We start from the raw sequence: 1,153,433 nt of genomic DNA, 5'->3' as shown, positions 1-1,153,433 counted from the left end.
GACCAAGGATATGTATGCAGGATATATATAGAATTCACACAACTAAATAAGAAAACAATCCAATAAAAATCACAGAATATTTGAACAACAAAGAACTATGAATGGCAAAAACAAGCACATTATATGTCACCTGACATCACTAGTCACTAGGAACTTGCAAATTAAAACCACAGTGAGATGCTGTTCTCTAATTTGGTGGCTAAAATTAACATACTAAGTCCCAAGAGGATATGAGCAACTGGAGATCACAGAGCTGTTGGCCTTTGCTGGTGGGAATTCAAAGTGGTACACCCTCTTTGGAAAACAGTTTAGCAGTTTATTATAACATTACACATACACTTATATAATCCAAATATTCCACTGCTGGGTGTTTATCCAAGAGACATGAAAACATATGTCAACAGGACTTGGTAGACAAATGTTCATAGCAGCTTGGTGCATAATTGCTGAACACTAGAAACAACCCAAATTATCAACTGGTGAATGGATAAATTGTGATAAAATGCTATTCAATAATAAAAATAATTATGGTATATGCAATAATATGCAGGAATATTTTACTTATTATGCTAAAATAACCCTGAACACAAAAGATACACTCTGTATTCTATAGACTGAATGTTTATGTTCCCCCTCAAATTTATATGTTGAAACCTAAATCTGAATGTGATGGTATTTAAAAGTGAGGCCCTGGGGAGGGGATTAGGTCCTGAGGGTAGAAACCTCATGAATATGATTAGTGCTCTTATAAAAGGACTCCTTTGCCCCTTCTACCATGTGAAGACACAGCAAAAAGATGGCCATCCGTGAACCAGGAAGTGGGCTCTCACCAGACATAGAATCTGCCAGTGTTTTGATCTAAGACTTCATAGTCTCCAAAACTGAGAAATAAATTTGTTTATAAGCCACCTGGTCTATGGTGTTTTGTTATAACAGCCTGAACAGACTGAGATACTACATGATTTCAAGTAAGTAATATCCTGGAAAGGCCAGGCCATAGGAATAGAAATCACATCAGTGTTGGGCTACTGATGGGAGTAGTGATAGACTGCAAAGGAGAATGAGTGAACTTTTTGGAGTGATGGTAATATTCTATATTTTGATTATAGTGAACCACACTCTCTTGATTTCTACAAATGTAAATACAACATATGGTAGATATAAAACATACAGAGTAAGACATGACAACAATAGCACTAAGGATAAGAATTTGGGAGTCAATGGAATTATACTTTTCGGAAGTTCTCACATTGCGATCTATTCGAAGGTTATGTAACTCTAAATGTTTGTCGTCAAACCCTATACCCAAAAAACATGAGTGAATTTTACTTTATGTAAATTATACCTCAATAAGCCTGACACTTAAAAAACTTAAAAAAAAATCCTTTGAAGGTATATACCTGCCATATACACAGAAATGCAAATTTGTGTATATGTGTTTATATATAACTTCTGCTAAAGTGTTTTTCTATTTATTACCTTGACATTGGCTTCTGGCCTCTCTTGTTTATGATGAAAATTAATTTTTTTCCTCAAATTATCTCCCAATATGTAATATGTATGTGAGTTGTTTCCCTCCTTTTGAGATTTTTTCTCCTTAACTTCATTTTTCAATAGTCTGACAATGATGTTCCCAGGTATTGCTGTTACAAATCACACAAAAATGCAGTGGCTTAAAGCAGGTTATTTGTCACCAGGCTGTGAGTTGAATGCATATTTTTTTTCTGCTAGTTGCACCTAAATTCACACATGTAGTTGTATTCAGGAGGTAAGTTGGTTGGAAGCTAAGCTCATCTGGGACAGCTGAGATGGTTGCATCACTCTCTCCACATGGTATTTTATTCCAGGCTCTTTGTGTCATGGAAGTCTCTATGTAGAATCCAAGAGGGCCAAAGTAATAACCTCAGTGTCTCTTTAGGTCTATTCTCACATTAAGGCTCAGCCTTAAAATAAAGACTAATATAACTACTGCTGCACTTCTTTTTAGTTAAAGCAAGAAGCAAAACCAACTTAAATTTAAGAGGTATAGAAATAGGTCTGCATCTATGTAAGAGAAGAGTGGCAAAGTGACATCACAAAGAGGTGTAATTAGATAACTCTTTACAAGTAGTGTTCAATCTGCTTTTCAGCTATCCAATGAGGGTTTATTTCAGATATTTTAAGCTCTAGAATTATAATCTTTCAGTTTCAATTTCTCTGCCAAATTACTCTTTTCACATATTACATTCATATTTTCTTATAAATCCTTTAATATATTTGAAATCATTGGCGCAGAAATCTTTGGCTGCTAATTCCAATGACTGAGACATCTGTAGGTCAGTTTCTACTGAGTGTTTTGCCTTGATTATGGGTCACATTTTCCTACTTTCCATGTCTCATAACTTCTTATTACATATTAGATATTTTACATTGCAGACTGATAATTTTTTTGTTTTGTTTCTAGAGAGTGAAGGTCTTTATTCATGAAGTGGTTAGGGTGGGGGCTAATTATTTAGATTTTTCCTATGGCCCATTTGAGCTGAAGAAAGCAGTAACTTTAATTAGATTGGATTAATCTCTGCCTAACCTCCTGTACCACCACTGCCTCTTTGATGTGGTCAGTAGGAAAGATTGGGCTGTAGTATTGGGTATTGTTTATTGTTACCTTTATATTAAAATCTAGCAAGGTCCTAAAATCCAGGCTCTATAAGAATGTGTAGGATTGTGCAGTTTTTTCCTGCTTTGTAGCCCTTCATCCACTGCTGCTTCTGGGGTGGGGAGGATTATTTGGTCAAGTAATTTTTCATTTTGGGCTCTATTAGATTCCAATCTGTACTGCCAACCTATAGTGCCATCCAAGCTTTAATTATTCCTGCAAAATCTACCCAGGCTAAAGCAGGCTTATTTCCTCATTGTTCCTACCTTTACCAGATGCCTTCCCCCAAGTATGGAAGCTGCTGCTGGTCTCTGCTCACTTAAAAATTCATCTTTTCTTTCTAGAATTCAGCTCATTAGCATTTCTTTGCTTTTACAGCTCTTTGTAGCCCTATAGAAAAATATAACTTATTTGATCTGGGTTTATCTTGTTACCACAGGAAAGAGGTTTGTTCTTCTCCTTCTCTATCATAATTGGATGTGAAACTCAATATTGGTTGAGGGGTTTTGACATGACCTTATGAGTAGAAATAGCTATTAAACTCCAGAGGTATTTATATCCTGGAGGTTCTCTAGTTGCAATGTTAGTGGTTACTGAATTTCTTTTAATTCCTGTAGTTTTATGCTATAGCATGTTTGGGTGAAGTTAGCAAGGAGTTGTTTTTGCTGCAATAAAGATTATTCTTTTATGTGGCCTGTGGGCATCAAAAACATAATTTTAGAAAGTCAAAATGGAGAAAAAGGAAAGTAGAAATTGGGAATACTTACAGCTAAATGGCAAAGGAACTAATACTATTTTTTAGTAAAATTTCCAGGCTTATAAATTTAGAAGAATTTAGCTACAGCTATGTATTATATTATGCAAAGTGGTCCTCAAAATATTCAGATTTCTTGCCCTCATCAGTGGGCGGTAACTCTGGAAGATTTTCTTACCTAGTAAGTAAGAATAGTCTTTATTTGCCCACCTGACACAAGCAGTTGGCTGAAGGCTCCCATAATCACCCATGGTGGCTGTGGGAGTGAGGTGCAGATGGAAAAGGATAGAATGCATTGAGAAGGAGGCAGCACTGGGCACCATGGAGTCTGTATGACAAGATGAACATCATTGTCAAAGTTGTCTTTGGAACTAGGTCCTGGAATAAATGTTTCTAGAACGTGCAGAGATAGTATTTTCAGGAAACGTAACAACCCCAGTTCTAATGTTGGCTTTTGGAGATGTGTTGGCCTGTGTACTACCCGAAAAATGAGCCCAGGTATGTCGATATATACTCCTCCCCTAAAGAGCATGCCTACTTGCCCTTTCCACATATTGGCTATTGATTTTCATTTTCATTTTTTAAAAAATGAAATTGAGACCTCAGTGATGTTAGCAATTCCCACATCTGCTGCCCCAGCACCACCACAACCCCCAATGGTTGTCAGTAGAAAAGCTTGTGAGGTCCTGGTTCAGGGAGGCCCTCTTCTGAGTTTCTTCCTATTTCTGCCTCTCTTCAGTAGCAATATCAGTTTCACCTTTGGGCCAGGGCTAGATACTCTCTTCTTTCTCCCTCCTCCTTGTCACCCTTTAAAAGGAAGTTTCTCTGTCTACCTGGTGGGTTATTGGCCTTTCATTATGTTAATCATGCTGATGGATACAAAGAGCTAAAGACTTGGAGTAAAGCAAGACATTTCAAGCAGGAGACAAAGGAAGGAATCCTAGAAGGCAGAAGGGGCCAATGAGTCAATGTTTTGGCAATGGTTTTGTCTTATATTGAGTGAGAGAACTTTGGGGGAAGCATTGCCATCAAGAGGAGAGTAAGAACGGCCAAAATGGACTAAAGCATCTTAAAGATTTTTACTATGTATTATGTGTAGGTAGTCACACCTCTCACTACAGATTTAAATTTATTTCCATTTTTAAAATTGTAGGAATCAAATTTTTCTTGTAATCAAAACCATGTCATCTGTGGCCTCAGCTATATTTGGGTTTTATTTTCAGTTGGTACTCTACCTTTGAGATATAGTCAATAAAAAATGACTTAGAATTTCCTTTCTGCCCTTTTCCTTAAAAGATAGGCCTCCTATACTCCTTTATGTATGGACAACTGAATTTCCTTTTTAGGAACTTAATCCCTTTATTTTGAAGCTTTGCTTCATTTGAAAATGCTGCCCTCACTGAACTTTAGTGTGAGCTATTTATATTTCAGGGGAAGGAATGTCTTTTATACTGGCGATGTAGAACAGAGTTTAAGGGATACCATAAATGGGGCTACACAATGCAGGAGAAAAGAGGAAATAAAAGGATGCCAGGAAAAAAGATAAGAAATGTTGCCAGTTTTGCAACTTTGCTAAGAGTGGGTTATATTGCCAACAGTGTAGATTCTGGCTTCAAGACCCTGAAGCTGAAGCCTCATTATGTTTTTATTTATCATTTTGTAAAGTTAGAAGGGCATGTTGGGACAAAAAGGAAGGGGGAGAGCAGGGAATGGTAGAACAGGGAAGGAAATTTTCCATGGGGACAAGTTTGACCTCTTATTTTGGGAGAGAAGAAAATGAACTTTTTGAGCCAATAATAACAAATAACAACAACAACTGCATGCGTAGTAATTACTGTAATTTGAGTATTTATGTGCCAGGCACTGTGCTAAGCACCATGCTTCCTGCCATAGCACTGAAATCTGACTGTTTAAAATGTATAAATATGTGTTTCCCTGCAGTGCTAGAGAATCTGAGTTAAAACGATAAGCCTCCTACCATTGCATTTCCTCGGCCTTTTTAAAGTTTATTTAAACTTGCTATGTTGTATGACTCTTTGTAAACTGCCTTAAACCTTTTTTTGGAACAAGACAAGATATAAATAAATAAAATAACCTATATACAAACTAGGAAAGTTACAGATGCGTGGATATTTCAGACTCTTGCTATTCTTTCTAGTTCCATTTCCCAGCTCTAACTGAAGCTCTCCTTCATAGCTCTTTGGACCACTTAGGGAGTAGAGGCTTTTGGTGTGGCCTTTAGGTCACTTTTCTCGCACTCACTCAGATCTTGAGTCACCAACAGCTGCCCTCCTCTGAAATGTACCTTTGGTTATTACTCATTACTTTTTGGTCTCTAATGTCTCTTTTTACTTCAGAATCCTACGATTCTCTGAGTCTCTCCTGCCATAGCTATTAATCCTTGGTGGGCAGCTTCTTTTAAATCCTATTAAAAGATACCTAGGAAGGTGACTTAGGCAAATGAGTATGAAAGGTAAAAATCAAAGCTTTAAGTCAAGAATACCTTCTTTTAATTCTCTATCCTGTCTTTTTCAAGGACTTCCTTAAATACTGTAATCTCCTTGGATTCCTATTTATGCTCATATGTTTTATAAAACACAGGACACATTCCCATTTGTTTTCACTTTTAAAATTAGTTGGTGGAAGGAGGCTGTGAGTCACCAGGAAGCAAGAACATTTCTCACGGGGGCACAAAATGTTAGCTATTATATAAATCGTAGATGCATAGAATATAGAAATAATTGAGCCAAATCTCTGTATTTTACAGGTAAGTAAACTGAGACTCATCACATTCAGGTGGCTCAAAGCTGCCAGACGCTTGGGACGTGCCTTTGCTGGGAGTGTCTCCCTTTTGCAGTCTGTGGCCTTAGGTGAGCCATCTCTTTTCACAGTCAGATCACCACAGGCAGCCTCCTGGAGCAGTTCGGGAGTCATAAAATTGGTGAGGAAAGAGGTTGTGATGTGATTTACAGTGAAGGTAAGTTCTGTAGAAGTACAAAACATCGTTATTGTGACTTGAGGTACTTGATAGCCCATATGACTGCTCACAAATGAAACCTAAAAATACTCCAGCATGTGGGATGTAACTTTGTAGGTGTCTGTGACTATAAACGCAGAACCAGAAATAGAACTGGGGGTACATGGTGTTGCTTAGCAATACAAGTGAAAATGGGATGAAAATGGAGTTCTTTAGCAGAGAAAAAGTTGTTTACTAGAAATAAAGACACACTGGGGGCTGGTTTTTTCAACTTTATCTATAGTCATGAAAATGAACTTTGTTCTGTGAATTTCTGGGCTTACTGCTGTCACTAGCAACATCAAAAGAAATGTTTTATCCTTTTAAATATTTTTTTCTGAGGGGGAATATTTGTAGATGGAGTTGGCCGTAGGCACTTTGGAGACGTTGAGGTTATTTCCTTTTTAATGGATTTAGCATCTAGTGCAAAACAGAACTAAGACATTAACACAAATGAGTAGGACTTTCAGTGGCTTGAGGAAACACATCTTAACATGAAGGAACATGAAGTTATAAAAATCTTTGTGCTGGTTATGTCAAAATGTTAGTTTGTCTCTTAATAATTTTGTATGGTAAACATTATCTTGCCAGTTTTACAGGTGAGAAAGTTGAGGCTGAGTGAAATTGGTTTCTCAAAGTCACATAGACTTAGGGTGGCAGAACTCCAGGGTTCTAACTCAGGTTTGTTTGTACAGAGTTTTGACTTTTTTCCACTCCAATAAATCACCCAAAGAGCAGCCTCCCAGGTGCTGGAGTCTGGGCATGGTGGCAGATGACTCTGTACTCACTGGGAAAGTGTCCTACAGAGAGTTGTTCTTGAGTTGAGTTTAAACTGCAGAGAAGAGGGGAGAAGATTTTTTAAAGACAAAAGTTGTGTTCTGAAAAGCTATTGTCTCAATGTCTTATTGAAAATGTTTATTGTTACTGATGTTTTCAAAAGTTAGCTAGACTGTAAGTACCTTGGGTGCAATGATCTCATTTTAAAGGTTTCATAATGCTTACAAAGTGTTACACTAGATGCTTAATGAATATTTGTTAATGTAACTTCAGCTGTCACTCAAAAATTTAGGGAAAAGATGAATAGAATAATTTGCAGTGACCAATCTTATAGTCAGGAAATGAGTTTAACATAGAGTAAAAGTGATAGGAATGGCCTTCCATGATCCAGTTTGATTTGATATGCCAGTTTTAAACAGGCTCAAGTTAAAAGTAAGAAGGAAAAATTTCAGGAAAGAACAAGGTATTCCACTGTGGAAGGGCATCCCTTTGACATGGAAGACAATAACCATTGACAAACCGTGAATGAAGTTGTTTATTCACTGGAAACTTGTTCAGGATTCTAACTTTCTATATGGGTTAGAGATGAATTGATTAAAACTTTGTTTATTCATGTAATAAATGACGCCTGAGTGTCAGGCACTTGAGCTATGGAAAAGAGTGAGATACACGCCCCCCTCAAGATACAGGTCTTATGAACAAGTAGACATAAAGAGTGTCAGGTGTTCAGATGGTTTTATAAGTGTATAGGACATAAAATTCCTTCGGATGTTCCAAAAAACCCTTGGACACCCTTGGTATTGGGCTGAGAGTCCTTTGAACTTGGCCATTGATAATTCTTCCTTTTCCTTGGAAAATTGGAACTGTTGTTCCTAAAGTGTGGATGTTAATGCTCTGAAAACTCCATGCCAGGAGAAAATGGAAATTTGTTGCTTTAAGGGAAAGGAACCAAAAGACGTTGTGTGGTGCCATATTTTAAAATGATCTAAAATGATTTTCTCTCTGCTTAGAAATTATATATACTTACTCTATTAGTGTTTCCAGTGCAAAATGGTGGTAAAAGGGAATTCCTCTCAGTGCCTTGCATGAGAAAACAAAACCTAAAATTAACTGTCATCTTTCTCTATTTTCTGCCCTGGAATAAGTAATCAAAAGAGATCAGAAAGCCTACCTCCTTTGAAATAGACACTAAATTGAACCCTTGAATATTGGCCTTGGGGACATTTTTCTTGTTTCTGCTGGTATACTGATTTTTTTTGATGAACTTGAATTATAAGAGATAAAATCGAGAGCTGGAATACAATTCTTACATGAATTTGAATCATAGGAGCCTTGAGAGGGAATATGGGTCATGCTGCGACAACTTGAACATCTAAAGGGCCTGAAGGTTGAACACCGGGAGAAACCGATCAAGACCAGATCCATAGGACTGGAAGTAGACTTAGAGAATTCTTTCTAGTTGTATTTTCTTGGGTAGTATGAGAGGTTTAATTGTACATACAAGAAATATATGTTGGTATTTACTATGTGTCAAAAAACGTATGAGGCATTGGGAAGATAGGACTAAACAAAGACCCCTGTGGTCTTTGTGGTGATGGAGCTTCTAGGAGCAAGGAATGAATATAATTAGGTTTCTAGAGGTAAATGTCGTTAAAACATAGCTTTTCAGAGTAAGTTTGTTCTCTTCTAACTTATTTGCATCTGAATAATTTAAGCTGATTCATCAGAGTTTGACAAGGGCACTGGGAATCTTGCAAGATAGAAGTTATTTCAGAATTCATCAGGCTTTAGCAAAGCATGGCTTCCTATGTAAGCATGATGAAAAAACAATGCAGTCAGCAAGGCAGTAATACAGAGAATTAAACCTTGAGACTCAATCAAGATTCTTTGTCTCAAGCAACTTCTCTTACAATGAGGAAAACAAGAGCAAATTTGAGGGAGAATGATTTCACCTAATCATCTATAGTTATATAATTAAAATTAATATGCATGATAAATCTCTACATGATTAGAAAGATTGAAGAGCTGTAAGTATTCAGAGTGTGAGTTGTTTTATTCTGGGTGGTTTTACATGACTGTTTTCCCCTCTTCAACTGCAAGCTCTTCAGGAGAAGGGTCCAAAAAAACAAGATGAAATAACGATTACAGTTTTTGCTGTGTAAACTATACATTAAAAACATGGGAAGACCATACGTTTTGTGATGTAAGACAGAAAAAAAAAAAACGCTCCAAAACCAGAAGGAAGATGAATCCTTTGTTTAGAGATACACATTAAATATATCCAATTAAGCTAAAATCAATCAGACCCTTCTAAATAACTATTTCAAAAGGAATTAGAGTTCCAGTGTATTTTGGCTAATGGAAAAAATGATTCTAACAAAACTAGTATGCAATTAATTTTAAAAAGCCAAAATATTTCTTACGTGATTTTGTGTGTATTTTGATAATGTTTATATTAAAAAAGATAAAGTTTAAAGCTTTCACTGATAAAACAGGATTTCAGTCACTCAAGTACAGACTTAAGGCTTGCAGAATCACACATTTAACTTTTATGATGTGTCATCTGCCATTTAGGACTGCTAACAGTTAATTATTACTGTATCACTAGATTTATTAGATGACTTTGTCTTAGTAGTCCCTTTTGTCCCCATAATCAAATTCAGAACATCTCATGGGACATCATCATAATATGTTGTCATGTCAGATTTTATTTACTATTTTGTGTGGCTTGAGGCCAAGTAACCAGTTACTGATTTTTCACGTGTAATATAAAACGTGTTTCTCCTCAATGGATATGGCACCTGCATAATGTGCTTGCCTGTCCCTTCTCCTTTTTTGTAAAGAATGTTATGAAATATCTTAAACCAGTCTACAGCATTCTCAGTTTCATCCTGTGTTTTCCTCTGACAAAGTCCATGATGAAAACACCAGAGAGAGATGGAACCAAACTAAATGGCCACCAGACTTGGTCATATTATTGTCACTTCTGGCAGCAGATGGGAACAAGCACATTTTGGGGCATTTGTTTTCATCTGCTGCCAGAAACAAGATTCGTTTTCTGAGGCCCTTGGTTTTCCAACTTACATTGTTGAATGAAAATGACTAATGTGAACTTTCCCATTGTAAGACGTGTATTTTTACTCATGAGATCCCATAGAAGTATCCTGCTTATTAGTTCATCTCCTCTCTCCATGATGTCTCTGAATTGCAACAGAGTTTAAAACATCAGTTTTCTGGACAATTTTTAACTGGAGCTCTTCATTGCCCCCAGTGGCTTTCATACAGTTCAGTACATCCTGATAGTTTTGGTGATTCATGAACTCTAGCTACTCCAACAGTTGGTGTTAGAAGAATTTCACAGCGCTGTTTGAATCCATTACCAGTATCTGAGCTTTTCAAATAGTTAATTTCCTTTGGATAACGTTGTACTTTCTTAGAATCACCATTTGTCTTATTAATAGCAGTTGGAAAAGAAATTAATTTGTTTCCTTTCCTGAACTGAGCTGCAGTGTGGCAAGATGGTTAAGAAAGTACTAGGCTTCAAACATGAAATTTATCCCTCCTTTTCACAAGAAGGCCTGAAAAAGCAACAAGAAATGGCTCTGCTGGGAGTGGTTCCATTGATTCTCCATTCCCTATATTGGTTGACCCTTTCATCTCTTACTATCTATAGCTCTCAGAATCTGTTTTCCAGCATCACTATTTGTTATCCTGACAGCCACATCACTTGCAGTGAAGAAGGCAAAGGCTAAAAATTCGTCTTTTCTCTCTACTTCGTTCAGGATTTTCTCCTGTGTTGCCATGACAGATACAGAGCTATGAAGCTCTGAAACTTCAATACTTTTCCTTGTTTTTGCTTTTTTTTTTTTTTTTTTAAAAGTAAAGGTTCACCAGTTACAGATTCAGAGCAAAACTTAAAACTGGCTCCACAAGTTTCTTTGTAAAATCAAACTCTCCTAGCCACTGGGCTTTCACTGTTACTGAAGGGGTACAGAAGATTCATTGTGCCATTTTCTTTCCCAATGAGATCAACAGAAATCCATGCAGAAATTCAGTTTTTAGTCTTAGCACTGCACTTAGAAATGCACTGCAGCTTCTCCTTTACTTGGGAGCATTGTTTTTATTTTATAGCTCATTAGAAATTTTTAGGTGTTTCAGTTCATCATTCTGATGTAAGGGATCACTCTCAAAATTCCCCTTTCATCAAGTGAGATGGTATCTGCTCTGCTCGTTGTGCTTAAAGCACTGCAGTGCATGTCTTTCTTGTTTGGGTGGCTTTTCAAAGTATCAGGTTTCCTTAAGGGGCCGAAAGCCAGGGGTTCATCCTGGAATGAATAATCATTAATCTTTATCCACTCAGCGTCCTTACCCACTCAGAGTAACACTCTGAGGGCTATTGTTTGGGGGTAATTTCCCTATTTTTCAAGTCAATTTTTACTATAAACTTTGAAACAGCAGGATTCAGTTTGGAGACCCTGTTTTAAGCGTTACGTATGGAATATTTTGTCTCTGTAGCCTCCAAATGGACAAAGTTTTGGCATTTTATGTGGAACCTTAGGATACTTTCCACAGACGGTCTTTGTTGACTCTCTTTGGTCTTAGCTCGGTATTGCTTTTGTCAGTTTTGCCAGCTTTGGTCTTAATCCTTGGCTCTCTATGGAAATCTTCCTTCAAAAATCAAAGCATTTATATCTTTTTTTCATGAAGCCCATATTTCAGGGTGGATATTTCACAAATACAGCAAAGTATACAACAATTAAGGAAGAAAATGCACAGAGCTTATACATCATGCTTATGGTTATAGGATTTGTTTGGGGACTCAGGTAGGAGAGCAAGGAAATGAGTAGGGAGGCCAGGTCATGATGCATTATTTAACGCTGTGTAATTTTCAGGCAGCATACTTTGATGGGGATGTTATTAGAAATAAATGTTGAGTTTCAGGTCACGGTGACTATAGGGTGCTTCAGGTTACAGCTGTAGGGCTATGGCTATTGGAGCAATTCCACACCATACCACCTGATTTACTGGGTAAAAGTCATCTCTTTTGTTCTTACATTTCCTTAAACAGATTCCCCTTCACAGAAGCCCATAATGAGATAGAGGCTTGCCATTTAAAATGTGCCTGAGGACCAGCAGCATCAGCATCACTTAGAAACCTATTAGAAAAGTATACTACAAGCCTTACTCCAGATGTACTCAAGCAGTATTTGTATGTAAATATTAAAGTCCAAACAGCACTGGTATAGAGCAAGCCATTGTATCTTCTGCAGGAATACTTATTAACAACAAAACATTGTTTCAGCTAGGATGAGAGCTTAATTTCCTATTTAGCAGCTGGAAGCATTTGAGGGGTTCCTTTTTTTTTTTTTTTTTTTAATGCCCTGTACCTTGAAATGACCTGATTCACAGGCTTAGGGCCAGGCCATGTCAGTGGACAATAGGGCAAACCCACCTGCAGGTGGCCTACTCAAGCCCCATCATGATACCTGCAGCATTTACAATCCTATGAAGGTTCTCCTTGGGTTAAAGTAGAGCATGGCTGAGATTGATGCTGTATAATTTCTCCTAAAAACTAACTGATCTGCCTATGTTAGGCATTTGATTTGTTTGGTTAAAATGTCTGGGGTAGCTTCACAAATGATTTCTGCTTGGGAGATGTCCCAAGATGGCAGTTAGTGTGGCACTGCAGTAGACTTTCTCTGCTGTTAAAGGGCCTGCAGGTCAGTCTCACACCAACCCCAAAGGCCCTAGAACTGCAGGGTCACCTGGGATCTGGCTCAAACTGGAGTCCTGATGGGTCCTGATTTGACAGCCACTCTTGTCAAGATGCAGGCTGTCTGGGGAAAGCTGGCTTGGAGATGAATAGACCTTCTTGAGCAGTAACTTTTTAAAGGAATCTTTCTTCTTGCCCACTAATAAGGAATAGCAGTCAGAATAGTAGCTTGCATGTCAGGTTTCTGGTTTAATGCTACATGTCCTAAGAAATTGACTAAGTCATGTGATCTCTCTGAATCTCTATCTTTTTCATTTAATGAAGAAGTGTAGCACTATTATTGTCTCAAGCTGTGAAATTCTGTGAGTCCAGCACGACTTCGGGATACTACATGGAGACTTCAAAATTTGAAGCTGTGCCCTTTACTTGAATTAAAATTTAAAAAAAGATCCTATCTTTCAAGTTGCTGGAGGCACAGCATAGATTTTCACATGGACTGTGTGAAATTGACCTGTGGAGGCCTTGTTTTACAAAGATATTTAGGGAGAGTCTGACTGATGCAAGTATGATACCAGGGAACTTTTGAAGTGTCAAAGAGTAAGCAAGGTATACAACAATTAAGAAAGAAAATGCACAAAAGATGGGAGAGAGCAGGGGATTAGGTACTGACCCTACTGCAATAGTCTTTTCAGAAATAATCTAAGGAATGGTGTTAAAAGGAGCTGAAACTTTTGGCAAAGGAGCATCTCTCTGGCATAATAGGAAAGCTGTCAAGAGTTGAATTGTCTTGTGTGACAGTAAGATAAAGGTTGCCTATTTCTAATGAAATCAGAATCTTTTCGGCCTCTGACCAATGTTCCCAAAGTGTCAAAACAATGCTAATTGCAGTCTCTGTGTTTAGGGAGCACCAGTCTTTGAGAAAAAATGTTCGAATAATCAATCTAGTTTAACTCTTTGTGGAGAAGGACTGGAGTAGGAAGGAAGAGAAGAGAACCATCTGTTAGTCTAGCTCCTCCCTGTATTATTCTACAACAAAATATCTGGTACAGAGAACACAGAGCCTGGAGGGAGAAAGCCCAATATATGAATGCTGGGTAGTGCTTATCAGAAGGAAAACCCAGTGTACTCTAGGATCAGAGTATCTTAGATTTGGCTTTAGAAAGTAATCATACTATAAACAGATTCAAATTCATTAGTAGGACATGCAAGTCAAAACAACAAGGATACGCTACTTTTTACCCATTGTGTAGGGCAAACATTAGAGTCATACGATCCCTATTGCCAGTGGTGGCATGGATACTCAGTAAATTTTGTGCAGCACAAGTGGTAGTGATGAATGGAGAAGTCATTCTGGAAAGCAGTCTGGTAGCAAGTCTTAACACACGACTGCAGCTGTGTTTTGGCTGGGGGAGGAGAGAGGTGAGGGGTTTTGTATGGACTGATAGCAAGTGGACTGTGTACTCGGGAGTCAAAGACTTAAGGAAAGAAGCAAAACATTGAATCAGTGGATTCAGGAAGCTATCTCTTTCAGCAAAATATTGGGAGACTCAGGTGACTCAAGGAGAAGGAGGAAACCATGGAGGGTGAACTAAGAAAACTACTGGAATCCAACCCAATGGAGCAGAGGCTTCACCTGATGGAACTATGTGGGCAATCCTTCCAATGGCCTCAGTTATAATGCTCCTTCCTCCAGTTGGTGACTTCATAACGTGACAAGCCACATGCATATGAAATATTAGAGAAGAGCACTAGCTAGCTCCATTTTTGGAGAAATTGCCTGCAGTGGACAAAGAGTAAGACCACAGGGGCTAAAAATAAAAAAAGCACTCTGAGCAAGCAAGCACAAATATTTCTTAGGTTTTGCAGTCCTAGTATCTCTTCAACTAAGATGGCTGCAGGCAGTGTACACAAAGCAAGTGTTGAAGAATTCACAGCACTTCACCTGTTACACTGTTAACACACTGTGTGGAAGGAAGGCCTTGGGGAATGGAGGAACTTTGTATCTTGAGTAGCTTGTATTGGGTCACCAGCAGAAGGCTACTGCTTTCATTATTATCTCTACCCTCTGCTATCATGAACTAGGGTTAGTTCACTCAAAGGGATCAGGATTGCTAGAAAGGGGAATCAAGAGCTCAATGACTTAATTATGAAAGTCATATACCCACAACACAAAAATTTTGGAATTTGGTAATTTGGAATTTTCAGAAAATAGCCATTTTTATCTCCCAAAGCTATAGCTATTGGGATTTCTTTCCATTCTATTTAATTTTTTTTCCCCTAAGAAAACATGGTGCTTTCTTTTACTTAACATTAAATCACCTGTGGCTGTTTTTCTAACGTTAATGGCACCAGTATAAATAGATGTACTTTATTCCACAGACTTGATTTTGACACCTAGAGCTGCTACTTTATAATGGTATGGTCTTGGGCAAGTAACTTGTATTCCCAGGACCTGGTTTTCTACACGTGCAAGATGAGAGAAGTGGAGTACAATAAAGCCTCCCTCTCAGCTAATGACCTGTCATAATGGTGATGAAGCTGAGACTAAAGATCTGGTTCTTTCATCTTCTTACATTGTGTCAATTCTGTATCAGTGAAAAAGATTTCAAAAGATGCTGAATTAAAAGGTTCCTCCAATTCAGAAGTTTCTTTAACTTTCTTGACAGGCTGTCCCCCCAGACTCTGGTTAGATTCTTTGCCAGGGAACTTTGGGCTTTCTAAAGCAGTCCATTGCTTCGCACAAGAGCTCAAATTGTGAGCATGTACTTTCTTGATTTGGATTGAAACTAGCCTCCATGTAACCTCTTTCCACTGGCCCTGGGTCTGCCCCCTGAAGCAGTACAGAGTTGGTCTAATTCATCTTCCACTCAATAGCACTTCACATATGTCTTCTCTTCTCTAGGAGAATACCCAATTTCCCTGGAATGATCTCTTAAAAACATATCTTCTGTATTTCTTGATTATACAGAATTTATTCTTTACATGCTTTCTGGTTTGTTCTTTATCCTCTAAAACTGTGATACTCAGCAAAGAACACAGTATGTGGTCTTGACCAGAACAAGGTATGTTGGAATAATCTTTCTTCATGTGTATATCACTATTAACCAGATCACATCAATGTTTTCAGCGGTCAGATTGTGCTGTTGACCTACACAAAGACTCCAGTCAAAACTTTCTTGGGTCTGTCTCTCTTCCTCTTAATACATAAACAGCTATACATACTTTTTTTTTTTAGCCAAATAAAGTTACACACATTACTGCTAAATTTCTTGCTGTTGGTTTTGGTCAGTGCTTCTTGCATAATGAGGGAGACTTTCTGAATCTGAATTCTGCTTCCAGCTGTGTCATCTGCAAATTAAATCTTCATGCCATCTGAACCTTCATCTAAATTACTTGAAAGTGGTAATCAAACAAAAACAGACACAGAGACCCACAGAACAGGATAGACAACCTGTTCCTTTCTTTGAGAATTCTTGGCTAAGTCACCAAAAGCAATTGCAACAAAAAACAAAAATTGACAAGTGGGACCTAATTAAACTAAAGAGTTTCTCCACAGCAAAATGAAACTATCAACAGAGTAAACAGAAAACCTACAGAATGGCAGACAATACCCTTAGAGCATGTGTCCAATAAAGGCCTAATATCCAGAATCAGCAAGGAACTTAAATCACCAATCAAAAAACAACTCCATTAAGAAAAAGGGCAAAGGACATAAACAGATACTTCTCAAAAAATGACATAGAAGCGGCCCAAAAAACATATGAAAAAATGTTCATTGCTAATCAGGGAAATGCAAATCAATACCACAATGAAGTAGCATCTCACACAGGTCATAATGGCTATTTGTAAACTTTTTTATTTTTATTTATTTTTTTATTATACATTAAGTTCTAGGGTACATGTGTGTAACATGCAAGTTTGTTACATATGTATACATGTGCTGTGTTGGTTTGCTGCACCCATTAACTCATCATTTACATTAGGTATTTCTCCTAATGCTATCCCTCCCCCATCCCCCACCCCACAACAGGCCCTGGTGTGTGATGTTCCCTGCCCTGTGTCCAAGAGTTCTCACTGTTCGATTCCTACTTATGAGTGAGAACATGCAGTGTTTGATTTTCTGTCTTTCCAATAGTTTGCTGAGAATAACGGTTTCCAACTTCATCCACGTTCCTACAAAGAACATGAACTCATGCTTTTTTATGGCTGCATAGTATTCCATGGTGTGTATGTGCCACATTTTCTTAATCCAGTCTCTCATTGATGGACATTTGGGTTGATTCCAAGTCTTTGCTATTTTGAATAGTACTGCAATAAACATATGTGTGCATGTGTCTTTATAGTAGCATGATTTATAATCCTTTGGGTATATACCCAGTAATGGGATTGCTGGGTCAAATGGTATTTCTAGTTCTAGATCCTTGAGGAATTGCCACACTGTCTTCCACAATGGTTGAACTAATTTACACTCCCACCAACAGTGTAAAAGTGTTCCTATTTCTCCACATCCTCTCCAGCACCTGTTGTTTCCTGACTTTTTAATGATTGCCATTCTAACTGGTGTGAGATGGTATCTCATTGTGGTTTTGATTTGCATTTATCTGGTGACCAGTGATGAGCATTTTTTCATGTGTCTGTTGGCTGCATAAATGTCATCTTTTGAAATGTGTCTGTTCATGTACTTTGCCCACTTTTTCATGGGGTTGTTTGATTTTTTCTTGTAAATTTGTTTGAGTTCTTTGTAGATTCTGGATATTAGCCCTTTGTCAGATGAGTAGATTGCAAAAATTTTTTCCCATTCTGTAGGTTGTGTGTTCACTCTGATGGTAGTTTCTTTTGCTGTGCAGAAGCTCTTTAGTTTAATTAGATCCCATTTGTCAATTTTGGCTTTTGTTGCCATTGCTTTTGGTGTTTTAGTCATGAAGTCCATGCCCATGCCTATGTCCTGAATGGTATTGCCTAGGTTTTCTGCTAGGGTTTTTATGGTTTTAGGTCTAACATTTAAGTCTTTAATCCATCTTGAATTAGTTTTTGTATAAGGTGTAAGGAAGGGATCCAGTTTCAGCTTCCTACATAGGACTGGCCAGTTTTCCCAGCACGATTTATTAAATAGGAAATCCTTTCCACATTTCTTGTTTTTGTCAGGTTTGTCAAATATCAGATGGTTGTAGATGTGTGGTGTTATTTCTGAGGCCTCTGTTCTGTTCCATTGGTCTGTATCTCTTTTTTGGTACAAGTACCATGCTGTTTTGGTTACTGTAGCATTGTAGTATAGTTTGAAGTCAGGTGGCGTGATGCCTCCAGCTTTGTTCTTTTTACTTAGCATTGTCTTGGCAATGTGTGCTGTTTTTTGGTTCCATATGAACTTTAAAGTAGTTTTTTCCAATTCTGTGAGGACAGTCATTGGTAGCTTGATGGGGATGGCATTGCATCTATAAATTACCTTGGGCAGTATGGCCATTTTCATGATACTGATTCTTCCTACCCATGAGCATGGAATGTTCTTCCATTTGTTTGTGTCCTCTTTTATTTTGTTGAGCAGTGGTTTGTAGTTCTCCTTGAAGAGGTCCTTCACATCCCTTCTAAGTTGGATTCCTAGGTATTTTATTCTCTTTGTAGCAATCGTGAATGGGAGTTCACTCATGATTTGGCTCTCTGTCTGTTACTGGTGTATAAGAATGGTTGTGATTTTTGCACATTGATTTTGCATCCTGAGACTTTGCTGAAGTTGCTTATCAGCTTAAGGAGATTTTGGGCTGAGACGATGGGGTTTTCTAAATATACAATCATGTCATCTGCAAACAGGGACAATTTGACTTCCTCTTTTCCTAGTTGAATACCCTTTATTTCTTTCTCCTGCCTGATTGCCCTGGCCAGAACTTCCAACATTATGTTGAATAGGAGTGGTGAGAGAGGGCATCCCTGTCTTGTGCCAGTTTTCAAAGAGAATGCTTCCAGTTTTTGCCCATTCAGTATGATATTGGCTTTGGGTTTGTCATAAATAGCTCTTATTATTTTGAGATATGTCTCATCAATACTTAATTTATTGAGAATTCTTAGCATGAAGGGCTGTTGAATTTTGTCAAAGGCCTTTTCTGCATCTATTGAGATAATCTTGTGGTTTTGTCTTTGGTTCTATTTATGTGATGGAATATGTTTATTGATTTGCGTATGTTGAACCAGCCTTGCATCCCAGGGATGAAGCCAACTTGATCTTGGTGGATAAGCTTTTTGATATGTTGCTGGATTTGGTTTGCCAGTATTTTATTAAGGATTTTTGCATCGAAGTTCATCAGGGATATTGGTCTAAAATTTTCTTTTTTTGTTGTGTCTCTGCCAGGCTTTGGTATCAGGATGATGCTGGCCTCATAAAATGAGTTAGGGAGGATTCCTTCTTTTTCTATTGATTAGAATAGTTTCATAAGGAATGGTACCAGCTCCTCTTTGTACCTCTGGTAGAATTCAGCTGTGAATCCATCTGGTCCTGGACTTTTTTTGGTTGGTAGGCTATTAATTATTGCCTCAATTTCAGAGCCTCTTATTGGTCTATTCAGCGATTCAACTTCTTCCCAGTTTAGTCTTGGCAGGGAGTATGTGTCCAGGAATTTATCCATTTCTTCTAGATTTTCTAGTTTATTAGCATAGAGGTGTTCATAGTATTCTCTGATGGTAGTTTGTATTTCTGTGGGATCAGTGGTGATATCCCCTTTATCATTTTTTTATTATTTCTATTTGATTTTTCTCTCTTTTATTCTTTATTAGTTTTGCTAGTAGTCTATCAATTTTGTTAATCTTTTCAAAAAACCAGCTCCTGGATTTATTGATGTTTTTTGAAGAGGTTTTTTTCGTGTCTCTATCTCCTTCAGTTCTGCTCTCATCTTAGTTATTTCTTGCCTTCTGCTAGCTTTTGAATATGTTTGCTCTTGCTTCTCTAGTTCTTTTAATTGTGATGTTAGGGTGTAGATTTTAGGTCTTTCCTTTTTCTTGTGGGCATTTAGTGCTATAAATTTCCCTCTACACACTGCTTTAAATGTGTCCCAGAGATCCTGGTACATTGTGTCTTTGTTCTCATTGGTTTCAAAGAACATCTTTATTTCTGCCCTCATTTCATTATTTACCCAGTAGTCATTCAGGAGCAGGCTTTTCAGCTTCCATGTAGTTGAGCAGTTTTGAGTGAGTTTCTTAATCCTGAGTTCTAACTTGATTGCACTGTGGTCTGAGAGACAGTTTGTTGTGATTTCTGTTCTTTTACATTTGCTGAGGAGTGCTTTACTTCCAACTATGTGGTCAATTTTGGAATAAGTGCCATGTGGTGCTGAGAAGAATGTATATTCTGTTGATTTGGGGTGGAGAGTTCTGTAGATGTCTATTAGGTCTGCATGGTGCATTGCTGAGTTCAAGTCATGGATATCCTTGTTAACCTTCTGTCTCGTTGATCTGTCTAATGTTGACAGTGGGGTGTTAAAGTCTCCTATTATTATTGTGTGGGAGTCTAAGTCTCTTTGTAGGTCTCTCAGGACTTGCTTTATGAATCTGGGTGTTCCTATATTGGGTGCATATATATTTAGGATAGTTAGCTCTTCTTGTTGAATTGATCCCTTTACCATTATGTAATGGCCTTCTTTGTCTCTTTTTATTTTTGTTCGTTTAAAGTCTGTTTTATCAGAGACTAGGATTGCAACCCTTGCCTTTTTTTGTTTTCCATTTGCTTGGTAGAGCTTCCTCCATCCCTTTATTTTGAGCCTATGTGTGTCTCTGCATGTGAGATGGGTCTCCTGAATTCAGCACACTGATGGGTCTTGACTCTTTATCCAATTTGCCAGTCTGTGTCTTTTAATTGGAGCATTTAGCCCATTTACATTTAAGGTTAATATTTTTATGTGTGAATTTGATCCTGTCATTATGATGTTAGCTAGTTATTTTGCTCGTTAGTTGATGCAGTTGCTTCCTAGCCTCAATGGTCTTTACAATTTGGCATGTTTTTGCAGTGGCTGGTACCCTGGTACTGGTTGTTCCTTTCCACGTTTAGTGCTTCCTTCAGGAACTCTTGTAAGGCAGGCCTGGTGGTGACAAAATCTCTCAGCATTCGCTTGCCTGTAAAGGATTTTATTTCTCCTTCACTTATGAAGATTAGTTTGGCTGGATATGAGATCCTGGGTTAAAAATTCTTTCCTTTAAGAATGTTGGATATTGGCCCCCACTCTCTTCTGGCTTGTAGGGTTTCTGCAGAGAGATCTGCTATTAATCTGATGGGCTTCCCTTTGTGGGTAATCTTACCTTTGTCTCTGGCTGCCCTTAACATTTTTTCCTTCATTTCAACCTTGGTGAATCTGACAATTAGGTGTCTTGGGGTTGGTCTTCTTGAGGAGTATCTTTGTGGTGAATTTGGATGTTGGCCTGCCTTGCTAGATTGGGGAAGTTCTCCTGGATAACATCCTGCAGAGTGTTTTCCAACTTGGTTCCATTCTCCCCGTCACTTTCAGGTACACCAATCAAACATAGATTTGGTCTTTTCACATAGTCGTATATTTCTTGGAGGCTTTGTTCATTTCTTTTTACTCTTTTTTCTCTAAGCTTCTCTTCTCACTTCATTTTGATCTTCCATCACTGATATTCTTTCTTCCAGTTGATCTAATCGGCTACTGAAGCTTGTGCGTCACGTAGTTCTTGTGCCATGGTTTTCAGCTCCATCAAGTCATTTAAGGTCTTCTCTACACTGATTATTCTTGTTAGCCATTCGTCTAATCTTTTTTTAAGGTTTTTAGCTTCTTTGCGATGGGTTCAAACATCCTCCTTTAGCTCTGAGAATTTTGTTATTACCGATCTTCTGAAGCCTACTTCTGTCAACTTGTCAAAGTCATTCTCTGTCCAGCTTTGTTCCATTGCTGGTGAGGAGCTGTGATCCTTTGGAGGAGAAGAGGTGCTCTGGTTTTTAGAATTTTCACCTTTCTGCTCTGGTTTCTCTCCATGTTTGTGGTTTTATCTACCTTTGGTCTTTTGGTACAGATGGGGTTTTGGTGTGGATGTCCTTTTTTGTTGATGTTGATGCTATTCCTTTCTGTTTGTTAGTTTTCCTTGTAACAGTCAGGTCCCTCAGCTGCAGGTCTGTTGGAGTTTGCTGGAGGTCCACTCCAGACCCTGTTTGCCTCGGTATCACCAGCGGAGGCTGCAGAACAGCAAATATTGCAGAACAGCAAATACTGCAGAACAGCAAATATTGCTGCCTGATTCTTCCTCTGGAAGCTTCATCTCAGAGGGGCACCTGGCTGTATGAGGTGTCAGTCAGCCCCTACTGGAAGGTGTCTCCCCGTTAGGCTACTCGGGAATCAGGGACCCACTTGAGGAGGCGGTCTGTCTGTTCTCAGATCTCAAACATCTTGCTGGGAGAACCACTGTTCTCTTCAGAGCTGTCAGACAGGGATGTTTAAGTCTGCAGAAGTTTCTGCTGCCTTTTGTTCAGCTATACCCTGCCCCCAGAGGTGGAATCTACAAAGGCAGGTGGGCCTCATGGAGCTGCAGTAGGCTCCATCCTGTTCGAGCTTCCTGGCGGCTTTGTTTGCCTACTCAAGCCTCAGCAATGGCGGATGCCTCTCCCCCAGCCAGGCTTGCCACCTCGCAGTTCAGTCTTGGACTAGCAGTGAGCAAGGCTCCATGGGCATAGGACCCCCTGAGCCAGGCATGGGATATAGTCTCCTGGTGTGCCATTTGCTAAGACAATTGGAAAAGCGCAGTGTTTAGGTGGCAGTATCCCAATTTTCCTGGTAGAGTCTGTCATGGCTTCCCTTGGCTAGGAAAGAGAAATCCCCTGACCCCTTGCACTTCCCTGCTGAGGTGATGCCCGACTGTGCTTCGGCTTGCCCTCTGTGGGCTACACCTACTTTCCAGCCAGTCCCATTGAGGTGAACCAGGTACCTCAGTTGGAAATGCAGAAATCACCCATCTTCTGCGTCGATCATGCTGGGAGCTGCAGACTGGAGCTGTTCATTCGGCCATCTTGGGAGAAATAATCATAATGGCTATTATTAAAGTCAGAACAAGTGCTCAAAGTACTGCAGAGAAAAAGGAACACTTTTATGCTGTTGGTGGTGATGTAAATTTAGTTCAGCCACTGGGGAAAGCAGTTTGGAGATTTCACAGAGAATTTAAAATGGAGCTACCATTGGCTGGGTACAGTGGCTCACACTTGTAATCCCAGCACTTGGGGAGGCCAAGGCAGGTGGATCACCTGATCACCTGAGGTCAGGAGTTCAAGACTAGCCTGACCAACATGGTGAAACCCCGTCTCTACCAAATAATTCAAAAATTAGCCAAGCATGATGGTGGGCACCTGTAATCCTAGCTACTTGGGATGCTGAGGCAGGAGAATCACTTGAAACCTGGGAGGTGGAGTTTTGCAGTGAGCCGAGATTGTGCCATTTGCACTCCAGCCTGGGTGACAGAGTGAGACTCCTTCTTAAATTTGAAAAAAAAAAAAAAAAAAAGCTTCCCTTTGACTCAGCAATCCCATTATTGGATATATGGATATATACCCAAAATAAAGTAAATTGTTCTACCAAAAAGACACATGCAGTCATATGTTCATTGTCATGCTATTCACAATAGCAAAGTCATGGAATCAACCTAGGTGCCTGCCAGTGGTTGACTGAATTAAGAAAATGTGGTACATATACATCATGGAATACTATGCAGCCGTAAACAATGAAGTCACATCCTTTGTAGCAATATGAGTGCGGCTGGAGGCCATCATCCTAAGTGAATTAATGCCAGAACAGAAAACTAAATACTGCATGTTCTCACTTGTAAGTGGCAGCTAAAAATGGAGTACACATTGACAAAAAGACGAGAACAGTTGACACTGGGGGAGTACTAGAGAGAGGAGGGAAGAAGGGGGGATTAGGTTGAAAAACTACCTATGGGGTACCACCTATGGGGTATGCTTACTACATGGGTGATGAGATCTTTCATACCCCAAACCCCAGCATCATACAATATATCATGTAACAACCTACACGTGTACTCCTTTAATCTAAAGTGAAAGAAAAAAAAAGAAAGAAAATGGTGACCAAGGCAGGACCCAAAGATAGAACCTTGTGATTCTTTGTTCATCAGAGGGGGAAATAACACCGAGAGGATTTCTTGGGTGGAATTTCCCTATTCAAAGTGGTTAAACAGTTTTGGCTAAAAGGGTGAATTTAAAGCCCGGGATCCTCCAGGCTGCTGATGGCTGCCTCCATGAAAAGACAATGCCATTTGATTAGAGGGGAAGAAAAGAAAATATAAAAAATAGAAACCAGGTCAAGCAAGCCTGGCTTTAAGAGTGGATAGTTTCTCTCACAGTCCGCCTAGGTCTGGGTGCTGATAATGTAGCAAATCAAAAGGAGAAACTTTTTTCCTAAAACATCAAGGGAAACACAAGCCAAGAAATGGATTAACTCTCTGAAGTTATCTAGAATTCCATGCTTAGTAGAAGCTGGACCTGAAAAGATACTCTTTCATAAGGTCGCTCAGATCTTTTTTGGAGGAGAATTAATTTTGCTCTTCTGAGCAGGATTTGCGAAACATTTCTGCAGAATTATTGTCTCTTGTGACAGAAAAAGACCTACAATAACTTATGGATGGTAGAGCTGTGATACCTCGGGATGAAAATCACCTTATCTGGAGTGTTTGAGAAGGGATTCACATTGATTGTATACAACCTGTTAATTTCCATATAATTCTATAGTAAGTTATAACTTTAGTTCTGCCTGCTGGAGAAATGAGGTCTTCATGTGGAGTAGAAACATGTGGGTGAATGTTTTATTCTGCGAAAAACTCACAAGAGCTGGGAGTATTAAAGGATATATGGATACTACCTCTAAAAGTCAGATGCATTTAGAATGCAACTTTCATGAGTGGATGTTTAGTTAGTCCCCTAATTTTGGAAGTAAAAATAAATGAAGGAATGTGTGTGTGTGTGTGTGTGCATGCGTGTGTGTGTATGCATGCGTGCATGTTGTTTTGAACAGTAAGTTCAGTGAGGATTGAGAACACTGTGTATTATCCTGTAGCCAGTTTTGGGGTAAATGAATCTTAACCTTTGAGAATGACAGTGTTGGAAAGGAGAGTAAAGCTGGCTGACCATCTGGGACTTTTATGGAACAACTAATGGGGATTCTTCTTATGAAGGAGTATCTGGGGATTTGGAAGTAATTAAACACATTTGAGATTATGTAACTTTAAAAAATGCCTTATAATGCCTACAGCCCTAGCTACTTGAGAGGCTAAGCAGGAGGATTGCTTGAGCTCAGGAGTTCAGGCTGCACTCCAGCCTGGGTGACAGATCCCATCTCTTAAGAAATTCCTTATACTTTATAGAATCTTAGATTTTAGAGAACATTTACTAAATATTTCATAAATGAGAGAATTTTGACCTAGACAGATAAAGAAACTTCATCAAGGTCATAATGCTGGCCAGTGGCAGAGCTTGGCTAGAGCCCAGGTCTTCCAGTGTCCAGGCTGGTCCTGTTCATTCCTACTGTACTGCACCATACCATTTTCAACTTCCTTCTCTCTGTTCCCTGCTTACAGTTCCCCTTCAGCCATAGCCACAGAAGAACAAAAATATAATGGAGTCTTACTTGCTAATGGGTGGTGTCTTACGTAGGCCTCAGCCCATGGTCCATCATCACTCCATTCTCCTCAACTCCCATTCTTGTCAGCCCTCATCCTGGGCCTCCACTTAGATGAGACTTGTCTTGAATGACTGGAAATGCAGTATAAAAGCTTTGAATTCTAAGGACTACCCACTTCCTTTCTTAAAATGTTGAGAAAAATTTCCTAGTTTTTGAAACATGTAGCTGCCTAGTCCTTGGAAAATGACCTCTGTAACACCACTGTAGTTGTGGGGGCAGAAATATGATAAAATTGAGGACTGTGGGTTATTCTAGAATGAATTCCCAAAGGGTGGCGGGCCGAGGGAGAATCATGCATATTTACTAATACTTGATTAACTTCATTGTACAACAGATTGATCACATAATAAGGCACCTCATGTGTTTTACATTTTTTTTTTCCCCAAATTAAATGAAGTCTCAGGGCTGCTTCTGCAGCCAGATAGTTTTTGACCTTCTGTCACTCAAACTTTGGGCTACATGATTGTCAGTGTATTTCAGGACTGGCTGTGTCAGTATACAAACACTAGAAAGGATGAGTATTTTGAAAAACGTTCTGCCATTGATGCTCATTAGTGAAGACTTAGTACACTTCACACTCCCTCACAGAGGGCCACTGTATAGTCAAGAAATGCAAGGACAGTTTTTGATGGTCAAATCAAACTCCTTCCTTTTGTAGAAGGGGAAAGCTATATCTACAAAAGAGTTAAATGGCCTCAAGGTTCACCCAGTTGTAACATATGCCAGAATTCCTTTCCTTTTTAAAGCTGAATAATACTTTATTGAATATGTGTACCACATTTTGTTTGTTCATCCGCCCCTCCCCCAGCCTCGCTGCTGCCTTGCAGTTTGATCTCAGACTGCTGTGCTAGCAATCAGTGAGACTCCATGGGCGTAGGACCCTCCGAGCCAGGTGCAGGATATAATCTCCTGGTGTGCCGGTTTTTAAGCCCGTTGGAAAAGTGCAGTATTAGGGTGGGAGTGACCCGATTTTCCAGGTGCCATCTGTCACCCCTTTCTTTGACTAGGAAAGGGAACTCCCTGACCCCTTGTGCTTCCCGAGTGAGGCAGTGCCTCGCCCTGCTTCGGCTCACACACGGTGCGCTGCACCCACTGTCCTGCACCCACTGTCTGGCACTCCCTAGTGAGATGAACCCGGTACCTCAGATGGAAATGCAGAAATCACCCATCTTCTGCGTCGCTCACGCTGGGAGCTGTAGACCGGAGCTCTTCCTATTCGGCCATTCTCTTTTAGTTATTTTAAAATGCACAACTTAAGTATTGACTATAGTCACACAATTGTGCTATCAAACACTAGATCCTATCCATTATATTGAACTATTTTTTTGTGCCCATTTACCATTCTCACTTTGCTCCCAAACCCCTACTACCCTTTCCAGCCTCTGGTAACAATCCTTCTACTTTTTATCTCCATGAGTTTAATGGTTTTAATTTTTAACTTCCATAAATAAGTGAGAAGATGCAAAGCTTGTCTTTCTGTGCCTGCCTTGCTTCACTTAACAGAATGATCTCCAGTTCCATCCATGTTTTTGCAAATGACAGGATCTCATTCTTTTTTATGACTCAATAGTACTCCACTGTGTATTTGTACCATATTTTCTTTATCCACTCATCTATTGATGGACACTTAGGTTATTTCCAAATCTTGGCAATTGTGAAGAATGCTGCAATGAATGTGGGAGTGCATATATCTCTTTGTTACACTGATTTCATTTCTTTTGCATATATACCCAGCAGTGGGATTGCTGGGTCACATGGTAGGTTTATTTTTAGTCTGTCCTTGAGAATGATCTGCGTGCTGAGGGGAAGAGTGTATATTCAGAAGCCATTGGATGAAATGTTGTAAATGTCTATTAGGTCCATTTGTTCTATAGTGCAGATTCAGTCAGATGTTTCTTTGTTGATTATCTGCCTAGATAACCTCTCCAATGCTGAAAGTGGGGTGTTGAAGTCCTCAACTGTTAATGTATTTGTGTCTAACTCTCTCTTAAGCTGTGATAGTCTTTGTGTCATATATCTGGGTGCTCCAGTGATGGGTATATATATATTTATGTATTTTATATTCTTTTGCTGAAATGACCCCTTTATCTATATATAATGACCTTCTTTGTCCCTTTTTATAGTTTTTGTTTTAAAATCTATGTTTTCTTATATATGTACTCTTGCTCTTTTGTGGTCTCCATTGGCATGGAATATCTTTTTCCATCCCTTTGTTTTCAGTCTATGTGTATCTTTATAGGTGAAGTGCGTTTTAGGCAACAGATCTTTGGATTTTATGTTTTTATCCATATTCAGCCACTGTGTCTTTTGATTGGAGAGTGTAGTTCGCTTACATTCAATGTTATTATTGATAAGTAAGTACTTACTCCTGCCATTTTCTTATTTGTTTTCTGGTTGCTCTGTGGTTTTCTCTTCCTGCTTTTCTTCCTTCTCAGCTTCCTTTTAGTGAAGGTGATTTTCTCTGGTGATATGATTTAATTTCTTGCTTTTTATTTTTTGTGTTTCTGTTGTATGTTTTTTGATTTGAGGTTGCCGTAAGGCTTGCAAATAATATCTTATAACCCATTATTTTAAACTTATGACAACTTAACACTGACTGCAAAAACAAGCAAAGAAAAAACTAATAACTCTACACTTTACTTCATTCCCCTGCTATTTAACTTTCTGTAGTTCCTATTTGTTTCTTACTGTACGCTATCTGTCTTGAAAAGGTGTAATTATTATTCTTGGTCAGTTCCTCTGTTAATCATTCCACTTAAGATATGAGTAGTTTACGTATCATAATTACAGTGTTATAATATTCTGAGTTTTCCTTATGTACTTGCTGTTACCAGCAGGTTTTGTGTCTTTAGATGAATTCTTATCGTTATTAATATCCTTTCCTTTCACACTGCAGAATTCGTTTTTGCATTTCTTTTAGGATAGGTCTGGTATTGATGAAATCCCTCAGCTTTTATTTATTATGAGAAAGTTTTTATTTCTCCTTTATGTTTGGAAGACATTTTCACCAGATAAGCTATTCAAGTATTTTGTTTTCCTTCAATGCTTTAAATAGGTCATGCCTCTCTCTCTAGGCCTATAAGATTTCCACTGAAAAGTCTGCTGCTAGATGTATTTGAGTGCCATTGTATGTTATTTGTTTCTTTTTTCTTGCTGCTTTTAGGATCCTTTCTTTATCCTTGACCTTTGAGAGTTTTACTATTAAATGCCTTGAGGTAACCTTCTTTGGGTTAAGTCTGTTTGGTGTTCTATAACCTTCTTGTACTTGAATATTAATATCTTTATCCAGGTTTGGGAAGATCTCTGTTATTATTTCTTTGAATAAACTTCCTACCCCTTTCTTTCTCTCTACCTCTCTTGTGAGGCCAATAACTCTTAGATTTGCCTTTCTGAGACTATTTTCTAGATCTTGTAGGCATGTTTCATTGTTTTTTATTCTTTTTTCTTTTGTTTCCTATGACTGTGTTTTCAAGTAGTTTGTCTCCAACCTCACTAGTTCTTTCTTCTGCTTGTTCAATTTTGCTCTTAAGAGACTGAATTCTTCAGTCTGTTAATTGCGTATTTCAGCTCTAGTATTTCTGCTTCTAATTATTTCTATCTTTTTGTTAAATTTGCCTGAGATTTTGAATTCCTTCTGTTATCTTGAATTTCTTTGAGTTTCCTCAGCACAGCTATTTCTGCGTTCAGCTAATTCTGTATCTGAAAGGTCACATGTGTCTGTCTCTCCAGGATTGGTCTCCTGGTGCCTTATTTAGTTCACTTGATGAGGTCATGTTTTCCTGGGTGGTGTTGATGCTAAAAGATGTTTGTCTCTAGGCATTGAAGTTTAGGTATTTATATTGGTCTTCACAGTCTGGGCTTATGTATACCCATCCTTTTTGGGAAGGCTTTCAAGATATTTGATGGGACTTGGGTGTTATGATGTATGTTTTTGGTCACTGAGGCCATATTTGCATTAGGGGGCACCTCAAGCCCAGTAACGCTGTGGCTTGTGGAGACTCATAGAGGTACCATATTGGTGGTCTTGAACAAGATCTGGAAGAATCTTTTGGGTTACCAGACAGAGACTCTTGTTCTCTTCCCTTACTTTCTCCCAAACAAATGGAGCCTCTTTCTCTGTGTTGAGTTGCTTGGAGCTGGGGCAGTTGTGACACAAGCACCCCTGTGGCCACCACCACTGGGACTGCACTGGGTGAGACCTGAAACCAGCACAGTAGTAGGTCATGCCCCATGCCCCAACCACTATCTGGCTACCGCCTATGTTCACTCAGGGCCCTAGTACTCTATAATCAGCAGGTGGCAAAACCAGCCAGGCTTGTGTCCTTCCATCAGGCTGGCAATATCCCCTCAGTCCTGAACAGATCCAGAGTTGCTGTCTGGGAGCCAGGGCCTAGAGTCAGAAACCTTAGATATCTACCTGGTGTTTTATTTGACTGTGACTCAGCTGGTGCCCAAGATACAAGACAAAGTCCTTTCCATTCTTTCTTCTCTTTTCCACAAGCAGGAGTCTCTCCCCATGGCCACCACTGCTCCAGGCCTGTGGGGAGTACTGCTAGGCTACCACTGCTGTTCACTCGAGGCCCAACAGCTCTTCAGTCAGTTTATGGTGAATGCTGCCAGGCAAGGACCCACCCTTCAGGGTAGTAGGCTCCCCTCTTGACTCAAGGCTGGTCCAGAAATACTCTCTAAGAGCCAACACCTGGAATTGGCATTCCTAATCACCTGATTTGTGCTCTACCTCACTGTGACCTAGGTGATATCTAAGCTGCAAGACAAAGGCCCCTTTACTCTTGCCTCTGCTTTTCTCAAGCAGAAGGAGCCTCTCATCACAGCCACCACAGCTGGGAATGTGCTGGGTCTCACCTGAATCCAGCAAGTCTCAGAGTCTCACCCAAGGCTCATGGCATTTACTACCTGGCTACCATTGCTGATTATTCCAGGACCCAGGGTTCTACAGTCAGCAGGTGATGAATCCTGCCAGTACTTGGTCCTTTCATTCAAGGAAGTAGGTTCCTTTCTGGCCCTGGGTGTGTCTAGAAATGTCATCTGGGAGCTAGGGCCTTGAATAAGTGCCTCACAACTCTGCCTGGTGCCCCATCCTACTGTGGCTGAGCTGGTATCCAAGTCGCAAGACAGTTCTCTTTACTTTTCCCTCTCCTCTCCTTAAGTGGAAGGAAGGAGTCTCTCTTGGAGCTGCAAGCTGTGCTGCTTGGGATTTGGGGAGGGCTGATGCAAGCACTCCCTTGGCTGACCTGGCTGGTGTCTCTCTGGGTCACTTGCCACCCACATCCACTGGTTCTGAGCCCAGTACAGCACCAGGACTTGCCTGGCAGTTGCAGTCTTTGTGGCTTAGATTGTCTTTCAAATTTAGAGCTTAGTCCATGGTAGCAAGGGTTTCTGGAGCTCAAATTTCAACTGCTGGGATCAACAATTCCCCTCTGGCTAGGACTGGCCTAGATGCTCCCTCTGTGGGTGTCAGCTGAGTTCTGTCTAGGTTTGCTCTCTGCTGTAACAGGACAGCGCTGAGGTCCAATGTGAAGTCCTGTCATCACTGTTCTCTCCTGCCCCAAAGTGCACAGGTTCTCTGTGCCACATGGACACTGCTGGGGGATTGAGGAGGGGTGGTGTTAGTAGTTCAAGACTTACTTTCCTACCATTTTCAGTGCCTCTTTCTGTGATACTAAGTTAAAACCAGGCACTGGTTGGTCAGTTGATTGTTTCCATTCTTACTTAGGTGCTTCTTTTTGTAGATAGTTGTTGAATTTGGTGTTGCTGTGGGAACGTTGATCAGTGGAGGCTTCTATTCAGCCATCTTGCTCTGCCCCCTCTGAAGCTGCTTTCTTAAAGTTCTCTTTCTGACACTGGCCTGACTTACTCTAGGCCAACTGGGCCTAGATCTCCAGGTCTGCAGTTCAGTTTTTCCTGCAATTTAAGATGTTTCTGGCCCTCTCCCTCCCTTTGGTTGTGTACACAGATTCTTGTATCCCATGTTTTCCTTTATTCTAAAATTATTTCTTTTTCTGGAATATGCCTTCAAGTAATTTTGTTAGAAAATGTGCATGGCAGATAACTTTGAGTTACTAAATTTCTGAATTTCTTCCACTCCTACTCCAATGACATTATAAAGAAAATTAGACTCTAGAGTGCCACTACTCACACTAGAGGCCTAATCTTTCCCAGATGATCTGTATGCTTTATTTTTTTTAAAAGAAAATGTCATCCTTTTTAGCCTAGGGATAAATACTATACTGCCAGCCCTTCCTTCCTTCCTTCCTTCCTTCCTTCCTTCCTTCCTTCCTTCCTTCCTTCCTTCCTTCCCTCCCTCCCTCCCTCCCTCCCTCCCTCCTTCCTTCCCTCCTTCCTTCCTTCCTTCCTTCCTTCCTTCCTTCCTTCCTTCCTTCCTTCCTTCCTTCTCCCTTCTCCTCCCTCCCTTCTCCTCCCTCTCTTCCTTTCTTTCTTTTCTTTCTTTCGACAGAGTCTTGCTCTATCACCCAGGCTGGAGTGCGGTGGTGCGATCACGGCTCACTGCAAGCTCCACCTCCCAGGCTCAAGCAGTTCTGCCTCAGCCTCCCAAGTAGCTGGGATTACAGGCGCGTGCCACCATGCCCGGCTAATTGTTTTGTATTTTTAGTAGAGATGGGGTTTCACCATGTTGGCCAGGCTGGTTTCAAACTCCTGACCTCAAGTGATCCGCCCGCCTCGGCCTCCCAAAGTGCTGGAATTACAGGCATGAGCTACTGCACCCAGCCACTGCCAGTCTTTCTTAAGTAACACTGCTATGTGCAATTGTTTTAATGGCTGTTTAACAGTCCATTATTTATTTAACTAAATGGTTAGTAGACATTGAGGGTTTTAAAAAAATACTTTTTCTTATAGAATATTTTTATCTTTATTTATTAAGAGCAAACACTGGCCAGGCGTGGTGGCTCACGCCTGTAATGCCAGCACTTTGGGAGGCCAGGGTGGGCGGATCACAAGGTCAGGAGTTTGAGACCAGCCTGGCCAATATAGTGAAACTCTGTCTGTACTAAAAATACAAAAGTTAACCGGGTGTGGTGGTGGGCTCCGGTAGTCCCAGCTACTTGGGAGGCTGAGGCAGGAGAATCACTTGAACCCAGGGTATGGAGGTTGCAGTGAGCCAAGATCGCACCACTGCACTCCAGCCTAGGTGTCAGAGTGAGACTCCATCTCAAAAAAAAACAAACAAACAAACAAACAAAAAAAAGCAAACTCTTAGAGATTTATGTATAAAATATAAAGTACTGGTCTATATACTTTACATGTATTAACTGCTTTATTCCTACAGTAACTTGAGGACATTGTTGTTGTTATGCCCATTTTTCAGATGAAGAAATTGAGGGATAGAGAGGTTAAATGACTTCAAGACGGTTTGTAAATGGCAAAGTTAGGACTGAACTCAAGCAGTTTAGCTCAAAAGTCCCTGCTCTTAACCCCTATGCTGTTATTTCCTTAGCATAAATTCCTGGAAGTGGAATTGAGGGGTCACAAAGAGTATCCCATTTTTATTTAAAAAAAAAGTACTCTTGGTGATGTTTTACTTAAGCACATAGAAAGTAGAACCACAGTGGTGATGTAATCTGAGGTTTTGAATTTGATAATGAAAAATCCAGAGACTGGCTTAAGGGTAGCTCAGAGGGATTCTAGGTGTTAAAGGACCCAGCTCTGAGAGTTGAAGGAATCCTATCCATTTAAAATTCTGTAGTGGAAAATTGCTTTCTCTGCTAGCAAAAGTCCATTTCATCATCTCTGCCTTGTAGGGAGCTTTATGTTGTCCTGTCTATTCCTTGGAGAGGGAGGAAAAAACAAACAGAATAAAAAATGAAGTTAACTATGGCCTTGCATTTGTACCACGCTGAAAATGGCATTTGGAGCATGTCATCTGAGCTCATGCTTGTAGATACCCCTTGAAAAGTAGAATCCATGGCTTCTGTGGTTTTTATTTTAAAAAGTGCTAATGTGTTTGAGGAAGTAGAACTCAAGGCAAGGGAAGAGATAGGAATGTATAAGAGCCAAAGGGCTGTCAAAACACACTGCTAGCAACCTGATGTTTGTACTGAGATCCTATGGTCATTAAAGAAAGTTATTGCTAAATAGCAACTGAATTTGCCTGTTTATGGAGGAGGAATGGAGAAAGTTTTGAATAATTATTATGTATTCATTTTCACAATTTCTGCTTCCAGACTTCTGCATGCCAAGAGTTGAAACTTTCAGAAGCTGATGCTGTAAAGAATGTGGAAATTACTTATTTATTTTTAAAGTCGGTAACAGCCAACTGGTAGCAGTAGAATATTATTAAGTTTGAAGGAAAAGGAAATAATCCATACAGTTTAGCAATGAACTAGCCACTGAGAGGGTTAGTGTTTAAAAATGTACAAATTAAGATTCTCTTTCTTTGAGATTAAGAAAGTGTATTTTCAAGGACGCGGTCATGAACTGGAATACAACCACCAGCCTCAATCTTTTCCTTAGTTGCTGAGTTTCACCTGAGTTGTAATTATCTGTATTGAATCGAGTTTTGTGTTTTTTGAGAAAATCTTTTCAGAATTGTGCATAGGAATGAAGAGAAGGAGAAATCAGCTGTTTATGAAGAATAGAAAGAGGAGGATGAACGTTAATTCTGCAGGGCAGACTTATCAAGGTGGTAATGCCGGTGAGATGGTCTATGGGAGTCTCAGTATTTTCTTCCTTTTAATGAACTATTTCCATTTCTACTTGTACACATAGTACAGTGTTCTCTGTAAAAAAAAAAATTTCTAATAGGATCATACTCCCCTAGGTGGTAAAATAAACGTCAGTACTTCCTTGGGATATTTAGAACCTAATAGCAAACTGTTAAGCTAAAAAATAGTTGAAGGCAAGAAAATTTTAGGGAAAAAAGTTGAGAGACTTGGCCTTCTAAATGCCAGGATTTGTTTATTTTAGTTTTATGAGACATTGTGGTATTGGTGTAAGTACATACAATTAGATCAATGAGATTAAATAAATCAATAAATATACCGGCACATATATGGAAACTTGATAAATAACAAATGGTTTTCAAAGGCATACACAGCAGACATAAGAATCAATTGAAGATCTAAATTTGGAAAACAGAATTTAGAATATAATAGGGGTTCAGCTTTATGACTTATAGAAGAGTGTCTTAACTAACACGAAGTATAATTTAGAGGGGAAACTATTGGATAACTTCAGGTACATTCAAATGAACAACTGCTTTTAATCTAAGGTACACAATAAAAATTAAAAGGTAAGCCACAAACTGAGAGATATGTAATGCATATAACTGATGAAACAATAGTATCCAGAGTATATTAAAGGGCTCTTATTATTAAGACTAACAATTCAGTATAAAAATGGGCAAAAGATATCAACAAGGAATTATCAGAAATGGACAACTGAATGGCCAATAGCCTCTGACAAAGACAGTCTTAACATTCCCCTCAGCCTGACTAAATTTTAGGCAGGCTTCTTCCTGATTCTAAGCCCCCCGACTTCCCTTTTCTTATAGCATTTACCTTGGAAAACTTCTAATTATAATTATTTCCTATGTCCCTTTGAGATACACATCTTTTAAAAAGCCTCTCATGAGTTTTACAGTCTAAGAATTTCTTTCCCAAGGACCTAGGAGCTATCCCTTTGAAATGTAATCATCAAGGAAGATCACCCTTATCTCCCAGTCTTTGTGGAAGGGTAGGCACCTGAATTTAGTGGGCACCAATTAGCAAACACAGGTGACTTAGTCACAGAGAAAAACATTTGCAAACTTGCGAATAACTCCATGTCTTGACACATCCCACTGATAGACCTCATTCCTAATGTTCTCTTTTCCATTAGCTCACCCAATGTTTAGAAATCATCTCTCTTCCAGTGGAAGTTGAGTTCAGACTGCATTTTGGTCTCTCTCCACTATTGGAATAGGCTTGAATAGAGTCTTTATTTTAACTTTCTCCATTCAAGTTTTGCTTCGACACCTCTGATCAGGAAAATACAAAATAAAGCTACACATGCATACAATTTAAAAGCCACCAGAATGGCAAATGTTATTAAGATTGGAGAACAATAGGAGCTCTTCTGCAATCCTGGTGCAAATATAAATTGGCATAATCTTTCTGGGGTACAATCTGGAAATCATAGAAGAGTTGAAGCTGTGCCTATCCTATCATGAAACTATATATCCCATTTCTAGATATATACCCTAGAGAAACTCACTCAGGGGTACAGGAGATATGTAGAGTAGTATTTATAGAAGCTATGTTTGTGATGACAAAAATTGGAAACAATCTAATTGTCCATAAGGGAGATAATGGATAACTAAATTATGGTGTACCCATAAAATAGTATACTATCGGGCAGTGAATAAAGCTTGTAAATATTAAGTTGACCAAAGAAATGAAGTTGCAGGAGAATATATATGGCATCATATCTTAAATACAGATTTTAAAAACATGCTAAATAATGTATTTGTACACATCATTTAGCTCCCACTTGTAAGTGAGAACATGAAGCATTTGATTGAGTTGTTTCACTTAAGAAAATGCCTTCCAGTTCCATCTATGTTGCTGCACAAAACATTTTATTATTTTTTTTATGGCTGAATGATATTCAAGTGTGTGTGTGTGTGTGTGTGTGTGTGTGTGTGTGTAACATTTTCTTTGTCCAGCTATCCATTGATGGACAATTAGGTTGATTCCATATGTAAACCAAAAAGTATCTGAGAGAGATCTAAATCAATTTAGAAGTTTATTTTGCTAAGGCTAAGGGTGCACCTGGGTGACAAGTCTGTGCCTTTATCCAAAGATGCTTTTGAGGGTTTCAATATTTAAAAGGGAAAAGCAGGCTGGAGGGGAAAGAGGGAGGATATAGTCATATTACCGAATTAATACCTTGCAAGAGAAAATGAGCAGGTACGGAAATAGTCAATCATGTTTTCAGCTTGTGCTCAGTAAATTGGCACTTTTCATAAGGTAAGGTGAACATAGAGTAGCCTCTATGGAGATTTTTAACCTTCCATCTGTAGCTATCTGCTTAGGAAGAATAGGAAAGGCAGCTTCTTGCATGATTCAGTTTTCAGCTTAATTTTTTTCCCTTTGGCATAGTGAACTGTGGTGCCAGGTTCATATTTGCCTTTCACACATATCTTTGCTAATGTGAATAGTGCCGCAATAAACATATGGGTACAAATATCTTTTTGATGTAATAATTTCTTCTCTTACTACCCAGTAGTGGGATTTCTGGATTGAAGGGGAATTCTAGTTTGGTTCTTTGAGAAATCTCCATAATGTTTTCCATAGAGGTGGTACTAATTTACATTTCCACCAGTGGTGTATAAGTGTCCCCTGTGGAACGATAGACATTGGAGACTTGGGCGGGTGGGTGAAGGATGAGAAATTATGTAATTATTCGGAAGATGTTTACATTAAAAACCCAGACTACACCACTATACAATATATTCATGTAACAAAACTGCACTTGTGCTTCTTAAATTTACACACAACAATCTTATATTTCCTAGAGATCCATACATATTACTGTGTATTTCTTTATATTCTTCTATATAATGAACATCCAATTCTGAGAGCAGTTGCCTCTAATGATAGAGGTGGAGAGAAGAGGGTCATGAATTAGCAAGGAACACATGGGGGATTTCATGTAGGTTGACCGTGTTTTACTTTATAAGCTGAGTAGTAGAAATACAGGGGTTATGATAGTCTTTATACATTTTATATGTCTAAAATATGATTACAAAGAGTGATTTTTGAGAAGAATTGGGCACTTCTATCTTATTGTTTCAACATCTGGGTGTCATTTCAGTTTTTTACCTTGTTCTTGAGGCAGAACACTCACAGAATTGTAAGTGGAATTCAGCCAATTTTGAGCTGACTTTTGGATGTAACTCAAATCTTACCTCTGCCTCTGGAACACAGTGTGACCTCTGAGTCACTTTCTGGACACTGAAGCTTCCTTCAGGGATAAATGGAAATGGCAGTTCTTGGCACACACATTTTGGGAATACTGTTTGGCACTCAGAGCCAATTGTGCTTATTCTACCTCAAAGGCAGGATAGTCAGAGACAATCACACCAGAGGTCCCAAGTAATTATGATTGAAATAAAAAAATAGAGCGAGACTTGGAATTGAAGATGAGTTCCTTCTAAGATTCTTACTCTTCTTCCAGCTCAATTTTCGTGATGAGGCACCACTTTTCCTACACATTTGGAAGTTCCCAGGAACACAGGTGGGCTCTGGCAGCATTTCTAATGGTAAAGGCTCTAAACAGGAATAAGAGGCCAAGTGGGGTTTTTGTGGTGAACTCCCTGAGTGAGGTTGGCTGATGGTAGGGGAATGCCACTGCTGCTTATTTTCTACTCACTGCTCAACTTCCAGGTGAACCATGCAGAGGGACTTCTACCTATTTTAGAAACCTGTCAGAGAATGCTATCAGAAACTAATGGTGAAACATACAATATGAAAATTAATAGAGACATACAGAAATTCTTGCATTTGTTTTAACAAATAAATGCTATAATAGAATTATAGATTTGTTGCTCAGTAGTTGTGAGAAAAAGGTCTGGGAGATTTTAGTTGATGAAAAAGCTCAAAGTAAGCTAAGAGGGTGATATCATCACCAAATAGTTTCATTCTGTTTTAGGCTGCATTAATAAAAGTATGATACATAAAATGGGAGAGGGTGATAGTCCCTGCTGTATTGTGAGATAGCAAGAAAACATCTAGAGTATTGTGTTTAGTTCCAGATAACACACTTTTGGTTGGATATTAATGAACTGGAGTCTCCAGAGCAGCATTTCAGAGCTGATCGATGAATTATTTGTATCCCAAATGAGATGTTAATAGGTATTCTGGGGAAAAACATGCCATTGTCACAAAAGACTACATACTAAAACTGCTTTCTATATACCCAAAATTAGCATATTGAGGAATCTGTCTAGTCCTATATTAGAAATCCATCTGACTTGATTATGCTACTGAAACATTTGACAAACAACTTTTTTTAAGAAGTATTTCAGATATGTATGAAGACCTTAGTACATTATAAGGCTCCTCATTTTAGGACAGCTAAATAAGTCCCTACAGCAAAGAAGCAATGTTTTGGAGTGCTCTGTAGTTAATCTTACCACTCTTTTTCTATTAAATTTGTATTACAGAATGTGTTTTTGATTGGCAAGAGAAATTAAAGAATGACTCACATTCTCTCTAGCCCACTCACAACCTCCCACTTATTTGAACAAAACAGCAGGCACTAAATAAGAGGAAAGATGCTTGTTTTGGGTTTTTGTGCATAGGCAGTAGGTACAGAAGGCACATGTAGAGGTAGCACTGAACACACTTATTCCTATACTTGGGCTCTGGGTCCCAAGGCAGAATACCCTTGATGAGAGGCAGCTGATGGTGCATGTGATGATAATGGGCCTTCTGGCACTATAACATGGACTATGCTATATCTCCAGTTTGGTTCATTGGTTGAAATGGGAGAAGTTGTAAAAAACCAGACTTGTTCTCAAAGATTGTCTGAGCAAGCGAGATGTGTCCTCTAGGAAATCCACCCTCTGATAGGCCCACTGATAAAAGAGCTAAAATTTAAGAGTGACAACATCTCGTTCTAGCAAGGAGGTGGAACAACTGCAATTCTCATAGATTATTGGTGGAAGTGCAAGATGGTACAGCTACCTAGAGAAACTTTGGTAGTTTTTTTTATAAAGTTAAACATAATTTTAACCAAATGGTTCAGCAGTTTCACTTCCAAAGGAATTTGCAACATATGTGCAGACAAAACTTACATGAAAATATTCTTAGTAGCTTTATTCACAATCCCTAATCCACTCCTATGTGCTTACCTAAGGGAAAGTGTGTCCACGCAAATACTTGTACATAATTGTTAATAGTAGCTTTACTTGTGATAGCCCCAAACTAGAAACAACAGAATTGTCATCAATGAGTGATTGACAAATTATTATATATCCACACAATGGAATATATCATTCAGCAATAAGAAAGAACATTGATTCATGCAACAACATAGATGAATATCAGAAGCATTTTGCTAAGTGAAAAAAGTCAGACATAAAAGCAATGTACTGTATGATTCCATTTATATGACAGACAACACATCAGTGGCTGTCAGAATCTGAGGATCAGGGGAGGGGGGACTAAGTATAAAGGGACATGAGGGAATACTTTTGGTGAAGGAAATGTTCTGTATCTTGATTGTGGTGATGGTTATGACTGTTCGTCAAAATTAATATACACTTTAAGAAAGGTGAGTTTTATTATATGTAAATTTTACCTTGAATCTTGGAGCAAAAATTAAGACATAGACAGAAAAATCCCAGAAAAGCACAAACAAAATGTGAGTGAAAATATTAACATCAAACAAACTGAAATTTAGTGTTAAATATATTAACAGGGTAATATTAACGAGCCATGTTTAGATGACCTGATGGTCATGGACTGTAAGTACCTGACAGTGTAGCAGGTGAATATATAAAATACGAGCTATTAGTTGTGTGTGAAAAACTTGATGAAATACAATTACAATGTGGGAGATTTTGCTATACTTCTTTCAGAATCAAATATAGTAAACAAAAAGGCAGAGAAATTGAATGCAGTCATCCCTGGGTATATGCAGAGTATTGATTCCAGGACCACCACATTTACCAAAATCCACACATATTCAAGTCCCACAATTGGTCCTTTAAAACCTGTGCATATGAAGAGTTGGCTGTCTGTAAAAATGAATTTTACTTCCTGTGAATACTGTATTTTCCTTTTGTGTTTGGATAAAAGAATCCGGATATAAGTGACCTGTGCAGTTCAAACCCACGTTGTTAAAGGGTCAACTGTAATACAAAACCTAATATGATATATATATATATCTTCTATATACAGAACTTGACAGTCCTTGAAAAGAGAATATACACTTTTTTTCTAAAAACATGGAATATTAAAAATTGACCATATACTTGGCCAAAAAGAAAACCGTAAGTGCTAAAATCATAAAACAAATTTTGGGGTTTTCCAACTTTTTCTATTATCTGGGTATATACATAAGTATATTTAAAAAATAGATTTGGTGTGACCAGAAATATGCATGAAATAATACTAGAGAAAACATATTGAGTAATAGCAGAGGGGATTATGATTCTGTTCTAGTTAAAAAGCAAAAAAATTTGATAAAGTGACAAATGAAAATGCAAATACTTGTGCAAGTAAGGAGAGGATGTAGAGGGACACATGCTAGATTATTATCATTGGTTATCTCAAAACATGAGGGTTTGTGGGGAGAGGATTAGCATTTTCATCATACATTTTCCTGATGTTTCATGTGTTACTATTCTGATTTATTGGAAATAACATTGAGTAAAAAAACCTTAAAAACAGTGAATGACATAATGGACATAAAGCTTTTGATGTTTTTGTTTATAGATTGTCTTCATTCTCAAGTCTTAATCCTTAATCCTTGGGGCATAAATCTTTTGATGTTTTTCTTCATAGATTGTTTTTCATTCTCAAGTCTTAATCTTTGGGTGACATTTGCAGTCCCTTCCTTGTCTCTTCTCATTCCCTACGAGCATTCTATAGATAGTAGAGGAGTATAAAGTAGCTCTTTCTTATAAGGGAATTAGGTATTCTTAACCATCCCTGATCCTGAAGTTTCAGGTCTATCCTTGTTTATAATATGTGCATGTGTATCTTCTACCATTAACTCATTTTAGAAATATTTGTGTGAATACTACATCCTAGCTACTGTGCTAGGCCCTGCAGTTACAGTCTGGAAATAAGCTAGGCCTAGTTCCCTCCCTTAAGGAAGTTATATTCTGGTGGATGTACCCAGAAGGGACAGGAATGTTTCCAAGCAGAGACATTCAAGTTAAGGCCTAAAAGGGAAACTAGGCTAACACCCTAGAAAATGTTCTGAAAATAAAACAAAACCAGTCATTTTAAACATTTTACAGAGTCTTTATGCTAAGAAAGACTAAGATTTTCCAACTTATGAACTTCTCTCTTACACTAACTGAAGCCCCATTCAACTTGATCAAAGAATTTTGTGCTTGGGTTTAATTGAGTGAAAATGAAGTTAACATATCATTGGCAACAAGTGGAAACCATAGTTATTCAACGTGAGCACTTAATTGCAGCTTGAAATGCCATGAGTTATTCATATAAGGTTTCTGCTACAGCTGAGTGGGAGGCAATACAGCATATGCAGTCTCTCTGGGACCCTCAGGACCCACAAAGGAAGTGACGGTTGCTTTATGAAATCTTCCTGTTCTTTTCAAATGCATTGCGCAGCAAAAATCTTATTCAGCGCTTTGTTAGACCTTCCTCTGTTTCAGCAGATGTCTATAGTCCTAAAATAAATTTTTTCCCTACTTAATGCTTCTATTAAAAGTCTCTTCTTTCTCAGCAAACTAACACAGGAACAGAAAACCAAGCATTGCATGTTCTCACTCATAAGTGGGAGTTGAACAATGAGAACACATGGACACCGGGAGAGGAACATCACACTCCAGGGCCTGTAGAGGGGTCGGGGGCTAGGGGAGGGATAGCATTAGGAGAAATACCTAATGTAGATGACAGGTTGATGGGTGCAGCAAACCACTATGGCACGTGTATACCTATGTAATAAACATGCACATTCTGCACATGTATCCCAGAACTTAAAGTGTAGTAATAAAAAGTCCCTTGTGGCCATACATAGTAGTAACCTCCATGTTACTAGAAACCCTTCAGAAGAATCTGGTTACAATATGCATATTTGGAGCATGTTGGAATATTAATCTCAAATATCTGAAGTTACTCTGCTATCCCAGAGGACTTGAGGAAATAATCATTTGGGGAGGAAGGCAAAACGTAGCCCAGGGAAAAGGAATTTGACACAGGTGAGTACTATGGGTGTTTTTTATATTAATTTTTAAGGAACCAACAACCACAATAAAATTAGAACAGTTTGCTTAAAAGCAGAGTATGCATTTAAGTATAGATAAGACCGGCTAGCTTAATAGATTGATTATCCAGTCACTTTGAGTTAGTTGTGTCTTTAGCCTGTACAGGAATGTGTATGTGTGTGTGTGTGTGTGTGTGTGTGTGTGTGTGTTAGTACGTCTGCCTGTTGATCTATCCTATGATGTAGTTGTGTTTTTATTTCTAGTTCTTCTATATAATCCAGCTTGACTTAAAAATTAGTGTTTTAATCAATGGCTTTAGGGGTAACAATGGTGTTTGGTTACATGGATGAATTATATAGTGGTAAAGTCTGGGCTTTTAGAGTACCCATCACCTGGATAGTGTACATTGTACTCAATAGGTATTTTTTCATCCCTCTCCCTCCCTCATCCCCAATTCTGAGTCTTCAGTGTCAACACATTATATCATTCTATGCTTTTGTGTACCCATAGCTTAGTTCACACCTATAAGTGAGCATGTGAGGTATTTGATTTCCACTTCCTGAGTTACTACAGTTAGGATAGTGACCTCCAGTTTAACCAAATGGGAAAGATCCAGGAAAATCATTCTGGCAATATGAAAAAAAAGTTCTATAGCACCCTGCAAAAAGGTTACACTAACTCTCCAGCAGTAGATCCAAACTAAAATGAAATCTTCAGAATACCAGATAAAGTATTCAGAATGTTGATTATTAATTGGTTCAGTGTTGTCCATAAGAAAGTAAAAAACCAACATAAAAAAAAATTCAGGATACGAATGAAAAATTTTCTAAAGAGATATATTTTAAAGAAAAACCAAACAGAACTTCCAGAAATGAAAGATGCATTTAGGGAATTACAAAATGTAGTAGAAAGTTTTAACAATAGATTAGACCAAATAGAAGAAAGAATTTCAGAGCTTGAAGACAAGCCTTTCAAATTAACCCAATCAGACAAAACTGGAGAAAAAATGAATAAATTTTCTAAGAAATATGAGATTATGTAAAATATCCAAAACTAAAAATCATAGGTACAGGAGGGAAGAAAAGCAGAAAGTTTGAAAACCCCATTTGAGGAAATAATTGAGGAAAACTTTGCTGGTCTTGCTAGAGATTTGGACATCCATTACAAGAAGCTCAAAGAACTCTTGGGAGATTCACTGCAAAAAGGACATTACCAAGGTATATAGGCATCAGGCTATCTAAAGTCTACATGAAGGAAAGAATTCTAAGAGCAGTGAGACAGAAGCATCATATAACTTGTAAAGGAAAACCTGTGTTACTAACAGCAGAATTCTCAGCAGAAACTTGACAAGCCAGAAGAAATTGAGGTCCTATCTTTAGACTCCTCAGACGGAATAACTGTCAGCCAAGTATTTTGTATACAGCAAAATTGTTTCATAAATGAAGGAGAAATAAAGTTTTTCCCAGATAAGCAAATGCTGAGGGAACTCATCACCAGTAGACCAGGCCTAGAAGAACTGATAAAAGATAAAGGTAGATAAATACCAGTATAAAAACTATCTAAACAAAAGGTCAGTAAACACCAGTACAAAAAGACTTGAAAGCATAAAACTCACAGGGCTTATGAAAACAATGACAAAATGAAGAAAACAATGCAACTAGGTAAAACATCACGACTGGAACAATGCCTCACATATCAATATCAACATTTAATATAAATGGTCTACATGTTCCACTTAAAAGATAGATTGGCAGAATGAATAAAAAATACAAAGCAAATATCTGCAGTTTTCACGTGACCCACCTAGCAGGTAAAAATTGTTATAGACCTAAAATAAAGGGGTGGAAAAAATACTGTACCCAAATGGAAACCAAAAGCAGGAGTAGCTATTACATGTGGTAAAACAGACTTAAGGCAACAACAATGAAAAAAAAAGACAAAAAAGGTGATTACATAATGATAAAGGCATTTATTAAACAAGATAAAACAATTCTATGGGTATTTTTAAAAAGAGGACAATGAGAGTCACATCTACTTGATGTAAGTAACTATTCAGAAAAACAGACATCTAGCTGCTTGATTATACAATCTGAAGATTTTTAGAGACCTGCATTTAAATCTTTCCCATTTCCTACCTGTGTTTTCTTATTTTGGTTATCTAGAAGTTTTAGATTTAAAAGAAAACATCAGTCAGGAAAAACTGTGAAAGACAAAAGAAAGATGAATGAGTGTCTTGGCTAACTCATCCATCTGGGTTCTTTCTGTCTTTCATTGCTTTGAGTTATGTTACAATTTTGAAAATTGTAGAAACCTAATAATACAAATGATTGGCTAGTGAAGCACACACTTACTGTGTCTAGTTAAACATTTATTGCTTGTGGATAGCCCATTTTGCATTTGTGAACTCATTTCAGAGTTCTTCTTCCCTATATATGTGTTGTCATTTTGAATTCCCATATCTTAAATGAACCCACATCTTACGGGCTTCCTTGTTAATTAATTAAATAAAATGTATAATGTGTGTTTATATGAAAGTCCTATTCTTTTCTAAAATAATCTTAGAAGAATGGTACAAGATTATGGAATAGAATTTTAGATATTGTCCCCCACCTCCCAGCAGAAACATCAACTTGAACCACTAGCTGTACATGAAAATAATTTCACAAGGGCTAAGATAATGAGATGAGAGATCACAGTACCTAGCTGAAAGAAGACGTGTAGTAAAATACATACTGTAGAGAGTAGGAAGGACAGTTTTATATTACCTACTGATAAGATTTGGATCTGTATTTCTACCAAATCTCATGTTGGATTGTAATGCCCACTGTTGGAGGTGTGGTCTGGTGGGTGGTGATTGGATCATGGGGGTGGGTTCCTCATGAATGGTTTAGCACCATCTTCCCTTGGTACTGTCCCCATCACAGTGAGTTCTCAAGACATCTGGTCATTTGAAAATGTGTAGCACCCTACCACTTCTCTCTCTCTTGCTCCTTCTCCTGCCATGCAATGAGACATCTTTGTCTCATTCCCCCTTTGCCTTCCACCATGATTAGAAGCTTCCTGAGATCTTCCTAGAAACACATGCTGTCATGTTTCCTGTGCAGCCTGCAGAACCATGAGTGAGTTAAACCTCTTTTCTTAAAAATTATTCAGTCTTAGGTACTTAATAGCAATGTGAGAATGGACTAATACACCTACCTCAGCCCTCCTCCAACTTCAGGCAGCAGTGTAGAGAAGAGATACTGCTCACTTGAGGAAAAGAGAAGGAAGTGAGACTTTGCCTTGGACCCAAACACTGGGCCCACCACAGTAAATTCCAGTACTGAGAAGGCCCTGATGGCACGATGGCTTATACCTGTGGACTGAGACTCTAGAGTTGCTTCAGTGCCAGGTAAGACCAGACAAACCCAAACTTCAGGCTTGTGTGGTAAACTTGATTTCTGGCCTTCACCACTGCCACGTTGGCTCTGAATGGCCCTCAGCAGCAGGCAGACATCAGTGTCCCTAGGCTTCTAATATGCCCTAGTGTTCCACTTGCCATAGTGGGACCCAGGCATCCTGGAAGGCTTAGACAAGCTGAAACTTCACTAGGCTTCTGGCATACCCAGCACTGAGCGTGCCATAGAACTTTCCCAGACAAAGCCAGTCTGTGAGGGTTGAGATAAGTATCTACTTCTTCAAGTTTACAGAGATCAGTGCATGACTACAAACATCAAGAATGTTCAGGGAAACATGCATCACCAAATGCACAAAGTAAGGTGCCAGTGACTGACCCTAAAGAAATGAAGATGGACTGCCTCACAAACAATTCCAAATAATTGTTTTAAAAAACCTCAGTGAATTTCAATAGAATAGAAAATCAATTCAAAAGGAGGAAAACAGCAAGTGTTCAGAATAAAAAATTTAAAAGGGAGACTGAAATAACAGAGAAAACCTGTAGTTGAATAAGAAAATGAACAAAATAAAAAATGTAATAAAGAACATCAGCAAAATTGATCAAGCAGAAGAAAGAATGTGAAAGATTATTTGAAAAGGAAGTAAAATATTGAAAAAGAAATAAACCTATCGGATTTATAGGAAAGCATCAAAACAGCAAATTTTTAAGTCATAATAGTTCAAGAAGAGAAAGGTAAACGAGTAGAAAGCTGATTTAATGAGGCGAGTGGATCGTGAGGTCAGGAGATTGAGACCATCCTGGATAACACAGTGAAACCCCATCTCTACTAAAAAAAAAAAAAAAAATCAGCTGGGTATGGTGACGGGCACCTGTAGTCCCAGCTACTTGGGAGGCTGAGGCAGGAGAATGGCGTGAACCTGGGAGGCAGAGTTGCAGTGAGCCAAGATGATGCCACTGTACTCCAGCCTGGGTGACAGAACAAGACTCCGTCCTAAAAAAAAAAAAAAAAAAAGAAACTTTTATAAACCTGGTGAAGGAGGGAATTATCCAGGAACAGAAAGGTCAAACTTCTCTAATCAGATTTAATCCAAATAAAACCTGTCCCAAGTCATATTATAATCAAATTGTCAAAGATCAGAGACAAAAAGATGATACTAAAAGCAACAAGAGAAAAGAAGCAAATACCATAAGGGAGTTCCAGTATGGCTAGCATCAGACTTGTCAACAGAAACCTTACAGGATAGGAGAGTGGGATAATGTGCATAAGTGCCAAAAGGGAAAAAAAAACTGTCAGTAAAGAATACTATACCCAGTAAAGTGGTTCTTCACAAGTGAATGAGATGTAAAGGCTTTCCCAAAGGAAAGCTGAAGTTTGTAACTAGAAAACCTGTCTTATAAGAAATGCTAACAGAACTTGTTCAAGTTGAAAGAAAAGGATGCTAATGAGTAATACAAAAACGTGTAAAAGTACACAATCAAACTCAGAATACCCTGATACTGTAATAATGGTGTATAAATCACATCTTTAGTCTGATGGTTAAAAGACAAAATTACTAAAGATAATAGTTACAATGATTTGTTAAGAAATATGCAATATAAAAGATATAAACTGTGACATCAAAAATTCAAAATGTGGGGAAAGGGGATCAGAATAACAGTGTCATTGTTATCAGAGTTGTCATCAACTTAAAATAACCTGTTATGATCACAAGATTTTTTTTGTAAACATCATGGTAACAATAAAGCAGAAACCTAGAGTAGAAACACAAAAAATAAAAACAATGGATTCTAAACATACCGCTAGAGAATATCAGTAGCCACAAAGGAAGATGGCAAGAGAGGAAGAAAGGAATGAAGATCTTCAAATGACTACAAAGTGAACAAAATGGCAGTAGTAAGTCATTCCTTATCAAAAATCATCCAGTGTGGTGGTTCACGCCTGCAATCCCAGCACTTTGGGAGGACAAGGCAGGTGGATTACCTGAGGTAAGGAGTTTGAGATCAGTCTGGCCAACATGGTGAAAACTCATTTCTACTAAAAATAGCAAAATGTGGTGGTGTGCGCCTGTAATCCCAGCTACTTGGAAGGCTGAGGGTGGGGGAGGATCGCTTGAACCTGGGAGGTGGAAGTTGCAGTGAGCCGAGATTGCGCCACCATACTCCAGGCTGGGTAAGAGAGAGAAACTCTGTCTCAAAACAAACAAACAAAAAACAAAATAAAAACCCTGAATATAAATGGGTTAAATTCTCCAATGAAAGATATAGAATAAATACATTTTTAAAAGATCCAACTGTATGCTGTCTATAAGAGGCTCACTTCACCTGTAAGAAAACACACAGACTGAAAGTGAAGGGATGGTAAAAGAAATTCATGCAAATGGAAACCAAAAGAGAGCAGGAGTAGTTATACTTACATCAGATAAGATGGATTTAAAGTCTAAAACTGTAAAAAGAGACAAAGATCATTATATAATGATAAAGGGGTCAATTCAGCAAGAGGATATAAGAATTCTAAATATATATGCAATCAGCATTCTATCCCATAAATATATAGGGCAAATATTAATAGACTTGAAGAGAGATAGACTGCAATACGATAATAACTGTAGACTTCAACAACCCACTTTCAGCAATAAACAGATCATCCAGACAGAAAACAAGGAAACATTGAACTTGAACTACATTCTAGACCAAATGGACCTAACAAACATGTACAGAACATTCCATTAAACCGCTGTGGAATTCATGTTCTTCTCAACTGCACATGGAAAAATCTCCAAGATCATGTGTTAGGCCACAAAGCAAGTGTTATCAAATTTAAGCGGACTAAAATTACATCAAGTATCTTTTCTGATGACAGCAGTATACAACTAGAAATTGGTAACAGGAGAAACTTTAGAAAATTCACAAATACATGGAAATTAAACAGTGTATTCCTGAACAATCAATGGGTCAATAATGAAATTTTAGAGAAATTTAAAGAAATTTTGAGACAAATTGATTCACAACTTAAAATTTGTGGGACACAGCAGAAGTAGTTCTAAGAACTGAGTTTATAGCAATAAGTGCTTGTGGAAGCTGGGGGAGGCCTGTAGCTGCCAGCTTTCCCCCACTTCCCTGGTGACTTGCATGATACAGCAGAGGCACCCATAATCCCCCACAAACTCCATGGGCTTGAGAACCATACCCCTGTCCTCCACAGCAGCTGCAGCTGCAGCAAGCCCCACCCAAGGAGAGTCTGAGCTCAGACATGCTGAACCATGCCTCCACTTGTTGGTCTTTCTCTACCCACCCTGGTAGCAGAAGACAAAAGACATACTCTCTTGGGAGCTCTAGGATGCCACCTACCACCTGATCCTCCCTGTACTACCAGAGCTGATGTGCTCTTGAAAGCACCAACTCCTGGCAGGAGGTCAACCAGCACAAAATTAGTGCAATAAAAAAAAAAAAGTACAACCAAGGACCCTCAGAGTCCATTTGACTACCCTGCCACCTCCACTGGAGCAGGCGCTGCTATCCATGGCTGAGAGACCTGAAGACAGTTCACATTAAATGACTCTGTGCAGACACCCCCCAGTACCAGCCTGGAGCCTGGTAGCTTCACTAGGTGCCTAGATCCAGAAAAGAAACAACAATCACTACAGTTGAGCTCTCAGAAAGCCACATCCCTGTGAAAAGAGGGAAAGCACTACATCAAGGGAGCACCCCATGGGACAAAAGAATATGAACAGCAGCCCTTGAACTTCAAATATTCCCTCTGACGTAGTCTATCCAAATGAGAAGGAACCAGAAAAACAAGTCTGGTATTATGAAAAAACAAGGTTCTTGAACACCCCCAGAAGGTCACACTAGCTCACCAGCAATGGATCCACACCAAGAAGAAATCTCTGAATTGCCAGAAAAAGAATTCAGATAATTAAGCTAATCAAGGAAGCACCAGAGAAAGTTGTAGTCCAACTTAATTAAATCAAAAAAGATACAAGATATGAAAGGAAAAAATCAAGTAGAATAGCACAAATAAAAAACAATCACAGCTTCTGGAAATAAAGGACACACTTACAGAAATGCAAAATGCCCTGGAAAGTCTCAGCAATAGAATCAAACAAGCAGAATAAAGAACTTCAGAACTTGAAGACAAGGTTTTTTGAATTAACCCAATGCAACAAAGACAAAAAAAAAAAAAAAAAAAAAAAGAACCAAGCCTCCAAGAAGTTTGGGATTATATTAAATGACCAAACCTAAGAATAATTGGTGTTCCTGAGGAAAAAAGAAATCTAAAATTTGGAAAACATATTTGAGGGAATAATTGAAGAAAAATTCCCCAGCCTTGGCTAGAGATCCAGAAAACCAAATACAAGAAGCTCAAAGAACACCCGGGAAATCCACTGCAGAATGATCATTGCCCAGGCAAATAGTCGTCAGATTATCTAAAGTCAAGATGAAGGAAATAATCTTAAGAGCTGTGAGGCAAAATTACCAGGTAATCTATAAAGTAAAACCTGCAAGATTAACAGCAGAAACCCTACAAGCTATTAGGGATTGGGGCCCTATCTTCAGCCTCCTTAAACAATTATCAGCCAAGAATTTTGTATCCAGCAAAACTAAGCTTCGTAAGTCAAGGAAAGATAGTCTTTTTTTTAGACAAACAAGTGCTGAGAGAATTTGCAACTACCAAGCCAGCACTACAAGACTGCTAAAGGAGCTCTAAATCTTGAAACAAATCCTTAAATACACAAAAATAGAACCTCCTTAAAGCATAAATCTCATAGGACCTATAAAACACACACACAGACAACCACCAAGGTATTCAGGCAACAAATAGCATGATTAATAGAATAGTACCTTACATCTCAATACTAATGTTGAATGTAAATGGCCTAAACGCTCCACTTAAAAGATACAGAATAACAGAATGGATAAGAATTCACCAACCAATTATCTGCTGTCTTCAAGGGACTCACCTGATACATAAAAGTCACATAAACTTAAGGTAAAGGGGTGGAAAAGATACTCCATACACATGGGCACCAGAAGTGAGCAGGAGTAGTGATTCTTATATCAGACAAGATGAACTTTAAAGCAACAGCACTTAAAGACAAAGAGGGACATTATGAAATGATAAAAGGACTAGCCAAACAGCAAAATAACATAATCCTAAATATATATGCACCTAACAATGGAGCTCCCAAATTTATAAAATAGTTGCTACTAAACTTAAGAAATGAGATAGCAACACAATAATAGTGGGAGACTTCAGTGCTTCACTGAAATAATTACACAGGACATCAAGACAGAAGGTCAACAGGGAAAAATGGATTTAAACTCTACCCTAGAACAAATGGACTTAACAGATGTTTATACAACTTTCTACCCAACAACTGCAGAACGTACATTCTATTCATCAGCACATGGAACATTCTCCAAGACAGACCATATTACAGGCCACAAAACAGGTCTCAGTAAATTTAAGAAAGTTGAAATTATATCAAGTACTCTCTCTGACCACAGTGGACTAAAATTGGAAATCAACTTCAAAAGGAAGACTCAAAACCATGCAAATACATGGAAATTAAATAACTCGCTCCTGAGTGATCACTGGGTCAACAAGGAAATCAAGATGGAAATTTTAAAAATCTTTGAACTGAATGATAATAGTGACACAATCTATCAAAACCTCTGGGATACAGCAAAGGCGGTGCTAAGAGGAAAGCTCATAGCATGAAATGCTTACATCAAAAAGTCTGAAAGAACAGAAATAGACTAAGATCACACCTCCAAGAACTAGAGAAACAAGAACAAACCAAACCCAAACCCAGCAGAAGAAAAATAATAAAGATCAGAGCAGAACTAAATGAAATTTAAAAAGACAACAAAAATACAAAAGATAAATGAAACAAGAAGCTGATTCTTTGAAAAGATAAATAAAATTGGTAGACCATTAGAGAGATTAAACAAGAAGAGAGAAAATCTAAATAAGCTCAATTAGAAACAAAATAGGAGATACTACAACTGATACCACAGAAATACAAAAGTTCATTCAAAGGTACTATGAACAACTTTCTGTGCATAAACTAGAAAACTTAGATAGATAAATTTCTATAAATATACAACCCTCCTAGATTAAACCAGGAAGAAATAGAAACTCTGAACAGACCAAAACAAGCATCAAGATTAAAATGGTAATAAAATTGCCAACAAAAAAGTCCAGGCAGGACCAGATGGATTAAGAGCTGAATTTTATTAGACATTCAAAGAAGAATTAGTACCAATCCTATTGACGCTATTCCACAAGATAAAGAGGGAATCCTCCCTAAATCATTCTATGAAGCCAGTATTATACTAATACTGATATCAGGAAGGGACGTTAAAAAAAATCTACACACTATATATATACACACACATATTTATATACACACATATATATATACACGCTATATATATACTTATATGCACATACTATATATACATACACACACACCATGGAATACTACTCACCCATAAAAAGGAACAAAATAATGGCATTCACAGCAACCTGGATGGAATTGCAGACAATTATTGTAAATGAAGTAACTCAGGAATGGAAAACCAAACATTGTATGTTCTTACTCATAGTGGGAGCTAAGCTATGAGGATGGAAAGGCATAAGAATGATACAGTTGACTTTGGGGACTCGAGGGAGGGGAGGTTGGGAGGGTGGTGAGGAGTAAAAGACTACAGTTGGGTACAGTGTACACTGCTCAGGTGATGGGTGAACCAAAATCTCAGAAACCACAACTAAATAACTGATTTAGGTAACCAAACACCACTTGTTCCCCCAAAACTTATGGAAACAACAAATGAATGTACTTCAACACAATAAAGGTCATATATGCAAACCTGTAGGTAACCTACCTAGGGGGAAAGTTGAAAGCTTTTTCTCTAAGATCAGGAATAAGTTAAGGGTACCCACTTTTACCACTTTTATTCAATATGGTATTGGAGGTCTTAGAACAATTAGGCAATAGAAAGAAATGAAAATGGCCGGGCGCGGTGGCTCACGCCTGTAATCCCAGCACTTTGGGAGGCCGAGGCGGGCGGATCACGAGGTCAGGAGATCGAGACCATCCTGGCTAACATGATGAAACCCCATCTCTACTAAAAATACAAAAAATTAGCCAGGCATGGTGGCAGGCGCCTGTAGTCCCAGCTACTCAGGAGGCTGAGGCAGGAGAATGGCGTGAACCTGGGTGGCAGAGCTTGCAGTGAGCCAAGTTCATGCCACTGCACTTCGGCCTGGGTGACAGAGCAAGACTCCGTCTTAAAAAAAAAAAAGTCATCTAAATCAGAAATGAAATTAAGTTATCCCTGTTTGCAAATGACATGATCTTAAATATAGACAACTCCAAAGCCCACATCAGAAAAATGATTAGATCTAAGAAACAAATCAGTAAACTTGCAGGATACCAAATTAATATACCAACGTCAATAGCATTTCTATACACTAACAGTGAATTACCTGAAAAAAAATCAATAAGACACTTCTATTTACAAACAGCTGTTATAGAAAACATTATGGAGTTTTTCAAGAAATCAAAATACAGCTATCTCATAATCTAGCAATTTCATGACTGGGTATATATTTAAAGAAAATGAAATCAGTATGTAGAAAACATATCTGCACTCCCATGTTTATTGCAGCATTATTCACAACAGTGGAGAGATGAAGTCCACCTGTATGTTCCTCAGTGGATGAGTGGATAAGGAAAATATGTTACATATACACGATGGAATTCCATTCAGCCATTAAAAAAAAAAATTCTTTCATTTGCGACCATGTAGATGAACTTGGAGGACATTATGTAAAATAAGCCAGACACAGAAAGGCAGATACTGCATGATCTCGTTCATACGTAGAATCTAAAAAGATTGATCTTATAGAAGTAAATAATAGAATGATGGTTACCAGGGGCTGGCGTGGTTTTGGAGATATTGGCCAAAGGATATAAAATGTCTGTTAAACAGGAGGAATAAGTTTAAGGGATGTATTGTACAGCATGGTGACTATTGTTTGTATTTTTGGAAAATGCTAAAAGTGAATGAAAAATGATAAGTATGTGAGGTAATGAATATGTTAACTAGCCAGGTTTCCTCATTTCATGGTGTAGCTATACTTTATCATGGTATATGGGATAAATAGTACAATTTGATATGTCAATGTAAAAATGAATTAAAAGATCCTTTAACACATTTATTGAAAAGATAAATGGTTATGTCCTAAAGCACATCCCAAATAATAATCTCCAAAATACTAATTCCACTAGGGGCTAAGAGAGATTGATTATGTTGGGATGGGGTGGCCAGTTCTATGATCAAGTATGTTTGGCAAATGCAGGATTAAACAAAACCTTTACTATAACATTTTTCAGTCTTAAATATGTCAAGGCTAAATATTGATCTCCAGGAGGAAATGCAGTTTGCTGAGTTTCACCAAATCACTTGGCCAAGGAGTGCTTTGGGAAAGGCATTTTGAGAAATTCTGCCCAAGGGGGAGTTGTTGAGAAGAATTTCCTGAGGGAGTGCTTAGGCCAGCTTGTCTCTGGTGGGGGAAGGTAGAGAAGGTACAAAATTGAAGGCAAGGAACTAAGAGAAAAATGTATAGGACCCAAAGAAACTTCACCTTTGTGAAATTTTGTCTAGGATTGGTCTTGATTTGTGATTGTCCCCAAATGATATGTCCAATTCTTTGATTTTGTGGTCAGAGAAATGTGTGTGCCCTTTAGCATGTAGCTTAATACTAGGGATATAGTAGAATACTGCTTTGGTTGTCCCTAGAGTATCCAGGACCACTGAAGCCATGCCCAAAGTTTGGATTAATTTTGGTTAGACCTGTACAGATTTTTTTTTTTTTTTTTTGAGATCAAGTCTCGCTCTTGTCCCCAGGCTGTAATGCAATGGTGCAATCTTGGCTCACTGCAACCTCCACCTCCTGGGTTCAAGCGATTCTCCTGCCTCAGCCTCCCGAGTAGCTGGGATTACAGGCACCTGCCACCACACCCGGCTAATTTTGTATTTTTAGTAGAGATGGGGTTTCACCATGTTGGCCAGGCTGATGTCAAACTCCTGACCTCAGGTGATCTGCCTGCCTTGGCCTCCTAAAGTGCTGGGATTACAGGCATGAGCCACCAACAGTTTGGTTGGGTATAGTTGTTTGGAAGTACAAGGAAGCCTGGTGTGGGTGGAGGAAGGGAAGAGTTGTATATTCTGTGATTTCTGAAGATCCAGAAGGTTCCTGGGTTCATTAGGTCATCATATATTTTTGATTGAATTTTTATACCTAGAATTCCTGGAACTGTGCTGGGGGCTAGGGATTAAGGGACATGAGCTCAGAGAGTACTATTTTCAAGAGCCTCCAAAGGGGCTTCCCTAGACTGTGATTACATGGACATGCGACGAGTCTTTATCACTTAGTAAATACAGACTAAGTCTTCCTGGTCGAATACAGAGTTGTACCTCTAAGGAGTTTTCAGCTTCCTGAGGTCTTTTCTGGCTCTGGAGTTGGGCCAACAGCACAGAAATCTAATTGTACAGCTGTAATATAGTATTCAATGGCAAATGATTTTTATTTCAATGCATTCAATGCATTCAATGCATTCCTGGTTCCAAAGATGTCCTGTGATAGGCAAATAATTATCCTCTCTACACTTTTAAGTATGTAAGTGGCGGGCCTGTGTATTGCTTTTGAAGTTCTATTGCTGTTTACAATCTTATATTATCCTAGAAAAAGTAATCTCAGAGCAGTGATTGATACTGTAATTTTAGCAGCAGTCTCTTCTAGAATTCATAGATTCTGTGAAGTTCTGGGTGCTGAGATTGGAGAGATAATACATAGAGGCTCTCAGAGAACTTCGGTGGGAGGTGGTGGTGATGGAAACAGCATCACAGAGTCTATGACATCTTGGTTGGATGAGGCTTGAAGAATCACCCTCCCTTTCTGCCCAGCTTCTGGATTTTCCCTTCAAATTCAGGTAGATACTCCACTACAGCCTCTCAGTATCTAAAACTTGTGGAGAAAGCATGAAATTTTAGACTGTGATTTATTTTCCGATGGTCATTTTTTTCTTGATTTTAAAATAACTTCTGTTTTTGTTCAATACATTTTGAATGAAAATGTATGTTAGTTAGTCCTCATGTTTATTTAAAATATTTTGGAGAATGCTGAAAAAGCACAAAGACATAAATCACTGAATTCCATCATGAAGAGGTAGACAATGTTAAAATTTGTATGTTCTTCTAGTCTTTAGCCTATGTGCATGAATTTTATAAATGTTTTTTAAAGCATAGTTCTATATCTTGAATTTTATATGATGATTTTTTTCCAGTTGAATTATGAACACTCATTATTGTTCAGAAGTATTTTTTCATGCTTAATAATATTTAATTTTGTTGATCTAGTACAATTTATTTGACCATTTCTCTAGTTTTGTTAGAATCACTTATAAGTCTTTGATTTTCTAAATCATAATCCAAGTCATGCCCTTTACATAGGGCTCTGATCAAATCCCTGATAATGGCCTAAGAATAAATTTCTTAATGTGGAATTACTATGTCAAAGTGCATGCATATCTTGCATCTTCTTGAAAGGTTGGACCACATTACAATCCCACCAGCGTGATATGAAAAAGCTTACTTTTACGAATACTGACATTTTGATGTCCTGGCTGTTAAGAATATGAGATCACAGTGCTGGGGAAACTTTGAGCTAGAAGGCAGAGAGGGCCTTTACAAGTTTGATGTCCTTTAATCCTTGGCATGTATGTATAGGGCATTTGACTGGAAGGCCCACCGATTTCCTAATGTCCTCCGTGGTCTGTCGCTGGCAGAAGCCAACTGATTAGGCAGGGAATCTAGGGAAAGAGATTGTGGACCAAGGGTTACTCTGCTTGGGGATGCCTACAACTGGGTACTCTCTGGACAAGTCCTGGAGATTTGGCTCATCACCTATCTGTTCTTTTGTTGCAGCTTGGGGCAGATCCCTACTGACAGGCACTCTGATATTCAGACTGGCTTCAGATCATCACTGTCATACTTGAGGTGAGCTAAGCCTTCAGGAAGGCAAGGAAAGATAAAGAACTCACACTCAGAAACCTAGCAAAATTAGCTAGTGGAATTAAGAGGGCTCGGGGCCATGGAAACACAATTTTCTGTGTTTCTGTGATTTTGGTTTTAAGATATGAGATTTGGGCCACACATTTATCACATCTTCTCTGATTCTCATGCTTTTGAAAATGAGATTTTTTTTAAAACTTGTTCCTCTATGCATTTAAGTATTGGTAATTGATGTCACTTTTGCGTTATATTTATTTAGTGCAAATGCCGAGGTAAGCATAAAACCTTGTGCAATATTGACTGGTTAGTCAGCAGAAACTCGTGAGAATCTTGTTTGGCAGATTTGATATAATGTGTTTTTCTACATTTTATTAGACTCTTTTTTATAGGCCACTGTTTTGACAAGCTACTGTTGCAAAGGTAATTTTCCAGGAAAATACACTTTATAGTTGGAATATTCCAGGTATAGGAATTTTTTTGTGCTTCTTCTTAAATATAAAATTTTAGGCTCAATTTCTTTAAAATATTATTTAAATTATGAGATTAATTTTATGTTTAGGAAATTTACCTGATCATTGTGTCTAAATACAGCTATAATTGGTTAATTCAGTACCTTACCAAATGATCCACTAAGAAATTACTGAATGTTTTGTAAATTCATCAAACTCAAAACCATCTCTCCCCAGACACAGCAAAAGCTTTTATTCTCTTTCTCCTCCTCTTCTTTCCTACCCCATCATGGTTCCATGCCTACTCCCCTAGAAAATCATGATTCTAGATCTATTTGATATAAAACATAAACCAAGAAGGACAAAACAGGTATTACTATAACATTTTTCTTAAATATACTTCAAATGTGCTTTTTTTAGTGAAATTGGAAATAAAAACATAAATTTGATTTTTTTTAATTTTTAAAATTATTTTAAATTTTGTGGGTACACAGTAGGTGTCTTTATGGAGCACATGAGATTCTTTGATATACACATGCAGTGTGAAATAAGCACATCATGAAAAATGGGGTATCCATTCCCTTAAGCAATTATCTGTTGAGTTGCAAACAATCCAGTTATGCTCTTTATTTTAAAATGTACAGTTATTAGTGACTATAGTCACCCTGCTATGCTATCAAATAGTAGGTCTTGTTCATTTTATTTTTTGTAACCATTAACCATCCCCACCACCCCCCGCTACTGTCCCAGTCTCCCATCACCCTTTTCAGCCTCTGGAACCATCTTTCTACTCTCTAAATCCATGAGTTAAATTGTTAGGATTTGTAGATCCCACAAATAAGTGAGAACATGTGATGTTTGTTTTTCTACAACTGGCTTATTTTATGTAACATGATGATATCCAGTTCATCCATATTGTTTCAAATGACTGGATCTTATTCTTTTTTACGGCTGAATAGTACTCTGTTTTGTAGCTGTACCACATTTTCTTTATCCATTCATCTGTTGATGGACACAGGTGACTTCCAAATCTATGCTATTATAAGCAGAGCTGCAACAAACATAGGAGTGCAGATATTTCCTTGATATATTGATTTCCTTTCTTTAGGCTATTTACCTAGGAGTGGGATTGCTGGATCATGTGGTAACTCAATTTTAGTTTTTTGAGGAACCTCCAAACTGTTCTCCATAGTGGTTGTACTAATTTCCATTCCCACCAACAAGTGTCCCCTTTTCTCTAAATCCATGCCAGTGTTTGTTATTGCCTATCTTTTGGATATAAGCCATTTTGAGTGGGGTGAGATGATACCTCATTGTATTTTTGATTTCTATGTCTCTGATGATCAATGACGTTGAGCACCTTTTCGTATGCCTGTTTGCCATTTGTACGTCTTCTTTTGAGAAATGTCTATTCAAATCTTTTGCCTATCTATTGATTGAATTATTAGATTTTTTTTCCCTATAGAGTTATTTGAGCTCTTTATGTATTCTGGTTATTAGTCCCTTATCAGATGGGTAGTTGCAAATATTTCCTCCCATCCTGTAAGGTTGTCTCTTCACTTTGTTGATTGTTTTCTTTGCTGTGGAGAAGCTTTTTAATTTGATATGATCCCATTTGCCTATTTTTGCTTTGGTTGCCTGTGCTTGTGGGGTATTACTGAAGAAATTTTTGCCCATACCAATGTCCTGGAGATTTTCCCCAATGTTTTGTTGTAGTAGTGTCATGGTTTGTGGTATTAGATTTGTCTTTAATCCATTTTTTATTTGATTTTTTATATGGCAAGAGATAGAAGTCAAGTTTTATTCTTCTGCATATGAATATCCAGTTTTCCCAGCCCCATTTACTGAAATCTGTTTTTTTCCCAGTGTATGTTGTTGGCACCTTTGTCAGAAATGAGTTCACCATAGGTGTGTGGATTTGTTTCCAGGTTCTCTATTATGTTCCATTGGTCTATGTGTTTGCTTTTATGCCAGCACCATGCTGTTTTGGTTACTATATAGCTCTATAGTAAAATTGGATGTCAGGTAATTTGATTCCTCCAGTTTTGTTCTTTTTGCTTAGGATAGCTTTGGATATTCTGGGTCTTTTGTGATTCCATATAAGGTTTAGGATGTTTTTCTATTTCTGTGAACAATGTGATTGTTATTTTATAGGAATGGCATTGACTCTGTAGATTGCTTTGGGTAATTTGCACATTTTAACAATATGGATTCTTCCAATGCATGAACATCGAATATTTTTCCATTTTTTGGTGTTCTCGTCAATTTATTTCATCAGTGTTTTATAGTTTTCATTATAAAGATCTTTCAATTTTTTGGTTAAGTTTATTACTAAGTATTTAATTTCATGTGTGGCTATTATAAATGGATTACTTTTAAAATTTCTTTTTCACATTGTTTACTGTTCACATATAGAAATGCTCCTGATTTCTATATGTTGATTTCTGTATCCTGCAACTTTACTGAATGCATTTATCAGCTTTAATAGTTTTCTTGTGGAGTCTTTAGGCTTTTCCAAATATAAGATGATATCATCAGCAAACAAGGATAATTTGACTTCTACCTTTCTAATTTGGATGCCCTTTATAATTTTGTCTTGTCTGATTGCTCCAGCTAGGACTTTTGGTACCATGTTGAATAACAGTAATGATAGCTGGCATCCTTGTTGTGTTCCAGATTTTAGAGGAAAGGCTTTCAGTTTTTCCCCTTCAATATAATACTAGCTGTGGATCTGTCGTATATGGCTTTTGTTATGTTGAAGTATGTTCCTTCTATATCCATTGTTTTGAAGATTTTCATCATGAAGGGATGTGAAATTTTATCAAATGCTTTTACAGCATCAATTACAAGGATCATGTGGTTTCTATCCTTCACTCTGTTGATTTGATGAATCACATTGATTGATTGGTGTACATTGAACAATTCTTACATCCCTAAGATAAATCCCACTTGGTCATGATGAATGATCTTTCTAATGCATTGTTAAATTCAGTTTGCTAGTATTTGGCTGAGGATTTTTGTATCAATATTTATCAGTGATATTGTCCTCTAGTTTTCTTTTTTTGATGGGCTTTTGTCTGGTTTTGGTATCAGAGTGATAGTGGCCTTGTAGAATGAGTTTGAAAGTATTCCCTACTCTATTTTTCAGAATAGTTTGAATAGGATTGTTATTAGTTCTCTGTTTGGTAGAATTCAGCAGCGAAGCCATCAGGTCCCAGGTTTTTATTTTTTATTTTTATTTTATTTTTTTACTTGGAGGCTTTTATTATGGCTTCAGTCTTGTTACCTGTTATTGGTCTGTTCTGCCCTGGATTTCTTCCTGTTCAACACTGGTAGGTTATATGTATCTAGGAATTTGTCCATTTCTTCTAGATTTTCCAGTGTATTGGCGTATAGTTGCTTATAGCAGCCACTAATGTTCCTTTGAGTTTCTGCAGTATCAGTTATAATGTATCCTTTTTCATCTCTGGCTTGATATATTTGGATCTTCTCTCTTTTTTTCTTAGTATGGCTAAAGGTTTGTGAATTTTGTTTAACTTTTCAAAAAGCAAAATTCTTATTTTATTAATCTTTTGTATTTTTAAAATTTCAATTTCATTTATTTCTGCTGTGCTCTACATTTCTTGTAATGATTTGGGTTTTGTTTGCTCTTGCTTTTCTAGTTCTTTAAGATGCATCATTATATTATTCATTTGAAGTTTTTCCCCTTCTTGGATGTAAGCAGTTATAGCTATAAACTTCCTCTTAGTGCTGCTTTTTCTGTATCCCAGAGGTTTTGGTATGTTGCATTTCCATTATTATTTTCAAGCAATTTTTCCTTTTCCTCCTTAATTTATTCATTGACCCACTGATAATTCAGAAGCATATTGTTTAGTATCCACGTGTTTGCATAGTTTCCAAATTGCTCCTGTCATTAATTTCTAGTTTTATTCTATTGTGATCAGAGAAGATGCTTGATATTTGTATTATTTCAATTTCTTGAATGTTTTAAAACTTGTTCTGTAACATAACATATGCTCTGTCATTGAGAATAATCCATGTGCTGAGAAAGAAATGTGTATTCTGCAGCTCTTGGATGAAATGTTCTCTAAATATCTGTTAGATGCATTTGGTCTATAATGCAGATTAAGTCTGACATTCCTTTGCTGATTTTCTGTCTGGAAGGTCTGTCCACTGCTGAAAGTGAGGTTTGACATATCCAGCTATTCTTGTATTGGGACCTATCTCTTTCTTTAGATGGAATAATATTTCCTTTATATATCAGGGTGCTTCCGTGTTGGGTGCATACATATTTAAAATTGTTACATTATCTTGCTTTATTGACCCCTTTGCCATTATATGGTGCCCTTCTTTGTCTCTTCTTACAGTTTTTGTCTTGAAATCTATTTTGTCTGATATATTATAGTGACTCCTGCTCCTTGGTTTCCATTGGCATGGAATATCTTTTTCTGTCTCTTTATTTTCAGCCTATATGTGTCTTTTTAGGTGAAATGTGTTTCTTGTAGGCAACAGATCAATGGGTCTTGATGTTTCATTCAGCCAGTCTATGTCTTTTGATTGGAGTGTTTAGTCCATTTACAGTCAATGTTGTTGTTGACAAGTAAGGTCTTACTCCTGCCATTTTGTTATTTCTTTTCTGGTTTTCTCTTCCTTCTTTATGTTGTTCCTGTCTTCCTCTAGTGAAGATATTTTTCTCTAATGGTATGTTTAGTTTCTTGCTTTTTATTTTTTGTATATCCATTTTATGCTTTTTGGTTTGGGGTTACTATGAGGCTTGCAAATACTATCTTATAACCCATTATTTTAAACTGATAATATTCAACACTATTTGCATAAACGAGTAAAAAGAAAACTAATAAAAACTCTATGCCTTAACTTCATCTTCCTGCTTTTTAACTTTTTATTTCTATTTATATGTTATTTGACTATGCATTGAAAAGTTGTAGTTATTTTTGATTGGCTTATTGTTCAGTCTTTCTACTTAGAATAAGAGTGTTTTGTATCTTTTTTGATACAAAAAGATTACACACTATTACCAGTGTGTTTTGTATCTTCAGATGATTTCTCATTCGTTAACATTCCTTTTTTTGAGATTGAAGTATTCCCTTGAGCATTTCTTGTTGGTCAGGTCTGGTATTAGTGAAATCCCTCAGCATTTGTTTGTCTTGGAAAGTCTTTATTTTGCATTCATGTTTGAAGGATATTTTTGCTGGATATACTATTGTAACACAGAAGTTATTTTTCCTTAGCACTTTGAATATATCATGTCACTCTCTTCTAGCCTGTGAGTTTTCAGCTGAAAAGTTTGCTGCCAGACATATTGCAGCTCCATTGTATGGTATTTGTTTCTTTTCTCTTGCTGCTTTTAGGATCTTTTCTTTATCCTTGACTTTTGGGAGTTTCATTATTAAATGCTTTGAGGTAGTCTTCTTTGGGTTAATTCTGCTTGGTGTTCTATAACCTTCTCGTACTTCGATATTGAAATCTTTCTGTAGGTTTAGGAAGTTCTGTTATTCTCCCTTGGAATGAACATTCTAACCCTATCTCTTTCTCTAACTCTTCTTCAAGGCAAATAACTCTTAAATTTGCCCTTTTAAGGCTATTTTCTAGATCTCATAGGTGTGTTTCATTGTTTTTTATTCTTTTCTCTTTTGTCTCCTCTGTGTTTTCAAATAGCTTCTCTTCAAGGTCACTAGTTCTTTCCTCTTGATCAATTCTGCTATTAATAGACTGATGCATTCTTCAGTATGTCAATTGTATTTTTCAGCTCTAGAATTTCTGCCTGATTCATTTCAATTATTTCAATCTCTGTTAAATTTATCTGATAAAATTCTGAATTTCTTCTCAGTCTTATCTTGAATTTCTTTGAGTTTCCTCAACACAGCTATTTTAAATTCTCTGTCTGAAATGTTACGTAGCTCTGTTTCTCCAGGATTGTTTCCCTGTTGCCTTATTTAGTTCATTTGATGAAGTCATGTTTTTGTTGATGGTGTTAATGCTAGTAGTTATTCTTCAGTGTCTGGACATCGGAGTTAGGTATCACTGTCTGGAGTTATTTGTACCTGTCCCTCTTGGAAAAGTTTTGCAGATATTTGAAAGGACTTGAGTGTTGTGATATAAGCTGATTGTGCTTTAGGGGCACCCTAGGCCCAGTAACACGGTGGTTCTTGCAGACTCATAGAGGTACAGCATTGATACTTTGGACCAGATCCTTGAGAATTCCCTGGGTTACCAGGCCCAGACTCTTGTTCTCTTCCCTTATTTCTCCCAAACTTACAGAGTCTCTCTCTTGTTCTGAGCCACTTAGAGCTGGAGACTGAGTGACACAAGCACCCCTGTGGCCACCACCACTATGACTGTACTGGGGTCAGACCTGAAGCCAGTGTAGTGCTGGGTCTCACCCAAGGCTGCTGTAATCACTCCCTGTCTATTGCCTATGTTTTGTCAAGGCCCTGGGCTCTACAATCAGCAGGTGGCAAAGCCAGCCAGGCCTTGTCCTTCCCTTCAGGGTGATGAGGTCCCCATTTTCTCAGGTAGGTCCAGTAGTGCTGTCTGGGAGTCAGGAACTAGAGTAAAAAACTGTAGAAGTCTACCTGGTGATCTATGATATTGCAGTTGAGCTGGAACTCAAACCACAAGACACAGTTTTTCCTGCTCTTCCCTCCTTTTTCCAAAGGCACAGGAGCCTTGCCCTATAGCTACTGCCACTGTGGGCCGCAAGGAGTATTTCCAGACTAACAACTATGTTCCCTTAAGGCTCAAAGTCTCTTAAGTCAGCTGGTGGTGAATGCTGTCTGGCCTGATCCATCATTCAGGGAAGTGGGCTCCCCTCTGACCCAGGGCAGGTCCAGAAATGCCATCTAAGAATCAAGTCCTGGAATCAGAGATCCCAAGAGCCCGACTGATTTTTGCATCTTATGAAGCAAGTTTATCTTTTTCTATTAAGTGTCTTTGGGTTGTCATTGGCAAGCCCAATTCTATGCATTTAAAATACTAGGTATTTTTTTCTGCAATTGTTCTGGGGCTGAAATACAGTATATACAATCAAATAAAATGCTAAATCATTAAAAAACCCTATATTTCCAAGTATGTATATGTTAAGTATAGTCGTTTAGGGAAAGGTTTAAGAAGGTACCTACTTCTCACTTAAAATAGCACCAGTTCTTCAAATTCTTGTGGTAGATTTTAGAGACTGGGCACTAATATCCCAAAGGGTTCCGCTAAAATAGAAGTTTTATAGGACTCTCTATGAACAGATACTTTTTGTGACAGATACTAGAAAATACATTTCCCCTGCCTTTATTGTAGTCCTAGTAGACAAAAAAATCATGAATCAACTTAGAAGTGGTTTTGCAGAAAAGATTAAGCTTTCATCCAATAATTAGAGGTATATAAATTCACTTTAAAGGAACTATTCCTCATACAAATAGGAATTGCATGTGGAAGAGAGTCGCATTTTTTTTCTTTTCTCTTATTTGGGGGACAGAGTTTTACTTTTGTTGCTCAGGCTAGAGTGCAATGGTGCGATCTCAGCTCACTGCAACCTCCGACTCCTGGGTTCAAGCCATTCTCCTGCTCAGCCTCCCGAGTAGCTGGAATTACAAGCATGCACCATCACGCCCAGCTAATTTTGCATTTTTGGTAGAGACGGGGTTTCTCCATGTTGGTCAGGCTGGTCTCAAACTTCCGACCTCAGGTGATCCGCCTGCCTTGGCCTCCCAAAGTGCTGGGGATTTCAGGTATGAGCCATAGTACCTGGCTGAGAGTTGCATTCTTATGAGGAATATTAGTGTATTTTATTCCCTAAAATCATGGTGTTAGAAATAATTATTACAGCTTACTATTTTGCTATTTCTTTAAGCTATACCTTGTTAAAAGGGGTTATAAGACCTTTCAATACATTATATGCAAAGTTGTTTATAGGTTAAGAACTAGGGTTATGAAAAGCATGTTTTCAAAATAACTGATCATTAAGTAGATAACTACAGAAATTGTTAGGTGAAGGCAAATAGCCTTTGAGATCAAGAATTATTGAGAGCCATATTCCAGTGCTGAGGAAGGTAGTGCTCTAAGTGAGTCTGTTTGTATGTTCCTTGTAAGAAGAACTTTTCTCTAGGTAAGTGTGATATTTGGCAAATTTCACGAAGCTCTGCTTTCTGTACCTGTCCATCTTTCTCTATTCCTGCCAGACAATGGATGGAAAGATGCAGAATCTCTTAGAACTCAAAACGCTGGAGGAAAACAACCAACCCAAAACTGTTGGAATGTTAAACTGTGGCTTCTCTAACATCATCTAAGGAAAAGCAGAGAAAATCTACTAAGTTATGGACGAACTATTCAGGACAGTTTTTCTTTTTCTTAGATTCAAAATAGGCCTAAAGCTCTGCATTTGTTCATGAAGATGTCTGAATAGAAGATACCCATTTAAGAAGTACAGTGCTAGAAAGAAATTCTATTTAGACTTGGAGGAAGAACTAAGAAAATATGTACGTATATTTTTTTGAGACACAGTTTCACTCTGTTGCTCTGGCTGGAGGGCAGTGGCATGATCATGGCTTGTTGCAGCTTTGACCTCCCATGCTCAAATGGTTCTACCACCTTAGCCTCTAGAGTAACTGGAACTATAGGCGTGGGTCACCAAGCCTGGCTAATTTTTTTTTTTTTTTTTTTTTTTTTTTTTTTTTTTATAGAGATGGGGTCTCGCTATGTTGCCTAGGCTTGTCTTGAACTCCTTGCCTGAAGTCCTCCCACCTCGGCCTCCCAAAGTGCTGAAATTACAGGTATGAGCCAGCATGCCCAGCCATTAAAGCTATTTTAAGTGTGCAGTGATTGATGGGCTCATTCAGAGCAGGAAGAATAATATTTCTGAAGTACTAGTTGTGCAAATGGAATAAGCTTGCACTGGGTATTAATCAGAATTCTTTTTGCAGAGGACAAAAAGTTCTTTAACTTAAGCACAAAGGGGACCACAACAGTTCATGTCATCAAACAGACGCCAATTTTTTTTTTATTTTAAATTTTTATTTTGCATGTGTATCAGCTTTGGAAGATCATGGGAAAATTCATGTTAACTGTGCAGGTAATCACACCTGACTTTCCTGATGTGAGGCCATGGATGAATAAATTGTTATGATGGATTTTTCCTCTGCCCAGCAGATTTCCTCCTTCTCCTCCCCATCCTTCTGGTAGCAGCAGAAAGATGCTTTCCTTTGAGGAATTGTCATCCCTGGTAAGTCCTTTGAATCACACTAAACCTATAACCCCCTCCTCTTTTAACCCATGAACTCATGCCTCATGCCTGTCTAACTAGAGTCCTTCGTGGGGCTTATCATGCTGAACTGGGAGGAATATTTCACTCTTTAGACTGTGAGGTCCTAGTGTGTGACTTCAGAGTGGTCAGCAGCTGTGTTTTCTGCCTGAGAGAAAGAGACCAGCACACAGATGCTGAGGAGGTGGTGGGAGGCATCAGGGGAGAAGGGCAGAAGAAGAAAGGGGGAAAGAGGGAGAGCCCTAATACATTGTGAGTCTTTGGATCCGACTGATCTTAAAGCCAACACTACTTAGGTTTTTAGGGTTTGATGACATGAGCGATTGTGGTCTCCTTTGTGCTTGAGTTACTTAAAATGACTTTTTGTCTTCTATAAAAAGAATTCTCATTAATACCCAGTGAGAGCTTACTCCATTTGCACCATTAGTGCTTTAGAATACCTACCAACTTTAATAGTCAAACAAATAAATGGCAAGATTTGAGAAAAAATACAAAAAATTCTTTTGGTGTTGGAAGATGAAAGTTACGCTTATTTCAGGCTAACTCAGCTCTTTCTTTTTTCTTTTTGAGATGGAGTCTTGCTCTGTCGCCCAGGCTGGAGTGCAGTGGCGCGATCTCGGCTCACTGCAAGCTCCGCCTCCCGGGTTCACGCCATTCTCCTGCCTCAGCCTCCCGAGTAGCTGGGACTACAGGCGCCCGCCACCACGCTTGGCTATTTTTTTGTGTGTGTTTTTTAGTAGAGACGGGGTTTCACCATGTTAGCCAAGATGGTCTCGATCTCCTGACCTCGTTGATCCACCCGCCTTGGCCTCCCAAAGTGCTGGGATTACAGACGTGAGCCACCGTGCCCGGCCAACTCAGCTCTTTCTATTAGCTCCTTCTTGTACATAGTTAGGTTTTGGGAAATGTGTTTTGACAAAGGTACATTTGAGTCCATGCAATAATAAGTCATATTTCTAAGTAAGTTGCTGGACTTGTTAGGAGTTGCTGGACTTGTTAGGTAAACAAGACGTCAATGAGTGACATATGTGCTTTCTAGTGTATGAAGAAACTTTTTAAAAAATTTATATGAGTTTAAGGGTACAAGTGTAGTTTTGTTACATGAATATCTTGCATAGCGGTGATGTCTGGGCTTTTAGTGTGATCATCACTCAAATAATATGCATTATACCCAGTAAGTAATTTCTCATCTCTTGCTCCCTACCCCCCTTCCAAGTCTCTAATGTCTGTCATTCCACACTCATTGCCCATGTCTACATATTATTTAGTTACCATGTATAATTGAGAATATGTAGCATTTGACTTTCTGTTTCTGAGTTATTTCACATAAGATAATGGCCTCTAGTTTCACCTATGTTGCTGTAAAAAACCCTGTGATTTCATTCTTTTTTAAGGCTTACTAGTGTTCTATTGTGTATATATAGCACAACAGATACTCATCCATTGATGGACTTTTAGATTGGTTCCAGCAAACATCTGATCTTTTTGACTTTTTAATAATAGCTATTCTGCGATTATTAGAAAGTCAAGAAGCAACAGAGCTGGCGAGGTTGCAGAGTGAGAATGTAAATTAGTTCAACTCTTCTGGAAGACAGAGTGGTGATCCCTCAAAGACCTAGAGGCAGAAATACCATTTGACCCAGCAATCTCATCACTGGGCATATACCCAAACGAATATAAATCATTCTCTTATGAAGACACATGCACGTGTATGTTCACTGCAGCACCATTTACAATAACAAAGACATGGAATCAACCCAAAAGCCCATCAGTGATGGACTGGTTAAAGAAACTGATACATATACACCATGGAATACTATGCAGATATCAAAAGTAATGAGCTGATGTCCTTTGCGTGGATGTGGTTGGGGCTGGAAGCTGTTATCCTCAGCAAACTAATGCAGGAACAGAAAACCAAGCACCACATTTCTCACTTACAAGTGGGAGGTGAACAATGAGAACATATGGACACATAGCAGGGAACAACACACACTGGGGCCTGTTATAGCTGGGAGGGAGAGCATCAGGAAGAATATCTAACGAATGCTGGGCTTGATACCTAGGTGATGGGTTGATCTGTGCAGCAAACCAATGTGGCACATGTTTACCTATGTAACAAACCTGCACATCCTGCGCATGTACTCTGGAACTTAAAAGTTGAAGAAAAACCGTTCTGATTGATGTAAGATGATATCTTATTATGGTTTTAGTTTACATTTCTCTGATTAATGATGTTGAGCATTTTTTTGTATGCTTATTGGCCATTTGTATGTCTTATTTTGAAAAATGCCTCTTCAAGTCTTTTATCTATTTTTAATGGGTTTTTAAATTATTGTTGAGCTGCTTGAGTTCCTTGTAAATTCTAGATATCAGTCCCCTTTTGGATGCATAGTTTGCAAATATTTTCTCCCATTCTGCAAGTTGTCTTTTCACTCTTTATTACTTCTTTTGCTGTGCAGAAGCTATTTGGTTTAATGAAATCCCGTTAGTCTGTTTTTGTTTTTGTTGCTTTTGCTTTTGAGGTCTTAGTTATAATCTTTTTGCCTAGCCCAGTAGAGGTCTTAGTTATAATCTTTTTGCCTAGCCCAGTATCCAGAAGAGTTCTCCCTAGGTTTTCTTCTAGTATTTTCATAGTTTCAGATCTTAAGTTTAAGGCTTTAATACATTTTGAGTTGAACATTTGTATATGTTCAGAGTTAGGGGTCCAGTTTCATTATTCTGCATATGGCAATACATTTTTTCAACACCATTTATTGAAAAGGGTGGCCTTTTCTCAGTGTAACCAGTACCATTTCTATACACTAATAACAGTCAAGCTGCAAACCAAATCAAGAAGGCAATATCATTTACAATAGCTACAAAAAATTACCTAGGAATATATTTAAGGAGGTGAAAATTCTCTACAAGGAAAACTACAAAACACTCATGAAAGAAACTGGAGATGATGCAAAGAAATGGAAAAATGTTTCATGCTCATGGATTGGATGAGTTAATATTGTGAAATGATCATAGTGCCCCAAACAATCTACAGATTCAATGCAATCTCTATCAAAATACAATGTCATTTGTCACAGAATTGGAAAAAAAATCCTAAAATTCACATGGAACAATAACAACAAAAAGAGCTCAAATAGCCAAAGCAATACTAAGCAAAAAAGAACAAAGCCTGAGGTACAAGATTACTTGACCTAAAATTATACTACACGGCTATAGTTACCAAAACAGCATGGTATTGGTTAAAAAAGGACACACAGATCAACTGATCAGAAAAGTAAACCTGGAAATAAAGCCAAATATCTACAGCTATTGATCTTTGACAAAGGAGGACAATTTATCTGAGAAAATAGACCAGGTATTTTAAACTTCTTGCTCTTGTTATTTTAGTCAGTGGCTTAAACAGCTGGCCAGGACAGCTCTGCTTCATCTCATTTCCTTTTATCCTTAGAAGTAAGAAGCGGTCTTGTTCTAGCAATATTTTGTCTAGAAGAAGGGGACAGATTAGATCAATGGTAGAAAACCTAGTCTTCAAAGGTAGTAATTGATGTCTGAAGGCTATTTCTAGTACTTCAAAAATCCTAATGCTAAGGCATAATGCTGTTAGTTTGTTAGAAAAAATACTCAAGAACATAAGACATATGAGGGAGATAATAAGTGAAATTTGGAGAAAAGTTCAGAAATTCTAGCCAGATGACCTTTCGTGACACATTCTTCCCAATTAAACTGACTTAATTAGAGCTAGGAAACACAGTGGGGTTTTTTAAGTAAAGTATTTCTTTTTTGGCCCAAAGTGTTACTTGTCAATGCTGATTTCCATAGGAATAATGAAATAGATTAATGAGAAAGCATTTTATCACATGAATTTATCTCTGTCTTCAAGACCATTCACGTAGGCATGCACATTGATTCATTTTTGTTTCTACCTACAGGATAATAATGGGCAGAATGGTGTGTTTCTCATTCCAGATTTACCAGTAGTCCTGTAGTCCTTCCCCTGGTAGCCTGAAGAATTTCATTCCTGCTGCCATTTATTCACATCTACTTAACAGAGTTGCTCTTTCTGCCTTTTTTTTTTTTTTTTTGATGGAGACTCGCTCTGTCACCCTGCCTGGAGTGCAGTGATGTGATCTCGGCTCACTGCAACCTCAGCCTCCTGGGTTCAAACAATTCTCTTGACTCAGCCTCCTAAGTAGCTGGGACTACAGGCACACACCACCACACCTGGCTAATTTCTTTCTGCCTTCTTCTGAAGGCTGACTTGGTAAGTTCTGCTCTGGGACATCACTTAACAAGCTGATGGACTGAGGATTGACAGTCTGTGTTGGTAATAATGGAGAAATGAGTTGGAAGAAGTTGGGTTTGTCATGTGGGAAGAAGAACAGACCAGAATTTGAAAATTCTCAGTATACTTGGAAGCATGATGGTTGGTGGGAAGTAGCCTTGAGAAGCATGGAAATTGTGTGGGTAGATGGTAGTCCAAGGGTAGGGATATTGATTGACAGTGAAACTGATTTGGATAATGAGGTTTGGTGAAATTGGGAATTGGGGAAAGTAGAAGGCCATTGAGTAGCTGGCACAGAATATGAAGAAAGATGAGATAGTAGAGATAGTTAGGCAGGGGTAGGTTTTTTTGTGTGGATGCTTAGGTTCATTTAATTCATCTTCTCACCTCTTGAATATTTCAAATTGAGAGGTTGAAATTATGAGTGCAGATTTTAACATTGCTTGGAAGTACCTGAATGATTTGGTTGCTAACTTCTATTTGACATGATAGGATTTGATTATATGTTTGGAACACACATTCAGTAGGGCAGATATTATAAAACATATGACTTGTATTTTTTAAATTCTTGATCTAATTGTTTTCAATTCCCATAGTACTGTTTTGTTTAATCATCTGCTACAAATTGTGATGTTTTCTGTCCAAAATACATCAGCAAGACACGGTCCTCTAGGAACTGCAGTAACTTCAATGGTGCTATGTAGAGAAGGCTGGTGGATCTATTCCAGTTAGGGATAATTTTATTTTTTATCTTTTGTTTTTATTTTAAGTTCTGGAATATATGTGCAGAACTTGCAGGTTTGTTATATAGGTATACATGTGCCATGGTGGTTTGCCGCACATGTCAACCCATCATCTAGGTTTTAAGCCCCACATGCATTAGATGTTTGTCATAACGCTATCCCTCCCCTTGCCCCCATCCTTTGACAGGCCCAGGTGTGTGATGTTCCCCTCCCTGTGTCCATGTGTTCTCATCGTTCAACTCCCACTTATGAGTGAGAACCTGCAGCATTTAGTTTTCTGTTCCTGTGTTAGTTTGCTGAGAAAGATGGCTTCCAGCTTCATCCATGTCTCTGCAAAGGACATGATCTCATTCTTTTTTATGGCTGCATAGTATTCCATGGTGTATATGTGGCACATTGTCTTTATCCAGTCTATCATTGATGGGCATTTGGGCTGGTTCCAAGTCTTTGCTATTGTAAATAGTATGGCGGTAAACATATGTGTGCATGTGTCTTTATAGTAGAATTATTTATAATCCTTTGGGTAATGGGATTGCTGGGTCAAATAGCATTTCTGGTTCTAGATCCTTGAGGAATCACCATACTGTCTTCCACAATGGTTGAACTAATTTATACTCCCACCAACTGTGTAAAAGCGTTCCTATTTCTCCACAGACTCGCCAGCATCTATTGTTTCCTGACTTTTTAAGTTCAGTTTGCTTCATATAAATCCTTTGTGGTATTCACACAGAAAAGACTTGCAAAGTGATGCAGGTGCATATGCTGTGTGTGTGTGTGTGTGTGAGAGGATGAATGTTAAACAGTTTAAGGAACTGAGTCTCATGTCTAGAAGGTGCAATTAGAAATAAGAATAGCGTACAGAGTACAGCAAAACAATCTGTACACTACAGTAGTTCAGGAGGGCTTAGAGCCAGATGTAACAAGAATATAAGCACTCCCTGATTTTCTAGGAGTTTGCACAAATATTAGGGAGGTCATGAGACTTTTTACTAATGTAAAAATGGAAGTTCTTGCTAGTCTTAGCTAGATTTTTAAGAGACCTGGTTACCTCAGGTGACATTGACATATGATTCAAGAATAACAATAGTTTATTATTATTATTATTATTATTATTATACTTTAAGTTTTAGGGTACATGTGCACAATGTGCAGAAGAATAACAATAGTTGTTTTTGAGAACTTACTACACACTGGGTGAAGTGCTTTACAAATATGTTATCCTATCATCTATGAGAAAAATACTGTTGATATCCAACATTACTGATGAAGAGATAAAACGTAGAGATGCTGTAATTTATTTAAGTTGCACAACTTGATAAGAGAATTCAGAAAGGAAATATTCTGGCAGATAGATCAAGAACAGTTGGTCAAAGCAATAGAGAGAGAAGGTTAAATGCAAACCTCCAATTCTTTTCTCAGGGACAAGGTCCATTGAGGGGGTATGACTTGACAAGCCAATTTTTCTTATTTTTTAATACATTCACATGAGAGTCCCAATGTTGCCATTATTTTATCTTACCTGCCTTGTCCCAAATGAAGCCATGCTAGTGAGGCTGATGGTGTAGTAGCTAAGAGTACAAACATCAGAATCAGAGAGCCCTAGATTTCAATCTTGGCTCTGTCACTTATAGGTGTGTAACCATGTCCCTTCTTGGCCTCAGTTGTCTCATCTAAAATAGAGGACATTTAATAACAAGATGGGCTGCTCTTGCTAAGACTAAGATAAGGAGTATGAAGAGTTTAGCACAGTGCCTAGTACATAGTCACCCCATAACTTACTATTATTACATCACCCCTACCACATTCCTACCCAACTAAAGGATAAAACGAATTGGGGAGAAAACACTTATGGATGACTTACTGTGAGTCAAGAATCCTTCTAGATATTTGTTCACTATCTTATTTGATACTCATGCAGCTATGGGCCCTATAAACCACATTTCACAGTAGAGAAAATTGCAGACCAAAAGAGGTAAAGTAACTTACCCAAAATGACTGGACTATGTGAAGTTAGCTATTAATCCAGTTTTTCAGGTGAGAAAACTAAAGCTGAGATAAAAACATTGTAGAGTGTTTATTTGCGCCAGAAGTTCTCTGACTCCAAAGCTTATCATATTCCATTACTACCTGCTAGTTTCCCTAGGCCATGTCCACTATCGTGGCACAGGTAAGTGAGCAGTTAAAGAGAACACTAGTGAAGAGGCTGAAATGGAGTCTATTTGCATGAGATATTCTGCATGAAAAATTTGTGTCTGAAGAAGCAAGAAATTCAAATAAGACTGCTTGGGAGATAAGCTGAATAAGGACAGTATTTTCTCTATTGTCTAGCCCAGGTTGGGTTCCCAGGGAGACCCATACTGGCTGTGAGAGTGAGGTTTTCAGTTGGAAAAGCACAACCCAGGATTGAGGAGATGGCCCTACTTGCTGTACTTGTGCAAGGAGTACAGGAATATTCAGGTGTAAAGATGACTGAAGAGAATACAGGTTTGTGGCTTTAGAATTTACCTACCTTAGCAGAGAATTCTCATTCTTCTAGAAGATATTGGCATTGTGGCCTTGGTGCTATATTCCTCTTCAGGGCTTTGTGAAAGGTGTATCTCAAGTGAAGAAGAGCAGAAACCTGGTGACATGGGAGGAAATCTTATTTACCAAACCACAGGGGACCAACTAGAGGTGGAATGCCCAAGTGTGTGAGAGAGCAGCTTGGATGGCATAATGGATATGGTGGTTGGTTCCTTGATGGCATCTCTACCATGCCTAATGTGGTTTGAAAATTGTGCTCAGCTGTAGTGGTGGGTTCAAATGACTTGAAAGTATTTTCATCCCTCTTGCTAATAACTGGTTTAGAACGGGACATGTGAAGTAATGAGATATGAGGAAAAGTTTACTGAGGCTTCTGGGAAGGTTTTCTTCTTCAGAGAGCCTCATAAGAAGTTGGTTTTTCTTCCATCATGTATAAATTAGGAACCAATGGCCCCAACTTAATGACTTACAATCACAAGGGAACCAGAATGAAGATGAAGCTGTGCATGATAGTGGAGAAATAGAAAGAATGTACATCTTGGGTGATGTGGATAAAACACATGATCAACCATTTCTAAATCTTGTTCTACTTATAGACTTCTCCTTTAATGAATTAGATGTTTAAAAATTGTATAAGCTAGTTTGAGTTGACCTTTTCCTTTTTTAGTTTCAGCTGAAAGCATCCATCCTGATTTGATTGGAGAATGGGTTTCAATGAAGATTTTATATTTTTTTTTTCAATTTACATGCCAGCTGACTTGTGTCAGCACATAGATCTAGGAGTAGAAAAAATTAGCTAAAATATTTCTATTAAATTAATAGAGGAGTTAAGTTTGGAAATGATTAAAAGATCTAAATTTGAGAGCAGTATGAAAGAAAAATGATACTGGAAATTAGATGTTGAGGAAAGGACAGTTGATCAAATTAATGTCTTGGTGAATTTTGAGTCTTGGTTATTCATCGAGGATGAGGGATGGGATTAGAGGATGGTAAATGTTTTAACAGCTGCTATTTGGAATGGAAAAGGAATTAATTAAAGATTAGTGCTGAGAAGCAAAGCATTGAGAATCCAGCTGAGTTTGGAGATCACAAATTTATAATGGAGCTAATCAGTTTGTTTATGAAGTTTTTTTTTTTTTTTTCCAGTAGGACTGTGTAGGAGAGAAATAGAAGCAGAGGAAAAGGACAGTGGGACTTCAAAGCTGGAGACTGGCAGAGAAGGTGGAGTGGAAGGGCCAGGGGCCAAGAAAATTGACAGTTATAAGTATAATAGTAATCATTACTTTTTATTAACAATAACTGATTCTTTGGCATTTTAACTTCCAACAAAATGTTTAAAAATTATCATATTTGATTGTTAGAATGATGTTGTGAAACAGATTGTTAATCCTAGTTTACTGATGATGAATTGGAAAGTCATGACATTTATGCATTCATTCCTTCAATCACTATTTTGTTTTCTCAACTTTAGAAAATGTGTGTTGTATGCCAGATTCTGCTCTACATACTAAAAGTTTAGAGGTGCAGAGCATAGAATCTGCCCCCAAAAATGCATTCTCTCTGGTGGGAACATAGACAAGGTAGTGCAAACATGTAATACAAGATAGATGAAGCCACAGATGGATCTTCTAGAAGCACAAAGACGGTGCCTTTACCCAAGATATGGAGTTAGACTAGTTTTCCTTGGGTGGGTAAGCATATGAGTGAGGTTTGACTGAACAGTTGGAGTTGGGAGGGTGAGGCAAGGGGTAGGCAAAAGTGAGCAGCAGGAGTAAAAGGTACATACATGTAAGAGAGCACAGTGCAAGAAGATAAACCTGGATTTAATACTGGAAATGTAGGTAGGAACTAGAACATAGTTACACTGAGTAATTTGAATTTTATTCTAAAGACAACTAGGTATCTCCAAAAGATTTTAAAGAGAAGAATGATATTTTTGGCAACAAAGTGAAAGATGAAATGTAGATATTATGCTTGAGATAGAGAAACCAAATAGGAGATCACTGGACTACTGTAAGAAGTGATGAGTGAGACTTAGAGGATGGGAGGATCTTGACAGTTACGTAAAAAGAAACCAAGGAGGAGGTGGAACAAGATGGCCAAAGACAAGCCTCTACCAATTGTCCACACACAATAAAAGCACCTTCATATGAACCAAAAACCAGGTGAGGAATCACAGCATCTGATTTTAACTTAATATCACTGAAAGAGGCACTGAAGAGGGTAGAAAAGACAGTCTTGACTTGCTGATGCCATCCATACCCTATACCTTGGCAGTGGCCAGGTGGCATGGAGAATGTGTGTGCTTAGGGGATGGAGAGCACAGTGATTCTGGGACTATGAATAGAAACAGTGCTGTGCTGTTACAGTGGAAAGCAATACCAAGCAGAACTTTGCTGGTACTCATGGAAGGAGTAATCATACCAGCCCTAGCCAGAGAGGAATAGCCCATCCCAGTGGTCAGAATCTGAGATCTGGCAGGCCATGCCACAGTGGACTAAAGTGCTCTATGGTTCTAAATAAACTTGAAAGGCCACAAGGGTGGCAGTTTCTGCACAAGTCCTGATACTGTTCTGGGTTGGAGCCAGTGGACTTGGGGAGCAAGTGACCTAGTGAGACACCAGGTGGGACAATCCAAGGAGCGCTTGCATCACACCTTCTCTAACCCTGGGCAGTGCAGTGCAGCACAGCGCAGTGCAGCTTACAGCTCTAAGGGAGGCTCCTTTCTTCCACATGAGAGGAGAGGGAAGAGTAAAGAAGACTTTGTCTTGCAAGATGGATACCAACTCAGACACTATAGGATAGGGCACCAGGCAGAATTCTAAGGCCTCCATTCCAGGACCTAGTTCTTGGACAACATGTCCAGACATAATTTAGGCCAGAAGAAAACTCACTGTCTTAAAGGGAAGGACCCAGTCCTGGCAGGATTCATCACCTGCTGACTGAAGAGCTCTTGGGCCCTGAGTAATTACCAGCAGTATTCAAGTAGTTCTTACTGTGGGCCGTGGGTAAAACTCAGATGTGCAGCCTTCAGGTGTAACCTAGCACATTGCCAGCTGTGGTGGCAAAGAAGAGGGACTCCTATTTGAGAATGACAAAGGGGACTTTGTCTTGCAGCTTAGGTACCAGCTTGGTTACAGTGAGGTAGAGCAAGAAGCAGCCTCTTGAGGTTTCTGATTCCAGGCCTTGAGTCTTGGATAGCATTTCTGGATGTACCCTGGGCCAAAGAGGAGCTCACTGCCCTGAAGGATGTGTCCCAGGCCTTGCAACATTCACCACAAGCTGAGTGAAGAGCCCTTGGGCCTTGAATGAATGTTGGCTGTAGCCAGGTGATACTTGCTGTGGGCCCGGGGCAGTGAAGGAGATGGGGAGAGACTCCTCTGCTTGTGGAAAGGGAAAGGAGGATTGGGAAGGACTTTATCTTGTGGTTTGGGTGTTAGCTCAGCTTCAGTAAAGCACCAGGTAGATTCTTAATGTTTCTGACTCTAGGCCCTGGCTCTGGAACAGCATTTCTGGACCTGCCCAAAACCAGGGGGAACTTGCTGCCTTGAACAGAAGAACAGAAGCCTAGTTGGCTTTGCCACTGCTGATTGTAGAGCCCTAGGTCTGTGAGAAAACATAGGCAGTAGGTAGGCAGTGAATACACCAGGCCTGGGGTGTGACTTAGCACCATTCTGGCTTCAGGTCTCACCCAGTGCAGTCCAGTGGTAGTGGCCATATGAGTGCTTGTGTCACCACTTTTGCAGGTCCAGGCATATCAGCACTTAGAGACTCCATTTGTTTGGGAGACAGTAAGGGAGGAGAAAAAAGAATTTCTGTGTGGTAATCCAGAGAACTCTTCTGGATTTTATTCAAGACTACCAAGACAGTACCTCTGTGAGTCTGCAAGAGGCATAGCATTACTGGGCTAGGGGTGTCCCCATTTAATGCAGATAAAGTGGAAGTGACCAAAAACTTAGATAACAACTCCCAAGTCCCTGAGAATACCTGGAAAACCTCCCCAAGAAGAGTAGGTATAAAGAAGCACAGACTGTGAAGACTAAAATAAATACTGAACTCTTGAATGCCACATCCACAAGCATCCACATCATCCAGAAAAACATGACCTCGCAAAATGAGATAAATAAGGCAGCAGGGACCAGTCTTAGATAGGTATATGTGCCCTTTCAGATAGATACTTTAAAATAGCTGTTTTGAGCAATGTCAATGAAATTCAAAATAACATAGAAGAAATTCAGAATCCCATCAGATAAACTTAACAAAGAGAATGAAATGAAAAGAATTAAGCAGAAATTCTGGAGCTGAAAAATATAATTGACATACTGAAGAATGCAACCGGAGTCTCTTAAAAGCAGAATTGATCAAGCAGAAGAAAGAATTAGTGAGCTTAAAGACAGGCTATTTGAAAATAGACAGAGGAGACAAATGAAAAAAGAATGAAGCATGCCTACAAAGATCTAAGCCTCAAAAGGGCAAATCTGAGTGACTAGCCTTAAAGAGGAGGTAGAGGAAGACATAAGCATAGAAAGTTTATTCAAAGCAATAATAACAGAACTTCCCAAACCTAGAGAGAGATATCAATATTCAGGTACAGGAAGATTATATAACACCAGGCAGACTTAACCCAAAGGTTACCTCAAAGCATCTAATAATCAAACTCCCAAAAGTCAAGGATAAAAAAAGAATTAAAAAAAACAGCCAGAGAAAACATACAATGGAGCTCCAATATGTCTGGCAGCAGACTTTTCAGTGGAAACCCTACATGTAGGCCAGGAGACACTGGCATGACATACATAAGGTACTGAGGAAAAAACCCTTTTCCTTGGAAGAGTATATCTGGAAAAAAATAAGGAGAAATAAAGACTTTCTCAGGCAAATCAAAGCTGAGGAATTTAATCAACACCAGACTTTTCCTACAAGAAAGGCTAATGGGAGTTCTTAACTGTCAATGAAAAGGATGTTACCAAGTAACAGCAAATCATCTAAAGGTACAAAACTCACTGGTATTGGTAAGTATATAGAAAAACATGAAATAGTATAAAACTGTAATTGTGGTTTGTAAGTTACTCATATCTTAAGTAGAAAGATTAAAAGACAGACTGATCAAACATAACTAAAACATGTTTTCAAGACATAGATAGTACACTAAGTTATAAATAGAAACAACAAAATGTTAAACAGGGAGACAAAGTTAAAGTGCAGAGTTTTTTTTATTAGTTTTCTCTTGGCTTGTTTGTTTATGCAATCCGTGTTACCCGTTTAAAATAATGAGTTACAAGACATTATTTGCCAGCCTCGTGGTACCATAAAATCTAAAAACATACAACAAATACACAAAAAATAAAAAGCAGAAATTGAATGTTATTATCAGGAAAATAACTTTCACTAAAAAGAAGACAGGAAGGAAGGAAAGAAGGTAACAACCACAGAGCAAACAGAAAACAAACAACAAAATGGCAGAAGTAAGTCCTTACTTACCAATAATAACATTAAATATAAATAGACTAAACTCTACCATCAAAAGAAATAGAATGGCTGAATGGATGAAAAAACAATACCCAGTGATCTGCTGCCTACATGAAACAAGCTTGACCTATAAAGACACACATAGACTAAAAATAAAGGAATGGAAAAACACATTCCATGCAAATGGAAACCACAAAAGAGCAGGAGTAGCAATATATATATATCACACAAAATAGATTTCAAAACAAGAAATATAAAAAGACACAGAGTGTTATTATATAATGAGAAAGGGGTCAATTCAGCAAGAGGGGATGACAATTGTAAATATGTTCACATTCAACACTGGAACACCCAGATATATAAAGCAAACATTGTTAAAGCTAAAGACAAGCAGACCCCAATACAGTAAAAGCTGAAGGTTTCAACACTCCAATTTCAGCATTGGATGGATCATCTAGACAGAAAATCAACAAAAAAATGAGACTTAATCTACACTATAGACCAAATGGACCTAAAAGATATTTACAGAACATTTCACTCAACAGCTACAGAATACACATTCTTTTCCAGACCATATGGATCATTCTCAAGGATAGGCATATATTAGGAAACACAACAAGTCTTAAAACATTCAAAAGCTATAAGTTTCTCCATCAAAAAAGAAGAAAAACTTCAAATAAACAACCTAATGATGCAGTTAAAGAACTAAAAAGTGAGAGCAAACCAAACCCAATGTTAGCTGAAGAAAAGAAATAATAAAGATTAGAGTAGAAATAAATGAAATTGAAATGAAGGAAACAATACAAAAGATCAATGAAACAAAAAGTTGTTTTTTGGAAGAGATAAAATTGACAAGCCTTTAATCAAGCTAACTAAAAAGACAAAATCATAGATGAAAAAGAAGACATTACAATCAATACTGCAGAAATTAAAGAATCAATAGAGGCTGGTCTGAGCAACTATATGCCAATTGGCATTTATGTCAATAAATGGGAAAACCTAGAAGAAACGGATAAATTCCTAGTCACATATAACCTACCTAGACTCAACCATAAAAAAAAACAAAACCTGAATAGACCAATAACAAATAACAAGATTGAAGTTGTAGTATAAGGTCTCCCAGCATAGAAAAGCCCGTGACCCAGTGTCTTCACTCCTGAATTTTACCAAATATTTAAAACATTCATAACAATCCTACTGAAACTATTCCAAAAAATAGAGGAGGAGGAATTACTGCCAAACTCATTCTATGAGGCCAGCATCACCCTGATACCAAAACCAGACAGATGCGTAAAAAATCCCAACAAAACTATGTGCCAATATCCCTGATGATCACTGATGCAAAAATCCTCAACAAAATACTAGCAAACCAAATTTAACAACACATTAAAAAGATTATTCATCATGACCAAGTACAATTTATCCCAGGGATGAAAGGATGGTTCAACATATGCAAATCAATCACTGTGATACATGATATCAACAGACTTAAGGATAAAAACCTTATGATCATTTCAATTGATGCTGAAAAAGCATTGATAAAATTCAACATCCTTTCATAATAAAAAATTGTCAAACTGAGTACACCTCGACACAATAAAAGCCCAGATACCTACAGCTAGTATCATACTGTGCCGGGTCCGACCTACAGACCCTGGCTGAATGTTGGATGACAGAATGCACTCAGACACAGGTATCTAGTGAAAGAGTGGGATAGGGGACCAGGCCGTTCACAGAAAGAGTTGTAGCAACCACAGCCCTGACTAGCTGGTATTGTGGGCATTTATTTTGTACACACTTAATGACAAAGGCTTGAGTCAACATTCTTTGTGGGTAAATAATATTGCCGATCCCCCCAGGTAAAGAGCAATCTTGTGCATGAATGATCAAAGGTCAGTTTTAGGACAACATGAGTAAGCAAGCTATTTAGCCTTCAGCCAAATTATCTTTCAAAGCTTTTGCAACCCCCCTGGCATTTCAAGAAGGTTTGCTTCTATTCCTGTAATTTCTCCCACCACCCTGAATGATCTCCCACATCTCCCCCTTTTCTGTTTTTTTGCATTAGGCCTTGTTGATTGAAGAGTACAGATGTGTGCAGCAACAGGCTTGTCAGGTGCAGCGGTTATAACTCGTACTCTGGCTTTGCATCCTAGAGTTAGTAAGTAACATAAAACAAACATGAGTATAATTAGCAACATTCTTTTCCAATTGAGGAGTGACCTCTAGGAGTGGGGGATCTATCCAAGAGAGATGTTTTTGCATATCCTTTCATATGGCTGTTGCTGAGGAACCCCACTGGGGGTATGTTAATTCCTCTTAGCCAAGCAGTCATGTTGTCAGTTGCTAGGAGGGGGTGTTTGCCTAAGTAACAGGGCTGAAAAAAGGTGGATTTAGAAGATGGGCTTAATAAAATGTAGGTACAGGTAGCAGGCAAAGTGAGCATAAAAAGGAACAAATTATCTGGAGTGAATGGTGTCTGTATCTGGAGCAGGATTTGCTCGGCCTTATGAGTTGTCTTCTTCAGCATCCCTCAGGTAATGTCCGGGGCTTGTGTCATCTGAGGAAGCCACATCGTCTGGGGCTATGGGTCCCGTAGGGTCATTTTCTTCATTTCTAGTACCAGGTTGGGTCCTAGCCACACCATGGTATGGTTTGATGCATCGTGCTAGAATCCAAAGAGGACCTGAGGGGGTGTGGACACAAGCATATTCTCTTTCCCATGTTAAGCATTCATTTGGACCACACCATACATTACTGTTTACATCTTTCCATGAAACTGTGGGTTTTATGTCTTGAAAGGTTTTAGGAAAGTACTTTTCTACAGCTAATTGAAATTTATCATCTACATTTTAAAAATTAAGGGTAAATAAGGCTTGTGCCAACAGTGTTGCAGGGTCTTTACTCATATTCCCCCTTTTTTGTTTTTTGAGCATATTTTTAAGAGTGGAATGGACACGTTCTATGGCCTGTCCTTGGGGGTTATACATGATGCCTGTGGAATGTTGGATGTTCCACTTGTGACAAAATTGTTGAAATTGTGAGCTGGCATAAGCTGGATCATTATCAGTTTTAATTTTTGTGGGCCACCCCATAAATGCAAAAGTTAAAAGAAGATGTTTAATGACATATCAGGTGGATTCTCCAGGCAAAGCATGGGTGCTGATTAAGTTAGAATTGGTATCAATGGATACATGTACATATCTAAGTTTTCCAAATTCAGGGATGTGAGTAACATCTGTTTGCCATAACTGATTAGGTTCCAGTCATCTAGGGTTAACACCTGTTGAAGGAGGGGATGTGCCTGTAAGCTGGCAATCTGGGCATTGCGGGATAATTTGTTTAGCTAGTCTCTGGGTAAGTTGAAATTGTTTAGATAAGTTTCTCCAGTTTTGGTGGAAAATTGATGTGATTGGGTGGCTTGGTCAAGCAGTGATGTCATAACCTGTAGGTCTGCTTGATCATTGCCATAAGCCAATGGGCCAGGCCGTGAGCTGTGGGCTTGAATATGTCTGATAAAAATAGGATGCGTATGTTGATCTAGCAAATGCTGAAGTCAGAGAAAAAGAGCACACAGGGTGGGCTCCAGAGTGGACTTAATGAGGGCTGTCTCAAGCTTCTGCAAAATATAAACAGAGTAAGCAGAGTCACTAACAATATTGATGGGCTGAGTGGAAAAAGTCTCCAGAGCCAATATTAAGGCTCCAACCTCAGCTCTTTGAATGTTAGTAAATCCAGAACCAGCGAGGAAATTATGTGGTCTCCACCAGACAGCCACTTTCCATGTTTATGCAAGCTATCAGTAAACAGTGTTAAAGCCGTCAGGTATGGGGGATTGAATTTTTTTTAGGCAAAACCACAGAAGTATGAGATAAGAACTGAAGCAGTTTGTCAGCAGGAAGGGCATGCTGTATATGACCTGTGTAATCAGAGAGTGCTATTTGCAGGTCCATAGATAAGGGCAATACTGCTTCAAATTGCCTTTTACTTAAAGGAATCCTGATGATATCAGGGTCATAACCTAGCAACTGATTGCATCTTCTGCAGCATGAATAGATGACTTTACTGACGAACTGGATATAGGGAGAGAGTGTCTTAGTCCCGGTATGTGAACAAAAATCCCATTCTAGAAAGCATAGCTCTGGGGCCGTCTGTCCTATTAACCCTGTAGGGGAGTGTTTGGTAGGAAAAATAAATAATTGAACTGAATACCATGGGTCAATGTGATCTAGTTGCCTTTGAGAGATAGTTTGTTCTATCTCTTCCATTTCCCTTTGTGTTGCAGGAGTTAGATATCTAGGAGAGTCTAGGGCTGTATTGCCCTTTAAGATAAAAAAGATGTTCCGTATCAGTAGTTATGCCCAAGGTGGGATGAAGCCAGTTAATATTGCCTAGTAATTTCTGATAATCATTTAAGGTGTGTAAGTTGCTAGTATTTAATTTAAACTTTTGAGCTCTTACTGACTGGGAAGTTAGTATGTATCCAAAATATTTCCAAGGAGAGGACATTTGTAGTTTTTCAGGTGCTATGATTAAACCTCTTAACTGTGTATTCTTCATGACAGAGGTATATAAACTTAAAAGCACTGGCCGCATTGGGGTTGCTAGTAAAATATCCATAAAATGAATAATCTTGCAATTAGGAATTTTTTTTTTTTTTTTTTTTTTTTTACTGGGGAGCAAAGCCTGATTTACATGATACTGACACATAGTAGGACTGTTAGGACTGTTCAGCATTCCTTGAGGAAGCACTTTCCAGTGAAATTGGCAAGCTGGCCTTTCATTATTGATAGCTGGTATTGTAAATGCAAACTTGTCTCTGTCTTGCTTTGCAAATGGAATAGTATAAAAGTAGTCTTTTAAGTCAATAATGATTATAGGCCAGTCTTGAGGAATCGCCGTAGGAGAGGGGAGCCCCTGGTGAAGGGGCCCCATAGGTTGCAAATTAGCATTAATAGCGTGTAAGTCATGCAAAAGTCTCCATTTACCAGACTTTTTGGGAATGACAAAAATGGGCAAATTCCCAGGGCTGTTTGACAGTTCTATACGGCCAACTTTTAATTGCTCCTCAACCAATTCATGGGCTCTTTGTAATTTCTCTCCCTTTAAAGGCCACTGTTCTACTCAAATAGGATTTTAAGAGAGCCACGTCAGGGGTAGGGGAGAAATAACAGTGGCCATTATCAGAAAGAGGTCTGCAGAGTGACCTCAATTAACCCTCTTGTAAATGGGCTAGTGGCTCCTTTTTCTCTAATGCCCCTTTTTATCTGTTTGCCTTGTTGATCTAGCATTACTGGACAGACTAAGAGCTCCCCTTCTAATGCCACTTGCCTAAGACAGGGTCCCATAGCTGTAGCCTATCCTTTCTCTTTTTTCTAATTTACTAGAAGAGGGGCCCAGGCAAAACCTCCATCTCCTCTTTGTGATTTTGGCCTGGTGATAGCAGGGCTGAGGGTTAAGGAGGCAGTAAGGTAGTTGACGGTTCTTCCTCCCTCCCCTTTTTAGGCTCTTCTGTGTATAACAGGATCAAAGCTGCCCTAATTTAAGCCCATTATGTTAAAGATGTTACTGGGACCCATTGCCCTTGCACGTGATGTTGTTTAAGAGTTCTCCTCACTTGTTCCCAGAGCTCTATGTCTAGCATACCTTCTTCCAGGAGCTATGGGTTATGGGATACAACAGTTTGGATTAGGTCCCTTAATTGAGCCTGTGAAAGCAAGCTCCACTAGCTTTAGCAGTTGTTTCAATACTTTTAAATACTGTTTATGCTGAGCTGATAACCATTGTCCCATGATGAAACCCTAGTCTGAACAATTCCCTTGAACTTGGAAATCCTGAGCAGGCACCAATGATTTGCTGATTACTGACTGCACAGTCTTCTTCACCTTTGTTTTTGAGGGTTCCATTGTGATTTGTTGCAGCATTCCTCTCATGGGGCACCACCTACCGGGTCTGACCCACAGACCCTGGCCAAACAACGGATGACAGAATGTACTCAGGCACAGGTATCCAGTGAAAGGGTGGGCTAGGGGACCAGGCCATTCACAGGAAGAGTTGTAGCAGCCACGGCCCTGACTAGCTGGTGCTATGGGCATTTATTTAGTACAGATTTAATGACAAAGGCTTGAGTCAACACTCTTTGTTGATAAATAATATTGCTGACCCCCCAAGTAGAGAGCAGTCCTGCACGTGAATGATCAAAGGTCAGTTTTAGGACAACACGAGTAAACAAGCTATTTAGGTAAACTCCTCTACATTTCTTTTTATCTACACCCTAAGCTCTCAGGCTCCTGAAAAGAGAATCTGGCTGCCTTCAGCCAAGTTATCTTTCAAAGATTTTGCAAAACCCCTTGGCCTTCCAAGAAGGTTTGCTTCTATTCCTATAATTTCTCCCACCACTCTGATCAATCTCCCACAGTACTGAATGGAGAAAAACTGAAAGCCTTTGCTCTATAATATAGAACATGACAAGGATGCGCACTTTGGACATTGTTAATCAACATAGTACTGGAAGTCCTAACTAGAGAAATCGGATGAGAAAGAAAGGGCATCCAAAATTCAAAAGATGTCAAATTACCTCTGTTTATAGGTGATATGATCTTATATTTGGAAAAACTTAAAGACTTCACCAAAAACCTCTTAGAACTGACAAATTCAGTAAAGTTGCAGCATACACAATCATACAAAAATCAATAGCATTTTTTTTTGGAATCTAATTTTTTTTTAATTATACTTTAAGTTCTAGGGTACATGTGCACAACATGCAGGTTTGTTACATATCTATACATGTGCCATGTTGGTGTGCTGCACCCATTAACTCATCATTTACATTAGGTATATCTCCTAATGCTATCCCTCCCCCCTCCCCACCCCACGACAGGCCCCAGTGTGTGATGTTCCCCTTCCTGTGTCCGTGTGTTCTCATTGTTCAGTTCCCACCTATGAGTAAGAACATGAGGTGTTTGGTTTTTTGTCCTTGCGATAGTTTGCTGAGAATGATGGTTTCCAGATTTATTCATGTCCCTACAAAGGACAAGAACTCATCCTTTTTTATGGCAATCAGTAGCATTTTTAAATGCCAATGCAAATAATCTGAGAAAGAAATTTAAAAAGTAATCTCATTTACAATAGCTAAAAATAAAATTAAATACCTAGGAATTAATAAAAAAAGTGAAAGATCTCTACAATAAAAACTATACAACACTAATAAAAAAATTTGAAGAATTCACTAATAAATGGGAAGATACTCTATGTTCATGAGTTTGGATAATCAATATTGTTAAAATGACTATACTATCCAAAGAAGTCTATATGTTTATTGCAATTCCTATTACAAAAACCCAATGACATTCTTCACAGAAATAGAAAAGACAAACTTTGCATGTTTTGACTTACTTGTGGGAGCTAAAAATTAAAACTATTGAACTCATGGAGACAGAGAGCAGAATGATGGTTACCAGAGGCTGAGAAGCGTAGTGGTGATAGGGGGTGGCAGGGGGAAGTGAGAATGGTTAGTGAGCACACAAAATTGTTAGAAAGAATTAATAAGATGTAATATTTGATAGCTCTACAGGGTGACTAGTGTCACTAATAATTCCATTGCACACTTAAAAATAACTAAAAGAGTATAAGTGGATTGTTTGTAACACAAAGGATAAATGCTTGAGGTGATGGATGTCCCATTTATCTTGATGTGATTATTATCCATTATATGCCTGTATCAAAATACCTCATGTATGCCGTACACACACATACACACACACACACACACACTATGTATCCATAAAAATTAAAAATAAAACAAATGAAATGACTAAATTTGATAACTGCATGTAGATAGTAAGAAAGGAGTTAGTATAACTCTAGAGTTAAGAGATGAATTGTAGTGCCAGTTACAGGTCAGATAATAGGAGGAATCTGGGGCTTATAATTAGTTGCAAGCTCCATCCCATGATACCACACTTGACACCTTGGAGGCATCATCATTGTGTGGTTGTCCCCAAACAAACTACATCAATAATTCAGAAATGGAAAGAAGAACCAACTCTTGTAAAGCCTAATATTATAAATGACCTATTAGTGTCAGTTATCCATCTGATCATGTGAGACTTTCAGTCTCTTGCAGATCTTCTTAGGACTTACGGGAATTCCTCTTAAAACAGCCTGTCATGTGTAATCCTATGGAGGACCTTCCTTGTGTTCTTGTTTTAGCATCGTGTTGACATCTGCTACCCTGAAATCCACTTAAAGGGATTTCAGTATTGCCTGAACTGGAACATAAGGACAACATTGCACAAACATAAGCACAAACATTGTTTATGCACAGAGTGCTTTTTCCCCTGTGTTCTCAGAGCTATTGAGGGGAATCTCCATCAAGATAACTGTTTTCTGTTCTGTTGCATTGCATGGTCTGGTTCCTGAGCAACATCCCAGCTACTGTGAGCAGCTCACATAGTCTTTCTTACTTTAATCCTAAACCATCTCCCGTTTGATGTTTGAAACCAGTGCTAAGGGCTAAATGGAGAGCAATTTCTTTTCCTGGTCTATCCTCATTTCCCACTCTCATCTAGATTTTCCAAATTAGAAAACAAACCCACACAGATAATTTAATAATACTATCTCACGCAGAGAGATTCCAGAGAGGTTTTTAAGGTTTCACTAGTTACACAAAAATGCAAGTCATGTTTGGCTCCACTTAGACATCCTGGTATATTTCACTTCCCTGTTTCATCTCCAGTACTTCCCCTTCATGATTCTACTCATCCACACTCTTCTGCCTTCTTCGGAATATACTTTTGTACTAAGAGCCATCCTGGAGGGGACATGACTTCTCCACTGTAGATTCTTATGGATGGGGGGACTGCCATGAAGTCTTTTGTTAGCAATCTCTTCCAAAGCCTCTGAGAATTATTCTGTAAAGATGGTCTTGCTGTCTTTGACACTTGGACCGCTGGTAAGAAGCTGCAGTTGGTTGTCTAGCATGCTTTTGTTTTTGTCTGTGTCCTCAGTAGTTTTGATATATTATTCTTAGCATGTCATACTGATTTGTAGCCCATAGAATATCAGTGCTGTGAGGAACTCCAGGGAGAACATCCTCGTCCACCCCTCCCCTCTACCCTCCATTAATTTATTGATAAGAGAATAGGGTCCTGGAGAGGGAAGTGACATATCCTTGAGGTCAAGATCAGGCTTGCCATCAACTTTCCTCATCCGAATAGCAGTGTAAATGCATGAGAATCAGATGAGGAAAATCAATTTGGATTCTCACAATAACACTGGGCAAGGCACTTGTGAACTCATTTCACAAGTAAGAAAACAGATTTAAATTGAAGTTCATACAATGAGTTAGTGATAAAGCCACTCTAGGCCCATATTTTTCATAATCATTCCCTCTGAAGCCTTGAGAAACTGTGATTTTAAATTAAACATGTAACCTGGGTTCCACACTATCCAAACACATATACAATATATAACCGCTTTTTTGACCAATATATTTCCTGATATTTGGAATGTTTTTGTGAATTTGTTGAATGAGAAATGAACTATTAATTTATTTTCAAGCCTCAAAAATGCCATTAGAGAAAAACCTTTATAAAAATCCATCAACTTGTCAGGAGGATATTTTTTTTTGACAGCTCACCTGTGTGTGCCAGATGAACTTTGAGGCTAGAGACGGTGAGAACATTTAAAGTGTATCATTTGTATTTTCTCCCCAAAGTTGGGACCTTTTCTCTGATTCAGTCTGGCTGTCTTCTGTGACAGGCTGATTGACATGCCTACTTATAAGTGAGAATTTTAATGTATTTTTTATCTTTGAGGGAAATTTAGATTTGCGCTTCATACTATGGGAACTTTCAGACACCTCCATCAACCTTCCATGTAGTTAAAAAATCTAACCAATAAAACTGTCCTGCAAATTTAACCTTCTGTAATGGGATGAAGAACACTGTGGCTTTATAGAAACACCAAGTTAAGACAAAACTGACTTCTCTTTCCTGTGTCAGTAGCTAGATGTGTGACCTTGGGCAAATTTGAGGCTTTCATGGCACCTGTTTTCTGTTCTTAAAAACTAGATAGTACCTGAGGTCTCTTAGAGATGTAGAACAATTAGTCTCTTAGCCTGTTTGAGGTGTTCATCTAACTTTAATCATTCATTTAGTGCATTGAGTATTAGGTATTATTGTAGTGAGGAGAGTTGTATGTTCATTTTGTCTAGTTAGGAACACGTTGCTGTAAAGAATAAATGAGGTAATGGATGTGAAAGCTCTCTGAAAAGCATAAATTCTAAAGTAAGTTATAGACATAATTCTTATTTAAGTACCGTAACTATTTTTTTTATATTTTTTCTAAGTAGCTAGCTGCTTAAGTATCAGATTCTTTCCAAGAAGATCTTACATAAGTTATTGTTTTTCCCTCTTTTGGAAAGACAAGGAGTAACAAGGCATCAATTTCTACATTAAGTCTATAGATCTCTGATTTTTTATTTTACAAAATGATTCAGATTCCAGAATGGACAGAAATGAATCGTACTTTCTACTTGTGCGCATAGTGTACTTTGTGTGGCAGGACTTAGCTGCTGTGGGTATAGTCACACTGAACAATGTGGGATTTCAAAAGGAAGACAGAGCAGTTGTCTTCTGGAGAAGCCCAGGGTATGTGCAAGAAGATAGGGGTTAATAAAACATATAATAGAAGAAACCATATAGATCGTCTGGTCAAGGATTCATAAAATCAAATGTCTTTCAGGTCCACTGGATTATGATAGTGAGTAAAGTGAGCTAGTGACAAGCTGTGATATACCAATGAGGGTAGCTGCAATTTACCTCCAGCTGACTGATGCCATGTTGGGAATGTGAAAGCAGTGTTGCTGGTATTTGAAGAAAAGCTGAAAAATATTGGGGATAAGCTATTCTAATTTATCTCCCTCCCTCCCTCCCTCCCTCCCTCCTTCCCTCCCTCCTTCCTTTTGTTGTTACAAGGTCTCCTTCTGTTGCCCAGGCTGGAGTGCAGTGATGTGATCACGGCTCACTGCAGCATTGACCTCCAGGGCTTATGTGATCCTCCCACCTCAGCCTCCCCAGTAGCTGGGACTATAGACATGCAAGGCAATGCTCAGCTAATTTTTGTATTTTGTTTTGTAGAGATAGGGTTTCACCATGTTGCCCAGGCTGGTCTTGAACTCCTGGGCTCAAGCAATCTGCCTACCTTGGCCTCCCAAAGTGCTGGGATTACAGGCATGAGCCACGGCGCCCAGCCAGCTTTTCTAATTGGTAAATGTGTTTCAAGTGAGGTCGAGATCTTGTTTATGACCTACTGATTTAAGGTATATTATCTAGATCAACTTTATTTTTTAACTTAAAATATTTTTTCCTCTTATCTATCAACTACTTATTGAGTACATGCTATATGTTTGGAACTTTGCCTAGATGTAGGGATACAAAGAAGAGTATAGCCCAGCTCTATGGGGTTAGTCATGTAAGCAGGTAAGAGTAATCATATAATACGATTACTATTATATTAATAGAGATTTTTCCAAAGTGAAGTGGGAGAACACGTGAATATAATCCACTCTATTAGGTATCCTACCCACTCACCACATAACTTTGGTTTACTTTGAAAAATATGTATCATTGCTATTGCCTACGCCAGTATCCATGAAAATGCACCAAGCCTCCTTAAAAACAAAGACACATTCCCGTTTCATCAGGCATAATTATTTTTTTTTAATAAAAATAACTTTCCTTCTGCTTGGGAAAAAATAACTTTAGCTATTGAAAAATAATACAAGAAATGGAACCCAGAGCACCAATTCTTCTAAACTTTGAGAAATAATTGTAGTAAATTCTTATAATTTTATGTTGTCTTTGCATTTATTGTGAATATAGATTTAAATTTCTCATTTCAGAAGCAGACCTTAGTCAACCTTGACTTGGTTTCCCATTTCCACCTTCTCCAGTTCACTAATGTAGTTGATCTAGATATCTGTCTTATACAATCACCTCCAGGTGGCCACTACTTTATGGGACAGCTAGATTCAACCTATTTGACTTACCTTGCTGACCCCATAACCTGCATAGACTGCACAGTTATGCTTCGGTGACCACTTCTCATTCACAGTGTGACTCAACAGAACTTGTGTCAGCCTGCTCTAAAGTCACTAATCACAACTCCCTGCTAGAAGCCTGCTTGGGTAATGCTCTGGACCCCTGTAATGGCTTTGGCACATAGGTCCCTCTCTCTCTTCCTCCCCACGTACTCATTGAATGTACATGCCCCAGATGGCTTCCTACTTCTTGTTGGTCCTATGCGGCATGGGGCCTTCTCTATGATCTATAAGTAATACATTGCTTTTCTTATTTCATGTGTCTTGTTGAGTTGCCTCCTCTGTGTTTCATGGGACTACCCCATCTAAACCTAACTTCTTTCCTGCTTGGGGCTCTCCTAGAGAGTGGCTATCTTAGTAGAGGTAAACCGGACACAGGTCAGACTAGAGCCACAAGGGTGTCTGCCAGTAGAAACGATTTTTCTGTGAGAAGGACAATTGAACGCTGGTCAGACACTTAGGTATTAGGCCATCTGCCATGATAAAGAAGTATCCTGTGAAAGACCCACTGTAATCACCATCACCAAATCCCTGACTCTCCATCAGGGAAGGGATAGAGTTAGTAGTTACTTTCTTGAAAAAGACCTCATGACCAAATTATAAAAAATACAAAAGGAATCAATCAAATCCTAACAGTTAATATTTGTAGCACGCTTTGTAGTTTACAAGGTGCTTTTATAAATGAGTCGGTTGGGCACGGTGGCTCACACCTGTAATCCCAGGGCTTTGGGAGGCTGAGGTGGGTGGATCACCTGAGGTCAGGAGTTCAAGGCCAGCCTGGCCAACATGGTGAAACCCCGTCTCTACTAAAAATACAAAAATTAGCTGGGCATGGTGGTAATCCCAGCTACTCGGGAGTCTGAGGTAGGAGAATCGCTTGAACCTGGGAGGCAGAGGTTGCAGTGAGCAGAGATCACGCCACTGCACTCCAGCCTGGGCGACAGAGCAAGACTCTGTCTCTAAAAAACAAACAAACAAACAGAAAGTAGTAACAAATAGTTTGTAGCTAATTGTAATTGTAAAGTGTCTGGAAGCTCTGTTAGCTGGGATGGTAGGTGGCCCCAGATGAAGATCATAGGGGTACTTGTGTCTGATGTTTAAAGGAATAGCGAGGAGATGTTTATATATTTTTCTTTATACAGCATGTGAAAACATACTATGTTTCTCAGCTTTTAGAGAGGATAGGAATAGAGGGGACCAAAAGAATCAGCCCCACAGGCTTTTTTTTTTTTTTTTCACTTGTTGATCCCAGAAGGGAAAACTATTCCAGACATGGAGTGGGCAGCACCCTTGCAGAGATAATGGCATTCTCTGAGGTTTGGGACGATCGACAGCAGAAGCCTGAGCCACTGTCATGGAGCTTACTGAGCAGAGGACATCCACTGTAAGGGAGCAGAAAAGTCCTGGCTGCTGTTTTAGGGTGACTGTTGCTGATAGATTGGCTTTTGTATATTAAACACCCTGAGGCACTTCCTGAAATATTGGGAACCAGGAAGGGGGAGATTTTTGGAACATGGATATCTTTCACAACCACATGAGCACAATGGTAGGAAATTTGGCTTGTAGCTGTTTATATCACCTTATTTGTGCAAATAAAAATGTAAAATGTGACCTAGGAACAGCTATATTATGTTGTTTCTAGAGTATCAGTTTTTGCTCACAGTGTTGCTGTGCCAATACAGCACACATAAAGTTTATTTATTTACAGTGAAAGACTACATGATTTACTGATTTTATACTTTTTCCATTCTAGATGCAAAAAGCAGAATCTTTCTATTATGTAGGGTTGTGAGAGAGTTCTCAACATTTTAGAGAAACAGCTTCCCTGAATTGCACAGATGCACTCGGATGCTACATTCTTAGATAAGGTATCAATAGATTCTTCAAAATCTCTTGGGAAAAGATCACAGGGCTGTGAACATTGATAGTACCAAGTTAGCACAATCCTCATATCACAAGATGCTGTGGGATCAGACCAGGGTTTTGCAGTTATGGTTGACATGGGAATTGTTGATAGGTGGTTGCTTGACAAAGATTTATGAAAGCGATTAAATGCTGGAACATTTACCTGGTAGGAACAGAATTATTTGAGGATGGTGCAAGTTAATTTTCCCATGGGAAAATGATGAAGTAAGAAAAATGCAGGTATCCTGAAACATATTCCTACCTCAGAGGCACTGCATTTGCTCTTCCATTTGCCTGCATTGCAGTCCATTGTTCTTAGCTCATATTTTTAAATTTATGTATATATTTCTTTTGTCTCCCCTGAACCCCTTTAAAATATGATTGTTTACTGACTGTAGACTTCGATTTTCTGTCTTGTTCATCACTGTATTCCTCTCATCAGATAGTGCCTGGTAAATAGTCAATGCCCAAAAATATCTGTTAGAAAATTATTAAATTTGACCCCATTTGTCAGTATTTTAGTAGAAAATTTGGCAGAAGAAAGTTTCATTTTATGTTACATTTCTTGTCTCTATTTTAAAAATCTTTTTATTTTGAACTAATTGTAAACCTCAGTAAAGTTACAACTATTCTGAGTTCCTATAAGCTTTAAAATATCTTTCTGTATGTTAACATCTTACATAAAGTATAATCATTGAAACCATCATATTAATATTCATGTAATACTGTTAACTAATATATGGACCTTCTTCACATTTTACTGATTTTCTTACTAATGCCATGGATTTGTTCAAGAACCAATCTAAAATTCCATATTACATTTAGTTATCGGGTCTCTTTAGTCCTGAGACTCCATATACACATTCTCAGTCTTGTCGTTTTTATTTTTGTGTGTGTGTGTGTGTGTGTTTCATAGCCTTGATTCACTTGAGGAATACTGATCATTTTAGAGACTGTTACCAAATTTGGGCTTTCTGATACCTTCTCATGATTAGATCAAGGATATGCATTTTTGACAAAAATACCACAAAAATGATATGACTACCTCCTCCATCTCTGTGGGTCATTTCATAGGGTCTGTGACATTGATCAGTCCCACTGCTGTGACGTCAACTTTGATCACCTAGTCAAGAAGGTGACTGCCAGGTTTCTTCATTGTAAACTTGCTATTTTATCCTATGTGGTTAATACGTTCTTATGGGAAAATTCTTGTTGATTATGTGAATGTACTGTTTCTCATCTCAGTTTTGTCCTCCAATTGGTGGCTCTTGCCTGCAATAACTATTACTGTGTTTGCCTGATGGTGATTTTATAATTCCACCATTCCTTCTAATTGGAATTCTTCTGTAATGAATCACTGTATCTTCTCTACCACTTTTATCTGTTCAATAATTTATTTATATTGGTATGGATTCATGGATATTTGTTCTGTGTGCTATGATACAAAGTTGCCGTTATTTTATTGCTCAAATTATCCCAGATTTTGCTATTAGGATCTTAAAATTGGTTCCTGTTTTCCATCAATGTTGCCTGTCAGTTTTGGGGCACTTCCTTACCCTCTGGCACCACAAGATATTTCAGGTTTATTTTGTATTTTCTTACTCTTAGATCTGGAAAAATCCAACAATTTTTCCAAGATTTCTGACTCTATTGAAAAACTGGTATTTATAACGCAAGATCTGGGTGATAGGTTTGCTTATGGCTTCTGAGGTAACATTCTTTTTAGGCCCTGTCAGCAGACAGAACTAGGAAATGTATGTATAAATAATAACACATGCACAAACATGTATCTATATTGATTTGTATGTTTATCCATAAGAAGATTGTTAGTATTTTTTGTTGTGGTAGTGTTAAGTTTATAAACTAACTTAGAAAGAACTTACATCCTTAAATTGTTGTCATCACTTCCAGTAACAGGCTAATTTCTTTCCATTTGTTCAACTCTATTTTTATGTATTTAACAATTATTCTCATAGATTTTTGTATATTAAGTATGCATATATTTTTTTATTTTTATATTTTATTTTTTGAGATGGAGTCTCACTCTGTTGCCCAGGCTGGAGTGCAGTGGCTCGATCTCATCTCACTGCAGGCTCTGCATCCCAGGTTCACACCATTCTCCTGCCTCAGCCTCCTGAGTAGCTGGGACTACAGGCGCCTGCCACCACGCCCAGCTTATTTTTTGTATTTTTAGTAGAGACGGGGTTTCACCATGTTAGCCAGGATGGTCTCGATCTCCTGAACTTGTGATCCGCCCACCTCGGCCTCCCAAAGTGCTGGGATTACAGGTGTGAGCCACCGTGCCCGGCCTAAATATGCACATTTATTAAGCATGTAGTCTTTGTCCCTATTGTAAGCAGCATTTTCTTTGTAATGACGTTTTCTGTTTATTGTTTGTATACATGAAGGTTAGGATGCTTTATTATTACAGGTGATTTTAGGTCCACTATATGTCCTTTTGCTAGCTTCTCTCTTCTGTATCCCTGGCAGGTTTTTTTAAGTCTGCCTTTGCTCACCACAAAGTTTGAAGGAAAGGCAAGAGTGGGTCAGGAACATCAGAAATTGTGTAGATAGTGTAGACCTGATTTTTCTATTTTCTAAGTGCTAGTTTGTAGTATCAGCATTCTGTCTTTAAATTATGCTCAGTGTATGTTTTTTGTGGAGATTTATTTCCCCTTTCTTGTTGTATATTGCTTTTGGAGAAAACGTGGAAAAACAGGTACCTAGACAGCTGTTATTTTCTTCAGCTACCTGGAAGTCCTAGGTTCAATTTTTAATTTTTTATTATTGTTATTGTTAATTAACAAATATACATTTATGGGGTACAGTGCACTGTTTTGATACATGCATACAATGTGGAATAATTAAATCAACCAAATTAGCATTCATCAATTTGATTACCTATGATTTCTTAGGGTCAGACATTTGATTTAGTACATTATTATTGAGTATAGCGACTGTTCTGTGCAATAGATTTCAAAACCTGTTCTTTCTGTCTGAAACTTTCTACGCTTTGATCAACAATTCCCTGTTCCCTCTTTTTTCAGCTCCTCTGACCTCTGGTAACCATCAGTCTACGCTACTTTTGTGACTTGAACGTTTTTAGATTCCACATGAAGGTGAAATCATGTGGTATCTGTCTTTCTGTGCCTGGCTTATTTCACTTAGCATAATGTCTTCCAGATTCATCTATGTTGTTGAAAATGGCAGGATTTCTCTCCTTTTAAAGGCTGTATTAATAGTATTCCCTTGCATGCATGTACCACATTTTGTTTATCCATTAATCCACTGAAGGACACTTGTGTTGATTCTGTATCTTGGCCATTGTGAATAATGCTACAATGAATGTGAGAGTACAGATATCTCTTTGACATATTAATTTCAGTTCCTTTGGATATATACCCAAAAGTGAGATTACAGGATCATATGGTGGTTCTATTTTTAGTTTTTCTAGGTGCCTCCATACCATTTTCCATACTGGTTATACTAATTTACATTCCCACCAAGAGTGTATGTGAGTTCCCTTTTTTCCACATCCTCATCAACACATTATCTTTTCGATGAAAGTTATTCTAACAGGTGTCAGGTGACTTCTCAGTGTAGTTTTAATTTGCATTTCCATGAGGATTATGAGCCTGAGCATTGTTTTATATACCTGTTGGCCACTTATATCTTTTGAGAAATGTCAGTTTAGGTCCTTTGCCCATTTTTAAATCAGGTAATTTATTTTCTTGCTAGTGAGTTGTTGAGTTCCTTCTATATTCTGGAGATTAGTCCCTTGTTGAATGAATAGTCTGAAAATATTTTCTCCCATTCTGTTGTATGGCCCTTCACTTTGTTGTTTCTTTTGCAGAGGATTTTGGTTTGATGCCATCCCTTTTATCTATTTTTGCTTTTGTTGCCTGTGCTTCTGAGGTCATGCCCAAAGTATCATTTCCCAGACCCATGTTGTGGACCTTTTCTTCCATGTTTTCTTCTAGTGGTTTTACAGTTTCAGGTACGATATTTAAAACTTTAATCTATTTTTAATTGATTTTTGAATATTGTGTAATATAAGGGTCCAGTTTCAGTCTTCTGCATGTAGATATCTACTTTTCCCAACATCATTTATTGAAGAGACTGTCCTTCCCCCATTTTGTATTCTTGGCATCTATGTCAAAAATCAATTGACTGTAAATGCATGGGTTTATTTGTGAGCTTTCTGTCCTGTTTGATTTGTTACTATCTTTGTGTTTGTACCAGACTCATGCTGTTTTGATTACAATCACCTTGTAAAATATGTTGAAATCCGTTATCATCATGCTTTCAGCTTTGTTCCTTTTTGCTCAAGATTGCTTTGGCTATTCAGAGTCTTATGTGGTTCTATAAGACTTTTGAAATTAAAAAAAAATTCTGAGGGTAATGCCATTAGAATTTTGATGGGAATTGTGTTGAATCTGTAGATCGCTTTGGCCAGTATGGACATTTTAACAATATTGATTCTTCCAATCCATGAAGAATATCTTTCCATGTATTTGTGTAATCTTCAATTTATTTGCTCAATATTTTATAGTTTTTAGTATAGAGATCTTTACCCTCCTGATTAAATTTTCTCCTGTGAATTTTCTGAGGCTTTTATAAATGAGATTTCCATTTTTTTTCTCCAGATAGTTTGTTGTTAGTGTATAGAAATGCTACTGATTTTTCTATGTTGATTTTGTATCTTAGTGACTTTATCAGTTCCAACAGGTTTTGTTTTGGCAGTCTTTAGAGTTTTCTGTATATAAAATCATGTTATCAGCAACTAGAGACAGTTCAACTACTTAGTTTCCAATTTGGATGCATTTTCTTTGCTTCTATTGCCTGATTGCTCTGAACAGGACTTCTAGTACTACGTTAAAAAGAAGAGATGCTACAGGGCATCCTTGTCTGGTTCCTGATCTTAGACAAAAGGCTCTCAACTTTTCACCTTTAAGAATGTTAGCCAGGAGTTGGTCATATGTGGCCTTTTATTGTGCTGAGGTACTTTCCCTCTATATCTAATCAACTGAGAGTTTCTGTCATGAAAAAGTTTGAATTTTGTCAAAGATTTTCCTCATCTATTGAGATGATCATAATTTTTATCCCTCATTTTGTGAGAGTGATGATCACATTTATAGATTTGAGTAGGTTGATCCATCCTTGTGTCCCAGAGATAAATGCCATTTGATTATGGTGTATGATCATTTTAATCTGTTGTTGAAATGTGTTGTTGAATTTGATTTGCTGGTACTTTGTTGAGGACTTTTGCATCTGTGTTAATCAGGGATATTTATCTGTAATTTTCCATTCTTTTAGTAGCCTCATCTGGCTTTGGTGTAAGGTAATGCTGGCCTCATACAATGAATTTGAAAGTATTTCCCTCTCTTCAATTTTTTGAAAGAGTTTGAGAATAATTAGTATTAGTTCTTATTTAAATATTTGTAGATTTTAGCAGTGAAGCCGTCTGGTCATAGTCTTTTCTTAATGGGAGTCTATATTACTGATTCAATTTTCTTACTCATTACTAGTCTGTTCGGATTTTCTATTTCTTTCTGTTTCAATCTTGGTAGGTTATTATATGTCTTAGGAATTTATCCATTTTTTTCTAGATTATCCAATTTGTTGGCATATAATTTTTCATAGGATTTTCTTGTCTTTATATTTTTGTGGTATCAATTGTAACGTTTCTTCTGTAATTTCTGATGTTATTTATGGGGAAGTTATAGGTGAATTTTTAATTTGTTAAAAGTTTTGAGTGTTTTTCTCAGCAACATTGTGGTTCTTTGTAACTTGTACTTGTCCTAAGTGTCTCTTTTACAAATTTATTTTTAGTTTTTAGGAACAGGGTCTCACTCTGTTGCCCAGGCTGGAGTGCAGTGGTGCAGTCATAGCTCATTGCAGCCTAAACCTCCTGGGCTCAAGCAATCCTCTTGCCTCAGCCTCCCAAAGTTTTGGGACTACAAGTGTGAGCCACCATTCCTAGATACTTTTTGTGTGTATCTCCTTTATTGCTTGCTTTTTCTCCTATATGTAGGTAGGATAAAATATAAATAGTATTCAGATTGTGATGTAAACTTAAATATTTAGAGGCTGACAAGGCAGTGAACAAAAAAAAAAAGGATCACAGAGTTGTGCGAGAATGAGAGGCTTGGAGAAAATTTAGAAGAGTCTGAAAATAAAAGTTTAGGGCAGGAGAAAAAAAGGCTTAAATGAGATTGATAGGGAAGAGGAGGAAAGCATGAAGGGGGAAGGGGATGCTGATTTACTGTGCCTCTCACCTGTCCTCCTTGGAGCTCAGTGTCCGGGGCTGGGTCCCCACCTGGTGTGGAGTTGCCTTCTCCCTGACTGTCACTCCCTTTACTCAGAGCTGAACCCTCTGCGTTCACTAAGATGAAGTCCTGCTAGATCTTTGCCTGTGACCTCTTAACCATCCCCATGGAGGAACAACCCTTTTTCTAATGGATCCTCTGCAAATCCCAGTTATTTACCTGTCTATATCTTTCTGTGGGCCTTTGTGGCTCTTCTAGGATGGGAAGTGCCTCCATCCTAGTCTCTGGAGTCCTCTCTTCCCTCTGCTGAATGTGTGTTGGTAGCTATGTGTCCATTTGCCTCTGCACCTGATGGTGCTTTCACCACTCATTCTAATATAGTCTATTTTTCTCTCAGTGTTATTTCTTACATAGTTTAATAATTAATTGATTTTTACAAGTGAACTGATTGTCAGTCTCTGTGCTAGTGGCTATAATGAATATAGAAAAATGTACAATTGATACAGATTTAGTATGAGATATAAAGCATACCTTTAAAAAATAGAGGGCAAAGCAGAAAGTACAAAAAAAACCTTAATATTTTTATTCCTCATTGACAAATAGCAATGTTACATCAATAATTCAGAGTGGCATCTTAGTACTAACTCTTGGTGCAAGTATCTTTCATACACTTTAAGTTAAATACCGTGTTATAATGTGTTGTGAAAATTAAAATGATAGAATTTCCTTTTGACATTGAGAATTTGAAGTTTATGGTTCTAGCCCATTGGTTACAACTCAGAAAATTAAGGCGCTTACCTGTAACCTCAGCTACTTGGGAGGCTGAAGCAGGAGGATCAGGGCTGCAGTGTACTATGGCTCTGATTGTAAATAGCCACTACACTCTAGCTTGGACAACATAGTGAGATCTTGTCTCAAAAAAAAAAAAATCCTGAGGAAAGTAGGAAAATTTTCTCTCATGAAATTTTTCAGTAAGACTGTCAGTAATACAATAGTGTTTGTGGGGCAAATAAACAAATGTTTTGTCAACATAGTATAGTCTTATGATACAGATGAGGAACCGAAAAAGCACCAGAAACAAATAAAACAAAATACAAACATGTAGCCCTTGTAAAAGATTTTCACTGCTATTACTAAAACATATAAAAGTCAGCATGATACATTAGAAAAGACCCTGGACTGGTCATAGCTCTTAGATTAATTTGGGTAAGTTACTTAGCCTTTCTGGGTCTCAGTTAACTTATTAAGGATGTATACTCTAGTGGTTCCAAAATACAGTCCAAGATTAATGTTATCTATGATAAAGTATTCATAGGTAGAGGTAAAAATATTAAGGACATTTGAAAAACATTTTCATTCTAAGGATTATTCTTTGATATTTTGTTGCTCTTTTGGGATTAAAAAGTGTGATAATAGTGATGGTTTTAAAGTCTTAGCTTAAACATGTTGACAACTCTATGCTAATGGCAAAAGTGTTTTTTTTCTTTTAAACCTCATACTGTTTTAATAAATTTTAAAAATTTTAGAAAACTCTAGATGTCAATAGGCTTTGCTTCAGCCTCTTTCTATGAGTATGAAATATTATGAAAGCAATGCTATGAGTAATATACCTACAATTCAAGCATTTTTTTTTCTATTTTAACACACAGAAATGCTAGCCAATCTAGTATAAATTTCTGGCAATACTTGCCAAAAGTCAGTGTAGGTGTAGCTGAGGTAATAACAGCTGTTGGAAATCTGAATTTCTCCATACCTACCCAATTCCCCAGTTACACAGGTCAATAAGCAGATAGAGTTAAAACCACATACCTTCAGAATACCTGGAAGACAGAGAACTTTAAAACTGGAAGTTACCCATAAGTACAAAAATAAACACTAATTACAGTAGAATCATATTTTAAGCTCCTGCCTCAGGTCTTTGTGGAAAGGTAAACTATCTGGAAACACTATATTGGAAAAGGAAGAGGATATTGATATAAAACCACTTCCAGAAAGAGAAAGTTCTGGGTGTTTATGCTGAAACATGACAATAATAAAAGAGAGTCCTGGGAAATCAGAACACTGACCCAGAGAAAGGATTGAAAAGTATATGTAGGGCTTAAGGAAGAAATCTTGGAAGGGAAATACTTCAGGAAGAGGATACAAATGAAGAGGAAATTGCCCTTTAGGAACTGAGCAGAAAAGAGAAAGGAATGGGAAATTTAGATTCCTTCAAGACAAAAGAAAACTAAAAATTTAAAGGACAAAAAATCGTTTTCCCTGATTCCTCAGAAAAGCGATGAATTAAGGAAACTGACACACAGATAGAAAAGGTAATTATTGAAATAGCCATGTGTAAGCCACCCCAAATGCCGGCCACGTCTATGCAATACAGAAATGCAAAGTCTTATCTATACAAAACTATCCTAGAAGAAAACAGAAAATGAGAATTAAAATTTATGGATTGATAAATTTCCTGAAAACCAACCTCTTAAACAGAAAAAAACGGTATCATAGAACTTCAAACCAAATTAAATATTCTCAAATAACAAATGTAAAATAGTCAAATCAGTGATCTAAAGAATAATAACTGGATAGAAATCAAGATAACAATTGATTGGACTCAGGCAAGAAACTGATATAGAAAAAAATATCAGAAATGTCTAAATTATAAGATGTCCAAGAGAGAATTGATTTAGATAAAAATTTAACAAGTGGCATTGAAGAAAGCTAGCAAAAACAGCCAACAAAATGAAAATGAGATAGAAATGTTTTAGAAAGTGGTTGAAATGGAAATCAGGAAAAGGATATTGAATAAATGTAGAATTGGAGTCTATGAGGCAGGAAAAACAATGGAATAATGAAATTATAAATCAAGAATACTTTTCAGAAATAACAGAAGGCATAACTTTACATATTTAATGGGTCTATAGGGAACCTTGGAAAATTTACCATGATCAATTGGCTCCAAGCATATCCTAGTATACCACTAGGCTTTAATGATTCAGAAAAAATTCTCAGTGCTTCCAGGAAAAAAGATCAAGTAACCTACAAAGCCAAGATTATTATACTGTTATTAGACTTCTCAGAAGCAATAGAGCAAAGGAATAATGGCAGCATTTTCAAGAAACACATTGGATGCTTGCTTCCTCCTCCAGGTTCTAGCCAGGAGGCTTCTTGCCCCATGCAAATTGTTACAAAGTTCAGCTAGAGAATTCCTTCTCCCTGTGGAGTTTTGCCCCCTGCTCCTCTGATCATCCTCCTGATGCATCCCTGTGGTGTCAGGCAGGAATGGCCTGCTTGGGTACCCAGTGAGCTCCCAGGGCCTTTCTGCTGCTTCCTCTACCCCTGTATTTCGCTCGGCTCTCCAAATTGACTCAGCTCCAGGTAAAGTCAGAAACTTCTCCCTCAAAGAGACATTGAGCTTCTCCAGTTGGGGGTATGTGTTAGGGAGAGGAGGGTCTCCCTTTCTCACTTCTGCAGTTGGGGCATACACAGTTTTTTGGGGAGTCTCCTGGGTCCTGCAGGAGCAGTCCACTGCCTTCAGAGGGTCTGTGGATCCTCTCGGGATTGCTGGTTTGTTCTTGCAGTCCATCTGGAGCTAAAATTCACAGTGCGAGCTGTCGGCCGCTGCTCTGTCTGCAGCTGCAATCTAGTCCTGCCTCCCGTCTGCCACGATCTCCTAATCCAGGTTTGTTTCCCCAATTTGTTTAGAATTTTTATCATCAAAGGATGTTGAATTTTATCCAATGCTTTTTCAGCATGTATTAAAATTCTATTGTTTTCATTTGTCTTCCTGTTAATGTGGTATTTCACATTTATTAGTTTGTGAATGTTACACCATTTTTGTGTCCCTGGGACGCGTCCAACTTGATCATAGTGAACTTTTTAATGTACTGTTGGATTTTGTTTTTTGTCTGGAGAATTTTTGTATCTGTTTTCATCAGGGGTATTGGCCTGTAGTTTTGTTTTGTTGTTGTTATATCCTTGTCTGGTTTTGGAATCAGGGTAATGCTGACCTTTTAAAATGAGTGCGAAAATATTCCCCCATTTCAATTTTCTGCAATAGTTTGAAGAGAGTTGGTGTTACTTTTTAAATGAATTCAACAGTGAAGCCATCAGATCCTAGGTTCTTCCTTGATGGGAAACTTTTTATGACTACTTCAGTCCTGTTACACATTATCGGTCAGTTCAGGTTTTCTATTTCTTCATTTCAGGCTTGGTGCATTGTATGTGTCCAGGAAGTTACCTGTTTCTTTTATTAGATTCGTGGGCATATAGTTATTGATAATAGTCTCTTGTGATCTTTTGAATTTCTCTGGTATCAGTTGTATTATCTTCTTTTTCATTTGATTTTATTTGAGTCTTCTTTCTTTTTTTCCTAGTATAGCTAAAAGGTTTGTTGACTTTAGATCTTTAAAAAAAAAACAACTCATGGGTTTGTTAATCTTTTATAATATTTTTAAAATCTCAATTTTGCTTATTTTTGGTCTGATATTATTTCTTTCTGCTATTTTGGATTTAGTTTGTCCTTGGTTTTTTAGTTCCTTGACATGCAATGTTAGATAGTTTATTTGATAGCTTTCTACTTTTTGATGTAGGCATTTATTGCTGTAATCTTCCCCTATAAGAACTGCTTTTGTTGTATCCCATAGGTTTGTGTATGTTATTTTCATTTGTCTCCAAGAATTTTTAAATTTCCTTTTTAATTTCTTCATGACCCATTTGTTGTTCAGGAGCATGTAGTTTAATTTCCATGAATTTGTAGTTTCCCATTTCCTTTTGATATTGATTTCTAATTTTATTCCATTGTAGTTATAAAATGTTCTTGATATAACCTTGACTTTTAAAAATTTGTGAAGACTTATGAACTAGCATGATCTTCTCTGGAAAATGTTCCGTGTGCTGTTGAGAAAACTGTATATTCTGTAGCTATTGGGTACAATGTTTTATAAATGTTAAGTCCGTTTGATTTAGAGTGCAGTTTAATGTTTCTTTGTTGATTTTCTCTTTGAATTATTTGTCTATTGCTGAAAGTGGAGTGTTGAAGTCCCCTACTATTATTGTATGATACTCGATCTTTCTCTTTAGGTCTGTTAATATTTACTTTATGTGATTGAGTGCCCCACTGTTTGGTGCATGCATATTTATAATTGTCATATCCTCTTGCTATGATGATCCTTCAATCAATATATGGTGGCCTTTTTGCCTTTTTTTAAAAAAAAAATACTTAAAGTCTATTTTATCTGATTATAGCTACTTTTTTGGTTTCCATTTACATGGAATATCTTTTTCCATCTTTTCACTTTCAGTCTGTGTGTTTCTTTATAGGTTAGGTGAGTTTCTTTTAGACAGTATATAATTGGGGCTTTTTCATCTCTTGTCCTACTTTTTGTCTTTCAAATAGATAATTTAATCCATTCACATTTAAGGTTATTTATAGGTAAGTGTTTAGTATTGCCATTTTGCTACTTGTTTTCTCGTTGTTTTGCAGATCCTTTTTTTTTCTTTTTTCTTCTCTTACTCTTAATTTATGGGTAAGTGATGTTTTTCTAGTAGTATGTTTTGATTCTGTGCTATTCATTTTTAGTGTATCTATTATAGGTTTTTGCTTTATGGTTAGTTACTATGAGACTTACAAAATATATCTTATGTTATTTTAAACTAATAACAACTCCACTTCAATTGCAAAGAAAAGTATAAAAAACAAACTCTACACTTTAACACAATTTCCTCCACTACTATTTGACTTTTTGATGTTTCAATTTACATCTTTTTGTATTTCCTATCTATTAACCAATTATTGTAGTTATTAGTGTCTTTAATAGTTTTGTCTTTTAGTCTTCCTAGTTACAGTATAAATGGTTTACCTACCATAATTATAATATTAGAGTATTCTGAATTTGTCTGTAGTCTTTTATACAGTGAGTTTTATACCTTCAGATATTTTCTCAATTCCCTGGTATTGTTTTTAGTAGTATTGACCCTGCCTTGTGTCTTTTTCAATGTGGTTTTCATCTCTGTAATGGTTTTAGTTTTCTTTCCCACATTAGTTTGAACTAAGCATGTGTTTTTTCTTTTGCTTTTGTCTTTGACATAGTTCCATAGCAGTTACTCATCTTTGTTGAGGTATTTTTAAGGAGGTACTTGCTTCAATATTTTTTAATTCAGTTGCTATCTTTGTTGATGATTTTTATTTTCTTGATAGCAATATTTTTGTTTTCTTCCTACAATTCACCTTTTATTTTAAATATAATTTAAGTTCTGGGATACATGTGCAGAACATGCAGGTTTGTTACATAGGTATACACGTGCCATGGTGGTTTGCTGCACCTATCAACCTGTCATCTAAATTAGGTATTTCTCCTAATGCTATCCCTCCCCTACTCCCCCAACCCCAAAACAGGCCCCTGTGTGTGATGTTCCCCTCCCTGTGTCCATGTGTTCTCATTGTTCAACTCCCACTTATGAGTGAGAACATGCGGTGTTTGGTTTTCTGTTCCTGTGTTAGTTTGCTGAGAATGATGATTTCCAGCTTCATCCATGTCCCTGCAAAGGATGTGAACTCATTATGTGAACTCATCCATGTCCCTGCAAAGGATGTGAACTATGGCTGCATAGTATTCCATGGTATATATGTGCCACATTTTCTTTATCCATTCTATCATTAATGGGCATTTGGGTTGGTTCCAAGTCTGTACTATTGTGAATAGTGCTGCAGTAAACATACGTGTGCATGTGTCTTTATAGTAGAATGATTTATTATCCTTTGGGTATACCCAGTAATGGGATTGCTGAATCAAATGGTATTTCTGGTTCTAGATCCTTGAGGAATTGCCACACTGTCTTCCACAATGGTTGAACTAATTTACACTGCCACCAACAGTGTAAACGCATTCCTATTTCTCTACAGCCTCTCCAGCATCTGTTGTTTCCCGACTTTTTAATGATTGCCATTCTAACTGGCATGAGATGGTATCTCATTGTGGTTTTGATTTGCATTTCTCTAATGACCTGTGATGATGAGCTTTTTTTCATATGTCTGTTGGCTGCATAATTGTCTTCTTTTGAGAAGGGTCTGTTCATATCCTTCACCCACTTTTTGATGGGGTTGTTTTTTTTTTTGTAAATTTGTTTAAGTTCCTTGTAGATTCTGCATATTAGCCCTTTGTCAGATGGATAGATTGCAAAAATTTTCTCCCATTCTGTCTGTTGCCTATTCACTCTGATGATAGTTTCTTTTGCTGTGCAGAAGCTCTTTAGTTTAATTAGATCCCATTTTCAATTTTGGCTTTTGTTGCCATTGCTTTTAGTGTTTTAGATATGAAGTCCTTGCCCATGCCTATGTCCTGAATGGTATTGTCTAGGTTTTCTTCCAGGGTTTTTATGGTTTTAGGTTTTACATTTAAGTCTTTAATCCATCTTGCGTTAATTTTTGTATAAGGTGTAAGGAAGGGCTCCAGTTTCTGTTTTGTGCGTATGGCTAGCCAGTTTTCCCAAAACCATTTATTAAATAGGAAATCCTTTCCCCATGGCTTGCTTTTGTCAGGTTTGTCAAAGATCAGATGGTTATAGATGTGTGGCATTATTTTTGAGGCCTCTTTTCTGTTTCATTGGTCTATGTATCTGTTTTGGTACCAGTACATGCTGTTTTATTTATTTATGTATTTATATATGTTTATTTTATTATTATTATTTTTGAGATGGAGTCTCACTCTGTTGCTCAGGCTGGAGTGCAGTGGTATGATCTCGGCTCACTGCAACCTCTGCCTCCCGAGTTCAAGCAATTCTCCTGCCTCGGCCTCCTGAGTAGCTGGGATTACAGGCACGCACCACCACGCCCAGCTAATTTTTGTATTTTTAGTAGAGATGGGGTTTCACCATGTTGGTCAGGCTGGTTTCAAACTCCTGACCTTGTGATCAGCCTGCCTTGGCCTCCCAAAGTGCTGGGATTACAGGTGTGAGACACCGCTCCTGGCTGGTACCAGTACATGCTGTTTTGGTTACTGTAGCCATGTAGTGTAGTTTGAAGTCAGGTAGCATAATGCCTCCAACTTTGTTCTTTTTGCTTAGGATTGTCTTGGCTATGTGGCTTTTTTTTGGTTCCACGTGAAATTTAAAGTAGTTTTTTTCTAATTCTGTGAAGAAAGTCAGTGGTAGCTTGATGGGAATAGCATTGAATCTATAAATTACTTTGGGCAGTATGGTCATTTTCATGATATTGATTCTTCCTATCCATGAGCATGGAATGTTCTTCCATTTGTTTGTGTCCTCTCTTATTTCCTTGAGCAGTGGTTTGTAGTTCTCCTTGAAGAGGTCCTTTACATCCCTTGAAAGTTGTATTGCTAGGTATTCTATTCTCTTTTTAGCAATTGTGAATGGGAGTTCCCTCATGATTTGGCTCTCCGTCTATTATTGGTGTATAGGAGTGCTTGTCATTTTTGCACATAGATTCTGTATCCTGAGACTTTGCTGAAGTTGCTTATCAGCTTAAGGAGATTATTGGCTGAGATGATGGGGTTTTATAAATGTAGAATCATGTCATCTGTAAACAGAGACAATTTGACTTCCTCTCTTCCTGTTTGAATACCATTTATTTCTTTCTCTTGTCTGATTGTCCTGGCCAGAACTTCAAATATTATGTTGAATAGGAGTGGTGAGAGAGGGCATCCTTGTGCTGGTTTTTGAAGGGAATGCTTCAGTTTTTGCCCATTCAGTTTTATATTGGCTGTGTGTTTGTCATAAATAGCTCTTATTATTTTGAGATACATTCCATCAATACCTAGTTTATTGAGAGATTTTAGCATGAAGGGTGTTGAATTTTATCAAAGGCCTTTTCTGCATCTATTGAGATAATCATGTGGTTTTTTTCATTGATTCTGTTTGTGTGGTGGATTATGTTTATTGATTTGTTTACTGATGATGTTTATGTTTGTGTGGTGATTATGTTTATTAAGTTGAACCAGCTTTGCATAGCAGGAATGAAGATGGCTTCATCATGCTGGATAAGCTTTTTGATGTGGTGCTGTATTTGATTTGCCAGTATTTTATTGAGGATTTTTGCATCGATGTTCATCAGGGATATTGGCATGAAATTTTCTTTTTTTATTGTGTCTTTGCCAGGTTTTGGTATCTGGATGATGCTGGCCTCATAAAATGAGTGAGGGAGGAGTCCTTCTTCTTCTGTTTTTGGAATAGTTTCAGAAGGAATGGCACCAGCTCCTCTTTGTACCTCTGGTAAAATTTAGCTGTGAATCCATCTGGTCCTGGGCTTTTTTTGGTTGGTAGGCTGTTAATTACTGCCTCAATTTCAGAACTTGTTATTGGCCTATTCAGGGATTCAACCTCTTCCTGGTTGAGTCTTGGGAGGGTGTATGTGTCCAGGAATTTGTCCATTTCTTCTAGATTTTCTAGTTTATTTGTAAAGAGGTGCTTATAGTATTCTCTAATGATAGTTTGTATTTCTGAGGGATCAGTGGTAATATCCCCTTTATCATTTTTTATTTTGTCTATTTGATTCTTCTGTCTTTTATTCTTTATTAGTCTGGCTAGCAGTCTATCTATTTTGTTAATCTTTTCAAAAAACCAGCTCCTGGATTCATTGATATTTTGAAGGTTTTTTCATGTCTCCATCTCCTTCAGTTCTGCTCTGATCTTAGTTATTTCTTGTTTTCTGCTAGCTTTTGAATTTGTTTGCTCTTGGTTCTCTAGTTCTTTTAATTGTGATGTTAAATCTTTCCTGCTTTCTCCTGTGGGCATTTAGTGCTATAAATTTCCCTTTAAACACTGCTTTAGCTGTGTCCCAGAGATTCTGGTATGCTGTGTCTTTGTTCTCATTGGTTTCGAAGAACTTACTTATTTCTCCTTTAATTTTGTTATGTACCCAGTAGTCATTCAGGAGCAGGTTGTTCACTTACCATATAGAGATGCGGTTTTGAGTGAGTTTCAATCCTGAGTTCTAATTTGATTGCACTGTGGTTTGAGAGACTATTTGTTAGGATTTCCATTCTTTTTCATTTGCTGAGGAGTGTTTTACTTCCAATTATGTGGTCAATTTTAGAATAAAGGAGATATACCTAATGCTAAATGACGAGTTAATGGGTGCAGCACACCAGCATGGCACATGTATACGTACGTAACTAACCTGCACATTGTGCACATGTACCCTAAAACTTAAAGTATGATAAAAACAAAACAAAACAAAACAAAAAGAATAAATGTGATGTGGTCAATTTTAGAATAAGTGTGATGTGGTGCTGAGAAGAATGTATATTCTTTTGATTTGGGGTGGAGAGTTCTGTAGATGTCTATCAGGTCCGCTTGGTCCAGAGCTGAGTTCCAGTCCTGAATATCCTTGTTAATTTTCTGTCTTGTTGATCTAACATTGACAGTGGGGTGTTTAAGTCTCCCACTATTGTTGTGTGGGAGTCTAAGTCTCTTTGTAGGTCTCTAAAAACTTGCTTTATGAATCTGGGTGCTCTTGTACTGGGTGCATATATATTTAGGAGAGTTAGCTCTTCTTGTTGCATTGGTCCCTTTACCATTATGTAATGCCCTTCTTTGTCTTTTTTCATCTTTGTTGGTTTAAAGTCTGTTTTATCAGAGAGTAGGATTGCAACCACTTCTTTTTTTGCTTTCCATTCACTTGGTAAATATTCTTTCATCCCTTTATTTTGAGCCTATGTGTGTCTTTGCACATGAGATTGGTCTCACTGAATACAGCACACCAATGGGTCTTGACTCTTTATCCAGTTTGCCAGTCTGTGTCTTTTAATTGGGGGCATTTAGCCTGTTTCCATTTAAGGTTAACATTGTTAAGTGTGAATTTGATCCTGTGATTATGATGTTTGCTGGTTATTTTTGCCCATTAGTTGATGCAGTTTCTTCATAGTGTTGATGTTCCTTAGAATTTGGTATGTTTTTGCAGTGGCTGGTACTGGTTTTTCCTTTCCATATTTAGTGCTTCCTTCAGGAGCTCTTGTAAGGCAGGCCTTTTGGTGACAAAATCTCTCAGCATTTGCTTGTCTGTAAAGGATTTTATTTCTCCTTCGCTTATGAAGCTTAATTTGGCTGGATATGACATTCTGGATTGAAAATTCTTTTCTTTAAGAGTGTTGAATATTGACTCCCATTCTCGTCTGGCTTGTAGGGTTTCTGCAGGGAGATCTGCTGTTAGTCTGATGGACTTCCCTTTGTGGGTAACCTGACCTTTCTCTCTGGCTGCCCTTAACATTTTTCCTTCATTTCAACCTTGGTGAATCTGACGATTAGGTGTCTTGAGGTTGCTCAAGGAGTATCTTTTTGGTAGTCTCTGTATTTTCTGAATTTGAATGTTGGCCTGTCTTGCTAGATTGGGGAAGTTCTCCTGGATAATATCCTGCAGAGTGTTTTCCAACTTGGTTCCGTTCTCCCTGTCACTTTCAGGTAAACCAATCAAATGTAAGTTTGGTCTTTTCACATAGTCCCATATTTCTTGGAGGCTTTGTTCATTCTTTTTCATTCTTTTTTCTCTAATCTTGTCTTCACACTTTATTTCGTTAAGTTGATCTTCAGTCTCTGATATCCTTTCTTCTACTTGATTGCTTTGGCTATTGATACTTGTGTATGCTTCAGGAAGTTCTTGTGCTGTGTTTTTCAGCTCCATCAGGTCATTTATATTCTTCTCTAAGCTGTTTATTGTTGTTAACAATTCCTTTAGCCCTTTTTCTAGGTTCATAGCTTCCTTGCATTGGGTTAGAACATGCTCCTTTAGCTTGGATGAGTTTGTTATTACCCATCTTCTGAAGCCTACTTCTGTCAATTCATCAAACTCCTTCTCCATCCAGTTTTGCTCTGTTGCTGACAAGGAGTTGTGATCCTTTGGAGGAGAAGACACGTTCTAGTTTTCAGAATTTCCAGCCTTTTTGTGCTGTTTTTTCCTTATCTTCATGGATTTATCTACCTTTGGTCTTTGATGTTGGTGACTTTAAGATGGGATTTCTGTGTGGACGTCCTTTTTGTTGATCTTGATGCTATTCCTTTCTGTTTGTTAGTTTTATTGCCAAAAGGCCCCTCTGCTGCAGGTCTGTTGGAGTTTGCTGGAGGTCCACTCCAGACCCTTTTTGCCTGGGTATCACCAGCAGAGGCTGCATAACAGCAAAGATTGCTGCCTATTCCTTCCTCTGGAAGCTTCCTCCCAGAGGGGCACCTGCCAGATGGCAGCCAGAGCTGCCTGTATGAGGTTTCTGTCGACCCCTGCTGGGAGATGTCTCCCAGTCAGGAGGCATGGGGGTCAGGGACCCACTTGAGGAGGCGTCTGTCCCTTAGCAGAGCTCGAGTGCTGTGCTGAGAGATCCGCTGCTGTCTTCAGATCTGGCAGGCAGGAATGTTTAAGTCTGTTGAAGCTGTGCCCACAGCCACGCCTTCCCCAGGGTGCTCTGTCCCAGGGAGATGGAAGTTTTATCTGTAGGTCACTGACTGGGGCTGCTGCCTTTCTTTCAGAGATGCGCTGCCCAGAGAGGAGGAATCTAGAGGGGCAGTCTGGCTACAGTGGCTTTGCTGAGCTTTGGTGTGGTCTGCCCAGTTTGAGTTTCCCCATGGCTTTGTTTACACTGTGAGGGGAGAACTGCCTACTCAAGCCTCCCTAATGGTGGACACCTCTTCCACCACCAAGCTTGAGTGTCGCAGGTCGACTTCAGACTGCTGTGCTGGCAGCGAGAATTTCAAGCCAGTAGATCTTAGCTTGCTGGGCTCCATGGGGGTGGGATCCGCTGAGCTAGACCACTTGGCTTCCTGGCTTCGGCCCCTTTTGCAGGGGAGTAAACAGTTCTGTCTGGCTGGCCTTCCAAATGCCACTGGGGTGTGAAAACAAAAAACAACTCTTGCAGCTAGCTCAGTGTCTGCTCAAACAGCCACAGAGTTTTGTGCTTAAAATCCAGGGCCCTGGTGATATAGGCACCTGAGGGAATCTCCTGGTCTGCAGGTTACGAAGACTGTGGGAAAAGTGTAATATTTGGATTGGAATGCACCATTTCTCACGGCACAGTCCCTCATGTCTTCCCTTGGCTGGGGGAGGGATTTCCCTGACCCCTTGTGCTGCCCACGTGAGGCGACTCCCCACCCTGCTTCGGCTTGCCTTCTGTGGGCTGCACCCACTGTCTAACCCGTCCCAGTGAGATGAGGTGGGTATCTCAGTTGGAAATGCAGAAATCACCCACCTTCTGAGTTGATCTCTCTAGGAGCTGTAGACCGGAGCTGTTCCTATTCAGCCGTCTTGCCCGCCACCTCCACCATTCATCTTTTGATTCTTTACCTTTAACGTTAAAAAAAAAAATAATAACATGCTTGTATAGTTCTGGGCCTGGTTTTGTTTTATTTGTCATTTTTGAATTTGGTGAGTTATTTCCAGACCATGTATTTGCAGGTGGTTCAGACTGGGAAAGAACCTGGGTTATATTTTATACTGGCCAAAAGTTTCCCATAATACACCAGTGTGTGTGAAAGGAGTTCTTTTGGCCTTTATTTCTCCCTAGTCATCAAGAATGGGAAGCTGTAAGGTCTGGCAAGTGTCTGTTTCCTTTTTTTTTTTAATCTCAATTCAGCCTTGCTTCTCTTTAGTGTTAAAGTTGATTTAGCGAAGGTTCTCTGCATACCTTCCCTATTGTTAAACTCCAGATATTGTTGGCTTTGCCTTTTTTGGTGTGCCGCCTATTTGAGGACATGAACTCTGCCAGCTTTGAGACTGTAGCCTGAGATGTCATCTCAGTATCTTTTTCCATGCTCGTTTGACCTTAGGTTTTTTGGAAGCTCATTCATACCTTTTGTTGTTTGATGTTGACTTGGTGTTGTATCATATTACCATTTGTGTTAGTTGAATTACTTGGTGTTTTGGAATTTCTGAAAGGAAATCTCTATTTTATAACTGGAAATCTGATTGCTTTTTAAAAAGTGACTTCCATTCAGGCACGATGGCTCATGCCTATTATCCCAGCACTTTGGGAGGCTGAGGCGGGCAGATCATGAGGTCAGGAGATTAAGACCATCCTGGCTAATACAGTGAAACCCCATCTCTACTAAAAATACAAAAAAATTAGCTAGGCATGGTGGCGGGTGCCTGTAGCCCCAGCTACTTGGGAGGCTGAGGCAGGAGTATGGCGTGAACCTGGGAGGTGGAGCTTGCAGTAAGCTGAGATCACACCAGTGCACTCCAGCCTGGGCAACAGAGTGAGACTCAGTCTCAAAAAAAAAAAAAAAGTGACTTCCATGATGTCTCAGATAAATTCTTAGAAAAAAGAGGATTCAATTTATAAAAATTTAGGATGTACTACATTTATTAACACCTCTGTTTAGTAAAACATACCTATTCCTTTTTATTAATATTATTTTAGATAGCTAATTCCAGGTAGAAAAGATCTCTATTACTTTTTAAGAGATACTTTATTTCCCAGTTAGCTGGAAAAGTGTGCTATTTACTTGAACACATGAACTGTACTTGGCAGGGAGTTCATGACTAACAGGCAAAAAATTTGATTGGCTTGAATATTTCACCACTATTGTTAGCTCAATATATTGAGTAACAAGGTTCTGTCAATTTTCCCTTAAATATTTTTATATATTTCTTATGCGTATCAAAATACAACTTGTGCTCCTAGTATTATTCTAAGTCTTGTAAATGCTACAAAGGAGTGAAGAATCTGGTTGTCACCTAGTTTGGGAATGGCATGTTTATGAAAAACACCTGTGAGGCTTATCGGATTCAGAAAGTATGGCCTGCAGAGAGATTCTTTAGGAGGCCTGACACATTCTCCCGATGCCAGGTTCTGACACTACAGAACTGGATGACTAGGTATTTGACCTGTGTATGAAATCTGGGGGCTCACCAGGAGGATAGTTTCAGATTCCCATACATATACTGAGTATTTATTAGATGCTTGGAATTTTTACATCAATAATCTTATTTCATCCATATGGTAACTATCAAGGTAAATGCTATTATTCCCACTTTAAAAATAAAGAAAGTGACTTTCAGAGAAGTCCTATGATCTTTGCAAAGTCACATGGGCCTGTTCCTGGCTGGGCTGGGATTGAACCCAAGTTTTTAGACTTCTACTTCAGTGTTCCTTCCACTCTCTCATCCACCTCCTGGGCAGCTGCCAGGTTTCTTGCTACAAGATTTTCCCACCAAATATACCCTCTTGACTTAGTCAGTTTCCATTAATTTTACATCAAGGTTTGACTTCCTGACTCTCATCTTTTATCTGACCCTCAATAATAGCAGAGACCTAAATACCATGCTAAAGTTAAGTGATTGAACCTTTCCAAAAGCAGATATATGGGGTCAGGAAATGACACCTTTCTTCTGTTCAATCTTGATGTGCCTGGGGTTGCCTAGATTATGGTTTTTTATTTCCTTGGGTCTCTTAATAGCTTAGAAATTGTGTACATGAACAAAGAAACTTTGAGGCACTATAGACATTTTTAGAAATAAAAGAAATGTGAGGCTTTCACATTTTGAACAGGTAACATGCAGGACCAAAGGCCTAACAACTCTGTAGAGGGTCAGATGAGATGAGTGTATGACTCTCAGTAATAAAGCCTAGGGAAGAAGACTCCATATAAGGGGGATGGGGAGGAGAAAGAACCATCTGCAAGTGAGATTTTGCTGTCAATATCCTCTAGTTCTAGAACTCAGAGTTAAGTTATTTTAATTGGATTTATAAGGAAGATTGCTTGTTTTTTTTAAAGAAATTTACTATTCCTTGATTATTATGTGACTTTTGACATTAAAGATTAGAGGCACAATGTGAAATGTATTGTGACAAGACCCAGCTTTTCCTCCTTCACATTCCTTCAGAGAAGTCACTGCCTGGCAATGTTTATCTTTATACAAATCACTATGCTTTGGGGAATATTGATGGGTATGTATGTGTGTGTGTGTGTGTGTGTGTGTGTGTGTGTGGTGGTTGTGGGCACAGAAAAGAAAAGCACATTGCTTTGGTGATAATAGTTCACTACACTCTGTTCATCCCAGGTGGTTCTATTTGGGTAGGAAAAGCCAAATTGTTCTACTGTTTCTTTACGAATAGAAATTCTAAGAGCTTGAAGGAGGCCTTTGCTGATTTTTGTTTGTTGCTGTTGAGATCAGAGTCACCAACAAGGGGACATGTTTATAAATATTAGGCCATGTTGTTTGTATAACCTCTCTAGGGTAAAGAAAGGAAGTTATGGCAGAAAACAGAACTTCAGGAGTCAACCTGACAATAACAAAGTTTTCTGGGCATCATGGATGACACTTAACAGTTTTAATCCTTCTGTTTAATGAGACACACTGTGTGTTTTGTTCACTGCTTTCCTTCTTCTCCAGAAAGCTCTTACCCTGGATTTTTTTAAAGGGTCACTAAACTTCCTTTAGGACATTATTTCTATGAGACCAGGGTCATCTTTTTTGTTGTTAAACTTTGAGGCATGCATTTACTTTCCCACATCACCAATCATGGCTTATTGTGTGTCAACTATCATAATTATGAGTGGCTAAATCATATATATCCTCAGGAAAACGTAGACCTCATGGAAAGAGTCTCATGCAGTGGAACTTAAAATGTGTTGTAGCTGGAGTATCAGGCATGAAGTGGGCATGGTGGGAGATAAGGCTGCAGAGATGGGTACAGGTTTCGAGCCACATGGTCTTTATCCTAGAAACAGTGAGAAGCCATTGAAGAGTTTTAGACAGGCAGAGGACAGGTAGGATTGAGGAAGTGGTGCTCTTAGTACAGATCTCTGTGTTAAGAAATCTGTTTTGTATAAACATTAAAACTCGGCACTCTGGAGACAGACTAGTTTTTGACCAGAGTGTGTGTAGGAGGATCAGTTAGAAGTTATTGCAGTAGAGCTTATACAGAACAGTTACAAAAATAGACAATAAAATAGGCCCCTAAGAAAGCTTCATTTAATTCTGGCTGGGTGCAGTGGCTCACACATGTAATCGTAGCACTTTGGGAGGCCGAGGCAGGTGGATCACAAGGTCAGGGGTTCGAGACCAGCCTGGCCAATATGGTGAAACCCCGTCTCTACTAAAAATACAAAAATTAGCCAGGCGTGGTGGCGGGTGCCTGTAGTCCCAGCTACTCATGAGGCTGAGGCCGGAGAATCGCTTGAACCCGGAAGGCAGAGGTTTCACTGAGCCAAGATCGCACCACTGCACTCTAGCTTGGGTGACAGAGCAAGACTCCGTCTCCAAAAAAAAAAAAAAAGCTTCATTTGATTTCATTGGATCTATATAATACAGAGGGTTTTGTGATTATAATGCAATAAAATGAGAAATCACTTTTCAAAGAGTTTAAGAAGCCCATATGTTTTAAAATAAAATTTTACAGAATAACCTTGAGTTTAAGGGGAAATAATGAATGGAAATGATTACTTAGAATTAATAATATTCATATAAACATTAATGATATTTAATATATGATAACATGAGCTAGTCATTCAATGTTATGTTAGAAGAAAGAAACAAAACAAACTGAAAGAAATAGGAAAGATAAAAATAAAGACTGGAAGAAATATGTGAATTAGAGAACAGGAATAACACTAAGCCAGAGAGAAGATTAAGATACCCAAAAGCGAATTCCTTGAAAGAATGAATATTATAGATAGACATCTGTCAAAATGGAACAAGAAAAAATTATGCAATGTAAACAAAAGAATTTGAAGGAAAAAGATAAAAATATCGTCAGAATTGCAATGATTTTGAAGAATTAAATAAAAGTGATAAACTCTAGAAAAACACATATTCTATAATATGTGCAAGAGAAAATATAGAACTTTGACCAATAAATACTGAAGAAATTAGATAGTCAGAACCTCCCACACCATAACACCCAGTCAGCATGGTTTTCTTTTTCTTTTGCTTTTTCTCTTTCTCTTTCTCTCTTTTTCTTTTCTTTTTTTTTTTTTTTGAGATGGAGTTTCACTCTTGTTGCCCAGGCTGAAGTGTAATGGTGCAATCTCAGCTCACTGCAACCTCTGCCTTCCAGGTTCAAGCAATTCTCCTGCCTCAGCCTCCCGAGTACCTGGGATTATAGGCACTTGCCACCAGGCCTGGCTAATTTTTTGTATTTTTAGTAGAGATGGAGTTTTGCCATGTTGGCCAGGCTGGTCTCGAACTCCAGGCCTCGGGTGATCGTCCACCTTGGCCTCCCAAAGTGCTGGAATTATAGGTGTGAGCCGCAGCGCCCAGGATGGTTTTCTAAATGACTTTTAGCATAGCTTCAAGGATCAGTCAATTGTTGGTTCATAAGGTTGCTCCAACATATGGAAAGAAAAAAAGCTACAAAGTCTATTCAAAATTCTGTGGAGAAATAATGGTCTATGAATGGCTAGGTGTAAAATATATATGTTGTTATCCACAGTTCCTGGCTCATAACTCCCATAGCCCTTGTTAGAATCTTTTATTATAATGTTGGAGTGCTTTAGGCCTCAGAAGCAGGGCTCAGAAAACAATCTGTCTCTCTGACCTTCTCCTGCCTCCTTTTCCTGCTCTTTTCTCTCCCCAAGGCAGGAATCTTCCCTCGCCTTTGTCTTGAAGCTGGCCGCAAAGAAATTGTCTGGCCTACCTTGTGTGCTTGTAAGATCCCCATTTCAGAAGAGGCTCTTTCCATACCTTCAAGGAAGGAATTGTGCACAGAGAGGTCAAGAAGAACCTGAACAGACAGGTCTTTTTGGGTTTCCCCACTGGTCTATTAATGTTTCATATCCTTTTTGTCCAGCCACATTTATACATGGTTGTCAATCATGCCTATCAAATGAAATCCATAGCTATAGAAAGCCCCAGAGGACAAGATCCTAAAAGCTTCCAGATAGTTGAACACCTGAGGTTCTTGGAGGGCGATCCTGGGGCGGGCATGGAAGTTCCACATCCCTTTTCATGTGCCTCACTCTATGCATGGCTTCATCTGTATTTTTTTGTGATATCCTTTATAATAATACATGTAGATAAATTTTCCTGAGTTTTGTGAGCCACTCTAGCAATTTAATTGAACCCAAAGTGGGGATTGTGGGAAGCCCAACTTGTACCCAGTTAGTCAGAATTTTCAGAGACCCAGACCTGTGACTGCTAGGAGGGAGGGGGCAGTCTTGTAACACTGAGCCTTCGCCCTGTGGTGTCTGAGGATATCTCCAGGTAGATAGTGTTAGAACTGGATTGAGTTGGAGGACACACAGCATGTGTCATCTGAAGAACTGATTGCTTGCTTGGTGTGTGGAGAGAAATCTTCATACATTTAGTCCCAGAAATCTTTTGTGTTGATTGTTGTGGCGTGAGAACAGAAGAAAAACATAAGTTGAGTTAATTTTTCCTTAACATACTAGGTAAATGATAAAAAAAGAAGAAAGAAGGTGTACTTGCTTTACCAGATATTAAGATGTATTACAAGGTCATGGTAGTAAAACGTATATGATATTGGGGCAAAAACAGGGAAATGCACCATTGAATTTGTAGAAAACTCCAAGACAGATGCATGTATACATGGTGACACTACAAATCTATCGGGGAAAGAACAGATCATTTAGTAGGTGATGTTTGGGAAAATGGGCTCCTAATATGGAAAACAACCAAGCTGACATCACATATAAGGGTAGACCCTAGGTGAATAAAATATCTGAATGTGAAAGCATCCTAAGCCGAAAATAGCTAGCACAAAGGAGGCTGGATGCAGATGGTGACTGAGTTTCCTTTATGAGCTGAGATATAACTGGTGAGGAAAATCTGAGATGAATACAAGAGGGGCTACCATTGAAGGCATGCATCTCAGGAAAAACCCTTACTTTAACAGCGAGTCTTTATGTGGTGGTGGGGGAACCAAGATCAATTACTTCTCATACTAAGACAAAGGACATGTACAGTAAAATGATTTTGAACCAAAGGCAAGAGGTCTAAGGGAAAATGCCAGCTTTTCCCTATATTGAGGTGGACAGGTTTTATGTAGCTTTTATAGCCAAAATATTTCCCAGAGTTTCAGAACCAGTGGCAAAATTAGAATTCGGTATTTAGTCCAGATGATGGCTTGTTCTTTTCAAGAGTGTGAGGCTTGTTCTTTTAAGAGTGAACTCAAGCAGACCTGAGTTCAAACCCTTGGCTCTGCCACTGAAGAGTAAGTAATGGGTTTGAACAATCTTTCTATGCTTTACCCTCTTTACCTATAACATGGGAATGGAAATAATTCCTTTCTCATTAAATTGTGTGAACAATACGTGAAATAACCCATGCAAAGTGTCTTGCTTTGCTTAGCATAGTGCCTAGCACACAGTAACTGCTTATTTCATACTAATTTTCCTATCTTTATTGAGGAATAATTGATATACAAAATCCTGCATATAATTCATGTATATAATTTGAGCTTGAACCGATGCCTATATTAATGTTATCATCACCATATTCAGGCAATAAACATATCCATTACCTTCAAGAGTTTCCTTGTGTCTTCCTCCCATTTTTTTTGTGGTGGTGAGAATACTTAACATGAGATCTACCCTTTTAACAAAATTTTAGATATGCAATACCTTATTGTTAACTGTAGGCACTATGTTGCACAGCAGATCACCGGAAATTACTCGTCTCATATAACTAACTTGATATACATTGAACAATACTCTATATCATCTTCTCCGCATTCCCTATGAATCACCATTTTATTGTCTACCTCTGTACTTTTGACTAATTTAGGTGCCTCATGTAAGAGGAATCATGTAGTGCTTGTCTTTCTATGACTGACTTATTTCACTTCTCTAATATTAGCTGTTACAGTAATCTCAACATTGAGAAACATGGAAATCGATTTTTCCAATTGTGGCCCTTTGAGTTGTTTCCTCATCTGCTAGTGACCAGTGACATGCCTTTGCTTAGTAGGAAGAGGAACCCAAAATAAGAGTTAATTTAAGAACAAAGCTTCTGTCCTTAGTGGGCTAAATTTTAGAATCCTTAAATTTTGACCTATTCCCTTATAAAGTAAGAAGGAAGAGAATATTTTGTATCTCATGTTTTCTTTCCCTGAAGGTTTCAGTTAAAAGTACTTCTACCAAGCAAAGCATAACTGCATTCTGAATAATGCATTATGCCTTTTTAGAGACAAGGAAGATGGAAAGGAACAAAAAGCATTTTTTCTCCTCCTCAAAATAGTTACTAGTCAGGTTGAAGGAATACCTATTTTTGACCTCAATTAATGTGTACTTTTCCCCTGTAGTATGTTTGGGAATGATTTTGTCTCAATCAGCCTTTTTATGTTTGTTCTTTTACAATTGGATAACTAGAACAATGTCACACCCTTATCCCCTAATTTTTTTTTTTTTTCTGCTAAGACTGTATGTACATTAAACCAGTGGATTCTTGGTCTTTATGTAAAATGGTTGTACCTCTGTTATGGGTTGAATTGTGTCCCCCCCAAAAATTTTTATGTTAAAGTCCTAACTCTTGCTACTTCGGAATGTGGCTTCATTTGGAGGTAGTCTTTACAAAAGTAATTAAGTTAAAATGATGTCATTAGAGTCTACTCTAGTCCTAATAAAAGGGAAATAGGGGGACACAGACATGCGTGCACACACACACACACACACACACACACACACACACACAGAGAGGGAGAATGCCATGTAAGATGAAGGCAGAGATTGGGGTAATGATTTTACAAGCCATGGAATGCCAGGGATCGCCAGCAAACCATCAGAAACTTGGGGAAAGGTACGAGATAGATCCTTCCCTCACAGCCCTTAGAAGGAACCAAACCTGCTGACACCTTGTCCTTGGACATGTAGCTTGAAGAACTGAGACAATAACTTTCTGCAGTTTAAGCTCCAGCCGGTTTGTGGTACTTTGTTGCAACAGTCGTAGCAAACAAGTGCAACCTGCATGAAGCCATCTGGGAAGTGGCATCTTAGCAGAAGTATCAGATTTGTTTTTCACATGCCAGCTCTGCCATGTAATAAGTTGTGCAACCTTAAGCAGCTTAACAGTTCTGAAAATCAGTTTCCTTACTTTGTTACTGGTCTAAAAAACAGTTATTCTTTGCACTCCTTGAGCTTTTACTTTACTAGAGTCTGAGAATGTTGGTATTTGCTTTGTCAGCTTCTCTATGGTCTGAGGAAGGCTTTCTTCCTTCTTAAAATGTGAAGCATGAAATAAAGGGAAACTCTTTGTCCTCACTGATATCGCAGAAGCAGTAAACCTAGTATGGTCATCCCTCACCTCAGACTTGTACTAATCAGGCCCGAATCTTTACATGTGTTAACCTATTTTATCCTCACACCGGTCCTAGGGTGACAGTACTATTCTTTGTCCATTATAAAACCAAGGAAGCTGAAGCATAAAGTGTTTTAAGTAAATTGCCCAAGGTTACATGTACTAAGTAGAAAAAGAATTTGAAAACATGCATACTGTCTTAAGAGCCTGTGCTTTAACTATTACATCAAAAATCTTTAAACCACTGTCAGTTGGGAATTCTTTTCTGCAGTGTTGAAGGGCTCGTAAAGGACAGACCTTCTTCTAACATGGGAACAAAACCCCTACTCAGATTTGTTGTGAGGATTTCATAAGATCATATGCTAAATGCGTGGCAAAGTACCTAGTGTATAGTAAGTGCTCAATAAATGTTTGTTCAGTTTGCCTCTGTCAAGGGAGCAAGAGAAGTCATGAAGACTGGAGAAACTCCTGCTGCTCCCCTCTCCCAGAACACAGAGCTCTCAGCCTGTGTTTAGGTGCTTTTGGGAGGAGGCAGCAGTTGGAGTGCTGATGTGGACAGCAACAGCTTCTGCTGTTTCAGTGTGGCCTGTGGGTCTCAGAAAAGTGGCTCGGCTGCTGGAGTCTCGACCTCACTCATAGATGGAGACAATCTGAACCACAAGGGGCAGAGGATAGAGAGGCAAAGGTGGCTGGAACATGACTTAGGAAATTGGCCTTTTTTTTTCCTGTGGTGTTGACCCCTAGAGCAGCCTGGAAACAAAGTGACCTGCAATGGCTTGAGAGGTTCTTCCTGGAAAGAAGCTATTAAAAGGAGCCTGAGGCAGAGACACCTGTCCTCATATCCTAGAGTCCGTTCCTCTTAGTGTTACTGACTTTCAGGGCACGCGTGTTGCTCACTTTCACAGTCAACGTGAAAGGGAATGCACAGACGAGCCTTGATCTTCACAGAACTTAGGAAATGTGAAGCCCTTTTCATGCGCACAGCTCTGCTCCCAGTGTGAGCTAGGATGTGAGAACAAAGCCACGTCTTGGGAAGACTGAAAGGAATATTATATCCAGAGACTGCCACTCCTTTGTGGTGAAAATCATGCTCAGAAGGAGTTACTAGTATTTTTTAACTATGTCCTGGCAACATGGAAATTATTCTGAAAAATGTTAGTCTATCTTTAAATTGTGTGTGTGTTTTTTTTGTTTGTTTGTTTTGTTTTGTTTTGTTTTTAAAGAAAGAGACAGGTACCTGGTGTAGCCCAGACTGGAGTGCAACGGTGTGATCATAGCTCCCTGCAGTCTCAAATTCCTGGCCTCAAGTGATCCTCTCACCTCAGCCTCCTGAGTAGCTAGGCACATGCCACCCTGCCTTGCTAATTTTCCAAGAGCCTTTGAAAGGAATTTGAATCATTTTTTGATGGGGATCTTTGACAACTTTATTATGTAGGTTATCTCAAATTATGTTTATGGGGAGTGATTCTCTATTCTTGTGTTTTTATTGAAATTTTAGTCCCTTCCCAATTTATATAGCTGAGCAAAGCAGGGTCTTGCCACCATTTCTAAAAATCGCAGCTTTTGCACCTTCCAATTTTGGAAAGTAAAGCCTTGCCAGTTTCAGAAGACATTCAGCTACATAACGTGTTTGATTTTTGTAGACTTTATTGAAGATTGGGAGAATCTCAGTAGTTCTTTGCATAATCTTGGTCCACAATCTTGCTCACTTTTCTGCCGTCTCTCTTCCATCACTCCCCATTTGTGTCATCTCCCAATCAGGAACAACTTTCTCTTTCTGTTGAAAAGAGTAGGTTTTGTTTTTGTCTTACATGACTCTGTAGTCCAGAGCCCAGCAGAAACCCATGACTTCTAGCAATTAACGTATCCTTATTGGAACAATGTACACATTTCCTCAACATATCTCTTCCTAAGAGAAGGAATTATAATAGTCACTCAAATACAAATTTAAAAATGTATCATCACACATACTTTCCTGCTTTTTCAGACAGTGTAAGCAGAATGCTAGTTGTTTTCTTTTGGATGTTAATGCTGACGGCAGTGCTGTCCTGTGCTGTAGTTCTCTCAGCACTTCCGGACTGTTAAATTTGTGGACCTATACAGAGCAGCCCCAGATTAATTCTAGTAATTTCTTTTCTATCCTCGGTCACTGATTTCTTTTACGTGTTTACACCCCTTCCTTCTAATTTTCTGCTTGTATTCTGTTGTGAAACAGAAAACCAAGTAACAAAAAAATATAGCAGGTTTCACTTGAACGGGTGCCAGATGCTGTGCTATATACTTTGTGTGCACTGACCCACAACAGTCCTTGAGAAAGGTGCTTGAATTTACATTTCATTCAGATGATAAAGAAGAAGGCAGAAAGAGTAAATAGCCTCTTCAAATAAAGTGGTACAATTAGTAAGTGAAAGATTCAAACTCAGCGGTGTCTGACTCTGGAACCCATGATCTTTATTACGTTGTTCTGCTCAAATTGTACATGAAATGAAGGTAATAGTTTTTCAGGAAGGGCTAGGTGATGTCTCTACAACTTAAATTTGTTTCACTTTGTGCAATTTGTGGCATTTATATTACTAGTGCAAAAGAATTTTTAGCTCTTATTTGCAGAATCTAAGTTTTGGGTTGTTGGGTGTTCCTCTAGGTTGAGGATCAGGGAGGACCTCCTTGAGAAAGTGGTACCTGTCATGACTTTGGGGCTGTGTTTACTTGACCTGAGCTATTTTTTATTCATTCATTTGCTCACTCACTCATTCACCATGAACTTACCAAGTGACAGACACTGCAATAGATGTGGGAGATTCAAAGATTTGTTTGACTTAGCTGTTGTCTTCAAAGATTTCCTTAGTGACTCTCTAACCCCGTCATATAATACTCTCTCTCATTCCTGCAGGATCAAGTAAGAGAGTGAAGGATGTGCTCAAGGAGAGGGGAAGAGTACAAATAGGACTTACCCAGGACTGGGGGTCTAAACAGAGTTTAAAAGGTTAAGTTTGACAGACAAGAGGAGCAAGACTTGAGTCAAGAATCTTGTTAGGCATCTAGGAAGACAAGGGCTGCTTGTAATTAAATTTAAGTGAAGAGGAGCTATAGAAAGTGTGATTTTATTTATTCACTCCTTCAGTCATTAGCTAGTCCCCATATTAGAGACCATAGATGCAGATTTCTTGTTCTTGAAAGGCTTATTGCTTTAGGGGCCATTCAAATTAGGGGTAAATCAATTTTTATATAAAACAATGAGTTAAAAACCATATTAGAGGAATAAATACAGAGTTGGGAGCAGAATATATCTGATTAGGGATCAGTCAAGACAGGCTTTGTAAATTACATTACACATGAGCTAGACTGTTGAACAGGAGTTAGTAAGGTACTGAGGAAACAAGAGAATCAATTAAATACCTTTTTATATCCAGTCAATGTGGAAAGAGTTTGCTTTTTAAGTTTTTTCTATAGTTTTTGGCAACAAATTTTAATTATAAAAGTAATATGACTGATCTGTCACTGTGAGAATTTCAGCAGGAATAAATAAAATGAACATTCATTTTTTAGAAACTGTCCCTCCTAGGCCCCTTCAATCTGAGTGTTTTTTTGCTTTTAGAAGAAGCCACTGTAATCAGTGTCATTGGTGTGTTTTCTATATTCATTTTAAAACATAGAAAAGCTGAGTTTTGTTGTATGTATTTAAATCCAAATAGGACCACTACATACTGTGTTTTTAACTCTGTGTTCTAGATCTGCTTTTTCATACTCCGTAGTATGACTACATAGAATGTGTATATTATCATTTATTTAACTATTCCCCTATATATATTTTTCTTTAGCCATTCAAAGAATACAGAAATTAAAGTCTCTTTGCAAATACATGCAAGCATATAGATACCAAGAAGTGGAATTTCTAGGTCAAAAAGAATATACATTAAAAATACCAATAGATACTGATAAATTGCTTTCTAAAGTGTTCCCATTTATATTTCCTCAAATAATGAGGATACTTATTTCTTAACACCTTTGTCAAACTTAGTATTATCAAGCTTTTGAATTTTGGTCAGACTGATGGACAAAACTAGGACCATTTTACTGATGTTACATTTGCCTAAATACTGTGATATTGAGCATAGTTTTACATGTTTATCATTTGAGCTGTTCTGTGAATTTCCTGTTCTCATTTTGCATTCATTTTTCTATTTGTTTATCTTTTAAAAACATTCATGGAGTTTTACAAATGCATTCCTGAGAAGCGGTTTTCTGTTATCTATGTTACACATGCTTTCACCCAGTCTATCACTTCTCTTTTAACTTCGTTTATAGTGAATTCCAAAATTTTCAATTTTGATGTCATAAAATACATCAATATTTTCCATTATTTGTGTTCTGGAATATGTTTAAGAGATCTTTACCTACCCCAATGTGTGTTTATTGACATGACCATATTCCTCATTCCACCAGTGGAGCTGGAGACTAATATGGATATTTCAACTCATTTTCAAAGCTGTAGAATTCCTATTAATACCTATTAGCACATATAAAATAGAATATGAGGGAATAGGACATAAAGAGAATTAACAATTATACATTATCCACCTGTTTCCAAGGACTAATTAAATGTCTTTCTATTAGTGAGTTGAATTAATGAATTGTCCTACTTTTAAAGAACTCTTCAGTAAAAAGGAGTTCCGGAGAGATGTACAAGCACTTAGCATTATTTTCAGATTTAGTGGCCGTGAGGTACCTTTTAGGTACTACATTTAACTGCTTGCTTTTCCTTTGTATAGTAGTCAATAAAGAGGATAAATTATTTCAAGGCTTTCTTTTTTCTTCTCTCTCTCTCTTTTTTAGACAGGGTCTCACTCTGTTACCGAGGCTGGAGTGCAGTAGTATGATCTCTGCTCACTGAAACTTCTGCCTCCCAGGCTGAAGTGATTCTTCTGCCTCAGCCTCCTAAGCAGCTGGGACTATAGGCACTCTCTACCACAGCTGGCTAATTTTTGTATTTTTTGTAGAGACAGGGTTTTTTCATGTTGCCCAGGCTGGTCTTAAACTCCTGAGCTTAAGTGATCTGCCTGCCTCAGCTTCCCAAAGTGCTGGGAACACAGGCATGAGCCACCACGCCCGGCCTTCTAGGTTTTCTAGGAGAGGTTTGGTTCACAACTTCAGGTGTCAATACTGGATTAGCTGTCAGCCCCTACTGAACGTTATCTAACCACAGGATGTAAAGTAAATTTCATTTTCCACCCCATATTCTCACTATGAATGGGAACAAAACCTAACTAGACTTGACTTAAAAATTTAAAAACCAAATTCAAAGGCTGAGTCATCCAAGAAATAGTGTTTATTTATTTCTAGGTACATAAAACAATCTTAAACTCCTAAAAATATAAGTTGTTTAGTAGTTGGTCTAAAACTGAGAAATTTGACTTCTCAGAGAGCTCAGTGAGAAGGAAGAAGTAACTAGCATACTATGATCTGGAGAAGATAAACATATCTGTTTCTAGCATAGCAACTTTGGCCCAAGACAATCCAGTGAATAGAAAACATACTTGGTCAGATGTTTTCATGAGGAAGGCCCAGTAGGTCTGTGAGCTCACCAGTGGCAGAAGTGTTGGTGGTGGTGTTGTGGACTGTCTTCCTGCTCGAGAAAAAACCAAACCTGTATTTTGGGTATGAGAATTAGCAGACATCTTTTGGGTGGCTTGCTGACAAATGTTAGTCTTAAGTTTCCAACCAAGGAAGCTAGAGTTTAGGGCTGGGTTTTGGTCCCAACAGAGGAGGTGAAGTGTTAACTGGACCACGAAGGCAGAGGACCATTTCTGTCAACTGAACTAATACATAGTTGTATTAGTTCATTTATTTATTAAATATTTGCTGAGCAACTGCTATATCTCAGGTACTACAAATACCAATGAATATAAGAGACAAACATCTCTATCCTTGTGCAGCTTGGATTCTATCAGGGGGAAGACAGCTGATAAAGCATAGACTGTGTTACGTGGTGCTGTTAAGAAAAATAGAGCTGAATGGAGATAGGAAATATCAAGGTGTAGAAGCTGCAGTTTTAAGAGTGGCTTGAGAGGGTGTCTCTGAGAATGTGGCCTTTGAGCAAATATCTGAAGGACGTGAGGAAGTGAGCCATGCATCAATCTAGAGAAAGGGGATGTATTAGTTTTCACTCTTATAAGGGATTGTCTGAGACTGGATATGAATAAAGGAAAGACATTTACTTTGGCTCACATTTCTGTAGGCTGCACAGGAAGTGTGGTGCCAGCATCTGCTTCTGCTGAGGCCCCAGGAAGCTTACGATCATGGTGGAAGGTGAAGCAGGAGCTGATGTGTCACATGGAAAGAGAGAGAGAGTGGGGACTTGGCAGGTTCTTTCAAACAACCAGATCACGTGTGAACTCATAGAGTGATAACTCACTCATTACTGCAAGGACAGCACCAAGCCATTCATGAGGGCTCTGCCCCTATGGCCCAAACACCTTCCACTAGGCCCACCTCCAACATTGGAGGTTACATTTCAACATGAGATTTGGAGAGGACAAAACATTCAACCCTATCAGAGGGTTTTCAGGAAGAGAGAAGTGTAAATGTTTCTGAGGTGGGAGAATACTTGGCATGTGTGCTAAGTGAGGGTTCAGCCAGTGAAGTACACATGCACTGAGATCAGTGACGAGGAATGTGTTCAGGTGATGAAGGGGGCTGGCTAAGCAAGTCAGAAATGTATGGGGCAGGCAGTCAGGAAGAAAATAGTATGAACAGGATTTAAGTACAAGGACACAGGACAAGGCTGTTGTCTACAGGTGGAATTTCTTCTTACTGGAGGAAGCCATAGCCCTGCTCTTAAATCCTATCTGTCTAATTTAGGCCACCAGATTATGCAGGATAATCTCTCTTACTTAAGGTCAAACAATTAGGAACTTCAATTACATGTGCAAAATACCTTCACAGCAACACCTAGAATAGAGTTTGAGTGAATAATCAGGGACTGTAGTCTCACCAGTTGGTATATTTTTAAAAAGCCATCGCAACATGTTCCAAGAATAGTAAGGAGCCAATAGGATTAGAGAGATGTGAGCATCTGGAAAAATAGATGAGTGAGAGATAACAGGAGCCGTTGGAAGGACATTGAAACTGACTCTGAGAAAGATGTGTGGCTGTTAGAGGGTTCTTAGCTTAGAGAGAGAGAGATCTGAAGCCTATTTTAAAGGATTACGCTGGCACTCCATGGAGGAATAGATGGAAGAGGGCAAGATGATGTTATAACTTGGAGACTACATCATGCTGGGCTTATTCATATATTACTATGTTCAGGGATACCAAGTCTTATTTCCAAGTCTCACTTGGCTATAATCCTGATTAAGAAGGTTTAATAGGCCAGGTGCAGTAGCTCACGCCTGTAATCCCAGCACTTTGGGAGGCCGAGGCAGGCGGATCACCTGAGGTCAGGAGTTCGAGACCAGCCTGACCAACATGTAGAAACATGTAGTAGAAACCCCGTCTCTACTAAAAATACAAAAATTAGCCAGGCATGATGGCACACGCCTGTAATCCCAGCTACTCAGGAGACTGAGGCAGGAGAATCGCTTGAACCCGGGAGGTGGAGGTTGCAGTGAGCAGAGATCGCGCCATTGCACTCCAGCCTGGGGACAAGAGCGAGACTTTATCTCAAAAAGAAAAAAAAAAAAAAAAAAAGAAGGTTTAATAAGGAAACACTGTGCATTTATTTACTAGGTTCCTAGAACTATGATAGGTGTCAGGAATGTAAAGGTGATCAAGGCAAAGCAATGTATAGTCTTTTGTTTCCTCAAAAGTGATGCAATTTACAGTGAGCTTCCCTCACTGTTCCACCATTGGGACCAAAATGTCATGTGATGTTAAGTTTTAACTATGTGTTGGGGCAGGTCCCAGGCCTTCTTGTACCTTGCCCACCACGTTTAGGCTCTTGAGATACATGGTACAGGGGACACTCCAGCCAAGGCATAGACTTTTTACCTTGATTTTCAGAATTCTTTATTATCCTTTTGGGTTAAGCTAGAGAGAAAAAACAAAAACATGACTAGAGTGAGATAATGAAAAATGGGGATGTACCAGCTGTTGTTTCTTGACCCTTAACACAATGCCTGTTCATTTTAGATTTTTTCCTCAATCACTGTGTTGTAATCCTGGGAACTGAATTTGCCAGGAGGGCAGAGAGACATACTTGGGTGATGTTTGGAAGTGAGGAGGGAAGAGAGGATCCTTCCTCTGCCTGTGGTGGAGGCAGGGTAGCAAGGGTACCAGCAATGATGGCAGCAGCTTCCTGGGCTCCATGACCCCGTGGTGTCTCCAGCTTTGGGGATGTAGACAGCTGTGCTTTAGCTGTAGCTTCCCACAGTTTTCTGATTTCTGGGTTGATCACCTTGCCTGTCTAATTTACACTTCCAAAAATGTAGTAATAACTTATTTCACTGCACTAATCCTGCTCTGTTTGAAATGTCTGACTGAGCCCTCACTGACTCACAGGTCTTCTCTACCTCTCTTTCTGCAGCCTGGGGAAGGCTTCAATCAGTTAGTTTCCTCCTTCTCCTCATCTGACCTCAACCCTGACTCCTCTTAACTCTCCAAAGATGAATGGTCTGCAACAGAAGACTTCTGACCAAAACGAAGGGAAAGGAAAGGATGTGAGGATGTCTAGATAGGTGTAGAGGGTGGTGGAAGAAATGTACTAAGAGACCCCAGCATGGGAGGGGGAAGGGGAAAAGAGATAGTCCCTTTAATTTCTTGTCATGTCTTAAACATTTTTTAATTCCCCAGTCTTACAGTTTTAGAAGTGAGTTAAATGAAGGATGTGAGAATAGTCTTCTTTATTTATGACTACCTTTTATTTCCCCTGAACTTTCACATACTCTAATAGAAGTGTGTTTTCATCACTCTTCAGTCTGAGTGTGTTCAGGTTTTCTTGGGAGAGGGTTGGGGATGCAATATTTCATTTATCCAACATCTTTGGTCTTATTTATATACATGACCTGATATAATTTTCACATGTATTAGGTTTTAATATGTTTTATATTTAATATACAGAAAACTCTATTAAAAGGAAAGGTTGTGTCAAAGTTTGAGAACTTGCTCGGATTCATGTAGGTAATCAAAGTGGACCTAAGATTTGAGCTCAGATCACCAGACTGTAATTCAGTTAACCCAGAGTTCCTTTGTTAGTATAAACAAATCTGGATTTGGAATCAGGGAGAGGAATGTAAGGTCGACAGTAAATTGAAAGAAGTTCTAGTATAGTTTCTGACTTTTTAAAGTCTGTTAAAAGAGTGTCATTAATAATGTCCCTAGGGATTGCTGGTGAGTCTTTTGACTAGAATTGAAATGGATGTTTAAAATTAATTTAAAAATAAAAATAAAGGATTAAAAACTACATTACTTTATTACTTAAATTTTGACTTCAACATCTCTTTCAGTCTACCCCATCCACGAAAGTTCTTTTCATAATCTTTTTTTGGTAGGAGAAGATGGTTAGAAATACTGAAGGAATTGTGGGAAAAATAGGGCTAGGCCGAAGTCATGAGTCAACTTATGAAAACAGTTATTATGGTTTTATATATTAATTAAAACAATTGGGACATAAGTCTAATTAAAAAGAAATAACAGGCCAGGCGTGGTGGCTCACGCCTGTAATCCCAGCACTTTGGAAGTCCGAGGCGGGTGGATCACGAGGTCAGGAGTTCAAGACCAGCCCGGCCACCATGGTGAAACACTGTCTCTACTAAAAATACAAAAAATTAGCTGAGCCTGGTGGTGCATGCCTGTAATCCTGGCTACTCGGGAGGCTGAGGTAGGAGAATCACTTGAACCCAGGAGGTGGAGGTTGCAGTGAGCCGAGATTGCACCATTGCACTCCAGCCTGGGTGATAAGGCGAGACTGTCTCAAAAACAAAAGAAGTAACAATATTGCTTCACACATCCTAATTTAGTGATAATGGTTAATGTGCAAGTCCTCCTATTCTTGCTTGCTTGCTTGCTAGAAGTTTTTTGGCTTTCAATAAGATGTTTATAAATTCATTTAGCTTTGCTGCAAATAATTTTGCAGCTTAGGTGTTTTCAAAGTATAGTCTATTCTTCTGCTTCATTATTCAAAGACTTTCTTATTGTGTGGTACAGTTGTTAATATCTGTCTCGTAGGTCCCACCCTGAACACAGAAACAGAGCATTTTTGATGTTTGAGATGGGGAAAGCTTTGAATATCACTTATGTCAATCTACTTGTTATAGATGAACAGTTAATTATCAAATTCTTTTGTAAAAATAAAAAATCTAAAATGCATTAAGCATGTATTCTACTTGCTATGTACCAGGCAGTGTTCTGAGTTCTTTACCTGTGTTAACTCATTTAATCTTCAGAGCAGCGCTTGGAGATAAATGCAATCATTGTCCCATTTTTGCAGACAAGAAAACAGGCACAAAAAAATTAAGTGGCTTATGCAAGGTCACACATCAGGAAGGAGCTCTCTGGAACTGTCTCTTAAGTGTTGCTCACATGACCTCTTTGTGTGTAGGTTATGCTGTCTCAGACCTGCTTGAGTCCAGGTTTCTTATTTCCTACTCTCCTGACAAAATAGGATGGTCATCAAGTTTGACCTTACCATCTCTTGGCTTTTTATGCTTCTCTTAAAGTTTCATTGCAAGAATTCTACTTTGGTTCTCTTTTCTGTTTCTGACTCCTAGTTTGTTGTCTGTCTGTCTGTGTCTCTTGCAGAATTGACTTTCAGATCCTATATACTATGTATGAGATGACATTTTATGAAAGTCTTAAAGATGAAACCTTTTTACTGAATAATTTGTTAAAAGAAATATTCAAAATTGAGCCCTCTTATCCTCAAAATACTTAATTTTTAAATAAACAGAAATGACTTTTCTGATTACAAAATAACATAATTGTATTGTAAAAATGCAGGGCATGCACGAAGATATAAAGAAGATCATTAAAATCGCCCCATATTCCTACCCCACAGTAGGAATATGTTAGTATCTAATGGCGGAGTCACGGGAAGTACTAACAATGACTGATGAGACAGCGTCCTTGAATGTACACTTCCAGCGATAAGGAAACTCTATCACAAGGTAGCCCACACACTATTTCAACAGCTTTAGTTGTTAGAATGCTCCTTTTGGAAGATAGATGGATATACTTGACATGCATGTATCCATTCTTTCTTTCTGCATCTTGGCGGATCATTGTGCTTTATCATTGAGCTTCTAGGCAGTTATTACCGAGCTTTGGAGATGGCATACAAAATGAAACCTCTTTTCCATCCCTGCTCCATGCTGACACTGAGGCATTAATATGTTTTAAGGACTTTCATTCAACTGTCTCCCGACATCTAAGAGTTCTGGGAAATCACCCCTGGGTGTGTAATGTGCTTTGTGCCTTTTTGTAAGAACAGAGTGGTGACTTTAGAAATTTTTTATAGTAAGACTCATCATCTAGATTTTTATCTTTTTTTTTTTTTTAGAACATTGAAAAGCAACAAATAAGACACTTTTGTAAGAGTAAGGGCTGTTTTATGTTCTAGTATGACTTGTTCAATGCTGAAACGGTACATACCTCTGTTACATGTGCTTCATATTTGTACATCAGGGGAAAGCCAGGCCCTAATCTGAAAGCCACAGGCAAGCCTTGCAAATATTGAGTTCTACACAGATGGAAATGCCCATTGTGATGAAACTGAATCCTCTGCTAAAGTAGGCAGTTGGTATGCCTAGCCCTTTGCTACATGTTTACTTTATTTGGAGAAGGAAATGAGGAATTATACATTCTGCCTTGCTCACAAAGGAAAAGTTAAAGAACAGCTGCTTCCTCATTGTGAATGTGCTGCCTTGGGGCATATCATCCCAAAAAGATACTTGCAGGAGCAAGGCCAAGAAGGGGAGGTGAAGTTCATGACCTGTATTACCTTTCTCTCATTCTCCATATCCACTCCAACAGCAACTCCAGTTAAGTCTACCTTTGAAATTTACGTTGAATCTGAGCACTTTTCACCATCTTGAGTCTGCTCATGGTCATATCTTGGTTCCTTGACTCACTAGCAGTGTAAATTTGGGAATGTTCTTTAATCTCACTGTGCCTTGCTTATCTATCAAATGGAGATAATAAAGTAGCAGTTACATAGGGTCATATGCACATTAAATTAGGGCAAGTAAAGTACTAAAAAAGTGGCTGGTATCTCCAAGTGTAAGTATTTTGGACACATCTTTTCAGGGTCTTACAAATGTGCATGTCTAGTATGAATTATAGAGAATCAGTGTTAAAAGGGACTTCAAGGATGAACTAGCCTAATGCCCTTGTTTACAAAGAAGCAACCTGAGGTGCAGGGAGGTGAAATATCTTTGAATTCACATAATAACTTTGGGTGGGTGAGTTTGGATTAGGATGAAAGCCTCTATGATGGATTAAGGACCCTGGTTGAGAACATGAGTCCCTGCATGTCTGAAGTATTCTGTGTTTCCCCAGTCTGAGATTTTGGCTTGTCCAACAAGCTTCCTGACCTTCAGTCACTGGTGAGGATTTTTCATGCATTGTTCAGCTCTGCACAGCTCATTAAGAGCCTTCTCCTGTCCCCTTAGCTATGAGATGCCTTCTAGGGCCCACTGGTACAATTTCCCATTTATATTAATAGAAAACCCCTGATCAGATGGACTTGATCTATACTTTGCACTCCACCCTGTGTGTTACTCCACTCTGTGTAATTACTTTGGTAAGACAAGTTCCCACTTTGTTATTATTCTGGTTCCTGCTAGGCACAGCACTTGGAGTCTCCCTACACCTTCAATCCTGGAGGATTCTGTCTGGTAGTGTGGTGGTTCTAGCCAACTTATTCCTAATTTGCAGGTAAGACTCAGGTGGTCTTAGAAGTATGCCCAGCACTGCATGATTTGCTGGTAGAGACAAAAGACCCGGGAAACTCTATCACAGCCTTTGAGCAGTTGTCTCACAACAAAGTTCCAACTTTTTACTATGGCTTGCAATGTCGTTTTTCAGGATCTGGATCTGACCTTAAAATCAACAAGTCATGGTGTTCCTGAATAAAGTATTCTCCCTCCATTTCCAATGCAACACCATAGATTACATTCTAGCTCTTCCCATTTACATATATGTAAATCCTTCCTTCAGCTATATGAAACTTGGTTCCCCTCAATGATTTTTAAAAATAAAGTTTTGATTTTGAAATAATTTTAGACACACATAAGTTACAAAGATAGTGCAGAGAGTTCCTGTACATCTCTCACCCAGTTTCCCCGAACATTATCATCTTGCAGAATCCTGGTACATTTGTCAGAAGTAAAATTAACTGTGATACATTATAATTACCTAAACTACAGACTTTACTCATACTTCACCAGTTTTTCCACTGATGTGCCTCTTCTGTTCCAAGATCCAATCGAGGATATTGCATGGCCCTCAATAGTTTTAGAGATACTATCCAAATAGTACTGGTTATGCAGTCCAGAGGTGACGTGAGGGCCTATTTTCAGTGCCCTTTGACATATAAAATGTCAAATCTATAGCTTTCATGAATAAAACTGAATTTTGATCTCAATTTTAAGTAGATGTTTATAGGGGTCAAGACAGTATAAGGAAAAGTCAGAGTGAGATATGTACTTTCTTTCCCATGAGTAATAAAATTTTAAGACTGTAATATTATTTCCCTCACAAGAACATGAACAATGTGAACAACGGCTTTATCATCACTGAGTGTTTGGTTGGGCACATTTTTATTGATTCAGTCCATGTTTTAAATTTCTAGACACAGAGAAAATGGGTTGGATAAGACAGGCAAGGGGAACTTGACTCCCATAGATTGTGGTTGCCCTTTTCCCAAAAATAAACCAGGCATGGTGCTGGAAATTTTTACACACATTATTTTAATTGTATAAAACTTGGTGAAGTTACATTTCTTATTTCTGGAGATAAGAAAATTTAACCATACAGAATTTTTAGACGTTTTTAAGGAGCACTGCCAGCGACCCTAGCAAGATGAATGACTAGAGTTACGTGGTGTTTGTCCCTCCCACAAAAGGGGACCAAAACAAAAAGTAACCGTATTTTGAACAGAGCAACTACAGAAGTGTGCTGGAGAGCAGCAAGGGCCTGGCAAAATCTCTGTCAGGTCAGAATCCTCCATTTATGTAAAGGTGCTATGTACATCTCTCAGTTCTCTAATGTAGAAGTTTACAGTCAAAGTGACTAAAAGCCATAACAGCTACAATTAGTGGCTAAGGAACACATAATATATAAGTAAGTATTAAGGCACAAAAATATAAATTGTAAGGGGTGGTGGTAAAATGTCTAGAGTATTTTGATATCACCAAAGTTAAGTTGCTACCAGCTTAAAATAGTTTATTATAACTACAATATTTTTTCTGTTAACCCCATGGTAATCAAAAAGAAAAGAAATTACAGTAGATGAACAAATGACAAACAAAGTTTAGCAACTCAGAAAACTACCAAACCACAGACGTAAAAGACAAAGGAGGAAAAAAGGAACAACGAACCTATAAAACGACCAGAAAATCCTTAACAAAATGACAGGAATAAGTTCTTCACTCTTGGAAATAACCTAGAATGTTGATGGATTAAATTACTCAGTTAAAATATATAGAGTGGCTGAATGGATTTTTTAAAAAACCAACTGTATGCTGCCTACAAGAGCCTCACTCCAGTGTTAAAGACAAACGTAGACTGAAAGTAAACAGATAGAAAATCACATTCTATGCAAATGGGAACCAGAAGTGAGCACTAGTGGCCAAACTTATAGCAGATAAAAATAGCTTTTAAGTTACAAACCGTAAAAAGAGACAAAGAAGATCATTATATAATGATAACGGTATCAATTCAACAGAAGGATATAACAGTTATATATGCGTTCAACTCTAGAGCACACATATATATAAAGCAAATAGGAGACCTATAGGAAGAGATAGTCTGCCATATAACAATAGAGGATTTCAGCGTACCACTTTCAACATCTAGTAGATCATCTGAAAAGCCAAAGAAATGTTGAACTTAAATTGTTCCATAAATGGGCCTAACAGAAGGTAACAGAACAGTCTGTCCAATGGCTAAATAATACATATTTTTTTAAACTGTACATGAGACTTTATCCAGGATATATCATATGTTAGACCACAAAACAAGGCTTAACAAATTTAAGAACACAGGGATCATATTAAACATCTTTTCCAACCACAATGGTATAAAACTGAAATCAACAAGGAAAACTTCAGAAACTTTGTACAAATACATGAAAATTAAACAACATGCTCCCAAACAATGAATCAAACAATTAGTCAATGAAGAAAGTAAAAGGAAAATTAAAACTTTCTTTGAGATAAATGAGAATGGAAGCATATTATACCAAAACCTATGAGACACAGCAAAAGCAGTTCTAAAGGAAATATTATGCAATAAAACCCTACATCAAAAAGAAAGATTTCTAATAAATGACCTAATGATATGCTTCAAGGAACTAAAAAACAAGCATAGACTAAACCCAAAATTGAGAGAAGGAAGAAAACCATGAAGCTTGGAACAGAAATAAGTGAAACAGAGACCAAAAATAAATAAATAAATAAAAAACAAAAAAGATTAACAAAAGAGTTGGCTCTTTAAAAAGATAAATAAAACTGACAAATATTTAAGAAAAAATGATAAAATCAGAGATGAAAAAAGAGACATTACAACTGATACCACAGAAACATAAGGAATCATTAGAGACTATTCTAAACAACTGTATGTCAAAAAATTGATAAATAGAAGAAACGGAAAAATTCCTGAACACATATGACTTACCAAGATTAAGTTATGAAAAAAAGGAATCTGAACATGTCAATCACAAGTGCAAAAATTCAGTCAGTAATAAAAAGTCTTTGATCAAAGAATAGCCCAGTACCTGATGGCTTCACTGCTGAATTCTACCAAACATTTCAAGAAGAACTAATACCAATTTTACTCAAACTATTCCAAAAAATTAAAGAGGAGGGAATACTTCCCAACTCATTTTACAAGTCCAGCATTACCCTGATTTCAAAACCAAGTAGGGATACGACACAAAAAGAAAACTGTGTATCAACACTATTGATAAACATAGATGTAAAAATTCTCAATAAGACAGACAAACAGAGAGCCAAATCATGAGTGAACTCCCATTCACAATTGCTTCAAAGAGAATAAAATACCTAGGAATCCAACTTACAAGGGATGTGAAGGACCTCTTCAAGGAGAACTACAAACCACTGCTCAAGGAAATAAAAGAGGATACAAACAAATGGAAGAACATTCCATGCTCATGGGTAGGAATAATCAATATCATGAAAATGGCCATCCTTCCCAAGGTAATTTACAGATTCAATGCCATCCCCATCAAGTTACCAATGACTTTCTTCACAGAATTGGAAAAAACTACTTTAAAGTTCATATGGAACCAAAAAAGAGCCCGCATCGCCAAGTCAATCCTAAGCCAGAAGAACAAAGCTGGAGGCATCACAGTACCTGACTTCAAACTATACTACAAGGCTACAGTAACCAAAACAGCATGGTACTGGTACCAAAACAGAGATATAGATCAATGGAACAGAACAGAGCCGTCAGAAATAATGCCACATATCTACAACTATCTGATCTTTGACAAACCTGACAAAAACAAGAAATGGGGAAAGGATTCCCTATTTAATAAATGGTGCTGGGAAAACTGGCTAGCCATATGCAGAAAGCTGAAACTGGATCCCTTCCTTACACCTTATACAAAAATCAATTCAAGATGGATTAAAGACTTAAATATTAGACCTAAAACCATAAAAACCCTAGAAGAAAACCTAGGCATTACCATTCAGGACATAGGCATGGGCAAGGACTTCATGTCTAAAACACCAAAAGCAATGGCAACAAAAGCCAAAATTGACAAATGGGATCTAATTAAACTAAAGAGCTTCTGCACAGCAAAGGAAACTACCATCAGAGTGAACAGGCAACCTACAAAATGGGAGAAAATTTTCGCAACCTACTCATCTGACAAAGGGCTAATATCCAGAATCTACAATGAACTCCAACAAATTTACAAGAAAAAAAAAACAACCCCATCAAAAAGTGGGCAAAGGACATGAACAGACACTTCTCAAAAGAAGACATTTATGCAGCCAAAAAACACATGAAAAAATGCTCATCATCACTGGCCATCAGAGAAATGCAAATCAAAACCACAATGAGATACCATCTCACACCAGTTAGAATGGCAATCATTAAAAAGTCAGGAAACAACAGGTACTGGAGAGGATGTGGAGAAATAGGAACACTTTTACACTGTTGGTGGGACTGTAAACTAGTTCAACCCTTGTGGAAGTCAGTGTGGCGATTCCTCAGGGATCTAGGACTAGAAATTCCATTTGACCCAGCCATCCCATTACTGGGTATATACCCAAAGGATTATAAATCATGCTGCTATAAAGACACATGCACACGTATGTTTATTGCAGCATTATTCACAATAGCAAAGACTTGGAACCAACCCAAATGTCCAACAATGATAGACTGGATTAAGAAAATGTGGCACATATACACCATGGAATACTAGGCAGCCATAAAAAATGATGAGTTCATGTCCTTTGTAGGGACATGGATGAAATTGGAAATCATCATTCTCAGTAAACTATCGCAAGAACAAAAAACCAAACACCGCATATTCTCACTCATAGGTGGGAATTGAACAATGAGAACACATGGACACAGGAAGGGGAACATCACACTTCGGGGACTGTTGTGGGGTGGGGGGAGCGGGGAGGGATAGCATTGGGAGATATACCTAATGCTAGATGACGAGTTGGTGGGTGCAGCGCACCAGCATGGCACATGTATACATAGGTAACTTACCTGCACGTTGCGCACATGTACCATAGAGCCTAAAGTATTATAATAATAATAATAATAATAAAAAAAAGAAAAAAAAATTCTCAATAAGACACTGACAGTCTAATAGCACATTGTAAAGATTATTCACTATGATGAAGTTGGATTCATCCCAGGGATGCAAGAATGGTTTAACATACACAAACTAATAAACGTGATATACCATGTTTATCAGGAAGAAAAACATCATGTGATTATTTCAACACATGCTGAAAAAACATTCAATACAGTTCAATATTCCTTCATCAAAAAGATTCAACATCGGTTGGAGATAGAAGTGATACGGGAGAGGGGGAGGGAAGTGCTGGTTAGAGAAGTGCGGGATCCCTAATGAGGGCTCCATTCTTGGCCTGCGCCTGTGGACCTAAATGAGGACAGGCATTTCTGTTTTCATGCCCCAAAAGTTGCCTTTTGGCCCACCATGCCCCCTATCCTGTACCCATAAAAATCCGAGACCCTAGCGGGCACAGACACAGGCAGCTGAATGTTGAGAGGAGCAGAAGAACACACTGACAGACACCAGCAGACACTGGCAGGTCAGTGACAGCGGAACAACGCTAACACTGAGGGGAATTCAGCTGGGGCCAGTTGGAGGAAAGTCCAGCTGCTGGGCGTCCTGACTCCAGGGGAAGACAACCTTTCCATTCCATCCCCCTTCTAGCTCCCCATCCAACTTGCTGAGAGCTACCTCCACCACTCAATAAAATCTTGCACTCATCCTCCAAGCCCATATGTGATCTGATTTTTTCCAGTACACTAGGGCAAGAACCCAGGATACAGAAAGCCCTCTGTCCTTGGGATAAGGCAGAGGGTCTAATTGAGGTGATTAACACTAGCCGTCTGCACATGGCAAAGCTGAAAGAGTGCACCATAACACATGCCAACTCGGGCTTCAGGAGCTGTAAATACCCCTACACCCTGCCTTGGGGTTGGAGCCCAGAAACGTTCCCCATGACCTCTGCAACTGCCTGTCTGCATGTCCCCCCTAGGGGTTTGAGAAGTGGGGCACTGAAGAAGAGAGCCACATCCCTGTTGAACACCCTGCAAGGGGAAAAGGGGGAACTTCTCTCATTTCAGAAGGAACATACTTAATAAAGGCCATATATGACAAAACCCACAACACCATACTCAATGGCAAAAAGTTGAAAGCTTTTCTTCTAAGATCTGTAATATGAGAATCATGTTCACTTTCACCACTTCTTTTCAATATAAAACTAGAAATACTTGCCAGAGCACTTAGGCAGGAGGAAAAAAAAGGCATCTAATTTGAAAACGAGAAAATCAAGTTGTCCCTGTTGGCAGATGATGTTATCATATACATGGAAAACCCTAATGATCCCACTGAAAACTAATTAACAAATTCAGTAAAGTTACAGTACACAAAATCAATATAGAAAAATCAGTAATATATATATACACACTAAGACTGAAATATCTAGTAGTCAAGACAAAAATTGTAGTTACTATAGGTACAAAAAGATAATAAACTTAACCAAGGAGGTGAAAAATCTCTACACTGAAAACTACAAAACTTTTATGAAATAAGTTGAAGAGGACACAAATAAATGGGAAGATAACTCATGTTTGTGGATTAGAAGAATTGATATTAAAAATGGCCATACTAACCAAAGTAATCTACAGATATAATTCCTTTCAAAATACCAATGACACTCTTCATAGAAATAAGAAAAAAATCCCAAAATTTTATAGAACCAGAAAAAACCTTGAATAGCCAAGGCAATTTTGAGCAAAGAGAAGAAAGATGGAGCCATTTATGCTACTTGACTTCAAAATATACCACAAAGCTATAGTAACCAAAGCAACATGGTACTGGCATAAAAACAGACTCATGGACCAATGGAACAGAATAGAGAGCTCAGAAATAAATCCACACTTTTATAGCTGACTGATTTTGAATAAGGATACCATGAACACACATTGGGAAAAAGATAGTCTCTTCAGTAAATGGTGCTGGGAAAATTGGATATCCACATGCAGAAAAATACTAGACATCATGGATGAGCCTGGAGGACATCATGTTAAATGAAATAAGCCAGGCACAGAAATTCAAATATGATATGATCTTACTCACATGAGTGATCTAAAAAAAATTATTACCTTACAAGCAGAGAGTAGGACAGTGGTTACTAGAGACTTGGGAGGGGAAAAAGACAAAGAAAGAATGAGAAGAGGTTAGCCAGTGGGTATACAGTTAAACTTAGATAGGAAGAATAAATTTTGGTGTCCAATTGCATAGTACAGTGACTATGGTTAATAGGAAAATACTGTATTATTGCATGTTACGCAGTAGCTAGAAAAAGGCTTTTGAAGATTCTCACCACAAAGAAATGATAAATGCGTGATGGATACACTAAGGACCCTGATTGGATCATTATACAATGCAGGCATGTACCAAAATATCAAATTGTACCTTGTACATATGTATAATTACACTGTGTCAATTAAAAAATAATTTTAAAAGTGTCTCAGGATTAAGGAGCAGGCCACTATCAGGGAGAGGAGGCATCAAACCCAGATTTCCCTCGTTCCAAAGTTGTGCCCTTCCCACAATGTCCCATGGCCGTTCTTCACCATAGAATTGATGATAATAGCATAATGCATATGTGAAAGTGCTTGTAACCTTTAGAGTGACAAAACATAGGGTTATAATGATTGCAAATGTTAATATTTTCTGAATTTGTTCTAAAACTCTTTAGATCCCAGCATGTATAAACTTACACATAGGTAAACCACAGTTTGGTGTCACACCTTGAAGAAGTTTTGAGCATATACCTTGTCCTAAGATATAAGCTTCATTGTCTTATGTGTTACCATAAAGAGGGGCTTCTATTTTAATATGTTGTAAATTTCTAGAAACATAAACTGCTGAAAATTGAAAATTGAATAACAGATAATATTATGATAGGTTTTCTGTTTACAGAATGCTAAAAATATAAGATGTCTACTTGTATTTTGAATTTTAGCTATCAAATTTGAGGATTATAATTTGCTTTTAATATCTGTAGTTCTTTTGCTAGTGAGTACACAATTAACTGCTTAAATTTGGTGAGGCTTCAGCTGAGGATAAAGAAGCTTGACTTCCAGCACATCTAGTGATTTACATGTTTATCCGATTTATGTAACATCTGTTACCTTAAAGAAGACATTTAACGTCTCTGGCCTCAAACTCATTTGTGAAGTGAGATTTGATAATACTACCTGTTGATAGAGTTGCTATGATGATTCAGTAGGATGTTTGTAGAGCTCATTGAACAGTGCTTGGCACATAGTAAGCTCTACATAAATTGTTCAATAAATCAGCAAGATGAGCTTCATTATAACACCAACTATAATACACCTTAATTGACTTCTTATAACATGTCATGCTTTACCTGCATACAGCAGAGGAAAGTTACTTGACTTAAGTTGCACCTACAGCCGGTGGTAGAGCTGGATTCACGTTAGGCTACCTGAATCTGAAGTATTCTCTCCCTCGCTCTCAGCTTTTCACTTTCCTAAGAAGAAGAAACAATTTAACATGCTTCTTCAACTTCCCTCCTCTCCACCTCAAACTATTTCTTTCATGCCACTCTCCTTTCTACCTCCAAGTGCCTTCTCTCTTTTCTCAGAGGTGCTGTATCCCCTTCACTTTCCAAAGTGAATTTTTTCACGTTGTAGGTAACTCCTTCCTCTGGGCTTTGCCCCATCTATATCCTTTTTTGATCTCCAGTCTTTCTTTTCACTTGCCCCTTCACCTCTTCCTCCATGTTTAGACTCTGCATCCTCACCGTTCTGCGTTCAGCATGGCATAGGAGTCAGAAGACCTATGTTCTCTTCCTAGATCTGCCCCTGGCTGTGTTCATTTAGACAAGTCACTCAACATTTTTCAGCTCAGTTTATTTAAAAAGTTGTAAGAAACTCTTAGGCCTTATTTCAAGGTCAGAACTCTGGGATAATAATTCTTCTGTCTTTGTTCCTCAAAGGTTTGGGAATAGGGGTACCTAGAATTACATTGGTCATGTTTCTCTTTGGACCACAGCCTCCCACCTTGGTGGAATCTCTTTCGACTGTCAGTTTCACTTTATCTAGAAGGTCTTCAAGTCACTGTCTCCAACAGCAAAAAACAACTCCACATTTCCAATTCATGTCTCATGTGGAATAATTTAACTTGTCTAAACCTCTCACATCTGAGCTACACCTAGAGGTGGTGGCTATTCATACCCAAGCAGTTCTCTTAATGTGGTTACCTGGATAAAGTGGTGGTTCTCTTTCTAAGAGTATTCTGTCATCTTCTTTTCCCAGCTGGTTTAAACTGCAACCAGCTTATCATTGACAACATTTTGTTCCTATGTATTTTGGGGATGCAAACTAGCATGACTTGGTGCTTCAGTGTTTACATTAGAATACAATTAAATTTTATAACACAGATAATAAAGAAGCATATTCTATTTTTTTTTCAAACTAGAATTTCCTGAGTGTATTTTTCCACCAAATCTTTTTTTGCAGTATGGTAGTGTTTTAATTATCGTTTTCCAGAAACAATGGTTAGTGAGAGACAGAGATTTTAAGTGATTTATTTTAAGGAATTGACTCGCACATTGCGATGGCTGGCAAGTACAAAATATGCCGAGTAGGCTAACAGGCTGAAGAACTAGGGAAGAGCTGGTGTTGCGGTTTGCATCCAAAGGCAGTCTGCTGGTGGAGTTCCTTTTTGCTTGGGGATATCAGTCTTTTTTCTGTTAAGGCCTTCAGTTGATTGGTTGAGGCTGAGTCACATCATGGACGGTAATCTGCTTTACTCAGAGTGTGTTGATTTAAATGTTTAAAATAATTTTTAAATGTTTAGACATTTAGGGAGTACAAGTACAGTTGTGTTACATGGATATATTGCATAGAGGCAATGTCTGGGCTTTTAGTGTACCTGTTGCCCAAATACTGTATGTTATATCCAATAGAAAATACCTTCACAGAAACATCTAGAATACTGTTCGACCAAATATCTGGATACTATGGCCTCACCAACTTGACACATAAAATTAACCATCACGGCTTATTAACCTAAAACCAGTAATTAATGAACAATATATTTTAGAAGTATAGGCCAAGGTCATATTAATGCTAGGCTAAGGGGACTCAGACTATTCTGTAGGTAAAGAAGAAGTCTAAGTTTTGAGCAGAGCTGTGACATGTACTTTGGGGAGATTATTTTGAAGGTAGCTGTATTTAAGAAGCATTTAAGCTGTATTTAAGACCAAGTAGGAAGAAAAAAAAATTCATTTTGATGATCTAGGCAAGATGTACTATAGGATAAGTAGGGAAGTGGTAGCAGAAGTGGGTGAAGTAGAGTGAATTTCAAAAACACTTTGTAAGTGTAACTAAGAGGATGGGTCAAATGACTGTTTTGGGGCTAGAGAAGGGAAAATTTAGTAATAATGCTAAGGCTTCAAGTCTTGGCACTGAGAGGATGGCAGTGACATTGGAAGAAAATAATATTGGAGGAAAAGTAGACTTCCTAGGTGCTGGTGGGACCTTATATCTGAATAAATAAACATTTTGGCTTCTTAATGGTTTGGTAACAGGCCAGGCGTGGTGGCTCACACCTGTAATCCCAGCACTTTCGGAGGCCAAAGAGAGCAGATCACTTGAGGTCAGGAGTTTGAGACCAGTCTGGCCAACATGGTAAAACCCTGTCTCTACTAAAAATATAAAAATTAGCCGGGCGTGGTGGTATATGCCTGTAATCCCAGCTACTCGGGAGGCTGAGGTAGGAGAATCACTGAAGCCCAGGAGTTGGAGATTTCAGTGAGCCGAGACGGCACCAGCGCACTCCAGCCTGGGCCACAGAGCAAGATTGCATCTCAAAAAAAAAAAAAAAAGGGTAGTAATATAGAAAGATAATTGAGATAATTGGCAACTGGGATTAATAACTTCAGGGGAATTTATGAGGAGAATAGCGCTATGCATATCACTTCATTGTTTTGTCAGGCCAAACTGTTTTTTTCTTTTCCTTAGAAATGAAGAATAGAACAGAAATTGACAAGAAAACCAAATGCTCCACAGCCACTAGCTCTTTGTTCAAAGGTGATGAATCCTGACTAGTGGACATTCATGAAACCAACCCAGACTCCTAGTTATGAGGTAGAGCTGCTGGATTCGTCACAGTAAACATTTCTGAGGCTGAGAGAATCAGGGTCGAAAGGCTTGTTAGGATTTGATAAAGAAAGCTGGTGGCCCATAGTAATAACCCTTCTATTTTTCTTTTCATTTCTTTCACCTTCATTTGTACTCATTCTTTTCTGCAGCGAGCAATTCCCTAAGCTCAGCTTAACCCTCTGGCTCCAACAAAGATGCTATTTTTATTTTCTATACTGTTCTAGGCCATTTTCAGTCATTTTACATTTGAAAAGTTATCTTTGACCTACTGAAAATCTTGCTAGTAAATTTGCTAAAAATAGCTGTACCAATCCTAGAGTTTTAAGATGAGGAGCAGAAAATTAATTAGTTGCATGAGCCTATTACTACCATTGAGCATAGATTGAAGGAAGTCATGAGAGCCCAACAAGTTAGAGACAGAAGGACCTTGTAGGTCACCTAGGCTATTACCCTCATGTCACAGATGAGGAGGCAGAGGCCGGGAGAAGGTAACAGATTGTATCTAAAGCAATGGCAGGGCTTAGAGGAGGAGGTGTGTTGTTTAACTTTCAGTCTGGGGATGTTTCACTGTACCATGATGACCTAAGCACTCTGCTAGAGCTGGGCGCTACAGAATATATGATAGAAGTCCAAGGCATGGTCTTTGCCCTCTTAAAATTTTACCTTTATACCCAAGATTTTAAAAAAAGTTTCCCTAACATTAAAAGAGGGATTGACCCTTGTAGTTCTTCACAAATTGAGAAAGCTTTAGGTTTGTTTTTGCCACATGATCTCAGTATATTTTTCCACCAGACTTAGAAAACACTGTGACCATTTTACAATTCTTTTTCTTATCAAACCCCTAGATTACAGTCAGAGATAGCAACTACTGCTACTTGGCTTGCAAAAATGAATTGCTTTATCATCTTTTTTTTTCCTAATGTGTCACAAAAATTCTAGCAAATCATTTGACCTCTATGCTGCACACGATCTATTTTGTTCTAAAGAGAATTGTGTCTGTTAGGCAATGGTTATTGACATCCTCTTATGGAAGTTGCTTCTGAATGGTGGCATAATTTTTGGCTCTGTGGGGTGTGTACAGTTCTTGATCTCTCTTGATGCTTGCTGTTGAGCTGGTGACTTGTCTATAGAATATAGGTAGTGAAATGTGTTTGTGGGTTGTGGCAAATCACTGTGACTGGTGATATGTATTTGACCTAGAAACACCCAAACAAATCCCAGTAGTTTATATGGGAAGAATGTACATTAAAACATTTTATTAGTTTAGGTTGGGATTTAAAATATGGGCTATTTTCATGTAAAAACATGTTGAAGTACTAACAATGAGATGGAGTAGTTTTGTTGACGAGTCTGCTTTGTACACATATGCATAAAAAGAATGCATAAAATGCTAAATTGGAAGGATATGGAATTATTGGGAAAGTGTGGCATTTGGAGCTCTAGGTTACTTAGGAAGCCAAGGGATAGCAGTGAGGAAGTAGCGAGATTTGATGCTGCCTAAGAAGGATAAAAAGCTAGGGCTTGGCAATGAAGGAGAAGCTCTGAGATGTCAAAGCACCGATTGAGTCAGCACGGAAGGCTTTGCACCTGGGGTTAGCAAGGCGAAGAGGAGCAAGCACAGGCTTATAGACCCGCAGAAAGCAGAGATCAAGGGAAGGGATCATTTAATATAGTACCTGTGGCTCTGCATGTGGGAAGTTTGGGCAAAGTATTGAGTGTACCAAGCTTACTGGAATACTAGGAGTTAGGTTTTGGGGTTTAAATTCTAGTTATACATAATTTTGTGACATAGAATTTATAATAAATGCTATTAATAGAAAAATTATACTTTTTCTGAGCTTCAGTAACCTCATTTGTAAAATGAGTCTAATGATGCTATTCAGAGTTGTTTTTGAATTAAATGAGATTATGTGAAAGCCCTTTGTGGCTAGCAACAGGCTATATGAATGAAAGACCCATTTGATTTATTGTAAATTAAAAGCGAATGATGGCTTTAGGTTACATGTGGCCATTCAATTCCAATAAGGCCATTATAAAATAATTGTAAACTTTATGTATTTTTATTACAAGGTGAGAAAGTAGCTATGAAAGGTTGGTTACTTGTTCACAGGTTTACCCAATCAGAGCATAGTTTCTAAATTTTGAAGAGAGCACTTTTAAAAATATTCATCTTACTCCTTAAAGCAAGAAGCCATAGGTACATAATGACAATTTAAAGGCAGAATTTATGTATTTCTTTAGTGCAGAAATCATCATTATGCCCCCAGCACATCAGTAGGATCTATCATCTATGCATTTTTTATGGACTCATTTGGGAAATGTCATGGTTTATCAGAGCCACATAAATCAGAGTTTGCTGGATTTAGTCCAATCTTTAAATATCACCTGGAGATGAGGGAATAATATTGAATCATTTTGTGTGTGAGAGATTAAATAAAAGCAATAAAAGCAGGTAGAGAAATCAACGAAAATTTGAGGAAAAAAATTACATGAGCTAGAAATAGATATCACTGGGTATAAGAAATTGCAAATTTTCTTAAAATATAGGTTCAAACTCAGCAGGCTTCATGCTTTCCTTTTATATGCTTTAAGTGATAACAGTGTTGAACTATTGCTTTTCATAATGTTTCCAGAGTTCCAGAATTCTCTCCATTTATGTGCAGTATCTTCCTTGCACAAACTCAAAACCTACTGTACCAGCCAGGATAGGGTAGGTTGTACTATAGTCATCAACAACCTCCAAAATACTCAGTCTTATAACAACAAAGGGTTATTTCTTTACTAATGTCATGGGTCCATCTTGACCTCACTATTGTTCCTATTCAGTGAGCAGGAAGCTCTCTTGACTGAAGGTTGGGTCTGGAGTTGCCTGAGCTTGGCAAGGCCTGAGCTTGGCAAGGACACTCCTGACAGGAGGAGGAAAATGGCAAATGAGATGAGCAAATATTGGCTACTAGAGAGGGCAGTGAAAATGAGGAAAGATTGCAATGTGCAGCCTTATTTTTTCCTAGGTTGATGGCCTTGTCAGGGTCTCAGGGAGGCAGCCAGATGGGGGAAAGGGAGAGGTCTCAGTGGTCGTTGCCCTGGTACATGGTCTGATAGAGCACCTCTGTTTGTAAATCTGCAGGTATTTCAACTGCAAAGGAAAGAGGGCCAAGGCAAACAGCACATAACCTTTCCACTTCTACTCAGGGTACAAACCAAGTCACATAGCAATCTCTGCATTTAAGGGGGCAGGGATGTAGAATTCTCCTGCAGTGTGAGGAATTGAATTGAGTAGTTATGAATAACACCCTGATTTGTCCTTCAAATATTGTCTCAGGTAGCACTGTAACCATGAAGCAGTCCCAGTGAAAAGTCAGGACACCTATAATATTTCTCCTCTTTTCATGATACAGTTTTCATCTTTTTTTTGTTATTTGTGAATGCTATGATCTGAATGTTTGTGTCACCTCCCAAATTTATATGTTGAAATTCTGACCCTCAAATGATGGTATTAGGAGAAGGGGCTTTGGGGAAGTGATTATGTCATGAAGGAAGAGACCTCATGATTGGGATTAGTGCTGTTTTCACACTGCTATAAAGAACTACCTAAGACTGGATAATTTATGAAGAAGAAGAGTTTAATTGACCCACAGTTTCACAGAGTTAACAGGAAGCATGACTGGGAGGCCTCAGGAAATGTACAGTTATGGTAGAAGGTGAAGGGGAAGCAAGCATGTCTTATGGTAGAGCAGGAGAGAGAGACAGCAAAGGGGGAAGTGCAACACACTTTTAAGCCATCAGATCTTGTGGATCTTGTGAGAACTCACTATCATGAGAACAGCAAGGGGGAAATCTGCCCCCATGATGCAGTCACCTCTCACCAGGCCCTTCTTCCAATTCGACATAAAATTTGGGTAGAGGCACTAACCTAAACCATATCATCCACCCCTGGCCCCTCCCAAATCTCATGTCATTCTCATATTTCAAAATCAATCATGCCTTTCCAACAATCTCCCAAAGTCTTAACTCATTCCAGAATTAATTCAAAAGTCCAAGTCCAAAGTCTCATTTGAGACAAGGCAAGTCCCTTCCACCTATTGGCCTGTAAAAGTGAAAACAAGTCAGTTACTTCCAGGGTACAATGGGGGTACAGGCATTGGGTAAATGCTTCTGTTACAAAAGAGATAAATTGGTCAAAACCTAAGGGGTTACAGACTCCATGCAAGTCTGAAACCCAGCAGGGCAGTCATTAAACCTTAAAGCTCCAAAATAATCTCCTTTGACTCCATGTCTCACATCCAGGGCATGCTGATGTAAGAGGTGGGCTCCCATAATATTGGGCAACTCCATCCCTGTGGTTTTGCAGGGTACAGCCCCTGCAGCTGGTTTCATGGGCTGGTGTTGAGTGTCTGTGGCTTTTCCAGGTGCATAGTGTAAATTGTCAGTGAATCTGGGGTCTGGAGGATGTTGGCCTGCCTCTCAAAGCTTCTCTAGGGAGTGCCCCAGTGGAGACTCTGTGTGGGGGCTCCAACCTCACATTTCCCCTCTACACTGACCTAGTAGAGGTTCTCCATGAGAGCTTCACCTCTGCAGCAGACTTCTGCCTGGAAATCCAGGCATTTCCATACATCCTCTGAAATCTAGGCTGAGGTTCCCAAACTTCAACTCTTACCTTTTACACACCTGCAGGCCAAACCCTACATGGAAACTGCCAAGTCTTTGGGCTTGCATTATTTGAAGTAATGGCCTGAACCATACCTTGGCTTCTTTTAGCCATGGCTGGAGCTGTAGCTGCTGGGATGCAGGGTGCCATGTCCCGAGGCTTTGCAGAGCCCACAAAACCATTTTTTTCCTCCTAGGCCTCTGGCCTGTGATGGGAACAGCTGCTGTGAAGCTCTCTGAAATGCCTTGGAGACATTTTCACCATTGTCTTGGCGACTAACATTTGGCTCTTCTTTATTTATGTAAATTTCTACAGTCGGTGGCTTGAATTTGTCCCCAGAAAATGCGTTTTTCTTTCCTACCTCATGGTCAGACTGCATATTTTTCATATTTTATGTTCTGCTTCTCTTTGAAACATAAGTTCCAATTTCAGACCATCTCTTTGTGAATGCATATGACTGTATGCTGTTAGGAGTTGCCAGGTCACATCTTAAATGCTTTGCTGCTTAGAAATTTCTTTCACCAGAAATTTCTTCCTAATCATCTCTCTCAAGTTCAAAGTTCCACAGATCCCTACAGAAGGGACATAATACCTCCAGTCTCTTTGCTAAAGCATAGCAAGACTGACATTTACCTTAGTTCCCAGTGAATTCCTCATCTCCATCTAAGACCTCCTCAGCCTAGATTTCGTTGTCCATCTCACTATCAGCATTTTGGTTAAAACCGTTCAACAAGTCTCTAGTAAGTTCCAAAATTTCCCACATCTTCTTATCTTCTTTTGAGCCCTCCAAACTGTTCAAACTTCCGCCCATTACCCAGTTCCAAAATCTTTTCCACATTTTCAGATATCTTTATAGCAGTACCCCATTCTCGGTACCAATTTTCTGTTTTAGTCCATTCTCACACTGCTTTCAAGAACTTAACTACCTGGGACTGGGTAATTTATGAAGAAAAGAGGTTTGACTCACAGTTCCACAGGGTTAACAGGAAGCATGACTGGGAGGACTTCAGGATACTTACAATTATGGTGGAAGGTGACAGGGAAGCAAGCATGTCTTACCATGTCACAGCAGGAGAGAGAGAGAGAGAAGGGCAAAGTGCCACACATTTTTAAAGCATCAGATTTTGTGAGAACTCACTCATTATCATGAGAAAGCAAGGGTGAAATCCACCCCCATGATCCAATCACCTCCCACTGGGCCCCTTTTACAATTTGACATGAGATTTGGGCAGGGACAGAAATCTAAACCATATCAGTGCCCTTATGAAAGAGACTTCAGAGAGACCCCTTATTCTTTCTTCCAGGTGGGGATACAAGGAAAAATTGGCAATTTCCAACCTGGAAGAGGGCCTTCACCATGCTGGTACCCTGATCTTAGACTTCCAGCCTCTAGAACTGTGAGAAAGAAATTTCTGTTTTTTTATAGCCATCTACTGTATGGTATTTTTTTTAATAGCAACCTGAATGGACCAAGATGGTGAGTGTCTCTTACTTCTGCTGATAGGTGATAGATGGGTGAACTTTTTTTGGGTACAGGTCATATCTTATTCATTGAGCTATCTCTAGTAATAAGCACTGTGCTTGGAGTACAGTAGTATTTAATCTTTTTAATGAATTAATGGGTCCAAATTTTGATGAATTAATCCTTTTAATGAATTGTGAATTAAAGACTCTTTTTTGTGCATCTCTAACCTAAAAAGGCATCTTAGGTCAGTCACCCCTAAGTATTCAGAATTGGGTAAGAGGGCAGTTGTCTTAATAGTAGAGGTGAAGCAGAATCTCATCTGCACCCTGTATTCTCTCCTCTCTATATTAAATGGAAACTAAGGAGTGGGTGAAAATACTGCAAAGGTTTATGAGTCACATGGGAGGAGACAAAATGTGCTGTACTTTATCATATCTTATTTGACTTTAGATTCTGCAGGATGCTAGGACTCCATAGTTACAACCAGTTAGGCACTGCTAATGACCATGGCTAGCAAGCAATCATTGATCAACCCAGGTCTGTGCAAATTAGGTCCTCCTCATCTGTTAGTATTTTCACAGTGGCTGCTACTTTGAGTTGTAATAATTTTTTTAATAGACTTTATTATTTTAGAACATTTTTTGGTTTATATAATGATTAAATGGAAAATGCAGAGAATTACCATGAAACCCTATGCCCTAGTCCTATTAATTTTTAACTTAGGCTTATTCATAGCTATTCAGTAAACAGGTTGGTCCCTTGGCAACAGGTTGGATCTGAGTTTGAGTCTTTTACTGGGCTAGTCAAGGCAAAATCTGGATAGGAGAAATACAAGGAAGTCTTTTTTTTAATTTTAATTTTTTTTTTTTAAAGCAAACATGGGCTGCTTGTGAGGCAATGGGAATGAGGAGGCAAAATGACTAAGGAGGGATAGAGGCAACTCCCAAGCAGAGGCTTGGGAAATTGCTCCACCTGTGTGAACAACCTTGGCAATGGGTTTAAAAAGGTGGAGATGTGGAGTTGGAGGTGGACTGGGGAGAAGGTTTAAGTAACTTCACGTTTTCTTTTTAAATTTTTGTGGGTACATAGTAGGTATATATGTATTTATGGTATACATGAGATATTTTAGTACAGGCATACATTGCATAATAATCACATCTACGTAAAGAGAGTATCCATCATGTCAAGCATCTATCTTTTCTGTTATAAACAATCGAATTATATTCTTCTAGTTATTTTTAAATGCATAATAAGTTATTGTTGAGGGTAGTCACCCGGTTGTGTTATTGAATACTAGATCTTGTTCATTCTACATAATTACATTTTTGTACCCATTAACCATCCTCATCCCCTCCCCCACCCACATACTACCCTTCTCAGTCCCTAGTAACTATCATTCTACTGTCTGTCTCCATGAGTTCAATTGTTTTAATTTTTAGCTCCCTCAAACAAGTGGGAACATGTGAAGTTTGTCTTTCTGTGCCTAGCTTATTTCAGAGTAGAAGTTTTTAAGCACACAATCCCAACTTACCCTTTCCCAGTTATCATATTTCTTCATCTTTGCCCTAATCCTTTCTCTCTACCTATCTTTCCTTTTTTTCCTAATTTTCCTCTTAGAAGCCAAAATCTCTGTTCACTACATGGATACACAAGTCGTATTTGTCATATCAAGACTTTTCCTCTGCTCTTGGGCAGCCCTTTCTGGATTCTCACACTATCAGCAGTGGCTAATACTGTCTCAAATGCAAAGTCCTCCTTGGAGCTGGAGGTGGTGCTTAAATAATACTAGTATGCATTTCTTTTGACTGAATGTGATTACATATGTAAAGGCTCAGAGTAGTTCATTAAAAATGGATTTAAATCATGCATCACAGAATAATCCCTTAAATATAATGTTTCTATAAACTCTTACATTCCATCAATAATACTTCCAGGTAATATATGTTCATATTTTGAAATAGTAATTTCATATTTTAAAGCACAGTACTTGATTTTTTTTTTTTTTTTTTTTTTTTTTTGAGACGCAGTCTCACTCTGTCACCCAGGCTGGAGTGCAGTGGCATGATCTTGGCTTACTGCAACCTCTGCCTCCTAGGTTCAAGCGATTCTCCTGCTTCAGCCTCCTGAGTAGCTGGGATTACAGGCATGTGCCACCATGCCCGGCTAATTTTTGTATTTTTAGCAGAGATGGGGTTTCACCATGTTGATCAGGCTGGTCTCGAACTCCTGACCTCGTGATCCACTCGACTTGGCCTCTCAAAGTGCTGGGATTAAAGGCATGAGCCACCGCACCCGGCCAGTGGTTTTTAATTATATACCAGCTCCTTAGAAGTCTATATTCAGTTCACTTAACACAGACAGAAGTATTTTCATATAGGCTGAGAGCATTTGAAATAACTTAAAAAGTAAAACAATTACAGATTTGACAATAGTATAAAATGGAACATAAAACAACAGAAGGCTAGGTCAAGACCAAAGATTTGTATCTTTGAATACAAATGTCTACAATATCTATTGAAAAAAAGTTGCTGTTTCATAGGGTGAGAAACTTCAAAAGACCATTCTGGAAGATCATGCATAGAATTAGTGAACACATGTTGTGGGCAGCTAGTTCACCATATGCCAAATGACAATATGAGTCTTAGCATGCTGCTACTGAATTTTTAATAGATTTATTTCCTTGGCTATTTGCCATTCTCTTGTAGTTTGATAGACATCAGAATGAAGGTAAAAAAATTCTCATGAAATGAACTATAGAGCTTTGAAGTAAGAGAAAGAGGCTTTTCCCCTTTGGTTTTCCCTTCAGTAAGTAGTTGAGACTGAGACAGTTGATCCAGGTCCATCTTGGTAACTTTCAAGGCAGAATTTCCAGCATTTTTATAAAACTTAAAAAAAGGGTGATCATTTAATTTGTTTTGATATATTTTAAGTTTTCAATTTGTAAGTGTTCATAGCCTCTAAAATTCTAATTTCAAGTGGACAATGATAAATCAGGAGAGGTAGCCTCAGAGCATTGAGTGCATGTGGATGTTGGGACAGATTACTCTAGCAGGGAATGAGGGAAAATACTGAGTGACTCTGTATGCAAGGCACCGTGCCATATGCTTTTCAGGTAGTATCTAATTTGCTCCTCATGTTAGCCTTTTGAGGTTTGTAATTGCCATTTCTATCTTAGAGAAGAGGAAGATGAGGTTGAATAAGATAAGGAACCATGTCAAACAATATGTAGATGACATCTAAGACTCAAGGGTTTTTCTGCCAGGACTCCAGAGCACATTCTCTTTTATTATATCTTGAACTCCCTGTGGTAAAGAGTTTCTGAGACCCCCCCCAAAAAAAAAGAAAGACAAAAAAATGAGCCAAGATTTTTTAGTTTTTAGGGTTTGTGGGAAATGAATCCTTGATCAGGAGGTTAAAATCCTCAGGCTTTGGTTTTAGTCATTCCTGAGTTACTCTTTCTGGGCCAGTGAATTACTGTTGGCTGTTTCAGAACTCATTTTGTACCCAACATTTTACTAGGATCTTAGAGAGACATCATAATGATATAGTACTTGGCAGTAGATCTCTAAAAAGTTTTCTTCTATATCTGAGAATTAGAATGTAACGGAAGGAAAATGGTCTATTACTTGGCTAAATTGTGTGGCATGAATTTGTACTTCCTCTTTCATGGGCTGTGAGGATACACAGTGAAGGAAATCGTACAGTGTTTATGCCTATGGGATTTTTAAATTTCTTATGGAATGCAGAAAGTACAACTACTATCATGTGGAGGTGAGATCATGATTATTTTGATATAGAAGGTGCAACAGGGAAATGTTAGTATAGACAACACTTTTTTTTCCTGATAAAAAGTACAGTAATAGATTAGAAAGGAAAGAGGTCAAAATGTGTTGAAGTCTTGTGGTGATAGCTTCGTGGAAATGGTATTTGAATTGCGTCTGGAAGGTTGGGTAGGATTCAACAAAAAGAAAGAGACTTTTCAGGTTTGGGGAACTGCATAAGCAGAGCCATAACCTGAATCAGTTATTTTACTCATAATTTCTATCTTATCCAATTCCAGCAGAAATTGAGGCAGAATTTTTAAAGTACCTATTAGTATAGCTTAAACTAATGTTAAAACAGTTAAATAATAGTGTGAAATGGGCCTTACATTTAGCTTCAAGTTTCCTGGCAGTGAAAGAATAGGAAACATGAGAATTTGTCTGATAAATGGAAATGTACTGAGTCTTCAGATGAGACATGATTTTGTCTCTTAATTTCCAATTTGGTATATAACAGACATTGAGCAGTAATCACAGACAATACGGTTTGTAGCAGTTTAGGAAGAACAGAACTCACTGTGTGGCTCTGTTTTCTTTTTTAAAAAGTCTAATTTAATTTTTAATTGAGTAATGTATATTTATAGGATACCATGTGATGTTATGATATATATGTATACATTGTGGAATGATTCAATCAAGCTATTTAATATATCTACCACCTCACATACTTATCATTTTTCTGTAGGAAGAAAATTCACAATCTCCTTTCCAAAGAGGCGCTGTTTTCTACTGACTCTTGAGTTCCTTTCCACTCAGCCAGGGGGTGGAGAAGGGAAAGTGAACTTGTAGTAGAGTTTTTGGGCCATGCTGAGTTTTACTTACATCTGCACACATATCATTGTTCAGGACTTGGTCAAGTAGCTATACCAAATGTCAGAGGTGTTTGAACCAAAGCAATCCCATCTTGAGTAAGGGCTGAGTAAAATAAGACTGAGATCTACTGGGCTGCATTCCCAGATAATTAAGGCATTCTAAGTCGCAGGGTGAGATTGGAGGTTGGCACAAGATACAGGTCATAAAGACCTTGCTGATAAAACAGGTTGTAGTAAAGAAGCCAGTTAAAACCCACCAAAATCAAGATGCTGACAAGAGTGACCTCTGGTCGTTCTCACTGCTACCCTCCTACCAATGCCATGACAGTTTACAAATGCCATGACAACATCAGGAAGTTACCCTATATGGTCTAAAAAGGGGAGGCATGAATAATCCACCCCTTGTTTAGCATATCATCAAGAAATAACCATAAAAATGGGCAACCAGTAGCCCAAGGGCTGCTCTGTCTATGGAGTAGCCATTCTTTATTCCTTTACTTTCTTAATAAACTTGCTTTCGCTTTACTCCATTGACTCACCCTGAATTCTTTTTTGAGTGAGATCCAAGAACCCTTTCTGGGGGTCTGGATCAGGACCCCTGTCCAGTAACACTAACTTCAAAGGACGTTTGGAAATGTAATATAGCTGTGAGCCTAGAAGGATGGGGAAAGAATTTGTGCATTTGAACTTCAGTGGTAGTCAGCATAAGGAAAATCCTTTTGACTGGTGTAGACATTTTGTGCTAGTGATTAATGTCAGATACTTTTAATGTCAGATATAGGGATAAAAATTACAAATCCTGATTCATTTTCCTTTCCCTGTGGAGAGCATTCTACTTCTTTCTGACTTGGAGCTGGGTCAAGGTCGGGGGATGAATGCTTTCATTAAGATTCAACTTGTTTTGTACAGTAGAAGACAGGGACAAGTTTGCATTTCAAGGGTTTGGGCTGGGGAAGATAATGCTAAAATGACAGTTCAGAAAAGAAATATTCTGAATGTCATATACCAGAACACTGCAGAACTAAAACGTTATCTGATAAATAAATGAAGGAGTCTTGGTCAATGGACCCCAATCCATCCAGTTACCTATTAGAAATCTCAGCATCATTACCAAATGCCCCTCTCCCTTTCACCCCAAGAAGAGGCTTGGCAAATAATAGATCCTCAAAATATTGTTATTAAAAAAAATAAATATATTTGTTTTCTAATAAAATACCTTTGTGACCAGAAAATAATCTGTATAATACTGACTCTTTGAAATTGCCTTGTGGTCTAGTACATGACCAGTATTTATAAATATTCTGTAGGTACTTATAAAGAAAGTATATTATCTAATTATTGATTATGATAAACTAATTGAAATAGTACCTGTATTGCTTAGATGTTTTATTTTCTTTCTAATATTTGTCAATTTGATCTTTCAGTTACGGAAAGATGTTAAATTTCCCACAATAAAGATATATTTGCCAATTTTATATACAGTTCTTGACCAAGATGGTCTTAGGGTTGCTCCTTCAGCTTGACTCAACTTTTAGGCAGGCTTTTTCCTGACTCTAGGTATGGGACCTCTTGAGCTCTTTTTTCTTAAAGCATTTACTTTGAGAAACTTCAAGTTGTAATTTTTTCCCCTGCTTCCTTGAGATGTAAATCCTTTTTAAAAGCTTCTTGCTAATTTTACAATCCAGGATATCTTTCTCAAGAACCTGGAAGTCATCCTTTACAAATGTAATCATCAAGGAAGACCACACCTCTATCTCCTAGTGTCCTTGGGAGAGTGTCACGCCCTTTATTTCAATGGAGTTGAGGTCAGACTGCATTGGGGTATGTCTCCTTGATTGCAGTAGTCTAGAATAAAGTCTTCTTCACTTGTTTAACTTTGTCCAGTACAATTTTTTGCTCTTGTGAAATTTGCAGTCTATCTAATTGTAGTTCCTTACAGGTTTTTGATTTTTCTCCTTGAATCCTTCTAAGATCTTTTCAGTACCACATTAAATTTTTGAATCAGATTTTTCTCTATTGTACATGTCATGTCAATTTCAATTGTGCATCCATGTGAAGAGAGGACTATGTTTACTAATTCTTAGGGGAGGTGGTTGTTGTTGTTAATTTCCATACAACATGTTAACAGAGATTAATAGATTTTCTTGTGAGTTGCCATTACTGCATGCAGGTGGATTTTTTTCTAGCCTACCTTTCCTTTTGATGATGTGGTTCCTTTTGGGGTTCAATTCTGGGTGTGGATCTCAAATTCAGTACCCTCCCCCAACACATGCACACACTTTGGTGAACTTACACCTACTTTCTTGTTTTCCCCTAAGCAGTTAATCTCTAAAGCTCTAGTTTCTAACATCAGCTGTTGTTCTGACAGAGCCTTGGTTTCTGAGATCACGTAACATTTTTATTTCAGCTCTCTGTTTTTCTTTCTTCGCTGTTTTTGTCTTTTAGTAATTTTTTTGAGGGTCTTGGCAATGCATTTAAAGTAGAGTTGATATAATCTGTCTTTTATCTAGGTGCTGAACACAGAAGCCCCAAAGTATAAAAAAGTGCATGAGTGAATGAAATCATAAATTTGATCCAATAGATTATAGGAATCTTGTGAATGATTCTCTATGGGGAATGTAGTATTTTGTATAGGACTATGTCCTGGAAAGGGGTTTATGAGATTTGGGGGGATTATAACAGTTGTAGTGATGACACTTTCCTTTGGTTAGAAAAGAAAGCATACTGGCTGAGGATGGAGTGAGGTACTTACTCTTTATAAGCCAGGAGAATGCATTGGTGGCATTCTCCCAGGGACAGCAGGGACGGTTGGTTCCATTGTCATTTATTAAACAAGTATGACCTTTATCTTTTTTATTGTATTTACATTAGACTCAATTTCAAAACTGTTCCTAATTTTTTGATGGTTTATGTGCTGTCAAAGCACAAAGGAGACTGCCAGGCCCTTAGGATGTTTTACCCAATTTCAGGCCCAAATAATTTTTGAGATGTGAAATGGGTCGGTTTAAAACCTCTCTTCTTTTTGGAGGGCAAGATAATGATAATCATTTTGCAGTTCTCAGGGTCACGACATAAGACTTAGGTAATCTTGTTGGTAAGTGGCCAACTGCACAGAAAGAATGAATTTCTTACAGTCTGTCTGCTGCCGTAGAAAATTATTGATCAACCAATGGAATTTCTATATATTTTTGTTGCCACCAGTCAAAACTGAATTATGGAAAATGAAATAATTTTGGATTCTTAAGTGTTACAAGGATCAAAGTATGAGGCACATAACTTAAAAAAGCAGCTCAACATTTTCTGATGGGTGTTTATGTGACAGAACCTTGAAATCTAATTGGACTTCTTTGGAATGAAAATACCAGGTAAGTAGCTAAAACAAGACAAAAAACAGTGTCACACGAGTTCACTTTGCAGAAAATTGGCAGCAGCAGGTATGGAATGTTAGCTCAGAGCACATACTGCCATGTCGCCTTGGCTGACTGCTTTCTACAACTTTGCAGAGACATCTCAGATTGAGGTTTTTTGGGGGTTTATATTTGAAGATAGAGCTTTTTCAAGGCCAGATTGGTAACAGATTGTGATTTAAAAATTACTAAATGCCTTTGGTACCTGGCAGCTACAAAAATTCATTTTGTTTTGAAAACTTGATGTTTGGTGGTGCCTATGAGTTTCCTACTCCTCAAGTCTAGATGCATGGTGTTTCCAGGACATCTATGAGAATGGGCTTTTTGCCATCAAGGGTGGTGGTAGAGAATGGGGTTGCAGGAAGGTTTGGGGGCTTATTCTAAAGCTGTGTTTGATTCATAAGTAGATTGTTTTAAGCATATTACAGGTCAATAAAAATGTTAAAATGCTTAGTACAGAATTGAGGAAATCCCAGTTATTTATATAAAATAATGTTATTTTTCACTTGGGAGTTTGGGGATATTGATGGAGATAATGAGGGGGTGACTTCCCCATAACTATTGCTGCTGACATAGGCTGATACGTATATTTAACATTTAAAAGGCCGCCTTTAGAGATTTTCTTTTAAATTTTATTAGGAAATATTGGTTTATCCCACTCTTTTCCATTTTCCTTTTTTGGCTCTTTTAATAGTGGAATTCTTTTAAAAAATATACAGATTTTGGGGACTAAAATAACTACGTTATAGTATAAATGTGCACAATTGTTTTCTACCATCTGCAGCTTTAATTTTTTTTTTACAATATTAGACAAGAAAGACTTGCAAGGGATCTTAAAGATCTCTGGGTCCAAACTCTGTGTTACCATAAAATAATGTGAACAGAAGTGATTGAGTTGGTCTCTAATTACCTCTTTACTGCCCAGTGCTCCTAATATGGATTCACTAATTCTTCTTTGGTGATAGAATCTGGATTGAAAATGCCCGATTACCTCTTGCTATTGATAAACACCTTAGGACACGTGGTCATGTGACAAAGCTCTAACCAATAAGCTGAAGTGCTGTGTAGTTCAGTAGTGTGTCCTTACCTGTGGTTTCACTTTCCTGTTTCAGTTACTTGTGGTCAACTGTGGTCCAAAAATATTAAGATAGTTTGAGAAAGAAAGATCACATTCACATAACTTTTAGTATAATACATTATTGTTATAATTGTTCTATTTTATTATTGTTTTATCTCTTACTGTACCTAATTTATAAATTAAACTTCATCAAAATGTATGTAGAGGCAAATGCACTTGAACTCCAAATACAGTGTATGTAGCATTCAGTACTACTGTGGTTTCAGGTATCCAGCAGGGGTTTTCGAACATACTCCTGTGAATAAGGGGGGACTATTGTACTTCCAATATGTTGTCTTAAGATGACCTTTATCCTAGTTTTCCATTTCGCTGCTGAAATATGATAGGACACTGAAATGATGGCTGAAGCACCAGCTTTCATTTTATACCATGAATACCAGAGCCACATCCCAGGGACTGAGCATGTAAAGGAAGCTGAGTCATGATGACAATGACTGTAAGACCTCTGTATTGACTCTACTGTGTCTCACTCTGGGCTTCCATCATAAGAGACAAAAACACTTGTAAATTGTTTAAACCATTGTCATTTTGGGTTTTCTGTCACATGAAACAGTGACTCACACATGAGTCATTTATAACATACTATATTTTATTCAGTCATTAGTTCAATATTAATCTCTTACTAGATATTGGGCTCTATTCTATGTGCTAGCAGTGCAGAGGTAAATAAGACATAGTATTTACCTTCAACAAGCTCGGAGACCAGCCGGGGAAACTGATACATCAAAAGACTATGAAACAGAGTTTCATTAGTAGAGGCATCTATAAGTGGTATGGTGGAGTAAAAGAGGAAGCAAGTAATTCTATTTTTTTTAGGTGAGAGGCAGGGTTCACAGAAAAGGAAGTACTTGAACTGGCTCTTGCAAGATTTGTAAGACTTTTCCAGTTAAGAATGGGGAGGTAGTTGGGGAAGGATGCAAATTTTAGTCAGAGAAAACTTGTAAAAAGACCTGAAGGCATGTCACAGAATAATACTTTAGGTGAGCTCTAAGTACTTTGGAATAGATAGAAATTAGAGTTACTGGAAGTGATAAGAGAGCATGTTATAGAGAGCCCAGATCATTCTGTATCTGGTGAACATATTTGTCATGTCTTGTTTTACTTCACTTTACTTCAGTTGTCCAGGGAGGAAAAAGGGTATCATCATGTCCTGAGCATCATACACTTTCATAAAGATTTGCTTTTTGGAAAACTTGTTACTTTTGATTAAAGCATTAAAATTTACTCAGCACATACTATATGCCAGAATTATGTAATACTTAATATGTGTAATCTCATTTAATGTAGCCCTTTTTGGAGGTAAATACCATTATCACACCCACATTAAAGATGGAGATATTAAGGCCTGGAAATAAAAAGTAGCTTGTCCAACATAACATATTTCACAAGTAAGAACACTGAGATTCAAGTTAAAGGCTCTCTGCATCTGGAAGCAAAGGTCTTACCCAAAAGATTTAATCCATTTGTCTGTCTATTCACTTAGCATCTCTCTATTAGTCATAACTCAATTTCAATAAAAGTTATCCTTTATTTGAATATCAGATGCCTTGAATATGGATGGTCCTTCTGACACATCGAAGTTATTACAAGGAATTAAAATATTTTGAAAGCAAATTTTATTACTCGTATGTTGACTATTGACATGACAAGTTAAGAAATATTGTTAGACCAAACTTGGCCATTTTAAAAACATGTTTATCTGTGTATCTATCTATATATCTACTGACCTATAACTATCTATGTGTCATCTATCTGATCACAGAAATGTGGACTGGAAGGGACTTTGGAAATCAATCTAGTACTTTCTCAAAGCTTTTGGAAAGCAATTATGTGTTTCAAGACAAACTCAGTTTCTGAATTCTTGGCTCCTTGGCAAATGGCTTGCCATTAACAAACACCTGAGGAGGATTTCTGAGGTACAGACATAATTTATTGATTTATTGATGAGGATAACTCAGAGCCATTTGGAATAGAAAGAAGCATTTATAATGTCGTAAATAATGCAGTCTCATGAAAATGCAAACTGAATGGTGATGATTATTCCAAGGAGTCAAGAGAGTTATTGCCCATAAAATGGTGTTTGGTTTCTTCAGGATACCTGACTCCTAAACATAATTAGAAAATTGTAAGTAGACAGGCTGACTCTAGAAAATATTAGGATCATCTTGCAAAGGAGGTGGTTCTATGATAAAAAAAGACATTTGAAACTATAAATCTGTTACGAAATCCTAGATTTGACCCCTCTACACTTGAACTCACATTATGACAAAATATTTAATGTTTTATTTCTAGTCTTTTCTGGTTATATTCTTGTGAACATTATAACTTCAAAAGGATTGTGACCTATTTGAGGGCATTGATTGCACCTTTGCTTTGTTCTGTTTGTCTTTGTTCTGTTTGTCTTATTTTTCCCTCATGGTTTCTAGAACCAAGCTAAATTTTAGTTAATTTTTTTAGTATAACTCCATAAAACATGAAACAGTCAAGCCTGTATACTGTACAGAAAAATTTACAGGAAGAGATTAAGAAAAATGATATTGTTTTGATTTAGTATTATTAATTTTTTAATGTATTCATTCCACAATTACATAAAGAATCTAGTATATAAAAGGAAGTGTGCTAGGCCCTGAAGTAGATGCAGATAGCCTCTTTTAAGGAAGCATGAGTTTTATAGCAGAAATAAAGGATGTACATCAAGATCTCTAATATCAGATAAAGAGGAGAAAGTACCATGATGGCTGATATGTTTCATGTTTGTCCCATATAAATCTCATGTTGCGATGTGATTCCCAATGTTGGAAGTGGGGCCTGGTGGGAGGTGATTGGGCTATGGAGGTGGATCCCTCATGAAGGGCTTAGCACCATCCCTTGAAGATAAGTAAGTTCTTGCTCTGAGTTCGTTTGAGTTCTGGTTGTTTAAAAGTATGTGGCACCTCCCTTCTCTCTCTTTTGCTCCTGCGCTAGCCATGTGAGACACCTGGTCCCTCTTGCTGGCACCACACTTCTTGTACTGTCTACAGAACTATAAGCCAATTAAACTACTTTTCCCTTTAAATTACCCAGCCTCAGATATTTCTATATAGCAATGCCAAAACAACCTAAGAGAATAGCCTATTTAGGGTGCTCAGATTGGGGTGTTTCAGTTTCAAAATAGTGGAATTGAAGTAGTTTCTGCCTCTGTCTCTTAAGATTATTCCAAAGCGACCAGCAAAATAGAAAACAAGAAAAATACTCAATGAAAATGGGCTGATATATATAATCTTGTATTATAATATGTCATGACAGAGATGAGGAAAGTCAAATGTAAATTCCTGTGGCTTGGTGTGATGGTGAATTCTACATGTCAACTTGACTGAGCGTGTTAGGTGTTTTTGCATTGCTATAGAGGAATATCTGAGACTGGGTAGTTTATATAAAGAAAAGAAGTTTAATTGGCTCATGGTTCTGCAAGCTTTATAGGAGGCATGGTGCTGGCATCTGCTGTGATAAGAATCAGTCTCTGCGTTACAAACAATCCAACTACACTCTTTAAGTTATTTTGAGGGGATGGATACCCCATTCTCCATGATGGGCTTATTTCGTATTGCATGCCTGTATCAAAACATCTCATGTACCCCATAAATATATACACCTACTATATATGCACAAAAATTGAAAAAAAACACAAAAAACCAAAGAACCAACCTTGCTAACATCACACTTCTCTTCTGCAGCTTTACCACCTCTCTTAGACTTCATAGAATTGAAGAGAGTTAGGGCCTTGCTCTGGACTTGGCTTTGGCTTGAAGAAATGTTGTGGCTGGTTTGATCTATCCAGGGCAGTAAAACTTTCTCCATATCAGCAGTGAGCCTGTTTCACTTTCTGATCATTTGTGTGTTTACTGGAGCGGCACTTTTAATTTCCTTCAAGAACTTTTTCTTTGTGTTCAAAACTTGACTGTTTGGCGAAGAGGTCCAGTTCTGGCCTCCTTCAGCTTTTAACATGCCTTCTTCAGTAAGCTCAATTGTTTTTAGCTTTTGATTCAAAGTGAGAGACATACCACTTTTCTTTTCACTTGAACACTTAGAGGTGTTTGTAGGGTTAGTAATTGGCCTAATTACAATATTGTTGTGTCTTGGGAAATAGGGAGGCTCAAGGAGAAAGAAAAAGATGAGGTACAACCAGTTGAATACATCACAGTTAGAATACACAGCATTTATTTATTGGGTAAGTTTGCTGTCTTATATAGGCAAGGTTCGTGGTGCCCCAAAGTAATTACAATTTTGTACGTCCAAGATCACTGATCACCCTAACAGATAAAATAAAAGTTTAAAATATTTCAAGAATTATTAAAATGTGACAGACATAAAATGAGCACCATGCTATCAGAAAAATGGTGCCAATAGACTTGTTTGACACAGGGTTGCCATGCCACAAATCTGCAATTTGTGGGGAAAAAAAGCACCAAAAAATGCAATTACCTGGGAAGCACAGTACGGTAAAGTACAAGAAAATTATGTAAGTTTTTGCACATGCATTGAAGCATCATGTTATACCTCATAAATATGTACTATTACTGTGTGTCAGTCATAAATTTAAACAAATACCAAAGTCAAATAATAGTAGTATGAAATCATTAAAGGAACTTATACAATTTGATATAGGCTTGAATGCCTATGAACAAAATAATGCACTGAATTTCTGTTCTTCTATTTAATTTCCATTTTAATAACTAAGTCAAATCATAAAAATAATTTTGCCTAAAAGAATTATTTGCTATGCTAATTAACACCTGAAATTATGATTAAACATTTACAAATTAAATGTCTCTCTGGGGAGCCTTACATCTGGGATACATCTCTTCTGTATACATCTGTTGCTATCTAAACATATTTCATTATTTAAATGCAAGATTTAAAAAACCCATTATGCTATTAAAGTTAGAAATATAGCATATGAAAAATCTGCTGATTTTTTAAAATGTATTTTAAATTGCTGGGCTAAAATATGTAACAACATAAATGTTTGACTAATTTTGCTGCCATAATACAGAAGTTTCAGTTTAACAGGGCTGCATGGATCTGAAAAAACAATTGCTCTAAAACTAGCAATGACAATAGGAAATTAATCAGAATAATTGCCACCATGTTAATATCTGGGTTAAGTGAGTTAACAGGCACAAAATATTTAGAATAGTACCAGGCACAAAGTAAGTATTTAATTATTTTTACTTGTTATTGTTATTACATAAATGTATCTTCCTTTTTTTTTTTTTTTTTTTTTTTTGAGACGGAGTCTTGCTCTGTCACCCAGGCTGGAGTGCAATGGAAGATCTCGGCTCACTACAATCTCCACCTCCCGGGTTCAAGTGATTCTCTTGCCTCAGCCTCCCGAGTAGCTGGGATTACAGGCACCCACCACCACACCTGGCTAGTTTTTGTATTTTTAGTAGAGATGGGGTTTTACTATGTTGGCCAGGCTGGTCTCAAACTCCTGACCTGAAGTGATCCACCCTCCCAGGCCTTCCAAAGTGCTGGTGTTACAGGCATGAGCCACTGTGCCCAGCAATATCTTCCTTTTATAGAATAGATTTTCCTTGAAACTGCAAACCTCAAAGATTTTCGATTTACAAGCAGAGGAACTGAGGAGATAATGTAGATAAATTATATGCAAACTCTCAAGTGGTATGTGTATATCAAATTTTTACTTTGGAGGCTAGAGATGCTGTAGTGTAGTAGAGGGAAATTTTATCTCTGGGGTCAGGTCAGGACAAGGGTTGGGTTAAAATAAAAATCTTTGGGGAAAATCGACTTTCTCCTTACTTGCATTGTTGGCAGAATTCATTTCTTTGTGGCTATAAGGCTGACACTGCATCTCCTTGCTGAGTTCCCAGCTGCTAGCAGCCACCTGTGTTCTTTGGCTCATGGTCGCCTTCCTCCATTTTCAAAGCTAGCATTGGCAGATTGAGTCCTTCTCAGAATTTCAATCTCTCCTCTTTCTTCTACCTCATCTCTCTGATTTACTGTTTTGCTTTTAAGGACTCATGTGATTAGATTGGACCCATCTAATAATAACCCTAAGTAATTTCCACATCTGAGGGTCCATAACCTCAATCACATCTGCAAAATTATTTCTGCCATAAGTAACATATTCACAAGTTTCTACAATTAGGAACTATTATTCTGTTAACCACAACTAGGTATTGTGCTAAGCGCTGTGCAAAATAATAGTATTAGTAATGATAATAATAATAGTAATAGTGGTAGCAAGCCCTGTGCTAAGTTTTCTACATGTAAATTTAATCATTAAACCAACCTAATGAGGTACGTAATGGTATGGGTCTTATTTTACAGATGAGAAAACCGAGGCACAAATGGACAAATAACTTGCCCAAAGTTACCACATCAATAAGCTAGGGTTTGAACCTAGGCAATCTGATCTTGGAGAGCAAAAATGTCCTGTCCCCAGTGAGTTTATAGTCCAATAGGTTTTGGGGAAAGGAGAAGTCATACAGATAAATGCATGTTTTAATTCTGGTAAATTTTAGGACGGAGTGGTGGTGTATGCTACTTAAAAAGCCTGAAGTTGCAAGATCTGACTTGTCTAGAGGAAGGTGAGGGCTTGGCTGTTGCCTGACTTGTGAAGAATGCATAGACATTAACTAGATAAAGTTGTGGGGCGGGGCATGTGCTTTCCAAGCAGAGGACTGAGTATCTACAAATGGCCTGTGGCAGTCCTGAGCTTAGCCAGAATGAACAGTCTGAAAGAAGGCTATCATGGCCAGATGACAGGAAGTAAAGGGGAGTTGAGTCCTAAAGGAGGCTGGAAAACGTGGGAGCCAGACCAGGCTGTGAAAGTTTTGTACTGTACTTACCTAAGAGCTGTGGGCAATATGTTAAGCCCTGGGTGACATGGTAAGATTGATGTTTCAAATCATAAGCCTGGCTCTAATGGAAAAAACAGACTGGAGTAAGGCAAGAGTGGAAGCCAGAGACCTGGTGGGAGAATGAGATATTGCGGTGGACTGAGGTTTGTTTATAGGGGCTTAGACTACAGGGGTGATGAGGTGTAATGGAGGTAAATAGAGATATTTCACATGTATTTAGGAGGTAAAAGTTTTTAAAATGATGCTGCATTAGATGTTGGTGTGAGAAGGTACTATATGTCCTTTTTCTTCTCCAACCTCTGGGATTAATTATAATGTCTTTGGTGTCTTGTGAAACCATGCTTCTTAATCTGGGGCTCCTGATCCTACTTATTTCTGTGGAGCTCCTGATTCATGAGGTTTTGCTTGAGGCTCTGGAATTTGGGAATTCAGAGCCATTTGTTTCATTTCATTTTTTTGAGGTACCTTGTTTGAACATTCTTACGTTCACGCACATTTGGGAAACGCTAATATAGACAGTGTGTAAGATAGTTAGTGATTCTTAATATTGGTTGCACATTAGAGATGCTTTAAAAAATATGTACGCCAGGGCCCTACCTGAAACGATTAAGTCAGAATCTCTGTGAGTTGGGCCTGGGCATTGGTGTTTTAACAGATGATTGTGATATGCAGCCAGTATGAAACTCTGAGTTAAATTATGATTCTGGAGAACATGTGGAAAAAAGAAACCTGGGGTAATAAAAAGATAGAAGCATGCCAGGCATACGGTAAAAATGATTTATAAAGCACAACATGGACAAATTATTCAAAATGAAATCAATAAAGTAGTAAAGGTACTGAATTAAGCTGCATCCACTGGGATATTTTCAACCTTTTCCAAATGACTGCATAAAATTATTCTTGCATCTTCCAGCAGAAGATTAAATAGTAGATATAGTACTTGATATACTTCTCTAAATCAGACATAAAGCAAATATATTAAATTGAGAGAACCTCTTCATAAAAGGAACCTAAGTTTTCAAATGAAGATAAGGTAACTTTGGACATTTAGCACGATCTGAGGTTATTTATAAAATAAACTAAGACAAAACCATCATGTCTGTACTTGTAAATTTTGTGTTTTCACTTCTCAATAAATTTTATATGAAAAGGCATTAATACTTGCTGTTTGTTATTGGATACTTATGTCCATTGTTGAGGAAGCTTTGCATTTAAAGCAAAGCATAAATAAGAATATAACTACCAAATGACTTCTGTAATAAGTAAGTTAAAAAATAGCAATGCCAGAGACCTAAAGGTTATTCTCATTCACTGGTGATGTAAAGAGAACAACCTAGTTAGATGACAATTTAAAATACCTCCCCAAACTTTAGAAATGCAAAGGTCTCCAGGGGGATTCCTGGCTTTATGTTTCTATCAGTCAATCAATTAATCTATCCATCTATCAAATAATCGAGTTATACTCAATATACAAAAACTGTATATTTAAAATTTACAATAATTGCATATATTTAAATCATAGAATGTAATGTCTTTACATATTTATAAACTTGCGAACCCTTTGTTACAAAGATAATGAACATATCCTTCACCTCCCAGAGTTTACTCATGCCTCTCTGTAATCCTTTGTTTCCACATTTGCTCATTCCCCACTCCTCATACATATAGAGTGTTCTCCTTTTTGTCTTGTTTTTTGTTTCATCCAGAAAAATTATTTTGAGATTTATTTTTGAGATCCATATTGTTACTTATACCAATAGTTCATTTCTTGTTGTTGCTTAATAGTAGTCCACCGTATATAATCACCTGTTTTTCTATATTTCTTGATGGATATTGAGGGCATTCCTAGTTTTTGGCTGTTACAAATAAAACTGCTATGAACATCAATATACAAGTCTTCGCATGGACATGTGCTTCTTTTCTTTCAGAACTTTGGAGTAAAATGGCTACATCAAGTGGTAAGTGTATGTTTGACTTCTTAGGAAACTGCCAAAATACTTCATGAAGTAGCTGTATCATTTTACATTCTCACCAATGTTTTCTCCAGAGACTAACCCTCCAAAGGCCTGCCTGGATGGATAAACCTGTCTGTAAATATTTCAGAATTTGGGCGAGGGAAGGGGACTGGATCTAGTACTCTCAGTAAATCCTGTTTCTAGCATGGCACCTCACCTCAACTGTTATTGTGCCTCCGTGACCTGGATTCTGACATACTTGGACTCAATTTCTACAGAGAATAAATTGATTATCTCTTGAGACATGGAAGAAAGAGGAAATTACTTGGTTGCATGGAGTCAGAGAAAGGCAGAGTCCAGTTGTTCTTTTACAGAATTCCAGGCAATGCTGCATTTTCAGTGTCATGATCCTTAACCCCCTTTAACTTCAGAAATACCCGGCATCTCCGACGTCTGAAATTTCCTAGGATTCTAAAAGATGAGTTAGCTTGTTTCTCATTGGAATCTTGCTTAGCATCTTCTTAGGCAACATCTTTTTCCTTTATGTGAAGTCAGCTATCACCTAGAAATTTTCCATCTTCCAAAAATTGGTTAACATCTCTTGCTCTATCACTTAATATAGTACTATATTTCTTTTATTGCTTACCTGACACTTTAGCAATGCTTGGAGAGGGAGCAGAAATAAATTTTTCCATCATAACTCTATTGTTACAGCACTTAAAAAGGAACCTAGAGACCCTAGAAGATATCAGAAGGAAAATGAAGGCAGGGCTGATAGTCAACCTGTATTGTTACAGCTATGCAAGGTAAAACAGCAAAACACTTTCATGTGTATTGGTTATTAGTGGCTACTCCAAGCCTCCTGCCCCTTCTGAGACCTCTGAATGTCTCCCATGATTTAGCAACTAATGAGGTAATGTCTGATATAATAGACGGGCTTCTAGGACCCTGCTCTGGCACTCACCTCTGTTCGTTTTGATTGGGTGGCATGCATTCTGATTGATCTGCAAGTTTTTCGATTGGTTGGCAGCTGGTTTTGACTGATCATATCCATAATATATGCTGTTAAATAATTTTGATATCACTCTTGAATAAAGGAACTCTAACCCATATCATCTGAGGAGGAATTGAATGAAATTGAGTATGAGGTTAAAGGAGAGCAGATTCAGGAAGGATATTTTAATTATTTTCAAATACAGTAGGACTTATTGACATGTTCGAGATAAACTACAGATTTAGATCTAGGGCAGATTTAATCTCAATATAAACATGAACCTTCCAAAGGTTCAACGTTTTCAAAATTCAAATGAGCAGTTTTATTTATTCCCTAACACTGGGAAGAATAATATATTTACAATTACATCTATCTACAATATGTTATATACAACATAAATACATGATTTTAAAATATAACATATTCTTTGTTTAGACTATAAAAGCAATGCAGGCTTTTATAACAGTGCATGCTGGAAAACTTAGCATAGGAAAATATGAATAAGAGGCTGGGCATGGTGGCTCATGCCTGTAATCCCAGCACTTTGGGAGGCTGGGGTGGGTGGATTACTTAAGCCCATGAGTTTGAGATCAGCCTGGGCAACATGGTGAAACCCTATCTCTACTAAGATCCAAAAAAAAAAAAAAAAAAAAAAAAAAGCCGGGCATGGCAGCATGTGCCTGTAGTCCTAGCTACTCAGGAGGCTGAGGCACAAGAATGGCTTGAGCCCGGGAGGTGGAGGTTGCAGTGAGCCAAGATCATGCCACTGCACTGTAGCCTGGGCAACAGAGTGAGACAGTCTCCCAAACAACAACTACAACAAAAAATGAAAAATAAGAAAAGTATGACTAAGAAAACAGAAAACTCTCATGTTACAACCCAGAGGTGATGATAATGTATTACCTCCACCCAATTGTTCTTCTAAGTAAAAGAAATAAATTTGTCCTTTGAGGTTTTCCTATCCTATGTATTTGACATTTGAGCCCTTATTTTGTTTTAATTTTTGATGCATAAAATTTTATTTGCTCTATAAACATCACAATAATATTTTATATCTTCTGTTTTGTATATAATTAAGAGCAAATAGTAGAGTGCATTTATAGTATACAGATCACAAATATGATAACCAGGAGCACTTTCTTGTTTTATTTTGAACTAATAGAACTATGGAAATAAAATATTTTAAATCAGAATTGATAGGACCTAGCAAGTAAAAATGTTAAATTTCCTATCAATGTTGAGAAACATGAGGTATTCATAGATGATGTTTAACTCTTTCTAACATGGGAGTGTTAGAAAACTAGTTAATTATTATACATCTTTATTTTATTAATTTTTCTTTTTTTATTACACTTTAAGTTCTGGGATACATGTGCAGATCATTATAATGCAGCCCTTATTTTAAATATCTACATTATAATAATTTCAGACCCCATCCTTTAGATCACAGGAGGAAGTCCATTTTTTTATCCAAGAAAATTCTGGAAATCCCTAAAAATGTATGTACACAATATGCATAACATGTACTGCAAATCAACCCATTGGCTGTATTTGGGAATTGTTTTATTGGATTGTATTCTGCTTTTGTTCTAAATCTCAGGAATTCTTAGATCACTTCACTAAATCCAGTGGCTTCTCTGGGTCATGCTATTCTTCTATCAGTTTACTTACAGGATGAGTATAAACCCCTCATTTAATTTCCCCAAATTATATTTCAGGCGAGGAAATGCTGTATCATAGAACTTGAGTAAATGCAGATACATAGAGAACAATAGAGGAAACATATTACACTGCTATTAGAAATAGTTTCTCTTAGTGTGTAGATACTAAGCAAACCAGAGAGTTCATGCCTAGCTCCTGGCAGGCTCCTGCTGAGTCAGGGACATCTTAGCTCCATCAGCAAGTAACCTCTGCCATCTAGTACCAGGTATACCAGGAGACAACCTTCCTGGGTGCCAGAAAGAAAAGCAGGTCTCCTCACCTCTTGTCCAAGGAAATCTTGCTTATTTAATGATCTCGTATGTTTGACAGTGGTAGTAGCCATTCCTTCATAAAAACCCATACCCCACCTACAATGATGTGGTTAGGCTTTCCTGACCCAAGAAACATATTCATGATAGTTGCCATACATTTCTATAGATTCAATGCCATCCCCATCAAGCTACCAATGACTTTCTTCACAGAATTGGAAAAAAACTACTTTAAAGTTCAAAAAAGAGCCTGCATCGCCAAGTCAATCCTAAGCCAAAAGAACAAAGCTGGAGGCATCACACTACCTGACTTCAAACTATACTACAAGGCTACAGTAACCAAAACAGCACATGGTACTGGTACAAAACAGAGCTATAGATCAATGGAACAGAACAGAGCCCTCAGAAATAACGCCTCAGATCTTTGACAAACCTGAGAAAAACAAGCAATGGGGAAAGGATTCCCTATTTAATAAATGGTGCTGGGAAAACTGGCTAGCCATATGGAGAAAGCTGAAACTGGATCCCTTCCTTACACCTTATACAAACATCAATTCAAGATGGATTAAAGACTTAAACGTTAGACCAAAAACCATAAAAACCCTAGAAGAAAACCCAGGCATTACCATTCAGGACATAGGCGTGGGCAAGGACTTCATGTCTGAAACACCAAAAGCAATGGCAACAAAAGCCAAAATTGACAAATGGGATCTAATTAAACTAAAGAGCTTCTGCACAGCAAAAGAAACTACCATCAGAGTGAACAGGCAACCTACAAAATGGGAGAAAATTTTCGCAACCTACTCATCTGACAAAGGGCTAATATCCAGAATCTACAATGAACTCCAACAAATTTACAAGAAAAAAACAAACAACCACATCAAAAAGAGGGCAAAGGACATGAACAGACACTTCTCAAAAGAAGACATTTATGCAGCCAAAAAACACATGAAAAAATGCTCACCATCACTGGCCATCAGAGAAATGCAAATCAAAACCACAATGAGATACCATCTCACACCAGTTAGAATGGCAATCATTAAAAAATCAGGAAACAACAGGTGCTGGAGAGGATGTGGAGAAATAGGAACACTTTTACACTGTTGGTGGGACTGTAAACTAGTTCAATCATGGTGGAAGTCAGTGTGGCGATTCCTCAGGGATCTAGAACTAGAAATACCATTTGACCCAGCCATCCCATTACTGGGTATATACCCAAAGGACTATAAATCATGCTGCTATAAAGACACATGCACACGTATGTTTATTGCGGCATTATTCACAATAGCAAAGACTTGGAACTATTTAATCTTAACTTCATATGTGATACCAACAGTTCAGACTATATTTGTTTATGTGGGGATGGGGGGAAGAGGATCTAACTTTCCAAAGGCAAGTGATCCTAAAAATAAGTATACTCAATTTACATTCACATACAGAATATATAATATTTTGGCCTGCAGTTTCTGCATTGAAAATTGTTGGGATTCCATAGTTTTCCAAAGTCAAGAGGTGTATACTTGCTTTATATTTGTGTAACTAAAGAATCTAGTCCTGTGATTTTTTTTTTCTAAAAAAGTCTGTTACAAATGTAAATTAAAGTTGTTTCCAAAGGAAAGAAAACTGCTAGTAATGTTATTTTTTCCTTTTTCTAAAAATAGCTTTATTGAGTTAGAATTCATATATCATGCAATTAATTCATTTAAAGTATACAGTAATAGCTTTTAGTATATTAAAAGATGTATACAACCATCACTACAGTCAACTTTAGTTTTCATCACCTCAAAAAGAAATTCCATGCCCTTTATTTGTACACCCCCATTGCCCCATCCCCCCCATCCCTAAGCAACCCCGATATACTCTCTGTCTCTATAGATTTTCCTATTCTGAACCTTTCAATAAAAATATTGTGTGGCAATGTATATTAGTCCATTCTCACACTACTATAAAGAACTGCCTAAAACTGGGTGACTTATAAAGGAAAGAGGTTTAATTGACCTGCAGTTTCACGTGGCTGGGGAGGCCTCAGGAAACTTAGAATCATGGTGGAAGGGGAAACAAACATGTGCTTCTTCACGTGATGGCAGGAAGGAGAAGTGCTAAGCAAAAGGGGGAAAAACCCCTTATAAAACCATCAGATCTCATGAGAACTCACTCACTGTCACTAGAACAGCATGATGGTAACCACCCCCATGATTAATTTGTCTCCCATCAAATGCCTCCTACCACACGTAGGAATTATGAGAACTACAGTTTAAGATGAGATTTGGGTGGGGACACAGCAAAAGCATATCACAACTTACGGTTTATTTGACTGGCTTCTTTCATTTGACATTATGTTTTCAAGGTTAAATAATTTTGTGGTGTGTATCAGTATTTTTTTATGGCTGAATAATCATTGTATGGCTACCACATTTTAAAATTCATAAGGTGGACATGTGGATTGTTTCCACCTTTTGGCTATTATTAGTAATGTTGCTATAGAAATTTATGTACAAGAGTTTGTGTGGTCATGCTTTTATTTCTTTTGGGTACATCCTAGCAGTGGAATTTCTGGGTCATATGTAAGTGGTAACATAAGTCTTATTTTTCTTAAAATTATGGTAAGTACTTTGGTACAAATTTTATACATATGGATATTTACATGTATGTGTATCTCACATGAGATATATACTATTTATAGTTAAAAGAGAGGAAAGGAAAGAAATAAAAAGCACTGATAAGCCTACCATTTTGTAAAATGCACTTTCAGCTCTTTTGTGTACATACCAATAAATACATACAAGTTTATGTCATAGTATTGATAGTTTTAGATGCTTCCTTTGATCCTTAGCATGATGATGGACATTGGATTCATTATTGCATCATACAACTGTATCATAACTTATTTAACCAATTTCCTATTACTGGACATTGTGGTTATTTTAAAACCTGGTATTATTTTAATATATAAAGTTGGTACATAATTTAGGTCCTTGGAATAAATTCCCGAGAGTGGGATTGATGGATCAAAGATTAACATATTGCTACATATTGCCAATTTGAATCACATCACTTTAAGGTCTTGTAAAACTAGTTTTTATAAGACTTGAGTGAGAAAACATGAAAGGGCATTATCTAAACCAAGGTAGTCCTCATTTAATTATTTGAGCAATTGTACTTGTTGGGAGAGAGTAGTACTATGATAGATATTTTAAAAAAAGAAAACTATGTGAAGCACCAAAGAGAAATGCCAAATAATGGGAGGCAAACAGATGTTCAACGCTGATAGTCTGACTCAAAGAATGGTAGAAACTAAATGGTAAGAGAAATGAGTGTGGAGTTGGCTATAGTAATCCTTTTCTAATCTTGGTTTTGTAATAAAACATCTGTGCTATATTTAATATAAGCCACATTTAATTGAGCACATGTGAACACAAAAGCATATAGCAACTGTTCTTTAGCAAATGATAGTGGCTCTGTGGGGTTGTCCACAGAGAAAATACGTCTATCCTTTCAGTTTATGAAGGAAATACAGTAAAAACTTACCCTTAGGCACCAAGTTAACTGGAAAGGAAGTCAAACAAAAAGTGACAAAAACTTTTTTTTTTTGGCAAAGATGTGTGAAACAAGAGAAAATGCTCATACAAAAGACAGTAACTTAACCAGGAAGCATTGCTTCAAGTCCTTTCAAAGAAGCAAAACCTAAAATTTGAAGAACATACCTTAGATCTCAATACTATTGCAATATTTCTTAAAGATCTGAAGAAGCTGATTCAGAAGAAGGGATATAGCAAAAACATTAAACTCTGTCAATATTTTGTTTTGAAAGTGGGTTGTCTTCACAACTTTTATTTGCATATCTATGTTTGTCTCACATATGTGAATGCGTATATTCAATGCCACTTTTATTGCTTACTTTTTCTTAACCACTATGCTATGAGAGCTTAAATTTATCAGACATGGCTTTCCTACCTTTGTCCGTTTTTAGAAATATAATTTCCTTGTTTGAAGGAGTCTGCAGTTGGAGAAGCCTTCCTAGAGACGGGAAGGACATAAGTTGATTTTTAAGGATGCATTTGCTTCCCTAGCCTGAAAATCAATACATGAAGCAAACCAAAGTTCTGTTCTCAGATTTGGAACACAGCACTTCTGGGACTTTTCTTAGCAGCCTCTATAAATACGTATAAGTTCACATTGCAGTGTCACATAGCAGGAAATTCTAGAAGTCAGTGGTCAGAAATAAGAGGAAGAGCCAGTTGCAGTGGCATGAGCCTGTAGTCCTAGCTACTCAGGAGGCTTGAGGTAGGAGAATGGCTTTAGCCCGGGAAGTCTGAGGCAAGCCTGAGAATTTGAGGCAATCCTGGACAATACAATGAGACCCCATCTCTTAAAAAAATAATAAATGAATAGAAATAAAAAGAGGAAAAGTGATCTGATGTAGCTGATCATTGAGAAGGTGCAGAATGCAGAGCCTCAAAGAGGAGATATTTTACTGTAGGCAAGTGACTCAAGGGATTTTCTGATCTGTCTTCTCTGTGTTCCTTGGCCAGCAAGCTCTATGGCATTCACCTGAAAGCCACCATATCATTGAGCAGTTATGGGTGAAGGGCATTCTGGTGGTCTTGGGGAACATGGCTATAATGGGGCATATGACCTTCCCCCAATTCATGCCAATTACTTCTCCTAAATCCATACTCTGTAGCTGGTACCACTTATATTGCTTCTTTACTAAGTGTCTACATTCATAAAGTTCCTATCATAAAGATAGGAATCTATTTTCTTTAGAAGATTACAGATTCACAAGGAACAAAACAATGTAAGTGTGATTAAAAAGTTCATATTCAAAAGGCAGTTACTGGTTATTTCTTTTCTCAGCTAAATGTAATGTTCACTTATCTTGATTTTTAAATTAGTAGTAGTAGTGAAGAGTAGGGATCCTTAACTCAGGTCTCAGTGTCTAATCCCTAAATTGAAGGTATTTAAACAGATTGTCAATAAAATTAATTTTAGCTGTAAATTTTGATGAGCTTCTGTGTTTTCTTAAAACAAGCACAGGATTCTTCTAGTCTTGGACTCTGATTAAAAATGTGCAATGGCTTCCAATTGCCATGGGTTTTAGACTAGCATTTAAATACATTTGACTGATTTGCCCCCAGTCTACTATTCTAGTTTGCTTCCTCGCATTCCTCACTACAAGTCCTCCACTGACTTGGTCAGTCTCCTAATTATACCACAAACGTAACTCGTTTTCTTCTCTTCCCATCCCGCGTGCTTTCTCTTCCTTCCTGTAACTTTCATTTTCTTATTCAAATACTACACAGTATTTTTATTCTAGGTACACATTAGTCTCTTCTTTGCTCTTTGGGAAGACTGGGACTCTGGAGTGAGAGGAATCTTTGATCTCTAGTAGCTTAGCCATTTTGGACCAGTAACTTACAATTTCTGTAGGCTTTAATTTCTTCATTTGAAAAGGATTCATAAAAGTACCTGGCTCATAAAGGTTTTGTGAGGTTACCTGGAAAGCACTTAATCTGTTGTTGGCACATAGTAGAAATTCAGTGGATGATGTTGAGAAAGATGATGAATATCGGCTTATATAATTGCATATTTGGTCTTTGTCAGGATAGATCTGCCTTATGTTTTCATTCATATCACTGTGAAAGATCTTCTTGAGTTAAAATTTTCTTCCTATACGGCAGTGTGTGATTTTTTTTTTTATTTCCAAAAGGCCCCTTCTACCTCTGTGAGGAAAATAAGCTAATCTCCATGAGAAAGAGATTAGCTCCTAGTGTTTGAGAGAAAGCAGCCAATTTCAGAACCACAGCTTCTCTGGCTGTCGGTCTTTAGCCGTGTTTTATTTCTCAGAGTTTTTAGTCCATTCCACTTTCTCGTCACTCCTCCCTGGCTCACAGTAGTAAACTGAAGCATACTTTATTGAAGTAAGAAGAAATAATTGTATTATGCTTCTTACCTGCAAGCACATGAGTTTTGGTGCCTTTCAGGAGGAATACATTAGATGGGCACCTGGTTGGCAATCAACCTACTCTACCTCATTGGATGACATTTGAATAATCACTCAAATCTGCAGTAACTAGAGAAGAGTATTTCAAATGAATTACTGAGTATTTACTTCATATTACAATTTAATGATTAGGCATACAGATAAATAAGGGAACATTTTCATGACATCCATACTATTGAATGCAGTGAACGTGTAGAACACATTTTGATTTCTAAAAATTGCTATAGTTACCGGTGAACAAAAACAATACATCTGAATGGGGAAAATTTAAATTCTTTTCCAGGTTCACGTTGTCTTGAGGCTTATTTTTAGAGATGCCTAGGACACTGAAATAATTGATGATTCATGACAGATTCTTATTTGACTTGGTAATTATGTCCACACAAATTATTCATAGGGTTTTAAAAAAATTTACCTGGACTACTAGAATATTTTCCCTGAAGATCTCTCAGTAGAATGGGGCAGAGATATTTATTTTTATTTTTTTGTTTATGTGGGTTCTATTTGTATTCACCATATTAACAATTAACATTGAGACATGTTTTAAAATATATGATTATCTTAAGTTACATGTTAATTTTTATGAAAAATAATTTTATTTTTCAATAATAAGTAATATTTTTTATTGTGTAAATTTAAGGTGTACAACATGTTTTCATGTATTTCTGCATGGTGAAGTGCTTACAACAGTTGAAATAATAATATATTATCTTCCATAGTTACCTTTCCTTTGTGCTTGTATGTGTGTGTGGGGGGTAAGAGTATCTAAAATTTATTGTTTTAATGAATTTTGAGTATATAAAGTGCAATATTATTAACTATAGTGCTCATGCTGTATGCTATTTCTCTACATGTATTCATCCTGTGTAAATGAAAAATTTGTACCCTTCGGCCTACAACTCCCATTTCCCCTGTGCCTTTCCCAACTACCATTCTACTCTGCCGCTTTGTGTTTATTATTATTTTTTTAAGATTCCACATATAAGTGAGGTCCTGTAGTATAGTATTTGTCTTTCTATATCTGGCTTATTTCAGTGAACATAGTATCATCTAGGTTCACCCATGTTGCTGAAAATGGCAGAATCTCCTCTTTTAAGACCAGATAGTATTCTGTTGTGTATGTATACCATGACTTCTTTATCCATTCCTCTATCAGTGGACACTTAGGTTGTTTCCCTATCTTGGCTATTGTGAATAATGCTACAATAGGCATGGGCATGCAGATACCTTTATGAGGTGGTGATTTCATTACGTTTGGGTATATATCCAGAAGAGGGATCACTAGGTCAATATGGTAGTTCTACATTGAATTTCTTTTAGGAAGCTCTGTGAAGTTTTCCAGGGGCTACACAAATCTGCATTCCTACCAACAGTCTACAAATGTTTCCTTTTCCCTACACCCTCACCACCACTTATCTCTTGTCTTTTTTATAATGAGCATCCCAGCAGATGTTAGATGATAAATCATTGTGGTTTTGATTTGCATTTCCCTGATGACTAGTGATGTTGAGCACCTTTTCATGTACTTGTTGGCCATTTGTATATCTTCTCTAGAAATAAGTCTATTCAGGTCCTTTACCTATTTTTTAATCAGGTTATTCTTTTGTTTTGCTATTAAGTTGTTTGAGTTCCTTGCATATTTTAGATATTAACCTCTTGAGAGAGACTATGGTTGGAACATATATTCTCCCAGTATTTAAGTTGTCTCTTCAGCCTCTTTAGCATTCTTTCATGGTAAAAACACTGTTGAGTGTTTTTACCATGAAAGAAGATTCCACTTTGTCAAATACATTTTCTGCATCTGTTGGGCAGATGGTTTTTGTCATTAATTCTGTTAATGTGGTTTATCACATTAATTGATATGCCTTTTTTTAAACCAACATTGCATACCAGGGATAAATCCAACTTGGTCATTATAATTTTTTTGATGTGTTCTTGAGTTCATTTTGCTGGTGTTGTCTTGATGATTTTTGCATCTATGTTCATCTGAGATATTGGCCTGTAGTTTTTTTTTATTGTGTCTGGCTTTGACGTAAGAATGATGCTGGCCTCAAACATGGCTTTGGAAGTATTCCCTCTAGTTCTAAACTTTAGAAGAGTGTAAGAAGAATTTGAGATATGTTCCATCAATATCTAGTTGATTGCATGTTTTTTTTTTTTTTTTTTTTTGTGATGGAGTCTCACTGTGTCACCCAGGCTGGAGTGCAGTGGCATGATCTCTGCTCACTGCAAGCTCTGCCTCCCGGGTTCACGCCATTCTCCTGCCTCAGCGTCCCAAGTAGCTGGGACTACAGGCGCCTGCCACCACGCCTGGCTAATTTTTTGTGTTTTTAGTAGAGACGGGGTTTCACCATGTTAGCCAGGATGGTCTCAATCTCCTGACCTCATGATCCGCCCGCCTTGGCCTCCCAAAGTGCTGGAATTACAGGCATGAGCCACCGTGCCCAGCCGAGTGTGTGTTTTTAACATGAAGGGATGTTAAATTTTATCAAAGGCCTTTTCTGCGTCTAGTGATATAATCATGTGGTTTTTGTCTTTGGTTCTGTTTATGTGATATATTACATTTATTGATTTGCATATGTTGAACCAGCCTTGCATCCCAGGGATGAAGCTGACTTGATTATGTGGATAAGCTTTTTGATGTGCTGCTGGATTTGGTTTGCCGGTATTTTATTGAGGATTTTCGCATCGATGTTCATCAGGGATAGTGGCCTGACATTTTCTTTTTTTGTTGTGTCTCTGCCAGGTTTTGGTATCAGGATGATGCTGCCCTCATAGAATGAGTTAGGGAGAAGTCCCACCTTTTCAATTGTTTGGAGCAGTTTCAGATTTGTACCTCTTTGTACTTCTGGTAGAATTGGGCTGTGAATCCATCTGGTCCTGGGCTTTTTTTGATTGGTAGGCTATTAGTTACTGTCTCAATTTCAGAAGTTGTTATTGGTCTATTCAGGGATTTGACTTCCTCCTGATTTAGTCTTGGGAGGGTGAATGTGTCCCAGAATGCATACATTTCTTCTAGATTTTCTAGTTTATTTGTACAAAGGTGATATAGTATTCTCTTAGTTTGTATTTCTGTGGGGTCAATGGTGATATCTCCTTTATCATTTTTTAATTGTGTCTGTTTTATTCTTCTCCCTTTACTCTTTATTAGTCTAGCTAGGGTCTACCTATTTCATTAATTTTTTCAAAAAACAGCTCCTGGATTCATAGATTTTTTTGAAGGGCTTTTTGTGTCTCTATCTCCTTCAATTCTTTTCTGATCTTAGTTATTTCTTGTCCCCTGCTAGCTTTTGGATTAGTTTGCTCTTGCCTCTCTAGCTCTTTTAATTGTGATGTTAGGGTATCAATTTGAGATCTTTCTAACTTTCTGATGTGAGCATTTAGTGCTATAAATTTCCTTCTCAACACTGCTTTAGCTGTATCCCAGAGATTCTGGTATGTTTTCTCTTTGTTCTCATTGGTTTCAAAGAACTTATGTATTTCTGTCTTAATTTCATCAGTTATCCAGGAGTCATTCAGGAACAGGTTGTTCAATTTCCATGAAATTGTGTGGTTTTGAGTGAGTTTCTTAATCCTGAGTTCTAATTTGATGGAACTGTGGTCTGAGAGACTGTTTGTTATGATTTCAGTTCTTTTGCATTAGCTGAGGAGTGTTTTACTTCCAATCATGTGGTCAATTTTAGAATAAGTGCCGTGTGGCACAGAGAAGAATGTATATTCTGTTGATTTGGGGTAGAGAGTTCTGTAGATGTCTACTAGGTCCATTTGATCCAGAGCTGAATATCCTTGTTAATTTTCTGTCTCATTGATCTAATACTGACAGTGGAGTGTTAAAGTCTCCCACTATTATTGTGTGGGAGTCTAAGTCTCTTTGTAGGTCTGTAAGAACTTGTTTTATGACTCTGGGTGCTCCTGTTTTGGGTGCATATATATTTAGAATACTTAGCTCTTTTTGTTGAATTGTTTCCCTTATCATTATGTAATTCCCTTCTTTGTCTTTTTTGATCTGTGTTTGTTTAAAGTATGTTTTGTTGGAAACTAGGATTGCAACCCCTGCTTTTTTTGCTTTCTGTTTGCTTGGTAAATTGTCCTCCATACCTTTATTTTGAGCCTGTGTGTGTCTTTGCATGTGAGATGGGTCTTTGCATGGAACATATCTCAAAATAATAAGAGCTATTTATGACAAACCCACAGCCAATATCATATTGAATGGGCAAAAGCTGGAAGCATTCCCTTTGGAAACCGGTACAAGACAAGGATGCTCTCTCTTACCACTCCTGTTCAACATAGTATTGGAAGTTCTGGCTAGGGCAATCAGGCAAGAGAAAGAAGTAAACGGTATTCAAATAGGAAGAGAGGAAATCAAGTTGTCTCTGTTTGCAGATGACATGATTTTATATTTATAAAATCCCATCATCTCATCCCCCAAACTTTTATGGATCTGATAAACAACTTCAGCAAAGTCTCAGGATACAAAATCAATGTGCAAAAATCACAAGCATTCCTTTCTACCAACAATAGGCAAGCAGAGAGCCAAATCATAAATGAACGCCCATTCACAATTGCTACAAAGAGAATACCTAGGAATATGGCTCACTAGGGATGTGAAGGACCTCTTCAAGGAGAACTACAAACCGCTGCTCAAGGAAGTAAGAGAGGACACAAACAAATGGAAAAACATTCCATCCTCATGGATAGAAAGAAACAATATCATGAAAATGGTCATACTGCCCAAAGTAATTTATAGATTCAATGGTATTCCCATCAAACTACAGTTGACATTCTTCACAGAATTAGAAAAAACTATTTTAAATTTTATATGGAATCAAAGAAGACCCTGTATAGCCAAGACAATCCTAAGCACAAAGAACAAAGCTGGAGGCATCGTGCTACCTGACTTCAAACTGTACGATAAGGCTACAGTAACCAAAACAGCCTGGTACTGGTACCAAAATAGCTGTATAGACTACTGGAGCAGAACAGAGGCCTCAGAAATAACACCACACATATACAACCATCTGATCTTTGACAAACCTGACAAAAACAAGCAATGGGGAAAGTATCTCCTAATCAGTAAATGGTTCCTACTTCAACTTTGTTTGTTAGTGGTTTGTTTTCTATTTCTTCTTGATTCAATCCCACTAGGTTGTGTGTTGCTAGGAATTTATGAATTTTCTCTAGGTTATCTAATTTGTTGGCATATGACTGTTTATAAGTCCCTTACGATCCTTTTCATTTCTGAGGCATCTGTTGTAATGTCTCCTCTCTAATTTGTGATTTCAGTTGTTTGAATCTTCTCTCTTCCTTAGTTGGTCTAGCTAAGGATTTTTTGTTTTTACTTATTTTTGCAAAAACCCACCTCTTTGTTTTATTGATATTTTTATTTTATTTTTTATATTTTTTATTTTATTGATATTTTCCCTACAGTTTCTCTATTCTCATTTGATTTGTGACCTAACATATGATCTATCCTGGAGAATGTTTCACGTGGGCTTGAGGAGAATATCCTGTGAATGTTCTACATATGTCTCTTAGCTTCATTTGATTGAAAGTATAGGTGGGAAAAATAAAGAAAATGTAGGTGAAGTCCAATATTTCCGTATTAATTTTCTCCTGGATCATCTTTCTGTTGCTGAAAGTGTGATATTGAAATCTCCTACAATTATTGTATTGCTGTCTGTCTCTCCTTTCAGATCTGTTAATATTTGCTTTACTCATGTAGGTGCTCTGATATCGGGTCCATATGTATTTATAATTGTTTATCCTTTTAATGAAGTGACCTCTTTATCATATAATATTTATTTTCTTTTTTTACAGTTTGAATGTAAAGGCTATTTTATCTGATAAGTATAGCTACTCCTGCTCTATTTTGGTTTCCATTTGTATGGGATATCTATTTCCATCATTTCATTTTCCGTCTGCTTGTTTCCTTACAAGTGAAATGAGTCTCTTGTAGGCAGCATGTAGTTGGGTCCTGTTTTAAATTCCTTTAGCTGCCCTGTATACTTTATTAATTTTAGGCCATTTACATTTAAAGTGGTTAGGTAAATATTTACTATAGATATTTTATTTATTGTTTTCTGGATATTTTGTAGATTCTTTATTCCTTTCTTTCCTTCTTGCAGTCTTTCTTTGTAATTATATAATTTTCTGTAGTAATATGCTTTGATTATTTTCTTTTTCTCTTTTGTGTATCTACTGTAGGTTTTTGCCTTGGGGTTGCCATGAGGCTAATGCTAAACATCTCATACCCAAGTTAACTTGACTCACAAGAAGAGGTGGGGATTTCTAAATGAAGCGTACAACTGGGCCTTCAGGTGTTCATGTTTTAGGAATCTTCAAAATTTATCAGATCTCTGGAGCTCTTGGTGCCACTGTAATGAGCTGAAGGGATTCATTTCCTGCCAAAGGTAGCTAAATAATTTCTCTTACAGAACCCAACAGTGACTCCGACATTCAATCATTTCTCTATTCATTCATTTACAAAACATACATTAAACAACTAGGTGTCAGACACTGCTGTATGGCTGAGTGATGCCAATATAAACAAAGCACATTTTCTCTAACTGCAGCAGTAGTATGGTGGTATAAAAGTTAAAATTATATTAGAAGCTTTCCAGAATCAAAACTGTGTGACCTTGGGCAAGTCCAAACCTCTCTGATATTAGTATCCTCAACTGTAAATTGGGATAATATCTGTCCCAAATAAATTGTCTTTAGATGATCAGATGTGCTCATGCACGTGGGAGTACTTTTTAATGAGCAATGCAAATGTAAGCAGATTTTTTTTTTGTTGTTTTGCTTTTTTTTTTTAAACATAGGCAACTGGCTAAATAGACTTAAAAGCATTCCTTCTCAAGTGTCCAACTTGGTAGAGAGCCATGGTGACCAGAATGTCAAAGGGTTGAACATGTCTTGGGTGTTTTAAAACTAGATTCTTCACTAGAACTGTTGCAAAAAAAAGCCCAATGACAATACTGAATTTAGATCTGTCAAAAAACAAGTGATAAAAAGTACATTTTTTCAAATTTTTAATGCTGTTATTAGAAACTTCTATTTTTCATAAATGAAACGTGGGTTTGCATCTTTATAACCATCCAACTTTTAAAATTATCCAGCATGTTCCTGAATTTAGCAGGTTTTAATTTCCAAGCTACTCTTTACTGCTCCATGTATTACAGCCTGGAAGCAAATAGGAAATCCATGAACAATGCATCTTATTTTCAGATACCCATTTGTTTACTGAGTAATTTGTTCTCTTGTTGGTAACATATTAAACTAATATATTTAAAAACACTTGTACAGCTTGGTAAATGGAGGATTATGAATATATCTGACCCCAGGGATATTCTTACAAATGTCCGGTAGTATAGGAAAAAATTTGCTGAGAGAAAAGTATGCTAGTATAATGTATCTGGTTATAATTTATTAAAACCTTCTTGCCTGGATTAATTATTGTGTGAATGAGTTTTAAAATGTCGCATAAGTAACGTGTCATGATGAGCCTGTATAATTAAAATGTGGTTTACCAGTTGCTTTTCTCAGATTATAAATTATTGACATTGTGATTGCATTAGTGCAACTGTGTTAATTTCTCTCATGTTTAATGTCTGCCCACAGGAACAGATTTCCTTATAATATTCATGAACCAAAAGATGGATGGTGAGTCTTCACTGCCATGGTTGATCTGATTTATAAAAAGCTAATATGGGTATAGGAATTCAATGTTATGTTCATTTTTCTCTTCTGTATTATAATCTAGTAAGTAAACAGATTGGAAGTCCCTTTTGGGGTCAGTGCTCACATAGAGTAGCAAAGCTGAAAATCAGTCATGCACTGAGATTAAAATGGAGTGGTTGGGAATGTGTAAGTTGGGGGAAGTATGTAAACAAAGAGATAGTGTTAAAGAGTAGAAAGACAGTCACATGAAAGCAATTCTGGAACAGGGTTTCAGGAAGACATGGCATTTGCATAGGTTGGGTCCTGCCACTTCCCAGGGTTAGTTGATCTCATGGTTATCATATCCATGCCTAACTCACTGGGTTACATTGTATATGTGGTTTTCGTTTATAAGAATTAAAGTATACATGTCCAACAGGTCTATGAAAAAAATCCTCAGCATCACTAATCATCAGGGAAATGCAAATCAAAACAATACTGAGATGTCATCTTTCCCACTTAGGATAACTATTATTAAAAAGACAATAAATGCTGGCAGGGATGCAGAGAAAAAGGAACTCTTATACATTGTAGATGGGAGTGTAATTTAGGAAAGCTATTAAGGTAAACAGTATAAAGATTTCTCAAACAACTAAAAACAGAGCTACCATTTGATCCAGAAGTCCCACTCCTGGGTATTTATCCAAAGGAAAGGGAATCAGTATATCAAAGGGAGACCTGCAACCCCATGTGTACTGCAGCACTGTTCACAATAGCTAGAATATCGAGTCAACCTGCATGTCCATCAACAGATGAATGGTAAAGAAAATATGGTATACATATATAAGGGAATTCCATTCAGCCATAAAAGAGAATAAAATCCTTTCATTTGCAGAACATGGATGAAAACTGGAGGCCGTATGGTAAGAGAAATAAGGCAGATACTGACAAATACCGCATGTTGTCGCTCATTTGTGGGAGCTAAAAATGCTGACCTCATGAAGGTAGAGTGAAGAATGATGGTTACTAGAGACTGGGATGGGTTTATGTGTGTGGGAGGGGATGAACAGAGGTTAGTGGTTGCAAACATATAGTTAGAAGAAATAAATACCAGTGTTTGATAGCACAGTAGGGTGATTATAATTAACAATATGTATTTCAAAATAGCTAGAAGAGAAGATTTGAAATGTTCCCAGCACAAAGAAATGATACATATTTGAGATGATGAATATCCTAAATATCTGATCAACAGCCTGATTTGATCATTACACACTCCATGCATGCATCAAAATATCACACGTATGCCATAAAAATATACAAATATTATGCATTGGTTAAAAATTTATAAAGAATTATGTATAATGACCAACATAAATGAACTAACAAAAATAAAAGATCGAGGAAAAGTAATCCTTTAAAGCATTCAGGAGAGTCAACCAGTGACTTCCTTCAACGAACAGGAATGGCCTTTTCCTCATGCCTTTTATAGTATCACATCTTGCTAAGCTAAGTGGAACTTTTGTATTTAAACGCAGACCTGGTTTGAACGATGCATTACCTTAAATGAAAGCCAAACACTTCATAGTGATTGGTTCAAATGCTGAAAGAAAAACCAGCAGTGATGCATTTTTGAGATACATATTTTTTTTTCTGATCTGCTGAGATTTGCAAGAGTATAATCATTGATATATATATATTTTTTTCACCTAATAGAATAATGTTAGAACCTAAACCAGGAGTAAGCTGTGACTCCATTGCATTATCCACTAAGAAGAAATAAGTTAGCTAGGGCAAGGAGTCTAAGTAAGGCAAATATTGGAAACTGCTGGATACTGCAGGACTAGGCAGTAGCTTCCTCGAGTCAGCAGATAGCTAATAAAGAGGCAGGCACATCCAGGGTGGTAAACACGTTTCAGAGATGAACAGCAATGGGTAGGAAAGCACAGCTACTGAGATTTCAGGCTTAAAAACAGATTCCAGAGATGAAGAGATGAGCAAAGAAAGGGAGAAGAAAACAAGAAAGAAAGGCTAGTAAATGATATTACAATCTGATCATAGTGTAGAAGTCACTTGATTTCTGATACATTGGATCAATTTCAGGTTATGTGCCAATTAAGTACAATAAACATTTTAGCCATTTCTTTGCTTTAAATACACAAATACTTGATTCCATAATCAAATTTTCTTTTTTTCTGTTTGTCTTAACATTTTTTGGCCATGTTAAACATGTATTTATATTGGAGGAATCAAAGATGTCTTATATATTTAAAAATCTTGTATAGTACAGCTCTTATTAGAGTATAAACACATTGATTGGAGAATTTTCTTTGTTGTTAGAAGACAGTAAGGAGGAAAAATACTGCAACACTATAGAAAAAACTTATGGCCCAAGTAAAATAGCAATATTAACTTTTTGCTGTTAGTCTGCCAAGGATACATAAAATTTGTTGTAGATTGTTTACCCTAGGAAACAGACTCAGATGGCAATGAGTGTGAAGGATGTTTCTTAGGGAGTGGACTTGGGTTCAGCACCTGGGGTATGGGGAAGGGAAAGGAATTAGGGTTGGGCCTAGGAAGAATTGAGGCTGTGATGCATCACAACAGGGACTCAGCTGACTCCAAAAGGATCTCTGAAGCTTGGGTAGCCCCTCAGGGTTGTTCCTCTTTGGGGAGAGGAGCTGGTCATTTATCCCCAGTACTTGGGTAGGAATTCACTGGGGAAGAGGGAAGCTCTTTCAGTGAGGTCATACCCAGCTTAGGGTATATATCCTTGAGTCTTTAGGGGAATAGAGCATAGAGATCTGGGCAGTGTAGCATTCGTGAAAATTCATCCATATTTCTGGGGCCATTTGTTTCATACAAGTTTTCAGGGTAGCTGCTTTAAGACTCTGGTGGGACTTTCTCTTTGGATAAACTTAAAAGGTTATAAGGGAAAAAGGTTATTAGGAGAAACTGCAACCCCAGCTGCTGCTGGGGACAGGGAGCTCTGGGCTAAACTCTCTGATCCATTCTGGAGCCCTTTACCTTTGTTCTTATAATGGTACAAGGACGCTAACTTTGTGAGTAATCCAGACCTTCCTTCCTGAGGGGACCAAGTTAATGTTTACTTTTCTTAGGCTGTGGCTGTGGCAATTATGGGTTTATTATTAAAATTAGATGATGGAATACTAACATATGCCAACCACCTTGGTGTTAAACTGATCGCCTACTTCTCTAATGTGTAACAGCAGCTTTCCTCCTGATGACTAGGTCATGTACCTTTTCCAGGATGGTGATTATCCCAAATCTTTTTTTTTTTTTTTTTCGGGCCCTGGACACAAGGTGCCCAAAGTGCGGAAGTGGCAGCTGTATCTTCTATCTAATGGGACTTTGCTATGTCTGCTGGTAGAAGAGTTCTCTAAACCTGTGGTGCCCAGAATTGTGGAAATGGGAAGCACACATTCCCGAAGTAGGTTACTGGGGGCGATAGTAAGAGAGGCCATGTGGCTTTCATGCCTTGATTCTGAGACCCATATATTTTTTCTTTGGGGGACAGTGCATCAAATAGTGGTCATTGATTTAGTATGGATTTTGTATATTGGAGAATGGTGCCCCAGGCTGGCAGGATATTGTCATTAGTGTGGGGCTTCAGCAGCACCTTCAATAAGTGATTCCCATATACTTTTAGGTCAGCAGTTTCTGAGTAGTAAAGTTAGTGGTAGAACGTGGATTTCATGGTCATGTGCCCACTGCCTTACTGAGTATGGTGTAAAGTAAGTTGCTTGTCTGACGTGAAAGTGTGTGAGGTTAATGCTAGTGGGCCAAATGCCCTGTAAACTGTTGGATAGTGGTATTTGTGGAAGCTATACTGGAAATGTGTAGTGGTATCTGTCAAAATAAGTGGTTAGTTGATCTCCGAGGGATGGTGCTATATCAGTGCTTATGGTTGATCTTTGTGGCATCGTGTGGAAGTGGCAGTGGCAGTGACGGTAGTAGCTAGATGATCCTTGTTGAGTGAGATTTTGACACTATTTGGTTCATGCATGCTTCATTTCTGCTATGATACCACAGTGCTTATCCTGAGTATATGGAAAACTTTTTTAAAAAGAGCTTAAGGTTTAAACCTCTCTTTTAATTGTAGCAAGACATAACCTTGAGAATTTTGTTCTACTCTCCTGCCTTAAGAACTCCTGTCCAAAATCCCCATGGGTGATGTGAACCATTCCAAGAAGACATAGTTTGCTTTTACCAGTTGTCTATTCACATGAAATTTCTACTTTTTTTAAACAAAGAATTTGGGCAAGTAAGCATTTTATTCTAAGAAAAGATTTAAAATCCAATATTAATTTAGAGTCAAATATGTCATCGGCCTGATAAAGTTTATATGTCTAGAATTTTTCTAAACCTTATTAGAAATTAATGTCCGTGCCACTCAGAGTTTGTGAACACTGCTCTGTGTACATATCATCTAATGGAAGAATGATAGGAAAAGCTCCCAGGAGCATATACATCTTAAACAGGGCTTGCCATTGTGTATCAAAGACTCTGTTAATGATGCAATTTCCCAGTACAAACAATACATGTTATTTGTCCTCAACTTTTCAATCTGAGTTTGCTCTACAGTAGAATTAGAATTTAAAACACTGTCGGCCAACTCGGTGAAGTTCAATTGTGAGTAGAATTTCTGCTTCTGAATTCTTAAAGTTTAAATAATGACCTGTGTGTTATAAGCTCCAGGAACTTCTTTGAAAATGTGTGGGCAAAACAACGTTCCTGTAATAGCTGTTGAAAGAATGCGGTCTTATTAAAGGGAATTAGAATAGGGAATGTAGATTTTAATTTGATTCACTTTGATTTAAAGCAAAATACAGTAAGAATTTGATAAATAAACTTATGAAGCCAAACTAATCAGAATCCTCAATTAACCTATTTTTTGCTGTTGTTGTTGTTGTTGCTATACTCATATTTCATGAGAAGGGGACAAACAGTGAAAACTAGTTCACACTCAAGATAGATCTCCCGCCAAAAATCACCTTCCAGGGATGCATGAGTCCTATACAGATTCAGTCCAATGTTCACATCCCATATTTACAATCCCTATACAGAGGTAATAATGTTTAAAATAATGACTCAGAGATACTACAAAATGTAAAATGATCAAAGGAGGATTCAGTAACATTCAGGAGACTGTGCCGTTTAGGAAAGAAAATTTGCTTATGTACTTAAAAAAAAAAAAAAAAACCTACACACACAACAGAATAGACTGACAAGTTTTCCAAAGTAACTCAGAGTTAATCAGATAATCAGTCTCCAAAGCATTCTACTCATCTGTGGTCTTACTCTGTTTGATTTAACCCATAGCTCACTTGGTGGCATCCATGTCTTCAGTAGTTTAGGCAATTTTTTCTTGAAGTCCTATGTCATGAGCAGTGCAGGGTTAGAGGTGTCCAGGTTCACACATGTGTATGTCTTTACACAGAGTCAGACTTCTGTTGATAACTATTTTAATCACAAAAGCCACGAGCTACACGGAGTTCCCAAGGAGACAATTCTCCTTAGTACTTCCCATTCACTCCATAGTCAGAGCCATGGCCACACAGGCTCAATCCACTCCACAAGTCAGTCTATATTATATACCATACATAATAGTATATTTAATCTGTATATAAATATTATAGGTTAAACATTACACAACAAACAAAAGTAACACTTAACATCAAGAGGAGAAAGAGATAGGAGAAAGGGTTAATGAGCAAGTCCCAGCGGGAGCAAAGAAGACAAAAGGATTCCCGGTCTGGTCCATTGGTCTCCAAATGGACTCTCCAAAGGAAGAGTCTTTGATGTGGCAGAGCCTTTAGAGGTAGATGCCAAGTGCTTATCATGGGTCACTGCAAGATTCAGTCAGTTAAGGCAGCTGTTTGGAGCTGCTGAAAGTCTGCTTTTTTTTTTTATAGTCATGGAGTCCTCTGGTGAGAAACTGTAGTGGAAGAGTGTGTTTGTTTATGTGCTTATCTGCTTGGACGTAGTCTTTATATTTTTATTTGTTAAGTAAAACATCTTATCCTTGTTGGCAAAGTGCCATATGAAATATAAAATGGAGTCTTTTTCTAAGACGGAGTTTAATGAAGGGGTGCTCTATACACCCCAATTTCATAGTTTTCGGGCATTTCTGGATTAACTTCCTCAAAGTTAACTCTTCTATTTCTGAGGGAGTTTTCAATTTCTGTTGCTACCTGGTTGCCAAATATTACTTCTTTCTAGGATTCATTAAAAAATTATAACCCATCAAATATATAAAGATTTTTGTGGGTTTGGATAGAAAAGTCATATCACACAACAAGCAGTCAGTGGCATTTTTCTTGGCCCAATATAATCTCCACCCTTCCTCTTGGGGCCATTCTTCCTCCAAAATGTTCTGGGCCTCTGGTCAAGTGTCTCTCCCCGCCGAATGCAGCCCCTAGGTCGTAGAAGGGAGTGATTCCTGAAGCTGATAATCATTTTAGCTATCTCTTGGTCTCCTCTCCCTGTGTCCCATTGAATTCTGATGAATAATATTCATATAACATTAAACTTTTATTTCATATAAAATTGTTCTAAATTGCCATCTGGTCTCCCAGTCCTTGAAGAATAAATAGCCCTTGATCTTGCAGTTCCAACAATCTTAATTCAGTTCAGCTGCCACATTTGATAGATGAGGAAACTAAAGCTCAGAGAAGGGAAGTGATTTACCAAAAAATATTGGTGCTATTTAGAAGCAGAGCTGAAGCCATAACTCTGGCCTTCTTCCTCTTAAGCCAATGCCCCTTCCTACTTGTGTCATTTTTTTGCTGCATTCCAGATTGGCGAGATTGTAATGATGAAAGATGACACAGTTGCTTATGCACCTTGTATTCTTGTCTATTATAACCATAAACCTGAATATGTTTCCCAAAATAGTTAATCATATAATAAAAGGAGATAATGTGGTTTCTTGTCCTGTAAATCTTGAAGAAACACCTCCTGTATCTTTTATTAATGTTGATATATTGTTTTTCAGGCTGTAAGGAATTCGTCTTAGTGTAATCATATATAAATACTGCCTGTTTGTCTCTCCTTACTAGTAGATGCTGACACAAGGTAATAATTGGTTACACTGCATTAGGAGAATAACAATTTATAACAATATTACTTGCCAATAAGCTTAATACTTTCTTTTCCTATTCAGTGGAGAAATTGTTTGGTTTTATGTCTACATAGATTTTTCTTTCCTAGCTAAGTTTATTTTAGTCATAAGGCAATCAGGTGGCATGAAAATATTAAAAACTACAGGAAACCAGCATCTAGCAAATAAATTTGAACACCATGTTCACCCTGAATAAACAAATGCCTTTAAAATTTTTCCAACTTTTAATAAAACTTTAAACTCAGAAAAGTTGAAAAAGAAGTGCCATAAAGACACATGTACCCTTTACCTAGATTCACAAATTAACATTTTCTGAGATTGGCTTTGTGTGTCTCTGTCTCTTTCCCTCTTCATACACACACTCATTCTCTCTCTCTCTTACACACATTCACATATACATGCACATACACACATTTTGGGGGAGCTCTGAACTGCTCTAAAGCAAGTTTCAGACATCAAGATCATCCAAAAATACTTAAGGTATTTTTCCTAAAATTAGCACATTCTTTTATATTACTACAATAACAATCACAAGACATTTGCTACTGATAATTAATACTATGTAGTATACAGTCTAAATTTAAATGTCTCTAATTGCTCTCAAATATTCTTTATATTAGGGATCATATATTGGATTTTTTATCATGTTTCTTATTTTCATCAGTCTACAATGTTGCTCACCCTCTGCCCTTTTTCCTCATCTTTTACAACCTTGACATTTTTGAAGAGTCCAGACTAATTGTCTCATAGAATGTTCAATCAAACTGGATTCACCTAACTCTTCCTTCTGGATTCGATTATGGATAAAATGTTTCAGCAAATACTACGTTTCCCATTGCATTACATCAGGAGTTTGTGATGTCACTTTGTCTCAATATTGGTGAAGCTAAGTTTGATCTTTTCATTTAAAATACAAGTTTCTTTATTATTATTATTATTATTATTATTATTGTTATTATTATTATTATTATACTTTAGGTTTTATGGTACATGTGCGCAATGTGCAGGTAAGTTACATATGTATACATGTGCCATGCTGGTACGCTGCACCCACTAACTCGTCATTTAGCATTAGGTATATCTCCTAATGCTATCCCTCCCCCCACCCCCGCACCCCACAACAGTCCCCGGAGTGTGATGTTCCCCTTCCTGTGTCCATGTGTTCTCATTGTTCAGTTCCCACCTATGAGTGAGAATATAGTGTTTGGTTTTTTGTTCTTGCGATAGTTTACTGAGAATGATGATTTCCAATTTCATCCATGTCTCTACAAAGGACATGAACTCATCATTTTTTATGGCTGCATAGTATTCCATGGTGTATATGTGCCACATTTTCTTAATCCAGTCTATCATTGTTGGACATTTGGGTTGGTTCCAAGTCTTTGCTATTGTGAATAATGCCGCAATAAACATACGTGTGCATGTGTCTTTATAGCAGCATGATTTATAGTCCTTTGGGTATATACCCAGTAATGGGATGGCTGGGTCGAATGGAATTTCTAGTTCTAGATCCCTGAGGAATCGCCACACTGACTTCCACAAGGGTTGAACTAGTTTACAGTCCCACCAACAGTGTAAAAGTGTTCCTATTTCTCCACATCCTCTCCAGCACCTGTTGTTTCCTGACTTTTTAATGATTGCCATTCTAACTGGTGTGAGATGGTATCTCATTGTGGTTTTGATTTGCATTTCTCTGATGGCCAGTGATGGTGAGCATTTTTTCATGTGTTTTTTGGCTGCATAAATGTCTTCTTTTGAGAAGTGTCTGTTCATGTCCTTCGTCCACTTTTTGATGGGGTTGTTTGTTTTTTTCTTGTAAATTTGTTGGAGTTCATTGTAGATTCTGGATATTAGCCCTTTGTCAGATGAGTAGGTTGCGAAAATTTTCTCCCATTTTGTAGGTTGCCTGTTCACTCTGATGGTTGTTTCTTTTGCTGTGCAGAAGCTCTTTAGTTTAATTAGATCCCATTTGTCAATTTTGGCTTTTGTGGCCATTGCTTTTGGTGTACTTAATAAACGTTTGATGGGTGATAGAGATTCATGAATGTCCTTTTTCTAACAATATGTTAGCTTATAGTGTTAGGAGTAATTGCTTGCCGGAATCTCATATTACCTTGGTGGTATTTGCAAAATGGTGATTTTAAATTTCAATCATTTTTCTAGATCAGGGGCCAGTAAATTTTTCCAGTAAAGAGCCACATTCTAAGTATTTTAGGCTTTGTGGGCTACATATGGTCTCAGTTACAGTTACATATTCTATTTTTTCTTTAGCCATGTAAAAAAATATTCTTAGCTCATGGACTGAAGGAAAACAGTCTGCAGCAGGAGTTGGGCCATGGATAGTAATTTGCCAAAGCTCTGTTCTATATCATAAAGAAGAGCTTTCCTTTTCCTTGTTAACACCTGTGTGTGGGTATGTGTGTGTGTGTGTGTGTAGTGCGTGTGTCAGAGAGAGATTGAGATTCTTTGATAACATTATTTCTTTTATAGAGTTGGTCTGTTTAAGCTTTTTTAAAATAAAATACTCTTTTGGATTTAACTTTGGTAAATAACACTGTCTTAGGAAAATTTCAATTTCATCTTCTATGCTTTCTGATGCAATAGCCACTAGCTGCTTGAAGCTATTCAAATTTAAATTAATTATAATTAAATAAAATAAAACATTCAGTTTCTCAGTCACATGAGCGGCATTTAAGTGTATAAGTATTCACTCAACACATATGGCTAGTGGCTACCTATTGGACAGTACAGATGTAGGATATTTTCATGATTTAGAAATTCTATTGGATAGTAATGAATGCAGATTTCAAATGTATTTGCATAGAGTAGTGCAAAATAGTCCGTTATAATTAGAGTTAAATTATTATTTTTTCTTGTCTTTTTTTTTTGCTTTTATGCTTATTTCCTTTCTTACTAATTTATTTTAATTTTTTCAAGGTACTAAAGTTCTTATTTATTATATCTACTATTTTTCTGTTTTTATCTCACATTTTCCTTTCCTTATGCTTTCTTTTGATTTACTTTTTCTTTATCAACTCTTTTTTTTAAACTTTTAGATTCAGAGGTATGTGTGCAGGTTTGTTACAAGGGTAAATTGTGTGTCACTGGGGATTGATGTACAGTTTATTTAGTTACCTCTGTGGTAAGCATAGTACCTGATAGGTAGTTTTTCAGTCTTGACCCTCCTCCTTCACTCCACCCTCAAGTAAGTCCCAGTGTCTGTTGTTCCCTTCTTTGTGTCCATGTGTACTCAATGTTTAGCTTCTACTTGTGAGAACATGTAGTATTTGGTTTTCTGTTCCTGCATTAGTTCATGTAAGATAATGGCTTTTACCTTCGTTGATGTTGCTGCAAAGAACATGATCTCATTCCTTTTTATGGCTACGTAGTATTTCATGGTGTATATGTACCACATTTTCTTTATTCAGTCTGCCATCAGTGGGAATTTAGGTTGGTTCCATGTCTTTGCTATTGGGAATAGTGCTGCAGTGAGCATACGTGTGCATGTGTCTTTATGGTAGAACAATTTATATTACTTTGGGTATATAGCCAATAATAGGATTGCTGGTTTTAATGGTAATTCTGCTTTGAGTTCTTTGAGAAGTTGCCAAACTGCTTTCCACAATCGATGAACTAATTCACATTCCCACTAGCAGTGTATAAGCATTCCCTTTTCTTTGTAACCTCACCAGCATGTTATTTTTTAATTTTTTGATAGTAGACATTCTGAGTGGTGTAAGATGGTATCACATTGTGGTTTTGATTTACATTTCTCTAATGATTAGTGATGTTGAACTTTTTTTCATATGCTTGTCAGCCATGTGTATGTCTTTTTTTAGAAGAGTGTCTTTTCATGTCCTTTGCCTACTTTTTAATGGCATTGTTTATTTTCTGACCTTAGACAGAAGCATAGTTTGTGAATATTTTTTCCCATTCTATAGGTTGTCTGTTTACTCTGTTGATAATTTGCTTTTTAAATTGATTTTTTAATTTAAAAAATTTCAAAATTTTTGTAGGCACATAAGGTATATATATTTATAGGGTACATGAGATGTTTTGATACAGACGTGTAATGTGAAATAAGCGCATCAAGGAGAATGGGGTATCCATCCCCTCAAGCGTTTATCCTTTGATTTACAAACAATCCACTATACTTCAAGTTATTTAAAAATACACAAGTTATTAATGACTATAGTCACCCTGTTGTGCTATAAAATAATAGGTCTTATTGATTCTTTCTAACTATTTTATTGTACCCGTTATCGATACCTACCTCTCCACTGCCCTTCCTGGCTTCTGGAAACCATCCTTCTACTCTCTATGTCTATTAGTTCAATTATTCTGAATTTTGAACCCCACAATTAAGTGAGAATGTGCACTGTCTTTCTGTTCCTGGCTTATATCACTTAACATAATGATCTCCAGTTTCATCCATGTTTGTGAAAATAACTGGATCTTGTTCTTTTTTAAAGATGAGTAGTACTCCATTGTGTATATGTACCACAGTTTCTTTATGCATTCATCTGTTGATAGACGCTTAAGTTGCTTCCAAATCTTAGCTATTATAAACAGTCCTGCAACAAACATAGAAGTATACATATCAATTTAATATCCTGTTTTTCTTTCTTTGGGGTATATACCCAGCAATGGGATTGCTGGATCATACAGTAGCTCAAATTTTAGTTTTTTGAATAACCTACAAACTGTTCTCCATAGAGATTGTCCCAATTTACATCCTCACCAATAGTGTACAGGATTTCCTTTTCTTCACATCCTCACCAGCACTTGTTATTGTCTGTCTTTTGGATATTAGCCATTTTGGCTGGGGTGAAATGATATCTTGTTAAAGTTTTGATTTCCATTTCTTCGAGGCTCATTGATGTTGAGCACCTTTTCATATGCCTGTTTGCCATTTGTATGTGTTCTTTTGAAAAATGTCTATTCAAATCTTTTGCTCATTTTTAATCAGATTATTATATTTTTTCCTATAGAGTTATTTGAGCTGCTTATATATTCTGGTTATTAATCCCTTGTCAGAGAGGTAGTTTGCAAATATTTTCCCCCATACTTTGGGTGGTCTCTTTCACTTTGTTGATTGTATCCTTTGCTGTGCAGAAGCTTTTTAACTTTGTATGATCCCATTTGTCCATTTTTGCTTTGGTTGCCTGTGCTTGTTGGGTATATTGCTCAAGAAATCTTTGCCCAGACTAAAGTCCTGGAGTTTCACCAATCTATTCTCTTATTAGTTTTATAAATTGAGGTCTTAGATTTAAGTCTTTAGTCCATTGTGATTTGATTTTTATGTATTGTCACAGAGAGGGGTCAAGCTTCATTCTTCTGCCTACAGATATCCAGGATTCCCAACACCATTTATTGAAGAGACTAGCTTTTCCCCAGTGTGTGTTCTTGGCACCTTTGTCAAAACTGAGTCACTGTGGGTGTGTGGGTTTGTTTCTGTTCTGTATTCTGTTCCATTAGTCTATGTGTCTGTTTTTATGCAAGTACCATGCTGTTTTGGTTACCTGTCAGGTAATATCATTCCTCCAGGTTTGTTCTTTTTTCTTAGGATGGCTTTTGCTATTCTGAGTTTTTTTGTGATACATTTCAATGATAGGATTTTTTTCATTTCTGTGAAGAATGTTGTTGGTATTTTGATAGGGCTTGCATTGAATCTGTAAATTGCCTTGGCTAGTATGCACATTTTAACAATATTGATTCTTCCAATCCATGAACATGGAATATTTTTCCATTTTTTTGTGTCCTGCTCAATTTATTTCATTAGTGTTTCATAGTTTTCATTTTAGAAATCTTTTACGTCTCTGTTAATTCCTAGATATTTAATTTTATGTGTGGCTATTGTAAATGGGATTACTTTTTAAATTTCTTTTTTGTATTGTTCACTGTTGGCATATAGAAATGCTACTGATTTGGATATGGTGATTTTGCATTCTGCAGCTTTACTGAATTTTTATCCGTTCTAATAGTTTTTTTTGTGAAGTCCTTTAAGTTTTTGCAAATGTGCTAAGATTGTATCATCTGCAAAGAAGGATAATTTGATTTCTGCCTTTCCAATTTCAATGCAGTTTATATCTTTCTCTCATCTGATTGCTCTAGCTAGGACTTCCAGTACAATGTTGAATAACAGTGGTGACAGTAGGCATCTTTGTTGCATTCCAGATCTTAGAAAAAGGCTTTCAGTTTTTTCCCCTTCAGTATGATACTGCTATGGCTCTGTCATATATGGCTTTTCTTATATTGAGGTATTTTCCTTCTCTACTCAGCTTTTGATGGTTTATTTTTAAATCATGAAGAGATGTTTAAATTTTATCAAATCCTTTTTCAGCATAAATTGAAATGATCCTATGGTTTTTATTCTTCATTTTGTTGATACGATGTATCACATTGATTGATTTGCATATGTTGAATCATCCTTGCAACCCAGGGATAAATCCCACTTGGTCATGATGAATGTTCTTTCCAATGTATTGCTGAATTCAGTTTGCTAGTATTTTGTTGAGAATTTTTGCAACAATATTCATCCGAGATTTTGGTCTGTAGTTTTCTTTTATTGGCGTGTCTTTGTCTGAATTTGGTATCATGGCAATACTGGCTTCGTAGATTGACTTTGGAAGTATTCCCTCCCCCTGTATTTTTTGAAATAGTTTGAGTGGGATTGGTATTACTTCTTATTTAACAGTTTGTGCAGTGAAGCCATGAAGTCCCTGGCTTTTCTTTACTGGGAGACTTTTTGTTACGGCTTAAATCTCGATATGTGTTACTGGTCTGTTCAGGTTTTGGATTTCTTCCTGGTTCAATCTTGATAGGTTGTATATATCCAGAAATTTGTCCATTTCTTGTAGATTTTACAATTTATTGACATACAGTTGCTCATAGTAGCTGCTAATTATCCTTTGAATTTCTGCAGTATCAGCTGTAATATCTCCTCTTTCATGTCTGATTTGATTTGTATCTTCTCTCTTTCTTTTTTACTCTGGCTACAGGCTTGTCAATTTAACTTCAAAAGACCAACTTCTTGTTTCATTCATCTTTTATGTTGTTTTTTCATTTAAATTTCATTTCTGCTCTGATCTCTGTTATTTCTTTTCTCCCTCTAATTTTGGAATTGGTTTGCTGTTGCTTTTTAAGTTCCTTAAGTTGCATTGTTAGGTTATTTATTTGAAGTGTTTCCTCTTGTTTATATAGGCACTTAGAGCTATCAACTTCCCTCTTAGTGCAGCTTTTGTTGTATCCCATAGGTTTTGGTATGTTGTGTTTCTATTATCGTTTGTTTCAATAAATGTTTCAATTTCCTTCTTAGTTTTTTCTGGCTCACTGGTCATTCAGGAGCATATAGTTTAATTCATTTATAGAGTTTCCAAAATTGCTCCTGTTATTTCTAGTTTCATTTATTGTGGTCAGAGAAGATGTTCCATATTATTTCAGATTTTTCGAATGTTTTAAGACTTGTTTTGTGACTTAACATATGGTCTTCTCTTGAGAATGATCCATGTACTTAGGAAAAAGAATGTGTATTCTGACGCTCTTGGGTGAAATGTTATGTAAATATCTATTAGATATATGTGGTCTATAGTGCAGATTATATCTGATATTTCTTTGCTGATGTTTTGTCTGCCAGATCTGTCCAATGCTGCAAGTGGGGTATTGAAGTCTCCAGCTATTATTGTATTGAAGCTTATTTCCCTCTTTGGCTATAATAATATTTTCTTTATATATCTGGGTGTTCCTCTGTTGGGTGCATATGTATTTAAAATTATTATAAATTCTTGCTCTATTGACCCCTTTATTATTATATAGTGCCCTTCTTTGTCTCTTCCTACAGTTTTTGTCTTGAAATCTATTTTGTCTAAGTATAGAAACTCCTGCTCCCTTTTAGTTTCCATTGGCATGGAATAACTTTTTCCATCCCTTTATTTTCAGTCTGTGTGTGTCCTTACAGGTGAAGTGTGTTTCTTGCAGGCAACAGCTAAATGGGTCTTTTTTTTTTTTCATGCAGTCAACCAGTCTGTCTTTTGATTGAAGACTTAACTCCATTTATTGTAATGTTGTTATTGATAAGTAAGGACTTACTCTTGCCATTTTGTTATTTGCTTTCTGTTTATTTTGGGGTTTTCTCTTCTTTGTTTCCTCTGTCTTCCTTTAGTGAAGGTGATTTTCACTAGTGATGTGCTTTAGTTTCTTGCTTTTTATTTTTTGTGTTTCCATTATACGTCTTTTTTGGTTTGAGGTTACCATGAGGCTTGCGGATACTATCTTGTAACCCATTATTTTAACCTGATAGCAACTTAACATTATTTGCATAAACCAACAAGTAAGCAAAAGGAACACTAATAACAGCTTTATGCCTTAAACTTTTTCCTCACTCTTTAACTTTTTGTTGTTTCTATTTATATCTTATTGTAGTGACTATGTCTGGAAATGTTGTAGTTTTTCAATGTACTTATTATTACTAGTGAGTTTTGTACCTTTAGGAGATTATTTATTGCTCATCAATATCCTTTTCTTTCTGACTGAAGTGCTCCCTTTAGTGTATCTTGTAGGATAGGTCTGATATTGATGAAATCCCTTAGCTTTTGTTTTTCTGGGAAAGTCTTCATTTCTCCTTTATGTTTGAAGGATATTTTTCACCAGATAGGCTATTCTAGGATAAAAGTTTTTGTTTTCCTTCAGCACTTTAAATATGTTATGTCATTCTCCCCTGGCCTGTAAAGTTTCCTCTGAAAAATCTACTGCCAGACGTATTCGAGCTCCGTTGTATGTTATTTGTTTCTGTTCACTTGCTGCTTTTAGGATCCTTTATCCTTGACCTTTGGGAGTTTGATTATTAAATGCCTTGAGGTAGTCTTCTTTGGGTTAAATGTGCTTGGTGTTCTGTAACCTTCTTGTTCTTAGATATTGATATGTTTCTGTAGGTTTAGGAAGTTCTCTATTATTATTCCTTTGAATAAACCTTCTATGCCCATCTCTTTTTCTACTTCCTCTTTAAGGCCAATGACTCTTAGATTTGCCGTTTTGAACCTACTTTCTAAATACTGCCGGCAGGCTTTGTTGTTTCCCATTCTTTTTTGTTTTGTCTCCTCTGTGTATTTTCTGTTTTTGTTAAACATTTTTAAATAGTTCAATATGTTTTTGGGGAACAGGTGGTGTTTGGTTACATGAATAATTTTGTTAGTGGTGATTGCTGAGATTTTAATGTACCCATCACCCAAGCAGTGTACACTGTACCCAATGTGTAGTCTTTTGTCCCTCACCCCTCTCTCACCCTTTCCTCTGAGTCTCCAAATGTCCATTGTATCATTCTTATGCCTTTGCATCCTCATAGCTTAGCTCCCACTTCTGAGTGAGAAATACAATGTTTGATTTTTCCATTCCTGAGTTACTTCACTTAGAATAATTATCTCCAATTCCATCCAGGTTGCTGTGATGCCATTATTTCATTCAATTTTATGTCTGAGTAGTATTCCATGGTGTGTGTGTTTGTGTGTGTGTGTGTGTGTGTGTGTGTGTGTTTGTATCACATTTTCCTTATCCACTCATTGATTGACGGGCATTTGGCCTGGTTCCATATTTTTGCAATTGCAAATTGTGCTGCTATAAACATGCATGTGCAAGTATCTTTTTCATATAATGATTTCTTTTCCTCTGGGTAGATACCCAGGAGTAGAATTGCTGCATCAGATGGTAGATTTAGTTCTTTAAGGATTCTCCACATTGTTTACCATAGTGGTTGTACTAGTTTACATTTCCATCCACAGTGTAACAGTGTTCCTTTTTCACCACTTCCATACCAACGTCTGTTATTTTTTGATTTTTTGATTATGGCTATTCTTGCAGGAGTGAGGTGGTATTACACTGTGGTTTTGATTTACATTCCGCTGATAATTAGTGATGTTGAGAATATTTTCATATGTTTGTTGGCCATTTGTATATTTTCCTTTGAGAATTGTCTATTGAAGTCTTTAGCCCACTTTTTGATGGGATTGTTTGCTTTGTTCTTGCTGATTTGTTTGAGTTCCTTGTAGATTCTGGATATTAGTCCTTTTTCAGATGTGTAGATTGTGAAGATTTTCTCCCACTCTGGGTTTACCATTTCCTCTGCTGATTATTTGTTTTGCTCTGCAGAAACTTTTTAGCTTAAGTTCCATCTGTTTATTTTCATTTTTGTTGTGTTTGCTTTCGGGTTCTTGGTCATGAAATCTTTGTCTAAGCCAATGTCTAAAAGATTTTTTTTTTTCAATGTTATCTTCTAGAATTTTTATGGTTTAAGGTCTTGGATTTAAGTCTTTGATCCATCTTGAGTTGATTTTTTATAGGGTGAGAGATGAGGATCCAGTTTCATTCTTCTAGATGCTGCCTGCCAATTTCCACAGCACCATTTGTTAAATAGGGTCTCTTTCTCCATTTGTGTTTTTGTTTGCTTTGTTGAAGATCAGTTGGCTGTGTTTGGATTTATTTCTGGGTTCTCTATTTTTTTCCTTTGGCCTATAAGTCTATTTTTATACCAGTACCATGCTGTTTTGGTGACTATAGCATTATAGTTTGAAGTCAAGTAATGTAATGTCTCCAGATTTGTTCTTTTTGTTTAGTCTTGCTTTGGCTATGCAGGCTGTCTTTTGGTTCCATATGAATTTAAGGATTTTTTTTTTTTTTTTTTTTTTAGTTTTGTGAACAATGATGGTGGTATTTTGGTGAGAATTGCATTTAATTTGTAGATTGTTTTTGACAGTATGGTCATTCTCACAATATTGGTTCTACTTATCCATGAGCATGGAATGTGTTCCATTTTTTTGTGTTGTCTATTATTTCTTTCAGCAACGTTTTGTGATTTTTACCGTACAGGTATTTCACCTCCTTGGTTAAGTATATTCCCGAGTATTTTATTTTATTTTTGCAGCTATTGTAAACGGGGTTGAGTTCTTGATTTGATGCTCAGCTTGGTCACTGTTGCTGTCTAGCAGGGCATTAATTTTGTGTTGGAAACTTTGCTGAATTCATTTCAAATTGTTTGTCTTTAAGCTCAAAAATTCCTTCTGCTTCATCTACTCTGCTATTAAGGAGTCTGATGCATTCTTCAGTGTGCCAGTTGCATTTTTCAGCTCCAGAATTTCTGCTTGATTCTTTTAAATTATTTCAATCTCTTTTTAAAATTTATCTAATAGAATTCCGAATTCCTTCTTTGTGTTTTCTTGAATTTCTTTGACTCTCTTCACAGCTATTTTAAGTTCTCTGCCTGAAAGGTCACATATCTCTGTTTCTCCAGGATTGGTTCCTGGTGCCTTATTTAGTTCGTTTTGTGAGTTCATGTTTTTGTGGATGGTGTTGATGCTAGTAGATGTTCTTCAGTGTCTGGGTTTTGAAGAGTTAGGCATTTATTGCAGTCTTCACTGTCTGGGCTTATTTGTAGCCATTCTTGTTGGGAAGGCTTTCTAGATATTTGAAAGGATTTGCGTGTTGTGCTCTCAATGTATTTACTTGAGTGGGCACCCCAAGTCCAGTAACACTGTGGTTCTTGCAGACTTGTAGAAGTACTGCTTTGACGGTCTTGGATGAGATCTGGGAGAATTCTCTGGATTACCAGACAAAGGCTCTTGTTCTCTTCCTTTACTTTCTCTCAAACATACAGAGTCTCGGTCTCTGTTTTGAGCCACCTAAAGCTGATGGTAGAGTAACACAAACACCACTGTGGCCACCACCGCTATGATTGTGCTGGGTCATAGACGAAAGCAACACGGTCCTTCCCTTTAGTGCGGCAAGTTTTCCTAGTCCTCATGTGTGTACAGAGGTGCTGTCCTGTAGCCAGGGACTAGCGTCAAAAACATTGGAAGTCTACCTGGTGTTGTATTGTATTGTGGTGAACTGGCACTTAAACCACAAGTCACAACCTTTCCTACTCTTCCCTCCCCTTTTCATAGGCAGAGGAGCCTTACTTTGTAGCCACTACCACCCCAATCCAGGAGGAGTAGTGCCAGACTTTAAGCCAATGTTCCCTCAGGGCCCAAGAGCTCTTTAGTTAGCAGGTGATGAATGCTGCCAGGACTGGATCCTTTCCTTCAAGGCAGCAGGTTCCCTTCTGGCCTAGGATGTATCTGGAAATGTCATCTCAGAGCTAAGGCCTAGACTGGTGGCCTCATGAGTCTAACTAGTGCCCTATCCTACTGTGACTGAGCTGTCATCCAAAATGTAGGCAAAGTCCTTTCCATTCTTTCCTCTCCTTAAATAGAAGGAAGGGGTCTCTTTTGGAGTCACAAGCTGTGCAGCCTGGGGTTAGGTAACGAGTGATGCCAGCACTTCCTTGGTTGTCCCAGCTGGCATCTCAGTATGTCAGTCCCCCTACAGTCCACTGTCCTGGGCCTAGTTCAGCACTATGACTCACCTAAGAGTCTCAGCCTTATTAGCTGGGTGCAGTGGCACATGCCTGTGGTTCTAGCTACTTGGGAGGCTGAGGAGGAAGGATTGCTTGATCCCAGAAGTGGAGGTTGCAGTGAGCCAAGATCTCACCACTGCACTCCAGCCTGGGTGATAGATGGAGACCCTATCTTAAAAAAAATAGATAAATAAAGAGTTGCAGTTCTTGTGGCCTAGACTGCTTTTCAAATTTACTTGGAGACACGGAATGCTGTAACTCTCCGTAGCAAAGTTTGTAGGTACTCTAGTTTGGACTGCTGGGATCAGCGATTCCCCTCTGTCTAGAGCTGCTTTAAATGCTCCCTTTGTGAATGAGCTTCAGATAAGATGAATCTAGTTTTCCTTTCTACTCTATCAGGACAGCGCTGAGTTCCGTGCTTCACAGTTGCTGTATTCTCCCTACCCTGGTGCCCAGAGATGTTCTCTGTGCCAAGCAGCTGCTTCTAGGAGTGGGTGAGGTGTGGTGTCAGCGATTCAGGACTGTATTTTCTGTTTCCTCAGTGCGTCTTTCAGCCCTATGAAGTTAAAATCAGGTACTATGAGTGCTCACCTGATTTTTGGTTCTTAAGAAAGTTTTATTTTTTTTTTGAAGTATTTATAGATGTTAACTTGGTGTCCTTGTAGAGAAGGGAGGCTCCTTGGAGGAGCCTTCTATCCTGCCTTTTGTTCTGCTGCTCTTCCACTAATCCCTTGATAGTTTCTTCTGCTGTGCAGAAGCTCCTTTGTTTATTTAGGTCCCATTTGTCAATTTTTGTCTTTGTTGCATTTGTTTTTGTCATCTTCATCATGAAATCTTTGCCAGGTTGTATGTCCAGGATAGGATTGCCTAAGTTGTCTTTCAGGATTTTTGTGCTTTTAGGTTTTACATTTAAGCTTTTAATCCATCTTAAGTTGGTTTTTGTATGTGGTGTAAGGTAGAGATCCAGTTTCAATCTTCTGCATATGGCTAGCCTATTATCCCAGCACCATTTATTGAATGAGAGTCCTTTCCCCATTGCTTGTTGTTGTTAGCTTTGTCAAAGATCAGATGGGTGTAGGTGTATGGTCTTATTTCTGGGCTCTGTTGTGTTTCATTGATCTATGTGTCTGTTTTTGTACTGTGCTCTTTTGGTTACTCTAGCCCTCTATTATAGTTTGAACTCAGGTAACATGGTGCCTCCAGTTTTTTTCTTTTTGCTAATATTGCCTTGCCTTTTCAGGCTCCTTTTTTAGTTCCTTGTGAATTTTTAAACAGTTTTTTTTTTCTTTCTAATTCTGTGAAGAATGTCATTGGTAGTTTGATAGGAATAACATTGAATCTATAAATTGCTTTGGGCAGTATATCTATTTTAACAATGTTGATTCTTTGTATCAGTGATCACGGAATGTTTTTCCACTTGTGTCATCTCTGATACCTTTGAGCAGTGGTTGTAATTCTCATTGTAGAGATCTTTCACCTCCTTAGCTGTATTCTTAAGTATTTTATTCTTTTCATGGTAGTTGTGAATAAGGTTACATTCCTGGTTTGGTTCTTGGCTTGGTTTTTGTTAGTGTATAGGAACGTTAGTGAGTTTTGTACATTGTTTTTGTATTCTGATGCTTCACCAAAGTTGTTTATCAGATCAAGGAGTTTTTGGGCAGAGACTATGGGGATTTTTTAGGTATGAAATCCTATCATTTGCAAACAGGGATGGTTTGACTTCCTCTCTTCCTTTCTGGATGTCTTTTATTTATTTCTTTTGCCTGATTTCTCTGGCCAGGACTTCTGATACTGTGTTGAATAGGAGGAGTGACAGAGGGCATCCTTGCCTTGTTTTGGTTTTCAAGGGGACTGCATCCAGCTTTTGCCCACTCACTATGTTGTGCCTATAGGGTTTTCACAGATGGGTCTTATTATTTTGAAGTATGTTTTCTCAATGCCTAGTTTGTTGAGGGTTTTCAGCATGAAGGGATGTTGCAATTTATCAAAAGCCTTTTCCCCATCTATTGAGATAATCAATTATTTTTTGTTTTTAGTTCTGTTTATGTGATGAATCCCAGTTACTGATTGGAATATGTTGAGCCAACCTTGCATTCTAGGGATAAAGTCTATTTGATCTTTATGGGTTAGTGTTTTGATGTCTTGTTGGATTCAGTCTACCAGTATTTTGTTAAGGATTTTAGCACTGACATTCATCAAATATTTTGACCTGAAGTTTTCTTTATTTGTGCGTCTCTGCCACGTTTTGGTATCAGGATGAAGCTGGCCTTATAAAGTGAGTTAGGGAGAAGTCCCTTTTCCTCAGTTTTTTGGAATAATTTCAGTAGCAAGGGTACTAGCTCTTTTTGTACATTTGGGAGATTTTGTCTGTGAACCCAGCTGGTCCTGGGCTTTTTCTGGTTGGCAGGCTTTTTATTACTGATTCAATTTTAGAACTCATTATTAGTCTGTTCATTTGGTTGTCTAAAATGGATCTTTTGTTTGTTTTTTATTTTTAATAAAAAATGAAATGGATCTTATTTCCCTTTCACTTAAGAATCTTAGTTGGGCTGGATACAAAATTCTTTGTTGGAAATTCTTTTTTTTAATAATACTGAATATAGAACCCCCATGTCTTCTGGCTTGTGGGGTTTCTACTGAAAGGTTTGCTGCTTGCCTGATACATTTCCCTGTGTAGATGACTTACTCCTTCTCTCTAGCTGCCTTCAACATTTTTTCTTTCATTTTGACCTTGGAGAATGTGATGAATATGTGTTTTGGGGATGGTCTTATGTAGTATTTTGGAGGGATTTTCAGCATTTTTTGAATTTGAATGTTGGCCTCTAACAAGGCTGGGGAAACTTTCATGAATGATATCCTGAGACATGTTTTTCAAGTTGCTTTCTTTATTGCCTTCTCTTTCAAGGATGCCACTGAGTCATAGGCTTGGTCTCTTTATATAATCCCATATTTCTCAGAGGTTTTGTTCATTCTTATTTATTGTTTTTTTTCATTTTTTTCTGACTGAGTTATCTCAGAACTGGTCTTGGAGCTCTGAGATTCTTTTCTCAGCTTAGTCTATTCTGTTGTTAATACTTGCAGTTTTATTGTGAAATTCTCAACCTGAGTTTTTGAAATCTGTAAGATCAGTTTGGTCCTTCTTAAAATAGCCATGTCATCTTTTATCTCCTGGATTGTTTTATTGTACTCCTTAGGATCCTTGGCTTGGGTTTTGACTTTCTCCTGAATCTAGATGATCTTCATTCCTATCCATATCTGAATTCTATTTTTGTCAATTCAGTCATTTCAGCCTGGTTAAGAACCATTGCTGGGGAACTAGTGCAGTTGTTTGGAGGTAAGAATACACTCCGGCTCTTTAAGTTGCCTAAATTCTTTTGCTAGTTTTATTTCATCATTGTGGGTTGATGTTCGTTTAATCTTTGAAGTTGCTGTCCTTTGGATTTTTTTTTTCTTTTATCTTTTTGATGTGCTTGGGGGTTTGATTGTGTTATAAGGTGGATTCAGTGCTGGAGGCACTCTGGTTGGGCATCCAAGGATGTACTGCAAATGCGCACAGTGAGGCTGAGGCCCTGGAAGAGGCCAGCTGACAAGGGGGCACTCAAGTCAGACTGCCCCCTTTTACAGGCAAGACCACTTTGCTCTGTTCAGGCCTAACAGTTCCTCTAAGGTTAAAGTCTCCAAAGGGCACATGGCGAGCCTTGGGGGATAGGCATCCCTGGTCATACTCCACTGAACACATTCCTGCACCAAACACTCTGGGCACTGCAGAGGCTGGAGTCCTACCCCTCCCTGCCCTTTAAGCAGCTCTCCCTGCCAGCTCAAGTGTCCATGGGTGTCACGGGATCTATTGCTGCCGTGATTCCTGAGGTCCATAGCAAGATTAGGTCATTCGTTGACTGTTCAATTCACCCCTTTGCCAGTAGTCATTGGGGGCCAGGAAGGAATCCTGGTGTGGAATAGCCCCAGGCAGGGTTCCCAGCTTCCTCTTCCTTCAGCCCAGCATCTGTGTTCTCCCTCTATTCTCCCTCTATTCTCAGTGTCTTCCCTCTGAATATCTGCTCAGACTGCACTAGTGTTTTTTTAATAATACTGAATAGTCCTTCTTAGTCCTTCCATGGCATATGTTCTTGCTGGCTGCATCTAGTCAGCCATCTCCATCTAGTCTGGGAACCATTTTTATTTTTTTTAAGACAGGGTCTCCTTCTCTCCCTGGGCTGGGGTCCAGTAGCCAGATCATAGTTGCCTGCAGCCTCAGCCTCGAATACCTGGGCTTGTGTAATTCTCCTGTCCCAGCCTCCTGAGTAGCAGGAACTATGGGCACACAATGCCACACTGGGCTATATATTTTATTTTATTTTATTGAGACAATGTCTCCTTATGTTGCCCAGTTTTGTCTCAAACTCCTAACTGGAAGCCATTGTCATGCATTGACCTTCCAAAGCACTGGGATTACAGGCATGATCAGGTGTACTTAGCTCTATTCTTTTGAGTTCAGAATTTAACTTTATAAAATTCTAGCTGGGAGTGGTGGCATGCGCCTGTAATCCCAGCTACTCAGGAGGCTGAGGCAGGAGAATCACTTGAACCCGGGAAGCAAAGGTTGCAGTTAGCCAAGATTGTGCTGCTGCACTCCATCCAGCCTGAGTGAGAGAGCGAGACTCCATCTCCAAAACACAAACAAAAAACAAAGGGAATATGTATATCAAATCATAACATTGCACACCTTGAAAATATACAATCTGTTTGCCAATTAAGTACTTTAAAATACATATTTTTCTTTCTAAGATTATATATTTGGTATATATATATATTAGATCTACCTTATTTCTTTTACATATTTATATTTTCTTTTTTTATTATACTTTAAGTTCTAGTGTACATGTGCACAACATGCAGGTTTGTTACATATGTATACATGTGCCATGTTGGTGTGCTGCACCCATCAACTCATCATTTACATTAGGTATATCTCCTAATGCTATCCCTCCCCACTCTCCCCACCCCACAACAGGCCCTGGTGTGTGATGTTCCCCACCCTGTGTCCAAGTGTTCTCACTGTTCAATTCCCACCTATGAGTGAGAACATGCGGTGTTTGGTTTTCTGTCCTTGCAATAGTTTGCTGAGAATGATGGTTTCCAGCTTCATCCCTGTCCCTACAAAGGGCATGAACTCATCCTTTTTTATGGCTGCATAGTAATCCATGGTATATATGTACCACATTTTCTTAATCTAGTATATCATTATTGATGGACATTTGGCTTGGTTCCAAGTCTTTGCTATTGTGAATAGTGCCACAATAAACATACGTGTGCATGTGTCTTTATAGCAGCATATTTATAATCCTTTGGGTATATACCCAGTAATGGGATGGCTGGGTCAAATGGTATTTCTAGTTCTAAATCCTTGAGGAATTGCCACACTGTCTTCCACAGTGGTTGAACTAGTTTACAGTCCCACCAACTGTGTAAAAGTGTTCCTATTTCTCCACAGCCTTTCCAGCACCTGTTGTTTCCTGACTTTTTAATGATTGCCATTCTAACTGGCGTGAGATGGTATCTCATTGTGGTTTTGATTTGCATTTCTCTGATGGCCAGTGATGATGAGCATTTTTTCATGTGTCTTTTGGCTGCATAAGTGTCTTCTTTTGAGAAGTGTCTGTTCATATCCTTCGCCCACTTGTTGATGGGGTTGTTTGCTTTTTCCTTGTAAATTTGTTTAAGTTCTTTGTAGATAATGGATATTAGCCCTTTGTCAGATGGGTAGATTGTAAAATTTTTCTCCCATTGTGTAGGTTGCCTGTTCACTCTGATGGTAGTTTCTTTTGCTGTGCAGAAGCTCTTTAGTTTAATTAGATCCCATTTGTCAATTTTGGCTTTTGTTGCCATTGCTTTTGGTGTTTTAGTCATGAAGTCATTGCCCATGCCTATGGCCTGAATGGTATGGACTAGGTTTTCTTCTAGGGTTTTTATGGTTTTAGGTCTAACATTTAAGTCTTTAATCCATCTTGAATTAATTTTTGTATAAGGTATAAGGAAGGGATCGAGTTTCAGCTTTCTACATATGGCTAGCCAGTTTTCCCAGCACCATTTATTAAATAGGGAATCCTTTCCCCATTTCTTGTTTTTGTCAGGTTTGTCAAAGATCAGATGGTTGTAGATATGTGGTATTATTTCTGAGGGCTCTGTTCTGTTCCATTGGTCTATATCTCTGTTTTGGTACCAGTACCATGCTTTTTTGGTTATTGTAGCCTTGTAGTATAGTCGGAAGTCATGTAGTGTGATGCCTCCAGCTTTGTTCTTTTTGTTTAGGATTGTCTTGGCGATGCGGGCTTTTTTTTTGGTTCCATGTGAACTTTAAAGTAGTTTTTTCCAATTCTGTGAAGAAAGTCATTGGTAGCTTGATGGGGATGGCATTGAATCTGTAAATTACCTTGGGCAGTATGGCCATTTTCACGATATTGATTCTTCCTATCCATGAGCATGGAATGTTTTTCCATTTGTTTGTGTCCTCTTTTGTTTCATTGAGCAGTGGTTTGTAGTTCTCCTTGAAGAGGTCCTTCACATCCCTTGTAAGTTGGATTCCTAGGTATTTGATTCTCTTTGAAGCAATTGTAAATGGGAGTTCACTCATGATTTGGTTCTCTGTTTGTCTGTTATTGGTGTATAGGAATGCTTGTGATTTTTTCACATTGATTTTGTATCCTGAGACTTTGCTGAAGTTGCTTATCAGCTTAAGGAGATTTTGGGCTGAGACGATTTGCTAAATATACAATCACGTCATCTGCAAACAGGGACAATTTGACTTCCTCTTTTCCTAATTGAATACCCTGTATTTCTTTCTCCTGGCTGATTTCCCTGGTCAGAACTTCCAAAACTATGTTGAATAGGAGTGGGGAGAGAGGGCATCCCTGTCTTGTGCCAGTTTTCAAAGGGAATGCTTCCAGTTTTTGCCCATTTGGTATGATATTGGCTGTGGGTTTGTCATAGATAGCTCTTATTATTTTGAGATACGTCCCATCAGTACCTAATTTACTGACAGTTTTTAGCATGAAGGGCTGTTGAATTCTGTCAAAGGCCTTTTCTGCATCTATTGAGATAATCATGTGGTTTTTGTCTTTGGTTCTGTTTATATGATGGATTATGTTTATTGATTTGTGTATGTTGAACCAGCCTTGCATCCCAGGGATGAAGCCCACTTGATCGTGGTGGATCCAGCTTTTTGATGTGCTGCTGGATTTGGTTTGCCAGTATTTTATTGAGGATTTTTGCAATGATGTTCATCAGGGATATTGGTCTAAAATTCCCATTTTTGTTGTGTCTCTGCCAGGCTTTGATATCAGGATGATGCTGGCCTCATAAAATGAGTTAGGGAGGATTCCCTCTTTTTCTATTGATTGAAATAGTTTCAGAAGGTATGGTATCAGCTCCTTTTTGTACTTCTGGTAGAATTTGGCTATGAATACGTCAGGTCCTGGGCTTTTTTTGGTTGGTAGGCTATTAATTATTGCCTCAATTTCAGACCCTGTTATTGGTCTATTCAGGGATTCAACTTCTTCCTGGTTTAGTCTTGGGAGGGTGTATGTATCCAGGAATTTATCCATTTCTTCTAGATTTTCTAGTTTATTTGCATAGAGGTGTTTATTGTATTCTCTGAAGGTAGTTTGTATTTCTGTGGGATCAGTGTTGATATCCCCTTTAACATTTTTTTATTGCATCTATTTGATTCTTCTCTCTTTTCTTCTTTATTAGTCTTGCTAGCGGTCTATCAATTTTGTTGATCTTTTCAAAAAACCAGCTCCTGGATTCATTGACATTTTGAACGTTTTTTTGTGTCTCTATCTCCTTCAGTTCTGCTTTGATCTGAGTTATTTCTTGTCTTCTGCTAGCTTTTGAATGTTTTTGCTCTTGCTTCTCTAGTTCTTTTAATTGTGATGTTAGGGTGTCAATTTTGGATCTTTCCTGCTTTCTCTTGTGGGCATTTAGTGCTATAAATTTCCCTCTACACACTGCTTTGAATGTGTCCCAGAGATTCTGGTATGTTGTGTCTTTGTTCTCATTGGTTTCAGAGAACATCTTCATGTCTGCCTTCGTTTTGTTATGTACCCAGTAGTCATTCAGGAGCAGGTTGTTCAGTTTCCATGTAGTTGAGCAGTTTTGAGTGAGTTTCTTAATCCTGAGTTCTAGTTTGATTGCACCGTGGTCTGAGAGACAGTTTGTTATGATTTCTGATCTTTTACGTTTGTTGAGAAGTGCTTTACTTCCAACTATGTGGTCAATTTTGGAATAAGTGCCATGTGGTGCTGAGAAGAATGTCTGTTCTGTTGATTTGGGGTGGAGAGTTCTGTAGATGTCTATTAGGTCCACTTGGTGCAGAGCTGAGTTCAAGTCCTGGATATCCTTGTTAACCTTCTGTCTCGTTGATCTGTCTAATGTTGACAGTAGGGTGTTAAAGTCTCCCGTTATTATTGTATGGGAGTCTAAGTCTCTTTGTAGGTCTCTAAGGACTTGCTTTATAAATCTGGGTGCTCCTACATTGGGTGCATATATATTTAGGGTAGTTAACTATTCTTGTTGAATTGATCCCTTTACCATTACGTAATGGCCTTCTTTGTGTCTTCTGATCTTTGTTGGTTCAAAGTCTGTTTTATCAGAGACTAGGATTGCAACCCCTGCTTTTTTTTTGTTTGTTTTCCATTTGCTTGGTAGATCTTCCTCTATCCCTTTATTTTGAGCCTATATGTGTCTCTGCATGTGAGATGCGTCTCCTGAATACAGCACACTGATGGGTCTTGACTCTTTATCCAATTTGCCAGTCTCTGTTTTTTAATTGGGGCATTTAGCCCATTTACATTTAAGGTTAATATTGTTATGTGTGTATTTGATCCTGTCATTATGATGTTAGCTGATTATTTTACTCATTAGTTGATGCAATTTATTCCTAGCATCGATGGTCTTTACAATTTGGCATGTTTTTGCAGTGGCTGGTACCGGTTTTTCCTTTCCATGTTTAGTGCTTCCTTCAGGAGCTCTTATAAGGCAGGTCTGGTGGTGACAGGATCTCTAAGCATTTGCTTGTCTGTAAAGGATTTTATTTCTCCTTTTACGAAGCTTAGTTTGACTGGATATGAAATTCTGGGTTGAAAATTCTTTTCTTTCAGAATGTTGAATATTGGCCCCCACTCTCTTCTGGCTTGTAGGGTTTCTGCCGAGAGATCCGCTGTTAGTCTGATGGGCTTCCCTTTGTGGGTAACCCCACCTTTCTCTGTGGCTGCCCTTAACATTTTTTTCCCTTCATTTCAACTTTGGTGAATCTCACAGTTATGTGTCTTGGAGTTGCTCTTCTTATGGAGTGCCTTTGTGGTGTTCTCTGTATTTCCTGAATTTAAATGTTGTCCTGCCTTGCTAGGTTGGGGAAGTTCTCCTGGATAATATCCTGCAGAGTGTTTTCCAACTTGGTTCCATTCTCCCCGTCACTTTCAGGTACACCAATCAGACGTAGATTTGGTGTTTTCACATAGTCTCATATTTCTTGGAGGCTTTGTTCATTTCTTTTTGTTCTTTTTTCTCTAAACTTCTCTTCTCACTTCATTTCATTCATTTGATTCTCAATCATTGATACCCTTTCTTCCACTTGATCGAATTGGCTACTGAAGCTTGTGCATTCATCACATAGTTCTTGTGCCATGGTTTTCAGCTCCATCAGATCATTTAAGGACTTCTCTATGCTGTTTAATCTAGTTAGCCATTCGTCTAATCTTTTTTCAAGGTTTTTAGCTTCTTTGCAATGGGTTCAAACATCCTCCTTTAGCTCAGAGAAGTCTGCTATTACTGATCATCTGAAGCTTTCTTATCTCAACTCGTCAAAGTCATTCTCTGTGCAGCTTTGTTCCATTGCTGGCAAGGAGTTGCGTTCCTTTGGAGGAGAAGAGGCGCTCTGATTTTTAGAATTTTCAGCTTTTCTGCTCTGGTTTCTCCCCTTCTTTGTGGTTTTATCTACCTTTGGTCTTTGATGATGGTGACATACAGATGGGGTTTTGGTGTGGATGTCCTTTCTGTTTGTTACTTTTCCTTCTAACAGTCAGGAACCTCAGCTACAAGTCTGTTGGAGTTTGCTGGAGGTCCACTTCAGTGTTTGCCTGGGTGTCACCAGCGGAGGCTGCAGAACAGCAAATATTGCAGAATGGCAAATGTTGCTGCCTGATCCTTCATCTAGAAGGTTCATCTCAGAGGGGCACCTGGCTGTATGAGGTGTCAGATGGCCCCTACTGGGAGATGTCTCCCAGTTAGGCTACTCAGGGGTCAGGGACCCACTTGAGGAGGCAGTCTGTCCATTCTCAGATCTCAAACTCCGTGCTGGGAGAACCACTACTCTCTTCAAAGCTGTCAGACCGGGACGTTTAAGTCTGCAGAAGTTTCTGCTGCCTTTTTTTCAGCTATGCCCTGCCCCAGAAGTGGAGTCTACAGAGGCAGGCAGGCCTCCTTGAGCTGCGGTGGGCTCCACCCAGTTCGAGCTTCCTGGCCACTTTGTTTACCTACTCAAGCCTCAGCAGTAGCAGACACCCCTCCCCCAGCCTCGCTGCAGCCTTGCTGGTCCATCTCAGACTGCTGTGCTAGCAGTGAATGAGGCTCCGTGGGCGTGGGACCTTTCCAGCCAGGCGTGGGATATAATCTTCTGGTGTGCTGTTTGCTAAGAACATTGGAAAAGTGCAATATTAGGGTGAGAGTGTCCAGATTTTCTAGGTACCGTCTGTCACAGCTTCCCTTGGCTAGGAAAGGGAATTCCCTGACCCCTTGCATTTCCCAGATAAGATGATGCCCTGCCCTGCTTCGGCTCACACTCGCATGGCCTGCACCCATTGTCTGACAAGCCCCAGTGAGATGAACCCGGTACCTCAGTTGGAAATGCAGAAATCACCCGTCTTCTGCGTCGCTCACGCTGGGAGCTGTAGACTGGAGCTGTAGACTGGAGCTGTTCTTATTCGGCCATCTTGGAACCCATTATTTATATTTTCTTTATTTTACCTGTGTAAGACTAAGAGTGGTGGTGTGTTATGAGTGTGTTTCTGTCAGTTTCTCTTTGCATGTTTGTCATTTCTGCTCTATGTATGCCTTTGCTGTGGGATTTTGGTGTATAGATTCATAAATGATACTTTTATTGTGAATTGTTCTTAGTATTACAAAGCACTCTTTTTTGTTTAAATTTTTTGGCATGAATTGTCCTGTGTGCCTGATATCAGTATTGCAAATACTGTTTTCTCAGTGTTTGCATTTGTTTCACATACATTTGTCCATGTATTGCCTTTTATTCATAATCTTTCTGTATAATTTTGTTTTAGGTGTATCTTCATGTCTTGCATACTGTGTAGACTTGTATTTTGCTTGAGAATCAATCTGAAAGTCTTAAAAAATAGGTGGGCTAAGCCCGTTTACAATTATTGTTATGGCTTGTTAAGTGTGGTCCCAGCTTTGTCATTTTTTAATGTTATGCTTCTCTTTGTATTAATTGATCATATATTTATTGTATTTTTTCCTCTATGAGATATGTGTTTTCCTCTTTTAAATTTCTTTTATTGTATTGGCAGATTTGAACATATTTGTTCTAGTTGTTACTTTTATACTCATTTTTTAAAAATGATACTTTCAGTATATGTTTTCTTATTTGAGCCTGATTTGGTTTTTTCAGTTTTTTCAGTTTTTCAGCTTCAAGGGAATATATTTTGATTCTGACATCACACATTTAGGGCAATCACTGTGCTTATTCCATGTTCCTTTTTCTCTTTCCCTTCTCTTCTCTTTTTAAAAATTGTGTTATCTCTACATTTTCAGAATATGTAACATTTGTATGTATTTAGGAACTTTAGGGACTCCGATAATTTGATGGATTGTTGTTTATCTACTTATTTGTCACTCTATAATTCTTTTTAAGAAATCATTTTCTTTGTTATAGTATTTTTGTTTCCTTGGGTTTTTTCATTTTTCAGTTCTCCTTAGTATATTTAAAGTTGTATCTATTCTCTTACATACATTGTAATTTAATTTAGCTTTCATTTCTGAGATAATTTTGAGTTTGTTTTCAGTTTGGTTTGAATTTAATTGACTCTCATTTCATAGCTTCCCTTTTTAATCCATTTATATTGAAAGATTTAAATATGTGGTTCAAAATCTTTTGACATATCTCCAAACAGTTGTTTAAAGGTAGATAATTCCAGTTGGGATATTGTAATGCAGCTTTTCTCTGCTTTGGGTTTATTTTAGGGGATTTTTATCAGCTAAAATGTTTTTAATTTTTTTCCCTTTAGTAGCCTTGTAGGGATGACTTTTGCCATTGTTACTTCTTTTGAATGTCTTATATTTTCCTGGACTACCAATAAAAGATTTTTCTGTCTGTTATTCTGAAGTTTTGGTTGTTTTCTAGATGTCTTAGTTAATAGCACCCTCTTCTTTGGGGGTGGTAAAATCTTTCATATATTTTTTTGGGGTGATGAGGAAAGAAATTCATAACATGTCTTCTGATTTTGCAATTCTCTTTTGTTTCTATATTTTCCACATTTCCACTGCTTGGTTTTTTTTTGGCGGAGGTTGGGGGATGAAGTCTTGCTCTGTTGCCCAGGCTGGAGTGCAATGGCACGATGTTGGCTCACTGCAACCTCCACCTCCCAGGTTCAAGTGATTTTCCTGCCTCAGCCTCCTGAGTAGCTGGGATTATAGGCACGTGCCATCATGCCCAGCTAATTTTTGTATTTTTAGTAGACATGGGGTTTCACCATGTTGGTCAGGCTGGTCTTGAACTCCTGACCTCATGGTCTGACCTCCTCAACCTCCCAAAGTGCTGAGGTTACAGGCTTGAGCCACTGTACCCGGCCCCACTGCTTACTTCTTTCCCTTCACAAGCCTTAATAATGCCCCTCTCCAAGATGCCATCATCAGCCCCACACATTTTTAATCCCCTTCTTTTTGATTTCTCAGGAGCTATGCTTTGATCTATGAAGTCTCAAACTTGGTCTTAGTGGCTTTCCCCATTCAATATTTGACTCCCTCTGACATAGGTTTTATCTGCACTCTACCATGGTTAGCTCTCCACTGTCTTCTCTCTTCTCTGTAGGGCACTACCTGATTATCTACTCTGGATTGGGGTCCGAAGCCGACTCTACTAATTTCATATATTTATTGCCTTTCTTACATATAAATTAAATTATACTATATTTTTAAAAATTATTTTACTTGTAATTGACTAATTGTATATTGATAGGGTACAATGTGATGTTTCCATACATGTATACATTGTGTAGTGATAAAATTAGAGTAATTACCACATCAAGCACCTCAAATATCTATCATTTCTTTGTTGTAGGAACATTCAAAATCCTCTCTTATAGTTATTTTAGGTATACAATGTTTTTTTGTTGACTATGGTCACCCTACTGTGCAATATGACACCAGAACTTTTCCTTGTACCTGTAACTTTCTATCTACTGACTAACCTCTGCCTAGCTCCCACTGCCCCCTACCCTCTCTAGTCTCTGGTAACTACAGTTGTATTCAGTTAATTCTATGAGGTTGAACTTTTTAGATTCCACATATGAGTGAGAATATGCAGTATTTGTCTTTCTCTGGCTTATTTCATGTAACGAAATGTCTGTAAGATTGATTCATGATTTTGCAAAGGACAGGATTTTGTTCTTTTTTTGTGGCTGAATATTATTCCATTGTGTATGTATACACCACATTTTCTTAATCCATCATCTGCCACTGGACACATGTTGATTCCATTCCTTGGTTATTGTGAATAGTGCTGTGACAGACATGGGAATGCAGATTATTTCTTTGAAATACTGATTTTTGTTTTCTTTGCATATATATATACAGTAGTGGGATCACTGGATCATATGATAGTTCTATTTTTAATTTTTTTGAGAGACCTCCATACTGTTTTCCATAATGGCTATCCTAATTTACATTCCAACCAACAGTGTGCAGGGGTTCCCTTTTCTACATATACTCATCAAGACCTACCTTTTGTCTTTTTGGTGACAGCGAAGATGTCACCAATAGATGAGACGTTATCATGGTCTTGATTTACCTTAACTTGATAATTAGTGTATTAGGATTCTCTAGAGGGACAGACATAATAGGATATATGTATATACGAAAGGGAGTTTTTTGAAAAGCATTGACTCACATGATCACAAGGTGAAGTCCCATATAGGCTGTCTGCAAGATGAGGAGCAAAGAAGCTAGTAGTGGCTCAGTCCGAGTCCCCAAACCTCAAAGTAGGGAAGATGATATTGCACCCTTCAGTCGGTGGCTGAAGGCCTGAGAGCCTCTGGCAAACCACTGGTGTAAGTCCTACACCCCAAAAGCTGAACAACTTGGAGTCTGATGTTTGAAGGTAGGAAGCATCCAGGGTAGGAGAAAGATGAAGGCTGGAAGACTCAGCAAGTCAGCTTCTTCCACCTTCTTCTGCCTGCTTTTACTAGCCATGCTGGCAGCGGATTGGATGGTGGGTCCATTGTGGATAGATGTGGACCCATCCACAATGCAGTTGGGCCTTTCTTTCCCAGTCCACTGACACAAATGTTAATCTCTTCTGGCAACACCCAGAGACAATACTTTGCATCCTTCAATCCAATTGAGTTGACGCTTAATATTAACCATCATAATTAGTGATAGTGACTTTTTTTATGTGTGTGTTGGACATTTGTCTGTCTTCTTTTGATAAATGTCTATTCAAGTCTTTTGCTCATTTTAAAATCAAATTTTTTTCATATTAAATTTCTTATATATTCTGAATGTTAACCCTTTGTTAGATGCATACTTTGCAAACATTTTCACCCATTCTGTAGAGTATGCCTTCACTCAGTGATTGCATCTTTTGTTGTGCATAAGGTTTTTAGTTTCATGTAATTCTGTTTTTCTATTCTTTGTTTTGTTGTTTGTGCTTTTAAGGTCTTATCAAAAAAATTCTTGCCCAGTCCAGAGTCATGAAACATTTGTGTTTTCTCCTAGTGTTTTGATAGCTTGGGATCTTATGTTTTAGTTTTTAATTCATCTTGAGATGATTTTTGTATGTTGTGACAGTTGATGATTTTTGTATATTGTGAGAGTTAAGAGTCTAGTTGCATTCTTCTGCCTGTGGATACTCAGTTTGCCAAGTACCCATTTCTTGAAGAGACGACCTTTTCCCCATAGTGTGTTCATGACACCTTTGTTGAAAATCGGTTGGCTTTAGATACGTGGTTTGTTTCTGGGCTCTCTATTTTGTTCTGTTGGTCTAAATATCTGTTTTAATGCCAATATCATGCTGGTTTGGTTATTACAGCTTTGTAGTACATTTTAAAGTAAGGTAATTTGATGCCTCCAGCTTTTCCCTCCCCTTTATCTGAGATTTCTCTAGCTTTGGGGATCTTTTGTGGTTCGATACAAATCTTAGAATGGGCTTTTCTGTTTCTGTAAAGATTGTTTCTGGCATTTTGTTACAGCTTTGATTCAATTGGTAGATTGCTTTTGGCGGTGTGGCCATTTTAACAATATTAATTCTTTCTGTGAGCATGAAAGGTCTCTTTATTTGCTTTCATTCTCTTCACTTTCTTTCATCAATGTTTTTATAGTTTGTAGACATCTTTCACTTCCTTGATTAAGTTTATCCCTAGGGTATTTTTTCTCTTTTAGCTATTGTAAATGGGATTGTCTTGATGATTTCTTCTTCAGCTAGTTTGTTGTCTATGTACAGAGACACTATTGAGTTTTTGTATGTTGATCTTGTATCCTGCAACTTTATTGAAATTGTTTATTAGTTCTATGAGTTTCTTTGGTAGAGTCTTTAGGTTTTTATATTATTAATACCTTGTCATCTACAAAAAGGGATAATTTGACTTTCTCTTTTCCAATTTGGATGCTTTGATTTCTTTTCCTTGCCTAATTCTCTGGCTAGAACTTCCACTACTATGTTAAATAAGAATGGTGGGCATGGACATCCTTGTTTTCTTCCAGTTTTTAAAGAAATAGCTTTCAGCTTTTCTTCATTCAGTATGATGTTAGCTGTGGGTTTGTCATATATAGCTTTTATCATTTTGAGGTTCTTTCCTTTTATGCCTAATCTCATCTCTTCTCTTCTCTTCTCTCTCTCTGTCTCCCTGACTTACTTTCCTTCCTTCCTGCCTGCCTTCCTTCCTTCCTTCCTTCCTTCCTTCCTTCCTTCCTTCCTTCCTTCCTTCCTTCCCTCCCTCCCTCCCTCCTTCCTTCCTTCCTGAAGAAATTATCATGAAGAGGTGTTAAATTTTGTCAAATGCTTTTTCTGCATCTATTGAGATGGTCATATGGTTTTTGCTGTTTATTGTTATTTTTGTTGTTTATTCTGCTGATGTGATATATCATGTTTACTGATTTGCAAATCTGGAACCATCCTTGCATTCCTGGGATAAATCTCATTTAATCATAAAGTATTTTTTAATGTATTATTGGATTCAGTTTGCTAGTATTTTATTGAAGATTTTTACATCTATATTTATCAGGGATATTGGCCTGTAGTTTTCTTTTGTTTCCTTGTGTCCTTGTCTGACTTCATTATCAGGGTTATACTTGCATCATAGAATGAGATAGGAAGAGTTCCCTCTACTTCCGTTTTCTAAAATAGTTTGAGAAGAATTAGTATTAGTTCTTCTTTTAAGATTCAGTAGAATTCCGCAGTGAAGCGATCCAGTCTTGGACTTTTCTTTTTTGGGAGATTTTTTATTACTGATTCAATCTTGTTAGTTGTTACTAGTCTGTTCAGGTTTTCTATTTCTTCTTGGTTCAGTCTTGGTAGGTTGTATGTGTCCAAGAATTTATCCATTTATTCTAGGTACTCAAATTTATTGGTCCATAATTGTCATAGTATTCTCTAATGATCCTTTGTATTTCTCTGGTTTTTATTATGATGTCTTCTTTTTTTATTTCTGATTTTATTTAGGTGGGTCTTTCCTCAAGTTTTTCAGTGTAGCTAATAATTTGTCACTTTTGCTTATCTTTTAAAAAACAACTTTTTGTTTCATTGATGTTTTGTATTGTTTAGTCCAAATTTTGTTTCATGCTGCTCCAATTTTTATTCTTTATTTCCTTCTAATTTTGGGTTCAGTTTGTTCTTGCTTTTCTAGTTCTTTGAGATTTATTGTTAAGTTGTTTATTTGAAATCTTTGTATTTTTTGATGTAGGCATTAATTACCATAAATTTGCCTGTTAATATTTTTTTTTCTGTGTCCCATAACTTTTGGCATATAGTGTCTATTTTAATTTGTTTAAGGTATTTCTAAATGTTATTATTAATTACTTCCTTCACCCACCATTCATTCAGGAACATATTTAATTTCAATGCATCTGTATTGTTTCAACTGTTCCTCTTGGTATTGATTTCTAGTTGTATTACATTGTGGTCAGATAAGATACTTGATATGATGTAGACTTTGTAAAACATTTTGAGAGTTATTTTGTGTCCAAACATATGGCCAGTCCTGAAGAATATTCCATGTGCAGGTGAGAAGAATGTGTATTCTGCAACTTTTGGGTGAAATGGTCTGTAAATATGTTAGGTCTATTTGATGTATAATGCAATTTAAATCTGATGTTTCCGTGTTGATTTTTTTTGTCTAGATGATCTGCCCAATGCTGAGAGTAGGATATTGAAGTCATTAACTGTTATTGTATTGGGAGTCTAATCTCTCCTTGTAGATCTAATAACATTTGTTTTACATATCTTGGTGTTCCAGTGTTGGGGACTTACATATTTATAATTGCCCTCCTGTCTCTGGGCCAATCCAATCCAGGTGGAGAGATGGGGCTACAGAGGATGAATGTCTGCATTGCCACCCTCCTGGGCTTCCAGTCACCACAGTCTTTTCTTGTGGGAGAGATGAGTTTCAAATATCTCTAGTCAGTCATCTTGCTAATTGTCATTCTGTGTATTGATTTTGTATTCTGCAATTTCACTTAGTTTCCTCATTCCAATAGCTTTAAAAAAAATTCTTTAGGGTTTCCTACAGGTAGGATCATGTTGTCTGCAAACAGACAATTTCACTTCCTCCTTTAGAATTTGGATGCTTCTTTTTACTTTTTTCTTGCCTAGCTGCTCTAGTTAGGACTTGCAGTACTATTATTTCAGTACTATATGGCAAAAACCTCAATTACTTTTTCACTTACCTACTTTGTTCAATAGAAGTGGTGAACATGGCATCTTTTTCTTTTTCCAGATGTTAGACAAAAAGCTGGAAGCTTTTCATGATCTCTTGTGTCTCAGTGGTATTAGTTGTAATGTCTTTGTTTTCATTTCAGATTTTACTTGTCATCTCTTTTCTTAGTCTTGCTAAAGATTTGTTGATTTTTTTTATCTTTTCAAAAAAACTAACTTTACATTTCATTGATATTTTGTATTTTTATTCTTTTCTATTTCTGTTGTCATCTTTATTATTATTTTCTACTAATTTTGAGTTTATTTTGTTCCTACTTTTCCAGTTACTTGAGGGTGCAATGTTAGGTTGTTTATTGGAGATCTTTCTACTCTTTTGATATATGCATTTATATAAACAGTGCTATGAGGTACATACTTCTCTCATGGTACTGCTTTTGCCGTATCTCATAGATTTTGGTATGTTGTGTTTCTGTTGTCATTTGTTTCAACAATTTTTAACTTCTCTTTTAATTTCCTCATTGACCCATTGGCTATTCAGTAGCCTGTTGTTGAAGTTCCATGTATTTGTAAAGTTTCAGAAGTTCCTCCTGTTACTGATTCCCGGTTTAATACTGTTATGATTAGAAAAGATACTTGATATGACCTCTATCTTCTTAAGTTTGTTAAGACATATTTTGTGGCCTAACATGATCTGTCCTGGAGAATGTTCCATGTGCATTGAGTAGAATGTATATTCTATAGCTGTTGGGTAGGATATTCTGTAAATGTTATGTCCATTTGGTCTAGAGTTCAGTTGAAGTCCAATGTGTCTTTTATGATTTTCTGTCTGCATAATCTGTCCATTGTTGAAAGTGGGATATTAAAGTCTTCTACTATTATTGTATTACATTGTATTTCTCCTTTTAGATCTAATAATATTTGCTTTATATATTTGCATACTCCAATTTTGGGTATGTACACATTTATAGTTGTTATATCCTCTTGCTTAGTAGATTCCTTTATCACTATGTAATAACCTTGTTTGTTCTTTTCATAGTTTTCTACTTAAAGTGTGTTTTATCTATTACAATCATAGCCACTCCTGCTCGCTTTTTATTTTTGCAACTCCTGCTCACTTTTTATTTTTGCTTAGAATGTATTCTCCATCTCTTTCCTTTCAAATTGGATGTGTTCTTACAGGTAAAATGAGTTTTGTGGGAGCATATAGTTGGATCTTGTGTTTTAATCTATTCTGCCATTTCATATCTTTTAATTGGAGAATTTAATTCATTTGCCTTCAAGATTGTTATTGATACGTAGGTACTTATTCCTTCTGTTTTGCTGATTCTGTTGTGGTTGTTTTGTAGATCCTTTGTTTTTTCTTTTGTTCTTGTTTACCTTTGTGGTCTGGTGATTTCTGTTTCCTTTTGATGCTAAGGTTTGATTTCATTCCCTTTCTATTTTGTGTATCTGCTGCATTTTTTTTTTTGAGGTTAATGTGTGGGTAATATACATAATCTTGTAGCTAAAATAGACTAATTTAGGCTGAGAAAAAATTATCTTTGGTTGTATAGAAACCCTCTAGACTTTCACCCACTTCTCACAATACATTACTTTTACCTTAATATACATCTTGGTATATTGTGGGTTCTTTTACAACTAATCGTAGCTGTAGTTATTTATGACCATATTGACTTTAACCTTCATAGTAGAGATTTGAATGATTATGAATTTACCTTTAGTAATGAATTTATACTTTGATGTGTTTTCATAATAGTAATTATTTTCATTTTGCTTCCAGTTGTATTCCTCCCTTAAGCATTTCTTTTAAGACTAGGAGTGATGAATTCCTTGTAGTATTGCTCATCTGGGAAGGACTTTTTTTCCCTCTCTTTTCTGGAGGACAGCTTTGCTGTGTATAGTATTTTTGGTTGGCAGTTTTTTTCCCTGTATAGCACTTGGAATATATCATGTCATTTTTTCTTTGCCTGCAGTGCATCAGCTGAGAAATCTGATAGTCTAATGGAGATTCCCATGTATGTGGCTTCACTCTTTTCTTTCTCTTGCTACTTATAGAATTCTCTCTTTGTGTTTTGTCAGTTTGGCTATTGATAAAGTTTGGGTGTTATCCCCTCTAAATTTCATGCTGAATTTGTAATCTACAGTCTTGGAGGTGGGGCTTGATGGGAGGTGATTGGATTATTGGGGCATAGCCCTCATGAATGGTTTAGTGACATCTCCTTAGTGGTGAGTGAACTCACATAAGATCTAGTTGTTTAAAAATGTGTGGTACCTTCCCCCTGTTTGCTCTCTCCCCATGTGAGATGCCTGCTCTCCCTTTGCCTTTAGCCTTGATAGTAAGCTTCCTGAGTCCTCATTAGAAGATGAGCAGATGCCGGTGCCGTGCTTTCTGTACAGGCTGCAGAACTGTGAACCAATAAAACCTCTTTTCTTTATAAATTAACCACCCTTGAATACTGCATTGTAGTGATTCAAGAGCAGTCTAACATAATTATAATGTTGCCAGGTGAGGAACTTTTGTTTTAATATATTTAGGGACTTTTGAGCTTCCTGGATTTGGATGTCTATCTCTCTCTCAAGACTTACAAAGTTTTCTGCTATTGTTTTGTTAAATAGTCTTTCTGTGCATTTCTTCACCTATTTTGCCTCTGGAGCTCCTCTAATAAATATTAAGCATATTAACCAAATATATTTGTAAATATATGTAAAGATATATTTACTTAATGATATCACATAAGTCCCTTTGGCTTACTTTTTCTTCTTATTTTTTCCTCCTTTGACATGGTTATTTCCAAAGACTTATCTTCAAGTTCAGAAATTCTTCCTTCTAGTCTGTTGTTGTAGCTCTCAATTCATCAGGTTCCAGGATTTTTGTTTGGTTCTTTTCACATTTTCTTTGTTAAATTCCTCATTTGTTAAATTCCTCATTTTGTGACGTTATTGAAGTGTTTATCTGTATGTTCTTGTAACTTGCCAAGTTTCCTTATGACTATGATTTTGAATTCCTTCTTTGGCATTTCATAAATTTCCTTTTCTTGCAAGGCTGTTATTAAATAATTATTATTTTTTTGGAAGTGTCGTATTTTCTTGTTTATTTTTGTGTTTCCTTTATCCTTACTTTGATATCTGTGCATTTGGTGGAATTGTCACTTCTTCCAATTTGATGGAATAGCTTTTGAAAGGAAAGACATCTTCTTGTAGCTGTTGTCCTAGGGTGTCATTGGGTAGTTTGTTAGCTTTGGTTCTGGAAGACTACATAATAGTGTAGTCTCCATGCAGATTCTTCCATTGAAATCCACATCAGCAATTTCTGCAGGTGCCTTAGTGGCCTAGACTGTGGGGATTTGTGGCAGTGGCAAAGCTTTCTGGGTGCTGCGTTGGTTTTCAGGCCAAAGAGTCACATATGCAAGGTATCCACTGGCTCTGGCATAGCCTGTCCAGTGGAGGGGCTCAGATGCTGGAGTTACGTACATCCCACTGGGCCCAAGCTTTCAATAGCTGGGAGTATGGTACTGTAGTCACATGTGTAAGCATGATAAAAATGACAGAGCCTCATGGATGGAGAGACAGGGTAGTCACTGGCCCTCAGAGAAAGGTACACTCTGGTTATTGGTTACAGTTCTAAGATGATGCTGTACTGTAGCAACTTGTGTCACTGGAAGTGAGGGGTGCACAATATGAGCTTGTATTTTGGAGCAATGTAGCCATGTGAACTCTAGGCAGCTCACCCAGCTGTGATCATGGTCTGTGAGGGCTGCAGGATTCTCCTGTATGTGACCTCTATGTAATGGAGCTGCTGGAGATCTTCTGCTTACCTTTTCCCCTGCAAATGAAAGTCCTTTCTGGTTCCCAGTCAATCTTGGTGGAGGTAATATAGTACCAGAAGCAGGGTGCTCTGCTCCCCTTTCTATGCTGCTATTCTGGGTGTCCATGCTTCACAGGGAATGCACACTTCCCTTGCGGTACTCCAGTTCTCTTTGTAGACACTATACTTTAATTTTAATTGTTTATTTATTGCTCTAGTCTTTGTTGTTGTTGTTATTGTTGTTAGGGGTATGAGTGCCAGGCATCTCTGGTCAGCCATCTTGTTGAAATCTCAAGTGTGTAAACTGTATTATATTCCTTGTCTCCAAATTTATTCTTTGGCATGTTTTAAAAGTAGTTTTATTTGCTCACTTTTTTTTCTCCATATGGTAGTTAGATTATGGGCAAAGAGATTAGATTTAGGAAGTTGCCATTATTCCATAGGAACCCTGGATTATTTTACATGACTTTGTTCACTGCATTTTCTCAAGATAATGTGTACAAAGCTGAGTACTCACTTGATGGAGGTGTAGTGATTGTCTTGATGTGTCTGAAGGGGGAAGATTGCAGTCACCCTAGGAGGAGAAAACTTAAGAAAAAATCTGTGGATCATTTAAATTACCACCTTACAAATGATTCACACAACTTTAGTGGCTGCATCTTTATTTTGGTTTACAAATCTCCTGATGCCAAGAGAAGATCAAATGACTTAACAGTTCAATGTTAGGAGTCCATGAGATTTGTTTCACTTTTAAATATGTTTACATTATTCAAGTTTGATAAGAACTGATATGGTGCAGATAGCAACAGCTTTTAACATTGGATAGAACTGAACTCAACTGCTCTGTCACTTTTTAACTTTGCAATTACATAACCTTTTGGGGTTCAATTTTCTTATATATAAAGTGGGAAAAACAATTTCAGCATCATAAGGTTGTAGTAAGGTTTAAAATAAAGGATAATATATGTGAAGTGATGGTAGGGTTTCCAAAATTGTAGCAGTTACTGTTAAATTTGTGATGTGCAGACAATCAAGGACTGATTTAATTAAGAATGACTACATTTTCAGAATTCCATTGTGATTTTTCAAATGGGCTTTCTCTCCACTTTCCACATTAACTCTTTCCTGCTGTCTTTTCACTCCTCACATTTATAGTCTTAGTTGCAAATACTCTTGCTCATACTTTAATGGAAAAATTCAAACCACAGGAAAAGAGCTCTCTTTTCCTTCTAATATCATATCTACAAAGCACGAGGATTCATACTCAGAGTTTTATTTTTTACAAGGGTGATGAGTTTTTGCTCTCATCAAAGACCATTCTCTCCAAATGGGATCTTTTGTACTTCACCCTGTGATACGGTTAGGCTTTGTGTCTCCACCCAAATATGATCTTGAATTATAATCCTTGTAATCCCCATGGTCCCCACATGTCAAGGGAGAGACAAGGTGGAAGTAATTGGAGTGGGGGCAGTTTCCTCCATGCTGTTCTCATAATAGTGAGTTATCACGAAATCTGATGATTTTATAAGGGGCTCTTCCCCCTTTGCTTGACACTTCTCCTTCCTGTTGCTTTGTGAAGAAGGTGCCTTGCTTCCCCTTTGCTTTTCACCATGATTGTAAGTTTCCTGAGGCCTCCTCAGCCATGCTGAACTGTCAGTCAATGAAACCTCTTATCCTTATAAATTATCCAATCTTGGGCAGTTCTTTACAGCAGTGTGAAAATGGACTAATAGACCCTGCCTTCGCAAGGGCCTCTTTTCTTTGGATATCCCTTCTTTTTTTTAGCATCATCAACCTTTTTCCCCATTGGATTATTCCTACCAGAACCCAAATAGACTCATTTCTTTTATGCCAGTTTTCTGTCTAGATAGTGATCTATTTATCGGCTCCCTTTTATTACTGAATCTTGCAAAAAGACATGTTGTCTTCACATCCTCATCTCTCACTCACTGTTTAATTAACTTCAGTATGATTTCATTCCCACTAATCCCTTGAACCTGTTCTTGCCTTATTAACATCAGTGACTCTCAGTTGCTGAGTGTGGACAGGTAAAATTTTATCCTTCTTTTGGATAATCTTTCCTTTTGGTTTCCAGGGCCCTTCACCAACTGGTTTTCCTTTTATTCTCTCACGTCACTTCTCAGCTTCTCCTGCTGGATCATCACTGTACCTGATGGCTACTCCCTTTAAAATTTTGTGTCTAGATGACTTTATTCATCTCAGTGGCATTATATACCATTTACTTGTTATTCTGATAACCTGCTATTCATGTTATTGGTGAAAGGGAGATCCCTAGTTCTAAGCAGTATGAGATGGCCAAATACATGACACCCAACACTGGATAGATGAGACTTACAGAAGTTTACTAGTTACACATATTCAGGATTTGGGAGAGGAGGATACCGCATACCATGCAGGTGACATGGGGGTTGTACTTGGGAATAGAGTTAATCCTCAGGGGCTGTGAGAGGCAGGCTTTGTAGTAACAGGGGTGTAGGGGGGTCCCAGGGTTCCCACTGAAAGATGTGATTGGCCTGTTTGAAGAATTCTGGTGCCGGGTGCAGTGGCTCATGCCTGTAATCCCAGCATTTTGGGAGGCCGAGGCGGGTGGATCATGAGGTCATGAGATCGAGACCAGCCTGACCAACATGGTGAAACCCTGTCTTTACTAAAAATAGAAAAATTAGCTGGGCGTGGTGGCATGTGCCTGTAATCCCAGCTACTCAGAGGCTGAGGCAGGAGAATTGCTTAAACCTGGGAAGCGGAGGTTGCAGTGAGCCGAGATCACGCCACTGCACTCCAGCCTGGTGACGGAGCGAGACTCCCTCTCAAAAAAAAAAAAAAAAAAGAATTCTGGCTTGCAGAAAAGTGAAACCACTTAGGTTAAGGACTGAGTGGGGTGCAGCTAGTACAGGTGGGGACTAGCTGGGTGTGGAGCAATTCTCGCAGGGTGTGGAGTGTATTTGGAGCCAGCAGGGGACATGACGGTTAGGCCTTTGAACCTAATCCTTTTTCAGGCTCAAAGATGTTAAGGCAGCAGTTAGAATTTTATGTCTTTCAATATGCATGTCTATTGTTCCAAAATGTGTGTCCTCATTACAAACCATTCCTCTGGGCTCCAACTTTATTTATTTCTTTATTTATTTTAGCCAACTGCATCCTTGACATTTTCCACTGAGATGTCTCACAAATAAGTTAACTTAACATGTCCCAGAGTTTTGATTCTCTTCATTCTTACTTGCCATGTTTCCCCCCAGTTTTTCTTATCTCAGTTGATAGAGTCATCATCTACTCAGCTGCACAAACTAGTAATATGGGAGTAATATTTGTTTCTCCCTTTCTTGATTTTCACAAACCATTGCATCAAGAACTCTATTAGCTTTTTATCTAATTCCTGTCACACAGTCATCTACTTTATATTTCCAACATCACCATTTTACCCAAGCTATCATCTTCTTTCCCTTTGACAGTTATAATAGCCTTCTAATGACTCTTTCCAGTTTTGCTCCCCTTTTTCCGGTCTGTTCTCACATGGCAGTTATAGTGAACTTTTATAAATATCAGTCAGTTTGTTGACTCTGGGCTCTATCTCTACCTCTCACAGAGCAGGCCCAACTTTCCTGGGTGAGAGTTAGGGCAGCGAGAGCAGTCTAAGCAATAAATGTTAAAATTGTCCTGATCAAAGACCAGCTTACAAAGAGAACATCATGATTCCATTTCTCAGTCTGAGGTCCCTTGCCAAAGATGGTATGTCATACCCAGACTCAAATTTACCCTTTCACTGAACTCACATTACTTCCTCATCCTAAAACCTCTTAGATGGAGCTAATAGATGGAGCATATATTTCTCTTCTTCTGATTACTGTTTATTCCATTTGTGTGCTTTATTGTTATTATATTATAGACATAAAGGGAAGGTTCCTTGTCTAGGGTAAGCTGCGGTGGTACCTGGGGGTCAAACTCAAGTGGACACTGGTCCATTTGGTCAAACTCCAATTGTGTTCTTAGCTCACCTCACCTTATTGTTCAAAAAAATGTGATTCTTCTGCAGTTTCTTCTTCCTTAGTTTGCCTGTTTCTCCACAAGGTTTTTGATAATGCATAGATTTCCTTCCCTCGATCCACAGATTTTTTGCCTATTCTATTTCTTTTGGTTAACTTTGATAGATTTCCTTCTTTCAGTCAATACTGCCCACTTAATACACATTATGCTATTCTACTGCTTGGAATTCTTTAAGGACTTGCCACTGTGCAGGAATACAATCTCAATTTTCTATTATGACATATGGTGGTTTGTAAGATACAGTCCCTGGATCAGTTTCCAGCCTCTTTCTTTTCTGTCCCTTCTTTGCTCATTATACTCTAACTGCCTGTCTATGCTTCAGTTCATTGAGGACATCAAGCTCTTTATCACCTTAAGATGTTAAAAATGTGGTGTTTGCTCTGTCAGGTCTTCTTTCTGTCATTCATTTCATATGATTCTTTCTTATTCCTCAGTATAGCCTTCCTAATTTATATGAGGGTTCTTTTTCCTCCCGCTATTGTTCTACCTCATAGCATCTTGCTCTCCTTCTTTAAAATATGTATGGAAGTTTATAACATGTATCTGTTATGCATTGATGATTGTTTTCTACCCTTACTAGGAATAGGGGCTATTACTTTGTTCATTGCTGTACACCCAGTATCTGGAGCTTCTTTGCACATTATAGGGCTCAAGAAATATTTATTGATTGAAGAAAGGAAGAATGAGTAAATGAAAGAACATAATTGAAGCATAGGAATTTATTTGTTGGTCAACTCTTCAGCAGTTGTTAAAATGTTCATTGTCAGGCCCCTTTACACTCTTGAAAGTGATTGAGGCCTCCAATAACTTGTAAAAAATACAGATTATATCTGTTACCATTTATCATATAAGAAGTTAAGAAACAATGATTAAAATCATATGTTGACATAAATTTTATGAAAATTTTTAAAACAAAAAATTTGGGAAGATTGCCATTTTTATGTTTTTGAGAATCTTCTAAATGACAACAGAAGAAAGCTGGATATTCTTTTCTGCTTCTGCATTGTCTGTTTTCATATCACATACCATGTAGCCTCTGGAAAATTCTGCCATACTCTCCTGAATGAATGCAAGTGAAAAAGGCTGATAACACCCTAGTGTTGTTATAAAAAACATCCCCTGAAAGGTGTCCCTCTGTTTTACTTGGAGAACTACTGGTTTAGATGATCATGCATTTGTTAAGTGGCAGTGGAGCATACTCTTCCTAGACAGGTCACTCAGAAATTTAGGTGAGAACTGGGGCAGTGTCAGATAGAGAGGTATAATGGTCAAGAGAACCAGATTCCAATCCAAGTTCTAAACACAGCATATACCATTACCTATGCATGTTTTTAAAACATCTATGGCCCTTGTTTCTCCCTCTGTAAAATGGGGTAATTGTACCTCTCAATTGCCTCTATGATGATGATACATGTGATATCATAGATATTAAGTAGCTGGAATAAAAGTTAGCAGAGGCAAACAAATGCAAGAGGTTACTTACCTTTCACCACCATTTATTTTCATAAGCCGTGCCTCACAAAAATTAATAGATGTAGGATTTTCTGTCTCTGAGGGTTCTTTCCTGGTGAATTTAGTTTATCATTATGCCATCAGGGCTAAAGGGAAAGTGTTGAACGATTGATCATTTTGTAGTGGTCTCTATTTTGGTTGGAAAGCATAGAACTAGGTGAGAGAACTCTTGCTATGATTATTTTTAGAAAACATTTTCCATGAGAATCAATTATTCATGTAATATAAAAAAAGTCAGTTGCAATCTATTTCATATTGACTCTCTATTCACTGAAAAAGAAGAGACTAAATGGCTGTTGCAGTAATTCAGCTGCCCTGCCAATAGCTCTGCAGCAGCAAGAATGTCTTTTCTAATAAGGTGTTCCCTATATGGAGTCAGAGATTAATGTCATGACTGTTCTTTTGTCTCATAGCCCTGTGACATTACTGTCCTGTTTTGCAAAGTCTCACTTCTGGCAGAACTGAGAGGCTCACACACTTATAAGGCACCAGATTTTGTAGTGAAAATGAGAGCTTTAATGTTTGGAAGTGTAAGAGTTATTGTTTCTTCATACATTTAATAGACTAAAAAAATAAAAACAACAGTTGTGCTGATAACCAACTCCTCAGAGTGGCAAGATTACAATAAGCTGGATGTATTTTTCCAAATTATTTGACTCTCATAACAGTTTCAGTAATTCCTGAAGTGGATAATAATTCTAAAGGTATTTATAACAGAGGAGGGGTGTTAGCTAGTACTACACCCCATTCCCATACACACATATACATACTCATACCCATCCCTGAACACATACCACCCCCACCCACACACCACCCATATAAGAGAGAAATATATAACCTAGAGTAATGGGTAGTTATTCTGCCCTTTCTCATGCTCTCAATAATTTGATGTTTTATCTCTCCTTACTATAGACTTTCTCAAACTTGAACGTGCATCAGAATCACTTGGAAGGATTATGAAAATATAGAATTGTTGACACCATCTGCAGACTTTGTAGTTCAAGGGTTTGAGGTGGGGTCGCAGAATTCACATTTCTTACAAATTCGTTGGTCGTTGGTCCAGGGACTATGCTTTGAGAAGTACTCACTACAGAAGCCTGATAGACAGACATCATGGTTTCTGATAGTGGTTTAGGCTCAGATATATCATGTTTAAATATTTACTCGCTGCATGACCTAGCACAGTTTTATCTCACTGTGTCTCATTTTTTTCCTCTGAAAAATGGAAATAACATATCGCAAGGCTATTGCATGTGTTACCAGGGATCAGCGGTTTAAGCACAGTGCACTGTGGTTTTGGACTGGAGAGTATTCTGTGGTTACTGTTCTTAAGAATTATCTTCAATTCAAGGTTGGGTTTTCTGAGTGTCTGAAATGTGAATATTATATGTTGATGATTAAACATTTATCTCCAGGCCCGGCGCGGTGGCTCATGACTGTAATCCCAGCACTTTGGGAGGCCGAGGTGGGTGGATCACAAGGTCAGGAGTTCAAGACCAGCCTGACAAAGATAGTGAAACCCTGTCTCTACTAATAATGCAGAAAAATTAGCTGGGTGTGGTGGCAGGTGCCTGTAATCCCAGCTACTCGGGAGGCTGAGGCAGATAATTGCTTGAACCTGGGAGGTGGAGGTTGTAGTGAGCCGAGATCATGCCACTGCACTCCAGCCTGGGTGACAGAGTGAGACACCATCTCAAAAAAAAAAAAAAAAAAATTACCTCCAAGATTTAGATACCCAGCTGACAGGTAGAAATAGACAGTGCAATGATTTATTTGCACCATTGCAAAATACCATTGCATAAATCAGACTGGCTTATTTTATTAACATCAGGGAAATAAATAGATGTTTTGGTTTCCAACAAAAATTGTAACTAATTGCATTAATTAATTAATAATATTAGCTTTCCACATATCCTACAATATTTTGGCTCAAACTCCATTATATATATTCCTTAGCATTTATCACACAGATCAGATTTTCTCTGTATATGTGTTTCAGAATATCTCACTAAATGTAGCATCTCATCTGCCTTTCACACTTCATCAGTATTAGTGAAGAAAGGATCCTGAGACTCGAAACACTTTTATAAAAACCCCCTTTCCCAGCACCATTTATTAAATAGGGAATCCTTTCCCCATTGCTTGTTTTTCTCAGGTTTGTCAAAGATCAGATAGTTGTAGATATGCGGTGTTATTTCTGAGGGCTCTGTTCTGTTCCATTGATCTATATCTCTGTTTTGGTACCAGTACCATGCTGTTTTGTTTACTGTAGACTCGTAGTATAGTTTGAAGTCAGGTAGCGTGATGCCTCCAGCTTTGTTCTTTTGGCTTAGGATTGACTTGGTGATGCGGGCTCTTTTTTGGTTCCATATGAACTTTAAAGTAGTTTTTTCCAATTCTGTGAAGAAAGTCTTTGGTAGCTTGATGGGGATGGCATTGAATCTATAAATTACCTTGGGCAGTATGGCCATTTTCACGATATTGATTCTTCCTACCCATGACCATGGAATGTTCTTCCATTTGTTTGTATCCTCTTTTATTTCATTGAGCAGTGGTTTGTAGTTCTTCTTGAAGAGGTCCTTCACGTCCCTTGTAAGTTGGATTCCTAAGTATTTTATTCTGTTTAAAGCAATTGTGAATGGGAGTTCACTCATGATTTGGCTCTCTGTTTCTCTGTTATTGGTGTATAAGAATGCTTGTGATTTTTGTACATTGGTTTTATATCCTGAGACTTTGCTGAAGTTGCTTATCAGCTTAAAGAGATTTTGGGCTGAGACAATGAGGTTTTCTAGATATACAGTCATGTCATCTGCAAACAGGGACAATTTGATTTCCTCTTTTCCTAACTGAATACTCTTTATTTCCTTCTCCTGCCTGATTGCCCTGGCCAGAACTTCCAACACTATGTTGAATAGAAGTGGTGAGAGAGGGCATCCCTGTCTTGTGCCAGTTTTCAAAGGGAATGCTTCCAGTTTTTGCCCATTCAGTATGATATTGGCTGTGGGTTTGTCATAGATAGCTCTTATTATTTTGAGATACGTCCCATCAATACCTAATTTATTGAGAGTTTTTAGCCATGAAGGGTTGTTGAATTTTGTCAAAGGCCTTTTCTGCATCTATTGAGATAATCATGTGGTTTTTGTCTTTGGTTCTGTTTATATGCTGGATTACATTTATTGAGTGGCATATATTGAACGAGCCTTGCATCTCAGGGATGAAGCCCACTTGATCATGGTGGATAAACTTTTTGATGTGCTACTGGATTTGGTTTGCCAGTATTTTATTGAGGATTTTTGCATCAATGTTCATCAAGGATATTGGTCTAAAATTCTCTTTTTCAGTTGTGTCTCTGCCCGGCTTTGGTATCAGGATGATGCTGGCCTCCTAAAATAAGTTAGGGAGGATTCCCTCTTTTTCTATTGATTGGAATAGTTTCAGAAGGAATGGTACCATTTCCTCCTTGTACTTCTGGTAGAATTCGGCTGTGAATCCACCTGGTCCTGGACTGTTTTTTGTTGGTAAGCTATTGATTATTGCCACAATTTCAGATCCTGTTATTGGTCTATTCAAAGATTCAACTTCTTCCTGGTTTAGTCTTGGGAGGGTGTATGTGTCGAGGAATTTATCCATTTCTTCTAGATTTTCTAGTTTATTTGCATAGAGGTGTTTGTAGTATTCTCTGATGGTAGTTTTTATTTCTGTGGGATCGTTGGTGATATCCCCTTTATCATTTTTTATTGCATCTATTTGATTCTTCTCTCTTTTTTTCTTTATTAGTCTTGTAGTGGTCTATCAATTTTGTTGATCCTTTCAAAAAACCAGCTCCTGGATTCATTAATTTTTTGAAGGGTTTTTTTGTCTCTATTTCCTTCAGTTCTGCTCTGATTTTGGTCATTTCTTGCCTTCTGCTAGCTTTTGAATGTGTTTGCTCTTGCTTTTCTAGTTCTTTTAATTGTGATGTTAGGGTGTCAATTTTGGATCTTTCCTGCTTTCTCTTGTGGGCATTTAGTGCTATAAATTTCCCTCTACACACTGCTTTGAATGTGTCCCAGCGATTCTGGTATGTTGTGTCTATGTTCTCGTTGGTTTCAAAGAACATCTTTATTTCTGCCTTCATTTCGTTATGTACCCAGTAGTCATTCAGGAGCAGGTTGTTCAGTTTCCATGTAGTTGAGCAGTTTTGAGTGAGTTTCTTAATCCTGAGTTCTAGTTTGATTGCACTGTGGTCTGAGAGACAGTTTGTTATAATTTCTGATCTTTTACATTTGCTGAGGAGAGCTTTACTTCCAAGTATGTGGTCAATTTTGGAATAGGTGTGGTGTGGTGCTGAAAAAAATGTCTATTCTGTTGATTTGGGGTGGAGAGTTCTGTAGATGTCCATTAGGTCTGTTTGGTGCAGAGTTGAGTTCGATTCCTGGGTATCCTTGTTAACTTTCTGTCTCGTTGATCTGTCTAATGTCGACAGTGGGATGTTAAAGTCTCCCATTATTATTGTGTGGGAGTCTAAGTCTCTTTGTAGGTCACTCAGGACTTGCTTTATGAATCTGGGTGCTCTTGTATTGGGTGCATATTTATTTAGCAAAACTGGCTAGCCATATGTAGAAAGCTGAAACTGGATCCCTTCCTTATACCTGATACAAAAATTAATTCAAGATGGATTAAAGACTTAAATGTTAGACCTAAAACCATAAAAACTCTAGAAGAAAACCTAGGTATTACCATTCAGGACATAGGCATGGGCAAGGACTTCATGTCTAAAACAGCAAAAGCAATGGCAACAAAAGCCAAAATTGACAAATGGGAGCTAATTAAACTAAAGAGCTTCTGCACAGCAAAAGAAACTACCATCAGAGTGAACAGGCAACCTACAAAATGGGAGAAAATTTTCGTAGCCTACTCATCTGACAAAGGTCTAATATCCAGAATCTACAATGAACTCCAACAAATTTACAAGAAAAAAACAAACAACCCCATCAAAAAGTGGGCGAAGGATATGAACAGACACTTCTCAAAAGAAGACATTTACGCAGCCAAAAACACATGAAGAAATGCTCATCATCACTGGCCATCAGAGAAATGCAAATCAAAACCACAATGAGATACCATCTCACACCAGTTAGAATGGCGATCATTAACAAGTCAGGAAACAACAGGTGCTGGAGAGGATGTGGAGAAATAGGAACACTTTTACACTGTTGGTGGGACTGTAAACTAGTTCAACCATTGTGGAAGTCAGTGTGGCGATTCCTCAGGGATCTAGAACTAGAAATACCATTTGACCCAGCCATCCCATTACTGGGTATATACCCAAAGGACTATAAGTCATGCTGCTATAAAGACACATGCACACGTATGTTTATTGCGGCATTATTCACAATAGCAAAGACTTGGAACCAACCCAAATGTTCAACAATGACAGACTGGATTAAGAAGATGTGGCACATATACACCATGGAATACTATGCAGCCATAAAAAATGATGAGTTCATGTCCTTTGTAGGGACATGGATGAAATTGGAAATCATCATTCTCAGTAAACTGTCGGAAGGACAAAAAACCAAACACCACATGTTCTCACTCATAGATGGGAATTGAACAATGAGAACACATGGACACAGGAAGGGGAACATCACACTCTGGGGACTGTTACAGGGTGGGGGGAGGGGGGAGGGATAGCATTAGGAGATATACCTAATGCTAAATGGGAGTTAATGGGTGCAGCACACCAGCATGGCACATGTATACATATGTAACTAACTTGCACATTGTGCACATGTACCCTAAAACTTAAAGTATAATAATAAAAAAAAAGTAAACATCATTTTGTTAATATCAAATATCCAATGTTCAAAATCTCATAAATGTCATGGTTGATTTTTATAGATATTTTATATGAATCAGGTTCAAAATAAAGACCACTTATTGCTAAAAAAAAAAAAAGACCCCCTTTCTCTTTTTACCAACAGATGCTGCATCCCTAATGTATCCTGCTTAAGGACCCAAGACTAATCCCATTTTCCACTTAATCTTTGATTTTGTCAGTTACTCTATGATCTCTAAGACTTCCAAGTCGTTCTTCATCATCCAGATTTATCCTTCACCCCATAAGGGTGTGGGACTCAGTGTCTGTTATCAGCAAAACTATGCATTCTTCACCTATTTGCCAAACATTCTTTAACCTTCTCACTCTATGAAACTTGACTCTCTCTAAGGAAATGGCTTCCCGGGAAGCCCTTTTAAGAGCTTTTTTTTTTTTTTTTTTTTTTTTTTTTCCTTCTGCACTCTTCTGCTACTGGGCCTGGAGATAAGCATATACTCTCTTGATACCTTTCAGACAATTCTCCTTAAAAATACCCAGCTTTAAGTTCAAGCTATTATATTGTGCCTTTTATTACTCTACCTTGTTGCAGGCATCTACAGATCCCCAGGTCTTTCTCTTGCATATTTTTTCAAACTCAGCACCTAGCACATCCTTTTTCTCAATACATAGACATATATGTAAAACATATGCATATAAAATATGTATGTGTATATATGTATGTGTGTTATATTATTTTTCACATATCTGCTACCTCATTTTTTTTACCTTCTCCCCTCCAGCGATTGTATTTTTTTTTACCCCACCTCAGGCACATATTTCTATGGTCATGACCAAGATGTTGGCATTGTCAATAATTACTCTTCCCCATAATCTTCGTTTTAAGCATTACACTCTCCAAAGACCACTCCCATTTTCCCAGCTTACTCCTTCTACTGCCCTGACACTAAGAATTCTTAAATCCTACCAGCATCCTGCGTTCCATTGCTTTTGCTACCATTACAATATTTCTCGCATACCATATGCTCTCACTTCCACTTTCATGTAAAGTCCATGCCCGATCATTATAATCACCCCCTTGGGCATACCTTCATGGGCCACTTTGTCTTTGCATTGACTTTTTCTGGAAAAATCTCACACCTGGCTAAGTCTAATTCTTTTTCTACTCCACAGAGTTAAAAAAAAAAAAAAGTTGACTGCTTTTGTATTTTTTTATATTGCATTTGCTCTGATTATTGGTGAAATGTCTGTACCTTTATTGAAGGCCAACCCCTTTGCTTTTACACTGCAGCCCATCCCCTCTTGAGGGTATGACTCTAGCAATTGTTCTGCTTCTCTTGCATCATCAATTTCTTACTCTTATTGGTTTACTCAAATAAGCTGTAATCATATACTGAAAATAAAACTTGCTCAACTTCACATTTATCTCTAGTTTGTTCCATTTCTTTTAGCTTCTTTCAGCAAAACTCCTGAAAATAATTACCTGTGCATGTTGTCTCAATATATATAGTTCTCTTTTCTCCATTCTTGCTTGAACTCACATCAGTCAGGCCTTATCTCTACCCCTCTATAGAAGTCTTAAGTTACGGTCATATTGTTAAGCACAGAGGTCAATTCCTAGTCCTTGTCGTACTTAATCTGTCATGATCACTTGTTCAATCTTTTATTTTTTTTTAACAGCCTCTGGGTTTCTTGTCTTAGTCCTTTTGGACTGCTATAACAAACTAGCAAAGACTGGGTGCCTTATAAACAACAAATTTATTTCTTACAATTCTAGGGGCTTAGAGGTTCGAGGTCTAGGTGCTGGCATATTTGGTGTCTGGAGAGGGCCCAGTTCCTCTGAGAGACAGCTGTCTTTTCATTGTAATGCCACATGGCAGAAGGGAAAAATGAGCTCTTTGTGGTCTCTTTTTGAAGAGCACTAGTATCATACGTGAGGGCTCTTCCCTCTTGACCTGATCACCTTCCAAAGTCTCCACCTCTAATACTATCACCTTGGCAGTTAGGATTTAAACATACAAATTTTGGGGGGCACAAATATTCAGACCATAGCACTGTTTCATTGGCAAGTAACTTTTGGTTTGCTTTTTCCTCATTTCTAAGATCTATGAATATTGGAATATTCTAAGGTTCAAGCATCAGACTTCTACTAGTTTTCACACTCACTCACTGGCTTACCTTATCTGATGTAAAGACTTTAACTACTACCAATGAACTGATGACTTCCAAATTTATATCTCTACCTTCACTCAGAATACAGACTTGTGTGTTTTATGACCTATTCAACTCTCCCTACAGATGTCTAATAGCTGTTAAAATGTATTATGTCTAAAAAGAAACCCAGCCATACTATTTCTAGTTTTGTTTTGCCTTGTCTTTTACATCTTGATAACTCATCTTTCCACTTGCATAAGCCAAACACTGTGAAGTCATCCATCATCTTCATGTAGTATTTATTGACCAATACTGTCAAGTCTACTTTGAAAAAACATCTAGAATATGACCACATGCCACAATTAGTATGCCAACACGCTAGTTCAAATGCTATCGTCTCTTACCTGGAATAATGCAATAGCCTTCTAACTGGTCTCGTGGCTTCCTTATGCCCCATGCTCTGCTATTTATTTTCAATGTGTTAGCCTGAGTGAGATTTTAACAAAGTCACGTTATGTCACTTCTCCACCTAAAATTTCCCAGTGGCTTCCTATGCGTCAAGTTAAAAGTCAAAATTTTTGTATTAACTAATAAAACCCTAAACATTATGGTTCCACTATATCTACTCTAACCTCATTTATAACACATGTTTTCTGGCTATTGTGTTGTTTCCCAAACCTACTAGGCATGCTACTAACTCAGGAATGTTGCACTTCCTTTTTCTCTGGCATCTAATGCCCTTCCCCCAGAAATCTGCATGGCATACATTCTCAGTCCTATCAGGTCTTTCATCTGATGTCATGCTATCATCCTGACAATAACCTAGTACCCTTCCTTGCCCACTCCTCCCCATCCTTACCATATTTTGTTTTTCTCCATAGCCATTGTCATCATCTGGTAAAATGTATTTTGTATTTACCAGTGTGTTTACTTACTGACTGCCTCTCTTAATCAGAGAGTACGTTAAGTTACATGAGTGGTAGAACTTTACTGTCCTTTGCACATAGTAGGCGCATGATAAATATTTGTCATATGATTTTAATTAACTTCACATTAACGCTGAAGATGACTTAGGTGCTAAGTTAAATAAACCACGTAAGCTATAACTAGTTTTTATTATTTATTTATTTTATTATTTATTTATTTTAATTTTACTTTAAGTTCTGGGATACAAGTGCAGAATGTGTAGGTTTGTTACTGTGAAGAGGGAAAGAGGACAGTTTTGAATCACTGATGCCACCTCTCTCCCAACTCTTGTCAGTGGCTGGGTGGCACAAAGAGAGAGCCTGTGCTCTTGGGAGAGGGAGAGCACAGCAATTGTGAGACACTAAATTGAACTCATTGCTGGCCCTTTGTCACAGGATCCTTAAGGTGTCACTTTTGCAGCCGGAAACCTCTGTAGCCGGTGGTGCCTTTGCCCGTTTTGCTTGGGCCCACTGGTCTGTTCCACCCACTTGGCCCAGTAGGTTGTGTTCTGCTCATGCTACCAGCCTGGATCCCATGCTTGCCAAGGGTGAGCCAGGTGTGGAGTGGTGAGGGGTGTGTGAGTGAGCACAGTGTCTAGCCACTGCTCACAGACAGGGTGCTGGCTGCATGCAATTCTGTGGCTGGACCATGCATACCATGAACAGCTTCCACTGCGGGCACCAGGGAATTTGGTGTTGCCCTTAAGAGAAGGTCACAAGTCTGCCTGGATTCACTACCTGCTGATTGTAGAGACTAAGGGCCTTGAGAGAACATAGGTGGCAGCTAGGGAGTGGTTCAGCCAGCCTTGGGCAAGACCCAATGCTGTACTGGCTTCAGTTCTGAACCAGCACAGTTTTGTGGCAGTGGCCAAAGGAATATTTATGTTAATCCACAGCTTCAGGCAGCTCAGAACAAAGACTCTGTTTGGGATAAAGTAAGGGAAGAGAACAAGAGTCCATGCCTGATAATCTATAGCATATTTTTCCAGATCTTATCCAAGACCATCAAGGGGATACCCCTAAGAGTCTGTAGGAACCACAGCATTACTGGACTTGAGGTGCCCCCTAGCGCAGATACTGCTTAGAATACAACATTCAAGTCCTCTTGAATATCTGGAAAGCCTTCCCAAGAAGGATGAATACAAAGAAGCCTAGACTGAGAAGACTACAATAAATATATAACTCTTTAATACCCAGACACAGACAAAAATCCACAAGCATCAAGACCATCCAGGAAAACATAACCTCACAAAATGAACTATATAAGTCACCAGGGACCAATTCTGGAAAAGCAGCGGTATGTAACCTTTCAGACAGATAATTCAAAATAGCTGTTTTGAGGAAACTCAAATAAATTTAAGATAACACAGAGAAGGAAATCGGAATTCTATGAGATACATTTAATAAAGAGGTTGAAATATTTAAAAAGAATCAAGCAGAAATTCCGGAGTTGAAAAATGCAATTGATATACTGAAGAATGCGTCAGAGTCTTTTAGTAGCAGAAATAATCCAGCAAAAGAAAGAATTAGTGAGCTTAACAGATTGTTTGATAATACACAGAGGAGACAAAAGAAAAAAGACTGAAAAACAATGCAACACACCTATGAGATCTAGAAAATAGACTCAATAGGGCAAAATAAGAGTTATTGAACTTAAAAAGAGGGTAGAGAGAGAGAGGCGGGTAGAAAGTTTATTAAAAGTGTAAATAACAGAGAACTTTCTAAACCTAGAAAAAGATATTCATATCCAAGTGCAAGAAGGTTATAGAATACCAAGCATATTTAACTAAAAAAGAAAGCTTCAAGGTATTTAATAATCAAACTTCCAAAGGTCAAGGATAAAGAAAGGATCCTAAAACCAGCAAGAGAGAAACAACAACAACAAATAACATGCAATAGAGCTCTAATATGTCTAGCAGCATACTGTTTAGTGGAAACCTGGTAGGCCAGGAGAGAGTGGCATGATATATATAAAGTGTTGAAAGAAAAAAACGTTAACCTCAAACAATATTTTGAACAAAAATATCCTTCAAACATGAAGAGTAAATACTTTCCTAGACATCTGAGGGATTTTATCAGCACCAGACCTGTTCTATAAGAAATACTAAGGGGAGTACTTCAATCAGAAAGACAAGGACGTAAATGAGCAATAAGAAATCATTTGAAGGTACAGAACTCACTGGTGTTAGTAAGAACATAGAAAACCACAGAATCTTATAACACTGTAACAGTGGTGTGTAAACTACTCTTATTTTAAATGGAAAGACTAAAAGATGAACCAATCAAAGATACTAACTACAACAACTTTTCAGGACATAGACAGTACAATGAGATATAAATAGAAACAACAAGTTAAAATGTAGGGTGACAAAGTTATGATGTAGAGTTTTTTTTTGGTTTTCTTTTTGTTTCTTTGTTTATGCAACCAGTGTTGACTTTCTATCAGCTTAAAATAATAGGTAATAGGTTATGAAATGGTTTTTGTAAGCCTCATGGTAACCTCAAATAAAAAACTACAATGGATACACAAAAAATAAAAAGCAGTAAATTAAATCACACCATTAGAGAAAATCACCTTCACTAAAAGATAAGAAAAAAGGAAAGAAAGAAGAGAAGAGCACAAAACAACCACAAAACAATTTTAAAAATGGCAGGAGTAAGTCCTTATTTATCAGTAGTAACATTGCATATAAATAGACTAAACTTACCAATCAAAAGAGAGAGTGGTTGAATGAATTAAAAAACTAGACCCAATGGTCTTTTGCCTACAAGAAACACACTCCACTTGGAAAGATACACATAAACTGAAAAGAGATGGAAAAAGATATTCCATGCCAATGGAAACCAAAAAAAAGCAGGAGTGGGTATATTTACATCAGACAAAATGGACTTCAAGACAAAAACTGTAAAAAGAGACGAACAAGGTTACTATTTAATGATAAAGGGGATAATTCAGTGAAATAATATAACAATTTGTAAATATGTATGCACCTAACCCTAGAGCACTAAGATATATATAGGAACTATTAGAGGTAAAGAGAGAGACCCCAATACATTAATAGCTGGAGACTTCACCCCACTTTCAGCATTGGACAGATCTTCCAGATAGAAAATCACCAAAGAGACATCAGAGTTAATCTGTACTATAGAACAAATGGATCTAATAAATATTTATAGAACATTTCAGCCAACAGCTGCCAAATACACATTTTTTCCTCTGCAGCACATGCTGCATCATTCTTAAGGATACATTATATGTTAGGTCACAAAACAAGTCTTAAAACTTTCAAAAAATGAAATATCAAGCATCTTCTCTGACCATAATGAAATAAAACTAGTAATCAATAGCAAGAGGAATTTTGGAAACTATACAAACACAATGAAATTAAGCAATATGCTCCTGAATGACCAGTGGGTCAATGAAGAAATTAAGAAGGAAATTGAAACATTTCTTCAAATAAAGGTTAATAGAAACACAACATACCAAAACATATGGGATACAGTGAAAGCAGTATGAAGAGGGACATTTATAGACATAAGTTCCTATATCAAATGATGCTGAAAAAGTATTTCATAAAATTCAATGTCCCTTCATGATTAAAAAAGCCCTTAAAAAGGGTATGGAAGGAACATACCTCAACATAATAAATGCCATAGATGACAGATTCACAGCTAGTATCATCCTTAATGTGGAAAAACAAAGCCTTTCCTCTAAGAGGGGAAACATGACAAGGATGCCCACTTTTACCACTGTTACTCAACATAGTACTGGAAGACCTAGCTACAGCAATCAGGCAAGAGAAAGAAATAAAGGGCATCCAAATTGAAAAGGAAGAAGTCAAATTATGCTTGTTTGCAGATGATATGATCGTATATTTGGAAAAACCCAACGACTCCACAGAAAGCTATTAGAGCTGACAAATTCAGTAAACTGGCAGGACACAAAATTAACATACAAAAACCAGTAATAGTTCTATATGCCACAGTGAATAATCTGAAAAAGAAGTCAAGAAACTAATCCCATTTATAATAGCTACAGATAAAATAAAATATCTAAGAGTTAATCAAAGAAGTGAAAGATCTCTACAATAGAAACTATAAAACATTGATGTAACAAATTGAAGAAGACACAAAAATATGGAAAGACACTCCATGATCATGCATTGAAAGATTCAATATTGTTGAAGTGTTCATACCACCCAAAGCAATATACAGATTCCATGCAATCTCTATCAAAATACCAATGACGTTCTTCACAGAAATAGAAAAAATAATTCTAAAATTTAGTTGCAACCACAAAAGACCCCAAATATCCAAAGGTATCCTAAACCAAAAGAACAAAACTGAAGGAATCACATTACCTGACTTTAAATTACACTACATAACTACAGTTACCAAAACGGCATGGTACTGGCATAGCAACAGACATATAGAACAGTGGAACAGAAGAGAGAACCCAGAGATAAATCTGTACATCTCAGAGAACTCATTTTGACAAAGGTGCCAAGAATGTACATTGGGGGAAAGGACAGTCTCTTCAATAGATGGTTTTGGGAAAACTGGATATCCACATGCAGAAGAACAAAACTAGACCCCTATCTCTTACCGTATACAAAAATCAAGTGGATTAAGGACTTAAATCTAAGATCTCAAACTATTGAAACTACTTAAAAGAAACTTTGTGGAAACTCTCCAGGGCATTGAATTGGGTAAAGATTTCTTAACTAATACCCCACAAGCACAAGCAGACAAACTTAAAAATGGACAAATGGTATAACATCAAGTTAAAAATCTTCTGCACAGAAAAGAAACAAAGTGAAGACAACCCACAGAATGGGATACAAATTTTTCAAACTATGCATCTGAAAAGATATTGATAACCTGAATGTATAGGAACAAATCTAATAATCTTATTAAATACTGGGGGAAACTGCCCCCAATATTTCAACATAGGTTCTTTATATTTTCCATAAGTGTTGGCTGGCTGAGAAATAAAGAGAGACAGCACAAAGAGAGGAATTTTACAGCTGGGCCGTCGGGGGTGACATCACATATCGGTAGGACCGTGATGCCCACCTGAGTTTCAGACAGGCAAGTTTTTATTAAGGGTTTCAAAAGGGGAGGGTGTGTAAGAACAGGGAGTAGGTACAAAGATCACATGCTTCAAAAGGCAGAAAGCAGAACTACTAGTAAGGGTCTAACAAAGATCATATGCAAAGGGCAAAAGCAGAACTACTGATAAGGGTCTATGTTCAGCGGTGCACATATTGTCTTGATAAACATCTTAAATAACAGAAAACAGGCTTTGAGAGCAGAGAATCGGTCTGACCACAGATACACGAAAAGGTGCTCAGCATCATTGATCATCAGAGAAAAGCAAACCAAAACCACAATGAGTTATCTGACCTCAGTTAAAATGGTTTTTATCCAAAAGTCAGACAATAACAAATGCTGATGAGGATGTATATAAAAGGGAAACCTAGTACGGTGTTTTTGGGAGTGTAAATTAGTACAGCCACTATAGAGAACAGTTTGGAGTTTCCTAAAAAAATTAAAGATAGAGCTACCATGTGATCCAGCAATCCCACCGCTGAATATATACCCAAAAGAAAGGAAATTGGTATATTGAAGAGATATCTGCACTCCCGTGTTTATTGCATCACTGTTCACAATAGCCAAGATTTGGGAGTAACTTATGTGTCCATCAACAGATGAATAGATAAAATGTGGTACATATACATATTAGAATACTATTCAGCCATAAAAAGAACAAGATCCTGTCATTGGCATCAACATGGTTGCAACTGGATGTCATTATGTTAAGTGAAATAAGCCAGGCACAGAAAGACAAACTTCACATGTTCTTACTTATAGGAACCGAAAATTAAAGCAATTGAACTCATGGAAATAGAGAGTAGAAGGATAGTTACTAGAGGCTGGGAAGGAAAATAGGGGGAGTTGGAGGGAAGTGGGAATGGTTAACGGGTGCAAAATAAATAGTTAGAATGAATAAGACCTAGTATTTGATAGCATAACAGGGTGGCTATAGTCAAAATAATTTTATTGTACATTTTATAGTAACTAAAAGAGTATAATTGGATTGTCCATAACATAAATCCAAATAACATAAATGTCCATAACATTTATCCAAAAGGGATAAATGCTTGGGGTGATGATATCCCCATTTATCGTGATATGATTACACATTGCTACCTGTATCACAAGATCTCATGTAATCTATAAATATATATACCTATTATGTACCCACAAAAATTAAAAACAATGAATTTAAAAAATAGCAAGTTTGCATATTAATAGCAGGTTCTTATTCTTCCTGTATTGGAGTGAAACACAATTCTAAATGACATTTCTAATACTTACAACCTATCTTCTGAATAGTAGATTCATAGTCTGTTGTTTTCTGCAGCATGCAGAATAAATGTTAAGAATTATGTAATTTCAATATAAAGTAGTGTAGATATTTGCTCTAGGAAGTGAAGATTAGAGATTGATTAGACATATTGGTCATTTGATAAATATGGTCCTGGTGGGGTCTAGAAGTCACTGATTTCACCAGAAAAGATCAGGTGAAAAAACAAACCATGGTTAAGATAGGTTAAGTGAAGGACAAAAATTAAACTGAAAGTAGCAATTCAGTGAATGCACTCAGCTGCAGACTAGGCACAACTGAAGAGAGAATTGGTGAAATAGAAAATAAAAGAAGAAAAAACCCCATGAATGTTTTAGTCCAGCAGTGCAAAATGCAGAAAAGAACATAAACATATAGTTAAAAGTTTTAACATGTGGAATTAAAGAATCAAGAAGAGAATCGAACAAAAGCAATACGTGAAGAAAAGATTACTAAGATTTTGGGAAAACGGAGGAAAGACATGAGATCACAGTTATGCCTGAAGCACATTATGTCAAAAGAAAACTTAGTTTCGATGCATCATAGTAACAATGCTAAAAAAGAAAAATCATTAATGTGGCAAGAAAAAGAAAAATAACTCCAAAGGAGCAGAAGGAAGAATGACGGTGGACCTTGGAAGAGATGGAAATGGTCATAAAATGGAATATCTTGAAATTATTGATCGGAAATAACTGCCAACCTACTATTCTATAGAATTTAATACTCAATTACAATATCTTCCAAAAATGAAAAGAAAGTAAATCTAATTTTATACAATAAGTGAGAGAAATTATTAGTAGAGCCACACCAAAGTATATGCTAATTTGTGTTGTTCGGGCAAAAGAAAACTGACAATAGATTACAGCTCCAAGCTGCAAGAAATAATAAAGAGAAATGAGAAAAATAAACCCATGGGTTAATCTAACTGAAAATTGGCTTAAAATAAGAAAAATATTATTTTAGATATTTAAAAATACATGAGAATAATGGCAAACAGAAAGGAATAGAGTTCAAGTATACTGAGAGCTTTGCATTGTTTAGGAAGGAGTAAATATAGTTCTTTATTTTTTAACCAGTAAAACTATAGTAAAAAGAATTGAGAAGTAACAAGCTAATGAAAGAAATGGTATAATAAAATGTGTTCAACCCGAAAGGAGTCATACAGAAATAAAGAATAGACAGGCCAAAAATAAAAACATATAGTAAGAAGATAGATTTAAATATAATTACTAATTTCATTAAAGGCAAAGGGAAAATAATTTTAAATAATTTCAAATATTTTCTATTGGTTTATGGGACCTATAACGCTAACAAGAGAAATATCTCTTTGTGTATATTTTATGCTTATATTTTAAATTGTTATAAAATGGTGTGTATTTAATACTTTATGTGTGAAATAAAGAATTCTTATATATAAACGCAAATATATGGAAATGTATAGTATTTGTACTCAGTATCTATGGAAGATTCTTCCATAAAATGTGTACCAGGATCTTTGAGAAGGGATTCTTGGAGATTATGGTTCTGGAGTGGGAGAGAAACATATTTTCATTATGTACTTATTTGCACTGCTTGATTTTGTTTCATCATATGCATGTATTTATTGTTAATTTTTTTTCAAATAAAAATTGTAGGGCTTGGGAGAATAGCGATACCTGTCTGATTCCAATATCTCCTAGACTTTACTCTAAAGTAACATAAAATAAAAAGATCACATAAAACTATTCATGACCCATACTTGCATTACCAGAAAACAGAGAACACCACATCTTTCTAATTACCTGTAAGAAGAGGGAAAGATATGTCAACAAATTTTTCATTATGCACTTGCCACTGCAAGCCTGTGATAAAAGTAAAGAGTGAGGGGAGGCTTAAAGATATCAACAAAAGAGTAGAGGGGAGCAGAGAACTTAGGAAAAAAAGACACAATCACCCCAAGAAAGAAAAAGTGCAGCAATAAAAGTCAAAACACAGAACATAGGTCACTTGTTCTGGCTACCTAAAAGGGACTTGCAAGTGTGTAGGACAGGAAGTATCAACTTTAAGGTGGCATTCTGGAGGGAAATTAGACATACGGAGGGGGAGGGGGAAGTATTTCTTGCAAAATAAAAGCAGTAATGCAAATGAAAGCAATATGAGTAGAAAGTTAAGAATACTACAGAAACAAAAAACGAAGTAAGACTTTCCAGTTCCTTTCCTTCCCCAACCTAACAGCAGTAGCTATAAAAGAGACTGCACAAAGAGACAAGAGCTAACAAAAGAGAATACTCTTGTATTTGAGCCATGTCCAAAAAAAAAAGCAAAAAGCAGACTATTGTAAAAAAAAAATTAGAAAATGCTAATAAAAGCTTCACTGCTGATTAAAAATCTCCCTTAAAAGACCTACCTTGAAGGGGGAGAAAACTGTAACATAATTCTCTACATATTAAGTATTGTTAAATGAGCTTTTGAGTATATACAAATAGATACCTTGAATTAAAAATACAAAAATTGAGGCAGGACATTGACCCCCATAGGAAGAAAGATAATGAGAGTTGATTGAATGCAGGAAACTAGTAGAGTAAAAAGACAAAAGTATTTAGGAAATGAAGGGTAAATTATGAGTGCCCAAAGGAAAGTTAAAAAAAAAATCAAAGGGAATAAAAATGAGACACAAAAATAAAAAGAGTCAGAGAACAAAGTAGTTGAATTAGAAAACAAAGGAGGTTTAACATATGTGTAACTGGTTTCCCTGATGATAGAAAAACCAAACAATGGAAAAACAATATTTAAAACTATAGTCCAAAAAAAAATTTACCAGAAATAAAATAACTTAAATCTCCAATTGAAAGTGGCCATCTGGTATTTTGGAAAATTGATCTAGAAAAATAAACTCCAAAAATCAACTCCAAAACAGTAAAAATACTTTAAACATAAAAATAAAGTAATCAGAATCTCCAGGTAAAAAGATGAGTAACACCTATAAAGGCACGAAAATTAAACTGGCATCAGACTACCCAAAAACTGCATATAATGTAAGGCAGCAGTCAAGTAGCTTTTCAAGAAACTTAAGGAAACCAAAAATAGCATATGTGAAAATTATAGGTGAACCAATAATTGTATAAACCAAATGGAATGACTACTAGAAAGAACAAATACAGGTTGTTATAGGGATAACCTCTAGTCACCCTTTAGTGATCTAACCTTTTGGTCATGACTGATTGAATGGGAAAGAAAGAATTTCAAGTTAGGTAGACTATTTAGAGCATGTGCTTGTTCTTAGAGCGTATGCTGGGATTTTTAAATTTTTATTTATTTATTTATTGCCGTCTTCCTCTATCCCCTCTCTTCTGCCTATCTCTCTACCCCCATTTCCCATCTTATTCATCTTCTTTTCCATCCTTCTCCATCTTTCTTCTGGGCCCCACCCTGTGCCTATGGGGCTGGCCCCTACAGACCTCCTAACTGGAATTTTCTTACCCTCTGGCTTGCAGATGGGTTTGGAGTACGGGAAACAGGTCTAGATGTTTCTTCCCTCATTGTCTTTCTGCCTTGTCACTCTGGTTGTTTCAATGGTCGTATTTATTTTTAGCTATAACCTTTGCTGGAAAACTGCTTCTCCCAAGTCTCCCTCTCCTGGCTCCCTCTCTTTGCTCCTTCAAGTCTAGGGTAATAAAGGCCTCTTTCTGTTGGTAGATCCTGGGTCTCTATATCCTTTATTGGTTCCTTAATTTTCGCCTAAATTGCTGTAAATACTCCCTTAATTAATTTCTGCTGAAAGTAACAGCTAAGTACACTTTCCGTTTTCTGTTGGGACCCTGACTAATACAAAGTGCTTCTCCATTAATTTGAAATTATTACTAGAACTAAAACGTGAGACTCAGTTTCAGATTTTATTTCTTAAATAGAGGATATTTCTTATGTGAAAATTTCTTAGTTGTTATGGAGCCACCATACACCATGTAAATGAACCTAGAAAGGAGAAAGCTTGTGTATAAAAGAAAGAAAAGCAGATATGCAGAGATAAGAGACAGAAGATGAAGATCAGAAGTTCTTACTGTTTCCAGGTGCTGACCGACTTCACGATCTTTGAGGGCCAGCTATATTCCTGCACTTGTCTAGTAAAACACATCAATATTATTGTCATAAACTAGCCTGCTTATTTTTCTTTTGAACACTTCAGGCTTGTTTTAGTTGTCACTAAATCTTTCTTTTGTGTTTGAATTTCTACTTGTTCTTCAAAAATTTTGAAAGCTCTATGGACATAGTTCTCAATGCTCTTCTATTAATAGTTTCATTTAGAATAAAAAAGTAAAATACTGTTTCTAGGAGGTTATATACAAACTTCTAATAGTATTTTTTTCTTTGGGTATAGAACTACAGCAGGATTTTTTTTTTGGTACCATCTCAATTTATTGAAAACCATCGCACAGTACCTGAAAATTAATATATTCATTTTGAAATGTATTCAGTTTATAAATCTATAACTACATGTAAACTATTTGTTCAATTTTGTTCACAGATGCGTATGGAAAGAAGTGATAATAGATATAATTTTATTTTATCCATTCAATTTAAAGATCAAAATGAGCAAATACGAGCAAAAAATGAATATATTTTACATTTCAAAATGAATAAAATATATACATTATCATGTTACGTTACTATATGGCATATAAAAATGCATATATTCCTCATTCAAAGTTTTCCCATGGCTTCAATATCTATGGGAATTTCTTATTGCTAATGCTGCATATTTTACAGCATTTTCTACCTAAATGGTCACCGTATCACAAGCCTCATGAATCCTGTCTTTATAAACGAGCCAAGAGAAGAAGTTTCATCTATCATAATTATAAAGAGAGAACTAAGCAAAAGCATTTTCAAAATTATGCACACTTACAGACTGTCATAATGGGTTGTTATAAATCTGCAAATGACTAGCTGGGAAAACTTCATGGAAGTTTGTGTGGTGGAGGGAGATACTCACTGCATTAAGTTAAGACAACTGGCGTCTCTTTAAGCATCTGTCATCAGCTCATGGGCTTTAGTTCTCCAAAAATGGATTCAGGAATAATGACTCTCTTAATGACTCCATATTATCTCGTCTTGGGACTCTTTGTTGTTAATAGATTTGTAAGTGCAGTAACGTGTAAAGTTCCTTGTAACCAAGTTGTAATTGTTACCATTCTGTTTACATTAGGATACAAAAACCATCAGAGAAGTGTTGTCCTATGTAAGCTGTTAACATATTTATACTGAGCTGTATCATATTCAAGGGCTTTTCATAAGTATAACTTAGGTATATTATATTTGATTCTCATAGAAGTTTCATAGGTATATTTTATTCGATTCTCATAGAAGGTCTGATAAGTTGTGCCACAGACATTATTCCCCCGACACACACATATTTTATTAATATGGTGAAACTGAGGATTAGAGGTTTTTAATACAATTACAGTAATAATTCTAATACATAGTGTTTTGGAGTATTAAGTTCTGGGCATCACAGTATGGTTAGTTGATTAATAGTTACGCAGTCATCCAGTGGTAATAGATGTGCAGAATCTACACTGTGCCATCGTGATTTTGGAATTTATACCTTTTATGTTTGTTAGATTTGTTCATCCCAAAAGAAAAAGATTCAGACTCATATTCTGAGTGTAACATGTTCTTCTTAATTCCTATTGGAGACACAGCAGCTATTTGTTTTATATTGGTGAAGAGTGTGAAGGGAAGACTGGAGAAATCAACATCAGAACATCAAATATATATTGGGGAGGGTGCTCCTTTTCTTGTGCTTAGTTAAGCTATGAAGAATATGGATTACCTGACAATCTGAGGACCCCAAGCCTTTTACCATCTTTACATACTTTCTGTGCTAACTTCTTTGATCATGAGAAAATAAATAATAGCCTAGTTCCTGGGAATAAGTGGTTATTTATTAACGTTTCAGGGGGATAAAAATAATAGATATGAAATCTTTGGGAGCCTCACAGTATTGAGAGACACAGCAAATGCAGTTTAAGATAAATAGACAAAGGCAATTTGTAATATCTCAAATTTGTTTCAGACATTATCATGTATACTGTAATTTCATATCCATATTACTACTTGATTATCGTAAGATCTCTAGTTGTAGGTACAGTTGAAATCATTCCTTTGGCGAAAATGAGGTACAGAGGGAATTAGTACTATAGAGGCAGTGATACTAATACTTGATATAAATGCTAATAACATTTAATGAAATAGAAGGACAAAGTAGGAAGGCAAACTGTGACAGCAGTGACTCTAGTGATCATTCCTGAGGAAGGACAAGGTACGAAGAAATAATACCCCGTTTATTTCTATAGATGAACAAGGGTCAAGATTCTCATTGCACACTCTGATAGGTAAAATATTTTGACTGTGTACTTCCATATTTCAATTTTAAGCACCAACTATGCAAATTTTTTCTCAACTTATATAGTAAATTTCCATCTTCTACTGTATCAATCAGTCACTTGTTCTCACAAAGTAATCAGAAAGTGCTGCCTTGTTGTAGTTTTTAACAAGTTGGTGCAGAACCCACTGAAATTCTGAAAGATATTGAAATAATGTTAGGGTATTCTCTTTCCAAATTTCTGAAGTGAGCATATGTGACAAAATTTTAAATAGGTAATATACTTAAATTGTTCTTGGAATCAAAATGACATGACTCTAGGAAAGTTTCCAAATATCAATTTCCAAAATGTTCTTGCTGAAGTATAACTTTATTTTTTAAGAAACTACTTCTCTCACTCACTGTTAAAAATATGACCTTTATCTTGAATGGATAAATTAAATATGTATATACATTTTAAAATCACTCAGGAGCATTTATCATAAAAATCATGAACCATTTGATTTATCTGTATAATAATTTATAACTAATATGAAAATTCTGCAGCTCTTTTAAGTGCTTTGCCATGAGCAAAATTTCACATATATAAGACTTTAATGATTTCTTCCTGTCTCATTAGGTATTTTAAATATTCTACACAGTATTTTGAAATTCTCATTTTTACACAGTTAATTAAATCATGATACCTTTTAACATTTAGTGCATTTCTTACTGTAGCCTTTTTTAAAATTTAAATTAAATATATTTTACAACTTTTGGTCTTATTCCTTCGGCATATTTGCATACTAATACGTAACGATGTATCTCTTTTTAATGATCTAAAAGTTCTGTTGTTCAGGTGAATCATTACATCATCTTCTATTGATAAATACTTGAATCGTTTCCACTTATTTCTCATTATTAACAATGCTATGGGTAATATCTTCATATGTATGTCTTTGTAAATATGTACACATGCACAAAACCATATTACAAAATTAAGCTTCCATAGAATACTGGCATATAGTAGATCCTAAATGAATATTTATTGAATTAAGGAAGTGCCTCTTGATCTTTTGAACCACATCTGAGGTCTGGAGGATCTGAAATATAACCTGAATTCCTGAAGAGGAACTCTAGAAAAACAGTATATCCCTGTTAGCATACCAGGATTAGGGGACAGAACCAAAATGTGTTTAAAATGAATATAGTCCAACAGTGTTGGGCACCAGTGATTTCTTAGTATCTTCACCACCAGGAACATCATTCTGAAATATTTTGCTTGACAAACAAATAATAATTACTTATATTTTTACTTTATTTAGGCACACTTTTAAGTCTTGAAAGCTATAACTTATAGTAAAACCAAATCCATAAAATGGGAATCTGTGTTTATCTGTGTTTAATCTACTTAACTTTAGAGAACACAAGATTCAGTCAAGGAGAATGCACATGTAGACTACCTCTTGAGAAAATATATTTATGCTTTTAGTGAAATATTCACATAAAGATAGCCCAGTACCAAGCCCTATGTACTAATCCTGATGTCACTGGGAATTGGATTTCCCCTGTGGGGAACTGATTGGAGCTGAACTTAAATCTCCAAGGTTCTGGCCTTACTCAGGCATCTAAAGATTTATTCTACAGATCTAATTAGGAGGGTTGAGCTATGGCTGTAAGCTTTTGCTGCAAATGTTTGATATGCAGTCAAAGAATATAATATTACCTTGGAGTAAATGAATAGATGAATAACTGAATGAATTTAAATGATGCCTGTCACTTAAAGATTCTAGTTAAAGTATAACTCCATCAGTAGTTACACTTGCAGGTTTTAAAAAATAAATACTTGTATTTTTTAAGTTACAGAATATATTTACTTTTGAGAATGTATGTGTGTGTGTATACTCTTTCATTTGGTGTTTCACTAAATAGTTCTTAATGTATTATTAAAATGGAATGTAGGCTGGGCATGGTGGCTCATGCTTGTAATCCCAGCACTTTGGGAAGCCAAGGTGGTGGATCACTTGAGGTTGGGGGTTTGAGAACAGCTTGACCAATATGGAGAAACTACATTTCCACTAAAAAAAAAAAAATACAAAATTAGCTGGGTGTGGTGGTGCATGCCTGTAATCCCACTGTAATCTCAGTTACTTGGGAGGCTGAGGCAGGAGAATTGCTTGAACCCGAGAGGCGGAGGTCACAGTGAGCTGAGATTGTGCCATTGCACTCCAGCCTGGGCAACAAGAGCGAAATTCCATCTCAAAAACAAACAAAGAAACAAACAGAATGTAGCAAATGTTTTAAAATAGGATATTAGAAATATGTTTTCATCCAACTATATTAAAAAACCTCCTATACTTATGTAATTCACTCCAGTGCTTGTTTCTTCAAAATTTTAGCAGTATATCTATGCATCCTCTGAAAGCATTGTCTGCTAAAGAAATGCATTTTGATCACTATATTGTATTCAGTGTGTTGTTTCAGCTATTTAGCTACTTTTACAACTTCAGGTGGAACAAGCACTGCTGGCAAAGCCAAGCCCCCTCATTTGGCTTGCACTCTGAAATAAGAAATCTCTAAAGAGGCTTCTTATCTTTTTGTAGCACTTTGTGAAATGTTGTTGTACCCTGGAGTGAGAATCACATGACTTGCTGTGATACTGTAGAGATTTGTGTTCAGGTTCTGGATAATTAATGTTTCAGTGTTAATCATGATGACTTCATACAATCGTTGGGTAATATCTCAAGGCACAGTGAATACTTAGGGCAAAGGTCACTCTTAAAAATAGTAGATGTAGATCTATATTTCAAATAATCTTGATATATCCAGGTTTTTGAAGCCTACTTCTTGTCAGATGTGATTAGATTATCACTTTTGTTTTAACTTGAAAGCTGACAAAGAGCTTGTACACTCTTACTCCTTTTAGTTTGGTCAAAAAAAAAAAAAGACAACAAACTGAATATTGAATCAGCCTTACATAGAATGAAATATGTTGCAATACATTGAAAACCAGCACAGCTAGGGTATCACTCCAACATACTTTGTGTGGGGGAGCTTCTCCTCCTCCTGTAGGTGACACAATGCTGGAAATGTGATATCCAACACGGAGACATGGGGTTGATCCATATGTTAAATGAAATATTCTGTGTCCTTTTTTATACAAGTATAACTTTAAAAATAGCTAACACAAAACCATGTTTTTCCTATTTATGTCCACCTACCCAGCATGAGTTTGATAATTCTAAAAAATTCTGGTAGCCTTTAGAATGTGAAACATCATGGCTATTTCCTAACAATAGCTATTTTTATTATCTGCTTGTTTCTTAGTTTTAATGGTAGCTACACTTCTGTGATGCTTAGGCTCCTAAAAGATTGAAAGCATACACAGTGAGGGTACCACTCTATTCCACCTCATGTGGGGGCGCTTCTCTTCCTCATTAGGTGGCACGATGCTGGGCATGTGATATATGACGCAGAAAAGAGGTGCTGATCCATAAGTTAAATAAAATATAGTTCCAGCAAAGTATGAAGTAGTTGCTTCTGCTTCTACCAAACAAGATTTTTTGTGTCCAGTATCCAGACAGCTGGTTTCTGAAATGAAGGCACTGGACCCACATATTCTCACTGCAAAGGACACTGCTACTGTGGCTGCTTCCACTGACTGGTATCATCACTGAGACTGCAACGGACTGATGGACTGATGAAAGGAGGGTGGTGTTATCTCCATGTCAGGCATCTTTCTTTGAGGACTATAGCAGTGCAGTGTCTGAACCAAAGTAAGTATTCAGGAAGTATTTATTGAGCACCTGAATAAATCTTATGGCAAGGTATGATGTTATAGGCTTTAAGAACCCTGCGCTTCTATTTGTAGATCTTACCAAAATTATAATTGGATTTATATGCAATTATTTATTTAATGGCAGCCACCTTGCTTCTCAAACCACTCCCCTCCCAAGTAAGCTGCTTGAGTTTAGAGACCAAAGTCTATGGTACAAGTAATGTTAATGCCCTTGACTCTAGATGTCGTGAAGATATTTTTATTGTGAAGATACGTATTTAGTTTTTACTTGTTCTTTTATTGAAGCCCCTCAAGGAGGAGTTAAGGGATGCTGGGCAAATGAATGATTATAGTGACAAATACGTAGGTGTGGTGACCAGGGGCATGGGCCTTTCAGACCTTCAATTAATGAGTGTAATTAAGTCCCCATCTGCTGCACCCTGAAATCCAAGTGTGTGTTTGCACTGAGGCCATGCTTCTTCCAGGACATTCCCTGTTACTGACTGAGGGAAGAAAGCTGACTCATTTCAGGGAAACACAGGACTGTTATTGGCCAATTTCCTGAAGGCTTTATTGAAGCTTTCTTAGACCATGTGGTGGTCTAGGATGCATCCAGCCAACTTTCTCTCTGTTTCTTCTTCACTCCAAATCATGATGGTCTGCTGACTCTCCAAGTCTTCTCTGGCTGCCTTCTCACTTCTTTTTCACACAGGTATTTTCCCTAACAAAACTGTCAGTGTTTAATCCCATCTTTGTGTTTATTTCTTGGAAGATCCTAATTAAAGTAGTAGTGTAGTTCAAATGTTCCTAACCCAAAGAAATGATAAATGCTTGAGGTGAGGGATATCATGGTTACCCTGATTTGTTCACTATACATTCTATGTCTGTATCAAAATATCACATGTACCCCATAAGTATATGCAACTGTTATATACCCATACTAATTAAAAACTTAAGAAAAAAAGTAGGGTAATCAATCTTTTTTTTTTTTTTGCACTAGTCTACTGCACCTCATCAAATGTGTGTTTCAGCTTTTGTTGTTTTAGGATGGGATATTTTCCCCCATGAGGTTCCTTGGTTCTTTATGTATACAAACCCCTGAAGTGCTTTTCTCAAAATTTCTCTGTACTTGCTTAGGCACCCCTACATCCATGGCCTTGATCTATACTAGGACTATAAATGTAAAAGCATGAACTTCTATAATTACTGTTAAGACCGTGAAAGAAGACAGGAGACAATTTGTCTTTTATCACTGTGATTCTAGAGGAGCAAGATATGCACAGACCTGTGTTAAATGCTGGATGACATATTAGAGCTGGAAGGTTTGAGAAATCATAGATTTAAACTTTTCCATAAATTCTTACTAGTAAAGATGGTGTGCTGTTTTGTAATGCTTTGCATTCTCACATTTGTTGCTGTGAGTAGACATAGGCATTTTGTAAGAAGAAAAGAACAAGACAAATGTGCTTTGTGAGCAGCACAGTGACAAAACATTAGTGGCCAAAATGAGAATATATGGGAGAGCCAAGGGCACCGTTAATATGATGGAAAAATACAAAGTACTCAAGATTAGTGAGGATAATTTTGCTCTCTGAAATTAGAACTGTGTGGAATAGCTTTCTAATTTATATCAATTACTGGCTTGTATTGGCCTATTAGAAGTATCTGCTAAAGTCACATAAATTGAATTTAAAAATAAAACTGTAGTGTAGCAAATTCCAGTTGTGTTGTTAAGGTAAAAAACTTAGTCAAGGAGTAGCCCAGAAAAACATCAGCAACAGAATTTAGGTGGACAACCAGCTTGTAAAAAATGTCTATCACTCACTGCCTAAAATCACACAGGTAACCTCATTTAATGAGACTGAGTAATCTGATGCACCATGAATATGACAAAGGACTCAGAGTTGCCCAAAATAAGACCAGTGACTTTCTTCGTATCATTTTTTTTTTAGTGTGCGTGTTTGAATACATATTCAACAGGTGGTGAAAATATTTGGACTCTTTTCAAGGGATGGTTGTTCACATAGAAGAGAAGTTGGAAGGATAACCTCTTCAGGCCCAGGAGAAAAGGACTGTGCTATTTTCTGAGCAGACATAACCTATTTGAGAGGATGAATCTGAAGGAGTTGAGCTGTACTCTCATTGCAAGAGCTGCATGTTGCTACAGTTATCACTAATCACTTCTTAGATTTAGAATGGAGCTCCACCAACTGATAAATACCATATAGTTGTTTGAGAAACCATTGCATCATGTCATGACTGATGTATTTTAGCAGGATGTGGGTACATAATAGGATGTGGTAATATCAAAAAACAAACAATCGAAGGGACCAGAAACTAAGACTTGTAAGAGGATATGATAATTGTGGAGCACTGATCTATTTTTCTGCTGGTATTGTTCTTTCCTGTTAGCCTATTGGGTTAATCTAGTTCCTTTTATAAATCTAGGCATACATTCTTCAAAGTCTGAATGAATGGTGTCAAGCTACCAGACTGTCTACAAGATGGAGCAAGTCAGTAGACATATGAGCTTTATGAAATATTTCCAAGTTTCTTATGACCAAATTTCTAAGAAAAATAATAATTTGCAAGTGAAAGCAATGTTGTGTTGAGTCTGGTATGTATCACTGTGGGCTAAGAAAAACGGAGCAATTGGCTACTTTTGCAGGTTCTAGTGATGGCAGTGGCTGTTATCATCACTCCGGCTGCAGCAGGGAGGTGCCCTGGGTGGGGCTACAGCTGTCCAAACTGCGCTGTGGATCTGAGCCTCCCTGTGCTCTTGGGGGGCACCGGGAGCAGGCAGGATCTCCCCTCCTGGGTGTAGCTGCAACCGCCCAACCCCTGGTTTCCGACCTGGTCCTCCCACTCCTCTCAGCAAGAAGGAGCTGGGGACAAGCAGGAACGCTTCCCCTTCTGAGTTGGCCCGGTGGGAGCTCTTGGAGTGCAGCTGTGGCTGCCTTCCCAGGCTCAGGACCTGGGCATCTCTGCAGCCTGCACCCTTGGGGGCCTGGGAAGGTCCCCTCACCCCCCCACAATCCCTGCATCCTTGGGGAATGTCTTCTCCTGCTACCTGGCCTCTTTTGGCTCCCATGCTGGCTCTGATCTTGGAGCAGGGTTGGGGCTGAGCCCCAGGGCCATGAATGGCAGCGGCAGGGAGAATAATTCCTGGGCAGAAGGGGGCGGGTCTCCAGTAAGGCCCCATTTTCAGGCCAGGCAGGGCCTGAAGTCTGGAAGCTAGGCTGCCAGTTCCTCAGACCAGAGTGGGAATTCCTGATGCCTCTTCCAGGCCCTCCCATGGCCACCCATGGACCAACTGGCACACACTTTATCCCCTCTGAGGTCCATAACGGCCCTGGACTCAGCCAGGGCAGGGCAGAGGACAGCCAGAGGACTAAGAGGGCAGAGAGACAATGAGACGATCAGCTGCAGAGAGAAGTACCCTCTGTGCTTAGAGCTGCAGAGACGACCTGCCGGCAGAGAGGAGCTACCCTTTCCGCTGAGAGCTTCAGAGACCTGCAGAAATGTCCAGAAGACCTGTCTGCAGAGAGGACCTATCCTCTCCAGGGCCTCCTCTTTGAAGACAGCTGAACACTCCACAGGATGACCTGCCTACAGAGAGGAGCTACCCACTCCTCTGAGCTGCTCTAACACTAAATCAAACTCTTCTTCTTCACCTTTCACTTGTCTGTGTACCTCATTCTTCCGCAGGACAAGAACTCGGGCAAAGGCACCATGGCCACAGAGGTTTCCGGCCGGAAAAATCGACACCCCAGAGATCCCGTAACACTAGGAGAGTCAAGAAGACGGTTTTCTTTCAGTGTGTGCCAGTGATCTGGAATGAATGATTGATTGTTTTTGCTAGTAAAAGTTGGAGAGAAAGAAAAAAAAGAAGAACAGAAAGGAAGAGAGAGAACAAAGCAAAGATAATGCAGAAGAAACTAAAACAAAGTAAAAGGAAAGAGGGCGGAGGAGGAAAAATCACATATTCCCTGTGAGCTTCATTGCCCTGCCTAGAGATTTTCCAAATATCTAAAAATTATTTTTGTGGATAATTTTTAGCATCTCTCATAATATAAATTAATTCCATGAATTTTTTTGTCTAATAAATATCCATGATAATTTAAGACATTAATTCTGTTAGGCTTTTGAAATATTCAGTATAGCTTGGGGATGAACTTTTCTACTCTTAGAAACTCGGGATAGAATTATGCCTAAACTCCTCTATCAATTTAGGGAAGTTAATCCTGTTAACTCTGGAACCATAGTGTAGGATTTAGCTTTGCTTAGGAGTTCCCTGGATCTGCCAGAGTAAGTTGCTGGCGTTTGGGTACCACCTCACTGTGTTGCTCACATGCATTTGTTAATTTGTTTAGTGCCAGGATCCTTCTGGTCCCCTTACATGAGGAGATCTGAAGCAACAAGTCTTCATTGCAGGCTTTGATTCCCTCAAAGCCTAACTATATTCTCTCTGGTTCCTACAAGTTCTGTTAGCATTCACTGTTGTGGAAGCAGGAATCAAATTGTTTAAAAATTTGTAGCTATGCCATTATATTTTAAGTAAATATTTTTGGTAAGCCAACAAAGGAAAATGGATATATGAAGCTTAAAATCACATTCTAAAGTTTTGTAGTCTTTGAAAAACATGATTTATTTTAATTTATGTAGTCTATTATTGTGCCTTTAAAATTATTCAACTATCAATCATCAGGTCCTGTGTAAAGTCAGTTTTGAGGTATAAATAGGATTCAATTGCATTTTATCATGGGTCCCCTCAAGTAAAAGAGAAATTTCCTGAAATATTTTCTTTTTCTGAAAAACTATGAACCCTCTTCTTACAGTTTATTTGATTTCCAAATGACCATTCCTTGACTACTTTTACCACAGGACAAAATAATCTTCTGTATTTTAAAAATCAGTAGTGCTTATAACTTTTTTTTATAGGAAGGAAGTTTTTTTTTCTTCTTATTTTAACATCAAATTGTTTCCTTAGCAAATGAAGCCTACATGACATTTGAATACAATAAAAAAATTGGCTTAAAATCCAGATACATCAAGTCCTCAAAAAACATCATTTTGTTCAACATAGTTTAGTTATATCACTGATGAGAAAAAAATAGATTCCTGGCTGGGGCCACATTCTCTGTGGATTTTGCATGTTCTCCTTATGTCTGCATAAGTTTTCTCTGAGTACTCTGGTTTCCTCCCATGTCCCAATGCTTGTGTGTGTTAGATGCATTGGTGTGTGTAAATGATGCCAGTCTGAGTGAGTGCAGGTGTGTGTGTGTGTGCCTTGTGAAGGGATGGTGGTCTGTCCAGAGTTGGTCCCTCCCTATCCCCTTGAGCTGCTGAGATAGGCTCCAGCCACCATGACCTTGACCTGGAATAATTGGATGAATAATTATCTTGAATTCATTAGTTCCTCTTAAATGTATGTTGATCTCACAGTTATTTCAGTGTTTAATATTAGAGGTGTTTAGAGTCTTTATTTAGAGGTTTGGTGATGTTTTTGTGATCAGAAATGTGGCATGGGAGCTTACTTGTTTATATCAATTAGCCTGTGGTAACATTGGTTTCATTATTTGTCGTTTGGCTTAAAGTCACAGTTTTCAAGTACCTATCGATGGTGTTAAGTAAGGACTCACTGTATTTTTTGAATATTTTGATTTTTTATATTAAAGGAAATATGTGTAATAAGAATAATTTTTAGGCTTTTCTGTAATGTTAATTTTCCTGTGATTGATTACCCTGAAATACAGAAGGATATTAGTCCAAGGTCTTTCAATAGCCATAATGATAAAATGTAAAAAGCATGAAATGTTTTAACACCAACCCTCTTTGGAACATTTTTTTAAAAATTAATTTCCAGCTCAGTAAACCTTCTTGATGGCAACACCAAATGTTTCATGTTAATCCAATGTATGATTCATTTCAGTTTTACTAATCTTGCCACATATAGTTCTAGAATAAAGCCAGATGCTGAAGAATTATTTTACAAATACAAACTTCTACAGATGGAAATTTAATGGAAATGTATGTGTATATTAGGTAGCAATTGGTTAATGATCACAAATCTTTATGATTGTATAAAGAAAAATGAGAAAATTCACATCACAAAAAAGCTCAACATAAACAAAAATAAAACTTTGAGCAGAAAAGATTAAGAAAAAAACACAGTTGCCTGCTGTTAGGTAAAATGAGTGTACCTGAACTCCAGATGCTGGCATGTATGTACCATTTAATTCAATTATTCCACAGACAGATGTCAAATTTGGCCTATCTTCTGATTCCATTATACATTAAATCATGGTAGATATAAGAAACATTCTATTTGGCTTAGAAAGAAAAATAAACCTCCTTAATCATCCTATGGAAAATCACAATTTAACAGCTCCTCCAGGCTTAGAATCATAGAATTTTAGGATTTCAAGAGAACCTGGAGATGATCTGGCTTGATCATTTTACATTTGAGGAAACCAGGGTTCAGAAGTCTGATGTGACTCTTCTGATTATGGTGACCTGGATTAAGGAGAATCTGGTTCTGACTCTCCTGACAAATATTGTTTGTATCCATTATAGATAAATAAGTGCCCTAGAGACACCTGAGCAACTGTCTCCCATCTTCAGGTATAAGGATGGCTATGCACACAAGCACCAAATTATAGTAATGATGGCCACCACTTATTGGGTGTCTTCTATATAGCATCCATTTGACGTATATTACTTATGATTCTAACGTCTTTGTGACCTGGTAATTGTTGTTATTCTTCTATTACTAATAAAGAAATTAAAGTTCGGAAGGGTAAATTACCTTTTTCAGATCCACACAAACAGCAAATAGCTGAAGCAAGGTATGGTATGACTGTTCCTGAAGGTCTCAGGAAAAGGAATTTGAAGGAAGGGAATGTACAAACTATCGGAACTGTAAGAATCTATATGATAGTAGAAAAGTTGATGGGGTGCTAGTGCACTTCTGTTGGTGACTGAGATTAACAGCAGTACCATACAGGAAGTCACTTGTTTTTAAAAGTTGGATTAAGTCTAAGTTTAGCACATGATATTTATTCTATATAATTAAAGATATGTAAAAATCAGAGTATACATATATAGCTTTAGAATTTTCTTTTGGCCAGTGAAAATTTAAAATCTAAAGAGTCTATTCACATTTCCAGCATTCCATTAGACTCTTTGTTTCATATACTTTATGTCTCTGATGAGATTTCTCATTTGTTATTGCATATTGCCTACCTTTTCTTCTAGATTATTCAAAATCTCAATCATAGATTTTTTTGTTGATCTGAAAGTTCTAACACCCAAGTCATCTCTGGCTCTAGTTCTTTTGACTGATTTTTCACTAAAGTGCTGTTTTTATTTTAGCCTTTTTGTGTTTCTGATACTTTTCAATTAGAGGCCAAACATTGTATAGAAGAATGGCAGAGACTGAGGTGAATAATATTTATGCCTGGAAATGGGCCACCCCTTCTTTAGGTCATGGATGTGGGAGTTGAGTCAATTTAGTAAGTAATTGAGCTGGGATATTTTGTTGTTATATTCAGTGCACCACAGCCTTCAAATGCTTACGGCAGTGGGCTACCTCTGCCTTGTGTTTCGTTTAGGAGTTGGGGTACCACAAAGTTTTTCTCAAAGTTCGTGCTGCATCTGCATATCTGGGCATAATGGGGGTCTCTCTCCACATTCCTACCCCTCCCTCAGCAGCAGACAACTTTTGCTACTATTCTTTCTGGCTGCTAGGGCAATAGGATTTTCTAACCCTCTCCTATGGCTTGTCTTTTGTGTCACAGAAAGGATGGCTCAGAGAATGGGCATATTTTATGTCTGTGCACCACGAAGTGGTTCTTTCTTGGATCTCCTTCTTTGAACCAAGTCTTTTTTTGAGAGTGCCTGGTGGGGCTTATGGAAAAGCACTTCTAAGTATGTAAGTGAACGTAGACATACCCTTGTGTCTGAGCTTCCAGGGATCCCAAACTGTCTGTCACATGAATCCACAGTCAGCCTTTAAGAATTAATTATTTTGCTGATTTCTTCTTTGTTTGTTTTTTTTTTTTTTTAAAGGCACTTACTTCTTTCTCCTGTGTTTTGTCAAAACTGAAACAGTTCAGGTGTCCTGTCTCCCTTTTGAAACTCAGTTCACATAATTGTTCAGAAACCTCAGCTCTCTGATAGGTTTAAGGAAAGTTATGATTTTGTAGATTTCCCAGCTTTTTCTTCTTGTTAGGATGACAGTCATACTTCCTGCTGCTTTATATTAGAGGCAGTAGAACCCCTCAGCCCACTCTTATTAAAAAGGTATAAGGATAATCATCTAACTGTTGTTATTCCTCGTTCTGCATATTTATATTACGATAGCCAAATAAACATTCTCAAATTGGGTAGTTACATTTTAGTCATTAAATACATTTCTTTATCATTTGAAAAAATATGAGTCAAGGGTTGTGAAGAGACTGCGTGTTATGATGAACATAGAAGCTTTTACTTGTAGCCAGAGGATACTATAAGGAAATGGTTTGCCACTAATTATCTAGTGACATTGGTAAGCTTACTTAACTACTTTCTGTAGTTCATTACTTTGTAATATAAAAAGCATCATTTTCATATTATTGTAAAGATCAAGAATATACTTTTTCATTCAAAAAATGAATTTGAGCATCTATAGTCAGTAATAAAGGTGTTAGTAATACAGGAGTGAACAAGGGAGAAGTTGTTCCTTGCCCTTACAAAGCATGCATTTTACTGGGAAGAGACAGATATAAACATGGAGAAAAATTAAGGTAACTTCAGGTAGTAAGTGCCTTGAAGAAAAAGTGGGGTAAGAATATAGAATTAATGAAGTCAGATGGGGATTGTTTTACAGTGTGTGGGCAGTAGGTTACTTTTGACTAGAAACTGAATGACTCCATCTTCCCCCGAAAAAAATCAGCTTTGAGAAGGCCAGGTAGAAGAGAAGAAGCATATTCTAGTTAAAGCAAACTTCAAGTGTGAGCCCTGAAGTGAAATAAGCTTGATGTATTTGAGCAACTGAAAAGTCAGTTTGGCTGCAGCATAGATGGCTAGAGAAAGAATGGAAGGGGCTAGTTTGGAAAGGGAGACAAGATGCAGATTATGTAGTGTTTGACGGGTGAAGTTAAAAAAAATTGTATGCATGACCCTAACCACAAGCCTGAGAAAAGGTAAGTATTCAAGAAGTGTTAATTATTTTATCGTTATCGTTTACTCCTCTCTGTGGATGTCAATATATCCTATCCCAAATAAATAAAAGTCAGGAAAAGGATGGTGATACACTGCTCTGGAATTGTAAGTTTAGGTAAGTAAATCTAAACTGGGAAGGCTAAGTAAAATTAAGAAATCTGGGAATTTTGTCTTCCAAACTGGTCTTAATATCACTATTCTTCTGTGTGTTGGATATAGCTAGAGTTCCAGACAAAATTTCAGATTGGTCAGAGTTTATGTTTTGAGGTCCTAATTCCGTTAATTACTATTTTCTTTCAAATGCTCTTCTATCCTACACCAAAGATATCAAATGTCTTTCATATAACCCCATGAAATCTCCCATTCTTATAGCCAATATATTAATTTGGAAGTAAGATAAAAATAAGAGGTAAATTACTGATAGGTTTTTATACTGTCAAACTCTAGGCCTTATAACCCATTCCTACAGATAACTGAATTTGAGCTAAATTAACTAAGATATGGTTATGTCATAGAAATAACCAGGTTCTTGTCATATGACCAGGAAAGATTAGGCTCACTGACACATAGAAGGCTGAGGAGCAGTATTTGTTGGGTGAAAAGGAAAAAGGAAAAATAACTCTCAGCCAAGTGAGAGAGAATCCTGCTAGCAGTTTGAATCCCAGTTTACCACACAGGAACAGGAGAGGCCAGGCTCCTCCCCTCTGCAAACAGTGAGAGCTTCCCGAGGTTCCACTCTGTCCTAGAGTGCTCAGGTGGTCATTATACAGAAACAGTTGGGAAAGGGCCAGCTTCATCCGGGACCAGCAGTCTGAGTTTTCAGCCTTCAGGCTTTTTTATGCTTGAAGGCAGGGTTTCACTGGGAACCCTTGGCTGCCTCCTTTCTCTATCAGTTATGACTGTTAACCGTGAGAAAAGATATTTTTGAGCAAAGGCATCTTGCAAACTCAAACTTGTCTTTCCGATCCTTGGTCTGTATGGTGGTTCTGGAAAAAAATACATTCAGCATTGTTTATTAACATGCAGTCACCCTATCTGCGCTTCCTTTATTCCTTTTAAAAAAATTTGTATTAAAACAACAAGCAGTTATCTTTTATTCTAGAGAGAAATGGGCTCAGCACAACACAAAGGTCTCATTTTCTTATGCTTCTGTTTTCTGCTTTAATGTAAAAAGCATACTAATATTTAAGAACAAAAACCTAGAATCTAGCCTGAAAGGTAACATAGGTATCATCTCGTACTTCCACTCTCCAAATCTTTTGCTCCTCTGTAGTCCTGCTGCAATCTCTCACCAAGATCATTGGCTTATCCTTGGCTGGACAAATTCTTCTGGCACAGAGAATGCAGAGAATATAGTGTCTCACGAAGTGGCCCGTTTAATCTTGGCTTATGTATTTTAAATTTCTTTACACACCTCTTATAATTCTGTCACTCCAACTTACTCATAAACAACGTATTTTGGATTCTAATGAAATCCATGATCCCCAAATGTTGATATTTTTCCTTCTATGTTTTTATCTTCCTCTTTTTGGTAATGTCTCTAACCTTCTTGATTTCTTCTCTGGTAACTTTTACATATTCATATCTGCATTTATGCTGATGAATATAAATTCATATTCATCTGCATTTATGCTGTTGCCAAGTTGCCAACATTGTAATTCCTGGGGTTTTATTTTTAGTAAAAGAATATATATATTTTTAATATTACTGATATGATCACCAGAGAAAGACGAGTTCATTTATTAAACCTTTTCTTTTGTTTGTTAATTCATTCAGTAGAAACTTATTCAGGCATTTATCTAGGTCCTGAGGGTATAATAGTGAACAAAAGGAACAAAAAGAAGTTTTGTAAGATGTGTAATAAAGAAGTTCTGACACCTCACTCTGTTCACCTATTTACTTTTTTATACCCCCTAACTACCAGGACCTCTGAGCATATATACATATGTAATTCCTTACATGTTAAGAGTGAGGAATTCTGGAAGTTCCATAACTTACGGAATTTTAATTATTGATATTATTATTATGATTGAGACAGGATTTCACTCTTTCACCCAGGCTGAAGTGCGGTGGTGCTATCTTGGCTCACTGCAAACTCTGCCTTCCAGTTTCAAGCAATTCTCCTACCTCAGACCCCTAAGTAGCTGGGATTACAGGTGCCCGCCACCACACCTGGCTAATTTTTGTATTTTTAGTAGAGACGGGGTTTCACCATGTTGGCCAGGCTGGTCTCGAACTCCTGACCTCGTGATCCGCCCACTTCGGCCTCCCAAAGTGCTGGGATTACAGGCGTGAGCCACTGCACCTGGCCTGATATATTGTTAATATCAATGAGATGAAAGTAAGAACCTCCCCATAAGCTGTTTATTATTGCTGAGAATTGGGTGCTTTTTTCCCCTTCCATAGTCTCAGCAGATTCATCTGTAATTGTTGTCTTCAGATTTTTAATGCTTTGGCATGCCACTTCCCCAATCTTTTCTCTTGAAGGTGTGCTCTCTTCTCATCTCATAAACTCAGAATTTTGTTCTGGTTAGGACTAGAATATTCAAAGTAAGATACTCCATGTGACATCCCTGCTGTGAACTCTCTTAAATTTCCTTCAGTTGCTAAGATCATTATAATCAATATGTATTTTATGAGTGTTAAAAAAAACCTCCTTCAAGATTTCTTTAATCCTTTGCTCTTTTTCTTTCTAAATCTTCAGGCTTCATCTGCAACCATGCCATCTTTTTCCCTTTTGTGTGTTGTCTAGTTTTATTTGAAAAGTGTTTCCTCATTAGACAGAAATCTTTCTACTAGTTTTTCAAAACTGGTGGGTAAAATATAGAGCAAGAACTACAATTGTTACCATCTCCTGCTTTTTGTAAAATGCTTTTTAATTATTTTTTAATTTTTATGGGCACATAGTAGGTATATATACTTATGAGGTACCTGCGATGTTTTTATACAGGCACTGAACTCCTCTGCACTGATTTTGCCCAAACTTCCTTTCTCCAGTTACAGATACACGATGAATCTTCTGGTCAAGGGTACTGTGTTTTTTGATAGGGCAATGAAAAGGGACCCTGTGGCTAAAAGCTGTCCCACAACTAGAGTATAAGAATAAAAAGGACACCAGGACGTATTCACATTTTCTTTCTTTTTTTTTTTTTTTTAAAGGTTCAACCACTTTTTATTGATTTGAAATTTAACATAATGAATTTGGGACCAACAAAGGTGTTTTAAAAGTAAAAAATAAATATTAGATCTCTGTCCCCAGTTTCTGGTACACAAATCCTAAAATTCTTGGACTTTCCTGAGGACTAAAACTATATTTGAAGCTATCTTTTATTTTATTTTATTATTATTATACTTAAAGTTTTAGGGTACATGTGCACAATGTGCAGGTTAGTTACATATGTATACATGTGCCATGCTGGTGTGCTGCACCCATTAACTCGTCATTTAGCATTAGGTATATCTCCTAATGCTATCCCTCCCCCCTCCCCCCACCTCACAACAGTCCCCAGAGTGTGATGTTCCCCTTCCTGTGTCCATGTGTTCTCATTGTTCAATTCCCACCTATGAGTGAGAACATGCGGTGTTTGGTTTTTTGTCCTTGCGATAGTTTACTGAGAATGATGATTTCCAATTTCATCCATGTCCCTACAAAGGACATGAACTCATCATTTTTTATGGCTGCATAGTATTCCAGGGTGTATATGTGCCACATTTTCTTAATCCAGTCTATCATTGTTGGACATTTGGATTGGTTCTAAGTCTTTGCTATTGTGAATAGTGCCGCTATAAACATACATGTGCATGTGTCTTTATAGCAGCATGATTTATAGTCCTTTGGGTATATACCCAGTAATGGGATGGCTGGGTCAAATGGTATTTCTAGTTCTAGATCCCTGAGGAATCGCCACACTGACTTCCACAGTGGTTGAACTAGTTTACAGTCCCACCAACAGTGTAGAAGTGTTCCTATTTCTCCACATCCTCTCCAGCACCTGTTGTTTCCTGACTTTTTAATGATCGCCATTCTAACTGGTGTGAGATGGTATCTCATTGTGGTTTTGATTTGCATTTCTCTGATGGCCAGTGATGATGAGCATTTCTTCATGTGTCTTTTGGCTGCATAAATGTCTTCTTTTGAGAAGTGTCTGTTCATATCCTTCGCCCACTTTTTGATGGGGTTGTTTGTTTTTTTCTTCTAAATTTGTTTGAGTTCATTGTAGATTCTGGATATTAGCTCTTTGTCAGATGAGTAGGCTGCGAAAATTTTCTCCCATTTTGTAGGTTGCCTGTTCACTCTGATGGTAGTTTCTTTTGCTGTGCAGAAGCTCTTTAGTTTAATTAGATCCCATTTGTCAATTTTGGCTTTTGTTGCCATTGCTTTTGGTGTTTTAGACATGAAGTCCTTGCCCATGCCTATGTCCTGAATGGTAATGCCTAGGTTTTCTTGTAGGGTTTTTATGGGTTTAGGTCTAACGTTTAAGTCTTTAATCCATCTTGAATTGATTTTTGTATAAGTTGTAAGGAAGGGATCCAGTTTCAGCTTTCTCCATATGGCTAGCCAGTTTTCCCAGCACCATTTATTAAATAGGGAATCCTTTCCCCATTGCTTGTTTTTCTCAGGTTTGTCAAAGATCAGATAGTTGTAGATATGCGGCATTATTTCTGAGGGCTCTGTTTGTATTCACATTTTCTATCAGTCAATGAATTTCCTATGAATATACTTCCCTTTCTATTTCATTTATTTTCTTTCTTTCTATCTCTCTTCTTCCCCTCCCCTTCCTTCTGTTTTTGATGGAGTCTTACCCTGTCGCCCAGGCTGGAATGCAGTGGCGTGATCTGGCTTACTGCAACCTCCGCCTCCTGGGTTCAAGCAATTCTTCTGCCTCAGCTTGCCAAGTAACTGGGCTTACAGGCATGCATCACCACGCCCAGATAATTTTTGTGTTTTTAGTAGTGACAGGGTTTCACCATGTTGGCCAGGCTGATCTCAAACCCCTGACCTCATGTGACCTGCCTGTCGCAAAGTGCTAGGATTACAGGCTTGAGCCACTGTGCCTGGCCTACTTCACTTATTTTCATTTTGTTTCTGCCACCAAGGACAACAAATAATCATTTTTGACTCATCCATCAGTTTTGCTTTTTCAATTCAGTTGTATTTAATTTTCACCGTTTTTGTTTTTTTTTTGTACTTTTGAATTTTGCCCTTCCATCTCTTACCTCATTTCTCTTTCAGACTCTGGACATCTTTTGATAACTTCCGGAAAAATATCCATTGCATAAGCAATGATTGGACTGGCCGGCACCTTCATTCATTATACATATTTACACTCTTCTAAATTTTGATAAGTTTTTCTGTAAAATGATCTGGGAACTCCATGAATTTCTATGGACTTCAAGAGGCTACTAGAGCAACTTGTTCATTTTCACTAATTTTTTTTTTCCCGCATCTAACCCAGGGATGGATAGGGATGCTAGTATCATATCAACAATCTTTCAGGCAAAGGTTATTTTACAAAATCTTGACTAGAAAACCATTGATTAGATTGACAGCTTTTAGATGTTTTCTTCATACTTCCCTCCTTTGTCATGTTCCATGATTTTTACTAAAGTTCAAGCAGTCAGCTATTTTTTTCCCTTTATGGCTCTTACCACTCTCCCCTTTCTAACTGTAAGGTTTTGGTAAGTACAGTGTTTCTGTTTTTCCAGTCATTTTCTGCTTTAACCACTATGACTCTGTTTGATGAGAATGGTCTAATCTGTCTTCTCTAATTTCCCCCTTTTGCTTATAATGTGTAATCTCTTATATGGATGGAGACTTGGAGTATCTATTCTGTACCATAAAACCTTGGGGTTTTCTTTTATAATGTACTTTTTTAGATGATTATTATTCATGGTTTAAATTTATCTAAAGTAATATAAATTTGTGCATTGGGTATACTACATCTTTTTGCAAAATTTCTCACTTTTTTGGAAAAAGTCATGACACGGCATGGTCAGAAAATAAGTATTTTTCTCAGTATTTTTTTTTTTCTGCCCATGCTTGCTGTAAGTACTACTGGGTCACTTTAGTTTTGAGTAAATACATTTGTTTATTTTTTTTTGAATTTATATAATTATTTGTATTATTTGGATCCCCATCAATTTCTTCTGATATTCCCCCCTGCCTTTTTTTTTTTTTGACTTTCCCCACTCGAACTTCAAGATTTTTTTGTACTAGATAGGAACATGTTATATCCTTAAATCATGTTATTTTTGGAGGAATTAGACACATAATCCACTACTAATCTAGGCATTTTATTTGTTGTTTATTTGTTGAAAATACAGTGTGTGTAAATTAAGAAGTACCATGGTAGCCTGGCTTTCTGTGGGCACCATGGTGAAGTCCCCCAAATGGTCCATTGTGTTTGCCAGTAGATATGTGGCACTGCTTATGTATTAGGATGACATGACATTTTAGGTAGAGAAGAGAAAAATCACTTGGCCTGTTTGTTTTCCCCATTTGGTGTGATTTTAGTTTTTTAAGGTCTTCTGTAATTCCTTTATTCTTTTTCCGCCTGTAGTGCCTCATATTCTAATATGCTGTTACTCAGTTGCCTCTGTCTTCCTGGAAGTTCTTGTATGAATCTTGGCAGCTGCAATGTCCTGTTTTTATGCTTTCAGATTTCTCTTTCCCTGAATACCCTGTCCACTTTCTTTCATTCCTACTTGATTTTTAAATCTGCTTTCTTGGGATATAATTTACGTACATTAAAATTCTCTAAGTGGGCAATTTGATGCATTTGGCACATATATACGGCTTTAAAACCATCACAGCAATCAAAAAGAAAAACATTTCTGTCACTCACAAATATAATAGCTGCCTTATACTGCTAATTGACCACGTAGTTTTCTCTAAAGGAAGTGGTTTCTTTTTCTTGTCCTCAAAGATCTTTTTTTTTTGTTTTTTTGTTTTTTTGAGATAGCGCAGGAGTGCAATGGCATGATCTTGGCTTACTGAAACCTCTGCCTCCTGGGTTCAAGTGACTCTTGTGCTTCAGCCTCCCAAGTAGCTGGGATTACAGGTGTGCGCAACCAGGCCCGGCTAATTTTGTATTTTTAGTAGAGATGGGGTTTTGCAATGTTGGCCAGGCTGGTCTCAAACTCCTGAGCTCAAGTGACCCCCTGGCTCATCCTCCCAAAGTGCTGGGATTACAGGCATGAGCCACCACACCCGGTCCTATCTTTTCTTTTTACTGAATAATTATCTTTGTAGTAAAATGATTTGTTTTACTTTTCCTTCTCTCGTCTCAGTACTGTAAGCCCATCACCATTTGTATTTCTTCCCATCTCTTTCTGAAGCACCCTCTTGAGATTTTCCTTTTGCACAGAGGACTATGCATTAACAGGAGCAAATTTTACCTGCTTCGTTATTCCTTTTCCCTCCTGTGTTCTGAATCCTGAACATGTGTGTCTTCTGCCTATTTTTATTATTTCGTGGTCTTTGGTAACCTGAACTGGCTAGTACTTTTCTAAAACACAAAATTATAGATGTTTTTCTCCTCCTTTTTCCCCCTTCCCTTTTCCTGCCAGAAGGAACAGTGTTGAGCTTGTTTTAAGAAGACTGTGATGTTTTTATTTATTACATATTCACTTTATTTCTAGATCCACAAAATGTGTTTTTTCTAATCCTTATCAGACCCTAACTGAAAAGCATCTGGCATTGATTAATCCCTCCTTCTCTTGCTCCAATTTTACTTCATCTTTGTATTCCTAGTTCCAAACCTGACAACTTTCACTTAAATTTTTATTACATAATGTTTTCAATATTTATACAGCAAGCTTTTTATTTTAAAGAGAATTAAAAAGAAATCTTGGGCTTTCTCTTCCTTTCCGTACAGTTCCCAAAATTTTATGCATGTTTACCGCAGATTCAATGCTTTGTCAAATGCTTTAATTCCTAAGTGTGTTTACGTGCTGTGCAAAAACTTTAGATATTGGAGGTAGACAGAAAGCAACTCAAATAATACCTATCCTGGCTTCTGATCATGAGGACTTGATATCTGTATTCCTCAAGGTTCAATTTCTTATTTTGTAAAATACAAATAAATACCTTTCAGGACATGGAAATAGTAAGAATTAGAGTGTAAGTAAAGGATTACTATAAAAATATATTTGAGATAACATATATAAAACACCTAAAACATCTGGCCCATGGACTGTATTCATGAAATAATCAGTGTTATTATTTCAGCAAATGAGAACTTTGAATAAACTCCAGTTAAAATAATGATTACATAATCTCTTGTACACAACTTTTTCCACTCCCAGAAATTTTATAGATTTTCTTCATCTGTGTGACACTGTTACCAGAAGTTCTAGGATTCTAGAAAACAAAACAGGCAAACCAGATCTTTGCTTCAGATTTTCTCCTTCATGGCCTCAATTGGCTTCAATTATTTTTTCCATTTTTGTCCTTAATGAGGTTGCCAGCTTTGTACCCTTTCTCGGTAGTTTCCATTTTCAAGTAACCCTGTTTCCTACCTTTCACACAGAGGGTGAAAGAGAATGGGGTGAAGAAAATAATATGAAGTCTTAGCACAGTCAGTCCTTACCAATTTATGTTTTTTTTCCTATTGTACTCTAAAATTTTCTCTTTTTAAAAAGTCGCAAAACTCTCAGACTCTAGCCTCCAAATCCTCCTGCTATCATTGACCACCTTGGTTTCTTTCCTGGTGAAATGTCCTGGTTTGAAAAACTCACATATAAGTGTTAATGTCTAATAAACAAGAAAATTAGTACACGCCCATTCTCCAAGTTGTTTGTAACTGGCAAATAACACTGGCAAGGATAAGTGAGTTTCAACTGACTCTTATTTCAGTCCTTTTTCTACCTGGCTGCCAGGTCTAATTAAGTGCTTCTCAAACCTGGCTACATAAGAAATACCTGGGGAGTTTTAAAATATTATCAAATGCCTGAGCCACACCATGGCTGGTTCTGAATCACTGAGGGTAGGGCCCAGGCATCTGTATATTTTAAAAGCCTTCCAGTTGATTCTAATGTATACCCAGGGTTCAGGAATATTGCAATAATTAGATATCTAGTTTCCAAGCTCGTTTTTATTTTAAAATTTAATTACAGTTGCCTTAGAATGAAGGAATTAATTTGCTAAATGTATTTTTTCCTAAGTGGATTTTTTTTTTTCCTTTAAGGAGACGGCAAAAAGTGCAGTTGTTCTGGGGTGAGAGTATAGAGGTCTACCTAACCAGAATTCCTCCAGCTCCATCTCAGAACTCGTAAGACCACTCACAGTACTGTTTGAAAACCCTTAGCTTAGGTGTACAGTGAATTCACTGGAGGAGCGTTTTTAACTGGGTCAACTGAGCAAGACCTAGATAACAGAGCTTCCTGGCCAATTGCCTCCAGTAGCCTACTCGAGTGCTGTAAAGATGTCACCATTTTCTATGTATGACACAATGTGAAAAATGTTGGGATGCACTGGTTGAAGAGGCCATGTTGGTCTCTGTCATTTGTACCATTTTTATGTCTGCTGTTTTCACCATTTTATCTCTGTTATTTTCTGTAGGCTACATATTTCACTGTACCAAATATTTCAGCAATTAATCATTCAGTGAATGATTTTCAGCATTTACAAAATGCAAGTTTATCCAATGGCTGCTTTTACATTGTTTTCTTTCGCTTTCATTTGAGTGTTTATACACAATACTCTGAGAAAAAGGGCATAGTTAAAAATTAACCCACAACTGGCTATAACAGCTGACACTCAACTAAGATACCATTTTTTAAAAGTCATCATTACTCAAGATTTCTCAGTAGACACTAGCCTTGTTTATATGCATGTTTTACAATAGAAGCCTTTATACCCAGAATGTAATAGATTTTTGCATCCAGCTTGCCACCTGCGTGCAGGAGATTCCCAGAAGACAGGCACATACTCTGGGTCGTTGATTCTCATCTCATTTTATACATAGAATGAATTGCTGTTGGGTGTAGTTTTGGGGTATGAGTGAATTTCAGCTGTCATCTCTAAGGCAGCTTACCTAGAATTAGAGCCTGCCATTTCAAATGCTGTTTGTCTTCATTAGTCTTCATTCTTGCCCCATTTGTCCTATTCAGTTAACGTGACCTCAATAGCTTAATGGTGCCGGTGTACTGTCAGGCAGGCTAAGACTGAATATAGAAATACCCTCTGGACACCGTCATCTGTAACTTTAAGCAATATTATATCTGTTTTTTGTTATCTTGTTGGTCTTGTTAATTTGGCTGTCTTATTATTTTCTTACCAAAACTGCTGCTGTCGTCTTTTTTTTAAGCCTAAGAAGCATGGGTGGTAGAGAACTGGCTGGACAGGCTTCTGAAATCTAAACCGGTCTGGAAATTTCTGTTTGATTCAACAACTGTCTTTTGGATAGTGGTTCTACTAGATTAAAAGTTCTGGCCGGGCAAGGTGGCTCAAGCCTGTAATCCCAGCACTTTGGGAGCCCGAGGAGGGCAGACCACAAGGTCAGGAGATTGATAACATCTTGGCTAGCACGGTGAAACCCGTCTCTACTAAAAAATACCAAAAATTAGCCAGGCGTGGTGGCGGGCGCCTGTAGTCCCAGCTACTCAGGAGGCTGAGGCAGGAGAATGGTGTGAACTCGGGAGGTGGAGCTTGCAGTGAACTGAGATCGCGCTACTGCACTCCAGCCTGGGTAACAGAGCGAGATTATGTCTCAAAAAAAAAAAAAAATGTTGAGGTCAGGGAGCACGTCTTAATTTTCATACTTCAACTCTAACACAGTGCTTAATATGTGGTAGACCCTTCAGTAGGTAAAGTTTTATGATAAACGAATGAACTGGAGAATGGTCTGTAGAATACAAAACAAGTGCATGACAGGTTAAATGTCCTTAAGTATTATAAAAAGCTCTGCAGAGAAAATAAGCCTCTGTACTAGAAGCATTACATATATTGTCTATTTTAATGCTCTTAACATTGCTATAAAGCAGGCATTATTATCTTCATTTATAGATGGATAGCAAGGCTCGGAGAGGTGGAGAGAGACTCACACAAAGTCACTCAGTGGATTAGTGGAAGAACTATCTGTTTATTGTGAAATACAGTTCATACAGAAAAACAAGATCAGTATTTGATTTATTCCTTTAACTTTCAGAATTAATTTGTTGGCTTTCAATTAACTATTTTTAACTTTCAGATTAATTTGATGGCATTCTGGCAATCTCCAAAAAAAATTAATAGTTTTTTTTGTTCATCCCAAAAAGTATCACTTTGAATTCATGGGTTTTAACACTTATTTGACATTTTGATCAACTGTAGTCATTAACCATGTTGATTAATGTTTTCACTTTTGACTACTGTGTTTCTTTTTTTTTTTTTTGGAACCTTTTGACACTAGCCCAGTAAATACTTTTTGATACATATTTTCCTTACACAAAAATAAGTACCAGGTTCATTTTGTACATTTTCTGCACATGATCAGGAATTAGCGAATTTCTCCAAGGAGCCCTAGTTCTAGTGGATTGGTTTTGGACACCATCATCTAAGAAACGGTGATGTTCATTGCTACTGAGTTTTTAGTGCTTCCGGGTTATTTTAGTGAGCAGAACTAAAGAATACATTTAAAAAATACATGCATTTAATCATTAAAAAATATATTTATCTCCTTTTCCTTTATATTGGGTATCTTAGTTCTTTATAAAATTACCATATTTATCTTGTTCTGTATTTATATAATAATTGTAAAATAATAATACCAGTATTATTGCTAACAGTAAGACACATGATAAACATACCATAAACTGCTCTACACCTTATTTTTTTTACTTAATATGTGCCGAATAATCACTGCTTATCAGTATATGTAGATATTTCTCATTACTTTTTTCATAATTTACTTAGAACTATTTCAAACAGTATTAAAAACCTCTCATATTCCCTTACTCCTTCATACAGATGCCCTAATTGTTGGTGTTTCACCAAATAGCCTTCATCAACTCTCTTTTTTAATATAATGTATATTGTATGTGTGTATAATGTCTGTTTTATGATCATTATCATTTTTCTTTTCCTGAACTATTCCACCTACTCTTTCCTATTAGCACAATGTAATTATCCAAAGCAGGAAATCAACATTAATACAATACCACCATCCAACTCACAGACCTCATTTAAATCTCATTATCCCAACAAAGTATCTTTTTTCTATCTGATCCTGATTCAATCGAATATCATGCATAGATTTTAGTTATGTATCTCACATCTCCTTTAAACAGTTTCTCAGGCTGTCTCAGTTTTTCATGACTTGAAGATTTTGTAGAATAGAGGCCTCTCCATCTTTATGGTGTCCCTCAACCTGGGTTCCTCCATTGTTTCCTCATGACCATATTCAAGTGATACATTCTTGTCAGGAATATGATAAAAATCATGATGTTCCTCGCAGGTCAGAAAACCTACAGGCTAAACTTGATCACTTGGCCATGTGAATGCCTCCTCGTTATCTCCACAGTGATATCACCATTTTCCCACTGTAATTGATAGTATTTTTTGGGGAAATACTCCAGGGCTATGTCAATATCTGGTTCTTCATCAAATGACTGTCCTCTAGCCTTTGCATTTACTGATGATTCCTGACTGAATTAGCTACCACTATATTGATTCTGAATTTTGATTTTATATTTCTATCATTCATTTATTCATTCAGTTTTTTAGTTGTCTTTTTGCTTTAAAGAAGAGATATCCCTAGTCTTATTTATTTATATAGTATGGACTTATGGATCTCGTTTTCTCAACATGTTGTAATGCATTGTTATTATTTATTTTCATGATCAAATTGTAGATTTGGCCAGTAGGTACCCATTAAAGCTGACTTCACTGTCCTTTTTAAAATTAACACTATTATATTAATAGCATACATTTTTGAGTATAGAACCGAAAACATTTTTTAAATTTTTGACAAATTTTTGTATCTAACTACCACCACAGTTAAAATATGGAACAAATTCCATTGTCCTCAAAATTTACTCCTGTGCCTCATCTCTTGATCCTCACTCTCAGTCAACAAGTAGAAACCTGAAGGTATGTTTTATTAAAGAAAAAAAAAACACCTTGCTATCTTTGGAATATTTAAGCTGTTTATATTTAATATTATAATGGATATATAAAGTTCCCCTTTGTCTGCTTTTTTCCCTACTTTTGTATTTATTTTCAATTCATTTTCCCTTTTTTCTTCTGTTAGTTTGGTAATTACATATTTTCTTTTTTTCCTTTATTTTTTTTTCTTGAGACGGAGTCTCACTCCATCCCCCAGGCTGGAGTGCAATGGTGCAATCTCGGCTCACTGCAACCTCAGCCTCCCAGGTTCAAGTGATTCTCCTGCTTTAGCCTCCTGAGTAGCTGGGATTACAGGCGAGTGCTACCACTCCTGGCTAATTTTTTTTTTTTTTTTTTTGGTCTATTTAGCAGAGATGGGATTTCACCATGTTGGTCAGGCTGGTCTCATACTCCTGACCTCGTGATCTGCCCACGTCGGCCTCCCAAAGTGCTGGGATTACAGGCATGAGCCACCGCACCTGGCCTACATATATTTTCTCTATTCTGTCAGTGATTGCTGTGTATCATTGTTTCATTGAAGCCTAACATAAATTTAAAAATATAGTTATGTGTGGACAGTGGGAAGAATTTAGAATACTTAATTCCATTTACCATTGTCAAGTTATATCAGTGTTGCTAATTTTATTGTGTTTATTTTATTGTAGTTATATTTGTTGTCATCAAGTACAGTTCTCACTAGTTATCATTTTTGTTGTTTCTTGCAATTAATGTTTATCTTTTTTATTGTTCTTTCTTCTTGTATCTCTAAACTGCTATTTCATGTATTTTTTCTTATACTCAGTTCAGCCCCTTTTAATTCACATCTACTAGTGAAAATTTTAATTCAGATCTACTAGTGAAATATTCTCTCAGTTTTATTTATATGAAAATATTTTTAATTTTTTTATTTCTGAATTATATTTTTGCTAGTATAGAACCATAGGTCTCTAGTTATTTTTTACCCTATTTTTTATATTGACAAATTGTCTTGTAGTTTCCACTGTTTCTGTTGAAAGTCAATTGTCACTTCTAGTTTTTGGACAGAGTGACAAGTTCTTTCTCTTTCTCTCTCGCTGTGTGTCTTGCTGCCTTCCAGTAATCTTTGTTCTTGATTTTCTGCAGTTTTACTTTGATGTGTGTTTCCTTCTGTTTATTCTTATTGTTGTGTGTGATGCCTCTGGAATCTGTGGCTTTGTGCTTTTCATCAGTTTTGGAAAATTCGTAGCTAATATCTCTTCAAGTATTGCTTTTCTTTACTCTCTTTCTCTTTGGATTTACTCTAAATATTTTCTTACAATTTATATTCTGTTTAACATTTCTCTTGATTTGGTTTGGTTCTGTGTCCCCACCCAAGTCTCATGTTGAATTGTAATCCTGAGTGTTGGGGGAGAGACCTTGTGGGAGTGATTGGATCGTGGGGGTGGTTCCACCTTGCTGTTCTTGTGATTGTGAGTTCTCACAACATCTGGTTGCTTGAAAAGTGTGTAGCATTTCCCCCTTCACTCTGTCTCCTGATCCACCACAGTAAGATGTATATGCTTCCCTTCCGCCTTCTGCCATAATTGTAAGCTTCCTGAGGCTTCCTACCCATGCTTCCAGTACAGCCTGTGGATCCATGAGTCAATTAATCCTCTTTTCTTCATAAATTACTCAGTCTCAGGTAGTTCTTTATAGCAGTGTGAGAATGGACTAATACATTTCCCATCTCCAAAGTCCAATGAATTCAGTGTTTTACTTATTGTATCTTTTTAAACAGAATTTATATTTGATTTTTAAGTTTCTACAACTGCAATGAAATTCATATTACTTGAACATATTAATCCTGTTAAGGTTAAAATGTAAAAATTTTTAAATTTTCCATTGTAATTAAAAATTTTTAATTTAAAAATTTAAAAAATTATAAATTAAACAAATTAATTTTAAAATTTGAATCCTAACAAGATTAATATGTTCAAGTAATATGAATGCTTAAAGTTTTAAAATTTTAATCTTAACATCTTGATCTCCTTTGGATTGTATATTTTCTCTTTATTTTAGGTTAACTCATATGTTTCATAGGCTGACTTATTTTCTGCTATGTACTAAACATTGTTTAGAAAAAGCTATCAAACTATTTTGAGGCTCTGGATGATCTTATCGTAACATGGAGTCACTTTTGTTTCTTGCAGTCAGCTAAGCATGGAACACCATCATCCAGTCAGAAAACGAGATGATCCTAGATTATGAGGGTAGATACAGTTCCGCTTTACCCTTATTCCATTAATGTGTATCCATGGGGGATTTACCAGGTCTTACTCTTCTTCTTGGATCTTGAACCCAAATCTTTGTCCCCAAAGCCCAATGAATTCTTAAAAGTTAATATTATTTGAAATAGTAAATCATAATTTCATACATTTTGGAGTGCAATTTAATGTTTATACACACACACACACACATACACACATACACACACACACAGAGCCTGGAATGACTAAATCAAGCTAATAAACAAATCTGTCACCTCACTTATCATTTTTCATGGTGAGACATTTGAAATTTACTCTCAGCTATTTTGAAATATATAATAAATTATTATCTGTAGTCATCCTTCTGTGCAGTAGATCTAAAAAAACAATAGTTTCCTCCTGTGTAACTGAAACTTAGTGCCTCTTAACCACCACTTCCCCATTCCTTCCCTTTCTACCCCAAGCCTCTGGTAACCACTATTATACTCTCTGCTTCTATGAGTTAGACTTTTTTAGATTCTGCATGTGAGATCATGTGATACAAACCTCAAAACATAGGTAACAAAAGTTAAAATAGACAAGCGGGTTTGGATTAAGTTAAAATCATTCTACACAGTAAAGAAAATAACAGAGTTAAGAAATAATCTACAGAATGAGAGAAAATATTTGCAAACCATATATCTAATAAGATGTTAATATCCAAAATATATAACTAAATAGCTTAACTAAATAGCAAGAAAAACCAGTAACCCAATTTAAATACAGAAGTAAAAATATGACTATCCTATGATCCAGCAATCCCATGTCTGGGTATATAATGAAAAGTATTGAAATCAATATATCAAGGAGATACCTGCACTCCCTTGTTCGTTGCAGCATTATTCACAGCAGCCAAGATAGAGACTCAACCTAAGTGTGTACTAGTAGATGAATGGGTAAAGGAAATGTGGTAATTATACACAATGGAATACTATTCAGCTTTAAACGGGGGAATTATGTCATTTGGAACAGTATAGATGAATCTGAAGAATGTTAGCCTCTGTGAAGTAAGTCAATGATTCTGTATGTTCTGTCCTTAGACTCCAGTCTGTTGTTTCACAGACCACTGATGGCCTTGAGGGAAAAAAGTGCTGCAAATGCAGGGCTCACTTCTTTGTGATTACCTACTGATCTAGATATTGGCCCCACAATTCCTCACTGCTATTCTAATTAGCCTCCTAATGACATTATACATTATTTTGATGAAATGTACCTCCAGATTTCTAGCTGTTTTCAGCAAAATGTGTGGCCTAAAATAATACAGCTATTTCCAGAATTTAAACTCAGTATCTTTGCTTAAAAAGATGGCACTTTTTTTCTAAGTGTTCTCACCTAGTATATAGAAATGTGTTTTCATATTCATCTTTTATGAATCAACATGCTAAACTTAGTGATTTGAATAGTTTATATATTCTATTGTTGTCTCTTCATTGGTCATCATATAATTTTGTAAGTAAATATAGTGATATTTTCTGCCTTTTCTATGTATCTGCCTTATCTGTCTTTCTTTCAATTGTTTATACCATTTTAATTTTTAGTGTTTGCTCTAGAGTTTTATATATGTATACACATACACATGTCACTATTACTAATTTTTCAGTCTGCTTTCAAATAATATACTACTTCACATCTAGTATAAAAGCCTCACAAAAGCATACTTTTTTCTTTCCTCCCATCTTTTGTGCTATTTTTGTCCCAGTTTTACTTCTATGTATGTTTTAAACCTTACAATCTGTTTTCACTGCTTTCTGCTTTGGACAGTCAATTATATCATAAACATATTTCAAAATAATTTTAGACTTATAAAAAGTTGCAAAAGAGTATAGAGAGTTATGGAACAGTCTTTACAAAGCTTCCCTTAAGGTCAGCTTCCAAAAGGAACATGGCACGATGACCCAAATCAGAAGATGCATATTGATTCAATATTACTTTCTCATCTAAAGACTTCAGTTGGATTTTGCAAACTTTTTTGCTAACATAGTTTTTCAGATTCAGGAACTTATGCCAAATAACACATTTTATTTAGTTTTCATCTCTCCTTAATCTGCTCCAATCTGTGACATTTTTTAGTTTGTCTTTATTATGGTCTTGACACATTTGAGGGATACTGACCAGTTATTTTCTTGAATGTCCCACTAATTTGGGTATAGCCTATGATTTTTCATGATTACTTTGAAGTTATGTACATTTGGCAGGAATATTCCGGAATGATTTTATACCATTTGCAGTGTATCATATCAGAAGCTATATGTTATTAATATATGTTCTTAATGGTGATGTTATGTTTGATAGCTTAACATGTTGAAGTTAAAGAAAATTATTAGTTTTTTTGACTATAAATTTACTATTTTTCTTTTTAAATTAATAAATTAGTTTAATGTTAATTAAGTAGTTCAATTAATAAGTATATTTGAGACTATATAAGTATTCTGGTTCTCCTTATACTTTTGCCTGCTAATTTTCTTGTTAATAGACGACTCTTGCCTATGACAATTACCACTGTGGTATCTGCCTATTGGATATTTTCCATTTCTCTTTGCTTTATTCTTTCTACATTAATTGATTGGGATTCTAATGTAAGGAAGAGCTGTCTCTTGTTTCTTTCCTTTTCTTTTTATTCTTTCTCCAGTTATTTATATTAGATGGACTTATGGATAGATATTTATTCTGAGGCGTATCATTCACTATTATCACTGCCTATTTTTTTACTCAAATTGTCCCTGCTTTTGCCTGTGAGAAGTTCCTTCAAGTTTGACTCCTGTGTCCTTAAAGACTGTTTTAAAATCTTTTCATTGTGAATTATCTGTTTATGTCTTTTCTTCATCATTATTGGATTTTTAATGCTCTATTCATCACATTTTAGAAGTTCTTTACATATTAGGGATATTAGCCCTTTGCAGCACATGTTGTAAACATTTTCTCCCATTTCATCAGTGGCCTTTTGACTTGGTTTCTGGTATGTTTTTGCCATGACAACTTTGAAACAATTTCTATGTAGTCAAATTTTAAAATTTTCTCTTTTATTGCCTCTGGATTTTTAAGTCACAGTTTCAAAGCCTTTCCATATAAATAGATTATAGAAAAATTCACCCCCCCCTTTTTTTTTTTTTTACTACTTGTAAGTTTTCATTTTTACATTTAAATCCCTGATCTATTTCAAGTTTGTTTTTATGCGTGGTATAAACTGAGTCTAATTTTATATTTTTCCAAATACTAACAAGATTCCTAAGCATTATTTATTTAATTATTTAAAAAATTTATCTTTGTGAATTTGAGGTGACGCTTTTAATATATACTAAATTCACATATGTACCATTTGGAGTCTCTCTGTTTCTAGTCCACTAGTCTATTTGTCAACACATGTACCTGTACCATACCATTTTATTTACAGTGTTCATACTATGTTTTAATGTCTGGTGAGTTATTTCCCATCATGGTTTTCTTTAGTGTTTTCTTGGATTTTCTTGCATGTTTCTTTTTTTGTGTGTAAAGTTTAAAATCTATTTGCCTATATCCACACAATACATTATAGTTGTCTTATTTATAATGAATAAAATTTATGAGTAGTTATGTTCTTATAAGTAATTAAGTTAAAAATAATTACAAGTTAACCTATATTTTCCCTTAAAATATGATATTATCATGTTTTCTTCTGTTTGTGTGCTAAATTACATATATTGAGGTTCTGCATTTGTGTTATTAAATCCACTTGGAGAGGTGTTGAATGTGCTCTACGTGTAGGAAGAAGGCAGCAAGGTGATCTGAAAGCTGGGTGTGGGCAGAGAACTTTATACTACTCTCAAGATAACCATGAGGTCTTCCATATTTCCCAGCCTCCTTGCAATTAGTTCAAGCTCTTTAACTTGCTCTGTCAAATGCACATGGGTGGAAGTGTTATGTGCCTGGGCCAAGTATAATAATTTAAGAGTCGACGTGGGATCCTCTGTCTCTTTCTTTCCCTCTTGATCAGTGGAGAATATTGTACGTTCCAGAAAGTAAAATGGCAAGCCTACTTCAGCCTGGGTTCCTGGGTGATTGTGAAGAGCCAAGTTTTCTGCTGTCCTGCATTGGAGCTGTAGCATGAGGGGGAAATATACCTTTGATATCTGAAGTCACTGGGAATTAGGGATAACTTTTTAACACAACACAACCTATTTAATTGTGATGATAGGATAAGTCTCTATGATATGAGTTTCTGAAAATTTGTTGAAATTTGTGCTATGGTCAGTCTTCTATATATTTCTTATATGATTCAGAAGAATGTATATTCTCAAGTTTTTGAATGCTTGATTCTACTTGGGTCCATGACATATAGTTTATTCATTGTTGTAATAGTTTCATAGTTTGAAGTCTTAGATTTAAGCCTTTAATCCAATTTTATGTGATTTTTGTATATGGTAAGAGATAGGGATCTAGTTTAATTCTTCTGCATATGGATATTCAGTTTTTCCAGCATCGTTTTTTTTTTTTGAGACAGAGTCTCACTCTGTCGCCCAGGCTGGAGTGCAGTGGTGTCATCTCGGCTCACTGCAAGCTCCGCCTCCCGGGTTCACACCATTCTCCTGCCTCAGCCTTCTAAGTAGCTGGGACTGCAGGCACCTGCCAACACGCCCGGCTAATTTTTGTATTTTTAGTAGAGATGAGGTTTCACCGTGTTAACCAGGATGGTCTCGATCTCCTGACCTCGTGATCCGCCCGCCTCGGCCTCTCAAAGTGCTGGGATTACAGGCTTGAGCCACCGCGCCCAGCTTCCAGCATCATTTTTTGAAGGGAGTGTGTTACTCAAATTTTTCTACATTGATGCTGATTTTCCTTGTGCTTGACCTATAATTGACTGATAGAAGTATGTTAAAATCTCTTATTGTGCTGGTATTTTCATATAGTTACTATTGTCCTGTCTGATTTTCTTACTATGGTTAACCTATGTTATTAGTGGAATGCAACTTTATAATTATTATATTTGTTGAAACTATTATCATATAATTACCCTTTTTATTGCTAATGATACTTTTTCCTTTAACACGTATACAGTTTGATATTAAATAGGTTTCTCAGCTTTTTTTCCCATAGTATTTTACTGGTATGCCTTTATCAATACTTTTATCCCTTTGTGTGTTTTATTTTAGATGTATGGCTAGGTGATTTTTACAAATATGGTCTGATAATTACTGTTTTTAACTGAAAAATTTTATGTTTGTTGTGATTACATATTTATATTTGGATTATTTCCTACCAGATTCCAGGGAGTACTTTGAATTCAGGACAACTTTAAATTAACTTCCAAAGTCAGATACACAAGATAGAGAATAAAATGGTGATTATCATTGGTGAGGTGGGGTAGGAAATAGGGAGATGTAGTACAAATGACACAAAGTAGCAGATATGTAGGATGAACAATCTAGAGATCTAATGTATAACATAAGGAATATAGTTAATAGGATTGTACTGTATTTGGGATTTTTACTAAAAGAGTAGGATTTAGGTACTCCTGCCATGACAAAATGGTAACTATATGAGATGATGGATATATTAATTTGCTTGTCCTTAGTAACAATTTCATTCTGTATATGTATATTGAAACATCATGTTATATACCTTAAATATATACAATAAAAAGAGAATCCTAAAACTTAATTTATCAACCAAAGAACATTTATAAGATATAATAGTTTTTTGGACATTGTAGGTAATACGAATTCATCTAAACTTGCATGAGAATTTTCTTTCTGTAGCAAATTTTACTGGGAGCCTTTTTCTCTCTTCTACTCAGAGTCCCGCCTAAAAAACTGTTCTCTGATATCTTCCATTGTTGCAGTTTTTTTCCCCTGTCCTCGCTGCTACTGAGTGCATATCCCCTTGGAGTTTTGCATTTATAAAAATGTGTATATTCAAATCTTGAACAGACCTAAGGCTTCTTCTTTGTCCCCTGTGTAGTCATTAAAACTCAAGATCCTGAGTTACTGGTAGTATAAAAACTCCAGATTGGACTGCATCCCATTCACCTAAGGAATTACCTACTTGTATTCCCTGGAATGTCTCACAAGTATCTGAAATGGAATGTTTCTAAGATGGAGCCTTTGCTTTGTCCTCCCACAGTGGGTCTTCTCAGTCTTCCTGGACTCAACCCCAGTCAGTGACACCCTACCCTCAACCCATCCATTCAGTGCCTGGAGCTAGCAACTGAGAATTAACCTTTCCTTCCTTCGTTTCCATTTCTGCATGCAACCTATTGGCCAAGTGTCTTCATTTCCATTTCTGCATGCAACCTATTGGCCATGTGTATTAATTTTACGTCCAAATAGACCTTTAATAATATCCTCTTCATCACTCTGGACAGAAATCACCACCACTTTTTCCAGACTATTTCAATAGCCACCTCACTGGTCTTTCTGTCTAGAGCCCCTCAAGTCTGTCTGTTTCACACAGCCTGCACACAGAGAATTTTAAAAAGAAATTTGATCATATTACTCCCTTTTAGTGATTTCCCATCATATGTAAAAGCTAATTTCTCTATTATTTTCCATGTAGGCCTACGCTATCAGCCTCCTGTGTTTTCATATAAACCATACCGTTTATCCTTCAAACCCCTACAAACTACACTTTTCCCAGTGCTGTCTTGAGTACTCCACTCCCAGCTATGAAATAGAAAAATACTTCAAACAGCTATGCTAAGAAAACCATGTATTTTTCACATTTCAGCTTACATATCATATCGATAGAGATTTCTTCTCTGTCTTTCTTGTCTAAATTACATCTAGATCTCTCCCTCTGGCCTTGGTGTTCTTTTTCATCACATCCTGTTCGTTTTCTTTCTGTAAGACTCCTACAGTGCAATGGGAATCAGACTGTTTTGATTTAAACTTATTTTAGAAAGAGGGAATTCCATGAAGATTTTATAAGTCCAATAATATTTCTCACTTTTCAATTGAGTCTTTTTTTTCTTTTCTATGTTAACCCATATAAACAAAGGGTAAAAGAAGAAGATTCTTTTTCTTACAGTCTTTATTTTATTTGATCTTCCATGATTTATGACTTAAATAAATAGGACAAGCATCAAAAATCCCAACTAGCTTGTATTTTGTGTATCATATAACATATTGTTCTGTCCATACCTGTGTTCACAGAAGGCTGTAATTGGCTCTAGAAAAGTTCGGGTGGCCAGGGTATTATTTAGCAATTAATAGTCACTGCTGGGAAGCTTTTAGCAGATATATGCTCTTTCCCCCTCTATAATGCTTTGAGGATATAAAATCAAATACCATGTCCTTCGCCCACTTTTTGATGGGGTTGTTTGTTTTTTTCTTGTAAATTTGTTTGAGTTCATTGTAGATTCTGGATATTAGCCCTTTGTCAGATGAGTAGGTTGTGAAAATTTTCTCCCATTTTGTTGGTTGACTGTTCACTCTGATGGTAGTTTCTTTTGCTGTGCAGAAGCTCTTGAGTTTAATTAGATCCCATTTGTCAATTTTGGCTTTTGTTGCCATTGCTTTTGGTGTTTTAGACATGAAGTCCTTGCCCATGCCTATGTCCTGAATGGTAACGCCTAGGTTTTCTTCTAGGGTTTTTATGGTTTTAGGTCTAACGTTTAAGTCTTTAATCCATCTTGAATTGATTTTTGTATAAGGTGTAAGGAAGGGATCCAGTTATGCAGCCAAAAAATACATGAAAAAATGCTCACCATTGCTGGCCATCAGAGAAATGCAAATCAAAACTACAATGAGATACCATCTCACGCCAGTTAGAATGGCAATCATTAAAAAGTCAGGAAACAACAGGTGCTGGAGAGGATGTGGAGAAATAGGAACACTTTTACACTGTTGGTGGGACTGTAAACTAGTTCAACCCTTGTGGAAGTCAGTGTGGCGATTCCTCAGGGATCTAGAACTAGAAATTCCATTTGACCCAGCCATCCCATTACTGGGTATATACCCAAAGGGCTATAAATCATGCTGCTATAAAGACACATGCACACGTATGTTTATAGCGGCACTATTCACAATAGCAAAGACTTGGAACCAACCCAAATGTTCAACAATGATAGACTGGATTAAGAAAATGTGGCACATATACACCGTGGAATACTATGCAGCCATAAAAAATGATGAGTTCATGTCCTTCGTAGGGACATGGATGAAATTGGAAATCATCATTCTCAGTAAACTATCGCAAGAACAAAAAACCAAACACCGCATATTCTCACTCATAGGTGGGAATTGAACAATGAGAACACATGGACACAGGAAGGGGAACATCACACTCTGGGGACTGTTGTGGGGTGGGGGGAGGGGGGAGGGATAGCACTGGGAGATATACCTAATGCTAGATGACAAGTTAGTGGGTGCAGCGCACCAGCATGGCACATGTGTACATATGTAACTAACCTGCACATTGCACACATGTACCCTAAAACGTAAAGTATAATAATAATAAATAAATTTAAAAAAATCAATATTCTTAACTGCGATAAAAAGCCTTCAATTATAGATAAGAATATTTAATTCACATGCAAAATATCTGAGTGCTTTTTATGAACATTGTGTGAATTCTGGATACTACTGTTCAATGGGACCCTATGGACTCCCATTTTCTGTATTCTCAAAGTGTTATTATATAAGAAACAGACTCCCTCCTTGACTTCACTGGTAACAAATCATTTTAAATGATGGCTTATGGATATTTTAGAGTTTAAGTCTCAGCAAGGTTGTAAGACCATTAGAACTTAAAAGCTGAATATAGTAAGGATGCATATTAAATTCTCTCATTTTTTTACAAATGTAAATATGTTGTATGAATAAATATTCATTTATGTAAAGTTTGACGACAACAAGTAAAACACACAGATACGTTACAATCTAAAAAAAAAATAAAAAAATAAAATAAAATAAGATAAAATACCAAGGAGGAAATAAGCTAAGGGTCAAACTCAAAGGTTATTTTTGTTTTTATTTTAATGTTTAAAAAGGTTTAATTTTATGACTAGTCTGGGATAAGTAGTGAAATAGGCTATATTTCTATGATTAAATAGTATTTGGCACATAGTATGCATTGTACTGGTATTTATTAACATAACAAAAATATGATATAATATGAATATGATAGTTTGTATTGGTATTTATTATCAACATAACAAAATATGATATATGAATATAATGGTATTGCTAATATTATTTTCTACTCTTCTCTAACACTTTTTAATACTGTTCATTAGTTTTAAAAAAATTGTGGTTAAAATGTACCTAACATACAACTTTCCATTTTAACAATTTAAATGTACAGTTCAAGGGCACTAAGTACATTCTCCTTGTTGTGCATCCATCACCACCATCTATTGCTCATTATTTTTCTTTTTTCTTTTAACAGGTTTTTGGGGAATAGGTGGTGTTTTGTTACATGAATAAGTTCTTTAGTGGTGATTTCTGAGATTTTAGTGCACCCATCACCCAAGCAGTGTACACTGTACCCATCGTGTAGTCTTTTATCCCTGCCCCCCTCCCATTCTTTCCTCTGAGTCCCCAAAGTCCATTGTATCATTTTTATGCCTTTGTATCCTCATAGCTTAGCTCCCATTTCTGAGTGAGAACATGCAATGTTTGCTTTTCCATTACTGAGTTACTTCACTTACAATAATGGTCTCCAATTCCACTCAGGTTACTGTGAATGCCATTATTTTGTTCCTTTTTATGGCTGAGTAGTATTCTATGTTATATCTATATAATATAGAATAATATATAGATATAGATATAAATATCTCACATTTTCTTTATCCACTCATTGATTGGTGGGCATTTGGGCTAGTTCCATAATTTTGCAATTCTGAACTGTGCTGCTATAAACATGAGTGTTCAAGTGTCTTTTTCATATAATGGCTTCTTTAACTCAGGGTAGATCCCAGGAGTGGAATTCCTGGATCGAATGGTAGATCTACTTATAGTTATTTGTGGAATCTCCACACTGTTTTCCATAGTGGTTGTACTAGTTTACATTCCCACCAATGCTGGAAAAGTGTTCCCTTTTCACCACTTCCATGCTAACATCTATTTTTTGACTTTGTGATTATGGCTATTCTTGCAGAATTGAGGTGGTGTTGCATTGTGGGTTTTGATTTGCATTTCCCTGATCATTAGTGATGTTAAGCCTTTTTTCATATGTTTGTTGGCCATTTGTATATCTTCTTTTGAGAATTGTCTATTCATTGCCTTAGACTACATTTTGATGGAATTGGTTGTTTTATTTCTTGCTGATTTGTTTGCATTCCTTGTAGATTCTGGACATTAGTCCTTTGTCGGATGTATAGATTGTGAAGATTTTCTCCCACTCCGTGGGCTGCCTGTTGACTCTGCTGAATATTTCTTTTGATGTGCGGGAGCTTTTTGGTTTAATTAAGTCCCATCTATTTATATTTGTTTTTGTTACATTTGCTTTTGGGTTCTTGGTCATGAAGTCTTTGCCTAAGCCAAAGTCTAGAAGGGCTTTTCCAATGTTATCTTTTAGAATTTTTATGGTTTCAGGTCTTAGATTTAAGTCTTTGATCCATCTTGAGTCAATTTTTTTTCTTAAGATGAGAGATGAGTGTCCAGTTTTAGTCTTCTGCATGTGACTTGCCAATTATCCCAGCATTATTTGTTGAATAGGGTGTCCTTTCCCCACTTTATGTTTTTGTTTGCTTTGTTGAAAATCAGTTGATTGTAAGTATTTGACCTTACTTCTGGGTTCTGTATTCTGTTCCCTTGGTCTATATGCCTTTTTTTATACCAGTACCATGATATTTTGATGACTATGGCCTTATAGTGAAGTTTGAATTTGGGTAATGTAATGCCTCTAGATTTTTTGTTTCTGCTTAGTCTTGCTTTGACTATGTGGGCTCTTTTTTGGTTCCATATGAATGTTAGTATCTTTTTTTCTAGTTCTGTGAATAATGACAGTGCTATTTTCATAGGAATTGCTTTGAATTTGTAGATTGCTTTTGGTAGTGTGGTCATTTTCACAGTATTTATTCTACCCATTCATGAACATGGGATGCATTTCCATTTGTTTGTGTTATCTAATATTTATTTCAACAGCATTTTGTAGTTTTCCTTGTAGAGGTCTTTCACCTCTTTGGTTAAGTATACTTCTAAGTATTTAATTTTTTTGGCAGGTATGGTAAAAGAGGTTGAGTTCTTGATTTGATTCTCACCCTGTTTGCTGTTGGTGTGTAGCAGGGCTACAAAATTAATGTACATTGAAACTTTGCTGAATTCATTTACCAGCTCTAGGAGCTTTTTGGATGAGTCTTTAGAATTTTTTAGGTATACAATCATGTCATCAGCAAACATCAACAGTTTGGCTTCCTCTTTACTGATTTGGATGCCATTTCTTTCTCTTGTCTAATTGCTCTGGCTAGGACTTCCAGTACTATGTTGAATACAAGTAGTGAAAGTAGGCATCCTCATCTTGTTACCATTCTCAGGGGAAATGCTTTCAACTTTTTCCTGTTCAGTATGTTGTTGGCTGTGGGTTTGTCATAGATGGCTTTTATTACCTTAAACTATGTCCCTTCTATGCTGATTTTGCTGAGGGTTTTAATCATAAAGATATGCCGGATTTTGTCAAATGCTTTTTTTTTTTTACATGTGTAGAAATGATCTTGTGATTTTTGTTTTCACTTCTTTTTATGTGGTGTATCACTTTTATTGACTTGCAGATGTTAAACCATCCTTGCATTCCTGGTATGAAACCCACTTGATCGTGGTGGATTATCTTTTTGATACGCTGTTGGATTTAGCTAGGTCATATTTTGTTGAGGATTTTTGCATTTTTGTTCATCAGGCCTATTGGTCTGTAGTTTTCTTTTTTGGTTGTGTCCTGTCCTGGTTTTGGTATTAGGGTGATATTGGCTTCATAGAATGATTTAGGGAGGATTCCCTCTTTGTCTGTCTTTTGGAATAGTGTCAGTAGGATTTGTACCAAATCTTCTTTGAATGTCTGATAGAATTCAGCTGTGAATCTATCTGGTCCTGGAGTTTTTTTTTTTTGTTCACAAGTTTTAAATTACCATTTCAATCTCACTGCTGGTTATTGGTCTGTTTAGAGATTCTGAATCTTCCTGGTTTAATCTAGGAAGTTTTTATTTTTCCAGGAATTTATCCATCTCTTCTGGGTTTCCTAGTTTATACGTGTAAAGGTGTCCATAAGTCTTGAATGATATTTTGTATTTCTGTGGTATCAGTTGTAATATATCCCGTTTCATTTCTAATTGGGCTTATTTTGATCTTCTCTCTTTTCTTGGTTAATCTTGCTAATGGTCTATCAATTTTGCTTCTCTTTTCGAAGAATCAGCTTATTGTTTCATTTAACTTGTGTATTTTTTGTTTCAATTTCATTTATTTCTGCTCTGATCTTCATCATTTCTTTTCTTCTGCTGGGTTTGGGTTTGGACTGTTCTTGTTTCTCTAGTTCCTTGAGGTGTGACCTTAGATTGTCTATTTGTGCTCTTTCAGACTTTTTGATGTATGCATTTAATGCTGTGAACTGCCTCTCAGCACTGCTTTTGCTGTATCCCAGAGATTTTGATAGGTTGTGTCACTATTATCATTCAGTTCAAAGAATTTTTAAATTTCCATCTTCATTTCTTTGTTGACTGAAAGATCATTTAGGAGCAGGTTGTTTACTTTCCATGTATTGGCATGGTTTTGAGGCTTCATTTTGAAGTTGATTTCCAATTTTATTCCACTGTGGTCAGAGAGAGTACTTGATATAATTTCAATTTTCTTAAATTTGTTGAGACTCGTTTTGTGGCCTGTCATATGGTCTATCTTGGAGAATGTTCCATGTGCTGATGAATAGAATGCATATTCTTCAGTTGTTGGGCCGAATGTTCTGTAAATATCTGTTAAGTCCATTTGTTGTAGGGTATAGTTTAAGTCCATTGTTTCTTTGACTTTCTGTCTTGATGAATTGTCAAGCGCTGTCAGTGAAGTATTAAAGTCTCTTACTGTTATTGTGTTGCTGTCTATCTCATTTCCTAGGTTTAGTAGTAATTGTTTTATAAATTTGGGAGCTCCAGAGTCAGGTGTGTATATATTTAGGATTGTGATATTTTCTTGTTGGACTAGTCCTTTTAATCATTATATAATGTCTGTTTTTGTCTTTAACTGCTGTTGCTTTAAAGTTTGTTTTGTCTGATATAAGAATAGTTACTCCTGCTCACTTTTGGATTCTATTTGCCTGGGATATCTTTTTCCACCTGTTTACCTTAAGTTATGTCTGAGTCCTTATGTATCAAGTAAGTCTCTTGAAGACAGCAGATATTTGGAAGGTGAAATCTTATTTATTTTGCCACTCTGTATCATTTAGTTGGGACATTTAGGCAATTTACATTCACTATTAGTATTGAGATGTGAGGTACTATTCTACTCATCACGCTATTTGTAGCCTGAATATATATATATATTTTTTCCATTGTGTTATTGTTATATAGGTCCTGTGAGATTCATGCTTTAAGAAGGTTCTGTTTTGGTGTATGTTGAGGATTTGTCTCAAGATTTAGAGCTTCTTTTAGCATTTTTTGTAGAGCTGACTCGGTAGTGGTGAATTCGCTAAGCATTTGTCTGAAAAAGCCAGTATCTTTCCTTCATTTATGAAGGTTAGTTTTCCTGGCTACAAAATACTTGGCTGATTATTATTTGTTTAAATAGGCTAAAGATAGAGCCCCAATTCTTTCTGGCTTGTAGGGTTTCTGTTGAGAAATGTGCTGTTAACCTGATAGGTTTTCCTTTATAGGTTATCTGATGCTTTTGCCTGACATCTGCTAATATTTTTTCCTTCATCTTGACTTTAGATAACCTGATGACTATGTGCCTTGGTGATGATCTTTTGTGATGAATTAACCAGGTGTTCTTTCAGCTTCTTGTGTTTGGATGTCTAGATCTCTAGCAAGGCCAGGGAAGTTTTCCTTGATTATGCCTTCAAATGTGTTTTGCAAACTCTTAGATTTCTTTTCTTCCTGGGAACACAAACTATTCTTAGGTTTGGTGATTTAACATAATCCCAAACTTCCTGGAGGCTTTTTTAAAATTTGTTTTTTGTTTTTGAGATGGAGTCTTGCTCTATTGCCAGGCTGCAGTTTAGTGGCACGATCTTGGCTCACTGCAACCTCCAACTCCCTGGTTCAAGCAATCTCCTGCCCCAGCCTCCTGAGTAGGGGGGATTACAGGCATGCACCACCATGCCCAGCTAATTTTTGTATTTTTAGTAGAGATGGGGTTTCACCATATTGTCCAGGATAGTCTCGATCTCCTGACCTCATGATCCACCCGCCTTGGCCTCCCAATGTTTATTTTTTTAATTCCTTTTTTTCTTTGTCAGATTGGGTTAATTTGAAAGACTCGTCTTTGAGCACTGAAGTTCTTTCTTCTGCTTGTTCAATTCTATTGCAGAGACTTTCCAGTACGTTTTGAAATTCTCTAAGTGTGTCCTTCATTTCCAGAAGTTGTGATTGTTTTTTATTTATGCTATCTATTTCACTGTAGACTTTTCCATTCATATCCTGTATCTTTTTTTTAAAATTTCTTTAAGTTGTACTTCACCTTTCTCTGGTGCCTCCTTAATTGGCTTAATAGTCGACTTTCTGAATTCTTTTTCTGGCAATTCAGGTATTTCGTCTAGGTTTGGATCCATTGCTGGTGAGCTGGTGTGATCTTTTGGGGTATTATTGAACCTTGTTTTGTCATATTACCAGAATTGTTTTTCTGGTTCCTTCTCATTTGGGTAGACTATGCCAGAGGGATGATCGATCTGGGACTCAAGGGCTGCTGTTTAGATACTTTTGTCTCATGGGGTGCTTCCTTGATGTGGTGCTCTCCCCTTTCCCTTAGGGATGGGGATTCCTGATAGCTGAACTACAGTGATTGTTATTTCTGTCTTAATCTAGCCACCTAGTGGGGCCACCAGGCTCCAGGCTGATACTGGGCAGTGTCTGCAAGGATTCCTGTGATGTGATCCATCTTCAGGACTCTCAGGTATGGATACCAGCACCTGCTCTGGTGGAGGTAGAAGGAAAGTGAAGTGGACTCTGTGAGGGTCCTTGGTTGTATTTTTGTTAAATGTGTGCTGATTTTATGTTGGTTGGCCTCTGTCCAGAAGGTGACACTTTCAAGAGCACATTAGCTGTGGTATTATAGAAAGGTTCAGGTGGTGGGTGGGGCCATAGAGCTCCCAAGAGATTATCTTCCTTGTCTTTGGAGTTCCTTGGCTGTCCAGTGGAGACTGCAGTGGCAGTATGCCTCCTTCAAAGGGTCTGTGGATTCCCTTGACGTTTCTGGTATGTTCTTGTGGTAGTTCTCAGAGCGAAATTTTACATTGTGAGTCTCCATGCACTGCTCTGCCTGTCTGAGTGGGAGTTGCAAGTTAGTCCTGCCTACTATCTACCATTTTCCCCTACTCCCGAATTCAAAGTTTTTCTGAGTCCACTCCAATTTTATTTTAATACTTGAATTTTTAACTAGTATTTGGACTTTGTAGTATCAGGTCTTTGAAAGTTTAGGTTGTTGATATGTTTCAGTAACTTCTAATGGTAATATTTTTGATAAAATTGACTTTTAAAAATTCTTTAAAGTATAAATTAGGTAATAAACAATAATCCTTGTTTATATGCTCACATGTCAGTTAAACTATTTGGAAGTAAGTCAAGTTAGTGGCTTGTTAAGAATGATAGGGTAATGCAGGGAACTGTGTTCTACATGACAGTATTGCAATATATCTTTTATATTGTGTAGTAGTGGAAAGAGAATGTACTTTGAAATAATAACAAACTTACACTTGAACTTCATGTCTGTAATTTAATAGTCAAATGACCTTGGGAGACCTATGTGAAACATTATCTCTGCCTGTCAGATTTCTACAGATTTTCCTATTTTACTTTTTACTGAAAATAAGTACCATTGTAGTCCAGAATTAACAACACCCATAGTCATATACCTCAGAGTTAATAAACAGATTTGCATTATTCTTTTTATTGTTTAAATAACCCTACATACTCCTGTTTATTTGGAGAACTGGTTTTCAAATATATATCAACTCTATTAGATTTTCATTCATTTCCATAAATTATCTTTGGAGGAGATGTTATGGGAATCGGGGTAGCAAATTCAAATTTATATCAAACACATTCATTTTTATTAAAATTAATAATTATTTATTTTTACTTGGAAGCAAAAGAGCATGGTGCTTGATAGCTCAGACTTTGGAGTCAGACAGATCATGGCGTGAATCCTAGCTCTGTCATTTGTTCACCTGCATATTTGTTTAGGATAAAAGACTTGATCAAGTATGTGGGGGTAGACTAAGAGAGGTTAAGTTCTTGCCTGAAATGCCAAGTTATCACTGATAGCCTGGGAGAGAAAGTAAGATTTCTACTATCCCTTAGTTCATACTTTAAAAAAAAGGTAACATATTTATTATATGGTATCTGAGCTTTATATGTGATCACAAAGGTTAATCACAGACTCTTTCTGAAGACTCCCACTCTGGGCCTTAGAATAGTCCAATCCTGGTGACCTGGCACTGTTGCTGTCAGCCCTGGGTTCTGGAGTCCCTTCTGACCTATGTGTTTCTTGATCATTGGACACACAAAGAGCCTTGTGGGTGTTATGGTCCATATGCGGTGTATTTTACTTTATTGTGTGTCTTGAAGGAGACATTTCACATTACTGGCAGCTCTGGTGGCAACTAAGAGCTGGCCATGGAACATACTTTTGGAGAGATTCTAACCTATTCAAGAAGTTAATCAGTGGCAAGGACACTTGAAGGATGCTTTTGAAGGAGTTTCTGAAGCAATGGAAATTCGTCTTCCTTTTTGAATGTACTTTTTGTACATTTTAACTGGAATGATGGATTTGCCTTTCTCCTTTCCCTGCGACAACTCCACTTAGTAAGTACTACCACTGACATCTGCAGCCTTCTTCTAGCTCAGGGATTTTCTTAAAAGTACTGTTCCTCTAGGATATTCTTTTAACGTTCAAATATCACATGAAGGTACAAAATAACTTTTTATTATGTAAAAGATACTGTTCAGAAATTAATCTGATACTACATTCTTTTGGATATGTAGGACCATACCTGTATATACTATAGATTTACATGATCATAGTCATCAACAACTGTTTTATTATTTTGCTCACACATTAGGTCCTGAGATCCCTGAGGATATCAGAGCCAACTGATGGTGTCTGAATCTAGTAGAATTTCTTGTTATCATTATAAATAACTCTGCCTCTTATTTCAATTTGACCCCATTCTGCACACTATACTTGTTCTCCAAAGGTTAGATTAGTCACCCAAAAGCTGATTTTTCTTGAACTTTAGTACAAGTCATATCTTACTAAAAGAAAATGGACTGAGAGAAACATTCTTTGGCATCATCTTTCCACTAGCAAACCCCTGCTGTCCCTTCCTATCTAAGTGGTTGCTGACACCCATTGTGAGGCTGTACACTTCCCAAACTGGCAAAAGAAAACTCAAAGAGTTCTCCCCAAAAGGCACATGAAAAATTCAATTCCCACCTGTAAGCTCATGACTCTTAATGGAGCTCAGGAACCATAAAGGGTTCATAAGGCTTTGACCTCCAGAAAGAATAACAATATCTAATGTTTAGTTCATGTGTTACCACCTACGTACACAATTAAATTCCCCATACACAGCTAATCTGGACCTCTGCGGCAGTGAGATTGGTATTCTTTCAGGTGTTTTATTAGCTGAACAAATACCAGGGAAGGTAGGAATATGGGCATTGGAATCAGAAAAACCTGCATTCTGACTTTACTGGGCTCCACTGCTTACTGTATGAATGACTTTGGACAAGTGTATAACCTCTCTAAACCATAGAGTCTTTTTTTTTTCTTTCTTTCCTTTTTTTTATTATTATTATACTTTCTTAGGGTACATGTGCACAATGTGCAGGTTAGTTACATATGTATACATGTGCCATGCTGGTGTGCTGCACCCATTAACTCGCCATTTAGCATTAGGTATATCTCCTAATGCTATCCCTTCCCTCTCCCCCCACCCCACAACAGTCCCCAGAGTGTGATGTTCCCCTTCCTGTGTCCATGTGTTCTCATTGTTCAATTCCCACCTATGAGTGAGAACATGTGGCGTTTGGTTTTTTGTCCTTGCGATAGTTTACTGAGAATGATCATTTCCAATTTCATCCATGTCCCTGCAAAGGACATGAACTCATCATTTTTTATGGCTGCATAGTATTCCATGGTGTATATGTGCCACATTTTCTTAATCCAGTCTATCATTGTTGGACATTTGGGTTGGTTCCAAGTCTTTGCTATTGTGAATAGTGCCGCAATAAACATAAGTGTGCATGTGTCTTTATAGCATCGTGATTTATAGTCCTTTGGGTATATACCCAGTAATGGGATGGCTGGGTCAAATGGTATTTCTAGTTCTAGATCCCTGAGGAATCGCCACACTGACTTCCACAATGGTTGAACTAGTTTACAGTCCCACCAACAGTGTAAAAGTGTTCCTATTTCTCCACGTCTTCTCCAGCACCTGTTGTTTCCTGACTTTTTAATGATTGCCATATCAGACTAAGGATGATAGTGCTATTTATCTTATGTCATAAGAATGAATCATGTTAAATATCTAAAAGCTTAGCATGGTTTCTGGTGTATGGTAGGTATTCCCCACGCAGGAGCTATTATTATTAAGGAAAAAAAAAATCTCAGTTCTCTAAAACAGGTGTCCCAACCCCTGGGCAGCAGGCAGTTATTGGTCTGTGGCCTGTTAGGAACTGGGCCACACAGCAGGAGGTGAGTGGCAAATGAGCAAGCATTACTACCTGAGCTCCGCCTCCTGTCAGGTGAGCTGTGGCATTAGATTCTCATAGGAGTGCAAACCCTATTGTGAACTGCGCAGGCAAGGGATCTAGGTTGTGCATTCCTTATGAGAATATAACTAATGCCCAATGATCTGAGGTGAAAGTTTCATCCTGAACATATACCTACTGTTCCCCCCACCACCCCCACATAACACCCCCCACCTCCACCCCCACATAACACCCCCCACCTCCACCCCACCCCCACCCCATGGAAAAATTATCTTCCAGGAAACCCATCCATGGTGGCAAAGAGGTTGGGAACCGCTGCTCTAAAACATTTCTCAGGCTCTGGTGTACAGTAGCTTGCAAACTAATCAGAAACAATCTTATGACCCAACAAGTGATGGTCATAGCTATGGAAAGACATTTTCTAAGTCTCAAATATTTATTTTTTTCAAAAATTACTGAAGCCAATGGGAGTGGTAAAATATTAGAAATGGGATTTTTCCAAATATAGCTGGAGTTGACTCCTAGTGGTTAATTAATACCCTTCCATCTTAAAGCTAGAGTTGATGAGGACCTATTACTGGAAAAACTGTATTTATACCAGCTATAAATAAACCTCTTCTAATTGCACAATTGCCAAGTAGTTCTCAGAAAGCATTTTATTTGTCAGTAGACAGAATGAGTTGGACATAATACTAGACCAGTCAGTGGTTGGATAACCATGAAGAAAGTGCCAGGACAGACCCACAGACCATCTTGTGAGCTGGCAGCTTCCCGAGAATTCTTCATTTATAGCAGACCTAAAGCTACACTGAGGGCCAAGTGCCCCCTAGCACCTTCAATTACAGTTTCCTGATCCCTTGCAGAATAATTGAATATAGTTATTCAACAGTCTTTAAAAGGTAGGCCATCATTGTCTGGCATTTTTCTGTAGCAAATCCAGGGAGAGCTAATAGCTCCATGGACTGGAGTTAAGCAGCTTTTAAAGGAAGAGTAAATGTCAGTTAGGATTACATTTCAGAGCCCTGTGTCAATCAACCAGGCTTAACAGTACCTGAGAACAGACTCAGGCAGGAAAAATAGAAGTTGTTAATACTAGGTGAAAGAGAATATCTTTCGTTGTGGGTTCCGTGGTAGTGAAAAAGAAACATTCATTTACGTGGTCTCATTCAGCTCATTCACAGCTGGCAATTTCAACATAAGGATTAGAACTTGATGTGTAGAAATTCAGGACATGTTGTTTTTGCTGGATGCTCTCAATTTTCCTCTCCAGATTTACTCTCTACTTATATCTTGCTCTGTGTTCTAGAAGATTGTTCTCTATGGATTGTGTAAACCATGCTCCCTGTTTTGTCAGCTTTTGATTGGAATTGGCCAATGGGTGGGAGCATCAGAAGATTGGAGTATGGAAATAAAGAGAAGTTAGAGTGTTTCTCTGTTCTCTCTCCATTGGCCATTGGCTGTGTATGTTTGCCCAAGGCTGTAGCTCCTGTTGGATAGCTATTTTCAGGAACTTCCAGTGGTTTCCAATAACCATTTCCTCTACTTGCTTCCCATGTGACCTATGAATAAAAAAAGAAACACCACAATGAACTGATTACTCCAGAGAACAACCATGCATTTTTCTTTTAAGGTGAGAAATGATTTACCCTTCTAAGAAAAACAAAACCTCCTTGTAGCTTGATAGATGTTGCTAATTAATTGAGTTTACCCTAAAATTTAGTTTGAGTGTAACTTTTTTGCTGGGGGAGAAGAACTGAGTAGTAAAGAATAAGAGCATATTTTCATGAAGTAAACAGATACTGGCAACTTGAAATAAGTAGGTGGAATTCTTCCATAAGATTGCTATGGATATCAGAAACTAGGAATATAACTTTTATTTCTCATATCTTCCTGAAGCCTGAAATATTTTGGTTAGCATCCATGCCTCTCATCTGTAATCCAAGAATTTCTTGCATCTAATTATGTCACTCATAAGTTACCCTCTTACTTTCTGTAGGAAAACATTATTTTTCTATGAAATAATTATTTCTGTATTTATATTTTAAATATATTTCTTCATAAAACCATTCTTCATGTTTTTATTATAAAATGATGCTATTATTATAATTAAAAAATTAAAAAGTATATACATTTTTAAAATTATAGTTTTCCCCTTCTTCTTTTTCTTGATGATGTAATCACTGACGCTTTGCTGCATACTCTTTTCTGTGCCTATAGAAACATATAAATATGTACATATCTACCACATTTAAATTGTACCTATAGTGATGAGTAGGTTATCATATTTTATATAGTGTTCTGCAACTGGGGTTTCTGCTTAACATTGCGAAGTGAGAATCTTTCTAAGTATGTGTATATGTGTACACATGGCTTCAGAGTATTTTTTCAGTATGCATGAACCACAATTTACCACAATTGATGAACACAGTTCATGAACATTTGGCTTCTGTCTTCTCTTTTTTCTATTATAAACAATGCTTCTTTAAACATCTCTATGTTTATTTTATATACCTTTACTTTTCTCTGAGATAGAAATCTGGACAGTTGTAAGCATGACGCCAAACACCTTTAGTTGGTTTGCTCCAGGTCTTTCAGAAATCTCTATGCATAAAGGGATCACTATGGTTCTTTAAACAAACAAAAACAACAAATTCCTGGAACTTACCCATACTCTATGACTGTGAGATGGAATCATCTTTTTGATAAGCATCCTCAGTGACTTTAAAATAGATGTTCCTGGAACCATATTTTAGGAAACACTTAAATCTTAAATATCCTGGTAAGTTGCATAGCATTTTTGAGCTTTAATTACCTCATTTCTCCACATTAGAATGTAAGACCTCTGCTAGGCAAGTAGTTTTTGTCTGTTTAGTTCACTGATGTGTCCACAGAGCCTAGAAGCATGCCTGGTACATCAAAAACATACAATAAATGTTTGATCAATAAAGGAATACATAAACGAATGAGTGAATAAACCTGTAAAAGGAGCTTAGGATCGAGTTAAGGTTTCAATACAATACACATCTAACATTATAGTTTACTGCAGGCACTCAGTAACTATAAATTCTCTTCCTAGCCTCAAATTTTGAGTCAGCGTGGCACGCAAAATTCTAGTTACAATTCAATGGATTGTCTTATCTGAGACAATAATTATAATAAAACAAGCAAAATGAGCTTGCCAGTTCAATGGCACAAACATAATATGCTTTACTTTTTAACAGAAGGGTTTTAGAGATCTATTCACCTTGTGCCCTTTTTCTTACTGAAGAATCCATCAAAATGGGAGCATTAGCTTATTTTAATAGGTGTGTGAAAATGTAAGAAACATGTGACAGGGAACTATACTAATGCTACTGTCATCAATCAGGTGTGTGTGTGTATGTGTGTGTGTGTGTGTAAGCAGAGAGATATTGTGTAGAAGCAGAGGGATATTTATGAGGATGACAGGAGATATATTTAGTTTCTAGAAATATCTTTACTCAAAATTTAATAAGGACAAAACTGATTTTTCCAGATAAAATCATTTACATTATTTATCTATACAGATCCTAACTGACATTTTGTCCAGGCTGTCCAGACCTCTCTTACCCTTGTTTACTGTGGGAATACATTGATTTAAGAAGTGGACAAAGCTTTTCAAACTTAGGTTTATCGGATTATGACACAGAACTTCCATTTCTCATTAATATTAGCTTACTGTTTAATGAGACATTTAACTTCACGCTCTGGGCGCGTCTGTGAAACAGTCTAGTCATTCCATAAGTTGTGAATAAAATTATTTTGCTGAAAATTACTGAAATGATAAGTTCCCAAAATAGAAAGTTAAAATTTAGCTGTGAGAGCTTTAGAGACAAGGCAAACAGAATTTCACTGCACTAAATAAGCAGTATTGTATTGAAAGGAGTAAAAAATTCATAAGGCTGTGTGTTTGTTTTTTTTTTTTTTCAGGAGAGGTCAGGGTATTTAATATGATTTATCATAAAAAATAAATATAGTATTTCTAAAAGTGTCAGTTACTTCTTATGAGAAATTAGACAGAATTGACTTATTTTGCACATTAATGTTAATATCATGTCTTTTCAATGAGGTAAAGTGGAATATCATGGAACATCTTGGCTGGAGGCATACATTTAACTTAGTCATTCTAAGTAATTGAGGGGGTCTTCTAGGAAGGTGACATCTCAGGGAGCTTCCATCGTAACTTATAATTGGAAATGATTTCATAGAGCTGATAGTAATTTAATGTAACAATCTAAGAAGCAGAGAGCAGCATTTTTGCCCCAAGGAGACTATACCCCATTACCATATGTTTCATCTCAGAGATGAAAGTCAGACTGATGTAAAGAGAAGGTAAGTATCTTTCCCAAGGCACAAAGCTATTGAGAAGTACATCCATGACAAATAAAGTCATTGACATAAAATCTTTGAGGTCTCTGACCTCTGTTATATTTATAAATGAAACTGGCTACCAAATAGATAATCTTATATCATTTCTTGGGTGAAGAACGTTACAGTAGTCAACCGGATGTGGTTTCCTAGACGCTTTCCCAGGGGAATGGTGGACTCCTCTAGATTCCATCCGACTCTATGGAAGGTGATTGCTAGTTCCCACCATCAGGTCTGCTGTGTACGTTTATGGTAGCCAGCTTCCTTGACTGCATTTCCTCTTCTGAAACTCACTTTTAGCAAGCTGTCTGGATTGGCAACCCTCTTCTGCATTTATTTTAGACATTGAGTATTTTGTTCTTTGGCAGGAATTGTGACTGTGAGATGATGGTATGTGAGAAAGCCTGGTTTCTTTCTTTGGATGTTGCAATAAATTAGAAACATGCTATCAAAAGAGTGTGTCTTCTCTCATGAATGTCTTAGCTATTAGGGCTGGCTGGATAGTAAATTTGGGAGAAGCCACCACAAGATGGGCGTTCTTGCATCCGTGACAGGCAAGCCTTTCAACACTATTCCCATAGGCAGAGTGTCCCCTGGACCCTGATGCAGCTTCTTACAGTATTCTAACCCTACCCCGGTAACAACCATTATGGAATGTGCACATTTAGCTTCAACGTGGCTAGACCAGGTTGAGCCAAGTAGATGGGAACTTGATCTAGATAAATAGGATTTAGACCAACTGAGAGGCCTTCAGAGGCTGTTACCAGCTGAGACAGCACCTGGAACAAAGCCACAGAGATGAGACTGAGTATCATGAGTCATGGGTAGAGACAGAATACAATGAGGTGGCCTGGTTAAAGCAAAAAGTAGGTCTAAGGAAAGTAGGCTCATGACCAGGGTGAGCGCATATTTCTGCCAGCATTGTATTCTAGGCAAGGAATTTCAATATGGAGTTGTAGGTAGTCTCTCAAGATAGATTAGTAAAACAAAAACATAGGCTATATGGAGACCAGTGTAATACTAGTGCCATCTTCTAGGCTAGAGGCAGTGAGAAGGTAACTTGATAAAGCAATTTCAAAGCCATTATTATTAATATAGATAGCAAGAATGAGCAGTTTATATAACATATCACCAAAGTCATAATCAATAGGTATCATGTAGCTGATTGTAGTCCTCGGATCAGATTTTCCGGTCAATAAGATAGTTATTATAATTGGGGGATTAAAAACAAACATGATACATAACCTGTTATTGGGGACGTGGCCAGTCCATGGTGGATATATTATTATATGTATAGCAGGCCACAGAGAGAACAGCCTACATTGATCTTTGGTGGGGAACAAAAGGATGGAATAAAGACAAGTTTTTCTTTCTCTCCGAACTCACTCTTTTCACCTCTGTTGAGCTTCAGATGCCAGAAGCCTCCTTAGCTTTCATGCTTCTTATCCTGGTGAGAGTCTTTCTGAAGGATTGTAGGTCACACCCTTGGAATGAAAATGTTACTGCCTTGGCAGGTGTGGATTTGAGTGGGCTACAGTTGGTCACAAAACTATGGACATAATAAATAAAATTCTTGAAATGTATGACTTATATTAGAGTTCTATAAAACTGAATGCCAGATAGTCTTAAGATGTTTCTGAGAGAGAGGACATGAGTGAGGTCACTGCTGGATACTGTATTAAGATGAGGAAAAGTGCAAATCTCTGGGAACTTTTTTAGTTCAGTAGTCTGTGTGGCTGTATCCAATGGGACTTCTGGTTTGTTTGTGATGTGATGTTTGTTTATACATTCAATAAACTTTGAGAGTTTTTCCAAGCCCTCAGCATGCAGAAATAAAGGTTTAACGTGGGAAATACCAGAAGTAAATAGGTGCATGAGATAGGAAAGGGACATCTGTGTGTGAGGGTAGGGTGGAGAGATGTACTAACGTTTCCTACAAAATGACTTCTGGGTTTCAATAAAGGGAAGGCCAGTAGGAGCGTGCCAGCTGAGGAAAATGGCTGAAGACAAGGGCATTGTAGGTAAAAACAGAGCTTTAAGCCAATTTTTATTTGGATATTTTGTCTTGTGAGCTCAGAGAGATGTTTACAATAACATAAGTATGTTTGAAAAGCAATTCTCTCCCCCCAGACTTTAACTGAAAAATAAGTGAGTTGTGGCCCCAAGTGAAGGCTGACCATGGCAGAAACTGAGGGAGAAGGATTCCTTGAGATACTTAATTTGACAGGTGATGGGACTATGCCCTCCAGGAAATTAGAGGAATTGGTGAATCTATAGTGTCACTGGGTTCACTAATAATGACAGAAGATGTCTGAGAAGAAGAAAGGACTTAAACAGTACCTTCTGAGGATTTTAAAAATCATCCTGACTTTTTTTGTTTTTTCAAAGGAGACAGTGTTTATTTGGTGCCAATATGTGGAATTTCGGACTGATGGGTATAGCAGAGAGGCATGAAGACTGAAGCGGGGAGCTGGTCTTCCAGTGGGAAATACACACGATTCTATCTTCCAAATGAAGTGTCTCCACTGAGCAATCACAGAGTCCAGAAAAAAATATAGCTTTGATGAAAAGCGTCTCAGGATCTCAGATTATGTCTCTGGCATAATGTCAGATTTCAATGCAACTTCTCTTCTAAGTATTAATTGTACATGAAAATATCTCAGAGTCATATACTGACTGGCATTAAGAGTCATTATAAAGAAACAATAAAAACGGACTTAATGTTTTGAATATGAGTGAACAGGTGTGTTTTCATTTGTTCAGTGAATACATTAATTAACTGATGAAAAATTACTAGCTTTCTGTTAAAGTTTTGTTAGATTTTGTGCCGGGGCTTCACATGTATTTTTCTAATTCTCAAAACAAACTCATGAGGTATATATTATTAGACTCAATTTAAAAAAGTAGATATTGAAACTCAAGTAAAACAGTGCTCAAGGTCACATAGTTATTTAATGTTGAGTACAGATTGGGCTTAGGTCTGCTTGATGCCAAAGTTCTTCATTATTCTTACATCCTGCTATCTGTCAGTAAGAGGGCCTTCCCAAAACTTTAGGATGCCATGGACTCCTGAGGAATGTTGATACATGTTTCAGGAAACAACTGATGTAATACCTAGGATCTTAAAATAACTAAAATCAAACATCACCACAAAAAGAGAAAAATAGTAAAACCTAGCCTAACATAAACCTGCATTTCCTTGGACAAAGTAGGATATTTGATATGTTTTATCCAAGTAGTTTTAAAATACCAACCAAAAGTAATAGGGCTTTAATTTATCTAATTTCAGAAAAAAATAAAGTAGTTAAAACAATATTCCTACATAATACCCAAACAAGGGAGACATTTGTTTGAATCAATTAGTTTTCTTCACCAGGATGCATATAATTATTTAGCATTTTGAAAATACTTTTAGTAACTAACACCATGTTTAATAATAAGAGTTACAAATGCTAAAAATCCTTAAATTATGGACATGTAAGAAGACTATGCCAGCACCTTTGTGGAATGCTTGCTTTTTCTTTTCCTAAAATGAATGATAACTGATATAGTGCTAACCAGCACTTAAAAAACATTTATTGTGTATCTCAGATGGACACTTTTTATGGCAAGACCATATGTCAATTAGTAAGAAGGAAGAGGTCCAAAAAAGAAAAGCATAGGTCAAAATCAGCAAGAAAATCTCAGCTCAGGAGCAGGAGCTCCATGTGGGAAGAGAACAAGCCATTTGACTTTATATACAGTAGAAGGATTAGGATAAAGTAAGCAAGTTCCCTGCAAAGGGATTAAGTAAAATGGCATTTAAACTGTGAATATTGGACAGGATCTCAAGATCTAAGCACTCTGTCAAAGGTTTACAGGTTTTTCAATTCTGGAGGGAATACCTTTTCTTGTCTTTTTTTTTTTTCTTTGATTTTCTTTTTTTTCTTTCTCTTTTTCTTTCCCTTTTCCTCTTTCCTTTTCTTTCTTTTTTTTTAATGATAATGGATGAAAATGCACTCATGGGGCATGTGTAGAAACTGGAGGTCATGCTTAAGGATAATTGGAATTTTCTATTTCTAGCCTAGGACTGGGTTTACACATGTTTATTATACTGAGAAAATATGTTTTTGTAGACTTTTTCTGGTCACTTGTTTTCTGTGAATGCCTTGGCCATTGCAAAGGTCATTGCTCTCAAGGAATGAGTTAGTGTTATTGGATCAATTAAGATGCCTTACTTATATGGACAGTATCTAATCGTTCTGTGCATTTCAAGATTTAAAAAATTACACACCTTTAGAAATTAATAATACTGGTGTAGTAAATGCAAAAAAAAAAAAAGAGTAGTTAAAAGAAGGAAAAAATCCAGAACACTGTAATTGAAAGAAAGCATTTATTAATATTTTGGAATATTTATGTATTTATTCATTTATAATATCAATTATATATAGATATATCTATCTCTCCACATATATATTTATATCAGCATCTGCTTTGTGCCCAGTTCTGTATAAGAGTACAGTAATGAGAAAGGCAGTTATCCATTTCTTAGAGCATCTAGTGTGTATTCTGGGGGAGGGCGCGGGCAGATATAAGCCAAATAATCAGAAAGGTATATAATTGCCATTGTGATTTAGTGCTATAGATAAAAATATATGACAAAGGCTGGGCGTGGTAGCTCACACCTGTAATCCCAGCACTTTGTGAGGCTGAGGCGGGTATATCACCTAAGGTCAGGTGTTCGAGTCCAGCCTGGCCAACATGGTGAAACACTAAAAATACAAAAATTACCCAGGTATGGTGGTGGGTGCCTGTAATCCCAACTATTAGGGAGGCTTTGGCAGGAGAATCACTTGAACCCGGGAGGCAGAGGTAGCAGTGAGCTGAGATCACACCACTGCACTCCAGCCTGGGCGACAGAGCAATCCTCCATTTCAAAAAAACAAAACAAAACAAAAATATATGTATATATGAGACGAAATAAGACACTATAAGAGGACACTATATCATATCAGATAAATAGGACTCAAAGACAAATTCCTCAACAAGGAGGGTTTGGGATGGGATTTTAATGCTGAGTTGGAATTAAGAAATAGAAAAGTGTGGAGTAAAGAAGAGGGAGGAAAATAACTTCTAGGCAGAGAGAACAACGTATGCAAAGACTCTGAGGTGTGGCATGAGGAAGATGCATTTGATGAACATAAAGAATGTCAGAGAAACTGGAGTATAGAACATGATATATTGAAGACGTACGAGAGGCCGGGTTATATTATTAATTTTAGGTTATATTATTAATTTTGGTCTTTATCATAAAGACAATAGGAAGATATTATATTGTTTTAAGCAAGGTACTTGCATTATGAGATTTGCTTTTGAAAAAGTCGCACTTGGTTGCAAAACTGTAAAGGAGATTGGAAGAGAGGCCAAAGTGGATTTAAGTGGAAAGATTTAGAGGTATCGATGGTAGTACTGAAGAGCTATGACAGTTGTGTAGCCCTTGGTGGTAGTGGAGAGATTAAAAGGTGGGAAGATTTGAGAGATACCTAGAATCTTAAATTGGCAATACTTGATGATGGACTGGGTGTGGAAGGTGAGTGAAAGCATTCTAAGTTGACCTCTAAGTTGTTGAGTTGCTTAACTCAACAGAAGATAATTACTGTGGTAGGAAAGGATTAAGGTAGTAAAGTGTGAAGGGAAGCTCCTGAATTCACCATTGGCAATGCTCAATTTAGTACCTCAGAGTTTTCTGATGAAATGTCAGTAAGCAGTTGGGTGTGGACATTTAGGGTCCACAGAAGTGGTCTATGCTAGTAAAATATATTTGGGGGTGTGGGGATCAGACGGTAATTGAAGCTATAAGTATGGATGAAAATGCACTGCTGGGGTGTTGCTCCCTTCCTTCCCTTGCCTTCTCCCTTTCTCCTTTCCTTTCTCTTTCACCCTTCCTTCCTTTCTTCCCTCTTTCTTTCCCTCTTTTTTTTTAATTGTGTAAATTTAAGGGGTACAAGTGCAGTTTTATTAAATGGATATATTACGTCGTGGTAAAGTCTGGGCTTTTAGTGTAACCATCACCTTAAAAGTGTATATTGTACCCCTTAAGTAATTTCTCATCCTTGACACCCCCCCCCACCCTCCTGTTCTTCTGAATCTCCAGTGACTATTATTGCACATGCTATGTCCATGTGTACATATAATTTAGCACCCACTTATAAGTGAGAACCTGTGGTATTGGCTTTCTGTTTTCAGGTTGTTTCACTTAAGATAATGGCCCCTAGTTCCATCCATGTTGCTGCAAAAGATGTTATTTCATTTCTTTTAATGGCTGAATAGTATTCTATTGTGTGTGTGTGTGTGTGATTTTCTTTTTTCTGTGTCTTCGCCAGTGTCTGTTATTTTCTGTCTTTTTAGTAATAGCCATTCTGACTGGTGAAAGATACTATTTCTCCAGTGGTTTTAATTTGCATTCTTCTGATGATTAGTGATGTTGAGCATTTTTATATGCTTGCTGACCATTTGTATGTCTTCTTTTAAAAAATATCTATTCATGTCCATTGCCCACTTTTTAATGAAGTTACTTGTTTTTGTTTTTGTTGTTTGAGTTCCTTGTGAATTCTGGATATCAGTCCCCTGTCAGATGAATAGTTTATAAATATTCTCATATTCTGTATGTTGTCTGTTCACTCTGTTGATTATTATTTTTTTCTGTGCAGAAGCTTTTTAGTTAAATTTATTTATTTTTGTTGTTGTTACTTGTGCTTTTGAAGACTCAGCCATGAGTTCTATGCCTAGACTAATGTGCAGAATTCTCCCTTGGTTTTCTTCTAGTGTTTTTATAGTTTTAGGTAATATATCTTTCATTCTCTATTTTTTTTAGTCAATTCCTTACTTAAAGCGATGGTACCCAAATAATGTCTAATTAACTTGTGACCATATACAATTTAATTTTTTCCCATAGGTGTTTTGAAGACATTTCATGGTCACCTTCTCTCTTGTCAACAAGGCTAAAACCTCAAACACTAAAGCCTGGCTGTAGGACTAGGGCAATTAAGATCGCTGTATATATTTTTAAATGCTTTTGTCCTATGCATATACTGAAGTCCGATTACTTTACCTTTGGTGTAAAGAAAACAGCATATGTCAGTTAGGATTTGGTTCCATTTTGTATAACAGTGACTTGAGTGTACAAGGAATTATTTTTCTTCTTGTGAATTGAGTCTGGATAATGCTCTCTGGGGCCAGTATATTGGTTCCATAGCTATCAGGGTTCTAGGTTTAGAGCATGACTTAGCATATTAAGGTAGTTTCATGGATTAATATGGTCACTACAATTTCAGCCTCACATATGCATTTGTGGAAGCACATATAAAGCAGAGGAGAAAGGCATTTTCTACTCATAGCTACAAAGGAAGCTAAGAATTATCTTTTAACAGGGCACTTTTCTACCTGAAATAATCTCTGTTCTCCTTTCCTTTTAATGAGAAAGAAGGGAAAGAATGTGGGCAGGCAAATAGAACTCTCTGTCTGAACGTGTCGAATACATGGAGACTGGGTTTAATTCCAGGCCATGCGATTAATGGGGTTTGTTACCTTTACAAACCCCTCTGTAAAAATAAATAAATAAATAAATAACATAATAAATAAAAATAAACACTAAAGATAGTGTTCTGTAAGTGTTATACAATGCTATATATTGCTATTATTTCCATGGTGATTGACTCTGTGGGTACTTGAAAAATAGCTCAATTGTTATAAGTATTGAAAGATTACCTGAATTTCAAAATTATTGTTTTAGACTTTCTTGAAATTTTATCTTTTTGTATTGTTATATATTTTTTCTTTATCCATTGTTGTCCATCTATTGATGGACAATTAGGTTGATTCCAAATCTTCCCTATTTTAAACAGTGCTGCAACAAACATGGGAGTGCAGATATCTCTTTGAAATATTGACTTCCTTTTTTGGGGGTATATACCCAGCAGTGGGATTGCTGGATCATATGGTAGCTCAAGTTTTAGTTTTTTGAGGAAACTCCAAACTCTTGTCCATCATGGTTGTTCTAATTTACATTCCCTCTGTTAGTGTACAAGGGTTCCCATTTCTTCAGATCCTCACTAGCATTTGTTATTGCCTGTCTTTTGAATAGAAGCCATTTTAACTGGGGTGAGATAATATCTCCTTGTAGTTTTGATGTGTATTTCTCTGATGATCGGTGAATAATGCTAAGCACCTTTTCATATGCCTGTTTGCCATTTGTATGTCTTCTTTTGGGAAATGTCTATTCAAATCTCTTACCTGTCTTTTTATTCGATTATTAGATCTTTTCCTATAGAGTTGTTTGAGCTCCTTATGTATTTTGGTTATTAATCCCTTGCCAGATGGGTAGTTTGCAAATATTTTGTCCCATTCTGTGGGTTGTCTCTTGACTTTGTTGATTGTATCCTTTGCTGGGCAGAAGTGTATTTACATAATGTGATCCCATTTGTCCATTTTTGCTTTGTTGCATGTGCTTGTGGAATATTGTTCAAGAAGTCTTTGTCCAGAAGAACGTCCTAGAGTTTTCCTTTAGTAGTTTCATAGTTTGAGGTCTTAGGTTTAAGTATTTAATCCATTTTGCTTTGATTTTTGTATAGGGTGAGAGACAGGGGTCAAGTTTCATTCTTCTGCATATGGATATCCAGTTTTCCCAGCACCACTTATTGAAGAGACTGTCTTTTCCCTAGTGTATGTTCTTGGCATCTTCGTGAAAAATGAGTTCAGTGTAGATGTGTGAATTTGCTTCTGGGTTCTCTAGTCTGTTCCATTGGTCTATGTGTCTGTTTTTATGACAGTCCCATGCTGTTTGGGCTAGTATAATTGAAGTCAAGGAATATGATTCCTCTAAGTATGTTCTTTTTGCTTAGCGTAGGTTTGGCTATTGAGGATCTTTTGTGGTTCCATATACAATTTAGAACTTTTTTTTTTCTGTAAAACGTCATTGGTATTTTAATAGGGATTACATTGAATCTGTAGATGGCTTTGGGTAATATGGACATTTTAAGAATATTAATTTTTCCAATTAATGAACATGGAATATTTTTCCATTTTTTGGTGTCTTTGTTCAATTTCTTTCATCAGTGTTATGTAGTTTCCATTATAGGGATCTATTAGTTCTTTGGTTAATTCCTAGGTATTGAATTTTATGTGTGGCTATTATAAAATGAATTACTTTTTATTTTCTTTTGCAGATTCTTCACTGTTGGTATATAAGAATGCTACTGATTCTGTATATTGATTTTGTATCCTGCAGTTTTCCTGAATTTTTAAATCAGTCTTAATAGTTGTTTTTTTGTGGAGTTATTAGGTTTTTGCAAATATAAAATCATATCATCTGTAAACAAGGATAATTTGACTTCTGCCTTTCCAGTTTGGATGATCTTTATATCTTTCTTTTGCTGGACTGCTCTACCTAGGACTTCCATTACTATGTTGAATAACAGTGGTGACAGTGTGTGTCTTTGTTGTGTTCCAGATCTTAGAGAAAAGGCTTTCTGTTTTTTCTCCATTTGGTGTGATAATAGCTGTGGGTCTGTCATAGATGGCTTTCATTGTGTTGATGTATTTTGCTTCTGGCCCCAGTTTTTTGAGAATTCTTATAAAGAGATGTTGAACTTTATCAAATGTTTTATCAGCATCAATTTAAATAATATGTTTTTTATATTTCATCTTATTAATATGATGTATCACATTTATTGATTTGTATATGTTGAACCATCCTTGCATCTCAAGGATAAATCTCCTTGGACATGATGAATGATCTTTCTAATGTATTGTTTTTTGTGTTTTTTTGAGATAGGGTCTCGCTTTGTCACCCAGGCTGGAGTGCAGTGGCATGATCTCGGCTCACTGCAACTTCCACCTCCCGGGGTCAAGCAATCCTACCACCTCAACCCTACAAGTAGCTGAGTTGGGATCACAGGCATGTGTCACCACACCCGGCTAATTTTTGTACTTTTTGTGGAGATGGGTTTTTGCAGTGTTGCCCCAGCTGGTCTTGAACTCCTGAGCTCAAGTGATCCACCTACCCTGGCCTCCCTAAGTGCTGGGATTATAGGTTTGAGCCATGGCACCCAGCCTCTAATATATTGTTTTTTATTTTATTTTATTTTATTTTATTATACTTTAAGTTTTAGGGTACATGTGCACAATGTGCAGGTTAGTTACATATGTATACATGTGCCATGCTGGTGTGCTGCACCCATTAACTCGTCATTTAGCATTAGGTATATCTCCTAATGCTATCCCTCCCCAAACCCCCCACCCCACAACAGTCCCCAGAGTGTGATGTTCCCCTTCCTGTGTCCATGTGTTCTCATTGTTCAATTCCCACCTATGAGTGAGAACATGCGGTGTTTGGTTTTTTTGTCCTTGCGATAGTTTACTGAGAATGATGATTTCCAATTTCATTCATGTCCCTACAAAGGACATGAACTCATCATTTTTTATGGCTGCATAATATTCCATGGTGTATATGTGCCACATTTTCTTAATCCAGTCTATCATTGTTGGACATTTGGGTTGGTTCCAAGTCTTTGCTATTGTGAATAGTGCCGCTATAAACATACATGTGCATGTGTCTTTATAGCAGCATGATTTATAGTCCTTTGGGTATATACCCAGTAATGGGATGGCTGGGTCAAATGGTATTTCTAGTTCTAGATCCCTGAGGAATCGCCACACTGACTTCCACAGTGGTTGAACTAGTTTACAGTCCCACCAACAGTCTAAAAGTGTTCCTATTTCTCCAGATCCTCTCCAGCACCTGTTGTTTCCTGACTTTTTAATGATTGCCATTCTAACTGGTGCGAGATGGTATCTCACTGTGGTTTTGATTTGCATTTCTCTGATGGCCAGTGATGGTGAGCATTTTTTCATGTGTTTTTTGGCTGCATAAATGTCTTCTTTTGAGAAGTATCTGTTCATGTCCTTCACCCACTTTTTGATGGGGTTGTTTGTTTTTTTCTTGTAAATTTGTTTGGGTTCATTGTAGATTCTGGATATTAGCCCTTTGTCAGATGAGTAGGTTGCAAAAATTTTCTCCCATTTTGTAGGTTTCCTGTTCACTCTGATGGTAGTTTCTTTTGCTCTGCAGAAGCTCTTGAGTTTAATTAGCTCCCATTTGTCAATTTCGGCTTTTGTTGCCATTGCTTTTGGTGTTTTAGACGTGAAGTCCTTGCACATGCCTATGTCCTGAATGGTAATACCTAGGTTTTCTTCTAGGGTTTTTATGGTTTTAGGTCTAACATTTAAGTCTTTAATCCATCTTGTATTAATTTTGGTATAAGGTGTAAGGAAGAGATCCAGATTCAGCTTTCTCCATATGGCTAGCCAGTTTTCCCAGCACCATTTATTAAATAGGGAATCCTTTCCCCATTGCTTGTTTTTCTCAGGTTTGTCAAAGATCAGATAGTTGTAGATATGCGGCATTATTTCTGAGGGCTCTGTAGTGTTCCATTGATCTATCTCTCTGTTTTGGTACCAGTAGCATGCTGTTTTGGTTACTGTAGCCTTGTAGTATAGTTTGAAGTCAGGTAGCGTGATGCCTCCAGCTTTGTTCTTTTGGCTTAGGATTGACTTGGCGACGTGGGCTCTTTTTTGGTTCCATATGAACTTTAAAGTCGTTTTTTCCAATTCTGTGAAGAAAGTCATTGGTAACTTGATGGGGATGGCATTGAATCCGTAAATTATCTTGGGCAGTATGGCCATTTTCATGATATTGATTCTTCCTACCCATAAGCATGGAATGTTCTTCCATTTGTTTGTATCCCCTTTCATTTCATTGAGCAGTGGTTTGTAGTTCTCCTTAAAGAGGTCCTTCACGTCCCTTGTAAGTTGGATTCCTAGGTATTTTATTCTCTTTGAAGCAATTGTGAATGGGAGTTCACTCATGATTTGGCTCTCTGTTTGTCTGTTATTGGTGTATAAGAATGCTTGTGATTTTTGCACATTGATTTTGTAACCTTAGACTTTGCTGAAGTTGCTTATCAGTTTAAGGAGATTTTGGGCTGAGATAATGGGGTTTTCTAGATATACAATCATGTCATCTGCAAACAGGGACAATTTGACTTCCTCTTTTCCTAATTGAATACCCTTTATTTCCTTCTCCTGCCTTATTGCCCTGGCCAGAACTTCCAACACTATGTTGAATAGGAGTGGTGAGAGAGGGCATCCCTGTCTTGTGCCAGTTTTCAAAGGGAATGCTTCCAGTTTTTGCCCATTTAGTATGATATTGGCTGTGGGTTTGTCATAGATAGCTCTTATTATTTTGAGATACGTCCCATCAATACCTAATTTATTGAGAGTTTTTAGCGTGAGGGGTTGTTGAATTTTGTCAAAGGCCTTTTCTGCATCTATTGAGATAATCATGTGGTTTTTGTCTTTGGTTCTGTTTATATGCTGGATTACATTTATTGATTTGCATATATTGAACCAGCCTTGCATCTCAGGGATGAAGCCCACTTGATCATGGTGGATAAACTTTTTGATATGCTGCTGGATTCAGTTTGCCAGTATTTTATTGAGGATTTTTGCATCAATGTTCATCATTGCATCAAGGATATTGGTCTAAAATTCTCTTTTTTTGTTGTGTCTCTGCCCAGCTTTGGTATCAGGATGATGCTGGCCTCATAAAATAAGTTAGGGAGGATTCCCTCTTTTTGTATTGGTTGGAATAGTTTCAGAAGGAATAGTACCAGTTCCTCCTTGTACCTCTGGTAGAATTCGGCTGTGAATCCATCTGGTCCTGGACTCTTTTTGGTTGGTAAGCTATTGATTATTGCCACAATTTCAGATCCTGTTATTGGTCTATTCAGAGAGTCAACTTCTTCCTGGTTTAGTCTTGGGAGGGTGTACGTGTCGAGGAATTTATCCATTTCTTCTAGATTTTCTAGTTTATTTGCACAGAGGTGTTTGTAGTATTCTCTGATGGTAGTTTGTATTTCTGTGGGATTGTTGGTGATATCCCCTTTATCATTTTTTATTGTGTCTATTTGATTCTTCTCTCTTTCTTCTTTATTAGTCTTGCTAGTGGTCTATCAATTTTGTTGATCCGTTCAAAAAACCAGCTCCTGGATTCATTAATTTTTTGAAGGGTTTTTTGTGTCTCTATTTCCTTCAGTTCTGCTCTGATTTTAGTTATTTCTTGCCTTCTGCTAGCTTTTGAATGTGTTTGCTCTTGCTTTTCTAGTTCTTTTAATTGTGATGTTAGGGTGTCAGTTTTGGATCTTTCCTGCTTTCTCTTGTGGGCATTTAGTGCTATAAATTTCCCTCTACACACTGCTTTGAATGTGTCCCAGAGATTCTGATATGTTGTGTCCTTGTTCTTGTTGGCTTCAAAGAACATCTTTATTTCTGCCTTCATTTCGTTATGTACCCAGTAGTCATTCAGGAGCAGGTTGTTCAGTTTCCATGTAGTTGAGCGGTTTTGAGTGAGTTTCTTAATCCTGAGTTCTAGTTTGATTGCACTGTGGTCTGAGAGATAGTTTGTTATAATTTCTGATCTTTTACATTTGCTGAGGAGAGCTTTACTTCCAACTATGTGGTCAATTTTGGAATAGGTGTGGTGTGGTGCTGAAAAAAATGTATATTCTGTTGATTTGGGGTGGAGAGTTCTGTAGATGTCTATTAGGTCCGCTTGGTGCAGAGCTGAGTTCAATTCCTGGGTATTCTTAGCTTTCTATCTCGTTGATCTGTCTAATGTTGACAGTGGGGTGTTAAAGTCTCCCATTATTATTGTGTGGGAGTCTAAGTCTCTTTGTAGGTCACTCAGGACTTGCTTTATGAATCTGGGTGCTCCTGTATTGGGTGCATATTTATTTAGGATAGTTAGTTCTTCTTGTTGAATTGATCCCTTTACCATTATGTAATGGCCTTCTTTGTCTCTTTTGATCTTTGTTGGTTTAAAGTCTGTTTTATCAGAGACTAGGATTGCAACCCCTGCCTTTTTTTGTTTTCCGTTTGCTTGGTAGATCTTCCTCCATCCTTTTATTTTGAGCCTGTATGTGTCTCTGCATGTGAGATGGGTTTCCTGAATACAGCACACTGATGGGTCGTGACTCTTTATCCAATTTGCCAGTCTGTGTCTTTTAGTTGGAGCATTTAGTCCATTTACATTTAAAGTTAATATTGTTATGTGTGAATTTGATCCTGTCATTATGATGTTCGCGGTTATTTTGCTCGTTAGTTGATGCAGTTTCTTCCTAGCCTCAATGGTCTTTACAATTTGGCATGATTTTGCAGTGGCTGGTACCGGTTGTTCCTTTCCATGTTTAGTGCTTCCTTCAGGAGCTCTTTTAGGGCAGGCCTGGTGGTGACAAAATATCTCAGCATTTGCTTGTCTGTAAAATATTTTATTTGTCCTTCACTTATGAAGCTTAATTTGGCTGGATATGAAATTCTGGGTTGAAAATTCTTTTCTTTAAGGATGTTGAATATTGGCCCCCACTCTCTTCTGGCTTGTAGAGTTTCTGCCGAGACATCTGCTGTTAGTCTGATGGGCTTCCCTTTGTTGGTAACCCGACCTTTCTCTCTAGCTGCCCTTAACATTTTTTCCTTCATTTCAACTTTGGGGAATCTGACAATTATGTGTCTTGGAGTTGCTCTTCTCGAGGAATATCTTTGTGGCATTCTCTGTATTTCCTGAGTCTGAATGTTGGCCTGCCTTGCTAGATTGGGGAAGTTCTCCTGGATAATATCCTGCAGAGTGTTTTCTAGCTTGGTTCCATTCTCCCCATCACTTTCAGGTATAGCAGTCCGACGTAGATTTGGTCTTTCTACATAGTCCCATATTTCTTGGAGGCTTTGTTCGTTTCTTTTTATTCTTTTTTCTCTAAACTTCCCTTCTCCCTTTATTTCATTCATTTCATCTTCCATCACTGATTCCCCTTCTTCCATTTGATCGCATCGGCTCCTGAGGCTTCTGCATTCTTCACGTAGTTCTGGAGCCTTGGCTTTCAGCTCCATCAGCTCCTTTAAGCACTTCGCTGTATTGATTATTCTAGTTATACATTTTTCTAAATTTTTTTCAAAGTTTTCAACTTCTTTTTCTTTGGTTTGAATTTCCTCCTGTAGCTCGGGGTAGTTTGATCGTCTGAAGCCTTCTTCTCTCAACTCTTCAAAGTCATTCTCCATCCAGCTTTGTTCCGTTGCTGGTGAGGAGCTGCGTTCCTTTGGAGGAGGAGAGGTGCTCTGCTTTTTAGAGTTTCTAGTTTTTCTGCTCTGTTTTTCCCCATCTTTGTGGTTTTATCTACTTTTGGTCTTTGATGATGGTGATGTACAGATGGGTTTTTGGTGTGGATGTCCTTTCTGTTTGTTAGTTTTCCTTCTAATAGACAGGACCCTCAGCTGCAGGTCTGTTGGAGTTTGCTAGAGGCCCACTCCAGACGCTGTTTGCCTGGGTACCAGCAGCGGTGGCTGCAGAACAGCAGATTTTCGTGAACCGCGAATGCTGCTGTCTGATCGTTTCTCTGGAAGTTTTGTCTCAGAGGAGTACCCGGCCGTGTGAGGTGTCAGTCTGCCCCTACTGGGGGGTGCCTCCCAGTTAGGCTGCTCAGGGGTCAGGGGTCAGGGACCCACTTGAGGAGGCAGTCTGCCCGTTCTCAGATCTCCAGCTGCGTGCTGAGAGAACCACTGCTCTCTTCAAAGCTGTCAGACAGGGACATTTAAGTCTGCAGAGATTACTGCTGTCTTTTTGTTTGTCTGTGCCCTGCCCGCAGAGGTGGAGCCTGCAGAGGCAGGCAGGCAGGCCTCTTTGAGCTGTGGTGGGCTCCACCCAGTTCGAGCTTCCCAGCTGCTTTGTTTACCTAAGCAAGCCTGGGCAATGGCGGGCGCCCCTCCTCCAGCCTTGCTGCCACCTTGCAGTTTGATCTCAGACTGCTGTGCTAGCAATCAGTGAGACTCCGTGGGCGTAGGACCCTCCGAGCCAGGTGCGGGATATAATCTCCTGGTGCGCCATTTTTTAAGCCCGTTGGAAAAGCGCAGTATTGGGGTGGGAGTGACCCAATTTTCCAAGTGCCGTCTGTCACCCCTTTCTTTGACTAGGAAAGGGAACTCCCTGGCCCCTTGTGCTTCCCAAGTGAGGCGATGCCTCGCCCTGCTTCGGCTGGCGCACGGTGCGCTGCACCCACTGTCCTGTGCCCACTGTCTGGCACTCCCTAGTGAGATGAACCTGGTACCTCAGATGGAAATGTAGAAATCACCCGTCTTCTGTGTCGCTCATGCTGGGAGCTGTAGACTGGAGCTGTTCCTATTCGGCCATCTTGGCGCGATCCTTATGTATTGTTGAATTCAGTTTGCTAGTATTTTGTTGAGAATTTTTGCATCAATATTGTATCAGTATCCAATATTTGAGATATTGGACTGTAGAATTCTTTTTTTGATGTATCTTTTTCTGATTTTATTATTAGGGTAATATCGGCCTGGTAGAATGAGTTTGGAAGTATTCCCTCCTCCTCTATATTTTGGAATAGTTTGACTATGATTGATATTAGTTATTGTTTAAATGTTAGAATTCAGCAGTGAGGCCATCAGTTCGTGGGATTTTTTTCAGTGGGAGACTTTTTGTTACAGCTTTGATCTCATTAGGTATTGGTCTGATATATGGTTTGGATTTGTGTCAAATCTCATGTTGAATTGTAATTCCCATTGTTGGAGATGGGGCCTGGTGGGAGGTGATTGGATCATGGGGGTGGATTTCCGACTTGCTGTTCTCATGATAGAGTTCTCATGAGATCTGGATGTTTAAAATATGTAGCACCTCCCCCTTCTTTTTCTTCCTTCTGCTCCAGCCATGTAAAATATGCCTACTTCCTCTTCATCTTCCACCATGATGGTAATTTTCCTGAGGCCTCTGAAGCCATGCTCCCTGTACAGCTTGTGAAACAGTAAGCCATTTAAACTTCTTTTACTTAAAAATTGCCCAGTCTCAGGTATTTCTCTGTAGCAGTGTGAGAACAGACTAATATAGAAAATTGGTCCTGAGGAGTGCGGCATTGCTCTAAAGATACCTGAAAATGTGGATATGACTTTAGAAGTTGGTGATGAGCAGAGGTTGGAAGAGTGGAGGGTTCAAAAGAAGACAGGATGAGGGAAAATTTGGAACTTCCTAGAGGCTCGTTAAATTGTTTTAACCAAAGTGCTGGTAGTAACATGGATATTGAAGGCCAGGCTGAGGAGGTCTCAGATGGAAATGAGGAACTTATAGGGAACAGGAATAAATGTCACTCTTGCTATGCTTTAGCAAAGAGGCTAGCGACATTGTGCCCCTGCTCTAGGAAACTGTGACACTTTGGGCTTGAGAGAGATGATTTAGGGTTTCTGAAATAAGAAATTTCTAAGCAGCCAAGTATTCAAGATGTGGCCTGACTGCTTCTAAAAATCTATTCTTACACGCATGAGCAATGAAATGACTTGAAACTTGAACTTATATTTAAAAGGGAAGCAGAGCATACAAGTTTGAAAAATTAGTAGCCCCGCTATGTGGTAGAAAAGTCTATTTTCAGGGAAGCAATTCAAGCTGGCTGAAGAAATTTGCATAACTAAAAGGAAGGCAAATGCTAATAGCTGAAACAATGGGAAAAGGCCTTGGAGGCATTTCAGAGAACTCTGAGACAGCTGTGTCCATAACAGGCCTAGAGGCCTGGGAGGGAAGAATGGTTTCCTGGGCCATGCCCAGGGCCCTCTGCTCTGTGCAACCTCAGGACATAGTGCACTGCATTAAGGCCGTTACAGTTCCAGCCATGGCTAAAAGGGACACAGTACAGCTTGAGCTGCTGTTGCAGAGGTTACAAGCTGTAAATGTAAGCCTTGGAAGCTTCCACATAGTCCTAAGCCTGCAGGTGCACAGAGTGTAAGAGTTGAGGCTTGAGAGCCTCTGCTTACATTTCAGAGAACGTACGGAAAAGCCTCTATTTCCAGGCAGATGTCTGCTGCAGGAGAGGAGCCCTCCTGAAGAACCTCTACTCCGGCACTGCAGGGGGAAATGTGTGGTTGGAACCTCCCCCATACAGAGTCCCCACTAGGGCACTGCCTAGTGATGCCATGAGAAGAGGGCCACCATCCTCCAGACTCTGCAATGGTAGATCCACTGACAGCATGCACTGTGCAGGTGGAAAAGCCACAGGTACTCAACACAAGCCCCCGAAAGCAGCTGCGGGGGCTGTACCCTCCAAAGGCTCAGGGATGGAGCTGCCCAAGACCTTGGGAGCCCACTCATTGCACCAGTGTTGCCCTGGATGTGAGAGACATTGAGTCAAAAGAGATTAATTTGGAGCTTTAATGACTGCCTTGCTGTCTTTCAGACTTGCATGGGGCCTGTAGACCCTTTCTTTTGGCTGATTTCTCCCTTTTGAAATGAGAGCATTTACCCAATTCCTCTGCCCCATTGTATCTTGGAAGTAACTACCTTGTTTTTGATTTTACAGGCTCATAGGTGGAATAACTTGCCTTGTCTCAGATGCAACTTTGGACTATGGACTTTTGAGTTAATGCCGAAATGAGTTAAGATTTCAGGGGACTGTTGAAGGGATGATTGAGTACTTTGCAATGTGAGAAGGACATGAGATTTGAAAGGGGCCAGTGGCAAAATGATATGTTTTGGATTTGTGTCCCCACCCAAATGTCATGTTGAATTGTAATTCCCAATGTTAGAGGTGGGGTCTGGTGGGAGGTGAATGGATCATGGGGGCAGATTTCCCCCTTTGGTGCTATTCGCCTGCTAGAGTTCTCACAAGATCTGGTTATTTAAAAGTGTGCAGCACCTCCCCTTTTTCTCTCTTCTTCCTGCTGTGGCCATGTGAAGATGTGCCTGCTTCCTGTTTGTCTTCTACCACAATTGTATGTTTCCTGAGACCTCCCCAGTGATGCTCCCTGTACATCATGTGGAACCATGAGCCAATTAAACCTCTTTTCTTTATAAATTATCCATTCTGTGGTATTTCTGTATAGCAGTGCAAGAACAGACTAATGCATGATCTGTTCAGGTTTTGAATTTCTTCCTGGTTCAATCTTGGTAGGTTGCATATGTCTAGGAATTTGCTGATTTCATCTGCATTTTCCAATTTATTGGCATATAGTTGCTTATAATAGCCACTAATGATCATTTGAACTTCTGTAGTATCACTTGTAATGTTTCCCTTTTCATTTCTGATTTTATTTATTTGGATCTTGTTTCTTTTTTTCTTAGTCTGGCTAAAGACATGTTAATTTTGTTTCGCTTTTCAGAAAATCAACTTTTTGTTTCATTGATTTTTTTGTATTTTTTTTGTTTCATTTAAATTTCATTTCCTTCTTTTGTGTTGTTTTTGTTTTATTTAAATTTCATTTCTTTCTCCTCCGATATTATTTCTTTCCTTCTATTAATTTTGGGTTTGGTTTGCTCTTTTTTAGTTCTTGAAGATGCATTGTTAGATTGCTCATTTGAAGTTTTTACTCTTTTTTGATATAGGCACTTAGAGCTATAAACTGTTTTTGTTGTATCTCAGGTTTTAGTATGTTGTGTTTTCATTATCATTTGTTTTAAGAAATTTTTCAATTTCCTTAATTTCTCTGTTGACCCACTGGTCATTCAGGAGCATATTGTTTAATTTCTATGAATTTGTATAGTTTCTAAAATTCCTCTCATTATTAATTTCTAGTTTTATTTCATGTGGTCAGAGAAGATGTTGATATTATTTCCATTTATTGAATGTTTTAATACTTGTTTTGTGACCTAACTTATGGTCTGTTCTTGAGAATGATCCATATGCTATGGAAAAGAATGTATATTCTGCAGCTCTTGAATGAAATATTCTGTAAATATCTATAAGATTTATTTGATCTGTAGTGCAAATTACATTTAATGTTTCTTTGTTGATTTTCCATCTGGAAGAGCTGTCCAATGCTGAAAGTGGGGTGTTGAAGTCTCCAGCTACCATTGCACTGGGGCCTTTCTCTCTCTTTAGCTCTAATAATATATCCTTTATATATCTGGGTGCTCCTATATTGGGTGCATATATATTTAAAACTGTTATATCCTCTTGCTGTATTCACCTCTTTATCATTATATAGTGCCCTTCTTTGTCTCTTCCTACAGTGCCCTTCTTGTTGTCTTGAAAACTATTTTGTCTGAAATAAGTGTAGCAACTCCTTTTTTTCCCCATTGGCATGAAATAACATTTTCTATCCCTTTATTTTCAGTCTATGTGTCTTTATAGGTAAAGTGTGTTTCTTGTAGGCAACAGTTCAGTGGATCTTGTTTTTTCATCAATTCAGTTAATCTGTCTTTTGATTGAAGACATTAGTCTGCTTATACATAATGTTATTGATAAGTAGGGACTTACTTCTGCCATTTTGTTATTTGTTTTCTGGTTATTTTGGGGTTTTCTCTTCCTTCTTTCTTTCCTCCCTGTCTTCCTTTAGTTAAGGTGATTTTCTCTAGTGATGTGATTTACTTTCTTGCTGTTAATATTTTGTATATACATTGTATGTTTTTGTTTGTTTTAGGTTTCCATGAGGCTTGCAAATACTATCTTGTAACTCATTTTTTTAACTTGATAACACTATTTGAATAAAGCAACAAACAGGCAAAAGAAAAACTAATAAAAGCTTTACACCTTAACTTTACCCACAACTTTAAACTTTTTGTTGTTTCCATTTATATCTTATTGTACTATGTCTTGAAAAGTTGTCATAGTTATTATTTTTGATTGATTCATCATTTAGTCTTTCTACTTAACAGTAGTTTATACACCACAGTTACAGTATTATAATATTCTGTGTTATTCTGTATATTTACTATTACTAGTGGGTTTTGTACCTTCAGGTGATCATTTATTGCTTATCAATGCCCCTTTCTTTCTAATTGCAGTACTCCCTATAGTATATCCTGTAGGACAAGTCTGATATTAATGAAATCCCTCAGTTTTGTTTGTCTGGGAAAGTCTTTATTTTTCCTTCATGTTTGAAGGATTTTTTTGCTAGATATGCTATTCTAGGATGAAAGATTTTTTTCTTCAGCATTTTAAATATGTTATGTCATTCTCTCCTGGCCTGTAAAGTTTCCCCTGAAAATTCTGCTGCCAGACGTACTGGGGCTTCATTGTATGTTATTTGTTTCTTTTCTCTTGCTGCTTTTAGGATCCTTTCTTTATCCATGACCTTTGGGAGTTTGATTATTAAATGCCTTGAGGTAGTCTTCTTTGGGTTAAATCTGCTTGGTGTTCTATAACCTTCTTGTACTTGGACATTGATTGTATCTTTCTGTAGGTATGGGAAGTTCTCTGGTAATATCCCATTGAATAACTTTTCTCCCCATCTCTTTTTCTACCTTTTCTTTAAGGCCTATAACTCTTAGCTTTGCCCATTCGAGGCTATTTTCCTGACCCTGTAGGCATGGTTTTTGTTTATTATTCTTTTTCCTTTTTTTTTCTTCTCTGTGTATCTTCAAATAGCTTGTCTTCAAGCTCAGTAATTTTTTTCTCCTGCTTGATCAATTCTGCTTTAAAAGACTCTGAGGCGTGCTTCAGTATCTCAATTACATTTTTCAGCTCTAGAATTTTTGCTTCATTCTTTCTAAGTGCTTCAATTTTTTGTTAAATATATCTGATAGGATTCTGAATTCCTTCTATGTGTTATTTTGAATTTGAGTTTCCTCCAACATAGCATTTTGAATTCTCCCTTTGAAAGATCACATATCTCTTTTTCCCTAGGGCTAGTTCCTGGCGCCTTATTTACTTCATTTCCTGGATGGTGCTGATGCTGTCTGGTGTTCTTCGGTATCTGGGCATGTAAGAGTTAGGTACTTATTTTATTCTTCACTGTCTGGGCTTATTTGTAGCTGTCCTTCTTGGGAAGATTTTCCAGATATTTGAAAGAACTCGAGTGTTGTGGTCTAAGCTGTATATGCTTTAGGGGGCACCCCAAGCTCAGTAATTCTATGGTTCTTGCAGATATATAGTGGTACTGTCTTGACGGTCTTTGACCAGATTTAGGAGAATTCTCTGGATTACTAAGCACAGACTCTTATTCTTTTCCCTTAGTTTCTCCCAAACATACAGAGTCTCTCTCTATTCTGATCCATGTAAATCTGCGGGTGAAGTGACACAAGCACCCCTATGGACACCACTACTATGACTGTACTGGGCAGACCTGAAGCCAGAACATCACTGAGCCTTTCTCAAGGCCTGCCGTAACCACTTCCTGGCTACTGCCTATGTTCTCTGAAGGCCGTGGGACTCTATAATTGACAGGTGGCAAAGACAGCGAGGCCTGTGTCCTTACTTTCAGAATGGCAAGGTCCTCCTGGCCCTGGGTGGATCTGCAAGTGCCATCTGAGGTTCAGGGACTAGAGTAAAAAACCTTAGAAGTGTACCTGTACCCTATTGTAGTGCAGATAAGCTGGCACTCAAACCACAAGATGCAGTTCTTCCCAGTGTTCCTTCCCCTTTCAAAGGCATACATAGGAGCCTTACCCCTTACCACCTGCCACCTCAGGCTACAAGGAATACTGCCAGACTACTGCCACTGTTCCCTTAAGGCCCAAGGACTCTTAAGTCAGCTGTTAATGAATGTTGCCTGTCATGGCACTTACCCTTCACTGCAGTTCCCTCTGTTCCAGGGCAGGTCCAGAAATGCTGTTCAAGAATCAAGTCCTGGAATCAGAAACTCAAAGTACCCACTCAGTGCTCCACCCTCCTGTGGGTGTGCTGGTATCTAAGGTGCAAGATAAAGTCTCCTTTACTTTTACCTCTGCTTTTCTCAAATGGAAGAAATTTTGTTCTGTAGTTATCACAGCTAGTAATGTGCTGAGTCTCACCTGAAGCCAGCAAATCTCAGAGGCTCACCCAAGGCCCTTGATGTAGTACCTGGGTATCACTGCTGGTTATTCAGGGCCTAAGGGCCCTTCAGTCAGCAGGTGATGAGTGCTGCCAGGACTGGGTCTTGTTCTTTAAGGTAATGGGTTCCCTTCTGTCCCAGGATTTGCCTAGAAATGTCATCTGGGAGCTAGGGCCTGAATCGGGGGCCTCAGGACACTGACCGGTGCCCTATCCTGTTGTGGCTGAGCTGGTATCCAAGACGGCAAACAAAGTCTTCTCCACTCTTCCCTCTCCTCTTTTCAAGTGGAAGGAAGGGATTTATTTTGAAGCTGAAAGTGCAGTCTGGGGTTAGGGGAGGGGCAATACCAGCGTTTCCTTACCTACTTCAGCTGTTGTCTCAGTATGTCGCATTCCCCCTTAGTCCAGTGTCTCTGGGCTTGGTTCAACACTAGGACTCACCTATGAATTGCTGTCTTTGTGGTCTAGACTGCCTTTCAAGTTTCTTGGAGACACAGAGTGCTGTAGCCCTTGGTAACAAGGTTTGCAGAGACTAAAGTTCAATTTGTTGGGGTCGGTGATTCCCTTCTGGCTATGGCTGGTTTAAATACTCCCACCATGGGCAGGCTGAGTTTGTTTTTGTTTTTTTTTGTGTGTTCCAACAGGACAGCACTTACTGTATTTTATTTTAAATAAATTTAATTTTTTGACTCAGGTCTCACTCTGTCACCCAGGTTGGAGTGCAGTGGCATGATATCAGCTCACTGCATCCTCGGCCTTTCAGGCTCAAGCAATTCTCCCACCTCATCTTCCCTATAGCTGGGATCACAGGCACATGCTATCATGCCTGGCTAAACTTTTTTTGTTTGTATTTTTGGTAGAGATGGGGTTTCACCATGTTTCCCAGGCTAGTCTTGAACTCCTGAGCTCAAGCAATCTGCCTGCCTCGGCCTCCCAAATTGCTGGGATTACAGGCATGAGCCACCATGCCTTGCCAGTACTTAGTTTAGTGCCTCACAATTGCTACGTTCTCCCTCCCACAGGACCCAGAGACTCCACTGCTGCTGGGGATGGGGAAGGGATGGTGTCGGTAATTCAGGCCTTTTTTTCCTATCTTCTTAGTGCCTCTTTCATCAATATGAAGTTAAAACCAAGTACTGTGAGTGCTTACTTGATTTCTCGTTCTTATAATGGTGTTATTATTTTTTTCTTTGCTGTGTAGATGGTTAACTTGGTGTTCTTGTAGGAGGACCATTGGTGCTTTCTATTCCACCATCTTGCTCTGCCTCCCCACATACCAATTCTGACAGGTACTGTCTTTACTTTAATTCAGCTTCTAGTATTTTTAAATTTGTTATTATTCTTCCAATAGACAAAGGTTGTTGGTAAGACATTGACTTTCAAATATATATGATTTTCAGCTCTCATTTTTTATTCATACTTTATTGCATATGGTCAAAAAAAGACAGTGTGTTACTGATCTTTTGGAATATATTGAGTTTGCCTTTGTATTCTATTAGCTGTTTTTCTAAATGTTCTGCCTAAGCTCAAAAGCAATTCATATTCAGTGAATGTTGTGAAACAGCAAAGATGATAGCCTTCTCCTTCCTCTGGTTGCTCCATCTCGGGGGTACTGACCTGTTGCTGGCCCAAGTGTGCCTATAGGAGGTGGCTGGAGACCCTTGTTGGGAGGTCTCACCCAGTCAGGAGGAATGGGATCAGGGTCTTGCTTAAAGAAGCAGTCTGGCTGCTTTTTTGTAGAGTAGGTGTGCTGCATTGCGGGGGGACCCTTGTTTTTCTGGACCATTTGGAATGTCCAGTGCTGGCATGCTGGAATGGCTTAGTCTACCAAACCACAGAGATGGTGGTCACCCTTTCCCATGGGAGCTCTGTACCAGGGATAGATTAGAGCTCTGTCTGTATAACCCTGGCTGAAGTGGCTGAAGCCCCCACGGGGAGGTCCCGCCTCCCTGTGGAAACAGAATGGATTGGGATCCTGCTTAAAGATGTTGTCTGGCCATGATCTGGCAGGGAATTTGTACTGCATTGTGGGGGACCCTTCCTCATCTGGACCCTTCGGATTCTCCAGTGCTTGCAGGCTGGAATGGCTGAGTCTAACAAACCACTGAGATGGCAGCTGCCCCTACCCCAGGAACAAACTTCAGCTTGTTGCTGTTGACTGGCTGGAATTCCAAGCCAGTAGGTCTTAACTTGTGAGGTACCCTGGAAGTGGGGCCCATGGAATGATTTTGTTTGTTTCCTGGATTCAGCCCCTTTCCTAGGGCTATGTACAGATGGATCGGCCTGCCTTGCTGGGGATCTCAGGGCCAGAGTATGTAAAACTCCTGGCTCTCTGTGTGTGCCTAAGTGGCTGCTCTGCTGAGACTCCACACAGCCCTTCCAATAGACAAAAGTTATAGGTAAGATACTAACTTTGAAATACCAAAGTTGGCTGGGCACGGTGGCGCATGCCTGTAATTCCAGCACTTTGGGAGGCCAAGGCAGAAGGATCACCCGAGATCAGGAGTTTGAGACCAGCCTGACCAACATGGAGAAACCCTGTCTCTACTAAAAATACAAAATTAGCCGGGCCTGGTGGCGCATGCCTGTAATCCCAGCTACTCAGGAGCCTGAGGCGGGGGAGTTGCTTGAACCCAGGGGGCAGAGGTTGCGGTGAGCCGAGATCGCGCCATTGCACTCCAGCCTGGGCAACAAGAGCGACACTCCATCTCAAAAGAAAGAAAAAGAAAAGAAATACGAAAGTTATTGTGTATTGGACCCAAGGCTCTGGTAGTGTGGGCCCATGAGGGGATCTCCTGATCCGGGGGTTGCAAAGGTCCGTGGGAGAAGAACCCAGGCAGGGTTGCACAATCGCTCATTATTTGCCTTGTCTGGGGTGGGGTTCCTTTGGCTCTGTGCTGCCTCTGGGTGGGCCATTACCCCAGTCTGCTTTTCTTCATTCTCTATGGGTTGATTTGTTTGCCTAGTCAGTCCCAGTGCATGAACCTGTATATTACAGTTTTAGTTGCTGAATTCACTCATCACTCTCATTCCTCTTCCTGAGTGCCATCTTGAGTTCTTCCTCCTTAACATTGAATTTAAATTTATTACATTTAGTCTTTAAAGTTAAGTAACTGAAATATCATTTCTTCTAAATTCTTTTTTTAATCATGCTAAGTCTGAATGTAAGTTCTTAAATTTTACTAAAGTTTAGTTTGTTCAATTCATACTACAAAAAACTATTTTCATCAAGATTAAGGCCATTTAATTAAATTCTATCTCCACATTACAAATTGGTATGTTTGCAATTATCTGGGCCTGTTACAGTATTATGGTTTTTCATTTTTTTTTTAGTTCACAATTATGGTATACAACATGATGTTGAAGTGGCATCACTGTCTGGCATAAATACCCAGGGTTGATTGACTTGCACCAAGAAAATTAAGGACACAAACATACGTGAGTGGGTTAAGGAGTGGAAAGTTTAATAGGCGGAAGAAAGGAGAGAGGAGAGCAGCTCCTTGCAAAACAGAAAGAGGCATCCAAAAATGAGAAAAGTGGCAGACTGCAGCAGAATTTATAGGCAGGCTTGAGAAGGAGGTGTCTGATTTATGTAGGGCTCACAGATTGCTTCTATCAGGTGTGATGTTTGCAAAGCACATGGGGAAGGGTGGTTGCCCCACCCTAATCTTATTATGCAAATAGACTTTCCACTTGGCCAGCACCATCTTGTCTGCTTTTTACTGTACACATGGCTGGCAAAGAAGGGAAGATGGAGCCACCATTCTTAACATGCCTAATCCAAGGTAGTATTTTTCTGTTGGCACAACTGCTGGCATTTGCCTGTGCAAGCTTCCAGCTTGCTTGTCTGTGTCTGCAGCTCAATTTTACAGGTTGCTCTTTGTTAGAAAATGATTTTGGAACTGCTTTTTATTAAAAGAAAAACCTTATCAAGGACTTCCTTACACTCACTATCTGCTAAATAGTTTATTTTTCACTTCTATATCAGTGTTTTGGTATATATACATATATCATGGAATGAAAAAATCAAGCTATTTAACATACATAATAGCTCACATTCTTATTTTTTTGTGATGAAAACACTAAACATAATGTTTAAAGCAATTTTTAGTTATACAATATATTATTATTAACTGTAGTCACCAGGATGTATAATAGATCTCTTGAACTTATTCCTCCTATTTAAATGGAATGTTATTTCCTTTGGCCACTATCTTCTTTATCCCTCTATACCCCAGCCTCTGGTAATCACCATTTTATTCTCTGTTCTGTGAGTTCAACTTTTTCAGATTCCATGTAATTGGGATCATGCAGTATTTATCTTTTTGTTCCTAGGTTATTTCACTTAATATATAATTATCTCCAGGTTTACTTATGTTGTCACATATGACAACATTTTTAAGGCTTAGTAGTATTCCATTGTATATATATGCCAAGTTTTACCTTTTCATCCATTTGATGGACACTTTGGTGAATTCCATATCTTGGCTATTGTGACTAATGCTGCAGTGAACATGGGAGGGCAAATATATCTTCAGTATACTGACTTTATGTTCTTTGAGTATATACCCAGTAGTGGGAATACAGATTAGATGGCAGCTTTATTTTTATTTTTAGGAATCTCCATGCTGTTTTCCATAATGTCTGTAGTAATTTACATTCTCACTAACAGTGTCCAAGGTTTCCCTATCTCCACATCCTTCCCAATCCTATCTTTTTTGTTTTTTTGGTAATTGCCATTTTAACAGGTGTGAGGTGTTATCTCATTATGGTTTTGATTCACATTTCTCAAATGATTAGTGATGTTGAGCATTTAGAAATATCCTTGTTGGCCATGTATATGTCTTAGGCAAAGAGTCAATTCTAGTTCTTTCCCCATTTTTAAATTAGGTGGTTTTTTTATTGTTTGTTTTTGGTGTTGAGTTCCTCACATATTTTGGATATTAATTTCTAATCAGATATATGGTTTTAAAATATTTTCTCCTGTGCAGTCACTTTACTCTGTTGTTTCCTTTGATGTGTAGAAACTTTTGGTTTGATGTCATCACACTTGTCTAACTTTGCTCTTGTTTCTGGTGCTTTTGGGGTCCTATCCAAAAATTCGTTGCCTAGACAAGTGTCATGAAGATTTCTCACTACGTTTTATAGTTTCAGGTCTTACAGATAAATATTCGACCCATGTTGACTTGATTTTTGTATGTAGTGTGAGGTGAGGTTCTATTTTGTTTTCCATGTTGATTTCCAGTTTTCCCATCACCGTTCATTAAACAGATCTTACTTTCTCCATTGTGTGTTTTTGGCATCTTTACAGAAAATCAGTTGACTGCAAATGTGTGGATTAATTTCTGGGCTCCCTATTCTGTTCTCTCTTCTGTTGGATGGAATGATCCATATATGTCTGCTAGGTCTATTTGGTCTAATGTGTAATTCAAGTCCAGTGTTTCCTTGTTGACTTTCTGTCTGGATGATCTGTCCATAGTTCAAAGTGGGGTTTTGAATTTCCCTCCTTATTTTTTTATTTCATTCAATCTCTGCATCAGATATCTTAATATTTGTTTTATATATTAACTGTTCCAATGTTTGGTGCATATATGTTTATAATTGTTATATCTTCTCAATCAGTTGACCACTTTATCATGAATGAATAACCTTCTTTGTCTCATAGTCTTTTACTTAAGGTATTGTATTAGTCTGTTCTTACACTGCTAAAGAAGACATACCCAAGATAGGGTAATTTATGAAGAAAAAGAGGTTTAATGGACTCATAGTTCCACATGGCTGGGGAGGCCTCACAGATCTCATGAGACTTACTCACTGTCATGAGAATAGCACAGGAAAAATCTGCCCCCATCATTCAATTACCTCCCACTGGGTCCCTCCCACAACATGTGGGGATTACAGGAACTACAATTCAAGATGAGATGTGGGTGGGGACATAACCAAACCATATCAAGAATCTATTTTATCAGATGTAAATACAGCTACCCTAGCTTTCCTGTGGTTCCTGTTTGCATGAAATATCTTTTCCCACCGTTTTGCTTTCAATCTTTGTTTTCTTTAAGGTAAATTGGGTCTTTTAAAGGCAGCTATGCAACTATACAGTATAGGCAGGTCTTTCTATCCATGCAGGGACTCAGTGTTTTGATTAGAGAAATTAATCTACTTGTATTCATGGTAATTATTGATTGGTAAGAACTTACCACTGCCACTTTAAACATTGTTTTCTGGTTGTTTTGAAGATCCTTTTTTCCTTTCTTCTTTTATGGTTGTTTGTATGATTTGGTGATTTTTTTCTAGTGGTATGCTTTGATTCCTTATTTTATATATTTTGTGTGTCTGCCATAGGTTTTTGTTTTGTGGTTACCATGAGTCTTACATAGAACATCTTATAGTTATAAAATGCAATTTTAAGCTAGTAATTTTGATTAAATAAAAAACTATACTATTACTCCATATCCCCCTTCTCCCATATTTTTTTTTTGGTGTCACAATTTACATCTTGTATTGTTTTCCCTTAACAAATTATTGTAGCTATTAATATGTTTAATGGTTTTGCCTGTTAACCTTCATACTACAAATGTAAGTTTTCCCACATCACCATTATAGCATTATAGTAATCTGAATTTGTGTACTTACTTTTCTGGTGAGCTTTATGACATCCTATGAGTTTGTTACTTATTAGTATCATTTTATTTCATCATGAAGAATTCCCTTTAGCGTTTTATATAAGATATGTCTGGTGGTGAGGAACTCTCCCAACTTTTGTTTGTCTTGGAAAGTCTTTACCTCTTCTTCATTTCTAAGATGCAGTTTTCTGGATCAAGTATCCTTGGTTGGCATATTATTTTTCCTTAAGCACTTTGAATATATTATACCACTTTCTCCCAGTTTGTAAGGTGTCTACTAACAAGTCCACTGCTAGCTTTAGTGGAACTCCCTTAAATGATATGCTGCTTTTCTCTGTTTTCAGGACCCTCTTTTTCCTTTTGATTCTTGACAATTTCATTATAATTTGTCTTGGTGTAGTCTTATTTGAATAGAATCTGATTGGAGGCCTTTGACCTTCCCATACCTGCATATTTATATATTTCTCAAGATCTGGAAAATTTTCTTCTATTATTTCATTAAGTTTTTTGACCTTCTCCTTCCTAAATTCTCATGTTCAAAAATATGCTCTTTTGATGCTGTCTCATGAATCCTGTCAGCTTTCTTTATTTTGTATTCTTTTGCTGTCCTCTGACTGTATATTTTCAAATAACCTGTTTTTAAGTTCACAGATTCTTTCTTCTGCTTCATCCACTCTTCTGTTGATGTTGTGTATTGCATTTCTCATTGTATCTTTTATTTTTTAGCTGTGGACATTTTAAAAAATCAATCCAAGTGTGGTGGCATGTGCCTATAGTACCAGCTGCTTAAGAGGCTGAGGTGGGATGATAACTTGAGAACAGAAGGTCAAATCCAGCCTGAGCAGCATAGTAAGACTCTGTCTTTAAAGAAACAATAATAGGACACAGGAAGGGGAACATCACACTTTGGGGACTGTTGTGGGGTGGGGGGAGGGGGAGGGATAGCATTGGGAGATATACCTAATGCTAGATGATGAGTTAGTGGGTGCAGCGCACCAGCATGGCACATGTATACATATGTAACTAACCTGCACATTGAGCACATGTACCATAAAACCTAAAGTATAATAATAATAATAATAATAAAATAAACAATAATAATAATTTCAGTCTTTCTGTTAAATTTTTCATTTTGGTCGCGTATTTGATCTTAATGAATTGTTTCTCTGTATTCCTGAAGCTCAGTGATCTTCTCTAAAATAGTTATTTTGAACTATATGTCAGGCAGTTTGTGTGTCTCCATCTTATTAAGGTCAGCTGTGGGAAAATTCTTGCGTTCTTTTGGAGATATTTTTCCTTGTTCTTTTTTTTTTTTTCATGTTTCTTGTTGCCTTATGCTGATATTTGAATATTTGGTGGAGGAGTCACCTCTTTCAGACTTTATAGACTGATTTCCTGGTGGGAAAACTTTTTCCTACGGTAGAGTGCATGGGTGCTTGCTGGGTGAGGTGCAACAGTTCTGGCAGTAGCGAGGGTGCATCTTTATAGTTGCTGTGTGGCTCTGACAACTGAAGTTGATATCCCTAAATATTTACAAGATCCTCAGTGGCCTGAATGTTTGCATTGGCTGCAAGGGTTGTTGGAATCTTCAGTGGCAATGGCTGCTAAGATTCTCCTGATCTGTTTTTCTCTCTCTGGGGAAGTTGTGGCTAAGCGGATTCTTGTTGGCAGTGGGTCTGGCTTGTGGGCCTGCTCATGGTTGCAGTGGTACCTATGTCCAATGAGTGGCACCCGTGAAGCAGCCATGGAGCTGAGTGAGGCCTAAAGTATAGGCATGCATTGAAGGACTTCAGCTCAGAGATCCAGGTTGGAAATGGCACAGCTGTGTGGGGCACAATCACTTCTCCTACCATGTTGGCAATAGTATGTGACAAACAGGGTTTTTTGAAGCAGCCAGAGAGCCAAGAATGAGAGAATAGGTGTTTGCAGTTATACCGGTTCTGGGGTCAAGGTGGGGCCTACTTCTCTGTGGTAGCTTAGCTGAATCCTGGAACACAGACATGCACAGTGAGAACCTGGGTCCAGGCCCAGAGTGTGAACTAACTCACTATAAGGATGGCTGTGATGTCTGAGACATGGGTGGGTGTAGTTACATAGCCTGGGTCTGGATTGTGGACACTCACAGGAAAGCCGCTGCTTGCGCTTCAAGACACATGTAGGTTTGAGAAAATGGTAGCTCCTTTATCATAGTGGCTTAATAGTGAGGTTATGGGGAATGCAGCTGCATCTCTCTTTCTGTGATTCCCTGGAAGTAACTGGTTGGTTACCTCAGTGGCAAAACATTCTAGTGTCCTCTGTGGAGCAAGCCACTGGAAACCGTGATAGTTCCTGCTGCTGCATGGCTGATACTGGCAACCTCTGCTTTTTTTCTTTGTTCCTAGCCATCTTCTGGTGTCTCAGGTATGCTAATCTCACCAGTGATCCTTTCTATGTAGATATAATCTTTTTTTTTGCTTCATTGTGTTGCTGCAGATTCTTTAATAGGCCCTTGAGCCCTGCTAGGGCTATTTTGATTTGTAAATTGCTGTCTATATTTTTGGCAGGGAAGATGAAGGCTGGTATTTCCTACTCCAGTATCATGGTGATGTCACTTCTCAATCTAGCCATCTTTTTAGCTAGTGTGCCCCTCTACCTTGGTTTTCTAGTTTGTACTTGTATGATTATTGTAAAAAGCTTTAATTTAACCCTCTTACTTTAATCCTGTATCATCTGTAATTTATTGTCATATTTGTCACACTTGGAAAGTGTTCTCTCTTATTTTATGCTTTCTGATTTTTCTTGTCTCCTGTATTTCTATTCAATTTTCTATTGTTGTTTGGACTATTTTGTTGGTCTTTATTATTCTTCTACATTGATTTAGAGAAAGAAATCTTATTTTTAACTCCATAGGTGGTGAATTAAAGTTTTCCAAAAATGTTTATATACAGTCATTGATAAACACCCATAGCATGACTTTTGTTTCAAATTATGAGTTAAGAAATAGAGCACATTTATTTCTTATTTTTTGATCTGGTTCCCTAACTTTCCCTATACTTTATCAGTTCATTCTGGAGCAATGAATTCTTTCATTTAGAAATGCAATTTTTCAAGGTAAAACTATTTTCCAAACATGTTTTAATTATTACTTATGTTTACCTTATCAGCCTTTCTTCCATGAGCAGTTAGTTCTTTTATTCAGTTGTCCTTTGTGTTTTGTCTCATTGCTTAATAGTTAATTGCTACCGTTATTTGAGTGTTTATCAATTACTACTATTCTAAATATTATATGCATTATTTAATCTTTACAATACTTTTATAAGAATAGTATAGTAATCGTCATTGAACAGATGAGAAAAATTGTGGCTTAGAAGGGTTAAATAACTTGTACAATGTCTTGAAGCTATTCATGAAATCAAAACTTAGATCAGTCTGAATCTAAAGCCTCTACAGTAATGGCTCTGAGCTGGATTACTTTTGCCTACCACCCTAAGTGACACTTGGCAATGTCTGGAGACATTTTGGTTATGATAATTGAAGGACTTGGGATGTGCTCCTGGCATAAGGTGGGTAGAGTCCAGAGATGGTAACTGAACATCTTACAATGCACATGGCAGGCTTCCACAATAAAGGGTCATCTTGTCCCACATGTAATATTTTTTCTCATTATTTGTTTCTTTTTGCTGTCTTCATCATTACAATATGTACTATTTATTTCATCCAAAGTATATGTCGTTTTGACATTGGCTCTTCATTTAATACCTATTAGATTAATTGAATTGGTGTTTTAACACCTCCCAATAAAGAAGAAATATAGGCCCACACATTTCCACTGTTAAATTCTACCAAATATTTAAGAATGAATTAATACCATTTCATCACAATCTCTTTGACAGAGTAAAGAAGAAGAGAATTCCCCATACAATTTTGGAGGCCATATATAGTCTATATTCTGCATGATTTACAGACCATAAGAGGCACTATATATATATATATATATAAAATATATATGTATACATGTATATATGTGTGTATATATATGTATACACGTATATATGTGTGTATATATATGTATAAATATACAGTCTATATGGTATATCTTCCACAAAATGTTACACAATTGAATATATATATATATATATGAAGAGCAGATATTTTGACAAAGTAGGATTTACTAGTGAAATGTAAAGTTATTTCAACAATCAAAAATGAACCAAAGTAATTTACCACACAGACTACAGCAGAAAAATTGTCGTCCTAATTGATGAGAAAAAGCATTAGACAAAATTCAAAAATCATTTATGATAGAAACTTTTAAAGAGTAGGAGTAGGAGGCAACTTCCTTAAGCTAATAAAAGGCATGAATAAAACGTCCAGCTAACATATTTAGTGGTGACAGACTCAATAGATTCTCCCTAAGATTGAGAACAAAGCAAGTATATCTGTGCTCACCACTCCTATACAAAATCAGACTGGCAGCCTTAGCAAGTGCACTGAGGAAAGAAAAAGAAATAATATGTGTACAGAGTGGAAAGGAAGAAAAATAATTGCCTCTCTTTAATAATTGTCAATGTACAAAATCCCAAGGAATCAAAAAAAATGCTAAAACTAATAAAATGAGGTTAGTGAGGTTTCAGGATACCAAGTCAATATACAAAAATCTTTCTTTGTACAGGAACTGAACAATTGGACTTCGACTTTCATTCTCAAAGTAACATTTATACTCTTGTACACACACAGAAGAAATCCTTGGTAGGATTTGTATGCTGAAAACCATAAGACAGTAATAAAAGAAATCAATGAAGACTTAAATAAGTGGAGACATATACTGTGCCCATGAATTGAAAATTCAATATTGTTAAGACATCGGTTGTTTGTAAATTGGTGTATGGATTTAATAAGTTCTCAGTCAAAATCCCAGTAGGCTGTTAAATTTTTTTTTTTTTTTTTTGAGACAGAGTTTCGCTCTTGTTGCCCAGGCTGGAGTGCAATGGCGTGATCTCGTCTCACTGCAACCTCCATCTGCTGGGTTCAAGTGATTCTCCCGCCTCAGCCTCCCGGGTAGCTGGGATTACAGGCATGTGCCACCATGTCTGGCTAATTTTGTATTTTTAGTAGAGATAGATGGGGTTTCTCCATGTTGGTTAGGCTGGTCTTGAACTCCTGACCTCAGGTGATCTGCCTGCCTTGGCCTCCCACAGTGCTGGGACTACAGGCGTGAGCCACTGTGACTGGCTGGCTGTTAAAATTTTTATAGAGAGGGAGAAGCAGTAGAATATTTCACTGTTTTGAAGAGAAGAACATGGAGAACTCTTACTACCTGAGTTCAAGACAGTATAAAGCTATAGTAATTGTTACAGTGTCACACTGGTAATAACGTATAGAGTCAGAGCAATGGAACAGACTAGAGATGTCAGAAATGGACCCGCCCACATTTGGTCAATTGATTTATGATGAAGGTACAGAGGTAATTCAAAGGGGGAAGTGTAGTATTTTCAATGAATGGTGTGGTGCTGGAACAATTGGACATGCCTATGAAAATTAATTTCTAATTAATTACTCAATTGTAATTTAATAATCATAGATGAACCTTAACTCAAACTTTACACCCTCTGTTAACCTCAAAATGGTTCATAGGCCAAATTGTAATACCCCAAAGTATAAAATTTCCATATGAAAACATAGGAGAAAAAAATCTTTTTAACCTTGACAGAGGCAAGTAATTCTTACGATAGCAAAGCTATGATCTATAAAAGAGAAAAAATGACTTCATCAAATTCGACTTTATGGAAGTGAAAACCTTTTGTTTCCTCTGAAAGAGATTGTTATAAAAATGAAAAGACTAGCCAAAGACTGGGATGAAATAGTTGCACATTTCATATCTGACAAAGGGTTTGTATATGGAATAGAAAAATATGTCCCCAAACTCAACAATAAACAACTCATTAAATAAATGGGCAAAAGATTTGCAGATACTTCACTAAAGAAAATATATGGATGTCAAATAAGCACATACAGAGATACTCAATGTTATTAGTCCTCAGATGAATACAAATTAAAGCCATGTTGAGATGCTATTTTGTGTATATCAGAAGAAGAACTAAAATAAAGAACTGACGATACCCAGTGCTTGCAAAGATGCAGAGCAACTGAAACTCTCATGCATTTCTGCTGGAAATGTACAATTTTACAACTACTTTCAAAAAAGTTTGATAGTTCCTTATGAAGTTAAAGATATACTTATCATAAGACCTAGAAATCACACTCTAATAATCACCTAAGAAAAATAAAAACAGGTATACACAAAATCCTGTATGTGAATGTTTATAAAAACTTTGTTCATAATATTGCCAAACAATGTAAGTGTAGTAAGTGGCGAATGAAATCTTTTTTATGTTCTTACAGTGCAGTACTATTCAGCAATAAAAACTAGGTAATAATTGATACATGCCACAATGTAGATGAATCTCTGGTGCATTGTGCCAAGTGAAATAATACAGGCTCAAAAGAATATATACTGTATAGTTCTGTTTATATGACATTCTGGAATACACAAAACGTGAGGGACTAGAATGAACCAGTGCTGCAGAGGGTTGACGGTAGGAAAAGTGTTGGTCTATAAAGTAGTAACGTAGAATTTTGAGGCATGATGGAATTGTCCCATATCTTGACTGTTGTGATTAATACATGACTACGTATTTGTCATAACACAGAAATGTATGCCAAAAAAGATAATTTTAGTATATGCAAATTTAAAAATATATATTTTTTGAGACAGTGTCTCATTCTGTTGCCCAGGCTGGAGTGCAGTGATGCATCTTGGCTCACTGGAACCTCCGCTTCCCAGGCTCAAGTGATTCTCCTGCCTCAGCCTCTCAAGTAGCTGGGACTACCGTGACATGCCACCAGGCCCGACTCATTTTTGTATTTTTTTGGAGACATGGGGCTTTGCCACGTTGACTAGGCTGGTCTCGAACTTCTAAGCTCAAAGCAACCTGCCTGCCTCGGCCTCTCAATGTGCTGGGATTACAGGTGTGAGCCACTGTGCCTAGCCAAACTATGTTTTAAAATAGACAACTAAGCATTACTTTATTTTCATCGATTTGTATATACATTTTTAATAAATATGCTTATTGATGCCTGGAAGTCATTCATTACAAGAAGAAACATTATGTACTATTAAGGGAGAAAAAATCACCAATTAAACCGTAACATGCCAAAGGATTATACATGTATCCTGATTTCAAAGTTGTGATCTAGAACTAGAAATACCATTTGACCCAGCCATCCCATTACTGGGTATATACCCAAAGGACTATAAATCATGCTGCTATAAAGACACATGCGCACGTATGTTTGTTGCGGCACCATTCACAATAGCAAAGACTTGGAACCAACCCAAATGTCCAACAATGATAGACTGGATTAAGAAAATGTGGCACATATACACCACGGAATATTATGCAGCCATAAAAAATGATGAGTTCATGTCCTTTGTAGGGACATGGATGAAACTGGAAATCATCATTCTCAGTAAACTATCGCAAGGACAAAAAACCAAACACCACATGTTCTCACTCATAGATGGGAATTGAACAATGAGAACACATGGACACAGGAAGGGGAACATCACACTCTGGGGACTGTTGTGGGGTGGGGAGGAGGGGGGAGGGATAGCTTTAGGAGATATACCTAATGCTAAATGATGAGTTAATGGGTACAGCACACCAGCATGGCATATGTATACGTATGTAACTAACCTGCACATAGTACACATGTACCCTAAAAAAAAAAAAAAGTTGTCATGATGTGAAAAAACATGAGCACTTTTAAACATATGTTATTTAACATTCACAAATTGGAATTGATTCTCCTTCATATCACATATCTTAGTTTTTTATTCTAAAAATCACACTCCAGAAGCCTGAATCACAGAGATGAGTGATCAGTGGAGGCCTGGGGAGTCAAAAGAGCAAAGGGGCAGCTATTTCAAACAAAGGACTTGAGTATAAACACAGGTAACATCAGGGGAGGGCAGTCTCCTGCCTGTGTGCCCAAGAATTTTTCTAAGTAGGTGGAATTAGACATTCATTCAAGGATATTCCCTGAGTCATGTATAAGTATGATCATTTATTATTTGAGTATAAAGATTAAAGCTGCTATAGTAGTCCATAAAGGGGCTAGCTAATATAGTCATATCTTTATGTAATATAGAGAAATTAAAAGGAGAAAATCTTGTTTCATGCATTGTTTTTAAAAAAGACCAAATAAAAGACATTAAGCTAGAATTGTCATTTATAAATGTGCCTCATTTAAGATAAATTCAAGATATAAATTATCCTAGAAGTAGATAAATTAGAGCAGGTTGTAATGGGGACATCTGATTACTTATCTTAATGCATTCAAATTCCTTCGAATAGCAAATACTCCACTCTGGGTTTAAATACTTTGTGTTTGCTAAATTTGATTTATATGTGTATCTTTAAAGACCTGTAATGTGAGGTTTATCCATAGACGAGTAACAGAGCTTTGCCTTTGTGTGTTTTATCTGGAATAAGATGAATAAATTGCTACACACATTAGTGCAACACTCAATTGACAGAGATCACTGGGAACCTTAGAGTGAGTACTAATTTGGGTAAGTAAATATAACACGCTTTGTTCTGAAGACAACAGGAATACTTGTGCTTTGAGAGGAAAACAGTCTACAGAATTTATAATCATTTCAAAATTAGTACCTGTACTTTATGATAGTAATAAATAGACTTAATTCACCCTGCCACTATTAGCCTTTGATATATATTGTATACATTGTAAAAGACAGAATAATTGGATGCAATTAAACATGTCAGGGAAAAAATACCTTGCTCAATTTAAAGTGATCAATGCAAATCCTAACTGCCTTTTACTCAAATGTATCATGTATTATGACATTAATGTGCTCCTAAAGAGCTTAAGTCAATGTTCTGTAAAATATTTATAACATAAATCTAGAATGAATTTTTCAAGTAATTGATGAAAACTTTTATGTGAGATTTTAACCATGTTGCATGTTGAATTTTGTTCATGGGTCTAAACAGTATTTAGCAATATATAGGTAGATACATTAGTTCTGCCTTATTTTCCTCGTCATTACAATATATAGTGGTTTCCATGAACGCAACACCTGTGGAATGAATTTTAACATCTGAACTATTTTTTTTAACTTTTATTTTAGATTCAGGGGTTCATGTCCAGATTTATTATATAGGTAAATTGTGTGTCACGGGGTTTTGGTGTAGATTGTTTTGTCACCCAGGTAGTAAGCTTAGTACGTGATAGATACTTTTTCTTATCATCTTTTCTCTCCTCCTACCCTCAAGTAGGCCACAGTGTCTATTGTTGCCCCCTTAGTGACCATATGTCCTCATCGTTTAGCTTCCACTTGTAAATGATAACATGTAGTATTTGGTTTTCTATTCCTGTGTTAGTTTGCTTCAGATAATGGCCTCCAGCTCCATCCATGTCACTCTGAAGGACATGATCTCATTCTTTTTATGGCTGCATAGTATTCCATGGTGTATATATACCACATTTTCTTTATCTGGTCTACTGTTGATGGGCATTTAGGTTGGTTCCATGTGTTTGCTATTGTGAATAGTGCTGCAGTGGACATATACGTGCATATGTGTTTATGGTAGAACATTGGATATTCCATTGGCTATGTACTCAGTAATGGGATTGCTTAGTCGAATGGTAATTCTGTTTCTAGTTCTTTGAGGAATCACCACACTGCTTTCCACAATAGTTGAAGTAATTTACACTGCCACCAGCAGTGTATAAACATTTTTCTTCGCAACCTCGCTGGCATCTGTTATTTTTTGACTTTTAAATGATAGCCACTCTGACATCTAAACTTTTAATGAGATATTAGAACCAAATAATATGAAGACTATTACATATGGTGAAAAGAGCCTGGAGTTTTTATTCCTAAATAGTGAGATGATATTGCATAAATGAAATAAAAAGGCAGAAGATACAATACAATGCTGCATGTGCTCAATATACATCCATTTATTAAAGCATATGCCAGAGGATCGCATCACACTATGCATTTAGAGGAGTCATTAACAAAGCAATGGCCTAACAAACAGTTTAACATGAATTAGCCCACCTCACTGGTCTGTGATTTCATACTCACTCAGTAGCAGAATGGTTCTGACAGTCATGATACTAAGCACTTCTGTACTCACTTAACGTATTAGATCAGCTTGTTCACAAAGCACAATCATAACAGGCTCTTGTTTCTGCTTCTGTAAGTAGTCCACTAACAGTTATGACCATAAGTTATAATTACAAAGTACTGTTTTACAGCCATATATTTTGGCATAGACTCTAAAAAGTCAAATCATAAAAATACAGAAAATGCACATATTCATAAACTGTTTTATATTCAAAAACCAACTTAGCTACATTTTTAGGTACCAAGCTGTATTACATTGTTCTCCTACTGCATTGGATGCATTTGGGGCTTATAAATACAAATTACAGAATTTTAAGCAATTTATTCTGACTTAATTTTACTATTTTTTTCACTAAGTGGATGAAAACATGACTTCTCGCATCAGTACAATATATAGTAATGCTGCATTCAATACTAATCATTGAATATTTTTTAAAATAAAGCATTGAACTGATTATAGAGTCATAACTGTCAGAGGGAAGATATTAACAATATAGTTACTTACAGGTATTTTCAATAAACCTTCCATTCCATTTCTAAACCATTAATGACTTTTTAAAGAATGAAATATGGTAAAGCCAAGACATAACACTATATGACAAATGCATTAACTTACCATTTTTACAAATGTGATGTGACCTTGGCAGTTTTAGAGAACAAAGTTTTGTCAATATATATCAAACATTGTTAACAAACTCTAGCATTGCTTTATGTAAGTAAGTTTGCTTTAACAGCATTTCTTCACAGTGATATTTCAGAAAGGTCGGAAACTGGTCAGCAGAAAATATTTCCCACCTTTTCTATTTTAATTTGTATGCAAAAATCACAATATCTGTGACTATAAAATTACAAATGCTTTCTAGAAGTGACTGCATTTCTAGTTATGGTAGAAAAGGGTATTTGTAAGACATCTATAATGAGGTAAGTAAATAATATGGAAATTGAGTAATAAATGTTTTCTGATCTATGGTCAATATAATCTAATTTAACAAAGACAACTGATGGGCAAACTCAAAAGACTAGTTTTTAAAAATTATGTTTAATGAATGTGAAGTTGGTAAAGAAACAAAATAAACATTTTAAAAGGTGTTCTTGATATTTCACTTTACATCATAATTTTGGCACTTCATGGAACACTTATTTCCCAAAGACCAGAATTGGTATAAAAGTTCAGCAGGTTTTATACATACCTTGCAGACATCGTACATGAGTACTGGCAAACATTGAAATGTAGTGAAATAAACATTCCCATGTATTTGCACATGCATGCAGTAGTCAAACAATTATAGTTATGAATTTAGCTTGCAGTGTTTGTTTCAAGCATTCTCTTCAGTAGATCTTGTTTCAGATTTAAGTCTTACAAATTCTTTAGCCACATCATCACTGGTCCTCTGAGAGAGTATTCTAAGGATAGTCAAACCAGTTTCATCCATAGAGATATTTTTCAGAAGAGGATACCATGCTCCATAGCTTCCCTTTTCTGCTATGTTCTGTAGCTGAATGACTGTCATTCCGATAATTCGATCTTCTCTGGCAAAGCAGTAATCCTTAACTGAGAGATGAAGTTCATAAGCTCCTGGTCGATTTTCCTTTCCCAGAATGCTGTGTGGATTAAAAATACAAATTTTGAGCAAAAACTTTACTTCCACTAGGCATCATTATGGTTCTCAAATACTGCTGAAAATTGTATACATTGGATCTGATTATTATGTTGGCAAATAGGATATCAGTGTATTTTAACCCTTTAAATTTGGCTTAGAAAGTGAATTCTAAAATGACTTTCTCCTTATATAGAAAAGACAGAAAAAAATGGGAATTAAGATACTATGTTACACTTAATCAGTAGAGGCAGGGTCTCCTGATTGTGGGTGCGGTGGAGTTGGACAGGGGTTATGGGGGCTAGGCCAGGGTAATGGGTACCTCTTGGTAGAATTTCTATGACATTTCAATATCAGTTACTACTCTCACTTTACCTCCAAATCCTGAATAAGCTATTATAGCTAGGAGTTTTTTCTCAGGGGAATACACTGCACAGCCCATCAAGCACTATTCACAATATGCTAAATTGGATACAAATCTCCAGAGTAAATCAATTCCAGCAGAGCCTGGTGATTCAATGCCAATTCTTTCCTATGGTAACAGTTAGACCTGTCAAGTGTGTGGCCTCTCCTAACAACCACCTAACACAGCTTGTTAGTGTCAACATAATAAAGAAGACCAAGTGGTGATATGGTAGATACAGTCTTCCTCCACCCCTTATTTTTGTTCATTCTCATATTCTTGACTTTCTAATGAATGTACATCTAGCCCTCAGCAGTACCAGCTTCCAAATTCCTTCCTTTTACAGGTGATTTTTTTTTTTTCTGATGAAACATTTTGCAGAGTCAAACTTTGATTTCCAGGAAACATTGGTAACTAAACTTTGTATTTTAGGGAGAATCTGAAATAATGTGAAAGAAAATGGAAGTCTAGGGGATAAGAGTACAAGAGCAAAATATGATGGGAACCAGATCTCGTGAATTAAAAATGCTGCCTTTAAGTAGCTCACTGTGTTATATCTAACAAGAAACTTTAGTTGGGTCCAGGTTTTTGAGTAAGTGGGAGAAGTAGATAGTGAAATGTTGTAAGCTGGTTTATTAGCAGGGAATGTGATCTATTAGGACCCTTTCGATAGAGTAGGATACTTCAGTTTTAATACATGATAAGAGGGTGAAATATTCAGAGCAGAGTGCTGAAACGACTATAGGAAATCAGAACAAAAAACCTGTAAGAGACTGTTTTGGCGTGTAAATCCTTAGGGCTTTGTCCTAGGCCTCTTAACTTCTCTATGTATCCATTCCTAGGTTAGATTATTTATATTTATTGAATTAAATGACATCTCTTGAGAGTCTGACAGCCATCTCCAAATTAATAGATTTAAAACAATATTTTTATCATTTCTTCTTCCATCTTGGTAAATTACTTCTTCCATCTTGGTAAATTACTATCTTCCCAACTACTCATGCCAAAAACTTAGGGATCATCCATGATTTTATTCAGTGCAAGGTGTCACCCAGTTTCCCCCTGTGGATCCACCCTCCTTTTTGCTGTTTGCAATAGAAAACTCATCTGTTGGGACTATCTCAGTAGGGTTTCTTCTTGCTTCCAGTAGATTTTGGCCAAAAGGGAACCCCATCAAGAGGTCAGCAGTGAGGAGAGTGAGGTCAGAGTCTTTATTTCCCTGGCTCTTTGCCTGTGAGGCTGCCTCCAGTAGGCTGTTGCCCTCCATGGAATGTCACTGCTGCTTTCAAGGCAAGTATACATTCAAGTATACATTTCAAACTTGATGTATACTTGAAATGTATACATCAAACTGAAAAGAAATGAATAGTTCTTTCCATTAATAGTGTATTTCAATAGTACATTTCAAGCATACATCAAGTTTTCACTTTCCTAATTTTAGTAATGACTCTTTCTCTCCTCTTTTCAGGCATAAGCATGGTAATAGCCTGGTTACTATTAGCCCCAGGTCCCATGATTACTCAAATTTCTCTACTCTTAACCACTTTGTAAATCCCTTTGTAAGTAAGCTCATTTTGAATTACTCTAAATTGAGCATTCTCGGGAATTACTCTTTCATGTCCTACCTCCAGCCTATGGCAAGAATCTACTTTCCACACATGATACAGAATCTTCTCCATCTATCTCCCTACTAGGATCTGGTTAGTCACTAATAGCTATTGCCTGGACTATTGCAATAGCCTTCTAACTGATCTTTACATATTTGGTCTTACCGCCGTATAATTATTTCTGTACACAACAAACAAAATAAAGATGTAAATCACATTGTTCATCTCTTCATTTGAAAACCCTTCTGTGGACCACCTATTGAACTTAGAATTGAAAAGCCCTATGTGACACGGCATCTGTACCTTGGCCTCCTCTCCAAAGTAGTTAGATCTCACTCCTTTATCTATGATGTGCTGCTTCTTAAATATCCCAGACTTGCTCTTGCCTTAGAGTTCTTGTACTAGCTATTTCACTTTGTCTGAAATGTTCTGCTCTTCCATGCCTAGCTTTTTATTTGGACAGGTTTCAGTTTAAAAGTCACATGCTCAGAGAGGCTTCCCTGACCTCCCAGGCAAAGCAGCTAGTCATAGCACTTACCACATAGTTCTGCATATTGTATTTAATGCCATATGACAAATATTTTGTGACTTTATCATACATTCCTCATCTGTAGAAAGTAACTTACATGAGTGCACTGCAAAAGATTCATTCAGACACCTCCTATGATATATACACCTAATGACTATAACATTGACTGATACATGGCAGGCACTGAACAGATATTGAATGAATGGAAGGGAACTAAAAACAGAGCCTTCTTCATTTTCCTTAGCCCTTCCCACTCCAAAGCCCTCAGTAAGGTCAGCTGTACAGTAACTATTGCCTGGTGGAATAAGTAAGGTGGGTTTATGACTTACAACTGAAATGTTTCATTGTACTTTGGTGACCATGTGTTGCTTTTTGTTTTTGTGCCTTGTTTTCTCTTCTTGTCTCCAAGGTTGGGTCCCAGTATACAAACTTCCACAAAGGGGCGGAACATTGCTGTGGTCTGCCAGTTTAGGTCATTAATAGCAATCACTAAAAAAAGCAAAGGAAATATCACATTTTAGCAAACAGATGTGTAGAAATTTAGAGTGAAATTTTAAAAGTGATTTATGAAGCCAAAACTTAATAATAGTGCCCTAACTCCACTGACAAGACACTGTACTCCAAGACAATAGAATACAATTTTCTTTCCAGAAGGCACACCTGATGGAGCTTCAGCTTTCAGCTTTAGGCTGTGTGGCTTTGGTGAAAAGTTAGTTAGCTGCAATTAAAATGATATCTGTCACTAATGAAAAGTTAGCAGTCTCCTCCTCTTGGTAAAAACATGGTGTTGTTCATATTGAACATTAAGATATGCTCATCAGGAAATAGATAAAATCTATAAATTTACCAGTCAATGACAATATTTTGGATTGTATGCTTTCATGGCTAATTTTCTAATTCATTATATATTTCATCAACTGCTAATAATAATTAATTTGCTCTGTGGATATTTCATCCTATATTTAGCCAGTCACTTGTTAGATATTATAGCTGTTTTTAAATTTCAGTCATCCTAAAAAATTACTAAATGAACATTCTCATGTGTAAATACCTTCGCTCATCCTCAAGCGAAGTGTCTTATAATTAAAATCACTACTGCAAAATATTCATTAAACTTTCACATGTTGGCAATATTTTTCAAAAATATTTAAGGAAATTGACAGTATATACTACTGTATATAATCTGTTCTAAAATATAGCTATTTTACTTTTATGATGTAAGGATACAATATGTAATGTAATTCTGAAATATATTGGGCAGCCCTGGTTTTGCTCAAAGTGGGTATTGAAGTGACTAATATAAAAATAGAACGAGCGTATTGTGAACAAAATGCTAATCCTTTAATTTCATCTTTGAAATTACCCCTGCATTCAGGCTGTTTTTACAATGTAAAACCAACAAATCGAGCCACTCATTGTAAAGAACTCTAAGCCAGTTGTTGGAAATCATATAGAAAAAGCAGTAGGTTTTGTGAATAGTAAGAACATACTGACTTAATATTTAAAGTGCAAGTGTTCAATGAATATCATGGCACCAACCACAAAATAAATATCTGATAAAGGAAGTTTGGATATTTAATCAGTGTATTTTTATATTTTGAATAATGCCTGCTAAACATTAGTGCCATTGATATTTTTCTATTTTTAATCAAAAGTTTGGGTTTCATTAGGAAATTTTGTGCATGCCCTAAAATAATTATGCAGTTTTTTTAAATGCAAGAAAAGTTACATTGCTGATATCAGTACTGATGCAGAAGTTTAGAAGGCTGTTTTGATTTATCTAGACCAGAAGTATACCTTTTACAGTGACTTTATGATCGCCCGTTCCTGGGGTGGCAGTGATGTCCACATGAACAGATATCTGACCCACAGCATCTTTGGAGGAACGACCTGAAAATAAGCAGAGGTTTACTGGCCTGAGCTTTCAGACTCATTAATAATGGACAATTTCATTCTGTGCATAAGAAACATAAAATTTATTATTGGAAATGAATGTTCTTTCCATTAATAGTGCATAATAGGTGATGATAAATATTCACTTAAGTATGAAATGCAAGTTTGAAGCTTGGATGTAATAATTACCCCATTGAACTAAAATGTCATTGGGCCTGCAGAAATCCTAAGACATTCTGTTACTATTATGATAGTTTAAAGAACTAGGGTTGATTTACTAGCCACTTAATGAAGTTATATTCATTTCTTGCACACAAGGATGGACCATTGCTTTTCATTACTTTAAGAGCTTTTCCACAATGTGCCATACCAGAGCACTGGGAACAGAAAGGTAGCTTTGTTAGGGTCCCTGCCTTCGTGAAACTCATAGTTGGCCAGGGGAGACCCACATGCAAATATATTACAACAATTTATTTATAAGGTGTACCGATAGCATTTTAAAAAGTCAACTCTCTCCTGGAAAAGATTAGTCAGGGGTTAAACTTACTGTGTTGGAAAGGGCCTGTGATTTGGGTTCAGATAAACATGAATTCAAATCACAGTATGTCACCACTGATTCTATGATTCTATTTTCTTAAGCTTCTGTTTTCTTATTTGTAAAATGAGGATAACACCAACCTCTTACCATATTCACATTAACATATCTTTTATGAACATACAAATTTTCCCCAAACTGAAGCACATGCTCTAGCTATTTGTTACCAGGCCTTTATCTTTTCACCTAAAAATGTATCATGGAGGTCACTCCAGTTCAGTGTAGATAAAGCTGCCACTACAAAGTACATGTTCAACGACTACATGCTTGGAAAATAAAACATTAATGTTTGACATTTAATCCATTATATGAATATATAATTTAACCATATTTCAATTGTTTAATTCCTTGCTATTATAAACTGTAATGAATTATTATGCTACAAAAGTTTACAGTATAGTTTTTAAAGGCATAGTATTTTTGTCAAAGTTATGTGGAGTTTTAATTTCTACCATAGAGACTAACTTTTGCAATCTCATTTGCAATGTATTAGATTAATAAGGATCTTATTTTCATAAAAATGAAGGCTAATGCTGAAAGCCCAGAACAAAAGATTCTGAAAGACTTTCAGTTTCTATCTTGAGAGAATCATCAAGATTTGGGCCAAAACCTTTCAAGAGAACCTGCTGAGATGAGCCAGTTCACCACAAGGGCCTCTCTCCTTGGCACAGCCATTTGATGATAAAAGGACTGGAAGATAGAAAGTGGTCACTTGGAACATAAGAATTTTAGAACAACCCTTCACACTAACCAAATAGACAATGACCCCTCACCACTGAAAGTCACCACTGAAGTACAAACGGAGTCATCTTTTTTCTTTCCTTCCTCCCCCCCCCACACCAGGGAGACTACCACCAGGAGAAAGAAGTCATGAGAGGAGGTCATACCTTTATCTTTTACTCTTTGTACTACTGAAGGCATGATTATAGCCTGCTTTTGGGAGAGAGGTTTTTTTTTTTTTTTTTTTGAGACAGGGTCTTGCTCTGTTGCTCAAGCTGGAGTGCAGTGGTGCAATCATAGCTCACTCTAGGCTCGACTTGTAGGGCTCAGGTGATTCTCCCACCTCAGCTTCCCAAGCACCTGGGACTAGAAGTATGGACCACCACGCCTGGGCCTCCCAAAGTACTGGAATTATGGGTGTCAGCTGCCATGCCCGGCCGAGAATAGAGCCAAAGCTTTAATGTGAGCAGAATGAAACCTTAAGAAATGAGTAATTTTCTAGCAGCACGAGTAACTAATACAGTATGAACCTGGATTGGGAGATCCCAAAGTACTGCACCTGGCCATAACATTCTAAGTATGGCAATATGTGAGTTTTGGTGTCCTTAGTTATGAAGGAAGACTTATGCTGTTTTAAAACAAGTAGCATCTAAGGAAATGTGCCTAAAACCTTTTTAGGAAAAAACCTTTTTAGGAAGGGACTCTAAACGTATACAATGTAAGTAAGTTTTTCCTTTCTCAAATTGCTTGTCTGTGGTCTTCCATTTATACACCCTACCTGTGTGTGTGTTTTCTAATCAGATATTGAGGGTTGTATTGACGTCAAGGGCAGAGGATTTAAAAATCTTGCTTATGTACTCAGCAGTGCCTGAACACTTTTCTGAAACCTCCTGGGTGGAAACATTTACTAGACTCTCAAAATACACATTTCCTTTTCTAAGACAAAATTTACTCTTCAATTAGGTCATAGTCTTGAGAACTGGCTGTGTAAGGTAGTACAACCCTAAAGTGCAATGAGGAACATAAATTTTCTGACAATTGTGGGTTAGAAACAATGGGCTAGAAAGTATTGATTATCATTGCTCTTATTGCTTAATAGTCATGCTATTTAGAATTTTCACTTTGAAACTAACGATTCTGCTTTCATGGCCCTATGTTTATACCACTCTCTAGTACTCATGCTATAGCTAGTATCACAGTTAATTATGCAGATTTTTCTCCTTAACAGAATGCCTTTATTATTAATAATCCATACGTCTCATTCATACAATACAATGCTTTGATGTGCATTACATGGACAATTAACTATTTGTTGATTAAATAGGCTGACAGTAGTTGCTTCCACAGTTTAAACAACATTAGTGCCCCTCTGACCAGTTCAAATTTCAGTTACCATGGTATATTAAACGTGTGTAATTGCATGAAGGGCAAACTTCACAAGCTAATTCTGTAGTCCACTAATCACTATGTGGATAGCAGATACATATCATTAGTGACCAGTCGCTTCTTTCAGAGTAGGTGATTGGTCACTGTGTACCTGTTCACACACAGACAACAAAGTGTGGCCCCTTTGTTTTGCAGTTATAAACCCATGTGATTATTTTACGAACCTGGATAATCAAAAGATGGACTTGGACTTGGCCAGGAAAGATGAAAGTGCAGCAAAGAAAGGATAAGGGATAATGCTAGAGTGAAACATGCGTAGAGTGCAAATGAGTTAATCTAAGAAATTACTGACCCTTGGAATGTTGACACTACTGCCACTGGAGAGATTCTACATAAGCATCCAAGGAGATTAATGAAGTTGGGCTTATTGACATAAGTGAGGAGAAAGATACAGATATCTTAGCAAAATTTACATGGACGAAAGCTCACATTTAAGGAACTCTCAGATAGGTGATGACATAAAAAGCTGAAAGGATTACAATGTTGGTGGATTGTCATAGTCCTAAGTTTGGATCCATTTCCAAGGCATAGAAAAGCTGCTTGCCCATTACTATACCATGAGAAGAAAAAGGCAAACAGTGTTCAAACTACTCTTAAAAAGACTTTTACAATAAAACACATTAAACAAATATTTTTACTGTATTTTAAATTTCCCTGTACATTTATAATTGACAGTAAGAGGATTTTTCTTTCTTTAACTAAATGTTTTTAAAAGTCACAGTAGAATTTTAAGTTTTTCCATAAGTTATCAGGATTACTTTGCACAGTTTGTCTCCCATTATTTTCATAGTCCTGTATTACTGTGAAAAGAACTATGCATATACTTCCTTTGATTCATTTAATGCTTTGATACTGAAACTCTAAAAGCTTCTTAATTCAGTCACATATGTGTTATATTGTGCAATATATTTTACCTCACATTTGGAAGATTTGCCTTACTACGTCCTTGAATATGATGTGTACGGTGAAATTTGTCAGTTGTCTATCCTAGGGTAAAAATGAAATTGAACCAAAGCACTTTGAAGTTGAACACTTCAACTTCAAAAGATATTCAAAAGGATATCTCAATTGACTAGTTATTTGCCCAAAAAGGCAGCCTATATTTCCATTTCCTATGGATTTGAATATGGAAATAATCTAACATCATACTCTTTATTCAACAAAGTTTTAGTGAGCAATTCAGAAAAATTTAATGAGAGGCTATGCCTGTTATATAGTTTTGCTTATTCTAAATCCATAGGGATTAGACTACATGTGAAATCACCATCTGTGTGTCTACAACGTGCCCTTTGTCACTAACATTATTGGGTCATGAATACTTCAAGAATGAGTAGTGCCCTTGTGAGCTACTCATTCCAGGAAGCTCAAAGAGCTCATTGTCTGCTTTATTTGAACCTCCCTTCAGAAGAGCAGCTTTTGAGGATTAAAAATTCCTGCTTACTGTCGTTATAACATGGGATTAATAAGCACCTTACTGGAATCTCTCACCTACCATAATTTTAGTATGCTATGTGAGGGAATGAACAGTCTCACACATTTAATAATGACTACTCATATAATGCTTTTAATTGGTAATGACCTACATGAAACATGATATAGAAAACACATCACAGCTTCTCAAATGACCCCTATAGGTTAACCAATTACTTAAGTTTCTGACAAATTTGAATCTGGCCCCATGCACCTTTGCTGGGCCCCACAAAACAAGGAGGTAGATTATTTACGAAGGTCAACCACTCCGGCAATATCACAATTAAATATCAGGCTCATCTGCCCCATGGCTCCTCCATCTTCAGGTCCAGGACTCTGGATTGGAGTGACCTACCTCCACATTCAGTTCTGTAAGTCATTAGGCATCATCCAAGATGGTAGATGATGAATAAATGGACAATGACTTAAGCTTTTTCTCCTCTCTCATCCATTCCAGTGCTTTCTTCCCTGGTCTTTGCTCATTATTTCCATGTTATTTAATATATATTTGGAAGAATTCATGGCAGTGATAACAATAATGGCTATAATTTTTTATTACCTATGTATGCCAGGCATTGTGCTAAGTGCTTCAGGTATAAGATCTTGTAAGGTATCGTGTACATTTTACAGATGGTAAGACTGGGATTCAGATGTTAGTTGCCTGTTTAAGTCAATACAGAGCAAAGCTGAGATTTGACCTCAGATCTCTAACTTATAAGATATAGTATATACTGTGCTCTGATGCTCATTGAACAGTTTCTCCCCATATCCCTCCTCCCTGCCCCTCCACTTTTTTCTTTTTTACATCAAAGAGGAAAAAGCAAACTTTGACCTGGTTTAGTTTTAATGGCACTTAAAATATTGCTACACTAAAAGACAGGATATGAAACAAAAGATTAAAAAAATTACTTATATAGGACCTAGCTATCTTAAGATTTTCTAACATTTATTTTGCATTTTCACTTTACTAAACTCTACAGTCACTTAATGACGGGCATAAATTCTGAAAAATGTGTTAGGTGATTTCTTCATTGTGCGAACATCATCAAGTGTGCTTACACAAACCTGGGTGGTATAGCCTATGACACTTCTAAGTGGTAGGGTACTGTTTATTGTTCCTAGGCTACAAACCTTCACAGTATGTTACTGTACTGAATAGTGTAAGCAGTTGTAACACCTGTATTTGTGTATCTAAACATAGCTAAACATAGAGAAGTTATAGTATAAAACATAAAAAGAATATACCTATATTGGGCCCTTACCATGAATGGAGCTTGTGGGATTGGAAGTTGCCCTGGCTGAGTCAATGTGTGAGTGATGAGTGAATATGAAGGCCTAAGACATTATTGTACACCCTGTAGACTCTCTAAACACTTAGGCTACATTATAAAAGATTTTCTTCAATAATAAACTAAACCTTTCTGTAACCTTTTACTTTGTAAACTATTTTTTAATCTTTTCACTCTTTCGTAGTAACACATAGCTCAAGCTGTATAAAAACATCATCTTTCTTTATAACCTTATTCTGTAAAATTTTTTCATTTTAAAGATTTTTTTTTTTACTTAAAAGTTTTTGTTGTTGTTGTTGTTAAACTATTAGCCCAGGCCTACACAGGGTCAGAATCCTCAACATCATTTTTTAAAATTTTTAACTTGAGTCTTTTCTAACTGTACATAATTATATTGCTATACTTTTTATGACTGCCAGTACAGCAGGCTTATTTACACCATCATTATTACAAACATGTGTTGTGCTATGATGTTATGATGTTATTATAATCTTATGGGACCACTGTTGAAATGCAGTGTATCACTGACTGTAACGTTGGTATATGTCACAAACTCCGCAGCAATTACGTAGACATACTTAAATTAACTTTGTTTCCTAGGACTCCCTATTTTCATGGCTTTCTGGACTTTAAACTTACCGCTGATTGAAAAAGCTTATATCTGCTACTTTATATTAAATGAGTCTCCATGGCTACAGTTTGCTGAAGTGTGTTGCTGAGAAATTGATGAGAGGTTAGTAAGAAATCCATGAGGTAAGTCACTATGTTGGTTAATTATCTTTTATAATTGCCTTGGGAATTTAGGTAACTTTAAATATTTTAGGATTGAAACATATTTAGATGAAAAAATTTTAGGGCTAAAGGGAGACTTGGAAATCATTTGGTCCAGTCTTTTTGTTTTAGACATAAAGAAGTTGAGGCTTAGTATTTTGAACACGTTTCAATAAAGGGGACAATATTAGTGGTAGGTCTTATTTTTCAGTTCTGGATTCTTTCCGTTGACAAACTAGCTTGTCTTTTGGAATCCACACAATTGGTTAGATTGTCAAACAAGAGAATAACTTGGGCAGTAGGTAGCATGTGGATTTGGCCAGTCACTGTTACTTGTTTCCACCTGGAAACACACAGCAGTTGGGGGAAAATAAATAAAACAACTTTCAACCCCAACTAATGCCTGATAACTGTTTCAGATGTAGACAGTCATTATCTATTTAACTTGACCTATCAGCATCTCTGAAATCTATTCATGCACCACAATTACTAGCAAACATGACTATCGAGCAGAGAGAGGTAGAGGTATAAAAAGATTCTCCATATGGCAGTGTGTATTCCCACCAGGCATTATAAGCAGGAAGAGGCTAGGGAATAATACATCTTGAAGGATGAGAGCATCAGGATGTCGTCTTCTTGGTGATCACTAAATTAAATAAATGTAGTAATGGGAGCCAAGTTAGTTCAGATGAAGTCAGTCAGTCATGGGACTATGCATCCCCACAGCCCTGGCTTCAGACCACTGCGTCTGTCAGTAACCAAAGGAAGTTAAGAAGACAGACCCTCTTTTTGATAGCACAATAGGGTGACTATAGTCAATAACAACTTAATAGTACATTTTTAAATAACTTAAAGAGTATAACTGGATTGTAAGTAAAAGGATAAATGCTTGGGGAGATAGATATCCCCTTCCCCAGGATGTGCTTATTTCACATTGCATGCCTGTATCAAAATATCTCATGTACCTGTGAAAAATTTAAAAAGTGGCTAAGGTTAATCCAGTTCACATACACATTGAAAAATCTAAATACATCTCATTTGAGGATGAGTGAACATATAAAACCCAATAAAGGGCATCTGAAACAAAAATTCTATAGAACAAGAAAAAGACAGTATCTTCAGAACTCAGAGGAGAAAGCTTCTCTCTGTAAACAGTATTCCTAAATAAATCAGGATTTTAAAAAAATAGTCACTAAATGTACAACAGAATTTCTTGAGCTAAAAGTTTTAAATATTTAGAAGAATTCCATTTGAGAAAAATTAGAAAACTATAAACTACAGCAGCATATATCTGTATGAAAGGTTTACAGATAAAGGGCAAAATGTCTAAGTATATAATAAATATCCAAGAAGAAAAGGAAAAAGATTCTGGCAGCCCTGTATTTTTCCTCCTAAAATTCAGGAAAAAATTACACAATACCTAGTTATGAGGGAGACAGTATATGATCCTAGAATTTTAATCCAGCCAGTTTTTCCTCATGTGTAAATAAAAAGTAATTTTCAAAAATTCAAAAGCCCAGAAAAATTAATACATATTTTAGCCAATAGAGCCTAAGACCGGAGCTGTTGGGTTGTAGTGAGTGTTGGTATTGACTACCTGACTACCACACAAAAGTATTCTTTCTTGTAATATAACAGCTACAGAGGAAAGTTACTATATTTTCAGGGAAATTATAGATCCAAAAAGATTCAAAGAGATTCAAATTCTTTGAATAGATGCTTATAGAGTCTGAAATTTGCTTTGTGCCAGCTCAGAGATGCTCATGACAACCCTTTAATTACGAAAGTCTTGGGAGTTTGGGGATGTGGGTATTAGCAATGGCACAAGTTCTATGCAATATGGCGTTAAAGTAGAATAAGACACTAGCAATAACGAGAGAAAAATATTAAACCTAGAAAGAAAGCTTTTCAATTATAGCCAAAGTCTAAAAAAATAGGTCCACAGTTGACCTGAGGTATTGACACTATGTAAAGTTTCATAAAAGGAAAGAGAAGAACACGAACATTATTGTATCTGATTAAGAGTTAAAAAGGAAAGCAGTATGAAAATCAGCAACCTCTCTCCACCAAGTCCCTCTGGGGAACTACTTGTGCTATTAATTAAAGTAGCTGGGGCACCAGGAAATGGGGCTGGAGTTCTTACCCTGTTTTATTTTTCTTCAAGCACTTCTGATGTTGCAATGTATAATAGTTTCTCCCACCAAAATATAAGCTCCATAAGGGAAAGATCTTTGCCCTGGTCACAAATGCTTAATTACTACCTAAAACAGCTCCCAATACGTACTAGATAAATATTTGCCAAATACACAGTTACACAATTAGAGAAGTTAAGAATATTATTTAAAAGATAAATTGTAAATTAAACATGATAAACTGAGGTTATAAGCCTGGCATTTTATCATGATTTATATCTCTATTTTGATTTTTAGCTTTTTAAAATTAGCTTTTTAAAAAAGAAGATATTATAGAAATAGTTAAGGCCCCAAGAGTTCTCCTCTCTGGTCTCTTTCTCCATTATCATGAATTCAGAAACTATTACACTTGAAGGTCTTTATACTTGGTTTATGGATCCATAAATATTTATTCATTAATATTTAATAGGTTTTAGAAATATTAACAGTATTATGAGTATCATTGCACAGTTTTATTTCACTAGGTATTGTTTGTTTGAGGTTTATCCATGTTAAATGGACAGCATTGTAATTCACTTATTTTAAACTACTGTTTAGTATACCATTCATGAATATTTTATGATTCATGCATTCTCCTATTAATATTTAGTAAATAATAGCAACACAATTTTAATAGACTTTTTAAATATGTCAACTGTTGGGATTTTGATCATTGTATTTATAGATTAATTTGGAAATTGTAACCTTGATGTTTATGTCTTGCTCTGAATTTCAAAATCTTTTGGAGGTTTTATACATATTTTGCTACATTTGTATGTATGTTGTTTTATTATTTTAAATAGGATATTTTAATTTTATATACTAATTGCCTATTATGTAAAAAAGCTATTGATTTTGTAGTGAGTAAATCTTCTAATTGTTTTTATATAGATCTATTTATGCTTTCTATGTAGGTAATTATGTTGTCTGCTTCTAAAAATTTTAGAAGTCTCTTGTTCTTGAGTAGAGAGAAAAATAATAATCTCCTAATTTTATGTGAATATAATCTCTAAATAATAGTGACATGGAGAGCACAAAATTAGGACCCCACTGAATTAATTCATATAAGTATAAAAATTCTAAGTGAAATATTGACAAAATGCAAGCCTTTGACCAAATAAAGCTTATTAAAACTTATAGTAACAAGAAAAGATTGGTTTAAACTATTACCCTAATAAATATCTCAAAGTCTAATAAGGTATGATAAAATTCAATGCTCACTCCTATTCAAACCTTATTCATATTTGGAGGATAGCTTTAAAATGTGATTTTTCAAAAATATCCACTTCATTTGCAACAACAACACATGTAAGTCATTAAAACAACACATGTAAGTCATTAAAAATTGCCTTTTAAAGCAAACAAAATAAGACTGTGTGAAATTAGAGTAAATGAATGGAGTCAATGAGAAAGAGCATGATTATTCAATTAAATGTTCTAGGAGAAGTTTTTACTATTGGGGAAAAAGTTAAACTGGAATCATTTGATATCTGTACGTGGAAAATCTTTTGGAACTTGAAATCAAATCACAAACTTAAAAACAAAAAACATTTGTAAATCAATCTGTCAACTGGGAAAATGTTTTGTAACAGATGTTACAGATAGAAGGTTAATATCCCTCATGTATAAAGAAGTCATACAAATAAACTCTAAATGAAGAAAGAAATAGACAATTCACAAAAAGAAATTTAACTGGTTCATGTGGAAAATGTGTAACATTTAAATAAGGTATCTAGCACTGCTTATCACATTAGCATATATTTTAGCATATATTTTAAACAAATACAACCACCTAATGCTAGAGATTTTGTGAAAAATACAACTACTCGAGTCCACTATTGATGGGAAGAGAAATTAAAACAATGATTCCAGGTGGAAAACAACTTTGGTATTACATGCTTTCTGCATATTTGAGTTTAGTAATTTCGATTATGAAACTATTCAAAATATACGTGAAAGATGGTGTTTTATAAAATTCTGGTTGAAAACAAGAAATAAACTTCTTTGGTAATTGCTGAGTAAATCATTAAATGAGATATCCATATGATCAATGCAATATCCATGTGATCAGTGCAACAGTTGTAAACTTGACAGTTCACAGAGTTAATATCATGTAAAATACTTATGTTGCAAGGTCATGTAAATGGATACATAATTGTGTATAAGCCTGATGGAGCATTTAAAATAAGATTAAATTACAAAAACTATAATATCTTTATACTCTGTATTTTCTATTGTTTTCCAATTCCATGTTACTTTTTAAATAAAAATAAAATAAATGTAGTTGGAACATTTCAAAACGTGTATTAAGAGAGCTTGATTTAATACTGGCTAAAGCATAACAGTTATCAAGAAAGAGGGATTTATAACTTACAATCATAGGGGTTTCAAAGGAGTATATGCATATACTTTTCCAGAAGAGTTTAAAATAGTTGAATCTTTCAGGATTCTTAAAAGTTCCTCCAGAGATTATTATTTCAGAAATAAGAACTCAACCAACCTATGGATGGCCCTTCTCTTCTTTAGGTGTTATCTTAATAAGATTTCTTGAATGTACTGTCCATCTCTGCTTACTTTTCTCTTCAAGCATAATTCTGCTGAAAATTGGGAGTCTCCAGTGATCTTTTTTTTAGGCAGCTATATATGTTTTTTTCAGGTCCTTGGTATTTGCTATGTCTTTGGCCTGTATGTGGTTGATTACCTTCTTGCAGTTCTTTTCTCCTTGGCTTTCCTAACTATCTACTTCTCTGCATTACTTATTGTAGCTTTCTTTATTTCCTTTGTTTAGCTTTTTGTTATGTGCCATCCACTATTGTGAGCTCTTGGCTTTCCACTCTCCTTTCTCTATTCTCAAACTTTAATTGTTTTAATATTTGTACTGTTAGTCCCCACCTTGATCTTTCAATTGAACTCCATTTCTAATAGCCTAAGGAATATCCTTGCATATTTTCATTTTAGCAGAACCTCAAAGTTAATTTTTCATATTCTCAAAATACCTCCAAGTGCTTACCTTCCCCATTTTCAACCCTGGTAATATTATTTTCCTACTATTCAAGCTCAAATCATTAGCAATCCCATGGGATTTATCTTGTTTTTATTTAATTTATTGACCCTAACCAGTAACTAAATCATGTCCGTTGTTCTTTATATAGTTTTAGTCTTTATTTTATTTAATGCAGTAGGACTAAGTTTCCCAATATACCAATTGCACCCTGTTAACCCCTTTTAACCCAAGGGCCCTTGCTGATTTGAGTGGAAATTTTAAATTTAATCCTAAGCTTTAGAAATTGTTCTTCTATCAATTATAAACGAATTTACCTCTGATCACATTCAGCAATATCCCGTTTTACAATCCTTCCTTGCACATATGCAAATACTACTCCACTTCCAAGCTCTGCCACCTCCGCATAGCTTCCCCAATTGCTCCAACCAACGCTACTGATGGCCACTTGTAGCTACTGTATTCTCCTCATACCACCCATTTTGTCACTTAATATGCCACCTCATTGTGTATCCCTGTGATTTTCTACAGATCAAACCTATTACATCATGAAGTTATGCCAAGATTAAAAGTTTTAGTGCTAAATTTAAAAAAGTATAGTTGTCTAAAATTTTTAATACTTACTATTGGTCAAATTGATGGAATAACATACAAAAACAAAAACTGGTCATTGAAACACAAACTTTGGAGATGAAACCTAATAGTGATGCAGTGTATGTAAAAGGTACGTGATGGTCTCTGGGCCATACCGCCTGGGTTTGAATCCAGGCTTCGCTAAGTATCAGCTAGGTGACCTAGAGCAAGTTACTTAATCTCAAATCTTACATCTGTAAAATAGGAGTAATAGTTCTTACCTATTTCAATTGTTGTAAAGATTAAATGAATTACCACTTGAAAAGAACTTAAAATACCTGGCATATGTAAAGTCTAGTTGCTAGCTATTATTTTGGTGGTTGTTTATTAAAATATTATTCATCCATGTTTACCTAGCAATTTCTATAAACCTGTCTTACAGAAACACTTGCACAAAGACACGTATGACTAACATTTTTAGAGGTGGGTGGATCACTTGAGGTCAGGAGTTTGAGACCACCCTGGCCAACATCATGAAACCCTGCCTCTACTAAAAATACAAAAAATTAGCCAGGCATGGTGGTGTGTGCCTGTAATTCCAGCTACTTGGGAGGCGGAGACAGGAGAATTGCTTGAACCCGGAAGGTGGAGGCTGCAGTGAGTTGAGATCGCACCTCTGTGCTCCTGCCTGGGTGACAGAGCAAGACTCCATCTCAAAAAAAAAAAAAAAGCTAAAGACAACCAATATGTCTATAAGTAGTAAAATAGTGAGTACATCACCATATATCATATGACATACTGTGAATTCACACTAAACAGTGAAGGAACTCTTTTGTATATAAGATATGAAGATTTTAAAAAACTACAATATGCACTGATATGGTTTGGCTGTGTCCCCACCCAAATCTCATCTTGAATTGTGGTTCCCATAATCTCCCCATGTCATTGGAGGGACCTGGTAGGAAGTAATTGTATCATGGGGCACTTCCCCCATGCTGTTCTCATGACAGTGAGTGAGTTATCATGAGATCTCATGGTTTTATAAGGAGCTTTTTCCCCTTTGCTCGGCATTTCTCTTTCCTGCCACCATGTGAAGAAGCACAATTGCTTCCCTTTCTGCCATGATTGTAAGTTTCCTGAGGCCTCCCCAGCCATGCTGAACTGTGAGTCAATTAAACCTTTTTTCTTTAGAAATTACCCAGTCTTGAATATGTCTTTATTAGCAGCATGAGACTGGACAATTACATGCATATTACTCAATTTTAGGGGGGAAGAAAGAAGTATTATACATGTATGATTGAAGGTCTGGGAGAATAAACAATGCACACAGAGATGGTATTGGCTGAGTATATTAGCTTTGGTATCATACACTCTCATGTTATCTGAATTGTTTAAGAAACATCTAGCACTTAATTAAAATGTTTAAACATATAAAAAAGAACCAGAAAATTAGAGCAGGAAAATATAGATGACAAGTTCAGTTCATTGATTTAAAACCCTGTGGTTTCCCTGTCTGGAGAATATGTACATCACTGATGTGGCTCAGTCATTTTGACCAGGATGTTATCCACCCTGCCAAGCAGCTATCATGAACAAATTGCTGAATTTGTGCGCATGTGAGTGAGTAACTGAACAGTGTTGAGAGGAAAATTGGTAATGTGCATCAATGGGTAGATGGAGCAGTGTCCACAGTGATCCAATAATTGGTATCTGGGTGACAGCAGAAGACAGAACTGACTTCATTCCAGTCATCAATCAAGAATGCTCACCCAGCAGAATACTCAAGCAGCAGCAGTAAAAAGCCATTAAAAAATGAAAAGAAATCAGCTTAGTTATGGACAACAATGCAAACACATCTAAGAGATGACCACAATTAACAGCAGTAGTTCCCAGGGTTCAGAACATTTGGCTGAGAACTCATTTAATACCAGAGACTTCAGAAACATTAGCAGCTAATGTTGAAATAGTAAAATGTAACTCTCACCATCACTTTGAAGCAGCCACTCTGCAGGAAGCAGGCATACACAAATTTAACTATCCTACAGAAAAGGCAACAGGGCTTGGTAATGTACTGCTATGATCTTTTAAATCAATAATTGGTCTAATCTAACATAATTCAGCAAGGACAGTATAGCAAGATAAGGAACTGTAATGAACGGAATGAATAATATTTGTCAGAAGAGAAATAGAGAATATATATGGTTTCATTTCCCAGCAGATACAATAAACAGGGTGTAATGCAATAAACCCTCAGTGTTTCCTTTTCTTCCTTAGTGTATTTTGTTTTTTATCGTGACACAGTGCTGAATAAGAATCTGGAATCTGAAATATATAAAAAATATAGACTAAAAATAAACATGGTTTTTTCATTTGTTTGTTAACACATTAAACCTGCCACTTTGCTAGGTGTTGAGAAATATAAACAAAAAAGCAAAACTAAAAATGAGTGTATCACATCCTGTACCTTCAGAGAAGTGAATAGAATATATACGTAAATAACTCTACTGGAAGATATTTTTGTGATCTGAAAGATTTGCATTTGAATTCTGGCTGTACCACATACCTGTGCTCTGAGCAATCATTTTAGCATTCCTGAGATTCGTGTTTTATTATCTTTGGAAATAAAATAATCACATTCCCTTCACAAGATCATGAGGACAAAATGAGGTGACACTGGTTGAAATTACAGTCTAACACATATTTGGTGCTTATAAATGTTAATTACTTTATGTCCTTTTGATTTGAATAAGATGATCTATTTAATTTCTGTTAAATTAGTTTTAACTCATTTAATGTTTATAGTAAACTTAAATATAAGTGTTTTTTTTGGAAAAAGATCTGGAATACATAGACATGATTTCAGTTTTCTGACTTATCCCGTAATGTTATTATCTTCTAAAAATCTTGAACTTCATCTGTTTAGTGGAGAGAAACTGGCTTTTTGTTTTTTCAAATAAATGCAAGGAGAGCACATTCCTTTTGAGGAGACCTTAAGTTATGAAATAAACACACAAAAATAAAAACTACTGTTTGTCTGATATGGTTTGGCTCTATGTCCCCACCCAAATCTTATGTTGAATTGTAATCCCCAGTGTTGGGGGAGGGAACCGGTGGGAGGTGATTGGATCATGGGAGCAGATTTCCCGCTTGCTGTTCTTGTGATAGTGAATGGGTTCTCAAGAGATCTGCTTGTTAAAAGTGTGTAGCACCTCCCCCTTCCCTTTGTCTCTCCTGTCTGCCATGGAAAGATGCGCTTGCTTCCCCTCTGCCTTTTGCCATAATTCTAAGTTTCCTGAGGTCTCCCAGCCATGCTTCATGTACAGCCTGCATAATTCTGAGTCAATTAACCCTCTTTTCTCCATAAATTGCCTCGTGGTCTCAGGTAGTTCTTTATAGCAGTGTGAGAATGGACTAATACCTTGTCTGAGGCATTTAAAAAATAAAAAATAGATCTCAACTTCCAAAGACTATTCTCTACAAGAACAGTCACTCTAACAATTTCCTAAATTCAAACTGTGCTGAGGAACTCCCAGGTAGAAGATAGGATTAAAAATATTTTTTCTTTCTAAACAATGTATTGAACTGATTCTGAAAAAGGGCAAACAAGCATGGAGAAATAGAGATAAGAAACAGTGTTCTGAAGTTGAAACACAGGCTTCTGGTAATTTCCATGGCCTAGTGTATCCCTGTGATCTGTGGCTTGGTTCTCACTTGCAAACCGAGTCTCTCACATTCTTAAAATTCATTCTATTCTTCAACTATTTGGTATCATACATCTGTCACCACTAACCATTAGTTGCATTCATAACACAGGATTTGACATAGAACTAGATACCAACTCATTTAAGTCAAATTTATTACATAATTTTTTTAAAGTTTTAAAAAACTAAATTTAAGATATGAAGCTGATGTAAATGCCAATTTTTTTTCCCCAGAAAACCTTCCCTGATTTCTCCATAGGAAATAGTCTCTTTATAAACCATGACTGTGTATAATTCATTTAAAGCTTAGTATTTTCTATTTTGATTATAGTCATTTGCATACAAAATACATATATTTCCAATTTGGTAAACTGTAAGCTCTGTAAGGACAGAGTATGTGACACATTCATCCATGTAATTCCTATGGCTAATGCAGCACCTTCAACTCAATTTGGTCCCAGTAGAAATAGAGCACAGCAGAGGGTTTGACACCACAGGCTGTAGGGTCAGATGCCCAAGATTGAGATTTAGCTCCTAACTCAGCATGACTTTGAGCAGTTCCTTAATCTCTTGGACTCTTAGTTCCTCATTGGAAAAATGAAATGGTTTTTTCCTTTTAACGGTACTACGAGGATTGAACAATGTAAAGCACTTAGTTCACTGCACGCAAATCTTCAAACATTGGTGGTTAACATTATCTCTAATGCGTACTTGGTCTGAAACTCTGGGTTTGTATAATGCACTTGCATAGCTCAAGTTTCTTTCTTTTTAAAAATTAAGGCTAACTAAATGACAAATTGTTTGACTCCCTAGGTTCCCCTAAGAAACGCACAGATGATTCATAGGATCATCATGACTTTTGAAGTTATCTACTGATCAAATATGGAACACATGCATTCTTAAATTTGTTTTAAAATAAATTCCTTCAAGTCATAAATTTGTTTTGTGAAATCTTGCAAAACTTTGCAGTTTGTCATATCATATTCTGTCATTTTCAATAAGATTCCAAGTCTTAGGTCCTTGCTAGAAATCTGTGCTGAAAAGCAAACTATTGCTTCAACTTCAGAGAAATGTAATATAGACTCTAAGAAGACTTGTTACAATGACAAGTAATAGAATGATTGCTCACTAATTGTACTTTTCTTTTATACTTTAATAACAATAACAAACCAATAGCCAAAGACAGATTTGTTTTATTTTGCAAAGTCTTTCTCACCAGAAGTGGGAAACAGGAGTAGCCTAGCAATGTCATATAATGGTTTTACACACAGATGCCTTTGGTTTCTTAAAGAAGGCAGAGGCAGACAGTGCTCTGCCCAGGGTATAACACTCAGCTCTAGTTTATTTTCCCTGTTTGCGAAGACTTGTCATCCATAGTTGCAAGTAGCACTGGCCTAATGTCCATGAATGATGTTTATACTGAGAGAAAATGTTCATGAATTTTGCCTGTTATTAACGAGGAGGAGGAACAGCATATTGCTAGCGAAGCATTTAAGCAATCGAGTCATACAGGTTTGACCAGATCCTGCTGTCTTCTACCTGCATCCTGGTTGACCGAATCCTGGACTGATTCAGTCATCATCCATCAAACATTCACTGGGCACCTACATGTCAAGCATTAAAACTTGGTTAGGATGATTCCTGACCCTCTCTGTATACTGGAAACACCTGAGGAACTTTAAAACAAGGGTGGGCTCCATGCCAAGACAATTACATTAGAATTTTGGGAGTGGAGCTCCAGCAGCTACATTTTTAAAAACGGGGCTGTAGGTGGTTTTGATATGCAGCCAAGGTTAAGAACTACAAGTATGGGGGCTCCAAAGCAAGACAAAAAAGTATTTTTGAGAGCTTCTAAGCTTGTGGAAGGAGAAGTAAACAAAATCCAGTGGGATCTGTGCTATGATAGGAAACACAAGGGGCACTGGAAGCACGCAGGAGGAGCACCTCATTAAGACTGGGGATTGGCTCAGAGTGCTAGGCTTAAAAGCAGTTTCAGTGATTCTATATGGCACTGTGGCCCCTCTTAGAACTCAGCTGTCTGATCCAGCTAGGACTGATTAAACTGCCATTCAGACAAATTGGTTGCTGATTGTTTGACCCTCCCCTGGGGCCACTGTTTACCTGTTTGTGAGCTTCCCATTGATCACTTCTCCCTCCAGCTTTACTACCCAGCAGGTCTTGCTTCTGGTCTCAGGCAGTGAAAATCCTAACTCCAAGCTGGGAATAAACTCCCAGTGAGTTCCCCTGCTGATGCAGCATCCTTTGGAGATGAGGAAATTACCCATCTCAACACAGAACAGAGCTGTTTTTTTTCCCCAGTTGTACTTTATTTTTATTTTTTAAGTTGCAGGGTACATGTGCCGGAAGTGCAGATTTGTTAATTAGGTAGGTCTGGGTCCAGACCGTTTATTAGGTTTTAGACTCTACATTTTAAGCATGAGGAGAACTCCATTTTGTCTGATTTCTCATGCTCTCTATTATGATGGCATTCCTCTTCAATGCCCTGTCAGAGTAACAACATCTGAACAACTCAAAGTCCTCCAGAACACTGCTGGCACAGTATTGCCCTGTGCTGCACTGGAAAGAGGTGTTCAAGTGGGAATATTATCCCACCAGAAATAAAGAGGTCTTAGAGGAATTGCTGACTGTAGAGGTAACAAGACCAGTGGGGATTCTGGCCTCACAGGGGTGGCCTCTTATCTTTTGGAATCAATATTTAGAATTGGAGCTTTTACCAGAAGCAGGGAGTTCCCCAGGAAAGTTAGCCCCTTGAGGAGACAGGTACCAGTGATCCCCCAAAACTGCAACTGCCCCTCTCAAAATAAAGTGTTTACAATAAATTATGCACCTAAACTCAGAGGTGTTACAGCTATTGTTTTCTTTTTTTTCTTTCCTGGTTTAAGGAAAAAAGTAATTTCAAACTTTGTTGTGTTTCTTAATGGAAAAAGTGAAAGTAAACTACAGCTATTAGATGCACAACTAAATACACTTTAGTTCATCTCTGTGGTGGGAAATTATGCATTCTTTAACTCATACTTTTAGAAATTTTAGATGACATGTGTCAGTGTCATCAGGCCACATTGTGATATACACAATGCCAGGACATGGATGACAACAGAGACCAACCAGTCCACTGTAGGGTGAAGAAAAGGCCGACTCCATAAAGAGATGGGCATGAGTTCAGCTCTCCTGTCAACAAGCTGAGGGTGAAAGCGTCAGAGGCAGATCAAGGCCTGGAAAACCGTGTACCAGGCATGTGAAACTGGAGGATATCACGGGCTCTGAATAAGTGGGAAAGAACATTTAGATATTGGTAACAAACAGTGAGAAGGCTGCACTCAGTCAGGTAGAAAAAAAAAAAAAAAAGCCATGCTCAGGTGTAAGCTTTCAATAAAGTCTATCTAGACACAAGTTTTGTTTTTTGGAGTCTCCCTCTGTCTCCCAGACTGGAGTGCAGTGCTGCGACCTCAGCTCACTGCAATATCTGCCTCCCGTTTCAAGTGATTCTCCTGCCTCAGCCTCCCAAGTAGCTGGCATTCCAGGTACCTGCCACTACACCTGGCTAATTTTTGCATTTCTCTGTAGAGACAGGGGTTTCACCATGTTGCCCAGGATGGTCTCAAACTCCTGGCCTCAAGTGATCTGCCTGCCTTGGCCTCCTAAAGTGTTGGGATTACAGGCGTGAGCCACTGTGCCTGGCCAGTTCTTCATATTTTTCCTATCCACATGTGAATGGTTTCAGGGGTGGGAGTGCTTATAGATCCACACTGGAGTATTAAACAAGTGATTTTCTGTATATATCTAAGAATGAATGCAGTGCTACCAACAGTTCTGGCAGCAATTCAACTGTGGAATAATGAACAACCAGATAAGCATCTTTCACTATACAGGGTATATTCTTCAAAAGCTGCCAGTAAAGTGATTTGTGTCAAGTGTTTTTCTCATCAAGAATTAAGGAATCAATACCTTCAAAATGCAATCTATATGATTAAAAAAGAGTCATACTTCATAGAATTCTAGGAAGATGTGTGAGAGATGGCAGCCTAATTTTTTGATCCTCCCAAATCCACACAGAGACAAACAAAGCAACTACTTATTGAGGCCAGAAACCCGAGGAAAACATTTACCATGAGACAGGTGTTAAGGTAACTCCTTGAATCCCAAAACTGGATAATGCCGGAGGTGCCACAAATAGCTATGAGTTCTTTGTGTGACTGGTGTCTATGTGGAAGAGGCACATGGGAATGGAGGAAGGACTAAACAGATGCACCAGAGCCTCTGTGAAATCTCCCCACTGATCCTACCTATTATCTTGCCTCAAGGATGAAACCTGAGTCCAGTCTCCAGACAGAGGCCAACTTGCAGGAACACAGAAGGATATGTGGAATCACACTGTGTCCATCCAAAATCAGAAAAATCCAGGCTGTCAGAGACTCTACCATTGAAAAATGCTTGCTCTTAAAAAGATAACAAAGTACAGAAGAGATTTGTAAATGAAAGAGACTTTAAAAGACATGACATTTAAAAGAAAATGAGCAAGTGAAACTGATGTCCAAGGATCCAATCTTGGGCATGAAAAGCTATCAAGAAATGTAAAGAAGTGATTACAATGAAAAGTCACTTTGGAGGGAGGGTGGGGGCTGTGACTGATGAGATGTGTGGAGGAACTTCTGGGGTGACTGGCAAAGTTTTCTTTGATGACTTTTGTGGTCCTTACACTTGTTCTATGTGGCTCTTTGTTCTGTGCTGTATGTTACAATAAAGGTTAAAATATTTAAACAAAAGATCTAGTGATAATCTCAAAATAAAAAGAAAACTTAGAGGATCCTGTAAAATATGCTCATGCTTTTAAAATGAAAATAGAATATTTAATAGCATATAATCTACGGATCATCTCTAAATATTAAAATATTCTAGCTCCTTGATGTTAGAGATATGGTGGCCATTTAAGGCTATTTGTTTCTCACTTCCATGAAAGTAAGGAGGGCACAGGTGTGTGTGAGAGAGGATTTTCTTCCTATTCTTGTTCTCACTCTGTCCCACTGTCAGCCCGGTGAAACTAATCTATTGTTCTCCAAGAATTAGAAACAATTGTGTTAGTTACTCTGCGTAGTGTTAACAAGCTACTAGGGTAATTAAAGTGTTTCCGAAATAAAGTTATCCCCTTCTACCTCCAGGCTGCACAACTCCATGGAAACCACTACAGGTTTGCTTTCTTTGGATGCTTTCTTGGTCCTCAGAGGCCCTTGAGGAGCTCATTCCTTTTCAACAACTGCTAATTGATGAAGAAATAGTTGCCTGTTCAGTCTATGCCAGAATAAAATGGCCAAGGGAGGAGCTAGACAAGGGAGGGCAAGACAAGAGGACTGGGGAGCTGGCTGTGGGCTCACAGAGGGAGGGAAGTAAGAGGGGAGTGCAAGTCAATCCTCCTATTGTTTTCAGAGGGGGCAGTGGGTGGGAGAGACCGGAAATCACTACAGCAGATTGCAGAGACCAGGCCATGCTCTTCCCCAATACTTCCTTACCTTTGCTTGCTTCTACATTTCCACTTTGAGGAGAAACATGTTCTTAAGTGAATGGCAGTCACCCTAAGGATGGCACTTGGATGATTTTACTTCTTTCTTCCTGTTGCTAAATTTAGTGACAAAACTCCTTCGGAATGGGGAACAGGGAAAGGGAGATGGATGTCTGAACCACACAACCAGGCCCCCAAAGGGAAAAAGCATATGAATAAGGAACAGAGAAAGTCTTGTACTCTCTGTGATCATCAGAACTTGCATACTTTTTCCTGCTGACAGAGTCAAAGATAATTTTTATTAGACTATGCAAGACTCTGATGCAAGTAAGACAATTTCTACACCACTTTGCCCACACTTTGTGTCTGTCTTTTCTTCTGTGTATTGGTAACTATTCGGATCCTACCAAAGCTCCCTAACCTGTTCCCCTAGGGTCTTCTCAGTCCTACCATCAAGTGCTCTCCTTCTCCTCTAAACCACAGCACTTTCCTGTAATATTCTTGTAGGTCTGGCTTAGGTTTTAAGTCATTTTGTTTGTGGCCTCTTGCACCAGGAGATTATCTTCTCTTTGACATTAAAGACCCTATTACCCTCTGGATTCCCTGCGGCATCCCAAAGAGTTCCTGGTATATAGGTCACCAAAACATATTTGTTGCTTATTTAGCTTATTTTACTCATATTCATTGCATGCCATATTGAATGTTCTTTGGAACTAAAGAATTGTGAGAATGTAGGGGTTTACTCTAGCTTAACCCATTAGATCAAGCTTGTCCAACCCTCGAGCCACAGGCTGCATGTGGCACAGGACAGCTTTGAATGCAGCCTAACTCAAATTTGTAAACTTTCTTAAAACGATGTTTTTGCAATATTTTTTTGGCTCATCAGCTATCATTAGTGTTAGTGTATTTTATGTGTGACCTAAGACAATTCTTATTCTTCCAGTGTGGCCCAGGGAAGTCAAAAGATTGGACACCCATGCATTAGACTATAGATTACCTGAGAGTATGAGCTTACGTATCTAATACTGTATCATCCACATCTAGATTGGTGCTTGGTCCATGATGGACACTCAGTTAACATTAGTCCCATGAATGAATAAATGATCTATGTATGGGGTTTTCTTAAGATATGAAAGCTTTGTTTTCAAAGATAAAATATTTATTTTATATAAGAAAGAGATAAAAAACAAACACTGATTGGTAAGAATAATCCATAATTCAGACATGTTATTAATCAATAAATACCTGAAAAATAAGGTACCAAAAAAGTGAATTATAATGCGTATTCACATCTGACAATTATTGTGCATTTAGCAATAGGACAGTACCATAGGGACAAAGGAATCTAAAAGGCCCCCTATAATCTAACTTAATCTAGCTGAGCTCATCTTGTTCTCAAATTGGACCTTCTGCTCCAGCTTATCTGGCCTGCTCCCCTATACTCTGAATACAGCTTTCTCATTCCTACATCTTTGCCTTTGGTGACACCATTTTGTGTTCATGGAAAAATGCTCTCATCCCTAAATCATATGCCTCCATTAAAATCCCTTCCTAGATACCCCTTTCCTACACAGTGTTCCCTAGATAACACTATTCTTGAGGAATTTAGAGAGGTCTCACTTTGATAAGATCAAGGCACAGTCCAGGGCCTACCACATTCTCACACAAATATGTGCTACCATGAAATCACTCTCTCACTGTCCCATACTTATTTATTATGCCCTAGCAAATTAGATCATAAACTACTCTGGAGAGTAGGAATGGTGTTCATTATTCTCTCTGTTCCAAATTACCTGGTCATATAAGAGGTTAATAAATGGTCATATGCCTGCTATATTAGACCTAGGAAATTTCTTCCTAAAAAAACAAAAGTACTCAAAACAATTACTACAAAAGCAAGAGAAGAAGTTAATCTTTTCAATGCCTCTAACTTAAGTGCCTAGATAATTATCGTTCTCTTCAAGTTTACTTTCAATGGTTAGGAAGAGGTGCGAGAGAAAGAAGAGTGAGGAGACCATAACTATTTTATAAGTACTACTCAAGAAAAGAAGTAGATGTCCTTCATTTCCATAGAAGACAGAAACATAATAGGCTTCACACAGACCCAGAGAAAATTTGTCTATATGTGGGGAGGAATTTTTCACTGTACAACTAACCACTGAAGTAGGCTACTTAAAGGAAATTCCTAAAAACAGTATAGACAACCATGTGTTTCGGGTAGTTGGAACAATTTCACTACTAGAGGAACAATCCCTCTCTTGAGGCTCCTCCAGTGCCCTAGATCCATAATGAACAAATATCGTTGGAAAAACCTTACTTTTGGAAACTTGGATAGTCTTACTGGAGTGAAAGAAATAGTTCTTACCATTTTTATCCACGAATAGCATAAAAATATAACAATGATTGCAAGCAGATACTGAAGAAATAGAGATTACACTGCAGGCTTTTACAAGACACAAACTCAAAGCAAAAGAAAGCAAAAAGCCATCAAAGGCAGAAGAAATTGTTCAGGCTTTCTCTTTTCTTGATCTGTACTTCTGAAGCTGGCATAAACCCTCATGTTTATTAGAAAATGTCCTGAACGTGGAATCTTGAAGCAGGGATTTGTATTCTAGTCACCAATGTGATTATTTAACCTCTCTGAACCTCTGTTTTTCTTCATTGGTAAGATGGGAATGATAATATTTCTCTACCTATATATGTGTGACCAGATAATATCATGAATATGGATATATTTGCTAAAGTAAAATGAGCTATTATGAAATGTATGATTATTATGAGATATTAGGTGGGGAAAAGTAGAATATGATTAGAATAGTATTTTACTATATTATTTTACCACAGCACAATTGATTTTTCATTTAATATTTGTTGAGCACCAGATGCCAAGGTTACAGAAATAAACAAAACAAATGATCCTACTGTTATTGAAGGAAAACAAACATCAAATACTTGAGTATTTGTGCCTCAGTACAACACAGCTAACATTTTCTGAGTGTCTGCTAAATGACAAGTGCATGAATGTTTTTATATAAACTCTCAGAGCTTAATCTTTTTGCTTCAAGTATTTTCTGACATGAAAACAGCCAATTTTTCTTTTAAAAAGAGGGAAAATTTAGAATGCTTAGTAAAACTTATAACATCAAATTAATAGAAATTGACTCCATTTTTACAACTTAAACTTTACAGTGCTTGAACTAAATCAATATAAATTGAATTCTTTTAGGAAACCTTAACACATGCCAGTGCTGCTTCCTTCAGGTTGATTCAACAGAACTTTATTCCACCCAGATCCTATGTGCTGTGCCTGGATGTGCCTCTGGAGAGCATCAAACTGTCTCTGTATACGGACAGGTTTTCACTCAATTTTTTAAATCCCAAAGCAGTGTCATGGAATTTTAGAATTAAAAAAGGACCTTTAGGCTGGGCACGGTGGCTCATGCTGGTAATCCCAGCACTTTGGGAGGCCGAGGCAGGCAGACTGCCTGAGGTCAGCAGTTGGAGGCCAGTCTGGCCAACATGGTGAAACCCTGTGTCTACTAAAAATATACAAAAACTAGCTGGGCATGGTGGCATGCACCTGTAATCCCAGCTACGCAGGAGGCTGAGGCAGGGGAATTGCTTGAACTAGGGAGGTGAAGGTTGCAGTGAGCCAAGATGGCATTCCAGCGTGGGCGACAGAGTGAGACTCCATCTCAAAAACAAAACAAAATAAAGGACCTTAGAGGTTAAAATCTTCCACTCATTGTAGGAGTCTTCTACAATATGCCTGGGAAGTTTTTACCAGTCTTAAAGTTTGACTAGTTTCTATCATGTAAACATCCAAAATAGGCATCATATTCCTTTGCTAGGTAGCTCCAATGATTATTTTGTTCATAAAATATTAAGACAAAGTTTGTATCCCTGGAATACATTTAATGCCTCAATTTTGAAAAAGTTATTACTGTGCTCCATGAATATTAGGTATAACTGGAAAATTGTTTATATTATTAGCTGGATATGATGTATTTTTAGACACGCAATAAAAATTGTACATAATGTGATTTCTTTAACACCTGAAATCATCATTAATGTTAGTAGTCTTCTCTGATCTCTGACACCATGTGTTAATACATTATTTACTAATTCATTTACTCAAATATTTTAAGTTCTTAGTATGTGTTGTGTAGGTTACCAGTCTATGAAAAAGATCAAAATTTAATTCTTATGTAATTATTATGTTTTACACAGCAGGGACTCTCTTGCCCCTTCTGCAGTGTCTCAGGGATGATTCTCCCTGCTCAACATTCTTCCCTCTCCTTCCATGTCTTACCCCAGACGTATCTGGAGTTCATAAGCAGAGGACCACAGACCCTGGGCTAAGTAAAATAAATCCCTTACATGCACAGAAACTTTGGCCTGCAGGTTCAGTGGAATATCTTCCTACTAGAGGACCCTGGATTCCAAAGGTGTTAAGCTATCTCCTAACGTACATGGTAGGATCCTTCACTGGCACGCTGCTATTGCCCTTGGCTCTTACCTTCCTGAGCAGTGGTCCCTAACCCCCAGGCTGTGGACTGATACTGGTCTGTGGCCTCTTAGGAACTGGGCTGCACAGCAGGAGATAAGCGGCAGGCAAGTGAGCATTACCACCTGAGCTCCACCTCCTGTCACATCAGCCAGCATTAGATTCTCACAGGAACATGAACCCTATTGTGAATTGTGCATTTGAGGGATCTAGGTTGTGCACTCCTTATGAGAATCTAACTAATGCCTGATGATCTGAGAACAGTTTCATCCCAAAACCATCCCAACTGGTTTTGGGATGAAACTGCCCAAGACGAAACCAGTCTCTGGTGCCAAAAAGATTGGGGACAGCTCTTCCTGAGGATGGGACTTCCCAGTTGTATTAGTCCATTTTGTATTGCTGTAAAGGGATACCTGAGACTGGGTAACTTGTTAAGAAAAGAGGTTTATTTGGCTCACAGTTCTGCAGGCTATACAATCATGGCACTACTATCTGCTCAGCTACTGGTGAGACCTCTGGGAGCTTTTATTCATGGTAGAAGGCAAAGGGGAAGTAGCTGTGTCACATTGCACAAGAAGAGGGAGGTCCCATGCTCTTAACCAGCTCTGATGTGAACTAATAGAGCAATAAATCACTCATTTCCATGGGGAGGGCAGCAAACTATTCATGAGAGATCTGCCCCCATAACCCAAACACCTCCCACTAGACACCACCTCCAACACTGGGGGATCACGTGTCAACATGTGAGTTGGAAAAGACAAAACATTCAAATGATATCCCCAGTCCTCCTGCCTGTGCAATGCCTCCCATCATGGTCATATTTGACCCTGGTGGTGCTCTCATTTGGCCTCTTGAGTTATTGTTGTACGTGTGTGTGCATGTGCATATCAGAGGGTAACTCCTCAAAGCAAGCTTGGGACTTACAGTCATTTCAATTTGCATCATGGCTATACTATTTATATTCCAATTCCTAGATGAAAATCCCACAAAACTAAAAACAACAAAGCTGGCCTCCATAGTCACCTTCCTTGTGGGAAATTAGTTATCTAAAATTCACAGGGAGGCATGTTTGACATGTGATATAGAAAATATTCTTTTTAATGTAGCACTTTCGGTAGAAAAAACACCCACAGTTGGGATAAGCATATTTATATGCCATGAAAAAAATATAGCTTTCTGATAAATATAACCTCTGAGATGGAACTTAACACATTTCTGGTTTGAACCTTCAGATTCAGTAGCTCAAACCCTGTCCAATTCAACTTGACTCAGTCAGGCCGGGTTTTGGACCAAAAATACCAATAAGCCCAAGCAGACAACCAAAACTCCTATTGAAGACTTTTTTTTTTTTTCAAATTCTTAAAGGCATTTTCATATGTAATATTTCTTATGCTCTGAAGAAATATGTTATCTACTTCATGTAATCATTGAAGAGATTGAGTAGCTAGTATAATGAATGGAAAATTACTTTTCAATTATTTGGCTACATTTCTATAAAAGATCAAGTCTAATTCACTGGAAAATTGAATCTGTCCAGATAAGCCAAAGAATTAAACAAATAGAAGCTGTCCAAGAATTTTGAATTCTGAGAAACTTTTATGCAATTGCATCACTAAAACCACTCTTAGCACAAGTGGTAGGGAATGTATTTCCAATGTAGTTTAGTGGCAAAATAAGATCTGAACACAATTGCCTTAAATAACTTAAACAAAATAATCACAAATTTCATAATTGAGAATCTACTTATGGATCAAGACAAATGAGAGGCAGGACTAGATTGCAGCCCCACACAGAGCAGCCTGTGGAGGCTTGCATTGTGAATTTTAGCTCCAGATGAACTGCAAGAACAAACCAGCAATCCTGAGAGGATCCACAGAACCCCTGAAGGAAGGCAGCTGCTCCTGCAGGGACTGGGCGACACCCCAAATACTTTCAGTGCCGCATCTGCGGGAGTGGAAAAAGGAGACCCTCCTTTGTGGGAAAGAGAGTTTCTGGGGTGCCAGTTGAGTTGGTCTTCCCTGTGTGAGACACCCATGGGAAGCCATTGGTGGCCTCTGAGGAGAAAAATCTCCTTATTGCCTTCATGTCCTTAGGCCCCGAGAACATAACGGCATTCAACAGGTTGCTCAGGGAGATAACACTCCCTTGAAGCAGTGGAGTATAATCAAACATCTTGGCTCCTCCTGAAACCCACTCCCACCTGTGTCAGTCCCGGTAAGTTAAAAATCTTAAGTAGTTTAGACACATGCCTTTGCTCAAGGAAATTCACAGAAACCACCACTGCTATACATCTTATCGAATGACTCACGAATTCTCCTTCACTGATTAATCCTTTTCCTCATCCCTTCCTCCTCCTCCCATCTGCCCTAAGAACAAAGAGCTTGTAAACCAATAAATTGGGCAAAGCCCAAGAGCTCTGGGCCGTCAGCAAGCCTCTGATGCTCTGGTCCCCTGGACCCGCCTTTTTTTTTTTTTTTTTTTTTTTTTTTTTTTTTTTTTACTAACTTATTCTGTCTGTAACTCCTTTGTCTCTGCTGGACTCGGGGTACCCACTGGGTGGTGTGGGGCTGGTTTCCCCAACATCCTTTCCTGAACACACATCCCTACTGGGGAAGCTGAACCTGACAGATGGAAAGCCTCAGGCAAGTTTTCAAGCCCAACTCGCCTTCTGCCTAGAAACAGACTTGGGGATGTTGCAGGGGGCATGGTGGAAGTGAGACTGGCCCTTCAGTTTGTGTGGCAGCTGGGTGAGGCCTGTGACTGTCAACTTTCCCCCACTTCCCTGACAACCTGCATGACTCAGCAGAGGCAGCTATAATCCTCCTAGGTATACAACTTTAGTGACCTGGGACTCTCATCCCCACCCCCGACAGCAGCCACAGCAAGACCTGCCCAAGGAGAGTCTTGAGCTCAGACACACCTAACCCTGCCTCTACCTGATGGTCCTTCCCTACCCACCCTGGTAGTGGAAGCCAAAGGGAGTACAATCTTGGGAGTTTTAAGGCATCGCCCACCAATGGTCCTTCTCTACACTACTAGAGCTGATGCTTTCTGGAAAGCGCCACCTCCTGGCAGGAGGTCAACCCGCACAAAAAAAGAGCTTTAAACCACCAAAGCTAAGAGCCCTCATGGAGTCCATTGCACCCTCTGCCACCTCCACTGGAACTGGCACTGGTATCCATGGCTGAGAGACCCATAGATGGTTCACATCACAAGACTCTGTGCAGACAACCCCCAGTACCAGCCCAGAACCGGGTAGACTCACTGGGTGGCTAGACCCAGAAGAGAGACAACAATCCCTGCAGTTTGGCTCACAGGAAGCCACATCCACAGGAAAACGGGGAGAGTACTACATCAAGGGAACACCCTGTGGGACAAAAAATCAGAACAGCCTTCAGCCCTAGACCTTCCCTCTGATAGAGCCTATCCCAGTGAGAAGGAACCAGAAAACCAACCCTGGTAATATGACAAAACAAGACTGGTCAACATGCCCCCCAAATCGCCTAGTTCACCAGCAATGGATCTAAACCAAGAAGAAATCCCTGATTCACCTGAAAAAGAATTCAGGAGGTTAGTTAAGCTACTCAGGGAGGGACCAGAGAAAGGCAAAGCCTGGTGCAAGGAAATCCAAAAAATGATACAAGAAGTGAAGGGAAAAATACTAAAGGAAATAGACATCTTAAAGAAAAAACAATAAGAAATTCAGGAAACTTTAGACACACTTTTAGAAGCATGAAATGCTCTGAAAAGTCTCAGCAACAGAACTGAACAAGTAGAAGAAAGAAATTCAGAGCTCAAAGATAAGGTCTTTGAATAAACCCAATCCAACAAAGACAAAGACAAAAGAATAAGAAAATAAGAAAATATGAACAAAGCCTGGGATTATGTTAAATGACCAAACCTAAAAATAATTGGTGTTCTTGAGGAATAATTCAATTCTAGAAGCTTGGAAAACATTTTTGGGGAAATAATCGAGGAAAACTTCTCTGGCCTTGATAGAAACCTAGACATGCAAATACAAGAAGCACAAAGAACACCTAGGAAATTCATCACAAGAATATCTTTGCCTAGGCACATGGCCATCAAGTTATCCAATGTTAAGACAAAGGAAAGAATCTTAAGAGCTGTGAGAGAGAAGCACCAGGTAACCTATAAAAGAAAACCTATCAGATTAACAGGAAATTTATCAACAGAAACCCTACAAGCTAAAAGGGATTGGGCCCTTATCTTCAGCCTCCTCAAATAAAACAATTATTAGCCAAGAATTTTGAATCCAGTGAAACCAAGCATCATATATGAAGGAGAGATACAGTCATTTTCAGACAAACAAATGCTGAGAGAATTCACCATTACCAAGCCATCACTACAAGAACTGCTAAAAGGAACTCTAACTCTTGAAACAAATCCTGGAAACACATCAAAACCAAATCTCTTTAAAGCATAAATCACACAAGACCTATACAACAAAAATACAAGTAAAAAAAAGCAAAAACAAAAAATAAAGTACACAGGCAACAAAGAGCACGATGAACGCAATAGTACCTCACATTTCAATACTAACATTAAATGTAAATGGCCTAAATGCTAAATTTAAAAGATGCAGAACCACAGGATGGATAAGATCTCACAAACCAACTATCTGCTGCCTTCAGGAGGCTCACCTAACACATAAGGGCTCACATAAACTTAAAGGGGTAGAAAAAGGCATTTCATGCAAAAGGACACCAAAAGCAAGCAGGGGTAGTTATTCTTATATCAGACAAAACAAACTTTAAAGCAACAGCGGTTGAAAGAGACAAAGAGGGACAGTATAGAATGGTAAAAGGCCTTGTCCAACAGGAAAATATCACAATCCTAAACACATATACAGCTAACACTGGAGCTCCCAATTTTATAAAACAATTACTAATTGACCTAGGAAATGAGGTAGACAGCAACATAATAATTGTGGGGGACTTCAGTACTCCACTGACAGCACTAGACAGGTCATCAAGACAGAAAGTCGACAAAGAAACAATGGATTTAAACTATACCTTGGAACTAATGGACTTAACAGATATATACAGAAGATTTCATCCAACAACCACAGAATACACGTTCTATTCAGCAGTGCATGGAACTTTCTCCAAGATAGACCATATGATAGGCCATAAAATGAGCCTCAATACATTTAATAAAATTGAAATTATATCAAGCACTCTCTCAGACCACAGTGGAATAAAACTGGAACTAAACTCCAAAAGGAACTTTCAAAACCACACAAATACATGGAAATTAAATAACCTGCTCCTGAATAAGCATTGGGTCAAAAATGAAATTGAGATAAAAATTAAAAAATTCATCAAACTCAATGACAATAATTATACAACCTATCAAAACCTCTGGGATACGGCTAAGGTGGTGTTAACAGGAAAGTTCATAGCCCTAAACACCTGTAACAAAAACACTGAAAGAGCACACACAGACAATCTAAGGTCAGGCATCAAGGAACTAAGAAACAAGAACAAACCAAACCCAAACCCAGCAGAAGAAAGGAAATTACCAACATCAGAGCAGTACTAAATGTAAGTGAAACAAATAGACAAACAAAAATACAAAAGATAAATGAAACAAAAAGCTGGTTATTTGGAAAGATAAATAAAATTGATGGACTGTTAGCAAGATTAACCAAGAAAAAGAGAGAAAATCCAAATAACCTCACTGAGATATGAAATAGGAAATATTACAACTGATACGACTGAAATACAAAAGATCATTCAAGGCTACTATGAACAACTTTATGTACATAAACTAGAAAATCTAGAAGAGATGGATAAATTTCTGGAAAAATACAACCCTCCTAGCTTAAATCAGGAAGAATTAGATACCCTAAACAGGCTAATAACAAGTAGTGAGATTGAAATGGTAATTAGAAAGTTACCAACAAAAAAAGTCCAGGACCAGATGGATTCACAGCAGAATTCTACTAGACATTCAATGAAGAATTGGTACCAATCCTTTTGACACTATTCCACAAGACAGAGAAAGAAGGAACCCTCCTTAATTCATTCTGTGAAGCCAGCATCACCCTAATACCAAAACCAGGAAAGGACACAAAAAAGAAAACTACAGACAGATATCCTTGATGAATATACATGCTAAAATCCTTAACAAAATACTTGCTAACCGAATCCAACAACCTATCAAAAAGATAATCCACCATGATCCAAGTGGGTTTCATACCAGGGATGCAGGGATAGTGTAACATACACAAGTCAAAAAATGCGATACATGACACAAACAGAATTAAAGACAAAAATCACATGATCATCTCAATAGATGCAGAAAAAGCATTCAACAAAATCCAGCATCCCTTTGTGATTAAAACCCTCACAAAATTGGTATACAAGGGAAATACCTTAATGTAATAAAAGCCATCTATGACAAAACCACAGCCAGCATAATTCTGAATGGGGAAAAGTTGGAAGTATTCCCTCTGAGAACTAGAACAAGACAGGGATGGCCACTCTCAGCACTCCTCTTCAACACAGTATTGGAAATCCTAGCCAGAGTAATCAGACAAGAGAAAGAAATAAAGGGCATCCAAATAGGTAAAGAGGAAGTCAACCTGTCCTTGTTTGCTGACGATATGATCGTCTACCTTGAAAACCCTAAGGACTCCTCCAGAAAGCTCATACAACTGGTAAAGGAATTCAGCAAAGTTTGTGGACACAAGATTAATGCACACAAATCGGTAGCTCTTCTATACACCAACAGTAACAAAATGGAGACTCAAATCAAGAACTCAACCCCTTTTACAATTGCTGCAAACAAACAAACCCTTAGGAATATAGCTAACAAAAGAGTCAGAAGACTTCTGCAAGGAAAACTACATAACACTGGTGAAAGAAAACATAGATGACACAAACAAATGGAAACACATCCCATGCTCCTGGATGTTAGAATCAATTTTGTGAAAATGAGCATACTGCCAAAAGCAATCTACAACTACAATGCAGTTCCCATGAAAATACCACCATCATTCTTCAGAGCTAGAAAAAAGAATCCTAAAATTCATATGGAACTAAACAAGAGCCCACATAGCCAAAGCAAGATTAAGCAAAAAGAACAAATCTGGAGGCATCCCACTTCCTGATTTTAAACTATACTATAAGGCCATAGTCACCAAAACAGAGTGGTACTGGTATAAAAATAGGCACGTAGACCAATGGAACAGAATAGAGAACCCAGAAATAAACCCAAATACTTACAGCCAATTGATCTTCAACAAAGCAAACAAAAACATAAAGTGGGAAAAGGACACCCTTTGCAACAAATGGTGCTGGGATAATTGGCTAGCCACATGTAGGAGAATGAAACTGGATCCTCATCTCTCATCTTATACAAAAATCAACTCAAGATGGATTAACGACTTAAACCTAAGACCTGAAACTATAAAAATTCTAGATGATAACATTGGAAAAACCCTCCTAGACATTGGCTTAGACAGGGATTTCATGACTAAAAACTCAAAAGCAATTGCAATAAAAACAAAGATAAATAGCTGGGACCTAACTAAAATAAAGAGCTTTTGCATGGGAAAAAGAACAGTCAGCAAACAGTCAATCCACAGAGTGGGAGAAAATGTTCACAATCTATACTTCTGACAAAGGACTAATATCCAGAATCTACAACAAACTCAAATCAGTAAGAAAAAAACAATCTGATCAAAAAGTGGGCTAAGGACATAAATAGACAGTTCTCAAAAGAAGATATACAAATGGCTGGCTGGGCGCAGTGGCTCATGCCTGTGATCCCAGAACTTTGGGAGGCTGAGGCAGGTGGATTGCTAGGTCAGGAGTTCAAGACGAGCCTGGTCACCATGGTGAAACCCTGTCTCTACTAAAAATACAAAAATTAGCTGGGCATGGTGGCATGCGCCTGTAATCCCAGCTACTCGGGAGGCTGAGGCAGGAGAATCACTTGAATCCAGGAGGCGGAGGCTGCAGTGAGCCGAGATTGTGCCAGTGCACTCCAGCCTGGGTGACAGAGTGAGAGTCAGTCTCAAAAAAAAAAAAAAAAAAAAAAAGAAAGAAGAAGAAAAAGAAATACAAATGCCTAACAAGCATATGACAAAATGCTCAACATTACTAATGATCAAGGAAATGCAAATCAAAACCACAATGTGATACCACCTTACTCCTGCAAGAATGGCCATAATCAAATAATAAAAAAATAGTAGATGTTGGTGTCGTTGTGGTAATCAGGGAACACTTCTACACTGCTGGTGGGAATGTAAACTAGTACAGCTGCTATGGAAAATAGTGTGGAGATTCCTTAAAGAACTAAAAGTAGAACTGCCATTTGATCCAGCAATCTCACTATTGGGTATCTACCCAGAGGAAAATAAGTCATTATTTGAAAAAGATACTTGCACATGCATGTTTATAGCAACTCAATTCACAATTGCAAAACTGTGGAACCAACCCAAATGCCCATCAATCAACGAGTGGATAAAGAAACTGGTGTATATACAATGGAATACTACTGAGCCATAAAAAGGAATGAATTAACAGCATTTGCAATGACTTAGATGAGATTGGTGACTATTATTCTAAGTGAAGCAACTCAGGAATGGAAAATCAAACATTGTATGTTCTCAATGATACGTGGGAGTTAAGCTATAAGGATACAAATGCATAAGGATGATACAATGGACTTTGGGAACTTGGGAGGAAGAGGGGAAGGGGGTAGGGATAAAAGACAACAAATATGGTGCAGTGTATACTCCTTGGGTGATGGGTGCACCAGGATCTCACATATCACTAAAGAATTTACTCATGTAACGAAATACCACCTGTACACCAATAACTTATGGAAAAAAAAAGAATTTACCATGAAGTATTTGTTATGCACTAGGCATTGTTCTAGGAGGTTTACATATATTGATTTATTTAATCTTCTCACCAACCACACTTAGGGGTCACTATTGTCAACCTCATTTTACAGATGAGGGAATGAGACATAGATAAGTTAAATTACTTAATGTTACACGTAGTAAGTGGCAGAGCCGAAATTTAAAGTAATTAATAATGTGACCATATTTAAAGGGAAAGTTCAATTTACTTGAGGAAATAAATTTAAAATGTATCAGCATTTCCTTTGCATTTCAGCAGATAATGCGTTGTGCCCCAATGCTATCAATGAACCATATGGGAAGCTAGGTGAGGCAGAAGCCAAGGTTAACAAAGAGCTTCACCATGCAACCAGCAGTCTGCTGGTCAGGGGAAGGGTGTCCTACCCATTCTCTATCATCTTATCTAGGACTCTCCAATCTACCTTGTGATTATGCCTAATACAGAACACCATACAAAACCCATCTTCCTGAGACTAAAATGATTCACCCATGCATTGCGCCCAGGGCCAATGTTAGTCTCATCTGAAACTTGGCATAACAAATGCACAGTGAATAACTATCTCTTATTTCTTAAAAATATGACTCAATTAGTCATTAAAATGTATCTAACTTCAAATATTTTATTATTGAACATGTCAGTATCTTACAGGAAGAGGTCTACCTTTTATTTGACTGAATAAAGTAAAAAGATGTTTGCTGTTTGTGTAGAGAGGGGATGCACAGGGTAGAGAATCAGAGAGTTGGCTGGGCATGGGGAGGTGGGTGGAGGCTCAGTCTCACCTGGCTTTCACTTGCCTTCCTCCAAGTCTGATTGCCAGAGGGGAGGAGCAGTGCAACATCTGCCTCAAGTGATGAAAATCCACTCTACCAACAGAATGACCATGCATTAGAAGAGTGGAGTACTGAGGTCCTGAAGGCTGGTCCCAAACTCCTTAGTTGTGAGTTTACTATCTATACGTGGAAGTTATAAGACTACATTATCTTTTAAACTATCATATCTCTATTTTGTCCAGACTGTCTTTGAGTTATTTTGAGTGAGTTCTATTATATGAATTAGTTGGTGGTTGTTTTTAAAAACTGGGAAGACATGCAGATAACTGTTTCCTTACAATAGACTCTGAGTGCATATGAAGAAGCTTCAGGCCATATAAATGTTTCACGGGTTTTGTGAACTGTCCCGGTAAGAGGAGAATTCTGTCATTTCACCTCATAAGTATTTGTGTAAAATCAACATGACACAACAGTTTGAAATTGAAATCTAAGTTGAAACCTAATAATTTCATAAAATTCTGTCATTTCACCTTATAAGTATCTGCGTAAAATCAACATGACACAACAGTTTGAAATTGAAATCTAAGTTGAAACCTAATTAATAATTTCATAAAATCTACGGTGGTAGTAAGTGATGGAAGGAAAAACATTATCTGGGTAGTTTTCAGCCATATTGGTATGTAAAATGAATCTAGGGGTGATTAAATGTTGAGTATGTGAATAAATGAATTAATGTATAAGTGGAATTTGATAAATTATTGATTGATGGCCTAACAGTCTGTACAGTTTAGTTAGATCATCGATTATCTGTATGATCCTGCTTCCATAAATTTACTTTTCCAGCTCTTTCCTTTCCAAATTATCAGGAATGCACAATTTACTCCCTGGTTAACCAGGAGCTGGCTGGTTTCTTCTCATCCTTAAGTGAAGGGCCTTCACTCATCACTGTTTATTTCCTTGATTATTACTTGCAACTTGCATTACTTGCATCCCCATGATGACAAGGACTTAGCCTGGCTTGTTATTCCTGTAAGGGCAAATGCCAACTAAAAATAAGAAGCTCAACTCTTTGTTATGGACTGAATTGTGTCTCCCCTAAATTTGTTTGTGAAAGCCCCACCCTCCAATGTGACTGTATTGGAAGAAAGGGCCTTTAAAAAGTTAACTAAGGTTAGATGAGGTGACAAGGATGGGGCTCCAATATGATAGAACTGGTGTCCTTTTAAGAGGAGGAAGAGACACCAGAGATCTCTTTCCCTGTGCACGGGGAAAAGGCCATGAGAACAGAATGAAAAGGTAACTGTCTGCAAGATAGGAAGAGCAATCTCACCAAAAACCAAGCCCACTGGCACCTTCGTCTTGGGCTTTCAGCCTCGAGAACTGTGAGGGAATAAATATCTGTTGTTTAAGTTACCCAATCTGTAGTATTTTGTTAAGAAGCCTATAAGGAATATACGACTAATATGTTCTCCGTGTTAAAAATAAGGAAAGAAACATCCTTTTCTTAGGGTATTTACTTTAGAAAGCTTGTACCTCTTTGTTATTTTGAAATGTATATAAAAATTTTTAAAAGCTAACTTAGTCTCTCGCTAGTTTTAAGAACCAAGGATACAGTTCTCAAAGACCGGGGAATCATCACTTTGAAAATTATCAAGGAAGATAACACCTCTATTTATCAGGTTCTGTAGGAGGCTAGGAGGGTAATTTCAGCAGGTATCTTATTCCAAGTTGCAAGACAACCTCCTTTTATAAAGATATGAGAAATTTATTTTTTGCTTTGGATAAAGCCAATTGTCTAACACAGACGGTTACCCCAATTACTAAGGGAATTTAGGATGAAAGTTGTTTGACAAATGGTGCTGTAAAGTCCCCTTGAGGACAAGTTATTGTTTACCTTGAGAATTTGTATATAAAAGGTTATATCTGCTTGTTATATTAAAAGGTGAGATTTTTTTCTGTCTTTGCAATTTCTTAGCTCATTTCCTGAGACGTGCATCTCACTCTGGTTTAATGCTTATTCAATAAAACTGTGTTCTTTCTCTTCTACCTTTGTGGAGAAGTTTTCTGGGTTAGGAGGAGATTATGTTTTCATTTATATTTCTCTAACACTTCCCAGTCCCAGTGAGAATATACGCAATATATAAGCATCTGTTAAATTAATACCTACATCTCCCCATCTGTATTAGTCCATTTTGCACTGCTATAAAGGAATACCTGAGGCTGGGTAATTTATAAAGAAAAGAGGGTTATTTGACTCATAGTTGTGCAGACTGCCCAAGAAGCACAGCAACAGCATCTGCTTCTTTTGAGGCCTAAGGAAGATTACAATCATGGCAGAAAGCAAAGGGGGAGCTGGCACTTAACATGGTGAGAGAGGAAGCAAGAAAGACACGGGGGCAGTATCACACTCTTTAACAACCAGATCTCAGTGAATGAATAGAGCAAGAACTCAGCCATTACCATGAGGAGGGCACCAAGCCATTCATGAAGGATCTGCCCCATGACCCAAACACCTGCCAACAGGCCCTACCTCCAACACTGGGGATCACATTTCAACATGAGATTTGGAGGGGCCAAATATTCAAACTATATCACCATCTCTGTTACTACTGCATCCACACAAATAATGAGAGGTTCTATTAGACTTCATTACCTCTTAATTCTGCTGCCCATATCAGATAACCAATGGTAGGCTGGTGATGGGGAATTAAAAGTATAGGCCAAAATTGGTTTTACTCAAATGGCCATAGCATCACTTTAAATGTTTGGAAAAATTAGGTTTCTGTGGTTAGTGGGCTGATTAGTGGAAAATGCCCTGTGCTTACAGTTGGAAGAATTTGGATTTGAATCCAGTTCCACCACTTACTCTCTATATAAGTCTCACCAGTCACCTAATTTCACCCTGAAGCCCGGTCTCATCTGAAAATGTTTCATTTACCTTATAGGGTCACTGAGAAGACCAGATGAAATATTACAGGTGTGCTTTGCACAATGAACATTTGTACCATAATGTTGTCTTAGTGAATACTAAGAATGCCTGTCATCTAAATGGACTGTAACACTTACCAGCTAGTTTCCAAATTGGCTTACTCCTAAAGGAAAGAAAAACTGACTTTTTGCATTTCCAGTTCATCTGTCTATTCTTTTACTCTTTTGAATTTCTTCATAAGTACTTTCACTGCCTTTCAACAACATTTTCTTTAACAATGTAGGACACGGTGCTCACAGTTTTGCACGTTTAATTTGCTCTGCATTGGAGGTTATGGTTACAAAGGGGGATGCTCTATCAAGTTACCTTGCCTTTTCTGCTAAAGAATTCGAGGTATTTATAAACTGAGGGAATAAAATGACTTCAAGTGGAAGATGAAATGAAATGAGGCATAACTGCATACTACAAGATAGCAATGCAATTTAGAGCTAGAATAAGTCTAGTGTGTTCTAAATCATAAACACATTTTACAGTATAAATATATATTGTCAGTAAACAACCAAGCTTTCTGTTGCGATTTATATATTTAGATTCCTAATTTGGTCTTCAGGTCTCTCTTTGGAGGGAGCCAGAAACCAGCCAATCTCCACGAGAGCCCTGGCCAGGGGGAAGGGTAGGTTCTAGGGTGTCAGTCAGGTGAGGCACAAGGAGGAGGTGAAACCAAAACGCAGGAACAGAAGAAATCTCTTACTTACACATCCCAGAGAGGTCCAGGGAGCGGCAGGAGCCCGAGGGGAAGTCTGGAGGCCATGGGGAGCCAGAGAGCAGAGGGAGGGCCTGGAGCTTTGTCCTGAGGCTTTCCCGTGGGGGTGTGGCTTAGGCTGATTTAAGAGAACATGTAGGAAGCAGGACTTATTTACAGGACTCTGGTGTTGGCCATTAGGTTTGATCGTGGTCAGCAGCTGTGTGATGTGTGGGTTCTGGGTCAGTTCAATGAAGAGCAAATGGGCCGCATTACAAACAACCACTCAGGGAGGGGAAGTGTTACCCAGACCAGAGGTGATACAGTGAGACTGGGCTTCAGACAACTTAGGTCAGGCCTGAAAATGGATGCTGAGGCAGCAACTATTAACCACATTTATGGCAGTTTCCAACAAAACCTGGCTTTTAAATCATTTCTATTATACGTGAAGAAAAACTGAACTGAAAATAATTGGAAATAACCCCTTTGGTTTGCCCTAATAAGCAGGAATCAAATTTCTAGGTTCTTCTATTATATGTAAAATGGCAATGTCATTTAAATGAAAGCTAAGATATGAGAAAAAATCAAGGGAAATATGTAGCCCTTTACCTCAGTGTGAAAGTGTTTTTGTTTCATAAAGGCCTTTTTAAGCTTTAGTTTCAGGTTTATCTTGTTATTTTAGTGCAGTCTACATGGAAATATTCTTTTGAGGCTGTAAAACACATGCTCTCATTTGGAAAAAAAAATTTTTTTTCATTGACTCTATATGTTCCTATTCTGATTTTTTAGGTTTCTTTTATCTAGAGGTTTATATTGCTAAAGAAACTGCCTACGGTTATAGTTTGCAGCCAACAAGTTACCCTGAATTAGCTACAGGTGGCTCTCATGATAGGAATGGCGTGGCGTGAGGCTTAACAATGGTTCTCAAATTGTGGTTCCTAAACCAGCACCATCAGTTGTGCCTGAGAGCTTATTATAAATGCAAATTCTCAGACCCCACCCAGACCCACTGAATAAGAAACTCTGAGTGTAACCGAGCAATCTGTGGTCAAACAAGCCCGACAGGTGATACTGAACTGCATTAGAGAACCGTCAGTTTACTGTTGCAGAAACCCCCTTAGGGTTTCAGTAGCACATTGCTTAAGTAATATAAATGGCCAACATTTATATTACTTATAAATGGTAGCACATTACTTAAGTAATATAAATGGTCAACATTTTAAAATTCTTTTAGCTGGTACTGAAAACCATTATCCTGTTTAACAAGGAGTCAGGCTAACAGTAGTGGTGGTTGTCATAATTCACAGTTTTGGCTAGTTGGCCCAGTTCATAGGTACACTGATTTACCCAGGGGACTCACAGTGACTTGCAAACATGTCTCTTCTGCAGAGCTCAGACTGAGAGGCATTTTGAGGGGCTAACCAGCAAAAATGTGTAAATGTCATTGATATTTACTCTGCCCTCATCTTCACCCTCATTCTGGGCCTTTGCTTTCCTTGAAATAGTGGCTTTCTCTATAACTTCGTTTATCTTCTCTCACTGTGCGCCCTTCCTCAGAACTTGCAAAGGCTCCACAGGATTCAAGAATCACCTCCTGAATTTAGTTGCAGAACTGACTGCTCCCTTAACTATATCTCATATCTTAGTAGACATAGTCACTTAGATGTCCTCCTGTTACTATCAGCACAAATAAATAAAACTGAATTTGTGCCTCAAATCAGCTCCCTGTCTAAGCTTCCACACTTTCGTCAGTGGTAGGTTGCACAGATCTACAAGTTACCTAATTCCCCTTTCTCCTTTGCTTGCTTGACCCTGGCATGACCTGTAGATTTTAATATTTATCATCTTCATCCCTTTTCTCCATTCCTGCTATTACTATACTTAGAATGTGAATACCTGAACTATGAAACTGTTTTCCAAAAGGCCTTCTTCTCTCCCGTCCTCATTCCCTCCCTTTCTCCCTCCTTCCCTTTCTCTTAATTCCTTCCTTCTTTCCTTCTCTCCTCGTTTCCTTCCTCCCCTTTCTCCCACAAACTGATGGCAAAATAAATGGTTTACACTAACCTGTATGACCTCCTCTCCTTCTAGGTCTCCCACTGACTAAGACGAGCCTCCACGTTCTTGAGCCTCAAAATTCTCCAAGTTCTGATGACAATCTACTTTTTTCATCTCACCTCCATTCACTTCCCCTATTGACTCTTTAGTGGTTCTCAAACTCAAAAACACCAAAAAGGCTGATTAAAAGAGATATTTGAGCCCAACTCCTAGAGTTTCTGACTCAGTAGTTTCAGGGTAAAGCCCAAGATTTAGCACTTCTGAAAAGTTTCCATGTGCTATAGATAGAATGTTGGTATCTCCCCCAAATTCATAAGTTGAAGTCCTAATCCCCAGTGTGGCTATATTTAGAGATGGGGCCTCTGAGGAAATAACTAAGGTTAAATGAGGTAATAGGGTGGGGCCCTGGCCTGATGGGATTAGTGTCTTTATAAAATGAGACACCAGAGAACTTAGGATCTCTCTCTCAGCCATGTGAAGACACAGCAAGAAGAAGGCTGTCTGCAAGCCAGGAGGAGAGCCCTCATCAGAAACGGAATTGGCGGCACATTGATCTTGGACTTCCCAGCCTTCAGAACTGGAAAATAAGTTTATGTGTTTAAGCCACTCAGTCTTTGTATTTTGTTATGACAGCCTGAGCAGGTAATCCTGAGGCTGCTGTTCTGGGACTATACTTTGAGAACACCTTTCTACTCCACTCTGATTGGTCTCCTTGTTGACTTGATTTCTGTGTCTTTCTGACATGCCTACTTTTCTCCTTTCTTTACTTGAGCCCCACATCTTCTTGAAAACCCACTTGGAACCATACATCTTCCCTGAAGGCTCCCAACTCTCCCATCACAGTCATCTCTCCCCTTCTGAAAGCCTCTACTTTTTATCTTTAGATTCATCTGGCATCTAGCATAAACTACCCTGGATGATTTTTTTTTCTCTTCATACAGTTGTTTTATCTTATCATAAGCTTCTTGGAGCAAAGAATCTATCCCTGGTGTCACATACCTAGCACAGTGCTTTGTGCACAGCACAGGTTCAATAAATATATGTTTATGATTATTTGACAACCATGGACTGTATGGAGAAGGGGTTCTTAGAAACTGCAGGTGTGAATCAGTCAGGTGTCACAGATCTCTCAGTCACTCCGAGAGCGTCTTAGGAATGTGGAGGTACAGCTCACAGAGGAACACGTGATTACTGGCTTACTTGCTTAGGGAGCTGCATCCTGAGGGGTCTCTCTTAATGTTTTGTAAACGAAAGAGGCACCTCTGAGACAGAGTACATCTAATGATGATGATGATGCCATAAGAATGATGAACATTTATGGGGATTTCTATGTGCAAAGTGTTTCACGGGTATTATCACTTGTAGTTCTCCCAGCAACTCCACATGGTATGAATTATTATGCTTTCCATTTTCACAGATGACAAAATTGAGGCTTAGAGAGGATAAGTGACTTATCCCAGGTCTTGCAGCCAGGCAGAACCAGAGCACATGCTTGGGCCATGCCTGCATAGCTCTCCATTCACCTGTTTTTGCATTTCTTGCCTTTCTTCCATAAATAAGCAGAGAGTTTTTACACCAGAGGTTTGTGGCTTCCAACCTTTAAAGATTTAGGTTTACTATTTTTATGCCATTTAACATGGTTCATATTCCTTATTCTAAGATAGATTAAACACGTAATAACAAGGCTTAACTTCCAGTGCCAAAGGATAACTGTAGGAGAAAATGTCCCATCTTCTTTCAGAAATCAGCTGTGAAGGACACGTGCAGGTTGTGAGGCAGTAGTCTGCAGTTTCCAATTAACGCCACTGACCCCATTGGTCACCAAACCTGTTCTCAGTGAACAAAAACAGGCGTGGTGGCTCAGTGGGTCCAGAGAAATTGTATTGCATTTTGCTTTCTTGACTCAGTGATTTGAAGAGTATTTTTCTGACATGTCAGCATTTCCATAAGATTCCCAAACAACTTATTCTAACCTCTGTTTTACTTTCTAACCAGACCTAAAACAAAACAAACAGCAGTAACAAAAATATTAAAAAGTATCATAGCTACCCATAATAAAAAGGTATTACACAATTTTCAAAATACCTGCTTTATCATTAACTCAGCACTTAATTTTAATCGATGCATTATACAATAACATGTGGGTCCCACTCCAGGCGATTGTGCTACTCACAAAGCAATTATAAGATTCTTTAAATCCTAAAGTTTTTTTCTTTTTTTCTTTTTTGAGACAGAGTCTTGCTCTGTTGTCCAGGCTGGAGTGCAGTGGCATGATCTCGGCTCACTGCAACCTCTGCCTTCCAGGTTCAAGCCATTCTTCTGCCTTAGCATCCCAAGTAGCTGGGACTACAGGTGCGTGCCACCATGCCTGGCTAATTTTTTTGTATTTTTAGTAGAGACAAGGTTTCACAGTGTTAACTGGAAGGTTTCAATCTCCTGACCTCGTGATCTGCCTGCCTCGGCCTCCTAAAGTGCTGGGATTACAGGCAAGAGCCACCATGCCCGGCCAAGAGAAAGTTTAATTGGGCTGTTTATTCCAGCTCAGATTTAAATCCAAGGCCTTAAAAGGCTTCAAAATCTACCACTTTGAATAAACTGCACCTTGGCAATCAATTAAACTAATTTACTTTGCATAAGAAAGTGTATTTTTTATATTTTTAAATAAAATTATAATTCAAAAATAAATATCTAGACATTTTGGGATAATTTGAAAGTATAGAAAACCATAAGCAGGCAGAAAAAAAAAATCAACCACACTTTCATCACACAGAAGTAATTGTTGCTTTATTTTGGAATCCTGTAGAAGAAATTTTAGATCCTAACTTTTATTAACTTGAGATTTATTTCACTAACACTTGCCTATTTTACTGCCAAACTACATCTTGAGTCTGCCCATATTTCTTTGTCACTATTCCACCATCCAAGCCCCATGCCTTGTCTCACCTGGATTTTTATTGGAGCCTGGAACTTGTCTGTCTGCTCCTGTCTTGTCTCCCTTCAGTCTATTACCCATGTTGCACTCTTGCTTAAATCACTTCAGTGACATCCATTGCTCTTGTGTGAGATGACTGTCACTTAAGGGCACCCAGGAGCCCTTTGGAATATTACACCAATAATCTGAATATCTCTGTCTGACTTTATTTTTTGTTTTTTAATTTTTATTTATTTTTTTGAGACGGATTTTCACTCTTTTCCCCCAGGCTGGAGTGCAATGGCGTGATCTCGGCTCACTGCAACCTCCACCTCCTGGGTTCAAGTGATTCTCCTGTCTCAGCCTCCCGAGTAGCTGGGACTTCAGGCATGTAGTCCCAGCTTCACCATGCCCGGCTAATTCTTGTATTTTTAGTAAAGACAGAGTTTCACCATGCTGGCCAGGCTGGTCTCAAACTGCTGACCTCAAGCGATCTGTTCACCTTGGTCTCCCAAAGTGCTAGGATTACGTGCTGGCCCTCTGTCTGACTTTAGAGGGTTGTTCTGAGACTCAAGTGACAAAAATACATGAAGGTGCTTATAAATGGTAGTAAGCTGCAGTGTGAGTGGTTATTACTTTATATGTAAACTTTATATGTAACTTTAGATGTAAACAAATGTCAAGTGCTTTTGTTTCCTTTGAAAATATATGTATGTTACCTTCATAATTATTTAAACCAATCTTAGTATTTGAGAGGCAAGTAACAGGGAACACTTGAAGTCAGGAAACAGGGATTCTAATTACTGATATTTAGCATAACCTTGGAATGAGATCTGGCTCTCACCAAATTGAGAAATAAAGAAATGCATCATATACACAGTTGTTGATTAAAAATGTGAGTGCTATAAAAAATGTAATCTTTCAAGTATTCGTGACAAAAAATAAATGAAGAAACGCTAGAAGTATACCTATTCTGAGCTAAAAATATGTACATTTTAGTCTGCCAGTACATTAAAAGTGATAATTTCCCCATGGCATCACATGCAATAAACATGTGCTTACTCTATGCTGTGAGAACTCCTAAATTTTACAAGTGACTTTACAAATGATTCCCAATTGTCTTAATCTGATTTCAGATTTCCAGAAAAGATAAAATGCTGGGCCAAATAAACTGTATTCTGAGAAAGTGGGATTTGGGATTTTGATGTCCTGCCCAGACTACAATGGAAATATTTCTGTGGAAAGGTCTTTTGTTCATTCTGGACAAAGGAGTCATCAAAATTTGATGTTTTCTCTCACTCCAAAGAGCATTATTCTGATGCTTGAAATGCTTATTTCAACATGTTAATCTTTGACACAAATGAAGGAGTTGCCATGGAAGATGACCTGGCAAAACTCTAAAGATGTTTCAAGTATCAGAGTATAAATAGTGAACAGATGGAAACTAGAATTTGAGGAATTTTAGGATGGTTTGAGAAGAGACTTTTTACGAGGATTTCGCTGGGCTCTAGGGAAATGACAAGGGAAAGTGGAACTGCTAACTGCCCTCATCTGTAAACCATGAGGGGAGGAAGGAGTTACTGGAACCTGGAAAGACAGAGTTTTCTAGGAAAGACATTGAGAAGCTTACAGTCAAAGGACAGAGCCAGGCTGAGAGGACCTTGTCCAGAGGGAGCCTGGAGAAGGAATATCTGAACGTACTCTTCCCTTTTAGGAGGGGCTCCCTGCTGTCTGAACTTGGGAAACAGGGAGTAAGCCTGCCCAAGACTGTGACCCACACAGCTCAGCCTCCTGCGGAGTGGGGGAAAGTAGATTAGGAGGGGCAAATGGAGATATTCGGCATACATTTTCATGGTAATTTACCTAGCACAAAGCCTGGCATATGACAAATGCTCCTAAAACTAAGTCGCGTGAAAGGATAAATGGATCTTTCAGTAACCTAAAGTGTGCACAGTGGCATACTTCATTTTTTCCTGGTTGGTTTTTGAGTTTCATGTAACAGACTGAATAAAACATCATGATTTCAAGAGTTTGCTAAAAAAAAAAAAGTAGTCTTTTTCTCTCTTTCTAATTTTATATGCCCCTTTGTATTTCTCCAATGGCACTTACTATCTTTTATCTTGTATGATAATTAGTGAATAGTATCAGTTGTAAAATTACAAGCTTTTTTCTAAGGATGCACACACACTCATACACACTTTGGATGTTCCAGTGTCTAGAACAGGACCACAAACATAGTTGCTACAATAAAAGTCTGTAATCACATACATTCAAATATGAGAACTATGTTATATTACACAATTTGAGATTTTCTGCATTGAATTTAATAGCATTCATTTGTTCTACAACTCACTAAGCACCTGCTTTGCATCCAGTACTGTACTGGGCACTTAGATTTCAAAGATGAGTATGCAAACTGCCTGTCCTACTAGGGCTTACATTGTAAGAAGAGAGGATTGCCAATTATCAATCATGAAATGACTCACTGTGCTAGGGAACTGTCACAAGATGAATCCGTGTGCTGGTGGGGTACAAGAGTGGAGAAGAGTGAGACAGGGAGGACAGAGCAATGCAGCAATATCCTACATGCGCACAGTAGACTCCAGGCTATATTAGAAAGAGTGTCCTGGAAGCAGGATGTATTTTCTTACATTTAGCTTGGATTTCTACAACGTCAGTTCCTCTGTTTATTACTTAAAAGGTGTCCTGGCTACTGAGCCTACCCAGTAATTGCAGCCAGAATGAAGTGAAACTGGGGAGCAGAGGAAGAAGTTAGAAGTTTGCGGAGGGGGTTTATTGCCAACATGAAAACCAAGTATCAGCTTAAAGATCATCTCCTGAACAGAAGAGAGATTCAATGATACTAACATGTAGAGTATGGAGAAGGAAGTACACCCAATTATTTAAAGGTAGGGAGAAGAAAGCATGGGCTGTGGGAAGGAATAATGATAGACTGATTTCTTTCTGATGAAAACGAGTGTGAGACAGTGGGACGGGCATTGTCTCTGTCACTTACCTACTTGACCAACTACCTTAGCAAGTTTTATAAATCTATTTGTGAGTAAAATCTTTACACACCATGTCTTAATCTGAGAAGTGTGGAGAATGTTACTGGTCTTGCAGGATTTGAGGGAGGAATAGCACAGAGGTAGACAACTTGGTTAGTGCACAAGATGTCTGCTTATCATCACTGTAACCTTATTTAATATTTGCCATTTCTACTTTTGGAGTCAACATCCTTAGAATCATATCACAGTACCCGTCTTATTAAAGGTATTTGTGCGTAGCTCTTTGACTGCACTGAAGACCCTCATCCACCTTGGTGAAGTGAATGTCATCAGAAAGACTGCAATGTTTGAAGAGCCATATTTCACAGATTCTCCTCAGTTTTACACTTAGGACTCTAGAGAAATGCTAACCTCTTGTCTTAGAAGGAAATTCTACCTTCTGGATAGGATTCCAGATCTCTGATTATCTCTGACAAGCTTAGCCAATATGAGAAATAACTTCTATGTTTTAAAATCAGTATTAAGTTGAAAATGGCCAAGCATAGGAACTGAGGACATTTCTCAGCATTTTTTTCCAGAGGTGGCTATCCAGTTGAAATTTCAGCAGTGGCCCTTGGCCAAAAAGCTCATTTTTTTTTTTTTAAATTGAGAACAGTTTTTCTGCCAATGAAATATTAAGTTCTTCTGTATTACTGATAAGAAAATGGTTCACTCTTTCCACAATGAACCATTTCAGAAAAGGGTTTATTTTCTACTTCTGGGCATATATTCTATAGTTTGAGGAATATAATTAGAGATAATGCTTTCATTAGGTGATATGATCCCAAATAACTATGTGTGAGATGCTTCCAAATTTTACTCCTGACAATAAAAGTGTGCTTGGATATATAATCTAATATTTAAACTTTTCACCCTATATTCTGGATACAAGGTGGGCAGATCACCTGAGGTCAGGAGTTCGAGGCCAGCCTGGCCAACATGGTGAAACCCTGTCTCTACTAAAATTACAAAAATTAGCTGGGTGTGGTGGCGGGCACCTGTAATCCCAGGTATTCAGGAGGCTGAGGCAGGAGAATCACTCAAACCCAAGAGGTAGAAGTTGCAGTGAGTCGAGATTATGCCATTGCACTCAAGCTTGGGTGACAGAGACAGACTCCATCTTAAAATAAATAAATAAATGAATAACTAAATGACATATTTCTTCCACTTAAATTATAAAAATGACCAATAAAAAGAAGAATGGGCAATCTCTACATAACATTAATGCAATATACTAGGCGTACTGAAGTATATTAATAGATTCCAGAATGGGAATCAGTAGCTATCTGCTTTCCATCTCAAATTAAAATACATTATACTCTACTTCAGCAGGATACAGATAATTAAAATGATCAAAATGATCTAATCTAAATGTTAAGAAACTCAAAATAAGCAGAGACTCAAAGACTTCACTCATTAAAAATGAAAAAAGAGGACAGATCATAAAGTACAAACACTTCAGCTCTTGTATTTTAATTCACATAGGCATTAACTATTAATGTTTTTATGGGACAGTTAAAACTTCTATATAAAATATCACTTTTCTGTGTAAAGCTTTTGTGATTCAGGTCACTCAAGCTGCAATAAAACTCAGAGAAGGAAACAGAGGATGGCTCAGCAATTAATCATTCTGTGCCTTATTTCAAATTGTGTTATTCATTGAAAAACTGTATTTAATATGTTCAAGTTTTATTCATTTTTCACTGTCTGCTCCTGCATGAAATATTCAAAGAGCCCTTGGTATAATGAAATAGTTGTTAGAAAAAAACCTTTTTTTTATTAACATTGTAATCAAGATGCAAGAAATGAATTTTCTACCAGCTTCTAAAACTGTAAGTAATGCATTCTTGAGAAAAAACAGCAATAAAGAGTATAATATTTCAAACTAACTATCAATTTTAAACCACTGAGTCAAATTTTGGAGAAATAATGTGTCATGATTCCAACATATATTAAAATTTCTGCTAATGTTACATTAAACCTACCACAGTATTTCTACATATTTTAATGGTGCAAGGAAATTTAAGATACTTTTAATAATATCTATTGATTAAAATAAGGGGTGATGTGGTGAATTTTGTTTTAAAAAAATTATGTTTTTTTGCCAGTAAAAATATACTGTGGACATACTTGCTATATTGGGATTTTAAAATAAGAGTGCAAGTACATACTTTCCTGGACAGTTTCTTTATCCAGAATACATTTCTTCTTCCACCTTCTCATGACCCAATATACTCACCTACCTCTCTGCCTTTTCTGTCTCCTCAGACCAAAATTTCACTTCTCACTTTTCAGCCTGTATTAGAGAAGGGTGTCCTAGACTGAGCACTATTGCTATTTAGAGCCAGATGAATTTTTATTACAGGAAGGCTGTCCTGTGCACTGTAGGATGTTTAGCAGCATCCCTGGCCTCTACACTAGATGCCAGTAACATGACCACCACTCCAGGATGTGACAACCGAAGCTCTGCAGATATTGCCATATGTCTCCTGAGGGAGAAAACCACCCCTACTTGAGAAGCACTGTATTAGAGCAACTTGCATACATAACATCATATTCACCTTTGAACATATTTCTCATTGTATGAAACAGCTCAGAGGTGACACTCATTAAATGTTGGTTAAATGGATGCAGAATAAGATGGTGTTTTAGTATGGCAGTACATTTCTAGAATAATAAACGTGTGACCCATATATATTAAATTCTCAGTTCCACTTAAAAACTTAAGAATACTTCTACATCCATCTTGGATTTGTTTATTTTTCATGTTTGGAACAGAGAGAGAAGACTGTTTTTCCAATATGATAGATCACATTTCAATTATGTGGCTCATAAATTTCTTATGGGATTCAATTCCTTGTAGAGTATTTTTTTCTTTTTGTCTAACTACTACAGAAAGATGACATCCAAATCTCTTCCAAAAGAGAATAATGAAGGAGGAAAGGAGTACAAAAATAGGAGAGAAAAGAGCAAGAAAGAGGTGAAGAAGGAAAAAAGAATAAATGAGCAAGATACAAGGGGCATTTCCATACTTATAAACCCATTTATGAAAATGTTGAATTTAATTAAACATATTTTTAAAGGAAACTATGTCTTAAAACCTGAAAATAATGAAAAAATCTATTATAAGTTATTGACTTTTTCCTTATATTAAATGCTATAGTTACTTTTCTAACACAAGCAAGGGAGAGAAACAGAAAAAAGAGAAGGAGATGAGAAAGGAAAAGAAGAAAATGGAGTAAGGGGAAATTATATGAGAATAAGAAAAGTAAAACACAAATGCCTTTAAAAGTGCCCTTAGATTTCTAAAGGATCACAAGACTTTTTATACAACACACATTTTGATTAAATAACACTTAAATAATGATTCAATTCAGTTTGAAACAGTAATTTCTCCCACAGAGCATGAATTAAAAATTAAAGAGACAGGCCGGGCACAGTAGCTCACACCTGTAATCCCAGCAGTTTGGGAGGCTGAGGTGGGTAGATCACCTGGGGTCAGGAGTTCAAGACCAGCCTGACCAACATGGTGAAACCCATCGCTACTAAAAAAAAATACAAAAATGCTGGGCATGGTGGCGTGCACCTGTAATCCCGCTACCCAGGAGGCTGAGGCAGGAGAATCGCTGGAACCTGGGAGGCAGAGGCTGCAGTGAGCCGAGATCGTGCCATTGCACTCTAGCCTGGGTGACAGAGCAAGACTCTACCTCAAAAAAAAAAAAAATTAAAGAGACAAAAAAATCACTTTGAGTTTTAGGATCATAAGGTAAATGATTATGCTTATTATTTGGAAAAAAATACAAGTTTTTTTGTATTAAAAATACAATTGTATATATTTTTTGTATTAAAAGATAATACTCATTTAAAAGTTGTATTTCATTAATTAGTTCTGTATTTCTAAATTAAGAACACATGAGAGAAAAAGCCCAAGTAATGGGGAAACATTCATTCAAGGTAGTGAGCCTTTTTACTTGTTGTCAAGGAGAGGTGTACATAGAGGTCAGGGCACAGAGTCCAGATATGTGTTGAACCAGGATCTGGTGCACTGCTTTTTAGCCATGTGACCTTAGGTTTGGGTTCTCCCATAAGTAAACCTGAGACAAGCATCAAAAGGTAAGTGGTCTTCCTGGGGAGGGATCCCAGGAAACACTGGGAAAGGAGCCAGGAGGTGAGAAAAGAAAAAAGTAAGTAAGCTAAAAAAAAAAGTAAGTAAGTAAAAAGTAAGTATGTGTGTGTCAAGCCAGCCTTCTGAGGGAAACAGGATCCCATCTCATGGGGAAACTCTGGAGTGCTGTGTATGTAGAATACACATCAGAGTTGTCACAAATGAGGAAGATAGAGATTTTCTCTTCTTCCTTTCTAACCCACCAACTTCCTGTATTTCACTGGTAGGGGTATGCTCCCTCAGGCATTAACCCTCTGGCACTCCAGCTGGTCCTGCATAGGACTGAGCCTATGCCTGTGGCTCCTCAGGCAGAGTGGCAGGTGTTTGTAGTAAGCAGTGTCAGCTATTACTACTTTATATTTGATTGATACTATAACACCAGTATGATCTTTCTAAATCATATAACAAAATCTAAGTTAAAATAACAAAAATGAAATACAATGACTATTCATGGGTATTTGGTATTGTGCTAAGTGCTAGACAATTATTTGGATAATTGCAACAATATTTACACCATGATATGGTTTGGCTGTGTCCCCACCCAAATCTCATCTTGAATTGTAGCTCCCATAATTCCCACACGTCACAGGAGGGACCCAGTGACAGGTAATTGAGTCACAGGGGTGGGTTTTTCCTGTGTTGTTATCATGCTAGTGAATAAGTCTCATGAGATCTGATGGTTTTATAAAGGGCAGTTCCCCTGCACACACTCTCTTGCCTGCCACCATGTAAGACATGCCTTTGCCCGTCCTTTGTCTTCTGCCATGATTGTGAGGCCTCCCCAGCCATGCTGAACTGTGAGTCCATTAAACCTCTTTCCTTTATAAATTACCCACTCTTGGGTATGTCTTTATTAGCAGCATGAGAATGGACTAATATGCACTGGAAACTGAGACTTCATTTGGTCAGTTTTGACTCCATGCCACCAGAATAAAACAGGTACAGGATAATGGATCCTACTATTGATTGGAAATGATCATCTGCAGGAAGAGTACCAATGGAATACAAAGAGTGGAACCCAGATGCCTCTATTTCAGCATGTCCAGTGTCAAATGTTCAAAGAATTGTATAGCACTTTATATAAATAAGACCCCAATAATTAAACTTTTCTATATTTCTCTGTCACTTAAGGGATCTTGGAAGCTGAGTTTCCTTTGGCGCCAAAGAGAACATGGACTGGACAGAAGAATTTGGAAGTCATAAGTACAAACTATAACTTTAGGATCTGTTACAGAAATAAGTATTGTATCTTCTACTATATTTTCATTTTTATGGTTTTATAAATAATTCTAAAATGTAGCTAATTTTCATTTATCTCTCTTGCCCATCACAATTTTCCAAAGGGTGTAGTGTTGGCTAACTTTATTATTCAGTCTATGGTCATGAATATTGAGATGGGATTGTGATACAATCATAAAAAGAGAGGGAATGAATATTACTCAGAAATCCTAGATTCACTAACTGAGAAGACTTTAGCTTGCCTCCATTTTTTATTGAACATGGTCATGTTACAGCAAGCCATAGCATTGTCCCTCCCCTAATGTGGAAGTATAAATGCTTACGTACAGGTAGAGAAGAGAATTTTAGAGAAATGGCAGGGTGGAGAAAGTGGGTAGTAGTGGAGAAGTCTCCATTACCACCAACAATTTGAAAAAAATGTATGAGTTTTCTATAGCTCAAGTGAACATCACAAGAGGAAGTTGGGCTTTAGCTTACTTGCTGGAATCCCATTCCAGAGGGCTAGCCACAAGGAATGGATTTTCAAGCAGCAAGGATCTATGGCATATGCTGCAGTAGGCAGTCACAGGAGACACTGACAGGAATCGATCTGAAATAGACTTCACTCCTCAAGGAAATGTACAGATAGGAGGGTCCCCAGAAACACACATGAGAGACCAGTGTTTGGATGCCACCATATAGGAAGCACTGAGGACCTCTTCTTCTTCCCCTTTAGTTTCCATTCCCCAAAACACTGAGGAATAGAGGGACCTATAAGTGGATGGGGAAGGAGAATAAGTGGCACATCAGGCTCCCTTTTATACACTAAGTCCTTTGGGCCTGAGTATGTCTGGTGAGGGCAGCTGGGCGAGGGTGGAGGGAGGAGGGCTGGAGGAGGTGGAAATAGGTTTCCACAAGGCATACTTACAGGTAGTTATTGGAGAAAATTAAAAACCATTTCATATCTATATCCTACCAATTTCAGTTATCTGAAAAGAATTGAATACTCAGAAAAAAACAGAAAATGAGGGAGTAGGAAATAAACTAAGAGTAAAACCAATTATATTACCAGTGAGTTATTAGAATTAAGAATCCTCTCCTCTTCCCATATGTTTTTAATGTTTTCATATAATACATGTAATAAAAAGATAATTATGCCAAATTCCATATACCATAGTTGATTATACACACACACACACACACACACACACAAACATACATAGATGTATGCACACACACACTCACACAGTCAGCCCTTGATATCCATGGGTTCTGCATCCATAGATTCAACCAATTGTGGATGGAAAATATTTTTAAAAATTGCATTTGTACTGAACAGGTACAGGCTTTTTTTCTTGTTATTATTCCATAAACAATACTGTATAACAATCATTTACATTTTTTCATATTCTACATACTCTAGAGATGATTTAAAATATATGGGAGGATGTGCATATGTTATATGCAACTCCTATACCTTTTTATATCTGGGACTTGAGCATCCATAAATTTTGTTATCCATGGGATGTCCTGGAACCAATTACCCATGGATACCGAGGGATGACTGTCTGTATATGTATATGTGTGTGTGTTGGGGGCGGGGGGTGTACATATAAATGTAAACCAATAAAGATGAAGCAAAAGTTTTATATACTCATTTTTTTCTTGGAGTAAAGCTACAACACTATTTATTTGATATATTAGAATTGTATTCATATTTATAAAGTTTAGTAAACCTTGAGGGAGCATGAGCATGCATTCAGGAGTAATGTTTTGAATATTTCTGCATCTCTTGACAATCTCTCATGAGCTCAACTTTTCCCTTTCTGGAAATATCCCACAATATAACCTGGGATATATGAAAAGGGATAATTGTAGTTTTTAATTGGACAGTATCAAAAAGCACAAAGTATTATAGGCAGACAACTTACCTAGCACCTTTAGCTTTATCTTTGATATAGGTAGAAAAATTAATGTATCCAAGAGGAAACAATGATGAATCCAGGGTATTTTCATCACAGTTAAAAACTTATCTGTATGTTCCCTTTTCCAAGGATCTTTCATGAATGAAGTTAGTGTCCTCTTACTTACTTTTATTATTTCTGTAGTATAACTTATTAGGTTGTGAAGTTTGAGCATACATTTGGCTCTTTTGACTCATATTGACATTTTCAATAATCTCTTAGAAATGCCAGATCTTAAATGCATATAATCACCAAAATATAATAAATCACAAAGCAACTTGAAAGAAAAATTTTTGAACGGTAATATCCTAGAAGCTTATGAGGTGGAAACTTTGACACATGAAACATATCTGAGTTTCAAATAAAATACCAAGCCTGCCTTTCGGCCTGTTTCAAAGAAATCTTGTAATTTTTTTCATATGAAATGAGCATAAAATGAGATTTCCCTTATGGAAACCCCAGAGCACAGATTTTACATTTGAAGTTAGATTTAGGGAATTATTATCATTTTTTGGAAGATACCAAGACCAGAAATCCACTGAGTCTTTTATACTGAATTGAAGAAAATATCATGGTCATAAATATTAAAAAGTAGATTTTACTTAAAGTAGTTTTATGGAAGTTAAAATCACCAACAAGTCAGCCATTCCATAGGGCTTTAGTATGAAATATATCTTAGTGTTATTAAAATTATTTATAAAATTATAATTCATGAACACTAAAAAAAATTGGTATTCTCTATTAACCGTAAATCTCCATTTTTAGTGATACTTCAATTCACAACAGCAAAAAATTATTGGGACTATGTATAATAATTCTGATGTTAAATTTTAGTTTAGTATTCAGTTTACCTTATTCTCAGGTCCTATGTGTTACTTACTCTGTGAGGTTTGAGTATCTATGAATTTCTTTATCAAGGCATCAGTAGTTTGGGTATAAAGACTGAGAGCATATCTCAGAGACTGAAGATCTGGGCTTTTCTCCAAGAAATTCTTTTTCAGGCCATTTCCTCCTGCATGAAAGTATTGCTACAAAGAAAAAAAATAAGCAGAGGCATTTAGAGAGAAGTATTGGAGGAAAGAAATTTATTACTCTAATAGAGAAGCTCAAATGGAATAATACAATTTGATCAATGCAAGATACAAAAAAATGGTTCCATCATTTTCCCATTGCTAAGTTATTAACATCTAATTCAGGTCCCTAGACATCTCTGAAATGACACTCAATGTCACAGACCTCATATCCCAGAAGGCCTAAGCCTTTTTCTCTTATGCAAAATTTTAAACAAATGAGATCATGCTGATGTAGCAGTCAGAATCCTTATAGAATAACAGGTTTAGGTAACAATTATCAACCTGGTTATTGACTTCTGTTTCTTGAATATGAGAAAAATACCAAGGGTTGTCAACATTTCATAGGGAAGGTAGCTTCCAGCCACATATTTTCCAGATACCAGTTTGAGATTCTAGGTCAGGCGTCTGCCACTCCATCTGCCCCATCCTCTAATCACACAGTGGTGCAGATATAGGCCAACCTGACGAAGCAGAGTGGTCCTTGGAAATCCAACACCCCTTAAACTTTGTGTCTGATAAATATAATAAAACTTTTTTTTGTTATTTTTGTTCAACCAAACTCAAAATTTTCCAATATTTATAAATAAGATAATAGAGAAGATATATGGTAATTGACAATAAATATGGTCACTGAGGGATGTTAGCATTTTTCATACTACAAGTGTTATGCACAGACAGACATCTCTTGGAAATGCAGACTGTCTAGAGATATATGATAGAACTAAGGATATTTTTTTCTACCTGTTTATAAATGATAATAGATTTATAATATTCTATTAAGGTTAGATAAATGGTTCTCTTTCTCTCTTCCTGTACCAACAATGCTAGAGGAAACAAAGCACTCACTAGTAACTGTAGCTCACTGTGATCTATAATTAGCACAGAACGAAATATGTCGAAGAAGCTCAAGAAATTATTCAGAGACGCTCTCCTAAATGGGTATGTGTCATTCTTCTTTCCCACTCCTTAAGAATTTCTCAGGCAAGACATTTCAATGAGCTGAAAAATCATAGTTTTCTCAGTTTTTTTTTCCCTATTCAAGGGGAGATGCAGAAAAAATTTATGGGTATTAGCAAGCATCTGGTTGTACTTTCAGAGAGTATACTGTAGAGGAGATTCAGGGTGTAGGCCAGAGAAATTAGGCAATTGGGATTTAAACTTAAGAAAGACTGGTACAATTACAGATACCCTCCCCAGGCAGAAAGAAACCTATGGTCCTTTGAAATTCCATTTACCGATTCTAGCTATGTGCTCTGTGAAAACACAGGCTTTGGCAAAAACTACATATGCTATGAAAAGGAGGCACAGAAAAAATGTCTTCTCTTTAGGAAAAGACAAAACATAATTTTTAAATTGTTCTACACCTGGATCTTATAAAGACTGTGAAAACATTTTCACATGCAGAAAGTATTTAGAGGACTATTAGTCCAGAACTGTTTCAGGTGTCTTAATGGATAAAAAAAATGACAATTCCTTTCTTTGAGAAACACAGTATTTAAGGATGGAAAAAAGATTTCATGGACGTATTGAGGGGGATACATGTAAATGTATTTAGATTGGTCTTGACTCTGTATCACCTAGAAGGATGGTGGGGTCCTCTCTGGAGGACTGTTTACATAATGAATCAAGGAGCCATCCAAAGAAATAACTGTGCCTGACAGTAAAGAGCAATGCTAGAAACTGAGCCAAGAGTAGGAGGGGAACTCTGGAAAGGAAGGCACTTTCTCTCTTAATATTTCTCAGGTAAGCCTCAGTCTTATCAAACCTGAGCAAAAGTGCTAGATGATTATAATAAAAGAGGACGAGGAGGAGCAGGAAGAGGAGGAGGAAGAGAGGGAAGGAAGACCAAAACTGATAAAATGAAAATTTGCCACTTCTGGGGAAAAAGGAGCAGAAAAGATTAGTGGGTATTCTGTCTATGATACACATTTGGGTTATTTTCACTTTTCATTGTCCTTGGGCTACTTTAAAACTCTATAAATTGTAGAAAATTAATAATAATAGTATAGATGATTTTTGTCCCTAGTAATACAAATTAATTATTTTGGGTGGAATAAAACTGAGTATTGCTTTGCGGATAAATCTGTCTTGCCTCTATTCCAGCTTTTCTTATTGCTTGTATGCGTTTGGTTTCTGGAATTCTCCTTTGAGACAGTAGTAACATCTTACCTGGTTCTCTCACTAATTGATGAATAACATTTTGACACATTTTATAACTGCATGAATATCACAATTATACTCTCTTTTAAAAACTGTTCTTTAACAGTGTATATAAAGTAGTATGAGTGACAGCATGTATAAGGATGACCACAGGATTTACTGTCTAATTTGTAAGACTGCACTGTGGATTCTTCAGTCACCTTAATACTTGACAGCATCTGTGGTAGTGTCTGCTGTGCCACCTGTTTTCTCCCTCTTTTCTTTAATAAATATTTATTAAATCTGTATCATGAGCCAGACCTTGTGCTGGATGCTAACATTATAAAGCAAAAGAGACACAGTGGTTGCTCCAAAAGGGATTATGATCTAGTAGGAAATGTAACCAACATTTAAAGAAATGACTTCAACAATACGTTGCAGGTGTTAGAAAAATGATTTCAAAATACAGATAATGGGGGAGGCATGCAATTCTGTTATCTAAGGAGCCAGCAAAGGCTTCCAAAGAAGTGACATCTTTGGTGGTAATGAGTTTTTAAGTACTGTTATTTTTAACTTTAGCAGCCAGTAGGTAATTCACCCTCATGAACTAGAGAAAGAGGACAATCCCACCAAGGAACCAAGAGAAACCCTGGTAGTCTCAGCACTATTTAAGGAGAACTAAAGTGTTTGTAGTTCTCCAAGTATAATTTAGACATAGTTTTAAAAATACTGTTTTCTACTGTTATTCGATACTCATCACTAAACTTGTGCTGCCTCTAGGTAGTAGAGGGCCTATGGAAGTTAAGAGATGACATTGCACTCCTAAAAATTCCCAATGCTTATTAACATGGTAGAGGCTCTGAGGCATACTGTGGTAAAGAGATCTGTGTAATCCTTTATTAATATACCTTGTTGCTAAAATTATTAGGCCATAGGACACCTATATCACTGGGCTAATACTTTTGGGAATACAAGTGTTCCATGAAATATGATTTGGGAAACCCAAGAACAGAAGAATGTCACCGAACTTCATATAATTGAGATACTGTTGAGGGCCTAGAAAGCTTCATAGGAGAAGGTAAAAAGAGTTAAGCTATGAAAGCATAAACTATGTATTTGTGCTTGAATCTTTTAAAATAGTTTTATAGAAAGGCATGTTTTTAATACTAAGGCATTATTTTGTAGGACTCTGGGACTTTGGGGACTAATCAGGAAATGAAATCATAAATAAGGTATGTGCTTGTACATGAGGAAAACCCAAGGGTCCCTATAGTTTTAGGTTACGATACTCAACTGACTTCCTCTTTTTTAGCCATAGAGTTTTACTTGTTATTCCATTAAAGTCTCTAGCAGGATATTTACTGAACAGAAGTTTTTTAAGGGCAGAAACTAATGTCTTTGTCTTTTGAGTGCATTTTTCAATATGAAATGTCCCGAGACAGAAACCCAGGACAGAGGGTAGCTATGTCAGAAGAGAAAACAAATTGCCAGGTGGTAAGAATGAAAATATCCCATTCAATGGACACAGACAAATAACATATACCATAGGCTCCTCACTCTAACAGTGAAGAAGGTGATTTCTATGGTTATGCAAATGCAAACTTGATGAGAATTCTACTTTATGAAAACCTTTCACACAGTGTTCAAAACCTGGAATGACAGCATCTAAGAGCACCAGTCTGGTTATCTTACTGGCACAGATAATCAGGAGAAAGGGGGCTGCAGTTACTACATGGACCTTGGCATTCAGAGATTTTACATTCAGATTTGACTCTATGCCCATGACTCTGAAGGAATTGGAGAGTAGAATCTGCATTTTGCTGAGGCTTGGGTTTGAAGGATATAAATGTGAGGGTGATGTATAGAAGTAAATGTCTTAATTATTAGACAAAACCCACTATCCATAGCTCAGTGCAGTATAGTTGATTTCTACTCATTATAATGGGCATTTTGTTGGGGGATAACATGCTAGAAAGGCATTTGTAAATGTGGGGTTTAAAGCCCAGTATAATGAAAACATTAAATATGTGAAAAGTGCATTATTTTCCATTGATTCTAAACCAAAGACCAAGACTTGGTTTCTTATAATTCCTCTATGGACTGCAGCATAATCTAAAAAACTTCAGTTTGATCTGTTCAGATGTTTTACTTAGACTTGCCTAAAGCAGCAGGAAAAAATGGACAAAAAACAGTTAGGACAGGTCATTTCCTCCTTATTGAAGAAAAGATTTGTAACCTCTCTGTTGAAGGACTATGGAGGAGTTGGTCATTTAGTGCAAAGAAGGATAAAGACATTAGCTGGATGACATTCTCTCTTTCTCTCTATCATGGCTGATATTTTTGCTATGGACTTAAAAAAACAAAGGCAGAAAGCATGTTTGACAGATATGCAGTTGAGCTGAAGCTTAAAGTTGTTACATTGGATGACAAAATTTGGCTTTAGAAGGGTCCCAGTAGTCTGGAATGCTGGGTCAACATTTCCAGAATGAGATGGCAAAGAGGAAAGTAAAAAGCCAGAATTCATAATAAATATTAATATTCATGTTTACCACAAAGTACAGAATAGGGGTGATGTGGCTGAACAACAGAAAATTTTAAAAAGTCATAAAGATTTATTTGCTTTCAAGTTCAACATGATTTAATAAGTGAGAAGGCTGCTATTAAAGCAAGTGAAATCTGATCATGCATCAACATAGGTAGACAGGTCAAGTATAAGGGTTTGGTAAGGCAGGAACATTCTTCATTGGTTAGAACACATCTGGTATATTAAGTTCATTCTTGGGCTTCATCATTTATAAGAAATATGAAAAGTGGAGGCCTTTTAAAAATAGATGACCAGAATTTCATAAGGTCTACAAGGCATGTTATTCAATAAACAGCTTCAGATGATATAGGATGGCATGATAGTTTTCTTCAATATCTGAAAGTCTATCACACAGAAAAGGAAACAATAATTTTATAGTAGTTCCAAAGAACAGAAGGAGCACCAACACATAGCAGGAGAACAGATTTTTCTTTGACACATTCATCAAAAATTTCCAATATTAATGCATCTTAAAAATCAAAACTTCCACTTGTAAGTTAGTGAGGTCCCGTCACTGACTGCTATTAAGTGGTGGCCAGAAGACCATGTGCGGACAACATTGTAGATGACGTGGCAAGAGTGGGAGATGCTCAGTCATGTTTCCAATTCTGAGAGTCTAGAATCCTCTTAACCTCTTTGATTCTCTGATCCTTATAATATGCTAGAAAATATAATTCTTCATCTGTCCCCTATACAGTCATACTTTTGCATAGGTTATTTAACCTCTTAGGCTATCAGTTAATTCATTTATAGAATGGTAGCAGAAATATCCATTCTACCTTTGGTGTTGTCAAATTGTAATTACTCTAACTGGAAGAGCTTTGTGAATGCTGGAGTTCTTTCCAATTGTAAGAAATATATTTAATTGGCAGAATAACGTAGAACTCAACATAGAACTCAGCATTGTGTTTTAAGCATCAGCCCCTATCTCAAGCAGGTTCTTAAATATTTATTTCTATGTTCCTGCCATCGTATCTAACTCCAACATGGCACTAGGAAAATAGCTTTCCTGGCTGTCTCCAATTTTTCTTGGTGGAACCATGCTTTCTCAGTCGCTGGGGCTGAAATCTCTGAGGCATTTTAGGCTCCTTTTCCTTTTTGCCCCATATTCAGTTGCCAGTTCCAACAACTCTCCCTGGCTTGTGTCACTCATATCCATCTTTCCCTTTGTCCTCCTAAAGCCACCACCTTGCTGATAGCTCTCATCATCTTATGAACTAAATAACTGGAACTCAAATCTCTGGCTACAGTCTTGAACTATGCAATCTAATTTGTGCATTTCCTTAAGATTCCTATTGGTGAAATGACTTTAGCATAACATTTTCAAAATCTCTTTTGGGATTTTGAGTGAATCTTCTTTTATGAAATATACTGAGGGCACAAAAGGACCTCTGTATTTTCAACCTAAACATTTCCCATCAACCTCATTTTACACTGCTTTATTATGCAAACACCTAGTTAAGTCCAGGCCAGTCCACAGAGTAGTCTACTCACTGCCTCCAAGCCTTCTTGTCTTGTGCCTTTCCCTGGTGAAATTCCTTTTTCCGGTTGATGTTCATGTCATGAGTCTTCCTCCAAAAAAACTTTCTATCCAGCGTGTAAACTCCCATCTGTCCTTCAAGACCATTGCAGCTTTTCCTGATCTCTTGAGTCCGTACTGGTTGATCATATTCTCTAAAACTTCATGATTTTTTTAATCTGTTTCCCTCAGTTAGTATTTGGATCACCTGTTCCATCTCTTACACTGTTATAAGTTAACATGTATCATTATTTTGTTTTCAATGTACCTCTCTCAGCTTTTAATCTGGACTAGAAACTCCCGGAAAGGAACAGCACTGCTTCTCAAAGGGAAGTCTCAGGCGTTAAAGAATCTAACCAGGGCTGTGCTCTTATAGGGAAAAAGTGCTGGGCCCAGGAATCCAAAAGGCCAGAGAACAAAGCCTTAAGGATTTGAACTATTGCTTGGGTGAAAGAGTCAGATTTAATAGTTAGCTCCTTTGAGAGGGAATTAAGGGTTTATTGGGAAAGGAGGAAAAAAGAAACACACTGGTTGCAGTAGAGTATGTGGGGTCTTGGGCTTAAGAGTAGAAAGAGAAGCCTCCAAAATGAACCAGTCATCAGGCAATATAAGTGACAACTTAATATTTATGAAGCGTTTTCTATATGCCTGCTTTAATTGCTTTGTATGTGATGACTCATGTAATTTTCTTTCAATAATCTTTTAAGTAGTAGTATTATTTCCATAGGAGAGGAGAATAATTTGCACATTGGTGTCTTTCTCTCTCTCTTAATCACCTCCTATCCTGATATTATGCTTGTTAGTGGCATAATTTCCCATGTAGTTTCCAGTATTTTATTTACTTTTGTAATTCATAGCCACCTTCTGACATTTGTAAAGGCTTCCACCCTAGATACATTAATATGTTGGTCTTGCAAATGTCAGGATGTATGATAAGGAGCACTATTATCACCTCGGGGGTAGGAAGGAGCTATATACGAAGTATCATTTTCTTTATCTTGAAAAATAACTAGATTTTTTTTTCTTCATGACTTTTCAGAAAATAAAGCACTTGAGACCTAGTTGTGATTTGAGAGGCAAATAAATAAATAAATAAATAGTACTGCTAAATTAAAAAAAAAAATCAGGAAAAATATTGCCTGCATGCTTGGCAAGCTATTTTTTTTATAATCCCTATAAAACTCTCTGAATTCTTCTAACTCTTCAAACTTTTCGAGATTGAAGATCTTGCACAATATATTTTTACTGACTCATGGGAACATGCTATTGTTTCTTTAGAAGATTATAAGAAGAATTCCCTTTTTTTGTTAAATATAGTATTTTGGTAGCAATTTTCCATCATTACTTTGTTCTTTCCAACACCTGTATCATATTTTCGGCAAATCCAGGCAGACAGCTCATTTTGCAAACTTAGATATAATCATAACCCACCTTAACTTTATAATTTTAGAGGTTAGCCACTAAAGTTTTCTTTTTTTAGAAATTATTTGACAGATATTTTAAAAAATTATTTTCTACCACAACTGGAGTCCTCTTTTACACAACATATCAGAATATGCTCTTCCTGCCCATAAAATATTTCAGTGTTTCTCTTTTGCTGACAAACTAAAGTTGAGATTCTTTACTTTGATGTTTAAGCCGCAGCATTCTGGCTCCAATCCAATGTTCCTCTTTCATTCCCTGTGATACTCAGCCAGTCATGATCGGTTCTTCTGCACTAGACTGTTTAAAGTTTTCATGCCGGCCAATGCCTTCTCTTCCGTCACTCATGCTGTGTTTTCTATAGGCCTGCAATGCCTTTCTCCCATTGTTTTTTCCCTCTTTATCCTCTACATCCCCAAATGTCCTTCTCTGGGAAGCTTTTCCCTGGACATTCAGAGAAAATTCATCACCCTCGCTGCCCTCCCCCATCCTTTGTCCACAATTATTTTACTGACTGTAGATGTTTTTGTTCCCAAGTCAAAGGCAAGTGCTCTCATCTTTAACCACCTCCTCATTGCTCACCATATTTTCTACCTATAGTAAGCTCTCAAATAATGATATTTGAATTGAAATCCTCTAAACTAGGTAGGTTATTTTGTTCTTCTCATGAGTAGCTGGATTTTAACCAAGGCAAAAGCTATACTTGTAATGGTGAAAAGAAGATGCTGAGAAAAAGCTCTTGGAATCACCCCATGGACAATGGAGACAGCAGGATAGGGTAGAACCTCTGCGAGGGTAAGAAACACAGAGGAATAAAATGTGGTTCATCACCATGTTCTTCTGTTTGCCTGGAGTCCTGAACATAAGAAATGGTATTATCTAGGATTAAATAAGAAAGTAATAAGTTCCAAAGCTATATTTGAATTTATAGTTAAATTCCTTTCCTTATACCAAGAAATGCAGATTTCTAGAGGGTCCTGATTCACATGTTTATTATTTTTAGAGAAACCTCAGTATTACCACTGCATGAAGCCAAATATATTTGCAACGTATAATGTAGTGTCATGTTCAGGCCCATATAACAGGGGTTCTGGGGGAATTTAAAACAGTGGGAAAAATTAAATCATTTAGCATTTTTTTCAGGTCAAAGTGTAACTGCTATTTCTCTTTGAAAGAAATCTACATTTAGGGGAATCTCATGTCAGTCCTGAGTCTTCCTGAGATATGGGGTTGAAACTCAAAGTCCAGCTAGAACTCCTTTAAAGTTTCCCTATTGGCCTCCCTATTAGTTTGCACATACAGATTAGGTGACTGATTATCTGTCTCATAGCTGCCACCTTTCTACTTTTACTTTCAAACATTGTCGATTTGGTTGCTTTGCCAGGTAAATGGAATGTCTCAAAGCCCAACCATCCTACCTGCAGCAGATGATCATAATTTTTGTTACTTCTGCCATATTTGACACTCTTGACTTATAATAGAAGCTACACGTGACTGGTGTTATAAAATAGTTCCAGTCCAATTAGAGTTTTAATATTTAGAAAATTTAATATTTTCATCAATATTGTATAGAGGCTGAAAGGTTTTACATTATTTTAAAATAATTAGAAAGGAATCTAAGTAATTGACACAGTATTTTAATATAGCAAGAAGTAATCTCTTTGAAGAAGTATCCCTTTTAGCCTGCTACATTTTACTTAAACTTTGTACATACTTATTGAAAAAATGTGACAGAGAAGCAAGGACACTGGCTTTAGAATTTGGAGTCCTTTCTCAGTTCTGCCAATTACTAGCAGAGCTATGGCCTTGGAAAAACAACTGAAATCTCTTCACTTTTAATTTTCTCAATTATCAAATGTGAATAATCATTCTTGAGCTATCTAACACCCAGGATATTTACAAGGATCAGGTGAAATGATGTACATACATAAGAGAAATCTGAAAATGTAAAACATTATTTCAGCCTATATTCTAAAAACTCCATAGCATTTTCCTTCTTTGTTTTCTCATTTCTAGCTTATTCAATTAAATTGAGCTGAAGAGGAATTAAAGATTATCTCTTTAGCAGCCACTGGACATTAGCATGGGTAGCGTCTGCTCCTTTGGTCTAAGGTCATCTTTCTCACAAGGTCTCTGCTTGCATTATAGTGCTCCTTTGGCTGGGCTCCAGGGAGACATTGAATCTTTAGCTCTTGGAGTTAAAACTCTTTTAAGTTGTACTCTTCCATCTCTTGAATTCCTTTGTAGTCAATCTCACAATTACTGTTTGGTAGGAGAGTAAGTTGGTGCAAATCTCGCAGATAGACAAGATAAAGGGAGTCTCAGCTTTGGCAAACTGATGACAGTCATGGAAAATCAGATATCAGGTGAATACCTTGGCAGATGGGCAGGGTACAGGGTCAAGAGAGTCTCATAGCAGGCACAGCAGGCCTAGCATGGAGGTGCCTAGAGAAAGAGTTGGCATCACAGAAGTTAGGGAAGAGGGGAACTGGAGAACTGACACAGGCTCTGGGGCTCAGGAGGACCAGAGTCAGACTCCAGTCCTGGAGAAACAAGACAAATGGCATGGACCCATTTACTGGACCTAGGACACCAAATAGTAGTTTTGTCCACAAAGAACAAGGCCGGTGTCTGGTGTCTCAGACTGAATTAAAATATTAGTATAGATGATATAAACAGGAAGATAGGATAGTTGAGCTGTCAAGATAAAAGGAATTTGCTTGAGGATCAACATTGTCTTAGACTCTGAGAAGAACTCAGTCAGCAGGTGGTGATCATCTGGCCCCATCAATAAAAATTAGAGAAATGTTGAAGTTAGAGACAGAAGCCAGACCTGTGAACACAGTGAATACCATTCCCTATTTCCACAGAACACATTTTCCTTCCTTTCCTAAAGCCATGCATTGACCTAATAAAATGCATGAAGAGCTGAATTCAGATGCCAAATGTTTTTCTTTTCTTCCTGTTCATGGTGCACGCTAGAGCTTATTTTTTTCTACTAGCATGTCCTTTTTTATAGCTATTAGTGCTACTATAGCTCCAAAGATTAGTTATTTCTTCCTCAAATTTTTGAAAATAATTTTAAAAAAACTTTTAAAGTTTTTTATTGTATCTTTTTCAGGTTGTTCACTTTTTCCTCAAAATTATCTTGCAAATTTTCCATATTTCCAGACAACATTCTTGCTGCCTCTTTAGAAACTCCATTTCTGTGTCCCAGGTGCCTCCAGGTGTCACAAAACTCTCACCTCCCAACTTTAATTTGGCAGTTTTTACCACTGCAGCAGCAAAAGACTGCCTCATATTAAATGCTGAAACTGCAAAACAAAAGCCACGAGGTGACAGTTTTGTGAAAGTATGTGACTGTTATTCAGATAGAACTCTGTTGAAATGAATACCATTGTTTCTATCCAGTAGAACTGTTCTGTGCTCTACAAATGGCTCATGGTAGCTAACAGTTACAGTATAGTTAGTAGCTATGCTATTCACACATCCTGGATAGTAGATGCTTCCCCCAGTGAAGAGTGAAAACTTTGGACATAATTTGAATTTAGAAGACAAACTCACCTTTCAAACTCTTTAATAAACTTTCACATATAAATATATATGGATATAAATATAAAAGAAATTATTTGAAAATAACTTCTAGGTTACATTTTGAGATCTGCACACATTTAGCATACACTACAATAACTTTTAATCTTTGGGTATGAAAACAGTTGATGCGTACAAACGACGTCCTTGGGTATTCAGCAGGAAATGAAATGAAATTATTGTACTTACTAAGCGAGAAGGGAGGGTTGATATTTTAAAAATAATTTCAACATGCATAGAAAACATATAAAAACAAATTCTGTCTACCCAAAATATTCTCGAAGCATTTGTTTTCCTGGGTTTTAGGGTACATGTTTGTCTTTGAGAACATGTGTTAAAACATAGGTTTCACTTATGCTTTAGAGAGAGACAAAAGAAGCAAGTATAAGGACAGCATATTGTGGATGTCATAAGGAGATAGACAGGGCTAAATCTGGCATCCTCCAGGAATGTATTAGGTTGGTGCAATAGTATTAATGGCAAAAACCACAATTACTATTACACCAACCTATATCTATTCAACTATCTACTATCTTTTTGAATGGCGCAGCTCTACTGATATATGGCTAAGATCAGGGCTACCTATCTCTGGAGGTAAATGGGGGCCTCTCTGGATGCATATATAGGAGCATTATAATCTCACCTTGATGGTGGCCAGGACTACCTCCATTATAGCGCATTGTCTTGGCGTCAGACCCTTGGCATCCTCTCGAATCATGTGCTCCTGGAAAACAGGTGAAGAATTGCTTATAAAACAACCAGTTCATGTATTCAACTACTACTTTAAAACATAATCTGTATTATCCCCATATGCAAAATTTCCTATTTGAAATACCTTCTGCACATGAATGCATTTAAAATAAAATGATTGTCATATATTTTATAAATCTCCTCTTTGTTAAAGGAAGAAATGTTAAACATTTACTTAAAAATAAGTGCTTTGATAGAGGTGTGACTTTATTTACACTTGCAAGCTAATGTTAGGGAAAAAAGAGAGAAACCTGGAAAATGCGTGATGAAATTTTTTCACCTGACTTCCTTGGCTTATGTCTGTCACACTGAGCGATATCAATCATGAAAAGGATTTAAGGAGCAAATTTAAGCCTCTCCCAATTATTACTGATAAAGTCTATTTTAAATATAATGCCTCCACTTTATTCTTCTTAGGTGCCCTCAATTCTTACTCATTCCCGGGAAAAGCCCCAAAGAATTAATTAAATTTGGCTGTGAATATTTTAAATATTTTATAATCATTTTAAGTATTTTAGAACTGATTTTAAAACTGATTTCATTATTTTACAATGGATTTTCTTCATTGTTCACTGTGGTCTGTTTCAACCCATCATACAAAGCTTATTTACGGAAATGATGGCAGAAAAAGAAAATAATAAAGGAAATAAAAACTAAGGGAAAAATTTAAAAATGTCTGATCCCCCAAAACTGATACAGTCATCCCAGGGCTGCCATTATTCTATTCAACAACACTCAACAAATATTTATTGAGTGTTTATTATGTGCCAGCACTGTTCACAGAAAATGAGATATATTGTTTAACATAGGGAAAAGTTTTGCCCTTCTGGAGCTTAAACTTATGTAGGTGCCTTTGTGAATTAGAAGAAAAGTCCCACATGGGTGAACATAGCTCCGAGCAGGTATGGAATGATGAGTAAAGCAGTGCCTTTGGTAAGTAATAAAAGGTGTCTTATTTTTTATAAGAGGACAGCTTCAAGTTAACACATACGGCTTGGCAAGTGGAACATGGGCTCAATTTCGGCTGTCACTTGCTCCTTTAGGTATGCATTTTTGTGCAATGCACAAACCATGCAATCACACCCAGCGGCTTGTCCTTGTATTTTGGCCTTTATCTTATTGTTTTATTTGGTAGTTGCCACGACTTCCTGAAGATAATAATCTACCAATGTCTTGCTCACTCCTTCAGCTTTTCAGCATCTATTTTGGCAGTTGTTATCTGCTAGGCACCCAGTAAATTTTTGGTAATTGGATTGTACTTCCTTCAGTGTGTGTCACAGGATTTTATATGCTCCAATAGAATCATTGTCTTTGGATACTGCTAACAATATGGTATAATGTTTCATGGATCCAAGATATATATTTATACATCTTACTGCATCTTTCTCTGATATGGGGATTTCAAGTTAATCATATGAGTTCATTTCACAGTTTTTAAACAGCAATATTATATACCCATTGAGACTCAAAGAGTAGTAGAAATGTTTGCTGAAGTATAGGGGAAAATGCTTTCAGACAAGTAATTAAAAATATTTTCTATTAATAAATTTATCTGGCTTCATTAATCTTGACTGGTTTAACAATGTGGTCACATTATTTTCTAACAGATGCTAATAAGGGATATATGCTGGCGCTAGAAATATAATTCTTACTAGAAATAATTTTTTAGAATTTAGCAACAGATCATTCAAGTAAGGGGATCTCTGAAAGAGGCCAGAAATGACTTACTGCCCAAGTAAAAAGCATGCAGTAAACTCAGAGTCTCAGGTGTATTTTCATCAATTGGTTTTGATATTATATCACCAGTTCCTGAAGATTTATGCATATTTTCTTTTATGTCAAATAAATCTGATTATATGAAATATTGTGAGGCAAATATATATGTTCTATATAGCATATATTTAATATGTATTATATGTAATACGCATTATAAATGTTTTCTGTAATATATTATATATTATATTATACATTATATATAATTATATTATATATTACAATATATAATATAATATTATAATGTATAATATAACTATATATTATATATAAGTATATATAGTGTATATAAATACTTATATATAATATATAAGTGATATATTATATATTATATGTTATATATAATATATATAATTATATATATTATATATAATATATAATATATAATATATAATATATAATATATAATATAATATAGATGATATATAATATATAATGTAATATATAATTATATATTATATATAATATATTGTAATATATATTATATATAATTATATATTATATATAATATATTGTAATATATATTATATATAATATAATATATTGTAATATATAATATATAATATAATATATTGTGATATATAATTATATATTATATTATATATTGTAATATATAATATAATTATATAGTATATTATATATTGTAATATATAGTATAATTATATAGTATATTATATATTGTAATATATACTACAATAATATATAGTAATATATATTACAATAATATATATAGTAATATATACTACAATAATATATAGTAATATATATTACAATAATATATAGTAATATATACTATATACTATAATATATAATTATATATTACATCTAATTATATTATATATTATAATATATAATATATATAATTTATCTGTATATATATTGTAATATATGATATAATTATATAATATTATATTGTAATATATGATATAATTCTATAATATTATATTGTAATATATGATATAACTATATAATATTATATTGTAATATATGATATAACTATATAATATTATATTGTAATATATGATATAACTATATAATATTATATTGTAATATATGATATAACTATATAATATTATATTGTAATATATGATATAACTATATAATATTATATTGTAATATATGATATAACTATATAATATTATATTGTAATATATGATATAACTATATAATATTATATTGTAATATATGATATAACTATATAATATTATATTGTAATATATGATATAACTATATAATATTATATTGTAATATATGATATAACTATATAATATTATATTGTAATATATGATATAACTATATAATATTATATTGTAATATATGATATAACTATATAATATTATATTGTAATATATGATATAACTATATAATATTATATTGTAATATATGATATAATTATATCATATATTATATTGTAATATATGATATAATTATATAATATTATATTGTAATATATGATATAATTATATATAATATATATTGTAATATATAATATAATTATATATATTATATATTGTAATATATAATTATATATAATATATGTTGTAATATATAATTATATATAATATTATATATTGTAATATATAATTATACATAATATATAATTATATATTATAGTATATATTGTAATATATAATACAATTATATATAATATATATTACACCTAATAAAGTTCCAGATTATGAAGTAATAGAAAATGTCAAATTGTTGAATAAATACATGTTTAATGAAATAATCCCAAATCCTAGCCAAACACAGAAAACCAATTAGTTCCCCGCATCGTTCCATTTTTCTTGATCTTGTGTTCCTTTAGGCAGTTATCTATCAATACTCCTAAATAGGAGTTCTGAAATTTTCTATCAGTAAAATTATTTCAAATAGCACTTTTTCAGCACATCATATCTGCTTTCAAATTAATATATTAAAAATTTAAAGACCCATGGTTTAACATTTTTTTTTAAATGGAAGTGACATTCTAATAAAATAAGAGGAAATAGTTTTATACAATTTGAAGTTCTTCATGCCAGCTGGAGTTTCAGGTTTTTGCCTAATACTGTAGGAGATTTATTGCTGTGTAATTCAAATAATGATAACTAAATGGACTGATAATTTAAAAATAAAAAACTCAAAAGCCAATAATGGAATATGATACAGAACGAAGTTATTTTTCTCATTATCAATAGATACAAAGACTATCTTTAGTCCTTCATATTATTTCAGTGTTGTTGAAATAATCCTGTTAGGTCATTGTATTTATAGTGTGCTTTTAGGTTATTAGAATTAAAAAAGAATTCAGTGAATTGAGAAAATAATGGGACCACAAAGCATGCTAAAGTGTTATGTTTCTGTGGACCCTGATTTTTCCCACAGAGCATGTGTATACCCTCTAGGGAACCAGTCTCTATCTCGATCAGAGTTCATAGGATTTGGATTGGGTTGTACCCAAACCTCAGGGTGAGTATGTGAGTTAAGCCAATTGGCACATGTCACTTCTCAGACCATGGTGACTGGTTTGGGAATGGTGATCATACTTCCTCAGAGCTACTGATATTCCAGGAGACTTTGCTGTGATTCCCTGCACTGAGATGGGTGTTTTTCTCTACAAGATTTGAAGTTCAAAAGATGTTACAACAAAGGATGTGAGAGCAGAGACAACCAACTTACACACAGAAATGAAGGTCTGTTATGGCAATGTATCAAACAAGGAGAAGGGCAGAGTCGAGAGGTAGTGAGTATCTGGGTCCTGTAACATTGTTTGAATCCCTGATCAAGTAGTAACAGAAACCAGAGTTACCCCTGGACTATAAAATTTCATGTAGCAGTAAATTCTCTGTTTGCTTATGTTTGGCTTTCCATCACTTGAAAATGAAATAGTTCTAGCTGATAGAACACTCAACTCAGGAAACTGAAGCCTGGGGAGATGGATTGTGCTTGCTAACATCACACAGATATTAGATGCATGGCCAGGGCCATTTCTTTTGTAATAAGACGTGTGTTATTTCACCTTCATGATTTTATGTGAGAAATACACTTTTCAAAGTAGGCTCCAGAAATCCCAGGGAGGTAATAAAAGGGATACAGAAAGGGATAGAGATTCAAGATCCAAAATAATAGTTTGGCAGTGACATCTACTTTTATCTTTCCTTCCAACCATCAACAGCACTGAACAGGTGTGAGTAACAATTTTAGGTGATAGTTATATCTTCCAGATGGATTATTGGTTTTAATTTTTGTGTTAGGAATGGGATAATGTGGATGATAAAATAGAATACTGAAATTATAAGGCACATATTTTACCTTAGTACATAATTATACATTTTGTTTTTCCCCTGTGCTGTACATATGAAACAATCCAATACTCAATGGCATCTAACTCTGAGCTACCAGCTGGGGGAGGGATGAAGATAGCTCCCTCTGCAAGTGGGAGGTGACATATACTTTGCAGTTTCCAAGCAAAGATAGTGTATGTGTTGTCTCATTTATACTCACAACAATCCTTATAACTGATATTATTATTATTTTTTTGCATTTTACAAGAGCCACATCTGAAGATTAAGGAGGTTAAATACTTTGGCCCATGTCACATAGTAGGAAGCATTTGAGGAAGAATTTGAAACAAGGTTACCTGTGTCTGGAACTCATCCCTTAACTACATTCTAGTAGGTAGAAATGGAATAAAAATAGCATGTATTTTAGGCAGTCAAGTTCCTATGCTAGAGGAACAGGGACTGAAGTTTTCTGCATAAATCCAGAATTTTGGGAATCTCAAATTATAACTAAGCACAGGGTCATTTAGTCAGAACTTCCCCCACTTGTAATGGGATTGAACATGTTGACAAGTTCAGTGCCTGCTTTGATGAGTTTCATTTTCCTATACTGTGTTTCTTGGTTTGAAGACTTCTCTGGACTTCACTGGATTTCTATGCAGTGTTCCATTTTGTCTTTGTTCATATCAAGCCAGTTTAATATATGAAAGAAAATATGCTCTCTAATTTAATCCAGAAGCAATAATGCTAAATGCTGCAATACAAAGTTAAAAATTCCTAAAGCAGATTGTGAAATCACAGACATACGTCTTCTTAATCCTGCCATGCTAGATACTATTACTAGGAGGAGGATGCTTGCAGAACTGTAGTTAACTCACTACTTTCCATGAATGAGTAATTTCCTTATTTTTATTACCTTCAGTTTGGATAATTGTCCAAGATCTTTAGCTGCAATGAAAATCATCTGGGGTCCCTAGAAACAAAGAAAACGTTAGAGAAGACTCAGTCTTAAGATATTCAGTATTAGTCACGATAGAAATGCAGTCAACAGATAATTTCTTTATTTCCCTTATAAGAGTTATGGCTTATGCCAGATGCCCTTAATTTGTCTATTATGAAGATTGGGTCAAATATATCTAGTACCGCTGGCAGTATAACAGTCCTCATAGATGTCCCACTTCTGAAAGTCTTAAGTTTAGGTTAATGAATGGGTTGCTACTAATGTAGCCAGTTTAATGTAGTATATGGATTAAAGCAGTGATCTTCAACTTTTATTCATTTATTTTTGGCAGAGGCAACTTCCTCATTCTACTCCCTGCAAAAATAAATGTATGCAAAATCTGAAGATACGGGGCTAAAGAAGGTGGAATTGCTCCTTCTAAAATGCTGTCCAATCTATTAGCAACTACCCTCTTAACCCCTCCCTCAGCCAGAGGCTTTCTCTAGAACCCCAAGGCCCTGGGGAAATGAATTTGAAAAACACTGGAATAAACCATCCAATGCTTTACTAGAATGAAAAACTAGAGGCGTGCCTGTTGGTGTATGTGACTGGAAAAGTACTAAATTTGGCCAAGTCCATTACAGCTTGAAATATTGTCACAGGAAGGAAAATTAGCTATTTTGAACAAATGTTATCTAGATTTTTTATCGGAGTGTGTATTTTATTGGAGAATTAAAGACTATAAGTTTGAGAATAGCAACCGTGGTTAATTTTGCTCATATTTTGCCCCGTCACCTAGCACAGTGCCTAGTACATAGTAGGAGCTCAAAGAATATTTATTTAATGAATGAATAAATGATATGCATTCACACTTGGATATCTCAATGCTAGAGAAATTTTAGGTTATGGTAAGCTTTCCTAGGGAAAACCTTATACAGAAAATGAAATGTCATAGATAGCATTTCTACTGTAACATAATATATACATTCTTGAAAAACCTCATATTCTACAAAATTACACACTAAAAATAATAGGGCTTATGGGAAAAACAGCAATGGGCAGAACAGTCCAAGCCCTTGCAATTCTGTTACTAAAGAACTACCAAAACCATAACTGCTACTTTGGGATATGGCTTGGACAGCTAGCAGGGAACTCAGTGAAGCTAATGGTTGCCTCAAGGAATATTAAAATGCAAAATATCCTGGCTAACACGGTGAAACCCCGTCTCTACTAAAAATACAAAAAAATTAGCCGGGCATGGTGGCTGGCGCCTGTAGTCCCAGCTACTCGGGAGGCTGAGGCAGGAGAATGGCGTGAACCTGGGAGGTGGAGCTTGCAGTGAGCCGAGATCGCGCCACTGCACTCCAGCCTGGGCGAAAGAGCGAGATTCTGTCTCCAAAAAAAAAAAAGAAAGCGAAAGAAACGAAACAGCAACAACAAAACAACAGAGTTCAAAAGTGGGCTGAGACAATGCTCATGCAAGTGGAGCTACCAGCAGACGGGGAAGGTAGCCTGCAATCTGTGACAGCCATACAAGGTTCAGTTTTCCAGAGAGGGAGCCCATGTACGGTTACTCTCCTCTTTTTTCCTTTTTAAAATAGGTCTGTGAAGTAGCCAAGGTGAGAGCTTTTTCTTTTTCTGCTGAAGTTATAGTTTTTCTATTATATTCCAGAGCCTCTGACCTAGGGAAATTTATGTATAAACCAACCCAACTTCCAGATTATACTGATATTCCTCTATTGAACAATTACATGAGTGCTAACAGGTGTTATGGAAATATATTATATATTGAAGTAGAATGTGTATGTGTGTGTGTGTATGTGTGTGTGTATTTATAAATGTGGCTTGGAACCTATATATATGTAGGCTATAAAATGATTAAAGCACACATTCATGGCATTAAACGAAACTCAAAGTAATTTATATTTTATCACTCACTGTCTGGCAGTAAATCAACAAAAACACATGCATATTTGCATCTTGGAACACTTTATAAGAAAATGTTTTCTAGGCATATGTTTCACTGAATAAACATGGACTGAGTGTATATAACTAATGTATAATAATGCATATTTTATTTCCATTTATACTTACTCATTATTTGCATCAATTTATTTTCCCCAGTCATGGAGAAAAAAATACATTACCCCATAACAGGTGTTTGTTAGTGTTATTTTTCCCTTGTTTGGCTCAGGATATGTGAACAGGGATACCTGGCTCTGTGCATCCACTTGACCACTGTCTAACTTTGCAGCCAATTGATCTTTCTGGTTTTTTTCCTTTTTCTTTGTGTGATACAATCACATTCTTCAGATTCACTAAAAGATGCCTCCTCTATTAACCTCCAAGTGGGGAGGTAAGAGATGAAAGCATAATAGAAAGGTGAAAAAAAAATCCAAATAGCAGTGGTGTAACTATCTCCTTAAACTGTAAAATTTAAGAAAGAAGCACAGTGGATACATTGTATCTTAATTCTATTTTCTTGAGGTTGGTAAAATTAAATAAAAATTATATGTGTAAACCAGATGACACTATAAATAGAACTTTGATACATGTTTTAAGAGGTTAAGTTCTGACTGTCAAGCAATGTGAAGTTTGACTGCTATTGCCATTATTTAAAATTGACTTGGATAGGAAACTATCATTTGAATGATCACTTCGGGGACTGTTGTGGGGTGGGGGGAGGGGGGAGGGATAGCATTGGGAGATACACCTAACGCTAGATGACGAGTTAGTGGGTGCAGCGCACCAGCATGGCACATGTATACATATGTAACTTACCTGCACATTGTGCACATGTACCATAAAACCTAAAGTATAATAATAATAATAATAATAATAAATAAAAATAAAAAAAAAAGAAACTAGATACCAAACACTTTTTCCCCAAAGGGATTTAATTAGTATTTCATCTGGATGAAAACCATTCACTTAAACCAAAAACAGATGGGTTAATGAAAGCATAACTAAACTTTATATACTTACTGTTTGATCTGTCAGAGGAGGAAGAACAATTTGTTTTTCTATTTTGTTGAGAACTAGCTTCCATAACTCTTTTAAAACTCGCTTTAGGACTGTTTTCTCACAGATTTTTGCTGAGATACTTAATCTGAAAAGAAAAAAAAATATATATATATATTCACTTTTAAATTTCAGATCAAGGTATCAATTTAGGCCTTTACAATTTCAAATGCTAAATTCCATTTACTAAATTATTATACAAAATGTATAATCTCAAAAAAACTATTTCATTATTCTGTACATTAGATAATTCTCTATATTTGATAGAAAATGAAATCAGCATACTTCTTTTCTTACATTGTTTTCTAAATCAACAGGCTTTGGAAAGAGAAATAATTTTTTCCCATTATACTTTAAGTTTTGGGATACGTGTGCAGAATGTGCAGGTTTGTTACATAGGTATACACGTGCCATGGTGGTTTGATGCACCCATCAACCTGGCATCTACATTAGGTATTTCTCCTAATGCTATCCCTCACCCATCCCTCCACCCACCGACAGGCCCTGGTGTGTGATGTTCCCTTCCCTGTGTCCATGTGTTCTCATTGTTCAACTCCCACTTATGAGTGAGAACATGCGGTGTTTCATTTTCTGTTCCTGTGTTAGTTTGCTGAGAATGATGGTTTCCAGCTTCATCCATGTCCCTGCAAAGGACATGAACTCATCCCTTTTCATGGCTGCATAGTATTCCATGGTGTATATGTGCCACATTTTCTTTATCCAGTCTATCATTGATGGACATTTGGGTTGGTTCCAAGTTTTGCTATTGTCAATAGTGCTGCAATAAACTTATGTGTGCATGTGTCTTTATAGTAGAATGATTTATAATCCTTTGGGTATATAGTCAGTAATGGGATTGCTGGGTCAAATGGTATTTCTAGTTCTAGATCCTTGAGGAATCGCCACACTGTCTTTCAAAATGGTTGAACTAATTTACACTCCCACCAACAGTATAAAAGCATTCCCATTTCTCCACATCCTCTCCAGCATCTGTGATTTCCTGACTTTTTAGTGATCACCACTCTAACTGGCATGAGATGGTATCTCACTGTGGTTTTGATTTGCATTTCTAATGCAAATGACCAGTAATAATGACCAGTAATAATGAGCTTTTTTTCATATGTTTGTTGGCCTCATAAATGTCTTCTTTTGAGAAGTGTCTGTTCATATCCTTCATCCACTTTTTGATATTTTTTGTTTTCTTTTCTTGTAAATTTGTTTAAGTTCCTTGTAGATTAAGTAGACTAAGATTTAAGTTCCTTGTAGGATATTAGCCCAGAGGGATATATTGCAAACACTTTCTCCCATTCTGCAGGTTGCCTGTTTGCTCTGATGATGGTTTCTTTTGCTGTGCAGAAGCTCTTTAGTTTAATTGGATCCCATTTGTTCGGTTTCGGCTTTTGTTGCCATTATTTTTGGTGTTTTAGTCATGAAGTTTTTGCCCATGCCTATGTCCTGAATGGTATTGCCTAGGTTTTCTTCTAGGGATGTTATGGTTTTAGGTCTTAGGTTTAAGTCTTTAGTCCACCTTGAGTTAATTTTTGTATAAGGTGTAAGGAAGGGGTCCACTTTCAGTTTTATGCATATGGCTAGCCAGTTTTCCCAACATCATTTGTTAAATAGGGAATTATTTCCCCATTGCTTGTTTTTGTCAGGTTTGTTAAAGATCAGGTGGTTGTAGATGTGTGGTGTTATTTCTGAGTCCACTGTTCTGTTCCATTGGTCTCTATATCTGTTTTGGTACCAGTACCATGCTGTTTTGGTTACTGTAGCCTTGTAGTATAGTTTGAAGTCAGGTAGCATGATGCCTCCAGCTGTGTTCTTTTTGCTTAGCATTGTCTTGGCTATACAGGCTCTTTTTTGATTCCATATGAAATTTAAAGTAGTTTTTTCCAATTCTGTGAAGAAAGTTAATGGTAGCTTGATGGGGATAGCATTGAATCGATAAATTACTTTGGGCAGTATGGCCATTTTCACAATATTGATTCTTCCTTTTCATGAACATGAAATTTATTTCCATTTGTTTGTGTCCTCTCTTATTTCCTTGAGTAGTGGTTTGTAGTTCTCCTTGGAGAGGTCCTTCACTTCCCTTGTAAGTTGTATTCCTTGGTATTTTATTCTCTGTGTAGCAATTGTGAATGGGAGTTCACTCAGGACTTGGCTCTCTGTTTTTCTATTATTGGTGTATAGGAATGCTAGTGATTTTTGCACATTGATTTTGTATCCTGAGACTTTGCTGAAGGTGCTTATCAGCTTCAGGAGATTTTGGGCTGAGGCGATGGGGTTTTCCAAATATACAATCATGTCATCTGCAAACAGAGACAATTTGACTTCCTCTTTTCCTATTTGAATATCCTTTATTTCTTTCTCTTGCCTGATTGTCCTGGCCAGAACTTCCAATACTATGTTAAATAGGAGTGGTGAGAGAGGGCATCCTTGTCTTGTGCTGCTTTTCGAAGGGAATGCTTCCAGTTTTTGCCCATTCAGTATGATATTGGCTGTGGGTTTGTCATAAATAGCTCTTATTATTTTGAGATACGTTCCATCAATACCTATTTTATTGAGAGTTTTTTAGCAAGAAGGGCTGTTGAATTTTATCAAAGGCCTTTTCTGCATCCATTGTTATAATCATGTGTTTTAAGTCACTGGTTCTGTTTATGTGATGGAGTACATTTACTGATTTGTGTATGTTGAACCAGCCTTGGACCTTGGGGTGAATCCGACTTGATCGTGGTGGATAAGCTTTTTGATGTGCTGCTGGATTTGGTTTGCCAGTATTTTATTGAGGATTTTTGCATCGATGTTCATCAGGGATATTGGCCTGAAATTCTCTTTTTTTGTTGTGTCTCTGCCAGGTTTTGTTATCAGGATGATGCTGGCCTCATAAAATCAGTTAAGGATGAGGCCCTCTTTTTCTATTGTTTGGAATAGTTTCAGAAGGAATAGTATCAGCTTCTCTTTGTACCTCTGGTAGAATTCGGCTGTGAATCTATCTGGTCCTGGGCTTTTTTTGGTTGGTACATTATTAATCACTGCCTCATTTTCAGAGCTTGTTATTGGTCTATTCAGGGATTTGACTTCTTCCTGGGTTAGTCTGGGGAGGGTGTATGTGTCCAGGAATTTATCCATTTGTTCTAGATTTTCTAGTTTATTTGCATACAGGTGTTTATAATATTCTCTGAAGGTAGTTTGTATTTCTGTGGGATCAGTGGTGATATCACCTTTATCATTTTTTATTGTGTCTATTTGATTCTTCTCTCTTTTCTTCTTTATTAATCTGGCTAGTGGTCTATCTATTTTTGTTAATCTTTTCAAAAAACCAGCTCCTAGATTCATCGATTTTTTGAAGGGTTTTTCATTTCTCTGTCTCCTTCACTTCTGCTCTGATCTTAGTTATTTCTTGTCTTCTCCTAGCTTTTGAATTTGTTTTCTCTTGCTTCTCTAGTTCTTTTAATTTTGATGTTAGTGTGTTGATTTTAGATCTTTCCCTCTTTTTCCTGTGGGCATTTAGTGCTATAAATTTCCCTCTCAACACTGCTTTAGCTGTGTCCCAGAGATTCTGGTATGTTGTGTCTTCATTAGTGAAGGAGACGTAAAATCCTTTACAGACAAGCAAATGCTGAGATATTTTGTCACCACCAGGCTTGCCTTACAAGAGCTCCCAAAGGAAGCACTAAATGTGGAAAGGAAAACCTTGTACCAGCCACTGCAAAAACATGCCAAATTCTAAAGACCATTGACACTATGAAGAAACTGCATCAACTAATGGGCAAAATAACCAGGTAGCATCATAGTGACAGGACCAAATTCACACATAACAATATTAATCTTAAATGTAAATGGGCTAAATACCTCAATTAAAAGACACAGACTGGTAAACTGGATAAAGAGTCAAGACCCATCAGTGTGCTGTATTCAGGAGACGCATCTCATGTGCTAAGACACACATAGGCTCAACATAAAGGAATGGAGGAATATTTACCAAGTGCATCGAAAGCAAAAAAAGCAAGGGTTGCAATCCTAGTCTCTGATAAAACAGACTTTAAACCAAAGAAGATCAAAAAAGACAAAGAAGGGGATTCCAAAATGGTAAAGGGATCAATGCAACAACAAGAGCTAACTAATATAAATATATATGCACCCAATACAGGAGCACCCAGATTCATAAAGCAAGTTCTTAGAGACCTACAAAGAGACTTAGACTCCCACACAATAATAGTGGGAGACTTTAACACCCTACTGTCAATATTAGACAGATCAACGAGACAGAAAATTAACAAGGATATTCAGGACTTGAACTCAGCTCTGGACCAAGTGGACCTAATAGACTTCTACAGAACTCTCCACCTCATATCAACAGAATATACATTCTTCTCAGCACCACATTGCACTTATTCTAAAATTGACCACATAATTGGAAGTAAAACACTCCTTAGCAAATGCAAAAGAATGGGAATCATAACAAAGAGTCTCTCAGACCACAGTGCAATAAAATTAGAACTCAGGATTAAGAAACTCACTCAAAACCGCATGACTACATGGAAGCTGAACAACCTGCTGCTGAATGACTTCTGGGTAAATAACAAAATCAAGGCATAAATAAATAAGTTCTTTGAAAACAATGAAAAATAACTTATAAAGCACACAAAGTAAAATATCTTTAAAGGCAAATGATCCCTTTTTATTCATATTTAATACTTATTAAACCTAGAGCAATTTCTGATATCAGTCACCAAGGTTTGGCATGACAGTTGAGAAAAGAACAACAGAACCCATATTTTTAACCTATGTTACAGCAGCAGAAGGCAGACCATTCTCCATAGTGGAGTCAGTCTCCCAAAGCACACGATTTTCACCCTTACCCTGATGTGCATTTAGTATACGCCAATGTTCATGGTCTAGGAACACCAAGGAAATACATTTTCAGCACTACTGGGCACTGGACCAACATAACAACATGGCAAAGGTGTATATAATTTCAATCAAGAATAAAAATTTACCTATTTTAATAGGTGTAAGGTATTCCTTACAAATTCTTCTCATGGTGACATAATGATGTAACATTATCTAGCATTTGTATAATACCTATACAAGCTATTCTTTAGAAACTTCTTCTATATATGTTTCTCATTTACTATTATACCCATATTACAACTCAAAAACAGGCACAGAGGCTTGGGTACTTGTCCACGGAAGTGAAGCTAGTAAGTTAGATTCAAAGTTTGACTCTTCTAAATCCAGCCTGTCTTCCAATGTCCCATACTACCTCTGATGAATGTGCTTATGCAGGATGTTCCGGCCTATATGAAGACACAGTGCTGCATAAATATCTATTAAATATACTATCATATGACCCTGGCCTCTTTGAGTCTCTAAGTGAAATAAACCTGTTTCACAGAGAGCCAAAGATGGGTCATATATTTCAGGGCAGCCTCATTGACTCCCTATAATGCTACTCTGTATGCTTTTGGACTCAGAAATTATAACCTGGGCTCTAGTCATGATAGACACATTTGGCTGTTTTTAATATTTAAAGATATACATAATTGTATTTATATAATTACAATGGATAACATTGAAAGGCATGTGACATATGAGAGGCATATAGAGAGATTTTCAAGACACATTTTTATGTTAAAGTATTTATCCTAACACTATGTATGTAAAAGCCCAATATATAAAAATATGTGAAAGCAACCTTCTCTGGATAAAGAGGAAGGTTGGGGACCCCTGAGGCAGGTATGTGGAACTCCAGCTCCTGTAATTTGAAAACTGTTTTTCAGGGGTACCATTTTTAGCTTGCTGGTATTCGGCATGGACATAGGGTAGAAAGCAGCAGATGTGTCATGGCAGAATAACAAAGGCTATCCACAGAAAAATTCCTGGTATGATTGGAGACATAACAACTCTGCCAATTTTGCTGCAGATGTACAATTTCCACTTTCCAAAGATCCAAGTCTAAGAATTAATCTTGTGTTTATGGTCAGCTCACATACTTGGCATGCTGACTAACCCTGCTTAGACTGGAACTAAAAGAATAGGAATAAAAACATTGTCACGTGCGCAGCTCGTTGTAGGATTTCTGCTAGTTAACAATGCAGTTTACACCTCAATTTGTGAAGGGGTGAGGTCTTAGTGGAGAAAGTGCAACATAAAGAAGTAAGATGTTTTATTTAGAGAGGCTGCACAAAGACAAAAAGAGCTTATACATTCGTAATATAACATGATTTCTAAGGGAATTTTCTCAAACCACCTTGAAGACTTTCAAGCCTCTATTGTTTATTTTAAATAATAGAAAATAATGGCGAACTAGCAAATGCCTCTTTAATTCAGTCTGATTTAATCAACTTGATAATGTAAGCTGAAAAGCATATATTTTAGAACCTGAGCTATCTAGATTGGCTGAATACAAAACTAATTAATCAGACAATTTTCAAATGCCATGTGTACTGCCTGGCAATAAAGATTTCCTGTCATATAATTAATCACATTTTCATGAAAATTTACCTAGCTGTTTTCCCTCCCCTTGGAATGCCTGTCCCTCATTTTCATATATCTAAACTTTATCCACCTTTAAATACCCAACCCAAATCAAATTTTTATTCATTCTTTGAAGTAGAAATAAATATTGTACTCATTATCACTTTACATCTTATGTTTATTTGTGTTCCTTTCTTATTTCTCCTCCTAAACTATTAGCTCCTTGAAAACAGAATCAATATCTGGCTTTTAAGTATCTCCCCTATGCAGTGGCTTTTAAGTTACGCATTCTGAATTAGCCCTGAGGATTTCTGCAATTCTCCATGACATATTTCTTTCAAAATTTTTAAATGTCTTTCACAAATGCTTAAAGCTCATAGATTATTTCCTCACTTTATACGTTATCTCTTTCCACCAATAATTAAAAGATATGACATATATGGTGACATAATTTTCTAATTATACTTTAGTAAGACTGAGTAAAAATAAGAATCAAAATGTACTGAAAATAAGGGTCAACCCATTTTATCTATTAGCCCCGTTTTATAGATGGTGAAATGGATTCAAAGTCACTCAGCTAATAGTTGGAAGTACCAAGATTACTTAAAACTTTTTGTTATGTTCCACAACTTTGGCCACAGGACATAGAAAGCAAATAGTTTTGCTAGTAACAAAGAATACTTCTCCAAACTACTGATTGGACTTCTAAAAAACAGAAGGCATTCCAGTGAGAGGTTGAAGCAAATTGGGATTGCTTGGGCCTGCTGTTCATCACCATCACATTCACAACCAATGCTGGTGTGTTTATAGTGACCCACTTCTGTGTTGTCCATAGAAAAGAGTCATATACTAAGATAAAAATGTCCAGAGAATGTATAGAAAATTATGTTGTAAAAGTGAAAGTCTACATTAACAAACTAAAGAAATGAGGAAAAGTATTTCTCCTTCTCTCTTTCTTTTCTTCCCTTTCCTCTCTCCTTTCTTCTGCTTTTCTTCTGCACCTACTTCCCTACCTACATCCTATTATCTACTTACCTATATACCTATCTTCTAGATATTTCCCCACAGAGAACAAAACATAAGGCTTAATTTTCCTACCAAATATTGACATTAAATAGATAACATTAGACTTATGTAGTAAGAAGGCAACCAAAGGTAAATGGAATTAAAACAGAAGTCATAGTATACAGAAGATATTTTCCTATGAGTTCTTTTTTATCCTTACCTATTTAAATATTTTATAATTATGACTGTGGGAAAGTTTAGATGGAAAGAAAAAGAAATGCACTAAATAAGTTTAATTACCTGGAAGAATATCCAACTTTTTTTTCCTTTCCAACTCTTATTTAAATTCAGAAGGCACATGTGCAAATTTGTTACATGGGAAAATTGCATGCTGTGGGTGTTTGGTGTACAGATTATTTCATCACCCAGGTAACAAGTATAGTACCCAATGCATAGTTTTTGATTCTCACCCTCCCCCCGCCCTCCACTCTTAAGTAGGCTCTAGTGTCTATTGTTCCCTTCTTTGTACCTATTTGTACTCAGTCTTTAGCTCTCACTTGTAAGTGAGAACATGCAATATTTGGTTTTCTGTTCGGGTGTTAGTTCACATAGGATAATGGCCTCCAGTTCCATCCATGTTGCTGCAAAGGTCATGATCTCATTCATTTTTATGGCTGTGTAGTATTCCATGATGTATATGTACCACATTTTCTTTATCCAGTCTACCATTGATGGGCTATTTAGGTTGATTCCTTGTCTTTGCTATTGTGAACAGTGCTGCAATGAACATATGCATGCATGTGTCTTTATAGTATAACAATTTGTATTCTTTGGATATATGCCCAGTAATGGGATTGCTGGGTTGAATGGAGGTTCTGTTTTAAGTTAGTTGAGAACTCTCCAAGCTGTTTTCCACAGTGGATGAATTAACTTACATTCCTACCAGCAGTGTATAAGCATTCCCTTTTCTCCACAACCTCATCAGGATCTGTTATTTTTTAACTTTTTACTAATAGCCATCCTGATTGGTGTGAGATGGTATCTCATTGTGGTTTTGATTTTCATTTCTCCAGTGATTAGTGATGTTGAGCATTTTTCTTTATGCTTTCTAGCTGCTTGTATGTCTTCTTTTGAGAAGTGTCTGCTCATACGCTTTGCTCATTTTTAATGGTGTTTTTTTTTTGGCTTGTTAATTTATTTAAGCTCCTTACAGAGTCTGGATATTAGACCATTGTCAGATGCATAGTTTGAAAATATTTTCTCCTATTCTGTAAGATGTCTGTTTACTCTGACGATAGTTTCTTTTGCTCTGTAGAAGCTCTTTAATTAGTCCTATTTTTCGTTTCTAGTTTTTGTTGCAATTGTTTTTGGAATCTTCATCATAAAAACTGCCAGGGCCTATGTCCAGAATGGTTTTTCCTAGGTTTCTTCTAGGGTTTTATAGTTTTAGGTTTTACATTTAAATCTTTAATCCACCTTGAGTTGATTTTTGTATACAGTGAAAGGAAAGGGTCCAGTTTTAATCTTCTGCATGTGGCTAGCCAGTTATTCTAACACCATTTATTGACTAGGAAGTTCTTTCCCTTCCTGCTGGTTTTTGTTGACTTTGTTGAAGATCAGATGGTTGTAGGTGTGTGGCTTTATTTCTGGGTTCTCTAATCTGTTTCATTGGTCTATGTGTCTGTTTTTGTACCAGTACCATGCTGTTTTGATTACTGTAGCTTTGTGTTATAGTTTTAAGTCGGGTCCTGTGAGGCCTCTGGCTTTGTTCTTTTTGCTTAGGATTGCTTTGACTATTCAGAGTCTTTTTTGGTTCTAAATGAATTTTGAATTTTTTTTTTCTGATTCTGTGAAAAATATTGCTGGTAGTTTGATAGGAATAGGATTTAAACTGTAAATTGCTTTGGTGGTATAGCCATTTTAACAATATTGAGTCTTCCTATCCATGAGCATGGAGTATTTTTCCATTTGTTTGTGTCATCTCTGATTTTTTTCAGCAGTTATTTTGTAATTCCTGTTCTAGAGAACTTTCACCTCTCTCATTAGCTGTATTTCTAGGGATTTTCTTGTGTGTGTGTATGTGGCTATTGTGAATGGAACTGTGCTCTTGATTTGGCTCTCAGCTTGGATGCTGTTGGTGCATAGAAATGCTACTGATTTTTGTATATTAATTTTGTATCCTGAAACTTTGCTAAAGTTGTTTATCAGATCTAGGATCTTTTGGGCAGAGACTATAGGGTTTTCTATGTATACGATCACATCATATGTGAACAGAGATTGACTTTCTGTCTTCCTATTTGGATGCCTTTTATTTATTTCTCTTGCCCGATTGCTTTGGTTAGGACTTCTAGTACTATGTTGAATAGGAGTAGTGAGAGTGAGCATCCTTGTCTTGTTCTGGTTCTCAAGGGGAATGCTTCCAGCTTTTGCCCATTCAGTATGATGTTGGTTGTGGGTTTGTCATAGATGGTTCTTATTATTTTGAAGTATGTTCCCTTAATGCCTAGTTTGTTGAGGGTTTTTAACATGAGGCGATGTTGAATTGTATTGAAAGCCTTTTCTGCATCTATTGAGATGATCATGTGGCTTTTGTATTTAGTTCTGTTTATGTGGTGAATCACATTTATCGATTTGCATCTTGCATCCTAGGAATAAATCCTACATGATAATCCTGAGATAGCTTTTTGATATGCTGCTGGGTTTGATCTGTTAGTATTTTGTTGAGGATTTTTGCATCTATGTTCATCAAGATATTGACCTGAAGTTTTCTTTTTTTGTTGTGTCTTTGCCAGCTTTTAGTATCAGAATGATGCTGGCCTCATTGAATGAGTTGTGGAGTAGTCCCTCCTCCTCAATTTTTGGAATAGTTTCAATAGGATTGGTACTAGCTCTTTTTTACACATCTCATAAAATTTGTCTGTGAATCCATCTGCTCCAGGGCCTTTTCTGGTTGGTAGGCTTTTTTATTACTGATTCCATTTCAGAACTCATTATTGGTCTGTTCAGGGTTTCAATTTCTTCCTGGTTCAATCTTGGTAGTTGGTATGTTTCTGGGAATTTATTCATTTCTTTTAGGTTTTCCAGTTTGTGTGCATATAGGTCTCTGTAATAGTCTCTGAGGGTTATCTGATTTTTGTGGGGTCGGTGGTAACGCTCACTTTGTCATTTCTGATTGTGTTTATTTGAATATTCTCACTTTTTCCCTTATTGGTCTAGCTAGTGGTCTACCAATCTTATTTATGCTTTCAAAAAACAAACTGTGTTTCATTGATCTTTTGTATGGTTTCTCATCTCTCAATTTGATTCAGTTCAACTGATTCTGGTGATTTTTCTTCTGCTGGCTTTTGGGTTGGTTTATGGTTTACTCTTGTTTTCCTAGCTTCTCTAGGTTGTTAAATTGACAATTTCTAACTTTTTGATCTGGATGTTTAGCACTATATACTTTCTTCTTAACACTGCTTTAGCTATGTCCCAGAGATTCTGGTATGTTATACCTTTTCTTTTACAATTTTCAAAGGATTACTTGATTTCTGTCTTAAATTCATTGTCAAAAGTCATTCAGGAGCAGAATGCTTAATTTCCGTGTAATTGTATAGTTTTGAGAGATCATCTTAGTATTAATTTCTAATTTTATTGCACTGTTGTTTGAGAGTGTGGTTGGTATGATTTCAAATATTTTGAATTCATTGACAATTGTTTTGTGGCTGATTGTGTGATTGATTTTAGAGTATGTGCCATGTGCAGATGAGGAGAATGTATATACTGTTTTTGTTGGATCGAGTGTCCTGTAAATGTCTGTTAGGTCCTTTTGGTCAAGTGTAGAGTTTAGGTCCTGAATATCTTTATTAGTTTTCTGCCTCAATGATCTGTCTCAGTGGGATGGTGATATTATTGTGTATTTATCTATGTCTTTTCATAGGTCTCTAAGAAATTGTTTTATAAATCCAGATACTCCAGTGTTAGGTGGATATATGTGTAGGATAGCTAAGTCTTGTTGAATTGAACCCTTTATCATTATATAATGCTATTGGGTTGTTTTGGATCATTGTTTGTTTAAAGCCTATTTTGTCTGAAATTACAATAGCAACCCCTGCTCTTTTTTGTTTTCCATTTTTTAGGTAGATTTTTCTCCATCCCTTTACTTTGAGCCTGTGGGTGTCATTGCATGTGAGAGGAGTCTCTTAAAGACAGCTTCCTGCATTTTAAGTGGGGCATTTAGTCCATTTATATTCAAGGTTGATATTGATATGTGCGATTTTATCCTGTCATTGTGTCTTTAGCTGGTTATTATGCAGACTTGATTGTGTAGTTACTTTATAGTGTCTATAGTTGATGTACTTAAGCGTATTTTTGTGTTGGCAGGTATTGATCTTTCATTTTCACATTTAGCACTCCCTTAGGGACATCTTGAGAGGCAGATCTAGGGTAACAAATTTCCTTAGCATTTGCTTGTCTGAAAAGGATATAATTTCTCCTATGCTTATAAAACTTAGTTTGGTGGGGTATGAAATACTTCTTTGGAATTTCTTTAAGAATGCTGAATATAGCCCCCCAATGTCTTCTGGCTTGTAGAGTTTCTGCTGAATGGTCTACTGTTAGCCTAATGGGATCCCCTTTGTAGGTGACCCGCCCCCTCTCTCTAGCTGTCTTTAGTATTTTTCTTTCACATTGACTTTGGAGAATCCGATGACAGTATGGTCATCTTGTATAGTATATCCTAGGGGAGATACTAAGACTGCTGATTATATTAGGAAATTCTTATAGTGAATTTTGCAGCTCCATCAGACCACTTTGATTCTTTCTTAAAATGGCTATTTTGTCTTTTAGCCCTTGTATCATTAGATTCCTTGGGTTCCTTGGATTGGCTTTTGACTTCCTCCTGAATTTTCATCTTTTCTCCTATCCAGATGCCAAATTCTTTATCTGTCATTTCAGCCACATCTGCCTGTTTAAGAACCATTGCTGGGTAGCTAGTGTGGTTGTTTGGAGGTAGTAAGACACTCTGGCTTTTTGAGTTGCCAGAGTTCTCATGCTGGTTCTTTCTCATCTGCATGGGCTAATATTCCTTTAATCTTTTAAGTTGCTGTTGTTTGAATAGTGTTTTTTTGCTTTTATGTTCTTTCATGCCCTTGAGGCTTTGAGGATTTGACTGTGGTATACATTGGGTTCAGTCAAAGTCAACTGGCTTCATTTCTGGAAGATTTCAGGGGGCCAAGGCTTAACTTGGCATTCCTGGATTGCATGCCCTAACCCTGGGGCTTGGTACCAGGCCCATTACTTTGTTTTCTGTCTCCTTAAGGATAAGCACCTGCTGCACTGGAGGGGCAAAGGTGTTCCTGGTCTTCCGATAACAACAGTCTGATGGAAAGTGCTGGCCAAAGCACTTTGTTGGGGCAATGGCTGGTGGCAGCGATGCAGTGGTGTCTACGTGTGCTGGTGGTAGCAGCAGCACAGTGGGATGACCGTTGTCCTTGTCTTTAAAGAAAGACATTGTAATTTTTCTTTTATTTAAATCTTGGTCCTTTTGATATTAGTTTGCCACAACAATAATAAATGAGATTATGTAAACTAACATATATGACACTGGTCCCTTGGTAGGCATTCAAAATTATTATTCACTTTTCTCTTCTACATTCAGTTCTGGCTTTGAGTATCAGTGTTTAAGAAATCATGTTTCTGGTTGCTTTAGATCAACGATTCCCAATCCCAGCTGTGGACACATTACAAAATATAGGTGCTTTGACCCTGCCTCAAACTTACTAAATTAGAACTTCTAAGAGTAGGAACAGAACAAAAACCTTAAAAACAAACAGAGCAACCAACCAAACTTTCAGGTTAAGAATTTGTCTTAGTCAGTCATAATGGCCTGCATTCCCACGCACTCCCACCACTACTAAATTGTAATCTCTATGGTATCAGGGACTTCAGCTTTCTTTTTCATCACTGTCCAGTGTGTAGAATATGGTTTGACACAGGTGAGCACTCAATAAATCGTTATTGAAGGTTGGGTCAGGCAGCTATCTGCTTGCCTCTGAGCTAAGTTAATTCTAGTCATATTTGTGCTATTCTCTTTTTCATCAGGTTTCTGACATGAAATCAGATGTTCTGGACTCAGCTCAGTCTTTCTCTATGTCCAGGAGGATTGAAAACAATATGTTATCCAAGGAACATGAAATTCTAAATCTTTCTCTGCCTCAGAACAGCAACCTCCTTAGTTATAAAATTTATTTCCCCTTTTTCTTTCCTTTCTTGTACAAAGTCATTCCTAATTTATTTTTATCTAGTAATCAATTAAAGGTATGTTGCTTTTTAGTGAATTTATTTATTTATCTTTGAATTCATTTATTTCTATAGAAAGACTTTTAATGCTACCTTACACAGAGGAAATCAATGTTTCTCTTAAAGCCTTACAAGTCAAATTTAGGGCAATAAGTAAAGAGAAAACTGGGAAAAAAAACTTACGTTTTGTCCAAAAAATCCATAAGAGATCTTAACACAATCTCTGCATCCATTGCTGCACTGTTCTTATTAGATGTGGTGTTTCCATTTGCTCTCATTTGATTTAGTTCGAAACTCATCTGTTTTATACACTCTTCAATTATAACCTGGAAACTAAAAATAAAGAATATAAATTCTAGAATATAAGAATATGTTTTGCCTGAGCCTGTTTCAATTTCACCCTGAGGATTTTGATCTGTTTCAACCGGTGTGAATTCCCCTCCTCATGAGTTTTCGAATTCATTGCTTAACTGCAAAAATTTTTGTTGCAATGAAAGCTTACGTGTAATACTTATAAGTAAGGCAGATAAAAGTGCTGTTCTCCAGGTTGAATTAATTTGAGTGGAGGTTCATTCATTCCCCACCTCTGATAGTCACAGTTGAGATGTTCCTCTGAGCACGGTTTGGGAAAATGACTGCTCTAGAAAGACTCTTGCAGTATTTGGTTTTCTGTTCATGTGTTAGTTTGCTAATGATAATGGCCCCCAACTCCATCCATGTCCCTGCAAAGGACACGATGTTGTTCCTTTTTTTGGCTGAGTAGTATTTCATGGTGTATATGTACCATGTTTTCTTTATCCAGTCTAGGGTTGATGGGCATTTAGGTTGATGCCATACTTTGCTATTGTGAATAGTGTTGCAATGAGCATATGCATGCATGTGTCTTTATGGTAGAATGATTTATATTCCTTTGAGTATATACCCAGTAATGAGATTCCTGGGTCAAATGGTATTTCTGTCTTTGGGTCTTTGAGGAATTGCCACACTGTCTTCCACAATGGACCTAAATGATGAGAACACATGGACACGTGGAGGGGAACAACTCACAGTGGGGTCTGTTGGAGGGTAGAGGGTGGGAAGAGGGAGAGGATCAGGAAAAACAACTAATGGGTAGTAGGCTTAATACCTGGATGATGTATTATAATGTGTATAACAAACCCCTGTGACACAAGTTTACCTGTGTAACAAACCTGCACATATACCCCTGAACATAACACAAAAGTTAAAAGAAAAATGAAGTACTGCCACTGCCACCATATAAATCAACCGTATGCTTAAAAGCATTGTGCTAAGTAAACAAGCCAGTCACAAAAGACCACATATTGTATGACTCGATTTATATAAAATATCCAGAATAGGCAAATCCATAGAGACAGAAAGGAGATTAGTGGTTTCCTAGGGCTGGAAAGGAGAGTGGAATGGCATTTATTGCTACTGGGTATGGGGTTTCTTTTTTGTGGTGATATCAGTGTTCTAAAATTAGATTTTGGTGAGAGTTGCACAATTCTGTGAATATGCTAGAAACCACTCACCTGCATATTTTAAATGGGAGAATTTTATGGTATGTGAATTATATTTCAATAAAATTTGTTGTTAAAAAAAAAGAAACACTCTTGGCATCTGGATACACCTTCTTCATTTGGATTCTGTGACTCCACACCTTCTTGTCTTTCCTCTGACCTCACAGGCTGCTCCTCCTCAACTGCCTGACCTCTAACCATTAGAGTAAGGTTGCCATATTTATCAAAGGAAAGCACTGGACACCGAGTTAAATTTGAATTTCAGACAGTGAATAGTTTTAGTACAAACATGGCCACGTAATATTTGTAACACAATTATGCTAAAAATTATTCCGTATGTATCTAAAATTCAATTTTAACTGAGAGTGTTCTGTATTTTATTTGGAAATCCTACACTGTGATCCTCTGGGCTTCATCCTTGGACCACTTCACTTCTCCACCAGCCATCACTTTCTTGGCAATCACATCTAGTCCCATGGCTTCCATAGCATCTATATACTGGTGGTTCTCAGATTCACATCTGCAGACCTGACTTCTAACCCAAACTCCAGACTATTTTATTTAACTGCCCATGCAATCTTTCCACTTCAAAGTCTGATGAGTTTCTCATACTCAACATCCAACCTATCAGCAAAATGTATCCTAAATCTGAGGATTTATTATTACTTCCAAAAATGCCACTATAGACCCCTTTACCATCCTCCCACTTGAACCTGTGCAATAATTTCCTAAATTGTTTCTGTTCAACCCTCTACAGATAGCCTTTTAAAATAAAAACCAGATCATGTTCCTCCTTTGCTAAAAATCTTCAATAGCTTCCAACTCCACTTAGAAAAAACTCTAGATATATTTGACAGACTGAAAGCCCAGCATAATCTGGTGCTGGCAATCTCACTGATCTCATTTCTTGCCACTCTTCCTTCTGTTTCATTGCACCAGCCGCAATAGACTTCCTGGTGTTCTTAGAATTCTCTGAAGACACTCTTATCCCATGGCCACTGTTATATTCCCTCTGCCATGGAAGGAAATTCTCATAGCTCTCTTGGTCCCTTGTTTATTTCAGGCATATATCAAATATCACTTCAGAGAAATCTTCCTTGTTCACTCAAGCTGAAATGGCATTCCTATCAATCTCTGTTCCCTTATTGTTCTTTTTTTTCTCAATGGCATTCCTCATTATATGACGCACTGCATAATTTAATTTATTTGCTTATTGCCTGTTTCCCTCCCTACAATGTAAGCCCCATGAGAGCAGGAATTTTGTTTTGTTCAGTGCTGCATGCCCATACCATGGCACAGGATGCCATGCTTGGCACAAAGAGGTTGTGCAAGAAATATTGGGACAATAGTTAAAACTGCTGCATTATATACTTGAAATTTGCTAAGAGGACAGATCTTAATGTTCTCAGCACACACACATGCACACACACAAACACACAAATGGCAACTCCATGAAGGTGATAGATACGTTAATTATCTGGAATGTGGCGATCATTTTATAATGGATATGTATATCAAAACAAAGTTGTATACCTTAAGTATACATAATTTTTATATGGTAATTATATCTCAATAAAGCTATTAAAAAGGAAATATGTGTTGAATGCATCAGTGGACCATCTCCTTCCACCTACCTCTATTGCCTCACCCACTCTAAGGATTTAAATGTCGCGAAGAGCAATATTTCGTATTGCTTTTTTCATTCTGTATATCCCCTACACCAGTTTTGATGGTTCTTACCTAAGTAAGCATGGCAAGTAGTAAGATATTCAAATCTTGGAGACTCTTAGCATCATCACCATTCCTCTATATTGTCTGCTATTTTCATGTTTCTAACAATAGGAGTAATAATAACACATGTGTGGGCAGGCAAGAAAAACTACTTAGGAGAATGAAGATAAATGAAAACTTGGAAAATGGTCAAATCATTGGAATGGTAATGAGGAGAAAGAGGGAATTCATTTTAGTATTGTAGTCAAGTCAATCCCACTCCTCTCCTCCTCCACACACAATGATGATACAGTTAGTATTTGAGAAGTATCCAAATGCATAAATTCCTCAGATTTTAAATAGAAGTTTAGGAATGTTCACTATATAATGCTTTTATTAAATAAAATATACATGTTTATTTATTCATGCATACATTCTCCACATATTTAGTAAACTATTATGTGCCAATCACTGTTCCAGGTGCTGAAGATATATCAATGAACAGAACAGGCACAGTGTTTTGTTCTTAGAGCAAATATGAGAACTTTCATTTTAGCATTTACATTATGGAAATATTTTAGTTGACCTCTTGTTAAGTATTTCATTTTTCTAGTTTTTGGTTTTCTATATTTGGTTTTCTATATACATATTTCCATGCCTAATATGGAAAAATTTTAATAAATGTTAAATTATCACAACTTGGGTGTTTTTCTTGCTTCTGGGCCTTTAATAGCAGGGTTATACATACACTTGTTCATAATTTTGTGTACATATTCAAGGCCTGATTTCACTTCTACCATCATGTTTGATCTGTCTCCATTTTTGGCTCCTGAATTCTTGGATTTCTTTACTGTTGGCAACACTATTCTTGCCCCTCTGGGCTTGGCATTTACATTTGGTTCCTTGATCCTTGCATCTCAGCTGGCTCCTTTGAATTTGTCTCATTTCTTGGCTCTCTGCATATTTATCTGCTTTAAAGGAACATTCTCGTCCAAGCTGCCATCTGAGAGAGTCTAATCCTTGATTATTTCACTTTTATCTGGCTGAAGCTGCCTTTGCACTTTTGTCAGGCAGAGGTTGCAAGAGATGGTGGGGGAAATGAGGAAGGGGATGTTGTTTGTGGTGGAGTGTGTATTTAATCAAAGTAAAGGTAGTAGATACTTGGGGCAATAGAAAACGAAGGCAAATCATGTTGAAAATATTTTGAACTAGTTGATTTACCACTGGGTCATCAATGATCCTGCTGGCTGTAGTCAAAATCACCTTTGAAATGACTACTTTCTTTTGCACTGATTTTCGAATCAGTGCATTGGGGTGGGGAGATAGACTGATTTTGCACTGATTTTCAAATTAGAGCATTGGGGTCGGGGGATAGACTGGACAAGGGGTATGACAGTTATGTTCCTATTATGTGAAATTTATTTATGTTCCTATTATGTGAAAAAATAGAAAAAGAAAAGACTAGAAAAAGAAAAATAGAAAAAAGAAAACGTTTAAAAAAAAGCCTGTATTAACTGGTTTGAATAAAAGTAGTGCCAGTAAATAATTACAGATTTTGTGAGCACCCAAGGAGCCGCACACTCACAAAATAATGCCTATGAAATATTTCTGAATTTTTTTGTTTACTTAATCTAGCCAGCCTCTAGTACTAAAGATGTTGGTTAATAAGAAAAAAAATAAAGGAGCAAACCAAAAACCAAACTGCAAAACATGTGTAAGCAGAAACCCTAGTGGCACACCCTTTGAAAATTTTAAGACCATCTTCAAGTTATTATTGAGGTTATATCACTTAGTCTCAGTTCCCAGGTAGGTGCCCTGTGAGCATGTCAGGATTCCACAAATGTGTGGTTTGGCTCAGCTCTGACTTTACAGCAAAGACATTCTAACAGCTGCATATAGTAGAATTATTTAATCATGAGTTTTAATAACATAAAATCAGGTGGATTTTTACAATTAATTATGCACTTAATTCTAAAACTCTACACTGCCCATTTAGACCTTAAGAAGAGTAGGTTCAGATGAAAATTGTGCATTGTGACTTCACAGCATGATCACATTGATTACTGTAGACTTTTCTACCCTGAGAGTAGAATATAGACCTGATTGGTAGTGTGAGGAATAAAGCCGTAGCAACATAGCAACAAGGATATAATAATTATACTTTTTATGAGGAAAGCATGACATGTGGCCCATTTATTCCAATAGTCCTAATAAACCCTAATTGAACAGAGCACTAAATTCTTTCCTATATTTAAAAAATCAATAATAAATGGATTCTGGGTAGCTGCAGGTTTTACTATTTAGGCTCAAATAGCTGGCTTCATACAAATAAAGCTCTTCAAGTGTACTCCTAAGGACGCTACTCCTTCTTTCATAACTGTGGTTTATCCAGCTATCTTTTGAATCAGAAAACATATTCTAGCCTTTATAACCTGAATATTCCACCTCCCCAAACAAAACAAAAAGCACTTATCATCAGAATGATTTAGATATTTTACAGAAAATAATTTAAATATACTTTACTTATATTCTAGTTTCTACTCTGTTTAGTCATCTTATTTTCCATAAGGTTCCGAACAACTCTAGCTATTCCTGACCTCTTTTTTTTCCTCCCCCTGACTTTGCTAAATAATCTCTAATGTTGCCTCTGTGGCTGAAGGCAACAGTCTTTCTGCTAACCCCATGTTAATTTGCAACTAGAACAAAGACAGACATGCCTGAAATGGCTCAGCAAAGGCCTCTTCATCTCTCAGTGTCACCCCAAGTCAGAGCCAATGAACCCCACATCTCTGGAACAATCTATGTTTCTCCAACTTCAGGTAAACAGAACCTTGAAATTGCTGACTAACATCCCGATGAAGTAGGCAGGATCATCGCGTCAGCTAACAACACTGCAGAGGCAGAGTGACTACCCTTGGCTCAACACAGCAAGGCTCCTCTGGCTCAGCAGCTGAGCCCTGAAGGTGAGTTCCATGAAGACAAGGCCACCTTGCTTAAGGAAGTTACAGACACACCTCTGATAATGAAGAGAAGCCTAAGTGGGAGATTATTCTTCACTCTGCTTTATTCCTACATCTAAGAAGAAAAATATGATGCTTTCAGAGTCTTTTGTCTTTCTTATTTAAAAAATGGCATAACTAACTGATAAATGTTTATTAATAGTGGATCTTTCTAAAACACAACAATAGGTGATGAGTGGTGGCCAGAGATAGTCCCTACCTGAAGAGAGCAATCTTTTTTTTTTTTAGACGGAGTCTCTGTCACCCAGGCTGGAGTGCAGTGGTGCGATCTCGGCTCACTGCAAGCTCCGCCTCCAGGGTTCACGCCATTCTCCTGCCTCAGCCTCCCGAGTAACTGGGACTACAGGCACCCGCCACCACGCCCGGCTACATTTTTTTTTGTCTGTTTTATATTTTTAGTAGAGACGGGGTTTCACCGTGTTAGCCAGGATGGTCTCGATCTCCTGACCTCGTGATCCACCTTCCTCGGCCTCCCAAAGTGCTGGGATTACAGGCGTAAGCCACCGCACCCGGCCCTGAAGAGCAATCTTTATAGTCTCTTTTGAAAACTGAACATGTAGTTTAAAATAATACAACAGTTATTGAACTAATATTTAAAGCAAATTCTATATTAATGAACCTCTTCAAAAATATATTTTCTTTCCTATCTATTTTAACATTTTGATGAGGTGATAGCTTTTTCCTACAGAACTGAAGTGAAATTTAACTAGGGTGAACTTATCTTTCTTTAGAATCATATCACAGATAAAGCCAGTTTTAACAAACATTTAAAATATATAGATATATCAATAGTTTCCAAACTCCTTCCCATGGGGTAGTTGTATTCAGATTGCTAGGCCCTAAAACCAAGAATCCTGACAATTTGGTACAGGATTGTTGATCCAGCTATACTGAGTGCAACCACACTGATATGTATGGTATGAATACAACTCATACTTCTTATATATATGAAGTTTTTCTCTTTTCTTCCCTCCCTTTCTTTAGTCTTTCAATAGCCAGTCACCAAAATCTAAACACTAGAACTGCATATAGGTGCGAGATATGGTTTCTGTCCTGAGTGTGGGAAATAGACAGGTAAAACAAAACTTAGAGAGTAGTGTTATAGGTGTTATCCAACCGAAGGATGCACAGAGTTCTAGGGAGTGCATAGCGAGATAGCACTATTAGATTATGGGGTCATAACAGACGTTTCAGAGAAAATGACATTTAGATTGGGTCTTGAAGTTAAATAGATTTAGTCAGTCAGAGGAAACAGCACTGAAGGCAAGAATATCATGAACTGACACCTAATTATCTTATTTAGATAATGATAACAGAGGCCACTTACCTTTCACCATAAGTGACGCTGAGCTCATCCAGGACCCCACTGAGCTTAACCTGAAGTTCTTTTAGAATAGTACTAGCTTCAGAATCTAGCTGCAGAGAGACCATAAACAATATTACTTTGGAGTTTTGAGAAAGTATGCCTCTGTTTCACTTACAAGCATTTTGATTATTATATGGTAACTCCAAACAAAATGTAAGCTTTTTTGTCTTCTATTTTTTTTCTTTTTTGGTCTTTGAAATCAAATCTAAACATTTAGGAAACTTTAAAGAAACCAAGGGGTTCTCATATACAAAAAAATTGTTTGAAATTCAAGGCATGCATACAAATAACAGCTAGATAGCGAAGCCTTTGTTGGTTATAGCAATGAGATGCAAGGCATGACAAAAATATCCTCCAGAACATAATTCCATAATTTAGAAAACCTGTTATACTTCAGCTGAATATATGTGTTGCTTCAAAATTTATTTAAATCTTTAATATCCCTGTAAATAAATAGGCACATTAAGAATAAAAGTTGTTAAAAATTAACTTTTGAATATTGTGTTGTGCATTATTTAAAGGTGTTTTCATATTTCCCCAACTTTGGAATTAAGAGTAATAGGATAGACAAGGTATGCAAGCACTCTCATGTTTTTCTGGAGACGATAGGCATGACTTTTCTTCCTGGTTGCTAATTTACAGCTGAAAGTTCAGGATAATAGATCTATCATATCAAGCAGAGAGAAATTCATGTAAATAGCAATCTGAAATATTCTCTGAAATTGGAATGTGACTCTTTCTCTGTTTCTACCTTTAGAAATTTAGTTTCCTACCATTAATATCATTAGTTCTTGCCCAAGCTGATCTACTATTGAAAAGAAGAGTACAGGATAAAGCCAAGTTTGGGGAGTAAAACAAATTAAAGCATGACTTAGTATAAGTAAGAGAATCGAAGAATGCCAACTAAACATAGGACCTAATATCAGTTTAAACTCCTGGTAGCCGATCCAGAAACAAGAAGTGTCCCTATGAGTGTGTATTAGACATAAGTCCTATAATCCTCCAACAGTACTTTCTGATACTAAGGAACTGTTAGGAAGAAGAATTATTTACATATCTCTGTAGCTGGGTAGCTGTAAGTTGTAGTGATGTGACTAAAAACATTGGAATGAAAATCAAATATTGCATTTGGCATTTGAGACTTTATTAATTATATCAAACCAATCCTTTATATCAGTTTTAACTCAAATCCAGGTAACTTTCAGGATTGGTTAGCTTCTGCCCTCTATCAGAGGCAATGTGATTTTTCTGGACTCCTTGTATCTTTTTTCTTCTGTCTCAGTAATCAGTTATGCTGACAGCTCTTATCCAGACACACAGGCTACCATAACAGACAGAGACTTCTATAAGAGTGAGAAAATTAACGTATCTGTGAGCCTCACACTTTCTAAGAGTTCTATTCAACTATAACCAGTTGCAGGGAAGTAATTCAGAAAGACGATTAGATAGTACATACTTATTTTAAAAAGACTTAAAATATGGATAATGAATTTAATCACAATTTGCCTAACAAACTATAACTCCCTAACCCCTAATCAAGAAAACATATGTGGATTTTCCACTCCAATCCTAAGGAACCATGCAGGCTGAATCTTTTTAAATGATATTTTCTTGTTATTGTGCTAATAACAATTTTACCTTGATTGCATTTGATAAAAATGTTGGGGAAGAGGGAATGAGATATAAGTTCTCCCATGTGGCTTTCTTCAGGCTCTCCACTTCTTGCTCACATGTGTGGTAGTTCCCCACCCATACCTCTACCACCTCCAAGGAAATCGCTCTGAAAGTAGCATTTTCTTCAGGAAATGGGGGTTGCTTCTTATTTAGAATGTTTTGGTTTTCATATTAGTTTAATATACACACTGAGGTAATTTGTTCACATTGAGGTAGGATTATCACCAGATAAGGCCTTCAAAGTCATACAGAAATGGCTACCTAGGTCACTTGCACAAAACTGTGCTATTTTCTCATAGAATTATTTTAGTCCACCGTAGGTATTTGGTGAATAGATATTTCTTATCAAACAATTATTACTTAACAACCTAAAACTGCCAGACTACAGCGATTTGAACATTGGATGACAGTTTTAATTTCTGGATACACAGGTATGTTTCTAAGTAGGTGCAGATGGAATGTCTCTGTCATGTAACCAGTCCCTCCCACAAAAGGAAAAGATTTAGTTTCAGTTAAGTATTTAATGTTTATGTGATCTGAATCACACCATTAAAACAGGCAAAGCAATTCTGAGGCCTATGTACATGGCTCTTCAAATTGCAGATCTTTTTCAACAATGAGCATAATGGACATAATTATCATACTCATCTAATAATAAAACAATCTCTTTAGGTAGCAAAACTACCAGTTTTTGAGTTCTTCTGCATTACTCTATGTGTCCAAATTGAGGACATTTTTCTTACTCCTACAAATTTTGTAAAATTTTAAGAAATAATAGATTGGGAGCTGAGAGCTCATTGCCTAAATTATCAATAGCATATTTTAAAAATTATTGGGTACTTTGTAAAGGTAAAAGGCAGTCTAATCTTTTTTCAAAGGTTTAAACCTTATCCTAGTTATATAAGTAGTATAACATCAAAATTATCTTGAATCTTTTTGTATTGTTATTTACAGTTATTGTTAAAAGCAAAAATTAAGAGGGAAAGAACAGAAAAATTTCAAACATTCATAAGTCACAGTGTATTCTAAAGTAGAAACTCAATTTGCATGTGTATATGAACAACTTAATTGGCTGGCTGGCTAAAAAAATAAGTTTCTATGTAATGAAGAATATACACAATGAAAATTTAAGGATTTTGAGTCAAATTCTGAATTTAAAATAAAGTTTTTAAGACAGATTTAATTCTTCACTCTATGAAGAGCTAGGGAATTCCAAAATCTAGGCTGCCAAATTATGGTTCAGATGATCAGAATAAACTACAGTCCCACATAGGTATTAACTGAATTTTACACCATTGAGGTATTTTATACCATTGAGCTGTGGTAATAGATATAACTTGTCTGGGAGAGCCAGCTAGTAGGCAAGACTTTTTGTTGTAGTTGTTGTTTTGTTTTGTTTTGTTTTTGAGACAGAATCTCACTCTGTTGCCCAGGCTGGAGTGCAGTAGCCCGATCTTGGCTCACTGCAACCTCCACCTCCTGGGTTCAAGCAATTCTCCTGCCTCGGCCACCCGAGTAGCTGGGATTATAGGCACCTGCCACCACGTCCAGCTAATTTTTTTGTATTTTTAGTAGAGACAGGGTTTCACCATGTTGACCAGGCTGGTCTTGAACTCCTGACCTCAGGTGATCCACCTGCCTTGGCCTCCCAAAGTGCTGGGATTACAGGTGTGAGCCACCGTGCCCAGCCAGAAAGACATCTTTTAAGTTATTTTCCTTAAGGCTTACTTTTCCTTTTTCTTTAAAAGATAATTCACTTATTACCTCCTTTTGCAAATTTTCGCTCAAGTGTAGCTAGACCTAGGCAGTTAGTAGATCTAGTCTCTACACTGACTATGCTCTTTACTATAACTGTGTATGCAGTGTTCTCTCTAAATGCTCTCTTATAAATCTACCTCTTCCACAGAACTTGTTCATACTTTTCTATCGTGGGTATCTGTCCCAGTGTCCTGCATGCATGGGCATTCACCACATGTTGAGGAAGGAAGTGAGGATAGACAGAAGCATAGAAGATTCCTTCACAGAAGCAGTCCTATATCATCTTTATCTCCTTGGACTGATACCTTGCATTAACTATGAATAGGATATTTTTCCCTTGAAATCTTTCATTCTTTAGCAACCATATATTCCAGAGTTATCAAGTTAATCCTGATTTCAAATATCTGTCTCATTGCCAGACCATGTCAGGTGTTTCCCTGCTATTTGTTTGGTTCAGAAGAATGGTTACCATACCCACACTGCATGTTTGTTTGTTTTCCAGAAAAGATTATTTCCCTAGAGATCTAAAGAAAATACATGTTATATATTCTCTTACAGCAGCAATTGTTAAACTGACCCTCAAGCTCTTGCTAGAGTTACAACCAATGAGTTGCAAAGTCATTTAAAAGTCATTTAAACTCTTCAGATAGCTCAATATAAACTCTTGAAAAATAGACTTTGCATGGAAGAAATTAAAGATCTTTAGTGTGAATTTTATTTCTGCTCCACAGTCTTTATTACTATCTCATTTCCTTCATTTCCTACGGGCTACTAAGCTATCTTTCCTGTGTTCAGCTCATCAGTGTTACGGGTCTGTTATTTTCTGTAAAGAAGTGCAAATCAGGAAGGAAGGTAACTTCCTGGCCATCTCCCCAGCGGCCAAAATTTAATCATTAGTCTGGTGGGTTTCATACTCTCCAATATTTTTGCATTGAAACATTAATAAATAAAAATTTCACCTCTAGTTCCATGAAAAAGCCTTATTTCCAAGAAAAATGCTGTTTAACTTGCACTCTTGGTTCCTTCTTTTGGATTTTGTTCCATCAATTATCTCTTTCCCTTTTCATTCCCTCTACCATTAATTTTATTACCCCATCCTATAAATATGCTCAAGTAACATTTATGTTAAAATAAACAACAGACAATGAAAGAGAAGCCAAACTTATTTGGAACTACATTCTCATTGACATCTAGCCAATATCCTTCCTTCTTTTGATCTTCAGACTGCTTACAACAGTGTCAAACTTGACTCCACATCCTTTTCTCCTAAACATTCATTAGTTCTCTGCAATGTGGCTTGCTTCTGCTACAGATATGCCACTGACGTGTTTCCATATGGTCACCAATGATTTCTTAATTTCAAGGACCTTATTTATCTTAGCCTTCATTCATACTGTTGTTTGCTCTGTTTCCCAAGGTCCTTCCCTGCTTCTGTAACTGCCTGTGATTTGTCTGTGTCTTCTGTTAACTTTCCTCCTCTGTATATCCCTTAAATATTAGTGTCCTTCAATTCTCCTTTTTCAATCTTCTTTTCTTTTTACTCTGTACTCCCCTTGAGCAATTAAATTCATGCCCATGGCTTCAACTATCACCCATATGCTAAGGGCCCCAAATCTATTATCAACATTCTTAACAGCATGCCTGAGAATCATGTCTATATTTCCAAGTACCTAGTAAATTTCCACTTTGATGGCCCATGCATACTTCAGCTGTAGCATATCAAAGCACAACTTATTACCATTCTTAACTTATTTATCTTATTTCCTCTGATTTGGTTAATGGCCTACAATTGTTTAAGGCAGAAATGTGAAAGTCATCTTTGACTTCTGTTTTCTTCCCTCCATATTTACTTCCATAACAAATATGATTGCTGATATCTCTGAAATGTTTTATCCACCTGTCTTGTCCTCTTCACTTCCAGATTCTGAATTTTTCTCCTCTAGCCCACTGTAATCATCTACACATTGTGTTCCTATTTCCTGTTTCCCCCCTTCATCCTCCTAACTGGTGTAATAAACCCAAATATGATCATTACACAGGTGTATCATCCTTCTAGCTGGCTTTCCACCAGGGAATTGCTTCAAGCAACTTCTCACAATCTTATCTGGGCTCTTGCTTTTTTTCTTTTTTCTTTTTAAAAGATCATTTTCCTTCAAATCTTCCAATTGACCAGAATCTTTTCATCTTATAAGGTCTACTTCAACTTAAAATATATGACTGAGAATTCAGCAAAAATTCCCTAGTGAATCTAGAAGTAGGGTACTTTCCTGGAAATGCCCTAAATCACTTCATAAGCCTGTGGTGTCAGCATGAATACTGTGGTTTGTTGTCAGAAGTAAAAGAATACATGGTCCTCTCTACTGGATACAAAAGTGCCCAGCTCTAACCATACTACCCTGTTTTTTGTTTCGTTTTAAAATGTCTCTTAAGGAGAAACTCCAAGAACTTACATGACAATTTTCAGACAGACTATGGCATTTTCTGTATCCTATTCAGATTTGCATGAATGTTATGCTAGAGGTATCAGTTGTATAAATTCATGTTTCTAACTTCTGGGTTTCAAAAAGTTGAACATCAGTAGCTGTCTCCCATCCTAATTAAAGAGAGTATGCAGTAAATCCAACTGTCACTGTGCTTCAAATCAATGAAATGCCTTTGAGATATGTTAAATGAGGTTCTTCAGTCTAGACAACTGAAGGAAAAAAAAAGATTGCCTTACCTTTTATAATTCACTCAATATAGTTTTGAGTTAGTGAATATAAGGAATTTTGGCTTTTTCTGTTTCTATGAACTGTTTTTCTTTAAATTACACATTCAAGCTTTATATAAGTGATGTGACATTCTTTTCTCTTAAACATTTTTTCCCTTCTCACCTACAGCACATACACTATTCCTCTACTTCATGGATTGCTAACATGTGGATTGTCTTTATAATGACAGAAATTTAGAAAAAAAAAAGAATTTCTGAAATCACATAGTTCAACTTCCTCGTTTTTTTCCAGATGGGTAAAACCAAGGCACAGATAATGTGTTACACTTTTGGAGCCACATGGGGACTGAAGAGCAGCATTCTTAGAAACTATTTCCTCTGAAGAAATTCTCTTCTGAAAATGTTCATTAAAAAAACAGGAATCCCTGTTTTATAACAATGGGAAAGGAATTTAGGGCTTGTATGTTGCATCTATTGGCTAATTGTGAAAATGGACTGGGTAGGGATAAGTTAGGAATAGAATCAACGAGACACTTCATGTTTAGAATTTTGTTCTGCCCTTTTCCCCTGTCCTACTCTGTCTGACCCATTTGGCTGTTTCTTCACATTCTCGCATCTGTTATAAAACACTGCTCAGCGATGTGAATATAGTCCACCCAGTCAATTGAATTCATGACCTGTTGACCATCAAGTGCTGGGGACAGAGTGTTCTCTGTGAGCCATTATCTCAGGGTGCCTGAGGACTATTCTGCTAAGTAGGGCAAAAAAGAGAATTGACTGGGTTAAAGAAGTTAAATTTTACCAGTAACGGCATTGGTTTATGGTTTGTTAAAGCAGGCATGAGCAACTGAAGGTGATCACAAGAACATAATGAAATAGATTTATTATAGAAGATCGTAGTTAAAGTGAAGCTGTCTCCCTCTCCTTCCTTGCTGGGGCATGTGTCCTTTCTCCTTAAGTTTTCTTAAGGTTCAGAGAGAGGTGAGTTTAAAGAGACTTGGCAGTATATGAGTAACCCTCTGAGCTCTCTTAAATGCTCTGGGAAATGAAGTTAACAAGCATCACCTGACTGGGTCTGTATTTCATTTTGACATGGCTCGCCAACCAAAAAACCTTTCAACCTCCTCAGCAGCACCTTTTCTTAATTTCAAAAGCTTAGCAGTTAGCTAAACTTTATGTGGTAGTAGTGCTAAATTATTAAACATATTTATTAAATCACTTCAATATAATTTGCTTTATTGGCCCTTATTATTCTCTTAATTTTCCATTAAGTTCAATTTATTAAATCTAATTGCAGAGATGGCAGAGATGGTTAGGAGGAGAAAGAAACCAGGCAGTCTCTGCATGTTGCCAGAATAAAAGGCCAGCACTTCAAACATTCAATTCTCCTTATTATCTGGGGCTATGAAGCTATAACTGGTTGCTTTTACTGACTTCAGCCAAATTACATTTCCCTTTTTACCTCTATTTATACAACAAGAGGTGAGGTTTGAGTTTATTTCTGAATTGTTGCAGGATAAGTTATAACAATTAAAACTTTCATCTGAAGGATATGTTCATGTTTAGGAAGTGTTCTTGTTGTTTTTCTCTCACAAACCTTATCTCTTTAATTGCTCTGATTCCCCTAAAAACTTCTAAGTTCTTTGACGGTGGGGTCTGCATCTTAGTAATTAATGTATCTCCAGTTCCTAGTAAAATTTACAGCTCATAACAAGTGCTCAGCATATAAATATTTGTTGAATGAATTAGTGAAGGAGTAAATTCTGTCATCATATTCAGTGTGCTCAGATCTTTTTTTCATACAGCTGTCAGCCCCAAGGGGAAGAGATGCTTACAGTGGTGGAGAAAGATGTGGAACAGCTGGCTTCTGAATATCCTTCAGTAAGTGCTAAAAGGCATCTCTAGTCTAATTATGTTTTACCAAGTCCCTTATACCTTGTAATCTTCTTGAGGCCCTAGGCATTAAAAAATCTTTTTATTTTGTACCCCAATTTCTGCCCACCTGCAGATAAACTACATGTAAGTAGGCAACAATGGATATTCTAACTAAACAAGAACTTTCCAAATTGCTTTAGAAAAGTTTTAGAACTGAAAGATATAATGTGACAGTTTGAAATTGTCTATTTTATTATCTAATATATACTTTATAATTTATTCTATATTTTGTAATTCCTGAAAATATGAGAACAGTAGATTAATTCTTATTAATTTATTAACTAGTAACTTATATTTCTATATTAAGAAGAAAAGGCGAGACAGATTAGAAACCTGAACGTAAAATTTGGCCTCTGTTAACTATAACACCATTTTTTATAAGATTACATATAAAATACAAGCATAAAGGCCAGAATCTTAAAAAACTGCAAGAATTTTGTATATGATTGCAAATCGACTACCTGTATTTTGGGATTATCATATTCTTTAATACAAATGCTTGCCTGCACTCTTGCATGCGGTCCCAATTTCCACACAAACACCTTGAATCTCAGGTGTTTTTAAGATTCAAAACACAGAAAGTAGGCTGGTCAGGAGTGGTGCACAAATAAGAAAAATGAGTATTCTGTGTTATTTTCTAATTATCTGTTCCTTTTTTCTTTGAGACAGCATCTCACTCTGTCATCCAGGCTGGAGTGCCGTGGTGCGATCTCTGCCCACTGCAACCTCTGCCTCTAGGGTTCAAGTGATTCTCCTGCTTCAGCCTCCTGAGTAGCTGGGATTACAGGCGCCCACCACCATGCCTGGCTAATTTTTGGTATTTTTGGTAGAAACAGGGTTTTGCCATGTTAGGCTGGTCTCGAACTCTTGACCTCAGGTGATCCACCCACTTTGGTCTCCCAAAGTGCTGGGATTACAGGAACGAGCTACCACACCTGGCCTGATTCTTTTTCAGAAAGCATATAGCAGTAATTCTCAAAGCATGGTCCCCAGACTGGTAGCATCAGCGTCACCCAGAGATTCCTTAGAAATGCAAATCATCTGGCCCTGCCCCAAATGTACTGAATCAAATACACTGGGGGTAGAGTTCAGTGATGTGTGTTTTTCATAAACTCAACAGGTAGTTCTGATGCGTGCTGAAGTTCAAGAAGAACTACTGGCATGGAGTATTATTTCCTTTGAAGCTCTGATCTTTCATCTCCTGTTGCCTCAGCACGTATAAAGTTGAGAAGCTAGTGGCAAGTGAAAAATGATGAAGATTAATGTTTTTCCTTCCTGGTCTAGGGTTGCTTAGCTAATGACTTGGTCCATGTGGCTAATAGGTATTACAATGAATATCAGTGAGCTACATACACACACTTTTGGGCAGTCAGATGCAATTTCTAGTTGACACATCAAATTTGTCATTAAAAATTAAAAGAGACATAGATATACATCTCTGAAATAAAAGGAAAATTTAGTTGACCATTAAAATATACATATTTTTAGAATAATGGGGTTATGGTCCAAATTCCTTGGCTGTATTCTGCCTGGACTTATGTGAAGTTACTCTCATGGGAAATTTTACTACCATGATATGACACAGAAGAGTCAATCCTTTTTTGAGTCATAACAATACAAGTAGCATTATCATTATACCTAATTGATCTGCCTGTGCTCAACAGCTGAAAATAATTTAGCTGAACAAATGAACCCTCCTTTTTCCCTAAATGTCTTAATAACAGCTAACTATATTTTGAAGTAACATCAACAGTTAGCGGGCTTATGGATAACTACGGATTCTACCATTTAAAACGATTGCACCAATAAAATATTGTGAAGGATTAATGCACCTTCTAAATCAATGATCATAATACAAGTTCTTTAGAGTTTCAGAATCCATATCTTATAACTTCCTGAAAAGAAATTAAATTTTGGATTTTTTTCATATACCTGTATATATTAGATTGCAAATTAATGATAAGTCCTTTTCATGGGCTGCAGCAATGTGTTTTTGCTACAAAATAAATACAAGCTAAGTAATTATTTGCAATTGCTAGATAATAAATTATATTCATGAAATAATTAAGCTATTAACATAATGTAACCTAAAGTAATCATGCTGATAATCATTTTGTTGTTATTGTGTTATAAAGGGACAGGTAATATTACATGGGGATTTTAGTGTAAATTAACCTGTAGCTCTAGTACATCTACAACATGGGTTGGCTATTTTATTTGTTTTAGTATAGTGATTCCCAAAACTGTATCCACATAAAAAATCATCAGAGGTGCTTTTTAAAAAAACAGACTCCGTACTCCATTCCTACAGGTTAGTTTTTCTTCATGGTTTGTGAGATATTTTTTTTTATATTCTCTAGAAGAATCAGAGGTGTTATGCCAAAACATGCCTCTGATTTGTATGTAGAGAAGTGTGTTGGAAAATCACTTTATAGGAGAAGAAAATTAGTGGTTTGCTTTTCTCTTTTGACTTTTTTTTCCCTAAATAGGGCATTAGAAAGTAAATGTGCTGACATGGCCCATAGGATATTGTGCATGCAACTGTCTAATAGTGATTGCTTAAGTGACCATTTTTGGAACCACTGGCAACAGCATAATCCCAAGATCACCATGGTGTTAAGCAATGCTTCCATTTGAACTCCATATGAAGAGTGGATTTCTCCACTGAAAAAAGTTTTTAAACACTCTTTTTATTTCCAGAGGGAAAAGAGGCTGATTCTGTGAAGAAAAAACAGCTGCCTCAACTACATGGTGATCAGGTTAAAGCAGCAGGGAGCTGCAGTAGCATGCAGTCATGCCTGTAAGCAGTCAGCACTCTGCAGATAGTATAATATTAGAGGAAAGCAATGCTGTTGTTAGAAGCCAGATAATAAACACATAGCATTAAAAACCATTTTGAGCAAGTGCACACGCAATTATTTGCTATTTAATTTTTATAGCAAGAAGTACATATCTCAGCACAGATGGTGGGGGACAAAATAAAAAGAAACTCTTAAACGAAGAATAAAGTCTAGCCTGGAATATTTCCCTTATTTACAGTGGAATTGGTTATAATACCAGTCAAAGGTTTTACAACCAGTTCCAGTGTAAGGAAAAAACTGGAAATTTGAATTAGAACACATTGTATAACTTTTAAAGGCCCCTGAACATGTCTGTATCAAGTGTTGCATATCAAAGGGTGAATTCTGTAATTTTCTCATATCAAAGAGTGAATTCTATAATTTTCAATGAAATCCTTTTTCATCTTTATAAAAGCCCCAAGTTAAGGAAACCATCTAGATACTGCCATGTTTATACAATGATATTGGAAGAACTCTGCTTACTATTTTGAAATTCTGTTGCCTAGAGACACCAGAGTAATCAGAAACTCTAACATAATTCTGTATCAATTAAGCTTCTATTTTCTGGAAGGACACATGATGCACTCAGACTTGAATGCAAGTCTTGCTTCCTCCTGACATATCATCAATCTCTATGCCAATGCTGACTGGCCCTACCTAAAACTTTGAGCTGAAAATGGAAGACAATAATAGAAAAGATCTATGCATAGAGAGGAGAAAAAGAAAACAGGAGAAACAGAAAATCACAGAAAAGGGTAAAGAGAGGAAGGAAAGAAATGAAAAAAATATTTAGAAAAATAAAGGAGCAGATTACATTGTTAGAAGCTAGGCATTCATTTTATTTCACTGATTTATTTACGTTTTCTTCTTAAATCATGTCTGAGGAGTTTAGCAAATAGACATTGCAAGAGTTTTAAAGGGAGAAGGTACCAAGCTCAGTATTTCTGTTTTCATTATTTTCTTCAATAAGAGGAGGAGTTCTATGGTTTAGTCATATATTTGAAATAAAATGAATAGTGTGAAACCTGTATACTTCAAACCAGCAATTCTATCTGAAATAAGGAATTCATTTTTGATTGGTGAACAAGCCACTTTATAACATTTTTAATTAGCAAGTGGCTTGGCCCATCCAGTTTCCTTTAAGTACAGGTCTGATTTATCTGGTTAAATTCAGTTCAACTATATCTTATTCACATTAGAGTTCAAACACAGAATAGTAATGAAATAGTGTAAGTAGCCTAAGGAGAAATTTATGGAAATATGACATTTTAAATATAAGTTTATTCTTAAATGATCTGTGGGCTTTAAAATTTATAGAAAGGAGATAATATTTCCCACATGAAATCAATAATTTCTTCATCACTTTTCTAAATGCTAAGTGGACTTCAAGTCTGAATATAAAACATCAGTAAAATTGAAAAGGAAATCTCACATTATGTTCCTTAATTGGTTGTGCCTACCTAATTCAGCAGAATAATTTTAAAATAAGATCAATGCCCTCAAACTTTACATAAAGCATTAACACACTTTAGGGAATGAGGCCTTATTTCATACAAATAAAACTGAGATTGCAATGAAGGCACAGCTCATAAGGGTTCATTTTTTTAAAGTTTTGCATCATCACACATATATTCTAGTGCTTCTCCATTGTAGAATGCTAAATAGCAAGTTCATTTTTCAAAATAGTGAAAAAGAAACAGACATTGGGGAAGTGTAAAAACATCTCCTTGGGGTTAAAAGCAAAATCACATGGGAAGGAGCCAATCTTAAAAGAAACATTTATAGTCACATAAATTTAGAAATAAAAGGGATATTTACTTTGAAATGCATCCTAGCATTACGCACATCTCATAAACTTTCCCATGGGAAGGAACACTGTAAAGGAATCTTAAACAGAAGTATTTATCTACATATTCTTGACATAGCTGCCCTTGAGATTGTTTCGAGGGGAATAAGGGCATGGGGAGAAACCCTGCTTCATGACCCTCCCTCTCAGCACCTTCTCCAGTCCTCAATCCCTGAATGCTTAGGTCAGTTTATGAAAGAAAAGACTGTGGCAGGCAGGAAGATGCAGATGCATAGCTAGTATTTCTCTGTCTGTCTGTTCCAAACAAGCAAATGGGAATAAGTAGAAAATGCAATGGTCTATAGGTATGGAGTGAGGGTTGGAGGGAACAGGCAGGTAAGGGATAAGATGCTTACTATCACAAACCTCATAAAAGAATCTTTCTCCTTCCTTCTTCTGCTCATGGAATTGCAAGTCAAAGATGTTGGACAAAGACATGACACATTACAGACACATCACACAACACATTTTTGACAGAGCTTTCTCGATGTGAAAAATAAGCTACCAGTACATCAAAGACCAATAGCGCCACAAAGCATATTTCAGAACAAACATTGATATCAAGCTGACATTGTACAAGACAGTGAAAAACACAGTTTGTGGAATTTTACAAGTCATTAGCATACAAATATATATGTGTGTACATATGACTACACACACAAACATACATGCACACACACATTAAGACCAAAGGCTACTATCTTCTGCCTCCCATTCACACTTCTAATGTATTTACTAAAGTATTCTGTTGTGGATAATAATCATTTTAGTTGTTAATGACATTTGAGATTATTGTCGTTTCCTGTTCTTAGTTAACCATGTAAAAACTAGATTAAGACACTTTCATAGCAAGAGATATGCTGCTAATAATCTCTAAGTAGGTTTTTAGCAAATGTAGGAGAAAAAGATACCCACCTCTTTCCCTCCCATGGATTCAAACATTTTTTCCAGCTGGACCCGCAATTGTTGAATATTGTTCATCAAGATACAGGGCTTTAAATATAGAAAAAAAGACTATTATGAGCAATCTTTTTATATAAAATTATTGAATGAGCTTAACTTATAAGTGGTGGAAAATAGCTATCTTGGATTCCTATTATATTAGATGTACATACTAATTCTGCTATTTCAACATTATAGTTTGTAACAGTTAAGAATGGAAATGGAAAAACATAATGCCACATTGGGGAATGAAATTTAATAACATACTCAGACAATAAACCATTGGAGACTTGCTGCTAAAGTTTCTTTTATCTTTAACTTTGTAACATTTCATACTTAGAAAGTAAGCACATTTTTTCTTTTTATAGATTTACTTTTAGAAAAGTTTAGCTTAAATTCTTCTGTTATTTTACTGTTTTAGAAAACAAAACACCATGTGATTTTTTAAATGCAAAAACATTTTAAAAATAAACTTAAATAGATTTTCTGGCTACAGGTAAAGACCACATGCTGGTATTCGAAGCGTTTTGCTTCTGTTTTGAACGTGCATTTTTCTTCTCATTTTCCTACTTGCTTATTTGACTCATATCCATCATTCAGGTTAGAGCGTTCTTTTTTCCTGGATTTTATCTTATCACTCACTTGGCATTTGTTTTATATTGCTTTACATTTGAGTTGCTTTTCACTCTCACTGGCCAACCTTAAATACATTGTACATGCTGCTGTGTCTCTTTCTGCTTTTCTTACTCACAAACTACTGCACAGTGGTGTACATATAATACATGCTTAGAAAATGTTTCTCCACTTGTTTCCAAGGAGCCAGAAATATAACAATAACAAAGATGTAAAGCTTTGTGACAGGTCTAGATGTGAACTTAGAATAGTAAACATTAATTCATAATTAGAAAACAATTTATAATAGTTATAGAATCATTTAACCTTTGCTGTATATTGATTCCTAAGAGCCAGTGTATCAGAGGAAAACAGACACAGAAAGAGAAATAGACAAAGGAAGGAAAATGGATGTATCTTCCAAGTTGCTGGGAAATAAGCCAACAACCAGAGTCATGCAAAGGATTCAGGGGATGTCGGAGAGGTGTTAGCTCTTAACAGTGGAAAGATTTTATTTTTACTTGAGCCACATTAATGACCTTTGTAAAACTTTCTACTTGACTCTCAAAGTGACCACATCATCACTTTGATTTATGCAAACAATTTAAAAATTCCTTTCTGTTTCCTTGATTCCAGTCACTTAAACACTTTATTTTTTAACACAGATAGCTGAGATGTGTCTCTCAAAGATTCTGTTTTAATTAGCTGAATCAAAATGTTCCACAAATGATTCTGATCCGTAGCCATAAGAGAGTACTACTTGATCTGGGCTTAGTCCTTTCCATAGTGGGTAGGGCCACATTTTCAGAGGATTCAGCATCTTGACCCAAAATCCACAAACTAAGCCAATAGCCTATCTTTTCACTAGGACGTAGGGTCATTGACATTTACTTTTAATTGCAGAAAGGGAAGATTTGGTGTGAATCTGGGCAATCCTACCAGGGGGAAATCCGAGGTCAAAGTAAAACAATGACTTATAATGAGAAACAGGAAGACTACACAGGTGAGTGGTTATTATCACCTTGTTTCCCATGTCTAAGTTAGCTTGATAGACTCTTCTTAGATTATTTGATATTAACATTCAAGCTAATCTTTATTGTTACATATAACAGGACCCTAGTACTAGCTTTATAAATAAAGGCCAACTGCCAACTCTTCTTACTGTGATGATTTCTGATTAAAAAGAGCTACTGAGAACAAAATAAACATGGACAGTTTGGCTCACTTGACGTGGATTACTATTGACCCCAAGTTACCCTACAGAGAAAAAAGAGGAGATGCAGTTATCCGGAGGGAGACAAAAATAAATTTGAGACTCTCCCTTTTCATTAAGAGTTCCCTGACCTTGAAATGTTCAAAGTTCAGTTTTACTGAATCAATTCATCAAACTGCTACTGGGAACAGATTATACAAATTCACCTTAAATTTAATCATGAAACAGTTTTTACTTTCGACAACTTCATAGTAAATGAAAAAAAGAACAACTTCATAGTAAATAAAAAAAAAGAACAACTTCATAGTAAATGAAAAAAATAAACTGACAGCAAAGGAAACATTACCCTAATTCAGGGATATTGCTTTTTGAGTTTAGTAAGATAAAACAAACTATGTTAAAGTCAATTTGTATCTTCCTATTTTTATATCTTGATTTTTTCCCTAAAAATAGAATAATACCTTTAATTTTATCTCAATCTGGAACAAAGTTAGGAAACTGAAACTTAATGAATATGAAAGTTTCAGACTAGGAACACTTCTACATGGCCAAAGTGTTTCTGAGTTTAAAAATATTTTTAAAATTATTTAAAATAAAAGTAATTCCAATTTAGATTGTGATGTCTTGCTATATTTTGGAATGTGAAATTAAATGAATAAAAATATTTTGACCCATTTCCAATTTAAAATGTTACAATAGAAAACAAATTATTCTGACATGGATATTTTATTTAACTCTGGTCTTTAATTCTGAACCCTGAGAACTCAAATGTTATGGTCATATCTTTTTTGTTTGTATGTTTTTGAGACAGAGTTTCACTCTTTTTTGGCCAGGCTGGAGTGCAATGGCACGATCTTGGCTCACTGCAACCTCCATCTCCCAGGATCAAGCAATTCTTCTGCCTCAGCCTTCCAAGTAGCTTGGATTACAGGTGCATGCCACCACACCTGGTTAATTTTATATTTTTAGTAGAGACAGGGTTTCACCATGTTGGCCAGGCTGGTCTTGAACTCCTGACCTCAGGTGATCTGCCCACCTCGGCCGCCCAAAGTGCTGGAATTATGGGTGTGAGCCACCGCGCCTGGCCTATATTATGGTCACATGTTAAGTGATGTCTATCTTTAGATGTTTCTAGCTCAATTTGCAGATGAAATAGATATATTGCCATAGATCTACTGAAAGATGTACAAGTTTCAGTGGTCTTGATATTGAAATCTGATACTGAAATAATTATAAATAAGTATCTGTAATAGTAACTATATATACTCATGGAAATGTACAAAAGCATTTGAATTTGCCTTGAATGAAAACATAAGCCTAGTAACCAAGTGATATTCTTTTATAAAAGCTAAAATGATACTTGGCATTTAAGCAATAGTGTATAAGGCTGGTCAAGATATAGTAATTATGGAAGAAAAGCCCCAAGGGAAGGAAAAGGAAGTTCCTTTGCTGTAATATTTCGAGGGTTTTTGTTTCTTTTCATAAAGATTTAATTTTTAAAAGTATAAAACCTACAGAAAGAGTACATAGAATAATATAATAAATACTGGGTTATGATTTTTATCTCAGTGTTTATTAAATGTAAAATACAATATAGAATGTTAATACATAAAGTGGAACTCTGCAGGGGCTTTTAAAAACTAATTTGCCTTTCTGAATGGCAGGAATTAGCCTTAGGAGTTCATGGTCACCTTTCAAAATCTTCAATTTGGCTGTTCTAATATAAACAGGATCCTTTTGTGAAATTATCAGATACTGTTTTGATTTTCAATGTAACACTTTAGACATGTATTATCTTTTAATCAGAAATAATATACTTTCAATAAATAAATATCTTGCTTTTTGAGTATAATCAATAGCAATAAGAAATAATTGTTTGAGTTGTCAAAAAGTTCTAATAAAATTTCTGGGCAGCATATTAATTTAAGGAAAAGAAGCATCTTATAGAATTCTCAAGAACCATTAGGACTGACTTATCTTAATGAGCTGTCAGCAAGAGGTCAATGAGGTTTCAGGGAGAAAACTAGTAGCTGTCTTTAGAATAATTTAGATTCACCTGATAGCGAAACTGATTTTTGGAGGGAGAAAAAACTGTTTTTTCTTTTTTTAAAAAAAAAATCCTATACTTACTTTTTAAACACTTTTTTTTTTCAGAGCTACTGTTTTTCAAAATGTTTACAATGCTGCCAATGTATTTCTCCTAATATTACAGATTGAATAAGAAAGCTTTCACCTTCCATCATAAAATAAATCTTACTATATTTCAAATACCTTTATCTAGCTTTTCTTTATGCCTTTTATTAAGTTGCAATACTAGTTTGAATTTTATAAATATTTTCTCAATCATCTAAAAAAGCTATTTTAATAATTCAGAATAGAAATCAGCATTGTTCCATATATTAACGTTTGCAATTTATTTGAAAACTGAAAGACTAAATTACACTTATTTGAGTATTAGTGCCAAAATGAAACTAGTTGGTGCCAATACTCATCTAATTTTTAAGTCCCTTGTTTTTCTCAGCTCCAATGTTTTATGAGTATGTTTATTTTCAATGATTTATTCTAGTCTTGTTCCCTATCTACATGGAAAACCACAAGTTGGCTGGCATTGAGACACTCTCTACCTTCCTGTAAATCCTGTATCAAAACCAGTTCAAGAACCCTGGAGAAGTTTTCAACTTAAGATCCTTATTTCTTATTATTCTATATGAAAACTGAAAGTCAACAATTTATCTTCCTTACTCATACTTTGAAGAAGTAAATCTCAACTGAGAGATACTTGAAAGTAGAGACATTTTTACTTACCACATTTTCCTTATCACAATATGAACTGAAATCACTTGATACAATTGCAGCATACTGTAGCAGCACTTTATTGATAGTCTAAGAAAGAACACATTGTAAACTTTACCCAGGTAAGTATGTAGTTTACAAATACGCTATAAAGTTTAATCCTAAGTTAACTTCTTGCTGTCTTTTTCATCTTAGTTCTACATTTTTTCTCCCTCTAACAACTGTTTCTGAACCTAAGAATGCCCTCTGTTTTCATTAATTATGCAAAGCAGAGGAAAATAAACCATGTTAATTAAATTTTATTTCAATTACTTAAAGATGCATGAATGCATTTGCACTCTACTGCTTTTATACATAGATTAAATTATCATAAGCCAAATGTAGATGTGATTTTCTTAGAAGAGATAAGGCAACAACAGCAGCAGAAATGTCATCTCTTTTGATAGAAAAGTAAAGACAAAAAAGCTTTTATTTTCTTATTTGTACAACATATGTCTGAATTTTCTTAGTGGCTCAAAATCAACTGAGGGAGACACTCCAAAGAGTTAAGCTGAAGAAGAGATGTTTAATTTATAAACCTGAATTCACTAAATTGATTATAAGCTTGCTTACACACTTTGAAAATCACAACGAAATCCTGAAATAAGAGATAACACACAGAAAATCAATACTTCGTTGAAGTACACAGTAACGTGATAATATGCATCAGCTCAAATAGAAAGTTGACCTTGAAAAATATAAAATCTTATCAAGCAGCAGACCAATAAATCCTGGTAAACAGATGGCTGATCAGACTGAATTATCTTCTAAATGTGTCTCTTCAAATTTTACTTTAGACATAATGTTGAATTACTTTGGACTTACCTATGAAATACTTATTCGTTTGTACATATGAACACTACTCTCAATCTATGGCTTCTTGATGACATTATAAACTTGAAGAATTATTATATTGTATTGCATACACGACAACATATAAACACAAACCATAAACCTGACTTTAGGCAGTCGTAACTCAGACATTGTAACTTGCTTAAGGTAAAGTTTGGGCTGTGTGAAAATCCTTTACAACTTAGTGCCATGTGAGATTTTTTAATTCTTATGATTCTGCTTCCCCTACATCCTACAGCTGTTGGGTGACTTGCTGAACAGCCTGGATTTTGTTTTTTGCTTTTTTTTTTTTTATCGTTTTCTAAAGAAGAGAGAGGAAGCTGGATACCCTTTACAATAATTCTTGAAGTATGCCCTATGGCCTACAGTTTGAGTCTACTTCATAGGAAAACTTTAGTCCCTTGAATTTATGCTTAGAGACAAGGAATCCCGGGATCTCACATGTACTAGCCTACAAATGCCAATGGTTAGCAAGTCAGGATGGGCTGCAGGTAAGACAAAGTGCACAGTCATATAGATATATCCAGCCTGGGCGACAGAGCGAGACTGTCTCCAAAAAAAAAAAAAAAAAGAATATAGCTTAAAGCTGTGTGCCTATAAGAGTTGCAAGTACACTGCCGTAATAACTCCCATCTTTACTAATGTACAATGTGCACTTAAATGAGAGTGTGCAAAGTACATTTTGTGGGCAACTTCAATTTCATTCTAATTTATTCAGCTAAGTAAACAACTATCACACAATAGCTCTTTAACACTAATAAGCTGTTGCTTATGACATGCTTAACTCATTGTTTCTTGGAATGTAGTTCTGGAATCAGCAGCATTAAAAGCATTACCTGGGAACTTGTTGAACATGCACATTATTTGGTCCTATCCTAAATTACTGAGTCAGAAATGCCAGAGGTGGACCCCAGCTGTCTGGGTTTTAACAAGTCTAGGGGTAATTCCAATGCATACAAAGTTTGAGAACCACTATCTTAACGAATGCATGGCAGGGTGGAGGTAACTCTTCAGATAGAAGCTGTGATGGAAGGGGCACCTGGCAAGGCCTGGAACATAAGACATCTGGGTGTGTGAGCTTAGGTCATGATTTTATCTTTGGGAAACTACTGGTCTTCAGAAGAGAGTATAGTGCAGAGAGAGGGAACAAACAGCCTAGCAGGGACTGTTGCATCTTGTTCTAAAGAAATAGTCATGAGGAGTAGAGGGCTCTTTTATGGATGCCTATAAAGAGCTGCTATTCGAAAAGTTCCAGATTAAATAACATGAAATTCTAATAGGAGTGTAGCAGTACAGAGAATGATTCTGCTGTATTTAAAGGATTAGACAGGGTGACTAAAATATCTTTCAGCTACAGTCAGTTCTGATTTGACACACAGGTACTGGTGGAGCATTGAGTGGGACCGCCATCAATTACTCAGACAAAGGCATTGTATTTTTCTGAGCTAATGCCACCCTGTTAGGAGTGGGCTAAATATCCTGTCAACACTTCCAGTTATTCCATCTAGTGTATTTCTCTTTTGATCAGTAAGATAAGAAGTGTGGTTCAAAATCCATCTTTTCATTCACATTTTATGCATGGAACAATGCAGTATTAGAGCAACACAAGGAAGACAAGAAAACTGTCATATTGATTCAGCAACATTAGAAATGTGACTTCACGGATTGATGTAATGTATTTTAACACATCCAACATAAGATAGGGTCTCCCATTTCTGTCACCATAAATGCCTAGGTTTGATCTCAAGGGTAAAAAACAAATAGTGAGATTCTATTCTCCAAATTTCTAACTTAATTCTGATCACACCAGAATGAGAAGTGAGTATAGTTTAGTGGTTGAAAGGATTCTATCCATATCATTTCAATTATTTAAACGTTTTTAGTCTGTTTCATCATGGATGGAAATTAGGGAAAATAATAGTACCCATTTAATTATATGGTTGTGAAGAATAAGAAAATGTATAAAGTGATTAGCATATAATAATGCTAAATGAATTATCATTATTATTGTTAAAAATTAGAATTATGTTCCCAGAGAACAAGGAATAGAAATATGTGTGCGTCATTTACCACAGTATCTCTAGCACCTGCCAAACAGCCAGACTCATACCCAGGACTTAATATTTGTTTACTTGTTTTTAAGCAATATTAAAAATAACATTACTTCATATCTATTTTTAAAATTAAATTACCCATACTTGTCAAGAGCAGCACTATAGTCATAGGAATATTAACTACTCATGTGCCCATTTTATCACTCATCGTAGCTTCTGAATGTTCTTGATATGAAATTTGAAGCATTTTGTTTGGTACCTTTTTTAGTCTTATATCCTGTTTAGTAAGAATAAATTGTCCCTTTAAATCCCAGTTTAAAATGCAAAAATTTTTAAATCTCTACAGATACAATTAATATGTCTTATCTCCAGGAGACTGTTTAAATCAATATAAATCCCATAAAGATAATGGGATTTTAGTATATTTTGATATAAGGATTCCAATACTTAGAAGTGTAGAGTTTTCAAGACTAATTAGTCAGTCCCATCTGATGAAATAAAAACAAATTCCAATAGTTTGCAGTTCTTGTGAAATGGCTAATTACGGTAAACACAAACTATTTTTATCTACTTTGTTATATAAAATACAAATTATAGATAGAAAGGCTGATAATGAGTTTGGGACCAGCCTGGCCAACATGGAGAAACCCTGTCTCTACTAAAAATGCAAAAAATTAGCCGGGTATGGTGACAAACACCTGTAATCCCAGCTACTCTTGAGAGGCAAAGCCAGGAGAATCACTTGAACCCGAGAGGTGAAGGTTGCAGTGAGGGGAGATTGTGCCACTGCACTCCGGTGATAGAATGAGACTGTCTCAAAAAGAAAAAAAAAAAGGAAAGGCTGATAATGGTAAAATGGATTTGACTGATGTTACTTATTTTTATATTTATGTTTAATTGATTTTGCTTTTTATTTATTATTCTGTATAGTGAGTCACTGCAAGAGTTAAAAAGAGAAATGCTGGCAAGAGATTTTTAAATCATTCCAATAAAATAGAATTTCTTTTTCAATGAAAATTACTAATTTCTTCTTTTCCAGAAAATGCTTCTCGTTGTTCTTACATTATTTCCTGCTGACAATTGGATATTGTTGAATTTCCATGGATTAAAAATGTTTTACTTAATTGATTTTTTTATTGCACCAATAAAAGCACACATCTCCTCAGTAATACATGGAAGCTGATTCTTTTCTTCTGGCTTCAGAGAATGTGTTTTCCTGAGTGTGATTCTAATACAACCTTCCTTGTGACCTCCCACCCTTTTATACTTCCATTCAGTACATTTGGTTATACCCCAGCAGGCTTATTGTGGCTAAGTTCAGTATTGCAGCTGAAGAAAGGTCAGAGCTACCAACGGGTGGCTGCAGCCCAGGGTCTAGGAATCTCAATTCAGCATTCTTTCTACTCTGTTACCGTGCACTCATGTCTCCCAACTTACATAACCTACCTGCCTGACTACTCTGAGGGTGAATTCTAGTTACTTTTCTAACATCAGGTACAATTATAATACGTTACTAAATATATTAACCTAAATATATTAACCCTGAGATTTTTAAATTCTCATATGAGCCTGCTTCCCCTACATCCTACAGAATTCCAAGAATAGGATGTGACATACTTTGGCAAACGCTATTCCTAATGACCCAGTTTCATTCTTTTCTTGGCATTCACCCAAACACAGCTGCTCATCAAGAAAAGACTTAGAGAATTTTTAGAATTATGCTCTACAGATGTCACTATATTGGGAAATTAGAATCATCTAACAAGACTCAGAAAGTCATCTCTAAGAATGGTTTTTAAATAAATGATTATTGGCTATTTTTTAAAATTTTAAAAGTAGGAGGTTAGTCTTCTTAATTAATGAAGACTTGAGATCAGAATATTTCATGGCAAATAAATATAATACAGTTTAGTGTCTCTCTGTCTTTGCTTCTTTATCTATATTCTGGGCCTCTTTAAACTTCTGAGATGCTCTGATTATAACATTTGACTTTGTCATAGTTGTTTGCAGCTTTGGCCCTTCCATACAAGTTGTCTGAGGTCAGAGATTATGCTTATTCATGACTACATCCCTCAAAGTGGCTTACAGTGCGTACAAGTGAGGCATATCAGCAAGCACTTGTTGAATGAACAGCCTAAAACCTCAGTCATCATTCAATCCACGGAATCAGACTTATATTTAGATCAGCCAGACGTAGAACTGTGTAAGTAGTTTCCCTAAATTACTATGTTTGTTATGTCACTACTCTGCATAAAAATCTCCAAAGGTTCTGTGTTTCCTAAATTGACCAGCACATTAAGTCTAAACTTCTCAACCTGGGAAGCAAAGTTCTTCAGATCTGGGGTATCTTCACTCTCCCAACATTTCCTACTGCTTCTCCCCACAAGGGTTGTTTCTCCCTGCCCTTCCCATGTCAGTCTCAGCTTTACCTCTTCCTTTGTTCCTGCTATTCCTCTGGCTTAGAATACTTTTCTAACTTCTCCATTTTAGTCTTCTACGAGCCCTGCCCTTGTCATGAAGCCTCTGTCTATTTCAGCTCTCATCAGATCTCCCTCCACTCAATTTACGGTTGATCTCACTAAGCTTGAAGCTGAATTGTGTCCCTTTTCACGTCATCTTTCAATTAGTTTATGTCATGTGGTCTTGCATATTATATGGATTTTTTTTGAGATTTGATAGACAGTGGCTGCTTCTTTTATTTCTTATATTTCCCTTGAAACTCTTGGCAAAGTAGTAAGCACATGGTAAGCCATTTTAGATTTTAAGAGGAGAAGAGGCCTTAAGATAAATTTGGTTTATCAAAATCAGTATGTCAAATATGAAAACTAAATTCATAAAAAACTTGAACTATTGAGATTCAATTACAAATATTGGCTGATTTGTAATCAGAAATCAGTTTTCATGGCTCCAAGTTCAATATATGTTGTACTATACTACAATGTCTGCTAAAACACTTAGCAATTTGCACATGAAATTGCCAAGGCTTACTTTCAGCTAGAAAACACCACATTTGAAATGGGAGTAATTTGGAAATCTATGGTAATTTCTTCTATTATAAGTAACTGAGTCCTCGATGTGAACAATAAATAAGTTTTTAAGAGATAAATCCATATTAAAGAAATAAGAAGTGCAGGAAATCAGATGGGAATCTTGGAAACAACTGAATTTACTAGTACAGAATTACAAATAAACTGGGATAGGGGTGACAGAGAAGACTAACACCACAAAACAATAGCATTTTTCAGATTGCCACAGACCCAGAAAAAAAGAAGACTCATTTTATTTAACCTACCTTTGCAAATCTTCTCATTAAGTGAGATAATGCTTCAGGATTAGGGCATTCCAGTTTCTTAATAATCTCAAAGCTCTGATTCAGCTGAGCAAAGACATCAACCACGGAGCAAGAAAAGAGGGCATGATCAGATGTCTGCTGGAACTGTGCGGAGAGGAGGTGAAACCATCCCAAACAGTACATTAGAGGCGGAATGGAAAAATCTTCGTTATTTCCCATCAACAACTGAATCTCCCGTATCATATATTTACATTTCCCAGTAATAAAATGCTTACCCACTTTAAAATCATTAATCTCCTTTTCTAGAAAGTGTGGTGGAACTAATATCATGGGGCAAGCTGCTGCTAATTGGTTTTTCCACTGCTGAATTGAGGTACTGGTTCTTTTGTATTTCATTTTCTCCAAAGGCAGTAGGTTAGCTTAGCAAGCCGGTTGTGCCTCAAGATTTTGGGAGCTGCTGCACAGGGACTGGGAGAATGTCTGCTCCTAATCTAGAAAACCTGGAAAAGTTCCAGGACAACAAAGATGTTTTGTACAAGCTTAGGGAACCTGTAGATTCAGATTAATGTAAGAATTAAAGAAAATCTTGGGAAAAATGGGTGACTGATTTTTTTTTTTTAAATAAATGTACGCAAGTTTCTAGGGTTCTGATCAGACCATTGAAATTGTGTTTTAAATTAATTTTGGTCATTGGGTAATGGAAACAATTAATAACAATGAGTCTAATAATTTCCATTAAGTTAAAAGCAAGCAATGTGACTGAATCATGGCAATGAACATTCTTAAGGTAATTTAAACTCACTCCATCTTTTTTGTCTCTTCCCAGTGCTCCATGAAGGAATTCCATTGACACATCTTCATTTTCATCTAGCCACTGCATGACAAAAGGTTCAAACCACCTATAACAAATTAATAATGTTACATACCACAAAGGATATCATTTGCATGTAATTAACAGGAATGCTGCTCTTTTTGTATATGAGAGTAATTCAGAATCAACAATCTCATTCTCTCTTGCAGTTGTGCTTCCTCAGAGACCTCTACCTGTTCTCCATCAAATCAATCTCCTCCTCTTTACCTCCAACCTCTACCTTGTCTTGATTCTTCCCATGTTGCCTTAAATATGCTTAGTTTCCAATAGCTACTCTGTAATTCCCTTCAAAATTCAAACTCTTGTAAAATGTAGACCTTGTGTGCTCTCTTCCCTGTCAACCCATTTCCTCATTTTTAAATTCTTTGCCATAGAGCTTCTACCCATTCACACTAATCTGTAACTGATCCTGGGTGCTTACCTCAGACTCGTAAGTTATGATCTATAATCTATGGACAATTGATTTTTGGAAATTGTTTAAGATATTTTTTTCTCCATTCTGAGCATAAATTCTTTTTTCTGTATGTGTGCCCAGTTGATCTAGCATCATTTATTTAGAACACCACTTATTCCCCCACCGCATTGAATTTGCATCTTTGATGCAAATGAGGTCATCATGCCATACATGTGAATTGGCCTCTGGACTATTTTATTCCCTTGGTCCATTTGTTATGCACTGATATGGTTTGGATCTGTGTCCCCACCAAATCTCATGTCAAATTGTAGTCCTCAATGTTGGAGGTGGGGCCTGGTAGGAGGTGGTTTGATCATGCAGGTGGAGTTTTCATGAATAGTTTAGAACTATCCCCTTGGTGCTGTTCTTGTGATAGTGTTTGAGTTCTCATGAGATCTGGTTATTTAAAACTGTGCAGCACATCCTGCCTCACTCTCTCTTGCTCGTGCTCCCCCGATGTGAGATGCCCCATTCCCCCTTTGCCTTTCGCCATGATTGAAAGCTTCCTGGAGACTTCCCAGAAGCAGAAGCCACTATGTTTCTTGTACAGCCTGCAGAACTATGAGCCAATTAAACCTATTTATTTTTTTACCTAGGCTCAGGTATTTCTTTATAGCAGTGTGAGAACGGACTGAGAAATGCATTAACATGACACTCTCTTAAGAACTCTACCTTATTAGATAACCAATAATGTAGTTCTCCGGTTTGTAGACTGCCTTTGTATTTTTAAGCACTTTGCATTTCTACATGCATTTTAAAAATCTTGTCAATTTGCACAAAAATATCTTTTGAAATTTGCATAGGGTTGCATTGAAACTGTAGTTCCATGTGGGGAGAATTACTATCTTTATAATAATGCATCTTTTTAGGAATGTTACATATTTCATTTAGTTCATCTTAAATTTCTCTCATAATATTTCATAGTTGCTTGAAAAGATGGCTTATATGCTGTTCATCACATTTATTTGTGGTGATTTTAATGTTATTTAAATGGTACAATTTATATATAATTTTCTAATTGTTTGTGGCTATAATACAGAAATTTAATACAGTTTTAAATAGACCACATGTACTTTTAAAATTCTACTTCAAAAACGTTTTGAATTTTCATCTACTTCCTGTTTTAGCTGCATTCTACAAAATTGGATATGCCGTATTTTATTAGCATTTAATTCAAAATATTTTGTAATTTTTACCATGATTTCTTTTTTTACTCATGAGTATTTAGAATATTCTGCTGATTTTCTGTATTTAGTTATCTAATTATCTTCTTGGAGTTGATCTGTGTCTTAATTCTATAGTGTCAAGAATACATAATATATGATTTCTCCCCTTAACATGTATTAGTTTTGTTTCATGGCTCAGGAGACAGTCTATTTTGGTAAATGTACCATGTGTACCTAATAACAATATGTATTTTATCATTTGTGTTTATAAATTTTATATGGGTGTTTTTGTGTGTAAGTATTGTCAATGAAAAATTATGGAAACTCTGGATGATCAGATATAGATATAGAAATATAGATACCTATATAGATAGATATCTCTAAATGTTTTATTCATATTTTTCAAACTTCTTTGTTCTTACTGTTTTTTGGGGTCTGGTTTTTCAATTCATTGCTGAAGAAGCATAATCTCCAGATAGTTATTTAGTCCTGTTGTCTGGTAGCCTTTAATTTTTTGATGAATGTTATATATTGTCCATGAAAAATTGTGGACCTTTGATCTAGACAGTGTTGGGTTTTAGGTTGGTCTATTTCCACTTTGTCATTATTTCTAGGGCAGAGACCTTCAAAACTCTCACCTGAAAGCCTGGAGTGTTTATAATGTTCCTTCTTTCTTAATTTTTGTACACAATGTACGATTCCATTTATATAAAGTATAAAAATCTATAAAACTAATCTATGCTATTAGGCATCAGAAGGTGGTTACTGCTGCAACAGAAGGAGAGGCTGTTACTGTAAGTAGGCACAAAGGGGACCAGCCTTGACTTCTAACATTTGTCCCTTCAGCACTATGAGACTGCTAAAGTATCTACTTAGTTCCCAATCTGTTAGTGGCCACTTTCTACTTGATTTTCTTCTGCCCCAATCTCAACACATAGGCAGATTAGGCATCAGAAAATGCCTTCAGTGGGAACTGCCTGTAGAATGTTGTGCTCATATCTCTGTGGTTTCCTTTTCTCTGGGATCTTGGTCTCACAAATCCAAGCAGCCTTCATTGCCCCGTCACTCATATTGTTTCTCCAGTCCAGGGAGACAGCTGTAAACTCTGAGCTACTGTTGGCTGTTTGCTCTGCAAGCCCCGTATTGCAAACTGGCAGATGTATAGGGGTGAAAACATGGGAGAGAAGATGCAACAAAATACAGGACTCATCTTAGTGCATTTTTCTTTTCTCAGGGATCTTAGATTCTCAAGTGCTGGTTGCCTTTGTTGTCTCTGTTGTCTTTCTGATGCTGTTTAATTTTATTTACCTTTTTTGTTGGCCATCAGGGAAAATATTAGTCTGATTTTAGTTTAGTGTAGTGTCTAGACAGAGCCAGAAGCAGAAGTGTCTGGCAAATAGCTCCTCTATTTACTTCCCTATTCCTGATCAGTGATACTACCAACAACTTAGGCATACAGACTTCATGTTTAACTCTTTCCTCTTTCTTGTTTATTTTTCTATTTTTAAAATGTTTTCATTTCAATAGGTTTTGAGGGGAACACATGGTGTTTGGTTACACGAATAAGTTTTTTAGTGGTGATTTCTGAGATTTTGGTGCATCCATCATCTAAGCAGTGTTTACAGTACCCAATGTGTAGTCTTTTATCCTTCCCCCCCACCTCCCTTTCCCCCAAGTCTTCAAAGTCCATTGTATCATTCTTATGCCTTTGCTTCCTCATAGCTCAGCTCCTACTTATGAGTGAAAACATATGTTTGGTTTTCCGTTCCTGGGTTACTTCACTTAGAATAATGGTCTCCAGTTTCATCCAGGTTGCTGGGAATGTCATTATTTCTTTCCTTTCTATGGCTGAGTAGTATTCTACGGTGTGTATATATATGTGTATACACATATATATACACACCACAATTTCTTTATCCACTCGTTGATTGATGGGCATATGGGCTGGTTCCACATTTTTGAAATTGTGAATTGTGCTTCTGAAAACATGCATGTGCAAAGATCTTTTTTGTATATGACTTCTTTTCCTTTGGGTAGATACTCAGAAGTGGGATTGCTGGATTAAATGGTAGATCTAATTTTAGTTCTTTAAGGAATCTTCACCTTTCCTCTTTCTTTTAACCCCATGTCTTTAGTTGACAAATTCTGTAAATTCTGTCTTCAAAATTTCTGTCCCACATCTTCATCCTTTGCATACTTACTGCAATCACTCTATATTATCAATATAGCCTTTATTTAACATAAAGACTATAATTTTATGTTACTTATTTTAAGTATGTTTTATTTGACAAAAGAAGTTGTATGTATTTACCAAGTATAACATGTTGTTTTGAAATATGTATACATTGTGGAATGGCTAAATTGAAATAATTAACAAATGCATTACTTCACATACTTATCATTTTTATGGTGAGAACATGTAAAATATGTTCTCTTGCAACTTTTCAGAATATGATACACTAATTATAGTCACCATGTTGTATAATAGATCTCTTGAACTCATTCCTCCTACTTAACTAAAATGTTGTATCTTTTGACCAAAATCTCCCCAACACCCTATACCCAATAGTATAGCATTTTTAAGTTATCCCACTGTCCCCTTACTTCTTATATATTTTGTATGAGAAAAGTTGTGTTAAAGGGCTCTTCTAATTTCATCTCTAAATCACTCATTACCTTCTAAATCTCTTCTCTGCCCCCCATTCCTTGTCTCTTCCAACTCCCACAATGCCTGATGAATGTGGTACAAGCTTCACAATATTTATTTATAACAATCTGGCTCAAAACTACTTTTCCTACATTATTTTTTAAAACGCTACTATTAATTTTATAAAAATAGAAATATGCCTCACTTCCTATGGATGATAGCTCATATATTCTTACCTCCATAATTATGCTCATAACTTTCATTTTCATCTTAATGCTTTTTCTCCCTTTTCTTTCTGTAACCTGGCAAATTTTATAAAGTCTACATCAAATGCTATCCCATCCATAAATATTGTGTGGAGTTCCCCAAATGGAGGTAATTTCTCTTTTCTGTGAAACCCTATTGCACTTTGCTTATGCTCCTTAAATTAGCACATATTTCATTTTGCCTTGCTTTATAATGATATTTGAGCTTATCAGCATCTCCTAGAGTATAAGTTCCTTTCAGGGTGGGAGTCTTTATTTTCTATTGCTCTACAGCACCTGGAAAGTGCCTGGCATAGGGAAGACCCCATCAATAGAATAAAATAGAATTCTAATACATATCAAATGCAAAGTATTACATGAGTCCTTGTGTGATTACAAATGTGTTTGAAAGAGGCATATTTATGAGAAAGTTCCCTGTTAAACCACTATTTCTATTTTTAGAAATAAGAATTCCTAAGAGAGTTACAAGTTTGAATAAAAAGGAAAATCTGAATATATAGGTCAATATACAAGCACCATAATTTCCCCCAAAAAATCTGTGTTCTGGTACTTTTACAGAAAATCATTCATGTTTTCACGTGAGCCATGTCTTATTATGCATTTTTTTGTCTTTGAGTTGAATATCCAGGTAGGGCATATTTGAAATGTGCAACACAATTCAATTAAATATGGTTCCCAAAGACATGCAAATCCTTTAATGTTAACTTCATAATGGAAATTTCTGCATTCCAATGAAGATTATGTGAAGAGATTTTAGTGCTGCACAATTCAGGTGTAATTTTACAGGACGGTGAATTTAGATCTGAGGGTGTGTGTGTGAAAATCACTACTTACAAGGAGTATTCAGGAACAGCATCCTTGAAGGCAGGAAGTTCACGCACATATTCATTATAAAACCATTTAACTTTGAAATGCAAATTCATATAATCGGTGCTCTTGCATAACCGCTGATTTTCATGTTCTATAACAGATAAAATCAAATATTTAATAAAGCTTGGTTTGCCAACAATGCTGCTATGTTCCAATCTATTTTTATTAATAGAATTTCTAAAAGGAAGAAAATAGTATATTAGATGTAAAGGTATAATGAATTGCTAAAAGCAGAGCGAAAATTTTATAAAATGCAGAAATAATTACAAGTCCCACATAGAATAGGTCAAGCAGTAATGCAAAATAACTTCAATGTTCTAATCCAGCTTACTGAAAAATGCGAAAAGTCAGATGTAGTTACAGAGAAGTAACATACTAAAATTTCGTTTATCTGCAAATTTTCAAATTTTCACTGCTTTTAGCTTGATGCAAAGTGACAGAGAGAATTAAAATTCTTTTTTTAAAATTATTCTTTAAGTTTTAGGGTACATGTGCACAATGTGCAGGTTTGTTACATATGTATACATGTGCCATGTTGTTCTAAGCATGCATAAAACATGAGTCAGAGCTATAATCATTGATTAATCAATATTGGAGATATGAAGTGAGTAGATCACATTTCTGGCCTAGTTATTTACCCCCTAAAGCATTAAAATAGTTGAAAAGGAGAGAAAATATCTCTAACTTATGAGGCACATGATTTCTTCTTCATTCTGTAGGTTTACCTAAAGTTATCTTGCACCCTTTGGCTTTTTTGATACATTCTTAGCAGGATTTCCTAATATGAGGCATTTTTTTCTCTCTTGCTCAAAAAATATAGCTTATCACAGTTGTTAAGCTATTGTGACCTGGACATACAGGGCTGGGGAACAGAGACAAATAATAACGTTACTGAGAATGTTTATCTATGCTATTTTTCCCTCCTTAATAATATTTGGCCAGTTTTCACTACAACTGTAAACATAATGAAATCTAAAAAAATACCTAGCTGTATCCAGGTTGAATGTGCCCTCTGACAAATTCTGCTTGAGGTCTGTGAGTCTCCTAAGGACTTTGATTTATAGCAGAAACATCCTATACTTTACATTCCAAGCTAAATTCTTAAAACACTATTTGAAGAACTAGATTGTTATAAACAAATTAAAGGCATCCCTGCTTTTCAAAACCTGAATATAGAGGGACTAAAATCCCAGTCATGAACATAAGAGAGAACTCAACCCCAGGTCAAACATTTCCAAATTATCTGAACAATGATTAATTTAAGACAAGTTGTAAAGCAGAGAGAGACAGAGAGAGGAGAGAGTGAGGGAGAGAGGCAGGAAGGGAGGGAGGTAGGGGAACATAAAGACACGTACTCACATAGAAACAAGAGTAATAAACTAATACTTCTAGGCCAAACTCCCAAACAAAATTTTAGTCAAGATGATATTTTGCTTTAGCTCCCTCCAAATTCATTGCACTCTTTTCACCATTCAGTGTAAGCTCTCCCCTAACCTCTCTCTTCAGATGTCTAATATCCCTGTGCTCTTTAAGAGAAAACATTTACTTGATAAACTCAGGTAGAAATTTAACACAATACTACCCTGAAACCCAGACCAATGGAGACCTTCGCTTGGGAAATGATGAATTTAGAAGGTTCAACTTATCACAAATATAGACTCATCATTAAATAGCTCTTGGGCTCCTCTATCACTTGGGATCTTACACTTGGTGCTGGCACAGAACAAGACAGAACACTAAATATTTCCTCTTGTGAGTAACACCACCTGCTCTTATGATTAATACCCTCTAAGACCCAGAGAAACATTTTGGACTATTTTTCCTCCTGTGTCCTAGAAACAAAAGGTGACAATGTCCAAATGCTACCAAGGTTTGCAGGTTGTATCATTACTGACAACAGAAAGATACTGCTTTGGAGTGTGGGGAGAAATTTGTGCTCTGGAAGCACTTAGGTAAGAGAAGGGGCAAACTAATTAACTTGCCAAATTCTTCCTTTGGATAGCAGAAATGCAGCAGATTATTGCATAATAAAGCATCATTAAAAAGCACCCACTTGCTTACTTTCCTTTGGTTCAACTGTATGCGTCTGAAGATACTCATAAATCACTGCAGTACCATTAATCAAAACAGGTGAGCATAACGGCTGAGAACTGTGTTAAATATTAAATAATTCATATTATGTTTAAATTTGTGCATGTAAATTTCTATGTTTATATACATGAAGCCTGATACTTCTTTGCCAACTAGATGGCCATTTAATGTTAAAATTGTCAATAGTTTTATTTTGTTTTTAAAATCTAGATACATGAGGTTTAACTAAATTTGAGCTGTATTCAAATGATTTACTGTAGAAATTTATATCTAATATTAATAATTTGTATTTTGTTTTCATTTAAATAAATATTTTGGGTACTTTAGAAAAAACTTTCTGAAAACTATATATAAACTGTATCTGAGAACACATATAGATATAATTTTGTTTTAATTTTTGGATTTGAAAGTTTAAATTGAACCTTTGTATAAACTATAGACTCAAGTGTATGTTTTGAATAGGGCAACCTTTTATTTTTTAATCCTTTATTAACAAGGTGTGTAAACTATGATTGGGTAGAAAAAGAAAATATATAAGTAGAGTTTAGAAAAAGTAAAGGCTGAAAAGCAAAAAGAGAGAAAACATTTCAAAGCGAAGGTGTGCCTAAATTTTTTTTTTTTTTTTTTTTTGAGACGGAGTCTCGCTTTGTCGCCTAGGCTGGAGTACAGTGGCGCGATCGCGGCTCACTACAAGCTCCGCCTCCCGGGTTCACGCCATTCTCCTGCCTCAGCCTCTCCGAGTAGCTGGGACTACAGGCGCCCGCCACCAAGCCCGGCTAATTTTTTGTATTTTTAGTAGAGACGGGGTTTAACCGTCTCTATCTCCTGACCTCGTGATCTGCCCGCCTCGGCCTCCCAAAGTGCTGGGATTACAAGCGTGAGCCACCGCACCCGGCCAGGTGTGCCTAAATTTTAAAAACAGAAAATAGTGAAAACAAGCACATATCATGTGACTCAGGAAAGGTATTGTTTGGCACCACATTAAGCCAAATGCAAAATATTTGAAAATTTTTATTATAAGAACAAATTAGTGATTTTGCTAAAATAAAGGTGAGAAAATATATTTTCTGAAAAAATATACTGATTCATGCATACATTTATTTAAAAACAAAAGTATTACCAATCTAAGCATAACACTCAAATATGCATATTGATAATTACATTTTAACTTTTGCATTTTTCCAGCTTTTAGCATCTTAAAATGTAACTGCTATTACACACAACTTTTATCATGTTGATATGAAGGTTTTTTTTTTTTTAGGTAGGAAGTTAGGATATGTTTTATTTAACAGTTTATTAGTTAGATTTATAAATTATAACTATTTAGGTCTATGGTATGGTATGTGGACCTTCATCTGTGCTCTTGCCTTTGCAAATGTTAGGAATGAGCCTGAATTAATGTGTTATTTCTTCCAAGAGCATTTGCACATGAAGAGAATGCTGAAGAAAAAAGCAACTCAGTTTCATTTACTACCAAAAAATGTTTACTGGGTGTGTCTCTTGCCCCAGGTTACATGTGAGGCATTGGAAATATAAATATGGACACATTGATCTGAAGTGGATGGAGCTTAGGGAGGAAAGGGTGATAAGTTAACTTTCAATTCAATACAATATGGCAAGTGCCTTGATTTTTGACAGGTACAGGATGTTGTGGTCTCTTGGAGGAGATGAATTTAGCTCTACTTTGTGCTTTAAGTGAACAACTTAATAATGAAATGATCTGCTGATAGTGGTATTTAGTGGGAGAGAGGAATTTGTGTCAAAAGAAACATAAAACAAGACTTTTTTTTACTTAAATGGGATACTATTTAAGATGTGTGCATGTCTGCAAAATTATGTAACTGTGTTTCCAATTAAAACCTTGAGTTTTTCCTGTCTCTCTACTCATGTTTTTAAATATTTTGGTGGTAAGTCTGGGTGAATGTTGAATTTATGCCGTGCCATTAAAAAAAAAAAAAAGTTTCCCAATCCCTGTCCCTTGCAATGCAGTAGCCTCTACACTTTGGAAAGCAGGTAAAAGCCAGCAGTAGGCCGCATTCTGGTCAGTTTTTCAGACAAGACCTTCAGTTTATTTGCTTAACCCATCTGTACTTCAATTCTAGTTGTTTCTTCCTCCTTATTTGGCTGCTCTGCTCAGAACTTACAGATCTCCTCCAATTCATCCTCCTGGACTCTGCAAACTCCCTACATTCCTACAGTCTCTTCATTCCTGTTGTTCCCACAAAAGAAACACTTCTGTCTACTTTACTGCAGCCACAGATAGGCAGACCACTTCTTCACTTCACAAGTCTTCCCGTTGAGGATGGATATGGGAAAGGAGATAGGAAAGATATCTTAATCTTTCTAAAGAATTAAAACTAGTTTTATTCTTATCTAGAGACTACTCATTCTAGTTCCTAAGAGTGTACCTACTATGATAACTCTAAGTATCAGAGTTTTACCAGCCTCTTTGCTGGGAAAAAATATTAGAAAAATTACCAATAGTTTCCTCCTTATAAAGTTGCTTCTAAACCCATGGGAATTAATCTTTATCCCTTTATGCTATATTTCTCTCATGTACTATCAGCTGATATTTATTGTTCTCTGTTGACAGAAACAGGGGAGCTCAGTATCTGTTTGCCCATTCTGCCAGTTCAACAAAAGAGAAATTGGGTTCTTTCATGCATTATGCACTTCAGCTGATATAATAAAAGATTTTCAATATATTGAGTTAATTGGTGATATAGGTCTGATCTTGAGGACAGTACAAACAAAAATGAAAAGAAATGATATGATTCTATATAATGAGATCTACCTGTGATGTTTGCCCTTAAGTGGCAAATACTAAATATAAGATTTTGTTTGTTTGTTTGCAGTGACTTGTAGTACAGAAATCATCATGAACCCCAGTATTTGTGGCAGGTTTAACTAACTGGTTACCAAACTATGTCCTTTTCCTCTCAGGTACACAACCAGACTACATTTTCCAGCCTTCCTTGCTGTATGATTGAATTTGGGGCTCTGCTACATCACAACAAGATTTTCCAAACTTAATACCCACTTATTAATTATCCTCCAGAGTGCTCTGCTTTCTAATTTCCTGCTTCTTTCTTCTTGTATACATATACATACATATAGATTTATATATACCCACATACATTGAGGCTGTCTCCTTGCCCTGTTGGAACTGTATCAGTGTAACCCTAGCTGACTCCACTATGAATTGATGCACCACTGCACAGAAAACTAGTTAATCAAATTTGTTAAGTTCATGTTAAGATAAAAGTATACAGGCTTTGAATGAGGAGTAATCATACAAGTAAAATACATAGGCTTTGTGGATAATCTAATAAATATTTTACCTTCCTGTCATCCTTGTTTCATATTCGTGGTCTCTCAGTTACATTCTGGGTAGTTAATGCCTCTTAAATGATTCTATAAAAAGTGAGCTGTTATTGTTTCAAAATCCAAGTGCCTGTTTTTCTTATGTGTTCATATATTCCTTCCATAATGAGTAATCACATATTATACAGGAGATATTTAAAATAAACTACAATTATATCCTAATGCCTACCAAATAATCAATGTAAGATATTATCATATCAAATTCAAAAATATAGTTCAAATTACTTTTATTTCTACTCACATTATCTTCTGCTTAGTGGTAGACTGCGTTGACAAAATGGCATCAATCTCATCTGATGTGAATGACTCTTAGAATTTATTTAGCCATCAATCCTCCTACATTTTTAATTTTGGCAGCAAAGATTTAACTAGCTCATTACATTTACAAAATAAAACATTTAATTAGTTTTCCAAGCTGCAGTATAATTTTGTACGAAATTTAATCTTTGAATTTCAATGAGAAATATGAATATTTTACTACCAGAATAAAAATGGTTCATTAAAACTGTACAAGGAAAAGGCTTGGCAATTTGGAAGAATGTGACTATTTTCCTTTAAATGGTGCTTACCAGCATTCACTTGAAAATAATATATTTTCTTCACAAAGTCAGTGTCATTCATCAGTTTTTTTCTGTATAGTGTACAATTATGTTTTGGTTTACATAATAGGAATGGTATATTCTTGACCCGTTCTCATGCCAAAGGAAAATTTGCTGCTATCATTAGAGTGTTGTTTTTCAGTCCTTACTTTGTGACATCATTTTATTGCATAAACACTGCTTTATCCTATAGTTTGTAACATATAATTTCTTTAAGACTATTTTAATCATCCCTCTCCGTGTTTGACAGCCTGCTCTAGCTCTAATAGGTGGTAATATGAATGGTCTGGAAACAATATGAAATAAAAAGCCTGTATTAGGATTCAGTATGTATGATGTTTTACCAGCTATTGTGTGCTCACAAACACAAAATTTTATCACCAAGAAACGTTGGTTCTAAACTATGACAGACTATTATAGATACAAAACACACATAAGCATTTCCAAGGTAATTATAACTTCATATTAACAATATTTAGATGGGATCATGGGTTCTTTTTTATATGCTAAGAATGGTAAGCCATGTAATCAGAAGTTAAAAAAATAAGGTAGGATGAGTTACCATTTTCCATTTTAGAGAAACTTTATAAAGATATTATAATGTTGGGATATCTTTGGAGGCAAGAAATCATCAAAATCCTGGCTGCCAAAAGTAAGCTATAGTGTTAACAAGGTTAAAGGTTAGAGTAATACAAACAAAAAAATAAATGACTATACATAATATGTCAGGAAAAATCATCTGGACCAATGTGAATCCTCTAGAGAGGAAAATAGGCAAAAAGGAAAGATTAGTCACAATTGTGAATTATGGTAATCAAATTTATTTTCTCTCTCTCTGTCTTTTTTTTTTTTTTTTTTTGAGATGGAGTCTTGCTCTGTTGCCCAGGCTGGAGTGCAGTGGCACAATCTTGGCTCACAGCAACCTCCACCTCCTGAGTTCAAGCAATTATCCTGCCTCAGCCTACCAAGTAATTGAGATTACAGGTGAGTGTAACTACACCTGGCTAACATTTGTATTTCTAGTAGAGATGGTGTTTCATCATGTTGGCCAGGCTGGTCCCAAACTCCTTACCTCAAGTAATCCACCCGCCTTAGCCTCCCAAAATGCTGGGATTACAGGTGTGAGCCACTGTGCCCAGCCATTATGGTAATAAACGTTCTTTAGAATCAATGACTTTGGAGGAACAAATATAGTTAATTTTTGTAGGGTAAGAAAAAAGATATAGAAGTTTCTTTCATGACACATTTCTGATATCAAATCTTAGCAAAATACCAGGAAAAAAAGCAAAGAAAATTAATGAAATGGTGCCTTACTTTATGACCGCTGAAACTCATGCCAAAGGAAGCTTTATTCTTGAGAGGAGTAGCAGTTGGTAATTCTGCTCATAGTTACAAACAATTCCTCAGCAGAAACCCGGAATGAATCCAGGATCCCTGGGTTCATTAAACCAGGAATGATGTGAGGTTGGACATACCTCACAGATACACTCTCTAATTGATCTACTTAGAATTCTGGCCTAGATCTATGAGGTACGTTCTGGTTGGACATTCCTCATAGATATACTCTCTGATTGATCTACTTAGATTTCTGGCCTTGATCTATGAAGTATGTTCCAGTTGGACATTCCTCTTAGATATACTCTCTGATTGACCTACTTGAATTCTGGCTTGTATCTAGTTCTGGTCTAGATCTAAAGCCATACTGGTATGTTTAGAGGAAGAGCCACTCCATGATATGACTTGGAAGAATGCTGCATGACTTGTCCAAGCCATATACCTGAAAAATTAGGAAGCAGTATACAAGTAGATCCACATAATCTGATGTTGGAAATAGAGATGGATAGTTATAAAGAAAAAGAATGGGATGGAAAGGGAAAAGGTATTTTTTAAAAAGAGGGAGCCAACAGGCTGGATCATAACGATAAAAGATAGGCATCCAAAGAAGCTCTTGGCATTAATTGACAAATCATTGACCAAGTGTATTAAAAAAAAATAATAAGTTTCACTTACTTTGCATATTTACCCATAATCCTAGAAATAAATATAGTACAAAGTATGTCTGTGAGAATGAGAACTGAGGACTAAAATGTGGATTTCATTCCTTTATACAACATATTCATTGACTATTCTACTATGAACCAAGTACTATTTTCTTTTTTCTTTTTCTTTTTTTTTTTTTTTTTTTTGAGATGGAGTCTCGCTCTGTTGCCCTGGCTAGAGTGCAGTGGCGTGATCTTGGCTCACTGCAGCCTCCACCTCCTGGGGGTTCAAGCAATTCTCCTGCCTCAGCCTCTGGAGCAGCTAGGATTACAAGTGCCCACCACCACGCCCAGATATTTTGTGTGTGTGTGTGTGTGTGTGTGTGTGTGTGTGTATGTGTGTTTTAATAGAGACGGGGTTTCACCATGTTGGCCAGGTTGGTCTCGAACTCCTAACCTCAGGTGATGTGCCCACCTCAGCCTCCCAAAGTGCTGGGATTACAGGCGTGAGCCACCATGCCCAGCCACCAGGTACTATTTTCTATACAGGAAATACAGCAAAGAAAAAGACACCGTGTCCCTGTCATCATGGAGCTTATAGTGACAAGTGGCAGACAATAAATGACATTCAATATAATGTGAAGTATAATGTGAGGTATGTGTTCTGGAAAAAATATATATATAATGTAATGTAAGGGGAGGAAGTGGGCCTGGAGTGCCTTTTTTGATAGGGTGCTCACGGAAGGTGGCTTATGAGATGACAAGAGAGCAGAACTGAATGAAGTCAAAAAGCAAACCACAGAGCCATCTTCTGGAAGAGCATTCCCGGTGGAGAATACAGACAGTAAAGTGGCCCTCAAGCAAAATGTGCTTGACAAGCTCAAAGAGATGCAAGGAGGCCAATGTGACTGAAGCAAAGTGAGTTTGGGAGAGTGCTGAGATCTGGGTTCAGAGAGAAACCCAGACTAGGTCACGTAGGATCTTGTAACCCATGACTGAGACATTTTCCTCTAAGAGTTATGGAATAAAACTGCATGATTTTGGTCTGATTTACATTTGTAAAACATGACTTTGGTTGCTATCTGGTGAACAGATGACAGGGATGAGAAAGTGGAGGCAGAAGGACATGCAGAAGGCTACTGCAGTAGAACAAGGGACAGGGCAGCTTGGACACTTGGGTGGTAGCAGTGATGATTGTGGTAGAAGTGGTGAGGCATGAAGTCTAATCTTGGTTCTGTGTCTTTCCACTACATAGCCTTACCTCTCACGTCTTTCCTTCCTAAATAACCTGAGACCAGAAATGGTAACTTATTGAAATTTTGTATCCCTGTCCAACCTTGTTTGCTTAAAACCATAGATGGATGAATAGATGAATAGATAAATGGATAAAAGAATGTGAAGATTGTATCCAGTTTCTTTGCCATTTCCATTTCTTCATTTTCTTCTAGGTCTTACTGGGAATGGAGTGGATCATCATGGCCTACAACTTTGCTGGTTTATAGCTTCCAATGGGGAAAAGTCATTGCTGCATCTTACTCACTTTTTTTTTCTGTATTAAAATAAAAGGCCCTGATTTTGTCAGTAATTTTTTTTGCTAAGAATTGTTGATAAAACAAAAAAAAATTTCATCCATAATAGTTCAAATTAACCACTCATAAATAATCAGTTTCAAGTATGTCTCAGAATCTTATAACTTTTATTACAAAATCATTACTTATAGTTTCTTATTAAAAGACTCAAATCTTTGTGGATTTTACCTCTTGAAATTTATGGTACATTTTCTCATTACTTATTTAAATGTAACCTGTAACTGAGATCCTGTTTTGTGGGAGGAAATTGATTTCTATCAATGATTTACAGCATACAAAAACAAACTGTAGGAATTTCTCTTTTTGGTAGATTTCAACTAAGCTATTTTTCCTTAGCTTTTCTGAGTTTGCCTTCATCTCCTTATTATTTACCAAGGAGATGGGCCCAATTGATAGGTCATGAAGATAAAGTGAAAACATGTTCACTTAGTTTATATTTTGGCAGGAAGTAAAACATCCTAAATATTTGATCAATTTAAAATTTATTATTGGCGGGAATAGTTATTTACTTACATTATTGATAATGTATTTGTTTAATAAGTCTAAGTTTCTTTTCTCTGTATGCCATTTTAATTCTGACATGTTCAATTTCAGCTCATGGTTTTAAAATAACATCTGAATAGGAGTTCCTAATGTATCATGTCTCAATTTTACACTGAAAATGCATAAGTGAACACAGAAAATTATGAATAATTACATGCTCACTAAAAAGTAAAACTGATCAATAACCATGGCTAGGACCTAGGAGAAATTTTCAAAACAACTGGATTTATAAAACTGCAATACAATGACCCATTCAGATGTGTTTGAGCACCTAAGACCATGTCTCCCATTGTAATCCTGACTCTTGCTGTTCATCTCTTCCTCACCTCCAGTTGCTTGCCAGGTATGAATGCATATAAGAGAAAACTGTGTAGCTAATCATCAGCTTCCTAGATGCTGTTTTTTTTTTTTTTTATTTCAAGGAAGCCAGAGTTCTGATTCATAATCCTTCCCAACCCTGCAACAAATACTTCAGTGTATGAAAGGTATGGAAGACCACTTCCAGAAGATAACTAGCCAGGAAGTGTGTGAGCGTGCGTGTGTGTGTGTGTGTATGTACTGTGTGTGTGTTTGTGTATGTTCTGTGAATATGTATGTTTCTGTTGGTAAAAGGTAGGTAAAAAGGTGAGAGGGAGACAAAGAAATGCCAGTGGCATTTTGCATTGTAGGGAGAGTGTTTCTCACAATTAAAATAACCTTAACATCCTATGCAATGGCAAAGACAGAAAATAAGTAATGTGAAGAAAATAGGGCTGGGTGCAGTGGCTCATGCCGGTAATCCCAGCACCTTGGGAGGCAGAGGCAGATGGGGTGAAACCCCGTTTCTACCAAAAATATAAAAATTAGCTGGGCATGGTGGCGCACACCTGTAATCCCAGCTACTTGGGAGGCTGAGGCAGGTGAATGGCTTGAACCTGGGAGTTGGACGTTGCAGTGAGCCGAGATCGCGCCACTGCACTCCAGCCTGGCAACAAACTGAGATTCCGTCTCAAAAAAAAGAAAAGAAAAGAAAAGAAAAGAAAAGAAAACAGGCTAATTCTCATGAAAAGAAATTAAAAACAAAGAAAAATTGTTCTAAATAATCATTTGGATTATTTAGAGTAGGAGTTCACAAACCTTAGTCTGAGCTTGTTAAAATGCAGATTCCTGACCCCTACTCTCAGAGATTCGGTAAGTCTGGAATAAGCATTCAGGTGAATATAAGCACTCAGATGAAGATAATGCAGGTGACCTGGTTGGCATATGTTGACAGACACTGTCACCAAGGTTAAGACAGATCTCTGAAAAAACAGCTGAAGAGCAGAAGATAAATTTAATTTAAAAGCATGCAAAGTGGTAAGATGATGTCTTATTTTCTATGAAATAAGAAAACAAAGCCATAAGAAGAAAAGACACTTAGAGAATAAGATTACAAATTATGATGGAGTTGCAGCTCTAGTATTCACTATATTAGAAAATTAATATTGACTGTAAAATTTAAATTGGATAATGTTAAAAGCTACCTAAATGTTTAGAGCACTTCTGACAAATAGTTAAATTTTCTTAATATTCAAATGATTTTTATAAATTAATAACAATTAATAAGCTAGTTCATTAAAAAGTTAGAGGATAAGAAATTCTCATTTACAATGGCCTTTAGACATGTGAAAAATGTATAACTATGTTCATATTTAAAGAAATGACAATTTAATGAGATATTTGTCAGACTGACAAAAAGTAAAATATACACTGCTTTTCCCATTAGGGAAAAATTGGCAATATATATCAAAATTTTAAATGTGCAGGAGACTTCAAGATGGGTAAACTAGAGGTATCTGGCACTTGCCTCCTCCACACAGAGGAACCCAAACACCAAGTAGGTAACCACATGTGGAATACAGCATCTGTTAGAGAACAGTGGAATTCAGCAGGGAAGAGACGGAGAACCTCTGAGGCGAGGAAGGAGAGAGAAGTGAAGTAGCTGACCCCTCAGGATCAGCTCAGAGTCAGGAGGAACCTCCCATTGCGGGAAAAAGGTGAACAAAAGATCCCCAGTGGTTTAAATTCCCACCGCCCGCTCCTACAGTCCTAACACAGGAGAACCCTTTGGCTCTCACAGGCCCTGAGACTGGAAGAGGAGCTGCTGCGAGTTCACTTGATTGGATTAATTCAAAGAAGGAATTCACGCTGGGTCCTGTAACCCCTCCAAGACCCAAACAGCAGCAATATTGTGCTATTTTGAGAGCCCAGCCCTCACTGGACTACACTGTGTCCAGAGAGCTAAACGCTCCTGCATCTACATCACTGAAGCTCTGCTGACATCACCCTATGTACTTCCCGAGGACTGCAGTATCATGACACTAGCTGGACACGGCAGTGCAGATGAGTTTCCACTACTCTAACCCATGCAGTGCCTTACACCCCAGGGAACATGTGGTACAGCACACTAGAGAGGCTGCCACGAGAAAAAAGTGAGACAAAGTGTATATTCCCCAGGGCTTGAGAGCCACCTGCCTAGGACCACTGCCATGCAGAGCAACCCTGCCCCTCACAGGAGCAATGCTGCCACGCACCTGCAAGTGCCTTCAAGGGCCTTGGTTATGGGCCCGTCCACATGCCATCCTGGGACCTGAGGAGAGACTTGTCCTGCACATCGTCACTGCTGCCTATACCCACACAGGTCATCTGGAGGCCTGGGGATTGGTCCATCCTGCCTGCCACTGCTGGCATCCCCATGCACCATCAGGGGACATGAGGACAGGGCTGCTCTACCCACCACAGATGCAGCAACTTTTCACGTCCTCTGGATTCTGTGTCCTGCCCACCACCACTGGTGCTTGCACACACCATCCAGGGACCCAAAGACAGGCCCATCCCTGTCCCATAAACCCCCCAAAACCCAAGCAGCTGCAGCATTCTGCTATTTTGAGAGCCCAAACTCACCAGACTATATTGCGCCCTGAAAGCCACTGCTGCTGCAACCAGTACCTGCATGTATCATCCTGGACACTGGGGACTGATCCACCCCACTTGCCCACTGCAGGTATACACACACATACCTTCCAAGACCCTGGAGATCAGCTCACCCTGTCCCCCACTGTAGCATGTGCATGTCATAAAGGAGCATTAGGAAAGGTCAATTTCTTTCTTGCAGTCTGCACCCAAGTGTGTTTCTCAGGGGCCAGGGACTGGCCTGCCCAGTCCTGCACTGCCACTGCTGGCTCCAGCATGCACCATTCATGGGCCTGAGGCTTGGCCCACCACCACTACTGCCACTGCCAATGTTATGCATACTGACGCCACCACCACTGGCACCTGAGGACCAGCATGCCTAGCATCCCATCCTCAGCAATGCATTGCCATAGCCTCCACTAATAACTGCAGCTTAAACCACAGAGGAACTCCAAGACATTAATGATACTGATTACAGCCAAAGGAATGGTACAGAGAACACATTACTGTGCCCTGCCAGAAACAAAACCAAAGCATCCTACCAAACCAATACTATAGTTACATAGGTTTTGAGAGCCAAGTCCTCATGAGAATACATTGTACCCTGAGACCCTACAGCTGCTGCTTCTATAGATCCCTGAAGCCCTGCTGACATCCCCTCTGCTGAGAAATCTGCTGCTAATCTGATTTCCTTACATGTGACTATAGGAAAAAGCCTTTCCCTATAAAAGCTAATTCATAAAATTAGAAAAAGTGACTGTTATACCAGATGTGCAGATAGTAAATGCAAGAATCCAAGAAATAAGAGAAAGCAAGGAAACATGACACCTGCAAAGCAACACAAATAATTCTCTAGTAACAAATTTCATAGAAAAGGAAATATATGAAATACTTAAAAATTAATTAAAAATGTAATATTAAAGAAACACAGTGCAAGAGAACCCAGATAAACAATAGGAATGAATTAGAAAATTCATAATCTGAATAAGAAATTCAACAAAGAGATAAATATCATTATAAAGAAAAAATCATGGAACTAAATATTTAATGAATGAAAAAACATAATTGAGAACTTCAACAATAGATAAAGTCAAGCAGAATGAAGAATTTATAAAACTGAAGACAGGTCTTTTGAGATAACCCAGCCAGACAAAATTAAAAAAGAAAAAAGAGTAAAAAAAGAATAAATGAAGCCTATGTAACACATGAAACATTATAAAGTGATAAAATATTCAAAACTTCAGTGTCCCAGAGGGTGAGGAGAAAGCCAATGGAATAGAACACCATTTTATATTATTAAATATAATAGCTTAAATAATAAATAAATAATGAAGACCACAGCAGAGCTAAATGAAGACTTCTCAAGACTTACAATAAATATGGACGTTCAAATACAGGAAGCTCACAGATCTTCCAACAGATTCAATCCAAAAGCTTCCTCCAAGGAATATTATCATCAAACTGCCAAAAGTCAAATACAAGGAAAGAATTCTACAAACAGTAAGGAAAAAGTCAACTCACATATAAGGGAGTCTCCATCAAACCAACAGTGGCTTCTCAGCAGAAAGCTTACAGGCCAGGAGAGAATAGGATGAAATATCCCAAGTGCAAAAGAAAAACAAACAAACAAACAGCAACAACAAAAAAACTGCCAACAAAGAATACTATACCCAGCAAAGCTACTATTTGAAACTGAAAGGCAAGTAAATTCTTTCCCAGACAAACAAAAGCAGATGGAATTCATCACCACTACACAGGCCTTACAAGAAATGCTTAAGGAATCCCTACATTTGGAAGTGAAAATATGATATCTACCATAATGAAAACAAAAAAGTATAAAATTTAGTAGTAGAGTGCATACAGAAAAAAAAATTAAAAGGAACCCAACATTATCACTATGAAAATGCACCAAATTGTAAAGGCAAACAATAAAAGATGGATAAAGAAAAACAGATATATGAAACAATCAGAAAACAATTAACAGAATGACAGGAGTAAGTCATCACCTAACAATAATAACCTGGAATGCAAACTGTTTTAAACTTCTGATTAAAAGATGTAGACAGGTTAAATGGATTTAAAAATATCTGACTGTATGCTGCCTAAAAGAAATTTACTCCACCTGTAAAGATACATATAGACTGAATGTGAAGGAACTAAAAAATTATTCCACAAAAATGGAAATCAAAAGCATGCAGGAATAACTAATAGCAGACAAAAGAGACTTTAAATCAAAAACACAAAAAGAAAAAAAGAAGAACATTATATAATAATCAAGGGATCAATTTACCAAGATGATATATCAATCATAAATATATATGCACCCAATACCAAAGCACCGAGATACATAAAGCAAATGTTATTAGAGCTAAAGAGAGAGAGACCCCCATAAAATAATAGTCGGGGATTTCAATACCTCCAATTGAAGCACTGGACAGCATAATATATATTCAAGGATTTATAGCCAACTGAATTTATTTTATTTTATTATTATTATACTTTAAGTTTTAGCATACATGTGCCCAATGTGCAGGTTAGTTACATATGTATACATGTGCCATGCTGGTGCGCTGCACCCACCAACTCGTCATTTAGCATTAGGTATATCTCCTAAAGCTATCCCTCCCCCCACCCCACAACAGTCCCCAGAGTGTGATGTTCCCCTTCCTGTGTTCCTGTGTTCTAATTGTTCAATTCCCACCTATAAGTGAGAATATGCAGTGTTTGGTTTTTTGTTCTTGTGATAGTTTACTGAGAATGATGATTTCCAATTTCATCCACGTCTTTACAAAGGACATGAACTCATCATTTTTTATGGCTGTATAGTATTCCATAGTGTATATGTGCCACATTTTCTTAATCCAGTCTATCATTGTTGGACATTTGGGTTGGCTCCAAGTCTTTGCTATTGTGAATAGTGCCACTATAAACATACGTGTGCATGTGTCTTTATAGCAGCATGATTTATAGTCCTTTGGGTATATACCCAGTAATGGGATGGCTGGGTGAAATGGAATTTCTAGTTCTAGATCCCTGAGGAATCGCCACACTGACTTCCACAAGGGTTGAACTAGTTTACAGTCCCACCAACAGTGTAAAAGTGTTCCTATTTCTCCACATCGTCTCCAGCACCTGTTGTTTCCTCACTTTTTAATGATTGCCATTCTAACTGGTGTGAGATGGTATCTCATTGTGGTTTTGATTTGCATTTCTCTGATGGCCAGTGATGGTGAGCATTTTCTCATGTGTGTTTTGGCTGCATAAATGTCTTCTTTTGAGAAGTGTCTGTTCATGTCCTTTGCCCTCTTTTTGATGGGGTTGTTTGTTTTTTTCTTGTAAATTTGTTTGAGTTTGTTGTAGATTCAGGATATTAGCCCTTTGTCAGATGAGTAGGCTGTGAAAATTTTCTCCCATTTTGTAGGTTGCCTGTTCACTCTGATGGTAGTTTCTTTTGCTGTGCAGAAGCTGTTTAGTTTAATTAGATCCCATTTGTCAATTTTGGCTTTTGTTGCCATTGCTTTTGGTGTTTTAGACATGAAGTCCTTGCCCATGCCTCTGTTCTGAATGGTGATGCCGAGGTTTTCTTCTGGGGTTTTTATGGTTTTAGGTCTAACGTTTAAGTCTTTAATCCATCTTGAATTAATTTTTGTACAAGGTGTAAGGAAGGGATCCAGTTTCAGCTTTCTACATATGGCTAGCCAGTTTTCCCAGCACCATTTATTAAATAGGGAATCCTTTCCCCATTGCTTGTTTTTCTCAGGTTTGTCAAAGATCAGATTGTTGTAGATATGCAGCGTTATTTCTGAGGGCTCTGTTCTGTTCCATTGATCTATATCTCTGTTTTGGTACCAGTACCATGCTGTTTTGGTTACTGTAGCCTTGTAGTATAGTTTGAAGTCAGGTAGCGTGATGCCTCCAGCTTTGTTCTTTTGGCTTAGGATTGACTTGGCAATGTGGGCTCTTTTTTGGTTCCATATGAACTTTAAAGTAGTTTTTTCCAATTCTGTGAAGAAAGTCATTGGTAGCTTGATGGGGATGGCATTGAATCTATAAACTACCTTGGGCACTATGGCTATTTTCATGATATTGATTCTTCCTACCCATGAACAAGAGACACAAAAACCCTTCAAAAAATTAATGAATCCAGGAGCTGGTTTTTTGAAAGGATCAACAAAATTGATTGACCGCTAGCAAGACTAACAAAGAAGAAAAGAGAGAAGAATCAAATAGATGCAATAAAAAATGATAAAAGGGATATCACCACCGATCCCTCAGAAATACAAACTACCATCAGAGAATACTACAAACACCTCTATGCAAATAAACTAGAAAATCTAGAAGAAATGAATAAATTCCTGGACACATACACCCTCTGAAGACTAAACCAGGAAGAAGTTGAATCTCTGAATAGACCAATAACAGGCTCTGAAATTGTGGCAATAATCAATAGCTTACCAACCAAAAAGAGTCCAGGACCAGATGGATTCACAGCCGAATTCTACCAGAGGTACAAGGAGGAACTGGTACCATTCCTTCTGAAACTATTCCAATCAATAGAAAAAGAGGGAATCCTCCCTAACTCATTTTATGAGGCCAGCATCATCCTGATACCAAAGCCAGGCAGAGACACAACCAAAAAAGAGAATTTTAGACCAATATCCTTGATGAACATTGATGCAAAAATCCTCAATAAAATACTGGCAAACCAAATCCAGCAGCACATCAAAAAGCTTATCCACCATGAGGATGAAGTGGGCTTCATCCCTGGGTTGCAAGGCTGGTTCAGTATATGCAAATCAATAAATGTAATCCAGCATATAATCAGAACCAAAGACAAAAACCACATGATTACCTCAATAGATGCAGAAAAGGCCTTTGACAAAATTCAACAACCTCTCATGCTAAAAACTCTCAATAAATTAGGTATTGATGGGACGTATCTCAAAATAATAAGAGCTATCTATGACAAACCCACAGCCAATATCATACCGAATGGGGAAAAACTGGAAGCATTCCCTTTGAAAACTGGCACAAGACAGGGATGCCCTCTCTCACCACTCCTATTCAACATAGTGTTGGAAGTTCTGGCCAGGGCAGTTAGGCAGGAGAAGGAAATCAAGGGTATTCAATTCGGAAAAGAGGAAGTCAAATTGTCCCTGTTTGCAGATGACATGATTGTATATCTAGAAAACCCCACTGTCTCAGCCCAAAATCTCCTTAAGGTGATAAGCAACTTCAGCAAAGTCTCAGGATACAAAATCAATGTACAAAAGTCACAAGGATTCTTATACACCAATAACAGACAAACAGAGAGCCAAATCATGAGTGAACTCCCATTCACAATTGCTTCAAAGAGAATAAAATGCCTAGGAATCCAACTTACAAGGGACGTGAAAGACCTCTTCAAGGAGAACTACAAACCACTGCTCAGTGAAATAAAAGAGGATACAAAGAAATGGAAGAACATTCCAACTGAATTTTTACAAAGGCACCACGAACATACCCTGGGGAACAGATACCCTCTTCAATAATGGTGCCAGGAGAGCTGGATATCCCTATGTGGAAGAAGAAAACCAAACCCCTATCCCTCACTATATACAAAAATAAACTCAAAATGTATTAAAGACTATCAGACCTGACACTACAAAAACAGGGTGAACACTTCAGAACACCGGTCTAGGCAACTATTTTATGGCTAAGACCTCAAAAGCACAGGCAACAAAAGAAAAAACAGACAAATCAGACTGATATAATTTGGCTATTTGTCCTCTCCAAATCTTGTGTTGAAATTTGATCCCTAATGTTGTAGGTAGGGCCTAATAGGAGGTGTTTGAGTCATGGGGATGGATCTCTTCGCACGAATGGCTTGGTGTCCTTCTTGTGGGATTCAGTGAACTCTCACTTTTAGTTCCCATAAAATCTAATTGTTAAAATGTGTCTGGCACCTCCCTTCCCTCTCTCTTTTCTCCTCTCTTGTCATGTGATGCCTGCTCCCCTTCTTCTTCTGGTATGGGTGGAAGCTTCCTGAAGCCCTCACCAGAAGCAGATACTGGCACCATGCTTCTTGTACAGCCTGAAGAAACATAAGCCAAAAAGACATAAATTACCCAGCCTCAGGTATTCCTTATGCCAATGCAAATGGACTAACACAAGGACTATATTAAACTAAAAAGCTTCTGCACAGCAAAAGAAACAATCAACAGAGTGAAGAGATAGCCTATAGAATGACAGAAAATATTTGCAAACTATTCATCTGACAAAGAAATAATATCCAGAACATACACGGAACTCAAACAAGTAAACAGCAAAACAAAACAAACAAACACAACAAATAATTACATTAAAAAGCAGGCAAAGGACATGAATAATTTCTCCAAAAGAAATGACATACAAATGTCCAACTAGTGTATGAAAAAATGCTTAACATCACTAATCATCAGGGCAATGCAAATCAAAACCACAATGAGAAATTATCTCACTTCAGTTAGAATGGCTATTATCAGAAGGAAAAAAATAACAGATGCTGGTGAGGACACAGAGAAAAAAGAACTCTTACACTCTTGGTAGGAATGTAAATTAGTATAGCCATTATGGAAAACAGTATGAAGATTTATTATAAAAACTAAAAATAAGACTACCATATGTTCTGGCAATTCCACTACCGGGTATTTACCACCCCTCCCAGAAAAAGCAAATCAACATATCAATATATAAAAGAAATACCTGTACCCTCATGTTTATTGTAGCACTAATAACAATAGCCAAGATAACTTTTCCTCAATGGATGGATGGATTAAAAAATGCAGTAAACCAAATGGAATATTATTTGGCCATAAAAATAATGACATTATGTCTTTTGCAGAAATCCAGACACAGAAGACAAATATCACACGTTCTCATTTAAAAAGGTGTACACATAGACGTAGAGAGTGGAATGATAGACAATAGAGACTCAGAAGGGTGACGAGGTAGGAGGGGGAAAGATGATGAGAAACTGGTTAATGGATACAATGTATATTATTCATGTGATATATACCCTAAAAGCACTGACTTCACCACTACACATGTAACAAAATGCACTTGTATCCCATAAACGTATATAAATTTATAAAAAAACTAAAAAAAGAAAAAAGAGAAGAGGTGGTATATATACACAATGGAATACTATTGAGCTGTAAAAAGGAAGGAAATCTTTCATTTGAATCAACATAGATGGAACCAGAGGTCATTATATGATGTCAAATAAGCTAGGCAGAGAAAGATAAATTTTGGGAGCTAAAATTGTTGATTTCATGGAGTTAGAGGGTAGAATGATAGTTATAAGAGGCTGGGAAGGGTAGAGGAGAGAATCAAGAGAGGTTGGTTAATGGGTGCAAACATAAAGTTACAAAGAAAGAATAAGAAAGTTGTAGTGTTTGACAGCACAGCGGGGTAACTAAAATTAACAATAATTATTAACAATAATTCAATGTATATTTCAAACTAACTAAAAGATTTGAACTGTTCCTAACACAAAGAAATGATCAATGTTTAACACGATGGATATCCTAATTACCCTGATTTGATCATTACTTTTTGTATGAATATATCAAAATATCATATGTCCCATAAATATGTACAATTATTATGTATCAATAAAATAATCTCCGACAAACATCTAATGCATACATATTTTGTCAATTCCACTTCTAAGAATTCTACTCTTATGTATATTTAGACATGCAAATAAAATGTATATGTTTAGAGGTATTCATCATATAAAATGCTAGAAATAATCTAAATATTTATTGATTCAGGAAGAAATAAATATATCATACATCTATTCGTTTGATTATAACGAAGAAAGTGGAACATCTAAATTTTTTTATATTGTCTGAGCCACAAGTTTATAGGTAAGTTTAAAAAGCAAGGTGCAGGAAATAAGGACACCATCATGAAGAGATATTTACATTCCCATATTCACTGTAGCATTATTGATAAGAGCCAGGATATGAAATCATATGGAAACAAGTGTCCATTGACAGATGAGATGATAAAGATGATGTCTATATACATAGAATATTATTGTCAAAAAAGAATGAAATTTTGCCATTTGGGACATGAATGAAACTTGAAGATAGTATGTTAAGTGAAATAAGCCAGACACAGAAAACTAAATACTGCATGATCTCACCTGTATGTGAAACCTAAAGTCAAACTCATAAGAAAAGCATAGAATGGTGGTTACCCAGGATTGAGGGGTGGGCAAAAAGGGAGATATTTGTCAAAGGGTTAAAACCTTCAATCATAAGATGAATAAGTACTGGAGACCTAACATACAGCATGATGACTATAGTTGATAGTATACTATAAACTTAAAATTTACTAAGTGAGTAGATCTCAAGTGTTTCCACCACAAAAACACAAAGATGACTATGCAAATGAAGGGCACGTTAGTTAGCTTGATTGCCATAATCATTTCACAATGTATACATATGTTAAAACCACATCATATACCCTAAATATATATAAATTTTGGTCAATCATAGCTCAGTAAAACTAAAAATCATCTACATTCGTAAAAAAGATATTTCTAAGAATGCCAAAAAAGCAACAAAGTGAAGAAAAGTATGAATGGTTTATTACCATTTGTGTAATAATGTACATAATATGTACACACATACATACATACATACATAAACATGCTTAGAATATATCTGAAAATACACAAGAAACTGGAAACTGCAATCATCATTAGGCCAGAAACTAATCAGTTATGGAAAAGAAACTTTCCACAGAATTCCTTTTGTATTTATTGATAGTTTTAACCAGGTACATATATCACATTTTAAAAAACCAATACCATATCTAAAAAACACTACTCCAAACAGTAAAGCACTTAATAGACAATTTTGGAAACTAAATAAGTAACTTGAGGATAGGTTGATAACATCTTCCAGAATGCAAAAATAATTCTTAGGGTAGAAAATTAGTGTATAAATGATTGATATTAAAGTCAGAGACACTTCTATATCATACCCTATGAGCCAGCAACTCCAATGCCTCACCATATTAGTCACCAGAAAAATGAAAATTAAACCAGTTTAACCCCCTTACATACCTACTCAAATGGCTAAAATGAAAAAGAGAGACAATGCCAAGTTTGTGAAGACGTGGAACTATCAGAACTTTTACATACTGTTGGTGGGACAGGTAAAAGCTATACCCACTGTGAAAACTATTTTGTGAAACTAAACTGAACATATGCATACCCAATGACCCAGCAAGTCCACCCATTGGGAATATACTTGAACATCTGTGTATAGATATGTTCACTGAAAGGTATAGAGAAGAATGTTTATAGCAGCACTATTCATAAAAGCCTGAAATCAGAAACTGTCTTTGTCAGTTTGGGCTTCTATAACAAAATACCATAAACTGCATAGCTTATAAACAACAGAAATTTATGTCTCATAGTTCTGGTGGCTAGGAAGTCCAAAATTAAGGCATTGTCAAATTTGGCATCTGGTGAGGGCCCACTTCCTGGTTCATAGATGCTGCCTTCTTGCTGTGTCCCCACACAGTGGAATGGGCAAGGTCACTCACCCCATTCATGTGGGCTGCACCCTCATGACCTAATCACCTTCCTAATAGAAGGCCCGACTCTTAATACCATCACATTGGTGATTAGGCTTCAACAGACAAATTTTAGGACACAAACATTTAGACCATACTACTATTCACATATAACTCACCAGTAAAATGCATAACATTATATTTGTACACCAGAATATAATACAGCAATGGGAATTAACAAAGTGTAAACATTTCAGACAAGAAATAACATTGAATGAAAGAAATTCAGCACGAAAGATAATGTACTCTATGATTTAATTTAAATGAAGTTTCAGAATAGATGAAAACTATTCTATGATGTTAGAAGTGAAGGTAGTGAGTAACTCTATGAGAGGAATTGGGCAATGACAGGAAAGGGGCATGAACTGGGCTTCTGTGGTTCTGTTACAGGTAAGTTCAGTGTGTAAAAATGTATCCAGCTGGACACCTATGGTGTGCAGACTTTATGTGTGCTATAGTTCAATAGAAGGTTTTCTTAGTAAAAATAAACTCATCCTTTAGGCAATGGTTGGTGATTAAATGTATTGCATATAATTTAAGAATTAGGAACATAGAAATTACATGAAGTCAGTTGCACTATGTCCAGGTGAACACTTACCAAAACAGATATAATGTGAAAGACACAAGTACCTTGGTATATTTTCCCTACTTAAAACTTACTATCATTCAAGACCAGCCCGACCAACATGGAGAAACCCTGTCTCTACTAAAAATACAAAATTAGCTGGGCGTGGTGGCACATGCCTGTAATCCCAGCTACTTGGGAGGCTGAGGCAGGAGAATCACTTGAACCTGGGAGATGGAGGTTGCAGTGAGCTGAAATCGCACCATTGCACTCCAGTCTGGGCAACAAGAACGAAACTCCGTCTCCAAAAAAAAAAAAAAAGAAAAGAAAATAATTCTTACCTGGAAGTTAAAAATGCCAGTCAAATATTTTGTATCTTTTAATTATGTTTTAAATACTACATTTATATAATCAATTCTTTGTACACATACATCTCTTTTTCATCATGTCAGTTAACAAATTATACTTCTTAGGTTAAATTTTAGACAAGTAGAATAGATACATACAGAGAACTATTTGAACACAAACTTTTATTCTTTTTCTTACCTTTTCTATTTATTCATACTTTTTTTTACAAGTTAGGTATTTTTATTATCTCTATTTTGCAGATGAGAAAACATGACTTGTCAAAAATTACAGAATTATGAAGTGTTAAAGGCATGATTCAAGCCCAGGCTGTTTGTATCCAAATCACATATTGTTAAATACTATGTTATTTTACTTCTCTATGCTCACTATTTCTATTTTATATGTTCAATATGTCTTTCATGTTTAAATGAATTAACCCACTTCAATATGCCTTCCTTCTCCATATTCCACTGAAAATTCTCTGAATAAGTTTCACATTACATTTTAATGTAATTCTGTTCAATGAATATTTTTGATTGCTTATCATGTGCAAGTCACTGTTCTACTATGTGCTATGGGAATAAAAAGATTCCTAGGACATGATCTCTACCTTTAAACAAAAGTGTGTAGGAAGACTAATATTTCTTTTGGATATGATGGATGCATTGAGGACAGACTTGTCCTCCAATTGGAGGATAGAGTAAGGGAGCCAGAGGACATGGGCTTTAGTGTTGGCTCTGCCATTACTGGCCTTGTCACCATTGGCAAGCCATTTTGCACCTTTGAAGACTCAGTTTCCTCATATGTAAAGTAAGACTATAACTTTACATGTATTTCAGTTTTTTTAAAAAAAATCAAACAATATCACATGTATAAATGTCTCATCAACAAAATACACTGTATAAATGGCAGTCTTCTAAACAGGACTAACACTCCTACTACAAGAACTTTCTTGTAGTACATTTTTCATTGTAAAAAAGTGTAGTTTAAAAAATGAATGATGAGGTGTGAGGAAGGGATCCAGTTTTGGCTTTCTGCATATAGCTAGCCAGTTTTCCCAACACCATTTATTGAATAGGAAATCCTTTCCCCATTGCTTTTTTTTGTCAGGTTTGTCAAAGATCAGATGGTTGTAGATGTGTGGCATTATTTCTGAGGCTCTGTTCTGTTCCATTGGTCTATATGTTTTGGTACCAGTACCATGATGTTTTGGTTACTGTAGCCTTGTAGTATAGTTTGAAGTCAGGTAGCATGATGCCTCCAGCTTTGTTCTTTTTGCTTAGGATTGTCTTGGCTATGTGGGATCCTTTTGGGTTCCATATGAAATTTAAAGTAGTTTTTTCCAACTCTGTGAAGAAAGTTGAAGGTAGCTTGATGGGGATAGCATTGAATCTATAAATTACTTTGGGCAGTATGGCCATTTTCATGATATTGACTATTCCTGTCCATGAGCATGGAATGTTTTTCCATTTGTTTTTGTCCTCTCTTATTTCCTTGAGCAGTAGTTTGTAGTTCTCCATGAAGAGGTCCTTCACATCCCTTGTAAGTTGTATTTCTAGGTATTTTATTCTCTTTGTAGCAATTGTGAATGGGAGCTCACTCATGATTTGGCTCTGTTTGTCTGTTGATGGTATATAGGAATGCTTGTGATTTTTGCACGTTGATTTTGTATCCTGAGAGTTTGCTGAAGTTGCTTATCAGCTTAAGGAGATTTTGGGCTGAGATGATAGGGTTTTCTAAATATACAATCATGTCATCTGCAAACAGAGACAATTTGACTTCTTCTTTTCCTAATTGAATACCCTTTATTTCTTTCTCTTGCCTGATTGCCCTGGCCAGAACTTTCAACACTATGTTGAACAGGAGTGTTGAGAGAGGGCATCCTTGTCTTGTGCTGGTTTTCAAAGGGAATGCTTCCAGTTTTTGCCCATTTAGTATGATATTGGCTGTAGGTTTGTCATAAATGGCTATTATTATTTTGAGATATGTTCCATCAATACCTAGTTTATTGACAGTTTTTAGCATGAAGGGCTGTTGAATTTTGTTGAAGACCTTTTCTGCATCTATGGAGATAATCATGTGATTTTTTTCATTAGTTCTGTTTATGTGATGGACTATGTTTATTGGTTTGCATATGTTGAACAAGCCTTGCATATCAGGGATGAAGCTGACTTGATCGTGATGGATAAGCTTTTTGATGTGCTGCTGGGTTTGGTTTACCAGTATTTTATTGAGGATTTTCACATTGACGTTCATCAGGGATATTGGCCTGAAATTGTGTGTGTGGCTCTGCAAGGTTTTGGTATCAGGATGATGCTGGCCTCATGAAATGAATTAGGGAGGATTCCCTCTTCTTCTATTACTTGGAATAGTTTCAGAAGGAATGGTACCAGCTCCTGTTTGTACCTGTGGTCGAATTTGGCTGTGAATCTGTCTGGTCCTGGACTTTTTTTGGTTGGTAGGCTATTAATTGCTGCCTCAATTTCAGAACTTAAAAACTGGCTAACCATATGCAGAAAGCTGAAACTGGATCCTTTCCTCACACATCATACAAAAATAAACTCAAGATGGATTAAAGACTTAAATGTAAGCCTAAAACCATAAAAACCCTAGAAGAAAACATAGGCAATACCATTCAGGACATAGGCATGGGCAAAGACTTCATGACTAAAGCACCAAAAGCAATGACAACAAAAGCCAAAATTGACAAATGGGATCTAATTAAACTAAAGAGCTTCTGCACAGCAAAAAAACTATCATCACAGTGAACAGGCAAACTACAGAATGGGAGAAATTTTTTGCAATCTATCCATCTGACAAAGGGCTAATATCCAGAATCTACAAAGAACTTAAACCAATTTACAAGAAAAAAACAAACAACCCCTTCAAAAAGTAGGCAAAAGGTATGAACAGACACTACTCAAAAGAAGACATTTATGCAGCCAACAAGCATATGAAGAAAAGCTCATAATCACTGTTCATTAGAGAAATGCAAATCAAAACCACAATGAGATACCATATCATGCCAGTTAGAATGGTGATCATTAAAAAGTCAGGAAACAACAGATCCTGGAGAGGATGTGGAAAAATAGGAATGCTTTTACACTGTTGGTGGGAGTGTAAATTAGTTCAACCATTGTGGAAGACAGTGTGGTGATTCCTCAAGGATCTAGAACTAGAAATACCATTTGACCTAGCAAACCCATTACTAGGTATATACCCAAAGAATTATAAATTATTCTACTCTAAAGACTCATGCACACGTATGTTTATTGAGGCACTGTTCACAATAGCAAAGGCTTTGATCCAACCCAAATGCACATCAATAATAGAATGGATAAAGAAAATGTGGCATATATACACCATGGAATACTCTGCAGCCATAAAAAAGGATGAGTTCATGTCCTTTGCAAGCACATGGATGAAGCTGGAAACCATTATCCTCAGCAAACTAACAGAAGAACAGAAAACTGAACACTACATGTTCTCACTCATAAGTGGGAGTTGAACAATGAGAACATGTGGACACAGGGAGGGGAACATCACACACTGGGGCCTGTTGGAAGGGTGGGGCTAGGGGAGGGATAGCATTAGGAGAAATTCCTAATGCAGATGTTGGGTGGATGGGTGCAGTAAACCACCATGGGACATGTATACCTATGTAACAAGGCTGCACATTATGCACGTGTACCCCAGAACTTAAAGTATAATTTTAAAAAAAGTATGATAATATTTGGTAGTGAGGTAAGGAGTTTTATGCCCTCTTATTTTTTGTTGTTGTATTGCAAGATCTTAACTCTTTCCACTCCTTCTTTCATCTACTGCTACCCAGAAAAGGAGCAAAACTTCTTCTGTTTAACCTCTTTTCAAGAAGTAATGGTGTTTCAAGACATCTTTTTAGTTTTTTACTTTAAGTTCTTTTCTCTTTCGGTTCTGCCTCTTTTAAATACTTATGACGGTTCTTTTCTATTAATACACATTTAAGGTAGATTTTCTCTTTTGGGACTAAGCTAATCTTTTGGCCCTCCTTTTCCTTCTTTCCCATCTTACATACTTTTTCCAGACTCCCTTCCTCTTTCTTTGTGAAGGGAGAGAACTGTTGTGAAATACTGTAAGCTATCTCTGTTGGAATTTGTTATTTATGGTTAGTTTGACATTTGTAGTGGGTGACATCAGCAATATGGTAGAATAGGAGGCTCCTGACTCTGTCTCCACCCACAGACACACTAACTAAACATCTATTCACAGATCATTTCCATCTTAGAGACATTCAGAAACCAGTTGAGAGACTTCTACCCACTGTAAAACTGAGAAAACATCTACATCAAGTGGGTAGGAAAAGCTGAAGCACTAATGGGGCAGACAGACAAAAGCTCTCCTGCAGCCTGAGCCAGAGCTTGGCACTGCACAAGCCTTTTCTCTGGTTTACCTAAGTGATAAATTCAGGTCTACCATTCTTCCTGGGAAAAGTTAGTCCATATGCCAAGTGCCACAACTTCTACAGGTCCCACCCATGTGGGAAAAAAACAGGGAAATATATTTCAAATACAAAAACAAGGTAAATCTCTGGAAATAAATCCAATGAAGTGGAGATTTGTGATTTAACTGACAGAGAATTCAGAATCATCATCATAAAGATGATCACTGAGGACAGGAAAACAGTTCAGGAACAACTAAGAACTTCAGCAAACAGATAGAAAATATTAACAAGTATCAAACAGAAATCACAGAACTGAATAGTACTATAAATGAAGTGAAAAATTCAATTGGGGGCAGAATAAAAGCAGACTAGATAAAGCAGAGAAAGAACAGTGAATTCAAAGGCAGGTCACTGGAAATCATCCAATCTGAGGAGCAAAAATGAAAAATGAATGACAGAGTGAAAATTGCTTAAGAAAAAACATGGGACACTATGAAGTGGAATAACACACACATTATTGGAGTTCTAAAAGAAGAAGAAAAAGAGGGAAAGAAACAGAAGTCATATTCAAAAAAATAAGGGCAGAAAACTTTTCAAGCCTGAAGAAGCAAAGTGAAACCCATACAAAGGAAGCCCAAAGGACACCCAATGAGATGAATTCAAAGAGACCCACTCTGAGATACATCATAATTGAATTATCAAAAGTTAAAAACATGGAAGCATCTGGAGGCCATTATCCTAAGCAAGTTAACAAAGGAACAGAAAACAAAATACCACATGTTCTCACTTTTAGTGGGAGCTAAGCATTAGGTACTCATGGAAATAAAAGATGGCAACAACAGACACTGGAGAGTACTAGATGGGGGAGGGAGAGAGGGAAAAGAGGGTTGAAAAACTAACTATTGGGTACCATGCTCACTACCTCGGTAATGGGATCATTCATATTCCAAGCCTCAGCATAATGCAATATACCCAGGTAACAAATCTGTACATGTCCAACTCCCCAAATATGAAATACATGTTTAAATTATTTTAAAAAAAAGAAACAAGTTAAAAACAAAAAGAGAGCCTTGAAAGCAGCAAAGGAAAAGCAAATTGTTATATACATGAGAACCTCTCCTAGATTATCAGCACATATTTCAGAAGAAACATTCTAGGCCAGAAGTGAGATGATATACTCAAAATTATGAAAGAGAAAAAAACTGTCAACCAATAATACTATACCTTGCAACTCTGTTTCTCAGAAAAAAAGGAAGGAGTGATAAATACTTTCTCAGACAAATAAAAGAAGAGAATGACAGGTCTAGTTTATCACTGGTACTTCTGCATTAGACCTGCCTTTGAAGAAATGCTAAAGGCAAATTTTTAAGATTAAGGAAGAGGATGCTAATTACTGACATGAAAACATATAAAAGTATAGAACTTACTGGTAAAAGTAAGTACTTTTTAATGAAAGAAAAGTCCAATCTAAAACACTATAAAACTGACATAACAATGGGCAAGTCAATGATAATCTTCAGTAAAAAGTTTAAAAGGCAAAACTGTTAAACACAACTAAAATTTAAATAATGTGTTAATGGATGCATATTATAAAAAGATGTAAACTGTGACATCAAACACAAACAAGAAGAAGAGGGAATAAAAGTGTAGAGTTTTTCTTGGCTATCAAAGTTGGGTGACTATCAGCTTAAAATAGCCAGTTTTAAAGTATGAGAGGCTTTATGTAAGCATTAGGGTAACCACAAGAAAAAGGCTATAATAGATGTACAAAAGATAAAAAGGAAAGATCCAAAGCATATTATTACAGAAAGCTATGAAACCAGTGGAAGAAAGCAAAGGTACAGAAAGGAATAAAGGATCTGCAAACAATCATAAAACGAATACCAAAATGGCACTTGTAAGTTCTTATCTATCAACAATTGTTTTAAATGTAAGTGGATTAAATTCTGCAATCAAAAGGCATAGAGTAGCTAAATAGATTAATTTTTTAAAAGACCCAACTATATGCTAGCTACATATAGCACATAATTGGGTCTTTTTTGCCTTATAGACAAGTCATAGACGGATAATCCAAAAAGAAAATCAATTTAAAAAGCATTAATTTGAACTATATCAAACAGACATAACACACATATACAGAAGATTCCATCCAACAGCAACAAAATACATTTTTTTCAAGTATATACCAACAATTTTCCAAGACAGATCATATGTTAGGCCACAAAATAAGTCTTAACAAGTTAGACTATACCTATATGCTACCTACATATAGCATATAATTAGGTCTTTTCACCTTACGGAAAAGTCATAGACTGAAAGCAAAGGAATAGGAGAAGGTAGAACATGCAAAGAAAGCCAAAGGGGAACGGGGGCATCTATACTTATTTCAGACAAAACAGACTTTAGGCCAAAAACTATGAAAACAAAGGTCATAATAAAATGATAAAGGGTCAATTCATCAAGAGGATACAACAATTGTAAAGATCTATACACCCAACTTTGAAGCACCTACATATGCAACTACAGATCTCATTAAGAGATCTGAAGGGAGACACAGACTGCAACACAATCATTGTAGGGAATTTCAGTATCCCACTTTCAACAATAGATAGATAACCCAAATAGAGAAATCAACTAAAAAAGCATTTGCTTGAACTATAACAGACATAACACACATATTCAGAATATTCTATCCAACAGCAACAAATGCACATTCTTTCCAAGTGCATACAGAACATTTTCCAAGATAGATCAAATACTAGGCCACAAAATAAGTGTTAACAAATTTGAGAAGATCAAAGTCATATGAAGTATCTTTTCCAACCATAATTATATAAAACTAGAAAGCAATAACAGGAAAAATTATGTAAAATTAACAAATATATGGAAGTTGAACAATGTGCTCCTAAAAAACTATAGGGTTAAAAAAAGAAAAAATTTGAAAATATCTTGAGATTATTGTGGGATGCAGCAAAAATAGTTCTGAGAGGGAAATATATAGCAACAAATGCCTACATCAAAAAAGAAGAAAGATCTAAAATTAAAAAAAGTTACACCTCAAGTAACTAAAAAAGAAGGATAAACTAAACGCAACGTTAGCAGAATGAAGGAAACAACAAAGATCAAAGCATAAATAAATGGAATAAAAACTATAAAAGCAATTTAAAAGACTAATGAAACAAAAAATTGGCTTTTAAAAAAAACAAAATTGAAAAAATCTTAGCTTTTTTCTTAGACTAAGAAAAAAGACAGAAGGCTCAAATAAAATCATAAATGAAAAAAGATATTACAGCTGATAACACAAAGTACAAAGGATCATAAGAAAGTACTGTGAACAACTATATGCAAACTAATTAGACAACCTAGAAGAAATGGATAAAGTCCTAAAATCATATAACCTACCAAGACTGAATCACAAAGAAACAGCAAATCTGAATAGGCCAATAAAGAGTAAGGAGACTGAATCAGTAATTAAATGTCTCCCATTAAAGAAAAGTCCAGGACCAGAAGCATCACAACTGAATTTTACCAAACATTTAAAGAAGAACTAATACATATTCTACTCAAACCCTTCCAAATATTGAAGAGGTAGGAATACTTCCAATCGCATTTCATAGTCTAGCATTAAACTGATACCAAAGCCAGACAGATACATTTATTTTCATTATATCCTGATGAACATAGACGGGCAAAAATCCTCAACTAAATTATTAGCAAACTATATTCAGCAGTACATTAAAAAGAATGAACACCATGATCAAGTGGGATTTATCTCTGGGATGCAAGGATGGTACAATATGTGTAAATCAATACATGTGATTCATGTTATATTAAAGAATGAACAAAGACCATATGAGAATCTTAATAGAGTCAGATAAAGCATTTGATAAAATTAAACACCACTTTATGATAAAACATACCACTCAACAAATTAGTTTTAGAAGGAATATTCCTCAATAGAGTAAAGACCATATATGACAAGCTCACAGGTAACATCATACTGAATGGGAAAAAGTTGAAGACTTCTCCTCTGATCTCAGGAACAAGATAAGGATGGCTACTCTCACCGCTTCTGTTCAGCATAGTACAGTCAGCCCTTCATAACTGTTGGTTTTATATCATGGATTCAACCAATGATTGATTGAAAATACTCACAAAAAATTCCACAAAATTCCAAAAAGCAAAACTTGAATTTGCTGTGTACCAAGTACTATCCTGAACCCACATAAATGAAGTGATGTGTTGGCATTGTATTAGGCATTATAAGTAAACTAGACAGGATTTTATGTATATGAAAGGATATGCATTAATTATATGCAAATACTTAGATAAGGGGATTGAACATGCACAGATTTTGGTATCTACAGGGGGTCCTGGAACCAGAGCCATGTGAATACTGATGGATAACTGTACTGAAAGTCCTAACCAGAGCAATTAGACAACAGAAGGAAATGAAAGGCATCCAAATGGGAAAGGAAAAAAAATCTGCTTGCTGATGGCATGATTTTATATGAAGAAAATCCTGAAGACTCTACATAAGAAACATTCCTAGGACTCATAAAGGAACTCAGTGAAGGTGCAGGATACAAAACCAACTTATGAAAATTAGTATCATTTCTATACAGTAATAATAAACTGTTGAATTAGAAATTGAGAACACAATCCCATTTACAATAACATAAAAAATAACGTAGAAGGAAATTTAGTCAAGGAGGTGAAAGATCTGTATACTGAAAACTCTAAAACATTGATAAAAGAAATTGGAGGTAACATGAGAAAATAGAAAGACATCCCTTACTCATGGATTGGAATAATTAATATTGTTAAAATGTCCACACTGCTAAAATCAATCTATAGATTCAGCAAAATGTCTATAAATATTTCAATGCTATTCTTCATGGAAATAGAGAAAACAATCCTAAAATTTGTAAGGAATTACAAAAGTCTTGAAATAGACAAAGTAATCTTGAGCCAAAGGAGAAGCATCACACTACTGGATTTCAAAACACTTACAAAGCTATAATAAACAAAGTAGCATAGTATTGACATAAAAACAGATATACTAAGCAATGAAACAGGATAGAGAGCCCAGAAATAAATCCACATATTTATAGTCAATTTATTTTTTGACAAAGTCACCAGCACACACAATGGGGAAAGGACAGTATTTTCAACAAATGGTACTGGGAAAACTGGATAGCCACATGCAAAAGAATGAAAATGGACCCTTAACTCACCCCTTATACAAGAATCATCTCAAAATAGATTCAAGACTTAAAAGTAAGACATGAAACTGTAAAACTTCTAGAAGGAAACATAGAGGAAAATCTTCACAACATTGATCAGGGCAGTGATTTCTTGGCTAAGATTCCAAAAGTATAGGCATCCAAAACAAAAATGGATGGAATGAATCAAAATAAAAAGCTTCTGCACAGCAAAGGAAACAAAAAAGTGAAGAGACAACCCACAGATTGGGAGACAATATTTTCAAATAAATACATTGGATAAAAGACTAATATTCAAAATACATTAATACAATGAACTCAAACAACTCAATAACAATAAAACAACCCTATTTAAAAATAGGCAAGAGAACTAAGTAGACATTTCTCAGAAGAATATATAGAAATAGCCAACAGATAACATGAAAAATGCTCAATGTCAGATAAATGCAAATTAAGACCACAATGAGATATCACCTCACAACTATTAGATTGGCTATAATCAAAAAGATAAAAGATAAAAAGTACTGGTGAAAATGTGGATAAAAGGGGACCCATACATGCTGTTGGTGGTACTGTAAATTAGTACAGGCACTTTGGAAAAGAGTATGGAAGTGTCTCAGAAAACTGAAAATGGAGCTATTATATGATCCAGCAATCCCACTTGTGGGTGTATAGCCAAAGGAATTGAAATCAGTATGTTGAAGAGATAGATATCTACCTCTACACTCCCATGTTCATTGAAATATTATTCAGTGTGGGAAACAACTGAAGTGATCATCATTTAATGAATGGATTTAAAAACATGGGAAATATACACACAATGAGATACTACTGAGCCTTAAAAGAGCAGGGCAGTCTGACATTTTGACAACATGAGTGAACCTATAGAACGTTATGCTTAGTGAAATAAGTCAGGTATGGAGGGACAAATGCCATATGATCTCACCTAGACGTGGAAACTGAAAAAGTCAAACTCAAAGAATTAGAGAATAGAATTGTGGTTATCAGAGGCTGATGGGAGAGCAGGGTAGATGGGGAAGGGGATATATTAGTGAAACCATAGACAGTTTAGGTTAAACAAGAGGAATAAGTTCTGGTGTTTTATTGCATAGCATGGTGACTACAGTAAATAATAATTTATTGTGTATTTCAAAATAGCTAAGGGAGAGGAATTTAAATGTTCCCATCAGAAAGAAATGATAAATATTTGAGGTAATGAAAAAAATAATAAAATTGATGAAAATGTAAAATCTTGTTTAAAAAAAAGAAATTTGTAGTCATCTCTGTCCTCTAGTTATACTCAAGCTAAAGTTTGTGTACTTTTTTGTTTTTCATTTAGAAATTGTTGGCAAATATTTGGATTTAAATAGCCATCATTATCATAATTAGTTTCATCAAATAACTACAATTTTGGAAAACTCCATCATTTACTGAAAAATTCTTCTTGAGTTATTTAAATTTATGTTTCCCTGTTAAAATGTAAGCCCCATGAATGAAGGAACCATGTCTATCTTGTTCACAGCTGTATTTCCAGTCCTTGTTTAATATATAGATAATATGGTTTTGTGCCCAGAAATTCTCATTTAGAAACTCCAATGTAGGTCCCAGAAGTCTGAATATTTTAACAACTGTCACAGTTTATTTTAATGCACAGTCAGGTTTGGAACTACTTCTCTAGAATAATGCTGTTCAATACAATAGCTCTGGAAATTCACAGGTCTCCTAATTTCTTTAGGATCAAATATTAGTTTCCCAATTTATTATAATATTTTAAGATGCTTCTTGTTGTCACCTTTATTTACTGCTTATTTGCATAGCCATTGTTAATCTTTTATTACATTTTTCTCTTTTTGAATTTTATTTGATATTTTTCAAATTACTAAAATAATACCTGATTGTTGGAATAAATGGGAAAATCAATCTTCCAATCCCACCCCACCTCCACTGAATGTCCATAGAACACTGATACGCTTCTTAGGAATACAAATGTGTGTGTGGGGGTGGGGTCTGTTTTTATTTGCCAAAAGAGAATAATCACATATGTAATCTTTTTGTCTTAAAGATGCAACATCCTGACACGATAGTCTCTCAAGATCAATTGACTTCCACAGGCAAATTCAGCCTGAATTTGATCTCCAACATGCCCTTTTGTCACATACGTCAGAATACCAGTATCCAGAGTTCAGCTGACTTTTTTGGAAACTGATGTATAATAGCTGTAGACATTAATGGGGTACATGAGATATTTTCATACATGCATACTACATGAAATGATCAAATCAGGGTAATTGAAATACACATCACCTCAGTCATTTACTGTTCTTTTGTGTTCTGAAATTCTAAATCTCTTGCAGTTATTTTGAAATATACTACAAATTCTTGTTAACTATAGTCACCCCACTGAGCTATCAAACTCTAGAAGTTAATTCTTCTATCTAATTGTATTTTTGTACCCATTAACCAACCTCTCTTTCCCCACCTTTGCAACCTCTGGCAACCACCATTCTACTCTCCACCTCCATGAGATCAGTTCTTTTTAGCTCCCACATATGAGTGAGAACATGCAAAATTTGACTCTCTGTGCTTAGTTTATTTCACTTAATGTAATAACCTTCAGTTCCGTCCAAGTTGCTGCATATAACAGGATTCCATTCTTTTTATGGCTTAATAATATTCCACTGTGTATACAGACCATATTTTCATGATATATTCATCTGTTGATGGACAAGATTCTTGTCTACCCACATAATCTTTTTGCACATTGACATCTGAAAGCACTTTTCTAGGAATAATTCAGGCTTTAGGGGAAAAGAACTTAAAAATACATGCAACATCATGCTCCTTACATTGCTTCTTATGTAGTCTTAACCTGATATCTTTGTTCTGGTAATTCTGTTTCTGAATTCCAAAGTCTAATCCTCATTCTGTATCCCCAATCCTGTTAGCTGAATATCTGTCATATTAAAATGCCACACTTTGACCATCTTTCTGGAATCATACTACTATTCCTGCCTCTGTGCATTCACATTGGCTATTTTCTCCCCATCTTGAATGAGTTATCATTTTATCTAGCCTCAGCCATAGTCATCATTTTACTTAAACGTAGCTTCAAATTCTCATAATTCAATAAGTTATTACTAACTAGTACCATTCCATGTTGACCTCTTACTCAGTAGGGAGTTATACTAATGGCTCCTTTCATTTTCTTATTAACCCTTCCCCATAAGCAGGCTATAACTCAGATCCTTATTTGTTTTATCATATCTACCAAAGTATTTATAAAGCATAGAAGCCATAAAATGTTTAAATAAATGAATTTAAATTCAGCATTCAGAGGCCAAAAGGATTGGCTAAATGAACTATGAATACTATAACATTTAAGTATTTTCTGGTGTATTCTTGATGACCGATTGACTGTATTAGGAAAAACTGAAGATAAGTGGAATCATATACTAGCACAGTTCATTTGAAATCTTAGAATTTACCCTATTCTGGTCACTGTCTTATTGACTGTTTCCTTTTAGTTTTATTCATTACTTCTTTCAAGCTGTGGTACCTCACAAGCATATTCCAAAAGCAGAGAACAATAGCTTCAATATATATTGAAATTATATGATACTGAATGCTGCCATCAGATATGTATTATCTATGTAATATACAGAAAAAGTATAATGTATTATTTGTATGTATTTGTTATAACAAATCAACTTCTATAATCATTGGGGCTAGACAATGAATGACAATTTTAGTGAAGCCTGTAATAGAAGTTCTAAGAGGTTAAAAAAAAAAAAGCAATCCACAAATACCTTTGAATACTATTTATCATTTAAAAGCATTCCATTTGTAAGTCCTTAATATCTTTTACTGGCCAGGAGAATAGTCAATATACATGCATTTCTCCTAACATTACATTAATTTACACTCATTTTCTACTGGATAATCTGAATTTATCTGGAGCAATACCACCTCTTCTATGTATGTGACTGCTATCAGGAATCTAAGGTTCTTCCTTCTAAAATTATTCAAATAAAAATTTGATTTAAAAGTTTTTAAACTTAAGATAAGTCCTTTTCCTTGTACTAACTATGACCACTACAGAATTTTCAAAAATACATTTAACTCATATACAATGAGTTTTCATCCTTTAGAAGAAAAAGTCTATTAAATACATCTCATCATTCTGATGTTTTATGTACAATCAACTAATAAATAATTATAATGTTTATTTTCAAGAATAAAAAAATTTAATGCTTCACTAAAATATCAACATAAAAATAATTGAAAAATACTTGGAAGATAAATGATAGCTCAGAGAAAGTTTTCTCTATTCCAGGAAGATTTATTTTAAATAGCTAATAAAAGATGGATATGCTGGCAGAAAAACTGACAAAGTTCATGAATGGAAAATGTAATAAAAATGATCATATAGGAAAATGGACTCAACTGTATCAATTATTAAAAAGGAAAATTCAAATTCCAAGATATTGTTTTTCACCTAGGATATTAGTAAACATTGAGCATATTGATAATACCTAGTGTTGGCAAGATATGGAGAATTAGGCACTTCTAATTGCTGTTAATGGAAATCTTACATGATAAAAATTTCATAGAAATTACTACTGATATTTATAATTTACATTCGTTAGTTAACTGCTTCTTTATCATCACCATCACTCCTGTCGTCATTTGTTGTGATTTTTATAACTATGTAGATGACCTTTCTAGTGCCCTGGCTCTAAGTCTCTGACCTTTTCTTCTCCACTGGGCTTGTCCCTTCTTCCACCTCAGCTATCCCCTCCCATGGTCTTACTCTCTGTCATGTCATTACCAACAATGGCATTCCCTTCACCTCTCAATTTCAAGAATTCTGCCTTTTGACAAGCATCCTACTCCTTGACCTGGTTTTCACTTAATGTCCGGAATTGGTGGGTTCTTGGTCTCACTGACTTCAAGAATGAAGCTGCGGACCCTCGCAGTGAGTGTTATAGTTCTTAAAGATGGTGTGCCCACAGTTTGTTCCTTCTGGTGTTCGGATGTGTTCAGAGTTTCTTCCTTCTGGTAGGTTCGTGGTCTGGCTGGCTTCAGGAGTGAAGCTGTAGACCTTTGTGGTGAGTGTTACAGCTCTTAAGGCGGTGCGTCTGGAGTTGCTTGTTCCTCTCCTCCAAGTTGCTCATTCCTCCCAGTGGGTTCGTGGTCTTGCCAGCCTCAGGAGTGAAGCTGCAGACCTTCGCGGTGAGTGTTACAGCTCATAAAGGCAGTGCGGACCCAAAGAGTGAGCAGCAGCAAGATTTATTGCAAACAGCGAAAGAACAAAGCTTCCACAGTGTGGAAGGGGACCCCAGTGGGTTGCCACTGCTGCCTCAGGCAGCCTGCTTTTATTCCCTTATCTGACCCCACCGACATCCTACTGATTGGCCCATTTTACAGAGAGCCAATTGGCCCATTTTACAGAGAGCTGATTGGCCCATTTTGACAGGGTGCTGACTGGTGCCTTTACAAACCTTGAGCTAGATACAGAGTGCTGACTGATGCATTTACAATCCTTCAGCTAGACACAAAAGTTCTCCAAGTCCCCACTAGATTAGCTAGACACAGAGCACTGATTGGTGCGTTTACAAACCTTGAGCTAGACACAGAGTGCTGATTGATGCATCCACAAACCCCCAAGCAAGACACAGAGTGCTGATTGGTGCATTTACAATTCTCCAGCTAGACATAAAAGTTCTCCAAGCCCCCACCCAACTAAGGAGCCCAGCTGGCTTCGCCTGGTGGACCCCATGCCGGGCCCACAGGCGGAGCTGCCTGCCAGTCCCGCGCCACATGCCTGCACTCCTCAGCCCTTGGGTGGTCGATGGAACCAGGTGCCGAGGTGCAGGGGGCGGCGCCCGTCAGGGAGACTCCTCGGGCGGCGCGGGAGCCCATGGGTGGGGGGGCTTGGGCAAGGCAGGCTGCAGGTCCCGAGCCCTGCCCCTGGTGAGGTGGCTGAGGCCTGGTGAGAATTCAAGCGCAGTATGGGCAGGCCGGCAGTGCTGGGGTACCCGGTGCCCCCTCCACAGCTGCTGGCCCAGGTGCTAAGCCCCTCACTCCCCAGGGCCGGCGGCACCGGCCGGCTGCTCAGAGTGTGGGCCCGCGGAGCCCACACCCACCCAGAACTCACGCTGGCCCGTGAGTGCAGTGTGCAGCCCCAGTTCCCACCTGCGCCTCTCCCTCCACACCACCCTGCAAACAGAAGGAGCCAGCTCCAGCCTTGGCCAGCCCAGAGAGGGGCTCCCACAGTGCAGCTGTGGGCTGAAGGGCTCCTCAAGCATGGCCACAGTGGACACCAAGACCAAGGAGGCGCTGAGAGCAAGTGAGGGCTGCCAGCACATTGTCACCTCTCAATTTCACTCCCTCTTATATCCACTGAGATTTACATTTTCTCTATAAATAATCCTTTCATAATTCTATTTTCTCTTTATTATGAGTTTGTGGCTCATGATTGTAGTCTCTCTTTTATATACATACTCAACTACTTGGCCTCTCTTTTTCTTTGTCACACACCCCTGGCAAAGGCCTAACTTGGGTAAACGCAAATCCTTATCTATTTTGTGCTTGTATCCCAGTACCTAAACATGACTGGAAAACATACAACTCCGCTGACTAGTCGTACCTTCAAGTGACGGCCACAAAACTCAAAAGGTTTGTGGTCGTCACTTGAAGGTAAGACCAGTACTGAGAGTGATCTCTACATTTCACTATCTTTGCCTCCTACTCTCAGAAGTTATTATTTCATACCAGTATTCTTCTTTTTCTTCAAACATTGAACAACCCCTCAAATCTCCTCACTCTCAACTGATCATTTAGTGTCCACATCTACCACTACCACATTTTCCAATCTGCCCTCTTCTGTAGACATATATTTTGCCTCTCCTTCTGCTACTGTGGCTGACCTACTCATACTACTCTCTAAGAGTAACCAGTCTATTTATTTACTGAATCCTAACTGATTTACTCAATGACTCTGTTGTCACAATTGTGTACTTTCTCTTTTGCATTATCAATTTTTCTGTCTACTAAATTATTCCCATAATCATAAATACATGTAGTATTTTCCCAATTATTAATGGATTTTTAAATATTAAAATGAAGACCATGGAGATTAAAGAACATCACACATATATAAATCAAATTATAGACTAACAAAATACTTTGCTAGATAACATTTAAGCTAAAAGAAACCATAAATACAAAGATAGATTATATGATATACAGGTTAAGTATCCCTTATCTAAAATGCTAGGGACCAGTAGTGTTTTGGATTTTGAATTTTGGAATATTTGCAATATATTCACTGATTGAGCATCCCTAACCTGAAAATCCAAATTCTAAATGTTCCAGCGAACATTTCCCTTGAGTGTCATGTCAGCACTCAAAAAATGCCAAATTTGAGAACATTTCAGATTTTGAATATTTGGATTTGGGATGCTCAACCTATAATAAATCTTTACAACAAAAATAATACAACTTGAATAAAAATATCCTAAGAATAATATATGCAGCAATTGTTTCAAAAATTAAAAATTATATTTTATAAATAAGTCATAAAAATAAGAAATTCAAACAATATTGATTGAAGACCAATATTTAAGGGGAAAGTCATGAATAAAAATTCAAGAAATAAAATTAGTCAACAAACATAAAATATGTTCCACTCTTTTGTTATAAAATAAATAAAAAATATAAACGAAAAATAAGGTTTTAATTTATAACTATTACAACAGCAAATTTAAAGTTATTCCTATATTCTAGACTTGAGAGGAAAATGGCCAATAGGAGAGAGGACGTGCAGCTCTGACTTGGATGGACAGAACAGTGTGTGGAGATTCATTTTGTGAACTTCTGCTCCAAGAACCACTGCAAGAACATACCAGAAAAACCGAAAAAATTCACAGACCCTTTGAAAGAAGCAGCTTGCTACTGCAAATGCTGCAAGACAGGTGGAAAACTGTGAAGACAAAGGACATAAACTCTTGGGAGCTCTGTGACCCTGCCCATTGCCTGAGAAACTCGAGTACTTATCCTGGCCAACTTAGGGTAGGATTATATCCCCCTTGTATTACTGGAGCTGGTGCTCTCTTGAAAGTGCCACTTCATGGCTGGAGGCCAACCAACTCGAGCCATTACAGCCACTCATAACAGAACAACCCTGCTCCAATGAAGAAGAAGACAACAGCTAATTCTACCGCCAGCAATACCCTGACTAATCAGAGGTCCTGAGTCTGTTCAAGTGACAGCTTCACTGCTAGCGTAACCAGCATTCAAGAAAACCAGCACACTAAACAAAACTACAACCAAGGACTCCCACAGAGTCCACTTAACTCCTGTGCCACCTCCACTGGAGCAGGTGCTGGTATCCACGGCTGGGAGACATGAAGATGGATCACATCACAGGACCTTTTACAAACATTCCACAGCACAAGCCCAGAGTCCAGTAGCCCTACTGGGTGGACAAACTTAGAAGGGCAATAACAGTCACTCGAGTCTGGCTTTCAGGAAGCCCCATTCCTAGGGGGAGAGCACCATATCAAGGGATCACCCAGTGGGACAAAATAATCTGAACTGCAGTCCTTGAGCCACAGATCTGTCCACTGAAACAGTCTACCCAAATTAGAAGGAACCAAAAAAGTAATTCTGGTAATATGAATAAACATGGTTCTATAACACTCAGAAAATATCACACTAGCTCTCTAGTAGTGGATCCAAACCAAGAAGAAATCTCTGAATTACCAGATAAATAATTCAGAAGTTTGATTATTATTATTTAGCTACTCAAGGGGGCACCAGAGAAAGGTGAAAAGTAACTTAAAGAAATAAAAAAAAGAATATGGATGCAAAAGTCTCCAGATAAATAGACATCATAAGGAAAAGATGAGCACAACTTCTGGAAATAAAAGACATACTTAGAGAAATGCAAAACACACTGGAAAGTTTCAACAATAGAATTGAACAAGTAGAAGAATGAACTTCAGAACTCAAAGACAAGGCTTTCAAATTAACACAATCTGACAAAGACAAAGAAACAAGAGAAAAAAATGAACAAAACCTCCAAAAAATTTGGGATTATGTTAAACAAGCAAACGTAAGAATAATTGGTGTTCTGTGGAGGAAGAAAAATAAAAAAGTTTGGAAAATTTATTTGAGGGAATAATCAATGATTACTCCCCTGATCCTGCTAAAGATCTTCACATCCAAATACAAGAAGGTCAAAGAACACCTGGGAAATTCATCATAAAAAGGTCATCACCTAGGGACACAGTTATTAGGTTATCTAAAGTCAAGATGAAGGAAAGAATCTTAACAGCTATAAGACAAAAGCCTCAGGTAACCTATAAAGGAAACAGTAGATTTCAGATTAACGGTAGATTTCTCAGCAGAAAAACTGCAAGCCAGAAGGGACTGAGGTCCTATCCTTATCCTCCTTAACAAAATAGTTACCAGCAAAGAATGTTGTATCCAGAGAAACTAAGCTTCATATATGAAGGAGAGATAAAGTCTTTTTCAGACAAATGCTGAGAGAATTCACCACTACCACACCAGCACTACAGGAACTGTTAAAAAGAATTTTAAGTCTTGAAACAAAACTTCAAAATACACCAAAATAGAACCTCTTTAAAGCACAAATCAACAATACCTATAAATCAATAACACAATGAATAAAAGATATTAAGTCAACCACTGCTATGAAGAATAGAACAGTACCTCACATCTCAATACTAACATTGAATATAAATGGCCTAAATGCGCCACTAAAAAGATACAGAATGGCAGAATGGATAAAAATGCACCAATCAAGTATCTGCTGTCTTTAAGAGACTCACCTAACAGAGAAGGATGCACATGAACTTAAGGTAAAGGGGTGGAAAAGATATTCCATGAAATGGAATCCAAAAGTGAGCGGGAGTAGCTATTCTCTTTAAAAAAAAAAAAAAAAAAAAAAGACCTTAAAGCAACAATAGTTTAAAAAAGACAGAGGGACATTCTATAATGATAAAAGGGTTAGTCTCATAGGAAATATCACAATTCTAAATATATATGCATCTAACACTGGAGATCCCAAATTTATAAGACAATTATTACTATATCTAAGAAATGAGATAGATGGCAACAAAATAAAAGTGGGAGATTTCAATGTCAACTCCACTGACAGCACTAGACAGGTCATTAAGACCAAAAGTCAACAAAGAAACAATGGACTTAAATTATACCCTAGAACAAATGGATTTAACAGATATTTGTAGAACATTCTAACCAACAACTGCAGAATATACATTCTTTTCATCAGCACATGGGAAATTCCCCAAGATGGACCACATGATAGGCAACAAAACAAGTCTCAATAAATTTAAGAAAATTAAAATTATTTATAGTACTTTCTCAGACCACAGTGAAATAAAATTGGAAATTAACTCCAAAAGGAACTACTAAATTATACAAATACATAAAAATTAAATAATCTGCCCCAAATGATATTTGGATCAACAATGAAATCAAGATGGAAAATTAAAAATTCCTTGAACTGAATGATAATTATGACACAACCAGTAAAAACCTGTGGGATACAGCAAAAGTGGTGCTTAAAGGAACATTAATAGCTTAAATGCCTACATCTAAATATGTGAAACAGCACAAGTAGACAATATAAGCTCACACCTCAAGGAACTGGAGAAACAAGAACAAACTAAACCCAAATCCAGTAGCAGAAAAAAAGAAAGAAAGAAAGAAAAAAACCGAAAAGCAGAGCAGAACTACATGAAATTGAAACAAAAAAATACAAAAGATAAATGAAACAGAAACCTGGTTCTTTAAAAGGATAAACAAAATCAAAAGATCATTAGTGAGATTAACCAAGAAAAAGAAGAGACAAGATCCAAATAAGCTCAATTAGAAACAAAATGGGAGATATTACAACTGATACCACAGAAATACAAAAGATCATTCAAGGCAACTTTGAACACCTATATGCACACAAACTAGAAAACGTAGAGGATATGGATAAAATCCTGGAAAGATGCAAGCCTCCTAAATTAAACCAGGAAAAAATAGAAACTCGGAACAGAGCAAGAACAAGTAGCAAGATTAAAATAGTCTTTAAAAAAATTGCCACAAAAAAGTCCACGGCCAGATGGATTCACAGCTGAATTCTATAAGACATTCAAGGAAGAATGGGTACCAATCCCACTCAAACTATTCCAAAAGATAGAGAAAGAAGAAATCCTCCCTAACTCATTCAATGAAGCCAGTGTCACTGTAATACCCAAACCAGAGAAGGACATAATAAAAAAAGAAAACTACAGAAACATATCCGTGATTAACATAAATGCAAAAAACCTCAACAAAATACTAGCTATCTGAATCCAACAGCATGTCAAAAAGATAACATGCCATAATTAAGAGGGTTTCATACCAAGGATGCAGGATTGGTTTAACATATGCAAGTCAGTAAATGTGATACACCACATAAACAGAATTAAATACAATAATCATATGATCATCTCAATAGACACAGAAATAGAATTTGATAAAATCCAGCATCCCTTCTTGATTAAAACCCTCAGTAAAATCAGCATGGAAGGGACATATTTTAAGGTAATAAAAACCATCTATGACAAACCACAGCCAACATTATACTGAACAGGGAAAAGTTGAAAGCATTCCATCTGAGAACTGGAATTAGACAAGGATGCCCACTTTCACCAGTTCTATTCAACATAGTACTGGAAGTCCTAATCAGAGCAGACAGACAAGAGAAAGTAATGAAGGGCATCTGAATCAGTAAAGAGGAAGTCAGACTGTCATTGTTTACTGATGATATGATCATATACCTAGAAAACCCTAAAAACTTATTCAAAAAGCTCCTAGATCTGATAAACGAATTGAGTAAAGCTTCAGGATACAAAATCAATGTACACAAATTAGGAGTATTGCTATACACCAGTAGTGACCAAGATGAGAATAAAATCAAGAACTCAAACCCTTTTGCAACAACTGCGAATAAATAAATAAATAAATAAAATACATAGGAGCAAACCTAACAAAAGAGGTGAAAGATCTCTATAAGGAAAACTACAAAACACTGCTGAAAGAAATAGACAATACAAACAAATGGAAACATATCCCATGCTCATGGATGGGTAGGATCAATATTATGAAAATGACCACACTGCCAAAAGCAATCTATATATTCAATGCAATTCCCATAATACCATCATCATTCTTCACAGAATTAGAAAAGAACAATCCTAAAGTTCATATGGAACCAAAAAGGAGCCTATGTAGCCAAAGCAAGACTAAACAAAAAGAACAAATCTGGAAGCACCATATTACCCAACTTCAAACTACACTACAAGTCTATAATTATCAAAACAGCATGATATTGGTATAAAAAACAGGCATGTAGACCAATGGAACAGAATAGAGAACCCAGAAGTAAGGCCAAATCCTTACAGCCAACTGATTTTCAGCAAAGTGGGGAAAGGAAACCCTATTCAACATATGGTGCTGGGATAATTGGCAAGCCACAAGTAGAAGAATAAAACTGGATCTTCATCTCTCACCTTATACAAAATCAAATCAAGATTTATCAAAGACTTAGGCCTACGACCTGAAACCACAAAAATTCTAGAAGATAACATCAGAAAATCTCTTCTAGACAATGACAAACAAAGAGTTCATGACCAAGAACCCAAAAGTAAATGCAACAAAAACAAAGATATATAGATGGGATTTAATTAAATTAAAAAGCTTCTGCACAACAAAAGAAATAATCAGCAGAGTAAACAGACATCCCACAGAATGGGAGAAAATCTTTGCAAACTATGCATTTGACAAATAACTAATATCCAGAATCTACAAGGAACTCAAATAAATCAGCAAAATAATAATCATAATAATAATCATAACCCCATCAAAAATCAGGCTTAGTTCATGAATAGACAATTCTCAAAATAAGATATAAAAATGGCCAACAAACATGAAAAAATGCTCAACATTATTAATGATCAGGGAAATGCAAATCAAAACCACAATGCAGTACCAGCTTACTCCTGCAAGAATGGCCATAATTTAAAAAAAAACAAAAAAACAGATGTTGGTGTGGATGTGCTGAAAAGGAACACTTTTACACTGCTAGAGGGAATGTAAACTAGTAAAACCACTATGGAAAACAGTATGGAGATTCCTTAAAGAATTAAAGGTAGAACTACCATTTGATCCAGCAATCCCTCTACCGGGTATCTACCCAGAGAAAAATTAAGCCATTATTTGAAAAAGACACTGTACATGCACATTTATAGCAGCACAATTTGCAATTGCAAAAATACAAAACCAGCCTAAATGCCCATCCACCAATGAGTGGATAACAAAAGTTTTATATATATATATATATATATATATAGAGAGAGAGAGAGAGAGAGAGAGAGAGAGAGAGAGAGAGAGAGAAGAATATTACTCAGCCGTAGAAAGGAATGAAATAATGGCATTCACAGCAACCTAGATGGAGTTGGAGACCATTATTCTAAGTGAAGTAACTTAGGAATGGAAAACCAAAGATCATATGTTCTCACTTTTAAGTGGGAGGTAAGCTATGGTAATGTAACATAATAATGACATAATGAACTCTGGAGACTTGGGGGCAAGGGTGGTAAGGGATAAAAGACTAGATTTTTGGTGTAGTGTATACTACTGAGGTGATGGGTGCACCAAAATCTCAGAAATCACCACTAAAGAACTTATCCATGTAAACAAACACCACTTGTTCCCCTAAAACTATTGAATCAATGAATGAATAAATAAACAAATAAAATTTAAAAAGGAGATGGAGTACTGGGAGTTGCTACACTGTGGATGAAACTCAAAAACATTATATTGAGTGAAAGAAGCCAGACACAAAAGGCCATGCACAAATTGTATGATTCCACCTACATGAGGTACTCAGAATAGGTAAATGTATAGAGAAAGAAAGTAGAATAGAAGATATCAGGGGCGTGGAGGAAGGGCATGGGGAGTTATTGCTTTCTTTTTTTTTTCCACTATTGTTGCCTGGGCTGGAGTACAATGGTGTGATCTCAGCTCACTGCAACCTCCACCTCCCGGGTTCAAGTGATTCTCCAGCCTCAACCTCCTGAGAGCTTGGGATTACAGGTGCCCGCCAACACGCCCAGCTAACTTTTTGTATTTTTAGTAGAGACGGGGTTTCACCATGTTGGCCAGGCTGGTCTCGAACTCCTGACCTCAGGTGATCTGCCTGCTTTGGCCTCTCAAAGTGCTGGGATTAGACGTGAGCCACTGCACCCTGCCAGGGAGTTATTGTTCATTGGTTACAGAGTTTCTCTTGGGGATGAAGATGAAAAAATCCTGAAAATAGATGGTGATAGTAGCACAACATTGTGAATGTAGCACCTCATGCCACTGATTTGTACACATATTAATGGTTAAAATGGTAAATTGTATTTTATATATATATATATCACAATAAAAAATTATAAAAAAGAATAAAGTACTAATACATGTTACAATATGGGTAAACCTTGAAAACATTATGCTAAGTGAGAGAAGCCAGACACAAGGCAACATATTTTATGATTGCATTTATATGAAATGTCTGGAATATGCCAATCCACAGAGCTAGAAGGTAAATAGATGGTTACCAGATGCTGAGGGAGGGGGAAACTGACAATATTTTGTAACTAGATGGGATGCTGGTTGCACAACATTGTGAATAAACTAAATGCCACTGAATTGTACACTTTAAAATGGTAAATTTTATGTGTATTTCATCTAAATTAAAAATAATATACTATATCAAAAAAAGTAATCCTACATTCCATTTTGTCAAAAGTGTGCTTAAATGAGAATATCTATTTATAGCTGGTGGCAGTGAACACTGTTGAAAACATTAGAAAATAATTTGTCAATATATTTCAAAAGGTATATCATGTTAATTATCTTTGACTCAGTAAATTCATTCCTGATAATTTGCACAAAGATGTAAACAAAATGAGGAAAAGGCAAAATACAAGAACTTTTTACTGTAGCATTATTTACAGTACTTAAAAAAATCTAACAACCTGATTATCCCAATATAGGGTGTAGTTAAAAAGCTGAAGGTTATGGATTTGGTGGAATATTATGTAACCATCTGAAGAGGGATTTCAAGATGGCTGAGTAGAGGCATCTAACAAATAGTGAGTTGGTAATCATGCTTTCAATAGATCCTCCAAGAGAGAACATCAGGATTCAACAGAGAAGTGACAGGAGACATGTAAAAGAAGGAAGGACAGAGAAGCAAGGTAGCCTGCTCAGCTAGTATCATCTGGGAGCCCAGTGAGACACCACAGTGCAGGAAAAGTGTAAGTGAGTGATCCCTAGCAGTCTACATTCCCACCATGGACCCCTCCAATCCTAGCAAGGGAATGTTTCTTGACACTTGTGGGCACAGAGATAAACATAGAGAGCTGCCTGGAGACTGTGCAATGATATTGCTTTAGAGAGAGAGAGAGAGAGCTCAGGCTTGGTCCCTCATACTGGAAACTCAAGCCCTAAGCAACTACAAAATGGTGCCATTTTGAGAACCTAGCCACCAACAGAATGCATCCTGTCCTGGGCCCCAACAGCCTCTGCATTTCCACACCCTTAGAATCCCATTGTCATCCCCTGCTGAGAGCCACTGCTGCTGCTGGCTACTGCCACCTGGGCTAAAGTGTGAGCCACTGGCAGCAACCCTGTTTTTCCAGAAAGAAGGGCTGCTGTGCATTTTCATGCACATAGAAAAGTGGCTGCTCCATTGGCAGCTGCCACCTGGGGCCAAAGTGCACACTCCCCAGCCAGCTACCTGTGGCTGCTGACACTGAAAGCAGCCTGGCCCTTAGCAGTAGCAGGGCCACAGTGCAGATGCAGCCATCTCCACAAAAGCATGCTGCTGGGGTCTGAGGATCACTCCATCTGCCCATAGCCAACCTCTATGCACCATGGGGAAATCTGAGGACAGGTTTTCCCAACCTGGCTTTCTCCAACTTCCCCTAGTACCTGAGCATGATGTCCAGGAATCTTGGGATTATCTTCCCCTATCCACCAGCATTTGCACCTAAGCATTCCTCTCAGCAGCTGAAGATGGGCTTATCCAGCCTGCTGTTGCCACCACTGTAGGCACCCACCCAAACACCACCTGTGGGACAGAAGACCAGCTTGCCCAGCCTGTCACAGCCATGTTCAACACCAGTGCAGAGGGCTTGGGAACCACAGCATTGAGCCACCACTATAACTGCCATCATCCATGCACTATCCAGGGTCAGAAGGACCCACCCACCTACCTGACCCACTGCTGCCACTGCCAGCATCTGAGCAAACCAAGTGGAGACCCAAGAATTGGCCCTCCTGGATCTGCCGATACGGAGGCCAGTGTACATTGCTCTTGGGCTCAAGAACAGCTACATTTGCCCCGTCACTGCTCATACTGGGGTCTGAGGACTCACCCAGCTGATGTCCCCATCCCAAGCAAAGCTTCGCCACCGTCTCCACTAAGAATCACACCCTAAGTCACTGAGAAAATCACAGATACCACTGATTTGGCTGTGTACAGTCAAATAAATGATACAAATAATACACTACTGCATGCACTGAGAATCAAAGCCAATGTTCCCTACCTAACCAAAATCACAGATACATCTTCAGTATGAAGTCCTTCCCTATGAAAGCAAATCCAAAAATTGGAAGAGGCAACTGTTATATCAGGTGCACAGATGCCAAGATAAGGACACAAGAAACATGACAAAGGAAGGAAATATGACACTTCCAAAAAAACACAATAATTCTGCAGCTACATATTCCAATGAAAAAGAAATTTACCAAATACCAAAAAAGTTAAAAGTAATGATATGAAATAAGGTCAGTAAGGAACAACACAATACAGATAACTAATACAAAGAAATCAGAAAAACAATTCAGGATATAAATGAGAAATGTACAAAAGAAATAGCTATAATATAAAATAACCAAAAAATCCTGGAACTGAAAAATTCATTGAATGAAGTAAAAAATCCATTTATTCAACAAAAGACTAGATCCAGCAGAAGAAAGAATTTCAAAATTTAAAGACAAGTCTTTAAAATAATCCAGTCAGACAATTTTTTTTAAAAAGAGAAGAAACAAAGCCTACATGACATATAGGACAGCATAAAAGGACTAAATATGTAAATTTTCAGAGGCCCAGAAGGAGAGGAAAAAAAAAAAAACCTATTTAACAAAATATTAGGTAGAAGCATACATCTCTTTCATAGATGATATATTCAAAAAGCTGAAAAAAGTATCCACCAAAAATACTATACCCCCAAAATTTACCCTTCATAAATAAAAGCAAAATAAAGTTTTTCCCTGACAAGCAAAAACTGAGGTAATTCCTCATCACTAGACTGACCCTACAATAAACTCTTTAGCATAAAATGACTAAATATGAGAATTTCCAGTGACCCAGAAGGAGAGGAAAAAATATCTAAAAAACTCTATTTAACAAAATAATAGGTAGAAGCTTACATCTCTTACAGAGATGATATATTCAAAGCGCTGAAAAGAAAAAGAAAGTATCCACCAAAAATACTATACACAGTAAAGTTATCCTTCATAAATAAAGGCAAAATAAAGTCTTTCCCTGACAAGCAAAAACTGAGGTAATTCTTCATCACTAGACTGACCCTAAAAGAAACTCTTGGGTGGTTCCAAGATGGCCGAATAGGAACAGCTCCAGTCTACAGCTCCCAGTGTGAGCGATGCAGAAGAGAGGTGATTTCTGCATTTCCAACTGAGGTACTGGGTTCATCTCACTGGGGCTTGTCGGACAGTGGGGGCAGGACAGTGGGGGCAGGACAGTGGGTGCAGCGCACCGAGCGTGAGCCAAAGCAGGGCAAGGCATCACCTCAACTGGGAAGCACAAGGGGTCAGGGAATTCCCTTTACTAGCCAAGCAAAGCTGTAACAGACAGCACCTGGAAAATCGGGTCACTCCCACTCCAATACTGTGCTTTTCCAACGGTCTTAGCAAATGCATGCCAGAAGATTATATCCCGCGTCTGGCTCGGAGGGTCCCACGCCCATGGAGTCTCACTCATTGCTAGCACAGCAGTCTGAGGTCCATCTGCAAGGCAGCAGCGAGGCTGGGGGAGGGGTGCCCACCATTGCTGAGGCTTGAGTAGGTAAACAAAGCAGCCAGGAAGGTGGAACTGGGTGGAGCCCACCGCAGCTCAAGGAGGCCTGCCTGCCTCTGTAGACTCCACCTCTGGGGGCAGGGCATATCTGAACAAAAGGCAGCAGAAACCTCTGCAGACTTAAATGTCCCTGTCTGACAGCTTTGAAGAGAGTAGTGGTTCTCCCAGCACAGTGCTTCAGATCTGAGAACGGACAGACTGCCTCCTCAAGTGGGTCCCTGACCCCCGAGTAGCCTAACTTGGAGGCATCCCCCAGTAGGGGAAGGCTGACACCTCACATGGCTGGGTACCCCTCTGAGATGAAACTTCCAGAGGAACGATCAGGCAGCAAGATTCGCTGTTCAGCAATATTTGCTGTTCTGCAGCCTCCGCTGCTGATACCCAGGCAAACAGCGTCTGGAGTGGACCTCCAGCAAACTCCAACAGATCTGGAGCTGAGGGTCTTGACTGTTAGAAGGAAAACTAACGAACAGAAAGGACATCCACACCAAAACCCCATCTGTACGTCACCACCAAAGACCAAGGTAGATAAAACCACAAAGATGGGGAAAAAACAGAGCAGAAAAACTGAAAATTCTAAAAATCAGAGTGCCTCTCCTCCTTCAAAGGAACGCAGCTCCTCACCAGCAATGGAACAAAGCTGGATGGAGAATGACTTTGACGAGCTGCGAGAAGAAGGCTTCTGATGATCAACTTTCTCCAAGCTAAAGGAGGAAGTTCAAATCCATTGCAAAGGAGTTAAAAACCTTGAAAAAAGATTAGTTGAATGGCTAACTAGAATAACCAATGCAGAGAAGTCCTTAAAGGACCTGATGGAGCTGAAAACCATGGCTCGAGAACTACATGACAAATGTACAAGCTTCAGTAGCCGATTCAAACAACTGGATGAAAGGGTATCAGTGACTGAAGATCAAATGAATTAAATGAAGCGAGAAGAGAAGTTTAGAGAAAAAAGAATAAAAAGAAACAAACAAAGCCTTCAGGAAATATGGGACTATGTGAAAATACCAAATCTACATCTGATTGGTGTACGTGAAAGTAATGCGGAGAATGGAACCCAGCTGGAAAACACTCTGCAGGATATTATCTAGGAGTACTTCCCCAACCTAGCAAGGCAGGCCAACATTCAAATTCAGGAAATACAGAGAAGGCCACAAAGATACTCCTCGAGAAGAGCAACTCTAAGACACGTAATTGTCAGATTCACCAAAGTTGAAATGAAGGAAAAAATGTTAAGGGCAGCCAGAGAGAAAGGTCGGGTTACCCACAAAGGGAAGCCTATTAGACTAACAGCGGATCTCTTGGCAGAAACTCTACAAGCCAGAAGAGAGTGGGGGCCAATATTCAACATTCTTAAAGAAAAGAATTTTCAACCCAGAATTTCATATCCAGCCAAACTAAGCTTCATAAGTGAAGGAGAAATAAAATACTTTACAGACAAGCAAATGCTGAGAGATTTTGTCACCACCAGGCCTGCCCTAAAAGAGCTCCTGAAGGAAGCACTAAACATGGAAAGGAACAACCGGTACCAGCCGCTGCAAAATCATGCCAAATTGTAAAGACCATCGAGACTAGGAAGAAACTGCATCAAATAACGAGCAAAATAACCAGCTAACATCATAATGACAGGATCAAATTAACACATAACAATATTAACCTTAAATGTAAATGGGCTAAATGCTCCAATTGAAAGACACAGACTGGCAAATTGGATACAGTCAAGACCCATCAGTGTGCTGTATTCAGGAAATCCATCTCATGTGCAGAGTCACACATAGGCTCAAAATAAAGGGAGGGAGGAAGATCTACCAAGGAAATGGAGAACAAAAAAAGGCAGGGGTTGCAATCCTAGTCTCTGAAAAAACAGACTTTAAACCAACAAAGATCAAAAGAGACAAAGAAGGCCATTACATAATGGTAAAGGGATTAATTCAACAAGAAGAGCTAACTATCCTAAATATATATGCACCCAATACAGGAGCACCCAGATTCATAAAGCAAGTCCTTAGAGACCTACAAAGAGACTTAGACTCCCACACAATAATAATGGGAGATTTTAACACCCCACTGTCAACATTAGACAGATCAGTGAGACAGAAAGTTAACAAGGATATCCAGGAATTGAACTCAGCTCTGCACCAAGTGGACCTAATAGACATCTGCAGAACTCTCCACCCCAAATCAATAGAATGTACATTCTTCTCAGCACCACACCACACTTATTCCAAAACTGACCACATAGTTGGAAGTAAAGCACTCCTCAGCAAACGTAAAACAACAGAAATTATAACAAACAGTCTCTCAGACCACAGTGCAATCAAACTAGAGCTCAGGATTAAGAAACTCACTCAAAACCTCTCAACTACATGGAAACTGAACAACCTGCTCCTGAATGACTACTGGGTACATAACAAAATGAAGGCAGAAATAAAGATGTTCTTTGAAACCAATGAGAACAAAGACACAACATACCAGAATCTCTGGGACACATTTAAAGCAGTGTGTAGAGGGATATTTATAGCACTAAATGCCCACAGGAGAAAGCAGGAAAGATCCAAAATTGACACCCTAACATCACAATTAAAAGAATTAGAGAAGCAAGAGCAAACACATTCAAAAGCTAGCAGAAGGTAAGAAATAACTAAGATCAGAGCAGAACTGAAGGAGGTAGAAACACAGAAAAACCTTCAAAAAATCAATGAATCCAGGAACTGGTTTTTTGAAAAGATCAACAAAATTGATAGACCACTAGCAAGACAAAGAAGAAAAGAGAGAAGAATCAAATAGACACAATAAAAAATGACAAAGGGGATATCACCTCCAATCCCACAGAAATACAAACTACCATCAGAGAATAATATAAACACCTCTATGCAAATAAACTAGAAAATCTAGAAGAAATGGATAAATTCCTGGACATATACAACCTCCCAAGACTAAACCAGGAAGAAGTTGAATCTTTGAATAGACCAATAACAGGCTCTGAAATTGAGGCAATAATTAATAGCCTACCAACCAAAAAAAGTCCAGGACCAGACAGATTCACAGCCAAATTCTACCAGAGGTACAAGGAGGAGCTGGTACCATTCCTTCTGAAACTATTCCAATCAACAGAAAAAGAGGGAATCCTCCCTAACTCATTTTATGAGGCCAGCATCATCCTGATACCAAAGCCTGGCAGAGACACAACAAAAAAAGAGAATTTTAGACCAATATCCCTGATGAACATCGATGCAAAAATCCTCAATAAAATACTGGCAAACTGAATCCAGCAGCATATCAACAAGCTTATCCACCGTGATCAAGCGGGCTTCATCCCTGGGATGCAAGGCTGGTTCAACATATGCAAATCAATAAATGTAACCCAGCACATAAACAGAACCAAAGGCAAAAACCACATGATTACCTCAATAGATGCAGAAAAGGCCTTTGACAAAATTCAACAGCCCTTCATGCTAAAAACTCTCAATAAATTAGGTATTGATGGGATGTATCTCAAAATAATGAGAGCTATCTATAACAAACCCACAGCCAATATCATACTGAATGGGGAAAAACTGGAAGCATTCCCTTTGAAAACTGGCACAAGATAGGGATGCCCTCTCTCACCACTCCTATTCAACATAGTGTTGGAAGTTCTGGCCAGGGCAATCAGGCAGGAGAAAGAAAGAAAGGGTATTCAATTAGGAAAAAAGGAAGTCAAATTGTTCCTGTTTGCAGATGACATGATTTTATATCTAGAAAACCCCATTATCTCAGCCCCAAATCTCCTTAAGCTGATAAGCAACTTCAGCAAAGTCTCAGGATACAAAATCAATGTGCAAAAATCACAAGCATTCTTATACACCAATAACAGAGAAACAGAGAGCCAAATCATGAGTGAACTCCCATTCACAATTGCTTCAAAGAGAATGAAATACCCAGGATTCCTGGGTATCCAACTTACAAGGGATGTGAAGGACCTCTTCAAGGAGAAGTACAAACCACTGCTCAGTGAATTAAAAGAGGATACAAACAAATGGAAGAACATTCCATGCTCATGCGTAGGAAGAATCAATATTGGGAAAATGGCCATACTGCCCAAGGTAATTTATAGATTCAATGCCATTCTCATCAAGGTACAAATGACTTTCTTCACAGAATTGGAAAAAACTACTTTAAAGTTCGTATGGAACCAAAAAAAGGCCTGCATTGCCAAGTCAATCCTAAGCCAAAAGAACAAAGCTGGAGGCATCACGCTACCTGACTTCAAACTACACTACAAGGCTACAGTAACCAAAACAGCATGGTACTGGTACCAAAACAGAGATATAGACCAGTGGAACAGAACAGAGCCCTCAGAAATAATAGTGCATATCTACAACTATCCGATTTTTGACAAACCTGAGAAAAACAAGCAATTGGGAAAGGATTCCCTATTCAACAAGTGGTGCTGCGAAAACTGGCTAGCCATATGGAGAAAGCTGAAACTGGATCCCTTCCTTACACCTTATACAAAAATTAATTCAAGATGGATGAAAGACTTAAATGTTAGACCTAAAACCATAAAAACCCTAGAAGAAAACCTAGGCAATACCATTCAGGACATAGGCATGGGCAAGGACTTCATGTCTAAAACACCAAAAGCAATGGCAACAAAAGCCAAAATTGACAAATGGGATCTAATTCAACTAAAGAGCTTCTGCATAGCAAAAGAAACTACCATCAGAGTGAACAGGCAACCTACGGAACGGGAGAAAATTTTTGCAATCTACTCATCTGACAAAGGGCTAATATCCAGAATCTACAAAGAACTCAAACAAATTTACAAGAAAAAAACAAACCCATCAACAACTGGGCAAAGGATATGAACAGACACTTCTCAAAAGAAGACATTTATGCAGCCAACAGACATGTGAAAAATTGCTCATCATCACTGGCCATCAGAGAAACACAAATCAAAACCACAATGAGATACCATCTCACACCAGTTAGAATGGAGATCATTTAAAAGTAAGGAAACAACAGGTGCTGGAGAGGATGTGGAGAAATAGGAACACTTTTACACTGTTGGTGGGACTGTAAACTAGTTCAACCGTTGTGGAAGACAGTGTGCCCATTCCCAAGAAATACCATTTGACTCAGCCATCCCATTACTGGATATATACCCAAAGGACTATAAATCATGCTGCTATGAAGACACATGCACATGTATGTTTATTGCGGCACTATTCACAATAGCAAAGACTTGGATCCAACCCAAATGTCCAACAATGATAGACTGGATTAAGAAAATGTGGCACATATACACCATGGAATACTATGCAGCCATAAAAAATGATGAGCTCATGTCCTTTATAGGGACATGGATGAAGCTGGAAACCATCATTCTCAGCAAACTATGGCAAGGACAAAAAAACAAACACCACATGTTCTCACTCATAGGTGGGAATTGAACAATGAGAACACTTGGACACAGGAAGGGGAACATCACACACCGGGGCCTGTTGTGGGGTGGGGGGTGGGGGGAGGGATAGCATTAGGAGATATACCTAATGTAAAGGATGAGTTAATGAGTGCAGCACATCAACGTGGCACATGTATACATATGTAACAAACTTGCACGTTGTGCACATGTACCCTAGAACTTAAAGTATGATAAAATATATATATATATAAAAGAAATATGTATATAAAAAATAAACTCTTAAGCCAGTTCTACACCTGGAAGTGAATGGATAACATCCACCATCATAAAAATGCACAAAACGATAAAACCCACTGGTAGAGCACACACACACAAATTAGGAAGAGAAAGGACTTAAATGTTACCGCTATAGAAAATCTCAAACCACAATAATAAATAATAGGAGAGAAAAAGTGAAACCAAGGATATCGAAATGATCCAGTGAACAATTAACAATATACCAGGAACAAAATCTCATATATCAATGATAACCTTGAATTGAAATAAATTAAATTTTCCTACTTAAAAATATAGACTGGATGAATGGATAAAAGTACATGATACAATTATATCATGCCTACAAAAGATCACTTTTCCTGTATCTGACATATATAGACTGAAAATAAAGGAATGGAAGAGACATATACAAATGTCATATACATATATATGTATATACATGACATATATATGACATATATTATATATATGGGTATATATACATATATCAACAGTAAAGGAATGAAAAATGATATTCCACATCAATAACAACCAAAATTGAGCAGGAGAAGTCATATTTACACCAGATAAAACATACTTTAATTAAAATAAAAACTATGAAAAGAAACAAAGAAGGTTATTATATAATGATAATGGATCATTCAGAAAGAGGACATAACAGTTCTAAATATATATGTAACCATACTGGAGCATCCAGATATATAAAGTGGATATTATTAGATCTAAAGGGAAAGATGAGCTCCAATAAAATAATGGTAGGGAACTTACTGTCAGTATTAGACAGATCACCTAGACAGAAAATTAACAAATACACTTTGAATTTAAAGTAAATTTTATAGCAAATGGACTTAATATACCTTTACAGAACACTTTATTCAACAGCTACAGAATATACATTCTTCTCATCAGTATGTGAAATATCATCCAAGATAGAGTATATGTTAAGCTGCAAAGCAAGTCTCAACAAATTTTAAAAATCAAAATCACATCAAGTATCTTCTCATACAACAATACAATAAAATTAGAAATCAATACAAAGAGGACCTATTGGAAACTATACAAATACATGAAAATTTATAAATCATGCTCCTGAATGATCATTGGGTCAATGAAGCAATCAAGATGGAAATCAGAAAGTTTATTGAAACAAATAAAAATAGAAACACAGCATAGCAAAATATATGTGATAAAGTCAAAGCAGTGCTAAGAGGGAAATTTTTAGCAATAAATGCTGACATCAAAAAAGTAAAAAGATTTTTAAATAAACAATCTGATGCTGCTCCTCAAGAAACAAGGAACGCAAGAAGAAACCAAATCCAAAATTAGTTGGAAGAAAGAAATAATAAAGATCAGACTAAATCTAAACAAAAGAGAGACTAAAAAATATAAAAGATCAATGAAACAAATTGGATTTTTGAAAAGATAAAATTGATAAACCATTAGCTTGATGAAACAAGAATAAAAGAAAAAGATCCAAATAAAGTCAAAATTGAAAAAAGAGACATTATAACTGATACTACAGAAATGTAAAAGATCATCAGAGACTATTATGAACAACTATATGCTAACAAACTGGAAAACCTAGAGGAAATGGATAAATTCCTGGGCACATATAACCTTCCAGGGTGGAATCAGGAAGAATAGAAAACCTGACCAGATCAACAGTGAGCAATGAGATTGAATCAGTAACAAAGTCTGTGAAGAAAGAAAAGCCCATAACCAGATGACTTCACTCTCAAATTTTAGCAAATATATAAAGAAGAATTAATACCAATTAACCTCAAATTATTACCAAAAAATTAAGAGGAAAAAAATTATTTCCAGTGAATTCTATGAGGCCAGAATTACCCTGATACTAAAACCAGAAAAGGACACAACAACAAAAATAAACTACAGGCCAGTATCCCTGATGAACATAGATACAAAAGTCCTCAACAAAATACCAGCTAACAAATCCAACAGCACATCACAAAGACAGCACAATATGAGCAAGTGGGGTTTATCCCAGGAATGCCATGATATCTCAGTATATGTAAATCAATAAATGTGATACATCGCATCAAAGAATGAAAGACAAAAAAAAGATCATCTCAACGGATGTAGAAAAAGCATCCTTTCATGATAAAACTTCTCAATAAACTAGGTATAGTAGGAACATAACTCAACATAATAAAGACTATACATGACAAACCCACAGCTAACATCATACTGGGTGAGGAAGTCTGAAAGCCTTTCCTCTAAGAACTGGGGCTGGGTGTGGTGACTCACATCTGTAATCCCCGCACTTTGTGAGGCTGAGGCAGGTGGATCACCTGAGGTCAGGAGTTCAAGACTAGCCTAGCCAACATTGTGAAACCCCGGTCTCTACAAAAATACAAAAATTAGCTGGGCATGATGGCAGATGCCTGTAATCCCAGCTACTCAGGAGGCTGAGGCAGAAGAATCACCTGAACCCAGGAGCCAGTGCACTCCAGCCTGGGCAACAGAGTGAGATCCTGTCCCAAAAAAAAAAAAAAAAAAAAAAAAAAAGAAAAAGAAAAAGAACTGGAACAAGTGGTGAAAGATGCCTAATTTCATTCAATTGAATTTAGTACTGGAAGTCCTTGCTAGAGCAATCAGGCAAGAAAAAGAAAAAAAGGCATCAAAATTGGAAAAGAATAAGTCAAATTATCTCTCTTTGTGGACGACATTATATTTGGAAAAGAATTAGTCAAATTATCTCTCTTTGTGGATGACATTATATTTGGAAAATAATAAAAGACTCTATTCGAAAATTCTTAAAATGTATACACAAATTAATAAAATTACAAGATACAAAGTCAATACACAAAAGCAGTAGTGTTTCTATACAATAATAATGAACTAGTTTAAAAAGAAAGAAGAAAATCCCATTTATAATAGCTACGAAAAAATACCTAAGAATAAATTAAACAAAGATGATAAAAGACTCTACAATGAAAACTACAAAACACTGATGAAAGAAAATGAAAACGACACAAATAGAAAGATATCTTATGTTCATGGATTAGAAGAAGAAATATTGTTAAAACAATCATACACGGAAATCAATCGATAGTTTCAGTGTACCCACTATTAAAATACCAATGTAGTTTTTCAAATAAATGAAAAAAAAATCCTAAAATTCCTATGTAGCCACAAAAGACACCAAATAGCCCAAGAAATTCAGATCAAAAAACAAAGCTGGAGACATCACAGTATCTGACTTCAAAACACATTACAAGGCTATAGTAAAGAAAATAGCATGGTATTGGTATAAAAACAGACACATAGAACAATGGAACACAATAGAGAACCCTAAAATATGTTCACATATTTATAGCTAAGTGATTTTTGATAAGGGTGCCTAGTGATTCCCTCCAAAGGTGCCAAGAACATATATCAGGAAAAGAATAACTTCTTAAATAAATGGTGATAGAAAAGTTAGACATCTATATGTAGAAGAACGAAACTGGACCCCTATCACTCACTGTATACAAAAATCAACCAAATATAGATTAAACACTTAAACATAAGACCTGAAACTACAATAAAACTGCTAGAAGAGAACTTGGAGAAAACACTTCAGGATATTGGTCTAGGCTAGAATTTCAGGGCTAATACCTCAAAAGCACAGGCAATAGAAAGAAAAAAAGACAAATGGGACTGGGACTATATTAATCTAAAATGCTTCTCCAGAGCAAGTGAAATAACCAACAGAGTAAAGAGACAACCTGTAGAATGAGAGAAAATATTTGCAAACTATTCATTTTACAAGGAAGAAATATTCAGTATATAGGAGGAACTCAAATAACTCAACAGTAAGAAAATAAATAATCTCATCAAAAAGTAGGCAAAGGACATGAATACACATTTATCAAAAGAAGACATACAAGTGGTCAACATGTATATTAATAATGCTTGACATCCCTAATCATCAGGGAAATGCAAATCAAAACCACAATGAGATATCATTTTATCCCAGTTAGAATAGCTATTATTAAAAAGATAAAAAATGATAGATGCTGGCAGGGTTACAGAGAAAAGGGAACACTTATACATTGCTGGTGGAAATGTAAATTAGTATAGCAACTATGGAAAACAGTATAGAGATTTCCCCAAAATCTAAAAATAGAACTACTGTAGGATCCAGCAATCCCACTATTGGGTATCTATTCAGAGTAAAGGAAATTATCTACATCAAAGAGATACCTACAGCCCCATCTTTTTTGCAGTACTAGTCACAATAGAAAAGATATGGAACCAATCCAAGTACCTATCAATGGATGGATGGATAAAGATGGTGTGGTATTTATACACAATGGAATACTACTCAGCCATAAAAAAGAATGAAATCATGTCATTTGGAGACACATGAATGAAACTGGAGGTCACTATGTTAGGTGAAATAAGCCAGGCACAGAAAGACAATACTGCCTGTTCTCATTCATATATGGGAGCTAAAAAGGTGATTCTCATAGCATTAGAGAGTAGATGATAATGTATTAGTTTGTTTTCACACTGCCATAAAGAAATACCCAAGGCTGGGTAATTTATAAAGGAAATAGGTTTAATTGACTCACAGTTCTGCAAAGCTGGGAAGCCCTCAGGAAACTTACAATCATGATGGAGGGTGAAGAGGGAGCACCTTGGACCTTCTCACATGACAGGAGGAGAGAGAAGCGGAGGCAGGAGAAATTCTAGACACTTATAAAGCTATCAGACCTTGTGAGAACTCGCTCACTATCAAGAAAACAGCATGGGGGAACCCATCCCCATGACCCAATAACCTCCCACTTGGTCCCTGTCTCGATACGTTATGAGGATTACAATTTAAGATGAGATTTGGGTGAGGACACAGTCAAACCATGAGAGATAGATACCAGAAACTGAGAAGAGTGTATGGGTAGGACTGGGGGTGAAATGAAGGGAATTTGGTTAATGGTTACAACCATAGATAGAATAAATAAGTTCTAATGTTCAACAGCAGAGTAGTGTGAGAATAGTCAACAATAATATATTGTGTATGTCAAAGTATTAATAGCTAGAGGCAAGGATTTGAAATATTCCTAATTCATAGGAATGATAAATATTTGAGATGATGGATACCCTAAATATCCTATCTTGATCCTTACATATTATATGCATGGAACAAAATATCACATGTACCCCATAAATATGTACAAATTTTACATAATGATAAAAAACTTGAGACTTTGTATCAATATGCAAAAAATCTAAAAATATGTGAAAATATATAAATGCATCTATGCTATTATTACAATTATATAAAATTTTGTATGCTTATGTAGGACTAGAAAATAGGATGGTAGGATCTTGGTAATTTAAAATTTAAAATTTATTTCTATCATAATTGAGCAATATATACAAGTCAAATAACTTCAAAATTATCAAAATTATCATTATTAACTTTCATTTTCCTTGAAGAAGAGAATTTTATCCTATTTTATATATTTTACTGTAAACCCTAGATTACATAGTCTAAAGAAACCTACCAAAGGCACTGGGTTCTTACTGATCTTTTGGGAGTAGTAACACACCTACACATAAATGGCACTTTCATGAAGGATTAGGTAATTAATTTGTTTAAAAGATGTTGGACTTACTACTGTTATTACCGGTATCCCAGTGAAGTGTTTTGTATTTCAAACTATTCCAGGTAGCAGAGATTGTGAGAGAGATGCGTTGAGTTTAGATGGATATTATACAGCAGCAGGACATAGGTAATTTGAGCGGCCTGGCACCTAGGAAGGATTCTATGGGAAGATAATGTTGTCCTGATCTAGTGCAGTAACAGGTAAGTATAAGAAGAAGGGGTAAGAGAACCAGATACTTAAGGGTGAGAACTTTATAAGTTAAACTTCTAAAACCCATTCAATTAAAAAATATATTTGAGTAAGCTATTTACAAACAACACAGGTATTGAGTTAAGAGCTTGGACTCTGAGTAAAATGTAAAATAAAGGTGAGGGAAGAACTTAATGTTACTTAGCGATCTTGAAGGGTTATTGAGGTCAGAGTGAAGCTGTCAAGTACAATTAAAAATAGGATATATAGGAGAAAGAACAGCTTTGAGGAGAGGATAAATTCTTGATGTGCTGTTGGGATTCTAGAAATATTTCCTCACCACCAACTCTCTAGAGGTACTAATTGCAACTCATAGTTGTATAAATTATAAGCAGTTTAAGAGATTGAGAAATTTTACCTAGATAACAAATCAGAGAAATTATGCCTTGATGGCAAGAACATAAACATTAAGGTATGTTCTGCTTGCCATTTTAGAGATTGGAAGAAGATTCTGGTTATATGAAACCAGGAACTTAGAAAGAGGACTCTTTATGTTGACTAGAGCAGAGTGGTCAACCCTGTTTAAATCTACATTTTAAAAATGTGCTTGCTTACAACTGGTGAACACAAAGACTTAGACAAAAGAATTCAATGTTTAAAATGCAGCTGTCTTGTAGACATGGACATATCTTGTAGTCTTTACTAGAAGAAGAGCAAACAGTTGGGCATCTTTATATTCCATCCATATTTTAGTAGAGGAATCAAAGCCATTAGAAGACACGCTTCAGAGAATCCATTGAGTTTGGAAGGACTCAGTCACTGGCTTTATGCAGTTTAGAAGTTCTATGGGACTGCACCTGCTGGATAGGTGATTTTACACTGAAAAGTTAATGTGAGCTGTTCCAGACATGTGCCCTTTTTTTTCTATAGATGAGTCTATAGGCTTTCCTTAAGAGTAACCTCACCAAATATTTTGTAAAGAGACTAAACTGGTGATGACTTGAAATGTATTTTACCCTAGTTTCCTCCTATGAATGCACTTACTCCTGCTAATTAGAAAAATGTAAGAGTTTTAGATAGTCAAAGAATACAAGGTAAGAGATTGAAGGACATAGGAATGACACATGGCTTTTATCGTATACCTAAAATGTAGCAAAACCTTGAGCTTCTTGTAAGTACCTTACTTAAAATCCTTTAAATTTCATGGATTTCAAAACTTGGTCTTAATCATGATCCTATAAAATGTATAGGAGAAACCATACTGGATAGACTCTGCAGATATGGGTTCAAACATGTCCTCTGTGTTCTAACCACCTGTGTGACCTTGAGTGATCATTATTGTTCCTTGTCAACAGTGTTCCTGTTTGCAATCGATCAGAACTGGACTAACTGACTACTCTCTGATATGCCTTAAGTGCTAACTAACCTAGCAAGACTCTTCCCTCAAAAGCTATTGTATCATTAAACTTTGTGGTGTGACTTACAGGAAAATGGCTCAATCCTGAAGAAATGGAACATGTGGGAACCTCAAAAATAAACAAACTAGATAGATCTAAGGAAGGAAAAGCTGTAATGTGAACAATCAAATCAGTCATAGATTAGACTCAGATTATATTACCAAGAAGCCCAAATGTTTTGAGAGTTACAAGTTTTATAAATTTTAGAGCATCTGTTGAGTGAGTTCCTTTGAAGCTTATATAATAGATGTAACAACAATATTTAGATGCTATTGAATATGTATGTAAAGCTTGCCAGCTGGTAATTGTTTCGTGACTAAAATATTATGAGCATAATCAAATAGCTAAAGATGGACATGCATTTCCTCTTTTGGAACTTTCTGGGGATTTGCCAAAACACACAAAAAATATTTGAGGCAAAACGGTGACCAGTGAAAGCAATTATCCAAGGGGATGCTAATTTTACAATGGGGAAAAGACAAGTTTGTTACCAGACATGCCAAATTGGTGAATGCATATGCATATAAACTAAATAATCTCATTGTAGGCAGCCATCAGAGAAATGTAAATTTCAAATTTTGCAGGCTATGGACTAACAGGGTCAGTGTTAATATTTAAAACCAGCAGCTTAAATAAAAATATTTTGTTACGCACTTTTTGCTTATAATTTTTTCATTAAAAAATTAATACAATAACTGCATAGCAAAAATGCATTTTTTATTCCTTTTATTTTTCTAAATTTCTTTTTCTTTTTATTTTCTTAATTTTACTTTAAGTTCTGAGATATATGTGCAGAACCTGCAGGTTTGTTACATAGGTATACATGTGCCATGGTGGTTTGCTGCACTCATCAACCCATCATCTAGGTTTTGAGCCCCATATGCATTAGGTCTTTGTCCTAAGGCTCTCCTTCCCCTTGACCCCCAACCCTCGACAGGCCCTGGTGTGTGATGTTCCCCACCCTGTGTCCATGTGATCTCATTGTTCAATTCCCATTTATGAGTGAGAATATGCAGTGTTTGTTTTCTGTTCCTGTGTTAGTTTGCTGAGAATGATGGTTTCCAGCTTCATCCATGCCCCTGTAAGAGACGTGAACTCATTCTTTTTTATGGCTGCATAGTATTCCATGGTGTAGTATGTGTGCCACATTTTCTTTATCCCGTCTGTCACTGATGGGAATTTGGGTTGGTTCCAAGTCTTTGCTATTGTAAATAGTGCTGCGATAAACACACATGAGCATGTGTCTTTATAGCAGAATGATTTATAATCCTTTATGTATATAACCAGTAATGGGATTGCTGGGTCAAATGGTATTTCTAGAGGAAATACATGTCCATCTTTAGCTATTTGATTATGCTCATAATATTTTAGTCACGAAACAATTACCAGTTACTAGTTCTAGATCCTTCAGGAGTAGCCACACTGTCTTCCATAATGGTTGAACTAATTTACATTCCCACCAACAGTGTAAAAACATTCCTATTTCTCCACATCCTCTCCAGCATCTGCTGTTTCCTAACTTTTTAATGATCTCCATTCTGACTGGTGTTAGATGGTATCTCATTGTGGTTTTTATTTGCATTTCTTTAATGACCAGTGACGATGAGCTTTTTTTCATATGTTTCTTGGCCATATAACTGTCTTTTCTTGAGAAATATCTGTTCATATCCTTTGCCCACTTTTTGATTTTTTTTGTTTTGTTTTTTTTTTCTTGTACATTTATTTAAGTTCCTTGTAGATTCTGGATATTAGCCCTTTGTCAGATGGATAGATGGCAAAAGTTTTCTCCCATTCTGTGGTTGTCTGTTCACTCTGATGATAGTTCCTTTTTTTATTTTTATTTATTATTTTTTAAATCTATTATACTTTAAGTTCTGGGATACATGTGCCTAATGTGCAGTTTTATTACATAGGTATACATGTGCCATGGTGGTTTGCTGCACCCATCAACCCATCATCTACATTAGGTATTTCTCCTAATGTTACCCCTCCCCTAGTCCCCGACCCCCACCCACCGAGAGGACCTGGTGTGTGATGTTCCCCTCCCTGTGTTCATGTGTTCTCATTGTTCAGCTCCCACTTATGAGTGAGAACATGTGGTGTTTAGTTTTCTGTTCTTGTGTTAGTTTGCTGAGAATGATAGTTTCTAGTGTCACCTATGTCCCTGCAAAGGACATAAACTCATCCTTTTTTATGGCTGTATAGTATTCCGTGGTGTATATGTGCCACATTTTCTTTATCCTGTTTATCTGATGGGGATTTGGGTTGGTTCCAAGTCTTTGATATTGTGAACAGTGCTGCAATAAACATATGTGTGCATGTGTCTTTGTAATAGAATGATTCATAATCTTTTGTGTATATATCCAGTAATGGGATTGCTGGGTCAAATGGTATTTCTGGTTCTAGATCTTTGAGGAATTGCTACATTGTCTTCCACTATTGCTGAACTAATTTAAACTCCTACCAGCAGTGTAAAAGCATTCCTATTTTTCCACATCTACACCAGCATCTGTTGTTTCCTGATTTTTTAATGATTGCCATTCTAACTGGCGTGAGATGGTATCTCACTTTGGTTTTGATTTCATGTCTCTAATGAACAGTGATGAGCTTTTTTTCATGTGTTTGTTGGCTGCATAAATGCCTTATTTTGAGAAATATCTGTTCGTATCCTTTGCCCACTTTTTGATGGGGTTGTTTTTTCTTGTAAATTTGTTTAAGTTCTTTGTGGTTTCTGGATATTAGCCCTTTGTCAGATGGATAGATTACAAAAAATGTCTCCCATTTTATAGGTTGTCTGCTTTCTCTGATGATAGTTTATTTTGCTGTGCAGAAGCTCTTTAGTTTAATTAGATCCCATTTGTCAGTTTTGGCTTTTGTTGTCATTGTTTTCAATGTTTTAGTCATGAAGTCTTTGCTCATGCCTATGTCTTGAATGGTATTGCCTACGTTTTCTTCTAGGGTTTTTATGGTTTCAGGTTTTATGGTTAAGTCTTTAATCCATCTTGAGTTAATTTTTGTATAAGGTGTAAGAAAGGGGTCCAGTTTCTGTTTTCTGCATATGGCTAGCCAGTTTTCCCAACACCATTTATTAAATAGGGAACCCTTTCCTCATTACTTCTTTTTGTCATTTTGTTGAAGATCAGATGATTGTAGATATGTGGTGTTATTTCTGAGGTCTCTGTTCTGTTCCATTGGTCTATACATCTGGTTTGGTACTAGTACCATGCTGTTTGGTTACTATAGCCTTGTAGTATAGTTTGATGTCAGGTAGTGTGATGCCTCTAGCTTTGTTTTTTTGCTTAGGATTGTCTTGGCTATATAGGCTTTTTTTGTTGTTGTTGTTCCATCATATGAAATTTAAGGTAGTCCTTTTCTAATTCTGTGAAGAAAGTCAATGGTAGCTGATGGGGATAGCATTGAATCTATAAATTACTTTGGGCAGTACGGCCATTCTCACGATATTGATTCTTTGTATCCATGAGCATGAAATTTGTTTCCATTTGTTTGTATCTTCTCTTATTTCGTTGAGCAGTGGTTTGTAGTTCTCCTTGAAGAGGTCCTTCATGTCCCTTGTATGTTGTATTCCTAGGTATTTTATTCTCTTTGTAGCAACTGTGAATAGGAGTTCACTCATGACTTGGCTGTCTACTTGTCTATTATTGGTATATAGGAATGCTTGTGATTTTTGCACATTGATTTTGTATCTTGAGACTTCACTGAAGTTGCTTATCAGCTTGAGGAGTTTTGGGCTGAGACAATCGGTTTTCTAAATATAAAATAATGTCATCTGCAAGCAGAGACAACTTGACTTTCTCTCTTCCTATTTGAATACCCTTCATTTCTTTCTCTTACCTGATTGCCCTGGCCAGAACTTCCAATACTATGTTGAATAAAAGTGGTGAGAGAGGGCCTTCTTGCCTTGTGCCAGTTTTCAAAGGGAATGTTTTCAGCTTTTGCCCATTCAGTATGATATTGCCTATAAGTTTGTCATAAATAGCTCTTACTATTTTGAGATATGTTCCATCAACACCTAGTTTATTGAGAGTTTTTAGCATGAAGGGGTGTTGAATTTTATTGAAGGCCTTTTCTGCATCTAATGAGATAATTGTGTGGTTTTTGTCATTGATTCTGTTTATGTGATGGATTATGTTCATTGATTTGCATATGTTGAACCAGACTTGCATCCCAGGGATGAAACTGACTTGAACGTGGTGGATAAGCTTGTTGATGTGCTGCTGGATTTGGTTTGCCAGTACTTTATTGAGGATTTTTGCAAAGATGTTCATCAGGGATATTGGCCCGAAATTTTCTTTTCTCGCTGTGTCTCTGGCAGGTTTTGGTATCAGGATGATGCTGGCCTCATAAAAGAGTTAGGGAGGAATCTCTTTTTCTATTGTTTGGAATAGTTTTAGAAGGAATGGTACCATCTCCTCTATGTATCTCTGGTAGAATACTGCTGTGACTCCATCTGGTCCTGGGCTTTTTTTGGTTGGCAGGATATGCCTCAATTTCATAACTTGTTATTATTCTATTCAGGGATTCAACTTCTTCTTGGTTTAGTCTTGGAAGATGTATGTGTTAATGAATTTATCCATTTCTTCTAGATTTTCTAGTTTATTTGTGTAGAGGTGTTTATAGCATTCTCTGATGGTAGTTTGTGTTTCTGTGGGATCAGTGGTGATATCCCCTTTCTCATTTTTTATTTTGTCTATTTGATTCTTCTCTCTTTTCTTCTTCATTCGTCTGGCTAGCAGCTATTTTGTTAATCTTTTCAAAAAACCAGCTCTTGGATTCATTGATTTTTTTGAAGTGTTTTTAATGTCTCCATCTCCTTCAGTTCTGCTCTAATCTTAGTTATTTCTTGTCTTCTGCTAGCTTTTGAATTTGTTTGCTCTCGCTTGTCTAGTTCTTTTCATTGTGATGTTAGGGTGTCGATTTTGATCTTTCCCACTTACTGATGTGGGCATTTAGTGCTATAAATTTCCCTCTTAATGCTGTTTTAGCTGTGTCCCAGAGATTCTGGTACGTTGTGTCTTTGTTCTCATTGGTTTCAAAGAAATAATTTATTTCTGCTTTAATTTCATTATTTACCCAGTAGTCATTCAGGAGCAGGTTGTTCAGTTTCCAGGTAGTTGTGTGGTTTTGAGTGAGTTTCTTAATCCTGAGTTCTAACTTGATTGCACAAACCCTTTTCAACTGGTTAAATCCTGCTTGTTTGTGAAATCTTGGCACAAAAATCACTTCCTCGTGGAACGCTTTTCTGAATCACCTGACAAAATGCCCCTCTCAATTATTTTTCTAACACCACACACTCATTTTTTCTAACAGGCATCACAGTCACTCTTACTTAAATAAGCAAGAATAAGTGTTAAATACCTATCTCCCTCACTCTATGGACTCTATTAGGGCAGAGATTCTATGTCTTTATTGTCCCAAGTACTTAGCACAGTGCCTGACACAGAGTAGCTATTTAAATATTAGCTTATTAAATGGTCAAATGAGTAACATTTTTGTGATGGTTAGAAATGTATTTAAATATAAATATATAGAAGTCATATCTTTAAAAATTGTTTATTTTATTGATACATAATAGATGTACATGTTTTCAGGGTACATGTGCTAACTTGATACATTCATATAATCAAATTAGGGTAATTAGAATATCTATCACCTTAATATTTATCTTTTTGTTACTCTAGGAATATGTGAATTATTTTCTTCTAGCTATTTTGAAATGTAGAAATTGATTAATGTTATCTCTAGAAAGAATCTGTGCAGTAGATTTTTAAAATGATCTTAAAGAATGACTATCTGATACTTCCAAGTATTATAGCTACAGAGACCATATGGTCTAATTCTCTGAGCTTGTGCCTATTGCACATATGATTTTCCAATTTACACAGAAGTTTTTTACCAAAGAAAGTAATTTGAAGAATGTAAAACCAACGGTCTTGAAAAGTACTTCCTCAGTTGCAATTAATTCATATTATATAGACTGCAGCCCATATTAACTTTAAGTAGATCTGTTTTATAAAAATTGGATTTTGCAAGAATAGTGAAACAATAAAAATATTTGACATCAAATTTCAGAGTTTAAGATAAAACCAGATAGTTGTACACTCTAATATACTAATATGTGCTGACAATATGTGATATTGCATATTAGATACCCTATTAGACATTCCAAATATTTAGCCATTAATGGAAAAAGGAGATAAGTTCTCAGAACTACTGTGAAGCCACAGAAAAAGTATTGGCTCTCTAGGCAGAAAAAAAAAGCTTGTGATTCAGAGAAGTAAAGTTGGCAGAGATTATCCCCCAATATGGCGACACAATATTTGAGAAGATCTAAGATTTAAAATTGTTAATTATTCCAGGAAATTTGCACATGTTGTAAACATGAATTTCTGCTTTATACATTGAATTTCTTAGATATATAATTTAACAAATGCAAACATTCACAAAATAAATCTCCAAGTCCAGTACTCTGTCAGCAATAATTATTCTGAATATTCTTGATTGAGTAGTGACTTAACAAATTACTTTGTTTGCAAGGGCAGTAGGAAGTAAAAAGTGTTAATGTAACTGCTTTGGGTATACCATCTTCTGCCCAGGTTTTCTCTAAAGAGAAGCTGCAACATGGTTCATGACATCTGAAATTTCCCATGGGAAGACTTGGATCACGAAGGAGGCAAGATTTGTTCAAACCCACTCACCAGCTGTTCCCTCAGTTACATTAGCTATTTAAATATTGTTGCCAAATGCCAGAACCTCTCAGTGGAATAACTGAATGAAAGACCTCCATTTCCCAGAAAGCTCATTCTAATTCTTGAAATTCCTGAGATAGTATTTAATGCAGTGAAAACAAAATGTGTTTTAAATTCTCATGCAAAATTTTATTCAGTTAGTGCAAATTTAAACAAGATAAAACAAGACTTAAGATAACTCCTTTAACAGCAATGGTATAGAAAATGTAATTTGACAAGTTGTTTAACCTCTGTGTACCTTAATTTCTATTAATATTTAATGCTGATTTACCTTATATGATGTTGAGAAGCTTAATAGGCTAATGAGTTTGAGCAATTAACACATTAAAAAAAGTCTAAACCTTCAGCATGATAAGAAAGCAAAAAAAAAAAAAAAATCCAAACATATAAATGAAAGGCAAAATTCAATATGAAAGAAGCATGAAAAGACTAGTAGTAAAATAATTTTGGATTTCTTTTACAACTGACCACAAATTTTCCAAAAGTTTTAATAGCTGTTATCAGTTGGACTTGGTCATCAAGCAGTAGCCAATATGCTCGAGACACTTTCATAATTTGAAGAGTAAAAAACTAAATGTAAAAATGCTTTATCACCGTAAGTTAAGTGGTACAAGAATTGATAAAGCACAACTTAAAAAATAGAATGAATAGCTTTTTTCTTATTCACAAAAATCTGAATATAGAATCTGAAATTTTCACTTATCAAACATGTCAACATACTATTAGATTAGAGGTTATCTTAGGGTTAAATTGAAAAAATGCTGAATGTATAGAATACTGTAAAAAATAAGCGATAGTTATACAAACATTTGTTCCCATGTTCCTACCCTCAAATTGGCATATTATTTTGGAAATAAAGTGTTTTAGTTACAAGTGTGCATTTTGATGTATCATATGCATTTTTAAGTATAAAAGATAAAATACCATTAAAATTCAGTTTTATTCTCCAAATCAAATCACTTACATTTTATCCACAACTATATTACTTTTTACTTTCTGTTACTTACTCCCAGAGTGATTGACATAGTTCTCCTTAGGCAAATAGAAATAAATGAAAGGAATAGCAAAATGGCAAAGCTGTCATTACACTGCCTTCAATATGTCAATATCAAATTCCCATGGAGATAAATAATAAAAATTAGTAAATGATAAAATCTGAATGTACCTTGCGTAGAATTCAATTAACAAAAAATCTGATTAAAATTACAAGTGAATAAATATTCACAAATATCAATACCTATTTATAATGGAAATTATCCACCTCTATTATGCTATACATAAATGAATTTGATTAAGGAAATGATGGGAGAAATACTAGTTATAGTTAATATGTTAAGGCTAAATATATGTTTCTATACTGCCTTTTATCATTTGTGGGAAATAACAGTTGTGATGTGAGAAAATTATGGATAATGTGATAACATTAGAAATCATTACATTTTTAAAAAGATGAAGAAAAATAAAAAGATGGAAAAATATGGGAAGTTCATAAAAGAATAATGCTTTAACTTGTCCTCAGGAATTTCTGTATTGCTCTTTTAATCACAATAATTAAAAACATTTGTATAATATTTTCACTTATAAATTACTTTTTATTGAAATATGATTTATATATCATAAAGTTTACCCATTTAAAGTCTACAGTTCAATGAGAGGGAAAGACAGAGAGTGGCTGCTAATGGTACAAAAATTCTTTTTGCAATGATGAATAAATTTAAATTATAATGGTGATTGCACAACCCTGTAAATATAATAAAGCATTTTGAGCATTGTTTCATTTCATTGCTACAAAATCCTTTAAGAGCCTAGACTCTAGAGAAGAATAGCATTCACATGCAAGAAACTTTAAGGAATTATACAATATATGGGAAATACGGGACCCGATCGGGGGCTGGGGGGAAGACAGAGAAGCATGTGAAGAAAGAGGCAGAAATCCTTCAGTGCTTGATCAACCACCAATCCGAGAAAGGGTGGGGCAGGAGGCAGGGAGCACCATGGGATAGTACAAGCACATTTGCAATCCATCAACATTTGGGGAAGCAAACAAGGGATCAAAGGGCACACTGTCTGGGGATTCTGCAGCTGTGCTTACTCATACCCACTTTAGATCTAGCTCAGAGAGCATACCAGGAACCTAAACTGAGGAATTTACTCATGCAACATGTGTTAGGTACCTGCCTTCCACATGACAGATTCTTCTCTAGATGCTAGGGTTATAACAGTAGACAACACAGAAAAGTCCCTTTCACAGAGCTTACAGTCTAAGGTGGGAAACAGGCAATAAACAAATAAGTATATCAGTGGGTGACAGATTGGGGGTGGCTCTACTTTCCTATTTTATAAAGTAGTAAAGGATTCCCTTATCAGAAACCTGAAGTGAATATTCAGGAAAAGAGTATTCCAAGCAGAGGGAACAGATATGCAGACAACCTAAGGGACAGGTTTGTATGATGTGATTGGGGAAGGACAGAGTTCAGAGTGATTGTCGCAAAGGGATGAGCTGGGAGTCATAGGAGATGAGTTCAGAGACAGGGCCTCCAGCAACAATGCAAGGCCTTCCAGTTCAGGGTAAAGACTGGATTTCATTCTGTGTGTGACAAGGGTCATGAACAGAAGAGAGACATGATTTGATTTTTGTCAGATCAAAACAAAGAAACAGTAGAGAGATGTTTTAGAATTAAAGAGATATCTGAGTCTACAAAGTTTAAGCACTCATGGAGTACCACGCACAACTAACAATGAAAGAAACCCTTCACTTTATTTTCAACCTTGAAATAAATAAAAAGTATTATTCACATCTAGGCTGAAACAAAACCGAACAGGCTGTGTTCACAGAAGAAAATTATTCTGGTCTTCTAATTCTTTGCTCTAACCCTATATACCAAAAGACAATGGAGAAGTATCCACAGGGTTCTGAGAGAAAATAGGTATCACCTAAGAATTATATACCTAGCCACACTCTTTCAAGCACAACAGAGATAGTTTCAGACATGAAGGGACTTATAATGTTATAATTCATGAACATTTCCCCTCAGAAAAATGACCTGCAGGTATAGGCTGACCAAATAACTAAGTCAAGAACATTTATGACTATAAAAAGAAAAGTTGTCAATAGTAAAATATAATAAGCTATAATTTCTTTCATAAAAAGTATTTTGGTTAATTATTATGTAAAATTAAAGTTATAAATGTTTTATATAAAATTATATTAAATGTATGAAAAGCAAATATGTAAGTGTATACATAATTTCTGGATAAATACACTGGGTAATTTTGAAGTTCTTTCTGCTTTGTATTTTTCAATTTTTTTGTAAGTTTTTAAATCAGAAAAATAATATACTGTTTTAGTCTGTTTTCGTCTGTTTTCATGCTGCTGATAAAGACATACCTGAGACTGGGAAGAAAAAGAGGCTTAATTGGACTTATAGTTTCACATAGCTGAGGAAAGCCTCAGAATCATGGTGGGAAGAGAAAGGCACTTCTTACATGGTGGCAGCAAGAGAAAATGAGGGAGAAGCAAAAGTGGAAACCTCTGATAAACCCATCAGATCTTGGGAGACTTATTCACTACCATGAGAATAGCATGGGAAAGACCAGCCCCCATGATTCAATTATCTCCCCCCTGGGTCCTTCCCACAACACATGGGAATTCTGGGAGACACAATTCGAGTTGAGGTTTCAGTGGGGACACAGCCAAACCATATCATATACATTTTTAATAGTAAAGGAAGAAATTATTTGGTCATATTATCCTCTGGTATTTGTAAAATGTTATGCTTTATTTATTCTAAGAGTAGAAAAATTGAATTTGTAGGTCATTAATGAAACATATAGATTCTTTATTTAGATATAGCTTTAGGATATATCTAGCTGAATGGTTAACTCAGGTTTAGGACTAAATTCTTCATTCAAGTGAAGACTGATGATCATCATCACCAAAGCTAATATTTGAGCACTTATTACTATGTACCAGGAAATTCTCTAACCATTTTACACGTAGCACCTAATTTAATCCTCACAACAATATGATTTTTCAGAAGAAGAAATTGATGTACAGAGTTGACAAAACAATTGCTCAGTGTTGCATGGTGGGTAAGTAATGGAGATAGATTTTTGTACCCATCCTGTCTGACTAAAGCCAATGTCTTTGAGACTAAACAACACTCCATGGTAGGCGGCCTTTAAAATAATCCCAAATAATCTCTACTTCCTACTATTTACCCCCTCTGGGGTAGTCCCCTTCCCTTGAACATAGACTTGACCTAATGACTTGCTTCTAATGACTAAAACACAACAAAAGTTACGAGTTCTCACTTCTGTGATTGGGTTATAAGAAATTACAATTTTTATTTTTTTTGTTTTCAGACTCTTGGTTTCTTGTCTTGCATACTTTGATAAAACAAGACACCATGTTGGAGGGGCCTACTTGTAAAGATACTGAAGGTGGCCAGAGGCCAAATGCCAAGGAAGAAGTGAGGCCATCAGTGTGATAACTTTTGAGAAACCGAACTCTGTCAACAACCATACGAGATAATAAGGAAGCAGATCCTTCACCAGCTGAACTTTCAGAAGAGGCCAAGTCCTGTATGATAATTTCATTTCAGCCTTGTAAGAGACTCTAGGACAAAGGACCCAGTGAAATCATGCCCAGATTACTGAATATGAATATGTTCTGTTAAACGACAAAGAAGAATTAAGACTTCAGTTGGAATTAAGTTTGCTAATCAGCTGACCTTAAGACAAAAGGTTATGCTGGATTTCTAGTTCAGCTCAATGTACTCAACAGGACACGTAAATGTGGAAGAGGGAGGCAGAATAGTCATTGTTAGAGTCATGAGAAAAATACTTGGATATTGCTGACAAAGAATTTGGAAGATGGCCACAGCCATGAAATGTGGGAAGCCTCTAGAAGCTTGTGAGAGACAGGAAAATGGATTCTCTCCTAGAATCTCCAGAAAGAAAGGCTGTCTACCAACACCTTGATTTAACCCAATGAAACCCACATCAGACTTCCTGACCTACAAAATTCTCTAAGATGATATATTTGCATTTGCATTGTTTTATGCGCTAACTTTGGGGATAATTTGTTGCATAGATGACTAATAAACACACTATGTCAAACAGAGGAAAAAATAGCTGGCCAGTAGTCATTCTTCTCTGAACCTTAGCTACCACCAAAGCAGTCCCTGAAGTTTTAACTTAGTGTTCCATAGAACGCAGTGTGAAGACCACTGATCTAGACTAACTTCTCAGGAGGTGAATAAATTTATTTGAATAGTAGCACTAAGAGGGACTACAACAATTGAGAAAGGAATCACTTAATTCTAGGTGTCATTTGCCTTTGGGTCTATTAGTAAGATCTCTCATGCCTGGTTGTCCATGTAAGTGTTTCTTATGTGGAACACAGCATGAAAATTCTTTAGCCTCATAACTTGGGTTGTGATTCACCTGTACTGTGAATTCTCCCATTTGCAAGCCACTTACTACTGGTTGCCTCCCTTCATTGTAGAAATCTTCTCTTGTAGCCCCAGGTCCAGTTTTTATCCTTTTACTTACTGCTTTCGTATTTTTCCAATAAGCCAGAGCAGTGATTTGGGGTCATGGTGTCGTTGAACTCTGCCATCTACATAGTGAATTGTGAGTTTTTACTCATTATAATGTGTTTCTATTCATTCTAGTGATGGTACTAAGGTTTACAAATAATTTGTTTATTCTTGTAAAAGAATAAACTATATCCTAATGTCACTCATACTCTTTCACATGCTGAAGTGGTCCCTGGTAGGCCAGAAAGGCCTGGAGTTTCTTGTAGCACATGGCATTGTATACACAGCATGTCAGCCTTGGCTTATCAGGACACAATTTGAAGTTAAGATCAGCATTTTGGAGCATTCTTAAAGAACCCTTCCAATGACAAGTAACACAGAGTGCAATGAAGTTTCTTGGGGAGACGCAGAGGGGTGACCAGAGCAGAGCACAGCACAATACACTAATTTACCCACAAAACATTTTTGTTATCTCTCCAAGATGTTCTCCATGCTCCAATCTGCTCCTGTCCTTTCCAGCCAGCAGACTGTCAATAGGCCTAGCCTATATCTTCCTCTTCTACTATGATTCTAAAAATGCCATTTTCTTGCCCCAATTCTATTGTTTTTGCCAAATTGAATATCCCATTGATATAGGATTAATACGTGTGTGAAGTTACTCACCACAAACAATTTACAGGTATTCTCTTGATAGCATAACACACGTGAATGTTATCTACAATGCTTGAAAGGTTTGATCTAAAGCATAAATGGGCTTTAGCCAAGTCCTTTTCCCTTCTCCTCAATTTGCAGCCATGTCACGCTTAAAACAAACATGTATAATTGACAGTCAACCCAACAGAACCAATAGGAGGTCATTTCTTCAGAGCTTTCCCTGGAAGGTTTCCAAATAAAAACAAAACAAAAAACATGGTTTCCTAAGCTTCTCATCAGGAGAAAGTTTCTAGAAAGCTGATTTCATGCCAACTGCTACCTCCTTCCCAAGTTTCTTTTGTTGCCAAAACATTTTCACTGGCTGAGTATTAGCAGTCTCCAAACAAAGTCACAGATTTTTTGACCAAAATATTACAAAAATAGTCACAGCTATTTTCTTTTTTCATTGGTTATATCTACATATCTACATGCATCGTTGGGCTTGTGATTCATTTGATTTAATGAGGAGACAGCCAAATTTACAAGTTCCACAATTCAAGTTCAAGTAGTTTAGATAATATTCATTTGTTCCTAAACAATTTTATCTTCTTTATTATCCACCATAGGTAGCAAGGCAGCAATGAGCATCTAAGGCCATGACATGTAAATATTTCTGTTTCCTTTTTAAAATGAATTTTTCTAAACTAATTTTAACAATTGCTTTCAATTTATTATTTCTCTAAAAAAATTCTAAAAACCACTAATAAGGAAGAAAAATCTAAGCAAGTTTTCATCACTTTCTCTTTTCTTTTTTCTCCTATCTCTTCCCAGATGGTACATGGCTGAAACACTAATAGCGGGAAAATGATAGAAAAAATATAAAGTTAAATATATAATTTTCACATAAGTGAAAATCTACCATGTTATGATAATGACATATGCAAAATGCAGTTAGCTCTGTTCCCTTGTTTTCAGCCAATACCAACTTTATTTTCTTGATTGAACTCTTACTACATTTTTCCTTCAGGCAATAATGGCTTTCTATAGATTTTTATATTCAAATGCTCCATTCAAATACCTTGCCCAAGAGATGTGATCATTCACCACGAATATCTTAATTTGTTTGCAGAGAAAACATTTTTATGCATAAATATAACATTTTCTTTATGTATACTTAGAAATAAAGAGCTAGGTACACAAAAACAGGCCCCAAATTGTGTTAAATTCCAAATATTGCTGGGGAAATTATCTATATGCTGTATTATATTGGCAAATTTATCAACATAGAAATATATCTGAATATATCTAAAATATATATTTTGTGAGATTTAAGGTGGCATAATATATTTTTTAAATATTCAATTATTATTTTTTGAATAGGAGTATTCAATTTTAAATGAAATTACAAAGTTTCATACTCTATGAAGCTTATTTTTAAGATCAGTGTTGTTAAACTGCTAGCTTCAACCCATCAGTGGGCCATAACATCAATTTAGAGGGTTATGACCAGAATTTAAACATATATACATAAATTATATGCAATATGTCATATATGTATGCTATATATTATAAACATGTAATATCTTCATGTATATACAGATATATATAAAGTACACACACAGCTATGAAGAAATACAATTTCAGAGTTTGTTAGCTTTATCATGATGTTTATGTTTCATGAAGTTTTTGTTTTGGTTGTGTGTGTGTGTGTGTGTGTGTGTGTGTGTGTGTGTGTGTGTACTATATTGCTGTAAAAGTATATTTTCTTTTCGCTTTGGGTTGTGACCAAAACATGTACAAACAGAAAAAAGGAAAAGGCATCAAAAACAGAAAAAAAGTAGTAAAGAAGTGAACAAATAACCAGGCTAAATAATATGATTCGATATAATAAGTGTTTTGGGGAGAAAAAAGAGTTGGAGATGTGTGGGAGTGTTGTGAGGGATGGGCTGGTCAGGGTAGGGTTGTGAAGGAAGGTGACCATGAAATGAGACTTGAAGAATGGAAAGAAGCCCTCTATGAAGAGAAGGGAAACAGCTTCTTAGGCAGAAAAGCAAGCAAATATGAATGCCCTGGTGTGGGAACACATTTGGCTCAGTTAAGGAAGAGTCATGAGGACAGCATGGCTACATTTGAGTGAGAGGAAAGTGAATGAGGTAAAGTTGGAAAGACGGGTAGAGCCCAGACTACATGCTACATTATAAGCCATAGTAAAAATAATGGAGTTTGGTCAATTGAAAGAGGAAGCCTTTGGAAACTTTTATATACCAGGGAATGTCTTGATGTAATCTAAGTGTATGAAAGTCAATCTGAATGTTATGAGCTAATGGATCATAAGAAAGCAAGAGTGGAAATGTGCAAACTACTTAGAGGGTTATGATAGGTATCAGAGTGAAGGGGGCCTGTAGCTATAACTAGTTGGAAGTAGTAGAGATGGAGAGAAGTGTGAGAGCCAAATATGCTTTGGAGGTAGAACAGGTAAGTATTTATGGATTTGTCTATGTCAAGTGTCTGGAGATGGTGGTAGAGTAACAGAAATAAGGAATCAAAGATAATGTCTGATAATCCACAAATGGTACCATATTTTGCTGTAATAAAAAAAGACCGAGAGAGGAACAGGATTTGGGTGAGAAGGTTGTACTTCTAGGTTTACTTTAAACATTTAAGTTAGAGATGTCTAATGGACATGCTTTTCATCCATATCACTTATTAAATCTTATATGTTTATTTGTGTAATTATTTGCTTATTGTAAAGTAAAAGTTTCTCAAGGCAGGGATCATTCCTGTTGTGTTGCATTGAGCTTTGCTAGCATAATGCCTGGCACAGAGCAAGCATTCTGGGAATTCCTTGAATACATAATATATAAGTGTGTGTATTAATGAAAAATTAAATGAATATTTGTGAGTAATTTTCCTTTGGTGATCATTTTTATCAAATAAACCAAGTTTTAACAGAAGATAGTTTCCACTTGCATAAGGATGAGCCAAGAACAATGAGATGTCTATAAGAACCATGAAATGGGTTCATTTGCTAGTTAAATCACTTGCTTCCACACAGCGGTTTTCCAGAGCAGTGGTTCTCAACTTTGGTGCACATTAGGTGCAACTGGAAGTTTTGTCAAAACAGGAATTGCTGGGCCCTATTCCCAGGATGTCTGATTAGGTAGATGTGGGGTGGGGCCCAAGAATTTGCATTTCCACCAACTGCCTAGCTGATGCTGCTGGTCCAGGGATAATCACTGCTCTAGCAAGCAAAAGTTTTGAACCTGGGGTTCATGGATCCTTGGAAGAAGTCAGTGATTGGGCTATAGGGCATTTGTATACATATCTTTGAGAGAATATATACAGAGTTTTGATGTATAGGCTATTTAGCATTTTTCTAGTAATACGGTCTACATGTTTTATTAGATTCTCCAAGAAGGCCACCAAAATGTAATTAACATTATGAATAATGGTACTCAATCATGAATACACCAATCTAGTATGAATACATACTAGAACCACCAGGAATCTTGGCTCTTCCATTAAATTGCAAGGTAATTTCAGGCAAAATAATGTCTCTAAAAGGGGGATAATGATAGCATTTATTTCATAGGCTTGTTGTGGGAATCAAATAAGTTAATATTCATAAATCATTTAAACCAGTACCTAGCAAGTGCTAAATAGGCAATTGCTAAATAAGATTAAAAATCTGGGCATGTTTCAGAAGGCCAAGGCTCTACCCCTGGTGATTCTAATGTATAGTCAGTGTCGAAAACCCCTGTTCTGAAATGAAGAGAGCACAGTAGATGAATGAATGTCTTTCCTGAAAGTGTCTGGTTAATTTCTTTTCAGTCAACCAGAATTCCCTTCCCAGAGGAGCTTGGCAAGGAAAACTAGAGAGGGCTAACAAGAGCTTTAGCATCTTAGACAATAATTTATTTTTATAAAATTTCAAGAGTCATTTCTTGCTCACCTCATTTTCCTGTTGTTATGGGAAGGGCTGAGGGAAATGAAGCCGAAGGGAAAAAAATGGTTTTATCCACATTGACTATTATTTTTGTTTAAAATCATCACAAACAAAAACCTGACCTAAAATAATAATATGCTAATATTATACAGAAATGATCAGAAAGGCAAATACTAATTGTGCTAGCCAGCCTTCAAGATGACACCTGTGATCCTTGACTCTTAGAGTTCATATCCTCGTGTACTCTCTCCCACACTGAACAAGCTGAACTGTGCGACCAACGAGATATTGTAGAAGTGACTGAGTGTGGCTTCACAGTATAGATAATAAAGATGGCAGCTTCTGCCTTTTCTCTTGCATTGCCCACTTTGGGAAAAGCTAGCAGCTGTATCTTGGAGATGGTCAAGGAGTTTGTGGAGAGGTCCATGCTGAGAACAACTGAGGTCTCCTGCTGACAGCCCCCAACTACTCAACAGCCATGTAAGTATGTCACCTAGGAAAGCAATCCCCCAGCCCATCAGTTCTTCAACAACAGCAGCTACTTATGTATGCTGCCAGCCACTATATTTTGGGATAATTCATTATATCATAATAGGTAACTGATACACTAACCCCAAACCTTATATTTTTTAGGTATCCAAGCTGAGAGTTTCTCTTTTACTATTTTGGTGCTACTGCAGGGGATCTGTTCATCTTATTCTTTTCTGACTCCTTAAGTACACCAAAAATAATTAGCTACTAAAACAATTAACTAGAAAGTGGGTATGTTGTACGAGGGAGAGAGAAAGATCACCCAGTCTCAGGCTTTTAGTCTCCTGAGGCCTCACATGAGAGAAAGAAAAAAAGTTATCATACTTGAGTGAGTACCAAGCTCAACAGTGAGAGACCAGCTGTATTCATGACAACACAGACTCTGAATTGAGTTAACAAGAAATTTAAATTCTAATACCATCTGAAAGGAAAAATGTGAGAAAGCTCAGTGTTTTCCAGGAGCACAAATGACCAGGTAACTTAACTAAATCCTTGAATGTCAGTGTCCACTGTTGTTCCTTATTTCAAAACCAAAGAGGCAGAATTATATGAGATAAAACTAGAATCTTAGAGTTTGAGTTCAGGCAGGGATAAAATACTCATCAAGGCCTTATGTTCTATTTATATAGTGACCATCTACTAATTAAAAATATCTAAACAGGTAAGGCTCCATATCCTGATTCTAATACCAGCTCAGTGGGCTTTTGGAAACTCATTTCCATTAACATGAGATTCTGCTAAAGTTTACCACTGTATAATAGAAAGACAGACTTAAAAGTTATTGAAATTATTAGCCATTGAACTTCTAATAGTATCAGAACACCCAGCTGTGTGTTCAACAAATAGATTTGCCTATACTGCAAGTGGGACCACATTCATAGCCTGAGAAGTTAGTTCAGCCCTGTTCTTACCATTTGATTACTTTTTAAGTTGGACCAGAGAAAGTGGCTGACCAGTTAATTACACACCTACTCTGATGTATTCATCTCTACCAAAAAAGCACGGTATATTACTCAGGTAAACATATTTTAATTATCTTTTACTGAAATAGATAACAAAGTGATTTAGTAGATGGTCAAAGGTGTACCTAAATAATAGCATTACAAACAGTCTTAGATGTCTATTTTTCTTCTGTTACTTAGAAACCAAATATTTTAGTCAGCATGTTTCTAGATTAATTATACAGAGCTTGCCTTCTCTGTCTACTCCAGATATATAAAACAAGTAAGTAGTTTCAACCTAATTGCAAGGGAGGCGGGAGTGTGCGGGTTGGAAAGGAACTGCCAGTGGAGGAAACTGTGAAATGCACTTACTGTAAGTGTGAAACAGGATCTGTGCTTCCAAGTTTAGGTCAATGGTATTGACACTGATGCTTTCCTTCAATGTAAAGATGAAAGGAGGCAAGAATCTCCTAAATTTCTGAGATACGTGTTTAGAGGTGAAAAGCAGATGCTAATTAGCTTCATTTCTTGCTCCCATTTTGTTGTCTTTTATGTTTATTCCCACATAGCCACTTCCAGCTCATCAGTGTATGCAGGATATATTTGCCAACCCCCCAACCATCCCAGTTTTTAATTATAATGTGTTTATTTCCTTTTTGTGATTTCAGATCTTTTGGAAGGGATAACCAGGATGCCCCAAGTGCTTTAGTGTGTTTAATCTCCTGGAAAGCCCTGAGTGCACCAGGTGCTCATAAGATAGGGATAAAGAAGGGGCAGGGCAGACAGGGTGTGGGAAGAAACATGCAGAACAAGCAGAGGAAGGTAAGCCTGAAACACATCTGTCCATCTTGGTCTTGCCCTGCTTCTCAACGTCTGTTCTCCCTGATCTCCATTTCCCCACTGAAACTACATAGGGGATTTAATGGAATATTTTTCGACTTTGTATTAGACAGCCTGACAGCCGACTTTTATTAACCAGTCTGTGAAATCTTCTTGATGGCTAAAATGTGGTTTTATCTCATAAAAGCAGCATTTTGCCATATGTTCTGTGGGCTGTGTTTGCTAATGTAAAATAGATTGTTATATATTAGAAAGCCTTTGGGTAAGGACTGAAGCTAAAAGGCATTCTGATGAGCTAAAGCTTTACTATTCTGTTGTGCAAATATCAATATGGACAATTAAAATGATGAACAATGTACTTCAATATAGAAGGGACTAGAAAACAGCTACTTGGGACGTTGAGGCAGCAGAAGGGCTTGAATCAGGGAGTCGGAGGTTGCAGTGAGCCAAGATCACATCACTGTGCTCCAGCCTGGTGACAGAGCTAGACTCCATCTCAAACAAACAAACATACATAAAACATATAGGAAATTTTAACAATGTACAACTGCCTGGCTCTAATATAAATGAAAATAATTCTGAATTATGTCGCTAATCTACACATATATATTCATTTACACACTGCTTTAGTGCACCTTAGATTTTCATGCAACCATTATTTATTGAGCAACTACTACATGCCAGGCTTGTGTTAAGGACTGACACATGGTTAACATAGTTCTGTTTTTCAAAAAGCTCTAATCTCATATAATTGAAAATGTCACTAGTAAGACCATCTATTCTACTAAAAAGCATTAAAACATTTTAATCTTCAAAATATATATGAAGTATGCTGAATCATAGTTACATATGGAAAATACAGTTATGCAGAATTGTACCTAAGTCCCCAGTTGAATTTACTCTAAGACGTAGATTTAGAGTAAATTTTACATTTACTCTAAAACTTAAATGGTAAAGTTAATTATCAACTTTCTATAACATTTGGCTTATACATTATGATACAAAAGGCAATAAATGTTTGAAAATGCACTGAGTTTTGTTCTACTCAAACAAAAGGGGAGAACAGTGAAACACAAAGGTGTTGAGCTCTTGGAATGTTCCCAAGGTCACACAGCAAAAGACAGTCACAAATTGATGTCTCCTCTACTACCCTTTCCACTAATCCATTGAGTTGGGATTACCTGGTAAAGTTGGTAATTTATTTGTTCAACAAGTAGTTATTGAGTAGCTTCTATTTTCTAAACATCATTATAGGTGATGTAGATATGTTGGTAAAAGTCATAGACAAAAAAATTACATTGTGGTAAAAAAGACACATAAGAAATAATCAAATCAACAAAGAAACAAATAAAATTAGTTGTTATGCAGCAGATTAAAATATTCCTGGGAGCTACTACAGATAATGCGGTGAGGGAAATCTTCTCTGAGGAGGTGTCGGTAGCTGAGCCCTACATGGCTGCTTATGAAGATTGGTGGGAAGAAAAATCCAGGCATCAGAGCAGCTGGCCAAAAAATCCCTCATGCAGGAATAAACTTTTATTGTAGTGAAGACAATAAAGGAATCAATGATAACCCATAAGTGCTTAAGTAACTGCATAAATGGCGGTACCAATAACTGCTATAGGGAACAGCAGGGAAGAGTCAGTTCTGACAGAGGAGATTAAGAATCTATATCGATCCTAAAAATTTTCAGATGCCTGATAGACTTTCAAGGAGGGTGGGGGGATGCAGAGTATAGGCCTAGGGTAGTGAATGCTACCTGAAAAAAAGTTATTTGCTGAGTGGACTGGTAGTTCCTGTCTGATTTAAGAGAATTTTGGGGTCCCAAAGAGACAGTGAAAGCAGAGAGATGTAAAAGGATGTGGTTAGTAGGAGACAAAGATGGAAGAGGTAGGAAGGGCTGGGTCATTAATAAACTGTAGAAGAAACACCTCATTGCAAAGTAAGGAACTGTACCTCTGAGCAGTTCTGGTGTGATTTTAAAGATTAGATAAACCTCTCTATTTGTGAGTGGGAGAGCCTGACTTTATCAGAAAACTAGATATTATGATCTATTGAGTACCTTTTCTTTCCAAATAAGAAAAACTGAATGTTCCCTCTGCAACCGGTACCGGAAAGCTATTAAACAGTAGCATGATAAACACGAACTCTGTAAAACCTGTCTTACTCTTGCAACCTATTTTCCATATTGTAATCAAAATGATTTTTCTAAGTTGCAAATCTAAGTTAGACATGCACCTGCTGAAAATACTTTACAGGACTTTGTTTCTCTCAGCACAGAGTCAAACTCCTCACGATGGCCCACAAGGCCCTGTCTGCTGGTCCCTGCTAATTTCTCCTGTCTTACTTCTTGCTACCTCTTTCTTTCTCATTGGGCCCACTGAGTTCTCTCTTCTCAAATGCACCTTGTGCTTTCTCTAATTGCTAGTGCTCTGTCCTACCAAAAGCTCTTCTTACTCCTACCTATCCTTTAGGTCTTTATCAAAGTTACATTTTCTTAGAGGAAGTTCTCATAGTAAGCCTGCCTTGTCCCCTAGCCCCAGGTCTGATGTAGGTGCTTCTCCAGATACTCTGTCATCATAAGTCCTCACCACTCCACATTGCAGCTGTTTGCATTCTTGTAGTCCTCCTCTATAATCTTGATGAGTCTGGGGACCAGGGCTATCTTGTTCACTGTTGAATCCCCTACATCCAGTGCACCAATGGTCATTTAGTATCTATGGGCTCAATATATATTTACTGAATAAGTACAAAGAAATTTTTCTACTAGGTTGTTAGTTTCTAGAGGATAGTAACCGGGTCTATGGTTCTATCTCTAACTGTAAACACAATGTGGGTACGCAAAGAATATTTATAGAATTGTTTAACTTAGAGCTGTATTTCTCTTTTTCTACACTGAATGATTTGTACTTATTCAGAGTGGAGTTTCGGGTGAAGACCTCTGCCATTGTTCTTGTGTAAACTTGGTAGGATTTTGACCCGCCTCCCCGTGGATACTATTTCCAAGTCCACGTAGACAAATATCTGGACTAAACAACTCATCCACTCCCTCAATATGGCCTGCTTTGGTAGATGAACTACCATAAAGTATTCTTGCATATGAGCATAATCCTATCAGTGAAATACTCCCATGATCCAAGAACTTAGACCATATAATTAAAAATGTATATACTTCTTTAGGGCTTTTTGAGTACTTTGGGACCTTATCTTTCTACCATATGGAAATAAGTTTTAGAACTAAACTGATCACAATAATTAGTGTTTTAATGTTTCAATTCTTAACATTTAAAGCCAAGAACACAATATCACCATTTAACTCTAACATGTATTTGAATAAGTATAAATAATTATAATTACCTTCTAATGCATATTTCATATCCAGAGCAAAAAGAGTCCACATAATTTCGGCACTTATTTTTCCCATGTTCAGCTCTTGAGGAAACCTAAAGCCAAACACATTGTTTTAGTGTATGAAGAATAGCATGCCTAAAAACCAAAATACAGCATTTTACATATATACCACAGTAGTTATTACATAGTTCATAAATACTTTTATTTATGACATTTCTCTTTATGAACTTTCGTAAGTAAAAAAAAAATGTTACACACTAGAGTTTGATGTTAAAAAGTTATTGGATGGTAAGAAAAGAGACATTACATCAGTGCCAAAGTAATGGTGCCTGGGGCTCCCTGTGGATGTCTTGTGATGAGTGTTTGTGTCTCAAGAGCTCCTTCGGTTTTATTGAAGCCTCTATCTTCTTTTTTTTTGAGATGGAATCTTACTCTTCGCCCAGGCTGGAGTGCAATGGTGCCATTTTGGCTCACTGCAATCTCTGCCTCCCAGGTTCAAGCAATTCTCCTGCCTCAGCCTCCCAAGTAGCTGGGATTACAGGCATGTGCCACCATGCCCAGCTAATTTTTTGTATTTAGTAGAGACATGGTTTCACCGTGTTGGTTCAGGCTAGTCTGGAGCTCCTGACCTCAGGTGATCCACCCGCCTTGGCCTCCCAGAGGGCTGAGATTACAGGCATAAGCCACCATACCTGGCTGACTCCATCTTTTTATGTCTCATTTTTGAGGATAGATCAGATGAAGCTGAATAGCAAACACCATATTACACTAAAAAATCACACCTCATATATGTCCTTCAGCCATTTTCTTTGAAGCACACTTAAGTACTTCTATTTTTTCTATTATCTATTGTCTTCATGTGAATTATTTGAACAAAGATTCCTCACTCCCTCTGGCAAAATGGCTCCTGGTGGACACACCCACTAATCTATACTCCAGAACTTCCAGGCAGGTCTGTGTTTTAGACTAAACAAGCTTAGGTTAAAAACAAGATTCTGACTGCTTCTAAAAATTAATTTTGTTTGCATGTGTTTTCAGTCTCATGATAAGGCTCCTAATAATATGAGCCCAATGAATATGATGACCGAGTCTTTTTATTACAATGTAAACACTCACTTTATGCCAGAATGTAAGACTAGAAGTATTTTCTCTCTATATATATACAGACTTGCACACATGAATAAAAATATTTATATCAAAGAACAGAGCTAGCTCTCACATTCATCCACATTTGGGAGTTCGAATAAAAAAAGAGTATAATCCTGTATGGAAAGTGTTACATAAGGAAATATGACCTCAAGACAACCTCAAATAAGAAAAGACTATTGACACATACAGAACTACTCTAGCCCATATTTCCATCAAAATTAGAGTGTGTTGCATCAGTTTCCCTTACTGACTGCCAATTTTATCAATTTGTCTAATAAGGCATTCGATTTTAAAACTTAAATCAGAAGCTTTACATTTATGAAGTATTTAAGTTCAGAACTTTTCCAAAAAATTTAATATAATCTGAATACATATAGTTTTCAATATTAAATTTTACTTTATTGATATAAAAATAACCCTAGGCAAACAATTTATTTCAAAAGGTTTCATTTGAGCATAAATACTAGCATCACACATTTTGTAGTATATTAGATTTTATGTAATTAATATGCAGCATCAAAATTATAAGTGATATAATGAGTGTTTTATGCTTATAAAAAGGCAAAATTGCTTAGTTATTTTAATTTATTTGAATCAAGAATAAGATTATATTAACTTTACAGTACAATATACAAGAAACAAAGAACTAAAGAACTAAAACTAAAAACTAAAACACACAAAAAACTAAAGAATATCTCTTATAAACATAGATGTAAAAATCTTCAACAAAAAATACCAAATTTATTCTCACAATATATAAAATGAATAATACATTATGATCAAGAGGTTTATCCCAAAAATACAACGTTAATTCAACCTTCAAAAATGAATCAACATAATTTACTGTATTGTTAGACTATGGAAGAAAAATTTTATGATCATCTCAATAGATGCTGAAAAGGTATTTGACAAACTTCAACATTCATTCATGATTTAAAATCCCTCTGAAAGATAGTTATTAATGTGAACTTTTTTAACCTCATAAAGAGAATCTACAAAACCCTATTGCTAAAATTATGGTTAAGTCTCACACTTGATACTTAAGGATGAAGGCAATGATGTTGACTCTCAGTATTTCTACATAACATTGTACTGGGATTCCTAAGTTCTGTTAAAATGCAAGAGAAATACAAAGGAGGCATATAGATAGCAAAGGAAGAAATAAAACTCTTTATAGACAACATGGTTTTCTACATAAAAAATGGCATACTAAAAATCGTCTGCCTAGAAAATGTCTAAAAAACTAAGAAGCTACAAAATATAAGGTCACAGAATATAAAATCATGTATTTCGGTATACTACCAATGAATTATTGGAAATTGAAATTAAAATAACAGTATCATTTATAATAGCATCTGATATGGTTTTGCTCTCTGTTCCCACCCAAATCCCATCTCAAACTGTAATCCCTACATGTTGAGGGAGGGATCCGTAATCCCCATGGAGGCAGTTTCCTCCATGCTGTTCTCTTATAGTGAGTGAGTACTCATGAGATCTGATGGTTTTAAAAGTGTTTGGCGGTTCCCTCCTGTGCTCTTGTCTCTCTCCTCCTGCCTTGTGAAGAAGCTGCTTGCTTCCCCTCAGCCTTCAACCATGATTATGTTTCCTGAGGCCTCCCTCACTATGCGGAACTGTGAGTCAATTAAACCACTTTCCTTTATAAATTACTCAGTCTCGGGCATTTTTTTTTTTTTTTTAGATGAAGTCTCACTCTGTCACCCAGGCAGGAGTGCGGTGGTGCGATCTTGGCTCACTGCAACCTCCACCTCCTGGGTGGAGGTTCTCCTGCCTCAGCCTCCCAAGTAGCTGGGATTATAGGCGTGCACCTTATGGCAGTGTCAAAATGGACTAATGCATCATCACAAGTTATTAAATACTTAGTTATAAATCTAAGATAATATGTACAAGATTTATATGAAGAAAAACATAAAGTACTGAAAAAAGAAATTAAATAAGGCCTAAATCAATATATTGTATTTATAGACTGATATACTCAATAATGTTAGAATTTTATCTTTTCTCAAATTGATTCATAGATTCAATGCAATCTCAATCAAAATTCTAGCAGAATTTCTTGTGGAAATTAACAAACTGATTCTAAAATTGACATAGCAAAGTAAAAGCACTAGAAGAGGAAAAAATGTTTTTTTCTTAAAGTAAAGAACAAACATTACTTGTATTTGCAGCTTTCTATGAAAATATAATAATGCATACAGAATGTCTTCAAATACAAGAGTGGCTAATTTTCAACAATGTGTAACAGTAAGTCAGTGAAGAAAGGACAGTCTTTTCAACAAGAGATGCTAAAATACTTGAATATCCACATGCAAAAAAGAAAAAATCTTGACTCATACCTTGCAACAAATTAAACATTTAACTCAAAAAGGACCACAGACCAAAATGCCAAACCTAAAACTATAAAACTTCTGAAAGAAAACATAGTAGAAAATCCTTATGACCTTATATTAGGCAAAAATTGTCTAGATGTAACACAAAGGTGTAAACCCATCAAATAAAATATTGATAAATTGAACTTCATGAATTAAAATCTGATCTTCAAAAGACACTGTTGAGAAAACAGAAAGATAAGCCACAGACAGGGAGAAAAAAATTTGCAAAACGTGACTGATAAAGGACTTATATCCAGGATGTCTACATTACACTAAAATCTCAATAATAGAGAAAAAACATTACCCAATTAAAAATGGGCAAATGATTTGAATGACACTTCAGCAGAGAAAAAAATTAGATGGGAAATAAACATATGCAAATAGGCTCAACATTATTAGTCATTAGATACTTGCCAATAAAATTATGATGTGATACTACATGTCTATTAGAATAGCTTAAAAAAAACCAAAGGCAAAAGCCCACCAATATTAAGGGCTAGCAAAGATGCAAGCGTGCAGAGGAGCTGGAACTCTGACACATTGCTTTTGAGAATGCAAAATGCTATAGTTGTTTTGGAAAGCAGTTTGGCAAATGACATTTTTATAGAATTAGAAAAAAAATTCTAAATTCATATGGAACCAAGAAAGAACCCAAACATACAAAATAATCTTAAGAAAAAAGAACCAAGCCAAAGATATCACGCTACCTAACTTCAAATTATACTACAAGGCTACAGTAAGCATAACAGCATGATACCGGCACCAAGAAAGACACATAGAACAATAGAACAGAATAGAGAGCCCAGAAATAAGACCACACACCTACAACCATCTGATCTTTCACAAAGCTGACAAAAGCAATGGGGAAATGACTCCCCATTTAATAAATGATGCTGGGATAACTGGCTAGTCATGTGCAGAAGATTGAAACTGGATATTTTTCACCATATACAAAAATCAACTCAAGATGAATTAAAGACTTAATGTAAAACTGAAAACTATAAAAACCCAGAAGAACACCTAGAAAATGCCTTTCTGGACGTAGGCCCTGGCAAAGATTTTATCATGACCCCAAAAGCAATTGCAACGAAAAGAAAAATTGACAAGTGGGATTTAATTAAACTAAAGAGCTTCTGCACAGCAAAAGAAACTATCAACAGAGTAAAGGGACAACCTTCAGAATGGGAGAAAATACTTGCAAACTATACATCTGGCAAAGGTAATATCCAGAATATGTAAGAAACTTAAACAAGTCAACGTGCAGAAACAACAGGCAACCCCATTAAAAATGAACAAAGAACACGAGCAGAGACTTCTCAAAAGAAGACAAACACATGGCCAACAAGCGTGTGAAAAAATTCTTGACATTACAGAAATGCAGATCAAAACCACCATGAGATATTATCTCACATTGGTCAGAATGGCAATCATTGAAAAGTAAAAACGTAACAGATGCTGGTGAGGTTGCAGAGAAAAGGGAACGATTATATGCTGCTGGTGGGAATGTAAATTAATTCAGCCACTGTGGAAAACAGTTTGGAGATTTCTCAAAGAACTTAAAATACAACTACCATTTGACTCAGCAGTCTCTTTACTGGGCATATAACCAAAACAAATCTTTCTACCAAAAAGACACATGCACTTGTATGGTCATCACAGCACTATTCATAATAACAAAGACATAGAATTCAACCTAGAAGCCCACACACAGTGGACTGGATAAAGAAAAGGTGGCACATTTGTACCATAGGATACTACACAGGTATAAAAAAGAATAAAATCATGTCCTTTGCAGCAACATGGATGGAATTGGAGGTCATTATCGTAAGTGAATTAACTCAGGAACACAAATTAAATATCAGATGTTCTCACTTATAAGTGGGAGCTAAATATTGAGAGCATATGGACACAAAGAAAGGAACAAAAGACATTGGGACCTCCTTGAGGGTGGAGGGTAGGAGGAGAGTACGGATCTAAAAACTACCTATTGGCTACTATGCTTATCATCTGGGTGATGAAATAATTTGTATATCAAACCCCCATGACTTACAATTTTTTTTATTATTATTATACTTTAAGTTTTAGGGTACATGTGCACAATGTGCAGGTTAGTTACATATGTATACATGTGCCATGCTGGTGTGCTGCACCCATTAACTCGCCATTTAGCATTAGGTATATCTCCTAATGCTATCCCTTCCCCCTCCCTCCACCCCACAACAGTCCCCAGAATGTGATGTTCCCCTTCCTGTGTCCATGTGTTCTCATTGTTCAATTCCCACCTATGAGTGAGAACATGCGGTGTTTGGTTTTTTGTCCTTGTGATAGTTTACTGAGAATGATGATTTCCAATTTCATCCATGTCCCTACAAAGGACATGAACTCATCATTTTTTATGGCTGCATAGTATTCCATGGTGTATATGTGCCACATTTTCTTAATCCAGTCTATCATTGTTGGACATTTAGGTTGGTTCCAAGTCTTTGCTATTGTGAATAGTGCCTCAATAAACATACGTGTGCATGTGTCTTTATAGCAGCATGACTTATAGTCCTTTGGGTATATACCCAGTAAAGGGATGGCTGGGTCAAATGACTTACAATTTACCTGAGTAACAAACCTGCCTATGTACCCACTGAACCTCAAATAAAAGTTGGAAAGAAAAAGCAAAACAAAAACCACTGTTTAAAATAAAACAACAAACTGGAAAAATATATACAGCTTATATAAAAGACAAAAAGAGAATATTATTAATATAAAAAGAACATAAAATATTATTAACATGTTAAAAATCTATAGAAAAAATGAAAGAAAAACTGGCTGAGATGAAAGGGAAATAAAAAAAAAATCAAAGCCTAATAAACACAAGAAAGGAGCTGTTCACCTTAATAAGAGTAAAAATTTTCTACTTATCAGACTGGAAACAATTAAAAATTGATGAAAATTCAGGCTTTTTTTTGAAGTTAATTTTCTCATAGTTATCTAATGACTCTCTACAGGCCTTCAGTTCTTTTCCATACCAATATCTGTGTTGTCCCTATCCCCTTCTCTTCTCTGTGCCCCAGGAGTCCCCTCATTGGCTGCATCATCCTGATGTTAAATGATACCATGGAAAAACATGCAGCTATTGAAATGACCAAGGCAGATCTATTTAAATTGACATGAATAGATGTCTCTCAGGCAGTATTAGGTGAATAAAGCAAATCATAGCTTAGCATATAAAATATGATCGTATATTTCATAAGAAACACTATGGAAGCGAACATTATTAAATGAATTTCTATGTTTATATGTGTGAAAGATTAGCTGGAAGAAAACACACCAAACTACTGAAAATTTGTAAAGCTTAGGTTGGGGAGTCATGCTTTTAATTTTTACTGATTTACTTCACAGAAATGATACATAAACATTAGAACCCTTATTTTCTACTTCACACAGCCTGTGAAGCTGAATATGATTATTTTTGTAATCATATCATTTTTGAAACTCAATTTTGAAGTAGAATCAATGGGAGTTTTACTATATACATGAGTTCTTTTAAAAGATGAATAATATCAATTTGTTTCTCACAAAGCCCCTATTCAGTTGTTATTATTTCTAATTTAAAAATTGGTGGTCAGGAGTTAAGCCCTGAGATCTCTCCAATAAAGAAAAAACAATATTCAATGAGTTTGTTTGATATTTAGAGGAGATGTAAAGGGAACTTTAATAATGTTCATTTTAGACTCAGTAACATTAGAGATTAGGAAAGTATACTAGAACATGAAACAAATCAAAGACAGAATCAGAAACAGAGCCTATGGTTCTTGCTCTTGCCCATGTTTCTTTTCTTTTTTCTTTTTTTTTTTTTTGAGACAGTCCCACTCTGTCACCCAGGCTGGAGTGCAGTGGCGCCATCTAGGCTCACTGCAACTCCGCCTCCTGGGTTCACGCCACTGTCCTGCCTCAGCCTCCCGAGTAGTTGGGACTACAGGTGCCCGCCACCATGCCCGGATAATTTTTTGTATTTTTAGTAGAGATGGAGTTTCACCGTGTTCGCTAGGATGGTCTCGATCTCCTAACCTCGTGATCTGCCCACCTTGGCCTCCCAAAGTGCTGGGATTACAGGTGTGAGCCACCGCGCCAAGCCCATTCTTTTCTTTTACAATAAAAAAATTCCCATGCATCGAAAATGTTTTCACAGTTAACTTTTTCTTTCTTTTTTTTGGTATTAGGCTATTGGTTTTTTCCTCGAAATATTTACAGTTTAAATTATTGGATTCATATTTTACGTAGTAGTCCCTCTTTAAATTTAAATCTCAAGATCTACTTCTTGCTAAGATCTACTTCTATACAGAAAACAATATTTGGGTTCTGAGGTCTCATTCTGATCAGTTTTAGAAGTTTTTCTCCATTATAAAACATTATGATACACCAGTTTCAATTTTGCTTGTGCTATTACCTATAGAGATAATAGACATCCCATGATAGAAAATAAAAAGAATGCAAAGTTTCTTTCTTTAACAGTTACACAAGTTCTTCTGAAGCCTGTATTTTATTTTACTTTACCTCCACTCTGTGGTACTTTTTGTACATTCGGAAAAACTTTTCTTACTCTTTCTTACATATTTCATAGTTAAATTAATGGCAATACTATTTAGCTGATGAATATAGATAGCTACCAGAGTCATCAACCTTTGTCACAATCCACAGTGTCCCCTCCTTTCCACCCTCCTGGGAATTTTTTCTTTGGTCTACCTATGGAATTTGCCTCTCCCTTCCCTATTCCTAATATCACACCCCCAATTCAAGTCGTTATCTCCATTTGCCTCAATAATTGCACTAATCTATTAGCTTATGTATTTGCCTCTATTTTTCCCTCTTCTGATACATCTTCTATATTATCACCTAATTCACCTTTTAAAAACACAGGCTATCATATTTCTAACTACTGCTTTGAAACCATAAATTGCTTGTCATACATTTATTAGCATATAATAGTTTCATTTCATTAATATGACTATCCTGCTCTGACCATCTGGCCCCAACTTTCATTTCTTTCATCTTCATTCCCCAACCCTTACCATGAATAATCTAGCTACTCCTATTATTTATTATTTCTTGACATGCCTGACGTTCTATATATATTCTGATCATTTTCCACCTTCCTGTTCTCTCTTCTTCTTAATTTCTATGAGATAATAACCTCTCTCTCTCCCTGGAAAGCACAGCTCAAGTATCACCTCCCTTTAAGTGTTCTGTTGTATTCAGGGCAGAATTAGCAATGATTAAATAGTTGTGAATGATAAGGGCAAAGAGAAGTGCATAGTGACTATAAATGGGTCTGAGCTCACTTAATATTAAGAATGAATGACAGGATTGGTGATTTTATACTGTGGAAATTCCATAATTTTACCCTTGACACAAGGTTTAACTTAACTGGCACAATGTTATTGATGTTTGCTTTGTAGTTCCAAACTGATGAAAACAAGGGAAATAACATTTTTTCTCTGTAACCAATCTTGTCTAGCATTATAAAATGTTTCTCCTGACAGGGTTCAGGACACGCTACCCCAAAATATGGCACCTTGGCAAATTGAATATTTCAAGTGGAAGGAATCTGAGAAATGGTACATGCAGTTAGGACTTTATGATTTTCCCCTGAAGCAAGACATAAAACCTAGAAAGGATTTTCTGATCTTCCGCTGAAGCAGGAAATAAGGTCCTTACGTGAGAGGTGCTGCTCCTATACCAAAAGGAAAGAAAGAAGCATTGTTATCGTTGAAGACAGGGATGTCAAAAGGAATGTGAATGAGCAGGCCTTGCTGTTTCTCCAAGTTTACTGTATTTATACTTTTCTGGGGGCTTCTATACATGTCCGCTCAATTCTCCACTTTTCGTCAAACCTAGCACAAAATATACTCAAATTTAATCATTTATTCAGGTCTTTATTTCCTTTGAAGGCTCCCGTGTCATATAAAGCTTATGTTAAATAAATTTGTATGCTCTTCTCTGGTTAATGGATCTTGTTATAGTGACTACAGCTGAGGATTCAGAGGGTAGAAGGATAAGATATTCTTTCTCCCCTACACTTCTCTCATATAGCATCTCTTTACTACCTAACAGTATTAATTATATTTACACGATCTTCTCAATACCTACATACGTATATAATTTTTTCTCTCCATACTATTTAAACCATTTTAGCAGCCAGAATATAACTTAGTAACATTTGCAAAGCTAACAGTTTCCCAAACAATTCTTTACTTTTTTCTGCCTTGTGGAAATAGGGGAGAAAAAATGAATAATTATGAGTAAAATACAGTACGTGAAAGAGGAAAGTCGGTACTGGAAATGAAAGGAGAAACACTCCATTTTCCCGACAACATAGATTTTATCAATTTCTGGGTAACTAATGGCTACATGTTAAGTTTCTAATTTTTAAGGGGCCACAAAATAATATTTCCATAATAGTGTTTTTTCACCATGTCTAACTTGCCTTTGTAGACTTGTAAATATGTAATCTCACTTTGACAGTAAATTTTTTATATGCTTTTTCTATGCTATAGTCCCAGTATCAAATCATTATTTAAAAGGCAGAATTTGTTTCTTCTGACATTCCACAATTGAGTACTTCTGCCTTTTGGTGGAGGCTAGCTAAGGAATCTGTACTATTTGCATATTTGCTAGAGGCTTATTTTCCAAAATTTAACACATTTTTGACTATTTCTTCTGCATAATACATAGCAGTATAATATAGAAGTTAAACAGCAATGCATTCCAAAAGACAGCAATTTCATTTCTCCTCTGCTGCTTAGCTAATTTACCCAGTGGAGCGGTGAGTAATCTCTTCAAAACTGAATTTTCTCACTTGTCAAATGGGGATGATATTAATTGTGTAACTTGGGACTGTTTCTAGGGCTGCTGTGAGGATTAAATGAGATTTTACATGTAAATATTTTGCATAGTCACTGGCACATAGTGAGTACTCAATAAATGTTTCCTGCTGATAATGATGAAATTCTAAGTATAAATGAGACAGACAGGAAAATATTATTTAGATTCCATTGATTTCTAACATAAAAATAATCACATAAAGTGAATGAAAATTTATATTTGTACTTACTAGGTGTTTAGTCTGTAGGAGAATATTTGTTAATAAAGTTAATAGCAATAAACTTGATTGCAGAGGAAAATGTTTATGTACTCACAGGACTGAATGGTTTTATGAACTTCAGAAGTATTGAGCTATACACTAACAATTCATACATTAACTACAAATAAGTTCCAAACTATGACAGAAGCAAAACTGAAAGAGGTTTACCTTTCCACAACCATTTTGTAACTTTGTAGAAATTGTCATACAGACTTCAAAGTTAAAAGAAGTACACATAAATATGGTACATTAAATATTCCTATGTACCATATATATTTAAATTAGCCCTTCTCACACTAGTCTGAATTCATGAGGTTTTCTTGTGCACAAATTAAATTCTCTAAGGTATAGCTCCACCTCTTCTTCATTTTCAAATTCAATGCAGTCATAGCTTAACTTAATCTACCATCATGAAGAGGAGGTTTCATGAAATAACTGATCCATTCCTCTATTATGTGACTGTCTCCTGTTTTTAATTTGCAGCAATTAATTAACAAAGCACAAATGTTTTAAATCTTGAATCTTATGAGACACAACAGTTTAATAACCCAATTTGTTATCTTGCAAATTTCTTAGTGAAATGAGGAAAACATAATCTGCCACTGCCAAATTTGATAATACTGATTCATCAGTCACAACGGATAAAATTAGAATCCATTAAATGTGAAGTATTATTTTGATATGCAAAGTTTGTCTTTGAAGAAAAGTATGTTAATTATTACAAATAAGTAAGCAATGGTTCTCTGTAACTGCCTGTCATGTATGCATCTGAAATTTCTTTGTCATAGCTAGAATTTAAGAGACAGTTTGTTGTGCCGTTTTTACATTATAAAACTTATTAAGCCTTTGTTAGTATGTTCTGCACTTAAGATACTTGACATGCATTTAGTGCAATTAACTGCTATTATCATGAATGTAGTGAACAACTAAGCATAAATTTTATTAATCAAGACTCTACTAGTAAATCACAAGCCATCCTTATGAATTAATGCTGTGGTAGAAATTTTTCCTTTTGTACTTAGGTTCTTTTGTACCATAAAGCAAGTTGATCATAAGTGCCATTTGAAGCCAATCACCATTTTCATCTTTTTGCTTTCTCTTTGTTTCAAGGCATTATTTTAATGAACTCAGATATTTAAGTATATATTTAATTTTAACGTGAAAAACAAAATTGTGAATGGATCTATGTAAACTTTTTTTTTTTTGAGACAGGTTCTTACTCTGTTGCTCGGGCTGTTGCTCAGAGTGTTGCCTTAGCTCACTGCAGCCTCTACCTCCTGGGCTCAAGCAGATCCTTCCACCTCAGCCTCCCTAATAGCTGGGACTACTGGCATGTGGCAAAATGCCTGGCTAATTTTTGTATTTTTTTGTAGAGACAGGGTCTCACTATGTACTGATCTCAAACTCCTGGCCTCAAGAAATCCTCCTGCCTCGGGTTCCCAAAGTGCTGGGATTACAGGCGTGAACCACTGCTCCTGGCTTCCACTTTTTAAAAGTTTTTAGTTATTTATGTCAGAGACAGGATCTTGCTCTGTCACCCAGGCTGGAGTGCAGTGGTCTGATCATAGCTCACTTCAGCCTTGAACTCCTGGGATCAAGAGACCCACCTGCCTCATCCTCCCAAATAGCTAGGCCTACCAGCATGAGCCCAGCTCTAAGTTAACTCTTGAAATCAGCATTGCATAAGACAATGAAAATACCACCTGGCAGTATGACAAAGGAGTTGGAGATGGCCAGGGACAGCCTAAATAACTTGTGTGATGTGCATGGGGTAAATAGTCAACAGAATGTACTGAGTTTAGATAACTGTTTCTCAAGCTGCAAGACCTGGTACAAGCAAGTCCTCATGTTCATATTGCAGGGCAGGGAGCTTAAGGCAGTAGAGCAGAGATGGAGATTACCATTGTGGAGCACCTACTCAATGCAGGCATTAGGCCGGGTGCTTTCTGTGCGTTATCTCTACAAATCCTGATATGGTCTCATGAGTTAAGTTTTGCCTCCTAATTTCTAAAACATAGAAAGCCTAAAAGATGTTGCAATCAGATCCAGATTAATCATGAAAATATCAGAAATGTTTGGAAGGATTAATGCTCATCATCTTACTTATGGGATCCTTTTGTTAACATTAACCCTTTTGTTATTTCAAAGGTTGCTTACATTTTGATTCTGCTTATTACTAGATAAGTGATTTTGCGTAAGTTAGTCCCCTCTATGCTTAAGTTTCATCATCTGCAGTTTGGGGATGATAATGGTACTGATATCATTAGAATAAATTTAGGATTAAACATTAAACTGTAAAAATGCTTAGAATAGTGCCTGTCTCCAGCTAATTCCCCATGGTTCCCTATATAATGATTATGATATTTATAACATATAAATATCTAGTTGTGTTAAAATCTTTCAGCAAGCATGACAAACCTTGAAAAATTCAAGATCAACTCTTTTTCGCCTCTGTGATATGTGGTCAGGGAGGTAGAAAATTGAAATCTTCAGAGGTGTTTAAATTGGTATAATTATTGGTAAGCATTCTTTGGCAGTACTCTTGTGCACTTAGAAAAAAGTATTTGAATTCTTTCCATATAATGTAATTTTGGGAAATTGCAGAGAAACACACTTGATCTGTTTTAAAATTCAAAATGGCTATGATATACACGAGTAACAGTTTTTAAAATTACTTTTGAAATTTTACTTTATATCTTTAATGTTAGGTAGATTTTTATAACAGATCTGTGGGTTTTTTCAATATCTATTCTGCCCACTATGAACTGCAGGTCTGCAAAACTGATCGCTTGTAGGAAATTAACGATTCACCTAGATCCTAAGAATTCAAATTAAAGCATTTTTTTTTTTTTTTTTTTTTTTACATTTCAACAGCAAACAAACTGCAACTATATTGGAATACATGTGTCATTTCATATAATATTATATTGTGTTAGTTATGCTACTTTGGTTCCAAAAATCAGAGGCTCAAGTAACTACAAATAATTAAAAAGTAATTTTTGTAAGGATACTTTGGGTAATGGAGAAACAAGACTAAACTCCATTACCACATTGTACTGGAACCCAAGAAAAGCTGAACTCTGTTTACTGGAGTCAAACAGCCCCTGGAGTCAGGCTTCAGGGACCCTCAGACAAGACAGACAAGATGCTCCTTCAGGGTTTAAGGCGGCGCTGAAGAGTGCATTGAATGACCACAGATGGGGATCTTCAGGCACAATGTCCTCCAGTTTGTGACTCTGCTATTCTTGTATCTGCTTTTCCTTCCAAGTATCCTTTCCCTCCACTCACTGTCAACTACCTTCTTCTCTCTCAATGCTATCTTCGTTCCTGTTTATACTTCATTCTGACTTATTCTTAATTGTTGATCACCTGCTACAGGTATCTCCAAATTCATAAACTTTCAGTGTCTATTCTCCCTGTCAGCTGATTCACTCTCAGGATTTCTTGGTACAGTTCCAGAGAGTGAACCTAGTTTCTCTTATTGTGTAAAATTTTTCTCATAAGGCTGCATCAACAAGGGTGTGTAGGAGGAGTTTAATCACAGAATGACTTGTGACTGGGGCAGGCACAGTAGTTAACCACTTTCAGACTCCTGATTAATTTCATATATATCTCTTTTACAAATCAAATATTTGTGACTCTAGCCTTGCATGGTGACTGGCATATATTAAGGGTTCAATACATATTTATTAAATTGAAATGAAATTCTTAATGAAAAATGATAAAAGTTCAATAGAGCAGAAAAGAAAAGAACGAGATAAAATACTTTAGGTTAAAAGAAATAATTAAATATTTACCTTATCTTTCCTATATTTATTATACATATGGGTAATCAAGTAAGTAAACCTAATTAATGAAAGAAAGTTCTTCTTTACAAAAAATTCTAATGAATAAATGTTGAAGAAATGATAACCTTATAAAACCACCATTTTGCTGAGAATGATGGTTTCCAGCTTCATCCATGTTCCTACAAAGGACATGAACTCATCATTTTTTATGGCTGCATAGTATTCCATGTTGTATATGTGCCACATTTTCTTAACATTAGGAGATATAACTAATGTAAATGATGAGTTAATGGGTACAGCACACCAACATGGCACATGTATACATATGTAAAAAACCTGCACATTGTGTACATGTACCCTAGAACTTAAAGTATAATAAAAATACATATATTAAAAAACCCACCATTTTGTCATCCCTAATGAAATAGCGAATTCTGAAGTGATCATAAATAAATGAAACCATTAGAGGAAAGGTTAATGAAGAAATTTTCAATGAAGAAATAAGGCTGCCAGTGCTAATCAAGGTTAACATCACTACAAGGGAATAACCAGATAATGTCTTACCTGATGTGACATAGTGTGAAATACACACAGTCACTTATGAAGTGTTCTTAAAAAAAAGAAATTGAAATGTTCAGCTATGGAGAGTATTGACTATGAATGAACAAGTTAAATAGCACCACAAGAAAGCAAATGGAATAACCCAGAAATTGGCATATTCTAAAGGATAATGAACATAGCTTCTTTCAGAAGTCAACGGTATAAATAAAATAAAAGGGAGGGGGGACTTAACTAGTATGAAAGAGACTTGTAACACATAATAACCATATGTAATGCTAATACCTTATTTGGATCCTGATTGAAACAAACCAATGTAAAAAAAACTTCTTTAAAGAAAATCAGAAGCATTTGATTATGGAATAGGGATTACACAATACCAGGGCCTTACCGTTAATGTTATTACTTGTGATGTACAAAAGAAAGCCATAATTTTTAGAGATAAATACTAAACTAAGAAGGGATGAAATGATAAAATGTCTCAAGTTTGTTTAAGATAACTCAGCCAAAAGAAAAAGAAAGTGAAAACTCAAGAGTATAGATGAAGAAAACATCACAAAATTTTGATAATTGTTGAATTTGAATAATGGATATACAGGACTCTACTGCATAGTCTCTGTACTTGATAGTAGGATAAACAATTTCATAACAATTTCTTAAATATAAAAGTAATTTAGGGAAGCCATAGTGTAAGCAAACAAATCAATAACTTTAATACTCTGAACATTATTTCCAAAACAGAAAGAACAAAGGGCAAATCCCTGATCAAAGTAGCTTAAACCTAAACTTCCTCACTTCAGCAAATAAAATATACTATCTTTAAAAACAGGCAATTTGAAACTAATGTTCTGGCTCATCACATAACCCTGAGAGGGGAAAGATAGGCAGATTTTATCCTTGCAAATGGAAAAGACAACTTTTAAAACTGGTCCATTTTCTACTCAATACATTGAGATACTTTCTGCTATCTACACTTCATGCAGAGAGAAAATGAGTTGAGACTTCACTGTATGTATATTTTTGGAGAAAACTAAAGAAATTACATATTATAGTACAATGCATGCAAACAAATGAGATAACAGAATGGATGAAACATATTTCTGCTTATGTTTTTGTCTTCACAACAAAACAAAGTAATATGAAGTCACGATAGTTTAAGTAAAATGAGTAAAATTTTCTGAATATTTAGAAATAATTAAGATTTCTTACTTTTAGGTACATATGGCAAAACTTCTCTACATTATGTATTTAATTGATATCAATCTAAAGGACTTTCTTATCTATGTATACAATTGTCTGTTGCATATAATGCTTGTAAGACCCACAGGTAACCAAATATCTGTATATCAAAATATAAGTCACTGTGAACTTCTTTAAATGGATACTTCCTCCTGTATTTCTTATCTCCAATAATGATGCCCCTATAAATATGACATTTCCATGGTCTCTACTTTCTTCCTTAACACTCCACTCAATGTATTTAGTCATAAAGATCTTTTGATTTATTTCACAAATCTAACCTTAACTCTCCATCATCTTATACAAGGCTTTCATATCTTCTCACTGGATTACTGCTATAGCCATTTAACATTTATCTTCACTAACAAAAGAAAGACAATAATAAAGGAATGAGAAAAAAATTAATTTAAAACAAAAAACAAAACATTGAATAAAATCAAAAGCTGTTTCTTAAGACCAGTAAAATTTATAAATGTTCAGCCAGTTGGACAGAACAAAAGAGAGAAGACACAAAATATCAATATTGAGGATGAGAGAAGAAAAATCAGTTCAGATTTAATAGACATAAAAAAGATAATAATAGACTGGCATAAACAACTACAGGATGGAAAATTTCACCACTTAGTTTAAATGGAAAATTTTCTTGAAGACACAAACTACAAAAACCTAAACTGAACAAATAGGTAAACTAAATAGCCCTATATCTAATGAAGAAATAACATTTTTAGTTTAAAAACCTCCTACAATAAAACTCTAAGCCCAGATGATTTTTCCAGTAAATTCTATCAAAAACTCAGAAAAGAAAATGTCAAATTTTATAAAAACTCTTTTGGCAAATTATACTGGAGGAAATACTGTCTAACTCATTCTATAAAACCATCATTACATTGATCTAAAAGACAGAAAAAGACACTACAAGAAAGTAAAACCATAGAGCAATATCTTCATAAACACAAAGGCAAAATTACTTAACAAAATTTTATCAATAAATTATAATATTATGTAGGAAAGATTATACATCAAGACCATGTGGAGATCGTCCCAGGAATGCAAGGTTGGTTTAAAGTTCAAAATTCCTGAGTTCAATTCACCATACTGATTGTTGAAAAACAAAATTATGTGATTACCCTATTATGAGCAGAAAAGATATTTGACAAAATCCAACACCCTTTCATGAAAAAAACTTTCAGAATAATAAGAACAGAACAGAACTTCCTCAACTTGATAAAGCATTATCCGTGAAAAACATTTAGTTAACATGATATTCAATGGTAAAAATCTCTATGCTTTCCCTGTGAGATTAAGAATAAGGCAAGAATGTCTGCTCTTCACTAATTTTAGTCAACATTGTACTGAAGATTTTAGCCAGAGCAATAGGGCAAGAAAAATAATAAAATACATCTAAATTGGAAAGAAATAAGTAAAACCATCTTTATTTTAGACAAGAATATAATTTATTTAAATAATCATAAGGAACCTACAAAAAAGTAAATTTAGAAAGGCTGAAGATATATATTTGTATATCTATGTACTATTAACAAAGAATGGGAAATTAGAATTAAAAATACCATTTAAGATAGTAATAAAAATACTTAGAAACCTATTAACAAAGAATATGTAACACCTTTTCACCAAAAGAAGAAATTAAATAAGAACTTAATGCATGTACATGCCATGTTAATGGATTATAAAATTCAATATTGCGTTTCCTTTTCTCCCCAATAGATTTATATATTTAATGCAATACCAATCAAAAGTCCAGCAGACATTTTTCTTGTAGAAATTGACAAACTGATACAAATTTAAATGGAATTGCAAAGGAGCTAGAAGAGCCAAACTATTTTCAAAAATATAAACAAAGTTGAGTAAATTTTACTATAATATTTCAAAATATGTTAGAAAACGATAGTGACCAAGACATGCAGTACTGGTGTAATTACGGATATATAGATCAGTGGAAAAGATTACAAAGAACTTCAGAATTAACCTCTTACATATATAGTCAATTGAGTTTTCACCAAGGTGCCAAAGCAATTCAAGGAGGAAAGAATAATTTCCAACAAGTAGAGACAAAAAAATAGATAACCATATGAAAACGATCCCAAAGAAAGTTAAACTTGATTATCACACCAGTTAACAAGTAAAAATTAGCTTGAAATTACTTATAGACTTAAATGTAAGATGTCTAGAAGAAAACTGTGGTGTTGCAAGCTGACTGTGCAGATTGCAAAGATTTCTAAAATAGAATTTTTTAAAAGCTTAAACTATAAAAGAAACTGATCAATAAATTGGACTATTCCATCAAAATTTTTTTAAAAATGCATGATAACTATGCTCTTCAGAAGGGACTAGTAAGGTAATGGAAAAGAAAGTTACAAACTAGAAGCATATATTGCAACATTTATTTCTAATGACAGACTTTTATCTAGTATAGACCTTTACAACTCAACAATAATAAGATAAAAATCCTAATTTGGAAATGGGAAAATGATTTGAACAGAAATTTCACCAAAGAAGATATATGAATTTCAAATATTCAGATAAAAATATGGTCAGTATCATTAGGATTCAGGAAAGTGCAAATTAAAATCATAGTTAGATAATATATGCCTGTTAGGATAGGTAAAATTGAAAGATTTATCAAACCAAGTGTTGGCATGGTACAGCCACTTTGGAAAGCAGTTTGGCAGTTTTAATATTAAGTACATACTTACCATGTAACTCAATAGAAATAAAAGAGTATGTCTATACAAAGACTTGTAAACAAATATTCATAGCAACCTAATCTTGAAAAAGTACAAATTTTAACAGATGAATGAATAAACATATTGTGATATATATGTACAATGGAATACTACTCAAAAATAAAAAGTAACATACAATAACATGGGTGAAACTCAAAATAGTTGTAATGAATAAAAGCAGCCAGACAAAAGAATGGAGAGAATCTATGATTACATTTACACATAATGATAACATTTCCAAACTAATTCATAGTATTAGAAAGCAGATGAGGGGCATTGCCTGGGGATGGTGGAGGAGTGGATGAATTACAAAAGTGAATGAATTATTGGGGTAACGGATATCTTCATTATTTTGAAAATAGTGATAATTTTGTGGCTAAATACATATGCCAGAACTATTCAAATTAGACTATTTAAATATGTGAAATTTTATTATTTTCAATTATACCTCAATAAACCTGTTAGAAAGAGAGAGAAAGAAAAAGAGACAGAAACCTGGACCTAAATGTGAAAGTACTCTGCTTAATACTATTTAGTTTTAATGAAATCTTGAAATTTCTAAAACATCTAAAATTCATTATAAATAATTTTAAAAATTGAGAAAATATTACTCAAATAAATACTGTAGTTCATCAATAAATCAATGACATGGGAATAGACAGAACAAACACTGACTACATGTATAAACTTAATTTATTAATTCATTCAACAAATATGTATGCCTGAATATACATTAGTCAACAAAATACAAGTCTTTTCCCTCATGCTTATATTCTACTGTCACTGTAAACTTGTTATCAAATTTGAGTAAGCAAAAGCCTACAATGATTTCTCAAACTCATGATAACAATAAGAACTTCACTAAATGATCTGAATCAATAATCAGGGATTACATTGAAAGAGATTTTAAAATGTCCTATGTTTTAAGATCATTAAATTCACTTGCCTTTGCCTCTAAAACAAAATCCAAGCTACTTTTCACATGTCCTTCACATACTGATCTATGTGTTCACTGTTAGTGACCATAAGACACAATAACAGGGATCATTTATTAATATTGCAGACTTCTGTGTCAAGTTCAGGTTTTCTGACTCCATAGATTTGGGATGGGGCTCAAGATCTGCAAATCCAGCTAGTAGTCCATGTGATCCTTACCCTAGTGGTCTGGATTTTTTACTTTGTGAAATTCTGCATTAGTTTAAGTAACCAAGGAGATGATTAATGAAGCACAAATGTGATGATACAGTATTCAAACAAAGAAACAGATATAAATGAAAATCTCACCACATTATACAAATGCAACATCGGCCACCAGGATGCCATCTCAGTCTCCAGATGAGTTCACTTAAGGCATTTATTAAATTAAGTGAGAAACTAAATTGAATGATCTTCAGTATGTGAAAAAAAGTTTTACAGCATCCTTAAAATCTGACCAAACACAATAATAAAAAATGGATTCCAAATAGAGGAAGGCATCTGGTTTTTTCAGAGACAAGTTTTCAAAGGAAAAAAGTGGACTTAAACTCTGACATTAAAAACAAAATTAAAAAAAAAAAACAATTTTCTCCTTTGCACATGTCATTGCTAATTTTTATACTTGGTAGGCTTAATTTAGTTTCTAATTTTAAATCTATTTTTGCCATAAATAAATGTATTTATTCCAGTTTCTTTACTACAGTTACATAAAGTCAACTAAAATCTTTGTATATATTTTGTGGTACATGATTAAAAATAAATCACGGAGACTTTAATTTCTTCCATGATTTTATAATGTATTTTTACTGATCAAATCCTGATTTAAGATACTTGGTAAACATAAGAAATTTCTTTGATTATTAAAGCCAAAGTTTCTTCATAGAACTGAATTTGTGTTTCTCAGTAGATGTTTGTTTTCATCCAGTATCCATTTGTAAAATGGCCTATCCCAGTCCAAGGACACAGTCTTGAAACAAGTTGTCGGTCTCCCAATCTCTTAGAAACCTACTCTGTCCTCAAGAAAGGTCCAAAGAGTAAATAAGAAAACAACTCTATTCCACAAAGCTGTCAGAGACCTGAGAAGTACTTCCCAGGACCCATGATGAGATGACGACATGTTATAGATTAAGAGAAGATCTTCTAGTCCTAACAGAATAGAATAAAAGAGCAAAGTCTGTACAGAGATTAGGAAACACAAAGGCCATCGAGAAGAAAAGGCAGATATAAGAATTAGGTGTAGGGGAAAAGGGAGAAGAAAGTGAAAGGGCAAACTTGATGTTATCATGATTGTATACCAAAAATAGGACCACTTTCTCCACAATTAGGAGGAATTGAGGGACTGTTGAAAATGGATGGCTAATAGTAAGTAGAAAAGGATGAAGATTGAAATACTTAAATGTATTTCTTCTTTATTGGAATTTTAATTGGACTCAACATAAACAATGACCCTAACGGTCTTGACCAGTATAGAGGATAAGAATACAGTCATTTATCCATAGTAAGTCTGAGTCTACTTCACTGTTCTACTCCATTGTTTGTCTATTTCTGCTATCTTTGCTACCTATAACATTTCAGGTCTAACTAATATTGTCAAGACAATCCTCTTCATTAACCAGATTGCAAGTGCCTAGCTGGTAGTCTGATGTTATTTTGCTTTTATGGTCTTTAATATGTGGGTGTAAAATAAAATCTAAATATGCAATATTAAAGTTGGATTGGATCTTGGAAATCATCTAATAATTACACCTTTATTTTAGTTGGGAGGAAATTGAGACCCAGGGAAATTAGATAATTTGCCTAAGGTCACACAGCTAGTTGTATTTTGATAAAATGAGGATTTTTACAGTCTCTTCTAGAACAGTCATGAATTTTAATTCATCTGCCTTGTCTTAGAGGCATGAACTTTAGATTATAATTTGTGAAAATCGACTTGTTTTATTAAATATTTTATTAAATTTGTTAAATCAATATGCACAGCTATTTCGAAAGCAGGTTTTTTGCCAAATCTTTATTATTAAAAAGCCACAATGCAATATGTTTAACACTAGCTCTTCAAAATTATTTTTAGTTTTGGGGGAGTGTACATTTTTTTCTTTTGAGACAATGGTATAGTTATGAAAGGATCTGGAGGAAAAGTTTTACATTACATAAAAATCAAATCTTGGAAAATATTTTTCTCCATATCCAAAGAATCATACTCCATGGAGCTCAAACTAAAAATTCATAATATCATTTAATTGATATTTACTGATAAAAGTTGAAAAATATTATTTTCTACAGCTTAATTATGGAAAAGTTTATTATTGTTGTCAGAGTATGTTGCGCTTAAAATATGTATTATTTGAACTTTAGTGGAATAAAATCCATTCATTTCCAAAACATTGTACTTACTGATTCAGGATAGGTGTGTAGGCAGTTTTATCCTCATCAATAATAGTAACCATCAGTGTAATAAGTTGGGGCCAAAAATCCAAATTCTTGGTGGTTGGTCCCTGATCTTCACGAGGAATATCCTGTTTCTTACTCTGCTCACAAATTCACGCAACATGCAAAAGAAAAGGTTAATGGGATGACTTTAGTTAGATGTCACTGTCAAATAGAAGATCAAAGAAAAATGATTATGGAAATGAAACTTAGATTACGGGAGTCAAAGCTGTTAAACTCAGGTTTCTTTTCTTCATTGAATGACACCCCATAGAATAAACTCACAGTGGCCTGGCTTGTATTTCTAATCACTTTTTAAATTTTGGTTTAACTTCCATTGCTTTTTTGTTGTTGTTGTTGTTCTGGATTAGAGGTTTTTCCTCCTTCTGATGATTACAGTTCATGACCTTAAGAATTATTATTATTAGAAATTATGCCTTTAATGTGGCTTCTTCCAAGGATGAAGATTGAATTTTGTGTGTGCAAAGGTGTGTGTTTGTGTGTGCATGTGTGTATGCATAAAATTTATCTTGTCTAAATATTTTGCTCAAAGTTACATCACTAGTAAGTATGCAGAACTGACAGCTGCCTGTCAGTACTGTTACTCAAACTCAGTGCTGTTAAATCCCACAATATATACGCACTATTAATTGACTTAAACTCTCCCTTCTTAGGCACAAATTTATCTAGGTAACTAAAATTTTGTAAGTTTGTCTTTTTCTCTTTTTTTCCTTTTTTTAAAATATCTTTGAATCTTTCTCAATTTACCACTCTGCTCAAAGTCTTCAACTCTCAGTCTAGAAAGCAGAATGTGACATAGGATGATCTAGATTTACTTTGAGGTTAACAGAGTACAATAACAATCTTGAATGTTTCACATATAAATTTCATACTCAACATATGCAATTCTTTACAACATATAGACAAGTAATTCTGGTCATTTATTTTGGTAGGTGTCCCTCTTAGAGCACTTCTTTTACATTTACTTGTTAAAATTGGGTAAAAATATAGGCAGAGATACATTTTCACTTAAGTATATGAAAATTTTTGCTAAACCCTTTACAAGATTATAGGTGCAGGATATTTGAAAACATCAACTTATGGCTCCGGAAACTCAAAGACTCTGATGTAAAATGGGTATTAGATTTTATTTGGCCCAAATTATTGCCATATCCAATTGCCATGTCTTCTGCTGTGACCAGATCAGCCACCCTCCTGGCTGAATGGTTGTATGTGCATATGTTCCAGTGCAAATCATGATATGTAACCATATTATGTTGAGTTGTCATCTAATTATTCTCCCTTAACTTAAAAGACAGCCCTAGAGTGAACTAATTTAGTACTAGACACCTCTATTCTTAGACTATAATGTACTTTTAAAAGCATGTATTTCCCTAGGGTACATCCAAGAGCCTTTGATTTACATTTATGTTTGAAATGCAACAGATGTTAAAACTTGCAGAACTAAATTAAAATGGTAAAAAAAATTAGTGGCTGACACAAAATACTTCAAATATTCAGAATGAATGATAAGCAATCTCCAAAGGATCTTAAGAAGTATGTATATATGATCCCCGAGAACAACTTGAAAGTTCTTGGCAAGCTTCTTCTTTCAATTCCTGAGTTACATTAGTGAATCTTTAGGAAGTAATGGGCAGTAAGGCAGGCTTACAAATATCAAGCTTTGCTGCCTTTTAAGTTAGAAATTTTATTAAAATTTATTTTGATTTTGTGAACAGGATTTTGTTATCAGTACTAGAATGTAATTATTTGTGCATTATATTAAGCTCAATAGATTTCTAAAGGATTTAGAAATCCAGATAACCTGGTGAGTTGTGAAGGTTATAAATAAAACTACTTCTAATAGCCACAGTGGGGAGACATTTGTATTAGAACACTATCATTAATTATCATCATATGTACATAGCCAAACTATATGTCTTATATATTTTAAGTAATGTGATTAAATGAAAGAAAATTATTATACATGATATGTGTAACAACACAGCCACTTCTCATCATTTTGCAAAGAGTGACATGGAAAGGAGGAGAGACAGAAATGTTGAAATATGCATTCATTCCCAAGTCCCTTACCTGTCGCAAATTGTGCTTCCGTCACTCTTTTTTATGACACCAGAAGATTACTGATGATGCTGTTTTTCACATCATATAACATTTGTTGCATTAGAATAAATCAAACTGGATGTTGAATCATTAAGTTTTTATATAGCACACAATACTATCATAAACCAGGTTTTCCCTACTTTAATAGCATATTGTAATACACTGCATGTTTAAAGGATGAGGTCTCATCTGGTGTATTATAATATTTACTCAATTTCTTAAGAATTAAGTTTCTCTATGTGAAACTTTTTAATATACCCTACAAATCTAATAGGGCATTTAACCTTATGATTGGAAAAATTAAGGTTATGGTAGTAGAAATTAAGAAAAGCTTATAATAAGTATATTCATATTGACTGAAACATTACTATGAATAATGTTATGAAATAACATTTGTTATATCAAGAAAATATGGTAACTATAAATCATTTAATAGCAAATAAAAATACATTTATTAAAATATGACCCAGTAAATCAATCATAATTATAGTGATTATTATAATAGTGACTAAAATTATTTTGTTAATAGATTATTGAAGAAACATACTTTACAGCAAATCTGTAAGGGTATAATGGCGAGGTAATTTTTTGAAAGTGAAAAGTTGCCAGGTTATAGGATTATCTGAAGAAAGTTCTAATGGTCATGTTTACAAAGTCATTTCATTACAGAAAAGCATATACAGAAAAGTTTTTACAGACAAGCTGATGGGATGTATATTACACTTTCATGATATCACGTAAGAAAATATAAGTATATTCCATCAAGAAGAGATCAGTATATAGAAAGAGCCATTACATGCAAAAGAAAGTATTGAAATAACAAATGATATCTTCAACTTAGTGGAACTTATACAATACTTTTAAAACTGTTATAAAATATTTCTGTGGTATTCAATGTATTCATTCAATAAACATGTAATTGTGAAATGCTGCTTCTAAGGAGCTGACAAGACTAGGGTTGGGAGGAGACATCTGGTAGAAAAATGCAAAGACGGGCAGGGCGCAGTGGCTCATGCCTGTAATCCCAGCACTTTGGGAGGCTGAGGTAGGTGGATCACCTGAAGTCAGGAGTTGGAGACCAGCTTAGCCAACATAGTGAAACTCCATCTCTACTAAAAATGCAGAAACTAGCTGGGCATGGTGGCACATGCCTGTAGTCCTGGCTACTTGGGAGGCTGAGGCAGGAGAATTGCTCGAACCTGAGAGGTGGCAGTTGCAGTGAGCCAAGATTGCGCCACTGCACTCCAGCCTGGAAAACAGATTGAGATTCCATCACAGAAAAAAAAAAAGAAAAACGCAAAGATAGGCTGTGTAAACACAAAACCACATGACAGATGCCTACTATACTTGAATAATTACTAGTAAAATGGGCTATAACAGCTTTTGATGAAGTGTGCTTCTCTAACGTTTGTTCTACTCTATGTTAGTATCACGTACTTACACACACAAGGGCCAGTGCTCAACTAACTTCAAAATTTTTGCTTAAACAAAGTTGAATACGTTATTTTCAGATTTCCTGAAGCCTTTAATATGCTAATGTGCATGGTGATTCTCTAAGATTGTGGTTCTCCAACTTTAGTGTCTATCAGCCCCACTGGAAAAGCTCACAAACACAGACAGGTTGCTAGGTCCTGGGACCCATGGTTCCTGATTCAGTAGGTCTAGGGTAAAGCTTGAAAATGTGTATTGAGAGTGACCTTTCAAGTAATGCTGGTGCTTCTGCTCCAGGAATCAATTTGAGAACCACTTCTCTAAGAGGTAATACTAAAGCATTAGTTTCTCAAATGGATTTGAACTTGGTAAAGCCCTCCATTCCCTTCCTGTTCCCCCACCTCATCGTGCCAGACTTTTCACAGGTTAAGTGTTCTTCTGAACATACTTTGGGAAATAAAAGACTAGAGAGATAAATGCAGGGGTCAAATCATGAAAAGTTTTGTGTGTCACGTCAAGGAGTTTGCATTGAAACCAAACATGATAAGGACCATTAAAAGATTTTAAACATAGGAGTACTTGGTTACATTTGTGTTCTAAATGACTTGGCAGTTTACTTATTAACTCTTTAAGTTAATTTTAAGTAAAATTTTGGAACTTATTGACTAATGGGTGAGAAAGAGAAAAGGAGGAATCTAGAAGGTAATTAGGTAGACCTGTCTGAAGTTTCAAAAGCATTCTGAACGTGTTGATGTAGATTAAAAAAAATTCCAGTATATATGTGGCAGCTGAAATTATGGAGTAAATAAGATTACTCAAAAAGAGAGAGAAAAATATGTGACCACAGACAAAACCTCAGAGAAAAAGTCTAAAAAACAATAAGAATAAAATTTTATAAGAGACATAGGTAAAGGAGCGAGGCCCCTGCTGAAACAGAAGAGAATGAGAAACAGAGTCTATGTGGAATAATTAGCTTCAAGCATAAATAAGAATGTGACTTGCTCTGAGTAAGATAATCAAAAAATCTTGCAGATAAGCCTTGGTGGTGGTGAGAAAAATTAGCTAGGAATTTCCTTCTTGAGAGAAGAGGTGGTGCACAGTGTACTGGTGGAGTAGTAAAAGTTTGAAATTGCACCTGTGAGGAATGAGAGACAGCCTCGAGTTGGACCCATAGTGGCATTGCCAAGCAGTGTCGGGTGGCTCTCTGAACTTGTAGTGACACTACACTGGACCATTATGAGTTTTCTCCAGTATTGAATGTGGAAGCCTAAGAGCCAGAATGTTGGATGTGCTTCTGGAGTATACAATAAAAACAGGAAAGCAGAATGAGATTTAAATATTTGATGAGAATTACTGAAGTGCTAGAACAAATATACATTTTGGTCTGGAGGAAGGAAGGAAAAAAAGGAAGGGAAGATGAAGAAACAGATCTAGAGGAAACAAGGAGTGAAAAAGGCAGAAGCACAGGAAATTGAGGTCAGTAGGATATTTGTGTTTCGTCATTCAGCTCATGGGAATGGGAATCAAGAATGGAGATTAGGTGAAGGGCTCTAGAAATGAGGAGGTCTAGGAGAGGCCAAAGGGACTGTGGTGTTTCTGAACAGAACTTAAAGAATTTGTGTGCTCGTGTGTGTGTGTATAAGTGCTTTGCAATGTGCATAGCAAGGTAGCTGTAGTCATGGCAGCTAAGCAATGATTAAAGATCTTAGCAACCAGGTTTGCTGATGCCAAGAATTTGAATAATCAGGACAGGGTGGATATAAAGAAACAAAAAAGAAAACAAGATAGATGTAAGCCTGAATATTTTAAAAGAGGTAAGCTTTAAAATGTGACAAATATGTGGCAAGATAAAATAATATTAAATCATTAACTAGATAGCTCTCATATGATGTGTTTGCAGCTTCTTCTGATTACAAATTGATTGTTTACCTGTTCACAATTCTGAGATAAGGAAAGCTTAGCTATAGAAGTTCATAGGTTAGAAAAATGGGCCCTCTCTCATTAGTTTTGAGGTAGGAGATCAGCAGGACTTGTTCTCCAAATCAGTGGGGTTATGATCCCACTGATCAAAACAGGATGTAGTAAAGAAACCAGCTAAAATCAAAATGGGGAAGAAAGCAACCTCTAGTTGCCCTCACTGCTAATTATACACTAATTATAATGTATTAACATGCTAAAGGACACTCCCAGTAGCACCATGACAGTTTACAAATGCCATGGCAATGCCTGGAAGTTACCTTACATGGTTTAAAGGAGAGAAACCCTCTGTTCCAGGAACTCCACATCCCTTTTCTAGAAAATTATTTACCATATAATTAAGGAGTAGCTATAAATCTAGCTAACTGGTGCTAGATCCACAAGTGCTACTCTGCTTATGTGGTAGCCCTGCTTTGTCATGGAGCAGCCATTTTCCTGTACTCTGTTGCTCTAATAAATTTGCTTTGCTGTCACTTTACTCTGTTGGCTCATTTTTGAATTCTTTCCTGCATGATGCCAAGAACACTCCTTGGCTGGGCCCCAAAATTGGGGTTCACCTGCATCAGTTTAGAAGCAGAACCTAAAGTTTCAGATACCCAGGGAATCAAGGATCCTTGTGAAGGGCAATGTGGACAGTTTATCAGCTAGGAAAATAGACGGCAATTATTCTACTCTACATTTAGACAGGATTGAGAAAGAGAATTTCTCTAAGTCCTCTTCCCCTAGCTCAAGGTAACCTGTTGGGACATTCCTGACACCAGTGGAGCCACATGCCCCTCTTCTCTCTTCCAGATACTGCTGCCTTCAACTTACTGCCTAATGCTACCTCCACTACTTCAAAAAGCAGCAACAGAGGCATATTTTCAACTCATTACAATTCAATTCTCATTAAAACAACTGTTAGCCATGAAGACTGAACATACAAATGAATAATGTCTAGACCATATCTGATAGAACTCTGGCCCACAATCTCTGCATCAACAAGTCCAGGAGGCAAAACCACAAACTTTGCAGCAACTGACGTGGAATGGTAAGGATTTGGTCAATGGCTGCCAGCTTCCTTATATTTTGCCCTAATTTTTAACTGAAAACCAACAAGAGAAAGCCAAATATACTCCCTAAACAAATCACACAGGATATGTCACTTCCATTTAGCTGACTCCTAGCTTTCCCATGCTAACATGCTCCAAACACATCACACCCGAGGCCTTCCATGTTTTTTATTATAAGGTTTTTCCACTTCCCTGCCTGACTTTGAATCTCTGCTAAGTGCTAGTGATGGTAGCTGACTTTATTGCTATAGCAATGTCTGAATAAATAAACTGTCTATTCTCACTTGGATGTTCTTCATTTATATCCAAATATTAAAGTCAAATACCATTATCATCATTTTAGAGATAAGTAAACTGAGGGTTATCTTAATTTCCACATCCTCTTAAATGCAAATAATACAAGTTAGTAGCCTCAGTTTTTTCTCTTTAGCCTCAATGCCAAGACCTGGTCGAGTTTATAGATACAGATGGCAACCATCACCTCACATTAATAATATGGAGCTAATTTTTATTTTGTGTTATATGTCTTGAATGAGAAGAAAAGCTTTCAGAGAACAAAATGATTGATACCTTTGTTAAATGCCTTTGCACTTCCTGAGTTCTCAAATGTCACAACTCCTGAGCACTCATTTGCAGTTTCAGAATTATAGGCATGATCAAGGTCTAGCTGTAAGTTAATTTCCATTTGATTTTCCCCCAGTTTTAGAGCATTCTTTTTTCTCCTTTTATTGATATATAATAATTTACAAATTTATGGGGTACATGTGAGTGTTCATCGCATGCATAGAACATATAATGATTAAGCCAGCATATTTCGGGTATTCATCATCTTTAATGATTATCATTTTTATTTTTTGATATCATTTCAAGTCCTGTCCTCCAGTTAGTTTAGAATGTGCATAATATTATTGCTAAGTATAGTAACCCTAGTCTGCTATCAAACATTATAACTTATTTCTTGTATCTAACTATATTTTTATATCCATAACCAACCCTGCTTCATCCTGCCCCCCCCCAACCCTCACCACAACCCACCCTTCCCAGTCTCTGGTATCTATCATTCTATTCTCTATTTCCATATCAAGTTTATTAGCTCCCACATATAAATGAGAATATGTGGTATTTGTCTTTCTGTGCCTGGCTTATTGTACTTAATGTACTGGGCTCCAGTTCCACCCATGTGACTGAAAATGACATGATTTCATTATTTTTATGGTCAAGTAGTATTTTATTATGAATATATACCATAATTCCTTTATCTGTTGTTCTCTTGATGAACACTTAGGTTGATTTCCTATCTTTCCATAGTAGCGAAGGACTTCCAGTACTATGTTGAATAGAAGTGATGAAAGTGGGCATCGTTCACCACGAGCACTTAGGTTGATTCCATATCTTTCTACTATTCTTTGTGAATAATGCTGCAATAAACACATGAGTACATGTTTCCCAGTAGTGGGATTGCTATATTCTATGGTAGTTCTGTTTTCCATAGTAGTTGTACTAATGTATACTCTCACCAACAGTGTGTAATAGTTCCCTTTTCCTCATGTCCTTGCCAGCATCTGACATTTTTTGTCTTTTAAAAATTATAGCCATTCTAACTGGAGTAAAATGATGCCTCATCATGGTTTTGATTTGCGTTTCCCTGATGATTAGTGATATTGAGCATTTTTTATATACCTGTTGGACATCTGTATATCTTCTTTTGGGAAATATCTATTCATATTCTTTGCCCATTTTTTAATAGAATTATTATTTTTTACTATTGAGATGTTTGAGTTCCCTGTATATTCCAGATATTAGTGCCCTGTAGGATGAATAATTTGCAAATATTTTCTTTAATTCAAGAGGATGCCTCTTCACTCTGTTGAGTATTTCTTTGTTGTTCAGAAGCTTTTAACTTTACTATGGTCTCAATAGTCTATTTTTGTTTTTGTTGCCTATGCTTTTGAGCTCTTAGCCATAAAATCTTTCCCTAGAAAGATTTTCTGAAGACCAATGTCCTGAAGAATTTTCCCTCTGTTTTCTTCTAGTAGTTTTATAATTTCACGTTTAACATGTAAGTCTTTAACCCATATTGAGTTGCCTTTTGTATATGGTAGAGACAGGGGTCCAGTTTCATTCTCTTGCATATAGTTATACATTTTCCCCAACACCATTTAATAAACAGAGTGTGCTTTCCCCAATGTATGTTCCTGGAATCTGTGTTGAAGATGAGTTGGCTGTAAATATGTGGATTTATTTCTGGGTCCTCTATTCAGTTTCACCAGTCTATGTGTTTACTTTCATACAAATACCATGCTGTCATGGTTACAATAGCTTTGTAATATGTTTTGAAGTCAGATAGCATGATGCCTCCAGGTTTGTTCTTTATGCTCAGGGTTGCTTTGGCTATTTCAGCTCTTTACTTGTTCCATATAAATTTTAGAATTGTGTATTATATTTCTGTAAAAAATGTCATTGGTATTTTGATAGGAATTACATTGAATTCATAGATTGCTTTGGGTAGTATGGTCATTTCAATAATATTAATTCTTCTGATTCATGAACAAGTAATGTCTTTCCATTTGTTTGTGTCTTCTTCAATTCCTTTCATCAGTGTTTTGCAGTTTTCCTTGTAGAGGTCTTTCTCTTCCTTGATTAAATTTATTCCTAGGTATTTTTTTTGTAGCTATTGAAAATGAGACTGCCTTCTTAATTTCTTTTTTGGCTATGCCATTATTGGTGGATAGAAATGCCATTGATTTTTGTATGTTGATTTTGTATCCTTCAACTTTACTGACTTTGTTTATAAGTTCTAAGAATTTTCTGGTAGAGTCTTTTGGATTATCTGGACCTAAAATCATGTCATTTACAAAAAGGGACAGTTTGACTCTCTTCTAATTTTGGTGACTTTTATTTATTTTTCTTGCCTGATTTCTCTGGCAAAGACTTCCAGCACCATGTTGCATAGGAGTGGTGAAACTGGGCATTTTTCACCATTTGTTTCATTTCCTAGAGAAAATGCTTTCAAATCTCCCCCTTCAGTATGATGTTAGCGTGGGTTTATCATATATGGTATTTATTATTTTGAGGTATGATATTTCTATGCCTAGTTTGCTCAGAGTTGTTATAAAAGGAAAATATTTTTCTGCATCTATTGTGATAATCCTACGGGTTTTGTCTTTCCTTCTGCTGACATGATAGATCACATTTATTGACCTGAATATGTTGAACTATGCTACCATCCTTGGGATAAATCTCACTTGATCATGATGCATTATCTTTTTAATGTGTTGTTGCATTCAGTTTGTTAGTATTTTGTAAGGATTTCTGCATCTATATTTATCAGAGATATTGGTCTATAGCTTTTTTGTGTGTACCTTTGTCTGGTTTGAGTGTTAGGAAAATGCTAGCCTCATAGAATGAGTAGGGAGAATTCTCTCTTCAATTTTTGGAATAGTTTAAGAAAAAGTGGTATTCATTCTTCTTTATATGTTTGGTAGAATTCTGCATTGAATCCATCCTGTCCTGAGCTTTTATTTGTTCATAGAATTTCCATTACTGATTCAATTTTGCTCCTCATTATTGGCCTGTTTAGATTTCCTGTTTCTTCCTCATTGAATCTTGGTAAGTTGTATGCTTCCAAGAATCTATTCATTTCCTCTAGGTTTTTCAGTTGGTTAGTGTATAGTTGTTAATAATAATCTCTGGTGATCTTTTATATTTCATAATATCAGTCATAATGTCTCCTTTTTCATTTCTGAGGCCATCTGTTTTGAGCTTCTTGCTTTTTTTCTTGGGTAGTCTAGTTATCAGTTTATCAAATGTTTAAATCTCTTTGAATAACCAACTTTTGCATTGGTTTCTTTAGTCTCTATTTTGTTTAGTTCTGCTCTCACCTTTATTATTTCCTTCCTTCTGCTAATTTTGGGTTAGATTTATTCTTGCTTTTCTAGCTGCTTGAAGTGTATCATGAGACTATTTGAAATCTTTCTGAGTTTTTTTTTCAGTGTTGTTTTTTGTTTGTTTTTGGGATAGGGTCTCACTCTGTCACCCATGCTGGAGTGCAATGGCTCAATCTTGGCTCACTGCAACCTTAACCTTCTGGGCTCAAGTGACCCTCCCACCTCAGCCTCCTGAGTAGCTGGGACTACAGGCATATGCCACTACACTAGGATAATTTTTGTACGTTTTGTGGAGATGGAGTTTTGCCATGTTGCCCAGGCTTGTCTCAAACTCCTGGGCTTAAGCAGTCTGCTTGCCTCTGCCTCCCAAGTCTACCAAAGTGTGGGGACTATAGGAGTGAGCCACTGAGCCCAGCCTCACCTTTTGTTTATGTAGTTGTTTGGTGCTATAAACTTTCCTCTTAGCATTGCTTTTGCTATGTCCTACAGAAATTAATATTTTGTATTTCCATTTTTCTCTCTCTCAAGAAATATTTTAATATAAATCTTAATTTTCCTATTAACCCAGTGGTCATTCAGGAGTGTGTTGTTTGTTTTCCAAGTATATGTATAGGTTCCAAAGTCCCTCTTCCTATTGATTTCTAGTTTTACTCACTGTAGCCCGAGAAGATACATTACATAATTTTGATTTTTAAAATATTTTGAAACTTGTTTTGTGGACTAACATGTGTTTTATTCTGGAGAATGTTCCACATGCTGATGAGAAGAATATGTAGTTGTTGGATAAAATGTTCTATAAGTATCTGTTAGGTTCACTTGGTTGAAAGTTCAGTTTAAGTCCAATATCTCTGTTGATTTTCTGTCCAGAAGATCTGTTTATGCTGACAGTAGGATGTTGAAATCTTCCATTATTATTGTGTTGAAATTTGTATCTTTTTAAAAGATATTTTTAGATTTTTTAGATATCTAGTAATATTTTCTTTATGAATCTGGGTGCATATATATAATAGCTACAAAAAATATGTAAGAGTTAATTTAACCCAGAAGGTAAAAGACATCTAAATTAAAACCTATAAATAAGAATAAAAGAAATTTAAAAAGACACAAATGAATAAAAAGATGTCCAATGTTTATGGATTGGAAGTGTTACATTGTTAAAATATTAATATGACCCAAAGTGATCTATAGAGTCAATGCAATCACTATCAAAATACCAATGGCATTCTTCACAGAAATTGAGAAAACAATCCTAAAATTTGTATGAAACCACCACAGATCCTGTATAACCAAAGCAATTTTGTGTTAAAAAAAAAAAAAAAGCTGGAGGCACCACACTACCTGACTTCAAAATATACTGCAAAGCCGTAGTAACCAAAACAGTATGGTGCTAATATAAAAGCAGACACACAGATCAATGCAACAGAATAGAGAGCCGAAAAATAAATCCTAGCCACTTGATTTTCAAAAAATATGCCATGGGCACACAATAGTTAAAGGACAACCTCTTCAATCAGTGATGTTAAGAAAACTAGATATCCACATGCAGAAGAATAAAATTATATCCTTATTTGACACCATATATAAAAACCAACTCAAAATCTTTAAAGACTTCAATGTAAGACCACAAGCTATTAAATCACTAAAAGAAATCATAGGAGAAAAGCTCCATGACACTAGACTGGATTAAGATTTTTTTGGATGTGATCCCAAAAGCACAGGGAACAAAGGCAAAAATAAACAAATGGGTTTACATTAAACAGAAATGCTTCTGTACAATAAAGAACTCAAAATAGTGAAGAGACAGCTTATAGAACTGGAAAAAATATTTGCCATCTATACATTTGATAAGGAGTTACTACCCAAAATTTGTAAGACATTCAAACAACTCAATAGCGAGGAAACAAATAACCCAATTAAACATGGGCAAAGAACCTAAACAGATATTTGTCAAAAGAAGATATACAAATAGTTAACAGGTATATAGAAACATTCTCAGCATCATTTATTTTCAGGGAAATGCAAATTAAAACCACAATGAAATATCACCTTTCACTTGTCAGAATGGCTATTATCAAAAAGACAACAGATAACATGCGTTGATTAGGACGTAAAGAGAACTCTCGCACACTTTTGATGGGAATGTAAATCAGTACAGCTATTATGGAAAACAGTCTCTTTCTCATAAAACTAAAAACAGAACTACCATGTGATCCAGCTGACCACTGTATATATATCCAAAAGATATTAAATCAGTATGTCAAAGAGATAGGGACACTCTGATATTCACTGTAGCATTATTCACAATAGCCAAGTTATGGAATCAACTTAAGTAGCCATCAATGAATGAGTGGATAAAAACCATACATATGTACAAACACAGTGGAATCCTATGTAGTCTTAAAGAATGGAAATGCTGCTTCATGGATGAACCTGGAGAACGTTATGTTAAGAGGATTAAGCCAGGCACAGAAAGACAAAAATCACGCTCATGTATGGAATCTAAAAAAGTTGATCTCATAAAAGTAGATAGTAGAATGGTGTTAACAGGGGCAGGGGTGGTTGGGGTAGGGTTGGGGGTGGGGGCTTAGAGAGCTGTAGGTCAAAGGACACAAAATTTTAGTTAGAAGGAATAAATTCTAGAGATCTATTGTACAACATGTTTAATATAGTTAACAGTATATTGTATTCTAGAAAAATGCTAAGAGAGTAGATATAAATTGTTCTCACCATAGAAATAATAACTATGTCAGGCAATGTATATATCAATTAGCTAGATTGAGTCATTTCACAATGTATATATCCTTCAAAACATCATGTTGTGCATGATAAATAAATTCAATTTATCTTTCAATTAAAAAAATTATAATTTTAAAACCCATACCAAAAATACCTGAGCAAAGTGTGAATTGCAACTTATACAGAGAATGTAAAAGAAATGTATGTAGAATGGAATTGGGGCCAATATTCACAGCTCCTATTGACCATTGTTTTTCTAAGTCTGGTCCATGGATCTTCTCCATCAGAACCATGTAGGTTGTTTGATAGAAATACAAAAATCAAGAAAGTTGATTTTAGAGTCTCTATTGTAGACCTACTAAATCAGGATAACTGAAAATATGGCCCGCAAATTTGGCCTTACATACATAGCACTGCTCTTATGAAGTCTCATGTTCATAAGAAAAGTTCACTGGTAACTTATAATAAAGTCAGATTAAAAACAGGACTCGCTTTTTAGAAACAAGAGTAATACACTTACTTTTGGGTGCCAGTATCAGTCATGAGTTTGCTAGATTTTGTATTCTGTCATGATAATGAAAGACGTATCTTTCACCTTCAAACCTGATGAATTTCCAACTACACACAATTCCCTAATTTTAAGAGGAAGTGGAATGTTTTACTAGGTATTTATGTAGTATCCTTTCCAGCTGTTGATAGACTTTCATACTAGATCCTATATAAAACATTACTCTTAAAATTAATAGTCACTAAGGGATTACTAGTTTTCTCAAATAACATAATAGACTTGCTATTAATAATTGAAAACAAAAAAACTGAGCAACTAGTGGTCTTAAGAGTAATTATCAAAAGCTAAAAATACATTAATTTGGTTAGAAACAAAACTAGGAATTTCCATATATTAGAATCTTTCAGTTTCGTTACCGTAAAATATTCAATAATCTTTACAGGGTCCTTTCAGTTTCAATAAGTCAGAGGTATCCTGACATTTAAATTGCCAAAACTGCATTTCAAAGTGTTTGAGCACTCTAAGTGGTTTTTAACATCTCTAAATTGTTCCTTGAATTTGAATAGACTGTATGTAGTTAATTAAATTATACATAATTATAAAATATTATAATTCTGAATGTGGAATTTTAAATATATAAATTATTTAACAGCACGGTATAATAGAAAAATAGTAACTGAACATAGGATCAGAAACTTATACTCTGGTCTCAGCTTACCCTTAATTTATTGTATAAATTTGGGTAAAGAATTAATCTCTTCAAAACTTTAGATTCCTAATATTGAAATGATAATACAGACATATATATTTCTATATTTCTGATAGTTATAGCAAGCATATGTGTAGAATATACTTAATATTATATATTTATTACCAAAATGGGGGAATACTTATATTTATTTAAGTTTATGGTATATGCTGTAGTAATTGACGAGGTCCTGAGGATCCAAAAGACATGCATATGAAAGTTTCTTGAATATAAAACACTACTGTTTTAATAAACTAATAGCTGCTCCTTTCTCTTTAGGCAAATTACACTTGTATTAAAAAAGAAAAATGCAATAGATCATATCTGGCTAGCATTTATTTTCTGCTTCAGATATCACCTCTTTAAAAGCACTGGTGGTGCTTAGAACAAAGATAACAAACTCTGGAGTAACATGATAGCTGATTTCAAATACATGATGGGTTGTTGTACAGAAGACTAGAAGATAACTTGGATTTGTTTCGTGTGGTCAAGAAAATAATACTAATACTTTTACTTGTGAGTAAAATGTTCAACAGAGAAGATTTTAGTATAATATAATAAAAATGTTCTAGTATCCGATGTCTCCAAATGTTATAAACCTCCAAGTACATAGGGGTATCTATACATAAAAACATCATTTTTTTCAGGGAATGCTGTACCAAAAAAAAAAAAAAAAAATCCCATACTGTATCTAAAAATTGACTACATGCCCTGTGAATTTGTTAATATGCATTCCTATGATTATATACTTGTAACTAAGTTCACAGATATGAAAACATAATCCATAAGTGATATGGTCTAATCCCCACGGCCAAATTCATACATTGATACCTAATCACCAATGCAATACTATTAAGAGGTGAGGCCTTTGGGAAGTTGTTAGGTCATCATGGGGCTGGAACCCTCCATAATGGGATTAATGCCCTTACAAAAGAGGCCTGAGGGAGCTGGTTCACTCCTGCCATGTGAGGACACAGGAAGACTGTGCTATCTGTAAGGAACAGATCCTTAGCAGACACCAAATCTGCTAGCAGCTTCATCTTGGACTTCCTGGCCTCAGAACTGTGAGAAATAAATTTCTGCTGCTTATAAATTACCCAGTCTAAGGAATTTTCTTATAACAGTCTGAATGGATTAAGACAAGTTTTAAGTACTTTATAGGATGTTGATGAAAATATATGGTTACTGCTTAAAAGGATAAACAGCTTAAAAAGCTCTAATCATGACAGGGGCTGAATAGCTGTTCACCAAATCTGTTCCTTCTTTTTCTTGGGTACACAGCTAACAAGTGTGGAGGGTCAAGAATAGTTTCAAATTATTTGTCAGTTCTTCCTTCAATAAGTATGCCTGTTTTTCTCCCCTTGAACATGGGTGACTTTGAGCAATAGAATATGGCAGAAGTGATCTATGTCTATTTCCAGGCTGTAGTCTTAAGAAATGCAATTCTCAGTGCTTGTCTCTGCTCTTGATGCTTGAACATCTGCTCTTAAAATACAGCCATTATGCTGTGAGGAAGCCCAGGCAGCCCTGTGGGGCTGTGGTTGGTTCTTTTTGGAGGCTGTGGTTGGTTCTTTCTCTTTGTGGAGGTTCTTTCTGAAGGAACATCCATTTCATGATTCTCTCCTAGCACCTGATGGCTGCTAGGCTGTGAGATTCTTCAATTTGTAGCTGCATAACACCAATCTCTGCCTCTGCCTTCACAAGGGCTTCTTCTCTCTGTGTGTCTGCTCCTTTATTGGCTCCCTTAAGAATGTCTGTCATTGGATCTAGGGCCTATTCTAATCTAGGAGGATCTCATCTCAAGATGATTACCTCAGTTACATTTGCAAAGGCACTTGTTCCAAATCGGGTCAGACTCTGAGGTTCTGGATGAACAACAAGTCTTTCCAGGGGACATCATTAAAGCTATTGAACTCACCATCTTCCACTGGGACAATTCTCAAAGATGTTTCATGTGGTTTTCAATGGGTTCTCAGAGAAACAGAGCATAGAATTTACCAGCTCACTATAGCACATGTTACTGCTTTTCTTTGTTCTTTATGTCATTTTCTCTATATATTCAGCTTCTCTTTCCTGGGATCACATCTCAAATAAACTACCTTTGAGTCTTTCTCTTAGGCCCTCCTCTCGAACAACCCAAACTATGACAGGAAGACTACTTGAGTATCAGGCAGACTGATTTTTAGACTTTCATGACTAAGAATAAAACTCATTACTCATATCTGAGTTTAGACTTATTTGATTTAGCAGCTAGTTTTATCTGTAATAACACAATTCCATTGCTGTTTATAAAATTTAAACTCGTATATGCTTTTTCTGGTTATGTTTCAGGTGTCATCCAAATTTTCCTTATGTTTCTGTCACTGTTATCTTCTCAAAACCCCTTTTTGTCTTTAGAGGAATCTTAAAATACTGTAACCCATACCTTTCTTTTCTTAAACTTAGGTATTCTTAGATGATCCAGGAAATTGATTTTTAGATATTTTATCTTTGAAATAAACATAAATAACTTCTATTCAGTCCTTGAATTCCTACAAGTACATTTATCCTTGGGAAAGTTAAAAATTTATTTGAAAGGACACAGTTACTACTAGATACTACATGAAAGCAATATGAATGATATTCAATGTCTCTTCTCTAGGAATTAAGGATTGTCTTAAAGACAGAAAGAATATAGTCTCTGACTCTAATAAAAAATACTCAAGAACATGTAATAGTCAGATGGAGAAAATTAAATATTGTGATTTAAAAAAGGGGAAATTTTGTTGCAAATGGGTGTTTGTTTTCTATTGCTGTGTAACGAATTGCTACAATTTTGGCAGCTTTAAAAATATACATTTATTGTTACACAGTTTCAATGGGTCAGGAGTCCAGGCACAGCTCCACTGGGTCTTCTGCTCTATGTTTCAGTGGGCTGCAATCAAGGCATTGGCTGGCGCTGGTGTTTCATCTGAGGTTCAGGGTCCTCATGCAAACTCACATCGTTGTTGGCAGAATTAATTTCCTTGCATCTCTAGAATTCAGAAAGGCTTGTTTCTTTAAGATCAGAAAAACAACGTATCTGACCTCAGAAAAGGCTGAAGCCCCCTTTAATCAGCTCACCTGATTAAATCAGACTCACACAATGTAGTCTTTCTTTTCATTGATTCAATTCAAACTTGCTAAGGACCTTAATTACATCTGTAAAAATCCTTTACCTTTAACATACAAAATAATCTAAATGTGAATTTATATTTGTTGTTTTTGTTTATGGTTTTTGCCATACTCTGTTGGCTAGAAGCAAATCACAGGTTCAGCCAAGATTCAAGGGAAAAGCATCATACAATAGCATTACTCATTGGTGGTTATTTTAGAATTTAGTGCCAACCACTATAGGGTTAAATTTATTTCAACACTTCATTCAGAGAAAAATGATATTAAGAAATCCAAGTTTATTTTCTGCATGGTAGATTAGAAATTTTGAAGAAACCTTTCATTTGATACAGTTGAGGCACTGAATGAGAGGCTGCAATTTGTAAACTCTATAACCATGTGGAAAACATCCAAGCTTTACCTAGTGCAGTCAATTACACACATATCCTAACTTTCTGTAATTTTACTTACAGGTATATATCTTAGAGAAATTCTTGCATTTATTCACCAGAAGACATATACAGGACTGTTTAGAGAAACATGGTTTACCATAGCCATACCTCCTAAAACTGGAAATAACCTAAATCTCTTATCATCTATAGAATACATTAGTAAACTGTAGTTTATTTATAGAATTAAATTCCTATAGAGCAGTAAAAATAAATGATCAGCTCTATCATGGATACTGCAGTGATCTGCTCAGAATCTCTCCAGAGCTTAGCACCAATCCCCTAATGATGGCAGTGGCAGCCCATCTGGAGAGGCTGTTGTGAAGATGACAGCTGCAGCCAGCCGGGTAGGCGCAACCAGGACTGCATGCTCCACAGAGCTAGCAGGAGCCAGGAACAGGCAGAAGCCCCCACCCCTTCCAAGTTGGAGGGATGGAAATCCCGCCTGCCTGGGTGCAGCTGCAGACCTGAGCATTCCTGAGCTCAGGGGCCCTAGAAGGCCTCCTTTCCTCTGCAGGCTCAGAAATGCCTCCCTTCCTCTGCAGGCTCAGAAATGCCTCCCTTCCTCTGCAGGCTCAGAAATGCCTGCTCCTGCTGCCTGGCCTCTTCCTGCTCCTGGTGCCTGCTCCAATTTTGAAGCAAAGTTGAGACTAAGCCTGGGCACTGTCACAACCCAGCGGTGTGTCTGCTTGCTGGAGGTGGTGCTGAAATGCCAGCCCCCTGCTGCCTTGGCCCCTCCAGACTTTGGGTGCTGAGGGGCATGAGAGGGAGGCTGGGGTGGGGGTTACTGAGGCTGGCTTGGTGTAGGCCTGCAGGTGCCCCTCAGTACAAACAGCCTGGGCACCTGGGCTGACAGGCTGATGACAGTGGGAGGCAGATAGGCTCCTGGGTGGAAAGGTCCTGGGAAGGCCTGAAGCTAGGCTGCCAGTTCCATAGACTGGAATGAGAACTTATGGTGCTTTTTCTGGGCCCTCTCATAGCCACCCATGAACTAATTAGCACACACTTCCTCCCTTTTGAAGCCCATAAAAACCCCAGACTCAGACAGACTTGGGGAGACATTCGGAGGACCTGTCTGCAGAGAGGAGCTGCCCACTGAGGGTCTTCTTTCAGCTGAGAACTAAGCAGATGTTGGGATGACATGCCTGATGATAGGAGCTACCCACTCTGGGTTTCTTCTCTGCTGAAAACTGCACCCTTGACAGGATGGCCCGCCTATGGATAGGAGCTACCCACTTCAAGTCTCCAGAGAGCTGTACTGTTGCTCAATAAAGCACCTCTTCACCTTACTCACCTTTTAGTTGTTGGTGTACCTCATTCTTCCTGGATGTGAGACAAGAACTTGGGACCCACCGAATGGCAGGACTGAAAGAGCTGTAACACAAACAGGGCAGAAACATGCCCCTTGCTCACCATGTTGCGGGCAATAAGAAGGAGCGAAGAGAGAAAGAAGAGAAGAGCTGCAGCCTTTTGGGGAACCCAGACTAGGAGCTCCCAAGCCAGGGCTGTGACGCCTTCTTTGGGACTGTATGGTTCCTGGTGTTCCAGACTTCCAGGCACCACTACGTTCCCTAGTGCCAGTAGTGGAAGCTGCTTGTGGAAAGCCTGGACCAGCTGCAGCCTTGCAGGGAGCTGGCACCCATGCCAGCATCTGGAGCTGCCTGCCCCACCACAGCCAGTGTGCCTGGCTGTGCAGAGCGGCCAGACACCATGCTTGCTCACTCATGCACCCCTCACTGCTTCATGCCTGGCTCACCCTTGGCAGGAATGGGATCCAGGCCAGTAGCACAAGCCAAGCATGGCCTGCCAGTGTGAGTGGGTGAAACAAGTCCAGTGGGCTCGAGCAAAACTCAGGCAAAGGTGCCACTGGCCACAAAGTTTTCTGGCTAATGAAGCAACACTCCAAGTATCCTGTAATACTTGCTTTGGTAATATTGGCTGCTGAAGGCTCACAGATATGCTCTTCACTGGAAATTGCCCTCAATTTCCAGTGAAGAGCTGACTCACCCAAGGTTGCTCCTTCTTCTAGGAGGCAGTACCAATGACTGTCTCATGCTGTCATACTAAAGTTTAGTTGCTTTGCCTCAATTGGGGACACCTTTGACAGCCTATCCAAGTTCTAGACATGCCCAGAGGACTGGCTGAGTCAGCTTCTACCTCTGTCCAATTCTGCTTCCTACTTTGTTACAGGTATGTCTCTCTAGAGCTCTGCTATCTGGTACCATAGTTCACAAGCTATATGTGGATGTTGAAATTTATTTTTAAATTTTTAAATTGACTAACTCGATTGTCACCTATGGCTAGTGGCTACAGCTACTCTATTAGGCAATGTAGGTATAGAATACTTCTACCACTGCACAAAGTTCTATTGGCTAGCACTGCTTTAGAGAATTCTTAGGTGAAATTTCTGCATGCAATTATTCACCTCAGAATCTATTTGCAGGGAATCCAAAGTAAAACAAACAGTTACAAACAGAAGCCTGAATGAATACCAAACACATAATGTGGAGGCCAAGGAACATAACATGGAAAAATATATTTAGTATGATTCCATATACACCAATTTAAAAACAAGATTAGATAATAAAGTATATAAATATTTATATGTAGTAGAACTATAATGAAAAGAAAAGGAATCATCGACACAAGCTTCAAGGGAGTGGTTATTTTTGGGGACTGATTTTATCAGTGTAATCTCTTTCTAAACTTGGGTCACGAGTATTAAGGTGCTCATCTTATTATCTTTTTATAAATCACAAATATTCACTATCTTTATGTAGGATATTTTTCACGATAAAATATTTTTTCAATAATCTAGGCTCTTAAGGAAAAGGTAACTGATATGTTTTCTATTACTAATAGAAAACAAGTATAAGATAAAGCTCACTGATATGACATATTACCATATTTTTTAATTTTTAATTTTATACTTCTTAATTGACAAGTAAAAATTGTATATATTTATGGTACACAACATGATGTTTTGATATATGCAACCATTGCAGACTGACTAAATCAAGCTTTTTAATATATGCATTACCTCATATACTATAATGCTTTTTTTGTGCTGAGAACACTTAAAATCTACTCTCTTAGCTATTTTTAAATATACAATATATTGTTATTAATAATAGTCACATGTTGTACAATAGATCTTTTGAACTTTATCCTTCTAAATAAAACTTGTGTGCTTTGATCAACAAGGACATGATCTCCCCAATCTCCCCTCCCTCAGCCTCTGGTTACCATCACTTTACTCATTGTTCCTATGAGTAGAATTATTTTTCATTCCACAAATACGTGAGATCATGCAGTGTTTGTCTTTCTGTGCCTGGCTTATTTCACTTAACATAATGTCCTCCAGGTTCATGCATGTTGCCACAAATCACAGGATTTCCCTCTTTTTTAAGGCTCAATAGTATTCCACTGGTATGTGTGTGTGTGTGTGTATATATATATATATATATCACCATTATTAAGGGGTATTTTATTTTAAAGCTGTGGTAAAGCCATAAACAAATCCTGAATATCAAAAAATTACACATGGAAATAAGATTGGAGAAGCCAAATGGAATGGCAAAACTTTTAATTATATCACATTAAAACTTTCTATAATAAAGTTTCTTAACCACAATAGACTACTGAACTAAGAACTGCTGCTAAGCCTCAGGCCATTCAAAAAAGTCTTGAGATGAGTTGGGTATCACCGCTTTATTCAACTTGGAAACTTAATGGGGTGCAATGTTGATGGCAAGAATGGCGGAAGAGTAGTGTATGTGTTTAATTGGACCTAAGAGCTTATGTTCTATACATTTCCTTCATTTTGATGTTTGATAATCATTCCAGTTACATTAAATGAAATGTCAGGTATTAAAAACAAATATCACATGATTTCACTCATATATGGAATCTAAAAAAGTTGATCTCATAGAAGCCTAGAGTAAAATGATGGTTACCAGGGGCTGGAATGGTCGGGCAGGGGTAGGAGTTTGGGTGATGGGTTGTGGAGACCTTGATTAAAGGATACAAAATTTCAGTTAGATAAGAGAAATAAGTTCAAAAGATCAATTGTATAACATGTAATTATAGTTAATGACAATGTGTTGCATTCTTGAAAAGTGCTAAGAGAGTGGATATAATCTCACAACAAAAATCATAACTATGTGAGGTCATGCATATGTTAATTAGCTATATTTTGTCATTCCACAATGTACATATACTTCAAAATAAAATGTTGTACATTAACATGTGATTTCATGTCAATTAAAAACTTTTTAAGTTTATAATTAGTAAAAAATTTATATTTTAATGGATATTTTAATTTTTATAATTGAGATTTTTAAAAATAGCTTTATAATATGAGTGAAATTCAGATACTTATACCATATTCAGATATTATTTGAATGTAAGACACCCTTAGTGAAGGTCAAAAAGCCAGAAATCTCTCTGGAGTGCTGACTTGTAAACCAAAATCTATAAATAAAAATATGACAACATGTCAGATTAGAAATCAGGATGATCAGCTAGAAGATACCATATTCGTGTTTTATCAAAACTAATCTGAAAGTCAAGAGGCAGGAAAGGGCAATTCAATGTGAATTAGCACTGAAGCAGTGGCAGACATGATCGTATCATGATATAACTGTCAGATTGCTCATTGTCAGGGAGTTTTAGAATTGAAAGGGGACTTAAAGATGGCAAGTCCTAGTTTTCCCTAGGCTTAATGACAAGTAAGTAAATCTATATGTCTAAATGTCTATATTTCATTATGAGGTATTTAGTGAACTAAATCACTTGAGGGTGATTCAGGATTCCAAAATGTATCTCAGGGTTAGCAACAATAGACAGTCCCTAGGGCCTTGCTTTTCTTAAAATGACTATTTCTCAGTATTTAACAGCCAGGTTAAATGGGGTCAATGAAGAGACTGGATATCAGTACAATTTGACGCTTGCTGAAAAGATGTAGCAAGCCACCATATTGGCTTTTTCCCCCATCCGTGCATAGAAAGAGGTGGAAGTAATTAATAAACGTATTAAGACAATAGTAAATATTGCAGGAATGCCAAGTGTTAGCTTGATAGCAGTCCTACAATAAGTGAGTTATAGCACAGAAAAACTCAACAAACACTATTAAGTACAACCAATGAGCTCCTAAGAAACCAATGTGGCCTATTATTTCTCACCACCCTTAAAAACACAAGGAGAGTATGTAGACAACAGGAAACTGAGGATCCCTAACTAACCAGAGATTCTAATACAGCCAACTCTCATTTTTCTTAAAAATAGTAGAAACAAGTGAGATGCATTACTAGGCGAGCACAGACAGGCCCACATACCCTTTTGGTTTTTCTTCTTATCTCAGGCTCAACACTATTACAAGCCCTTTATAGGCATGCAAGTTGACTAATCTGAGTGTTATTTTTTCTTCATTGTTTATCCATGCATTGGTGAAGTAATGTCAGTGAAATTGTGATGACCAAAATATAGAAAAGACAATCTAAGAATCTTTCAAACTAGATAACTCGTCTGTAAATAACTAAAGTTAGGCTACGTTTTGTTCATATTCTATCTTTAATTTTATAGCAGATAGTATCTAACTGGAATTTTCTTCTGGATTTATCAATTCATTAGGTAGATACAAAATTTGTGGTGCATTTTTAAAATTTTGTGGCTTGCTTATTAATGCCTGAATCATTACTTACAAGTTTAGTGTTGCATGGGGAACAGTGATCTAAATAGTCAATTACCAATTTAATTGTAAATGTGGCTGTTATGCTGGATTGCAATCAGCAAGTAAATAAACAAAAGGGCTTCAGCAAAGTCAATGCTTTTGTTGTGGGAGAAAGTCTACGAATTAACCTTATCCCAGATAACTACAGCTCAAAACTGCCAATAATAACATGAAATTAAAATGCATTCAACTGATGTCCTCTAGCATTCAACTTTTTTTTTGGAGGGGGGTTAATCATCGATCCCAGAAGGTCTATTTCTATAATCTACTTGTAGCTATCAAAATACAGGGATGTTTAATTTTTACCAATTGTGCTAACTAGAGAAAATGTATTTTTTTCCTTTCATTTTTAACTCTGAAGGACTTTATAAGTTATACTTGAACAAATCATTACTTCATGGAGGAGATTATTCTAATGGTTCTTCCTTTACCAACAAACTTTAGTAAAATTAATCTACAATTGTTTAACATGGTTATGTCCTACTAACACGTTTACTCTTTGGACTTTATGAAATAGACTCCTCAGCTTTAATATTTGAAAGGATATTACTGGAATTAATACTCTGTTCCATTTACTAAAACAAGAGTTTTGTAGTCATGATAGACATTTATTGCAATTGCTTATTTAATTGTTGGGTCTATTCTGTGAAACAAAAAGCAAAATCTCTCTTAATGAATACAATCTCTGCCTTTAGTGCAAATATCAGTCATATAGCAGATACTCATTAAACAGCACTTAAGAAAATTAACATAAATTAGGTGTTAGCATCACCATGTTGTGGGGTGGGGGAACTGAGGCACAGTGAAGTTAATTCTCCTTGTGTTTTTAAGGGTGGTAATAGCAGGCCACATTAGTTTCTTGGGGGCTCATTGGTTGTACCTAATAGCACTTGTTGAGTTTTTCTTTGCCATAACTCACATGTTGCGGCACTTCTATAGAGCTAACACTTGGCATTTCTACCACAATTTTGTCAGGAGAAGTGAATATACAAAGCACCAAGAGTCACTTCATAGAGGAGATAACATTCGATTTGATTATAGAAAGAAGATTTGATAATTTAAAAGGCTTCTATGGGAAAGGAAAGGAATACAAGAAAACATCATAATTCTCACTGTAGCAGGAAACAAATTTCATTAGCTCTGTGAACAATTCATTCTTTAGATAACATGACTCTTCAACAGTCAGTAATAGCGTCTCAGTGCCATCTGTGGTTTAACATGGGCCCAAAAACATAGGGTAAAGTGTCAGTGGTAAGAAACTCTGGCTAGTAATCTCTGAAATGCATGGCTGAGACTAAGGTGAGGCACGTGGGGTGTCCTTGAGTGCAGAATTTAAGGGTCAACCATGTACTTGCATTACCCTGAGAAGTCTCACCCTAGTGGACCCTAGCTGTGGCCCAGCTGAAGTTTTTTAATGCAATATGAATGCCACCATTTGTTCTCAGTCCCAGAGTTATGTTTTCCAATACAGTAGCCACTAACCAAATGTGACTATTTAAGTTTAAAATAAATGAAAATAAAGTATAAACTTCAGTAATTCAATTGGCCTAGGTACAAGTCAAGTGCTCAACAGCTACATGTGGCTAGAGGCTTCCATATCGGATAGTGCAAATATAAAATATATCTACCATCACAGACAATTTTGTGGGACACAACTGACTTGCCTCAGTCTACAATCTAAGATTTAACTGAGACTAGATGCTATAATGGACTCCAGAATGAAGGACAGGTTAAAAGCAGCTTTTATTATGCTATAATTTGTTGGATCATTTACATTCTCTGTCTAAAAACTTAAATATTTTTTATTAATTCATTCTATCAGTATTTATGGAGCAGATACCTTGTGGAAAGTACTGTGTATGGACAGGGGCAAGAAAGCGATTCTCACAGATGAATCAAACTCAGATCCTCCCTTCAAAGAGCCTGTGGCATAATGGGAAAGCTAAGACTTGCAAAAAATAACAGTAACATAAAGTGGAACAAACTCCCAAATAGGAATTAAGGGTAGGGAGAAATTATTTACTGTTAAATCTATCAAGAATTTGTTATAGAAAAGATGGTATTCACATTGTGCCTTTATGAATAGGTAGGATTGAAAAATATAAATATAGTTGCAGGGAGAGCTACCTTTTTAATGAGAAAAGTCAAGGTTAGAGGAAAATCTGAGCCATACATGGGAAAAAGTACTTGGTTGGTTTGGAATATAAAGTGTGTAGGGGTTGGCATATTTCTTATGTTTTATTGGTACTTTCTGTTCTGATAGCTTCTGAGAAACTATATTAATGTAAATACAATTTTAATACTAATAGATTTAAATTAATAAATAAGTGTCATATCATTAATCTGTCTGATCTTATGCATAATTAAATTACATGAATCATAAGGTCACTGTATCCCCTGAGGTTCAATGACAGCCAGCCAGTTTTCCTGTGAGAAGACAGTTGTGTGAGAGCTCAACAATTCCTGGTCTAACTGGCTCTTAAGGAATAGTATCCTGCTGTGCTGTAACAGGGATGTTACGGCCTTGCAGCCACCAGAGGACTGAGTGTATTCCATGCATATAGTCAAGAGTTGTCCAAATCTGCTTTAAAGATAGGTTAGCCATTTTTCAGAAAAATGAAGAAAAATGCTGCATTAACAAAACACCATTCATTGACAAGATGATGCTTAATAAAAAAAATCACTGAGAGCTCTTTTTTATTTCCATCAATAGGTCAGATTTGTTTCTTCCAGCCAACCCTGATTTTCTCAATTACTGTTAATATCCTGGGTCAAAGAGTTAATTATTTTCTAAAAATATTATTTAACAGATAATATTTACCATTTTAGCACACAAACCTTGTAAACCAAAGATATCAAAAAAAAAAAAACCAAAAAACTATAGTGGGTTAAATGTACCACATATCGATGGATGTATGTGTGTGTATGTGTGTTCATCTGCACATAACTAAAATATAGTAAAATGTGTTCAGGTAGAAATGTTTTTTATCCTGGGGATTTAAAATTGGACTGGAAAATGAATATCAGGCAAAGTACAAAGCATGATTAAAATCCATATCTGTAAAACCATAACAAAAATCTGAAGAGGGCTGAACATAAATACCCCAAGCTGCCAGCTTTTTTACATTTTGCCACGTTATGGAGATATATCTGTTATATAGCAACTAGAAAATGCATCACCCAAATTATATGTAGATGAAACATCTGCAGTAAATTCTAAATAACAGAATAACCATAAGAAACGATGCTTTTGAAATAAAAATAAGGCCTTTTCATCTAACAGAGAGATGCTGTAATTTAAAGGGAGTCATTAATAAAAATAGGACATAAAATAATATATCCAAGCAATATCCCTGCTCTTCTTCTGTGGAACAATTAAATAATCACAAACTCTCCTGGAACACTTTTTCCCAATGTGCTGCAAAGGTGACAACAGTTAACATAATTCGAAGTGTCTTCAAGATGGAGAATTGAAAATGATATATTTTCCTTCCCTTATAAAAACTCACAATGATTTCACAACTAAGATAAGTAGTCCAAGTACTGAACCTCCAGGAAGACACAGTATAACTAAAAAAGTTCTAAAGAATATATGATGTTCATAAAGTGGGACTGTCTCTTGGGTCAAGTTTTTTTTTTTTTTTTCTTTTTTTTTTGAGCGGGGAGCAGTGCAAGTGAGGAGCCTAGGACATTTGTCATGTAAGGACCCACTAGAAAGACTCCAACTCTTTCATCATAAATCCTGAGTCTCCCAAGGCTCATAGTTAACACATAAAATCATAAATCAACATGGTCTTATATGCCATCCCAAATTCCTATGTAATACAAAAGATATCTATGAATATAAGTTAAATTAATTTGGGCAAATAAAAAGAAAACTTTGGGAGGTGATAGATATGTTTATGGCCTTGATGGTGGTGATGGTTTCATGGGTGTATAATTATCCCCAAATTTATCAAGTTGTATAGACTGAATATGTACAGTTTTTAAATATATCAATCATACCTCAACAAAGTGGTTTTTAAAAGAGAGGAAAAGTACTTTAACTTCAAGGACCATGTGCAATAATCAGAGAAACACCTTTCCCCAAGGTGCTATGAAACTGAGAGGGAGACTTCCAATGGATACAAAGAACTTAGCCTCCAAAAAGGACCAGCTGGCCAGAAGGGGAAGAGTTATACAGAGAAAAGGATCTCAGTGGGGAGCCTGCATTCAGCCAAGCCAGGAACAGAAAGAACACAGGAAAAGACTGAGAGGGGCCAAGAAAACAGACCAAGCCTGTGGCTGGGTTTGCAGCTCTGCAGATCTGACAGGGAGTTCTTTCTCTCTCTAAATAGCAAAAAGAAAAAAAAAAAGGCTGTCAAAATTGGAATGGTAGTTGAGCTGTCCCATCTTAGGGGCTACTTTGCAATCTAATCAGAGCTATTGCCATAGACACAGCGCTAGTATTAGCATCCACATATGGAAAAGCATTCATCTGCACAGTGGTTATGCCCGAGTTTGATTGTTTTAATGTACATCTAGCAGTAGCTCTAGCATACTATAATTAGACTCATTCACAGTTTTCTAATTCATATAGCTATTCATCAATGAGAATCAATCACTAGATAAGTGTGTTACCGGCACTATCTAGACACAAATTACATTGAATAAGGTTCATTAAGTCATTTAATGGGAATATCATAAGTACAATCAGTACTAGGTTACACTTCTAATGGGCACTATTTTCCATAAAGGTTTTGGATGTCTTATGTAGATTTGTGTGAGTTTGTTCCAATAAAAAGTCACTAAAGTGAAGTCTTACTGTCCTTCACTAAAAGTATAAACTGTCATCAGCTCAGTCAGTTTCCAAAAGAAGCTGCCACTCAAAAGATGATACTAAATTGAATTTAAATGTGTACAAAATGACATTAAACCCCAGTAGCTCCCTACATCTAAGAAAAACGAACATTGATTTGGGACCCTGCTCAAATTCTGATGTCTCTGAGCTTTGCTGGTGGGTAACTTTTCCCTCTCATAGCAGCTCTGAGTGTAATTACTTATAAATAAAATATGACTATCTCAAAAAGTAAGCTATTTTCATGCAATTAAATTTTTCTTGGGGGGGTCATTTTTTGGTCTAATAAATACTTAGATGACTACCTAATTCACTTGGGTCCAGCTATATTATAAGATAGATTAAATGTCATGTTTTGTAATCTTCAACTATCAAGACACATGGATTTATTTTTCTACCATTGAATTTCATTGTTTTTTTCTTTCATATAGCATCTGTTAAGCAAAAAGCTCATTTTCTGATGTTTCTGTTCTCCAGCAATATGTAAAGGTCAAGCTGGAGTTTCCAATCAGCACTAAATCACTAGAGTGCCTGTACTGAATTGATGTAATTCGCCCCAAATTAAAAAAAAACCATGAATTTTTAATTTGCATTTACGCAAATGTATGACACTTATCGGGCTTTTTAATATACTGAAAATTGCTTGTTAGTTCTCCTTACTTTTTAACAAATATCTATAATTGCTCAGGACCTTTAAAATGGAAATCCTTATTTAAGACATAAGACTTTAATTTTTCTGTATGTATTATTTTTATTCAACATACAACAAAAAGCTAGGGCATATTTTTGTAAATGAATTCTTTAGCAAGAGAAAATCAGGAAATTTAACACAGACAGATTACCCAAATAGCCTGTTGTTATAGCTGTTCTACTTGCTCCCAGTCTCACCTCTCCAATTAATTCTCAATTCTGTAGCCAGATACACTTTTATAAACACATATCTGATCATGCCATGCCACTGCTTAAAATTCTTAGTGGCTCCACATTTCCTTCAGGACAAATCCAAATCTATTAGCTTGGTTTAGAAAACATCTCTTTTCTTCTTTAACCTGATTTGTCACCAGTAAAAGGAAATAATTTTCAGTCCTTATGACTTTCACTGATACTAATATCAAATGACTTGTGACATATTCACCCTTGATAAAAACCTCATGATTAGGACTGAGTGAGGTGGCTCACACCTGTAATCCCAGCACTTTGGGAGGTTGAGGTGGGCAGATCACCTGAGGTCGGGAGTTCAAGACCAGCCTGGCCAACATGGCAAAACCCCATCTCTACTAAAAATACAAAAATTGGCTGGGTGGGCTGGCATGTGTCTATAATCCCAGCTACTTGGGAGGCTGAGGCAAGATATTCACTTGAACTCAAGAGGCAGAGGTTGCAGTGAGCCGAGATCGTGCCATTGCACTCCAGCCTCAGCAACAAGAGTGAAATTCTGTCTCAAAAACAAACAAACAAAACAAACCTCATGATTAGCTCTGCACTGTGATTGGTTATGGTTGCTTCAGTATTCAGCTCCAAAAGGCATCAACCTTCTCCTACCTATGGGATCTTGCACTTGTGGGACTTTTCTTTACTTGTAATACTCTCTCTGACCCTTTGTCCATATACATGCCCCATCCTTCTTTTCCCTAACACATCCTTCCCACTTAACTTACCTATTCTTTATATGCCTTCTTCTCATCCTAAAAGCCTTTCATGATCCGTCTATCCCCAGTAGATTATGTGAGCCTCCTATGTGCTCACAGAACACTTTTCTCTCAGAGCGTTTTCCACATTTTAACTTTCCCTTTACTTGTCTGAGTCAAGCAGTAGATGAGTGATTTTCGATCATTAGAGTGTACCTGGAGGACTTGTTTAAATGCAGAATGTTGGACCCCACCCTCAAGAGTTTCTGACTCAGTAGCTCTTGAGTAGGTCCTAAGGATGTATATATCTGAAAGTGATGTTATGGTTCTGTAACTCCATTTTTGTGAATCCTGCAATGGAAAAAACTGAGAGAAGTTATGTCAGCATGATGGTGGAATACAAGATTCCCTTGTATCACTACTGCCACAAAAATATAATTAGAAACTATTCAAAGACAAGAACACCACCCTGAATTCAGGGGAGTAATGGAGAAGTCTCTTGGGCCTACAGAATCAAGAGAAGGCATGACCAGTAGGAGAAATAGTCATTTTAGTCTGTGCTGCTCCCTCCTCCAAGCTGGCATAACACCATTTGCAAAGAATTTCCCTAGACCTGTGGGTTCTGAGGTGAGAGGAGGGAGTTGGAGGTGGATATTCAATCTCTCCACTGGTCTGATAATCTTCATGGGAAGCCAACTCCACTTCCATCCCACTGGAAAGATTGGGAGTGCCAGGAGGGCTCAATCACCTGGAGTAAATTGGATAAAGAGCAGGTCTCTTATCACAGTGAGTGATACACAGATCTTGATAGCTATTCTTCCCTCTAATCAGCATGGGTGCCACAGTAAGGAGACTGGCCAGAGCCATAGAGCTACAGTAGGTACAATATGCAGGAAGGCCCAAATCCCGGGCCATATTTTTTACAAACCCAGATGTTCATGTGAATCTTTCTCCTGTCCTAGAAATAACTAAAATGTTGGAATTAGGTTTTGGTGCTACTTAAGTCTTCATCAGACCAGAAAAAAATAGCAGGACAGCAATATAATTCTCGTATAGCATTTAAGTTTTTGTACTCTCTGTAAGTCTTCCCCAGACTGGGAAATAATAGCAGAGCAGCAATTCAGTTCTGGTGCAGCATTTAAGTTTCAACTCACAGAGTAAGCCTTCCTCAAACCAGGAAAGAAAGGTAGGGTAGCAGTTTAGTTCCAGTGCAGTGTTTTAGTTCCAGTGCTCGCTGTAAGTCCTCTCCAGAATTGGAAGCAAAGGATTAACTTTTGGTACTAAGTAGTAAAGGTCTAACACAATCAAAGAATACTGCAAAAGTTGGGCAAGGTGGTTCTTTTCTCAAATGTGCAGACATCAATGTAAGCATTGTTAAACTCAGGGAAATATGACATCACCAAAGGAAAACAACAAAGCTTCAGCAATGGGCATGGAATTGAGTATCTATGAAATGTCTGTCAGAAAATTCAGAATTATCTCCTTAAAGAAGTTCAGGGGAATCACAAGAAAATATGGATAGACAAACTGATGAAACTTGGAAAATAATCTAAGAATAAAATGAGAAAATTGACAAAGAAATAGTGTTTACACAAGTAAAAACACACCAAGTATAAATCTTAAAATTGAAGAATACTGAATACAATGAATAGAGAATACAATAACTGACCCGAAAAACACATTAGAAAGCCTCAACAGTAGACTTGATCAAAGAAAGGAAATAATGAACAACCCTGAGGAGAGAATACACGAAATAGGAGATAAAAGAAAAAAGAATAGAAAAGAAAAGAGTAAAGAAGTCCTATGAGAATTATGAGCCACCATCAAGTGAATTAAATTCTGCCAAATATTAATAAAAATTCCTGATGGAGATGAAGGGAAAAGACCTAGAAAGGATATTTAAGGAAATAATGGCTGAATATTTCCCAAATCTGGAGAAAGATGACAGCATTCAGGTACAAGAAACACAGAGATTGCCAACCAAATTTAAGCCAAAAACGAATTTCCCAAGGCAAATAATAATCACAATATCAACCAAAGATAAATAAAGAATACTTAAAACAGCAAGAGCAAAGAACTATATCACATTCAACAGAGCCCCAATACACCTTCCAGAGGATTTCTCAGTGAGAGTGGAATACTGCATTCAAAGTGCTGATGGAAAATAAAAAAAAAAAACCCAAAACCTGCCAACCAAGAATACTGTACCAAGAAAAGCTATCCGGGAAACATAGAGGACAGAGAACTTTCCTAGGCAAACAAATGCTGAGTGTATTCCTTAACATCAGCCCTATCTTACAAGAAAAACGCTAAGGAGAGTTCTTTAATCTGAAAGTAGCTTTGCTTATATCAGATAAAATAGACTTTATGTCAAACATGGTGAAAAAAAGGCAATTATATAATGATAAAGGGGTCAATACAGCAAGCAGACACAAGAATTTTAAATATATATGCACCCAATATCAGAACACCTAAATATATAAATTCAATATTAATATACTTAAAGGAATTGATGCAATAAAATAATAGTAGATTACTTCAGTACTCCATTTTCAGCAATGGACAGTTCTTTCAGGCAGAAAATCAACAAAGAAATATCAAAGTTAAACTGCACTCAAGACCAAATAGATGTCATAGACATTTCCAGAAAATGTCATCCAACAGCTGCTGAATAAAATTTTTTCTCAACAGCACAGCACTTGAAACATTCTCCAGTACAAATCATATGTTAGGTCACAGAACAGGTCTTAATAAATTTTTAAAAATCAAAATAATATCAAGTATCATTTCTGATTACAATGAAAAAACCTAAAAATCAATAACAAAAGGAATATTGGAAACTGTACAAATTCATATAAATTAAACAACAGGCTCCTGAAAAATAATGGATCAATGAAGAAATTAGATAATTTCTTGAGACAAGTGAAAACAGAAACACAGCATATCCAAACCTATGAGATACAGCAAAAGCAGTTTTAAGAGGGAAGTTATAGCAATAAACATTTACACCAAGAAAGGTATACCTTAGGAAGCTAGAAAAACAAAAACAAACTAAACTTAATATTGGTAGAAGAAAAGAAATAACAGAGAATAGAACAAAAATAAATAAAATAGAGATTTTAAAAATATGAAAGATTAACAAAACCAAGACTTGGTTTTCAAAAAATAAACGACAATTATAAACCTTTAGTTAGTGTAAGTACAAAAGAGAGAACACTCAAATAAGCATAATTAGAGATGATAAAAGGAGACATTACAACAGATGCCACAGAAATACAAATGATTCAATACAAATACAAAAGATAATATGAACAATTATATGCCAACAAGTGGAAAAATCTATAAGAAATGTATAAATTCCTGAACACATACAGCCTACCAAGACTGAATCATGAAGAAATAAAGAACCTGAACAGACTAATAATAAGGAACAAGACTGAGGCAATAACAGACTCTCCCATCAAAGAAGAGTCCAGGACCTGATGGCTTCACCATTAATAAATATTTGCCAATAATATTGAATTATCAAATATTTAAGGAAGAACTCATATTAACTTTTCTCAAATTCATCATAAAAAATTGAAGAGGTGGGAATACTTTCAACGCATTTTATAAAGTCAGCATTACCATGATATCAAAACTGGACAATGATACAACAAAAAAAGAAAACTATAGGACAATATCCCTGTTGAACATAGATGCAAAAACTCTCAACACTAGCAAAACAAATTAAACAACACATTAAAAAGATCTTTCATTATTACCAAATGGAATCATGCCAGGGATACAAGGAGAGTTCAACATATGCAAATCAATAAACGTAATACATCATACTAAAAGAATCAAGGACAAAAAACAAAAAATCAAATATGAATATTTCAGTAGACACTGAAAAAACATTCTATAAAATTTAACATTTTTTCATGATAAAAAAATCTTCAGCAAATTAGGTATAAAAGTAATATACTTCAACACAATAAAGGCTATATATGACAAACCACAGCTAACATCATACTAAATTGGGAAAAGTTGGGAGCATTTTTCTCTAAGTTATGGAACAAAATAAGGATGTCCACTTTCATTGCTTTTATTCAACACAATACTGGAAGTCTTAGCTATAGCAATTGGGCAAGAGAAAGAGATAAAGGGCATCCAAATTGGATAGAAGAGAGTCAAATTATCCCTGTTTGAGGACAGCATGATTAAAAATACAGAAAATCCCAAAGACTCCACAAAAATAATATTGAAATCAATAAATAAATGAATGTAGTAAAGCTGCAGCATACAAAATTAGCATAGAAAAATTAGTTGCATTTCTATACACCAATTACAGACTATCTGAAAAATAAATCAAGAATGTAATCCAATGTATAATAGTTAAAAAATATAAAATAGTGATACATTTAACCATGGAGGCCAAAGATCTCTATACTGAAAATTATAAGATAACTGATGAAATAAATTGAAGAAGATGCAAATAATTGGAATGACATTTTGTGTCCACTCATTGGAAGAATTAATATTAAATATCTGTACTACCCAAAGGGAGCTAAAGATTAATGTTATCCCTATGAAAATACCAATGATGTTCTTCACAGAAATAGAAAAACCAATCCTAAAATTTGTATGGAACAACAAAAGACCCAAATATCCAAAACAATCTTAATCAAAAAGAATGAAGCTGGAGGCATCATACTACCTGACCTCAAAACATACCACAAAGCTATAGTGACCAAAACAGCATGGTACTGGCATAAAAACAGACACATTGGCCAAAGGTATAGAACAGAGAACCCAGAAAGAAATCCACATACTTATCACCAACTCATTTTTGACAAAGTTGGAAAGAATATACACTGGGGAAAAGATAGTCCTTAATAAATGGTGCTAGGAAAGCTAGATTGCATACTGAGTAAATGCAGAAACTCCTAGATATTTTTTAACTAAAAAGGGGCCTGTTGTGGGGTGGGGGGAGCAGGGAGGGATAGCATTAGGAGATATACCTAATGTTAAATGAGTTAATGGGTGCAGCACACCAACATGGCACATGTATACATATGTAACAAACCTGCACGTTGTGCACATATACCCTAAAACTTAAAGTATGATAAAAAAAAAAAAGAGTTAACGGATGTCTTTGTGCACTATGATTAGTACAGGCAAGTCTCCCTGGCTTTTGGGCTTTTGATAATAATAGAGAAAAGATTAACGTATATACATACATACACACACGCATATAAAATAATGGTTTACATATATATACACACACACAAATATGTGTGTGTGTTTTTTCTCATATATATGTGAAAAATGTGTTTTATAAGTCCTACTCCAAGAGCAAGGGAAATTTATATGGAAATCAAAGAATAGTTTACCGAAAGGTTGAAAGAATGTGTTTGTATTTTTCCCCTGGATTGCTCAGTAATTATCTCCCCAGATTACTTTCTCCTAAAACTTTTATATCTGCTAATATGTCTAATTTTATGCTAACTTTAGAGGCTTAAAGTTATTTTTTAATATATGCATATGCTGAAACATCTTCAATTTCTGCTTTATCTTTTAAGAATATTTGTTAGTGTACAAAAAGTATGTGTAAATGTACAATGCTAAAAATTTAAGAATTTCAAATAATATTAGAATAAAAAATTATTTTTTCCTAAAGCTGAGCTTAACAAATATTTTCAAATTTAATATTTCATAAAAACAATGTACAGAAAGTCCTGTTGGGTAATGGAAGAAAATAAGAATATTTTTAAAATATTCCAGGTTGTTTTTTAGGATGGAGAGAATGCAAAGCGAAAACATTTGTTGATTTGATTCTGCTCTATACTTCATAATTATCTTTTATTTTGAAATTTATAATAAAACACTGCTTTAGGACAATGTTTTCATTACAATTTATATAAAAACAAATTCAAGGTATGTCATACATTTAACCTAAAAATACTGTAACAATTCTAGATGGAAAGACGGGATGAGATTTTAAAAAATAATCTCAAAGTGGGGACTGTAGTTTACAATATAACATAAATCCTATAAGCTGCAAACTGATACAATTAACAATGTAAACTTCAAAAAAAACTAAAGAAATTTAAACAAAATCTAAAGAAATTATGTTTGAATCCTTTATCAAGACAAAGTGCAATTTCCTTAAAATAGAACAAGGTCCTATAGATCAGAATACATAAATCAATAAAAAATGAAGAAAACTTTGATTAAACATTGAAGTGCCTTTTTAATATACAAAAATTTTTAAACTTATCAATATTAAGATAAATGTAAATTGAAATTCCTCAGCAATAATTTTTTATATCTATCAAATTTGTAAAAACTATTAAGACAATGACTACAGTCTGAATGTTGGGTATCCCGCAAAAATTCATATGTTATATTGCTAAAGTATTCCTAATACTCAATGTGATAGGATTAAAAGTTGGGACTTTTTGGGGAATTATCAAATAACAAAACTCTGCTCTCATGAATGAGACCTGTGCCCTAACAAAAGAGGTTGAACACTGCTTATGTCCCTTCCGTTAGGTGAGGTTTCGGCAAGAAGTCACTACCTTGGAAGCAGACAGCATATCCCACCAGATGCTAAATCTACTGGCATCTTGATCTTGAACTTCCCAGCTTCAAGAACTGTGAGCAATAAATCTCTGTTGTTTATTAATTACCCAGTCTAAGGTATTTTTGTTATAGCAGCCCAGAAGATGTCTACTAAGACATCTTTGATAGAACAGTATATGGACAAGGTATGGAGAAAAAACACTTTTAGAGATTGCTGGAGGGACTGAAAATTAATAAAACCTCTTTAGAGGTTAATTTGTTGGTATCTACTAAAATTCCCAATCTATATGACATTTGTTCCATCAATCAAATACACATTTTGAATTTTATTTGATACATACTTTTATGAGTTACAAAAAGATATATATCATGTCTTTCTAGCATGATTTGTGAAAACATAACCTTAGAAACAACTTGAATTTCCACCAATAGGGGCAGGCTAAATACATTGTCAAATGTCCATTGAGTGGAATACCGTGCTGACATAAAAAATGAGAATATTTTAGTGCATTGGAGATGAAATCATCTCAAAGACATATTGTTAAATGAAGCACAGAGCAGTAGAGTATGTATAATATGCTACTATTCGTGTAAAAAGGTGATTCATATATCTGTATGTGTACGTGTCTTCATATATACAAACGTATCTATATATACATCTATGACATGTTCATATTTGGAAAGCATACATACACATAGGTATGAATGCAGTATCTCTGAAAGGATATGTAGAAAGGTGATAATATTGTTTATTTCCAGGAGGGGAGGCTGAGTACTTGGGGAAAGTATGAGCAGGAAAATTTTTACTTTATACTTTAAAAAAAAATCTTTTCAATTATGTGCCTGAGAAATATATTACCAAAAAATTTAATAAATAAAACTTGAATTAAAGGCAAAGTGAGGGCTGGGTGCGGTGGCTCACACCTGTAATCCCAGCACTTTGGGAGGCCGAAGTGGGAGCATAACTTGAGGTCAGGAGCTCGAGACCAGCCTGGCCAACATGGTAAAACCCTGTCTCTACTAAAAATGCAAAAAAATAGCCAGGTTTGGTGGTGTGTGCCTATAGCCCCAACTTCTAGAGAGGCTGAGGCAGGAGAATAGCTTGCACCCGGGAGCCAGAGGTTGCAGTGAGCCGAGATCACGCCATGGCACTCCACCCTGGGTGAAAAAGTGAGACTCTGTCTCAAAAAAAACAAAACAAAGTGAGATTAAAAATCAAGATTAATTCAGAGTTAATGAAATGAAACATGACATGTGTAGACTGCATGATCATAGAAATAATTCTAATTCTTGCTTGTCTTTGATATACTTGATAATTACTTAAGTAAAGTTTTAAGTTTGTTTCTGCTGATCATAACAAAATACCTGAAACTGGGAAATTTATAAAGAAAATACATTTATTTCTTACAATTGCAGAGGCTGAGAAGTCCAAGGTCGAGGGGCAACATCTGGTGAAGGCCTTCTTGGTGGGGACTCTCTGTAGAGTCTGGAGGTGGCACAGGGCATCACGTGGCAAGGAGGCTGAACATGATAGTTCAGGCCTTTCTTCCTGTTCCAATAAAGCCACCAACCCTACTCCTATGATAGCCCACTAACACAATAATTCATAAACGAAATAATTTATTCATGTGGACAGAGCCCTTGTGGCCCAATCACCTCTTAAGGGCCTCATCTGTCAATACTGCCACATTGGGGATTATATCTCGACATGAATTTTAGAGGGGACAAACATTCAAACCATAGCAAGTAACTATTCCCATATTATTTAATTCCAAGTTACATTTCATTCAGAATTTGGGGGCACTGATCTTTAAGTTGTTTTCTTTGAATAATAGTAAAGTTGAGATATTCCTTGAGTTGGAAGTACTACTTTGGTTTGTACAACCTTGTTCCTTTTACTATCACTGAAGGAAACCTATTCCAGAGGCTATGCGACCAAAAAGAAGAAAAGGACAATGAAGTACATTTCCAGCAATTTTTATAGGCTGTCAGTGCCAAGTTTAATTAGAGAGTACATTTCAATGCTTCCAAATACCTGGAAGATGCTTTGCAAGCAGATGGAGAGTGACAGCATATGCATTTCAGAGTAATCCTGGTAGGTCCAGCAAACTATATATTTTGTGTGTTATAATCTCCTCCATTTTTATAAGGCGAATGGGATCAGCAGAAGCAGCACCGAATCAAAAACTGTGTTTCAGTGCATGGTGTTATAGCACAAACTCCTGTCTGGTCAGTGAATTTAGCACAAAAACAAGGCAAGTATTGATGGAATAAAGAAAAGGACCATCTCCTGAATACTTATGAGTAAGATGATTCACAAACATTCTTTCATTTAATCCTCACAGCAACTCTATGGGTAATTATTGTTATCCTTTTTTTTTTCCTAAATGAAAACATTGAGGCTTAGAAGAACGAAGTAACTTTTCCAAGACTCAATAGCTTCCTAATTGATGGGAGCCTCCATTTGAATCCAGGTGGGTTTCATTTCAAAGCTGCATCTCTTCCTAAGACATCCACTACTTGCCAAAACAAAACAAGGTTATTTGTTGACATGAAGCAGGCAAGACAACCAATTCTTCCCTAGGAATTGTAAGAGCTATTTCCAGAATCAAAGCAAAAGGGTCTGGCTCCTTCATCCTGGCCCAGATACAACTCTGTTTTTCAATTGGTAGGTGTCCTCCAAGTTTTTATGGGACTGGTGTGTGTGTGAAGCGGTGTAGCTAGAGTAAAAGCCAAGGACAGAACCCCAGGAGTTCTAACATTTACAGGCCTGGTAGAGAAGGGCATTTGGCAAAGAATTCAAAAGGGAGCAGTCAGTGAGGTGAGAGGAAAGCCAGTAAGAATACCAATTAGATATTTAGAAGATAAAGTGTTTTAGGAAGGATGGAGTGGCCAATAACAAATGTTTCTGATAGGTTAAGTAAATGAGGCCAGATAATTGACCATTGGTTTAGGCACAGTACCGATGAAAGAGCTAAGATAGTTTTAGCAGAAGCCCAATCAAAGTGATTCTACCGTACCTCTTTGCTGGGATGAAAAATACAACTGTCTATAGAATTCTAGATACTACTACACTGGGATTTTGAATGAAAGTAAGATAATGTTTTGTTTTGTTTTATTGATTGATTGATTGTAACATTTCCCTGGTCTTTGTAGGGACACATCTCCAGAATTACCACCTCCAGCAGAGTGTCTGGATGTATTTCTAACAGAAACCATATTATTTTAAATTCTACTCTTCCCTACATCCCAGACTAGGATGGGTTTTTCTTTTAATACTACATTATATTTTCCCTGCCTGGCATCTGACACTATTTTAGTTATTGGTCGAAGAATTTTTTTAATGTCTACCTCTCTGGCTAGAGTCCCATGAGGATACTGACCGTGTTTTTCTTGTTCACTGCTCTTTCTCTTATTCTTAGTGTTTGGTACACAACGAGAAGCCAACAAATTTTATTTATTGTATATATGTGAATAAACGAATTACATTTAAATCCTTTTTCCTGTATGAGACAGAAAGCTCAAAACTAATCTTCCTGCATAATTTTGAATGCTTCCTCTTGACCATTTTCACCACTGCCAAAGAAGAATGTCTCAAAGATAGAATTTTTCAATAGATAAAACTGTAAAAATCAATAAAACAGGATACAGAAACTGCATTTTTAATAAGATATTTTAAGGAATGGTAACAAAATTGAACACCTCTATAGAGAGCCTTATAGCATATTTAAGGAAAATAAAATGCATCATGGAAATAAAGAAAGGGACCAATTCATTTCCTGGTGAGATTCCATTATCCATTAACTTGTTCTGGAGAGAGCAAGGGGAAATTGGATTACTGGATTATTACAATCTATTGGACTACTGTATTATTACAATCTAGTCTGTCTTTGCTAGCCATCTATTAGAGATTATATATAGACACCACTTATGAGTGATAGCAAAAATACACATATATTCTAGAATTTAGCATAATTAATTGCCGTATTTTTGTTTTATGCCTTCTGTTTGACACTGTTCTGACGAATCAGGAACTTTAGAAGAAACATGCTACAAAATATGAGACTTTTAATAAAAGAGACTATGTCTAATCAGCATATTAAATACCATTTCATTAATGCAACACCATTTTATTTACATGATTTTGCTGCTGGTGATGAATTAAACAATTATGACCAATAATATTCTTCAGACAGGATAACCTGACTCACTCTGTCTCTCTCTATATATTTATATAAATTATATTTACATAAAATATATAATACATATTAATATAAATTATATTTATATTAATATATAATATATATTTATATATATTTATTATATTAATATATATTTTATATAAATATAATTATATTTTATATAAATATAATTATATAAATGTATATATGGGTTATATAATTATATAAATGTATATATGTGTTATATAATTATATAAATGTATATATGTGTTATATATTTATATGATCACAATATATAAACAAAATCAAAACTATGAGAATAACTACATCAGCATTTCCTGGAAGGCTGAAAATAGCAATTAAAAATGCATTAAACTTAACCATATAGAGAACTTTTTAGATGGATTAGAGTTCCTGACCTCTTGCTTTAAAAGTTCACATTTAACTTTCACCCCAAGATTTCAATGAAATCACTGAGTAAATGATATTTTAACTTTAATTCTATCTCTGCATATTTCTCTCTTTTAATTACTTATGTTTCCACCCTAGTTTCTAATTCACTAGGTGCTCCACTAAGTGTAAACACGTCCTGATTTTAGAATCAGAGTTCTACTACCTCTGAAGTAGAGACAAAAGTTATTGCATTATTTTAGAGATGAGAAAACAGTGGCTACTGAGTGATTTGTTGATTCTTTATAAGTAATCAAGTTGTAAAACTAAAATTAAAATTAAAATCTTACTGTTTTGATTCACATGTATTACAAACAAAAGTGGCAACTATTACATCTACTATTTATGGAATGCCTAGTATATGTGAAGCGTTAGGTTGGATATAAAAAATGCATTGGTGAGCAAGAGAGATAAAATTCCTGCACTGGAGGGTTTTATAATATACTCCACCATACTGTCTCCCTGTTCATCTTAATTGCTGTATTGTTTTACCAAGGATTCAGTAATATAAGTAACATCTACCACTTTTTTCTCTTTAAAAGGAATTATATAAAGAATTGTGTAACTTCTGGGAAGCTGGGGAAGAGGAGCCCAAACCTTGGGAAATAATACAGACTATTAGGCAAAAACAGTTCTTAAACAGATTTTTTACATACTATAGTTCTTTTCACAATTTAATTTTCAGTGCAAGTTTTTCTCTAGATACTTACTAAAAAGAAAAACTAAAAAGTAAATAGAATATCAGAATCCATAGTGAGAAAGTTCTACTTAATGGAATAGTTGCTTAACATCAGGTATCATTCTACTTACTAACTTGTTAAAAAATACAGATTCCTGCACACTTTACTGGATAACCTGTATTTTCTGAAGTAGCCAAGAACCTGAGTTTTAACAAGCTCCCCAGATGATTCTTAGCAGCAGGAAATTTGGGAAATACTAGAGTCAAACAATTGTAAAAAAAAATTATGTTTCCATTTTCTTATGTTTACTGGACTTTTCATGAGCTTGGAGTAATTTGACTTACTAAAATGTCCCATCCCAATCAACAACTATATTTTAAAACTAATAGATTCAAGACTCATCAATTTCCTGGGTAACTTTTATACAAAGTCACAATGTGAAAAATAGAAAAATTTTAAGTGAAATGACTCAAACTATAGTCTTCAATGAAATATTATAAGTTCCAAACAACTTACTTGATAGTATTAAAATATAAAGAAGCACATTGTAGAGGAATTCATTTTTTCCTATCACCATTTGTGAAGGAAAAACATCTTTAAACAATGAAAGTTTCTAAAGAAGGAACACATTAAAATAAAAATCACATGACACAATATTGATTATACCTCTTGACTCCACTACAGCAGTTTTATGGCTATAACACTACACAATTTCAGAGGTCGCCATTTCAATTTCATGTATGGCCATGTGGGGCAGAAAGAGTCAACATTAAATCTGAGTTTTATACTTGTTAGATGCTAAATTCATATCCATCGAAAAGTTATACGAAGTTTAGGTAATTGACTCCAGAGATATCACAAATATAGCATATTTTGCTGCAGACCTCTGCATTCATCTATCTGTATCACTCATGCTGCCTTATAACAAAACACAGTCATTTGGAGAAACGATTTTCAAAAGAAATCATCACATGAATGTCAAGAACTTTGATTTGTTCCTGTTTTTAGTTACAAACCTTCTAATCAGATTCAAAATAAGATTTTAAAAAGTCCCTAAGTGTGCTTCAGAACTAAAAGTGTACTTGTGTTTTAGTTAAGGCATATCTTAATACAATTTTCTTAGGTAGTCATTCAATAAACAATTTAAAATTTACCAAAATACATAAATTTAAAATAGCAGAATCTTAGGCAGAAAGGTTTTATTGGTTTTTGGCGTCTTCTTGTGGATGATCTCTGTGTAAACAAGTTTTGATTTCAGGGTAGGTGTGGAGGGAGACTGTAGAAATCAGTTAATAAAGGTTTTCATCGTTCAACAGAAAAGTTCTTTCGCTGAGTGGTTTCCAAGGAACTGAGTTAATGCTGACATTAGCTCAGCATAATTCTTTTAAAACACATTTAAAAAGAAAGTCTTATCTATCCTCCTCATTCCACAATTAGGGGGTCTCTTTATGTAGATTTTATTAAAATGGATGTGTTCATGCTAGCAATAATCACTATTAATATTATCCAGCTAATTCATCCTGCTCTTGTTCCAGGTTCCAAAAATAACCTTCAGATTACAGGTTTTATTTTCACATAGATGTTCACGCGGGAGAGTATAAACTAAAACATTTTAAATCTGTTTGAAATTTTATTTTTTATTTTAAAGTAACTATCGTTTGTTCCCTGACATGTCCTAAGAGTCTACACCAGTGCCTGGCATATAATAGGGCTGATTAGGTATCTGCTGGATAGATATCTATCCAGTTTATAGATTGATCTTTTGTGTACCTCTCTGTGAGTCCAATGACCTCTGTCTACACTGACACATTGGAGTTCTTAAGCTAAACTGAAGTGCAGATGCGGAGCCTGGCAATTCAACCAAGGTAAATACCACCTACCGAGTGCACAGCCAGCCTCCGGAGACCACACTTCTATCTTGTTCTCACTGCAGCTGTTTCTACTTTTCTATCAAATCGATTTTCCTTTTTTATTCTAAGCATTTTATTTTTATATGGTTCTTCAAAATCCCTCTGGAGAGAGAATGTGTGATTCCACATTTAAATAATCAGAACTGTACTGTGTCCAACAGTGCTGGAATTCTTAATTTTTTTGTTTCAGGCAAGGCATTATATTATCCAGAGAGGACTCAGAGAAAACAGAAGTAGCATGAATATGATGAAGAAACTAGACATGAAGAGGCTAAATAGCTTAACAAAGGCCACAATGCTAAAAAGTAGAGCTGTAATTTGAACTCAGGGGTTTTAATATCAGAGATTATGTTCCTTACTATAGGTTTTAATGTAGAGTCACTGAAGGATACTACAAATAAGTAACTAAGGCACTGCCTTTTTTTTTAAATGTTATTTTTACTAGATAATTACTTTGTTTATCAACCCTACTCAGAGCCAGGTATACCACCAGGCACTGGGAATACAAAGATGAAACTCATGGTTTAGCCGGGAAGACAGGTCAAACTGATATCACATGATGCACCTAATAAATTCACCATGATAAGTGCAGTGGTGGTGACATGTCAGGGTATTATGAGAACAGGGAACCGAAACACCAAATCCAGCTACAAGAGGTTATAAAGGCTTTCTGAAGAAAAGGTTAGCTGAGCTGGGGTTAGCTGTTTGGAGGGAAGTTTGGAGAAGGGATGCACACTCCAGGCAGGTAAATATAAGGCAGGCAAAGTCACCATGGAGTTTAATGTACTGAATCATGGAACGCAATGTGGAGATGATGTTGAAGTCAGGAGTGATAATCAAGGCTTAGACCTTAGAGACACTGTGGGTAATGGGAGAGTCTGGACTTCATCCTGTGAGTAAATGGGGAGCTGGTCCAGAGTTATAAATAGGAGGGTCATGTAAACATGGATATATTTTAAATAAATAGTGGGGTGGCAGGTTGGAAAAGTAACTGAAGTTCTATTAGTCAAAATAAGCCAGACTGTGCTATAGTAACAAACAAATATCCAAATATCAGTGAGTTCATACAATAAAAGATTATTTCTTAAACATCCAAAGTCCAAGGCTGACTAGGCAGCCCTTCACCACCTGGTAGCTATGCCATCTGCAATAAGTATCCTTCCAGGTTATTGCACTGCAGGTGACAAGATGTTTTTATGGGTTGGGACTAGAAGTGGCCTTCATTTACTTTTCCCATATCTCATCATCTGGGATCCTGCCACATGACCCAGAGTAAGTGCAAGAGGCTTTAGGCAAGCACTGAGAGTCTACCACAGAATAGGGCACTTCATTCAATCTTGTTTATAATAGGTGAAATATACCTATAATTGCTTACTGTATTATTTGGAGAAAAATCAGTTTATTTCTGTATTCAATTCATTAAACAAATGCTTTTGTGAGCACCTACTCGGCACTGTCCTAAGTTCTGTCTCTGTCATAAAAAGCAGGGGTAAAGCATTGTTCACATTACTTCCCTGCACATCAGCTCTTCATTGGCTCTCCAATCACATGGAGACACGTGCAAGGGGACAGAATTAGAGTAAGAGGGGTGAGAAGCGTAACATGGGCCAGATCATGTGGAGTTTTGTAGGACTTTGAATTTAACTTAAATGAAGGGCCTTAGAACATTCTGTGCAGAAGAGTGATATAATCTGACTTCCTTTTTTAAAAAGTAATTCTGGCTGCTCTGTTGAGAACAGACATAAGATGATGGGGTAGACACATTGAGCTCTCTTAGGAAGTTATGTAGTAATCCAAGTGAACAATGATTATGGTTTTGAGACAGGGTAGAAGCATGGATCTGGTGAAAAGTGGTCTGATTCTGGATATATTTTGAAATGAAGGTATTTAATTTTGAACTAAATAATTAGAATTTGAAGACAGGTGGGATGTATGCTATAAGACAAAAAGGTCTTAACTTGAGCTCTTAGGAGCATGGAGTTGCAGCCAACTGAGGGGAGATAATCCTTAATCATATGAAATATTCCTAGATGGCTTCAAAAGGGCTCTAGAGAGCATTAGCCCCCTAAATAATTCAGCTCCAATGGATGCTTCCTTTAGAATTTCACATAATAACAATGTTGATGAAAAAGTATTTTTCCAAGATTTAAAGCTTAGCCCCAAGCATTCCCTACATTGACAAAATTTCACATAAAATCTAAGATCTCTCTACCTAAAAATAAAACCAGTAGGAAAATTATGTAATTATCTTTTCTGAAAGCCAAGTCAGAAAATATTAAGCTATATTAGATTATTTTGATGTGACACAATTCATTTACTTTTTGTTAGGGGCATGTTTGCTTTATGGGAACTACCTACGAAGCTCTCTTACAGAAATAAACTGTTTGTTTATTATTGTTGTTGTTATTAGTTATGTATTAGAAAGACATCAAGTAAGGTATGCCACTTTACTTTGGCAGCTTAATTCATCCACTGAGTATTAATTAGCAGATGAAGAAATGATAAAGATTCTCTCTTTGACCAAACTTTTTTCAAACTCTTCTGAGCTCTCTTTTTAACAAGGCCCCAACTTTTGAACTTCCATGTTAGTTTCTGCATTGTCCAATTTAGCAAGAATCTTCTCAGTTTAGCCAGAATTTTTCATTCTTGATATCTGATCACACTTTGATATCTGATCAGGTTTCCTTCCTCCACAATGCTTCCTGTGATATTTGATCACCCTGGTCTGCCTTCAGCAAGAATCCCATCAGATCTGTTAGCCAGGATCCCCCCTTACCCCAAATGTTACCTCTTAGTAATTTCTATCCAGTAAGCCCCTCCCCTTAACTCAGCTCCTTGGCTATAAATTCCCACTTTTCCTTGTGGTATTCATAGTTGAGCCCACTTTCTCTTTTCTACTATAAAATCCTATTGAGGTAGCCTTCCTGTGTAACTTTGTAATAGTACCCTTTGAATAGTCTGCCTTACCTTTCTTTAATGGGTGTAATGAATAATTTTTTCTTCAACAAAGATCATATTTGAGCTGGATTTTTATGAAAGCAGGGAAGGAGGGAGAGTTTTTTCAGGCAGATAGAACAGGATGCATAAATGCAGGGATGTGAAAAAGGATGGCTGATTCATGGAAATTATAAAATTTAGGGCTCATGAGAGCAGAGCAGTTTGGTTCAGGAGTGTGAGGAGTAGGAAACTGAACCTGGTAAAGTCTGGTAAGACTGATTATAAAGTTATGCATGGGGCCAGGCACGGTGGCTCACGCCTGTAATTGCAGCACTTTGGGAGGCTGAGGCAGGTGGATCCCCTGAGGTCAGGAGTTCGAGACCAGCCTGGCTAACGTGGTGAAACCCTGTCTCTATTAAAAATACAAAATAAGCCAGGCATGGTGGTGGGCCTCTGTAATCCCAGCTACTCAGGAGGCTGAGGCAGGAGAATCACTTGAACCCAAGAGGTGGAGTTTGCAGTGAGCCGAGATTGCGCCACTGCACTCCAGTCTGGGTGACAGAGCAAAACTCTGTCAAAAAAAAAAAAAAAAGTTATGCATGGGTAATTACATGGTACAATAAAAAGTTTCAATCTTAGCCTTTAGGTAAAATAAAGATAATGATGTTGAAAAATGTAAAAGAATTGAAAGAGCCCTATGAGAGGAAGATGGAAAGTAGAGATTCGACAAAGAAAATTCATTAGAAAACTACTCATGGGAAAGTACAAGTGCGCACCAATTTAGCTCCTAGAAATCCTGGAGGACCAAGTTTTAAAACTAGAGCGTATCTAACAGGGTTGATAAGCTAAAGTTATGAACACGTATGTGGTTATATATTGTTTTGCTTATGCAATGCCAAACTCAGCTTAATTTGTTTTCTTATGAAGCAAAACAAAAAAACAAACAAACAAACAAACAAAAAAAACAGTGACCCCAGAAATATATCATACTATATGAAACCTAGCTAAAAATTCAGTTTGGAAGAGTCTTACTTGCCTTCAGCTAACATTTGCTTTCTAGAATTTATTTCTCCCAAGTAAACAGAATGTTTCATGGATGATCACCATTTTAATATCTAGTGGACCAAGTGCACTCTTCCTGAAAGGATAGGCAATAGACACATTTTTGTTTTTTAATAGAGATAGGGTCTTGCTGTGTCACCAAGGCTGGAATGCAGTGGAGCAAACATAGATCACTCTAACTTCCAATTCTGGGCTCACTCTAACCACCTTAACCTCCTAAGTAGGTGTGACTATAGACACATACCACCACACACAACTAATTAAAAAAAAAAAATTGTAGAGATAGGGTCTTGCTATGTTGCCCAGGTTGCCCAAGCTAGAATACATTTGTAAAAGCCAATTTTATAGAAGTAATAGCTATATATGTCATAGTATGCATTAGAAAACTTCAATATAACAAAAAGATGTGTCATCAAGAGGGAAGTAATCTATGAAATCCATATAACCAAAAAAGGATTAGTATCCACAATATTTTTAGATTTTTCTATAAATTAATAAGTAACAGACAAGAAAACCAAGAGAAATACACACAAAAGATTGACAGGCAATTCACAGATAAAACTCAAGCATTCATTGATCATATGTGAAAATACGTTCAAACACACCAATATTAGAATAGTGTTCATCTCCAAAGGAAAAAAAGGAGTGGGATGGGATTGGGAAATACAAAGCGAAATACTATTTTTTTTTTTTTTTTTTTTTGAGACAGAGTCTCGCTCTGTCGCCCAGGCTGGAGTGCAGTGGTGCAATCTCGGCTCACTGAAAGCTCCACCTCCCGGGTTCACGCCATTGTTCTGCCTCAGCCTCCTGAGTAGTTGGGATTACAGGCGCCCACCACCACGCCTGGCTAATTTTTTGTATTTTTAGTAGAGACGGGGTTTCACCGTGTTAGCCAGGATGGTCTCGATCTCCTGACCTTGTGATCTGCCTGCCTCGGCCTCCCAAGCAATATACTCTTTTGTGTGTAACATTTAATGTCTTGAAACCAGAGCAGAGAAATATTGGAAAATGTTAACATGGTTATAGGTAGTAAGCATATACATGTTTGATTTGCTTTCTATTTTTTTTTTGTATTCCTGAAATTTTTAAAAATAATTTCAACATTTATTTTAGATTCTTGAGGTACATATGTACGTTTGTTACCTGAATAGATTGTGTGATGCTGAGGTTTGGGGAACGACTGATCCCCTTACCCAGGTACTGAACATAGGACCCAATAGTTAGTTTTTAAGCCTTCTCCCATTGCCAGTAGGCCTAGTTTCTATTGTTCCCATCTTTATAAGCTCTCATTTATAAGTGAGAATATGCAGTATTTAGTTTTCTTTTCCTACGTTATTTTGTTTAGGATAATGGCCTCCAGATGCACCCATGTTGCTGCAAAGGACATTATTTCATTCTTTTTTATGGCTACATAGTATACCATGGTGTGTATATACCACATTTTCTTTATCCAGTCCACCACGGATGGGCACGTAGGTTGATTCCATGTCTTTGCTTTTGTGAATAGTGCTGTGATGAATATATGAGTGCATTTATCTTTTTGGTAGAAAAACTGATTTTCTTTTGTGTAGATTCTCAGTAATGGGATTGCTAGGTCAAATGATAGTTCTGTTTTAAGTTTTTTGAGAAATCTGCATACTGCTTTCCACAGTGGCTGAACACATTTATATTCCCACCAACAGTGTATAAGCATTCCCTTTTTTCTGCAGCCTTACCAGCATGTATTGTTTTTTGATGTTTGAATAATAGCCATTCTGAATGTTTATGGATGTGTAGAATCAATATTGTGAAAATGACCATACTGCCACAAGCAATCTGCAAATTTGATGCAATTCCCATCAAAATACCATGATAATTCTTCACAGAACTAGAAAAAACAGTCTTAAAATTCATATGGAACCAAAAAAGAGCCCATATAGCCAAAGCAAGACTAAGCAAAAGGAACAAATCTGGAGACCTCACATTACCTAACTTCAAACTATACTGTAAGGCCATAGTCACCAAAACAGCATGGTACTGGTATAAAAATAGGCATATAGACCAATGGAAGAGAATAGAGAACACATAAATAAACCCACATACTTACAGCCAACTGATCTTTAACAAAGCAAACAAAAACATAAAGTAGGGAAAGAATACCCTATTCAACAAATAGTGCTGGGATAATTGGCAAGCCACGTGTAGGAAAATGAAACTGGATCTTCATCTCTCATCTTATACAAAAATCTACCCATGATAGATCAAGGAACTTAAATCTAAGACCTCAAACTATAAAAATTCTAGAAGATAACATCAGAAAAACCCTTCTAGACATTGGCTTAGCCAAAATCTTCATGACCAAGAACCTAAAAGCAAATGCAACAAAAACAAAGATAAATAGGTGGGATTTAATTAAACTAAAGAGCTTCTGCATGGCAAAAGGAACAGTCAGCAGAGTAAATAGACAACCCACAGAGTGGGAGAAAATCTTCACAATCTATAAATCTGTCAGAGGACTAATATCCAGAATCTACAAGAAACTCAAACAACTTAGTAAGAAAAAAAACCTTATCAGAACGTGGGCTAAGGACATGAATAGACAATTCTCAAAAGAAGGTATATAAATGGCCAACAAATACATGAAAAATTGCTCGACATCGCTAATGATCAGGGAAATACAAATCAAAACCACAGTGCAATACCACATCACTACTGGAAGAATGGCCATAGTAAAAACATAAAAAATAATAGATGTTGCCATGGATGCAGTGAAAAGGGAACACTTCTACACTGCTAATGGGAATGTAAACTAGCACAACCACTTTGGAAAACAGTGTGGAGATCCCTTAGAGAACTAAGAGTAGAACTACCATTTAAACCAGAAATCTCACTACTGGGTATCTACCCAGAGGAAAAGAAGTCTATGCACAAAAAAGATACTTGCACATGCAGGTTTATAGCAGCACGATTTAGAATTCCAAAAATATGGAACCAGCCTAAATGCCCATCAATCAACGAGTGAATAAAGAAACTGTGATATACACACACACATATATATATATGGAGATATATATATATGGAGAGATATATATATGGAGATATTATATATGGAGATCTATATATATGGAGATATGTATATATGGAGATATATATATGGAGATATATATATATGGAGATATATATATGTATATGGAGATATATATATGTATATGGAGATATATATATATACACATTCCTTTTTATGGCTGTATATATATATACATATATACATATGTATACACATATATGTGTATATATACATATATACATATATACGTACGTATGTACATATATACATATATATGTACGTATGTATATATACATATATACGTACGTATGTATATATATATACATATATACATAGGTATGTATGTATATATACATATATACATAGGTATGTATGTGTATATATACATATATACATAGGTATGTATGTGTATATATACATATATACATAGGTATGTATGTATATATACATATATACATAGGTATGTATGTGTATATATACATATATACATAGGTATGTATGTGTATATATACATATATACATAGGTATGTATGTGTATATATACATATATACATAGGTATGTATGTGTATATATACATATATACATAGGTATGTATGTGTATATATACATATATACATAGGTATGTATGTGTATATATACATATATACATAGGTATGTATGTGTATGTATATGTATATATGTATATATATGTGTATATATATGTGTGTATATATACATATATACGTATACATATCTCCACGTAATGGAATACTACTACTCAGCCATAAAAAGGAATGAGTTAATGGCATTCACAGCAACCTAGATGGAACTGAAGACCATTATTCTAAGTGAAGTAATTCAGGAATAGAAAGCTAAACATTGTATGTTCTCACTCGTAAGTGGGAGCTAAGCTATGAGGATGCAAAGGCATAAGAAAGATACAATGGACTTTGAGGACTCTGGGAAAAGGGTTAGAGGGGTGTGAGGGAAAAAAGACTACAAATTGGGTTCAGTGTATACTGCTTGGGTGATGGGTGCACCGAAATCTCACAAATCACCACTAAAGAACTTACTCATGTAACCAAATACCATTGTTCTCCAAAAACCTATGGAAATAAAAATTTAAAATAATAATAATAGCCATTACTACTGCTGTGAGATTGTATCTCATTGTGGTTTTGATTTAAATTGTATTTTTGAAATATTTCTTAATAAATTAACATATAGGTCAGGCGTGGTGGCTCATGCCTGTAATCTCAGCACTTTGGGAGGCCAAGGCGGTTGGATCACCTGAGGTCAGGAGTTCGAGACCAGACTGGCCAACATGGAGAAACCCCGTCTCTATTAAAAATAAAAAAAATTAGCTGGGCATGCTGGCTCATGCCTGTAATCTCAGCTACTGGGGAGCCTGAGGCAGGAGAATCGCTTGAACCCAGGAGGTGGAGGTTGCAGTGAGCCAAGATTGTGCCACTGCACTCCAGCCTGGGAGACAGAGTGAGACTCCATCTCAAAAAATAAATAAATAAAATAAAATGATATGGGAGACAGTATGAGTTAGGGGAAGAACATAGAAACATGAGTTGGAATCCTAATGTCTAGTCCCAAATCTGCCACTTACCCACTGTGTGACCTTGAGAAAATCTCTTCATTTTTCTGAAACTGATTCTCCAGCTAAAACCTTAAATAATATGTGCCTTTACTACATAAAGTTATTGTAAGGAGTGAATTAGTTCACGTATGTGAAAGTGATATTCAAATATGAAGAAAAGGTATGGAAATTCTCAAATTTGCAGTTAATGTGAAATTAAATGAACATACTTTTCTATTTACTATCATGCTAAACTTATTGAAACAGATATTAGAAACAAAAGTGGCAATTATAAAAGACATACATATTTTCTTACCGGGTCCGTTAGTTGGGAATAGAGTTCATGGCAATTGTCAAAAATATACTTGTATGTAGAATCCAGGCAAGCTCTTACACAGTCCTTCACCACCATGCTCGCTTTTGGGGGGCTTTGCAGCTCCAGAACCTGACAAAGACGGACATTTATTTTCTCAAATGCAACAATAACACATTGTAATCTAGTATAAACTACTCAAATATATATTCAATAAATACTTTCAGTTGATTTTTCTATGTTCAGTAAGTGTCATCTTACCATGTGGTTTTAAATGTGTAAACATTTTAACTTTCTGATATAAAAACTTATTGAAAATGATAATGGTTGTAAACACTCAAATAAAAACACTTAACATGACCAGTTAGTACTTCACGCATTGATTTCATTCCATTCCATCATTCAACAAATATTCATCACTTTCTATATGCCAGATAATGGTGATACAGCAGTGAACGATAGAAACAAAAATCCCTTTCCTCATGGGCTTAAGTTCAAGTAGATAATAAAATAAATACATAAAATATATTACATGATGATGCCTGTTGAAAAGTAAAACAGAGGAAGGATGGGAAGTGTTTTAATGGAATAGAATTAATACAATAAACAGCAATAGTAAATGAAGCTGTAGGGTGAGAACAAGGGGAAACTACATATAGACCACTATAAGAATCTTAGCTTTTAGTGAGGCGGGATATATCTTATAAAAGATAATATATCTTTTATAAGGCTCCCTTACGCTGCCTTAAAGTGGGCTATGAAAAAGATAGAAAGACCAATTATGAGAATAATGTTAAAATTTAGTCTAGAGAAGATGATGCTTGACCAAGGTGGTGGAATTAGAAATTATTAGAAGAAATCATATTCTGGTAAAATTTAGAAAAAAAGAGCTAACAGAATTTTCTGACAGACTGGATGACTGGTGTGAGAGCCGACTCCAGTTGACCCCAATATTTTAGCCTGAGCAACTGCTATAAGGGAGGTGACTTCATTTGTCTGTTGTCACAGATTTAGAATTTTTTGGTGTGTTTTTGGTATTTATACAAATAATAAATAAATACATATAAGGGAGGTGACTTCAATTTAAATGGGAAAAACTGTGGATATGAGATCAGGAGTGAATTCTGAACAGTTTAAGAAGCCTATTAGGCATATACATGAATTTCAAGAAGATATTTGGATAAATGAATCTACAGTTGTGGAAAAGTTCTGGTTAGAGATATAAATTTGGAAATTATTAGCTTACAGAAGAATATAAAGAAACAACACTGGTTGAGTATCGACAGTGAAGAGAAGAGGTCCAATAAATAAATCCGGTTAAATCTTACATAATTCTAAATCTGTGACAACAGACAAATGAGAAAGAATAAAGCAGTAGAGAGCCCCACCCCCTGCCCCGCTCCCAAAAGAGCCAATGGTATAGGAGGGAAATAGAACATGAGATGCTGACAAATTATTTTTGGTGAAGTGAGAGAGTAAAAGTCTGATTGCAGTGTGGTCAAAAACTAAGGACAGAGTTGAAGTTTTAATATTGTTAAAATGTCAGTTCTCTCCAGATTGATCTATAGATAAAATGCAATCTCAATTAAAATCCCAGAAAGAATGAAAATCACCTATACAATTGTGAAAAATGAAGAAACAAGGTGGGATGCACATTATCTTTTTTAACGATTTGCTATAAGGTCGCAGTAATCAAGACAGGATGGTAGTGGTGGATGTACAGACAATTGAACAGTATAGAGAGTTCAGAAATAGACCCATACATATATGGTCAATTTAATTTTTTACAATAATACAAAAGCAATTCAATGGAGAAAGGAAAATCTTTCTAATAAATGCTGCTGGAACTATTAAACATAAATATGTAAAATGTTATCCTTGATTCACACTTTATACCTTACATCAAACAAAAACAAACAGCAAAAAAATCCCCAAAATTCTAAATAAAAAATATGCCCAAATATAAATGGTTAAACCAATCTTTTAGAAGAAACACACCAAAAAAACCTCTTTGTGATGTTGGTTTAACGAACAGCATTATCCATAATTAGAAAAAAAAATGATAAAGTAGACCAGAATTTAAAACTTGCTATATGAGATATTTTTAAGACAAATTAAAAGACAAGGCACAAACAAGGCAAAAATAATAGCAAATCACATATCTGACAAAAAATTGTATTCAAAACATATAAAAACTCTCAAAACTCAAGACTATTGTATTCTTGAAGAATGCAAGAAAGTAGATTTTAAATATTCTCCTCACAAAAATGATAACTTTGTGAGGTAATGCACATGTTAATTAGCTAGATTTAGCCATTCTGCAATGTATACATATTTTAAAGCATCATGTTGTACACAATAAATACATGCAATTTTGTCTATCAATTTAAAATAATTAAAATTAAAATGCCATTAACAGTAAGAAAACCAGCTAATAAATATGGGTAAAAATTTCAACATTCTTCACAAAAGAAGATATTCAGATGGCAAATCAACCCGCCCAAAATTCTCAATATTATTAATTTTTAGACAAATAAAATTAATACATTAAGATAATGCAACGTCACTTCTACTAGAATAATGCAACGTCACTTCTACTAGAATAATAAATAAATACATACATACATACATAACATGGAAAATCCCAAGAGTTTTGCTACAGGATGCAGAACAATTGGGACTCTCACACACTGCTGCTGAGGATTTAACCCAAGGAACATACAAATGTATGTTTACAACTATAATCCCATGCTTATTTAAAATAGTTTTATTTGTAATAAACCAAAATTGTAAATAACTCAAATATCTCTCAGTGAGGGAATGGATAAATCGGTAGTACATATATAACAAAGAATCACTACTTAGCAATGAACAGAAGTGAATTGTTGACACACTCAACACCAATGAATCTCTATTGTGTTATGCTACATTGTGTATAATTTCATTTACATGATGTTCTAGGAAAGGCAAATCTACAGGCAAAGAACAAATCGGTGGTCACCAGCATGTGGGAGAAGGGTTGACAACAATGGTATATAGCACAAGGGAATTTTGTAGGCTCATGGAACTGTTCTGTATCTTATCGCTCTGGTGGTTATATGACCACACATTTGTCAAAACTAATAGGACTGTACAACAAAAGAGTGATTTTTACTCTCTGCAATGAGAAAAAAGGATAACAGGAGAAGAAAATTTGTTCAAAGGATAATAGGAGGAAATTAATTGGAAGGAAATGTATAGACGACTATTTCAAGGAGTTTTGCTATTAAGGGAAATGAACTGGGGTAGTAGCTATAGAAGAAAGTGATGCCAAGCAGTATTTTGAAGATTGTAAAATCAATAGCACATACATAGGGGAAAGGTGACAATTCAGGAGAGTGGAGAGGATTGCTGGACCAATATTTTAGTGCACAAGAGGAGACAAAATCAATTGCACAAGTAGAACAGACCACATTTTCTAAGAAAACAGACGGCTCATCAATAGTGAAAAAGAAAGAATATATGGACACATACAAGGAAGTACCTACTGGGGTAGGTGGTGGGAGTATGTGATTGGAGCTTGAGGATGCTCCTTTTTCTTTCCTCCTATTTTTTTTTTTTTTCATCGAAATAGGAAGCAAAGTAATCAGCTGGGAGTGAGGGTTGGGGAAGAATAGTTACAAGTTTAAGGAGATAGTGTTTTTAAGCAAGGAGGCATGGCAGATGGGTAGCACTGTGCTGGCAAGCCCTACCTTCACTCCCATTCCTCACTCCCCAGTGTCAATGGCAGACATCACTTGTCAATCTAAGTCAACTTTATGGGGTCTTGCCATCATTAGCTGCACATTGTTCCAGTAGCTACTGACAGTAGATTAGAATTGATGTAAATTCTATCTATCCTAGTCACCTAGTTAGCCTGATTTTAAACCAAATGAATTTTAATTCAACTTTAAAGAATCTAAATGAACTTTGATATAGTATGGTTTCCCTTTGTGTCTCTCTTTTATTACAAAATGCCATTTTTAGAGGTTCTAGTGAAAAAAATTATCAGCAAATGCAAAGAAAAAAATTGCTCCTATTTAGGAAATTTCTGAATAAGCATTCTAATACTCTCTTTCAAAGAGCGTATATTTTAGCCCACAACCTGGCAAGTAGTTTCTGAAAATGCTTTACATAAGTTGTGCTGCAAGCCAGAACTATGACTGCAGAAAACTTGCAATTAAAGTAGAAATGATATATTTAAAAAGAAATACCCGGTTTGTAAGGCCTAGCCAATTATACCAATAGATAGGTGATCAAATATGTTCCTATGTAGACATTCCCAGTGCTGAAAATGTAAGTTGCCACAATTGGGGTAAACTTAAAAGAGTCAGCTACTTTTTTGTAGCAAAAAAGTCAGCAAAACATCTAAGTTAAAACTAAAATTAGAAGGGAACTCCATTTCCATTTAACATTCTTTGGAAATTTTTTAAGTGCCACATCCACTTACTAGAGAGCTTTATCTAAGACAGATTTAACAGAGAACTAAATTAGAGCCAAATGTATCAGAGTATTTTAAGTGTCTAGGATAATCTCTTCTTCACTATACCTTATATTGGAAGATTCATTGAGTTCAGGCAAAGATAGTACAGTTTAATCAATGGGGTTAACACAGTACTTGATCAAGAGGAGGGTAAAGCAAGACTTTACCAGGGGATGAATGTATTCTATGTCACACCAAAACAGTGACAGAAATAAAATGAGATACCTTCATCCTAAAAAAGGTGATACTTGTTAACAGGTCAACAGTTGATTTCAGGTCTTGCAGTCTTTCAGTATTGCTTGCAGGAAAGTTTTCCTGGTTAATTAGGAAACAGAAAATGGATAAGGTTGTCAGCAGTAAACCTCCAGTGGGAAAATAAACTAAAACTAGCTTCTCATGAAAGAAAATGGAAAGTAAACTGTATACAATTTTTATAATACTCTTAAAGTATTCTTAAAATATTTTTATCCTAAAACATTATAGAACATAAACAATTTGGAAATATTATATTTTTACTCTTGGAAAGCTGCACTCTTCTATTTATACTAACAATGCAATAAATGCAAAACAATATCATTATTACAATGTTATGATGTTATTAATGCTTGCTTCTAAAATAGTCTTGCTACTAAAAGGAGGAAGTGTAGCATACATAGGAAAAAATTTTCATGATTTTCTCAAGATAACTACTTTTTAAAAAATACTTCAGAAATTATACATGTGCTGCATTTACTTTTAGTCACAAAAAAACTTTAAAAGTTAAAAAAATAAGTTTGCATCATATAGTCTTTCCTGAAATACTATGAATTTTAACAAAAGGTTTCTTTTAGCGAGGTTTGATGAGAAGTATCATTTAAAAATACAGATGTTTATAATTTTGAAGGAATGAAAAGTTATAATTATAAAATGTTTGAACTAAGAAACAATTTTTACTTTGGTCAGTTTCACATATTAACATGCTTTTCTAAAGAGCCGTTAGGAAAACCATCGCTAATTATGAGATATTCATGAACTTGAACAGGGTTAGTGTGCCTATGATGAGGTGGTGAATGAGGTGGCTTCAGGCTCTTGTTGCCCCCAAATATCTCTCTCAATGGCTTAATGGTTGTTCTCTTCTCATTATGTTGGCCCCAGATCCAACATGAAATAACCAACGTGAAATAATACCAAATTAAATTTGGTATTATAACTTCCATAAGTATGCAATTAAAGTATCTGTCAATAAGAGACTAATTAAAAATGAATGCACGGGAGATAGATATGTTCAAATAAGAAAAGATATTTAGGATAAATTGTTAAAGAATATAAGATATAAGACAGCATCTACTAGTTATTACTATAGACATTTTATAACTAAAATTTGTAACTAAATTTTTATAACTAAGATATTTTGTAACTAAAATTATATGTGTGTATATTTATGAACATATGTACATGAATATATTTGTGGTATGTGTGTGTTTCCCCAGGAGGTGATATATAGAATTGTTGACAACAAATTCTGGGCAGCTTTGCAAGAGCACATGGTACTCTTGGTACCATGACCCAGGAGGAAAGAGAATGAAGCAGTAAATTAAGTAAGAAGTTCAGAAATTGGGGAAATATCAGCAGAATATTTCAGTAACAAAGGATGAGCTTTCAAAATGAGGACTGGGCCATAGTCTACTTCATGAATTAGCTGAGGGTCATTGAATCTGATAGCTATTTTAAAAATTACAAAATTAAAGCTGCATGTGTGTACACACACACACACACAGAGTATTGTTGTAGTCTACGTGGGGCAAAGATCTGAACAACAAAGGAGACCTGCTGGATTATTTCTAAGGGTGACAGCACCTGAGATCAATATTTTTATTTTTCTATTACATGATGGGTAATTTTTACAATATGGCAAGAAATTCTCTAGACCAAACAACAGTTTTCTTTCAGGCAAGTAAATTTGTACATACCCTATACTTTGACAGATCAATCCTCAAAGAGTTATGTAACTGGTCCAGTAGTTTTATGAATTTTTCCCTCTGCACAAAGCAAACACAAAATAGGAGAATGGAAATAAATGACCACTCTAAAGACCTCATAATAATTCTGAGTTTTGTCTCTATTTTATAGAAAGGAAGGATCAAATATATCAATGACTTGTCCAAGATCATAAAGTTACAATGTGGCATAGCAGTGATTCAAACTCAGGTCTCTTTGACGCCAAATTAATGGTCTTTTCAATAAGTCATACTTCCTCTCTATGATGAATCAGAAATGTGTAACTGTTCTAACAAAGTATCTAGAGACTTGCATTTTGTAGAAAGAGATCAGACAAATAAATTGCCAGTACATTTCTCTATGTGTAATAATTCACAAAAATATAATGCGTCAGCAAGAGAAAATGCAACCCATTCTTCTTTTTATTCCTGTACTTCATGCCCCTTCTCCAGACAATATATTACAGTTTTTTACACTTCTCCCACCTACGGAAGTAGGAGCAGGTGTTGTTTTTGTCAAAACCAATTTGAAAAAAAATTTTCTTTTTGGAGGCAAATGTAGACTTCATAATCTGAAAGGATCAATTGCTTTTAAAGGCTGTGTATGATATAGTGCTAAAATTAGTATAAAAATGCAGCCAAAAAACTTCTGTTGCTTCCACTTGATGCAGTATCAGTGTTGAACTGTCCTCTTAACAGAAATATTTGAAGATGGTGAGAATAAAGAGCTTTTCTCTTATTAAGTGTATGGTTAAAGTTGTGTGGATTAAACAAAAACAAAGTCAAAACATAAAAGTCACACATGCAAACTTTTTAGGTAGACACTCCACTATTCTGAATTCCAGTTTTCTCATCAAAAATAAAAACAAATGGGAGAGGTAAGATTAAATGACATAAAATGTCCCTGCCAACATTAATATTCTGTAAACACCAAATTTCACTTTGGAGGATATTGACAAAAATGAAACCTTTTCCCAGTAGTTTCACATAGGAGGTGGATTTATGGGGTATATAACTCTTATGCCTCGAAGTCACTGATCTTGATGGAGTGAGCTGAATATTAACAGGAGGTGATAAATTGTTCCTAAGCTGAAACTCCAATTTTCTGAATAAACTGCCATCATCAGATTTATACATCAGTAAGAAGGTTTGAGTATCATCTCTGTGTTAACCTCTGTGGAGGCAATAAAGGAGCCTAAGAAATGAGCCCTGCCTTCCAGAAGCATGCGATCTTGTTAGGAGGTTAAGACCCTTTATCCCAACAAAGCTACAGAAAATACAGATGAGTTGAACGTCTTAGATCTTTCTCTGCCACTCTCCATTATACCTTCCCAAGGGATGAGGCAAGCTATACAGTCCTTTCTTAACTCTCCAACTTCCATGCATTTGGGTTGGTGGCCCTCAATCCGGATAGAAAAAGAGAAGAATCACTAAAATAATTAGTTTAGGCCACAGTAAAGTTAATCATTTAAATGATTATCAAAGTGAGTGTGATTCGTGTCACATCTCTGGATGCCTTATCTCTGTGATTGGCACAAATCATCAAGACAGTTGAAGTGACGGATCAACCATGCTGTGGCCCAAATCATTGGCCCTCTTACATTCATTGGGGCAAATGGTGCTGGTTGTCTGCCCAATATCCATTCTTCCATTGTTCCTTACTAAAAGAATATCATATGTCAAATGTGCCCATATGAAATGCTCACTCTCTCAGACCTCTTTTCCTCCAAGGATGACCACATGCCATGGTTTTGGCCAATGAGATGTAGACAGCTTATTAAATAAAATAGACCCAGCTACCATACTACCAATGACTTATTGTTTTGAAAGATTTAAAAAGAGTGCTTGGCAGATAGTGTTTGTTACATTAGTGTTTGCTGTATAATTCTTTGTTAGGTATAGCATTCAGACTTTTCAACTTTTGCCCTCTGTGTTTCTTCCCTTTTCCCACCTAAAACTCTAATAGGCTCCAGAAGATAGAGTGCTTATTTCATGCCCATTAGATGAAAATGGAAAGAACAAATGGAAAAAAAAAAGGATTGCCTAGATCCATCCTACCCCATCTGCCCACTCTTTTAAAATATTACAATACTGAGCAGCTACACCAGCTCTGAATTCCCTACCTCTGCGGACTTAAGGTTCCATGAATCGGGGAGCAAAGGGGGAAATCTTATTTAGTTAAATATATTTAGTGAGTTTCTGTTCCATGGAGCTGAAAAGATTTCTGACTGATACAGTTCACACATTTGGTTTCCCTACCTAGTCTTTGGTGCCCAGCTGGAAAATTTACATTCAAGGAAAATAGAAAACTGTGAAGAAAACTGCTGGGCTTCTTGTCACTGAAAGCCAGAACAACATCAGATGATGTGAAATTAAAAGTATGCTGCTGATTGAATTTTCATAGAGATTCTTTAAACAGCGGGACAGCTTGAACTTTAATTTTATTGACAACATTTCTATTTAACTAGAGTGAGATTCCCTTTGCAGAGCAGAGAAAGCCTACTGCCTGTAGGGTGTGATTTGAGGAATAATGAAAGACTGGGTGATTAAAAAATGTTTCCCCAAGAGACATGGCACAATATCTAAAACTGCCACATTATTCAATTTTTTATTAAATAAGGGCCACATATGTCTAGTAGGAGGCAAATCAATAATAAAAATAATAATAAATATTATAATAGGTTCAAAAATACAGTTAGAAGGAATAAGATCCAGTGTTTGGTAGCACAATAGGGCAACTATAGTTAACAATAATTGGTTGTGTATTTCAAAATAACTAAAAGAGTGGAATTGGAATGTTCCCAACATGAAGAAATGATAAATACTTGAGATGATAGATATTCCAGTTAGTCCGATTTTATCATCACATATTGTATGCATGTATCAAAATCTATCTTGTACCCCATAAACATGTACAACTATTATGTATCCAATTAGAAATTTAATTAAATTTTTAAAATAAATAAAAGGTAAATCCAAGCAAAAAAAAAAAAAAAAAAACAACAATTTGGTTCAATTAGTTGACCAGAATAACTAGACCAGGGATTGGCAAACTGTCTACAAAGGGCTAGTTAGTAAATATTTTTCACTTTGCCAACCCTGTCTCAACTACTCAGTCTGACACTGTAGCACAGTAGCTGCCATAGACAATATGTAAACTAATAGGCATGATTGTTTTCCAATGAAACTTGATTTATGGATGTGAATATTTGAATTTTAGATAGTTTTAATGTGTCACAAAATAACAGTCTTTAAATTTTTTTTCAACATTAGAAAATATTAAAAAATATTCTTAGCTTATGGGCCTTACAAAACCAGTTGGTGAGTTGGTGGACTGCATTTGGCCCATGGGCAGGGGGGAAGAGGTAGTTGCTCCCCGGACTGTGCACCCTCAGGAAGCTCCCCCCAGAATCTGGGGAACCGTGGAAGGAAAAGCTCTTGTAAGGAAGGGGTATGATAACCTCTGCATCACCCTCAGCGTCTCTCATTATTTTCTTTCTTTCTTTCTCAAAGTCTGGCTTCAACAGCAGGGATGAATTTAACCAGAAGCTAACAATGCTTAAGCTCTTCAGCCCTCACCTTCTTCAGTACCCCTGGGAGGAGCTAGCTATGTATTCATGCTATCTTAGATTTTTGTAAAATTTTCAGGAATAAGATAAAAATAATTCAGAACACAACAAGCAAATTGTAACACTTTTTTTCCAGATCATACCAAAAACAGCAATTCATTAAGAAAGACTTTTCAGACAGAAGTAATGCATAGGCAATTTTGATAATTTTTAAATAATTCAATTAGTGTTAAACATGAACATATTGGACATATATTTATAGCTCTTATTGACTTGAGATTAATTCTGATACCAACAGAAATATCATACAATTATGAAAGGTGACTAAAATGATGCTTTCAATGACAAAATAATTAATAAATTTCATCAATTCAAAGTATATTTAAAGAGTCCCTTCACAGGAAAACTTGAAAGGCATTGAAATGTTATTGTTCACTGATCAAGACACCCTTAGCCTTCCCCTCAGCCTGGTTAAACTTTAGATAGGCTTCTTCCTGACTCTAGGTCTCGACCTCCCTTTTCTTAAAGCATTTTATTTAGAAAATTTGTAACTGTAAATTCTTTTTCTGCCCCTTCACATTTAAATATGTTTTAAAGCCTCTTGCCAGATTCATAATCCAAGAATGTCTTCCTGAAAGACTTGGGAGCCTTCCCTTTGAAATGTAATCATCAAGGAGAGAGCACTCCTTCCTCCCACCCTCTTTGGGAAGATAGGACCCTAACATCCATGGCTGTAATTAGCAAACAAAGATGGCCTAATTGCAGAAGAAAAAATTACAGACTCAAAATTACTCAGTGCACTGGTTACATCCCATTGATCAACCTCCCCACTATCATCCTTCACTACTTTCTCCTTATTTTAGCCCTGCCTTTCATTTCAGTGGAGCTGAGCTCTAATTGAGCTCTGGCCTCTCTTCCCTATTGCAATAGCCTTGAATAAAGTTTGCCTTGCCTGTTTAACTTTGTCAGCTGTAATTTTTGCTTTTACATCACATATGAAAAAAATAATTGGTGTTTTCCCAAATTTTATGAAAATCACTAAAACATATGTGGCATTGTGAAAGTGAAATAAACTCTTCTAAAGTGTCCATTAAAAAACATGTCAACTCTGCTAAGTAAAAAAAAATTATAAAAATAACATTTCAATATTTTTGTCATATGACGTGATCAAAGAAAATGCAGCCAAAAATGTGTAGAAAGAAAATATTATAGAGGTTGGTCAGTCAATAAAAATATTATTTATACTTGGTTATATATATTGAGCATGTATATACTCAAGTAAATAAACAGCTCAAAAATATTAATTTTATGATTGATTTATTTGATATTTGTATTTCAAGATAATTCACTAAATAAATTTCCTAAAGACACTTTCACAATTAAAATATTGACTGCCTCCCACCTCATGGAATTTTGTTCCTTTTCAACTCCTGATCTACCCATTAGTGCCTTCAACATACAGAGACACTTTATCTAATAAGTTCTTTGTCTGGACTCCAAATAACATTTACACTCACTGATGCGCTGGTAAAGTGGCTTTCTGAAAGCAAAAAGCCTTGATTTTTAGCATTTGCTAACTTTCATGTTGTACTTTTAATATGTCCAATTTCAAGGATGGCTGTGTTTAACAACAAGCTTGCAATATTCCTGAAAATTTACTGATCAGTTCTCATGAGCCGGTACCAGCCAGCTGTAGCATACCACTGCTCTACAATCAATTTTCAACAATCTACTCCCTGAGTTACCTTTTGGACCTGAGACTTCCCTTGCGAAATGTTAACTGAAAGGTGCTATTAATACGTTCCTCCCACAATCCTCTGTCTCTGCCTGTTTTCTCTCTTCCACTCTCTCCCTCCCTTTCCCCACTTCTCCCCTCCTTCTCTCTTGCTATCCATCATGCTTCTCACGGTTCCACTTGCCAAAAACTAGAGCTAATGGCAAATCACTTTACCTTCACCCCATTATCTTTATATGAATTTCCTTGCCTTCGCATGGCCTCTTTTCTGCAAAATCTCGGCCTAGAGTCAATCCAACCATCAGCTATATCTCCTAGTAGGTCAGCATCAGAATGCTGACACACTCTAAGAAAGTCTCACTGTCACAAGAATTGTGACAAAATATTTATAGTGCCCAACAGCAAATGACACTTTCAATTTACTAGGAATTTCTTTTACATGTCCCTGAAACATTCTTTTTTGTATTCCCCTCAGTAGCTTATCCAAACTTTTATCACCCCTCTTCCCCTCTGCAACCATTTCACAGCCCATTGTTTTGTAAATGAGCAATCCTTGTATTTCCTGACAAATTTAAAGAAGGATTAAAAAATAAGGTACAACTACCCCAACTTTTCACTTCCATATCAAAAGCTTAGTGTTCTCTGCAAGGACTCTCACACTATTTCCTTGAATTTCAGAACACAGCTTGTCCTTTCGCCTTCTAAAGGCTAGCCTCTCCTTCCGCCCTCATGACTGCACTTCCTTCGTTTCCTCTGAGATAGTACTTATAGTCACCTATTCTCCCATCTGAGAAATTTGCAACCTCACTCTTGCAACTAACTCCTTTCCTAACACTCCATAAACATGTTTATATTTACCTTATTAAATAGTTTAAAAATCCCTACCCAAGCAGATAATAAAAATAAAGTGTCTTTTTATATGGAAAAACCTTCTTACTCTTGCCCAGTCTCTCTTTTTATCTTCTGATTTAAGTTCCTTGAAAGAATAGTCTGTTTCCTCATCCAATTTCATGCTTTCTTTCAGAATGTTGTTATAAAGTTAATCCAGACTTAAGGTATTTTATAAAAAATTTTAGACATCATTCTCAGCAAAGTAACACAAGAAGAGAAAACCAAACACCACATGTTCCCACTCATAAGTGGGAGTTGAACAATGAGAACATATGGATGCAGGGAGGAGAACATCACACACCGGGGCCTGTTGAGGGGTGAGGGGCTGGAGGAGGGATAGCATTAGGAGAAACACCTAATGTAAATGATGAGTTGGCGGATACAGCAAACCAACATGGCACAAGTGTACCTATGTAACAAACCTGCACGTTGTGCACATGTACCCTAGAACTTAAAGTATGATAATAACAAAAAGACTGTTGTATAAAACAAAACCAACAAAATGTCAGCTATAACCCAACCAGGTGGCTACATCATTGGTATTTTAGCATATTTCCTTCCAGTCTTATCTCTAAACCTGTATGTGTGTGTGTGTGAGTGTGTGTGTGTATGTGTGTGTGTGTCTTCAATGTTGGAATTAAATTGCATATAGAGTTTTTTAGCATACTTTTTTCATTTATTATTATCATGGGCACTGCTCAATTATAGAACCTCTTCCATAAAAACTTGATTTTTAAAGACTTATCATATTTTAGTGAATAATTGAGCTTTAATTTATATAACTGTGCTTCTATGCCAGGGATATTCAATCTTTTGGCTTCCATGGGCCACAATAGAAGAAGAAGAATTGTCTTGGGCCACACATAAAATACGCTAACACTAATGACAGCTGATGAGCAATTAAAAAAATCATGCATAAGTCTCACAATGTTTTAAGAAAGTTTACGAAGTCGTATTGGGCTATATTCAAAGCCACTCTGGGCTGCATGTGGCCCACGGGCTGTGGGTTGGACAAGTTTATTATATGCCATTCACTGAACAAACTTCATGAAATCAGGCTTCAACCTCAATTGCTTCACTGACCAATGACCTTCTACTTGCCAAATTCAATGGGCTAATTTCTTTCTCCATTTTACTTGAACTGTCTATGACAGTTAATGATATTATATACTACCCTTTCCCCAAAACAGTTTACCTTACCTTTTACAGTTATCACTTTTTTTTTAGAGACAAAGTCTCATTCTGTTGCCCAGGCTGGAGTGCAATGGTGCGATAAAATCACATTTAAAAAAAAATCATTGTCATCCAATTGGTCTAGCCATTTTCCTAGGTAAACTTTGCTTGCATCTCTTCTGTACACCCAAGGGTTCTGTCCTTTTCACTTTATTTTTGAACAAGTTTCATCCACTTCATGATTTCAAATAAGATTTATACATGAAAAGGTCTAAATGTGTAATAGTTTTCTTCTCTTAAAGATTTGTTTTACAATTCTCATAGGTAAGAAAGCTTTTTCTACTGGTTTATTATTTGGAGTCTTAAAATGTGTGGGCTATGCACCTTTGAGAAGGATCAAGAAGGGAGCATATAATTGTCATTGAGTCCCAGATGACAGAATCAGCTTTAATAGTTAGGTGAATAAAAACCTGAGGTTCCAATGTAGAGGCAGGAGATACACTTAGGTATATTTGACTCATCAAATGGCATTATTTTCAATAGCTAGAAAAATATAGTCAAATTTATATACCAAATCACCAACTTTTCATGATGTAGTTTGAAGAAACATTTCTCTTTCTTTTGGCCGTATTCTATAATAAGTTATTGGATTTACAAAATGAAGTTTGTTATAACTACATTACCACTGAAATACTAAAATGTACTGAAATCAATCTGCTCTCTCTTCTTTGGGTCAACATGAAGTAAAGGAGCATGTTATCTAATTTTCCTCTAGGTAGTTTTTATGGTGGATATTAATCACTTAAACACATCTTTCTCAGAGGGAGAAAGGCTCAATGTTCCATGATGTTGGCTTATTCTTCAAAATATACACAGACGGAATATTAGAAGCAAAACAATTTCATAGCACAGCATGCTTCATGTTATAGGTAAAATCCCAAGACAACAAGTGCTGTTACTAAGATGAGGTTTTTATAACAAAACTGTTCTATGATCTGGTATTTGGTAACAATAGGATTTTGTTAAGCCGGCTAGGGAACGTTCTTTGGTTCCAGCTTCTGCAAGAGTCAATCTGTCTAACAAAAGTAGCTGATACTGTAGGTTATACTATAGGTAAGGCAAGAGAGACAAAATTCTCATATTTTATGCAATGACACTTTTACCAACTGGCTTGCCATCTTTTATCTCATTTTATCATTATTTTAAATTTGAGAAACATGTTAAAGTAAGAATTATCTTCTTCATTGAGCATGTTGAGGAACTGAGGCTTAGATGACTAAACTGACTTGCTAAATTTCAATAAAAACTGAAACTCCATAAGTCTTAACCCAAGGGTAGTCTCCTTACTGGCATTTTATTTGATTTGGCATTAAATAGCAATTATACTTTCCTTTGATTATTCTAATTCACTTCATACACCTCACATGCATTTCTCTTTTAGAGGAAAAGGACAGAAAAAGAGTAAACACAGGAGCACATCTTTTTCCCTATTGGGTTTTCACCCTTTTATTTGCTGTGTCTCAACTGTTTCTTTTCTATGACACATAACTCAAAATTTGATTTCTAAACAATATACTCTGTAACAAAAATATATTCAGTAAACTAAATTGGAAGTGCAGTGGAAACAATATGGTGCCATGAAAAATCACCTTTCCACAATTGATCTTAGTTTCCTCCATGAAAAAAAAAAAAAAGAGAACAAAAACCCTGTCTCACAGGATTATTGAACAGCACTACTGCCTACCCATTTTCCCTGACCAGAAACCTGGGAATATTTCCAGGCATCTTCTCCTTCCCTCGCTGTCCATGTCCCCAAACATACCAAATGCTATTGAGGCTGTTGATTTTATGCCCTGAAAACCTTTGGTATCTATCCTCTCTTCTCCATCTCCACTCATTTTTAATTTTGACTCTTACCACTTTACTACAAATACTCTTAATTTATATCCTATTTCCAGTCTTGCCAGTTTCAGTTACAGTATACGTGTAGAGAAAGAGTTACACTGATGGATGCAACAGACGAATTCTTGGGGCTCCTTTGATTCCCTGAATTTCTACTTTTCAATGCATTCTTGATGCCTTTGCATATGTCAGATGGACAGCCTTATTTAGGCACAGATTGTTTTTCTGAGGCTCCTTAAACACGTACTATGTTTTACTTAGAGGATGTGCCACTATCCATCAGTACCAGAAAGAACCAATAGGAAGTGCAAATGGAGCCTAATATGTTCCAGAGATGGCAGCCAAGCTCACACTTACTAGGGAACTATATCTACAAGACAGTGAATCTGAAATGTTGAATACCAAATTTGCACATGTTGAGAATTCCGTATAAAGTCCCAGCATTCTCTTATAAAATGTATGTTTTCCCCTCACTGAAAAAGATCCTTTAAGATATGAAGATTCAATCTAATGAAAATTCTTATTGACTGTCACAGTTAATTTACTAAAAATGTTTCAAATGAACTTTGAGCTGGAGCCCATTATGCTATTCCCTAAAATGTCCATTCTGCATAAGATTCCAAGAATATCTTAAGTTTAAAATCTCTTGAAATGTAACTCCCATAAGCTGCTAGGAATTTTAAAGTTTAAAAAATTATACTTACACCAAAGTTGGTAGCAGCAAATCGATCTGAGGCAGAAACCTGTACATTTGTTGAAACTGTTGTGTGAGCATAAAAAGCATTTATATTAGCCAGCAAGGTGCTCATGACGGCAGGGACACCGGGGCACATGTATTTAGAAGACAGACATGAAAAGTGCCTGCAAGACAAAAAACATAAAGTGTTTTTAAAACAGAAATTAATTAATTCATGCAACAACAGAGCTTCTAACATCAGCAATTAAGTAATTCCACAGCTACATCTATGAAAAGGAGAGAAAACTGCACAATCTCTAATTGAAAGAAAAACGATTTCGGCCTTTTGAAAATTTCTCATTCACAAATGTAAAGTGGCTTAATTAGTGTGTAATTTGCCCTTTCTGCCCATGGACGCTGCCGAGAAAGCATTGTTAAAGTCTCCCTTGCCACTGTTTGTCATGTCGAAGTCAGTTTTCGAGAGAGCCTGAACAGCTGCAGAAGCTCTGCATCAGAGGGTTAAGCTTTGAAAAAAGTTAATGAGAGTCTGAGGAGTGATGGGGAACACTCACAGGCTATGTGGTAATGAGAGACCCAAACATCCAGCACTCCAGGGGCTTTGGGTTTGTCACATATGCCACTGTGGGGGAGGTGGATGTAGCCATGAACGCAAGGCCACAAAGGTGGATGGAAGAGTTGTGGAAACAAAGAGAGCTATCTCCAGAGAAGATTCTCAAAGACCAGGTACCCACTTAACTTTGAAAAGGATCTTGGTGGGTGGCATTAAAGAAGACATTGAAGGACATCACCCAAGAGATTATTTTGAGCAGTACAGGGAAATTGAAGTGATTGAAATCATAGCTGAGGCAGTGGCAAGAAAAGGGGTCTTGCTTTTGTAACCATTGATGACCATGGCTCCATAAATAAGGCTGTCATTCAGAAACACCTTACTGTGAATGGCCACAACTGTGAAGTAAGAAAAGCCCTGTCAGAGCAAGAGATGGCTAGTGCCTCACCAAGTTGAAGAGGTCAAAGTTGTCCTAAAAGCTTTGATGGTGGTCATGGAGGTGGTTTCGGGAGAATAACAACTTTGGTCATGGAGGAAACTTTAGTGATTGTGTGGCTTTGGTGGCAGCTGTGGTGGTAGTGGATATGGTGGCATCGGGGATGACTATAATGGTTATGGTAATAATGGAAGCAGTTTTGGAAGTAGTGGAAGCTACAACAATTTTGGCAATGATAGGAGTCAATCTTCAAATTTTGTACGAATGAAGGGTAGAAACTTTGGAGGCGGAAGCTCTGGTAGCTCTGGTTCCTGTGGTCATAGAGGCCAATACTTTGCCAACTGGGAAACCAAGATGGTCATGGTGGTTCCAGTAGCAGCAGTAGCTATGGCAGTGGCAGAAGATCTTAATTACTGCCAGGAAACAAAGTTTAGCAGGAGAAGAGAGCCAGAGAAATGACAAGGAAGCTACGGGTTACAACAGTTGTGAATTCAGCCGGGCACAGTGGTGACAGGGCCTTGCTGCTGTCAAAGAAGATGTGTTTTAGATAATACTCATGTGTATGGGCCAAAAACTCAGGGATTATATTTGTGACTAATTGTATAACAGGTTATTTTAGTTTCTGTTTTGTGTAAAGCATTCCAGTGAACGCTTTTAATGCAGATTTTTTTTGCACCCTTGATGTTGATTGCTAAATGTAATAGTTTGATCATAATGCAGAATAAATGTGTCTTAAAAAAAAGAACATAATTTGCGACAAAGATGTGTAAACTCAACTTTGAATGTTGCATGTATGCACCAAAAGTACAATTTCCAGTGGAATTTAGTACCATCGGAAAACAACTGCGCAGGAGTCTCCCTACTTCCTCAACCCTGCTTCTACTTATTTTGGTTCCTGAAATGCCATATTTTAACCAAAATGTTATTTTGCATTTGTATGCCTCTCACAGTTGTAAAATAGCAAGACACCCTCCTCTCACTATACATTGAATTAATAAGTCAGTTTAACCTCTGACTTGAGTCCAGTTTGTATGATTTTTCAGAAAGAAATACCTTCTGTAAGCAATTCTCTTTTCTAAGCACTTTGTTACAGACAACATTTAATTAGGCAAACAGATGAATAGTGAGAACAGATTGAATAATGACAGCTTTATGCTTAAAGATCATTTCTTTTAAACCTTGAATAACAGTATCATTTATATCCATCAGAAGCATCAAGGGTCCACTTTTGTTACTTCTCTCAAGGAAACCTTTTTCATTTGAACTACAACAAAAGACTTGGAAATGGAAAGCACAGCTTATGATAAAAGTGAAAGATAAAATATACATGGAGGAAAGAAAATTTCACTATATAATGTGATCCTATTTTGCTCTCATATCTTACTATGCCATCAAAGCATCTAGACATTTCTGAATTTTGTATTATTGAACACATACATAAATAGCTGCCCTGAGTGGCACTCACAAAAAATAAATGATGGTCCTGAAAACTGAGGCTTTTCTTAGATCTTAACCAGGCACCTTGCTACCTACTTTGTCATAATACTGATTAACAAAAGAGGTTAAATCTTTAAAAGTGCATCTTTAAGAATCACGAATAAAAATTTATGCTATGTGAGTTCCATGATTTGTGCAAATTAACCCTGGATTTAGATTATTAATGACTGCTTCTTTAAGGAAATGATAAGTGTTATGACTGTATTATACACTGAATTGATTATAATTAACACGTATTAAGAATCCACAAACAATATTATTTATTTAACAAAAAATATTAGTTAAAAATAGAAATTAAAAATTCTTAGAGCTATGCTATCACATTTCTTTTTTTTTTTTCAACAATTCACAAGTAATTACATTTGTCAGACTAAAATCACAGGTCAAAAGTTGTGGAAAATGTAATGCCTAAAATGGTGTAGGCGAAAATAAAAGAACTAGGGGGAAGAAGAGATATAGAAATGCCATAGTCAATTTTGAAAATAAATTGTTAAGACACTCAAAAACAAGGGGGTTATTACCCAGACCCTGCATTGTCTTTTTAGAGGGATACTGGAGGTCATCAGGCTGAGTAATCTTGTTCTTGGTTTTCAAAAGGATTGGTGCTCTCATAAAGCAGCTATATTACTTGGCTTTACTTTTGTAGCTGCCACCTTGAGATTTTTGGTGTTTGGTTAAGGAAGCAACAGCAGCTTAGTGGTTACTTCAAGCGTAAATAGTAGAGCGAAACAGGAATAACTTACTTAAGGCATTCACAGGATGATTTTTATAAGTGAAACTAAAAGATTTATGTAAAAAATGACATAATTATTTTTTTGATATGACCTCAAAAGCAAAGGCAAAAGAAGCAAAACCAGATAAACAAGAGCACATCAAATTAAAAAGTTTCTGCACAGCAAAGGAAAAACTCAAGAGAGTGAAGAGACAACCTGCAGGATGAGATAAAATATCTGTCAACTGTACATCTGATAAGGGGTTAACACCCAAACCATATAAGAACCTGGAACAACTCAGTAGCAAGAAAACAAATAATCCAATTAAAAATGGGCAAAAGACCTGAATAGGCAGTTTTCAAAAGAAGACACAGAAAAGGCTGAAAGGTATATAAAAAAAAAGTTCAACATCACCAATCATAAGGGAAATGCAGATTAAGACCACATCAGATATTACCTCACTCCTATTAGAATGGCTATTACCCAAAAGACAAAAGGTAAGAAGCGTTGGCAAGGATGTGGAGAAAAGGGAACCCTGTATACTGTTGGTGGGAATGTAAATTAGTACAGCCATTAAGGGAAATAGTATGGTGGTTCTTCAAAAAACTAAAAAATAGGACAATCATATGATTCATCATTCCCATTAATGGATATATCTACAAATATGATGAAATCAGCATGTCAAAGAGATATCTGCACTCCCATGTGTATGGCAGCACAACAGCCAAGGAATAGAATCAGTCTAAGTATCTATCAGTAGATGAATGGATAAAGAAAATATGGTTATATACATAAGAGAATACTGTTCAGTCATAAAAAGAAGGAAATCCTGCCATTTGCAACAACATGGATGAACCTGGAGGACATTATGTGAAATAAGCCAGACACAGAAAGACAAATACAGCATGAGCTCACTCATATGTACAGTCTGAAAGGCTGAAGTCAGAGAAGTAGAGAGTTGAAAGGTAGTTACTAGAGGTTGGAGCAGTTAGGGGGTGCAGGGTTGGGAAGATCCTGGTCAAAGGATAGAACATTTTATTAAATGGGGGGATAAGTCCTAAAGATCTATTTTACAGAATCGTGACTACAGTTAATGATGATATATTGTATTTGTGAAAAATGCTAGGAGAATGGATGTTAAAAGTTCTCCCACAAAAATGATAACTGTGTGAGATGACGCATATGTTAATGAGCTAGATTTAATCATACCACAGTGTATATGTGCTTCAAGGCATCATACTGTACATGATAAATATGTATAATTTTATCTGTCAGTTTTAAAAAAACTAAATAAATTTGAAAGAAAATGACACAATTATTGAACATTGTTCACTACTTAAAAGTCATCTGAGGGAAATACAAATGCAATATGGGAAGATTAGATATATCAAAAACCACCCTTTGCCTATTTTATACTTTGAGATGGTTAAGCAAATATCTTGATGATAAAAATACCCTAAGAAACTGTGGCTTTTGAATGCCAGAGCAATGTTTCATGACCAAAATGAGAGGTTAATAAATAATTCATAAGTTATATGTGAAAATTTGTATAATTCAGGAAACATCATGTAAATAAGGCAGTCTTGAGTTATACAGTTTAATACAATCTTTGCCACACATTTATCATTAATGGTAACATATGTTATTCACAGAAAAGTTAGAAAAAAGTAATGTCAAACTTACATGCACGCTTTAAGCTTCTCTTTTAAAAATAACTTCAATGTATAGTCAAATAGTAATTATAATACATTCATCTATGAAAATTGATTAGAATTAGTATTATAATTTATTCTAAGAGTTTTCTAGTATTTAACAATTTTTTTCCTATTAAAGCCATCTGGTCAGAGTACTCTTTCTTCATTGGTTATGTACTTACTGTATTCCTGGCACCCTTCTTAATGGTAAGGATCTGGAGTTGATTAAAACATAGTCTTGATCTAATAAAATGCATATTCCTAATTGAGAAGCACATACCTCGAATCCTAATTTTGTTGTACAGCAGAAAGTGCAATCATAGAGGCAGCCAAAAGGTTTGGGTGGGCCATAGGATAGAGGAGCAGGCCTGGAGGTGCAGGTCAATCCTCCAAAGGCCGAATTGAGTTCCATAGTGGTGAAGAGAGGAGAAGTCAGAGGGAAACACAAGGACTACAGAATGAGAGTTGAGGTAATGATCATGAAAGAGTGAAGAGCTTAGCATCTCTACAAGTTGGTCCAACAAATATTTACTGAGCACACTTACATGGCAGATGCTATATTAGCTTTGGATATGCAGTAATGAATCTGCTTATAGACTGCTGGGGGAATCGGTCATGTAATAAATTTAGTACAGTTATGCAAAAATTATGAAAATGGCATAGCGGAGTGCTATGAAGACACTGAGTTAGAGTGTGTATATCACAGCCTGGTGAGGAGGGTCAGAGAAGATGTCTTGAGATGAGGCTGGGCTAACAGTCAATGAATGACTAAGAGACAGCCACGCCTGGCATAGAGTTTGATATCACTGATGGATAAAGAATATATTCCAGAGGAATGGAAAAGTACAAATCAAGGCACTATGGAAAGAAATAAAATATTGTGTAAAGTGAACTCCAGCAATTTTAGGTTAACAGAGCACAAATTTCCAGGAGAATATTTAGGATTGGTATGGCCAAAGATAGGTCTGAGGGGTTTACAGAGAGTCTTATGTAACACGTTAGATAAGTTGGATCTATTCTATGCATCAAAAAACATTTTTGGAGAAAGTTCAAAATCTTAGAGTAAATATAAGTAAATATAAGTTAAAAAGCATTAGCAAGGAACTCTAATTCTTCAACATGTATTAGGAAGTGAAATAATCAGATTTGGATTTTAAATAGGTTAATTTGATGAGAGGAGCATATAGGAGGATGAGTTTAAGGAAGGTGAAAGTAAAGAGTCCAATTAGGAGGCTATGAAGAGAAGAGACGATGGATGTCTGAATTAGAGTAGTAGTGTGTAGATGATGAGGAGGAAATGGATTTGAGAAATATTCAGAGAGGAAAAACTGTCAGGACTTAGAATTCATAAGGAGAGCGGGATGGGGAACAGAAAAGTTTCAAGGTTCTAGTTTGAGTGACTACATGAATGGCTCTTCCGCCAAGTGAGCTGGGAACTAAAAATTGGAAAAAAATTGAAGGTGGGGGTGATGTATCCAGCCAGTTATGAGCTTAAGGTGCTCATAGAGCTTCCATGTAGGAATGTTACTGGTTTTTGGAGACATGGACTAAACACCTAGATTTGGGATCATCACCATGAATTATCAAAAACCATGAGAAAGGATAAGATTACCTAGGGAAAATATGTACAATAAATGAAGAAATGTTAGAGAATGTCACCTGGGAAATAGCAATATAAAAGGAAATTTTACAAGAAGAAAAAAAGTAAATTCTATAATTGAGACTAAATAAATACTAGATAGGTAAAAGTAAACCCAGGAAACTGGAATCAGGATAATCTTGATAAAAGGATGATTGATACTGTTAAGTGCAGTAAGAGTCTTATAAAATAGGACAGAAAAGAAGTTATTTGACTTGACAAATAAACATCATCATGACCTTAGCAAGATCAATGTTAATAGAGTGACAGGAGTTTGCACTAAGAGGAAATAAGATGGAAAGTGAAGAGGTACCAGGGGATGACCAAGGTAAAGTAGGTCAAGGCCAAACCTTGATTGGTACAATATCTAGCCAAGGAGTTTTGATTTTCTTTTGTGTACTACATGAAGTTACCTGAGATTTCTGCAGAAAGAACTAGCATTATCAGATTAATTTGAAAAGATGACTCTGAAGTCGTATAAAGATGGATTCAAATGAATGGGTAGTGGAAGCAGAAAAACAATTTAGAAAGTGTAGAAGTGAAAATTGACACTCCTGCCATGCTTCCAATAAGAATGACCACTTCACATACCACAGTCAGAAGGAAAAAAAAAAAATACTTTGCACCTGGAGATAATCCAAATATCACAGAATTACTGTCTGCTTCTGATCTCTAAGATAGAAAACCTTGAATTTTTCTGTAGTACCCAAACTTCCTAGCAAAACAATTTTAAGCCTAATTTTGACAATGTTATAACTGAAGATTTAGAATGATCTCTGAAAATATAAAACCAAGTGGGAAAGCTGCTGTTCCCATCATGAACAGCACGAAAACACCAAGTAAACTAGGTAACCTTAGTAATTCCAACTTAGTCTTTAAATACTTAATTGCTTTTGTTTTGCCAATGTTTCTGAAGTCTAATGTCCTCTCTGTATTTGTCGTAATTAAACATTTCTTTCCTTTTCTAATTTTTTTTTTCTTTAAAGTCACAGAGCAGGTAAGCTTCTCAAAGACTGGAATTCAGGAAGTGTATCTTTAGAGACTCCTTCTTAACCATCCACCATGGTATAGCTTCTCTTAATTTATCCTCCTCACCTCTTTATATAAAAAAAAATTCTTTATTTTTAATTGACAAATAAAAATTACATGTTTATCATGTACAATATGTTGGTTTGAAATATGTATACAATATGGAATGGCTGAATCAAGCTAATTAACATTTGCACTACTTCCCATACTTATCTTTTTTTGTGGTGAGAAAACACAAAATCTATTCTCTTTGCTCTTTTCAAGAATACAACACATTGTTATTAACTATAGTCACCATGTTGTAAAACGAATTTCTGGAATTTATTCCTCCCATCTAACTAAAATTTTGTATTCCTTGACCAATAGCTCCACAATCTGCCTCCTTTCCCTAAGACCCTGGTAGTCACCATTCCACTCTTTATTTCCATGAATTCCAGTTTTGTTTTGTTTTCTTATGATGCCACGTATAAGTGAGATTATACAGTATTTGTCTTTCTGTGCCTGCCTTATTTCCCTTAACCATAATATTCTCAGGGTTTAACCATCTTGTTGCAAATGACAAGATTTCATTCTTTTTTTTAAGGCCAAAAGTATTCCATTGTGAGTACATACTACATTTTCTCAATACATTCACCCATTGATTAACACTTAGGTTGATTTCATGTCTTAGTTATTGTGACTAACGCTGCAATGAACATGGGACTACAGATATATCTTTGACATAATGATTTTATTTACTTTGGCCCTCTCTCTTCAATATTGTGTATTACTTGTATATGTATCTGTTCCTTCTCGAATGTGTTTGGTTTATGCTTTGACAACTTTTGAAAGAAAAAAAAGCATTGTGTTATTGATTTGTTTGGCTTATTCCACAATAAGTATTATAGCTTTATACAGTTTTACATTATATACTTTAAAGGTTATGCAGTTTTATTTACAAAAACAAAGAGAAATATACATAAGTTTTTAGTTTATCAAAGAATAAAAAAACAAGTTGAATTATCTTTCTTCTTAGTACTTAAGGTTACAAAGAGACTCTAAAAGTCAACAATAGGCAAAATTTGAATCAGCAAAATTTAAGATATATATCCAGCCCATATTTAGCACAGTGTTTTCTTGTACATACTAAGTGACCAACAAACATTACTTAATTAAAACAAATTAAAGTAATATGAACCAAAATATAAACTAAAGGTATTGATGTAGAGTGTACAGGACATATGCTTGAGTATGACAGTTTATGAAAACATCCAATTATGTTGTGAAAATGTGGCGGAAGTACTTAGCAGTTAACACTGTAATAACAATGGCTACTTTGAAGGCGAATAATATTCTACTTATAATCAGTATGCTGAAAGCAGCATTTTAACTTTTCGAAAGCATTAGGCCAGTATTCCTCTTAGAAAGCTAACAGAAATATTTTACATTTTGATTAAGATTTAACTGAGGTGATTTCTGGGGTATGATGGATGGTAGCTAGCTGCACCTGACTCAATCCCTCTAAGCATTCCATGGAAACTTCCGAGAAAACCAAAAAGGATGCAAAATCACAACCGTATTGGAAATTAAGGTTACCAATCAAAGATTTCCCAGTTTCTGGAAGGAACTTTTTCTAACTTTAGGCAGCTGGCTAGATGGAGAACTATTCAGTGACTGCTGGTATATCAACTCCTAAAACACTAACCTGACAGAGAGGAATGGGAGGGTATTTCTAGAAACCTTCCAATGTCTGCCCCCTTTATCAGAGATCTGGGGCCTAGACTGCTGCCAAGCAAGGCTATCAATCCCTCCCTATTTCATGCTAATGGACTCCCCAGGCAGTAAAACTGTTTCTCCTTTCCCACACCTTCTCACTCTATATCCATTAAAGAGCATAAAACTCCCAAGATTCTAATACTGCCTGTACAATAGGGAATGAGCAATGGGATTTGAAGCTACTTAGAAGAAAGGGCTGCAAGAACGCTGGGAACAATATACCCTGGGGATTATATAGAATCTTTTATGCTCTGCTTTTAGCAAGACAAAATTTACTGGTTGTTTACGTTGTTCAGAAAAAGAAATATACTTAGAAAACTCACCAATAGAAGCTAAAAAATATTTTTCCCCAGTCTAAAAGAGTGCTTCATTTGAATAAAGAAATGGCAGAAAGTGGACAATTTTTAGGGGCTGGTCTTTCAGTTTAAAGTTTGCAGGTGGATGCTGACAACATCCAGGTGGTCAGCAAACACGTATTTAAAGAAATCCTGTAAGTTGCCAAAACAAGCAGGATAAAAAGATTTTACTATTTCAACACACACACACACACACACACATGCACACCAAACACAAATAGATATGTGTATATATGTCTACATGAAAACACAAAAACAAACACCCAGCAGGAAATACTGCTAAATTATATGATCATAGTGTGATCTCTGGTTGGCGTTATACATTTTTGTTATTTAAAAAATGTACATTGTATATTTTTAAACGTAGCATTAACGTGTTTTATTACCCTAACCAGAAAAAAATATATAAAATATACATCTTAAATTTTGCTAATTCAAATTTTGCCTATTGTTGATTTTAAAAGTCTTTTTGTAACCTTAAGCGCTAATAAGATAATTTAACATGTTTTTTATTCTCGTTTAACTAAATTATTTGTATATATTTTCCTTTTGAAGAAAACTACATAACCTTTAAAGTACACCATGCAAAATTGTATAACCTATAATATTTTAAAATATCATTGAACAAGAATTTTTTTGAAGAAGTCAAACAAATCGCTGACAAAATGACTTCTCTTTCAAAATGTATTACTGACAAGTAATTTCTAGTTAGGAGTACATGCCTCATGATATAATAAAATTACTGTAAAATAGACACCAGTTTAATTTTACTTAGTAAAATATATTCAAGAATTTTAAATATATTAATGAAATGATCTTGGTGCATAAGTTCCTAAGGCAAAATAAAGGTATGAGAATGGTGAATATGTGAAAATCAAAAAAGGCTAATAAGAAAAACCCAGCATTTCACTTAATGCTAGTTTTCTTTCCACCAGATATTTTATTACCAGTTTCAATAACAACTTAGCATTACCATAGTGTTTTTCTTGTGAGCTAATTAATCAGTAAAACTTTTGTTGTTTGATTGAAAGGCAATGTAAATATGTCAAAAATTTAAATATGAGAAACAAATTTAGTCATAGTTAAATTAAACAGTTTTTAATACACCTAAAGATTAAAGATATAATACTTAGGAGTAGTTGCCACCTCTTAGAACTTATATTAAAATTAACTTCTTAGAAATAACTAGTGACTTCGGATTTAAACAAACTGTTGAGAGCCAAGATTAAAAGCTTACTCATTTGATACTGATTTTACAAAATAAAATACTGAAACTGAGCAACAGAATTTTCAGGTCATTACAATAATTTTTTCCCCAGTTTGGTAAAAATACCTATCCTTTTCTAGAAAGTGTGATTAAAAGCATGCTAAATTAAGGAAGGTAGCTCCTAGTACCAAAACAATAGTCTATGTTGAACTTGCCTTTTCATCACTCTACATAGTAAATGATTAGGCAATTGATATGATAAAGGTGGTAGTAGTATGCATCAAAGGAAACATTTCTTGGACGGGTGAAGGAAAAAAGAAAAATAGACAAATCTTACAAAAGGAAAAATATGAATCAGTATTAGTGGCTACATTTCTTTGAAACCTTGAAGAAATGGTCAGCAAAGTGTGTGTGCATGTGTGTGTGTGTATGTACATACACATAATGAGGAGGGATAGAAGGAATCTGGGTGGCCAATTTAGAGTTAAAAGTACCAAGGCATAAAGATGTCTCATGCTAAACCTATCCCTCTTCTGTAACCTTAAAAATAACTTCATCACTTCTAGATTCAGTTTTTCCATCTGCAAAATGAAAGCATTTTTAGAATATCTAATCCTTACATGCTCTAACATGCTATGCCTTTCTGAATATAAATAACATGTTGGCTGTGTCCAGCTGCATTCATCACTTCTCTCCACCATCAGCATTTGATTCTATTGCAGCCAGGGGTTAGGAAAAATAGCAAGAAAGCACTGGACACAGAAGTCAGCCTGAGGCAATCTTTGCTCTTTGCAGAGCTTTCAGCTAATGGGCTTCTACAGGAGGTTCAGTTTGGCAAGATGTCCGCCTCCGAGTTTGCACGGGTTCTCTCTTTATGTGTAGTTACAGCCAAGGCAAACTTTTTCTTGCTTCTAACCATATCCATTGAAAATCATTTACTTTTAACAGCTACAGTTCTAACACTACTTAAATTATTCTCAGGGTGGAAATAGGATTAAAAGTACAACCAGTAATTAAAAATGACTGACTCAGAGGTGCTGCAAACCACTTCTTCAAAAACCAGAGAGTACATCTTCAAAAAAAAAGGTCAAAAAGTACTGTTTTTTATTAAAAAATAAATGTTTAATATTCTCCCCTAAAGACATGACTAAAAACAATGGATTAACATTAAAACACTTGACTTTACTTTTGCAAGTAAATGGTGCTAGTGTCAGAAGAATTCAACAAATGGAATTTTAGTTCCATGGGAAAAGTTAGAGTAATAAACTCTAAAAAGATGATACTTACTGCAAATAATGAAACATGATACTGACATAAAAATAGACACATAGATTAATGGAACAGAATAGAGAGCCCAGAAATAAATCCACACATTTACTGACAAATGATTTTCAACGACAGTGCCAATGAGAAAAGGATAATCTCTTTAATAATGATGTTGAAAAAACTGGATGTCCACATGCAGAAGAATACAATTTGACCCACCCTTATCTCATACCATATAAAATATCAATTCTAAATTGATTGAAGACTTGAATGTAAGACCCAAAACTATAAAACTACTAGAAGAAAACATAGAGGAAAAACTGCATGACATTGGTCTGTGTAATGATTTATTAGTTACAACCTCAAAAGCACAGGCAACAAAAGCAAAAATAGACAATGGGATTGCATTAACCTAAAAAGCTTCTTCACAGCAAAGGAAACAATCAACAAAGTGAGGAGCCACCCTACATGTGGGAGAAAAATTTGCCAACTATACATTTAATAAAGGGTTAATATCCAAAATATAAAAGGAACTCAAATAATTAAACAGCAAGAAAACAAATAACATGATTAAAAAATGGGCAAAGGATCTGAATAGGCATTTCCCTGAAGAAGACATACAAATGCCCAATAGTATATGAAAAATATCTAACATCACTAATCATCAGAGAAATGCAAATTAAAACCACAATAAGCTATCACCTCACTCCTATTAGAATGGCTATTACCAAAAAAGGTAAAAGATAACAAGCCTTGGCAAGGAGGTGGAGCAAAGAGAATCTCATACACTGTTGATGGTAATGTAAATTATTAGAGCAATTATGACAAACAGTAAGAAGCTTCCTCAAAAAGTTAAAAATAGAACTATTATATAATCTATTATTTCCACTACTGGGCTTATAGCCAAAGAAAATAAATCAGTATGTCTAGAAATATCCACACACCCATATTTATTGCAGCATTACTCACAATAGCCAAGATATGGAATCAACGTAACTGTCCATTGACAGATAAGTGGATAAAGAAAATGTATATACATACAATGGAATAGTATTCAGCCATAAAAATGGAGGAAATGTTATCATTTGCAACAACATGGATGAACATGGAGAACATTATGTTAAATGGCACAGAATGACAAATACCATACGATCATCTCATTCATATGTGGAATAAATAAAAAAAGAGGAACTTACTGAATTAGAGAGTAAAATGGTAGTTACCAGGAGCTGGAGTTGGCTAGCAGGGTGGGTACTGGGAGATATTTGTCAATGCATAAAAATTTTCACTTGGATAGGAGGTGTAAGTTCAAAATGTCTATTGTACAACATGGTGATGATAGTTAATAACAATGCATTGTATTCTTGAAAAATGCTAACAGTGTGGAAGTGTACTCATGACAAAAATAACTATGTAAAGTAATGCATACGTTCATTAGCTAGATTTAGTCATTTTACAATGTATATATACTTCAAAACATCATGTTGTATATAATAAATACATAAAATTTTATCAATCAATTTTTTAAAAAATTTAAAAAGCAAATAATGAGATAGTTACTGGCAAGTTTTTGGCTAAAGCAACTGCTACAAAGTTATTAACCATTAATAGTCAAAATATTATTGGCCTAATATGTATTTCAAATAGCACACCTGGATTAATGTCACTTGCTATTGTTGAACAAAAAAAATAAAACAATCCTCTAACTCACATGCCAGTTCAGGGACAGGTGTCCAAAATCATATGGAACTTGTGGTTTTCAAAGAGCAGAAATGCCTTTCGTCTAAAGTTTAAAAATAATCAATGAACAGAAGAACAAGGTGATTGGAAAGAAGTACCAAAAGGAAGATTATGATTCTTAGATTGTTGCAAGCAATTTCAGAGATACTGTGCAAAATGAAAGGAAAGACTATCTGCATTTCTGATGTTAGAAATACACTAAAACAATATTCATCACACTTGCTCCCCCAAATTCAGCTCAGCTTTCTAATTTATCAGTGATAAGTTAGAATTTTATTCATTCTTGTCACTAAAGACGACTCAAACACTTAAATGTCACTTCTGTTTTGACCAAAAACATCATAGCTTCTCAAAGATGCTATGGGTTGCTAGAGCCCAATTATGGAGATTTTGAGTACAAGAGCAATGGTGTGTGACTGGAAAATAAATAAAAGGCACAGATTTTAGAGGAAGACAGAAGTTGAACTACACGTAAGGGTGGGGCCCTCAGGCTGCCCATCAGCTTTCTCTGACACTTCTCATCTGTGCTTGGATTTGCTTCCTCTATACCTATGCCCGTACAGCCCCCATGCTTGTTACTATTTAATCTCTTCGTTCTCTTCCCCCTAAATCAGGAGCTTGCTAGAGACAAGAGCTATCTTTTACTGCTATTTCCCCATTGCCTTGTGCTATGGTCTGAACAGTTGTGTTCATGAAAAACTCACATGTTGAAACCTATGATTCAAGGTTGTAGTATTAGGTGGTGAGGCTGTTGAGAGGTGATTAGATCATGAGTGGGGAGCCCCTCATGAATGGGATTTTAGTTGTCTTATAAAAGAGGCCCCAGGGAGCTTTCATCCCTTTGGCCATGTGAAGCTTGCACACAGTGAAAAGATAGCCATAAATGAACCAGGACATGGACCTCATCAGACACCAGATCTGATGGCACCTTAATTTTGGACCTTCTAGCATCCAGGACTGTGAGAAATAAATTTCTGTTGTTTATAAGCCACTCAATTGATGGTATTTTTTATAGCAGCCTCACAGACTAAGACATTCTATATAAGTCCTCATACTTACATACTCAGAAAATGTCTATTGAATAAATTAATTTCATCTTCTAGAATGTGGGGTTCATGAGAGACTAGACTGACTTCTTGTTCACTGCTGTAACCATAGAAACATTTCTGGCACATGATAGGCACTGAGTAAATATTTCTTAAACGAATGAATGACCCCGTTAAGCAGCACTCTTTTAAACAGATAGACTCCTGGCTCAAGCAGTTAAAACAGACTGGTGACTTTAAAGTAATCTGTATCCAAACAGTTCTGATTTAAATATAAATTAGATAAAGATGGCCAGTGCCAGGGTACAGGTTGTTTTTTAAGCACATCAAGGTAAAAAACACCGACCTAATGCTTTCCTCTCCTTTGCTATTGTAGAGGCATAACCATAGCCTAACAGAATCTCAGACTTTGTGAGACATCTTAGCCTTCATGTTACAATAAATGACTAATTAAACACTCAAGAAAATGTATTTTCTTGACAGAAATAATCTCCAGAGGATGGTTTAAACCATAATGACTGATAGAAAATTCCCCAGATGTGTTCAGCTGTGAACAATTAATCCATCAAAACACTATTAGGAACCTATACATTGCATATATAGATGAAAAGAATCAAGAACTCCCAAAATATTGATGATGGAAACAAGTTCTATGCCTCACCCCATGATGCAAAATATGTGGAATGGTGTGTTCCTTAGAGAAGGGGAACAGCCTATCATTCTTGCTGTCATTAGTTAGAAAATTGTTTTTATTTTAGATGGATGGTTGCATTTGCCATGTGGGAACAAATTCTTCAGGTCCTTGATCAATCACTTGTCCAAACAGGAAAATTGTAATCCCTCTCCTACTGATGCATGTTCCAGAACAAAGGGTCATTTTTATGTAACAGGTAGGGCTAATAAATGATACCCTCACAGAAAATATTCTGTGGAAAGGGGAATGCTTTATAGTAAGCTGGAGGTACCTCGGAGCACCGGGACATTCAGTCCTAAAGCTCAGGTTTACCAGCAAAATAGTTTCAGACTCTTGTGTCTGAAGAGAAATTCACAAGAGAAAAATTCAATAGTGTACTACCAGACTCTGACTTAAAACATACTTCTCCTTGTTTATTTCTTCTCCAAATCCATCTTCAAAGAAATGGGAATGTGCTCGAAAGAAACCAAGAAATCTCTAATAAAAGAGGAAGATTATGAAATTAACCGGGGATTTGGCTAACCCTGAAGAGTATTTAAATATCAAAAGAAAGTATAATTTGATTTCTGTTTTTGATCAAATGGTGTCTAGGAAAATCCACAGAATTAAGGACTTTTGTCTTTTTCGAAAATGGTAAGTATCCTTATTATAGAGAAAAGACAGAATTTCTTCCTTGTAGCTGAGTTTTCCAATTTTGTTTTTTTAAGAATTAAGAGGAAGTAATTCTGAGACAGGCTTCAAATGTTGCGTTCTAGGTTTTGTTGTTCTTTCGTTGGTTGGTTGGTTGGCTTTCCGGTTACTTTTATTGTTGTTGTTCCCTGATGCAAGGTTTCAGAACAACAGAAAAATACCTATTCATTAGTCAACCAGTTTAAATTGAAAGATAGATTTATCATAAACAGTTTTTTTTTCAGTTGAGTTAGTCCTTGGCCAGCAATAGCTTAGGGCTGAAGTTACAGTTCAATTGCAAAAGCATCATTTTAAAGTATGGTGGAAACTATCTCTGAAAGCTGTATTTCAACTCTTGACTGAAAAAAAAAAGTCAGTACTCTGAAACTTCCTCAAATTTTTAAAAACGATCAATCAATGTAGTGTGCTCTCACCCTTATTACAACATAAATGGTGACATAGAACCCTATATCAGCTCAATTACACTTTTCATTTTCACTTTGTTTTTGGCAACTGAAAAACTCTGGCATCTAGAAACACACTAGGAGAAGGTAAAAATAAATGTAATTCTGATAAACAACTTCAGCCTCTGATTCACTCAATTGCAAATATGTACTGAGTTTCCATCATGCATCAAGAACTTCTTATAAAGCAGAAATGAAAGATATGATTTCTCTCTTCAAAATTTCAATTTGTAAGTTGTGGAATAGAATTCAAGTGCACCTCTATGCTGTTCCATTCTATTCTCTTTCCTGGATATAATTACAGCTTACAATTATATCAACAGATTGAGATAAAATGAGTACATGTATATTTTTGCATAAAAACAATAATTTCTAATAACTAATGAATACCAATAAATAATATTGGTATTCATAAAATCTTTATTGGTACAATAGAGATTGTATCTATGTTGGTAGTAATTTCCTTAGGATTGATCAGATTGTCAACAGAATTTTTTTTCTTCTGGCAAAGTAATAGAAAATTTTGTACTGCCAAAGCAAAAATTGTACCAAAGTTAATTAGACAAGGGAATTTTCATTAAGGCTACTGCAACAGGGACAAGATCAGGTAAGGGTTTTTTTTTTTTTTTTAATTACACTCAAAGGAACAGAGAAAGAATTTACAATTGTAAGTTTTCTAAAGTAAATGCTCTAAGGGAAAGGAGGTCAGGGGCCTGTGGGTTTAGGTCATTTGGAATCTGCAAGGGCTGGGAGGAAATGGACTTCAGGGCTATAGAGGCAGAAAGAAACCTATCTAAAGTTTTGCTAAGCTGGGAAAAATGTTAGGCTTGTCATGATAAGTATTCAGTGCTAAAAGAAACATGTGATATAAAAAATATTTTAAAATTAAATGTATAACCACAAGTACACATAATCTACCACATTATTGTCACTGAAGTGCAATTGTCAATGAATCGCAAAATCTAAGGCATTTTTTTCTTTATTTCTATCGCTTTGTTTTCACTCCTTAGACCAGTGAATCTATGAACCTCATGCCCTCATGCCAAACCCTGACCAAATCCTGAGTTTCTGTTTTTTAAAATAAAATTTTATCAGCACACAGCCATTTCCATTTATTTACTTAATATCTATGGCTGCTTTGCACTAGTACTGCAGAGCTAAGCAGTGTAACAGAGACTGGTACAACTACAAAATATTTACTATCTGGCCCTTTACAGAAAAACAATTCCAACCCCTGCTCTTAGACAGTTGTCTAGTGTGAACAGGAGTTTTGCCTTTCCTGAGATTTATAAATACTATGAGACCCAATTTACCTGCAGGTCACTTGCTACCAAATAAATATTCAAAATATTTTTGAAAAATACTTATCTTAGAGGCTTATCAGAAACTCAAAAAAATGCAGCCATTTGTCTCTCCTCTACTTGTGCCCTGGAAGCTCCCTCCTTGCTTTGAGTTGTCTCCACCTTTCTGGATGGAACCAATGTACATCTCACATATATTAATGTCTCATGTCTCCCTAAAATGTATAAAACCAAGCTGTGCCCCGACCACCTTGGGCACATGTCGTCAGGAACTCCTGAAACCATGTCATGGGAGCGTGTCCTCAACCTTGGCAAAATAAACTTTCTGAATTAACTGGGGGGGGGGGGGGCGGGGAAGAAAGAAAAATGAAAAATACTTACCTTTTACTTAGATTGAGAAGCAAGAGTTACCACATTATACAATGTAACAAAATAAGGAAGGGCTAATTCTCCTCTTTTCAATGATCTATGTGATACATACTCACCATTTTTCTATATTAACATGACTGTGTTTCTTAGAACACAGAAAAGATGGAAATGAATGAATCTAACATCAGCTCCCAGAGATATTTTAGAATAAATTTAACTTAATCTTTTCTTTTAATGGGATTCTATCCAGCAGCAGGTTGTTTTGATTTTTTAACCTACCTTTCTTTAGGCAGAACAATTTATTTCCCTTAGACTGTTCATCATAGTTGCATTTTAATTGTGCTATAACTTTATACTAGGTGTTCTGGATCATAGCCTTTGGCATGGGATGGAACAGATGTCAAAATCATGGACTCTCTTAGGGTTCATCAATTATAAAACAAGCTCCCTCCAAAGTAGTGAGCTCCCTGTTAATGGATGTGGATGAACAAAAGGATGATGACCAGTCAGGGATCCAACAACAAAGTTTCTAGATTTGAGAGGGAGGTTCAATCGGGTGATCTCTAAGCTTTCTTATTTTTTTTCATGTCTAAGAATCTATATATCTTCATTATTTAGCATAAGGACATTCTATGTATTGAAAAAGCATGCACAATTTCTCTATCAGTAATTATCATTCATGCTTACATTATGTTGTTCTAGAATTATGATTAGAGATTAAGGGCTATGAACAGTAAACTTTGAAAAGAAACACTGATAGCATTGAACCTATCAATTACTTTGGGAAGTATGCCCCATCAAGCTACCACTGACTTTCTTCACAGAATTAGAAAAAACTACTTTAAATTTCACATGGAATAAAAAAAGAGCCAGCATAGCCAAGACAATCCTAAGCAAAAAGAACAAAGCTGGAGACATCACATTACCTGACTGCAGTAAACCAAACAGCATGGTACTGGTGCCAAAACAGATATATAGACCAATGGAACAGAACAGAGTACTCAGAAATAACACCACACATCTAAAACCATCTGATCTTTGACAAACCTGACACAAACAAGCAATGGGGAAAGGGTTTCCTATTTAATAAATGGTGTTGGGAAAACTGGCTAGCCATATGGAGAAAGCTGAAACTGGATCCCTTCCTTACACCTTTTACAAAAATTAACTCAAGATGGATTAAAGACTTAAATGTAAAACCTAAAAGCATAAAATCCCTAGAAGAAAACCTAGACAATTCCATTCAGGACATAGGTATGGGCAAAAACTTCATGACTAAAACACCAAAAGCAATGGCAACAAAAGCCAAAATTGACAAATGGGATCTAATTAAACTGAAGAGCTTCTGCACAGCAAAAGAAACTATCGTCAGAGTGAACAGGCAACCTACAGAATGGGAGAAAATTTTTGCAATCTATCCATTTGACAAAGGGCTAATATCAAGAATCTACAAAGAACTTAAACAAATTTGCAAGAAAAAAACAAACAGCTCCATTACAAAGTGGGCAAAGGATATGAACTGACACTTCTCAAAAGAAGACATTTATGCAGCCAAGAAACATATGAAAAAAAGCTCATCATCACTGGTCGTTAGAGAAATGCAAATCAAAACCACAATGAGATACCATCTCACGCCAGTTAGAATGGCGATCATTAAAAAATCAGGAAACAACAGATGCTGGAGAGGATGTAGAGAAATAGGAATGCTTTTACACTGTTGATGAGAGTGTAAATTAGTTCAACCATTGTGGAAGACAGTGTGGTGATTCCTCAAGGACCTAGAACTAGAAATACCATTTGACCCAGCAATCCCATTACTAGGTATATACCCAAAGGATTATAAATCATTCTACTATAAAGACTCATGCACACGTATGTTTATTGCAGCACCGTTCACAACAGCAAAGACTTGGAACCAACCCAAATGCCCATCAATGATAAACTGGATAAAGAAAATGTGGCATATATGCACCATGGAATACTATGTAGCCATAAAAAAGGATCAGTTCATGTCCTTTGCAGGGACATGGATGAAGCTGGAAACCATCACTCTCAGCAAACTAACACAAGAACAGAAAACCAAACACTGCATGTTCTCACTCAAAAGTGAGAGTTGAACAATGAGAACACATGGACACAGGGAGGGGAACATCACATACCAGGGCCTGTTGGGGGGTAGAGAGCTAAGGGAGGGATAGCATTAGGAGAAATACCTCATGTAGATGATGGGTTGATGGGTGCAGCAAACCACCATGGCACACGTATACCTACATAACAAACGTGCACATTCTGCACATGTACCCCAGAACTTATAGTATATTAAAAAAAAAAAAAAGAAAGAAAAGGAACACTGATTTTGGCCCAGTCTTCATTCATCATTAAGATGATTGAAATTGACTGATTATCTGGGCCAGTATCTATTCAGTTCACATGAAAATGAGATCTTGTTGTTAATATGAAAAAAGTCATCTAATATATGCATATAAATAATTTACATATTACACCTGGTATATATCTGAACCACATGCACTTATAAAATTAGACCAGGTCTCAAAAAGGAAACTATGGGGAAGTAATGAATACTTCTGTTCATTACTAAACCCTTACTGAAATTCAGTTCTAAATCCTCACTGAAATTATAAGTATAATAAGTCAATTCTGTGGTATCACATTTTTTATACTGTTTGGGTTCTATGGGTGCAAAATAAATCTTTGTTTTACTGAATTAGCAGTACTGATATAAATATGAGAAGGAAAGACATAGTCTAATATTTGGAACAAGACACCATAATAACTCTGGACCTGTCTCTCTCACTAACAGGCTTTGTGACCTTGGACAAACCAGGGCTTTAGTTACCTCAGATATGGAATAAGTCACTGGCTGTCAAACTTTAAAGTATATGAGAATCACCTGGAAGACTTGTTAAACCATAGGTTGCTGGACTCCACCCTCAGAGTTTCTGATTCAGTAGGTCTGGGATGGGGTGGATAATTTGCATTGCTAAGTTGCCAGGTGCTGTTGATACTATTTGTCAAGGAACCACACTTGGAGAACAGAACAAGGATTGGAGGATGGTGGTAGTGAATTACCAAATCATTAATACTTTACAGCTGTAAGAGAGAGTGGTCAGCATCAAACATGCACAGTGAAATATAATCCTCTTTTTAATCAGTTTCATTTGAATGAGAAGTGAGATGAATGCTCCTTTCTTTCTTTGTATTTTAATAGAGATACTGACCATGTAAATGTTCTGTAGTACTTACGTCATAGCTTGATAAATGGATTCAATTCCATAACGCATAGCAAACTCATCAACTATTTCTTGGGAAGCATCATCAAAGAAAACCTTCCAGGCTTCATCCCCTTTGACTTCTGGGATTTTCACTCCACCGTTAGATTTCACTTCAGTCAAGTAATGGAACAGATTCTAAAAGCAAGTGGTTTTTAATTGTTCAGTGATTCCTCAGAATAGGCCAGAAATATTTAACTAAAACTTTCAGTAAAATGCACTTGCACTGTCATTGCCTCTAATGTTTCATCAGCATCTGCAAGCAATAGGAATACCTTGAATTTTTATTCTAATTCGATTCATCTCTTATGCAAAATCTGCTTTGATTTCTGCCTGGGTAAAAGTGCTGATATAAATATGGGAAGGAAGGACATAGTTTAATATTTAGGACAAGATGTCATAATAGCTCTGGATGGGTCTCTGACAGTAACAGGCTTTGTAACCTCGGAAAAATCAAGGCTTTAGTTTCCTTAGCAAATAAGGCACTGGTTCTCAAACTTTAAAGTATATGAGAATCACCTGGAAGGCTTATTAAAACACACATCGCCAAGTTCCGCTCTCAGAATTAGATTCTATTACACTGCAGCTGAGAGGTTAGTTAGAGGTGTCACTGGTGACTCCCTGATGCAAATGATACTTGTCTTACATCAACAAATGTGAGATGAGGCTGAAGAATGTACCCTTATTCATGTTCAAAGTGATAAAGTACCTTCCTAAGGCACTTTAGACAGTAAAGTTGGGTAGGTCTATACAGAATCAATGATTCAAATATTTTGTACATACCGAACCATTTGCAGAAGGAAGTGAGTGTTTTTGCATGAAAACATTTCTAAATGATAGAGCGTATTTTGCATTCGGGGATTCTGAGTAAATTATAGTGCCCTGGATGAATAATCTGATTTTGACTATGTTAAGGCAAAATTTAGCTGTGTAAATGATACTAAAGGATTTGGGCTGCAAAATGGTAAGAGTCAGGGCAATGAATCGAGGTTGAAAATGAATGTTGGAGAATTTTGTAACGAAATAAAATTACTACTCTGAATTCCTTTTTGCTTCTAAGTTTAGCAACTGCTACTTTGATGAAGCCAGGGTAAACTGAAGGATTTTTTCTTAGATTTCAGTTCTTTCTGGTTCTTGGACCAGTAGAAAAGACTCTGTAAAGTGAAGTGTACTGCTGTTTCTCTGACTGCAGATCTTCTCTGCCCACACTTTAAGGCCAGAATTCTCCATCATGCCAGTTTAAGGGATTTCTTTTTATTGGTCTGAAAAATGAACCATCTCTCTTGAGGGAATGATATCACTAACCACAAAACTGTGATTATGAAATTAAGCCTCGGTCCTATTCCTAATTACTGTGTAATATACACATGATTTAAACACGGTTCCTCATTTCTTTCTTAGTAAAATGGGGTATAAATATTTACATGTATAAATTTTCATGAATATATTTAGAAAAAATAATATGCAAAAAAGTAGAACTATCTTTCAGTTGTCTTTTTCTGAGGAAGTTACTTTGTTACTTTGAAAAACATGAAGAAGAGTACATTCCTCAGCTTCACCTATTTTTTGATATGAGACAAGTATCATTTGCATCAGAGAAGGTCTCCCGTGACACCTCTAACTAAGCTCTCAGCGACAAACATTCGATAGACTCCCAAGATGATTTGTCTGTGCTTCTGTACTGAGACACAAAAGGGAACTGGTGAAACTGTGCTTTTGATTGATGTTGGGTGGTGTTTACATCTCTCCAAGCCAACTAGGCCCTACTTTTTGGGTGAGTAACCACATATTCATTCTCTCCATACTCACATGTTTGTAGAAAGAGAGGTTAACACGGAGAACTGTGCAATATGTATGAAACTGTTTGTTGTACTCAGAAACAGGAAGAAAAATTAACTGCTTATTACATTGGCTCCCAAAAGCCATCGAAACAGCATCACATTTTTATGTTTCTGGTTATAAATAGAGTCCTAATGAAATCTTCAGTAAAATCTGAACTCTAACTCAGAGTTCTCAAACACAATTATGATTTGATCCTCTCCTGCAATACCAAACTTTCTACATATTTAATGCTTCCAAAATATGTGTGGCATGACTCATTTCTTCAATCAATATTTTTAACACTCTTCTTCCTCTTTGGAAGAACATTAATTTTTTTGTATCTACTTATGCATTATCATCTTATTGCCTATTCACACCTGCCTCACAGGCTTGTTCTAAACTCTCATTAGATGACAAGTTCGTCAGCGGTAATACAACACATAGCATTTATGATATCTTAGTATATCACCTGCTGTAGTATAGAGTCAGAACTCCAGGAACCACTCTACAAATTCAATGATTTTTAAACCAAATATTCTGTTTTATAATCCATAATCAAAAACATTTCTTATATTTTGTATTAGTAAAATTCCATTTATTTACCTCATGTAAACATGTATATTGAATATGATATGGAGCAACCTTCTCTTCTCCTTTTATCTCCACATTGATTTTCAATCGTATGGCACCAGATACAGCTGACTTATCTGTCCTTTTCTCTGATAAAGCAAAAAAGCAATTGGTCAGTCATGTCTGACAATAATGTTTTTCTCATACGACCTCTCAAAAGCTAAAAAACAAAAAAACCAAAAAAATGGCTTAAGTAGCTAAAAGCTATTTTTCTGAGTCAGAGTTGCTTATTAAGTAACCATAATGAGGCCATATTTGCTGGCTCTTGCCTATAATCTCAGTGTTTTGGGAAGCCAAGGTGGGAAGACCACTTAATGCTAGGAGTTTGAGACCAGCCTAGGCAACATAGCAAGATCTAGTCTCTACATTTTTTTTTTTTAATTAGGCAGGTGTGTTGGTGCTTGCCTGCAGTGTTAGCTAATTAGGAGGCTGAGGCAGGAGGATCTCTTGAACTCAGGAGTTTGAGGTTATACTAAGCTATGATCACACCAGGGCACTTCACCTTGTCTAACAGAGTGAGGCCCTGTCTCTATTTAAAAATGCAAAAAAAGTAACTATGATTCCCCTAAATACAGTTAAAAATATTTGCCTATTGTGGTACTGTAATTATCAACCGTCTTACAGATATTCCAATTAAAAAAACTAATCAGAAGACCCTGCCATTCTCATATATTTCTGTGTATTTGATCAGTCCATACAATGAAATTAAATAAGTTATTTGGCAATCAAAATCAAGAAAAACAGTGTATAAATAAGAAATTATTTTATCTGAAAGCTGTAACTGCTTGGTTTCTTCTCTCTATTTCTGTACTTGAAAAGATGAGCCAAAGTTCTGGTTTATAAAAAAATCTTAATAGTTTTCATTGTCAGCGATTTATAAAGACCTACAGTCTATAGCCTAGGCTAACTTATAAGTGCTGGACTGTTTATTTGAATGGAAACAACATATAGTCAATTTAGCCATATAATGTGCGTGTGTATGAGTTCGGTATAAACTGAGCAATAGCTTTGCGATAAATAAAGGCATAATCTAGGCTGTGATTGTAGTGGAGGGTCCTAAGTTCAAGACCCATTTCAGATACAAAATACAGAGGCAATCTGACCCATTTCAAAAACGAAAATAGGATTTAGGTAAGTGACACAAAGTCAGTGCAGAGGACTTTAAATTGGCCCTCTTTCTAAACATAGCTGTATCTTTAGCCATATAAGGTACAGTTAAATCATGAAGACGACTTCCCTCTTGTGGAATGTCTGCTGACTTTTTACTGTTATTCTTTAATCGTCATTTGTGTTGCAAAGATTCTTCCCTTCTAAGTGCCAGGATCATAAGTGATTTTCCTACTGGCTGAGACGGAGTTGATACTCAACAAATATTAAAATTCTCTGCTGGGCCGGGCGCGATGGCTCACGCCTGTAATCCCAGCATTTTGGGAAGCCGAGGCGGGCGGATCACGAGGTCAGGAGATCGAGACCATTCTGGCTAACACAGTGAAACCCCGTCTCCACTAAAAAATACAAAAAAAAAAAAAAAAAAAAAAAAAATTAGCCGGGCGTGGTTGCGGGCGCCTGTAGTCCCAGCTACTCGGGAGGCTGAGGCAGGAGAATGGCGTGAACCCGGGAGGCGGAGCTTGCAGTGAGCCAAGATTGCGACACTGCACTCCAGCCTGGGGGATAGAGCGAGACTCCGTCTCAAAAATAAATAAATAAATAAATAAATAAATAAATAAATAAATATAAAAATTCTCTGCTGGGGCCAAGAGAAATGCAAGACCTAGGGTCTTTTTTGTCACACACCTCTTTCCAGAACTCCAGGGGAGCTTTATTGGTTCTTTGATTTTTAACTGTCATCATCCCTAAGGATCTTTGGGAAGCAGGCTCTGCTTGGACACCCAAGGCTTTCAGTCAAAACTTCCTTTGTGTAGTGGAATGAATTTTAAGTGATAAGAAAGGTTGTATCAAGAATAGAAATAGGTTATTTGTTTGGATAGAATGTATTTAGGGATTTTACACAAAGCTAAAAAAGGTAAAACCCGTACACACTCTCAAAGGTTAAACATCAGCAATGAGGGCAAAAAACTACTGAGGGTGGGTAGATAAAGACTTACAATATTGTGTTTCATCACATTTTCATCTCATAGACTGAAAGGACAGTTTCAGCATAAGAGCTGGATGGCTGATTTTACTAATAGCAGCATATTCAAATTCCTCAGCAAGTTCTGAATATATTCTGGTACATGGTTTTTTTTTTGGTTCTTCTTCTTCTTCTTATTTTTTTTTACAAGGTCTCACTCTGTCACCCAGGCTGGGGTGCAGTGGCATAATCTTTTAGTTCACTGCAGCCTCAGTGTCCTGGACTTGAGTGATCCTCTTGCCTCAGCCACCAGAGTAGCTGGGACTACAGGCACATGGCACCATGCTTGGCTAATATTTTTAAAATTTTTGGTAGAGATGGGTCTCACTATGTTGTCCAGTCTGAACTCAAACTCCTGGCCTTAAGCAATCCTCCCTCCTCCACCTCCCAAAATGTTGGGATTACAGGTGTGAGCCACTGTGCCGGGTACTCATATATGTTTTGTTAAAATAACAAATTGGAGAAATTTCTGTTCTGAATTACAACTTTACTGCCTCGACCTAAGAATATGTTAACGTATTACAGAAAAGAAGTCCATATAAAGATAAACCTCTTTCATAAAGAAATAATTTGTGAATGTTCCACAGAGTTAATGGCCTGAAATTTACCCTCAGTTAATATCTCTATTTTCATATATGAAGTCATTTAATAGTTAAAACAAGCTTTGTGGGGGTGGCTCATTATAGCAGAGGTAAAAATTCTACTCTAATACATAAGAGTACAAATCTTCTTTAAGGAAGATTTCTTAAGATAGTTTTAATAATTAGTTCTTAGTTTAACTTGAATCATCTGTGTTTAGATAAATTAAATATCTCTTTCATTGAATTATTCTATAATCTAGAGTTTGTGAATTCTATGTGATCTTCTCCGTTTGTCAATTATTTCATTACTAAAAGTATGCAGATTTTTTTTAAAGTCGAAAGCACTTTTTAATTTGTTAACATATGTTGGTATCCTAAGTGGTAACTCTTTGTAACCCAAGGAATGTGTCAACTCTTTAATTCATGTCCAGCCAGCCCTCAAAAGTTTAATTAAAACACTTTATAGGATATGATTAAGAAATCTTCAGATCGTGCCTTTGCAGAAACTGAGGTGGACCATATATTTTTACTACTATTAAATCACCACAGAAAATTCTATGTTATTATTTTATTCTAGTAAAAGTTAAATTAAAACTTACCTTATTTAATTTCTGGTTCCATAATAATTTTTTAAATCATTCCAGTTAATCACCTTCTCAGTATCCGCATCATCAAGAGAGTCCGCATAAGTTCACATATTTACTTGACTTTGTCAACTAAAGCCTACTTTTATACCATCATTTGAAAGCAATTCAAAATACATTTTTCCTTCATTGCCAAAATTTCATTAATGGACAAGAAGGAAATAAGGCAAACAGCATTAAAGAATAGGTCATTTGTTTCCCGTGTATTTGGCAAGGGTTTGTGAAGCTGTATTTCATGCATTAAAAATTAAGAATGCAATAACATTTTTCTCTAAAAGATATCTAGGTAGTTCTTGGAAAGGGTTTTCTCTTTTCACCTCAAATTTACCAAAGTCTTTCAATAGTATTGAAAAAAAATAGCCTTTTCTTGTCAATGAAATGAATCATCTAAAGTTCAACAGAATGTCCTGGAAAGGCATTGGTTATTTTTACTTATATGGGAATATAATACATGCCACAGGTATTCAGGGGTTTTATTTAACTTGTTTTCAAGTAGATAAAAAAAAAATCACCTAAGTTGTACCAGACATCCATTTCTCCACTCAAGGTCCTCACTTCTACAATTGTTTGTCCCAGAAAATCATCTGACTCCTTTTTGAAATGTTGCTTGACTCTGGATTTAATATCATCATCTTCATCCCATACTCTGACTTTGATTCGATCTGTGGAGTTATGACACTCACTGAAAATAAATGTGGATAAGTTAACAACCATTGAAAACTGCTCTAAATTGCATCTGATGTTAGTACTTTATTTTCTGTCTATTCTAGAAAGGCATAATATACTACATAATAAATGAGATAACCCATTTCATCTATCCATGGGATGTTGCAGGCACATAATGCAAATATACTGAAGAAAAGTTAAAGAATGTTAATAAGGGAAAATCAAATCCCATTCCACCCTATTTCCTTTAACTGATTTAGATATAATCAAATATGGGTAAGAAATCTTTGCTTGTGATATTTTCACTTATGCCATATTTCCTATTGACAATAGTTATCTTGATAAAAATATCCATGCTTGGAAAATTCTTCACCATAAAAATAAAGCTAATGTTATTGCAATGGGTGTTGAGAATGTGGACTTCACAGACTACAAAATGACAATAACAGTTTTCTGAAGGACTTGAAAAACTAAAAATCCCAGTAAGCACATAAGATATTATTAAATCAAGTAGAATTAGAGCAAAATCCTTCTGATTCAAAGAACAAACTGTGCATTCTAGTCCATCGTTAATTTCCAGGTTTCCTTCACCCTCTTTTGTTGAGGCAAGCTACTTAGTATTGCCTACACATATTATGGTCTTTTCTGACACTGTGATTTTTGTATACACTCTTCCCTAGGCTTCTTTGCCTGTTAACCAATCAATCTTTAGGAATCTGCAAACAAACTGATGTATATCACTTTTCCTGCAACTTATTGAACCATTTAGTTGCGATCAGCTCTGTGCTCTCTGTGTATCCTGTACATGATTTCCTCTAGCACAGGTGCTTTATCTCAGGGTTCATGGATGAGTTCTGAGCATTCTTGAACTTGGATTAAAACACATATATTATATATGTATATACACACACACATATAAGGAGAATATACATATTGTATATGCATTATCTACATAATCTATATAGATAGAAATAGATATCTATCTCTATAATCTATATATGTATTATCTATAATTAATATAGATATATGTATAAAACATACTTTATACATATATGTATAAACCTATTTTATACATATATGTATAAAATACATATATATAGAGAGAGGAAGAGATCATCTTTATATTTTCAATTATGAATATAGGCAACAAATCACAACAGCATTTTTGTCATCAATACAACCACAGATACTTACATATAACATTATAAGTGTTATGAACCTTAAAATATTATTTGTACCTATCATTAAACTAAAACTATGTTTCAATATAATTGATTTAATTCTATGAATTTTATTTTTTATATGAAAAAGTACATTTTGAAAAGACATCCATGGGTTTCACTAGACTTCCCAACAGGTTCATGGTGCAAAAAGTATTTGAGAATTCCTAACAGTATAATGTCACTTTCATTAACTTATAAGGCAAAATAATACAGCACATACAAGAATAATATTTGAATCTGATGGGCCTATATGTGAATTGTAGCACCACTGTTTCTACTTAATATAGGAGTTTTCAACACAGAGCATTTTACTAATTTCTGGGACATTTTTGGTTTTCACGAACATTCAAGGACATTACTGGCATTCAGTGGAATAGGCTAGAGATTTAGATACCCCACCATGTACAGGACAGTGTGCATGATTTAAAATGACCCATCAGGCATTAAGGAAATTGCTTAACTCATTGATAATTATCTTAGCTCAGGATGTAATTCTTTTAGGTAGAAACACCATGTCTTTTGCATGATTTACTAGACACTGAAATGTCCTGGAAAGGAACTAGTATGTCAATCACTAATCAAAGAAGGTTTTGTTGTTGCTGTTAAGAACTTCACCAAGGCTTGCTTTCCATTTAGAAAAATTACATCACCCGTGTTGAAACTACACAAAGTATTTGATCTATAATATTTGAACTATAGTATTTATAGTATTTGTATCAGTGTGCATTTGAAATGGTCACATTCATGTTAATTCTATCAACAGTGAAAGCCTGTGTCTACTATGTATTCTAGGGTAGTTGTATCCAAGCCCTTACACATTAAAATACATATTAGAATACTTTCAGTTCTCCTTCATTTTAAATTGGAACATTATACTGATTTTTCAAATTATATCTATAGATAGGTTAAGTCATACATTACTTTGTTTCAGCATAAAATGGGTCATTATGAATTATTTTACATAAAAATGATTCATTGGGTCTGACAGGGTTGAGAACTACTATGTCTACCTAACTTAACTTCTATAAATCTCAGTTACTTTATCTATAAATAACAGGGAGTAATAACACTTGTCTTAGAAAATGCTTGTGGGAAATGGTAGATAATACCTTATAGCAGTTAGCACAGTGCCAGGCAATGTTTCATCCATATTAGCTATAATATGCCATTATTCCATAAGTTCCACGTTCTTTTTGAAGCTAGAGCCTATGTTTAATATATCTATTATTGGCAATTTCTGGCATGTATCTTTCAACAAATATTCACTAAAGTCTGTAAAGTTTCACCAAAATAAAATCCCTTTTACATTTGAAGAAAAAATAATTTTGTCATTCTTAGAAATATATTCATAAAAATATCTAAGTTTGAGCTATTTTATTAGTAAAATGAGGTAGAAATTGCGGGGAGAAAGGAAGAATTAATCCATGACATTGTGTCTGGAGCAGCTAACAAAGCCCACTATCAACCATGGAGAGCCGTCAGAATAGTAACAGTGCAGCTGTCTCCCATTGACTCAGAATTCCCAAGATAACTGTATGAACCCACACCTGAAATTATTGTAGCAAGCATATTTGGATGATAACCCCTTTGGTAATTTACCCAAAATTTATATTAAAAGTGGCTAACATTTTAAGTTCTTTGCTATCAAAAAGAAGAAAAGTCTAAGTAGAAACGAAGACACAACTACTAGTTTATTTATTTCATTCTTATCTTAGAAAAAGATAGAAAGGCGTTTTAGAGTAGCAAAAGATGCAGTTATCGTCTTAAACTTAACTCTCAATACATTGCAAACGCAGAAAGATGTCCCTTTTTGTCATTTTTTGATAAATAAATCATCAGAGTTAACATAAGCCCTGGAAGACAGAGTTGTAATGCATTTTTTACCTTCAAATAGCAGGCACAATAAATAGCAAGCTCTAGATAATAAAGATTGGTAAACATTTCTAGAATCTAGTCTTTCACAAGAAAAAAATATCCATCTAATTTTATGGCAGATTTTTTTGAGATTCTAGTTTTTGCTGTAAAAGCAAGGTAAAAATTTATTAAGTGGTTAAATATGCATACAAATAGCAATCCATACAAAATAGTAATGACTATATGGGTAAACATACATACATATGCATGTGTCTTTCTATATAATTACATATATATGATACAGAAAAAGGATGGAGAGACAATATTATCTTTCTTTCCAAATTTCTGTTCAAAATAAATGTGATACCAATAGATGAAGGACAAATATAAATGACCAATGATGTTCTTTGTATAAGTGCACTTGCAATTTGTCTTGGGAGTTTGAGTCTCTGCATTTCTGGTTGACTGTTTTTTCATTTTTTTAATTAAAGGAACTTTTTATTTTAGAATAATTTTAGATTTACAGAAGAGTTGCAACAATAGCACAGAGCCTTTCTCTAGGCCCTGAACCCTAATTATTTCTTATTAACCTGTCACATTACTAATATTTGTCGCAACTAACATTGGTTCTACTTTTTTCACCGTAAAGACTGGCCAGCTCTTACAATTTTTCTCTTCCAAACAGCTTTTTTTTGAGGAATATTAAGTTTGCCATTATGTTTCACATTTAAACTGTCAGAAACTTGCAGTTTTACTTCACAGAGCAAAGGTAAGAGTGAGGCTGCTGTTTCAAATGTTGAAGATTACCTAAGGGTGTTGTGATAGGTTTGAAACTGGAGATTCAGTTTATGATTCTGTGATGGAGAAGCATATGTATGGATGCCCAGGCTCTCGAGCATTCTGCTTTCATTTTGACTAGATCCCTCCTTGTGTTGCTCATCTTCTGAAGACTGAAGTTAGATAACTCACACTCCTGGATTCCTTTGTAGCTATGTTCCAGGTATTTACCCTGCATTCAAGCAAGGTGTAAACTCAAAGTCGTACGGTGTACAGTGTCCATATCATGGGAACTGCTTTTTTTTTTTTTTCCCCCAACAGTGGATGCTATGTAGTACTGTGATACAGGGTTTCACAGTACTATTTAGTCCCGAGGGGCAAAATTATTGATTGGTGTTTTCCCCAAAGAAATGTCACCACATAATTTGATCCAGTTCCCACACAGCAGCTTCAGAAACTGGTACTTCAACCTCTACAATCATTCTTGAGTGACCTAGTAGTCTATAAATAATCTCTCTCAGCCTAAACTAACCAAAGTGGACTGCGTTGCTTGCAACTAAGAATACTCACTAACATAATAATTTTTAAAGCATGGAGGGAGTGGCAAGTAAGAGTCTAAAAATATAGAACTGACTCTGTGGAGGAGATGCTGGCACAGAGAGTGAAGATTTAATCACCTCAGGCTAGAAAGCCGATACATTTTGATATGCAATTGCAAAACAGCTGGTCAAATCTTGCTCACTATAAACTTTGACCACCATGCCAGCTGAAGCTTTTTTATTAGTGGGAATGGTAGGAAATAAAATTCAGAATGTTGGCAAGTGATTATCAAATGTTTACCCCTTTCAAGAATATACTACCATACACAGAGATACATTCAAACTGAATCTAGACAGTTTATAGATAGAGATGCAAAGGAGAGCAGCCATGTTCAAAAGAGGTTCATGTGCTAGTGCCCTGCAATGTAAATTGACTGAGAATATCATAATTTGGAACTCTGCAGGGTTGAGAAAAGCCAGCTGATTCGGAACATAAAAAGGTACCTGTACAAGCAGAGGCTTCTAAGTGCAACTTCAGAAATAGATAAAATTGTTGCCCTAGGGCTTTTCCAGCACCATCCTTTAAGAGGTCTTCGAGTCAAAATGAATGGTAGCTTAGTGGCAAAAACCAGATTAAAGGTGTTGCATTCTCACCCTGGCATATTATTTTTCAGGAACTGAGGCTGCAGCCATTAGGTTAAGGGAGATGAATTGATCAGAACAGAGGAGCCAAGAGCTAAGAGACAAAATTGTCCAGGCTTATGTGGTTACTTGCTCATAAAATTGTCTTAGAGCCCGTCTCCTGGAAGCCTGGTAAATTTTCCAGGAAACAGTATTGCCCAAAAGTCATATATACGTGCTGAGAAGCTAAAGACGTTGTTGGTGGCAGACGCTATAAGTACACTCATACAACAACCTTTCAAACCACTCTCCTCCTTCCCTTTTTTAGTTTTATGCAATTTCCCAACCTCCCCTGCAACTAGAGATGGACGTTAGCCAATGTGTCTCACATCTGGCTGGCTACAGCTGTGCTTAGAGTAATTCCTGGGTCCCTGCACTCACAGCAATTAAAAGAAAAAAAAAAAGACTCCAAGTAGAGCATCTCCCCAGCTAGGAAGACCACATGCCCAGATTTCCTGGGATGGTCCTCATTTATGGATATTGTAGATAATGGAATGACTTTTCATTCTTTTAGAGCCCTTTTTAATTTACTTTCACCTTTCACAGTACTCACCCTTGAGTGCAGGCACTGATAAAATGAGCAAAGAAGGTTTACCCATATGTAGACTCAAACTAGTAGAGGGAAATTGATAAACGAAATTCATCTAGAAAGTAGCAGGTCATACAAGATTGACTAACCCAGAAACTACTTCTGTTGCTAGGATCAGGAAGTCCTGAATATACCTGTCCAGCAGGACACCATGGTTGCTACATACAAAGACTATGTATTTTCCATTTTCTCTCTTACTAAATCAGAAATTTTAAATTGTTGTTATCCTATTTTCTTTTCTCTCCACAATACATTGGGAGTGTTGGACAAAGATACATAGTGTTTAATTTGTGTCCCAGTATCTACAAAGAACCAAACCTGAAGCTTGTGAAGAGATTACAGAAAGATCCTGGACTTCAAGCTAAATGCAGTAACTGAATATAATTTTTAGATTACCTACATTGATAGGGAGAGAATGAATTCATTTCATTTAAAGTAAACATACATGTAGAAAAGTCATATATACATGCTGAGAAGCTAAAGAGGTTGTTGGTGGCAGATGCTATAAGTACACACATACAACAACCTTTCAAACCATTCGCCTCCTTCCGTTTTTTAGTTTTATGTAATTTCCCAACCTCTCCTGCAACTAGAGATGGACATTAGACAAAGTTCTTCCAAAGAGATATGAGCAATAGTCTTCTGATGCTCTCTCCTCTTTTTTCTCTCTTTACTACCCTGAAACATGGATGTAGAACAGCCTTCACTAAAAATGTTAAAATAGGAAGATAAAATAAGCTTTGTTCTTTGAAGGGATAATTGAGTTACCATACTTATATCTGAACTTCTTGTTGAATGAAATAAATGAATCTCTTCTTTGGTAAAGCTGTGGCTTAATGTGAGATTAATGCAATTCTGATTGGATCAAGTAGGAAAAGAATAAAAAACATAGTAAGTTCATTTTGTTTGATTATATCTGAAATAAATTTAAATAAGTTTAATAACTCTTATTAGTTTTTATACTTGCTGTGTTCTATGGTATTCCTTAGCTATTTAAAATGTGTTTCACAAACCTTGACTTTTACGAAAATATACAGGTTTGCATTTTAGCTGGGAAATGGTAGGCTCTTGTAGCAAACAATTTGACAGCAAGAGAAATATCCTTACATAAAAGAGGAAAAAAAATCTATCATCTGTAATAGAGGGAGAATGCATAGTCTCACTAAATCTTACTCTACTAAACCATTTCTGAACTGAATAATTTGTTAACCAAGACCCCGGGTTTATGGTTTACCAGTTTGTGAATTTGGCTTTTCTTTTATCAACAGAAATTAAGAATTTTTACTGCACAAACTTGATAAATAAAGTACTGCTACAGCCAAGTTATTTGTTTTGCAGTTTTCCTTTAATTAAAAATAATTCTCTTCTTAAAGAGTGATTCATATTTCTAATTTTAAATGTTTTCATTGTTAAAGAGAGAGCTGGTTTCGTTTCCATGGGAATAAGGTCTTTTATTCCATTCAAAATTAAAGAAAAATATATTCCTTTTCTGGCCTCAGTATTATTGTATGTGTGTCTGTGTTTTGTTTTGATTTTAGTTTCTAATTTACAGGTGCTGTATCTCTGCAGAGCCAATCACTTATTTGGCCAATTTTCTTTTGGCAGTCATCAAAATGACTAATTTCCTTATAATTGCTTATTCCACCTTTGCAAGTATTTTCAGATATAGAGTCTCCTAGATATGGTCCAAATAGATATTTCCTATCATTAAAGCAAAATTTTTGTGGCCAAGTTATCAGAGTTTAACCCATCATGAGATGGATTGCTCTACCTAGAGAAATGCTCATGGCTTTCATAAAGTCAGTAAAGCCTGGCTGCCTGACTTCAATGGAAAAAAACAAGTTCCTGCCCAAGTAACCATCTCAGAATACAACAGCATTGCTGAAGTATTATGTTAGAACGAGTTGTTAAATATTGAAAACTGCACTTATAGTTGGGCTAGATCTAATGAAGCAACTAAAATATACTTCACACTGCAACTATACCAGAAAAATGTCAGTAGTAAGTGCTGTCACCATTAGAAATCATGTTCGTTAAGAATATCTAAAATTTCTAGCTACATATTTTAATTGTAAAAAGATCCTGTAATATTTAAAATAGTATTGTACCAGCTTTTATTAAAAGATATACTGATAAAATAAATAATGGATCAGGCATAGTGGCTCACGCCTGTAATCCTAGCACTTTGGGAGGCTGAAGTGGACAGATCACTTGAGATCAGGAGTTCGAGACCAGCCTGACCAAAATGGTGAAACCCTGTCTCTACTTAGAATACAAAACAAATTAGCCTGGCGTGGTGGCAGACACCTGCACCTCCAGCTACTCAGGAGGCTAAGGCAGGAGAATCGTTTGAACTGGGGAGGCGGAGGTTGCATTGAACTGAGATGACGCCACTGCATTCCAGCCTGGGTGACAGAACGAGACTCTGTCTTAAAAAAATAAATAAATGAAATAAGTAACTACTGAATATACATGATTAATAAATATATACATATATAAAATATATATTCATTAAAATAAGCTATAAGCATATATATCAAAATATCAAAATATAGGTGATAGAATTTGTGAAAATGTTATTTTATTATTTATAATTTTTCTGTTACAATAAAAAATGTATTTTCAAATATCTTCTAGTAATTATGAATGATCTCATTCCAACTCAGCCTGGAAGACAGGGCATCAACTGAGAAAATCAGCAGAAATCTCCTGCCAGAGCCATCCTGAGGCAAAGCAGCCGCGGCAGCCTTTCAAACAGTAATTGAATTCTCTAGTTACAGCTTAATTCCTTAAACTCTGACCCAGCAAATGGAAATACTATAAGACACTCAACTTTCACATTTCCTGTTAGTGATTGATCATGAATTATGTAACCCACTTCTATTGCAATATCGGTATCTCATTTGTTATTGCATGAAGATCCCTAACACTATTATCTTCAAATTCTATTATAGTAGATGGACAAACTCTAAGTTCAAAACCCAGTGATGACGCAGAGAAACTTTTCTAACCTACATTTAACAGGAGCAATTTAGTTATTGGAGTTTGAAAAAAAAAGAGTCCTCAACACTTTAAATTCTCTCATAGTTTTTCTTTGTAGTATTAAGGCACTGTAAATCCATTTTAGAAGTCAATAACATAGGAGACAATGAAAATAAGAACAAGAAAGGAATTATATTATTAGCATGACTTTTGGAAAAGGAAAAGAGGAGTTCATGCACTGGCTTTTAAGGGTTGACTGAAGAAAGCACTTATGTTTTAACAGATCATAAAAACAAAGGGCAAAATATGACTTTATAAGCTACATTAATTTCCCTGAACCACCTTCTAGAACCCACAATTAGATTATAAATCTTTCAAAGTCTTGCATTATATGTTTATATCTAATAATTTCTCCACAGATAACGTTGCAGAAGAAACTTGTTTTAACAGCTGTTTTGATGACTAATAAATAACATTAAAACAGCTGAATAATAACAGTAAGTGAATACTAAGCTCTTAAAATACTATCAAAATCATAATGTAAAATATAATTATTAATATTAAAATAATAAACATAAAAAATTGTTTAGGAAAATACCCCGTGTTCATTTTGCTACGAAAAGAGAGACCACTTAAGAAGAGAGATATCAGCGAACAGGCAGATCAAATTATTCTCTCAAGAAATTAGAAGTGTGTGTGTGTGTGTGTGTGTGTGCACACGTGTGCACATGTGCTCGTGGTGATTTCTATTCACCATTTCTTTGGTTCACCTTGTATTTTCCCAGCTCAAACCCTGTATTCATATTTTTCCTAGTTAAGGATGTCTTTTCCCTACTCCTCTGGTGAACACTTACCTGTCTTTCAAAACCCACATAAAGAGTCATCTCTGTGTGAAAGTGTCCTGGGAGCTTTTTGTTTGTTCCAAGCTCTAGTGCCTGCAGCAAGTAGGTATTCAAAATCATTTGCATAATAAATAAGACAAACATCACAGGTAGGAGTAATTATATTCTTCTTTTTTATTCCTTATTAGATATTACAAATATACTTGTTTGAATTAGTGGCATAATTATTGTAGCAGAAATTAAACTATTTGTTTGAAGAAACAAGGTCCACTTTGGATGTATGTTTGATATTTATCTGATATTTTAATAAGGAAATTATCTTCCCAAATCTGACTTTTATTTAAGTGGCGATATGTGTTCTTTCTAAAAAATTACCCATCCATAGAACAAAGAGCTATACATCAATAATCTCTAAAGTGATTGGTTGTAATGAGGAACAAAAGGTCATATAACTGTAAAGGGACTGGAACAGTGTCTTTTGCTGTTGTTTGTGGTTTTCTTATTCTAGTAGTATTCAAAGATCTGTGATTCACAGCATTAGTTACACATTTTTTGTATTTCACTTTCAAGGTCAATATGTATTAGACATGATGGAATAATAGAACTAGCTTAGAAAAAGACCTGTCTAGTTCAAATTCCATTTGAGCCACTCACTAGCAATACAACTTCGGGAAAGTTGCTCAATTGCACTGAGCCTCTGTGCCCAATCGATAAAACTGAAGTAATGATAATTACTTTTAAGGGGATTAAATATTACATACACACACACACACACACACATATATATACACACATATATATCACATAGAAATGTTCTAGGCACTTAGATTTTTAATTACAGGTAACTGCTTGTAACTAATTACATTATTCAAATGTATAAATATATTCCACCCTTAACAGCAAAGGACATGTCAACACAGATATATAAAATACAATAAATTTTAATTTCCTAATTATAAAACCCAGGAGATTGATTAAATAATGTATATATACTGATACAATAAAATCACAATCAATTATTAAAAATGTAGGTTTAGCAATATCTTTGACAATGTGGAAATTTTTACAATGGATCACTGAGACAAAAAAACTTATAATGTAGGAATTATAATGATTCTAATACTTAAATTTTATATTCTTTTGTATATATATTTATGTCTGTGTGTGTGTATATATACGATTGGATATATACATCATTTCATGTGGATTTGTATATATACCCATATTGTTGAAGGTATATATATAATTGATAGTGACAGGAGGCAGCTAGATGCCTAGGCAGATAGGGTTGTGTAGCAGGTAAAACCCCTCCTCAAAGCTGAATACAGTTTAAAGCCTGAAAGCCAAGCTGCAAGTTAAATCCTCGAACTGGATTCAGAACTTGTCTTCCTGTTTGATGTGCTATCCTCTGACTGATCCCCACCCTTCATCTATTTTATACATACCTGCCCTTTCCTAATTGGTTTTCTATGCTTTCATGTCCACCTTTGAGGGAGGTCTTCACTTTAACCTTTTTTGCATACTCACAAACTAGTCAGCATGCACACACCATGCTGTGCCTATAAAGACCCCAGATTCAGTCAGTAGAGGGGAGATGGCCTGACCTTGAGGGAGAGACAATGAGACTCTAGAGAAGATGACCTGAACTTCCTGTCCCCTCTCCAGCTCCCCTCTCTGCTGAGAGCTGTTTTCATCACTCAACAGAATTCTCCACCTTCACCATCCTTCAATTGTCCACATGACCTCATTCTTCTTGGACACCAGACAAGAGCTTGGGACCCACTGAGTGCGGGTATGAAGAAAAGGCTGTCACACTGGCCCTTTGCACTTGTCAGCAGAGGGCAGCCACCCCACATGATGAGGCAAGGGGCCAACTGAGCTGCTAACACACCGCCATCCATGGACAACAAAAGTAAAAAAGCACTGTAACACCCCCTCTGGGGTTTTAGGGTCATGGGCATCCTCACCTGGGCAGTGCCATGTTCCCCTTGAAGTGACACACCTGGTCTGGCCACAGGTCCCACATGGGGCTTACTCCTATATTGGCGTTCAGAGCAGCTGGCTATATCCCATGCTCACTCGCTCCCTCCTACAAGAGGTTGAGCGCAGTGGGACAAGTAGAGAGGGCGCCTCTTCCACAAGTCTGGCGAAGGGGCTGAGAAATATCCCACATCATAATTACACATATATACATATTTAATTGATGATATATATGTATGTGTATATGTATGTATACATGTGTTCATATATTTGATTCTGTATATGTAACTACATACATGATCAGAACTAGAGATAGCAAAATTTTTTACAGTGGTTACCTAAAAATCACTCATATTATGGAGATGTAGTTCAGAATATTGGTTAAGAATAAGGGCTCAAGCAACATTATTCATAATACCTAAAAGTAGAATCAATTCAAACCTCTACCAACTGAAGAATAGACAAAATGTAGTGTACCCATACAATGGAATAGTATTCATTAATAAAAAGAAACCACCTACTGAGACATACCCCAAGTGAATGAAACTCAAAAACATTAGGCTACATGAACAAATCCAGATGCACACTTAAAATGAATAAATTGTGTCATATGTATATTATACCATAGTAAAACTTAACAAGAAAAAAAAATAAAAATGAGAGTTCACTTTTGGTTCCACCACTTGTTGACTATTGTATTACTTAATCTCTTTGCCTTGGTTTTGTCTTCTGTTTAATGGTGATAATAGTAATGATACCTACCTCATAATACTGTTGTAAGAATTAAATGGATTAATGTGTATATGTGTATCACTTAGTATAGCACTTTGGAGTGTATAGATACATAGACAATACTTGTAAGCGTCTTTGGAATGAATGCATGCATTCTTTTCAGCTTCATATTTGACTGAGAGTTGGTGGTTTTAATTTCTCCCCCTGTTGCATTCTGTAAATTACCAGAAAACTATAAAAACAGTTAAGGAATAGAAGAGCTAACAGGCAAACGACCAGCACACCACATGCCAAACCCATATAGAAAATGCCATGAAAAGATACATACAACTACATATTTAGCTTTAAGTATATCTTTGGTTCTCTCTCTCAGTCCTTTCAGTATTTCTTTGTCCTTCTCCAAAAGATATTAGCATTTATGTTTTGATAATAAATCTTAAACACAAAGCATTTTTCTGGAGTGTATGATCCAACTTTCTTATTTCAGAAAAGGAAACCTCTGCATAAAGACTAATAAACATTTTGCACTAGTAACAATGAGTGAATTGGAAAGAAAATTGTGGATATAAAAGTTTTGGAAAAATAATAGCACTTTATAAACTATTATAATTGTTTTTAATGCTTATATAGTCACTCTGTATAAGTATATGGATAATTTAAAGACTTTTAAAAATATTGAGTGTTGGCCAGGCATGGTGGCTTATTCCTGTAATCCCAGCACTTTGGGAGGCTGAGGCAGGCGGATCACTTGAGGTCAGGAGTTTGAGACCAGCCTGTCCAACATCGCAAATTCTCGTCTCTACTAAACATACAAAAATTTCCCGAGCATCGTGGCATGTGCCTGTACTCTCAGTTACTCAGGAGGCTGAGGCAGGAAAATCGCTTGAGCCTGGGAGGCAGAGGTTCCCATGAGCAGAGATTGCGCCATTGTGCTCCAGCCTGGGTGACAGAGTGAGACTCTGTCACAATTTTTTTAAAAACTATATATATATATATATATATAATATATATGTGTGTGTGTGTGTATGTATGTATGTATACATATATGTATGCATGTATACATATATGTTTATATATGTATATGTACGTATATACATACATATATGTTTATATATGTATACGTGTACGTATACATATATATGGAGAGAGAGCAAGAGAGAGAGACAATGTGTTTTTCAGAAAGATGGAACTCTCCTCTATCAATTTCCATCTGCAATGAGCACAATTCTTATTGTGATAGCTGTATCCAGTTATTGTCAATATTTTAATAGAAAGTTATTATTTAGTATTAGTATTTGCCTTTAAAAAGTTTGATATATTGTTATCAAAGTAGATACATGTATCTACTTTGAATTGTGACAAATATGGGATCGTATTGTACATATCATTTACCCCTTTAACTTAACACATTGGGTACATCCTGACACATCATTCGTTTTAATAACTATATTGTATTTCATTATATTACTGTGCCCTAATTTATTTAACTTTTCCCCTATGTACAGTAGATAAACATTTAAGTAGTTTCCATTTATTTACTGTTGGAAAAAATACTACACAGAACCACAGAACCCCTTGTATGTATATGTTTCTAAACTTGTGAAAATATGTTAGTCAAATTATTAAAAGTAGCTTTGCTAGATTTAAAGGTGTGCATATTATATGCATATCTGTATACACACATATTACTAAAATATTATCCAGAAACACGTATGTGCTTACCCTTCTATCTGCTTCTCTATACTCTCATTAACACTAAGAATTTTTACTGTTTAATATTTGCTGATGAGATCATTGAAAACCTGTCTTTTTATATTATATTGACTTTTAGGGAGCACATCCATCCTACAGTAAACAAAATACATGAATAAATATTCATGCAATACTTTTCTTTTTTCCTTACCAGCCTATCTGAACAGAGAAAAATTCTAATGAAAAGCTTCACATTCCCACATCTAAAAGACCTCTAAGGAGATAATAAATATTTCTTGCCAGAGGCAAAGAGTTAAACAAAATAAATAGCCAGAGTTTATTTTTGGCAAGAAAATAGGATCAGTCAGCATTCATTTCTGTAGACACCTGGCATCCTTTCTCTTAGCTATTCCCCCACCTTCCTTGCTAGAAAAGAAGAGCTGCCATTCTTTCAAGAAACTTTGAGGCAATGATGGAAATGCCAGTAACAAGTTGTGGTTCCATCAGTTTCCCAAACAGACTTTATCTGAACATCAAACTTGAATCAGGAGAGGCAATCACAAAAGTAAACACTGTCAACTAACATCCCTCTCATCCCAAATATGAGCAATACAACAGCACAGTACAGGCTTATACAAAGAAGATTGTACTAATCACCAAGGAACTGCTAGAGAAATGTTAGGAAATCTCACATTCCAATTAACTTTTCCACTTAAGTCTAAGCTTCAACCAATTATCTCGAATGGAGCAAATGTTCTTAAGAATTCACAAATAGTAACGTTGGTTATACCTCAGTCCTCTCTGGGCTCTTTTGCTAGATGTGAAAAATGCAAAGAGATGGAATTTTTGAAAATGCCAAGTCACTGCACAAATACCACAAAACACTTGGCAACACCTGTCATATTTTGGCACTGGTACTCATCTGTCTGCAGTATTGCCTTTTATCATTAAAATGCAACTTAAGTGCCATAAGAACTAAAGTTGAATAAATATGTTTATGAACAGCTGAATGAAAAATTTACCAGACACCTGTTTGAATGTATTTAATATTTCCAAAAGTTTGTGTAATAAAACATAAAACAACCCAATTTGATCAAATATAAGCATAGCTTATATTTTAAAAAGTATAACAAGTACTGTGCTCTAGATGATAAAGAGGTAAGACTGATGATTCACATAGAAATCATTCTAATGAAAGCGATTACTTTAGGTTGAACCATATAATATTTCCATTTTTATAGGTCATAAGGGTCAAATGTCAAGAATTTCACATGGCTTGATTGTGTAATGACCAGTTCTGCATGATGAAGAAGGACTGTGTCCTAACTGAAAATCCAGTATGTACTTTGCAAGTATAAGAAAGTCTATTATATTCAAAAAAATAACTAGTGCATTCACAAAACCTAGTCTGATTATTAATCAAGATACTGAAGAGATCAGTGTGGGGGAGATGGAGAGAAGAAAGGTATTGTACAGCTTAACAACAAAGTTGAGGAAGCCCTGGAGATCATCAAGATATACTAAATTTGATTCATTTGAGAACAGCATTGATCCTAGAGGGGATCATTTAGACATTAGTGAATGCTTTTCCAGAAATTCAGCCACTCCTCAGGGAACTTCCCAATTCCTCTCTTGCCAGATAGGGGATTAATTTTGTCTACTCAAAGAAATCTAAAGCTTTCAAGCTCGCATGAGAATATTAACCTGACATGTGATTCTAAAGTAGGGAGCAGTAAAGAAGCTTCTGGCTGTTAAGAATTTTCTTGGAGTTCTAAAATCACAAGATCCATACTCATAAGGAGTGGTTGATAAAGAAAAAGGATAAGATTTCTAAAAACTGGTGAAAAGAGAGTTGGGTGCCAATATTTAAAAAGGCACAGCAAAAGCTAGGCGAAATAGTCAGAGGTTTCAGGTCAGGATGGAGTGGCCAAAGATGGTAAGGAAAGTTAGGTCGGTAGAGAGCATTGACATAAGAGTTATTTTTGAGTTGCATGCCACGCTGATCACTTTTCCGTAAACAGAAAGTCGTTTAAGGGGATTGTTTCTCTCTCATTGTGCACCGGCTACTACCTGTACTTAAAGGACTCTAACTGTAGAGTAGCCTCCAAAATCTGAGATCGCCTAGAGTGCCAGTTCATAAATTTATCAGCTACTTAATTTCCCCCAACTGTATCATTTTTTTCTACAACATTACTCTCATATTACAAAATAGATTGGGTTCAAATCATTTAGTTTCATCTCAGTCCTTGTGACTGAATATACAATTGAAAAATACAACTGAATTATTTGTTTTAATTCGTCCTTGGAACAAAGCAAGGAACAAATAATTGCTTAAAATTAAATATTTATTAAAGCGTGTCTTAAACCATTTTAAATATGGCCCTTGTAGCAGCAATATTAAAAAGATAAAGTTAATGTCTCCTTTTTGATGAAATTTTCCCAGCACGTATACTTATCTGCCAATTAGCAGAGTTTTATAAAGTAATAAACCTATGATGTCAGAGGGCGCCTTAGACATCATCTTGCAGTGAAAAGTCATGACAAATGTTCCCCCAGAGTTAGTGGTAGGTTTCCATCTTGTGCTTTCTTAACCTTATACGTTGTTCTGTAAGGACAGGGTGAAAAAAGATGATATGGATCTAATCATAATAAAAGCTCAAGAGGTTACTTCCTACTGCTTATTTTAGTGCTTTAACTAAGTTAAAAGAAGTGCTATCAATTTTATTGTCCCTCCAAGTCCAATTCTAGTCAAAATCAGCTTCAAAGTTTACTGGGTAGAAACATGACTGAAAGAAAATAACAAACATATCATGAAGACTAAAGGCATTCTTAACATTTCATCAGGCAGGAAAACACTGTGGAGATGCTAATAAAAATGTCAACATCTGAGTTCATATCATAATGTTCGGGTATCGTGCACAGAAAAGAAAGGAATGTCTTTGGAATTATTTGGAAGAAAATGTCATTGAAAACAAAGGAGAAATAAGAGTGAAGCAATAGTGTGAATAAATTTTTTAAACTAACAGTAAAAGTTTATAGAAGATGCTTTCATTAGTAAAAAAATCAATTATAGAAATTATCATTTGAAAATAACTATTAAATATATTTTTATGCTTACTTTATTTGCAAAATTATTTCAGGAGGTTCCTGTCCTTAAGTAACTCAAAACTTAGGTGAGGAAAATTAAACTAACATATATAAAGTACATAAAAATTTGGAAGGACTGTATCAAAAATGGTCTCAAATGTCGTAAGACTAATGGGGAAAAATGTTAAAGGCAAGTAGTAGATGTGCCTGAGATAGCACATTCTTTTAATTTTGAGTAATTACTTTTTATATAGAACTCAATGAGTAAGGTATAAAAAATTCACAACAGTATTGCATCCTAATAAGCCCATCAAGGAACTTGGGGTTCTGGCTATACTATCTGTAGTTTCGTAAAAGTCGGAGACATTTTTCTCAGCCATAAATGTAAGGATGTAAATGCACATGATACTGTATTTAAGATTTTAGATGTGTTGAACACTGTAAACCATTAATGCTAGACCACAAAGGATGGTGGTGGTCGGGGTCACTGATTTTACTGTGCGGTCATAATCATCATAGTAGAAGCAGCAATTTTATATCATCTTGAATTTGTGGGGTGTGAGTAATTAGTGGAATACTGACTCTGCTAACATAGTGAATGAATTATTTTTTGTCAGAGTTTTTTTTTCAACTGTTTATTGGGGTATAACTGAAATACAATTAACTGCACACATTTGAAATGTACAATATTTTTAGGTCTTGGCATATGCATTCACCTATGGAACCATCATCATGATTAACATAATTAAAGTTGTATTTCAAAAGTTTCTCCAAAAGTTTCTTTGAGATTCTTTGTAATCAGTTCCTCTCATCCTTTCCTTTCCTTACTCCCCAGGAAAACACTGATCTGATTTCTTACATTGGAAATTAGTCTGAATTTTGCATTTTCTATAATTTTATATAGATGAAATTATACTGTAAGAATTCCTGTCTGAATTCTGTCACTCACCATAATTATTTTGAGACTTACCCATGATATTGTGTATACCTACAGCTCATTCCTTTTCACTATTAACTAGTATTTCAGTCTCTGGGCTTACCACAACTTATATCTATTCACCTATTGATGAAGACTTCGGGTTGTTTTCAGTTTTAAGTTATTACAAAAAAGCAGCTATGAATATCTGTATACAAGTCTTTGTATGGACACATATTTTCTTTTCAATAAATGAATGAATTCTTCTCCCAAGTGGTTTACCGTTTTATATTCCCACCAACAACAGAATTCCAGTTCTACCACATTCTCACCAACACTTAGTGACAACAGGATAAGGGTATAGAGGAGACAACTAGAAGTGTATTATTATAACTTTCTCATATTGTATGTGAAGCAGTATTAATATTATATTACTGGTAGGCTGTTATAACTTAAAGATATATACATAATAAACTCTAAAGCAATAACTAGAATAACAAAATAATGAGATATAAATAACCCAACAAACTATATCATACACAATTTTAAAAAATATTCAAGTGGTTCAAAAAAGGGCAGAAAAAAATAATACTAGGGGACAAAGAACATACTATTATACTAAGTATGATGTGATTTTCACATAGTTTTAATTTGAATTTCCCTAATAATTAATGATATTGAGCATATTTTCATGTGTTTATTTGCTATTAACACAAATCTCCTGTGTGTACTTTAAAATGATAGATATTCTGTTCTTGTTGGGCAAAGTGTTCTAAGTAGCATACCTACGAGTAGTATAACTATTTTTGTCTTTATTTAAAGTGTATTTCTTACAGGCAGGATATGCTTGCATGTCGCTTTTTTATTCGATCTGACAATCTCTGCCTTTTATTCGGAGCATTTAGATTTTTTTTATGTAATGTGATCAGTGGCATATTTAAGTTTTAGTCTATCATCTTGCTATTTGCTTTCTGTTTTCCCCCATTTGTTTATTTTACCCCCTTTATAGGATTTATCATTTTTGATATTAAAATTTGTCTACTTTGGCCACGCGCGGTGGCTCACACCTGTAATCCCAGCACTTTGGGAGGCCGAGCCAGGCGGACTACCAGGTCAGGAGATCGAGACCATCCTGGCTAACATGACGAAACCCTGTCTCTACTAAAAATACAAAAATTAGCTGAGCGAGGTGGCGGGCACCTGTAGTCCCAGCTACTCGGGAGGCTGAGGCAAGAGAATGGCGTGAACCCGGGAGGCGGAGCTTGCAGTGAGCAGAGATCGCACCACTGCATCCCAGCCTGGGTGACAGAGCGAGACTCCGTCTCAAAAAAAAAAAAAAAAAAGTCTACTTTATTGGCTTTTTAACCATAACATTTTTTGTTTTCTCTTTTTAGTGGTTGCTTTAGAGTTTATAGTATACACCTTTAAGTGGATATTTATGTGATAATAGAAGATATAGGCATGAGTTGTGTTTCTTTCATTTTGCTTGTTGTGATGGATTATTTAGCAAAAATCTATTGGTCTCCCAAAGGTTTCTCATTTGTAAAATGATAACAACAATCATAATGACAATGATTAGTTGTGAAGTATTATACATATGACAGGATTTGAGATACAGTAAATGAACACACAAATATCCATGCCTATAATTATGATGATATTTGCAATGATTTGGGTTTTGTTTTAGATATTTCTTCCTTGCCATTAATATTTCTTCAACACATTGCTTACCTATTTAAAACTTCTTTTGCCCAGCTTTCAAATATTACCTTGCTTCAAACATCTTTTATTTGGAGTCAAATATCTATCCTATTGTCAAGTCAAGTTGGCAGCACCAGGCAGAACTGACCACTTCTCCCCCACCTCCATAGGACTGGCTCCCCTACTGACGATGTTAGCTTAAGCATCATCTCCACTCCAATTGTAATGAAAGCTCTGGGGCAAAAAAAATCATGTGTCTTTCATATTTACCTCAGTGTCTGTAACACTGCGGAGAGTACCCCACACTTAAATACATGTTCAACGAATTATTTCTCTACAGAGTGTTGGGGCTGATACTAACAAAAAAATGTTCAGAAAGCTGAATTTTACACTATATGGATCTGGGTCAACAGGGATCTGCAGACTCCCAGTTTGGCCAGGGACAGTACTATCATGTCGATCTTTTTCTGCTTTCAAAATAGGTGGTCTACACAAGGAGTACATCCAAGAAGTGAGGGTATGAACCGAGTAGAGATAGATTGGCATTTTAGTTTTGGGATCTTGAAAATGCTGCTAGATCAGTTGGTTGTAGTGTAATACTACACTCAGGGGAAACTGCTTCAACCCACAAATGAGTGACTAGCATGCCCCATTAAGACTTCCCAGGTCTCCATTCCACACATGAAACATACAAGTGATAGTTTTAAGATGTTCCAATCATTGATAGACCAATAACCCAGGACTTGTATGGTGCTTTATGAAGATGAACTGAGCTAATTATTGAAAAACCCCAAGAGGTTTCCAGCAGCAAACTGAGTGCTAGAGTTGGGAAACACATGGCCAAGGCTATTATAACCATGGGGAAGTGAAAAACAAGAAAATCTATTGAGTAGTGATCAAGAATCCGATCAGTGTGTAGAGAAGAGAGGAAGGGGAAAAGTGGGGAAAGGAGGGAGATAGGGACACAGTGAAAGGAGAGTGTGTGTGTGTGTGCAAATGGAAAGATGGAAAAACAGATACAGGTGAATAAACTCTCAGAGAAGAAGAGAGGAATAAACTAGCATAATCATTTCTGCCCTTGGGACAATTTGTTTGGCTTTTCCAGGTTTCTGCAAGGACTTTCTGTTCTCATATATTAAAATTTGTCCTCACCTAATCCGTTTTCCATGTATTAGTTTAATTGTAGAGGGTTCTCTTTCCTCTGACTGAGACAGATTCCTGCAGAACAGTCCTTTTTACCCCAAAGATTGCTGTTTGTACCCCCAACTGCTCCCTAAAGATTTGGGAGATTTTATTTAAGTTCTGTTTGGTTCTCAATTTAAAACTAAGTCAAGTTCATAGCACCTTGCACCTCTGCCTATGGAATATTACAGTGATAGCTCTAAAGATGCATCTTGATTTGATATTTTCTAGTTTACTGACTGTGAATTAATTCTCTTTGGTGACCCGAAGTTCATATTTTATGACATTCCATTTAGATCTCTCCGTAACTCCTTCCGCTATTTATTATAAAACCCTTAGATTCTAGTGAGAAGCAGTGATAATGTAAATTCTGTTCTGTTGGCTTTGCTGTATGTGGACAGGTAATGGCTCAATCTCATTTAGCAAGTGAACAGTAGGATTGGTTATTATTATTTTCCTGCTGCTAGACATAATCACAATGTAGGCAATGATTAGAAAAAAAAGAGAAATAAATAAATAAATAAATTCTAATCCCATAAAGTGTGACTAAACTCCTTGCTTTAGAAACTGTGGAGCCATCTTCTATGACAAATGACTTGCTGCTGTTGCTACCATCACTGTAAACTGGCTCAGGCAACTGAGGAAATACTCCCTTCCCACATAGCCTAGGAAAAGACTGCTGGTAATCTAGGCAATAAATCAGATGCATGATTATGTTCAGGCTGTCATTTTAAAATATTAGTCTGCTGTGCTATCAAAATACTTTAAATATGGTACTAAATAAATTATATTTTATAGAGCTTAGTTTATGCTTAATTCATACTCAGCCCCGGCTGAGCAGCACATGGCATGGTGGAGAGCCATGGGCCTGAGGCACTCTGTGCACCACATCTGGGTAGCTAGGAATTGAATGCGGCTGCCATATACTTCAAAATGTCCAAAACAATCATGCTTCTAAACAACAGTATTATGAGTTTAGTGTTACTGTCTGTCAAGATGGGGAATAACTTTTAGCACATTTCCCATGGCAAAACCGAGATTCAAAGAAGTTAAGGATTGGTCAAGAAACATGTTAGACCCAGAATAGTACTGGTATTCAGGTTTATAATCTTGTTGGCCAGATAGCTTTTGGTATAACATGGAATCACTCTTTAAGTCAATACTTTCCATGGTACTTAGCTACAGTGCTTTACACACAACTGTCACTCAGGAAATTAGGTAGAATTAAACAGATACTCCAAGAAGTAAGTGGAGCTGATTGTCCAGTCAGTTACATAAGCAGAATACTTAACTACCATTCCCATGCCTATTCAATGCTACTATAAATGAGGACTCCTATCACAGGCATTTTGTTGACTAGACTTTCATTAACCTAATTCTTTACTCCAATGGTTAATATCTATTAAAAACAGATTAAGTAACACATATCTACTATCACCTTTATGACCTACCTCAACGCTTGCAGGGAGTCAGCATGAAATGTGTTTTTATTTCAGAAGTTTGCAAAAAGGAGGCACCAAGGCCTCAACTATACAGTCCTCAGAAAACAGCATCAACATATGCACAAAATGTCAGTCTCCTAACTCTCAAATTTCTTATTCAAACTGGCAGACCATACTGGCATTTTCTCTCTATAACTCACTGAGAGAGTTACTTGTTTTCCTCCTGAGGGAATGGTTTTATGATAAGCATAAGACATTCCATTAACAGTAGCAAAGGAAAGTGAAATTGAATGTCATAATTAATTATGAAATGATCAACTATACAATTTAGGATCAAAGAGCAAAGATAACCGGCACCTTAGATTTATATGATACTTTATCATTTCAAAGTGCTTTCATATGTGTTATCTTAATTAATCTTCACGTGATATTTTAGGAATTAAACATTTGTTTACAACCCCTTGTAACTCAGATTTCTGTAAGGGCTTAATTGGTTATGCCTCTGTTCTCTCCAAATGCTGTCCAGAGTGCCCCATTCTGAAATCACACAACATCCGTAGTATTTTAAAGATTATAAATTCAAACTCTTTGTTTTAAAGTAAGATAAATAAAATTAAAATTGAAATTATTTAGCATTAAAATCTCGAGAGGGCATTAAAGTGCAATTAATGGGGGGATAATTAAGGCCAAGTCCCAAAGTTGAAAAACTATTTCAACTACATTTTCATTTGACCAGTTTTGTGATTGCTTGCCTTGATTAGCTCTGCAAGTGAAGAGTTTGGATGTAGGGAAAAAATCACACTTCCTAATTTCTACCTGTATCTTATTTGTGGCTTCACAACAGGGCACTACTTTGTAGTGTCGAATGTACTACAACCCATCTGAGCTTTGATTTTCTCATCACTGAAGTGAGGAAGTTGGACAAAACTATCTCTCAGATCCGTTTCCCAGTCTCAGTTCTCTGATTCTTATTTTAGTAGAACTTTTTTTTTCTTTTTACAGCAACCTATTCATTGGTTCTCCCTTGGCCTCACTATTCAAGTTGGAACTTTTTTGGCATGAGACTATTACTGTCATATTTAGTGTAAAGACCTGAAGCTCAGCACAAAGATATAATCATGTTATTAATGCTAATAATAATACAGCTATCATTTTTAATACTTAACAAGTTCTATGAAATTTACATATAGTATCTATCTCAAAAAACATAACAATTCTGTGAGGTATGTATTATTATCCCTATTTTTCATATCAGACAAGCTAAAGCTCAGAAGTTAAAGTCACACTATTAATAAAACATCCTATTTTCAGAATGTCAGTATACATTTTTTCCACCCCAGTTCACAGGGCAGAACTGTCAGGGTAGGGGGAGGCATGGATGAGTTCATCTGTGATGAGTATACATTTTTCAAAGTCTGAACATAAATTCACTGTGAACTCATTTCTTTCTGCAAAACAGAACCGTTTATAAAGAAAAGGTAACTTTGCAATTCTCATGCCATTTTTATGATAAATGAAAACATGCACTGGTAGCTTCAAAATAGTATTTCTGGAGCCAGTGATATAGAACCTGTATAATAAGAATAAAATCTCAGAATTCAGGAAACTGATGACAGAAAGAACTAATGTTAAAAAAGTTGGCATTTAAAAAGGAGACAAATAGAAAAGAATTACAAGTGTAACTTCACTTAAAGTTAATAAATATTTTATTGGTAAAGTGGAAAATATTTTGAAAAATTATGTGCTTATATATAGTTCATGCATGGCCAGGTACAGTGTTAAATTTGAATTTCTTCTTTGAAATGATGTTGTTTAAAAAATACATATGTTGTTATTGCCAGTACAGATGGTGCCTCCTATCAAAAGGAAACCAGGCACACAACATGGAAAATTATATGAAAACTGCCAATAATAATACAGATAATTCATAGTTTAATGGTCCACTCTGGTGTGTACTTCTGTGTACTTTCCCCATGAACTATGATGCTTTTTAGCCAGTCTGGTGGGAACAAGCACTAGCCCTGGTCTGGATGAGCACTGCGAAATGTCACATCAAGTATTTGGGTGGTCCTAGGTAGTTTTCTCACATGCATCATTATTTGGCTGCGCTTATCATTACTCAGTTGATTTCTCAAGGAGGACCCTTTGAAGGATTAAAATAATACAATAAATACTTCTATTTTATTTTACTGATTACAACTGGATCAATATTTCTAGAAATTTTATTCTCTTTGACATGCCCTATGTTGGCTCTCATACTGTTTGATTTTGTTTTTTGCTTGTCAATCAAATTCAGGTTTCCAGACTTTCTATTCTAGTCAAGAGGGATTAACAGGGACCAGAGATATCCTCCCACATAAAAAAATCAAGCAGTGAGCAAAATATATCAAACATTGGTTTTCAATAGAATGGAGATATGTCAGTGATGAACAGTGATCCCTGAGAGAGAGAAAAACAAAGAAAGAAAGAAAGTGAGCCCTATGATTACTTCAGCTTACTGCCTTGAGGGAGTTTTCCAATCATTGTGCAAGGAAGAGAAACCAAGGTAGATAGTTTGCTGCACGTTGTGTACATGTACCCTAAAACTTAAAGTATAATAATAATAAAATAAATTAAAATAAAATAATAAAAAAAAAGAAACCAAGGTAGAGTCCATTAGACTCTTTGAGGTAAAAGACAGAATTGAAAGTTGGGGAAGACCAAGGCAGCTAGAGGTCACAGGGCATAATATCAAAATAAAAGAGCTGAACAGAGGAAGATTTCAACAATCTGCACAGGGGTCCCCTTGAGAAATGAGTTGAGTAATGATAAGTGCATGCACATAAAGAAACTGCCCAAGGCCAGATTAAGATTTAAAAGTTTGATGCAATAGTGCCCAACACACAACCAGTTCTAGAAATCATACTAATTTCTACTGGGCAGAAGATAAAACCTCCTAATTCATGAGTTAGTAGGAAGAGTATGCTGAAAAGTCTTGCCTTCATGATATGGGGAATAATTAGCCTGAAATTGAGCACTATTTCATTCCCCTTTAACACATTTGAAAAGCAAGATCCAAAGCACAAAAATATTTCCATGTAACTTAAGTATGTCGAGAACAAAGCTCAATAATACCTGTAGGATGCTATGATATCCAGCAAGCAATAAAGTAACATTTGCAATGTCTACAATTCAAGCTAAAATTACCAGGCAAGCAAAGTAGCAGAAAAATATAATGCATAATGAGGAGAAAAATCCATCAATCAAAAGTGACCAAGATTGGACATAGATGTTAGAATTGGTAGGGAAGGATATCAAAACTGTTATCGTAAGTATTTCATGTTTTCAAAAATTTAAGTTGAGGCATGGAAGATGCAGTTAGGATTTCCTAGGATGGAAAAGAAAATGCCTAATATGAAAAATACAGTGGCTTAGATTTTAGTAGATTAGACATTACAGAAGAAAAGCTTAGTGAATTTAAACACACACAATGGAAGTAATCCAAAGCGAAATACAGAAGAAAAAAAGAAATTAAGAAAAGTTGGGGGGTGGGGGGCAAGTGGAGGGAGAGCATTAGGACAAATACCTAATGCATGCTGGGCTTAAAACCTAGATGATGGGTTGATAGCTGCAGCAAACCACCATGGAACGTGTATACCTATGTAACAAACCTGCACTTTCTGCACATGTATCCCAGAACTTAAAGTAAAATTTAAAAAAAAAGAAAGAAAGAAAAGTCCTCAGAGTGTCGAGGAGCTGTGAGGTAACTTCAGGAGGCCTAATATATACACAAGTAGAGCCTCCAAACGGACAGCAGAATGAATATTTGAAGAAATAATGACCAAATGTTTCCAAATTTGAAAGAAAACTGTAGACCCACAGTCCCAAATAGCTAAACAAACCCTAAACACTAGAAAAAGGAAGAATATTACACCATGTGAAATCATAAACTAATTGTACAAATGAGTTGAAAAATATTTTAAAAGCAGTTGGGGGAGTAGGGGAGATATGTTATACACAGAGAAGCAAAAATGAGGACAACTGCAGATTTGTTATTGAAAACACAAAGACAATGAAGCAAAAAAAATTTAAAACGACAATCAGAATCATATGATCATCTAAATAGATACAGAAATAGAATGTAACAAAATGCAACATCTATTTCCGGTCAAAACTTTCAGTTCACTGAGAATAGAAAAATCACTTTTTAACTGGATAAATTGCATCTACAATAAAGCTACAGCTAATATCATAGTTAATCAAGAAATGAAGTTTTCCACTTAAGATTGGGAATGAGACTAAGATGTCTGCTCTTACCTCTTTGATTTGGCATCATACTGGAAATCTTAGCTAGTGCTTTAAAGCAACCAAAATTCCATCAGCGGTTTTTTGTTTTGTTTTGTTTTTTTAAAAAAACAAGAAGAATCGATTCCTAAATTAATATCAAATAATTGATAGGTTACAAAATAGCCAAAATAAATTTGAAAAAATAAGAAGGTTGGTACACTAATTCTACCCAATTTTCAAGCTTATTATAAAGCCACAATGATCAAGACTGTGTGTTATTAGAAAACATAAATAGATCAACAAAACAGAATGACATGGTCAGATGCAGTGGCTCATGCTTGTAGTCCCAGCACTTTGGGAGGCTGAGGCAGAAAGATCACTTAAGGTTAGGAGTGCAAGACCAGCCTGGCCAACATGGTGAAACCCTGTATCTAATAAAAATACAAAAAATTAGCTGGGCATGGTGGTGCATGCCTGTAATTCCTGTTACTCGAGAGGCTGAGGCAAAAGAAACGTTTGAACCCAGGAGGTGGAGGTTGCAGTGAGCCAAGATTGCACCACTGCACTCCAGAAGGGGCAAAAGAGCGAGACTGTCTCAAAACAACCACCACCACCACCACCACCACCACCACCACCAGAAAGACATTCAGAAATACAGACACATATATATATGGAGAGCTGAATTTTATCAAAGATCTAAAAGCAATTTAGTAGGGAAAAATAGTGCTTTCAAAACTGGCACAGAAACAAGTATATGTCCATCCTATGCAAAAAAAATGAACTTAAGTCTATCACTTATACCATACTCAAAAATTACCTCAAAATGTATCATAAGACTAAATGTAAAACCCAAAACCATAAAAGCTATACAAACACAAAATACAAAAGCAATACCAAATGGACAAAATATTTGAACAGACACTTAACCAAAGCAGATACTAGCACATAAGCAAATGAAAACATGCTCAAAATTATTAGTCCTTAGAGAAATGCAAAATACAACCACTATAACACTATACGTGGATCAGAATGGCTAAAACGTCAAAAACTGGCCTTACCAAGTACAGATACCCCTCAACTTACAATGGGGTTACATCATGATAAACCCATCATAAGACAAAACTATCATAAGCTGAAAATGCACTAAACATGGGCAACACAGCAGATCGTCCCCAGCTTATGTTGGTTCAATTTAGGATTTATAAACTTTATGATGGTGCAAAAGTGATAGGCATTTAATAGAAACCATAACCCAATTATAGATCCTAAGAAACACCTCAGCTTACAATGGGATTACATCATGATGAATATATATTAAAGTAAAAAACATTATGTCAAACTATCATAAGTTGCGGACCATTGGTATTGGAAGGATATGTTTGATCTAGAACTCTCAGACATTTGTAGTGGAAGGATAAAATGGTACAGTCATCTGGAAAAAAATCTCAAATATTAAACATATTCCTAATATGTGATCCAGCTTTCATTCCACTTCTAGGTATTTATTCAAGAGAAATAAAAACGTATGTCCACACAAATATGTACATACAAATGTCAGTTTTAGTATGAGTCATTCATTTAACATATGGGTCACTTTGTTGTCATTAACCAAAAACTGGAAACAAACCAAAATATCCATCAAGAGGTGAATGGTAAAATAAACTGCGATATATTAATAAAATGGAATGCTAACAAGCAATAAAAATAAGCTATTGACATACCCTACAATTTGGATGGATCTCAAAATAATTATGTTGAATGAACAGAACCACACAAAGCATTACATACCATATTGTTCTAGTTATAGGAAATTCTAGAAAATGCAAAATGAAAAGTATCCTATAGCATCAGAAAGCAAACCAGTTGACTGCCTTTGCACACGGGAAGTCAGAAGGGATGACTTTCCATGAGGCATAAAGAATATTTTGGGGCATTGATGGATATGTTCATTATCTTGTCTGTAGTGACAGGAGGTACACATATGTCAAAACTTAACAAAATGTACACTTTAAATGTGTAGACTTTATGTTATGTCAATTATACCTCAATAAAACTCTTTCTAAGCTTTCAGATATCCAGCTTCCTGAAAAACTGGAAGCTCTAGCTGCATCGTGTCTACATGATCGCATGGCAACGGAAGCCATTTCTTTTCTGGGAATCACCTGTTTTCCAGTTTTCCATAGTCTCCATCCCTCCCCTTTGTTGTTCCTTTCCTGCTTTATTCATTTACTTGACTCCAACAGGAAATTTAATTTTAACTTCCAATTGATTTCTTGTCTTCTATTTTAACACATAAAGGGGTATTAGTCTCTCCCAGAACTCTGAAGGGAGAAATCCTCCAAATCCCTTAGTTCATTCTACAGTACCCTCTGTTATTTGGTTCCAACTGATTTTCCAAACCTATTTCTTAAGACTTCCTTCATCAGGCCATATATGCAAGAAACTCTACTTCTTACACAATATTGCCCACATTCCCAAATAAGCTGTATGTTCTGGGTGTATTTACTTACCATGGTAATGAGATTCCTGTTTAGAGCATTTGCAAAGAGAGAACTAAAGAAAAAAGACTGTCTTTAACTCATGTAGGAATTTTTATTTCTACCAAATAATAACTGAAATTCATTTTTTTACAAAGGAGTGTAAAAAAAAAGAACTTTTGAGAGAAAAATGAGTTCCTGCTGTTCAGTGAAAGATACAAGAGGTTTAAAAATAAATGCCCTCATGGAATGTGCAAGGTTATAAAAGTTATCATCAACTATCTCAATAGTATAACCTAGTGTAGGTATGGTTCCACCCCAAGTGATGGGCCAAGAGATGCTCTAAGTCTATTGTCTTTAGTTCTAAATCTTCAGATGTCAAGATACTGTTAAATCAAGATTACATTTCTGGCTATGTTGGGATCAAGTTATAGATCATGTTGTGTATCTTTTTTTATCTCCTGCAAAGCCACCCCAGTCATGCTATCTTTTTTTGATTTGAAGTATTCTTCTTATTCACTTGTTTCCAAAGATGAAGAATAAATAATAAATATTATGAAAGTATTGAGGGAGTTTATAACATTACTTTTACTTTTTTATTACTTTTGGGTAAGAGATTATTAAAATATGAGATAATTATTGCATACTTTGTATGCCTGTCTTAAATTCATTGTTAAATAATTTAATATTTGTAAAGGTTTCACATTATATACTCACAAATAAAACTTCTCATCCCATACTGGATTCAAATTTCCAAAAATGGTTTTTGTTCTTCTTTTGTTCTTTCCAACTTGAACTGTAACATATGGATCACTAGACCCTGTTTTATCTTTTGCCTGTAGACCCTGTGCAGAAACCACTGAAATAAACCAAAATAAACATTTTAACATACAGAGTCCTCAGAGACAAAAAATAATAATAACAAAGACAATTTTTCTGTCATTTGGTTCTTTGGGTTTACAGATGCATCCCCGTTGCTTTCATTCTCATGACCCACAGAACTTTAAAAAAAGTTTAATAAAAATAAATATACAACGTTAAAATCTGTAATTTTTGCTTTTGTCTCTAATGAAAAGTAGCTATATACATACACATGCATATACATATTAGCTATATACTCATACACATTACTGCACACATGTACAGAGGAATGAGGAAGATATACCTACACTTATGTGAAAAATTACCCAACATAATTCAAAGGCCTGTAATCCAAACTGATTTATTTATGAGTGTGCCGTCAATATTGATCAACTCTACATAGTTGAGAAAGCATCTTTATTTATCTTGTAAATACAAAATGAGTAAGTAAAGAGTTTTGGTAAATGTTAACAGGCTGCGCAGTCACTTGCTGTTAACATTACAAGCAACTTCAGAAGTCCAATTTACTAGATATCATTAAACTCAAATTGTCCTGACTCGAGGACCAAATGGATGAGGGATGTTGAGCCAGGAGTAAGTAAAATAACATTGATTTTCTCATCTAAAAAGATTAACTGAACAGATTATTAGCTACTGTTATAATTTATCACTGATAGGCAGCAAAAGTGCTCATTTCTTGTAAACTGCCGGTGAATATATTGAAAAACAGAAACTTTTTCCTATGAAAGAACTTTTGATTAGAACAAGACACAGACTAAAATTATTTCATTTATCTAGTATGTATTTTCAAAATGTGAAGTACCAACTAGTCTTGTTCATATTAACATGATTCAAAAAATAATCATTTATTTTACCTATAATTATTATTAGCAGTTATTTCTAGGACACATAAAAATCTCAATTTACCATAAAAATTTTTAAGAAGACTTATTTTTACCTGTAATGGTTATTTTTGCAGACCACTTAGATGTCCCATCCAGTACACTCTGTTTGGCCGCCTTTGTAAACTGCACAAAATCTTCTTTAGAAATCTGAAACATTTCCTGGATTACTTCAAATACTTCTGGCCGGTTTTTCTCCCTGATCTTCATTCTTTCTTTCATTGCTGTAATAATGGTCTGAGCCTTGTCTTCGGCACCATGTTTAGAACTCTTTTCTGCTGCTCCTATGATGGAAAAATCAATGGTGATGGGAATGTACATGCCGTTACATTTTGATGGCTAAAGGAGGGGGGAAAAGGAGGAGGAAGTGAGAATGAATGAGTGCTTTCATTCTGTGGAGTCAGATGGCTTTTTAGAAAAATATCATAATGAACTGCTATGCTGAGATTCACAACAACTAGTACTCCTTTGCGTTATTGGCAAGTAAATCGACCTCCTATGATTCCCAGGCTTTTCTTTTGTACTACTGAACTAAATTAGGTGTTGTGCAAGAATGTGGTTTGAATTTTCTAAAAAGAATTCAAAAACAGCAAAAAGAACAGACACAATCAAATGTGTTACATACCACACATATTTCTTCAATGGGTATCCAAAACAAAATTGAGAAATAGATAGAATATAAGTGGCAAATGTCACTTGGAAAGCAATAATTTAAACACATCACTGTTATTTGCTAAACATTAAAATAGAATGTAAGATTTTACTTGGGAAGAAACTGACTGAGCTGTTTAAAAAAGATTTGGATACTACTAGGCTAAATGACCTATAATGTAACTGATAGAACACCAACTTGAACTCTCTTTCTCTAATATATCCAGAGCTTTTAAATGACTGTATACTCATTTTCCACTAAAAAGTTTTTTTATTTCTGGGGCATTGTTTTTCATGACTGGTCTCAACTTTCTGGGCATTTTTGTTTGTAACACAAATCTTTCTGTCAGTGAAAGATTTCTAAAATTCCATTATTGGATCCCTAACCTTAAGTTACTGGCTAGATATTCTCATTGTTCTCTATGGCCTTCTGGGTTGCCCAGTATTACACAAGTTAATAATGGACCATGATTTCAATTTCCACAATTCCTTAGTGAGTTTAAAGTAAGAAAGCAAAAGCTCATGTACCAGTGTCTACAGGAACTGCCGCTGCTAAAATCAAACTTTTTTGGTACAGAAGCAACTGAAATATAGTGAAAATAATCGAAAGACTTGTGTTCATAGGTAGTAATTGCTCTAATTTTCTTTGACGTGACTGTAAGTTTGCCTAATTAGTATTCTCATTTTTTTTCTGAACTACTATATTTCTGAGATAGGCATACTAATATCCCATAAACTATTTAGAGATTAAATGGGATAATTTATAGGCAAGCACAATTTCTACAATAAAAGATAATATCAGTAATGTTCTTTGAACCTAATTTGTGAATGTTGAGCCCAATTTAAATATAGAAAGTAAGACAAAAGATGAAAGGTCAACTATTAACTTTACTTATGATAAATTCATATACAATTTGACAGCAATAATTTAATGTAAATGTTTATTTATTTGAAAGTGTAATACCTGTTTCCTAGAGTGGAAAAATATATTCATAATAATGAGTGTGAATAGAGGAAGCTAAAAGATATGAATACTCCAGTGGTAGAAAGAGCAGGCTACCGGTCTTTATCTTTTATTTTAAACTTTGAGGACCTAAACAACATTTAAAAAAAAGGAAGACAAAAAAAAAAGAATGAATTCCACTAAAGATGATTTAAAAGGACATTGTAAATGGTCTACACTATTGAAACATGTCCCTGGAATAGCTACAAATATGTAAATTGCATGCAATTAAGATGTTTTTAATTTATCAATATTGGTTTAACTACACAGTCCATAATTCTTAAACAGTGAAATTAGCTTAGGCTCGAGTAAATAGTTGAAACTATCCGATAGGCATATTTTATTCAAGTAGTTAATGTTCATTAAATGGAAAGGACAGTGGTGGCTGGAAAATGTTCCCTACAAGACACAAAGTGACTCAAAATTTGGTCTGTGACAGCCAGGCAAGGAATGTCCAAAAGGTTAGAAATGACATAAAAATGTTGACTCTCCCCCAGATTTCTAAACAGCTATTCTTATTTTTGCTATTAATGCTCCCAAAGGCTCTAGGAAGGAGTGCTAAAGTCATGTAGAGTTAAATATACTTTGGATTATTTTTCTAAATTCAGGAAGAGCCCATCTAACTACCATGCACACAATGAATGCTCAAACAATAGCTGCCAAATTCAAAGTTAGAATATAAAGAGATTTTTCATCCAAAGGAATAAGACTTCTGTCCTTAACGACTCCCTCTTTTTATTAAAAAAATAATTCGGAAAACTTGAGCGTTAGCTTTGAAATTTCACTTATTCTTATGTATTATTGATGTTATTATAGAATATCTATTCTAATATGTACAGACAAAAGAGCCATAAACTGAAATTGCCAATCGGTGGACAGCAGGTTAATAGCGACATATGTTTAAGCATTTTCTGTGTTATTTCTAGAAAAAAATATGTAGGTTTTAAAAATTTCTACTTTTGGCCGGGCGTGGTGACTCAATCCTGTAATCCCAGCACTTTAGGAGGCCGAGGCCAGCGGATCATGAGGTCAGGAGATTGTGACCATCTGGCTAACATGGTGAAACCCCGTCTCTACTAAAAATACAAAAAAATTAGCCGGGCGTAGGGGCGGGCGCCTGTAGTCCCAGCTACCTCGGGAGGCTGAGGCAGGAGAATGGCGTGAACCCGGGAGGCGGAGGTTGCAGTGAGCTGAGATCGCACCACTGCACTCCAGCCTGGGTGACAGAGCGAGACTCGTCTTAAAACAAAACAAAACAAACAAACAAACAAACATTTCTATTTTTGCATTTTTGATCAGAAGAAAATTATTCATCTTAGATTGTTTAGCTCAGAGATAGAGACAAATTCATAATTAATTTTTGTCACTGATTTACAAGTACTTTCCATTGCCCTATTCTTTATCAGACCCACATATCTTATGTTTCTAATGAAACCCTTTATTAAACAGTTACAATTTGCCATGAATTTCCAGCCCTTTGGATTATTTTTCTTCGGCCTTATTTGTTTATCTAAAAGTCATCAGAGATAACTTTAAATTTGCTTTTATATGAGTCTGTCTTCAAAGCATGTGGTAGAAGGTCTAGTAGTGTCATTGAAATATAGAAATATGCCAACCAGAGATCAACAATTCATGAGATCAAAAGAGATAATATAAACTAAAAGCACTTTGTACAGTATAATATCCAAATGAAATGCATCATTGATACTTTTAAAAATAATTACTTGACAGATAAGACAATATAATTATGGACAATACAACCATAATTCAACCTTAGACAGAGGGGCAAACTGGTTCTCTTCTACATAATGTAATGGGACAATTAACTAGAACTCATTTTTCTTTAATTTTTATCAGACAAAACATGTAAACCTCAGGTGAAATTAACAATTTTACCATCTTTATATGGCAATTTACAATTTTTGTGTTTTTTTCTGAAAAGTAGCTATAGATAATATCTACAAATAATTATAGAATTTATCAATATAATCTAAAAATAGAAGGAAGAATATTGAAGTTGTTATATATGTAACTTTATATATAAAATATTTTATATAGTTATATATTATATATTTTGATTATATATAACTTTATATATAAACATACATATATAAAGTTATATATATAAAAACTTAAAACTACAGGTGTGTGTATATATACATATGCATACATACATATATAATATATATACATACACATATATATGTGTATATTACATATAGAATAATATATATATACATATATACGTATATAATAACTTCAGTGTTCTTCCTTCTTCTCAGTTCTTTCCTTTTGCTATTTTTCCCACCAGCTCTTCCAAAACATTTCTGCTCTCAAGTCACCTACCTCACCCCCATTACCCTCCATTCTCAGCATATGATCTTATCTCGAGAGCAAATAGAGGTCTTTTAAACTCAAAAGTCACATTTTCTCTCTTCTCCTACAGAAGCAAACAAAAAAACCAAAACCTGATTTGTAGTATTAGCAGATTTCTGTGATGTAAGTATTTCTAACAGCTGATTCCAAGCAAATGCCTCACAAAATTATTTCATATTTAACAATCACCACTGACATAGCTACCTGCATATATGTCTATTCCTTATGCTACCTCATAAGGCCCAAATTTTATTAAATGTGTATACCAAGTGTCTAACACACTGTTTGGAAACTAGCATACACTCAATAAACAGAGGAAATACTTCTCAGGGGAGCCAAAGATAAAATGATTGGCATAATTGAATATTTAATTTGTTTCTGGGTTAATTTAATGTGTTATGAACTTCTTGCAAACTCCTGCCCTAAGGCCACAATTCTGGAAAAAAACAGGAATAAATTGAATATAAAATGATAAATATCCTGTCAAATAAATCTTATGAAAAGACAAAATACACTTGGCCCTTGGGTTTGGATTTGGAATTCTTAGAAAACAAAGGCTGTATTCGCATCATTAGATAATAGAATTTGGTTAACCTACATGCCACATGCTCTTCAGTCAGCATAAAGCAAGAACATGAATGCCAATTATAAATGGAAGAAATATATAAAGAGTATCACTTCTAAATAAGGTAAAAGTGCACAGTAGCTAATGATGCTTCAGTGATATGGTTTGGCTGCGTCCCCACTCAAATCTTATCTTGATTTGTAGCTCCCATAATTCCCACATTGTTGTGGGAGGGACCTGGTGGAAGATAATTGAATCGTGGCAGCAGTTGCCCCATACTGTTCTCATGGTAGTGAATAAATCTCACGAGATCTGGTGGTTTTATAAGGGGAAACCCCTTTCATTTGCTTCTCATTCTTTCTCTTAGCCTGACGCCATGTAAGACCTGCCTTTCGCCTTCTGCCGTGATTGTTAGGCCTCACCAGCCATGTGGAATTGTGAATCCATTAAACCTCTTTTCTTTATAAATTACCCAGTCTTGGGTATGTCTTTATCAGCAGCCTGAAAACGTACTAATACACTTGGATAGAGGAGATAATCTTGAGTGTGAATCCTGATCTCCCACTTACTAACTGGCATGGTCTGAATGTTTGCATCCCATTGAAAGTCATATATTGAAACCTAATCCCCGATGTGATAATGTTAAAAGATGAGGCCTTTGGGAAGTAGCTAGATCATGAAAGCAGAGCCCTCAAGAATGGGATTAGTGGCTTTATAGGCTCAATAGAGCTCACTTGCCCCTTCTACTATGTGAAGATGCAGCAGGAAGTCAGCAGTCTACAACCTGGAAGATCGCCCTCAACGGGCCCTGACTATGCTGAAACCCTCATCTTGGGCTTTCTACCTTCAGAACTGTGGGTAATAAATTTATGTTGTTTATAAGCCCCCCAATTTAAGGTACTTTCTTATGCAGCTGAAACAGACAAAGATCCTAACCTTTTAGTCTTGAGCTAGTTAGTTTATCTGTCTCAATTTTAGCTTCTTCATCTGAAAAACAGATAGGAATAGTAGTAGTGTCTCACTTAACAGTATGAGGATTCAATGAGATAACACATATAGCTTTAATAATAGTAATGGAATAAATATAGTGATTTCAGCATGTCAAAAAGGTGAAGATATAGGTATTTATTAAAGAACTTCAGGCCAGGAGTGGTGGCTCACATCTGTAATCCCAGCACTTTTGGAGGCCGTGGCAGGCAGATCACTTGAGGTCAGGAGTTTGTAACCAGCCTGGCCAACATGGTGGAACTCCACCTCTACTAAAAAAAATACAAAAAAATTAGCCGGGTATGGTGGTGCACATCTGTAGTCCCAGCTAGTTGGGAAGCTGAGGCAGGAGAATGGCTTGAACCCAGCAGGTGAAGGTTTCAGTGAGCTGATATTGTGCCACTGTACTCCAACCTGGGAGACAGAGGGGGACTTTGTCTCAAAAAAAAATAATAATTTCACATTAGTAAGAAATTTTAGGAGTTTGAGCTTCATAATCACTTGACCTCTGAAACAACTGGAAAACTCTCACACGGACAGTGTCTGCAGTGTGCTGGATGCTCTATATCTATTTGCTAGATGACGGCCAAGGAAGGGCTTAAAGATAAAAGAAATTTGAGTTAAAAAAAAACTAGAGAAAATAACTTATTTATTTTTTTGACATCCATAAAGCCTTACCTGCATTTGAGACTGATGGACCCAGAGAAAGTGGGTGGTTAACATCTATTGAAAGCATTCAGAGGGTCTGATATTGAGGCATTTTTGTATTCCTTTCTTTCTCTAGGAGCCTCTCTGACATGGGAAATGGGTCTTTACTGCTTTTCTTTCATTTTCCAGTAAAAACATGTAGGTGGGCCTGCTTTCATTGTCTCTCTGCTTTTTGCCCCCGTGAAATCATGTGGGTGGACATTCAGTTGCCATTCTCTACCCATTTCTTTTAGATGTTTTATATCCAAGATAATACGAACCCTCCTCTTTTAACATGCCTTTAGTCTTTTCAAGGAACAGACCTGCAACTCCCCCAGTCTTCAAGTTAGCAGCTTCCTTTTTCTTGTAAAATCAAAGCCACACACTCCTTATTTTTCACAAACAACAAAGGACTGACATTTAACAGAAGGTAATTGGAGGAGCACAAATCTAACATAGTGTCATCTTCCATTCGTGTAGGTGAGAGCCTGTAGGTAACACTTTCACTGACAGTGGGAAAATACAAGAAGGTAGCCCACTTCCCAAGGAACTACCACCTTCTCTAAAATGACCAGTGTCAGGGAGCCTGGCACCAAGAGCACACAAAAAACTGCCAAACTGTTTTTTCTCTTCTGCCTGTACCATCCCCACCATATTCAATCATCTCATTACTGGTATATGCAAACTTTTAGAACAAGTTTGAAAACAAGCATGTTTTAAAAATACAAAATCAGGAATGTGTTCGCATAACAGTATGTTAAAGCTACTACATCTCATCAGCATTTTCTAGAGGTTTCCCAGTCATCACAGAGTCAAAAGCTATCTATATTGTTTAGGGGAACAAATTAATTATAATTCAAAATGGGCTCAATTTTCAAAATATTTTTACTAGGCAAGAAAAGAGAAGAAACCAAGAGACTAATGGTAGGAGGAAGATATTTTTCTTTGTATCACATTTAGTTTCATAGATTTCTTCCTATACTTTTCAAAAAAATACAAAGCAAAAGAAAACTAAACACCAAAAATTTCAAAACAAGATTTATTTCTATTTTTTCATAACTAGACTTTCTGACTTCTAGGAACTTTGCTAACACAACTAGTTCACAGTGTTGTTCAGAGCTGGCCTGGTACTCATAGCTAGGCTACTTTGTTCTTTTCTTGGACCTAAACAATTTCAAAGAGCGCCAACCTTAGACGTGGTCACCCTGCAACAATGTTAAAGTAAGACAAACAAGGCCACTTCCTTATTTTTCCTAAGCATAGACAAAAACATAGCACTGTGTAAACGACAAAATATCAAATATTCCCTTTCCTAACTAATATGAGTGGTTGTTGTTGCTTTAGGAAGCATAATTGTCCTCTTTTATCCTCAGGGAATGCATTCCAAAGCCTTCAGGAATACCTGAAACCTCAGATAGTACCAAACTCTATCTTTATTGTATAGTGGTTTCGTTGTTGTTGTTGTCATTGTTTTATTTTATTTTAATCTGATCACCAAGAAAGCTACTAAGTGACTATGGGGTGAGTAGCATCTATAGCATGGATACACTGACAAAGGGATGACTTTCCTTCCAAGAAGGATGGCAGATTTCATCATGCTACTAAAAGTGGTGTGCAACTTAAAATTTATACATTGTTTATTTCTAGAATTTTCTATTTAATATTTTTGGACCATACTGGGGAGGACTGAAACTGGAAACTGAAACCACGAATAAGGTGGGACTATTGTAAAGCTGTGGCTTCAGTCTACTCTGCCTTCCTGCTAGATTAGCTGTTTACAGACACAATATCATAGAATTGTCCTCACTTCCACATAACACCCCATCCAGAGTACACCTCTGTTTTCTAGCACCATCTTGCTGAGATGCCCTACAGTCGTCCTGGTGTATGTTCTCCCTCACAGTAATAAGTAATAAAACATACTTTTTAAAACTATGGGTGTGTTCCTGGTGGTCTCTAGCTGGAGGTCATTGACAAGTATTATTAACTGTTTTCGTAGATGAGGAAAATGACGCCCAGGGAAGTTTTAAAAACATTATAGTTGCAATAAGACTGGAAGTCAGATTATTTTTAAGTAGCTCAATACTACGAAAAAACATGCACTGATATCCATTGAGTATGTTATATAGAATACCTCTATGGCATTATGCAAAGCATATTTATCCTCTTAGTCTCTCTCCAGCAGCCAACCCCAACACCTGAAAATGCTCCATTATTAGTCTATTGCTTTGGGTTAAGGAACTGACCGTTGCGTTCATTTCCCTTTTAGTGTTGTCGAAAAGTCAATGCAATAACATGCTGGGATAGAGGTGGTAGTGACATGGAAGGGGGTCAGGGAAGTGCCTGAAGGGGAAGGGCTTGGTCTCTGGCTAGGGCTCCACCCCCCGGGGCCTCTGCCCAGGGACCTAAGTGAGGACAGGCATTTTTGTTTTCCTGCCCAAATATTGCATTTGCCAAGACAACCCTGGCCTGCCACGCCCCCATCCTGTGCACATAAAAACCCTAAGGCCCTAGCCAGCAAACACATAGGCAGCTGGATGTGGAGAGGAGCACGTCAGCAGAGGGACACACAGGCGGCTGGACAACCAGACGAACACATTGGTAGAAAAAGACACAAGTGGCTGGATGTTGAGAGGATACCGACGGGAGCACGCCAGGCAGAAGAGCACAGGACAGACATCGTCACGCCGGCAGACCATCAACTAACAGAACGTGGTGGAGTTTGGCCAGGGCAGTCAGAGGAGAGCCCGGGCCTCCAAGCGGCCTGACTCCAGGGGAAAACCATTTCCTTCTGGCTCCCCCATCTGCTGAGAGCTACTTCCACTCAATAAAACCTTGCACTCATTCTCCAAACCCACGTGTGATCCAATTCTTCCAGTACACCAAGGCAAGAACCCTGGGATACAGAAAGCCCTCTGTCCTGGCGATAAGGGAGGGGTCTAATTGAGTTGACTAACACAGGCCACCTACAGGAAGCTAAACTTAAAGAGTACCCTGTAACATATGCCTACTGGGGCTTCAGCTATAAACATTCACCCCTAGACACTGCCGTGGGGCTCCCTACCCGTCTGTACACTCCCCTAGAGGTCTGAGCAGCGGGGCACTGAAGAAGAGAGCTACACCCCATCACACGCCCTGCAAGGAGGACCTGGGAACTTTTCCTATTTCAGGAGCATTGAGGATTTATTGGCCGTTGGCTGTAGATGGCGGGTCCTGAGGAGTTATCATGGCGGGGAACTCTTGGAGGCTACAGTAAGCAGCATAGAATGTCTCCAATTCAGGGGTACCCTATGTGCTTTCTCCCATATGAAAAAGTGAGACAGTGCTGAAAATAAAATGCAGTAACTTTCCTTTTCTTCCCCCTAGGACTGACTTTGCAAACTTATTTATAAGTTAGGAAAGAACAGCAGGCTGAGTTCAGAGACCTGAGTTCTAATCCCGCTTACACTATTTACTTGATTCTTTCTGATGAGACACTAAATCTTCTGAACTCAGCCAAAGCAGTAGACTGAGTTTCCTAACTCACTAATCTCAAAGCTCCTTTAATAGCATATGCTTATATAGAAAGATGATATTTAAACCATAACAGGTTATTTCTAGTTGTAGTTCTTGTTCCTTCATCTATTAGTTTAACCACATTTGTTAAGCAGCTCTTTTGCTTAAATGTGTGTTAAGTAGCAGTGGATAAAAGGAATCCTACTTCTAAGTTTCCTGAGTACTCATTACTTAAACATATATTGTAAAATTGTTATTGAAAGAGTAAAATGTCAAAAGTTTCCAAGACACATGTTCACATCTGTTCATCTAAGTTATGTATTAGAAAATAAGGTTGAGTTCAGGAAAGTTTTAATCTGATCACCAAGAAAGCTACTAAGTGACTATGGGGTGAGTAGCATCTATAGCATGGATACGCTAACAAAGGGATGACTTTCCTTCCAAGAAGGATGGCAGATTTCATCATGCTACTAAAAATGGTGTGCAACTTAAAATTTATACATTATTTCTAGAATTTTCTATTTAATATTTTTGGACCATACTGGGGAGGACTGAAACTGGAAACTGAAACCACGAATAAGGTGGGACTACTGTAAAGCTGTGGCTTCAGTGTACTGTGCCTTCCTTCTAGCCACTTACTTTCTTTGCAGCTCTGAGAGCCCAGAAAAAAGCTCCTACCCACAATAGATGCTCAATATATACAAATATTTGGCTGTCTAAAGATATGATTTCAAAGTGTGATAACAGGGCAACAAAGAAAGGAGAATATCTAATTTGCAAACAAGAGTATGTTAGCCAGATATTATTAATGCTACAAATTTATTAATTGCTTGTCTTAGGACATATAAGTTCAACATAATGTGAGTAGGAAGCACATAGAACTAAAGAACACATCTCACAAAATGTTTCTTTGCTGAGTGTTTGGTGAAATATTTTCTGGCCTCATGCAGGTGCTTGAAATTTCTAGTTAGGAATTAAAAGTAGGCAGAATGTTTATTCAGTGAGACTTCGGGATTCCTTCTTTGGAGATGTGTAAGGAAAGTGCCATGATTATTTGCATTTTTTTCCAATCTCTGTAGCTGTCTCTTTTCTACCCTGAAAAGATAATCAAGGAAAATATTTTACATATGATGTCTCTTTTACATATGACTCACTCTGCACACAACCCTCATCCCAGCCAACACGGCCTTTTTCTAGTTTAAAACTACCACTGAGGTGCTACAGCAAGTTCCTTACAGGTTATGTTAACATAATTCAGGGTCACGACCTGTTCCTCCATTTATTATAATTAAATTATTTCACCACCAAATGCTTTTTCCAAAAAAGAATAAAATGTCTTTTTAGGTGACAAGACGCAAATGAACTAATTAAAGAAAAAGCAGGTGAACTCTGGCTGCAGCCACTGATTTTATTGAAGGAGTATAAATCAGGTCTCTTTTCTCATTGTTCTCTCTGTTTCCATTTGGTCTCCTTCTTACCAGCCTGTGACTATGAGTTTTGGACCAAGCAAGTGGTAAAATCTAGGGACTACCATCAAGTACAATTAGCTGGAGAGGGTGTTAGATGAAGCTCTTTGGGGAATTAACTGGACATTTCCATGCATCTCTGGACCCGCAAGGAAGCACTGGAGCAGTGAGTGGGATTTCACCGTCACCTGGTCTAATTCCACTTGACTGAAGGTGCACAGGTCACAAACCCAAGACTTCATGGTAAGGAAATACCCGACTTAAATCAATTTGAAGTAACTTTACATACTCTCTCTTTTGCATGGGTCATTGGTCAGACCACATGTAGAGAATTTAATTTCTTTTAGCATGTGTGTGTTGATAGACCGTAATTATTCAGAAAAGAATTAGCAGAATAAAAAGAGTACTAGAAACCTATAGAAAACTAGATAATTACTTTTAAGTACTTGAAAAACTGTCATATTTAATAGAATTCATTAAATATTTTCGCCAGAAGTAAGATAGGGCTTAATGGGTAGAAATTACAAGGAAAGACACCTTGGCTTAAATTTTAATTTATGAACTAGCATTTTAAAGTCATGAGTTAAACTGCCTACCAAGGGTTTAAAGTTTCTCTGGAAATGTTACAAGATTGAAGGGCCATTTTATAAAGAAAATCATAGAATTGTCTTACATTTAGAGGGGGCTGAATTAGCGATACCTTCTAACTCTGATTTTCTTAGCTTTTTATTCTTTCCTTTTCTTCAGTGTTGGCATTCATGAAATTATCTCATATATAGTGTCACCATTGCCATTTTTTTGGCTTAAAACAATGAATAAGAGAAATTTCTTAAGGTAATGTCACTGATTCTGTAGGGAGAATTTCAAATTTTATTGATAGTTATCATGGAAGGTTAAGTACACATACTTGTAGGACCTCTTTCTGATCAATATGAGAGTGTCAATTTTAGGGAAAAAGTAAAAATGGATTTATAAAAACCCTCCCTGGGGCATGCATACCCACCTTCATTGTTCTGCACTATTTTTGATTCTTCCAATTTACATGTGCATTTTAATGAATAATGTCAATGAAAATTTTGGATTGTATAATTTAACAAATATAAAATAATAAATGTTGTTTTAAGAAATGGAAATAGATTATGAACATGTTTCTAAAGTTTAGTGAACGGGCAGCATCTGTCCTTTCTGAGAGACTAGAAGAATGAATTCATTTCTTAGGTATGAGAGGCATCATTTTTTTCTCCAAGGAATTTAAGCCATTTGTTCTTAGATGACAGTGTATTTTCTATTTTCTTAAATGTCATTGCTCTAATATGCTTATTTCTTAAGATGCCTATACACAATTCACTTTTTAAACAATTGGGCTGAATTTTAATCAGATTATGAGATTTTGCATGTAAATTAAATGAGTAATATCAAGTCAGTCCCTCTTCCTTTAAAATAATTATTCTTAACTATACTTTTTATTTTTCAAATAAAGAATACCACTACTTTTGCTTAAAAAATGCACTTCTTACCATTAACACAGCCTCAATCTGATCTGATCTTATATGGAGAATACTAATCAGATAGAGAAAACTTAAGAATGTATGTGATCGTGACTACAAGAAGTCAGCTGTGACAGCATTTCTGATTTAATCTTTGACATTTTCCTCTTCTCCCTTCAGTGTCAAGCAATCCACATATCTTACGTTGACTACATCCATATAAACAATAAATAGAGGGGACAATATTTAGATGTGAAAAAATATGATTTTCAAATGAACATCATGTTGAAATATAATTTTTTGGCAATTTTGAAGTGACATTACCAAATAAATATAGTAGTGAAAAGTCAATTATGTGTATTTTAGAATGTGATGCATTAGCATTTCTAGACCTAAAGTAGCAAATAAAGGATTTTTTTGGAAATGAAAAACTTAAGGTAACTTGTCATAAAAACCAAAGTGGCATGTACTCATTCAAGAGTGTGAAAGGATGGAAAGGTCATTAATATTTATTGAGCATCTACCGTGTGCCAGGCTGTTAGCAGAGACTATTACATTTAGCCTTTCCAATAACCCTCTAAGGTAAATTTTGTTATTCCTGCCCATAGAGTGGAGAAAAATAAAGCCTCAAGAAGTTAAAATATTTTCTCAAAGTCACATATCTGGTAAGTTACATTTGTTGTTGACATTAAAACCCAAGACATCCCATTTCCAAGGCCTGTGCAGGAACTGTAGAAGGACATGGATCCTGCCAGACAGGCACCAGATAGGCTCGAAAAAAGAATTCCAGTTGCTGCAAATGCAGAAGCATATCTTGAGCCCTGTTTGGGGAACCTGATTTTACATATTCCCACTTACCTCATGGAGCTATTATGATGTATGAGTAAGAAAATAGATAGGGGCCGGGCGCGGTGGTTCACGCCTGTAATCCCAACACTTTGGGAGACCAAGGCAGGCGGATCACGAGGTCAGGAGATGGAGACCATCCTGGCTAACATGGCGAAACCCCGCCTCTACTAAAAATACAAAAAATTAGCCGGGCTTGGTGGCATGTGCCTGTAGTCCCAGCTACTTGGGAGGCTGAGGCAGGAGAATGGCGTGAACCCAGGAGGCGGAGCTTGCAGTGAGTCGAGATCTCGCCACTACACTCCAGCCTGGGTGACGGAGCGAGACTCTGTCTAAAAAAATAGATTGGAAGTCACTTTGAAGGTTTATGCAGGATGAGAGTGCAATTTCACTCCAGGTACTCACCCTGAGGATTCTAATAGTGCCTAGCTCCACACTGTAAGAATGCATCATCAACTATGATTTGATGGACAGTATGTGTATCTCTGTGTAAGTGGTGGGAGGAGAGCGGGTAGGATTTCTTGACAACCAGCAAGAGTTGAAGTGATCTAACATGAAACAGATGGAATAAGGCAGGCTCTGCATACCACTTTTTCAGCCAAACCAAGTACTCACTCTGCAAGCAGTCAGCGTTTAGCAGGTCCTGACACTTTTCGTGGCATTTCACTCCACACTCCAGACACTTCATGCCTTGCCTTGCAATGCCCCACAGGAGCCCTTCACACTCATAACAGTAGGTGGGCGTGGTAGCCGTCCAGACCTCAAAATTGTGTGGGGTGGTAGAAGACATAGGGTAGATCAGTGCCTGCAAGGTCTTCTTGAAGACGTGCATTTTCTGTGAACATGAGAGAAGTTACCAATGCACCGCCAAGTCAGTGGATTTGAATTGTTTCAAAATAAAACAAACCATTTTATCACTTTTCTCTGAAAATGGTATTTTGAGAAAGCCCCTGGATCACTGATTCAAGTCATGACAGTAAGCATAATAACTCTGCTAACCTATTCTTCTCTCAATGTTTTAGGGCCCAATTCAGTTATCTGTACACAAAGAACTCCCTAATCTTCCAGACTGGACTGGGCTTCATTGTCTGCAGCTTCTTCCCAAGCAGCACACAGGTCTAATTACTTGAGAATGTCTAAGTCCCTGCTATGCTGTAAACCCCACGCCTCTTTTACTTTCTACCCAGGCCGTTGTTTCCTGACTCCCTTGTCCTCCCTGACCCTTCACCCCTTCTCAGCCCCAAGGAATGCTTTTGTAATTCAATCTGCAGGAAATTTGCTTTCAGTACCTATCACCTGGGAAGGATCTTATCACCTAATTCATAAGAAAACATCAGTAATAGATAAGGTCAAATGAGGCACTCTCCCATGGTGATTTATATTTTAAAAGGAAAGAATTTCTAATAGCACATGGAAGGACTCTCTAATGATAAGTCATTAGTGAGGTGAAAAAAATCTATTGAACAAGTAGGTAGGAGATCTGAGTTCTCCTAGGCCCAACCACATGATATTTAAAAGGGGCCTCTATAAGCAGGAACTGTCTTCCATGTTTTTCTTCTTGGTGCCTGAACAGCTTATCACTGTCCCTGGAACATAGTAGAGGTACATTTCTTTTAATGAATAAACGTTCTGCCACTTATGAATCTTGTAATCTACGGAGAAATGTAAGGGCTCTAAGACTCACTCTCCTCCTCTGCTCTGCTTCAAATGGTATTACTTTGAAGATCAAATTATATAATGATAACAGAAGTAGTCTACAGGCTTCGAAACACCAAATAAGCACTTAGTATTAGTATTGATGCTGGATTGAAAAAAAAAACACCACCAACAACAATAAACACAGGCCAATAGAAAAGAGAATTGGTTAAATGAGTCCTTTTCTATGCTTCTCATATCCCACAAAGCAGGTGACTTCCTGAGAGAAAGACCAGCACTCTTAGAGGTTACATTTACAGATAATTTCACACAACTGCCTGATGCATAATGAATGGATATTTACATAAACCCTGTAGGAGCCTAGCTGGTAAGTCATACTAGAAGGGAAGCATTTATATTTTGCATTAATTATCCTTAAATCTCATTTCAGAATATTTTCCCACAGTGTTGAAATGACTAACTTTCAATTCCACAGTATGGTAACAGCATATTTCCCTTTATTACTACATTCCTCTCACTCACATACATTTCCCAGAATATGTTTGGTAATGGCACTACGAGGTCCCCTACCAGGGAATGAAGCCTCAGAAAAATGTTTCTAATTTTGAATGGCTAGATCCATCCTTGCTATTAGATAAGGGGCTGGTCAATCCAGAGCTCTTTATACTTCAAGTGAGTCTACAGAGCAGAAGCATGGTCAAATTCGGGCATCACTCAAGTGGAAGATCCTAATATTAGGGTTTATTCAGATAGAACAACTGGATCCACCACTTTTCAATAAAGAGTGTCTGAAGCAAGTAAATCTCCTGGCTTCGTTTCATAATAAAGATGTCTTGTAAAGAACTGTTAAGAGTTCTTTGAGAATTAGAATCATGTATTATTCACCTTTGCCTCCTCTTTAATATCTAGCATAGTGAGTATCTTCACTATAGTTAAAATAAATGAAATAATCCTTGGCATAACAGATTTTTCATTAGCTACCCACAGACAGAGTCTTCTGTTCTAATTGGACTGAGGGGCTGTGTGTGTGTTTGTGTGCGTAATGTAGCATTTGTGGTCTAGAAGAAAAATTAGGAAGGGAACTAATTTATATACTTGCAATTGCATCAGGCAACTCATTTGTTTTAATGGCAATAAAATAATAAAAATAGAATAATAAAATATTCTAATTACATGGAATACTGAGTGGGAATAAAACAGAATCTGCTAATGAATGGAAGGAAAGTAAGTAATGTATCTTACATAAATTTAGAAAGTAGAGTTGGGAATAAGGTTGTTTTTGAACATGAACTTATTCATATATTTCAAGATTAAGTAAAGGATTAATATATATGATCTAATTCCCTATGTCCACTTTCCTTTTACTGAAGTCAAGTGATAAATAGTCAGTACTCTAAGTCCATAGGTTATAGTAGGAGCAATAAAAATAAGTAACCCTGCTAAAAAATTAAACATACTGGAGGAAAACAAGTAAAAGCTCTGAATAAACAGCTGAGCAGATTTCATTAAATGTTTTGTTTGGTTTGGCTAAGGAGTCATAATTCATTTCATGTAAAGGGAGAGTAAAGCTAATTTCCAAAAATAAGAAACATGAAACATTTACTAGACGGCCCAATGAAAAGCAATTGAATGGCGCACTGAAACAAATCCCAATATTTAAGAGCTATTAAAGTTAAAGAAAAACATGAAAACATTAGACAACCTACTACAGGGTATATATCCCCTTTAATAAGGGCTCATCATTTTAGGGAAATGATGAGTCCTTTTCATTCTTGACTTTCGAGGGTATGGGCCTGTATTTATCAAAGCTGAAAATTACTCTGAAATAAATGCCATACAAAAACATTCTTTTTTCAGCAAAGTATATGCTGAGTTGATAGTTTAGGAACATGAAATTAATAGGTAGGAAAGGCATGTAAAAATAATCTCATAATAGAGGATTCTTGTATTTCAGAGGCATAACACATCTTGGAGAAAGATGTTTTCTCAGCAGCAAAATCAAGCAAGATGAAATAAGATTATAAGAAGGAAAAAGTGTGGGTTTTTGTGTGGAATAAGGTGAAAAGAGCAAGAAGCACGAAATAAAAGCATGACGGGGAAAACAAGGGGAAACTCCAAAATTTGCCATTGATGGAAGCAAATGAAAGTCCATAGTTTACCATTAGGAATCAGATTGAAGGGATGAAAAGCCATTAAAAAGAAAAGTAACACTAATGGCAGGCAGATTAATAATCAGCTATAAATAAGAGCTGAAGGAGAAGGATGGAACTGAGTATGTTATCAAGAGAGGGTCTCTGGCCTAGGTAAACAACTCAGAATCAGACATATGGAGATCCCTAGAACAAGCAAAAACCTAATTAATAGAATTAGGACCCAAGGACAGCAGGATTTGGCAAAATGAGTGACTTGCTGCTAATCTATTTAACTTTTTAAATTTCCAAATTTTATTTTAAGTGCAGGGGTACATGTGCAGGATGTGCAGGTTACATAAGTAAACATGTGCCATGGTGGTTTGTTGCACAGATCATCCCACCACCCAGGTATTAAGCCCAGCATCCATTAGCTATTCTCCCTGTTGCTCTCCCTCCTCCCACCCCCACCCTCCGACAGGCCACAGTGTGTGTTGTTCCCCTCTAGGTGTCCATGTGTTCTCATCAGCTGCTAGTCTATTTTAAATGTTTCTAAACTTTACAAATCTACAACTTTTCAAATCTTCTACAACAAAAATGTATTTCCTAAAAAATATGTATTTTAAGATTATAATAAAGTGTATGCTCATAGTAAAAATAATTTATAAAACAGAAAGGCACTAATATAAATAAAAATATTCAATTTAACTTTTTAAAGTTAGCCATTATTTGATACATATCCTTCCTGTGTTCTTTTTTATGTATAGACAGGATGTAATACTCTTGCAATTAGGAAAAAAAAAACCATTATTTTCACATTGCTTAAGTGATTCCAAAAAAGAAGGCAATTTTTTTTTGCTGTGTATAGACATCTTGTTAACCTGTAGAAATGAGTAAGGAATGTTTTCACATTCTGATAAGCCTTTGTAGGCAAACACAACATATAGACTACACTGGGGAGGATGCTCACACCCTAGAGAAATATTCTATTAGAAATTTCTTCTCCAAAAAATAAATTTAAAGTAAGTTGCACTAATATATCACTTTTGGAACAATTAGGACACTGGAAGGAAATAAATTGCCTTTTCTATTCATCACTACGTGAAGAAACTAAAAAGAGCCTGAGATTTAAAGGAATCAGGCTTCCTGCCAAGAGCAATGACTAGTGTTTTCAGACCATCAATATTCTAATCTACCAACTGTTAATAATTATAACACGAACAAAGCTTGTCTGCCTCCATTTGCCACATTGTTTCTCTCCTTTCTCCTTTCTGTTTTAACCAGTGACTAACCTATGAAGTTCTATTTTCCTCCTCATCCTGTGGAGGAAATAATCCTCCTTGTGATATTATGTAAGCCACACCTTTCCTATACCCCCCCAAATATCACATTTTGATACTTTCAAGAAAAAAAGTGCTTCTTGTTTTGAGGCATTTTTCATATACTTGATGTATGCTTTCCAGAAAAAAATACATCTACTCTTCGGTGAAGTATAAGTGTTATTTTTTCTGGACAAAAACATCAGAATTTTTTGCAGACCAAACATTAGGTACAATATGATATTTTTGAAATTTGTTATAAACATGAAGACAGAGCAATGCTAGGATAAAATCCTGCCTATAAAAACAAACATAATTTCAGTGCTGATTTGCTCATCTAAGTAATCATCCTATAAAATTGATTGACTGTAGGAGCTAGAATTATTCAGGTGATTTTTTTGTAGCAGAAAGTACAAACAAAGACTAAAAGTTATATCCTATCTATGTGAGAATGTAAGTAGTTTTCTTTCACTTCTATTGCTTTATAACAGATATAAATTAACATTGTCCTAAGAAACTTATGGGGTGAGTCCAAATAAAGATGGCAGAACAATGCTAACGTAGATGATTCCTTAATTCAAGGAGAGCACAATATAGCATAAGCCCTTTGTTATGACACAGAACATAATCTGAAAACAAAATATGATAGATTTTATGCACTATAAATGTTCTTTTTTTTCCCAATTCAAACTTTCAATAAAAATGTATACAAGTGATGCGGGTGGTATGAGATAATTAATTTGATAAATATATGAAACTAAAAATAATATGGATTTCTACACTGGGGGAAACTTTAGCCATTGTAATGTGGGAAGTCTAAGATTTACTACTTGGGGTGGAGACTGCATTCTTATGAGTCTAAAACAAGCATAAGACAAGGATGCCCTCTGTTACCACTCCTATTCAACATAGTATTGGAAGTTCCGGCCAGGGCAATTGGGCAAGAGAAAGAAATAAAGTCTATTCAAATAGGAAGAGAGGAAGTCAAATTATTTTTGCAGAGGACATAATCCTATATCTAGAAAATTCCATGTCTCAGTCCAAAAGAGTAAGCTTATAAGCAATTTCAGCAAAGTCTGAGGATACAAAATCAATGTGCAAAAACGAATAGCATCTCTTTACACAAACAACAGGTAGGCAGAGAGCCAAATTGTGAACAAACTCCCCTTCACAATTGCTACAAAAAGAATAAAATACCTAGTGATAACAACTAACAAAAGAAGTGAAAGACCTCTTCAAGGAGAACTACAAACTACTGCTCAAGGAAATTAGAAAGGAAACAAATCGAAAACCATTCCATGCTCATGGATAGGAAGAATCAATATTGTGAAAATGGCCATACTGCCCAAAGTAATTTATAGATTCAATGCTACTCCCATTAAACTACCATGAACATTTTCCACAGAATTAGAAGAAGCTTTTTAAAAATTTGTATGGAACCAAAAAGAGCCTGAATAGCCAAGACAATCCTAAGTAAAAATAACAAAGTTATAGGTATCACCCTACCCACCTTCGAACTATACTACAAGGCTACAGTAGACAAAACAGCATGGTACTGGTATAAGAACAGACACATAGACTAATGAAATGGAATAGAGAAATAAGAAACAAGACCATGCACCTTCAACCATCTGACAAAACCTGACAAAAACAGGCAATGAGGAAAGGATTCCCTATTTAATAAATGGCACTAGAGAACTGGCTAGCCATATGCAGAAAACTGAAACTGGACCACTTGCTTACATCATATACAAAAATTAACTCAAGATGGATTAAAGACTTAAATATAAAACCCCAAAACTATAAACACTCTAGAAGAAAATCTAGGCAGTACCATTCAGGACACACTGATGGGCAAAGATTTCATGACAAAAACGCCAAAAGCAATTGCAACAAAAGCAGAAATTGACAAATGGGATATAATTTAACTAAATAGCTTCTGTGCAGCAAAAGAAACTAAAATAAGAGTGATCAGGCAACCTACAGAATGGGAGAACATTTTTACAATCTATCTGTATGACAAAGGTCTAATATCCAAGATCTATAAGGAACTTAAACAAATTTACAAGAAAAAAAATAAACAATCTCATTAAAAAGTGGGCAAAGGACTTGAACATAAATTTCTCAAAAGAAGACATTCATGCAGTCAAAAAAACATGAAAAGAAGCTCAACATCACTGATCATTAGAGAAATGCAAATCAAAACCACAATTAGATGCTTCCTCATGCCAGTCAGAATGGTGATTATTAAAAAGTCAAAAAACAACAGATGCTGGCATGGTTGCAGAAAAAAAGGAATGCTTTTACACTGTTGGTGGGAATTAAATTAGTTCAATCATTGTAGAAGACAGATTCCTCAAAGATCTAGAGGCAGAAATACCACTTGACCCAGCAATCCCATTACTGGGTATATACCCAAAGGAATGTAAATCATTCTGTTGTAAAGATACATGCATGCATATGTTCATTGCAGAACTGTTCACAATAGCAAAGACATGGAATCAACCCAAATGTCCATCAATGATAGACTGGATAAAGAAAATGTGCTACATATACACCATGAAATACTATACAGCCATAAAAAGGAATTAGATAATGTCCTTTGTAGGGACATGGATGGAGCTGGAAACCACCATCCTCAGCAAACTAATACAGCAACAGAAAACCAAGCCCCATATGTTCTCACTTATTAGTGGGAGCTGAAGGATGAGAACGCATGGACGTGCGGCGGGGAATAACACACAACGGGGCCTGTCGGGGTGGGGGTGGGAGGAGGGAGAGCATCAGGAAGAATAGCTAATAGATGCTGGGCTTAATACCAAGGTGATGGGTTGATCTGGGCAGCAAACCACCATGGCGCACATTTACCTGTGTAACAAGCACATCCTGCATATGTATCCCAGAACTTAAAAGTTGAAGGAAAAAAAAAGAGAAGAATGTTTAGGATTTTATAAAACAAAGGTGAGGAGGGGGCTGACCGTTCCTATAAATAGATCGCACGTAACTGTCCTTTTATGTAACCAAGCAAAGTCAGTCAGGGAACCATGGGAAATTGTGTGGTGAAAAATTGTTAATCACAAAATTAACTTTTAGTATGTACTTACGCGTCAAAAATGGATACATGGTTAGATTATTATTATTATTTATTTTCTTCACTTACATTGTAAATATTACTTTGTGTATATGCAATAGTTAATAAGAACCATTAAAATCAATAACTATATGTTCAACTCTATAACTTAGAACAGTAGTTTCGGGGTGAATACAAAGAATAAAAAAAATCTGAAAATGACAAGAGCATAAATAAATGAAATAGAAAACAAGGAGATAATATGGAGTCAACAAAGCAAAGCCAGAGAAATTTCCTGCAGTTTTAATTTTACAAAAGAGAGAGAAAATACAAATAAATAATAATAGGATAAAATGGCACACATTTTTATATAAATCATGATATAATTATATTAAAAAATTGATGGTATTAAATTCAAAAATTTAGAAAAACAAGACAACTTGCTGAAAAAATATAAATTGTCTAGACTAACTCAAGAATGAATGCTTAGGGAACACAATCACTATATTAAATAAGTTGATTCAATAGTCAAAAAATTACTCTCAAAATAAGTACCATATCCAGGTGGTTTTGGAGGACAAGTTTTGCCAGTCCTTCAAGATACAGAACTTATTTTATAGAAACCATCCCAGAGAAGGAAAAAAAGGAAATCTTCCCCATTTATCTTATTAAGCTAGTTCAATAATGGTGCCAAAATTGTTCAAGAACACGGAAAAACAGTCATTTTTACCTTATGATGCAAAGTAGATGCAAAAATATGATATAATTAGTAAACACATAAGAAAATCAAGGACATGAAAATTTCCATAACTTGCCCTAGGCCCCACAGTAGGTAAATTGTAGAACTGGACCAACATGGATCTCAAGTCAAAGTCTGTGCTTATGAAGAATAACAGAACCAATAGCAATACTTGCAGACAAGAGATAATCTTTGCTTTGGTGTCATTATTGCTGGCTTCCATGTCAGTACTTCCTGGAAAGGAAAATTACCCTCAGGTGCAAAGAGGGCAGGGAGGCATTAGACTTTAGCATGTATTCTGCAGCCCCAATCACAAGTTCCTGACCTACTGCGCTGATGGCCACCTGCCATGCCAGCCACTGTATAAAGAGAAAAGGGGGAATGGGAAGGGTTTGACTAAACAAAGGGCTTTCTACATAAGCTATTTCTTTTAATTCTCACAAACTGTGAGGTAACTATTATTACTTTCATTTTATTGATGAAGCAAAGTTATCTCAGGAAGGTGAAGAATATTGAGAAGAAACAAGTAGTCAAAGCTAGTGAGAGGTGGAGTTGAGATTCTAATTCAGGCCCCTTTCACTTCAAAACTTATCCAGGTGGCCTGAAAGTGTTCCTGTTCCTGAGCAGGGGTCTGAAGTACCTGGGTGTGCTGTAAGCCTACAGCTCTGGTTGAAGTTGAAGTCTCAGAAAGGTGTTCTGAGCAGTTTTCTCCTTCCATGTTATCTTTCTAGTGTCATGCTAGAAATAGGGCTCAGGTTTGATCTTTGATTACCTCCACATCTAGTTCTTGCCAGTCCCTTTCACAAAGTCTGAATCCTAGACAAACTTCCCCTTACTGAGAATGGGCACTTCCTAGAAACCTGCCAGCCTTAACACGTCCATCAACCCAGAGAGAACCAACAGGGCTCTAGGATCCCTCTTATGCTTAGTCATTTTCATTTCTCCCTCTACCTGATTTCCCATAAACCTCATCTGAGACTATCTTGGTTTAAACGATCTTGCCTACTAGAAGCTTCCATGTGACTTGCAGCAACAGTGGATACAAAATTAAGTATCTCAGTCCCGCTCCCACTGTATGGTAAGCCTCATGAAAATAGAGATTTTTGGCTGAGTTGTTCGCTACTTTATTTCCAGTCTGAAACAACACCTGACACGTAGCAGATAGTCAATAAGCATGTATTGAATTACCAAATGGATATACTTTGATTGCCCCACTGTCAGGTTCACACCTAAGAAATTATCAGTCTGTGAAACTAGCACAGAGATGGATAGTGGAGTGCTAGGAAGACTACTGCTATAGTATTTAGATACTAGATTGGTTGGTCCTTCCTATGTTACCAAGCTAGATGGAAATTTTCAGAAATCATAATCCTTAACAGCTTATTAAACTGAGATTCTCGATCAGTCCTAATAGCACCTCATGGGTAAGGAGGAGTTGGTGATGGATGGGGCCACTGGTGATGCTTCACCCATGGCCAGCAGAGCGTTAGTGGAGGAGGCAGTGCTAGGTGACCCACTGTCATCCTGCATCAGGCATTAGTGTCTGTTCTGTCCTTGGAAGAGATGACTGAGCTTCAAACTGTACATTTCTTTAATTAAAATAGAAGTGGTACCGTTTGATATTTTCCACATCACCAAGCCATTTCCCTTCACATAAAAACAAATATTTTATTTTTTATATCAAGTGTGCCTAGGAAGATTTTCAGCACCAAGGAGTGCAAATTATTTGCTCCAGCATTTATGTTAGTTGCCTGTGTAATGACTGAATGCGACAGCTCGTCAAGAGTGACATTTAATATGCCTGTTGTACAGAAGTCATAGTTCATTTACTTTTTGAGGCATGAGTCCCAGGGAAATGGGCTTTATGAATCTGAGAGGTAACTGATGGATTCTGTTCATCCATTCAACACCAACACAGAGTTTTTTACTGAGCCCTTCTGAAACTAAAGGAGTAAAGGTGATATTTTTAAGTTGTTGAAAAGCAGATCAATAGCTAATTTAACCTTAAAGTGAGGATATGTCCCCTGTCCAGGACTCAGAAAATACAGTAGCATTCCACTAATTTCTATGCTTTCCTGTTAACTTGTCAAATGAATTAGTATTCATAGTTCAAATCAAATACCATGTTTTAAAACATAGGAAAGGAACAGTGTAGGAGTTTATCAATAAAATTCTTCAGCCTTTATTATTTACTCAAAAGAAGACTAGATGCTTTGAGATTCAGCAAGCAATATGCAACTTTCTCCTACACCAGAGGATGTCTGCTTTGTCTTGTGCCCAAACTATACTCAAAATATTACATGGCATCGTAAATCTAACAGATAAGAATAAAGAGGTGGGGGCCATGGTGGCTCACACCTGTAATCCCAGCACTTTGGGGGGCTGAGGTGGAAGAATTGCTTAGTTTGAGACCAGCCTGAGCAACATAGCGAGACCCTCTCTCTAAAAAAAAAAAATGAAAATATTAGCTGAGTGTGGTGGCATATGCCTTTAGCCTCAACTACCCAGAAGGGAGAGGCCAGAGGATCATGTGAGCTCTGGAGGCTGAGGCTACAGTGAGCTATGACCATATGATTGCACTCCAACTTGGATGACAGAGCCAGACTCTGTCTGCAAAAAATAAATGAATAAAAAGAGTGAAAGAGAGAAAGAAAGAATAATACTCTGAGAATGCAATTACATTTTGTCTCCTGTGGCACAATAGAAAATGTATCAACTTGTTGTAGCCTCCAGATAGTCCAACGAATATGTTTTGTTTTGCTGATATGTACTGGGTAGGGGAGCTTGCTGATGGAAAAACCCAGGAAAGATTGACATTTAGATGAAAGATGACAATGACAGAAAGAAGAAGGAAGGCAATGAGAAATATAGACATAAAAATGGTGTTTAAATGTTAAGTTATAGAAAGTTAAAATGGGTAATATAATATTTTTGGCAGAATTTTTATTCTGTAAGAATGACAAAGTTGCTAAAATTGGGGAGGTAGGATATATTAGTCTCCAAGCATAGGGAGGGACACAGATAAACTGTCTCAAGTAAATCCCCAGCAGAATGTGCAAGACACATTTACCAGAACAGAACATGTCAGGCACAAAACACAAGAATTTTTTTTAAAAAAATCCCTTTTACCAAAACTACACCTGAAGCCAATTAAATCAGAGTGGCTGAGAATGAGACCCCATCACTGTATGTTTTAAAGCTCCCTCAAGTGTTCCAGTGAGCCGGATTTAAGAATCCCTGACCTAAATAATTACAGCCTACTTGTATCTTCTAATCAGCGTGGTTCTTTCATTCAATTGGAATTTACAAACATCCACCTCATGCCAGACAGTGTGCTAAGCCATACTGGTAGAATCATTTAACAAGAACAACAAACAAGTTATAGTGCCACCCTCAAGGATATCAGAGTTTAAAAGGAAAGGTGTATGCAAAATAATCAAAATAATTGTAATAAAAATAATAAAACAGAAGCTCGTATATATTGCTTATTATAACCTAAACTATGCTGAATGTTAAGCATGTATCTACTTCCTAATCCTCTCAGCTTCCTTGTCACCTCTCTTTGTAGATGAGAGAACTCAGGCTTGAAGAAGTAACATAACTTGTGGGATATAATAATTCTAATTAAGTGGCACAGATGGGACTCATACCAAGCCGACTTCACTCGTAATCATATGACCCTATGGAGGTCATGAATAAATGCTATAAAAGGGCCGGGTGTGGTGGCTCACGTCTGTAATCCCAGCATTTTGGGAGGCCAAGGCAGGCAGATCATGAGGTCAAGAGATGGAGACCATCCTGGCCAATGTGGTGAAACCCCATCTCTACTAAAAATACAAAAATTAGCTGGGCATGGTGGCAAGCACCTGTAGTCCCAGCTACTAGGGAGGCTGAGGCAGGAGAATTCCTTGAACCCAGGAGGTGGACGTTGCAGTGAGCTGAGATCGTGCCATTGCACTGCAGCCTGCAACAGAGTGAGATTCCGTCTCAAAAAAAAAAACCAACCTATAAAAGTCCTGAGGAGGAAATTAATCATTTAGCTGGAAGGGGAGGAAGGAGGAAGATGGAAGCTGTTTGGGGGAAAACCTCGTAAAAGAGGCAAAACTTAAACTATGTAAAAAATCAGTAGGACTTTTCCACAGGGAGAATAATAGGGAAGTTATGTTAGAATTGAACAGCATTTGTAAAGATAGGAAGGTTTATACGTATTTGAGGAGAAGAAAATGATTGGCTGAGTCCCTGAGGAAGTTTGTTTGGAGTCAGGCTTTCCTCATGCTCCCAGTTACTTCCGGAACATTGGACTAAACATCACAGATGAGTAGCTCAAGCAGAACGGTTTCTCCCTTGTGATTATGAGCAATATCTAGTTAGATATTATGAGCAATATCTAGTACTTACCAGTTCCTCATTATTTAGGGATGTCCTAATCACCATAGCCAGGGAGAGTCCAGATTTCCGGGCAGCCAGGGTCTAAAACAAACAGAATTATGACTTATTAATACATAGGGACGTTGACGTGCATATACTGCGCAGCAGAAGGTGAAAATGCAATATCAGCTATCACTGTTCATATTTTAGTTAGTAAGGACCTGCCATTTTGGTAATCAGCCGATTCACCCAGAATATGGACTAATACAATATTAAAACTGGAAAGGTCCCACAACTCATCAAACCCAACCCCTACATTTTATAGATGATGAAACTGAGGCCCAGAAAGGCAAGATGACCAGCCTTAAGATGACCAGCCCCCTCAACCACCTCAGGCTAGCAAGAGGCTTCTCAAACTTTCTTATTCCCCAAGGTGGTTGTGATAGATTCATTCAGAATACATAACCTTTGGTAGAGAGCCAGCCTGACTTTGGTGATGACCGTGAATCATAATTAGTATTAGATGGTTCCTGAGTTGTTCATAGTTCCCTAGAATATTCTTCCATATCTATCCAAGATATTTTTCTAAGTGCCCATTTAATTTACTGAGAATTGTTACATCCAGATTCATTTTCTTCACTTGATGCTATTAACTTGAGCGATCTTAAATAAGAGTCAAGTCCCTTTAGTTTCCTCACCACATAAAATAGAACCATAACCACCACTACCTACTCCTACCCAAAATATATGAAATACAAGAAACTCAGCAGTGCTATAGAGAATGTTGGAAATCAGAAGCTCCATATGGGAATATTAAAACTGTTATCCCATTAGGAGCAAAGAGATGTCATTGTGGAATAATGCATTCTTGATCACCCGAGACCCATCTGGTCATATACATATCTCCTCAGCGTTACAAAGTCATTAACTCAAATAAAATTCAGCATACACCTGGGTAAGAATGTCACTCTCCACTCATCTCCACATTTACCTTGAAGACTTACCTCCAAGAGTTTACCCAAGAAGATCTTTCATCTTTGAAAAATATATTCCCTAAAACTATATTTGTATCCATTTTGGTCTGTGTTTGCACCTGTTGCATACATAATATTCTCTTTCAGAATTGAACCAGAGGTTAAATTCTTGCAGAACAAACTTCTTATTCTTGTATGTCTGTCTTTTCATTTCTCCATCTTGCCCTCTTTTACCCCATGAGTAAGTGCAGTGTATGAGAAGAATGCAAAATATTAATTAAATAAATAGAAAAGCACTTACCATGGCCTGAAGATTCCAGAAGTGAGAGGAAACAAAGTGTAAATAGATACATGAAAGGTAGGAAAAGAGTATAACAATGTTAAATTAGCCTAACACTTTACAATTATTTCCACATAGTGACGACAGAAATCTGAACTAAATGTACTGACATGTTATACTTTCCAGTATAAGATCTTTTCAGTCAGGATCATATTTTAAAACTAAAGTGGTGGCCTTCAGATGAAGGCTTTCTTAGCAAAATTAAAAATTACTGATGTAAAAAGTAATGTACATTGTTGCCGAAAGAAAATTTACTTTTTATGGGGGAAAATATATTTTTCATATCACATATAATATTAAAAATATGCCTATAAAATGTGAAGACATTTTGGATGATAGAAGAGACATTTTTTCATGATGATTTTTTTTTTACAATCTAATGCAGGCCATGGTCAATTTTTTGCATTTATCAAGGTGGCCGCAGCATATTTCAATATAGGAAACAGATTTATTCAGAGTCATGATCAGAAGTAATAATGATGTTAATAACTTGAAAACCATGGTTTTCTTTTCTTTTTTATTATTTTTATTTTTATTTTTATTTTTGAGACGGAGTCTGGCTCTGTTGCCCAGGCTGGAGTGCAGTGGCGCAATCTCGGCTCACTGCAAGCTCCGCCTCCTGGGTTCACACCATTCTCCTGCCTCAGCCTCCCGAGTAGCTGGGACTACAGGTGCCCGCAACCACTCCAGTTAATTTTTTGTATTTTTAGTAGAGACAGGTTTTCACCACGTTAGCCAGGATTATCTTGATCTCCTGATCTCGTGATCTGCCCGCCTCGGCCTCCCAAAGTGAACCATGATTTTCTTTAAATAGAAGAGCTTATTAATTTAGCTAGAATTGACTTTAATATAATAAAGAGTTGATTAATGTTATCTGCTTGCTTTATAAAGTATTCAGGTCCACCGTGTTAAGGTGAAGAAGTTTAAATAAAGCCTCAAGCATTGTGAATTAAACTTCTGGTCATTCATAACACTAAACACATCAAAGCCTATTCACTTGCTTGGCATGCTGCGTAATTTCTTTTTGCTCCAATTATAGGGTCATATTAACTTAATTGTAATTTCCACTTATATCAAAAGCTATCAAAGGTTTGAGTTATCTCCTCCATCTAATAGATTTTAAAGAAATAATAATAAATATAACAGGAGGTAGCATCTGGCCTCATATACTTTTATTCCATGAAATATTTACAGGCTAGACAGTGAATAAGAAGGACGTTACATTTTAGTAAGGAAAAAAACCACACATGCAATCAAACAGGATTAAACAGTTATAACTTACCACATCTCGGACAATAGGCAAAGTTTTCTTTCTGCGAAGATCCGGCATGCTGTCAATACCATAAAGTCCACCTCCAGCCCTGAAAGAGAAAATAAAACCAATAATTGCAATGGGTAAAATGACTTCTTGTAAGAAAAACGTCCACTGTTCACGGTATAAAGTCTGTGAAAAAGATGACATGGATACCACAGTTTTCAAATAATTCACAAAGCTGCAAAGATACAAGCCTCTAGGACTTTGTTGAATGAGGAAAAAAGACTATAGCTACCACACTTGCTGACCACTCATCTTCTCAGATAGTTGAAAATTTAAGATATACATGGCCTGGATGGACACACAGTTTTCTGTTAGTATCACAGAGAAAAGAATCAAAATGTAAGATCTGTGGAACTTCTTACCTCCAGGAGGAAACAGAAGAAAACCATTTTTGGTGCAAGTTTGGTCTGGCTGTGGTGCTAAATAAATTACCTTCATTATAAAAATACCAGTTATTGTGTGCTTCTGCTTCACAAATTAAACTCCAGAATAATGTCTCAAGGAGTCATGGACATATTTAAGATATTGGTAATTACCCTTATACCACAAGTTCCGCTTATCTGAATTCATCCTACAGGTAAACGCACAGAATTAAAATGAGTAGTTGTAGAAGGATGTTTATTGCATCTTTAAATAATAGCAATAAAAGCTAGGTTATTTACATGTTCATCAATAGCATATTGATTAAATGAATCAACGGGAAGAATAATTAAAGTGAAACAGGTAAATATATGTGTGCATACATAAAAAATACTCATGTTTAGTGAAAAAGCAAGTTTGCATATTAGTAAGTTTAGTATACTCCCATATATATATATATACATATATATAAACATATATATAAACATATATATAAACATATATATATAAACATATATATAAACATATATATAAATATATATATGTTTATGAATGCACAGAAAATATCTAGAAAAATAATCGTGAAATTTATAACTGTAGTTACCTCTGTGGAGTGAGAATGGGTGAAAGAGAAAACTCCCTGTTATAAACTTGGTAATGTTCAATTTTTAAATAAGCATGTATTATTTTGCAATTAAAATAATTTTCTAAGAGGTATTAATATTTGTTTCTCTAGAATGAGTTTGATACATTGAATTTGACTTTTTATTGCATTAAATCCAGTCATTTAATATAACCAACAAGATGTTAATATTACTGATGATGGCTTCTCCTTATGCTTACTTGAACTACAAAATCCCTTGCTGACTTCTTGCCCAGGGTCAGCTTATTCACCACGAACAATACAGTTCATGCCCCTCGGTGACAGCTAGGCATCTCTGTCATTGCAACAGGCTACAAAGGCTAATGACAGATTAATAGCATTTTATAGTCCAGTTTTCCATCAGCAGAGAGATGGCCTCTATGTTCTTGCTGCTTAGCTTAATATAAGGAAACTTAGTCTTATTGGATTTTTCTTAGTCGTCATGATCCTAACTCCAACACTTCTTCAGGTATCCACTATTACTAACATGGTACTACTAACAAGTCATTAAATGTGTCATAAAATTCATGTCAATAGAAATGAAAACAAAGTAGTAATAAAGATAAAATGAATTAATAAATGCATAGTAATAATGCCATAACATATGTTTGGAAGTGAGGATCAAATGCAGTGAGTGTGAAATATTAAAACCATTGCAAATGTGTAAGAAGGATGTCAAAGATGAGCAAATTATTTTCAGAGTCGTGCACTTCAACTAAATGTCCCCCTTAATTTTGATCATAAAGAAATAGAATACATGTGAAGCAGAGGTCAAGAAAGATGAAAGAAAAGAGAGAAGAAAAGAACTGAAGAGAATGTGTTCAGGGAGAAAGGCGACATTTAAAAGATCCCTTTCTCCACTAATTCTATGATAAAATAGCTAATATGATTTCCCTCGTTGCCCAGAATAACGACAATTAGCACGGTCTAGGTTAAGGGCTGTGCTAGTCACAGTGAGTCAAAGTTTGAGAATGTACATCACAAGAAAGAATCATTGGTGACATACTCTTTTGAATGTCAAGAAACTGCAGAGTAGAAAAGGGAAAAGAATGATAAACTTTTTTTCTTAAGCCCCACCTTCAGAATACACAGCACTACTCCATCAGTAACTTCTTGCTTCCCTCCTGTCATCTTTCCATATTCCTTCCCACCCCCTGCCAGTGCATACTTGACCCTTCCACATTCAAAACATCAAATGCATGGAAAAAGGCTAAGTGAATGGGTATCTAGAAAGATTCTTCCAGTTTCATGTGCTCCAATATTAGGCTGTCATTCCAAGTAGTTTCTACTTTCTCTCCTCTGTGAACAGTATCAATAATGAACTAAAACATGCATGAATAAATATTTTCCCACTACAGTACCTATTAATCATGTTAACTATAAACCTTCAAGTATTTTGAAATGTTTTGACTTCTAAATAATGCAACTTTCATAGCTATGTAAAGAAACACATTTAATTCAGATGATGGTTGAGAAACTGATTTATAAACTGCGAAGTGTTATATAAATGAGTTGTGTATTTTCTTTTATCAGTAATCATTATTTCTTTTATGGTTTCCTTTCCGTGGAACTTAATTCAAATTTTCAAAGTACACCCAGAATCTTGAATCAAACTTATTTACCCACAAATTTGGGAATCAGTTATAAGCATATGCATTATTGGGCCTGACACTTCACTCCCATGCTTGTCTCATCAGAGCAGAGAGATCCAAGGACCTAGGACAAATATGAGCATTGCAGAATAACAAGCCCAAGTGAGCAGACATGTATCCAAAATTAATTTCTGCCTCTTTTGAGTTTGCCACTGAATTTCACTAAACTTGCATTTATTTTTATTTTTATTTTATTATTATTATACTTTAAGTTTTAGGGTACACGTGCACAATGTGCAGGTTAGTTACATAAGTATACATGTGCCATGCTGGTGTGCTGCACCCATTAACTCGTCATTTAGCATTAGGTATATCTCCTAAAGCTATCCCTCCCCCCTGCCCCCAACACACAACAGTCCCCAGAGTGTGATGTTCCCCTTCCTGTGTCCATGTGTTCTCATTGTTCAATTCCCACCTATGAGTGAGAACATGCGGTGTTTGGTTTTTTGTCCTTGCGATAGTTTACTGAGAATGATGATTTCCAATTTCATCCATGTCCCTACAAATGACATGAACTCATCATTTTTTATGGCTGCATAGTATTCCATGGTGTATATGTGCCACATTTTCTTAATCCAGTCTATCATTATTGCACATTTGGGTTGGTTCCAAGTCTTTGCTATTGTGAATAGTGCCGCAATAAACATACGTGTGCATGTGTCCTTATAGCAGCATGATTTATAGTCCTTTGGGTATATACCCAGTAATGGGATGGCTGGGTCAAATGGTATTTCTAGTCCTAGATCCCTGAGGAATTGCCACACTGACTTCCACAATGGTTGAACTAGTTTACAGTCCCACCAACAGTGTAAAAGTGTTCCTATTTCTCCACATCCTCTCCAGCACCTGTTGTTTCCTGACTTTTTAATGATTGCCATTCTAACTGGTGTGAGAATGGTATCTCATTGTGGTTTTGATTTGCATTTCTCTAATGACCAGTGATGGTGAGCATTTTTTCATGTGTTTTTTGGCTGCATAAATGTCTTCTTTTGAGAAGTGTCTGTTCATGTCCTTTGCCCACTTTTTGATGGGGTTGTTTGTTTTTTTCTGGTAAATTTGTTTGAGTTCATCGTAGATTCTGGATATTAGCCCATTGTCAGATGAGTAGGTTGCAAAAGTTTTCTCCCATGTTGTAGGTTGCCTATTCATTCTGATGGTAGTTTCTTTTGCTGTGCAGAAGCTCTTTAGTTTAATTAGAGTCCATTTGTCAATTTTGGCTTTTGTTGCCATTGCTTTTGGTGTTTTAGACATGAAGACCTTGCCCATGCCTATGTCCTGAATGCTAATGCCTAGTAGTGTTGGAAGTTCTGGCCAGGGCAATTAGGCAGGAGAAGGAAATAAAGGGTATTCAATTAGGAAAAGAGGAAGTCAAATTGTCCCTGTTTGCAGATGACATGATTGTATATCTAGAAAACCCTGTCATCTCAGCCCAAAATCTCTTTAAGCTGATAAGCAACTTCAGCAGTCTCAGGATACAAAATCAATGTGCAAAAATCACAAGCATTCTTATACACCAATAACAGACAAACAGAGAGCCAAATCATGAGTGAACTCCCATTCACAATTGCTTCAAAGAGAATAAAATACCTAGGAATCCAACTTACAAGGGATGTGAAGGACCTCTTCAAGGAGAACTACAAACCACTGTTCAATGAAATAGAAGAGGATACAAACAAATGGAAGAACATTCCATACTCATGGGTAGGAAGAATCAATATCATGAAAATGGCCATACTGCCCAAGGTAATTTATAGATTCAATGCCATCCCCATCAAGCTACCAAAGACTTTCTTCACAGAATTGGAAAAAACTACTTTAAAGTTCATATGGAACCAAAAGAGAGCCCGCATCGCCAAGTCAATCCTAAGCCAAAGGAACAAAGCTGGAGGCATCACGCTACCTGACTTCAAACTATACTACAAGGCTACAGTAACCAAAACAGCATGGTACTTGTACCAAAACAGAGATATAGATCAATGGAACAGAACAGAGCCCTCAGAAATAACACCGCATATCTACAACTATCTGATCTTTGACAAACCTGAGAAAAGCAAGCAATGGGGAAAGGATTCCCTATTTAATAAATGGTGCTGGGAAAACTGGCTAGCCATATGTAGAAAGCTGAAACTGGATCCCTCCCTTACACTTTATACAAAAATTAATTCAAGATGGATTAAAGACTTAAACGTTAGACCTAAAACCATAAAACCATAAACCCTAGAAGAAAACCTAGGCATTACCATTCTGAACTTGCATTTTACAATTTATAAAATTGCAAGACAATAAAAACACTTTCTTAACCTTCACAGATAGCCTCAAAACATAGCCTTCTCAGGTTATGTTTCCTTATACTTTCATATGTTCATCATTACTACAAGAAACTTTGATAAGCCTATCCATCAAGTAATAATACAAAATTTTATCATAAACCATGACTTTGAAAAAAGTCTACCTTACTGACCTCACCTCATGAATAGAGAACACTTGATAAATATGGATAAGGTCTACATAAATGCAAACTATTTTTGTGATATTTATTGGGAGGCTTCTTACCAGGAGCGAACTTGGAGAGATTAAGGAAGAAAAACTAGTAAATAGTGGAAATATTCATATATAAATAAATCATTTACTTTCTAGGCAAGATGTTAAGTTCATGCACAATAGTTAAAATCCAGAAGAAACTGTCTAGACTTGATGAACAATAAGTCAGACGAAGTTATCAGAACAGACCATAGCAGACAAGTAACTCTAAAGGTAAGGTCTGATAAGAAAAGAAGCTGTTTCATTTCAGCCCTTTTTGGTATAGTTGATTGTTTTAAGATATCATTGACTGTAGACAGAAAACTCACTAAGGATAACTAATTTTTTTTGGTGCTTATTAGGTGACAGATATAATGCTAATATTTGTACCCAACATTTACAGAGTGCTTATTACTCTAAGCACTTTACTTATGTTAACTCATTTTATTTTTTAAAAATCATATGAGGTATAGGTACAATTATTTCTCTCATTTTATAAATAAGAAAATGAAGACATAGAATCCTTCAAAATCACACCCAAGGTCATTATTTAGATCTGAAATGACAGTGCCAAGGTTTGAGCCCACAGTTTATGACTTACTGTGCTCCACTGCTTATCTGATTGGGATATCCTATATCTCTAAAACTCATATGAATTGAGGTCTACAATTAATACTATTTTGTATTTAATGAAACTAATATATTGCAGAGACTGATTTCCACTGCAGGATCATTTTACCTCAGATTTAATCTTCTTAATAATCAATAAGTATTTTGCTAAGAAGAAATAAGACACATGTACCAATTGATCCAGGGATGTTGCCATCATTTGGATATTTTTTCAATGTATTTCAGGACAGTTTTATCTTCAGATCGCAACCCTGTTTCACTGTACAAAATAGCCTCAGTCTTCCTCAAATGACCCCTGTCCAACTATTCAAGTGTTCTTCTTAGGAAAAAAGATATTAGACTATAGGCATTACAGAGGATAAAAAACTGAAGACATCGATGGAAGTAGTTGGAAAGTCAATGGTCACATAAAATGATAAAATGGATATTATTATAAAGTCTAAATCAAGCATGCTCAAATTCAATATCAGCTCTATTACAAAGTTTTTATTAATATTTTAATTAACATATCATAACTATACACCTTTATGGGGTACAATGTGATGTTTTGATATAGGTATGCAATGTGGGCTGATTAAATCAAGTTAATTAACATACTTATCACCTCACTTATTTTTTGTAGCGAGACCTTTAAAATACACACTCCAAGCCAACATAGTTTAAATATTTTCAGTGGTTTTCTTTTGTTTCTCAGTTCTTTCCATAATGATATTAAAATGGATTTACTGAATTTAATAAAATCTGAGATGTACAGTATATTGCTATGTGCCTTGACTCAGGTTCAGTTAATTGTCTTGTTATAAAATAAATGCAATATAGAGTATACAAATTACATATGTTCTGTAATTTTAAGACACTTCATATTTAGATAAAGAAAATAAAAGCTGATTTTACTGATTAAGTAGAGATTAATTATTATTTTCACTCAAAATTGACTGATAACACATTGAATGTATACGGATTGCAAAAGAAATTTGAGAAGTCACCAAGAAAATATCACATGAAAACTATCAAGCAGGATATAAAAAAATACACAGTACAACTAATTATTAGTGAAATGCAAAATTAAACCACAATGAAATATCACCTCACAAGTGATACAAGAGTTATCATGAAAATAATAAAAGATAACAAATGTTGGTGATGATATGGAGAAAAAGGGACCTTCGCACATTGTTGTTGGGAATGTAAATTAATACAGCCACTGTGGAAAACAAGGTGTGGATTTCTCAAATAAGTAAAAAACAGAACTACCATATAATTTATTACTTCTACCAACGGGTGTATATTCAAATAAAATGAAATCAATATGTTGAAAAAACATGTTCACTCCTATATTTATTGCCACATTATTCACAATATAGCCAGGGTATGAAATCAACCTAAGTGTCTATCAGTGGATTAATGGATAAAGAAAATATGGTATATATACACAATAGAATACTAGTCAGTCTTAAAAAAAAAAAATCCTGCCATTTGTGACAATGGATGAACCTGAAGGACATTATGTTAAGTGAAATAAGCCATCCATAGAAACATAAATACCACATGATCTTGATGACATGTGCAACCTAAAAATGTTGATCTCAGAACTAGGGAATAGAGTGGTAGTTACAAGAGGTGGATGGCAGGGAAGGGGAGGTTAGGGAGATATTGGTCAAAAGATACAGAATATTAGTTACACAGGAGGAGTAAGTTTAAGAGATCTATTGTAAATAGGGTGAATATAGTTCATAACAATATACTGTATTCTGGAAAAATGCTAACAGAGTGGATGTTAAGTGTACTCACCCCATAAGTATAACTATGTGAGGTAACACATATGTTAATCAGCTAGATTTTGCCATTTCACAATGTAAATATACTTAAAAATATAATGCTGTACATGATAAATATGTACAATTATTCCAATCATTTAAAAATAGTAATAAACAAATGGTAAGGTGATTAAAAATTAAAAGACTGTCAGCTTTCAAGGAGGTGGAGCAACATGGCTGAATAGAAGCCTCTAGCAATCATCTTCTCCACAGGAACACCAAATTGAACAAACATCCACACAAAAAACACCTTCATAAGAACCAAAAATCAGATGAGCAATCATAATACTTGGTTTTAACTTCATATCACTAAAAGAGGCACTGGAGAGAATCAGAATGACAGTGTATAATTACTAATGCCACCCCTCACTGATCCCTTGGCAGTGACCACATGGCATGGAAAGAGAATCTGGGTGCTTGAGGGAGGGAGAGTGCAGTAATTGTGGGACTTTGCATTGGAACATTGGAACTCAATGCTGTCCTGTCACAGCAGAAAGCAACAACAGGCAGAACTCAGCCAGTGCCCAAGAAGGAGCATTTACACCAGCCCTAGCAAGTGGGGACTAGCCCATCCCAGCAGTTGGATCCTGAGTTCTGGCAAGCCTCACCACTAAAGGCTACAGTGCTCTTGGGTCTTAAATAAACTTGAAAGGCAGTCTAGGTACAAGGACTGAAAATCCTGGTGCTGTGCTATGCTTAGAGCCAGTGGACTTGGGCAAATGACCTAGAGATACACCATCTAGAGTGGCTCAGGGAGAGTTTGTACTACCCATTTCCCCAACCCCAGGCAGCAGAGCTCACAGGTCTGGGATAGACACTTTCCCTCTGCTTGAGGATAGGAGAGGAGAGGGAAGAGTAAGAGGACTTTGTCTTGCAACTTGGAACCCAGCACAGCCATAGTAGAATAAGGAATCAGAGTTCTGAGACTCCCATTCCAGGCCATGGCTCTTGGACAACAGTTCTAGGCACACCCTAGGCCAGAAGGGAACCTGCTACCTTGAAGGGAAGAATCCAGTCCTGGAAGGATTCATTACCTGCTGACTAAAATACCCTAGGTCCCTGAATAATCAGGAGCTGTAGCCAGGTAGTACTCGCCAAGGGCCTTGGGTGAGACTCAGAGACATGCTGGCTTTGGTGTAACCAAGCACATTCCCAGCTGTGATGGCAATGGGGAGAGACCCATTCTGCTTGAGAAACGGAGAGAAAAGGGTGAAGGAGATTTTGTTTTGCAGCTTAGGTACCAGCTTGGCCACAGTGGGGTACAGCACCCAGAGTTCATGGGGTCCCTGATTCCATGCCTTGGCTTTTGGACAGCATTTCTGGACCTTGCCTGGGCCAGATGAGAGCACATTGCTTTGAAAAAAGAACTCCAGGCTTGGCAGCATTCACCACAAGCTGACGAAAAAGCCCTTGGGCCTTGAATGGACGTTGACTGTAGCCAGGCAGTACTCACTATGGGCCTGGGGCAGTGGTGACCATGGGGAGAGACATGTCTTCTTATGGAAAGGAGATGGAAAGTGAGTACGACTTTGTCACATGGTTGAGGTACCAGCTCAGTTGCAGGAGAACGGAGCACTGGGTAGATTCCTAAAATTTCTGACTTCAGCCCACAGCTCCTGGATGGCATCTCTGGACCCACCAGCGATGAGAGGGAACTCATTATCCTGAAGGGAAGGACACAAGCCTGGCTGGCCTTACCACCTGCTTATTGTGGAGCGTCAGGGCCTTAAGTGAACATAGGTGGTAGCCAGTCAGTGGTTGACAGGCCTTGGGCAAGACCCAGTACTATACCGGCTTCGAGACTGACCCAGCATGTTACCAGTGGTGGTCTGGGCACAGCTGTACTCACCTAGCTGTGGTGCTGGACCTAGGCATCCCTGAGCTCTTGGAGGCCCGGGAAGCCCCCTTGTCCCCACAGGTTTGGAAGTGCCTGATCTCACTCCCTGGCCTCTGCCCTCTCCTGGTGCCTGGAAAATTCTCACTTTGGGCCACTTTTGGAACAAAGCTGAAGCCAAGCCTGGAACGCTGTCGTGACTTGGCTGGTGTGTGTGCACTCGAGAAAGTCCTGACACACCAGCCCCCCTGCTCCCTTGGTCTTCCTCTGAAGATTTAGGCACCAAAGAGCTCATGGAGAGAGGGAGGGGGTGCTGAAGGTGGCTCAGCATGGGCTGGCAGATGCCCCTTCGCACAAGCAGCCTGGGTGCCATGAATGGTACGTTGATGGCAGCAGGCAGGCTCCAGGGTGGAAAGGGGTGGGTCTGTGGTGAAACCCCACCTTCAAGCGAGGGATGGCTTGAAGCCTGGGGACTGGGCTGCCAGTTCTGTGTGGAGTCCACAGCCAGGAGTGAGAACTTATGGTGCTTTTTCCAGGCCCGCCCTTGGCCATCCATGGACAAATCAGCACACACTTCCTCCCTTCTGAGCCCATAAAAACCCTGAACTCAGCCAGACTTAAACAGAAATAAGAACGATCTGCCTGAGGAAAGGAGCTACCCACTTTGGGTCTCCTGAAAACTGTTCTGCCATTCCATGAAGCTCCTCTCTGCTCACCCTCCAGCTGTTTGCATGCCTCATTCTTCCTGGACAAAGGATAAGAACTCAGGACCCACTGAATGGTGGGACTAAAAGAGTTGTAACATAAACAGGGCTGAAACATGCCCCCCACCCTTCCCTGCTTGCCACACTGTGGGTAATAAGAAAGAGAAGAGCTGCTGCCCTCCAGGATCCCAGACCTAGGGACTCCCTGAGCCAGGGGTCTGACACACTTTAAGGAGTTCTGCAGTTTCTGATGTCTCCAAGCTTCCAGGCACCACCATGATCCCTCTGTCCAGACACAGGTGCCTACAGCACAAGCCACATGGAGTACATCTGGTCCAGCTGCAGCTTCTCACAGAGCCAACATGTGTGCTGGTGCCTGGAGCTGCCTGCCCTGCCTCAGCGGCCAGCCTCAGCTTGGTTGTACACAGTGGCTGGACCCCAGGCTTGCTCTCCAACACACCCCTTGCCACTCAGCACCTGGCTTGTCTTTGGCTGGTGTAGGATCTGGGCCAGTGGCGTAAGCCAAGCACAATTGGCTGGGGCAAGTGGAGGGAACAAGGTAAGTGGTCATAAGCATTACTCAAACAGAAGGTACTGGTGGCAACAGAGGTTTCCAGCTAGCAAAGTGACACTCCAAGGATCCTGTAACACTACAAATCAATAAAAGCCCAGGACCAGATGGATTTACAGCTGAATTCTACCAGAGGTACAGAAAGGAGGTGGTACCATTTCTTCTGAAACTACTCCAAGCAATTGAAAAGGATGGACTCATCCCTATCTCATTTTATGAGACCAGTATCATCCTGATACCAGACCCTAGAAGAGATATGACAAAAAATGAAAACTTTGGGTCAATATCTCTGATGAGCATTGATTCAAAAATCCTCAATAAAATGCTGGCACTGAATCCAGCAGCACAACAAAAAGCTTACCCATGACAATCAACTTGGCTTCATCCTGAGATGCAAAGTTGTTTTAACATACACAAATCAATAAATGTAATTTACCAAATAAACAGAACTAAAAACAAAAACCATATGATTATCTCAACAGATGCAAAAAGGCCTTCAATAAAATTCAACATCTCTTCATGTTAAAAACTCTCAATAAACTAGGTATTGAAGGAACATATCTCAAAATAATAAGAGCCATTTGTGACAAACCCACAGTCAAAATTATACTGAATGGGCAAAAGCTGGAAGCATTTGCTTTGAAAACTGGCACAAGACAAGGATGCCCTCTCTTACCACTCCTATTCAACATAGTATTGGAAGTTCTGGTCAGGGCAATCAGGCAAGAGAAAGAAATAAAGGTATTCAAATGGGAAGTCAAGAAGTCAAACTGTCTTTGTTGGCAGATGACATAATCCTGTATCTAAAAAACCCATCATGTCAGCCCAAAAGCTTCTTAACCTGATAAGCAACTTCAGCAAATTCTCAGGATGCAAAATCAATGTGCGAAAATCACAAGCTTTCCTTTACACCAATGACAGACAAGCAGAGAACAAATTCATGAATGAACTCTCATTCACATTTGCTACGAAGAGAATAAAATAACTAGGAATACAGCTAACAAGTAGTGAAGAGCGTCTTCAAGGAGAACTACAAACCACCACTCAAGGAAATCAGAGAGGACACAAACAAATGGAACAACATTCCATGCTCGTGGATAGAAAGAATGAATATTGTGAAAACGGGCATACTGCCCAAAGTAATTTATATATTCAATTCTATTTTCATTAAACTATCTTTGACATTCTTCACAGAATTAGCGAAAGCTATTTTAAAATTTATATGGAACCAAAAAAGAGCCCAAATAGCCAAGACAATCCTAAGCAAAAAGAACAAAGCTGGAGGCATCATGCTAGCCAGCTTCGAACTATACTACAGGCTATAGTAACTAAAACAGTATGGTACTAGTTTAAAAAAAAAGACACATAGATAACTCAGAAATAAGACTGCACATCTACAACCATCTAATGTTCAACAAATAATACAAAAGATCAATGAAAAAAAGCTATTTTATTGAAAAGATAAAAAAAACTTAAAACCCTTTAGCCAAGCTAAATAAGAAAAAAAAAAAAAAGAAGATGCAAGTAAAACCAGAGGTGAGAAGGGAAACATTGCAACCAATACTACAGATAGTCAAAGGATCATTAGAGGCTACTATGAGCAACTATATGCCAATAAATTTGAAAACCTAGAAGAAATTAGTAAATTACTAAACACATAAAACCTACAAAAATTAAACCAGGAAGAGATTCAAGACCTGAACAGACCAATAACAAGTAGCGAGATTGAAGGTGCAATAAAGTGTCTCTGAACATAGAAAAGCCCTGGACCTGATGACTTCATTGCTAAATTTTGGAAAACATTTTAAAAAGAACTAATACCAATCTTATTCTAACTACTCTGAGAAATAATATAGGAGAAGTGAATACTTCTAGACTCATTCTATAACACCAGTATTACCCTGATACTAAAGCCAAAGACACATGAACAAAAAAAGAAAGTAAGAAAGCCACAGGCCAATATCCCTGAAGAACACTAATTTGATGCAAATATCCTTAACAAAATACTAGCAAACCGAATTCAACAACATATTGAAAAGATCACTGATCATAACCAAAGAAGATTTATCTCAGGGACACAAGGATGGTTTATCATACACAAATCAGTCGATGTGATACATCACATCAACAGAATACAGGACAAAAACCATATGACCATTTCAACTTTCAACTGATATCGAAAAAGCATTTGATGACATTCAACATTCCTTCATTATAAAAGCCTTCAAATTCCGAGAAAGAACATACCTTAACACATTAAAAGTGCCAAAAATACAACAGACACACAGTTAGTAACATACTGAATGGGGAAAAACTGAAAACCTTTCCTTTAAGATCAGTAACACCACAAGGATGCCCACTGTCACCACGGTTATTCAACACAGTACTGGAAGTCCTAGCTGGAGTAATCAGACAAAAGATATAAAGTGCAACTAAATTGGAAAGGAAGAAGTCAAATTATCTTTGTTTGCACATGATATGATCTTATATTTGGAAAAACCTAAAGACTCCACCAAAAAACTGTTAAAATGGATCAACAAATTTAGTAAAGTTGCAGCATACAAAATCAATGCACAAAAATCAGTAGCATTTTTATATGCCATCAGCAAACAATATGAAAACAAAATCAAGAAAGTAACCTCATTTACAATAGTTACAAATAAAATAAAACCCTACAAATTAACTTAATCAAACAAGTGAAAGATCTCTATAATGAAAACTACAAAATATTGATGCAAGAAATTGAAGAGGACACCAAAAAAACAGAAAAATATTCCATGTTCATAGATTGGAGGAATTAATGTTGTTAAAATGCCCATACTACCTACCCAAAGCAATCTATAGATTTAATACAATCCCTATCAAAATACTAATGCCCTTCTTCACAGAAAAAGAATTTAAAAATCCTAAAATTTATATGGAATTGCAAAAGACTCAGGATAAGCAAAGCTATCCCCAGCAAAAAACAAACAAACAAAAAAAAAAACGAAAACAAAACAAACAACAACAAAAAAACAAAACTTAAGGAATCACCTTACCTGACTTCCAATTATTCTACAGAGCTACAGTAACCAAAATAGCATGGTACTGGCCTAATAACAGACACACAGACCAATGAAACAGAATAGAGAACCCAGAAACAAATCCATACATCAACAGTGAATTCATTTTCAACAAATGTGTCAAAAAACACATTGGGAAATGATAGTCCTCTTCAATAAATGGTGCTAGAAAAACTAGATATCCATATACAGAAGAACAAAACTAGACTCCTGTCCCTCACCATATATGAAAATCAAATAAAAATGGATTAAAGACTTAAATCTAAGACCAGAAGCTATAAAACTACCAGAAGAAAACATTTGGGAAACTCTCCAGGACATTGGTCTGGGCAAAGATTTCTTGAGTAATACCCCATAAGTACAGGCAACCAAAGCAAAAATGGACAAATGGGATTGCATCAACTTTAAAAGCTTCTGCACAGCAAAGGAAACAATCAACAACGTGAAAAGACAACCCACATAAAGGGAGAAAATATTTGCAAACTATCCACGCGACAAGAGATTAATAACCAGAATATACATAGGGAGCTCAAACAACTCTGTAGAAAAAAATCTAAAAATCTGATTAAAAATGGGCAAAATATCTGAATAGGAATCTCTCAATGAAGACATACAAATGGCAAGCAGGTATATGAAAATGTGCTCAAACATCACTGTTTATCAGAGAAATGCAAATCAAAATTACAATGTGATATCACCTCAACCCAGTTAAAAATGGCTTTTATCCAAATACCAGGCAAAATGAATGCTGGCAAGGATATAGAGAGAAGGGAATCCTTGTTCACTGATGGTGGGATTGTAAATTAGCACGAGCACTATGGAGATCAGTTTGGAGGTTCCTCAAAAACTGAAAATAGAACTACCGTATGACCCAGTAATCTCACTGCTAGGTATATACCCAAAGGAAAGGAAATCAGTATACTGAAGACACACCTGCTCTCTCATGTTTATTGCAGCACTGTTCACAATAGCCAAGACTTAGGAGCAACCTAAATGTTCATCATCAGATGAATAAAGAAAATGTGTACCTATACACAATGAAGTACTATTCAGCCATAAAAAACAATGAGATCTTGTCATTTGAAACAACATAGATGGAACTGGACGTCATTCTTTTATGTGAAATAAACAAGGTACAGAAAGACAAACTGCATACACTCACTTATTTGTAGGAGCTAAAAATCTAAACCATTGTACTCATGGAGACAGGGAATAGAATGATGGTTATCAGAGGCTGGGAAGGATAGGGGTGGGTGGAGGAGGGATGGGGGAATGGTTAATGGGTACAAAAATATAATTGGATAGAATGGATAAAATCTTGTATTTGATAGTACTACAGTCAACAATAATTTATTGTACATTTAAAAATAACTAAAATAGTATGATCGAATTGTTTGTAACACAAAGAAAGCATACATTCTTGAGTTGATGGATATCCCATTTACCCTGATGTGATTATTGTGCATTGTATGCCTGTATCAAAATATGTCATGTATCTTGTGAATATCTATACCTACTATGTACTCACAAAAATTTAAAATTTAAAATAAAAAATTTCTCAAAAAACTGTCAAGCAAATTTTTCAAATAAAAATCTTTCTGATTTTGGGACAACAGTTTGCCATTCCACAAGAGGACAGTTGATAGTTATTTGGCCAATATTCACAGACTAGCTATTTTCTATTACAAATCAGAAAATTTGTAGACTCTGTATCTGAAGGAGTTCTTGAATTAATTGAAGACTGTGGGTCTGAGAAAATGCATAGTGTTTCTGTTTATTTCTGTGTTGCCAAAACAATTGTTCGATAGGGCTATGCAATTAATCTTTTTTTTTTTTTTTTTTTTTAGCATTATGGAACATTAAAGCAAGGTAAAAGAGAACCAATCATTCTAAATCCCTCTTCTTTAATATAACTCTATTCTGTTAGACTTTTACAAACAACTCTTTTTATTTAGTTAGTTATTTGATGATGACCTATGAAAACCTATTTGCATTTTTGCCTAACATTATGTATTTTATAAACATAATTTTTCTGATGACTATTATAGACTTCTTATAATTTCCACCTGCTAAATATTAGCTATTCAGAGTGTGTTATCCTCCCTTCTCTTTTCAATTATTGTCAACACTGAATATTTATGTCTGTACAATTGGTGATTCACTTTCCACATACAATTAATCACCAATTCCTAACGATTTTTTGATTTCATATTTTGTCAGAGCTATAACACCATCTCTCTTCATTATTTTATACAACATTGTGAAAAAACAATTAAATTATGACACTATGCTTTCTTAGCAATTAGAATTTAAATTTAGGTCCCTCATAAACTGACATGAAAAATCTATGTATGACATAGACTTTTGTTATCTATCAACCATTTTTGTCAACACATGAAGGGAAAATATACACAAAATAAATTGTTAACTTATTTCTTAAACTTCTGATTCAGAGTCCAAATCTTTGGAATTAGACTTCATCAGAATTGTCAATGTGTGGGATGTTTTCCAAAATACTGTCCTCTAAGCCAGCAAGAGCATCTGTGGTTTAGTATTACATAAAATAATACACCATTATTGTCTTTTTCATCCCAAGTAGCAAACCACTATGCTACAGGTTTTGATGTTGATAGGTTCTCAATCTTACCAAAAGCACCAAGACGGGCAAACAAGCCTCCTACCCTTTCCCTAATCATCCTTATTTTTTTAATGAAACAATAAGACATTGTAGTTGTTTAGCAATGCCACCACCAAAACAGTCAAAATGTGATTCTTTCCCAGTGTAGTTTTAACTACATTTGCAAGTGTGCAGGCAATGAAACTCTTACAACATTTGCTTGGCTACCAATATTTTTAATAAACCATCAGTTATTAAGATGCATTTCTATTTTTTATACTGTATTAAAAAAGTATGTTGTAGAATTGTTACAATAGGATGTTTTGCTATCTGTCCCCCTCCTGAAGCTCCTCATCAATAGTGCCCTATTCCACTTCTTGCATTCTGACCTAATGGCCCAGCTTTTCTCCAGCCCATTTTTTGGATTGCCAACAGAGTGATTTTTCCACAACACAAAATCTAAGCATGTCATTTTTATATTCAGTATCCCTGATTGCTTATAGGTTATAGAACAAACCCCTTTACATCCCAGTAAGGCTTAATTGCCCCCTCATAGCTCATCTCTTTTGACTTCTGTCTTTGAGCTTCATTGTTCCAGCCATCCTGAACTCCTTGCAGGTTTTTGGGAGGCATCATACTATTCCACACTTCTCTGTTTTTGCTCCACCATTCCCTCTACTGGTACTGGCCTCCTCACTGAGTAGCAAATGCTAACACCTACTTACCATTCAAGTAAGACAGTAACATCACACTCACTGATCCATAAGTATCTCCTCCCTATCCCCAGGTAACCCTCTTCCCTATCTCTGTAACCCTTAACTTCAGGATTTCTCAGTGGAAACAGATGGGGAATGAGGGGAGAAAGAAGAGGAGAAAATTATGTCTCTTTTCCCTCAAATGCGTTGCCAGCACCTGCATAGGTTGAAAGGTAAACATTTGTTACTGACAGGAGGATGTCCTACTTTTTGGTTGAACTGGAGCAGAAAAATGTCTGACAACAATTGTTTTAAGTCTTCTGTCATATCCCCTATAAAACTGCATTCTGTTTGTTTACAGGGAATGTCTCCACTATAATACAGATTTTTTAAAAATCAATAAAATGATATTACTCATCTCTACTTTCCTAGAACTAGTTCTGGCATGTAGAAAAGATGAATGAAAAGTTGAGGTTCAAGTGACTAGGCCTTGACATTAGAGGGACGTGACATTAAGTAGTCCATTGTTCTGTTTTAAAATTTAGATTTTTATCCCAGAAATGATACCTGGAAAGAGCAAGATGGAAGCCTATGGACCTGGCAGAAGTCAGAGACCTCACACTAAAGAGGGTTAGTCAGCAAGAACTTAAGTCATAGGGAAGAAGATAAGAGCCTGAAATTTCCTAGGCCAGTAAATATTTTTTTATCCTCTATGAATCTATCTACTACGGAAAATGAAAAAAATTACTTGCCTTAAAGCATCTTTGGGAGCACTGATGGAGATAATACATATAAGTAGATTATGTATTACTGGCAGCAATTATTTGATCAGAGACTTGTGAAGACAGAAACAAAATTAAAGCTGATTGAATGTGTGCTGGCCCACCTGCTGCCCTGTGGTATTTACAATCATCCAAACTAAGGAACAGATTAATGAAAGAGCCTCTGGCAGACATGAACTTGTAGGTACCTATCTGCATAGAGAGTTAAAAGAACAGAAGGGCAGATTGCCAAAATTCTGATCGTACCCCCTACTGTATTTTTGGCTCTGTTAATTTCCTCTTCTGACTACGCTTTGGTCCAGACTTTCTTTCCTCTACTGATCCTTGGTTGGCACCTTAGCTCTGATGATGCCACATCCTGGTTGAACTACTTCCTTGCCTTGCCCTTATCCTCAATCCTAGTCCCAGTTACTTAATTTCACATCAGACAACAGTCTCACAGATGACTCCACCAAGTTTATTTTTCTATGAACCCTAATATCTGAAAAACACTACCTTGATCTTCTCAAATATCTTTCTAAGCCCCATCTCAAAATGGAAATAAACTTCAAAGAATAAAGCTCCTCCTCAGTACTAATTGTTCCAGACTGTCACATCTTCTCTCCATTAACTCCTAGATACCTTAACTGTTGCTGTAAAGCAGAATGATTTTCTTTATTGGAAACCACACTTAGTACTCTCAAGTAACCTGATCTCTTTGGAGGGAACCACATTAGAAACCAACATGCCATCTCGCAGTAAGACCAGTATGGCTATAGTTCTTCTGTTGTCATGATCACTCATCCCTTGGTTGAACATAAGATGATGTAATTGGCTTAAGTTCAGAGGTCATGGTTGCATGAAAAATATATAAAATTACCCTCAGCGGAACAACAATGTTCACGCTTGTGAGGCAAGGGAAAAATGAAACTTAAATAGGGCATAGAATATTCATGTCTTTCATCTCGCTCACTCTGGGCATGTATTAATAAAATACTGAACTAACTGGCATGTTGAATTGCCCATCATTTTTAAATGTTTTCCTTTATTTCTCTCTGTGTCACATTTTCCCTCTCTTGCTTTCTCTCTAGTAAATTTGTATAGGAAGTGACTCCATTGAAGTAGGGAAGGAGTATGTCTGTTCTGCTGAGTGCCTGGAACACACTGGCTGTCAATAAACAATTTTTTAAAGGTTCTCAAATATTTTCACAAATATGCCAGCAATTTCAAGACAATATATCCATTCCAGAACCAATTATTTTCCCTGAAATTTTTTAGCTGTTTCCTTGTCTCTGTTTTGTGTATTACCATCAATTTCACAAAGAGGTTTAAAATACTAAATAACAGCTAATCTGAGTTATAGAATTGAAGCAACCTAAAAAATGCTATATTCCAATATTTTTGTATTTTAAGGATGTGGAAAATGAGCTGCAAAGAACATAAATGCTTGTGCAAGATACCCAGATTATTGGCAGCAAACTAGACATAATCGGGGCTCTAGGCTTTCGCTGCAGTCCTGTCCTTTCCCCCTCCTTTGCCTCTAGTATCCAAGAGATATCAAATCTTGTCCACTTTCCTTCATGTACACACTCACTCTCTCTCATCTTCACATCCTCTCTCATTTGCATCTTTATATTTGGATCACCATGTATATTTGTTGTGAATTTTATTGTGTTATGCCTGGAACTCTTTTTGTTGACTTTCTAATAACCACTTTCCCCATCTCCAGCTTATCCCAGTTTCAATTTATGTTGGACGAAATGGCTGCATCTATCTTCTGTAGGTAGTTAGCCATGAAACTGACATGATTAAAGTGATGTTTTAAGAGGTCTAGTCTAGCAGTGCTTTTCATGATGGATTGGAGGACAAATAAAGGAGACAGAGAAGTGGTCTCAAAGATTGTTGAAATAATCCTGGATTCCTTAATGGGCTTCTTAATGAGAGTCTTGACTGAGGTAATTTCACCACTATTTTTCTCAACCCCTCCATTCCACTTCATGAACTCTGGTAAAAGTCCCAATTCAAACTGCCATAATATTTTAAAGATAAGATGGCCTCACTGCCAAGGAGAGGCTTTGTATTCTACTAAATTACCTTCTCTTTTCTTGTGCATTTGACCTATTAAAGCTCAATAATGCTCCTTAACACTTTAGGCAGGCTTTCTTTCAAACCTTTGTTCCTTTGAAACATGGTTTCAGAAGTGCTGACTACCTCATTATTCACCTTTACATTATTTTTTAAAGCTAATGCCATTTTTTAAAGTTTTCAAAGAGTGGGAGAGGACATGAGTGATACACTATCCTGATGAGAGAGGGAATTTCAAATTGTATTTCCAGTAATGAAAAATATTTTTCATAGAAAAACAAATAAACAAATGGTCCTAGGTTTTTGGTATAATGAGTTGAGGAAGTAAAAAAGCCTAAATGCAGCTTTCAACACTCTCCTGAAGGTTTTCTCAATGGTAGGCTTGGGAACAATGTCAGTGTCAGGGATTAACTTTTAACAACTCAATTACAATATGTACCTTCTAGGACTCATTTTCTTTACACATTGTTTGTCAAATAGACAATACAGACTTTTCTAGAGCTTGCAATTACCTATACCAAAAACCTTACTCCCTCTATAATGTTCTGTGTACCTAAATTAGCCTCAGACATTATTACATGCTACAGAACAGAAAACAAAAAATGCAGCCCCAAAACTTTCTCATAATAATAGCATCCACTATTTCTTTTTGAAAAAAAAAATCCCTTTAGTTAAAATTCATGCTATTTAGGGTGTCAATTTAGGGTGTTAGTTTTTAAACATCTAAGTCACACTTCTGTGGTTCAAAGCTGTAGTAAATATGAAATTGTGTACATTAATGTTCCTTGGTTTGAAGCTAATTTTCATAGTAATCTCTTCCAGGAAAATCTCAGCAGCCATTCACACATAGTTTTTTAAAGTATGATCATTCATAATTAATGAAAGACCAGCTTCTTAATAGGCTTTACTTTAAAGTCATTCAGTGGAATCAAATCTCCAACAGCAAAGAAACTACATTTCTTAAAGCTGAAATGCTTTATTCGTTTTAATTACACTATCCTTTAGAAGTATGCTGCATATATAAACCCTAAAATGTTTAATAATCCCTCTTCTATCCCTAATGAAAATTAGCAGTACCTGACAGCAGAGACTACTAACACTATTAAGTGGTTGTCAGACTTTCACAGCCCACCCCTCTTATTATTAGACAATGTTTCTTGCATCCTCTTATATGGTTTCACAGTTCAAAGCTGACTGCAATGAAAAACATAACTCAGACTTTAGCTCAGACTAAAGACACATCTCACCAAGTAGTTTAGCTTTGATAGACAGTACCAAGAATGCCCTTTCAGGTCCTGCTCATTTCAAAGACTGCAGAAAGAAAAGAATAAAGAAAACTCCTGCGCTGTGTATCTCATCAGGAAGTAGCCTATTCACAGACAACTAGAGCCAAGCTCTGGTTGTTTGTTATTCCATGGTTGTCTCATTATTTTAAAAGAAATTATGGAATTTTTAGGGTATACTTAAAATATAATTTTTAAAAAAGCAACAACTGTACATCAGGTACTGTTTTAATGAATTGCTAATTAGGGAATGGGTATTGGAAGGATTCCAATTGATCCACACACGCAAGGATAAGATATAATAATTTGTAGTGTCAATTTTTAAAAGTTTCTCTGACCATCAATTTGCAATGTGTTATTTCTCTCCCTTGGTAGCTCTGTCTGTGCATTTGCCTCCTTGGATATGTGATCTCAATGCCTTTGGCTGCCTTTGGCTGGTAAACTTCTGGTGCCATTGGATTAGAGAAAATTCCCTCACCTCTGAAAGTTTCCACCGATACTACCTGTTAGGTTGGCAAGTTGGGAAATGTCTTCCCCAATCTACCTATCTGCTACAAAATAAGAAATCTTTCCCCTTTTGAACTGCTTGATATAGCTTTATCTATTTTTGGTTATATGCAATTCAGTGCTTTATGCTTACATGCACTTACACATCATCACACATCTCTTCAACAACTTGCGTCTTTAAGGTCAAGAATAAATGTATGTTCTCCATGTAAAAATAATTTGTCTGCAACCCATGAACGTACCCAGAGGGGTAACTTCCCAGGATTGTGCAAATGATTAGAAGCTTACAAAGTTAACAAGACTTAACTGCATGTTCCTAAGTAACTATCAATTAGTTGAGAACCCATTTCACCATGCTACCATTGCACTCCATTTATTCCTTTTATAATACACATTAAAAATTGTGCTAAAGCTGTCTGCACATGTTTGACTTTCAATAGATTAAAAACCCTTCCAAAATAGGAACTATATAAAATATATTTTCCTCTCTAGTATTTAGTATAGGATTTTACACATATTAAATACTCAATAAATAAGTAATGAAATTAATGAATGAAAGAATTCTTTTCATTTTTAAAAGTTTTATTTTTAAGTGACAAATAATAATTATATATATTTACAGGGTATAACCTAATATTTCAATATATGTAAACATTGTGGAATATTCATCTTTTAAAACACTTCTTACTAAAGCAAAAACAAGCATATAGACATGCATTTGAAGGTCTTGAGTAATTAGAAATTAAAAGATTGTCCAAGTTTTCTTTTCTGCCTCGGGGTTTGAAGCAAAGGTTATTATTCTAACCGGTATGATTCTCTAAAAATTGAAAAACAAATAGATTCATTATGTCTCTAATCCAAAATGTTGTTCTTACTGTGCTTAGCATAGTGGCAATTTGCCTCCTCAAGGCCATCAGGGTTTAAATAGAGAAAAAGTACTGTTTGTTCCTAATGGGTATGCCTTGCATTTTCAGGTGTACAGTTGCTGGAACTGAAATTGAGCTTTCCAAAACACACACCCAACGAAAGGTAATTTTAGCTGTCTGAAAAAGGACATATCCATCTATGTTTTGTTTAATGTGTAATCAACTCTGCTAGCGACTGTCAAACTAGTACTGTATTCTGGAAGCACTTTTTAAACCCAGTAGTTAAAACAAACAGACATAGATCTAATTGAGGTTGAGGGAGAAGAAGGGAGAAAAACTATGTAGATTTGGGACATTTGGTTGCGTGGGCTGGAGAAGCAAAAGAAGACTTTGTTTATTCTTCCAAGATCCCACAATGAGCATGGTATTGTGTACATAATTTAACAGTCATTTTTCAATATACATTGATGTGGGAGCTGTTTCCAGTGACTGTATATGATTCTCTGGACTTAGATAAGAATCTTCTGAACAGTAGAATGTAAGTAGAGTCACTTAAAATCAGGCATGTTTCTGAAAATAGTAACATAAAAATGATACAAACATCTACCTGAATTTTTCCTTTGGGTGCATGCCTGCTTGGTGTTTGTCCATAACACCTCTCCCATGGATCTGTCCTCAGCAGTTTGGCATGATGAAAGCTTAGCTACTTACCATTTTGTGATTATTTCACCTTGGGAAATGAGGTAAAGACAACATGTCAAGTTTGTTTGTAAATTTCAAGCACTATGATAATGGAAAAAAAGTAGCAACGTTGTACCAGTCAGCAAGTGCTGGTCCCAAAATATGTTAGTGCTCATAACTTGGTCACTTAGCCTCCTTGTGTAAGCTAAAGCGTCTGAGCTACCGACAATTAGGACCCCATATAAAATAAATGGATCGTGGGAGTGAATGAGCCAGCAAAACGGAATCTCCTGTTTCTTACCTTACAACCCGGGGACAATGTAAGAGGCAGGAGAAGACTTTTGCATCTATAATAATAGCATTGGAAGGGATGAAAAATAAGGCTGCATCCTGACCTCAGCCCTGCTCACAGGGTTGAGAGTTGTAATACAAGCTTATTTCCTTTGATTCTTCTGTAGACTAAGCAATGAATATTAGATCTGCCAAATATGGATATCCCATGAAATCCCACTAGCACTGCACCTGACACTCTGTTCATATTGATGGGGAACACTGGGACAAAGGATGGAGCTTTGTGGGGGAGTGAACTTTTGGTGTTATTACTTCCACTTTGTACACCACAACCAGTGGTGCACTGGAGCTAGCCCCACGGTTCTAGAGGAAGAGCAAACTGTAGACATATTTCCCTAACTCCACATTCAGAGATAATCACATTGACAGCTTGAAACCGATCATAGTAGGGTAAATTGAGACTAGGAAAAAAGGCAAATGCTACCAAGTAGGACTTTTTTTTCCTACTTGAGTAAAACCTACAGATATTAAACATTTACCAGCACATAACTCTTGCTAATATCCCAGTAAGGAACTCCTATAATTTGTCACTTCACTACTTGAATTTTCATTCTCCTTTATCTCTATCTTTGATTGCCATGGACTCTTAGCGTCATTTTACATAATATTTATAGAAATATTTGAGTTCTTTAAAATCAGTATCTTTCTCAGAACTTCAATTGAAAGGGAAGCCAGTATAGAGGTACACATAAATAGTTATGTAATTTACAGTGATGACTTCAATTCAGTGCTCCTTTGAAATGATTCCCTGGTCAAATTAATTCACTTCAGCATTCACTGAGTTCCTACTATGATACCTAGCCTACTAAGTGCTATAGAGTGCTGGGAGACAATTCTTCATGGATGTCCTGCATTTCTGTACATCTTGCTAGTGGAGGCTCTGACTGCCTTTTGTAGTGTCTACTCCTCTGGAATAGAGGACAGATTTGTTTGCTGATCAGTATAATAAATATAATGTCTCCCCGTGAAGCAAAGTTTGGCTTGACTTGCTTAAGCCCACTGTGTGTCCTGCATCCACAAAGGCCCACCTCCAAGTCATCCTGTGGGACCTGGGACAAGGGAAACCTTTGTAAACAAGAAGCCAATGCTGTCTGCTTTGCCATGAATAATAAAATCCTTTGTCTCTGACCTTTCTATCAGGATTACGGTATTTTCTGCCAGCATCCATGCAACTGTGGCAGACAAACTAGTCAGCTTTTAAGTAGGGTAAAATATCAGAAATTCATAGTTCTTAAAGTAGAGAACATAAAATAAGTTTATTCTTGACCTTAAAGAGACATATAAACATATAAAGAGATATGTGATGATGCATGCATAAGTGCATGTAACTGTAAAGAATTGAATTTCATATAACCAAAATATATAAAGCTATATCAAATGGTTCAAAAAGGAAGAGATTTTTATAATAAATGCTTGAATCTCTCATCATGAAGTAATTTTGACATAGCATTGCATTTCAGTACAAAAATAAATATTTTGTGCCACAAAATCCTCATTTACAACCATGCTTGTTATATGGGAACATTAATCATCTAATTAATGACAAAGTAACTGATTTAGAGAGCTAATATAGAAATACCTTTAAGTAAAATAACAAACAAGAAAAATTAACACTTGTTTTGTTAGACCATATATATATATATATGTGTGTGTGTGTGTGTGTGTGTGTGTGTGTGTGTGTGTGTTAATGCAGTTAACTATATATATTTTGGTTATATGCAGTTAACTATATATCTATTATATACATAGTAAGTTTTCTTTGCATAATATAATAAATATTTCTTTCATTTGTGGAACAACAACTATATGTCAGGTAGTGTACGAGATTCTTCATGAGTATTCTTTGTAACACTGACAACACTAACTTTTCAAGTAGGAATTATTTCTAACGTATAGAGGGGGAAATTGTGTTTCACAGCAGTTAAATAATTTGTTCAAAGTTAATATAGTTAGAGAAAATTGATTCAAAAATATTCAGTAGTTATGAAACAGTGTCTTACACATACCTTAAATAAAATAAATATATGTTAACATCTACCAGATACTTTTTGCCTGTATTATCTCATTTTATCTTATTTATTTCAACCTAATATATAAATTGACTATCCCAATTCTAAAGAAGTTGCACTAGTTTGTTGGATCATGTTGACATTAAAATCAAAATGTGTAATCGCTGTTTAGCCAATATTAAGAGGTAGAACCTTCTAGATATTTGTACACATAAAACATTTACATAAAATATAGGCCTGGTGTGGTGGCTCACACCTGTAATTTCAGCACTTTGGGAGGCCAGGGTGGGCTGACTGTTTGAGCCCAGGAGTTCAAGACCAGCCTTGGCAATATGGTGAAATCCTGTCTCTACAAAAAAATACAGAAAATTAGCCACGGATGGTGGCCTGTGCCTGTAGTCCAGCTATTCAGGAGGCTGAGAAGGCAGGATCATCTGAGCCTGGGAGGTCGAGTCTGCAGTGAGCCATGATTGTGCAGCTGTACTCCAGCCCTGAGTGACAGAGTGAGAACCTGTCTCAAAAAAAAAAAACCAAAAAAAACACTAAAATGTAAAGGGTCAGTTCAGGATACACTTCACTCTATGCCTGAATCCCTAGACCATTTGGGTTAGTTTATAACTGATCGTGGTTGCAAGTTGCTTATACTCTCCTCGCAAATATCAAATAAAGTTAATACAGAACTTCAAATACAGGAGCCCTTTTCCCTTCTTTGGGTTTCTAAGACATTTACCCCATCATGCTTCCAGTTCTACTCTGAAATCCTCCCTCCTCAGGCGCTTAAATCTCCATATAGCTGAACATTCACAGTAGAGTGGGAGGAGGAGCAGAGGGCCTTAAAGACTAGTTTGTAGTACCCAGGAGAGACTTCCTTTCAGGACAGCAGCACTGAGCCATGACGAAGGCTAGGGCAAGGCAGTCAAAGTTTAGATGACATGGTTTGTTAGCCATGGACTTGCTTTGCATAAAGGAGTTAGTGTTTCTCTTTTGGAGACTTGGGTACACAGAGGAAGGGTTCTTGCGTCATTTTGGCTTGCCTGTGTTGACAAATGGGGTAAGCATAAATGTATTGGGGGCAAAATAATATATAAGTGAGAGAACTAAAAAGTTATTTTACCTCAAAAATACTACAGTTTATGGCTATTTATTGTATGTGATGCATAAGATTTTTAAAAACTCATCTTTTCAATGAGACTTATATAACCTTACCATTCTATTTAATACTGCTCCTTCCCTGCCAAAATTTACCCTGCCTCAGCACTTCCAATTCCCTTTATTCTGGTTTAGTTCTTATTTTCATAGTTCTTATGGCCATCATACACACATCATACACATAATGTACTTATGTTTATTTTATTATCTGTCATTTCTACTTAGAATTCAAGCTCTGTGAGGGCAGGGGTCTTTATTACCAAATGCCTTCAATAACACCTAGCACATAGTAGTTGCTCAATAAATATTATGGGAATGAATAAACGAGTAAACAACCTTGAAATGTTCAATAATAATAATTTATGCAGCCCTTATTATTTGACAGGTACTGTTATAGCTACATACACACATTAATTCGTTGAATCCTGCTATGGTTTGGCTATTTGACCCCTCAAAACCTCATGGTGAAATGTAATCCCCAGTGTTGGAGGTAGGGCCTTGTGAGAGGTGTTAGTATCAGGCGGTGGGGGTCATCCCTCATGAATGCACCATCCCCTTGGTGATAAGTGAGTTCTTGCTCTGAGTTCATGTGAACTGGTTGTTTAAGAGTATGTGGAATCTCTTTCGTCTTTCTATCTTTTTCCTGCTCTCACCATGTGACATGCTGGCTCCCCATCACCTTCTACTGTGATTGTAAACTTCCCGAAGCCCTCATCAGAAGCTGAGCAGGTGTTGGTGCCATGCTTCTTGTACAGCTTTCAGAACTGTAAGCCAATTAAACCTCTTTATTTACAACAAATTTTCCAGTTTCAGTATTCTTTTATACTAAAAATAGCCTAAGACAAAGCCATACAATAAATCTTACGAAATAGAACTACTATTATGCTTATTTTCTACATTAGCATACTAAAACACAGAGATGTTAAGTATTTTGTTCCAAAAATCACACAGCTGACACATATAAAGCTTAGATTTGAACCCAACCAGTCTGGTTTCAGAGTGCATCTCTTGATCACCACAGTAGTGAATGATATTCATGACAGGCATTGAGTCATTTTAAGAAAAGACATATATTGTGTTCTGAATATTGTTTAAGAAGTCAGAGATGTACAAATTTTTAGAAGAATATCTAATCAAAATTATCTCCAAATTATCCCCATTATAGGTATCTTTAATGGGTACTTCAGTTATCTGGATAATTAACTTAAATGGATTATTCCATTCCCTCAAAAACTTAATTGTAAAATGCCAGTAGGCATATTTCTACTTTCACAGTTTCTTCTCCTTCTCTCCCTCCCCTAAGTTCAACATTGGGCAGCTATGTGTGCTGAGGGCCTCATGCTTCTCCTGCTCATGGCAGAAAATGAAAAAGGAGTGCAAAGAGATCACATGACAACTGAGGACATGAGAGAAAGAAAATAAGAAAATTATACTATTTTTAACAACCAGCTTTTTTCTGAAACTAATCCATTCTCAGGAAAGCAAGAACTCCCTCACCTTAAGGGAGAGCACTAATCTATTTATGATGGCAAACACCCCTCAGCAGGTCCCACCTCCCAACACTGCCACATCAGGAATCAAATTTCAACATGAGTTTTGTTTGGAACAACCAGCATTCAAATCCTTGTAATTATCATCATCATCACCATCATCACCATCATCATCATCATCATCATCATCATCATCATCATCATCATCAATAAAGTGCCACTGCTACCTTACCTTGGTACAATGCATTGCATGAGGATGCTTCCTCTCTGCTACTATGAGATCCAAACTTTTATTTAGGACCCACGGTATTTTTGCTACTTAGGGTACCTTGGGTTTTATTTTCCATTAGGAATGGGTTATATTTTAACAACCTCAGCACAGTGCTTTATTTTGGCGATCTAAACACAAGCCAAAGTTATAGACATCTGACATTCATGAATTGTGTTCTTGCCAGAGCAATTTCATAAGCCAAGAGCTCTTGACATGCAGTTTTACTTCGCTATAATTTTCTAGACTAAGATTGCTTGACCACACTGAGTTGACTCTTTACATTCACTCTTAGTATATCTATTGGAAGTGTGATGAGGCTCCCATTTTCACAATGTACATGCTGACAAGTGCCACAAATATCTTTAATACAATTTACTGTCTGGTTTAAATAGAGCTATATCCTTCAGATATTTCCTTCACCTGATCCTAGTTTACTGCCCAGCTGTGAGGATGATCTGTTTTGTCTAAGGAGGCAGAAGCAAGGTGATAGAACGCTTATATACTACATGCATTGATTAATGGTTCATTCTGTAATAACCATCAGCCATTTAAAAGTCAAAACAAAAAAAATTAATCTTCCAGTTGTCAACCATTTTCTTTAGGAAATGCTAAGTCTCCCTGCACTACTTCAAGAAGGTGGAGCTGACTTCAGAATAATTCCAATGGGAAAAAAATCTCCAAACCTTTTCTGTTATCAAAACTTTTATTTTTATAAATGATCACTTGACTTGATTGGAGGATGAGGGATAGGAGCCTTAAGAAGATCAGTTAGGCAGGGGATAATGGGTGGTAAGTGACTAGCGCAAAGAGAAGGGAGAGACACTATTGCAGGACAAAAAGAAAAACAGAAAAATAATCATCTATAAATATTTTTAGGAAGGTAATTTCTGAGTTTTTGTGATGTGCATAACATCAGGAATAACAATTTCTTTATGATTAAATATTTACTACAAATCCACAATCTTATATGCCTTAATACTATAAAATTACTGGTTTCATTATGTTATATTATTTTTAAAGAGAGGAAATCCTTGATTAAACTAAATTATACCCTAATCTCTTCAAAGTAACAACTTATTAGTTCAGCTAGAGAAATTTGTGCTTAGACATGCTGAATTTAATCCTATGCCAGTCCTAAAATCTCAGAAGCCCAGCTGTAATTTCAGCTGACTGGATTACTTCCTTATTAACTCACAGGTAACCAGTTTTGTAGATATACTACTGTTGTGTCCTACAATAAACTCTGAGACATGTGCTGTGAAAAATGAGGTGTTTGTCTTTCAATTTATACTTTGAACACTTATAAGAACTTCATAAATTCTGCAAAAAGTAGAGAAGCTTAAAAGATGACATGACAATGCTTTTAAAAATCAAGTCCCATGGCAGAAAAAAGGAGCCTGTTTTCTGTTGCTCCAGACAGCAGAACTGGGGCTAATTGGTGGAAATAACAAAGAGTTAGGATTTGACTCATCATCAATTACTATAGTTATAATAAACATGAAAATAGCCAATATTTATAGAGCCTTTACTGTGTGGCAGGTATGAGGCATGATGCTAAGAGTTATACAAAAAGTATCTCGCTCTTTTCTCTTTATTATTAACACTTTTGAACAATAAGAACCTGATATTAGTTGAATAATTGCTTAATGACTCCTCACCTATAGAAATATATAAGCTGAGACAAATTGTCTTTTAGGATAGCACAGAAAGAAAAATCTTACATTGGGGGACAAGAGAAACTAGAAAATCAGTGGTTCTCTTAACTAGTTGATCATTAGACTCACCAGGAGAATTAAACAGAAACAAAAACAATAACAAATGGGAGAGGAGTGGCTGTTTGATTTTTAAAACAGAGTACTACACTACCAATCATTATTTCTTTCACCATGTTCCCTGACCCAAGATATGATTTAGCAAGATTCTGATTTAACAGACCCTTAGGGAGTCATAAAATCTATATTTTTAAAACTCAGTTCTCTGATTATCAGTCAGGATTAGGAAACCATTACTTATAATATCTCCCAATTATGGGATTACAGAAATCTGATGGTAAATATTAAAAGAATAAAACATATTTTAGAATTAAAATGATTTTTAACATGACATTGAAACTGTTTTATGATTAAATGACTTATATGTAATGATGTAGGTCACATATGCATGGCAATAATAAAAATAACTCGTGTATTTTCTCCTCAGTTCAAAAAACATTTCCAATATTGTCGACTTTCCCAAATATTCTCTTTTTCCCTCTCCTCCAAAGTTAACTACTATCCTGAATTTTGTGATAATAATTCACTTGCTTTCCTCAACATGACTCTGTCTTAATCATTAGCTTAAAAATAAGTTACTTATCTGGTAAAGTAAGTACTTCTACCTTGTTCTTTTTCTTAAGATTTTAGCTATTTTTGCTTTGTTTTGCAGAAAAATTTTACAACTTTCTTGAGTGAATAAAAACAATTTGTTGAGATTTTAATTGTAATCACATTAAACGTGTAGACAAATTGAGAGAGAATTTGATACTTTATATTTGGTTATCCTATCTATAAACAGGGTAAATATCTCCATTTGTTTAATCTTTAATTTTTTTCCATAAATGGCACAAATATCAGCCACAATCTAGTTTATGCCTACAGCCCTTATACTACTGTTAATATCGCAAATTCTTTTTTATTGAATTATATTATCTTTGTTGCCAGTATGTAAAAACGGAATTGAGGTGGTTTTGTTTTTGTTTTTTTTTTTTTTTCAATTTTTAATCTTTTTATGTTGTTCAACAGGTTTTTGGGAACAGGTGGTGTTTGGTTACATGAATAAGTTCTTTCGTGATTTCTGAGATTTGGTGCACCCATCACCCAAGCAGCGTACACTGTACCCAATGTGTAGTATTTTATCCCTTGCCACCCCCAACCTTTCCCGAGTCCCCAAAGTTCAATGTATGATTCTTATGGCTTTGTGTCCTCATAGGTTAGCTCCCACATATAAGTGAGAACATACAATGTTTGGTTTTCCATTCCTGAGTTACTTCACTTAAGTAATAGTCTCCAATTCCATCCAGGTTGTTGCAAATGCCATTATTTTGTTCCTTTTGATGACCGAGTAGCATTCCATTGTGTGTGTGTATATATATACACACACATATGCATATACAGATATATACACATATATGTATATGTGTATATATGTGTATATATGTGTACATGTACACATATATGTGTATATATGTGTACATGTACACATATATGTGTATATGTGTGTACATGTACACATATATGTGTATATGTGTGTATATGTGTATATGTACACATATATGTGTGTATATGTGTGTATGTGTATATGTACACATATATGTGTGTATATGTGTATATGTACACATATATGTGTGTATATGTGTATATGTACACATATATGTGTGTATATGTGTATATGTACACATATGTGTGTGTATATGTGTATATGTACACATATGTGTGTGTATATGTGTATATGTACACATATGTGTGTGTATGTGTATATGTACACATATGTGTGTGTGTATGTGTATATGTACACATATGTGTATATGTGTATATATACATGTGTATATGTGTATATATGTGTATATATACATATATGTATATGTGTGCATATGTGTATATATACATATATGTATATGTTTGCATATGTGTATATATACATGTATGTATGTGTGCATATGTGTATATATACATGTATGTGTGTGTGCATATGTGTATATATAATGTATGTATATGTGTGCATATGTGTATATATACATGTATGTATATGTGTGCATATGTGTATATATACACATATATACATATACGTATATGTATATATGTGTATATATGTGTTTATATATACATATATACATATACGTATATGTATATATGTGTATATATGTGTGTATATATACATATATATGTATAAATGCCAATCAATCACGAGTGGATAAAGAAAATGTATATATTATGACTGAGTAGTATTCCATTTTACGAAATACACACAATGGAATACAACTCAGTCATAAAATACATGGAGTACACACAATGGAACACTACTCAGTCATAAAATATAATGTGTGTATATGTATACATATACGTGTGTGTGTATATATATATACATATACACACACACACAACATTTTCCTTATCCACTCGTGATTATTGGGCATTTGGACTGATTCTATATTTTTGCAATTGCTAATTGCGCTGCTATAAACATGCTTGTGCAAGTATCTTTTTCGTATAGTGACTTCTTTTCTTCTGGGTAGACACTTAGTAGTGGGATTGCTGGATCAAACAGTAGATCTACTTTTATTTCTTTAAGGAGACTTCACACTGTTTTCCATAGTGGTTGTACTAGTTTACATTCCCACCAACAGTGTAAAAATGTTCCCTTTTCACTGCATCCCCACCAACATCTATTATTTTTTGATATTTTTATTATGGCCATTCTTGCAGCAGTGAGATGGTATTGCATTATGGTTTTGATTTGCATTTCTCTGACAATTAGTGATGTTGGGCATCTTTCCATATGCTTGTTGGCCTTTTTTTTTTTTTTGCCATTTTTATATCTTCCTTTGAGAATTGTATATTCATGTCCTTAGCCCATTTTTTGATATAATTTTTTTTTCCTTCCTGAATTGTTCAAGTTCCTTGTAAACTCTGGATATTAGTCCTTTGTCGGATGTATTGATTGTAAAGATTTTCTCCCATTCTGTTGATGGTCTGTTAACTCTACTGATTATTTCTTTTGCTGTGCAGATGCTTTTTAGTTTAATTAAGTCCCATCTATTTATCTTTGTTTTCATTGCATTTGCTTTTGGATTCTTGGTCATGAAATCTTTGCCTAGGCTAATGTCTAGAAGGGCTTTTCCAATGTTATCTTCTAGAATCTTCAGTTCATTCTCGTATAGACTGAGAGATAAGGACCCAGTTTCATTCTTCTACATGTGGCTTGCCAATTATCCCAGTATCATTTGTTGAATGGGATGTTTTCCCCCACTTTATGTTTTTGTTTGCTTTGTTGAAGATCAGTTGGCTGTAAGTATTTGGGTTTATTTCTGGGTTCTCTATTCTGTTCCGTTGGTCTAGTGCCAATTTTTATACCAGTACTATGCTATTTTGGTGACTATGGCTTATAGTATAGTTTGAATTTGGGTAATGTGATGCCTCCATATTTGTTCTTCTTGCTTTGTCTTGCTTTGGCTATGAGGGCTCTTTTTTGGTTCCATATGAGTTTTACAATGGTTTTTTCTAGTTATGTGATGAATGATGGTAGCATTTTGATGGGAATTGTATCGAATTTGTAGATTGCTTTTGGCAGTATGGTCCTTTTCACAATGTTGATTCTATCCATCCATGAGCATGAGATGTGTTTCCATTTGTTTGTGTCATCTAAGATTTCTTTCAGCAGTGTTTTGTAGTCTTTCTTGCAGAGATCTTTCACCTTCTTGGTTAGGTATATTCTTAACAATTTATTTAATTTTTTTTTTTGCAGCTATTGTGAAAGGGGTTGAGTTCTTGATTTGATTCTCAGCTTGGTCATTGTTGGTGTATAGCAGAGCTACCAATTTGTGTACATTGATTTTATATCCTGAAACTTTACTGAATTCATTTACCAGTTCTAGAAGCTTTTTGGATGAGTCTTCAGGGTTTTCTAGGTATACAGTCATATCATCAGCAAATAGTAACAGTTTGAATTCCTCTTTACCAATTCGGATGCCCTTTAGTTCTTTCTCTTGTCTGATTTCTCTGGCTAGGACTTTCAGTACTATGTTGAATAGAAGTAGTGAGGGTGAGCATTCTTGACTTGTTCCATTTCTCAGGGGAAATGCTTTCAACTTTTCCCTATTTACTATAATGTTGACTGTGGGTTTGTCCTAGATGGCTTTTATTACCTTAACATATGTCCCTTCTATGACAATTTTGCTGAGGGTTTTAATCATAAAATGATCCTAGATTTCATCGAATGCTTTTTCTGTGTCTATTGAGATAATCATGTGACTTTTGTTTTTAATTCTGTTTATGTGGTGTATCATATTTATTGACTTAGGTATGTTAAACCATCCCTGCATTCCTGGTATGAAACCCACTTGATCATGGTGGATTATCTTTTTGATATGCTGTTAGATTTGGTTCCCTATTATTTTGTTGAAGATTTTTGCATCTATATTCATCAGGAGTATTGGTCTGTAGTTTTCTTTTTTTGATACGTCCTGTCCTGGTTTTGGTACTAGAGTGATACTGGCTTCATAGAATGATTTAGGGAGGATTCCCTCTTTCTCCATCTTTTGGAATAGTGTCAGTCGGATTGGTTTCAATTCTTCTTTGGATGTCTGATAGAATTCAGCTATTAATTACTCTGGTCTGGACATTTTTATTGTTGGCAACTTTTTTATTACCATTTTAATCTTGCTGCTTGTTATTGGTCTATTCAGAGATTCTATATCTTCCTGGTTCAATCTAGGACGGTTGTATATTTCCAGGAATTTATCCATCTCCTCTAGGTTTTCTAGTTTATGTGCATAAAGATGTTCATTGTAGCCTTGAATATTTTGTATTTCTGTGGTATCAGTTATAATATCTCCCATTTAGTTTCTAACTGAGCCTATTTGGATCTTCTCTCTTTTCTTGGTTAATCTCACTAACAGTTTATCAATTTTATCTTTTCAAAGAACAAACTTTTTGTTTCATTTATCTTTTGTATTTTTTGTTTGTTTGTTTCAGTTTCATTTAGTTCTGCTCTGATCTTTGTTATTTATTTTCTTCTGCTGGGCTTGGGTTTGGATTGCTCTTGTTTCTCCAGTTCCATGAGGTGTGACCTTAGATTGTCTGAGTGCTCTTTCAGACTCTTGATGTTGGCATTTAATGCTATGAACTTTCCTCTTAGCACCACTTTTGCTGTATCCCAGAGGTTTTGATAGGTTGTGTCACTATTACTGTTCAGTTCAAATAATTTTTTAATTCCCATCTTGATTTCATTGTTGACCCAATGATCATTCAGGAGCAGGTTATTTCACTTCCATGTATTTGCATGGTTTTGAGGGTTCCTTTCTTTTTATTTTATTCCACTGGGTTCTGAGAGAGTACTTGATACAATTTCAATGGTTTTAAATTTACTGAGACTTGTTCTGTGGCCTGTCATATGGTCTATCTTGGAGAATGTTCCATGTGCTGATGAATAAAATGCGTATTCTGCAGTTGTTAGGTAGAAAGTTCCACAAATATCTATTAAGACCATTTGTTGTAGGGTATAGTTTAAGTCCATTGTTTCTTTGCTGATTTTCTGTCTTGATGACCCATCTAATGCTGTCAGTAGAGTATTAAAGATGCCTACTAATATGTTGCTGTCTGTCTCATTTCTTAGGTCTAAAAGTAATTGTTTTATAAATTTGGGAGCTCTAGTGTTAGGTGCATATATATTCACAATTGTGATATTTTCCTGTTGGATTAGTCCTTTTATCATCATATAATGTCTCTCTTTGTCTTTTTTAACTGCTATTGCTTTAAAGTTTGTTTTGTCTGATATAAGAATAGCTACTCCTAGTCACTTTTGGTGTCTATTTGCATGGAATATCTTTTTCTGTCCCTTTAAGTTTATATGAGTCCTTATTTGTTATAAGAGTCTCCTGAAAATAGCAAAAACTTAGTTAGTGAATTTTCATCTATTCAGCCATTCTGTATCTTTTAAGTAGAATATTTAGGCCATTTACATTCAATGTTAGTATTGAGATGTGTGATACTATTCTATTCATCATAGTATTTGTTGACTGAATACCTTGGTTTTTGTTTTCATTGTCTTGTTATATAGGTCCTGTGAGATTTGTGCTTTAAGTAGGTTCTACTTTGGTTTATTTAGAAGATTTGTTTCAAGATTTAGAGCTCCTTTAACAGTCCTTGTAGTGCTGTCTTGGTAGTGGCAAATTCTCTCAGCATTTGTTTGTCTAGAAGAGACTGTATCTTTCCTTCATTTGTGAAGCCTAGCTTTGCTGAATACACAATTCTTGGCTTATAATTGTTTTATTTAAGGAGGCCAAAAATAGGGCTCCATTCTCTTCTAGCTTGTAGGATTTCTGCTGAGAAATCTGCTGTTAATATGACAGATTTTCCTTTATAGGTTACCTGATGCTTTACGTCACAACTCTTAAGATTCTTTCCTTTGTCTAGACTTTAGATAACCTGATGACTATGTGCCTAGGGGATAATCATTTTACAATGAATTTCCCAGGTTTATTGAAGCTTCTTGTATTTGGATGTGTGGCTCTCTGGCAAGGTTGGGGAAGGTTTCCTCAATTATTCCCTCAAAAATGTTTTCCAAACTTGTAGATTTCTCTTTTTCTGTGGGAACACAAATTATTCTTATGTTTGGACTTTTAACATAGTCCTGAACTTCTTGGAAGCTTTGTTCATTTCTTAAAATTCTTTTTTCTTTGTCTTTGTTGGATTGGGTTAACTCGGAAAGCCTGTCTTCAAGCTCTGAAGTTCTTTCTTCTGCTTGTTTGATTCTATTGCTGAGAGTTTCCAGTGTATTTTGCATTCCTCTGAATGTGTTCTTGATTTCCAGAAGCTGTAATTGTTTTTTATTTATGCTTTTTGCTTCACTAAAGATTTTTCATTTTATATCCTGTATCACATTTTTGATTTAAGTTAGACTTCACCTTTCTCTTCACAATTAACCTTCTGAATTCTTTTTCTGGCAATTCAGAGATTTTTTCTTGATTTGGATCCATTACAGGTGAACTGCTTATGATCTTTTGGGGATGTTAAAGAAACTTGTTTTGTCATATTACCACACTTGTTTTTCCAGTTCCTTCTCATTTGGGTGGACTATGTCAGAGGGAAGATCTGAGATTCAAAGGCTGCTCTTCAGATCTTTTGTCCCACGGGGTGCTCCCTTGATGTGGTGCTCTCCTACTTCCTCTAAGAGAGGGGCTTCCTGAGAGCCAAACTATAGTGATTGTTTTTGTTATTCTGCATCTACCCACCCAGTGGAGCTACCAGGCTCTGGGTTGGTACTGGGGAGTGTCAGCAAAGTATCCTGTGATATGATCCATCTTCAGGTCTTGCAGCTGTGGATACCAGCATCTGCTCCACTGGAGGTAGCAGGGGAGTGAAGTGGAGGATCCTTGGTTGTGTTTTTGTTTAGTGTGCTGGTTTTGTATTGATTGGCCTCTAGCCGGGAGGTGGTGTTTTCAAGAGTACATCAGCTGTGGTTCTATAGGGAGGATGCAAACTTCCCCTAGGGGCATCTGGTTAAGTATTCAGGTTTCTCAGGTGGTGGGCAGGGCCAGGAGATCATGAGCTTTGTCTTTGGCTACAAGGGCAGGTAAAGAAAGACTACCAGGTGGAGGTAGGGATAGGCATGTCCGAGCTCAGCCCCTCCTTCAGCAGGGCTTGATGAAGGTGCTGTGTGAGATAGGGGTGTGTGGTTCCCAGTTCAATGGAGTTATATTCCCAGGGGGATTATGGCTGCTTCTGCTGAGCCATATAGGTTTCCAGGGAAGTGAGGGAAAGCTGGCAGTCACAAGCCTCACTCCACTCCCACACAGCCTGCAGTCCTAAAGGCTTGTCTCACTCCTACCATACCCCTCCAACAGCACCGAGTCTATTTCCAGGAAGCTGGTGACCAGGGCTGAGAACTTGCCTCAGACCACAAGCCTCCTTGTTGATAATGCAAAAAGACACAGATTTTGGTGTCACAGGGATCCTGCAGCAGTGATCCAGTTCCTTCAGAGTGTCTGTGGACTCTCGACTTTCCTAGTGTGTTCCTGCACTAGTTCTTGGAGCAGAAGTTCATGATGTGAGTATTCACATATTGCTCTCTCTGTCTGAGCAGGAGCTGCAAGCCAGTCCTGCCTCCTATCCGCCATCTTAATCTGATATCCCCCAGATGCTTTATTTTTAAAGGTTCCTTTTACAGCCAGAAGATGCACTTCAGGCAAAGTTTTAAATGTGAAAAAGTTTGCTCCCACAACTCAACAGTTCTCAAAGCCTCCTTATAGAGATGTGCTTAAAATGTAATCACGCAATTGAGTTTTGTATATTAAACCTATCCAGCATCTTTCTAAATGTGCTTATTTTTTTTTTTTTTTTTTGAGATGGAGTCTCACTCTGTCACCTAGGCTGTAGTGCAGTGGTGTGATCTTGGCTCATTGCAACCTCCGCCTCCTGGGTTTAAGTGATTCCTGTTTCAGCCTCCCACTTAGCTGGGATTACAGGTGCCCGACTAATTTTTGTATTTTTAGTAGAGATGGGGTTGTGCCATGTTGGCCAGGCTGGTCTTGAACTCCTGACCTCAGGTGATCTGCCTGCCTTGGCTTCCCAAAGTGCTGGGATTACAGGCGTGAGCCACTGTGCCCAGCCAAATGTACTTATTAAAATGAATAATTTGTATGAAGTTTCTTTTGCATTTTCTATGTAGATCATATCATCTGCTAATAATGAAAGTTTTGTTTTCTATTTTCCAAATATTATACCTTTTATTTTTCTTTCTTTATGGTGCTCTTTAGAATCTCCAAAACAATACTGAGCAGAGGTGATGATATAATAGATATATTTTCTCATCCCTGGCCTTAAAGTAAATATTTCAGTTTTTTACTGTTAAGCATGACTGTTCCTGTAGGTTTTTATTATATAAGTTCATCAGGTTAAGATATTTTCCATATAATTTACTAGAATTTCTCAAAAATTATGAATGGCTTTTAGTCTTGAATGACTTTTCACCTATTGAAATGATCACATAATTTTTCTCCTTTAATCAGCTAGTGTAGATTAGTATATTACTCATTGACTGCAAGTCAAGTTAAACTTGAAAGCCTAAGTTTAACTTAACTTGGTCATGATATATTGTCTTTTATATAATTGTTGGATGTTAATATTCCATTTATTAATTTTTTATTTATACTCATGAGTGAACATGGTCTGCAAGTTTCCTGCTTCTTATTGTCCTTATCTGATTTGGGTACTAAGGTTACACCAGTTTCATAAAATAACTTGGAGAATGTTTCCTCTTTTTCTGTTATATGGAAAATTGAATGTGGAATAGATCCAAAAGTCCCACTTTTTGCAGGGATCTCTACTATAAAGTCTCATTTCTGAAGGTTGCAGGTTTTTTTTTTTTTCTCCAGTAGCCTGCATGCTGCTAAAGCTGAAGATCTGGGCTTGTGAGATCAGCATTTGCCCCAGAACAGTTGACAGCTGTTTGCTTGTCTCTCTGCATTTCCACTTTCACTAGTTGCTTGACCTGTAAGAATTTCCCTTATTTTCTTGCAAGTTCACCTATATACTAAAGGAGATTATATTTTATTTAGAAAATAAGAGTGTGTTATACTTTTAGTAGGGAGAAAAATAAACCTCTTATCCTATTCATAAAAGAGCTTTCCCACATGGTAAAACATAATCTGCTTGGGTGACTACAGGGAACTGTTTCAGCATTCATAAGTTTGGCATGAGATAAAGATGGTCACGGATACTTGGTTCTATGAGAAAGGTGGAGAACTTGCACATATTCAAGGTGTCAGTAAAAAGACAAAATAAGACACAGTTGTGGTAAAGTAAGCTTGGCAGATGATTTTAAATTAATTCAGCTTTGATATATTATCAAGCAACGGTAATTTGAACAATTTTAACCAACTGCAATAAGACATCTTCATTGCAACCATTAGCACTCTCTCCTGGATGCACTTCTCTGCAATGTCATATTATACCACTTACAACAAAACCACTTTGCTAAACATTGCTGAAGAGAAAGTAATGAGAGATGATCTGTAAGAGTATAGAGACTAAAGAGTAAGTATTAGGGGATTTTCAATATTCAGAGGAGAAGTTTAGGTTATATAAAGTGTGGCTTACCTTGTACCTGGGAACTTCATGACATTAATGCTGTATTCACTGCCTATCTATGGTGCAAAAGGTGCTGCTTCTGTCCTGCTACTCTACCACCTCACTATCCAAACAGTACAGGGTTGACCACACAGTACTATTTACTGAATGAATAAAGGAAGAATTCGCATCCCCCCAGCTCTTTCCAAAACAAATGTTATTCACTATGCCTTTGTTCCATAGCAAAGCTACGGTGCAAAAATGTCTTGGAATGGCAGTGTTTGAATTGTTAAATTAACGGCTGTTCTCTCAGCCTACATTTTATCTGCCAGGCAATGATGTAAACAGGGGTGTAGGGCATAAACCTGGCTCCTGCTGAGAGTGTAGGCTTTTTTCCTCTGCTACCAGAGTTGTTTATGGTACAGCTGGAGAATAACCAGGATTGGAATTCCATCTTTGTATGTGCAGTATCAGAGATCACGGGGAAAAACCAAAAAAATTGCAGACACATCCACACAAAACTTCTGATCCTGAAAAGCTAACCCAACTCAATATTCTATACATGGAATGCCAGGAGGTAAATGTAATTTTTGAGAAAAGATGACAAACTAAATGGAAATAGAGTTTAAATTATGAATTCTTTGATCCTTTCCTGTTTGAGTTTCATTGAGTATTTTTTTTTCCTCACAAAAACATGTTTAGTGTTTAATGATGCTTTCAAAAATAAATATTTTAAAGTTTTGTACCTAATATCAGAAGCCCACTCAGAGGCCTTTAGCTGTGTCTGTGTAGACCTGTCTGTCTGTCTGATCTGGGGCTCAGACAGTGTCCTTTCTTATACTCCTAGTGGTATCCCACTCCATTTCAACTTCATACCCACTCCACTCCTGAGTCCTACTTCAGCAGTCAATGCAGCTCATGTCCTTTTACCAGATCTCACACTTAAATTTCATAAAGTAGCTTTGAAGCAATGTTTATTCAATGGAGAGTTTTGTATCATGTTGTTTTAATCCACAGACTCAAACAATATTATCAAATTCTTAAATTTGATAGGTTGGGTGTCAACCTTAAAACTTCATTTAACACTGTCTTTTAACATTTAAATATTTTATGACTAAAATATGGATCAGTATTGTCCTTGCCACAAATAATGTCCAAGAACTTTGAAGAATAAAAAATATTCTACAAACGGAGGATGTTATTGTTACCACACACAAGAAATCACTCCTTCAGCTAAGGGTGCAATTTAAGAGCATACGTCAGGGAAAACAAGAGATATTGATAAAAGAGCATTTGCCTAAGAACCTTGAAGTACCTTCAAAATATGATCATCTATAGTACATATCACTGCTCTAGTCTAAACTGTCATCCCTTCTAACTTGGGTCATTGCATAGTCTCCAAACTGGTCTACACAGAGCAGCCAGAGTGATCTCAGCAAACCTTGCTTCTTACTAAATTTAAAAGGAGGTCCACAACCTGTATGAAGACCCACTTGGCCCTCAGAGATACGGCCTTTGCATCTTTATAAATTCATCTTTACTTACTCTTCCCTTGGTTCACTGCATTTGGACTACACTGGCATTCTTTCAGTTCCTCTAGTTGGCCAAGCTCATTCCCACCTGTGTTCTCTTCAGTAGAAACTTCGTAGCTCCAGATCTCATTACCTAGGTGTTAATTCAGATGTCACTTTGAAAATTATTCCATAAAAGCTACCCTGGCACTCTCTAGCAGTCTGAGAAATCAAATCCAGATTTGTACATTTGGCAATCAGTGCTATGGAGGTAACAGGGAAATCTTTGTAGGGAGATGAATTTCTCTTAAGAGATGGCCTTATAGTACAAGTCTAGATCACTTAACCTATTATCACCTCAATCTCTTATCAGTAAAATAGAAACAATAACAGTAAGTTGCCTAGCTATTTGGTTAGTTTATTTGAAAAGAGTAAAACAGAATGGCAGAGTTGACTGAAGGGCCGGGGGTGTGAGTGCAGACTTTTTGGTAGGTAGAACCAGAGGGAACATTGAAAAGCTGATCGGAGGCTCAATAGAGATGGAAACTTCTAAGATAGAGGGGAAGGAGAAAAAGAGAATAAGGAAGTGGTAAAAGGTGATTGCCTTTAGGGCAAAAAATAAAAAGGATAAACTTTTGAAAGAAAGAAGCTATTTCCTAAATGAGGAGATGTCAAGACATACTGAATAAAGATAGAAAACATGTGTTGTATATACACTCAAGCTTTTTAGAGCAGGGATTCAAGAAGTATCCAAGCATATCACACGGTCATCAGTGACCAGTAGTAATTGAGGCTGAATTTATGATTCATAAGGAGATATGTAAAGACTCTTAAGAGAACTTTAAAAAATTGTCTTAAAGCCCAAATCTTTCACTTTGTTTCTCATTTACAACACAGTAAATATCATCTCACTTTACTTTATAAAGTAGAAGAAAACAACTTTGTGAATACTTGAAGCTTCAGTTGTGATGAAAATGAATCTAAGATGGTAGATTCTTAGGAAAATAATAGTGGGGCATTGGTAATGTATAGTAAGTGCAAGTATGAGCTTTGACTTAAGTTTCCATTTAAAAAATGAATAAAAATAAATCTCACTTCCTTCTTTTTCCTTTCATCTTAATGTGTGTGTTTGTGTGTGTGTGTGTGTGTGTGACACAGAGATAGAGAAAAAAAGAGGGAGAAACATGTATTAGATAAAACCAAACTTGTCTTAGATAAAAATTATTGTCTGTAATTCAAAACACAATATATGAGAAAGGACTGGCAAATACATTGACGACTGAAGGCCCAGTGGGAAGCTGAGTAGTGCTACAGCTACAGATCTCAAGTGAAACTAACAGAACTCTGTGATTGAAATTACAGATCCCACTCTGATTTATAAAACCAATAATTCTTTGGAATGATGAAAAAGATATGTTCTGAACATGGTATGACAGTAAAATAAATCAAGGAAGAACCAACAAACAAAGGAACTATCCAGATACAGTAATGTGATGGGTAAGATGTTAGAGAACCAGGGTGGAGGAAAGGGGCTGTATTGTGAAGAGTCTGGCAGCTACCAATCACAGTTGTCTGGAAAGACATAAAGGCTGAAAGAATTCATGGATATATGACCCTGTGTCCAAATGTACTACTTGTGAAGCATGGAGAATCTATCCTTGCCTGCAATGCTCCTTTATTAGATGACACAAGAAAAACCCATCTCCTTTTGAAAAATGACAGAACACCTGTTGTTTCCTGACTTTTTAATGATTGCCATTCTAACTGGTGTGAGATGGTATCTCATTGTGGTTTTGATTTGCATTTCTCTGATGGCCAGTGATGGTGAGCATTTTTTCATGTGTCTTTTGGCTGCATAAATATCTTCTTTTGAGAAGTGTCTGTTCATGTCCTGGAGAAATAGGAACACTTTTACACTGTTGGTGGGACTGTAAACTAGTTCAACCCTTGTGGAAGTCAGTGTGGCGATTCCTCAGGGATCTAGAACTAGAAATTCCATTCGACCCAGCCATCCCATTACTGGGTATATACCCAAAGGACTATAAATCATGCTGCTATAAAGACACATGCACACGTATGTTTATTGCGGCATTATTCACAATAGCAAAGACTTGGAACCAACCCAAATGTCCAACAATGATAGACTGGATTAAGAAAATGTGGCACATCTACACCATGGAATACTATGCAGCCATAAGAAATGATGAGTTCATGTCCTTTGTAGGGACATGGATGAAATTGGAAATCATCATTCTCAGTAAACTATCGCAAGAACAAAAAACCAAACACCGCATATTCTCACTCATAGGTGGGAATTGAACAATGAGAACACATGGACACAGGAAGGGGAACATCACACTTCAGGGACTGTTGTGGGTTGGGGGGAGGGGGGAGGGATAACATTGGGAGATATACCTAATGCTAGATGACGAGTTGGTGGGTGCAGTGCACCAGCATGGCACATGTATACATATGTAACTAACTGCACATTGGGCACATGTACCATAAAACCTAAAGTATAATAATAATAATAATAATAATTACAATAAAAGAAAAAAAAAAAAAAAAAAAAAAAAAAAAAAAGAAAAATGACAGAACAGCAACAACAATAGGAAACTAATACATGATAGTCACAAAGACTACAAAAATAAAGAAGAAATGAAAAAACAAATGACAAGAAAGAATATTCCCTAAATATAAAAAGTTTTTCTGGAAGAAATATAAATTGTGACGAACACATTACATTGCACCCAAAAACTAATTCAGGAACAAAGAAATTGCCTTTACAGTATCATTCAGGACATAGGCATGGGCAAAGACTCCATGACTAAAACACCAAAAGCAATGGCAACAAAAGCCAAAATTGACAAATGGGAGCTAATTAAACTAAAGAGCTCCTACACAGCTTCATCAGAGTGAATAGGCAACCTACAGAATGGAAGAAAATTTTTGCAATCTATCCATCTGACAAAGGGCTAATATCTAGAATCTATAAGGAGCTTAAACAAATTTACAAGAAAAAAATAACCCCATCAAAAAGAGGGTGAAGGATATGAACAGACATTTCTCAAAAGAAGATATTTATGCAGCCAAAAAACATATGAAAAAAAAGCTCGTCATCACTGGTCATTAGAGAAATGCAAATCAAAACCACAATGAGATACCATCTCATGCCAGTTAGAATGGTGATCATTAAAAAGTCAGGAAACAACAGACGCTGGAGAGGATGTGGAGAAATAGGAATGCTTTTACACTGTTGGTAGGAGTGTAAATCAGTTCAACCATTGTGGAAGACAATATGGCGATTCCTCAAAAATCTAGAAGCAGAAACACCATTTGACCCTGCAATCCCATTTACTGGGTATATACCCAAAGGATTATAAATCATTCTATGATAAAGACACATGCACATGTATGTTTATTGCAGCACTGTTCACAATAGCAAAGACTTGGAACGAACTCAAATGCCCATCAATGATAGAATGGATAAAGAAAATGCGGCACATATACACCATGGAATACTATGCAGCCATAAAAAAGGATGAGTTCATGTCCTTTGCAGGAACATGGATGAAGCTGGAAACCATCATTCCCAGCAAACTAACACAGGAACAGAAAACCAAACACTGCACGTTCTCACTCATAAGTGGGAGTTGAACAATGAGAACACATGGACACACAGAGGGGAACATCACACACCGGGGCCTATCAGGGGGTGGGGGGCTAGGGGAGCGATAGCATTAGGAGAAATACCTAATGTAGATGACGGGTCGATGGGTGCAGCAAACTACCTTGGCACATGTATACCTATGTAACAAACCTGCATGTTCTGCACATGTATCCCAGAACTTAAAGCATAATTTTAAAATGCTTAAAAAATTAAGGAACTAAACTAAAAAATTGAGGAACTAAACTAGTATGGACTAAACTAATTTTATCATTCCTTATCATGGAAAATGCATACATAATGTCTCAAAAATGAGATGAATAAATATATTATAAATTAAAAAGATCAACTTTCTAAATTACTAAAATAAATTATAGATGGACTAGAACACAAAACAGATTATAAAAAGAACAAATGAAAATGATAGAACTAGGCCTGTTACGTCAATAAGTGTAAATGGTTCAAACAATAAAATGTTATGTTTAAAAGCAAAGTTCATCTATTATATATAAAATATACACCTAAAACAAAATTACTAAATGGGATACATAAAAAATAATAATTTTTGAAGTATATTTAGTAATAAAATATGATCAGAAACAACTTACTGTCCCTCATGGATATTGTGATACATTATACAATGAAATAGAATATATCTTCTAGAAAATATGAAGTGACTCTATATTTGTAGGTAAAGAACTATATGCTATGTCAAAAATTGAAAAAAGGGTGGAGAATGGTGCATAATCTATCATTTGTTTATTTACATACATAAAGACCTATATAAAAATGCTTGATGTACATAGAATATCACTAAAAAGATACATAATTACATGGGTAAAGTGAGCTCTCCCTAAGGAAAAGGGATGGGTGGCAAGAAGTAGAGGAAAGAGGGAGATTTGCTTATTGCTATGTAGTTTTTTGCCTTTTGAATTTTTATTGTTCATAGGAATTACCTGTTTTGTTAAACTTTTTTAAGCAAAAAAAAAATAAAAAAAGAAAAAGAAAAGCTTGTATGTCTGAGTTTTTGAGTCTTGGCTTTGCCACTTAATTGGTTGTGCTTGCTAACTTAAATCAGTTTCCTTATCACCCTAATAGAGGTAGGAGTATTAACCAACTTGTAGGGTTGGTTAAGCCATCTGCAGGGACCAAAACACTAGAAGGTGTGACCTTATCCATTACTTTAGAAACCTGTACTAAGAGTAAGGCGTTCCCTCACTGGACAATTTTGTAGAATCAGTTTAGTCTCTAAAACCTTTTATAAATGCAAAACATTAAGCTAAAATTAGGACTGTTGACCTAACATGTTACATAATATGTTTCTAAGTTTTTTCCTTAATTATCTAAATCACTTCTATTTTTTACAGTAGGACATTTTTCCAAAATAGAATCTTTACCAAAATGGATATTAGGTGGCATCAAAGAATCAAGATGCTGCCGCAGTCAAGCAGCTGTTTGTGGCATGCATTTCTCCCCTTTATGGAACCTTGATCTGAACATGGCCCTATAAGCTTTGCCACAACTAACACTGACTCATGACCAGGCAACTTCTTACATTAAAAAAATTCATTTTTTTAACAAAATTATCTTAATTATCTTGTTTCCATTTGTGTTGCATTAAAAAATTCAATTTTTAATCAAATTATCTTAATTATCTTGTTTCCATTTTCCCAAAATATCTACATAATTGCTTCAGCTGTCTCTTTCATCTGCCTCTGCAGACACAGCTCCACACTCTAATATGCTCCAAGTTTCCTAAGAACTTCTATTGAAGTAGTTATTACTTGTGGAGCTCATTTTCCTAATAGCTATAAAAGATTCAGCAGGCAACTGGTGTTATGACGCTGTTGTTTTTCTTGGAAGAACTATTAAAATAAATTGAATTTTAAAAAATGGTACCATCAGAGGGCCCACTTTATAAGAAAAGAAATTCTGAGTAGAATATGTGCAGGCAAACTTAACACCCATATCCTCCAATTCATTTCTCCCTTTTGCCCAGGGAATATTTATCTGGGAGACAGAATTTTCCGAACCACTTTTACACATTTTAATTTTATTCCAGACACTGACCTGTGGGACAAAGAAAATGAGCTTTTCATCTAGTCTCATATGAATACAGATGACTAGTACTCATAATAGGCAATGAGATATCCTTGCTATTTTATTATTTTTGGTGCATAAATCTCTGAATTATCTACCAATAGTTGACTTTTGTAGGAGAATATCATTCACCTAAAAACCAGCATTCAAAGCAACAACAGTCCTTATTTTTAATGTGATTTTACCAAAACAGTATTATGTAAGCATATGCATTGTTTCTAGAGAATTTGGAAACTGTAACAATAGAAGAGTAAGATTGCATTTCTTCCTAAGATAAGCTCTGATTTGGAAAACATAATTATATCTAAGCATTAGTGATTGCCCCTATTTGTAATCATCAATTTTAAATTTCCAATAAATGCAATTCCTCAAATAGGGTATCTAATAAATAGGGATCATGATATGTACCTATCCAGCTATGAAGATCAGTGAGATTATGTACTTTTAGAGTGTCTGACACATAACAGATGCTTAACAAATAAGGGCTAATATATAACATACATAAAATTGCCACAGCAAAGCAATAGTGTACTTATTAAGAACTTAGGCTCTGAAGTAAAGCAATCCAGCTTTGAAAATCATTTGCGATTGTTCTTATCAGGACAAAATAAGATAATATTTGAAAACTGTTTAGCAGAGTACCACTTCGCTAATGAATTTAAAATAAATGTAGTTTGCTGTACTCAATTATCATTATCATAAAATCTTTGCATGTAATTATTCAATTAAAATTGTACATATAGAAAATAAAAATAAAATTATTTATATAATTATTATTTACCTGTTGCCAGCATATGCGTTCCACAAGTAGTTTACCTCTTTATAATCACAACTAGAAAATTATTTAATACATTTTGGGTTTATACAAAACAAGGTCAGTGTGTACCTTCTTATGCTGTTGGAATTAACTTCAAATGTTATGATTTTCTACTTAGTTTAAATAATGTAAGAATATGAAATAAGAATGTATTCAATCCCATTATGTACCAAGTTCACTCTTCTAGATGCTGAGGAGCAGGTGGTGAGTAAAAACATACAGTGTGGCCGGGCTCGAAGGCTCATGGCTGTAATCCCAGCACTTTGGGAGGCCAAAGTGGGTGGATCACTTGAGGTTAGGAGTTCCAGACCAGCCTCACCAACATGATGAAACCCCATCTCTACAAAAAATATAAAAATTATCCATGCATGGTGGTGGGGTGGTGGGCGCCTGCAATCCCAGCTACTTGGGAGACTGAGGCAGGAGAATCACTTGCACCTGGGAGGTGGAGGTTGCAGTGAGCCAAAATCCTGCCACTGCACTCCAGCCTGGGCAATAGAGCAAGACTCTGTCTCAAAACAAAACAAAACAAAAAAAACAAAACATACAGTGTGAATCCTGGTAGGCCTCATTATTTAGTGAAGAGATAAGATATTATTAATCAAATTATTAAAAGGTATAAATACAGCTGCTTGAGTGCTTTAAAGATATGATGCCAGAGAAATTTTTGTAGGAAAAAATCATGTTGTCACCGAGGTCAGGAAAGGCTTTTTCTGAGGACAGACTGACTGAGAGATTCAGTGAAGAGGAGTTAGCTATGCAAAGGGAGGTAGAAAGGCTACTCTGAGCAGAGGGGTATCAGAGACAATGGGCCAGCTGTAGAGAAATCTATTCATATTTTAGAAACTGAAACCTAGTGTGACTGGAATTCAAAGAGCAAAACTAAAGAGTTATTGAGAAGGGTCAGGCCTTTTTATTAATGGTTTTGATCTTTATGAGCAATGGAAAGTTATTAAAGAATTCTGAGTAGTAGGATCACCTGATCATAATTACATTTTGAAATAGCCCACTCCGGCTATGGTATTGAGAATATCTTCTTGTGGAGCAAGAATGGATGTAGAAGTGCCAATTAAGACCACATGGTAACAGTCCAAGTCAGGGTAGGACAGTAGTGATGAAGAGGAGAGATTCAGGAGATATTATATTTTATTAAACATTACAATTTTGATCTAATTTGAAGAATTACTCTCAGGAAATGCATATGTGTGAGCTCATACCAACTTTGATGTGTAAAATTGATGCCGAGGCGGGCAGATCACCTGAGGTCAGGAGTTCAAAACCAGCCTGGCCAACATGGTGAAACCCCGTCTCTACTAAAATACAAAAATTAGCCAGGCATGGTGACATGTGCCAGTAATCCCAGGTACTCGGGAGGCAGAGGCAGGAGAATCGCTTGAACCCGGGAGGTAGAGGTTGCAGTGAGCCAAGTCTGTGCCACTGCACTCCAGCCTGGGTGACAGAGCAAGACTCTGTCTCAAAAAAAAAAAAAAAAAAATATATATATATATATATATATATACTATGTTCTTTGTATGTGTCAGTGAACATGATAATGTGGTAATTAAGGGCAGTGAGTATTAAGTAATATGTAAGCCAAAGGGACATGCTTACTTCTCCACTGCATGATTAAGGTTTTCTCCGGAAGCTCAGAAATATTAAGTTGTTCTTATATGGAGTGGGTATTGATCCATTCTTACTACAATTCGTGATTAAATTTTTCCCACAGTGTGGGTGGATTTTTTTCTGTTATAATATTAAAATAATAACATACGTTCTTCACTTTGAGGAAAAATTATACTGTATGATGTGAAATTAAAAGATAAATTTGTTTTTAGAATCCTGAAGTATATAATTAAGTAGAAAATATTTTATTTTGATATACCAATTGATTACATACAGTTATTTTGTGGCTTAAGATATAATTTTTCAAGTGTCAAGTATATACCAGAATTTATTTTCTTCATCGACTTTCAGCAAAGGAAATTTAAACTACATTCCCTTTGAAAACTGGCACAAGACAGGGATGCCCTCTCTCACCACTCCTATTCAACATAGTGTTGGAAGTTCTGGCCAGGGAAATCAGGCAGGAGAAGAAATAAAGGACATTCAGTTTGGAAAAGAGGAAGTCAAATTGTCCCTGTTTGCAGATGACATGATTGTACATCTAGAAAACCCCATCGTCTCAGCCCAAAATCTCCTTAAGCTGATAAGCAACTTCAGCAAAGTCTCAGGATACAAAATCAAAGTGCAAAAATCACAAGCATTCTTATATACCAATAACAGACAAACAGAGAGCCAAATCATGAGTGAACTCCCATTCACAATTGCTTCAAAGAGAATAAAATACCTAGGAATCCAACTTACAAGGGACGTGAAGGACCTCTTCAAGGAGAACTACAAACCACTGCTCAAGGAAATAAAAGAGGATACAAACAAATGGAAGAACATTCCATACTCATGGGTAGGAAGAATCAATATCGTGAAAATGGCCATACTGCCCAAGGTAATTTATAGATTCAATGCCATCCCCATCAAGCTACCAATGACTTTCTTCACAGAATTGGAAAAAACTACTTTAAAGTTCATATGGAACCAAAAAAGAGCCCACATTGCCAAGTCAATCCTAAGCCAAAAGAACAAAGCTGGAGGCATCACGCTACCTGACTTCAAACTATACTACAAGGCTACAGTAACCAAAACAGCATGGTACTGGTACCAAAACAGAGATATAGACCAATGGAACAGAACATAGCCCTCAGAAATAATGCCACATGTCTACAACTATCTGATCTTTGACAAACCTGAGAAAAACAAGCAATGGGGAAAGGATTCCCTATTTAATAAATGGTGCTGGGAAAACTGGCTAGCCATATGTAGAAAGCCAAAACTGGATCCCTTCCTTACACCTTATATAAAAATTAATTCAAGATGGATTAAAGACTTACATGTTAGACCTAAAACCATAAAAACCCTAGAAGAAAACCTAGGCAATACCATTCAGGACATAGGCATGGGGAAGGACTTCATGTTTAAAACACCAAAAGCAATGGCAACAAAAGCCAAAATTGACAAATGGGAGCTAATTAAACTAAACAGCTTCTGCACAGCAAAAGAAACTACCATCAGAGTGAACAGGCAACCTACAGAATGGGAGAAAATTTTTGCAACCTACTCATCTGACAAAGGGCTAATATCCAGAATCTACAATGAACTCAAACAAATTTACAAGAAACAAACAAACAACCCCATCAAAAAGTGGGTAAAGGATATGAACAGACACTTCTCAAAAGAAGACATTTATGCAGCCAAAAAACACATGAAAAATGCTCACTATCACTGGCCATCAGAGAAATGCAAATCAGAACCACAATGAGATACCACCTCACACCAGTTAGAATGGCAATCATTAAAAAGTCAGGAAACAACAGGTGCTGGAGAGGATGTGGAGAAATACGAACACTTTTACACTGTTCGTGGGAGTGTACACTAGTTCAACCATTGTGGAAGTCAGTGTGGCAATTCCTCAGGGATCTAGAACTAGAAATACCATTTGACCCAGCCATCCCATTACTGGGTATATACCCAAAGGATTATAAATCATGCTGCTATAAAGACACATGCACACGTATGTTTATTGTGGCACTATTCACAATAGCAAAGACTTGGAACCAACCCAAATGTCCAACAATGATAGAATGGATTAAGAAAATGTGGCATATGTACACCATGGAATACTATGCAGCCATAAAAAATGATGAGTTCACGTCCTTTGTAGGGACATGGATGAAGCTGGAAACCATCATTCTCAGCAAACTATCGCAAGGACAAAAAACCAAACACTGCGTGTTCTCACTCATAGGTGAGAATTGATCAAAGAGAACACATGGACACAGGAAGGAGAACATCACACACCAGGGACTGTTGTGGGGTGGGGGGGCGGGGAGGGATAGCATTAGGAGATATACCTAATGCTAAATGATGAGTTAATGGGTGCAGCACACCAACATGGCACATGTATACATAGGTAACAAAACCCACACGTTGTGCACATGTACCCTAAAACTTAAAGTATAATAATAATAAAATAAATAAATAGATAAATAAAAATAAGCTACAAAGCAAATGAATAATGAATCTAATAGAGAAACATTTAAAACTTTAACAAAGGAAAATGCCTTGGCTTACTTTCTTGTTAAGTTTCTTATTAGCATCAGTTGCCTCAAAACAAAACCAATCTAAAAACATACTAAATCAGATGTAACAATTCATGTGAAGGGAATGTACAGTCTGCATTTCAGAGATTATAATGCTAAACAAACTAAATCATCCATTTCAAGTAATTTTTGTACTCTTTAAAAGTGTGAATCTATTTGCAATATTTTTTTTTTCAAAACTGGTTGAATGTCCTTTCCCCAAGTAAGTGAGCTATTAAATATTTAAGGCATAGCTAATGTGTCTGGTCTTTTGTGAAGATTTCAGGATCTCACACTAATAAAACAAATTGTTCCTCTCTCTGTGCCACTGCTCAGTTTGAGACCTAGCTCTATTCTATTACTTAATACTGTCTGCAATGACTGGTTCCCATGGTTTTTTTTTTTTTTTTCTGTCTCACAATGTCTGAGCCTAGCACAAAGACTAACATATATTATATAATCAATAAATAGTTATTGCATGAATGGCTATGGTCCATTACTCATATTCTCCAAAATCGTTTCGATAATCCATGGTCCTTCAATTCTATAAATCCTATAGAGTAAATTTCTTTTGGACATTTTAACACAAACAAAAATATATGCTGGCCCTTAATAACCTACACATGTAAATATTCACACATGGCAAATAGTAATCGTTTCAATAAAAAGTGATTGAGGAATCACAATCATATATACATGAAAGTTTTTGAAAAATAATCTTTTGCTTTGCAAAGACAAGTTGCTATTTGCTGGTTATTTAGATAGCTAATAGCATAGTCAGAACTGCGTCTAGTTTGCCTAAATTCAGAAAACATTCTCTTCTGCTTCCCTGTAGTAGTTATTGTGCCAGCATTTTCCAAGTTTCTGTCACCTATGTACAATCAGCACCATTTATTTATTTAATGTTTTTCTTAAATTCAGCTGACTTTTAAACTTAAAGAATGTATTTATCAACTTTACGTTATAATAATAAATGGAAGCAATATGTATTAGTACTTGATATTCATTTTCCCATCTCTGCTTTTGTCCCCCTATTTCACCTTCTTTATCTTCTTTTGGGTTTGTAAAATGTTTTTATTTTGTTATTTTATTTTTCTCCTCTACTAGCTTGTGTTATCCATTTTATTATGGTGGTTATTCTAGATATTAAAACATGAATATTTGCTTACTAAAGTCAAATGAAATTAGTACTTCAGCTTCCTGAACAATGAATGAAACATAATATTTAACTCAATACTTTATGCCATTACTGTTTTCATTTATTTTGTTGCTGCATATGTTATAGGCTGTACATCATTTCTCTTTAACAATCAATATTCCTTTATAATCACCTAGACATTTTCTCTTTCTGGTACTTTTCTATCTTTCCTAAAGTTCCATGCTTCTTGGAATTATTTTCCTTCAATTTCAATAATGTTTTAATATGTCTTGTAGTAAAGATATGCTGATGAATTATTTCAGGGTTTTTTGTAGAGGATATTTTCCTGGAGGATAAATTGTGGGTTGTTAAAAAAAAGAAAACACCCTGGTTGAGATAGTTTTGCAGCTGAATTCTACCAGTTGTAAAGAAGAGCTGGTACCAATTCAACTGAAACTATTCCAAAAAATTGAGGAGGACGGATTCCTTTCTGACTCATTCTATGAAGCCAGCATCACCCTGATACCAAAACCTGGCAAAGACACAACAAAAACAGGAAACTAGAGACCAATATCCCTCAACAAAATACTAACAAACTGAATTTAACAGCATATCAAAAAGTTAATTCACCATGATGAAGTAGGTTTCATTCCTGGGATGCAAGGTTGGTTCAACATACACATATCGATAAATGTGATTCATCACATAAACAGAATTAAAAATGAAAACCATATGATCATCTCAATAGAGGCAGAAAAAAGCTCTCAATAAAATCCAACATCCCTTCAGTATAAAAAGCTTAAGAAACTAGGCATCGAAGGAACATGCCACAAAATAATAAGAGTTATCTATGATAAACACGGAAGCAATATCATACTGAAGAGGCAAAAACTGGAAGCATCCCCATTGACAACTAAAACAAGACAAGGATGCTCACTCTAACCACTCCTATTCAACATAGTACTAGAAGTCCTGGTTAGAGTAATCAGGCAAGAGAAAAAATTAAAGGCAATAAAATAGGCAAAGAAGAACTCAAACTATCTCTCTTCATGGAAAATATGATCATATATCTAGAAACCTCTAAATATTCTGCCAAAAGGCTTTTGGAACTAACAAGTGACTTTAGTACAGTTTCAGGATACAAAGTCAACATACAAAAAAATAGTAGCATTTCTATACACCAATAAAACATTCAAGCTGAGAGCCAAATCAAGAGAGCAATCCCATTTAAAATAGCCACAAAAATAATTTTTTAAACCAAAAAGGTAAACCATCTGTAAGTGGAGAATGACAAAATGCTACTAAAATAAATTATACATGAAACAAACAAATGGGAAAACATACCATGCTCTATACATTGGAAGAATCAATATGATTAAAGTGGTCATACTGCCCAAAGCAATCTACAGATTCAATGCTATTCCTATTGAACTATCAATGTCATTTTTCATAGACCTAGAAAAAACTACTCTAAAATTCACATGAAACCAAAAAAGAGTCCAAATAGCCAAAGCAAGCCTAAGAAGAAAAAACAAAAACAAAAAACAAAACAAAACAAACAAACAAACAAAACAGAGCCACAGCCATTACACTACCTGCCTTCAAACTATACTATAAAGCCACAACTACCAAAGCAGCTTGATACTTGTACAAAAACAGACAAATAGACCAATGGAACAGAACAGAGAACCCAGAAATAAAGCAACACATCTTCAGCCATCTGATCTTCAACAAAGTCTACAAAAATAAGCAATGGAGAAAGGACTCCCTATTCAATAATGATACTTGTATAACTAGGTAGCCATATGCAGAAGAATAAAACTATATCCCTACCTTTTACCATATACAAAATCTAACTGAAGATGGATTAAAGATTTAAATGCAAGACTTCAAACTAGGATTCTTAAATCCTAGAAGAAAACATAGAAAACACCATTCTGGATATCAGCCTTGGGAAAAAATTTATGACTAAGTCCTCAAAAGCAATTTTACAACATAAACAAAAGTTGACAAGTAGGACCCAATTAAACTAAAGAGAGTCTGCACAGCCAAAGAAACTATCAACACAGTAAGCAGACAACCTAGAAAATAGGAAAACATATTTTCAAACTACACATCCAACAAATGTCTAATATCGTGAATCTATAAGACGCTTAAACAAATCAACAAGCAAAAAAATGAATAATGCCATCAAAATGGACCAAAGATATGAGCAGACCATTCTCAAAAGACATACCAGTGTCCAAGGAATATATGAAAAAAAATGTTCATCATCGCTAATCGTCAAAGAAATGCAAGTCAAAACCACAATGAGATACCATTTCACACCAGTCAGAATGGCTATTAAAAAGTCAAAAACAACAGATGCTGGTGAGGATGCAGAGAAAAGTGAAGACTTATACACTTAGTGGGAATGTAAATTAGTTTGGTCACTGTGGAAAGCAGTTTGGCAATTTCTGAAATAACTAAAAGCAGAACTGCCATTTGACCCAGCAATCCCATTACTGGGTATATAACCAAAAGAAAACAAATCTTTCTACCAAAAATGCAAATGCACTCACACGTTCATCACACTATTCACAATACCAACAACATGGAATCAGCCTAGGTGCCCATCCACGGTGGATTGGATAAACAAAATTTAGTACATATTGCCATGAAATACTGTGTAGCCATGAAAAAGAATGAAATCATGTCCTTTGTAGCAGCATGGATGCAGCTGGAGGCCATTATCCTAAGCAAAATAATCCAGAAATAGAGAACAAAATACGTCATGTAATCACTTATAAATGGGAACTAAATATTGGGTACTCATGGACATAAAGATTTAACAGTGGAAACCAGGGACTATCAGAGGGGAGAAGCGAAGGGGCAAAGGTTTAAAAACTATCAGGTTCAGTACTTGGGTGATGGAATCATTCATACCCCAAACCTCAGCATCACATAATATACCCGGGTAACGAACCTGCACGTATACCCCCTGAAAGTAAAATAAAGTCAATAAAATTCTAGTTTTTATTTTAGCACTTAAAGATATCATTTTATTTTCTCTTGTCTTTCACAGTTACTATTGAAAAATTGACCTTATGTTTTATTGCTTCTCTTTTAAAAAGAACATACTATTGCTTTTACATTTTTTTCCTTTTCTTTGATATTTAATAATTTGACTGCAGTGATCTTTGTTGTGATCATTTCTTATTTATCCTACTTGGGTGCTGTCAGACTTTTGAATTCGTAAGTTGATGCCATTTATTACTTTTGGAACATTTTTAGTTATTTTGGTTTTTAAATATTGATTTGGTTTTTAAATATTGATTTCCTGTTGTCTTTGCCCTCCATTTTGGCATTCCAATTGCACATATATTTGAATTTCTCACTATAGCTCATATACTGATATTTTCTTTTTCTTTAATTATTATTCTTTCTTTCAGAGCTTCCTTTAGACGTATTCAACTATCTGTAATTGTATTTATAGTATCTTCTCTATGTCCCTTCTCTTGTGAAACCCATCCAATAAGGACTTAATAGTATATATTGTATTTTGCAGCTCTAGAATATCAACCTGTTTCATGTATTTCAACTCTTCAGTGAAACTCTCCGTATATTCCTACATTTAGTGCATGTATACTTCTGCCCTTTGATATATTAATAATAGCAATTTTAAAGTCTGTAGATACAGACTAAATCCATTATTGGATTGTTAGTCTGCTGATTTTGTTTCTTTTGATTATTAGCCACATTTTCTTGCTTATTCACATTTTCAATAATTTTTTATTGTATGTGCCTATCATATATTAAGGAAACATAAAGGATCTGGTTGAGCTTACCTTTTTTTCTAGAGTTCCTGTTGAATTCTGTAAGGTGGGTAGGGTACATGTGAGGGGTATTAATCACTTCTACTCAATCATGGATTATAGTGAATAATTGGCTGGGTTGGTGCTTCATTCATGTTATTCAGGCATGTTCCAAGCTTCGTCTTGGGAGACTGGTAGATTTATATTTCCTGATCTCTAAATAACTATGAAAATTCAGTCAGCCTTTGTAGGTCTTGGGTTTTTCTCTTTGCCCTTCCATTCCATGCTATTTCCAAATTTGGTAGATGTCATGAGAAGATGACAAACTATGTGTTTGAGGCAGGCCTGTTCCTCAAGCGGGATTTTATTTCCTTAATTCTGTGAAGGTACGGGAACAGGTTAGACTTCTCTGTAAAGCTCCCAGGCCTTCAGCATGGCCCCCAGATTTGGCAAATAGGTAATGGGGAAAACAGAATTCTGGGCTCCTTGAGTTTCTTAAATATTGTGCAAGTTCTGCACATAAATTTTGTTATTTTACTTTCTCCTTTGTGTGAGCAAAGCCTAACCCTTAATTCATACTGGGAACTGGTAATTATTTCCAGGGACGAAAACAACAGGCATACGTTTTGCACCTTGGAAAGGCTTATCCCTCTTGGAATTTGTTTATTTAATCCTCTTTGTTTCCACAGCTCTTTCTAGGAACTACTCATTAAACACAGTTCACTTAAGATGCTAGGAGTTACTCTTCTGTGTATCTGCTGATATTTTCTTTGTTTTTTAATTTGAGATACTTCATGAATAGCTTAAAAATCCATAGATTTTTCAGCTATTCATGAGAAAAGCAAGAGTTACAGTGGAAACTCATTACGGCTATTCTGAGTTGGGCAGAGAAAGATTATGGGGAGAGAAGATATGGGGAGGGAGGAACCCCTCTTTTTACAGGGGTTCCCTACACCCCACTTCAAACAAACAGATCTGTTTCAAATGGTTTTACATCATCAACTTATAGCCTATGAGACCCTAAATACAAGATTGTATAGATTGAAAACCATGCTTGATGATCAAACACTTGATTTACTGTAGCTGAAAAATACAGAATAATTCTGCTGCTTAAAATAAAAATATGATAAAAGTTAAAGGGAAAGATAGAGGAGAGTAGGGTATAATGTTTTTATTTTTATAAAAAATCAATAAAAATGCACATTTAAAAAATTCTGAGTGATAAATTCCTATGTGATCATAGGCAGCAAACTACTAAAGGAAATAGCAATAAAAAGAGAGAAAAAAATGAGAAAAAATGCTTAATAATACTGCCTACATACAACATATCACAGGATTTTATCTGTTATTATAGAAAATCATGTTATTGGGGCTGAAATAACATGGCTGTTCTATTTTACTAACTCAGGAAAATGATGGATACAGAGTAACAACTATAGCTAGATAGTAATAGCTATATATTATATAACAACTGGAGGCTGAGTACACTGACTGTAAGTTTAACAATTCACAATACCTGAAATTATACATATCATGCCTACATAAAAATTCATTTTAAATTAATTTATCAGGAAACAGACTCACAGAAGAGAATACACACTGAAACAAAGAAGCAAAGTGAAAAATAAAGCTTTGCTTGTTTTATACTGGTATTCCTTTCCATTGGTTTATGGCCTGTCTTTAACCTCTTAGTGAGGAGAGACTACTGACTCGTGCTAGAGTTATAATGCCTACCTGTATTTTACTTAAAGATTACATGTATATTTGTATTCACAGAGTGAGCTACATGTAGTACTTTTCCAGAGTATGCAAATTGCCTTAGCTAATTTGTGTGTATGTGTGCTTAAAAAATAGTCTTAACTTGTAAAGAACCTCTTCAGAGAACCCAACGAATCAATGCAGTCATTATCTCAGTCTATACATACAGTACCTCTGATAACTATTACTATCACAATTGTTTAGTTATGGTAGTATTTGATAAAATTGTACCTGCATAGAATCAATTCTCTTTAAGTGTGTTACTTGCTACACATGCACATGGTATAGTCCTAAAATTATATGTCCCTGCGGTTTGATACCGCTGCTTTTTTTTTTAAGATCTTTTTTTCAGAATGCCTTTGAAACACTTTAGGTTTTCAGATTTCTAGGCTATATAATAAGAGAAAAGCATTCATTTGAGAGGTCAGGCAACCCAATCACATGTGCGGTCTGCCAGTTTGAAGATAGTTTGATAACATCAATCTCAATGCTACTGGTGTTCCCATGATAAAGAATATTAATCTGTTTTCACCTTAATGTGATGAGTCTTTATCAGTAGCATTTATGTTTCTTTTATAGCATTATAAGACATCTTCTATAAACAATTCATCTTTTTGTCCCATAGAGCAAGGCAGAAATTATAACTACATAGTGAACCAAAACTTTAACATTAGATTTTAATATCTTAGTCTTCAAATATTAAACCCATGTCAAATTCGTGCTTTTAAGTTACTATTTGATATTATTAAATTTATTCTTCAATGTCAGACTTTCATAAAAAGTATTGAGTCTATAGGCTTAATTTTGTTTCATGCTCCCTGGTTTTAAGGTGGATATGAATTATTATAACCATAATTTGCTACTTAAGAACTTTTTGATAAAGGATTTCAGTCATTCAACATTGTTTCAACTTCATTTTTTGTGTAATATATGTAGAAATATTATCATAAGGGTTAGACAGGGGCTAATGGAGACATTATAAAAGGTAACTGTAGATTACACGGCTGAGGTAAGCCAGATCTCAAAAAGTAGAAAGATTGAGGAATAAAGACAGAACAGAACAGACAGCCTAAGTTAAAAGTTATATTGTTTCTTTAATAGAACATAATAATCTCAGTACCTTCACTATAATTGGCTCCTATCTTCTAGAAGCCACTGGTCCACAATGTGATTTAGAGATGCTACTAAAAAGTGGGAGACACTTTCTTATATACCACTGGAAGCAGCCTTAATAAAATTCAGCAGAGAAAAAAAAACTACGATCTTGAAGATTGTGATTAAAAAGAATGTTGAACCCACTGTGCTTCCAGATTCTTTTCAGGATGTTTTAATACAAATTTCATAAAGTTGAAATGCAGAAGCATGTTAAAAAACCACAAGCAACAAAAAAAGAGTAGACATCTACACTAAGTGTAAGAGATGAGGAAAGAGATATCCTATATATGACAGATGCATTATTTTACACTAAATATATGTTTTATACTAGTGCTTCTCACACTATGCTGAAAAGCAATTTTTTTTAAAAAAAAATTCTATTCGGTATAGACCAGTGTGTGGTCTTAAAAACTCACAACCAGTTTTATAACCACTGCTCATAAATATGCAGTGTGCCACCACATGACCCATAACCCTTTTAATAAGATATGTCCACTGATCATGAGTCTGAAGGGCAGAGCAATGCCAAATCCCTATAAAAGTTTCTAAACTTACTCCCAGTTTCTGTGTATCTCCCCGTGGAGCTGGGAAACCCCGCCTCTACTAAAAATACAAAAATTAGCTGGGCGTGGTGGTGGGCGCCTGTAGTCCCAGGTACTGGGGAGGCTGAGGCAGGAGAATGGCGTGAACCCAGGAGGCGGAGCTTGCAGTGAGCCGAGATCGTGCCACTGCACTCCAGCCTGGGCTACAGTGCTAGACTCCATCTCAAAAAAAAAAAAAAAATTCTAGGGCCACAACAACAGTGTTATTGGGAACAAAGTGTCTCTTTTCCTACTGGAAAGAGGATTCATTTGGTACCAGGGAAGACTCACCTTGGTTTACTGTTTTATAGTTACGGTGGGCAAATAACGTGGTGCTACTGGAGATAGATTGGACACCATGGCTTCTGCTCCTCTTGTGCTTGTTTTGAAACTTTATTTCCTTTTTAGTCTTTCCTTGGCCAGGGTTTAAAGTATCAAACATCGGTCTGGGTATTAAGAAAATAATATTTTGTTTGCTTGGAATCCTACATAAAGAAAAGCTGATGGAGAGATAAGATTTAGGGCTTTCTTTTCCATGGTAAGTTAGTTTCTGCTGCAGGGAGAACATAAGTGGTGGAAAGGAAATATGCCCCTGTTGGAGTCATGAATGTAGCCAAGGGCTGAGGAATTAAGGAGTTGAGAAAGATAAAGGTGCAGGTTATTCTGCTTCTCACTGCCACTGGGATAGCATGCTTAGGCGAGTGCAAGGAGAAACATGTGGGGTCAATAGGCTTGAGCTTGGCAAAAGGATCTACAAAAGCAAAATTTAATCTCATGTGAGGTTCCTTCCGATTGAGTTTAAATTCAAAGATTGTGAACTTTGGATAACTGGCATCTTAATTAAATTGAAATCAAGAGGAGTATCTCAATTCTTACCTGCTTTATCAGTACATGACCCAAATTGTTCACAGCTGGAAAAGGAAACGAGGGCTTTTAAAATTATTATTATGAAATGCTGTTACTTTAGAGGAAATAACTGATTCTGAAGTGTGTGGGGATGGGGCTGTTGGGAGTTATTATATGGTCCAGGCTTCGTTTTGCTTTGCTTTTTTAAGAATTTATGATTAAGATAGAATCATATTGAATTATACTATTCAAAGAACTTGGTATGTTCTAAGGGTAAGCTGGTTTTAATCAACTTGTTTTAATTTCTTGATGCTACATTAAGTTATAGTGAGAATACAGTGATTAAATCACACCTGAACTAAACCATTTGCCAAATTTTGTGAGTATGAGTTAAAACAGCACAATTATCATTAAAAATTAAAAACAAGACTTGCTATGAAATATCTCTCCACAAATAAATGAAAGTTGATCATGCAAATAAGTCAGCTCACAACTGGAAGAAAATCCATATTCCTGAAGAAGATGTAATTTGTATAAAAGAAAACTATTTTTGTTTTGCAATCACTTAACGAGAAAATAATCTCACTTAAGGAGAAAATAACGTTTCAGAAAAATAGAGGAAGAAAGAATACCTCTTTATTTATTTAATGAGGACAGCAGGACCTTTATACTAAACCCAAACAAAGATACTAATACAAAAGAGAACTAGAGACAAATTGCCCTCATGAGCATAAAAACAAAAAATCCTTCACAGAATATTAACAAGTTGTCTTTAGCAAATTCAAACAGATAAAAAGGGAAATATATCATGACCTATTGAAGTTTATCATAAGAATACAATATTGATGCAACATTTGATAACCAATCAATTTAATTCCCTATATAAACAAACGGGAAACCCACCTGATAGTCTCAACAGATATATAAATGGCATTTGACAAATTCAACACACATTTATGATTAAAAAAAACTGTTGAGAAGAGAACTGAACTTAATAAAGGGCAACTCTGAGACACCTACTGCTAACATAGTTAATGAATGCTAAAAGCCTGAATGCTTCTCCTTAAAATTAAGAACAAAGCAAGGATGCCCACTGTCATCCCTTCTATTTATCACTTTACTGGAGAGCCTAGTCGGTTCATTAAGGCAAGAAAAGAAAGAGTAAAACCCACACACGTTGGAAAGGAAGTAATGAAACTGTATTTGTGGATAACAAGGGCATATACATAGAAACTCCTAAGCAATCTGCAACAATGTTATGAAAATTAGTGATCTGGCAAAGTTGCAGAATACAAGATCAATATTACAAAAGAAATTTAATCTCTCCTTGTGAGAAACAAAAAAACTGAAAAATGAAATTTTAAAGATATAAATTATAACAGCATCCAAAACTATAAAATACTTTGAGATAAATTTAACAAACTGCAGTAACTGTACAATGTAAATCACACAAAAAAGCACAAAGAGAAACTGAAGAAAACCTAAATAAATGAAGACATATTACACATTCTTTGATTAGAACACTCAGTAATTTTAAGGTGACAATGTAACCCTCGATTGATCAACAGGTTTAATGCATTGTCAATCATAATCCCAGCAGGTTTTTTTGGTAGACCTTGTAAAAATTTATATGGGAATTCAAGGTATTTGGAATGGCTACAATATAACGTTGAAAAAAGATAACAAAATTGGAGAAATACACTCTGGTTTTCAAGGCTTATTATCAAGTTATAGAAGTTATGATTATGTGATATCAGCATCATCACAAAGATTAGTGAACAGGATAGAGAGTTCAGAAATTGACTCATCCATATTAGGTCAGCTCATTCTCAACAGAGGTGCCAAGATAATTTCATGAGGGAGATGCTAGTATTTCAACCAATGATGCTGGAACAGCTGTATGTTCATATAAGCAAAAGTAAATCTTATTTCCTACCTTTATGATGTACACAAAAATTAACTATAATGGATCACAAGTCTCAATATAAAAGCTGAAATTATAAAGATTCTAAAGCTCACCATAGAATAAAACCTTCACAACCATGGGGTAGGGATATACTTCTTAGACAAGACCCAAAATGACCTAAAGAGTAAAGAAATATATATATATGTGTGTGTGTGTGTGTGTATGTGTATATATATGTGACTTCATCATAAATTAATATATATATTTGACTTCATCATAAATTAAGCATCATACCAAAATATTTATAGAAGCTTTATGAAAAATAGTAAAAAATAATATGGAAACATTCCAGGTATATTTCAGCAGAGGACTGATAACCTGTGGTATAATTTATACAATGGTATACTACTCATCAAGAAAAAGGCACAAATTACTAATACATTCAACCAGATTATGCTGAGCTAAAGGAGCTAGAACCAAAGAATCCTTACTGTATTACCTCATTCATATTAAATTCAAGAACAGGCAATTTAAAAAATTGTGTGTACCTAGTAGGTGTGTATATTTATGGGGTACATGGTATATTTTAACACAGGCATGCAATGCATAATAATCACATAAGAGTAAATGGGGGTATCCTTCACCTTAAGAATGCATGCTTTCTTTGTGTTACAAACAATCCAATTATACTCTTTTAATTATTCAAAAATGTATAATACATTATTGACTGCAGTCACCTCATTGTGCTGTCAAATACTACATCTTATTCCTTCTATCTAACTATATTTTTGTATTCATTAACCATTCCCACTCCCCCACCACTACCCTTCCCAGCGTCTGGTAACCATCATTCTACTCTTATCTCCATGAGTACAACTGTTTTAATTTTTAGCTCCCACAAATAAGTGAGAACATGTAAACTTAGTCTTTCTGTGCCTGGTTTATTTCATTTACCATAACGACCTCCACTTGCATCCATGGTAATTGCAAATGACAGGATCTCATTCTTTTTCATGGCTGAATAATACTCCACTGTGTATACGTACCACATTTTCTTTATCCATTCAAATGTTGATGGGACACTTAGGTTGCTTCCAAATCTTAGCTATTGTGAATAATACTGCAATAAATATGGGAATACAGATATCTCTTTGAAATACCAATTTTCCTTCTTTTGGGTATATACCTAGCAGTAGGATTGCTGGATCATATGGTGGCTCTATTTCTAGATTTTTTGAGGAACCTCCATACTGTTCTCCATAGTGGTTGTACTAATTTACAATCCCACCAATAGTATACGACGATTCCCTTTTTTCCACATTCTCACCAGCATTTGTTATTGTCTGTCTTTTGGTTAAAAGTCCTTTTAACTGGGGTGCAATGATATTGCATGGTAGTTGTGATTTGCATTTCCCTGGTGATCAATGACATTGAGCACTTTTTCATATACCTGTTTGCCATTTGTTTGTCTTCTTTTAAGAGATGTCTATTCAGATACTTTTCTCATTTTTTAATCGGAATATTAGATTGTTTCCTATAGTGTTGTTTGAGTCCCTTGTATATTCTGGCTATTAATCCCTTGTCAGATGGGTAGTTTGCAAATATTTTCTCCCATTCTGTGGATTGTCTCTTCACTTTGCTGATTGATTCCTTTGGTATGCAGAAGCTTTTTAAGTTGATCTGATCCTATTTGTCCATTTTTGCATCAGTTGCCAAGAACAGACAAGAGTAATCTACAGTAATTGCAAGTTGATCAGTGATTGCTCACAACCTAGGGTTTGGGATTGATTATACAGAGACATAAGGGAATGTTTAGCAATAATGGAAATGTTCTGAATTTCTATTGGGCTGCTGGTTATATAAGCATGTGTACATTTGACAAAACCTATTAATTGGCACACTAAAAAGGGCTTGTTTTACTGCATATAATGTATATGCCCATCCTTGTGATTTTTGTACACATGGACTTTGTGAATAGTCCTTTTGTAAACAAACCCCCTCAATTCCGTTTTAGGGATGCCATCTGAGTCTTGCGCAGACTCTCACAGAAACAATGGCTTATACCTTTAGGCAGACATTCTTCAGACTTTTCAAAAATATAGGTAGGCCAGTTTACTTTTTAGTTATATGTGAAAGAATGAGGATTTCTGGGTCTTTGCAGCCAAAACATACTTACAAAAAGGAATCACCTGTGGCACCTTCATTGCCACGTTCTCTCTAGCAGAGTATCGTACCTTCTGGAGCACCACCTCTAATCTAACATTCAAATAGCTTAAAGTACAGGATGCATAGTATAACAGATAAAATCCTTTAACCTGTTCAAATGAAATGGCTGTCTCTTCCTCAGAAAAATAAGATATTTTAAGAAAAAAAAAGGAAATAAAAAAACCGTTACTAATGTTTTTAATTTTAAAAAGGGAAAACTTGACAGTCTCTCAGTACCACACATAATGATATGATGTTGTTTGAAATTCCCCAGAATATACAGATCATCTCTTTTTATCTATTTATACTCCCTTCATATTTTTATGTATTAGATCTTGTCTTCCCAAATGTGGAGCTAGGAGTTGATAATCACATGTGTGCTATACGCTAAATGATTCTGTTTTTTTCATCTTTTTCCCCTTACTGCCCTGTAGTTTTATTTTTGAGAATTTCATCATTAGAATCTCTATTTCATTAACATGTTGTATATTTCTCATATACAAATGCTTCTCAAATGGAAATCTATAAAGTCACTATCAGACATAAGTATCACAATAGAGAAAAGCTTTTCTTTTCTTCTAAACAAATATGTGAGAGTGAGGTCTTATCTGCAAGAAACAGGAACCCATTTTGATGGCATTCAATGTTTAAATAATATTTATGAAGTTTCTCTTCCTCTTATATACCCTGTACATGATAGGTTTAAGAATATAGTGATGTTAAAAAAAAAAAAAGAAAAAGAATATTGTCCTTGCTCATATGAAGCTTACAACCTTGTGGGAGAGGAGATATATATCAAATGCATTATCACATAAAAGATAGATTCATAAACTGCAAAATGTTCCCTGAAGAAAAAGAACCAGCTGCTCTGAGACAGGAGAGGTGGGTGGTGGGGGAACTAATATAAACTATAGAGCCAGGGAAAGTTTCTTGGAAGAAGGTCCCATTAGCAGAGATGTAAAGTATCGACAGGAGTTGTTGAGGAGAGGTGATGTGTCCCAAAGGGCACTCCAAACAGCAAGAACAGAAAGTTTAAAGCCCTAGGGCTGGAAAGGGCAATCCTCGTATTCAAGGAAAGAGAACAGGTCAGAATGGTGGGCAGTGCAGCAAAGGAAGGAAAGAGAGGCATGAAATGAGGCTGGAGTTCACTCATGTTTTGGCTCTCTGTTTGTCCGTTATTGGTGTATAAGAATGCTTGTGATTTTTGTACATTGATTTTGTATCCTGAGACTTTGCTGAAGTTGCTTATCAGTTTAAGGAGATTTTGGGCTGAGACAATGGGGTTTTCTAGATATACAATCATGTCATGCAAACAGGGACAATTTGACTTCCTCTTTTCCTAATTGAATACCATTCATTTCCTTCTCCTGCCTAATTGCCCTGGCCAGAACCTCCAACACTATGTTGAATAGGAGTGGTGAGAGAGGGCATCCCTGTCTTGTGCCAGTTTTCAAAAGGAATGCTTCCAGTTTTTGCCCATTCAGTATGATATTGGCTGTGGGTTTGTCATAGATAGCTCTTATTATTTTGAGATACGCCCCATCAATACCTAATTTATTGAGAGTTTTTAGCATGAAGCGTTGTTGAATTTCGTCAAAGGCCTTTTCTGCATCTATTGAGATAATCATGTGGTTTTTGTCTTTGGTTCTGTGTATATGCTAGATTACATTTATTGATTTGTGTATATTAAACCAGGCTTGCATCCCAGGGATGAAGCCCACTTGATCATGGTGGATAAGCTTGTTGATGTGTTGCTGAATTCGGTTTGCCAGTATTTTATTGAGGATTTTTGCATCAATGTTCATCAAGGATATTGGTCTAAAATTCTCTTTTTTGGTCGTGTCTCTGCCTGGCTTTGGTATCAGGATGATGCTGGCCTCATAAAATGAGTTAGGGTGGATTCCCTCTTTTTCTATTGATTGGAATAGTTTCAGAAGGAATGGTACCAGCGCCTCCTTGTACCTCTGGTAGAATTCGGCTGTGAACCCATCTGGTCCTGGACTTTTTTTGGTTGGTAAGCTATTAATTATTGCCACAATTTCAGAGCCTGTTATTGGTCTATTCAGAGATTCAACTTCTTCCTGGTTTAGTATTGGGAGTGTGTATGTGTCGAGGAATTTATCCATTTCTCCCATTCACAATTGCTTCAAAGAGAATAAAATACCTAAGAATCCAACTTACAAGAGACGTGAAGGATCTCTTCAAGGAGAACTACAAACCACTGCTCAAGGAAATAAAAGAGGATACAAACAAATGGAAGAATATTCCATGCTCATGGGTAGGAAGAATCAATATCATGAAAATGGCCATACTGCCCAAGGTAATTTGTAGATTCAATGCCATCCCCATCAAGCTACCAATGACTTTCTTCACAGAATTGGAAAAAACTACTTTAAAGTTCATATGGAACTAAAAAAGAGCCCGCATCACCAAGTCAATCCTAAGCCAAAAGAACAAAGCCGGAGGCATCATGCTACCTGACTTCAAACTATACTACAAGGCTACAGTAACCAAAACAGCATGGTACTGGTACCAAAACAGAGATATAGATCAATGGAACAGAACAGAGCCCTCAGAAATAACGCCACATATCTACAACTCTCCGATCTTTGACAAACCTGACAAAAACAAGAAATGGGGAAAGGATTCCCTATTTCATAAGTGGTGCTGGGAAAACTGGCTAGCCATATGGAGAAAGCTGAAACTGGATCCCTTCCTTACACCTTATACAAAAATTAATTCAAGATGGAGTAAAGACTTAAACATTAGACTTAAAACCATAAAAACCCTAGAAGAAAACCTAGGCATTACCATTCAGGACATAGGCATGGGCAAGGACTTCATGTCTAAAACACCAAAAGCAATGGCAACAAAAGCCAAAATTGACAAATGGGATCTAATTAAACTAAACAGCTTCTGCACAGCAAAAGAAACTACCATCAGAGTGAACAGGCAACCTACAACATGGGAGAAAATTTTCGCAACCTACTCATCTGACAAAGGGCTAATATCCAGAATCTACAATGAACTCAAACAAATTTACAAGAAAAAAACAAACAACCCCATCAAAAAGTGGGTGAAGGACATGAACAGACACTTCTCAAAAGAAGACATTTATGCAGCCAAAAAACACACGAAAAAATGCTCACCATCACTGGCCATCAGAGAAATGCAAATCAAAACCACAATGAGATACCATCTCACACCAGTTAGAATGGCAGTCATTAAAAAGTCAGGAAACAACAGGTGCTGGGGAGGATGTGGAGAAATAGGAACACTTTTACACTGTTGGTGGGACTGTAAACTAGTTCAACCATTGTGGAAGTCAGTGTGGCAATTCCTCAGGGATCTAGAACTAGAAATACCATTTGACCCAGCCATCCCATTACTGGGTATATACCCAAAGGACTATAAATCATGCTGCTATAAAGACACATGCACACGTATGTTTATTGCAGCACTATTCACAATAGCAAAGACTTGGAACCAACCCAAATGTCCAACAATGATAGACTGGATTAAGAAAATGTAGCACACATACACCATGGACTACTATGCAGCCATAAAAAATGATGAGTTCATGTCCTTTGTAGGGACATGGAGGAGATTGGAAATCATCATTCTCAGTAAACTATTGCAAGAACAAAAAACCAAACACCGCATATTCTACTCATAAGTGGGAATTGAACAATGAGAACACATGGACACAGGAAGGGGAACATCATACTCTGGGGACTGTTGTGGGATGGGGGGAGTGGGGAGGGATAGCTTTAGGCGATATACCTAATGCTAAATGACGAGTTAATGGGTGCAGCACACCAGCATGGCACATGTATACATATGTAACTAACCTGCACATTGTGCACATGTACCCTAAAACTTAAAGTATAATAATAATAAAATTTAAAAAAATTAAAAAAAAAATGAGGCTGGAGAGGCAGCCGAGGCCTTCTGAGTCATGTTAAAGACATTGAATTTTAATTCTAAGAAGTGTCATAAGGTGCCATTATTTACAAAGAATGCCTCCTGGAAACTCGAGTAGGCAACTGAATTACTGTAGGAATTGACAAGAGAGCTTGGTAGATGGTTAGTAATGGGCAAAATACTAAAAAGAGAAAAAAAAAAAGTAGCCTCTCTACATGGAGAAAATCCAATATTTAGGAAGAGGTTGGATTCTGGAAAGGTGTTCATAATTTCATAAGTGCAAAAATTCAAAATGACTAAGAGAAATGTAAACGTACAGCCATCAGATGCATTTCTATCAAATAGGCTTGGGAAACGGTCCATTAAAGCTGTTTAAACAGCTATAGTAATTCAAACATTCTTTTGGGCTTTCTAAAAGGGAAAATTTTCGTCTAATTTGAAAAACTTTTAAGCAAATGCCTGCTTCCTTTGATGGTCTCTGCCTGGTTCTACTTCTTCAATAACTGAGTTCCCTGTAAAATGTTTCCTTGCCATTTAGCCTATCCAACATGTGACAAAAACTTTATCAGCAGGAATCTATTACACTTGTCCATCTGAGTTAACATTAGGTTGATAGGTGATCAAATTGAAATATGTTTTCAGCCACACCCTTAGCATTTTTCCATTTTATTAATCACTTTTATTGATTCTTGGTGATTTGCTAATTGCATAGACACAGCACTTGTTATAAGTTGCCAGATTCGTTTATGCCCTCTTTAATGTTCGGTTTGTTAAAAATGTATCTTATATGCATGTGTAATAATTATATTTTATTTTTAGTTTTTGCTGATTTTTTCTACTTTTATTTCCAATATAATTCTAGAACTCTATTTAAAATTCTTAATTTTTTGACCCTCACACTGCTGTTGAATTTAACAGACATGTTGTGGTATACTATTCAGAAACTACCTCAAAAATAATCAAGAACAGGAAGCAAGACATATCTGAGCTGTCCAAGAATAAAATGACTGTGGCCAAAAACCCTTTCTATTAAATATTAATAAGCAGAATGATTCACTTTTGCTTAGTAGCATATAAAAGTTGAACGTTGAGAACTCTTAAAAGAGCATCTGTATTAGAAAGAACCAATTACAGTAAAAATGAGTGAGATCCCAATCTTACAAGGAACCAGAAATATTTAATATCTAGCAACAAATTTAACAATGAATGTAAACATAAAATTACACATTGCATAACGATATTTCAACTGTTGAAACTTGATGGAATTGTCACACTAATCTGAGTAAACAAAAGTCCAAACAAATCTCAAAATGATATTTTTTGAGAATAGCAATGTAAACAAGTGAAAATAGCCAGCAACTTTTTAAAGACAACATGGGAACTGACTTTATAGTCAAGTATATTTTAAAGCTACAATTTTCTAATGTTTTATTATTAAAAATCTCAGACATTCAGCAAAATTGAACAAATGTTTAAAGGCATACCCTATACTCACCACCTAGATTCTACTATAATTATTTTACTATACTTGCTCTATCACATATCTATTCATATAACCATCCCACTTTCCATGGGATAGTTCTCCCTTTATCCATAGGAGAGTTTTGGTTGTTCCACATCTTTGCCAAAATTAGATGTTGTCTGTTGTTTTAGTTTTTAACATTTTGGTAGGTGTATAGTAGTATCTCCTGGTGCCTTTAATTTTCATATTTCTAAAAACTAGTGATATGCATTTTTCCATATGCTTATTGGCCACTCCTATATGTTCTTTTGATGTGACTGTTGAAACCTTTGGCCCATATTTTATTGGATTATTTAACTTTTTTAATTGAGTTGTAGGACTGTTTTTTATATACCCTGCATACCAGTCCTTTGTTTTCCTCTTAAGGTTTGTTAGTTTCAACTTTTACGTTTAAAAATATGATAGATTTTGAATTTTTTTGTATGTGTATGGTGTGAGTTAGAGGTTGAGATTTGGTTTTGTTTTTTTTTTTCTTTTTTTTTTCGTATTTGGATACTCATTCTTTCACTCATTTCACTCATTCTAGCACCATCTGTTAAAGAGTCTCTTCTCCTATTTTTCTTTTCTTTTTGAGACGGAGTGGCACTCTGTCGCCCAGGCTGGAGTGCAGTGGCGCGATCTCCGCTCACTGCAAGCTCCGCCTCCCGGGTGCACACCATTCTCCTGCCTAAGCCTCTCGAGTAGCTGGGACTACAGGCGCCCACCACCAGGCCCGGCTAATTTTTTGTATTTTTAGTAGAGAGGGGGTTTCACCATGTTAGCCAGGATGGTCTCGATTTCCTGACCTCGTGATCTGCCCGCCTCGGCCTCCCAACGTGCTGGGATTACAGGCATGAGCCATCGCGCACGGCCCCGTCTCTTTTCCTATTGGGTTGCTTTATCATTTATGTCAAAAATCAAATGCCCATATTTATGTGGGTGTATTTCTATTGCTTTCATATCTTTCACTCTCATACCAGTTTACCACTGTTTGATTATTGTAGCTTTATAATTTATCTTGGAGTCAGGTAGTATATATCCTCAAACTTTGTTCATCTTTCTAAAGATTACTTTGAATATTCAAGTTCTTTATATTTCCATGTAAATTTTAGAACCAGATTGTCAATTCTTATGAAAAATAATGCTGAGATTGAGTAGGATTGCATTGAATCCAATGATTAGATGAGAGAAAACTGACATTTTATCAATATTGCATCTTCTAATCCACTAACATAGCAAATTTGTTTATTTAAGTCATCTTTAACTTCCCTCATAAATGTTTCTGTTTTTTAGGCTGCAGAACTTGTACCACATTTAAAATTTATTCCTACATATGTTATGTGTTGTGATACAATTTTATGAAATTCTTAAAATTTCATTTTATAATTGTTTGCTGATAAAAAAATTGATTTTGATATATTAACCTTGAAACCTATTTTACTAACATCACTATTAGTTCCAGTAATTGTTTTGCAGAATCCTTAAGGTTTTCTATACAAATCATCATTCTGTCTGCAAATAAAGACAGCTTTGTTTCTTCCTTTCCAATCTTTGTGCCATTTTTCTTGCCTAATTGCCTATACTTGTTTTAAAAAGCTGTAAAATTGGACTGAAAATTTATAGAAAATGAATAGTTCAGAAATAACTAAGCACAATTTGGTTACAAATATATATAATTTTGCACATAATAATAAAAATGTTAAATATTTGGAGAAATAATATTTTTAAGATATGATTAGGTAATAAATAAATAATTGAATAAGTAATATTTTTTCATGTCTCCTATCATACATTCAAATAAATTAATACAGGCTAAATATACAAATGTTTGCTCTAAGAAGACTGGAAGCAAATATTCTCATAATTTTTGTGTTGGGAATAGTTTTATAGGCATTATCTAAAGGCAGAAATCAAGAGACTATGGATAGATTTAGTAAAATAAAAATCTGTTCAAGATCAATAATGCTATAATAACATTCAAAATATGATAAACTGGAAAGGTGACTTTGATACATAAGCCAAAAATACCATTAATACATAAATAACTCTTACAAACCTTAATAAAAATAATTTACCGCAGAAGATAAATGTGATGAGAACAATAGACGAACAATCACAAAATAACAAATGCAAATGGCAAGAAATAAGAAAACATTTTGAATTCACCTGTTAAAAATAATACAAATTTTTAAAATGAGATGCATTTTGACCTTTCAGATTGGCAAGAAAGGGAGAAAAAGAGAGGGAGGGAGGCAGAAAAAAAGGAAGACAGAAAAAGAGGGAAGCAGAGAGAATTATAAAATGAACACAAAATTTTTAAAAATAAAATACATGTTGAGGACAATTTACTAAATCAGTAATTATACTTTAAATAATTTAGAGCAATAATTTTGAAAACACATTACATACAATAATAAAAATGAAGTAAACTAAAACCTGATGTCAAAATGCTGATTAAATAAATTATGCTATATTATTATATTTGAATGTTTTACAATGGTATATAAAGATGATAACTTATTTGTTGACACAAGAACTACAATACCTAAGTTCTGAAGTGACACAGGGCTAGGATCAGAACTCAGCTCTGTCATTTACTCACTGTGTGGCCTTAGACTTCATCTTTATCCCTCAATTTCCTCACCTGTAAATTGCAGCAATGGGAACCACTTAACATAGTTGTGAGAATTCAATGAAATAATGGGATAAAAAATACTAGTACCTGACATATAGCGCTTATAACAGTTCATTTTTTCCATATTCTTACAGAATTTATCGAAATATATACATATAATAATTATTTATTATTAACATCTTTAGGTGAAAATAGAGCTATAAATATTGTACTCAACATGATTTCATGTTTATGAAAATCATATATATACACACACAAACACACAGATATTTCTTTAAAGTATCTCTGGGAGAGTATTCAAAAAATTGTAAACAGTGGTTCACTGTTGGAAGTGGGAAAGGGGACACCGGAAGCAAAGGGAAGGTGACTTTTTAAACTTACTTCACTCTCAAGAGTCTTTGAAATTTTAAAATGAGTATTGATTTTAAAATAACACACATACACAAACTGTCCACTCTACTTACCTCTGGATATAGGATTTTACAGGTGATTTTGTTTTTATATTTTGCATATTTTAATAAAAGTTATTTTACAATATAATGAGACATATCAAAACCTATAGATAAACCAACTGTTACTTCATTAGCTAAAATTTCAAATTATAAAATATCATGATGAAATTATTCCAATACTAGAGCTGTCTGTGATTTTTTAATGTTTAGAAACCATAGAACTGTCCTTTTTGCTAGTCCTTCAGTGCCAACCAGATGGTTCTGAGAAAAATTAAACCCAAATCGTTTACATCAATCCAGAACATTTGACACTGAGCTGCAAATTTACATTCCATAATTGTTTAGTGAAAGCAATCCTGCCAGAGGCTGATGGCTCTAGAAACCCAGCTGAATTGACAGAGCAGATGCTGTAACCACTTGCAATACCTGTTGTCACCCAGATGTAAGGCTCATGTTCTGTTGTTTTAATTTTAGCACTGTCCTGCTGATGTTTTACTATTTATTGTATCCACACAAATATTTGGCCAAGTCACATTGTCTAAGATGAAGACAGTGTTTTTAAACTGGTTTACATTGGTATAGCAAATGATATACAGTATAATTAGGAAAATGATATATACAATTTATTACATTTAAGCCAAATTTTATGCCTACATAGCCACTGAAACTTTTTTAAAAGATGGAGCATAAACATATTTTAAAGTGTATTCAAGTTAGATTATTTAAATTACATGTGTATATATTAGTCATAATTTAAATTAAATGACACATAAATTCTAACTATTTACATATAATTACCTTTAGCTAGCTAGCTATCTCTCCTTTTTTCTTTCTTTAACTGAATATATTTAAGGTATGCAACAAGCTATTTTAATATACTTACACATAATGAAATGGTTACTATAGTCAAGCAAAATAACACAAGCATCATTTTGCAGAGTTACCCTTTTTTTCTGTAAGAGCATCTAAAATCCACTCCCTTAGCAAACTCCCACTATACCAAACGCTATTACAGCCATGTTATTCATACTGCATATTAGCTCTCTAATCTTATTCATCCCATAAATTCACAATCAGGCAGGCTTATGATTTACATTCTGAGAACTATAATTCTTCAGCTAGAATTTTTTTTCTACATCAGTTAATTGAAAACACTATAATTATTTCTTCTGATTCCAAGTAACTTCATTCTCCAAAATTCTTCAACTCATGATTACAAAAGAGATTGTGATCTCTTGGAGAAGAGGATACATTAAAATAATACCTAGCACAGCATAAAGCACCTAGCAGATACCGGGTAAATGACTTCTGTTAGATTGATGATAAAAGGAATCCCAATTCTCAGGAAGTAATGGCAGTGAATTTGCACAACAGGCTCTAGTTATAAAACAAACATCCTGGGTAGAAGAAGGTAATGAAAAAGAAGAACAGTGCGTGTTCTGAAAGATGCAAAGCACTCTGGTGGTAAAGTTTAAGAATGATTTAGACACATTTAAAAAATTGACAGAGAATATATTAGTTTACTATTGCTACTGTAACAAATTATCACAAATTTAATGGCTTATAACAACAGAAATTTACCATCTAACAATTCTGGCCAGAAATCCTATAATTAAGGTCTCTGCAAGGCTCTGCTCCATCTGGCAGCTTTGTAGGAGATTTTGTTTCCTTGTCTTTTCCTGCTCCAGAGGTTGAGGCTGCCTGCAGTCTTTGGCTAGTAGCCCCCTTTTGTATCACTCCAGTCTCTGCTTCCCATTCATCATCGCATCTTCTCTGAAACTGACACCTCTTTTATTAGGACCTTTGTAATTATATTGGGCCTACTCAGATAATACAGGGTAATCTATCTCAAGATCCTGAATTCAATCATATCTGCAAAGTGCCTTTTGCCATGTAAGGTAACATATTCACAGGTTCCAGGAATTAGGATGCGGACATCTTTGCAGGGCCATTATGCTGTCTACCACAAGGAGTGAGATAGAAGAAAAGAAAATCCTAAAACGTGGCACAACTTTATCTACAGTTATCTTGACTCACCTATTCAGGGAACATAGATTAAAAAACCAAAATTAAACTCAGTGATGTTGCATTATTTAATATCTGTTTATCTCTTGATTTCACCCTCATGCTTAATCTTGTTGAGTTTTAACAAGGGATTATTCAGGGAACTATTTTAAACCAACGTGAGATTTAAAAAATATATATTTCTATAAGATCTTAGAGAATTAATGAATTAAATGGAAACTAAAAGCCATATTAACTAAAGTATAAAGTAGTTTGTATCGTATGCAACGGAAGGAGATGGAGAAAGTTCCAGGAAATCTTTCTCACTAATAGCCAAGGAACTGTCTATTTCCTGGAGCTGGTCTCAAAGGATAGAGGACATAATAGGCTAAATTAATGTAAAAGCAGGACTCTGGTTTTGATGGAAAGAATCTTATTCAGATAGTGAAAGTGACAAAATATCAGATTGTATTTGATGGGGAGAGAGATTTTAAAATTTCCTTACCAGGAAATCTTTTAGTATGAGGCCACAATATTTCATATGTTCTCTGTCTGACTGCAAGAGCTGCCCAGGTATTCTCTTTGAATGCCTTCTGGTCTGTCTATCCATGATTGCATAGTGTCACAGGCTAAGGGAATCAGGTCTCTAAATTCTGCAATCACAGGTAACCAGCAGTAGAGTGAACCAGACAAGGAAATGGACCAGTCCCTGCCTTTTAGTGAAATTACTGGGGATTATATCTAGTCACTTGCCTGAGTTCACCTTAACCCTTTTGCAGTTATAGATCATCTGCTGTAAGAAAAAGCAAAACAAGTCCTAAACAATAGACATCAGCCACGTATACACATGCACATGAATTTATGAGTAACAACAATGTGACTCTATCATATGTAAATTCCTAATGACTAGAGAGCAAAGCAGTCAAAAAATAAGAATGTTGGATGACCAACATAAATTTGTGCTTCAGCAAAATCACAAATCCCTCTATGACACAGACTATGTAATTGCTTGGAAAAAGCCATTTTTTTTTTTTTTTTAAACAGAGTCCCTCTCTGTAGCCCAGACTGGGGTGCAGTGGCGCAATCTCGGCTCACTGCAACTTCTGCCTCCCGGGTTCAAGCCATTCTCCTGCCTCAGCCTGCCGAGTAGCTGGGACTACAGATGTGCATACCTGGCTAATTTTTTTGTATTCTTATGAGAGACAGGGTTTCTCCATGTTGGTCAGGCTGGTCTGGAACTCCTGACCTCAGGTAATATGCCCACCCTGGCCTCCCAAAGTGCTGGGATTACAGGTGTGAGCCACCATGCCCAGCTGAAAAAAGTCAAAATTTTAATGATAATTGACAAAAGGCTTACTGTATCTAATATAAAACAAAACCTAAAAACACCAAAACAAGAACAACTCTGAACTTATAGAAATAAATATTGAGATATTTATTCCCAATATAAGAGAAATTCTGGCAGTTGTTATTAATGCTCTCAGTATATTAAAATATAATTAAATGAATAAATATGTAAATTGGCCAGCTACTATTTCACTAGACAAAATCATTGGCCTACCACTGTCAAACAGCGGACTTGTGCCACTGTCAGACGGTGTCCATGTACCTGGCAGAAAGACATGGCTTTATGACTAACATAAAAGCCCAAGATCTCCACTCTCTGTGTCCAAATTAGCCTAGTATCCCTGTTTATTATTCAACTTATAAACTTTGAGACTACATATAGAACAAATAGCATGCACCTGTGGTCTCGGCTATTTGGCAGGCTGAGGTCGGAAGATCACTTGAGCATGAGAAATTGAAGCTGCAGTGAGCCATGAGTGTGCCACTGTACTCTAGCCTGCATGACAGAGCAAGATCCTATTTCTAAATAGTTAAAAAAAATTAAAAATAAAAAAAGCTAATATTTCTTTTACAACAATCCCCTCAGTGTAGATCAACTGAGCTCTTTTGTTTAATTGTGAGGTTGTCCTGTTATTCACAACGGCTTTCCCAACCCCTTTTAGGCTAAGGTATCAACCTTCAAAAGAAATGTGCAAATTTAGAGATTTTTCACATTTGAAAGAGTATATTACTTACATTCTCATTAAAATAGCTTTATCATAAAAATTTAAACTAATTATCAGAAATATCTTAGAGATATAGATATTAGAACATACTTACAAACCAGAAACAATTACAAATGACCAACATGTAAAAAATATTTGCTTTCTATGTGTCATAAATTGTGTTAAATGTTCACATGTCAATTCACAATACTGATAGCAACTGAATGAGTTGAAAATTGTAATTATTTACTTATGCATATGAAAATCATTTTAGAGAAATTAGGAAGCTTTTCCGCAGCTATACTTTTGAATAGCTATTTAGCAAGAACTTTATTCCAGACATCAGAGTCTTATACCAGATTTGAAGATCATGAATTCTATTTCTAAATCAAAAAAGAGTTTAAGTGAATCTGGATCTTTGTAATTTAGTTGTTTCAGAACATGAGTAAGTAAAGGATATCCTGGAGTGATCAACAACTTATCATAGTTTCTATGAAACAAGCACGTGTCATAGCTTTCTGTTGCTTGATATAAATGAATCTAGTATGGATTGTTAGGAGGGTGTAATAACATCCTTCTTTCTTAATCATTCAGTCTAGGCTTCTATGCTCTCTTTGTCATTTTCATCTGGCTATCACTTCTGTAGAGTTGAATCTCAAATCACTATACCAATCCTAAACTTTCTCCCATGACCTAGGTCCTCACTAACAGTCTACCTAACACTTCCATTTAACTATCCGTTTCATATTTTTCCCAAGCGAAACATGCTTAAAGCTAGCATCATTATTTATTCTGACAGAGTAGCTTCTATGTCCTTTTTTGTCAATAGTATTCCAAAAGTCTTCCAATTGTCTAGTTTTCCATGATGTATCATATAGTCCTTCTACCTCAATCTTCACACAACAAAGGTTTAATTTTTAAATTCATGGCTTGAATGCCTTTGCTGACTTCTAATCGCCTACAATTGATGTTTCGCCCAAGGAAGGACAGGATCCAACGAAGGACAGGATAGGCAGATGATTCAATAGTAACTAAGGGAAGAGGAAGGTATGTATTACTCTTCCCCTGCCTTCTCACAATTCTAATCCTCTCTCTAGTGCACTACTGCATAATGGTAAACCAGAATATCCTTCAGGTATGTGAAGTTACAAAAGCAGGTTAGAAAATACAGGCAAAACCCTCATGTTTCTTAGCTGATGTTTAAGGCCCTTCCAATGTGGCACTCACCTATCTTCAAAATTCTTTTGTGCCAGTATTATCCCCACGAGCCTTATACATCTACCAAACTTGACCCACTAGTTCCCATGTCCAAGTGTTTGTTCATGCCAGAAGTAGGCCCTTAAACGCTAGATTATTAAGACACATTTTAGCCACAGGGACACCTGTTTTTTCTTTGCAGCTCCTGTGGTCCCTTCTCTGTCTGATCCTTTTAACTATCTTCATAGCTAAATACAACATGCACAAGGAAACAGTGCCTTAGGCATCTGCATCCTCTAATCAAAAAAGACCCATAGAACAAACAGTGCTTTTGTATTTGGTGTACACTTAATAAAGTGTTGACTTGGTTTTGAATGAAATGGTAGTCTTCTTCCTTTAGTTTTCCTCTCCACTCACATCCTTTGGTATTTAGACTGTGTAAGATATTTACTGTGTTCATTCTGCCTGGTCTGCGGTCTATGAAGAATTTGAATGCTAGTGAAACTTCGAAATTATTGAATCAGCATGTTTACTCGACAGTTCTGTTATAGCCTGCTCAATAGTGAGCATGAAATAGCTAAAGTATAATAAGTAAGACACGTTGCCAGCAGGGAGATGTTTAATGGTGTGGTACAGAAAAGTGTCAAGTTTCTAAGCAGTGCCAAGATCTGTATCTAGCTTTAACTCCAATGAAAAGTGGGCCTTCCTGCCAAAGATAGCAAAATAAAATCCTGCCCACGTCCCAGTTTGCAATAATAGGAAGAAAAAAGGCTGGTCTCAGCTGAGCAGATAACAAAGCTAATATTGGCTGGGTGTGATAGCTCATGCCTGTAATCCCAGCACTTTGGGGCCAGGCGGGAGGATTACTTGAGGTCAGGAGTTTGAGAACAGCCTGGGCAGCATAGTGAGACTTCATCTTTACATAAATTTTTTTAAAAATTAGCTGGGTGTGGTAGCATGAGCCTGTGGTCTCGGCTATTTGGGAGGCTGGGGTAGCAGGATCACTTAAGTATGAGAAGTTGAAGCTGCAGTGAACCATGATTGTGCCACTGTATTCCAGCCTGAGTGACAGCAAGATCCTATTTCTAAAAAGTTAAAAAAAAAAAAAGAAAAAAGAAAAAAAAAAGCTAATATTAAAAGAAGTAGGCCGAGCGCAGTGGCTCACACCTGTAATCCCAGCACTTTGGGAGGCCGAGGCGGGTGGATCACAAGGTCAGGAAATCGAGACCATCCTGGCTAACAAAGTGAAACCCCATCTCTACTAAAAATACAAAAAATTAGCTGGGCATGATGGCAGGCGCCTGTAGCCCCAGCTACTCAGGAGGCTGAGGTGGGAGAACGGCGAGAACCCGGGAGGCGGAGCTTGCGATAAGCAGCGATTGGGCCACTGTACTCCAGCCTGGGCGACAAGAGTGAGACTCCATCTCAAATTAAAAAAAAAAAAAAAAAAAAGAGTAAATGACACTGCACCATGCATGGAAAGGGAAGAAGTTTGGCAGCATCTGCCATGTATTCATTCAAACATCAAAGTTTTTAGAAAGGGAAGAATCTCTGATGAGGTCTACTTATTTGCTCAAATAGGCAATAAAACAAATTTCTGTTCTAAAAGTTGCTCCTTCTCACAACTCAATTCAGTTCTAGAAAGAACTCACCATTCTATCCTGAGGTTTCTCTCTTCCTTGTCCCTTTGTCTTTCTGGAAATGAATTCCTTGAGATATGATTTTCTTGTTTTCAAGGGGTAAACAATTATGGCTAAAGATATATGCCAAGTAGAGGGCTGGAGTAGGCAATTACTATTTTTCCAAGCTTGAATCTACACATTTTCTTAGGCAGAAGACCAGTAGGAGTAGATAGAAATATATTTAATTCTCTTTCTACATACGGCTAGCCAATTTTCCCAGCACCATTTATGAAATAGGGAATCCTTTCCCCATTTCTTGTTTTTGTCAGGTTTGTCAAAGATCAGATGTTTGTAGATGTGTGGTATTATTTCTGAGGGCTCTGTTCTGTTCCATTGGTCTATATCTCTGTTTTGGTACCAGTACCATGCTGTTTTGATATTTAATTCTCTAAATGAGAGCTTCTAGTGAACTATACATGTTTTACAGCTATGCTGATCTTCTCAGAAGAACCCTTTGAGCAGCTCGTCGGGGTAGCTAGAGTGTCTCAAAACTCATAAAGTGGCCAACTCATCTTGGTTTGCTCAGGGCTTTCCTGGTTCTAGCACTAAAACTACTGCATCCTAAGAAACTCCCCAGTTCCAAGAAACCCTACCTCTGATCACCATGAGCAAGGATTTACCTTTCAATAATGTATTATTAAACTATTATTTTCTATGTGTGCTAGATTTAAAAAGAAAGTTAAAACATACTAAATGATCTTGCGATTATATGATAATGTGATTATAAGTATAATCTACAGTTTTCAAATGGAGCATTAAGCCTCACAGGTTAAATGACTTGCCCAAACTAGCAGAGCTAAAAAGCAATAGAGTCAAGATTTAAAACTAGGCCTTGTTATTCGAAGTTCTTTGTATTTGTCAGTATATCACATTATCATGTGTATTTTCCTCAGAAGCAACGTGGGAATTTTCCTTTCTCAAGTCCCATTGGCTAAATGGAAAAAGCAAAGACATTATTCACCCTCACTTAGTGTTAATTCTAATCTGTAACCTATGGCTGGCTTGCACTCAACTGGTGAGAGGGGAACTCGGCAGTTTTGCCTTGATCCCAGAGAAACAGCTCAAGTTCACATACAGTCCTTTCCTCCCTCCTTAAAAGTTACTTATACAACCAGGGTGGCCACACCCACCCACCCACAGAGTAATGAGAACTTCTTTCCTCTGATGTCTAGTTCTAACTGCTGCATCTGAATTGCCTTCCCAGGTTCTTTTTTTCCTTTTTGATAAGACTTCTCACAGGAAACCTACGTACCTTTCAAAAATTCTGTTGCCCATCAATTTCACTGCTACTGACCCAGTCTTTCATCAAATATGTCTAGTTTTGAACCCCAGTTGCAGGCACTGTCCAGCTTCTCTATTCTCAGACCCTGTGTAAACCCATGAAAGCAAACATATACATTGGAAAGAGATTTTGCAGATGTCACACTGGACAAATCTGAGTCTCAGCTCTAGCCTGGAAAGGATACTCTGTTACATGCAATCCATGGTTTCCTTGACACTTGCACTACAGCTTTGTACCTCCCACACTTGATACAAATAAATGCAACTTATTGTTAAACGTGGGGAAGCTTCTAAATTATAAGATTCTGTAGCTGTCACTCTGTGACTCTGGAATAACTGTTTCAAGTATTGTTTCCTGAAGAGGTCTTTATATGTAAAGATTATAGGACAGATGATGTCATCTTGTATAAAAAGATTTATACAGATGATTCTCAGCAGTGATGGCTTCTACAAATCCCTTGGTTTGGCCTTTCCTACCTGGCACCTTAGAGTCTGAGCCTCAAGATAATGAGTAGGAGTTACAGTGATGCTTATCATGGTTGACAGAGTTGTGTAAAAATTCTCAAAGCAAGAAAGATGCCTGCTATGCCTGAGTGCACCTGCTTCTGAAGACTAATGTCTTTCTAAAAATTAAGATTTTGGCAGACGATTCTGCTCTAGTTAATGAAAATCATACAATCTTGTGAATTTAAATCCATCAGTTTCTTCCCTGTCATTGTCACCATCACCCTGTAGTTATTGTTTGACCAGAATGGCTGAGTCATTTTTCACAAGATGCAGGTATTTCAAATTACAGAAATATGTTATTTGAAGGTTAATATGTTTAGCATCTTTGGTCAGGCATTCAAACTTTCAACTTACGTTTCCCAACATATTTTCCACTTCTTTCCTCCACATGATCGGACATACTACGTTCACTTTCTTGCCTATGATGCAACTCATGTTTTGTACTGCTTCCTGGTCTGCATTTTCTTTTCCATATCCATGTGTCAAAATTGTATCCAAACATTTAAGCCCAATTTAATTCCACCTTCTCCATAAAGTCTGCACTGAAAACTCCAAATCAGAAATGCATCTTCTCTTAAATGTACAGAACACTTTTATTCACCCATCTGGAAATTAAATTACTCTTTATCCCATATTGTAACAGAATAATTAGGTACTACTGAAAATGAGATTCTGACGTTTTCATGGCAATATCTATTTTTTCATTATTTAAAATACAAATAATTAAGTGGAAGTAAATATAAGAAATGATATTCTATTTTCTCTAAATTGTGGAAAATATATAATTTGAAGAATATTTAATTGTGAATATACATGATTATATTCTATTGTTAAAAATGTCCTCAGTCACTCACTCCTCTTATAAAGAAAACAGAGCCTCATTTCCACATTCCTTGAATCTCAGTGGGACTTATGATGTGTTTTCACAATACAATGTGGCAAAAGTGATAGGTGTCAGTTCCAGTTTTGGCTGCTTCCACTTATTCCTTTAGAATCCTGTCAGCATCATATAATCAAGTTTGGTTTGGCCAGCTAGATGATGAATAACAGCCCAATTGCCCCTACTCCAGAATAGCCAAAGAGCCTCCAGAAATGTGAGCAATGGCCCCTGTTGGGCTGACCATACATGCATGAGTGAATGTAGACAAGACCCATGGATTCATTGTTTAAGCCACTGAGTTTTGGAGTGGTTTGTTACATGGCAATATCTAACCGATACAGGTACTATATTATGATAGAATATAAGGATAGGACATTAAGATTGGAATAGGTTTTAAATAATCAAGCATCTGATATTTAAATTTCTTTTGCAATATTTCTAACAACGGAGCACCTAATTTATTTAAAAGTTTCTAGCAGTAGGAAACTTAGTATTTACAAAGACAGTTCTTATTATTGGAAATATCTTCTTATATTTGTCAGAAGCCTGCCTATACACAATTTCTTCAATGATCCGCGTTCTGTCCACTGAGGAGCTCAGGACAATATAGTCCCGTTTATAACCTAATCTTTTAAATACTTGAAGACCTCTAACATGAATTCTCACTCGAACCTTCTCTTTTCTAGATTCAGCGTGTATGAAGGCAAAGCCTCTGTCAGCATGGTTCCCTGAACAACTATGAAGATCAAAGTGCACCCTCCTCCTCATATCTATATGCACTAAAAATGTTGCATGCTTAAATTCTGAGAAATAAGGGGAAAAAACGGAAATGTTGCATGGATGAGAAATAACATTTTATTTAATTAATATACTGAAATTTGGTAGTTGTTAATTACTGTATCATAACCTAGGTTATCTTGGTTAATATACTATTTATACTCCATCTTGTTAGTTTCAGCTCATTGTTGTAATATGCTAAGATCTTTTAGACATTAATTCCATTATTAATATACTAGTTATTTTCCCAGGTATATGTCACCCTTATATTGTATAAGTATGTATTTTATATTTTTATCTTTTCTAGTTAAAAACTATCTAAGTCCATATTCATGGATTGGAAAATGTAATATTGCTAAAATGTCCATACTACCCAAAGCAATCTACAGGTTCAATACAATATGTATGAAAATACCAATAGAAAGTAGATTGGTGAATAAGAGGCCAGGAAGAATACAGAGGAGGTGGGGAAGAAGAGAGGTTAATAGGTACAAAAATATAGTTAGATAGAGGAAATAAGACCTAGTGCTCAATAAATCAGTCGAGTGACTACAACAATATATAATTTATTATATATTTCAAAATAGCTAGTAGAGAATAATTTGAATATTCCAGGCATAAAGAAAAACATTTAAGGTAATGAGTATTTCAATTACCCTGGTTTAATTATTACACGTTATATGAATAAATCAAAATACCACAGGTACCCCTAAAATATGTACCTCTATTATATACCAATTTTTAAAAATCTATGTAAAGGCAATTCCTGAGGCATTTCAATAAGAGCCACCCCTGAGTACAATATCAATCATGAATTATCACACCTTGGGTCCAGTCATTCAACCTGTTATTAGTTTATCTAGGTCATATTTTTCTAGGATATATCCTGAAATTCCTTTGCAAATATATTTTTGAAATCTAGAAATACATCTACATTTATTTGGTACATATACTTAGAAACCTTTTCAGACCAATACATAATGTAATGTTAAATTTAAAATATAACGTAAGTATACAGTACAATATTTAATAGAACAGATCCAGAAATGAGCATTATTGATTTGTAAAATTGTATCAATTTGGCATAAAAGCAAAGCAATCAAATTCTGGCGTCAGCTAGATCTAGTTCAAATCTCAGCTCTGATACTGTCACTGATCTTGATATTTGCTTAGTTCCTGGATTTCTGAATTATCTCATCTGTAAAATATGAATAATAATTATCACACCTACTCAAAAAGTTGCTACAAGAATTAAAGTAATGCTAAAGAACTCTCAGATATGGGTCTGTTATAACATTTCAAAAAGTATTACTTATATCATAATAATTATGAATTTGAGATATATCATTTTTAAATGACATCTAAAGTGTTGCTTAATTATTTTATGTTATATTCTTTCTAAATATTAAGACAGACTAAAAACTAAGATCTCTTAATCTGCTAGTCTTAGATTTTGTCATATCTGAAAATATTGATTACAGTGCAGTTCCTTGAGCAAGCTGTTTCATATTTAAGAAAGTATATGGATTAAGCAAACTTGTTACTTTAAGAAGTAATTATTTACAAGTTTATAGCAGTAGCAGCACACATTTTTAGCAGTGATTATTTTATTGTTCTCTCTCACTACTATATAGTCTGTCTGTAAGAGGGAATCTATGTCATCTACCTTCATGGAATAAGGTATTTATTCATTAAAAGATACCTAAAAACATACTCTATATATGCTTTATTGGAAAATACAATTATCACCCTCAGCGTTCCTCTTTTTTTTTTTCTCTAGGACTTTTATATATATTAGATGTGCTCAACAGCCATATCAATTACAGCTTGGAAAGAAACAGCAGGTGCAGGAACCATGGTATTTCTTACACTTTCCATCTTATTTAGTGGGGTTATTTTCAGTGTTTCCCAGCTAATAGCTGGTAATTTTCTAACACAAGTGATTATTCTGCTTAATGTAACAGATGATATTTTCTGTAGTCACTAAACTTGCACCACTTTAAGACTGACGACTCAAACACTGTCTTCATAAAGGATGTATCAGTGATTTTAATTTGCTACTCTTCAAACTCAAGAATATCTGGAAGGCATTAGAAGATTAAGCTTGACTCTGATGTAGCTAAGATTCATTAATTTCCTCATAAATTAAGCCCTAGAGACTTAGGGGTCATGATTAAGAATCTGATATATAAAGAGCTGAAATGTATACTAATATATAAATGTTGAATAAGCAAATTGAACACAGAGAAGGAAATGGGTTTCAATATAATACTTTTTTCTCATCAACAAATATACTGTCTTCAAGTTTCTTAACTAGCAATTTCATTTTTCTGAGGCTGGATTGGCCCCGCTAGCTGCTATATTAAGTTGGCACTCCTGTGATACTCAAAGCCAGAAGTGAGTACCAGCACTGGCTTGAGATACAGACCCTGGAGTGAGAAAAAAAAAATTGTGAATGAGTTCATGAGGGTGAGGGGATAGAAGCAGTACTATGCTTAAGCTTATGTTGATGGCCTTAGTTTTCTAATTGAGAAAAGACTGGCTTTGGGAGTTGGGTGTGTGATGAAACTTATATCGCTAATATGGAGATGGCCTTACCAAATGCTAGTCCTTTGGAAGTGCGTGATTTGGGGTTCTTTTAAAGTACATCTCAAATATTATGAGGTCGAGTTAGTAGCTCACAGAAATCAGGGAAAGGTAAATTTCCTATTGAGTGTGTTTTTATCGGCAGTCACCTAAAGATGAAAGGAAAAGCAGGCCCTTTCTAAGAAGCCAACCAGAGCTGTGTAGATCAATTATGGAAGGCTCCAGCACCAGGAACTGGCTAAAGGAAAGTTGTCAGAGTTGATGGCAGCTCTGATTTCCTTCCCCAAAGTAGAACCGTTATCTGCATCGTGGCTTGAAAGGGATCTTGATCTGAAATGTAAATGCCGGGCACTGTGGCTCACTCCTATAATCCCAGCACTTTGGGAGGCCCAGGGTGGCAGATTGCCTGAGCTCAGGAGTTCGAAACCACCCTGGGCAACTTGGTGAAACCCCACCTCTACTAAAATACAAAAAAAATTAGCCAGGCATGATGGCACGCTCCTGTAATCCCATCTACTCAGGAGGCTGAGGCGAGAGAATCACTTTAGCCCAGGAGGCAGAGGTTGCAGTGAGACGAGATCATGCCACTGCACTCCAGCTTGGGTGAGAGTGAGACTCTAGCTCAGAAAAAAAAAAAAAAAAGAATAAAAGAGTAGTTTTCATACAATGAGTAAAACTGGAGGTTCTCCTGGCTTACATGTATTAGGATTATCCTGAGGTTTCATATTCTTAAATACTATTAAATAATGGAAGTAAAAAATGTGATTTGGGGGAATAACTTTTTATGGTCAGCCTCCTAAAGCTCAGAAGATGGCCTCTATTACAATAGACATCAGGTTTCTTATATATGTGTGAGGATGGATGGACCTATTTTCTAATATTACCCGAAGATGGGGGAGTCTTATACAGTATCCCTGATCAACCGTGGGTAATAGTCAAGTATTTTTTCCTGGGTTTATGGTCTACCACTGAGTAAGAAAGAATGTTAAGCTATAAACCCAAGCCAGAAGGTGAGATGATCAAAAAGGTGCCAATCTACAACTTGGCAAACTATGAGCTATTAGCAGCTTCAGGATGACATCTCCATTTTCTTAATCTTCTGAGTCAGTTTTATGATTATTTTGCCACCATAAATTTAGGAATAAAATATGCCTAAAAGAAACTATTTATAATCTACCCCAAGAAAACTATGGTTTAACTAAGCCTGGTTGAGAATATAGATAGTAAAGTTTATCTTAATTTCATAGATGCTGTACCAAAGTATATTTCCCACTAAATGGGTCTGTGGTTGTGAGTTCTCATAGATCCACACATTGAAGTAGTCACCCTAATGTCTGGTCTTTGTAGTTAATATCAAAAGCTAACCTAATGATCTTACAACTTTCTAAGTAGAGATGATATCAAGTGCTCCTGAGACTAGAGAGAGCTGGAGGTAGGCCAAAATTAGATAGGCAGTCTTCTTGACCACAGGAAGCTAATGGCTCAGCAACCACTTCTTGATTCATGGATTTTAGAAAGTTGGCGGCCTTGTGGTTATCAGTTTTCCTAATTAAGAAACTCTCTGTCTAGATTAAGCCTTTGTGCATGGGACATTATGTGTTTTTGCTCTGCGTGAGGACTGCAGACAGTGTGCTGAGGACTAACAGGCATGATACAATCGAGAGTCTGTGATTGGGCGTACTCCCTGAAGTCTCACATGAGGCTCCTTTCGAGCAGCTGCAACTGCCTCGTGGCATGACTGTGCCCAACACTGGCCAAGAGATGTCAAGGGTTGTTTCTCCTGTAATAATTTAAGCAAGTCAACTTATTTTAAACTCCTTAGAAATTTGAAATCAAGTTAGAGGATAAGAATCTTGTTAAATCTATGCAACTTATCAAACTAATATATGCTACAGAACTGATACAAAAAAAAATAGAAACACTAAAAACAGTGATAATACTTTACCATAGTAAAAAGAGAGAGAAATAGAAATCAAGAAATATATTCAAAGCCATGTGAAAAGAACTATAAAGTTATCCTTTGGTATCCACAGGAGATTAGTTCCAGGATCCCCTGTCAGAGACCAAAATCTGCAGATACTCAACTGACTTATATAAAATGGCACAGTATTTGTGTATTTCCTGTGCACATCGTCCCATATACTTTAAATTATCTCTACGTTACTCATATGACCAAATACAATGTAAACGCTATATTGAGTTGTGATCTTGTATTTCTATTTTTGTTTCTTATTGTTGCATTGCTATTTATTATTATTGTTTAGCATATTCTCAATCAACAGCTGTTTGAATCCACAGATGTAGAACCCACAGATACAGAGGGCCAACTGTCCTTTACATTTAAGAAAAACAAGAGTCATTAAAAATATTTAAGTAGAAAGGCCCGTGCTTTAAAGACATTGATCTTTAACAGTGTAGAGATTAGATTTAACGTGGAAGAAGAAATTAACAAAGGAAGATTGGTTAGAAGATCAGTCACAGAAGATCAGTTTGCAAACGCCTAAGTAAAACTTACTGAGGACTAAAACTAGATCAGTGGTAATGTGAATACAAATAAGTTGAAAAAATATCAGCATGATGACTCACTGGCTATACAATAATGAATTATGAAAGTGGGCTCTGTTTGCATCTGTTAACCCTTATAATAAGTAGAAATCTCTATTTCACTCTTACCTAACTCTATAGTGAACTCCTTCTACACCAAGTTCTCTGGAGGGAAAGGAAACTGTTTCCTAAAAATAACTAACTAAAAGGTCAAAGACCATATTAGTCCATTTTCACACTGCTATAAAAATACAACATGAGACTGGGTAATTTATAAAGAAAAGAGGTTTAACTGACTCACAGTTTTGCGTGTCTGGGGAGGCCTCAGGAAATGTAAAATCCTGGTAGAAGCCAAAGGGGAAGAAAGGCGTCTCTTACATGGCAGCAGGAGACAGAGAGCCAGGGGCAGGGGGAATTGCCAAACACTTTTAAAGCCTCGGATCTCATGAGAACTCCTTAGCATGAGAACAGCCTGGGGGAAACTGCCCCCCATGATCCAATCACCTCCCACCAGGTCCCTCCTTGACACATGCAGATTACAATTTGAGACGAGATTTAGGTGACAGAACCAAACCATATAAAAGACAAAGGCTCCTTCCTCCAAAGAGTGACCTGTCACCATGATTAAAGCACTGTGTTATGTGGGGGCTGTCATTTTCTTAATATTTGGCAAACCTGGTTCAGAGCATGCAAGGATGGTGCTGTACGGTAAACCACTGACTCAGAAGAAAGGGCAGTCAAAACAGCCCATGTCTAGGCTTAGGAGAATTTCTGACCCTTGAGAAATAGGGAAGTTATCTGAGGGAACAGGGAAGAATCAAATTAGTGGACTTGATAGGAAGAACTGAAATAAAAAGTTCTCAGCTATAAGAGAGAAGACTGCTGCAATGAGAAAAGTTAGGTGAAGAGCACCTGGAGAGTAGGAACAACTTTATCTTCTACGCTAAGTGGAAGATTTTAGGCCCTGGCTAAACATGGAAGTCAAGACTATGAAAGAGGAAGACAGTGTGAGGATAGTATGCAATCTCAACTTTACAGACAAATAAAAAAGCAATGTCAGTACTGTGACAGAAAATTAAAAATATGTTAAGCCAGCTTTATTCCTATGTTGAACAACCTAACTGACACTGAGTTCTACAACAGTAACAAAAATGGGTATTTTAATTAAGATAAATTTAAGAAAAACAATGGAATTGTGCAGGACTTTGGATGCAAATTTGCTTGTTCACATTTGCCAAGATAGTTGTTCCTGGTGATAATTGAACAACCTTGGAAATCTCAGCATATGTTTCTTATTAATTTTTTTTGGTAAATGCACTCGTTTGAAAATGAGGTCAAAATAGAAGCTTCTGTTTTAATTTAGCAATATCTCAGTGTCCTTTCCTTCAACAGTGTCTCTTCATCTTTCTCTGTCTCTGCATTATTCCACTTCTGTAACCACTGCCTCTTTCCTGATAAGGTTCAATCATTCTGGTAGAGGTTGAACAGAAGTTACCAGCCTAGTTCAGAATCATGGACAGAGGAATTTCACATCGGCTCAAGGAACTTAGCGCCGTGAGAACTGTACTGCAGAGAAGAACTTCAATGACTAGTGAAGAAAGAAAATAAAGATGATAATATCCTCCCCAAACTGTTTTTCCCTAATCCCACCATTGCTTTATAGACTTACCCAAATTGTGGTGCATGCAAGTCTGGTGCTTAGAGAATAGACACACACATACACACACACACACACACACACACACACCTTGCAATGCTTCTTATAATTCAACCACTCTTTTATAGACTTGTGGTACTTTCAGAATACACACACACACACACACACACACACACACACACACACCTTGTGATGCTTCTTATAATTCAACCAGTAGAGTTCTAACTACAAATGTCAAGGGAAAGGTAAACTTAAGTCATATACAATCAAAGCACCAAAGGAGTGTTATTCTAATTTAAAACGTGTTTCACATTTGGAGAAGGTACTCATGTGACTTTGTTCACTATCATTGAATAAAAGTAGTTTCATCAGGCTGGGCGCAGTGGCTCATGCCTGTAATCCCAGCACTTTGGGAGTCTGAGGCGGGCAGATCACGAGGTCAGGAGATCGAGACCATCCTGGCTAACATGGTGAAACCCCGTCTCTACTAAAAATACAGAAAATTGGCCAGGCGTGGTGGAGGGCGCCTGTAGTTCCAGCTACTCAGGAGGCTGAGGCAGGAGAATGGCATGAATCCGGGAGACAGAGCTTTCAGTGAGCCGTGATTGTGCCACTGCACTCCAGTCTGGGCAACAGAGCGAGACTCCGTCTCAAAAAAAAAAAAAAAAAAAAAAAAAAAAAAGTAGTTTCATCAAATTGATGCTGGGTAGCTGCCATGGGCATGTATCACTCAGATATCCCTTAGAGAGAATCTGCTGCAGGATAGTTGGGTAAGAGCCTCCAGCTGCCACACCTCCAGTATCCACTGCAGCATTCACCCCAAGGCTACACCCTCCCCAAGCTGCTCCCAACCGATGGCTAAACTTGGTGGAGATAATAGAGCTGGCTACTTGTACCCAATGAAAGACTCCTCTAATAAGCAAACTTTCCTCTCCATTTGTCTGAATGACTTTCTTTTAGCCTCATTATAGTCAATTTCAGGCTTTTCATACTCAATTCTTCTTCCTGCTCCATATACTTTTGCAAATGTAAGAACTGTGTCATGGTCCAAAGGCTCTTCTCACCTACTTCTGCTACCTCTCCATTTTATCTTTGAGAGATTTCTGCCCAGTAAACCTCTTGTACTTTTCATATTGAGTTGCTGTGTGCTTTCTGTATGACTCTTTGCTTACGTAGATGACAAAATCTTATAAAACCACTAAAGAGTATAAATGTCGAATTCATTGATTTCACCAAAACATGTATCCTTCTCACTTTCTCTTGCTCCTTTTATTTTTCTGTCACCTCTTCTCTGTCCCTCTTCCAGTTTTTCCCCAGAGCCTGTCTGAACTTTTATTGTGACAGATAGGAAAAACAGAATGAAATTTGCCATGTCTTTTCCGGCAACACTTACAGGAAATGTACAGAGAGCTAAGCAGAAATCAGAAAGCAGAATTATTAATTTCATTATCTGGTTTCAGTGTATATAGTTTATTAATTTGGTTTTAGTGTGTATAGATTATTCTTTCATTGACACTTGAGTAAACTAAGGGAAGGATGAATGTCATTTGGCTCTCAACTGATTGGGGATGGTAAAGGTAGAAAAGTGAAAGATTTAGCAGCATTGTTATAGAAAGGCAATGACTCCAACTTTCAAAAGTCTGCCCCAGTCATAGCTTTTTAGGATAATAGAAGTTGTGATATTTAAATAGTATTTCATTTTATTTTAAAAATATATTCTAAAATATTTATAGAAAAAGTAAAACAAGCACATCTTTCTGAAAGAGCTTGTGATTGAAGGCTCATATGTAAATGTACCCTTCAGGTTCTATAAGAGAAAATAAGCATTCAGGCAATGACAAATTCTCTTGATGACTGAAAATTATCACCCCCTTCCCATATATCACAGTTCCAAAATCCCTTAGAAAGTCGTTGAAAGAGGCATTTTCAGAAAACGTAACAATGTGGAAAGATCTATTCGAAATGCAAAGAGGAACTATTTTAGCCAGACATTTACACTGCATGTGCTTAACAAAAGCATGGATGTAGATTAACTCTGTTGCTCTGACAAGGATCAAGTCCATATTCAGACATGAGTTAGCAAATCAAATTTTTACAAAGTGACAGATGCTGTAGGCGAAGGGAGGTGCAGAATCTATAACATCATAAACTCAGGTTTATGATAAACCTCCAGGTGCATGACACTATGTCCCAACATTTTTCATAACTAAATTAGAATTCAACTTAATTATTTCCTAAGACAATCATTTTATTTAGTTGTCAAATTATCATTGCTGGTAAACTTAAAGACACAGTATTCGTGGTGCTATAGTAGAGAGAGTAGTCTATTCACTACCTTAATATCTCTGAATAATTCATAGTGATCTTTCACCACAGCTGCTTTTATAACTTATTTAAATTACTATAACATTAGAATATGAATGAGAGTAATTCTTCACATATTTCAAGGACACTGAAGTTAGAGATGTAACAGAAATAACATCTTAACCACTTCTATTTGGAAACATCAAAATAAAAATGATACATATATGTTAATTTGTAGGAGCTTTACATTTAAAACTTTAAATCTTACAAATATTTTATTTAAAATAAGTAAAGTGGATGTATTTAACAACAAACTGATTTTCAAAAAATGAGTGTATTATAAAACAGAACTGTGAAAGTTTTTGCCTAGATAAAAAAACTAAAACATGGCTCTAAATTTTGCTTCTCTTTATATTGTACATAAATGTATTCAAATTTCAACATTTATAAAACATCTAATACACATATACATATATATGTATATATATTTAAATTATTTGCCAGGCACGGTGGCTCATGCATGTAATTCCAGCACTTTGGGAGGCCAAGTTGGGTGGATCGCCTGAGCTCAGGAGATCAAGACCAGCCTGAATAACATGGCAAAACCCGGTCTCAATTTTAAAACAAAAGTCTATACAGACAGATAATTAATTATATAGATATCTCTCTATATTCATAGATAAAGAGGTATATATGAATATATAAACTATGTATAAGCATTGATCCACAAATTACACTTTTAAAATCTATTGTGATATATTTACCATAGTATCTATAATTATGTCATAATTTACAATTATGAATTAGAAATAATTTTGAAAACCCACCAATAGAAGAATAAAACATGTTGTCTGAATGTTTTCAAATATTTGCATCACTTCAAAATAATAAAGTAGAAAATTTGGCAAGGCATTTGTTATTAAATGGAAAAAAACAAAACGGCAAGTTGCAGAGGCAATGTGGCGTGTAAATTGAGATTACAGGCTCTGGAATTGGATTAACTGAGCTTGAATACTGACTTTGTCACTCACTTGCTGTCTTAAGGAAACATCTCTTAAGTGCTTTGTGAATTGGTTTCTTCATTTGTAAAATTAGAGTCAAAATAGTACTTACCTCATACGGTCATTGTAAAGATTAAGTGAGTTATGTATAGAACAATTTTAACAGCACTAGATACAAAGTCAGCATTAAATTCATGCTTATTTATTTACACAGAGTGGACTGTTTTATGTTAAAATGCAAAAAAAAAACCACAATGCAAAACTACTTATTTTATATGAACATAGCTATGTATTGCAAACATGCAGAAAAATGCCTATGAACATTCATGCCACACTGATACCAGTGTGTAACTTTTAACATTAAAGACGAGGCTGCTTGAATTTTTTACATAGAAAATAAATTTCATACATTATTTTTGTGATTAAATTTTAAATAGTTTGATACTTATGTTAAGTGTAATACTATGCAACTATGAAAAATAATAGTATAGATTACATTCATTGAGTTGTTGACAGGAAAAATGTTCATGCACATATATCATTAAGTGCAAACAAGCACATTGAAAGAGAGCATTAATTGTATCAATATGAATTCGTTCATATAAAATTATGTGGTTCTATTTGGGTATGTAATGATAATGTTAACAGTTAAACTGGTTAGGTGATTTTGACATATATATATATATATATAATCATATACCTATTCATATTTTTAGAATTGTTTTATAGTTAATATGTATTACATTTTTTTAAGAAAACACTATAATGTCGACTTTATTGTGAAATGAAGTAACAATGAGGCTAGCTAATCATGCAGCATCCTGCATTCAAAGCATATATGTTGAGAACACAGCCAAGTGCCATCTATGAATGGAATAAATTAGAAAGGTATGAAGGTACTTACCCACCACACACCTGGAGTGCAGAAAATTTGGAAGCATCCAAATCATTGCCACTTATTCGAGCCTTAAATGAAGAGTGAGAGAAAAACAAAACAAACAGGCTTTTAGCATACTACAGTTTTATGTACATGAAATCGGGACACAGGTCAGCTGCACTACACACGTAACACCTAGTATGACAGATGCTAAGCAGGGTCAGCTCCAAGTCAAAGCTACTGTGTTTTTATGAGTAGAGGTTTTGAAATTAGCTGTCAGCATTTAAACAAATGCACTGGCAGAGTCCAGGAAAATATATCATATTCCAAGTACTATTTGCCCTTAAAACTTGATATGTGCAGTGAAGATCATGAATCAGTCAGAAAGGTCATGATTAGCCAGACTTAAGAAAAGATGCTGTGTTTGACAGTAGCAGACCCCTAGGTTGGCAAGTATAGCTAAGGTAAGCGCAGCTGGCAAGGTGTGACCTCTCCATAAGTGCAACATATCAGGGGCACACTTAGAGGACAACCAAATAACAGAAAGCTGGGATAACATGCACATTTCAAAACTAAAACAGAGGAATCAAACAGATCTAATATGTCACAAACAAACATGTACGAAAGACAAGATTCCTCAGGAGGGAAGAATAAGTATGATTTAAAACCTTTTCATCCACAGAATTGCTATCTGAAAGAGAATCAGGAAAAGAAGGGACAAATGTTAGATGGAGTACTTTTCAAGAAATCGTTTAAACATATACATGAACAGAGTGTTAATATGTTACATTGTTTAAAATTATAAATAAACAGAGTTTCAAGGTTGAGCCCAAGGGTACAAGGGTAGTTGGTTCTCATAATTTAAAGTGCAGGGAAATGTAATAGAATGCTTGAAAAGTATAAAAGTGATTACAGGATTTAATGAAAGACAATGTGTTATATTAAGAAAAGAACACAGTTGAAGAATCAGAAGTCCTGGGCTCCAGCTGAGGCTCTGCCACTTACTAGACACATTGGGTAAGCTACCAAACTCTTTGGAGTCAAGAGCCTAGATCCAACTCTGAAATACGGTCACAAATACTTTCACTAATTGCCTCGCAACATTGTTGATAGAATTAATTGAGATCAATATTTGGGAAAGTAAACCTCAGATGACTCTATAGATTAAAGTTGTTTTATTAAGATTATATATTTATGGCTTCTCATATCATAGAGTTTACGAGCTAAAAGATTAAGTTGATTCCATCTTACACATAAGAAAACTACTTATGCCTAAAGAGGTTAAGTGACTTGATTAAGATCACAAAGCTAGTAAATGGCAGAAGAGGGACACAAATCCAGGGCTCCTGATATCCCATCTGGTGCTCTTTACATCTAATGTTTCAGGTGAGCTGTACAGAACAGTGAAGGGTGCTTGGTCAACAGCTTTCAGATGCAATGTAAGATAAATCAAAGGGCCAACATTTTCCAGGTCCAACCGCTCATGGACACAGGGAGATGGAGAATGGACTACTGCATCATCTCTTTTTAAACACAGGTTTAAATTTGCCTGGTCATAGGATAGAGTCTACTACTACCTTACACAGTACTATTGCTCTGAAACTCATTAGTTCATCTTTGCTTATTAGCATAAAACTGGAGAAACTTCTCTATGGATACAAGTTGGCAAAATGCTAGAGCTGGAGTGACACTGGAGTTTACTTAGTTCAAATCCCTTGTTTATATAAATGAGCAATGGAAAGATTAAAATTTGTCCAAGGTCATGTAGCTCAATGATGACCCTTACTGATGAAAATCTGAAATGCATTACTTCTCTTGACTCATTAAGTAACGGCTGCTTAACTATCATAAGTAAATATTTTGGTGCAGATTTTACAGTACTTCAGGGTTGTATCTTCAAATGCAAAACAGGGTAAAATGTATTGTAAAGTAATAAAAGACAAATCATATTTATGACCATAATTATTTTAAAATACTATATAAAATAAATAAAATTTAGCATTATTGCAGAAGAATAATATGCCATATTCAAGAAAACTGTACCCAAAGTATCATTTAAAATAATGGAATGACTAATTTCATATGACATATCAATTGGCCAGAAAATATATATCTTAATTTTCATAGGGAGCAAAAGTCATCTGATAAAAAATCAAAACCTTCTAGTCGCTCAAAACCTCCTTAAAATGGGATTGTAATGGGTCTTCTTTAAGTTTAATATGTTAAAAAAGTATTACATATACTATTATAGTCAGCAATTTATGTGTGAAATAGTAGGGCATTTCCATCATCATTAAAAGCAAACAAAACTGTCCAAAAGCATGATTTTCACTTCTTTCTGAAAATTCTGGCCTATATATTAAAACTAACCAAAATAAACTATATAATTATTAGAAGTCAAAATAGAAAGTTATTTTTACAAGAATTATAATTTTATATCTAGTAATCAAAACATACAAAATCACATGGAAAACTATTAAACAAAAGAGTCAACAGAGTAACTATATAGTCAACCCACAAGCAAAATAATAATGTTATTTCCTATACACTAGCAACTAGTTTGGAAAACAATGAAATAAGATCTGATTTCAAATATGCAATATTTTGAATGAGTACTTTATATTCATTATCTCCTGTTGATATCTGTCTTCCATCTCAACCATCCCACTAAATAAAGGTAATCTTAACAAGGTCATCAATTACTTTTCAGCTGTTAAATCTGGTAATACATCGGTTCTTTCAATGTTTCCTTCATTCACTGAACACATATTTATTGCCAATGAACCTTTTTTGTTCACTCTGATGGCTTTCTTGTCTCCCTGCTGTATTCTTCCCTGAAATCTTTCTAAAAAAGATAAAATTATGTCACTCTCCTTCTTAAAACCCACCAATGACACACAGTGCCCTCATGAAAGAACATAAAGTCCATGTGAAATGCAATCTCATCACTCATTATATCTCATTCACATCATAAACTTCAGTCACAATTACATTCTTGAACTTCCATTTCTGTGCCATGTTCTTTGAAATCTATGTGCCTTTACATGGCTGTTTCCTCCCTGTGAAACAACTGTTCTCCATCCTCATCGAGCTGACTGCCTGTTATGTCCCAAACCTAGCTGAAGCACAACCCCTCTTTCTGGAAACTTGTGACACTTCTCCCTGCTGTCATCCTGGGTTCAGTATTGTTCACTGTGCATTCCTCTTTGCTAATCTTCATCCTTTGCCAGTTTCCTTATCTGCAATCCTTTCAGAATTTGAGCTCCTTGATGGTAGTCTGTTTTTTAATCTCTCTCTCTCTGTTTTTTTTACTTTTACCACATTCCTGAAATATAGGAGATGACCAATAACCATTTCTTAAATATTGGAATGGACAATTTTAATAAGCTACACCACTTCATGGAATATCTAAAAATCTGAATAATGTAAAATATTATTTCATTTTTCTATATAGTGGTGATGAATTATAATCTAACAGATTTGTAGATTTGACAGTCAAAATCCTAATGGCAGATTGTTGTAACTTGAAATTTTACCAATTTTAAGTGTAATTGGATTAATAAACAAGTAAAAATATCTAAAATTTTGTAAAAGAGGCATTATGAGATGAATCTATAAAAATATTAATAATTTATAACAGCTAAAACAGTATGGTCCTGGCAAAATAACAGATTAAAAGTGAAACACAAAATATAATTAAGAAACCCTTAGTATTAAGAATTTAATACTAAGAAAATATTTTTTATTAAAGACAAAGAGAAGCACTAGTCAGTAAATGGTGCTTGGACAATAGGTTAAGTATCTATAATATTCATTTGTATCCTCATCTCATACATATGCCAAGTTCCACAGACATTAAAGATTTAAATATAGAATAATTAAAGGAAGAAAGGCAAGTAAAAAGAGAAAGGAATATTTATTAAACCTACGGAAAGAGATTTTTAAATTTAGACTTAATAGATAATTGACAAATTAAAATGCAACAATGGTAAATATGCCTACAAATTATCTATTTTACTAAAACTACAACTAATGATTACAAAATTAATGAAGATTAAAGATACTGATTTTAATGATATTAAAAATAATTCCCAAGGCCATTGAGAATATTATTAATCAAACATTATCATACATAGTTGATGAGCATGAAAATTGTTATAATACAAGTTTAAAAAAAACTTTCAAAACATGTCTATCAATAGACTGTTTTGACAGGAAAATTCCACTTTTGGAAACTGGTGCTAAGGAAATTATTCTGGTTATGGGTTGAATTGTGTCCCACCTCTCCCAATTTAAATGTTGAAGTCCTAATGCCTGGCACATCACAATGTGGCCTTGTTTAGAACTAGGATCACTGCAGATGGAACTAGTTAAAACAGGCCATACTAGAGCAGGGTGGACTCATAATCCACTGTGACTGGTGTTCTTATAAAAAGGGGAAATTTGGGCCGGATGCGGTGGCTCACATCTGTAATCCCAGCACTTTGGAAGGCTGAGGCGGGCAGATCATGAGGTCAGGAGTTTGAGACCAGCCTGGCTGACATGGTGAAACCCCGTCTCTACTAAAAATACAAAAATTAGCTGGGCATGGTGGTGCGTGGTTGTAATCCCAGCTATTCGGGAGGCTGAGGCACAAGAATCGCTTGAACACAGGAGGCGGAGGTTGCAGTGAGCCGAGATCGCACCACTGCACTCCAGCCTGGCGACAGAGTGAGACTCCGTCTCAAAAAAAAAAAAAGCAAAAAAAAAAAAAAATTAGGGGAAATTTGGAGATACATGCACACACAATAATATCAAGTAAAGATTAGTGATGCTTCCACAAGCCAAGCAATTCCCAGAACTTGGGGAGAGGCCTCAACAGATTCTCCCCTAGTTCCTTCAGAGGGAGTATGGCCCTGCCAACAACTTGATAGTGAACGTCCAGCCTCCAGAACTCTGAGAACAAATTTCTGCTATTCTAAGTCACTCAATTTTTGATATTATGTTATGGCAACCCTAGCCAACATACAATTTAAATACTAAAAAATTTGTTAAGATTGGCACTGTTTCATTAATTACTACAAAAAAATTGGAAAAGCATACATGATTAAATATAGAACTATGGGTTGAAAATTATGTTCTATGACTTTGATGCAATAATCTGTGACCATTAAAATCAATGCATTTAGAGGCTAAATAAAAATATAGAAAATGTTCCTGATGTATAAAATAAAAATTAGGAAGAAACCTCATGTTTGAGGTTACTTCAGGTTATAAGGTGATTATGTAAAAACAAAAACAGTTATATATAGAAATAGACTTGAGAAAAACATCCCCATAATGTTATTAATCTTCAGTAATAGGTTAATATGTTCATTCATATTCTCTTATATTTTCTAAGATTTTGTTATTTAATAATCATATTGTTTAAATTATTTTAAAATGACACAATATTCTACCCAACAGCAACAGAATATATATTCCTGTAGAGTGTACATTTTGAAAGTCTTCAAGCCACAAAACACATCTTAACAAATTTAAACATTGAAATCATATCAAGTGTCTTTTCTGACCACAATATTTGAAAGTAGAAATCAATAACAGGAAGAATTTTAGAACATCCACAAATATATGGAAATAAAACAACACACTCCTGAAGAACCCATGGGTCAAAGGTGAAATTAATAAATATTTAGAGACAAACAAAAATAGAAACACAATATACCAAAACTTACAGGATGTAGCAAAAGCACTTCTAAGAGGGATACAGTGATAAATACCCACATTTAAAAAAAGATCTCAAATAAACAACCTAAATTTTTACTTCACAGAACTAGATACAAAACAAAACAAAGCCCAATGTCAGCAGAACTAAGGAAATAATAAAGATTACAGAAGAAATAAATGAAATAGAGACTACAATGACAATGGAAAAGATAGATGAAACTAAGAGGGTTTTTTTGAAAATATAAACAAAATTGTCAAACTCTTAGCTAGACTCACCAAGAAAATAAGGGAAATGGATCAAATAAATAAAATTATAAATGGAAGAGCAACATCACGACAGGTAGCACAAAACTACAAAGGATCTTAAGAGACCACTATGAATAATTACATGCCATCAAATTGAATAACCTTGAAGAAATGGATAAATTACTAGAACATACAACCTACCAATACTGAATCATAAAGAAAGATAAAGCAGAACAATAATGAGTAACAATATGGAAGCAGTCATCAATTATCTCTTAACAAAGAAAAGCCCATTACAAGATAGCTTCATTGTGTGCCAAGATTTAACACCAGTATTTCTCAAACTCTTCAAAAAATTGAAGGGGAGATAATACTTACACCTCATTTTACAGGCCAGCATTACTCACACCAAAGCCAGACAAGGATTCTACAAGAAAATTACAGGCCACTATTCCTGATGAACACAGATGCAAAAAATCTTCAACAAAATGCTTACAAACCAAATTCAATGGCACAGTAAAAGGATCATACACCATGATCAAATGGAATTTATCCCTGGGATGCAAGGATGTTTCAAGGAATGCAAATCAATAAATGGCATACACGGCTGGGTGCAGTGGCTCATGTCTGTAATCCAAACACTTTGGGAGCCCCAAGTGGGCAGATCACTAGAGCCCAGGAGTTCAAGACTAGCCTGGGCAAGACTAGCTGGGGCAAGACACTATCTCTACTAAAAATAGAAAAATTAGCCAAGCATGGTGGTGTACACCTCTACTCCCAGCTACTGGGGAGGCTGAGATGGGAGGACTGATTGAGAATGTTGAGGCTGCAGTGAGCCTAGATTGTGCCACTGCACTCCTGGGTGACAGAGCGAGACTCTGTCTTAAAGTTAAAAAAAAAAAAAGTGATACACAAAAATTAAAGAATGAAGGATGAAAATTATATAATGATCTGAATAGATGCAGAAAAAGCTCTTGACAAAATTCAACATCTTTTCATGATAAAAACTCTCAGCAAATTAGATATTGAGGGAATGTACCTGTACATAATAAAAGCCATATACAATAAGCCCATAGCTAACATCATACTCAAAAGTGAAAAGCTGAAAGATTTTCCCCTAAGATCAGAAACAAGACAAGGGCTCCCACTCTCATCATTTCTATCCAACATAGTACTAGAAGTTCTCACTGGAGAAATAAGGCAAGAAAAAAATAAATAAAAGGCATCTAAATAAAAAAATGAGGAAGTAAATCGTTTCTGTTTACAGGTGACAATATCTCACATATGTAAAACCCTAGACTCCACCAAAAATCTTAAAACTAATAAACAAATTTAAAGTGCCCTGATAAAAAAATCTATACACTAATATAACAAACTATCTGAAAAAAGAATATTAAAACAGTGGGCAACATGGCAAAACCAGTCTCTACAAACAATACAAAAAAAAAAATTTGCAGGGCATGGTGGCACAAGCCTATAGCCCCAGCTACTCGGGAGGTTGATGTGGGAAGACCACTTGAGCCTGGGAGGTTAAAGCTGCCGTTAGCAGTGATTACCCCACTGCACTCCAGCTTTGGTAACAGAGTGAGACTCCATCTTGAAAAATAAATTTTTAAAAATTAAATTTTACAATATCAAAATGTTAAATACTTACATATAAATTTAACGAAGGAGGTGAAAGATCTGTACGCTGGAAACTATAAGACTACACTGAAAAGACATCGATAAGACATCAATGAAATAATTGAAGAAAACACAAATAAATGGAAAGATGTTCAGTGTGCCTACATTGGAAAAACTAATATTCTTAAAATGCTTGCATTTTAAGTGACCTACAGATTCAAAGGAATCTCTACCAAAATTCCCATGGCTTTTTCAAAGGCTTACAGAGTCAAAGGAATCTCTACCAGAATTCCAATGGCTTTTTTACAGAAATAGAAAAAAAATTCTAAAACTTATATGGAATCATAAAAAAGCCCTGAATAGCCAAAGCAATCTTTAAAGAAAAGAACGAAGCTGGGGCATGATTTGTCCCGATTTCAAGCTATATTACAAGGTTATAGTAATTGAAACAATATTGTACCAGCATAAAAATAGACACATAGACTGATGGAACAGAAGAGAGAGCTCAGAAATAAAACCACAGACATATGGCAAACTAATATTTGATGAAGGTGCCAAGAATACACAATGGGGAAAGGACTGTCTCTTCAACAAATGGTATTGGAAAAATCAGATATCCACATGTAAGAGAATACAACTGGATCCTTATTTTATACCACATAAAAATTAACTTGGAATGGATTCCTAAGTGTAGGACCTGAACCCATAAAGCTCCAAGATAAAAGTTTAAGGAAAATTTACCATTGGCAACATATTGGTCATGATAGCAATAATTTCCTCGGATATGACACTGGAAATGCAGGCAACAAAATAAAACATAAACAGGTTCATCAAATTAACATGCTTTTGCACAGCAAACAATCGGCAAAATGAAAAGGAAACCATGAAACGGGAGAAAATATTTTCAAACTATGTGTCTGATAAAGGGTCAATATCCAAAATATATATAAGAAACTCATATAACTCCATAGCAAAATCACAAACATTTTGATTAATAAATTGGCAAGGGGTCTAAAACAGGTATTTTTTTCAAAAAAGACATTAATGGCTAATACACATTTAAAAAGGTGCTCAATATCATTCATCAGCAGAGAAATACAAATCAAAACCAAAATGAGATATCACCTCACACCTGTTAGAATGATTATAATTAAAACACAAGAGATAATGTGTCGGTAATGGCGTGGACAAAAAGGAACTCTTGTACATTGATGACAGAAACATAAATTGGTACAGCCATTAAGTAAAGCAGTATGGAGGTTCCTCAAAAACATAAAAATAGAACTACCATAATAATCCAGCAATCTCACTTATAGGTATAAATTTAAATAAAATGAGATTAGCATGTTGAAGAGATATCTGCACTGCCATATTCACTGCAGAATTATTCACCATAGCCAAGGTATTTTGGTGAAAACAACCTATTTCGGTGAAATCCCGTCTCTACTAAAAATACAGAAAAAAATTAGCCAGGCGTGGTGGCTGGCGCCTGTAGTCCCAGCTACTCGGGAGGCTGAGGCAGGAGAATGGCGTGAACCCCGCGGGCGCAGCTTGCAGTGAGCCGAGATTGCGCCACTGCCCTCCAGTCTGGGAGACAGCGAGACTCCGAGACCCCGTCTCAAAAAAAAAAAAAACAAAAAAAAAACAAAAAAAAAAAACCTATTTGTCAGCAGATGAAGACAATGTTATGTGTACATATGTGTATACACACACAAACACACACACGCACACACACAGATGATTATTTAGCCATTAAAAAGAAAAAACTCCTGCCATTCATGACAAGATTGATTAATCTAGAGGACATATACTAGGTGAAATAAGGCAGAAAAAGAAAAGAGAAATATTATTTCACTTATAAGTAAAATCTCAAAAAAAAAAAAAAAAAACCTGAACTCATAAAAGTGGAGAATAGAACAGTGGTTGCCAGGGCTGGGGGTGGGGAAAATGAGTTTTTGGTCAAAGTGTACAAACTTTCAGTTATAAGATGAATGAATTCTGGGGATCTACTACACAGCATGACAACTATAGCCAATAATACTACATTATTTTCTCGAAATGTGTTAATATAGTACATAAGTGTCCTCCCCACACACGCACACACACACACACACACGTAACTCAGTATAGTGATGGATATATTAGTTACTTTTATTGTGGTAATCATTTCACAATGTATATGAATATCAAATCATTATATTTTAACACCTTGAAATAGCTAATTTATTTGTCAACTATGCCTTAATAAAGCTGGGGAAAGGATAAAATGTAAAATGTATACAATAGGCAAAAATCTTGGCTATTATTCAAGGGGCAGTGTAATATATATAAAACGTATATACATATGCAGATAATCATATATGTATATACAGGTATTGTGTATATAGATAGATATAGTAAATACACACACATACACACACAGTCTTTGTTCGCTGATAAATTGCCTTTTATTCTACATACAGTTGTTCTGCTTAGTAAGACTGTGGTAAAATATCTGTAATTACATGCTGGGTACTCCCTATAAGGCTGCTCCCAATGTTCCTAGTCTTAGAAGGCACATATCATCTCCCAACAGGTTCATTTTGCAGCTCAGCAATTTAATGTCGTTAATGTGGGACCACAGTACATCCATCTGCTTTATAGTGAAACCACCCCTATAAATGGGATTAAAGTAAGTTTGCAGTGGTTATACAATTTTAATGTCTTCAAATTCCACAAACAATTTAAAATAAAAAGACTGATAAAATATTTACTCGGCGAACAGCACTATTCTATTCAACCATGCTGCATGGTGACCTATAAAACCAAAATTCTCAGTATATAGAAATACAAATAATATATGTGTGTCTCCTGTGTATTAGACCCATCAGAGGTTCTTGTGTGAGCATCCACAAGAAGTAAATCTGAACACAATCTAAGGAAACATGTCATCTCCCTAACCCTCAGTTTTCCTTCATATATAAGTAAAATAAGAATATTTGACCAGCGTCTATCTAAACCTTCTAGCTCTAAATTCTATGATATCTTTTGGTATGTGTAGTGAATTTTCACTAAAACAAGGAATGTTTATTCACCAGTTATCATGAAAAATAAATATTCATAATACCTAATGCCTACATTTAAGATGGATAGATATAGTCAATTTACAATCTTCTAAGATAAAAGTAAAAATGTTGTATTTTCTCCCTTAATGTTTTACCTCTATTATAACACACTTTTTGAAATATGAATAGAAGAGATCTCCAAGTTTGTATGTAAATTGAGTTCTATCCTGTCTAGTTTAGGAATTCCCTTAAACATCTTTGCTCTAAGGTTCTTCAGTGATAACACAGTATAAATTTCCCACTGGTGATAATTCATTATCTTCTTTGGAAATAGTTTGCTCTACTTGTCACCATATTAAAAGAGATAGGACTTTGAAACATGTGTAGTATGCCTGAAAGTCATCACATGGGAGCCAAAAACCATGCAAAGAAAGATCATTAATGAAATCAGAGGGTTGCTGAGCTGTCATTAGCCTTTACAGAGTACCTACCGTATGCTAGGTAAGTCTGCAAATAACTTTATCTTCCCTTTTATAGATTTCCTTAAACTGTCTTGTGAATTATTAATAATGAGCACATGTTTCCAGGTCAGAAGAAGTACCTGTGGATGGTGCATGTTTCAGACTTACTTCTGGATGCAACTGGATGAGTGCTGGGAGATTAATGCTGATTTAACTCATATCTCACATACCTTTGATCACTCATTTAATGCCTCAACAGTAATCTAAAAAAACTGAATTGGTTGGGCATGGTGGCTCACTCCTGTAATCCCAGCACTTTGGGAAGCCGAGGCGGGCAGATCACGAGGTCAGGAGATCAAGACCATCCTGGCTAACATGGTGAAACCCCATCTCTACTAAAAATACAAAAAATCAGCCGGGTGTGGTGGAGGTTGCCTATAGTCCCAGCTACTCAGGAGGCTGAGGCAGGAGAATGGCATAAGTAAACCTGGGAGGTGGAGCTTGCAGTGAGCCTAGATTGCGCCACTGCACTCCAGCCTGGGTGACAGAGCAAGACTCCAACAAAAAAAAAAAAAGAAAAAGAAAAAGAAAAAAACTGAATTGCAATGACAGTTCAATATCATAAGGATGTTAAAGATATGAACAAAGTGATAGGGAAGCACAGAGAAGAGATCCCCTAACTCTTCAGCCATGGATGGGTTTGGGAAGGACTCATTCGGGAGAGGAGTGGGTTTTGTCGATGTGTGAAGGTATTCCTGGCAGAGTAAAAAGTATTTCAAAAGGCATTGAAGCTTGAAAGAGCATAGAGTGTTAGGGACTGAGATATGGGAGTGCGACAGTAAACGATTTCAAGAAATGAAAGGAGAGTGAATAAGGTTCATAACATAAAAGTCCTTACATATTTTACAGGAGTCAGCCCTTATTCACGGGGGGATATGTTCCAAGATCCCCAGTGCATGCCTAAAACCAGGGATAACACCAAACCCTAAACATGCTACATTGTTTAGATCTGATAACTGAGATGACTACTAAGTGCCTAACTATGGATACCGTATACAGCATGAATATGCTTAAAGAAAGGGATGACTCACGTCCTGGGCAGGACAAAGCAGAATGCATAAGATTTCATTACCTATCTCAGAAGGGATACAACTTAAAACTTACTCATTATTAACTTCTGGAATTTTCCATGGAATAGTTTTGGACTGCTGTTGACCATGGGTGACTGAAACCATGGAAAGTAAATAATAGATCAGGGAGACTACTGTATTAAGGAATATAAATTATATCCTAATCGCAATGTGGAATCACACAATGTTTTCAAGCAAGAGAAAGACATATAACGCAATCAAAATTTTATTTTCTGTTTTTAAAAATCCATTATAGTCTGCTGGGCAATAAAGCAAAATAAGATGTCATATGGAAGGATTCTTCCCTCTGGTCCACATATACCAAAATTCCATGCAGACACACAAATACTAGGTAACATGATTTGTTCAACTTTAAAACATATCTAAGCTCAAAATCAAACATAATCTCCCGATCATTACAAATGAAGAAGCAACTCAAAACTAATCTTCAGTGCAGTAAAAATCAAAATTGCTCACAGGAATATGAAACATTTCATTCATTGATTCATTTCCCATCCACCAAGTGCCCCTAAGTTCTAGGCTTTGTGCTAGGGACAGGGGATGCAACAGTTGAAAACCACGATAAATAACCATTGGTCATGCAACTTTTACAGTAGCGGTAAACCCAGGTACAACAGAATCTGTACACAAAAAAAGCTATAACTTTCTAGTACTACTTGAATAAAACCAGAAAGAATATTATTAAAAACACTCATAAAATATAAAAGCATGAGATAAGAATTATCTACGGAAATGGAGAAACAGAAGGAAATTTTATTTCCACCTAGGAACATGAATGGAAAAGACTTGCCTATGAAGATAGGAATCTTAAGCCTATACCAAATATAGGTATAGGTTCAGAATTCATACCAAACTGAAATATATTTATTCTTTTCACATAAAATACTATTAAAAATTAACTATGGGCTGGGCGCAGTGGCTCACACCTGTAATCCCAGCACTCTGGGAGGCCGAGGCGGGCGGATCACGAGGTCAGGAGATCGAGACCATCCTGGCTAACACGGTGAAACCTCGTCTCTACTAAAAGTACAAAAAATTAGCCGGGCGTGTTGGCGGGCGCCTGTAGTCCCAGCTACTCGGGAGGCTGAGGCAGGAGAATGCCGTGAACCCGGGAGGCGGAGCTTGCAGTGAGCCGAGATTGCGCCACTGCACTCCAGCCTGGGAGACAGACTGAAACTCCGTCTCATCAAAAAAAAAAAAAAAAAAAAAAAAAAATTAATTACACCTGGCCACGAAGAAGCCTCAACATATTCCATAGAATATCAAAAAGACCAATCAAATAAGAAATCAACAATGGTGATTAAAATATAACAAAATAAAATACAACAAAAACAAAAATGAAAACTACATTTGAAAACTCTTAAGCATGCCTTATTTTATAGGAAAAGAAATCACAATGGAAATGATAAAACATTAATAAAAATTAAAACTAAATGCACTAAAACACATCACATGCATACATATATTTGTGAGATAAATCTAATGTAACAAAAGAAAGGTTATCCTTAAAACTTTGTTTAAAATATAACAAAAAAGTAAAATAGATCAGTTTAAGTGCAACTCAAGAAGCTAAAAACAAAAACCACATTATAAACTCAAAGTACAAAAAAAAGAGAAATAATAACGTAAACTTATGACATGGAAAAATCAGTATAAAGGCTTTTTTAAAGTTTTAATGGAAGTATAAATCTTAAGCAGCACTGATTAAGAAAATAGAATGTACATATAAACAATATTATTATTATGTAAAAGGATATAGTTAAAGGTACAGTAAAGATTTTGAAAAGTTCTGAGAAAATGATATACACATCTTTATGCCAATTAATGGTCAAACTTAAGGAAATGGATAATTTTCTAAGACTATTAAACTATCAAAATAAAAATTTTCTTAAAATATAAATTACCAAAATTTACTCAAAAATAATAGAAAAACTAAACACAGTATCAATTATTAAAGAAATTGAATCAGTAGAAAATTCTCCCTATGAAAGAATATCTAATATTTTCAACTATTAGATACATTTTAACAAATATTTATAAAATGGATAACTTCCACGTAGTATACATTTGACTATAGAAGTAGGATACAGAAAGATATGCACCTAATTAATTTTCTAAGGCTAGTATAAGCTTGATACTGAAACCAGAAAAGAAAGTACATGATAAGATTACATACCAGTATCACAGATGAGTAAAATCCTAAAGAATATTTTACAATTAATCTAGCAGTCTGGATGTATGTACATATGTATGCATCTGGCCAACCAGTATTTACCCCTGTGATAAAACTGTGCTTTAACAATGTGAAATTCATTAGTGGAACTTCCACTTCCAGGAAAAATAGACCTACTCCCCCTATTACTCCCACCAAACGCAACTAATAACTCTGGTCATTATATGTAAAATATGGTGAACTCTGAAAACTGGAGAGAAGACGATAAATTAGCTATGGATCTTGGGACTCAAAGCCTGAACTTCTACCCAAAAGAAGCAGTAGTGATGTGCCCCTGTCTTCCTCACTGGAATGGTGTTAAAGGAGGAATGTGGAATCAGATTTTTTTCAAGCAAGAGAATGACCCAGTTGAGAGGCCTAGTTGACAGTCAGGACTTTGACCACTTCTCAGTACTAAGGAGGTTACTCCCCTGATATCAGTGATGGGAAGCAGCAATTAGGTATTAATTTCCCTCCCAACTAGGGTTCTGTAAGCAGAGACTCAGTGGGAAGTCTCAACTCCCAGCCATTTCCAGCAGTAACATAAAGCCCTTCCTACTTAGGTATCCATGGGGGCAGGCTAAAGAACCTGGGCTTTCAACTCAACCTGGTAGAAATGAAGCAGAGCTCCCTTTCAATCACTCGAGAAATGTCAAACCATGCCTGCTAAAACATGAGATTTTAATAAGATCCAAAGTCTTAAACATAACACCCTAACTGTTCAGGTTTCCAGCAAAACTTACTTGTCATAGCAAGAACCAGGGAGATATCAAAGGGAATGAGGAAAGACAATCAACAGATGCAAATGTTCACACACAGATGTTAGGATGACAGGACAAGGATTCTAATGGCACTAAAACAAAACGCTTTAAAACAATTCTAAATATGTCTGAAACAAATGAAAAAAATAGAAAGTTTTGTGAAGAAGTAGAAAGTTGTAGCAAATAAATTAAGGATATAAAATAAATATTCATATGGTATTAATTCTTCCAATCTGTGAGCATAGAATATTTTTCCATTTATTTGTGTTGTCTCTGATTTACTCAGCAGGGTTTTGTAGTTCTTGCAGAAACTTTCACCTCCTTCATTAGCTATATTTATGGGTACTTCATTTTCTTTGTGGCTATTGTAAATGGGATTCTGTTCTTGATTTCATTCTCAACCTGGACCTTCTTGGTGTATAGAAATGCTGCTGACATTTGTACTGATTTTATATCCTGAGACTTTATTAAAGTTATTTATCAGTGCCAGGAGTCTTTTGGCAGAGTCTTTAGGATATCCTAGGTATAGAATCATATCTTCAGAGGAGAAAGATAGTTCGACTTCTTTTTTTATTTAGATGCCTTTACTTCCTCCTCTTGCCTGACTGCTCTGGCTAGGACTTCTAGTACATGTTGAACAGGAGTAATGAGAATGAGTATTCTTGTCTTGTTCCAGTTCCAGTTCTCAAGGAGGAAAGTTCAAGCTTTTTACAAAATATATATATTAAATATTATATATTATATTAAATATATTATTTTTTATATATTATATATAAATATATATGAAACATTATATATTTAATATATATTTTATATATACACACACACACACTTTAAGTTCTGGGATACATGTGCAGAACGTGCTGGTTTGTTACATAGGTATACATGTGTCATGGTTGTTTGCTGCACCCATTAACCCATCATCCACATTAGCTATTTCTCTTAACGCTATCCCTTCCCTAGTCCCCCACTCCCCAACAACTCCCCAGTGTGTGATGTTCCCGTCTCCGTGTCCATGTGTTCTCATTGTTCAACTCCCACTGATGAGTGAGAACATGCGGTGTTTGGTTTTCTGTTCCTGTGTTAGTTTGCTGAGAATGATGGTTTCCAGCTTCATCCATGTCCCTGCAAAGGTCATGAACTCATCCTTTTTTTATGGCTACATAGTATTCCATGGTGTATATGTGCCACATTTTCTCTATCATTGTTGGGCATTTGGGTTGGTTCCAAGTCTTTGGTATTGTGAACAGTGCTACAATAAACATATGTGTGCATGTGTCTTTATCACAGAATGATTTATAATCCTTTGGGTATATACCCAGTAATGGGATTGTTGGGTCAAATGGTATTTCTGGTTCTAGGTCACGGAGGAATCGCCGCACTGTTCTCCACAATGACTGAATTAATTTACACTCCCACCAACAGTGTAAAAGCACTCCTATTTCTCTATAGCCTCTCCAGCATCTATTGTTTCCTGACTTTTTAATGATCGCCATTCTAACTGGTGTAAGATGGTATCTCATTGTGGTTTTGATTTGCATTTCTCTAATGACTAGTGATTATGAGCTTTTTTCATGTATCTATTGGCTGCATAAATGTCTTCTTTTGAGAAGTGTCTGTTCATATCCTTTGCCCACTCTTTGGTGGGGTTTTTTTTTCTTGTAAATTTGTTTAAGTTCCTTGTAGATTCTGTATATTAGCCCTTTGTCAGATGGATAGATTGCAAAAATTTTCTCCCCTTCTGTAGGTTGCCTGTTCACGCTGATGGTAGTTTCTTTTGCTGTGCAGAAGCTCTTTAGTTTAATTAGATCCCATTTGTCAATTTTGGCTTTTGTTGCCATTGCTTTTGGTGTTTTAGTCATGAAGTCTTTGCCCATGCCTATGTCCTGAATGGTATTGCCTAGGTTTTCTTCTAGGGTTTTTATGGTTTTAGGTCTTAGATTTAAGTCTTTAATCCATCTTGAGTTAATTTGATCAGTGTAGTATGAGAGTTTAAATCTCAAACAATATTTGTGGATTTGTTTTTCCTTTGTGTCAGCTTTTGCTTTATCTATTTTGCAGCTTGTTTTTTTTTTTTGAGACGGAGTCTCGCACTGTCGCCCAGGCTGGAGTGCTGTGGTGAAATATCAGCTCACTCCAAGTTCTGCCTCCCAGGTTCACGCCATTCTCCTGCCTCAGCCTCCCACATAGCTGGGACTACAGGCACCCGCCACCACGCCTGGCTAATTTTTTGTGTTTTTAGTAGAGATGGGGTTTCACCATGTTAGCCAGGATGGTCTCGATCTCCTGACCTTGTGATCCTCCCGCCTCAGCCTCCCAAAGTGCTGGGATTACACGCATGAGCCACCGTGCCCGGCCTATTTTGCAGCTTTTTATTTGGTGCATATTCATTTTTATTGCAATGTCTTCTAAGTAGATTGACCTCTATATCATTATATAATGTGCCTCTCTGTTAGTTTTCTTTGCTCTGAAGTCTACTTTATCTAATATTAGCACAGCTACTGTTGCTTTATCAGATTAATGTTTGTATGGCCTATCTATTTCCATGCTTTACTTTCAAACTCCCAATATCATTACATTTGGATTAAGTTCCTTATGGAGAGCATATAGTTGAGGCATGTTTTTTAATCCACTTTATTATGCTGTAACTTTTATTTGGTGCATTTACACCATTTAATGTAATTATTTATATGTTAAGGCTTAAGTTTATCCTTTTATTTTTTGTCATCTGTTTATTCTCTCTGATTTTCATTTCTGTATTTTCTTTTTTCTTGCATTGCTTCAGATTACTTGAATGTTTTTTAGTTTTAATATATTTCTTTGTATTGCTTTTCTAGAGGTTACTGTAGGTATTGTATTGTGTATAAGTTTTCTTTTGCTTAAAAATTACCACAGACTTTAATTCATGATATTGGCATTTTGAAAGTAATCAATGGAAAAAGACCATACAAACATTAATCTAATAAAGCAATAGTATCTGTGCTAATATTAGAAAAAGCAGACTTCAAAGCAAAGAAAACTAACAGAGAGGCACATAATGATATAGAGGTCAATCTACTTAGAAGACATAGCAATCAAAAATGAACATGCACCAAATAAAAAGTTGCAAAATAGATGAAGCAAAATCTGACACTAAGGAAAAATAAACAAACACACAAATATTGCTTGAGACTTAAACTTCCCTATTACACTCCCTATTACACTGATGAAATTATTCAAAGAATATCTTAATAGATGAAGAGATGTACCACGTTTGTGAATTGGAAAAGTTACCATAGCAATATATAGATAATCCCCAAATTTATACAAAGGCTTAACACAATTCATACCAAAACCTAGAATTATTATTATTATTATTATTTTAGATGGAATCTCGCACTGTCGCCCGGGCTGGAGTGCAGTGGCGCAATCTCAGTTCACTGCAACCTCCGCCTCCCAGATTCAAGTGATTCTCCTGCCTCAGCCTCCTGAGTAGCTGGAATTACAGGCACCCACCACTATGCCAGGCTAATTTTTTGTAGAGACGGGTTTTCACTATGTTGACCAGGCTGGTCTCAAATGCCTGACCTCATGATCCACCTGCCTTGGCCTCTCAAAGTGCTGGAATTACAGACGTGAGCCACCGTGCCCGGCCCTAGAATTATTTTTATAGTTAAGGACAAGAGTTCTCCAAAACTTATATGGAAAGATAAGGGAACTACAATAGATAAAAACAACTCTGACAGAAAAGAATAAAATGGGAGGGATTACTTTATTCAATTAAGATTACTTTATATTTATAGCAACCAAGACTGTATTGTACTGGTAGATGGAATGGCATTTAGATTTATGAAACAGAATAGAGAGCCCAGAAAAAGACCCACACATTTCTGGTCAACTGATTTTTTTTGGCAAAGATTCAAAAGCAATTCAATGGAAGATAAACTTTTCAACAACTAGTGCTTGAGCAATTGGATATTCACAGGCAAAAATAAAAATAAATTTTAAAAAGAGGAAACTTTACCTAAACTTCACATCTTTTGCAAAAATTATCTCAAAATGAACCATAGATTTAAACGTAAAATATAAAAATGTAAAACTCTTAGTTAACTTAGGAGAAAATTTCAAGACATAGGGCTTGGGGATTAATTCTTAATAATGATACCAATAGCATAATATGAAAAGAATCAATTATTTGGACTTCAACATTTTAAAAATTGTCCTTAGAAAGACCTTGTTAGGAGGATAAAAAGACAATCAATGAACTGGAAGAAAAAAATTGTAAATCACAAATCCACCAAAGGACTAGTTTCTGTAATATGTAAAGAATTCTCTCAAAATTCAACAGAAAAAAATCTAATATGGAAATTGGCAAAAGACATAGACAGTTATTTCACTAAAGAAGACATATGGATGACAAGCTTATGAAAGGATAATCAATATTAGTAGCTATTTAGAAAATGCAATAAAAACCATAGTGAAATGTCTCTACACACTTAATAGAACAAATAAAACAAAAAGCAGCGACAATACCAAATGGTGGAGAGGATGCTGTGAAACTGGTTCTCATGTATGATGTCATAAAGCTAAACATACACTCATAATTCAACTAGCAATTACACGTTTCGGCATTTATCCTCAAGAAATGAAAATATGTCTACACAAAAATCTACATATGATTAATCATAGCAGCTTTATTTTAATAACCCAAACTGGAAATATCCAAAATGTTCATTAACAGATGAATAGTTAAACAAACTGTGGCACATCCATCTCATAGGACACTAGTCAGCAGTAAAAATAAATGAACTATTGATACATGCAACAATTTGGATAGATCTCAGGGCATTATGCTAAGTGAAAAAAGCCAGTCTCAAAAGGTCACAAGTTCTATAATTTCATTTATATAATAGTCATGGAATGACAAAATTATAAAGACAGAAAACACATTAGCAGTTGCCAGGAGCTATGAATGGTTAAGGAGAATAGTGTGAGTGATTATAAAGAGACAGAACCAGGGAGAGAGCTTTGTGGTGAAGGAACAGGTCTATAGTTTGATTGCAATGGTGCTTATACAATTTACACGTGTGATAAAACGACATAGAACTATACTTGCACATTATACCAATGCCAAATTCCTGTTTTTAATATTGTACTCTACGTAATGAGATGTAACTGCTGGGAGAAACTGGTGAAGGATACCTGTCACCTCTCTACTATCTCTATAACTTCCTGTGAATCCATAATTTTTTTCAAATAAGCAGTTTTAAAAATCAGTGTTAAAAGAAAAATAAATTACTTTGATTTAGTACTTTTGAATTTGATTTAATCAAGATTTAAAGTTCTGCTCTTTGCAAGATATCTTTAAGAAAATGAAATACTAAGAAAACATACTAAGAATATACTAAGAAAAAATACATATGAAAATAATTTATATTATCCATATCATTTATATATCCATATAAATGTATATATAGGTATATATAAACACACATAGATATTCATCGCATCTCTCTCTAGTTATATCTAGAATACTATATCAAGATAACAAACCAATTTACAAGTGGACAAAAGAGTTGAATGGAGACTGTACAAGAGAATATATGAATAGGGAAAAGTACACCTAAAGATACTCAATATCACTAGTCTTGGGGTAATGAAATTTGAAATCATAAAATACCATGACACATACTTTAAAATAGCTGCAATTAAAAAGACTGACAATAATAAGTGTTGATAAGATGTGAAGCAACACAAACTCTGCTATACTTCAGGGAAGAATGTAAAAAACTACAATCACTTTAGAAACAGGGTAGCTATTACTTAAAAATTTAAACATACGTTTGCCACATAACCAAGGTATTCCACTACTAGAAAGAAAAATTGAAATACATGTTCACATGAATACTTAAATGTAAAATTTCATAACAGCTTTATTAATAATACCCAAATACTGGAAATAACATAAATGTCAATCAACACATGAATGTATAAACAAATTTTGCTCTATCCAAACAACAAGAAATATATTGCTGATACACATACAAACATGGATAGCTCTCAATACTATTGTGTTAACTGAAAGAAGCTAGATGCAAAATTGTACACACTGTATTATTCCATTATTTGAAATTCAAGATCAAGCAAAACTTGATCTTGATGAAAATCAGATCAGCAGTTGCCTTCACAGCAAAGATAATTGACTACAAGGGCGCATGAGAGAACATTTTGTGGTGATTAATTTTTTTTTTCTATCTTGATTGTGAAGTTGGCTACAAGGGTTTGTGCAGTAGCCAAAAATGTATCAAACTGCACACATACAATGGATGCATTATACATACAGAGAGATTATACCTCAAAGAATTTTAAAAATCTATCAGTACAATTCACCATGTTAAAGGATTGAAAAAAAAGAAACCTAAAATTATCTCATTATATACAGTAAACTATTTTTAATAAAATTAAACATTTATTCACAACCACCAAAAACTAACTAAAGAACCAAAACAAAGCACAAGCATTTTAAGAAACTAAGAAAATCTCCAGAAATTTCCTCGATCTGATGAAATGTATTTATTAAAAACATGGCATACCATTTATAAATTATTAAGAGTAAGATCAGAAATCAGACACATAGGACTGTTATCATTTCTACAATTTAACAAAGTGCTCCAAAGCCCTAACTAATGAAATAAGAAAAAAAATAATGGAACAAGATTTCAACAAAATCATAATTTACAGACTGGCTGTCATATTAGCAAATATTACTGGCTACATAAAAAGTCCAAAGGAACCTATAGACAGGCTATTAAAATCAATAAGAATACTTGTTAAGGTCACTCCATATAAGATCAACATAAAAAACTTAACACTATGCCCATATTTTAATGATAAAAATAGGAAATACAATACAAAAATAACCCATTCACAATAACATAACGATTATATTATGTCCGTAAGATAAATCTGACAAAACCAGTGCAATACCTTACAGAGAAAAATATAAAGCATTTTTGAAAGAGATAAAAGAATACATGAATAAACTGACAAAATTTTATAGGTAAAAAGCTTAGTATATAAAGATACAGTCTTCTAAAAATTAATATATAAAGACAATACACTCAGAATCAATAGCACAATAAGATTTTTTTGAAAGACTTCTACAAAAATAGTCAAGCAAACACTGAAAAAAAGAAGAAAAAGAAGAGCATCATTGCCCTATTAAATATCAAGGGAAATTAAAAAGCTGTGATAATTGAGAAAGTATGATAGTGTCATATAACACATTTAAAAAATAATTTTTGCAACCAAACAGAGGGTCACAAAACACACACATACAGGCATACCACAGAAACATAGCAGACTTAGTTCCAGACCACCATAATAAAGCAAATATTGGAATAAAGTGAGTCACACACTTTTTTTGGTTTCATAGTTTAATAGCATTAGGTCTAAAAAATAATGTGCATGCCTTAATTAAAAATACTTTATTGCTAAAAATACTAACAATCATCTGAGCCTTCAGCAAATTGTAATCTTTTTGCTGATGAAGGTTATTGCCTCCATGTTGATGAATGCTGACTAATCAGGGTGGTGGTTGTTGAAGGGTGAGGTGACTGTGGCAATTTATTGAAATAAGACAACAGTGAAGCTGTTTTTCAAATACCTACTTATTTTCCTAATCACTATACTCATCCTAGTCACCGCTAATAACCTATTTCAACTTTTCATCGGCTGAGAAGGCGTAGGAATCATATCCTTCCTACTAATCGGCTGATGACATGCTCGAACAGACGCCAATACAGCAGCCATCCAAGCAATCCTACATAACCGTATACCCTCCTACCCTCTTCCTTCTGGGAAAGATTTCCCTGTACCTTGTGACACTGTTTGATAGCATTTTACCCACAGTAGGAATTCTTTCAAAATTGGACTCCATCCTCTCAAACCCTGCTGCTGCTTTATCAACTAAATTTACATAATAATATTCTAAATCCTTTGTCATTTCAACGATGTTCAATAACATCTTCACTAGGAGTAGATGCCATCTCAGAAACCCATTTACTTTGCTCATCCATAAGAAGCAACTCCTCACTCACTGAAGTTTAATCATGAGTTTGCAGGAATTCACTCCCACTTTCAGGCTTCATATCTAATTCCAGTTCTCTTTTTAGTTCTACCACATCTGCAGTTACTTCCTCCACTGAAGTCTTGAACCCCTCAAAGTCATCCATGAGGGTTGGAATCAACTTTTTCCAACTCCTATTAATGTTGGTATTTTGACCTCCTCCCATGAATCACAAATGGCCTTAATGACATCTAGAATGGTGAATCCTTTCCAGAAGGTTTTCAATTGACTTTTTCCTAGATTCATCTGATAAATCACTATGTTTGGCAGCTATAGCCTTACAAAATGTATTTCTTAAATAATGAGACTTGAGAGTCAAAATTACTCCCTGATCCATGGGCTGCAGAATGGATGTTGTGTTTGTAGGTGTGAACACATTAATCTCTTTGTACATCTCCTTCAGAGCTCTTGAGTGACCAAGTGCATTGTAAATGAGCTGTAACATTTTGAAAGCAATCTTTCTTTTTTATTCTGAGCAGTATAAGTATTCAGTAAACCATGTTGCAAATAAATGTGCTATCATCCAGGTTTGTGGCTCCATTAACAGAGCACAAGTAGAGTAGATTCAGCATAATTCCCAAAGGCTCTAGGATTTTCAGAATGCAAAATGGAGCACTGGCTTCAGCTTAGAGTCACCAGCTGCATTAACTCCCAATAAGAGAATCAGCTTGTACTTTGAAGCTTGGAAGCCAGGCATTGACTTCTGTTCTCCAGCTTTAAAAGTCCTAGTGTCATTTTCATCCAATAGAAGGCTGTTTTGTCTATATTGAAAATCTGTTGTTTAGTGTAGTCACCTTCATCAATTATCTTAACTAGATCTTCTGGATAACTTGCAGCAGCTTCTGCATAAGCACTTGTTTCTCTGCTTTGCCTTGTACTTTTATGTTATAGAGACAGCTTATTTCCTTTAACTCCGTGAACTGACCTCTTCCAACTTCAAACTTTTCTTCTGTGGCTTCCTCACTCCTCTTACCCTTCATAGAATTGTGGAGACTTAGGGCCTTGTTCTGAATTAGGCTTTGGCTTAAGGAAGAGACCGTTGTGGCTGATACGATCTATCCAGATCACTAAAACTTTCTTTATATTAGCAATAAAGTTGTTTTGCTTTTTATCATTTGTGTATTCACTGAAGTAGTATTTTTAATTTCCTTCAAGAACTTTTCCTTATACAAGAGGCACAAGAGGCCTACCTTTCAGCCTATTGACTTTCGACATGCCTTCCCCCCAAGCTTAATAATTTCTAGTTTTCAATTTAAAGTGAGAGATGTGTGACTCTTCAGTTCACTTAAACACTTAGAGGCCACTGTAGGGTTATTAATTGGCCTAATTTCAATATTGTTGTGTCTGCAGAAATCAAGATGCCAAAAAAGAAAGAGAAGGAATGGCCTGTATGTGGAGTACTCAGAACACACACAATGTTTTTTAAGTTCACCATTATAAATGGCCACAGTATGTGGTGTTCCAAAACAATTACAATAGTAATATTAAAGGTCCATGATCACAGATAAGTATAATATACATAATAATCATGAAAAAAATTAAAATATTTCAAGAATTACCAAATGTGATACAGAGACATGAAGTGAGACTGTTCTTGAAAAAATGTTACCTAACCACTTGCTCAATGCAGGGTTGCCACAGATCTTTGATTTGTAAAAAAACGCAGTATTTTTCAGCTTTCCTTTCCTGAGTGATAAGATAGAAGTTATAATAAAAAGTCTCCCATCAAAGAAAAGCCCAGGACCTGATGGCTTCACCACTGAATTTTACTAAACATTTAAGAACTACTAACAGCAATTCTACTCAAATTCTTAAAAAAAAAAAAAAACAAAAACAAAAAACTGGAGAGGAGGGAATACTTCCAAACGCATTCACCATGATCAAGTGGGATTTATTCCTAGGATGCAAGTATAGTTCAAGATACTCACGTCAATCAACGTGATACATCACATTAACAGAATCAAAAAAAAAAAAACCATAAGATCATTTCAATAGATGCTGAAAAAGCATTTGATAAAATTTAACATCCCTTCATGATAAAAACCCCAACAAACAGAGTACAGAAGAAACATACCTCAAAATAATAAAGGCCATAAATGACAAACACATAGCTAACATACTGAACAGGGAAAAATTAAAAGCGTTTCCTCAAAAATCTAGAACAAGACAATGATGCCCACTTTTACCACTTTTATCCAATATAATACTGGAAGTCCTGGCCAGAGTTAGTAGGGCAGAAAAACAAAGGACATTCAAACTGGAAGGTAATGAGTTGAATTATCCTTATTCACAGATGACATGATATTGTATTAGAAAAATCTAGACTCCACCAAAAAATTATAAGAAGTGATACGCGAATTCAGTACAGTTGCAGGTTAGAAAATTAACATGCAAAAATCAGTAGCATTTCTATATAATAAACAGCAAACAATCTGAATAAAAAATCAAGAAAGCAATCCAATTAAAATAGCTACAAGAAGAAAATACATAGGGATCAATTTAACCAAAGAAGTAAAATATCTACACAAGAAAAACTAAAAAACACTGATGAAAAAAAATTGAAGAGGACACAAGAAAGTGGATATTCCATATTCAGGAATTAGAAGAAGTAATATTGTTAAAATGAATATAGTACCCAAAGAAATCCACAGATTAAATGTACTCTCTATGAAAATGCCAATATTATTTTTCACAAAAATAGAAAAAACAATTCTAAAATTTATATAGAACCACATAAGAACTCAAAAGGCCAAAGCAATCTTTTTTTTTCTGAAAATAAAGAAAAAGCTGAAGCATCACATTATCTGACTTCAAAATATACTATAAAACTATAGTAACCAAATCAATATGGTATTGGCATAAAAACAGACACACAGACCAAAGGAAGAGAGAAGCCGGATGTAAATCTGCACATTTACAGCCAACTCATTTTCACAAAGATGCCAAGAACATATAATAGGGAGAAGACAGTCTTCTCAATAAATGGTTTGGGGCCAGGCATGGTGGTACATGTTTGTAACCTTAGCACTTTGGGAGGCCAAGGCAGGGGAATCACTTGAGCTCAGGAGTTTGAGACCAACCTGGGCAACATGACAAAATCCCATCTCTACAAAAAAATGCAAAAACAAGCTGGACTAGTGGCATATGCCAGTAGCCCCAAGTACTCAGGAGGCAGAGGCAGGAGGCTGACTTTTGCCCAGAGGTTGAGGCTGCAGTGAGCCAAGATTGTCCAATGCACTCCAGCTTGGGCAACAGAGTGAGACCCTGTCTCTAAATAGAGAGAGAGAGAGAGAGAGAAATATAATAGTTCTGAGAAAACTCTATTACCATATGCAGAAGAATGAAACTAGACCTCTACCTCACATCATATACAAAAATCAAATCAAAATGGATAAAGGCTTTAATCTAAGGCCTGAAACTATAAAACTACTAGAAGATAATGTTGGAAAAACACTTGAGAACATCAGACTGGGCAAAGGTTTTTTTGTGTAAGACCTCAAAAGAACAGAAAACAAAAGCAAAAATAAAAAAATTGGGTTACATCAAGGTAAAAAGTCTTGGCACAGCAAAGAAAACAATCAAAAAAATGAAGAGATATCCCACAGAATGGAAGAAAATATTTGCAAACTATCCATCTGACCAGGAATTAATAATCAGAATATATAAGGAGCTCGAATAACTCAATAACAACAGCAACAACAACAAAAACTAATCGGAAGCAAAAATGGGCAAAATATCTGAATAGCCATTTATCAAAATAAGACATACAAATGGTATATGAAAAAAAAATCAGCATCTGCAATCATCAGGGAAATGCATATCAAAACCATAATGTGATATCATCTCACCCTAGCTAAAACAGTTTTTTATCAAAAAGATCAGTAATAATGATGCTGGCAAGGATATGGAGAAAGGGGAACCCTCATACACTGCTGGTAAGAATGTGAATTAGTACAGCCACTATGGAAAACTATATGGAGGTTCCTCAAAAAACTTAAAACTACCATGTGGTTCAGCAATTCCATTACTAGATATATACTCAAAAGAAAGAAAATCAATATATTAAAGAAATGTCTGCATTCTCATGTTTATCGCAGCACTATTTACAATAGCCAATGTGTGGAATCAACCTAAGTTCCCATCAGAGATGAATGCATAGAGACAATGTGGCATATATACACAATGGAAAATTATTCAGTCATAAAAATGAATAAAATATTGTTATTTACAACAATATGGATGAAACTGGAAGTTATTATGTTTACTGAAATATGCTAAGCACAGAAAGACAAATATTGCATGTTCTCATTCATCCATGAGAGCTAAGAAAGTGGACCTCTTGAAGGTAGCCAGTACATTGGTGGTTACCAGAGGCTGGGAAGGGTATGGGGGAAGAGGGTATAAAGATAGGCTGATTAGTGAGCACAAATATAGAGTTAGATAGAAAAAAAAAAGACATCATGTTCAATAGAACAGAAGGGTGACTATAATTTATGATTATCTATTGTATATTTCAAAACAGCTAGAAGGGGATATTTCAAATGTTTGTAGAATAAAGAAAAGACAAATAACTAAGATGATGAATATTCTAATTACACTGGTTTGATATATACACATTAAAGAAAAGTGCTAGATTATCACATGTACCTTGAAAATATGTACATCTATTATGTTTCAGTTAAAACAATAAAATTCTGGGAAGGGTTGGGGAGAGGGGTGGGCAAGGAGAAAAAAATATATAAATGTATTTATTACCACTGAACTATACACTTAAAATGATGTGGATGGTAAATTTTATATGTATATTTTATCTCAATTAAAAAAACGTTAAATGACTATAAAAATAGCCCAATGAGGTGGCATCTTCTTTGGAAAGCGGTCGTTGATACTGTTACTGTCTCCTTCTTCTATGCATCTATTGCTGCCTTATCAGGTCATCAAAGTCATACCATAATTTATAAATCACATGCCTTTATCTCCTTATAGATTGAGAGTCTTGAGGGAAATCATGTCATTCATCTCAGTATCCCTAGTGTCCTTAGTAACCCCAGGGCTAGGAATATAGTAATCAATGAATATTTCTGACAATGAATTCTTTGAATTTCCACATCCTTCAGCAAACTATGATTGATACTGCCTTTTAAGTTTTATCCAAATGAAAGCAGATAGAACTTTAAAGACAAAATTAAAATAAAATTATTTTTAAAATATTTAAGATGATAGATATCCCAATTACCCTGATTTGATCTTTACACATTATATGAATATCAAATTACATGTGCCCCCAAAATATGTACATCGATTATGTATCAATTTTAAAAAGAAAAATAAAATGGTATCTGTGAAGTGTGAAGCAAAAAAAAAGCAAACTGCAATAAAACAAGATATGCCTGTATATGGGAACTGACTTATTATAAAATAAAGAAATAGCAGCACAAAACCACAGTGAAGGATGCAATTGATAATGTTGGCACAACTGGTTTCCATATGGAAAAAAGAATTTAAAAAATGTTAGCTTCCTTTCTCAAAGCATACACACAAATACACTTTTGTACATTAAAACATCAATGTAATCTTCTAAAATTCATTTGAAAATGTAGGAAATATATAAGTATATGTATAACAATGAGCTTAAAATATTTTAGGACTCTGAAAGCATAAGTTGTGAAGGATAAGAATGATCAACTTAAGAACATTACAAGTAAAAATATATAATAAAATTAAAAAATAAAATAACAGTATATATTTGCAGAACATAGAGCAAATGAAGGATTAGCATCTATAATAAAAGAACCTGAAAAACAATCCAATAGAAAAGTGGGGAATGCATTTTGAATTCCAGTTCGTTAAGTGGAAATCTGAATTAAAAACAAAGGAAAAGTTGCTCAAATCTTCAGCCATGAAGACTGTGCAATCACTATAGTAGTGATATATTATTTCACAGCCACTGGAATGGAAAATAATTAAATACCTGAGACTACCACATTCTTATGCATGGAAACATTCATGTAATGCTGCCAACAATAAAAATTTATGCAAAGATTCTGAAGAAATAAATAGCAATGTCTAATAAGTTTTAAACTTGCTAATCTCTTTGCCCAAAAATTCTTCCTTTAGGTACATGACATAAACTCTTACATATAGGTAGCAGGTTATATGTAGAAATATGTTTACTGCATTATTTGCAGTAGCAAAAAATAATATGATCTGGTATAAATGCCCATTAATAGGGAATGGATAAGTTTCGCTATGTTTATATAGCAGAATATGTTAAAATGAATGAATTAGACTGATAGGCATCAATGTGAGTAGTTTTCAAAAACCTAAAATCGAGTGAGAAAAGCAAGTTGTAGATCATCCGGTATAGCATTATTTGTATAAAAAATTTAAAATCACAAAGCTGCACTTCTACTGTATTTATGAATAGTAAAATAATGCAACATAACCTGGAAGGATGCACATTAAATTTTTATAGTGATTGCCCCTAAGGAAGGAAGGATATAGGACAAGAGAGCCAAATAAGGAGACTCCAATTTTATTCTTAGTGCTTTATTCTTTTAATTAAAAGTGTCAATGAAAAGAAAATAAAAGTATTCCAGTGGCAGGCTATTGGGATCATAGTGTGTCCTTAAGACTGCAGAAAATAATCCACAGAAAGAGGGTACATACATTAAGGAGGTAACATCATGCTTTCTACAAAATTTACATACTAGTGTTTTTGGCAGTGGTTTGGGGATTAAAAAGGGTCTCCAAGAGCTGCCAGTCATAGTGTGAGTGAACACTGGTGAGGCAGAGCTGCATGTTCAGGTGGAAGACTCTGAGTAAATGCACAAAGTAAGTCTTTCAGAGGTGTGAGGGAATCTACTAGACTGTTGTACTAGACAAGCTAAAGGTAACCTTTATAGGAGCCCCTTCCAGAATCCAAACACAGGTACATTTTTAATTATTACAGATTATTTTTAAACTATGTAAACTTAAAGTCTTTTAATTTTTTCTTTATTTTTTTGAGACAGAGTCTCACTCTGTTGCCCAGGCTGGAGTGCAGTGGTGCAATCTCGGCTCACTGCAACCTCTGCCTTCCCGGTTCAAGCAATTCTCCTGCCTCAGCCTCCCGAGTAACTGGGACAACAGGCATGTGCCACCAATGCCTGGCTAATTTTTTCTATTTTTAGTAGAGACAGGGTTTCACAGTATTAGCTAGGATGATCTCGATCTCCTGACTTGATGATCCACCCACCTCGGCCTCCCAAAGTGCTGGAATTACAGCACTCTTATAATGTTTTAACAAGCAACCTGCAGAAGTTAACAGCTTGCTTTGTGTGAATACCCCCGGGAAGACTTCCCTGGACCTAACCAGCTTCTAATACTCCATTCTTTCCTACTACAGCTGCAGATATCTGACCTGACTTTCTTCTTTGTTCCAGTTGCCACTCTGATTTTTCTGCTTATATTCTTCTTTAACCAGCCGTCAAAATATGCAGATTTTCCCACTACTTGTCTTCCTACTATCTCTAAAATAATCCCAGAGTTTAGTAGATCATGAATGCTATAAAGCTACATAGAAGGGATGCAGTAGCATTCTTTCTTTTCTTTCTCCTTCCCTCCCTCCTTTTCTCTATCTCTCTTTTGCTTAACCAACATTTATTGACAGACTTTACATGCAATAATCTCTTCTCGCAATGAGTTTGCAATTTAATGGGTAAGATGTAGGTTGGGATGAGTGTGGAGGAGAGGTGGAGAAAAAAAAAACTCACCTAACATGATAAAGAGTAAAATATGACACAATTTATCAAGATACATCTGCATATCCATTTAACCTGAAAAACACTATTTACTGCACCTATTTGCAAACCTGTTGCTTCATACTCTGGTTTCACCTACTATTACATTCAAGGTAATGTTTGATCAAGGCATAACTCTCTCTCTCAGAAGTATTTTCATTTTAATGTGGACTTTTGGCATTAGGGGAAAGCAATGTTTAGGGGTAGCACTGACCATGGGCCTCAACTTGTAACTTGGGTTGGCTCTGAGCAGAGAGGTACAACTGATATGAGAGTTAAAAAGAAATTATTTTGGCAGATAGTGAGGGCAAGAAAGCCCTCAGTAAGGTTTCTCTTTTTATAAAAAGCAGCACCAAAATTATTTCTTTTCTAACAAAAAGCAGCCTGTAAAATTGAGCTGCAAACATAGATAAGCAAGCTGGAAGATTGCACGAGTGAATGTCGGCAGATGTGACAATAGTAAAAGGCTACCTGGGGGCTAGGCATATTCAACATGACAGTTCTATCTTGCCTTTTATCAACCATGTGTACAGTAAGGAGCAGACAACATGGCACCGGCCAGGAAGAAACTCCATTTGCATAATAGATTAAGGTGGGTGGCCAGCTCCTTCAGGCACTATGTAAACATCATGCCTGGGCCAGTCTTTGGGCCCTACGTAAATCACACACCACTTCCTCAATCCAGTCTATAAAAACGCATGCACTTCACGATGGGACCGGAAGACCCACTCAGGAGCCCCTCTCTCTCTGCAGGAAAGAGAGCTATTCTCTTTTCTCTTTCTTTTGCATATTAAACCTCGGCTCTTAACCTCACTCCACATGCGTCCATGTCCTTGATTTCCTTGGCATGAGGCAACGAACCTCAGGTATTACCCCAGACGAATGATGTTGCTTCACAATTTGTGAAGAGACAATGTTTGGGAATAGTAACTTTCTTCCTTCTTTTAGAAAGTAGAATTTTAACAAGAAAATTTTCACGGGTTCCCTAACTATACCTGTGCCCCTGGCTTCAAGCAGATGGCTTTATATCACACAGTGGCTTGGGTGGAAGGCCAAGTGGTAATGGCAGTTTCCACCATTGTTGCATCCTAGCCTCAACTTCTGTGGCAAAAGGTTCTCTATAAATCAAAGACTTTGCATGCCACCATTTCTATAAATCAAAGACTTTGCATGCCAACTTTGAAAGGCTGATGATTCTTCCCCCACCTTTTGGGGAAGAGCAGTATCTCCCTTCATGTCTCACTGTTCACCACCAAACACAGCACTCCTCTCTGCCCCCTTGGACTGGTCCTACTCACCCTAAAAAATTCTTGGGCTTTCCATTTACCCAAATCATGCAATCCTTTGATGAGCAGGACCTCTCCTGTTGATTCCCATGAATCATACCAGAGTATAGAGCAAATAATATGGAAACATTCAGTAATTACTTATTGGAATCAAAGTGTCTCAGAACCAAAAGGTCTTGTGGTGATCATATTGCCCATTGATTTTCAAACTGTGTTCTGAGAGCCCTGTGGTTTCCCAGAGAGGCTTCAGGGGCTGAGGCAAGGTCTTCACATCTAGGATTCTGCATCCACTGCCTCCCATCAAGTAGAACAGTTATGATGTTATTTGCTTTATAATTGGGATTCCAAATAGGACTTCATTTACAAAAATAGTTTCTCTCTAAAAAAGGATGAACAATTGAGTTTTGGCATTAACTTTATTTTTATGAGGAAATGAAAAGTTAAGTAAGTTAACTATGTAACTATCAAGGTCACATAGTTCTAGGTTTAAATGATTTGATGTTTACAGAAGAATTCTCAGCATTATGGGAAGCCGTTAAGGAAGACATATGGGAGCCTTTGATGTCTATTGTCTATCTTATTGTACTACATAAACAGGAGGATGTTTCTCCAAGAGTAAAGTCAGAAGTGAAAGAATAATTATGTTTAATTTACCAACATAGCAATTCTGGTATAAAGTCAGGGAAGAAGGAAAAGAATTTTCTCTCTCAAATTTTGTAGTGTGCATTATGCCCTGCTCTAACAGTTGGAAGAGTAAGAGTAATCGACTGGTATGTGGCTAACTTTTGGATCATTTAACCTAGCTGTAACCCTGTGAACAAGTATTTCTCATTAAAGGAAGTTCAATGGTATATGCAAACTTTTGGAAAACAATTGTTTACTCTTATCTACAGTTACAAGAGGAAGGACTAAGTCATCAAGCTTCCATTTCTGCCTCTGTTTGGTGATTTCTATTAAGGGTCACTTATGAGGCCAATCAGTTCTGTTCAAGGAAGTCACTAAAAAGGGAAAAAATTATATTTGGTACCAAAGCTGATGTGGAAGAAAATGCACACACACAAAAAAACAACTTTGATCTCTACTCCAGGCTCTGGCTTAATGGTTTGGAAAACTAATAATTAATTTTCTCAAAAAGACGTCATATAGCTAGAGCTATAATGTTCAAATAACATGCAATCCTATTTTTTCTTAAAAAGTGGAATCCTCTTTTAATCATTTTGAAACCAACAACCACAAAATGCATTGTTTTATTCCTGTAATATTTTTCCACAAGTCTTTTCAACATAGAAAGCAATCTCATTTCCAAGGTTATATACTGAAGACAAAATTTGATTTTACATTCAGATCTCATTTGACCTAACAAACAGAATGATAATATTTTTCTCTGTTGGTATTGCTATATGGTATAGAATATTTGAAAAGTACTGTTTGTCTTCTGTGGGACTTCCCAGACTAGGTTAAGCAGTATCTATTAATATTTATACTTTTTTTTTTTTGAGACAGCGTTTCAGTATGTCACCCAGGCTAGAGTGCAGTGGCACAATCTGGGCTCACTACAACCTCTGCCTCCCGGGTTCATGCAATTCTCACGCTTCAGCCTCCTGAGTAGCTATGATTATAGGTGTGTGCTACCAGGCCTCGCTAATTTTTTTTGTATTTTTAGTAGAGACTGGCTTCCACTATATTGGCCAGGTTGGTCTTGAACTCCTGGCCTCAAGTGATCTGTCTGCTTTGGCCTTCCAAAGTGCTGGGATTACAGGCATGAGCCACCGCACCTGGCCAATATTTATACTTTAAACAGAAGGACCTGCAACAATAGCTGGAAATGATGTTGAAAATAGGCCCCTTCTTCCTTGCTGATGTCCAAGACAGATGGGATAGCCACAAAGCAGAGTGAGTTTCATGGAGAAAAGGTTGTCACAGAGTCTGTCTGAACAGATTATGTTGGGAGGAGGGAGATATCCACCTATAATATCTCCATCCCTACCCTAGCAACTCACAATCCAGTTTCATAATGACCCTACCTCATATTAAGGATTACCATGTGTATAGGGTTTATGAGGTGTGGATTATTCTGAATAAAGTTGTGAAGTAAAATAGCAATTGCATTAGAAAATATAGTTTGTAGGCCAGGCACAGTGGCTCATGCTTGTAATCCCAGCACTTTGGGAGGCCAAGGTGGATGGATCACCTGAGATCAGGACTTCGAGGCCAGCCTTGCTAACTTGGCAAAACTCCGTCTCTACTAAAAATACAAAAATTAGCCGGGTGTGGTGGTGCATTTCTGTAATCTCAGCTACTTGGGAGGCTGAGGCAGGAGAATGGCATGAACCTGGAAGGTGGAGGCTGCGGTGAGCCAAGATTACACTACTGCACTCTAGCCTGGGCGACAGAGCAAGACTGTCAAAAAAAAAAAAAAAAGGAAAGAAAGAAAAAAAGGAAAGGAAAGGGAGGGGAGGGGAGGGGAGGAGAGGGAAAGGAAAGGAAAGAAAGGAAAATAAAATATAGTTTGTAAAAAGCTCACTTCTGATAGCAGAGAGGTTGCTAACTATTTTTGTCTTTCAGCTTTGTAAAGCACTAGTTGGAGGCTAAGACAGCACAGATGAAAAACATTTGTGATCCCAAATAGGAAACGTCTGTCATTACAGGAGGTGCATAATAGAGAGAAAGTGAGTAAACTTTCCTCCTGGGCAGGTAGTGAGTACAGGAATCCCACTCTAGATTAAAGGACTGAAAGTTTGCACCCATGTTCCAGATTCAGACTGTCACTCCATACATCAGAATTCTGCCAGGCTAAATGTAGAAAAGCAAACCACGCTAAGATGGAACAACTACAAGGAATGCTTCCTCCTCTGAGTGCTTATATCTGAAGAGTTGCCTGAATCTGTAGTATCTCCCATAGCAGGTTCCTTTTTGTCATCATGAAATCAACCAAGGGAGAGAAATTTGGCTTACTGTATGCCTCCACCTCTTTTTATCTCCCCTATTTTCCAGACAAAGTAATAGGAATGAAGCAAGGAAAGTCACATTATAGCTCAGAATAGGACAAGCCTTTTTATTTGATTGTCATTGGTTCTTATATAGCACTGGAGGTAAATCTATGTGCTATGGGAAAAATAAAAGTTAAGAAAACTTGCTATAATTTGAGACTTGCAATTCAAATCTACTATAATACTATGATTATTTTACAAGCTATTTTTTTCTTGGCCTAGATGGTTTATTGAGATGTTAAAAAAGTATTATTTAGCAAAGGCCGGGCATGGTGGCTCAAGCCTGTAATCCCAGCACTTTGGGAGGCCAAGGCGGGCAGATCACGAGGTCAGGAGATTGAGACCATCCTGGCTAACACCGTGAAACCCTGTCTCTACTAAAAATACAAAAAAATCAGCCAGGCGTGATGGCGGGCGCCTGTAGTCCCAGCTACTGGGGAGGCCGAGGCAGAAGAATAGCTTAAACCCGGGAGGCGGAGCTTGCAGTGAGCCAAGATCGCGCCACTGCACTCCAGCCTGGGTAAAAGAGCGAGACTCTGTTTCAAAAAAAAAAAAAAAAAAAGTATTATTTAGCAAACTACATTTCCATTGAAATGATAGAAAACTATCAACAAACCATTATCTCTAAATGCTGTCTACAGATCCAAAGCATTGATTCCTGCGAAACAGAATAAAACCCAGATAATCCTTGTATATTGTTAGACACTTGAAAACTTTTCTCTCTAAAGTATGTTTTTTTCTCTTTTACAAACTGTGGCCTCAAAGTCACAGAAACCATCACGCTTTTGCCTTTGCTCATACCAGTTTTCAATAACTTTTAGAATAAAGGACAAAATTTCAATCCTCTCAAGACTCAACTCACGTGTTTTAATGGAAAATTTCTTTCCAAAGGATGTTTTTACAGTTCTTACATAATCCTAGAATAAATATAAAGACACTTTGAGAGATGACCTAATCTATTCTCATGCTTCCTCTAAAGTAAACAGCAAAACCACCCTAAAGTAATGGGAATAATGCTATTTAGTACAAAAGCTTGAGAAAGGACTCTACTCTGTATTACACATCACAATAATAATTCCCTTTAAACTAACAGGTGAGTTCTCATTCTGGATAAAAAAAGCAGCATCATTGAAGTCCATTTCTTCTCCTGTTCTCAGCTGAGTTCCAAAGTTGAATTAATATCATAAACTTTAAAAACTGCGTTACTTCACTGCCTCTCCTGTAGACTGCAAGGCCCCTGAAAAATGGGATCCAGGTCATCAGCTTTATATTAGACTCTATATTGTAACTCAGTGCCGGGCAAATCCTTGTGTTTATCAAGCAAAGCATCAAAGCACTTCAAGTGCATCAAAAACTAAACCAACACACTGGCTTATAAATGCTTTTTAATTATATGCTTGTAATGCTTGTTAATATTTGAATGATTATCATTTAAAATACATTTTTTCGTTATAGCTGTTTCTTTCCCCTCATACCTAGGTAGCCCTTATTTTTTCAGCTGCATTTAGCTCAATTATTGGTGTATTAAAAATTAAAAATTTAGACAAAGGCTCAGGCATAATTGCAATATGGAATTAATATTTTAAATAAATAAAACAGTCAAAAATATTAGTCACAATTTTCTTTTAAGGAGTTGTAATAATGTATTTTCTAACTTTCTGATATAGTTCTACACAAAAATATATTTAATTTCAAGATGGTCACATGATAGCTACTGTATAATAACCTGTGAAACAAACTAATTTGGATAATGTATGTTTTCAGGAACGTAACTTCACTTTGAAAGTATCTTTCACTCTACACAGCAGGGAACATATAAGAGCAAGAGTTCCCCTGAGCCAGTATTCTGCCATGTGGCTGTTAGTCTGAAAACTCTGAAACAAGAAAAGCACTTCTTTTCTTCCTTGCCTCACTACCAGCTGCTACTGCCACCTTCAATTCAATGTTCACTATTGTCTAGTTGCCATTAATCACATGGGCTGGTTTGATATTTTGGCTAGTTTAAAACTGAGTCATATAGTAGGTATGTATTAAATGTTTATTTCAGATGAGGGATGGAAGGATAGAATGACTGAGGAAAGAAATAAATTTGGTGGGGAAAATGATAAGAAGAGATGGCACATGGAACAGAAAATGAAGGATTAACTTCAGTTAAAGAAAGGATGGGAGATAATTTTTTTTCTGCTGGAACTACAGAAGAGCAATAAGAGAACAAGGATGTGTATGAAATGATACTTAAATGTTACTGAGAAAACTCACTGCAAGTCATTTTGTGTAACCTCTCAAATCTGAATCACTTTTTAAAAGCAAACCTGAAAATATTTTTGCTTGATCTGTTTTTTAAGAACAAGAGGAGTTTTAGGTGGTCATTGGAGAATTTCAAGTTCTTGTTTTAATATTTATTCTCTTCAAGACTTGAACATCAGTAATGATTCATTTTTATAAGAAAGGAAATTACCCACTTTGACAATCCCAAACTGTAGGCTTCAGAGCTAGTTCTACATATATTATTTTCTGTTTCTATAAACATGAGTTTGTACAACTCATGAAGTCTTAAAATTCTTTATTTCAAATAAAGGTAGATGCTTCTGAATATGAATTACTTTATTACTAAAATCTGCTTAATAAGTTAAGGGATCTAGAAAGACTGCTGTACCAACACAGAATTATCAGGGCTCATTACAACTACTTCACTGAAGAAGACTCCAGCACACATTGGAGTCATTTCTTTCAAACTCCAAGAAGGAAGTATCTACCTAGTGATCATTTCCACTCTAGTAGGTTTAAAATAGAACTGAACTGCAACTCTGCCAATCTTCCTTCTGCACTCCCTTTGTTCAAAGGATGGTGATGGCTTCTAGCTAGTCATCTAGTCAAAAGCCATAAAATAATCTTATACTTTTTATCCTACTTGTTTATTCCAATTATTCTATTTACTGTCATATTCAGCCAGTCACGAAATCTGGTTGAAACCACCACTTACATACTCTTCACTTTCACATTCTTCTATTCATTCCTACTATCATAGGACATAGTTCCGATTTTTATGATTTCTGCAATAGTCTGTGTAGTTTTTCTGTCTCTATATTTTCATCACACAGTAGTAGAAATGTTTTTTTCATGTGTAGTTAAGAGTGTTTACAGCTTTCTATTCCTTATTCACCTGAGACTTTAAAATGCAACGTGTGACTTCTGTTTAAACTTCATGAATTGGCCAAACACATTAATTTCTTCTCCCTGTTATGACTTTACACAAAGGATAATAATAAAAAATATACAAAAACCTTCAGAATGAAGGAAAGAGAATGGGAAAGGGCCTAATGTGGGCAGTTATTCAATTTATTCTCATCAGAAGAACCCTGACAGTCTCCAGATTGAGATGCAGCAGGTGCTAAGAATTGTGGGCCTAGAGAAAGGAGCTGAAAGCAAGAGAATAATTGACCATCTGAAAACACTGCTGAGACCCCCCATGTCCTGTTCACCATCATGGGCAGTTAGACTGTTACTGCCTTGGGAAGAATACCTCAGGTTTATTCTCATGCAAAATTAAATCTGAGAAGCTATGGATCCAGAAACTCCAGGCAAAAAGTGAGACTGAGATAAAAATTAAAAAGTCAAATAAAATCCATATAAGAACTATTGAACTATCAGTTCTCTTGTCCATCTTGCTCCCAGGAACCACAGGAGCAGGTGTATATCCCTCAGGTAGAAAAACTGGGGCTTTTCCTCCGGACAAAGTGAAGAGCCTTAGAGATGAGATTTCCAGAAAGTGACATTGGCAGCACTTTTAAACAAACGCATACACACCAATGCAAATTCAGCCTTGCCACCTTAATACCCCAGAATGTAACTCTCCAGTTACCAAAGCCCAGCAGAGAATACACAGCACCAGCCACCTTCTCAGTATCTTATTGTTACAATATGAACCAACAGACAAGGAATACAAAACAATGAAAGACAAATCACTAATATGAAAGGTGGATACAATCAAACTGGAAAATCAAAACCCAGATGAACCACAATCAGCATATGAAACAATTAGGAACCAGAATTTAAAAAAAAACTGTAAATATAATTATTTAGAGAAACAAAAAATTATACTGCATCATAAGACACTACTAAAATTTAACTATCAGAAAATAAGAAAGAACTCTTGACTATTAGAAATCTGATAGCTGAAATATAACTATTAAGTGCTGAGAAAAGGAGTTCAGAAAATCACTTGAAGTTAGAATACAAAGAAAAGGGAAGGAAAATAAAACAGATAAGAACATTAGAGATCAATCATGAAAATCTTAAATGAAATCCAAAGAAAAAGAATCAAGAAATTTGTGTGTGGCCAGGGGGGAAAAAATCTAAGAATATATATTTTTAAGTTAACATAGACAAAAACATTTCCAAACATGAATATTCTCCACGGGAAAAAAAGATGAAAAAGTGGTTTTCTTATTGATTATTTCTCTGGAAGATACTGACTTCCATGAAAACAAAAAGACAAACCCAAAAAGATATAGAATCCAGGCATTGTTTAAGGACAATGAAGGGAATTCCTAGAATGAGTGCTAACAGAAGTCCCAGGAAGAGCAATGAAGCAGGTACAGCAAGTATCCAGAGCAATGGGTCCAAACCTGGGCTCGCTGAGGTGAGACGACCAAGGACCGTGAAAGAAAGAAAAGGACTTGACACAATATCTTAACAGGTCTACGTGTGGCCGGGCATGGTGGCTCATGCCTGTAATCCCAGCACTTTGGGAGGCAGGCAGATCATGAGGTCAAGAGATCGAGACCATCCTGACCAACATGGTGAAACCCTGTCTCTACTAAAAATAAAAAAAATTAGCTGGGTGTGGTAGCGGGCGCCTGTAGTTCCAGCTACTCAGGAGGCTGAGGCAGGAGACTCACTTGACCCCGGGACTGTGGAGTTGCAGTGAGCCAAGATGGCGCCACTGCACTCCAGCCTGAGCTACAGAGTGAGACTCTGCCTCATAAAAAAAAAAAAATGGTCTATGTGTTTGGAAAACAGTATTGAGAGTTGTCTGATAGGTCTGATGGTGATGGTACAGGTAGAAAAAAAAATGACAGGGTCACAGAAATTAATTAAATGAAAGAACAAGGCAATCAATAATGACAGGGAAACAAGATACTCAGCTAGGACAATTTAGTAGAAGGATTGTGTTGGATTTGCACTGACAAAAATATTTTTAATCTACAAAAGTGAAGTAATACTATTGTGTTTTCAGAAAAGTTAATTTGAACACAGTTGGTAAACTATAATTTGCTTTGTACGTATGACCAGCTATGCATTTTTCTTAGAAGAAATATTATTCATCTTGTTCTAGGAAACAGAAAGTGCTTTGGGTATAAGAATGTAAGATCTCAGCTCCCAAAGGCCGGAACATAAGGTAAGGAAGACAGGCTGTGCTTACTTACCCTGGTGAACCACTTAAAATAAGTGTGAGAGTACAGGTGTTTCTGTGTGTGTAAAAGAATTGTGAGATGTATGTCTATGTGTAAGAGAGCATGTGCATGTACTGTGAGAGAGTGTGTGTGTGTTTGTGTATCATAGTTATAATGATTGGACCACAAGTCTGTGATCGGAATGAAACAAATACTTCTGAGAAAAATACTGCAGAAAGAGGGCTTTCTCTCCCCAATTTGTACCCTGAGAAACTGCCAGACAATGAACTTCAGTCACAGAGGACAAAATCTACCTTTCTTCCAGAAAAACGACTGTCATGACTAGAAGTATTAATCTGCTACAGCCACCAACAGACTTCCAGCAAGATGCAAGTACTGCAGCTGGCCAAGGGATCACTTATTTTTGACAGTGACACCAGAACTATGGCAACAACATTGGCAAAGAATGCTACTCTCCAGGAGGACCAATCAAATGTTCTTTTTATCCCCATGAGACAAGAGTCACCAGGACTGGGTGAACGCCCCTGGGATGCATGTTCTGAGCATATGAGGGAAATATGGCTAAAGAGAGATGCAGAGGAAGAAAGACAGCATTTCAACAACACTAGAATGAACACTCGGACACATTTAAACATTTAAAAGAATATGCTTTTTAAAAGTACTCCACATTGAGAAAGTAGAAAATAGTAGCTACATACACAAAAGCTATTTTTTATAATGTAGTTGTTGTTGTTTTTCTTGCACCCTGTAAAACATGGATAGAACACCTCTACTTGAGCAGCACATTCCCAGTTCTGCAGACCTGCCTCAAGAGTTTAGGGAAAGATGTGTGTAGGTGACGGCTCTGTGTATCCAGAGTGTGACATACACAAGCATGTCCTGCAGCAGCAAGGCTGCTTTGCACTTGAAAATCCTTCAGGCAGGACAGGAGGCTCTCAAGGTACTTGTGAACACCCTTTGACATCTTTGAAAGTTGAAAAACTGAATTTTAATAAAAATACTTTAGGCCAGTACATTCTCAGGTTAGACTGTGTGTCTAGCTCCCAGTCCACTGTATTAAGAAGGATCTGGCAGAAGTTTATATGCATGCGCATGAAAGAAAACCTACTAGACTCCAAGCTGTAATACTTAAGTTCATTTGTTTATTTGTATGACTTATGGGAATTTGCCAAATCTGTGTGAGTCTCAGTTTTCTCACTTATAATATGACTATGGTCAAATTCCGTGTCTTAGATACTTCACACAGGATCTAGTAGGCAGGCATCAAATGAGATAATACACATGCAAGAATGCTGTAATGCAAGGAGCACTGAACAAATGCAAGCAGTTTAATAATTTGAACTGATTGACATGCCAGTGTTTTTTGAAATCCATTCTTTGGCTCTCTAGGTTACCCGAGTATAAGAATGGGGAGGATGGCTGGGCACGGTGGCTCACACCTGTGATCCCAGCACTTTGGGAGGCCAAGGCGAGCGAATCACGAGGTCAGGAGTTTGAGACCAGCCTGACCAATATGGTGAAACCCCATCTCTACTAAAAATACAAAAACTAGCCGGCCGTGGTGGTGCATGCCGGTAATCCCAGCTAGTCAGGAGGCTGAGGCAGGAGAATCGCTTGAACTCAGGATGCAGAGGTTGCGGTGAGCAGAGATAGTGCCACTGCACTCCAGCCTGGGCAACAGAGCAAGACTCCATCTCAAAAAAAAAAAAAAATGGGAAGGATAATGAAGAGGAGCAAATAGAATGAACTCCATGTCTCTCCAACACTTGACCTGAAGTAACTCCACTTTTATCTTGTTTGTTCTGGGAATTATAAATACAATTTTATTTAGCAAAAAAATAGGTTCTTCTGCTTTAAAAGTATTTATAAAGTATAGCTATAAACAATGGAGAAAGGAATAGGAGACTCTGAGAGATGAGAACAAAAGGAAACATCTCTATTGTAAAATAATTCAATATGGCAATAAAGGACAGAGGCAGAGAAATAGCAGCAGAGCAGCAGTAAAAATAGTAATAGCCTGTGAATCAAGAAATTTGGATTTTGTTCTGTCTGTGTGCTACCAGCCAAATAACTAAAAATCAAGAAAAAAAAAAGGAACCAAAACAGAAGCAGATTAACAGTTATCCAGATATTAGAGTTATCAAAGGCAGGCTTTAAAAAAAACTCATCATAAATATATTGAAGGAAATATGTGACAAGATGGAGAATTTCTCCATAAAACAGAAATCTAAATTAAACAAATCCAATGAAATCTTAGAAATAAAAATTATTAAAAAATTGAAATGGGCTTAACAACAGGTATTGATCTGGATGTTAATTACTTGGTGTACACTTCAGATTTATGCACTTTACTACATGTGTACTATATATTATACCTCAGTCAATGTATTTGTAATTCATTCCTTCTGCTTGTGAAAATGGACTGGGGAGTGAGAAGAGGAGTGAGCAAGAATGAAGCAGGGAGAAGTGCTTAAAAAATCCATGTGGTCAGTCACCAAAAGAGATGATGGCATGGATTAGGTGGCAGTGATGGAGCAGGTGGAAAGAAAGGTTTTGAAATAATGTTAATTGGACTGCTAATGAATTTTCCAGTTTTAACAACTATTTTTTTTTTGAGATACTGAGTTGGAGAAGTGTATGCAACATCTCCCACATAGGTAACTGGATATAGACGTACTAAGCTCAGAATGGAGATCTGGGCTAAAGATACCAACTAAGTTCTCAGCATAAAAATGCAATTCAAAGAAAAGTATAAGGCTGAATGGAATCACATAGAGTGTGTAAATGGAGAAGAGAAAGGGGCCCAGGTCCAAAGCCTGAAATGCACCAAAATTTAGAATTTGTATGCAGGAGTTGGAGACACTTCTGAAAAGGAATGGCCCGTGAGGTAAGAGGAAAGCTAAATGAATGTGGTGTCAAAGAAGCCACGAGTGGAGAATATGTCAATAAGCAGAGAGTGACCAGTCATATCAAGTTATGCTGTGAAAATGAGATTTGACTGTGTGGATTTTATTTTTGGCTTTGATGGAAGCATTTCAAGGTATAGGTGGAAAAACTCTCAAAGAAGTAAATTTAAAGGAGAACAAGAAGTGAAGAAGTAGAGACAACAAATAGAGAAAACTCTTGCATTGTGTGAAGGGGAGAAAAGAAATAAGGTACTTGGAGGAGTGCGAGGAGAATTTAATTTTTATTTATTTATTTACTTTTTTTTTTTTTTTTTTTTGAGACAGAGTCTCACTCTTTTGCCCATGCTGGAGTGCAGTAGCAGGATCTTGGCTGACTGCAATCTCTGCCTCCCAGGTTCAAGTAATTCTCATACCCCAGCCTCCTGAATAGCTGGGATTATAGGTGCCCACCACCACGCCTGGCTAATTTTTGTATTATATATTTAGTGGAGACAGGGTTTCACCATGCTGGCCAGGCTGATTTCAAACTCCTGACTTCAAGTGATCTGCCTGCCTCAGCCTCCCAGAGTGCTAGGATTACAGGCATGAGCCACTGTGCCCAACCAAGTATTTTTTTAAATGTGGGATATATTAAAGCGCACTTCTACTTTATAGGAGAAAATGCTTGAAAAACTTAGAGTGGATGGGTTGCACTCTAATTTTGCAAGCAGATGAAATGCAAGGGATTTTCTTTCATTTTAATCAAAGGGGGAATATTCGAGTACAGATGCACTTAGGTTTGGGAATTCAATGATGCTGAGATGATGATGGGCTTCTTCTCTGAATGCTTCTAGTTTCCTTTTACAGTTTGAAAAATTTCATCAGAATGTGAATATGAATGGTGAGGTGGAAAGAAAAAAGGAAAAGATAATTAAGTGACCATCTTGGGGTATTAGGAAGCACATGTATTGAAGAAATACAGCAGGGTTGCTGGAGAGGGTCACCTTGAAATGCATGGCCATCTATTTATAGTGAGATCACTTATTGGGGTTTGCTATCTTCCCAAGCAAAGTTCAGTAATATGAATTAGAGCAGAGTCTTGGAGCCAGAGGAAAATTAGATTTAACCCTGACCTGGATTTTTCCATGGGAGAAAGATAGAAAGGGGAGCATTTCATCCAACTTAAATGCTTTAGCCTCTTATACTGAACACCCTGGAAAGTTCTGTCGCCCTTAGGCACAGAGAAGCTGGGGATCATCCTGAAGTTGCTATCACTTTTGGTTCTACTCTTGACAAAACTGCCCTTTTTCAAGTAAAGAACTTTACAAGCTCATCAAGTGATATCAACATCTTTGGACATATTTGATTAAAACCAAGGGACTGCTAAGCCTCTGATAAGTTTTCTCTCAGGAGAATTATTTGGTAGATAAAATACATAAGGCAACACATTGCAAGCCGCAGAATTAACAATCCATGTACTGGCTCTGACTTAAAGAGGCAGTTGTGGTCAGACCTTCCATCCTCACCTATTTCAAACTCAGCCAACCCTCCTTAGCAGTATATTAGGGAATGAAAATGTCCTTTAGAGATTCGCTGACATTTGATGAAGACGGAAATCTCCATTAGAAAGATCACCATTAGCAAACTATCAAAAAGAAAACACTGACTTTCTTGGTCAAAATGTTTTACTGGTGAAATGTTTTAAAGTGTACCTATGGTAAAAAGTTCAACAGTATACATTTGTCAGCTGTATTATAACTTAGAAAAATGTAATTTATTATGATACAGACCTGTTTATCTTATGCTGGTGTTTCTTTTATAATCTACTAAGAAAAAAAAACATGAAGTGAAACAACATGTTTATTCTTAGAAACAACATGGAGGCATGTGTGTAAAAGTGGATTGGGAATCTGGTGCTTCTTACAATTCCTGGAAGTTGGGAGGAAGGAGAAGAAGCTATGGAGAGGCCAGATGCGGTGGCTCATGCCTGTAATCCCAAGCACTTTGGGAGGCTGAGGTGGGTGGATCACCTGGGGTCAGGAGTTTGACACCAACCTGGCCAACATGGTGAAACCTCGTCTCTACTAAAGATAAAAAATTAGCAAGGCGTGGTGGCGCATGCCTGTAATCCCAGCTACTCAGGAGGCTGAGCTAGTGGAATTGCTTGAACCCAGCAGGCAGAGGTTGCAGTAAGCCAAGATCACCACAGTGCACTCCAGCCTGGGCAACAGAGCAAGACTCCATCTCAAAATAAAATAAAGTAAAATAAAAATGCTACAGAGGGAGTCACCAAAGTGGAGCATGTGCTTTAGCCCAGCTATCCCCAGAATGGCCTGTCCTGGCCCCTCTGTCCAGCTGAGACTACTGAATCTTCTGTGACTTGTTACTAACTTCTGGACTGGCAAAATCACACCTAATTTTATTCTTTTCCAACAGTCAGTGCACATTTAAACTGATAAAGCAAAGAAACGTTCACAGTCATTTCACATACATGAAATGTCTCTTCAAGAGAAAGGCTTACTCTTTTCTAAAAACCCCAGAGTCTATATATAAATGAGTGTTGCTCCCATCACAATACTTATTTTACAAGCAAGTTATTGTAACAATGATCTGAATGTTATTTTGATGAATTCATCTTAGAGATCAATCATCTAAGAATATCAGTCACATAACTACACACAGTTAACCATTTCAAATCCTTTGTGGACCAAGAGAGATGGACAGGTGAACAAATGGATGAACTACTACTAGATGAATTACATGAGGACTTGAGGTCACAGCTCCTTCTGGATCCACTCCTAGAAGTTGCTACAAAGATAATTAAGTTATTTAAACTTCTGTGCCTCTGATATTTTCTGTCTAGAAAATAACTCATTTCACTTGGGGCCCAGATTCCATTACAAGTTAAAGGAGAAATAAATGAAAAAGTGCCTGATAGTCATCAAGCTACATAGAATACCAGGCATTGTAATTCATCAGTACCGCATAATCTCCTTAGAAAGAGCTGTCTCAAGTTCTCCATTAAAACACCTAATTTTCTTACACATTGGGGAGATTAAGGTAGATCCATATCTCCTGTCAGAAAAAAACCTCTGAGACAAGTTGTTAAAATGGACAAAGCCAACTAACAAATAGTACATGTGGTAAAATAGATAATAATTTTGAAGGAGAGATGTACACCAAAACAATTATGCAAAGTAAAACTTGAAAGAAGAAGCAGTGACTGTCTTAGACAAATACAAAAGACTGGGTGTTCCATAAATATTTGAAGGACAAAGCAATGTTAGAGTAGAGCTATAACTACACTACTATGAGAACACTAAATAGGAATGATCAAATTGTCTTTATTTGAGGCATTTGGAGAAGGGAAAGGCTGTATCCTAACTGAGACTTTTTGTTAAGTCTCTGACTTCAGAAATTTCAGGAATATACTTCAAAAACATATGGGAATATATTTTTATTGCAGAGAATTGCATTCAAATAGTATAGACAAAAGTTTCCCATTTAAGCTCGATATCCTCTCTCACCTAAAATAGCTATAATTATTATTTTATCATATATCCTTCTGAATATTAAAAACATATTTACATACATATATATAGAGAGAGAAATAGGCAAAATTTTCTTTTTCTTTTTCCCTAGATCTCTCTTATTTCATGCTTTATTGTGCTGCTGGCCTGGAAGTCTAGAGTATAGTTAAAGGAGGCAGACGAGTGAGTACAAGACAGGGTTGGAGAGAAAGGTCGGAGCCAGACCATTCTAAATGTCAGGCAATGGTAAGAAAGTTAGTGTGTATTCTAAGTTGTTTACATGCAAAAACAGGGAATTTTTATAATTTGATAATTTTAAAGGGTACTCTGGCAGCTGGGGAGGAGACACTATCAGAATGGGGCATAATCCATATTGAAGAGAGCATGAGAGATGCAGAATTAGAGACAGTAAATACAGACAACTAGATAAGTTTTGCTGTGAAGGGGAAAAGAAAATTGGCACTTCTCCAGAACAGCCTCCAAAATACTGTATCCAGCTTGTTCCCCTCTTAAAATTTGCTGAGAGATTTTGAGGCCATAGTTCTTGGTCTATCACAGACTTTTTTTTTTCCAAATAGAGAAATGAGCAGCATCAAAAGACCATGTGATAAAACATGGAATCCCACACCTAGCACAACCCAGACCGCATCTCCAGACTTATGCATTCTGCACCAGCCAGATTTTAAGCTTCAGATCTGAATGAAAGTCTCAAGCTATCACTCAACAGCAGCAGCTAAGGAGAATCACTCCACACCCCACCAAAGTGACCCTCTCATTTCATTTCTAAATGAAGTTCAAACTCCAATTCAGCATTCAAGGCTCACACATACCTACATATCTTCCTTGGTATTGCCCCCATTATTGCCTTCACATGCTCTCTTTCTAGTCGAATATAGCTATGGTCTGCATCTTTGCTTACTCTAATCCCTTTACATAAATGACCAGTTTTCTCAATTCCACATGGACACGTGCTGTGTGTCTTTCAAGACTCCAGTCAAATCATTCCCTTTCTGAATCTCCGGTCATAAAATAATCTTTCCCTTCTAAAATCCCATGGAACTACTAATATATACTAATCCTTTCTATAAGACCCTAAGTAAGCCTTTTGAATATGTCTTGAACCTAATAGTGGTCAATACATTTGTTGAATAATACTGTTGTAACAGAGTGTTAAAATGGGTTATTTCTTATTTCTGTCATCTGAGTACTCTAAGCTAGTGCGTCTCAAAAGTGACTGTGAATATAAATCACCTGGGCACCAGGTAAAAACACAGATTCCCATTCAGTAGGTCTGGGATGAGACCTAAGATTGAGCATTTCTTCAAGCTACCAGGTGAAGCTGCTGCTGGTACTAAGACCACAAACTGAATATCAATCTACTGAATAGGTACCAACTATTTTCATGCTGCAAAGTGGGACCACAAAAGTAGAGAAGGTTGTTTAACATTAGTTTGGTGACACGGACATGGAACAGAAAATTCAACTGCAGCTTTTGTAAGGTTGGAGTAACCAAGAAGGATCCTGGAGTTTAGAGGAATTTTGGAGAGAATGCTGTGTAATGATGGTCCTGCTTACCCCACTAAAACCCGATCTAAGGGAAATAGGAGATGCTTTTTCAACCATTAAGCCTAGGGAGAATGTCATGAAATGGACTGATACAGAGCTTGATTTGTATGTCCTAGAGTTTGAGAGACACGATGCCTGAGAAATCTAAAGGAAAAGAGACTGTAACAGTCTGCATGCTGGGGTGGACGGTGTTCTATAGTGAGGCTTCCATGTTGGGACAGCCTGCATGACCAGAGTTCATTGGACAAATGATGTGCATTATTTTCCATGGAAGAAATGTGGACCATACCTGTGTGAGAATCTGTGTGGGGTTGTCTTAGATGTTGCACAGAAAGGCCACCAGAATGGGTTTGGATACCTCACCAGAAAGATGCTGAAGCTATTAGGATAGATACCTCAGGGATAAGGGAGAATTGCAGTTAAAATGTCTGAATCACTTTGTACTTGGCCATATCAGTGGAACAGGAGTGAGAGACCCCCTGTGATGACAGGTTTCCCCAACAACCCCAAAGAGAAAGTCTCAGCTATAACACTTGCCAAAACTCAGAGATAGCTGCACAGGCCTTAACTGGGGGAGAGAAAGAATTGTAACAAAACTTTAATAGATTTTTGCTTATTTTATAGGAGTGAGCACTTTAATTGATGAACTAAGACTTTAGTGAAGTGTTCAAAGGACATTTTTGCTATCTGAGAATAAAAGTCAATGGCATCTGCTCAAGTTGTCATCTAAGATGGTGGGAAGAACAAATTCTAAAAACAATTTTGAAGGGGCAGTAGAAGACAAACAGTTGTTTTAAAGTTCTACGTTTTGAGTCTAGCTTGTTGAAAGACACAACTACATGGTTACTTCAAAGCACAATATAAAATGCACACTCATGACTACCAGTTAGCCTTAAACTAAGCCCATAATACTGTCTTAGCTTTGAAGGTGGTAGTATTAAAACAGGTCCTCCAAGAAGCAGATATCAAGATGAGACAGATCAGCTGCACAGATTTATTTTCCATAAGGGAAAATAAGAAGGGAGTCAGGAGAGGCTGGGAGTGCTGTCAAACACATCAAAGTCATGTAGAATTGACTTTTACCCTGAGTGAAGGACACAGGGAAGGAAAGTTTAGCAGAGACGTTTTAGACAGCAGTGCAATTCTAGGTGAGGTCAGTAAGGCCTTCGGAGTCCTTAAGCCAAAGTTTGTTATCAGGAGCTCCATGTCACCAAAAAACGGGTCTGCCTTTGCATTGGTGCCTCCACTCAGTCATTGTTGAGTGTAGCCTGTTGGAAGCCTGTCTTCTTGGAAATGAAGTAAAGGTTTCAATGCATACCAATTGGTGCTATAAGTCAATTAGGCTCCCCACAGCCCAAGGAGTGCATTCTCATAACTGCCACAGTAGTAATACAGATTTTTAATATATTTACTTACTTATTTTTGCCATGGGACCTTGAACTGAGAAAAGACCATTTTGAGGATAAATCATGGCTCATGCTGTCATATTTTCAGGTGTTATAGAATTGCCCTTGGACAATGTATTTATAAAAAGCTGAATGTGACTTTTCTTCATCGGAATTGAAAAGGTGTTATTGATATAGACATATGCTCAACAGCAAGCAACAGTCACACCAGGTCCAGAACTCACTAAATTATTGTAGAAGAACCCAAATGTGACTTTCCAAGGGCTCTCAGATCATGCTAAGTTGAGACCATTGCAGCACCCATGTGCATTTGGTAATTATCCACTGATATGAACATTTTAACATAAAAACTCATTTAAAAATAAAAGATGTTCTCATTAAACTGCTCAAGAGAGCAACACTAATATTCAGTTTGACAAAGATTATAATTCAGGCTTTTCATTAGTTGTTAATCATCAAATTATACATTTACATAAAAGCAAAGGACAATTTAAGGAGTAACACGAACGTTCAACAAACACAACTAATTTGACTGTTTAGCTATATCTACTTAAGTCAATATAAAACTAAGGACCCTGAGAAAAGCAAACAGTTAATTCCATCATTTATTTTATCTATGCAATATTGATTAAGCCGGTTAAACATATTTGGCTGACTCAAGTTTTATTGGGGAACAAAATAGACAAGACTGATTTTTGCTTTTCTTTTTTGTAATTTACATGTTTTAGCACCCTGTGAACACAGCCTTGGGGATGAATAATAGCAGCATAAATATAAGCTGAAGTAGGACTTATAAGCAAGAATAGATGACAAATAAGGATAGGACCCTAAGGAACCTAGTATCACAGGACATGAATGAGTGGAGGCTAAAGGGGACTGGTATACTTTAATCTTGAAAGCTAAGGGATTCCTTCCAGATTCTAATCATTATTCACCTTTCTCTCAGAGGAAGATATTGTGACAGGTATATGTCAGCTATTTATTCTTTAAGCAGTAAAAAAATTTCCCCTATCTTTGTCATACAATAAATGAAAGTTTAAAAACCATTTTTGGTTGAGGTGGCCAATGAGGTAATATCAAAATCCACACTAAAAGACAAATAAGTAATGTCATAGGGAACTATTCTCCTTATATTCCCATTACAACTCACATATATTTCCATTTATAGTATATTTATAGTTTTTATACTCTATGTTCATTATTTGAAAGTCTACCTTCCCCAATGGACTTCTAAACATATTAAAGATATTAAGTATTTCTCCTCAAACTATCTGTATCATTAGCAACTAGGAGTGCTCTTGGGGATTAAGGGACAGATTTTGTCAGGTTAAGACCTTGGCTCCAACACTAAATGTGTTTCCTTGAGCAACATAGTAAACCTCTTCAAGACATGATTTAAAAGAGGGATTATAACACTTACTGTGTTATAATCTCACTGTGTTATGAGAAGAAATGGAATGTAAAGCCTTAATACAAGATATAGTAATCATAAAATATTGCCAGTATTGTTATCACTATCACGGTTGTGATTTTTTAAAATTATAGCAGATCCTCTGTAAAGACTTGGTTAATGAATATGCTTTGTGACCCTATCAGCCCAAAAACAAACTCAAAATTCAAAGATTATGGAAGCTCACAGTAAAAATAAATCGTGTTAAATGCTTGACTCCATAATGCTATACCCTGTCATTTTTTAATTATTTGGTCATATATAATTCTAAACTGTGCGGCCCCAGATAAGGAGCCTTCTGGGATCTCATGTCCCACCAGTGAGGCAGGTGGAACACAGCGGAGGCCTTGAAGGGTAGAAATGTGGAGAATAAAATTAAGAAGATAGTAACAATCCTCTGCTCCTAAGAGAGGGGCTCCGTGTTCAACTGGCTAAGTCTAAGAGGTATAGTAAACTTGAATCCAGTACAAGTCAATATTGATATCAAGCTTTTGAGTAACTGTTTTCATGTTCTTGAAAAAATACTAAGAAAAGAAATACGGTTGATGCATAATAAGCAAAGTTTCACAACAATGAGAACACTAAGACTTAAGGAATAAATCTCAACGAGAAAATGCTGGAAACAGGAATCAAGCCAAGTGGAAAATACCAAGTCCTGTGCAGCAAAAATTCAATAAAATGATTTCTCTTGAAAAAAAATGTATCAACTGAAAAATTGTAAGAGATAACAAAAAATTTTAGAAAGACTAGTTATAAATATTCAGACATTGATAGTGGCTTTATATACTAGCAATATCCTGTTGGAAAATACAATAAAATATTTTCATTCAAAGAAGGAATAAAAATATAAAATCTATAGAAATAAACACATCAACAAATAGGAACTAAATTTAAAGCATATAAAAATTTACAGAGAGATGGAAAATAAATCTCAAATAAATAGAAAACCATACAATAGTAGATATGAAAGGATTTATCATTATAAACAAATCAGCTCTTCCTAAATCAATACATAAATTTAAAGCAGCTTCAATACAAATTTCAAATGATGATTTTGAACCTAAGAAAGGACTATAAAATCCATTTGCGAGAATAAATGGGGAAAAGAGTCAAGAAAAAAATGGAATCGAAGCTCTGCAAGATGAGAACAAAATAGAGGTTATTAGCTGAAACAGTACAAGTTAAACAGAGCTGAGGAACATGTCAAGAGAGGATCATTTAATGAAAGAGGAGGTTTTCAAGAGAGGATCATTTAACGAAAGGGGAGGTTTTAAGCACAGGAGAGACAATTACAAGTCTTAAACTGAAAAGGTCAGAGGCAGAAGGATCAAACTAGCCTCAAAAAGCAGTTCGGTGTCAGCCAGAAGTCAGGGGAACCCCACTGAGGAAGGTTGTGGTTGGATACTGAGGCAACCCCCCCCCCTTCCCCCGCAGCTTCTGTGGAAGGTATGTGACTTACAGGCTTTTTGGGATGACATTCAGAGCTTACAGAATTGAGGCTAAGTGTGTACCAAGAGCATCTCATCTCTCTGCACAGAGGCCTCAAATTCTTCTTAGTGCTTCTCAGTCATAAGATCATCAAGTACCTACTGACATGTGCCAGTCACACCACACATTCTCAGTCACAGTGGGACAGAGCCAAATTAATGCTTCCCAGAACTGATGCATCTGCCCAAGTCTCAGGCAGCTTAGCCCATCATTGGGGGTGTGGGAGCTTTCAGGCTGAGAGTCCCTCCAGAAAGAGCCATTAAATGCTGTGACACCTACCATCTCTATAGGATATTGACATTCAGGTGGAAAAAGGGATGAGTAACCCCTATCCTTCAGATATTTTGAAATATTACAACGTTTGGGAGTGTACAGAATAACTTCTTGGTGACCGGCTAAATATAACATAATTGGTTAAGGGTATAAACTTGAGCCAGAATGTATGGATTTGAATCTTGACGTTGCCACTTTCTAAATGTAAGTAGTCATTTAACTTTTCTTGATCTATCTTTGGTAAGCTGGGGTTAATATGTCATAAGATTGTTGTGAGAATTATGAGCAAATACATTAAGTATTTAGTAGCATGATTATTTCATTGTACTACAAAGCATTTGCTCTTATTTTAAATTAGACATTTAGTAGTAGGTAGAGAAGACTTCTTGTCCCTTCATCCTTAAGCCTTTTTACCAACTTTTTTTTTGTTTTCTATAGAAACAACAGAGTCATAACTGATACTTTTTTCTCAAACAGTACCTGAAGAAATTCCCCAGCAGAGCCTAAAAGGACCCAAAGAGGAGGTCTATACAGAATACATCCTCCTTTTGCAATCCTGAAGTGGTTCCATTTTCAGGGAGCTGATTCCCTTTGGCAAGCACAAAATTATCATTTCACATTTGCAGGTGATGCACGTCCTCGGAGAAAGAAATGTAAGCAATGTCAGAGTTCTCCTGTACACCAGCAAAGGAAACATATGTGAGCCCCGGGCTGTTTGTGCCAGAGTCCTTCCCAATAAAATGGGTCAGAGCTCTGCTGCAATCTGCGTTCTCTCTCACATAGTCCACTGAGGACCGAAGCGGCACATTGGAAGTCCCACCGCTTGTTCCACTCCCACTCCCACAAGTCAGCAGGGGAACCTGGGACCAAACCTCACATTCAGGAATTGTATTGACACCTTGTAACACCTTTATGATGAGTTGAATTTCTGAGTTACTTTACATGTGTATCCTTAAAATTTCTCTCCAGACAGTAGAAATGAATGCCCCATTCTGAATCCAAAGGTGAAGTGCATCAAACACACAACCAGCAAGGCATACAGGTTGCGAAAAAAAAAAAAAAAGATATTGGAAGCAATAACCATAAGTGCTTTCACTGGATTAATTGAAAATTTAGGAAATAGAAAATAACATGGGAAGACCATATTTTCTCCTCCACTCAACACTCTCTACCCCAGTGAACACACATGCACATACGATGACAGACACATACTCACACGTTTTCTCCTCTAACCTTCAAGAGGATACAGCCTGAATACTGCTGTTATCTGAAATCTACACATGAGTAATTGAAGTTTTGCTTCTCTGGCCATTCTGTTCCATCTCAATACCAAACCCAGGAAACCCCCAATTAAGTCTCCCAAGTCCTTCTTCCTCATTAAACTAAAAGAAGTAATGGTAAGTGTAGACACATTCTTCCAAATAATGAGTTGCTGACTACAGATAGCTTTCTTTGTTCTAGGCACTGCACTAGTACTAGGCATACCTTGCTTTTAGTTTTCATGAGAGTCAAGCAAGAAAGGTATCATTAACTCCACGTTACACACACAGGGAAGATAACCTGGCAAGTTCCTGAACCACATGGAAAAGAAGTTGGACTATCAAAGCAGGAGCAGGCAGGAGGCAGGAAAGAGGCACAGGGGTAAGCACAGGAGAAGGATGGAAGGGGGCCGCTGAGAATGTTCAGGGCATGAGCCTGTGGTATGTGACGGGACTGTGACATTGCCAAGGCCAGCAACAAGTTTCTGGAACTTCATGTTGACGTTCCCCTCCCAAGTTATCTGACCCTGAAGCCAGGTGGGGACCAATCCAATATTTCTTCTGTTTCAATAGTGTAAAATTAGTTTTTCCTCCTCCTCAAATTTCACATCCTCATCACTGGAAGAAAGAACAGTAAACTATGCAAGAAAAGGCAGAAAATGTTTAAATCCCCATTTATTACTTCCAATGTGAATGCTGCATCAAACTGTACATCACGTTGTCTCTACTGCCTATAGACTTAGAAATCAGAGATGAAACAGAGAGCACTCATGTTCTTCTTCACCTTCAATGCTAATTCCCACACCAAATTTACCCTCTGGGGAACAGTGTAGAGAAAGGAAGTAACATGCTCTGATCAGAGCTACAGTCCAGAAGTAGATAAACCTGTCTCTAATCAATCTCTGATTTCAAAAATACCAACAACAATAACAATAGTGACTTGGTGAAAAACAATGAAAATTTCTATGGATCAGCAGAACCCCCATCCGATGTAAAGCATCTCTTGTCTGGAAGTGCATCTATAATCACATTGTCACCAATGTGGATTAAAAACATTTCTCTCCCTTCACGGTCTGAATAGCATGTCCGCACTCTGCCCAACTTTTCATAAGAGCCCAAGGCTGACTTGCCTCAAACTGGAAGAGGATACACAAGGGTGTCGGGGGAGTGATCCATGGGGCCTGAATCCTGACAAATTACGGCAGTGAGAGGAGAGGAACTGGCTGATTGGATGCGGGACGAGGGGAAGAAGGAAAAGGAAGCCCATGGCTGCTTCTACATTTTTTCCTAATGTATTAGGAAAAAAGAGGGACTATTCAGTTGATACAAAAAATATAGGAGCCAATTTTAATAGGAATTTTAAGGCATTTTAAAATCAAGAGATATATATATAATATTCTGGATTTGTAGGCTATATAGGTGTTACTTGTAGGCATTTCAATAATGTCTTCAGAACAGATAAATGTAAGTAAAGTTACATTCTTTCCATTTGGGTCTACATTTTGACTAGTTTTGTTCTAAACAATAGCGAAAGTTGCCTTAAAGTGCCTTTCCTCCCAATATCCAAGTTAAACAAAATTGGTTAGAAGTGGAAATTATTGATAATTTCCTCAATCAGAAAAGTCTCTGGCACAGACAAAAACTTTGGTAACTGTTGAAAATGAGCTTGAAGAACATAATACAGAAAGCTATGTTTAATCCAGCTTCTTAGTTACAAGAGCTAGTCAGTAACAATTCTCTTTTGCATCATAGACAAGGCTCTGCCTAAAGGAACTGTTCTCTAGGCCCCTCTCAGTGGTAACTGGAGTAGTTTTGGCATAGGAGATCTACCTGTGGTAGTCACCCACATCACACTAATTTAAGCCTGTAATATGCCCATTTGTGGACATGAGGGAATCTTTGGCAATGCATATGCTAGTTAGCAGATGCTGATTACTGAGAAAATTGAAATAAAAATAATCACATCATAATAAAGATAGACAGAAGTGGGTAAAGATGAGTGAAATATACAGGGTTCCACATTTCAACTTCATGCAGAAAAGAACTTTCTCAGTAGTAGGGTTTTGCAAAAATGCAGAGCTGTCCTGTCAGATAATGGGCTCCCTGACGCCAGTAGCGTTTAAGTACAGGCTAGAAATCCATCTGCCACTGATATGATGGAAAGTATACCTGTACTGACGATGAACTAGTGATTTCCAAGGGCTCTCTAAATTTTAAGACTCTTTGATTTATTTAAAAAAAAACTGCACTCCACTTTCTGGAGTGGAAATTATTTGAAAATAATGCTTCAAATGAAAACAATAAGAAAAATACATCACAGGAGGTGAATGACACATCTAAATCAAGTATGTTCCACGTCCAGTGCTAGGAGACAGGAAAATAGTGCTTCCAGTAACTGACAAGTACTGAGGTGGAAAATAAGCAACAGGCCAGGTGCGGTCACTCATGTCTGTAATCCCAGCACTTTGGGAGGCTGAGGTGGGTGGATCATGAGGTCAGGAGTTCAAGACCAGCCTGACCAAGATGGTGAAACCCCGTATCTACTAAAAATACAAAACATTAGCTGGGTCAGTGGCAGGTGCCCATAATCCCAGCTACTCTGGAGGCTGAGGCAGGAGAATCCATTGAACTTGGAGGGCGGAGGTTGCAGTGAGCCAAGATCTCGCCACTGCACTCCAGCCTGGGCGACTGTGAGACTCCATCTCAAAAAAAAAAAAAAAAAAAAAAAGAAAGAAGGAAAATAAGCAACACATAGTGCATGTGAAATAAATGGTAATGTTACAAACAAATAAGATAATTTCCATGGTAGCACATTGCTGCATTTCAACAGATTTATAATTCCTGTTTTTCGCCATTTCACTCTCCCTCTTTTGAACTTTCATCTTAAGACTACAAAACAAACACAAATGAGAAGGGATTTATGTTCTTCCTTTGTTAGAGGAGTATCAAACCCACCTACTTTCTAGGCCTTCCGATGAACACTTTATTTTGAGAGACTGAGCAGCCTCAATTTTATCATTTTGCTGAAAAATTTTTGGTTATGCCATGTGACCCTTAAGGAGATAGGGAACATAATTTCTGAGATCTTAGAAATAAATCCCTTTTGCAAAGGAAAAAAAAACTTTTTTGAATGTCCTATAGTATTCCCATATCTTTCTCCACTCCGAGTCTCTTAAAACTGGAATGCAAAATATAGGAGTGGCTGCATGGAAATAGAGAATAGAATTGTGTGTATTAGAGGCTGAGAAGTTTAGGGAGGAGGAGAGACTGGTTAACAAACATACAGTTACAGCTAGATAGACAGAATGTGTCTGATGTTCTGCAGCACTGTAAGGTGAATATGGTTAACTAACTTATTGTATATCCTCAAAAAGCTAAAAGAGAGGATTGTGAGTGTTTACAACACAAAGACACGCTATGTTTGAGGTGATAAATACCCAGATGATCCAAATTTGATCATTCCACATGTATACATGTATTGAAATATCACTCTCTATCACATAAATATGTATATTACATGTCAACTAAAATAAAAGGAGGGGCCAAACATGTCTCCAGGGTGCTCCAACAATCGTTTCATAATTATTTGTTTTTTTAATCATTTTTAAATATGCAGACAGAAAAGTGCATTGCACAAAATAAAATACAGAGCTTAAAATTGTTCACACCCCCACAAATGTCAGGAAGTGTCAGCCAGCACCCCGACCCTTGTCTTGTGCCTAGTTTTCTTTTATTGCGTGGTAAGATTTTTTAAAAGGTACTTTAAGAGGCCAAGGCAAGAGGATCACTTGAGGGCAGGGATTTGAGAACAGCCTGGGTGACAAAGGAGACCCTATCTCTATAAATAATAATAAACAAATAAATAAATAAAGTTTTATTGGAAAAAAGTATAAATACTTCGAGGCAAAGGTTGGTGTATCTTCTTCAAGAGAAGATATTTATTTGCTTCTACTAGGCTTCTGGGCACTGACAATACAGAGTCTCCTTAATGCAAATTCAATGACTGAGATGACTGAAAGCTATAGCTTCTTAGAAGTCTGGCCTGGAGCAAATTCTGAGGAACCCCAAGGTTGAGTATAGGGATTACTTGGGATCCTTCTTTGTCAGACTCTTGCACTCTAATGTTTTGTATCTTTTGCTTTAAGGGCCTGTCAAAAGTGCAACTAAACTTCCTGTTGACACTTCTAGAATCGGTAAATATACCAGGAGAAAATAGCCCTAAATTTTGGGCACATCTTTGTATATTTTGTCTCCTCTAGGATCTTAGCCCTATAACTCTCTACTAGCTTCTTTGTTCTCTGACATCTATAAATTATTTGCCTAGATTTTCTAATCTCCCTCCATAGGGAGGGTTATTCCAAATTACTCTTCTACCAATACCATTAGCAGAAGTCATAATTAACATTCAGAAGTCTTCTTATCATAATAATTTGGACAAATTGAACCATTTATTTCTATAAAAATAAATTTTTATACATTATCTAAAATAAGGATGTACCTGCCACATATCAAAACTACTTATAAATAATCATAATACACTATTATTGAAACACACCACTATTTTTGAATGCAAAATAAAGATCATTTTTCTTAATTCTTGCAATTGTGATCTCGAGGCTGAGGGGCCCTGATTCTTAGTAACAAAAAAACAGTGACAAAATGGCATTAGCATCTCATCTATATGAGAAAAGAGTATCTCTTCTGACAGAGAAGATAATTTTTTCAAGTCACTCAACTAGCAGTAATATTTATGGATCCCTTAGCATATGACCTGAATATTCTGCACGTTTTTATGTATACTTTCTTGTTTAATATTTATAATATACATCTGAAGTAGATATTAATAGTTCTCATTTACTAACGAGAAAACTAAAGCTCAAAGAAGTGAAATGACCCATCAAAGGATACATGCCAAAAAATGGCAATGGCCATAAAGGGGACACATTCAGACCCAGGACCCCTGACTTTTGAAAATTACGTGGAAAATAATTCAAACACAAGGCTGGGAATTTATAAAGCCAGAAATAAATGAAACTTATTTAAGAAGGAAAGAAGGTAGATATGTCTTCACAACCATTATTTGTGAGTTATAAAGACAATTCGTACACCCATAAAACACAACTGCAAAAAATGAACTTTGCTAGAATCCAACCTACCCGTTCCGTTATATACGAGGAACTTAAATCCAACTGACCAATAGAAAGAGAGTAGAAAGAGTACAGAACTGAAGAAAAAAGGGGACACAGATCACAGTTACTGTGAATGGACGGGCTCTCAACAGAAAACTGAGGGAAGAGAGCCAGGACAGCTGGGGTGCAGAAAAGGAAAGTAGCAAGAGTCTGGCTGACACCGACCCCAGAGCAACGCGGAGCCCCGAAGAAAGAGTAGTGGGAGTCCTCTCTGCTCCCCTCACCTCCCTGGCAATCTGCTGCCTGCCAAACTGTTGGGAAGACCCTCTGCATTCACAGCCCTGGACAACACTGTCCGTGGCGATTTGGGAACTTCATGAGGACAGAGGGCCAGGTAGCCAGTTCTCACAGAGGTTCCCCCACCCCACTCAGACCCGAACTGAGATGGTGAGTACTATACTAGTTATGTACCTATCACGGGCCACTGTCCTGCCTGGGAAATCTCTGCCCCCAAGACAATGCACCAGCAGATCCCCAGCAAACATACCTTTTAATCCCCTCAGATTTTCGCAAGCACAGCGGACAATCGAGTCCCTGGTGAGCTGTGGGGTCCCTAGAGATCTAATCTCTGGTGTAGGCTGCCCCAGGGGAGGAGGGAGTGCAGCCCATCAAAGCTCTTTTTGGGACAAAGGAAATGAAGGCGCATCACCAATCTCTAGAAGGGGCAGCACCCAGCAGCTGGGAAGAGGGATGGAGAGGGGGTTATTTCCCGAACCCCACCCCATCTACTATTGTGGATACAGCAGAGGTTCTCCCCACTGGGGGCTGGCACATGTACACTTGGGGAAAGTGCTTTTTCATGGGACAGAAAGTGAGCCTGTGCTGTTTGGGCTTGCATGAAGATTGGGGCCCAGCTCCCTCTCCCTACGCAAAGAAGCAGCACCCTGGCAATGGAGGCCAGACAAGCCACACAGTTGTCTGCTCCAGACTGAGGGAAGAGGCTGTGCCCTGAGCCCAGTTTGGTGGTCGCAGCCAGAGGGGCATAGCCACATCCGAAGGTCCACAGCCACACTGCAGCTGGGAGCCAAAGAACAAAGTCTAAATGAACTGGAGGTTTTGAGCCCTGCAACAGGGCCATGATAGGGAAGGGAATCGTGTTACTGGCTGCTCAGGACAAGGCTTCACTCCCACTCCCTACCCCAGGGACCTAGAACACCCCAACACAGTCTCTCACCATCAGGTTGGGCACTTCTCCCTGAGCTGAGAGTGAGCCGGCTCTTACTCTTCATTGTCACCTACTGGAATGGAGCCTGAATTGCACCACCAAATTAAAAATCTTCCGGAGGGTCTTACTGCTAGTACACAAGATGCGCTCCCTGAGACTTCCACACCCAGAGCACCGCAGGAGATGGTGTATGGGCTCATATGTCCAATATATCCCTACAACAAGCGGCATCTTAGAAAGCTATCACACAGAACCTATCCACAACCAAGGAACCCATTCAGAGCCTTGGCCCCCACGAAAGCACCCAGAAACAAAACCGGATGATTATATACAACATATACCATAGTCATACCCTCAAGGGAAAAGATAAAAAATTAAAAACAGTCCCAACAAAATGATAGAAAACTCAAAAATAAGAAGTGACAGTTCCTTAAGATGAGTAGAAATCAACAGAACTCCAGCAGTACAAAAAGACAGTGTTTTGACAACTCCAAAAGATTACATTATCTCTCTAGCAATAGATCCCAACCAAAGTCAAAAGTCTAAAATGACAGATAAAGAATTTAAAGTACAGATTGCAAGGAAACTCAACGAGATCCAAGAGAAAGTTGAAATCAACACGAAGCAACCCAGTCAGACAAAATTTAAAAAAAATTAATGAACAAAGCACTTAAGAAACATGGGGTTACGTAAAGCAACCAAATCTATGACTAATCGGCATCATGATAGAGAGGAAGAAAAGGTAGGCAACTTGGAAAACATATTTGAAAGAATAGTTCAGGAAAATTGCCCTAATATTGCTAGAGTTCAAGACCCAGATACAAGAAATTCAGAGAACACGTGCGAGATACTATACAAGATGACCATCACCAACATATATGATCATCAGGCTATCCAAGGTCAATGCTAATGAAAACATCTTGAAGGCATAAAGGGCAAAATTATCTATAAAGGAAATCCCATTAGGCTAACAGTGGTCTTCTAAGCCAGAAGAAATTAGGGGCCTACTTTTAGCCTTCTTAAAGGAAAATAAATGACATTCATGCATTTTATATCCTGACAAACTAAACTTCATAAATGAAAAAGAAATAAAACCTTTCCCAGGCAAGCAAATGCTAAGGGAATTCATAACCACCAGACCAGCCCTATAAGAAATGATCAAAGGAGTTCTAAACATGGAAATGAAAGGATGATACTTGCTACCATAAAAGGACAAGTAAGTACAAAGTTCCCAGATCCCATAAAGCAACTACCCAATTGTACAAAGCAACTAGCTAACAATGCTAGGAGAGGAACAAAACCTCACATATCAATATTAACCTTGAAAGTAAGTAGCCTAAATGCTCTATCTAAAAGACATAGAGTGGAAAATTGGATTAAGAAACAATACTCAACCTGCTGTTGCCTTCAAGAGTCCCATATTATGTGTAATGATACCCACAGACTCAAAGTAAAGGGATGAAGAAAGATCTGTCATGCAAATGGAAAGCGAAGGAAAAAAAAAGCGGGGATTGCTATTCTTGTATCTGATAAAACATACTTTAAAACAACAGTAAAAAAATAAAAGAGCATTATATAATGATAAAGGATTCAATTCAACAAGAAAATTTAACAATCCTAAGTATATACAAACCCAATATCAGAGTACCAAGATTCACAAATACTACTGTATCTAAGAAAAGAGGCAGACAACCATACAATAATAGTGAGGGACTTCAACACTCCAATGACAGCACTAGAAAGATCATCAAAGCATAAACTAATAAAGTAACTCAGGACTTAAATTGGACTCTTGTCCAAATGGACTTAATAGGCATCTACAGAATATTCAATTCAATACCAAAGAATATACATTTTATCATCTGTGCATGAAACAATCTCTAAAATGGTCATAAGGCAAATCTCAGTAAGCTCAAAAATCAAAATCATATCAAGCATATTATCAGACCACAAAACAAAACTTAAAAATTAATATCAAGAGGAACTCTCAAAACCATACAAATATATGGAAACTAAACAACTTGCTCCTGAATGGCTTTTGAATAAGCAACTAAATTAAGGCAGAAATTTTTAAAATTTTGAAACAAACAAAAATAGACACACAACATACCAAAACCAATGGAGATACAGCAAAACAGTGTTAAGAGGAAACTTTGTAGCGCTAAATGACTACACCGAAAAGATAGAAAGTTCTCAAATTAACAACCTAATGTTGCACCCAAAGGAACTAGAAAAACAAAAACTAACCAAATGCGAAGTCAGCAAAAGCAAAGAAACAACAAAGATTAAGTGGAATTGTGACTCAAAAAAACACACAAGGGATCAACAAAACAAAAAGTTGGTTATTTGAAAGGATAAACAAAACTGATATATCAATATCTAGATTAACCAAGAAAAAGAGAGAAGATTCAAATAAGCACAATCAGAATTGATAAAGGTGTCATCACACCTGACACCACAAAAATACAAAAGATCCACAAAGACTACCATGAACATTTCTATGTGTACAAAATAGAAACCAAGAGGAAATGGATAAACTCCTGGAAACATATGACTTCCCAAGATTAAAACAGTAAGAAATTGAAATCCTGAACAGACTAATAACAAGTTATAGAAATGAATTGGTAATAAAAAAATCTACCAACTAAAAAAAGCCCAAGATCAGATGGATTCATAGCCAAATTCTACCAGATGTACAAAGAAGAGCTGATACCAATCTTTCAGAAATGTTTCCAAAAAACTGAGAAAGAGAGATTCCTCCTTAAATCATTTTGTGAAGCCAGTATCATCCTGATACCAAAATGTGACAATGACACAACAAAAATAGAAAACTATAGGTCAGTATCCTTGATGAATGTAGACCCCAAAATCTTCAACAAAATACTAGCAAACCAAATCAAGAAGCTTATCAAAAAGTCAGTCCATCACAATCAACTGGATTTTATTCCATGAATGCAAGGATGATTCAATATATGTAAATCAATAGATATAATTCACTACATAAACAGAACTAAGAACAAAAACTATACGATCCTCTCAATCGATGCCAAAACAGCACTCAATAAAATCCAACATCCCTTTATGATAAAAGAAAACCCTCGACAAACCAGACCTTGAAGGAAATACCTCAAAATAATCAAAGCCATATATGACAAACCCACACCTAACTTTATACTGAATGGGGAAAAGTTGAAAGACTTCCTCCTAAAACCTGGAACAAGACAAGGATGTCTACTCTAACCACTTCTATTCAACATAGTACCGGAAGTCCTAGCCAGAGTAATTAAGCAAGAGAAAGAAAGAAAAAGCATCTAAATAGGAAAAGAGGAAATCAAATTATCTCTATTCACTGATGACATGATTCTATAACCAGAAAGCCTTAATGATTATTTTAAAAGACTCCTAGACCTGATAAAGGACTTCAGCAGTTTTCAGGATACAAAATTAATGCACAAAAATCAATTGCATTTCATACACCAATAGTGCTCAGGCTGAGAACCAAATGAAAAATTCAATCCCATTTATAATAGCCACACACACACAAAATAAAATACCCAGGAATACATCTAATCAAGAGGTAAAAGACCGTTACCAGGAGAACCATAAAACACTGATGAAAGAAATCATAGGTGATACAAACAAGTGCAAAAACATCCCATGCTTATGAGTAGGAAGAATCCATATCATTAAAATGACTATACTGTCCATAAAAAACTAAAAATTCAATGAAATTACCAACATCAATTTTCACAGGATTAGAAAAAAATGATGAAAATTAATATGGACCTAAAATATGCCAGAATAGCCAAAGCAATCCTAAGCAAAAAAGAACAACGCCAGAGGTATGACCTTACCTGACTTCAAACTGTACTACAAAGCTATGGTAACCAAAGGAGCATCGTACAAGTACAGAAATACACACATAGATCAATGGAACAGAATAAAGAACACAGAAATAAAGTCACACACCTATAACCAACTGATCTTCTACAAAGTCAACAAAAATAGACAAAGACAGAGGAACACCGTATTCAATAAATAGTGCTGGGAAAATTGTCTAGACACATGCAGAAGAATAAAAATAGATCCCTATCTCTTGCCATATACAAAAATTAACTCAGGATGGATGAAGGACTTAAATGTAGGACCTGAAACTATAAAAATTCTAGAAGAAAATCTAGGAAAAACTCTTCTGGATATTGGCCTAGGCAAAAAATTTATAATTAAGACTTCAAAAGTAAATGCAACAGAAACAAAAACAGAAAAATGGAATTTAAACTAAAGAGCTCCTGCGCAGCAAAAGAAGCAATCAACGGAGGAAGCAGCCTACAGAATAGGAGAAAGTATTTGCAAACTACACACTCAACAGAGGACTAACATCCAGAATTTATAAGGAACTTAAGGAAATCAGCAGGAAAAAACAACTCCATTAAAAGGTGGACAAAGGATATGAACAGACAATTCTCAAAAGAATCCATACAAGCAGCCAACAAACATATGAGAAAATGCTCGACATCACTAATCATCAGAGAAATGCAAATAAAAACTACAATGAGGACCCATCTCACACCAGTCATAATGGCTATTACTTTAAAAAAAAGATGGCAAAGATGCAGAGAAAAGGAATGCTTATACTTGGCAGAAATGTAAATTAGCTCATCTTCTATTTAAAATAGTATACAGACTTCTCAAATAACTAAAAGTGGAACTAAAATTCCATTAAACAATCCTAATGCTAGGTATCTGCCTAAAGGAAAATAAATCGTTCTATAAAAAATATAGCTGCACTCTTACAGTTATTGCAGCACTACTCACAGTAGCAAAGTTATGGAATCAACCTACGTGTCCATCAATGGATGAATGGATAAGAAAATATGATATGTATACACACTATAGAATGCCACACAGCTATAAAACCACATGTATAGCCTCCAGCTACATCCATCTTGTATTTTACAGCAACATGGATGGAGATGGAGGCTATTATACTAAGTGAAATAATTCTGAAACAAAAAATACCACATGTGCTCACTAATAAGTGGGAGCTAAACAATGAGTACACATGGACATAAACATGGAAATAATAGACACTGGGGACTCCAATGTAGGGGAGGCTGGGAGGGAAGCAGAGATTTAAAAACTACCTATTAGGTAATACGTTTACTATTTGGGTGATGGGTTCGCTAGAAGCCCAGACCCCAGCATTATGCAATATACTCACATAACAAGTCTCCACAGGTACCCCCTAAATCTGTAATAAAATTTTTTTAAAGGTGACAGGAAAAGAAAATTACACAGGCTTATTTTTTTAGTTAGCAATTTCTAATTTAGCAAATTGGTTTGTATTATTGCTATTAAATTTAATTAGATGTTTGGGGACTAATAAAACAGCATCTATTTGTGCCAATTTGAGAAGTAGTTGGCCGGGCATGGTGGCTCAGCCTGTAATCCCAGCACTTTGGGAGGCCTGGGCGGGCAGATCACATGAGACCAGGGGTTTGAGAGCAGCCTGGGCAACATGGTGAAACCCAGTCTATACTAAAAATGCAAAAATTAGCTGAGCATGGTGGTGCATGCCTGTAGTCCCAGCTACTCAGGAGGCTGAGGCAGGAGAATCGCTTGAACCTGGGAGGCAGAGGTTGCAGTAAGCCAAGATCACACCAATGCACTCCAGCCTGGGAGACAGAGAGAGACCCTGTCTCAAAAAAAAAAACAAAAAAAACAAAAAAACAAAAACAAAAAGAAAAGGAAAAATAAAAGAGAAATACATGTTTTAAGAATGAAAATCTTGCTGAAGAAATACAATTTGCAAATAAGAAAATGCATTAAAATGCACCATAAGAAACATGTTTAATAATTTGTATTAAGAATGCATTTTTAGAGTTTTCCAAGCAAGATATTCAGTAAGAAATGGCCTATAGGAAGTCCTTTCCCTTTTTTCTTTCCCTTTGCTTCCAAGATTGTTTGAGACCCATAAATACAGGGAAGAAAGAGACTCATAGTCTTCACTATAACAGACCCCTGGACTTGTTGCCTAAAGACCAAAACCCAAGACTCGGTTTAACCAATAATTCACCATGTGACCTTGATAAGCTACTCATCTCTCAGATACCATTTTCTTATGCATAAATATGGGGATAAAATATCCATTCTACAGATTAGAAAAATATAACAATTCATAAAGACCACTATTACAAAGAGGATTTTTATGAAAATTTCTCTAAATTAATCTGATAATGTTAGTTCAACCCTGGTGGAAAGAAAGCAAGCAGAAATATTTGTTCAGCTATATCCATTTTTCCCCCTTTATTACTACTTAACAGCAAAGAATACTCCCAAAGGGATTTGACCTAAAACCGAACATGGAAATGAAGTTAAGGGTGTGTATTTGTGTGTTGGGTGGTGGGCAATGACAATTCCGATTTCTAGTTTTCTTATGCAGAAACCAACTCGTTATCAAGTGGTAATAGAGACTAACTATCACTCCTCTGCCAGCAACCTCCTATTCTATTTCCACTACCCAATAAATGTGGTGTTTTCCAGGGAACTGTAAACACTTTAAAAAATAATTAACCTGAATGTTTCCCACACTTATAAATGGTGGAGGGCATTTAAATGGCAATTAAATTCAATATAAGAGTCTAAGCAAAGGAGCAGAAAGAGGTGACCTAGAACTCTAGAAGACCCTATTCTGAAGTGGACTGCAATCAACTAGCTGTGTGACTTTGAACAAATTACTAAGTAGCCTCATCTGTAAAATAAAGGCAATTATTTAGATAATCTCTAAAGTCCTGTTGAGCTTGCAGATTTAAAACTATTTTGATTTGCATGTTCATTTAATATTTAAAATTATGCTCTGGCATTATTATATCTGAAGATGATAGTTAAACAGGGAATGTTTTTTAAATATGAGCACACACATATTCATAAGTGCAATACATATACAAATTATGCATGAGTTATTTTCAATAAGTTGCAATGCAGTTGGCCACACTGAGATTCCACAGTCGCTGCTCAATACTTCTAATAGTATTAACAACCATCACTTACGGAAAGCTCCAAAAGTCTCACATACCGGACAAAGTATTCAGTTGCGGCAAAAGCAATTGCAGTTTTGGACACTACTTTTTTTTTTTTTTTTTTTTTTTTGAGACAGAGTCTCACTCTGTCGCCCAGGCTGGAGTGCAGTGGCGCGATCTCGGCTCACTGCAAGCTCCAGCTCACTTGCAACCTCGGGCTCACTGCAAGCTTCGCCTCCAGGTTCACGCCATTCTCCTGTCTCAGCCTCCCGAGTAGCTGGGACTACAGGCACCTGCCGCTAGGCCTGGCTAATTTTTTGTATTTTTAGTAGAGACAGGGTTTCACCGTGTTAACCAGGATGGTCTCCATCTCCTGACCTCGTGATCCGCCCGCCTCGGCCTCCCAAAGGGCTGGGATTACAGGCATGAACCACCGCGCCTGGCCTTGGACACTACTTTTGATAGTAAAAACTGCAATTACATTGGCACCAACTGAATCATTTACATACACCCTTTCCTTTGACTGTGTTATTATTCTTTGAGTGATATAAGATATTTTACAGATACAGAAATTGCAGCTCAGGCCATAGTAAATGTTGGAGCACAGGTCTGACTGACTCCAACTACACGATATTGATGATACTAAAAACCTACATCACCGGTTAAGAAAATGCTTTAAGGTAACTAATTCTTGAAGAACTGTGAATAGAAAGAGGCTGTGGATCCTTCTATTCAACATAGTATTGGAAGTTCTAGCCAGGGCAATCAGGCAAGAGAAAGAAATAAAGGGTATTCAAATAGGAAGAGAGGAAGTCAATTGTCTGTTTGCAGATGACATGATTGCATATTTAGAAAACCCCATTCTCTCACCCCCAAATCTCCTTAAAGTCACAAGCAACTTCAGCCAAGTCTCGGAATACGAAATCAATGTGCAAAAATCACAAGCATTCCTATACACCAACAATAGACAAACAGAGCCAAATCATGAGTGACTCCCATTAATAATTGCTACAAAGAGAATAAAATACCTAGGAATACAACTTACAAGGGATGTGAAAGACCTCTTCAAGGAGAACTACAAACCACTGCTCAAGGAAACGAGACAGGAGGACACAAACAAATGGAAAAACATTTCATGCTAATGAATACAAAGAATCAATATCGTGAAAATGGCCATACTTTCTGAAGTAATTTGTAGGCTCACTGCTATCCCAATCAAGCTACCATTGACTTTATTCACAGAATTAGAAAAAACTACTTTAAATTTCATGTGGAACCAAAAAGAGCCCACATAGCCAAGACAATCCTAAACAAAGAACAAAGCTAGAGGCATCATGCTACCTTACTTCAAACTATACTACAAGGCTACAGTAACCAAAACAGCATGGTAGTGGTACCAAAACAGATATATAGACCAATGGAACAGAACAGAGGCCTCAGAAATAACACCACACATCTACAACCATCTGATCTTTGACAAACCTGACAAAAACCAGCAATGGGGAAAGGATTCCCTATTTAATAAATGGTGCTGGGAAAACTGGCTAGCCATATGGAGAAAGCTGAAACTGGATGCCTTCCTTACACCTTATACAAAAATTAATTCAAGATGGATTAAAGACTTACATGTTAGACCTAAAACCATAAAAACCCTAGAAGAAAACCTAGGCAATACCATTCAGGACATAGGCATGGGCAAGGACTTCATGTCTAAAACACCAAAAGCAATGGCAACAAAAGCCAAAATTGACAAATAGGATCTAATTAAACTAAAGAGGTTCTGCACAGCAAAAGAAACTACCATCAGAGTGAACAGGCAACCTACAGAATGGGAGAAAATTTTTGCAACCTACTCATCTGACAAAGGGCTAATATCCAGAATCTACAAACAACTTAAACAAATTTACAAGAAAAAAACAACCCCATCAAAAAGTAGGCAAAGGATATGAACAGATACTTGTCAAAAGAAGACATTTATGCAGCCAATAAAGATATGAAAAAATGCTCATCATCACTGGTTATTAGAGAAATGCAAATGAAAACCACAATGAGATGCCATCTCATGCCAGTTAGAATGGCGATTATTAAAAAGTCAAGAAACAACAGATGCTGGAGAGGATGTGGAGAAATGGTAACACTTTTACACTGTTGATGGGAGTGTAAATTAGTTTAACCATTGTGGCAGATAGTGTGACAATTCCTCAAGGATCTAGAACCAGAAATACCATTGGACCCAGCAATCACATTACTGGGTATATAACCAAAGGATTATAAATCATTCAACTATTAATACACATGCACATGTATATGTATTGTAGCACTGTTCACAATACCAAAGACTTGGAACCAACCCAAATGCCCATCAATGATAAACTAGATAAAGAAAATGTGGCACATATACACCATGGAATACTATGCAGCCATAAAAAAGGATGGGTTCACGTCCTTTACAGGGACATGGACGAAGCTGGAAACCACCATTCTCAGCAAACTAACACAAGAACAGAAAAGCAAACACCACATGTTCTCATTCATAAGTGGGAGTTGAACAATGAGAACCCATGGACACAGGGAGGGGAACATCACACACCAGGGCCTGTCAGGGGGTGGACGGCCAGGGGAGGGATAGTATTAGGAGAAATACCTAATGTAGATGACGCGTTGATGGGTGCAGCAAACCACCATGGCACATGTATACCTATGTAACAAACCTGCATGTTCTGCATATGTACCTCAGTACTTAAACTATAATTTAAAAAAAAAGAAGAAGAAGAAAGAGGCTGTGGATCAATGGCAGTTTGAATTGTTGGCAAGGTTAAGGTTTGGTTAGTAAATTCATTACTCAGTTATATAATTATACCTTCAAGTAGTAAAATGTTCTTTTATTCACATCATTATGAGGACTCAAAAGTGCATATTACAGAAGACAAATGAAGACAAAACTCTCCTAAGAGTTCCCAGAGAATTCAAATTCCTTTGCCATCTTATCTCTGCCTACTTTATACTGAACTTCCCATTAAAATCATTAAAGTATGAAAAAAGAAAAGGTAGTGGCTTGAAAGAAAGGGGGGATAAAAGGGTCTTGTGTTATCTATGCAAGTCAAGACCCATATCATAGTAACATGGCATTTTCCGAACTCTTTGGGTGATGTGCACATTTTCCCCTCTTCATGCTCTATTGGCTCCATTGAAGAAACAAAAGAGTTCAAAGGACAGCCTCAGCTACCAGGCCTTTTGCTGCACATTCTGATGGAAAATTCAGTTGCCCTGGATTTGGGTTTATTACCAATTTTATCTATAGATACACTAGGAAGCAAAATCCCTATGGTGTGAAAATACAGATTTTTCTAAAAGAAGGCTTATTTTAGGCTGGGCGTTTGGCATCTCAGACAAGCTTGAAATAACATCAGAAATTACAAACTGCATTATCCCAGAGGAAATGCACCCCTGCTCACTACCCTGTAGTTCCACACATTAATTCTAGATCAGCCATAGATCAGAGTCCTGGTTTCCACTCCCAGAACTAGGAAAACAAAGAGATACAAAGTCTATGGGAAAAATAATAAAAGAATGGAGAAGGGAAAAATAATAAAAGAATGGAGAAGATCAAATTCTACAACAGAGAAGGAGGGATGTCCCAGATGGCAGTAGAAGCAAATCTAAGGTCATCTTAGGAAACCAAGTAGAGTGAAATAGTTTGCTTGGGAAGGCCAGACAAGGAAGGAGAAGGGCAACCAAGTTAGGAGCCAGAGATATCAAGAGATACCGTAACCAACAGTAAGTCAGGGCAGGGATAAGGAACATTTTCCTTTAAAAGCACAAGATTATAAATGCTTTAGACTTTAAGGAACACGTAGTCTCTGTTGCAACTACTCAACTCTGCCATTACAGCAACCAGAGACAACGTGAAACAGGGCATGACTCTTTCAATTAAGCTTTATGTATGAACACTGGTATTTAAATTGTATGTAATTTTCATGTGTCATGAAATAATATTCTTTTTGTTTTTTTCAACCATTTCAAAATATAAGAACCATTCTTATCTTGCTGTTCCTACAAAGAGGTAGCAGGCCACATGTAGCCCATGGGCCACTGTTTGCCTGCCCTGGATCAGAGTGAGCCATTCAGAACTGATCACATGGAATCTCATTTTTTTGTGTATGGTACCTCTGCATGCTTTAAAGTTAACATTTATGAGTTGGTTGCAGAAGAACATATCAATAATCTGATTTGTGAAATACATATTTTACACAAAAATATCAATAATAGAAAATAGTAACAATAACCATTACTTCTACAGATTTTACTATGCTCTAGGCACTGTTTTTTACAGATAGTATTAAATATTTAATGAAGTAGGAACTACTATCTGCATTTATAGATAAAAATCCTGAGCAACAGACACAAGAATATTGATATTTATAGCTATCCAGAATTTATCTGCAATTCTGAAATCCTAAAAGTTTATAATTTTTTTTTAAGAAAAAGGAAATTTGATATAAAAATCTGATCTGAATTAGTGGGTATGCCTAGTCTTTATTTCTGCCACTTGGGGTGAACATTCATACATTTCATGATAAAAATATTAATTATCAGATGCTACACCAGACTCTGCTAGACTCTTTCATAAAAGTTCATATAGGAATAGTATTATCTTTATAAAGTTAAAAAAAACTGCCTTTCCAAACACATCAGGCCCTATAGATGTTGAATAATAAAAATTATATATCTTCTACCAAAAAGTATGAACCAAATCCCATGAATGATAGTGTGGTCTATTAAAAGAAAACTACACTAATAGTTTGAAATTTTGGGGTTGAATCCAGCTTGTAAGTAATGAGTTGGGATCTTAATAAACTTTACTTCACTCTCTGGATTTCAGTTTCCTTATCTTGACCAAATATCCACAAGGCCGGGTGAGAAATGTAGATGAAGGAAGCAGAGAAACTGTAGCTTCCGGGAGAGCAGAGGCCACAGCTAACTGGAAAACACGGACCCTGTCTTTTGTCACATGAACATGCACGGTCCAAGCATCCTGAAAAATTTGAGAAAAAGCAGAGCCATATTTAAATGGAAATTTTTTTAGGATTATAAAAAACCTATGCAAGCTAACAAAACAGGTCTGTAGACAAAATATGATGTACAGACTGCAATCCTCATCTGACTGATGGGCTGTAACATCATCTTATACTGCATTCAGACTCAAATTCCATTCCTTCTGCCTTTACTCGCAGCTGGTGGTAACTTGCCTGCCTTGAAGCCCCTGTAGCACTTACATATTCCACTTAGTCAGCTGTTGGCATGGGCTGCCTTCCATTTTCAGTTATCTTTTCATATCTTCATGTCTTTTATGCCCAACTAGATTATAAGATCCTTGAGGGTCCTTGAGGGTGATGAAGTATTTCTGAATTTCTGTAACAATTGGCTCAGTGCCTCAAACACAGCAAGGGCTTAATGAAAACATTTGAACTGATGTAAAAACAGGCTATAAATAGCTTTGGCTAAATCATAAAGCCAAAGTCTGTGTTACTTGGATTCTTCATTGCTGGTGGGAGACACTGTGGTAAAATCGCCCCAGTAGGGGCTTCGGAATCCAACAGACCTAAATCAGAATACCAGCTTCTTTGCTTCAAGCTCTATGACCTTGAGCTTATTACATAACTGTCTAAGGATCATTGTAAAATGGAAGGTTAACAATACTCAACTCATTCTGTGGATTAAGTGAAATAATGTATAAAGCATGTGGAACAGCATAAATGTCATTTACTGCTTATTCTCTTCATCGCTTCTGTGGCCAAGGAAAGAGAAAAGTTCTTACAGAAGATTGAGGACTACTCGTCACATGACTCTTCACTATCTATAGAAAATCAGATCCAGTAACTGCTGCAGAATCCCTGGAGGTCAGTTATACCTACCTCACCATAGTTCAAGGCGTTATCTAACGTTACAGTGTACCTTGTGTGATTTCAAACAAATTATGTTTTTCTGAGCTGACCTGAACATTCTTTCTTCTCCTTTTAAGCAATCAAAATACCTCTCCAAGTACATGGCCCATGACAAGTTATCTTTAGCTTCAAAGAAATAAAATAAAAAACAACGTTTGACACAAACTTGGCCAAGCATAGAGCCATGAATAATTTTCAATATATACATGAGAGCAATTTAGTTAAGGATGTGGTTTTCAGGATTATTTTATGCAGACATAACAAACTTCTAAAACAGTCCTGTTAGGAAAACATGGACAGTGGGTCAGGATTCAGACACATTTGTGATATTATGAATGTCTATCCTTACAGGCTGCCTGAGAGAAGACTCCAGTCACTGTGATACAAAGGAGACAGTACACAAGGCTTCCAAAATGTCATAGACTGGTATCATAGAACCTTTGCACAAAAAGGGATTTAGCCAAGTAGTCCAGCCCTTTTCTCTACAGCTTCCCAAAGGTCATCTTGGAGCTGCTTAAACACTTTCAGACAGAAGAGGAACGCGCTCCTTCTAGTGATAACCTTTGTCATTGCCATATTGAGAGGAATAAAACTAAGACAAGACCTTAGATCTGTTTTTGTCTCTTAGTCTGCTCTCTGAAGATATTCAGGATAGCTTAAATTGTAAACATCTGTATTTGTATGAATATATACTGAGTATCACATTGTGTTCCTAGAATTATTTAAGATGTGCTAGATAATACAAAGTAAGTCTAATGAACTTTTTAACATGACTTACTACTTCTCTTGATGGCAGAATCCAAACACCGTTAACTTATTTCAGAATACTTAAAATAGATATAATGCCCTGTGCACAGTGACCTGTCAATATTACTCACTAATCCTGTAGTTTGCCCTCATTATAGGATCAAAAGTGTTAAGAGAAAAAAAAATAAGTTCTGACAATTTCTAGTCCACTTTTCTGAAACTGACTACTACAGTTAATCTATGTGTTCATCCATGGTATTGTGCAGCTTATGCTTTTTGAAAAAATATATATATTTAGTATGGTTCTGTGATAATTAGAAGAACAAAGCCAGTTATATACTTATAATCATGAGGTGACGACAATCAACACATTCTCCTTTAGCAGTGGTTGGCAGACTTCTTTTGTAAACTACCAGATAATAAATACATGCTTTGCCAACCTCGCAGTCTGTGTGGCAACCACTCAACTTTGCCATTGTACAGTTACAGTAGCCATAGACAATATGTAAACAAGTGGATGTGTCTGTGCTCCAAATTAAACCTTATTTACAAAAGCAGATGGCTGCTTGGATTTAGCCCCCAGACCCAGCGTGGTGGAGTGGGAAGAACATTGCCCTGGGAGTCAGGAGAAGGAAGTTCTAGCTGCGGCCCTTCTTCTAGCTACCTCTATAATGGCAAACACTTCAAAACTTTGGGCTTGAGTCTTCATCTCTAAATGGAACAAATTAGATGATTTTTCTTGAACTTCAGTTTCAAAGTGTCTATGAATCAGTTATCAAAATGTCTTAAATAGTTGTGGCTATTGAATTGTTCAGGTTACGTTGCTGCTACATTCAAAACTTTGGGGCTTTCCTTAACACTGACTACAGGAGCTCCGAAAAGGCCCTCCTGAAAAATCAGTCACTAATGTAGGTAATGAAATTGAAGGGATGGGAAATTTCTCTTTCCTTAGGAAAATTACAGAGACTGCTTCTCAATAACCCCAATTTAAGGTTCCCAGATTTAGCAAGTGTAAGTTATTTGTTGTTTATCTGAAATATAATTTAACTGAGTATCCTGTATTTTACCTGGCAATATTACTCTAACTCCTTAATTTTAAAAAGGAGTCAGACTGTTGACACTTTTACACATGTATTTTCACATGTATTGAGCTCATTAGGTCTCACAGCATCCCACATATTGGGCACAGGGATCGTTATCTTCATTCTAATCAGGAAAAAGTAGAGGCGTCAGGACTTGGGAATTATCTAATCTCAGAGGGCTAATGACATAAGTCTGAATATCCCCTAGCATCTTCAGAGAGATACAAATATTTGGTTCATTATAGACCTACAACTTTGTACAATAGGTACTCATAAATATATATCTATCAAAACTGTAAACTGCAAAACTGCAGTTATGCTTCTATTTTGTCCATACAATACAACATTTACAGCTATTTCCTAAAACAATATTCAAATGCATTATCATAGAGACAAGCTTTACCTGTCACAGCATGACTTATTGACGAAATAATGAATTCTCCTTCTCTGGGAGAAAGGACATTTTCTTAAATCAATTGAAACAAGTCAAATATTTAAAAATTTTTATAACATAAGATGTTAATTAAATATGAAACTAGAAAATCCAAAATCAGGTGTGGAGTGTGTTGACCTAAAAGACAACCTAAAAGATACACTGTTCTCTCAGGAGATAAAATAAAGGATTAAAAGACATTTTAAATATGGCATGGATTTAAATATTTGGTGATATTTATGTGACGACAATACAGTTTTCCTTGAGGTAAGTGTAATTACTTGAGGCAACATCGCTTTCAGGAATCTTCAACCAAGATTAAAAAAACGGTCGGTCATCAAATCGAACCAAACAGGAGTATAGGGAAGAATTATTGCCTTAATAATCTAAGAAACTCATTTACTTTAAAAAATATCAGCATGAGCCAGGGCTATAAGCTAAAAGACTGTCAAAACAAGCCATGTCTTAGATGGAGTGAGTGTGGTAACATCCTGCATTAGTGTGGCAAAATCTATTCTTCCTAAATTTAAAAAAAAAAAAAGAAAACAATTTTTCTGTTTTCCCCTTCAGCACTGATCCTTGGAATCTAGGCATTAAATTTAGATATTTCTGCGGGACAAGACTTTGCCTTCTGGAGTGTCATGCTGGATAAAACCAGATGGACATCTTAGCACTAACATCACAGGACTTTTTCCCTTTCCTCAATTTTCAGTGCCCAAATACCGTAGCCAGTGGCCTCATCTCTGGTCTCCACTACTCAAAATAGGGAAATAGCCTATCACTGCCTAGAAACTTCATTAACTGCCTAGAAATCATCTTCTGAAGGCATAACATGTGACCTCTGAGCCTCACAAATCTCACTTCAGTGGGTCTCCATTTCCTCAATGGAGGAGTGCTCTGTAGAGCCCTGTGGCCACCTTGCAGTGGGGTTGAGAGCTGAATGAAATCCTTGGCCTAGAGCGCCTCTCTGTGTTTTTACATAAGTGCACAGATGATATTGAATGTGACCATGGATTTCCAAGACTGAGAAAACAAAATGTTTGAAAACAGCGAAGACACAAAACGGACTAACTCTAACAAACATAAGCTTCAACTTCCTAACAAGGGATTTCAAAGACCATTCTCAGCTTCACCAGAGAAATTACTCATCAGAGGAGGGAAAAAGAAATCAGCCTGTATTTCTTAGCTCTTATTATGTGCTAGGCTGCTGGCCATCATGCTAGAAGACAGGAAAAGCATTAGCTATCATCTTAATCAATCTATAACTCCCTACTTATTAATTCAGATGATCCATGCATATCTTTTATTGACACCACAAAAGTGAGATAAACTATTCCCAGAAGCTTCTCTGGAGATGACTCTGCTGACCGGGTAAAGAATGTTTTGAACTTTTTCTATTTGTTTAAAACTGCTGAAGTAATATCAAAGTCATAATTAGAGATAAAGTAATTTGGATCTTCAGAATTTTGCATAGGCGTTCTTGCTAATAAATAGTAAAATTTGGGGATATGGTTAAGTAATCACGGAAGAGAAAATAATTAAATTCAGACTGTGCTTGCTTTGTTTTCCATTAGCCAGTACAGTGGTTCCTTAATATTGCTCCCTTCATTGGAAGTCAGTAAGTCATTCAGCAATGAGGATACCAGAGAGTAGGCTGGTGTTCACCAACTCCATTCCTCTTCCAATATGCACAAAAATAGTATATTTCCCAGTCTCACTTGCAGTTAGATTGGGGCCATGGAACTAGCTCTTGGCAATGGAATGGACTGGCCCCCAAAAGTTCCTGTGAGGTACTGGTCTTTCTCCCACTAACTGGAAGTGAAGAATTCCAGGATGGCAAAGCCATGCTAAAGAAAGCCCAGCATCTTACATTCTGCCTTGGAAGACAGCCTCCTAATCTGCATTGAGCTGTGATGGAGGCAAAAAAATAAATCCTTGTTATGATAAGCCACTGAGATTTGGGGGATGTTTCTTACAGGGGCTTACCAATATGAACCAGATATCAAAGAAAGGGCTCAGGCCCAATATTCTGTGTCACCTTAGCATGGTTCATTAGCAAAAACTAGCATGAGATATAAAAGGGTGCAGTGAGGAAACAGTGAATAGTGAGGGCTGGCAGCAGAGATCGTATAATGCAGAAAAAGCATATCGGAGAGTGGAATTGGGAACTTAGGGAAACTAAGACCGTTGGCAACTCAAAGGAAACAATAGCAGAAGTCCTGTAGCTGGCTCCCTTGTTAAGGCTCAAAAGGCAGGCCACCAACAGAGAGGTGGGCCGCTGAGGACTTTTCTGACTGTACCTGGTGTTTATCTCTCTGATCCAAGCTAGAAAGTGAGCTCCTGCATAGTCAGATCATTTGAAATGCCTACTGCAGTCCAGACCTCTGAGAAAGACAGTCTGGTTTGCATATCTAATTTGGAAATCTAGATATTGGCTCAGAATTCCAAGGATATCACTGGAGTGAATGAATCTTAAACACAGGAAGTTTTCTATAACAAAAGTAATATTCATCAGCTAGAAATCCTTGGAGTGAATTTATTTACATATTTTACTTCTCAAGTACTCTCATCTTTCTCTGATTTTGAGAACTTCATATAAGACTTTCTTCCATGAAAGCTTTCTTACCTGATGATGGTCAGTAAGAGCAAATTAAAACCTCTAACATTTTGGGAAGTACATGGAAAGTGATGGGAACTCTTCAATTAAAGCCTGTTTCCTGAAAGTGAATTAAACAGTACCTGCAGTTATTCCTATTTAACTGCTCTTAACAAGATTATAGGTAGTGGTTCCTGCTGATAGATTGAGTGCAAAGGAACGAGAAGCATCGGAAACTGGGGAGGGAAGTGACTGATGTGAGTAAATATATATTTGGAATATGTCCATTTAATTATTCTGAATGAGCTTCTGGTTCATGTTAGCAGCATCTCTTGGGAAATCAGCTACACTGCATTTGTTTCACTGCTTCCACGTGCATATTGAATGAAATTGTGTGGACTCAATACAAATTTATTCTTTGCTGATCCTAAGGAGCAGAGTGGAAATCTGAGGCATCAACTTGCCAGACCCCACTGTGTGAGGAAAGACCTTAAGTGAGCTAGAGACAGGTTCTCAAACTTTGAGGTTGCAATTATTTTTGTAATCTTTCTAGCAACAAATCAACCACGTTTATGCAGAGCCAGTAGGTCTATTTACAGGCAGAAATAACAAATGAAATTATGGCAAGATCATGGAGCCATAGATCTCTCTGTTGCCACTAGGTAGCCATATGACCTTAAGTTAGTGACTCTGAACAATTTTCTGCACTTGACTTTACAGGTTAGGTATCTTTTGTGAGAGTAATTTCACCAAAAGCTAGACACAAAATGTGACAGACCTGACAAATCTGAAAAAAAAAAATGAAAAAGAAAAATTGAGGTAGGAGGATGGTGAGAAGCTAGACACAAAGAGGGATAAGAAAGCTCTTTAAATCCATCTCCTGTTTTCACCTGGTTGTGGGCCAAATCTTAGAAATTCTTGGGTGTCAAAAAACAGTATCTGTTTTATCCATGAAACTCCTATTGTCCTTTGTGCCTCCAAAAATCCTGTATTCCCACACAGATTTGTCTAATGGCCCTTTCCCCTCCTTCTCAACGACAGACTCTCTAAGGCAGCTGTGTCTCCCACCTTGAAGCTTTTGTGCTATATCCCATTAGCATTTTTCTGCACCAAAAAGATTTGCAGAACTAAACGGAAGCATAGCATTGCTTTCACACTTAGCACAAAGACTAGTCATTTTTTAAAAGGTCAAGTGATTCTTGTAGCATTTACTGGTCCCTAGAATTCATTCAAGACAGAATCTTCTTTGCAGTTTATTTTCCATGCTATTGCTGGAAAAATACTAGTTTGCTTCCATAAACTCCAATGTTCTAAATCTAGGAGAATAAAAATGAGTGAGGGAGAAGTAAGTGAGGATGTTAAAAAAAAAATCAAATAACCACTATCCTTTACTGAGAGCTGATGACTCCTAGGAGGGATCTGAAATGAAGGAAACAGTTGGTATTGGCTTTGGCATATACTTTCAGTAATTCTCTCCTCCCACTTGGTGCCCTGTCCAAGCTCTCCAAGGACTCTAACATCCTAAATTCTTGCCTATTGCCCCCTTCCCCACCACACACCTCTTACTCAGCTTCGTGTGTGTCTTGCTTTGGAATTACCCTTTCCTAAAATCAAACTCTCATTTACTTAAAGTATACCAGCCAGGTTAGAATGAAAGCTAATTCACATTGAGTTTATGACTAATCATCTTCCCACATACTCTTTAACATATTCCGGAATGTTTTCTTATTAGCTCTAATTGGTGAAATTTCAGTCAGTGTGGAGGAGATATTTTGAAATAGGAAGGCATCCTCTCTCATCCTGGAAGGAAAAAAACCAAATACCACAGGTTTTCTCTTCATCTATCCCCACTACAATTCTCCAGGCCTATCCCTAATGGGAACTAATGAGCCTTTTTTTCCCCTCTCACCAACTTCCTGAATCAAGATCAATGAGAATTCCTAATTACAATTTTGTCTCTCAATGAAAGGGGATGGGGTAGAATAACTGGGATGTCTAGACTTACACCAAGCTACAGTGAGATTTTCATGTCTCCGTTCCCAGTATTTGCAGCGGTCAATTATTACACAAGTAGGTCCCAAAATTTATGGAGGATCAGGATTACCTGAAGGGCTTATTGAACGCCAGATTCCTCGGTTCTACCAGTAGAGTTTCTAACAGCAGTATGCTTGGGTGGGGTTAAATTTTTGCATGACTATCAAGCTCCCTTGTTGATGCTCATACTGCTGGTCTAAGGACAACACACTAAGGACCACTGCTTTAGACTAAACTGTACTTCCAGATGGAAGGTAAAAAGCATTCCTGAAGTAGAAGTTATATACTCAACAACATAATGATGTAAAAAAGCACCACATGTTTAGGACCAGTGTCATTTTGCTTCCTGAAAGGTTGAGTTTTGTGAAAAGAAGAAGAAAAATGGAATTGAGAGAGTTTAGGGCTAGGAGAAAAGAATCATGTCAGTTTAGAATGTGGTGCTGGGATCATCCTCTATAGGAAACTACGACTTCTGCCATGTTAGGAGACTCACACAGAGGATGGAGCTTTTTTTTTTTTTTTTTTTTTTTTTGAGACTGAGTTTTGCTCTTGTTATCCAGGCTGGAGTGCAGTGCAATGGGCGATCTCGGCTCACTGCAACCTCCACCTCCCAAGTTCAAGCGATTCTCCTGCCTTAGCCTCCCGAGTAGCTGGGATTACAGATGCCTGCCACAACGCCTGGCTCATTTTGTATTTTTAGTAAAGGTGGGGTTTCACCATGCTGGCCAGGCTGGTTTCGAATTCCTGACCTCAGGTGATCCACCTGCCTAGGCCTCCCAAACTGCTGTGATTACAGGTGTGAGCCACCACGCCTGGCTGAGGATGGAGATTCTTAAGAGATATATGAAGTCATCTTGAGTCACTCCCCATCTTGGCATGAATGAATAATTTAAGTTCTTGGTATATGATTGATACAGGCTGCCCAAATTCTGAGGTGCCTTTTTAAATTTACAAACATCCGTGACCCTGATTTAACTGACATACCCATGCTAAGAATGAAGGGAAAAGAAAGTCTCTTTCTGGTTTTCAATCCTCTCCCTTTTCCTTCTTTTCTCCTTAATTCTTTCTGCCTCCAGTGCATTCTAGAGCCATTATAAGGCCGCATACAATGAGCAAGCTCACTGCTCACAAAAAGTTTTTATAGAATGACAGCCCTCCTTCTACTTTCTCTTGCACCATGTTGAAAAACTCACCATCTTTTCTCCACTGTCTTGTTTCCTTTGCTCTCTCTTACTTAAGCATGCCTAAAAGGGCTTGCTGTACCATTATGCTGACAAGGGAGGTAAGATTCCAAGGTCTGGATTTGGACATAGGGTCTGTATACTTCCTCAGAGGCCTTTAAGTTGGTCTTTGTGCTCCAACCCAACTTCAACAGAGAGAGATCCAGTATGAAGGGAAATTGGGGAGTGATCCAATTAGCAAAAAAATATCTCTGGTCCAGGGAAAAAAGGAGGCAAGCTTCCAAGAGCAAAGAGGTGTTTCTTTTGTTTGTACAACTAAAATTTACTAGAGTACCATTTTTCTTCCAGCCACCTAAATTCTGAGGGAGCATAGACATTACTCACTGTCTTAGGTGAGGTCCACCAAGAATCAGATACTGAACTAGACTTTAAGCAAAATTAGTTCATTTGGTAGAAAACACTGGCAGAGGTGTGGCAAAGTAAGAAAGGGAAAGGAAGAAACCAACACAGAAAAGTTAATTTCATGTGGAACTGGGACTCACCTCCTCTAGAAAATGGTATGGAACACACCTCTCAGTTGTTCCACTGAGTGCAGTGCACTCAGTGCAGTGCAATGGGCGCTGCACTGCACTGCACTTGTCCCATTGCAGGACAAGGGAACGTATCTACCAATCCTTTCTAGTTGTTAGATAAGGGTTGCTCCTAGGATGTTAATTTCTTTTTTTTTTCCTTTTTTTATTTTTTAAATTTAGATTCCTTTTTTTTATTATTATACTTTAAGTTTTAGGGTACATGTGCACAACGTGCGGGTTTGTTACATATGTATACATGTGCCATGTTGGTGTGCTGCACCCATTAACTCGTCATTTAGCATTAGGTGTATCTCCTAATGCTATCCCTCCCACCTCCCCCCACACCACAACAGTCCCCGGTGTGTGATGTTCCCCTTCCTGTGTCCATGTGTTCTCTTTGATCAATTCCCACCTATGAGTGAGAACATGCGGTGTTTGGTTTTTTGTCCTTGTGATAGTTTGCTGAGAATGATGGTTTCCAGCTTCATCCATGTCCCTACAAAACATGAACTCATCATTTTTTATGGCTGCATAGTATTCCATGGTGTATATGTGCCACATTTTCTTAATCCAGTCCATCATTGTTGGACATTTGGGTTGGTTCCAAGTCTTTGCTATTGTGAATAGTGCTGCAATAAACACACATGTGCGTGTGTTTTTATAGCAGCATGATTTATAGTCCTTTGGGTATATACCCAGTAATGGGATGGCTGGGTCAAATGGTATTTCTAGTTCTAGATCCCTGAGGAATCACCACACTGACTTCCACAATGGTTGAACTAGTTTACAGTCCCATCAACAGTGTAAAAATGTTCCTATTTCTCCACATCCTCTCCAGCACCTGTTGTTTCCTGACTTTTTAATGATTGCCATTCTAACTGGTGTGAGATGGTATCTCATTGTGGTTTTGATTTGCATTTCTCTGATGGCCAGTGATGTTGAGCATTTTTTCATGTGTTTTTTGGCTGCATAAATGTCTTCTTTTAAGAAGTGTCTGTTCGTGTCCTTTGCCCACTTTTTGATGTGGTTTTTTTTTCTTGTAAATTTGTTTGAGTTCATTGTAGATTCTGGATATTAGCCCTTTGTCAGATGAGTAGGTTGCAAAAATTTTCTCCCATTCTGTAGGTTGCCTGTTCACTCTGATGGTGGTTTCTTTTGCTGTGCAGAAGCTCTTTAGTTTAATTAGATCCCATCTGTCAATTTTGGCTTTTGTTGCCATTGCTTTTGGTGTTTTAGACATGAAGTCCTTGCCCATGCCTATGTCCTGAATGGTATTGCCTAGGTTTTCCTCTAGGATTTTTATGGTTTTAGGTCTAACATGTAAGTCTTTAATCCATCTTGAATTAATTTTTATATAAGGTGTAAGGAAGGGATCCAGTTTCAGCTTTCTCCATATGGCTAGCCAGTTTTCCCAGCACCATTTATTAAATAGGGAATCCTTTCCCAATTGCTGGTTTTTCTCAGGTTTGTCAAAGATCAGATAGTTGTAGATATGAGGTATTATTTCTGAGGGCTCTGTTCTGTTCTATTGGTCTATATCTCTGTTTTGGTACCAGTACCATGCTGTTTTGGTTACTGTAGCCTTGTAGTATAGTTTGAAGTCAGGTAGAGTGATGCCTCCAGCTTTGTTGTTTTAGCTTAGGATTGACTTGGCGATGCGGGCTCTTTTTTGGTTCCATATGAACTTTAAAGTAGTTTTTTCCAATTCTGTGAAGAAAGTCATTGGTAGCTTGATGGGGATGGCATTGAATCTATAAATTACCTTGGGCAGTATGGCCATTTTCACAATATTGATTCTTCCTACCCAGGAGCATGGAATGTTCTTCCATTTGTTTGTATCCTCTTTTATTTCCTTGAGCAGTGGTTTGTAGTTCCCCTTGAAGAGGTCCTTCACATCCCATGTAAGTTGGATTCCTAGGTATTTTATTCTCTTTGAAGCAATTGTGAATGGGAGTTCACTCATGATTTGGGTCTCTGTTTGTCTGTTATTGGTGTATAAGAATGCTGGTGATTTTTGCACATTGATTTTGTATCCTGAGACTTTGCTGAAGTTGCTTATCAGCTTAAGGAGATTTTGGGCTGAGATAATGGGGTTTTCTAGATATACAATCATGTCATCTGCAAACAGGGACAATTTGACTTCCTCTTTTCCCAATTGAATGTCCTTTATTTCCTTCTCCTGCCTGATTGCACTGGCCAGAACTTCCAACACTATGTTGAATAGGAGTGGTGAGAGAGGGCATCCCTGTCTTGTGCCAGTTTTCAAAAGGAATGCTTCCAGTTTTTGCCCATTCAGTATGATACTGGCTGTGGGTTTGTCATAGATAGCTCTTATTATTTTAAGATATTTCCCATCAATACCTAATTTATTGAGAGTTTTTAGCATGAAGGGTTGTTGAATTTTGTCAAAGGCCTTTTCTGCATCTATTGAGATAATCATGTGGTTTTTGTCTTTGGTTCTGTTTATATGCTGGATTACATTTATTAATTTTCATATGTTGAACCAGCCTTGCATCCCAGGGATGAAGCCCACTTGATCATGGTGGATAAGCTTTTTGATGTGTTGCTGGATTCGGTTTGCCAGTATTTTATTGAGGATTTTTGCATCAATGTTCATCAAGGATATTGGTCTAAAATTCTGTTTTTTGGTTGTGTCTCTGCCAGGCTTTGGTATCAGGATGATGCTGGCCTCATAAAATGAGTTAGGGAGGATTCCCTCTTTTTCTATTGATTGGAATAGTTTCAGAAGGAATGGTACTAGCTCCTCCTTTTACCTCTGGTAGAATTCGGCTGTGAATCCATCTGCTCCTGGACTTTTTTTAGTTGGTAAGCTATTAATTATTGCCTGAATTTCAGAGCCTGTTATTGGTCTATTCAGAGATTCAACTTCTTCCTGGTTTAGTCTTGGGAGGGTGTATGTGTCAAGGAATTTATCCATTTCTTCTAGCTTTTCTAGTTTATTTCCATAGAGGTGTTTATAGTATTATCTGATGGTAGTTTGTATTTCTGTGGGATTGGTGGTGATATCCCCTTTGTCATTTTTTATTGTGTCTATTTGATTCTTCTCTCTTTTCTCCTTTATGAGTCTTGCTAGCAGTCTATCAATTTTGTTGATCTTTTCAAAAAACCAGCTCCTGAATTCATTGATTTTTTGAAGGGGTTTTTGTGTCTCTATCTCCTTCAGTTCTGCTCTGATCTTAGTTATTTCTTGCCTTCTGCTAGCTTTTGAATGTGTTTGCTCTTGCTTCTCTAGTTCTTTTAATTGTGATGTTAGGGTGTCAATTTTAGATCTTTCCTGCTTTCTCTTGTGGGCATTTAGTGCTATAAATTTCCCTCTACACACTGCTTTGAATGTGTCTCAGAGATTCTGGTATGTTGTGTCTTTGTTCTCTTTGGTTTCAAAGAACATCTTTATTTCTGCCTTCATTTCGTTATGTACCCAGTAGTCATTCAGGAGCAGGTTGTTCAGTTTCCATGTAGTTGAGCGGTTTTGAGTGAGTTTCTTTATCCTGAGCTCTAGTTTGATTGCACTGTGGTCTGAGAGACAGTTTGTTATAATTTCTGTTCTTTTACATTTGCTGAGGAGTGCTTTACTTCCAACTATGTGGTCAATTTTGGAATAGGTGTGGTGTGGTGCTGAAAAGAATGTATATTCTGTTGATTTGGGGTAGAGAGTTCTGTAGATGTCTATTAGGTCTGCTTGGTGCAGAGCTGAGTTCAATTCCTGGATATCCTTGTTAACTTTCTGTCTTGTTGATCTGTCTAATGTTGACAGTGGGGTGTTAAAGTCTCCCATTATTATTGTGTGGGAGTCTAAGTCTCTTTGTAGGTCACTCAGGACTTGCTTTATGAATCTGGGTGCTCCTGTATTGGGTGCATATATATTTAGGATAGTTAGCTCTTCTTGTTGAGTTGATCCCTTTACCATTATGTAATGGCCTTCTTTGCCTCTTTTGATCCTTGTTGGTTTAAAGTCTGTTTTATCTGAGACTAGGATTGCAACCCCTGCCTTTTTTTGTTTTCCATTTGCTTGGTAGATTTTCCTCCATCCCTTTATTTTGAGCCTATGTGTGTCTCTGCACGTGAGATGGGTTTCCTGAATACAGCACACTGATGGGTCTTGAGTCTTTAATCAATTTGCCAGTCTGTGCCTTTTAATTGGAGCATTTAGCCCATTTATATTTAAGATTAGTATTGTTATCTGTGAATTTGATCCTGTCATTATGACATTAGCTGGTTATTTTGCTCATTAGTTGATGCAGTTTCTTCCTAGCTTTGATGGTCTTTACAATTTGGCATGTTTTTGCAGTGGCTGGTACCGGTTGTTCCTTTCCATGTTTAGTGCTTCCTTCAGGAGCTCTTTTTGGGCAGGCCTGGTGGTGACAAAATCTCTCAGCATTTGCTTGTCTGTAAAGGATTTTATTTCTCCTTCACTTATGAAGCTTAGTTTGGCTGGATATGAAATTCTGGGTTGAAAATTCTTTTCTTTAAGAATGTTGAATATTGGCCCCCACTCTCTTCTGGCTTGTAGAGTTTCTGCCGAGAGATCAGCTGTTAGTGTGATGGGCTTCCCTTTGTGGGTAACCCAACCTTTCTCTCTGGCTGCCCTTAACATTTTTTCCTTCATTTCAACTTTGGTGAATCTGACAATTATGTTTCTTGGAGTTGATCTTCTCGAGGAGTATCTTTGTGGCATTCTCTGTATTTCCTGAATTTGAATGTTGGCCTGCCTTGCTAGAATGGGGAAGTTCTCCTGGATAATATCCTGCAGAGTGTTTTCCAACTTGGTTCCATTCTCCCCGTCACTTTCAGGTACACCAATTAGACGTAGATTTGGTCTTTTCACATAGTCCCATATTTCTTGGAGGCTTTGTTTGTTTTTATTCTTTTTTCTCTAAACTTCTCTTCATGCTTCATTTCATTCATTTCATCTTCCATCGCTGATACCCTTTCTTCCAGTTGATCGCATCGGTTACTGAGGCTTGTGCATTTGTCACATAGTTCTCGTGCCACGGTTTTCAGCTCCATCAGGTCCTTTAAGAACTTCTCTGCATTGGTTATTCTAGTTCTCCATTCGTCTATTTTTTTTTTCAAAGTTTTTAACTTATTTGCCATTGGTTCGAACTTCCTCCTTTAGCTCGGAGTAGTTTGATCTTCTGAAGCCTTCCTCTCTCAACTCGTCAGTCATTCTCCATCCAGCTTTGTTCCGTTGCTGGTGAGGAGCTGCGTTCCTCGGTTGGATGTTAATTTCTTGACTTTTTTTTACTTGTACTCAATTGGGACTTATATGCTCTTGTAATCAGAGAAATCATACAAAGAAGCACAGAAGCTAATGGAAGGTATCCAGTAGATGTGAAGAGAGTACCCACAACTCTCTTGCAGTCATTTTGAGTATTTTTCTTCTTTCATCATCAGGTGTCCTAAAATTTCTAGCTGTCAATAATAAATGTACCCATTGGAAGCAAAACATATATTTTAGTTTCATGAACCTTCATTCCCTATAAGTGTTACCTTAATTCCATCCCATCCTGTTATTAGAATGACTCTATCAATGTCTTTCTAGAAAGCAAATGTAGGGATAAATTTATTCCAAAAAAAGAAAACACCATCTATGCAAAGATGTCTTTGAAATCTTGATAATTAGTTCTATGAAACAACCCAGAGAAGTAACGCTTAACACTTTCCAAATGCATACTGATAGTAAGAAAAAGCATCAAATACTCACATTTGCATTTTGTCTAGACATGGCTACAAATTAAAATCCCTCACTTGATCAGCTGGAGGGGCCAAATAAATTTCTGTTATCAGTACAACAATAGCACCTGCTTGTTTTGTAGCAGCGCATATAAAAAGAACATTTAAATAAAAAATAGAATCTTAAGAAATATATTTTTTCAAGGTAAGCACTCACCATAGTATACTTGAATTATTAGTCTGATATAACTTTACTAGAGAAATGACAGAAAAGAAAACAAGACTAATGATATGATATGTAATTGAGTTGGCAAGGACCAACTCCTAAGTAGCTAATTTAGTGTTCAGGGAAACCCCAAAATGCATAAGCATGATTTTTCCATACTAAAAATGAGTTATTGTAACTGATTTGGGCATGAGAGGTATTTTAGTATAATAAATCAATTATTTGGCATTGCATGTTAATAAGTTTTATCTAATCAATTTGCCATTGTAGTCACAGAGAAAATGTTGTAATGTAACAAGCAGCATGATCAAGCTTGACCCCTATAATAATGCCTATTTATCTGCAGGCTATACTTGTAAAAGAAGAATAAATAAAGCAATTTTGTCATCCTGATCAAACAGTGTAGGCCACAGTTGATTCAGATGTTACAACAATGCAGTTGATACAACTCACTGGGCAGCAGACTTCATGAGCACTAAGCAAAAATTAAAATTGACTGCATCAAAGTCGACTCCATTTATGCCTGGCCTTCATTAAGGGTCAGCGAGAGAAAACAAACAAAAAAATAAAAACAAAAAATAAATATGTTTGTGAAAATGTCATTTGGGCTCTCATTTACCTGGCAGGGTATAGACAGAAAATACAGGTTTAATGTAAATAATTGATACTGTGATATGCCTCTATAGTTGAAAATAGTCAACATGGTACATTATAAAACCAGTAGAGAAAGTGGGAAGTTCTTAAGGAGTGAAGAAAATCTTTCAAATTTGGGTCACAGTCCCATATTTAAATTATAAACAGCAAGTAGATGCTGAACATCCAGCTTAATGATCCTATCTTCTTGATTCTGCAACGGTATATCAGCATGTTTTTACAGCATAAAATTCTAGATTCATAACATTTAATTCTATTCACAAAATTCTGTTAGCATGAAATCATCCTGTGACAATTTAACAGAGGGCATCCTTAAGATAGGTATTATGATAGGAGGATGCATAGACAAATCAGTCACAGTCAACACCTCCAATGAGCTTACAGTCTAAGAGGGAGAGATTGACAAGAGCACTAGAGTGGGATAGGTACTAATACAGAACCATCTATGTGGTAAATGGAGATGCAGAGAAGGAACAGTCAAATGATAGGTAGGCATAAATTAGTGCAACCACTATGGAGAACAGTTTGTAGGTTCCTCAAAGCTAAAAATAGAGCTATGATAAACTCCAGCAATCCCACTGCTAGGTATATGTCCAAAGAAAGGAAACCAGTATACTTAAGAGATATCTGCACTCCCATGTTTATTGCAGCACTATTCACAATAGCCAAGATTTGGAAGCAACCTAAGTGTCTATCATCAGACGAATGGATGAAGAAAAGTGGGAGCACTATTCAGCCATAAAAAAGAATGAGATCCTGTCATTTGCAACAACATGAATAGAACCGAAAGTCACTATGTTAAGTGAAATAAGCCAGGCACAGAAAAACAAACTTCACATATTCTCACTTATTTGTGGGAGCTAAAAATTCAAACAATTGAACTCATGGAGATAGAGAGCAGACGGTGGTTACCAGAAGCTAGGAAGGGTAGTTGCGGGTAGGAACGGGGATGTGGGGATGGTTAATGGGTCCAGAAATAAACTTAGAATAAATAAGATCTAGTATTTGATAACACAACAAAGTGACTACAGTCAACACTAACTTATTGTACATTTAAAAATAAGTAAAAGAGTATAATTGGATTGTTTATAACATAAAGAAAGGATAAATTATTGAGGTGATGGACACCCCATTTACCCTGATGCAATTATTACACATCGTGTGTCTGTATCAAAATATGTCATGTACCCCATAAATACATTCATCTAATATACAGCCAATAAAAACCATAAATTAAAAAATATATAGGTAGGCAGGGAAGCATGTCACAGAAAGCTTTATAAATAATGCGACACTCAGGTTATTTGTTAACAGTGGAATTTACATTCGTATTTTTGCAAAATCAGTTTCAAAGTTCTAGAACACATTCTGAGTTAACTATAAGAAAATTTAGGCTGGGCGTGGTGGCTTATGCCTGTAATCCCAACACTTTGGGAGGCTGAGGTGGGTGGATCACGTAAGGTCAGGAGTTCAAGACCAGCCTGAACAACATGGTGAAACCGGATCTCTACTAAAAATAAAAAAGAAATTGGCCAGGTGTGGTGGCGCACACCTGTAGTGGTGCACACCTGTAGTCCCTTCTATCAGGAAGCTGAGCCAGGAGAATTATTTGAAAATGGATGGCAGAAGTTGCAGTGGGTTGAGATCACACCACTGCCACTGTACTCCAGCCTAGGCAACAGAGTCAGACTCCATCTTAAAAGATAATAACAATAATAAGAAAATTTAAGAGTCAACTGGATTTCTAAATTTATTAGGTTGGTGCAAAGTAATTGTGGATTTTTGCCATTACAACCAACTTAATATTTTTGTATATCCTTTTAGCTGGATAGTAACCACATCACTGAGTACTATATCTGTCACTGGATACTTATAAAATCAAATTAACAACTATATTGAAGACGTTGTTCTAGGTGACAAGTGAAAGCAAACTAACTAACTAAATAAATACATAAATGATTAAAGCACAATCTTTACAACCCAGGAAGGGAACAACTTATAAAACAAATTTAAGCACATAAAGAGTTAAATATTAAAAACTTAAGACAGGTTTTAACAAATGAAAAGTCATCCTTTCTTCTTGGATAAAACACTTCAACACCATAAACGTGTCATTTATCATTCAATCCATGCGTTTATTGTAACCTCTGTAAAATACCAACAAAAATGTTAAAAGTCAGCAAGTGAGATTTAAAGTCTGTATAACAGAAACATACGGAATGAAGTTTGAAAATGAAAAATCATAGATCCACCATAGAACCACAGCTATCTGATCAGCAGCTAGTGTTACCAGATACTGAAATACGTATCAAAGTCTCTATATTTGAAAGACTGATCTAGTACATTGAATAGAGAGACTAAGCAGTGGGAAAAAAATTGGGAAGTCCAGGAAAAAAAAAACCCAAATACAAATAGAAGTTTATATATTATATAAATGTCAGCTCAATCCACCAGATAAAAAAATACTCTTTTTAAATAATTAGTGTCAAGACACTCTATAATCGTTTGGAAAATGATGAAATTGCATCCACTCCTTATACTATATGCCAGAATAAACTCCAAATGGGTCAAGAATACAAATGAAATACATGAAGTTATAAAAATATTAGAAAAAAAAAGATGGATCCGTTCCTTTATAACCTGAGTGTGGGGAAAACCTTTCTATGTCTAAAATACAGATGCAATAAAAGATTGATAAATGTGGCTCTATAAAAATGAATTTTTATATGGCAAAACAGAAAATCACAATAAAAGAGTAAAAAAATCTGGGAGAAAATGTTTGCAACATATATCATAGTTAAAAAACTAATAGTCAAGAAGTCACTATGGTGACCAGGAGGTCGAGAGGCTTCTTGGTAACTGGTACTAGCTATATGAAAGCAATTGCCACTGCTTTCCTGGAACTTGAGTAAATACAATCAAGCAGCATTTTAAATTTTTGCTGGAAGTGGAGTGATGAGACTGAAGATATCTCTTTTAAGAGAACCAAAGCATCAAGAATTAGTAAGATGTGTAGGCTGGACTACTGCTGAAGGGCTGTATTCATGTAGTGATGATTACCAGATAGTGAAGAGGAACTTGTTCACTAGTGGAACAACTCAAATAGTAAAGCTTCCTGATGATATTTACCCTATAGATCTTCACTGGTTTCCAAAGAGTTTGCGTATAAGAGACAAACTCAAGCAGAAAGCTTTGTCCTCATAAGTTCTGATGATAAATTTAATTTGATTTCCAAGTTAGAAAGAGTGGAAAAAAGTGTAGCAGCTCACTCTGGAGAATACTTGCAGGAAGATAGACTGATGAAGCAACAGCATTAGTTACAATTGGAGAATGTGGACAAACAAAAATTTGGTCAAAGACTTGGATGCTTAAATCAACTTTAGCTCAGCAAGCCCAGGTCAGCTCCTGACTACTCCCAGAGAATATTCCCAGAAAATATACTTATCAAGTACAGAAAAAGGAGGAGTGCCTTCTGAGGAATACCACGGTACTCAGTAGTGTGGGGTCCTGATTCAGAAAAGGTTTTTTATACAGCAGGCAAGCAGCTAATCATTAAACCTCTTCAGGGGCCGACACAGTGGCTCACGCCTGTAATACCAGCACTTTGGGAGGCTGAGGTGGGTGGATCACCTGAGGTCAGGAGTTCAAAACTAGCCTGGCCAACATGGTGAAACCCCTGTCTCTACTAAAAATACAAAAAAATAGCCGGGCATGGTGGCGGGCACCTGTAATCCCAGCTACTTGGGAGGCTGAGGCAGGAGAATTGCTTTAACCTGGGAGGCGGAGGTTGCAGTGAGCCGAGATCACGCCACTGCACTCTTGCCTGGGAGACAGAGTGAGACTCTGTCTCACAAAAAGAAACCTCTTCAATCAAATGCTAAAGTTTTACAGAAAGCTTATGATGGCATCATTTTAAAAATAGATTGGAACTCAGTCAATAATCTTATTTTATCTGCTGGTGAAGACTGTAAATATAAGGTATGGGATAGCTACAGCCACCCACTGTACAATTCACAGCCTCATGAGCATCCTATTACTTTAGTTGCCTGGACTCCAGATGGAGAATGGTTTGCTATTGGATTATTTCATACTTTACACTTATGTAATAAGACTGGGTGATCATACACTTTAGAAAAACACTGGCAGCATATTTAACATTGCGTGGTCAACTGATGGCACTCAGACCGCTGGAGTGTGTGGAATTGGGCATGTTGTTTTTGCACCTGTGGTGGAACAACATTGGGAGTGGAAAAACTTTCAAGTAACATTAACTAAAAGAAGGACCATACAGGTTCGTAACATTCTTAAAGATGCAGTGAACTTACTGGAATTCCATCATGGCCACTAAAGTATCTTTGAACTCTGCACACTTAGTTGTTTCAATGTCTCTTCAATGTTATGTGGTCTCCACAAAGAACTGGAATACACCAATTATATTTGATCTCAAAGAAGGAACTGTTAGTTTTATCCTGCAGGCAGAAAGACATTTTCTTCTTGTAGATGTTAGTAGTATCGATTTATATTCATATGAAGGGCCCTTTATTTCATCTCCAAAATTTCCTGGAGTGAGAACAGATATTCTGAATGCACAGACTGTGTCTCTGAGTAATGATACCATAGCAATGAGACAAAGCTGATGAAAAAATAATCTTTTTCTTCAAGGTATCAACTGGAAAACTATTAGATGATGGAAAGCTTCTTCCTCGTAAGGATGAAATCTTGAAAATTGCTCTGGATCAGAAAGGACTTACCAATGATAGAAAAGTCGTTTTCATTGATAAAAATAGAAATATCTATATCACATCTGTGAAACAATTTGAGAAGGAAGAAAAAATTCTCAAACTTGGAACAATGGTGCATACTTTGGCATGGAGTGGTACATGCAATGTCCTTTGCAGACTTCAGGATACTCAACTTACAGTGTGGTATTATTCCAATACGGTTTATGTGGACAGTGACACTTTGCCTAAAACATTACATGAAAGGGATACAAATGAATTCAGTAAAAATTCCCAAATTGTGAGTTTTGTTGGAAATCAGGTAACTATAACAAGAGTTAATAGCCCTCTGGTTCACATCAGTGTATCACCATATCCTGTTATTCTCCCTGAATATGTAGGCAGTTCAAAATGGGAAGATGATGTAAGACTTTGCTGCTTTGTTGAGGAGCAAACCATGTGAGCTTGTCTAGCTGCTATGGCAGTTGCTAATCAAAATATTACTATTACAGAAACAGGCTATGCAGCAATTGGTGAAATTGATAAGTTTCAGTACATCAATTCTATAAAAAGTCTTTCATTTAAAGAGTCAAAAAATGGCCCACATACTAAGGTTTAGTGGGAACATACAGGAGGCTGAAATAGCACTTATTTAGGCTGGCCTCATTATCAAGCAATCCAGATCAATATTAATCTCTACAACTGAGAAAGGGCACTGGAATTGGCTGCAAAATACAAAACACGTGTTGATACAGTTGTTGCTTACTGTCAAAAGAAAAGTTTTTGGAGACATTTGGTAAAGAGGAAACATAAACAATACTTGCAGTATGCAGAAGGTCTCCAAATAGATTGAGAGAAAAATCAAAGCCAAAATTGAGATTGAAATTACAAAAGAAGGAGAACAATCATCAAGCAGCCAATCCAGTAAGAGTATGGGTCTAAAGCCCTACATGCCATGCTTATATTTAAGAAGTTTTGTATTTTGAAATGAATTCTGATTAACTAAGGATAAGCATGTTTTGGCTGATAAAAAAAGGATAATCTTTAAATAAGTATAAGCACTTGCTGTGTATTTAATGTAAAAGTACATTGAGAAAGACGAAACACAAAGTAATTTATGTACTTCTCAGTTTTATATTTTTCTAAACTTTCATAATATGAGCAAAATATTATGATATACTTATGATATGCCTGTGTAGTGTTAATTATATTTCAGTTTTTTGCCCGTTATTTCATCCCTGAATCTTCAGCCTGAACAAATATGAATGTTGATAATAAAACACTGAACTATTTAAAAATGTATGTTATTATTAATTTCTATTTGACTTCTAAATTGTGAAATGCCTCAAAAAGTTTATTTATAGAACAAAAATACTTGAGGATGGATTTGTGCAAATGTGTAAAAAGCACATACTTATACGCCAAAGTCCATAGCAGCATTACTTGAATAGCAAAAGGTGGAAACAACTCAAATATCTATCATGAATGGATAAACAAATGTGGTACAATACATACAATGGAATATTATTTAGCCTTAAAAAGGAATGAAATTCTGATAAATGCTACAACAGGATAAACCTTGAAAACCTTTGCTAAGTGACATAAGCCAGACACAAAAGGTCAATTATCATACCACTTATATGAGGTACTAGCATAGGCAAGCTCACAGAGATAGAAAGGAGAACAGTGTTTACCAGAGATGGGTGGGGAGAAGGAAGGGTGGGGGGTGGCTATTGATTAACGGGTACATAGCTTCTGCTTGGGATGAACAAATTCTGAAAATTAATGGTAATGATGGTTGCTCAACATTCTGAATGTTAATGCCACTGAATTGTACCCATAAACATGGTTAAAATGGTAAATTTTGTTATGTATATTTTACCATAATTTTAAAAATATATCTAAAATGGGCAAGAAGGCTTCTCCTCATTCCTTTCCTGACTTGAGATGGTCAGGCAATAGGCCCTGAAGTCTGAATTTGTGAAAATCTTCTTAAATGATAAACCTGTTTGACTAGTCTTAATCATTTGTCTCCAAATTATTACCACATAACTTTTTAAAAAATAAATACCGCTTAGAAAATCTTATGTGAACCCCTTTTTGGAAATTGTACATTATAGAGTACATACATGTGTATATATGGAATTATATATAAATATGTTACATGTGTATAAAGGGATAAAGGGATTACGTCTCTTACCCCCATTTGAATTACTATGTCTAGTTTTTTTTTAATAGAAATCTTTTCTTTTTAACATGTTTCTTTTCTTTTCTGGAATGTTGGAATATCCTGCTCTTGACCCAGATACTGGGTACAAGAGTGTACTCAATTTATGAAATCTGATTGAGCAGTGTACTCATAAGTTGTACTGTTTATATATTTTCTATATTGTTATATTTCAATGAAAAGCTTAAAAATTAAAAAATGGTTAAAAGAGTTTTGTTATGTATATTTTACCACAATAAAAAAGTAAAAAATAAAGTGTCTATGTTCAGAACAACAACAAAAAAGGCTAATAGCCAATATAAAAATATTTTTAAAGTTTGAAGGAAAAAACCCACTAGAAAAATGAACAAAATTGTATACACAGGTGGTTTGGAATAAGACAAATATAAAAATAACTTTAAACATATGAAAAGATTATTGATTTCATTCACAATAAAATAAATACAAATTAAAATTACATTGAAATATGTCAACTGAGTTGCAAAAATATAGAAATTGACAATATACATTGTTGACGAGACTCTGGAAAAACAAGCATACTCATATATTACTAATGGCAATCCAGAATGATGTAATCCCTATGGAGAATAATTGCTAAACCTAACAAGCCTATTCATACACTAACCCAGAAATCCCTAGGTATTTACTCTGACGACGCAACTCATAGAAAAATACATCTACAGTGCTATTCATTGTTGTAGTAAATTATTAGACACCAATTCACAAGATATTGGCAGGATTAAACTTTGTTACATCCACAGAAAGGGGTATTATGTAGCAATAAAGACAATGACAAAGATTTCCATAAAGTACTGAAGTAATCTCCAAGATAGATTGTTGGGTAAAAAAACAGTAAACTTGAGACAACTGAATATCAAAGTGAGAAATGATGGAAATGGATGAGAACATTGAATACAAAATGAATCTGGAGTCCATACTGATACTACAATAAATTTTAAAAAGAGAATTAGAGGAGATGATAAAATCTTCTTTATAGAAGAATGCCTATTAATACATGTAAAAAGACGGATAGAATTAGAAAAACCATCATTTTGCAACCTTGATGGTAATTATCAATTCAAGCAAGAATTATCAATGGATGCTAAAGCTAGTTTGTAGAAGACTGATGAAAAATAGGATATTCTCAGAATCTCGAAGTATTTCCCCAGAGGTTATTTATTTACTGCAATAACTTACTCTTTGTTCAGTAAAGACCTCAGGTGTATGGTTAAGAAAGACAGATTTCAGACAAGCAGTCAGGTTCTATTAGCTACTCCTACTCTCCCCATCAGTAGGAATCACCACAGAATCAGTTCATCTACAGTGGTAGGAAAAAGTATTGTGACCTCCTGCTGGTCAGAGGCCCCACCACACATGGTAATAATTCCACCTCCAGTTAAGAACAGGTGTTCTGACAAATTTATGGGCATGAATGCTTACATGTAAAATTTATACTGAAGAGAGCGATTGCATTATTCAGGGGAAAAAAGATGGAAATTCACCAATAAATATCTTTAAAGAAAAATGTGTAGGTTAAAAGTATTCTGAATTTTTAACAAGGTTGTTAAACAAATTCAATGGGGAACAGAAAAATCTTTTCAACAAATGATGCTAGACAACTAGATATCCACATACAAAAGAATGAAACTAAACTCTTGTTTTATACCATATGCAAAAATTAACTCAAAACAAATCTGAAAACTAAATAAAACTCTTAGAAGAAAACATATAAATAGTTCTTCATGACTTTGGATTTGGCAATGGTTAGATATGATACCAAAAACATGAGCAAAAAAAGAAAAAATTGACAATTTACACTCCATCAAAATTTAAAATTTTTGTGTTTCAAAGGACACAGTCAAGAAAGTGAAAAAATAACTCACAGATTGAGAGAAAATATTTTAAATCACATATGTCATAAGGGACTTGTAACTAGAATATAAAAAAAATCATACAATTCAACAATAAAAAGAAAAAATAACCAAACTAAAAACTGGGTACAGAATTTGAATATATATTTTGCTCCAAAGAAGATATACAAATGGCCAATAAGCACACAGAAAACACCCTTAGTAATTAGAGAAAGGTAAATTTAAAATAGCAGCTACGTGAGATGATAGATATGTTAATCAGCTTGACTATAATAACAATTTTACTATCTATATGTATCTGATAACATCATGTTGTAAACCTCAAATATACACAATAAAATTTATTTTTAAAAATATCACAATGAGATACTACCTCACCACGAACAGGATGACTATAACAAAAAAGTCAGATAATAACAAGTGTTGGTGAGAATGTGGAAAAAGTGGAACTTCCCCGCACCCCCCACCCCGCCCGCCACATTGCTGGTGGGATTGTCAGGTTGTGCAGCCACTTTGGAAAACAGCTGGGAAATTCTTCAAAAAGTTAAACAAAGAGTTCCATTGAACCAAGTAATCCTACCTCTAGATCAACATCCAAGAAAACTTAAAATATATGTCATCATAAAAACCTGTACACAAATGTTCATAGCAGCATTAATAATAGCCAAAAAGTGGAAATAGCTTTTTCCAATCAGTATATAGAGGGATGAATGGATAAACAAATGTGTTATATCCATAATATGAAATACTGCTCAGGCACGAAAAGGAATGAAGTTACTGTTATGTGCTACAACATAGACAAACCTTGAAAACATTACATTATGCAAAAGAAATCAGATGCAAAAGGCTACATTTTATATTATTCCATTTATATGAAAGGTTCAGAATAGGCAACTCCACAGGGACAGAAAGTAGATTAGTGGTTGCCAAGAGGCTGGGGGCAGGGGGAAAAGAGAGTGACGACAATAAACATGGGGTTTCTTTTTGGGGTGACAAAAGTTCCAAAATTAGATTATGGTGATGGTTGTACATCTCTAAGTATGCTAAAGACTATTGAATTTTATTTACACTTTAAAAGGGTGAATTTTATATTATGTAAATTTATTTCAATAAAGTTGTAATACGAAAAACATATTCTGAAATTAAAGCCTAAGCTGTGAGTGATACAAGGCCCAAAGGGAAATGGTCTTTAATAATGCCACCTGTCAATAGAGCCATCGATCAAACCAGGACCCAAGAGTATGTAGATGAAGTTGTATGATCACACAGAATAGATGAAAAGAGTAGGACACCCCACTGAGGGACAAAACATCATCCCAAAACAGGGTATCCCAAGTTCTGGATGTCTACACATTAACTAATACAAGATTGCATAGAAATTGTGGCAAGAGTAGAAACCTGTTTCCCTTGACAAGAACCAAATGAATCACCCCAAATGGCTGGATGTTTACAGACTCCTCTGCCATATATCTTTGCTCCTACCTAAGAGGGAAGTCAGAGGAAAAAAGCACAAACTTGCTTAGAGAAGAGAGAATCCTACAGCCTCCATTTCTGTGGTTTCTACATCTGACCAGATCCAGAGTAAAAATAAACTGCTGCTAAAAGAGAACTGGGAAACTTTGACTGGGCTTCAAAATTCAAAGTTCATGTACATTTAATTAGCAAGGCATACATGAAGTGACACATGCTCCTGTATCTGCTGGCTTAATATCTCCAGAAATTGCAGTGTAAATGTTGCCCAAATTCTCTGTCTGTTGCATAGTGATCTCCTGATGAAATTGACATGTTGCGCAAGGCTGCCTCCTTTATTGCATAAATGCATTAAAATAAATTTCCATGTCCGGAATTATTTTAGCCACTTTGTGAAAAAAAAATATGGTTTTAAAAATGTATAATTTCAAAACCCATCCACATATAAGGTAAATTTACCATAAGCTTATTTTAGTAGAGTCCTGGGATGAAGCCATTATTGTTTTGAGGCAAGAACATGTTATAAGCCTTTCCTTATAGAGGAGCAGTCATGTTTCCAGGCTGAATAGGGAGCATCTAGTGGGCTTCTTAAGGACAAGAAGTGCGATAGACTCATTTTGTCGTACTTTCGTAACATTGATGCTCAATGTTATGCACAGTAGATTCTCAATAAGTGGCAATAAGTGGTTTCTTTTTCTTTTCTTTTTCTTTTTTTTTTGAGACAGAGTCTCACTCTGTCACCCAGGCTGGAGTGTGGTGGTGCAATCTTGGCTCACTGCAAGTTCCACCTCCCGGGTTCACGCCATTCTCCTGCCTCAGCCTCCCATGTAGCTGGGACCACAGGCGCCCACCACCACGCCCAGCTAATTTCTTGCATTTTCAGTAGAGACGGGGTTTCACCCTGTTAGCCAAGATGGTCTGGATCTCCTAACCTTGTGACCCACCCGCCTCGGCCTCCCAAAGTGCTGGGATTACGGGCGTGAGACACCACACCCGGCCTCAGTAAGTGGTTTCTAAGCCACTAAGTTAATGAACAACAAATAACCAGGTGACATGTGGTTACCATCTATCAGTTGTCCTCCACTGGAATATAAGATTCTTCACTTCCCCTATTTTGTATTTGTATCTTTCCTCTTTCATAGGGATAAGTTTTGTTCTTAGGATTATCAGTATATTTACCCAATTGTCTAAACCTGCAGGTATGTTGGGGTTGAAAATTCACTATTGAAGTTATCCCTACAGACTCACATTTTCAATGATAAGCTCAAAATTTATCAGTGATAAATCCCTATGTATTTTCATTTCATGCTTTATGTCAAAAATAAGATTTTTCTGACAATTATTTGACCTAGGGCTCCAAAACCTGACTCTGAAGTATTGTGATATTTTATAGAGGTTGAGTATTCCTTATCTTGGGAAAAGAAGTGTTTTCCACTTCTAATATTTTCCAATTTCAGAATATTTGCATTATATGCCAGTTAAGCATCCCAAATTTAAAAATCACAGCATCCTGTTGGTGCTCACAATGTTTTATATTTCAAATATTCAGATTAGGAATGCTTAACCTGGAATGCCAAGCCCCAGCACCATCATGCTAAGTTGAGATGTACTCGATCAGATTTTGAAACATTACACAAATCTTATCAACTAATCCTCTTCACCACGGACAGCACTATACCCCCAACTTCAAAATGCAAATAAAGTAAAAACAAAGTACTATTTATTACTTTATCAATTTTAAAATCTCAATATGGTATTAGCTAACAGTTACATAGCATTTATTATGTACCAGATATCCATCTTTATCTATACTAAGTAATTTAATCTTCACAACAACCCTATGAGGTAATATTATTTTCATTATTCTCATTTGACAAATGAACAAAGTGAGGAAAAGATAAGTAACTTGGCCAATGTCACACAACTCGTAAATCAGAGAGTTGGTATTAAATCCAAGACAATTATCTCCGAATCATGCTCTTAACTACTATGCTATGTAGCTTTGGGTTGATGAAAAGAGTATGGTGTTCCAGGCATGTCTATTCATTGCTGGTTAGAGGTATATGGGAACATTTCCAAAAGACAATTTCTTATGTATCTCTCTGAGTCTTGACAGTCATTTTTAGTCTTTGAGTTAATATTTTGACTTCTATGCACTTATTGTAAAGAAATAATATATAAAATGAAACAGATTTATATACAGAGAAGTGTTATTTATAATCACAAAAAGAAAATAGAAAATATGCCGAGTGTTTAATTATAATTTGTAGAGACAATGAAATATTTGACTACCAATTAAAATGATATTTAAGGATTTTCATGATATGGGAAATATTTGTGACATAATGCTAAGCCAAATGCAGGATATAAAGTTTTATATATACTACCATCTTATATTTTAAAATATAGAAAGGTATTCATTTAACAAACATTAAAGAGCTCCTCTACGTTATCCATCAATAAGCAAAACAGACAAAGTCTGCTGCTCTGGTGTAGCTAACTTTCCGTGGAAGCAGGTCAACAATGAGTATATTAAGTGGATAAATTATACAGTGAATTCAAAGGCTAAGTGCAATCACAAAGAGAACAGAGCAGAGTGAGGGGAATTTGAAATGCTGGGTTGGTGCATGCAGGTTGCCAAATTAAATAGAGATAAGTCTCACTGAGACAGTATGATCTGAGCAAAGACTGGGAGGAGGTAGAGGATTTAGCCAAGTGAATACCTGAGGGAAGAACATTTCAGGCCAAGAGAACAGCTACAGCAAAGGCTCAGTTGCAGACACTATTAGTACCATACGCATATTCTGGGTGCTCACCTCTACACACCTGAAGACAGTTCACTGCAAACACCTGTGACTCACTTCCAGCAGGCCTTTATTTTCAGGCCAAAGAGCATGCTAAGCCAGTACTTGGGGCAAGCTGGAAGTTAATAGCCCTGGAAGCAAAACTCAACCAATGACAGCTAGGGAGTTGTTGAAAAATACCCCCCAGCTTTCCCAGCCTAGGTAGGATAACACTGACATGTTCCACACTGTCCCCTAGAGAGTGTTTCTCAAACATTAATTAGGGTGTAAGAATCACCTGAAGCCCTTGTTAAAACACAGATTCACAGATTCTGATTAAGTAGGCCTGGGTTGGGGCCTGAATCTCATTTTAACAAACTCCCAGGTGATGGCATCATGCTGGTTCACGGACCACATCTTAAGCGGCAAAGTCAGGGTTCTTCAGTGGGATTGGACCCACCTGGCTACAGCCTAAGTCTATCTTGTGTCAGCTTCCTTTCTATACCTGACTCCTAGTCTCTCTCCCACAGTTTTAATTTGGCATCACCTTTGAAATAAACTAGTTGCATTTACCCTGTCTTAGAGTCTGTCTGCTTCTGGGGGAACCCTACCCATAGGAATGAGCCTGGTGAACCAGAAGAACACAGTGAATCCAGGTGACTAGAACAGAGTGTTTGAAGGTTTCAGCAGTAAGAACAAGAAAGGAGCTTGGAGAGGTAACGAGGAAAGAGCGTAAAGGCCACAGTAAGGGGTTTGGCTTGTTCTCTGAGTAAAATGGGGGTGGGGTGGAGGAGGCACATTGTAGAGTTTTGAACAGAGGATGATATTACGACAATACTGACATTAACAGCCTCACTCTGGCTACTGGCGGGGGTCAAGGGAAGAAGCAGGGAGCCATTGCATCCAGTGCAGAGATGATGAAGGCAAAGGATGGGGTGCTGGAAAGGGAAGCAAATGGCGGGGGGTGACATGTAAGAAGTCATCAGATTCTAGACACCCAAGTGAAGAAGTCAAGGAAACAGTTACATCCTAATAGGCTAGAGTCTAGGAGGGAAGTTCATACTAGGAAATATAAGTGTGGTCATCTTCAGCACGCAAGTGGCATTCAAAGTTATGGGACCAAATGGGATCACCTAGAATGCAAGTGTATGTAGGAAAATATACAACCATAAATAGGAAAAAAATAGAGTCCAAGAACTGAGCCCTGGAACACTCCAACTGGAAGTGAATATGCTCAAAGTCAATGGTAGAAATATCTGTGTGGAGGGATTCTAGTTAGTTATTTTTCCTTACTTTCATCAGCTTGACTTTAGTGTCATCTGTGGAGCCAAAGACCCAAGGGATATGCAACACCAATGGCATGTCATTCTGTTTCATTGTTGCCCTGCCAGTCAGGAACAATATGAAAAGAATCTAGAATATTTTGACAACTCAAATCAGGCAAATAAAATTAAATGAGGTTTCAAAAGTATTACACAAGCATGTGAAACATCTGATGGAATGGAAAGAAAATGTGTTCTGAGCCAGATGAGAAAACATTAAAACGTACTAAGAGAATCAAATAAGTGCAAAACCTAACAAAACAGTGAAGCAAATTACAAACAATCTCGATGAGACTGGACAGAAATGTTATGTAACAATAATCTGAATGCAGGAGGGGGCAATGTCTTCTAAAGGGCATAAGGTCCCTGTTGCTATAGCAATTATAAAAAGCAGGTCGACTTGTAGGTAAGTGACATGTGGAGAATCAACTGCATCTAGACCCCATATATTCCATGGACTTGTAGCCTTTACTGGCCCAAGATAGTACAACCATTGTTTAAACAGAAAGGAATGGAATTTACCACAGAGAGGCTAAATCAAGCCCACAATTATACCGTAACTGTGTTAAGTTCATGAAAATTATTTATGTAAAATGAAAATACTTAAGATAATTTGATTTATTAAACTAACATATGAGTCTCGGGATTCTAAATTGAAACATAATTGATTTTGAAATTGTGATCTTAGTTATTCAAAGACAACTGTTAAGTTTCTTAAACAGTGTTGAGATGTTTAAGATAATATTGACTTTATAAGTTTATTTTAAAGAATTACTTAATCAATTGGAAAGATTCTGTTTATCAGTCAGTTGAAGTTCTTATAAAGAAAACTAAATATTTTCAGGTATAAATGCAGTTTAAAAAGTTAAAAATTGTTTTACTAACCTCATTTGTAAATGGGAGATAACATTAATTTAAAGCCTCCTTCATTTTAACAAGTGATTGCTAACATCTCCTATATTTAATATAGAATAAGATATATAAATGGGGCCAGTAGCACTGGTTCATGCCTGTAATCCCAGCACTTTGAAAGGCCAAGGTGGGCGGATCACTTTGAGGCCAGGAATCCCAGACCAGCCCGGCCAACATGGTGAAACTCCATCTCTACGAAAAATACAAAAATTAGCCAGGCATTGTTGCATGTGCCAGTAATCCCAGCTACTGCAGCTACTCAGGAGGCTAAGGTATGAGAATTGCTTGAACCAGGGAAGCAGGAGTTTGCAGTAAGCCGGGATCGCACCACTGTACTCCAGCTTGTGCAACAGAGACTGTCTCAGGAAAAAAAAAAAAAAAAAAAAAAAAATATATATATATATATATATATACACACACACACACACACACACACATATACATACAAGTATAACATAAAAGCGTAAGAGAATCTATTTTAAGGTAACTAATAAATTAAACATTAATTTTAAAATGATATATGTAAACAGAATGTACTTGCTCAGAAGCTGCCTCAAAGACAGCAAAAAACCTCCATTGCTTTTACACTTCTCACTTTTTGGTAAAAGAATACAGATTTCCATATATTTGCTAAATTTTATATACTATACAAATATTAATTTAGAAAAAATACATTAATAGGACACAAAGAAAACTGCCCAAATGAATGTACTCCATAACAGCACTTGCATAAATGGCAAACCTAACCATTTTGTCCCTAAATGCAAAGTGAATGGTGTTAGATCACTTACAGAAAAATTTATGGGAGTATCTTATATAAATCAGACAACTATTCTAATAAGTGAATACCACATCCAAAAACAGACCAAACAAATCTCTAATGTTAGAAGTATCTCCTACCATATGTCAAATGTATATAGATACTAGCATAATTAAAAATATATATATAAATTCATTTTGATGTATAAAGGAATTCAAACTTGCTTTTTTCTCCAAAACAGTGAAATAATTATTGGTCTTGTAATCACTTACCCAATGACAAGCATTGTGCTAAGCCTTTTGGGCATTTTTTTTTTTATTTTTGCATGATAAATCAATGAGAAAAATACTCTTATTACCGCAATTTTACAGCTGTGGAAGGTAGGGAATAGATGGTTTAAACTATTCGCCCATGGCACATTGTGGAGATGCTCAGGGTAGAAAAAACTGTATCTTTCTGACTGTGAAGCACCTACTTTAAACCACATCACTGGAGTGCCTAAAAGGGCAACTACTGTAGAACAGGAAACCTGCAAAATTATGTGGATACTAAAAAGGTAGCTAGTACTCAAAACAGGTGGAAGCAGTGGTGCTAAACTCAAGGCAGCCATTTCTCTTTCAAGAAGCATTTAAGTTTTAGGAACACCTTTAACTGGAAAGCACACAGAAATACTTAGGACAGGTCTCCCCTTAATGCTAGGTCTTTCAGTAGCCCAAATCATAAAATAAATTACATTTAGTATCCACAGCAGTCTCATTTTCTTGGCATTCCTACCTTTCATGCAGGCAGAGTGGCCTGCTTCTGGTGACTTAAGTAAGAGCAGAAGGTCCATTCATTTAATGACTCTTCCTGCTTTCCCAGAATCCTCTCAACTGAATCACTGAAGGTTTTCCATGTTCATAAAGTCATAGATATTCAGAGAAAAAGAACTTTGGTAGTTATCTATTCTGTTTTGGTCTTTGAACACCTCAAATTTTGCTACAATTTAGCAAACTGCCCCAACTCCATCCATTACAGGAATGACAGACGAAGGTAGATGAGAAGAAAGGAGAGAAACAGATTTAACTGCATCTAGTGCTGCTAAGGAGAGGTAACACAAAGAAGAATGGCTGCATTTTCATGAACAGGCTCAGGCCAAAGCAGAAAGTTACTTGGGATCTATCCCTCCCCTCTTTTCATGTATGTGGAAATCAAAGCTGAGTGAATTTATATTACTGGCACATTGGAAGGTGTCCCCAAAAGAAGTTTCTAAAGAACTGAGACAGAAGGACTTTTGAACGTGTTAAGTGAGAGATGCAGTCCCTAATGCCTTTAGGAAATGCATAACATTTCTGGGCCCCAGTTTCTTTCTCCGTAAATTGAAGGATTTGGACAACACCAGGATTTCTCCACCTGCGCCGGATAATTCTTTGTTGTGGGCTGCCCTGGGCACTACAGAATGATCAACAGCATCCTTGGCCTTTGCCCCATAGTGCCAGTTGCACCTCAAGTTGAAACCCACTGAATTAGACCATTATAGAGACATCTTCAGCCTTGGCATATTAGGATGCCAGAGAAACTTTGAAGCTTTTATCAGTAACAACTTGTAGTTAATTTCTCACATCCTGGAATTCTAAGGTTCATTCAGAATGAATACAAGACTGAAGGCTGACAGAGGAAATCAAGTGTCCCCAAAAAGGAAGGGGTCATTCTCTTTAGAGAAATCTCTCAACTTGGCTTATAGTCACCTAGAATGACAATAATTCTTTATAACCTCAATTCCTAGATGGAAAGTCTACAAAATCCCTGAAGTATTACTACCAGATCTGCTTTTCAAGACAGAAATGTATGACCATATCTTCATCTTCTCTATCTTTCTGGCATCCAATGGCTGCACTTAAGAATCCAAATCATCCTCTCAGTGTTGCAACACCTCCCCACCTTGTGAAACTTTTCTGTAAGTGGCTCGGCTTTTTGGAATTTTGCTCCAGACTCTCTGCTTCCTAGCATTGAGTGCTCATCTATTCTCATTTGTGTTGCTGCTATCTTGGTTGATGGAAAACTTCCCACGCCTGTGCAAATTGGCTTCCACGTTTTTCTCTGAGTGATGGTGCTGGGGCACAGGCATCTCTCCGTAAATCGAGTCAGAAATCCAGTCACCTCCACAGTAACAAAGGTGCATGCATCTAACAATGGGCTCTAGGTTTAAAGTGATTAGAAGAAGGCTAGTGAAATTTAGAGGGAGCTTCCCATACAGAAGGGTCTCTCAGTTGGAGAAAATGAGCTCCTATGAAGTTTGTCATCTGACTAACAGTGTTTACTGGGTGCTTCCAAATTCTCATCACCATCACAGGAGCATTTGGGTTTTTGTTATACAAATCATGCATGCCTGTGATTTTTAGAAAGAACAAAAAAATAAAAACATAGGAAGATATAAAGGTAAATAGATATAGTGTGTATATGTAATCATGTAACATGCCATTCTGCACTTTGAATTTTTGTTTGACTTAATATATCGCAAGCATCTAGATATGCCCCATTCTTTGTAATGAAAGTGGACTAATACATTTTCTGGGTACATTATACATTTTTTAACAAGGCCCCTTTAGGCATGTGTAGGTTGAATACTGTTTTTTATAAGACAATGCTGCAAAGAATATCCCTATAAATGTATATCTGAAGAGTGATTCATTAAAAAAAATGGAAGAAGGGTATGTTGATTTAAAACTTTGCTAAATATTGCCAAATCATCCTTGGAAGTGGATGTACTAGTTTATACACTTCTGGAGGGCATTTTGAAGTGGTCATTGGAAGAAGAGTTTCAGACTCCTAGCCCACAGCAAACCGTAGGTTAAAAGGATTAGATAAACTGGGTTATGTCTATGTCAGTTCTCTTATTTCAGAATAGTCTCCCTCCCAGGTTTAAAATCTTTTGTGATAGATACAGTGAAACAAACTGAACTGAACTGCAACCACTGAGGAGGTTCTGAAATCAGTTTCTAAGGAGTAAAGATCATGTAGTCAAAATTATCTTTGAAAACATCTTAAACAGCTCACAAAGTACATTGTTTATAGTTTCGTGTCAACAAATCTGTACAGTAATATGTATGCAAAATGATAAAATGTACAGCAATGTACCATGCAAATCAAGTAAATATACTAAGAATTTCACATCATTGTATTCTTAAACACTAATAATTTTCAGTTCAAGGAGATATTGACTTTTTAAGGAAACTCAAAAATTCAGAATTATTGAGAGAAACAATTATATTTCCCATCTTGTATTAACCTAGGTGCCTGAAGAAAACAGAATTAATACCAATAATTCAAATAAGTTTCTTTAACTAAAGGACAAATTACAGAGGTGTAAGATAAGGTAAGGGAACAAAAAGAGATGGTAAGGCCCCAGAGAGAGAGAAACTATGTACACAAGAAAATGATTGTCATGCCTAACACCTAAGACAAAAGGAGGAAACTGTGTGCTCGGTGCCCAACACAAGCTGCTTCAGTGGCTTACAGCAGTAAATGGTAGACACACACTTATAGCTAGAGCTGAGGCACCAAAACAGGGAGTGAGCAAAGATACTCTGACCTTTCCCTTCTGCTATTTGACCTGCAAACTTGACCACAAGCCTGCTGGCAAAGAAGGCTGGGTGATCCAATACACAGGGGTCAGCTTCCTGGGACAGACAGCAAGCCAGGGAAGTCCATTCTGGAACAAAAGCTCGCACAATGGATTGGCCAGAGAAATCACTTGCACTATTTAAATTATTCTCTGTATCTCCTTTTCTCTTTCACTTTGCCAGCAAAGTTGGACTAAATTCAATGACCCTGTGATGAAACTCCACTGTATATAGCAGAGGATTATATTAGAGAGCTCATTGCTTTTGGATAATTCTTCTAGCCTACAGAAATGAAGAGTGAAAGGACATACAGATCTCCCATGCTCAAGAAGTTCGCTGTGAGAACCTTCATTTGGTTTGTGCTTGGATCAGTTTCCTGAGGGGTGCTAGATCCCTCTCTCATCACATTATGTGCTGTCCTAAAATTTAAAAATTACCCAGGTACATAATATCTCTGGGTTTTGGCTTTTCTCATCTGCAAAACAAAAGGACTGAATTAGATAGAGGATTCTCTAACGTGGCCAGTCTCCAAAACTTTAGGGGATTCTATTCACAATACTTATTCCCAGGTCCTTCTTGGGGCCCACTGAATCAGAATCCTTGGGTGTGTGGTTCACGGAATGTGTGTATATAAAATTTCACCCAGGTGATGCTGACATGCACCCAGGCTTGAGAACAGCTGCTCTCAGTGATCTTCAAGACAGATTCCAGTTCAAAAATCCCATGACAATAAAATAAGTCAGTAAGTTAGCAAAAGAATCCAAAGAATTTTTTCTTGTCACTTAATTTTAAAAATTAGGAATTAAGGTATATCCAAAGCAACAGTGTTTCTCTAACCTCTTCCAAAATGTTTGAATATTTTATGTTTTGCATTTTCAGATTTTTATTAGAATATTGGTAAATAGAAGTACATTGTGTATTTTTTATTTGTATCTTTTTTTATAAACTAAGGGGTGCGTTCTGAGGCAATAAGTCTCATTATTAATTACATCTATGCCATTATTAAAGGAACATCTTAAATTATTTTTTATTTCCATAGGTTTTTAGGGAACAGGTAGTGTTTGGTTACATGAGTAAGTTCTTTAGTGGTGATTTTTGAGATTTTGGTGCCCCCATCACCCAAGCAGCATACACTGAACTCAATTTGTAATCTTTTATCTCTCACCCCCTTCCCACCCTTTTCCTCTGAGTCCCCAAAGTCCATTGTATCATTCTTATGCCTTTGCATCCTCATAGCTTCACTCCCACTTATGAGCGAGAATATGTGATGTTTGGTTTTCCATTCCTGACTTACTTCACTTAGAATAATAGTCTCCAGTCCCATCTAGACTGCTGCAAATGCCATTAATTCATTTAAAGGAGCATCTATTTTAATAGCAGCATCCTGTTATTACTTCTACAGGGGACCACATGAGGAGAACCAGTTTCTAGGAAATCCTCCAGCGCAATAACTTGTATGATCTTGGACAAAATATTTAACTTTTAGGCTCTTATTTTTATTTCAGCTTTTAAGTGACAGGATTGGCCTAAATGATTTAGGTTCCTCCCAGCCTAAAAAACCTAGAGTTCTAAGAAATGTCACAATATATATACATATCTTCCTTTGTTGTCTACTGTTGCATCTTAAAAGAGAGTTTTTCAAAAATTGGATAAACAGATTATGTGCTAAACAGATTATGCCAAAATAAACAACTCTCTACTAGTTACCTGTATTTCAAACCTGAGCAATCACTCATCAATGCAATGAAGGAACCCAGGAAGCTGGGAAAGGTTTCTTTGATGACTGGGCTTCTAGTACTGTCCAAACATCTCTCATGTTTATCCGGCCTTGTAATCAAAGGAGTGTTTCCCTATCAACCTGATTTGATGTACCTTGATATGAAAATCACTTCCTCCCACACAAACTGCTATTCTTTCTAAATCATTCATACTAAAAATGAACTATGCCAGAGAAAGCAAAGCTACCAACAGAATCAAATTACTGTAATAAATGAGTACATTTGCAACTGAGTAATACCTCTCAGGACAAAGCAGACATGTGACCCTGAACTTCAAAGTACATATATTTCCTCATTCTATAATCATCCTCAGTCTTTAAGACATGTAGACTCATGCCTTTGCCATAAGAGAAGAAAATCCTTCTAATTAATATTTCTGGTAGCTATTTACATTATGGTAGGAAAAGTGATTTACCTAAGCAGCAGACCATAAAGATCAAGCACTGTGGAAAAATTAAATGTTGTAACAAGCAAAATGTATGATAAAGTTCATGAATGATATGCCATAATTTGTTTTGATAATAACATGACCATGTTAAGCAGATAACATACTTGACTGTAATTATGCTTAATTTTATGCAGCCATATCAAAGTTTTATTGTATTAATATTTGATCCTTATTTCTATAGTATCTATAAAAGGCATCAATGAAAGACATTTGCTCAGTTACCTGTACAGGTAAGTCATTATGCATGCACACACATGCACACAGGCAAACACATACACTTGTGCATCTTCCTAGATATTTGGTATAACTAATGTTCTGGTTCTTTCCACGTCCCTCTATCAGTAATAAATTCCTGTCAAAATGTAGAAACTTCAAATTGTCCAAAGATGATTCCTTCAAGCCCAGCCTGATGTGTGTTCAGTCGCTAAGATGATGTTATTTCGGGATATCTAGATATGCTTCGCTATCCAAAAATGGTACCCTACTGAATTTCCAATGCCTAAATATGTTTATCAGCAGGAATGCTTCCATTTGATAATAGAAAATACATAAAATGCAAACATCTCCAGGAGATGCAGCTTATCAACTGAAAATCAATTACAATAAATATCACTCATTCTACAAAGCAATGAAAGGAAGGATAAGGAATGATGTAGCAAAGACCAACCAGCTACTAGATACTTGATAACTGGGAGACACAGCATCTCAGGCCTAAGAGATTGGGGTGTGTGGCTGGAAGAAGGTGTGTACTATGGTTTGAATGTTTTCATCCTCTCAAATTCATGCTGAAACTTAATTCCAAATGCAACAGTATTAGAAGGTAGTAATCAAATCATGAGGGCTCTGCCCTCACGAATGGGATTTTGGGCTCTTATAAAAGGGCTTAATAAAGATAATTCATCCGTTTTTGCACTTCCTCCTTCTGCCACCTGAGGACACAGTAGTTTTATCTTTCTGGAAGATGCAACATTCAAGGCACCATCTTAGAAACGAGAGCAGCCCTCACTGGAAAACTGAACCGGGACTTAAACTTCCCAACCTCTGGAACTGTGAAAAAATAAATTTCTATTCTTTATAAATTACCCTGTGTCAGATATTTTGTTATAGCAATATAAACAAAGATGAGGGTAAGAAGAGGATGATGGAAGCCACATTTACTTCTACATAATTTTGCTGTGATACTTTTCAACATTTATACAAAAGTTTTTGCTTACTTACTACTACCACTAACAATAATTTCTAACCTGATTGACCTTACTGTCTGAGATTATCTCTAAGTTTTCTCACACCTGGACTGCAATTAGGTAGACCTTTTTCACAGTTACATTTATATTGTTCACAGGAGGTTGTACAACAACTATCATCAGAGGCAGGTATTTGAATACTGGCTCTGCTTAAGGGGCGTTAACTAAGTAAGTAACATTCAGCTTAATGGTCTATGGATCTGTCACCTCAGGAGCAAAATGGGGATATTAATAGTCATGACCTCAGGTCTGAATTTGGGTCTTGCCAAAAGTAGAGCCTGGGACACGGACATGGGGGTGGGTGGTTTGGAAGGTGGTCCCTGGAAGCAGGAAGGGGAGCAGGGAAAATGAGGTAGAGGTTGAGAAAAAGCCTATATAAGGATGAATGACTGAATCTGCTGCTGCTGCTGCAGCAGCAGACAATAGGGACTTGACTCAGCTAAGACCTCCAGACTTGGGTTCAGTGTGCTGCCCTGAATTGCCCTCCCAAAGGGTGGAAAGCTGCAGCATTTATCCTGGATCTGCTGTCCTTTACTGGTTGAGGGTTGCTGAGTGGAATCACTCAACATCAGAGAAGACTGATGCAGAGATCTGAAAAGATGAAGGTGTTCACCTGAGTGAAGGATGACGCTGAGCATGACCATATGCTCTGGTCCACCAGAGCTGCAGCTGAAATCAGAGCAAGGCTGAGTAGGGCCATATAGGGTCCCAGGGACATCTGCCACACCTTCTGAAGCTATGTGAAGGCTTAAGTGGGAAAACGCATGCAAAGTGCTCACCTCTGTCAGTATGGCTGCATAAGTGCCATTTTACGGCATTGTCTTACTTTCTTGCTTATTACTAATAATAATGAATAGGTAATAATTAGTATTTTAACTGTAAAGTCATTAATTATCCAGCTATTTATTTTTCTGTGTCTTCTCTTCTACTTATAACCATGATGTCATTCACAGTATACATATAGTAGGTGCTAACAACTATTTTCAAAAAACAATTGAATGATAATATATGAATATCAGCTACAATGCCTCTCACAACAGTCAGCTCAAGTGAATTCACTTGAACCAGACCATAATAGTATCAAGGAAGGAAACCATGTGTTTGTATCATGTGCTTTCTCCCTGCAGCCCTAATCTTGAGTTCATCACACTACTAGCACTCAATAAATGTTGATTGACTTATTTGGTTCCCTATGTTGAAATTGCCCCAAGGCAACACCGTTAAAAAGCCAGAGAGTACAGGCAGATGCACATTTTTCTGTGTTTCATGAAAACATCAGTAACTGAAGCTATTAATACTAAGTCCAGTTTCACCAAGCTGTCTGTGCCCAGAGCCTTTCAAGAACTTAAACCCAAAAATAATCACAATCAATTCCCAAAATGCATTCTGGATGGTTTAGTTAAGAAATGTATAGGAAGGTAATTGTAGCATTTGGCTTCTGATTAATATTTCTCATAAATAGTTTAAAATCAAAAGAAGTCTGTGCTTTTTAGGTAGGTTGCCTCCCTACTGATTACTTACTGGTTTGACTGAAAATTTATCTTTTATGTATTTATTTTATCACCACATTTTAAGTGAGGAAATGGAGCCACAGTGAGGTTAAACAACTTGCCTAAGCTCCTAAGACTTGTAGGCTGCGGGCACCTGTAGTCCCAGCTACGCGGGAGGCTGAGGCAGGAGAAGAGCATGAACCTGGGAGGTGGAGCTTGCAGTGAGCCAAGATTGCGCCACTGTACTCCAGCCTGGATGACAACAGAGCGAGACTCCGTCTCAAAAAAAAAAAAAAAAAAAAAAAAAAAAAAAAGACTTGTAGGCTGACTCTGGAGGTCAGGGTCTTAACCACTATGCTTGGCTGAGTCATGGTTGACCACTGGGAACTGGCACTGGGAAAAATGCCAAGGGTACCAGGCATACCACTTGCCTCGCAGGAGATGAGGGAGGCAGCAGGAAAACAGGAATTTTCAGTGCTATGGGCTCGCTGTTGTTTTGCCCTTACTCTAAAAGTTATACAAAGACATTTTTAGTTTTGCCGATTTATATGTATCGCTGGATGCTGAGACATGATGGATTAGTGGCAGAGAGGGGATGGGGAAAGACATAGAGACAGAGACTATTTATGAGGCTACAGCAATGGTCTATTGTTGTCCAATGTTCAATGGAGATTGAGAGACAATCAGAAGGCAAAATTGCCCGGCCTTATTCAATGACTGAGTTTGAGGTGGTGAGTGTACCCCACACAGGAAAATTCACTTTTGCTAATAAAAGGAGAAAATAGTTAATTGTGTACATTATGAAATCAACTGAAAGTCTGAAAAACTTAGCTTGAGATATAGGAGTCAAGATGACATAGATCCCAGCCAACACTCACCACAGTAAGTTCACCATTACTGGTACTTAAACCATGGGCAGCTGAAACTATTAACCTGGATTTATTAGTTTATGTACAGTGCTAATGTACAATGTCTAATTATCCCTATCTCCTACCACTTCCTCCCAATTCAAAGTTCTGGGCAAGCATTTCCAGCTAGCCAAGTTTGACATGTGCTCACGGCATGGCTGATAGGGGTGGGAAGAAGGCGCTTCTAGCCCCTTCAGCTTTGTAGTAGCACACAGAGCACTACTTCCTTCTAAGGGCTTACCTACTAGTAAGGAGATACCAATAAGAAAGGAATCCAGATGCTGAAAAGCCAAAAAAAAAAAAAAAAAGCAAATGTGCAAATTTTCACTACAGTGTGTCAAATAAGCTGCTAAGGAGGACAACACCATCTTGAGCAAACAGAGGATGGTGGTGCCATTTGCTGAGACAGAAAACCCAGGGAGAGGCCAGGCGCTGTGGCTCACGCCTGTGATCCCAGCACTTGAGGAGGCGGAGGCAGGCAGATCATTTGAGGTGAGGAGTTCGAGTCCAGCCTGGCCAACATGGTAAAACCCCGTCTGTACTAAAAAACACAAAAATTAGCCAGGCGTGGTGGCACACGCCTGTAATCCCAGCTACTTGGGAAGCTGAGGCAGGAAAATCACTTGAATCCGGAGGGGTGGAGGTTGCAGTGAGCCAAGATCCTGCCACTGCACTCCACCCTGGGCAACAGAGCGAGACTCTGTCTCAAAAACAAAACAAAAGAGGAGAGTTCAACAGGATCTTGTTTGACATAACTCCTACAACTCATTGTCTTACTCTTCTTCCATAGCTTTCCATAGTGTCTAGGAGTAAAAATAAAATCTCCGAAAGACTCAAAAGACACAGAAAAGGTGGCCTCTGATTATTGCACCAGATTTGTCTGACATCCTTTTCCTGTTTTTTTTTTTTTTTTCAGTTCCTCAAATACATCATATTATTTCCTGCCTATAGAACATGGCTCATGCTATTTCCTATGCCTGAGGGGATCTTTTCCTTTCTCTTAGCCTGGCTCAATGTATTCATTCTTCAAATCTCAGATCAAATACCATTTCCTTAGGGAAGCCTTCTCTAACCCCTAAGCTGTAATGTGCTCTCTTAACACTTTGTATTTTCTTCTACAGCCATTATCAAAGTTGGAAACAATATATTTGTGTAATTTTTAAAATTAAATTCCTCTCACCCACTTCACCGATGACAAAGACCAAATATGATTTGTCACTACTATATCCCAGATGCCCAGCCAGGAAATTAAAGATTTATTGAAGAATAATGAACCAATGCATGAATTAATGACTGAAAGAATAAGTATATATAAAACAATCTAGGTTTGAGAGAGGATAATTAGTCCAAAGACACTGATTTCGGATCATCAGGATACAGATGATAACTGTAGCCAATTGAATTAATCAAATCACGCAAAAAAGAGTGAAAAGAGTACTTGGGATGAGATATTAATTATCAAATATTAAGCATTTCTTAATGTGACCCATGGGTCACCCCACAGCAAAATCAACTGGAGACTGGATGAAGGAATCTATGTCTTTTATAAATGACTCCAGATGATTTTAATGCAACCTGAGAACCACTAACTTTAGCAGTCAGTAGAGAAATACCCTTGACGCAGTCCCAGAGTTTGTATTATAGGACAGGTGTCCTAACTTCTAGAAGAAAGAAGCATAAACATGCACAAGTAGCTAAGAGCATGTTATTGTGCAAAGAATACCACAGGAGGATTCAGAAATCCTGGGCCTGTCATCTGATCTCATCATATGCTACATTTACAACCTACATTAACGACCGGTAATTATCTTCAGGGAATGGAGACTTGGGGACTTCGGCCATAGTCTACTCCATTAATGTTTTATGGGGATTCAATATATATATAATAGGTGACTTTTAAAAATATTCCGTTTGCATTATGTTTCTAGAAAATGCAAAGGGCATGTTGATCAGCTCAAGAATTTCCTATTCATTTCTCAGATAGTAAAATGCTTTTTTAAACATTAGTAAATTATCATTTTATGTATGTGTATAGGAACATGAGTATGTGTGCCTTAACTGTAATCACTAAAGAACAGAAATGTAAATCTAAAACCACGGGTTTTCCACAAGACACTGTCAGCATCAGAAAAGGCATTAAAAGGGCGGGGGAAGCTTAACCTACATCTCTGGGAAATAAGAAGATTATATTCAAGCTGTCATTTCTTGTTGCCACTATTATATGCAGTCAACAATTTCTTTTATCACAAATTATACAGAAATGACACCTGGATAATCATGTTGCCTGTAATATCATCATGTAAAATGGGAGAATGGTCTGATCGTTTGAGTGCTGGCTTATGATTTGGGAAAATAGCTTGTAATTGCAGTTCTACTGACAAATTGGTGCTGTCGGGTAAATCAATATTTACCACCTCAGTTTCTCCATCTTATACAGTTGAACACTGACACTTAATTTCTGGAATCCTAAACTAGGCTGCATGGGGTAATGTTTAAGCACGCAGAATCTGGAAGAGAAATGCCAAAGTACAAATACTGGGTTTGCTACTTCTTGCTTTTCTTCCCCCTCCTCTTAGATAAGTTACAGTATTTCTGTTTCACCTCCATAAAAAGGGGTCAAATATAATATGCATTTCATAGGGTTATTGTGAGGATATGTATTTAGAATAGTATCTGGCACATAAGAAAGGAATTAATGTTACCCATTATTAAGCTACATACCTTCTAGGGTTCTTAAGAAAACTAATGAAAGTGTGTGTTTGTGTGTGCCAATGCTATATAAAACACATACACGCATAACAAATTTCATACTCCAAAATAAAAAGCATCCCTCTTAAAGTCATCACGGCTGAGTTAGGGAGAAAATGAAGGATATGTTGAGGGCAGTGAAGATGGTTGGAGGGATGAGGGAGAGATATACTTATTCTAAATAAAGTGACATTGCTCAATATATCTTGGGACCTTTTGGCATTGCCTATGGATCATTTCTTCTTATTTCACAGTTGTTTGAATCTGCCAATTATTAATCACTTTTATCTTCAGATGGTTTATTTAATATTTGGAAGTAGCTGAGAGTCCGTAAATCAAGTTTGATGAATGAAGTGGTTAACAAGATTCCATAGCATATTTATTTATTTATGTTTATTTTTTATTTTTTGAGACGGAGGTTCGCTCTGACGCCCAGGCTGAAGTGCAGTGGCGCGATCTTGGCTCACTGCTAGCTCCGCCTCCCAGGTTCACACCATTCTCCTGCTTCAGCCTCCCGAGTAGCTGGGTCTACAGGCGCCCGCGACCACGCCCGACTAATTTTTTGTGTTTTTAGAGACGGGGTTTCACCGTGTTAGCCAGGATGGTCTCGATATCCTGACCTCGTGATCCGCCCACCTCGGCCTCCCAAAGTGCTGGGATTACAGGTGTGAGCCACCACGCCCGGCATCCATAGCATATTTTTTTAACAGAAGCATACAATAGGCTGAAATGAGCCATGGTGTAGAAGTCAATCAATGCATTTAGCTCTGTCCAGTTTTACAGCCTATGGAGGCAACCTAAGCTACTTTCTTTAGTGCAGGAAACAGTTCTATTCGAGTCCATCTCCCTTGGACTCAGCATCAAAACATTTTGCTTGCAAATTGGGCTCAGTCCTTGGATACCTTCTGAACAATAAGACTTTTACCTGTTTCAGATACTCATTTCTCACCTTGGGTTTTAGTTTACGTAACTAGGTAATTCTCTTGATAACCTCTCTAGTGCCTCAATCCCTCCTAGGATTTGTATTTCTCTTAATAGTTCTCATTCTGGGATGTTGCAAGCCTATCCAAGTGATACCCAGAGTTAGAGTCCTAAATGCTTTGGAAGCCATCATCTGTGGTCTGAGGTGTACTCTCCAGGTGGCAGGTTTTCTCTGCTGCACTGGAGTCCCTCTCCTCCCTTGTTCCTGAGTTTTATGCCAGAGCCTAAATTGCCCCACTGGATATAGCTATTCCATCTACCCCATTCTCACATAATTCATCATAATTGATGAGGCCACCCTTTGCTATCTTACACCAGAGTTCAAAGCTTATCTTATTCGACACAGCAATCTCAAAAATGATTTATAATTTCTATAAAATATGTCTCTGTTTGAGCTTGAAGAAATAACATGAATGATGACATGAGCAGAAACGAGCAAAAAAAACTATTCATCTGAGGTTCTGACATAACATCATTTCTTGAATCTCTGAGATATGGTATTTTGCATTGTACACTTTGCAACAACATTCCTAGTACAACCTGGAAATTGCCATCTTTCATTGTCAGTTAATATTTTCCTCAAAAAATGCACCATGCCTTTAGCTTCCCTACAAAGGCAGGTATTCCAGTCTTATAGTTTGGGAGCCATTTAATAGTTACAATATAACTTAACTGTGTTTATGAACTCTGCAACATTTTTGTTGTTCCTGTTCATGGGTCTTTGTATATCCTTTTGAATTCCTTACCTTCTATAAAATTTTTTAATTCTCAAAAACTAATCTTATTGGCACTTAACTTCTTCACCCCAAGTGACTAGCATCACCTTCCCAGACTTACAAAACTTCCTAAAAATATGATACTACCTCTTAGCACAAACTATTATCACTCACCTTTTATTAGGAAAGCTCAGTATGTAACTACATTTGCTAACACAAAATTGGCTGACTTTAAATGTACAACTTACACAGATGCTTAAAAACATAAGCCATAATCTTTCATGACAAGACTGGCCTGCAGTGGCAACAGGATGTCAGGGAAAGAGTATCAGACTTTGGATTCTGGGCAAGGCACAATAGGAGTCAACCAACACCCTTAATTCACTATATGATGTTGGGCCTTCCTTGTTTTGCTCCTCTGAGACTCAGTCACCTCACTTGTAAGATGAGGCTAACAGTACCTTCTTCCCAAAGCTATGGTGACAAGTATGAAATTAAAATGCCTAGAACGGAGTCTGATAGAATAGCATACCTATTGGTTTCTTTCCCTTTCTCTTAGTTCCATCTCACACCAGAATACACTTAAACACTTTGGCTCCACTTGGGACTAATCTCCTTATACACATTCTCTTTCTCCCCTCTGAACCAATTTACAAACACATGTATTCCTTGGGTTCTAGTCTTGCCTCCTAGATGAATTTTACTGTTGGACCTTTTAGGCTTTATCTCTAGTAAGAAGTAATGTCCCTAGCTGGTTCTCTACTGCTTCTAGGGGCCCTTGGCCACTTCACTCCTCACAGGTCTCCTTTGACTCCAAAAGCACAGACAGCAAAAGCAAAATAGGCAAATGGAATTACATCGAAGTAAAAAGCGTCTGCATAGCCAAGGAAACAATCTACAGAAAGATGAGATGATCCATGAATTGGAAGAAAATACCATTTGCAAACCATATATTTGATAAGGGGCTAATGTCCAAAATATATAAGGAACCCAAACAAGTCAATAGCAACAAAATAAGTAACCTGGTTTTAAAATAGGCAAAGAATCTGAGCAGACGTTTATCAAAAGGATAGATGTAAATGGAAGATATATCAAACAATGCTCAGTATCTCAGGGAAATGCAAACTAAAACCACAAAGAGGCTGGGCTGGGGTGGCTTTTTCTTGTAATCCCAGCTACTCTGGAAGCTGAGGCACGAGAATCACTTGATCCCTGAAGTTTGAGGCTGCAGTGAGCCATGATCATCAAGGTACTCCAGCCTGGGTGACAAAGACCCTGTTGCTTAAAAAAAGAAACAGCAAAAAAACCACAGTGTGATATCACCTCACACCTGTTTCAATGACGATCGAAAAGATGAATAATAACAAGTGTTGGTGAGAATGTAGAGAAAAGGAAATTCTTGTACATCGCTAGTAAGAATGTATATTAGCACAGCCATTTCAGAAAATACTACGGAGGTTCCTCAAAAACTAAAAATATAATTACTAGAAAATATGATCTACCAATCCCACTTCTTCATATTCAGTCATGTATTGCTTAACAACAAGGATATGTTCTGAGAAATGAGTCATTAGGTGATTTTGTCATTGCTTGACCATCACAGACTGTACCTTACGCAAACGTAAATGGTATCACCTACTATACACCTAAGCTATATGGTATAGCTTATTGCTGCTAGATATGTTTAGATAAATAAACTTTTACAATTTAACATATAGAGCATGTTACTATAGTGATTACTGTAGACAATTGTAACACACTGGTAAAGGTTTGTGTTTCTAAACATATTCAAAGATAGAAAAGGTACAGTAAAAATACAGTATTATAATCTTTTGGGATCACCATCATGTATACAGACTGTCATATATGCAGTCCATCATCAACTGAAATGTCATCACGCATCTCAGGGCTGTATATCCAAAGGAATCGAGACTGATATTTCAAAGAGATAGCTGCACTTCTATGTTTACTTCAGCAATATTCACAATAGCCAAGATATGAAGGCAACCTAAGTGTCTACCAGTGGATGAATGGATAAAAAAGTAGATGTACACACAACGGAACACTACGTGGTCTTTAAAAAGAAAGGAATCTGTAATTGTGACAATACGGATGTAACTGAAGGACATTATGCTAAGTGAAATAAGTCAGGCACAGGAAGAAAAGTACGGTATGATCTCAATTATATGTGGAATCTAACAGAGTCAATCTCAGAGAAACAGATTTTAGAAAGGTGATTACCTGAGGCTAAGGGTTGGGGTAGAGAATGAGGTGGGAAAAGGGGAGATGTTAATCAGAGGGTAAAAAGTTTGAGCTAGACTGGAGGAATAAATGTTAGTGATCTACTGCATGGTATGGTGACCACAGTCAATAATAACATCGTATATTTCAAAATTACTGAAAGAATAGATTTGTCACATTCTCACTAAAAAAAATGATATGTTCCTAAGGTGGTGGATATGTTAATTAGCTTCTTTGAATCTTTCTACAATGTATATGTAACTCAAAACATTACATTTTACCCCATAAATATACACAATTGTTACTGTCAATTAAAAATGTTACTGTCAAGTAAAAATGTCAATTAAAAAAACAAGACAATCACTTTACATTATAGATAATTCTAGTGTATTAGAAGCAAAAAATACTAGACAAAAGGTTATTGTTATACACTGCATTTTTATGGAACATTTTGCAAATAAGTTGCCTTCTACTATTACCAGTATTGCTATGCTTGAAGGAAGATTTACCCAAAAAAAAAAAAAGGCCCAAGTAGTCAGATAAAATGCGGAATGATAGGAATTTATTTGTAGGCAAAATTATGCACTAAATGCTTTCTACAGGAAAATCCCCTAGGACTTTTGATACAGATGATTTCTAAAATTTTAAATTCATACATACCTTTTAAGGAATACATCTATTGCTCTTCTATTTTCATATGTAGATATTACTAAAGCCTTTTCACAAAACGTAATAATCTACTTAACTCTGAAAGTTTGATAAAACATCTTTTGTTTTTAAGTTAAGAAAAATCGGCCAGGTGCGGTGGTTCATGCCTGTAATCCCAACACTTTGGGAGGCCAAGGCTGGCAGATCATGAGGTCAGGAGTTCGAGACCGGCCTGACTAATATAGTGAAACTCCATCTCTAATAAAAAAAATACAAAAAAAAAATTAGGTGGGCGTGGTGGTGCATGCGTGTAATCTCAGCTACTCGGGAGGCTGAGGCAGGAGAATTGCTTGAACCCAGGAGGAGGAGGTTGCAGTGAGCCGAGATCACGCCGCTGCACTCCAGTCTGGGCGACAGAATGAGACTTCGTCTCAAAAAAAAAAAAAAAAAAATCATTAATATTTTTCCTTAGACTGATTTTATCTCTTTCAAGTTAAAAAAGGGGAAAATTAAGAATGCCGTATGAGCAGGTATATTTGCTACATAGCTTTTAGTAGTGCTCTTCAAATGTGCTCTGATGATCACATTCCTCAGAACTGTCAAGGGAGCATGTGAATAGCCAGACTGCATCCTCCTGATCTGGACTGTCCACAGATGAGCTTTTTTACTTTTCATTTTAGATTTTGTTTTATTATGTTTTTAATTGTGTGTGTGGTTGTTGCTGTTGTTTTATTAAAGGGCATATATTACATCAATAACTCATGTAATTTAAATGCATATGCCTGGCCCCATTGTAGGACTACCAAGCCACAATAATCTGTGAAAATATGCTAATAATTGGTCATTTTAAAACAACATCCCAGGAACAACTACTACAAAAGCTTTCCAGATGGTTCTAACAACCAGCCAGATTAGGAACCACTAGTCTAACAAAGTATATACCTTAGGAAATTTTAATACCTTCAGTTTTATATCCTTAGTTGGAAGTCAAAATATTCTGACAGTTTTATAACCATTCAGAAAACAAAATATATACATGATGTAAAAACTAGGAAGTATGCTAATTTCCAATAACACAGTCTCTTTCAGAACAAGATTTTTGTTCTTGTGCTAGGAAAATTATTAATACTTCAAACCGACGTTAGGTTCTGATTTCAGGTAAAGTGTATCAGACTGCAAATACAACATCCTTCAAGCAGCTGTTATAGTACAGTATTTATTGCACTCTACAAATCTTGATTTATAAAATGAACCAAGGATTTGAAGTAGAAACAATAAGAATGAACTATTTCACATCAAAACCTGAGAGTCCCAGAAATTTAGTGCCTTTCATATTCATACTGGTTTCTTGTGACTATCTCTGAGTTGAACTAAACCTAGTGGCTGACTCTGTTCTTCATCTTTTATCAGTTTTTCCAACTTAAAACTTGAATAAAAACAACCTTTGAAGTGAATAAGCATACTGCTGCTCTAAATAGCCAAAGTAACAATCCATGTAATTCTGGATCCACCACTTATTAGCTGAATGACATTAAGCTAGGTAAGTTTTCAGCATCTGCTTCCTCACCTGTAAAATGGGATAATAATAAAATAAAATTAATAGTGGTGTTATAAGAAGTAAAAGAATGAAAAACAGGTAAACAGCCTGGAAAGTGCCTAATATATAGTAATTCTGAGTAATAAGCTTTTCTGTCTATTCTTCTGAGCTCTCAGGAGATAAAGTCATAGTCTTAGCAATTAAAAGCCACAGTTTGAATTTGGATTTGACTTTAAAGTTTTTTTTTTTAATTTAGTATCCCACCTCTCTTGATTCAGGCATTTATCCAACACATATTAACTCAATGCCATATGGGCATAAAACACTAGTCTAGGCACAGTACAAGTTAAAGGATTAAAAAAAAGACAATTTGCCTCTAGACTATTCTGGAATAGAAAATGAGAAATGCACATAAATATGAGAGTCAGTGTGATAAGAGGCAAGTACATGGGAATTTTGAGGAGACAGTAAATAGTTAATTCCGGTTGATAGGTGGTGCAAGGCTGAAGGTGGGGGATCAGAGAGTCACCATCGTGGTGTAGGAATCAAGACAGCTGCACAAATGGTGCCAACTCGGCAGGGGCCAGCAACAATGGATGAATTTGACCTCATGGGGAAGCTTCTGGCTACACACACTCTAAGGTCTCTTCCTACTGGAATGCTGTTCAAGGTGAAGGTTCTCTGAAACATCATCAAATATCCACATCTATAAACATTGGAGTTTTCTGGTCCTCTGGATCCTGAAGACAACAGTTGAAATAAATAATTCAAACGTGTGAGCTTATAATTCCATAAAGCTATGTCAGGGAGACAGCATCCTACAGTCTGACAGCAAGAGCTCTGCACTCCAATCTGGCTAAGGTTACTTATGGAGAAAAGACAGCACTGCTACCTCATGATAACTACATAGCCATGGAGAGAAAAAATATGTTGGCATCTGCCCAAAGCCCAGTAAGCAGATGGCCTGGGAACAGAAACCATCATGACAATTGGCACCTCTTTGGGATGCTCTGAGCAGGAAAGGGGCCTGGAAAATGTCCTTCGTTGGCTGTCCTTCCTTCAGAGGCATATGGGTGGCACAGGATGGGGAAAACTGCCTGACTGCTGCCAAGGGGAGCAGAGATAGCCTTTAAAATCTAGGCTACCGCAGCTTCCCGGGTAGTCAATCTGGTACCTTTCAGCAACCAGAGACCATCTTAAAGATGTGTGTGCTGATTTCCTCTAGGACAGATGATATCCAACAGATTCCATTCAAAGTTGGCTCACAGGATAATAAGAAGCCAAGCTCCAAGAGGATGGAGGGGTCTGAGTCCTCTATAGCCAGGCCTCATATGTTAGGTAAATGGCACAGGATTGTTTTATCTGTGGTTTTATTCTTAACCAGGTGGCTATAGATAACCAAGAGCATGTGTGTATTCCAAGGTTAAGTGCCACTCACTGGATGACTAAGTTTGTTAGCTGGTTGAAGGGTCACCATCAGTAAAAATCTGCTTTGCAGAGGCTTGCTAATTTGGAATTTTTAGAAGTTGAAGAAGATCCATTTTTCTGAAATGTATCATCTTGTCCTATTTATGATATTGCCTAACATTTCAAGCAACTACATTAACCAATTGGCATTAAAACATTTCTCTATTATGTCACAACAGATATACACAAACCACACACACACACACACACACACACACACACACACGCTCATGCACTTCTTATGTCTTCATTTGCCTTTGAGTAAACTCTGAATCAACAGCAAATAAAATACAGTGTCAAACTGCTGGCCTGTATCCCAAGAAATAGCAACTGAATTTCAGTAACAAGGACATCTGACTCTCAAAAATCACTCCAATATAAGATAGATATTATTACCATATGCATTACATTTGCATAACATTGACTGCTTTTCACTCTTAAATCAGTTTTAAATATAGTTGAGAACTACCCATCCCTGCAAAAAAAACAAAAACACAAAATGTCACAACAGCCAGTGCATTCAAGATCCCTTTGACTTATATCATTCCTAAATAAATCACATAAACTGTGTTGTTTTATCAAGACATATTTTTAGAGTGGCAAACCCTAGTTACTTCAGTTGTCTTAGAAATTCAGATAGTTTAGCAGTAAAGATTTCTGATTATTCAATAATCTACTCACATCAACCACAAAATGGCTCATTTAGAGGAGTTTGATCACAGCTTTGGTCAAGACAGAGAAGCCATAACCAGCTACTGGCTGCAGATATTATTATGTTATTTGATAATAGCAAGTAACACTTGGTCATATATACCTTTATGAAGTATTATGTAGAGTAATAGCTTAGTTAATGATGACAATCCCATGATCAGGGAACATAATAATAATATGCAATTCGTTTAAACTGAGATAGTAACAGACTATCCCAAAAATGTAAGTAATTAGCATGCAACTCAAATAAATGGTAAGGGATTGGAATAAGTGCGGGGGAAGTTGGGTTGAGAAATAGAAAGTAAACAAACTCTTACATTTACATGCAATTATCACTTTCCAAAAGTGTATAATCCAAAGTTGTTCCCACAAGAAAGCAATTAAACTTGTTAGTTAAGGTACTCTTCTCATTTCCACGGTGGAGAAGGGACTTCATTCTTAAGAAGGTAACCACTCAACTCTATCCCCTTACTGATCTCTTCTCAAAGAATAGCTTGTGACCACTCAGGCATGACCTAGGGCCTTGGCTCTATTGCTGTCCCTGATTGTGCCAGTAGGTTGTAAGGGAGTCCGTGGTCTTCCATGGGACTGTCCTGTGCAGACACAACTTTTCCTATGGGCAACCCCTAAATTGTTGAATGGACAGGAAAATGAGTGGTTAAGTCTCAGAGTCCATCTTTTCACATTTTTTTTAAGATTACCCCTTTCTCTCCATCCCTGTAAACTTAATGGAACCAAGAAATAGATGCCAGGCTGTTGGCTTAACCTTTGGTTTCACTCACCTTTTGTTTGACAACTGATGCCACAAAGTTAGTTGATGTAAAATGGGGTTTGTGCCTAAATTTAGCAGAGAAATCTCATCCACAATGTATTGGGTTAAGTTTGGGCTCATTCCAATATGACCCATTTAACACATTCTTTGATTTTAAATCATCAAGCCCAGCTTCTTAGGAGAGCTGCCTGAGTAAAACAAAATGCTCCTCAGAGTAAGCATGAAAAGTCATTGCAAGTAAACTCTTTCACCCAAGTAAACACAGAACATGCTCTAAAGAAGTGCTACCCAATGTTAAAACACAATTAGCTCACAATGTAACATTTAAACATGAATACCTCCAGCCATGATCTTCTCTTCCAACTCCGCCATTTGCTTTTTATAGGCCCTTAAAGCTGCTTCTTTGAAAGAAGGACGAATTCTCTTTGGCTTTGTGATCTCCACTGGCTGTTCAGGAATGTTTTGGTTTTCATCTTCTCTTATTTCCATCTCAGCTGATGTTTCATTTAAGGGTTCTAATCCCTCTTCACTAACCATATCATCTGCTGGACCATCATAACCCTCATCTTGTGGGGTTTCATAAGGTGTTTCATACAAAAGGTGATCATATGCTTGCATTTGTTCATCTGTTTCAGTAATACTACTCCTGTTTTCTAGTTTAGCAAGGACTTGTTCCATCACTTCAACATAATCTGTTTCATTATCAGCCACTGGTTCAGTATAATCTTCCTCATTCTCTGCTTTATAGTAATAGGGCTCCGTGTAGACCTCAGAGTCAAGTGTGGTACTTGACTCATTTGCAGTTGATTGAGATAATGTCCGAAATCTCCCCATTAATGAAGAGCCACTGTCCTCATACCCACTCAGACTCTGTGTGCTTTTGTTCCATACTACTTCCAAGGCTGATTTAGCCCTCTGCAGTGTAGATCCAAATTTTGGGAAGCTGAAAGTCTTATCAGAAAGGTCAATGCTTAATCGACTATGCCATGATTTGGGTGGGGCATCCTCAGAGTCATCACTTTGCAATTCACTTTGACTTTGATACATCATGGACAACTGGTTTTGATTTTGGTATAGCTCATTAGAATTAGCTCCCTGATAAGAATCATACTGGCCAACCCACTGGCCTTGTGGTTCATTATCCAAGCCAGGGCATGGAGAAGAATTGTCATCTTGAGTTAAGTCATAGCTCTCTGAGTCATCTTGAAGATCACTGTGGCACTTTCCCAAGTATTCTAGGTCTTTACTGTAAACACCAAGCTGTTGGTCAGAAAGACTGTTTGTTTCATAATCAAAACCTTCCTGGGTGGATGAATCCAAGCCTAAATCAGCTCCTTGCTCTCCTTGATTCCATTCCTTCCATGGAGAAAGATCCTCATGTAAAGAGAGCTGAGAATCACCGTAATGACTCTGGTCTCCAGATGCACACACCATGCCATTACTCATTCCACTATCCACAGTTTCTGTGTTTTCAATTTCAGTCTGCCCTTGGATACCCTGAACACTTCCATTCAAATGCTGGTCCTTGGGACTCTCATACAGGGTCGCTGTTCCTTCCTGTTTCCTCTGCCATAGCTCCCGGTCCGAAGATGACAGGAGAGAGCTTCCATTAGTTCTAGTGAAAAACTGATTTTCTGAAAAATCCTCTGAGTAAGACTGACACAATTTGGAAAAATCTGATTCAGAACGACTAAGTTTAGCAGTGAAAAAATCACTCTGTGAGTGCCAGAGAGGTGTTGCATCTGCATAATGGGTTGTGGTTTGCTTTTCCAAGATATCTGATTCTGGCAACTGCGAGGAGATTTTATCATAATCTGATTTATTTGAAATTCTGCTGCTATTAGCAGTTTTATTCTTGGATCTAGCACTGTGTGATTTTGAGCTTGGCTTGGAAATACTTCCCTTTGTTAGAAGCTCTGACTTGGAAAGCACAGCGTAACTATTTCTATTGAGGTCAGATTCAAGATCTTCATCACTGTCATCAGGTGACTGCCAATTGTTCTTCTTGATTTTTGGCTCTGGAGTAGACAACTTTATATCCATGCTCTCGTATGTCTGGGAGGATGGTATCCCTTTCTCTTTTCTTTCTCTGATGTCATGAGTTAGAATATCTGTTGAGATACCAATGCCTGTTCCTTTGAGTTTATATGATTTTTTTAAGACAGAATCCCTTTGCTGAGGGGTTTCAAAGTACACAAGTATGGGTCGAGGCTTTGCATTTGGGCAGTCCCTCTGGTGTCCTATCCTCTGAGCAAATTCAATTTTAATAGCATTTGGTGCATCTGAAAAACCCATTTTATCTATTAGAATTTGGTAAACCACACTTTCAACATATTCAAATCTTTCTTCAGGCACGTTTAAAAATCTCAGGCTTGCCTTGCTACCCATATGACCTAAGTGCTTAATATAATCATGGATGTCTCTAGTTTCCCTCCGAGACTGGACAAACCCTGTACGTAGCTGCTCAATTTCACTTTGTACAACCTCCACACTGCTGGAGATCTCATCGATGGAGTGCTTGAGAGCATTGACATGCCCTCGTAGTTCAGAAAGTTCTGTTTCAATCTGACTTATTCCCTGAAGTTCCTTAAAGATCATTTCCATGACATCATGTGTTTGGCTAATGCAGCCAGAAGAACTGAACCCTGGCTCCAGGGCATTTGTCTTTGGGTTTCGGACAGTTCGGTCCAAAGACTTGCTTCTTATTCCCCAAGATTTTTTCATGGTGCTTAACTCTGAGTCTGAGGAGACACACTCTTGACTCTTTTTCCATTTTCTCAGTTTTCGTAAAGCTCCCAGTTTTAAGCCATGTAGAGTACGCTCCCCGTCAGAGCTGCCCTCAGAGGGTGCAAGGCTGCTTGAACTCTTTCTGTTGCGTCTAACTGGCATTGTGTGTGTTGATTGTGCCTGGTTTTCTGTGCTACTCCTTAGTTCATTTAATGATTCTGAGTAGGAACTCTCAATTGAAGAGAGCTCTTGAAGCAAATCCTCATTATCACTGTTGGTTACTTTAGTATTCTTTTGTAGGCCATTGGCAATAGCTACTCGGTAACTGAATGTTGGTGAGAGGGAAAACTCTTTACTAGCCTCCTCTTCCTCAGTGGATAAGTTGTGAGTGGATGAACACTTTGCAATCTTCTTTACAGTGCTTTTAAAGGTATAAGAAAATTTGGGGGATTTGGTCTGGCCAGCAGTGGGGAACTCTTGATCCTTTTTCTGCTGACGATACTCTTCGTTTTTGTTTGTATTTCCCAATTTCTTTGTAAACATTCCTTTGCAAAGCTTATGAATGTAAGGTAAAATCAAGCTCTTGAAAAAATTAGACACCATGGAGAGCAATTAGTGCAAGCTTTTCTGCCCCAGAAAAGAAAACAAGTATCAGGATGAAAATCTGAAAATCCAAGGCAAGCATCACTGTTCAGATGTTCTGTGAATCACTAGAAAGAGCAGGAAGGGCAGGCATGGCTCTGCCACATTGTCTCTGTCCTGTGCAATCCAGAAGCAAAGCTCCATCTATGAAAGACATTCTTTCCTGGAGGAGGGGTTTCATGAATCTCTCTCATTTCCACATAACTCCATGTAGTGTCTAAAAAGAAATGAATGTTAAAATAAATATCAGAATTCAATTCTAGATTTATTCCATTTCCAACACGTTTCAAAGGTATTCATAATACACAATGTGTGAAAAATTGCAGAGGAAGTAGGAGAATATACGAATTTCGATGTAAATTTACTTTTAAAATAATTACTTAAAGCAAATCACTACCAATAACTATGTTTATAATGTTTTTTGATAAATCATTTATGGGTGGACACAACCGAAATAGTAATAAAAGGCAATTATGATTATTTAGAAACATTGAGTAATATGACAGGCAATTTATACAGCCATATTGACTTCATAAAGTCATTTCTACTTTACTTTCTTTCCTAATATCATGTTTACTTACACAAACGTAAGAATTTAAATCTATGTATATTCCCCTTATATCCCAGATATTCAAAATTCACAAATTAATATTATCTATATATATAACCTGTTTTTATTCATTCAAATAATCTTTTTCTGACCACATAAATAAATAATCTCTATGATGACTAGTTTCTTGAATTACGTGAAGAAAAAGAAAATAAAGTTTACATTTAATTTTGCTGGTTTGCCAGCACAGGGCCTTATATTAGTAGGAACTCAAAGTTTTGTTGAATTGAACTTAATATTTTATCAGTGAAATGTAACCCAGAATAATAGTAACAGTCAAAAGGCTTTGTTGGTATTCCAGTATGTGTTTGGGTAGATAATCTATTTAATTCATTAAAGAACACATCATAAACTACAGATTGTCTCAGAAATCTGCTCTTTTATCAGCTCTCTCCACTTGGAAATCTGCCAATTTCACTTCAATCAGGCTCTGCAGGGGATTTGAGAATACATGCTCTGGCCAGGAGCCAAGCTCCACAAGAGACAAGGGGAGCATAGAATAGGAAGAGAAAAGATGGAGTGAAAGAGATGAACTCTAAAGAAGTCCAAGTCTTTCTGGGTTTCAAATACTATCAGCGTATAACTCTTCTGCTCTGCAACAATTTGGCATTCATTCACAAACACAAACCAGGACCTATTTTCTACTAATAAAAATGTCAAGAAATTTACTTTTGAGTTCATTTAAAAAGCATTTTTTATACTCTTGTGTGACATCTCCTTGTGAAGAAAAGGCTTTGGAAAGTTAAGCTGCAATCAGGTAGATAAATTATTTTTAAACCAATTTTGGTCAAATAAAATTTTCTACCAATCACTCAATCCAAAATCCTTGGTCTTCCAAACTTAGATGCTTCTTTTTGTTTAAATCAAAGTAGCAATTCTGTTAATGCCTCTGATGTTTTTAAATCTAAATTTCCTGACTGGCATTACTGGTTCAAAGCTACTGTCCTAGGCAATAATTGTTAGAAAAAGTTTGAGCAGGAAAGTTCAATGTGAAATGAAGCCCACCAAATGCAAACTCAGGAACAGGTGTCCACAGTTGCACACACAAACTCACTTGCTCGTATTCCAACCACAGAAAACAACCTGTTATTCACTAAGGGCTCCACATGCTTTCATGCCTCAGTAACTTTTATGTCCTCTCTAGCCAGAATATCATTCATTATCCAGCCCTCACTACCTGTAAAAATTATGTTTAAACTCCAAAACAATTTCAGCAACCACTCAAACTGAGCTCATCTCTCTCCTAGCCACTCTTTATCGAAGAATTGGCACACATTTCAGCCACTTAGTATCTCCACCTAGTTGCCCCAAATTAAATTCTATCCAGAACCTAGCAATTTTCCTGAATGTCATCATAATCATCCACTTGCCCACAACATATACCCAGGAGTCATTCTAGATCATGTGTCATCCATCCCATGTTCATACCTGAGGTGACATAGTAATGCCTTAGTAAGGAATACTGTCATTTCCCATCTGGACTATGACAATTGTATCCTACATGGTCTTCCTAATGATAATTTGACTCTTTTTTCAAATCCTAAACTTCTAAAATTAATACAATTAAAAATATATGTCTTCCTTCTTGAGACACTATTTTCACAGTCTTATTTTCTGTCACTCCCATAAGCACATCTGCCTCACTCATGGTAAAGTAGTAGCAGTTCCCTGATTACCATATTTTTACCTCACTAAAGGGCCTTTTTCCATGCTGTTCCTTCTTCCTCCAATTCCTTTCCCCTTCCCTTCTCTATTCACATGTCTCTTTCATAAATATCTATAGAATATCTATACATTTGAGATCCAGCCAAGGATCAACAACAGCTCATTTTACCTCCTCAGCATACAGCACTTCCTCCTCTGTGCTCCTGCAATGTACTCTCAAAATACCATAATTATTTATGTGAAATATTTTATCTGTATGTCTTCCTCTCCTATCTGACTATAAACTCTTGAAGAGCAGGAGCCATATTCTATTTAACTTTAAATTTTTTTAGTCCTTGATACATAATAGACTCATATTGTTTGTCAGATAGGTGATTATATAAATGAATGAAAGTAATAAACCCATGAACTAATACATAAACAATATAGGTTCCAGTAAGCCTAAACTGGCTGCACTGGGCCTTACACAATCCAGAGAAGGAGAAGCAGTGTGAACAGAAGGGAAGCATCTGAGACATTCATGTCGTATGCAAAGATGGAGAAGCATCCACTTTGTCCAGAGAAGGATGCCTCTGATGGGGAGCAGAGGATTGACAAAATACAATCAGAAAGTAGACAGTTTTGAAATTTAAGAAGTGCCATTTGAGGAGTAGGCACTAATGGTTATTGGCTTTCAGCACAGTCCCTTGATCCAGATTACCTGCAATGGAATCCCAACTCTGATACACTAGCTGTGTGGTCATAAGAAAGTTACTTCCTTGGGAGGCCAAGGCAGACAGATCATGAGGTCAGGAATTCGAGACCATCCTGGCCAAGATGGTGAAACCCTATCTCTACTAAAAATACAAAAATTAGCCAGGTGTGGTGGTGCATGCCTGTAGTCCCAGCTACTCAGGTGGCTGAGGCAGGAGAATCACTTGAACCCGGCAGGCAGAAGTTGCAGTGAGCCGAGATCATACCACTGCACTCCAGCCTGGTGACAAAGCGAGACTCCATCTCAAAAAAAAAAAAAAAAAAAAAAAAGAAGAAGAAGGAAATTACTTTCCTACTGCTTTATCTTGCACATTAATTATATTGGGACAGAAATAGCATCTCCTCATAGGATAGTTGTAAGGTTTAAATAAGTTAATACATGTAAATTTTTGGAGCAATGTCTAGAAGATAGCAAAGCCCAGTAAATACTAGTTATTACTAGTGCTGAGAAGAGTAGTGAAAAAGTTCAAGAAGCAATTACAGAAGACTAATCAGGTGGTATCTGATGTGAAAATTATGATATAGTGGGGGGCAACCTAAGAATTCTGCTAGGTTGGAGAATGAAAGAGGAAGAACAAAAACATTCTAAAGAAGCAGTCAGAAGTGAAAGGGAAGATACCTTTTTTCTCTATGGTTCAGCAACAATTTCCTATTATTGAAATCTCACCTCCCTAGTTACTGAGCTCCTACTGTATGTGTGTGTGATACAATCCCATCATAAAACCATAGATGCCTTAGGGAAAGAGTTGGTGAGTCCAAAATACTGGCTGTGGAACTTCCTTCAGACAAGTGACTGAGATAGGAAAGGAAGATGACATTTAATGATCACCTGTTATGTCTCAGAAACTTAAATTATCTCCGTAATCCTCACAGAAACTCTTTCAAGAAGGCATTATTATGCCTATTATATGAGGAGATAAGAGATTCAAAGAGATAAAGAGATACAGCCAAAAACTGCACAGCTAAATGAAGCAAAAAGGTAGTTTGGTCCTAGTCCTGGAGTCTATGAAACAATCATTTGTATGTAAAGTGAATGTTACCAGTGGTAACTGACACAAACCCTTACACCCAGCCCATACAAACCGACATACCTACTCCTCTCTCTGAGGTTCATTTTTTTAAAGGAAAAACTCAAAGTGGATGAGAGGTAGCTGGAGGGTGAACGCTAAGATAACATCATCTCAACTACTTGAATTCCAAAGCTCCAACTTACTCTCCAGATATTTTAACTTTAGTTACATAACCACACATCGTCTTCAGTAATGAACGTTAGGGATAAGATTTAAGACTTTGGAAAGAAAGTCTTTGAGAGAGATTAAAACAATAGACTATGCTGTTATGGGAAGCCTTAGTAATAACATTCAATTATTATTTACTATGTACCAAGCACTGTGTATGCAATTTCCTAAAGTTTATCTCATTTCATTCTCACAATAATTGTATAAAATAAGTATTTTTAATTTCCAGATAAAGTGACTGAAGGTTTGGTTTCTGAAAACCTGCTTAAGGTCATGCGATTAACATGAAACGCAGCCTTGACTCTGAACCCCAGATTTGAACAGAAAGTGTGTAAACTCTGAAACTAATATTAGTGTTTAATGGGAAATATGTTTTGCAGATATGTTAACATATTCATTTTTAAGAGAACTATTTAATATGACTCTAAAAGCTAGATACCCTAGTGAGCTAAAGAAGATAATGAACTTTTAAACAGTCAAAAATTTATTGCTAAATCATTACCAGAATTAAGTTAAAGCATTTTCAGATCAACAAACAATTTTATGTTCCTTGCTAAATGCAGTAAAGTATTTTATGTTCCTTATTAAAGGCAGTAAAGTACTAAATACCCAGGTGAGCTGGATATTTAGAGGTTAACTTTCAAGACAGACAAAGAAGACAAAGGGACAGGACCTCTTATGGTACAGCCCAAGGAGTTCACCTCCCCAAGTCCTGGCCTCAGGACTCACGCTTGTCTCACTGGCCCTTATTCTGATCTGTATTCCTGTCTTTGGTATAGAAATATGCTTATTACCTGGCTTTTCTTGTTATTTTTAATTCTGGGTTACATGGGCAGGATGTGCAGGTTTGTTACATAGATAAATGTGTGCCATGCTGGTTTGCTACACCTGTCAACCCATTACCTAGGTATTAAGCCTAGCACGCATTTAGCTACTTTTCCTAATGCTCTACCTCCCCCCAACCCACCCTGCAACAGGTTCCAGTGTGTGTTGTTCCCCTCCCTGAGTCCATGTGTCCTCATTGTATAGCTCCCACTTATGAGTGAGAAGATGCAGTGTTTGGTTTTCTGTTCCTATGTTAGTTTGCTAAGGATAATGGCTTCCACCTTCATCCATGTCCCTGCAAAGAACATGATGTCATTCCTTTTTATGGCTTCATAGTATTCCATAGTGTATATGTACCACATTTTCTTTATCCAATCTATTTTTGATGGGCATTTGGGTTGATTCCATGTCTTTGCTATTGAATCACTTGACTTTTTGACTTTCTCTTTACTGTTATTTGCTTAATCCTAGACTAATAGAATAACCTTACTCTTAACTGCTCCTTCATTTGCATTAAGTTGTGTTATGTGTCCTGGACTGTGTTAGGATTAGAATTATTTTCCCACAAGAACATAGCAAGAAAGCTTCTGCTTTTCAATACAACAGCACCTCATCAGCAAATGCCCTATAATTGCTGATTTAAAAGAAATTCTTTCAAAATACATAAAAGGGTGACACATAAATATGGTTCACCACATATCTGTTCAACAGTAAATTCTTGGTGATTTGAAAAGTAGCTGACTCAAAGAAGCTTCCCATCAGGTAGGATGGCAGAATCACTGCAACAGAGAAGGAAGCAACCCTAACAAAGTGCAGAAAAGGTGCAACTGAGCAAGAGGGCCCCTGTGCAAAACAGCATTGAGCAGCACACTGACCAAGTAACTTTATAAGCAGGCTCCTCCAAACACAGCAAAGAAGAAAACCAGAGTAGCTGGAGATGGAAGGGCAAGCCAGATACACCAATAGCGTGTGAGGAGCCACCAGGATTGATAAGGGGGAGCAGGTCGAGGTGGAACAAGTTGGGACAAGGCAGATGATGAACAAATAGGTTGATATTAAAGATTAAATTTTAAAAAGCATCCTCTAGAATGCCTTTATCAGGTCAATGAAGATTTATACCTGTTTTATATATCCTTTCCACATGAAGGAGTAAAAGGATGTATATATAATATGACTGATGGTCACAGGGATGACTGTGACAATGAGAATTGCTGGAACACAGTAACACATTAAATAATGTTTGGAGGAACTGTTAGTTTTTTGCCTTGCTTTAAGGCAAAAGCAATAAACCAATAAATATTAAAATATTTCAACAAAAATGATCAAATCAGAAAGTGATTAAAAGGTTTATCCTAAGCTAATATACTATTGTTTAAAAATAAACAGAAAGACCCCTTTCCCCCAAGAATGAAAGTCAAATGACTCAAGCATACTCTTTAATTCTAGCTAATCAGTTATTTTGTGAATTTCTTCACCCAACTACAACCCACATACATTCTTTATTCATTCCCATTGCTGCTACTTTTGTTTAAGAGTAAACAATGGCACTGAGTACTAATATTTCCATAGCACCTAGGATCTACAAAGTCCTTTTGTGTGGCTTATCTCAAATAATCTTCATGGTAATCTTGTAAGGATAGTATTTCAGTTTATGATCAGGAATGCTGAGCCTCAGAGATGCTGAAGTAGTTGCCCAAATGGCCTAACTCTAAAATTATTTCACTATAATAATTTACATTCTCCTTATTTTAGACATAGAATACTACAGTAGTTTACTGGCCCCCTAAAGTAATATCCTCCACCATTTCGAACCTTCCCATTGATTTAATTTCCCTTAAATATCCCATCTAATTTCCCTTAACTATCATTTTCTTCTCCTCCTTCTCCCCATGAATGATTGTATACCTTCTGCTCTAGGCCACTTCATGGTACCGTGGATGCACACATGTATTCTTCCATTGTTTTATTCTTGTTCTTCACTCTGTCTAGAATGTCCTCCACCTAATCTGTTCCAAATCATTCAAATGAGAAATCGAGACTCATGTTTTCCACAAAAGTTATTTAACTTGTCATCTTTTCTTTTCATTATAGTCCTTACAGTCTATATAGTTTGAACCATGATATTTAGTCCTTAATTATTCTTCTAAGCTGTTTACCAAACAGCTCTTACACATGTTTTTCCATTTTTAATGTCTATTATATGCCAGGCACTGTCTTGAGTGCTTTTTATAGATTACATTAATGTTTGATGGTAAACTTGTGGTAGATACTGTTATGAATTCCCATTTTACAGATGAAGAATACAAGAGCCTGAGTATCTAGTCCAAAGCCACATAGCTTGGAAGTGATGCAGCCAGCATTGCAACCAACGTGACTGGTTTTAGAGTCCTTTCTTATAAACACTATGCTATACTACTATGCCCAGGAGGACCAATCTTAGGGAAACAGGTGGTGACCTATGTAGTATGTTTGAAGAACTCCCCTACTCAAGAATAATCTATACTAGTTTTTATTATTAGAGCTTTATTTCTTTTATTTAAAATTTTGGTCTTTGTTGAAATGCAAGTCTCGCCACTGGGCCCCTAGGTTTTAAGGCTTATCAGGCACATTGTACTTTGGTATAAATGGTTTATCAGGATATCCCTCAGGACTTGGAGGGAGAGTAGAGAGAACATTAAGAAGCCTGAGTCACAGAAACACAGGTGACCAAAGCAAACACGGACAAATGGAGTCACATCAAGTTAAAAAGCTTATGCACAGCAAAGGAAACAATCAACAAAGTGAAGAGACAACCCAGAGAATGAGAGAAAATATTTGCAAACTATCCATCCGACAAGGGATTAATAACCGGAATATATAAGGAGCCCAAACAACTCTACAGGAAGAAAATCTAATAATCCAATTTAAAAATGGGCAAAACACTTGAATAGACATTTATCAAAAGAATATATATAAACAGAAAATGGGCATATGAAAAGGTGTTCAATATCATTGATTATCAGAGAGAAACAACTCAAAACTACAACGAAATATCTCACTCCAGTTAAAATGGCTTTTATCGCAAAGACAGGCAATAACAAATGCTGGTGAGGATGTTGAGAAAAGGAAGCCCTTGTATACTATTGGTGGGAATGTAAATTACTACAGCCACTATGGAGAACAGTTTGAAGGTTCCTCAAAAAACTAAAAATAGAGCTACCATATGATCCCGCAATCCTACTGTTGGATATATACTCAAAAGAAAAGAAATCCTTATATCAAAGAGATATCTGCAATCCCATGCCTGTTGAAGTACTGTTCACAATAGCCAAGATTTGGAAGCAACCTAAGTGTCCATCAACAGATTAATGGATAAATAAATGTGGTACATATACATAATAAAGTACTATTCAGCCATAAAAAGAATAATGAGATCCTGTCATTTGCAACAACATAGATGCAACTGGAGTTATGTTAAGTGAAATAATCCAGGCGCAGAAAGACAAACATTGCATGTTCTCACTTATTTGTGGGATCTGGAAATCAAAGCAACTGAACTCATGGAGATAGAAAGTAGAAGGATGGTTACCGGAGGCTGGGAAGGGTAACGGGGAGGTAGAAGGAAGATGGAGATGGTTAATGGGTATAAAAAATAGAAATAATGAATACAATCTAATATTTGATAGCACACTAGGGTGACTATAGTCAGTAAAGTTTGGTTTTTTTGTTTGTTTGTTTGTTTGAGATGGAGTCACTCTGTCGCCCAGGCTGGAGTGCTGTGGCGGGATCTCGGCTCACTGCAAGCTCCACCTCCCAGGTTCACACCATTCTCCTGCCTCAGCCTCCCAAATAGCTGAGACTACAGGTGCCTGCCACCATGCCAACTAATTTTTTGTATTTTTAGTAGAGACAGGGTTTCACCATGTTAGCCAGGATGGTCTCAATCTCCTGACCTCGTGATCCGCCCTCCTCGGCCTCCCAAAGTGCTGGGATTACAGGCGTAAGCCACTGTGCCCAGACTATAGTCAGTAAAAGTTTAATTGTACATTTTAAAATACTAAATGAGTATAACTGGATTGTTTGTAATACTAAGGATAAATACTTGAGGGGATAGATACCCTATTCACTGTGATTATTACACATTGCATGTCTGTATTAAAATATCTCAGGTACCCCATAAATATATACATCTACTATGCACTCACAACAATTTAAAAAAAATTAAAGTCTGAGAATGGGAAGAGTCCACCTTCAAAGGGGTCAGGTAAGAGAGTATTCCAGAAATGAGATACTGAGGAGCCTTGAATAAGCTTTGCCTGTTTACTATCTTGGCGTGGCCCGACCCCGTTCCCAGCTACATGATGATAAGCACCATTGCTTTTTCAATCTTTGCAACATCTTCCTAATCACGTGCACAGAGAGCAAAGTACAGGTACCCTGGCTTACAGATAAGCAACTTAGAATTGTAACATTTCAAAGATGAGTTTTTTTGTTATAAGGTATTATTTTGTTTTGATTTTTATCCTCAAAAATAAGCTCCCTCCCACTTTTTTTTCCAACAAAATCAGATGTTGAAACTCAATATGATTGAAAAAGCAGAGCTCCTTTAGCTGAATTAAGGCAGCAGGGTTAGAGTCCCACTTCACTGCTTCCACAAAAATTGGGCCTACAGAAACCCTCCACAGAGTCGTTGAGGTTGGGGAGTGCAGTTTGAACAGCACTGATCCTCAAATTGTACACAGCATGAAAAGGAAAGCTAGGAAGGTCAAAACACTTGCCTTAGTTCATACAGCAGAGCTGGAACAAAAACGCAGGCCTCCTACCCCAACTTCACTATTCTTTCCTCTGTGCTGTGCTGCGTTTCCTCTACAGCAATCACATCCCAGGGTTTGGCACCTTCCCACTGTGCCCAACACTCTTTGATAGGGCAATCTAACTCTGTCCTTAAATAATTTGACTTTTACCTTGATTCTCTACACTCAATGTCTGTAATTTTCCGGAATTGGAAACTGTTTGAGATTAAAAGAGATTTCTGAAGATAAATCCTGTGAGCAATTTTGACATTTGTTAGAATTATTGATGGAGAGTTAAGCTGTATAAAGGAAGGCCATTGAGGACCACTGCTATTCTAGAGCAAAAGCTTCCATTAGCTGAAATGTTTCTCACATCATCTGTCCCACCACGTTTGACACATTACCACCCGAGTGTCCTATACCAAGGCAAGGAGCCCATATTCCTATTTAAACAAATTACCTGCTCCTCTGTGTCTCCTAAGGTCTATTCTGTCTCTTATTTGGATTAATCTGTATCTTGAAAACAACCCCGCAAGGTAAAATATTATTCTCATTTTAAAGACAGAAGGGAAAAAAAGAAGAAAAAGCTAGACTCAGAGCTTCTAAGCGACTTACTCGAGACTTACTCAAACATACAGTTAGGATTTGAATAATTTCTTTCCTTTCTTTTTCTTTTTTTTTTTTTTTTTTTGAGACAGAGTCTCGCTCTGTCACCTAGCTTGGAGTGCAGTGGCGCAATCTCAGCTCACTGCAAGCTCCGCCTCCCAGGTTCATGCCATTCTCCTGCCTCAGCCTCCGGAGTAGCTGGGACTACAGGTGCCCGCTACCACGCCCGGCTAATATTTTTGTATTTTTAGTAGAGACGGTGTTTCACTGTGTTAGCGAGGATGGTCTCGATCTCCTGACTTCGTGGTCCACCTGCCTCGGCCTCCCAAAGTGTTGGGATTACTGGCGTGAGCCACCGCGCCCGGCTGATTTGAATAATTTCTGTATGGTTACCAAACCATACTACATCATACTGTTCAAGCGGGATAACATCAATTAAATCACGGAGCATTTCCATCCTTGATGGGACGGAGTCATGTGTGTCATTTGGTGCCCACCTGAGCTCTATCACCCCCTGTGGGTGGGGGAAGGTATAGAGGAGAGACTTAAGTCAGATTGGCTACTTTAGATCACGGCTGTGCCATGTCCCCACGGCACACTTTGAGCAAACTATTTAATCTCTCTGTTTCTCAGTTTCCTCATTTAACAAATAAGATAATGGTACCAACTTCCTCATATTGCTATAATGATTAAACAAGAAATAATTAGAGAAGTGCCCACAACATCAGAAGTACTAAAAATGTTAACATTATTATTAAATAATACGATTCCCATCTGAGCAGACCCTTCCTCTACCCCTACTCGTTTACTGACTGCAGGTCAGCCAAGAAATCACCACAGTGACACAGATGCTCTTTGGGGTTCATTTAGACTAATGCAAGCTGCTCAGTTGCATTAGTCTATTTTTTAAGGTATAGTAAATTTCACACTAATTTTGAAAGTTCGTGAGGACAATAAAAATCTATAGTGTTACATGTAGTTAAAAGTGTTTTTAATTCCCAGACAGGAGCTAATGCACTCCTCCATCTGTGTCACAGGCTCATTTGATCATCACAGATACCTTCTCCAATGCATACAAACACCCTTACTATACTGTATGACGTGTATTATAGGATCTAACATGAGGCAATATAATCCCTCATTTTTGCCTCAATTTTCCCAAAGCAATGTACCAGGGTATCTGATAGTTAATAGCTGTTTAATGACTTTTCATTGGAAAAAGGTAATAAATTTATCAAAACCTGTCATGAACTATCACCAACCTGCTCAGCTATGAACAGAACTTGACCTAAATCTTAGTAGGGTGGAAGAGGAAACAAGTTATATTGTCCTTAATACAAATCTATTACCCTCCTAAGATGTAAAAATTATCACACATTATGAAAGAGTAAGGTTCAAACTAAAAAAATTTTTTTGTATTTCTCTAAGAGTTGCCTACAAAATGAAGTATTTTGGCCAAAAATACATCCTTTGCTAAAATTACATTAAATATATGTATAACAAGAAACTAGGAATATTGCTGGGAAGTTGGTACATTGATTAGATGTCCACAAGTCTAATTTATGAAGTCTAAAGAGTGCCGCAACTTGAGTGTCTAAACAAAAGTTTGTTCACAAAGTATTCCTTATATATATCTTTAGGTGTTGCTAACTCATTTTGCTCAGTTTTATTACATTTGATCTGTCCATAAATTCTCTCTAATGCCAAAAGAACATCCTTAAAAGCAAAACACTGGGTTTAGTAATTAGTGGCAATTTCAGACTGATTTCTAATGTGGTTTTCTAAGACCTCTGTGAAGAACAAGAGGTTGACTTATGAATTTTAGCAATGTTAAAACCACTTGATAGATCATCTAAAATTGGTTTCACTCTTAGATTTTACTAAAATTAGCTATAGATTTATGCTATGTGATGGTATAATAATATCACCACCTGCATTTTCATTTGACTTAGCTTTCAAAACATGTTCATATATATTCTGTGGCTTGATTCTAAGAATAGTTAGAATGCTTAGCCATGGAGGGAAGTGTCATTATCTTCAGTAGATCAAAGTTTGGAGAGGTTACTTGACTTGCTTAAGGGCACAAAACTAAAATCCAGTAGTTTTAGTTTGGCTTGTGGAAATTGACTCTTTTTATTATAACCCGATGCTGTTCTTGACTCTGATATCTTTATGACATTTCTTGAAGTCTTTGAATCATTCTTTAAGACTCTATTTTAGGAGGCATACTCCATTCTAACTTAAAACTTCTCCCTCAGAATTGCTTGTCTCAAGCAATTTAGCTGTCTTTGAAGTAAGGAAAATATGGAAGTCATCTAATTTTTCTGTCAAAATATCACATACTCATTACATACAAAAACTGTAGAAGAGATATGCTTTATTCATATGCACAGAGCTCACTAACCAAGACACATACTGGTCCTTGAAATAAGCCTCAAATATTTCAAAAGACTAACATCTTACAGAGCATATATCATGGCCATAATAAAAGACATTTAAAAAACAATAAGATGAAATATCTATAAACACTCCATCTCCACAGCTATCTTTTAAAGTTAAACAATATTCTTCTAAATAATCCATGGGTAAAAACCCCCCAAAACTGAAATATTTTGAAATGAATAATTTAAAAAAACAACATACCAAAATGTATGGGACACAACTAAAGCCAGTGCTAAAAAATGAATTTATAGGCTTAAATAATCTAAGAATCTATCATCTAAATTTCACCTTTAGAAGCTGTCAAAAAAAAAGAGCAAATTAAATACATAGCAAGTGGAATGAAGAAAATAACAAAAATAAGAGAAGAAGTCAATGACAAAAACCCAGAAGTTAACAAATAGGTAATAAAAATTGATGAAGAAAATAAGAAATACAAATTACCAATATCAGAACTGAAAGACAGAATATAAGTATAAATGATACAGATATTAAACCGACAATGAGAATATTGCACAAACTTTATGTCAATAAATTCAATAATGGATAAAATATATCAATTCCTTCAAAACCACATATTATAAAAACTAAGGAAGAATTTTTCTCTATGTATATATATCTTATATATATTTTATATGTATGAGAGAATAGATTTATATATATAGATATCTTACATATACATATGTAATCAAATATCTTCCATAAAGAAAGCTCCAGGCAGAATTTTTAAACTAGACGATTCTAGAAACATTTAAGAATGTGTTAATTTGAAAGAAACTGTTTCAGAAAAGAGGAAAGAACACTGTCCTGCTTTATTTGGCCACAAAACCATGATTTCAAAACTTGACAAAAATGTTACAAGAGAAGAAAAAATTCAGATTAGTATCCCTCATGAACGTAGATGAAAAATATTTAACAAAATATTAGCAAATAAAATCTAGAAATGTATAAAAAGATTAACAGATCACGATCAAGTCTAATTATTCCAGGAATGTAAGGCTTATTTAATTTTTGAAAATCAGTCATGCAATTGAACACATTAAAAAAAAAAGAAAGGGAGAAAAATAGCATATAATCACTTACGTACATGTAAAGAGAAAAAGGCACTTAACAAAATTCAACACCAATTTATGCCATAAAACATTTCTTAGCAAAATAGAAAACATCATCAATCTAATAAAATCAAAATCTACATATGAGCTTATAATTGAAGGCAAAATATTTAATGCTTTCTTTTAGATAGGGATTAAGCTTGGTATATCCACTCTCACCACCTGTATTTAACATTGAATTGGAGGATTTAGATAGGTCAATAAGGCAAAACAATGAAATCAAAAGTATTAGAAAGGAAAAAAATTAAATTGCATTTTTCCGCAGTTAACATGAGTATTTATGTGAAAATCTTAAGGAATCTTCAAAATAAGTATAAAAGCTGAAAACTAAATTCAGCAAGCTCACAGAACATAAGCTCAATATAGACAGATAAATTATGTTTCTCACTACTAGCAGTAAAAAACTGAAAAATAAGATAAAAAATCAATTATAACATCAAAATCATAAAATTTTTAGAAATAAATTTACAGAAATATTTTCCTGAATACTACAAATATTGCTGAAAGAAATTAAAGAATAACTAAAGAGATAATATATGATCATAAGTTGAAAAATTCAATGTTAATATATCAATTCTCCCCAAAGTGATCTATAGATTTAATACGCCACAACAAAATCCCAGCATATTTGTTTTTGAGAATTTGGAAATAAAATGCTAAAATGTATATGGAAATGGAAAGATTCTAGAATACTTAAAACACTCTATAAAAAGAACAAGATTGGGCCAGGAGTGGTGGCTCATACCTGTAATCCTAGCACTTTGGGAGGCCAAGGTAGGAAGATCACTTAAGCCCAGGAATTCTAGACCAGCCTGGGCAACATGATGAAACCTTGTCTCTACAAAGAATACAAAAATTAGCTGGTCATGGTGGCGCACACCTGTAGTCCCATCTACTAGGGAGGCTGAGGTGGGAGGATAGCTTGGGCCTGGCTGGTGGAGGTTGCAGTGAGCCAAGATTGTGCCACTTCACTGCAGCCCGGGCAACAGAGTGAGACAGTCTCAAAAAGAAAATAATAATAATAAAATAAAATAAAACAATATTGTAGGATGAACACTACCTAATTTCAAAATTTACTAACAGCTGCAGTAGTAGTGATACTGATATAACTAGAGAAAAGAAATAATTGGAATAGAAAAAAGTCCAGAAATAGACACATATGTATAGATAACTTTAATTTTTACAAAGGTACAAAAAAATTCAGTTAGGATATTTTCAATAAATGATCCTGGAAAAATTTTATAAACACGAGAAAAGTAGCTAATTCTGCATACAGAATCAATTTCAGATGAACTAAAATTGTAATGCTGTGAGTATAACATATAAAAGAATGTTAATGCAAACTTAAGGTATAGAAAAATTTCTTAGAAGTATAAATAAGAACTAAATATAAAACAGAAATTTGATCACGTGGAATTCATCAAAATTAAAAACTTGTCTTCTTTGAAAACCATTAACAAAATAAGAAGGCAAGTCACAGATTGACTTTGCAATGCACACATCTGATTTGTATCACACTCACATGCATGCACACACACCAACCCAAAAAATCAACAATAAAAATACAATATAAATAAAAAAGGTCAAAAGACTTGAATAAACACTTCACCAAGGAAGGTGTTCAAATGACGAATAAGCACATAAAAATGTACTCTATAGCATTAATTATAAGGCAAATACAAATAAAAACATCAAAATGAGATACCATTTCATACAGGTGAAAATGGCTAAAATTTCTAAAGACTGGTTACACCAAATGATAGAAGGGATATGGAGCAACTGGAACTTTTATACGTTGCAGAGGACAATGTAAAATAAAATCACCTTAGGAATGGCTAATTTCTTACAAAGTTAAGCATACATGCATCCTATGATTCAGTAACTTTATTCTTAAGTACTTACCCATGAGAAATAAACATATTTTCACAAACAAATGTGTATAAGATTTTTTCTGATAGCTTTTTTCATAATAGCCAAAAAATGAAAAAAAAATCCATCAGGAGAATGAATACACAAATTATGGTATATTTGAATAATGAACCACTACTGCATGTGACGTTCATAAACATTATGCTGAGCAAAATAAACCAGGCACAAAAGAGTACATACTCTATGATTTCATGTATATTAAGTTCAAAGCAAGAATAATTTATGATAATCAAAATCTGAAACACTGTTGGCTATGAAGAGTGGAGATTGACTTGAAGGGGATATGAGAAAGCTTTCTAGGGTGACAGAAATGCTCTATATCTTAGAGTGGTTAAGTGTTTTCATTTTTAAAAATTCTTTTAATTGTAAGCTTAAAATATATGCACTTCATTGTAAATTGTACTCCAATAAAAATATGTAAATAATAAAATACGAATACGTACAGAAAAAGTGGTTCAACCCTGCAATCAAAGACATAAGGGCCTAAGCAGTGTGTTGAAGAAATAAAAGGTTCTTCTGACATTAATCCTTACCACAAAGACCAGGACTCACCTCTCAAACCTGCTTGGAAATCCTCTAACTGATACAGAAACGTCTTCTTAATTAAAGACGAACTGAAGTTGCCCAAGGCTTCACTGTCATACAATTGGAACAAAACTACAATAAGTATTCAAAAAGATACGTGTTTCAGTACTGTACATCTCTAATATACAAGGGTTCTTCCTTTCCAAGGATCACATCTCTTCCTGTTCTCTTAATGGAATCACTTCTCACCACCTCTGGGACTGTTAACTCTCCTTTTGCTCACATCTTCAGTCTCTTTTCCCTACTGGGTCCACCCAGCCTAAGCAATAAGCATATTCATATCTTCCATGTTGTAAATAAAAAACAAACAAATGAACAAGAGCCTTCGGCCGTCCTTCCATAGCATTACCTCCTCCAGCTACTGCACCTCCCACCTAACTCTTGAAAAGCATCATGGAAACCTCTCTCTCTCTACTTCTCCATGAGTCCATTCATCTCCAACCTCTCACCATCCAGTTCCAGCCTCAGTACTCTACTGAAATTTCTCTTTCATTGGGCATAAAAGGTATTTGTATAAAATCTTAATCTTCTCCAACCTATCACTGCATCTGAAACCACTAACTACTTGGCATTCTTTAAATCAGTCTATTTACTTCCACGACAATGGGACCCGCTGGAGCCTCTCTCTGACCACAGCTACTTCTATCTGGGTGGTCACATGATTAAGACTCGTCCAGAAAGTTTCTCTCTTGGGAACTTGAGAGAGAACATGAAGTCTTTCATCAGCCCTTTGTAGGCGTTTCAACAAGAAAGTGACAAAGTTTTTACTTAAGCAGTCAAGTATAAACCTTGTAAAAGTTGAACATTGAAAAAATTTTCAGGGGGGTGGGGTGGGAGGGCAAAGAATGCAGACAAGAGGAATGAGAATGGAAATAAGAGACCAGATGGCCCCAGAGGGAGGGGCTGCCTTTTTTTCTGATTGATTTCTAGGTTGAAGACTGGGGCTATTGCGAGTTTTATCTGAAGGGTAGTAAGATACCGATTTAAGTAGGTTTCCTTCTTTACAAAGAAGCCCTAACAAAGTCCTTTACTGGCCCCTCTCCTCTTTTCAGACTTTTCTTCCCCTTTCTTCTAACTACCAAATCAATGTGTCTGCATCTATCTTCTATTCTTTGCATTAATTCCTATTTGTTTGTTGACCAGTGGGTCTATATAACCATTAACATCTCAAATTTAATATTTTCAAATTTATCTCCACTCATGAACTATAATGTCACCTCAGTTTCTCATAGAATATTTATATACAAAAGCAATATTATCCTAATTATACACACTGGACATCCAGGTTCACCCTTCATTCCTCCATCTTTTTGTCATACATCTCTAACCAGTTTCTACATCTTATGAACCTTAACTTCACAATTTCTCTCATTCCCATACCTCCTACCTCTTTTCCATTCCCAGAGCTACCACCTTAGTTCAGACCCTCATCAGTGTTCCCTTGAGGTCATTATCTTGTTTTTTTATTTTTAAAATACTAAAAATATTAAACATTTTTATATAGGTTCTGCAGTATTTCAGACACTATACTATACATTTTAAAAAACACATTCAATTAATCCTCACCACACAGATTTACACTTGACTATTGACATGGCTTCCAAGCTGTTCTCCCTTCATTAATTGTGCAAAACTCTAAATGTATCCTTCTTTTGTAGTAAAAGTAAGAATTTTAAGTTTTAATGAATGTTGCACTGGGAGAAAACAGAATAGAACGTAGATGCTTACAGAACTAGAATCCTCCCCTCCTTTCCTCTTTAGAGTATTTGATCTAGTGTGATTCTCTTCACACAATGGAACTTCATTTGATTCTAATTCTCGGATAAAAGCCCATTACTTATGCTTCAAGGCACTCAAGTGAAATGGGCGTGGCATTTATAATTAAAATTTAAATTAGCATCACACTAAAAAGAGCTGCAATTTCATTTTCCTGTATCTTAAGTTACTCTTTAAGTGAATCCATAAATAAATTATTTCAAAATACCTGATAGCAAGACATCTTTTAAAGTTTTCTGCAAAGATAGAGTACATTCCATATAAGTATAGGTAATATATGCTACCAATAAAGAATTTAAATATCAAGTCCAGTTCTTTAAAACTTTGATATTCTTATTGTGGGATATCAAATTATACGTGTAAAGTCTCTTCTGTTTAAAACTAAAACATGCTTAGTATCAGCAAGCTCTGAGAATAAATAATCACAAAAGATACAGCTAATAACTTGATCTATAGCAAGTCCAAGTATTGGTGTAATTGAAATAATAGGAAGAAATTAAGAAGGTAATATGAAATTTTTATACCTATAATAACCATAGGGGTAAAAATATACAATGTCTATCCATCAAAAGCTCCTTCTCACAAAGGAAGGTAAAATCTCTCTCTTCAATAAAACTACATTAAGGATAGGGCTCCAATTATACCTGTGTTTGTCCATTCCCCTGACATAGTCTAGACCACTACTGAGGCCTTGACTACAGCTATAAAGCAAAGACCCAGAAGAATGTTGTAGGAAATTAGAGAGACTATCTTTGACACCACAGATTGTGGGACCACAATCTGCTATTTTCTAAAACATTGCAGATTAAAAAAACACAACAACAACAACAATTAGAATATCCTCTGAGTTAACTTTTGTCTTTGGAGGAAGAAGGACATAGAAGGGGTATCCCAGAGTGCATAAACTTTCTGAATATCCCTGATACTCAAGTCAATGTAATGCCAACCATAATATTTGCATTCCAGCCTCCCATCCTCACCTTCTCTCAGAATGAATGGAAAGACATGTTGTGGCACAGCCATAACGTGCCACACAGATACCATCTTCAGGACTAAGTCACTCATCCCTTCAACTTTCAAAAATGTTATGCTAGCTGCCAAGAGTTCATAGTTGACTCACTCCCTGAGGGAGGTTCATGGTCAAGTGCTCATTCTCTCTCTTCTGCTGCTTTATACATCCAATGACTAATGGATGTGGGAGTTCAATTGCTTGAACCCCTTGCTTTGATACAGGGACCATACTGGCATCAGAGTTTCCTGTGAGATTGGTCAAAGACTCTGTTGCAAATGCACTGCAGCTCAGCTTTTCCCTCTACCTAATCCAAAAGAAGTTCAGCATATATTTCTCTGTCTCATAGCCTACTTCCCTGGGAATCTGACCTGAGAAAATTGACAGCAAGGGAGCACTGAGGACGTGACTCCAGATAAGATATTTTATCTATGTTCTCAGTTAGACTGGAAATGAGGACTTAATCACTGATGCTATGTAGAAAATGGATAGTCCGTGGTGTATTATAGCAGTGTGATTGTTAACGTTTTCACTGGCAGCAGACTGGGATGGGATATGAGTAGAAGGGAATGAATTACTGCATACATACTGTATCTCAGGTATTTGAGAGGTTCAGGGGAAGAAGTGATTCATAATCTGGAATACAGTTACTGTTGCTAGAGCCTCTTGATGCAGTATAGAAAGACAACAAAAGTGAAGGGTGATTAATTACTAATGTATAGCTAAGTTGAAAGAAAACAGACCTCCAATGTCACCATATAAATAAATTCTTCCCTCTTGCCACAGATTCAGAAAAAGCTGAACACCAGGTCCAGGAATTAATCATAAGAGTTATAAATCTCTAAAGAAGGTTAAATTCTCAGCTTGGGCAGGTTGGATTTGCCAAGGCCAAGGCCTTAGGAAAAACAGTACTGTGAGTCATGGGATAGGACATCTGGGTTAATTCACCTGAAACTCTTGGATCCCTAGATTCTCCTGAATCCTCTAAGATTGCAAAAGTCGCCCTCTCCTTCTTGTTGGGGCTAGCACTTCATCCTTGCTTGAAGACAATATGGAGGCTTCTTACTTGTAGGAAAATCTTTGCATCCACCACGAAGATCTACCACGAACAACCTCCTGGACCTGCAGACCAACAGCTAGAGTAGAGTCATAGAATTCTTCAGCTGAGAAATGGCAGGGTCTGTTAAGAGAGGAGAGAGACTATATGTTGAAGAAGCTGTAAGACCTCACCAATATGTATGCACAAGTAGGAACTGGGAGAGCACATATGGACTGGATTCTGTCAGTGCTACATCAATGGAGAGGTATACAAAGTTAAACAGAGGAGAATGTATCATTATGGGACACATTCCTTCTCCAGTGATATTAAATTTAACACCTGGCAAGGACCCATAGGAGGCATGTTAACACAAAACTAGAGTAATTCTTAAAAGGTTGAAAATTCATTGTCTGCACTAAGAAATAGTGTGGAAAACAGTAGAGAAAGGGATAATAAGCCTCAGAGAAGTAAATGTACCAGAGTGAATATACTATATAATGCCAGAAAACCTATCAGCCAAGAATATTCCATGGAGTACACACCATTCACCAGTGAGATAAGTAAGGTCATTGTGAGATTCTGAACACCATCGTTGAGTATCTCAGTGATACCTATCATCTATATGTCAGGGACGTTATAGGACTAGGCTCTGATAACAAGGGCAATGATAGGATCCCAAAAACAATTGAGGTTAGGTAGCAGTGTTTAACTATCAGAAACAATGTGGGTGCAATTACCATAATAAGTTGCAACATTGGAGTGGCAGCCATGGAGGCCTAACTTAGAGCTATGGAAATGGCTAATAGAAAGCAGTTCCTAGAGGCAAGCAGATGCACATTGCTCCACAGAAATTGTTTAATTTATACAAGCAAAAGAAATAATGGATGATTAGAAGGTTGAGGACAGCCTTCCCAGTAAGATTCACCAAGTCTGATCTAGATGCTGCTGCTGCCAAATACCCAACCTGCCAGCAGCTGAGACAAAGGTTGAGCACCTGATACAACAGCTTTCAAGAAGATGGACCAGCCACTTGGTAAAGATTGATCACATTGGACTTTTTCTGCTCTAGAAAGAACAATGCTTTATTTTAATTAGAATCAACATGATTTTTGATGTGTTTACCTTTCCCACCCACATAATTTTAGACCAAGGGGTCTACTTCATCTAGTGGAGATGCAGCATTGGACCCATGGAAGTACACACCATTTACAATTTAACCTTATATACCCCTCTACTATTCCTATCACAACAAAGCCCAGAGGATTCCAATCTGCATATGCATATATATACCCTTCTAAAGCATATTTCAAGTACCAGGGTATAAATGATACCCTAATAGAAAGAAGTCTCATAATTCAGAAAGCAGTATATACCCTAAATTCATGACTATCACATGGTACTGTGCCCCCAGTAGATAAAATACATGAGTCTGGGAACAAAGGAATGGAAGTAGACGTGGCCCTACTTACTACCACTCTCAGTGTTCCACTGGAGTATTTGTACTCCCCATCTCTACAACTTTGTTCTCTGTCATTATATAGGACCTAGTTACCAGAGGGGGGTCTCCTTCTATCAGGAGACACAGTGGATAAATCACATGGTTTTTAACACATGGTTGCCACCTGGCCACTTTAGACTTGGCAGGAGGAATTGACTCTGACCCTTAAGAGAATGTAGGGCTGAAATTACATGATAGGGACAAGGAGAAATACATTGCCACCCAATTAAGCCACTGAGGAAATGCTTCATAACCCTGGTCCAATTTGATTGTAAATGAACAAAATGGCAAAATGGCTCTAGAGGTTCAAGTTTACTAGTAGGGAAACTTAAATCTACTTAAACTATAAAAGTGAAAGTATAAAGAACATTTTTAGTTTTTGGAATGGGGTTTCAGATAGGAAAGATCTGTGCATCTATCACTACTGAAAAATAAAAGTAAAAACAAAAGATTTTAAAATTGTATTATACAGCACTTCAGTGTCACTCCAATATGTCCTTCATATACAGATACAAATAGGTCAGTTGAAGCTAGAGTTGTATCACCAATTTCTTGGACAGCAGAGGGCAAGACAGAAGAGCCCCTTCATTCTTGCTCTGCATTTAATCTTCCTAATCTTTTGTTGGGTTTTTTGAAAGCTGTATAATTCTGTATTCATTTTTCACTCATAATCTCTTTTTCATCGATGACCCCATTGATACATGGAATAATTATCTGCATGTTTGGGATAATTCAAAGAGTCCTGAATAAGAGAATAGGACAAAAAGCAGGTATATATTTTTGAAGTCCTTTAAGATAGTCTTTAAGAGAGTATGTTTTAATAGGGTAAACATACCTATGTCTCTTTAAGTGAGAAGGCAAGTCTACCTAAGAGAGAAGGCAAGTCTACCCAAGATTCAGCAGAGAAACTCCTGGTTATCATGGCCTGTTTACCTTTTGGACAAGCTGACCTGTTCTCCCTTTATGAATTTTGCCTCAAGTAAGTAAGCCTTGTCCTTTAACCTGCTTAGGAATAATGGACAGGGTCAGGGGAAGAACATAAATATCAAGTCATGTTAGACTCTTCACCCATTTTTTCCGCTGGTTTCCTTATCATGCAGTGTCAGAGATCTCCAAACTCTGAGATGCAGAACTATTGCAGTGCTACCTGTCAGCACTTAGGATTAGCCCCCTTTTAAAGCAGCTGTCAGAGTAGCCATGCTGGCTGCTGTCTTCAAGAAAAGTGCAATTATACATTAGTATAAATAAGTTCATACTTTCAAAAACAGGTAAATCAAGATGAGTACTGCTTTACAAAGGCATTTAGCACAATTTTCCTGAAAACAAAAAGCTCGTTCCCTAGAGAATTTAAAATTACGGTTAACTCGCAGATATTATTCTATTTGGCTGTTTGTATATCTGAGAGTAAAAAAAAGAAAGCACGTTTTACATGGCATAATAAACAAAACAGAAATATCCTACATTTGCCAAAGAAGAAATAGATTTAACGGCAAAATAGGTAAAACATGAGGAGTTATAGTTTTAATTAAGGCCACTGCCCTTCTGTGGTGTCTTTAGGAACTGTTTGGATTAATATTTTTTCTTTTTGTTTTTAAATCCATGAATTTCCTACCAGGCTATTATTTCAGGCAGAAGCCAAGAAACATTGCTTACATTTTTTTTTTAAACAATTAAGCAGTGCTTGTTAATCAGATTTTGTTGACAGTTTTCCAGGACTGTAATTGAGGTTGCATAACCTTGCCTTCATTGATAAATGCAATTGAGATACAGTGTCTAGATGAGAAATATTTGATCACAATTTGGAGGGGAGGTATCTATTTAACAAATTCAAAAATATTGAACCATATGCTGACATTAGAGAGATAGCTCAATTTCCTCTGTACTGTTTTACTCACACCAAGCATGGCATTTATTTAAAAGAATCTTTTATGAGCCCACTACCTGCATGGTAGTCAACACAGAGTAGATTACTGATGACGATGAAGAAGTGAAAGATATATTCAAGGGGAATCTAGCTAGCTAGAAACCTGGATTTGAATTCAAAAGCTTTAAAAATACTGACAATATGGAGATACCAACACTTTATTCATTCACACAATAAATATTTACTGGGCACCAGCTTCATATTTTGAGCTATACTAGGTTTGAGAAACACAATGGTGAGCCAAACAGCAACAGGCCCTGCCCTCTAAGAATGGAAAGAACAGAGAGTGTTTGGAAAGTGAGCAATTTCAACAAACAGTAGATTTTCCCTGCAGCAAGAAGTGACTCTTTGATGTCTACTTCATGAAATTCAGACCCAACAATAGCCCTGCCCCTTACTATAATTTTCTCTGTTCTAACCCAAGATATCTCTTTACCTCTTTGCTTGGAAAGAATGTACTTTCAAATCCTCCTAGCAGACCATTCCTGTTGCAATACTAAATCTTATAATTCTGTATCCATATTTCCTTCCCCCAAAAGATGCAAGAGCTTGTGATGGTAGATCCTTTTTGATTCATCTTCACATCTCTCCTGTGAAACCTAGCAAAGTACCCAAAGGCTTCTTAAATAACAAAAACAGCCTCCTGCTCTCTACTCACAACAATTTTGTTATTTTTTTTTATGTCCCATAAGCATTTTGTCTAGAATATTCTCTCTGACCAATAATAATACACATCATCCCCCATCTTTAAAATGTCAAGAAAATTATTGTAAGAACTATTTTTTGTATTAATACTGTCAAACACAGGAAACTGCTGTATTGTATCTCATCAGAACCATTTTAATTCACCAGGGTTTCTTCCTTCCCTCCTCCTCCCATACCTAATATATGTAAGCATTCTACTAGTTTTGCAGTGAAGAGAACAACAGCATAAGACTTGTCCTCAAGGAACTCACAGTCTAGTGAAAATAGAAGAGAAGGCAGATACAGGCACTAGAAATTCAGACCAGCCTGGATGGTGAGGGAGAGAAGTATTGGGAAAGCCAAGCCTTTAGGCCTCTGCACAGGTAACCACACATTAAACTCACACAAACACATCTCATCTGAAACTGAACTTCATTTCTCCTGCAAAAGCTGCTCACAGTTCTGTAATTAACCCAGAAGAAACTCCCTAGATGCCAAATGTTTTATAGATAGTTTAATTAGAGCAAAAGCAGCAACTCAAGACAGGAAATATATCTCTGAATCAGGAAAGAACAGAGACATCCTTCAGAGAGCCTAAGGCACACAGCAAGAACAGAAAATGTAAACACAGTCACATCAGTGCACTGGGATTGCTACACTGAATTTTGTGGGCATGTTTCAAACCCAAGCTTGGCTATCTGCTGTTGTCCATGACAGTCCTGCCCCATCTTCTTTCAGAGCCAATTGCTGAGTCCTCAGGACATTTTTGCAAATGAATTGCAGAAGTACTGTAAGCAAAAGGTAACTAAGATAAGCCTGCTAGTACTCGAGAATATTAAACAACAACAACAACAACAAAAAGCCTGTCTTTCATGTTTAGAACTGATGTTCTACTTTCCCTTCTGTAGGATGCTGGCTTTGAATTGCTGTTCTGGAGGAAGTGATGGATTTTGTGTAACTGCAATCTCTTTTCTATTCCTCTTTAAAACCAATTGTTTTCCTCTGGCAAGATTATGTGTTAGGATCCAGGCCTATTTCTCCCAAGGCATATAATCCATATAGGAGGTTAACTTACTTTCCCAATAATTTCTACTACCTCCCAAGGCAAATAAAATAAAATTTGAATTACCCAGACAGCCATTCCTCATCACTAACAATGTGTTATTTAACCAACCAAGAAATGCCTATTTATCTAAAATATGTTTATCAATTTCAAATAATTAGGAAGTGAAATGAAGACCAATTATGCTAAACATAGTTTAATATTTTATACTGTAGAAAGCACTACATAGAAATCTTAAGAATCTTTCATGACATTATAATGTATATCATTATTGTGCAATATTGCAGACAATGGTAAGCCAATCTATAAGTAGTATACTCACCTGTAAATATCTATTATATTTGTCCTTCTTCTAAAGCTACTACCATAAATTAGTTAATAGTTCATTAATGTTTGAATTCCTGATAAATAGGATTTCAGAGTATCTTTCCACTACATTTCAGATTGGTTGGTTTTATCACTCACTTTCACAGACATATAGTAACAAATTTATTTGCATTAACATATGAACAGGCTTTGCTTTTTGGTCCAGTTTCATCTGATGTTAAGTAGTACAGTAAATTATCTGTCCTCTAAGAGTTTTAGATAACTGAACTAAGAGATTAAGTTCACAATAAAAAGTGAGATAATATGTGACTGAACTGAGAAGCAATTGAAAAACAGACATCCAGAAACTGTAACTACTTTAATAAGTACTTTCTTGGTGCTGTATAATTTTTAAAAACCGTATCTAGCATTTTATAATCTTAATTAAATTTGGAATTTTTTCATATCTTCTGTACTTATCAAATTTTCAGAATTCTAAGAAATGTCTTATTCATTCTTATAGAAGGATTCTGTATATTTCTAAAACAACAATCAACAAATAATATCTTGCCAGTAGGGCCTGAGTTACAGAGAAGTGGAATCAACTATAAGAGAAATTCATCCAGGCTTATAGTGTCAAGTGTCTTAAGAGAAAGGTAATATGAAATCTAGAAACAAAAGGAAAACTTACAAAGTTAGGCCCAAGTTTTCTCTCAATAGACTCTAGAGTTGACCCCACACTTTGTCTCTCCTAATTAGCATTCCCTCCCCATTTCAAGTTCAAAGAAGGACTTCAAGACATATTTTGCTCAGACCTATTGTTCACTCTTTGAGAAATTTTCTTCCAACATAAAATATCACAGGTGAGTGTACTTGTCTATAATGAGGCACACTGCCTTCTGTCTTGAAGTAGATAGATGCTCTAAGAATTTCCTCAAGAAAACTTAAAAAAAGATCATTGGGGATTCCTCCCTGGATTTCTTTCCATAATCGTGGCTATTGAAAAATCCACTGGGAGCCAGATGCCATCAAGCAGGACCCATAGTAGTAGAAACAACAACGTAAACACGTTCGATGTGCTCAGGAGGGAGGTAAATGAAAGTTGAGATTATCAGCTGGAGTCAAAATGGAAAGATTTAGACCAAAGGAAGAGAGGAAGGATATGGGATATAGACCCAATGAGGAAAATATTGTTGCTACCAAAACCAAACAGACGAAAGTAGTAGTCCCAGAACCTCCTGATCAATAAGAGGAAGACAAACGCCACAGTGAGTTGACATTGACCTATAATGTGACATGGTTATGACATCAGGTAGGCAGCCCCCCTATTAATAAAAATCCATCTTCCACCACTTTCATAGCTATACATCTTCTGCCTTTCAGTGGTTGTGTTCATGACCTACATGTACACTAGATTCTGACATTCATGTTCACCACAGTTACTGAAATCAGGAGCCTGAAGAGTAAGAATAAATCAGGGTTGCTGGTCAGACTCCAATCTCTCTTCTTGTTCCCAGGAGCAGGCGGTAGACAGTTCATGTATACATATGTAACACATGTATACTTATGTAACACATATATACATGTATACATAGTAGCACAGGTATACATATGTGACAAACCTGCACGTTCTGCACATGTACTCTAAAACTTAAAGTATAATAATAATAAAATTAAAAAAAAAGAACTGAGAAAAAAAAAAGAAAATGTGGCACATATACACCATGGAATACTACGCAGCCATAAAAATGTATGAGTTCATGTACTTTGCAGGGACATGGATGAAGCTGGAAACCATCATTCTCAGCAAAATAACACAGGAACAGTAAACCAAACACCGCATGTTCTCACTCATCAGTGGGAGCTGAACATTGAGAACACAGGGACACAGAGAGGGGAACAACACACACCAGGGCCTGTTGGAGGGTGGGGATTGAGGGGAGGGAACTTAGAGGACGGGTCAATAGGTGCAGCAAACCACCATGAACACGTATACCTATGTAACAAACCTGCACTTTCTGCACGTGTTCCCCTGTTTTCTTTAGAAGAAATAAAGAATAAAAAAAGAGGAAGTTGCTAAGATTTGCTGCCATAACACTATGGAAAATACATACAAGCTTATATTAGAATCTCAGGGCAATTGATTTAATCAGAAACAGGCTGTCCAAAATAATCCCAATTTGCCATAAATGTGCTGATAAAGTCATTACCATTTTAGGACACAGCAGAGGTTTCAGTTTCCTTCTGACCTGAATTATTTTTCTTGTTATTTCCAACTTTGCATACCATACTCTTCTTCCCTTACCAGTCTTTTCGTCTAATAACATGTACATTTCAAATATAAAAGCAAATATTTACTGAGCATTTATCTTCAATACACAGATAATGACAAATTTACAGCCAGTGCTCACTGAGAACTTCCTTTATATTATTTAACTTAATCCTGCTGTAAACTCTATGAAGCAATGGTCTTTATAGTGTCATTATTTTCTACTTGAGAATTCAGATGCAGAAATTTTAAGTAACTTGCCAAAGTTTGCACAAACACTGTACTTAAGGGATTTATTTTTTAGCTAAGGCTTTTAAAAAGTAACATGCAAAAATATAGGTTTTAACTGTAATCCAAGACCAAAGAAGAAATCTCATAAGAGAGTATATGATGCATTAGTAAATCAATCAGACAAATCATTTACTACTGTGGAATTGTATAAAATGTCAGTATCTGGAAACTGTGCATAATCTGTCTAATTGGGGCAGAGATTGGATAAGGAAATAGAAAAAGAGATAAAGCTGGGATGGCAGTCAGATCTGGCTGTAAAAAAAAAATATTTTGCCATACTAAGTATTTAAGGTTTTAGTTTATAAACAATATAGTGTCCTTGAAAATTTTTGATCAGGGAGTGACATATGTCATGTTCAAAGCAATTTTTAGGACAATGAATCTGGCAGTAGTATGCAGAACAGATGCTCAGAGAAAAGGATCGTACAGATAAAACAATTGGAAGATTCAAGCAGTATTCTAGGCATAAAGCTACAAGAACTTGAACTAGGGTGGTGTTAATAGGAAAATAACAGAAGACATGGCTGGAGACCACGTGTTAAAGAGAAAACAAGAGTAACTGAATATGAGCCATGAGAAAGGATAAGGCAGTGAGGATGATTTGAGATTTGGGTCTGAGAAGCTGAAGCAATTAGGAAGAGGAGCTGCTTGAGAGACCCAGAGCTGAATTTCTTGACTTTTGAGACATGTTAGTGGAAATCCTGTCAAAGAGGTAATAGAGGCCACTGAAGAAATTCAGGTCACCTAGACAAAAAGTAGAAAGAGAGGATCAGGAATGCTCCCACTCAAGGCTAAATGGAGAATGAAAACAATTACGGTAGGCAATTTTTTTAATTTGCTGTATTTATTTATCAAGCATTCCATCTATTATTTAAAAAAATATGCTCTCCAACCACTCTCCAGTAATATTGTGGCAACTTATTGTGTAATTAAGCAAGATCTTCTAATTTTAGGGATTATTTTCTAAGAAGAATCAAATATTAATTTTTATGTATATGAAGTTATCCATATATTTTGCCTTCTACCAGTCAACCTTCTTTGAAAGTGAAAAGGAAATATAAATTTTCCTTAGGTTTGAGAAGCTTCATAGTTAAATTTCCCCTTCAGCCATGAGAGCTCCCTGCAGCCCTCTTTTGTCTAACATATTCTCATTGAGTGTGCCAATCCAGAGAGGAAGGCACTGGAGAGAGTCAATCTATTCCAGTAACTAAGGAGAGTAGGTACATATTCTTTACTTTTAAAAGCATTGTTCCATAAATGACTCTTAAAAAGTTAGCAGCTAAGTATCCTAATGCTATTTGTTTCTTGTTAACGAAGTAGCAGTACTTCAACATCTATCACAGCTACAGCAAATATTTAATGAGTCACAGTAAGGAGCCTTATACAAAGCGTGCAGTTCCATGGATTATAATTAAGCCAATACTTCTGCCTTGTTGTCTGAAGGAAAACAAGTTGACAAATTTCTTACTCAATTCTAAAACCACGAACACTGTTTCTTCAGTTTATCAGGTAGACAAATGCTATTTACCAAGCCTCTAGCCTCTCAGGAGAAGCAAGTCAGAGTCAAGTAATTCTGTAGCTACATTTGAAATGGAGTCAAGCCTACAGAGTCTGCACAATGCAGTTTTTATAGAATCTCTGAGTTGAGGAACTAGAAGGGATCTTCATGAACATCTAACCAGTCTAACAGACAACCAAGGCTTACAAAGAAAATGATGGCCAAAGTTTACCCAGCCAATTGGTGACTGAGCTAGGATTTGATTAATTACAGTATTTTCTATGAGACAGGAAAAAGCACTGGACTCTTGTTGGAATGTGTCATTAATTCTCTAGCTTTATCTCACTGGTAATTTTTACTTAAGATTTCTCATTAATAAACAGGGCAACTATTTAGACTTTTTCAGTTGTGTGCCACTTAACAATGACATGATTCAAAACACAACCCTTCTTCCTCCATTTACTCTGAGACCATATCATCAGTGCCCCCTTTCAGAAACGTGCCTCAGGGAATGTGCCTAAGCCATTAGTTCTTCCCACTTATAAAATGGAAATAGCCACACACTCTGTACAATCAGTGGTCTTTTTCTATTTTACATGCTTGGAGAAGCTACTTCTAGAGAAAATAATTTCAACTTATAAAACACATGAAGCAAAATATTTTCATGCAAAACACTTTTTCCCCATCAAAAAGACATATTGCACCCAGATTCTCAAGAACCAGAAGGCTCAGAAACAAAGTATGTTTTATCCTGAACACAGGATTTGGGCCAACAAAAATTGGCTGTTGGGAGAAAAGACAGGCTGAAGATGGGATTGTGAAAATGTAGGGAGACAAGAAAATATTTGAAAGGGAAGCCCATCTTTTATGATTACTTTTTAAAAATACTTCAAAATCTCTGTGTACAATTTATAATGTTGAGCTCCTATCTTTCTATCTAGCATTTATTTCTACAAAATATTTTCTAAACTCTTTATATAGGAAGAGTAATATAAAACTCTCTTCCATATCAAGATTATAATTAATTTCTGTATGCTGAGGCTAAAATATACAATATAACTAGGATATAAAAGAGATGGGAAACATTTATGCCTACTGCATCACAACCATTTTGACAAGAGATGGAGAAACGATTCAGTGTGTCATTGTCTACTTCTCCTCTGGAGGACTTTTGACCTAGAGGTTAGAATATTTATTCCTGTCTCCCTCCCTATGCCTTAAAAGACTACAAGTGAAAGAAACACTGCTGTGGCATCCATTATCTCTGTAGAGATTTTAGAACTGGTGATCAGTCTTTTGCATTCTCAAAAGCTACAGATTGAGAGGGCTATTAATAAATCCTTTTTTTTAAGCTAGAAGAAAGTTGGAGCCTAGTGATCCAACCACAGACAACTTAAGATCCAGGAAGGATTTGTAATAACAACAGAAATACAAATTTGATACTTTGAATTTGTAATTTTTTGCTACAGTTATTCTAAATGCATACTACCAAATGAATTGATATTAGGTACAAACTATGACCTATTTAGAAAGTGGCTTTCTAGCTATAAAAGTGTATTTCAGAAACAAACTTGGCATGTATTTAAAACTCTTAAAATTTCTAGCTGCAAAGCAGGATTATTTTTCTTGGGTGACAAAATGATTCTAATGTCTTCAAAAATTCTAGAGAATGACCTTCTGTAGTAAAGACTATGGGATGGAAAGAATGAATAACAGAAACGTATATGTTGAAACTGGAAGACAATGTACAAGTGGCATAATACTTCAGAGAAGTTATGGCAGGGTTTATGCATTGCATTAGCTGAAAAGGTTAACAGAAATGAAAGTGCCTAGAGAATTGGGGAAAAGATATTATCATACCAAAAGTGTCTGATATTAAAAAAAACAGAGGTTTGCCCTAAATCAGCAAAGACAACAAAGTACATTCTCTTCTGCACTGACCTTCCTCCCAACCCCACCTCAGCCCCAACATACATTTGATGTGTTTTGTCTTTAAAAGGGGAATCACTGCAATTATCCTGTGTTTCCAATGACCCATGGGCTCTTAAGCAACTAGTTCTGTGCACCACATACTATATTGCTTCATATTTAAAGATTAGCAACCATAGCAAGTTATTATATGGCCTGGAAAGGAAAACAGTTTACTTTATTAACAATAAGCACATGAAAAGTGATTTCTCTAGGCTTCGCTAACACTTTACCTCATATTTCACCTGGGCATTAATTTACCTGGCACATAGTGATGACGATCTCTGGAAGGAGTTTCCAGATTTCTTTAATGGAAGTCTAACAACAAATTATTGAATGCTAGGAAATAAACCCATACCTATTATCCACCTTCAAATTCTACTGAAAAAAAATTGGCAATTCTGCTGAAATTATTTTCTCAACAAAATTCCATTATAGTTTGAAAATACAACTTTGTAAATTAGAGTTTCAAATATTCTTTTAGATGATCCTTTATCAGTTTATTAGTTTAAAAAATTATTTAATGGACTCAGTAAAATTACTGCTATAGTGTTTCACCTACAGACATCATAAGCTTCTTTATACAAGATGTCAACATAGAAGAAACACACAATGTTTTTCACTCCCTACTAACAAACATAAACTTAATACTTTGATCATCTTCTAAATCACTCCTCTGGTCTTAAGAATTGCCTATACTTACTTACCATATTTTGACATTGTTGTTGTTATAGTCATGTGTGGAGTTTTAAAACAAATGATTTCCTCATTTTGTTTACGGCCTAAGTGCTCCAGATCGCTACCATTTGGCAAAAATGAGGTTTATAGTTTTCAAAGAGCAGGGTGGTGATTTACTTTACAGTATGCATAAGTGACAATTTAAAGCCCACTTACCTCTATTACATTTGAACTTTTTAATCATAAGAAAGTGGGAACAACAATAATTAAAAGCCAGGGTCCTAGAGCTTTGACAGTAACTCTGTGTTAACACTAAAAATCCATTAAATATTTTATATATACAAAAATGTAGTACTTCCTCATTCTCGTTTCTCCCCTCCAGAAAATCTCATTTAATATAGACATATGCACATTTAATTTATTGACAATTTAACCCACTTTTATGAAAAGTATTGATGAGCAAAAGGTGGTAAGATGATTTTCTAAAAATCATTAAGTTTTTTATTAATTTCAAAATTATATAAACTTACAATTTTAGCTTCTTAAAGAAATGCAGAGTATTTTAAAGCTAATCTTTATATGTGTTACCCACGCTCAAACCTCTTTCCTGTTTTTCCTTAAAAGCCTAACAAGGAAAATTAATTTTTAAGTTTTGTCATCTCCGTCTAGGTACTAAAGACAGCCAATATTACTATTGTTGTATATCTGTCTTACTCTTGATGATACAAGTATATTGATGATGTAATTGCAGAAGTTAGGGTTTACTCATGCTGTTGGACCGAAGGGATTTTTTTAGACTGCCTCCTTGAGCACCATAGAACAGTTGTAAAACAGAACCAAGCACACAATTTAAGCAATTCATCTCTTGAAAGTAAATCTGCAGGATCTTCTTCTTGAAGAACTGATGAAGAGCTAGAAATAAAAAAATCATTGGTAAAGCTTCTTTTGCTTCAGACTGGATGCTGAGCTGGAAAAACACTTGGGTGACACACTAGTGTATGACATCTTGGCTTTTAACCCTTTCCTAGAAGCCCTCAACTTTTGTTCTCTGTTGAGCTCTATTTTTTTTCTTCCAAAATTCCAAGGGGTTATGGAATATCCCAGCTTTTCATCTCAACCCTATTTGTCCCTGTGTAGATATTCTCCTGAAAGTTGACTGGAAACTAAGCAGTCATTTATCATTCTGAATTTTTTTTAAAAAAAGCAATGACTGAGAAGTCATGATGCTCCATAGAATCATGTACATTATAAAAACAGGAGAGCCGAGATTTTACAAATGTATCTGCTACGCTAAGAGAACCCCATGGTTGTGATTCCCAAGTACAAACAAAAAGAAGGGACAGGAAAATACAGACACAAAATCGCATGCAGATGAAGTAGTGCGTGCAACGGAGAAAAGAACATACCTGAGGAATTCTCCTTTAAAAAAAAATGTGCACGCCAGCTGGGTTGTTCTTTCCCTCCTTTCGGAGTGTATGTGTTTTCCTTTTAGGAACACCACTTGCAATTGTGTTTCTAGTCTCGTTTCCTTTTTTCAATCACAAATAGTTAGAACAGGAGTGGAAGCTGCGTCCCAGGGATCCGACTCGTGCAATCAGGCATGCCTTGGTCTGCAACGGTGTCTGTTCTTTTCTTGTCAATTCTATCGCGCTCCCCAGGTAGCCTCCGAAGCAATTCTACAACTTAGCTGCCGGCAAGAAACTGCCTTTCACTCTTCTCATTGCCAAATACCTTCTGCAGCTCATTTCTCATCTCTTTCTCCCAGAAAGCAAAATGGGATCTCTCCCGTGTGTTGACGAGCGCCCAGGCTCATCAACATTTGAGGGTGAGGAGGAGCCGGGCTGAGTGCGCACTGGGAACTTCACACATCGCCGGGTGCGGCTGAGGCTTTTCTGAATGCAGCACCGACACTGCGATCCCCAGCCTCCTCCACCGAGAGCGCCCGGGCTCCCTCTCCTGCCGCCGTAGCTGCACGGAGCAGCTCCGAGAGGGTGAGCTACAGCCCCTGCTCACAGGAGACGCGCTGTAGCCACTGCCAGGTGTGGCCTTCACCACCGCACTGACAACTAACTGTGTGGGACACAGCTTCATCGCTGGGAGACGCCTGAATGCCAGAGCTTCCTCAGCCTATCTTCCCTTTATCGCTGGATGATGACTTAGGGGACAGTCATGGCCAATTCTGCTAGTGGAATAGCGTGGATAATACTAAATCACCCATGTTATTCAACAATGACTGCTTTAGATGTACTTGACTGTGCTTGGAATTATGAAAGTATACCGCACACAGTATCATTCCCTATTAGCCACCAAATGCAGCTAACAGGACCCTGTATTTAAATAGAGGAGATACTGACATCCCATCCCAGTTGGTTTTTCTTCTTATTTTTGTGGAAAACCATTTGAAGGTGATTCCTGAACAATTTGAATTAATGACATATGCATAAATCAAAGTGGGAAATGATGGGTAACTTATAGTGATGCAAAGGTTTTTCTTCTCACTTAGGAATAATGTCTTTTCATTTGATGTTAACATTTTAAAGATCTGGCTGGGAATTGAATGGACTTGCTTTCTCTTTTAGTTTTGCTGAGTAGAGGAGGTGGGGGGAGTAACAGTTCCCACTTTCCATCAATAAAGCATTTTCAATCCTCTAATCCTCCTGTTGAAACAAATAAAAAAGTACTGAATCTTAAAATAGAGCCTTAAAGCAGCTCGAAGCCTGGAATAATTTGGAGGTTTTAAGCTACATCTGCTCTACTGCTTACTTAAAATTTTACTTTTCTTTGCTTTTTAGAAAATGGAAGGATATTTCCAGGGCTGAAGAACGTCAACTAACAGCTGTGGTTAAATAGTATAAGAAGCATATATACAGATTTGTATGGCATTTTTCAGTACTTGGAGGGATGAATATGTCTTGACTGACATTAGAATTGACTCCACCTAAATATTCAATAATAGTAGTTGCCATCAAAATAAACAGTTAAACCGGATATAGCATTTTTTGGCAAAACTTGTGGCAAAACATATTTCACCTACCATATGTGACAACCGATAAATAACCTCTCCCTGATGTTTAAAAAAGTGTCCCCAAATGTGACACAATATATATGCTGGGTACTAGCAGCTGAGCCCTCCCCATTCCCAGCTATCAGCCCCACCTTTAATTCAGAGCAGCACAACTTCCCTTACCTGCTGCTTAAGTGACTGTTAATGGACCTGAGCAGCTGCTCAAGGTCTGATGATCTGCATCAGGGCAAGTACCAGGGCAGTCTGATTCCTGCCTTCACTTATCACTGGAGTGGCAGGCAGGACAAAGCTCTGCTGCCCCCGGCTGTAAGCACTGGAGAGTAGCACACGAAAACCGGTTAGACCTAAAAGTGCCTGATAGGGTGAAACTTGACTTTTTTATACAGAAAAACTCATGCTAGCCAATACACTATTTTGAAGAATATGTTTTAATACATAGAGAAAAGAACACCTAATTCACTGAATCTGTTTTCATTTTTTGGTGGAAATAACCATTGCAAAGTGCAGAAGCTATGGGCAGCTGAGAGACCCTAGCACCCAGAATAAGGTAAATGTGCATACATCTTCAGTGTTTGGATTTAATGTCAGTGATGTAAATGTTTAAACCTACAGAGGGAAATAAATGAAAGATGATTCTAACCATGAGTGGTCTATAAAACATGTATGTAGGAAAATTAGCTGGGCTTGGTGGCGGGTGCCTGTAATCCCAGCTACTCAGGAGGCTGAGGCAGTAGAATCACTTGAACCTGGGAGGCGGAGGTTGCAGTGAGCCAAGATCACGCCATTGCACTCCAGCCTGGGCGACAGAGCAAGACTACAAAAAAAAAAAAAAAAAAAAAAAAAAAAAAAAAAAGAGAGAGAGAGAAAAGAAAAAAAAGAGAAACGAAAAAAATAACATGTATGTAGTGCCATGAAAACTTTGAAAATATTGCTCTAATTCAAATACTCTCATAGAGGAAATGAATCACACCAGGGGTGGTAATCATTAGTTTTTGTTGGAAAGAAGAAATAATGTTTCATGAATGCTTCAATGCCAGCATGTGTGTTTTAATGAACGCAGTGCTAAGCTCTAATAATCAGGATTCTGGTCATATATTTCAAAATGGAAATTGTTTACGTCTCTGAAAGTGGCAGGAATCATGTATCTGAGGGACACTGGCTGCTAATAAAATATGTTGCTGTTAGAGTGACAGAGCTTTATGACTTTATTGACCTGCAGGGACATCAAAATCCCTAGTAGAAACGTTTTGGCTTTTGACGAGTAGTTTTCACTACTGAGTACCTGATTTGAATAACGTATAATTACAATGAAGAGATTTCAACAGTAAGAGCCACATTCTTACCAGTAAGATGCATTCTGTTTCTGCAGAGCTTTTCAAACTCTTGAATTAATAACCTTAAACAACACAGGATAAGAAGTAATTTCTACTTATACACTCACCCCATCCACAGGTACATGCCTCAAAACTTATAGATGGTTGGATTAAATAATAAGATCATTTCTCCTCCAAATGCTTCAGCAGTCATTTCAGAAAGAATAAAACCTCTAGGGTACCATTCACCTCTCATACCCCAAGACATAAGCTGAGCCAGATCATTTGTCTCATTTATGGTTCAGGTGGAAGAAAAGCAAGGAACCTGGGTCACTGCTTATTTTTTAGTACAGTAGTAGTGAAGCTTGACTAAACCAAAAGAATCAAGTAAAGGGGTCATTCTTGTAGAATTCTGTCATGGCCTGTATATCTGGCTTTAAGCAATAGAGGAATCCTTGAAAAAGCATAAACCAATCCTGTGTGCATGGAATTGTGTTTTCAGTTTTTTAGAAAACCTTGATCTTTATTTTAGGGAATTGGTAACCAGCCATTGAACCTCACTATTATATTTTTTAAAAAACAATACTCTGACCAATCATTGGCTCTCTGTTTCCATGCAAATGGATTGGCAAAATGGATTAGTTGTCCAGATAATTACAGAGAAAAATATGATTATGTTTAAAACAGCAAGTTGGCATTTCTAGCTCTATATAAGTAAATAATGTATAGGAGAACGAATATTTGGAAATAAACCATCTTATGCAATTTGGAAAGATGTGCCTAGCACAGATTACATGGTAGTAAAACACACGTTAAGTTCTGTTCTTAAATTAAAGCTTTCCATTAAAGTATAGGTCACTTTAAAATGGCACTTTTGAGTAGAATTGACAGTGTGTAACTTTAGAGACTAGGTCACATGAGGTACTGCCACTTCCTGTTTGCCCACTCTGGTTTGCTCACTCTGGAGGAAGTTAGTTGCCATGTCATGAGGATACTCAAGCAGCCTAGGGGGAAGTCCACATGGCAAGGAACTAAGGACTCCTGCCAATAGCCAGACACAAACTGTGCCCTCCTGCCAACAGGCATGTGAATGAGCCATTTTAGAAGCTGACTCTCTAACCATGTTCAAGCTTTCAAATGACTGCAACCACTGCTGACATGCAAAATGCAACCACATGAGAAACCCTGAGGCAGAAAAACCCAGGTAAGCTATTCTCAAATTTCTGGCCCACAGAAACTGTGAGATAATAAATGTTCATTGTTTAAATGCAAAAAATAAAAATAAAAATAAAGTGCTTTTGACTTTTCCAACTGAGGAATGAGATTAACTATTTTTCAACTGTGGAATTTAAATGCATCTAAGTGATTTAAGAAGTAAAATTTTAGGCTCAACAAATTCTGTCACAAGATATGGATGTTGTACTTCTCCAGTCAGTATTGGCAGTGCCTTCTAAGCACTTTCATAAATCTTTGTGGCACTGATTTATTATACAGTATGCTAACTACTATTTTACTCATCTGCCTGCTTTTCCTTGCTGGACTGTGAGCTCCTTGAGGGCAGAGACCATGGTTCATTCATTTTTATATCACCAATGCCCAGCTGAAGGTTAGACTCATTAAAGGTAGGTTGATGAGTGAGTGAATAATAGTGTGCTTGCTTAGTAAAGCACAGAGTTAATGAGGCTAAGGACACGGGTTGAGTCCCTGTGTAGCCAATTAGCTTTGTTCTATTTCTTGGTCCAAATGGCGCCCTTAGTTCTCACCAGCTGTCTCACAAATTTGTGCCAGAACGAACCTTCTAACTATATATTCCAACAATAGTGAGTCAGTAACACAATAATAGTGTCTAAAACTTAACACCCTTAAAAGTGTTATTACATACATTTTCTTATTTGATACTTATCTTTAAAAACCTGCAAAACATTATAGTAGTATTTTATGGTTTCCATACTGTAATGATGAAACAGGCTCAAACTCTTGCAAGATTTATCTGGTTGTATAAAACTAGTAAGTGGTTACTGGATTAAAAATCAGGCATTGAACGTCTACTTCAAAACTGGTTCCCCTGTAAAGCGGACAAGTATTTACTTATACAAGCATAATAAATGGCACAATCTGTAATTTTTTTGCAAAAAAGTAATAATTAAATGGAGTAAATTATTCAAGCAGACACTCTTTTAGAATATTTCTGCTTGGGTAATGATTGTTAGACTTTGGATAGATATCATTTGATGTTGAATGCTGTTTGGTGTGACAGCATCTATACTTCCATTCTGTTGTTCTTTTTTTATTTCCTTCAGTAAAATTAAAAATGTGTCAGCACTGTATTCCAGCAAATCATCAGATGAATGTTCTTTTAAAGAGGTTCTAATTTTTTTTAAAGACACAGCATTTGGATGACCTCAAGTAAAAAATTTTTTTCCACTTTTTGGAGTTTTTTTTTAAACTTTGTTGATTCAGGAAACTGATTTAGTGATATGGCACAGTGTTGAAGAGCTCAGACTCTGAAATCAGGGTGCCTGGTTTCCAACTTGGGCTTTAGCAAGTACAATTTTTCTGACTTTAGTCGAGTTTCTTAACATTTCTAAGCTTGCTTTATCTGCAAAATGGGTATAAATATAATTTCTATTTATGCTTTTGCTGATGAATCAAATGAGATAATCCATGTAAAGCAATTTAGATAGTATATACTTATTATGTAGTAGGTACTCAATAAATATCATCTAGCAATAATTAATATATTAAACTTCTTACCAAATATTGTCATTTTCTACTATAATCTGCCCTCCATTCATAATGGTGACGTTTCCAGAGGAGTAAATGTTTTAAAATTCTTAATAAGTTTTAGAATACCAAAGAGCCATTCTCTTATTCAGAGTTCCACTACTTTCTACCTGTATGGCCATATGCTATTTATGCAATCTCCCTGAGCCTCAGTTTTCTGTTTGTATATACTATGTGTTCAATATGTCTATTTCTTTTTTTCCTTTTCTATTCTTTATAGATTTCCAAATGCAAATTTCAATTTGGCTTGACAAAAATGAAAACTATAATCTTAATAATTCATATTCTCACTAAATGTCTTATGTACATTAGACATTTTTCCATGCTTGACAATAAAGTTGATGTATACATTGAGATATCTTGTTCAATATTGGAAAGGATGAATGTCTTAAATATGTATGTACACAGTGATAAATGATCACTGGGTTTTTCTTCCAAAAAAACAACAATGACTTCCTTTCGTTTTTTTGAAGGCTAGAGTACAAATATGAAGAACATCACATGCCAATCATTCAGGAGTTATTCAATATGCACTGATGACCCCAAGAGCAGTGAAAATAACCGTGACAGAAGCTTCCTGATGAATGGGTGAGAACCATTATTGACCACAAACTGCATGGATTCAAATTTTGTGGAGATGTCCTTTGTCTAACAGGTTTTTAGAAACCATATTTGGTACTAAAGATATTTTAATTACCCAATTTCTTGTTATAACCAAGAATCATACTGAAAGACCTTTCCACCTAACTGCCTAGGATGTGTATAAAGTGTGAAGCAAGTCAAGAACATATTTCTTTGAAATGGTCTAAAATATTTGTATCAAAATAGATCCACATAGAGCACTTTATTTAATATGATTGGACATAGCATCCTTTCTTTTTACAGTGTTTCAGATTCTCCCGTTTCCTAGTTGTTTTCTCCAGAGAGCACATCCACATATTCTGTAGAGCCCAGAAGGGCAAAAGCAAAAACAAAACCCTAATTTCTGGTCTAGGGCCGGGGAGAAAGAAGCTCTTATAAGCATCGGAAGGGTTGACTCTAGGTCAGCTGTGAGCTAAGTGATGTTTTCTTCAGAACCCTTCAGTGTCCAGGTCTTTGCCCTTTTTTCTCTCTCCTTCAGCAAACTCTTTGGTTACTTTGGCAATCTCTATTGAGAGAAAGCTCTATAAAGTACCAAAAGCTAAATCACAAATTAATAAAATATATCACATGGGAGGAAGAGGAAGTCAAGACAATGAACCCATAGTCATTTAAAAAAAAATCTAACTGGTATTTTTGAAGTTGGTAATTTTGATTTATGAGTCATCTATAAAATGAAGGAAAATAAAGAGTGTCACCTATTCATGTTTTTGTTGTAAAAACCAAATGACTTAAAAATATAAAGTGCTTGACAGTATCAGCTGTTCCTTTTATCAACACCATCATTGTCATTTTATAAATAGGTGCTAGAGGAAGAGAGGCTTTACCTCTGGAAATGCTAGAAGGGAGCAGTATCTGATAGGATCATAGTAAGAATTAAAAGGGAGATAATGAAATCTTTCTCATATAGATGAATTTTCCATTTTCCAGATATATTTCTTAAAAGCAAATATACTTTTTAAAACTCCAGAAAGATCTTCTACTCTAAAATATTGCCCTCTTATAACACTGAAATTCCAACAGCTAGTAGAGACTTTAATGAATCATCCTATACTAAAAAATAAAAATACTTCCATTTTTATTTTCTTCCTGCAAATATTTTCTTCCATTCTGTTAGTTACCTATTCATTTTGCTGTTTCCTTCATCATACTGAAGTTTCTAAGTTTGATGTCTAATTGGTCTACTTTTGCTTTTGTTGCCTGTGCTTTTACTGTCATATTTAACAAATCACTGAGAAAGTCTTGAAGCTCTTCCCTGGTGTTTTCTTCTAGGGGTTTTATAGTTTTATATTTTACACTGTAAACTATAATCCATTTTTTAGTTAATTTTTGTACATGGTGTAACGTAAGCATCCAATGTCACTCATTTGCAGGGGCATATCCAGTTTTCTCAACATTATTTGTTGAAGAGGCTGTCATTTCTCCACTGTGTGGTTTGCCAACTTGAATAGACATTTCTCAAAAGAAGATATACAAATGCCCAATGAGAATATGAAATTACGCTCAACATCACTAATCATTAGAGAAATGCGTATCAAAACCACGATACTACTTCACACCCATTAGAGTAGCCATTATAAAACACACACAAAGAGAAAATAAGTATTGGCAAGATGTGGAGAAATTGGAGCCTGTGTTCACTGTTGGTGGAAATGAAAAATGGTGTAGCTACTATGCAAAAGAGTAGAAAAGTTCCTCAAAAATTCAAAAATAGAATAAACATATGATCCAGCAATTTCATTTCTGGGTATATATCCAAAAGAATTATTATTTTTTAATCAACTTTTAAGTTCCAGCGTCCATTTGCGGGGTATGCAGGTTTATTATATAGGTCAACATGTGCCATGGTGGTTGCTGCACAGATCAATCCAACATGTAAGTATTAAGCCCAGTATCCCTCAGCTTTTCTTCCTGATTCTCTCCCTCCCTCTGCATCCCCCAAACAGGACCCAGTGTGTGTTGTTTCCCCCCATGTGTCTATCTGTTCTCATCGTTCAGCTCCCACTTATAAGTGAGAACATGTGGTATTTAGTTTTCTGTTTCTGCATTAGTTTGTGGAGGATAACTGCTTCCAGCTCCATCCAAAGTAGGATCTCAAAGATGTATTTGCACAACTGTACTCAATGCAATATTATTCACAATAGCCAAGAGTTAGAAGGACTCAAATGCCCATCAATGGATGAGTGGGTAAAGAAAATATAGTATTTATATACAACGGAATATTTTTCAGCCTTAAAAATGAAAGAAAATGGCAGAGTTCAGTGGCTCATGCCTGTAATCCCAGCACTTTGGGAAGCCGAGGCGGGTGGATCACCTAAGATCAGGAGTTTGAGACCAGCCTAACCAACATGGTAAAACCCTGTCTCTACTAAATATGAAAAATTAGCCAGGAGTGGTGGCGCATGCCTTTAATCCCAGCTCCTTGGGAGGCTGAGGCAGGAGAATAGTCTGAACCGGGGAGGCAAATGTTGGAGCAAAGGTTGGAGTGAGCCAAGATCATGCCACTGAACTCTAGTCTGGGCAACAAGAGTGAAACTCTGTGTCAAAAAAAAAGAAAAGGAAAACTTGTCACAAGCTACAGTATGAATGAACTGTGAGGACATTATGCTAAGTGAGATATGCCAGTCATAAAACAAACAAACAAAAACATACTCTATGATTCTAGTTATTTTAGATATCTAAAGTAGTAAACTCAGAAACAGAAGGCAGAAGAGTGGTTGTCAGGAGCAAGGGGAGGGGGAAAACAGAAAGTCAGGTAATGGGTATAGAATTTCAGTTTTAAAAAATGAAAAAGTTCTAGAGATCTGTCCCACAACAATGTGAATATACTTAACACTGTGCACTTAAAAATGTTTAAGATGGTAAATTTTATGTTAAGTATATGGGATTTTGTTTTTTCGTTTGGTTTTTTTTTTTTTTTTTTTTTTTTTTTTTTTTTTTTTTTTTTTTTTTTTTGAGACAGCACCTTACCTGATGCCCAGGCTGGAGTGCAATAGCACAGTCATGGCCCACTGCAGACTCCAACTCTTATGCTCAGGCAACCCTCCTGCCTCAGCGTCCTGAATAGCTGGGACTACAGGTGTGTGCCACCATGCCTGGCTATTTTTTAAAAATTGTTTATAGAGACAGGGTCTCACTATATTGACCAGGCTGGCCTCAAACCCCTGCCCTCAAGAAATTCTCCTGCCTCAGCCTCCCAAAATGTATTACGTGTGTTTACAACAATTTTTAAATTGCTATCTGAAAGAGACATCAGGCTATGTATTAACATTCAAAAATAATTTATCAAATTCCTGCTTGAGTTAGAGGAGAGAATGCTGCAACTGGCTCCATCCTGAGCATCTTAGAGCATGACCAGGGCTGCCCTGTGGTGTTTCATCTTTCTCAAATACTCTCCCTCCCTATTCTTGTCTCTTTTAGGCATATTTTCAATAGTCAGTTATCTTGCCCTGATTCTCTTCTTTATCAATGTGCAATCACTTTCCCCTGCTGTGCCTTCTACTATCTGTAGGTAGATCTCCGAACTCCAGAGATTCTGGAATGAAAACTCAACCCAGGCATTTGGAATGTAATTATTCTCTTTATCCTATAAAACAGAGGTGCAAACACAAATACTTTAATAGTAAGGAAGGTTATGTCAGTGGATTAAGTCAGTCGAGTGTGATAAAATTCAAAAAGATGGGGATTGTGGGGATTGTAGGAAACTGCAGAGTACCTGCCCTCTCTAGAGCAACAGCTGCCTAATGAGAGGAGCATAAGACAATTAAATCTGCTGGATTTCAAAATAGAGCAGAAATACAGAATGTTGTGTAAATCTTTGCAATGTTTAAAACAATCTGAATGAAAACAAAAACTGGACTCTTTCCAGTTTGCTGGCCATCAGCTTTTGATTCTTGCTATAAAGCTCAAAGAGATAAGAAATTTAGATCCTCTCTCAAACTCAAATTACAAACAAAAGGAAGGCTGACTCCTATTTTTTCATGGAGAGATCCAAACGCAGGACCTTGTGAGACCCTGGGATTTAGGATCTTTTCTCAGCTTCCTGGCTAAGGAAATACCAGAATACCTTTTCTGGGGCTTCTCCTTCTAAGCTCCTTCTATGGAATTTCAGTGAATATACTGAGAACCCCCTTTCCTTTGTCACCCAATATCCTGGGTATATCTGCTTAACCCCACCATCTTCTCTGAGTTCTTCCTCATTGTAAGTGTTTGATATATTCTATATTTCTGTGGTTCTTACTAGTATCTTACTCTTGAATTGATAGAAGCCTTCCAATAGCCAGGTCCCCTGCCTAATTCACTAAGAACAACTGTGAACTGAATTTTAAAATTCATTTAAGAACTAGTTCTCACAGGAGCAATCTGAATCCATGGGGGTTGCCTAGGGAAATGAGCTTCAGTAATACTGCATAATGCAGTCTCTTTTGTCTAAATTATGCTTTTGATAAGCATTGAGTTGGATCACCTTTCCCTTCACCCTCAGGTACAAGGACAATTTTTCTCTTAGTATCCAGACTCAAGTCCTCAAGTCTGCAAAACCATGAGAACAATAACTAACACTTTACCATCAGAGACATTCTCCATTGTACACAGAGTACAGATCAATTCCAGGTATGTAATTGGTACTGAGTAGTTTCTACAAGCTAAAGACACAAAATATTTTGAGATCTACAGATAATTGAAAAAAAAATGAAGCCACCTATTTGAGAACAAAGACTACAGAATCTACAGATACATTTTTTAAAAACAATGCATCACAATTGTTACTGTTTCGTATTTTACTATCTACATGAAACCACCAAACGATTTTCAACGAATTGGCTTGTGCCAACTATAGTTATTTATCTCCATTTGGCAAATACTTCACTAAAGCAAAAGAGCTCAATGTAACTACACTTCCCCTTCCCTTCTGCCACCACCTTAATCACATGGTGAGCTGTTCTTTAAGAATAGTTCAAGGAAACATCTCTTGAAGCTAGAGAGAATAACTAGGATAGCAAAGCAAAAATCCAGATAACAAATAAAAGTACTTGAGAGGATATTCTTATGAACACAAAATATAAGCAAGTGGGGACAAACAAAGATTAAAAATCCTTCTGGTGTCTGCTTTTGTATGAGAGGAAATAGAAGAAAGAAATAAGGAATGCAAAGGACTTGAGAACAGGTAAACCCCCAAATAAACAAAGGTACTCACTTGAAAGCACAGTGGGTCACTTGAGAACAGCAGGTACATACTTCAACTCATGATGATTCGCAAAAAAAAAAAAAAAATTGTGCTCTTAAAAACTCATTTTATAAAAAAGTAAGTAGCAAAAACACATTCAAAATCCATACAAAGTTGCTACAGGAAAAAAAATGAGTATATGAAGCATAATGATATCCCCTCAGAAAATGAAAAGATGACATAAAGACAGGCTCACAAAACATAAACCATAACCTAATAGTTCATATAAGTTCAAAATGTTTACTAAAATGATACAAGATATGAAAAGGTAACAAATTAGAATTGGAAAAACTAGAGGTGAGGGTATAGAGATCAGGAAAGAGAAATAGAAGCAAAATTATTTTAGAAGTGAAAGAATGCAGAGGATATAAACACAACTGGTATTATTACCTTGGGAAAATAAGTAAAATGAATTATGGTTTAAATAAAAGTATGTAAAAAGAATTCAAGATAAAATGACAACTATAGAATCTAAGAAAAGAAAATCTAACATAGATATAATATGAACCCATGAACCTCTTCCCCAAAGAAGAAAATAAGATAGTAAAAACTTAAATTCAAAGGAAGCTTACTAAAATGTAAAACAAAAAAAATGAGATATGTTGTTTTGAGAGGGCATACTGCATGCCCGAGAAAAATTGATCTATAAAGAGCAATGCCAGGATATACTCTAGTAAATTATTTGGATATCCAGACAAAAAAAAAAGATCAAGTCATTCATAAGGAAAAAATAAACTGTCTTCAGAATTTTGGCAAATTTTATGCCAACAGGCAATGAAGTTAAAAAAATAAAGTAAGTAAAGAAAATATGAACCATAAATGTGATATTCAACACATTCATCCAACACAGACAAACTCACCTTCAAGGATAAAGAGTACAATCTGCTATAAACATTTAAAAACTCAAGGAATATTATTCTTGTGATATCTCCTTGAGGAATAGACTATAAAAAGGGCTTCAGGTAATCAAAACAAATGGAAGAACATTGGCATAAAATAGTGCTAATACCCAGCATTGATAGTTGTTTACATCACAAAAAGAGAGACAGCCGGATATCAGGTGCCTTGTTATAGAAAAAGATACAACCATCATTAAAACAGTCTTGCCCAAGAAAACTGAACCTGAATCTAATCAAGCCAGTAGGTTCAACTACTGACTTATAGAAAATATAAACAGAAGAATATGTCAACTATGCCACTTGAATATGATCAGCAAAATCTAGAATATGAGACTTTTATGAATGACCCACTTAATTTCTTTAACAAATACATTTCAGGAGAATAAAAAAAGGAGAGTGAGAGACACGGGGAAACCTATAGATAAAAGTGCACTGAAAAGACAAATAAATTCAACATTTCAATATTATTTGGATTCTGATAAAAAGGAGAGAGCTCTTTGTGAGATAATTGTAAATTTAAACATCCAAATTGATATTCAATATTAGAGAATCATTGTGAATATATGAAGTAATTGTGCTGAAGGTTGTGTTTAAAAAGAGTTCAAATGCTTAAGGGTAAAATGATATGATGTATGAGATTTGAAATTAATATGAGCTGAGGAGGGGAAGAGAGGGTTATAAATGATTGAAGGGTCATGGGTTGATAATCATTGAAACCAGTTGATAGGCATGTAGGTGTTCATTATAATAATTTGCCTACTTTTTACATTTAAAATTTTACATAATAAAACATAGTTCAAATCGTCTTATGCCTAATACATTGTGAAGGAACCAGTTATTTTGTGCTGTGTTGCCTGTGTGAGTGTAATGCACCAAATGTTTCTAAACTATTATAAATAAAAACTTGTTTTGAACTTATTAGTATAATCAGAGAAGAAAACTTATAGAATCATTAACACTGTTTTTCTGAACAATTGTATTTTCTTACCTAAAAGATATATATCTTGGGGCAGGCTACGTCTTGTTAGTATACATGTAATGTACGTGTATGACTGGCTAACATGGCTTCGAGATGTGCTACCGCTTCCCTCCGGTGACACTAGCTGCTGTCAGATCTTCCAAAGTGCCAAAAGATTCTAAATTGTCTTGTGTGTTTTCAAATCTTCATCTGGCTTTAGATGACATGCTATTTTTAAAACATTACTTGGAGTTTTTTTTTAATGTGGCATTTCATATATCATCTTTAATAGTCTTTGTTTCATGGATAGATTTCTGGCTCGGGTAAGTACTAAGGCCTGTTTTATTTAGATGTGTATTTAAATACCTCAGAAGAATACCTGAACATCTCTTTAGAATTTATTAGGTTGGTGCAAAAGTAATTGCAGTTTTTGCCATTACAACCTAATATTTCACCTTATTGAGGTGCATTACATGTCCTTAGAGTATAGAAAAATATTGGCTACCCAGTAATTATTTGAAGAAACACCATTTTATCTACTTTTGGTTGACACCCATACGGATAGCTCTGTGCAAGTAGCTGTAAAAATACAGTGTTTGTACTAAGTGTAATTCTTAGATTTAAGAGCCTACTTCCACACAGTATTCAGGATTTAGGAAGACAGATCAATCATACCAACTCTTTTCAGCAAGTAGATGAACATCTCTGCAAAACTGTTAATTCTCTTTCAAACCCACTTAGTCAAGCTGTTTGATTTAGTAGACCCTGCACACACCATTTAGAATGAAAAGGTAGATACAGTTCTTCCCATGAGATTTGTCAGTACTCCTACTCTGTAAAGATGTTGGTCCTTACTGATTTTATTTCCTAAAATTGTAACCCATTTTTGCTTCTAGAATCACATCTTTCATGTTTCAAGCTGGAAAAAAAAAATGGGTAAAGACCATTTCTTTCCAGACAGATGGGCCTGTTTGTGATTTGCCAAATTCCAAAATATGTGTTCTTTCCCAAATCCTGCCAGAAAGAACTTGGGTGCTAAAATAGATGTAGAAAATCCCTCTATCCTGACACAATTGCTTGACTAAATTATGTTTCTGGATATAAAACCATCTAGCCTGTTTTATCTCCATGTCCATGTGCAGCACTCAATTCCCCTGATAATTTCTTAGTCATTTTAAGTTTGTGAACCATGAATGTCAGTCATTGGTTCCTTACTCTTGTAGGTTTCACCTCTTCTTAATGAAATATGCATGTCTTCCTTGAGCATCTCATCCTTCAGTTCTGCAGATTCATCTTTAACAAGGCTTCCCAAATCCACTCTTAGCAGGGCTCCTCTTATAGACATTATTATTATTTTTCAGTGTCTACTGTTTCCCAGGATTTGTACTGAGAATTAACAATAGGTAATACTTATCAGAATTTCACCCTGTGGGTGATAATGAGCTAAATCCTTTACACGTGTATTGTCCCATATGGGTATCTCAACAACACAATGAGGCAGGTACCCTTTTCATCTCTATTTTACTAATGAGGAAACTGAAGCTCAGAGAAGTCAAGAAATTTGCTTCAGGTCACACAGCTTCCAAGGGTTCAAACCCAGGCAGGCTTGATTTATTTCAAAGCTTAATGAATTTCATTGTGACAGTCTGTCTTCCCTAAACCTGAAAATGTTTTTATAACAAAAGTCTCAGTATAAGTTTGGTGGGCTGTGAAGACAGAAGTTGAGGGTCTTCATATAATAGAAACCTTTTAAAATAAGGCCCCCAAAATAATTGTGTGAGTGTAGGTGGGGGAGAGTTTGCCTCTAAACCATAATATAAACCTCAGCCTTTCTCATGGCTAATGCTCGCCCTCTGCTGGCATGTCTAATTTGTGCCCAACTGAAGGGTCATTAAAACATACCCTACCTTCTGTAGTTTAAATTCAGGACAGCAGAATCAGCTTTCTGACCTCTGTAAGGTAATGTGAAAAAATCATGCAGTCGAGAAAACTACATAAATATTCTCTATTATGATTTCTTTGCAGGTGGGCATAACTTGGCACCTTTGATTTCTAAGCAGTCTGAATTTTATCATGTACAAAGGATGACAGATGAACTCTTATTAGTTGTTCCCTTCAGGTGGTTCTGATGAGGGCAGTGAAGGGAAGGCTCACAGTGTAACCAAGGAAAGAATTAATTAGAACAGAGGCTCACCTCTGTGATTCTATTTTATGTCTGAAGAAAAAGAAAGTCACTAAAAACCATGGCATTTGCTCCAGTCTATTCCTCTCTTCTCTTTAATAATGCAGTATTCATTTTTGCAGCCAGTTATCTGATGAACATGGCAATGCTTAAATGGAACAGTCAGCATCTTATAAGTTTGTCTGTTTCTTGATACAGGTGGACTGTCACTGTTTGTTACAGCATCTATTAGGGCTAAGGGAATCATATTTTTTCTATTGATATAATTATGCAATCAGCCATGTGTGCCGCAAGAAATGGGGGTGGAACTGGAATATAATAAGTACACACACATATTCACACATGAAAATAATTTCAAATAATATACTTGAAAGAAATCATAACCGTATAATGAGAGAGTGAATATCAAAATATTTACTCAAATATCACCAGTACTTTAAAGTAATAATATCTAAACATGGTTAGCAAATTAGTGTATTTAAGTCTGTGCTGACTCTTCTGTTTCACATATAATGATTTATATATTTGTCTGATATTTTCATTAAAGTTATTAGCATGAAAAATGATATTCTGTAAGCCAGCAAAATGCTTAGCAGTGTCAGATATTAAATAGATAGTAGATTTTAAACAAAATACAAGCAGGAATCAGGAATCCGAGATTATATTACAGCTATCATCAATGTCATGGATTAAAAATAATGCAAACAATTTGATATACACAAGCCTCAAATTTCATGCTATTTGATGGAGATAAGGAGGAGCTATCTCTTAAAGAAAACAACGCATTAACTCAGTAACTCCTAAAATTTGATAATATAAACAGAAGTGAAGAAATGAAGAAAGACATTAAAGATAAGAAAAAAGAATAAGTAAAGAGTAGAAAAGGAGTTTGTAATTTCTCTGCCTTCTTTTTCCCCCAAATTTTTGACACTAAGAAGTAGGTTTGTAGATTTCTCATGCTGATGTGCCATTTACAATGCAGGTTATTCTGCTACCGTACATATTTGTATTTGGTGAATTATCTCATATGTGTGTGGTAAATAGGAAACTAGTTACAAGGCTTTTCAGGAATATCTGTTTCGTTACAGCAGTAATATTATTCAATGAGTAAAAACTACTTTTTTCCTGGCACGGACATATATTAACCAGTTTAACATACTCTCAGCAACCTCATTTTTTCTGTTTTACTGTCAGGGAAATGAAGGCTTAGAGAGGTCACACAGTAAGAAAATCAAGATTCAAACAGTTTCTAAACTGTTAAGCACTATATGGTGTCCTTGCTGATTCTAACCCGCTCTTAACCACTGTGCAGCATGCATCCAAGGCCCCACTGACAAAAGAATCATAATGACAATGTGTACATTCATCCCTCCTCATTAAGATAAATTAAGGGCAGTGTCTTTCAGACAAAAGATGTAGAACACCAGCTTCTGTAGCCCTCTTTGCAAACAAAGTAACTTCCTGAGAGATGAAGCAATTCAGAGAGGAGGGCTGCCCGAGCAGAGTCCCCCAGCAAAGGAATGAGAGCACCAAGGCTCAGGGGCTTCATGGTCCGGTGCTGTGCCAGTGGGCAAGCCTTGGGAGAAACAGATATCCCCCTGCTGGGACATGCTGCATTGGCTGGAGCGCCCCCAGAGAGCTCAGGAAATTGTTCACTGACTACTGGCTGCAGCAAAACCTCAGGGATGAAGGAAAGCGTAAGGATGGAAAACCTACGAACCATCAAAAAATAAGCAGTTGCTCAAAAGTTGAATTTTGCCCCTCTATCCATTTTAGGTACAGGAATACACACACACACACACACACACACACACATATACAAACACACATACACAGAGCAAACAATTTTTGAGGCTTTTTTAAAAGAAGTTTATAACTCATCCATTACCTAAGAATAATTTATAACACTTCATTATATTTTTTGTCTGTGATATAATATATAAAATCAGGAAAGCTATGTGGTGTGGGACAGTAATTTAATATGTGCATAGTTGGGATGAGGGTAAGAAGCTGGCTGCAGAGAAGATGGGAGTATCTATCACATGTAACTTGATTAGATGTTAGGATTTATTGACATGGATATGAAAGGATTGACTATAAAACCTGATAAAACTGACCAAATGATGCTCCACCCTCCAAAAGCACTCTACTTTGGGATCTAGGTTGTCAGAGTGGTTAGTTACTATTTAACGAGTCATCTGGGTCATTTCTAGATCACATTCTTACTTTGTGTTGTGTGTTCATAGAAATTCCAAATAATAAGTTTTATTTTTGTCATAATTCGTATGTACATTCCAGACTATAGTCCTCGAACTTATTTCAAAAGCTTTTCATTAAATGATACACTAGTGGTCTGAAAAGGGTAATAAAACTTTGAACAAGACAAAGAATACAAAAGAGTCTCTCAAAGAATAGGGACATTCTGGTTCCATTCTTACAATCCTATAAAACCCAAGCTACCATTTAGGAAAAAAAAAAAACATGATATAGATTGTATACATAAGTCTTCCGACTTGGTTAGTCTGCTCTAGGGTCATACTCAGTCTCACAACTCCCTATGGTAGGCATTACCTCAACGCACAGGTAAAGAAACTAAGACTTAGGTTACTTATTGCCTGTGGTGACAATAGCAGAATGGGGATCCAAACCCAGATCTCATTCTAGTCAGATTCAAGAAACCTTCGTAATTGCAAGAAATGGAGGAAAATAGACAACTACTTGGAGGTAGCATATCTCCTTAGTGTCTCAGAGAGGGTAAAAGAGAGGGTGATCTCACTGTTATTTTTAACTGTAAACTGTAAAAACTTTTAATGGGAAAAGTAATGCTTATCCCAGGCGTTATAAGTGCTGCCTTCTACCTAGTTCACCCCATTTATTAAAATACCACAATAATTCTTTTTCTAAAATGCGATTTGTAAAAATCTGCTTCTTCAATTTATTGCAGTGATACCCAGCTCAGATACTGTAATGAAGTCCATGAAGAAATATAAATAGAAATCCACTTTATGAAGGACATGGCTGTAAGATTCATTCTGATTAACATGGATCATCTATATTATATTGAGTTTCCCACTTTAATATTGTAGCTTGGATCTGTTTTCTGTTGTGAGACTTAATATACAAAACATAGCCATGAAATCTCTATCAAGTAGAATTGCAAGCAATAAATTACCAAACTGAGTTAGAGGTCTTTGAGCCCTGAAAACCAAAGGACACCCTAAGTCTTAAAAGAGTGGGTAAGCTACTAGGTATGGGTGAAAAATCAACAGAGTTAAACTAAGATGACCACCAACATGAGCATGAACAAGGATAAGAAATAAGACAGGCTAGTTAGAATGGCTATTATCAAAAAGAAACCATAAGAAATGCTGGCGAGGATATGGAGAAAGGAGAAGTCTTATACACTGTTAATGGGAACGTAAAGTAGTACAGCCATTATGGAAAACAGTATGGAGGTTCCTCAAAATCTATAAATACAAATACCATATGAACCAGGAATCCCACTGCTGGGAATATATACAAGAGAAAAAAAACGGTATATCTAAGAGATATCTACATTCCCATGTTCATTGCAGCACTATTTACAATAGCCAAAATATGGAATCAACCTAAGTGCCCATCAAAGAATGAATAGATAAAAACAATGTGATATATACACAGTAAATTATTCAGCCATAAAAAAGAATGAAATCCTGTCATTTACAGCAATATGGATGGAACTGGAGGTGATTATGTTAGTGGCACAAGCGAGACACAGAAAGACAAATATTTCACATTCTTCCTTCTACCTAAAAATGTTGCTCTCGTGGAGGTAGAAGGAAGAATGGTGGTTACCAAAGGCTGTGAGGGCAAGCAGGGTGGGTAGGAAGAGAGGTTGCTTAATGGATACATAAATGCAGTTACGTGGAAGGAATAAGTTCTAGTATTCGACAGTAGAGTAATTATAGCTAATAATAATTGATTGTATATTTGAAAATAGCTACAAGAACTGTAATGCTCCCAACACAAAGAAAAGATAAATGTTTGAGGTAATGGATATCCCAATTACCCTGATTAGAGCATTATACACAGCATAAGGGTATCAAACTATCACGTGTATCCCCAAATACGTACGACTACTATATACCAATATAAAATAATTTGAAAAAACAAATAAGACAGGAAGCAGAGGCTATTGGAGTAGACTGTGATGGGGATCAGACAGCCTGAGCCTTATCATAATTCCACTATCAAAAGATGGGATAATTTGGGCAAGTCAAGTCCTCCGTTTCCTCCTCAATAAGCTGAGACATCTGTATTCAGCCCTTTCTAGTTTCCCTTGGAGCTCCCTTGGAGCACAGTCTCTGTTTCACCGAAAGTAAGGCAGCACAAAGGCTTCAAGACCAGGTAAAAAGGCAAAACAACAATGAGCCCAGGTGTTCATTTCACTTTGATTTTGGTAGTGGAGAAAACAAAGAGATAAAGAATGATCTAAATTAGGCAGTCATATGAAACCCTGAGGCTGAGTCCATTTGAAATTTGAGGATGGTTTTCGGGAGAAGGGATGTTGCAATTTGTCTCTAGAGCTGTCCAAATTTTGGTTTGTTCTGATTTTAGAAATTTGACCTCATTTCTTTAAACATTGGTATAGGTAGGGAGAAAAAAGGGGATTGGGTGACAAACTTCGTCTAAAATTATCTACAGCTCTCTTTAAGTAGTGGCTGTAGTATTTCTCATGCTCCTATTAATTTAGATGTGAAACAAGTTACTGTTTGATTACCTCTTTTAAACTCCTCTAGAAATAACAAAATTATCTCAATCTCCACCTTCTCCCCTGACCAAAAAAAACACAAAAAAACAAAAAACAAACAAACAAAAAAAGCTGAGCCCATGTTGAAATCATTAAATATATCTTTTGCTTATTAAAGACGTTTATTGACGTGTTAACCTCTAGACTATGAGCTCCTGGGGACAGGGACTATTTGGTGTTTGTTGCTGATGCCCATGCAAGGCTGAGCACTATTCCTAGCATCTACTGAAAGTTCAATAAATGTGTGCTGACTTAAACTACATTTAAAATAAGGCCAAACTCCTCTCTTTCCCATACTTATTTAATATGCTGTAATTGAATATTGAACAAAAACAACAGAAAGAAATTGGTACTTATATCAATCTACTCAATTTCTGGGCTATAAAACAAAATGATTTGCTTAGGGTAGATAAGGGAGGATTTTTTACTGTACTAATATATATATAGTGTAAAATTTACCATTAGCAACATTTAGTACATTCACGATGTTGTGAGATTTTTTAAAAATTATATTGAAAGTCTATGAAAATACTTACCAAAAAAAAAGGAACCACTGCCTTTAAAAACACTTTTGAGAACATTCCCATTTCTGGTAGGGCATGGTGGCTCACGCCTATAATCCCAGCACTTTGGGAAGCCAAGGTGAGCAGATCACTTGAGGCCAGGAGTTTGAGACCAACCTGGTGAAACCCAATCTCTACTAAAAATACAAAAATTAGCCGGGCATAGTGGTGCACACCTGTAATCCTAGCTACTCAAGAGGCTGAGGCACAAGAATCACTTGAACCCAGAGGGGGAGGTTGCGGTGAGCTAACATTGTGGCACTGCACTCCAGCCTCAGTGACAGAGTGAGACTCTGTCTCAAAAAAACAAACAAACAAACAAAAGAGAACATTCCCATTTCTGAAAATTCTCACTTTGCATGTTAGAATATCACAATATTGTCATAATGAACACATATGTAGTAATGATTATATTTGTTGGCATTTGTTTTAGTGAAAAATATTTCTATGAAGATAATATCAGTGTTTTGAACTTTATGATACATGCAGCTCCTATTTTATAAGCTTGGACATGCAGAGCTGCCATGTTTTACACACATGGATGAGCGCGTGTGCGCGCACACACACACACACACACTTGAGTTTAACTTTACCAGTCCCGTGGACAACCCAGCCAACAATGCTCCCTCTCAGTTCCACGACATCCTCAACTCTGATAATCCTTCATTCTATTTCCACCATCCACTCCTGGACCATATCATGACATTGGCATTACTCAGAATTCCTTCAACTACACAATCATTCCCTGCTCAGAGTTTCCTTTGGTTTTTCCTGTTCAGTTTCTCTGTGTCATCCATCCCTCCAAGCTCCTGACTTTATTCCCATCATCAAGCTTCTCCCTTTATCACTTGCTAACTTATGAAGCTTCAGTTCTAAGTAACACTCTTGCTAATACCCTAAACCTCTTTACCTCTCTGTTTTGTTTTATAGACAAACCCCATCTAAGACCTGATTACATAATAGTTAGGAACAAGAGTTTGGGGCAAAATGGTGTACGTCTGTTTTTGATCACTGAGTCTTCTGAGCAGCTAGCACCGGTGGAGGCATTGTAGGCAGCAAATACATATTTGCTATGTGAATTTCCCACCCCTAAATATTCTTTTGTCTTACATTTCAACTTTTATTTTAGATTCAGGTGGTACACGTGTAGCTTTGTTACCTGAGTACATTGCGTGATGCTGAGGTTTGGGATGCGACTGATTCCGTCACCAAAGAACTGACCATAGTACCCAATAGTTAATTTTTCAACCCTTGCCCCTCTCCTCCTCCCTTTTGGAATCCCCAGTGTCTACTGTTGTCAGCTTTTGTCTGTCCATGAGTACCCATTGTTTAGCTCCCACCTATAAGTGAGAACATGTGGTGTTTGTTTTTCTGTTTCTATATTAATTCAGTTAGGATAATGGCTTCCAGCTACATCCATGTTCTGCAAAGGACACGATTTCATTCTTTTTTATGACTGTATGATATTCCATCGTGTATATATACCACATTTTCTTCATCCACTCCACTACTGATGGGAACCTAGGTTGATTCCATGTCTTTGCTATTGAGAATCGTGCTGTGGTGAACATAGGAGTGCATGTGTCTTTATGGTAGAACAATTTATTTTCTTTCCTCAGTATTCTTAAATGGGTGAAATCGGATTAAAATGGCCAGCATGAGGAGGCATCAGAATGGGGAAGGTAAGTGGCTGTGGTATCACTAGACCAGCTGATGGAGCATGTTTAAAGCCTCCGGATTTTTAAAACCAATCCTCTTTCTGTACACCCTATTTTCCATGTTTTCTTGAGCTGCTGCCACTTCCCATTTATATCCCTACACATTACCACTGCCTCAAATTTCTGTAGAAAATACTCAAACGGTATTTAAAGGCTTTAGAGATGGAATTTCTACAGCCCTGTCACTTTCATTGTGTTTCAGCCAAGGGTAGACTGCTCTAATTACCCACATCTTTTTGGCTGGAGCAGTTTCAATTTTTCTCAATTCCTACTTAGATCTTTCTAATGAAATAACAAGAATACAGCAGCTGAAAAATCATGTCTTTTAATAACCCCATCTCATAATTTTTTATTTCTTAATTCAGTATGTTTGGTATCAAAACTATTTCTAAGTTGTTCTTTTCCCATTGTGATTTCTCTCCTAGTTTTATGTGTGTGTGTGTGTGTGTGTGTGTGTGTGTAAGAAAAAGTCATAGCTTTGATATCATAGTACAAAAAGAAGCAGAAATCTTCACAAAGCAATTCAGCATCTGTGTCTATGCAGGGGAAATACTATAGATAATTGAAGATATTATCTAGAGAGCTTGCAATCAAAATGTATGTTCACCTGAAATTGCTTTGCACTTAATGACACTATTCTGGCACTTATGCTACTGAACATCTATGTTCCAGTTCTCTTCTTATATTCATCAAAATGTTGTAAGTAGAGCCACAAGTTGAATTTCATATGTCCTAGCCAGCTCATCTTTTTAGTATTATAGCTGGACTGTGAAAATATGCCGGTTCCTTGGTCATTTTGACTTCGGTATGAAAGCCTTACGGTACAACCTAATAGTACACTGATACTCTGTGTAAGGCTAGAAGCATATAGTCTATTTACTGTATTTTTTGAAACACAAACTTAACCATAGCATTTTATAATTCATACAAAGCTTCTCTTTTAAGTTTGAGAGAATGAGAATGCCCTCTCTCTTAAACATGAACCAAAACATTGAGGGAAATCTCACTATTTCTTTATAAGCTTGCCCTGAGAACCATATAAATTCCTAACTCTGTAACAGGCCAATCTAATTCATAACCCATTTGAAGCCTATAATTAGAAGACAAAACCTGGGCAGCTCACTCAATAGCAAGTTGTGAAAACATATGGTGACATCTAATGTTGGATTTCATCTTCATCAAAGGAGACTGCATGATAGCAGGATGATAGCTTTGGGGTTAGAATCAATGTATAACTATGTGTAACTTTGTGTAAACCACTTTTCCACTTCTTAGACTTTAGTTTTCTTTCTTAATTAATATTTACTTCCTTGGCAAATACCAGGTACTAGATTTTTAAATATATTTATAATTATGCCCAGCATCTATCATCATATGAAACTGTTGTGCTTAACAGTAACAGTTCAGAAAGAAACATTGTCTCTCCTCTCAAGAAGCACACACTCTAGTGGGACAAATAGAGAAAACATTGTGTCACTATAGACATGCACATGGAACATGCTATAAGAATGCAGCAGGAAAACAATAAGCTGATGATAACCATTTCCAGCAGACTGTTAAATGAGATTAAGTATGTAAAATTGGGCACCTAGTAGTTTTTCTGTTTACAATCCATGAATATAAGAAATTCAGGCTCTTTAAAGGATGGATAGGAAATAATGAATGAGAATGAAAGAAGACAAAGATAAAGGAGGATATGAAAAGCTGTGCTGCCTTGCTGCTCCTTCACTACGAAGCTCGGAGCCCTGCACCCCCAACCTGGCTGCACTGTGTCCCTTACAGTCACCATGGAAGTCTTGATGCCAACTGCACAAGCAGGTCTGGACTGTGCTCTGACACTGCTTCCAGCAGACGTAAGAGCAAGGAGAGTTTTGTGATGCGGAAACTTATAAATCCTAAATAGCTTAGAGGCAATTTAGCAGGAAAACAGAAAGCCCCGTGATCTCTTCATATTATCCCTTCTGATTCTATGACCTCACAGGTTAAATTAATATCTAATGTGCTGGCATATGTAATAACAAATGCTGTTGGACATGCAGGTTAAATCTGAATATTCATTCTGCCTCTGAGCCATTGCCTCCAGTCTCTGCCACAAAGCAACTGCCCCCAATTTGTAATGCATTCGTGTTTAGAGCAAACTGGTTCAAGCTTCATCCAAGTCTGCAAAGGAGAATCTCTATTTTGCTCCTCTTGTAATACTCTTGGGTGATGCCTTAATATTGCTGTTCCAGAAACATCCCTGGATCTAGAGAGCCCTTAGGGTTGAATTGGACAGAAGTTGGAGACTCATTGCTAACGTGCCTTGACTTCTGGGGCCCTTCTGAGGAGAAACACCTGGAGCAGCACGAGGCAGGCGCCCATGGGCACAGCCTAGCTGCCTGCTTAGCCGGCAAGCTCTTATAAGGAAAGCCACTTCTCATTTCCCTCAGGATTCAAGAGTGCCTACTTTGCATCAGATTAATGGAGGTTTTTCCACACAGAAATAAAATGTGATCTCTGATCATTTAACCATGTGACTCTGAGGAAAAGAAGAATTCTGAAAGTACATTCCGAAATCCTCTCATCGCATCAAAGTCTGAAGCACGATATAAAAAGAAGCCTAAATTACCCCCTGAAAGCAGCTGTTGTGAGGTGCTAATTCAGTTACAACTTATTCACATCTATTTCACTTCAGGTTTTGAACACAGAAGTGACATATATTTCACTCTGTACACTTCACATAAGTACAAGACACTGAAGAAATCTTATTTTGCTGTGTTTATCCCCAAACCACTCAGGGAAAAAAAAAGTAGACACTCTAAGAGACTGTAACATTTAGAAACTTTTATTACATATGCCCTGAATATTATGAACACCATAGGTCCCTGTGCTTAAATGTTTTCTCTGTATACTTTAAGTAAGAAGGATGGACTTTGAATCCCCTATTTCCTTGCAATTTTTAAGAGCATCAGTTTGCCTGGGTCATCTTATGCCTAGCTTCAATCAAGTGCCAGCACAGCGGATTCCTAATTTGGTTATACATTAGAATCATCTGGGGAGTTTTTTATTAAAACAATTCTGATGCCCAGAACACAGCCCACGCAATTAAATTACAACGTCTATGTTGGGAGCCAGAAAGAAGTCAGTATTTTTTAAAGGTCCGAAGGTGTTTCAAATAGCCATCAAAATTTGAGAACTAATTGGGTGCGAAAGTTGGTACTCAAATGTTTGATAACTAGTAACATAAATTAATTGATGGGTTAGAAGGTGAGTTGATGGGGGAAGAGAGAATGAATGGGAGAATTATTTAGTTAGAAACCCTGAGTTCAAGATCTAGACTTTTTATTTGTGTGTAACCTTGAGCAAGCAAGTCAAAAGCTGAATCTATTTCGTTTTCTTTTTTTTTTATTATTATACTTTAAGTTTTAGGGTACATGTGCACAATGTGCAGGTTAGTTACATACGTATACATGTGCCATGCTGGTGTGCTGCACCCATTAACTCGTCATTTAGCATTAGGTATATCTCCTAATGCTATCCCTCCCCCCTCCCCCCACCCCACAACAGTCCCCAGAGTGTGATGTTCCCCTTCCTGTGTCCATGTGTTCTCATTGTTCAATATCCAATAGAGATGATATTGTCCTGCCAGGTAACATCATAATTTTAGCCACTATTGCCACATGTACTTCCTAACCACCCCACTTTTCTCCAGATCGGCACACCTTTGGGGCGATGTATTCAACATCTTCAGAATCCCTACTCTTTAGAAATACTGCCCTCTTTTCTTCTCAGGACAACCAAGGAATGGTTTGCTGTGTCCTTGGCCTTAAGAATATCACCTCAGCTCATGACTACATGCCTCAGCGTTGCCCAAAGCCTCACATCATCCTATTGCTGATACATAAACCAAAGAGGTATAGGATGCTATGCAAAGCACCGCTGTGCTTTGCTCCTTGCAGTCAAAGTTTTCCACTTACAGAGGCTTGAGGGATAAATACACTTGAAAAAAGATAAAATCCTCGTGACCAGCTGGTCTCCAGATCCACTGGGACAGAGCCCAAGGAATCACTTGAATTTTCAATAAGATGAATTTAAGTTTAACATAAAGATAAATGTCCTAGGAGGAAAGGTTATTTGCACTTTAAAAACAAATAGAGGATGTGATACCCATTTCAGCACTGTGTTATAAGTAATTTTTTCCTAGCATATGGAAGAGAAAGGATCCTTGAAGGGTAGTGGTTAAAAACATGGATTTGCGGGCCAAACAGAACTGAGTTTTTATCTTGGCTCCACCACTGGCTAGCTTAAGCAAGCTGCTTAGCCTCTCAAAGCCAACTACCATTTCCTTATCTGTGGGATTAGGAGACCAATACCTATGTCACAAAGGCTGTGAAGAATAGGGTGGCCATGTGATTTACCGTTTACACCAGGACACTTTTGAGAGTGAAAGGGGTCACCACAATAATTAATAGGTTTTAATTAATCTGTAATGGAGTTAAACCTGATCTGTCCCTGGCAAACCTGGGTCAGCCCACATAGTGGGCATCCCAAAAAATGGCTTGGTTATTCACATTACTGTGTTGAATACCATAGGAAGCCTTTATACATTAGATAGATGTGAAATCAGGGTAAAATGTTGAAATGAGTCAAGCTGGAATTCAATATCCCCAGTTCAGCTTGTATGTTGACTCCTTGTCAGGGCATTTCTGATGCCAAGTCACCCAGCCATGTAGGTTTATTGAGTTAAATCAGAATTAAGAGAAATGTTAGATATTTTCACACTTGTTGCAGACATACATAAATCATCATTTTTAAAAGTTTGGCAAAAGGACCTTAGAAATGAGGTCCTAAAAATATGAATGTGCTGCTCATATTTTACAGTTTAAGAAATATCTTCAGAGAAAAGGCTTCATCTCCCCATATTCTTCTCACCGTGAGAATCAGAGAGCAGAGTATAACTATAGGGCTGTTTTCACTAGATTGCTATATTACATTTCGCTTTGTAATATATAATAACTGTTGCTACAAAAAGACCTGAAACTTTTAGGATTACGTTGATGAAGACATGCACTTGTCTTAGCTGACTTCCTGAAAGCCTCTTTGAACACAGATGTGTCTTCTCTTAGCAATGCAAAATGTGGTGGCCTAATGCCAACCCTGAGCTTGCTCTCTCAGCTGAGAAAAATGCATAACCCCTGGCTGCTATTTCTGTGTCTTCAGCTCTGAATCCAGAATCAAATGTGATTTTCTCCAGTTGGTCTTACAGAAGCATTCCATGTCTTACAGTGTGGTTGGATGCTAGAGACCGATCTACTGCACGTAATCTAAAATTAAATATAAAACACTTGGAGTATCAGTTGACACCTTTGATTTCCCAGCTATTGTATTCTGTTGTTAGAGATGAGAAATTATTATAAAATTAGAGTACTGAAGAATTATACTGGAAAAGGCTACCATCACATTAGCTACTAAATATCTAGTCCTACAGAGGCAAAAAAAAAAAATCTTTATTTTAGTCTTTGCTGATACTTTTCTAAGCAAAGAGAAAAAGGAAAAGGGGAAAAACTTATGTAAGAAAAAATAAAAATGAAGATCTTCTCTGGGCAAATTGCTTAGCCTCTTCAAGTCTCAATTTCCTGTCTGTAAGATGGGAATATTATTGTCTACTTCACATGGCTACTGTGAAAATTAAACAAATTAATATAAGGTTTGTTCCACATGATGGGCTTTCAATACCTGGTCATCTTTACCAAGCCCCTTCTTTGCATTTTAAGTTTTAGAAATTGCCATAGAGATGTCTCTTTCAGTTGCCTGCCTGACTGCGGTTAATATGGATTTTTCCCCCAACATGTACTTTTATAAGGTACTGAGGTAAGAGTGTCACAGATGTTTGTCTAGATATATTTCTGTGTGTTGACATTTTTATCTTCTTCCTGTGTTTCTGACATTGAGAATAGTGGTTCCAAAAATATGAAAAAACAAATAGCAGAGCTTAAGGTCAAATATAATGTTAGTTAAACCTGAATTTATTATAAGACACCTTCTCTACTCAAAAAGAGTAAGTTCTTGAGTTTCAGTTCAACAGCAAACATTATATTCAGACTTTAGTATACATAAGAATCTTGAGGACTATAAAGTGCAAATTCCAAACCTTCCTAATAAAATCTGATTCATTCTGTCTGGAGCAGAGTTCCAGGAATCTGCATTTTTGCAAGCCCATCAGGTAGTCCTGGGATGATACTTTGAGAAAAATCTCTCTTTGATGTGCCAGGTCCTCTGTTTGGGATTCATCTCAGAGTCCTGGTGTGCTCATAGTTCTCCAAACCTGAGATATATAATCAGATGATTAACACACTGCAATTAACACTAATGGAGTTGTATACTGAGTGCTATAGAGAAATAGAAGCAAAAATGACTAAGTTCTCAAGATCATAGTCAAATCTTTGAGAAATTATTCTACAAAAATTATTTTAGATAACTTGTAGTTTTCTTATTTCTCTCTCAAAATAACAGACATCATAGAACCAAAAGAAATGTCTATGGATTTCCTGGGTTATATCAATAAATCATTCCCAGCCAGGCGCTAAATTTTTTTAAACAGCTGCAAGTCTCCCACACAACAAGTAGAAAGCAGTCCAGGATTTAGCACACTGGCTGAATATCTACTATGTAGCAGGCACTTTATCTAAATAAGGTCAGTGTCTCACATTCTGTCAATCTGTAGCCATACTCCAAACTGTATGAAGAGTGAACAACCTAAAATATTGGTAAGTTCCTAATAAGGTGCCAAGATTCTCCACGCAAAGGTAAAGCATGTATTATATTATAATTGCTTATCTATTTTCTCTACTCCTCTGTAGATTATAAGTACCTTAAGGGAAGACATTATGTCTTGCCCACTGCTGTATCTTCAATCCCTAGAACAGTGCCTAGCACAATAAATAGTTATAACAGATTAATGGAAAATACCTTCAATGGTTTATCCTGTGTAAAGAATAAATTCCAAGCTCTTTAAGTACAATAAATGCAAGGCTCTGGATTCCTCTCTCTAGCTTCATTTCTTATTCTTCTGCCTTTTGATTTAGCCTCAGGTCTCTCCATACTTCCTACTCTGTGTCAGCTGTGTGCCTTCATTGTCCCCTTTTCCTCTGCTTGAAAGGTCATTTCCTCACCTGGCTAATTCCTACACATCTTTCTCGCATCATTTCTGCCCTCTCCAGCCTTTTTGTAATGTAAGAGTTCAGAAAATAAAAAGGCCCTAGCCTATGTTGAAAGAGTATAATAAATTTCTGTTGATAGCTGGTTTTTTTTTTTTTTTTTTGAGATGCAGTCTTGCTCTGTCACCCAGGCTGGAGTGCAGCGGCGCAATCTCCGGTCACCGCAACTTCCGCCTCCCGGGTTCAAGCGATTCTCCTGCCTCAGCCTCCTGAATAGTTGGGATTACAGGTGCCTGTGACCACACCCAGCTAATTTTGTATTTTGAGTAGAGATGGGATTTCACCATGTTGGTCAAGCTGGTCTCAATCTCCTGACCGCATGATCCACCCCCCTCGGCCTCCCAAAGTGCTGGGATTATAGGCATGAGCCACCGCACCAGTAGCTCTTTCTTATGAAAGAAGTTTCTCAACAGAGTACTTTCTTCTGAAAGCAGTATCATTTTTCTATATTTAATCTCCACAAGAACCACTTTCAAAAAATAACAGTATCCTGGCACTTTAAAGAACTAAAAATAAAAAGAGTAAACAAACAAGATTTATTACTTTAGAAAATCTAGCTAGTTCTTATGTGAGTAGCTTTTGAGATGGAAAATACCTTTAAATCAAGATTTTGGTTTTGGCTTACACTCCCAGCCTACTCTTTTGGTTATTTTCAGTTCTTGTTCATTTACCTTAAGAATATGTTCACCTAATTGCACTACTGAATCAGATAGCAAATCAATCCTTCTGATAAAGTTAAAACAGTTAAATTTTAATTCAGAAGGTATTGGCTGCCAGTTTCAAAAATGTGTATCATGATATGTTTCTGAAGACAAAGTCATTGTGATACCACATACAAGTTTTGATTCTAGATATTTTTCTGCCCATGTGTTCCTCTACAGTGAAGCCTAAAGAGTCATCCTCCAACTTTGACAACCCTTCACCATTATAATGGAACAAGTCCCAGATGAGAACAACAGCCATCTCAGGCAGTCACAATTTTCTGCAGTAGAAATTCAATGAGAGCCTCTGATGGATACAAAACACTGTGTTGGGAGCTGTGGTGACAAGATCTAAGGGACATAGACAACCCTTTCAAAAAACAAAAAGAGCTCAAAAGTCATAACAAAAGATGTGAAAAAACATCACCAATGAGAGGTACAAAGTGATCAGAGGCATGATGAAGGTCTAAGTTTTCAGGAAAAGGAGCAGCTACTTCCAGTTGGTAGAGCATTAAGGAAATGCTGCAAAAGGAATTGAACTTCAAACTGTACCATGGAGATGGAGATTGAGTATGGACAGAAGAAGATGAAATGAGGAGTGTTGTTAAGCTGAGAGCTAATAAATCAGCTTTCTATTTCATTTGTTCATTCATCCATTTTATAAATATTAATCAAAATATCTTCTATGTGCTACATTATACTATGCTGTAAGTATGATGTTGTGAAAAAAAGACACAGCCTGTAACTTAATGGTGCTTAAAAGTCTAATATCATCTATCCACCTGCTTTTTCTTAGGCCTTATGGGAAAATCCAGGAAGTATACAATTTTGGAACTCATCAGAACATAGACTGAATAGTCCAGGGCAGACCATATAGCTTGCTAATTGGTTACATATAAGTCATCACCATAGGTTTGAGATCAAGTTTTATACTTATATTTGGAAATATTGGGAACAAAAGATAAAAAATTGAAAGTTTCATTTGTTTGCTTACATTCCAAGCATAACAAGCTGTTAATAGAACTTTTATTAGAACCCACTAGACTCTGTGTTAATGACTTTTAAAAAAGTGAGCCAACAATATCCTTGATGAACATTAATGCAAAAATCCTCAACAAAATACTTGCAAACCAAATCCAGCAGGATATCAAAAAGTGAATCCACCATGATCAAGTAGGCTTTATCCTTGGAATACAAGGTTGGTTCAACATCTGCAAATCAGTTAATATGATTCATTACATAAACAGAACTAAAATGAAAACCACATGATTATCTCAATAGATACAGATAGACCTTTTGATAAAATTCAATACCCTGTCATGTTTAAAAAAAAAAAAAAAAAAAAAAAAACTCAGCTCACTGCAACCTCCCCCTCCGAGGCTCAAGTGATTCTTCAGCCTCAGCCTCCTGAGTAGCTGGGACTACAGGCATGTGCCACTGTGTCCAGCTAATTTTTGTATTTTTAGTAAAGACAGGGGGGTTTCACCATGTTGGCCAGGCTAGTCTTGAACTCCTGACCTCAGGTGATCCAGCATGGGTGACACAGCAAGACTCCATTAAAAAAAAAATAAAAAAAAAGAACACCTCAGTAAACTAGGTATTAGAGGAATATGCCTCAAAATCATAAGAGCTATCTAGGATGAACCCACAGCCAACATCATACTGACATACAGAATGGGCAAAAGCTGGAAGCATTCCCCTTGAAAACCAGCACAAGACAAGGATGTCCTCTCTCACCACTCCTATTCAGCATTGTATTAGAAGTCCTGGCCAAAGCAATCTGGCAAGATAAAGAAATAAAGGGCATCCAAATATGACTATAGGAAGTCAAATGATCCATGTTTGTAGACAACATGATTCTATATCTAGAAAACCCCATAGCCTTGGCCCAAAAGCTCCCTCAGCAGATAAACAATGTTAGCAAAGTATCAGGATAAAAAAATCAATGGACAAAACTCACTAGCATTCCAATACACCAACAACAGCCAAATCAGAAAAGCAATCCCATTCACAATTGCTACAAAAAGAATAAAAAACATAGGAACATAGCTAACCAGGGAGGTGAAAGATCTCTACAATGAGAGATACAAAATGCTGCTCAAATAAATCAGGGATGACACGAACAAATGGAAAAACATTCCATGCTCATGGATAGGAAGAATCATTATCATTAAAATGACCATACTGCCCAAAGCAGTATTATAGATTCAATGCTATTCCTATTAAACTACCAATAACATTATTCACATAACTAGAAAAATAGTATTTTAAAATTCATATGGAATGAAAAAAAAAGCTCAAATAACAAAGGCAATTATAAGCAAAAAGACCAAAGCTGGTGGCATCACGCTACCTGACTTCAACCTATTCTACAGGGCTATGGTAACCAAAACAGCATGGTATTGGTACAAAAACAGACACAAAGACCAACTGAACAGAAGAGACAGTCCAGAAATAAGGCTGCACACCTACAACAATCTGATTTTTTACAAAGCTAACAAAAACGAGCAATGGGGAAAGGACCTCCCCATTTAATAAATAGTGCTGAGATAACTGGCTAGCCGTACGCAGAAGATTGAAACTGGACCCCCTTCTTTATATTATATATAAAAATCAACTCAAAATAAATTAAAGACTTAAATATAAAATCCAAACTATAAAAACCCTGGAAGATAACTTAGGCAATAGCATTCTGAACATAGGAACTGGCAAAGATTCCATGATGAAGATGCTAATTGCAATTGCAACAAAAGCAAAAATTGACAAATGGGATCTAATTGAACTAAAGAGCTTCTGCATAGCAAAAGAAAATATCAACAGAGTAAACACAACCTACAGAATAGGAGAAAATATTTGCAAACTATGCATCTGACAAAGGACTAATATCCAGCATCTATAAATAAATGTACAAGAAAAATAATAACCCCATTAAAAAGCGGGCAAAGGACATGAACAGGCACTTTTCAAAAGAAGACATACATGTGGCCAACACGCATATAAAAAAATCCAGTATCACCAATCATTACAGAAATGCAAATTAAAACCACAGTGAGGTACCACCTCACACCAATCAGAATGGCTATTATTAAAAAGTAAAAAATAACAGATGCTGGTAAAGTTGCAGAGAAAGGAGATGCTTATGCCCTGTTGGTAGGAAAGTAACTTAATTCAACCATCAAAAGCAGTGTAGCAATTCCTCAAAGAGCTATAAACAGAACTGCCATTCGACCCAGCAATCCTATTACTGGGTATATACCCAAAGGAATACAAATCATTCTACCATAAGGACACATGGATGCATAGATTCATTGCAGCACTATTCACAATAGCAAATACATGGAATAAACCAAAATGCCCATCAATGGCAGACTGGGTAAAGAAAATGTGGTACATATATACCATGTGGTACATATATACTATATAGCCATAAAAAAGAATGATATCATGTCCTTTGCAAGAACATGGATGGAGGTGGAGGCCATTATCCTTAGCAAACTAATGCAGACACAGAAAAACAAACGTCACATGTTCTCACTTATAAGTGGGAGCTAAATGATGAGAACACAGGGACCCTATGAGGCGAACAACAGAACAACAAGGGCCTCCTTGAGGATGGAAGGCAGGAGGAGGGAAAGGATCAGAAAAAATAACCATTGGGTACTAGGCCTAGTACCTGGGTGATAAAATAATCTGTACAACAAACTCCCGTGACATGATTTTAACTATATAACAAAATTTGCACATGTACCCCTGAACCTAAAAGTTTAAAATAAAAAAGTGAACCAAATTAAATTATTAAAATAATAAAATAATTTTTTTTTCTTTTTGAAGTTCTAAGACACATCAATTAGGAAGCCTGGAGGCATCTTAGATGGCAGACATAAGCCTTTGATGTTAAATGTAAATAATTATATTAAGTGTTAATTACCCAAGTAAACTAAAAGACAGATATTGACAGAGTAGATTTAAAAACATGATACAATTATATGCTGTCTACCAGAAACTTCAAATATAACAATATATGCACATTGAAAGTAAAAGGAGGGGAAGAGATATATCATGTAAACATTAATCAAAAGAAAGCAGGAGTGACTATGTTACTATCAGATAAAAACACAGACTTCAGAGAAAAAAAAATTACCAGATACTTAGACATTCCAGAGTCAAAATGTCATAAAAGGGCCAATTTACCAAGAAAATATAGCAATCCTACGTGTACATGTACCAAATACAGATCCTCAAAATATGTCAGACAGAGACTGATAGAACTGAAAGGAGAAATAGACAAATCATAAATCCATGCTTTATACAAAAATTTACTCAAACAGATCATGGACGTAAGTGTGAAGTATAATACCATAATTTTTTTAGGGAAAAAAACCCTGGAATTTTAACTTTTAAATCATGCATAAGCCCTTTATGCATAAAATTATAAATATTTAAAAACAGTTAAAAATAGAGACATCTGCTTATCACAGACAACAAAGTATCAATTCTCCCAAAATTTCTGTATGGCTTCAAATCAATCCCTCTCAAAATAAAAGAGAAATTGTTATTTTTGTTCTTTTTTTGTTGTGTTGCTGTTTAGAAACTAGAGGAGATAATTCTTGTTATTTGAGAATTACAAAGAACCAAGAATAATGAAGATACTTAAAAGGAGAAAAAATAAGTGGTCAATTTGTCCTATTAGATAGCAAAATGTATTATGTGATTGTGACAAGAGAATGTGATTTTGTCTTAAGTATGGATAAATTAGCCAATAAAATAGAATTGCACGTTCAGAAACAGAGCCACTTAAACTTGATACATAAAGAAGCAGCACTGCCAATCAGTGAGGAAAGGTAAAACAATTCATCAAATTTTTTGACCATTGGCTATTAAAATGGAGGGTGGAATGGAGAATGGAGTTAGATCTCTAATATCTGTATCAAATAAATTCCAGGGTGATTAAAGATTTGTCAATGATAAACTTTAAATTTTAGAATAAAATACAAACTAATATGTTTCTGTTCTTAGTGAAAAGAAAGATTTCATAAATAAGATATCAAGCAAAAACTTCAGGATAGACTGGGCACAATGGCTCATGCCTGTAATCCCAGCACTTTGGGAGACCAAGGCAGGTGGATCACTTGAGGCCAGCCTGGGCAACATGGCGAAACCCTGTCTCTACTAAAAATACAAAAATTAGCCAGGCATGGTGGCACATTCCTGTAATCTCAGCTATTTGGAAGGCTGAGGCATGAGGATTGCTTGAACCAGGAGTTGGAAGTTGCACTGAGCCAAGATCGCACCACTGCACTCCAGCCTGGGTGACAGAGTGAGACTCTGCCTCAAAAACAGAAACAAAGAAAAAAATATTTCAGGATAATTGCTACCTGGAAAATAGGCATAATAATGAGTCACACAGATTCAAATACCTTGGTAATGAACTAATTACTTTTTTTTCAACTTTTATTTTAAATTCCAGGGTACATGTATAGGATGTACAGGTTTTTTACATAGGTAAACAAGTGCCATGGTGATTTGCTGCAAAGATCATCCCATCACATAGGTATTAAGCCCAGCATCCATTAGCTATTCTTCCTGATGCTCTCTCTCCCCTCATCCCCACCAACAGGCCCCAGTGTATGTGGTTTCCCCACATGTGTCCATGTGTTCTCATCATTTAACTCCTACTTATAAATGAGAACATGCAGTGTTTGGTTTTCTATTCCTGCATTAGCTTGCTGAGGATAACAGCTTCTAGCTCCTTCCATATCCCTGCAAAGGACATGATCTCACTCCTTTTTTATGGGTGCATAGTATTCCATGTTATATATGTACCACATTTTCTTTATTCAGTCTACCATCGATGGGCATTTGGGTTGATTCCATGTCTTTGCTATTGTGAATAGTGCTGTCATGAACATACATGTGCATGTATCTTTATAATAGAATAATTTATATTCCTTTGGGTATATATTCAGTAATGGGATTGCTGGGTCAAATAGCATTTCTTGTTCTAGGTCTTTAAGGTATTGCCACACTGTCTTCCACAATGTTGAACTAATTTACACTCCCACCAACAATGTAAAAGTGTTCCTTTTTCTCGGCAACCTCGTCAGCATCTGTTGTTTCTTGACTTTTTAATAACCGCCATTCTGTCTGGCATGAGATGGCATCTTATTTTGGTTTTGATTTGCATTTCTTTAATGATCAGAAATGTTGAGCTTTTTTTCATATGTTTGGCCCCATGAATGTCCTCTTTTGGGAGATGTCTGTTCATGTCCTTTGCCTACTTTTTAATGGGGTTGTTTTTTTCTTGTAATTTTGTGTAAGTTCCCTGTAGGCCTTGGATATTAGACCTTTCTCAGATGGATAGATTACACAAATTTTCTTCCAAAAGTCCTTTGCCTACTTTTTAATGGGATTGTTTTTTTCTTGTAATTTTTTGTAAGTTCCTTGTAGACCTTGGATATTAGACCTTTGTCAGATGGATTACACAAATTTTCTCCCATTATGTAGGCTGTCTGTTCACTCTGATGATAGTTTCTTTTGCTTGCAGAAACTCTAGTTTAATTAGATCCCATTTGTCAATTTTTGCTTTTGTTGCAATTGCTTTTGTCATTTTTGTCATGAAATCTTTACCCATGCCTATGTCCAGAGTGGTATTACCTAGATTTTCTTCTATGGATTTTATAGTTTCGGGTTTTATATTTAAGTCTTTAATCCATCTTCATTTTTGTATACTATGTAAGGAGGGAGTCCAGTTTCAATCTTCTGCATATGGCTAGCCAGTTCTTCCAGCACCGTTTATTAAATAGGGGATCATTTTCTCATTGCTTTTGCCAGGTTTGTCAAAGATTAGATGGTTGTAGGAGTGTGGCCTTATTTCTGAGTTCTCTATTCAGTCCCACTGGTCTATGTGTCTGTTTTTACCAGTACAATGGTGTCTTGGTTACTGTAGCCTTGTAGTATAGTTTGAAGTTGGGTAGCGTGATGCTTCTAGCTTTGTTGTTTCTGTTTACGATTGTCTTGGCTATTTGGGTTCTTATTCCACATGAATTTTAAAATAGATTTTTTTTCTAATTTGTCAAAAATGGCACTGGTAGTTTAATAGGAATAGCATTGATAAATTACTTTGGCCAGTAAGGCAATTTTCACGATATTGATTATTTCTATACATGAGCATGGAATGTTTTTCCGTTTCTTTGTGTCCTGATTTCCTTGAGCAGTGGTTTGTAGTTCTTCTTGAATAGGACCTTCACTTCCCTTGTTAACTGTATTCCAAGGCATTTTATTGTCTTTGTGGCAATTGTGAATGGGAGTTCATTCATGATTTGGCTCTCTGCTTGTCTGTTGTTGGTGTATAGGAATGCTGGTGATTTCTGCATATCGATTTCATATCCTGAAACTTTGCTGAAGTTGCCTATCAGCTTAAGAAGCTTTTAGGCTGAGACAATAGAGTTTTCTAGATAGAGGATCATGTCATCTGCAAACAAAGATAATTTGACTTCCTCTATTTTCATTCGAATACCCTTTCTTTCTTTCTCTTGCCTGATTACCCTAGCCAGAACATCCTATACTATGTTGTATAGGAATGGTGAGAGAGGGCATCCTTATCTTGTCCTGATTTTCAAGGGGAATGCTTCCAGCTTTTCCCTATTCAGTATAATATTGGCTGTGGGTTTGTCATATATAGCTCTTACCATTTTGAGGCATGATCCTTCAATACCTAGGTCATTCAGGGTTTTTAACATAAAGAGATGACTGTTAGGGACAAACCACCCCAAAAAGTTTCTTGGTATTGCCAACACTCCCTGCAAACCTCTCCGTGCTGCCCACCCTTCCCCCAAAACCATTTTACATTTCTAAGCCCTTATCTAAGTGCCGTGGTGAAGCCAACAGACTACCTATCAGGTCTTGCTACAATAAACAAACCCCAATTACAAACCATCCAGACCACACAGAGGGAGATGGTGGGAAGCATAAACAAACTTTACCTACTCCCTCCTGTAAGTTCCTTCATCTAGCTGCTACCATAAACATCACAAGGTGACATATGGCAAAGTTAACCAACAAACGACCCCAGGATCTCTCTCCCCAATATAAACCCATCATCTTGTAAGCTCAGGGCTGTCTCCTCTGTCTGTAATGGAACAGCTGGCAGGTTAAATAAAGGCTTGCCTGAACTTGGGTCTCTCTCTGTCTCTCTGTCGTCCTTTCTCTTGGCTGACCTTACAATGACAAATTTTATTGAAGGCCTTTTCTGCATCTATTGAGATAATTGTGTGGTTTTTGTTGTTAGTTCTGTTCATGTGATGAATTATCTTTATTAATTTGCATATGTTGAACCAACCTTGCATCCCAGGGATGAAGCCAACTTGATTGTGGTGGATAAGCTTTTTGATGTGCTGCTGGATTCGGTTTGCTAGTATTTTATTGAGGATTTTTGCATCAATGTTTGTCAGGGATACTGGCCTGAAGTTTTCTTTTTCTGTTGTATCTCTGCCAGGTTTTGGTATCAGGATGATGCTGGCCTCATAGAATGAGTTAGGGAGGAGTGCCTCGTTTTCAAATTTTGGAATAGTTTCAGTAGAAATGGTACTGGCTCTTCTTTGTACCTCTGGTAGAATTCAGCTGTAAATCCATCTGGTCCTGGGGTTTTTTGTTGGTATTTATTACTGCCTCAATTTCAGAACTCATTACTGGTCTATTCAGGAATTCAATTTATTCTTGGTTCAGTCTTGAGAGGGTGTACGTGTCCAGGAATTTATCCATTTATTCTAGATTTTCTAGTGTAAGTACATAGAGTTGTTTATAGTGTTCTCTGATGGTTGTATTTCTGTGGGGTCACTGGTGATATCCCCCTTGTATCTGATTGTATCTATTCGATTCTTCTCTTTTTTCCTTATTAGTCTATCTAGTAGTCTATTTTCTCAATTTTTGCAAAAAACCAGCTCCTGGATTCACTGATTTTTTAAGGTTTTTCTTGGTTCTATCTCTTCCAGTTTTGCTCTGATCCTGATTATTTCTCTTCTTCTGCTAGCTTTGAAGTTTGCTCTTGGTTCTCTGGTTCTTTTAGTTGAGATGTTATGTTACTGATTTGAGATCTTTCTAGCTTTTTGATGTGGGCATTTCGTGCTCTAAATTTCCCTCTTAACAGTGCTTTAGTTGTGTCCTAGAGATGCTGGTACATTCTCTCTTTGTTCTTATTGGTTTAAACAAACTTCTTGATTTCTGCCTTAGTTTCATTATTTTCCCAGGAGTCCTTCAGGAGCAGATTGCTCAATTTCCATGTAGTTTTGTGGTTTTGAGTGAATTTCTTAATCTGGAGTTCTATTTTGATTGTGCTATGGTCTGAGGGATTGTTATGATTTCAGATCTTTTGCATTTGCTGAGGAGTGTTTTACTTCTGATTAGGTGACCAATTTTGGAGTAAGTGCCATTTGGCCATGAGAAGAATGTATATTTTGTTGTTTGGGGGTGGACAGCTCTGCAGATATTTATCAGGTGTGCTTGATCCAGAGCTCAGTTCAGGTCCTGAATATCTTTGTTAATTTTCTGTCTCAGTTATCTTTCTAGTATTGTCAGTGGGGTGTTATTATGTGGGAGTCTAAGTCTCTTTATAGGTCTCTAAGAACTTGCTTTATGAATCTGGGTGCTCCTTTATTGGGTGCATATATACTTAGGATAGTTAGCTCTTCTTGTTGAATTGAACCCTTTACCATTATGTAATGCCCTTCTTTGTCTCTTTTGATATTTATTGGTTTAAAGTCTGTTTTGTCAGAAACTAGGATTGTGACTCCTTTTTTTTCTGCTTTCCATTTGCTGGGTAAATTTTCCCGCATCCCTTTATTATGTGTGTTTTTGCACATGAGATGGCTCTCTTGAAGACAGCATACCAATGGGTCTTGGCTCTTAATCCAGTTTGCCATACTGTAATGTTTAATTGGGACATTTAGTCCATTTACATTTAAGGTTCATATTGTTACATGTGAATTTGATCATGTCATTATCATTGCTAGCTGGTTATTTTGCAGACTTGTTTATGTGGTTGCTTCACAGTATCACTGGTCTGTGTACTTCATTGTGTTTTTGTAGTGGCTGGTAATGGTTTTCCCTTTTCATATTTAGTGCTTCCTTCAGGAGCTCTCACAAGGCAGGCCCAGTGGTGACAAATTCCTTCAGCATTTGCTTATCTGAAAGGAACATATTTCTCCTTCACTGATGAAGCTAAGTTTGGCCAGATATAAAATTCTGCGTTTGAAATTCTCTTCCCTAAGAATGTTGAATATTGGCCCCCACTCTCTTCTGGCTTGTAGGTTTTTCACTGAGAGGTCCACTGTTAGTCTGATGGGTTTCCCTTTATAGGCAACCTGGCCTTTCTCTCTGGCTGCCTTTAACATTGTTTCTTTCATTTCAACCTTGGAGAATCTGATGATTATGTGTCTTGGGGTTGATCTTCTCGTGGAGTATCTTATTGGGGTTCTCTGCATTTCCTGAATTTGAATGCTGCTGGCCTGTCTTGCTAGGTTGGGAAGTTCTCCTGTATGAAATCCTAAAGTATGATTTGTAACTTGGTTCTGTCCTCTCCATCTCTTTCATGTACCCCAATTAGTCATAGGTTCAGTCTTTTTACATAGTCCCATATTTCTTGGAGGTTTTGTTTGTTCCTTTTAATTCTTTTTTCTCTATTCTTGCCTGCCTGTCTTTTTTCAGAAAGATAGTCTTCAAGCTCTGATATTCTTTCCTCTGCGTGGCCTATGCTGCTATTGATACTTGTGATTGCATTGTGAAATTCTCATCTTGTGTTTTTCAGCTCCACCAGGTTAGTTATGCTCCTCTCTAAACTGGATATTCTAGTTATCATCATCGATATTGTTTTATCATGATTTTTTGCTTCTTTGCATTGGGTTAGAACATGCTCCTTTAGCTCACTGAAGTTTGTTATTACACAACTTCAGAAGCCTATTTCTGTCAATTCAGCCATCTCAGCCTCAGCCCAGTCCTGTGCCCTTGCTGGAGAGGTGTTGCAGTCATTTGGAAGAGAAGAGGCACTATGGCTTTTTGAGTTTTCAGCATTTTTGTATTGATTCTTTCTCATCTTTGTGGGCTTATCCACCTTTGGTCTTTGAGGTTGCTGACCTAAGAATGGGTTTTTGGGGGGTCTTTTTGTTGATGTTGTTGTTGATTTCTGGTTTTTTTTTTCTTTAACAAACAGGCCACTGACTGTTAGCAACTGTAGGGCTGCTGCAGTTTGCCAGGAGTCTACTCCAGACCCCAGTCACCTTGGTCCCTCCCACATCTGGAGCTATCACCAGTGAGGGCTGTGAAATAGCAAAGGTGGCAGCCTGCTCCTTCCTCTGGGAGCTCTGTCCCAGAGGGGCACAGACCTGATGCCAGCCCAAATGCTCCTGTAGGTGTCTGGAGACTCCTGTTTGGAGGTTTCACCCAGTCAGGAGGAATGGGACCAGGGACTTGCTTAAAGAAGTAGTCTGGCTGCCCCTTGGCAGAGCAAGTGCACTGCACCAGGGGAAACACCCCTCATCCAAACTACCCAGATTCTCCAGAGCCAGCAGGCAGGAAAGGTAAGTCGGCTGAACTGCAGATACAGTGGCTGCCCCTCCTCCCAGTGGCTTCATCCTAGGGAGAGATCAGAGATCTGTTTGTATAACCCTGGCTGGTGTTGCTGAAATTCCCACAGGGAGGCCCTACCCAGTGATGAGGGATGGATCAGGGTCCCACTTAAAGGAGGAGTCTGGCCATGATCTGCTGCCTTGTGAAAGACTGCTGCTCTGGACTGCCCAGACTCCCCAGAGCCAGCAGGCTACAATGGCTGACTGGAACTGCAGAGATGGTGGCTGACTCTCCCCCAGGAACTTGGTCTGTCTCAGGCAGTCTCAGGCAGTCTTCAGCCTGCTGCTCCTAAACAGCTGGAATTCCAAGCAAATGAGTCTTAAGTTGCGAGGTGCCGTGGGAGTGGGGCCCGCATAACAATGCCACTTGTTCCCTGGATTCAGACCCCTTCCTAGGGGAGTAAGCAATCAAATCTCCTGCTTTGCCAGAATTCCCAGGGCCAGAATATGCATAACAACTCCTAGGTTTCTGTGCTTGATGGAGTGGCCACCCTGCACCCCACCAAGACTTCGCACATCTCTGTGCTTTGGACCCAAAACCCTGGTGGCATAGGCTCACAAGGGGGTCTCCTGTTCCATGGGTTTCAGAGATCCACGGGAAAAGTGTGGCTTCCTGGGCAGGGTCACATAACACTCACCACCTATCTTGGCTGAGGGTGGGGGCTCTTCTGGCTCTGAGCTGTTCTCAGGTGGGCCATCACTCCACCCTGCTTTTCCTCACCCTCTGTGGGTTGAGTCGCCCACCTAGTCAGTCCCAATGCGAGAACCTGGATACCTCAGTTGAAGATACAGAATTAACTCGCCATTTTCATTCTCCATGAGAACAATGGACTGTATCTGCTTCCAAATCGGCCGTTTGGGCCAGAATGTACTAATTTTTAAATTGGGTAGGTGGATCATGAGAAGTCGTTATTTCTCTGCTTTTAACCTTATTTTTATTCTATACATTTCTTTGTGATTAAGTATTACAAAGTAGTTTTTCATGGATCTAGAACCAGATGCAGAAAAGTAAAACAAAACCCCATATCTTTGAAACCAAAGAAAAGTCATTTAAAATCTCCCAAATAAATGAACAGAGGGGAATAAAGCTAAGAACTAAGAATTGCCCTCCATACATTATGGTTTCTTACTGTGGGTGGATGGGAAGGAGTGTTCTCAGTGGTAAGCAACACTCGTAATGGTGGCCCCTTCCTCCTCAAATCAGAAACCATTGAAAGAGTTTTTGTTTTTTTTTTTTAATCAGGAGGATTAAAGTAATTAAGAAAAAGAAGAAAAGTAGGAGATATTGTGACAATGGCCACCACCAGCAATATAGGTAAACTTCCTGGTTGATGTGGAGAAAACTCTTCTCATCTCTGCATCCTGGCTCCTTCATATGTAAAATAGATATGAGAATATATACTGCCAGGGAATTAATCTTTATGTCCCTCTAACTTCAAATGTTGAAACTCCACTCCCCAATGTAATGATATTAGGATGTGGGACCTTTGGAAGTTGACTGAGTCGTAAGGGTGGAATCCTCATGAATGGGATTAGTACCCTATTAAAAGAGGCCCCCAGAGACCATCCTCACCTCCTCTACAGTGAGCAGACACAATGAGGAGACAGATCTCTGTGAACCAAGGAACAGAAACCTCATCAGACACTGACTCTGTCGGTGCCTTGCTCTGGGATTTCTCGGCCTTGAAAACTATGAGAAATGAGTATCTGTTACTCATAAGCACCTATTCTATGGTATTCTGATATAGCAGCATGAATAGAATAAGACATATACCTTCTAAGACTATTTGAGGGATTGGAGATAATGTCAATTACAAACATGTTACAGTTGTCTAGAAATAGCTGACTCTCTTTAATTGGTAGCTTTGCTTGTTATTCTAGGACTTGACTTTACCTTCTGATTTTAAGATAAACATAAATTAATTCATGCATTCCACAAACATGTAATCATACTATTTTCTTAAGTGTTAGAAATACAGAGTGAGAGAAAAAGGCAGGGGTTGGAAAGAACTCTACTACACCAGATTATAGAGTCTGGCATCAGTAGACAATTATAGGTACAAGGAAATGCAGTGAGGTGTGAGTGTTTGATATAGTTTGGATGCCCCCTCCCAATCTCATATTGAGAGTTAATATCCATTGTTGGAGCTGGGGTCTTGTGGGAAGTGACTGGATCATGGGGGCAGATTTTTCAACAATGGTTTAGCACCATCCCCTTGGTGCTGTCGTTTCAATAGCAAGTGAGATCTTGTGAGATCTGGTTGTTGAAAAGTATATGGCACCTCCCTCACTCTGTCTCTTGCTCTTGCAATGTAATATGCTGGCTCTCCCTTTGCCTTTGCGATGATTTTAAGCTTCCTGAGGTCTCACCAGAAGCCACGCAGATGCCTGGCACCATGCATCCCATGCAGCCTGCAGAACCATGAACCAATTAAACCTCTTTCCTTTATAAAATACCCAGTCTCAGGTATTTTGTTATAGCAATGCAAGAATGGCCTAACACAGCATTCTTGCAGAAGTTCTCTACAGAGCGTTATTGAGTAAAATTGTAGGAAAAACTTCAATAATGAGAAGGTTTATAAACTGAACCCTAAAAAAGTTCAATAAATGGTCACCAGATAGACAAGGCTGAGGATGGTGTTATGAGCTGAGAAAACAGAGGGAGCAAAGGCACAGAGGCATTCAACAGCATAGTGCACTTAGGGAGCTACAGTGGTTCAGAATCACTAAATTACAGCATGCTAACTGTGTGTGTTAAGGTCTATGGCTAGAGAGGCAGAGAGAGACCAGACAGTGTAAACCATATTAAAACTTTGGAATTTATCCAGTCGTTCAGAGGCTTCCACAGCGGGGTGTATCCACGCCCAGTGCTGTGGTATACAGTGCTGAAATGTTGGAAGTAAATAGTTAAATGTCTAACTATGTTACAGTAATACCATCATTTTGATTTGTGTGTATCTTATATTTGTGTGGTAATACATGTTGACAGTTTTTAAGAGAGATATATATATATATATGCGTATGTTGATGTTTTTTCTTTATTGAATGTACCTATATTATGTACCTACAAAATTTGAAGACAACTGCTAAATTATTAAGCAGGGCCACAAAGTAATAAGATTTTTGTATTAAAAAGCTTTCATGGTAGGGGGAGGTGGGCAGCATAGAGTATAGGTTAGAGAAGGAAGAACAGGATGCTATCCTAATTGTCCAGGCTGAGATGATAAGGATCTGAACTATGGCAGTAGATTTAGAGTTGAAGAAAAAGGCAAGGCCTGTTCTTGGAGGATCTTACACAAAAATAATCATAAGATTTAGTCACTTATGAAATCAAAGTGAGAAGAGGGAGGCATCTTTAAATGACTCCTGTATTCCTGGGTTGACGACTGGATGGCAGTGCCAACCAGAATGGTTGGAGCTTAGGAATGGAGGTTTGGTGACAAAGGTAATGAGCTCCTCTTTTGACATGTTTAATTATAAAATTCTTTTGTGAAAATTAAATGGAGATGTTTAAGAGATAGTTGAGTATGTGGGTTTTAAAGTTCTGAAAAGAGATTTGGCCTAGGCCTAAGTATGCATGGGACTTAAGGACTTAGAATCAAAAGCTCATACAAATGAATAAGAGTGGCCAGAGTGAAATGACTAAGAAAAGAGGTCAAAGCTAAGGAAACTGCAATATTTAAAGGAAAGGAATAGGAAGAAACAGCAGAAAAAGAAACTCAAAAGAAAGGGTTAGAGTGGTAAGAAGAGTATGAACAGAGATAGGAGTCATGGAAGCCCAGGTAAGGGAGAGTTTCTTAAAGAAAATTGGTATGTCTAATTGCCTTGGGTAAAAAGCATTCTCTTGTTCATTTTCCTGTTAACACCTTCAGGTATTTACCGAGTACCTGCAGTTAGACAAATTGCATCAATTTTAACATCACAGGTTATGGAAAATCTGTAATTTAGAATGGAGTATCTGTGAATATTATTCTGTACTTAAACATTTTGGTCTGTCACTTAAATACCTGAAGTCAGCATTGTTTTTTGTTGTTGTTGTTGTTTGTTTTTTGAGATGGAGTCTTGCTGTTGCCAGGCTGGAGTGCTGTGGTGCAATCTCGGCTCACTGCAACCTCTGCCTCCCGGGTTCAAGTGACTCTCCTGCCTCAGCCTCCTGAGTACCTGGGACTATAGGCACGCACCACCACGCCCAGCTAATTTTTGTATTTTTAGTAGAGATGGGGTTTCACCATGTTGGCCAGGCTGATCTCAATCTCTTGACCTTGTGATCTGCCTACCTCGGCCTCCCAAAGTTCTGGGATTACAGGGGTGAGCCACTGTGCCCAGACTGAGGTCAGCACTGTTAACCCAGCACCTAGTATATAACAAATTAAGAGTGACATGAGGGATGTATTTTGGATGATTAAAAACACTAACACTGATGGTGGGCCAGTTGTTAAACAATCAGCTTAATCATTTCCATTTTGGTGAATGATTTCATGCCTACGATATGAATTGTTGACAGCACTGTAACACCAAGGACTCACCCTGATTTGTAGCATATGTTCTATATGTGGCATTAGGCACACTTCCTGCTAGCAAAAGACGATTTTAACAAAAACATACCTCAATTGATTTCACCCCTTTTTAAGAGAAGAGTCGCAGAGTCTTTCAAAACTTACCCAAGTGTATACCTTGGTTTAGTTGTCTCAACCATGTATTTTAAAGCTTAGACTAGGGATGTAAGCCAGAAGTCAAGAGCCCTGTAAATCAGCCCTTACCCTGCATCACCCAGGAAAGCGGAAAGCATACAAGATTAGGAACAAGGAATCAAAGACAATTTGTACGCACATATGCATACACCCCACCCACCTTGTAATGCAAACATTATGATTAATAAGCCAAAAAAGCAAGGGCAATGGCTCATGGCTGTAATCCCAGCACTCTGGGAGGTCGAGACGAGTGGATCACTTGAGGTCAGGAGTTTGAGATCAGCCTGGCCAACATGGTGAAACCCTGTCTCTACTAAAAATACAAAAATTAACCAGGTGTGGTAGCATGCCCCTGTAATCCCAGCTACTCAGGAGGCTGAGCAGGAGAATCACTTGAACCCGAGAGGCAGAGGTTGCAGTGAACCGAGATCATGCCACTGCACTCCAGCCTGGGCGACAGAGCAAGACTCTGTCTTAAAAATAAATAAATAAATAAATAAATAAAATAAAGCAACTTCCTGTCTGAGATGGTAAGCTCATCTCACTTAAGCAGAAGTCACTGTCATTGAATGGCATTAGACAGTTGTCAACTGCTGGTTCTTGCCCTGGCAAATCTCTTAAGTGTCCCTTTAAATTAAGAATATTTAATTTAGCAGAAGCTCATTTTGACTAGAGAGTATTTTTCACTTGACAAAACTAAGTGTTCTCTGCAGAGGTCGACAATAACTTCATTTGAGTGTAAATCTTACTTTTATTTCCACGCTCTAAAAATCTTTACACTGAAAAAGTACCTTAAGATCTCAGTACTAAAATGCATGAGGGAAGCAACTATGTCTGGCTGTTTATGGCTGTTTCCCCAGCATTTAACCTAACACTTAGTAGAAATGTAATCTTTAGTAGAGTATCATCTTAAATTTTGTATATTATAATGATTCTGTCAAGTAATGAGTATCAAGTGTGAGCACAAAGGGGGTAGATTAAATAAAATCCAGCAAAGGCTACTGAGGAACAATTTTTCCTAGCACAGACAAATAGGGTATTTTATAAGTACCAGTGTTTATGTATTTAGTTTGTGTATTTTGATTTTTAATAAGTACCAGTGTTTGTGTATTAACCACTGCCCTAGAAAGAGCCAAAGCAGCCCTCTTCCCAGAAAATCTACCCTTAATGATATGGTTGATTATCTCCAAAGATGGTCACCAGCAATTCCACCAGTTCTTTTAGTTACAGGCTACTCCTTCCATCAAGAGGTAAAGATTACTTCCCCTCCTTTGAATCTGGCCTTGTGATTTGCTTTGACCAACAGAATGCAACGGCAGGGGCTTGTGTGAGTTTGGGGTCTAGACATTGAGAGGAATGGTAGTATCTACTCCTGCTCTCTGGGAGCTCAACTTTCGTGCTAGGAGGAAGAGAGAGGCCACGAAGAAAGGGGCCATGTGGAGAAACTGTGGAGAGAGAGGACACATGAGACCCTGGAGGAGAAATCAATCAGCTTAGCTGACAGTCAGCTTCAAGGCCCCAGACATGTGAGAAAGGCCACTTTGCATGCTTCATTCCAGCCCAATTACCAGGTCAAGGCAGCCAACTGAGTGACCAGAGCAGAAGGACCACTCAGGCAATGCACAGAATGTTGACAGATAATAAACCATTGTCATTTTCAGCCTTTGTTATGAGGAGTTTGTTACATAGCAAGATATATCTAAAATAAATGACATCACAGTTCTCTCCTTCTATGTCACCATTAGCAACTTATTTTTGTTCTTTTTGACATTATTCTCATAGGAATTCTAGCCTGTTTGCTTTAGTTGTAGTGTTGAAACAAGTTTCAAGAATGAAGAGCTACATTTGAAAAATGCTGGTTTCTAAAACTTTCCAATGGATGCAGCGCCAGATAACATGACTTTTATTACAACAGAAACAGTTTGTCTCTAAAGTGTTCATAATCAAATTCACTGTGCTTGAAATATTCAAACACAGAAGTTTTCCTCTTAAAATTCTGCTGATAGTTAAGTAGTAAGTACAAGAGCAAGGCCCAAATTTAATGTAGTCTGCCCTACCACATGTACCTAAAAATATTATTGATGTCTAAGCTGATCCATGTTAAACATTTCTAAATATTAATTTTTTCTAATCAAAATGACTTCTTACTGTATCATTCTAAATTTTAGTAGTTGATGCTTTAACATTACTGAGGTAGATACACTCATCAAAAAAGTCTCTGGTGATATCATTTTTTCTTAGCGGCATTTCAAAATTACATGGTACAATGAGGTAAAAATGATATGGTTTGGCTGTGTCCCCACCCAAATCTCATCTAGAATTGTGGCTCCCATATTTCTCAAATGTCATGAGAGGGACCTACTGGGAGGTAATTGAATCATGGGGGTGGGACTTTCCTATGCTGTTCTTTTGATAGTGAATAAGTCTCACAAGATCTGATGCTCTTATAAAGGGAGTTCCCCTACACAAGCTCTCTTTCCTGCCACCATGTAAGATGTGCCTTCGCTTTCCTTTGCCTTCTGCCGTGATTGTGAGGCCTCCCCAGCAGTGTGGAACCATAAATCCATTAAACCTCTTTCCTTTATAAATTACCCAGTCTCAGGTATGTCTTTATTACCAGCATAAGAACAGACTAATACAATCCCTATAATATCTCCCAGCAAACACTAAGTATGATCCTTTTTTTTCATGACTCTTGTCATGATGTAATCATCACCACTGTCTTCAAGGCTGAATTTCAACATGAAGTCTTCACAAAGAGAACATAAAGAACATGATCTTCTCTTGAAATTGTTGGTTATTCAACTGACATAATCTTTTGTATGTTAAGATTACTTATACAATGGGTGAAATGCTAAGTTAGAGCTCCAAGTACTCTGTGAAAGCAGCAGTACCTCCAGAAATGCACTTAGAAAGCTCATCCCTGTGAACCAAACTGTATGATTAACCCCAACTGCAAGAACTCACATTGACCTTGCTTATAACAAGCTCAAAGTAGACATATTCAAATGTCCTTCCAGGAGAGTCTAAATAGAACTTTTTTTTTTTTTTTTTTTCACATAGTTAGATATTCTATCTCTGTTGGGAGCAAGCCTCCCAAAATCTGGCCATAAACTGGCCCCAAAACTGACCATAAACAAAATCTTTGCAGTACTGTAACATGTTCATAATGGCCCTGACGCCCAAACTGGAAGGTTGTGGGTTTACAGGAATGAGGGCAAGGAACACCTGGCCCACCTGGGGTGGAAAACCACTTAAAGGCATTCTTAAGCCACAAACAATAACATGAGCAATCTGTATCTTAAGGGCGTGTTCCTGCTGCAGTTAACTAGCCCAACCTATTCCTTTAATTTGGCCCATCCCTTCGTTTCCCATAAGTGATACTTTTACTTAATTTAATATCTATAGAAACAATGCTAATGACTGGCTTGCTGTTAATAAATATGTGGGTATATCTCTGTTCGGGGCTGTCAGCTCTGAAGGCTGTGAGACCCCTGATTTCCCACTTTACACCTCTATATTTCTGTGTGTGTCTTTAATTCCTCTAGCACCGCTGGGTTAGGGTCTCCCCGACCGAGCTGGTCTCGGCAATCTCAGTGCTGAAATCTTCAACATGTAGACGTCCTTTATCCCTTCTTTAATAAACTATTATTTCTGAAGTTGTCAAACTTTGAGTAGTTACATGTCTATTTCAACTAATTGCTGGCAGAAGACAGTGATATGATTTTGCTCATTCTATCACTTACTTTGCTTCTTCTCATTCTTCTACTCTTAGAGACATGATGGTAGCTGGCTCTCCCTAGAATTCTCTTCCAAGCTCCCTGCTCTTCTCAGTTTATGCCAAAGGAAGCAAAACCATCTACTTACATCTGCAAGTCAGATCAAGCCAGTAGGGATCCATTTCTAAAACTTCCCTGGGCAATCACACACATACACACAACTGCTACTGATGACTCCCAAATCTAAATTTCAGGCTCAGAACCCTCCTTTGAAATTCCAGCTGCAAATAACCACTTGTGTTCTGCATATAACACCTTCATATTCCACAACTGCTTTCAAGTCCACATGACGTTTCTCCTCCCATTCTTACTCTAATAACAGTCTTGTTAGTGGAATTATCACCTACCCTGACACGTGAGATGTTTAGCTCCTTCTCCCTTACACTCTACAGTCAGTCCATGCCAGTTACTATCAATTCTATCTCCAAACATATCCTTTGAACCCGTCCATTCCCTCTCTCTTACCTCACTGATGCATCATTTCTTATCTGGACTCTTACACCCACATCCCAACTGTTCTCCTTGCCTACAGCCTTTCCTCCTCTCCAGTCCATTCCCTGCATAGTAGCCAAAGTGATCTCCATGGAACTAACCGTGAGTGGAAGCAAAGTGAGGTGGTTAAAAATGTGGAATCCAGAGCCTAGGTTAAATCCTGATTCCATCACTCACTAGTTTTGTCATCTTGGGAGTGTTACTTAACTTTTCTGTTTTGTATTCCTCAGAATTAAATTGGAATAAAAATAGTATCTACTTTGCCTGGTGGTTATGAGGAGGAAATGAGTTAACATTTATAAAGCTCTTAGAACAGTGCCTGGAATATAGAAAGTACAATACTGAATAAGTGGGTGTTAAATAAATGGATGACAATCTATCTGCTTAAGACCTTTTTCTGGAGGAAAATGCTTACTCAGGGAAAGTAACCCTCCATAATCCAGCACCTGCTTACCTGTCCAGTCCAACTCAGTTTATCCCACATAAGGGCAGAGCTATAGGCACGGAAAACTATTGGCAGATCCCTGATCCTGTCCTGCCATTCCATTCCCCCATGCCCTTCTCTCTGGAATGTGCTTCTCTCTGGAACATGAAGTGAACTCCCACCAATCATTCTAGCATTAAAGATTGGGTATCTTATTCCTTTTAAGCCAAGCCAAGTTACTCGCTTCCTTTATGGTGCTGTCATAGAATCTGGCAGATATCTCTATTATTCCATTTACCACACTGCCTTGCAATATTTCTGACAAGCCTACTTCCCCTATTAGGCATGCTTTTTGAGGCCAGTGACTGCGTCCTGTATCCTTATCTCTTTGATACATAGCATAATAACTAGCATGGAATATAGGATACAACAAATATTTCTGTTTCATTATCCTCTACGTGTTTTCTTTCCTCTCTCAATAGTATTAGCAGTGATATCATGATGCTTTAATATACATAGAACACTTTAAAACATATTATATCCCTTTTTTGATCCATAGAAAAAAGACAGAAAAATAATTATGCTCACATGTGAGAGAACTGAGGTTTCAAAAATCAAGTGGTTTCCCTAGGATCATGCAGCCATTATTCAAATCCAGGGCTTGCAATTCCAAATCCTACAAATTATTTTTCCATTTCACAATTACCTACCCTCCCTTGAAGATGACTATTTTGTATTAAACTCTGGGAAAATAATGATTCTGCTCCCTACACCTTCTTCAGAAAGCACCTCTGCTTTAATGTCTATGAGTCATACTTTCCCCATTGAAAAAAAAAAAAAAACTAAAAAACTAAATCATCTTGTTTTAATCAACAAGAATAGTATTGCTCCTAGCCAAATGCATTCATTACTTACAAATATGCCTTGTAAGCTCCCAGAGAGGTATCTTTTAAAAATATGTTGTGTTCCCACTGGGGTTTGACCAAAATCCATGGTTGCTCTTCAAGGGCACAAAGTCCTTGGAGTCAGATAAGGAAGCCTTGTCTGCAAAGTCATTTCATATTTTACAGGCCTAGCCAGGAATAGTCACAAAAGAGAAGCACCTGGTCAGGCATGGCGAACATTAACAAGATCCGAACAACGAAGATCTTTCTTTAAAAATAGTTTTTGGAGACACCTGAAGATTAGGCTGCAAGCTAGTGTCACTAGTAAATAATAGTCCGGTGTTTACGTTTTCACCAGGGATTGTTTCTCCTGACACTACAAATTAAATGAGGCAGCTAGACTCTCGGAGCCTGTAATTTTACGGGGAGAGCTGTGTGTTTAAAATGTAAACAAAAGGGATAGACTGTCTTTCTAAGGAGTTTAAGAAAAGCCGGAATTTAACATGCAAACACACTTCTATTCTGCTTGACACTTCTATTCTGCAAGACAAGCTTTATACTAAAGCTCTAAAATGAGTTTTTTTCTCACCTCAGAAGTCCTTCCAAATCCAGGTGTGTGGCAAATGCTAACCGCTACAGAGAAAACAAGCCTCTGGCTCCTGGGAAGGACAGGCTGTGTTGCCAAACACAGACCTTTTGGGGTTTGAAATCTTGACAGGTCCCAAACAAAGCGTCTTGTTGTGTTTCCTCTTTTATAGACTGTAGCATTTAACTTTTTATAACAAGAAAAGATGTATACTTTCTTTTATCTTTATTTTGGGAGGATATCTACCCTATGAGAGACTATCTGAAATAAGAATCTAATATAATTACTGTAAAAATCCATGAACATCCAGTCAAATCACCCGGTTACATTTATTCCCTCCATTGAAGACACAAAATAATGTAAACAGATTCCCGTTTTTCTGTGACATTCCCCATGAAACTAAGCGCTGTTCTCTCTTTATAAGAACCATTGACTGAAACAACATTCTGAATCAATATTTGGCCCACAACAGCTGTGAAAGCACAATTTTCTATTGATAGCTTAAATCCCATCTCACCTTGAGAATCTTAGCTATAGGCAGGCTAGAAAACACATATAACCATATACCCTAAACACATAGTTTATAAACAATATTCCATCTTAAAGGGCAAACATTAATTTTTGATATCAACAGAATTTATTTGTGCTTTAAAAAGTAAATTTTGATTGTGATAAAAATTGGTGTTTGAATTTTGTGTTCAAAATGATTCAATGTTCAAAAGTCTATGATTTTAGTCAAATGAAATATAGGTTTTCTTTGGGATTAGGAAAGGATACCTCTTGCTTTTCGCTTTTCTAACTAAAAGCCAGTTTGTATGGCATGTCAAGTCACTGTAATTTTCTGAGGAAATTACATAATTATTTAGGCTAAACAAAGCACAAGATAATCAGCATTGTTGTTATTATACAAAACTAAAATTTATCCTTACTACAGGCTAAAAATAGAGTGCACCCTTTCACTATTTCCTTAATTTGCTCTGTCATTATTTCCTTAATTCATAAAAATATAAATGGAAAAGGTTAATATTTTACACTTATAAACATTTAGCTATTTATTTCCTAAGTTGAGCTTCACAACAATTTCATGAAAGAAAAGGGAAAGCATCATTCCTCCCTTTTTACAAATGAAGAGCTGAATCTCAAAAAGATTACGAGGTTTCTGCAAGGTCACACAGCTGGTAAATGGCAACACTGGAAAAAAATCTAGTCTATTAGCACTGAACTGCGCCTTGCTATCTCTTTGTTTTTGTTTTTTGTTTGTTTGTTTTGTTTTTTGAAACAGAGTCTCACTCTGTTGCCCAGGTTGGAGTGCAATGTCATGATCTCGGTTCACTGCAACCTCTGCCTCCCAGGTTCAAGCGATTCTCCTGCCTCAGCCTCCCAAGTAACTGGGATTACAGGCGCCCACCACTACACCTGGCTAATTTTTTGTGTGTTTTTAGTAGAGACCGGGTTTCACCATGTTAGGCTGGTCTCAAACTCCTGACCTCAGGTGATCCACCTGCCTCGGCCTCCCAAAGTGCTGGGATTACAGGTGTGAGCCACCGCACCCAGCCCGTGCTATCTCTCTTGAATAAACTTTGCCCTTACCTAGAGTAATCAACTTAGAACATAAATTGCTATTGGTTGCTCATCTGCTGTGAATTAACTCTAGCTCCATCTATCCAAATGCGGTAAGCATGGGAGGAAAGTGCCCAAGAAACAGCCTTGGGGCACTTACAAACAGAGATGATTCTTACGATGTTAGTTCCATTCCGAGGAAGAACCATACTCTCTCCCAATATCCCATAATCTCTGTGCACTCATCTCTTTCCAACTGAATCCTACTCTCTGCAGCTCTAAATAAATGATTTCCACCAGAAAACAATGTGAGCTCTGTAGAGACAGCTAATATTGAAGGAAGATGCAATGCATGGGTTGCAGGGCTGCTTTTAGAGGATGGCTCAAGGGTCATAGGGGAAGTATCCTGCAAGTTATCAAGGCTGTTGGTTAGTCAAGTTATCACAATCCTCTTCATTATTGTTTCTACCATAAATGTATCCTTCTATCATGAAAGAATCTGTAAATTGTTCTGTCTGCTACATTCACTGAAAGATACCCAGAGACTTTACAAATTTTTCTAGAGTCTTTTCTCATCCAGTAAATAATTATTGGGCAACTATTATATGCCAGGCATTAGTCTAGATTCTGAGGATACATCACTCTTGTATAGCAGACAGACACACAAAAATAATCACATTGCCTTTTGGTGAGTGGTATAAGGGCTTCAGATGTGATTGTTTCCACCTGGGTGAATGGGACAGCTTTGCAGAAATTATGTCATTTGATCTGAATCTTACAGATTAAGCAGTAGTTCAGCAACAAGGAATGGAAAGGGTAGTATTTCATTCCTCCTGAAATTAACAAACATATAAATGCAAATGAATACATTAATTCCCATGGGAGGTCTCTACAAACCTGAGACTGAAATATTTTAATAGAAAGCCTCTAGAACAATGTATAGAGTGGCTTAGTAAACAAGAACTACTGATCACCTTATGCATTTCACCATTAATAATCCCTTCTGGTAAGTAATGAATACTTATATTCTCAAAATATTTTGAGCAAAAAAGCTCTCAGCTATAGCCTAGTTCAATCCAATTTCTCTGATAAGACACAGAAAGATTAAATGTCTTATTTAAAAATCAGTTAATCACTGAAATTAAAAATACTATAAATAAAAGTTTCTGACATCCCATTGTTTCTTTCTTCAATATTGCATGCTCTGTTGATGTAAGTCAATAGTTTATGATTAGCAATGTCCTCTGTAAGACATAAGCATGGTACTCTGAGGTCAGAGGTTTAAGTTAATAAAACACAAGGGGGTTGTTATTTATTTTCTGATTAATATAAAAAGGAATAAAGAACCTGAGGCAGGAAAAGAAATTGCAAAGGTGAGGGACAAGAATGGAGGTAAGTACGAAAGACCAAGAGCCAGGAGAGCTGGATTTGATTGTGATTCATTCTTGTTAAGTGGTCGTGAATTAGCCATTTGCCCCCATTGGCTTCCATTTCTTCGTTTGTAAAATTAAGTCAATAATACCTGGCCATTCATTTGTAAGTCTCTCAGTTTATATGTGAATATGTGTTGGATTTCAAAAACTATTAGTATCGATTAAACATCTTCTGGGAACCTTTTTCATATATGCCCTCCGTTATAACTCGAGCCAGATTCACACAATTGGTATTAGCCCCAGTTTAGAATGAGGAGACTGTGTTGTAGAGAATTTATTTGACTTTCCAACAGTCACTTAGCTAGTGGGTTACAAGGCTACAGTTTGAACACAGCTCGCAAAGCCCATTGCTTTTTAAAAATCAGTAATACCATTACTTATTCACTTTATCATAGTATTTAAATTTCAAGCATGACCAAATAAACACATGCTTATGCTTACAAACATAAATGCTACTGAAACAAAAGTTTCAGAAAACATTATTCGTACTGCATTTCAATATATTATACGTTTGAAATCCTAGTCACAATCCCCTAAACTGATTTTGTAACCAACTAACTCACAAGTCGCAGTTAGAAAATACTGTCTTAGGTTACATGACACACATGCTTTTTTCATTAAAAACCCCATTTAAATCAAATGACCCTTAAAGTCCATTCTGGTTCTAAAACTGGACATTTAATACAGTAAGTAAACATGAAGATGCTTTAGAAAATTTAAAGTGCTATATAAATGTGAGGTGGCCATAACACACCTATTTATCACATGTGAGCATCTATATGGACCCAAAGCACTGCAAACTCCACTCATCACTATCTCCATGCCAGAGGGAAAGGGCAGGTATTTTGAGTCTTTAACAGCTCAAGAAAGACTAAGTCATAAATAGCTGTAATTTGTCCTGACATTTAGAAAGTTGATATCCCAGTGAAGAAGTTATTAGATTGGAGAACTCTGAGAATAAGAGATGTTTAAGCAATTTGACTTCCTTTCATATGCAATATATAGTCTCCACAGAGAATTGGCCAACTTTAATGTCAACCAGAATGTTTATATTCACTCAGAGATCATCTTGACAATGAATTGTCTTTTACTGACATAAAGTTACAGATGTGAATTTCCTTTTAAAAAGAGCTATATAATAATATGGCAGCTCCTTTTTCTTATTATAAATGGAATATTCTAATAAGCATAAATAGCCCACAAAGCAACTTTGAAGGCCTTTTTATTAGAACCAGTTTTTATAGTAGCTGAGAAGTTCGCAGAGTAAAAATAATAAAGACATTGATTCAATCTCCCATTCACATTTAGAGTAAATATTCTAGAGCAATGTTGTTTCCTGTCATAGAAAAAAGATGCCACAATGTCTGTGCCCCACCTACCATAGCATGGTTTTCTTGTCTCCAATGAGCCTTTCCCCTCCTACCACAGGGCTAGCTCAGATGCTCTCCCCACTGCCTCGAAAACACCCAGCACCCTACTTTAACTCCTGCTCATCCTTGAAAACTCATTTCAAATATGACTCCCTCTAGCCTCTTCCCTTGGTCACTCCCATAGTTAAACTTTCATAGCACATGCACCTTTTATTGTTGTGGCTATTAATAGAAGTGTGATTTATTATTTATTTGTCCAATTATTTGATTAAAATGACTCCCGTACTAGATTCAAACTCTAAGAGGACAAGAACTGTGTCTTTTTGGTCACTGTTCTACCCTCAGGGCCTAATAGAGTGCCTGTAACATGCAAAATACTAAGTTAATGTTTTTTGAGAAAATAAATGGTTCTCTTATGGAGAAGACTCCATCCACTCTCAGTTGCTATGCTTCATAACCTCCTCCAAATGCTACATCTTTATTCTTTGAAGACCTTCTACACCAAGGAGCTAATGTTTTATGAGAATAAAATAACCAAGTTAGCAATTATAAATATAATTTTGCTTTTTATTTATTATTATTTTGGAGACAGTTTCACTCTCGTCACCCAGGCTGGAGTACAGTGTGGTAATCTCAGCTCACTGCAGTCTCTGCCTCCTCGTCCAAGCAGTTTTCCTGCCTCAGCCTGCCAAGTAGCTGAGATCACAGGCACACACCACCACACCCAGCTAATTTTTGTATTTTTAGTAGAGACAGGGTTTCATCATGTTGGTCAGGCTGGTCTTGAACTCCTGACCAGCCTCCCAAAGTGCTGAAATTACAGGTGTGAGCCACCCTGCCTGGCCTAATTCTGCTTTTTAAGTTGATGACTAAAGAAAGAATCCAAGAGGAAGGGAAAGAGGTTTTGTGTAAAGTTATATGCTGTAGCATTATCTTAACAATATTATAGAAACAACCTTAATATCCAAAAAGAAGGAAGTAGTAAAACAAGGTACATCCACTCAATAGAATGTTATCTATACATTGAAATGATTAATTATGAACATCATCCTTTAAAAAGAAAAATATTCATAGTAAATTAGGCTAAAAAGGACAAAAGACCAAATTCTATAGCTATCTTCTAATATACAAAGCATACATTAATCTAAAAAGATGGATTGGAAAAAAAAACATGGAAAAGAAAAGCAACTTGATATGGGAGTGTGATAATTAATATTTTAATTTTATTTTTGTTGTGATATTACTTGTATCAAGAGAATCATTTAAAAATATACATAAATACTCAGAGTGACTGTAAAACATTTTTAACCAAAACTTTAGATACCTACTTTGAGAATCCTATAGCATGTTATATGTTGTATATTTTCCAGTGTAAAGAACAATTGGGTCATGCCTTTGAATGAAGACTGTATCAACAGACTCTCAATCTCATTCTTGGAAACTCTGATTTATGGCTATTGAATATACCTGAATACAATCCAAAATTAACATTGTTCCAAAAAAAAAAGATTGTGTCAGCTTCTTGGAATATTACAGCGTGCTTCCATTCACTTGGTGGTAATGGAGATGGACACGTGCGGGTGTGGAATATAGATGAACTTAGTCGCATTCTGTTTAGAAATCAACACCTAAGCAGCTCCAAGAATTTGTCCTCTGAGAATTCCTCCCTGATTCCAATTAGGAAGTTAATCCATTACTCAACCAGGTGAGCTCTACCCTAAGAGCGCTGATTCACTGAGGCACACATGGTCACCAAGACAAGTAAGTTCTTCTGTTATTCATGCCAATAACTGATGTTCATTTTTGATGTGCCAGACACATCACTGAGCATACCAATATTTCATCCTCACAACAACCCTACGGATTAGGCATTATTAACCCCCACTTTTTAATTAAAGTAGTTGAGACACCATAATTATTATGTAACCTGCCCAAGCTCACATAGCTAGTAAGTGTTCTAAGTCAGAAACTAAACCTAGAACCCACACATTTAAGCATTACTCCGTAGTACCATGAAAATGTGAGTCTGCAAAACTCAAGAAAAAAAACTGGTGAGTTAGGAAATAATTGGTTCAATCCTACATTGTTAAATTCTCATGAAGTATAGAGCTTCCTATACTTCGTATATCATCAGAAACAAACTAAAATGGGAGAAAGAAATCCCACATTCACTTCTGCCTGCTGCAGCGCCATGAAAGCATATATGCTGTGACGTCGAAAAATTGCTCATCTCATCATTTTCAAAAGTACTTTGAAGCTCTGTGCAATGGCCCAAACACATTCACAAGCCCACGACTTACAGTACAACATAAATTCCATGGTGTGGGGAAGAGAGGCTCTCTGATGACAGGCACTTCCAGGAAGAAGCATCTGGCTTCAGAATCCTCACTTTACCATTTGTCTTTGCCTTGGAAAACAGCCCATTTCTGAGTACCTGTGGGACCCAGCAGTCACCAGGCAATGGGAGTGCAGTCTCCACTATCCTTAGACAATGTGTAATATCAGCTACAAGAATGGGGACAGTCCCTGTGCTCAGCACTGCCTTGGCTGTCACAGCCAGGGACAGACTTTAAAATGACTCAATAGTGAGACATAAAAATATCAAGGTCATGGACTGATGCTGCGTCTGAGGGAGTGGGAGACTTTGTAAACTATGAAAGGTTGAAGGTTAAATTACTACTATTTTTCACCTTTGTCCCAACCAAAAAGACTGTTAACAAGCTGTTAGTAAACATGACTTGTGATAAGAGAGTGAGAAAAAAAAAATCTGAGTAGGGAAATAAACAATTTGTTGACAACAGGAAGAAAACTGGGCTTGAGGCCAAATACCTGCTCATCTCCCTGGAGCTGCAGCTTAGCCTGTGAGAGCAGCACACTCAGGGGCTGAAGACTCCACTGATTTGCATCCCTGTTGCTTCTGCAATGGAGTGGCTTTCAAAAGCGAAAACAAAACACAGGGGAAGAAAGGGTTGAAAGTGAACAGCCGATCATTCTTATGAAAACAAAATTTTAAAACAATCCACATTTTAAGCAAATAAAATTCTGGCAGGTGATTCTTGGGCAGAGAATTTATTATACAAGCATTCTCAAACAACTTCTTTTGTTCCAACTGCTACCACCCGTGCCCAGCCCAAAGAATGTCTTACTTTCCTTAAAACATGCTAAACTCAACATTATTGAGCAGAAACCATTTCAATCTTTATCTTACCTGAGACAGGTGACTGTGCTTTAAGTTACTAAAAATTTAGGAAGGGCAAAAAAAGAAAATGACAATAAAATAAAAAGTGCCATTTCTCAAAATCAATGAAAGTGACAAAGAATTTTACATAGCCTCAAATCCTGTTGTCCTAAGCCTAAAATACTGGTTTTACTTTGAACATTCCTTGCCCATCCACTTTGTTACTTTCTAGGAAAAGAATGACAGAATAACTAAAATGTCTGTGTGTGGTGAGGAGTGGAGTGGGGAAAGAGGGGAGGAGATAGAAAAGAGGCCCTTTGTGTCACATTTTTGTCCAAGGTCCGAATTACCACTGAGTTATGCTACTCTAAATCCAAAATTTTCACCAGGAGAGTTCTGAAGTGCTCATTTCCCTGGATCTCCACCAGTATCAAGCCTGTGTTCAGGCAAATGACAATCAACGATCACTTGTTACCTAAGAACTAGGTACTCACTTTTAGGAGTTCCTTCTGGAGCCAGTAAGATAACTCAACTTTCTTTTTTCCTTTTCTTTTTTTCGGGAGCCTAGTTCTTTCTCACTTTGTTCAGGTTTCCTGTCTTAAAAGCTGAGCCAGCTAGAAAGAAGGTATTTGATACTATGAGACTAGCTACTCCTGACATAGGTTTCAGCTGCACCCAACTGTTAAAGAATGCTGGGAGGTTTATTAATCAGGTGAAATCACTTCTTCCATTCTGGAAGTGAGCTCACAAAAGTCACTCCCTGTTGTTATAACCCATAGTGATAGTGTGGGGAAGAGAAAGTACAAGATTATTTCACAAAATTCTCACATTATGTCTATTTAAATGTTAAACAAATTCACCAGGATTGGACTGTCATAAAAATAAATGAATAAACAAAGAAGGAATTAATGTGCTATTACTGATGCTGTGCTTAATTTCAAATCATAGTCTGGTCATCTGATTCGTTTATGCCAATATTTAAGTATATTCGAAGAACCTGTAATATTGTTTCCCAAAGTATAATTTGTAAACTACCTGCTTCAAAAACCCAAGATGCTTGCTGAAAATATAGACTCTTACAGCATCCCAGCTTCGGTGCATCCGAAACTCTAGTGGTGGGATCCGATCCAGGAATACATAGTTTCTTTATAAGCTTCCTGATGTTTCTTAAGCATGCTGATGTGTGATGGTTCTCAAACCTTTCTAAAGTGCATGAGAATCACTTTGAAACGTTTAAAATGCACATTCTCCGGGACTGGGATTCAGTACTTCTGAGTTAAGCCCAGCAATCCTCATTTTTAGAAAGAACTCTGGTAGTTCTGAAATAGGAGCACACTTTTAGCCACACTGCATAGAGCTTCTAGGTGCTCGACGATGCAAGCAGCTCTACTTTGCAACTCTTCACTACTGATAGGTCTCAGTTTTCTTTCATCTTACAAGTCCTGGCCTTTCCCATTCTCTCTCTGGTTTCTTTCTCAGGGCTGCTTCCCCTCATCCTTTCCATTCCAGGTCAGCCTACTCTATTGATTCATATGCACAAGGAAGCTTCATTAAGAGTAAAGATATTTCAGTGAATATGCAGCTACAGTAGAGATAAATCACAAATAGAATTCTCATTGTTCAGGATGTCCTTCTCAAATGGATCGTGTTGGACTACTTCCTATTGACCTGAAAATCTTGCCACTAGACCCTAAGACTTGGATTATAGTCACAGGGCTCAGTCCCCATAGTCTGCCTTTCAAGTTTAGGTATAGCTAATATGTTAATTTGTACTACAGGCAATTGTGGGATCCAAGCTCTTCTATTACCATTCTTTGAACTCTGTCTAGTCTCCCAGCCCACCACAGTAATTTATGTCCAATTTCCCATTTTTAAACAGTTTTAAGCCCTTATTTTACAGTTTTATTTCAAAAATACAGGAAATTTAACACTATAACAGAAACTTGGGGGAAAAAGAAAATTGGGGAAAAATTACAAAAGAATCCTAAGTAATGCATTTATTTTCATTTTACAGACAAGGGACCTAAAGATAAAGAGCAATGAATATCATCCCACAAGTACTTTTCCATGCATCTATACGTACCTTAATTCATATGCATAGATTTCAACCATGGTTTTGTATGTGATGTTTTCCCTAATAGCCATCAATCCGTCTCTCCACTTATTGATTCATTTGACAAATATTTATTTTTGCACTACAATGCAACAACTTTGGTTTATAGACTTTTAAAATGTTTGCTGATATGCTAAGCAAAATATGATACAACATTGTTTAATTCATTTTTTCTTTCTAGTAAAGTTGAACTTGTTTTAAAAATATTTACTAATCATATTCTATCACTTCTGAGGTATCCCTTAAATATTTTGCCTATTTGCCATTTGTGTTTTGAGTCCTTTGTGACTTTTTATTTATACGAAAACATTACATATTACAAACATCTATCCTTCATTGGTCATAAGTGCTATAATACTAATTAATTAAGCTACTACAATTTGAGGTAAGGTTCATAATTGTCTTCCTCACAGGTTCTCTTTAGGCCTCTGTAATACCTGAGACATTGTCTTCTCTACAGCCCGGTTGTTATATTGCCCTTTTATTTGTTACTTTTTAAGTTTTCATTTAAAAGATTCTCTTTTTAATCTATTCCAAAGTGTTGGAAGCTGAACTATACAAGTTCCTTCCACCCACTCTTCCAGTACAGTTTTCTCAGGACACATAGGACATATTTTTTAAAACAGAAAAACAAAAAGTGGACCTTCTACTGAAACCAGGTAGGACCAGTGTCAGCTCCACAGGCCCCTGTGGCAGTTTTGCCAAAGCAGGCCTTATGGAGTGAGTGTGTGAAGTCAGGGGAATTGAACCCTCCCTCCTGTGAGGAAAAGGCTGAGTCAACTCATGTTCTCTTTAGTGAAATAATCCAAATTCAGTTGGGAAAGCCTCCATTATGACATTCCCCAGTACCCTTCTTATACTTTAGGTATTGAAGGCAGATCCCTCTTTTATGGTTGATTTTAGTAGACAAAGAAACAAAGGAATACAGTATATAGATAATATATATGTATACATACACACAAATATTTAGGGGGAGAGAAAGGAGAGAAGGGTCATATAAACCTAAAACAGTTATCACATATCTCATTACCGCCAAATGAGCCTGCGTCAGGTTCACAACTATGCCAAAGGTCACGATGAGGTCTGGAGGGAGTGGGTGGGCAAGCAGAAAGAACACTCCGGGGGCCGTAGGCAGGTGAAAAATGATTTTATTCAGCAGCAGCTCCCATCAACAGCTTTCTCACACTAGCTCTCTACACTGTTCGCCTGTATCTCGGCTGTCTGCTCCTGCTCTGTGGCCTCTGCTGCCCCTACACCTGCAGCTGCACGGCCGGCTCTCCCTTGGCTTCAGGGTCAGCAGCTTAACTCTTTCTCTGGGAACAAGCGAGCGGAGCTGTATCCTGGCTCCCCAGGGTCCATCTGCAAATATGGACAGCCCTGACTCTCTCTTTCTCTGGACACCAGCACGCCCACCATGTCAAGCCATGTTGAGCTGAGCTGAGCTCCAAGAGCCATGTCTCTTGTGCACAGTGTCAACAGGGCAGTTATACCTTTTACAGCAATAGTGGCTCAGAGCCAAGTATGAACTTACACAAACAGGTTATATAACAAGTGGAGGTGCGCACTCATGCACCAAACTCACTTGGATATCCACCTTGGCCTATTCCTTGACCAAAGCACATCCATGTACCTTACACTCCACCCCCTCGGCCGAGGGAGACTTAGGTCCTGGACACACAGGTTTTATACACAGGTTTGGCACACAGGCCTAGCATAGAAACTTTGGGCACACAGGCCTGATACATACACATAGGATTCTGGGCACATAGGCCTGACACATAAGCCTTATACATAGGCTCTGGGCACACAAGCCCATCACACACATAAGCTTCAATAAACTGCTCGGCTATTGGCACAGATTACCATGGGTGTTGCATCCTTGGTGATTACTGTTCACATTGCCCTGAGTTCAGCTCATTAGCTACTTTGCCTACACCTGGTTTTAACCCATATGGTGTTAGTACTAGGCTGGACTGTGGCAGCAATCCAGGCAGCAGTAGCTCCCTGCCTACATATATCTGTGTACCACACCCTATTAGGAATGGGAGAATGCCCTTTCTAATGATGAAGGCTTAGGGTTTAGGGGTGCCTCAGGCCCCATGGCCTTATTTGGCATTAGGACTACAGGTCCCAAGACTTCCTGTAACTCTGCTGCTAAGGGACTTGTAATCAGTGTACTTCACTGCTGTAAGTAGGCTCCCCACTTTGCTAAAGTGGATGTCTGTGCTGTCCCAGTCCGTGGGGTCATTACCCACGAGTGTACTCACCCCACTGTTGGGAAAGTCGTCTGCATGATGACTGTAGCCCTTCCTGCCATGCTCTTATGAGCCTGAAGGGCAGTATATACAGTTACTAACTGCTTTCCCAGTCCAGGGGGTGGTTATCCATGAACACACCCATCCTATTATTACTAACTGCTGCTTTATCAAGGAATACTGGAGCTCAGCTCCCTCGCATAATTGGGACCAAAAGCCTACTGGCATACTCAGGCACTCCGTGCACTGCCATAGGCCCTAACTGAAACTATCTGTGGTCACATGCGCACCTAGCTTAAATGGGCACCTCTGGTCAACTACCCATAGGGCTTGTGTTTGCTGAATAGCCTACTTGGCTACCAGGAAGGCTGTCTCAGCTGCATCATCCCAATCCCAGGCAAGAAGGGCATTGCTGCTTCTAAACCTGCAAGAGAATCAGAAGTGAATACAACATTATTAACAAGACCATGACATATGGTGGGGCTATGCATATAAGCCCTGAAGCAACACTGTGAAAGTCCATTGTCACCCTTCCATGAAAGCAAACTGTTCCTGGCTCTCTGGAGCAATGTCAATGGAGAAGAATGCATTAGCCAAGTCCCATCACAAAGTGGTACTGTCCCAGTTCCATTGTCAAACAGTCCATCAAGTCTATGATGGAAGGTCCAGCTGCATGCAGAGGGGATGTTGCTTTATTCTGTTCCTGATAATCCACTGTCATCTGCCAAGTTCCATCAGGCTTTTTGACTGGCAATACTAGAGAATCATAGGGGTTATGGGTGCCATGCACCATTTGCACCTCCTCTAACTTCTTATTAGTCTCAGTTATCTCTCTGTGCTCCCCTCCACCCCCCAGTAAACAGTATTGACGAGTGGAAGTAAGTTGTTGGGGTTGTGGCAGAACTTGGGGCTGGTGATGTGTATGGAGTACTGGCTTTACTACACAAACCAGGAGTCCAAATTCTCTGGCTGTGGTGTGTAAGTCCAGACCACGCAAAATGTCCACCCCCAGAATATATTCAGGTATAGGAGAAACATACATACAGAGTGTACAGGTGGGTAGCAGATTAGCCAACGCCAATATGGATTCACCATCACAGACTGGCCCCCATAACTGTCAATGAATGCAGCTTTTCCCAGAAACTTATCCAGGTTCCCATAAACTAGACTGCAGTCTGCACTTGTATCTACCAGTGCTAGGACCCACTGTACATTAGTAGGGGACCAGAGGATTTCCAGCTCCACATATAGCCTCCAGTTGTCCAGTTCCCCCCAGAGTTGGGCACCTCAGCCAGTTCCCTAATCAAACAGGAAAGGCCTAATGTCTTCTCCTGTCTGCAGATAGTCATTGAGCTGAAGTTTCCAGGTGGGGCTGGGTTGAACAACATTGTCTTACCCCTCCTTGGGCATTCTTCAGAATTGCAGCTCTGGGGACGACTGCCTCCTCAGAGCCAACAGCATTCCATTGGGTTGCCTGTCAATTTTCTCCCTAGCAACCCCAGCTGCAAGTAAATCAATCCACATCCACATGTGGGTCACCAGCTTGGGCCCCTTTTAATCTCATGGGATGGTTACTTGTGAAGGGGGCACCTTCCATTTCTTTATGGCGTGGACTCCCAGGTCCCGCCAATGGCCTTCTGCCTCCCCAAGGGCTGCCATAGCAATAGTCACTTTGTGTATGCAGCGTCTTACATACGGGGTGAGAACAGCAGCTAGAGAGCCAAAGCATCCACGGGTGCTGAACTCAGCACAAGATCCCTCATGGGAGAGGTAAAGCGTTCATCATCTGGCCCCAGATATTCCGATCAAACAGCCTGCCACATATCCGTCTCCCAGAGCACCTGCACCAAATCAGTATATGATTGCCATTTACTCACAGTTTCTGGTGTCTCTCCGGCATCATTCCAAACAGTCCGTATGGCTGCCATCAGCCACTTGATTTACATGTAGTCACCTTGCCCTTATGTCAACCGTTGGCACAACTGCAGCCGCCGATGAAGGGAATGGTGAGTTGTGATAGAAGCCAGCTTCTCCATCTCAGAGGCAGAGCAAGAAATGCTATCAGCTCCTTCAGACGCTGCCAGACTGTTTACCTACTTCCTTCAAACCAGTGAGGTATAAGCACTATAAGAGGTATGTTCCACCACTGTGGGGGGCTCCTGGGATCTCCCCTGGGGACCCATTGGCTGCTCATGTTCTACCTTCTGATGGATCACAGGGTGATCCCGCAGTGGAGGAGCCTCCTCCTCAACATCAGACTGAATGGGAGTGTCCCAACAGGAAGATGGGCTCAAGGTCGGGCTAGCTGTTGCTAACTCCTGTTCCTGGCTGTTTATCTGGGCCTTTAAGTGCCCTGCTTGCACCTGGAGGTCCCCCACCCCCAGGTCCTGCTCCAAGCTGTGCACTTGGGCCCCCAGGGGCTCAGCTTGTGCTGGGAGGTCCCTTACCTATGGAACTGAGCATGTACTTCCTGCAGTGCTGTCAGAAACGCCCATCCGACGCTGCCAGCAAAGGTGCATTCCTTCTTGGTGCTGTGTGCTCGCACACTTGCAGGAGACCTCTCCACTGCCTCCCACGTTTCCATTGGGGCTCATCCGAGCAGCACCGCTGCCCCTGGGTACAGCCCGTGCTGCAGCCACATAGCTGACCCAGGAGCCCTCAGGAGCCAAAGACCTACTCACTTCATCCTGCCAACATCGCAATTGTCAGGTATATGACTACGCCAAAGGTCATGATGAGGTCTGGAGGGAGTGGGTGGGCAAGCAGAAAGAACACTCAGGGGGCCGTAGGCAGGTGAAAAATGATTTTATTCAGCAGCAGCTCCCATCAACAGCTTTCTCACACTAGCTCTCTACACTGTTCGCTTGTATCTCAGCTGTCTGCTCTGGCTCTGTGGCTCCTGCTGCCCCCACACCTGCAGCTGCATGGCCGGCTCTCCCTTGGCTTCAGGGTCAGCAGCTTAACTCTTTCTCTGGCCACGATCAAGCCGAGCTGTATCCTGGCTCCCCTCTGTCTGCAAAGATGGACAGCTCTGACTCTCTCTTTCTCTGGGCGCCAGCGCACCCACCATATCAAGCCATGTTGAGCTGAGCCGAGCCCCAAGAGCCATGTCTCTTGTGCACAGTGTCAACAGGGCAGTTATACCTTTTATAGCAATAGTGGCTCAGAGCCAAATATGAACTTACACAAACAGGTTATATAATAAGTGGAGGTGTGCGCTTGCAAGCCAAACTCAGTGAGTCCTGCAGGCCTAGGTATCCGCCTCGGCCTATTCCTTGACCAAAGCACATCCACGTACCTCACAGCCTGACATTAACAAAAAGATAATAAAAACCTCCCGGGGGTTAAGTGACAACATGGATGTAGCAAGAAGGGAAACGGCACACATTTAAGTGTTACATATGTTTGGCAGAGTTCAGGTCAACACCTGGGTCCTACGCTTGCCAGACAAGTAGCTAAGGACACTCAAAGAAAAAAAAAATTTGTAATTCAAGCAGAGCTCCATATCACAGTTTTCCTTTAAGTCCTGTGGCCCGCAGGCACTGTTTCCCTACCACTAGGAATAAAAACTTTGGCTCCAACGCACATAAAACAAAAAAAGTATTTCCACTTACAACATGAAAATACAGAAACTTCATCGAAGAAAGAAAACTATCCAAGAAGCCTACTTCCAGCAAAACCGAGGTAACACTGCTTTCTCTGCATTCAGTGCTCAAGTGGTTCTCTGTACAATGTGTTCTTAAAAAATATGTCCACTTGACTGACAGGTGCAACATATTGATGGATAAACTCAACATGAAACACAATAGTTCAAAGAAAGAATTAAAAAGAAGTGAGGGAAATAACGGTTTTGGATAAATTAGCTTAAAAGGGGGTTGTCACCAGAATTAGAATGCTCTTGGTTGGCCCTGGCTCTCCAAGAGCTCTGAATCGTCTGGGAATTCATGCAATGTGGATAACAGTCAGTGTTGCCATTAAAATCTTTACAAATAATCATTACAACCTAAATTCAACCATGTAAACAGCACTACACACAGCACATACCTGCCCTGAAAAACAATACGCAAAACTAAGATCTGACACTGAATCATTTTGTGATGTTAATTCAATCTAACAGTCCCATCCCCCTTCCCTGTTCTACACCCCCGACCCCGCCACACACACAAATCTAATTTGTGAAAGAAATAGTGGGCTCATTCTATTGAAGACTTCAAACAAAAATACACAAAATGTATGTAGCCAGGTTCAAATATTTTTAGAGATTCCCCCCAAAAAAATAAAAATAACCAAAAAATGAACAAAGTGCCTAAAATATGATAAAGCATTTTACAGCCCTTTCAGATACAAGGCAGAGAAAGATGTAAAATAGAAAATGTCCAGATCTTCAGTAATGTCCAGAAAGGTCTAATGCCTTGGTTGGCCGCAGGGCAGTGGCAGATCCTTGCTCCTGCTCGTGGGATAGAGCCATTAAGTCTGCTTCTTGGGACACAAGCTCTCAGGCCCTGGGCTGAGTGCACCTGTCCCTTCCCCTTCTCTTTTCCTTCGCTCCCTTTCCCACTCCACAAAGGTATCAAAGAGGCTTGGCCAGGCCTCATCTTTGCTGTAGTTACTGAGGTCAGCACCTCACCTGAGTGAAGTTAAAGAACATGTTCCAAGTGTCCTGGGCGATGTCCTTGATCCCCGAGGGGTTCTCTCTTAGGAAGTTCAGCCATTGGTCCAATACCGGAGGACTGTTCTGGGTAAAGACTAGTTTCCACAGTGCAATGGCTATTTCCCGATGCAGTGACCGCTGCCCTTCTTCAGCATCCAGGCCAAACTGAAATGTACACCGGTGAGATCCTTGAATTTATCCGCTTGTTTAGCTTCTGTGAAGAGGCTAGGGAACTGTGCACAGATTCCGTCAATGTTAGCCGCACTTACTGCTTTGCAGCCATCAAATGACTCCTTCCTGGTGAATCTGCACATGGTTGCAGCCTGGAACTTCCACGCCAAGAGCAGCATTCGAAATTCCGTGGGGTCGACACAAATGTCACCGCAAAAATACGCCATGCCTTCTTGCAAAATTGCTTCCTCCCGCTCATCCTTGTAGCACCCGAACAGTTTTTCCAACCTCTGCAAGGAATATTCCTTGGCATTGAATGTGGACTCTCTCCCTCCATCTCCCGAAGACGTCAGCAGCCGGCAGGCCTCAGTAGCAGCTTCCACCTTCTTCGTCCCATTGACGAGGATATTCCCACCTGGCTTGCCACAGGGTGGCACCTGCTCCTCACGGTGGCCTGCACCCCGTCTGCTGTGCGACTTGCTGCTAGGGTCACAGGCTCCATTCCTGCTGCCCAGTGTCCATGAGGGATTCTTGCACTTGGTGACATACTGGCTCATTGTGCTGGTGACCCCGCCTCTAGAGCGGCCCCCTCTGAATTGGATGCCGTCGCTACAGCTGCCCCACATACCTCAACACGCCAACAGCTGGAGGAGCCAGCCAACCTACCACTGCAAAAGCAAATGGCATCAACTGGCTTTTCAGGTTGCCCACTTTTCAGAACGATTTTGTCCAAAAGCAGCTGCTCCAAACGTTCCTCCAGTCAAACGTTTCCTGTAAACGACAGAGGCCTGTCGGGTCCAAAACACCCACCATCCACGATCGCATTTCCAGGCTCCTTACCTGTGCTGCCACCTCTTCTTCCACCACTGTCACCACCTCTTCATTGTTGGCCAACTGGAAGCTTCCCCGCACCCCACGACCCGTATTCCCTTTTAAAACCCACAAGGCATAAGCAATAGTTAAAGGATGTCTACTTGTATTATATCTACTCATGCATGCATTAAATTATTTGCTTGAGTGTGAGCTCCTTGGGGTAGAAACTACTATATTGACTATTTACCCTGCCCAGCCCTAATCCTAAACTTGGAAAACTGCCCATAAGTTATTGTCATGTGCAGGTAACAGTATAGCAGTACAGTCTAAGCTCAGGGCCACAGTTCAGGCAATGGTAACAGAAGAGCTGGACTCCCAGGACAGGGGCCTCCAGCACATACCTAATATTGATTCTTACATATACCAAGTATGGGCTCAAAAGTAGTTTACAGAATTGAATTGAAAGTCAGGATCCACTGGCGTCATTAAATATTTTCAATGCTTTAATTTCTAATTCTGTTAAACTGTAGCAATCTATTAGTAGAATGGTATACCTTTGAATTCACAATTGTATGTAAACTTAAATGGTGGTTTGCTAAAGATAGCTCAGAAAATTTCCCATAGAGGAGAAATTTGGCTATTTTGTGAGATGTAGTTAGGTGGGGCTTCCAGATAGAACTTACAAGCTAGATCCCTGGTGAGTTAGTTTAGCCTAGGAGAAAAGTAAGGTATTAAAAATAATAGAAAATGATTGTCTCCCCAATGTATTTGATAATGAAAGATCTCCATAGATTTTTTAACTTATAAAATATCTTGCCTAATTAAGTAGACTATTTATATGAAAAGAGCCCCTGGAGCTCTGATTGATGTACTGGGCTGACCTGGGCCCCAAGGCTCAAGCACAGAACAGAACAACCCTCAGCAAAAGTAGCCTAGACTCTTGGCAGCCTATAGGGAAGGTCCCTTGGACCCACCACCCTCCAAGCTAGGAGCGCAGCAGGGCAGAGGCTCAGCTGTGGGGCTAGAGCGGAGGTGAAAGAATCTGGCTCCTTCTTGCTGGCTAGTAATTAAGTAGTAGAGACCTGGCAACTGCAGTGGCATCTCATTTCACTCAGACCCAAACCATAGCAAGACTCCAGAGGGCTCTAAATATCTGCTTCAGGTTTTTATCGGTAACTGAGTCAGAAACAGAAGCTTTTCCAGGCAAAACTTTTAACACAGGATCCCTGAACCTTTAGCAATTTAATCGTGTGAATGGCTCATCATAGTTATATCCATGATTTTTTTTTCCTTTTCCTTTTAATATTTTACTTTTTCCCGGATGCAGATTTTCTAGGACTTCTGTGAACTTATCTTGACGGTGTCATGCAAAGTCACAGGATTGAGAACCAGAATGCTCTAGTCCCTCCTCTGTTACTGTCTCATCTTCTTTCTTTTTCTTTTTCTTTTTTTTTTTTTTTTTGAGATGGAGTCTCACTCTGTGGCCTGGCTGGAGTGCAGTGGCACAATCTCGGCTCACTGCAACCTCCACCTCCCAGGTTCAAGAAATTCTCCTGCCTCAGCCTCCCAGGTAGCTGGGACTACAGGCATGCACCACCACACCCAGCTAATATTTTTAGTAGAAATGGGGTTTCACCGTGTTGACCAGGGTGGCCTCAATCTGCTGACCTCATCATCTGCCCACCTTGGCCTCCCAAAGTGCTGGGATTACAGGCATGAGCCACTGCGCCCGGCCGCCGTTTCATTTCACATTACCTTCTTGAGCCTGTCTCCTCATCCATAACATGCGAAGTAGGATTATATCAGCAGGAGAATCATGTCTTGGTGCTTCAGGGGTTATACTACATTTTGATTCATATTTCATTGTTAGATATATCATTTAATATGTGCTGATATGGAATAAAATCTCCATGATAAAATGGTTAAAAAAAGCACAGTGCAGAAAAGTGCTCCGATATTGAATTTTAAAAAGTGATACACATAAATAACTCATATATGTTGGGCATTTCTGCAAGAATAAGGAGAAAACTAGTGATGGCGATTTTCTCTGAAGAGTAGGACTTTGGCACTCAGGAAGTGGGTCTTGGTAGTCTGCCTTGGGAGGGAAACTTAGTTTACATTGAATATACTTTTATCACTTGGATTTTTATTATGCATATAAGTTTTTGATAAAACAATATTATTTATACCAATATATAGTGCATATATATAAACAAACCACATATACAAATGTGTTTATAGATATGTTGAATCAATGATTAGTAATGTTTATGTTAACAATAAAATCATCTGTAATATTCTCATAATTTTGTTAATGTGACCTAAATTAGCATGTATCATTTGTGCTATAACACTCAACTAATGCTAAAAATAATTAAGTATTTTAAAAGAGCAATATTTGAAAAAATGTATAAAACCAAATATTTAGATACACTTTTTTTTTTTTTTTTTGGAGAAAGGTTCTCATTCTGTCACCCAGACTGGAGCGCAGTGGTGCAATCTCGGCTCACTGCAGCTTCAACTTCCCAATCTCAGGTGATCCTCCTTCTGCAGTCTCCCAAGCTGGGACTACAGGTGCACATCACCATGCCTGGGTTTGTATGTTTTGTGTTTGTTTGTTTGTTTGTAGAGACAAGGTTTTCCACATTGCCCAGGCTGGTCTAGAACTTCTGGGCTTAAGTAATCTGTCCACCTCAGCCTCCTAAAGTGCTAGGATTACAGGCAGGCATACTACATTTTTAACATAATATATGCTCCCCAAAGGGTCATGTGCTGCTAGCCTGACCATTTTTGTGTGTGTAAGTCCTGGAATAACGTAACTACTATTAAGTCTAAGAGTGTATTTGAACTTGTATATATGCCATTACTTGGAAACTTTACAGTATTCCCTAAGTCTTTCTTCTAAAATGCAAGTCTCTGTAAGGTTGCTAGGGTAAAAGTAGGACAAACAAGAAAAGTAGGACAAAAAAACGAGCACCCATTAAATGATAAGGACATGTGCATGTTCCTGATATGCTGTGGACCATGAGTGGGCACCTAACACTGAACAGGGACAATATTTCTAAGCCCCTATTCTCCTCTTATGTTGACATTTATGAGAAATGCTAACAAGTGGTAGAATATTCAGTAGCTAAAGGATAATTTTCCCACTGCCCCTCTTTCTAACTACTCAGTAATTGCAGTAAATCCTAAAACTTCAAGATACGTGTATTTAAAGTATTATCTACGAAAATTAGTAATTTCTAAATTCTAACTAGAATAAAACCAGAAACAAATTAAATATCAAGGGTGATGTAGTCTCCAAAATGGCTCTGTTTATTATTTTGCTTTTATTTATTTTACTCATTTATTCAACGAATATTTAACTAGCATCATTTATGTTAAGCATTGTGCTTGGAACTAGAGATATAGTAGCAAAGAAGATAGATAGAGACCTTGCTCTCTGCTAAAGGAGAAATACCTGAATAATTCTTTAGGTAATAATAAATGATTTTTATTTATAAAGTTCATAAGTTATATGCCAGACACTTTCATATGCATCATCTCAGTCAATAACTATAGGAACTTTTTAATAACAGCATTATTATCTCCACATTACATATGAGGAAACTGACTCCAAAAGAGAGGTTAAGTAACTTGATCAAGGTCCTTAACAAGAAAAAATAAGAGGAATACTCAATTCCTGGGGCAAATTTGAAGAAGAGTTCTTCCCATCTGGCTTTCTCCGCTATATCATACATCATCTATTCTATTAGTCTGGTCAATGCTGATCTTCTATTACAAATATTTACTTGTTTTAAAAGTATTTATTTCAAAAATTAAATATATCCTTTCTTTTTAGTACATTGTGTTTTAAGAATTTACATCAACCATCAAAAAAAATAGGGAAAACCATGAAGTGAACTTCACTATATTAAGTAATACCACTTGATATTCGGTGTTGTTTGCATAAAACAGAAATATATTCTAAGTTAAAAATAATGACATTATCATAAGGATATTTGGTAGTTCATACACCCAAAGAAAAAGTTCAGAAACAGGCTTTGGAAGAAGCAGAAAGCAGAATAACACTAGGGTTCTCAGTTGCAAAAAATCAACCAAACAAATAAAAACAATCTCTTCCATATTGATATGGTTTGGATCTGTGTCCCCACCCAACTCTCATCTTGAATTGTAATCCTTTGGCATTGAGGGAGAGGCCTATACTCCCCATGTGTCGAGAGGGGGGTAATTGGATTATGAGTGTGGTTCCCCCATGCTGTTATCATGATCGTGAGTGAGTTCTCATGAGATATGATGGTTTAATAAGTGTTTGGAAGTTCTTCCTTCGCTCTTCTCTCTCCTGCCACCATGTGAAGAAGGTCCTTGCTTCCCCTTCGCCTTCCACCATGATTGTAAGTTTCTTGAGGGCCTCCCCAGCCAAGTGGAATTGTGAGTCATTTAAACCTCTTTGCTTTATGAATTACCCAATCTCAGATAGTATCTTTATAGCAGTGTGAGAATGGACTAATACAGGGTTCTGGGTATGGCCATCTGAAAGAATTGACAACAACCATTTTAGCCTTGAGTCACTGCACTCAAGATTCAGTTCCTGAAGGGAAAGTTCAATTGTCCTGGCTGATCCCTTGGCTAGGAAAGACGAGACATCCTGACTGACAGTTCCATCTCTATGCCATGCAAAAAGGGAGACAGGGACCATTTATTAGAAGAAAGGAAGAATAGTTGCTAGACAGACTCCTCAGATGCTACCTATGCACATATTGTTAAAGTGGATGCTGAATGTCACAATTTTGTGGAAATCACAGGCAGGAATGCAAATAGTCCATGCTGGATTGCCAGACCTAGTGCAGTAGTTGGGATAGTCATATAACTCAATTACAGAGACTTCTTTTTTTGAGACAGGGTCTTACCCAGGCTGGAGTGCAGTGGTGCCATCACAATTCACTGCAGACTCCACCTCCCATGCTCAGATGATCCTCCCACATCAGCCTCCCTAGTAGCTGGGACTACAGGCATGCACCACCACGCCCACTTAATTTTTTGTAGGGATGAGGTTTTGTCATGTTGCCCAGGCTTGTCTTGAACTCCAGGACTCAAGGGATCCTTCTGCCTCGGCCTCCCAAAGTGCTGGGATTACAGATGTGAGCCACGTGCCAAGCCTATAGCAGAGACTTTTAATGGTCTCCTAGGGTTCCTTTAATCTTTAAACACCTTATTCTAGCAAGAGCTTGGGATAATAGATATTTACATATTCTCTAAGTTTGTATTACAGTGTCTGTTATTTCAATCTGCTTAGTATGATAAAAGTAGGGACCTGCCCTCTATTTTTTTAAGGTATATGAAGTGACGTTTTGAGATACATATAAGTTGTGAAATAATCACCAAAGTCAAGCCAATTAATATATCCATCACCTCACATATTTACCTTTGTGTGTGTGGTGAGAACATTTAAGATCCATCCTCAGCAAATTTCAAGTATAGAATACAGTAAGCTATAGTCACCTTACTGAACATTAGAGCTCCAGAACTTACTCATCCTACATAACTAAAACTTTTTGTACTCTTTGACCAACATCTCCCCACTTCCCCCAGCCCCCAGTCTCTGGCAACCACCATTCTACTCCATGGTTTTATGAGTTATATTTTTTTAGATTCTACATATGAATGAGACCATGCAGTATTTGTCTTTCTTTGCCTGGCTTATCTCATTTGGCATAATGTCTTCCAGGTTCATTCATGTTCAAGATTTTCTTTATTTTTAGACCAAACAATCATTGTATGTGTGTGTGTATATGTATAAAGTAATATAATATAAATGTAATATGTATGATGTAATATATATATAAAGATGAAATCTTATACATTCATCTGTCAAAGGACACTTAAGACACTTAAATTGTTTCTATATCTTGGCTATTGTGAATAATACTGCAATGAACATGAGAGTAGAGATAGCTCTGTGAGATACTGTTTTCATTTCCTTCGACTATACCCGTAGTGGGATTGCTGGATCATATGGTAATTCTGCTTTTAATTTTTTTAGGGACCTTCATGCTGTTTTCCATAATAGTTATACTACATGCCTTGTATATTTTAAAACCTAAACTTAAGCAGAGAGTTTCGTGTGTTATGCATTCATTGCCCAACAATATAGGTCATAACTGCTTGTGATTTTCTGTCTATGCATGCCTCAGTTCCAAGGCCCTTGGAATGTCTATTTTCCTTAGAGAGATTTAAAAAAAAAATACCCAAAACTTACTATGTACCGATACAGCTCTTATTCACTTGTCTCATCAATCCACAACATCTCTAGATTGGAACTAATATTATAACTATTCTTCAGATGAATAAAATGAGGCATCATAAAGGCCAAGTAACTTGCCCAAGGTATCATAACTAATTAATGGTAGAGCCAGGGTATAAACACAGAAGCTGATTCCAAAATGTATGCTCATGCCCATAAAAATGTGGAGTCTTTTCTCAATAATTTGGTTTGAGGTTGATGAAAATAACATTTTATTTAAGAAACAAAGCTTGAGATTTCAATATTTTAAGATTTTCCTATAAAGTTTAGAGTACCGTACTTTGTATGTTTGGAATTTTCCAAAATAGAATATTACTTTGTGAAAGTAATATGACGATATCCCTCATGACCTGGAGGCAAACAGAATAGAGTTAGTTCAGCAAACACTAAAACAATGGTTTTGTTCATTTTTAATGAAATTATTTTTATGATGATATCTTCTATTTGTACAGGGCAAGGGCACAGTGCATATAGATAGAAATCTAGATGAGATTTATTTTTTTCTTTATAATATTTGTATTACAAATTAGTATGCTTTATAATGTACATTTATGTATATAAATTATTTTGGATATAACAAATGTTTTATCACTTGAGTAACAAATGAGTAAAGTTAAAATCTCATAAATTACTCAAATGCTACGTAAAGGAATTATTTGATAAATATGGTACTATTCTGAAATGGAAACTGAACTAAGAAAGTCTACCATCTCAGCAGGAAGGTTCAGTTTTCCCCAACCAAAAGGTTTCCTTATTGAACATCCAACAAGATTAAAAATCATAATTCTAAGCCTTGCATTTGGCCAGATAAACTGGTCAATCAATAAGCCAGCCAACCAATTAAAAATTATTAGGTGTGTGTGATATTCATATTAAAGAGCCACTGAAGTTCAAGTTTTTTGACCTTCTATGTCCCTCCACAATGTCACTGTACTTCATATCATAATCCCTTTTAATATGCTTCCAAGATCTAAATACTAATTGCTTTCTATCTCAGATGGAAATTTCAATATCTTCCTTTATATTCACTACTCCACAACACCAATGTAGCTGTCAGAAAGGTTTTCAGTCATTAAGTAACTTCTCAGTCACAGCAAATTAGGTTATACATATGGCTTCTTGTCCAATCTAGACTTGAACACAGCCCTTCAACATCCAGTTTTCCAAGAGCAGATACTGTCTACTGCCTGCTTTCCTTATCCTACTTTCAGGCTACAGAACATGGTCAGAGTAGGTCTTGAACAGACGTGTCACTGATCTGATCATTGTGAACACCTTGAAGATTATGGGAATTCTCACTCTGTTGATTTGGCTGAGGGCAATGGTAGTGAAAAAGGACAAAATGATCTGATTGGCCTTGTGGCCATCCAGTCCCACATGGAGATATTGTCACAATCTTAAATTAGTGAAGAGGACTTTGATTGGATTTGTGTTTCTCTGGTTGGATTTCAAATTCAGAAAACTTAATTAGAATGGAAATCATTTTTTCTTGAGAGATTAAACCCTGAAATATTTCAAATGACATTTGATGGATGTGCTTCTGATTTATTTTGATAGGCTCCATCAAGGAATCTTGTTATGTCGATCAATATGTCTGAGCCCTTTTATTTACACCAGGAAATTGTAATGTGTTACGTCTGCTGGGATCAAGCCAATCTTGAAATCTGAGATGATCTGATTTATGCAGTCTGCATTAGCTTTGCAGTTCCAATATGGAGACAAATATCCATATGTCACCATAATGTATTTGAATTTTTAATGACTAATTTATCCTCTGTGTTGGAGAATATGTTTTAGACAAGCAAATAATTACATTGGCATTATCTTGTCTTTATTTCAAACAGGATCAAAATCCAAACTGACTGTATGATCATCATTGGCATCTTCCAAAGTTGCTTTCATCAGAACCTATGTCCCAGCATTCCAGCCGCACCACTGTCCCTACCAACCCTTTGAAGCTTCTACTTCTGATTTTTTCCTCCATCTGGTCTATCATCCATTCTTATGCCATTATTTTCTTCCTTCATACCTTGTATTATTGCAAAATGAATTTCACTGGCCTTTTTGCTATTGTTGATATCAGAATCCATTTGATGCAGTACTCACCAAGCATTGTAAGCCCCCTAAACCTTCTGAAGACCCCTTACCAATCTGTTTCTGTGTTGGCTTCTATCATTCCAAATTTTTTGCTTCTGTTGATATTGACAATGAATTATATACCCCCTTAAGCACTATATTGCCACTGCCTTGCATGTAGAAAGTGTTTAATATGAGTTAATTAAATAAGTTATTGAATAAAGCAGACTTGCTAGTCTCAATATTTTCTAGTGCCATCCGTTATTACAGGTGATTTCTTCTCTCCCTAATTAGTCCTTCTACTACCATGTTTGTTTTCTGCTGCTTTAAACTATTTATGTTAAGTCCTCATGTTCTGCAATCACTAACTGATAGGTTATTCCTTTTTTCAGTACACTTACTGACCATATCAGTCTTCTTTCTCTTCCATTACTGCCAGAACTTGGCCTCAACTGCCAGCTCTGTTGAGGCAGAAATTTGACTGCAACCTCCTTCAATCTGTCTGTCTCCTGTATCTAGGAAGGTATACTTGGTGGGATTAGGGTTAGGAAGTATTAAAGGATCATAGAGGACAAGGAGAATGGTTCCTAAAAAGAGCCCATTTGGACTAGAAGGGAAAAGTAGGACGACGAAAGGATTTTTTATGAAACAAATTTGAGTATTATTACATGCTATGAGGAAAGAACCAAAAGAGTAGGATATATTGACAATATTGAAGAAAAAAAGTATGCCTGAGAGAACATGATCTTAAAGGATACATAGAGAATTGAAAACTAACGCACATGTGGTGGTTAGTCTTAGGATAAAGGTCATTTCTTCCATTGAGGAAAATGGAAATGGGTAAGAACTTAATTTTGTAGATAGAAGGATAGGAATCCTCAATTTTCAGTGTAAATAAAAAAAAGTGGTCTGCTGAGATAAGTCAGAGATAAGGGAGACTTGAAGAGAGGAGTGAAAACATGAAATAATCAATTACCTTTAAACTTTCACTCATGAGAATATCCAAATGTCTTGGGTGCAGTAAACATGCACTCTCAAATTTCTGATGCCATTATAAATTGGCAAAATGTTTTTGGAAATCAATTTGGCCTCAAAAATGTTCATATGTTTGACTCCATTGACTATTTCTCATAAAATAATTTACAATAAAGACAGAGTTTATATACAAAAATGTTCATTTCAACATTATTCATTATAAGGAAAAATCCTGGAAGCAACCTAATTGTCTATAGATAGAGGAGGGACTAAATAAATTATGGCACATCCAAGTAATAGAGATCTACCAGCTGGGTGTGGTGGCTCACGTCTGTAATCCCAGCACTTTGGGAGGCCAAGGCAGGCAGATCACCTGAGGTCAGGAGATCGAGACCATCCTGGCTAACACAGTGAAACTCCATCTCAACTAAAAAAAAAAAAATACAAAAAAAATAGCTAGGCATGGTGGCAGGCGCCTGTAATCCCAGCTACTTGGGAGGCTGAGGCAGGAGAATGGTGTGAACCCGGGAGGTGGAGCTTGTAGTGAGCTGAGATCGTGCCACTGCACTCCAGCCTGGGTGACAGAGCGAGACTGCGTCTCAAAAAAAAAAAAAGAAATCTATGAAGACATTAAAATAATGCTTACTAAGAATCTTTAATTTAATGGAGAAATTGTTTTTATAAAAAATAAACTCATGACTATTATGTTAATTAAATATAATAAATTAAATATAGAAGAAAATGAATAAAAATCATAACAGTGTATAGAATAATTATTATACTTTATATATGTTTTTGAGTATTTTCCACATTTTTAGAGATGTATGTTACTTTTGTTATGAGAAAATACATACCAAACATATTTAAATTAATCTTTCGGTAATTTATCAAGACTAATGTTGAAAAGGAGGGAAAAAAAATGAATGTACGTTAAACCCTTATGGAAAAAGAAGATAAAGTAGGAAGCATGAAGTGCCTATTCCTGTAGCTCAATTGATTAACAACATAGTACATTTTATGAGTCAGTATTGCAAATGTACAAAATCAAGATTGCAGATTTGGGACCCAGATCTGTTGAACTCTCTGAGATGTGACATTGATCTGAGTCTTAAAAAGTTGGATGATTTAAAGTAGAAGATAATGCATTTTTGGCCCACAGTGAAAAAAAAAATAGAAGTTTGATGAACACTGGGCCTCCATTTTCATACTGCAATATCCCCTGAACATCCTACGGTTGCCCTCCTTGGAGGAATTGTGTAGCTACAGTGATTCATAATCCCCACCATATCTCACTGGTTTCCTAACAATGAGTCCAAACAGCAGTTGCTATTTGTCATTACTCATGCTTTTACTATTGTTTACAGTAAATAAACATTTCTCTGTCACCATGGCTCGTAAAGCTAAAAGAAAAGATAATCTGAAAAGCTCATATGTTTCAAGAAAAATAAAGAACATGTTTAATTGTTTAAGTACAGAATATTCCTCTGTGTCTGATATTCATACATCAGGCCCTCTTCTCCAATTTTTATAACTTGCATGGCTATCCTAAACAGTTGTGTCTGCAATCCTGGAATAAGTCTGGGGACACATTATTGTTAATAACATAAACTGCTTATTATATTTTAATACTAAAAAATTATAATTCCTTATTAAATCCATAGGCTATCATTCTAGTCCCTCATTAATTTTGAATTAAATAGATGTACTATTTGCGGAATAATGTGGTTGAAGATTGAGGGGGTATTTTAATAGTAGGATTCAGGCTTAACTTTCTGGAGGATTTTCTACACGAAGATGAAATAGGATATATGTTATACTAATCTGATGACAATATAAAATAAAATATACCTATGGCAGAAAACGAAGAGCTTTCTGTAGGGTGGGGTAGTTATCTGTTGGGGAGATGGGACTTGAACTATGCAGAATTGGGTGAGACTTCCTCATAGGAAGGACAATAGCAAAGATAAGAAACTAAAAAGGAACCATCTCAGAAGCAGAGAGACTGCCAGCACTTTAGGAAGCCGAGGTGGGCGGATCACCTGAGGTCGGGAGTTCGAGACCAGCTTGACCAACATGGAGAAACTCCTCTCTACTAAAAATACAAAAATAGGCAGGCATGGTGGCGCATGCCTGTAATAGCAGCTACTCGGGAGGCTGAGGCAAGAGAATCGCTTGAACCCGGGAGGTGGAGTTTGCGGTGAGCCGAGATCCTGGGCAACATGAGTGAAACTCTGTCTAAAAAAAAAGTAGAGAGACTGGTTTTCCAGCTAAGTGTTCATTTGGGTGAACAGTGACTAAAAAGTTTGCATAAGAAGAGTGAGTTAAGAAAATTGGTCTCTTGAAATTCAGGAAGAGAAGTTTGGAATGTAATTCTTTTAGAAAGCAAAGCTACTGCATGCTTTTGAACACAAGAAGTTGATTTTCAAGAAGTTTAATTTGGAAGGAAAGTGGTTTGAAGGAAGCGATTAGAGACAAAAAGGAAAATGATGTGTTTATAACAATTTAGATTTATTCAGAGAGTCAACAGATTCTTGTAGAGCACTTGTTATGAGATGCTGTTAATTATGCATTAAGGATACACAATAATCAAATTCTTTGACCTCAAAGAGCTTATATTCCAGTGGACATAGGCAGCTAATAAACATATACATAAATAAGTGCAATAGCGTAACCGGATATAGTGCACAGAATACTGATGGTGTTAATATAATCAGAGAATGCTTCTCTGAGATGTGACATTAATCTGAGTCTTTAAAGATGAAAATGAGGTTACTATATGGAAACACATTGGAAGAATCTCCAGCCAGTAGAGATAAGCACAAAACCCTCAAGGGGAAGTGAGCATGGTGTGGGGGACAGTTGGGGATGGGGTGGGGGGCAGTGTATGGAGAAGTGTTGGTCAAAGGGGACAGACTTTCAGTTGCAAGATGAATGAGTTCTGGGATCCTAATGTACAGCATAGTGAATATTTTCATAGCTATTACCAATAATACTGTATTGTATACTTGAAATTTGTTATGGAAGTAGATACTAAGTATTCTTATATTTTTTTAAAATTGGAATATTAGGTGATAGATGTGTTAAGTAGCTTAATTATAGAATCATTTCACAATGTATACATATATCAAATTATCATATTGTACACCTTAAATACATACACATTTTGTCAATTATACCTCAATAAAGCCAGAATAAAAACCTACTAACTTTAAAATGGCCCAGTCAATAGTCAGCTCCCTGCTCCCTTGGGGAGCCAATACCTTTTGATTCTTTTCTCATTTACTAGGGAATCAGAAGAGGTCAGGGTAACCTCCCTCTTTAGGCTACTGTTTGGGGAAATGTTTGATTTTTTTGAAGAATATAGCTATTAGGAGAAAAAAAGTGTGTTAGTGTGTATGCGTGTGTGTGTGTGTGTGTGTGTATGTGTCTGGAGAAGAATTTCAATGGACTTTTAGAATCAGTTAGGTCAAAAAAAGCTGCACTCAATAACCTTACCATCTTACCCTGATCATTTCAAATAATTTCACTAGCACCATATTTAAAAGATAAGCATGACTGGTTTAAAAATAATTGAATAGTCCCAACTTTAACAGTAGAACATGATGATGATGATGATGATGGTGGTGGTGGTGGTCATTATCTCTGTATAAAAGGAGAAAGTCTGCATTTTTAGGACTATGTGCACCAGCAGGAGGAAGTAATGTAGATCTTATATTGAACTATCAGCATGGGTCTCACAGCTGGAAGAGTTAGCCCAATAAGAGAACATTTGTATAGAGCAGCATTTTTATCACAAGATGCCAGTGGTCAGCAAGGTTTTTATCATACAAAATGAAAGGACTTAAAATACTCAACTAGAACTACAGTTATCAAGACCAAGAGTTTTTCAAAGTACAACATTAATCCCCTAGGATTTTTAGTAGGGGTTAGACAGAAAATGAAGGCAGTCAGGGCATTCTCAGAGAAAATAAATCTGGAAAGTGTCAAGGTAAAGTTAAATGGATTTTTTAAATTACAGCACATAGAAGAACTTTTAATATGCTAATACACTTTCTGATTTTCCAAGAAAGGGGTCTATGAAGAGTGTCATTTAAGGGATAGCTTCTCATCAAGGAAATTCAGGAAAAGTGGCCAAAATGGCATTGGGTAAGGCCTGAATAGATGATGCTATAACAGTGTGATGACTTTGTGGATCAATTCAGTTGAGTTGTAATGTATCGCCATTTAAATGTATGTACAGCCAGGTTCCATGGCACACGCCTATAATACCAGCTATTTGGGAGGCTGAGATGGGAAGATCACTTGAGGTCAGGAGTTCAAGACTAGCCTAGACAATATAGAGAGACCCCCCATCTCTACAAAAACAAGGAAAAATAAAATAAATGTATGTATAAAATTATTGTTGCTATCCATGTACTCGAAAAAGTTCCCGAAGCATCGAGAAGTATAATGAGAGATGACTGAGCTGGTTGGATCTTAATCTCTATTTTTACCATTTTCCTGATCCAGTCCATTGGACCCCATTGAGGACTCACTGTTTCTTTCATTTATTCAATGAGCATTGATTGTCTCCTCTGTGTGACACAAGACTTCTAGGTGCTAGCGATATAGCAATAGATAAGAAAGACCAAGTCCTTGACCTCATAGAACTTACATTCTAGTGAAGAAGACAGATAGTAAATAAACATATAGTTTCACTGTTGGATAAGGTATCATCAAGTGAGGGAGGAAAGCAGGGTTCAGTTACTTTCTCTACAAAATGAGGAGGCTGGACTCTGTCAGTGATTTCCACAGTCTTTACGTAATTACGTGTAACAGAAAACCTCAGTAACCTAACTATGTTGGCTTCCCAAATAGAAGTTTATTTTCCTCATTTGAGAAAAAGTTAGGAGGTAGGTCATCCAGGACAGATGGAGTAGTTTCATGAGGTCATCAGTGTCCCGGGTGTCTCTGATGTTTCTATTCACCTTAGGGTGTGGTTTTTAATGCTAATGGAAGATGATGCCAGACATAATAAAGAAGGAATTGCTAAAGAGTATGGGATAGTCCCCACATTTAGAAAGCCAGAATTTCCTAAAAATCCACAGCAGGCACTCCTTACATCTTTAGGGAGGCTGAGAAACATGAATACTTTTCAGCTGAGCAACTAGTTGCCCTGAACATGACCTGGTTCCCTTTAAGGAAGAGGGATGGAGTGGAAATTAAGTAAGTATCTAGTCTTCCATAAGGCTTAGGGGTGAAAAACATATATCCCCTTCACCATCCCATGTATTATTGTGATAACATTGCATATTGTAATAATAATACTCATACTAATATCCAACATTAAGAAGAAAATACTGATTCATGCAGAAGTATTTACAAATGACACCTTTGCTAAGCAAACACACAAGCTCAGAAAAATTGACTAAATTGAACCAGAAGAGCACAGCAGCACCCAACTTAGAGGAAGTGCTAACACTACAATGGAAGACTGTGGCACAATTCATTATTAGATCTTGCCTTACTGTCACTTAATTGTATTTGGTATGCATATGCTCTAGTAGTATTTTTTTTACATTTGTTACAAGTAAGGTGAAAATCAAACACCAAATGAAACAGTGATAGTTATACACTTTTCAACCAAAAATGTGTTTATATGATATTCAAATGTATTCATGAAGATGACTAGAAAAGTGTTCTCCTAAGGAACTCTACATTGGCAACTAAAGTTGACTTGATGATGGTCACTAATGGACATTAGCATATTTAAATTCATGTGTTTTTTTATTATCATTTTGTTCAAGATGCATTTTAAAGTAAAAATCAAATAAAATGTTGGCAGAGCTCTGAAGAAAGAGAATGCTAAAGTTAAAATATACCGGACTAAGTGGCCTCAATCTCACCTACAGACTCAGAATTAATTTTTTTACATTTTACAAGAGACCGATCTTTGTTAAAGACATTAAGATTGAACAATGGATTAATGTCAGTCTTAGTTCATATTTTCAATGCTCAAAGAATAGCAATCTCACAAACCTTTGAATAATTTGGAATAGACATTATAAAACTGGAGGAAATAGTAATGATATAATGAATTCAAAGTTGAGTAAATCCTTCTCATCTACAATGCCTAAGAAACACAAAAAGCACTATTTATTCTTCAGCTATCTGCACACATTCTAATCTCACAGACAGCTGGAGAATACAAAACTTGTCTACAAGGGATTTGTATGTATTACTAATTAGATATACAGCTTACTTCAGCTGGGATATCTTTTAATTATGTTTATTAAAACAGTCTGAAATATATTTATAAAAATATGTTTTTATTTTATCAATTTATGAACATTCAATGATATCTTCTAAGATTTAAACAGTAGTAGACCATGCCTAAACTATTTACAACCTGTTTTCCAAAAGACAAAGACCATTACATGACACAAAATTTCTTTCTTTCTTTTTTTTTTTTGGAGATGAAATCTCACTCTGTCACCCAAGGTGGAGTGCAGTGGCAACCTCCGCCTCCTGGATTCAAGCTATTCTCCTGCCTCTGGAGTAACTGGGATTGCAGACGCCTACGATCACACCTGGCTAATTTTTGTATTTTTAGTAGAGACGAGGTTTCACCATGTTGGCCAGGCTGGTCTCAAACTCCTGACCTCAAGTGATCTGCCCACCTTGGCCTCCTAAAGTGTTAGGATTACAGGCATGAGCCACCGTGCCCAGCCTTGACAAAAAATTTCTAAGGAATGATCCTAATAACAGTAAAAGCTTTATTCATGGAAACTGATCACTAGATAATTACATATAATATGTAAATTTGAAACATAATTATCAATATAATACTATGTGGAACAAATTGTGATCAAGGAATATTTAAATGGAATAATATAGTCCATGAGTTGATTATTGTTGAACACGGTGAAGGGTTAATGGGGCAATAATTTACACTAATCTCTTGACTTTTGTAAACACCAAAAGTTTGCTATAATAAAAGTTTTACAAAATTATAAAAAACTCATTTACAGTCAAATAAATGAATAAACATTTCAGAAAGAAATGTTTCTACTGATAATTAAAACAAAACCCAACCAAAGTGACATAAATAAATGGGAGTCTATTTCCATAATAGCAAGAAGTCTCAAGATAGTCAGGTCCCTCAACAATTGCCTTCCTTGTTGTCTCAGACAGCAGCTACAACTTCAACCATCATGCCTCCATTCAAGGCATAAGAGGGGAAAGTGACTGTGCCAGCAGACTTTCGCCCACAACTCCAGGCCAGTCAGATGACCACTTCTTGCTATAAGGAAAGCTGGAAAATTGATACTTGATTTTCACTTTCTCTATAGTAATCAGGAAAGGGATAAAGGGGTTGGGTTTGTTGAGCCAACCTACAGTGTCTGCCAAAGCAACTATAAGAATATTTAGGTAAACAGTTGGTACATTCATTCAACTATTATTAAGCCATTAAGAAACAAATACCAATATTAACAAAGATGGCCAAATAGGAACAGCTCCAGTGTGCAGCTCCCAGCGTGATTGACACAGAAGGCGGGTGATTTCTGCATTTCCAACCGAGGTATCCGGTTCATCTCACTGGGACTGGTTGGACAGTGGGTGCAACCCACAGAGTGCAAGCCAAAGCAGGGTGGGGTGTCACCTCACCTGGGAAGCGCAAGGTGTCGGGAATTTTCTTCCCTATCCAAGGGAGGCCGTGAGGGAAGAAGCCTGAGGAACTGTGTGCTCCAGCCCAGATACTGCACTTTTCCCATGGTCTTCACAACCCACAGACCAGGAGATTCCTTCCAGTGCCTACCCCACCAGGGCCCTGGGTTTCAAGCACAAAACTGGGCAGACACCAAACTAGCTGCAGAAGTTTTTTTTCCAAACCCCAGTGGCACCTGGAATGCCAGCGAGACAGAACCGTTCACTCCCCTGGAAAGGGGTGCTGAAGCCAGGGACCCAAGTAGTCTGGCTCTGTGGGCCGCATGCCATGGAGCCCAGCAAACTAAGATCCACTGGCTTGAAATTCTCGCTGCCAGCACAGCAGTAGTCTGAGATGGACCTGGGATGCTTGAGCTTGGTGGGGGGAGGGACATCCACTATTGCTGAGGCTTGAGTAGGCAGTTTTACCCTCATAGTGTAAACAAAGCTGCCAGGAAGTTCAAACTGGGTGGAGCCCACTGCAGCTCAGCAAGGCTGCTGTGGCCAGACTGCCACATTTCTCCTCTCTGGGCAGGGCATCTCTGAAAAAAAGGCAGCAGCCCCAGTCAGGGACTTACAGATAAAACCCCCATCTCCCTGGGACAGAGCACCTGGGGGAAGGCTGTGGGCACAGCTTCAGCAGATTTAAACGTCCCTGCCTGACAGCTCTGAAGAGAGCAGCAAATCTCCCAGCACAGCATTCAAGCTCTGTTAAGGGTCAGAATGCCTCCTCAAGTGGGTCCCTGACCCCCGTGTATCCTGACTGGGAGACACCTCCCAGTAGGGGCCAACAGACACCTCATACAGGAGAGCTCTGGCAGGCATCTAGCAGGTGCCCCTCTGGGACAACGCTTCCAAAGAAAAGAACAGACAGTAATCTTTGCTGTTCTGCAGCCTTCGCTGGTGATATCCAGGCAAACAGGGTCTGGAGTGGACCTCAGCAAACTCCAGCAGACCTGCAGCAGAGGAGCCCGACTGTTAGAAGGAAAACTAACAAACAGAAATGAATAGCAAGTCCACTCAAAGACCCCATCCAAAGGTCACCAACATCAAAGACCAAAGGTAGATAAATCCACAAAGACAAGGGGAAACAGCTCAAAAAGGCTGAAAATTCCAAAAACCAGAACACCACTTCTCCTCCAAAGAATCACAAATCCTCACCAGCAAGGGGACAAAACTTGATGTAGAATGAGTTTGATGAATTGACAAAAGTAAGCTTCAAAAGGTGGGTAATAACAAACTCCTGTGAGCTAAAGGAGTATGTTCTAACCCAATGCAAGGAAGCTAAGAACTTTGAAAAAAGGTTAGATGAATTTCTAACTAGAATAACCAGTTTAGAGAACATAAATGACCTGATGGAGATGAAAAACACAGCACAAGAACTTCACGAAGCATACAGAAGTATGTGTAGCTGAATCAATCAAGCGGAAGAAAGGATATCAGAGACTGAAGATCAACTTAATGAAATAAAGTGAGAAGACAAGATTAGAGAAAAAATAAAAAGGGATAAACAAAACCTCCAAGAAATATGGGACTATGTGAAAAGACCAAATGTACATTTGATTTGTGTACCTGAAAGTGACAGGGAAAATGGAACCAAGCTGGAAAACACTCTTCAGGATGTTATCCAGGAGAACTTCCCCAATCTAGCAAGACAGGCCAACATTCAAATTCAGGAAATACAGAGAACACCACAAAGATACTCCTTGAGAAGAGCAACCCCAAGACACACAATCGTCAGATTCACCAAGGTTGAAATGAAGAAAAAAATGTTCAGGGCAGCCAGAGAAAAAGGTTGGGTTACCCACAAAGGGAAGCCCATTAGACTAACAGTGGATCTCTCTGCAGAAACCCTACAAGCCAGAGGAGAGTGGGGGCCAATACTCAACATTCTTTAAGAAAAGAATTTTCAAGCCAGAGGAGAGTGGGGGCCAATATTCAACATTCTTTAAGAAAAGAATTTTCAACCCAGAATTTCATATCCAGCCAATCTAAGCTGTGTAAGTGAAGGAGAAATACAATCCTTTACAGACAAGCAAATGCTGAGAGATTTTGTCACCACCAGGCCTGCCTTACAAGAGCTCCTGAAGGAAACACTAAACATGGAAAGGAACAACTGGTACCAGCCACTGCGAAAACATGCCAAATTGTAAAGAACATCAACACTATGAAGAAACTGCATCAACTAATGGACAAAATAACCAGGATCAAATTCACATATAACAATATTAACTTTAAATGTTAATGGGCTAAATGCCCCAATTAAAAGACACAGACTGGCAAACTGGATAAACAGTCAAGACCCATCAGTGTGCTGTATTCAGGAGACCCATCTCACATGCAATGACACACATAGGCTCAAAATAAAGGGACAGAGGAATATTTAGCAAGCAAATGGAAAGCAAAAAAGAGCAGAAGTTGCAATCCTAATCTCCGATAAAAACAGATTTTAAGGCAACAAAGATCAAAAGACACAAAAAAGGGCATTATATAATGGTAAGGGGATCAATTCAGAAAGAAGAGCTAACTATCTTAAATATATATGTACCTAATACAGGAGCACCCACATTCATAAAGCAAGTTCTTAGAGACCTACAGACTTAGACTCCCACACAGTAATAGTGGGAGACTTTAACATCCCACTGTCAATATTAGACAAATCAATGAGACAGAAAATTAACAAGGATATCCAGGACTTGAACTCAGCTCAGGACCAAGTGGACCTAATAGACATGGACAGAACTCTCCATCCCAAATCAACAGAATAGACATTCTTCTCAGCACCTCATCGCACTTATTCTAAAATTGACCACATAATGGGAAGCAAAACACTCCTCAGCAAATGCAAAACAATGGAAATCATAACAAACAGTCTCTCAGAACACAGTGCAATCAAATTAGAACTCAGGATTAAGAAACTCACTCAAAACCACACAGCTACAATGGAAATTGAACAACCTGCTCCTAAATGACTATGGGGTAAATAACAAAATGAAGGCAGAAATAAAGATGTTCCTTGAAACCAATGGGAACAAAGACACAACATACCAGAATCTCTGGGACACATTCAAAGCAGTGTGTAGAGGGAAATTTATAGCACTAAATGCCCACAAGAGAAAGCAGGAAAGATCTAAAATTGACACCCTAACATCACAATTAAAAGAACTAGAGAACCAAGAGCAAACACATTCAAAAGCTAGCAGAAGGCAAGAAATAACTAAGATCAGAGCAGAACTGAAGGAAATAGAGACACAAAAAACCCTTCAAGAAATCAATGAATCCAGGAGCTGGTTTTTTGAAAAGATCAACAAAATTGATAGACCGCTAGCAAGACTAATAAAGAAGAAAAGAGAGAAGAATCAAATAGACGCAATAAAAAATGACAAAAAGGGATATCACCACCGATCCCACAGAAATACAAACTACCATCAGATAATACTATAAACACCTCTACGCAAATAAACTAGAAAATCTAGAAGAAATGGATAAATTCCTGGACACATACACTCTTCCAAGTCTAAACCAAGAAGAAGTCAAATCCCTGAATAGACTAACAACAAGTTCTGAAATTGAGGCAGTAATTAGTAGTCTACCAACCCAAAAAAGTCCAGAACCAGACGGATTCACAGCCAATTTCTACCAGAGGTACAAAGAGGAGCTGGTGGCTGGGCGCAGTGGCTCACGCCTGTAATCCCAGCACTTTGGGAGGCCAAGGTGGGTGGATCATGAGGTCAGGAGATTGAGAAGATCCTGGCTAACACGGTGAAATCCCACCTCTACTAAAAATACAAAAAATTAGCTGGGCGTGATGGCAGGCGCCTGTAATCCCAGCTACTCAGGAGGCTGAGGCAGGAGAATGGTGTGAACCCGGGAGGCAGAGCTTGCAGTAAGCCAAGATCATACCACTGCACTCCAGCCTAGGTGACACAGTGAGACTGTCTCAAAAAAAAAAAAAAAAAAAAAAAAAGGAGGAGCTGGTACCATTCCTTCTGAAACTATTCCAAACAATAGAAAAAGAGGGAATCCTCCCTAACTCATTTTATGAAGCCAGCATCATCCTGATACCAAAACCTGGCAGAGACACAACAAAAAAAGAAAATTTCAGGCCAATATCCCTGATGAACATCGATGTAAAAATCCTCAATAAAATACTGGCAAATCGAATCCATCAGCACATTAAAAAGCTTATCCACCACAATCAAGTTGGCTTCATACCTGGGACACAAGGCTGGTTCAACATATGCAAATCAATAAACATACACCATCATGAAAACAGAACCAATGACAAAAACCACATGATTGTCTCAATAGATGCAGAAAAGGCCTTTGACAAAATTCAACACCCTTCAACCTGTTTGGGCAGTTTGGCCATTTTCATGATGTTGATTCTCCCTATCTATGAGCATGGAATGTTTTTCCATTTGTTTGTGTCCTCTCTTATTTCCTGGAGCAGTAGTTTGTAGTTCTCCTTGAAGAGGTCCTTCACATCCCTTGTAAGCTGTATTCCTAGGCATTTTAATTCTCTTAGTAGCAGTTGTGAATGGGAGTTAAGTGTAGTTTTGGTAATGGGGTTTGTGGGGTTTTCTTCTAAGCCTTCTCCTGTTTATGGGGGTTTAGTGTTGATTGTCAGTGGTGTAGCTGGGTGTATTATTATTTTAAATTATGGGGGAGGTTACATAGGTTTAATGGTTTTTTTAATTTATTTAGGGGGCATGATGGTTGTTTTTGGATACACTACTGCAATGGCTATTGAGGAGTATCCTGAGGCATGGGGATCAGGGGTTGAGGTTTTGGTGAGTGTTTTAGTGGGTTTAGCAATGGAAGTGGGATTAGTCTTATGGGTGAAAGAATATGATGGGGTGGTGGTGGTGGTAAATTTTAATAGTGTGGGAAGTTGAGCAATTTATGAAGGGGAGGGGCCAGGGTTAATTCGGGAGGATCCTATTGGTGCGGGAGCTTTATATGACTATGGGCGTTGATCGGTGTTAGTTACTGGTTGGACATTGTTTGTTGGTGTATATATTGTAATTGAGATTGCTCGAGGTAATAGGTTATGTAATTAGAAGGAGGGTTAGGAGGAGTGGAATGAAGAAAGAGAGGAAGTAAAGTTTGATTATGCCTTTTTGAGTTGAGATAATGATGGAGGCAGAGGTTTGGTGTTGTGAAATTATTTTGGGTATTAGTTTTTCTAGTCAAATTAGGTCTAATAGAAGTTGAGATAGGTTTTGGCTTATGAGAAGGCTTAGGCGGGGGACTGTGCGGTGAATAATGATAGGGTAAAATCCAAGTATGTTGGAAAAGTAAAATGTATACAGTGGGTTTTTTATTTTGAGCTTATTGGTTAAGTAGTTGAGGTCTAGGGCTGTTAGAAGTCCTAAGAAGGTGATGGTTAGGGCTGCGAGTTTTAGGTGAAGCGGGATTGTTATTTGGGGAAGGGATGTGGGGGAAATGTTGCTGGTGATGAGAAACCCTGCGAATAGGCTTCCGATTGTGAGGCGTTTGATGGGGTTTAGCAGGGTAGGATTATTTTCGTTGATGTTAGTTAGGGTTGGGAAATGGGGTTGGCCTGTTAGAGTGAGGAGAATTATTCAAGTGCTATACGCGCTTGTTAAGGAAGTGGTGATAAGATTAATAGACAGGGCTCACGCGTTGGTATATGATATGTTTGCAGTTTCGATGATGAGGTCTTTGGAATAGAAACCCATGAGAAAAGGCATTCCTGCGAGTGCTAGGCTGCCAATAGTAAGGGAGGTTGAAGTAAGGGGTATAATTTTGAGCAGTCCTCCTATTTTTCGAATATCTTGTTCGTTATTGAGGTTATGAATGATGGATCCGGAGCATATAAATAACATGGCTTTAAAGAAAGCGTGGGTACAGATGTGTAGAAATGCTAGATATGGCTGGTTGATGCCGACTGTGACTACTATAAGTCCTAGTTGGCTCAAAGTGGAGAAGGCTACGATTTTTTTGATGTCGTTTTGTGTAAGAGCACAGACTGCTGTAAATAGAGTAGTAGTAGCACCTAGGCATAGTGTGAGGGTTTGGATTGGTGGGTTGTTTTCTGCCAAGGGGTGAAAGCAGATGAGTAGGAAGACCCCAGCTACGACTATGGTGCTTGAGTGGAGTAGGGCTGAGACGGGGGTTGGGCCTTCTATGGCTGAGGGGAATCAGGGATGCAGGCCAAGTTGAGCTGATTTTCCTGCTGCTGCTAATAGAAAACCTATTAGTGGGAGGAAATTGGAGTTGGTGTTTAGGAGGAGTATTTGTTGTGGTTCTCATGAGTTGGAGTGTAGGAGGAATCATGCTAGGGCTAGGATAAAACCAATATCACCAATGTAGTTATATAGAATTGCTTGGATGGCTGCTGTATTGGCATCTGTTCAAGCATATCATCAGCCGATGAGTAGGAAAGATATAATCCCTACGCCTTCTCAGCCAATGAAGAGTTGAAATAGGTTGTTAGCGGTAACTAGGATTAGTATAGTGATTAGGAAAATAAGTAGATATTTGAAAAATTGATTAATGTTTGGGTCTGAGTCTATGTACCATAGTGAAAATTCTATAATAGACCAAGTGACGAATAGTGCTACAGGGATAAATATTGTGGGGAAATAGTCTAGTTTAAAGCTTAGTGAGAGTTGTAGTGTTTGGGTTGTTGTTCAGCATCAGTTCGAGATGATGACTTCTTGGTCCAGACATATAAATATTATTATGGGGAGTAGGCTGATAATAAAGGTGGATGCGATAATTGTTTTTACATAGTGTGGCTATGAATTCCTTTTGTCAGGACTGATGAAGGTAACAATGATGGGGGGATTAAAGAAGTTAGGGTTAGGATGGTTATGGTAGTATACATGGTTATTACTTTTATTTGGAATTGCACCAAAATTTTTGGGTCCTAAAACCAATGGATGGCTGTTATCCTTTAAAAGTTGAGAAAGCCATGTTGTTAGATATGGGGGTGTGAGTTGAAAACCGGCACAAGACAAGGATGCCCTCTCTCACCACTCCTATTCAATATAGTATTGGAAGTTCTGGTCAGGGCAATCAGGCAAGAGAAAGAAATAAATGGTATTCAAATAGGAAAAAAAGGAAGTCAAATTGTCTCTGTTTGCAGATGACATAATTGTATATTTAGAAAACCCCATCGCCTCAGCTCAAAATCTCCTTAAACTGATAAGCAACTTCAGCCAAGTATCAGGATACAAAATCAATGTGCAAAAATCACAAGCATTCCTATACACCAATAACAGTCAAACAGAGAGCCAAATCATGAGTGAACTCCCATTCACAACTGCTACTAAGAGAATTAAAATACCTAGGAATACAGCTTACAAGGGATGCGAAGGACCTCTTCAAGGAGAACTACAAACTACTGCTCAAGGAAATAACAGAAGACACAAACAAATGGAAAAATATTCCATGCTCATAGATAGGGAGAATCAATATCGTGAAAGTGGCAAACTGCCCAAAGAAATTTATAGACTCAATGCTATCCCCATCAAGCTACCACTGACTTTGTTTACAGAATTCGAAAAAACTACTTTAAACTTCATATGGAACCAAAAAAGAGCCCACATAGCCAAGACAGTCCTAAGCAAAAAGAACAAAGCTGGAGGCATCATGCTACCTGACTTCAAACAATACTACGAGGCTACAAAAACCAAAACGGCATGGTACTGGTACCAAAACAGATATATAGACCAATGGAACAGAACAGAGGCCTCAGAAATAACACCACACGTCTACAACAATCTGATCTTTGACAAACCTGACACAAATAAGCAATGCAGAAAAGATACCCTATCTAATAAATGGTGTTGGGAAAACTGGCTAGCCATATGTGAAAAACTGAAACTTGAGCCCTTCCTTATACCTTATACAAAAATAAACTCAACATGGATTAAAGACTGAAACATAAGACCTAAAACCATAAAAACCACAGAAGAAAACCTAGGCAATGCCATTCAGGACATAGGCATGGGCAAAGACTTCATGTCTAAAACACCAAAAGCAATGGCAACATTATAAAGCCAAAATTGACAAATGGGATCCAATTAATCTAAAGAGCTTCTGCACAGCAAAAGAAACTATCATCAGAGTGATCAGGCAACCTACAGAAGGGGAGAAAATTTTTGCAATATATCCATCTGACAAAGGGCTAATATCCAGAATCTACAAGGAACTTAAACAAATTTACAAGAAAAAAAAACCCTATTAAAAATGGCAAAGCATATGAACAGACACTTCCCAAAAGAAGACACTTATGCAGCCAACAAACATATGAAAAAATGTTCATCATCACTGGTCATTAGAGAAATGCAAATCAAAACCACAATGAGATACCATCTCATGCCAGCTGGAATGGTGATCATTAAAAAGTCAGGAAACAACAGATGCTGGAGAGGATGTGGAGAAATAGGAACACTTTTACACTGTTGGTGGGAATGTAAAATAGTTCAACCATTGTGGAAGACAGTGCAGCGATTCCTCAAGGACCTAGAACTAGAAATACCATTTGACCCAGCAATCCCATTACCGGGTATGGACCCAACAGATTATAAATCAGTCTACTATAAAGACACATGTACATGTATGTTTATTACGGCACTCCTCACAATAGCAAAGACTTGGAACCAACCCAAATGTCCATCAATGATAGACTGGATAAAGAAAATGTGGCACATATACACCATGGAATACTATGCATCCATAAAAAGGGATGAGTTCATGTCCTTTGCAGGGACATGGATGAAGCTGGAAGTCTTCATTCTCAGTAAACTATCACAAGAATAGAAAACCAAACACCGCATGTTCTCACTCATAAGTGGGAGTTGAACAATGAGAACACATGGACACAGGGAGGGGAACATCACACTATTGCGGGGTGGGGGGTAGTGGAGGGATAGCATTAGGAGAAATACCTAATGTATGTGGGTTGATGGGTGCAGCAAACCACAATAGCACATGTAACAAAACTGCATGTTCTGCACATGTACCCCAGAACTTAAAGTATAATTAAAAAAACAAAGAAAAAGAAACAAACCCCATGCAACATGAAGAAAGGGGATTGCCTAATATTAATGTCATATCTGATACATCTTCAACTTATTAAAAAGCAAAAATCATGAAATCCCATGTATATCTAAAAAAGAGGATAAGCAGTAAAAAAATGTTAATAAGAGTTACACTTAATATAATGGTTTGCGGTGTTTATTTTACCCCAATATACTTTGTTTCCTCACATTTCCTATAATAAAATGAATTACCTTCGAATAAAAATAATAAACATATTAAATAACAGGGGATTTTAAGGATATCAATAACTGACCTTTTTAATGCAATCAATATTTTAATAAACTTTATTTTTAGACCAGTTTTAGATTTACAAAATGGAGAAGATAGTACAGAGAGTTTCCATAACCCTTCTCCTTCCACACACAAACATTATTACATTTTAGATTAGTATGGCACATTTGTTATAATTAATGAAACCATATTGATATAGGATTAACCAAAGTCCATAGTTGCTCAGATCTTCTTAGTTTCACCAAGTGTCCTTTTTCTGTTCCAGGATTCCATACAGGATACCACATTGCATTTAGTTGTCATAATTCCATAGGCACCTCTTGGCTGTGACAGTTTCTCAGATTTTCCTTGTTTTTGATGACCTTTAAAGGTTTTAGGAGTACTCCTCACGTGTATTGTAGGATGCTGCCCTATTGCGACTTATCTGATGTTTTCATCGTGATTAGACTGGAGTCATGTATTTGGGGGAGATAAATCACAGAGGTAAAGTGTTAATTTCATGATGTCATAACAAGGGTACATATTATCAACCTGATTTGTGACTAGTGATACTGACCTTGATCATCCAGTTGAAATAATGTTTATCAGTTTTCTCCACTGTAGAGTTCCTCCACTCCCCTACCTCCCTTTTTAATGCTGTGTTCTTTAGAAGGAAATCACAATGCATAGCCCAAACTTCAGGAGTGAAGAATTATACTGCCTCTCTTTTAGGGTAGAGTGTCTTCATAGATTACTTGTTGTTCCTCTGTGCGGGAGATTTTTCCTCCTCTGCTTATTAATTTATTCAATTATTTACTTATATAATTATGGACTCATGAATACTTATTTCATACTTCGGGTTGTGGTCCAATACTACTTTACTTCATTTTTTCCTCACCTTTTTCTAGCTTTGGCCATTGAAAGCTCTTTTTGTTGGCTCCTGTGACCCTTTGACATATCCCTATCAATGTAGGTTTGGATTTGTTTTTGTTTGGTTTTCTGTTCACTTCATAACTCTCTGGAACTACAAATGTTCCAAGCTTATCTTGTACATGCCCCAGTCCTAGAAGCAGTCATTTCTCCCAGAAGCTCTATTTCTTTTTGTCGGAGAATGATATTAGAAACCAGGATTGGGTGTTCGGTATGCTTGTTGGTACTAAGGTGTCATTTCTTATATATACCCATAGAAATACACATATCTATAAATATTTCTGTATGTAACCATCTAAACATGAGTTCCCACCAATGTCTCCAACTCTTATCCATTACCATATAGATCATTCCAGACTCTTCCTCTTAGTTATCTGTAAATTCCCAACCCAACAGTCAGAAACCTTGTTCCCACCATCCACCGTTCATTCACATAATTGATCAATTCTAGTATACAGGTATAGCAGTGTCAGAATTATTAACCCATACCCAATGAGAAACAATCTTGTTAATGAGAGTACAGGACTTATGACCAACTCCTTTTGTTTTTGGTATTGCACACTCCACTGGTTTTCAAACTTATTTGTGTCAGCATCTTTTTCCCTTACTCCCTTCAGTGAGGTTGTTTCACACATTCATGGTATTTATTTTCTCTTTTGTAGGGGCAGAAAGGTGTGATCACTTTTCTCACCCATCATAAGGGTCATGATTGATTCTCCTATAAGGACAGGTTGACCAGAGAAAAGCATACCAAATTTATGTCATCAAAATTTTATGTGACATAGGAGCCTTCAGAAATAAAGATCCAAAGACCCAGGGAAAACTATTTTATGCTTAGGTTTGATGAAGAACAGACAGTCGTGTAGAAATGTGATTGGACACAAGAGTATGATCCAATGACAACAGACTGAGACCAAATGCAGTAAGGCTTGCCTGTTCAGATTTTTCTTGGCCTCTCCGCTTAGCATTTCATCTCCCCAGGTATGGAACAGAACCCCTCTGGAATAAGAGTCTTTAAAGGAGAAGTCAGCCTGGAGACAGTGGCCTGTCTAGATTTAATGGCTTGCTTTGGAAGAGAGAGGTTCTGGTTTTTATGCCCCACCTTAGGGAAGAAGAATTCTGATTTCTAAGATTCTCACTGGGGAATAAAATTGGGTGGGAAACAGAAAGGCAGGAGAAGTTCAGAAAGACCTTGGTTCTGAGGCTTTTCCAATTTCCGTTTGTTCAAAGAACTGAGTCTGACAAGGCGCCCTACTTTGGGAGTATCCACTTGTCACATTGCTTCCTGAAATCCCCTGACTTTCTATTTATAAAAAATAATTTGCATATATATTAAGATTCACTCTTTGTGTGACAAAGTTCTATGGATTTTGACGAATGCATATTCTCATGATTCTACCATTGCAGTATTATTCACTGATAGTTTCACTGTTCTGTAAAACCCTGATTTCACCTAGTCTTCCTTCTCTGCCTTCCCCTGAACTTCTGGCAACCACTGATGAATCTTTCTCAACAGTTTTGTCTTTTCCAGAAGTCATTTGGTAGGAGCAGAAGTAGCAGCAGTAGGAGTAAAGGGAAAGAGCGGGGAACTAGAGAAGGGAGTCCTTCTCTAGGTTGTCAAGAACTAAAATTCCAAAAGAGTAAGTCCAAGTAAAAACTATTCAGAGAATGCCAAGACTCACGGTGAGAAAATCCCACTCACTCAATATATTCAAAGAGCAGAATGGAATGGAATGGAAGCAAGTAAAGAGTGAAGTATTTGGCCAGGTGCGATGACTCATACCTGTAATCCCAGCATTTTGGGAGGCCATGGCAGGAAGATGGCTTCAGGCCAGAAGTTTGAGACTAGTCTGGGCAATGTAGTGAGCCCCATTTCTCCAAAAATATAAATAAACAAACAATTAACTGGGCATGGTGGCACGCACCAGTAGTCTCAGCTACTCAGGAGGCTGAGGTGGGAGGATTGCTTGAGCCCAGGAGTTCAGGCTGCAGTGAGCTAGTATTGAGCCACTTCATCCTAGCCTGGATGACCGAACGAGGCCCTGTGTATAGGCAGGGGAAAGAGTGAAGAGTGAAGAGTTTAGGATCCTGGGAAATTACTGAGAAAATTGCTTGATGGAGACTAAGCCTGGATCACAACTCTCACGCTAGCTGATTATATGACCTGGACAGGTACCTTCATCTTCCTGCTCCATAGTTTCCCATTTGAAAAATAACAGGATTGTATAGTTAATATGGTCCATCCCTCCCAGCCTTAAGCACTCTGTGACTCTCTTTTATTAACCATCGTAACAACAATGATGGTCTCAACTGGTCTCGTGGACACCCTAACTCAGCCATGCACGGTACCGGCATCATTTCCCCAGGATCACAGCATCAAGGCAACTTGGCAAAACTGGAAATAGTAGAGAGAAAAACAGAAGGAACCTACCCTCAGACTTTCTGTAGAAATTTTTGCCCTGAATTATGATGGAAGAGCAATACAAGTACCCTGCAATATTTTATATACTTATTCCAAATATTAGAATGCTTTGAGGAAATTGTGAGGCTTTCAAAGTCAAAACAAAACCTATTTTGAAAGAAAAAACTCACTGTTAATGTTTATGTACTTCTTGAAAGTAAAATCAAGGCTGAGGATTTTTCCTCTGAGATTTCTGCAACAGCCAAAGACAAATATAACTCCTTTGACAATTAACCATTCATATTATATAACGACTAAAAGAAAAAGTCTCATCACAAAATCTAATCTTGGGAAAGAACATGCTTTGTCTGCATTAAATAGCAATAAAGGAGCCAACATCTATCATTTCTGTCATTTATGCATTTGATTGCTTTACCAATAGTTCTGTGAAAGGATGTGTGATAGAGCCGATTGGCATTTGGTCCTCTCCTTTCTGGTTAAGAAATTTAAAGTAACTCTTGAACTCCATGCCAAAAGACAGTGATCATTAAAGTTATCTTTTGCTTGTGACTCCGCCCCAAAACCTGAGACATGTATCCTACTTGTCAGCCCTTCCAGGGCTATGGCTGATACCAAGAGGAAATATTTCAAAACAAACAGCAACAGTATTTGATGTCAGAAGTGAAAATAAACCAAGTCCTCATTTTTGAGGCTCCCAAAGCTACAGCTAGCAATCCAGTTCTAACAGTAGCTTTACTGCCCTTTTCTGAGGCTGATATTAAAGCCCCATGGTAAGATAATAAATTTCATCATTTTAAGTAGAAAAAAAAACATTCAATTGCTGGTTCACTATTAAATCTTTTCCTACAGAGTTACTTTTCTCTGGTGTGGTAGCTGTAGTGCTCTTCCCAGATTTTCTGAAGTTTTTCCTTAAACATTTTTTTAAGTTCAGGGGTACATGTGCAGGATGTGCAGGTTTGTTACATAAGTAAATATGTGTCATACGGGTGGTTGTACAGGTTGTTTCATCACCCAGGTATTAAGCCTAGTGTCCATTAGTTATTTTTCCTGCTTCTCTCCCTCCTCCTACCTTCCATCCTCTGATAGGCCCCAGTGTGTGTTGTTCCAAAATGACCAGAAGTAGTTTACTAATAAAAATAATAGTATCATCCTCAGTAGAGAAGAACACTTGTTTTCCAAAGGCTGTTTAACTATTTAATGCTTAGTAACCTCTGTAGAGATTATATCAACCCGTAACTCAAGAACCCAAGAATACACTGGTTATACTCCACCAAAACTGTGTACTGGATATATTGATTTGACAAAGTTTTGGGATGACAGTGGGCCACCATCACCAAATCCATTTTCAATAAATGTAAATTATGCTTCATTTGGCCCTGTTATTCTACCAAATGGCAGTAGAATAGTATTGAAATGTCTTTTCTTAAAGGACCATACGAGTCATCAAGGCTTGCCAATGTGAGTAATTCTGATTCCCTGTCATGACTCAGACATATTATAAAATTAAGTGTACAAATATATACAAACTCATATAGAAATAATGACTAGATTACATGAAGTATAAATAATGAATTATAATAAAAACTTTGGGTATATATAAATTTTATTATAAGCAAAAGTAGTGTGGAAAAAAACTAATTCCTAGACTTGCAAATCCCAAAGATATTATATTTGTATACAGAACTGTACAATAAAAATTAAACCATTAGGTAATGGAAGCTTTTGAACTCGTTCATAAACCAAAAACATTCAATTATGTTAAACATTTAATATTTTATTGTGATAATAGATGACATTTACTGAATATAAAATAAAAGCTAGATTCCATATTCCATACCTTAAACTGCACTCTCCTAATTAATCTTCATTCAACTCTCAGAGCTAAATAATTTTATATGCATTTTAGAGGTTAATTTCTCACAATCATGCATGTTCTGGATATCCTCAAACCTAAGTGTCTCATCCCCACCTACTATGACCCTTGCTTCTGGCCTTTCTTTTCTTTCAAAAGTGGCTTGTGCTGAGTTTTCTACCAAGACTTGAAAAGGTTGCTGACTGGACAGCAGATAGATAATTAATGTGAAAGTAATCGTGTGGGTTATAGGCATGATGCACAGCCCTGTTTGATAATATTTGTATTTTAACAAGGTCCTTTTTGGTTTTGTGCAAGTAGGAATATCTCACTTCTTGGAACGCCACTGAAAAACTTTTGAGAACATGAGCCCTCTAACAAATGAATGAAGGTATTGGTTGGGACTCTACAAGTAACAGAATCTAGCTTTCAAACTTCACAGTTTCCGTAACAAGAAAGAACTGGCTAAAGGACTTTCAAATCAGGTGCTTAAAAGCTCTGATCACTGGCTAAAGACAGGTGTCCACCACTGGACAATCCAACTGTGACCATGGAAGAGGAGTTAGAAGTTGACACCCTCTATTCATTCTCTGAAGATTGTTCTTTACATTATTTCCCATTCACGGTAACCTGACTTAAAGTGGCTGAAAGTGTGGTATGATTAAGCAGAACTTCTTTAAAATTTACATGAATTTGATTTCAAGTGTCTTCAAATCAGAAGTAATGATCCCAGTGCAAGACAAAGCGTTTAACTTTTAAGATACTTAATGGCCACTTTGACAATACGGGAAGCATTCCACATGCTTGGACACAATTTCCAGCTCTAACACTCCATAACCATGCAAGCTTTGGTATGCCACACTCTCTCCAAACAGTATGGCTACCCTGAGTAAAACCTTGGACACTTTATAAGTTCCCACTTCACAGAGCAAAAGAAATGAAACCAATTAGATTTAAATTTACATGTACACACACACACACACACACACACACACACACACACACAATCCCCAACTTCTTAGAGGAATTAATGCAGCCCTTAAATGATAGATTTATTTCCTTGCTGTGGTTCACACACACTGCTGAAAACTTGGCTCAGACTGTGATGTATTTGACAAGGCCAACATCACTTGGGGCAATACAGAAAAAGGGTTGCTTATATTCTATTCCCTCCAATTCAGCTCTTTTCTCTCTTGCTATGCTTCTTTATTGTCTTCCAAATTCAGACTCTCACTTACAAGCTTCTCTTATTCATGAACATTAAAAATCAAGCCATTGTTATCCTAAAACCCACTTGGGTATTCTGTAAGGAGAGTAAGAGGCAATGGACGGGCAGTAAGCAATAACGGCCATCTTATTTTGTCTATTATCTGCTGCAATATCTTAAGCAGAACAACTCCCTTTCAAACTCTTTCTTTGTGATGATTTCAGAAAAAAAAAAAAAAAGATGACAAAGCAGCTTGCTTTTAAAGAGAGGAAAAAGAGGTCGTGATTAATTCCTGTTAGAAATCCTCTCATTTTAAGAGCAGACTGGGTTATCCTTATAATACGTCAGGATTTGGTCCCGAGAGAGCTGTCAGCTGACCTCACAGGAAGCTTCTTGAAGCTGAAGCCTGTTCTTGCTGTCACTAAATGCTGACCCACCGTTGTATTCTAAATCACTGCACACAGTGCTCTTTGAAAACCAAACGTGCAGTTCAGACATTATTGAGCTATTCCTTCAGCTCTTCAGAAAACAATTGCAAAGCTGCCGCAACACAAGTTAACTTCTTTGAAATTGGAGTAATTGGTCATTACAGTTTATTCTGTGTGAATATTGATTTGCTATCTAGTTTCTTCAATCTTTATAATATAGTTGTTTTAGCCAAATTCTAGTTCTCAGATCTGAGTAAAATTACCATGCATCAAGAGCTCTTATTCTTCCATTTGCGACTGTAGCAAAAAGAGCACTAGAAAATACGTCTCGGAGATCGTGCATTTTAATCCCAGCCTCGTTCTTCCTAGCCATTTAATAATGCAGGATTATCTTCCCTGTCTGTAAAATGGACATGGTAGTGGCCCTCCTTTGACCTTGCAGAGTAACTACATGATTTAAACAAAAATGCCAGTCATCCTTGATAAATGGTGTTCCCTAAAAACAAAGAAGAAAAATTACATGTATATATATACACACACACACACAAACACACACACGCAGCATGATAAATTTATTTTAATTTTTTTTCACTATACCTTATGTCTTATGTTAGATTACATGGCTTGTATCTAATAATAATTTTGTTTTCCAGTTTTAAAAAGAGAATCAGGCCAAGGCGGGTGGATCATGAGGTCAGGAGTTCAAGACCAGCCTGGCCAAAATGGTGAAACCTCATCTCTACTGAAAATACAAAGATTAGCTGGCATGGTGGTGGATGCCTGTAATCCAAGCTACTTGGGAGGCTGAGGCAGAGAACTGCTTGAACCTGGGAGGTGGAGGTTGCAGTGAGCTAAGATAGGGCCACCGCACTCCATCCTGAGTGACAGAGCAAGACTTCATCTCAAAAAAAAAAAAAAGAGAGAATTAGCATTTACTTAAAAAAAAAACAAGTATACTTAAAAGAGCTGCAAGCACCAAGTTCCTATATATAACAATTAACATAAATACTATTTCCATACATTCATTTCATATAAAAATTGAAAAAGGGCTGGGTGTAGTAGCTCACCCCTATAATCCTAGCATTTTGGGAAGCCAAGGTAGGAAGATTGCTGGAGCCCAGGAGTTTGAGACCAGTGTGGGCAATATGGCAAGAACCTACCCTACTAAAAATTTCTAAAAATTACCTTGGTGTGGTGTTGTGTGCCTGTAGTCCCAGCTACTCAGGAGGCTCAGGTGGGAGTATCACTTGAGCCCTGGGGGTCAAAACTACAATGAGCCATGATTGTGCTATTGCACTGCAGCCTGGTCAACAGAGTGAGACTCTGTGTCTAAAAATAAATAAATCAATGAATGAATGAATGAATGAATATTTAACCCATTTAAAAATCTTGGAGGACTATTTTCTTTGCTAAAAAAGTAATTTTTTATATGTACTATTTTTACAAGGGAATCAGAATGTAAAAGGTATGTCATCATCATAATGAGAAATTGCAGGTGACTCTTTTTCAGGGAGCCATACCCAGATTTGATTTAATTGTTCAAAAGCAAAAAATTGTTTTAAAGTTAATTAGAGTCAAGGAGCTCATAATATAATACTGTAAATTTTCTAAAAGTTATTTCAGATATCAAATGGCTTCTATCTGCATATTCATTGCTTCAGAGGTTCATTTGGTTGGTTGGTTCCATGAGCAAAGACCTGTAATAGTAAATCTCTATCAATGCAATAAGACACTTATAACAAAAGTTGTTTCTTCCTTTAGTGATTTCAGAAGTAAACTGAATTAGGAATATCTTCATTTATGGCAGCCAGCTCTTCCATTTTCTTTTTCTTTTTTTTGAAGGATAGCTTCCAAATATTTCTTAAAATTATTGTGTGAAAGCCCAAAAGTAGACAAACTAGCACAGATAAGAAGTGCATGGCTAGATGCATGAACTCATTAGCAGGACGACAGGGCTGGCTAAATGGAACCCCAGCCAGGCCCTTATGGCCATGCAGAGAAATGATAATTCCTGCTGCAGGCCCAAATCAATCTGACAGAGCATCACATCACAAAATTAGAATTTTGAGGAAAGAGAACAGAAAGTCTGTATTCCTGACTCTCTATTTCAAAACCTGGCACCTAGAAATTCTGAGTGTTGATCAAGGTAAAAGAAAATGTTGTGTATAAAAATGCTTCAGAAACTCTAGAGTCCTGTATGAGTATGAAAAATTCTTACCACAACTGGATTCAGAGGGCACAGCTTTGGTTTGAGGTTTGGTGGTGAGGAGGTGATAATAGTGATCACAGATGAAGTTTCTAAGTTGACAGCAAATTTCAGTTATCATCCATTTCCAAGCAATCCTGTGAACACAAGTATGTCCTGCTCAAAGTTTGAAATTTTGTCAACCAGAAGACAAATGAGACAAACCATTTTTTTTAAAAATGCAAGTTTCATGGATAAACAAATGTGGTATATTCATAAAGTGGAACCATACTCAATACTAAGCAAAAAAGCATTATGGTAGATCAACATGGTGAATCTAAAAAATGTATATTGAACAAAAAGAGCAAGACATATAAATGAAACAAACAAAAGAGAACATACTGTATGATTCCATTTATATGAAGTTCAAGAATGTCCAAATGAATCTATAGTAATGGAAATCCCCACAGTTGCAGGGTCAGGAGGGTGGAATTGGCATATTGAGTACAAGGGGGCATGAGAGAACTGTCTGAGGCAAAGGAAAGTGGTCTATGTCTTTATTAGGTGTTGTTTACATGGATAAGTACATGTGTCAAACCTCATCTCATTCTACGCTTAACATCTGTACATTTCTCTATTCATACATACACTTAACCTCAACACGATTTGTAAAAGGTCAACTTTCCCTTCTTCTCTCTTCTTGTTTCTTCTCCTTCACCCCTCCTCCTCCTCCCTATTTTCCTTCTCTCTCTCTCTTTATCTGTATCCACAAACACACTAGCCTTTCTATTTAACCTAGTTTCTCTCCTGACCTCTTCTAGTCCCTGAGGAAGTAAAACCCTTTCTCTTTAATTTCTATTAATATTAACCTAGGTTTTGGCTAGATTAACCCTACCCAGTCCTTTGAAATTCAGAGCAGAAACCTCCCTGAACTAGGGTCTGTCTTCCCTGAGCCTATGTTTCTAAGAGCTTCTCTCACTGTCAGGGAGGGAACATGGCATTGAAGGGCTGGATGGGGCAGAAGGCATTGGAGAGGGCAAGGCGAAGGAGAACAGGAGTCCTTCAGAGCTCTGCTGCAAGCCCCTGTGGAACACTGATGTGCTTTTGCATAAGTCAGCTAATCAAATTGAGTAATTATATTAAAGTAACTTTTTAACACAGATTTTTGGCATATTAGACCAGAAGGACCTTTTCTTGACAACTTGCTATATTACTGACAGAAACCACTTTCAGAATCTCTAGGACTTAGGAAGTTCACCAAAACCCAACTTACCTACTGAAGTTGATGGATCTTAGATCAAGATGAAATTCCAATAGAAAATAAATAGTCTCAGTGATTTCTGAAGAATATGCTATAGTTAGACATACAGAAATGCCATGATTTACTCTCTTGGCATATCTCTCTCTCTCTATCTATCTCACTAGACATCAAACTGGAACTGTTGACAATAGTTATCTCTGGAAAGAAAATAATAGAAAGCCTTCTTTATCTCATTCATCTCTGTATTTATTTGTGGTTTTGCTTTTACAGTTACTATGTTGTTTTTTATAATCACAAAAAGACTAAAGATACCATAAAATACTTCCACAATAAGATGGAGATGAGTGGGTAATTATAACAGTTTATACCCACTTTGTGGCCCTCATTTTGAAAAAATAAATAAATCTGAGCAGACTTTTCAAAAAAAATGTAGTAAAAACCATTTGAAACCAAAAAAAACCTGACATGAACAGAAGTTCCTGCTCTTCTGTTTTGATTTCCAAGATGGCAGCTGTGTAAGCATTAATGAGACATGCAGCTTTAGAGGGAAGAAACTGATCCACATCTATAACATTTTCTTAATATGTCAACATTTTGGTTTTGCAATATGGTAGATAACATGGAGCCTCTGAATTGCTAGGCCTGCTCACTATTTCTACAAAGATTAACACGGCATTCAGTCAATCCTTCGAGCCTCCATTTTTAAATATAATATTGAAATGAGAAGGTCCGATTTTGAGAAGGGCTCAGCTGAGAAGGTGCCTCCCTGAAATATAATGGAAGTTTGGTACTTGAGCTTTGAACATTCCATTGAATTAGAAAACCAGAGATGCCAGTGAATTGATGAGTTCATTTAGTGCCACATTCTGCCAAAATGTCTGTGCAATATTGGACTTCAAAATGCAACATGAGCGAAAGTTAAAAGTCATCATGAATAATTCAGATCACATCTGAATGTCACACTAGAAAAAGAAAAATATTTTATCTTAAACAGGAAAGAGTATTTAGCATAAAAAATCATTACGTGGGAACAAAACCAAACAAAAGCACTTTAGAACACATACCCTGTGCTCAGATATGAGAGAACTTCTAGTTTAACTTGACATAACACATGAATTGGCATCCTTTTCTTACCACCTTTTGTTCCAAGGAAGTAACACTGACACTTCAGTGTCAGTCAAACAACTCTTCTTGCAGTATCTGCCATGTGTCAGCACTGTGTGACACACACAAAAGACGCAAGGCATGGCCCAGACCCTAGTGCTTGAGTAAAGAATGCCACAACAGAAAATCAAACACAAGATGGTGCTAAATGGTGTAATGCACACCACAAAACTATTGCAGAATTATATTATAAATACATGTGCCACAGCCTTTGAGGGAACAAAGGGAGAGTTAATTTCTTACCTGGTCCCCATTTCCCTGCTCAATCAATCTTACACATCACTGTCAGATACATCATCCTCCAATGCAGTTCCCATCACATTACTCTAGCTTAAAAATTCGAGTTACTCCCCAATAACTTGTTTTTTGGAAAATCTTCACCCCTGATCTAATATGAGCCTTCAAACCACCTTACCAGCAACTTCCTGCTATTGTCCTCACTCAAGCATCTTCAGAGTCTAGGCAAGCAAGCTAAAATGTGCAGCAACCTGTTGTAAAACTACAGTGAGCATACAGACTAGGCAGAACATACCCAACAACATTTAGATTATAATTGAAAAAGAAAATTTTGCGCTAGTCTGCCATCAACCTGCTGAGATGCCACACTGCACCCCAGGATGGCATAGTAAGCCCTTGGCTCTACCATGAACACTGCTTTTCTTTCTCCTCACAACTTTAGTAGGTGCTCAATACATTTTCAATAAGCTAAATTGAAATTGCCATATAAGAAAATATTTTTAAAGCACTGCTCAATGTACTTACAATAGATGTGGGGGAAAGTCACATGCATGTAAGATGCTTTTTTTTTAATTTTGAGATGGAGTCTCACTCTGTCACCAGGCTGGAGTGCAGTGGCACAATCTCAGCTCACTGCAACTTCCACCTCCCGGGTTCAAGCAATTCTCCTGCCTCAGCCTCTCAAGTAGCTGGGATTCAGGTGCATGCCACCATGCCCGGCTAATTTTTGTATTTTTAGTAGAGACGGGGTTTCACCATATTGGCCAGTATGTTCTCGAACTCCTGACCTCGTGATCCGCCCGCCTTGGCCTCCCAAAATGCTGGGATTACAGGCGTGAGCCACTGCGCCTGGCCAAGATTTTTAAAATTATTTACATGGCAATTAAAGAAGTGCCAAGTGTATGTGGAAGTGCCAAGTGAGTGGTACCAGCAGTACGTGGTATAAGTTTCAAAAGAATGTGAGAGATGGCTTTGGGCAGAAAAGTAGGTATTGAGCTACGTATTGAAGGCTAATAGACTTCAGATATACAGGATGGTAAAAGAGGCATTTCAAGAAAGAAAGTTCTAATGTGTGACCTTGATGTTCACCTGTCCTCTGTGGGTAAAGGATCTCTCACCCGCATAATGAAAATAGCTAGTTGGATAATCTCTAAAGCCCAATTTCAGTAATGTGAGTAAAGGCATAGTCCATGGTGTCTTTGGAGAGATATGTCATAGAGGTAAACACCTTGGGGATAGAAGTCAGACATTCCTGGTACTGCCACTTCCCACATGTGTAGCTTTGGAAAAGTTGCATAACTTATTTAAGACTCAATTATTTTCATTTATAAAATGAGAATAATACTAATTATGCACATTGCATTGGATTGTTGGGGGATTAAATTAAATAATGTATTAAGGTACTTTGTATAATACCTGGAGCAGAGTAAATTCCCTGTAAAATCTAGCTATTATTTTTACTATAAGGAACATGCCACAGCCTGGACAACATGGCAAAACCCTGTCTCCACAAAAAATACAAAAATTAGCTGGGTGTGGTGAAACATGCTCATAGTCCCAGCTACTCAGTAGGCTGAGGTGGGAAAATTGATGGAGCCTAGAGGTCAAGGCTGTAGTGAGCCGTGATTATATCACTGCACTCCAGCCTGAGCGACAGAGTAAGACCCTGAGACAGACAGAAAGACAAGAAAAACAGAAAGGAAGGAAGGAAGGAAGGAAGGAAGGAAGGAAGGAAGGAAGGAAGGAAGGAAGGAGAAGGAAGGGAAGAGATAGAAAGAAAAAGAAAGAGAGAAAGAAAGAGAGAGAGAGGGATAGATGCTGGGTGTACACAGTAGCTCATGCCTGTAATCACATGAGGGTGATTACACTAGAGGGTGGATCATTTGATCCTGGGGGTTCAAGACCAGCCTGGGCAACATAGTAAGACTTCATCTCTATTAAAAATAATTTTAAAAATAAGAAATATTCTTATTTGGGAATGTATAAGAACACTTACTCAGACTTTTTCTGTTTTCCCCAAATAGGGACTAGAACTTAAAGCTAATGACCAGCAGCTGACAATAGTGCATTCTGAAAATTCTTGGCAGATCAGATACCTCTTAAAGGCTTTTGAGAGGTGACTAAGCCATCTCCCCTATGCTACAACCATCACCGCATCACAACTTTCCCATTCAGTCTGCATGTGGGTGACGGAGAGCAGAACAAATGTCAGAAATGCAAGTCATCTGCTAGAAAAAGAGTTGTGTGTCTTATTTTTCCCCTTTCCACCTCATGGAAGGAGGGAGGTGGTGCTCAGTACCCCGACCTAAAGCCAAGTGAGAGGGCCTCCAAGAGAATCACTTCATGCATCAGGGTAACTGATATCTTCTCCCACAATTGGAAGTATATTTATATAGACTGCTAGATGATTTGCCTTCTGAGCCTCTTTGAGCTGAGGAAAAAAAAATCCAAAAGAGGGGAGGGAAAGGAAGAAGCAGTGTGGCTGTGGAGCAGCTCCCAAGCTGACAATTTGACAAGGCAAAGCTGCTCCATGAGTTTCCTGTGGGTCAGATGGACATCGTGGAAGAGGAGGCAAGTTGAGCCATCTTGTGAGCAACCAGAGAGGCATACTCCAGGAGCAAGTTGCGGGGTACTACTCAGTCAGGGAATGAGACAGGGTGGGAAGAGGTAGGTTCGGAATGGATCTTTTGCAAGAACCCCAGTCTCCGCAGAAAACTCACAACTCTCCCTCCCCAGAACCAACAGTTGGTGGCCTAGAACTCAGAAGGCATTGAATGTGATTGGTGTTAGAGAAACAGGACCGAGCCCAGAGGAAAGACTACAACAATAGCCACTAAAGAAAAAAAACTTGTCCCTGTCCCCCTTCTCCTCCTTAACACACCAAAGGATCTATAGCCAGGAGAGGAAAGGAAGAGGAAGGCAACAGCTGGGAATATCTTCCCATCCTGAAGCTCTCCTAGACATGGATGAAGCCTGTGGAAGGACAAGAAAAAGTCTAAAATTGTTCTGGATGCTTTGAGATCTACAGCAACCAAAAATCTGAAAGCCATGGAACATGGCAAAATGTTGTCATTTCAGTAAGTTCAGCTTGCTGAAGAAAGGATTGGAGAAAATAATATAGTTTAATGTGTGTGCCCCCAACAAGATCAAGTTCAGTATAACCAGCCTAGAAGGATAATGAGCGAGGATATTGGAAGGATAAACTGAGTCCAGATTGTAAGAATCTTGAATTATTAGGACTTGAAATTCATCCTGAAAGTAACAAGAACATTGAAGATTTGGGGCCAGGTCACTACAGGCCCGTATGAGGATTAATTGAGCTGTAGTCTGTGGGTAGATTGTAAGACACAGAGCCTAGAGGCATGGAGACTAGAGAGGAAGTTGTCATAATAATTTTGATGACTCATAGTAACTGGAGCCTTCACCACAGGGACAACTGTTGAAACGGCATAAAAGAGATAAACAGCAGTGACATTTTACATGTGGAATGAAAATATTTAGACAACCATCTAAATCTAGGGAGTAAGAATAAAGGATAATTCTAACTTGAGTTGAAGTTCTTCAACCTAGATTATGACTACCATTGGCCACTACTCCCTCATTTCTCCAACCCTTTTCCTGGAAGAAAAAAAAATCTATGAATGGTGGTCATTTTGAGAGAAATGTGAAGAGATGTGTGTGGCTTAGAGTCATTTCACCTTTCCAACTCATTAAAAACTTCTCCACTCCCTATCTGACATATTCCTCCCAAAAATGCTATTACCACCACCACAAATTCTTGCCTGCTCTGAAAATGCAGCTGGGGCATATGGTGGAATCTACTGAATGTGAAACAAAGGCGGTAAGGAAGGCTCATGGCTCTCTGAAAGATTCACTACAAGTCCAGAAATGTGAAAATGATCCAGATTTCCTGAATCTTAGATCAGATGTCATTTCAACACATCATAATAGTTGCTCTCTGCAGGTTCTCCTGAAGAAGGGAGGGTTTCATCAGCTCCATACACACACTGCAGGAGCATTCTAACACCATCAACTGTAGAAACTAGCAGCAGAGGAAGTTTTTCTTGCACAACTTTCTTTTGTGTGTGTGTGTGTACAAGTTGAAGAGTTTAAACACAAACACCCACTTCCACAATACTCACTGTAATGACTTCCACTGGCGTCAGGCTTGATGTTGGAGCAGACCATTTTAAGTACTTGCTTCAATCAAGATGCTAGGCGAGCATGAAGAAACCATAAGAAATCAATGTGTCCGATTTCTGGGATTCACAATTTCAGACCTGAACCAAGTCCAGCCACAGGCTATCTAGGGAGTCTCCTGGAAATTTGCTGCCCCCTCCTCACCTCATTCATTTATTCGCTCATGCGAAACGTATTTACCAAAGACCTACTCTGTGCCACTCATTGTGCTCTCAACTGGAACACAGCAATGAACAAAATAGACCTTCCCTCAAGTTGCTCACAGCCTTGCATAGAAGGCACCAAAGACAAGAAAAGAGAAGGTGATATCTGATATAAATGAGCAGAGCCTGCTGTGGAAGTGATCAGCCAGCTTAGAATGGGAGGATGAGAAAGTGCTTCCCAGAATCAAGATGTAAGCTGAACCTAAATAAGAAGGAGAAGTCAGTCAGGGGGAGTTAAGAAGTTATAAAATATTACATGGGCAAAAGTCACAAGACAAGAATGAACATAGGCATGGCTAAAAATGGCATAAGCATGGAAGGTCAAAGAACATCACTGGAGCCTAGAAAATGGGGGCATAGGGATGGGGTTGGCAAAGGAAGAGGGGTAAAAATAGAGAGGTCATACAGACATTCAGGACCCATATCAGCAATGAACATCTTTGTGAAGGAATTTGAGAAGAAATCAAGGGCCACACACAGCAATCAAATTTATTTGGGGGAGTGGGGCAGGTAATTTTGGAGACTAAACGAGAATGAACTAGAATTAGAGCACAGTGTGACTGGCAAATGGGAAAGCAATTAGATGGCATGGGGATGACAACAGTGTTGGAGTTATTGTGTAGGATGGCTCCAACACTATTGTCAAGGGCACTGGGCAGGCCTTGGTCTTGATCATAGGAAAGACATGAGGAAGGGACAGAAGCATCCTAGAGTAGAAGCATGGTGTGCTGTTTTAGGGCAGGGGCTCTGCTTCTCCCAGTTAATCCAGTTAACTGCTGTGTGACCTTGGCCAAACTTCTTAAACCTCTGTGCTTTGGCTTACTTATTGGTAAAATAAAAATCAGGATAAGACCCTCTTTTTAGAGGGCTTGTGAAGATGGGGTAAAGTACATGAAGTGCTGAACTCTTGCCTGGCATATATCAGGTGTTTGTATGAGTTAGGACGTAGTCTCAATTGCTGTAACAGAAGCCCAAAACTATAGTGGCTTATATAAGACAGAAGTGCATTTTTCTTATATCCAGGTATAAGCAGTGGTAGGAAGGTAAGCTGAATGGCCATGAACTCTTCTACCTTATTGCTCTGTAATCACTGGGATGAGGCACTCACCCACATGGTCCAGGATATCTCCACTCCAGCCAGTGTGGGGGTGGGGGTGGAAAGGAAAAAGGACAGTGTGTCCAAATTCTGCAGTTGTGCCTTTTAGTACAGAGAAGGTAAGAATGCATATCAGGGGACAATCAGCCACTAGCAATACTTGATATATGTTAATATTATAGAAAAATAGAAAGTGACTGCTCAAAGGAAAGGAGAAAAATAGAAAAAATTCATTTCTGTTGGGTGAGACTTGGTAAACTTGAAACATAAAAAGTTTTAAACTTAAAACATTACCAATTTTATCAAAGGAGAAGGATTTAGACAAAACTATATTATATAAGGACAATGAGGAACTCAAAGGATTTATTTTCGTGTAAAAGGGACATTGTAAGCCTAGGAGTACACTCAGGCTGGTGGGAAAAATTTTAAAATGAAGTTATAGAATATAGACACAAATCTTCTTGGAAGGCCCGAAGATTTTGCAAAAGTCTTAGGATAGTGTTATGGCTGAAAGCAGTCTAATCTTTACCTTGTGTAAATAGCTCACAGTAGGTACAAAGGAATGTAGAGGAGTTTATCTAAATAGCTTGTTTACTCATGTGGTCCTAAGACCAACCTTTGATCAACTGCAGGTGCATAATTGCTCTCTACTCTGGGGGGGGTCGGCAACCGGGTCAATTACCCTCTAGTGGTGTTTACTCAAGACCTTTGTCATTTAATCTATACTGAATAAATGCGAGCTTCACTGGCTGAGGGGGCTGCGGCTGCTACTCTTTACAGCACCTTCCTTGGTATCTGTGAGGGGCCCGGACCCTTAGCCAGACTGACAGGCAGAATATCTGTGTCAGCATACGTTATTCATCTGTTGTTGGGTCAGGGTCTGTGGGACAGACCCCTGCAGGTAAGAATTAATTTAAGTATTATTAATTATTACTAATTAATAATTAAATATTATTAACTGTTTTCAAGGAGTTATTCTAATGAAGATTCTAATATTCATCCTAATATTGAAAGAAAAGTGATTAAGCCCACAAGGGAATTAGTATGAATTACCCTTTTTATTGGCATGACATTGTGGAGTGAAATATTAATGATTTTCTTCTACTCATGAAACATCATCAAAAGAAAACAATGTCATGAATGTATATGCCTGTGTATGACCACTTGCTACAAGGCAGGCTCAGGAGATACATGGTGTCTCAGCTGAGACAGGCAGCATTGAACAGAAGGCACTGGTCACTTCATGACTGCAATGGTTTGCTTTCCCCATGTGGCCATCCATGTATCTGTAGGTCACCCAGGGCCCTAAAGCTTTGTATCTTCAAATCCCAGATCATGATCTAGGGTCTATCTCTTTTCCAAAATGATGGATTATCAGTTTGCTTTCTGTATTTATGACTTTTTTTTAAGACAGGGTCTTTGTGTCCCATACTGGAGTGCAGTTGCTCAATCATGGCTCAATACAGCCTTGACCTCCCAAGTTCATGCGATCCTTCCACCTCAGCCTCTGAGTAGCCCAGACTACAGGCATGCACCACCATGCCTGACTAAATTTTTTGTAGACACGGTGTTTTGCCATTTTGTTCAGGCTGGTCTCAACTCCTGGGTTCAAGTGATCCTTATATTTTGGCCTCCCAAAATGCTGGGATTACAGGCATGAGCCATCAAGCCCCACCCATTCTTGTTTTTAATATGGCCCTAGTGAGATCTCTATAGAAAACCTCAAATGACATCTCCACACCTCTGAGTAATATGAATCTCCTGCTTCAAAGTTAACTTATTCTTTTCTTAAATTTACTTTTTCCCTCCAGACAGCATGGGTCATTTTTACTTCTTTAAGGATTGACCAAGAGCAAAATTAACAACCCTAACTGCCTGTGACTTAAACAGGGAGAGATCTGTAACTTTTTGTGGACAGGGCATTTTCACAAGCAGGAATATCTTATACATTAAGCTAAGAGAAGAACCCTGTGGGGAGCAGACTGCATAGGCCGGGCCTCCTTAGTCTCCTCCTCACCTGACCCCTAGGGCACAAGTCAGTATAGACCCAGCATTCACCTCCACACCCAGCAAAGATCACCCAGGGACAGATCCTCCAGTGAATTTTTTCCACCTAGTTTATTTGCTTAAATTAGTCCTTTCGTTATAAAGAACCATAGACTGGCATTTCAAATGATCCCTGGCTGGGTTTTGTATGGATCAGTCCAAGAATGTAATACAATTGCTCCTCCAATTGCTCTCAGGGAAAGTGCATTGCAATGTCCTCCACTCCCAACAGCCTGCCTGCAAATTCAGGGTGGTCAGCAGAAACTTCTGGGGATTAGAGAGCAGCTCCCTGGCCATTCCCCATTGATAGTTTAATATGATAAAAGTTTGTGCCAGGAATGGTGGCTCATGTCTGTAATCCCAGCACTTTGGGAGGCCAAGGCAGAAAGATCACTTGAGCCCAGGAATTCAAGACCAGTCTGGGCAACATAGGTAGACCCCACTCTCTACAAATATATATTTTTTAAATTAGCTGGGAATGGTGGCAGGCGCCTGTGGTCCCAGCTACTTGGGAGGCCGAGGCAGGGGAATTGCCTGAGCCTGGGAGATCCAGGCTGCAGTGAGGCATGGGAGCACCACTGCACTCCAGCCTGGGTGACAGAGCAAGATCCTGTCACAAAAAATTTAAAAATAAAACAAAATTTATTATTTAACCTTGAACAAGAAAGGCAAGAGCAAACCTTAGCAAAATAATGCAAAAGTTATTATTTTACAGGAAATAGGATTCAAATCATATTAATAGGTAGGAAGGAAATCAATCCTCACAGTGGCAAGGTGAGTTTATTCTTGGAGATTTAAGAAAAAATACAGCCATCATCCATAGGACCAGAGTTCCCTGCCCCCCCAATCCTAACCCATCCCTCTGTCAATTACTCATTACTTTCTCACCTGCAAAGTCTTTTCCAGAAAAGAAAGACATTGATTTTCAGTGGATGCCTCGCGGCTTCAGAATTAGTAAAGAACTGCAGAAGTTGTAAAGCGGCTTTCACTAATCTGTCCAGACAGACGCTGGGCTGCTGAGAGAGGGAGGCAGGATGTGGATGCCTCCCTAAGAAGGGCTTAAGTAATAGAAGCAATTTCATCAAAATCAAACATTGTTAATGTTTTATCTGATACATAAAAATTCTAGTTCATTATAGTTTTTTTGTTCCTATTGTTACTACAGATGTTTTCTCATGTTTATTGTTCATTGCTTATTTGTGTTCCTGTACCAGCATATTTGTGTTCTTTGACCTCCAGTATGATATCTGATATTTTATAACAGTAATGAGAGTGAGCATCCTTGACTTTTTCCTAAATTTGCTGGAAATTCCTCTATTGTTTCTCCCTGAAATATGAATTCTACTTTTAATTGCTGATAAAATGCTGCTTTTAAATTAAGCCATATGATTTCCAAGTTACTGAGGATGTTCCTCAGAAATGGATGTTGAGCTTCATCAAATGGCCTTTTTAGCAACTATCATATACTTTGACTCCTTAATTACTGATACAGTGAATAATCTGAAACCATTTCCAAATGTTGAGCCATCTTTACATTTCTGAAATATGGCATAGTGTGGTTTTAAGGTTCTGCTAGATCATGTTAGATGATGGTTTTACATATTTTTGGTTCTGCGTTCATAGGTAAGAAAAGTCTGTAAATTTATTTTTTAGTGCTATCTTTCAACACTCTCAGAATTAGTGACTTACCACTTTCATAGAATGAGTTGTTAATTTGTATGAATGAGTAAATTTCTAGCAACTAATTTATCTATGCTTTGCAGTAGCTTAAATGTCTTGAATTTTCTGTGCCTCGAAGATTCAATTGGATTGGATTTACTGCTCAGACATTGGATCTGGTGCCTGCGGGTCAGGAGCAAGGTAGGAGAAAGAACTTTGTCTTTCCTTATTGCTTCTAACTATTCTCGAACCCAAATTGCTAATATTTTCCCAAAAGTTACTGATCTAAGCCACATTTTAAAATGTATTGGTATAAATGTATAGTTAGTATTCATTTAAAATTGTTAAATCTCTTTATTGTCTGAGTAAACACCTCCTCATTACTGATGTTGCATATTATGTTGTCCATGTGGTCTTCTTAAACAGCTCTGAAGACAATATTTTTGCTTTCCATTTTATTAATTTTTGCTTTTATCTTCATTAATTGTGTTTATTCCTTTATCATTGCAATTCATCATCTGCCTTCTGAAGTGAAATGTATAGCACATATATTTTAAATCTTTCAAAACTTGAAAGGTTTAATGTTTTGTCTTCACTGCCACATATTTCTAAGCATTTATTAATTTATTTTTATGTGATATAATCACATCACAAATAATGTGTAGGTACTGAAGAATAGCAGTTGAAAAGTTTTCTCTACTATCCCTGTTTACCACATACTATTTACTTACCTCTTTAATCTGAGTTTTTAGAAGTTTCTTTTCAAAAATTATTTCTTTGTGGTAATTCTACTATCTTCCTTGACTTTGTTTGGTTTTTGCCATCTTTTAGTTATTTATTTCTTATTCTATTGTATAGGTTCAGAATTTCTACTCTGGGAACTTTATTCACACTTTTCTTTTGGCTTGATATGTAATCAGTTTTTTGTATGTGAATATTTCACAGTCAACTTACTTTTAACTGGAGCCAATTTTATAAAACTTCTATATTCATAACTCAAAATAAAATAAATATAAGTATACTTTTAGATAATATTTTCAAAGCTATATTAAAATATAGTGTATGATTTTAAATAGATTTTTATTGATTATTAAATTATGGAGTTCAGTGGATCTTAATACTGAAGCCTTCAGCATTTATTTGCTCTCCTACTCATGTCACTGTTATGGGCTAAATTGTTTCCCCATCAAAATTCATATGTTGAGATCCTAACACCCCACACCTATAACCCTATTTGAAGATAAACTCTTTAAAGAGGTGATTAAGTTAAAATGAGGCCTTTAGGTTGGGGCCCTAATCTAATATGACTGGTGTCCTTAGAAGAAGAGACACCAGGGGCTCATGCACATAAAAAAGGTCAAGTCGGACTCGGTGGGAAGGCAGCCACCTGCAAGCCAGGGAGAGAGGCCTCAGGAAAAACCAAACCTGCTGACACCTTGATCTTGGATTTCCAGTCTCCAAAACTGTGACAGACTAAGTTTCAGCTGCTTAAGCCTCCCTGTCTGTATTCTGTCAGCCCAAGTAGACTAATGCGGTCACTCAGTGGAATGAAGTTCCTGCCACAGCTTTATGACTGAGGCCAGATGCATTTGCTATTCATCAGCCACACCTGCACTGTTGATTTTCTTAAGCTACTGAAATGTTTCTCAGTTCTTAAATCTCCATCAAAGTAGAAAAATAAAAAATAGTCCAAGTTCAATCAATTTATTCATTTGTGTAACTTGACGGTTCCCAACAGACTTTATCTCATTGCTCATTCTTTTCTGTCTGCCTAAAATTTACCAAACCACAGCTGAACAAATTGAGGTTGGTAGTTGGTCCAAGGCTAAGAATTTGGGACTTCTGACCCCTGGTTAATGCCCTTTTGTACTTACTACACCATTCATTATATAGACTCAGATTTGTCTAGAAAATTTACTTTTCTCTCTACCCTTACAAACTGAATTGCATGATAGTCAAACAACTGCCTTTCATGCTTTGTGAAATGAATACTTCTGAAGCCTATCATATGGTCTCTGACGCCTTTTTATCCAGAATAAATCAGGGTTACTTTGTTATAAATAATACAATCTAGGAAGAGGGTATTTCCTCAGGGACATCTGTACCTACGATTCTGCAAATACTATTGGTTTCTTCAGATCAATCCTCTTCTGATGAAAAAGGGAAAGAATTTCTTAGATCTGAAATATGTAAGGATATAGCCTAGGTAGAGAGAATATTGAAAGTTTAAAACTGAAATTCACAGGAACTACGTGAGGCCTATATTGCCTTTAATATTCCTTTGACTAAAAGTCATTATATAATTATGCAATAAGTCTGTGCTATAAATCAATGGAATTCATATTAAGTAGCTTTCTTTGAAAGAGGTTAAGAGAAAGAATGGGATTGAGAAAGAGTAAACTGAGGAAAAAGTATTGGTTGATTTTGCCTGTCTGACACAACTTTTATTATTATTTTCCTTTCCAGAATCACTAAAGATAATGCAGGTAAGCAAAAGGAAGAAAATAGTCATTTGTGATCGCACCAACCTCAGTAATAAATAATATTGCTTATGGACATATTTTCAGTCAGTTTTCAATAAATATTGTTTTTAAATAAAATTCTGCTTGAATTGGTGTTTTAGATTGGTTTCCTTGGAAAAAGACCTAGAGACAGGGATTCAAGTGCTGGTCATTTATGTGGGTGAAGATGTCAGGAGACACAGGAAGGACAGTGGAAAAGTAAGACAAGGTATAGAAAGCAGCCAAAAAAGTGTACGTACAAGGACATTACCACTGTGGTAGCTGAAATGTTCCAAATGAGGAACTCTGGGAGCCAGTATGGAATATGGACCTCAAAGTTATCTTAACAAAGTGGTGAGTAACCTCACCACTGGGGTTACATCGTGAACTCCACCAGTTATTGAATGAGTGTTCATCAAGGGGCATAATTGGCCTGCTAAGCACATGGGCAAAGAAAATTTAGACAAAGAGAAGTCAATGCTGGAAATTAGAAGCACAGTAAGCACATGCTGGAATAGTGAGGGTTAAGATACACAAGTGTGGCATACATAATACATAGCAACTGTTACAAATATAATGTTGTCTGGTAACCTGCTTTATTCATTTATAATACCTTGAATCTTTTATGGGATATTAAATGCTCTGAGTATGATATTAATTATCAATCTTTTTGGCTACATACTAGTCTATTGAATGATTGCACAAATCTCTGATTGTTGACACTTGAGGATTCCACTTTTTCATTATAATATACAAATTGTGATAAGCATTCTTGTATTAAAATCTGTTGTGCATGTATAACAATATCATTATGATAAATAGCTATCATTTGAATTACTGTATCAAAGGATATGTAATATTTTATGACTTTTGATTTGTATCACAAAGTTGATCTTTAGAAAGATTGTACTAATTTATACAACTAGAAATGTGTGTCACTTCTGCAGTTTCCTGCCCAATGCTGATCTGAAGGGTGAGGCCAACCTACATAGACTTGGGGATGACTCTGCCGCCCCAGACAGCCTGGAGGGTAGAGCATCAGTCCAAAGAGGAGTAGTCTCAGGCCTTAAGATCTGATAGAATTTGCCTTGCTAGGCTTTGGTCTTGCTTGGGACCTGTCACCTCTTTCTTCCTTCTGATTTCTCCATTTGCAGTGGGAATGTCTATCCTAGGTGTGTCTACCATTGTATTTTGAAAGCACATTAACTTGTCTGATTTTACAGGTTTATAGCTGGAGAGGAATTTTACCTCAGGATGAATCATACCTACAGTCTCCCCTATATCTGATTTAGGTGATATTTAGATGAGACTTTGGACTTTAGAGTTGATGCTGGAATTAATTAAAACTTGGAGGGCCACTGGGATGAAATGAATGTATTTTACATGCAAGAAGGTCATGAATTTGGGGGAGCCAGGGACAGAATGCTACAGACTAGATGTTGTTACCCCTCAGATCATATGCTGGAGCCCTAACCTAAAAACTGATGTTACTTGCAGATGGGGTCTTTGAGAGACAATTAGGTTTAAGATGAGGTCCTGAAGCCCCCAAGACACCAGAGAGATTGCTTTCGCTCTGTCTCCCCAACGTGAGTGTGGCAGGCCAGGTTTCTAGTAGCAACCAGAACAGTCGGTTTCCACTAACCTTTTACTATAATTTTGATGAATGCATAAGTTAAACATTAAAGAACTGGAGAAACTGGGTGTATGAGGGCAGGAATGTGAAAACAAACCTATTAAGACCCTGCCTGGGTTTTCTCAGACCCTAAAGTCTGATCGAATAATAGCATTCTTACACATACACTTTGTACCAGGACACATTTAAGAAACTTTCCAAGACTCTAGAGAAAGCTTTCCAGACCCCAGACTCTAGTTAAAGATTAGATATAGATTGAATGAAACACTCCTGCTTGTGGCCACACTCGCACACGTAGGCATCGAGCTTAAAATATACATGAGCACTAGAAAAAAACTTGTAACTTTGAGTCTGTCTGGTGAGTTACTCTGACTTTCTCCCTGCAACCAGTTGCAGAAATAAACTCCCTTTTTCCAAGTCTGTCTGCATCTGGTTATTGGACCACAAGAACAAGCAGCTGGACCTCATTCTGTGCAGGAACATGAGCACATAGCAAGAAGGTGGCTGTCTACAAGGCAGGAATAGAGCCCTTTCCAGAATCCAATCATGCTGCCACTCTGATCTTGGACTTCTAGCCTCCAAAACTGTGAAAAATAAATTTCTGTTGTTTAAGCTACCCAGTCTATTGTATTTTGTTATAGCAGCCCAAACAGACTAATACATCTGGTGTCATTTCACAGCCGAGATTTAATGCCTCCTGATGATACACTGGCTAGTAACAACATACCAGGCAAGGACTGAGTTGGAGGGACAAGATAGTGGAGCTGGTGGGAATTATGGGGAGTTAGTGTGGGTGAACTTCAACTAATACAAAACAAGAGACAAGAGAAAGGTAGGCAGTTGCATTTCTCCCTTTTACCTATCTTCCGTGGACTACTCTGAGGTTATGATTCCTCTTTACAATTCTTCTGGAGAGGCAATGAAGGCCAAGCTAACATGCCCACTGAGCAATCCGCTGGATCTGCTTCCAACTCATTGTGTTTCATGTCTTTCTTTGCCTCACTTTTCTTTTTTCCTTTATCTTAACACACATGTGTTTGCACCTCTATAGGCAGCAATACTTTAATTGTTGCCCCAGGCTGTGTTTTCTAGAGGACCCATGCTAAGAAATGAGTTTTTGACAAGCACCATATATTGCTTCTCAGCCTTTTGACTAAGAACAAGTGTGATAAAGATGATATATTTTTATTATGATAGAAAGAAATCCAAAGAACTTATAAAAAAAAAACAACAAGCAAAAAATATGGAGTTGAGTCATTTTATGTTTAAGATAGCTATTTAATACCATTATCTTTTAGAAAGCAAGTGATAAAGTTTCCAATTATATCCTTGTATAAACACAAAGGCTGAATAATAAAACATACTTGATTAGATTCTTGCCTTTTAGACAACTATACCCAAGTAATATAAATTAATTACAAAGTATAAACTTAGCAGGAGGTCTCAAATATAGAGTCCTTGAACATATTCATTTTAATGTTTGTCATTGACATAAATTTATTTTAAATGCTAAACCAAATGTGCAAATAATATGAAATAAAGAGAAATATATGATATTTTGAATAAAATTAAGATTCAGAATGATGTCATTATATAATGTAAAGTATCTCTAGCTTTCAGAGAATATTTACATACATTGACAAGGTGAATTTTATCAAATATAAGTCTAAAGCCCCACATTTTGGTTCAGAAAATCAAATGTACATGAACTGGATAGAAAGAACCTATTTCAGCAGCAAAGATTAAATCTAGGAACTTCAGTTGATCACAACATTTATGTGAATCTCCTCTTCAAGAAGATGCATCGATAATAGCACATTGTCCCGATGACCTGAAAGAATAGTCTACCATGCTCAATTTTAAAAGACCTTTTCAGGAATATTGGTTGCAGCTCTGGAAGACAATGTAAGACCGTTAAAATAATTGACATATTCAGAAAAAAAGTCTAAAAGATTAAGGATCTGAAAAGCATGTTTTATGAAGAGTGAATGGTTTGAAAGGATTAAGAATGTTTAACTTGGAGAGGCAAAGACTCCTGGGAGATTTCATAGCTATCTTCAAATAGGGCTATTTCAGGTCATTCTAAGAGAGATTCAGATTTCAGGTCATTCTAAGAGGGAAATTTCCAATGATGATGGCCAAGAATGGAATGAGAAACCCTATGGGGCAATTACCTCCCCATGACTGAAGTATCTAAACAGGGGTTGTATGACCAATTAATTCATTTATCATGGTGCATTGTGGCTGGGATGATGGACCAATGAGCTCTACTGGTCCCTTTGACTGTGAGTTACCTCCCTGAGGATCCTCAGAATATCTTTCTTTAATTTTGAAATTTTTAACATTTTAGGTCATAAAAGCAACCTGTAAAATATTGCTTGAAAATGATATCATGTGGCTTATCACATGATATCATGATTATCATCTGAATCTAACCTCAATAAATTATTAAAGTAAAAAAATCCATAAATATATTCAAAGCTTAAGACAAATAGATAACTATATTGTACCACTGAACAACGTGCATTCTTACTTTAAATGTCATTGTCAACAAGGGGTCATCAATATCTAGAAAGAGAAGATGATCTATGCTGCTATAATTAGCAGAACTCAAATTTGATAGAGAATTTAGACAGAGAAAAACATGTCTGGATTTCTTATCAAAACTGGGGCAATCACAGCTAGTGTGGGAATTCCGAGGGGCAAGAGGGCAGTGCACATATTTCTCACCCTAAAGAAGCAAAGACAAAACTGTAGGAGAATACATAGTCCAAAACTGTTAGAGAAAACAGATCCCCTAAGCCTGGAGTGAAATCAGAAGGATTCAGCAATGGAAATAATACAAATAGATATCAGAAATGAGATGTGGAGCCAAGAATCTGGCCAGGGAGATAAAAGCAGGATCTGGGAAATAGCCTAGAACTGTCTTCCCTGGGTACCCATTTAGATGAAGTTTTCTGAATACGGGGTTGGAAGTTCATAGCATTAAAAATGAAAACTAAATATGAGTGTGTGTTGTGTATGCCTGTACTTATTTTATAAATCATTCTTATCAAAGACTCCTTCAGTATAAGATTACAACCTTCCTTTTATCTTTTTCTTTTTTTGGTGTTTAATACCCTCTCTTTTATAAAATAATGATAAAGAATTTTGCAAAAACAAGGCAAAGAATTTGTTTTGTTTAATGTTTTCAATGGCAATAAGAAATATCGACAAACCTGGGCCATCCCTTCCATTAGTTTTTCTTGTAATTTCACTAGTCTGTGAAATTTTAAAATCTGGAAATGGTTGGCCCAGAATATGCAATCATATTTGCAATTTTTGTGAGGCAGTCAGGATGATATATTTGGACTAAAGAAAAAAGTTTGAAAAGAATAAATTCTTCTAGCAATAATTATACAAATTATTTCTATCACAAAACATTATTTTATTAATGATGAGACATTAAAAATTTTTAAATCAACATTAAAATATTACGAAGACTTCATAGGGTTCTTTTTTGTTTCATTTTGTTATTTTGGTAATGCTTTGGCGAATGCTAGTTAACTAGCTTTCTTCTTCTATAAGTTGTACATGCACATTTACAAAACGCAAATAAGAAAAAAAAGATAATTATTTTCAATATTTAGATTTATCAGACTTCAAATATTAAATACCATTACCCATAAATATATCTAAACACATACAATAATTTTTAATATTTTAATATCAAGTAAAATATATCTATGGCATAAAATGATAGTTTGAATCATGTGACTATGACCGAGTTATGAATATTTTGAGTATTAAAATGACTCCTTAATATTAACCATATGCATATTTATACTTACAAAATTTAAGAAACAGTGTGTTAGCCATTAGGCCACAGATAAACATGTTTTTGTTTCTGAGCCTATATCAAAATCTCATTATCTGGGCCAGGTGTGGTGGCTTATGCCTGTAATCCCAGCACTTTGGGATGCTGAGGCGTGTGGATCAGGAGGTCAGGAGTTCGAGACCAGCCTGACCAACATGGTGAAACCCTGTCTCTATGAAAAACACAAAAATTAGCTGTGTGTGGTGGGGCACACCTGTAAGCCCAGCTAGTCAGGAGGCTGAGGAAGGAGAATCACTTGAACCTGGGAGGTGGAGGTTGCAATGAGCCAAGATCATGCCACTGCACTCCAACCTGGGCGACAAAGCAAGACGCCATCTCAAAAAAAAAAAAAAAATCTCATTATGAGGAGAAAATGAGATAATGAATACACAACTGTAAGCTGTTTTTAATAAAAATTATATATCATGTCACAATACTAAAGTGAAACCAAACATAATTTAACTTAATACTATTCCTAAGCAAACATTTAAAATGCGTATCAAAATCTTAGTGTTTTATATTGTCTTCAATTTTCAATATGTAAATGTTATAGAGTTCCAATTGATAGAATGCTAGATAATATGTTGCCTACCTTATCTAGCAACAAATATTATAGATGTACATATCGAAAATGAAGAAATTAAACATGACATATGACATTCATATAGAGGTTAAAATTATCATTTCTGCAAGAGCTAAATCAAAAGCCCTAAAACAATGTTTGTCATTTTATTTTAATAACATGTTCCAAATTAAGAAAGCAGCATGTTAAGCATAAATCTTAATGTATGAACTACCTTAGGGAATGAAATAAATTCTGGGTGACTAAGTTGTTTTAAAAATAACTCTGCATTCATTATTGTTAAATAATACTGAAGAAAATCTTAACACCAGCTCACCATTATACTTTCAGCTTGATAAATGAAGTGTCACCAAAAAAGTTAATCAGATAACATTTATATAATTTCACTTTTAAGATAATTTTCCTTCTAATCATCTGCCAACATTTGAGAGAGAAATGGAATCTTTTCTCTGCATAATTTTCCCCCAGCAGACTGCCATTGCCAGCAGCAGTTGGTTAATAATAGATGCTCAGCATCTTAGAATATTACTGGTATAGACAGCACAGAGCCTAAGGTTAACACAGAGGTCACTTAGGGTCATTCTGCTCAATAGATCTGCAATAATAATTTGCTAAAGCTCTGTTCCTTATAGTTTGATAAATGTAATGTCTTTCCTAAGACTTCTAAAAATTCTCAGGAGTTTTCCCAAATCTGATTCTGAGCTTCTGGTCCCAATATTGTCTTAGTTTAGGATAGCCTTGCCATCTCATACATGCTATTTCTGTTCTGCCTTGTGCCAATCCACAGGTACAAACTAACTCTCTTCTTTAATTTCTATACAATTCACTCATTTATTTTGGTGTCTAACAAACTCTACTAAAAATTTGGGTTATGAAAAGTAATTATATTGTTAAAAGAGAAACTTTAGCTGAATTAAATTTAAGAGTTTAATTGAGCAAAGATCCATTCACGAATCAGACAGCCTCCTGAGCCAGAGTAGGCTCAGAGACTCCAGTGTGACCACATGGTGGAAAAAGATTCATGGGCAGAAAAAGGAAAGTGATATACAGAAAGTGGAAGTTAGGTACAGAAATAGCCAGATTGGGGCCAGGCATGGTGGCTCACGCATGTAATCCCAGCACTTTGGGAGGCCGAGGCGGGCAGATCATGAGGTCAGGGTAAAGGGTTCAATTAAACAGGAAGAACTAACTATCCTAAATATATATGCACCCAGTACAGGAGCACCCAGATTTATAAAGCAAGTTTTTAGAGACTTACAAAGAGATTTAGACTACCATACAATAATAATGGGAGACTTCAACACCCCGCTGCCATTATTAGACAGATCACTAAGACAGAAAATTACCAAAGACATTCAGGACCTGAACTCAGCTCTGGATCAAGTGGACCTGATAGGTATCTACAGAACTCTCCACCCAAAAACAGAATATACATTCTTATCACCTCATGGCACTTACTCTAAAATTGATCAGATAAATGAAAACACTCCTCAGCAAATGCAAAAGAACTGAAATAATAATAACAGTCTCTTAGACCACAGTGCAATCTAACTAGAACTCAAGATTAAGAAATTTATTCAAAACCACAAAACTACATGAAAATTGAAAAACCTGTTCCTGAATTACTCTTGAGTAAATAATGAAACTAAGGCAGAAATCAAGAAACTCTATGAAACTAATGAAAACAAAAGATGACATTCCAGAATCTCTGGGGCACAGCTAAAGCAATGTTATAGCACTAAGTGCCCACATCAAAAAGCTGGAAAGATCTCAAGTTAACAATATAACATCTCAACAACAACAAAAAAAAACTAGAGAATCAAGAGCACACAAACCCCAAAACTAACAGAAGACAAGAAAAAAAAAAAACAACAACAAGATTATACCTGAACTGAAGGAGATAGAGATACAAAAAAAATTCAAAAGATCAACAAATCCAGGAGCTGTTTTTTTATAGTAATAATAATAATAAAATAGACCACTGGCTAGACTAACAAAGAAGAAAAAAGAAAAGAATAAAATAAACACGTTCAAAAATGATAAATTGTATATCACCACTGACCCCACAGAAATACAAGCAATCATCAGAGAACACTATAACAACTCTATGCACACAAACTAGAAAATCTAGAAAAAATGGATAAATTCCTGGACCCATACACACTCCCAATACTGAACCAAGAAGAAATCGCATCCCTGAATGGATCAATAACAAGTTCTGAAATTGAGGCAATAACAAATAGCCTATCAACAAAAAAAGCCCAGGATCAGATGGACTCATGTCTGAATTCTACCAGAGGTACGAAGAAGAGTTGGTACCGTGTCTACTCAAACCGTTCCAAAAGACTGAAAAGGAGGGACTCCTCTCGAACTCATTCTATGAGGCCAGGATCATCCTGATACAAAAACCTAGCAGAGATACAACAATAAAAGAAAACTTCAGGCCAATATCTTTGACAAACATCGATGCAAATATCCTCAATAAAATACTGGCAAATCGAATCCAGCAGCACATCAAAAAGCTTATGTGCCATGATCATTCATTCCTAGGGTGCAAGCTTGGTTTAACATAGGCAGATCAATAACTGTAATTCATCACATAAACAGAACTAAAAACAAAAAACCACATGATAATCTCAACAGATGCAGAAAAGTGCTTTGATAAAATTCAACATCCTTTCATTTTAAAAACTCTCAATTAACTAGGTATTGGTGGAACATACCTAAAAATAATGAGAGCCATTTATGACAAAACCACAGTCAATATCATACTGAACAGGAAAAACTGGAAGCATTCCCCTTAAAAACCGGCACAAGACAAGGATGCTCTCTCTCACCATTCCTACTCAACACAGTATTAGAAGATCTGGCCAGGGCAATCAGGCAAGAGAAAGAAATAAAGCATATTCAAATAGGAAGAGAGGAAGTCATATTGTCTCTGCTTACAGATGACATGATTCTGTATCTAGAAAATCCCATTGTCTCAGCCAAAAAGCTTCTTAAGCTGATGAGTAACTTCAGTGAAGTCTCAGAATACAAAATAATTGTGCAAAAATCACAAGCATTCCTACACACCAACAATGGTCAAGCAGAGAGCCAAATCATGAATGAACTCCCATTCACAATTGCTACAAAGAGAAAAAAATACCTAGGAATACAGCTATTAAGGGATGTGAAGGACCTCTTCAAGGAGAACTACAAACCACTGCTCAGGGAAATCAGAGAGGATACACACAAATGGAAAAATATTCCATGTTTATGGATAGCAAGAATCAATATCATTAATATGGCCATACTACCCAAAGTAATTTATAGATTCAATGCTATCTCCATTAAACTACCATTAACATTTTTCACAGAATTAGAAAAATCTACTTTAAACTTCATATGAAACAAAAAAAGAGCCCAAATAGCCAAGACAATACTAAGCAAAAAGAACAAAGCTAGAGGCATCACGCTACCTGACTTCAAACTATATCACAAGGCTACAGTAACCAAAACAGCATGGTACTGGTACAAAAACAGACACATAAACCAATGGAACAGAATAGAGAACTCAGAAATAAGACCACACACCTACAACCATCTGACCTTTGACAAACCTGACAAAAACAACTAATGGGGAAAGGATTCTCTATTTAATACATGGTGTTGGGAGAACTGCTTAGCCATATGCAGAAAATTAAAACTGGATCCCTTCCTTACACCATATATAAAAATTAACTCAAGATGGATTAAGGACTTTAATATAAGACCCAAAACTTGGTCAGGCATGGTGGCTCACACCTGTAATCCCAGCACTTTGGGAGGCTAAGGCAGGTGGATCACGATGTCAAGAGCTCAAGACAAGCCTAATCGACATGGTGAAACCCCGTCTGTACTAAAAATACAAAAATTAGCCAGGCATGGTGGTGTGTGCCTGTAATCCCAGCTACTCAGGAGACTAAGGCAAGAGAATCACTTGAATCCAGGAGACAGAAGTTGCAGTGAGCCAAGATTGCACCACTGCACTCCAGCCTGGGTGGCAGAGCGAGACTCCATCTCAAAAAAAAAAAAAAAAAAAAAAAAAAACCTATAAAAACCCTGGAAGAAAATCTAGGCAATACCATTCAGGACACAGGCACAGGCAAAGGTTTCATGATGAAACTGCTAAAAGCAATTGCAACAAAAGCAAAAATTGACAAATGGGATCTCATTAAACTAAAGAGCTTCTGCACAGCAAAAGAAACTATCATCTGAGTGAACAGACAATTTACAGAATGGGAGAACATTTTTGCAATCTATCCATCTGACAAAGGTCTAATATCCAGAGTCTACAAGGAATTTAAACAAATTTACAAGAAAAAAAAATCCCATTAAAAAGTGGGCAAAGGAAATGAACAGACACTTCTCAAAATAAGAGATTCATGTGGAAAACAAATGTATGAAAAAAGGCTCATCATCACTGACTATTAGAGAAATGTAAATCAAAACCACAATGAGATACCATCTCCTGCCAGACAGAATGGCTATTATTAAAAAGTCAGAAAACAACAGATACTGGCGAAGTCGTAGAGAAAAAGGAATGCTTTTACAATCTCCATGGGAGTATAAATTAGTTCAACCGTTGTGGAAGACAGACCAGAGTTTTCTCAAATACCTAGAGGCCGAAATACCATTTGACCCATTAATAAGCATATACCCAAAGGAATATAAATCATTCACTTATAAAGACACATGCACACGTATGTTCATTGCCCCACTATTCACAATAGCAAGGACATGGAATCAACGCAAATGACCATCAATGATAGACTGGATAAAGAAAATGTGGTGTATATACATCATGGAATCCTATGCAGCCATAAAAATAAACAAGATCATGTCTTTTGATCTGCATGGATGGCACAAACTAATGCAGGAACAGAAAAGCGAATACTGCATGTTCTCATTTATAAGTGGGAGCTGAATGATGAGAACACATAGACACATGGTGGGGAAGAACACACACTGAGGCCTATTGCAGTTGGGGGTGAGGGGAGAGAGCATCAGGAAGAATAGCTAATGGATGCTGGGCTTAATACCTAGATGATGGGTTGATCTGTGCAGCAAACCACCATGGCACAAGTTTACCTATGTAACAAACCTGCACATCCTACACATGTACCATTGAACTTAAAATAAAAGTTGAAGTAAAAAAAAAAAAAGATAGTTCCTTAAGTGGGTGGGGGAGGAGGCAGAGTGTGTGCACACACATAAAAGATTACCCCTTATTATGAATTCTGTAACAGTTTTCTTAGATAAATAACACATTTTTCTTTCTTTCACCGTTAGCTACCCAAATAAACAGGTAACTAGATTTCCACTTTCAATCATGAAGGATTATTAGAATCCAGAATTAATCTCCTGCCATAAACAATTATAAAATTAAAAAATATATAGAAAACAAACACTATTTTCATATGTTGGACAATATAGGTAGTGCAGGGCTATGACGGCAGAGAGAGAATGGACACGATATGGTAAACTTTGTAATTGTTCACATTTTCTACCTTGAGGCAACTACCAGACAGCAGCATAGCGCAAGGGGTGAGAGTGATCTGGAAGAGCCTAGTCAAATAGCTCAGATTTCAGAGAGGCAGAAGTGGCTAAAATTTCCACAGACATAGAATATGCAGAGAAAACGTTATAGAAATTTATATCGGGGTGACTTTAAGTCTGTGGCTGAATATCCATCTGTACATACGTAAGGAGAAATCCCATGATGCCAAGCTAGGGAAAACTTCTAGGAAAGGAGAAATTGTAGAAAACTGTAGATGAAAAAATCTAGAGCTCACATAAGGCCTGGAATCATTCAAGCTTCCAGTAGCTAGAGTAAAAGTCCTGTTAGAAAAAATGTTGAACACACTCAAAAGTGTTTTTACCTATTCTCTTACTCAACAATCCAATCAGCACAGAAGACACTGTGACCAAATGTGTGGGGGTTTACCCCACACACCAAGCGGCAGACACCAACTGGGTTTCCTCTAATTCAATTAAAATCTGACAATATCTTCCCGGGAAAAATGTCAGATCCCACAAGGTGAAGGCTGAATCCTGCAAGACTGTCCCTACCTTCAGATACCAGTCACAACTTTGGCCTCCAGAACTTCTGACTGACCAGCTTCAAGTTGGGGTTCCCACAACTCCCTCTTTGGATCCCATTAATTTGCTACAGTGGCTCACAGAACTCAGGGAAACACATTTACCAGCTTATTATAAGGTATATTACAAAGGACACAGATGAAGAGATGCATGGGATGAGGTACAGGGGAAGGTGTACAGAGCTTCCTTGTCCTCCCCAGACGCACCACCTTCCAGCAACCTCCACATGTTCAGCTGTCCTGAAGCTCTCAAACTCTGTCTTCTTGGGCTGTATATGGAGACTTCATTGGACAGGCATGATTGAACGATGGACAACCACGTCACAATGCAATTGGACAGAAAGGGCATGATCTAAAGTCTGCAAGGGCTTGCTGTTCAGACTCTTCTTGGTCTCTCTGTGCAGCATTCCTTCCTCCAGGGTACAGGGCACAGCCTCCCTGAGGGTTTATGACCCACAATCAGGTTAGAGTCCTGCTTTGGGCAGTGAAAGGAGGACAGGAGGAGATGAGAGACTGAGAGAGAGAGAGATTCTGTTTACTGTAACAGGGGCTATGGGAGTTATGAGCCAGAAACCATGGTTGAACATCCCAGTGAACAAAAAGAGTATTCATTAAAAACTGCATAAGGGCTAGGCATTAAAACTGCGGCTAAAGTAAAGGTAACTCCTGTTACTTTTAACCTAAAGGGGCTTTAAATCAAGCCTCAAAATCATCAAACTGATAATGAGTTAACCTCACTGTCTCCCAGAGCAAAGTCCAGTACTCTGCAGGAAAACAACAAAATCTTAACATTCAGAAATGGAAAATTTAAAATAACTGGATAAAGAGGTGTGAAAAATGTCACCAATAACCAGAAAAAAGGCAATTAAAACACACTTAAACATGACATAGATGATGAAATTTATAAATAACAAGGCATATTAAAACAGTTTACTTAAATATGCTATATATGCTCAAGGATATAAGAAAAATTAAAATAATAAGAGAAATAGAAGATACAAAAGAGAACATACTAGAACTCCAAGAAATATAAAAATAAAATTTCTGAAATAAAAACATCACAGAATAAAATTAAAAGCAGATTAGACACTGCATAAGTAAAGATCAGTGAACTGGAAGGCATAGTAATAGCACTTTCCAAAATGAAATGTAGAAAAGGAAAAAAAAAAGGTTGGAAAAAATGACCAGAGCCTCAGTGACATGTGGGAAAATATCAGATTTAATGCATGCATAATGAAGTCCTTATAAGAGAGAAGGGAGAACAGGAAAGAAGAAAAAAAAGAAAATCATAGCCAATATTTATCCAAATTTGATGGAAATGGTAAACCCACACATCAAATATGCTGAATGAATCCTAAGTAGAATTAACATAAAGAAAATCACACATGGCTAATTGTAATCAAATTGCCAAAATCCAGTGATAAAGAAGAAAAATTTTAAAGGAGCTAGAAATAAAAGACATTGTTTCAGTTCAACAAGGAATGATTGCAGATTCATATCAGAAATATGCATTTTAAAAGACAATCAAATGGCAATCTTTTAAAGAACTTAAGTGGGAGTGGGGGTTGTGATACCCCCCTAAATATTTTTAATTAATTAAAATTTAATTTAAAAAACATATTTTTAGAGACAGCGTCTTGCTCTGTTACCCAGGCTGGAATGCAGTGCCACAATCATGGCTCACTGCAGCCTCAACCACCTGGGTTCAAGTGATCCTCCTGACTCAGTCTCCCAAGTAACTGGGACCATAGGTGCATGCCACCATGCCTGCCTAAATTTTTTTTATTTTTTGTAGAGATGGGGTCTCACTATGTTGCCCAGGCTGGTCTTGAACTTGACCTCAATTGATCTTCCTGCCTCATCCTCCCAAAGTGTCAGGATTAGAGGTGTGAGCCACCATGCCCAGCGCCCCCTAGAATTCTATATCCAGCAAAAAGTCTTTCAAAAATGAAGGCAAACAGAAACTAAGGCAAACCTGCAGCACAAGAAATGTTAAAGGAAGTTCTTGCAAAAGGAAAATGACACTAAAAAGAAACTTGTATCTACAGACAAGACAAAGAAGACTGTAAGTGGTAACGCTGTGGGAAAATATTAAAATATATGCTTTATTCATTGTTTAATTTTTTTAAACACATGGCCCACCTTCTTCATTGTCTCACATATGTATGTGTAGCATATTGCTTATTCTTCTTGGCCTTTTACAGTGGCCTGCATCATGCCCAGAGCCCCTAGTTGCCAATGTCTTAGGAGCCCCTGTAATATCATCTCCTGGAAGCCCAAGGGTTGCCCTTTCATGTGAATTGATGGTTGCTGCCAGAATACATTTTGTGGAAAAGAATGGGAATCTTGTGACTCATCATCTAATAGCTTACTTGCCTTCATTAAAAATGAAAACATGCAATAAGAAGAAATATTTTTGGTCTGAAAATGCTTTTTTGGAAAAAAAAGAAAAAATATATAAGTGCTCAAAGTAAAAACAGTAGCAATAGTAATGTATTCTGGAGTTTATAGCCTATGAAAATTTAAAATTAACGGCAATATTGTTCTAAAAAGTAGAATGGACTTAAAGTATAATGTTATAAGATTTATATTTTATAAAGAAGTTTTATAATATTATTTGAAGGCAGACTATAAAATTATGTTTTATATTGTAGACCGTACAGTAATTACTAATAGAGACATATAAATAATACATTGATAGTGGACATAAAATGTAATTATAAAAATTGCTTGCTCCAAAGGAAGGAAAAAATAAAGGAAGATGGCACAAAACAAATGCTGGAGATGAAAAATAAGCAACAACATGGTAGGTTTAATTCTACCTCATAGATAATCACAATAATTTTAAATGTTCAAAATGCATCAAAAGGCAGAAAATATCATATTAGATGAAAAGACAAGATTCAACTACATGCTATCTACAAGAAATTCACTTTAAATATAAAGAAATAAAAATTCACTTTAAATATAAATCTAAATAGATTATAAGCAACTATCTACAAGAAATTCACTTTAAATATAAAAATGTAGATTAAGAGTAATGGGAAAAGTTATATAATGCAAACATTAATAGAAGGAACCTGGTGTTGCTCTTAATATGAGACAAGAGAGTCTTCATAACAAGAAATACTGCAAGGAATAGAGAGAGAAGCTGGTAATGTTAGTGAGGTCAATTTATCAAGAAGATATAAAAATAAAAAAGAGCATGATCTAGTAACATAATTTCAAAACACATGAAGTAAAAGATGCAAACACAGAAGAAGTAGTTAAAAACCATAATTATGTTAAAACCAAAATTATATTTTGAGATGTCAGTACTTCATATTCTAAACAGGTTGATAGAACAAGAAGGCAGAGAAATCAATAGAAACACACAAGACCTAAAAAACGCCAAGAATCAACTTGGCCTAATTGACACAGAGAACATCCTTTCCAACATCTGACAAATATACTTTCTTTTCAAATGCACATGGAATAGTCACCAGTAGACACCATGTGCTTATCCACAAAACAAGTTTCAATATACTTAAAAGGAACAAAATAATTCAAAGTACGTTCTCTGACAATATGCAATTAAATTGAGCAATAAAACAGAACATTATCTATGAAAAGGTCCAAAATACATATTTGAAATTAAATAACACACATCTTAATAGGAAATCACAAGTCAAATTAGAAAATATTTTAAATGAATGAAAATGAAAACATGACATAATATAATTTGTGAGTGCAAAGCTATAGACGAAAGCAATAATCTAATCTTCTACAAAAAGAAGCTATAAAAATAAGAGCAAATTGAACTCAAATAGAAAGAAAAATATAAAACAAATAACAGCAGAAACCAGTGAAACAAAATGAAATAGATAAAATCAATAAAAAACCTGGTTCTTTAAAAAGAGTAATTAAATTATAAACCACTAGTTAGACTGATCAATAAGAGAGAGAGCGAATACAAGTAAATTACCAATATCAGAAATGAAATAGAGAACATCACTAGACATCCTACAGGCATTATAAGGGTGATAAGGAAATATGAACAATTTTATGACTACTAAAATAACTTAGATGAAATGTCATGTGCCCATCCTCAATAAATTATGTCAAGGTCATGAAGTATTTTGATTGGCTTAAGTATCTTTGCATGTTTACCTCTGTTACCAGAGGTTCAAATTCGCCCAAAACACACAATCAATGAGAGAGAGTCCTGAGTAGGCAAAGAAAATATATGCTTATCTTATCACAATGGTACATGTTTAACCTTACTATTTCATCTTTGGTATTTGTTCCACTGGGTCATCCCTGTATTGAAGCTGATTTTCCTGTATCTAAAGGCCATATCCTCTCAATCTAGGGAGGATATAAAAACTTAGCTAATGAGGCTGGGCACAGTGGCTCACACCTCTAATCCCAGCACTTTGGGAGGCCGAGGTGGGTAGATCACCTGAGGTCAGGAGTTCGAGACCAGCCTGGCCAACATGGTGAAACCTCATCTCTACTAAAAATACAAAAAAAAAAAAAAAAAAAAATAGCCAGACATGGTGGTGGGCACCTGTAATCCCAACTGCTTGGGAGGCTGAGGCAGGAGAATCACTTGAACCTGGGAGGCAGAGGTTGCAGTGAGTGGAGACCATGCCATTGCACTACAGCCTAGGCAACAAGAACTAAACTCCATCTCAAAAAAAAAAAAATAGCTAATGAAATGCCGTACCTAGTTTATACTCTATAACCTTTCTCTTTTTGTTAGCCTGAATTATTTAACATCTTCCACGTTCTTGATACACAAATTGGTAAGCAGTGAAAGTTAAAAACCTGCAAGTTCAGCTCTACTCCAACCAAGACCTAGGCTAAATCTTTAACTTTGTTTGTAGAAAGTTAATAAGTTATTATGTTTTAGCACAAAGTCCCTATAACTGTTTGTTTTTATGTTGGGTCTAGTTTCCCCTTCCTTGAGCATTTGTTGTTTTTTTTGTTCTTGACATCATGGTCCAATCCTGCACTCAAGTTCCTGTAGACCAGAACAATGGCTCTAGTGAGGTCTCTCTAGGACAACTATTCTCAACGCTGACCTCTGCAGTTGGGCCCTACACTGTAAGACTTGACTCCTCCAAAGCCAGATTATGGACTCATAGTCACGGAGCTTTGCTCTCCTGCTGAGGTGTTCTGAGACATCTCTGTCTCATTCTCAGTCTGATTATACATCACCACAGTATAACTAAAGCTTCTACCTAAAGGATCTTGGAATTATTAAATGGCTTACCTTCCTGAAAATATTATTTCTGAAATAAGTTGGATTAAGATATAAGGCATATGAAGTATCTCTTCTATATAGTACAATCTGGACAATTTTTAAAAAAATTTGTCATTCATTAAAACTACCTAAAAATGTCTTAAAGCAAACAGATATTACCATATTAATACATAAATATGCTCAGCTTTGGCTGTATGAGTAACCTACAAAAATTTATTTAATTCCCATCTAACTCTGTAAAGTAAATACTAAAATATTCTTCTTATAAATGTGGAAAATAAGTAACTTGCACAAATCCACAAATGTGGAAAGTAAGTAACTTGCACAAATTCAAACCCAAGTTTGTGGCATCACTAGTCTCATGGACTCACTGGTTATCATAAAAACGATATAAAGTGCATGCAGACAAATTTTTTTAAAATCCACCATAAAAATTGAACTTGATTTACCAAATGAAGATTATTACCAGTCTCATAGATTCATTAGTTATGTGTTGTAAACCTTATCACACTACACAATGCCATGTGAATGCAAAGATCTGATCAAATCATGTCAGTAGAGTTGCTCCTTAACTTACAATGGGGTTATGCCTCAATAAATCCATTGTAAATTGAAAATATGTATTTAATGCACCTAACCTACTGAACATCATAGCTTAGCCCAGTCTACCTTAAATGGGCTGAGAACACTTACATTAGCCTACAATTGGGCAAAATCATCTAACACAAAGCCTATTTTGTAATAAAGTGTTAAGTATCTCATGTAATTTATTGAATACTGTACTGAAAGTGAAAAACAGAATGGTTTTATTGGTACTTGGAGTATGGTTTCTACTGAGTGTGTAAGGCCTTTGTACCATTGTAAAGTAAAAAAAAAAGAAAAGTAAGTCAAACTATCCTAAGCGGGGAACTGTTTATGTTAGGATTTTGCCCCAAAAAGGAAAAATGATGCTGCCTGCAAATATCAGTTGGGTCTGCCACAGTTCAAACATGTCTCATTATTAATACCTAAAATTTCCCTGGATTCATAGCATTATAGGAAATAAAAAGATTCATTCATAAAACAGTACCACTTCATGGACTGAATCACATACAATTTACTGACAGTTAAATTAAGCTTAAATATAACACATACAACACACAATTAATAAGTAGTTACAATTATATTGAGCTTTGCATCCCTAGACCCATGCTTAGCATAGAGTAAGCATTCAATAAATTTCATGAATGATCAAAACACTGAATGCATAAGGAAATAATATGCTGTGGTATTAAAACCAACTTCATATCATAGGACATTGTGTTGAAGGCTGTAGGCAAAGTAGGAGGGCTGTGTTGTCTTCCAGCTCTGCTTCACAGTCTCTTCTGATTCTAGTTGTGAGGCTGTATTCTTTTTGACCTACTTCTCTATTTCAGTTTTTTATACTGTTCCATGCTGAACATTCTGTTATAATTTTTTTTTTTTTGAGAGACTCTCACTCTGTCACCCAGGCTGGAGTGCAATGGCGTGGTGTCAGCCTACTGCAACCTCAGCCTCCCAGGTTCAAGTGATTCTCCTGCCTCAGCCTCCTGAGTAGCTGGAACTACAGGTGCAAGCCACCACACCCAGGCTAATTTTTATATTTTTAGTAGAGACGAGGTTTCACTATATTGGCCAGGCTAGTCTCGAACTCCTGACCTTGTGATCCACCCACTTTGGCCTCCCAAAGTGCTGGGATTTCAGACATGAGCCACTGTGCCCAGCCTTCAATTTTTAATATAATCAGTTTAGAGAGCTTTCTCTGAGATTGCCTAAACTTAGCTCATACATTCAGGCTCACTGCTTTAACACCTGGATATAAACCTGTATCATCCATTTCAGTATGAACTTGAGAAAGTCAAAGACAACATGATGACAAACACTCTCTCCTTGTCCAACCTCTAGCATGGCTTCTCACAGCTCAAGGTAGTGCCTCTAGCATGATGTCACCAGTCCCCTTAACATGCCTGCTTGAAAAAGCTCAATGCTGGCCAAAGAATTTACTGTTTGTTCCAGCAGAAATCTGACTATAGGTCCCTGATCTCTTTTTCTTAGGAACCCTTCCTTCTACTTGAGAAAACTTGCACTTGTAAAACATTTGTCCCTTTGAGATGCATCTTCTGCAACCCAAAAATGTCATTCTCAAGAACCTGAAAGTTCTTTTGAAATGTCATCGTCAAGAATGCTAAAGCTCTGTCTTCCAGGCTATGTGAGAGTGCAGGAGCCTAACTTTGATAAACACCAGTTAACAAATACACAGATGACCTTATCACATTGACCCACCTTCCCTGCCTCAGTGTCCTTCAGTACTTTTCCTTTAGCCCACCCCAGCAAACAAATACTCACATTTTGTTTCAACAAAACTGAGCTCAGTCAATACCAAAGTATTTCTCTCCAATTGCAGTAGTCTGAATAAAATCTGCCTTGCTGCCTTTAATGGACATTGGACTCTGTTTCTCTTTAACAGTGACCAAATTTCCTTGTCTCATAGATAACCTTGCCTTCTACTTCACCAAGAATATTAAAATTATCAGTGGTGATCTTCCTCAGCTGTCTGATTTGCAACCAACATGCTTATCTACAGTGACACACACTTTTTCCTTCTTTCCTCTGATTTCAGAGGTCGTGTCTCTCCTGCTCCAGGAAACACATTTACATATGCTCGGGATTCACTTCTTTTCCCTTCAGCTGGGACCTTCCCTTATCAGTTCCCCTTTTTATATGTCACATCTCCTTTAAACTGGCTGCTTCTCAGCCAATCAACATGCTCAGTCTCTTCTGTTCTGAAAAGATTTTAAACGCCATCTGATTTCTCTTGTTATTCCATGAATCTTCAATGAGTTGTCTCTACTTTTCAATGCCCACTTTTTAATATTCACTTAATTCTCACTTCACTGAAACAGAGCCTCTCAACAAATCTCACGGACTTCCTCTCACTAGTGACTTCCTAAATCCTGACCTCAAGGGAAACTTTTTAGTATCTAAATTACCAGGCCTCTGTGCTGACCTGGGATGTGCCGGCCATTAACATGTTTCTTACATGTATCTTTTACTCCTTTGACTTTGTTCTGCACACATGGCCTTCATTTTCAGTCTTCTTCATGGGCTCTTTTTTCTCCACATATACAACATAGTATCCTCTTCAGACCTCTAGCCTTGGTCCTTTTCTCACCCACTGGTCCCTCCTTGAACAGCATTACTAATCTCATGATTAATTGCTTATGAAAAAATACATAAAACACACAAACCAAAAAAAAGAGCCACCGTAAAGTGTGATATATGTATATATATTTGAGATAGGATTTCACTCTGCTGCCCAGGTTAGAGTGCAGTGGCACGCTCACAGCTCACTGCAACTTCTGCCTCCTGGGCTCAAGCAGTCCTCCCACAAGCAATCCTCCCACCTCAGCCTCCTGAGTCACTAGGACGACAAGCATGAGCCACCATGCCTGGATAATTTTTGTGTTTTTTTTTCTTGGTAGAGACAGAGTTTTGCCATGTTGCCCAGGCTGGTTTCAAACTCCTGGACTCAAGCAATCTGCCTGCCTTGGCCTCCCAAAATGTTGGGATCACAGGCCTAAGCCACTGCAAAAGTGAATTATATTTACCAAACAGGTGACCCAATTCATTGTTCAGAAATAGAAATATTAATATGGGAAAATAAATATTTGAATGAGAAACATCTAAAGGGCAAGTGACTTCAAAGTCAGAGATGGCTGGCTTTTGACCATTCTAGTTGTGAGTAAAATTCTAGTTATTTAGCAAAATTTCTCTGTTCTTTATTTTAATTTTTAAATTACAAAGAACTTTTTATTATCTTTTAATTTTTAAATTATATATATATAACTTAAAATTTTATATATATAAGCACAAGAATGATCCTGGTGTTCAAAATTTCTTCAGTTTCAAGTAATGGAAACCCAGCTCAAATTAGCTTAAGCAATAAATCAGCTACAATAATTTGAGGAAAGTTAAGGAGCAGATGTCAGGCACTTCTGGGTGCAAGTTGTCAAACTATACAATTTCTATCTCTCTCTCAGCTCAGCTTCTCTGTGTGTCAACTTCATTTTCAGGTTTAATATCTCCAAACATAACAAAGATGCTTATCAATTTAGAGTTATATCCTACCACCTAAGCAACATACCTGAAAGATAATGTAACTTTCTCCATGTATTCAACGAAAGTCTCAAGAAGGGTTCAGTGGCCTGGCTTGAATTAATCCAAGTCCATCCTGACCATTTATTATGCCCAGAAGAATGCAGAACTCTAATCGGCCAATTCTGAGTCACAAACTCAGCCAATGATCTTAGGAAATTGTCAGCCCTATCTGAACATCATGAATTGAGAATAGTGGAGATAATTTCCCCAAAGGTAAATCAGAATGGTAGTGGCCAGAAAATGTATCTACAAAGATACTTTATATCTGTAAAGTTTTCTTTTATCTTTTCAACAACAGAAATTATATATACTTTACGAATGAAAAAAGTAAAAGTCAGAGGAATTAAATTCAGTCACATAGTAAAAGACAGTATTGGATTTTCATTTCCCCCTCTTAAGACTAATATTCTTTCCACTATGTGATGCTTCCCCTTCTCCTGCTCAATGCTAGTAAGAGATTCTGCACTTTTCAGTGTCAAAGAAAAGCATTTTACTGAAAGCTTCAATTTATGCAAATACAAGTCATAGTTTGATGTTCTTACTCATGTTCAGAATATTTAAAAAGACATCAACATCTTAATGGATAACTCTCCACCCTTACTCTTGCTTTAACATATAAAGATCTTCCCCAAAGTGGTCCAGAAATTCTTCCTATCCAGCTAAAGCGAGAGTCTACAGTTAAGAACTAGTAACCTCCTGTGCAAAATCTGATGTCATAACATCACCATGGCAACAGTAACTGAAGAGAGAAGAGGCAAATTTTGTCCTGAAAATTAATCAGCTGCAGTGACAATCTTATTTACTTTCTCTGGCAAGTAGTGCAAACCCACATAAGACCCCTGACAATCTTCCAGTCCTCATTTTCAGTTAAAAAATAAAAATACAACTACAGATCTATGTTAAAACATTTTTTTCCAAACAGGAATCATAAACCTTCTATTCCTCAGCTTTCTTCTGGGAAGCTCTTTGTCACATATGCCATAATTTCTTCAAAATTTCATGCAGTAGGTAGCAATTTTTTCATATACTTATGCTCAACTAAAATATCTTATTTTTTTACTAACTTCTTTAATGTCTATTAGTTGCCGGCAGATTTGTGCTTAATAAAGATTATGTCTTGAGAAGAGGATGTTCAATAAAAGTGCAGAATAAGATAATCCACACAATATATATTTTAGAGAAGAAAAAAATGTGTATTTTTTTAGCCTTGCTTTTGGTTGAAGCTTTCAAGATATAATTGGAAGGAACAGGAGTTTATTTCACTGGGAGATGGCCAAGGTAGGGGGGAAAGCAGAGACTCTGGAGTCAAATAAACTGGTATTAAATCCTAGCTCCACCAATTGGTAGTTGTAAAATGGTCAAGTCTCTTGATATGTTTTAATCTCAGTTTTTTTGATATAAAATAGGGATCTGTAATTCCCCAATTTTCTAAGGTCCTTGGAAACATTAGAGATAATGTATATGAATTGCATGGCACACAGTAGGTGGTCAAAAAGGCAAATGAAAGCAAACCATTTCTGTTTGTGAGACCATCCACACATTGGTTTCACCAACACCAGAGCTCCTAGACTTGGACTTCTCACTCACTTCTGATAGCTTTGAGCCAGACTAAACCTCTGAATTTGGCACTTACAGTTACTACACTAGAACTGCAATACTTTAGGATGATGTACCCATGCTATGCCTCATACTTCTCATACATTCCATGATTACTCCTATGTGAGCAGAGAAATATGAGGCCATGGCATACATGCTATGCCTCATACTTATACTTGCTCTGCTCACATAGGAGTAATCATGGTATCCTGCTTATTTACATCTGTTTCTTTTTGTCCTTCCATCCCAAACTTGAAGGCTCACATTGATACTTCCTCAGTGCCTTTATTCATAGTCAAAATGGGACCCAGGATGCTAATAGAAGAGGCATGCAAACATTATTAGAACCTGTACATCAAGGCAAAAGGAGATGGTGTTAACCATTTGCTGCTTACTACGGTCTTGAACCCTGTCCTCAGGCTTCACCTCAGGTGCTTAATACTTTGCCTCATGACAGCTCAAGTCTTGCAGGCCTCTGTTCTAGGTCTTTCTCCTTGTTTTTTTTCATGCCCCTTCCTATTATGACTCTAGTTTTGCTTGGCTAGATAAAGATCTCAGTCTTATGGCTTTCTAGAGAATATTGACAAACTCCATTGCAAGCGCTCAGTAAATTACTGAGTTTAGCACATTAATCTCTATTTAACAGAGCTAAAACTCTAATAAAAGGCAATTATTAGACATTTAGAATAAGAAGAAAATTTCTCAGGCATATAGTGCAGTCTTCAAGCCATTTTCTCATAGCTAAAATACTGAACATGGATTCTTCTTCCTATTAGTATTCTTTCATTGTAGGAAACAATTCTTTATGCTTAATAATAAATAATATTATCAACTGCTAATTCTATATAGTGTTGAAGGAATTGGAATCTTAGCAGAGACACCTAAGTGTAAAGTTGGAGAACCTGCTCTTTCATCCTGTTCATCTTGTTATAAGTAAAGAATCACTGGAAATGTTAGCAGTTTTTAGAAACCTAGAGATATGAGTCTTAATTGGGGCATGGGAAGAACAGTAAAAAATAGGATAGAATAAAATACTTGCCAGCAATAACATGTAAAATGAGAGACTGGTGATAAGAGTTCAGTCTTCCAAAAACCTCTTACAAAGATATTAATACGAGACATTATTAAATTACATATACATATCAAAATTTAATTGGTAACCTTCAAAAAACCAAAATAGTATATATAACTTCCAAACAGAGCAACAATAATCAATCCAATGAAGGCAAGATAGGAGGGGA

The 1,153,433-nt window shown here is 36.7% G+C and overlaps 1 protein-coding gene, 2 long non-coding RNA genes and 3 pseudogenes across 3 annotated transcripts; 2 read left to right on the top strand and 4 right to left on the bottom strand.

The window, feature by feature from the left end:
• Window positions 1–346,665: 346,665 nt before the first annotated feature.
• On the bottom strand, window positions 346,666–1,009,164 carry UNC13C (unc-13 homolog C). The gene is made up of 32 exons (XM_063652632.1): window positions 1,008,656–1,009,164; window positions 971,682–974,929; window positions 845,479–845,501; window positions 844,838–844,899; window positions 748,864–748,942; window positions 746,298–746,369; window positions 733,602–733,821; window positions 719,480–719,707; window positions 718,378–718,519; window positions 688,545–688,714; window positions 684,650–684,765; window positions 682,200–682,363; window positions 660,521–660,677; window positions 650,520–650,588; window positions 648,796–648,885; window positions 644,073–644,201; window positions 591,083–591,216; window positions 568,720–568,805; window positions 481,661–481,787; window positions 476,225–476,321; window positions 475,423–475,566; window positions 469,198–469,275; window positions 464,541–464,618; window positions 450,824–450,912; window positions 443,430–443,579; window positions 429,447–429,570; window positions 426,438–426,494; window positions 420,379–420,459; window positions 408,288–408,435; window positions 352,855–352,947; window positions 351,387–351,546; window positions 346,666–348,522 (listed from the first exon to the last, which is right to left on the bottom strand). Exons 2-32 carry the CDS (start codon window positions 974,671–974,673, stop codon window positions 348,237–348,239), a joined length of 6,645 nt encoding a protein of 2,214 aa, XP_063508702.1. The 5' UTR covers window positions 974,674–974,929; window positions 1,008,656–1,009,164; the 3' UTR covers window positions 346,666–348,236.
• Window positions 884,749–886,607, top strand: LOC129014380 (uncharacterized). The gene is made up of 3 exons (XR_008494207.1): window positions 884,749–884,980; window positions 885,517–885,579; window positions 885,900–886,607. It is a non-coding gene; the product is annotated as an uncharacterized LOC129014380 (long non-coding RNA).
• Window positions 936,928–939,693, top strand: LOC129014503 (intraflagellar transport protein 80 homolog; annotated as a pseudogene).
• A 68,926-nt stretch (window positions 1,009,165–1,078,090) lies between the features above and the next one.
• On the bottom strand, window positions 1,078,091–1,079,002 carry LOC129014455 (DCN1-like protein 3; annotated as a pseudogene).
• A 22,348-nt stretch (window positions 1,079,003–1,101,350) lies between these two features.
• Window positions 1,101,351–1,103,164, bottom strand: LOC129014400 (NADH-ubiquinone oxidoreductase chain 5-like; annotated as a pseudogene).
• Window positions 1,103,165–1,110,527: 7,363 nt separating this feature from the next.
• On the bottom strand, window positions 1,110,528–1,151,283 carry LOC129014262 (uncharacterized). The gene is made up of 4 exons (XR_008494182.1): window positions 1,150,583–1,151,283; window positions 1,115,885–1,116,069; window positions 1,114,645–1,114,769; window positions 1,110,528–1,112,922 (listed from the first exon to the last, which is right to left on the bottom strand). It is a non-coding gene; the product is annotated as an uncharacterized LOC129014262 (long non-coding RNA).
• Window positions 1,151,284–1,153,433: the final 2,150 nt, after the last annotated feature.

Source organism: Pongo pygmaeus, chromosome 16, assembly GCF_028885625.2.
Source record: "Pongo pygmaeus isolate AG05252 chromosome 16, NHGRI_mPonPyg2-v2.0_pri, whole genome shotgun sequence".
In the NCBI taxonomy this organism is placed as follows: domain Eukaryota; kingdom Metazoa; phylum Chordata; class Mammalia; order Primates; family Hominidae; genus Pongo; species Pongo pygmaeus.
The sequence above is the reverse complement of the archived record's forward strand: the minus strand, read 5'-3'. Positions and strand labels throughout refer to the sequence as shown.

Bases quoted from the DNA above. Each gene is read 5' to 3' on its own strand.
- UNC13C (XM_063652632.1), bottom strand. From the start codon at position 974,673: ATGGTGTCTAATTTTTTCAAGAGCTTGATTTTACCTTACATTCATAAG. The intron at 682,364-684,649 runs GTAAATAAATGG...ACTTGCTTTTAG, and splicing joins AATATACATGTTTACATGAG to AATCTGTTCCATTACTTGAC. The intron at 650,589-660,520 runs GTAAGTATAATT...TGCTTTGTGCAG, and splicing joins TTGCTGCTACCAACTTTGGT to AGGGAAAAATTCATAAAACT.